Raw genomic sequence first — 1,153,433 nt, forward strand, 5'->3', positions numbered from 1 at the left:
CAGCAAAGTAGGAGGTACCAAAATAACAAACTCAGATGTCTTTCTACATGCCAATAATGAACTATTAACTTTCCAAGAAATAAATTAGGAAAAATATCCTATTCATCATAGCTTTAAAAATATAAAATAATTGGGCTGGAGAGATGGCTTAGTGGTTAAGCGCTTGCCTGTGAAGCCTAAGGACCCCGGTTTGAGGCTCGGTTCCCCAGGTCCCACGTTAGCCAGATGCACAAGGGGGCGCACACGTCTGGAATTCGTTTGCAGAGGCTGGAAGCCCTGTGCGCCCATTCTCTCTCTCTCCCTCTATCTGTCTTTCTTTCTGTGTCTGTTGCTCTCAAATAAATAAATTAAAAAAATATATAAAATAATTAAGAAAGTGAAAGGCCCTTTAAATGAAACCTTTAAGATGTTTTAGAAAGAAACTGAAGACACTACAAGATAGAAAAAATTTCTATGCTCATGTATTGACACAGTTAATATTGAAGAGATTGCTATGATGCTAAAAATGGACTGCATATTCAGCATAATCCCCATCAAATGATAAAAAACTAGGAAAAACAATCCTGAAATTCACATGTAAGCACTAAATATACTGAATAGTAAAAGAAATTCTAAATAAAAGATGCTGAAAGTAGCATAAAATACTTGACCTCAAATCATGCTACAGTAGTCATAGTCATATGTAATTACAAATTTATTCATTTCTTCTAGATATTCCAATTTATATGGAATAAAGCTTTCCAAATTTTTCCCAAGTGACCCTCTGCATTTCATTAAAGTATGTTGTAACAACTCCCTTTTCTCTGTATTTTATTACTTTTTGCTCTTTTTTCATTTTGGTAAGTTTGTCTATGGAGTTTTTCACTGTTATTTACAGTTTCAAAGAATTAACTTTTGTTGATTCTAGTGGCCTACTAGACATGTAAAGCAATGGAATAGGATAGATATTCTGGAAAAAAGTCCAAACAGCTATAGCCATCTATATTTTGACAAAGATTTAAAAATCATATATTGGAGAAGAGACCGCCTATTCAAAAATGGTGGAGGCGAGAAAATATCCACACAGAAGAATGAAATTAGATCCATACCTTTCACTGTGTCCTGAAAGTAATAGCCACAACACTGAAAATGCTCAAGAAAAACCCAGGGAAACACTTCAATGTATAGGCATAAAACAAACTTTCTGAACAGTACTGCAATAGAAGGAAGTGAACTCAGAAATTAACAGAATGGATTGCATGGAATAGCAAAGTTTCATCAGAGGAAAGGGAACTATCAACATAGTGAAATAATTGGCGAAATGCAAATTAAATCTACTATGAGAGATTCTATCTTGCCCAAGTCAGAATGGCTAATATGAAGGAAAGAAATGATAACAAATGCAGGTGAGAATGTGGTAGATGTAAAAACAGTGTCGTAATTTTTTCAAACTTAACCTATTGACCCTCCTGACCACTCTTGAGTGTGAATCCAGAGTATTCTAAGTTGCCTCATAGAGATACTTGTACATCTATTGTTTACTGTCATAGCTAAAAGATGGAGCTGACATAGATGTCCATCAACATGTGAATGAATAAATGAAATGGCACATATGCACAGCAGAATTTTTTATTTTTTTAAATATTTATTTATTTATGTGCAAGCATAGAGAGAGAGATAAGAGAGACAAAGAGAATGTGCACACTGGGGTCTCTAACCACTGCAAATGAATGCCAGATACATGTGCCACTTTGTGCATCTGGCTTCTTGTAGGTAATATGGAATTAAACCAGGGTTGTTAGGCTTTGAAGGCAAGTTCCTTGTCACCTGAGCCATCTCTCCAGCTCCATAGCAGAATTTTATTCAGCTGTAAAGAGAAAAGTAATTATGATATTTTTAGGAAAATTGATAAATGTGGAAATTATGAAGTTAAGCAAAAAAAAAAAAAAAAGGCACACTCAAAGATAAGTTCCACATGCTTTATGTCATATTCAGATACCAGATTTTAATTTTTATACATGGGTGTATACCTATGTATGTGTGTGAGTATAGGTTATGAGAGTAGAAAGGAGTGAATGAAAGGAAAATTAGGATTATAAGGGGAGTGCAGAAAAAGGGACAAATACAATACATGTGGCTTGAAAGCAGAAGGGAACGAGTCCTACTAAGAAGGGAAGGAGGAATGGGAAAGGAGTAGATAAAGTCAACAAGAAGAAAATATGTGTGAAAAATGCCATGATAAAGCTCATTATTATGCATGTTAATTTATAGAATCCAATTAAAATAATAAATTTGTATTTAAAGTACAGTTACAGGAATAAAAATGTAAGCTGTAACTTACACAAAGCATACACTTGATAAAGGACTTGTATCCTGAATACAAAAAGATTTCTCACATCTCAATAATATGGGCTATGACATAGCTCATTTGCAGGATACTTCCTTAGTATCCATCATGCCCTTAGTTTCAAACCATAGCAATCCCTCTGGGAGGGAGTAGGCAGGCAGAACGACTGGGACCCTAAAAGTAAAAAGACAGGAATGTCTATGCTTGCTATAAATCAAAGATGATCTGACTTCTTATCTCTAGCCTAGTTTCCTAGACCCGTTTTTCCACAAACATCCAGGACCAGTCTTGGGAGGGAGGTCTTTCCTGGGATTTAAATCTAATTCTGACACTGTTGTTGGTCAAGCTTAGACCCCAGAACTTGATTAGCCTCTTCCTGAGACAGCTCCCAGCCCTATCCAATAAGCTGTCCCTCTAGTTCACCAGAGTTTGAAGGTAGGGCCCACCATTATAGGGTTATAAATACATTTGCAAGGGTAGGGCATGCCCTCTGAGCTACCTAACCACTTGGAAACTTCCAGCTGCTGGTGAGTTTCCACTTGGCTCTGGCAGAGCCAAACCAGGCTGAGCTGAGAGGAGAGTCCCCACCTAGCCCTTACTCTCCACATGGGCTCTTCACCTTTTTCCTGTTCCCCATAACACAGCAGCTCTTTAAACTTTATCTCCCTTTTCTTCCCATGATTTTCCAGGCCCCCCATGTGGGATCTCTAGCCTTTCCTTGGTTCTGTACTACCCTAAATAAACATCATAATTTAATAATTATCCTTCTCAATCTTTTTTTATATAATTCTTTGATTAAAAGTAGACAAAATCCTAGGGTTTAAGGTTCAAGGACTTTCTGAACCCTTAGCACCCTGTTATACACCCACAAAGTTCCTCAAAAGTAAGGAAATGATTATCCAATAGTAAGGAGAGAAAATTTCTCCAATGGAGAGTAAGTTAGCACCAGGAAAAATGAGATAACCCTTACTTTTTTTATAGAGACTTTAATACATGCAGGCCCTCTTGTAGCCCATGATTGATAATAGCTTGATAGTGGAGAGTGGGCTTATTTTGGATGTGGTTCTGACTTGTTTCCCAGCTCCAGCTATGGGTCTCGTACCACTGAGGGGATCAGTTAGCCAAATCAAGAGCAGTTGTTTCCCCACCATGGCTGTTTGCCACTATTGAATTTAAAACTATTGTACTTTTGGTGGAGATTCTGAGTAGCTTAATTAGGAAGTCATGCAATTTCTTAAAACCATAAACATATCTCTACTATATGATCCATTTATTTCTCCATATTTACCCATCTTAGAGAAGAAAAATCACATGTCCATGCAAAAACTTGTACCCAAATGTACATAGCAGCAGTATGGAGTTAATAGACCTAAATTTGAAACAATGCAAGTGTCCATCACAAGTGAATAGATAAGAGAACTGTGATATGTCTATTCATTAAAAATGACATGTACACATGCACCTGCACACACATGGGCCTACACATACATGAACATTCATGCACATACACATACATTAAAAAGAGAGAAGAAATGTTTGATGTAACAGCAAGGGTGATTTTTTAAAAATCTGAGTATAAGTAGTTCAACCAAAATATTATATGATTCCGTTTGCATCAAACTCTTACAAAGTAATTTATGGTGACAAAAGTGGTTTGCTATTCACCTGTAGCAATTGATTTGGAAGGAGACTGGTGTACTGAGAACATGGCATGTTCTCCATTCTGATTGTGGTGATGGTATAGTTTTCATATGAGAAAACATTGAAGTGTATATTTCAAAATGTATGGTGGTTGTTGTATGTTAATTATGCCACAACATGGCTATTACATAAACAGTTCAGATTCTTAAAAAGATTTGTGTTTATCTATTTTTTATTACAGAAAGAGGTAGAGAGTGAAAATGGGCATGCCAGGACCTCTAGCCTCTGCAAATGAACTCCAGATGCATACACTACCATGTGCATCAGGCTTATGTGGGATCTGGAGAAGTAAACCTGGGTCCTTAGGCTTTGCAGGCATGTGCCTTAACCGCTAAGCCGTCTTTCCAGCTCCAGTTATGGATTTTTAATGGGACAATATACACATCTCTGGGATTAGTTTGTTTATATTATCTTCAATGAATGGAAAATCAAGCTCATCAAAGTATGGTTGTAAAAACTGAGTGGATTAAAAATAAAATCACATTATATTTGTAGCTTTCCAAATTTAGACCACTTAGTGAGCTATTCGTATAGAAACTCAATGAACAAAAACATCAATGTTTTGTTGGTGATGTGAGGTAAGCAAGGTATTAGGCAACAGAGAATGATTCTGGAAAGAGATTTAGCAAAATCAAGCAGTGGAAGTGTGAGACCAAATATAATCTTTTTTTTTTTTTTTTTTAAAGGCCCAGGCCTGACTTAGATAGAGAACTAGCTGGCCAATGTGCTGACCTTTTGCTTCTGTAAGCTTTGCTTGCTTAATTGCTGCCTTTCTCCCTAACATTTCTGAGGAATCTCCACTTCAAGGACATTGCAGAAACACTCCACTGGGGGGGGGGGGGGCTCCGACCACCTGCTTAGATAAGAAACTGAGGAATCTCCACTTCAAGGACAATGGAGATGACATCATCCGCCTGGAGTGCCCCTAGCTCCTGCCCCCAGCTTTGCTGAAACCCCAAGCCAATCAGAACTGTTTAAATCAACCAATCATGTATCTATCCCCTACTTCTTTGTTTGAATTCCTATATAAACCCCTTCCCCCAAAAGAAAGGGGCTCTCTCCCTCACTACTGCTGTGCCGGACTGTGCGGACGGAGCCCAGGCCTAGGCTTGCAATAAAGAAACCTGTTGCTTTTGCATTTGAGTGTCTCGGCTTCTGTGGCGGTTCTCTGGGTGACTCCTGGGTGGCCAGGGGCCTTGGCTCCTGGTCAGGGGTCTTGGCACAACAGAAGAAGGCCTTATGTGAACTGTCCTCACCCCAGCTCCAAGATTACTCTTTGTTTTTTTTTTTTAAACTTTTCTATCCATAGCTTCCAAAATTATTACACAATAAACCATGATAATTCTCTCTCCCTCCCATTTTCTCTTCATAAATCCACCCTCCATCTTATCCCCTTTCCCTCTCAATTAATCTCTCTTTAATTTTAATTTCATCATCATTTCCTCCTATTATCAGGGTCCTGCATAGGTAGTGCCAGGCACTGTGACGTCATGGCAATCCAGGCCATTTTGTGTCTGGAAGAGTGTGTTGTAATCAGTGCTCTGCTTCTTTTTGCCTTTACATCCTTTCCTCACCTCTTCCACAATGGACCCTGAGCCTTGGAAGGTGTAATAGAGATGTCTCAGTGCTGAGCACTTCACTGTCATTCCTTCTTAGTACTATGGTGCCTTTCAAGTCTTCACAGTGGTTACTGCCATCTGAAAAGACAAGCTTCTCTAACCAAAAGTGAGTAATACATGGGTATGATAGGTACTGCACACATACTACACCATACATTGGGCCCATGGTCAACTTTCTCTCATGCATGCAGTGTGTGGTACCATCATGGATGCCCAGTAGATGCTGGCTCAGTGAATTGATAGGTGTTAGGGTGAGGGAGGCTCAAGGTGGTATAGTTCAACCTCACTTGCTCTGTTTCCTCTCTGCTGATATAATGATGTGCCTTCTACTTTTGCCATGCTTTACCTACCTGGATGAAACTTCCCCTTAAAACTGTAAGCTAAAATAAACCCTTTCCTTCCATAAGCAGCTTTTGGTCCCAGGTGGTAGGTCTCTGCATAGGGTTCCTGATCACACTGAAAGGGAGTTACTTAGCCATCTCCTTTGCATTTTTAGATATCAGTAAAAATCAGTTTTATAAGTAAGAAATTTACTGAATTTACTGCAGGAGTTCTCAATTTTATCTCTAACCCTGAACTACCAGTCTGGTTTTCCCATGAGAAATGAATAGCAACAACAAAAAATGCAGAAAAACTGTATTAGAAATCAGAAGATTTTTTAAAAAATAAATAATGTGAAAGCTAGGGCAAAAAATGAACCTTTATGATGATTCTCAGAATCTCCTTGGGTTTCTTTTCATTTTGCCTCTCCTGCTTTACAACTTTAATGAAAGGGAGTGGTTGAGAGAAAAGAATGCTACTACCTGGGGTTTTGAAGGTCAGCATTCTCTGGGTGCTGAGGTGAGGGAATGCATAAGATGGTCCCTACCTGTCTCACCTGTGCAGATGCCCCTTAGCAGGAAGGTTAGGTACAGAGTGACTATGAAAACTGAACTTTGCATTGGTGGATGGTCCTCAGGGTGGGGAACAGTACATGAAATTGTGGGAGAAATAGAAAATGTAACTTATATTGTACTGTAAACACTAAACAGGAAGGACTTTGCTTTGCATGTTTAATATATCGATTTCAAACACACCTTAGCAGGATTTATATTTTTAAACATTTTTTATATTGGAAATGGACACAGCTGTCTATTTTTGCATTCAATATCATCAGCATTGGGGCTAGGTGATTTTGGATATACAGCAGTGGAATTACACATGAGAGCTCTGCTCAGCACATACCAAACCATGTACTATGTTTTATTCCCTAAATATCTTGTTTCTTTCTGCAGTGATGCTGATGGTGAACTTGGCAAAGGTATTGGTAGAAAGACCTTGAAATCCACAGACCACTAAGCAGTTCACCTTTCATATTAGGGAGATGTTATAGTAGAACATGGCTAGGTGGGTGTAATGGACAGCAGACAATATTCATGGCCAAAGGACATGTGTTGATATGTTGCTCTGGAGGTTGTGCCCAGAGATTGTTCATTCTGGGAAAATTCCACACTGGAAATGATCTCTAAGACAAGCCCTGAAATAATGTGAATTGAGGTAATACCTTCTAGACTAGGGAAACAGTAGAATTGGAAACATTACATTACGAAATTAAAGTCACATAAGCAAGGCTGGTAAGTAGTTTGATTGAAATATAGACTACATGGAAGAATTGTGCTGTTGTGCTGGAAACAGAACTTCGTTTTTTTGAGGTAGGGTCTTACTGTAGCGCAGGTTGACCTGGAATTCACTATATAATCTCAGAGTGGCCTCAAACTCACAGTAATCCACCTACCTCTGCCTCCCAAGTACTGGGATTAAAGACATGTGTCACCATGCCCAGATGAAACAGAACTTTTGACTGGTGTCAAATTAGAGGAAACCTTAAATGCTAAAGCAAGAAAATAGATTATGTCTTTTAGCACAGTAGAATTGACAAAAACAGAGATGTTCCAATATAAGAAGCATGCTATAGGTAGTTAATTTAAAAAGTGGCAAATTTGACAGGGAAACTTTAATGAAAGCTTGATACATAGTTTTTAAAGAAATCCACCTTATTTATTTTAATTTGTTTTATTTTTGCTTTTTGGGGTAGGGTAGCTCTAGCCCAGGCTGACCTGGAATTCACTATGTAGTTTCAGGGTAGAAACTCACAGTGATCCTCCTGCCTCCCAAGTGTTGAAATTAAAGGCATGTGCCACCACCATACAAATCTACCTTCTTAACAAGATAGAGCTTTTGATAAAACAGACACTATTATACACCAGTTCCTACGAAACACTTCCCATCTTAGAGTGAAATATAATTCTAGTATTGGGTCTGGTCTTTGACCTGGCATTTTCTTGGGAAACTGAGAGCTCTGAACAGCTCCAGGTCAGGCCAGGCTACCGCTGGTACTAGGCCTTCTACTGATGAGGATCAGGATGTCACTACTGTGACAGTTAGTGTCACATCACCCTCATTTCTAACTTTACAATGCAGGCCTGATGAATGTGGCATCATAGTTATAACATCAAAGGAAAGAATAAAATGTGTTTTAAATGTAAATAAAGAATTCCTTAGTGAGATTCTAGCAAGAGCATCCATTCATGTACAAAAGTTTAAGAAGAGTATATGCGTCAGACTGATGTTGGAGAAGTCAGAATTGGAGTCCTAGGATTCTGGGGAGAAGAAAAGCTTATGGACTGGTACTTTGTGGTGGAAAGGTCCTGAACTCCTCAGAGCAAATGAATAGTTGGTTGTCAAACTTGATACAAATAATGCACATAATGCTTGTCCTAGAACACACAAACAAGGCAAAGAGAAGGCTTGGAAAGCAGAAGACCACCATTCTCTTGACAGTTGTCTGGGACAATGCCTCATAGTTTGGATGAGCAGAGACAACCAGAGATAAGATACCAAAAGGTATTCCTTCAAGGCATTTGATTTGCTGATATTTCTTTATTTGTTGGTATGGTGTTTGTGTGGAACATGGTGTGTGTGTGTGTGTGTCTGTGTCTGTAAAAGTGTGTGCAGAAGCCCAAGTCCTGTGTGCATTAAGAACGTCATGTTCTCCTCTACTGCTGTTTGTTTCCTTGAGATGGTGTCCCTCACTGAACGTGGAGCTACCCTTTGTAGTCACACTGGCTGGCTCCAGGCAGTCTTCCTGCCTCTTTTCCACTCACAACTAGGGTTTCAGGCATGTGTGAACATGCCTGGCTATTTATGTGGGTGCTAGGTATTGAACTCATGTCTTTGTGGTTCCAGGGGAAGCATTTTCACCTGCTAAGCCATCTCCCCAGCACTTTTTGTTGATTCTTAAGATTCACAAACAATAGACACTGATCCACAAGTGATGCAGATAGAAGAGCTCTCACATATGACCATTAAACTCATTTTAACTATTAACACTTTCAACCCCTTTTCTGCTACTATATCAGAATGCCACAACCTGGGTAGATTATTAAAAATGGGCCCCAGAAAAGCCTTGCTGCATTTGAAACTTCAGTTTACAACAAGTTGACCTTTGGGGTTCACAATGAAAAATAGCAAATGCCAAAAAATTTTGTAGGTATCATGATGGAAAAATGTACTAGTTATGTTGATTAATGTTCATTGCCAACTTCACTGGATTTAAAAACACCAGAGATTCTAGTATGTGAGCATGCTACCAGAGAGCTTTAACTGAGAAAGGACCCACCCTGAATGGTGGAGCCACTATTTCCCAGGGTGGGATCCCAGGCTGAGTAAAAAGGAAAAAATCAGAAAGCTAGCTACATTCATCTCTCATCACTTCCTGACTGAAGTTGTAGTGTGACCAGCTGCCTCAGGCTTCTGCCGTCAAAGCTAGAGCAGCTCACTGCCACACCTTCCCCACTATGATAAACAAGATCCTCAAACTGGGGCCAAAATAAACCCTTTGATCTTGAACTGATTTTTATTTTTTTGAGCTAGGGTCTTGCTCTAGCCCAGGCTGACCTGGAATTCATTATGTAGTCTCAGGGTGGCCTCAAACTCAAGGTGATCTTCCTACCTCTGCCATCCAAGATCTGGGATTAAAGGCATGCACCATCACACTTGGGACCTGAACTGATTTTTAAAAATTATTTATTTGCAAGCAGAGTGGGGGGGAGAGAGAGAAAGAGATGAACTCCAGATGCAAGTGATTGAACTCTAGATGTCTGTGCTACCTTGTGCATCTGGCTTTACATGGATGGATACTAGGGAATTGAACTTAGGTCATTAGGCTTTGTAGGCAAGCACCTTAACTGCTGAGCTATTGCTCCAGCCCCTTCAATGACTTTTGTCATGTATTTTAACACAGCAATGAGAAAAGTAGCCACTACACCAGAAAACTATGAGCTGCCAAAAAAGTGAAATGGTATTTCTAGAATGACATTCATAACATGTCTTTGTTGTCTTAATTAATTTAATTGAGGGGGGCAGAGAGAGGAATAGAATGGGCTACCCAGGGCTTCTAGCCACTGCAGACGGACTCCAGACTCATGCACCACCTTGTGCATCTGGCTTATGTGGGTCCTGGGAAATTGAACCTGGGACCTTTGGCCTTTGCAGACAAGAGCTTAGCCATTAAGCCATCTCAGCAGCTCTAATAATGTGTTTTTAATAGAAAATTAGATACCAAAGAAATAATTAGAGAAATGATAGCTGGGTCAGAAACAAATGGTCATAAAGAAATAAAGACAGTCTTAAACTATGAGAAGTAGGAAAATCAGCATAAGAAACATAATGAATACAGATCAGAAGTTTAAAGTGTGCTCCCAGCACATTTACCAGCAAAGCTGAAGGCTCAATAGCACAGAAGCAAAAACAGTGTAGAAGCAAAACAAAATTGGCTGAGAGTTTTTAAACCTCATGAGTGACATCGACATAGACTAGAGCCTTGATATGAGAGCCAAGCAGGATAAACACAACAAAACTGCACCAGGGAGTGTTGTCCAGAAACTAATGAAAAATAAACACAGGAGGACAAAGCTTAACTGGATCATATAAAAAGACCAAGATGAATTCACTTTCAAAGCAGCAGCAGCAAGAAGACTGCCTTTAGACAGTGTGACAAAATCCATGATGCAATGTTGCTGACAGATGATGAGAAACAACTAGGCTTCCAGATGGACTATCTAATCCTTATTTTGCACCATACAGAAAGTTAACTAAAACCACACTAAAGATGTAAATGTAGAACTATAGTGCTTATAAAGACATCACAAGAGAAGCCACTTAAGCAAATATTTTTTAGATGATACTGGAATATAATCCATAAGAGAAACAATTTAATAAACTGGGTTATAACTAACATGCTAGGAATGTCTGCTCATTGTAAGAATTATTTAAAGCATAAAAATCCCAGCATACATTAGAAGAAAATGTCTATCTATACCATATTATATGAAGGATTGTGATCCAAAATAAAGAACTCTCAATTCTCAAACACATGAAAACAAACAACTTTTTTTTTAAATTAAGAAAAATACATAAATGGATATTTCACCAAAGAAGATATGTTGTGGCAGATGCACATGTGAATAGTTATTAAATAGCTGTAGCAGAGAGATTCAGGTTCACTGGGATAAACTTCCAGAGCAGGCACAGTTATGGAGGAAGGGATTTATTGAAGCTTACAGATCCAGGGGAAGTTCCATAAATGGCAGAAGAAGCTGGCCTGCCTTCACAGGCCCAAACACAGAGGGAGAAGCACAAGTCTAAATGTCAAAAGCCACAGCACAGCACACTTCAGGAACTCCAGCTAGGCACACTTTGCATATCTTTAGATTGAAATCAATCAGAAACCCACCACTACACCTTAAGATCACCCAGTGACATTACCTCCAGCCAGGTAGCCAGCAGATGCAAAGTACAAAGAATAAGGAACTGAATATATTGGGGGCCAGCTATTCAAACCAACACAATATCATTGGTCATTGTGGAAATGCAAATTAAAAACCTTAATGAGAAGTTATTGCACACCAATAAGAATAACTAGAATAAGAAAGACTGGAAAAACAAAAACAGACTTCTGGTTAAGATGGTGTCATAGGTACCACACCAAAGCAGCCTGGGGGGGAAAAGACCAAAAAAACTCAGCAAAATACACACTTTTACTAAAAAGTGAGGTTTATTGGAAATTGAAGCAGCAGCAGAGAAGTAGAAGAGATCCAGAGCATCCAGAGCCCGCACAGGTCAGCAAAAGTGGCCCCGGCAGCTCCCCAACCGCGGCGGTGGTGGCGCACCAGAAAGCGGCCAGACTCAGCATCAGCCACAGGAAATGCCAGGTGCGGGAGCTTCCACTCACACTGGAGCTCCCAGCAACTCAGGAAATGTGAAGGGAGAGCGGCAGTGAGCAACGGAGGAGCAGACCAGGAGGTAGAAGAACACATGGAGCAGTGAGAGAACCAGAGCAGCTGCAGCTCCCTCCCCTCCCCCACCGCCCAAGCCCAGCTCCAGCGAGCAGAGCAGCGGTCCCGGGACCTGGCCATGCCAACTTGGGCTGACAGCAGGACCCAAGCAGGAGCAGAGTCCGGGAGCAACATCAGCGCCTCCAGCACTGGTAACAGCGGCCCAAACAGCAGCAGACTCAGGAGCGGAAGCAGAGGCAGACCCAGCAGCATCAGCTTCAGCAGCAGCAGTGGCTCCAGAAGTGGCAGCTATAGCAGTAGCAGCAGCAGCAGAGGCAGCAGCAGCAGTGAGCCCAGCAGCAGCAGCTTCAGCTGACAGACCCAGCAGAGGCAGCTTTAGCAAAAGCAGTTCCAGCAGCGGATGTGCTGATCTGCAGGGCCACAGTTTCCAGGCTCGGTTTGCCCTGCAGGAAAAGCCAGTGCCCAGCTCCAGAAATCAGAACAGCAGTCCGATGACCCAGGCAGCAACTTGACTGAGACCAAAATCATCCAAGGTAACTGGGATTGCACCAGGGAAGGGTCTCACTTGGTCACAAGCTGACTTGGATCCCTCAACAGACCAGAAATCTTAACCTCTATGTTGATAGAGGATCTGGTTGTTATAATAACTACTCTGGCATACATACTTGGGGCTATTTTTGATTGAATGGGTACAGTGTTTAGTTACATTTTAGAATCTACCTGTATTTTATTCCACGCAGCCTACTTGAATACTCCCATAGCAGGGGAACTCAACCCCTAGGAGCACCTTTGTAGATACTCTGAGAGTCTTAAGAGCCACACCTAACACCTTAAGCTCCTACCCTGAAAATATATAACATCAAATCAATTGATACAGCTAAGAATACCCAGCTAGCTAGAAAATCGAAGCATTAACTTAATCCAAGATGCAAAAACATATACATTATAACACAAGAAACACTAAAAAGCAAGACAATATAAATCCACCTAAAAGTATTAATGCATCAGAAATGACCTCCTGTGAGAACGAGTTAGAGGAAATGCCTGAAAAAGATTACAAAAGAATGATTGTAAATATGTTCAAAGAAGTCAGAGAATAAATCAAAGGAGTCAAAGAGGAACTTAAAGCGGAAATCAAAGGAATCAAAGAAGATGCAGGACACTAATTTCATGAAATAAAGAAGGCAATACAAGACATAAATAAGGAAATAGAAATAATAAAGAAAAACCAGTCAGAATTACTAGCAATGAAGAACACAGTTAATGAAATTAAAAAACTCTGTAGAAAATCTCACCAGTAGAATGGATGAAGGAGAGGACAGAATATCTAAGCTAGAAGACCAGCTGGCTGATCTAATACAGTCCAACAAAGAGAAAGACAAACTTATAGAAAAGAATGAGTGGGCATTTCAAGATATTCGTGACACTATGCTAAGATCAAATATATGAATTCAGGGCATAGTAAGAGAAGAATTCCACTCCAAAGGGAGAGTAGGCATCTTCAACAAAATCATAGAAGAAAATTTCCCCCAAATTGGGAAAGAGGTGCCAATGCAGATACAGGAAGCCTCTAGAACCCCAGCCAGAAAAATCTGAAAAGAACCTCTCCTGGCCATATTATAATCAAACTTCCAAACACACACACCAAAGAAAAAATATTGAAAGCAGTTAGAGAGAAAAATCAAGTTACCTACAAAAGCAAGATCATCAGAATTACAGCAGATTATTCAACACAAACTTTTAAAGCCAGAAGGGCTTGGAGTGATATATTCCAAGTTCTGAAAGATAACAACTGTCAACCAAGGTTACTTTGTCCTGCAAAGCTAGCCATTCAAATAGACAGAGAAATAAGGATATTCCATGACAAAAGCAGGTTAAAGGAGTATTTGAAGACAAAACCTGCTCTACAGAAAATACTTGATAGAATCAAGTTTTGGAAGTCTTAGTCATAGCAATAAGGCAAGAGAGACACATAAAAGGGATACAAATTGGAAAGGAAGAAATCAAGTTATCATTATTTGCAGATGACATGATTCTATACATAAAGGACCCTAAAAACTCTACTAGCAAACTGTTAGAGCTGATCAAAACCTTCAGCCATGTATCAGGATACACAATAAATACACAGAAAGCAGTAGCCTTCATATATGCTAACAACAAACACACAGAGGTTGAAATCAGGGAATTGCTCCCATTCACAATTGCATCAAAAAAAAAAATAAATAAAAATAAATAAATAAATAAATAAATAAATAAATAAAGTTCCTTGGAATAAACCTAACCAAGGAAGTAAAGAATCTCTACAATGAGAACTTTAAAACACTCAAGTGAGAAATTGCAGAAGACACTAAAAAGTGGAGAAACATCCCCTGTTCCTGGATTGGAAGAAACAATATTGTGAAAATGGCAATTTTACCAAAAGCAATCTACACATTTAAAATGCAATCCTTATCAAAATTCCAAAAGCACTCTTCATGGAAATAGAAAAAACAATCCAAAAATTCATTTGGAATCACAAAAGACCTCAAATATCTAAAATACTACTGAGCAACAAAAATAAGGCTGGTGGGATTACCATACCTGATTTTAACCTATAGTACAGAGTCATAGTAACAAAAACAGCATGGTACTGGCACAAAAACAGACATGTAGATCAGTGGAACAGAATAGAGGACCCAGATGTAAGCCCAAGTAGCTATAGCCACCTGATATTCGATAAAAATGCCCAAAATACTCATTGGAGAAAAGACAGCCTCGTCAGCAAATGGTGTTGGGAAAACTGGATGTATATCTGCAGAAGGATGAAAATAGATTCTTCTCTCTCGCCATGCACAAGAATTCAGTCCAAATGGATTAAAGACCTTAACATCAGACCGGAAACTTTGAAACTGCTAGAGGAAAAAGTAGGGGAAGCCCTCCAACATACTGGTCTTGGCAAAGACTTTCTGAATGCAGCCCCAATTGCTCACGCAATAAAACCACAGATTAATCACTGGGACCTCATGAAATTACAAAGATTTTGCACTGCAAAGGACACAGTGAACAAAGCAAAGAGGCAACCTAGAGAATGGGAAAAAATCTTTGCCAGTTATATATCTGATAGAGGATTAATATCTAGGATATACAAAGAACTCAAAAAGTTAAATAATAAGGAATCAAACAAGCCACTCAATAAATGGGCTATGGAGCTAAATAGAGCATTCTCAAAGGAAGAAATATGAATGGCATATAAGCATCTAAAAAAATGTTCTATGTCACTAGTCATCAGGGAAATTCAGATTAAAACTACATTGAGATTCCATCTCACTCCTGTCAGATTGGCCACCATCATGAAAACAAATGATCATAAATGTTGGCGGGGATGTGGAAAAAGAGGAACCCTTCTACATTGCTGGTGGGATTGCAATCTGGTCCAGCCATTGTGGAAAACAGTGTGGAGGTTCCTAAAACAGCTAAAGATTGATCTACCATATGACCCAGCTATAGCACTCCTGGGCATATATCTGAAGGAATCACTTCATTTCCTTAGAAGTATGTGCTCAACCATGTTTATTGCTGCTCACTTTATAATAGCTGGGAAATGGAACCAGCCTAGATGTCCCTAACTGATGAGTGGATATTGAAGATGTGGCACATTTATACAATGGAGTTCAACTCAGCAGTAAATAAAAATGAAGTTATGAAATTTGCAGAAAAATGGATGGACCTGGAAAGGATTATACTAAGTGAGGTAACCCAGGCCCAGAAAGCCAAGCACCACATGTTCTCTCTCATATGTGGATCCTAGCTACAGATGATTGGGCTTCTGCGTGAGAATGAAAATACTTAGTAGCAGAGGCCAGTAAGTTAAAAAGGAGATATAAAGGGAAGAGAAAGGAAGGGAGGAGGGTACTTAGTAGGTTGATATTGTATATATGTAAGTACAATGATTGTGATGGGAGGTCATATGATGGAGAATGGAATTTCAAAGGAGAAAGTGGGGGGGGAGGAGGGAATTAACATGGGATATTTTTTATAATCATGGAAAATGCTAATAAGAAAAAAAAGAAAGACTGGAATTTGCTGATCTGACTAGGATTAAAGAATGATTTGTGAGCTTCTCATTAGTCACTTGTGAGAATTAAAAGTAATAGAACCAAAATGTTTCATTGTAACTTTGTTTCCAAGAATGACCCAAACCACCCCTCCAATTATCACTTTCCTGAAATGACCCTGACCACCTGTCTGTTTATCCTTCCCTAAAGCGGACCACCAAGCTCCAAGGCAAAGTGAAATGCCTGCAAGCAAAGAATTCCCATGGTCATGTGTTCCATAAGTACCTGTGGTCTACCAGGAAAGTGACTTCTGGCTTGCCTGGCCAGAGCCCTTCACAGGCTTTCCTTGAACAAAGCCTGCTGTTGAGCCTTCCCTGACTTTTTCCCTAACAGCAACTACTAAGATCACCCTGGAAAATAGTTTGGCAGTGTCTTAATTTAAATTTAAACAGTCACACAATGCTACTCCTGTATGGAAAAATGAAGTTCTTTGGTCACAAGAAGCTTGCATATGAATATTCATAGCAGCTTTATTTGTAATAGTTGAAAAGTAGAAACTACCCAAATGCTTAGGAGTACATGGATGGGCAAGCAGATGGGGTCTCCTTATACAGGGATATTACTGTTATATAACAAGGACAGTTTATTGATTTGTAATAACTCCAAGACTATAGGAAAATGCTACATCATGCATTATTATTTCCTTCATATTGCACAATTGAAAAACTATTTATATGGAGAACTAATCAGATACACTATGAACAAAGAAAAAAGTTAACAGATTCTTACTAAAAAAAGGACAATCATAAGATGAATGATAATTTAAAGTATTAAAAACTGTTAGCTCAGAATTCTATATGCCATAAACTGTTTTTCAAAATGAAGAAAAAAATCTATTAACAAATACAATTTGAGAGAATTTTAAACTAGCAGACTTACCATCTAAGAAATTAAAGGAAGATTTTTAGGTGACAGAATGTAATATCTGATGAAGAAGTAGCTATCTATATGTATGTGAAAGATCCTGGGAATTTAAGTTAAAATTGTTCTTCTTTCTTTCTTATTTTATTTGATTCAAAAGAAAACTTTCTAAACAGCAATGGATTATGCGTTATAGTATATATAAAAGCAGCTATGTGACAATGGGTATAATTAGATGGAATCTTGAGCATATAGCTATAAGATTTTAAAATTGCATATGAACTGTTTTCAATTAGACTGATTAAAGACGTGGATTATAAAGCTTAGGGTGAATTTTAGAAGGTTTTTTTTTTTTTTTTTTTCAAATAACAATTCAGTACAGCATACAAAATGGAATCATAAAAGGTGTTAACTGAAGGACTCAGGGACCAGATGGACCCCATGACAGGCTTCAGAGTCCTCAGGAGGCCTAAGTTTCTGTTTCCCGGCAAGGTCTAAGTTTTTATTTTCCAGTAAGGATGGGCTTAACAGTTATGGGAAACTGATTATACCATACATTTCTGAAGTCCTAAAGTTCAATTCCACTAGCTCCAGCCTGCTGACCTTGCCATAAAGGTAGGCTTAACAGTTAAACCGGTTATACCATACATTATGCCATACATTCCTGAAGTCATAAGAAATTCCCATAGTCATGGATGAGCTCAATTCCCCAAGCTCCAACCCGCCAACTTTGCCTGCCAAAATCCTAAGCCAACCATAAGAGTATACTGTTTAAATCAACCAATCATTTACCTGTCCCCTTCTTCTATGTTCAAATCCATATAAAACCCTACCCTCCCACTACTCAGGGCTCTTGTACAGACCCACTGTGTTGGTGAAGTCAAGTGACCCAGCTCAAGCCTGAATTAAAGCTCCTTGTCCTTGCATACATGTTTGGTTCTCCTTGGTGGTCACTGGGGATGCTAAGAACTGGGTATAACATTGGGGCGCTCTCCGGGAACGATCTCCTCAAAGACTGCTGAGGACCACCAACACGTGGAGCTCAGGTCGCCGGCTGGTACGTGTGCTTCTGTGTTGTGCTTCTTGTACTTATGTGTTTTATCTTTCCTGAAAACCTGTCCTTCGTTCCTTTGTTCAGAAAATTGTGGTTGGGGCAGACACACCCCAGGAAGCCACTTTTGTTCAGAAGGTGGGTCCTGGGTACCTCAGGCCCTCTCAGAGGGGATTTCATCCCCCCATCTGTAGAGACAACGTGGGTCACTACCATGGAACGGTGAGATGACATGGTCTCATTAGGTTTTGTAGTCGCTGGCCACTCTGTCTGGACAGCGGGTCCTGGATGCCCCAGGCCCACTTGGAGGGGATTTTGATCCCCTATATGTAGAGACAATGTAAGAGGCTGTTGTCTCAGTTTGTAGTCACTGGGCAGCTGAACATATTTTGCTGTCTCTTTTTTCCTTTTCTTTGTTGGAATTATTATTTGTGTGCTTTTTGTTGTCTCTCATTCCTTTTATTTGTTGGAATTACTATTTGTGTGCTTGGACAGATGGGACAGACACAGACTACCCTGCTTTCTTTACTGACAGACCACTTTCAGGACATTAAAATTGGGGCCCCTCAGAGTCACAGCATTCCCTCCTTAGGTTGTGGGGCCCCAAGACCAAGATGATAATCAACTTGGGATAATTGTCACCAATTGCCACAGATTCTCTTTACTACAGAGGAAAGAGAGAAGCCAGGCTGAAGCCCAGAAATTGGTTCCAAGCACTGATGGGAATCCCATCAACAATCAGTCTATCACTGATACATTCTCCCCTTTGACTAGAGCAGACTGGGATTTCAGTATGACAGCAGGTAAGGAGAGAGCCGTTCAACTTTCTCCCGGGGGTGTCTTTCTCTCTGCACATGCTCACCCACCCCCAGTTGCCTGGATGCCTTCGGGGTGAACTGCGGTTCCCCTAGCCCCCCCCCCCACCAGCAAAAATCCAAAAACCCACCGCTGGTGCCTGAACAGGGACCTTATGAGATGGACAGGGTGGGTGAATGGTTTCCCAGAGGGACTGGGAGACATCGGCCCATGCAGCCTTGCCTCCATGTCTTTGAGGGCTAGCAGGTTTCTCTTTCTCCTCCTTTATTTTCAGTTTGTGCCATCATGTGGGGCCAGACACGATGAACTGACAATTGATGTCTCCTGGCCGAGGCCACTCTTTGGTATTGACTGAAGGCCCGCCGTCCTCTGCCTGGACTCCGACAGCCCGTTGGGTGTTGGCAAAAACCCCCTGTCTATTTCTCTCTGACACAAAAGAACCGGGTAACACAACAACCTCTTAAAAGCCTGTAGGGCAGGTTGCCGGCCTCTTAAACTTGTGGACAGGCTCACACCCGGATCTTTGGGGAATCACCCGGGGTGCTAATCAGCCCTTGGGAATGTTGCCCTCTGGTCTTGGCATTTCTAATCTTTCTCTGTCATGGGTAACATTGCATCCCACTAATATATGTGTGTGTGTGTGTGTGTGTGTGTGTGTGTGTGTGTGTGTATCTCAGATTCATGGAATAAGAACTCTTCTGAAAGTTAAGGGAATTAGCTCTCCCAGAGGGAGGCAGGCTCCTTTGGGAAGAAGTCCTTCAGGTCATTTCTGGATTTCTGGGCATCCATGTGGACCCGTATAGCTTATCTGGCTAGGAAATAAAAAGCTCAGGCAGGGGCTGGAGAGATGGCTTAGTGGTTCAGCGCTTGCCTGTGAAGCCTAAGGACCCCAGTTCGAGGCTTGATTCCCCAGAACCCACGTTAGCCAGGTGCACAAGGGGGTTCACGCATCTGGAATTAGTTTGCAGTGGCTGGAGGCCCTGGTGTGCCCATTCTCTCTCTCTTTCTCTTTTTCTCTCCCTCTTTCTTTGTCTGTTGCTCTCAAATAAATAAAAACAAACAAACAAACAAACAAACAAATCTCAGGAAGGAAATTTCCTCTCACTCCCTTTAAGCAACAAAACTACAAGCCGGCTTTGCAAGCACTCCAAAGAGGCTTGGGTCAGAGTCAGGTGGCAGACAGACAGTGGTGCCCCTGCCCATGCAGGTGCCATGTCCCTGCTTCTTCTCCCAGTGGTCGCCTTCTTCAGAGGCCTCCTGGCAGTCCTGGAGCCCCCACTCCCTTTCCCCCTCAGGTATTCAGAATCCTTGGCCTCCTGCCAGTCTTCTTGGCCATTACCTCCACATGTACTAGACCAGACCCCTGGGGAGTGCCGGGAGTAAGACAGGGCTGATATAAGGTGATACAAGCCCTGCCCAGCCACAACAGCGCACCAAAAAGTGGCAAGAGAGAGAAAAAAAGGGGGGGGGACATTTAACTACAGCCTATAAGAACGGAAGTTTTCAGGGTTATTTTCAAATCTAAAATATGTAAATAATTTGGAAGACTGGGTGTCGCCATTGCTGGGAGATACTGGAGCCCCACTGGAAGGCACCCTATGTCTTCATCCTGACCACACCTACCACTCTGAAGATGGACGGCATTGCCACTTGGATTCATCACACTCACACCCAACTGGCAGATCCACTGGCTAAACCTGAGGACTATCAGCCACAATGGAAACGCAGCACCCCACTCAAGCTTCAACTCAAATGCTTCTGGTCCTAACTGTGCTCCTAAGTGTATGTATTGTGGCAGCTACTCCTCACCAAGTTTATAATCTGACCTGGATAATAACCACAGGGGAAATTCTTGCCCCATGGGGAACCTGGTTTCCTGATTTGATCTTCAACCTACATCAACTAGTGGGTGACTCATGGGACTCTGTGGAGAATCAGGAAATTTCTTATTTCTATGTATGCCCTGAGCACTTAGGGAAAGCAAGAATCAAAGGGGGATGTGTGGGATGTGAAGCCTTCTACTGTGCTGGCTGGAAATGTGTGTCTACTGGAAGGGTATATTGAAACCCACCTACTAAGGGGGTCTATGTGTGGCCTTAGGGAAGAATGTTGTTTTTATATCAACCATTCCGGTATAATTAGAAACTCAATGGTGAAGGTACGAGAGAATTTGGAAAAGAAAGAAAAGCTGATAGAGGATGGTTTAAGTCATGGTTCAGTCATTCCCCATGTTTAATTCTGCTGTCTGCTTTAGCAGAGCCATTACTTTTATTTTTGTTGCTAATCACGGTAGGACCTTGCATTATTAATAGATAGTTGCTTTTGTTAGGGAATGCATTAATACAGTACAGCTTATGGTTTTAAGATCACAGTATAATCCAATTGGGAGCCAAAATGGGCTCCTCATGGTACAAACAGAGGGGGGAATGAAGGACTCAGGAACCAGATGGATGCCATAACAGGCTTCAGAGTCCTCAGGAGGCCTAAGTTTCTGTTTCCTGGCAAGGTCTAAGTTTTTATTTTCCAGTAAGGATGGGCTTAACAGTTATGGGAAACTGATTATACCATACATTTGTGAAGTCCTTAAGTTCAATTCCCCTAGCTCCAGCCTGGGGACCTTGCCATAAGGGTAGGCTTAACAGTTAAACTGATTATGCCATACATTATGCCATGCATTCCTGAAGTCATAAGACATTCCCATAGTCATGGATGAGCTCAATTCCCCTAGCTCCAGCCCACCAACTTTGCCTGCCAAAATCCTAAGCCAACCATAAGAGTATACTGTTTAAATCAACCAATTGTGTACCTGTCCCCTTCTTCTATGTTCAAATCCCTATAAAACCCTACCCTCCCACTACTCAGGGCTCTTGGATGGACCCACTCCATAGGTGAAGTCAAGAGACCGAGTTTAAGCCCGAATTAAAGCTCCTTGTCCTTGCATATGTGTTTGGTTCTCCTTGGTGGTCACTGGGGATGCTGAGAACTGGGCATAACTTTAACTACCATATGGCAAAAAAATTTAAATAGTAACAGCAACTAGCTAACAAGGTTCTAATATACAGAACAAGGCAATTGAATCCTTTCACAGCACTTCTATTCAGCAGCTCAACAAAGCAAACAAAATGGAAGAAGAATACAAATTGGCAAAGAAGAAACAAAAACGTTATCACTTCACAGACAGCATTTGTTTATATAGATCTTGCTTGACTTTTCCTGAGGAGACTTGGTCAAATATCTATTCACCCCCAAAAGACACAATGAAAGACCAAAGAAATGATTCCATCCAAGTCTAGCTGCTTGATTTGCCAATGAGTTTATTGGGATGACATACAGGAGCATGGAGGAGAGTTACTTACAGGATCATGGTTAGTTTAGGCAGCTGAATCACAGAATAACTTCACACACCAGCATGAATGAGACTCACAAAAGCTATATTCTTTGAAGTTCCCAGCCCAACTTGCAGGCACATCGGCCCATGAAAGGTTTCTTTCTCTTCCTTTTCTTACAATTACTTATTGTTTATATAATTTCAGGAATGTATTCTGAGTCTTAATGTTCTGAGCTTCTTGAACCTTGTATATTTGGCAAGCTTCCTGAGTGTTTTAATTTGGGACAAGTAGCTATACAACACTCCATTCCTTATATCAGCTTTTAAATATTTTCCACCTCTTCTCTTACAATATTACCCAAACCTTGGAGGGAATGATATAGATATATGATTATTTTCTTCCATTTGTGGTTTAGCACTGGGCCAGTATACCAGATCAATAGTCATTTATAGGTCCCTGGGTCCTTGGGCCAGCCACAGTCCCCCAAGACACCCAGACAACTGTGGTGGTGAGTGGCGAGAATCACTGTTGGGAGACACTCTCTGTGAACAGCTCTCAGATTATTGTCAGGGAAATGGGTTTATAAGCAGTTGAGGGTGAGAAGAGGAGCCTAAGGGGATTGGATGTACAAGGTTGTTTGCTGATGCCTAATTAGCATATGGGTACATACATTCCAGCACCTAGGCAATGGGAGGGGGGTGGGCTGTGCAAAGGTGCTGGCTGATACCATATAAGGAGTTTCTTAGGCAATTGGCTAAAGGCCGCAGGGTTATGGGCAAAGCCTAACTCTTATCTGAATATCCAGGTAGCCTGTGCTTGGAGACGGAGTGGCCTTACTTCTGCTGATCTGTGGTTCTGAGCTTTTGTCTGGGGGTCCAGGCTCACTGTGAACCCTCCAAGAATGGGGGAGGATCCTGACTCACTGCAACCCTCAAGAATGGGGGTGGGGAAGAGCTCCCCTGCCGGTCTGGTTTCGGAGATATGATTGGAGGTTCAGACTGCTGCGACCTCTCCAAAGCCTGGGGCCTTTGTGCCAGATAGCTTAGGTTTGCCTTAATCAAGGTCACTGCCTATGTCTGATATCTGCCTCATTGTTTTTATAATGGGAAAGTGTTATCATATTGAGTAAAATTCTTATAGTCTATCATAGGCTCAGATAGGGTTAGATGGTGCACAAGAACCTGATTAGTAGCAACCTTAGCAATATTAGTTATTTGTTGTCTGAAAAATTTGATGAATCGGGGGGCTACACGTAATAGAGTTCCTATATCAAGGGGGTACTGAAGAGGGGAAGAAGCCAAGTGACAAAAGGGTTAGAAAGCCAGGTGATGGCATCTTCAGGCTTACAACTGCCAGACAGCTCCTTGTGGAGGTTTTCGAGAGTTTTAACATCTTGTTCAACAACATTTTATTCATTAACAAAAAAACAAGATTCTTCTCCCAAGACCACACATGTTCCCCCATATTCAGCGGTAATGAGGTCTAATGCTCTATGGTTTTGAAGTACCACAGATGTGAGAGACTTCAATTGTCTCTGAAGAGATTCAAGGCTGTTGGTGGTGGATATCATGGCCTGGTCAAGCTTGTCTCAGAAGTCTCCCATGAGGTGGTTGGTCCACATGAGAGGCACCTAGGAACAGCATCAAGCCAAGACCTACCAGGATGAAAATTTCTCTCAGCTGGCACAGATGGAGCTGATAGGAGGCTTCCTCTTCCTCATAGAGATACACCTGTGGAACAATCAAGACTGGGGAACAATAAGTGTGAGAGGAAGTATTTATGCATGGGGTGATTAGCCCTTCATACCATAGGAGAGCAGGTGTCTTGACACAGGTGGTCCCAGTTATGGAAATATATATTTTTGGTCTCAGAACTTACTTATATATTTTTAGATTTGAAAATAACCCTTTTGGTACCTATAGTTGTTTTTATTTTTGTTGTAATTATAGAATTAGAACTACTAGAGATGGGGAAAAAATGTCTTAAAGTCTTATTTGTTTTCCCTCTTGGAAACCTCTTGTTGTATTACTTAATAGGCCATTTATATATTTAAAGTATTTTTAATCTTTGGTTATACCAGTCGCTTGTCTTCCTGAGCAGGGAGGATATGGAGACCCAAACAAAAATGATTAACTTTAGGCATGGTGTTTAGGTTTAGCCTGAAAATTCTTTCCTACACATGCACATCTTTATCCACATACTTTAACATTTTAATCTAAGTACCACTCAAAAAGCATTTTTAACTAGCATTCTATGTCCAGCATTGAAAAATTCCTTTCTAGTTCCTTCAATCAACTCATCTCACCCCATAATTAACCATCTTTCTTATAAGACTAATAAGAGAAATTACACCAAATTGATTAATCCTATTACTGACAAGCAAGTAGTCTATATTAAAAACAATTTTATGTCATTAATACCAGTAAAACACTTGGAAATGATTTTATTAGGAGTAACTAAGGCAAACTTTGTTTCTTGCTTAAGGCAGACTGGCCTAGAAGTCAGGTCAGTTGCATCCTTTTAAGTAACTGGACATTACAATCTTTTTTTTTTTAATACCTGACAAATTATGTCACCACCTCAGAGAGAATTCTATTGTTTTCAATAATCCTCTATGTAAATTGAAGTTGACCTAGAATACAAACTCAGTAATTATATTTATGATATCTTGTAACAAAATATGGCATTGTTTATGTAAAACTTCCGTTCACCATAGGCTTTAGTTAAACGTGACCTTTCTTTGTTCTTGTCACTTCGTGATGCCAGCACTGCAGTGATGGCTGGGCAGGGCTCGCATACACCTTCGAATCAGCCCTGCCCTGCTGCGGCCCTGCCCTGCTCCCAGCCTCTCACCGGGGGTCTGGTCTGGTACACGGGGAGGTAGTGTCCGAGATGACTGCCCACCTGAGTCTGGCTACCTGAAGGGGGAAGAAGGGAGGGGGGGCCTGGACCGTTGGGGACACTGGAAAAAGAGGGGGCCCTGGAGAGGTGCTGGGAAAAGAGGCATCCTCAGAACCACTGGGGGGCCAGTGGAGAAGGTGGCAGAAACATGGCACCTGCGCGGACAGAGGCACCATTGTCTGGGCATGTGTGAGCCTGCCATCTGACACGAGCCACTTTGGAGCACTTGAAAAGCTGGCTTGCAGATTCACTGCTGTCCTAGTGGAGAAACTTGAAAGGGGAAAAGGGAGTGAGGGGAAATTTCCTTCCTGAACTTCTCATTTCCTAGCCAGATAGCCTATGCTGGTCCACATGTCTGGGCCACATGGGTTCCCAGAAATCATCCAATGGAGGACTTCTTCCTAAAAGGAGCTTGCCTCTGTCTGGGAGGGCTTAATTCCCCTAACTTTCAGAAGAGCTCTTAGTCCATGAATCTGTGATTTCTTTCGGCATGAGGTAATGTTACCCATGATAGAAAAATAGTGGAAACATCAAGACCAGAGGGTAACATTCCCAAGGGCTATTAGCTGCATGAGGGATTCCCCAATAATCTGTATGTGAGCCTGTCCACAAGTTTAAGAGACCGGTGACCTGCCCTACAGGCTTTTGATAGCTCAATGTGTTACCGTTTTTTTTTTTTGTTGTTGTTGTTTTGTTTTTGTTTTTTGTTTTTGTGCATGTGTTGAAGATAAATAGATATAAGGTTTTTGCCAACACCCAATGGGCTGTCGAGGTCCAGGCAGAGGACAGCTGGCCTTCAGTCAACACTGAAGAGTGGTCTCGGCCAAGAGACGTCAGTTTCCAGTTTGTCATGTCTGGTCCTTAGTGATGGCACAAACCAAAAATAAAGGAGGAAAAAGAGAAACCTGGCAGCCCTCAAAAACATGGAGGCAGGGCCACATGGGCCGATATCTCCCAGTCCCTCTGAGAGAGGACCCACCTATCGTGTGCCATCTCATAGGGTCCCTGTTCAGGTGCCAGCTGTAGGTCCCTGGGTCCTCAAGCCGGCCATGATCCCCCAAGGTACCCAGGCAACAGTGATGGTGAGTGGCAAGAATCACTCTCAGGAGATAGTCTCTGTGAACAGCTGTTAGTTTATTGTCAGGGAAATAGGTTTATAAGCAGTTGAGGGTGGGAAGAGGTTCCTAAGGGGATTGGATGTACAAGGTTCCTTGCTGATGCTTAATTAGCATATGGGGAAATACATTCAAGCACCTACGCAACGGCAGGGGGATGGGCTGTGCAAAGGTGCTGGTTGATACCATTTAAGGAGTTTCCTAGGCAACTGGCCAAAGGTCACAGGGTTATGGGCAAAGCCTAACTCTTATCTGAATGTCCAGGTATCCCATGCTTGGAGATGGAGTAGCCTTACTTCCTGTCAATATCAAGGTCCAAGATTTTGTCCAGGGGTCTAGGCTCACTGCAACCACCAAGAATGGGGGTGAAGCTCCCCTGCCAGTCTGGTCCCCAGGATATGACTGGCAGTTTCAGGCTACTGTGACTGCTTCTTAGCCTGGAGCCTTCATGTCAGACAGCTTAGGTTTGCATTAACTCAGGGCCCTGCCTATGTCTGACAGTCATTTATTCTCAGTAAGTGGCTAGTCATGAGGATCTGCAGCAACCATTGGCCACTGCAGAAAAAGAAATTCCTTTTCATGGTCAGTTATGGTACTCGCAGTAACCAAGGACATAAACATACTTTTAAAAGGCATTTTGACAAGCATGTCACATTTCTTCAACAAAACAATACCAGTGGTCTGGGCTGGATGGATGGCTTAGCAGCTAAGGTGTTTTCCTGAAAAGCCAAAGGACCCTGGATCAATTTCCCAGGACTCACATTAGACAGATACACATGGAGGCACACATGTCTGGAGTTTGTTTGCAGTGGCTAAAGGCCCTGGAGTGCCCATTCTCTCTCTGTCTCTCTGCATATTTGTGTGTCTGCCTCTATCTCTCATGTGCATTCTTAAATATATAAATGAAATTTTTTTAAAAAAGTCAGTGGCCTCACTGGTACTTAAGGTCTACCCATATTTTTGTCCTGGCTGTAACAACACACATGAGTTTTCTCCTATGCAGTAGGCTTTAAGTTAGCCAATCAATTAATCAATCAATCAGCAGTTTTTTGCATCCATACAAGTCATACCATTCTTGTATCAGTGGGCACAGCTTAAGTAACATGTTGGTAGTGTTGCAAGCAGGGAACATATCCAGAAGGACTCTCAGCCACAACTCTCTCAAAGCAGACTTCACAGAAACTTTTGGCAATATGAAGGCCAACCATCAGGGAATGGCTTTCTGGTTCAATCCCAGCCTGCATTGTCTACATCTTGCAGGAAAAGTGTGTAGTGTCTGCAGTATCAGGGACTTAATATACAGGTATGATGTACAGTCATCAGTAGTGGCAATAGCAAATAGTATATTAGGGAGAAAAGGAGGCTTTAAAAGGCCTCCCTGGCCAACAACTCATAGATGGCAAAACTAGCCCTTAAACTTGAATTTCTAGTTATTAGCTGTTTCTGGTTGTGCCTTGTCCTAGCCTTGCATAAAGCCTTTTGTGTTTGAATTCCCAAACTGAAGATGTTATATGCTCAGGCACAGGCTGTTGTAGGGTTTTCTCAGTTAGGTATCATTTGCACCTGATGCAAACATAAACTATCACAGGGGCTATGCAAGTTCTCTAACCCAATTCATTTTCGTTCTCTTGTTCCTTGTTCAGGCACCAACTGTGTTATGGGGTAAAAGGTAAAGAAATTTCTTTTCACCCCAGATAGAGACCAAGGAGAGGGGAAATAATTCCACTTAAGACTAGCCTAGTGAACCTAGGAGTTTAACTTACAGGAGCATATATATAAGGAGTTACTTAATAGCAGCATGGACATAAAGGAGTTACCTATAGGAACATAGATGTAAGAATTTACTTAAAAGAGCATAGACGTAAAGAGTTATTTATTTACAGGACCTTGGATGACTCAGGCAACTGAATCTCAGAAAAGCCCCAAACCTTCCCAACTTACTAATAGTTCCACTGAAAAGTTTCCTTATTTATTTATTTATAATTAATTTATTTTTTATTAACAACTTCCATGATTGTAAACAATATCCCATAGTAATGCCCTCCCTCCCCCCACTTTCCCAATTAAAACTCCATTCTCCATCATATCCCCTCCTCCTCTCAATAAGTCTTTTATTTTGATGTCATCATATTTTCCTCCTATTTTAATGGTTTTGTGTAGGTAGTGTCAGGCACTGTGAGGTCATGGATATCCAGGCCATTTTGTGTCTTGGGGAGCACATTATAGGAGTCTTACCCTTCCTCTGGCTCTTACATTCTTTCTGCAACCTCTTCCACAATGGACCCTGAGCTTTGGAAGGTGTGATAGAGATATTGCAGTGATTAGCACTCCTCTGTCACTTCTTCCCAGAACCATGATGCCTCCTGACTCATCCCCAAATTACTGCCATCTGAAAAGAGAAGGTTCTGTACCAAAAGTGAGAGTAGCATTAATATATGGGTATGAACACTAAGAGAAGTGCTTACTGGGTAGTTTTATGAGTATAGCATATTCATTTAACCAGACAGCAGCAGATGTTACACCCCTAGGGCTCAGGACAACCCCTGTTTTAGGTTTTCAGTATCACGGAGGTATTCCCTCCCATGGAGCAGGCCTCCAGTCCAATTAGAGGGCAGTTGGTTTCCACCATGACAGATGTATCACTATTGCATCTGTTGGCTCATTTGGCCTGGCTGGCAAAATGTAAGGCTTGCAGCATCCACTGTTGAGTGTCTTCATTGGTGATTTCTCTCTCTCCCATTGAACTGCATGCAGAATGGCTTCTTCCAGCTGTCTGTCAGCTGGTCTATATGGAGGAGGCTATCAGCTTAGTTCCAGCAGGATTTCTCAGTGGCCCTGCAGTTCAAGTATGTGGAGTCTTCAACAATAGGGTCTTACCATCTATTCTTGGAGTGAATTTAAACATTGCAAAAAGCAATGGCCTATAATATTTTGGGGGCATCAGGGACATCCCTGACCAACAACTCACTGGAAGTAATCCCATCCCTGACATGAAAGTTTTCTAGTAACAACTTATAGCTCCTGAGTGTTCCATTGTTCAAAAAAGTAGGTTTCCATATGATTTATTTTATCCTCATAGATTTTGATTTGCCCTTCCTCCATCTTTCCTTTACTCAATCTCTTCCCCTGATCTCACTTAGGCCTTTTCACCCTTATTAATCTATTTTTCAACTTACATATATAATATACCATCCTATTAAGTACCCCCTCCCTTCCTTTCTATTCTCTTTATATCTCTTTTCTAGTTTACTGGCCTTTGCTATTGAGTTTTCTTCCTACTTACACAGAAGTCCAATCATCTATAGCTAGGATCCACATGTGAGAGAGAACATGTGATGTTTGGCTTTCTGAGCCTGGCTAACCTCACTTAGTATAATCCTTTCCAGGTCTATCCATTTTCCTGCAAATTTCATAACTTCATTTTTCTTTACTGCTGAGTAGAACTCCATTGTGTAAATGTGCCATATTTTCATTATCCACTCATCAGTTAAGGGATATCTAGGCTGGTTCCATTTCCCAGATATTGTGTATAAAGCAGCAATAAACACTGTTGAGAAAGTATCTCTAAGGTAATGAGATGAGTCCTTAGGATATATGCCTAGGAGTGCTATAGCCGGGTCATATAGTAGATCGATTTTTAGCTGTCTTAGGAACCTCCACACTGATTTCCACAGTAGTTGGGCCAGATTGCATGCCCATCAACTGTGTAGAAGTGTTCCTCTTTTTCTGAATCCTCATCAGTATTTATGGTCATTTGTTTTCATGATGGTAGCCAATCTGACAGAAGAGAGATGGAATCTCAACATAGTTTTAATCTGCATTTTCCTGATGACTAGGGATGTATTTTTTTAGATGCTTATATGCAATCTGTATTTCTTGTTTTGAGGACTCTCTATTTAGTTTCATAGCCCATTTTTTAATTGTGTTGTTTGATTTATCATTATTTAATTTTTTGAGTTCTTTGTATATCCTCGATACTAATCCTCTATCAGATGTATAGCTGGCAAAGATTTTTTTCCCATTCTGTAGGTTGCCTCTTTGCTTTACTCACAGTGTCCTTTTCCATAATAAATCTTTGTAATTTTATGAGGTCCCAGCAGTTAAATAATCTGTGGTGTTATTGCCTGAGCAATTGAGGTTATATTCAGAAAGTCTTTGCCAAGACCAATATGTTTAAGGGTTTTCCCTACTTTTTCCTCTAGCATTTTCAGAGTTTCAGGTCTGATATTAAAGTCTTTAATCCATCTGGAATTAATTATTGTGCATGGAGAGGGAGAAGGATCTATTTTCACAATATTTATTCTTCCAGACCAGAAACAAGGGATGTTTTTCCAGTTTCTGGTGTCTTCTGCAATTTCTTGCTTGAGAGTTTTAAAGTTCTCATTGTAGAGATTCTTTACTTCCTTGGTTAGGTTTATTCCAAGGTACTTTATTTACTTATTTTTTTGATGCAATTGTGAATGGGAGTGATTCTCTACTTTCATCCTCTGTGTGTTTGTTTTTAGCATATACGAAGGCTACTGATTTCTGTGTATTTATTTTGTATCCTGCTATGTGGCTGCAGGTTTTTATCAGCTCTAATAGTCTGCTGGTATAGTCTTTAGGGTCCTTTATATATAGAATCATGTCATCTGCAAATAATGATAACTTGATCTCTTCCTTTCCAATTTGTATCCCTTTTATGTGTGTCTCTTGCATGATTGATATGGCTAAGACTTCCAGAACTATATTAAATAAAAGTGGGGACAGTGGACACCCTTGTCTTGTTCCTGATTTTAGTGGAAAAAGCTTCCAGTCTTTCCCTAGTTAGTAATATGTTGGCTGTAAGCTTGTCCTAAATAGCTTTTATTATATTGAGATATGTTCCTTCTATTCCCAGTCTCTGTGGGACTTTTATCATGAAGGGATGTTGGATTTTGTCAAATGCTTTCTCTGCATCTAATGAGATGATCTTGTGATTTTTGTCCTTCAACCCATTTATATAATGTATTACATTTATAGATTTGCATATATTGAACCATCCCTGCATCTCTGGGATAAAGCCTACTTGGTCAGGGTGAATGATCTTTTTGATATACTCTTGTATTCTGTTTGCCAATATTTTGTTGAGAATTTTTGCATCTATGTTCATGAGGGAGATTGGTCTGTAATTTTCTTTTACTGTTCTACCTTTACCTGGTTTTGGTATCAGGGTGATGCTGGCTTCATAGAAGAAGATTGGTAGGATTCCTTATTTTTTCAATTATACGGAAAAGTTTAAGAAGCAATGGTGTTAGTGCTTCCCTGAAGGCCTGGTAAAATTCAGTAGTGAATCCATCTGGGCCTAGACTTTTTTAGTTGGGAGATTTTTGGTAACTGCTTGAATCTTCATACTTGTTATAGGTCTATTTAAGTGATTAATCTCATCATGATTTAATTTAAGTAGGTGACATAAATCAAGAAAATCATCCATTTCTTTCCGATTTTCATACTTAGTAGAGTATGTGTTCATACAATATTTTCCTATGATTCTTGGAATTTCTCTGGTATCTGTTGTGATGCTGCCCTTTTCATCTCTAATTTCATTAATTTATGTCTCTTCTCTTTCTTTTGGTCAGATTTGCTTAGGGCTTATCATTGTTCTTTATCCTTTCAAAGAACCAACTCTTTGTTTCATTGATTCTTTAGATTGTTTTGTTTTTGTTTCTAATCTGCCCTAATCTTTATTATTTCTTCCCATGTGTTGATTTTCAGATTGCCTTTTTCTTCTTTTTCCAAGGCTTTAAAGTGAACAACTAGGTAATTTTCTTGAGACCTATCTAATTTCTTAATATAGGTACATAATGCTATAAATTTCCCTCTTAGGACTGCCTTCTTTGTGTGCCAATGGTTTTGGTATGTTGTGTTCTCATTATCATTTTATTCTCTGAATTTTTGACTTCCTTCTTGATTTCTTCATTGACCCATTCATCATTTGTAGTATATTGTTTTGTTTCCATGATTTTGTGTGTGCTCTAAAGCTTTTCTTGCTATTGATTTGTAGTTTGATTCCATTGTGGTCAGAGGGAATGCAAGGAATTATATCAATTTTCCTGTGTTTGTTAAGATTTGCTTCGTGTCCTAATATATGGTCTATGTTAGAGATTGTTCCATGTGCTGCTTAAAAGAATGTGTATTCTGCAGCATTTGGATGAAATGTCCTGTAGATATCTGTTAGGTCCACTTGTACTATGACCTCATTTAATCCTGATGCCTCTCTGGTTATTTTTTGATGGGATGACATGCCAATTGATGATAGTGTGGTGTTGATGTCACCCACTACAACTGTGTTTGGTGTTATCTGTGACATTAGTTCTAATAGCATTTGTTTGATGAAGTTGGGAGCCTCCATGTTAGGTGCATATATGTTTAGGAATGTAATGTACTCCTGTTGGAGTGTGCCTTTAATCAATGTAAAGTGACCTTCCTTATCTTTCATAACTAATGTTCATCTGAAGCCTACCTTGTCAGATATTAGGATTTCAACCCTTGCTTGTTTTCTAGGCCCATTTGCTTGAAACACTGGTTTCTAAAACACTTTAAGATATTGTCCATCCTTTGTAGAAAGGCGAGTTTCTTGGAGGCAACAATTGAAGACTCCTGCTTTTTAAACCAGTCTGCAAACTTATATCTTTTGGTTGGGGCATTGAAGCCGTTGATATTAAGAAATATTATTAAAAGGTATGTATTTATTTTTGCCATTTTTTGGTAGTTCTTAGGGTTTTACCTTTGTTCTCTTGTATTATCTAGTATTTGAATATGGTTTTTTTTTTTTTCCAGGTTCCTTATATGTGTGCTTGTCTTGCTCTTCAGCATGGAGGATTCTTTCAAGTATTTTCTGTAGAGCTGGTTTTGTCTTCAGATATTCTCTTTTCCAGCTTTTGTTGTGGAATGTCCTTATTTCTCTGTCTATTTGAATAGATAGCTTTGTAGGGTAAAGTAACCTTGGTTGACAGATTTTATCTTTCAGATGTTGGAATATATCACTCCAAGCCCTTCTGGCTTTAAAAATTGTCTTGAGTAATCTGTGATCCTGATAGGCTTGCCTTTGCACATAACTTGATTTTTCTCCCTAACTGATTTCAATATATTCTTTGGTTTGTATTTTTGGTAGTTTAATTATAATATGGTGAGGAGAGGTCTTTTCCAGGTTTTGTCTGGTTGGTGTTCTAAAGGATTCCTGTATCTGAATTGTCATCTCTTTCCTAATTTGGGAGAAGTTTTCATCTATGATTTTGTTGCAAACTCCTAGTATGCCTTTGGAGTAAAATTATTCTCCTTTTACTATACCTTGAACTCTTATGTTTGATCTTTTCAATGTCCCATATATCTTGAAATTCCCATTCATACTTTCCTATTAGTTTCTCTTTCTCTTTGGTTTCCTATGTCTTCTTTGATTCTTTGATTTCATCTTTCACTCCTTTGATTGTCTCTTTAACTTATTTGAGCATATTTATAATCATTTTTTGAAATCTTTCTCAGGCATTTCCTCTAAATCATTCTCACAGGAGGTCATTTCTGATGCATTCATACTTTTTGGTTGATATATATTGCCTTGGTTTTTGGTGTTTCTTGTGTTTTAATGTACATATTTTTGCATCTTGGATTAATTTAATGCTTAGATTTTCTAATTAGATCCAGTATTATTAGACGTATCAATCAATCTGATTTTATATATCTTCAGGGCAGGAACTTAAGGTGATAGGTGTGGCCATTAAGACTCTCAGAGTATCCTCAAAAGTGACCCTTGATATTGGGTTTGTCTGCTATGAGAGTATTCAAGTAGGCTGAGTGGAACAAAATACAGGCAGATTCTAAAATTTAACTAAACAATGTACACTTTTGAAAATCTGAGAGTAGGTATTATGACAACCAGATCCTCTAACTGTCCCTTAGGGTGTGTGGTGTCCCACCCACACCCTTAATCCTGACAACAAGGAGGTTGAGATTTCTGATCTATTGAGGGTTCCAAGTTAGCTTGTGACCAGGTGAGACCCTTCCTTGGTGTAATCCCAGTTACCTGTGCTCCTGCTTGGGACTGTCAGTTCAAGTTGTCATGGCCAGATCCCTGGATCACTGCTCTCTTCGCTGGAGCTGGGCACTGGTGGTGGGGGAGGGGAGGCTGCTGATGCTGCTCTAGTTCTCTCGCTGTTCCATGTGTTCTACCTTGTGATCGGCTCCTCCATTGTTCACTGCCATTCTCCCTTCATATTTCTTGAGTTTGTGGAGACCTCCGGTGTGAGTGGAAAATCCCCTCACCTGGCTTTTCCCGTGGCTCAAACTGAGCCTGGCAGCGTTCTGGCACACTGCAGCCTCTGCAGCAGTTGACGAACCTGCCAGAGCTGCTTCTGACAGCCTGTGTGGACTCTGGACATTCTGGATCTCTACTACTTCTCCGCTGCCACTTCAATTTCCTACACACCTCATTCTTTAGTAACAGTGTATATTTTGCTGAGATTTGTTTATGGGTTTCCCCTCTTACGCTGCTTTTGCATGGTACCTACGCCGCCATCTTAACCGGAAGACCTCCCTTCACGTTTCTTGAGTTTGCGAGGAGCTCCAGTGGGACTGGAAAATACCCTCACCTGGCTTTTCTAGCTCCTCAGGCATAGCCTAGCAGCTGTAGCCCCACAGACCTGGTGCCACTACTGCTGGACCTGATATTGCCAGCCTATGTGTGCTATAGATACTCTGAATCTATCCTACTTCTGTGTTGCAGTTAATAATTTCTTATACACCTCACCCTCACTTTTAGTAGAACTGTGTATTTTAATGTGTGTGTGTATGTGTGTGTGTGTGTGTGTGTGTGTGTGTGTGTGTGCGCACACGTGTGCACATGTGCATATTTTTCTGGCTTTTTCTCCTCTAGGCTGTTTTGCTGTGGTTCCTATGCCACCATTTTTTTTTCTTTTTAAAAATATTTTATTTATTTATTTGAGAAAGATAGATAGAGACAGAGAGAAAAACAAAAACACAGTGAAAATGAGTATGGGAACTCCAGGGCCTTCCATCACTACAAATAAACTCCAAATGAACTGCGGGCACATGAGCCACTTTGTGCATATGACTCTATGTGGATACTGGGGAATCGAACTCAGGCCATCATGCTTTGCAAGTAAGCACCTTTGACTTCTGAACCATCTCTCCAATCCTTGTTTCTTTATATCTATATTACACATTCTCATTTCCGTTCTATTTTGTCTAAGCTGCTCTGAAGTTTTTCTGTTGCATTTCTAATTTTAATTTTGGTTTTTATTCTATAAGTTTTCTGGCTTGTTTTTGAAAATCTGCCTGGTTTTGCTGTTTCTTTTTTTGATCTATGTTACTTTTATTTTTTTTTTAATTTAATATATTAGTTTTCTTTTCAGTAAATAGAGCAGTTTGGTACCATTATTTAGGCTCATCTGTGATCTACCCCTTCCCATTAGACCCTCCTTGTTAATGAAAATGGGTCGTGCATTGTGGAGTTAGCCCCCAGTTATTGGTACGATAAATGTCTCTGCAAATCATGACCCAACATGTGACTCTGACATTCTTTCCGCCCCCACTTCCACAAAATTTCCCTGAGCCATGTTGGGTTCATTTTTGGTCTGCTTCAGTGCTGAGGTGTTGGGGGCCTCTGAGGCTTTGGCTCTCTGATTTGGTAGGAGTTGATTTTTCTCTGCGTTGATCTCCTTCCCCTTTGTGCTGGTATCCGGTTCACAGGAAAACATCACCCTTGCTTATTTCGCCAGTTGTCCTTAGTTTCAGTTGGGCCCCTTTTGAGGTATGTTGGGCAGCTCTCTTCTTAGGATCTGCATCTATCTGGAAAAGAGAAGCAGATTCTCCAACGGAGAGTAAGTTAGCACCCGGAAAATTGAGATAAGACTTACTTTTTTGATAGACAGTATGGTAGATTTATGCCCTCTTATACCCTGTGATTGATGGTAGCTTGATATTGTAGAGTGGGCTTGTGTTTGGGTATGGTTCTGACTTGTTTCCCAGCTCCAGCTAAGGGTCTAGTACCACTGAGTGGATCAGTTAGCCAAATCAAGAGCAATTGACTCCTCACCATGGCTGTGTACCACTATTGCACTTGTGTGGTCATCACATCCGGTTATTTGTTGCTAATTAGGTTAAACAATGTGGTGCTTGGACAGATCTTGGTCATTTCCCCCAGTCGCCTATGTAGCGCCTTCTGGCACTAGACACGCTGACTGTCTGGGGACTGACTCTCTCCTGGCTTCCGGCCATGTCATTCCATTTTACACGTCAGCTGTGTATGGAGTCTTCAGCAATAGGGTCTTACCACTGGCCTTTGGTGGGTCGTCAAGTACTCTGACAGAAGTCTCTCATTGTTTTGGGAAACCTTGTAGGTTTCTCTGATCAAAAGCTCATTGTGGATAGTAGGCCCAAGCTGGAAGTGGGGGTTACAGGTCAGTGCCCACTAAGAAATTGAGGAAAAAGATAACTAATATACAAGAGTTAGAGAGGATAGAGATAGAGGGGAGAGGGGGAGTGGGAGGGAGGGAAGATGTAGAAGATTTAGGTCAGTTTTGATCCTACCCTCTCCAGTGTCTTGTAGTTCAGGTGTTTCCTGTAAGGGTCTAGTGAAGGTTCAGCCATTTGGTCTGTCTTTTAGGAAGTAGAATTTTATGGTACCATTGCCGTTTGGGTCTGGATTACTGTTTTCCACCCTTTGATTCCCTCCCCGCCCTCCCATCCATCTTATTGTCTAGTCCATGAGGTGCTTGCTGGGTATGTAAGGCAACTTGGGCAGATTCAGGTTAGGTGTTGCAGATGAGTGAGACTATGTGTCAATTTTTTTTCTGTGATTGGGTAAGTTCGCTGAGAATGATCTGTTCCAGGTTCAACCATTTTTTCTCAAATTTCTTCATGTCATTTTTTCTTACTGCTGTATAGAATTCCATTGTGTAGATATACCACTCTTTGTTATCCATTCTTCTAATGATGGACATCTGGGTTGGTTCCAGCTTTTAGCTATTATGAATTGAGCTGCTACAAACATGGTTAAGCAAATCTCTCTGGCTTTTGGTTTGAAGGTTTTAGGGTAGATGCCCAGTAATGGTATAACTGGGTCTGTTGGTATTTCTATAGCCAGCTTTTTCAGGAGTCTCCATATTGCTTTCCAAAATGGTTGTACCATCCTGCATTCCCACCAATAGTGAATGAGTGTCCCTGCTTCTCCACATCCTTGCCAGCATTTATTATCATTTGACCTTTTGATGTTGGCTATCCTTATTGGGGTAAGGTGGAATCTCATAGTTGTTTTAATTTGCATTTCTCTGATGATTAGGGATGATGAACATTTTCTTAGGTGTGTGTTTGCCATTTGTATCTCTTCCTCTGTGAATTGCCTGTTTAACTCTGTGCCCCATTTTGTGAGTGGGGTATTTGTCTTCTTATTGTTTAGATTTTTGAGTTCTTTGTAAATTCTAGAGATAAGGCCTCTATCAGTTGGATAACCTGCAAATATTTTCTCCCATTCTGTGGGTATTCTATTGGCTTTGCTTATTATATGCTTGTCTGTAAAGAAACTCTTCAGCTTCATATGATCCCAATGGTTGAGTGACTGTTTAAGAACTTGAGCCACTGGGGTTTTATTCAGGAAATCTTTTTCCATTCCTATATCATGGAAAGTACTTCCTAAATTTTCTTCCAGTAGTTTTCGAGTTTCTGGTCTTATGTTGAGGTCTTTGATCCATTTGGATTTGAGTGTTGTGCATGGTGAAATGTGTGGATCAAGTTTTAGTTTCTTGCATGTCGTTATCCAGTTTGTCCAGCACCATTTGTTGAAGATGCTATCTTTTTTCCAGTCTACATTGTTTGGGTCTGTGTCGAATATCAAGTAGCTATAGTTGCTTGACCCAAAATCCGGGTCCTCAAGTCTATTCCATTGGTCTATACTCCTGTTTTTATGCCAGTACCATGCTGTTTTTATTACTATGGCTTTGTAATATAGCTTTATATCGGGTATGGTGATGCCACCAGAGGTATTTCTTTTGCTGAGGATATGTTTGGATATGCTAGGCCTTCTACCTTTCCATATGAAATTTGAGATCATTTTTTCTATGTCTGTGAAGAACACTGTAGGGATTTTAATTGGAATTGCATTAAAACTATATATTGCCTTTGGTAGGATTGTCATCTTCACAATGTTAATTCTGCCTATCCAGGAGCATGGGAGGTCTTTCCATCTTTTCAAGTCCTCCTCAATTTCTTTTTTGAGAGTTTTTATATTTTCGTTGTATAGATCTTTTACTTCCTTGGTTAACGTTATTCTAAGGTATTTTATTTTTTTTTTGTTGCTATTGAAAATGGGACTATGTACTTTATTTCTTTTTCTGTGTTTTTGTCATTTGCATACAGAAATGCTACCGATTTTTGTGCATTGATTTTGTATCCTGCTACTTTGCTATAGGAGTTAATCACCTTCAGGAGTTTTGGGATGGAGTCTCTCGGGTCTCTTACATATACAATCATGTCATCTGCGAATAGAGCTAACTTAACTTCTTCCTTTCCAAATTGTATCCCTTTTATTTCCTTCTCCTGCCTTATTGCTTGGGCTAGGACTTCCAGAACTATATTGAAAAGCAGAGGTGAGAGAGGACATCCCTGTCTTGTTCCTGATCTCAATGGGAATTCCTCCAGTCTCTCTACATTAAGTATTATTTGGGCCTTTGGAGCTTTGTATATTGCCTTTATTATGGTAAGATGTGAACCTGTCATGCCGATTCTCTCCAATGTTTTGATCATGAAGTGATGTTGTATCTTGTCAAAGGCCTTTTCTGCATCTATTGAAATGATCATGTGATTTTTATGTTTAAGCTTGTTTATATGGTGTATTACATTGACAGATTTTCGTATGTTGAACCACCCTTGTGTTCCTGGGATAAATCCCATTTGGTCAAGGTGGATAGTGCTTTTGATGTGTTGTTGGATTCGGTTTGCGAGTATTTTGTTGAGGATCTTTGCGTCTATGTTCATTAGGGAAATAGGCCGATAGTTTTCTTTTCTTGTGGCATCTCTACCTGGTTTTTGGATTAGTGTGATATTAGCTTCATAGAAGGAGTTGGGTAGCTTTCCCTGTTCTTCAATTGTGTGGCAAAGTTTTAGGAAGATTGGTTTGAGTTCTTCCATGAAGGTTTGATAAAATTCGGCTGGGAATCCATCTGGTCCTGGACTCTTCTTTTTTAGGAGGTTTTTTTATTACTTTTTCAATCTCCATGAGTGTGATGGGTTCATTGAGGTGATTGATCTGCTCTGAGTTTAGCTTTGGTAGATGATATGCATCCAGGAATTTATCCATGTCCTCCACATTTTCCAGTTTTGTGGAGTAGAGGTTTTTGAAATAAGTCCTGATGATTCTGCCGATTTCACTGATGTCTGTTGTGATCTCTTCTTTTTCATTTTGAATTTTGTTAATTTGGAGTCTTTCCTTTTTTTTATTTTATTATTTTTTTATTTTTTTTTTAAATTTTTATTAACATTTTCCATGATTATAAAATATATCCCATGGTAATTCCCTCCCTCACCACCCCCACACTTTCCCGTTTGAAATTCCATTCTCAGTCATATTACCTCCCCATTACAATCATTGTAATTACATATATACAATATCAACCTATTAAGTATCCTCCTCCCTTCCTTTCTCCACCCTTTATGTCTCCTTTTCAACTTACTGGCCTCTGCTACTAAGTATTTTCATTCTCACGCAGAAGCCCAGTCATCTGTAGCTAGGATCCCCATATGAGAGAGAACATGTGGCGCTTGGCTTTCTGGGCCTGGGTTACCTGACTTAGTATAATACTTTCCAGGTCCATCCATTTTTCTGCAAATTTCATAACTTCATTTTTCTTTACCGCTGAGTAGAACTCCATTGTATAAATGTACCACATCTTCATTATCCACTCATCTGTTGAGGGACATCTAGGCTGGTTCCATTTCCCAGCTACTATAAATTGAGCAGCAATAAACATGGTTGAGCATGTGCTTCTAAGGAAATGAGATGAGTCCTTTGGATATATGCCTAGGAGTGCTATAGCTGGGTCATATGGTAGATCAATCTCTAGCTGCTTTAGGAACCTCCACACTGTTTTCCACAATGGCTGGACCAGATTGCATTCCCACCAGCAGTGCAGAAGGGTTCCTTTTTTTCCACATCCCCGCAAACATTTATGATCATTTGTTTTCATGATGGTGGCCAATCTGACAGGAGTGAGATGGAATCTCAATGTAGTTTTAATCTGCATTTCCCTGATGACTAGTGACGTAGAACATTTTTTTAGGTGCTTATATGCCATTCGTATTTCTTCCTTTGAGAACTCTCTATTTAGCTCCTTAGCCCATTTTTTGATTGGCTTGTTTGATTCCTTATTAGTTAACTTTTTGAGTTCTTTGTATATCCTAGATATTAATCCTCTATCAGATATATAGCTGGCGAAGATTTTTTCCCATTCTGTAGGTTGCCTCTTTGCTTTTTTCACTGTGTCCTTTGCGGTGCAAAATCTTTGTAATTTCATTAGGTCCCAGTGGTTAATCTGTGGTTTTATTGCCTGAGCAATTGGGGTTGTATTCAGAAAGTCTTTGCCAAGACCAATATATTGAAGGGTTTCCCCTACTTTTTCCTCTAGCAGTTTCAAAGTTTCCGGTCTGATGTTAAGGTCTTTAATCCATTTGGACTTAATTCTTGTGCATGGCGAGAGAGAAGAATCTATTTTCATCCTTCTGCAGATATTTATCCAGTTTTCAAAACACCATTTGCTGAAGAGGCTGTCTCTTCTCCAATGAGTATTTTTGGCATTTTTATCGAATATCAGGTGGCTATAGCTACTTGGGCTTACATCTGGGTCCTCTATTCTGTTCCACTGATCTACATGTCTGTTTTTGTGCCAGTACCATGCTGTTTTTGTTACTATGGCTCTGTAGTATAGGTTAAAATCAGGTATGTTGATACCACCAGCCTCTTTTTTGTTGCTCAGTATTATTTTAGATATTCGAGGTTTTTTGTGATTCCAAATGAATTTTTGGATTGTTTTTTCTATTTCCATGAAGCATGCTTTGGAATTTTGATAGGGATTGCATTAAATGTGTAGATTGCTTTTGGTAAGATTTCCATTTTCACGATATTGATTCTTCCAAGCCAGGAACAAGGGATGTTTCTCCACTTTCTAGTGTCTTCTGCAATTTCTCGCTTGAGTGTTTTAAAGTTCTCATTGTATAGATTCTTTACTTCCTTGGTTAGTTTTATTCCAAGGTATTTTATTTTTTTTGATGCAATTGTGAATGGGAGTGATTCTCTGATTTCATCCTCTGTGTGTTTGTTGTTAGCATATACGAAGGCTACTGATTTCTGTGTATTTATTTTGTATCCTGCTACATTGCTGTAGGTTTTGATCAGCTCTAACAGCTTGCTAGTAGAGTCTTTAGGGTCTTTATGTATAGAATCATGTCATCTGCAAATAATGATAACTTGATTTCTTCCTTTCCAATTTGTATCCCTTCTATGTGTGTCTCTTGCCTTATTGCTATGGCTAAGACTTCCAAAACTATATTAAATAGAAGTGGAGACAGTGGACACCCTTGTCTTGTTCCTGATTTTAGTGGAAAAGCTTCCAGTTTTTCCCCATTTAGTAATATGTTGGCTGTAGGCTTGTCATAAATAGCCTTTATTATATTGAGATATGTTCCTTCTATTCCCAGTCTCTGTGGGACTTTTATCATGAAGGGATGTTGGATTTTGTCAAATGCTTTCTCTGCATCTAATGAGATGATCATGTGATTTTTGTCCTTCAATCCATTTATGTAATGTATTACATTTATAGATTTGCGTATGTTGAACCATCCCTGCATCTCTGGGATAAAAACTACTTGGTCAGGGTGAATGATCTTTTTGATATACTCTTGTATTCTGTTTGCCAATATTTTGTTGAGAATTTTTGCATCTATGTTCATGAGGGAGATTGGTCTGTAATTTTCTTTTTTTGTTCTATCTTTGCCTGGTTTTGGTATCAGGGTGATGCTGGCCTCATAGAAGGAGTTGGGCAGAATTCCTTCTTTTTCTATTTCCTGGAAAAGCTTAAGAAGCAATGGTGTTAGCTGTTATCTTTCAGAACTTGGAATATATCACTCCAAGCCCTTCTGGCTTTAAAAGGTTCTGTTGAATAATCTGCTGTAATCCTGATGGACTTGCTTTTGTAGGTAACTTGATTTTTCTCTCTAACTGCTTTCAATATTTTTCCTTTGGTGTGTGTGTTTTGAAGTTTGATTATAATATGGCGAGGAGAGGTTCTTTCTGGGTTTTGTCTGGCTGGGGTTCTAAAGGCTTCCTGTATCTGTATTGGCACCTCTTTCCCAATTTGGGGGAAATTTTCCTCTATGATTTTGTTGAAGATGCCTACTATGCCTCTGGAGTGGAGTTCTTCTCCTTCTACTATGCCCTGAATTCTTATATTGGATCTTTTCATAGTGTCCCTAATATCTTGAAATTCCCACTCATATTTTTCTATAAGTTTGTCTTTCTCTTTTTTGGACTGCATTAGGTCTGCCACCTGGTCTTCTAGCTTAGATATTCTGTCCTCTCCCTCATCCATCCTACTGGTGAGATTTTCTACAGAGTTTTTTATTTCATTAACTGTGTTCTTCATTGCTAGTAATTCTGACTGGTTTTTCTTTATTATTTCTATTTCCTTATTTATGTCTTGTATTGCCTTCTTTATTTCATTAAATTGGTGTCCTGCCTCTTCTTTGATTCCTTTGATTTCCTCTTTGATTTCCTCTTTGATTGTTTTCATGTGTTCTTTGACCTCTTTGAACATATTTATAATTATTCTTTTGAACTCTTTCTCAGGCATTTCCTCTAACTCTTTCTCACTCACTGGAGGACATTTCTGATGCATTAATACTTTTAGGTGGATTTATATCGTCTTGCTTTTTAGTGTTTCTTGTGTTATAATGTATATATTTTTGCATCTTGGATTAAGTTAATGCTTGGATTGTCTAGCTAGCTGTGTATTCTTAGCTGTATCAATTGATTTGATGTAATATATTTTCAGGGTAGGACCTTAAGGTATTAGGTGTGGCTCTTAAGACTCTCAGAGTATCTACAAAGATGTTCTTAGGGGTTGAGTTTCCCTGCTATAGGAGTATTCAAGCAGGCTGAGTGGAATAAAATACTGGTGGATTCTAAAATTTAACTAAACACTGTACACATTCAATCAAAAACAGCCCCGAGTATGTATGCAAGAGTAGTTATTATAATGACCAGATCCTCTATCAACAAAGAGGTTTAGATTTCTGGTCTGTTGAGGTATCCAAGTCAGCTTGTGACCAAGTGAGCCCCTTCCCTGGTGCAATCCCAGTTACCTTGGGTGATTGTGGTCTCAGTCAAGTTGCTGCCTGGGTCGTCGGGCTGCTGTTCTGATTTCTGGAGCTGGGGACTTGCTTTTCCTACGGGGCAAACTGAGCTGCTGCTGCTGCCTCTGCTGCTGTTGTAGCTGCCAACACCGGAGCCACCACCGCTGCTGAAGCTGCCGCTGCCGTGTCCACCGCCGCTGCTCACCCCGAAGCCTCTGCTGCGGGATCTGCCGCGCTGCCGCCCCTGGGTCCACTGCTGCTGGGGCCGCTGGTACCGGTGCTGGAGCTGCTGAAGTTGCTGCCGAACTCTGCTCCTGCTTGGGTCCCGCTGTCAGCCCAAGTTGGCGCGGCTGGTCCTGGGCCGCTGCTGTGTTCGCTGGAGCTGGGTTCAGGTGGTGGGGGAGGGGAGGGAGCCGCGGCTGCTCTGGTTGTATCGCTGTTCCACGTGTGCTTCTACCTCGCGGTCTGCTCCTCCCTCCGTTGCTCGCTGCCGCTCTCCCCTCACGTTTCTCAAGTTGCGGAGAGCGCGGTGTGAGGGGAAAATCCCGCACCTGGCTTGTCCTGCGGCTCGAGCCGAGAGTCCGGCGGCTTTCTGCCACGCCGCGGCTGCGGCGGTTGGTCGAGCGGCCCCGGAGCCGCTGTTCCCGCCTGTGCAGGCTCTGGATGCTCTATAACTCTTCTACTTCTCCGCTGCCGCCTCAATTTCCTATACACCTCACTTTTTAGTAAAAGTGTGTATTTTGCTGAGTTTTTTTGGTCTTTTTCCCCCCTAAGCTGCTTTGGCGTGGTACCTACGCCGCCATCTTAACCGGAAGTGACCGTCTTTCCTTTTTTTGCTTGATCAAATTGGCCAGAGGTTTGTCAATCTTGTTTATTTTTTCAAAAAACCAGCTCTTTGTTTTGTCAATTGCCTTTTTTCCTTGGTTTCCAATTCATTAATTTCTGCTCTGATTTTAATTATTTCTTTCCTTCTGGAGCTCTTTGGGTTGGATTTTTCTTGTTTTTCCAATGCCTTTAGGTGGATGGTTAGGCTATTGATTTGGGATCTTTCTGTCTTTTTTATGAAGGCATTGAGTGCTATGAATTTTCCCCTGAGGACTGCCTTCATTGTGTCCCATAAGTTTTGGTATGATGTGTTCTCATTGTCATTCAATTCCAGGAATTTTGCAATTTCATTTTTTATTTCATCCACTATCCATTTATTGTTTAAGAGTGTGCTATTCAGTTTCCAGTTGCCGTTGGGGTTCTTGTTGGTTTTTTTGTTGTTGATTTCTAGGAATATAGCATTATGATCTGATATCATGCAGGGAATTATGTCAAGTTTCCTAAATATGTGGAGGCTATCTTTGTGACCCAGTATATGGTCTATTTTAGAGAATGTTCCATGGGCTGCTGAGAAGAATGTGTAGTCTGTGGATTTGGCATGGAAAGTTCTGTAGATGTCTGTTAGGTCTAAGTGCTCTATGGTTTTGTTGAGCTCTCTTACTTCCCTGTTGAGGTTCTGTTTGGATGATCTGTCTATTACTGATAATTGTGTGTTGAAGTCCCCAGCTATGATGGTATTGGTGGTTATTTCTGTTTTATTGTCAAGTAGGTTTTGTTTTATGAACTGTGGTGCCCCTGTGTTTGGTGCATACAGATTTATGATTGTAATATCCTCTTGATGGATTGTTCCCTTTATAAGTAGGAAGTAGCCTTCTTTGTCTGTTTTGATTGTGTTTGGTTTGAAGACAACTTTGTCTGATATTAATACAGCTACACCTGCTTGTTTCTTATTCCCATTTGCCTGGAATATTGTTTTCCACCCTTTCACCCTGAGGAGGTTTCTGTCTTTAGTGCTAAGGTGGGTTTCTTGAAGGCAGCAGATTGAGGGGTCTAATTTTTTGATCCACCCTGTTAGCCTGTGTCTCTTGATGGGTGAATTAAGGCCATTAATGTTTAGGGTGATGACTGTGAGATTTGCTTTGATCCCTGTCATGTTGTGGTGGTAGAGGTGTGTTGGCATTTCCATGGAATTTAATTTTTTTTTTCTATCTACTCTGGGTTTGGTTGGTGTGATCTGCTTCTTGTAGGCATTTGTGTTTGGTTATTTGTTTCTTCTCTGTGGAGAAATTCCTGGAGTACTTTCTGTAGGTTTGGTTTTGTGTTCATATAATTGTAAAGCTGAGTTTTGTCATGGAAAGTTTTCCTTTCACCATCTATTATAAGGGAGACTTTTGCAGGGTAGAGTAGTTTGGGTTGGAAGCCATAGTTTTTTAGAGTTTGGAGAGTTTCATTCCAGGCCCTTCTAGCTTTCAGGATTTCCATTGAGAAGTCTGAAGTAATTCTGATGGGGTTTCCTTTGAAAGTGGTGTGCTGTTTTTCCCTAGCTGCTTTTAGGATTTTTTCCTTGGTGTCAATGTTTAAAGTCTTAATGATAATATGTCTTGGGGAGTTTCTCCTTTGGTCTAGTCAGTTAGGAGTTCTGTTTGCTTCTTGAATCTTGATGGGCCTTTCTTTTAAGAGACGGGGGAAGTTTTCTTCAATTATTGTGTTAAATAAGTTCTCCATGTCTTTGGTCTGAAATTCTTCTCCTTCTGGTATTCCAATGATTCTGATATTAGGACGTTTAAGTGTATCCCACAATTCTCTCATGTTCTGTTCACAGGAACTTTTGAACTTACTGAAATTTTTGGACTCTCGAACTGTTTCTTCCATCCTGTCTTCCAAATCAGAATTTCTATCTTCCACTTCGCTGACTCTATTCTTGAGAGCCTCTAGTGAGTTTTGGACTTGTTCAATTAAGTTTGCATTTTCTACTACTTTCCTATGTATCACTTCCATTGCTTTGTCCAGCTCCCTTTTTGTCTCATTTTCTGATTTTCTTGATGATTCTTGGAAATCATCCTTGCATTTCTTTATATTTTCATTTAGTATGGCCAGCTGATTTTTAAGGTCCTCTTTTTTTTCACTCTCCCTCAACTCTCTTAGCTCTCTTTGAATTCCTTCCAGTGTCTTATCATATTGCTCTAGCTTAGTGATGGTAGCATCCATACGATTATCTATCCTTTGTAGCTTTCCTGTCAGTTCTAGCAGTAGTTTGGTCAGGGTTGCATTGTTCATTGTTTCCACCTGATGTTCTGATCCTAAACACTCTTCTATGTTTTGGTTAGTTGTGATCCTTGTTGGACTGGGTGATCTGTCTGGGTTTTCTTCCATTTTATTTTTTTCGTGTTATTTCTTTTGCGCTGTGGTCTACCCATGTCAGTGTATGGGCAGGTAGGTGGGTGGAGCAGCCTGGAATCTAGCTTAATGCGAATCCAAAGCAGCCTGGGGCAGTTGCAAGCAGCCTGGGTTTTTGCTAACTCTTGGCAAAGCCGCCTATCTATAGCCTGACAGGGGCACCCAAGTTGCCTAAATTCTCACCCAGTAATGCACCTAAGCTGCCTGCCTTTGAGCTTGAAAGGGGACTGAGGTAGCAAGCCCTGAAGGTGCCCAGACTCTGGCTGGGTACACTGGGGTCTGTAAACAGTCTGTGCTCTCCCGCCTCAGGGGAGTGGGGAATGGATGGCGATGTACAGGTAGAGGATGGCACCTGCGCTGGCACTAGTGACTCAGTGTGGACTTGTGTGGCTCTTGGTGTGGGAGTGGGCCCGCTGCACGTGCAATTGTAGTGGAGAGGCAGATGATGTGGGTACGGAATCAAGACACAGCAGAGGCTGACCGGCAGCAAGTGATGTGGGCACAGCAGCAGGGGATCTGGCAGCCCCCACAGGCCTGCGAACTGAGCACCACGTGGCTGGTCTACTCGCAGGATCAGAGAACAAGGGTGAGGTAGGAGGTCTCAGCTTCAGTGCAGCAGGCTGGCAGGTGTGACTGGTGGGTGCCCGATCAGAGCACAGCCACGCAGGACATGCGGAGGGTGCATGGGCGGGTGAGCGGATGGGGGGCGCGGGGTGCGACGGGGTGTATGGAGCGAGTGGGGCATGCGGCGGGGTGGCGTGGGGCACGCCGGGGCACTGGGCAATCAGGGTGGGGCATGCGGGAGGCAGCAGGGCTCAGAGGGGCGGGGTGGAGTGCCCTGGAGGTGCGGTGGGCGTGGGACGCCACGGTGCGTGGGGGCCTAGGGGCGCGGGGTGTGTGGGGGGTGTGGGGGGGCGCAGGGGAAGCGGGGTGCACGGGGGGAGGGGGCGCGGGGCACACTGGGTTGCGGGAGGCCACGGGACGCCGTGGGGTGCTCTGGACGCATGGGGGAGGGGGTCAAGGGGTCGTGCGGGGGTCGCGGGGCGTGGAGGGGCCGGGGCATGCTGAGGCACGCTGGGGCTCAAGATGTGTGGGGGGGGGCGGGGCGCTGGGAGGGGCACGAGGCGTGCGGGGGTGTGGCACGGGGGTCGCGGGGCACACCTGGGCACACAGGGGTGTGCTCAGGATGCGTGGGGGCGCGCGGGCCGTGTGCTGCGGGAGGACGAGGGGCACGCAGAGTGGGGGGGGCTGGTGGCGCCAGGGTGGGGCGCGGGGGCAGGGGGCGCCGCAGGGCACAAGGGGTTCGGGTGTGCTGGATGCCCTGGGGCGCGTGTGGGTGGGGGCGAGGGGGGTGTGGGTAGTGCTGGGGTGCGGTGCACAGTGGGGCGCCTAGGAGCTCGGAGTGTGGGGGGGCAGGGCGATTGGGTGGGTGCCGGGGGCACGGGATGCTGCGGGACGCCACGGGTGCTCTGGACTCGCGGGGGGGGGGGGGCCCGGGGGCAGTTCGCGCGGGGGAGGGGGTCACGGGTCGCGCGGGGGTCGCGGAGCATGTTGAGGTTAGAAGGGGCATGGAGCACGCTGAAGTAAGAAGGGGCGTGGGACGCCTGGACACAGCGGGGCGCTCTGGATGCGCAGGGGGTGGAGTGGGGTGCCCGGGGGGGGGGGCTTGAGGAGCGCAGGGGTGGGGCGTGCAGGGGGCTTGGGGGCGCGGGGCACACCTGGGCGCCTGGGGTGCGGGATGCCGCAGGTCGCTCAGGGCGCGCCTGCCGTGAGTGGATAGGGAGGGGGGCGCAGCGCTGGGGGGGGGTGGTTTCGAGTCTCGCGGTAGAGGGCCACAGGGGTCCCGGGGCGTGTGGGGGCCGCGGGGGCGCGGGACACGCCTGGGTGCCTGGAGCACGCCTGCTGCGTTTGGATAGGGAGGGTGGGGCGCGCGGCTGGAGGGTTGCGTGGGGTGTGATGGGCGGGGGCGGGGGGTGCGCCGGCGTGGGGCTCAGGGGTTGTGGGGCCAGCGGGGCCGCCGGGGCGCGTGGGGCTTAGTGCGCGTGGGGCTGCCGGGGCACCGGGGCACCGGGCCGAGCCTGATGCGTTGGGTCGTGGCGGTCGGGGTGGCGGGGCGTGGGTCACGGGGGTGTGTGGTTCCCTCTTTTACCTTAATCTGTGCCCTCCCTCTTGCAAAAAATTTCTAATTTCCCTTGAATACTTGCCTTTGTTTTCCTTGTTGTCTGTAGTGCTGCTAGGCGGTCGCCATCTTGACCGGAAGTCTTTTTTTTTTTTTTTTTTGAGGTAGGGTCTCACTCTGGCTCAGGGTGACCTGGAATTAACTATGTAGTCTCAGGGTGGCCTTGAACTCACGGCAATCCTCCTACCTCTGCCTCCCTAGTGCTGGGATTAAAGGCATGTGCCACCATGCCTGGCCTATGCCACCATTTTAACCTGAAGTCCAAATGCTTTCCTTTTCCAGCAGTTGTTTACTGCTTATGTAACCTGGAAGGGTGGCCTTGTTTGTGAGTCATGCCACTTTCTGAGCTGCATGAATCTTGTAAGTTTCAACAGCTTAGGTAGTCTTATGAGCGTCCCTCCCCCAGGAAAGGAAGGGTTTCTTTTGAGGCCAAGTTTTATTGGGTAGAAAGAAAGGACAAGAGGAAAGCTGGTGCACCTGGTGTGCATATCAGGGTTTGGAATCTCAAGATGCATCCCTGATCTGTTTGGAATGTCAGCTTTTATTGGAAATAACCATATGATGTTTATAGTAGAAACAGGATTGGGAGTTAAAGCATAAAATTACATATTGTTAAACAAGGGAGGGGGGGATATTACAAGAAGTCACAAGGTTACATAGCTCATATAGGTGGAACTGAGGCAAGAAAAGTTCTATGCCATGTAATCTATGCTATGTAATAAAGAAGCTCTTTAGAAACAAAGAGATACAGGAAAGTCATGATAAATTGCATAGAGGGATCATCCCATTCCTTAGGCAACAACAAACATCTGCATTGCATAGAGGGATCACCCTATCCAGGAAAGGAAGGTTTTAATTTGAACTAAATGGCTGCATTACTATAGAACAACTATACTTATTCTTGAATTTCTATTATAAATAGCTTGGTATTGTTTTCTTGGTGAACCTGGTACCAGCACAAAGGTGAAAGAGATAGATACAGAGAACACTCAACTCCTACCAAACCAGATATCCAGAGACACAGAAGCTCCCAAGAACTCATCACTGAAGTAGACCTCAAACGAACCCAACATGGCTCAAGGAAATTCACAGAAGAGGGGGCCAAAAGATTGTTAGAGCCAATGTTGGGATATTGTGCACAGAGACATTGCCTCTTACCCATAACTGATGGCTAACTCCACAAGACATGACCCACATTTACCAACGTGGAGGGTCCCTGTGGATGGGGGCAGACAAAGAGGAGGCTGACAATGATATCAACATGGCTGTGTACACACTGTGTATATAAATAGTAAAAAATAAAAAAAATTATCATCCAACCAAGTCAGTTTCTCCAGTGATACATATAATTTCAATTGCTCTCAAATCCCCATAAAGAACAGAATATAAGGAATACTTTCTCACACATTTCATAAGTTCACAAAATTTTGACAAAATAGGCTGAGCAGAACATCACAATAGAAAAAAAGTATAATAGAAACAGAAAAGGAGAGGAAGCTGAGCGTGGTGGCACCCGCCTTTAATCCCAGCACTTGGGAGGCAGCGGTAGGAAGTTCACCATGAATTCAAGGCCACTCTGAGACTACATTGTGAATTCCAGATCAGCCTGAAGAAGAGTGGGATCCTACCTGGAAAAACAAAAAAACAAAACAATAACAACAAAAAAAGACAGGAAGAAAGTCACCATTTTCACCATAGCTATCCAGTTTCAGCAGAAATCCAAGAGTTTATACCTAGTATTAGAATAATTAAATTGGGACTGGACAGATGACTTAGCAGTTAAGGCACTTACCTGAAAAACAAAAGACCCAGGTTTGATTCCCCAGTTTCCACATGAAGCCAGATGCACAAGGTGGCACAAGTGTCCAGAGTTCATTTGCAGTGGCTGGAGGCCCAGGTGCACCCATTCTCTATCTTCCTATCTGTCTCTTTCTCTCACACTCTCTCTCTAATAATAAAAAATAATTAAAAAAGATATTGTCTCTAGTTTGTTTTTAAAAAAGAATAATTAAATTGATTTAGTGATGCCACTGCACTTAGTAAATAATAGTCAACTTTATAGTCATGTGCTAGCAACAAATAATTAAAATACGAAATTCAATCTCATTGACCATGACATCAAAAAACTCATATAGCTGGGAACAAATCTAACAAAGTATGCATAAGATGTTCACAAAGAAATCTATAAAACCCTGTGGCAAAGAATTAAATTTCTGAGTATAACAAACAATATTTACTAACTATAAGATTCAATACATTAGCAGTGTTAATTATCCTGAGATCTGTACGGGCAATACAAACATGCCAAAGTACCCCCACAGCTTGGTGAGGTGGCATATACCTGTAATCCTGACATGAGGAAGGATGAGGCAAGACAATCTTGAGTTCACAGCCAGCCTGGGCTACTCAGCAAAACTAAGATAAGCTAAGCCAAACTAAACTAAACTAAATTAAGGAATATGAGTATTTTCTTCGGTGTAAGTTTCATTTTAAAAAATACACAGGGGCTTAGGTGATGACCTGGAAGGTAAGAGTGCTTAGTGTACAAACATGAGAGCTTCAAAAGCCACAAGCTGGCACGTGTTCGATTGCCAGCATCAGTAGAAAGCTAGATGTGGCCACACATGCCTGTAACTCCAGTCTTGTGAGAGAAGAAACCCAGTGGAAGACTGAATTAATGATAAGTTTCTTTTTTTGTCTTTTTAATTTTAGTTTACTTTTGTTTTCTCTCTTCCTCCTGGTGTGTGAAGATAGAGAAGTGACTGCGAATCTACCGCTGTTTATTGTGACAACCACATGCAAGAGCTAAGATGTGGAATCACCCGAGGGATCTGGCAACAGAAGAATAGAAGAAGAAAATGTAAGCATTATTCAGCCATAAAAAAAAAGAATCCCATCCTTTTCAGAAAAAGCTGTCCATCTGAAAGACATATATTAGATATATACTAGAAATTTATGAGATATACAAGGACAAAGTATAGCATATTCCCTCTCAAATGTTCAAGCTAAAAAGTAAATCTGAAAGCAGAATAGTTATGATGAAAATCCTAAAGAGGGAACCAGCCCATTGTATCTCATCAGAGTTCCAGCTGAAACTAAGAGTAACTGGGAAAATAAGCAAGAGTGCTGCTTTCTTGGTAAACCTGGTACCAGCACAAGAATGAAGGAGATAGACACAGAGAACACTCAAATCCTACCAAATCAGATATCCAGAGACATGGAGGCTCCTAAGACCTCATCACTGAAGCAGACCTAAAATGAAACCAACATGTCTCAGGAAGATTTGAGAAAGAGGGGGCTGAAAGAATGATAGAACCACACGTTGGGTCATTATGCACAGAGACATTGCCTCTTACCCACTACTGATGGCTAAACCCACAATGCATGACCCATATTCCCTAAGGAGGAGGGTCCCTGTGTGTGTGGAAGGGAGGGCAGCTAAGGAGGAGGCTAACAATGGTACCAATATGACTGTATACATTACTAATAAAAAATAATTGGGCAGGACACTCATGGGAGTGGGCAGAAAAGTGGAACTTCTTTTGATACATGCATAGAATTATTACAATGAATATTGTTAATATGTACAATTTTTTATTTTTATTTATTTGACAGAGAAAGAGGCAGAGAGAGAGAGAGAGAAAGAGTGTGAGAGAGAAAGGGAATGGGCACGCCAGGGCCTCCAGCTGTTGCAAATGAACTCCAAACGCATGCGCCCCCTTGTGCATCTGGCTTACATAGGTACTGGGGAATTGAACCTGGGTCCTTTGGCTTTGCAGGCAAGTGCCTTAACTGCTTAGCCATCCCTCTAGCCCATATGTACAATTAATATGGTAATTAGTAAAAACAAAAACAAGCAAGGTACACACACATATAAGTCTCTCTTGAAGTCAATGAAATGAATACAAATGGATATTTGGGGCTCTAGGGTATTTATTTATTTCTGTTTTTAAGACCAAGCCTCAATAAATTGCCAAACCTGCCCTTGAACAGGCTATATGCTCCAGGCTGGCACAAAATTCATGGCTCTCCTGCCTCAGCCTCTCAAATCACTGGGATTACTGGGACAGTGTGGCAGACAAACATAGGGAATAGTTGAGCTTGGCTTGGGTGGTGATCACTCCCTTCTCTTCCCTGGCTGGTGGCAGTTTAGGAGATGGAGCCTTGCTGGAGGAGGTATGTTGTTGGAGACAGGTTTAGGCGCTTTTTTTTTTAGCCAGTTTCCCCTTCCTGGAATGTGGCTCACTCTCTTGCTGCTGATTCCACCTGCTGTGGCAGAGGTGATATGCTGGTTTTCCTTGACATCATGGAGCTTCCCCTCTATACCGTAAGCCAAAATAAATACTTTCCTCCCTTAGCTGCTTTTGGACAGGTGCTTTGTGCCAACATAAAGTAAACTACAACGTAGGTGCGTATCCAATGAGGCAAACTGTTTTCTAAGTGAGTCTAGTCCTTTTACTATCTTGTATATGTATATGTATATGTATATGTATATGTATATGTATATGTATATGTATATGTATATGTATATGTATATTATATGTATATGTGAGCCTATATATAATTAAAATCAGATGTATTATGGGAGATGACATGCACACTAGAGGAAAGGTTATATAACTTAGATCTGTCAGTCAAAATGGACAACTACACAAAATGTGTCCCTTGGCAATTCTTTCTTGTGAACACTTTAAAAAGAAGCCCCAGGAAATAACTGGAGCCCTGAGTGCTCTTCCACTCAGGTGACCCGCTGCCCCTCTTGGTAGTGTACTCTTACTTTGGTCTCAATAAATTTTCTTGCTGATTTACTTTTTGTGTTATGGACAAAGTGCGAAGAACCTGAAAATACCCAGAGACCACTAGTAACATCACTATACTGTGTTGTTCCTGTTAGAATTTGGGATTAACAAGAGCCACGTGAGAAATACAAGACACAAAGTAAGCCAGTACAGACTATTCTTTATTGGAGGGAGGGTCAGCAGCTTTCCTGGGATGAAACTGCTGCTGCTGCATTTGAATGTGGGAGAAATTACACACACATACAAACATATTTGGTGAGGTATGGGGGGAGATGAATGGGGGAAATGTAAAGCCTTTTCTTTTGTTTACTAATCTCCTGTCCAGGTGGCCTGATAGCTCTTGAGGCTGGATCTTTGAGTTATGAGCTTGCTTTTAAACAGAACTCCCTTATCATGCTATGGTCCTGGAAGGTTTTATGGTCCACCGTGGTCAGTGGTTCATTATCCCTTCAATTCCCACAATAACTTTTAAGTAATTGTAGCAGGTAAGGCACCTCAGCTTCTAGACTTTGTGTCATATGTGAAAAATAAGGCATCAATTTGCTTTATGCTCTGTAGTTAGTTGTCTAGTACTTAAGAAGAAGGCACTTCCTAACAGAATACTGAATTTATTGAATTAAGTTTATTGTGGTTTTTTTCTTATTCCAAGGGAAAAGATGTATTTTTGATAGTGGGCATTGCTGGAAGCATCAGTAACATGCTAATAAAAACTCACATTGATGGTTAGCTGACACCTATCCTATTCATGTGGCCTTGGGCAAGTCTGACCAGTGATTCAGTTTTATCATTCTAGAATTAAGAACATAACTGACATTACCTTGGGGGTTCTTATGTTAGGTTAAAATAAATTAATGTCAGAGAGGTGCCTGGAATATGTATGTATGTATATAAATATATTCCATCTGCCCCTGAAATATATAGAAATGGTTTTGTTTGCTGTTGTTTTACACACAGTAAACACTCCTTCTATATCATACTGATATGATATTCATATAGATATATGAATTACACTATCTTGTGGTTATAAATTAACCTCCACCACATGTTGGGTCATGATATGCAGAGACATTTCTCCAACCCATAACTGTGGGCTAATTCCACTAATGCATGACCCATATAACTCAACAAGGAGGGGCCAAGGGGAGGGAGTAGGATATAGATGAGCCTAACAATGGTACCAACTTGACTGTACTCACTGAGTACAAAACTAATCAATAAAAAATAAATTAATTATAAAAAACAAATTAATTAACCTCCATATAAATGTTTTTCTTGATATTATTAAAGCAATGGTAGTAGTATAATATACATAGTGTAGTTGAAAATAGCCTGTAGTACATTTGCTCCCTTCCATGTGAAATACTTTGGGTGACTTTTGCCCACGAATGTCATGTATTTTTGTGGAGGACAATTCTTCAGGACCAGTATGGGGATGGAATGTCTTGATAAAATAAAGCATTCATCTACTTTCAGAAGAATTATAAACAATAGTTTTCAACCTACGTTATTTAGCAAGCCTCTTTCTTTACATAAATTCTCTGAGAAAGGCTGAGACAGGCTGGGGGTGAGTGGTACCTGAATATTCACCGAGGTCCTATAGCACAACATGGGTTTCAGAGTAGCCTCTTGGATCTTAAGGGACTGACAAGTGCAAGGCTTAGCTGGGCTTGTCCCAAAATACAAATCGTGTGTAGTGTGCTTGGCTCAATTTCCAGGTGTCCCTCATGCAATCAAATATTTGGAGAACAATTCATCAGGAAACACCCATTGTGGATTGCTATTTTATAAACAGGGAGATCATATGTAGAAAATCTTGCAGTGTACAGGTCTGCTGCACCCTCGCTGTGCTGTGTAGTCCTACATGACCACCTACATTAGCAACTGCAGAAAGGCCACCTCATGGCATATGAGTGGGAAGGGAAGACAAGGAGCTGTATCAGCCACTGTCAAGGGAAGTAGACCAGGAAAATTTAAGCTCCTCTTGACCTTTACTCCTGAGAATAAAACTCAAAAGGATTCAAATTTTATGCCTAGTTGACTTTCTCCTAAGCCTTCTTAAAGAATACATTTTCTCTTTCACAAAGCATATCTTTATATGCCTACTGTATAGTGATAAGAAGTACTTTATGGACATGTTTAGAAAAGTACATTCTTCATTTTCAAAGACAGCAGTGAGTCCTGCTTCTAAAAATGCATACTTGGGGTTTCCTGAAGGAATGGGCTATGCCAGTGCTGTGGAATGCTGTCTTTTGGGCAGGATGTGGCTATTACACCTTTGAACCACCCAACAGCTATGATTACCTGAAAGAGAACTGCATGAGATCACCCATTAACTTCCCATCAGAGAGGAGTGCAAAGGGTTCACAGTGCCCTGTCCCTCTAAGAATTACTAGACAGTTGATGGTTACTAGGGAAGAGGGTTTGTGAAGCCCCACAGTTCACCAAGGATTTATAGTCAGTTCATGCCTGTGTTGTTGTTTGAATGTAAATATTCCCCATAGGCTCATGTGTTTGAACACTTGGTCCCAAGCTGATGGCACTATTTGGGAAGGCTGTAGATCCCTTATGATGAGGATCATTGCTGGAGGAAGTAGGTCACTGGATGGTGGACCTTAAAGTTTTTCTGCCTGATTCCATTTCCTTTTCAACTCTGCTTCCTGACTATGCTGCAACATGATGCTGGTTTCCAGCTCCTGCCACCATGACTTCCTCATAATGAAATGTTCCCTCAAAACTGTAAGCTGAAAACAAACCCTTTCCTTCCATAAATTGCTTCTGTCTAGGTATTTGTTTACAGCAATGATAAAATGACACAGAAAATTGGTACTGAGGAAATGTGGTACTGTTGCTGTGATTAGCTTGACCATGTACTTTCTAGGCCTTTGGAACTGGTTTAAGGTGGGAATGTGCAAGAGTTTAGATTTTTGAGCTATAAAATCCATTGAATACTGTAAGCAGGGATTAATGGGCCATTCTGGTAGAAGTTTCAAAGGCCAGACAGCCCAAAGAAATGTGAACCGTGGAGGCTAATCTCATCAGGTTTCACAGGGGAACAAAAATTCTGTCAGGAGCTGAGATAGAGACTGTGTGATTTCCTGGCAAAGAATGACTGTATTCTGCCCTTATCCCAAGAACTTGTATGAGGTTGATAATCGCTGCATAGTCTCACTCATCTACAGCACCTAATCTTAATCTACCCAAGATACTGACATACCCAACAAGCATCTCAAGGACCAGACAATAGAATGGGTGGGCAGGGAGGGGAGGGTAATGGAAGGGGTGGGAGACACAAATCTAGACACAAACGGCCATGGTACCATAAAATTCTAAATCCTAAAAGGCAGACCAAATGGTTGAACCTTCACCAGGCCCTTAGAGAGAACACCTGAGCCACAAGACACTGGAGAGGGTATGATGAAGACTGACCTTAATCTTCTACAGCTTCTCTTCCTCTCTCTTTCAGTTTCTCTTCTCCCTAACTCTTGTATATTAGTTACCTTTTTCCTCATTTTCTTAGTGGGCACTGACCTGTAACTCCCAGTACCAGCATGTGGCTATCATCCACAATGAGCTTTTGATCAGAGAGACTTACAAAGTTTCCTAAAAGAAAGACCGATTTCTGTCAGAGTACTTGATAACCCACCAAAGGTTAGCATAGTGGTAAGACCCTACTGTTGAAGACACCATATGCAGTTGACATGTAACATGGAGTGACATGGCTAGAAGCTGGAAGAGAGTCAGTCCCCAGATAGTGTGTCTAGTGCCAGAAGGTGCTACATGGGCAGCTTGGGAAAAATGACCAATATCTGTCCAAGCAACTCATGGTCTAACCTGCTTAGCAGCAAATAACCTGTCATGATGCTCACACAAATGCAATAGTGGCGCACAGCCATGATGGGAAACCAACTGCTCTTGATTTGGCTAACTGATCCCCTCAGTGGAATGGGACCCATAGCTGGAGCTGGGAAACAAGTCATAACCATATCCAAACATGAGCCCACTCTCCATTATCAAGCTACCACCAATCGTGGGCTACAAGAGGGCCTACACCTATTAAATTCTCTATAAACAAATAAGGATTATCCCATTTGTCTGGTGATAACTTACTCTGTTGGAGAATCTGCTTCTCTTTTTCAGATTGACATAGATCTTAAGGAGAGAACCATCCCATCATACCTCAACAGGGCCCCAGCTGAAACTAAAAACAATGGGCAAAATAAGCAAGGGTGCTGTTCTCTTGGTGAAATGGGTACCAGCACAAGGGTGAAGGAGATCAACACAGAGAAAAATCAACTCCTACCAAATCAGAGATCCAGAGACCCAGAGGCCCCCAATACCTCATCACTGAAGCAGACCAAAATTGAACCCAACATAGCTCAGGGAAATTTCACAGAAGAAGGGGAGGAAAGAATGTCAGAGCCACATGTTGGGTCATGGTACATTTTTCCTACCTGTAACTGTGGGCTAACTTCACAATGTATGACTCATATACCTCAACAAGGAGGGGCCATTGGGAGGGGGTAGTACATGGATGAGCCTAACAATGGCATTAACTTGACTGTATTCACTGAGTACAAAGTAATTAGCAAAATAAATAAATAAATAAATAAATAAATAAATAAATAAATAATAAAATAATGGGCTGATATGTTTGGCAGTAGAAATTTTAAGGCAAAGTAGCATTGAGTCTGTGGCAAGGTTTCTGTAAGCTACTCTTATTGAGAACAAAATGTAGAATTGAAAGATATGAAAAATGTACCTGTGGCAAGGAATGAAATGTAAATTTAAATTGGCTGCACTTGTTAAGTAAATTAACACTATTAAAAAGAAGCCTACTATTCTTTAATGGAACAATAGGAGAGGCTAAACCAATTGAAAGCTCTAGCTAGTAAAAATGCAAATTCTTTTGAAAGGGGAAGTCTTGAAAAGCAAACATTGAAGGAAGTAGTATAAACAGATCAAAAAATGTTAATGCCTCTCCCCTCCAGCAAGAACCTACCTTCTAAATGTTTATTATTCTTTTTCCTTTTTCATATCTTCTTTTTAATAAGTCCCCAAAGTCAGCATACAGACTTCTATGACTTTACCCTGAATGGACAGCAGAACTTGGCAATGGTGTCCATGTGGCAATGATTTATTAGGCTTGAAAAATGTAAGGTATGTGGGAGTCATAGAACATTTCAATGTGATTCCAGAGAGCTACTGAGGCCTGGAGATGTATGTCAGGATAAGAATCCATTCAAGAAGGCCCTAATAGGCTACCGTGTGAGACAGTGAAAGTGAGCCCTAAGTTGTAAGGGAGTTCTCAGGACATTGCAGGATGTTGGACATATTAGCACCATGGGATACACTGAGAATTTCTGTGGGGTCAGTTGAATCCAACCCAAGAGAGAGGAAATGAAGTGCACGAGATGGGTAACAGAACTGAAGGGACAGGGCTGCCCAAGCCTTTGGAGCCCAGCTGATTTTTTTGAGTCCCAGATATCAGATATGGAGTTGCAGAATTTGGTGTCTTCCCTCCTGAGCTTCAGTCTTTCTTTGGTTCAGTCTTTCCTTATAATGCCCACATTCCACAATTTTGGAATTGAAATGCTTCCTCTGTGCCATTATAGGTTGGAAGCATGTAGCTTGTGTTTTGATTTTACAGAGCTCATAGTGAAGGCACTTCCTTGAGTCTCAGGTGAGATATTGGACATTTGAACAGTGTTGGGACAGGTATGAAGGAGAGAACTACGCATGAGAGAGGTGGTATCTGATGCCTGCCTGGATCAGACAGGACTGTGTTCACAGAAGAGTTGAGCAAGAGGTTGATTCAGCAGAGGCCTTCAGACTATTATCATGCTTTAGTGGCATTGCTGAGCCCATGGTTGGATATTAGCTTTATGAGGAAGGAAAGACTCTGGCAGATCGGAATGATGAAAACTTACATGTAGGCTCATTTCATAAAGTGCTAAAGCAAGCAAGAGAAAGTGAGAAAAAGAAAGAGCAGACAAAGGGGCCCATTTCATTAACACAAAAGCAAATGTGGAAAGATTTGAGTGAAGCTAGGGTTTTTAAGAGAAAAAAAAAATGAAATGACAGAAAGCCAAATTCAATACTTATGAAACTCTGGAAGACTTTCAAACTTCAGCAAAAGTTTGATGAAGAAATAAATGATAGAATAATGCAGAGAAAAAGATTACTTGTCTCAGGAGTGGGCAGTTTTCCTTCAAGAGTAAGCCATGCAAATTTCTCTTCTGCAAGAAAATATCCTGGGGGTGGAAATTTTTCACCAAGCCCAAGGTGTGGCCAAGGGAGAGGCAGCAATGAATAGCAGCTTTGGTCTGGAGAGTGTCAGATCCAGTGAGCCTGAAGAGTATTGAGCATGTAAGAGCATGGCCATATTCGCCCATGGGCACCAGGATATCCAGAGCAAGGAGATCCAACCAAACCTGCTGGAGGTGGGGAGAAGCCCTGTGTCAGGACTCCAGAATGAGGAGGCTGGACTTTGGATTATGGAATACTAACTAAGGTAATGTCTCCCATCCACAAACTTTGCCAAACATCGATTTTTAGAAAATAAATGATACACCTCTTAGCTGTTTTAGAGAAGATTTAGAGAAGCAGCCAAACAGTGTATGAGCCTGCTGCAGGAGCAAGGAAGAGAAATCAGTTCACCCAGGGTGCAAGGGCTGAAACAGCTCTGACGTTCTTGGGAACTTCATGGTTGGATATGACACGTAACAAGGTGAATGGGAAAAATCCCCAAGAGGCTGTGCCTGCAAATACTAAAATAGCAGTAAAGCATTTAAAAGAAGGCATCTTGAGAGGGTAGACTAAGTTAGTCCCAGAAGCCATAAGGTTGTTAAATGAAAATACACTGTCACAGGGTCCTAGTTTTCCATAATTAATTTGGCTACTAAATACGTATGTTTTGTCTGCAGATGATTCTTGCTGTCATGTTTGATTTGAGAAGCCTCTTTTTATATTGGGCAGCAGATCCTATACACTCATCACTGGTCAAAGTTCTTAGAATAAGTGACTGTTGAGTGCTGAGCCCTAAATGGGACATCTCTATTGACCTTTCCAACTCTGAGAGAATGCCACAGAAGAAGGGATGGAAAGTATGCATGAGCCAGAAGAAGAGATGGAGCGTGTGGAACATGATCTTGTAAGGATGGCATGGCATTGCTCTTTTGAACTCTTCCCAGCCATGCTTACCCAAAGGAGACTTGCAATTTGATAGACATGTCATGTCCATTTAGCAAAACAATAGCACTAGCTTTCCTACTAGGGCCTGTGATCTCCCCAGCTACCTGGACCTATCCTACCTCCACATAGTGCATGCTCCCTCCTTAAAGATGCTATCTTAGAGCTGGATGTGGTGGCACAGGTCTGTATCCCAACTACTAGGGAAGCTGAGGCAGGCTGATCACATGTTCAAGTTCAGCCTGTGTAATTAAGTAAGACTCTCTCTTTTGATCTTACACACACACACACACACACATGCACACACACACTCACACACACACACACACACACACACCCCTGAAGATAGTGGATTCTGACTCATATATAGTATAGCATTTTTGACATCTCTTTGTGTGTAACAGTCCACAAAATGAATCCACATGCTATTATTTATTTATTTGTTTTTATCCATGCTCATAATGAGGTGCTTTTATAAATAATTTTTTTCTGAAGCATTCATAAAATTTTCAGTTTGGTAAAAAGATTTCCAATACACAACATATAGTTTTTCTTCAGAAATTTTTCTTTTCTCCCCTTACCACCATTTCCCAGCATTCTGGCCCAGAGCCTGCTTCTTGCTTGTGACCTGGTCTTCAACACAGATAACTCCTGGTCCTGCTGCTGGCTTATCTACATGAAGGAATTACTGGAAAGCCCAAAGGAGGCCACTTCACAGTACAGAGAGCTGGCCAGGGATGGGTGACTCCAAGATAAGCCAGGAGAACATAGACCCACATTTGCTTTCCAAGGGAAAATTACAATACTTAAGGGAGTGAAAAGTTTTTTTTTTTTTTTTTTCCCTGAAGAACATGGTTTGGTGTTTATTTTAAAACAAGACATAGGCAACCTGCTCCAGGGAAGTTGTGTGATATTATAGAATAGCTTTCTGTTATCCTCTTGGATCATTTCTTTCCCTTACCTCTTTGTGTGCAACTCTTGTCTGGGTTTGTTCCAGTGGCAGGAACTTTGTTCATGAGGTTGTCATCATTTGACAGTTGGAAATGTTCCCTGAAGAAATATGGGTCTTCAATCCTTCCACGCTAACAGACCTTAGCAGATGAACAAAAGTCAAGGACCATCAGCACACAAGAAGCTCAAACCCTTTAGTGACCTGGTCTTTGATACAACCAACCTCAGTGTGCCAGCCTCCCTGGAGTACTCAGCCTACTGTTCCAGGGGCTGAAGTGCTGGCTCTGACCTGATGTTCATCTCAAATAGCAGTTAGGTCTATCTCATGCAAATTCTGATGTATGTGAACATTTGGGCATCACAAAATATTAAAAATAATTATTAGAATTTACTTTCTAAAGAACTCCATAAATCTAAACAAGAAATGTACTACCATTCTGGGCCTGTTGGCATAGATTTGTAACATATCTATTCAGGAGGCTTAACCTTGTTCCTCAGTCTAGGCTAAGGGAATGGTGTCATGTTCAAGTCTCACCTCTAAGCATCTTCCCCACAGCAGCATGTTTTTCTTGTTTGCAGATACATGGGCTAGATGGAGAGTTGCACAGATAATCAGCTGCATGTGGGCAGACCCGGGCTGTCTGTGGATGGGCCTTGGGCTTATGCTTAGCAGCTGAGATTTCACATATGTGTTGTAGCAGCCTACCTCAGCCTACACAGTGTTGGAGGCCAGACTGGTTGAGTCTGGGGTCATGGTGCATACAGAAAATATGGTTACTTTAATCCAACTTCAAAATGTTTCCTAGTATCAATGCATGCCTATTTAATTGGATTTTACACACACCATCTCCATTTTTCAGGTAGTGTCAAAGAAGTTCTCTCAGTCATGACCTCCTTCTTAAGTTTCTTCTAATATGTTTCCTTTGAAGTAGAAAAAAGTATCACAAATGGATATTTCTGGGTCCTGCGTGAGACCTGAGAAGTCTGAACCTCCATAGGTGGGGCCTAGTGAACTCTTAGATAACAGATTGGTTGCTCTTCACAGCTTAGTTTTGATGAGGAATTAGGTAAACGAGGCTTTATTGTGAAGGGAAAATGGATCGGAGAAGACTATATTTTACAGGTTTAACTCTTTAAATGAATTTCTTTTTTTTTGTGAGAAATTATTGTCCTCAGACTTACATCCTTATCCCTCCTTGGGGAAAATGCAGAGTTAAGTTCTTTTAATTTTTTTTTTTTATTTTTATTTAATTTATTAGTTTTCTTTTCAGTAAATACAGGCAGTTTGGTACCATTATTTAGGCTCATCTGTGATCTACCCCTTCCCATTAGACCCTCCTTGTTAATGAAAATGGGTCGTGCATTGTGGAGTTAGCCCCCAGTTATTGGTATGATAAATGTCTCTGCAAATCATGACCCAACATGTGACTCTGACATTCTTTCCGCCCCCTCTTCCACAAGATTTCCCTGAGCCATGTTGGGTTCATTTTTGGTCTGCTTCAGTGCTGAGGTGTTGGGGGCCTCTGAGGCTCTGGCTCTCTGCTTTGGTAGGAGTTGATTTTTCTCTGCGTTGATCTCCTTCCCCTTTGTGCTGGTATCCGGTTCACAGGAAAACATCACCCTTGCTTATTTCGCCAGTTGTCCTTAGTTTCAGTTGGGCCCCTTTTGAGGTATGTTGGGGCAGCTCTCTTCTTAGGATCTGCATCTATCTGGAAAAGAGAAGCAGATTCTCCAACGGAGAGTAAGTTAGCACCCGGAAAAATGAGATAAGACTTACTTTTTTGATAGACAGTATGGTAGATTTAGGCCCTCTTATACCCCGTGATTGATGGTAGCTTGATATTGAAGAGTGGGCTTGTGTTTGGGTATGGTTCTGACTTGTTTCCCAGCTCCAGCTATGGGTCTAGTACCACTGAGTGGATCAGTTAGCCAAATCAAGAGCAATTGATTCCTCACCATGGCTGTGTACCACTATTGCACTTGTGTGGGCATCACATCCGGTTATTTGTTGCTAATTAGGTTAAACAATGTGTTGCTTGGACAGATCTTGGTCATTTCCCTCAGTCGCCTATGTAGCGCCTTCTGGCACTAGACACGCTGACTGTCTGGGGACTGACTCTCTCCTGGCTTCCGGCCATGTCATTCCATTTTACATGTCAGCTGTGTATGGAGTCTTCAGCAATAGGGTCTTACCACTGGCCTTTGGTGGGTCATCAAGTACTCTGACAGAAGTCTGTCATTGTTTTGGGAAACCTTGTAGGTTTCTCTGATCAAAAGCTCATTGTGGATAGTAGGCCCAAGCTGGAAGTGGGGGTTACAGGTCAGTGTCCAGTAAGAAATTGAGGAAAAAGATAACTAATATACAAGAGTTAGAGAGGAGAGAGATAGAGGGGAGAGGGGGAGAGGGAGGGAGGGAAGATGTAGAAGATTTACGTCAGTTTTGATCCTACCCTCTCCAGTGTGTTGTAGTTCAGGTGTTTCCTGTAAGGGTCTAGTGAAGGTTCAGCCATTTGGTCTGTCTTTTAGGAAGTAGAATTTTATGGTACCATTGCCGTTTGGGTCCGGATTACTGTTTTCCACCCTTTGATTCCCTCCCCGCCCTCCCATCCATCTTATTGTCTAGTCCATGAGGTGCTTGCTGGGTATGTAAGGCATCTTGGGCAGATTCAGGTTAGGTGTTGCAGATGAGTGAGACTATGTGTCGATTTTTTTTCTGTGATTGGGTAAGTTCTTATTTATTTGTTTGCAAGGAGAGAGAGAGAGAGAGAGAGAGAGAGAGAGAGAGAGAGAGAGGGAGGGAGAGGGAGAGGGGGAGGGAGAGAAAGTTAGAAAAAGAATGGGTGAGACATTGCAAACAAACTCCAGTTGCATGTGCCACTTTGTGCATCTGGCTTTACATAGGTATCGGGGAATCAAACCCAGATCATTAAGCTTTGCAGTCACTGAGCTAAATCCTTTTAAAAGTTAACTGCTGGGCTGGAGAGATTGCTTAGTGGTTAATGCACTTGCCTGAAATGCCAAAGGATCTTGGCTCAGCTCCCCACTACCCACATAAGCCAGATGCACAAGGTGGAGCATGCATCTGGAGTTCGTTTGCAGTGGCTGGAAGCCCTGGTGTGCTCATTCTCTTTCTCTCTGCCTCTTTCTCCCTCTCAAATAAATAAATAAATAAAAATAAAATATTAAAAAAGTTAACTGCCACCAGTTGATCTGCACAGTTTCTACCTTGCTTTAAAAATGCCATATGCTGCTTTTCAGTACATCTGGTGCATGGGACTGAGGCTTGAAGCATGCTGGGCAGATAGTTCCAGTAAGACTGCATGATTTTGTGAATATGACTTCACTTAGCTCCCTTCTTCCAAATGCCGGCATTAAAGGGGAACTTCAATTCCATGAGTCAGAAGCAGACAACTGACATAATTAAGTAACAGTGAACTTTCTGGAACACATAAAACAATGATTGCCACCAATCAAATGCCTCCTTTTCTTTGTCTTCCAGATTAGTCTTGAACAACTTTGGTTTTACATTCTCTCAAAAGCCCCTAAACCACTTCTAAGCTGTACAGTTTGCTGGTTGCTCAAGTAAACTCTAAGATGTCATTAACCTCAGTTTGCCTTTGAAATAGGTGCATGCAGCTATTGGCTAATGACATGTTTGCTGTTTTTCTAAGTGTGGTGCTTTTCTTTTCCAGCATGGGTGTGTATGGCAAGAAGATTTATGCTTTATTCCAACTTTGAATAGTAAAGAAAAAAAAAAAACAGGTTAGTGGGGCAAGTTACCAGCTTTCTGTAGATGTCTGTAGCTTGGGAAATCACTCCAAAAACTGAAAGATGGGATTGCATGAATTTAAAAAGCTTCTTTAAGCAAATAGTTAACAGTGAAGAGGCAGCCTATAGGATAGGAGGAATTCTTTGCCAGCTAATAGCTGATAGGGAACTAATACATATAATACACAAAGAGCTTTTAAAGCTAAAGGCCTAAACAGATAGTTCAATCAGTTAATGGATAAGTAATGGAGGCTTCGCTGGCCTGGAGGCCAGGTACTGTGTGGTCTGCCAGGATGAGGATGAAGCATTCTATAACTGCATCTGGCTATAGTGGCAGGAAGTGGCACATTCTTATCTGAACACTTTAAATGCTGTATTTATTTATTCCAGAGGTTAAGAACCACTCACTACTAACTCAAGGATGCAAATTGTTCAATGCAATGAGGCTGGCATCAGGTGGATGGCTAGTGTCTCTTGGAATGAGGCTATGTCAAAGGCACAAGTGCCCATTCCAGCAGATCAAACTTTTCTGTTTTCTCTTGGCACTGAAGAGTGGTCATGACAATTAAATCGACTGTCTCTGAAGGTTAAGTTTTACCTCTTGACTCTGCTGTCTTTGGATTGCATGAGTCCCACTGAAACCACAGATGCTATATTGGTGGTGTCATTTCCCAACTCATCTCTATGTACAGTGCTAAGAAATGATTGTCCAGTCTCTTACCAGTGTGTTTCTTAGCTTCCAGGTGAGGGGCATACCCCAGAGTCCCGCCTGTGGTCACTGCAGATGCTTCACCAGCACTTGCATTATCCACTCCAACGTCCCCATCTTCCAGTCTTAGCATTCTTCCTTTACTTTGCACTTGTAAAGTGCTGAATTTTATTGGCTAAAGGCCACTGAAAATGTAGTTTATATAGTCACTGAATAACTATTAATCATTATCCTTACCCTCTGTAGATATAAATACAGTTATAACAGATTTAGATTTGGTCCTTTCTGATTCTAAAATAGATTACTGAGTTGTTCTCAGACTCCCGAGAGATCTCATCACATCTTCAGAGTGCTGCCTTCTGAGCTATGTGGATGGGGTTGTGCTTTGGGCCCAAGGCAAAAAGAAAATAAAACTGGTGCTGAGATGCGAATCCCTCAGGAAGGTGCTCACTGGAGGATTTTAAATAAACACAGGATTCAGCAAGGACAGAGTCCCACTTTTCCTTGCCTCTGTGAAGTCTTCCTTTTTCTGTATTTTTAGTCAAAACCCTAGGTTGTGAGCATGAAGGGCTATCAGTGGCATTCAGCTTCTGTAGTCTCTGTTCCTAATTCATGATCAAGTAAGAGAGCATTCTGAACTTTTTTATTTGAAAGAGAGAGAGAGAGCGAGAGAGAGGGAGGGAGGGAGGGGAAGGGAGGGAGAGAGAGAGAGGGAGAGAGGGAGGGGGAGGGAGGGAGAGAGAGAGAGGGAGAATTGACACACCAGGGCCTCAACCACTGCAATAGAACTCCAGACACCTGTGCCACCTAGCAGGCATGTGCTTGCCTAACCTTTGGGTGTCTGAGTTATATTGGCTTTGGAAAGTTGACGATGGGTCCTTAGGCTTTTCAGGCAAGCACCTTGACCACTAAGCCATCTCTCCAGCCCTGGGCTTTTTTTATTTTTTATTTTTTTTAAAGTTCATTAGTTTCTGTTTGTCCCTTGTCATGCACAGGTGACATCAGCATTTTAAAGCTATTTTTTGAAAAATAAGCTCTTCCCCTTAAAAAAATGGTTGTAAATGAAATAAAGGCCTACAATGCTAAAAGAATTGTCTCTTAGTACACTTCTCAATGTTTCAGCTGTGAAGGTTTGAAATACTTGGTATCAGATTTGTAGCTTTTTGATCTACTTTGTGGATTTTGCTAAGTATTAGGCGCACGTGAGGTTCTCATCAATGAAACGGTGAAAAAAGCTGCACCTCCAACATAAAGTGCTTCAGGGAGTGACCAACTGGGTGCAGTCAATGGTCAGTAAATACAGGCTGCTTTGGGAATGCACCTCTGGAGAGGCTAAATGCTGTGATCACAAATGCCGTGGGATTGGGGAGGGGCATGCCAACTCTGATAAGAGAAAGAGATAATGAATGTGAAGGGTTCCACACTGCTCAAGGACAGGTTGAAGTGGTCCTAGATTTAATACTGAGACTTTTGAATGGAATGGGCTAATTTGTGTCTGAAAACCCAGTGTCCTGGTGGGAAGTGGCCTGTCAGGTGTGCTGAATATATCTTTCAGCCCTCCACACCTTGCTTGTTTAGGCAGTGCCCTCTCAGGAAGGGAGAACTAACCTGTGAAGGTTTAATACCTGAGTTAGGCAACCTAGAGTTGGGATGCTCAGTAAAAGTGTGTCCCTTTAATGCAGAACCTAGCATGTCCACTAATCTACTGCCCTTGCTTGATCTGCTGTTTGGGTTTATGATGGTATTATCCCCATTCCTGTTGTTTGTTGTTCTATTTTTTTTTTTTTTTTTTTGAGACAGGGTCGCCTGTGTAACAGAGGCTGGCCTCTGTGTAGAGACTCTCCTGACTCTGCCTTGGTAGTATGGGGATGGTAAGTATAAGCCAAGACCACCAGCTGTGCCCTGTCTTTAGCAAGGGTAGAAACACGTGCTCCAAAGGTGCCAGTGTTTAGGTGGTCTTCCTCAGCCCCTAAATTGGTTGGTGGCATAGGGTTAGGAAGGACTGAGACCTTTAAATCCTGCTTATTTCACTCCTTTGCTATGGGACCTGGGCACAGCTGTCTTGCCTTAGCTGGAGGGCATCTCCAGTCAATTCCTAGGAGGAGTAGAGGAATGTGACTCCCTTGAGAACCCGCCTATGTGTCTTTTCTGCCATAGCTCCCTGGCCCTCTTCCACTGCCCTCTCGCGGTTGTAGAATGTATCTGTGGACCACTCTCAGAAGTGAGCATCAGCGAGGAGCAGTTGGCATCACACACCCTTGACATCACCCTCCTCTTCCACCACTCAGACAACACAGATGTACGTCCACCTTCAGTGTTTCTGACAACGTGTGCATTTATTTGTATCAGAAGTACAAATGTAGGAATCCAAGTACAAATACAGAGGGCTGCCCAGCCCCGAGGCCCAGCAGGCTTCGGGCAGGGCTTGTTCCCAAGGGCGCCGCAAGAACAGGACTCGCGAAGCAGGGCGCGGCACTGCCCTTGTCGCCAAGGCACGTCGGGCACAAGTGTGCCCTCGTCTCACTAAGTCACCACAAGCAGTACGGAGAGCAGGAGTCAAGTCCTCTTTGGTGGGGAGGGGACTCATGGGACTTCTGACCCGCCTGAGAAAACCCAAACTCCAGCATCCAGGGACTCTAAACCTCAGGGACCCCAGGGCTGGCAGAGGCCACTTGGTGAGGGCAGGGATATTGACCTGGCTTCTGTGCCCTGTCCCCTAGCTTGCTGAGGGCCAGGCACATGGACAACGTGGTGGCCTCTTCTCCCAGCCAAGAATTACTACATCTCTCATGCTCACATAGCTGATTCCAGAATGCTGTAGGTTTCTGGTATCCCTGCGTCTTCCTCCCATCTCAATCATGGCATGATAGGCAGGAAAGACTCCATGGAAACAGAGTTGACTCTCATTTATCTGTCTTCCTTTCTGCCTGGGCACTATAATCCAGGACCCCTGATGGTTTAGTAGTACACAACTTCCCCACAAGAAGTTGATTCCTATACTTGTTAAGTTTTGAGCTAGACCAGATCTTACCTAGATTTATCTGTGGATATGGCTTCCTGAACAACTATGGTGATGACTGGAGAAATACTTCTAGCTCATCAGATAAACCTGAACACAATGTAAAAATGCTCAAGGCATCACTCAGATGTGCACCCAGGTAGAGCAGTGCACTCATGTGCTCTGAAGCAGGCTTGCAGGGTTACAGACAGACTTCTAATCTGGCATGTAAGCTTGATTTATTTTAAGAAAGGAAAAGTGGCTCCATATTTTTGGAAAATATAGATTGTCTCTTTATCTCTGCCCATCTCTCCCCTTTCCCACCTCCTTCTCTTCTGCCTTGACCAGAGTCTCTTTAAGCTAGTATGCTATCACTAGAAAACTGTGCTCTTTTCTACTTATTTCAACTAAATTTGGGGTGATGGGTAGAATAATACACACATTAGTAAGTTGTCCAGTTTTACCATTGTAATACAAACACAAATACACACAGCACTGTATGTAAACACAGGTGGCCCCTTGCTCCAAATGAGATACAGGTCCAATCCCTGACCATAGTCACTCTTCTAGAGTCTTTCACAGAAAAGTACTCATAACAAATGAACTTTTGCTCAGTCCAGGAGCTGACCATAGAGAAAACATGTATCTGTACAAACATATTAGCATGTAAACATAGTTCACTAGCACAAAACTAGCCATTGTGAGGGTCCAGGAGGATTGAACATGTCTTTTAGAATGTTTTACTAGTTACTCTAAACTCAGACAATATAATAGTAAGCACTTTACTAATATATGTTTTCATATGTCTATTTATATTCAAAGTAAAAATACCAACATAGCCTCTAGGGCAGTAAGTGTTAGACCCAAATGACATGGATAAAAGCAGAGTGATGGTCTTTTTGGGCAATAAAACTTGCATTTTCCAAAGATGCATCCATATTAGGGAAAAGAGAGTTCAGCCAATTAAAATGTTATCTCTAAGAACATGAATGTCAATGTGAAAGTGAAAAGAAAGTAGCTAGGAAACAAATATTGGGCGGCATGTTCTCCTAAGCACGAACTTCACACTCAGTTTCCTGCAGGGTGGACAGGACTGTGGAGTGTAGATCAAAATTTTGGACCCTAATCTGTCTAGTATTCAAAGAAAAATAGAACCCTTCTATTTTCTCTTCATATACTTTAGACAATTCTATTATAGCTTGGAAGAGACACTGAGCCTTTGAATAAGTAGCCATAGGCTAGAACATGGAACAGAATTATTATGGTGGTGGTTAATCAATTTATTTTCTGTCCTACCTGGAAGACAAAATTCTATGTTAGGCAGCAAGGCTATATGTAGGATTTTTTTTAACATTTATTTCTACTGAAAGTCACTTAGGAAGGCATTATTTGTTTCATTTCACTTTCCTGTAATTTTCCAGACTACTCAGGAAGTGCAAGGATGCAATGACTGTGGACAGTTTAACTGACAGTCCGTGGGGACTGCCAAGGGCTGGACAAAGGGCAGAGTGGTTAAATCTCCTTCCCCTCCTCTGTGTGTGTGTTGGAGGGGAGCTTCACACACTGGTAAAATTGACAGAAACCTTTCCTATTATAAACCTGAATGATTTTTGTTAAAAACCTGTTGAATACAAATTAAATCAAAGCTCTTATTTGTTCCTGAAAAAATCAGAACGTCACAGTGGGTAGAGTTTTAGGGTATTTACAGTATATCTTTCCAACAGACCTCCTTAGACCTTGGGCCAGGCTTTGATTTCAAGATTGAGAACTCAGGCTGCCTTAGGTTGGAAAGGACATGTGTGGGCCCTCTCATGTTTGCATTGCCTGTGTACAATGCTTACTCACTAACTTCCATTCCTTTTTTTGCACAGTATTCCACAGAGTAGCAGCTTGGGGCTCAGAAGTCTTTTTCTCCAAGGCATTTTTGGAGTTTTCATTACAAAATTCTGTGTATTCAAAAATGTTTGAAGGCAAATGGAAAATTTAATTCTTTTGCGAAAAGAAGCTAGTGGTAAATCCTCATTTTGAGTTGTCTGGTGTCAAGGGATCTGAAATAATCATGTTATAGGCACCTGATTTAAGAAATGCATAATTAAGTAAATAGCAAATTGGCTATGTTATGGACATTTCCTAAGATGGAACTTCAATGGGCAGAGTAACTAGAAATCTGGATCTAAGACTGTCATGGGAAATTTAAACGTTTCAGACATCCCTCAAAACCTGCAAAAGACTAGTTCTGGCATCTCTCAGGATTACAAAGTCTGCAGATGCTCAAGCCCTTTGAACAAAATGACACGTTGACGGTGTAGAGCCAGTATACACGCCTCCTCACACTTCCAGGCATCTGTAGATAGATGGCTTGTACTGCCTAATGTCATAAAGTTCTATTTAAGATGATGTTCTATTGTCATATTTAAGGAAATAATGACAAGAAAATACATGTTAACTACAGATACAACTAAAATTTTTTCAGTTCTAGATTCAGAACCTATGTGTACCAAAGGCAGATGGTACTTGGTTCTGAAAAACAGAGAAGGATCTTTAAATATCTAGAAGCAAAGAAAACATAGCAGCAACCACCTCAGCTTGGGAGAAGTTGATACTGAGCCTTAGTGACTTTTCCAATCTATTCAGGAGAGCTGGAATCCCTTCCTGCCCAGCAGGAATGGTTACGTCCACACCCTGCAGCCTGCTCCTTGATTTGGGAGAACCTTGTACAGTGTTTACAAATGCAAAACATAAGGTGAGAATAAAATAGGTAAATAACTGAGTGTAACAATCACAGTAAAACACTATATCCACACAAGCTTATTTTGGGAGAGAAATAAAGAAATAAAGGGGGAGAGAAAAAGAGTAGAGAGAGAATAAAAAATGTGGGCTTTGTCTGCCTAATTCTTTTCTAGCTCATCTGCCTGGTTAGCATTATCTGAAAGACCCACTTGGTCAACTCAAAATATGAGAAATTAGTGACCAAGTTCCATTAAATTTTAGCTAATTTATTTAAGTTGATTTAAGACTGGACTTTCATGGAAGAAGAGTAAATATGAGTTGTCTTATTGACCATATTATAAACCAATACATCATCCGATGAGAATACATATTGAAAATACAAATGAATAAAAATATCCTTTCTTTTGACCTTAAGAGAGTTAGACCAAGCATTTTTTTTAAATTTTGCCAGTTTATAATCTTAAAAGAAGCATAAATGTCTTAATATGCAATCTTCAAAACTAGTACACATTGAAAACAAACAACATTCTTATTTTTCTATAAATAGTGAATGTCTGACATATGCCTGTCATCTGAAGATAGAGATTTTTTCATCTGTGTAATGATAAAAATCTATTTTTATAAAAATGTTAAGTTGATAAAAATCAGAGATGGAATTGGTGTTCATCCTAAACTCTTTCTCATATTTTAGTTCTTTGGCTGTGATTATGTTCAAATGCAGGATACTGGTGATCTGTTAAGCCTGAATGTTGAACATATGTCAAACAGAAAAAGACAGGTGCAGATGATATATACCCTCAATTTGTAACAATTTGAAGGGCACTCAGCCCAATGATATGGATTGAACATTTGCAACACACTCACAATTGGTTCTTACCCACTATTTCTGAACATACTGTTTTTAAAGGGTCATGCTTGGAAGCTCCAAATGAACAGAAGCAGATCTGTACCAACGGGACTTAGCACGTCACTGTTTACTCAGTTATGTCAGATTATGTTTATCTCAAGTCATTTTCTACTTTTCATAGAAATTCAAGATGAAATATCATATGTATACAGTTTGTAAACTCTCAGGGGAAAAAACAAACAAACAAAAAAAAAAAAAACCACTCAAAACCAATTTCCAGGTCATGAAGCAGATTCCCAGTGCTTGGTGTCTTGGAAGCTGTGAATTGATAAGGTGAAAAGCATAATGGCTGGAGGCCAGTTATAATTCTTTAAGTCTCATAGAAAAATCACATAAAGTTCCAAGTTTGTAAGCTAAGATAAGAGTGGTTAAGGAAGAAGAGGTTTAGTTTTGTTTTCTAGCCCTTTGGATAGAGAGGACAATTACTTTTTAGCTGTGACATGGCTTATGGATGAAAAGTGGGGTAACTGGTTGCTTGCTTACATTGTTTCAGAACTATTACTGCAGCAAGCAGTTGCAGGTCAAGTGACTCAGTGTGACATCCCCCTGCGGACATCCATCCCCGTCAGAAGGTCTATGGTGCTGACCTTCAAACTGGCCCAGTTTCCCACTGGCAGTATGAAAATGTTTTATGGTCAGGAAAAGTATCTCTTCATTTGAAGTATCCACAAAATGTTTGTTCTTATATGATCTGATGCAAAATCCAGGACAAGTATGTTTGTCATGTGCAGAAATGAAATCCTAGCCGGGTGTGTTGGTGCACGCCTTTAATCCCAGCACTCGGGAGGCAGAGGTAGGAGGATCACTGTGAGTTCAAGACCACCTCGAGACTCCATAGTGAATTCCAAGTCAGTCTGGGCCAGAGTGAGACCCTACCTTGAAAAACCAGAAATGAAATCCTATTTTCAGTCATGCATAAAACAGAAATAAATCTTGGCACAAAATCTAGCTGATTATAGGAAATGGAAATCCTTAGAAGGTATGGGAATTATTTGGGAATTAACTTTTATTTTAAGGCATGTTTTGGGTAAATAGGGACAGTACTGGCTGATTCCAGAGTAAATAATACTAACATTTTCCTCTGTCCAGCAACTGGTCAGCAGTGTTCAATCTTTCTAGGGTTTGAAGAACCATTTTGCTTTAATTCCAGTAGGTTGCAAAATGCTTTCTTTTTTAGTTTTTCTTCCTTTTTAACTCCATCACATAGATGCAGTTTGAAAGACAGTCACAGTTTTTAGTATGATCCACAGTGGTCAGAAATTTGGAATCCTTTTCCAAACACAGGGCCATTACCCCCTCCACTTAAGAGATGTCTTAAAGTGAGGCACAGAGTAGCACCTTTGAAAAGCAGGTTGATCAGACAACTAATAAGCATTCTCCAACTCTACACAAAGCAAGCAGAGGACAGCTGGACAGAATGGTCTTGGGCCTATGTCCTACCTATGTCCCTCCTAAGCATCATTGTGATGGAGAGCTACCAACTAAGGAGGGTCACTTTTCTTTCTTTCCATGCTGTCAACCTCTGCCTATCTTCCCTAAAATAAACACATTTATCTCTTAATGACCCATGCTCTCTGCCTGCCAAGGACATGAGTGTCTTCTGTTTTGAGGGCGGATTGTGTCATCTTGGGAGTTCAGATTGACATGGGAACTGAGTGAATTTTGCAGAGAATTGGGCACTGGCATGCTCTTGGCAGATGTGTTCAGACTGCTCAGTGTGCAGTAGTCTATGATTTATTAAGTGAACATTGCTTAGACTCTCTCAAAATGAGTATTCTTTCATGGAGAGGAAGCCAACAACGGCTTTGTTTTGATCAGGACTGCAAAAGTTGGGCAGGCCGAAGAGGATGGTGGGAATGAAAAAACAGGCTAGTGGCACACATGTCTTGTAAGTAAAATTTCATGGGAATTGATAATGATATCCAAATACTGAGAGGTTTTGAAACAATAGGCAACAGTAGGGTTGTTTTCATAAGGTAGCATGTTATAATAAATTCTTGTAATTATACTTCTCTCAAAAAATTCACTAACAATTTAGTTCTCTGCAGAACTTCTATTAAAGTGTAACAGGTCAAAATTCATTATAGTCTTAGAAACTGTTAATCTGCAATGTTTGCAATTATCTTTGTGTCATTTACTCACTATACTTGGTGCAGTGGTTCCTTCAGCCAGAGCACCTGCAGGGTGGGCTTGCCTAAGATGAGAAGCTAAGTTGAGACACACTAATGTGTGTAATTCTCCAACAAGAGAAATTTCAACCTATTTCAACAGGTATTTATTATTTTATTTTTAAATTGAAATTTCTAAATAGAAGTCAGTTGGATTGTGTAACAGCTACCTAACAAAAAGTCAGGGGAGAAGGTGGGATGTAATGTCTCACACTATATGCTCTATTTGTGAAAACTGGGTTGTCATAATACACTTTTTCATATGTACTTGAAATGCAACAAAGTTAGTAAGAGTAGACTTATCTAATATCAGATTTTCTGGTCTCTTCTATTCCTATATATTTCTCTGGAGTGCATTTAATAAATTTTGTGAAGTTAGTACTTTTATATACTTTCTATGTATGATTTACCTTTCTCTGAATAATCATATGGTATATACAATAGAAAATTGAAGAGTAAAATTATTTCCAAAAAATTAATTCAGTTTCCTGTGTAATAAAAATGAGAAGCACAAAGATTCTGCTTCTAAAATTTTAATAGTTCCAAAGCAATGTTATTGAGTAGGAAGGGCATTTTTCCCAATTCTCTCAGAGTCCTGCAAACAACTACCATTCAGTTATGGCAAAAAACTTATATCCAGAAGCAAATTTGTTTTGTGTTATAAAAATATCAAAAGAGCACTGGTTTCATGGGACTTTTTCTTAGGGATTTTTCTATGTATTCATATTTCAAAGTATAAAATAATTTTTATTCATCAAAATATGTAATTAATGATAGCCATTATCCTTTTTGCATTTAAAGTTGGTTTGGGTTGAAAAGTAATGTTTATTATGAAATTTTTGAAATCCTATCTACATTCCTTTCACACTCTGGAATATGTTTTCAAAAAAAAATGGCCTGTACATGTTGTATATCTGACTTTACAAGATGAGGGCAATTAACCCTTAACAATCATGTGAGCTAGACATATAACTATGGAGTTGAGATTTGGCCCAGCAAAACACAGCTATTAGGGGGGAGTGTTGGACTCAAGTCAACTAATCAGAGAAGCAAATGTCCAAACATTGTTGGTTCACAGTAGTCCAGAACAAAATAATAACCTCATAATGTTCAGACATAATCAATAGCTTGGATTTCAGCAATATAAGTTTTGAAAGTTATATGGTTTTTCCTCAAATGGAAGCTTGTGGACAGTGCATGTATATTTTCCCATCCTCCCAGACCCAGAGAAGGGAGATAAAGGGAGGCTCACCAAGGACAATGGTGCCAGGGAAAAAGAGGCATCAGAGAGGGGACCAAGCTCACTGAAGTTCAAGCTGGATCCCAAAGTACTGTGAGCACAGGTCAGAAGTCAGCATGAGCTTGTCTCCTCCAGGAGAGATTCTGCACACACGAGTGCTGATGACAAGGCCCACATAAGAAACATACATAAGGGATGGTGGTGCTAGAACCCCTCAAATATTTGTTGTCATATTTTCCATGAGTCTTGGCAGGGTGCTCAGCAGCTTCCAATAACCCACACAATTCAAAAACATCACTAAACTTTAGCATCAAGAAGGGATTTGCAATAATGTCAACTTATAATTCAACTATTGTGTGTGTGTGTGTGTGTGTGTGTGTGAGTGTGTGTGTGTGTGCATATGTATACACTTGTGAGTGAGCAAGTGAAGTATTTGTTAGGAATGTTTGCCAGATACTTCCCATGCTACTGGACAGTAGTTTCTAATAAATTGAGCACTGTCCTTCCTTGCTACTCTCAGTTGGTCATTGCTGGTGGGGTGGGGTGTGACAGAATGGAAAGTATGTATGTGAACTGAGTGCTCCTCACTGATCTCCAAGAGCAACATTTAAAGGTACAGGTATCCAACCCAATAGACCAGGTTAAAGAGCAGGAAAGACGTGGGGAAAAAGACCCGCGAGTATGAGTCCAGCTCAGAGATGTCTATGTGAATTCGGCCCTTTCTCCAAGATCCCGATTTACACTCCTCATAGCAGCAGAAGAAGCTCTGACAGTCTTTGCCGTCCAGGCACTCGTAGACACAGGTATCTTCGAATTCCTGCCAGTACATGGAATTGTTTAAAGTGATCATCACGGGTGGTGGAGGCCTCATATCCAGAAGAGAGTAGTTCTGCAGGTACAAGAACACCACAGCAATCATCATGAAACAGTCAAACCCAGCCCAACCTGCACCACCCTGTAACATAAGTACATCTCTGCCAGCTCTTTGACACAGGGGAGGAGGCTTCCATCATGCCATGCATCTCTAGCCCTGGGAAGAGTTTTTCCTTTCCACCGTGGCAAATCAATGTGCAAGGAAAATTGTTTTGCAGTTTCAAATTCTCATGTGCTTGATTTGGGTTTGGGAGGATGAATGCATTTTTGAATGTATGTTTGCTATTTCAAGTCTTGAGTCTGCCAACTTTTCTGTTGATGGAGTAAATATGTACTTTTAACTGCTTTCTCCCTTAAAGGTTAAACCATACCTTTATTAAAGTGTGGAGAGGTAAACCTGGTACCTTTTCTAATTAGAAAATAGTAAAATGTATGGTATAGAAGAATAGTGAGAGAATTTTTTGCTCTATGTAATTCAGTGGACTTTCTGTGTGGGACTACTTCTCATCTCCAGAAAGACCAAGGAATTGCAACTGGAATGCTCTCTACTGCCAAGCTCTCCTCAAATAATAGAAAAGTCAATGCAAAGAGGACAAAGTAGTGTGAAGCACTTCTTACTAGCCTCTCAAAAATAAGAGGACTCAGTCCTGGCTTTTGAGAAATTTTTTTCAGACAGTTGTTTGCCTCATGCATGTGATTGTTAATCATACAGCACATTGAGTTCTGTTAGGAGAGATGGGAGTAAGTTTGACTAAGTAAAGAACGGAACTGAGAAGTTAGGTCTGTCTGATTTAGTTTTCTTTTTCTTTCCTTTCCTTTCCTTTCCTTTCCTTTCCTTTCCTTTCCTTTCCTTTCCTTTCCTTTCCTTTCCTTTCCTTTCCTTTCCTTTCCTTTCCTTTCCTTTCCTTTCCTTTCCTTTCCTTTCCTTTCCTTTCCTTTCCTTTCCTTTCCTTTCCTTTCCTTTCCTTTCCTTTCCTTTCCTTTCCTTTCCTTTCCTTTCCTTTCCTTTCCTTTCCTTTCCTTTCCTTTCCTTTCCTTTCCTTTCCTTTCCTTTCCTTTCCTTTCCTTTCCTTTCCTTTCCTTTCCTTTTCCCAGTCAAGTTTTCATCCACTCATTCCTTCAAACCTGTTTCATGAAGCCCCTTGTTAGTAGAGTGAAATTGGGACCGTTGACAGAAGAGAAGACGGACTTCAGCTAGGCAGTGCAGACCTCAAGGAAGATACTGAGCCAGATTGGGCAACAAAAAGCTCCTTAGAGGTGGGACAGCTCCCCAGAGATCTACAGTTGTAGGCAAAGCAGGAACAAGGCCTCCCGGTTACAAGCCAAACCTCAATTTCAAGTCTTTACTTAGGGACAAAAAAAAAAACCCATGGCTCCAGAATCCCAGAAGAGATTCCACAGGATATTCAGTAGGGCTCTGGGTCTTGACAGTTTTGGAGTTGAAATAAAATGAATGAATTCCATTCCCCAGGTGGAAATAAAGCTTAGGATGCTACAAGCTCTCAGTGGCTGTACTCTATGCTGTTAAACTCTTTTCTACTTGCACTATTGTCATTGGTCACAAGTATTTCAAACTATACCCAGAAATTTTAATGAATGTTCCCTCAAAGTCATTCTTGGCCAAGCCACTGTGTGACTCATTCCTAATCAAAATATGCTTCCCATGTGAAAGGCATTAACCTCGCATTTGATGAGTTAGGAAGATGAGCCACAGGATAGTTGGAACAATTTTCTTCAACCACACATTTCATGGAATCTTGCTCTCACCCTTATGGAACATGGGCCTTATGGAGGTCTCTGTCTCCCTCCTGCTTCTCCTTGTGTTAATGAAATATACAATTGACAATACAGTTGACAATTCCCATCGACAGCTGGAAATCCTCTTCCCCTCTGGCTATCACATGAGCTCTGGTGAATGTCTGGCTGACTTCTCACCAGGCCTGACACCTTCTGTTGTGAATTATCTTCATACTTTCTTCCAGGTCATTACACATTTCTGTTTTTCAGTTTGTTTTTTGTTATCGTCTTGGGAAAATTTCTTTTTTGCTGTGTTAAAGAACTTAAAAAAAAATTTGAACATATCATTTCTATACCAAAATTGTCAATATTTTTCCCTCAATTCCCAGATTCCTGGCTGTGTATAGAAATGTGCTCTTGGGGCCTTGAGCTATTAATTTTGATGTGTTTTCCCCTATGGTTTATCCTGGCACTATTTGGAAGCATTTTGGTTGACATCTCATGGCTTCAAAGTGGCTTGCCCACCACATTTTTTTTTGTCAGAACAGCCGTGATACCCATTTGTAGTATATAGATAACTATAGCTTGCTATACGAAAAAGGATGAGAAGCATGAAATATAAGGCAGTTGTATAGTTAAAGCCACTGTGATGTCTGGGCAAACTCAAAACATGCAGTGTAGCTTAGTGAATGGCTACATATAAAGGAGTAAAAATGATAATTACATTTAAAGCATTGTATGGTTAAAGTAGTGGTTCTATCAGTGATTTGAAAATGAATTTCTCACTTTTCAGAAAATTTTCTTTCATACCAATGTCTATGGAGCTAGTTTTTCCATTCTTCAGTGTTTGGTTGTGAGCATAAGACACACTGATATTAAATATGTCTATATGTTTTCTCAACATTTCTCAAAAGAAAGGGAGGTGAATTATGACTGTCCTAATAGAAGGAGCACCTTCCAAAGCAGGACACAGGGACCAGAAGCCACAAGGAGGCTGGCAGCTTGACAACATAGAACTTAAATATAATGCATGTCAAAAAAAAAAAAAAATCACAAGAGGGCTGGAGAGATGGCTTGCCTGTGAAACCTAAGGACTCATGTTTGACTCTTCAGATTCCAGTAAGCCAGATGCACAAGGTGATGCATGTGCACAAGGTTGAGCATGAGCAAAAGGTGGTGTACATGTCTGGAGTTGTATTACAGCAGTTGGAGGCCCTGGTGTGCCAATTCTCTCCCTCTCTCTCTCTCTCTCTCTCCCCCTCTGTCTGTCTCACAAAAAAAAAAAAAAGAAAAAAAGAAAAAAAAAGGACAGTCTGTTGGGCTTGCCTCAATTTTTTTTAATGTCACCAGAAATGATAGTGACAATGAAAGCTAGAATAAAAAAAAGCCACATGAGAAACATAAGAAACCACAGGTTGACTTTCGTTATACATTCTAAATGTTCCTATATAAATTTCAGATATTCTATTTAATACAATACACAAATAACTGGCAGATAGATAAATTTCTTAAAAATACTAACAAAAGTCTAATAAATGTTGAAAGAGCCAGGCGTTGTGGCACAGGCCTTTAATCCCAGCACTCAGGAGGCAGAGGTAGGAGGATTGCCATGAGTTCAAGGCCACTCTGAGACTACAGAGTTAATTCCAGGTCAGTCTGGACCAGAGTGAGACCCTACCTCGAAAAACCAAAAAAAAAAAAAAAAAGTTAAGAGACATCACAAAGCAGCTCACAAAAGACAAATCAAAAATAAGTGAAATATTAAGTGTTATCAATAATCAAATATGAAAAGCATGCAGTTTCATTTTTTGCTTGGGTATCAACCAAATGAAAGAATGTTGTAAAAGGTGGCATCCAGCATGCTGTTAGAGTCACATGGATCATGAAATGAATCTGGCCCAGTGATTTTTCCTCTAAGGATTTATAAGTAACTCATCACATGTAGGTGTATGTATGCAGAATGGTGGTGAAGAAATTGTGTTGAAAGATGAAAAGGTGTGGATAAGCCTAGCGTCTAGCCGGAACTACATGAGTATCCATGTATTTTATGCATGTAAACCATTATTATGACCCTGAATTTTTTTATGACACAGAAACTTAAATACATATTTTTGAATTACCAAGGAATTTATAAAGATATATAGATAGCAATTTATTTTTCTAATATGCCTGTATAGTATTTGAATGTCTACTAAAAGTGAACAACATGTATGGTATATGGTACTGTAGAACTATTTTTTTGCTCTATTTGCAAATATTCTAATTTGATTTGTAATTAATAAGAAAAATATTTTAAGGGAGCAAATGCATCACTCATTTTTCTCCAATATATTTCATAAGCAAGAGTGTATCTTTCAAATAGGAACTTCATTTAAAGTTCTCTGAAATATTGTCATCTATAAAGTTATACATACAGAGGGTGCTTGTAGGCTTATGCGCTCAGGGATCCATCTAGAGGAGTCTGGATGTAATAACTGAAAAAAGAGAGGAAGGAAACAATTAGAAGATGTATACAGACATGTGCACTCTGCACTACCCTAGCTGAGAGCCATCTTTAATATGCTTAATAATACCTTTTCTCAAGCAGCAGAGCTGGAGACATGGGGAAGCTCAGACTTACACGTGAAGCGTACCTGTCCAGGCTTTTAGGACTGGCTGCACTAGCTACATGATCATCCTACTCTGTAAAAGTCTTAGGCATAAAACTGCTTCCATGCTCATTTATCTTAAACTCTCCTCCCACTTCATTTCAGAAAATCCTGGCCATTTATGCTGCTTACTGATGACCTCTTCTTTGTGGTGCTTGGCTTTCTGCAGCTTGAGTAGTAGTTGAGGGTGGCATACTCCATCAGAGCGGCAAAAACAAACAGGAAGCACACGGTCACAAAGAGGTCCATGGCGGTCACATAGGACACACGAGGCAGGGACTTCCTGGCGATGGTGCTGAGTGTGGTCATGGTTAGCACCGTGGTGATACCTGCACAGCGGACAGTTAGTTGTCAGTTTGAGAGGACACCATACAATGAGAACTATGTTAACTTCTGAGCTGTTGTTACTCAACACCGTTTTGTTTTTATTTATTTATTTTTGCTGGGTATGGTGGCATACACCTTTATGAGGAAGTAAGCAAGAGAGAACATTGGCACACCAGGACCTCCAGTTACTGTAATTGAACTCCAGATGTGTGTGTCACCTTGTGAGCATATGCAACCTTGTGTACTTGTGTCACCTTGTGTGCCTGGCTTATGAAAATAGAACACTGGACCCCAGGCTTTGCAGATGAGTGCCTTAACTCTTAAGCCATCTCTCCAGCTCTTTTGACTTCTTTGAAATAACTTTTACTATTGACATATGTGTTTGTGTATGTGTGTGTGTATGAATGTGTTTGTGTGTGTAGGTGCCATGTCACATGTGTGAAGTTAGAGGATAAGTTTCAGATCAGCCTTTTGCCTTTGATGCAAGGTTTCTTGTTCTGGATTCTCCCTTTACTTTTCTTTAGTGCATTACCCATGAGCTTCCAGGAAATTCTGCTGTCTCCACTTCCCATGTCACCACCAGCAGCATCAGCAACATGCTGGGATTATATGACTGCCACAAGCTTCTGGCTTTTTACATGGGGTCTGATGTTTGAACTCAGGCACTCCAGCTTGAATGATGACAGTTTTATCCACTGAACCATCTCCATAGTCCCCTTACTATGGATTTCAATGCCTATACAATCTGCAAGCAAGGTTTTAATATGTCTCACAACAACATTCACACAAAGGCAAAGCCTGATGATGTATTGACTTAAGAATTTCCTTTTTATTTATGTATTTGGGAAAGAGAGAGAGAGAGAGAGAGGCAGATACAGAAAAAGAATGAGCACATTGGGGCCTCTAGTCACTGGAAACAAACTCCAGAAACATGTGCCACCTTGTGTATCTGGCTTATGTGGGCACTGAGGAATCGAACCTGGGCTCTTAAGCTTTGCAGAAAGCCCCTTAACCATCAACCCATCTCTCCAGCTCCAAAATTTCTATTTTTAGTAATGGTGTGAAAGCAATACACATCCAATCCAGTAGCAACTGTATTTGGATTTTGAGTACTTTCCTAGACCCATGAAACATGTTAGATGTTCTCTTTCAGTGCTGGGCAGCCCCAGGTCTAAGTCAACCCTGTGATCAGGAGGCTACATGACTGGTCCTTCAGGGAACCATGTTGCTGGGTTGGGAAGTGCATAAGGGGAGGCAAAGTCAGTGTATTTCTGCCTTACCATATTTTCACCTTGTGGGGGACATAATTCCAGTGTACACTGAGGAACATCTGTACCTGAGTTGACTGATTTTAGTTACTCTCTCATCATTCAATACTCTGTCTTTCAAATGAAGATGCGGTCTACTGTGCTATTCTACACCCCACTCTTCTTCTTTCTCACTCTTCTTCTATTAAATAGATCCTTTCCCTTTACTTCCCCACCCTGTTTAATCTAATCTTTCAAGTCTGAGCCCCAGCACTCTTTCTGAGCTGCATTTCCTGAAAATACTCTTGGGCCATATTTTACCATTTTTACTCTTCTAATTTCTCCCTTTTAATTTGTATATGTGGGTGGTTCACATTGTATGTAATTACTACTACTGCTTGGGATGTACCCATCCCAGGTCATTTTGTGTATTCTCTTTACTCACTTTGTATATCATATCTTGTTTTTTCCTGCTTTTCTGGAGATAAGTTACACAATTTTTAGAATTCAATATTGAGTTTTTTCTACAACCATTTTTTTTTTTTGTGTGTGAAAGCTTTTTGTCCACACCTGCAGCTCCTATAGTGTTTTTGAGGGCATATCACTTTGTGAAATATTTTTAGTGGCTCCTTCAGGGATCATATACACATGATTTATCACTACTTGGCATTTTGTAATTTTAAACAAAATGTAGTAAAAGAGAAATCTTATATCTTTTACTTTTCTATTATCATAATATAGTTGACTCAAATATTGCCCTTAAATATTTAAGAATTACATCAGATTATATTACAATTTTTTTCATTTCAACCATTACAGGAAATTTACAAAACTCAGTAGAATAAAAGCCTGCTTTATTTATTTATTTATTTATTTATTTATTTATTTATTTATTTATTTATATCCTCACTCTTTTTTATTGCTTTTTCTTACTTCATATTCTGAAACTTTTACCTTATCACTTTCCTTCCATTTTTAATATTTTATTTATTTATGAGAGGTGGGGGAATGGCCTCTAGCCACTGCAAACAAACTGCAGACACATACACAACCTTATGCATCTATTTGGCTTACATGGGTCCTAGGGAATTGAACTGAGGTCCTTTGGCTTTGCAGGCAAGTGCCTTAACTGCTAAGCCATCTCTCCAGCCCTTACTTCCATTTTAAGAGTTTTATAGCCACTATTTTAGGATGTATCTACTACTGACAGATTTACTTTGGGTTTCTTTGTCTGAGAACTGTCTGGATTTGTCTCTTCTGTGTAGAGTTTCTCATTGGATGCATCAGGGTGAGAGCCCTCTTTTACCACTGGGCAATGTTTTGCATATCCCTCTCGTGTCCAGACTCAGATGCGAGCTCCACAGTCCTTCTATGGTGTTTCCTTCATAGGAAGGTAGCATTTTACTTTTTCCACTTTCAAGGACTCAAATTTTCAAGGACTCACATTTTTTGAGTGTGATTATAACATGTCATAGCATGAAATTCTTTAGATTTATCTCATTTGGAATTTACTTAACTTCTTGAACATGAAAATCTGTATGCTTTGTGACTAATTTGAGAAAAATGTGAATATTATTTCTTAAATTACCTTTCAGCTTTGTTCATTTCTTTTGTAAATTCAATGATACAAATATTAGATTTTTTCTTAGTATTTCACAGGTCCCTAAACTCAGCTTGCTTGATTCTTTTTAGTCTATTTTCTGTCTGTGTTGCTCATATTGAGTAATTTATCTTGGTCCAAACTAAATTCCACAAATTTTCCCCTTGGGCATCCTCCATTCTATACACTTCTGCATGTGTTTGTTTCTAAAAGTACATTTGGTTCTTCATTACACCCTGGCTGCCTTGCTGAGCTATTCATTTTTTTTGCATTTTGTTCAAGTATGTTTATAATTGCTCATCAAAGTATGTTTTTCCTGCAGCTAAAAATCCTGCTTAGAGAATTCTAACATCTGTATCATCTTAAAATTAGCATGTTTTCTGCCATGACATATAATATTTGATTGTAATTTGGATATTTGGGGGAAGTAACTTATGAGATTAAAATTCTTATTCTAAGCAGATTTTAAAAAGCAGCACAAAAAGGTAGTCATACTTAAAACATATTTAACCAGAAACCATTAGTACAAAGATTTATGCATACAATAAAAAATTTCTAGCACCAAATCCATTTAAAAAGTAGGAAGGTCCTCCTCATTGTGGGGAGAGGGGGGCATAACAGTATAGCCCAGTGAGAATATGACCAATTTAAAATATGTTCATCTATTAAAGTTATCAATAAAAATAAGGCAGGGATTTGTATTTTGCAAGGTATCTTTACTGCATACACTAATATACCTTCATGATATTGCATATTGTCCAATATCATGGCATATCTGTTTGTGCAAGCATAACTGTATGTTGTAAATGTTTTGAAGTTTTCTTTATTAAGGCTTTTTGTTCTTTGTGTGAAAATGTTTGTTTATGTAATCTAATATTTGATTTCTAGCTTTCTTTAGAAACTTCACAGTTTTAGCTTTACCATTTAAGTCTTTGCTACATGTAAAACTAATTATTGTATATAATGGGAGGTAAATGCAGGAGTCTGTTTGTATGGCAGATTTCTTAGTTGTCAGATCTTATAATATTAAGTAGCTACCGTGTTGTAGTTACTTTTCTGATCATGGTGACCAAATGCCTGGTAGAAGAAGCTTATAGGAGGAAAGATTTATTTTGGTTCATCGTTTAGAGGGTACTACTTTTATCATGGCAGTAAAGGCATGGTAGCTGAGTCTTAGCCCATGGTGGTATGAACTTGCTGCATGGCTTTTTCACATAACTGATAATGATTAGAACAAGAAAAAATAGTACTTTAATAAATTATGAGAATGTTCACTTTGACTCTTTCACACTGCCATATTGTACTCTTTTGACCCTGGATCATGTGGCGATGCCGTGAGATGGTACAACTCTTACACAATGCAGACAGAGGTGAATGGCATTGGCATTGTGACCTCAGCATCTGATTGCAAATAATTTTCACTTATTCACTTAAAGGAAACACTTTATGCCTTCTTTTCAACATATCAAAATTGAATTGGGGGTCCTCATTAAGTCAAACAAGGGTTACTTCACACAGGCGTTATTACTCAGTGACAGTTTAATAACTAAGATGACCAGGAAAGAATTAGCAGGTGGATACTGTACACAGCCAGGACATACTAAACAGTCATCTCTTTTCTCCACAAGAAATTACCTTCTTCTACTCAGCATGGCTTATTAATTTTTAACTTACAAAATATTCAGTCTAGTATTTTCAGATCTGAATTGACTGCAGGTAATAAACGATATGAAATGCAACCATGGTGGAGGAGGTTACTGCATGTTGTAGAAATGTACTGAAATCTGCAATCTGGTTTTAAAATTTTAATTTATTATTCTTTAATTTTTTAAATTTTAATTTATTTATTTGAGATAGGGGGAGAAAGGGAGAGAATGGATGCACCAAGGCCTCTAGCCATTGCAAATGAGCTCCAGAGACATGTGCCACTGCTTGCATCTGGCTTATGTGGGTACTGGGGAGTCAAGCCTGGATCCTTAGGCTTTGCAGACAAGTGCCTTAATCACTAAACCATTTCCCTGGCTCTAATTTTTGTTTTTATAACCAGTTTTGCTTCTTTTAAAATGAAGCTATTATTATGAACATGCTCATTTATAACTGATTTATTTTTCTGTTAAGTGACCTCTAAAGCCATTACTAATGCTGTTATTAAATTTCTCTCTAAAAATGAATTTCTTAATTTTAGCCATATTAATGTTTATCTTTATCTGTGTTCTTTCAAATTACCTGTAAACCTTCATGTTTTAAAACCTGCTTCCTATTGTTAGTGTATAGGTAGGTCTTACTTTCTATCTGACAATGCTTACCTTTAAACTCGATTATGATAGTCCACCACCAAATTTTATATATGTATACACACACACACACACACACACACACACACACACACACACACACACACAATTTTTATTTTGTTTATTTGAGTGCGACAGAGAGAGAAAGAGGAAGAGAGAGAGAGAGAGAGAGAGAGAGAGAGAGAGAGAGAGAAGGAGAGAGAGAGAATGGGCGCCCCAGGGCCTCCAGCCACTGCAAATGAACTCCAGACGCGTGCACCCCCTTGTGCATCTAGCTAACATGGGTCCTGGAGAATTGTGCCTTTAACTGGGGTCCTTAGGCTTCACAGGCAAGTGTTTAACCACTAAGCCATCTCTCCAGTCCCAAATAATATAGTTTTCTAATATATATCAGGGAGAGAGAGAGAGAGAGAGAGAGAGAGAGAGAGAGAGAGAGAGAGAGAGAGAAAGAAACAGAGAAAGAATGGGAGTGCCAGACCCTCCAACCACTGCAAACAAATTCCACATGCATGCCTCACCTTGTGCATCTGGCTTATGTAGGTCTTTGGGTATCAAATCGGTGTCCTTTGACTTTGCAGGCAAGCACCTTAACTACTAAACCATCTCCCCAGCCCCATCTTTCCATTTTATAGATACTCCAGTTTACCATTTTCCTCCATTGTTGCTCCTCCTTCCTTGTCCTGTGGCCCCCTCTCCTCTACTTATTTGGTCTTTTTGGGTTCTTACTTCTGTCTCTCTCTCTTTTTTTTTTTTTTTTAACTTTCTGGTTAAATATTTTGTTGCATTCTTGGGTATCATTTTCATTTCATTATATTTTCATGATTTCTCAATGGATGACAAGGTATGTGCTTGATTTACTTATAGTCACAGTCTACTTAGAGTCATTTTGATGCTATGGACTCCCTTCTGCAACATTTCATCTCTAGGAATTTGCATCCTTATCCTTCCTGTAGCCCATGATATATGTCTTTCTTTGGTTTAATTTTCATATACTTTTTATATTATTTTGAATATAATGGAAGGAATGGACATTATCCTTTATCATTCTAGGTAAATTCTCTGAGCTTCATCCTAAGCCTTCTGTCTATTTTTTATTTTGACACAGTGTAGGACTCACTAAGTTACTCAAGCTGGCTTTGAATACATTTTGTAGGCCAGCCTGGTCTTGAACTTGAAATTGATCCTCTTGCTTCGGCCTCCTCAGTAGCTGCAATTACATGCCTGTGTCACCAGAATCAGCTCAGAAAGTTAAGTTTTAATAATTATTACATATTTACCACTTCTGGCATTTTCTATTCCTTCTTACAAATCTAATTTTCTATTTGGTTTATTTTCAGTAGTATAAATTTATTTTACCTTAGTAGTTTTCCTTTAGCTTCAGATCCTCTATAGCAACTTTCTTACTTTGTGTTTCGCAAAAAGTATCTATATTCCAACACGTTTCTGAAAGTGTATTTTTTCTGGTTACAGAACTTAAAAGGACAAGTTTTATCTCTGATTTCAGTACTTCAAGAATGGCAATCCATTATCCTTTGGCTTTCATTATTACACATATTTGCAGTCTTTTTTTTTTTTTTTCTGAGATGAGATCTTTCTTTATAGCCAAGGCTACATAAACAGAAATTGAGGTCCTCCTTCCTCAAACTCCCAAGGGCTGGCATTAAGCTGTACACATCATGACTGTCTTACTAGGATATAGGATATTCTTAAAAACTATTTTATTTTTATTTATTTATGAGAAAGAGAGAGAGAGAGAGAGAGAGAGAATGACTGTGCCAGGGCCTCTAGCACCTTAGCTGCTAAACCATTTCTCCAGCCCTTTATAGGAAATTTTAATTTAGTTGTTTCCAAAGGTATTCCCCCCATTTACACTATAATAGTTTTGTTTTTATTACTTCCACTTGGATTTTACTAAACTGTTTTTAGTCTGGTGTTTTTTTTTACTAAATTTGACTTTAAAAATTTTTATTTCTCCCCACATTTTGTCCTCATTCTCTTTTCTTTTCTTTATTATATTCTATAGCTCACCAAACCTGTGCTCAATCTTTTGAATCTTTTTATCCTCTGTTCCTCAGCCTGGGCACATTGGATGTGATGATCTTCAATTTAACATAGCCTTTTTTCTGCCAGCTTCAATTTCTCTTAGTCTAAATATGAATTTATCCATTCAGCTACTGTGCATTTTGCCATAGAATTCCTTTTTCTATAATTTCTCTGATGAAGTAACCTATCTCATTTCATTAGGTTTATTTCATTGTCTCTTTAAATCTATCACATAAAACCTGTTTTAAGGCTCTCACTTTCTGATTCAGTATCAAAGTTATATTTATTTCTATTAAGTCCTGGCCACATTTTCTTCCTTTCTAGAATATCTCAGTAATTTTTACTTCATATTCAGTATTGTGGATAATATGTTATAAGAAGTTCAGGCTGTGCTATGCTTTTTAAAGAGCAGTGAATGCTTCCTTTGGACAGACAATGAACCAATGCTTGTCCTTGGCTTAGTTAAAGCTTTATATACAAAGATCTAGAGCACCCCTTAATTCTAGGCACAGCTTTTTTTGTGTCTTAACAAATAATTTAGCAGTAATGAACAATTTCCTCTCTTCTACCTGAACATTATTATAACCTAGCTGGTTGGGTAATTCTATCACCTCTGTTTGCTTGATCTCCAGCTATTCTCATATTCTTAAGTTGTGTAATGAAACCCAATATTTGAGGATATAATTCCAATAACAGACACTAAATTTTTCTTTGTTTCTGGTTTGTTAAACCTACCATGCATTTTTTATAAAATGCAAAACTAATACTAGGAGATAATCTCACTCTTTAATCTCTAGTAAATCTCTAGTAAACAAAGCTTTGTTGTCAAACAAACCAAATAATAAAATGCCAAGCACAGATCAAGCACACTGTAATATGTAATGAAAGATCTGGACTTGAGGTGACTTCTTCTTTCTGAAGGGGTTATTTTTAGCAAAAAGCATCTATACTCAGTCTCATAGCATTACTTGCCTATGCAAATCACAGCAAGGAAAGACAATTTCTTACTATCAAAATCAACATAAAAGATTAAATAATTCTACAATTCATAAGTTATATTTTAGTTAGTGGACTTGGGGACTACAGGAAAACTTGTGAGACACTAGTTTCAGTGAATGAATAACTGTTGAAAAGAATGGTCATTTTATTGTTCATTGCTAAAATTTCTATACTTAGCAGAGCTGCTTCTATGGAGAGACTTTTTAAAAATCAATATTCTGTTTTCCATTCTCAAAGATCAGTGGTAAGTTCTGTCTCTTTGGACTGAGGCTTTTGAGTTGGCAGGCTCAGAATCATATAATGCAGTTGAAACCATCTTACTTTAGGCAGCACACGTGGGACATAAAGAATAATCTGGAAAGGGAGTGAGGTTGGAGGCAGGCCTCCTAAGAGTGGCCTGAAGAAAGAGTGCCATAGTTTCTGGAGTATGCTCCCATGCAGAACTTGCCCACGGTCCTTGTGGAACTGTCTAGAGATCTGAAAACTTCCTTCAGACTAAGTGGAAACAAACCCTTTTCTCCCGTAAACTGTTTCTAATTTGGTATTTTGTCTCAGAAACAAGAAGGCAACCACTGCAGAAAATTAGCATTTAGAATGGTATGTTGCTGTGATAAACTTGACCATGAGATTTTTTTGAAACTGGTTTGCAAAAGAAAGGATTTTAAACTTTTGATGAAATAAGCAGTATGAGGCTATATGCAGAGCTTAGTGGGCTGTTTTGGTGATAGTTTGGAGGACATAATTGCAGAGGGAAGTATGGAATGTGAAGGCTTGGCCTATGATATCTGGCAGAGAGGTTAGCTTCATTCTTCCCATGTCTTAAGAACTTGAGCAAAGTTGAGCTTTAAAGTAATTAACTAGTGTATTTAACAGAGGGAACTATAGCCGAAGGATATGAAAGGTATACAACTTCACACAGAAGGAAGTGTGAGTTGGTTTTAAGATGCTTCCGCTGCAACAGTTGAAGAGATTACTTCCATTGGAGATGGGCCAGCTGCTTTGCTGTAGGACAATAAGAGGAGTGCTGATTCCACATCCTCAACTTCAATTTATTGCAGTGTCTTTTTCCAAGAAAATAAAGGGTTAGATGTTGCATTTCATAAACCAGCTCAAGTTTTGTTTATTGATGCACCACAAGGCATATGTTTAACAATTGTAATAAAATAAGAAACTTTAACCAAGAAAATTCCCTGGGTCAAATTAACAGCTACCCAAGTAGCACTGAGGCTACACAATGGCCATTCAAAGAGAAAATGCAGTAAGCCAGAAAAACAATAAATGGTAGATGATATTGGGAGAGAAGCAGTGTGTCTTCCTCCACCTGGTCTTGCTACCATTCTTTTTTCTGCCAGTGAATCATTGGCCTTAGTGTAAATAAAGTGCATAATAGCCAGGGTGGCATGTTATGGAAGAGGTTTTATCAGAAATGTTTCAATGGATCTATACTGGGATGACAGAAACAGCCCTTGGCCTTCTAACTACAGGACCATCATCCCTATAGGCCTATGATAACTGTGTGCCCTGTAGAAACTTTTGGTCCACATGAAGAGAAAGTTTTGCTTAGTCACAGGATTAACTGATGTTGGTGTATAACAGTTTTGCTGACACAGAATTTTGATGCTTTACATTATTTATATAATACACATACAAAAATATTGGTCAGCTTTTAGTTACTCATATTCCATTTTATTCCTAGTACAAATTTCACAGTTTTTGACCTTGAATAAGAATATGGTATGTTGGAAACCTTACCAACATGCATAAGCACATATTAGTTTTTATTTATCATAAATGTTAACACTTGCAGAATCACCAAAACATGCAACATATTTTGGTATAAATAAAATATATAAAAATGTAGGCCCATCTTAATTTTTAAAAGTTAGGACCATTGAAAAATAAGCATGTTTTCCATGCACAATATCTGTAGCTATAACATAAGGCAAGGGGCATATTTCAATGGACATTTAAAAGATATTATTTAAAATAAATATTAAAAAGATAGAACATGACCTCAGGTTCCTTGTGCCCTAGAATTCTGAAATGAGTGAACTTAAATTTTTTCAAGTCAGGTTTTCTAGTACATGAAAACAGACTCATGTCAGTGACAGATGTCAGCATATGGTAGATTCTCACGAAATAGTTCAGTGTCCTTGGAACACTGGTGAACTGTTTTGTTCTATACCATTTTAAAGTGAAACAATCTGCAAAAGGTAGATGCATCATCTTGGCCTTAGAACTTCTCAGTGGTGGTTTAAATATCTTGTTCTAGGGATATGAATTTTCAGTCAACCTTAGGGAAGTTCAAAATATATGGCCAAGACCAATAAAGATCCAGTGTGCTTCTAAGATAACTAGGAACAAGTGGTCGTGATGCTGGCTTCATACTTTCTGGTATTACTGGTGACAATGTGCAAACAGAACTAAGAGAAACCTTCACAGAATCAGAGCAGGAACCAGTGGAGGGATGTTCATTAAGATTCAAAATTGCAGGCTGGAGAAATGACTTAGCAGTTAAGGTGCTTGCCTGCAAAGCCTAATGACCTGAATTTTATTCCACAGTACCCATGTCAAGCTAGATGCACTAAGCAGTGCATGCATCTGGAGTTTGTTTGCAGTGGCTGGAGGCCTTGGTGCACTCATTCTCATTCTCTCTATCTCTCTCTTTCTGCTTGCAATTCAATCAAAAAATATTTCTAAAAGAATACTTGCAACCCATTTTTGGAGCTGAGGGCAGCCTGTGATATAAATAAATAAATATACTGAAGGAAAACTGATATTAGTTTATACAAAGCTGAAGGTTGAGAATATTACCTAATCATGCAGTATGACTGCTATTGTGACAGCAAAGTTCCCAAGACTATGTACATATGAGAAATTACAGCAGTCCCATGACACAACTTTACCTCCAAAACTAACTGACTCAAGCAGTGAACTTGTCAATTTCATTATGACTGCTGGCCATTAGATGGACTACTATCTCTTTTAACATATAAAGCCTTTTCTAATAAACAACACAGTCTCTAGTTGTGAATCAGTAACAAATATTTGAACAATTTATATGTTCTAAAATACATTTTATGAAAAATAAATGTTTGAAACCTTCTTGGAAGAAAACTGTCAATGCTTCTAGTAAGCGTATAATTTGATTGAATAAAATTTATTTTTTTAAAAAAAAAAAGAAAGGAAAACCTAACAGATACTTAAAAGAAACTATGCATGGTTCACAAGGATCACAAATGCATTTACATTTGAACTAAGTCTCCAAAATGAAAATGTTTTTTCTGAATGCTTCTGCATTAATCTTGAACAAGATGGTGGAAAGTTACTTTTGCAGCTTACCTAATGTTGTTCTTGCTGGTGTAGCATCTTTTTTGATCCAGAAAGATACCCAGGACAGAACCACAGTCAGTATACAGGGAATGTATGTCTGAATAGTAAAGTATCCCATTCTTCTGCTCAACTCAAAATATATTGTCATGACAACATAGTCACCTGCAGCAGTGGCATAATCAAGACAAATTCCATTCATTAAAAATAGTATAAGAAACCAATTTATATAATTCATTTTGCCAATAATTGAATAAAAACACAGGTACAGCAATATCAAATCAGAAAAATGAAAAAAAGCTGGTGTTATCCTACTGTACTTTTATAGCATCCTTGGCTTGGTAAAGAATTTTAATGGTCACTCTACAGGGAATAATACAACATTTAACTTGATAAGGGGATGGACTTTAACATGCACTCCATGACAGGTCATGACTTGAATAAGGTATTCTTGCTAGAATATGTTTGTATGTTGCATAATTAATATCAAGGTCAATAGGCAAGCTCAGATTTCAAACTGATCGAGGGTAATTTCAGGGATGTTTTCCTTCATTAATAACAAAATCATATTCTCTATAAGTTTGAGAGGTTATTCATTTTCACTTTTTATAGTCCATTTTTTTTAGACAGGAGAGTATGGTAAAAATATTTGTACTTTTTATGCTATACCATTTAAAAGGGGAATTCCATATGTTTTTCTTATTATATAAAGTGTGAATTCCTACCCATGTCCTCATCATTGACTTTTCATGATCATTTCAAAAGTTAAGACACTGAATATCTTAAAGTAAAAAGATAATTTTTGTCAATTGGGTTTTACTTCAAGCTCCAAGTCATGTTTAACCACAAAGTAATAGCTTTTAGAATAAGTAAGTCTTAGCAAAATTGAAGTGTACTAATTATTTTAAAAAGTCAATTAACTAATATGATTATATTCAGATCAGGTTCTGGAAGAAACTTTAGAATAACTACTCAGGTTACTAAGCTCTGAAAAACCTTTGAAAATAAAATTTAACGTTTAAGCTTTAATGGGATCTTTTCCCTGGATAGTCCATATGCTTTGATCCATTTACATTTTAAATTGCAGACATTTACCTGCAGCATTATGCTTTTATTAGGCATAGTACCTTCTGTTGGATTTAAAGAGCCAGAACCATGAGTGGATATTACATAAAAATGGCATGGACTTTAGTTTTAACCTCAAAGAATAAAAAAACTGGGGTACTGCTATTCTTGCTATTGTAAAAAGAAAGAGATATACACACTGAAAATCAACCTATGTTGGGCTCCATGAGAAATGAGATGACAAGGGAAATCACTATTCCAGAATCCAAAGAATGGAGTGCATCTAGAGAGATACAGAGCATGAGATAATGCCATGGGGCTCAGAAGGCATGGGAAGTCATAATCCAGCCAAAGCAGGGGGAATTTAAAATCTGGAGACTAGTGCAAAACCACCATCAGTGAGAAAATCCTGAGAGCTATAGCCATGATAGAGAGCAAGCCATTTGTTTTTCAAATGATCTATATAGTAACTGAGTGCAAAGAATCTGGTGTGAAGTACACAAAAAACATATGTTGTCTTCAAAATTTTTCTGAAAATCTGAAACTGTTCTAAAAGACTTGCTTAAGTATCAAAAATATACTACATAAGATTAGACACAGACTCATTATTCCAAATTTTAAAATCTCAAATTGAACTAGGGTAAATATTTTTATGACCTATCTATGTCTGGATGGGGCATGTTCTGAATGAATGAAGTGAATGCTTATCAACTCTTAATTCATTACTATGGGAAACTGCTCTCTCCTACTTCCTGTTGAGGCTGTCAGTCATTATTGTTGGTCTTGTCTTTCCCCAGTGATGATTATACAAAAATACTACTGGCCAATTAAAGCAACCTGTTCATTTGTCTATGGTGATTGCAGTGAATTAATAACTTTTCTTGAAACCATCAGATATAAGTTTGCAGGACAAACAACGAATCCAAATTATTAGTAAAGATAGAAACTGGCATCAAAATTCTGGCTGCAATCTTTGCTTCCTTGGGATTGATATCACAAAACACTATATAAATATATTTATATATTATCAAAAAAGTGACAGGACTCATTCACTATGGAAGAGGTAAAAAACTTCAACAAGTTTGGGGAGTAGAGACTGAGAAAAATAGCATAAATAATAATAAATAATAAATAAAAATACCCTGGAAGAGAGGCTGGGATATTTGGCAAGCTCAGCATAATATCAGGAAAAGTCAGTAATTATAGCCAAGGTGGATGATAATGGTGTTTTCTAAGAAGGGTATAAAGGAAGATCTAAGGCCAAGGCAAAAATCTCTAGGCAACTAGAAGACATTCTTTAATGCTGACCCAGCTTTTGGTTGAATAAGCAAAGTCTGTCTCTAGGAAATGAAAGCCACACTCATTTACAAGCATGTAAGATGTTTATCCCAGTAATCTGTTACTGTATAAAATATGGCTTGCTTACAAGTGTAGTTATAGGGCATACAAAATCAAGAATATCAGTCTTAGAAAACAAAGAAGTCAGTAAAACCAGAATCATATATGAAAGAAGGTATTTAAATTAATTATTTAATAATAATAATTGCTTAATAGAGAAGGTACAAAGTATGAAAGATCAAACATGTGATTTAATAAGATCAATGAAAGTTTTAAGAGGGAATCTAAAGGAAATACAAGAAACTCAAAGACATCATAAGATGAAGTGTCCCACCGAAAGGCAAATCAGTAGAATGATCACAGACTAAGAACTGCTAAATGATGTAACAGACAACTAAAATTTTTCTAATATTAAAGGCAAAGTGAGAGGTTTAAATCAGATCAAAGAAAACAAGAACCATGGAAAAGTAGCAAATACTAGCAAATATCCTTTTAATTAGAACTCCAGAAAAAGAAAAGTGAGAAGATGAAATATTTGAAGGAAAAGTAGCTAAGAATTTTGCAAAATCAAAGCAGATTCAAGAAGCACAAACATTAGGCTAAATCAGGATATGTCAGGACCAACAGTGAACTTTCAAAACAACAATAACAATAAAATATGTCTAGACATATTAAAACAACTAATAGTAGGTGCAAAAGGAATACTGTGAAAGTATATAGAGCACAAAAAGAGATATGTTTCCTGCAGAGGAACCAAGGATAGCATTTATAGCAGACTTGCACAGAAGCAGACATGAAAGGAACTCTTTAAATTTCTAAAAGAAGGAAATGTCAAAAGGGAACCTCAGTGAAAATACTGTTTCAAAGGTGAAAATAGAACAAAAACTTTATCAAGTAAATATAAACTAAAGGGATTTCATTAGCATTAGTTCTACTCAACAAGAAATAGCAAAGGAAGTTCATCAAAGATAAAGCCTTTGATTTCCTCAGAAACTTGCACCTATGCCAAAAATTTAAAAACTGAAGTGTTAGAAAAGCAGTAAATGAATCTTACTTGTGGAGATCAAGCTAATTGGCAAGAGTCTAATGTCTGCACAGGCTAAGCTTGGGCACATGGAAGATTATGCCCTTGGGTGGAGCTTCTTGAAGACAGGAAACCTACAGCTTCTCCAAAGATTTCCTGATGAACATAAACATGCAACTCATAATTTAATCTGATGTAAACTTGTGATCTGTCTTATGCTCAGATGCTCAGATTCCACATTGCTTTGACTGCCTGAAATAGAATAAAAGCTGCAAGTACAGTCATTTCGGGGAGCACTGGAGTGTATCCCCTTAATCTTCCATTAAATCATATTTTGTCTGGTGGGTGTTCATTTGGTGTTTATCCAAACACTGCTGAATGGTGTGTATACATACTGAGTTGAAAAAATAGCTTTTCAAAGGCAAAATTATAATAATACATTTTATGTTTAGTATACAGTACAAAATGTAAAGCACAATAGCAATTGCACAAGACATGAGATAGGATTTAAAAATATATTTAAAGGTATTTTAGAGCACTTTGACTTAATGCAATTTGGAGGCCAACTAAGATAGTTATTATGTATTATATGGCCTAGCATAGTCACTAAAATATTTTGGAATGGTTATAAATAATAACTCAATGCAGAGGATAAGATAGAACAAACTGCTCAGATGAAGATGCATAGTATTAAATGTTTATGTTGCAAAAGAAACAAAAAGTATAGTGAGTAATGTAAATGGCAGTTTTAGGAAATTAGAAAAGGGAAAATAAAATTTAAATCAAAGTGATCAAACAAGTGAAAATTTTAATTTTAGAAATTATTTAAATGCCAAAGGGAAATCCAATTAAAACAGTTAATGAAACCAGGAGCTGATCCTCTGAAGTGATCTACAACCAATGATTAGTCTTATATTGCTGCATGAGAGCTGATGAATCACAAAACTAGAGACTTAAGAAAACAGCCATTGTTATCTAAAAATTCTCTAGGTCAACTATACAGGTTACACATTCAGAAGAGCGGGTGTCAGAAGAATGGAATTAGAACACCAGCAGGGAGCATTTTTGTCTGCAGACTCTAGGGGACAATATACTAGCTTCATTCAGTAGTTAGATTTTGGCAGCATTTGGCTCCTATGGCCAGAAAGGCTGCTTATTTCCTCACGGGTTCTTCTCCAGGGGTTGCCCTCACCTTTCCCATTCCTTGCTTTACGACTGCTTCCTAGCTGAAACCACAAGTGTACACCAAGTTCTTCTGTTGTTCCAAACCTCTAAGTTCCTTTTTTGAACTCATCCAGAGAAAATGCTACACATATAGGACTCAAGTGAACAAGTAACAATTTACTTAGTGAGGATGTCCTAAATTCATTTGTGCCAAAATTTCAGCTAATTAAGACCATGAATCTATCCAATTCACGGTTGAAGATTACAGGTGGCAGGAATTTTTGAAGACTGTTCAATTTTGCCCTACCATAACTGATACATATCTTGATGATATTGGAGATTAAAAGATGATAGCAAATTACCAATGCCAAAAATGAAAAAGAGAGGCTGAAGAGATGGCTTAGCAGTTCAGGCACTTGCCTGGGAAGCCTAAGTGCCAATGTTTGACTCTCCAGATCCCATCTAAGCCAGATGCACAAGGTGACACTTGCATACAATGTTGCACAAGAACAAAAGGTGACACGTGTCTGGAGTTTGATTACAGTGGCTGGAGGCCCTGGAGTCCCAATTCTCTCTCCCTCTCTCTCTTTCTCTCAACAAAAAAAGGCTACTCTATTGGGTTTGCCTCAAAAAAAAAAAAAAAAAAAAAAGAGGGCAGTGTCATGGGAAGAACATTGAACATTGCTAAATGAACAATGCTGTTCAAAGAATCTTACCTCTTAGGCAGAATGAACATATACATGCTATAAAGATAAAGAGCACCAAGGCATGCTAGAGGAAATATGTGTGCCTACTAGAGAAGGCCTTAACATTTAAGTACATAGCCTGTAAAAACACTATCCTCTCACAAATGGGTTCACAAGCAAATAAGCATCTAGAAAAAGAATAGTACCAATTCTACACATTTTTCCAGCAAATAGAAGCAAGAGAAGTTTTATCAAATTCTATTAAACCTGCCTTGCCTAATAGCCAAACACATAAATATTTCCTGGAAGTTACATACTAATATGATTCATTATACAGACACAAATGAACTGAATAAAAGCACTTTGCATCTGGACACACACACACACACACACACCCGCACACTGTATGTAATATACATCATGAGAAATAAAGTTCACTCCTAATATGTAAAGCCGGTCAGTCAAATTAAAAATCAATTTTATGACTCCACATACTAACATATTAAGTAGGAAACATTATATGATCATTGAGGAATTGTAGAAAATACTTAATTTAAATGAAACATGCCTTTATTATTGAAATTGGGAGGAACTGCATTAACTTACAAAGGGCATTTACAGAAACACTACAGCTTATATCATCCTCCTAATTTACTTTAGACTATGGCAACCAGAAAACTGAACAGGAAAGGAAGTAACCTTACAGTGGAAAGGTCTGATAGCATGCAACCAAATGATCAAGGAGTCAATTGCGTGACCCACCAGTAATGTTGACATCATGTAATACTAGTAATAGGGTAAAAAGTATATTACACAAGAAAATGTCTGGCAAGCCCAAGTTTGAGATCATTTGAGAAAATACCTCAAAATATTGAAATATTTAAAATGTAAAAGTATTAAAAATGCTTCAATGTATGAAGGTCATGAAAAGCAAATTACTATAGAGTTGCAAAAAATAAAAAGTTACTAACAGTAAACTGCTCCAATAATAAGCCTAAGAATTATTTTAAAAGCCAACAATGTAAACAGTGGGTACTGATCAATTTTCAGTAATTAGAATATGAGTTTGGTTTTTGACTAAGGACAAAGGACAGATAACCTTCTCAACACATGGTGCTGAATACCCAGGAGCAATAAAGGTTAAAAAGAGGAAACTTTATCCAAGTCCCACATCTGAGATAATAACTAATTAAAAATGAGCAAAATCTTAAATTCAGGATGCAAAAATATTAAACACTTGGCAAAAACATGAGAAAATGTGGGAGTTTTAGAGACAGACAGAGAATTGTTTGATTTGACAAAAGTCCAAACATTGAATGCAAAATTGATCAACTGGAATTCATTAAAATTAAGACATAACTTGCTCTGTGGCAGGTCCTGCTAAGAATATGGGACAAAAGCTATTACAAAAGGAAATGTGTCTATGAATCACATCATCTGGCAAGCATAAGTCTCTCATATATAACACAAAGAACTTTGGAAACTCAACAGTAAACAAACAATCCAGTGATAAAATAGCCAAGAGTCAGACATTTCACCGCGGAAGAGATACAGGGGAAAACAGCACTTGAAAAATGAGCAGTATTAACTACAAGGTAAATGACAAATTAAACATTACGTCAAATCACTTTGAGCATATTTTCTGAACATGTATAATAAAAGAGAACAGTATCAAAAACTTCTAGATTTGTAGACACTGGATCACTTAAGCACTGGCAATCGGAAAGTGAACTGATACAAACACTCTGAAAGACACTTTGCAGTTTCCTAAGGAAACAATAACCAAACATAACTGTCATATAAACCAGCAATTGCACTTAAAAATTGTACACCTATGTTTGTACTGGCCTTAGCTATAATAGTTCAAATCTAGAAGCAGTCTAGATTTCCTTCACAGGGCAAATAACATGTGGCACAATCATGCTCAGTAACAAAAATGAATATATTGTTCACTGAGAAACTTGGATGGATTGTTGGAAATTTATGCTGAGTGATAAAAAGAAAACTTTAAGCCTCAAAGTTCTATTTTATAAGATTTTATTTTTAGAGCATTCCTTAAATAACAATTCTGAAGTGGAAGCAAAATAATAGATGCTAAAGAGTAAGGAAGAGTGGAGATGAGGGAAAATGGGTGCTACGAGAGATACTGTGGAGATGAAAATTGTTACATCTTGACTGGGTTCATGCCAGTATGCTATCTGTAATATACTCTATTTTCCTCCCAGAACATTACCAGTGGGGCAAATGGGCAAAGTATCTCTGTAGTCTTTCTTAAAACTACATTTCCACCAATAAAATGATAAATGGAAACATCATATGGTCAAAGAGCTTGATTGAAAAGCCAAAGGACCCAGGTTTGATTGCCTAGGACTCCTTAAGCCAGATGCTCAAGGTGGCACATGTGTCTGGACTTTCTTTGCAGTGGCTGGACTCCATGACACACCCATTCACTTTCTCTGTCCAATAAATAAATAAATAAATAAATACATAAATAAATAAATAAATAAATAAATAAATAAATAAATAAATAAATATTTTTTATGGATGGAGAGGTGGTTTAGCAGTTAAGGCACTTGCCTGAGAAGCCCAAGGACCCAGATTTGATTCTCCAGTACCCACATAAGCTAGATGCACAAGGTGGTGCATGCGTCTGGATTTCCTTTGCAGTGGCTGGAGATCCTAACATGCCCATTCTTTCTCTCTCTTTTTCTGCATTTCTCTTGCTGTCTCTCCCTCTCCAACAACTAAATAAGTAAAATATTTAAAAATATTAAAAATATTTTTAAAAATCACATGAGTTAAACAATAAATAAAAATATAATTAGAAAGTAGGGTTAGTTGAATAAGATGTCACTGGATATAAATATTGAATGAAAATAAATTTAACTAAAATGATCATTATTCACACTTTGTGCACAATGTGATTTACTCCTTAGATTTCATCTGATATTTAGTATATTCAAGTCATATGCTTTTCTACCTTGAAATTGGCTCTAGTGTGGAGTGCTCTGCTATGGTGAATATGACATCAGCTTATGCTGCTTTCCTTACTACTTGGCTCCCCTGAGTAACTGCCTTAGGATGCTTCAACATGGGTGTGCAATAGAACATGTGTTCCCTTAAGGAAGTGAACATTTTCTCAGAGTACACCCTGCTAGCACAGATGACACCAACATATCTCAGGTGTAAAATGAATTAGAACTCATACCAAAGTGTTTGAAAGTGCTTCCTTCTACATAGCCAAATAAGTCTGATCTTGAGCACAGCTATAAGAAAGCCCAAAGAATGCAGATAAAGAGAATTGGGCTAGAACATCTATTTAAACTAACTTGTAGGAGTTGATTTTTCTCTGTGTTGATCTCCTTCATCCTTGTGTTGGTACCTGGTTCACCAAGAAAACAGATGCAGAGACCCAGAGGCCCCCAACACCTCATCACTGAAGCACACCCAAAATGAACCCAACATGGCTCATGGAAATTTTGTGGAAGAGAGGGCAGAAAGAATGTCAGAGCTACATGTTGGGTCATGATATGCAGAGATATTTATCCTACCCATAACTTTGGGCTATTCCAGAATGCATGACCCATATACCTCAACAAGGAGGTGCCTGAGGGAGGGGGTAGGTCACGGATGAGCCTAATAAGGGTACCAAACTAACTGTATTCACGGAGTACAAAACTAATTAATAAAAAATTTAAAAATACATGTTTTTGAAAAGTATCAAAAATAGTATGAGGCCATGATGTCTGAAGTCTGAGATCATAAAAAAAAAAAAAAAAAACTAACTTGTACCTCAGTGGAGACCATATGCTTATTGTGTGTGAAACCCTAGTTTCCCCTCCAGACCAAAACCAAAAATTAAAAAACAACCTATTCAAATCTTGTGACTTAACACTTTGTGGGTTTTCAATAGCTAATGGAATCTTTCCAATGCCAATATGAGGCAATTTGTTAGCCATGAAGCGTGACTTCAACAATAGAGGAACAGGACTCTGGGGAGAGAGCGCATTACTTCTCTGAGGGACTTCAAATGTCTTTGAGGTTATAGGTTTTGCAGTAGCTCAGGACTAGCATGAAGATCATTGAGCAGCTGACTATAGGGAATGCTGTGGGAAGAAGTGTGAGCCTGCTCTGGAAAAGCAGAATCTCTGAATTTCTGTTCCTGGGACATCATGTCTGTGGTCTTCAGGGATCCACATGTTGTATCTTCAAATTTAAAAATGCACATTTGTTGTTGTCTTGCTCACTCTCCCAGGACAAATCCATGCATGTATTTTTTTCTCTCATTTATGACAAGACAAGAGTTCCAGGTAATTTTTATTGCACACATGGAGGGTATACACAGATACATCATCAAAATGTTAAAACGTGCAGATCTTATAAATGCAGTAATCAGACTGAAACTCAACTTGAATATCTGGCACTTGATAAAACAAGGGAACGTATCTTAACATAAATAAGTAAATAAGGTGGGCAGAGTTTTAGGATTACAAATGTGCAGGTGGGACTACAGGGGAGACACCTGCAAACAACGTGGTTTCTGGGAGTGGGCACGGAAGAATCGGCTCCATCCACTCACGTGCATGTTCATGTTGTGTTCCTGGTGGTCCTGGCTCTGCCTGCAGACCCTCTGCTTGCTCCTACCTTGCACTAGTGCACCCTGCAGAGACAGTTCCCAGTGGGAGAGGTAGGTGGCTGGGTGAGGAAGGTGGGAGTATAGGGTCTGTCCCAGCAATAGCTGTTCAGCTTCATTAATGTCTTCCCCTTTTCCAGAATATTAATGTTGGGGAAACTGAGTAAAGGATCTCTGTATTTTTTCTTAAAAGTACATTTCAAGTAATAATAATTTTGAAATGGGTGAGGCTGATGGGTGGAGATTCTACTGTGGCTCACCACCAGTTTGTCTCATTGCTCTCCTGTGTTTCTTCTCTCTGCCTGTCAGTCCATCACCTCATGGATTCTCTGTACCTGATTTCCTTAGGATCTTCAAGTCACTCTGGCCAGTTCCTACTCTTGATATGCAGAGTGTGTTTCCCATTTATAGGGAATTCTCTGCTTGTCTAGGTTCTTCAGATTTCTGTGACTCCCTGCCTGACTGCTCTGTGTTCCAGTCCATGATGTTTTTTTTATATAAGGACACACTGATTTCTCCTGCGTTCAGACAGCCTGACTACTCTGAGCTTCCTTCTGTACAAAGCCCCTGCCTGTCCTTCACTTCTCAGTGAAGGGTTCTTCCTATGGTGGGGTGAGGTCAGGCTCTGAAGATCATATCTGCTCACAAAGAGTCATGCCATCCAAGTCCTGCTCTCTGAATGACACAGCTATGATTTTGAACTGAGGTACAATAAGATAATTCATGAACATTTTCCCTGTCTTTCCTGAGTCTGTAAACTCAATGAAAGCCATGTTTGTGGTCTCTTATTCAATGTCCAGTGTCTAGCAAGAAGCATTGACTAGACCACAACATTAGCCAATAGGTAACTATAGCCGTGCAGACTGGTCAGGAAGGAGCTGTGGACCCAATCTCTCCCTACCTCCCTCATCTCATTCTCATGGTCAATTTTTTGTACCTAATAGCTTCTGATGTATTTTATAGGCTCATTCCTGGGTTTTCAGTATTCGTAAATTAATCCTACATCTTTATATTTGATCAAACTCTAGAAATTCTAAGATTGTGTTAAATTGTAATTCAGAAGTTCACCCCAAGGCACATGAGGTAAGCTTTGGGATGTGGTGGAAGCACTCTGCTTGGCAGAATCATCAATGACTGTTTTTTTTTTTTTTTTTTTCTTAATAACTTCCCCATAGGGCTGGAGAGATTGCTAAGTGATTAAGACATTTGGCTGTGAAGTGTAATGACCCATATTCTATACAATACCCATGTAAAGCCAGGTGCACAGAGTGGTGTATGGATCTGGTGTTCATTTGCTGTGGCTAGAGGCCTTAGCATGCCCATTCTTTCTCTCTCTCTGCTTGAAAATAAATATTTTTTTAAAGAAATAGTGTCCCCATGGGCAGATCCCTGTTTCTTAAGTAACCCAAGGCTGGTATAACTGCAGTGTGATGGAAGAAATGCCTGGGCTATACTTGTCCATGGTGAGATTTCTTCCTTCACACTGAAGTGTGCATTACATCTAGGCACAGCCACGAGGTCCATGTTGCTTGGTTTCAACAATAAGGGAGGTCAATGTCTTGTGTACCGTTATGAAGGTAGAATGGCATTGCTTACTCTATCTCCTATACTGGTTGAAAGGATGAAATAAGCCAACAAATAGCCATCAGAACAAGACTTAAGCTTGGGAGCTGGCCACACATTAGTTTGGGATTTTCAACATGCTGATGCAGTAGACACTTGTGTGCCACTGTTGGTATTTTTTACAATGAAGGCAGAGTAATCTTTGTGATTTATATCTAAATCATGGTTATATTAAATTTATATTAAGTCAGGGTTATAAGCTCATGCTCAGTCAGGGTTACAAGCTCAATTGGTGCAAGTGCTTGTTGTGTATCAAATATTCTCAGAATCACACAGCTTCTTAGTCAGAAATGAACATTTTTCATTAAAACAATAGCTTTTATCACAAGGCAGACAACCTTTGAAAACAAAAGCAAACCTAATCCTCAGAACGGGCTTGATATATTTCAAATGGAGGGCAGCTCTTACCAATGACTGTGTTGTTTATAGTTGGTAATTTGACTCTAGAGTTAGGGCTATTGTTTCAATAATGGAGAATTTGAATGGGCATGTAGGCTTGGGGAAGGAAATCTCCCTTGGGAACTAAAGCTTTCTGCTACAACTCCTTTAGGGAAATTTTCTAACTGAGCTCAATTAGCAATTAAAATGGGAACAAATAACACTTCATCAAACCTGAGTTTTCAATATCCTAGAGTTAATCTTACATCTTTGAACCAAATTAAATCTTGGAAATGATAACAATTGTCTCAATGTGTAGGTATGAATATGAGAAAATATATTTAAAGACACATTATGTTAGTTATCCTGGGATACTGACAGCATTGTGTTTAGCTTTATTCTAAATTAATACTTTTGTTGGGTAAAAAAAAAATACAGATAGTGTTTCCTTAAATTATATTTAAAGGTTAGACTAAGCCAAGTCTCCCCCCCCTCTCTCTTACACACACACACACACACACACACACACACACACACACATGCACAGCTGTCATCAGAAGCATCAGAAAAGCCACCTTTATGGAGCAGTGGGAACTGGCGATGATTCATGAAGTCTATAGCTTTCAGGTTTCTGATGCTGCATACAATTCAGGTTACCCCACAGATGGAATCAAAGATTCACCATCAATGGAACTGGACCCAGAGGTGACCCAAATAACCAAATATCAACAACAAAGATTAATTAATTAATTAATGGTAATTTTTTTGAAACAGAGCCTCATTTTGTAGCCCAGACTGGCCTCAAATTCTCAGTGATCTACCTGCCTCAGACTTCTGAATAGCAAAATTAAAGGCATTAGCCACCATGAACAGCAGTAAAATAAAATGGTTTTAAACTGTAAAGAGGTAAAATGAAAATACAATAGTAACAAAGGTGACCCACAATAAATTTATATGCTGTCCAAGAGACAGGAAGCACTGAGATAAAATAGATGATTTATTCAAAGATATTATACAAGAAAATTTACTTTAAACAAGGTAGATTTAATCTGCAGGTTAAAATAATGTATAATTTCATGAACTCTAAAACATTTTCTCATTTAAGTCACTTATTTATTTATGTATTTATTTTAGTTTTTTTGAGGTAGAATCTTGCTGTAGCTTAGGCTGACCTGGAATTCACTCTGTGGTCTCAGGCTGGCCTCAAATTCACAGTAATTCTCCTACCTTTGCCTTCCAAGTGGTGGGATTAAAGACATATACCACTATTTCTGCCTTCACTTAAGTTATTTTTAAATATAAGCTTGTTTTGTTTATGAATAAAGAGACATAGAACATTCATATAAAAAAGCTAACTGGGGCTGGAGAGATGGCTTAGTGGTTAAGCGCTTGCCTGTGAAGCCTAAGGACCCCAGTTCGAGGCTCGATTCCCCCGGACCCACATTGGCCAGATGCATAAGGGGGCGCATGCATCTGGAGTTCATTTGCAGTGGCTAGAAGCCCTGGTGTGCCCATTCTCTCTCTCTCTCTCTACCTATCTACCTCTCTCCACCCCCCTCTGTCACTCTCAATAAATAAAAATGAACAACAACAGCAAAAAAAATTAAAAAAAAAAAGCAAACTGGTTTTAAGGGGAAAGCATTAGGATAATCTTGGATTTCTCCAAAATATAGTGAAGGCCTGATGACAATGCAACAATGTCTACGAGAAGATGTATAAGAGCTCAGAAAAGAATGCATTATTTTAACTGGAAGGTTTGGTCTTTAAGATAAATTTCATGTATCACATCGTTCAATGTATTGTCTCTTTTATATTAGTGTTTCCTATCTCTTGAGCACCAGTTAAACATCTGAAAAGTTCTGAAGTGGAGAAAATATAGCTTAGTCAAGACATAATTAAAGAATAAAGGCTGATGAAATCATACTCAAACAATAAGGAAATCATGGAACCTAACATACAGGGGTTCTCATGAACAAATTACCATAATAATAAATCTAGCCAATTACCTATTGACTGAAGTGAAGAACTCTGAGAGGAAGATAATATTATGTCAGGGTGCATAAAATCATTGAATTCACTTAACTATAAACCAAATAAAAAACAACTTTGGAAAACACAATTTGAAAAGATAATTTGACATTTATAGAATCTAACAATGGGGCAAAAAACAAACAACTGTAGGAAATAATTAAATATGAGGTAGATGATGAGTAAGAGGGAATCAGAGTGTGGTATGTCTGAATATGAGAAAAGCTGTTTCCTAGGAGCTGGCTCACTTTCCCTACCCAAAGGGAAAGGAAAGGAACAGCTCAATGAGACTGAACACTGTTAGAAGATAACCATTTTATTCAAGTCGAACACTACCACAAGAAAGCTGTGGCCCAGCCTCAATCATCTGGGAAAAGCCCAAATGAGGCAACTAGACTTACACCACTGTTTTAGTGTGCTACACTATGGTTCCCTACTCTTCTGGCAGTGGTGTTGTGGGGAAGTCAACAGAGGAATCTAGACTTCTATCATGGCTAAGTTTTCAAACCCCTTTTGCCATGTAAATGGAAACCACATGGGGGAGGGCAGGATGCCTCTACATATGATGGACAGTGTCAGACCACACATCCCTCCAAACATCCTTCCACACATGGAGGCAACCTCAGGCCCCACACATCTCCAGCTACAGCACTAATAATACACAGTATTGTCTAAATATGGAGGTCTGGAGGATGTCCAAACTCTCACACTGGCCCAGAGACATCAGAAAGCCCTTAGACATGTAATGCCAGAAGTGGCTAGATACAACAGCTCTTAGAAGCCTGTAGCAGTCAGCTTTAGTTGTTGGGATGGACTTCCATACCAGGCATAGTTATGGATGAAGGAATTTATTTATAAATTACAGATCCAGGGGAAGTTCCATAATGGCAGAAGAAGTTGACTCTACTTTCACAGGACCAAGCAGAGAGGGGAAACAAAAGCCATCACCAAACATACCAACACAAGCAAGGACATGTCAAGAACTCCAGGCAAAGCTCAAGCACTTTGCATATCTTTAACTGGAATTTCAAATCCACCACACACATTATGGCTGGACCCTATGATCTGCCCACAATGGAACATCTCCAGCCAGTTTGATGGAAATCCAAGGAGTTTAAATAAAACTCCTGAATCTATTGTGGAATATCTATTCAAACTCCCATAAAGCCTAATCACATAATATCTAAAAGGGACAGTTTTCTGTGATAGGTCATTTCTTATGTGAAGAATGAGAAAGATTTGAAGTTGAATGAGGAAAGATAATTAACACAATTGCGAATGATAAGGTGATAATTATATGAGAATTTGACATGGATTTTTAACACAGTACTAAAAAATAATGTTTCAAATGACCACAAACATCATGGTAATAGAAAAAAGAGAAAGTTTCAGTACGGAAATAGAAGACAGAAGAATCAAATTGTAATTAAAAATACAAAACATAAGGCTCCAGAGATGGCTTAATGGTTAAGGCACTTGCCTGCAAAATCAAAGGACCCAGGGTCGATTCCCCAGGACCCATATAAGCCAGATGCACAAAGTGGTACATGCATCTACAGTTTGTTTGCATCAGCTGGAGGCCTTAGTGTGACCAGTCTCTCTTTCTCTATCTGTCTGTCTCTGTCTCTAAAATAAATAAAGTAGAATAAAAAATCACAAAATATAAATAAGTAAAAACAAGAACTCACACACACGTTCCTGTGCATGCTTATACACACAAACATACAAAAGTACAATACAGAAGATCTACTTTGGTAATAACCAAGTGGGAAACTCTATGCATCCACATCCCAGCAAAGCAGAAAAAACTAGTGGAAATCATTTAAATTTTTGTGTGTGTGCATGCATATATTAAATGCATATAGTAATTTTCTTTTGGTTTTTGGATTTTTGAGGTAGAGCCTCACAATATATACTCTCAGGCTGGCCTTGGATTCACAGCAATCTCCTAATCTGCCTCCAGAGTACTGGGATTAAAGGCATGCACCACCACATCCAGCTTTTAAAACAAAGCTTTACTCAAGAAAATCTAACAAATTTTGATATGAAATGCAATGATATATGTCACTTTATCTAGAACCATCTCATTCCATTCCCTCTGGTAGATGAAGCAAAGAAGGTTCAATAAAGGTTCTTCAGTTTCAAGATCTCAGGTTATCATGAGTCCATGAAGGGGAAGATCTCATGTCTTCATGATCCAAATTCTGTGTTGAAATGCCTAAATTCTAGATGTTAGCAGCTAAGAAATTTCTGACTTCCTTATACTCCTACCACAGCATAAGATAGATAACACTCAGCCTCAGGTGCCTTCTCTTGCTTTCTAGTATGGCAAAGTTTCCACAATTTGAGAAGGCAAACCTGGAGGGTTAATGTGATCATCCCTTTCCAATGCTCTATGCAAAGATGGAAGAAGGTCAAGATCCCTAGCTCCATAGTATGGGGGAAGAGAGAGAGAGACAGAGAGAGAGAGACAGAGAGAGAGAGAGAGAGAGGGAGGGAGGGAGGGAGGGAGGGAGGGAGAGAGGCAAGTACCAGAGAATTCCAAAACTCTCTTCAAAGAAAAGGCTTTCTTTAGAACACAACCTGTGAAATTTCAGAGCTGAAGGTATTCTGAAACACAACGGAGACTTTCCTAGTGAGCAAATATGTAGGGACTGGAACCTTTAAGATTAGAGTGACAAGCAAAGTGTACTCTAGCTGTTTGAGAGAAACTCAGGGAGACACAGTACCTAGAACAACACTCAAAGAATACTTTAAAAATAACCCTATACAGTACTTGCATTTAAGCCAGACCATGGAGCAATGCATTGTTAAAATGACACAGAAATGACATTCAATGTTCAAGGCTGCCCTTTCCGAGGAGAAAAGGCAAAAATTTTACACTATAAGGGAAATAGATTACTAAGATAGATAAGCCTCATTTGGGAGATGGTTCAGCATTTGCATAAAAAAAAACCCAAAAACTTTTGGCCCAGGTTTGATTCTCCAGTACTTTTGTAAATGTAAAGCCACATGCACAAAGTGGCACATGCATCTGGAGTTCATTTGTTGTGGAAAGGGGCTTAGACATGTCCATTTCTTTTTTTCTATCTCCCCCCTTCTCTCTTATCTCCCTGCAAATTAATAAATAATATTTTAAAAATTAAAATAAAATAGACAAGTCAACCCATTGGACAAATTCATATGTAAAAACAACCAAACCAATACATATAGAAAAGAAATTTATTTCTAAAATGAATGTATCATTGCAGAATTCAAGTGTTGTTTTGATGCTCCACTCCCAAGAAAACATCCAGCATTTAGTTTAACATAGATGGTTTCAGGAAAAAAAAAAAAAAAAAGTGTGTGTTGCGAAGCAGCTGGGGCCAGACATCCATACACAGTGGATCTGTCTACCCTGGGTGTACCCACTGCCACCACCAGTATGGGTGGTTTGATGGAGAGTGTCAACATAGCAGTAAGCCTGATCATCTTATAATGTTCTAGGAGACATCAGAATTAAGTTCACACCATTTTCAGATCTGTTTAAATGATACTGGAGCCAAGGCCAAAACATCCTTTTTGTCAACTTCTTTTGCCTTATTACAGAAGAAAGAAAAAGTTGTTAGAATGTGCCAGATCTCTCTACTTAAGACATGTTTAGGAAGCTATATGGAATTTTGTGTCTCTGAGTTCCCATTAGAATGTGGGATCACTAGCTACTTTTTATAAAAGAAATTCTGTTCTCAGTTCCGCATAATTAGTCCTGACAAATAGGGTAATCGCAACACTGCAGAGTTCTGGATAACATCCAAACCCTAGAGCTTTATGTATTGATAAACAAAGGCCAGACTAGCACAATTTGATAGACAACCTTTTTAAAACAAAATTACACAAGTTGTATATTGCTAAAAAAAAATACTTAAAGGAAAAAAGTAACAGCGGCTTAGGCTTATAAAGTCAGCAGTGCTGACTACCCATTTGAAATAAAAATTTAGGGCGCCTCAGAACAACTTCTGAATGTCCCCATGGCTCCTACTGCAATGAAGCTCTTCTCAGACTATGCAGCTCCTCTTTGTTTGTCTGTTGTTTTGTCTGACAGGTCTTGCTTTAAGGAATACACATGAGGAATACACATTTATGTATTGCATGAGAATATAATATTTATATTTCATTGCACTTATATACAAATTATATGATAAAATACTTGCTAAACCAAGTTATATACTAGCTTTACTGAGAGCTATCTAATTTAGAGTGTAAAGATAAATAGCTGCTTTTAGAGAGACAAACAAATAGTGCTGATGTGTCTGTCACTCCAGACAAACTGGGCTTGAGCCCATGTATGCTATCTATATAGATCAGTGTTTCTTAGCATCAGAGCAATCTAAGAAAATAAGAAGGCTACAGCCAATGACCAGACAGGGAGAAACAAACTGCACTCTATTGAAACTCAACATTTTGATAAACTAAGTCTCAGATTGAAAGAAGTGGTGTTACTAAGTTCAAGTGAATTGGTCTGTAATGATAGAATTCCCAGTGGCTATGGAGATAGATGCAGGAGTGGTAAAGGGCAAAATGGTGAAATGATAGGGGTGATAGGGAGAGGGGCCACAGAGGTGGTGACATCAGCTTCTTCCTCTCTCCATTCATTGTGGAGAATGGAGCTGAAACTGGAGCAACTTCTAAAGAGGCATTGTTTAGTGAACTCTCTTTAGGTAATAGCACTTCATAACCAGAATGGCCTGGCCAGCGCCAACAAATAGAAACAAAACCACTAAGTGCCAAAGAACAGAGGAATTCTATTCATTTTAAGTTCTATTGTGAAAGATTTTGAAAGCTGGGGTATCTTCAGAAAAAAGCAGGCCTTTCTCTTTATTGATTAAGATTGTAAAAGGAAGCCAGAAAAATCTTGAAGTGAGTTGGATGGACTTTAAAAATTAATGTTTTTGACTCTAAAGGGCACTCCTATAGAATAAATTCTTTACCTCCAAAGAGCACAGAGGCAGGATGAATTTCCTTATACCTGATCAGAAAGAATTCAGTGTTTCCAAAGAAAATAGAAATATGGCCAGGCATGGTGGCACACACCTTTAATTCCAGTACTCAGGAGGCAGAGGTAGGAGGATCACTATGGGTTCAAGGCCACCCTGAGACTATATAGTGAATTCCAGGTCAGCCTTGGCTAGAGTGAGACCCCACCTTGAAAAACCAAACCAAAACAAAATAAAACAAAAAATAAGAAAATAGAAATATGGTAAACTATATGCTTGTAGAATGGGTCTACAAATGAATAAAGATAATATGTTACTTCTACCTTCACAAATTTCAGTCTATGTTTTTGGAGTCACATGCCAAAAAATAGCAGCTTTCATCTGCCAAGTGCATGGTAGGTAAAAATATCCATTGATTTAATTTCAAATTATGAAACTATAAGGAAGAGTGAGACAGAACTACTAAAATATCAAAATATAACAGGCCCACTCCTAATGTTGCATTAATATCCCTAAGGTAATTCTTTTAAGATATCAACAAGATGTGAAATGATAAATTTATCTTTTAAATTCACGGGCTAAATAGTTATTTTATCTTCTAAATATTTATATGTTTTCTTTGGATTAATTATTTTGCTAGATTCTCTGGGGTGGCAAAAACTAAGTCATTGGGTAAAGATATGAAATCAAAGCTAGGCAGTGGCTGCTGGCTTCTGCTATGCTCAGCTGCCCCGACAGAGCAAGATAACAGGTCCACGTGGACATCCCCTGTGACTGCAGTCCTGGGATGAGAGCACATGTGGGGGCACCGGAGATAAACCTTCAACCTCTCTTGTTCTATGTGGTTTTTGGTTATAATCACAGTTTAGTGCAGTGTGACCAATATAACAATGGAACAAAATCAGAGTTTTATAAAAATAAATGACTTATTCTTTGGGGAACTTCTTTACTATGGCTTTCCTCAGAAATGACAGGAATGCTTGAGTGCAGAGATACCTAAAAGTTTACCAGATTGGTTGGGAAGATGTGGGTGGATCGTGGTGTGAAGTGTGTGCTAGAATGTGGGCAAGAATAAAGGTTCCAGATACCAGAGCAAAGGTACAGGGCTACGAGGGGTTGTTTTTATTCTTAACCGTTGTGAGTCTCTTCCTGCAGGGTCTAGAATGTTGTACTCAACAGAAGCACTACAGCTATGGATAGGTTGGCCCCAGAACTAGTTGACATTGATTTTCAAGAGCCTCTTTGCCACCTGAGAAGATTGTAGCCTCCCTACCTTAAAGGCATGTAATATGATAGAAGAACGTGAAAAGCAATGGATGTTTGTAACCAGTTTTCAGCATGGGGATATTGTAAAGGGATACTTCTCAGGGCTCAAACATCATTGATAGTTGTGTATTCTGCTTTCTGTTGCTGAAACAAGTAATGAGATAGTCAAGTTATGACCAGAAGAAGTTTGTTTTAGCTTAGAGTTTTAGAGGTTCAAGTCCCCATCTGGTTGGCCCTGCTGCTCATGGAGCTGTGGCACGACATTATAGACATTATATCATGCTGGGAGTGTGGTGTGAAAGAACCACCCACTTCACGTCAAGAAAGCAAAGAAAGTAAAAGGAAGGGGCCAAGGTCACAATCTCCTTCAGGACATGCCCCAAGGACCTAAAGAACTCCTTCAAAGCTGCACCTCATAAGAGGATTTCCTACTTTTCAATAGCACCATCCCTTTTATATATAGACCTTTGGGATACATCCAAGGGGCAAGCTATAATAATAACTGAATCTCCACAATCCCTCTGTCAGAGTAAAGATCAAAGACTTTTGATTGAATGATTGAAAGCAGTAACACAACTCTGACACAGAAAACATAACCTAGGATATCATTCCTGTGAGGGAATATGCCAAACAGTGGAGCGTTAAAGGTCACAGTCCAACACCGGACTAGTAAAAATAACATATGAGGACCAAGGGTCAGGTCCGGTAAGTAAACTTTATTCTTTCCAGTAGTGATATCAGGGGAAAATATGAACGTTAGAGTGAAAGCCTAAATCAAAGATAGCAAATATGAAGTATTTTGCTTAAAAGCCATACTGCAACCTACTCAGAATAAATTCTTCATATATAAACAGAGATATCAGTATATGCCCTTTGTGTCTCAATGCATACAGCAAAAACTAAATGGAAATCACAAAATCTTATTATCATCCCATATTAAATTCTAAAATTTATTTAGGTTTGATGGCAAGAACAATTGGTTAAGGAAGATTTTAAAAGAACAGATCTATTCAGACATGATTTCTATCACACAATTGTATTTCTTGAGTGGATATGCAGATAATTAGAACCAACAGAGGTCTTCCCACATTTCCTCTGTGAATTATAGGGGGAGGATGACTCACAGGTTTGAAAGAAAAGTTCACTTAAACTTGTGAACAAAGATACTGGCACAATTTCCAGGATAACTGTAGAACCTAGACCAATTTATTACACAGATTGTATTCAGGCAAATATGTCTGAAAGACAAGAAAGCACTTGCCTATTTTGTTTTACTGGGGATATTTTAAATATACACTTATCTTTGCATTTAAGATTCACTACAAATTTCTGTTGAAATGTGTCTCATTGAATAAACTTCTAGGCACTAAATTAATGGAATACTTACTAAAGTGTTTTTTTTAAGTAAAGAAAGCCAGGCTCATCTTTTTCCTGCAGAGGAAGGGCATGAAGGCAATAGTAATAGATAATGTGTCTATTTGTGGATGGCAGTTTTGTATTTGGCATATGCTAGTCCACTTAAATCCACAATAACTACACAAAGGAGGCAATTTCTTTTCTGTTTATGGGAAGAGTGTGCAGATGGGTCACAGGAATTGCCCATGGCCACATGCTAGGTAAGTGGTGCATCCAAACACAGGATGATCAGCCCTGGGCAGGAACACCTGCCTTCCATGCTTCCTCTTCTCGGTGGGTAATCAGGGAAATTTGTTTTAAAAATTAATCCTGAATTCTGAACATTGGTGACATCTACAACTTCATACAAGAATGATTTTGCGGATTTTGGAGAATTACTTAAAAGTTCTTGCTAATCTCAAAGCCTGAATCAATTTCAAAAACGTTAGCTGTGCACATCAGGCTGTGAGGCATTTGTACAGCCATGGAAGAGTGGCGTTCCTTGGAGCCGAAGTTGCTGTACTGTGGAAGGCAGCGGACCCCTTGGGTAGAAAACTGCTAGCACAGTCAATTTGGGGCGGCAGGCTTCTGACTGGAGCCCATCTTCAGCTGTCATGCAATGTTTGAGAGGTTGGCGTCCATCCCTGAGCCTTCCCTAAATGTTTCCTAGGACTGCACCAGCATGTCCTCTGCAGAGCACATGTTTGCATTTCTGTTATATTCTAAACTTTGTGTGGATGGCTTGACACCAAAGATAGATAGACATGTGTCCTGCTTCAGTTGTTTGAGACAACTAAACTTGTGTTCAAATGGACACTTTGGGCAGCCTTGCTATGGCAAATAAATAGTTTAGCTTGCAGATATCTTAAGGGCTTTAGGCAAGAAGGGAAAATAGTTGTTCATAAAGATCAGAGTCAATCCCTCTCCCCACCCCCATCTTATTTTATTGGAAATTTTGTTACATAAAATTCTCCGTATCTTTTCCTATGCTGAATTTCACTGTTGTCTGGTAAAAATTTCAGTGAGTTCTATTAAAAAAAAAAAAAAAGTCAGGCAACATGTTGCTTTTGCTCTTGTGAAGGGCAAGTGATTTTCCCTAAGGTTCTTGAGGACACACTTCCTGCCTTTGATCACCAAGAGGTCAGTGGTTTTCCTTGTGCTCATCCTTTGGATTTGGCAAGTATTCTTGACTATGCAACTTCATGTGCCCTCCACCCACCTTCCACTTAAGTTAATTCTTCTGAAGATGTTACCTCTAACTCGTTGTCTCCATTTCTGAGAATCTAATTACATTTAGATTTACAGGGTGTTTTTTCTTCACCAGTTTTATATTTAGGTGAAAGTTTTACATTGTATTTTACTTATTCATCATTCTTAAACTTTATGTTATTTTTTTAAATCTAGATTTGATATGGTACACTGACTGGCATAGAGATGGTGTTATATTATTTCATTGACTTATTTTAGATTTATCTTTTATATCCTTAATTACAATTTGGAAATCTTTTTTTTTAAAATTTTTATTTATTTATTTATTTGAGAGCGACAGACACAGAGAGAAAGACAGAGGAAGAGAGAGAATGGGCGTGCCAGAGCTTCCAGCCTCTGCAAATGAACTCCAGACGCGTGCGCCCCCTTGTGCATCTGGCTAACGTGGGACCTGGGGAACTGAGCCTCGAACCGGGGTCCTTAGGCTTCACAGGCAAGCGCTTAACCGCTAAGCCATCTCTCCAGCCCTACAATTTGGAAATCTTTTTAAAATTTGCAGTTGGTTGTCTTTATATTTATAAATTCATACCCTCTGGTAAAATTATTCATATTTTTATTTATTGTTTTCTCTCTTCTCTTAAGAATAAGTTATTTCCAACCTAAAGTCCTTCATGGGTGTCTTCAGCATCTTCATAAACACTAACTTCTTTCTATCCTTTATTGTTCACCCTTGAGTTTTGGTTATTTGACAATAATATGTACTCTGTATGGAATCTCTCAGAAAAAAGAAAACTCATTAGCCTTCAGAAGGGATTTACCATTCTTTTTTCCAGGATAATAGAGTTACAGAAGATTCTCTTACAACAATCAGGGATGGTATAACTAAGGGATACACTGCAGTTGATGTTATTTTCCCGACTCAGAACTCCAGTGAGGACACTGCATTGGCTTTAATGATCATTTCTCTTTCAGCTCCTATTGGTTTCATTTTCTCAGATGGCCTTGAAAAATGTGAGCAGTACCAGAGTAACCCCAAACTGTTATTGGATTTATGTTTTGCTATTAGCAAAGAAAACTGTATTTTTAGGGTAGAAAACAATGGAGGTAAAGGATCACTGTCAACATATCTTATGAAGGACATACACTATCAAACTATTTTAGCACTGGTGACATTTGCTAGCCATGACACTTGGTTGAGGTGATGTTTGCCAAATAGCTGCACTGTGAATTTTTCCACACTGTTCTTTTAGGAAGACATTATGCACTGCCTATACTTACAGAGTGGGGGTATTCTTACCTCCTTAAGAGCATGAAATCTACATAGTGATTGGAAATTATGCACAAGAGATCTATTTTTCATACTTATATATGTATGCATTTACATATTCAAACACTTATATCTGTGGGCTCATGAATATTCATTTTTTTTTACTTGGGTTATAACCCAAAAAATGATGTATTTGTTTTTCTGGTTGAGTTTCAGCTTTTCACTGTCTTTTCACTGTCTTCTATGTCATTTTGACATACCTGCATAACTTTACTTGGGTATGCAGTAAGTATTTTAGCATTTTACTTTTAAGTTATTTGGTAATTCTATACCTAAATCTTATAACCACACTTTTCTTAGAGAAGCCTGGATTTCTTTTGTTGTGAATGGATTAAAAAACAAATTCTGGATATTTGACTTTTAGGTAAGATGGTAGCAAAGTAGCCACACCAAAGCAGTGGGTGGTGGATTAAGCACAGAAACAGCAAAATAAACTCTTCTACTAAAACATGAGCTTGTAGAAGGAATTATCAATCACAGTAGAGAAATAGGAGAGACCTAGAACTTCTAGAAATCAGGAAAACAGCCAAAAGAGGCTCCAGCAGCCCTGATCTTCACACCTGCCCAGCCCTGTGCAGCATAAAGCCAAAGGAGTAAAAGCCAGGTGAAAGGATTTTCCACTTGCCCTAACCCCATCACAAACACAAGAAATCTGAAGTGGAAGATAGCAGGGACCAGCTGAGCAGCTCCTGAAGGAGATCACAAACAGGATCAGCTGAACATCTCTGGTACAACTCCAGGCAACCTGCACAGCCTCCCTTTCCTCATCTGCCAGTGCTGCCAAGTACTAGAGAATTTATCTACTTCCCCACCCCCAGCCATATGGCATCCAGAACAATCAATCACAACATCAGATGCAGTGATCCAAGCAGCCTAACCAATGCCACAGGGCAACACAGAGGGACCCAGGTGAGCACTCAGCATTGGTGAGATTGGAAGCCATCCCAAAAGGTAACAGAGCATGCTTACACAAAGCTGGGTACATAGGCCTGCATTAGAAGTGCTATCACTTTCCATGTCAGTGCAGGTTATGTATTAGATTTGATTAATGTATTCTTAGCTGGTTCACCATTCTCAAATAAGCTGTATTTTGGTGTTGACTGTTATTGTCTTTGATGTTTACTAATTTATAGGGTCTTTGTCTCTTTATTCTGTCATTATTGGGGGCAGGTTCTCACTTGACCCCAGGTTGACCTGGATGTATCCAGTTCAACAACAGAAATCTCAGCCTCCCAGTTGAAAGGATTAAGGGTGTGGGGAAACCTAAGGGACTTTGGCTTTATTAGATTAACTGTTTGTTTTAATCCCCAATCTTGCATAAGTACTCTGTGCTGGTTTTGATTGAATGTGTATATTGCTCAGTTGAATTTTAGACTTTTCCAGTAATTTGCTCTACTCTGGCTACTAGAATTCATGAATAGCAAGCAAACTCAATACCTAGGGTCACTTCTGTGATTACTTAAGGAGTATAAGAGCCACACCTAACACCTTAAACTCCTATCCTGAAGACAGATAAAATTGTATTTACATAGCTAAGAACACTAAAGATAATTAGGAAACCCAAGCATCAAATTATCAAGATGCAAAAATCTCTACAAGAAATACAAAAAATCAAAACAATCCAATTCCACTAAAAATTATAAATCTGTCAGAAATGACCTCCAGTGAGGCTGTTTTACATGAAATTCCTGACAAAAATTTTAAAAAATATTTTATCTATGATCAAAGAAAATCTCAAAGAAATCAAAGAATAAAACAAACTCTTGAAGGAGAACACAGGAAACCAACTTAATGAAATAAGGAGGGCAAAAGAAAACATGAGTAAGGAAATACAAACAATGAAAACAACACAAATCTGAAATACTAGAAATTAAAAAGAGTAAGTAAAATAGAAAATTGTAAAATGTTTTACCAGTAGAATGGATCAAGGAGAGGACAGACTATCTAAAGTAGAAGACTAGGTGGCAGATCTAATACAATTCAACAAAGATAAAGCAAACTAATAGGATGGTATAAATAGGAATTTCAAGACATTCAGGACACTATGAAGATATCAAACATAAAAATTTGGGGCATAGTAGGAGAAGAATTTCACTCTAAAGGCATAGTAGATATTTTCAACAAAATTATAGGAAAAATCCTTCCCCCAAATAGGGAAAGTGATGCCAATACAGGTACAGGAAGCCTGTAGGAATCCAGACAAAATCAAAATAGAACCTCTCACCACCACATTATAATTAAACTATAAAACACATAAACTAAAGACAAATATATTGAAAGAAGCTAGAGAGAAATATCAAGTCACATACAAACACAAGCCCATCAGGGTAAGAGAAGATTACTCAACACAAACTTCAAATGCCAGAAAGGCTTGGAATGATGTATTCCAAGTTCTGAAAGGTAACAACTGTCAACCAAGATTACTTTATTCAACAAAGCTATTCATCCAAATTGACAGAGAAATAAGAACATTCCACAACAAAAATAGGCTAAAAGGAATATATGACCACTAAACCAGCTCTATAGAAAATACTTCAAAGGGTCCTTCATGCTGAAGAGAAAGGAAATCAAACAAATAATGACACAAGAAAAAAATAAACTATATAAGAGAGTAAAGGAAAAACATGAAGACTAACAGAACAAGAAGAATGGAAAGAATAAATCCACACCTTTCAATACAACGATTTAAGATCAATGACCTCAAGGCTCCAACCAAAAACACAGGCTTGCAGACTGGGTTATAAAGGAAGATCCTTCTATTTATTGCCTCCAAGAAACTGCCTTTCCATAAATACAGACACTACCTTAGGTTGAAATGATGGAAAATGGTATTTCAAGAAAATGGGCCTAAAAAACAAGCAAGTGTTACTATCCTAATATCTGACAGTGTAGACTTCAAATCAACATAAGTTAGGAAAGATAAAGAAGGCCACTTTATATTGATTAAAGGTACACTCCAACAAGAAGACATTACAATTCTAAACATATATGCCCCTAATATGGACGTTCCCAATTTCATCAGACAAACACAGACTTAAGGTCACAGACAATACCAAACACAATTGTAGTAGATGACTTACATACTCCACTCTCACCAATTGACAGGTTATCCCAGCAACAAATAAACAGAGAAGCATCTGGATTAAATGGGGTCATAGAACAAATGGACCTAACATATGTCTACAGGACATCTCATCCAAATGCTGCAGAATGCACGTTCTTTTTGGCAGCACATGGAACATACTCTAAAATAGATCATATATTAGGATACAAAGCAAATCTTAAAAAATGCAGGAAATTTGAAATAATTCCTTGCACTCTGTCTGATAAAAATGGGATTAAACTATATATACTATATAAATCAAATTATATAAACTATATAAATCAACAGCAAGAAAAACTATAGAATGCACACAAAATCATGGAAACTAAGCAGGAACTACTGAATTATGAATTGGTCAATGAAGAAATCAAGAAGTAAATGAAAAAATTCATAAAACCCAATGGTAATGAGAGCACAACATACTAAAACATTTGGAACCCAATAAAGGTAGTCCTACCAGGAAGATATATAGGGTTAAGTGTCTATATTAAGAAATGAGAAAGGTTACAAGTAAACAACTTAATGCTTCACCTTAAGACCTTTGAAAAAGAAGAAGAAGGCAAACCAAAAATCAGTAGATAGGAAGAAATATTAAAGATAGGGCAGAAATTAATGAAATAGATACAAAAAAGAATCAAGGAAACAAATAGTTTGTTCTTTGAAAGGATAAAAGATTGATAAACCCTTAGCAAATCTGACTAAAAGAAAGAGAGAAGAGATACATATCAATAAGAGATGAAAAAGGCATCATTACAAAATACACCACAGAAACCCAGAAAATCATAAGAACATGCTTTAAGAACATATATTCCTTTAAGTTTGAAAATCTGAAAGAAATGGATGATTTCCTAGATTTATATGACCTACAAAATTAAATCAAGGTGAGATAAACCATTTAAATAGGCCTATAACAAATACTAAGGTAAATTATAAAAATATCTCCCAACTAAAGGTATTCCAGATCCAGATGGATTCACTGGTGAACTTTTTACCAGACCTTCATGGAAAAACTAACACCAATGCTTCTCAAAGTTTTCCATAAAATAGAAACAGAAGGAATACTACTAAACTCCTTCTATGAAGCCAGCATCACCTGATACCAAATCCAGACAAAGACAGAACAAAAAAATATTACAGACCAATCTCCTCTATGAACACAGATGCAAAATGTTTCAACAAAACTTTGGCAAACAGATGCTGGGTGTGGTGGCGCACACCTTTAATCCCAGCATTCGGGAGGCAGAGGTAGGAGGATCACCGTGAGTTCAAGGCTACCCTGAGACTCCACAGTGAATTCCAGGTCAGCCTGGGCTACAGTAAGACTCTACCTCGAAAAACAAAAACAAAAACAAAAAACCCCAAAACAAAAACAACAGAAAAACAAAACTTTGGCAAACAGAATACAAAAATATGTCAAAAAGATCATTCGGACTTCCGGTTAAGATGGCGGCATAGGTACCACGCCAAAGCAGCCTAGGGGGGGGAAAGACCAAAAAAAACTCAGCAAAATACACACTTTTACTAAAAAGTGAGGTGTATAGGAAGTTGAGGCGGCAGCGGAGGAGTGGAAGAGTTATAGAGCATCCAGAGCCTGCACAGGCGGGAACAGCGGCTCCGGGGCGGCTCGGCTACCCGCCGCAACCGCGGAGCGGCAGAAAACCGCCGGACTCTCGGCTCGAGCCGCAGGACAAGCCAGGTGCGGGATTTTCCCCTCACACCGCGCTCTCCGCAACTCGGGAAACGTGAGGGGAGAGCGGCAGCGAGCAACGGAGGGAGGAGCCGACCGCGAGGTAAAAGCACACGTGGAGAAGCGATACAACCAGAGCAGCCGCGGCTACCTCCCCTCCCCCGCCGCCTGAACCCAGCTCCAGCGAACACAGCAGCGGCCCGGGACCCGGCCACGCCAACTTGGGCTGACAGCGGGACCCAAGCAGGAGCAGAATTCGGCAGCAACTTCAGCGGCTCCAGCACCGGTACCAGTGGCCCCAGCAGCAGCGGACCAAGGAGCGGCAGCGGTGACAGATCCCGCAGCAGCGGCTTCGGGGTGAGCAGCAGTGGTGGACACGGCAACGGCAGCTTCAGCAGCGGTGGGGGCTCCGGGGGTGGCACCTACAACAGCTGCAGAGGCGGCAGCAGCGGCTCAGTTTGCCCCGTAGGAAAAGCAAGTGCCCAGCTCCAGAAATCAGAACAGCAGCCCGACGACCCAGGCAGCAACTTGACTGAGACCACAATCACCCAAGGTAACTGGGATTGCACCAGGGAAGGGTCTCACTTGGTCACAAGCTGACTTGGATACCTCAACAGACCAGAAATCTAAACCTATTTGTTGATAGAGGATCTGGTCATTATAATAACTACTCTTGCATACATACTCAGGGCTGTTTTTGATGGAATGGGTACAGTGTTTAGCTAAATTTTAGAATCTACCAGTATATTATTCCACTCAGCCTGCTTGAATACTCCTATAGCAGGGAAACTCAACCCCTAAGAACATCTTTGTAGATACTCTGAGAGTCTTAAGAGCCACACCTAATACCTTAAGGTCCTACCCTGAAAATATATTACATCAAATCAATTGATACAGCTAAGAATACACAGCTAGATAGAAAATCCAAGCATTAACTTAATCCAAGATGCAAAAATATATACATTATAACACAAGAAACACTAAAAAGCAAGACGATATAAAGCCACCTAAAAGTATTAATGCATCAGAAATGTCCTCCAGTGAGAAAGAGTTAGAGGAAATGCCTGAGAAAGAGTTCAAAAGAATAATTACAAATATGTTCAAAGAGGTCAAAGAACACATGAAAACAATCAAAGAAGAAATCAAAGAGGAAATCAAAGAGGAAATCAAAGGAATCAAAGAAGAGGCAGGACACCAATTTAATGAAATAAAGAAGGCAATACAAGACATAAATAGAGAAATAGAAATAATAAAGAAAAACCAGTCAGAATTACTAACAATGAAGAACACAGTTAATGAAATAAAAAACTCTGTAGAAAATCTCACCAGTAGGATGGATGAGGGAGAGGACAGAATATCTAAGCTAGAAGATCAGGTGGCAGACCTAATGCAGTCCAACAAAGAGAAAGACAAAATTATAGAAAAGTATGAGTGGGAATTTCAAGATATTCGGGACATTATGAAAAGATCCAATATAAGAATTCAGGGCATAGTAGAAGGAGAAGAATTCCACTCCAGAGGCATAGTAGGCATCTTCAACAAAATCATAGAGGAAAATTTTCCCCAAATTGGGAAAGAGGTGCCAATACAGATACAGGAAGCCTTTAGAACCCCAGCCAGACAAAACCCAGAAAGAAACTCTCCTCGCCACATTATACTCAAACTTCCAAACACACAAACCAAAGAAAAAATATTGAAAGCAGTTAGAGAGAGAAATCAAGTTACCTACAAAAGCAAGCCCATCAGGATTACAGCAGATTATTCAACACAAACTTTTAAGGCCAGAAGGGCCTGGAGTGATATATTCCAAGTTCTGAAAGATAACAACTGTCAACCAAGTTTACTTTATCCTGCAAAGTTATCCATCCAAATAGATGGAGAAATAAAGACATTCCATGACAAAAGCAGGTTAAAGGAATATCTGAAGACAAAACCAGCTCTACAGAAAATACTTGATAGAATCCTCCATGCTGAACAAAAGGAAAAGCACACATATAAGGAACCTAGAAAAAACCAGCCATACTCAAATACCAGTTAACAGAAGAGAGCACAGGTAGAACAAGTAACACACACACACACACACAAATGGCAAACATAAATACACACCTTTCAATAATATCTCTTAATATCAACGGTCTCAATGCCCCAACGAAAAGACATAGATTTGCAGACTGGGTTAAAAAGCAGGATCCTACAATTTGTTGTCTTCAAGAAACTCACCTTTCTACAAAGGATAGACATTATCTTAGGGTGAAAGGTTGGAAGACGGTGTTTCAAGCAAATGGGACTAGAAAACAAGCAGGGGTTGCTATCCTAATATCAGACAGGGTGGACTTTAGTCCGAAGTTAGTCAAAAAAGATAAGGAAGGTCACTTTATATTGATTAAGGGCACACTACAACAGGAGGACATTACAATCCTAAACATATATGCACCTAACATGGGGGCTCCCAAATTCGTCAAACAAACACTATTAGAACTAAGGTCACAGATAACACCAAACACGGTGGTGGTGGGTGACTTTAACACCCCACTCTCATCAATGGACAGGTCATCCAGGGAAAGAATAAACAGAGAGGCATCTGGACTAAATGAGGTCATAGAAGGAATGGACCTAACAGATATATACAGGACATTTCATCCAAAGGCTGCAGAATATACATTCTTTTCAGCAGCACATGGAACATTCTCTAAAATAGACCATATATTAGGACACAAAGCAAATCTTAACAAATTCAGGAAAATTGAAATAATTCCTTGCATTCTATCTGACCACAATGGAATTAAATTACAAATCAGTAGCAAGAAAGGCTATGGAGCATACACAAAATCATGGAAGCTAAACAATACACTACTAAATGATGAGTGGGTCAATGAAGAAATCAAAAAGGAAATCAAAAAATTTATAGAGTCAAATGATAATGAGAACACAACATACCAAAATCTCTGGGACACAATGAAGGCAGTTCTAAGAGGTAAATTTATAGCCTTAAGTGCCTATAGTAAGAAATTAGAAAGGTCGCAAGTAAACGACCTAATGCTTCGCCTTAAAGCCTTGGAAAAAGAAGAACAAGGCAAACCAAAAAGTAGTAGACGGGAAGAAATAATAAAGATTAGGGCAGAAATTAATGAAATAGAAACAAAAAGAACAATCCAAAGAATTAATGAAACAAAGAGTTGGTTCTTTGAAAGGATAAACAAGATTGATAAACCCTTAGCAAATCTGACCAAAAGAAAGAGAGAAGAGACACAAATTAATAAAATCAGAGATGAACAAGGTAACATCACAACAGATTCCAGAGAAATTCAAAAAATTATAGGGACATACTATAAAAGCATATACTCCACAAAGTATGAAAATCTGAAAGAAATGGATGATTTCCTTGATCTATATGACCTACCTAAATTAAATCAAAATGAGATTAATCACTTAAATAGACCTATAACAAACATGGAGATCCGAGCAGTTATCAATAATCTCCCAACTAAAAAAAGCCCAGGCCCGGATGGATTCACTGCTGAATTTTACCAGACTTTTAAGGAAGAGCTAACACCATTGCTTCTTAAGCTTTTCCAGGAAATAGAAAAAGAAGGAATCCTACCAAACTCCTTCTATGAGGCCAGCATCACCCTGATACCAAAACCAGGCAAAGATAGAACAAAAAAAGAAAATTACAGACCAATCTCCCTCATGAACATAGATGCAAAAATTCTCAACAAAATATTGGCAAACAGAATACAAGAGTATATCAAAAAGATCATTCACCCTGACCAAGTACGCTTTATCCCAGAGATGCAGGGATGGTTCAACATACGCAAATCTATAAATGTAAGACATTACATAAATGGGTTGAAGGACAAAAATCACATGATCATCTCATTAGATGCAGAGAAAGCATTTGACAAAATCCAACATCCCTTCATGATAAAAGTCCTACAGAGACTGGGAATAGAAGGAACATATCTCAATATAATAAAGGCTATTTATGACAAGCCTACAGCCAACATATTACTAAATGGGGAAAAACTGGAAGCTTTTCCACTAAAATCAGGAACAAGACAAGGGTGTCCACTGTCTCCACTTCTATTTAATATAGTTTTGGAAGTCTTAGCCATAGCAATAAGGCAAGAGACACACATAAAAGGGATACAAATTGGAAAGGAAGAAATCAAGTTATCATTATTTGCAGATGACATGATTCTATACATAAAGGACTCTAAAGACTCTACTAGCAAGCTGTTAGAGCTGATCAAAACCTACAGCAATGTAGCAGGATACAAAATAAATACACAGAAATCAGTAGCCTTCGTATATGCTAACAACAAACACACAGAGGATGAAATCAGAGAATCACTCCCATTCACAATTGCATCAAAAAAAATAAAATACCTTGGAATAAACCTAACTAAGGAAGTAAAGAATCTATACAATGAGAACTTTAAGACACTCAAACGAGAAATTGCAGAAGACACTAGAAAGTGGAGAAACATCCCTTGTTCCTGGCTTGGAAGAATCAATATCGTGAAAATGGCAATCTTACCTAAAGCAATCTACACATTTAATGCAATCCCTATCAAAATTCCAAAGGCTTTCTTCATGGAAATAGAAAAAACAATCCAAAAATTCATTTGGAATCATAAAAAACCTCGAATATCTAAAATAATACTGAGCAACAAAAAAGAGGCTGGTGGTATCACCATACCTGATTTTAACCTATACTACAGAGCCATAGTAACAAAAACAGCATGGTACTGGCACAAAAACAGACATGTAGATCAGTGGAACAGAATAGAGGACCCAGATGTAAGCCCAAGTAGCTATAGCCACCTGATATTCGATAAAAATGCCAAAAATACTCATTGGAGAAGAGACAGCCTCTTCAGCAAATGGTGTTTTGAAAACTGGATAAATATCTGCAGAAGGATGAAAATAGATTCTTCTCTCTCGCCATGCACAAGAATTAAGTCCAAATGGATTAAAGACCTTAACATCAGACCGGAAACTTTGAAACTGCTAGAGGAAAAAGTAGGGGAAACCCTCCAACATATTGGTCTTGGCAAAGACTTTCTGAATACAACCCCAATTGCTCAGGCAATAAAACCACAGATTAACCACTGGGACCTAATGAAATTACAAAGATTTTGCACCGCAAAGGACACAGTGAAAAAAGCAAAGAGGCAACCTACAGAATGGGAAAAAATCTTCGCCAGCTATATATCTGATAGAGGATTAATATCTAGGATATACAAAGAACTCAAAAAAGTTAACTAATAAGGAATCAAACAGGCCAATCAAAAAATGGGCTATGGAGCTAAATAGAGAGTTCTCAAAGGAAGAAATACGAATGGCATATAAGCACCTAAAAAAATGTTCTACGTCACTAGTCATCAGGGAAATGCAGATTAAAACTACATTGAGATTCCATCTCACTCCTGTCAGATTGGCCACCATCATGAAAACAAATGATCATAAATGTTGGCGGGGATGTGGAAAAAAAGGAACCCTTCTGCACTGCTGGTGGGAATGCAATCTGGTCCAGCCATTGTGGAAAACAGTGTGGAGGTTCCTAAAGCAGCTAGAGATTGATCTACCATATGACCCAGCTATAGCACTCCTAGGCATATATCCAAAGGACTCATCTCATTTCCTTAGAAGTACATGCTCAACCATGTTTATTGCTGCTCAATTTATAATAGCTGGGAAATGGAACCAGCCTAGATGTCCCTCAACAGATGAGTGGATAATGAAGATGTGGTACATTTATACAATGGAGTTCTACTCAGCGGTAAAGAAAAATGAAGTTATGAAATTTGCAGAAAAATGGATGGACCTGGAAAGTATTATACTAAGTCAGGTAACCCAGGCCCAGAAAGCCAAGTGCCACATGTTCTCCCTCATATGGGGATCCTAGCTACCGATGACTGGGCTTCTGTGTGAGAATGAAAATACTTAGTAGCAGAGGCCAGTAAGTTGAAAAGGAGACATAAAGGGTGGAGAAAGGAAGGGAGGAGGATACTTAATAGGTTGATATTGTATATATGTAATTACAATGATTGTAATGGGGAGGTAATATGATTGAGAATGGAATTTCAAACGGGAAAGTGTGGGGGTGGGGAGGGAGGGAATTACCATGGGATATATTTTATAATCATGGAAAATGTTAATAAAAATTAAAAAAAAAAATAAATATCATTCACCCTGACCAAGTAGATTATATTACATAGCCATAGTAATGAAAACAGCATAGCACTGGTACAAAACCAGACACATAGATCAATTGAATAGGAAAGAAGGCCTAGATGTAAGTCTGGGCATCTATAGCCATCTGATGTTTGATAAAAATGCCAAAAATCCTCATTGGAGAAAAGACAGCCTTGTCAACAAATGGTGCTGGGAAAACTAGATAACCAAATGTAAGAGGATGAAAATAGATCATTTCTTTCTCAGTCCATAAGGATCAAGTCCAAATTAATCAAAACCTTAATATCAGACCTGAAACTCTGAAACTGCTAGAGGAAAAAAGTTGGGGAATCTCTTCAACATATTGGCATAGGCAATAACTTTCTTAGTACAACCCCAGCTGCTCAGGAAAAAATAAATAAAAACACTAATCAACTATTGGGACCTCATGAAATTATAAAGCTTTTTACAGCAAAGGACACTGTGAATAGAAGAAAGAGGCAACTACAGAATGTGAGAAAATCTTTTTCAGCTATACATCTGACAGAAGATTAACATCCAGAATATACAAAGAACTCAAAAAACTAAATAATAAGAAATCAGACAATCCAATTAAATATGGCCTATAGAACTAAATAGATAGTTATCAAAAGAAAAAATACAGATGGGCTATAACCCTCTAAAAAAATTCTATATCCTTAACCATCAGGGAAAAGAAAATTACAGCTACTTTGAGATTCCATCTCATTCTGGTCAGAATGGCTATCAATCAAGAAAATGAAGGGCAATAAATGCTGGTGAGGATGAGGAAAAAGAGGAACCCTTCTACACTGTTGATGGGAATTTAATCTGGTACAGCCATTGTGGAAATTAGTGTGATGGTTCCTGAGATAGCTAAAATCAGATTTACCACATAACCTAGCCATACTACTCCTAGGTATGTATCTTAAGGACTCATCTCACTTAGAGATACTTGCACATTCATGTTTATTAGTGCTCTGCTCATAATAGCTAGGAAATGGAACCAGCCTAGATGTCCCTTAACTGATAAGTGGATAATAAAGATGTGGGACATTTATACAATCGAGTTCTATTCAGCAGCAAAGAAAACAAAATTATGAAATTTGCAGGGAAATGGATGTATCTGGAAAGGATTATACTTAGTGAGGTAACCCAGGTCTAGAAAGCCAAATGTTGCATGTTCTCTCTCATATGAGGATCCTAGCTACAAATGTTTAGACTTGTATGTGAGTTGGACTGAAACTCGGTAGCAAAGGTCAGTAGGCTAGAAAGGGGCTATAAGGGAGGGAGGGAGAGAGAAGCAGGATTTAAGGGGATGGTATTGTATATATGTAAATAGATGAACACAGTATTAGGGGTTGAATGGCCTAGGTGAGTTCAGAGTAAGAGATTGAGTAAAGAAAACATGGGGCTAGGGTTAATCAAAATCTAAGAGCAAATGAATAAGTCATATGCAAACCTACTTTTTTGGATAATGGTGCACCCAGAGCCATAGATTCTTGTTAGAAAAATTTCAGTGCCATGGATGTGATGCCTTCCTGTGAGTTGTTGACCAGGGAAGTCCCTGATGCCCCACAAACATTATAGGATATTGCAAAGGATCTTGGTTTTCTACCACAATAGATGGTAAGACTGTATTGCTGAGTGCATGCGTGAACTGCAAAATCATGGAGAAATCTTGCTGCAGCTGAGCTGAAAACCTGCTTCCTGTAGTTCAGCTGGCAGAAAACTGGAAAAAGCTACACTGTATGTAGCTCTATGGGACACATAGAGAAGTCATCAGTGTAGATAAACAACAGTGGATATTGCAAGACTTAAGTTTGCCCAGCCAAACCAAATGAGCCAATGGGTACAACAATGGCTTATGTGGGAAGCCAACTGCTCTCTAATTGTACTGGAGACCTGTTCCATTGGAGGGAATACATGTCTGGTACTGAAAACCTATGATAACAGAAGTCATAAGCCCTAAGGGTATAATGCCTGCTGGTATCTTGCTAAAAACATATATTATTCTCATCAAAGTGCGCAGTAAGCACTTCTCTTAATTTTCATACCTATATATATTAAAGAATTCCTAAGCTTTTTTGATTTTTTTGGTTTATTTTATTTATTTATTTATTTATTTATTTATTTATTTATTTATTTATTTAAGAGTGACAGAGAAAGAGGCAGAGAGAGACAGAGAGAGAGAGAGAGAGAGAGAGAGAGAGAGAGAGAATGGGTGCACCAGGGCTTCCAGCCAATTCCAGATGGGTGCACCCTCTTGTGCCTCTGGCTAACGTGGGTCCTGGGGAATTGAGCCTTGAAGTGGGGTCCTTAGGCTTCACAGGCAAGCGCTTAACCGCTAAGCCATCTCTCCAGCCCCATACCCATATATTAATGCTACTCTCACTTTGTTTAGAGAAGCTTCTCTATTCAGATAAAAGTGACCTTTGTGCTGACTCAAGAGGCACCATAGTGCTGAGAAGAAGTGACAGTGGAATATTTAGCACTATGTTATCTCTATTCCACCTTCCAACTCTCAGGGTCCATTGAGGAAGAGGGTGTGGAAAGAATGTAAGAGCCACTGTAGAAACCTTTATCCTTACAGGTAGACTAAAAGATTAAATCCTCAACAGGAGTATGTTGTGGGGGGGGGGGTGACACTTGAAAAGAAGGACCATGAAGATGGTGGGATGAAGCCCAACTTTAATAAAAATAATTTGGCTCCAGCCTGTAACTCTCGGTACCAGAAAGCGGTTGCTACCCACAATGAACTATTGATCAGAAAGACCTGGAAGGTTCCCCAAACATGTCAGGCTTCTGTCAAAGCACTGGTCAAACCATATTGCTGAAGACACCATATGCTGCCAGCTCAGAACATGGAGAGACCTGGTTAGAATCCAGAAGAGATCCAGATCCCAGACGGCCTGTCTAGTTCTGGGAAGTGCTACACGAGCTACGGAGAAAAGTGGCCAAAAATGGTCTGAGCAACCAGGGGTCTAAGCTACTCCAAAGCAACCAACCTGACAAGATGTACACACCAGTGAAATGGTGGCACACAGCATAGCCTTGGCGGATAACCAGTGGCTTTCTGACTGGCTGAGACATCCACTCAGTGGAAAGGAACTCTTATTTGTAATTGGGAACCAGGTCCGAATCCTAAGGAGACAAAGCTTATGCTCTCTAATGTCAAGCTCCCACTAGTCTTTGGCTGAAAAGCCGGCCTGCATCCATGAAATTCTCCCTGAATTAAACACATCCAATTTAACCTATGCTGAGTTCACTTTCCATTGGAGAATCTGTATTTCATTTCATTTCTTTTCCTTTCTTCTCTTCTATTCTCTTCTCTTTTTTTCTTTTTCTTTTCTTTTTTTTTTTTTTGAGGTAGGGTCTCACTCATCTCAGGGTGGCCTCAAACTCATGGCAATCCTCCTACTTTTGCCTCCCAAGTGCCAGGATTAAAGGCATGCACCACTACACAGGGCTAATCTGTATTTCTTTTTAAGAAGGTAGCAAGACCCAAGGACATAAACTACCCCCTGCACTTTAGCAAAGCCCCAGCTAAAACCTTAGAGGAACTAGGGAGATGAGCAAGAATGCAGGTTCCATGGTGAACCTGACAATCAACACCAGGGTGACGGAGACAGATGCTGAGGACACTCAATACCTAACAAAGCAGAGATCCAGAGGCTCCTAAGAGCTCATCCCTAAAGTAGACATAAAACCATCCAGCACAGCTCAGAGAATTTTTGTGGAAGAGGTAGAAGAAAGATTGAAGAAAGATTGTAAGTACCACAGGTTGGGACATCATGCCCAGAGCATGATGCTGCTCCCACAGCCAATAACCCACAACCCACAACCCACATGGGGAATACGTGCAACCCCATTTAGGAGGTTCCCCAGTAGAGAATAGGAGCAGGGACAAGGGAAGGGATGGTACCAACACATGCTGTATCCATACTAAGTATGTCTGTAGTAATAAAAAAAAATTAAAAGATAGATTGTAAGGGCCAAAGGAAAGGTAAGTTTGCTAACAATTCAATCTTCCAGACACAAAATGGCCTGGATTTCCATGACCTCATAGCAGTTGGTTCTACCTACACAAGGCCCTTATAATAGAAGGAAAATATGATGACATCAGAAATAAGAGTAATAGAGAGGGAGAGGCGACATGATGGAAAGTGTACTTGTGAAGGGTAAAGTGGTGGGGGGGGGGACTATAATGGTTTATTGTCTACAATTATGAAACTTGTTATTAAAAATTTAATAAAAACAAATTCTGAACACTGCATGTGCTTATGAGTCCTAGGTATCATCCCTATAAGTTCAGCTGAAAAACCCATGAATCCATGTGTGTATATTAACTTATACACACACACATATTTGTGAATAGTTTGTTTTCTACTAAAATCTATAGTGAAATGGTCTGCCATATATCTGCTTTTAATAACCCATAAGTGTACCTCTTGAGTTATTGGCAGGTTATCCTCAACATAACTACTGCTGAATATATTTTAAATTATATTACTATAAGCTATATTACTATAAAATTCAAATAGTTTTTTTTTCTCATTACAATTGGTAGATGTGTAGATCTAGGTTTGGATGGATCATAAGATGTCTCTGATTTCAATATTTAAGGTGGCCCTTGTGTAGTATGAGGGAAAGTTGCTGAAGTTACCCTTGGAGAACAGTGGAGGAAGGCCCAAGAGCTGGTAAAGACTATTCATGAACATCACTGGCTGAGAAAGCACAGCCAGAAGTTTTGACATATATATCACTCCTCATTGGCTGTGATTTCGCAGGAATATGGCTGCTATACCATTCACTTGCTAGCATCATCAAAACTGGCCTAGTGTTATGATTTCCAAACATTAACAAGACTCACATGTAGTGCTTCTGAGATTTGAGCCCTAGTCTCTTCTGAACTGGAAGGCTTGCAGTGAGTCCCAAGAACTAGATGATGCCAAGATTGCTAGTCAGTAGTTGCAGGCTGCTGAGCCCTAAGTGGTATTAGCCTGAAGCCTGATTTTTTCACAGTAAAAGCAATCAATCTACTTAGGGGGTGGTGGATGATGACACCTGAAAGTCAGTAGAGAAGCCAAGTCAGAAAACTATTGTTGGGATGAAAAGGAAGTCTTCTTTCCCAAATCCATTGCCATGCTGCTTCTGCAAATGTGCCACACTTTCTAGGTTGCTGTTATGGGACAAGTTGTGTCCCTGAAAGGATGTGGGGCACTAACCCAACATCTGTGGATGTGATCTTATTTGGACATAGGAGCTTTGAATCTATCAAGTTAAGATGCAGTCAGTGTGGACCATAGTTGAATATGTATTTGATGTCTTAATAAAAAGAAGAAATTCAGACATAGAGACAGACTTGTACTGATGGAAGATGCTATGAAGACCCAAACACAGAGAGTATCATCTGAAACACAAGCAGATCTCTAAAACCATCTTAGAAGGAAACACCCTATGATACCTTGGTTTCAGGTTTCTATCCTCCAGAGCTGATAGATAAAATGTACCATTATTTACACTACCTAGTACAATTAATACAGTTTCAGGAGCGTAGTATAATTACTTATGTTCTAAACAGTCTTTACAAATTTGAAATAAGTATTTCCATTGCATTACATTAAAGTTGCAGGATGATACAAGTATTACTGATATTCCTGTTATCCTAACAGAGGAAGGAAGAGCCAGTGAAAGAAAGGTGGCTGCTTATGGTTATGCTCAAAGACCAGATAAATGGTGATGTGTGGCAAAAGAAGCATCCCTCTCACTGTTCTTGGCATGGCAAGGCATCGGCCAGCTTGTGATTCTCAAGTTTTCAGTGTTGTGCAATTTCACAAGTATATTCTCTAGAAGACTTAAACATGCTTAAGACAAAGCACAACAGTTCTGTCATGTCCAAGCCTCACAGCATCAATCAGAGCCCGTGTAGCCCAAGCAAGTCTTAATCTTCCTGAAGGAAACTGAGGGAGGATATTTTCTCTCTCTCTCTTTCTTTCTCTCTCTTGTATTTTCCACATTATGTATTCCTCATAGAAACCTTCCAAGTATTGTTTCAGAACCAGGAATGATGTCACATGCCTGTAATCTCAGTACATGAGAGTTGTGGGCAATCTGGGCTACATAGAAAGGTCTAAGTCACTGACAGCTATATGACAAGATCCTGTCTGCAAATAAAAAGAAAGAAACAAAGGAAGAAAAATAGACAAAAACATACTAAGGGAAGAGAATAGAAAAGCATAGCAGAAAAAAGGAGGGGAGGGGAAGAAAGAGAGAAAGGGAGGAGGTGAGAAGAGGAGAAAGAAGAGAAGAGAGAGAAGAGAAGAGAAGAGAGGAGAGGAGAGGAGAGGAGAGGAGAGGAGAGGAGAGGAGAGGAGAGGAGGGGAGGGGAGGGGAGGGGAGGGGAGGGGAGGGGAGGGGAGGGGAGGGGAGAAGAGAGGAGAGGAGAGGAGAAGAGGAGGAGATACCACTTCAGTTTGGGACATCTGACTCAACACCTACTTCCTGCTAAGACAGTTACAGGAACACCCTCCCTCTGTCAGAAATCTAAGTTTATGGACTCAAATGGGTGGGCCTGACTGATCTGGAAAAGGCTACACTAAGCAGGTTTAGCCTCTGATTTGTCTTGATTCCACAAACAATATTGCATAAAATAATTATGTAGCAATGACATTGTCTTTGTATTGCAAGCAGTGAGAGTAAATATGACTTATGTATATGGGAAGACATACAGAGGCTATGTGCTTAACACTATGTTGTGTCATGTAAAAGACAAGTATCTGGATTGAGTATCTGTGGGGGTCTTGGAACCCATCACTAAAGGATACCAAGTGTGTGTATTATTGCCAACTGTCATGATTTTGACTTAGGAAAACGAGAGGTATTTATCTATAAAAAATCTTTTATCTGACAGGAATATTCTAAAATCCTGACAGAGCACTGTAGATGATCCACCACCTTGAGAAACGTAATCGCACTTGAGCAATTATGAGTATTCATTACGCTGGCATAACTGTTAACACCTTGCTGGGCGCTAGATGTGGCCAGGAAAGATGGTGCTAATCCACACCCCCAGCTGCAGCTGCCACATGAGTTAATTACTTGAATGATCCACACACCATTTCCCACCTCACTTACTACCTCCATTTCTTAGTAATGCTGCACTATTTACTTATGTGTATAAGATATTCCATTTGTCCCTTTTGAAAGCCTTTTAGTGACCAGAGGCTCAAGTATTCCCTCTGCAGATTGAGCTTTGAGTAAATGAATAAATTAGGGACAAGAATAAAATTGTTTTAATCACTTTACCAGATTGCCATAAAGCTTGTCAACAAAATGGAGTTCCACATTTATCATGAAGCTGCTTTAGGCTAGCAAATTTATCACCAGGTCTATACATGAGTCAGATTTTAACATGAGTCCCATTAACCCTAAGAATTTAGCAGAGAGATGGGTGGCACCTGAAAAAACCTTTAGGAGGAAGTAGAGGTCAGATCAACTGCTCCTAAACTGAAATGACATTTCCAAGGCTTCTCTGACAATCTTGTAAAGGTAATGTGAAGGTAAGGATACCATTAGAAAATATATTCAAAAACATGAGATCTACCAGAGTTGTGTTGACCTGAAAGGAAGTCAGCTGTTTCCTTCCAGAATATAAGCTGCAGACTTTGGTGTTATGTTTTTAATATGTGGCAATATAACAACAAAAATGTGTTTGCCAAGTAAGAAAATTATCTACAAGTATGTGATATTTGATCTGGAAAGTTTTCTAAGCACCCATGTATTTTTTTTTTCCTAAAGTGTAACTAATGGGAGGTTGTAGACCCAGTGGTATGTCCCAAGTCATAGGGTCAACTGATCATAGGCTGAAAACATGGGTCAAAACAAACCTTCTGTCTTTATAAGTTGATTATCTTCAGTATTTGTTACAGTAGTGGAAAACTAACACAGAATTGTCTGCATTTTAATCTCTTTTAAAAATAAAAATTATAGTACAAATGAATCCTTGTCTTGGTTTACATCCAGCCAACAACTAACCAATAGCTCTCCTCTTGGTATAGCTGCTGTGTTGATGTGTCTAGATTCCACAATGGCCATCAGTGTACATACAGGTTAATGTGTGGATATGAACTGGATTTTTATCATCCAAAGGATGCTTTATTTAAATGTGTAATCACATACAAAAGTTCACGGTTGTGAATCTTTGAAAGAATATGAAATTAGACTCATCATAATTTCTTATTGGACCACAATAGCACCTAGTCCAAAGATTGCTAATAAACTCACCTTGACATCTCAGCTCCTCCTGCCTTCCTGAACCATAATTATTTTATAATCAACTCACAACTCTTGAGCCCATTGTGTCCAACCTACATTTGCATCTCCTGTTGCTTAACATCTACTTGCACAAAACAAAAAGAAGAGCAACCTTCATATATAGCATTAAAATATTGAAATAATCCTCTCTATTTGGGACCACTCTTGAGCAGCCTTACATCCCAAGGACTGCTGGTACATTCTAACCCCTCAGAGAGTAGGGCAGAATTACTAATGTAGATAAGTAGTAATTGGGAAGAAATTTCCCTAAAACATTTCCCTTTGTGCTGTTACACAGTTCCTTTAAATGCCAGTCTTCCACCCATTAAACTTTATCACTATTTAGTAATAAACACAAATCTATTTCTCATCATTCCCAGCATAACATCTATAAGCAATGTTTTCCTTTTCTTCTTATATCAGGTAGTTTTTTTCAGGACCTTTCTTGATATGTAAGTGGCAATTAAGCAATTCTGTAATTAAATATACTTACAGTTAATTATAAAATCTGGTATTTTACTCTAGTCATCAATAAAATAAATCATTATGAGCTTTCAAGAGACAACAATATTTATACTAACAAATAGTCAATCTGTAGAAAACATAACTCTAAGCCACGTCTGCACTCCATACTTTGCCAAAGAAAAGCAGTTGCAAAATAGTTGATTATAAAAACAAACACCAAAACCAAAAAATAAAGACAAAAATGAATAAAACATATTCCAGTGTATCAACAGTTAAGTCTTAATTTTCACATAAATGCTTTGTATTACACATAAATAATCACTTAATATGGATGACTAATTATTGTGCTCAACATACTAAAAAAGAAATTAAAAAATACTAATAAGGTTTATTATTAAAAAGGAAAAGATAGAAATTAAAATTCAAAAGATAATTTTTCCAGGTCCTTTTACATAGGAATTCTCTTGGTAATATTTGAATCTTACTATGGATGTGAAAAATTGTAGAACTTGTGCTGCAAGTAAAGCAAGTTCATGAGAACATAATCATTAGTGAGTAATTCAGTGAAGTTTATAGACATAATGTAAACAAAGACTTGATTCAAATTATAAATCATTTCTAATTGCCCTTCTAATCCAAATTCAAAATTTAAAAATATTGTCATTTTTGATTCAGCTACTTTGTCTCAAATATCATTTGGTTCTTGGGTACTGTGGTTGCCCTTATTAATTCATTAAAGACAGATAAATGAGGCTGGAGAGATAGCTCAGTGGTTAAAGTTGCTTTCTTACAAAGTCTGACAGCCCAGGTTTCATTTCCTAGTTCCTACATAAAGCAAGATGTACAAAGTAGCACATGAGTCTGGAGTTCATTTGCAATAGCAGCAGACCCTGGTGGGCCCATCCATTCTCTCTCTCTCGTTCTCCCTCTCTCTCTCTCTCTCTCTCTCTCTCTCTCTCAACTTGTTTGTCCAACTCTCAAATAAATAGACAAAAAATGTTTTTAAAAATAAAAGCACACACATGAAAGAATTTTACATTCAGGATATGATGATAACCTTAGGGCTGATGGAGGTCAGGTAAGAATTAACATCTTTTCTGTTTGCATTTTGTTGTTGTTGTTTGTTTGAAAGTTAAGCAAATTCCTACCTGCAGATGTTGTCACAATTTCTGTAGTGTTTCTGAGGCCCATGAAGTCAAACTGATAGAGCCGCCATGATTTCTGATCAGCTGCCTCAACTGAATTTTTTCTCCATCTATAAATCATTTCTTCTTTGGGGTAGCCATCTAAAAATAAAACAAATATCAGCATAAAAATGCATGTTTATGTGTCATTATGTCAAAATTTAATTCTGGTCACTTAATAGTTAAAATTTTAGGCCAGGTTTGTTTTCTAAAAACTTTAAAAGTAGGGCTGGAGAGATGGCTTAGCGGTTAAGTGCTTGCCTGTGAAGCCTAAGGACCCCAGTTCGAGGCTCTGTTCCCCAGGTCCCACGTTAGCCAGATGCACAAGGGGGCACACGCGTCTGGAGTTCGTTTGCAGAGGCTGGAAGCCCTGGCGCACCCATTCTCTCTCTCTCCCTCTGTCTTTCTCTCTGTGTCTGTCGCTCTCAAATAAATAAATTTTTTAAAAAAATTTAAAAGTAAAAGGCAAAGTACCACCTCACCCTGCTGACTGTCTTCATAAGCAAGGTGTCTCCCAGCCTCAAGCCTGGCTGTTGTCTCTCTAGCGGTACTAAGCAAGAAGCCATTGTCTCCACTTGCTTAACCTTGGACCATGGCTATGGAGGAAGAGTTTGTCAGTATGACACTGGCTGAAACAGCCCCGTGTCCTGTAATCTTTGCCTCTGCCCAGGACCTAACATGGCTCAATCAAGGACACTTTTATTTGCATGGAACAGAATGTATACCTGGAAATGACATGCACAGCAGCTCGTGACAATCTTCCAGGACTGAACAGTGGCCAGTCTGCAGTGCCCTGACCCTCAAGGCAAGAATTTCATGTGGTGAAACTCTACAGCAGGACTCTCACAGTACTTCACCACAGGAGACTCCTGTGGCCTGTTGCCTTATTCTGTAGCCTATACCCTTGTTGCTGCCCAACCCACTGCCCTTTGCAGTATACTAAATAAACCTTTGTTTATTGTGTGTGGTCTAAAGGGTAAATTCACCGACTACCTTCCAATCCCTTCCTTCACTATAGTGTTGGCATTGCCACCATAGACTATGTCTCATAAAAGGAAGTAGGGTCTCAAGTGACTAGATTAGTTACCATAAGAAAGGTTACCATATGGTGGACCATTCTCCCCTTCGCTTCTGTCACATGCTCCTGGATACTCTCACTTTCCTCATCTGTGTTTCTACCATGTTAGGAAGCAACCTGAGGCCCTTATCAGAAAATTAAACAAACAAAACAAAATTCCTGAATCATGCTTCTGTTAGCCAAAGAAGCCTATTTTCTTTATAAATGAGATAGGCTAAGATGTTTTATTAGAGCAATAGAAAACTGCTTAAATAGTCTTACTTTGATATTAATCTCTATTTTGGATCATCATATTTGCAACACATTTATATATTAATTCCCAGATTAATAAGTACTCCAGAAAGCAAGATCTTGGTGCTTTTCTTTGACTAGTGCCTGCCTACAGCGGGGGTGCCATGAGCGGAAGCTGTGCCCTGCTCCTGCTAGGTCTGCAACCAGGGTTCAGTGGCTCACTGGACCTGCACTGGATACAGGAGAAGCACCTGTCACCTTGGCTGCATTTCTCTGCCAGGATTCTCTACTTCTGAACCACACTTGGAACAACACAGTTCACTGTGCTGGAGCTCCCTGAATGGGACACTTGTTTTCTATCCTGTCCTAATTTCAGGCTTTGTAGCTAGGTCTGTTCCACAGGGCATGCCTCACTCCCTAGAGGAGATCTAGTTTCTAGTCTGTCCTCCAGCATATGACAGCCCTGGGATGATTGGCTCTATATCACTGTTTGCAGACATGGATGGCATGATTCTGGAAGGAAGATGGTGCAACTCCTTGATGAGCTCCCATAAACACAGGTGCACTGATGTAAGCATGCTAGCGGAGTGACTGGACACTGCTGGCTGGCTGGACATTTGGGCCTATTTCCCAAAATTCTTCAAGACAACCTTTTTTATTATGTTCCTCTTTTATTGTCTGAGGTTGTTAATGTGACTTCTCTATTCAAAGACTAACATAGAGGTGAATAGAGTTATGGCTTAGTTGTTAAGTGCTTGCTTGTGAAGCCTAAGGAACCCAGTTTGAGGCTTGATTTCCCAGGGCCCACGTAAGCCAGATGTACAAGGTGGTGCACACATCTGGAGTTAGTTTGCAGTGGCTGGAGGCCCTGGTGTGCTCATTCTCTCTCTCCCTCTCTGTCACTCTCAAATAAATAAATAAAAATAAAATAAACTGAAATAGAAGACATATATATACCTCTTATTTTGTGATTATGAAATGACTGTCAAAATTAATTTTAGGAGCACCCTCTGTCACAGCAGCAACAACAAATAAACAACAACAACAAAAGCTTGTGGTACTCAGACTTGCTGTGTAGAATTTCTGTGAAATTACCAAACATTATATGTGGTTATTACCAATTGTCCAAAGAAAAGATATTTTATGTGATAATTCTGTTAAAATATTTTAGAAACAACTCTGTTGAGATATAACTCATACAATGAAATTCACAGATTTAATGTGAACAGTCCAGTGGTTTCTTTGGTGTAACCTTTGAATATTCTTCTCAGCCCCAAATGAAATCCCGGGCCTTTTAGCGGCCAACACCCCTTCTCCAAAACCATTTTGAATACCACTTCGTAGTAGGCAACCACTAGTACAGCTTCTGCCCTTTCAGGCTTTCCTATACCATGTGTTTTCTAAAAATGGAATTGTGCTACATGTGCTCATCTGCAATTGTCTTTTTAACTTTAAATATAACCAATTTCAGGATTATTCTTTTTGTATCAGTCTGCATTGTTATTTAAATTCAAATAATATTACATTTTATACACATACCATATCATTTTCATTGAGGTATTTGCACAGATCTTTGGCTCAGTTTTGAAATGGATCCAATTTTATGCTGGTTCTTAGAATTATGTATTTGGGATATATATCCTTTATTAGATATATAGTTCACAAATGTTTTTTCCCATTCTGTGGCACACCTCTTTAAATTGATTGTATTTAAAATTATTTTATTTATTTATTTGCAAGCAGAAAGAGACAGAGATAGAGAGAAGAGAGACAACAGAGAGAAGAGAGACAGGCACAGAGAGAATGGGTGCACCAGGGCCTCTAGCCATTGCAAATGAACTCCAGATGCAAGTGTCCCCTTGTGCATCTGGCTTATGTGGGTACTGGAAAATTGAACCTGGGTCTTTCGGATTCGCCAGCAAGTACCTTAACAGCTAAGCCATCTCTCTAGCCTCTGTAATTTTTTTTAAAACTGTAGTAACATACATATAACTTTACTACCTACTATTTTTCAGTGGTACATTCATACCCACATGTCACATTCACTATCCACATGTATAGACATACATGGACATCTCCAGAATTATTTTCATTTTTAGTTGACTTTATGGTTTAGAGCCATTCTAGATTCATAAAATATTAAGATAGGGTACAGCAATACACACACACACACACACACACACACACACACACACACATATATATATATATATATATATATATATATCCTGTATCTATATATATCTATATCTGTTCCCACAAATGTAATCCCTTTAACAGTATCAACATCCCCATCAGAGGATATGTTTGTTAAAATGGATAGACGTGCATTGTCAATCACCATACCACCTTGAATGAGCCTGATCTCATCTGATAAGCCTGCAGTGATACATCATTATGACCCAGGCCCATAGTGTGCCCCTGAGCTCGCTCTGGTTCAGTCTGGGTTTTCTAAGTGTACAGTGGCATGTATCCATCATTGTGATATCATGCAGAGAAGCTGCACTCCGTTCCCCTCATTATTTCTCAGTTCATCTGGAAACCATTCATGTCTTTATCTCCTTCACAATGTTGCATTTTCCAGAGTGGCATATAGTTGAAATCATATAATATGAGGCAAATTCAGATTGATTTGCACTTAAATTTCTTCCAGAATTTTTCATGAACTGAATGTTCATTTCTCTTCAGTGCTGTGTAGTGTTCTATTATCTGAATGCTCTATATTTTATCTACTTATTCACAAATGGCAAAGTATCATCTTGGTAGGATCAAAATTTTAACATTATGAATAATATCATGCTACAAACATTTGTGGGTAAGTTTTACATGTAGGTACGCTCTGTCTTTTGATGACCTGTCATTTACTTTTAAAGAAGAAATTTGCTTGAGATAGAATTACTGAATGAGACCAGGTATAGTGGTATATATCTTTAACTCCAGCAATCAGGAGGCTGAGCTAGGAGGATTACTGTGAGTTCAAGGCTAGCCTGAGATTATATAGTGAATTCTATGTCAGCCTGGGCTATAGCAAGACCATACCTTGAAAACCCCCCAAGAATCAATAAAAAGAATTACTGAGTAAATAATATTAATTGCAGTCAACTTTTGAAGATGTTATCTAAGAGTTGCATGGTATCCATGGTGTATGGTGAGAATCCTTCCTGTAAACCTGCCACTCAATCATGAATTGACTTTGCATTCCAAAGCTTGTTGGGTATTTTTTAATTATTGTTTCTTTTGGCCAAAATTTTTCTATTTATTCAAAAGAGGTTGGTTCTGTTTCTGTTCTCTCAAGACTCCCATTGTGTGTTGTTAATCTACATGAAGTGCCATATGTTTGTGAGGCACTTTACATTTTTCTCCATTCGTTTTCCATGTTGTTGCTGTTCCTGGGAGTCTCCACTGGCCACTCTCCAGTTTTGCTGCTGTTTTCTTTGGGTTGCTCAAAGTCTCACTGTGCCTCACCCATGATATTTCCAATCCCAGTCTCTGTGCTCAGCAACACAAGAATTTCTACTGGGGTCTGCTAAAGAAAAACATTCTGTCCTTTCACTGAGTCGGGGGACAATGATGCCAATGTCATTGCCATTGTTATGGAACTTCCTGTACATAAAAGCCTGGGACCATTTCTTATAGCTTAACTGCTATATAAGGTCAAAAGTATGACAATAGTATGTTCACGGCTATGCTTTCATGGCATTACTTAGGCATTATTTCTGCAGCTCTTTCAGTGCATTTTAACTCACAGTTAAAGCCCTTTGCTAGGACGTCTAGTGATGGAAAGCCTTCCATGTCATTATGTATTAGAAGATTTTTCCTGTTTCTTTTCAGGTTTTGTGACTGTCTTGGAATAGGGATTTTTTTTGTGGTTGTTTTTCTTCATGCTGCTTATTTGCTAAGTGATTCCCTAGATCCTGAATTCCCTGTACTGTTACAATGGATAAATTGACACTGAGCTCTCTGATAACTTTGTTGTTGTTGTGGCTGCTGTTGCATTTCTACTCTTATTTCCTTGTTAAAACATGACACCTTTTTTATCATCCTTGTTTATTATAATTTTTATCACAATTATTATATTTTATTTTGCTTTTATTTTATAACTACTTTTATTATAACTATTATTTATAATTTAGTGAGAAGCTAATTACCAGTCATACTCTTCCCTCAAATGCCTTGACTTTTCTTTCCAACATTTACTATAGTCATTATCACCATTACCATTACCATAAGCATTTCTATACATTACCATCATCTTTGCATCATAATCACCACCGCTATCACCATCTTCAGCAAAATCACCAAAGATATCCAAGGCTGATTTTTTCAGCAATTGTGAGTCTTTACAAAAGGCTTCCCATCTTCACTTCTTTCCTGTCTCTTGACATTTTTATGTTTGATATAACAAACAAACTTTTACATGACACTTGTCACTCACTTCTGTTTATCTTTGTTTTTGTGCTTAAGTAACATACTAATACTTTCCTTTTATTTCAATATTTTTATTTTTATTTGAGAGAAACAGAGAGAGAGAGAAGGGGAGAGAGAGAGAAAGAGAGAGATTGAAAGTGTGAGTGAATGGGCACACCAGGGCCTCCAGCCACTTCAAATGAGCTCTAGATGCATGTACCACCTTGTGCATCTGGCTAACGTGGGTACTGGGGAATCAAACCTGGGTTCTTAGACTTCACAGGCAAGTTTCTTAACTGCCAAGCCTTCTCCCCAGCCCTGAAATACTTTCTTTTTTTTCTTTTTTCTTTTTTTCTTTTTTTTTGAGGTAGGGTTTCACTGTAGTCCAGGCTGACTTGGAATTCACCATGTAGTCTCAGGGTGGCCTCAAACTCACGGCGATCCTCCTACCTTTGCCTCTCAAATGCTGGGATTAAAGGCATGCGCCACCATGCCCAGCTGTAATACTTTCTTTTTTTTTTTTTGCTTATTTGAGAGCAACAGAGATTGAGAGAGAAAGAGGCAGATAGAGAGATAGAGAGAGAGAGAATGGGCGCGCCAGGGCCTCCAGCCACTGCAAACCGAACTCCAGACGCGTGCGCCCCCTTGTGCATCTGGCTAACGTGGGTCCTGGAGAATCGAGCCTGAACCGGGGTCCTTAGGCTTCACAGGCAAGTGCTTAACCGCTAAGCCATCTCTCCAGCCCATGTAATACTTTCTTAATATGTGTTCAGATAAACATTTTCAAATTATGAGGACAGTTAGTAAATGGAGTTTCTTTGCCCTGATCTATAGTTGAATGATCGTGCAAACTTTAGTCTCTTATATGTGCTGGTCTTGATCACCATACTGGGTCATGATTTTCTGCCCAGAGACACAGAAGTGCATGAGTTCTTCATGTGGGCCGGTGCCTCTGAGTGGCAGGATTACCCTCTTGTCCAGATGGTTCCTCAGAGCTCACCACCAGGACTTAGGAGCTGGTCTCACTAGGACTGAGAATCAGGTCCACCCCTTCCCTGTGCTCCACCTCAGGAACCTGCTTCTCCTGAGGGGCATGGGTGCTGTGGTGAATTGCACTGGCCCAGAAGGGTTTGATCCACTTGCAATGGCTACACTGCTTTCCACTCTCATGTAAGCTACTCTGGTGGCTTGTTTCAGTGATATTTTGTTGTTTGTTTTACTTGAGGCAATACTGTGTTGTGTTGCTAGTAGCCTGGCCTCAAATCTTCTACCTCAGCCACTCCAATATGCCCATATATTCTGCTCTATCTGTGGTTTATTTCCATATTTAATATATTAGTTACCCCGAGATTTTCTGAATATACACATGTGTGGGGTATACATATGCATATTCATGTGTGGAATATGTGTCTGTATAGCGATGTAGGTATGTTATGCATGTGGCAGCCAAAAGCTGATGTCAGATGTCCTCTATCTCTTGTCTACCTGAATTTCTTTTGTGATGGGCAAGGTCTTCCACCCAACCTGGAGCTCACCACTTTTAATTGCAAGCTCTAGGGATCCTCCTGACACTGCCTGCCCTGCACTGGGATTGCAGGTGCATAGCAGCATTTCCAGTATTTTACTTGGGTACTAAGGATCTGAAATCAGGTCCTCAAGTTTGCATGACAAGCACTCTACCTAATGACCAAACCCCCTATTCCTTTTAAAGATATTTTTGGTAGGGCCTAGTCTTTAAACTGATCATATATATGATATGATCAAATATTACATGGCAGTTTTTTAAAGAGAAAATGTCTGTGGTTATGAAAATAAATTTTTCATGTCAACAATGAAAATTTCTAGGCTTCCTTCCATCTCTTTACATGGCCTTAGAGTGTAGAAATTGGCACTTAGAAGCCAAGTTGGAAGGACCTTCCCTTGAGTTGATTCCTCATCTCCTACATTGAAGTAATTCATATTTTGTATGGACCCTCTGAAATGAAGCATTTACCTACATCTGAAGCTATAAGCACTGTTTGGAAAATGAAGATGGGCAGGATAAAAAGCTTTCACCCTTCTGTATTATCTTAGCTCATTTTTTACTATAATGAAAACATACCTAAGATTGGGTACAAAAAGCACAGATGTGTATGTAGCTCACAGTGCAGAGGTTCAAGAATGTGGTGCTGGGTTGGTTTTTAGTGATGGCCATGCAGCAGATGTTGCCACATAGCAGAGCCTGTGGTAGAGCAATAGAAGTATGTGCAAACGAGGTCACAAGAATGGTCCCAAGAAAACAAAAAACCAAACCAAGGGAACAGAGTTTGCTTTATAGCCACCAAATGCTGAGGAAATCAGTGCAGTCCTCTCAGAGAGAACATTCTCTCAGAAGAGTACCTGTTGGAGTCAAATTCACATTGCTGGGATGAACATCCAAATCAGGCACAGTTTAAGGGAGGAAGTGATTTATTTCAAGCTTAAAGATCCAGGGGAAAGTTCCATCAGAGGTGGAAGAAGCTGCTTCCACACATCCAAGCAGAGAGAAACAACCAGCCAGCAAACACCAAGAGCAGCATACCCAAGTGAGGAGCAAAGGTCAGGGACCCTGGCAGAGCTGAGACTGCTTTGCATACCTTTTGGCTGGAAATCCAATCTGCTTGCAAAGACACCTCAGGGCTGGACCCCAGGATCCACCCTCTGTGACACCTCTCCTGCAAGGCAGTTGGAGATCCAAGTAATAAGGTTTAATAAAACACGTGAGTCAGGGCTAGAGAGATGACTTAGTGGTTAAGGTGAAGCCTAAAGACCCAGGTTCAATTTGCATAAAGTGGCACATGCGTCTGGAATTCATTTGTAGTGACTAGAGGCCCTGGCATGCCCATTCTCTATCTGCCTCTCTCTCTCAAATAAATAGATGAGATATTTTCAAAAACCAAGTCTATGGGGAACACACATTCAAACTACCACAGCACTCCAGTGTCTTCATTAGCATCCAACACTGCCATATTGAGCACCAAGACTCAGCATGAATTTTTGTGGGGGTATACCCCACTTAAATAATAAACACAAATTATTATTTTTTGTTAATTTAAGAGTTGCTTTGTGCTTTAAAATGGAAGTTGCCATGCTTTGAGTGTGAAGTATTCTCCATGTACTTTGGGGGATCTTATGTTTAAAACCGTAGTCTCCAGGTGATGTTGTTTTCTGAAGTTGTGGAACTTTTCAGAAAGGGGAGCCTTGCTGTAGAAAGTGGACCAATGGGGAAATGCCTCAAGGTTTGATTGCCCAGCACCACTTATTGCCTACTCCTAGTTTCCTGTGGTGGTTAATATTGATAACCCACAGTTTCTAGTATTACTGAGGAGATAAGCCTCTAGGTATGTTTGTGAAGGAGTTTCTAGATTAGATTAATTCAAATGAGAAGACTCACCCTAAATGTGGATTCCCAAATTAAATAAAATGGAAAAAGCAAGCTGAGTATCACCATTCATCACTGTCTGCTTCTGGACTGTGGATGTAATAGGAGTAGCTGCTGCTACAGCTTCTGATGTCTTGACTTCCCTTTCATGATAGACTGTGTCCTCAAACTTGGAGGAAATTAAATCTTTTCTTCTGGAAGTTGCTCAATGTCAGCTATTTGGTCACAACAACAAGAAAAGTTATGTAATGCAGAAAGTTGCTACAGGAGAGCAGGGCTGTTGCTGTGATATGTCTGACCATGTGGTTCTTAAGCTTTTGAAGATGGTTTGCAGGAAATATAGAGAAGAGTTTGGACTATAAGCTAGAGAAACATTAACAGGGTATAAGCAGAGCTTAATGGGTTATTTTGGTGGGATTTTGGAAAACCAGAATGGCACAAGCAATGTGAAGAGTGACTGCTTGGCTCATGAGGTTTCAGAGGAAAACTGGGTCTGTATCAGGAGCTGGGCTAGAGACCATTTGTACAATGTATTGACAAGGGATCTAGCTATATTCTACTGGTGTCCTAGAACATAAGTGAAACTGAATTAAAAGATAATTGACTGATTTTTTTGGCACATAAAATTATGAGACAGGATAGCAGTCTATGCCATGGTTACCACTGCTCTTATCCAGGTCTGCAAGGAGAGCAAGATGTGAGGCAGAAAGTTATGAAAGTGTACAGTTTGGCAAGGAAAGGAGCTAACTGAGGGCAAGGTGAGTGCACACAAAGCATCTATAATTGTTAAAGAAATTATCCTTACTAAATAATACCTAGTGCTCCACACTAGAAAAATAAAGGGTGCTCTGTAGGCAAGACCCCTCCCATGGGAAACTCCAGTTTATGAAAATGAAAATTCATTTGAAAGGATATAAGTTGGGCTGAATATGCCACTGAAGTGAGTCCATGCTTGAAAACTGCTGCCTAATAAAGTATTTTTTCAGATTCAGTCCCCATAGCATATAGAATCCACTAGAATTTTAGTTCAAGGAGGGCAATCTACAACTTAAACTGGCCACTGAGCTTGGATGTGTTGTCCATGTGGTAGCAGTTTTACAGACGTGGAAGATGCAAAAGTGAGAGGGTCAAGGAGGTTTAGGCAAGGTTCCTGAAAGCTTCTGAAGCTAAGTAATATGTGTCAAGGTCAGATTACCTGCAAGGAAGTCTTAAGAGGCCAATGCGTGAATCTGTGGAAGTAACTCTTGGCATAGAGATTCCAGGGTGTTGGAGATCCAACAACCATGGGAAGTCTGACAAGGAAATTGTGACTATCTGCTCATAGTGGAGTTTTTTGTGACACACACACATACACACACACCTCCAAGGCAAGCAGTGGTCTAAACTCTGCTCATATGGAATGAACTTCACAAAAATATCAAACAAATGCAGTGTGTAGACTTTCATTGATACTGATTCAAACACACTGGCTATCATCAAAACAATGTGCCTGATTAAGTGCTCTGTGGTATTAAATAATTCATATTAACATAGAAGGTGATGGCTTTGGATCAATAGAAGTACAAATCCATCAGAGGTGTCTAGGGAAGTAAGTACTGGAGAATCCATAAAATGTCTAGCATTTAAGTTAAAGTGTTTCATATTTAACAGGAGAGAGTATGCATGAAGCTCAGGCAGCAGAGTTGATATTGCATAGCTGGAGCATTAGGTTTAACTGCATTCTTTAAAAATAAGTTAAAGTCTATTTAGCTAAGTAAATAGTTGTTATGAAATTTAATAGGTTTACTAAAACAAAATTTTATGTGCATGCCAGGAACCACATTATCAGGCATACTAGCCTTGAGCTGGATATGGTAACACATTCTTGTAATAACACCATTTTGGGAGGTAGAAGCAGAAAGATAGTAAGTTAAGGCTCACCTTAGATACATAGTAAGTTTGAGGCCAGCTTGGGCTGGCTACTTGAGACTGTCTTAACATCTTAACATATAAACAATAACAACAACAAAAGAAGGAAAAATATCCTGGCCCTGTATTCAGAGGCTACCCCTTATTTATATGCCACAAAACTTTGATCCTATTGCATGCTTGAAGCTTTGTCCATATCATAGGCTCCTTGTTTGTAAATTGTGAATGACATTGATTCTGATCTTCTAATGGTGCCACAGTATGGGGAGGTACACATAACTATCTTTTTATACATAATGTTTTTGTTTCCCCGGCTCACCATTTATATTTGGAGCCACAGTCCTCAATGGAATGATATTGGGAGGTGATATTAGGCCTTTGGGAGGTATTAAATGATCATGAACATGGAACACTTATGATGGCACTAGTGTCTTTTTATGGAGATCTAAGAGCTGATGTTTCGCTGTCTCCTGAGCTTAAAGAGTCTTCACCACGCACCCAGTATGCTCAAACCTACGTGGTGAGAATTCCCAGGCCTCGAAAGAGTGAGAACTGAAGGTTGGGTAAGCCTCTCAGTCACAGGAATTTTGTTCCAACAGCAAGAGCAAAAGCATTATATAAAGTACTTGGTATGGCTTCAGACTAGTCACTGCTGTGTTAGGTTCACTGGAATCTGCTGCCAAACATGCAAAGCTGTATTCTATACTCACTGTACCTAGAAGTTCCTCTGTTAGGCTGGGCTCTCCAGGAGCGCTTCCTGTATGCTGGGTGGGGGGACGTGGGAGGAGTGCTGAGCGGCAGCACTACCACCCTGTTCACCTTAGAGGACACCTTCTAGTAGTTCCCCAGGTCTTTCCTCTCAGGAAAGATTTATATACAAAGCTACCACCATTGGGAAGAATTGCATTCCACACAGTTTTTGGTGAGAAAAAAATGTGATATTTTTCTTGATGAGCGTTAAGTAGTGGCAGCTTCCTAGTAAGTTGCATTTGACCTACTTTGAGAAATGTTTAGAGGGATGACAGGATAGTCCTGGTTTAAAGAATCCAGAGGAAGGGGGCTGATAGAAATTCACTTTTGCTTTTATGCAAGAAAAAATATTCACCTTAGGCAATTGTGATCAATTTCTTGTCTGCAGTTGTTAATGGACTCCTGTAAAATAATACTTTTCTTGATGCCATGAAAAATATAGTTTTGTTAATGCAAATGTCACACAAATACCCCAAAGCCAAGAAAAGCAACAATGACAAATTAACCACTGTCATGGTGAGAGGCTCTAGCAATGAAGAAATATTGTAAGCTGTGTTATACTTTGTAGAGTCTACTGTTGAGCAACAAAATCTTGACAATCACTATCTAGAAACCATGCCAGATTCCTGACATAGAGATTTCTCATTTCCGTATGGTGTAGCACTCACTGAGCATAGTGTGGCATTCAGCACCTCTTTACCAATAAACAAGGATCCTTGAGGTTCTGGAGAGATGGCTTAGTATTTAAGCCATTTGCCTGTAAAGCCAAAGGATATTCGTTCAATTCTCTAGAACCCACATAAGCCAGATGCACAAGGTGGCACATGCATCTGGAGTTCCTTTGCAGTGGCTAGAGGCCCTGGCAAGCCCTTTCTCTCTCTCTCTCTCTCTCTCTCTCTCTCTCTCTCTCTCTCTCTCTCTCTCTTTCTCTCCCTCTCCTTCTTTATCTTTCTCAAATAAATAAACAAAATATACTTAAAAAACACAAAAACAAGGATCCTTGAGTCTGAGGCTGTTGTGTATTACGAAGAAGTTGTGTCCAGGTCTCTCTTACTGAGGAGGCTTATGGGTAATAGGACCTTCAAAGTACACAGCTTTCTCTCGGCTAAATGTAAGAAGTGTCTTTGGGCCTTTATGGGAGAATCTGTTTTTTGTCTTATCTCCTAAAACTTCACTAGTCTTATCTCCTAAAACTTCACTAAAGGAGGCGAGCGAGTACCTCCATTCTTATTTCCTTATTTCTAGGGAAAGGAAGGCATGTAAAGGGACTACTTCCCTCCTATTATAGTTATCTTCTTTTTGCTAGGACAAACCACCTGATGAGTAGCAGCTGATGGGAGGAAAGTTTTTTATTCTATTAAAATATTTTATTAATTTATGAGATAGATAGATAGAGAGAGAGAGAGAGAGAATGAATGTGTGCACCAGGACCTCTAGCTATTGGGGAAAAAAGTTCCATGCTCCACCATGTGCATCTGGCTTATGTGAGCACTAGGGAACTCAACCTGGGTTCTTGGTCTTTTCAGGCAAGTTCCTTAACTGCTATGACATAGCCAAAGGTTTTTATTTTTGTTCATAATCTAGAGGGGAAGCTTCATGATAGCAGGGAAAAGATGGTAGAACAGAGGCTGGACATTGCCTCCTTGTAATAGCAGGGGCAACAGCAGTAGGACAGTGAGCTGAGCTAACACTGGCAAGGTTGGGGCTAATAAGCCTCAAATATCCACCTCCAGCAACACAACTCCTACAGCAAGGGTTCACTTCCCAAATTGCCATCAGCTTGGAATCAAGCACTCATAACCCATGGATTTATGGGGACACATGATTCAAATTACCACACTTCCCAAGAGCCTGATGCCACCCAGAAACTCAGCATCAGGGGTGAACTGACTAGGTACCCATCCAGGGTGCTCATATAAAAGATCTTGTTTAGTGCCTAGGTAAGTTTTCCTATTTCTGGAAACTCCATTCCTACCTTATCTTGTATCCTTCTTTCTTAAGTGATATAAGATCTATAATCCTTGTAATAATTTTTTTTTAGTAAATGTTATCCTTTAGTCTATGGGTTTCATTTGTTGAATTCATAAGACAAGAGGCTGAAAAAGCCACTGACTCAGTGTAACCTTTTGTGAGTGTGACCATCCTGCACCACAACTTCTGTGTTACTGCCCACCCAAGGACCAAGAGACGATCCAACACTTGCAAAGACATCCCCAAATTCTTGTATCATTATTGTCCCTACCTCCCCATTCATAGTACCTCATGTACCCTTGCATTTGTGAAGGAGATGAGTTTGCATACTCACTTCTAAAATGTTACTGTCACAGCCTTTATACCATTACAGAACAAGAGTGTTATATACATACAATAAAAATAACACAAATTTTTCTAGCCCAGGTTACCGACTCTTTGATTCCTTGATATGAAACAGGCTACACAATCTTTTGGGACTTTACATTTTTAAAGTGTAGTGTGAGTGGTGATATAGAATGGCACTTTGGAAATACCAAGTCTCTGGAACCATATTAATGGATCATTCATCATTTAAAAATGAAAAGCAAAGTGGTTGTACCATCCTGCATTCCCACCAACAGTGAATGAGTGTCCCTGCTTCTCCACATCCTCGCCAGCATTTATTTTCATTTGACCTTTTGATGTTGGCTATCCTTGTAGCAGCTCAATTCGTAATAGCTAAAAGCTGGAATCAACCCAGATGTCCATCATTAGAAGAATGGATAACAAAGATGTGGTATATCTACACAATGGAATTCTATACAGCAGTAAGAAAAAATGACATAAAGAAATTTGAGGAAAAATGGTCGAACCTGGAACAGATCATTCTCAGCGAAGTTACCCAATCACAGAAAAAAAATCGACACATAGTCTCACTCATCTGCAACACCTAACCGGAATCTGCCCAAGATGCCTTACATACCCAGCAAGCACCTCATGGACTAGACAATAAGATGGATGGGAGGGCGGGGAGGGAATCAAAGGGTGGAAAACAGTAATCCGGACCCAAACGGCAATGGTACCATAAAATTCTACTTCCTAAAAGACAGACCAAATGGCTGAACCTTCACTAGACCCTTACAGGAAACACCTGAACTACAAGACACTGGAGAGGGTAGGATCAAAACTGACCTAAATCTTCTACATCTTCCCTCCCTCCCTCTCCCCCTCTCCCCTCTATCTCTATCCTCTCTAACTCTTGTATATTAGTTATCTTTTTCCTCAATTTCTTAGTGGGCACTGACCTGTAACCCCCACTTCCAGCTTGGGCCTACTATCCACAATGAGCTTTTGATCAGAGAAACCTACAAGGTTTCCCAAAACAATGAGAGACTTCTGTCAGAGTACTTGACGACCCACCAAAGGCCAGTGGTAAGACCCTATTGCTGAAGACTCCATACACAGCTGACGTGTAAAATGGAATGACATGGCCGGAAGCCAGGAGAGAGTCAGTCCCCAGACAGTCAGCGTGTCTAGTGCCAGAAGGCGCTACATAGGCGACTGGGGGAAATGACCAAGATCTGTCCAAGCACCACATTGTTTAACCTAATTAGCAACAAATAACCGGATGTGATGACCACACAAGTGCAATAGTGGTACACAGCCATGGTGAGGAATCAATTGCTCTTGATTTGGCTAACTGATCCACTCAGTGGTACTAGACCCTTAGCTGGAGCTGGGAAACAAGTCAGAACCATACCCAAACACAAGCCCACTCTACAATATCAAGCTACCATCAATCACAGGGTATAAGAGGGCATAAATCTACCATACTGTCTATCAAAAAAGTAAGTCTTATCTCAATTTTCCGGGTGCTAACTTACTCTCCGTTGGAGAATCTGCTTCTCTTTTCCAGATAGATGCAGATCCTAAGAAGAGAGCTGCCCCAACATACCTCAAAAGGGGCCCAACTGAAACTAAGGACAACTGGCGAAATAAGCAAGGGTGATGTTTTCCTGTGAACCGGATACCAGCACAAAGGGGAAGGAGATCAACGCAGAGAAAAATCAACTCCTACCAAATCAGAGAGCCAAAGCCTCAGAGGCCCCCAACACCTCAGCACTGAAGCAGACCAAAAATGAACCCAACATGGCTCAGGGAAATCTTGTGGAAGAGGGGGCGGAAAGAATGTCAGAGTTACATGTTGGGTCATGATTTGCAGAGACATTTATCATACTAGTAACTGGGGGCTAACTCCACAATGCATGACCCATTTTCATTAACAAGGATGGTCTAATGGGAAGGGGTAGATCACAGATGAGCCTAAATAATGGTACCAAACTGCCGGTATTTACTGAAAAGAAAACTAATAAATTAAATTTAAAAAAAAAATGAAATGCAATAGAATAAATAAGAATGTGTCATAAGGCATTATGCATGGTTTCAGCAAATACTACTTTGTGTTATTATCAGTGTGTGCATAAATACATGCTTGTTGTACAACAAAAATACATGCCTCAGTATGAAGAATGTGAAAGCTACCTTCTACAGGTGCATTTGAAAACTCAGCTCCTTCAGAAGCAGGAGGGATGCATGAGGAGCTCCTCAGTAAGCCAGAAGAAGTGGCAAAGGCCAACAGAAAACTACACACAGATTTCTCTAAAGCAGTGCCTACCCTAAAGTAATCTGTCCAGCGTCCCCACATAATTTAGTCATTCAAAAAAGAAAGATACATGGAGGAGTTGTTATAAAAGCTCATGTCTTTTAAGTGGCATAGCTTTTTAAATGGCAACTCACTCATGTTTTTAAAGCAACCCAACAGTGAAGGCAGGATTGTTGTTGCACTTCATCATGAAGCTAAATTTCTAAATCGTGTACCCCTTGAGGGATGACTTCCAGGTTAGTAGCAAGGTATCAGCCAACCAGAGTTTTATGTTTACTTTTGCTTTGTTCTACAGAATTTCATTGTTCCTACATTATGAAAACACAGGCTTAGATATGTAAGAAATATGAGAGACACAGAGAGAAGTATGGGTGTGATTGTTTTTTTCTGTTAAAGGGTTAAAAAGATAGAGAGACTCAATTATGGGAAGATCCCATCTGTGGGAAACCCCTTTCTGAGTCAGCTATCCTTGAAACCAGAAGAGTTAATAATTCTTGAGCGAAAGTTCTTCTTAATTCTATATCAGGTAAAAAGTTGCTAAAGCTTCTATTCCTATAAAATGGGCCACTTTTAAAAATACTTTATTTATTTATTTGAGAGGAAAGAGAGAGAGAGAGAGAGAGAGAGAGAGAGAGAGAGAGAGAGAGAGAGAGAGAGAAGGAGAGAGAGAAGAATGGTCATACCTCTAGCCACTGCAAATGAACTCCAGATACAGGTTCCATTTTGTGCATATGGCTTATGTGGTTAATGGGGAATTGCACCTGGATCCTTAGGCTTCAAAGGCAAGCACCTTACCTGCTAGCCATCTCCCCAGCCCCCAATTTATGTGCTATTTTTATATTGAAGCTAACTGCTTAAGACTGTGAGGTTGACCTTTGACTAATCAGAGTGAAACACAGGACCCTTAAGTTCAGATTTAAAAATCCCATCAGATATCTTGCTGGCTTGCTAGACTGTCTAGACTCTTTATAGCTGTGTACCCTTCTGAAGAAGTAAACATTGCCTTACCAATCTACTCTGGACAGTGTGGTCATTCTTGGATCCAAGATTCATTTATAATATATGACTACACCTTTCCCTCCTATTGCTTAGAATAGCATCATATATTGTTGAGCCTAACAAGTGGGAGGATAACCTCTGAAAGTAAATACCAATAAAGATGCTATACCAGAAAATTTATCTTTTGAAATTGCTAAAGAGATAAAGATATCTCAAGACAAACACAAACTAACATAATTCAGATCAAGCATACTAGCTCTACTGAAAATTCTAAATTGAAGACTATATAATGAAGAAGACAGCTCCATACATGATAACACACAATAGGATACACTTCAAAAAATACACCAATGAACAAAAGAGAAATGAGAAAGAATCAATTATGTCTAACATAAAAAATCTGCAAGCTCTCAGGGGAAAAGGAAAAGGAATGCTAACAACATAGCCAACCAGAATATCACCCAACAAATATTAGGAAATAGCAGCCCTCTTTTTATAGTAGCCATAAGTATAAATATCCTTAAGTCACTAATAAAAAGACACAGATGTTGAAAAAGGACCCAACTATTTGTCTCTGAGAAACTCACTTACTTAGCAAAGATGTTCAAAAACTGAGTATAAAGGGATGGAAATAAAACTCCCAGGTAAATGGAAGCTGTAAACATGCAGGAGTGGCTACACTTTAGTAGACAAAGTAGACTTCAACCAAAACTAATTGGAAAAGACAAAAAAGGCACTACATGTTAATGAGGGGAATATTTCATCAAGAAGATATCATATACTTGTAAATATTTTTGCAACACATGTTGGGGCTCCTACTTTCATAAAACAAGCACTAAGATATACTGAGGAACATATAGATACAGACACAATAGTAGTAGGAGACTTCAATACTGCATTGTCCTATTTAGATAGGTAATCCAGACTAATAATGAGAAAGAAAACATCAGAGCCAAACTATATCATAGATCAACTTGACCTGACAGATACATTCAGAGTATTCCACCCAGAAGATAAAGAACAGTCTTTTCAATGGTACATGGAACCTAATGATCCAAAATTGATCACATAATAGGCCACAAAAATCTTAGCAACCACAAAAAATAATTGAAGTAATCCTTTCATCCTGTCAGATCACAGTGGACTAAAAGAAGAAATCAAGAAGATTATAGAAACTACACAGTTCTTACAGACTGGACAACACACTTTTGAACAAACAAAGAGATAGTGAGGATATCAGAGAGGAATTAAAAAAATGAAAATGATCATACAACCTATCAGGTCCTGTGGCATGTGGCTGAGAAAGTTCCAAGAGGAAAGTTTATTGGCTATAATAACACATACCAAGAAATTAGAAGATACCAAATAGGCAACCTAATATCCATGCCCAGGTTTTAGAAAAGTACTAAACTCAGTAGATAGCAAACAAGATTAAAGATCAGGGCAGAAATCAATGAAACAGACACTAAAAGAACAATACACAGAATTAATAAAATGAAGAGTTGGTTCTTTGAGAAAATAAATAAAATTGATAAACCCTTAGGTCAATTGACAAAAAGTAGGAGAGAGAAGACCTAAATTAACAAAATCAGAGACAAAAAGGGAAATGTTATGGCAGATCCCAGTGAAATCCAAAATACCATGAGAGCACATTGAAAACTTTCATTCCAAAAAGCTGGAAAAACCGACCAGAAATGGGGATATTTCTAAACACATAAAATCTTATAAAGTTAAAACTCAAAGATATCAGTAACTTAAATAGACCCACTACAAGCAATAAGATTGAAATTATAATTAAAACTCTTCCTACACAGCTGGGTGTGGTGGTGCACACTTTTAATCCCAGGACTTGGGAGGAAGAGGTAGGAGGATCATAGTGAGTTTGAGGCCACTTGGAGATTACACAGTGAATTAATTACAGGTCAGCCTAGGCTAGAGTGAAACTCTGCCTCAAAACAGAAAAAGAAAAACAAACAACAAAAACCAAAACTTTCCACAAAGAAAAGCCCAGGAGGAGATGGATTCAAGGATTAATTCTATCAAACTTTTAAAGGCAAACTAATAACAATTCTTCTCAAATTATTCCACAACATAGAAAGGGAAGAGCCACTTCAAAATTCATTGTCCAAAGCCAGTATTACTCTGATTCTTAAACTGGATAAAGACACAACATAAAAGAAACTACAGATTAATGTTCCAGATGAAAATTGACACAAAATTTCTCAAAAAGATAGGTTAAAACTGAGTTAAAGAACATATTAATAAAGTTATACAGCATGGCTAGGTAGGCTTTATAGTGGGAATGTAAGGTTGGTTCAGCATACATAAATTAATAAATGTAATACAGTATATAAATAAATGTAAGGATAGAAACAACATGATTATGCCAATTGATGCAGAAAAGGCATTCAGCAAACCCCAACATGCGTTCATGATGAATGCCCTGGAGAAAATAGGAATATTTGGAACACACCTCAAAATAATAAAGGCCATATATGACAAGCCCAGAGCCAACATTATTTTATTTTAATTATTTTTCATTTATTTATTGGCTTGTGAAAGAGAGAGAGAGAAAGAGAGAATGGACACACTTAGGGACTCTATCCACTGCAAATGAACCCCAGATGCATGTACCACTATGTGCATCTGGTTTACATGAATTCTGGGGAATCAAACCTGGGTCCTTCGGTTTCATACGCAGGTACCTTAACTGCTAAGCCATCTGCCCAGCCTTCAATATTATTTTAAATGGTGAAAAGCTGGGACTATTTCCTTTGAAATCAGAAAAAAGACAAAGATACCTACTTTGCTGCTTTATTTCAGTACAGTGCCGAGTCTTAGTAGAGCAATAAGACAAGACAGAAGACATAGATGGGATAATAATGGGAAAGGACAAAATCAAACTATTCCTAGTTGCAAATGACATGATTCAGTACTTAAAAAAGACTCAATAAGATCTACAAGAAAACTTCTAGGGATAATAATTACTTTCATTACAGTTGTAGGATACAGGGCTAGAGAGATGGTTAAGAGGTTAAGGTGCTTGCTAGAAAGCCAAAGGACCAGGTTCCATTCCCCAGTATCCACATAAAGCCAATTGCACAAGGTGCCACATGTGCCTGGAGTTAATTTGCAGTGGCTCCAAGGCTCTGGTGTGCAATTCTCCCTATCTGTCTCTGCCTCTCTCTCCCTCTCTAAATAAATAAATAAAATACTAAAAAAAAAAAAAAACTTTTGAAAAAAAGTTGTAGGATACAAAATCAACACAGAAAATAAGTATCTTTCATGCACACTAACAATAAACTCACAGAGAAAGACATCAAGAAAAACATCCATTCATAATAGCTACAAAAATACCTAGGAATAAATCTAACCAAAAACTGTGAAAGACCTTTACAGTGAAAACTTTGAGACACTAGATAAATGAATAAATCAATCAAAGAGGACACTCTATGGAAAGAACTTCCATTTTCTTAGATGAGCAGAATTAATATTGTGAAGATGACTATCTTGGCACAAGTAATCTGCATATTCAATGCAATCCCCATCAAAATTCCAATACCATTTGTTATTGAGGTGGAAAACAAATCCAGGAATTCACATGGAAGCTGTGGTAGTTTGATTCAGGTGTCCCCCATAAACTTGGATATTCTGAATGCTAGGTCCCCAGCAGATGGATATTTGGGAATTAATGTGTTCTGCAGGCAGTATATTGTTGGGGGTGGGCTTATGGATATTATAGCCAGTTTCCTCTTGCCAGTGTTTGGCAAACTCTCCTGTTGCTATTGTCCACCTTATGTTGGCCAGGGTGTGACGTCTACCCTCTGCTCATGCCATCATTTTCCTTGCCATCATGGAGCATCCACTTGAGTCTGTAAGCCTTAATAAAGCCCCTTTTCCAAAAGCTGATTTTGGTCAGGTGATTTCTGCCAGCAATGCGAACCTGACTGCAACAATACAGCTGGTACCAAGGAGTGGTGTCATTTGCTACTAGACACCTGACTGTGTGGCTTTGGCATCTTGGAGCTGATTTTCAAGAGGAATGTGGAATAATTTGAAACCTTGGCCTAAGACATGCCTTGCTGTGCTATAAGTACAGTTAGATTGATTATTCTAGTCATAGTTGAAAGGTCTGAATGCAGTAATAACTAAGGACTGGGAGGTTTATCTTATAAGGGTGAGAATGCTTTGCTTAGACTGGGATAGAAGTAGTTTGTATGAAACATGGAGATCCGAACAGTTATCAATAATCTCCCAACTAAAAAAAGCCCAGACCCAGATGGATTCACTGCTGAATTTTACCAGACCTTTAAGGAAGAGTTAACACCATTGCTTCTTAAGCTTTTCCAGGAAATAGAAAAAGAAGAAATTCTACCAAACTCCTTCTATGAGGCCAGCATCACCCTGATGCCAAAACCAGGCAAAGATAGAACAAAAAAAGAAAATTACAGACCAATCTCCCTCATGAACATAGATGCAAAAATTCTCAATAAAATATTGGCAAACAGAATACAAGAGTATATCAAAAAGATCATTCACCCTGACCAAGTAGGCTTTATCCCAGAGATGCAGGGATGGTTCAATATATGCAAATCTATAAATGTAATACATTATATAAATGGGTTGAAGGACAAAAATCACTTGATCATCTCATTGGACGCAGAGAAAGCATTTGACAAAATCCAACATCCCTTCATGATAAAAGTCCTACAGAGACTAGGAATAGAAGGAACATATCTCAATATAATAAAAGCTATTTATGACAAGCCTACAGCCAACATATTACTAAACAGGGAAAAATGGAAGCTTTTCCACTAAAATCAGGAACAAGACAAGGGTGTCCACTGTCCCCACTTTTACTTAATATAGTTCTGGAAGTCTTAGCTATATCAATCATGCAAGAGACACACATAAAAGGGATACAAATTGGAAAGGAAGAGATCAAGTTATCATTATTTGCAGATGACATGATTCTATACACAAAGGACCCTAAAAACTCTACTAGCAAACTGTTAGAGCTGATCAAAACCTACAGCCATGTAGCAGGATACAAAATGAATACACAGAAATCAGTAGCCTTCATATATGCTAACAACAAACACACAAAGGATGAAAACAGAGAATCATTCCCATTTACAATTGCATCAAAAAAAAATAAAGTACCTTGGAATAAACCTAACCAAGGAAGTAAAGAATCTCTACAATGAGAACTTTAAAACACTCAAGCGAGAAATTGCAGAAGACACTAGAAAGTGGAAAAACATCCCCTGTTCATGGATTGGAAGAATCAATATTGTGAAAATGGCAATCTTACCAAAAGCAATCTACACATTTAATGCAATCCCTATCAAAATTCCAAAGCATGCTTCATGGAAACAGAAAAAACAATCCAAAAATTCATTTGGAATCACAAAAAACCTCAAATATCTAAAATATTACTGAGCAACAAAAATAAGGCTGGTGGTATCACCATACCTGATTTTAACCTATACTACAGAGCCATAGTAACAACAACAGCATGGTACTGGCACAAAAACAGACATGTAGATCAGTGGAACAGAATAGAGGACCCAGATGTAAGCCCAAGTAGCTATAGTCACCTGATATTTGATAAAAATGCCAAAAATATTCATTGGAGAAAAGACAGCCTCTTCAGCAAATGGTGTTGGGAAAACTGGATATATATCTGCAGAAGGATGAAAATAGATTCTTCTCTTTCGCCATGCACAAGAATTCAGTCCAAATGGATTAAAGACCTTAACATCAGACCTGAAACTCTGAAACTGCTAGAGGAAAAAGTAGGGGAAACCCTTCAATATGTTGGTCTTGGCAAAGACTTTCTGAATACAACCCCAATTGCTCAGGCAATAAAACCACAGATTACTCACTGGGACCTCATGAAATTACACAGAGTTTGCTCCGCAAAGGACACAGTGAAAAAAGCAAAGAGGCAACCTACAGAATGGGAAAAACTCTTTGCCAGCTATATATCTGATAGAGGATTAATATCTAGGATATACAAAGAACTCAAAAAGTTAACTAATAAGGAATCAAACAAGCCAATCAAAAAATGGGCTACGGAGCTAAATAGAGCATTCTCAAAGGAAGAAATACGAATGGCATATAAGCATCTAAAAAAATGTTCCACATCACTAGCCATCAGGGAATTGCAGATTAAAACTACATTGAGATACCATCTCACTCCTGTCAGATTGGCCACCATCAGGAATACAAATGATCATAAATGTTGGCGGGGATGTGGAAAAACAGGAACCCTTCTACACTCCTGGTGGGAATGCAATCTGGTCTAGCCATTGTGGAAATCAGTGTGGAGGTTCCTAAAACAGCTAAAGATTGATCTACCATATGACCCAGCTTATAGCACTCCTAGGCATATATCCAAAGGACTCATCTCATCTCCTTAGAAATACGTGCTCAACCATGTTTATTGCTGCTCAATTTATAATAGCTGGGAAATGGAACCAGCCTAAATGTCCCTCAACTGATGAGTAGATAATGAAGATGTGGCACATTTATACAATGGAGTTCTACTCAGCGGTAAAGAAAAATGAAGTTATGAAATTTGCAGAAAAATGGATGGACCTGGAAGGGATTATACTAAGTGAGGTAACCCAGGCCCAGAAAGTCAAGCGCCACGTGTTCTCTCTCATATGTGGATACTAGCTACAGATGACTGGGCTTCTGCGTGAGAATGAAAATACTTAGTAGCAGAGGCCAGTAAGTTAAAAAGGAGACATAGAGGGAAGAGAAAGGAAGGGAGGAGGGTACTTAATAGGTTGATATTGTATATATGTAAGTACAATGATTGTGATGGGGAGGTAATATGATGGAGAATGGAATTTCAAAGGGGAAAGTGTGGGGGTGGGGAGGGAGGGAATTACCATGGGATATATTTTATAATCATGGAAAATGTTAATGAAAATTAAAAATAAATAAATAAATAAATAAATAAATAAATAAATAAATAAAAGAAGTAGTTTGTATGAGAGGCTTGCTGTTATCCCTGTGTCCTGAGAATTTGTGTAGGGTTGCATTGTATAGAAATGGACTGGTGTGTGCAGAGGGATATGGAACAGAAAAAACAAAATCTTTGGGTAAAACTGCTGCTTGTACAGCTGCAATCATTGAGATTTGGCCAGCTGATATGCATTGGGACAATAGAAATAATACAGTCTTTTGAAGGGGCCTGAATGTTGAAGGAGTGTCCTGTTCAAAGTCTGCTTTATTACCCCCTGGATTACCAATTTGGCATCCACCTGGCATTATGGATTATAGAAATGCAAGAAAGAGAGGGTTATTGAATTTGCAAAATGGTCTTGTATTTTTGAAACATGGGCAGTGTTTACTTGATGCTTGCATGAAGACCCAGTGGAGCTGTAAGGATGAACCATGGATTGCAGTGGAAACCCAGCAGAGATGTCAGGACCATAAGATGACTGTTAAGGCAAGCTGTCAGGCCAGATGAAGTTTTCCAGGACTCTGAGTAGCCTACCTAGAGGGGTAGAATTGGAACTCCAGAGACATTGCTGGTTATAATTATTGGACTTGGAGACTTGTCACTGGCTAGAGTTGTTGTACTTGGAGCTACAGAGTCTGGTATTTGCCCTTGTTAAATCTTGCATTGCTTGAGTATTTATTTGCTGTGCCCAGTGCCATCTATTGGAAGTATGAGTGTTTATTCTGTGTGACTATGGGTTTTGGGGGCATTTTTTGGTATTATGGATCAGTTAAAAGACTTTGGATTATGGATGTTTGAACATCATTAGGATTGATAAAAACTGTGGAGACTTTAAAAGTTGACTATATGCATTGAATTTCATATCATACATGGTTATCAGTTTATGGGGGCCAGGGGTGTAATGTGTTGGTTTGTTTCAGGTGTCCCCCATAAACTTAGGTGTTCTGAGTGCTAGGTCCCCAGCTGATGGAGGTTTGGGAATTTATGCCTTCTGGAGGTAGCATATTGTTGGGGGTAGGCTTATGGGTATTATAACCAATTTACCCTTGCCATTTTTTGGCACATTCTCCTGTTGCTATTGTCCACCATATGTTGGCCAGGTGGTAATAGCCACCCTCTGTTCATGCCTTCCTTTTTCCTGCCATCATGGAGCTTCCCCTCAGGTCTGTAAGCCAAAATAAACCCTTCAACCCCGCCAAAGCTGCTCTTGCTCAGGTGATTTCTGCCAGCAATGCAGACCTGTCTGCAACAGAAGCACAAAAGATCATGAATAGCTAATGCAATCCTAAGAAGAAAGAATACAGATAGATGTATTCCAATATCTGATCACAAATTATAGTACAGAGCAATTGTGACAAAGAGAGCAGTGTACTGCCGGTACAATGTATTCTCCTCCTATCTCCTACCCCTTGTGCCCTCCCCTAGCTCCCCTCTTCCACCCTAATATCCATCCCTCACTTGTGTTTAGACTAACAGAATAATATAGATAACTCATAAGTAATACAAAGTTTCTAGCTACCTAATCTTTGAGAAATGAACCAAAAAACATTCAGGGAAAAACATTTATTTAACAAATGGTGCTGACAAAAGTGGATGCACACCTGCAGAAGAATTGAGTCAGATCTATCTTTTGCTTTTCTACAGTATCAATTCAAATAAAATCAATGACATGAATCTAAAACATGAAACACTGGAAAACTAGGGAAAATGTTTAAAGATATAGGCAAAGGTAAGAACTTTCTGAATAGGACTCCCATAGCACAGGAAATAGTCCTAAGAATTAAGAAATGGGACCACATAAAGTTGAAATTTTCTTCACAGCAAAAGAAACCATCAACAAATCTGATAGTACACAGAATGGAAAAAAAAAAAATCTTTGCCAGCTATGTTAATGACAAGGGTCTTATAACCAGAAGTTACAAAGAACTGCAAAAGTTAAACACCAAAAAAATAAATAAAACTATGAATCATCAAATGGGTTAATAAAATGAACAGTTAACAATAGAAGAAACAAAAATGGCTATTGAGTACTTGAAAAAGTGTTCAACATGATGGATATGCAAAAGTGAAACGCACTTTGACATACCATCTTACTTCAGTCAGATTAGCTATCATCAAGAACTCTTACTCACTTCTGGTGTGAATACAAATTAGTACATCCATTATGGGAATCAGAATGGAGGTATCTCAGAAAATTAGAAACAAAATTCCATGCTATGGTATTAACTCAGATATGCCTTTCCTGAACATATAACCTAGGCCCTCAACTCTATTATTTCTACATATAATTGCACTTACAATACCAAATCAATGAAATTATACTTGATGTCCAGAAACAGATATATGGATGATGACAACGTGATACACCTCCATGATGGTACTCAGCAGTGTGGAAAATGAAATTTTAAAATTGGCAGGAAAATGAATGGATCTAGAAAGCATTATACTAAGTGAAGTACCCCAAGCTTAGACTAGAATGACATGTTCTCTCTAGTTTGAGAGTCTTAGCTTATGATATCTATAAATATGTATAAATACAGGGAGGCACATGAAGGTAAAGCCTATTGAGGTAGAACAGTAACCTAAGTTAAGTAGACAGAAGTGGGCTTGAAGTGCTATGAGGGATAGGCAAAAGGATATATGTGACATGTAAACACAAGTGGGGGTGGATATTAGAGTAGAAAAGGGGAATTGAGGGAAGGGGAATAGGGATAGAAGGGAGGATGAGAATAAACTAAAACAAATTGTATTAGAATATACCAGAATGAATAATACTTAATGCCCTAATATATCCTCCACCAAACAAATGACTCTACCACTTTTTAATTTTTATTAAATTTTAATTTTTTAAAATTTATTATTCATTTTTATTAATTAGTTTTGTACTCAGTGAATACAGTCAAGTTGGTACCATTGTTAGGGTCATCCATATACTACCCCTTCCTCCTGGCCCCTTCTTGTTGAGGTATACGGGTCATGCATTTTGGAGTTAGCCCACATTTATGGGTAGTAGAAATGTGTCTGCATATCATGACCCAACATGTGGCTCTGACATTCTTTCTGCCCCCTCTTCTACAAAATTTCCCTTTTGAATTTAGTCTCACTCAAGTTTTCAGGACACAGGTAGAGCATTGCCAGGCTTTGTTTTGTCAGAATGATACAAATAGACTACAGCCCCATTCCTGGCATATTCCTTGTTCCTTTTTGAAACTTCATGGGCCTATCCAAAGTTCTGTTGGCCTTTTTGTCTTCCCCACATTCACCAGAATTACCTAATAAGCCTTAGTTATAGCATTCCTGGGGCTTCTCTATTCTGTAGCTCAAAGTCTTTCACATTGCTCCTGAAAAAAGAAAATACTAAAGGCCTAACAACCATAGAGCCATGTTTTTCACTGCAATGACCTCACTTAGTATAATTTTCTTCATTAGATACTTTTTTTGCCATTCCAACAAAGTATTTAAGTAAACAAGCAGCAAAAGGGAGAAGGATTTTATTTTATATTTCTCTCAGTTTCCTGGTAGACCATAGCAGCATTTAGGGACTACTGTCCATGGAAGTAGCAGTGTGAGGCAGCTCACATCCTAGTAGCAGAGACTTTGGGTCTAAACTAGGGGCAATGATTATGCCTTAGCCCTTTCCCTCTAGCTTTTCATCTGCCATATGTCCAAAAGATCCCACAACTTCTCCAAACAGTACACCAGCCGAGGATCAGTTGTTCACACACACAGAGGACATAACTATCCAATATAACAACCCCCCTAGGATGTTGGAAGGAACCTGTGCAATCAAGAGGCTTTGTATTTAAACTTTCAGTCATCTGTCTCTGGTTCATGATTAAAAGTAAGACCCAGTCTCCAGTTACAACAATAAGTAACACCAATGGTTTCATGGAGAAGTCCACACCTTCTTAATTCTGCTGGAAATATATGAAATGCTAAATGAGTTATGGAAAGACAAACATCTGTGTAATATGAGATATTTTCTTCCATTTCAGGGTCATGTGTCTCTCAGGAAAACCTTGAATCTTCAGTATAATTCTAGCAGTTAAGGTTCTTGCCTGCAAAGCCCAAGGACCCAGGTTTGATTCCCCATTACCCAAATAAGCCAGATGCACAAGGTGGCACATGCATCTGGAGTTCATTTTCAGTGACTGAACGCCATGATGTGCCAATTTTCTCTCTCTCTTTCTCCTCTTCCTTTCTCAAATAAATAAAGCATTTTGAATCACATGTGCCTTGTGCTTTTAGTGACAACATGTTTGGGAATGCATAGTGTGCTTTTGCATTACTCTCTTGTCTATGTACAGAGGTATTATTCATTTATAGTTTTACAGACCTTGATGATGCAAATGAAAGCTGTTGAAACATACATATTTATTTTGAATCAAGCCAATTTCAAAGTTCTAATTCTAGTTATCTTCTTTATATGGATTCTTTTTTCAAGATCATTATCATCTGGAATTAATGATTCTGTTGACTTTTCCAATATTCATGCTTATTTTTTTCTTCATTTTTTTTACTGAAATAGTAACAACATCACCATTGCCTGTCATGTGTCTAGCATCTAGTATTTCATGATTTGATCCATACTTAGAATTATTGGAATAAGCCACAAAACCATGCTTTCAAATTTTTAATATGTAACAAATTATTTTGAAAAATAGCCAGATGGGTCATTATCACATTTCTCTACCAAGTGGAAATCAGTTGGATACTGCCATTTTAGAAAAAAATTGCTGAATGAACATTGCCAGCATACTATTTAGTCTATGTGGGTTTGGAGGGATGTTGAATTACACAGTGGTTTTCGTATTGTAGTGCGAATGTTAAATGAAAACCTTGCACATTTTGTGATAGCAGAACAACATATTGGAATATGATAGACTATTACAATTTAATTGAAATACTTGTAGTTTGATAGAAATAATCTCTGATCTTACATGTAACACTAGACTATTCACTCCGTAACATCTTCTTGAAGTGGACTCTGGGTAAGGCAAACATGCTGAAAAAGGCATTCTGGGTTTGTAAACTCTGCTGTGATTGCAGGTCTAGTGCTGCAGTCCTCCTGATCTCCCATGAATACCTCATCCCAAAGGAGACATAATATTTGCTTTCAACAGTATTAACTGCCTTTCCACGAGTCAGGAGCCTCTCCTTTCTCTACTCACACCCCGTTCCAGCAATAGCACCACCATCCCCTACCTGCATTAACCCCCCTATGTGAATATGGCTTGTCCTCAAGAACACTTAAGTAGAGGCTTCATTCTGCCAGGTGGCACTACTAAGAGGCAGGCTAGTAGGGAATTTCATGAGTAGAATATGAGTTCTTACTCTCCCAGGAAAAGATGATTGAAACACCAATGGATTCTCATAAAACAGAGTTGTCCATTACTTATTTTTCTCTTCTACAAGTACCCAATTGCCTTCCACTCTTCACCCTGAGTTAAAGCAGCACCAGGGTCACCAAGTGTAGTCACCAGATCTTGACCCTCCATGTCACCCTGGCTCCTAGATGACGAGCTATGTAAACTTCTCCTCTCTATAAATTACCTTGTTTGCAGTTAGGACAACATAAGTAGATTAAGATAGATTAAGGCACATGATAGGACAAAGGTCATCTCAGGCTCCATGAGGCCATCATCCACCTGCTTTATTTGTGTCTCTTATAACTGTCCCTAGCACACATCTTATAAACATTTCTATCCTCAAGTTCCCTAGGAAACTGCAATGGCTCCCCTTTAGGGTGGCCTTGAACTCATGGCAGTACTCCTACATTAGCATCCCAAGTGTTGGGATTATAGATATGAGACTAACTAAATTGTTGTGGTCCATTGAATATTTGCTTTTTCTAGGTATTGATTTTGTCAGTATTTTCAGATTCTTGGGTGAAATTTGGACATATAGTCTTTGTTATAAAATTGTACATTGCAACTTCTGGCCAAGATGGTGACCGCCTAGCTGCACCACAGATCCTGGGGAAAGAAAGGCAAGACATTAAAGGTTCACTGAGTCTTTTAGGGGAGAGAAATATCAGTAGATTGCCAGTGGGATGGCACAAAGGGGGTAAAACAGGGAATTGCTGATTCCCTTGCGGGAGGATAGCCCTCCCCTCCCCAAGTAGCCACAGCACCAATCAGTCCCTGTGTGTGGAATCTTAGACTGCTCTGCCCACTCGCTCACTTACTGCTCTGGCTGCCTCACATTCAGCAAGCCCAGGCCCACGGCAACTGCCATGCAAGCTCAGACTGTCTGTTGCTTGTGCCAGCTCAGGTGCCATCCCCTACCTCTCTGCCGCACCTGCTGTCCACCATCGTCCTGTTGCAGGGGAGCGCAGACTGCTTCCAGGTCCCAGAGTTCCCCCACCAAAGTTTGGGCTGCTTCAGTGCTTGGTGCCTCAGTGCCCCTCCTAGCACAAGTGCAGGCAGCTTTGGCATTTTACTGTGTGAGAGCTCAGGAAACTTTGGTGCCCCAGCCAGGCAGTAGATCAGGTGGCTTTGGCAAAGTAGAGCCAAAGCCCAGGCTGCTTGGCAACTGCCTCAAGCTGCCTCAGATTCCCATTGTGCTTGAGCTCAGGCTGATCCACCCACCTATGTGAGCATACACTGTGATGGGTAGATCACAGTGCAAAAGAAATAACATGAAAAATCAAATGCAAGAAAATCCAGTTAGATCACCCAGTCCTACAGTGAACATCTCCAATTAAAACATAGAAGAGTCATTAGGATCAGAACACCAAAATAAAGCTATGAGCAATGCAGCCCTGACAAAGCTACTGGTACAACTTGCAGAAAAGCAACAAAGGATCAATAATTGTGTGGATGCTGCCATCACTATATTAGACTTAATAGATAAGAAAATGAAAGAAGTTCAAAGACAATTAAGAGATTTGAGGGAGAGTGAAAAAAAAAAAAAGAAGACTTCAAAAATCAGCTGTCCATGCTAAATAAAGACATAAAGAAATGCAAGGATGAATTCCAAGAAGCATCAAGAAAATCAGAAAATGATGTGAAAGGGAGCTTGACAAAGGGATGGAAATTATATATAGAAAAGTAGTAGAAAATACAAACTTAATTGAACAAGTCCAAAACTCTCTAGAAGCTCTCAGGAATACAGTCAGCCATGTGGAGTATAGAAGCTCTGATCTGGAAGACAAGATAAAAGAAACAGTTTGAGAGTTCAAAAATTTCAGTAAAAGTTCAAAAGTTTCTGTAAACAGAACATGAGGGAAATGTGGGATACACTTAAATGTCCTAATATCAGGATCATTGGAATACTAGGAGAAGAAATTCATACCAAAGGCATGGAGAACTTATTTAACCAAATAATTGAAGAAAACTTCCCCAGTCTCTTAAAAGAAAGGCCCATCAAGATACAAGAAGCCAACAAAACTCCAAACAGACTGAACCAAAGGAGAAACTCTCCAAGACATATTGTCATTAAGACTCTAAATATTGACACCAAAGAGAAAATCCTAAAAGCAGTTAGGGAAAAACAGCATACCACTTTCAAAGGTAACCCCATCAGAATTACTTCAGACTTCTCAATGGAAACCCTGAAAGTTAGAAGGTCCTGGAATGAAAGCCTGCAAAGTCTAAGAACCTATGGCTTCCAACCCAAACTACTTTACCCAGAAAAAGTATCCCTCATAATAGATGGTGAAGGAAAAACTTTCCATGACAAAACTCAGCTTTACAATTATATGAACACAAAAGCAAACCTATAGAGACTACTTCAGGAAATTCTCCACAGAGAAGAAACAAATAATTAACCTCAGATGCCTACAAGAAGCATATCACAATAACCAAACTCAGAGTAGACACAAAAAACTTCAAAGTCCATGAAAACATCAACCCACATATACCATCACAATATGGCAGGGATCAAATAAAATCTCAAAGTCATTACCCGAAATATTAATGGCCTTAATTCACCCATCAAGAGACACAAGCTAACAGGATGGTTCAAAAAATTAGACCTCTCAATCTGTTGTCTTCAAGAAACCCACCTCGCCACTAAAGACAGACACCTCCCCAGGGTGAAAGGGTGGAAAACAATATTCTAAACAAATAGGAATAAGAAACAAGCAGGCATAGCTATATTAAATCGGATAAAATAGACTTCAAACCAAAAATAATAAAAAAAGACGAAGAAGGCCACTTCCTACTTATCAAGGGAACGATCCATCAAGAGGATATTACAGTCAGAAATCTGTATGCACCAAACACAGGGGCACCACAGTTCATAAAACAAAACCTACTTGACAATAAAAAAGAAATAACCACCAACACCATCATAGCTGGGGACTTTAATACACCATTATCAGTAACAGACAGATCATCCAAACAGAAATTCAATAGGGAAGTAAAAGAGCTCAACAAAACCATAGAACACTTAGACCTAATGGACATCTACAGAACTTTCCAACCCCAATCCACAGATTGCACATTCGTCTCAGCAACCCATGGAACATTCTCTAAAATAGACCATATACTGGGTCACAAAGACTGCCTCCACATATTTAGGAAACTTGACATAATTCCCTGCATGATATAAGATCACTATATTATATTGCTAGAAATTAACAACAAAAGACCCACCAAAAAATGCCAACGGTACCTGGAAACTAAACAGCACACTTCTAAACAATAAATGGAGAGTAGATGAAATGAAAAATGAAATTGCAAAATTTCTAGAATTGAATGACAATGAGAACACATTGTACCAAAACTTATGGGACACAATGAAGGCGGTCCTCAGGGGAAAATTCATGGCACTCAATGCCTTCATAAAAAAGGCAGAAAGATCCCAAATCAATAACCTAACCCTCCACCTAAAGGTACTGGAAAAGCAAGAAAAATGCAACCCAAAGAGGCCCAGAAGGAAAGAAATAATTAAAAGCAAAGCAGAAGTTAATGAATTGGAAACCAAGGAAACAATCAAGACAATTGATAAAACAAAGAGCTGGTTCTTTGAAAAATTAAACAAGACTGACAAACCCCTGACCAATTTGATCAAGCAAAAAAAGAGAGATCCTTCAAATTAACAAAATTCAAAATGAAAAAGGAGAGATCACAACAGACATAAGTGAAATTGGGAGAATCATCAGTACTTATTTTAAAAACCTCTACTCCACAAAACTGGATAATGTGTAGGAGAGGGATAAATTACTGGATGCATACCATCTATCAAGGCTAAACTCAGCAGATTAATCTCCTCAATGAACCCATCACACTCTTAGAGATTGAAAGTTTAATATAAAACCTCCCCAAAAATAAGAGTCCAGGACCAGATGGATTCTCAGCTGAATTCTATCAAACCTTCATGGACGAACTCAAACCAATCTTCCTCAAACTGTGCCACACAATTGGAGAGCAAGGAAACCTACCCAACCCCTTTTATTAGTGTCACCCTATTTCCAAAACCAGGTAGAGATGCCGCAAGAAAAGAAAACTACTGGCCTATTTCCCTGATGAACTTATATGCAAAGATCCTGAACAAAATCCTTGCAAAGTGAATTCAACAACACATCAAAAGCATTATCCACCTTGACCAAGTGGGATTCATCCCAAGAACACAAGGGTAGTTCAACATACGGAAATCTGTCAATAAACATAAACAAAATTAAACATAAAAACCACATGATCATTTCAATAGATGCAGAAAAGGCCTTTGACAAGGTACAACATCACTTCATGATCAAAACATTGGAGAGAATTGGCATGGTTGGTTCATGTCTTAACATAATAAAGGCAATATACAAAGGCCCTAATAATACTTAATGGAGAGAGACTGGAGGAATTTCCATTAAGATCAGGAACAAGATAAGGTTGTCCATTCTCACCTCTGCTTTTAAATACAGTACTGGAAGTCCTAGCTCAAGCAATAAGATAAGAGAAGGAAATAAAAGGGATACAATTTGGAAAGGAAGAAGTTAAGTTAGCTGTGTTCACTGATGACACAATTGTTTATGTAAGAGACCTGAGAGACTCCATCCTAAAACACCTGAAGGTGATTAACTCCAGCAAAGTATCAGGGTACAAAATCAATGCACAAAAATCAGTAGCCTTTCTATATGCAAATGACAAAGATACAGAGAAAGAAATAAGGGACATGGTCCCATTTTTAATAGCAACAACAACAACAAAAATAATAAAATACTTTGAATAACATTAGCCAAGGAAGGGAAAGATCTATACAATGAAAACATAAAAACACTCAAAAAAGAAATTGAGGAGTACTTGAGAAAAATGGAAAGACCTCCCATGCTCCTGGATAGGCAGAATTAACATTGTGAAGATGGCAATCCTACCAAAGGCAATATATAGATTTAATGCAATTCCAATTAAAATCCCTACAGTGTTCTTCACAGAGATAGAAAAAATGATCTCAAATTTCATATGGAAAGGCAGAAGGCCTCTCATTTCCAAACATATCCTCAGCAAAAGAAATACCTCCGGAGGCATCATCATACCTGATCTAAAGCTATATTACAAGCCATAATAATAAAAACAGCATTGTCCTGGCATAAAAGCAGGAGTATAGACCAGTGGAATAGACTTGAGGACCCAAACTTTGGGTCAAGCAACTATACCTACTTGATATTTGACAAAGGCCCTAACAATATAGGCTGGAAAAAAGACAGCATCTTTAACAAATAGTGCTGGACAAACTGGATAACCATATACAGGAAACTGAAACTTGATCCACACATTTCACCATGCACTACACTCAAATCCAAATGGATCAAACACCTCAATATAAGACCAGAAACTCGACTACTACTGGAAGAAAATATAGGAAGTACTTTCCATGATATTGGAATTGAAAAAGACTTCCTGAACAAAGCCTCAGTAGCACACGATGTTAAACTGTCACTCAACCAATGGGATCACATGAAGCTGAAGAGTTTCCTTACAGACAAGCATACAATAAGCAAAGTCAATAGATTACCCACAGAATGGGAGAAAATATTTGCTAAATATATAATGGACAGAGGCCTAATTTCTAGAATCTACAAAGAACTCAAAAAAATAATCAAAAGTAGTCAAACAACGAACTCACAAAATGGGGCAAAGAGCTGTACAGGCAGTTCAGAGAGGAAGAAATACAAATGGCAAACACTCACTTAAAATATTCATCACCCCTAATAATCAGAGAAATGCAAATTAAAACAACTATGAGATTCCACCTTACCCCAATAAGGATAGCAAACATCAAAAAATCAAATGAAAATAAATGCTGGCAAGGATGTAGGAGAAGTAGGAACACTCATCCACTGTTAGTGGGAATGTAAGATGGTAAAACCACATTAATATCAATCTGGAGACTCCTGAAAAAGCTGACTATAGAAATACCAGCAGGCCCAGTTATTCCCTTACTGGGCATCTACCCTAAATCCTTCAAACCACAGTCCAGAGAGATTTTCTCAACCATGTTTGTAGTGGCTCCTTTAGTAATAGCTAAGAGCTGGAATAAACCCAGATGTATATCACTAGAAGAAAGGATAACTAAGACGTAGTATATCTACACAATGGAATTCTATACAGCAATAAGAAAAAATGACACAAAGAAATTTGAGGAAAAATGGTTGAACCTGGAACAGATTCTCAGTGAACTTACCCAATCACAGAAAAAAAATCACCACATTGTTGCACTCATCTACAGAACCTAACCTGAATCTACCCAAGATGCCTTACATTCCCAGCAAGCATCTCGTGGACTAGACAATAGGATGGGTGGGGAGGGAGGGGAGGGCAATGGAGGGGGTGGGAAACACAAATCTAGATGCAAATGGCAATAATACCATAAAATTCTGATTCCTAAAAGGCAGACCAAATGGCTGAACCTTCACCAGGCCCTTAGATGGAACACCTGAACCACAAGACACTGGAGAAGGTATGATGAAGACTGACCTAAAGCTTCTACAGCTTCCCTCCCTCCATCTCTCTCTCTCTTCTCTCTAACTCTTGTGTATTAGTTATCTTTTTCTTCCTTTTCTTAGTGGGCACTGACCTGTAACTCCCAGTACCAGTATGTGGCTATCATCTACCATGAGCTTTTGATCAGAGAGACCTACAAGGTTTCCTAAAAGAATGACAGATTTCTGTCAGAGTATTTGATAACCCACCAAAGGTTAGTGGTAAGACCCTACTACTGAAGACACCTTATGTGGTCAGCACGTAAAATGTAATGTCATGGCTGGAAGCTGGAAGAGAGTCAGTCCCCAGAAAGTCAGTGCATCTAGTGCCAGAAGGTACTACATGTGCCACTGGGGAAAAATGACCAATATCTGTCCAAGCAACTCATGGTCTAACCTGCTTAGTAGCAAATAACCTGTTGTGATGTCCACACAAGTGCAATAGTGGCACACAGCCATGGTGGGCAACCAACTGCTCTTGATTCAGCTAACTGATACCCTCAGTGGTACAGGACCACAGCTGGATCTGGGAAACAAGGCAGACCCATATCCAAACATAAGCCCTCTCTCCATTATCCAGATACCATCAATCATGGGCTACAAGAGGGCCTACACCTATTAAATTCTTTATAAAAAAAAGTAAGGGTTATCTCATTTGTCCTGGTGCTAACTTACTCTCTGTTGGAGAATCTGCTTTTCTTTTTCAGATAGATGTAGATCCTAAGGAGACAGCCACCACATCATACCTCAAAACGGCCCTGGCTGAAACTAAGAACAATCAGCGAAACAAGCAAGGGTTCTGTTTTCCTGGTGAACCAGGTACCATCACAAGGAGGAAGGAGATCAACAGAGAGAAAAATCCACTCCTACCAAATCAGTGAGCCAGAGACCGAGAGGCCCCCAACACCTCATCACTGAAGCAGACCAAAATTGAACCCAAAATGGCTCAGGGAATTTTTGCAGAAGAGGGGGGCGGAAAGAATGTCAGAGCTACATGTTGGGTCATGATATGCAGACATTTATCCTACCTGTAAGTGTGGGCTAACTCCAGAATGCATGACCCATATACCTCAACAAGGAGGGGTCAATGGGAGGGGGTAGGTCACAGATGAGCCTAATAATGGTACCAAACTAACTGTATTTGCTGAATACACACTAATTAATAAAAAAAATTTAAAAATTGTATATTGTTCCTTCATTTTTGGATATATAGGTATAAATATTTCATATATTTCTTTTGTGCTTTCTTTAAGCTGTAAAGGGGAGTTATTTTTTTTTTTGCAGGTTTTTAAAAATTTATTTATTTATTTATTACAGGGACAGCATGCCAGGGCCTCTATCCACTGCAAACAAACTCCAGATGCATGTGCCACCTTGGGCATGCACCACCATGTGTATCTGACTTATGTGGGTTCTGGAGAATTGACCCTGGATCTTTAGGCTTCACAGGCAAGTCCATTAACAGTTAAGACCTCTGCAGCTCAGGCAGCAGTTTTGGCCCAAAAATTTCATTTATTTCTGTACCATATCACTCTGCTCACACCAATCCATTTCTTTTTTTTTTTTTTAGCCTGCAACCTACTTTTTTTTTTTAATTTTTATTAACATTTTCCATGATTATAAAATATATCCCATGGTAATTCCCTCCCTCCCCACCCCCACACTTTCCTGTTTGAAATTCCACTCTCCAAGGGGAGTTATTTTTTTAAGGGGAGTTATTTTTTAAATTAGCATACTAAGTACTAGGTTTCATCATGGCATTTTCAAACAAAATTTGTTTTTGTTGATTATCTTTTCCTCCTTCCCAGTTGCTGATGCTGCTCACGCCCCCATAACCCGCTTTCCATTTTGATGTCATATGTGCTCTGCTGCCCCCATTTCTTAGACACTTCTTTTCCCCACGTTGTCCTCTATACTTACACCCACATATGAACATTAAATGTTAGGCTCTGCATATGTGAGAGACATGCTATATTTGCCTTTCTGAGTCTGAGTTGCTTCACTTAATATAATAGTTTCCTGATGCATCCATTTTCCTGCAAACTCCATAATCACACTTTTCTTTATAGTTGTGAAATAAAGTTTTTTTGAAAGAAGCCGCACATGCAAGGCTGACTAATAGATAGAACATCTGTGATAGAGGAGAGGTTGGAATGTTGCAGGTCCACAGCCAAATTATCCTGCCCTATAATAACACCCTTAAGTGTCCATTTATTACTCACCTAGATATATAGCCTCTAACATCCAGTGACAATTAGATAATTCTCTGGATTGTACAAACAAACCCCTAGCTTCCTCCAGTCTGAAAATCTGAGAATGTCATCAGACAGCATCTGAGGCCTATAGCCAAGTTTTCTCTGCTTAGCTATAACCTTCCTACTTGATTTTAGCACCAATGTCTTTGAAAAATGCTTGAGTTTATGACTTTCTTTGTTCTGTTACTGTGAAACTTCATGAAGCTGTTCCCATGCTTGAACAGGGAATTTGAGGTAATCAAACTCTATGTTCCTGAGCCATGGTCACTCATATTTGGCTTTAAAATAAACTCTTATTCCCTTTGATATAACAGTTGGGCTTTTTACATTCCACAGCTGAGTAAAATTTCATTTTGTATACATGCCATATTTTCATTATCCATTAATCTGTCAGTGGGCATTTAGTATGATTCCATTTCCTAGCTATTGTGAGTAAGACATGCATGAGCAAGTGTCTGTGTAGTAGAACATATAGTCTGGTAATATTCTCAGAAGTGACATAGCTGGATGTTTTTTGAGCAACTTCCACAATGATTTCCATAATGGTTGTACTAGCAGAGAAGAAAAGCTCCTCTTTTCCCACATACTTGGCAGCATTTGTTGTCAGTTTTCTAGATCATAGACATTTAATGAGTGTAACTTCTGTTTTCTATCATAACTTTTGATATTTCTTTTTCATTTTTCTCTATCTACTATGTGAGGAAAGGACTCTTTTATTTACTTTTATGTTTAATGCAGAGTGTCAACCTGCTTTCATTTATGTTTCATTAGTCACAAGGCTCTCCTCTGTATTTCAGGAGTGACAGAGGAGGCAGTAAAGATCCTGGGTTCCTAGAATCTGACCCATGGGAAGCCACACAACAATCAAGCAGGGTAGTAAGTTACAGGGCCTAGAGGGGCTAGGGGCAATGAAGGGGAAGGCCTAGGAGTAAGACAAGCAGAAGATTCTCTTGAATACCATGCTGTGAGGACTGAGGAAGCCCTGGGGAAACCAGAATCAAATCATGAGTAGGGCAGGTGTGAGGATGCTTTAGGAAGAAGAAAAACCACATAGCAAGGACAGATCAGGAAAGGAAAGGGGTTAAGACAAATGGCTATGGAAGCTGCAAGTGGCCCACAGATGTTGTGGAAATTGATTATATTCACCAAGACTCAGGGAAATGAACATAAAAACAATCCAGATCTACTTTTATCAGGAAGTGGGCAATATGCTTGTTTTAAAAAAACTCACTTCTTTAAAAGATGGCTCAACACATCCAACTGTTAACAGAGTGATAAGTAAGTCCTTTGTACACTGGTTTTGGCACTACAATATTATACTGTTTTGTTAGTATAACAAGTTGAGCATCCTTATCCCAAAAGTCCAAAATCTGATGTTTTCCAAACCTAAAACTTTCTGAGCATTGTAAGCAGAAAATTCTATAATATGCAATTGTTTAATGTCCAAATAATACTCTTTCACTGTGGAAGCTAGAACAAGTTGATCTGGGGGTAATATAATGATAATCACAGGTTGGGAAGGATGGGGGGTTTATAGGAGCAGAGGTGGGCAGAAATGGATTGGATTTATCAGTGCATACCATGTGCATGTGTGGAAACATCACAGTGATGCCATTAAAACAACAGAGTCTCCTATGCAGTGTTTCCTCCACAGCATTCCTCTCTTCAGTGTCTGCTTTTCCTAGCCCTGGTTTCCTCCACCCCATCCTGTCCCTGCACCATTGCACAATAACCCATCCAATAAGGCTTTGCTTCCTGCTGTGTTTTCCAATCAATACTTCTTTTGAACATTTATGGGCTGTTGGTAGCAATGTTTCAGCATTGTTCAGCAATGATAGAAAACAGCATGAAGATTCCTCAAAAAATTAAAAACTGAGCTACTATGTAATTCAGAAATCCTACTAATAAGGGGGAAAAATCCTATCAGCTGGAGAAAAGGAAAGGAAATGAGTGTATTGAGAGGTCTACATTTACACGCTTGCTGCAACATTATCCATAACAGCTGAGATATGGAACCAACTTATATGCCCATAACAGAGGTAACAAATGGCTAAAGAAACTTATCTGTCTGTCTGTCTATCTACATATCTATATACTTACCTATTTATTGAGAGAAAAGATAGACATACATAAGATAGATGAAGGTAATGAAATATTAGTGAGTCCTCAAGAGGAATGAAACTCTGTCCTTTGCAGCCACATGAATGAGCACAGAGGAGATTAAGCCCAGAAAGACAAATGCAGCATATCCCTATGCATGTGTGGAAGCTTAAGTAACTGATATCATGGAAGCATAGCAAGATGACTGCCAGATTCAGGAGGTGAGAGAAGAAAGGATGGAGAGAAACTGGTTAATGAGGACGGGGTCAAGCTGAGTGTTAGTTGTAACTTCTCATATTCTACAGCACTGTGGAATAACTGTGGTTGGCAATTATTTATATATTACAAACTAGCTAACAGAAGTTTGGACACTCCCAAAACAATAAATAATAAATGCCTGAGCTGATGGATGTGCTACTTACTCTGTTCTGATCATGGCAAAAGTATCTGTATTTTGAAATATTACACGACACTACATTAATATATACAATTATGTGCTAACTGAAATTGAAAAGTATATTTTCTTCTTTTTAAATATTTTATTATTTTATTTTTATTTATTTATTTGAGATAGGGAAAGAGGCAGAATGAGAGATAGATAGAGAGAGAGAATGGGTGCACCAGGGCTTCTAGCCATTGCCAACAAACTCCAGACACATGCGCCATCATGTGCATCTGGCTTAATGTGGGACCTGGAGAATCAAACCTGGGTCCTTAGGCTTCACAGGCAAGCGCTGTAACCACTAAGCCATCTCTTCACCCTGAAAAGTATATTTTCAAAAGGGGCATAAACTACTTTAGCACATGTGAATTAGCCTCAAGATTTCTGTTCTATTAGGAGAAAGGGAGCCATTAGAGTTGGTCTTCATTCAGATGTGACTTGTTATCTTTTCTGATATCTGTTGTGTCTGCAGCACACATAGCTTTCCTGCCATGGACAGCTAGTTAAGGACACAGGCAAAAACTTGGAAATTTTCAGAAAATCAAACGATCTCATCTCAATAATATCATAATCCACATAGGACAAAAGCAAGTGTGAAATAACATTGCACATACAGGCACCTCTGTTGTACTGTGCATTTAAAAATCTAAGAAGGGGCTAAAGAGATGGGCTAACAGTAAAGGTGCTTGCCTGTGAAGCCTAAGGTCCCATGTTGTACTCTCCAGGTCCCACATAAGCCAGATGCACAAAGGTCACACATGCACACTAGGTGACACAAGCTTCTGGAGTTTGATTTCAGTGTGTGAATCCCTGGAACACCAATTCTCTCTTGCTTTCTCCCTCTCCCTCTCTCACACTCTAAAAAAAAAATAAGAAATCTAAGCGGGAAGAACTGTTTCCTATGACAATAAAGTTCCTCAGACTGGTATACATTTTATTTTGTTTGGATTTTAAGTGTTTTCCTTAGTAGGTTTATTGCTGAACACTTGTAATTCCTGCAGTCAGAAGGTGGAGGCAGGAGGATTATCAGCTAGAGGTCATACTCTCTGGGCCTGGGCAAAAGAATGCAGCCAGCCCTTATGCCACTAGCACAGTTCCAACAAAGTACTCTGCAGTCTTTCCTTCCCCTTAGTAAGCTTATAAGCAAAGCCTCCAAATTTATAAGCCAAGCCTCCAAATACAATTCTTACTCCAGTTAACATTCTCAAACTCTCATCGGAATAGTCCATAATACTTGGCTTAATGCTTAAGAAGGCATCTTCAGTTGCAAGTACCAAGTCCATGCCCATTCCTCTAAAACAAAAGTTCCAAAAGTCCCAAATCCATATAGTCAGGTTCATCTCTCCCCACTCCTGGTACCAATTTAAGTAGGAGATAGCTTCAGGTTAACTGAGATGAACTTACAAACCAGGCACAGTTATGGAGGAAGGGATTTGTTGAAGGTTACAGATCCAGGGGAAGATCCATGATGGCAGAAGAAGCTGGTACTGATTTTACAGGTCCAAACAGAGAGAAAAAGCCACAAGCCCAAAAGCCAAAAGGCACACAGAACACTTCAAAAGAACTAAAGGTAGAACTAGGCACTTTGAATATCTTTATATTGGAATTTCAAACCTACCACCAAACATTAAGATCTTCCCAGTAGTACCTCCTCAATCCAGGTGGCTGCAGGTCCAAATTACAAACTAATAAAACACGGAATTTATCAGGGGCCATCTATTCAAACTACCACCCATATGCACATACACATAAGAATTTGTTTCCACTGAGATAGGCTCACACCCACCATCTGGACCTTGCACCCTTTATAAAGGGATATGGGTGTATTCCCAATCTAGTACAATTGTGGACCTTCAGTCTTTTCAATGCCTATATTGTAACCAAGAATACAGAGAGAACATAACTACTCCATAGTATGAAAATAACCATTTATGTGTGCAGTTTGCTTTCATTTTATTACTGCTTTTGGCTGACACTATTTCTTTGATATGACTCATAAATCCATGAATACAAACATTTACTATCTTTTAAAAAGTAAATATTTATTAATGAATAACTCCCACAATGTACAGTTTGCCAATTTATATGATTCACTGGTTTTTAGTACAGCATACTCATAGGGTATTGCACTGTCACCACTTTTAATTTTAGAATTTTGACAATTTCATAGATGTATACAATGTATGGTATTCATATTCATCTGCCATTATCCTTTTATTTCCCTTCAAATACAACTGACCCCATTGCTTCTTCTGTATCACTCCCCTTCCTACTTTCATGTATTTTTGTGCAGTTTTTGTGCAGGTAGTCAGAGCTACTGTGTGGTTATGATTTCAATAGTCATTACATATCCAGAAGACATTTCATAACACTTCTCCTCATCCTGCATCTATTAAAATCTTTCTGCCTCATTTTCTTTTTTCTTTTAGTTCATTTAAAATTTTTTTTTATTTTTATTAGTTTTCTATTCAGCAAATACAGGCAGTTTAGTAGCATTATTAGGCTCATCCGGGACCTACTCCCTCCCTAATGGCCACTCCTTGTTGATGTATATGGGTCGTGCATTGTGGATTTAGCCTACAGTTATTGGTACGATAAATGTCTCTGCATATCATGACCCAACATGTGGCTCTGACATTCTTTCTGCACCCTCTTCCGCAAAATTTCCCTGAGCCATGTTGGGTTCATTTTTGGTCTGCTTCAGTTATGAGGTGTTGTGGGCCTCTGAGGCTCTGGCTCTCTGATTTGGTAGGAGTTGGTTTTTCTCTGTGTTGGTCTCCTTCCCCCTTGTGCTGGTATCTGGTTCATCAGGAAAACATCACCCTTGCTATTTTTTTTTTTTTTTGCCAATTTTCCTTAGTTTCAGTTGGGGCCCTTTTGAGGTATGATGGGGTGGCTCTCTCTTTAGGATCTGCATCTATCTGAAAAAGAAAAGCAGATTCTCCAACGGAAAGTAAGTTAGCACCAGGACAAATGAGATAACCCTTCCTTTTTAAATAGAGAGTTTAATAGGTGTAGGCCCTCTTGTACCCCATGATTGATGGTAGCATGATATTGGAAAGTGGGCTTATGTTTGGATATGGGTTTGCCTTGTTTCCCAGATCCAGCTATGGGTCTCATACCACTGAGGGGATCAGTTAGCCAAATCAAGAGCAGTTGGTTGCCCACCATGGCTGTGTGCCACTATTGTACTTGGGTGGGCATCACAACAGGTTATTTGTTGCTAAGTAGGTTAGACCATGAGTTGCTTGGACAGATATTGGTCATTTGCCCCAGTCGCCCATGTAGCACTTTCTGGCACTAGACACACTGACTGTCTGGGGACTGACTCTCTTCCAATTTCCAGCCATGCCATTCCATTTTATGTGTCAGCTGTGTATGGAGTCTTCAGCAGTAGGGTCTTACCACTAACCTTTGGTGGGTCATCAAGTACTCTGACAGAAATCTGTCATTCTTTTAGGAAACCTTGTAGGTTTCTCTGATCAAAAGCTCATTGTGGATGATAGCCCCATGCTGGTACTGGGAGTTACAGGTCAGTGCCCACTAAGAAAATGAGGAAAAAGATAACTAATATACAAGAGTTGGGGGGGGGTAGATGGAGGGAGGGAAGATGTAGAAGATTTAGGTTAGACTTGATCCTACCCTCTCCAGTGTCTTATGGTTTAGGTGTTTCCTGTAAGGGCCTGGTGAAGGTTCAGCCATTTGGTCTGCCTTTTAGGAAGTAGAATTTTATGGTACCATTGCCGTTTGGGTCTAGATTAGTGTTTCCCACCCCATCAATGCCTTCCACTCCCTCCCCACCCATCCTATTGTCTAGTCCATAAGATGCTTGCTGGGTATGTAAGGTATCTTGGGTAGATTCCGGTTAGGTGCTTTAGATGAGCAAGAGTATATGGCGATTTTTTTTCTGTGATTGGGTAAGGTCACTGAGAATGATCTGTTCTAGGCTCAACTATTTTTCCTCAGATTTCTTTGTGTCATTTTTTCTTACTGTTGTATAGAATTCCATTGTGTAGATATACTACATCTTAGTTATCCATTCTTCAGTGATGGACATCTGCATCATTTTTTATAGCCTTCACTGAGCCTTGGATGGGGTTTAGGACTGAACTGTCACTGCTTCTCAGCACTATAACCAGTTATGAATCTACATTAACCACTGTCATTGCAGAAAGAAGCCTCTCTGACCAAGGAAGACAGTATTGCTTGTTTATGGGAAAACATAAACATTTACAAGGAATTTTGACTACCTGTCCATTTACTAAAGCATCAGTAGTAGATCCCCACTCCCACCAGTCTGTGAACTCCTCAGACATAGGCTTTGACAAGGTTTACAGTATACAAATGTATTCCCTCTTTAGGAAGAGTTTCAAGTCCAATTGTAAAGGCATTGGTTAATGCCAAAATAGTCACTATACCAGTGGCACAACTTGCCTGGCAGGTCAGTATTGTATACAGACTCCACAGTTGAGACCATTAATAACTTTTCACCCCTAGCAGTCATAGCACCTTCTAGCACTACCAATGCTAGTTGGTGGAGAAGAGCCTTCCAGCTCAGTTCCAGATTCATTTTTCTGGGTCCTGCAAACAAAATATGTGGAACCACCACTAGTAAAGTCTTACTTTCTAGTTCTGTTGGGCATCCAAGAGCAATGACAATGCCTGTATTGTTTTGGGGACACTTGAAGCCTCCCTGACAAATAGCTCATGTGAAGATAGCTCACAAGTGGCAATGATATTTTTGTTCAGTAACCTTTGACTTCTAGGAGCAGCATTATTCACACATGAGGGGTACCTTCCATCAAAGACTTTGAAAGATTTTTAAATTTATTTTCAGAGAGAGAGAAAGAGAGAGAGAGAAAGAGAGAGAGAGAGAGAGAGAGGAAAAATGGGCATGCCTGGGCCTCTAGCTGCTGCAAAAAAATGACAGATATATATGCCACTTCGTGCATCTATCTGGCTGTACATGGGAACTGGGGAGTCTTACCTGGGTCCCTAGGCTTTGTACACAAGTACTTGAATTGCTAAGTCATCTCTCTAGCCCCTCAAATACTTTTATATTTTTATAAATAACATTTTAGTTAGCTTATAAAGTAGTTGGTTTCCATGTGGCATTTCTATACACCCTCATTTTTGGTTGGCTCTATCTCCTACCCCTATCATTCCCTCACCCTTCTGTCCCTACTAAAACCTCGCCAAGCCAGCTATTCCCCCCTCTACTATCACAGAAAAGGTATTTTACTATTCCCCATTTAATGCTTCTCCCCCCACCCCCGCCAACCATCTCATGGCTCATCTCTTGCCTCCTGGCCTCTACCAACTCTCATTCCAATGTAAACACAAGCATTTAAAAATTTAAAAGCTAGGCTCTGCAAATGAGAGAGAACATGCTGCATTTATCTTTCAGGGCCTGGATTTCCTTATTTTGTATATTGTTTTCCAATTCTATTCATTTATTGAAAATTTTATAATTTATTTTTCTTTTAATGCTGTATTCATTGTGCACCATATTTTTGTCATCCATTCATCAGTTGATAGGCCTCTAGGCTGACTCCATTTCTTAGGGAACAGAGCAGCAGTGAACATGGATATGCAGGTATTTCTGTCATGAGATATAAAGTCTTTTTGATATATAATCAGAGTGATATGGCTGGGTTATATGGTAGTGCTATTTTCAGCTTTTTGAGAAACTTCCACACTGATTTCCAAAGAGGCTTTGAGTGGGAGTAAGGTAGCTATTATGTACTTAGGGTGACTGGGCTCCTGAAAGTATCCTTGCAATCTCTGCTTTGCTATAGATCAAAGAATGATTTGACTTCTTATCTCTTTACCGTTTTCCACAAACCTGAGCCACTCCTAGGAGGAAAGTCTTCTTTTCTTGGGTTTAATCCTAACATTATAGTTGGTCAAGTTCAGCCCCCAGAATTTGGTATCACAGCTAGCCTCTTCCTGAGACCGCTCCTAGCCCAGAACAATCAGCTATCTCTCTTGTTCACTTAAGCCAGAAGGTAGGATCCACTACCATAACACTAACCCCTGTAATAATCATATACCCCCTCCTGGAAATCAGAGGAGCGAAACACTCAAGGGAAGATTGTTATATGTATTTGCCAGCGCATTCCAAAACCCACTTGTTACTGGATTGCATAGATAGTTTTACTGGATTGGCTGAGGCCTTTACCTTACAGAAAGAAAAAGCACAAGAGGTAATAGAGACCCTTTTAGGTGAATTTATTCCAACATTTGGAATACTCAAGAGCAAAAGGAGTGATAAAAGGGGCTGGAGAGATGGCTTAGCTGTTAAGCGCTTGCCTGTGAAGCCTAAGGACCCTGGTTTGAGGCTCGGTTCCCCAGGTCCCACGTTAGCCAGATGCACAAGGGGGCTCACGCATCTGGAGTTCATTTGCAGAGGCTGGAAGCCCTGGTGCGCCCATTCCCTCTCTCTCCCTCTATCTGTCTTTCTCTCTGTGTCTGTCGTTCTCAAATAAATAAATAAATAAATAAATAAATAAATTAATTAATTAATTAAAAAAATATTTTAAAAAAAGAAAGGTCTTAATTAAAAAAAAAAAAGAGTGATAAAAGGCCAGCCTTTAGGGCAGAAGTCACTCAAAAGGTGTCCCAGGCCTTGGGAATACATTTTACTTTCCACTGTACCTGCCATCCTCAATCCCCTGGAAATGTAGAAAAGATTAACAGCCTACTTAAAAGGCACCTAACCAAGATAATGCAAGATTTCCAGAGCTCCTGGACCAAACTATTGCCACTAGCCTCAGTGCAGTTAAGGAACACTCCAGGGCAATTATATTTTAGGCACTTACATTCCAGGGACCTGCTACATAACCCTGAGATTACCTAGCTAAAACTCATCCAACAGACTTGGCTAAATTCCAGAAAATCCTCTCAGAACTGAGACAGACTAACTATGAATAGGATGATAATGGGGCACCTTCATTTTTCCCAGGAGACTTGCTTTTACTGTACATATTTAATGAGGGCCTCTCTTTAGAACCTACCTGGGAGGACTCTTGCCCAGTCATTGTGTTTACTCCTGTGGCTGTCAATGTGACGGGCATAGACTCTTGGATTCATCACACCAGGGTGAAAATGTGGTACACCTCCCAGGAAAATTCCACAGGAACCTGAGACAGAGACTAGCCTCTATACCTGTGAACCAACAGAAGACCCCAAGCTGCTTTTCAGGCATCATCCAGCTCAGTCATGAGAGAAGTTTCTACCCCTGTCACAGGTGTAACTTTCTTTCTAATTGTTTCAATAACCTATGTAGAATCCAAGGCCAATTGGAATCATCAGAGCCAAAACGTTTCTGTGGTACCAACCTTTGACCCTGGCTACCTTTAGGATAGATTGGAAGGTGAACTCTGGGATTTCCCTAGAGGCAAAACTGACAATAAAAATCCTTAGTGTGCCCAACCAATTTACAGGCTTAAAACACGGGTGGACCAGGAGTATTTTTCAATGGTATGGTAATTTAGTCTGAGACTTTATCCTACTGATTGAACTAGAAGATGTCATCTGGCACATAGAAATTCTCCCAGAATGTACCCAAAGGGCTTTAAGTGACATAGCTGAGGGATTCTCCCTTTTTAATTCTGAGGTTCAAATGATGAGAAAAAGCCATCATACAGAACTGCATGGCTCTAGACATACTCCCTGCAACCCAAAGTGGCTAGTGTGCCGTTATCCAGTTTGATAACTCCTCTAATGTGTCATCTGCTTTAACTGCCATACAGGAACAGATTCAAACCATGTCAGACACAATTGTGCCATTCTGTGACTTGTTCTTGGAGGGGATCTCAGTCATCTCATGCTCATAAGCTCCTGAGACAATCTAACTCCATGCACCTGGGTTCCCTTGAATGTTCTCCAAGGTCTAGAAGTCTACATGAATGGAAACCTTAAATGTGACCAGTTTTCTGTGCCCATTTCCTCCTAATTCCTCTGCCTTTTCCTACCCTTCTCATGGCAGGAGTTCTTTTCTTTCCTCTCTAACTTTCTTTTTATGGTTGTTCCAGGCCCACCATTCAGGCTCTTAGACCATGTGGATATATTTATTTTCCTTCCCTTGGTTCTGTACCTCCCTCAACAAATATAATAACTTAAATGTTATTCTCAGTTTGGTTTGCCCAATTCTTTTGTTAAATGCAAACGCAAATCAGGGTTTGGGGTTCAAGGAGTTTCCTGAACACCAAACATATCTTTCAGTTTTTCCAGTTTTTACTTCCGTCAACAGTGAGCAGGAGTTTCCCTTTGTCCCTCATCCTTGCCAGCATTTGTTATTTGTTTTCTTAATGATAGCCATTCTTACTGGGGTGACTGGAATCCCAAAGTAGTTTAACTTTTATTTATTTATTTATTTATTTATTTATTTTTTGGTTTTTCGAGGTAGGGTCTCACTCTGGCTCAGGCTAACCTGGAATTCACTATGTAGTCTCAGGGTGGCCTCGAACTCTCGGAGATCCTCCTACCTCTGCCTCCGAGTGCTGGGATTAAAGGCGTGCGCCACCACACCCAGCTTTGAACACTTTTTAAAATGTTTACTGATCAGTTGTATTTTTTATTTGGAGACCGCTTTGTTCAGTTTCACAGCACATATGTTCTTTTATTTTGTTGTTTGTTTTCTTGATGTTTAGGACTTTTATTTTTTTGTATATTTTAAATATTAATCTTCTGTCCAATCTTTAAATGTCAACATTTTTCTCTGATTCTGCAGGTTGTATGTTCACTTGGATGACTACTTCCTTTGCAGTATAAAAGCTTTTTAATTTCCTGAAGTCCCATTTTCCATTACTGTTCTTATTTCCTGAATTGCCAAAGATCCAAATTAATTACATTAGAGATGAAAAGGGAGACATTACAAAAATTACCGATCAAATCCAGAAAAATATAGTGACATACCTAAAAAACGATATCCACTAAATTGGAGAAACCTAAAGATGTGGATGACTTTCTAGATGAATATGACTCACCTAAGCTAAATCAAGATTATATTCAATAATGTAAACACCTGTAACACATAATAAGATTTAAAGTAGTAACAAAAAATCTTTCAACTAATAAAAAGCAGAGGTTCAGGGCTGGAGAGATGGCTTAGCGGTTAAGTGCTTGCCTGTGAAGCCTAAGGACGCCGGTTCGAGGCTCGGTTCCCCAGGTCCCACGTTAGCCAGATGCACAGGGGGGCACACGCGTCTGGAGTTCGTTTGCAGAGGCTGGAAGCCCTGGCATGCCCATTCTCTCTCTCTCCCTCTATCTGTCTTTCTCTCTGTGTCTGTCGCTCTCAAATAAAAAGAAAATTAAAAAAAAAAAAAAAGCAGAGGTTCAGATAGATTCACTGCATAATTCTACCAGACCTTTAGAGACCAACTAAAACCAATGCTTCGCCAATTATTCCATTGTTGCTTCACAACTCTTTATGCATCCAGTATTACTCTAATACATAAAGCAGAGAGACACAACCAGGAAAACCCCAAACAAACAAAACTACAGACCAATCTCCCTGATGAACATTTACTCTGAGCAACTCATTCCACATTTCACTGTATTATAGGTTGAGCATATCATCTAAAATTATTGGGGCCAGAGATATTTTGAATTTCAATTTCTTTTTCATTTTGGAATATTTGCATATGAATACTGAGACTTCTTAGAGCTGGGACTCTAAACACAAAAATTTATTTATGTTTCCAGTACACTTCATTCATATTGTGTGATGACAAATTTCATTCATATTAAGTTCCTAATTAAAACATGCTACTTGCAGGACTACAAGGGCTGCGGGGAGAGATATGAGGAGAGAGAAAAACAGTCACAAAACCTGGGAGGAGACCATGCCACTGTCACCTGCTCAGTGACACAGGAGGTGAGTACACAGTCTCAAAGACTGTGGGGGAGGATCATGGCTCTTTTTAAGCACCTTGCATTCATTCAGCTTCCATAAAATTACCTCTGTAAATAGCTAATTTTCTATTTGGCAGTCTTTAAAAAAGACAAGAGAAAGTGAGCCCTTTTTCACTCAGCAGCCAGCTCAGAGATGTCCCTAAGAGGCATGCTCCACAGTCCCCTGGCCTCACATTCAGCAGAACCACCAGGCAGATTGCTCCTGAATTTGATCATGAGATGGAGCTTGCCTCTCCACCAATCACCAGCCAGCCTCAGCTGTGGAGTACCACAGCAGGCTTGATGGCATGTAATTTCCTGGGAAGATGATTACATTCCCAATAACATGGGTACTTTGGGTTGTATCAAATTAAACCACTTTGACTTTTCAATCAGGGTGAGAACTGGCTGGACAAGTACATGTCATCTGTCAAATGCACAATTATTAAATGGCATCACATTGCCACATTCCCTTCCCTTACATTGTAATGAAGTCAGTGGCACAAATGGCAGCAAGAATCAGAAGGCTGAAGCAATGTGATATTCTACACACCTTCCTGCCACTGAAAAATCATGAGGATGCTGTTTCTAAAAGCTGCCTTCTGGAGGATTCATTATGAGCAGCATTACTTTCTATAATCATGCTGTCCAGACATGTCTATGCTTCCTGTATCCTGGGATCCAGGGTGTGCCACACAGCTCATCTGTAAAGGGATGGGGAATGGGAGGGGACTCAGATGGGGAATCCAGAGCCTATCTTGGAGTAAGGGTTTGAGTAATTGTTTCTGTGCTATTCTGTACATTATCACAAGTAAACAAAAGCAGGTTGTCACAGGCCCTGACTACTTCTGCCTCCCTTCCCAAAAGTGACTTGTGGGAAAACTGCAAAGCTTAGGGCCCTAAATTTCTGTTGATCTTTCAGAAGTCAGGAGAACTATTCAGTTGAAAACAGAAGATTCTGATCCTGGCTGGATGTCATCACACAGGTGCTTGACAAATGAACCCCTTGCTAGCTATAGTCATAGAAAGAAGTGGATGCTGTGTATAACACTGCCCAGGAAACAGCATAGCCAGATTCAAGAGAAGAAGGCTGCTCCAGGAGCTGCTATTAACCTGAAGCTATAAACTCAAAGAGAGAAGCTTGCTCTAGAGTGGGCAGGCGTGGTGCTGAGAAACTAATGTCCTCAAAGCCACCTTCAGTATAGGCCAGCACACCTATCTGCATGTATTAGTGAGCTTGCTCTACCGCGTGTGAATCTCTTTGTTGAGAATTTGGACCATTGCTACATTAAACTTTGCTTTATGAAAGAAATGTGTCCAAGAAGATTGCCAGTGACTAAAGATGGAGCTGAATGTGAAACAATGCAATAGTTAGCCACTGGGCTGGGTGCAGGTCTGAATGTGATGCCTCTATGCAGGCAAAAGTCAAAAGTCCAGCAGATCATTGTGGCACACAACTTTAATCACAACACTTGGGAAGCTGAGACGAAGGAATCACTATGAGTTGAGGCCAGGCTGGGCTACAGAGTGAGCTCCATGTCAGTCTGGGCTAGAGTCATACCCTGCTTCAAAAAACCAACACTAAAAGTCAAAATTCCAAACACTAGTTAATGACCTATTCAGCCAAACTTGTAGATGTTATTAAGAAAGTAATATAGCTGCTGTGACTTGAATGTGTCCCCCCCCCCAAAAAAAATAACATTTGTTGGAAACTTAGTTTCCAATGCAAAATGTATGGAATTGGGGCCTTGTAGGGAGTCATAAGGGAGGACAGTGGATGGATGCAAATTACAAAGCTGCCAGGGCCATTGCTTGTCTGTCACTCTTGCACTGCCCACCCTGAAGTGGTACAAGAGGCCTCTGCCAGATGCCTTTGAACATTTAGGCTGGCTCATTTCTGAATAGAACAGTGACTACACACCCACAAGTGGGATTACTACATCATACAATAACCCAATATTCCATGTTTTAAGGAAGCTCTTTGTGTGTTTCAGTATGGTTTCACCAATTTCCTTCCACTGATAATGCATAAGGATCCCTTTTTCTCATATCCTCACCAGTACTTATCTTTTGTCTTTCAAATCACTGTCATTCTGTCATATATAAGCGAATATCTTAGTGTGGTTCTGACTTACCTTTCCAGAATTATTAACACTGGCCATTTTTTTTTTTTTTACACATAAGCCGTTCATACCTTCATACCTTCTTTTGAGAAATGTCTGTTTAGACACTCTACCCATTTTGAACTTGGTTTGTTTACTTTCTTGCTATTGAGTTGAATTTCTCATGTATTTTGGAACCTTTTATCAGGTGGATAGCTTACTCATATTCTTTCATCCTAATGTCAGCTGAGGGCTTGCTCTATGTGACCATTATTGTGTTCAAGCATATTGCATGTATACCTTATTTATTTATTTATTTTCACAAAAAGATGTGGAACTTTGCCAAATGCTTTCTCTGCATTTGTTGACATGATTATAGGGTTTCTGTCTTTCATTTTTTCAAACTGGTTATTGTAGTCAGCTTCTCATAGCTGGGACAGACACCCCCAACCATAAACAGATTGTGGGAGGAAAGAGTTTGTTTCAGGCTTAAAATATCCTGGGGGACACTACACAGGCAGAAGAAGCTGGCTCACTTCCATAGATCCAAGCCGAGAAACACTGCCAATGGCCAGCATCACAAAACAGCCAGAGCTCAACCTTCTATGAACAGACTTAGTGGGGCTAGACTGAAGATTTACCCAAAAACACATGTTAGTGCTTAACTACAGTAATTTTTAGCTAAATCCCTTTTCTTTGTCTTTGGTGGTTAAAGGACCTTGCTCATTTTGAAACGAAGTAAAGTAAGTACAGTTATTCTTTCATATCTGGACAAGCAAAAACAAACAAACAAAAATAAAAAATAAAAAAACCCTTCCACCATAGGGCTGTATGTCTGCCAGAAAATAGCCATGTTATCATGGAAAATAGAGTTTTTCCACTGAGAGCTGCTGGCGGGGCAGGGCGGTGGCTGGTAAGATGGTTAGGCTCAGCATGAGGGCATCTGGGGACTTGCCATATTCCACCACAGTAAGATACTCTTTGAAAGGCTGAAGTTCTCAGGTTTTTCCTTTCCTTTACTTATTGTCCAGTAAGACACACATTGCTAGGGAGAATCAGGGCAAGAGGAAGAATTAGCATGAAAGGAAATAAGATAGACATGCCTTTCAAAAATCTATGTTGGATAGCATATGCACTCCATACCTTCTTTAAGATGTCAAATACATCACCACTTCATAAGAAGCTCTTAAAAGATGGAACTAAACTTACATCATTCAGATGTGTTCCAAATCTATCTGAAAGAAGAATAGAAAGCACACACTTCTGAAGCCATAGAGCCTAGAGCACTATATGATGGAGATATTTTTAGTACTTTAAAAGAAGCCAGTTTTTCCTCTAATAAGTGTGTGTGTGTGTGTGTGTGTGTGTGTGTGTGTACATGCACATGCATGTAAATGTACATGCATGTTTGTAGGTACAGAACAGCTACATTTCTAGCATTATCCGTGGTTCCACAGGCTCCTTGAAAGGAATTCTTTCAATCATGACATTTTTCTGAGAATATCTCTATATAGGGTACTGCAGTGGACCTCACAGAATCCCCAGCCTTTCCCAGCTAGTGTTTCTGTAATAGGCACTCATCAGAGCTTGGCTAATTGACTTGAATCATGGTTCTTTGGAATACATAATATAGTATCATCAAATCCTAGTACAACATAAGTGCACTCAAACTGTATTTTTCAGGCATCATTATGTGAATAATTATGTCATAACTGGTATTTAAATGAAAATGAGTTGCATTTACAAGTGATTCCTCTGTATATTCTTCTAAGCTGGTATCTCTCACAGCCTGAGACATGATGCTTTCTCAGCCTACTCTGTTCTCTCATCCATCTAATTCCAGATCCAATTTATACTGTCCATTTCTATTAGGACAGTTAATGGACATTCATTACAATGTGTTTAAAACTCAACCTATTCTATTGTTTATTTTCATTGCATGCAGGAGTTCAGGCTCCATTTTTCTGTCCCTGTTTCTTGTGTGTAAAGATCTTTAGGCATCCCAATTTGGCCAGCTTCATCATGGTTATGATCTATTTTCTTATCTGCTATTAGAGGTAACTGGAACCTCAAAACAACTGCACTTTGATGAACTATATAAAGCCACAAAAGTGTCAAGGAGTTCACGACAAGTACTTCCTTTAAAATATGGCATAGACACAAACAGAAAATAGTACACTTCAGAGTATCAGTCAAGGATCAGAGATCCCAAAGATGTAATAGAAAATGAGGGAACAGGCAGGGTCCTCTATGAGACAGGGCTTGCTTGCTTGGTGTTTGGAACTTGGTTGTAGCAGTGATTAGGATACAGCTTTTAGTTATTAGCAGGGAATGAAAGTCTCTGGATAGTCCTCAGGCCAAGGGACAATCGTCCTCCCTCCCACACAACTTTAAGAAGGAAGGAAGGAAAGAAGGTAGAAAGCAGGGAAGAAGGGAAGGAAAAAGAAAGTAGAGAGGGAAGGAAACAAGAAAGGAAGGAAGGAATGAAAGGAAGGAAAATGGACCATGGCTCCTGCAGGCAGAAGCGGTCTGGAAACTGCCCCTTCCCTCAGTCTGCCACATCATGATTTTATATTCTCAACCTCCAGAACAATAGAACAATACATTTCCGAGCCAGCTAGTCTGGTAGAAATTTGAGAAGACAACAGAACAGACCTTATATGGTTCCAAAAAAAAAAAGGAGAAAAGACAAATTATCAAAAGCAGATTTGAAAGAAGGCATATTACTATGACCTTACAGAAATAAGAACTATATGTTAATACAAATACTTTTAAAGAATTCTTCCACAAAATGGAAAAAGAAGAAATACTTTCCAACTTATTATCCAGCTTAGTATTATCTGCATACTAAGCCTAGAGCATATATCACAAGCTCAGAAATGATACCTCCTGAAAAGTATGTAAGATACCCTCAACAAATGCTAGAAAACCAAATCCTTTCACTAAAATGCTGCTTAAACCAAGAGTACAAAGTGATTTAACACCCAAAATTCAATTCAATGTAGAAGGCTATATGAATACAAAAAGATCAAGAAACACATGGCCTTTTAAATAAATGTAGAAAAATATTTGCAAAAGGCCATAGGTCCATTTGATAGAAACACTAAAGGCAAGGAAAGGAACTTCCTCAGAGCATCTCTGCCCCTGTGTATCATTTGAATAACATTTGACAGGTGGTCCTATTCATGCAGTTAGGTAAGAAACAAAATAAGTGTCAGGTTAAAAATAAAGATATAAAGATGACTTTATCCAAAGGAACATAATCTCTTTTATAGAACATTCTTGAGAATTCACAGAGGAAAATATCATTCAAAGTTACAAAAGAGGTTCTCCAATGCTTTAGTATATAAGATCAATATATAAAAATAAATTTTGTCTATGCTAACAATAAATATTTTGAAAATGAAACTAATAAAACAATAGGTTAGAATTAATTTAACAAAACATGGACAAAATTCATATTCTGAAAACTGTAAAATATCAAAATAAATTAAAGACCACAATAAGTAAGACCTCACTGAGCAAGATTAATATTGTTTTTAAAAACGTTATATTTATTTATTTTAGAGAGGGAGAAAAAAGAGAGATAGAAATAAAGGGGAGAGAGGGAGAGAGAGACAGAGAGAATATATGTGTCATGGCCTCTAGCCACTGAAAATGAACTTCAGATGCATGCACCACCTCATGCATCTGGCCTTACATGGGTACTGGGGAATCAAACCCAGGTTCATTTTTTTTTTTTTGCAGGCAATTGCCTTAACTGCTGAGCAACCTTTCCAGCCCAGTTAATATTCATAAAATGGCCATACTCTCCAGAATAATGAGTAGACATAAAGATATAATTCAATATTTATATATAGGTGTATGTCACTCTGCACAGACTAAAAAATAACATTTACAAGGTGAAAAATAGCCAGGAGTAGTTGTGCACACCTGTAATTTCAGCCTTTTGGAAAGGCTGAGGCAGGAGCACCTTGAGTAAGGCAATGTGGGCTCCAGAACAAGGATTTTTCTTAAAAAACACCAGGTGGTTATGGGAAATGAGTCAGTGGACTGCTTGCTATGTGAAAATGTGGGCCTGGATTTCGATCCCCAGTATCCACACAAAACCTGGCCACTGTGACATGTGCCTGAAAACACAGTGCTGTGGAGGCAAAGGCAAACAGATCCTGGTGGCTTGCTTGCTGGTTACTCTAGCTACATCAGTGACCTCCATGTGCATTTAGAGGCCCTGTCTCACAGATTAAGGTGGAGAACAATTGAAGGAGACATTGAGCATTTACCTATGGCATACACATGCACATATATGCCTGTGCACTCACACACATGCACACAGTTACTCACATACTAATGGACAAATATATAAACATCTACAACACACACCTGCAAATAACTCCCAAAACAAAAAAATAGAAACAAAAATGAAGGTGGGAGGTATTGATGAGTTCACCCTACTATTTCCAAAATGATGAACAAAGTTATAGTAATCAAAAAAATATGGTACTGGAATAAGGATGTAAATATATATCAGTGGAATAGAATTAAAGATCTACAAATAAATGCTCATATTTTTATCAATTAATTCTTAAAAGCATGTGGAGATAACTCAATAGTGAGAGAAACATGTAGCAACAATTATTGTTGATAGAATCAGATTAACAGGGTAACATGAAAAGAATGAATATGGATTATATTGAATCATCATTCACAGACATTAATTCACAATGAAAAGGAACTAATGCTGTATGCTTAGCAACTTTACACCTACCTACATGCCAAAATGAAAGTATGTCTCTAGAAAGTCATGCACACAAGTGTTCATGCACACATAAGATTAAAGCTTGGCTTATAAACGTATAACAAATGATAAATGAACAAATTGTAGCATATACATAATGATTGGCAGTAATTATGATTTGACAGTACTAATGGAAGATACACAGTGGATGAATCTTGAAGTCATCATGCTATGTGAAAGACGCCAGGCATAAATGAGCAAGTATGTAAAGTGTCTACAGATAAGACACATTTTAGAAACAAAAACAAAGTGTTACCAAAGATAAGGAGTCTGTGCTAATGACAAGTGACCTTAATGAATTGAGGTTTAGGGATTGGAAGGAAGTTATGATAACATTTTTCTACACTTGATTGCTACAAAGGTCATATAATTCTATGACTATGTTCACAGTATTGAATTATTTACATTAAATAGGTGAATTGATGGCCTATAAGTTATATATCAAAAAGCTGCTACATGAAACAAATGAGAAGATAAAAATGATTAGAGAAAAAAGCAACATTTTTGAAACAAAATTCATAGTAGATAACAAAAGATCTTACAGGAAAATGACACAATAAAATCCTTAGACAGGGCTGGAGAGATGGCTTAGCAGTTAAGCACTTGCCTGTGAAGCCTCAGGACCCTGATTCAAGGCTCGATTCCCCAGGACCCGCGTTAGCCAGATGCACAAGGGGGCGCAAGCATCTGGAGTTCGTTTGCAGTGGCTGGCAGCCCTGGCACGCCCATTCTCTCTCTCTTGCTTGCTCACTCTCAAATAAATAAATAAAAATAAGCAAAAAAATTTTTTTAAAAATCCTTAGACAATTATCCCCTTTTCAGTGGTATACACAAAATTCTTACATATTTTAGGCATGTGCTTCCACTGAGCTCCATCTCCCTTACCTTTAATATTAAATAAATTAATAAACATAAATTATCTCTAATGTATTTAAGGATCTAGGTTATGAGATTGATAATTTAGTAATAAAAGTAAAAAAAAATTTAAAATTTGATAGCAGATTGGGCAAAGTTGAATAAAGTAACACTAACAAGACTATAGCTTAGAAAACAGGATCCACAACTAACCCTTCATTGCCAAAGGGATGTGAAACTAGTAAATGGGTATAGCAGAAGTTTTCTAACATGTGCTTGGAGGTCACAAAGGAAAGTAGAATAATGGGCCTGAATAAATATTATGTAATCAATGCTAAAAGATTTTCTAAAACTGAGGAACCATATGAATCCCTTGAGTAAACAAGCTATGATAGCAGTAGGAAAATTGTGTTATAAATAGAAAATCTACACAGAAACATATCATCATATTACCATTGAAAACAAAAGACTAAAGAAAACCTTATTGAAGCCCCTTCCAACCTTTGCAACCCCAAATGTTGCTACCTTCAAAAAGGTAGCAATTAGCCTGGCATCTGACTTCTCAGTAGAGAAATGACCACCATAAAACAATTGTATAAAATCCTCAAAATGATAAAGTTTCTGCAATTCTAGATTTTTTTTAACCAAGGAAATGATTCTACAAAATGATATAAAGACACATCTGGGAAAACAATAATTAAGGAAATGTTTCATCTATGTAACTAATCCAAAAATCACTCTGTCTGGGCAAAAGGAAATTATGCTAGCGAGAAGCACTGAAATGTAGTCAAGTATAAAGATTGTGGTAGGAAATAAAATTGATATTGGCTACACGAATCAATAGTGATGAATGGTGGAAATATCTATACATATAGAGTTAAAATGCATACACAAGAATAAGTAAAGTTAGTGTTCTATGGTCTACTTTCTAAAAATAATAAAAGCATGTTTGGTAAGTCAACTGATTTCTTCAAAAGATAACTTCTAACACAATAAAAGAAAATGTGTAACTACCAAGATAATAGAAGAGTATCATGTAGAAAAATGGGGTGCTGATAAGTCAAAGGGTGCAGTGATGGAAGATTTAGCAGAACATAAAGTGCATAGGGGATAGCCCAAGGCAGACCTTGTCAACAGAAAATGACTCTGAGTTTGATAGCTCTGTGTCTGAGATCAGTAGGTGTATTTATGTAGACACCTATCTGCTGATCACTGATAGTCCAACAACTCTTCAAGTCTATCAGTGTATCTAGCGGGGTGATTAATACTCAGTAGGTCCTGAAATGAAAATAAGTCTGCTGGGTCTGGAGATATGGCTTCTGGGTTAAGGAATTTGCTTGTGAAGCCTAAGGACCTAAGTTCAATTCCTAGTACCCACATAAGCCAGATGCACAAAGGGGGCACATATGTCTGGAGTTTGTGGTGGCTGGAGGCCCTGGCATACCCATTTTTTGTATATGTCTCCCTCTGTCTGCCTGTCTGTCTCTAATAAATAAAGAAAGAAAATGAAAAAAAAAAAGAAAGAAAATAGGTCACTGGCTGTGTAGATTTCAGTGCTGCAATTGCTGCAACACTCCTAATATACTTGGGAGATCTCCACTCCTCCAAGTCACAACATTAGCCACTCAAAGAGTCATGATGTGAGGAATCCTAGATGGGGAGAAGACAGGACATTCCAAGCCCGCAGATTTCAAAGCTATGTGTTTCCAACAAAGGTGTCCAGGTATGCAGAGAATTAAAAGCTACCAAAGTGCAGACAGCTCTGGTGAACATCTAGCACTTGTCCAATACAAGTGCAATAGCACAGACTATAGAAAGTGAAAGAACACAAGTTTACCTGACTGTCCCCCTTCTCCATGAATCAAACTGGCACTTGTTAACTTTTTCTTTCAAGTTTAGACACCATTATTATTATTATTATTATTATTATTATTATTATTATTGATACATCATGAGTTGGTATTTTCTTTTCCCTTGTCCCTGCCCCTGTTCCACTGAGTACACTCCTCAGTGGAGTTTCAGGTATTCCCTGTGAGGTTGTGGTTTATGCATTGTGGAAACAGCAGTCAGTTATTTATGCTCAAGGCCAGGTGGTTCATGCCTTTTATCTTAGAACTCAGGAGACAGATGCAGAAGGATCACAGTGAGTTCAAGGCCAGCCTGAGACTGCAAAGAGAATTCCTGGTCAGCTTAGGCTAAAGAAAGATGCTACCTCTGAAAAAAAAAAAAAAAATTAAAGAAGCTTTGAAAGAACTTCATCCTTATTTTATAAATTTTTATTGTACTTTTGGCACTATTTTTAGTTTATTTTGTTTTATCTATTACTCTTCATACTTTAATATAATTTTGTTTACTTAATTTTTATTATTGGGCAAACATTTTTGTTTTCTTTCACATGTTACTAACTACATTCTGTTGTGAGAAAACATCTAACAAAAAGCAACTTAAGAGAGCAAGGGCCTGCTTTGGCTCACAGTTGGAGTACAGAACACATCATGGCAGGACTGTAGGGCTCTGAGTATAGCTCTAGATGCGGTGTCAGAGACATGCTGCATTGGTAGTGAAAAACGGGAGAGATAAATGCTGAGGCCGACTCACATTCTCCATTTGAATGGTGGCATCCACTTTCAGGATGAATCTTCTAACCACAGTTAAGCCTTTTTAAAAATCATGTCCAGACAGGCTCAGGTGTTTGTCTTCTAGGTGACTGTAAATCTTATCAGCTTGATATTTGAGATTAACTATCAAATATCTGCCCTATTTTATAGGGAGATTTCTCAGTGGTTAAGCCAGTTTTTTTGCAAAGCTCACAGCCCCAGGTTTAATTCCTTAGCACCCATGTAAAGCCAGGAGCACAAAGTAGCATGGACATCTGGAATTCATTTGTTTTGTCAAGAGGCCCTTGCATTCCCATGCATTCTCCTTAACAATAAATAAAAAAAATATATATTTTCTGGGCTGCAGAGATGGCTTGGCGGTTAAGCGCTTGCCTGTGAAGCCTAAGGACCCCGGTTCGAGGCTCGGTTCCCCAGGTCCCACGTTAGCCAGATGCATAAGGGGACGCACGCGTCTGGAGTTCGTTTGCAGAGGCTGGAAGCCCTGGCGTGCCCATTCTCTCTCCCTCTATCTGTCTTTCTCTCTGTGTCTGTCGCTCTCAAATAAATTAATTAATAAAAAAAAACTAAATATATATATATATATATATATATATATATATTTTTTTTTTTTCTTAAAACACCTACCCCTTGTTAATGTGATATCCAAAGTATTCACCTTTAGAACATCCTGGTCACTAAAGTCTGCTGTTCTTCAAATGATGCAAAATTCATCCAGTCAATATTAGAAAGACCCCAAAGTCTTAATACTTTAAAAATTGGAACTAAGGCTAGGTGTGGTGGTGCACAGCTTTAATCCCAGCACTCTGGGAGGCAGAGTTAAGAGGATAACTGTGAATTTGAGGCCATCCTGAGACTACATAGTGAATTCCAGGTCAGTCTGGGCTAGAGTGAGACCATAACTTGCAAGCACCCCCCACAAAAAATTCAAACTAAATCACGAAAATACAGAAATTAAACAATGGAAACTATAAAAGGAAACTAAACAGTGCAATAGCATAATGTTGCACGTCAAAGTCCTAGAGAAACAACTAGCAATCTAAACCCTAAAACAGTAGATGGTAAGAATTATTGTTGACTAAGGCAGGAGTTAATGACATTGGTGCTCAAATAATACATAGATCAGTCAAGCAGAAAATTAGTTTTAAGGTAAACAAAACTGGCAAACATCTAACCCAACTATGAAAAAGAGAAAGGGAAAGCCGGGAGTGGTGGTGCATGTCTTTAATCCCAGCACTTGGGAGGCAGAAGTAGGAGGATCATTGTGAGTTCAAGAGGCCACCCTGAGACTACATAGTGAATTTCAGGTCAGCCTGGGCTAGAGTGAAACCCTACCTCAAAAAAGCAAGCAAGAAAAAAAAAAAAAAAGAGAGAAAGGGAAGACCCAAAATAATAAATAATAGGGATGAAGAAAAGAAAGGAGGATGTTCCAGATGCCAGTGAAATTCAAAGAATTATTTGGGAATACTTTAAAATCTTATATTCCTACAAATTTGGAAATTCCTAGATGCATATGACCAACAAAATTAAAGAGGACATAAATAACCAATGTAGATCCATAACAATAAATGGGAGTGAAACAGTAGGAAAAGTCTCCCCACAAAACAAAACAAAACAAACAAACAGGTCCAGATGGATTCACTGAGGAGTTCTGCCAAAGTTTTTTTTTTTTTTTTTTTTTTTTTAGGTAGGGTTTCAGTATACTTCGGGCTGACCTGGAATATACTATGTAATCTCAGGGTGGCCTTGAACTCATGGTGATCCTCCTAGCTTTGCCTCCCAAGTGCTGGGACTAAAGGTGTGCGCCACCACACCTGGCACTGCCAAAGTTCTGAAGAAGAATACCAAGAATCCTCAAACACTACCAAATTCATTCTGCAAAGCCAGAGTTAATTCTGAAACCAGATAAGGGCCCAAATAGAATAAAAGAATACTACAGATTAATTTTCTTAGTGAATTCAACAGTACATTAAGAAGTTCATACCCATAAACAAATTGGTTTCAATCCAGGGATGAAAGTTCTTTTTCAATATATTCAAATGAACACATAGTATACAAATAGATTTAAGGACATAAATCACAGGTTTATATAAATAGACACAGAAAAGGTATTTGACCAAGTCAACATAGAAGCCTGGAAAACCTTGGAATAAAAGACCATAGTTCAACATAATAAAAGTCTATGTTCCAAAACTATGGTCATCATCATACTAAATTGGAAAAGGCTTGAGTGCATTTCTTTTATTATCTTGAGCAGGACAAGAGTTCTCCTGCTCTCCATTCTAGTTCAATACAGTACTTGACATCACAGCTAGAGAAATAGGACAAGATGCAGACATAACATGGATATAAATAGGAAATGATGAAGTCAAATTATTTCTATTTTTAGATGACATGATCCTTTACTTAAAAGGTCCTAAAGACTCTATCAGAACACTTCTCATGACATTTAAATATGACATACAGTAAATACTGTAGTCAGCTCCTCATTGCTGGACAAACACCTGACCAAAAGCAGCTTATAGAAGGAAAGGGTTTATTGCAGACTTACAAAATTCAGGTAAATACTATCAATGGCACAAGCTGGCTCACTTCAGCACGCATCACATGAGAAAGACACCACCAACAGCCAGAATCACAAGACCCGCACATGTCCATCTGCTTCCCACACACATCAGGGCTGGACTCAAGATCCACCCCCAACCCACTTTAGGGCTGGACTTCAAGATTGCTCCCTTTCCCCAGTGACATACCTCTTTCTGGGTATGGCTGTACCCACTGAAGACTCAAGAACAACCTTGCTAAGAAAGAAAACAGGCTAAATGTTATTCAAAAAAAAAATAAAGCATTCAAGAATAAACCTAATGAAGAACATGAAAGTCCCTTACGAAGGAATTTAAATATACTGAGAAATTGGAATTACAGGATTAACATTGTAAATATGGCTTTATTATTATTTGGGCTTAAACCAACAAGAAATGTTGTCTCACAGATCTGGAGGCTAGAAGTCCAAAATCAGGTTCTCAGCAGGCCTGTGCCTTCTGTGAGACTTCTGAAGGAAAATCCTTCCCTACTTTTAGGTTGTAGAGCTTTTCTGCAACTTTTGCCACCCCTCAGCTTATAAGTATATCACTCCTGTCTCATGACCATATCTTCCCTGGCTTCATATAATCATCCCTCTTGGTATGGCTGTGTCCAAATTTCTACTTCTTACAAGGATAAAAGTCACGTTGGTTTAGGGTCCACCTACCCTGACTAACACACTTTAACTTGGCTACTTCTGTAATCAAGATACTGTTTCCAAATAAGGTTGCATCTTAAGGAACTGAGGGTTTGCACTTAAACATACCTTATTTTGAGAGGTACCACATAGTACCACTAAAAAGTAGCACAAAATTTATTAAAATTACTCCATAGATATTTAAACAACATGATTAGTGCAATTAATGTAACCACTTAAATTTAGAAAAAAATTAGGGTGAAGAAATAGCTCTGTAATTAGACATACTCTCTCTGTAAGTATGGGAGCCTGAGGAGGCCTCAGAAAACACTCAAGGACCCAGAAAAACAAATGGGTGTGGCCATGCACATGTGTAACACCAGTATTGTAGGGGGGAGAGACCTGAGCACTATAAGCTCTCAGATTAGTAAGAGACTCCAGCTCAAATAAGAATGGGAGGAAGAGCAAGGGAGCATGGACACCTGACTTGCTCAGGCCACTCTAAGGTAGCACACAGCACTGAAAATGAGCACACTGGGCGCCACATGTACACATACATGTGCACAGACACCACATAAAACACATATATACATCACATGACACACACAACAAAATAGAGAAATAGTAGTAAACTCACAAAATCAATATGAAAATTTAATTGTTCTCTGGTCATTTTGTGATTGCAACAATACTATGTCAACCAAACTGGGAAAGACATTTTAAGGTAAGTAATTTGTTATGAACACTTCAAATATTTATCATTTGAATTTAGAAATATCTAAAATTATTATAAAATGTCATGACCAAGTGGAGTTTATCCAAGGACATGATTTTATGACGTTAGTTTGAAGAAAAATGAATGCAATTTTCCTTATCCACAGAGAAAAAGAGATGATCATTTTAACAGATACAGAAAAACTATTTGAAAAAATTCAGTGTCAATTCATAAAGCTTCCAAAAAATTGCAATAGAAGGATAATTTTTCAACTTGATAAAGGACACCTACTGAAAACCAACAACTAGCATCAAATTTAATGGCAAGAGACTAGCAGCTTTTTTCTATTAGATAACAAACAAGGGAATGATATATTTTCTTCAATTCTTATTCAACACTGTTAGATATCCTACCAACTTCAACCAGAAAAATAAAAATCATACAGCTTGTAAAAAGAAAGAAGACATGATCCTGTATGAAAAAAATATTAATGCACATACAAAACAGATTTAAATTCTATGTTAGTTCAGCAATGTCATTGGTTTATGGTCAATAAACAGAAATCAGTTATATTCCTATAATAGAGAAAAACAATTAATATGAATTTTAAATGTCCTTGATGTTTACTCTGAATAAACTTAACTGAAGGCATCAGTTTACACCAATATGGTCTATAAATTCACTGTGATTCTAACTAAAATACTCTGTGTGTGTGTGTGTGTGTGTGTGTGTGTGTGTGTGTGTGTGTTTGTATATATCAACAATATGACTCACAGTTTAGAATACCTGTCAGGTTCTGTAGCAACAAGCAGATCCTAAGGCAAATATTCAAAAAACAGAAATGATGTTTACTTTAAGATGTGTTGTTGGAAACACCAGTAAAGATCGGAAGTGGGGATGGATTCGTTTGGAAAGTCAGATAGATGATGCGACATCAAGCACATTCTGCCAGTTGCCAGCTCAGCCCAGTGCCACCTATTGGACATTGTGGACCACTCTCAGAACAGTGAGGTAGGAGAAGAGTACTGATGATCCTGCACCACTTGGTCCTCATCATCATGGACCTCACACAGTCAGGTAGCATCGTCAGCTGTGGGGCGATGTGTGTCTGGAGAACCAGAGAGGTAGAGGTGAGCACACAATTGGTGCTGATTTAGAGAACATTTAAGAGGGACAGATGCATTCTCATTGTGGCCGTCACTGACCCAAGCCCCAGTGCGGATTCCAGAAAGCCTCACATAACACTTCTATCAGGCAGAAAGTGCCCGGATGTCAGAAGGGACTTGTAATGCGGGTTTGTATCTGACCAACGATACCATCCTGAGAACTATAGCTGTGATCTCTGCTAGGAGGCCTCCTGCCCAGAATCATGCCTGCCTGGCACAATCAGTTAGTTCTTGAGCCACACAACAGCTCTGTCCATGGGACATATGTCATGTGTATTGGAGGCCACTGAATGTGTCCATTGGTTTTCAGTGAAGTTGTGGTATTTCTAGCTCTGTACCATGATTGTGTCACTTAACCAAATGAAATCTTAATTAGATTTTTGGCTAAGAGAATGGCAATAAGGGATTACCTCATTTAAGTTTATCTCACTTTATTACACTCCACAGATACCAAGTTTGTGGCAATCATACATTGAGTAAATCCATAGATGTTATTTTTCCAAAAGCATAGGCTCACTTCCTTTCTCTGTATCTTTTTTGTAATGTTGATGTTTCTGACATTATTATTATATCTGTTATGCTGATCTGTGACATAATTCTAAGTTGCCAAAAATATTTATGACTCATGGGAGGAGGTCAAAGCATCAGCCTTAAGAGAAGTTTGGAGTGTCCCAAGACTTGAAAGGAGGAACCAGATGCTGATATGATCACAACTATCAAGAAAACTAGAATTAGCCTTGGAGGCTGAAGGTGTCATTGGGCTGCTGCTCCCATGGTAAAACTTTCACGGATGAAGAACTGACTCTTATAGGTGAGCGCAGAAAGTGGTTTCTTGAGGTGGGATCTACCCTTCCTGAAGCCACTGCAATCATTGTTGAAATGGCTACAAAGGAGACATACAGAGCAACTTGGCTGATAAAGAAAAGGCTGGCTTGAGAAATGGGCTACAACTGTGAAGCAAATTCTACTGTAAACAAACACTGTCCAAGGTCATTAGATAGGATCAGAGGGAAAGCTGATGTAAAAGGAAGAGTTGATTGAGGCTGAAAGCTTCATTCTTGTCTTCTTTTAAGAAGTTTCCAAAGACACACTCCAGCCTTCTATGTCTCCTGCCCTGATCAGTTCACAGCTGTGACAGTCAACATCCTCCAAAAGATTGGGACACACTGAAGGCACAGGTGACTATAACTATGTATCAGCAATAAAGTATTGTAAGTTATGGTATGCTCCCTTTAAGACAGAATGTTATTATACACTTTATATTACTGCACATTTTGCCCTTAAACACATAAGTTTTGTCTGTTCAAAATGCAAAAAAAAAAAAAAAAAAAAAAAAAAGTCATAGGGCTTGCTTTCTGGGAAACTTGCAGTGGTGTGGAGGCACTGATGGAGGAGTACAGGAGGGTAATATGTAAGTACCTATTTGAGAACTCCAGTCACAGTGGCTCTCAATATGTCTGTTGAATATTATTTGTGCAGTATTTAGTTTCTTCACTGAGGGTAAGAATCAATTCCCCTTCAGAAAGCTGGAACTATCTGACAGACAGAAAACTGTTTTCCACATACATGTTGGAATAGGGCAAATGGTGTTTTCTTGAAGACATTCTGCTTTCCTACTGCTCCGTGGAATTCTGATCATCCAAGGGATGAAGCCAACTAGTAGATGGTGGTGCTTTATTCCATCAAACAATATATCACTCCTTGCCGGTATCTGGCTGGGACACTGTGGAGAGGAGCAGCACTTGTCCAGCTGCTGACTCTGGGCCCTGTGGAGGACAGGGCTGCCACAAGCCTTGGAGTTCTACACCATGTCTCTTGTCTTGTCTTTTCTTTTCTCTTTTTTGGTCTGCTGGCTGACCATCTACTGCCCAGTGCAGCTACGTTGTGCATACAGCAGTACTTGTGTCTTAAGTACTTCATTTTTGATTTTTGATTTTGCATTATGGCTTCATTTTGCCTAATTATTTCTTTAAAAGCCCTTCCTCCAAGTTCAGCTACATTTTGAATCACTGGGGCTGGGGCTCCAACATAAAGATTTGTGGAGTGTTGAATTCATCTTATGCCTGGTGCCATTTGGGGAAGGCCAGACACTGGTTCAGGCAGAAACGTTGTCCTCTTTGATAGCATATAGAGCAGGTTCGTAGTTTGGATGTGTGACAACCTGAATTTGCAGTGATGGCAAAGCTTATGCCATCAAAAAAAAATCCCTACATTATGTAGTCTTCCTGTGACTTCCCTCAGTGAATTCTCCTTGCCAGTGGCTAGGCTGACATGTGCTGTAAGCAGATGTATACACATTCCAACCACTACCTCCCTTGCCTTTGTGTGCACTAGCCACCTTGGTAAGCCTGTGGTTATATAGAGAGTGGTTGGCATAGAACACACACAAAATGATCATGAGCATAAGTCACTGTAAGATGCAGGCAGGCTGACTTGCCTGAGTCTAAGCTTTGAGCCTTCGAATTTGGAAAGGAGGTTGAACCAAGAGGTCTTCCTGGAACATCAGCAGTGAATGCTCCCAAGACAAGGAAAGGGCTATGGATATTGTCTTATGTTTGGACTAACATATGTGGAGGAAACTTCTGCACCTCTCCTTGCATTATGGGCCCCATCTTTGGAGATGGGTTTCTCCTAGTATAATCCTAGCTGCTGTTTCTTTTTTTTAAAAAAAGAGGCATATTATCTATGTCAAAATAATTTGAAAATTACATAATATGTTAGACCTTCAAATTTGGTGCTAGCGAAGCACTCTTTCCATACCCTAGCTGTTGCTTTCTGCTGTTTCAGTGACCTGAAGTTTAATATTATTCAAAACTGCTACATGAAAGAATTTATAAACAATTCACAGTTTAAATTTATGTGTCATTCTCAGCATCCATGATGAAATCTTATTTATTCCAACCTGCGAGGTGAATCTTCTCTTTGAACATCACGTCCACACTGAGTGTACCCACTTAGTCACTTAGTCATCTTGGTGATCAGATCATTTGTCACAGTTCACAATTCTTGAATCCAGATGACCTATCTGCAAAGGGTCTTGGAATAGATGCCTCATGGGCATATGTGTGGGGACTACTATAATACTATAGTATTAAATATCACTGAAATATGTTTAAACTAGTGGTTTCCAAGTAGTAGTTGGTTACAAATTGTTTATAATACTTAATCTTCGGACTGCAAATGTCCTATAGGAACTGCTGTTGCAGCCTTGTGTGAACATGGTACTTCCTCCCAGAAGGCCATGGGCACAGAAGAGTCACAGGGGCACTGGTGGGCCTGGGAGATTTTTACTTGCTCCCAGCATAGTTTATGAAGCTCACCTAAATCTTCCAGGTCTGATTTGGGTGTTTAGCAAAAGAAACAAAATCAAAGGCAAGATCTTCAAGAAATTGTTCTACACTGCCAGAAGAAAAAAGGAGAATGATTTATTGCTGTGAACATCCAAGGAGTGTGCACTGATAATAACTGGGTGTAATGAATGTAATAAAATTCAGAGGCATGAAATTGCTAGGAATTTTCTAGGGCTGCTTTTCATGTGAATCAAAAAGTGACAGAATCACATCCCAAGTTTCTCTATATTTACCTTTCACATCTGGAGCCATGGAATATTGGGCATGTGGCTTACAGGATCAAGAACTCAACATGATAAATTTAAATGACACAACATATTTATTATTTTTTAATTAGGTTTTCAGTATCAGCTATGAATTCCTTCTCATACAGTAAGCTTCAAATCCAATTAGAGAGCAGCAAGTTACTTCCATAATAGACACAGCACAATTGCACCAATGGTTACCAATTGTGTATCGTGCAGGGTACACTTCTTGTCAAGACTGACTATGACTTTTCTCTCCCAGGAGGTTACATACCATTTTCCAGCATTATTATTCCTAGTCCAGAGGGAGGAGGCTTCCATCTCAGTTCTAGCTTGATTTTTTAGATGACACAATATATTTCCTGAAAGAGATTCAGTTAGACTTGGGTACTGGAAAGTGACATTGTATAAATGTCTTTTGAAGTAGAAATTGCACTCTTTGTAATAAAAGTATCCTTCGGATTAGAAATTTGCTGCAATACTTCAGAAGCCATGTAAAATGAACACTTGGAATAAATAAAACAAACTAAAAGTGTCTGCCATATTTTTGCCATATCTTTGTAACATGGCGAAAAAATAAAAACATTAAAAAAACTGACCTTTTTGTTTGAGTTTCTAAGGTAGGAGATGGGTAGAGAGTGTGGTGTGTTTTGAAATGAAATGGGAGGTAGTAATGTAGCTTATTGTGACAAGAGTGAAGGTAAAGTTTAGTTCCTTTACAGACCAGAGTGATCTAATTTTATGGTTTCACTGTGGGGAAATCTATGGATTATCTCATGCTTACACTATTTCCATTGCCATTTAAATTCTGTCTTATCTGATGGAATAATTAATCAGATGATTACAGTTTGGTCATGACCATGCTATATTTACAGTTCATTTTTAGAAGTAACTGTAGGTCTATGTTTGTCTTGGTAAAATCAATGGACTTCACATTGTGGATTTACTTACTATAGCATGAAGACTATGGATAGGAAGTGCCCACTTTGTGGGTTCATCATGAGGACTGGGTGCAATGAATGTTAAGTATAGCTGATCTGCCTGGCACAGGGAAAGCTGTACACACACATTAGCTGCCATATTAACCTAGGTTTGTTTGTTCTTTCAATGTGCAACAGGAGAACTGATCCAACAGATTATTTCTTATGCTCCTCATGAAAGCAAGTGCACCCCAAGTCAGAGGGCACAGCTTATGAGAACTGAGTTCATAAGACCCTGCTATTGTCTACTCAATTCTGTCCAGTTTCTGAAAGGATCATACATGGAATACCAATATAGTCATGTAGCCTAGGGGTAAAATTAAAACCATTTTAAATATTTATTTATGTGTGTGTGTGTGAATGAGCACTGGCAGAGAACAGTTGTGAAATGAGTAGGCACAAACAGTCACCAATCTAGTCAGCTGAGATAATAGACATTCTAATAACAATCCCAAACATACACATTAAATCTCTGGGTACATGAAAAACATTTCTTTTTTTTTTATTTTTTTTTAAATTTATTTTTTTTTTAAATTTTTATTTATTTATTTGAGAGTGACAGACACGGAGAGAAAGACAGTTAGAGGGAGAGAGAGAATGGGCGCGCCAGGGCTTCCAGCCTCTGCAAACGAACTCCAGACACGTGCGCCCCCTTGTGCATCTGGCTAACGTGGGACCTGGGGAACCGAGCCTCGAACTGGGGTCCTTAGGCTTCACAGGCAAGCGCTTAACCGCTAAGCCATCTCTCCAGCCCGAAAAACATTTCTTACAAAGAAACAGAATCTCAAAAATGAAGAATGAGGATAGCTTGATAATAGCTACCACTACTTATTTCCATTTACATGTTGGGATTTTTTATATATTTTATTTTTATTAATTAATTTATTTGACAGAGAAAGGGGGAGAAGAGGGGGGGGGGGAGAAAGAGAGAGTCAACGGGCACACCAGGGCCTCCAGCCACTGCAAACCAATTGCAGACGTATGCGCCCCCTTGTGCATCTGGCTAACGTGGGTCCTGGGAATCGAACTTGGGTCCTTTGGCTTTGCAGGCAAATGCCTTAACCACTAAGCAATCTCTCCAGCCCAAGGGAGATTTTTAAGAGTTAGTTTTTCCATTAAACCAGTCATTGACCTGTTAGGGAAAGCTCAGAGAATTCTTGAGATTATGGTTGGGAGTAGAGGAAAAGGTAGTTCAAAAGATTTGAAGTCTGAAGCATTGTACAGTGCAATTTCCAGGGATGGTGCTGAGGTTGTGAAAGAATTGGGGCAGAAGGAGACAATCTGTCACAAATTGTACAGTGTAGCTACATGTATACAGATCATAAGGATGTACAATTCATATACAGCCAAGTTTTTACATATTCATATCACCCAATGTAGTGGGGAATATAGAAATGTTAGAATCATAAGGTCTCTGGTGTCTGATCATAAACATAAAACTGGACTTTAAGTTATGTCATGGGATTATGTTATGGTTCAATGTATGCCTTGAATTGATTTATCATCTCAAGTTATAATGCAGCCTGTGTCTGGGTCAAGAACTGGTAGATATCACATTTAGATTGCAATATCAGGCAGGATAAGATGTAATATGACTAAAGATACGAAGGCTGGAAACTTGTGTGTTGACCATCTTGAGAAAGATCATGTTGGAAGATTATGGAGGGTCTATGAGGGTTGAGTTCATAAGACCCTGCTACTGTCCACTCGATACTGTCCAGTTTCTTAGAGAATCATACATGGAACACCAATACAATCATGTAGCCTAGGGGTAAAATTAAAACCATTTGAAATATTTACTTATGTGCGCACATGAGTGCGTGTGTGTGTGTGTGTGTGTGTGTGTGTGTGTGTGTGTGGAGAGAGAGAGAAAGAGAGAGAGGAGAGCACCAGGGTACAAATAAACTCTAGACACATGTACCACTTTCTGCATCTGGCTTTATGTGGGTATTGGGGAATTGAACCCAGTCCTATAGGCTTCACAACCAAGTGACTTTAACTATTGATCCATCTCCTCAACCCCTTGAAACCATTTTTGGTGACAATTAACAAACACATTTTCTGGTACTAATACTTAGTACACTATAGATATTTGTGAAATTGTGTAGGGGATGGTTCTTATGTGTGTTTGAGTGTAGTGGTACAGATTATAAACATTTTTCAAAGACATACCTTTTGCTTTGTTAGTTCAAAGAGCATATAATCTACTGGAGGAGAGTGACATGAGTAAATCCAATTCTGATTACAATTGAATGCTTTCTATGGTATTTCCTTCTGTCCCAAGCCAGTGCCCTCACTTCTTCTTTTCCCAGCTTTAGTTGTTCAGCAGCAACAAAAAGCAATATTCTTTGAAGACTCTCCTTAGCTTGTCTCCTCAGAGTTCCCTCTCTCAGACCCCTGATTTGGAGAGGTGCAGCTCATTGCTGGCTTGGGTGAGTTTACGTTGGCACTGAAACCCCTGGGAGCATGAAGGCCATGGCTCTGACTCTGCAGAAGAGCCTTTCCATGAGGACCAGAGAGTGCTAATGAGCACAGGCATGCTTTTTCTGCTTACCTTTCCCCACAGTGTGTTAAGATCCTGCTGCTGCCCGTGATGCACACATCCTGAACATGCTCTAAGCACTTAGCTGATGATTCTAGCACTCAGCTTGGCAGTGCTCACTCCTGCAATGCACAGCATCAGCCTCCTGAGAAAACAGACACCTGGCTTTTCTGGGTGAAGCTGAGCTAAACATCCTAGATAGCCTTCATGTTCCACCAGAGCTATAGAAAAAAATGGCATGCTAATGATCATTCTCACTTTCAATACTGAATACAGATATGTCTTGACTTACGATACCCTATACCCCAATATACCCATTTTAAATAAAAAATAAGAGGCAGAGCAGTGGAGCACACCTAACCTACCAAACATCCCAGAAGAGGCACTTCTTCAGGGTGCATTGTGAAGTTGTGCACTTGCTTCCCTGTGAGTGAGTGGCTGGCTGAGAGCTGTGACTCACTTTCACTGCACTGCCCACTGTGACAAAAGATATACCACATATCACTACACAGGGGAAAGAGCCAAACTCAAGATTGAAACTAGAATTCTTACTGAATACACATAGCTTTTGCCTGATGAGGAAGTTGCAAAATGATAGTCTAACTACCATAAGGCATGGCATGGCTGTGCTGGGAAGCATGGCAGCCCTCTGCTCTATACAGTGATTTGTTTTCTGGAAGCCTATAGGGCAGAAAAACTTATGTTGAGGGCAGAAGGCCACCTGGAGTACACAGGAGACAAGTTCCATATAGTTCCATAAAGCATAGGGAAGCACATTTTCACATGGGGTACCAGAGTAAAAGGCACTGCTACTCAAGAGGGGTGTCTATTCCAGGGCTCAATATATTCTGTAGGATTCCCAGGCTGACTCTGAATTTGTATACAACGTGGGCCTTACATATTATCTTTAAACAGTAAGCATTGGACTCTAAGGCATTATTTATTTTATATTAAAAAGATTTAGTAAAGACGTTAGATGCATAAAAAAATTATTAGTAAGCAGTTGTCAATTTAGCTAGTGGGAAAAAAACACTGAATAGGTCTCCAGAGAGCGATGAATTTATCAGACAAATTCAAGTGTCAGTTAAAAATTCACATCATTATTTCTAGGCTAATAGAATCATGATTATATTTGACTTCATGTGCTGAACTGGATCATATTAGGCAGGAGGATGCCTTCTTCAGTGATGTATCTCAAATCCCCCAAGCCCTCCATCTGTCTGTCAGGGGACATCCTCACCTCCTTGGCCCTCAGCATGAGCATGATCTCTTCAGACACTTTTCCTCAGTGAGCCTTGCAGCAGCAGCAGTTGCACCTTCTAGTTCTCCTGTGTTAATTTCTGTACTTCATCGGACTGTCAAGTTTCACCAAATGGACGTGAATGAGCCTGTCCTGTCTCCATTCATGATGTTTTGGTTGCAGAGTAGGCACAATGAGTGCTATGCAAACATTTGCAAAATTAAGCAATGGTTTGGACATGATGCTAAGAGAAGTGAAAACTGAGGTGAATATTAGATGAATATAGAAAAAAGGAAAATATTTGCATTAAAAAGGATCTTTTACTTTACATTTTGAGTCATGTAGTATTCCAATCAATCTGTTCTTCAGATAGTATACAAGAATTATGTTTCTAATCATAAATCCAATATATAACAAAATTGATTTCCCTTTACTTTTTTTTTTTTGAGGAAAGCCCTACAGACTGGCATTTTTATGTGTGTGAGAGAGAATTGGTGGACCAGGGTCTCCAGCCGCTGTACTCACACTCTGGATGTGTGTGCCACCTTGCACTTATGTGCGATCTTGCACATGTATCACCTTGTGCATCTGGTTTATGTAGGATCTGGGGAGTCAAACATGGGTCCTAGGCAAATTCTTTAACTACTAAGCCATCTCTCCAGCCCTGTTTCCCTTTACTAACCACAGCTATGTTTAGGGAATCTATGCTTAGTTTTTCCAACATATATAATCACTTTCCCATTATGAACCAAACAAGTAACATGAATATAATCATTTGACATGTTTGTTTGATGTTTTCTTTCAACCTTTCATACAGCCACAATTTTAGAACAGTCAGATGCATTCGAGCAGATAGAGCATGGAAAGAAGCAGTCAGTGCTGCTGAGGTTCTGATGAGATATGGCTGCTGTGCCACACTCTTATCAGAACCACTCCTTTGTCTGTTCTGTCTCATTTGCTTGTTCTCCCCTTTCTTTCCAACCATCCCTTACTGAGAACCCATTCTTGTTCTTTTTGTATGTGTTGGGGTTAGTGCTCAGTCCTATGGATTTAACCAACTGTGCCAACTAACCAGATGAAACCTCATTCTATTGCTTTAAATACTAAAGGCACATGAACAATTGATGCATTTAGATTTTTGCGAGACCTTTCTGGATATTCAGGCTCAATCATGGCATCATTACCTATAATGCTTAACATAGACCCCCCTCCCCAACTTTTTCCTTGTCCCAGTGAATGGATCCCCTCATACTCCCATTTGCAACCAAAAGTTAAAGTGAAATACTTTATTCATCATGTCCATTTGTTATATTCTGAAAGTCTGTGTCACATATTGATGGCCTAATGCTCAATGTGATTGTATTTGAGGATGGAGTCTTTGGGAGGTAAATAGGTCAAGAAGATGGAGCGATTACCAAAAAACAGAAGATAGTGACTATTTTTGCTGATACTATTCCATTCTTATAGGAGTACTGGGAATAGAGCCTGGTGACTCAATAATCAGTCTAACAGAAGAAAACAACATCTCAAACCTACTGCAGCTCAGTCTCTTATGAATGTTGAAAACCCTTCCACTGAAAGAATAAAGGCAAATTAAATTTTAAAATGTAACCAATAAATTAAGTCCTAATATGAAAATCCCAACACAAAACCACAAGTAAAGGGGCTGGGGATATGCTCAGAGCTTAAGGGCACTTGCTTGCAAAGCTTGCTGGCCTGGGGTCAGTTTTACAACCAACCAAATAAAGCTAGACAGGCAATTTATTGAGGCAGTAGGAGACTATAACACACACACACACACACACACACACACACAGCATGAAAATAAATAAATTAGAAAACGCAAGTAAGATAAAAACCAAGATAATGTGTCTCCTGCAAAATATACCAATCTCAGGATAACTGTCCCTATGAAAATGATGTACCCAATGTTCCAAGAAAATAATTCAAAACAATGATAATAATTATGTTCTAAGAAATGAGAAGACAAAAATAAACTCCTGAACTAATTCCAAGAAAACACAAGCAAACAGCTGAAGAAAATAAGGAAGACAATACAGAATATGAAAATTGAATTCAATAAAGAAACATAAATACTGAAGGAAAAACAAACTAGGCCCAGTGTGGTGGCACATACCTTCACTCTCAGCACTTGAAAGTGGAGGTAGGAGGATCACTGTGAGTTCAAGGCCAGCCTGAGAGTATATAGTGAATTACAGGTCAGTCTGAACTAGAGTGAGACCCTACCTCATTAAACCAAAACAAACAACAACAACAAAAATCCCTGAAATGATGTTTGAAATGTAAAAACAAGTCAAATAAAAAGCTGAGTGGAAAGTCTCACCAATGGTATGAACCAAGAGAGGGCAGAATATTAGGCAGAAGAATTGATACATTCAATCAAGGACAAAGAAATATTTGAAAACTTTATGAAGGGTGCTGGCAAAATCTTTGGGATACAGTGAAAAGACAAAATTTATGAATTATGGGCATAGAATAAGAAATACCTGTTAAAGCAGAAAATATTTTCAATATAAGTATAATGAAAAGTTTTCATAATCTAGGGGAAAAGAAGCCTATTCAAGGTCAAGAGGCATATATTACACTAAATTAACAGGACCACCAAATAAATCCCGACACAATATTATGTTCAAAACACAAAATTTACAAGACAAAGACAAAAAAGTTGAGAGCTACAAGTGATTAACACTAAGTCACACATGAAGTCAGGGCATCAGAATCACAGCTGATTCTCAAGGGGAACTTTCAAGACTTGCAGGGCATGGAATAATGTGCTTCAAGTCCTAGAAGGCCACAACATTTAACGTAGACTACTCTACTAAGCAAAACATATTTTTTTCAGAGTATACCTAGAGGTATCCTGCATGGATAGGTAAAACTGCTCTCAGAAGCCATAGTTTATTAAATGAAAATCATAATTCTAGAGGTGGACTACCCCATTATGAATTATTGTTCAGGTAATCCTCTGAAGCCCTAAAACAGTAAAACCTATTTTCAAAGCTCTTTGTTCCCTACCAGAAGTAAATGGTAAGACCCTATTGCTCAAGATACCACACACATCACAGGATATGAAGATATCAAACTGGAACTGTACTGTAAGCTTCCACCCTGCTGGCTAGACTTCACAGTGGTAGAATGTGTTAGATAGGCTGCTAGGGGAGAACTGTCATTGACATTGATAGCTATGGACACTTCATGCTATACTACTGTCTGGAAAAACAAGGTGAATCCTCTTGTGCAATAGTGTAAATCTCTTATGGAATTAAATGAATACTTTCTGATTGGATTTGAGACCTCCTGAACAGGAAAAATATGAGGTCTGATAGTGTGATACTATAACCCCCCTGGGGCTGTGATGGTCATAGAAATATGCGAAAAAGCTATTGATATTGTGTGGGTATCCAGATTATCAGTCACTTTTAAACAACTATGTTTATGCCATGGATTAGTATAGCTGTCAGCTTTGGTCAGAGAAGTTTTTGTTGGAAGAGGTCAGTGATACCTATACAGACTCAAAACTTGTGCTGAAAACGAGTAATTATTGAATGCTCAGCCATAAGCTCAGAGAATAATTTGGAAGGAGGGATAGAAGGAATGCAAGAGCCAGAGAAAGACAAGGTTGCATGGAATGATGACTTGCAGAAAATACTTGGTCACTGCACTCTTCAGCTCTCAGCAGCTGCGGTTACCTCCCTAAGAAGTGCACATTGGCCTCATCAGCACCCTTTATGAAGAGGAAGGACAGGCTTGTGGGCTCCACTCCTCCCTTAGGATGTATACACAGTTTGATGGGAAAGGAGACATTTTCCTCAGTGTTGTTGCCACCAGTAGATGCTCATGCTTTTTTTTCATTTTATTCATTTTTATTTATTCATTTGAGAGCAACAGATGGAGAAAGAGGGAGAGAGAGAGAGAGAGAGAGAGAGAGAGAGAGAGAGAGAATGGGCGAGCCAGGGCTTCCAGCCACTGCAAACAAACTCCAGACTCATGTGCCCCCTTGTGCATCTGGCTAACATGGGTCCTGGGGAATCAAGCCTTGAACCGGGTTCCTTAGGCTTCACAGGCAAGTGCTTAACCACTAAGCCATCTCTCTAGCCCTCCTGCTTCTTTAAACAAGTCTCATGAAACTCACTGGGTGACACACATAAAAGAGACATCAAAGCATAAGAGAGGTAAATTGGGAAGAGTAGGGGAATCAATGGGGATTAAAGGGAGCAATAAAGGGTAACAGGGGGCTTAGCATGATAACATGATAAAGATATATACATTTCTGAAAATGCTTTAATGAAACTCACTTATTGTTCAGAATTAAAATATGATAATAATAAATTAAAAAGAGGGCTGGACAGATGGCTTAGTGGTTAAGGTGCTTGCCTGTGAAGCCTAAGGACCCATATTCAACTCTCCAGATCCCACATTAGCCAGACACACAAAGGTGAGGCAAGCGCAAGGTCGCACATGCCCCCTAGGTGGTGTAAGTGTCTGGCGTTTGATTTCAGTGGCTGAGGTCCTGTTGCACCAATTCTCTCTCTCCCATTGTCTCTGTCTCTCTCAAAAATATACTTATATATTGCCGGGCGTGGTGGTGCACACCTTTAATCCCAGTACTCGGGAGGCAGAGGTAGGAGGATTGCCATGAGTTCAAGGCCACCCTGAGATGACAGAGTTAATTCCAGGTCAGCTTGGACCAGAGTGAGACCCTACCTCGAAAAACCAAAATATATATATATGAATTTAAAAAATGGAGAAATTTAAAAAGAAAGCAAGACAATAAACCTTCCCACTCATAGTTCCTACTTGGCACCCTTGGGATCCTAATGTTGACCTATGTATATTTGGTCACTGTCCTCAAGGACAAGGGGTACTGGGTGTGATGGCCTACAAGGGGTTGGTTACTATTTCTGCAGACCTGTCCTTTAGTTTGACCTTCTTGGGTTACCTATGGGTTGTGTAATTGTATGTAAGGATTGTACAAATGTGGCAACAGGAAAAGGTTACTGGATACTTTTAAAACAATTTAAAATTAAATGTGTCACAAATCTGTGATATTGTATCATACCACATCACTGTGATCTTGGTTCTGAACGCACAGCACACTTGGCACTGTGCAGTTCATCACACTACATGATGCAGATTATCACTATCTGAAGCACTTGATTTCCTATTAGAAGTTGCTCTGTTCATGAACTGCAATTTTTCTGCACATGTAAAGTTTTCTGCTCTTAGAGAAATAAAATGATTTAATTATAGAATGACAAAACAATTGTAGTTTTCTACCACCATTCCTCAGCATATAATTATCAAAATAGTATATTCTTGAATCATGTTTAATTTTTTTATTTAAAAAATTTGATGCTTGTGGCTCCAGGCCAGCAGGCAGACACAGCCGGGGGAAGGGTGCCCTAATGGGGAGGTGGACTTGCTGCACAGTGGCGGGACAGAGTGTTGAGCTGCACTTGGTTGTCAGTCAGGAATGAAGACACCATCACGTTCCCCACCCAACTTTCGACAATCCCTATGTAGCAGAGATGTCAGCCAGCTGCCAACGGGCCACCTACCACCAGGTCCTTGATAAAGTGGAGCTGATGCTGCTGGAGAAATTGAGGCCATTGTAAAATCACCCGGCAGGCCCTAAAATGGGCTATTTTTGTTGTTGTTGTTTTGGTCTGGGCTCCAATTATGAAATGGGGGTTGGTATGTGCCGGATTAGCTGACATGGCCAGACCTGCAAAGAAACTCAGTACAGCTCAGTCTGCTGTGGTGATGGCTACAGAATTTATTTATTTATTTATTTGTAATTATACTTCAAAATTCAAAATTGTAGTCTGTTTGCTATAAATTTCTTTGTGGGGACAACAGGAGCCTCTCAGCTCTTTCCTATTTCACGATATAACCAAGCTAAATGATCAACTAAGAGAGTTGCTGATCATCTGAAGAATATACATGTGGACTATCTGAAGAATATAGATGTGGACTAGCTGTTGGGGCATTGTTTATCTGATTATTAACATGACAATGGTAACTGCTAATATTTGGAAGGAATCAACCTAATTGTGACTATAAATTAGAATGTGATTCTACAGAAAAATAAAATAAAATTTTAATAACAATCTCCTTTCACATATGACTTAAGGAACCTGTCTATGGGTATCCTTAACATTTATTCTATTTATGTGTAATAAATCATACTTGTTGATCCATTCCCCCAGCCTCATAGAAAACCAAAATGTGTACATATAAGAACAAACAAATTTCAAGCAAGCTGAAGGTAAAAGATTTGACTGTTTGTTTATTTAGTGTAGGGTGGTTAAATAGTTGCAGTTGGAAAGAAACATTGTTCAAGAGAAAGAAATGAGTGGTGGAATGGCTAGCAAAAAGACCTCAAACTGTCTTAAAACAAAATTATAAAAGAGCATATTGGGGTTTTGGGGTATTTGTTGTTGTTTGAAACTGGTTCTTCCTATGTAGCACAAGCTAACCTGGAACTTGCTATGGAGCCCAGGCAGTCCTTGAACCCTCTTCTTTCCTGCCTCAGCGTTTCAAGTGCTGAGGTTACAGGTATGTTACTAACTTTCATCTTAAGATACTGTGCTTTTTAATTTTTTTTTAATATTTTACTTGTATTTATTTGAGAGACAGAAAGATGCAGATAGACAGCAAGAGATAATGGGTGCTCCAGGACCTCCAGCCATTGCAAACAGACCCCAGCTGCATGTGCCACCTTGTGCATCTGGCTTACACGAGTACTGGGGAATTGAACTTGGGTCCTTAGGCATTGCAAGCAAGCACCTAACTGCTAAGCCATGTTCCAGCCAGCTTAAGACTGTGCTTTGCTATTTTGTTTTTGAGGTAGGGTCTTATTCTAGCCCATGATGACCTGGAATTCATTACATAGTTTCAGGGTGGCTTCAAACTCACAGTGATTCTCCTACCTCTGCCTCCCAAGTACTGGGATTAAAGGTGTGCTGCCACCGTGCTCAGCTAAGATACTGTTTTTAACATGGTGTATGGTTCATTAATTATCTCAGTAATTACCTACAGAACTGATAATATTAAAATGTATTAATGAAACCCATTATTACATATAATTAATATGCATAATACTATTAATAAGAGAAAATAAAACGACAAGGAAATTAAAGCAAACTGATAATTTTTTTTCTAAAGAACTGTTTTAAAGGAAATTTTTATTATTATCACTGAGTACTTAACTTGTATACTTAACTAATAAACTTGCACATGTAAGTGATGGGATTATTTAAATTCACCACTGTTAGCAGCATATGATAAAGGTAAAATAGGGAGATGGATCATTGCTGGGTGTGGTGGCACACACCTTTAATCCCAGCACTCAGGAGGCAGAGGTAGGAGGATTACCATGAGATCGAGGTTACCCTGAGACTACACAGTGAATTCTAGGTCAACCTGGGCCAGACTGAGACCCTACCTCAAAAACCATAATAAATAAATAAAAAATAAATAGGTGGGTGAGACCAGAGGCTAGATCATAGATAGTACTGTCCAGACTTCTCCAGATAATTTAAATCTGTCTTTCTCTGTGCTTAAATTCCACTGGGACTCAAAGGAAGACTTGTCTTTCATCAATTTATTCAACATAATGATAATCCATAAATGCCTATTATTGTCTTCTTTTTCCTAGCCAAAATACATTTTAAATGACTTTGTCTGCTGTTAACTTTTGCACAAATATGCCATAAATTATTCTGGGTTATTTGTAACATGTATGAACTGTCATGTACACTAGAAATTTTCATGCTTTCAAGCCAAAAAAATCAATGGTATGCAATTTGCTATGCAAATATATTTGCTGTGTCAGAAACCAGTGTTCATATAGTAGCAGTGACATGGGTGAATAATGATGAAAAATTATGTGAATAGAAAGGGTCATGTAAAGTCTGGTGAGAATTGTGTCACCTAGTCATTTTTAGGAAATAAACATTTTCTTGAAAAAATTTTAACTTTAATTTCTTTAGTTTTTGTGCAGAAGACACAAGGTGAGCTTGAAATTCACCTTTTCTGGGAAGTTTGGGAGCCTGGTAGTTGTATGGGTCATGTTCCCTGGGAAGTTCCAAATCAGCACCGAGCTCTAGAGAATTGCCACACCACACAGTGAGCATTCACAACCACTTTCAGTTGTGTCTAGGAGAGTTCAGTCATGTGAACTGAGACAACACACAACAGGATCCTGAAATCAAGGATGGTGGCACCGTATCTCTTGAGTCAAGGAATCATTTTGATTGATTAATTGTCATCAGTTAGGAAGTCTACCAGAATGCCTTTTTTCCCCCCTTGAGGTAGGGTCTTGCTCTAGCTCAGGCTGACATGGAATTCACTATGTAGTCTTAGGGTGGCCTCAAATTCATTGTGATCCTCCTACCTCTACCTTCCAAGTGATGGGATTTAAGGCATGTACCACCATGCCTGGCTCAGAATGACTTTTGAAAATTTACTTCTCTGAAAAAAAAAATGTAGCTTTGCATACCAATTGCTCCCCAACCCTGAAAGCTGTGAGAAAAAGCAGTTAGAAGCAATGGGTGGGGTTTGGAAGCCCTCACTCCATACAATGTTCATTGTTCAACCTACTTGCAAGTTTTGGAAGCATGACTAATGGGCCACAAGCTTACCCACATTTCAATTCCAAAAAATTGTACCCATGTTACATGCCTGGAAAGAGCTTTAGAGCTGTGATTGAGGTGGGAGGATCTCATACTGTATCAGCTCCATAAGCCCAACACTAACAATGGTCCTCCCAAGGAGGCAAGATGATTGAAGACCAGGCCACAGGCAAGCAGGTAGGGTAGGCTCTAGAAACTGAGAGCCCAGAACTGTGACAAGGGAAGGAAACAAGAGCTACCAACCCTGATTTTAACTAGTAAGACCCTTTCAGACACCTGTTCACCACAGCTGTAGGACAGCACAATTGGGATGCTATAAATCACTAGGTTATAAGCATTTGTTATAGCAGCAGTAGGAAACTCATGGTAGCTGGAAATAGATTTTGGCTTTGGGGAGGACATAGAGCCAGAAGGATTTTAAGACCATGACAAGAAGGCTTATATGCTCTGAAAATATTGTAAGTGCAAAAGAGTTACTAACAGATCGACTAGGAGGACCCAGAGGAAGATAGGAGCATGGAGGGACACCTGCTTTACCTCAAGGAATAAACACTGAATTCCTCAGAGGAAGAGAAGCATGGAGGGGCACCTGCTTTGCCTCAGGGAGTAAATGCTGAATTCTTCAGAGGAAGAGAGGGTCATGGAGGGACACTGGCAGCAAATCTTGGAATTAAATACTGAAGTAATGCCAAAAACATCACAATAGAAATGGTGGTGGTGAGGGACTAGGGAGAAAATGAAGAGTATTCTATTCAAACTGGGGTGGGGAGGTTTTGTATTATAGGGTAGCAAAGATCTTAATGGACTTGAATTCTACTGTTATCCAAAACACAGATCTGTAAACTATTAATTATATGTTTAGGAAAATAAATCTCCAAACCAATTTATAATATCATATATATATATATATGTATATATATATATATATGATGTATAATATATTAAAAAATCACTGTACAGATAAAGGAACTATTAGAATAAGTTATTTCAACAAATTTTCTGTGCAGAAGATCAATGTACACAAATAAATTTTATTTCTATTTAATCATAGTGGCCAATAATGAAAGAAAAATTATCAAAAGTTTCACTTTAAAATTCCCAGATGGAATTTTCCAAAAACTAAATTCTAGTCTAAAATAATTCAAAAAACCCAGAATAGCCAAGACAATCTTGAAAAAGGATAAGCTTGAGAGACTCACACATCCCAATGCCAAAACTTACTAAAAAGCTAGAGTAATTAAAATAGCCTACTACAGTCATCAATAGACATAAAGATGAATGAAATGTACTTAGAAGTCAAAAAATTAGTGTTCACTCTGGCCAATTAATTGATAAAATTATTTATGAGAAAAAGAGAGTGACATTGGGACTCCAGGACCATTTACAACTGCAAATGAACTCCAGATACATAGGCCATTTGTACAACTGATGCTACATGGCACTGGGGAATTAAACCCATGTTTACAAGCTTGGAAAACAAGCACTTTTAACCACTCAGCAATCTCTCCAGGCCCATAAAAATAATTTTTGACAAAGTTATCAAGGAGCATTAACTGGAAGAGAGAACATTTATTAAACAGTGCCAGTATAATTGGTCATGCGCACATGAGAGAATGAAGCTAGAGATTCTTCCTTTTTCCATATACAAAACCCAATTGAAAGTGAGAATGTATCTAGATGTCAGAGCTAACAGTATAAAAGTCTTAGAAGAATTTTTAGAAATGCAGTTTCATCGGGACACTGAGAAATCAACCTGCATACTGAGCTGGAAGCTTACTTCCTGATAGCTAGTTTTCATAATATTGAATAGTGCTATACAGGCTGCTGAAAGACAAAAATCATTAATAATATTATTCAGCAGGGGGCCCTGTTAACTATACAACCAGCCAGCCAGGAAGGATGTGCCCACAGGTGCAATAGTGGTGTGACTTATGAGAGTAACCAATTGCTCTCTGATTATATTTAGGGCTATTGAAAGGATGGAATTCATGCTTAGTACTGAAAACCTTGTCAAAAGTTTATGACTGGAGAGTCATAGGCCCTAGGAGGGAATCTGTCACTACTGTTTAGCTAAATGTATTTATTGTGCCTATAAAATTATCCTCTAAATATTTTTTATGTTCATGGATTAATGCTGCTGTCGTCTTTGTTTAGAGAAGCTTCTTTTTGCAGTTGGTGTTATTATTGGGGAGACTCAAGAAGGGGTTCAGTTTAAGGTATACATGTTTAGAGAAGCTTCTTTTTGCAGTTGGTGTTATTATTGGGGAGACTCAAGAAGGGGTTCAGTTTAAGGTATACAGGGAAGAAGGTCAAGAAGAGGTAATGGGGAAAGTATCATCAAAATATAATATCAATAAAAGTTGTCAGTGAAAAACTCATCAGCATGCTGAGAATTAGTGACTGTGTAATTCTTAGTATTGAATGAGATATCTATATCACCCCTCCAAAACTCAAGGAACATTGTGGAGGATATGTTGCAGAAAGAATCTAAGAGCCAGAGGAGTGTTGTGGAATGCTGGCATCTGGATGTGATATAGTCATTACACACATGACCTCAAACAACTACTGTTACCTGCACAAGTTCCGCCGAATATTAGGTCCATCAGTATTCTGTCATGAATAGAGTAGGAAGGCAAAGGAATAAAAAGACATCGATGTAGAAAAGGGACTAGTAGGAAAGAAAGGGTTCATTGTCAGGGGTATGAGAGAACAGGGATAAGAGAAGGTAATGGAGAGGGAATTATGGTCAAATATTTTATATGAATTATGAATACTCAAAAAGTTTAAAAACTAAATAAAAATATGTATAGTTTCATAATGATTATATCATGACAACATGACAGGATGGATTTGATCTAATTTTTTACATTTTTGAGAGTCAAAGGATATTGTCTGTAATGGTTTGGCTGTGAATGTATATACTTCTAAGGCTCAGGTATTTTTTTGATTAAGGTTAAACTCCCTGCTTAAGTCTCTAGCAGTGCTGGATGGGTCATGCCACTGAGTACAGATCTGATTTCAGCCCAAAGGTGTGGAGAGAAGAGTTTTGGCTCTGGGGTTATGTTTGCTGGTGTTGGTTTTGCTTGCTAGTTTCTGATGTTTGCTGGCTATTTAGTTCTTTCTTTTTCTTTCTGCTTAGATGTATGGAAATAAGCAGCTTATTCCACCATTGATGGAATCTGCCCTGGAGCTATAAACCTGAAGTAAATCCTCCCCTAAGCTATGTCCAGTTGGATATTTGTCACAGCAGTGTAGAGCTGACTACAACATTGTCAACAAATGGAAAGAAAACCTATAGATCACAAGAAATGTTTAGATAGTATATAACATATGAAGACCCTTGAATCCAGAATGTTCTAAGGAACTTTAAAACTTAACAATAGAAAAGCCAGCTTCAAATGAGAAGAGGATCTGAGCAGTCATATCTTCAAGAAAGTTCAAATGAGTAGAAAGTATTGGATAAAGTGCTCAACATTACTACTGAGTAGCAAAAGGAAATCCAAATCACCATACAATGACAAGCATAACTTAAATAAAAACATAATACCAAAGTCTTACAGAGAAGGTGTAGGGACTAGAGCATTTCTTTGGTGGTATTGTAACTTGGGGAAACCATTGTGTAAACTGTTTTGTGGTTACTCAACACTTAGACACATCTTATGAACCAATAATTCCAATGTTGGTAATATGGCCAAGAGTATTTGAAAACATACATAAATTTTCATAGGGTTACATTTAAAGGTGAAAACAATCTAAATGTTTGCTACTATCTGATTATGCTTTGTTTCTCAAGGCTTATGTATAAATGCTTGCTTCCCAAAGATACAGACTTGGGAGGTGATGTGGCATCTTTAAGGAATGTGGTCTAGTGGGTGGTCCTCAGGTCATGGGGCATGTGTCCTTGAACAGAATTATGAGAGTTCTTGTGAGCTGGAGAGATAGCTCAATGGTTAAGGTGCTTGCTCAAAAAGCCCAATAGCCTACACTCGGTTCACCAGTACCCTTGCAAAGCCAGATGCACAAGTGGTGGAAATACCTGGAGTTCCTTTGCAGCAGCTAGAGGCCCTGGTGCTCCCATTCTGTCTCTCTCTTTCCCTTTTGCGCCTTGCAAATAAAACAATAAAATTATTTTAAAAAGAACCAACAAAGTTATTGTCTGGATTATTTTCCTGAAAATGACATAATGAAGCTTGAGCAAGACCCCTGGGTCCCTGCCTAGCTTCCTACCTGTCATTGTTACCTCTTTTTCCTCTCATGTTATTCAACCACTGTGATCATATTTACAATGACATGATGAGGCAAGTGGAATCACATCCAGAGTTGATGTTATCTTTCATACCAGAAAGCCGCCAGGCTTGGCTCCAGCCACAGGAAAAGCCAGGTGAGGGGAGTTTCCACTCACACCGGAGCTCTCTGCAACTCAAGAATGTATAGGGAGAGTGGCAGTGAGCAACAGAGGAGCAGATCACAAGGTAGAAGAACACGTGGAACAATGAGAGAACTAGAACAGCTGTGGCTCCAGCCCCTCCCCCACCACCTGTGCCCAGCTCCAGTGAACAGAGCAGTGGTCCTGGGACCTGGCCATGCCAACTTGAGAAGACAGTGGGACCCAAGCAGGAGCAGACTCTGGCAGCAACATCAGCAGCTCCAGCACCACCAGCAGCAGCCCCAGCAGTGGCAGATCCAGTAGTGGCAGCAGCTGCACATCCTGCAGCAGCTTCAGAGGCAGCAGTAATAGATCCAGCAGCAGCAGCAACGGAGGATCCAGCAGCGACAGCAGTGGCAGCAGCAGCAGCGGTGGACCCAGCAGAGGTGACAGGCCCAGAAGCAGCACCTTTAGCAGCAGCAGTGACAGATGCATCAGCAGCAGCTTCAGGAGCAGCAGTGGCGGTTCCAGCAGCAGGGGTGCCAATCTGCAGGGCCACAGTTGCCGGGCTCGGTTTGCCCCTCAGGAAAAGCCAGTGCTCAGCTCCAGAAATCAGAACAGCAGCCCAACAACCCAGCCAGCAACTTGACTGAGGCCAAAACCAGGGAAGGTTCTTACTTAGTCACAAGCTGACTTGGATCCCTCAACAGACCAGAAATCTTAATCTCTTTGTGGATAGAGGATCTGGTTGTTATAATAACTACTCTTGCATAAATACTCGGTGCTGTTTTTGATTGAATGTGTACAGGGTTTAGTTAAATTTTAGAATCTACCTGTATTTTATTCCACTCAGCCTACTTGAATACTCCCATAGCAGGGAAACTCATAGGAACACCTTTGTAGATACTTTGAGAGTCTTAAGAGCCGCACCTAACACCTTAAGCACCTACCCTGAAGATATATAACATCAAATCAATTGATACAGCTAAGAATACGCAGCTAGCCAGAAAATCCAAGCATCAAATTTATCCAAGATGCAAAAATATATACATTATAACACAAGAAACACTAAAAAGCAAGACGATATAAATCCTCCTAAAAGTATTAATGCATCAGAAATGACCTCATGTGAGAACGAGTTAGAGGAAATGCCTGAAAAAGATTTCAGGGCTGGAGAGAAGGCTTAGCGGTTAAGCGCTTGCCTGTGAAGCCTAAAGGACCCCGGTTTGAGGCTCGGTTCCCCAGGTCCCATGTTAGCCAGATGCACAAGGGGGTGCACGCGTCTGGAGTTCGTTTGCAGAGGCTGGAAGCCCTGGCGCGCCCATTCTCTCTCTCTCCCTCTATCTGTCTTTCTCTCTGTGTCTGTTGCTCTCAAATAAATAAATAGAAAATTAAAAAAAATATTTCAAAAGAATTATTGTAAACATGTTCAAAGAAGTCAAAGAACAAATCAAAGGAATCAAAGAAAAAAATCAAAGAGGAAATCAAAGTGATCAAAGAGAAAATCAATGAAGATGCAGGACACCAATTTCATGAAATAAAGAAGGCAATACAAGACATAAATAAGGAAATAGAAATAATAAAGAAAAACCAGTCAGAACTACTAGCAATGAAGAACACAGTTAGTGAAAAATAAAAAACTCTGTAGAAAATCTCACCATTAGAATGTACGAAGGAGAGGACAGAATATCTAAGCTAGAAGACCAGGTAGCATATCTAATATAGTCCAACAAGGAGAGAGACAAACTATTGAAAAGTATGAGTGGGAATTTCAAGATATTTGGGATACTATGAAAAGATCAAATATAAGAATTCAGGGAATAGTAGAAGGAGAAGAATTCCACTCTAAAGGCATAGTAGGCATCATCAACAAAATCATAGAAGCAAACTTCCCCCAAATTTGGAAAGAGGTGCCAATGCAGATACAGGAAGCCATTAGAACCCCAGCCAGACAAAACCTGGAAAGAACCTCTCCTTGTCATATTATAATCAAACTACCAAACACACAAACCAAGGAAAAAATATTGAAAGCAGTTAGAGAGAAAAATCAAGTTACCTACAAAGGCAAGCCCATCAGGATTACAGCAGGTTATTCAACACAAACTTTAAAAGCCAGAAGGGCTTGGACTGATATATTCCAAGTTCTGAAAGATAACAATTGTCAACCAAGGTTACTTTATCTTGCAAAGCTATCCATTTAAATAGACGGAGAAACAAGGACATTCCATGACAAAAGCAGATTAAAGGAGTAATTGAAGACAAAATCAGCCCTACGGAAAATACTTGATAGGATCATACATGCTGAAGAAAAGGAAAAGCACACATATAAGGAACCTGGAAAAAACAAGCAATACTTAAATACTATTTAACATAAGACAGCAAAGGTAGAACAAGAACCACAAACAAACAAACAAACAAACAACAAAAAAAAAAACCCAGCAAACATAAATACACACCTTTCAATAATATCTCCTAATATCAACAGCCTCAATGCCCCAAACAAAAGACATAGGTTTGCAGACAGGGTTAAAAAGCAGGATCCTACAATTTGTTGTCTCCAAGAAACTCAACTTTCTACAAAGGATAGTCATTATCTTAGGGTGAAAGGCTGGAAAACGGTGTCTCAAGCAAATGGGCCTAGAAAACAAGCAGGGGCTGCTATCCTAATATCTGACAAGGTAGACTTCAGTCCAACGTTGGTTAAGAAAGATAAGGAAGTTCACTTTATATTGATTAAGAGCACACTCCAACAGGAGGATATTACAATCCTGAACATATATGCACCTAACATTGGGGCTCCCAAATTCATCAAGCAAACACTATTAGAACTAACGTCACAGATAACACTAAACACAGTGGTGGTGGGTGACTTTAACATCCCACCCTCATCAATTGACAGGTCATCCTGGGAAAAAATAAACAGAGAGGCATCTGGACTAAATGAGGTCATAGAAGGAATGGACCTAACAGATATATACAGGACTTTTCATCCAAATGTTGCAGAATGTACATTCTTTTCAGCAGCACATGGAACATTCTCTAAAATAGACCATATATTAGGACACAAAGCAAATCTTAACAAATTCAGGAAAATTGAAATAAGTCCTTGCATTCTATCTGACCACAGTGGAATTAAACTACAAATCAGTAGCAAGAAAGGCTATAGCGCATACACAAAATCATGGAAACTAAACAATACACTACTAAATGATGAATGGGTCAATGAAGAAATCAAGAAGGAAATCAAAACATTTATAGAGTCAAACAATAATGAGAACACAACATGCCAAAATCTCTGGGACACAATGAAGGCAGTTCTAAGAGGTAAATTTAGAGCCTTAAGTGCCTATATTAAGAAATTAGAAAGGTCATAAGTAAACGACCTAATGCTTCACCTTAAACCTTGGAAAAAGAAGAAAAAGCAAACCAAAAATCAGTAGACCGGAAGAAATTATAAAGATTAGGGCAGACATTAATGAAATAGAAACAAACAAAAAAAAATCCAAAGAATTAATGAAACAAAGAGTTGTTTCTTTGAAAGGATAAACAAGATTGATACACCCTTAGCAAATCTGACCAAAAGAAAGAGAGAAGAGACACAAATTAATAAAATCAAAGATGAAAAAGGTAACATCACAACAGATTCCAGAGAAATTCAAAAAAATGATAGGGACATACTATAAAAGCATATACTCCACAAAGTATGAAAATCTGAAAAAATGGATGATTTCCTTGATTTATATGACCTACCTAAATTAAATCAAAATGAGATTAATCACTTAAATAGACCTATAACAAACATGGAGATCCGAAAAGTTATCAATAATCTCCCAACTAAAAAAAGCCCAGGCCCAGATGGATTCACTGCTGGATTTTACCAGACTTTTAAGGAAGAGCTAACACCATTGCTTCTTAAGTTTTCCAGGAAGTAGAAAAAGAAAGAATTCCACCAAACTCCTTCTATGAGGCCAGCATCACGCTGATACCCAAACCAGGCAAAGATAGAACAAAAAAAGAAAATTACAGACCAATCTCCCTCATGAACATAGATGCAAAAATTCAAAACAAAATATTGGCAAACAGAATATAACAATATATCAGAAAGATCATTCACCCTGACCAAGTAGGCTTTATCCCAGAGATGCAGGGATGGTTCAATATACACAAATCTATAAATGTAATAATTTATATAAGTGGGTTGAAGGACAAAAGTGACATGATCATCTCATTAGATGCAGAGAAAGCATTTGACAAAATCCAACATCCCTTCATGATAAAAGCCTACAGAGACTGGGAATAGAAGGAACATATCTCAATATAATAAAAGCTATTTATGACAAGCCTACAGCCAACAGGTTTGTAAATGGGAAGAAACTGGAAGCTTTTCCACTAAAATCAGGAACAAGACAAGGGGGTCCACTGTCCCCACTTCTATTTAATATAGTTTTGGAAGTCTTAGCCATAGCAATAAGGCAAGAGACACACATAAAAGGGATACAAATTGGAAAGGAAGAAATCAAGTTATCATTATTTGCAGATGACATGATTCTATACATAAAGGACCCTAAAGACTCTACTAGCAAGCTGTTAGAGCTGATCAAAACCTACAGCAATGTAGCAGGATACAAAATAAATACACAGAAATCAGTAGCCTTCATATATGCTAACAACAAACACACAGAGGATGAAATCAGAGAATCACTCCCATTCACAATTGCATCAAAAAAAATAAAATACCTTGGAATAAACCTAACCAAGGAAGTAAAGAATCTATACAATGAGAACTTTAAAACACTCAAGCGAGAAATTGCAGAAGACACTAGAAAGTGGAGAAACATCCCTTGTTCCTGGATTGGAAGAATCAATATCGTGAAAATGGCAATCTTACCTAAAGCAATCTACACATTTAATGCAATCCCTATCAAAATTCCAAAGGCTTTCTTCATGGAAATAGAAAAAACAATCCAAAAATTCATTTGGAATCACAAAAAACCTCGAATATCTAAAATAATACTGAGCAACAAAAATAAGGCTGGTAGTATCACCATACCTGCTTTTAACCTATACTACGGAGCCATAGTAACAACAACAGCATGGTACTGGCATAAAAACAGACATGTAGATCAGTGGAACAGAATAGAGGACCCAGATGTAAGCCCAAGTAGCTATAGCCACCTGATATTTGATAAAAATGCCAAAAATACTCATTGGAGGGAAGACAGCCTCTTTAGCAAATGGTGTTGGGGAAACTGGATATATATTTGCAGAAGGATGAAAATAGATTCTTGTCTCTCGCCATGCACAAGAATTCAGTCCAAATGGATTAAAGACCTTAACATCAGACCTGAAACTCTGAAACTGCTAGAGGAAAAAGTAGGGGAAACCCTTCAATATATCGGTCTTGGCAAGGACTTTCTGAATATAACCCCAATTGCTCAGGCAATAAAACCACAGATTAACCACTGGGACCTCATGAAATTACAAAGATTTTGTACTACAAAGGACACAGTGAAAAAAGCAAAGACGCAAACTGTAGAATGGGAAAAATTTTTTGTCAGCTATTTATCTGATAGAGGATTAATATTTAGGATAAACAAAGAACTCAAAAAGTTAAATAATAAGGAATCAAACAAGCCAATCAAAAAATGGGCTTTGGAGCTAAATAGAGAGTTCTCAAAAGAAGAAATATGAATAGCATATAAGCATCTAAAAAAATGTTCTTCATCACTAGTCATCAGGGAAATGCAGATTAAAACTACATTGTGATTCCATCTCACTCATGTCACATTGGCCACCATCATGAAAACAAATGATCATAAATGCTGGTGGGGATGTGGAAAAAGAGGAACCCTTCTACAGTCCTGGTGGGAATGCAATCTGGTCCAGCCATTGTGGAAATCAGTGTGGAGGTTCCTAAAACAGCTAAAGATTGATCTACCATATGACCCAGCTATAGCACTCCTAGGCATATATCCTAAGGACTCATCTCATTTCCTTAGAAGTATGAGCTCAACCATGTTTATTGCTGCTCAATTTATAATAGCTGGGAAATGGAACCTGCCTAGATGTCCCTCAACTGATAAGTGGATAATGAAGATGTGGCACTTTTATACAATGGAGTTCTACTCAGCGGTAAGGAAAAATGAAGTTATGAAATTTACAGAAAAAATTCATGGATCTGGAAAGGATTATACTAAGTGAGGTAATCCAGTCCCAAAAAACAAGCGCCACATGTTCTCCCTCTTATGTGGGTCCTAGTTACAGATAATTGGGCTTCTCATGAGAAGGAAAATACTTAGTAGCAGAGGCCAGTAAGTTAAAAAGGAGATATAAAGTGAAGAGAAAGGAAGGAAGGAGGGTACTTAATAGGTTGGTATTGTATATATGTAAGTACAATATTGAGATGGGGAGGTAATATGATGGAGAATGGAATTCCAAAGGGGAAAGTGTGTGGGGGGAGGGAATTACCATGGGATATTTTTTTTATAATATTGGAAAATGTTAATAAAAATTTTAAAAAAGGAAAAAAATAGAAAAAAGGTATAGAATTATTTTTCATATTTTTGCTAAAAATATCAAGATTCAAAATACAGGTGTTGAATTATAGAAAGAAAACAAAAGAAATCTTTCTTCAAGAGGTCCCCTGCCACTTTTCTAGGAGTGGCTTTTGTTTCCCAAGAGCCATCTAAAAATAGGCCTGTCACATTAGAATTCTCAAACATACATTTCTAAATAACTCTGAATGACAACTAAACATATGATATTTTTGGCTTCATCAGCAAAGGAAATAAACTTTCATGAATTAAACACTCTCTTGTGGGAAATGATCCAATATGTACTACTCTATGTTTGTCAATATAGGATTTATGATGTTACTACACAATATTATTTTATAACTTTCTATTACAGATATTGAAGTTTAATACTTTAATATTTAATGCACAGTAATTTTAAATGCTCCATCTTAATTAGAGTACATTAAAGTACACTTCATATAGTCTTACTTGATCTTTATATAAATGATATGAATAATATATATAATGAACCTACTAGCTTAGTGTGGTTTGTATTGCTAAAATAAAACACATACTTATGGGTAATTGCATTGAAAATAAGTTCATTTGATCAAAAAGTGTGTTGGATGGAAATTCCAAACACCATGACACTGGCATCTGATAAGGCTTCTCATGTTTTTTTAAAGATTAATTTAATTAATTTATTTATTAGAGACAGAGGGAGAGAGATAGAGGGAGAATGGGCACTTTAAGGTTTCTAGCTATTGCAAATTAACTTCAGACACATGCTCCACCATGTGCATGTGGCTTATGTGGGACCTGGAGAAATGAACCTCTGTCCTTAGGCTTCACAGATATGTGTCTTAACTGCTAACCAATCTCTCCATCCCAAGGTTTCTCATGTTTAATGACATGGTAGAATTGGGTATGGGAGAGGTCACATGGTAAGAGAAGACATGGCAGAAATGAATGGGGAGAGGTCATGTGGTAAGAGAAGACATGGGAGAAGTTGGTATAGGAGAGGTCATGAGGTAAGAGAAGACCCAGTCGAGTAGGAAGGGTTAGGCTTGCTCATTTATAGCAACCTACTCTTTCAGAATTTTATCCATCTCTGAAAAACTGACCCCACTCCATTAAACCCCCTACAACCCCTTCTGAAGGTAGTCAAAACTCCATCAACTTCCTCTTGAACCTACTCTTAAAGGTATGACTATCTTTAAAACCTTTCCATTGGGACAAAGTCTAGTACATGAACTCTTGGGGGTCAAACCACATTGAAATCAGAGTATAAACTATAGCTTAGGATGAGGTTGTATATAGCTTGTGGAGGGTGAACTGTGATAGCAAAGATTTGTTTTTGGACAGAACCAGTTGAAGTCCTTTCTTTTCCATTTGCTTAGATAGTTAATTTTTCATGTGTGTGTGTCTGTGTGTGTGTGTGTGTGTGTGTGTGTGTGTGTGTGTGTGTGTGTGTAGAATAACTAAAGGGACCAGTGGGAAGAGTTGTGAACATAAGAGGTTAATCAGTTAATGGGGAGCTTTTTCTGGATCTTTAATAAAAATCAATAATGAAATCAGGGGTATTGTATTTGGTTTCTTCACAAGGTGTTTTTGTAGTTTATCAACACTATACTTGAGTCCTTTTATTGCTTAGTATGGTGGTAGGAATGAATGTCCCCCATAGACTCAGGTGTTTTATTTAAGCTTGCTCAACTTGACTCTTTAGTGGCCTGGCTGTAGAAGATGTCACTGGGGGTAGATCCTGGGTTCCACCCCTAAGTTGTGTTTGGGGGTTGTGGTGGTTTGATTCAGATGTCCCCCTAAACTTAGGTATTCTGAATGCTAGGTTCCCAGCTGATGGAAATTTGGAAACTAATGCCTCCTGGAGGCAGTGTATTGTTGGGGATGGGCTTATGGATATTATAGCCAGTTTCCCCATGCCAGTGTTTGGCACACTCTCCTATTGCTATTGTTCACCTTATGTTGGCCAGGGGGTGATGTCCACCTTCTGTTCATGCCAGAATTTTACCCTGCCATGACTGAGCTTCTCTTTGGGTCTATGAGCCAAGATAAACCTTCTGATCACACTTGTTGCTCTTGGTGGGATGATATTTGCCAGCAATGCAAACCTTGCTGCAACAGTAATGTTGGTACCAAGGAGTGGTATAAATTGCTGCTAGACACCTGACTGTTTGGCTTTGGTTTTTTGTGGTTGATTTTCAAAAGGAATGTGGAAGGATTTGAAACATTGGCCTAAGAGACATCTTGCAGTGCTGTAAGTACATCTTGATGGACTATTCTGGTCAGAGTTAAAAGACCTGAATGCAGTAAGAACTATGGCCTGCGAGGTTTGGCTTGGACTGGGCCAGAAGCAGTTTGTGTGAAAGGCTTGCTATTATTCTCGTGTCCTGAAAACTTGGGCAGAGTTGCTTTGTGTATAAACAGGCTGATGTGAGCAGAGGTATATGGCACAGAAAAAAGTGAAATCTTTGGGACAAAACTTCTGCCTATTTAGCTACAATTGTATGACAGATTACAAACATTGAGATTGGGCCAGCTGACTTGCATTGGGACAACAACAACAACAAAAAAAATGCAATCTTTTGAAAGAGCCTGAACGTTGAAGCAGTGTACTGTTCATCCCAGTCTCCTTTATTTCCTTGTGGATTAAGAAATTGACACTCCACTTGGTATTATGGAGTATTATAAATGCAGGAATGAGAGGGTCATTGAATTTACAACACAGTGTTGTGTTTTGAAAACGGCCATGAGCAGTGTAAATCAGGTTTGCAGGTTTGCTGGTTTGCCTACATCAAGACCTGATGGAGCCATGACGATGGACCATAGCTTGCAGTGGAGGATCAGTGGAGATGCTGGGACCAAGAGATGGCTGCTAATATCCTCCACTGGTGTAGCAAGAGGAGAGGACTAAAATTACAGTCTGTTAACTTCTTTGCTCTTATGTCAAGCTCCTTGGATACCTCAGCTATCCTTGTATGTTTATCAAATCATTTTCTCATGTCGAGTAAAAGGAGAAAATTGAGACCAGAAGTATATGTAATTTGCTCAAAAATAATCCTTTTTAGTCCTAAACTTCCATACCAATCACATGATGACAATTTTCTTCTCCAAGGAGGGATAACAAGACAAGATTATTTCAAAAGTATCACTTTAAACAAGATGATTCAGTTGCTAATGTAGGAAAAACAGATTTTTAAGATTTATAAAACTGTAATACTTGGGGGTCCCCAAGACCATCTTTGCTTCTGGCACTAACACTGTCAGAGAGCCCCATGGCTACACAAAGGTCACAGTTCACTAGCAGGACTGAAAAAATGTCATTTTATCCTGCATATTAGTACTAGAACTAATTGTTAACTGACATTTAAACCAGCCTTCCCAATATCATTACAGGAACATAAAGAAAGAGACAAAACAGCAAGGATGGTTTATCTCTGAGCATCTTTTATAGTCTTAACCCATCATGGAATTTTGACTATGGATACACCTTGTGAATGTGGCTTACTGGATATTTTCTATCATAATGACCAATGGCTGTTTTTTCCACACTTTTTATGTGTATTTTGTGCACATCAAAATTGATGATGTGGGCTGGAGAGATGGCTTAGCAGTTATGGCATTTCCCTCAAAGCCAAAGAACCCAGGTTCAATTCCTCAGTACCCTCATTAGCCAGATGCATGAGGGCACATGCATCTGGAGTTCATTTGCAGTTGGAGGAAGCCCTGGCATGCCACATTCCCTTTCTCTCCCTCTCCCTCTTTCCCTGTCAAATAAAAAATGAATAAATTAAAAAAAATTAAAAATTGATGATGTATGTCTGAGAGTCCATGTTTCAATCAACACAGCCAATCATGGATTAGGATCTGTCTTTATGTTCAACCTTCCATAAAACCTTTGACCCTGACATTCACAGTGACATCCCAGTGACATTCATATATGCTACAGGAAGAGTGTTCCTCTGTGGTTCAGGGCAGGGAAGAATCAGAAACTTGTGCCTCACTGTTATAGTTTGCATATGATTGTCTCTCACATGTTTATATGTTGATCTGTTGGAAATTTTAGAAAGTGATGCCTATCTGGAAGAAGTAGGTCGCTGGAGGAGTGCCTCCAAAGGTTGGTTATATCTGTGCCTTCCTTCCTCTGGGTTGTCTGCCATGATTTGAGCAGCCCATGCCTCACTCCTCCTTGATGATGCCCTGGCTCACCCAAGGCCCAGAACCAGTGGGGCCAAGGACTGTAGCCTGAGACCATGCAACTGTGAGCCAAAGTAAGGAACTCCCCCTCCAGCTTTTTGGATAGGTATTTGTGGCCACAGTAGGAAACTAATACAACAGCCACTTTGGACTGAAAAATGCACATCTTTCTCTCTATTGCTCTGGCTGTTTTTGCTAATGTCAGTCTTAGTCTGAAAAACCTCTGCTCTTTCATCTCCCGAGTTCTTCTAGGGAGCCAGCAACCTGAAGGTGGCCTTGAGGATGCCAAACAGGATGAAACTCATCCATGGTCTTCAATAAATTAATTATGTTAGTTAGTCAGTTTGTTTAGTTTTTCTTTTTGGGGGGCAGGGCCTCATGCATCCCAGGCTGGTCTAAAAATTGCTTTGTAGCTGAAGCTGGCCTTCAATTTGACTTTCATGCTTCCCCTTTCCAAATGCTAGCATTCTATGCACACTCAGCCAAGACATTTTCTTTAAACTTATCAGATTCTGACATATTTATTCAAATGTTGAACATTTTATGCCTCAAAGGAGAAGATATGACTAATAAAGGCAGAGAACAGTATTAGGCAAATTGAACATTTTAGTGTCCTTTGTAACATACCATATTGTGTGTGTATGTGCATGTGTGTGCATGTCCACATATAACCTGTCATGTCAATACCTCACTCTTTTGGAGATGCTGTATATGTTAACATTTTAGGTCAGTTTCAGACATTTTTGATTGACAGAAACATAATGTTGGGACTCTCCATTGCCTATAATTAGCCACTAATCTTTTTTTTTTTTGTATTTGAGATGTATTCCTGGTTGTAAAAGATAATTTAGTGTGTGGGCCTTCTTTTCCACTAAGGGATTAAAACTTTCTGTTTGGTGTGGAAGGACAACTCTATCATTACAAAATTTAAACATCTATTGTGAGTTGAAGAGCCAGCTTCCAAGTCAAAGTAGCCATTCTGCTCAGAGTGTGCCCCATTGAGGGACTCAGAAGAATGCTGGCCCCTGGATGAAGACCAATCTTTGTTGTGCCATTTGCTATTTTACTTTTCAAATTAAAGTAGGACATAAAGGCCTCTTTATCTGTCTGAATGAGCAAATATTAGGACAGCAAATGTCAGTAAGACCATCTGCACATGGCATAGAACTGTTGCCTTATTTACACATTCATTGGTTTGGCTCTGTTGTATATTTAACCTAAACATTTCAGCTTATTTTATTCATATGGTCTTGTGAAATAAAATGTGAGAAACTAAAAGTACAATCAAACTATCATGCTTGCATGTCTTTGTTTATGTGTGTGCAGGTGCACATGTGAGTGCATGTGTGTAGAAGCCAGAAGACAAACTTGGGAGTCTTCTTCATTCTTCAGGAATGAAAGCTACGTTTTTATGGACAGTCTCTCATTGACTTTGAAAGCAAGCCCTACAAAGCCTCCTGTCTCTCTCACCCCAGTTCTGGCCTTACAAGCACACAATGCCATACTTGCCCTCTTCAGGTGAGTTTAGGGATTAGACTCAGGTCTTCATGCCTGCAAGGCAAACACTTTAGAAACTGAGCTCTTTCTTCAGCCTCTACATGTATGTCTTTTATAATCACCAATTTCTTTCCATTAACCTCATTTAATAACTTTACCCAGCATTATGGAAATAGGATTGGCAAATAAAAATGACATTTATTCAAAGTATATGACAGTATGTTGTTTGGACATATGTATGTATTGTGAAATGAGTACCACAAACTCATATATGCATCTACTATGATACCTTTTTGTGCTGTTGATGCTGAGAACATGGAATACTTTCTTAGAACAATTATCTTTATTTTTTATTTTATTTATTTATTTATTTGAGAGCGACAGACACAGAGAGAAAGACAGATAGAGGGAGAGAGAGAGAATGGGCGCGCCAGGGCTTCCAGCCTCTGCAAACGAACTCCAGACGCGTGCGCCCCCTTGTGCATCTGGCTAACGTGGGACCTGGGGAACCGAGCCTCGAACCGGGGTCCTTAGGCTTCACAGGCAAGCGCTTAACCGCTAAGCCATCTCTCCAGCCCCCTTAGAACAAATTTTTGATATATTATGCAGTACCTTTAACCACAGCTGCCATGCTATACATTGTTGCCTGAACTAACTTATTGTGCATGACATATTACTATCTGACCACCATTTCTCCATCTCTCCTCCATCGAGTTCCTGGTAAACACCCATCTACTCTGTTCCTCTGAGTTTGATGTTTTTAGATTCTACACATTTGAGATCATAAAAAAAATGTTTATTGTTTTGTGCCTATCTTATCTCATTCCCTTGAAATGTCTTTTAACAAATATTTTTCCCCTTCAAAAGTTAAATCTATCCTACAATGAGATTTAATTTCTGTCTTTTCATTTTGCCTCAGTAATTGAGCTGAAAGGCTACTCCAAAGAAAACAGAGAAAGGACTTTAAAGAAGGAATATTCAAACATTAAAATTTCTGTACACTTATGTATTACATTAAAGTACACATTATTATTTCTTTAGTAAAATTCAAGCATTTTCAGGGACAGAGCCCCCATTTTATACTCAGGCAGCTGCAGCTCATCTATTCAGAATGGCTGCATACTCATGTCTTTGCTAACAGGAAAACAGATTAGCCTCAAGAACTTTGAGGGAAACTCAGACATTTAAAGTGTGTGACTCTTGGCGTCCTTTAAATGCACCAAGAACACTTTGTTCTTTAAGTCTCTCCTATGAATTTTTGTCAGAACTGAAAGTGACATGACATATGGCAGTTCTAAATGCCAGTGATCAAAGTTCAGGGTGGCTTTTGAACCACTTGTGTCACAGGGGTGTGGGATGCTACTGAGATGTTGCTGGATGGCTGCCAACCTTCTTTTCTGAATTCCAAGTTTTCCTGCAGTGCAAATACTGGGTCATGGATATGGATAAGTAATCTAGACATATTTGCCTGTACACAAACATAATTTGGATAATTTAGATGCATTGAAATTAAAAATAGCATACATTTGCTTTGCCACCTGGGTCACAGTAACAGTCCTTCTGGTCTGATACTATAATAGAGTTCTCTCTTGCGAAGGCAAAGAACTCTGGAGAGGGTATGCAGAAGCAGGAATAAGGGTGTAAAGGCCATGTGGAACCATACATTTCCAAGCTTCACTGGATTAAAAAAAAAAAAAAGCTAGACAATGAAAAAAGCTCAAAGGAGGAGAGTAGAGAACAGGACAACCAAGACCGTCCCAAGGGATAAATGAGGGGGCTCAATGGGTGCTGTGCTATAAGTTCTGGAAGTCGGGGGAGGGGAGCAATTGTCAGGACCAATAAAAACGGTACATAGGCCAGAATTGGAGGGAGCAGGCATTGCACAAAGCTTTTACATTTAGTCAGAAAGCAATTTAGCCTATGATTAGGAAGTCATTGTCCACTCCAAGAACAAAACCCACTGTCTTGTTGTAGTTGAAAGCTAACTACATCACACTCAACCTTGTAGGAGATACCATGTAGATGCATACAGAATTTAGCTGCAGAGCAACCCTCATATTAATAGATATATTTTTTGCAATAATCTATCCTACCCATGCTGCCAGCCCACCCAGCTTCTGTTAAAACCAGGAGTTGCCATAGAAACCATTTCCAGAGACCTGCTATCAATGCCTACAGATGAGGGATCAGACTGAGTAGCCTGGTTTTTAAAATATAAATGGACAGTGCAGTGAAACTTGGAGGAATTGCTGTAGAAAATCCCCACTTTTTAGGTTGAAGAAAGAGCAAAAAGTGTTTCGTTTTAGTAAGAACTATGCTTTAGAAGATTATTGTTTATATGTTTACTGACTTATTCCTAAATACTCTCTTCCTCTCAAAGCTAAGTAAGGGTACAGAAATCTCTAAAGCTCATTGTGATGTGCAGGTGAAAGGTCTTTCATTAGGATCATATCCATGCATGGGGGGTCAGCAGGTGTGTGTGTTGTACTTGGCAGATGGTTCTGTTACTCATATCTCCAGAATCCGGCACAAGTACTAGTCTCTATGGGGCACCCTTGATGCTTTCAGGTAACTCCCTCTGTTGCACAGGGAATCTGCGACCTCTGTTGCAAAGTGGCCAAGTAAAGCCACATGTGCATCCACTTCACACTTGCCTTTCATTCCCCAGCATCTCCTTGCTATAATGTTTCTGGTGCTCCAACTCAATTTCACTCACCTGATGATCTCAATACAGCCATGGGCAACAACACGAACTTCTAGCTCTATATCCAGGGCTCTGGAATGCATCACATAGGGCTGGCTCAGAGGGTTCCCTGGCCCCAAGGCCTATTCTCTCCACATGCTCATTGAGTGTCTGAAGTGTTTTCTTTGCTTATTCCTGTGCACATCTGAGCCCGTGTAGCAAACAGTATTTAGACTTACCAACTCTACACTCTGTGGAGACCAGTACACATTATCTCAGGCTAAATTCATATGCAGATGCATCATGTACCCAGCTTCAGTTCCCATCAGGCATCCTTACGGCACTGTGTGGCTTGGGTGGAGACTGGAATGTTGGTATATGGAGCCACATGCTCACAGGGCATATTAATGCATCTTTTGATTGGTCATGGCTCCCATGAGTTGGTTCTTTATTATCACATTTTCATTCACACAAAGAGATTCAAAGAAGAAAAGGCAAGAGGTAGGATTTGAACTCACATTTTCCCAGTGCCAAATCTAGTACTTATTTAGTCCTTACTGCACTCCATGGAACTGTAGCAATGTGACTGACACATGCAAGTTGTGGTGTGACAAGTTTCAGAGATAAGCTGAAGGATAGGTCTTAGAGAGGCAGTGATAGCATCCAAGAGAGAACAGTGCAAATGCTGAGTCATGACTTCTGGAGCAGAGATGAAAACTCCAAGGGGTCCAATCACTGGGGCCTTTTTCTTCTTATAAGCTTTAATTTCTGGAGTGATACCAGATTCTTACAGAAAGTATCAGAGAGCAATCTCATCATGCTTTTGACAAGAAGATAGAAAGAATAATCATTTTTAAAATACGGTAAATCAAGCTGCTTTTAACAAAGCCCAGACTCAGTAGAGCTAACTACCCCTTACCAGCTAGAATATTACCTTAGCTGGATGAACTAACAATCAAACGACTGCACCCACTTGTTCCCTTGACGGGTGACTGAGAAGAATCTGTGATGGTCACACTTAAGACAGAGACTTGCAATCACAGAGTTAGACAGTGTTGTCTTTCTATACTTAACTTACTGTTTTAGGAAAAATCTTCTAAACTATTTTTTTAACTCTGATTCATGACATCTGACTGTCAAGAATAATAAGACATACTCATAAGGATGAAAAAGCTAGTTTAAGAAACAGAGAAATAATCAAAAGCAGGATTATCAAGGAAAGGCTTTGGGATTCTAAACAGTAATAAAAAATAAAAACACCTGTAGTATGCTAAGGGTTCTAATGCAGAAATGAGGAACAGCCAGACACTGCAGAGAGATGGAAATGCTAAGAACAAGAAAATAGGAATTTTATAGATCTAAAAAGGGCAGCGCAAAAGAAGTAAAGAATATCTCGATAAGGTTTTTAGTAGTCTGGGTATGGCTGAGGATAATTTGAGCTTGACAAAATGTAACAATTCCTAAAAACAGAAGAAAAACGTTTGAAATAATCAAGTATAACACTTAAAAACTATTGAATATCTATGAAAGTTGTTACATACATACAATGTGCATATGAAAAAGCAAAAGAAACTGAAATATTTGATATAACAATAAATAATTCCACCAAGTTTATATTAATATTACACACAAAATCACATTTATTATTCCTGTAGCTAACAATTCAATACCACAGTGAGTTGGTTATAAAGAAGCTCAGTTTGACTCACAGATCTCGAGGTATATGGTCTAGTGGTCAAATATAGTGAGGTCTAATTGTGTCAAATTTGCAAGGTAGCTCAGGGCATCAAATGACAAGATAGAGGGAGCAGCATGCATATGTGCAAGTGGTTTGTGTGTGCCCCCATGACTTCCACCTCCCTCTTCTTGAAAGCTGCCATGGGCCCCATATGGTGGCATACATCTATAATCCCAGCATGTGGAAGTTAGAGGGAGGAATATTAGGAGTTTAGGGCCACTCTAAGTAGTGAGTTTGAATCCAGCCTGGGGTACATGAGATCTTATCTCAAAACAAACAAGGGCTAGAGAAATGGCTCAGCCATTAAGGCATTTGCCTACAAATCCTAAGGAGGCAGAGGTAGGAAGATCACCATGATTCCAAGGCCAGCCTGAGACTACATAATGAATTACAGGTCAGCCTGGGCTATATTAAGACCCTACCTTAGAAGAAAAACAAAAACAAAAACAAAAGTAATGACCAGGGTTTAATTCCCCAATATCCACATAAAGACAGATGCACATTGGCACATGCATCTGGAGTTGTTTGCAGTGGGTGGAGGCTCTGGAGTACCCATTCTTTCTCTGACCCTTTTCTCTCTATCTCTGTCTCTCTGCTTGCAAATAAATATATAAAATATTTTTTAAAAATAGCAAAAATTTGTCAATAGGAGTCAATCATAAATCTCTACCCTGGTAATCTTTATGTAATCCTGATCACCTCCCAAAATCTACCTCTTCCCTACCTATGAATGACAAAGCCAGGCCAATTAAGTTTCAAGATTATTTACTCCTCAAAATGGGAATAAACATTCATATGAGTTTTGGATGGGAGGGAGAGAAGCCATATTCAAGCCATAGTACTACAGATAAAGAAAGTTTAGAGAACTCAAAGTACCATAAATTTTAAAAGCTATACATGAGCATGTCATTTCCAACATACAGAAAATCAAATAAAGAACGAAGACATCCTCATGCAAGGAGACAGCAGAAGCTGCCATGCTGACCCCTGACATTTTCAAAGGCCTAGGAGCAGCAGGTTCAAGAGGATGTCCACACTGCTACAAAAACAAAAAAGAAGAAAATGGCTTGAGAACAAATGAATTTGAGTTTGGGATGTCTAAAAATTCAGACAGCAGATTCCAAAACCACTAATGTTAGTATTGCACATGTCATACTAGGAAAGTAAGGCAAATCCATCCAGTTCAGAAGAGATATGCCAAGCATTTGAAAGAGTTCAAGAGACTGATGGCATGAATGGACCATTCACTCCCTTAGAACCAGTTGCTCTCCAATTTCTGGATTACCTTTGCATTCACTATCTCTAAATGTTTGCTTTGCATGTTCAAAAGAAATAGCAATTGTCTCTCTCTCTAGTAATATAGTAGGGGAGTTTTGTCCTCTTTTAGGCATGGGAGGGTCTATTCTTCAGATGAAGGTCCTTCTTGGCTGTTCAGAAAATCACTGCTCACCAGAATGAAGAACAGGTTGATCACAGAGGTGGCTGGGGAGGAATGAAGTAATGACATTGAACAGATAGTAGAGGGAAGTAAAGATGGCATGGGAAACACAAACCAGAGAGGCCACATGAGTCTGTGGCAAGGGGGAACAAGGCAGAGAGGAACTGTTCTAATTATGTTCCCTGAACAGACTTATTTATACTGATGCTATAAACTAAGTATTAAACTTTGTTTTATTGTTTGGGATATAGTATTTGAGTCGTAGAATTTCACATAAGCACTTAAGTACCTATAATTTCTTCAAAATTAATAATGAAACACATTCTGAGCATTAACATGTCTAAAGAAAACTATCTCGTACATGCTATCTATATAAATTTAACTTTCAAAAATAAGTAAGAGATGCCTTGTAGAACATTTTATTCAAATTAGTCTTTTAATCAGGAACACTAATTAACTGAAAATATTTTGGAAAAAAATAGGAATATAGAAATACTGGTATCCTATCCTTTCTTCCCATCTTCAAAGAAATAGTTGGTGGAAAGATGACAAGACATCTTTTCTTAGACATAACTGCAAAATTAAAGCACTGGGAGAAGAAATAATTTGATTTTGTGAGAAAGCGTTAACACCTGGGATTCACATTCTCAACTACCCCTATAATCTGCTATCTTAAAAACTCAACCACGAGTTATACACATGGATCTAAATGTAAATTTAATATGAACCCAATTAATTATTGAAGGATGCACTTAAATCATTTGCTCACATATGATTTGAACCATAGCCATGAAGCAAAAACAAGGCATTTTTATGCTAAACTAAGCAGAGGTGAAATCTCGTTTCTGTGAAATCTCGTTTCTAACGCCAACATTCAAATATTCAGATTTTGATTACATTGGGTTCCACAAGACCACTGTGACATAGTTGTTGGTGCACTTTGAATATAGTCCCACCATATACCTCCCTATACTCTTTCTTATCCATCTGATTTCCTTGTTTTCCTAGAAATCTTGCTGCTACTTTCATGTCATCTATACAAATATGATTTTATGTATCTGTATAAAATTCAGGACCCAGAAATGAGAGAATAGCTACAAGATTTGTATTTCTGCAACTGGCTTAGTTTGTTTAATATTGTTACCTTCAGTTGCATTGATTCCCAACACAACATAACTTCATTCTTATTTATAACAAAAAGAATTTCATTGTGTATATAAAAAACACATTTTCTTTCTCAATTTTCTATTGATGGACATCTAGGTTGGTTCCATTTAGCTATTACAAAAAATGCTGCAATCCATGTAGATGTGCAACTATCTCTGTAGTATGTTGATGTGGAGTCTTTTGAGTAAATTCCCAGGAGTAGTTGCACAGATCATATGGTAGGTCTATATTAGTGGGGTTAAAAAATATTTTATTTACTTATTTTCAGGGAACAGAGAGTGAGAGAATGGGCATACTAGGGCCTCCATCCACTGCAAACATACTCCAGATGCCTGCACCTCTGTGCATCTGGCTTTAAGTGGGTCCTGGGGAAATGAACACGGATCCTTAGGCTTTACAGGCAAGTGACTTAACTGCTGGATCATCTCTTCAGTCTCTAGTTTTAGGGTATTAAGGAACTTCTCTACTGATTTCCAGAGATTTGAAACTATTTTACATTCCCATCACCAGTCTGTAAGGTTTAAGTGTTCTCTATTGTCTGCAGCCTCGCCAGTATTTGTTGTTTGCTTTCTTAGTGACTGCCATTCTGGTTGGGGTAAGATAGAATCTCAACTTAGTTTTCATTTGCATTTCTATGATGACTGGTGATATTAAATAGTTTTTTATCTGCTTATTTTTCCTTCACATTTCATCTTTTGATGCATACCTGTCCATTTTATTAAGCCTTTATTGATTAGGTTGTTTGATTTCTTGTTACTTGGTGTTTTTGTGATTTAAAAATTTTATTTAAGTTTAGAAATAAGAAATTTTTAATTCTTTCTATATTCAAGGTACTAATCCTCTGCTATATGTATAATAAGCAAAGATATTTTCCTATTATGTAGGCTGTTTTTAACTTGATTGCTTGTTTTACTGTGAGAAGTTTTTTAATTTCATGAAGTCAATTATTGGTCATTTCCTGAGTGAACAGAATGCTATTCAGAGTCCTTGTGTGTGTTACTATCGTGAAGTGTTTTGCCAACTATTTCCTCTGTCACTTTTAGAGCTTTATAACTTAAATTAAGGCCTTTGGTCCATTTATAGTTCAATTTCAATAATGAGAAATGGGGTTATAGCTTCATTTTTTTTGTGAAAATGTCCAGTATTCCCAGCAGCATTTGCTAAAATGGTTGTATTTTTTTCCCAATACATAATTTTGGAATCTATAAAAAACCAGGAGGCTATAACTGTAAGAGTTTATATTCAGATCTTCTATTCAGGTAATCTGTGTCCCTGTTCTGTAACAGGCACACAGATGAGAACTTGAAACTCTATAATTCTAGAATTATTCTTTTTTCAGGATTTTTTTGGCTTTTATTTCCATATGAATATTAATATTATTTTTTTCTATTTGCGTGCATATGACATAAGAATTTTAGTATGTACTGCATTGAACTTGTAGGTTGTTGCTGGTGGTATTCTTCACTATATTAATTCTTCCAATCCGTGAACAAGTGAGGTTTGTATAGCACCTAGTACTTCATAAATATCTTGAAGTAGATACCTTCCATACCCAGCAAGCACCTCATGGACTAGACAATAGGATGTATGGGAGGGCGGGGAGGGCATTGAAGGGTGGAAAACAGTAATCTGGACCCAAACGGCAATGGTACCATAAAATTCTACTTCCTAAAAGACGGACCAAATGGCTGAACCATCACTAGATCCTTACAGGAAACACCTGAACCACAAGACACTGGAGAGGGTAGGATCAAGACTAACCTAAATCTTCTACATCTTCCCTCCCTCACTCTTCCCCTCTCCCCTCTATCTATCTCCTCTCTAACTCTTGTATATTAGTTACGTTTTTCCTCAATTTCTTAGTGGGCACTGACCTGTAACCCCCACTTCCAGCTTGGGGCTATCATCCACAATGAGCTTTTGATCAGAGAAACCTACAAGGTTTCCCAAAACAATGACAGACTTCTGTCAGAGTACTTGATGACCCACCAAAGGCCAGTGGTAACACCCTATTGCGGAAGACTCCATACTGATGCTGACACGTAAAATGGAATGGCATGGCTGGAAGCCAGGAGAGAGTCAGTCCCCAGACAGTCAGTGTGTCTAGTGCCAGAAGGTGCTACATGGGTGACTGGGGTAAATGACCAATATCTGTCCAAGCAACTCATTGTCTAACCTAATTAGCAACAAATAACCTGATGTGTATTGCACACAAGTGCAATAGTGGCACACAGCCATGGTGAGGAACCAACTGCTCTAGATTTGGCTAACTGATCCCCTCAGTGGTACTAGACCCATAACTGGAGCTGGAAAACAGGTCAGAACCATACCCAAACACAAGCCCACTCTCCAATATCAAGCTACCATCAATCATGGGGTACAAAAGGGCCTACACGTATCAAACACTCTATCAAAAAAGTAAGTGTTATCTCAATTTTCCGGGTGCTAACTTACTCTCCGTTGGAGAATCTGCTTCTCTTTTTCAGAGAGATGCAGATCCTAAGGAGAGAGCTGCCCCAACATACCTCAAAAGGGGCCCAACTGAAACTAAGGACAATTGGTGAAACAAGCATGGGTGATGTTTTCCTGTTAACCAGATACCAGCACAAAGGGGAAGAAGACCAACGCAGAAAAAAATCAACTCCTACCAAATCAGAGAGCCAGAGCCTCAGAGGCCCCCAACACCTCAGCACTGAAGCAGACCAAAAATGAACCCAACGTGGCTCAGGGAAATTTTGCGGGAGAGGGGTCGGAAAGAATGTCAGAGTCACATGTTGGGTCATGATTTGCAGAGACATTTATCATACCAATAACTGTGGGATAACTCCACAATGCATGACCCATTTACATCAACAAGGAGGGTCCAATGGGAGGGGGTAGATCATAGATGAGCCTAAACAATGGTACCAAACTGCCTGTATTTGCTGAAAAGAAAACTAATAAATTAAATTTAAAAAAATAAATAAATATCTTGAAGTATCATATCTTAATATTTCTTCAGTGTCATAAAATTTTCATTGTGGAAGTCTGTCACTGTTTTTGTGATGTTTATTCATGGTTATTTCTTTGTGAGGCATTTTTTTTCTTTTTTTTAATTAGTTAATTTTTTACTCAGTGAATAGTCAAGTTGGTACCATTGTTAGCCTCCTCCCTGTCCTACACACTCATGCTTTCTCCTTCTTGTTGAGGGATATGGATCATGCACTATGGAGTTAGACCTCAGTTATGGGTAGGAGGAAATATCTTTGTGTATCACCCAACGCATGGCTCTGATATTCTTTCCCAGCCTCTTCCGCAAATTTCTCTGAGCCATGTTGGGTTCATTTTAGGTCGGCTTCAATGATGAGGTCTTGGGAGCCTCTGTGTCTCTTGATATCTGATTTGGTAGGAGTTGACTGTTCTCTGTGTCAATCTCCTTCACCCTTGTGCTGGTACCAGATTCACAAAGAAAAGAGCCACTTTGCTTGTTTTGCCAATTATTCTTAGTTTCAGCTGGGGCCTTTCTGAGGTATGATAGGGTGGTTCTCTCCTTAGGATCTGCGTCTATCTGAAAAAGAGAAGTAGATTCTCCAATGGAGAGTAGAGTTACTAGCAGATAAATGGGATAACCCTTATTTATTAATTTATTTATTTTCAGAGAGAATTTAATAGGTGTAGGCCCTATTGTAACCCACAATTGGTGGTAGTTTGATAATGGAGAGCGGACTCATTTTTGGATCTGATTCTGACTTGTTTCACAGCTCCAGCTATAGGTTCAGATCCACTGAGCTGAACAGTTAGCCAAATCAAGAGCAGCTGGTTTCCCACCATGGCTGTGCAACACTATTGCACTTGTGTGAGCATCATGACAGGTTATTTGCTGCTAATTAGGTTAGACCATGAGTTGCTTGGACAGATATTGGTCATTATCCCCCAGTCACTCATGTAGCACCTTCTGGCACTAGACGCGCTGACTGCCTGGGGACTGACTCTCTCCCAGCTTCTAGCCATGTCACTCCATGTTACCTGTCAGCTGCATATGGTGTCCTCAGCAATAGGGTCTTCCCACTAACCTTTGGTGGGTCATCAAGTACTCTGACAGAGATCTGTCTTTCTTTTGGGAAACCTTGTAGGTCTCTCTGATCAAACGATTATTGTGGATGATAGCCACCTGCTGGTACTGGGAGTTACTGGTCCATGCCCACAAAAAGAAGGAAGAAAAAGATAAGTAATATAATAGAATTAGAGAGAAGGGGGGAGAGAGAGAGAAGCTATAGAAGATTAAGGTCAGTCTTCATCATACCCTATTCAGTGCCTGGTGACTCATTTGTTCCCTCTAAGGGCCTGGTAAAGGTTCAACCATTTGGTTTGCCTTTTATGATATAGAATTTTATGGTACCATTGCAATTTGGGTCTGAATTTGTGCCCCCCACACCCTTTCTTGCTTTCCTCACTCTCCCTACCCACTGTACTGTCCAGGCCTTAAGATGCTTGCTGGATATGTTGCCATCTTGGGTAGATTCAGGTTAGGAGCTGTAGATGAGTGAGACTATGTGGTGATTATCTTTCTGTGATTGGGTAAGTTCACTGAGAATGATCTGTTCCAGATTCAATGACTTTTCTTAAAATTTCATTGTGTTATTTTTTCTTACTGCTGTGTAGAATTCCATTGTGTATATATACCACATATTGGTTATCCATTCTTCTAGTGATAGACATCTGGGTTGATTCCAGCTCTTAGCTATTACGAAGTGAGCAGCTATAAAAATGGTTGAGCAAATCTCTCTGGACTGAGGCCTGAAGGTTTTAGGGCATATACCCAGTAAGGGAATAACTGGGTCTGTTGGTAACACTTTATTCAGCTTTTTAAGGAGTCTCCATATTGCTTTCCAAAGTGGTTGTCCCATCCTACAGTGGATAAGGATTCCTATTTTCCACACCCTCACCAGCATTTATTTTCATTTGCGTTTTTGATGTTTGCTATCCTTACTGGGGTAAGGTGGAATCTCACAGTTGCTTTAATTAGCATTTCTCTGATGATTAGGGATGATGAACATTTTCTTAAGTGTGTGTTGCCCATTTGTATTTTTTCCTTTGTGAATTGCCTATCCAGCTATTTGCCCCATTTTGTGAGTTGGTTGTTTGACTTTTTATTACTTATTTTTTTGAGTCCTTTGTAGATCCTAGAAATTAGGCCTCTATCAGTTAGATATTTAGCAAATATTTTCTCCCATTCTGTGAGTAATTTATTGGCTTTGCTTATTGTATGCTTGTCTGTGTAGAAACTTTTCAGCTTCATAAGATCCCATTGGTTGAGTGACTGTTTAATATCCTGTGTTACTGGGGTTTTGTTCAGGAAGTCTTTTTCAATTCCTATATCATGAAAAGTTCCTCCTTTATTTTCCTCCAGTAGTAGCTGAGTTTCTGGTCTTATATTGAGGCCTTGATCCATTTGTACTTGAGTTTTGTGCATGGTGAGATGTGTGGATCAAGTTTCAATTTTCTGCTTATGGTTATCCAGTTTGTCCAGCACAATTTGCTGAAGATGCCAGCTTTTTCCAGCCTATATTGTTAGGTTCTTTGTCAAATACCAAGTAGCTGTATTTGCTTGACCCCAAGTCTAGATCCTTGATTCTATTCCTTTGTCTATACTCCTGTTTTTATGTTAGTACCATGCTGTTTTTATTACTATGGCTTTGTAATGTGGCTTTAGATCAGGTATGGTGATGCCTCCAGAGGTATTTCTTTTGCTGAGGATATTCTTGGATATCCAAGGCCTTCTGCCTTTCCATATGAAATTTGAGATTATTTTTTCTATCTCTGTGAATAACAATGTTGGGATTTTAATTGGAATTGCATTAAATCTGTATATTGCCTTTTGTAGGATTGCCATTTTTCAATGTCAATTCTGCCTATCCAGGAGCATGAGAGGTCTTTCCATTTTCTTATGTCCTCCTCAATTTCTTTTTGGAATGTTTTTGTTTTCTTTATATCGATATTTAACTTCCTTGGTTAACATTATTCCAAGGTATTTGTGTTGTTGTTGCTATTGAAAATGGGACCATGTCTCTTATTTCTTTCTCTGTATCTTTGTCATTTGCATATAGAAAGGCTACAGATTTTTATGTATTGATTTTGTATACTGATACTTTGCTAATGGAGGTAATCACCTTCAAGAGTTTTAGGATTGAGTACCTCTGGTCTTTTACATATAAACTCATGTCTGAGAATAGAGTTAACTTAACTTCTTCCTTTCTTGGGCTACCCAAGAGCAAGGGAATAATTAGCCCATCCCCTTTTATTCTCCTCTGTGCTCTCCCACTGGTGTAGAGATTGCTCTCCCCTAAAAGACCCAGTGAACCCTTAATGCCTTGCCGTTCTTTCCTGGGGTGGTGTGGCATAGTTAGATGGTTGTCCTCTTGACCAGAAGTCCTGTGAGCCAATTTGGAACGAGATTTTTTTTCTTATTTCATTCTCAGCATGTAAAGAAAGCTATGATTTTTGTATGATAATATTATGCTATATCACTTTGATAAAAGTATTTATTGTATTTAAGAGTTTTCTTGGCCTGGGAGATGGTTTAGTGGTCAAGATGCTTGCCTGTAAAGCCAAAGGATACAGGTTCAATTCCCTAGGACCCACATTAACCAGACACAAAAGGGGATCTAGAGTTCATTTTCAGTGGCTAGAGGCCCTGGTGTGCCCATTCTCTCTCCCTCTTTCTCTCTATCTGTACCCTCTCTCAAATAAATAAATAAAATAAAATAGGATGGTATTTAATATGTGTAAGTAGAAGAACAGATTAATGGGGATGAAAAGGCTTAAGTGAGGTCAGGGGAAGAGATTGAGTAAAGGAAAGGTGGACAGAGGGCTAAGAAAATCTAAGAGGATGTAAATAAATCATATGGAAACCTACTTTTTTGGGCAATGGAACACTCAGAAACCATAGGTTCTTACTAGAAAATTTATTTTCAGTACCAGGGATAGGATACCTTCCAGTGAGTTGTTGGCCAGGGAGGTCCCTGATGCCCCTAAAACATTACAGGCCATTTCTGTGGCCCTTAGTTTCCCACCAGGAATAGATGGCAAGACCCTATTACTGAAGACTCCCCATACTTGGGCTTCAAGGTCACTGAGAAATCCTGCTGGAGCTGAGCTGAAAACCTCCTCTATGTAAACCAGCTGACAGAAAGCTGGCAAAAGGTATGCTCCATGTAGCTCAGTGGGAGAGACAGAAATCACTAGTGGAGATACTCAACAGTGGATCCTGCAAGTCTTAAATTGGCCAGCCAGGCCAACTGAGCCAACAGGTGCAATAGCAGCACATTTGTTATTGGGGAAACCAACCCACCCTCTAATTTGACTGGAGGCCCACTCCATGGGAGGGAATACATCCCTGATACTAAAAATCTACAACAGGGCTAGTCATGAGCCCTTGGTGTGTAATGTCTGCTGGTGTCTGGATAAATGTATGTAATATGCTCACCAAACTGCCCAGTAAGTTCTTATTGTTCATACCAATATATTAACACTACTCTCACTTTTGGTTATAGAACCTTCTCTTTTCAGATGGCAGTGACCTTGGGATGACTCAGAAGGCACCATGGTGCTGAGAAGAAGTTACAGAGGAGTGCTCAGCACTGAAATATCTCTATCACACCTTCCAAGGCTCAGAATCCATTGCAGAAGAGGTGGCAGAAAGAATCCAAGGGCCAAAGGAAGGGTCGGACTCCTTACAATGTGCTTCTCCAGACACAAAATGGCCTGGATATCCATGACCTCACAGTGCCTGACATTACCTACACAAGACATTCATAATAGGAGGAAAAGGTGATGTCATCAAAATAAAAGAGAGACTGTTGGCGGGGGGGGGGGGATATGATGGAGACTGGAGTTTCAAAGGGGAAAGTGCAGGGGAGGGAGGGATATTGTTTATAATTATGGAAGTTGTCAAAAATAAAATAAAATAAAAGTAAGAGTTTTCTATTAGCGTCTTTAGGGTCTCCTGTTAAAACTGTATCATTTGCAAATGATAATTTAACTTTTTTTTTTTTTTACCATTTGTTTCCCTCTCTTGTCTTGCTAAGACATCAACAGCCATTACATTGAATGAATGGAGAAAGTGGACACCTTTTTTTTGTTGTTGTTACTAAATTTAATGTAAATGCTTGCAGCTTTTCTCCATTTAGTTTGATATTGGCTTTAGGCTTGCCATATATAACCTTTATTACATTGAAAGATGTTTCTTCTCTTCCTAGTTTGTACAAGGATTTATTAAGAATAGACAATGGACTCTTGTCAAAAGCATTTTGTATACCTATTGCGATAATCATATAATTCCTGACCTTGAGTCCATTTATGTGATGTATTTCAGTTATTTATTTATATTTGTTGACCTGTATCTGAATCTCTGGAATTAAGAGAACTTGATTAGGATGAATGACCCTGTTTATGTATTTCACAATTTTTTTTGCTAGTATTTTATTTGTGCATTCATATTCATCAAGTATATTGCACTAGAGATTTCTTTTTTTGGAACATCATTATAAAATTTTGTGTAAATGTAACAATGACTTCCTAAAAATAGTTCAGTAGTGTTCCTTAGCTTTTTATTCTGTGGAACATTTTGATTAGTATTAGTGTTAGTTGTTTATTTAAGGAACAGTGAAATTCAGCTGTGGGTCCTTGTAGGCCTTGTTTTTTTTCAGTTGGGAGGTTTTTAACTACTACTTGAATTTCATTGCTATAAATTTAAGTTAAGCTGGTATGTGTGAGAGGAAGAGCTATTGAAGTACTTTCCACTGAACTCCGTAGAACCAGCATCTAGGCACTGGTTCACAGCCTTCTACATGTTCCCCTATTGAGATCTCACCTGACCTGATAGTTCATTTCCAGCTATTGTCTACTGCAAGAATAGAGATTATGTGCATCATATTCACTGTTTATTTTCCCACCACTTACTGATGGGGCTTCTTTTAAAATCTTTTACTTAGAAGTCCATATGTTAATATTTCTTTTTGAAAAGCCCATTTTTCCAATACACTGCAATCTCAATAATAATTGCAAATCTATCTCTGATTTGTCTAAACTGAAGGAAAGTTGGTTGTCCTTCAACTACTTTGTTAACTCTCCTATCATTTTGTCTTAACTAATAGAAAGTTGAGGAATGTAGGATTCACATGAAATGATATGGCAGACTTGTAAGGACTTCATTAAAACTACTTTAATTATGAATTATTATAAATGCAAACTATTTTCTAACCATTCTGAAAATGGATGTAGCATGATTTACAACCTATGTATTGCCTCACTTACCATTTGTTATCATGGGATTCTGCATCTTTCACTGTTTGGTTGTTTTGACTTAACAGAGTAATAGAAAACAAATTTAGACAGACAAAACATTAAAATTAACTATGTAATTAATTATATTCATTTTCACAGTGACTTGAAATAAACAGAATACAAATAAAATGGTTTCCCTGCTGTGAGTTTTTCTTTTTTTTTTTAAATTTGTATCCTGTAACTGGACATACAAGGATGAATGTAGAGTAATAAATACTGAAAAATAGCACTGTCATTTTCACTTCTATTAACTCATGTTCCAAAAAGAAGAAAAAAAAACAAGAAAGAGAAGGAGAAGGAGGAATAGATAAAGGGCCCAACATGAACCCAACATGGCTCAGGGAAAATCGTGGAAGAGGTGGTAGAAAGATTGTTAGAGCCATAAGTTGGGTCATTATGCACAGAGACATTACCTCTCCTCCATAACTGAAGGCCACTCCCACAATGCAACACCCACAATATGCAGGGGGGACTACAGGGAGAAGGCTAACGATAGTACCATCATGGCTATATGCACACTACATACATAACTAATAAAAATATAAAGTTTATGCAAATGAAAAAAGACCCTTTCTATGTCTGTTAAATGATATTTTGAAAAGTTTACTTACATCATTTGTGCTTTACAAATTTTATGTCAACAACTTAAAATTGAATAACAAAAAGAAGAAAAAAACAATGGAAAGGTAAAAAGAAGTCTACATACAACCTTAATTAAGATTAGGTATGCAGGAAATTTTTTTAAAGCAGGAATGACAAATATGATAAATAGAAAATTGTTTCAAAATGATAAATGTTGGTCAAATACATTAAAGTCACTGTAAATATAAAGACAGTTAAAAGGCAGAGGTTGCATAATTGTACTTAAAATACACATATACACAATCATGACAATATATTTCCAGGAAAAATTCTCTTAAGGATGCAAGTAGGTTAAAAATAGAGAGGGAAGCACTTTCCCAGTAGTTAAATGAGAGATTCTCAAAATGTGTTCATGAATAAAGCTATTAATATCAAAATATTAAAAACTCCAAATTTAACCAAAGATTTGCAATAATCCAAGCATTGTTTTATTCAAGGAAAACATTGCTAAATCTCAGGAATTCAAGAAAACTATGGTATTTTATTGACAGGTTCCATTTTGCCACCCTGGGTCTCTGTGGCTGCCTTTAATATGAGCTTCTTTGCAGCTATGACAACTGAAAAACAGCATCCTAGCAATGAGCAGAAATTATTGAGAGCATCAAAGAATTCCTGCCCTGCTGAATCTGTCTGCTAGCTCTATTGGGAACTCCCTTTGCAGGTTTACAGTTGAGTTGATATAACCCTATTCACAGTAGAAAATTTGTATGTACACATTATTTGTTGGTACCATACTGTGGGAGATTAGGTTTTTTTAAACAATGTTTAGGAGATCTTTAGCAAATTCCTGAGGATCTGTAAGAGTGGGCTTTTGGGGAGGATTGCCCAGAAAAGACCAAAGAGGATCTTACTATCTCATCTGTGACTGATGTTGAATCTCCAAATCACCCAACGATAAAAAGCCGATAAAGAGACCAGGTATATACATGCCAGGCTCTAGGAGGACCCCAACTGAGAGGCAATGACAACATTTCTGGCCAAGTCATTTCAAGGAGGGCATCCCAACCCATTTGTGTACTAGATACTCTGCCTGGGTTATATGAGTAGGCTCTGGAACACTCATACAAGAGAAAGACTTGGGCTGGAGAGATGGCTTAGCGGTTAAGCGCTTGCCTGTGAAGCCTAAGGACCCCAGTTTGAGGCTCCATTCCCCAGGACCCACATTAGCCAGATGCACAAGGGGGTGCACGTGTCTGGAGTTCATTTGCAGTGTCTGGAGGCCCTGGCACGCCCATTCTCTCCCTCTCTCTCTCTCTCACTCTCTCTGCCTCTTTCTCTCTCTCTGTCGGTCTCAAATAAATAAATAAAAATAAAAAAGGGAAAGACTTATAATTTTGGAAGAAGCTAGTTCAAAACATAGGTCTTCCTAGGCATGAAGCCCAGATACCAGTCACTAATGGTGTTAGAGGTCACCCCATCATCACCTGGAGTCCATCTTTCTTAAAGAATCTGACTCTCAATCTTAATGATTGCAGTTTATATGGAAATGCATGTTTTTGCTGTAGATGTTTGAGATTTTCCTGTTTGGTCTGGTTTTCAGCTGATTACCTTGGAATATTTAAGCATTTTTAATCACATCCTTATTCATCCTCACTGGAGTGCACAGGGGTTTTTAATCTTTGATTTTATGTCTGTCCCTACTTTCAAATTTTTCTCTTATAGCCTCTGTTTCATTTTCTTTCCCCCTTGTTGTTTTAGAGTTCCCAATGTGAGTGCACAAACAAGCATACATTCACCCATGAATATGCACACACACACATGCATCTGTCTGTCTCTTCTGTTGCATTGTCCAATTTCTACCTAAATTTCTATATTTCCTGGCTTTTTAACATTTTATTTTGATAATTTTATTCTAACCTATCTTCTAGTTCACTAACTTTCCCATCCGAGCTCTTAAATTTCAATTGTGATTATTCTTTCTTTCAGAATTTACTTTTCCCTTTTACATTACTGTTCAAATTTCATAGTGTATTTGTTGTGGCTTGAATGTAAAATGTTCCCAAAATCCTCTAGCTTATCTGATTAAGCCCCATACACACTCCCGAGCTCGTGGAGCTTTCAGGAGGTAGAGTCATACTGGAGGAAGTCTCTTGTTGAGGGTGGGCCTCAAGGTCTATTAGTCCAGTTCACAGTGTGACCAAACTAGCTTACTCCTGGGACTGTCTTGCTCTGCAGCTGAGGTATGAAGATGTGAGCCAGTTGCCATGTTTTCCTATCATGATGGAACTTTACCTTGAAACTTTATGCCTTAAACAAACCTCTTTCTCCCAGTGGCTGATTCTTATTGGGTGTTTTCTCCCAGTAATGAGAAAGTAACTGCTATAGTACCTTATCTTTTAATTATTTGAACACAATGGGTAATGTCATTGGGCATGTATATGATCTAGATTTTCCAATGTCTATTTCTATTCTCTGTGTTACTCTTGCTCTTGTTTTCTGCATATGATGTATCTCCTCCTCTGTGTGTTAATTTTCTATCGACTCCAAACATGGAATATGCAGAGCTAAAAGTATAATCCAGAATGCAAAACAAAAGTACACAGGGCAGGATTTGTCTTGCATGTAGAAACCCTGTATCTACTCATTCTGGTTGTAGAACTGTGTCAGCAGTGGGAAGACAGGAGCTGTGAGGGGCATGGTGTGAGTAGGGGAAGGTCTGGTTCACAGAAGACAAACTGAGATATGCTCTCAGCAATGACAGAACTGTGATAGTGAAAGTTCCACTTAGTGTCAGTTCCCATGAAACTTCACTGGTCAGTGCCCTGCCCTCTCCCAGAGCAGAGAGAGAGCTGTGACTCTCCACTTACAAGTAGCCAGGATATTTTCAAATAAAAGATGCATCTCCATACTGTTCATTCACAAACTTTTTTTTTCATTTCAAATATTTTTATTTATTTATTTGACAGAGAGAGAGAAAAAGGGAGAGAGAGAGAGAGAGAGAGAGAGAGAGAGAGAGAGAGAATGGGCATGCCAGGGCCTCCAGCCACTGTAAATGAAATCCAGATGTATGTGTCACCTTGTACATTTGGCTTTACATGGGTCCTGTGGAATTGAACCTAGGTCCTCTGGCTTTGCAGGTAAGTGCCTTAACCACTAAGCCATCTCTACAGCCCTCAGACTCTTCTCTTACTGCCTCAGTAATTCTCATTTCCATACTTTTGTCTCTCCATTGCTTCCTGATTTTACTCTAAACCTACAAGCAGGCAGCTCTCCTTTGATTCAGAAAAAAAGATCCCTCTACTTTGTTTCATTTTCAAAATATTAGTCTGACTTGCTCTTTCTTTTTATTGAAAAACACCAAGTCTCCACTTTTTGAACCTTCCATTCACAAACTTTTGTGCACTCAATGCTATTAGTCAGTGATACTCTTCAAGTAAGCTTATGTCCACCCTGGTCTGGCTGGTATAGCAGGGAGAATGATGAAGAGTTATGCAGTCTGCCAGTTGGAACTTTGACTCATCTTAATTATTAAATTGCCAAGAAACTTCTTCAAAAACTCATGGAAATAGGGAGAAAGAAAACTTTGGTTTTCCTTAGACAAGATACTTGACTCAAAGATGTGTCTGTAATGAGACAGGAAAGACAAAGTAACATCTTGTACTTGGGTATCAATCCTGTGGTAGAGCTGGGCATCCCTGCGGTAACATTTTCCTTTCTTACTACTAGAGCCCACAATGCACACTAGGTGGATATGAGACCTAGCAATACTGACTGGTAACAGCAGTAATGATATTGAGAAAAGGATATTATGTTTAAACCAAACCATTTCTCTTCAGTCCACTAAATTTGTTGACAACTTGAATACTTTATGATTTTTTGAAGCAACACAAAATCTGAACATGCTCATTTTATAGGAGCACAGTAATAATTTAAAATTCAAGCATTTGCCTCTTTCTAATCATTTACTTCTAAAAACATAGTCTCCCCCAAAATGATAGTTTATCACTAATGTCCTTGGTTGCCTGCCAGAACTAAATGGTGAGAGCCTGTTGTTAAACATGGTTGAGGTGCTAGAAGGATTGCTTAGTGGTTAAGGTATTTGTCTCCAAAGCCAAAGGATCCAGGTTTGATTCACCAGGACCCACGTTAGCCAGATGCACAAGGTGGCACATGCATCTGGAGTTTGTTTGCAGTGGCTAGAGGCCCTGGAGCACCCATTCTTTCTCTGTCTCTCTTTCTCTCTCTCTCCCCGTCTCTCTCTATCTCCCTTTTTTCTCTCTCTCTCTCTGTCAAATAAATAAATAAAATATTTAAAAAAAAAACATGGTTCAGTTGCTGGACATTGAGAAATGAAGGTGGAACTGAGCTGGTAGCTGTCTCCCTGCTGTATAGTTGGCATGGTACTAGAAAGTGTTATGCATGCTGTTGTGATATAAAGAAATCAACACTCTTAACCAACAGTGCGTTTTGCTATACAACTGGCTACCCAGGCAAGTTGTGCACACTGGTGTGATAATGACCAATAATTCTGAGAGGTAACCAACTGCTTTCAGATTGAATTTGAGACATTTTTCCTCAGGAACTTCATACCTGGTATTGAAAACCAAGTTGAAAGTATATGGCTTGGAAGGTCTCAGGCCACAGGGGTGAAACTACCACTGCTCTTTGGCTAAATGTCTATGTTATCCATCAAATTAACTTCTTAAATATTAATGTTTATACCTGGAGATTAGAGATGACCTTACTTTTGGGTAGAGATACTTGTTTTTGTAGATGGTGGTGACAACTGAGGTAATCCAAGACTCATCAAGGTGATGAGAAGTAGTAACAGGCAACTGCTCAGAACTGGATGAGACACCCCTGTCACACCCACCAGGACTCAGGGAACATTGTGGCAGAAAGAATACCAGGGCAGCTGTCACCACTGCCCAGAGAAGCTTCTTTTTGGAAATGGCATTAGATAATGAGGAGACTCAAAATTATTCAAGGAACTGAAAACAAGGGGCTATTGAAAGCTTGGGACTAAATGAAACATATTTCTTGTACTTTCTAAGGCTCAGGGAACACTGCAGAACAGGAAGCAGAAAAAAAAAAGTAAAAGGTAGAGGATGGGGAAGAGTATTATGTAACAGTATCTTCTGGACATGAAGTGACTGTTGTATGCATGATCTCACAAATGAGGATTGCTTCTATATTAAAATGTGAACAATACTGAGCTCTTCAACATTTTGATATAGAACATGGAGGTAGGCACACATAATAAATTAGACATCAAATTAGAAGAGAGACAACACAGAAAAAGGAGTGGGTTCAGTGGAATAGGAGTGGGGGTGGGATACAAAAAAGGACAATGGGAGGGGTAATGATGAAATTATATTATTGTTCTGTTCACCTGTCAAAATTGTGCAACACTATTTCTTTAAAGAATATGCAAACAGGTGTCTGCTTAAAAATCTTAAATGGTAAAACCCCACATGACTTGTTATCATAATTACATGAAGAAAGAATGCCTTGGAAAGATATTAATTACACATGATGATGCCTATTTATGGCTCTTCATTTTAGTGTTCTAACAACCACCAATTGTCAGTGGAAGGAAAATGACCATGATGCTCTCAATATCTGACTTTTATTTATTTATTTTTTTAATATTTTTTTGTTCATTATTTATTTATTTATTTGAGAGCAACAGACACAGAGAGAAAGACAGAGGAAGAGAGAGAATGGGCGCGCCAGGGCTTCCAGCCACTGCAAACGAACTCCAGACACGTGCGCGCCCCCTTGTGCATCTGGCTAATGTGGGACCTGGGGAACCGAGCCTCGAACCAGGGTCCATAGGCTTCATAGGCGAGCGCTTAACCGCTAAGCCATCTCTCAAGCCCAATATCTGACTTTTATATAGAAGAAAAATATCATCTACATAATGGAAAAGTCTTTAAAAAACCTATAATAACAATGCAATAAGAAATTTAAATTTTATTACTAGCCTTATAGTATAGAACAAAAATCAAAATAGGCATGCAATAGACAATGGTTTGGTTATACAATAGATGATTTCATGTAAATATGTAACTTTTGCTTTTTATGCACAGAAAAACCCACCCAATGTTGCCATCTGAGGCAAAGTACCCAAAGAGCATGCTAGGAAAATGGGGGCATTTACTACTGACTCAACCCTGACCTTTCCTATCTTTGAAGACCTGGGTTTACTGTCATCATTCAGAGCTCAAAGAAAATCACTTTAATAGCCTTGAAAAAAAATGAACACATTTTAAGAAAATATAACCAACACTAACAGACAATCAGTAAAGTAACAAATACAGAATAATGCTCTAATTCAAATCAAAAATAAAACACTCTCCTTCCTCCAGATGGATTCTAAGGTCAAGTGCAGCCAGGCTTTACCAAAAAAAAAAAAAAAAAAAAAAAAAAAAGAAGAAGAAGAAGAAGAAGAAAAAAGCAACACCATTTCCAAATGAAAGGTTTCTACAAATGTCAAAGCTTAAGGGTATGTCTTTTGATATATTAATTGAAAATTTGCTGTGATTTGAACAAAGGTTACTAGGTATGTCTAAGGAGAGTGAAGGAATTACAAAGAAACTGTTGCTATGTAATTAAAAATAGCACTTGAATATTGATTAACAAGAGCTTGGAGACCATTATTACCCATGGAAAGTATAGGGCAAAGCTGGCAAAATGTACCCTCGTACATCTGCATGTAGCCCTTTATTTCTATGTTTCAATCCTTGGATTTAATATCTATTTTTAACTTAGTCACTAAATTCAGAAACCGTTGTTCTGATGGTGGGATTGTTCAGCTCATGCTGTGGAAAAAAAGAATCCTGTGTTATAGTCTGGTGGCCAAAAAGGCTCTTGTCCTTGCCATTTGCACTCCTACCTCTGACTTTTACTTATAGTATTTTCCATACGTGACCTGCTTCTCTTATTTACCTCAACATATGTGGGTTTCACTTGTAGTTCAATGACTTCCATGAAACATCTGAAAAGTTAAGCAAATAGGGTCATATCAACCAAACAAAAAGCCTTTTGCTAAACCCAGCTATGAAATTGCACAACACCAGCATTGCAGACTACCAGAATGTGTATGTGATTGTCATTTCCTCACATAGATGACAAAATTTCTGTAGCCTTATTTTTTTGGCATGTATATGCATGTGTGGTATGCATGAGTATATTGTTAATATGTGTGGTACATGTGTGTGTGTGGATTTTCATGCACATGTGTATACATGCATGTAGAGGACAGAGATCAACACTGGGTTACCTATTCAATCACTTTCCACCTTATTTTTTAAGACAGAGTCTCTTGCTGCACCTAGAGCTCACTGATTCAGCTAGACCAGCTGGAAAGTGAGCCCTGGCAGTTCAGTGTCTTTCTCTTCCAACACTAGGAATATAGGTAGACTCTGTGGCATTGTCACCTGGAACTTAACATGGGTGTTGGGAATCTGAACTCAGATCCTGATATTGCATGGCAAGCACTTAATCCATTGGCATCATCTCTCCAGCTCCTCTATAACCTTATTTTATACAGTTTCAAAATAACATATTGGTGGAAAATGAAAGTAGTCATGATTTTCAGTGGCAGTTGTAATTTGGTTTTTAAAGAAGCAAGATAGGTGTATGTATTTTTCATTCTGTTATCATCATTTGTATGTATATAAATAAACACATCAAAGCCATGTAAATACATGTTCATGATAGAAAATTCCAAACAAATACTATATATTAAAATGTGTATATATTAAATATATATATTTATATATATTAAAATATCTGCTTCTCTTTTTCAAATAGATATAGAGCCTAAGGAGAGAGCCACCCCATCATACCTCATACTGGCTGAAACTAAGAAAAATTGGTGAAACAAGCAAGAGTGCTGTTTTCCTGATGAACCAGATACCAACACAAGGGGGAAGGAGATCAACAGAGAGAAAAATCCACTCCTACCAAATCAGAGAACCAGAGCCCCAGAGGCCCCCAACACCTCATCACTGAAGCAGACCAAAAATGAACCCAACATGGCTCAGGGAAATTTTGCGGAAGAGGAGGCAGAAAGAATGTCAGAGCCACAAGTTGGGTCATGATACACAGAGACATTTATTGTACCAATAACTGTGGGCTAACTCCACAATGCACGACCCGTATACCTCAACAAGGAGGGGCCAATGGGGAGGGGGTAGGCCATGGATGAGCCTAATGATGGTACCAAACTGCCTGTATTTGCTGAATACAAAACTACTTAATAAACAAATTTTTAAAAAAATAAGAAAGGTGGAAAAAGCATAACAGTCTGTGAAACATCATCACACTGCCAGGACCTGCACTGATGTTTCCCTGAGAGGGGAGAGAAAAATGGGAAAGAAGTTTGAAATAATCATGTCCTCACACTCCTCTAATATGATGCAAATGTAGTCAGTATATCTAGGAAGCCTGAGAAATTCCAAATTGAATAAACTCAGAGAGTTCTACACAAAAAGTCTACACATCATTCTCAAACTAGAGGAAGACTAAGATAAAGAGTGTTGTCTTAACAAGAGGCATGCCTCTGAAGTTATAAGAGCACGACAAAAAGAACAAAAGCTGAATCAAGAGAAACATAGAGAACAGAACAACATTGCATATTCCACACTGCAGCAAGACTATAGAACAAGCCTGTGAATAAACTCTATATTTTTTGTTCCTTAAACATTAAGAGAAGCAAAGATAATGGATTTAAGAAGACTACAAGGATCACTCATCAGCATACCTTCCCCACATGAAATTATCCAGGATCTCTGGCTGGACAGACATACATCTGACAGTAATCAAAGTTCCACAAACAAGCAAGAGTCTCTGAAAGAAACTACAAACATAGGTGAATACAAAAGAAGTTTCTAACCCTGTAGAACTTAAAACAAAATGTATGATGATTTGTCATATGATACAATAAAAACCAAATGGGAAGAGAAAGAATGGAGGTATATAGTACAGAAACTTTGCAGCAAGATTAAAATATTAAAGTTAGATTGATTTGTACATTGAAAATTGTAAGCTCCAGGGAGAACATTGAGTGTATTCTTTGTCAAAATGCAGTGAGAGAAACAATAAGAAAGTTATAAGTTGTATAATAAAACTCATATTTAACACATAAGAAAGCAATACTAAACAAAGAGAACATAAAAAATCAATTAGAAAACAAGTACATCAATGCCAGTTGTAACTTCTGCCTTACAGTAAGTATATTAACTATAAAGAACTAATAAAACAACTAAAGTATAAACTAGCAAAATAGATTTTTATAAAACTAACATTCTCCAATTTGTTCCAGTGGTAAAACATTCACTCCAGATATGCAGATATGCAGATTGATACAGATTAAACTGATTCCATAGCCCTAATCCTATAATGCACCTTTACTGTTTCACAGATTTGTCCATCAGAAGTTTGCCATGGGTATCCCTGAAATTCAGGTACTAGCAAGGCTGCTTTTCTTCTGCTTCTTCCACAAGTCAGAAGAGCCTTACTTTTAGCACATAACCCACAGCAAAGTGTGTGAGCAAAAAGCAATGAAAACATATTGAAGCTTCTTTGCAAATACTCATAGCGGGTATAGGTGGCAACCGCCTAGACCAAGACCTGGGGTATAGCACAGGGATCCCAGCATGGACTGCCTGAGGCCCTTGGTTCAATACTCAGAACCACTACCAAAACAACTTGAGCATAATGGATTCCAATGGTGTTTTATAGTTGTCCATGGAAATATGAGCTGTGAACATACAGTCCCCACCTGCAGACACTCTGGAGGAGGATCTTGATTTCTCTTCATTGAGCCTCTGGGCATCCAAAGGTAGAACTCTAGCCTCAGAGGGTCTGGAGCGCAGAGTGGAGAGCTAAAGAGGATGAGTGTCCCATCTTCATGTTTCACTGCACATGCCTTTTGTTCAGTTGTTAAACTTGTTTGACACTAGTTCCTCATGTCTTCCTTTTGTAACTGGGATGTCTAACCTGTGTCTGTCTCACTGCTGCATTTCAGAAGAAACCAACTCATTTGATTCCATAGGATCATCTCAGAAGGGAAATTTTTTTTAGAGGGTACAGACCTCGAATCTCACCCACACTTAAATTACACTCTGTATTTCTCATTTGAGAAATGACTTTGGGGTAAATTAAGTACTTTTTTCTTGCAAGAAGGGTGGAGATTGGGATAAAGAATGGGCAGAAACTTGTAGATTGAATGTTTGTGTTCTCAACAAGATTAATATGGTAAAGCCCTAACCTACATGAAGACATGTGTGTTTGGGGGGTGGCTTTGGGTGGTACTTAAATCACAAAACTTATACCTTTATGGAGACATTAGTGCTGTTATTAAGAACAAAATATATAGTAGGTGCCTCGATCTTGGACTTCACAGTCTCCAAAAATATGTGAGAAGTACATGTTGACTATTTAAGCCACTCACTCTATAGGACTTTGTGTGTGCAGCTAAATTCACCTAAAGACATATAGAAACATTTCATACAAGATGATACAATGTATAGCAATGTTAAGAAAAGTAAAATAACTCAATTAAGTAAGAACCTATCTTCCTAGGAACCCTGAGGAAAGGGAAGGCATTCCTGGAACAAGAAACAACCCACTGTAGTACAGATAGGGTTTTATATCTTGAACTTAGTTGTGGTTACATTTAATATTGGATTATATATAACTTATTATATATTACATATTTTATTATATATTATGTTATAATATATACAACATATTATAACAACCACCTTATTCATATAATATACATATAAATGAAAACCACAGTCTATAAATGAAATGCCCAATGTGGTGGTACATGCCTTTAATCCCAGCATTTAGGAAGCAGAGGTAGGAGAATTACCATGAGTTTGAGGCCACCCTGAGACTACATAGTGATTTCCATGTCAGCCTGGGCTAAAGGGAGACTGCACCTTGAAAAACCCACATAAATAAATAACTAATAAATGAAAACCCATCATCTGGTCCACTTAATATTTATACTCTTTACTGCATGGATGATATCAATCAACATATTTTTTAAAGTTAAAATAAATAGTAGGGGGCTGAAGAGATGGCTTAGCAGCTAAGGAGCTTGCCTATGAAGCCAAAGGATACAGGTTCGGTTCCCCAAGACCCACATAAAGCACAAGGTGGCACATGCATCTGAAGTTGGTTTGCAATGGCTGGAGGCCCTAAAGTGCCATTCTTTCTATCTGCTACTCTCTCTCTCTCCCTTAAATAAATAAAAATATAAATTGACTTTTTAAAAAATAAATAGTGCTAGGAATCTTATTTATTCCTCATTTCTTTTTTGGTGCATGCATGATTTCTGGCTTGCTAAAACTTGTATGTACAGGCATCACTTCATATATTGTGATTTAAATTGAATTTAATCTCAAAAAAACATTAAAGGGTAGATATAATGTGAGGAAATGTTAAAATGATCATTCTAAAAATGAGAAGAATGAGGGAACGAAGAAATCTAGGCATCCAAGGAATGCCCATTGGTATAAAAATGGTCTTTAAGTCCAAGAACCAGGCCCCATACTGCTTTGGAAAACTTGTGTTTCCACTTTTGTTAAGTAGCTCATATAATATCTATAAAAACATTTAGCAACAAGTGAAAGTGCATTTATTTGTCATAAATATTGGTGTGCTTAAGAAACATTGCTGAAGATTCTTAAGAACAAATGTCTGTGTGGGAGCTTTCTTGACAGTTGAACAAGAAATAGAGTTTTCGGCTTATAACATTTTGCAGACTATTTCGTGAGAGCATGAAATAAAATATGCCCCTGAGAAGAGGTGAACTTAACAAAAGATACAAAGAAAGATTCACATAATTTCTAGGTGGAAATACTGGGAAATTTTATTTTCACATCATTTAAAAAGCTATTGAAGTAAGAAGTTGAACACAGAGTTATGCAAAATTTTTGAGGAACTCAACTCCACAGAGCTTTTAGAAATTTAAACAATAATAGAACTTTAAATATATTTGTAATAAGATGAGAATTAAAAAGGAAAATTCAAATTACTTGCTGTTTGACATTTTTCCTAAAACAAAGAATTTTTCTGAAACTACAATTGTATGCTACATAGAAAATTATTCCAGTGAATACCATTTCTGTCACAACACATTATTTTGTCCTGTTCTTGAACTTCATGTAATTATAATCATCAGTATGCACACTTTGTGTGTCTTACTTCTTTGACACAACATAATGTCTGTGAACTCTACTATGTGCTATTTGGTGATACTTTGTCTTGTTTTTCTGGAGAGTGGAGAATGGCATCAATTCACTACATTGTCATTTGTCCATTCTTTTGTTGGAAGAGATTATGGCTTTTATTTAATCATGATATAATCAATAATCTTGAGCCTTCTTGATAGGCATTTGTACTCATTGTTCTTAAATATATATGCTAAAAAATGGGACGGATGGATTACAGGGTATGGAGACAGTTCAGTGTAAGGGATAGTATCAGAGAATTTTGTAAAATGGTTCAGCCATCTGATTCTATATGGAATTGTGTCTGTAATAAGCTTCTGAAAATTTTATTTCCTGAACATAATTCATGTTCTCAAGTAAGAAAAAAAGATTTATGTCATTAAGTTTCAAGTGCTAATGCTGACAAAGCAGGTATCATAGTTAATCTTGACTCTCAACTTGAAAGATTTTGGGTAACTATGGAAACAAATATCTGGGCATTTCTGTGAAGGAGTTTCTAGGTTAAGTTTTTGAGGTGGGAAAACCCACTCTAGGTGCATGTAGTACTATTCCATGGCTAGGATCCTAGACTGAACCAAAAGAAGACAGTAAGTTGAACACCAGCTTTCATTATTTTCTGCTTCCACACTGAGGATTGAATGTGACCAGGAGCTTCATGCTCTAACTGCCATGACTTCTCTGACACTATGGGCTATATTCCCTTAAACAGCAAGCAGAAAAAAAAAAAAAAAACCAAAAAAACTCTGCCTCTATTAAGTGGCCTCTTGATAGGTATTTTTTCATACTAATAAGTAATATAATTAAGATATAAAATTAATACCAAGAATGGGATCCTTGGTGTGATAAGCCTAACTGTGGGGATGACATAGGGCAATAAGCTATGAGAAAGATCTATAAGAATATTTCTTATGGACTTACAAATTACTTTGCTGAGATTATTGCTATGAGATGCTAAATTCCTTTCTTGTAACTTTCCCTAATGGTAATGTCACAACTATGTAATTCATCCACTTAAACAATGTGACTAAATTTCTTCTCTCTTGGTGTGTCTTTGACTAACAACACAGATGACCAATATAGGAAATCCTAGAAGTTAGCCTTTTATAAATTCAAGGCTGTGCCCTCACAAATAGGACACCTAACTATGTGATTGATGGGATTTTAGAATTGGCTTTGAAGAGAAATGTAAAAACCTTTTGGAACTTGGGGTTAGAAAAATCACTACATTTCTATAAGCAGAGCCCAATAATACATTCTGGAAGATATTGGGAGAAAATACAAGTAATTTAATGTTGACTTTAGAATAGGAATAGTGGGGAAATGCAGGTTGAAGTAATCATTGCAATCATTGTGAAATATATTAATCTTCCTCATGTTAAAGAACAATGTTTCCAGGTAAAACTGTCCCAGTTAAAGAGGGCATTCTCCTACTCCAGCCACCTCTAACTTTCCGAATCACTAGGGAGACATGTGAATATACCTAGATCTAGGTTGGAGGAAACAGACGGAAACATAGTTTCCAGGGAGTGAAAGTAGAGAGGATACAGAAAGGTGTGACCATTACAGTGTATTCACAGGCCTACAGAAACACTAAGTTAGTGGGAGATTATAAAAAGGCCTCTTTCTTCCTCCCCCATCTTTCCATCTCTTAGGCATGGGTGCAGTATGACAACTGTGGGCTACAGCTGAAGTAGCAATACAAAACACAGTCTCTCAGGAGGAGCAATCAGGAAAGCAGAATCAAGGGTGAGATACAACATCGTTGAAATGTAAAACATTTGGCACCTACAATGCAATGAACAGTAAACACAGCCCAATTTCCCACCAGATCAACCCAGACATGCATGCAGAGTTCTCTTTAACTAAACTTCTGATCTCACAGAAAACTCACCAGGCATAACAAAAATAATTGGGAAAAATGCCATCTAAGGAAGAAAGCAATGATACCTTCTCAGATATGGCACTGATGCTTGGATATTGAGACAAGAAATTTACAGTAACTATAACTGAAATGTGAAGGTGTATAATAAAAAAAAAAAACATAAGAACAGGTGAGAATATAGACAGTGATGGAAAAGATCACAAAGAGATGCCAGAACCCAAGGTCAGGAAGGAGTACCTCGTATAGATTCATTCATATACTGAACACCAAATGAAGTACAATGAGCAGCAAGGTAGGCCAGTCAAAACTTCCCAGAATGAAAGGCAAGGAATTTGAAGATAAATGCACTAGAACTGTTAAGAATTGTGAGACATCTTCAAAGGACATAACATAACATTGGAACCCAAGGAAAAGTTTAATTGATACATATAGAGAATGGATAACATTAACTTGTAGATACTGGTAAATTAAAATCAAATAAGTAGAAAAAATGTGAAAGTAACAGAACAAAAAAAAATGCATTGAAAAGACAACAGTCACATGTAATGTAGAAATACAACACTATCAATGGTTGTTTGCTATAGTGAATGGTCTAGCTGCATGAATATGAATATTCCCGCTCAGACATTGTCCTTTGCTGCATCTGGGGATCATGTTTGGGGATGAAGCACGTGCAGCTACTCTTCAGCCTCCTTCTTTTCTTATTTTAGAGTCTTATCCAGGCTGGTCTTAGACATGTGATCTTTCTGCTTCCACTACCTCAGCAGCTCCCAGAAGCTGTTTTAAATATGTTATTATAGGGCTGGAGAGATGGCTTAGCAGTTAAGTGCTTGCCTGTGAAGCCCAAGGACCCCAGTTCGAGGCACGGTTCCCTAGGTCCCACGTTAGCCAGATGCACAAGGGGGCACATGCGTCTGGAGTTCGTTTGCAGAGGCTGGAAGCCCTGGCACGCCCATTCTCTCTCTCTCCCTCTATCTGTCTTTCTCTCTGTCTATCGCTCTCAAATAAATAAATAAAAAATTTAAAAAAATATGTTATTATATATTTTAAATAAGAAACTCACTTTGAGTAAAAGGACTCATAAAATTAAAGGAATGGAAAAATGGAAATCATGTTCAAAGTGACACAAATAGCTAAACTGTTAGACATATTTATCAATTTTAGAAAAAGTGGTTTCAGAAGTTCAGAAGAAGGAATGTTGTCAGGAATAAAAAAAAAAGTTATTATATAATGACAAGAGGTGAATTTTCTAAGAATACTAAGAATTACATATATGCTTGCACCTTAACAAGAACATCAAAATGTGTGACTCAAAACTCACAGAACTGAAAGAAGAAATAGAAAAATTTTCTATTCTAGTCACATTTTAACAGCCCTCTGCTATTAACTGTTAGGTCAGACAGCAACCAACACTCATATTTTTATAGCAGTCAAATCATAACTGTCAAAATTAGAAACAACCTAGATAACCTTTAATAACTGAATCAATAAGCAATGGCACTTTATAAGCTGGGATATTCTTTGGTGATAAGAAAGAATCATCGCTATAACCTCACAAAGGCATAAATGAACCTTCAGTTCCTAGGGCTAAATCAAAGAAGACCATCTCAAAGATGACATCTGCAGTCTCATTTGTATAACTTCTGGAAAAAAGCAAACCTAAGGACGTAAAGACACCAGTGACTTCTAGAGACTCTGAGGAGAATGCCTTCCTATGTTCACTTAATAGAACATTGGTGATTTTTTTTTTTTATTTTTAGGATGATCAAACTAGTCTATATGACATTGGAAATTACAAGATATTTTATGTATTTGTGAAAACTCATAGAACTGATAGGGCCAAGAGTGATACATGCAAATATTTTAAAAATTATCCAGGAGGTTAGGACATCATAGGCAAGAAAGTAGAATCCAATTCTATTACAAAAACATGAAACAAGACTGGGGGATAAACATGTTGACTTAAGCAACTGTGTATATGATCAGAGTTAGGAAGTTCAAAGGGGGAAGGAGCTATATTTAATGCTATCCATTAGCTGACAAAGTTTTCCTGTGGGCATGAAGTGATAATTCTGAAACTAACATACATGAATTTTTAAAATGAAAGTTAACAAATGATGGCCATTGTTAGTAACCAGGATTCTAACTATTGAAGAAAAGAATAATAGGTCAGCAAATGGGCAATTAAGGAGATTATAAGGCTACATGGTAGAACTGATTAGGATTGGAGAACTTTGTAACTAATCTTTACCTAATATAGATACAGAATATTTATAGAAATATGAATCTATATTGGTTTATATACTTATATACTTATATAAGTATATTATATATAATATATAAGTATGTATATTATACATGTTATATAATATATATATATAATATATACGTATATATATTATATAAGTATATATATTATATTGGTTTATATACTTATATACTATATTGGTTTATATACATATTTTCTTAATATATAAGTATATATATATTATTATATATAATAATATATAGTATATATTATATATATACTATACTATATATAGTATATATATATACTATATATAGTATATATATTATCATTATTATAAGTTTATATACATATTTTCTTAATATATAAGTATATATATTATACATATAATATATATATATTATATAAGTATATATATTATATTGGTTTATATACTTATATACTATATTGATTTATATACATATTTTCTTGCTCTATAAGATGGGCAGCTAGTAATGTTATCCCAATACAAATCACCATACTTCTTAGTCAGATCTTGATAATTTGGAAAGAAATACTTAAACAAACAAATAAATAAAGTAAAAGGATTTAATCATTGAGACATGGCTTCTTCTAGGCCTGGTATAAGAAATAGGCTAGGTAAAGAAAGACTATCTCACACTGGGGTAGCAGGCATGTAGATATTTGCTAACATGGGAACTAAGAGCAAGATGAAAGCCTGGCATCTCAGCATTCATTTTGCACCTGTCTCTGCTATCTAAGGGTCTATCTAAGAACAACTCACCTAGCCCATCTCATTCCTCTTCAAGGCTGAAAGTACAAAGTAGAAGTTATTGTCCAAAACCTATAGGTCTTGGATTCCAGGAAGAGCAAGCCTCATGGGACAAACCATCTGTTAATGAAGGAACTTTTCCATGAGTGTGAAGCTGCACCTGGATGCAAGAGCAATCATCTCCTGAGAACCAGCATGTCCTCTCAAGCAAGAGGACTTCTAGAAAACACTTTACAGAACTGGAATTGAGATAATGAGCAAGCAGATCACCACCCACTAAGACTGCCTACGCAAGCATACTTCTCATACACTTCCGTTACATTTTCCTATATTCAAATATAAAGTTCATGTCAGAACCCAGTTGTAAGATTTGAAGGGATGGAAATCCTTTTTCTATATCTCTCCCCAGTGTCACATTGATTAAATTTCCTCTCTATGCTTTCACCATCACTCACCTCTTTAATTGACAAGTTGGTATTGAGGGGGGGGCTAAAACTTCAATAACACTTCCAGCAAGTATGAAAGACAATGGTAAAAATAATAATAGGCATGGTCAAAGGGTCAGAAGAGTTAACTGAAATTGTTCTCAATAGCCATATCTGGGAAATTTTTAGTTACAAATTAAAGTAGTACTGGAATGTAGCTCACAGTATACAAAGATTTAGTCTGTACTGAGATAACAAATGATTGAATAAACAAAGGAAAGGGCATCCCTTTCCTTTTAGGAGAATTCTAAATAATTTATATAGATGCCCCCCCAAATAAGTACTGCATAACACCCTAGCTTCCAAGTTTGGCCTGTGCACAGTGACTTCCCTCTGAAGCGGAAGCACACATGGGTGCAAGGTACATGACAACAGGGATGAAAGCAGACTAGCACGACCTTAGTCAGGCAATGGACGTCAACATCCATAGTCCTAACTCATGGAAAGTGTGTTCTGAAGAGAATTTTACCTGGCCTTTGTGCTCATATTTTCAAACACCATCATACAGTTTTCACTGTACAGTTTGATTCTGAAACATTCTAAAGGATGGTCGACCAGTACTCCAAAATATTGAAACCAGTTGAGGTCATTAAAATAACAAAAGTTGAGAGACTGTCATAAATAAGCAAAATACAGTGCAACTAAATTATGTCATGTGGAATTGTGGAGAGGGTCTGATGACAAAGGACAATAAGGTAAAATCTGCAGACATTTGAGTAAAATGTAGCCTTATCTAGTGACATGTGACATTAAATGTAAGATGTCAAATTCTGGATACTTGGGTCAGGGATGTAGAGGCCCTGCACTATTTTCATAATATTTCTGTAATTCTGAAACTATTCTGAAATAGCAAAAGGTCATTTAAAACTTTAAAGTAATAAAATAGTATATGTCACATATATATGCTGGACCTGGAAATTAACTACCACAAAGACTTTAGCATGTACTTTAATCCAAGTTTCTAAGTGCGTGTGTGTGGGGGTGGAAGGACTTAGGCACCATTCTGCTCTTTGCTTGTTCCTCCTCCAAGTTCATTCTAGTTCAGTCACATGTTTGTTGAAAGCCCTTTCTGAATGAATAGGTTAGTATTCCAGTAAACTAGGACTAAATAAATATTCTAAAGCATTAATGTTGGCATCTCTTTATTTTACAAGATCTACAGTTTTGTGAATGTTGAGATATACTTTGCTTAGATGCTTTTTCCATGCAGTGAAGTTATGATACTTGATCAGAAAACTTTGGACATTCTGAAGTTGTGAGCAACTGTAATACAGGCTTCAAATGTCAGATACATGATTCACTCACTTCCTTGGCATGCACAGAAGGCAAAAAATAGATAATCATTGCCTATGACCTGGCTCACCACAGATACCAGCAGAGATGTGTAGGGCTGGGACATTAGTGGAGCAGTGTGGCTGGGTTCTCAGGCTCACCAGCTTTCCCTAAAATGAGTATAAACTGTAAGGGTGATGCCATTTATGGCCCATGAGCCCTATCTGTACTGTTGGATACCTTGGGAGTTCCATGATACTCAATACTATTGTACAAAGTACATATTTATTTTAAAAAGCCAGGTACAATCAAGTCAACCACTTCAAGTCTATGCTTCAAAGGAAGAAAGGTATAAAACTTCATTTTTGGTTTGTTCATTTTTAACACATTCATTACAAATTATAAGCTTTTCACAGTTTGCAACCTATTTCTGGAAAAGTCAAGTTTAGTTTCTATAGCTCAACTAATGCTAACAATCAACAATATTGGCTTGTTTTCCTGATTTTCAATGGTGTTACATGACAAAGAAACAAAATCAATTTGATGTGCTGTGAAGCATGATTCATTGAGGGATTTATCATTCAAAGTTTTTCCCTTCTGATTTTACTAAGATGTGATTGATTTTTAAAAAGTTGTAATAATACAAACACCTCATTTGTAAATGACGGGAAACTTATAGCTTTAACATTGGAATTTATGTTTGTGTGTATTCCATAATAGATATCTGACATAAGAAAGTTAGCAGAAGAGAAAAATAGATTGTATTATTTGTTCTGTAATGATTATTTGCCTATTTTCTTAAATTTGTGACAATTTTTATGCCCTTAAGGCAGTTTTATGCTTCCATATTTTACACTGCTTTTAAAATAAACTGTACAGAAGGGCATATCACATGTTCTTTTCAATCAGGTTACTCTTTTATACTTATTAAAGGAAAGGTGCAAGCCCAATAACTGGTTGTTTATTAAGCAACGTACACTCTGCTTGGTTTGATTTCTTAGTTTAAGTTATCATTTGACTAGCTTGCTATGAACTTATGTGATTAATTATCATCTATTAGGCATTATGTATGTGTATATTTTATCAGAGTTTGATTATGGAAAGGGCTAGGATCAAGAAGGCATTATGTTAAAAGGTTATACTGTGTGTAGTGTGATTAAATTTAGGCAGTAGAGATTACTTTTTTCTGAGGACTATATACTTAACAAAGGTATTACTTATGAAAATAAATATTTGACTTCAGATGGCAGTTGTATATTCATACACACCTTGGCTGAATGAGCTTTATTACATGAGCATTATAATGATTATAAACTTGATAGGATTTAGAATAACTATGGAAACTCACCTATGTGTGTGTCTCTGAGGATAGTTCCTGAAAGGCTAAATTGGACGGAGAAGCCAGGTGTGGTGGTTCATGCCTTTAATCCCAGTGCTAGATAGACAGAGGTAGAAGGATTGCCATAAATTTGAGGCCACCCTGAGACTACATAGTGAATTCCAGGTCAGCCTGGGCTAGAATGAGACCATACCTCAAAAAACAAAAAATTAAAAAACAAACAAACAAAAAGTGGACAGGAAAGAGCCATACTGAATGTGGGTGGCACTGTCCTATGAACCTAGGGCCCAGAACTGAACAAAAAGATGAAATAAGAAGCTGTAAAGATGGATCAGAAGATCGGACACTTGCCTGAAAAGCCTAATGACTCTGGTTCAACTCCCTCGTAGCCACATAAAGCCAAATGAAAAAAATGAGGTATGCACCTGGGATTTGATTGCAGTCACTAGAGGTACTGGTGCACCCATTCTCTCTCCTTTTCTTTCTCTCTCCTTGCAAATAAATAATTATTTTTTAAAAAAAGAAAATATGTGGATGACCAACACAAGAAGGACATCTGATATTCTCTTTTGGATTCTGGGCATGTAGGCTCAGGTGTGCACAGATCCACACGCACGTGCATACAACACACGTGCATGTGCACACACACACACACACACACACACACACACACACACCAGACATTTAAAAAAAAAGATGAAAGTGAGCTGAGCACTAGCATTCCTCACATTTGATCTTGGTACACAGTGTGACCAGTCACCTCATACTCCTGAAGCTTTGCTCTCCCAAACAAGATGGACTTTACCTCAAACAGTGAGCCAATTAAATAAACTTCTTTAAAGCATTTTGTCATAGCAACAAGCAAAGTAACTAATATCTGCATCTTGCCTGGTCTCTGTGATTCAAAGAAAATTTTCAACCAGGTTTCATGTGAATCTGTAATGAATATCAAGGTAGCTTATTTGTTTGTTTTTTGAAGTAGGGTCTCCCTCTAGCCCAGGCTGACCTAGAATTCAGTTTGTAGTTTCAGAGTGGCCTTGAACTCACAGTGATCCTCCTACCTATGCCTCCCAAGTGCTTGGATAAAGGTGTGTGCTACCAAATCCAGCCTCAAGGTAGTTTAAAGATGATTGTTTTGACTTACATTATTATAAAAGTTCCCTTTATACAGATACACATCATTTGATCATTTTAAATTATTTAATTGTTGTTAATCTTATAATTTGACATGGAAATTTACTATTGATTTCAAATATGGTTTATATCTTGGTGAGATTGATTTAATTTTGTGTTAACTTTCCACATACATATTTGTTCTTCTGTGTGAAAATCTTGTTCATATTCTAAGCACAGTTCTTTGGTGCATTGCTTGTTTTAGTTACTTATGCTTTTGGCAATTTTTTGTAGGACTATTCTTTTTAAGATATAAAAGTTAGGAAACTTTCATTTATAGAGAGATAAAATCATATGCAAATAAACTTAAAGCACAAAAAAATAAGAGAACGCAGTATGACATTGTGTAACTGGAAAAATCGAAACTAGTCACTACTTAGTAAGAGGATTAATCCAAGTGCCTATCCCCTCTTCCTCCCATTCTCTTTCTCTTCACTCTCCTCTTTTATTTGTCAGCTTTGCTTCCCTCCATAGAGAGGGTGTCCTTCTGCAAAGTATCTCCAGAACTGCACAGCCCTAATGAATGTAGACATCATATTTGGTGTGAAGCCTAATTCTTTAGAATGTATTTTCTGGAAAAACAGTTTAGCCATTGTGATATGAGAGTAGGACCAACTGAGTACTAAGTAAAAGCCCTATGCTTATTCATATCTTTGTCAATAACTTGAATAAGCATCTACCAAAGGCCCATGTGTTGAATATTTTATTCTTAGAGAAGTGCTATTCACTGGTGATGGGACCTTTAAGAGACAGGGCCTATTGGATAGCTCTCAGGTCATTGGTAGTATGCTCTAAAGGGAGATATTTGGACCTTAATGTCCCTCTTCTCCTTTCTGGTGACTATGTACTACAGAGCTTCCTCTGAACCATCCTGCTAACCCTGAAGCTCTGCCTAATTACAGACCCAAAGGCAACAGACCTAACTGATCATAGACTGAAACCTCTGAAACTGTGAGCCAAAATGAGATTGTCCTTGTTTAAATGTAATCTATCTCAGGTATTTTGACAAATTTGAAAAGCTAGCTATTGTATTATTTTACCCTTTTCTGCTATATTGTCTTTTTAAAATTATTTTTCTTTATTTTATTATTTATTTAAGAGCAACAGACAGTGAAAGAGGCAGAGAGAGAGGGAGAGAGAGAGAGAGAATGAGAATGGGTGTTCCAGGGCTTCCAGCCACTGCAAATGAACTCTAGACCCGTGTACCCCTTGTGCATCTGGCTAAGGTGGGTCCTGGAGAATCGAGCCTAGAACCGGCGTCCTTAGGCTTCACAGGCAAGCACCTAACCACTAAGCCATCTCTCCAACCCTATATTGTCTTTTAATGGTTACTTATGTGAACATTTCATTTTTTCTGAATCAGAAACCTTTGTTAATTATATGTAGGGAAGATATTTTATTGTAACTTGAGTCTCTCTTATGTTTTCATTTTCTATGCTTAACTATCTTTCATTGCCATTGCTTTATTCTATTCACATTCTTCAGCTCAGTTTACCAGATCAGTTATGGTATTGCCCAATTGCTATTCTGTCCTTTTAATGATTATAATGTTTGAAAGTTTATAAATCATATATTTAATTCTCTAGACAGCCATATTCTTATTTTTGTTAGAAAACAATTTCGGTGTCTTCTTGCTACTTGAACAACCTGAGGAGGAAGGTGGAAAGATCATATTAAATATGTATTTTAGGTCCTAAACACATATCCAACTGGTGAATAAATGATATTGAATAAAATTAACATTAAAAAGCCCTCAGAAATGAACTAGAATATGTAATATTCCCTGATTAAAAATGGCCTCTGGATAGAACAAAGTAGGGCAGGTCAGAATAATGCTGGGTAGGCTTTGAAAATAAAATCAACACTTGGAAAATAAAATTGGGCCATAGTGTGTATTGGGGAAGTGATAGATTTATTTTTTTTTAATTATTTATTTTTTTGTTTATTTTTATTTATTTGAGAGTGACAGACAAAAAGTGAGTAAGAGAGAGAGAGAGAGAGAGATAATGGGCGTGCCAGGGCTTCCAGCCACTGCAAACGAACTGCAGACGCATGCGCCCCCTTGTGCATCTGACTAACGTGGGTCCTGGGGAATCAAGCCTTGAACCGGGGTTCTTAGGCTTCACAGGCGAGCTCTTAACCGCTCACAGTGGCTGGAGGCCCTGGTACGCCCATTCTCTCTCTCTCTCTCTCTCTCTGCCTCTTTATCTCTCTGTCACTCTCAAATAAATAACAAGAAAAATAAAAAACATTAAAAAACAACAAATGTACTAGAGTATCAGAATTTTTTCTGAAAGTGTCAAGGATAAAATCTAACATTTTTTTATATTGGAAATGAAAGCATAAAAATTAGGTGAAATACAACTAGTATGAAACAATACAATCAGCAACACTGGGAGAAGACACATGGAGCTCATCTGACAAGGACTTCAAAGCAGGGCTCAAAGTGGTTCAACAAGTACTTGTGAACATGTTCTATGCACATGAGGAAATAGAATGTCTCAGAAAATAAAGGATATCAAAATTAATGAAAATTTTAAGAAATGAAAAATGCAGTGACTGAAATAAAACTTTACATGTGAGCTTAAAATCAGAATGGAGTTGACAGAGGAGGAAGGCAGTAGACAAGAAGACTGGGAACTTTCTAATATAAACTGAAAGAATGGACTATAAAACCTAAAATGAAGATTTAGTAATCACAAGAGAACCAATCCTTGTGCTATGAAAATTCCAGGAGCAAAAGGAAATTTACAACTTTAGTTATTAATAAAGTACAAAGAGATAATATAAATGATTTCTTTTAGTTAATAATCTTATACTATGATAAGTTTTCAGGTGCATGCAGTAGTTACATATTCTGATGTTGTTCTTAATGTTGGAAGGGCCAGACCCTGAATGCATAAAAAGTAGGTTAGTAATTAAAGGAATAACATGCTTGTCAGGTTTGCACATGAACTTGAAACAGACTGTACAATGATTGATTCAGTCAAGTATGATAAGTTAAATATGTATAAGGCAGTCTGTAGAGCAATTACTCATATCGAATTTCTATAAAAATACTAAGAGAATTGCTTTGTAGACAAGAAAATCTGATTCAAATATTTGCATGTTCCTTTAAGAAGGAACTAAACTAGTTAAATGAAGAAATGTGGAGGAATTCAAATTCTTAACTTAAAACTGTGCCATGGCGCTGGAGAGATTGCTTAGTGGTTAAGCGCTTGCCTGTGAAGCCTAAGGACCCCGGTTAGAGGCTCAATTCCCCAGGACCCACGTTAGCCAGATGCACAAGGGGGCACATGCATCTGGAGGTCATTTGCAGTGGCTGGGAACCCTGGCTCACCCATTCTTCCTCTCTCTCTCACTCCTTCTTTCTCTCTCTGTCTGTTGTTCTTAAATAAATAAATAAAAATTTAAAACCATTCTATATGTACAACAACTTAATGTTAAGTTATTGTAGGCATAGATTCATAACTCAATGAAATAAGATAGAGCACAGATATAAACCCACACAAATATAGGCCACTGATTATCTACAAATCTGAAAAACGAGTTAATGGATATCTAATATTCTTTTCAGGACTGTTCTAAAACAGACACATATTATAATCTCATTAAAACAGGAAGACCAAAGTCAAAAAGAAAATCATCAATTTAAATGAATTATAAGTCTAAATGTAAAGTGAAAATGTATAAGTGTTTATAAGAGAATATAAGAAAACATCTTCATTACATACTATGACCTATTTCTTCAGTTTGATGCAAAAATCAAGATCCATTAGGAAAATAACGTTAAACTGCAACTTTTCTCAAGACATCTCACATTTTCTGACCTTTTTAACATCTTGGAGTCCCCAATGAAACTTAGACTTCATTTCACAACTGCAACTGAATATCTAAGATCTGAGAGTTTATATACCAGTTATGTATCCCAGTCAGTGACAGCAGTTAAAAGAAGAAGCATCTGAATGAAGTAATGCTGTATTGAAAATTTCATATCATATGTCAGATATAGAAAGCTTCTAGCACAGAGCTTAAGTACACAAAGGGTTTAAAATATTGCAGCCAATTGTATCATTGTACTATGAACACTTATACCTTAGTATTTCTGTATATTAATACAGATCCAGAAATGAAAGCACATAATGAGACTGATAGAAGAAAGAGAGAAAAAGGAGAAATAATTAACATAATAATAAATTTTCAAAGTTAATATTAAACACCAATCCACATTTCTAGCAATCTCAGAAACATTGAGTAGGATAAATATGAAAATACCTCTAACTATATGTCTCATTCAAACTACAAAAATCATGCATAGAACAGTATTGTGAAGTAAGTCAGAAGAAGTAAAATCCACATTAAATATAAAGGAAAACAAGAGTAAGAATTTGATTGAATTTCTCCTTAGAAATCATGAACAGAGTGCAATGAAATACTGACAGCACTGAAAGAATTAATCTGCCCACCTAGAATTCTGTATCTGGCAGAATTATCTCTGAAAACTGAAGGAGGCAGAATTATTTTTTTGAGAACTGCACACCTTACAAGAAATGTTCAAAAAAATTGCTCAGGAAGAAGGAAAACAGGGCAAGAAAACTGAAATCTAATAGAGGGAAAGAATTGGAGAAGAAATAAATGACGGGAAATAATATATTTTATCTTTGTATAATTAACTGATCCACCATATAGTATTTTATTGAAAATGATAATAGAGATGATAACTTTGATGATTATAATTTAGGATAAATGAAAGAAATAACAGAAATGTAGCAAGACTGAAGGAGGAACTCGGAGTACTCCCTGAAAAGGTATCATTCCACCTGTGAGGTGGTCAGGGTGGACTTGGGTTAGTTGTAAATGAAATTGCAAACTCAATGGGAACCTATAAAAAAATGAAACATAGCCGGACGTGGTGGCGCACGCCTTTAATCCCAGCACTTGGGAGGCAGAGGTAGGAGGATCGCCGTGAGTTCAAGGCCACCCTGAGACTACATAGTTAATTCCAGGTCAGCCTGGGCTAGAGTGAGACCCTACCTCGAAAAACCAAAAAAACAAACAAACAAAAAAAAAAAAAATGAAACATAACACATAGGCTGGGAAGAAGTTAGAAATATATAAAATGTTCAGTCAGAGCCAGAAAAGGCAGAAAGAAAGGAAGAGTGGTGTCATGGAGACCAAGAAATACTCACTCCTGATAAGGCTGTGAACCCCTTCAGACACAGCTTCCAAAAGAACACACACATCCACATTCACCACTTGGCACATGGGGAAGCACACGGGAACAAAACCAAACACTTTTCCTAATATATGCTGGTTGATTTGCTCTTTCAGTGGAGATCCACAACATCCAATTCATATTATTTTAATCCATATTCTCCCCTCCAATATGTTCAGAGTCAACTAAGTTTTCCTCATGCACCAAGTTCTGAAGCAAAAGATTTGCATGATCCATTCTCAAATTTCCAGATAAAACTCCTTTAGTAAGTGAAATCTGTATTCTGGTTTAGTATATTGCTTATTATGTCTTAATTTCATATTTATATCATTATACAAATTGATTGCATAACTGACTCTAGGATCAGGAGAAATCAAACTTGAGTTTAAGTATATAACATAATACATTACTTATGTTGGCTTAGGTGAATAACAACATCCTAAGGCTTATGAAATGCCAATTGCATGCCACAACTGTTATGTTGGCATGAGCTGATTAGTCATCAGTTCATTGAAATGTTATATTTAAGGGGGAAAAGTGGTCTATCTTAATTGAAATGACCCTGAAATAGCAACATATAACACTAATAGTTTTACTGTAGTCACACCCAAGACTCATGTAGTAAGAACAAGGACATATTCCAAGCAGGTTACTGATTTCAAAGAGGATGGTAGGTTAGAACCAACACTGGAAGATGATGAGCATGGTCATGAGAAATGATTTGGCTGAGATGTGATAGGTTCTACTCATAAATATATGTGTCTTATTCTGAGAAAAGATTTTCATTTGCTTATGAATGTCCTTGTTGAATTTATATTATTGGGCTTAAACATTTATGTATTAAATAATATTGATAACATAAAATTCATGCTTATATTTATGGAGTTAATAGTTCAACATAATATTACATATAAACATAGTATGCATATCTTATATGGGTTATGCATAAATTCCAGGGAAGGGAAAATTATAAAGTGTTCAGAGTTCATGCCTAAATTGGGCTTAATGTTACCATGTAAAGAACTGAGATGTTGGACTGATTTATGGAGGGCTGGTAAGAAAGATGATATTTACAAGGATGTGTTAGAATAGTGGACTAATTCATATGTGTATGTCTAGCTTAGAACTTACACAAGAGTCCTGGCTTCTGACAGAAAAGTCCTTTTCAAATGAATGACTAATTATGTTATCCAGTGTTTCCTTAGGTTTCTTTCCAAATAGACAAACATACTACTCATACTCAGAGCTCCAGGGTAATGCATCTGGGCAAAGTTACACTATGATAGAAGCATGTATAGTTTGCCTGGATAAAAAATCTCCTATGAGCATCAAGAGCAAATTGGGAATTAGATGAATAAGATATTATATGGATTCCTAAACTGAGAAATGCAAGTACAGATGGTACAAAAATGACGATGGGTCTACTTTCACATTTCACATTTGCAATAAAATAGGAAGCATCCCATAAATTTTGGATTTGGGTCTTTACCTTGACAGCATCAGGTTTGGTACTATCTCTTGATGCTGAGCAGCACCAGCAGGCTACAGCTCCTGCTCAGCCAGACACCAGCGGTATAATGACTACTCTGTAGGATTGTGTACTGCTAAACTCTGTTTGGTAGGATGATTGGGTTCAATGAATGCTGATTGGTCATATTTTTAATTTTCTATACATTCATCAGGAACCCCACTGTAACATCTCTGACTGAATTAGTAGAGGGTTCTATGATCATCAGATGAAATTCCTTTAGGTAGAGATCATTAAAAATGACATTAATGAAGTGTAAAGAAGTTAAGATGCCTTGGGCATCTCCTGTGAGACATGAAAATAAATATAAAGACAGTAGGTACTTGAAAAGAGATTGGTCAGCTCACAATAGTGCTTCAGTGATAAATCAACAGAAATCAGTTGGCCAGACCAGGAGGGGGAAATTAAGAATTCCCACTTCATGATGTATTCTTTATGATTTGAGTATGTTTGAAGTATCCATCAGAGTACCTAGCAAAGGAAAAGTGTTATTAGTAATACTGAGAGTTAACAAAAACAAAGTAAATTCCAACGATTAGAAAAGCCAAGTCTCTAGCACAGTTTAGTAACCAAATTACTCAAATTTCTGCCAACATAACTGAATAGTATTAATAGTGATTTGCAACATTTTAGTTTTGTAACAATCCCTTTAGAGACCATTGTCAAGACTATGTACTTAGTATCTCAGTACTTATGATAAATTGACTTGATGAAATGCATGTTTTTGTTGCATGGACAAGCAACTTCTGCCTGGTAGAAAAAGAGAGAACCAAAACTGGTATTTTGTTTTCCTGTAGGAATTTAATAGCTTTTTTAAAATATAAAATAGGATATTAGTCAACTTATGATTGATGGGACAAAATATTTAGCAAAAATATTGTAAGTGAGGAATGGCTTATTTCAGCTTACAGTTTATAATTACAGTCCATTATGGTAGAATATGCACAGTGGTGAGGATTTGAGGCAGCTGGTCACATATCACACTATGATAAGCAAAGAATGATGAATGTTGCAGGTTCACCTAGTTTCTCCTTTGTGCATGTAGTTCAGGACCCAGTTGATGGAATGGTGCCACCCACAATCATGGTGGGTCTTCCCATCTTATTTATCTAACCAAGAGAATCCTCCACAGCAATACTCAAAAAATAACCTAATCTGTATAATCTCTTACAGGTGATCCTAGGTCCTGTCAAGATGACAATCAATATAATCCAATACAAATCTTTCCCTTGCCATCTTGCATCCAAGCATATTTTGTTTAAGTCATAACCTTCCACCTCTTGTTTCTATGGTCAGGGCCATCTCACAATGTAGAATACATTCAACCAACTTCAAAAGACCTCATATTCTTCCGCAGGTCCAATACTGTTCAAAAGTCTAAAGTATCATCTGTGATGTATGGTAGTCTCTTACATGTGAGTGCTAGAAAATAAAAACATAGATAACACAATTCCAATATATAATGGCACACAGTAACCATACCCATTCCAAAAGTAAGGAACAGAGACATAGCAAAAAAACATATTGGCCCAAAGAAATACTGAAACTGTGCAGGACAAGAGGCAAACCTTGCAGTTCCATGGGCTCCATAAGACATGGGCTATACTCCTCTAGTTGTACTGCCTATAAACTCATTTGTGGGCTAGACCCATCTTTAGCTTAAAGTTTTCTTATATGACATATGTTGCGTCCTGACATCTTTAACATGTTGGGGTCTCCATTACATTTATCTTCCTGCAGTGGCTTCTCATGGCCTCTATGCTTGGACCCTGACACTGCCTAACATTTCTTTGCCTCAAAAGATTTTTGGATTTATAATGCAATATTTGATGAGACCTTGTATTTTGAATCTTTCATCCCTTCTAAATCCAACAACATTCAGATAAGGCTTCCACATGATTCTGTCAGATTGACTGAAGCCTGGCACCCATTGAAGACAGCTGTTGCAGCCTCAGCATGCTGTCTTTGGGGAGCAAAGCATTCTCCTTTAAGGTCTTTCCTCACAAACAAAATAATTTGTATTCTTTCTATCTGGAGCCTTCAGTATGTTGGATCTTGCTGTTAGGTCATCATTCCCATTGTGCTAACACAGAGGAGATATCCCTTTAGTGGTAGTAATCACTTTACCAGGTTACAGTCTAGCCCCTTTTCCCACAGTCTCTAGGACTTGGACTTTAATTTGATTACATTTCTGTGCCAAACTTTACATTCTTCATACTGTTCTGCTCTGCATTTTTCATTCTTTCATTGTAGTTCTTAATCAGAAAACATAAAAGAATCTATACCACCGATTCAATTGTTTTCCACCACCCATGACATTGTCCTTTACTTTTCAATTCAATGTTGCTCAAGTTCTCAGGACATGGCAGAATGCAGCCATATTCTTTTCCAGAATTTCACAGCCTCTATCCAGTTCTCAATAAAATCCTTCCCTTCTGAAATGTTATGGGTCCAGCCTCCATGGTCCACATTTCCATGTCCGGTGTTTCAAACTCCTACTAAAATGGTCCATAAACTTTGCTTATAGCATTGTAATATTGTTTTTAATCCAAAGTTTTAAATCCTTCCATAATCTTACAGAAAACAAGTCACAGATGCATACAAACCACATAACAATGATCCCATTTCTAAAGTACCAACTTTCTGTATTAGCCAACTTCTTGTTGTAAGGACAAAATAACTGGCAAGAATTTCTTTCATCTTATAGTTCTATGTTATAGTTCATCAAGGTAAAAAAGGCATGGTCACAAGGATCTTGAGACAGCTGGTCACATTCCAGTGAGGAAGAAGAGGATGATGAATGCTGCATGCTCATCTAGTGTTTTTCTTTGTACACAATCCAGGACTTTACCCATAGAATGTGTCACCCACAGTTGTGGTGGGTCTTCTCACATTATTAACGTATCAAAGATAATCCCTCACAGACTTGCACAGAAGATAACATAATTTATATAATAATGCCTCACAGGTGATCCTAGTTTTTTCAAAGTGACACATTGTATGGTAGTTTGAATGCATGACTCCATAGACTCAAGAGTTTTATTAAAATTGAGTTTACAGCTCAGCCCCTAACATGGAGATTCTTGCTGGGTGAGGGAAGCATGGAACCTGAGGTGAATTCTGAATTCTATACCAAAAGTATTGAGACCAATTTGAGCTCTGGTGGGGTTCATGCTGTCTGCTGGTGTTGATGCATTGCTTGCTGAAGTTTCTTTCTGTTTGGATATATGGGATGGAGAAGCTTCTCCTGCCACTGATGGAACTTCCCCCTAGATCTGGAAGCTTGAAATAAGTTCCCTACTCCTATACTGTGTGCCTGTTTCAAAGTTTGTCTCAGCACGGTGGAGTTGACTACAACAGAACTTAGTAGCAGGAGTAGGTGTTGCTGCATATGCAACTGACCATGTGGATTTTGGTCTTTTGGAACTTCTGTGCTTGAGCAATGTGCATTGACTTGGTACTTGCAATTTCAGAAGTTGTACTCATAGCAAATCAAATTTTATGGGATATTCTGGTGAGAGTTTGAAAATAATTCTCAATACAGAGAGAATTGTGTTGTTGAGACTGAGTTACTGGAATAAAGGCTGGCTGTGTTCTGTTACCCAAGCTCCAAGAGTTTAATCAATGTTAAATAAAAATAATAGACTGGTGTGCTTGGCAGAAGGTATAAAACTGAAAGATGTGTCATTTAAAGTTTGAAAAATTCAAGCGAGGCTAAAGTTGCAGGCACAGACAATGGTTTTAGGTTATTAAAGCTGCTATTGTTAAACTGATTACCAACATTAAGGGTGGTCCAACGGCTTTATGCTGAAACAATACCTGCAGTAAAGTCCATCCAGGAAAGGCTCAGTAGGAATCCAAACTCTTTTGAAAAGATAGGACTAAAAGGAACAATTCTGAAGATTCAAGGTCAAGATTTATTTCCTCCATGGATTAAAATGGCTGTGTCTCTATTTAGTATTAGTTTGGGAAACATAAAAGTACATGCAAGTGGACCATAACATACCCATGGTTCCATAGCAGGAGACACTGCTGAGATGTGGCATGTGAAATAGAGTGATGTCCTTAACAGAGACATCAGTGAGGCCATTACAAGATGGACTGTGGTTTATGGTGGAGACCTAAAGATATTTAGAATATACATGTACTGTACAAAGGCTACCCTGGAGTGCTGTTGGCTCAGGGTAGAAGTTTTTCTGTGGCTACTCAGCCCAGCTGGAGGGGTGGAAATAGATAGTACAGAGACTTTTGTCATTATTTACAGATGTCAGATTTCAACTACAGGTGCTTGATGTTTACCTAATAGTTATTTAATCTGTATTGTTCTAGTCTTTCCTTGTTATGCTTTATTACAATGAAAATGCTTACTCTGTGCCATTGTATGGTGGAAGTATATAACTTGTTTTGATTTTATAGGACTAGCAGTTAAGAGACAGGTGTCTGGAGTTTGTTTATAGTGACTAGAAGCCCTAATATGCATGCCGTCTCTCCCTCTTTTTCTCTCTCTTGAATAAACAAATAAAAATTAGGAAGTAGTAAGATGCTTTGATATGAAGAGATAATGATAATGTACTGTATACCTAAGCAATTAGAAGAAAAGTTTTTATGTTTTTTCCATAACAATATAATGAGTGTTAGAGAAGATAGGTGTGTTTAGTTTAATTTATGTTTGGCCTAATTTAAGCACTGACCATTATATGCATAAGCCAAAATGTCACTTGATATCCTATTAATATTTATAATTTTCATGTTTTAATGTACCAGGTAAAAATACATTCAGTAAATTAAAAATAAATGCACTTTAAGAAGCACATTAAAACTGCAAGAAATATATTCTTTTGAATAAAGTGTGGTTATTAGTCTAACTGTTATAATAACAAAAGAGTTAAACCATTAGAAATACCATAATTAATCTCAATCTTTGCTTTTACTATTTACCTCCTACTTCTTTCCAAAATAGAAAAAAAATCACTTGTCATCACAGTAGTATATTTCCTATAAGCAATGCACAGCTAAAAGCTTTGAATTAATATTTATATGCAATTTTGTATGACATTTTAGATTTTTATTAGTGCAATAAAACATTCTAAGTCAATTAAAGTAAACACCACTGCATGGTATATGTTTGAAAAGTACTGTGGCACATACTAGGGTTCTGTTTACTAAGTCTGCTTTCTGCTATTTAAAAATGCAGAAGATCTATCTAGAATATTCTGTGCTAACTACTTTAGAGGAATGAGCTTTGCCAAATTGCATTTTTTCATTCACATTTATGTGTGGTTCTTTTTAGATATCTGTATCACATGTTGTGATTATATTGTCTTTCTAAAATATGTTGAAGTAAATTATTACTATACATATGATGACAAATTCTCTATGATTGGCTTTGTGAAAGTGAGATTTAGAGAACTAAGTCATCCTTCTGTTTCTTCACAATCAAAGCACTGTAGGACATAAACAAAGGGGATCAAAATTCATAGAAATAAGCTGCATGGTTTGCCTGTGTTATCCAGTCATTAACAGCTTTGGCAAAATCATTTAACCTTAACTACAAATGGTATCCTTGTACTCTGATTTGCATTATTAAGTAGATTCACCACCACCTCAACTGCAATGAGCTATGAGGTAGATTATACTCTGCAAGCCAAACACTCCTTCTACTAGCTGACTCATATGTCTAGATGACCTTCCTTTTGTGGAATACTCTCCATGATTTACTCATGAAATCATACACATTTTCCTACTGAGGATAAAGGAGGTTAGCAATTAATTTCACATTTGGAGAATTGTTGACATATTTGTAAGACACGACAAAAAATTTCTAAAATGTCCTTTATCTTAGGGCAAATAGAGACAGAAAAATGTTGACATATTTTGTCAGTGATTCAATTATTAGTTTAGTCCTGGGGCAAAGATGTTCAAGGCATATGGTCAAAATCACATCATTTCCATAAATCATCTGTGTTTCTAATTTTGCTCGGAGCTTCAGGCAGTGGAACTTGGTGCACAAGCCATGGAATGATCACACAGTTGTAGAGGTGATCAAAGCCTCGTGAGTCACGTCAAGCTCCCAGTGGAGAAGGTGCACAAGAGGGCCATAGCAATTACAGCGGCACAGAGCAATTGACACAAGTCATTCCATAATCTATACATTGACTTGTGACCATTTTTCTCTACTAGAGAAACAGTCCATAGCCTTCTGTGGCCACTGATTTGAACTCCATGAACAAAAAAAATGAAAAAAAGAAAAAAGACATGTTCACCGTATGAAATAGGCCCAAGGGCCTATTTCATATTGCCTTTCCTAGTTATTTTCCATGGAATTAGAATTCATTATGAGATTTTCTCTTTAAATATAACTGATTGGGAAAAGACTGACTGGCTGTGTTAAATAAGGAAGCACCTATTCTTTCTTTTTTTTCTTTTATTGGTTTTTAGAGGTAGGGTTTCACTCTAGCCCAGGTTGACCTCGATTTCACTCTGTAGTCTTAGGCTGGCCTTGAACTCACAAGGATCCTCCTACCTCTGCCATGCAAGTGATGGGATTAAAGACATGTGTCACAATGCCTGGTACTATTCTTCTTTTGAAGTGACTTCCTAGAATTTCTGGGCAAAAGCAGGTTTGTATCATAAAGCATCTTGCCTTGCAAAGTAGGCTGGGCCCACACACCAGGTAGCCCTGTAATTCAGCTCTCATGAGGACAAAGCATAGTAGATACTGGCAGCTATATGTCACCTAATGTGAACAGCACAAACCAAACAAGGAAAGCTTGCAATGTGTCCTTACCAGGTTATTGTCTCAGAGGGCAGGAGCCCAGGCTGGAGCTTTGTACCCTTCACACTTTTTATTTCCCTCAGAGTTCCTCTAAACTTTCCTCGGTACTTAGTTCTCTCTTTATTGTCAAAGTGGACAGAGATTTCAACATTATCTATTTATTTATCCACAGAGATGTGGAAATTGAGAACCTTAACTGAAAAGCACATGCCCCAAAATTTAGTTCCACCAAGATTTGCTGTTTTTAATATATTTACTGCTGAATTCCATTTAAAAAGCAGTGGTGTCCAAACCTTCTTCTCTGGGCCATATTATATGAAAAAGAATTGCCTTGTGTCACACTTTAAAGTTATAAAGAATGCTCTTGATTTAAAAAAAAAAGTATTTATGCATATATATATGTGACAACTTCTATACTTACAGACAACAAACCAAGGTATTTCCTTCCCCTTACCTCCCCCACTTACCCCTTATAACTCTGGTCTCTCTCATATCCCATTCTTCTTCCCATTAATCTCTCTTTTTATTTGATGTCATCATCTTTTTCTCCTATTATGGGGGTCTTGTTGGGTATTGCTAGGCACGCAAGGTCTTAGATATCAAAGCCAAATTCTGTACAGACAGTTGTATGCAAGGAGTGGTGCCCTTCCTTCGGCTTTCACATTCTTTCTGCCATGTCTTCTGCAATGGACCCTGAGCCTTGGAGGGTGTGAGATGTTTCAGTGCTGGACAATACTCCAGCCCTTCCTCTCAGCATTATGTTGCATTTTGTGTCATCCCATTGGTCATTTCCATGTGAAAAGAGAAGCTTCACTAACCAAAAGAGAGACTATCATTAATATATGAGTATGAATATTAAATGTAGTGCTTTTAGGGCAATTCGGTGAGAGTAATATATGCATTTATCCACACAAAGCAGGATTTATACCCCTAAGCCTCATGTTCTCCCCTGCCATAGATTTTGATTAGATTTTCATTACCAGGCACGTATGCCCTCCCATAGAGTGGTCTTCAGTCCAAATAGAGAGCAGTTGGGTTCCAGCAGAGCAGAAATTAATTTTTGTCTCTTCTCTCTTTCTTCTGGTCAAATTTTCTAAGGCTTTATAAATCTTGTTTATCCTTTGAAAGAACCAACTCTGTTTTGTTCATCCTTTTGACTGTTTTTTAGTTTCTATTTCATTAATTTCTGCCCTAATATTTATAATTTCTTCTCATCTAATGATTTTTGGTTTGGTTGTTCTTTTTCAAAGACTTTAGGGTGTAGCTTTAAATTGTTTATTTGTGAACTCTTTAATTTCTTCTTCCTCAATTTTTAATAACATTTTCCATGATTATAAAAAATATCCCATGGTAATGCCCTCCCTCCCTTCACTTTCCCCTATGAAATTCCATTCTCCATCATATCCTCTTCCCATCTCAATCAGAACCTTTTATTTTGATGTCATGATCTTCTCCTCCTCTTATGATGGTAGTGTCAGGCACTATGAGGTCATGGATATCCAGGCCATTTTATGTCTGGAGGGAGCACATTATAAGGAGTTCTATCCTTCCTTTGGCTCTTACATTCTTTCTGCCAACTCTTCCACATTAGACCCTGAGCCTTGGAAGGTGTGATCGAGATGTTACTCAGTACTCCAGTCACTTCTTTCCAGCACTATGATACCTTCTGAGTCATCCCAAGGTCACTGCCATCTGAAAACAGAAGATTCTCTACCCAAAGTGAGAGTAGCATTAATATAAGGGTTTGACTATTAAGAGAAGTGCTTATTGGGCAGTTTGATAAGCATAGTATATACATTTATCCAGACATCAACAGATGGTACACCCAGAGGGCTCATGAGTTTCCAGTATTAGGGATGTATTCCCCCCCATGGAGCGGGCCTCCAGTCCAATTGGAGGGCAGTTTGTTTCCACCATGATAGACATGCCAATATTGCACCTGTTGGCTCATTTGGCCTGGCTGGCCAAATATAAGGCTAGCAGTGTCCACTGTTGAGTATCTTCACTGGTGGTATCACTTTCTCCCATTGAACTGCATGTAGAATGGCTTCTTCCATCTTTCTATCAGCTGGTCTACAAGGAGGAGGTTATCAGCTCAGTTCCAGCAGGATTTGTCAGTGGCCTTGCAGCCCAGGTATGTGGAGTCTTCAGCAATAGGGTCTTACCATCTATTCCTGGTGGGAATCCAAGGGCCTCAGCAATGGCCTATGATGTTTTGGGGGCATCAGGGACTTCCCTGGCCAAAAACTCACTGGAAGGTATCCCATCCCTCGCACTGAAAATTTTCTAGCAACGATTTACAGCTCCTGAGTATTCCATTGTCCAAAATCAGAGGATTCCATATGATTTATTTACATCCTCTTAGATTTTGATTAGCCCTCCCTCCACCTTTCCTTTACTCAATCTCTTCCCCTGACCTCATGTTGGGCCTATTCACCCCTGTTAACCTATTCTTCTACTTACATATATGCAATACCAACCTATTAATTACACTCCTCCCTTACTTTCTCTTCCCTTTATATCACTTTTTTATCTTATTGGCCTCTGTTACTGAGTTTTATCCTTCTCAAACAGAAGGCCAATCATCTGTAGCTAGGATCCACATATGGGAGAGAACATGCACTGCTTGGCTTTCTGGGCCTGGGTTACCTAGATTAGTATAATCCTATCCAGATCCATCCATTTTCCTGTAAATTTCGTAACTTCATTTTTCTTTACTTCTGTGTAGAATTTCATTGTATAAATGTGCCACATCTTCATTATCCGTTCATCAGTTGAAAGACACCTAGGCTGGTACCATTTCCCAGCTATTATGAATTGAGCAGCAAAAACATGATGGAGCATCTACTTCTTAGGAAATGACATGAGTCCTTAGGATATATGCCTAGGAGTACTATAGCTGGGTCATTTGGTAGATCAATCTTTAGCTGTTTTATGAACCTCCACACTGATTTCCACAATGGCTGGACCAGAATGTGTTCCCACCAACAGTGTAGAAGGGTTCCTTTTTTTCCACATCCCCACCAGCATTTATGGTCATTTGTTTTCATGGTGGTAGCCAATCTGACAGGAGTGTGATGGAATCTGAATGTAGTTTTAATCTGTATTTCCCTGATGACTATGAATGTAGAACAATTTTTACCATTCTGTAGGTTGCCTCTTTGTTTTATTCACAGTGTCCTTTTCAGTACAAAATCTTTGTAATTTCATGAGGTCCTACTGGTTAATCTGTGTTTTTTTTTGCCTGAGCAATTGGGGTTATATCCAGAAAGTCTTTGCCAAGACCAATGTGTTGAAAGGTTTCCCCTACTTTTTCCTCTAGCAGTTTCAGAGTTTCCAGTCTGATGTTAAAGTCTTTAATCCATTTGGACTTAATTCTTGTGCAGGTACATATCCAGTTTTCCCAACACCATTTGCTGAAGAGGCTGTCTTCTCTCCAATAAGTATTTTGGCATTTTTATTGAATATCAGGTGGCTATAGCTACTTGGACTTACATCTGGGTCCTCTATTCTGTTCCACTGATCTACATGTCTGTTTTGTTCCAGTACCATGCTGTTTTTGTTACTGTGGCTCTGTAGTATAGGTTAAAAGCAGGTATGGTGATACCACCAGCCTTATTTTTGTTGCTCAGTATTATTTCAGATATTCGAGGTTTTTTGTGATTCCAAATGAATTTTTGGATTTTTTTTCTATTTCTGTGAAGAATGCCATTGGAATTTTGATGGGGATTGCATTAAATGTAGATTGCTATTTTCACAATATTGATTCTTCCAATCCAGGAACAAGGGATGTTTATCCATTTCCTAGTATCTTCTGCAATTTCTTGCTTGAGTGCTTTATAGTTTTCATTGTAGAGATAATTTACTTCCTTGGTTAGGTTTATTCCAAGGTACTTTATTTTCTTTGATGCAATTGTGAATGGGAGTGATTTCCTGATTCATTCCTTGGTGTGTTTGTTGTTAGCATATAGGAAGGCTACTGATTTCTGTGTATTTATTTTGTATCCTGCTATATGACTGTAGGAGTTTATTGGCTCTAACAGTTTACTGGTAGAGTGTCTAGGGTCCTTTATATATAGAATCATGTCATCTGCAAATAATGATAACTTGATATCTTCCTTTCCAATTTGTATCCCTTTTATGTGTGCCTCTTGCCTTATTGCTATGTCTAAGGCTTCCAGTACTATGTTAAATAAAAGTGGGGACAGTGGATACCCTTGTCTTGTTCCTGATTTTAGTTGAAAAGCTTCCAGTTTCTCCCCATTTACAAATATGTTGGCTGTAGGCTTTTCATAAATAGCTTTTATTATATTGAGATATGTTCCTTCTAGTCCCAGTCTCTGTAGGACTTTTATCATGAAAGGATGTTGGATTTTGTCAATCGCTTTTTCTGCATCTAATGAGATGATCATGTGATTTTCATCTTTCCATCCATTTATGTGATGTATTACATTTATTGATTTGCGTATGTTGAACCATCCCTGCATCTCTGGGATAAAGCCCCAACCAAAAGACATAGGTTTGCAGACTAGGTTAAAAAGCAGCATCCTTCAATTTGTGGCCTCCAAGAAACCCACCTTTCTACAAAGGATTGACACTATCTTAGGCTGAAATGTTGGAAAATGGTGTTTCAAGGAAATGGACCTAGAAAACAAGCAGGGGTTGCTATCCTAATATCTGACAAGGTATACTTTAGTCCAACATTAGTAAAGAAAGATAAGGAAGGCCACTTTATATTGATTAAGGGCACCCTCCAACAGGAGGACATTACAATCCTAAACATATATGCACCTAACATGGGGGCCCCCAAATTCATTAAAAAAATGCTATTAGAACTAAGGTCACAGATAACACCAAACACAGTGGTGGTGGATGACTTCAACACCCCACTCTCATCAATTGACAGGTCATCCTGGGAAAAAATAAACAGAGAGGCATCTGGACTAAATGAAGTCATAGAAGGAATGTATCTAATAGACATATACAGGACATTTCATCCAAATGCTGCAGAATATACATTCTTTTCAGCAGTACATGGAACATTCTCTAAAATAGACCATATATTAGGACACATAGCAGATCTTAACAAACCCAGAAAAATTGAAATAATTCTTCTCATTCTATCTGACCACAATGGAATCAAACTAAAAATCAATAGCAAGAAAGGCTATAGAGCATACACAAAACCATGGAGATTAAACACACTACTAAATGATGAATGGGTCAATGAAGAAATCAAGAAGGAAATCAACAACTTTATAGAGTCAAATGATAATGAGAACACAACATACCAAAATCTCTGAGGCACAATGAAGGCAGTCCTAAGAGGTAAATTTATAGCTTTAAGTACCTGTATTAAGAAATTAGGGCTGGAGAGATGGATTAGTGGTTAAGCGCTTGTCTGTGAAGACTGAGGACACCGGTTTGATGCTCAATTCTCCAGGACCCACGTTAGCCAAATGCACAAGGGGGTGTACACATCTGGAGTTAGGTTTGAAGTGGCTGGAGGCCCTGGCATGCCCATTCTTTTTCTCTATCTGCCACTTTGTCTCTCTCTCTCTCTCTGTCACTCTCAAATAAGTAAAAAGAAAAAAGAAATTAGAAAAGTCACAAGTGAATGACCTAATGCTTCACTTTAAGCCTTGGAAAAAGAAGAACAAGGCAAACCAAAAATCAGTAGACGGGAAGAAATAATAAAGATTAGGGCAGAAATTAATGAAATAGGAAACAAAAACCAATCCAAAGAATCAATGAAGCAAAGAGTTGGTTCTTTGAAAGGATAAACAAGATTGATAAACCCTTAGCAAATCTAACCACAAGAAAGAGAGAAGAGACACAAATTAATAAAATTAGAGATGAAAAAGAAAACATTACAACAGATGCCAGAGAAATTCAATAAATCATAGGGACATACATATTGAAAGGTGTATATTCATTTTTTGCCTTTTTTTGGTAGTTCTTCTGGTTTTACCTCTGCTCTGTTGTTTTAACTAGTATTTGATTATTGTTTTTTTTTTTTTTTTTTCCTGGTTCTTTATATGTGTGCTTTTCCTTTTCTTCAGCATGGAGGATTCTATTAAGTATTTTCTGTAGAGCTGGTTTTGTCTTCAAATACTCCTTTAGCTTGCATTTGTCATGCAATGTCCTTATTTCTCCATCTGTTTGAATGGATAGCTTTGCAGGATTAAGTAACCTTGGTTGAAAGTTTTTATCTTTCAGAACTTGGAATACATCACTGTATGCCCTTCTGGCTTTTAAATTTTGTGTTGAGTAATCTGCTGTAATCCTGATGGGTAATTTGATTTTTCTCTCTGATTGCTTTCAATATTTTTTCTTTGGTTTGTGTGTTTGGTACTTTGATTATAATATGGCGAGGAGAGGTTCTTTCCAGGTTTTGTCTAGCTGGGGTTCTAAAGGATTCGTGTATCAGCATTGGCACCTCTTTCCCAATTTGGGGGATGTTTTCTTCTGTGATTTTGTTGAAGATGCCTTTGGAGTGAAATTCTTTTCCTACTATGCCCTGAATTATTTTGTTTAATCTTTTCATAGTGTCCTGAATATCTTGAAATTCCCACTCATACTTTTCTATAAGTTTGTCTTTCTCTTTGTTGGACTGTATTAGATCTGCCACCTGGTCTTCTAGCTTAGATATTCTGTCCTCTCCTTCATCCATTCTACTGGTGAGATTTTCTACAAAGTTTTTTATTTCATTAACTGTGTTCTTCATTGCTAGTAATTCCAGCTGGTTTTTCTTTATTATTTCTATTTCCTTATTTATGTCTAGTATTGACCTCTTTATTTCATTAAATTGGCATCCTGTATCTTCTTTGCTTCCTTTGAGTTCTTCTTTGAGTTTTTCGAACATATTTATAATCATTCTTTTGAAATCTTTTTCAGGCATTTCCTCTAACTTGTTCTCATTGGAGGTCATTTCTGATGCATTAATACATTTTGGTGGATTTATATTGTCTTGATTTTTGGTGTTTCTTGTTTTAAAGTGTATATATTTTTGCATCCTGGATTATTTAATGGTTGGATTTTCTAGTTAGCTGGGTATTATTAGATGTATCAATCAATATGATGTTATTTTTCTTCAGGGTAGGAGCTTATGTGCTAGGTGTGGCTCTAAAGACTCTCAGATTATTTACAAAAGTGACTCTAGGTGTTGGGTTTGCCTACTGTGAAAATATTCAAGTAGTCTGAGTGGAATCAAATACAGATAGTTTCTAAAATTTAACTAAACAATGTACACTTTCAATGAAAAACAGATCAGAGTATTTATTCAAGAGTAGGAATTATGACAACCAGATCCTCTGTCTGTCCCTTAGGCTGTGTTGTGCCTCACCCAGTCCCTTAATCCTGACAACAAGGAGGTTAATGTTTCTGGTCTGTACAGTGTTCCCAGTCAGCTTGTGACCCGGTGAGACCCTTCCCTAATGTATAACAAAAGAGTAAACAAAGACACTATAAATCAAGAAGCAACAAATCTGATCATCCATCATATTTAATATATAATTTATCCTGATATGGAAGGTGCAATTAGCACCTTTGGTTCAGGCATATTGACCAGGTTTATTAGGTGAGTACTGACCTGGTTTAATTCCAGTTACCATTTGTGATGCTTTTGGTCTCTGCTCCTGCTTGATTCCTGCTGTTAGTTCAATTAGGTGTGGCCGGGTCCCTGTACTGCTGCTCTGTTCGCTAGAGCTGGGCACTGGCAGTGGGGAAGAGGAGGTTGCCGATGCTGCTCTAGTTCTCTCACTGTGCCATGTGTTCTTATATTTTGTGATTTCCTCCTCCGTTGTTCACTGCCTGTCTCCCTTCAGATTTCTTGAGTTTGTGGAGAACACTGGTGTGAGTGGAAAAATCCCCTCACCTGGCTTTTCCTGTGGCTCAAGCCAAGACTGGTGGCTGGCTGGTGCACCACCGCCTTGGTCCTGTGGATCTGCTATAGCCACTTCTGCAGGCCTCTGTGGTCTCTGGATTTTCTGGATCTCTCCTACTTCTCTGCTGCCATTTCAAGTTCCTATACACTTCACTTTTTGGTAAAAGTGTTTATTTTGCTGTTTTTTTTGGCTCCCCTCCCATGCTGCTTTGGCGTGGTACTTACACCGCCATCTTAACCGGAAGTCATCTAATTTCTTAATATGGGTACTTAGAGCTAAAAATTTCCCTGTTAGGACTACCTTCATTGTGTCCCAAAGATTTTGGTATGTTGTATTAATAGCATCGTTTTATTATATTAATTTATTTATTTCCTTTTTGATATCTTTAATGACATATTCATCATTTAATAGTGTACTGTTTAATCTCCATGAATTTTGTATGCTCTGTAACATTTCTTGTTGCTGATTTGTAGTTCAATCCCACTGTGGTCAGATAGAGTACAAAGGACTATTTAAATTTTCCTATATTTGTAGAGATTTGTTTTGTGCCATGATATATGGTCTATTTTAGAGAATGTTCCATGTGCTGCTGAGAAAAATGTATATTCTGCAGCACTGGGATAGAATGTTCTGTAGATATCTGTTAGGTCCATTGGTTCCATGACATCATTTTTTAAATTTTTTTATTTTTTGGTTATTCAAGGTAGGGTCTCACTCTAGCCCAGGCTGACCTGGAATTCACTATAGAGTCTCAGGGTGGCCTTGAACTCACGGCAATCCTCCTAGCTCTGCCTCCTGAGTGCTGGGATTAAAGGCATGTGCCACCATGCCTGGCCCATGACATCATTTAATTCAGATGTCACTCTATTTATTTTTTGCTGGGATGCCTTTTTATTGATGAGAGTGGGGTATTGAAGTCTCCCACTACAATTGTGTTTGATGTTATTTGTGACCTTAAGTCTAATAGTGTTTGTTTGATGAAACTGGGAGCACCCATATTAGATGCATATATGTTTAGGCTTCTAATGTCCTCCTGCTGGAATGTTCCTTTAATCAGTGCAAAATGACCTTTTTAATCTTTCCACACTAATGTTGGTTTGAAGTCTATCCTGTAAGATATTAGGATGGCAACACCTGCTTGTTTTCTAGCCCCATTTGTTTGAAATACCATTTTCTATCCTTGCACCCTAAGGCATTATCTATCTTTTTTTGAGAGATGAGTTTCCTTGAGGCAACAAATGGCAGAGTCCTGCCTTTTAGTCCAGTCTACAACCCTGTGTCTTTTGGATGGTGCATTGAGGCCATTGATATTAAGAGTTATTATTGAAAGGTATGCATTTATTCTCACCATTCTTCTTATTTTGTAGTGTTTCCTGATTTCCTTTAACTCATAAATTTTAACTTTTATTTGAGTATGGTTTATTTTTTCCTATTTCCTTCTGTGTGTGTTTTTCTTTCTCTTAGGCATTAAGAATGCCTTCAAGTATTTTCTGTAGAGCTGGTTTAGTTGTCATAAATTCCTTTAGCCTGTTTTTGTTGTGAAATGTTCCTATTTCTCCATCAATTTGGCTAGACATCTTTGCAGGATAAAGTAATCTTGGTTAACAGTTGTTATCTTTCAGAACTTGGAATACATCATTCCAAGCCCTTCTGGTTTTTATAGTTTTTTTTTTTTTGAGTAACCTGCTATGATCCTGATGGGCTTGCCTTTGTAGGTGAATTGCTTCTTCTAACTACTTTCAATCTATTTTCTTTGGTTTGTGTGTTAAGTAGTTTAATTATAACATGACAAGGAGAAGTTCTTTCCAGATTCTGGGTGTTCAAAGCCTCTTGTATCTGCATTGGCATTTCTTTCCCAATTTGGAGAAATTTTTGTACTATGATTTTGTTGAAAACACCTACTAAGCCTTTGGATTAAAATTCTTCTCCTTCTGTTATACCTGAATTCTTATGTTTGATCTTTTCATACTGCCCCAGATATCTTGAAATTCCCATTCAGACCTTGCCATTAGCTTGTCTTTCTCTTTGTTGGACTCTATTAAATCTGCCACCTGGTCTTCTACTTAAGATATTCTGGCCGGGTGTGGTGGCTCATGCCTTTAATCCCAGCACTCGGGAGGCAGAGGTGGAAGGATTGCCATGAGTTCGAGGCCACCCTGAGACTCCATAGTGAATGCCAGGTCAGCCTGAGCTACAGTGAGACCCTACCTCGAAAAACAAAACAAAACAAAACAAAAAAGATATTCTGTTTTTTTCCTTCATCCATTCTACTGGAGAGATTTTTTTTATTTCATTGACTGTATTCAGCTAGGATTTCATCCTGTTTTTTCTTCAGTATTTCTATTTCCTTACTCATGTCTTGTAATGACTTCTTTATTTCATTAAGCTGGTTTCCTATTTTCTCTTTCAGAAATTTGATTTCTCCTTTAATTTCTTTGTTTTCTTCTTTGATTCACTTCAATTCCTCTCTGATTTATTTGAGTAAAGATACCATCATTTTCTTGAAATCTTTGTCAGGCATTTCATCTAAAACAGTCTCATTGGTGATCATTTCTGGTGGATTTATGGTTTTTTGTGGGACTGTATTGTCTTGATTCTTTGAGTTTCTTGTATTATATTGCAGCTACTTTTGCATCCTGAATTGATTTGATGCTTGGATTTTATACTTATCTGCAGTCCAAAATGTGGTACTACACCTCTATATACACTCAGGATATGAGTTCAAGGGCCAGGTGTAGCTCTTGTCCTCCACTCAAGCCACAGAAGTAATCCTAGGTGCTGAGATTGCCTGCTAAGCAAGTATTATAGTGGGCTGGGAGGAATAATTTACTGGCAAATTCTAAACTTCAACTGAGTAACATACACAATCAATAAAAACCAGCACAAGGGTTGGAGAGATGGTTTCGCTGTTAAGTGCTTGCCTGTGAAGCCTAAGGACCCCGGTTCGAGGCTCAGTTCCCCAGGTACCACGTTAGCCAGATGCACAAGGGGGTGCACGCGTCTGGAGTTCGTTTGCAGTGGCTGGAAGCCCTGGCGTGCCCATTCTCTCTCTCTCCCTCTATCTGTCTTTCTCTCTATGTCTGTCGTTCTCAAATAAATAAAATAAAATAAATGAACAAAAAAAATACTTAAAAAAAAAACAGCACAAAGTATGCAATTGTGGGGATTAAAATAACATATAGTCATATAAAGCCAAAATCCCTAAGGGTGTGTGTTGTTTTACACCCTTAATGTTGTCAGCTGGGAGGTAGTGATTTCTGTTCTGAATTGGGTTCCAGGTCAACCTGGATCTGGATCAGATCCCGGCCCCAATAATGACAGAAGCAAAACACAAAGACCCTGTATATATATATATATATATATGAATGAAAGCACCAAAGGCAATGATATTGAACCCCCAAATACAGGTTATTTGAAAATGGTGAAGCCAACCAAGAATCTATACCCCATCATCTGTCCTGACAAGGAAAGAGAGATTAGCTTTTGGAGGCCTGTGTACCTTATTTAATTTTTATTTTTTGGCAGCCTCACTACATTTTGGGATGGCTTCCATTCTCACCAATCCCGATTGCCTGCCTTGATCCCTCCTTGTTGTGCTGTCCAATTGTACCTCTGATCCACTCTGCTGGCTGTACTGCCACTGAGTCTGAATGCTGGAGGTTCGCTGTTATCATGGTGGGGGATGGGAGAGGTCAAACTTCTGGAGTTGCTCGTGCTTTTAATAGCTTTTTAGTTTATCTCAGATGTCTTTCCTTCAGATTTCTTAACTTTTCAGGAAGGCTGATTGATTTGAAAACTCTGTTGCTTGGTCTCTGCTGCTGCTGCTGCCTGGCAGGACTGTACCTGGTGGTGCAAGATTGCCAGCACGAGCGCCTCAGTGGGATTCCGGCCATTTTTTTCCTTTCTGGTAGATCTTGGTTTCTCCTGCTTCCCCATTGTGTCTAAGAATAGTCTATATTCTTATACTCCTTCTCCTTTCATAAGAAGAGTTTATTTTGCTGGGGTTTTGCTTAAATCCCACCGTAGGCTGGTTTGGTGTGACTCCTATGCCACCATCTTACCTGGAACTCTGCTCTTGATTTTTGAAGAGCTGATGACTAAATGATTAAGGTATAATTCCATCCCACCTATTATGTTTTTATGTTATAAGTGATGGCTTCACATAAGTGTCTTAGGGCTGGGGGCATAATGAACATCTCACCCTTGGACTCTGTGATGTGAGATGAGGACCAGAAAGTTTCTCCAACACTCAGGCCTGAAACATTTTATTCTGTGCCTGTGCTATAACTCCAAAATATAGGTCTATGTTCATACACCAAAACTATTCCCATAATCCCATTCAATTTTTTTGGTATAATAGGTGCATTTTCTCATATTGAGGCAGTTGCTTACATTGGCATCATCCGCATTTTATTCAACCATCATTCTCATGAGAGTTTTTTGGCAGAACAACTTCAGTTTGGCCCATTAATTGAATGGTCTTATAAATAACACCTGGTTTGGGGAGCTTCCATTTAAAAAAAAAAAATCTTTCACTCTTGGGTTATTTTGCTGAATAATTGGTTGCCTAGAACTTTCTGCCAACTACAACCTTGTATATCTGTGGCATAAAACTACCTGATGACTAATGAAATGAAATTCTTAAGGTTTTAAAATTTGTAATTCCTTTGAATCATCAATATATGATTAAATTATTTAGTGCACTTTTAGTATCATGCATATCCAAGGTAAAAAAAAAAAACAATTAAATAGCAAAAATGCCTTTGTGGAGGTAAATATATAAAATCTTTTAAAGTAATAGGTGAACTCAAGTCAATTCTCAGGAACCATGAATGATTCACTACCTAACCTTTGCCAATATGTTGAAATTCATTTCATCCTGTTGGGATCCTTCATATTTGAGTTTCATTAGTACAGAAATTAGTTCATGCAGAGGCAAGTCTGCTCACCATATACTTCCCTCCCTCTCTCTGCTTTTGGGCCAGGTGCATTCTGTCACTATCACCAATGCCTAATATGATCATCTTATAAAAGATAAATGGTTGCTTTGGTCTGCAGTGTTGGAGACTTCCTTCCATGGTTAGCATCTGTTGCTCTAGGATCCATTACAAGGCAGTCCATGATAGCCAGGGGCACTTGGTAGAGAAGAAGTGCATCTGCAGTGGCAGGATGTAGAACAGATGATGGAAGGGTTGAAGGTTCTACTATCTTCTTCAAGGGTATGTCCCAAATAATTAAAAGAGTTCTCAATTGGTCCACTGGGGATTAAGCTTTTCACACAGTCTGTGAAGGAGTTTCTAGATCACTTATTCTCTTCCTAGTCCCTTGCCTTCACCACTGTCTACTACGCAGCTCTTGTACTCGCAATTTAGTGCATTTCCTTCTCCTCTGGGGTTTCCATTTAGTGTTTTTAATCATTGCAAAGTACAGATCTGTTTCAGGGGTACCTAGCCTCACCTTGTGTGAGCTTGAGTGAGTGGCTTGATCCATAAGCTTTGGAAGTGGGAGACAATGATAATGATAATACCTACCCTAAAATGTGTTGTGCTTCCTGTATGTTTTGGACTAGCCACCCTAGGATACTGTGTGTGCTTCTGTCTCTATAGGCATCAACCCACAAAAGTCCATCATGTTTCTGGGTGGTGAGCTTGAGGATGGCTTTAAAGCCTAGGTTCTAGATGGAGAAGGACCCTGTTGTCTTCTTTGATTCATTCCATGAAATTCCCATCAAGATCTTAATCATTGAGTGTTGACTTTCATGGGTAGATGCAAAGGAAAATCAGTACCCTTTTTCCACAAGACCTGAAAGTAGGTGGCTCATTGCATCACACTTTCTCTGTCCCATTCCTTGCCAGGCAGGAGCCTCAGGATATGTGAAATGCAAACCTTGAAGGTACTCCAGTGAGATGAAGAGGGAAAGGACACCATGATCAGAAGGGAGACATACTAGAGACCTGAGAGAAGGCATGGCCCTGACACTTGCCCATTTCTCCCTAAAAAAAATTACTTATTGCAGTAGTCAGATTTTTATTTATTTTTTATTATATATCCAGACTTCTCTGGATAAGTAAATAGGAGACTGAAGAAGCCCACTAAGGTTGCCTGGTGGGGAGTACAGGACATAAGATTGTAGTACAATTAATGCATTATTAGGTGATTAAAAATTTAAATAACAAGCTATATGAAGGTTATCAAGGTAGGAAGTGGTAGAAGAATCACGTAGATGGAGTTCCTGGAAGTAAAGGTCTGTAGGGATACTGGGAGGTACATAAGAGCCAAGTCAAGGTCAAGTTAACCAGAGGTGGAAACAGAGGTAGGCTCCAAGGCTCTATTCTAGCGGAGAGTAAAACACAATATGTAGTAGCCATGTAAGTATGAAAGGTTTCAGGAAACACTGATGCAGAGTTGAGCAAGGAACTTTGTCTCTAGAAGAATGTAACTGATAGAATGAATATATATTATAAAAAGAAGTTATTAAAATAGATTACCTTACAGTATACAAGAAGGCTTGAGTGCTGCAGATTAGAGCATCTAGGAACCTGGTAGCTGCTCAGTTGACAAGGTTGGGTGCTCGATGGTCCCAATTTGTCACTGATGGCTGGAGGATTCCTGGAGAGCTGCTCACCTTCAGTCTACATTAGTGTATGTGAAAGATGTACAACAATTCTTGTCTTTTATTCTTGCTCTTTTCTTAAAAGCATGAAATTAGTTTAATGTAAAAAGTTTGAGAGGGAGATAAGTATTTAATAGGGTAATATTCACATTTCCTTTACACTGGGCAAGCTGGCCTGTGATACTCACAGAGATATAAAATGATTAGCTCTGAGATGATTAATGCTGTTTGTCAACCTGACAGGAACTAGAATCATCAAAGACATAAACCTTTGGATGTGTAGGCAAGGGTGTTTCCAGATTGGGGTAATTAAGGTAAAAAGAACCACTCTAAATGTGGGAAACACCATCCATGGGCTGGAGTCTGAGAATGAATGGAATGGGAAGTGTGCTGAGCAGCAGCATTCATCTCTGTTACCAGCTGCTTCATGTGCCTACTGCCATGCCTTCTCCACCATGATGGACTGTTATCCCTTGAACTGTAAGCCAAAATAAATCCTTCCTTTGTTCAGTTACTTCTTATCAGTTATTAAAACATATTTTATTTATTTATCAGACAGAGAGGGGTGGGAGAAAGAGAAAGAGAGAGAATTGGTACAGCAGGGACTCAAGCCTTTGGAAACTCCAGATGTATGCACCACTTTGTCCATATGACTTTTTGTGGGTTCTGGGGAATCGATCCTAGGTCCTTAGGCTTTTCATGTGAGCACCTTAACTGCTAAGCCATCTCTCCAGCTCCTCATCAGGTATTTTGTCACAGCAGGGAGAAAAGCACCTAACTCAACCTTTGTATCTATTAGATTGGTAAACATGGAGCATATGTGCTAAAAGATTGTGTTATAGCTAAGTTATAAAGAAAATATTGTAAACTATGTGTTCAAAGCCAGTCATTCTCCAGGAAAGCTGACATATAACAAATAGTTCTGGAAAACATCCTGTTCTCGTCACTCCTGCCCTTTGGGAATTACCAAGAAAAATATTCTCAGTGCAAAGCTTCAGACATAAAACTCATCCACCTACTTAGAGCAGGAATGTGCATGTAACGTTCTCATTTTCTTTGAGCTGTGACTTTCCCAGTAGCATTTCAATAGCATCTCCATTAACAGTCATATCTCAATGATCCCCACATCTCATGTCTTTAAAAATACACTTTTCCTACTGGTGATTGGACTGCCTGTTGTCCAGGCAACATCACAAACACCCATTATTAATCAGAGTCAAATTGGGTCCCCCTTGGGACATACAGAAATTCACCATGCCCTATTAGATCATATTAATTTACAGAAAGGCATAGGCACACCATGTCTAGGCATAATTTAGCCATGTGGCTGCCACATAAATTGTAAAGGCAATATCTGATTTCTCTAATTTGAGGCATTTTTATTTCGGTTTTACTTGGAACATATAAAACTAGAAGCAACTTTTATTATACAAGCTTAATACAAAGATAAAAATATGGTTTATGAAATGTTTGCCCATGTCACTATACATATTTTATGTACAATTTATTGTACTAACCACCATGATACTGTCATACTGAAAAAGCAGAGAGATGTTCTGCAAAGAATGGCCCTGGAATAGTGCTACAATGGGAATACATGTGCTGCATTAAATTATGAGCATATTCACAGAGATTAAGTCAAGGGGACATTTAAAGGCAAAGGTAAGGTTCATGCAAATATTTTGTAACAATTATCCTTAGCCACACTGATAATAAGAAGAGCAATATTAATGTGAGCTTGCATAGACAATGCTGGAAACATGTTCTTGCACAAGTATATTTGTATCACCTTTAGTTGTCTCGGTGCATTTTGATTCTGGTGGTCTTTTGTGATAGTTGCAATTAGACAATTATGCTTGATAATCATTGCCTCATAACCTCCTAAATTGATTCATTTCTATTTTGTTAGGGTTAGCAGAGGTGACAACATTACTCTGTGCTTAGGTTGTGACTATTCCCTGTCACCATTCCTTGCCTTTTGGCTATTCTCTGTTCATTTCCAGGAAGGTACATAATAGAAACTTAGGCCCCCTATGCATATCCATCAATAACACTTGTCCCTTTGTCACAGCAGAGTGACTCCTGAGGATGCTATGATCAGGTAGTTTCATACTACTGCAGTCTTGTGCAGCCTCTCTACTTGCCTACCTCTGAAATTTTAATGACTGGGGCTGAACTCTACTAGTCCTAGGTAAGAACTTTGCATGCTAGTATCTCTCAGAGTGACTGAGAGATTTTCATAGGATGGACATAAGAGTGACATGGTTACATAGTGAGAAACAGTGGCAATGACTTACACCTGAACACGATGCTGGGATTAAGTAAAATGATCCAGCAGAGCATGGCGACATTTAATTTCCTATGTCAGGATAAGATCACAAAAAGGTAACTGGGGGCTAACTCCACAATGCACGACCCATTTTCATTAACAAGGAGGGTCTAATGGGAGGGGGTAGATCACAGATGAGCCTAAATAATGGTACCAAACTGCCTGTATTTACTGAAAAGAAAACTAATAAATTAAATTAAAAAAAAAAAGATCACAAAAAGGGAAAACCAGGAGAATGCACTCTAGAAAACTCATTATTAAGTCAAAATCTTACATTGATGGGTACTTTTTAAATTATTTTTTATGTGTATAATGTGTGTATATGCCACACTGATTGTTTTGAGGCAGAGTCTCTTGTGATTCCTTGTTGTGCACATTGTATACCACACTAGGTGGCCCACAAGCTCACTATAGGATGTCTTGGATTACAGACATTCACCATTGCATTGACTTTTGTATGGGCTCTGGAGACTTGAACTCAGGTCATCACATTTGCACATCAAATGCTGTTACCCAGTGAGCAATTTTCCTAGTGACCCAATCAGGGGGTTCTTAATGTATGGAAATCTAAGAAATATTGGCAACTGACAGAGGCATTAATCAATATTTACTTATCTAAAACAATATTTTTTAATTTATTTAAAGCAGCAAAAGAGAGAGAGAGTGAGAGAACAGGTCTGCCAGGTCCTCCAGCCACTGCAAAAGAACCCCAGATGCATGCAAAAATTTGTGCATCTGGCTTTATGTGGGTACTGAGGAATTGAACCCAGTTCCATCAAGCTTTACAAACAAGTGTTGTCTTTAAAGCCGAGCCATCTACCTAGCCTCAATTTTAACTTTTTTCTTTGCTCCAAATCATTGTTCTGATAGCTTCTGCACATTTGTAATGCCAAATAGTTTCCACATTTTCTCCCCATATTAACTTTGTGACTACATCGCATAGATGAATCCTGTGGGGTTCTTGTTCATACAAAACTTTTCATGAAACCTCCTGTCTACAGTCTACTCAACAACCTAATTCTGTCATCACAGTGAAATGAGTTTCCAGTTATTTCCAATAAAGAGCAGAACAGAAAGGTGACAGCAAAAGGCATCATTTTGTCTTTTTGCTCCTGTGTTTTCAATAGTATGTATGTGCATCTTAGCTGGGCCAAGTTGGGCTCCTAAAAGACATTCAGTAGCTTACAAAATTACATCACCTAGCACCAAACTCATGTCAGCAAATAGAAAACCATGTAAAATAATGAACATGCCATCATCATTGAAACCAATGTGTGAAAAAATGATATGTGTGTAAGATATGTGAATATATATTAATTTTAAAAGTTAGTATTTTCTCAAAAATGAATGAAAATAAGATTATTGGATTACCCTCATAAAGGACATCAGTTAAATAAACTCAATGTTTAAAAGACAAATGATTACAGTCATTTTAAATCTGTTGAAATGACAGATTGCATGGTCTAGTAGTTTGAATAGATGGCCCCCAATATATTTAGTGTTTTATTAGTTAGTAGTTTGGATCTGTAGTCATCTGGCCAGAAGTGTCACTGGGCCCTGGGCAGATCTTAAGGTATGGTGGTGGGTTTGAAATTCCATTGTAAATATATGCAGAGTGCCTAGTTTCTCCTGGAGTTCCTGTAGTGTGCTCTATGGCTTTTGGTTTTTGGGGGATTTTTCTCTCTCTGCTTGAACCTGTAAAAGAAGGCCAGCTTCTTCTGCCATTATGGAACTTCCCCCGGATCTGTAAGTTTCAATAAATATACCTTCCTCCATAATTGTGCCTGGTTTAGAAGTTCATCTCAGTGAACCTGAAGCTGTCTGCTACAGAAATTGGTACCACAATGTGGTTGTGAGATGAACCTGACCATGTGGATTTTGGTCGTTTGAAATTTTTGTTTTCGAGGAATGGGCATGAACTTGATACTTACAACTGAAGATGCCTTCTGGAGTGGTAAACCAAGTTTATGGACTATTCTGATGAGAGTTTTGAGAATGCTAAGTGCAAAAGAATTGTATTTGCAGGCTTGGCTTATGAACTTTCTAAGGGGAAGGAAAGACATTGTTGGAATTGGGACACTGGCATAAGGACTGGCTGCATTCTGCTGCCCAGGCCCAGAGAACTTAATCAAGGTTAAATTTGTAATGGACTGATGTGCTTGGCTAAAAATATTAGACTCATAGATTTAAGGTTTTAAGTAGGAAAACCTCAAGCAAGTTAAAATTACAGGTACTGAGAGTGGTTTTAGGTTACTGAAGCTGCTGTTGTCAAACACATTAGCAATAGTAAGGAAGATGGCCCAAATGCTTTATATTAAAACAATGGAGAGGATGCCTGAGGTAAGTCTATGATAGAAATGCAAACTCTTTTGGAAAGAGTTGACTAGAGAAGGAACCTGCTCTCATTTATTCTTTGAGTTAAGAATATGGCTGTGTCTTGCACACCTGATATTGGTTTCAGAAGCATGAAAAACACATTGAATGGTCATGAAATGCACACGGTTCCAGGAGCCACTGCTGAGATGCACTGCATAGGCCGGGCATGATGACCCTCATTAATAAGCCAGAAGATCCTTTAGAATATGGACCATGGCTTGCATGGAGACCCTAAATGTTTTGGACATATGAGGACTGTACCAGGGCTACCATAAAGGCTGTTGGGTAAGGTTAGAAGTTTTTCTTGGCTACACAGCCAGGATGGAGGGACAGAATTGGGAAATCCCAAGACTGTCAGTCACTGGTTGGGATTGAACTTGAACTGCAGAAGTTTTATGTTTGTTTGATGGTGTTTGAGTTTGCATTATTGTTGTCTCCCTTTGCTATGACTTATGCCAGTTGAAAATGTTTACTGAGTCATTATATGTTGAAAGTATATAACTTATATGATTTTATAGGCACACAGCAAAAAGACAATCTTATAAATCTCAGATGAGATGGGACTTTGGAACTATCTTAAGTTGGTAAAGACTGGGGAACTTTGAAATTGGAGTGAATACAATTTACAATGTGTGATGGTTTTCAATCTATTGGGGGCCAGGAGTGGAGTGTGTTAGTTTGAATAGGTGGTCCATAATATATTCAATCTTTTATTAGTTTGTATTTTGAATCTGTATCCACCTGGCTGGAGGAGGTGTCACTGGGTGGATCTTCAGGTGTAGTGGTGGGTTTGAAATTCCAATCTAAAAATATACAAAGTGCCTAAAGTTCCTTGTTCCACTTGGAGTTCCGAAATGTGCTCTGTGGTTTGAACTTTGGCTTTTGGACTTGTGGCTTTTCTCTCTCTGCTTGAACCTATAAAGACAGGCCACCTTCTTCTGTCATTATGGAACTTCCCCTGGATCTGTAAGCTTCAATAAATCCCTTCCTCCATAACTATGCCTAGTCTGGAAGTTCAACTCAGTGAACATGAAGCTGTCTGCTATACATGGGGAATATTATAAGTGGTTTAATTGACCCATCATTCTCTGTTATCTTCACTTCATCTGACAGCTGGGTTCAGGAACATAACAGAAAGCAAGTGACATCTCCATGAAGACAATTTAGCTTGATTAAACCTTTTGCCTCTCATACTTGAGGACCATTGGTTTACTGTTCTCAATAAAAGGTATGGCCTCCACATGCACCCCAGCTCTTAGCTGAAAGGGAAAGTCTGCTCTCTTCTCCTGAAAGAGAGCCTGTGAGAGTTGCAGGGGAGCTTGTGAAATAAGACCAAATACCCCATTCTTCTGGTGATTGGTAAATTCATTTTGTTGGTGGTTTACTCAGGATTATTATGTGGTGTCCTCCAGTTCTGAACCACAGGGTTGTGGTATTATCCAGGAAGAAGTTGATTTGGAATCCTAAGTCATTGCACTGGTTTTGTCCCACCTCTAGGATACTGAAGTAGTCTGTGTTCTGATGAACTGAGCTTTATTTAGTGAGGCAGAGGAGAGAGAAGCAGGAGGGCTGGTGCAACATCTGGAGTTACACAAAGGACAACATCCCTTGTGAGCATCTCACCCAGTTCTAGGTACACACATTAGAGAATGTGCCAGAGATCTTAGGGGTGGATTAGCTGTTAGGAATCATTCATTACTGTGATTCATGTTCAAACAAAACAAACAAACATTCTAGTGCATTATCATATAGCAAGCATACATTACAAGGAAAGTGATTCCTGTGAATTGGATATGCTTTGAGCATGTCCTCCAAAACTTCATGTGTTGAGATTTCCGTCCCCACTGTGAAATATTTTGGGGACAGACATTTCATCTGACTATGGTGCTTAGAGGTGAGTGGTATTTGATGAGATCATTGGGATGGAGCCCCATGGCCTTATAAGAGGGAAAGAGACTTGAAAAGATAAAACATGAAAGAAAAAAGATGTGGCCACCCTGTCTCCTATCATGTGAGGTCTTGTTCTAACTTGAGTTTCTGTCTAAAAGGTCATCACCAGTTGTGAACTCTTGGCATCCAGCATTGTGAGTCAAAGCAAGAATTTTTGACACCTCACCCTGCTGGTGGTATTGATTTAATGCAATTGTCAGTGGATGAAGACACTGTTTCTGCTGGTTCTTAGTGTTCCTCCATGAATGTTTTCCAAGTGACTTACAGAGGTCTAAGTCCAGAGCAATTTAGCATGTAGATTATGTTGTTTCTGGGGCTCTGACATAAGCCAGGGTTGGTATCTCCTTTCATTCATTTTCATTCCTGGAACTCATGTCCCCAGGCATGATTGACTGTGGGGATGGCCATCCAAATCAAATCCACATTGAGTTAAGCCTGTTTTCATGGGATCCCCCAGTCACAACTCTTGAAGCAGCTTGTCTGTCCTGGCCAGGGCTCCCTTGGCTGTGACATGAATGGGAGACCCTCTCATGAGCCCTACAGCATTTGCTTGCCCTTGTGTAGCACCTTTGACCCAGTGTGTTGACCTGGGGGTGCTCTTGTCTCAGATCCTATAGGCAAAGCTGCAGGCTCACTTGTCCCCAGATGTCAGTGCAGGGCCTGTGTGAAATGAGTACCCAGGAAACACATGTTAGGTTGAAGAATAGCAGTAGATAAGTGATAGAAGGAGGAGAAGATATAAAATACATATCAGAACTAAACTGGAGAGTCTTAAGATTTAAAAAAGATGTTCAGATAATCTTGGCTTGACTTCTCTGGCTTACATAACCTTCTGCTTTGAATCTGTCTTGCAGAAAACAACCGTCTGTATTTGGCTTAGATATAGATGCATGAAAATAGAAGCTATCTGCTAAACACTCAAAAAATACATGTGTCTTCCTATCCACACACAGAAGAAGGTTCACAAATACATCCAGATGGGAATGTTCATCCCAATATGAATATGCTTTTTTAAATTTTGCTTTATTGTGTTTTTAACCATAAGAATAGGTTGCACTTGTTTCTTTCCTCGGCTTCAAATGAGAATTTATAATATCCTGAATGATGCATAATGGCATTGTTTATCCTACTATTTTTATAATGAATTTGATGACTTGTAAAAATAAAGAATTGCACAGAAACAAATAAATGTATTTCTTGTCATTAAATGAAATTTCAGTTTGGGGCCTTCTTAAGAAATGTTAAAATCTGAGTGATAGAGATATAACAATAAATAATAATAAATATACATGTTGTTTGTAAGGACATAGCATTTTAAACCAGGTAGGTTCTTACTGCCACAGAAGTGAAGGAACAGGAAGACAGGGTAGGTCTTCCTTTTGGGAGAGCAGGCACCCCAATGCCATCAATCTCCCCACTTCCTGGTTTGGGCTACTCTGGTAAAGCAGATGTATCTGAACACTAGGTGGATTCTGGATCACCTCTCACCTCTTCTTACCGGGTACTACTCCCTTTTTTTTTTTAAATTTTCTTTTTTTAATTTATTTGAGAGCGACAGACACAGAGAGAAAGACAGATAGGGGGAGAGAGAGAGAATGGGCAGGCCAGGGCTTCCAGCCTCTGCAAACGAACTCCAGACGCGTGCGCCCCCTTGTGCATCTGGCTAACTTGGGACCTGAGGAACTGAGCCTCGAACCGGGGTCCTTAGGCTTCACAGGCAAGCGCTTAACCGCTAAGCCATCTCTCCAGCCCGACTACTCCCTTTTTGCCCTCACCTCCAAACCTCAGTTACCTTTAAAGGATGACTACATTTCATGCAAGCCACCAGAAGATGGCAAGACAGCTTTGAATGAAGTGTATCTCCCTCTGATAACACCCCAAATTCATTACCTCCCTGCCACCTGCCCCTTGTAGCTAAGCTCAGAGAAGCAGCATGTACCACTTGACCAGTCTCCCAAGAGAAGCTGCTCCTGTATTGCTGGAACAGGGAGTTGGCCCTTAAGGGAGCTCAGGTCAATAAGCTACCAGGGCACTCAAAATGCCAACATTTCTACATTATTGCACACCAAAAGAAAAAAGAGTAGAATAGAGTTTGCTCTGACCACACAACACTCTGCACAGTACTAGTAGGTTCTGTATGTGTTTTGGTTTGCTTGCTTGTTTAGTGATTTTATCTATTTGAGACCGTGAATCATTATACAACCCAGGGTGGCCTTGAATTCATGATCAGTGTGCCTCTTTTTCTGGTGTTCTGAGTTTACACGGGTCACCATAGCTTGCTGTTGATTTCTAAATCATCTTTTAAGATGAAAATTTCTAAGTCTATGACAAAGTAGAGAGGTTGGAATAATAATCTCCCTGTGTACTCCTAACCCACCTTAGCAATAATTAACACCTGATCAACTTTATTTCATCTATACTCTTACTGGCTTTCCAGCCCCAGCTAGACTACTTTGAAGTAAATCCTAAAAATTACACTAATGTATTTATTATTCTTTGGTGGGTATCTTTCAATTAAGATTGGTAAAACACAAGCAAATATTTCATGCTTAAAATAGTAATTATAAGGCCGGGCATGGTGGCACACGCCTCTGATCCCAGCACTTGGGAGGCAGAGGTAGGAGGATCATGGAGAGTTTGAGGCCAACTTGAGACTACATAGTGAATTCAAGGTCAGCCTGAGCTAGAGTGAGACCCTACCTCAAAAAACCATCAACAAAAAATAGTAATTATACCTTAATCTTATCAAATTTACCAAATCATGTTCAAATTTTACTCCTTATAATCATGATTTAAAGAAATATATGTGCTTCATTCAGTAGGGGACAAACCCTTCTTCATGCAGTCTTGTCACTTTGTGATCTCTGTGATTATCCCTGCTTGTTATCACATTCTGTCTCCACTTTGTTTCCTTTATGTAGCTCAATGGATCCAGGCAGAAATAACACAATGTATTGCTCCATCGGCTTTCTAGGGATACAAGTGGAGGAATATGCCTTTAATTCTGGGGATTAATTGGTTGCCTGGGTACCAACAGGCAGATAACCTTTCTGGGTTTCCTTACCCACCTTAACTCTGCATGAATTCTACCAAAGTGTTTCCTGGAATGGGAAGGAGACTCCTTTTAACATAGCATCTTTCAGAAGAGCCTTGCCAAAGTAGAATGAATGAACAGTATGTAGTTTGGTTTGGATGTACCCCCTTAAAACCATGTTTTGGAGATTTTATCCCCAATGCAACAGTGTTGGATATAGGAACTAGTAGGAAGGGCTGAGGCTCAGAGATTTATGCCTCTGAAATGGTGATGTCAGTGAAGAAAGGGCTTGAGGCTTAAAGCTCAATCTTGTTCTCTGGTTCTTCTACCTTCAGAAAGGAAGGATGGAGCAAAGTAATCATATAATGCTAGCCCTTAACTTTGGACTTTCCAGCCTCCATGTCAAGAACTCTTTCTGTGCTGGTGAATATTATCCATATGTTTTATGTGTCTGTTACATGTGACATGTGGGATGTGTATGTGTGTGTGTGCACTGCATGCATTGGTATTTGTCAGCCCATCTCTGACTACTGAATAATTAATTGGATTGGTAAAACTCGTAACGAAGTTGAGAAAATGCTGAGATAAAACTTATTTGTCCATAAAAATGATTCTTTATTCTCTAGATCAAGATGTAAGAATTAGGAGGCCTCCATGACTGAATATACACAGTTAGTGTTTCTTCTATGTGTTGTAGCAAGTTTCATCAATGCTATTTTCCCTTGCAATATGTAGTTGTTTGGGGAGAAGATGGAGATTAGATAGGAAGAGGGTTCCTTGCAAAAGATTTGCTAGTTGGTAGGTCATCAGTGAAAACCTGTCAAAGTACTAAGTAATTTCTGGGGTAAGAGAAGGAGCCGGTGATGAGAATGAGGTCAGAGTCCTTGAAGCTCAGCTTTTGTTGTATCTTGAGACCCCATTCTCCTCTCAAGTTCTTTCCCTGAACTAAGTAGAAGACTTTTTTGAAACTTTCATGAAAATGAAAGGTGAAATGTAGTTTGTTTGGTGCTACAAGTATAAATGGTAAAGTCTATATGCTTGCTAACCCACTGGGTATATATTTTTAATAATGAAAGTTTATTGGGGTATAATTCACAGATCACAGAGCTCAGCCTTTAAAATTAGACAATTCAGTGAAGTGTGGTTCACAAATGTGTTCATCCATTATAACACCAAATTCTAAGATAGTCTATTCATTTCTATGACTATCACTCCTCACTTTTCCTCATTTCCAGCATCTGGTGCCACTATACCTTTTCTATTTTGAATTTTTTTTGTTATGTATGCTTTATGAGTAGCATCATAAAATATCTGATTATTTTGTGCCTGGTTCTGTTCACCCGTGGGGTAGCACTGGTCATAAATTCCAGTGCATAGATATACATCACTGATGATTGAAGCTGGAATTGTTTCATACTTTGTACATGTTATAAGTAAAGCTGCTATTTACATCCATGCCCACTGTTTTGCATGAGCATTATCTGTTAAGAGAGCTTTTCCATGTAGCTCAGGTAGGACTAGAACTAGAAATCCTCCTGCCTTAGCTTCACAAGTGTTGGAATTATAGGCATGTGCCACCATATATTTATGTTTTATTTCTCTCAGATATATACTTAGTGGTAGAATTTCTATATTGCATGATAATACTATGTTTAAGTGTATCAGAAACTCTCTATTTTCTGAAGCACATGCACTGTTTGACATGTTCATCAGTAGTGTGAAAGGATCAAATTCCTTCACACACTTGCCAGCATGGATTACAATGTGTCATGCCTCTTTACTGGGCATGAAATGGTGGTCACTCCCTGATGACTAATGATGATGTTCATGTGTATGTATTAATTGGCCATTTATCTATCACTTCAGGGGAAAGTCTATTTAAGTCCTTTACCTATTTTTAATTGGCCTATTTGTTTTCCTATTGTTGTGAAGTGAACTCACTTCCTTTACATATAGGAGAGCAATCTCATTTGGTCACAAACAGGCTTCAACAGGTAGACCAACAGTGGGCTTGCATCCCAGGGTATCCTTGCATCACCTAACTGATATGAAGTTTTCTCATAATTATCATTCTCTTTCCTTCTTGTTGGAAGGTGTGGCCCAACCAAGTGAGATTAACCCCTATTAATGCTAAAAGATATCTGTTTATGGTGGTCAGTACTCTGAACTGATGTCTGAAAAGGAAGAAGGTTATGAGCAGGGGCTTATGTGATTATCATGGTGAATAAGTTGCACAAATCACAGCTCAAAGATTGTTATCTACACACAAAGAGCTAGAATACCATTGTATACAGGCTTAATCAACTTCATCCTCTGTAGCAGACAGCTTCAGGTTCACTGAGATGAACTTTCAGATCAGACACAGTTATGTAGGAAGGGATATTTATTGAAGCCTACAGATCCAGGGGAAGTTCCACAAATGGCAGAAGAAGCTGGCCTGCCTTCACAGGACCAAGTAGAGAGAGGGAAGTACAAGCCTAAAGGTCAAAAGCCACAGCACACTTCAGGAACTCCTGCTAGGCACACTTTGCATATCTTTAGACTGAAATCAGAAACCCACCACCACACCTTAAGATCACCCAGTGACAATGCCACCAGCCAGGTAACCAGCAGATGCAAACTACAAACAAACAACTGAATATATTGGGGGCCATCTATTCTATTCAAACCACCACATTCCGCTCCTGGCCCCCAATACATTTATAACCATTATACATTGTAAATTGTACTCAGTTCAATTTCAAAGGACCCCACAGTCTTGACCAATTTAAGATATTAATACCTGTAAAATCAAACAAGTTAAACACTTCTAACATATAAAGGCACAAAGTAAACATTTTCAACTGGTATAAGGCATAGCAAGGAGAGACTAAAACAATGCAAACTCAACCACCATCAAACAAACATCAAACTTCTGCAGTTCAAGTCCAAGACTGACAGTCTCCAGATTTTCCAATTCCACCCCTCCATCTGGGCAGAGTAGCAGGGGAACATGCCAACAGTGCACTCCATGGTAGCCCTTGCACAGTCCTGGTATATCCAAAACTTCTTGAGGTCTTCATGCAAACCATGGTCCATCTTCCAAAGGCTCTTTCAGCCTATCAGGGCCTCATGCCCTGCCTCATGCCACATCTCAGCAGCAGCTCCTGGAAGCAAGTGCAATTTATGACCACTCCTCGCATTTTTCATGCTTCTGAAACCAATACCAGGTGTGCAGAACACAGCCATATTCTTAATTCACAGACAAAATAAATAATAACCTTGAAAAGAAATTTCCTTCTCCAGTCAACTCTTTCCAAAAGTGTTTGCAATTCTATGATAGTCTTTCTTCAGGCATCCTTTCCATGGTGAAGCAATTAGACCATCTTCCTTTAAGACTGCTAATGTGTAATGTGTTTGACAATAGCAGCTTTAGTAATCTAAAGCCAGTCTCTGTGCCAGTAAATTTAACTAGCTTAAAGTTTTCCATCTTAAATATCTCAGTCCAATATCTCTAACCAAGTACATCAGTCCATTACAAATTTAACCTTGATCATACTCTCTGGGCCCAGGGAACAGGACATAGCCAGCCCTTATGCCAGTAGCCCAGTTCCAACAAAGTCCTCTGCAGTCTTTTCTTCCCCTTAGAAAGTTCATAAGCCAAGCCTTGAAGTTCAAAGCTGTCTGCACTTAGCATTCTCATACTCTCATCAGAATAGTCCATAAAATTTGGCTTACTACTCCAGAAGACATCTTCAGTTGCAAGCACCAAATCAATGACTATTCCTCCAAAACAGAAGCAGCAGAAGCACATTACCACCCAGCCACATTCACCACCATCACTTTACAGTCTCAGAGCTCAGAGCCCAGCACTTCTGCTTGCTTCACCTTTGATTTTCATTATGTGACTGTCCTGGATGATTTTTCTTAGTTTCAACTCCTGGGAAGGATACATAACCCCCAAAAAAGTCAATTTGGGGGAAAAAAAAAAACAAACTTTAAAATGTAAGGAATAAGTCTTAACATCTGAGATAGAGGGACAAGAATTTTAGTGTACTTTTCATCTCAAATAAGGCAAGCAAAAAGAGAATGAAGTGAAATATTTAAGATACTCAAAGATAAAATAAAACACAAGGATAGAATTGAATATTCAGATAAACTATCATTTGAAGTGATGGGTAAATACTTTCTCATGCAAACAAAAGGAAGAAACATTTTTAAAGAATAGACCTATCTTGCAAGAAATATTAAAAGAAGGCAGAAGAAAAATGATTCCTCAGTAACTCAAATCTATATAAAGACATGTGTTAGAGAGAGAATATAGTATCTTCTGTTTTGTTCTTAATTTTGGTGAGGATAATTTTTAATTATTTAGATTAGATATAATAACAATATTTCTACAACACATAGATAAATAAAATGCAGGACAGCAATATGAAGAGGGACACCATAATAGAGTTGGGAAATTCTATTCAGGTCCTTACACTGTATTTGAAACATCACATTATGATTTACAAGTAGATGTTGCTCTCTCAAAAATGTCAAGTGTGTATTTTAAGCACCTATGGTAATTGTTATAACAAATATGATTGATATGCTAAGGGTGAAGCTAAAATAGAATCAAATTAAATGTTCAATTAAAACTAAAGATGACAGAAAAAGGAAGAGGAAACAAAGAATAAATTCAGCCAATGGAACACAGTTATAAACCTGCTGAATATTAACTCAACAACTTCAAACATTACTGTAAATGTAAATGATCTAAATATACTCAGCATAGGAGAGATTGTCAGGGTACATTTTTAAAAAAGAATGCCAACTCCAAGATACTCACTTCAGCCTGAAGACATGGATTAGTGGTTAAAGCACTTGTTTTCAAAGCCTGATGGCCCAGGGTCAAATCTCTAGTACCCATGTGGAACTAGATGAACAAAGTGGTGCATGCATCTGGAGTTTGTTTGCTGTGGCCAGAAGCATGATGCACCCATATTTATATTCTCTCTCTTCTTACAAACATATAATAAGTAAATTTTAAGAGGGAAACTCACAGAGACTCTCAACACCTCATCACTGAACAGACCCAATATAAACCCAACATGTCTCAGAGAAGTTTTGTGGAAGAGGGGGCAGAAAGAATGTCAGAGCTACTCGTTGGGTCAGGATACACAGAGACATTTCCTCCTATCCATAACTGTGGGATAACTCCACAATGCATGACCCATATAGCTCAACAAGGAGGGGAGAGGAGCAGGTGGTAGAACATGGAGGATGCTAATAATCATACCAACCTGACTGTATTTACTGAGTACAAAACTAATTCATAAAAAATAAATAAATAAAATCCTAAAAACCTTCTTAGTGCATATGTAACAAACAGGAGAACATGAAAACACACGAGGCACAACTGAAAGACCTGAAAGGACATGTATACATTTCCACTGCTATATTAGAGGTCTCAACTTGCTCAGTAAATTAAGAACTTTTTAAGCTATAAAATAGCAAGCACAAGACTCAAATCTAAATTATAAAACAATGGTTAAATTAATAATCAATTTTAAATTAGTTAATAAACCAATAATCAAAACCAGAATGTGCCAATTTGTGTTTTGAAATTTAATAAATTATTGCAGAATTTGATGCAATGGTAGAAATAACTACTATAAAATACTTTTATACAAAGATTCACATATTTAATACATTTAAATTTAGAGTACATTTCATATATAATTTCATATACTAACTTCTGTTACATACTAACTTTTCATTTTAATGACATTGCTTAACTAACACTTTTAAAAGACTATATGAGGACTGGAGAAATGGATTAGTAGTGAAAGCACTTGCCTGCAAAACCTAAGGACCCAGTTTAATTCCCTAGTACCTATGTAATCCAGATGCACAAGATGGCACATGCATCTGGAGTGCCGGGGCTATGGTTGGAGGCCCTGGCATGATCATTCTCTCTCTCTGTCTCAGTCTACCTCTGTTCCTCTCTCACACTCAGAAATAAATAAATAAATTATTAAAACCTAGATGACAGGATGAGCCCCATAGGACTCCTAAATACCAAAACATATTTGCACTGAAAAATAGCTATAAGAATAAAAATAAGTCACTATTCACATTGATAAACATTAAATTCTTTTAACTTTAAATTTTTCATTTTTTAGTTGGCATACAGAGATTAAGTATCATTCATTTGGGCATTTTCTCACCCCCTCTTATCCCTCTACCTCTCCCCTTCAATTCCCCTCTTCCTTGTATCACATGCATCCTTTGCTCTTCCTTCCCCTTTCTTCCAGCTCATCTATTTATATTATTCACTTTTGGGTTTGGTTCTATCTTTATAGATTTAGTTCACTTCTGCCCCCTATATATTTTTATAGATATTATATTCTAAGACCATCATATCAGAGGGAATATGTAATTTTGGTCTTTCTGAGTTTGAGACAGTTCATTTAATATAATCCTTTCCAAATCCACCCACTTTCCTACAAATTTCATAATTTCATTTTCCTGCTTGCATAGACTCTACTACTTCTGAACATATATCCTAAGGACCATATACACTACTACAGAGATACTTGTACATCCTTGTTCTTTGCAGTTATATTAACAATAGCAAAAAATTAGAATAAGTCAAGATGCCCATCAACAGATGAATGGATAATGAAAATGTGGTAAATGGGAAGAGATTTAAAGAAATTCTTGAGCTTATCCAGGTACTAAGGTCTCTGTTATCCCACACATGATAATAGAAGACATACTCAGTACAAAAAAAGTCTAACAATGTAATAAAGTCTGTGGCGCTCCTTACTGCTTCAGAATGGGTCACATAGTCCCATTGCCTAAGCTTCCATTCTTCTTTAGTGCTATGAGAGATATACTACTCAACACTTCCATAGATACCTAAGTTACAGTGCTTCTTTTTCACAGCTTTTCTTTTCTTCCAATCTTCAAGACTAAGCACCACCCACAAAGTTACCCCTCTTTTTTGCTGGCCTGGATCCAAGAAAATGATAAAATATCTAGAGTCCTCTCATCTTTTCTAGATCTCGGGCACCAAAAAGGACATTCAAATGTGTCTAAAAGTATGAGATGAGTTTCATTTGGCACATTTAAACATTGTGTCCCAGACCTGCTCATGCTAATATGATAAAATAACATAACCAGATTGTTGCTCTGTTCTCAGATCAAGAATTTATACCTATCACATATGTAGATGTGAACACACACACACAAACATACATGCACATGCACATGCACACACACACATACACATGCACGCACGCGCGCGCACACACACACACACACACATACACACAGACTTGTTTTGTTTTCTTTGAGAGGTAGCTTTACAACTTGGTGTAGTACAAAATGCTGAATATGCAATGGGATATACTCTCTTAATGAGCTAACCACATGCTTTGTCAAATGTCATTCCTCAAAATGAGGCATTGCCTGGGTTGCATCTTTTAGAGCTATTAATGCAAGCAATTTGTCTTAGACAGACACCTACACAGCAGACCTAGTTATTAAGCACCCACTGTGAACAGGTGTTTAGGAGCCCCCAGGAAACTGTCTCACCAATCTCCAAAAAGCAGCATGACCAAACCTTCTTGCAAATATTGACTAAGTATACAAGAAAGAGCCATTTATAACCAAAATTCATTGACAGACATTGTTCATGATTGCATTATGGCTTTAACAACCCAGCAGGGGATGCTATTTGGTTTACAGATTTCTTATTTCCATCATTTTCATGCTGTGAAATTGATGTGAAACACCTGTCTGAAAACCTATTGCTCATCACAAAACCAAGGACTGCAGGATGAGAGAAGGGTCTTTGCTTTCCGTCCCCTTCTTACCCTGACACAACAGGTGTGCCAGCTGGTGAACAATGGGCACTCTGGCAACTCTTCCTCAACCATGGAACACCAAGCCCTGAGAAAACATGTCCCTCCTTCTTTTTATATAATATGTCTGTCAGATATGTTAGTGGAACTAAGAAATTCAGGCTTTGAGAATAAGAGATGAAATAAAAAGAGAGAATGTTAAGTGTTAGATAAGTAGAGTTAGAAATTTGGGGTGGAAACTGTGTTCAAGGGGATTTATTATTGTTGGGTACCACCTTGCTCTGATTACTCTGAAATTGTCCAAGGGCTTCTGCAGAGATTAGTTCTTCATTCTCTGAGGAAAACTGTAGATTCTCTACAGTTTTTTATTTCATTAACTGTGTTCTTTATTGCTAGTAATTCTACTGGTTTTTCTTTATTATTTCTATTTCCATATTTATGTCTAGTATTGACCTCTTTATTTCATTAAATTGGCATATTGTGTCTTCTTTGCTTCCTTTGAATTCTTCTTTGAGTACTTTGAACATATTTATAATCATTATTTTGAAATCTTTCTCAGGCATTTCCTCTAACTCATTCTCACTGGAGGTAATTTTTGATGCATTAATACTTTTTAGTGGATTTACATTGTCTTGATTTTTGGTGTTTCTTGGGCTATACTGTATATATTTTTTGCATCTTGGATTATTTAATGATTGAATTTTCTAGTTAGCTGGTATTATGAGATGTATCAATCAATCTGATGTTATATATCTTCAGGGTAGGAGCTTAAGGTGCTAGGTGTGGTTCTGAAGACTCTCAGAGTATCTATAAAAGTGAATCTAGGTGTTGGGTGTGTCTGCTATGAGAGTATTCAAGTAGGCTAAGAGGAACGAAATACAGGCAGATTCTAAAATGTAACTAAACAATGTACATTGTTAATGAAAAACAGTACAGAGTATTTATCCAAGAGTAGTTATTATGACAACCAGATCCTCTGTCTGACCCTAAAGGCTGTGTGGTGCCTCACCCACTCTCTTAATCCTGACAACAAGGCTGTTAAGATTGCTGGTTTGTAGAGGGTTCCAAGTCAGCTTATGACCAGGTGAGAGCCTTCCCCAATGTATAACAGAAGAGTAAACAAAGCCACTATAATTCAAGAAGCAACAAATAACAAGCCCAAAATACAGCTTCTTTAATAATGGCAAATTTGACCATCCATCTGATTTAACATATAATTTATTCTGATATGGAAGGTGCCAGTAGCACTTCTGGTACAGGTATATATACCAGGTTTATTAGGTGGGTACTGACCTGGTGTAATCCCAGTAATCTTTTGGGATGATTTTGGTCTCAGCTGTGCTCTTGATTGGGTCCCTCTTTGGTGCTCTGTCAGTTTAAATAGGCATGGCTGGGTCTCTGGACTGCTGCTCTGTTCCAAGGCTGGGCACTGGTGGTGAGGAAGGGGAGGGAGCCAATGGTGTTCAGTTTTCCCACTGTTCCACGCATTCTTCTACCTTGTGATCTGTTCCTCCGTTGTTGACTGCCGTTCTCCCTTCACATTTCTTGAGTTTGTGGAGAGCTCTGGTTTGAGTGAAAAACCCCCTTGCCTGGCTTTTCCTGCAGCTCAAGCTAAGCCTGCCATGGTCTCTTGTGTGGTCCTGCCCTGCCAGAGCAGCTTTTGCTGGGCAGTGTGTGCTCTGGATGCTCTGGATCTCTCCTACTTCTCCACTGCTGTTTCAATTTCCTATATACCTTACTTTTCAGCAAAAGTGTGTATTTTTCCCCCCCTAGGCTTCTTTGGCATGGTACCTATGCTGCTATCATAACCAGAACTGCAACTGTAGATTCTCAAGAGCAGCAGCCAGCAAGGCCAGAGTACTGTTTTGTAGCCAGAGACCCCAAGATAGGCAGCACCTTCTGCATTAGATTCCAGGAGGCAGCCTGGCACAGTGCTCATTCAAGGGGCAGGGGTAAGCATGAGGACAGAAGCTCCCACAACTATAATCTGATGAGCTGTCTACATAGGACTACCACACTGCTTTGATGGAGAATTTATCGCTTTCTACCCTGAATGATGCACTGGCTTCTCTGCCATCTGCAGACCTTGGCCCTGTCAAATCCCTTTTCTATCTGGAAAGTTCCAGGGAATGTAAGATGTAATGGTGACCTTTCCTTCATGCCAATCCTTGTTTTCCAGTAAAAAATAAGTGGCCATGATGTGAATAGTGATGATAGAGGAGACATTCTAGAATTCCCTGGATGGCAAAAATGCCTTGGCATTTTTCTTCTTAGCTAATATGTGACCTCAGAAAAATGCTGGTATAATAAAGAAAACCCTGTACTTGGAGAAGCCAGAAGCTAGCTCTGCTTGTGGCTCTACCACATGCTGTGTGAATTTGCATTCTTTCTGTATTCTTTCTGTTGGACTCAGTTTTTGCATCAGCTGAAGGGGTTCATAGGTCGGAAAGAGGATCACACTGCTTCTGTTCAGATGGAGAGGAAATGCATGTGCATAAGAGGGACTGTACTGGATCAGTACAGGGGGAGAACATGATGGGTCCGTGAAACTGTCATAATACAATAGGAGGGAGACACAGATATGATGACATTGAGATTTATTAACTGGCATTTACTTCTCTCCAAAATTAATTAATTTTAAAACTCTGGAGCCAGCCAACATTCTCAGCCATCTTTATCATCACTGTACCACTAGTGACATTTTCTTAATGATATCTCCAGCTTAAGCACAGATACAGCTGACACAGCTGTCAAAGATCAGAAGGACCATATATTTTAAAGTTTTCATCCAAATTGGCTTACTGGAGCAGCAATATACACCTACATCTTGTGGATGAGTTTCTTTTCAGTCTTACTTTCCTCTTCTGGGAACCATAATGGCAATAAGGACCCCCTCTGAAGCAGTGTGGTGTGTTGATCAGGAGAATTAGGGAGATGACTCATAAAAGGGTTGCATCACAAGAACTAGGACCTATACTCACACCCCAGCACCTACATAAAAGCTAGATGTGTGTGGCAGCCTGTGTATAATCCCTGCACTCAGAAGGCATAGACAGGAAAACTTGGGGCTAGCTGCCAGACTAGCTGAATTGCAAAAGTGAGACTCTCCCTCAGTAAATGAAGTGAAGAGCAATTGAGGAACACCAGCAAGGTCAATATATGGCCTTCACACGTGCATGCATACACACACACACACACACACACACACATACTCAAAACTAAGAACACAATTCAAGTGTTCTATTGCATTCAAACCCCTGCACTTGTCCCCACATAACACAGACAAATGGCCTCCAGGATCAGATTCCTCAACTGTGAAAGATCTGGGGGGGAAAAGGGGGCCACCTGAGGGACTATAATTGGGTAATGGTTAGTGACTAGGTGGCTGTGTCAGATGAAAAGTTTCTGAAATATTCTAGATATACTTGTTTATATGTGGGGAAAACTGAGGGCTTTGTTTTTAGCCCTAAGCCCCTGAGAAGGTCTCAAGGCAAGAGGGACTGACACACTTCTCAGCTCCACTTTTATTTTTAAAGGTTTTAAAACTTTTAGTAAATGTATGTGTATGCAATAAACAACAAAAATGCCCTACTCAAAGTAGTGAGAAATTGTCTATTTTCACTTGACAAAATAATGTTTACTATAAAGACTTTAGATGGGATAAAAAGAAGGGAAGGAAGGAAAAAAAAAGATGTACAAAGAATTAGAAAGGCAAATAACATGTTTTTCCACACACTAATTTAAGCTGTGATTAAATGTCTTTCCCTCATCCTTTCCTATCATACTAATTAAATTGTTTCTGGAAAGACACAAATAAAAACAAATAAGAACACTGAAGTCAACCATAAATGATCAACAGGTTTGCTGCTCTAGCTTACTATTCTCTAATCTCAGTGAATTTCTGGCACCTGGGTTCCTTTCCTCATTTCTCAGCATATCATTCCAGCCATTGGGTCCTTTGAGAAAGCATCCTGAGCAGAAAATTTGCATCACTAAGACTCTGTTCTGATAAAAATAGTACCCCAAAGGCAAATATGGTATAAAATATGTACCAGAGCTATGAAAAGTGCAGGTGAGGACTCCTTTGAAAAATTTAGGAGAGAACCTCTTCATGGCAAAGCAGCCTTTGCTTTGATGATTTCTCCTGTATATGCACCAGGGCTTTTCAGGACATTGGGGATTTAGTTGGATAAAAAATAGAAAACGTCTGAGTACTATGAATGGAGGAGGTGATGACCTTGAGGTTAGAATAGTGTTTGTTGCTGCTTGTTAAAGCTCTGCTTACATTTTTAATCTTCATTTATTTATTTTTGCAACATGAAGAACATGAAGGTTTTCTGACTTTATTAATTGTGTAATATTTGACCTTGGTAGATAAAACACGTTGGCCATGCCAACAAGCCTCAGGGGTCTCCTTACATTCTTTAGTCTATGGAGAAAAAAAAAAAAAAGTTAAATTCAGCCCTGCTTCCATTTGTAACCCACAGATAGCCCATTGTAGAAACAAATATGTCCATTGCAGGTTAGGCTCTTCAAACAGTGAGTAAACTCATAATTAAATGCTTTCTTCCCCACTGTACAAGACCTTCCTGTGAAGGTGGTATACCCCAGTCTTTCAACCTTTCATGCTGCTGCAACTTGCTGTCATCTCCCTTTCACAGATAGCAAAGAGCTTAGAGGGGGGCAGGCAGATAAAGGAAGTCCTCTGAGAAGACAAGGCACCACTTGCTTTGTGATAAAATCAAGGATACTGAAAAGTTACCCTCTCCTCTCTGACACTCTCCTCCCTCCCTTCCTTGATGGGGTGTATTTGAGAAGGGGGATAAATACTACTGAGTAGGGACCATCTCATGAAGAAGAGCAGAGCTTTCCATCTCAGTGGTCTCTGCTGGGATTGATCATCCTCAGCTGTCCCATGAGTGGGTCTTCAGAGTCTCATTATGGAAGCTGGAATGAAATAGCTCCCCTTCAAGTAAGGCTGGCAGTAGTTAAGACAAGGCATGTGAGATGGATTGAAAGTTATTATGAGTATCTACCAAAGGGGAAGATGCCAGATGGTTATGGCAGGGCACCACAGCTCTGTTGGGTCCTTTCTGCTGCAGAGTTCTTGAAGGGAGGTGTGCAACTCTATGGAGATGACATGGTAGGAATAGAGATGGAGGAGCAATAATGGAGAATGAGAAGTTGGCACAGTCCTGAGCATAAGCCAGACACAAGGATGCAATGACTGAGCATGGCTCCCTCACAGCTCAGGTGGGACTGGTGGGATTCCTAGTGGAAAACCTAATGTCAGTACCCTGGCACTCTACTAGTCTACTAAACATTCTCAAAAACCCCATCCAGGCTATTGCCAAGGCCCTTGGTTCCCCATGAGAAAGAAATGGTAAGACCTTATTGCTGAAGACTTCACATGCCTGAGTGGCAAAGTCACTGAGAAATCAAGTTGGTGTTGAGCAGAAAACCTTCTCCCTGTAGCCCAGCCAACTGAAAGCTGGAAAAAGCTGCACTGTGTGCAGTCTTATGGGAGACAGAAGTCATTAGTGGTGAAAACAGTGGACACTGGAAACCTCAAGTTTGGCCAGACAGGCCAAATGACTGAACAAGTACAATAGTGGCATGTCTGCTCTGGGGGAAACCAGCTGCTCTCTAATTGGACTGACGGCCCATTCTATGGGAGGGAATACATGCCTGGTACTGAATACCTAACCAAAAGCCTATGGCAGGAGAGGTCATGAGGCTTAGGGGCATAAAGCCTGCTCTTGTCTGGATGAATGCATATATTACTCTCACCAAACTGCCCTGAAAGCACTACACTTAATGTTCATACTCATATATTAATGCTACTCTCACTTCTGGTTAAAGAAGCTTCTTTTTTCAGATGGCAATGACCACTGGGATGACCCAAAAAGCAACATAGTGTTGAGAAGAAGGGGAAGAGGAGTGTCCAGAACTGTTATATCTCACACCCACCAAGGCTCAGAGTCCATTGCAGAAGAGGTGGGAAAAAGAATGCAAGAGTCAAAGGAAGGGTACCACTCCTTACATACAACTGTCAGGACAGAATTTGGCCTCAATATCCAAGACCTCGCAGTGCCTAGCAATACCCACACAAGACCCCCATAATAGGAGAAAAAGATGATGCCATCAAATTAAAAGAGAGACTAATGGATAGAGGGAGGGGATATGACAGAGAGCAGAGTTATTAAGGGGAAAGTTGGGGAGGGGAGGGCAGAGAAATACCATGGTTTGTTTTCTGTAAGAATAGAAGTTGTTAATAGTATCTATCTACCTATCTTTCTATCTCTATCTCTATCTCTATCTCTTATCTCTATCTCTATCTTTATCATTCTCTCTCTCTCTCTCTCTCTCTATCCAGCTGCTCCTAATGCACATGGATTCACAAACGTCACAAATGGAAGCAGATGCCTAACACACTGGTGTTTTTGAGACCTACATGTCTGATAAGTGGAGATTGTGAAAATGTTGGAAGATAGGCTTTCATGGGGCAGGAGCATCTGCCTTCACAAGCAAACATCTGCTTCCCAGTATGCTGTTTGAAGATTAATTCCTCCACCAAGGAGAAAGAAGTTTGAAAGGGCACTCTGCCATTCTCTCCAGGGCAGAAGGTATGAAAGGAGAGATCCTATCTTGCTGAGAAGTTCCACTCGGCACTTGGCACAGTGTCCACCTTGTTCAGAGTTCAGTACCTAATTTGGACCATGATTCTCCTGGGATGCCATAAGAAACTTCTTCATAGTTAATATTTATCACAGACCCTAGAGCCATGAAGAGATATGAACATGGTGAGCCAGCATGTGAATCAAGCTCAGTAGCTATGAACTTAACCTCAGGCCTCAGAACCCACACTGTGGAGACTCTTGATCATCATATATTGGCCCATTGAACTTTGCTCTGACATCTCATCATGACAAGTATGTTTTATAAGGAAAATGAAAAGGATGCTTGTGGGAGGGTGGCAATGAAAGGGAAATGAGTAATAGCCACTCTGCACCATGCTCATGGGTGATTGTGTGCAGATAAGATTTGTGCTCATGAGTAATGTTCTGAAAGACAGCACTAGGCAGACCTGATGCCTGTTTACCTTTCCTGACCACAACAGGGTTGTCCTCAACCAATACAGATGAGAGTGACAGCACACAGATGAGAGCTACACACACTTTGAGCCAGCTTACAGGTGCAGGGCTGTGGAATAATAGCAGACTCTCTCCACAGAGGAGGAAATAATAAACAAATGGCTATTATTTCCTAGCACTGACTTCTACATTTTTTACATTTACTGCTGAATTACAGTTGTCCTTACAGGTTCTACATTGTGCATATCGAATTAACTCAAATAAAAATACTTAGAAAACAAACTTACAAAAAGTCCCCAAAAGTTGACTTTGCCACATGTCAAGTACTATGCTATAAAGTGATGTGTAGCCATTATAATAGATATTCCAATTATGATGACTAATCATGATTATTAACTTGATAGGATTTGGACTCAATTAGAATTAAAAAAAAAAAAAAAAACTTCTGGGCATGTCTATGAGAGTACCTACATTTCCAGAGTTTTAGTTGAGCCAAGAAGACTCACCTGTATATAAGTGTCACAATTCTATATGCTTGAGACCTAGACTGGTAAAGTATGAATCTCTCTCTCTCTCTCTTTCCTTTTTGACTGTGGATGCAATTTGATCAGGAGCCTCGTGCTTCTGCCACCATGATCCCCCTAAATGATAAATGGTACTTAAACTGCAACCAAAATAAACCCTTCTCTCCTTAAGTTGTTACTGTCAGATATTTTGTCACATAAATGGTAAAAACAACTAAATAAAGACAACTGGTAATGAGGAGTGTGGCTACTGGTGTGATAAACTTGACCACAAGGTCCGTAGGCCATTAGAACTTGTCTGTGGGAAAAAATATGAATCAATTTGGAGCTTTTGACCATAAAATCCTTACAATGCAATAAACAGAGCTTGACAGGCCATCCTGCTGAGACTTCAGAAGAACAGAAATGCCCTTCTGGTATTAGCTGACAAATAGCATAGTTTGTTATTGCAGAAAAGATGATTTGGGAGGCCAGCTATATTTAATCCTATATTTCAGTTAGTTTTCTCTCCCTTAAAATTTGTCATGGTAAAACTGAAACTTTATATGAAAATTCATAATAGCCAAAATAATCTTCAAAATAACAAGTTTAGATGTCTTACACATACGATTTCAAAATCTGCTAATAAACTATAATAATCAAGAAAGTGCCCTGTGGTATTGCCCTCCCTTCTGAAGCCTCATGAGCCAGGCCGTTATGATCCTATGAGTTTATGCTATAATTGCCAACTCATTCCAGAAGGGGATTACTGATAGGTAATCTTTTAGAGTAGGGCTTCCCCCAGTTGTATACATGAGATACAATTACGCATTTAAGTAATTTTACTTGTATAAAATATTTTTAGTAACCCATACATGCACTTTTCTTACTAGAAGTAAGTACATGTAACAGATAGAAAATATTATTCTGGAATGAGATTAAAAACTATTATAAAACAGTTAAACACACTGAACGCATGAATGTATAAGTATTTCAAGAACAGTGCTTAGAGTATTTGATGCCCTGTCAGTTGCTGCTAGATGGTACTGTGTCCCCTTGGGCTCCACACAGGCAAGGAATTTTAGCTGAAGGGCTATGAAAGATATCTCTAAAGGAAATGCCCTGTCTAACATAGGCTATGAAAGAATATAAAAGCAAAAGTACTTATTGATGCTGAGAGTTTATAATCATAAGCCTGAAACTGCAAAGCTATATGTACTTATAGTTCACATCATCTGTATGGCCCATTTACCCAAGATTAAATCTAACAGTGATAGAAAATTGAACTATTGACATATGTGCTAAAATGCATGAATCACTAAGACAATGTGCTGAAAGCAGCGAGACATAATACATAACATTCTGGAATTGGCATAACCAATCAGCAGCAGTGAGGCAAGCAAGCATCAGGAATAGTTTAGTAGTCTGGCATACCACTTGGTGTGAGCATCACACATACCTCTTTTCTAATAATGAATCTAGCAACCTGTCATCAACCAGAGTCCTTCTACCTAGAACAAGATGCATATATACCTGCTTTAAACAATGGGAACAAGGTTCTTCTCTTAAAACACTCTAGGAAATGCTCCATTTCTATCCTTATTTACTACAGGATATATCTGGGACACAAGGGGCTGATCTGGTCTGAAATGATTTTAGGGGCATATGCAGTAAGACTGTCTTTTGAGTGAATATTTAGGGAGAATCCCCTATTTACATCCTATGCATAACTGGTCAAACATATCATTAAGATCAAATGTATCATGGGAAGTAGATGCATACTGGAGATAAGCTTATAATCCAAGCCTTTCAGTCAAATCAGATGTTGGGCCTAAAGAAGCCTGGACACTAGGCCTAATGGAACTTCCTGAGCCTAGCTAAAGTTTGGCGACCTGTCTCTGGCCAGCTATGACTCAGCAGGGCACCAAATTGACTCTTCCCTGCTAATTCCGTGTAGGAAGTTAGAGTTCCCGCGTGCGCACATGCTTAGAACCAATCATTTCAAAAGTCATGGATACGCTACTGGCCCTTACGCCTCATCCCCTCCAGAGATCCCTGCCTTCATTCTCAATGCTATATAAGCACCTGCCTGTTCCAATAAAGTGAGATCCTGCTTCAATAAGTCTCCTGACTCAGTGTGTTTCTCTCCGGTGACTAGGATGGGGTTGGGGTTATCTACACTCACCATCCTGCTCAGCCCCAAGGAGAGACTGGCGGGACCAGCTCTCCTACAGCCCTACCTGCCAGACGACCTGGCAGGCTGGTGCCCAGTGTGGGGCTTCTCTCCGATGGAAGAACACTGATGGGCCTATTGGTCTGTGGGTGAGTGTACCCTCATTAATTATGGGGCAGTCCTCATCCAACCCAAATCCCTCATGTTCGCCTGAACCCTTGTATCTGGCCCTAGACACCTTTGGAAGTGATCCTTGGCCCTCTAAGAGTTCTACACCCCAAGATCCCCCTACAAATCCTTTTCAGACAAATCCTTTTTAGACCCCCTCTGCACCTCTGTCATACTATGGGGACGGCACCCCTGTGGGAGAAACAACTAACCTCTTCCCTGTCAACGTTATCCCAGGGTGGTAATCACCCCACTTCTTGGTACCCCTGGGAGGCTCATGATCTAAAGGACCTTAAAAAGGCTGTGTTGGAGGATGGACTTAATTCCCCATGGGTGGAAACCATCCTCCAGGGTTTGGCTCATCATCAGTGTACCACCCAAGATTGGAAAATCCTTGCTAAAGCCATTCTTTCCAGCCCCCTGTACATAAAGTGGTGGGCCTTCTTTCAGGATGAGTGCCATACTTGGGCTGAGCAGAATCAGGCCGCTAAGTCTCCAGTCCAAATCACCTTCAGCATGCTCTCCAGCACTGCTGATGCATTTTCCACGGGCCTCCAGCAAGCTGCCATCCCTCATCCATACCGGGATCAAGTGTGGGCTTTGGGAATGGCTGCATGGAAGAAACTGGAGGAAGGCCAATCTGAGCCCCCCATCACAGGAATCACACAAAAAGCTAGTGAAGACTTGGCTACCTTAATAGAGAGGGTTGAAAAAAGTCTACAAAGAAAGTTTCCCCCTGGCCCCCTGCAGGACCAGTTCATTAAAATGCTGGTCTGGGAATGCAGGATGGGTGAACATAAGTTGGCCTGTGCTGGGCTAAAAGATCACTGTATGAGTAAGTGTATTATAGCCACCAAAGACATGGGATCCCATCAAGCTAGGGCCATGGTGTTGGCCTTGCAGGCTGCTCACCATGAAGACATGGCTGCCCTAGTTTGTGCCCTTCAACAGACCTCGGGGAGTAAGGGACAATCTTGCTTTGGCTGTGGTAAAGAAGGTCATTTTAAAACAGAGTGCCCCAATCAGGCCAAAAATACCTCAACAGTCCCTGTGGCCCCTAACGTGCCATGTACTCCCTGCCCCAGGTGCAAGAAAGGTTTCCATTGGGCCAAGGATTGCAAATCCAAGTTCAGCCTTCAGGGTGAGCCTTTAAACTCCCCCAGGGGCTATCCCCAGCCCCGTTACACACTGGCCCGTGCCCCTGATTCCGGGACTAAGGCCAAAAATGACACTGGGGCAGACTGCACAGTCTCTAGGAAACAATATGGCTGATAAAATGACTTCTATGCCTCAGTGTAATACTAATTAGAAAGGAGGAAGTCTCTCTGTCATGACAGTTAGTCCCTGGTCTGCTTTTACTTGGTGTGGGTGGACAGTCAACATCCTGGGAAATGGCCAACTGGCAGCTCTGGACTGATCCTGACAGTAACTGTGGAGAGGTGTGCCCTCTGGTGGTGTCCGGCCTAACAGCCAACCTCCTAGGTCAGTATATACTTGGAGAAGCTGAGGCTTATATCACCACTGAAACTATAGGAAGCAATCCTGGAGGGCTCCGCCCTAATCATCTTTGGCAAATTGATTTCACACACTATTCTCCATTTGGAAAGCTTAAATATATTTTTCTTTCAGTTGATACCTTTTCCCATGCCTTCTGGGCATCGGCACATGCTGGGAAAAAATCTAAACATGCTATTAGCCATATGCTTCAATGCTTTGCCACCCTTGGACTACCTGACCAAGCTAAAACAGATAATGGCCCCTGCTTTGTAAGCAAGGCTTTTGTAAATTTTCTCTAGACCTGGAGAATCTCATACTCCACAGGCATCCCACATAACCCTCAGGGTCAAGCAATCATTGAAAGATATAATCAGACTCTCAAGTCTTAATTACAAAACCAAAAGGGGGAATCCTTACACCCACACGACCAACTAAAAAAGGCATTATTTACCCTAAATATTTTATTTTTTTCTAATGAAGATAAACAATTATCCCCTTTTCAAAAACATTGGTCCTCATCGTTCACCTACAGTTCTATCTGGGTCAGATGAATAGAACAGCTCGTTTTGGCCCAGTACCCAGAGCTTAATTATCACCCTATTGCCCTTCCTGAAAATCAGAGTGATTTAGCCCTTGAGCCCCCTACTGAATCCATATTAAAAATTGTCTTCACCCTGCTAAACCAAATGGCTCCCTCCCTTGAGGAGTATTGCTGGCTTTGCCTCCAATCTGGGCCTCCCTGGCCACTTGCTGTAGTCACCAGTGATGCCAATGATACAACTACGGATGCCCATACTACCCTAAAAAATTGCTCTGCCACATTCCCCATCCCAGTCCAGCTGCTCCCAATGTCTCCTGGAAACTGCATTTGGGCCCTGCCTTCCCCTAATAATTCCAGTATAGATGTGGGATACATTCATCCTTCCTTCTGTACTTTTAACACAACTGAGCCCAGTGCTCAATGCTGCCCACCTTCTGGAATGGTTTATGTTTGTGGAGGCAGGATGGCCTATGACTTTCTGCCCAACAATTGGATGGGCCTTTGTGTCCCAGCCACCTTAATCCCAGATGTAGATATATTTCTGGAGATGAAGCCCTCCCTATACTCTCTTTTGATTATATAAGAGGGAGACCAAAGAGAGCTGTACAAATGATACCTTTACTCGTTGGGTTGGGAATAACCACAGGCATGGCCACTGGAACAGCTGGGATGGGTATGGAAGTCCATCTCTACAGAAGACTCTCTCCAGTTTATATGTGACATAAAAGCTGTGTCCAACACTATCCTTGATCTCCAACAACAGCTAGATTCCCTGGCTGAGGTATTCCTACAAAACAGGAGGGGACTAGACATATTAACTGCTGAAAAGGGAGGCATATGCTTGTTTTTACAGGAAAAATGCTGTTTCTACATCAGTAGATCAGGAATCATGCAGGATGAGATCAAAAGGCTTCAAGAGGACCAGGAGAGGAGACGGCAGGACCTTCAAGACAACCCACTGTGGATGGGCTTACATGGCGTCTTACCCCACCTCCACCTCCTCCCCCTCCTTGGTCCCCTCCTTCTCCTTCTCCTCATTGTCTGGCCTTGTGTAATTAATAAGATTACACAATTTATTCACCAATGGCTAGAGTGTAAATAATAAGATTACACAGTTTATTCACCAATGGCTAGAGGCAATAAAACTTCATCAGGTCAAAATATGTTATCATAGGCTTGCTACTCAGGAGTCAAGCTCCTCATGTGACTGGCTGTCCTCATATAAGCATCCCTCCCCTGCCCTCCATCTGACCAATAACGGATGAGATCTCAGACAGGTGGGACAACCAAAGACAGGTCATGGAGTGGATTCTCAACAAGCTGGATACATGGTACCCAGTGAAGGGTAAGATCCCCAGAGGGGGACAACCTAAGAGAGGGGCCATGTTTTCTATTGTGTTTACAAAAACAAAAGGGGGAGATGTTGGGCCTAAAGAAGGCCAGATGTGAGGCCTAGTGGAACTTCCTGAGCCTAGCTAAAGTTTGGCAACCTGTCTCTGGCCAGCTATGACTCAGTAGGGCACCAAATTGACTTTGGCCTGCTAATTCTGTGTAGGAAGTTAGAGTTCCTGTGCATGCATGTGTGCTTAGCACCAATCATTTCAAAAGACGTGATATGCTATCACCCCTTACACCTCATCCCTTCCTGAGATCCCTGCCTTTGTTATCAATGCTATATAAGCACCTGCCTGTTACAATAAAGTGAGATCCTGCTTCAACAAGTCTCCAGTGTATTTCTCTCCGATGACTAGGAGGGGGTCTGGGTCATCAATACTCACCATCCCACTCAGCCCCAAGGAGAGACTGGCAGGACCAGCTCTCCTACAGCCCTACCTGCTGGAGGACCTGGCAATCAGAGAGCCACACAGACTATGCCCTAACAACCAACTCCACCTACATTGAAGTCTCATAAAGAGAAGCCCAGGTAACTACTGAGGGCTCTTGAATCTCACTTGCTTAGGTGACCTGTGGCCCCATTTGGCAGGGTACCTAAATTGTAATAAAATTTCTTGCTGCTTTATTTTATTGTATTTTTTGTGCATCTTTTCCAATCCTTTCAAAAAGGCACCAAGACCCAGAAACTACCCCAACAGAGACCACTGGTGACAGCAATACCACCCTGACCTGATCAGCAGTTGCCATGAATACTATTAGGTCCATATGTTTTTTAAAAGATGAAGGTGGCTAGGATTTATCTTATTGGTAGAAATGCATACTAGCATACAAAACAATACATACAAAAGGAAACTCTCTAGGGGTCAATAAAAGAGTTCTACAGTGTGCACCTTTCCAAGGTTTTGCAGTTCCAAAGATTCATTGAACTTCACTAGAAATTGATGCATTTTTGTTGCATTGACATGATACCTCAATAAGAGAAGTTTTAATATTTTATTTATTTATTGGAGAGAGAGGGGGAGAGAAGGAGAGAGAGAATGGGTGCACCAGGGCCTGTAGCCACTGCAAATGAACTGTACATGTATTTACCATCTTGTGCATTTGCCTTTTCGTGGGTATTGGAGAACTGAACCTGGGTCCTTAAGGGTCTCAGGCAAGCACTTTAACTGCTAAGCCATCTCTCCAGCCTGAATAAAACAGTTTTTTTAAAAGAGACAAAGCTAGACACACAAAAGTATACACGTCTGTAATCCCAGTGCAACTACTGCAATGGGAGGTAGAGCCAGGCATACTGTGACACTTGAGAACCCACTAGCCTGGCAAAACAGCAAGAGAGATGCTGTCTTAAAAGCGAGGAAGGTGGAAGGAGTGGACCAGCCTAAATCTGACCTCTGCGCATGCATCATGACAAACACATGATTTCCACAAACACACATACACATACATAAACAAAAATAAGAAGGTACTATCGTCTTAAGTTATATAACAAATAGTATTGAAAGCATGCATTTGTGACATTGCACACATGCATCACTTTTGCATGTGGCTATACTTTGGACCTGGAGATTTGAACAAGTGTTCTTAGGCTTCACAGCAAACACTTCAACCACAGTTCAACCACTAAGCCATCTCTCCAGCCCAATATTTCTTTTTTTTTTTCCTTTTTTTAAAAAATTATTTATTTATTTATTTGAGAGCGACAGACACAGAGAGAAAGACAGATAGAGGGAGAGAGAGGGAATGGGTGCGCCAGGGCTTCCAGCCTCTGCAAACGAACTCCAGACGCGTGCGCCCCCTTGTGCATCTGGCTAACGTGGGACCTGGGGAACCGAGCCTCGAACCGGGGTCCTTAGGCTTCACAGGCAAGCGCTTAACCACTAAACCATCTCTCCAGCCCCCAATATTTCTTTTGAATATTTTATTTATTTGAAAGAAAGAGTGAGAGAGCAAAACACTGAAGGAGAATGGGTGCACCAGTGTCTCTAGCTGCTGCAAATGAGTGCCAAACATATGTGCTACCTTGTGCATCTGGCTTTATGTGGATTCTGGGAAAGTGAACCTGGGTCTTTTGGCTTTGCAGGCAAGAGCCTTAATTGCTAAGTCATCTCTCCAGCCCAATGATGGATATTTATAAAATATTTTTTTCAAAAAAGACATTATTGTAAATTTAGTAAAGAAGTGGGAGACTGTCAAAATTGATTGAGTGAAATGCTGGGGAAAAAGTATGAGGACCTGAGATATGATCCCAAGTGCCCACATAAAATCCAGGCAGGGTGGGATGCACCTGTGATCCCACGGCTAGAGAAATGAAGGCTAAAGGATCCCTGGAACTTGTTGGCTAGCTAGTCTATGCAATTTGGTGAGTACCAGGATAATCTAACGATACTGTCTTGAAAGGATAATATGGAAGGGCTGAAAAGATGGCTTAGTGATTAAGGCACTTGCCTGCAAAGCCTAAGGACCCAAGTTCATTTCCCTAGTACCCACGTAAAGCCAGATGCACAAGGTGGCACATGTGTCTGGAGTTCATTTGGAGTGGCTAGAGGCCGTGGCATGCCTATTCTATCTCTTTCTCTCTCTTTAAGTCAAATGAATAAATAAAATTTTAAAGAAACAAATAAGGTGGAGAGCTATTGAGGAAGAAACCTGACTTTACCTCCACATGCTTATGCATACATGAACACATACACAGGCACCCTCACACACACATGTGCCCATACATATGTAAATATAGGTATACACAAGCACTCACACTATATAAGCATACACAAACACAAAAAATTGAGTTGGAGGTTAGAAAAAAAAAGAACAAACAGAATGCCTTGTAGTACTGCAGTTATGAACTCAGTTTTAGATAACAGCATATCAACATGTTGGAATAATCAACAGAACCAGCTGAGTCACTGATAAACTATGACATAGACAAATCGTTCAGGTCTGCATGTCTTGACAGGTATACTAAATTGACTTGCAAAGTTGCAGACAATTTAGATGGTTCTAGAACTTTTGAAGTAGTACAGAGAACAACTGCCTTCAGGCATTTGTACACACACCCCCACCCTCCCTCCACACACACAGACATTCACATCAGTGAGCTAGGCACTGACCATCTGTACTATCAACAAGTACAGCAAATTTAGATTCGACTCATCACACTATGTGTCACAAAAGAAGCTTGACCAGTATGTGAGGTCTATGAAATTCTTTACATTTTGACTTTTTCAGAAATTAAAACAAATTGTAAAGTGTGTTCATATTTTGATTCTCAACATAGACTGCTGGAGACACCCTCAGATTTGTCCCCTTCATGGTCCATCTATAGTTTTAAAGAAAGATAATATATTACCTGAATTCTTAGGGTTTATAATATGTGCTTGAGATTAACACATTTAAAATAAGCCACCATAAACTCAACAGATAAATTTGCATATTGGCCTTTGCTTAAAGGTAAGAAAGTATGTTTGACATTTGATATTTACTTTTATATATGCTCTTGATCTTAGATGAGATGTTGCCTTTAAAATTTGGAAATGATTGCTTGTAATCTATGCTACAAATCACAGTCTGTCCAAGGAGAAATGCCAATACACTAAAAGGAAAGATCACACTTTCCTGTTTAGAATGTTTCCTTAAAACATTAAACCTAAAAACACTACAGAAGAATTCTGTGCACTTCTGAATCATAGGTTCAGCTCATTAGCATCAGACTGTTTGGTAAGTGAAGGGTCATTGATTTCTGAATCCATCAATAATACCATGTATGGCTGAGCTGCCTGCTGCTTACTCTGAGTTACTTGTATTGTGACATAAGGTCTTTAGAGTGAAGTCTAGAGTAAACACACCCAAGTGGCCAATGCCAAATTGTTATGGGCTTCCTCTTGTGCAGTGACTGTCACCAACCACACAACTATGTACTAGAAACCAATGTGTGAGCAGTCATTCCCTGACCGGTAGGTCCATAGCCCTGGTGTACTCACAGCTGGAGAATATCAGCGGGCACGAGTGCTCATCCATGGGGAAGTTGTGAAGCTGCAGCTGGCACTCAGCGTTGATGGTGAGCCTGTGGAAGAGCCCAGTGTCACTCTGAGGTCACAACAGTACAGCCCAGGCCTAGGCACAGCCCACAGGGTAGGAGGAGCCATGTTTCAGGGCTGTCACAGGACTCAGTGTACCTTACACACAGCTAGCTCCAGGCAAGAAGCTGGTCAGTTTCTCTCCATGAGGCCCTTTGGCAGCTTGAGGATTATGAGAGACTGTTTTGCTTTTAACTATCAGCAGTAAAAGGGATTCCAGTTTCTAGAAACATAACTGTGTCTGGAAGTAAAAGCCAAGTCACAGAGGAGAAAAAGCTGCTGTTTTTAAGTCATTGTTTTCAGTTTGAATGAATTCTTCTTCCACTTGAAACGGGTTTGTTTGTCTATTTAGGTATTATGCCACATCCATCCACATGCAGGGGGATTTATTTCTTGGACAACTCCCTGTATTCCATCAGACAGGGGTAGATCTACTATGTGGGTATATTGCATGCCTGGAAAAGTTCCTATATGTGGTCCCAGGACCAGCTCTGTTCAGTTCTGGTTTGCCGAGGCTCGGCTTCCCTTCAGCCTCATTCATATTTCTCCAGGACTGATGAAACACCAAAACAACCCGTCTTACTTGTCATACTTCACCAGAAAAACTCCCTGCTGTGGCTCTGAGCTCTGAAACTTACCTCGGATCTGCACTGTGGTGCTGCTCTGTGCCTGTATTGGGGTTTTCTCCTCAGTGTTATAGTTCACTTGTAATTAACAGCTCTAGTGGATGTGGGGCAAGGGAGGAGAGTGCTGACAACTGTGAGGAAAGAGTGACTGAAGGAATCTGATGTGGGCTCACTTAGCTGTCAAGACATGTGTCAGAGGGAGGAAGTTACTTTCCTGTATGCCACAGTCAATTTGAACTGTCTTTTAGATTCTAAGAGGAGGCAGACAGCTAAGAGCTGAGAGCCCACAGGATGTAACATAGCAGTTGCCTTTGTCCCTCCCTGATTCTGAGTTCTAAAGAGATACTTTTGTAAGGCTCAACTTTCTTCAGCTGGAGAAGAGTATGTGTTCCTTTGGAAAGAAAGGACATCAATATCCCCAAGTCAAAGTCCAAGAGGCCCACACAGACTTTCAAAAAAGGTAACAAGGTCTGAAGAGATTGCTTAGTGGTTAAGGTGCTTGCCTGTGAAGTCTAAGAACCCAGGCTTAAATCCCCAGAACTGATGTAAGCTAGATGCACATGGTGGCACATGCATTTGGAATTTATTTGCAGTGACTAGAGACCCTGATATTGCCATTATTTTTCCTCTCTCTCTTTCTTAAATAAATAAATAAATATTTTTTTTAAATAAAGAGTGACAAGACAGCAAGTTGTGAAAAAAATCCTTGCTTTTCCATAAGTATTTGCACTATTACCTTTGTGTCCTATGAAAGCCTTTATGCCTCTGAGCCCCAAGAAGATGGAGATGGAAGACAAAAGTCCCTTCTGCTTCCCTCAGGACTGGCCTTGAATAGAACTATTCACTTCTACTAACTTCTAGGTTTTGGTTGTTGGTAGACCAGTGAGCAGTACAATCTTGGATTTCAATACAAATATGTCAATCAAAACATTTTTTAAAAATTCACAGAGCTACTTACCTTAGTGTGTAAAGGATTTTTCCATCATTCCATATTCTGAGGAGTTGGTTAGGGGTGGTGATCCAGTGAGCCTCTGCCGTTTTAGAATTGCGGAAGATTGTATCCGGGATCCATATCAAGCCTACCATGTTGCTGTTCAGAGTAAGGATTTTCATCGTGCTGTTAAATCGAAGGCGACTGTCTGTCCAGGTCTGAGCAAAAAATATATCAATTTGGTATTCCTGAAACAGAAGAAATGAAGCAGAGATGCCAGTGACTTTTCCACTTGCTTTGTTTCTTTCTCTACCTTAATATTGTTCTTTTTCTCATTGATCACACAGTCTTCCCATTATTTCTCCCTTGGTGAGTGGTTAGTATAGTACCCAGTTTAACATACTAGCATTCAACAAATGATAATCAATGTTGTCAGCCAAATAATATCATAATATATGCGATATATTACTTTATAATCCTTAAATTGCAAGGAGTATATAAAATATGATGAATAGATGAAAGAGACAGCAGCATATATTTCAGAGCATGGTTGCACAGCTTCTGTTCACATGCCCAAACTTCTTTTATTAAGTTATTGTACTTATTGAGGGAAGTATAGAGCCAAGGAAAGGTATCCATGTGGCTAGAGATTCCATGTGGAGGTCTGGAAAATTCATGGAAAGAAAAAGAGAAAAGAAAGTTTAAGGAGCTCCTGCTATGGGGGTGAAAGGCCCAAGAATTCAGAAGCTCAGAAATACTATCACGCTCTAAGGGGAGCTTAAGCGGGCTCCCTGCATACCTCAAACTCCAGGCTTTACTCTCTGTTGGAAGCAAGTAAAGAATCCCTCTTCTCATTATAACAGAGCCTGCTCCTAATATAAAACTAGGTAAAAGGGCATGAGATAGCCCTCAAGGATGGGAAATGAGTAATAAAGTGAACCACTTATTTGGTTTCTGTAAATAGCCTGCACTATAAGCCTTACACTATAAGCCTTAATAGCCCACACTGTTAGCCTTAGTAGCTCACACCATAAGCTGTAACAGCCTGCCTCAGACCACCAAGGTCACAGGAGGCTGATACCATACTCTGCTACCCCCACTTAAGGAATTGCACAAAGGCTGACCTCCAAGGTCACAGGAGGCTGATACCATACTCTGCTACTCCCACCCAAGGACCTGCGCAAATGCTGACCACCAAGGTCATAAACTAATTGGCTTAGAAACTATGGGGTGGCACAAACTGACTGGCTAACACCCTGCGGGGCTCCTAATATTAGAAAATGATTGGTCTAATACACAGGCTTTGTTAGAAACCCTATAAAAACTGTCCTGTTCCTGCATTCGGGGCTCTGCAGTCCTCTACCCCTGTGAGGTGTACGACTGTGGGCCCCAGCGCGCTTGGAATAAAATCCTCTTGCAGTTTGCATCAAGACCGCTTCTCGTGAGTGATTTGGGGTGTCGCCTTATCCGGGCAGAGTGTGGGGGACCCCCTGCAGGGGTTTTTTCCTACAGGGGGAGGTGGAGGCGTTAAAGCACCCATGTGGAAAGTTAGGGATAATGGGGCCTCCCCAGTGGGCCTGGGTCTGGACATGCCCAAACATTGACAGCCCAGAGCCAGTGTTCTTAAAGTGCCAAAAATATATACCACCTAAATACATTGTAATAATCAAATAAAATGAAGAAATGGAAACTCTTCGTGCCTAGCAGAAAGCAAGTGATTTATAAATATTAGATGACATAATACCCATTGTTATTCAAGAGATTTATTAAATGATACAACCCTAAACAAAAAGAAAAGTCAACCTTTTCCACATTAGTGCACATACTGTGAGGAGAGTCTAGCTAGTTGTTCTCTTTGGCCTATAGTTCAATGGGCCAAGAGAAGTTGAGACTTTGGCAGAGCAATTCCTTAGTATGAGTGGGGCAACATTTCCAGGACTCCACAAATAACAAAACCATCATATACTTGTCTCTGACATAAATGACATAATATGTGCATAGGACTTCTTCACATTTTCCTTGAAGTCATCTCCAGATAACACAAATCTGAATACAATATAAGGGTCCTAAAAGAAGTCATATATTGTGTGGTTTGGGAATTAACAATAAGCAAATAGCATGAATGCTTTCAGTAGGGAGGTAGTAATCAGAGGTCTAAGTACATAGCATCTAGATGAGGCATCAGTATCAGAGCTCAACCAGGGAATCCTGCAAAGGACCATCGGCACCTGTGCCATGGTGAGATCATGATGTGGGTGGGGCACACACCATGGCAGCCCCCCTTGGACTTAGTGTAGTGCCCAGGACACAGTAAAGTCAGATGTTACTTTTTGGAACTTCCTAGAATTTTTTTTCCCAAATACATTGTTCTGCACTTTTTGAATCAGAAGTTGCAGTACCTATAAATAAACTGATGACATCTTTCTTTTTATTGAGAACATTACACACACACACACACACACACACACACACACACACACACACACTGCAAATGGGTCACATTCCCATCAGAGTATATCCTTGTGTCTTCTCTTCCCAGTCTCCATTCCACTGAGGATCTTCATCAGTAATCACTGTTGGAACATGATGCGCCAATCAGTCCCTGTGAAGGGGACAATGTCTCAAAGTACACCTTCACAGCCTGTGGCTCTTAAATTCTTTCCTTTCCCTCTTCCTCAGTGTTCTCTGAGCCTTGGGGGCATGTTATAAGAGCTCAGTAACAAAGAAGACTTATAGCACATATTTCTATAAGTATGCTTTTATTAGTTTGGTTTTTTATTGTTTAGAACAAGAATAACAATATGTTTAGTTCTTCCAGTCAGGAGAAATAAAAGGTTGTCCTAAGTAGGTAAAATTTATTCTAAATTAAAAAATTTTACTTCAATACTTCAATTTAATAACTTATTGGAAGTATCATGTGTGTGTTTTGGACTCTGTTGACTTGGGGAATCTGGGAACTCTTCTACAGAGTTTGGAGGTTTCCTGCACCCCATCTGTGGACTACAGACTTTTCTTCCAGACTACTTGCATTCTAGGGAGACAGTCATGTTGTTGCAAACTTCATGCTTGCTATGGTTTATATCTTGAGTGTCTCTCAAAGGCTATTTATTAAGGCTTAGTGGTCAGTCTGTAGTGCTACTGTGCTATGGAGGAATCTTTAGGAGTTCAGGTCTGAGGGATGGGCCACTGGGACCCTTTCACCCTCCACTTTTCTCTTTGCTTCCTGGTACCTTAATGTGAGAAGCTTCCTTTGTCAGGCATTCTTGCATGAGGATGCTCTGTCCCATTTCAGCCCCCATGCAGTGTGCCAACAGACCTCTGAGACCATGAGATACAAGAAGCCTTCCTCTTTGCAGTGTGGCTTAGATCAGGTGTCTTTTTACAGTAACAAAGCTGGCTAACACAATTGTCTCCTGAAGTTGCACATCCCACAGGCTCCTGAAGCTCAATTCCTGGCCACAAGTCACCTGCACCCAAGAAGAGGAATGTGCAACAGAGGAAATCAGAAAAGGAAATAATGCTGGTTTGTTCAAAATTATCCTGCACTTTTAAATTTCATACACACAAAATCACATATGACTGGATGAACACACTGTATACTTGATCATTCCCAGGTCTGTGGGCAAGAGTGTCTGTAAGGGAGGGTCCAAGACTCCAGCTTCACATGCTTCCAGGAGAAACTCCCTCTGGCTCAGAATTGCATGGTGCTAAAGGATATGAGCCAGGACTTGGCTGGAGGCATCCATTGTAATCTTGTATACAAATTCCAGGGGCCCTGATGATTACAACCACATCTAAAGGCCGGCTAGATGATAGAATACAGGATCTCCTCCCTCCCATGCCTCATCAGCCAGATTCTTGGAAAGGTAATCAGCTGGGTCAATGACAGAGGGAGAAGGTGGGAAGTGCATCCATCTAAGGACAGCCTGGCCCATGAGGGCAAGATAGGAAAGGGCAGTCATGAACAAACAGGTTCCACTCTGACATCCTGTGCAGTTTCTACCTCCCTTGGCTCATCTACCCTTTCCATACTCTTCACTTCATTAGCCATCCTTCCTCTGACATATATCCACTTGTTGACTGCTTTCACTTTCAAATCATTAAGAATTCCATCCAGTGTTGCATCCTCCAATTATTATTGTTCCTCCTCACGTGCAATAGGGAGGGATGTAGCTAATTGTGTGTGTAAGTCCCTGGTTTCTGTCACCAGCCATAACAACAAAATATATAATTCAATTCTGGGTCTAAAGACTCATGTTTAAATTCCTTTGCTTGGTGCATACCCCAAGCTCTTTGCTTTCTGACTCATTTATTCCATATGCTCACAAGCAAACATGTAACTACAGCTATCCTACTGACATTCGAAGGGCATTTCTGTACACACTTTCCCTTCACAACTTCCCCTTATTGTTTTCCCAGGCAGAGACCCTCTTAAAAATGCCTTCCTCTCCAACTTTCTTTGGCATCCACATATCTGCCTATAGCTTTCCATTCTTACATTATTTCTATTTTTCTCTCTACTCCACTGCTATATTTATTTAACTGGTGCATCTCATAACAATATGTATCATCAGAATAAAGAACTGTAACATGGGCCATGTTTCCCTCCTCTGCTGAGAATTCTCATTTCCACTCCCCTTCGATAAAAAGCTACATCACTGAGGGACATTTCCATGGTCCCCAGAATGCCCCATTACTTAGCATAAGGCCATAGACCTGCACTATGAAGCTGTCTGTTAAGTCCTGACTGTAATTCTTCATGCTGTCTTGAAGCTAATTCTTCTCAAAGAAGAGTCTTTTGCCATATGTCACATGTGAACTCATATCTCAGAGCTCATCTTGAGCCCTACAAAAGTACACTTCCTAACTGTGCCTAACTCAGCTTTCCAAACAGAAGAGGACCCAGGGCACCCAGGCAATACTGAGAGTCCTCTCCCAGAAGGCCAATGAGACCTGGACTTCTCCTGGCTCAGCTGTTTCCCTGGTCTCAACTGTTTGTCTGCTCCTAGCTTCTGTATGCCCGCTCTGGATGAGGGTTGACCCCGGGGAACCTTCTTTGTGTTTCCCTTGTGATTTTAGGTCTTGTATGATCTGTAAACTCTTGTTCACTCAACTGGGAACTGCATGCTGCTGCTCTTCCATTCCAGCCAGAAAAAAAAAAAAGAAAAACAACTTTTTACAGATCTGCATTCAAAGGGCAGTCAGAATACTCAGAGGCTTTTATTGGCAGGACTGCTGTGTCTCATTAAAACTTGTATGCTGGGGGCTGGAGAGATGGCTTAGTGGTTAAGCGCTTGCCTGTGAAGCCTAAGGACCCTGGTTCGAGGCTCGGTTCCCCAGGTCCCACGTTAGCCAGATGCACAAGGGGGCGCACGCATCTGGAGTTCGTTTGCAGAGGCTGGAAGCCCTGGCGCGCCCATTCCCTCTCTCTCCCTCTATCTGTCTTTCTCTCTGTGTCTGTCGCTCTCAAATAAATAAAAAAAAATTAAAAAAAAAACTTGTATGCTGGAACCCTATTTATCTGTAGTCAGAGTGGAACTGTATTTGAAAGGTAATCTTTGAAAGAAGTGGTAACCAAGTTAGCATGAGGTCATTAGGTCATTAGGATGGGTTCTAGTAAAACAACACAGAAGTTCTTATAAATAAGAGAGAATGAATACACAGGCATACACAGAGGGGAGGATGTGGGAAGACATGGAGAGAAGATGGCCATCTATAAGCTAAGGAAAGGATTGTGATTTAGGACATCCAGAATCCAGGAATGAGGAAATAGCATAGTGGTTTTAGTAGCCTCGGTGGACTAATTCACACAGCAAACAACCATTGTAACACTTTGAAGCAAAAAGCCCCGGAGGAAAGGGATTGAACATGTCAAAAGCAAAATGAAAATCTATCCAAAAGCTTTTATGGCATTTGTTTTTAAGTACAGTTTTGGTAGCTCCAGGTTTTTCATTTAAAAATTCACCTATTCTTGCAACCCAAACATACAATGCCTGAACATTCAGCCTAGTGGCTTGTGACCATATTATCTTAAATATGTTACCTGGTGAGACACAGGCTCTATAGCATCCCAATGTGCACTTCAGTGGAAATGCTAAATACCAGGGGATTTTGAGTTTGTATCTATAGAATCTTATGCTAAATTATTTGTTAAATTAGCCATTGAGGGGGCTAGAGAGATGGATTAGTGGTTAAGTGATTGCTTGTGAAGCCTAAGGACCCTGGTTTGAGACTCTATTCCCCAGTACCCATATAAACCAGATGGACAGAGTGGAGTATGCCTTGGAATTCGTTTGCAGTGACTGGAGGCCCTGGTGTGCCCATTCTGTCTATCTGCCTCTTTCTCTGTCTGTCACTCTCAAATAAATAAGTAAAAGTAAACAATTTTTTTTAAAAAAATAGCCAACGAGTTGCCCATAGTGCATCCATGGCTTTACTAACCCCTCCCATAGGCTCTGGGCATGGACGAGTGACACAATCACAACCGTGACAGCAGCCAAGAGTTTGGAAGAGCTTACTACTCTTGTGAATCCAAACACCACTGCATTAAGGAGCAGGCCAGTATGCTAGAAATGAAGTAATGCCCAGCCAAGCACTTGGCCATAGGTGACCTCATCTCCACTCTACAGGTGAGTAAGGCCATCTTCAAACCAGTCATACTTGGTGCAGGCAGCCTCAACCACCCACTCCACCAATCCAGGAGTAGTAAGGAAGCCACAAGCCCAATAGGTCTCAGATGGTCTGGGATGTAGCAAGCTGAAGGATGGGACTGCATATCATGTGGCATGCCTCTCATCTTCACCTCTCTTTTCAGTGTTTAGTTCTGGTGTTTTGTCATCTTCAAGTCTTCAAACCTGCAGTGTAGGGTTGGTGCAAATCTAGATACAGTTTTAGATTGTATCTTTATTATCATCTTTGCATATGTGAGTGCACATGGTGAATGCACATGTGTGTATTGTGTTCATGTATGTGTGGGTACCCTTGCATTGTGTGCAGGTACATATGGAAGCCAGTAATTGACAATATGTGCCTTAGTCCATCATTCTCTACTTCATTTTCTGGGGCAGGGTCACTCAGATGAATTCAGAGTGCTGACTGTGGTAGCCTAGCTAGCAGGCTTGCCCTAAGAATCCTGTCTCTGTCTCCCATGTGCTGAGATTACAAGAGGATTACCACACCCTCCTAGCAGGAGATCTGAATTCAAATCCTGATGTTTGTATTACAAGCATTTTATCCACTGAACCATCTCTTCAGCCCTTTGCTACCTTAGGAACTACAGATGTAGTTCAGTAGTAATGCTTGCATAGTATTAACAACACTCGTGTCTGATTCCTAGCAGTGACAATAAATAATTAAATAGGATTTTTCTAGTAACTTACATTATAGTGCAAATTCTTTGCAGTATAGAGGAAAGACATAATTCATAATTAGCAAAGTACAGAAGTTCTTGTTGGATGTAGTTGATTATTGCATTTGGGGAAACTGGGTTCAGGGTGGACTGAAAACAAATCATTACTTACCACTACTACATTATTTTTCAGGAACAAATAAGACTTAAGTAATGAAAAGCCACTATCATTCTAGAATCCATGGTTGAATAATTTGGTGTTACTGTGAAAATATAACTAATAGAATGGAAATCACTAGCAGAGGTAAATGTGTCCTTCCTGAGATATGAGCAGACACCTTAATAAAGCAGTGATATATGGCACTCAGTACATCATGGACCAAGGGAGGATGGCATAGAAATGATTTTCATTTGCTATTTCTGGATGTAAGATGTCAACCAAAAACTTATGTCCCCATGACTTTGAAGAGAGGCTTACATTTTTTTCCAGTTCATTGAAGACTATAGTGTGTTTCGAAAAATAATGAAAGGGCTGGAGTGATGTCTCAGTGGTTAACATCACTTGCTTGCAAAACCTGATGATGGGTACAATTTTCCAGTACCCACAAAAATCCAGGTGCAAAAAGTAGTGCATGCATCTGGAATTTGTTTCTAGTGGCAGGATGCCCTGGCATGCCTATATTCACTCTCTGTCTGCCTCTTTCTCTCTGAGATAAATATAAATATTTTTAACAAAAGTACTGAGAAGCTTATAGATATCACTCTGGGTTACATGAAAGAAAATAAGAAAGCACACAGCATAGAGAAAGTAATTCTAAGTCCATGTTGGTTATTTGTTAATATTTCTACAGGTCTCCAGGAGTGGATGCTCTGAATGTCCTAAAATGGTGAAGTGATTTCCTTCCAGGCTCTGCTCAGAAATACTTACTATACACAAAAGAGAATCATGAGAATGTTGGAATGCACAATGGTGTAGAAATACCTTATAAAGGAAGCTGTATCAGGTACTTTACAGAAGTAAACTTTATTGTAGGTTGTGTTGGTTTTTTTTCGTTGTCTGAAATATTAGCATAGACTTTTTTCCTTTTGGGCAATAGAATAAAATGAATCAGAATTATATATTTTGTAATGTTCTGGTTTATAACACAATAGATGTAAGACATATTGCAGAACATTTCATGGTTTCTGCCTTGGGTATGTGTTTCACTGTGGGGTGCATCACAGACCTCAAGAGACCCTAAGACCTAAAGAGAGCCAGACTTGAATACAATAGTACTAGAAAATATGCCATTGAGGAAAAGATGTAGAGACATATTTTTTTTGATTTTTTATTTATTTATTTGAGAGCGACAGACACAGAGAGAAAGACAGATAGAGGGAGAGAGAGAGAGAATGGGTGCGCCAGGGCTTCCAGCCTCTGCAAACGAACTCCAGACGCGTGCGCCCCCTTGTGCATCTGGCTAACGTGGGACCTGGGGAACCAAGCCTCAAACCGGGGTCCTTAGGCTTCACAGACAAGCGCTTAACCGCTAAGCCATCTCTCCAGCCCTGTAGAGACATATTTTAATTTCTTTATTGCTAACTGTCTTTACTTCAACAAAATAACACTCTAACTGGGACTTTTTTTAGATAGCTTTGCAATAACTTCGCTCTGTCCCTCTTTTCTTTAAGTTCAAAAATTATTGATCTTCTCATGAGAAAATGATGCAAGCACACACTAATATACTAATTTTCTTTTTTGCTTTATCTTTGACTGGTAGGAAGTTGCTCACAACTGAATGACCATTCTCAGTTGAAGTTTACTATATATATAATTTGCTACAGGCTAAAATGTTCCTTTCTAAATATTTAACAAAAATGGTTTTCATCTTTGTCATGTGACACCTCACAATTGTCTAAAGACCAAGTTAAGTGTTTGGTAAGGCCTGTCAGTGAATATGAAGCAATACCTAAGGAAGTTTAGTGGAGTTTGTCTTATGCAGAGAACAATTGAGACGGCTAGTAAGAATGACTAACTATGGGAATACAGCAGTGAGTTTCTAGGCTCACAAGCTCAGAATCTACCATCAGAGTTTGCAAATTTAAATAGTATGAGCCTAAGTTAATTATAGAGAACAGAAGCTTTGAATATTACTTCTGGACTAGAGAGGAAGGAGTAATCATAGTATAACTAAAGGTAAAATAGACATCCCCAAAACTGGTGGAAAGCAAGACACTCTGGGAAGCTCACTTTGAAGAAATAGAAGGGACAGAGTTGTCTTGTAGCTCTGAGGTCAGAAATATAGAATGTGAACTGGCCATAATTGCAAAAAGAAGAGGGAAAAATTGAGCAAGTAGAAGGAAGAAGTGTTAGATGGGGAGGGCTCTAAAATGACTGCAGGCTGTCTGGTCAGGAAATTTAAAATAAATAAATGTGGACAACATGAACTATATAACCTTAAGAATTAGACGCAGCCCAATGGAGAAGACTGGCAGAAATGAGACTTCACAGCATCACAAGAATACTTCCTGAGACTTTGTTAACTTTGCTCTAACTAGAATTTTCAGATTTTCCACAAATATATTAAGAAGGGCAGATGATAAGGAAAGTGGGATGAAAAGAATAGCAGATCACCACCTTTCACATGAATTAATAGGTAAAACACCATCACTGCATAAAACAGTATCAGGACTGGAGAGATGGCTCAACCATTAAAGGACGTTACTTACCAAACTTGCTAGTCTAGGTTTGATTCGGAAGTATCCATGTATGGCCAGATGCACAAAGTGGTGAATACACGTGGAGCTGGTCTTCAGTGGCAAGAGACCTTGGCACACCTATATTCATTCTCTCCCTCTTTCTCTCTCTCATCTCTGTCTCTCCCTCCCTTTCTGTCTCTCTTTTCTTGCAAATAAACAAAAAATATTTATAACAAAGCACTATATTAGCCCCAATGGAAATCCCATGTCCTATTGAATATGACACTCCCAATATTTAACCATATTTTTAAACATTCAGGTGAATTTATATACATGAAAATTGTACATAAATTAAGAACATAGATTCCAGTGTTAGATACAATCCTGGACATTTTAAAACTTGAATGTTTTAAAGTTATTCTATATTTCCTATTTGTCTCCAGGTGCAATAATTATTATTTTTTAATCTGCCCAGTAACCTTGGAAGGTAGTTTCTTAATTTTATACTCAAAGATAGATTGCATCAATGAAGAGATGAATCACCCTTTCACTTTAAATAAGGCCCAGCTGAAACCACAGAATTGGGGAGATGAGCAAGAAAGTTGCTGCTTCCATAATCAGTACCAGGGTGAAGGGACAGACCCTAAACATACTCAACACCTACTAAAGCAGAGATCCAGTGGCCCCTAAGAGCTCATCACTGAAGTAGACTTAATACACATCCACCAAGATTCAAGGAATTTTGCAGAAGAGGAGCAGAAAGAGCCACAGGTTAGGATGTCATACTCATAGGCATTGACATCCCCCCTTCCAATATCTGACTGCTGCTCTTACAACATATAAGCCACAATCACATGGGGAATACCAGCAACCTCATTGAGGAGGGCTCCTGACATAATGATGGCAGGGACGAGGGAAAGGATGGTACAACACATGATGTATCCATACTGTATGTCCATAATGAAAAAAAGAACCATAAAGAAATTCCTTTAAAAAGAGATGCATTTTCATTGAAACTAGGAGATGAAACCAATTTTACATTTCTTAATTTTTTCACAAAATAGCATTTGTTTCAGGTAATACAATTTGCAATTATAATAGAATAATATCATTCAAAGTGGTTAAGGTGCATTTGACATTAAAATAAGGCTCATTATATTTTATATTTAAGAACACAGAATATTTAAGTTTATGATTAAGAACATAGAGCACAAGAACATAGACTCTACCAAAATCAGACTTTGCAAAAATTTTAAAGATGTGAAAAAATCAGCTTAAATTAAAAAAAGGAAACCAGACATTGAAAAACATAAAAAACCTAAATATGTACTTAAAAGTATTTTTATTTATTTGAGGAAGATATAAATAGAAATGGAATATGGGTGACCTAGGAACTCTTGTTACTGAAAACAAACTTCAGATGCATGTATCACAAGGTGCTTCTGGTTTTAAAGTGGATACTGGGGAATTGAACTGAGGACAGACACCGGGCTTGGCAATCAAGCACCTTTAACAACTGAGCCATCTCCCAGCCCTAACTATGAACTTTTTTCCTGCACATTGAATACCAATAACCCCACCAGAAAGACCCTCAGCAGGATTTGGGTGGGGCAAAGGGGTCTAAGAGTACAACCTTAATATAAAACAATCGATAAGTAATAAAAAATAAATTTTGTAGGAAATGATTACATAAATCTAAGAACACTTAAACTATTTTCAAAGTGCTAACCTTTGTATAATGAAAATATTTTGTAAAATGGTAACTAGTACCAAGGTCATTTCCAAGTGAGAATTTCCATTGGACAAAGGATATCTGTGCATAGAAGTGATTATTCTTTGGTTTCTCACAAGATGAACAATACTTCTCATGTACTAACTGTCCCATGTCCTCAAACTGAAACATTAATGAGAATGGGAGCAGAGTTTTTCCTAAACTGACTCCAAACACACAAATATATTTTGAGGCAAGCCTTTCTATTGCAATAATTCTGCATGAATGACAGATAAGACATTTGGAAAAACAACAATGAATCTTCTAGATCTTTCACTGTGTATTAATCTGTGGTTTTAAGCTACTTATGAGTATTATGGCTTCTCTGGCTGCTAATATCTTAAATCATTAATCTGTGTTTTATCTAGAGAATGAAAAGACAGTACCTGCAACAGTATTAAAGTAGTCTATCAACCATGATCTCTTTCATTAGCTACAGATGATACTTCAACCTCCCTATAGTTTTTTTCCCTTATTTCTCTTTTGATAAAAAATATAATTAATATGGGAGTTACAACTTTTATTGATAACTTCAATATATGTACATATTGAAAATGGGTTTTAATCCCATCTGCTTATTGCAGAAAAAAATTATTCTTGCCTTTTACTCTAATTTTTCACAAACATCACATTCAGTTATGCAACCCCCATTTGGTGTTTCAACTAGTACTTTAAGAACCTGGCACTCACTCAGAAGTAAAGAATAATGAAATTATGAAATTTGCAGGAAAATGGATAGATCTAGAAAAGATTATACTTAATGAGGTAACCCAGACTCAGAAAGCCAAACATCACATGTTTTGTCTCATATGTGGATCCTAGCTACAAATGATTTGACTTCTATATGAGTAAGACTAAAACTCAGTAGCAGAGGCCAGTAAGCTAGATAGGGGATATAGAGGGAATAGAAATGGAGGGAGGCAGGGATTTAATATGGTATTGTATATATGTAAGTAGAAGAACAGACTAATGGAGGTAAAAGGGCCTAAGTGAGGTCAGGGGAAGGGATTGAGTAAAGGAAAGGTGGAGGGAGGGCTAATCAAAATCTAAGAGGATAAAAATAAGTCCTATGTAAACCTACTTTTTTAGACAATGGAACACTCAGGAGCCATAGATTATTATGAGAAAAATTTCAGAACTAGGAATGGGATACCTTCCATGAGTTGTTGGACATGTAGGTCCTTTATACCCCCAAACATTATAGGCCATTGCTGAGGCTCTTGGTTTTCCACCAGAAATATATGGTAAGACCTATTGCTGAAGACTCCACACACTTGGGCTGCAAGGTCACTAAGAAATCCTGCTGGAACTGAACTAAAACCCTCCTCCCTATAGACCAGCTGAAAGAAAGCTGGAAAAAGCCACAGTGCATGCAGTTCAATGGGAGAGAGAGAAATTACCAGTGGAACTACTCAACAGTGAATCCTGAAAGCCTTAAATTTTGTCAGTCAGGCCAATGGAGCCAACGGGTGCAATAGTGGCACATCTGTTATGGGGAAATCAACCACTCTCTAGTTGGCACTGGAGGCCTACTCCATGGGAGGAAATGCATCTCTGATACTGAAAACCTACAACAGGGGTAGTCATGAGCCCTAGGGGTGTAACGTCTGTTTGTGTTTGGCTAAATGTGTATACTATGCACACCAAAATGTCCAGTAAGCACTTCTCTTTATGTTTATACATGTACATTAATACTAATCTCACTTTTGGTTAGAGAAGCTTCTCTTTTCAGATGACAGTGACCTTGGGATGACTCAGAAGGCACTCTGGTGCTGAAAAGAAGTGACAGAGGAGTTCTCAGCACTGAAATATCTCTATCACATCTTCCACGGCTTAGGGTCCATTGCCAAAGAGGTGGCAGAGAGCATGTAAGAGTCAAAGGAAGAGTAGGACTCCTTACACCATGCTCCTCCAAACACAAAATGGCCTGGATATCCATGACCTCACAGTGCCTGACACTACCTACACAAGGCCATCATAATAGGAAGAAAAGATCATGACATCAAAATAAGAGAGATGATTGAGAGGGGAGGAGATATGATGGAGAGTAGAGTTTTGAAGGGGAAAATGGGGGAGGGCGGGAATTACTATGGGCTATTGTCAACAATTATGGAAGTTGTCAATAAAAACAAATAAATTTACAAAAAGAAGCTGGCAAATGACTGGACCAACAGCTCAGTCCATAAAGCACTTGCCGCTCAAATACTAGCACCTGAGTTTGATCCCCAGTACTCACGTGAAAATGCCAGTCAGAGTGGTGTGTGCTTGTAATTTTAACACTGGAGAGACAAAAAAAGGTGGGTTCCTTGGGTTCATGGGTCAGCCAACACCACTCACTCACATGCAAAACATGACTATTCATACACACATTACAAAAGAAGTTGTAAGACTCAGCAGGCTTTTAATTTCTCTCAACAATGATTAATAGTTAATCATAAAGGATCATAGGCAGTTTTGACAATTTTCCTTAGATATTTCTTATTTGTGATGCGACCACAAACATTGACTTTATGTGCTTGTTTTTATATTATCATGCAGACTTTTTTTCTTTGATGCATGTAAAGTTCTATGTCAATTTGAAACATATGTATGTATTTATGTAAGTATCAACATAACCAGGGCACAAAACAGCTCTATGCTTCCAAATAGCGCTAGTGCCTGTTTCTCTGTATTCTCCCTCTTCCCCATGAACCTTAGGGAAAACTATGATCAGCTGTGCATCTCCACAATTTTGTATTTTTCTTTCTTTCTGAGACTGTCATAGAAATGGAATGATTTACTATGTAAGCTTTTATATCTTGTTTCTTTCACTTTGCATAATGCCTGTGTAGTTATTCCACATTGTTGTATGTGTAAGAAGTTCATATATTTTTATAAATATCATCCCATAATAGGAATATATCAGAATTTGTTTATCTATTAACCAATTGAAGGTCATCTGTGTAATATCTATTTTAACAGTTTCAAATACAGCTGGCATAACTATTAATAAACAAGCTTTAAGTGGAAATAAAATTTCATTTATTTGTCATGAACGCCTAGAAGTGGAACCTTGGGTCATATTTTAGAACATACATTGGTAAGAAACTGTCAGACTGCTTCCCAGTATAGCTTTGTAATTTTAAATTTTTATCAGTAATGTGTAAAATTATTGTTATTAAACATCAACTGTCTTTGCAGTTGTCTGTATTTTTTGTTTTATTTTAACTCCTTTATGGTTAAAGTAGTCAAAATATGTGGGTAACAGTAGCTTGTCTTTGGATTTGTGTTTCTCTAATAAAAAAGATATGGCACATCTCTAATCATGCTTGCTTATCATCTTCACATCTTCTTAGGTCATATCCTATGCCATTTACTAATTGTCATTTTTCATATTGATGTCTAAACTTTTTTATATAGAAGGTAGAAAGGAAATAGTATATATTCATACTCACACAGTTTGTTAAACCAATCATCTTATCCACCATTTCTACTTCTTTTTATTCTATCCTAAGGAAAAAAAAAATCAGCTTCTGGTGCCAATAACCTTATGTAGACACAGTTTCATTTCTTTTCATCTCCTTTATCCTATTATTTCCTGTGACATTGCTATATCACTACATAGCATGTATCTACATGTTGCTTTGCACCCTTCCTTTATAGGTAGATGGAAAGAAAAAAATATAGAGAGTCACACCAGCTTCTATCTCCATTGTTGCATTATTAAGACCTTTGTTATGTATTCAAATTAACCTATAGGATCACTTCTTTCCAGCTTGAGTTCTGCCTTTGGAATTCTATAAGGGGGTTCTTTAGAAAGACGCAAGGAACCTTTTCCACCAGCCTAGGTCATAAGCAGGAGCTACACCCCAGACACTGGCAGCCAAGAAAATTGGGGACCATCATTCTTGCTATAGCATGGCCATAGAATACCAGGGCTACTCATCTTTCCAAAGCCCATTCTTAGAGCAGAGGGTCATTCTGAGATTCAGGGCAGACACAGGTCAATGGTAGAAGCTGCTAGAACTTTGTCTCAGTCATGTCAGCAGCCTGTCCTGATAGTTTCCTAGATTGCAAGAAGTGGGAAGAGAGCACAAGGAATTTATTTTTCTGGGAGGAGGTGGACTACAACTGCCTAGAACACTTAGACTGGATTATAGCATCCAGATCAGGAGCGTCAAAGAAGACAAGGAAGGAACAGGGTCGTTCAAGTGTGATGGACTCCTGTAATTCTTACTGAGATTTGCTAGGTTTTCATGAGTAAATGATTCTTTATTAGTTCTGCCTGGGTGATGTACTCAGGTGTAAGAGACTTTAAAGGTGTTTGTGTCTTCTTCTACTTAGAGTTTTGTCAGAAGGTCTGCTGAGTTCCCTACTCCACTATTCCACAAATGCTTTCCCATTTGTAAATAAACAACCATCCTTGCTTAGCCAAGGGGGCTGTGTCCAGGTACTCAAGTCTCTTATATAAAATGTTGTTGTCTTTATATAGAACCAATCAGAAACACCTAGGCATGCTATATGTTCAGTAGATGACTTGTAGTATCTTGTACAATGTTAAATGTTATGCAAGTAGTTGTGCTATACTGTCTGGTGATAGTTAACAAGAAGAAAATATCTCTGTAGCAATATGCAGTTTTCCAAATAATTGATTCAAGGCTAATTAAGCTCATGGATGCAGGGCATGCAGATAGAGAAATTCACCAGCATTACCTTCATATAGTGATGGCTTGATATGCTCTTTCCCAACACATAATTTTTCTCTGTTTTAGGAAATGGATTCAGGATGGGTCTTTGCAGATTTTAAGAGTTGTAGTCAATTTATGCAGGTTTTAACAAATGCTGTCATGAAAAAGCCTGGACTTTCTTCCCTCATTTATATACATGTCAAAAGAATCACTCACAATCATCAAGTTCTTCCTAATATGGCATTGCCCTGGCTGCTGGCTGCCTACTGTGAACTTTTGCTATCATCTGACTCTTTGTTTCTATAGGTTTCATAGCCATGGTGCTCTTTTCTTATCTCAAGCAGAAGACATATATTTTGTCCAGCTTTTGTTGTTAATCCCAGCAAGTTTCTTATTGTGATCTCCTTTGTCCACCACCATCAAAATCTACCACTGCCTCAGAGGAAATAGGAGGCTTGATTGTGATTCAGTGCAGACCCAAATCCAAAAACAGCTAATAAGGTTCTAGACTAACTCATGTGCGAGTGTTACCCTAGAGTTAGGTAAAAGTACTGGCTTCAGCAGCCCCCAACATGCTGGCTTAGCCACCCATTCCAACACACCAAAAGAATAGTAATAATGAAAAGCAGATAAAAAGACATTGTAAAAAGCCAACAAGATGCCTCAGTTACTCTTGCTCTGAAGAGGGATGAGATAGATTAGTTCGAAGTAGCTTAAAGTCACTCCTTGAGACATTAACAGGCTGTGAATGGAAGCTACCAGAAAAAAATGTCATCCCATGTTCAAGATTCTACAAGGTTAATTAACTTCATGGCTGTGGAGAGTTGCAGTGCTGCACACCCGTGGCATAACATCTTGGACTATCTTCATTCCTCTTAATGGCCATCCATTGCTGTATTCCATGTCTGACATGACATTTTCACTACCAGATGAAATTTTTGGAATGTATCAATTTAAGAGACCACCAATTTTCACTAGCCTGAAGGCTATGAATGCCATCAGGTAATATCTAGAACCTGTAGCTAAATTTATTCCACTTTTTTATAACTCATCTTCCTAATTTGTGACTTTCTTTTGTTCTGTGAGTTCATCCAATCACTTCTGCATTGGAGCATGTACCTTGAGAAAAATGAAATCCATGTCCCCAAGCCATAGTCACTCATATGTAGCTTAGAATAAATGATCTCACCTTTGAGATGTGAGCTGTGCTTTGCATGGCCATTTTGGGGGAGGGGCTACACTTTCCTTTAACTAGGGGAATATTTGATTGTTTCAGAGCTATTGGGTCACAGCATTTGTTGGGTTTTGTTTGTCTCTGAGCATTAAGTCATGGCATTTGTTATTTTATAGCCTTTGTCCTTTACATCTCCCACTCACACATTTTCTGTGTTCTTTTTTCTGCATTTTATAACCTGGCCTCTGTGAGATTTATAAATTCTATGATAAGATGGCTATAGAAAAGAAGCACATTTCCCCTACAACCAAATAGGGTGAAGATGTCAGTGGGAACTCCCCAGGGCACCCAGAAACCTCATAGGGAAGCCCAAGATAACACACCCCATTCCTGGGTTTGCAGAATCTTATCTCTTCAGAAAGGAAGAAACACACAAAGGACAACTGCCCAGTCTATTGAATCTCCTGTGTTTCCATAAATGTGCAGGATAAAATTGAGACATAGGGGAATAAATCAACCTGGGGTGACACCTACAGGAGAGACTACTATAAGCGTGCATAGATCCAATCCCAAACACAAATCCCTTCACATAGCCTAGAAGGTTGTGATATTTAGGAAGGAAAACAATGCATATATGGGAAGTAAGTTCAAGATGGAGGAACTGTTTAGAGAAAAATCTCAGTCTAAACATAACCTGGCTTCTTCTTTCCCTTAAATGCAGAACATCAAACATTCCCAAAATGTTTTGCTTTATTTTTTTCCCACATCAAGACAGATGTCCTAGGCAATAATCTAAATACCATAAATTGGCAACCTATTTAGTCAGAGTTTAAATGTATGTAAGAAAAGAATTGAAGAAATTTTTAATTTACACAAACTATACACACACACACACACACACACACACACACACACACACACACACATCTCAAGTACTTTCTCAATGTAGAAAAAAACTCACCTGTCCAGAATCAGCTTATGGAAGGAAAGGGTTTATTTCTGGCTTACAGTTTTGAGAGGAAGCTTCATCAAGGTGGTGAAGCAGGGTGGGCCAGAGCAGGAAACCTGGGCCACATCCTCAGAGCAGCTAGAATGAGCTCACTAGCACTGGCAAGGGGGCTGGATTGTAAAATCCCAAGGCCCACCCCTCATGAAACACCTCCTCCAGCAAGGTTTCGCCTTCCAAAGGCCTCCTAACTAGGGGTCACGTATGAGGCTTGATCACAAACAAATGGGTCTATGGGTGTCATTTCACATTGAGCCAACACAATGTGTATTAAACCTATCAAAACAAAGAGAGATGTTAAAGACAGGAAATTGATAAGAATATTTTATGGGTTATTTATGAACTAATGATAAATTCTGAGAAATCTAACTTTTCTCAACCTACTAATTCTTCTTTCTCTGACCTTGCCTTTTCACTGCTTTTTATCGCCCTCTCCAACATTCATGTCTCAGAATTCCCAAGCAAAGTCCTATCTCAGAGGAAAAGACTATTATAAACTGTTTTAAGATAAAGCCTAGATGGACAAGATATCTTAATGCTGTCTATACTCCCTGGACAAAAACATTGTTATTAATATAGGCTATGATTTCTTCCTGAATCATATCAGGGTCCTCTGGAATTTTCTAAACAATTTCAAATCACATTATTGACCTGAAAAACAGAGTTTTCTACCACTTATTGCTTAATTCAAAATTTCAATTTGTAAAGATGTCTCTGATGACCAGCTTTTAAATATATGTATATCACCTTACATCTTCACACTAAATTTTACCTTCTTATTTTTTGCTTTCATTTAAGAGACCTTTATCTAAGTGATGTGAACTTGCTGACTCATTCCTACTAAAAGTATATTCTAAGTAATGTAACTATCCTTATGTGTCATTTATGTCTAAATCAGCATGAGATAAAATTCAATCTGCCCCAAGAACTACTGAAATTAACTGAGTATCAAGCCTGTTGCTGCTTCATTTCCTCAGGTTTTTTTTTAAAGCTTAACACTAATCATGGCATGTCTAAAAACATGTTTATGTGTACATGCAAATGTGAACATTTTAGAATTTTTTTAAAATTTAAAATCATAACATATGTATAAGGGCTAGTGACCAAATGCTATTTCTTCTCCTGTTTCTACTTCTTTTTTGGGGGGTAAGAGGGGTGAAGCTATTCCAGGGACTAATTTTAAGAAGGCCTAGCTGAAATGTAGACATTTAAGTGTTAACTGTAGATTTGAGACTAGAGAAAAAAAAAAAAAGTCATTTTCAAACCAAGCTCTTATTGCCTGGTTAGAGGCTTATAAAAGACATCTTAAGGTTTAGCTACATGGACAGGTGATCTTAATCTGTTTAATCCCATCATAAATATAATTTGAATACAGCTATCTTTTGCAATGTATTTGGGACTATGACAAACGTGTTTCCATGAAATGCCAGCGTATAGAGGAAAAGGCTAAGATTGCTTTCTTCTTGAGACCTTGTTAAGAGTCAGATTATTTAGAATTAAATTATAATTGACATATACAATTTTATAGGTAGAAAATATGAAAAAATTTAAGGTGTTTTATGAAAAATGTAAAAAGCAGCATAAAGTATTCTATCTGATCAAGAAATCTTTTTGGGCCTTGGGAGATGGCTTAGCAGTTAAAGAATGCTTGCACAGACTATAGAATGCAGTTTGATTTCCTAGTACCCAGAAAAAGCCATATGAACAAAGTGGTGCATGCGTGTGGACTAACTTTGCAGTAGCAACAGGTTGTGGCCTACTCATACTCCCTTTTTGTTTACAAATAAAAATAAAAATAGGGCTGGAGAGATTGCTTAGTGGTTAAGGTGCTTGCCTGTAAAGTCTAAGGACCCATGGTCTACTTTCCAGATCCCACATTAGCCAGTCACACAAAGGTGAGGCAAGAGCTAAGTTGCACATGTCCACTAGGTGGCACAAGCATCAGGAGTTTGCATTGGCTGAGGCCCTGGCATGCCAATCAATTATCTCTCCCCTCTCTCTCTCATGCTCTCTAAAAAATTAAAAACTATAAGAAATGAAAAAAATAAAATAGAAAAAAATATTTATATAGATTTGAAAAATAACTATAAATTGTAGTCAAAATATAATTTTAGTTAAAGGATTTTTCAGTTTATAATTAAATGCATTGATATAAACCTAAAAGATAAACTCCTCTGGGCATGGTGGCATACACCTTTAATCCCAGCAGCTGAGATAAGAGGAATGCTATGAGTTCAAGGCCAGCCTGGGAATACAGAGTAAGTGCCATGACAGCATGGGCTAGAGTGAGACCCTACCTCAAATCCAATGCCCCTCAAGAACAAACAACCTTGTTTTGACAAAGAATAGTGTTTTGACATTTACAAAAAAAACACAAACAACAACAACAAAAAAAAAAAAACTAGCTGGTTTGAAGGACAAAGATCTTAAGTGTTACACCTTTAATAAATGGGCCTTAAAACCTTGCTAATTTGATTTCATTTAAATGCCTCCAATAAGAAGACATAGACATGTTTGAATGTTAAGTTTGTATGTTTTCACATTGTGCTGAAGCCTTTCTTTGTCAGAAAGCCACCACCTAAAGAACAGGGAACATACTAGTATAGATTTATTACTACTTGGAACATATTGCTAATAAATTACATAGTTTACAAAACTTATTTTAGAGGACAAAAATTTAAAACTCTTTGTAAAATGTGGACTATTGCATAGACATTTCATCATGCTCATGATTTCCAGTCCTCTGAATTAGCAGTTCAAAAAGGTGCTATAAAACTGACCAAAGCTTTCAGCTTTACCAGTACTCCCATTAGATCTTCTAAATCTAAGATCTAGTCCTTTGGGAGACATTATTCATTGCCTCATAAAATAATTACTAGGTGTTCCAGTTACCTTTGCATTGCTGGAAAAACACCCAACCAGAAATAGCTTATGGGAGGAAAGGGCTTAGTTCAGGCTATTAGGATCCATGGGAAACCACATTAAGAAGAAGCTAGCTCACTTTCATGGATGCATAGGAGAGGGACACCATCAAACAGACAGGAAACCAAACAACTAGACCTCCAAACTGCTTTTTCTTATGCCTTAGGGTAGGACTCCAGGTCCATCCCAAAACACAACTTAGTGCTTGACTCTAGGATCTGCCCCCACTGATAACTCATTCAACCAGGCTGCTTGAGATACAAGTTACTCACTTAATAAAAAAATAACACAGGGTATGGGGGAACACACTTTCACACTCAAACCACCACATTCTTCCCTTGACCCCCATTGCCTTATGATGGTCTAACAATGTAAATTGCATTTAGTAACTTCAAAGACCCCCACCCAAATTTTTATCAACTTTAACATAGCTTAAAAGACCTAAATCTCATATAAAATTCAAGACTGTCTCTCAACTATGAACCCTGTAATATTGAAACACTAGTTATATTACTCCAACACTCATAATGGCACAGGGTAAACATTTACATTGCACAAAAGTGTAATACAGAGAAACAGGACCAAGATACATCAATAACCACTAGGTAGACATCACACATCTACAGTTCCAAGTTCAACATCCATAACCAGTGATGAAAGTCTCTGGATTCCAATTCTGCCCCTTTTCCTGGCCTGGTCAGAGCCTAGACAAACGTTCCGTCCCAAACCACCATCTCTCTATGATAACCATTTCACAGTTCTAGTATATCCAAAACATCTTTAGGTCTATGCTGAAAACCATAGTACATCTTCACAACTCCATACAATGGCCTAATTTAGCCTCCAGTACAGGAATGTCTACCCTGTTTCCCATGAAGCCTCTGTGGCCACTGGCATGTGTACACATGATGACCCATTCCATGTATTTTTCTTGCTTCCAAAATCATTACCAAGTGTGCAGCCTAGCCAAATAGTAAATCCAGGTGGGAATAAACCTTGAACTTTTAGAGAAGCATTATTTCTTTGGAATCCTTCCTTTAAATCTCCTTGCAAAAGAATTTGCATTCCTAATCATTGAGCCTGCCATGGGTAAATATCATCCTCAGGAATCTTTTCCACGGTCCTAATGCAAAGCACTTAGCCCACCCTTAATCAACCTACAATTGTAGCTTCAGTAGAAGTCCAATCATTTGTAGCTAGGACCAACATATGAGAGAGAACATGTGACATTTGGCTTTCTGGGCTAGAAGGGGGATATAAAGGGAATAGAGAGGGAGGGGGGACTTAATAGGATGGTATTACATTATATAAATCAAGTCCTTTTATATTCCTTCAGCACACATGTTCCAAAAGGCCCAAATCCACATGGTCTGATTCATCGCTGCAATAACCCCACTTCTGTGGTACCAATTCTTTCTGTTTTAGTTATCTACCTTCACATTGCTGGATGAACAACTGACCAGAAGTAGATTATAGGAGGAAAGAATTTATTTCAGGCTTACAGGATCCAGAGGAAGCACCATCTATGGAGGAAGCTTTCTCACGTCCATAGATTCATAGCAGACAGACCATCCAACAGCCAGTAAACAAGTCAGCCAGATGTACAAGCTGTTATTTTGCACCTTAGGGTGAGACTCCAGATCCAATCCCAAACACACCTTAGGGATGGACTCCAAGATGCACTCTCAGTGTCACTTCCTAGAGACACAAGTTAATCACTTAATTAAAAAATATCTCAGACTGAGGGCAGCATATATTCACCACACTAGGTGTCTCCTAAAAAATGGACAAAGGCTTTTATGAACCATCTCTGCTAAGGGGAGACATTATATACTATTATAAGTAGGGTATTTTTTGGTGATAATTAAAAATGCAGAACTGGCTACAGAGTTGCTCCACTGTGAGCTACTGGGAAAGAAAAGTTAAATGAACAAGAGCTAAAACCAGGTGATTATTTTTTCAATTATAGAAAATCCTTATGAATGACTCTTTCCAACCTGTATATAAAGGACCCTGTTAAGTTCTTATAACTGCCTCCTGTGCTATGAAACTTTAGGAGAGAAATGACTGGATTCATAGTTCTCAACTCAAACTTGTATCAATTTCTTCTAACAACATATTCACATGGACTTCAAAGAAACTGGGTGACACTTATCTTCAATTACATAGAGAATGGAAACCTCACACACTGAGCTCAGAACCCCTCTGATAATAGTTCTGCTAATTTTCTTATAACAAATTTGTTAAGTTCTTGTATCTATATAATTTCACAGTTGTGCAAGGTATTAGAAATTTTCCATGGTAAATTTTCCTAAATAGTAAAATAATACTAATCTGGGTCCATGTTTTTCCTTGATTATTTAAGTTCACCAAGAGGAATTCTTATCTCTTTTGGTCACAGATTGGTTCTAAGTAGTAGAACAAGATTATTTATAGGAGATGTTCAATGACTATGTGTGTGAATGAATGTCTATAACACTCCAACCCTTCACTCTTACTGGTCTTCTCTCCTCCAAATAAACATACACACCTTTCTGTATTAATAATATATTTTTCTGTTCTTTCTTTAGCTCTCTTCTATGTAGTGTTGTCATTCAATTCTGATTCTTCATATATATATTAAATATAATTCTCTTCACGTCCCTTCTTTAATGCCCGTGTATTCTGTACCTTCCACCCATCCATCCGCTATTGTTTTTGGTACAACAAAGAGAATTTCCTCTGAATCTTACAGGAAATAAATGGCAACATGAGCTGTCATCAGTAATCCTTTAGCTTTCAAAAGTGTCAGTCATCCAAATTCACAGCATTGCCCCTGAGTCTTGGAGGTATTTTAAACAAATGCTATTTCTATGTCTTATATTTTATACTATTAGCTCAGGATGAGAGCTTTCTATGTATGCCTGTAAAATTATTAATGATTAAAATCAATATTATTAGGTAAAGTGTAGTCACTCCACAGCAGATTTCCTTGTTGCCATGGAAATAGCCCTGATTTCTTTTCCCTTTGTCCCTTTTCTGAAAGCACTTCTGTTTGCTGCTGTGATAGAAATAGTCTGCGTCCTGGTAGCCATGGCAACACCTTGAGAAAAGTTGCTTTTCACATTGTTGCTGCTCTCCCATCTCTTCTCCCCAGGACACAGTCCTCATTTCAGCTAATTGTCATGGGTGATTATTGGGAAACAATTAGAAACAGAGTGTGTTTCATCTGAAGTGTCCTGACATGGGGAAGAACTGCTGTGGCCCATCCCCTTCTCTCTCTCTTTCTCTCTCTGTATCCATTTCTGTTTTTGTAACAAAGCAGAAAAACACTCTTCTTTGGGGTGGGCTGCTCCAACAGTAGACAGAGAAATAAGTATGAGCTCTATATTTCAACTGCCATTGAGAGATTACACATTCATCTTTTATTTTGAATTTGATAAACTTTAGAATTCTACAAAATGAGAAGATGCATATTTTCTGTAAAATATTTCCATTCCATAAGAAACTTCTGAAACAAGTTGTTATTTTCTTAATTTGAGTTTTAAAAATTTGTGTCTGTGTGGGCAAGTCCTTATATGCACATGTGCATGCCGGCATGTGTGTGACATGGTATGTGGGGATCACAGGACAGCCCTTTCCTTCCAGTTTCTTTTGGAGACAGGCTCTTTCTTGTTGTTTTGCCACTTAATAAGGTAGACCAGCTGGCCTGTGAGCTTCCAAACACTCCTGGCTTCACCTCCCATTGTCATGGTTATGTCAGGATTATAGGCAAGTGTGCCACTTTCCCTCAGTCTTGACATGGGTACTAAGGATCCAATTTGGCTCCACAGCCTTGCAAGAAAGTGCCTTTGACTACTGAGCCATTTCCCCTCCATCTTAATTAAGTTTTTCTAATCCTGAAATTGAATGGAAAGTCCTGTTTGTTTTAAAATAGTCACATTTGTTTCTACATCGATGAGTTTAACCAGAAGTCAGTTCTGATGATGGTGATGGGATGTCATCGAGGGGAATGATTCTTTTTGGAGACAGTGTCTCCAAGTAGCACACACTGGCCTTGAACTGGCTTTGTAGATGAGGATGACCTTAAGCTTCTTTTTTTATTTTTATTTTTAAATTTATTTGCAAGTAGAGAAAGAGAGAGAGAAAGACGAGAGACAGACAGAGAGAAAATGGGCATGCCAGGGCCTCTAGCCACTGCAAACGAACTCCAGATTCATGTGCCCCTTGTGCATCTGGCTTACATGGGTCCTGGAGGGTTGAATCTGGGTCCTTTGGTTTTGCAGGTAAACACCTTAACTGCGGAGCCATTTCTCCAGCCCAAGCTTCTTTTTATATTTTGAGGCAAGCCCAGCAGACTGGCTTTTTTTTTTTTTTTTTTATGAGAGCTAGAGCAAGAGCAACAGACAGAGAATTTGCACACCAGGGCCTCCAGCCACTGCAATCAAACTCCAGACATGTGCCATCTTGCGTGCATGTGTGACCTTGCACAGGCATCACCTTGTCCATCTGGCTTATGTGGGTTCTGGGGTATCAGACCAGGTTATCAGGCTTTGCAGGCAAGTACCTTAACCATGGAGTCATCTTTCCAGCCTGACCTTAAGCTTGTGATCCTCCTTCCTCCACTCCCCTATTCTGAGATTACAAGCATGTACAACCATGCCTAGTTTTATGTGGTGGGGTCTAAGAGATTTCTGCATTTTAAGCAGGCACTCTACATGCTGAGACACACTCCAACTGAGGATGATTTTAATGATTACTAGTTACTACAAAAGCCATGGCTGTGCTAGTAGTTTATCAAGCATAACATAGTTATTAACATATAAATCATTAAAATTCATAAAATCTTGCAAGTAAATTTAAGATAACATCCTTAAAATATAAATGGCATCTAAAATTATATAAAAAGTCACATTTAGCCTGAAAAATCCAAAGCCTTTAACCACTGGTAATAAGTATGAACTATGTCAAGTGTTAAAACAATCAAAGAAACCTGTTGAACATCTTGAGAAATTTTATTACAAACATACTGATTAAAAATACACTTTGGAAAAGAATATACATTTTATACACACACACACACACATACACACACACACCCTGTATTTTTCTTTCTTTGCTGCAAGGAAACAGGATCACTTACTATTATTAGAATACTTACTCATTTTATAATTCAACAAATCCTAAAGGAATTTTCCCAAGCTTTACCATTCATTTTAAAATACTTCTCAAAATATTTAGAACAATTTTAGATTTTCAGAAAAAAGTCACATAGTACAGATTACATGTATTCTGCACTTATATCTAGTGTGTGTGTGTGTGTGTGTGTGTGTGTGTGTGTGTGTGTGTGTGTCACACATATTGGTCCAATTGTAGTATCAGAAACATAGATGGACATACTTGTGACTTTATACAAAATCAGAATTTATTAAATGGCAATGAATTCACAAAAATGGTGGTTTCAATGTCAGTAATTTGTGAGTTACTCTTGCTGTTCTTGACAGTCCTGGTTAAGGTGAATTCAAGTCCTTTTATTCCCAATCTCAACTATTCATACCAACCTTGAAATCACACAGGAAATATATCTACATGCATGTGTGGAGGTTACAGAATGGCTACAAATGGTTAGAGTCAAATTTTCAGAGACCTTTGAGGCCAGAGCTGGGAAAATGATAGAAATACTAACATCTGTATTGATGAGGTAGTGAACCAAAGGACTCTGGAAGCTGAAGAAGCTCTGCCATTCTCTGGCCCTAGAGCCAGGTTGCAGTGTCCAAGATGAGCTGCAGGATCAAGGCAAAGTGAAGGGTAGGACATGTCTAGATGAGTGGTGAAATGGGTGGATGGCAGGCCCAGATGGACAAACAGACTGACGGGCAGATAGCAATTGAGTAGGCAATGTCAGCAGACAGGAAAAAGCCAAGCTGAAGCCCCTGGAACAATCCAGATTTCTTTGATGCAGACACTATGTGGTCATAAGATAGGTCAATAGGTGCTATTTTCATCACAGTGCTTGTATCCACTTCTTTATATGCTCCAGGTGAGGGAGTCATACCCTTTCCTGAGTCTGGTGTGCCAGCTAATTTCTTGGGCCAGGTTTTAATACCCACATGTTCCTCCTCCAGCCTAATAAACTTAGAATGCCACATTTTTTAGTTGAAGGTACAAGTTGCTTATTAGTCTGCAAAGCATGGGTTGTACTGGACATTCACATATGCACCCAGGAGTAGAGACACCCTCTGCTTTCGAAATGAAATCAAAAGCTACTTGGAAATAAAGTCTCTCACAGGGCAAGGCACATTCTAAACAACCATTGTCATACACAATGTAGAGTAACTGAGGGCACCAATATTCAAATACTACCATTGACAACTAAAGTCCATACTTGATTCAGATTTCCTTAGTTGTCTATGAAGGCATTATTTCAGGATCCATTTAGGACATAACCTTATACATCATACCCCTGTAGCTCTACCTGGTTATGGTAATTTCTTTAAATTGCTTTTTCTCATGATCTTGACAGTTTTGAGGAGTACTAACATAAATTTTGTAGAATTTGATTCCAATGTGTTAGGCTGTTTTTCTCACTATTAGATTAATGTAATAGTTTCAGTGAGGAATGCCACAGAAAGTGCTCATTGCATCATGTCACATCTAGATACATGTTACTAACATGCCTTTATCTCTGCTGCTGTTAGCCTTTCTCCATCCTAGAGTTACAATTGCCTTTCACATATTCTGTTGCTGGAATGGAAATAGGTGTGGGGGGAGAAGCTACCAGTAAATTCCATCCCTTGAGAGAGAAGCTACATAACTTGAATTTCTCTGAGGAAAAATTTTCTCTTCTCCATTTATCTTATCTACTTATCTTACATCTTATCTACTCAATCTTTCATTTATCTTAAGATGTATTCCTAGATATTTATTATTTACTTTGGAGTTGATTATAATATTCCTCATGTATTTTGTATTAAACTTGTTCTTTTTGTTGGTTTTGACATTCCTTCACCAATTTATTTGTATTTGGTTCAGTACTTCCTTCCCTTAGGCAATACAAGCCCTCTGTCTCATACTGAGCCCCATCCCATGACTCAACCTTCTTCCTGAAGCTCTAATGACTTTCACTGGAGACTGGCACAGTAACCATGAGTACATGGGTCCTGTGTAAGTGTGTGTCTCTGCATAGTCCTTTTCCAAGGCATGCGTTCCAACATCATTTACAGAATAAAGGAACCCATGTGTATTGCCCATGTACATATGTACCTCTGTAGTTATGCATATAATCAACTGGACTGTGGTGCGCTCATTCTGAGACCAGCTCTGTCTCATTGTCACATGGCTCAGCATAGCTTCCATTCCTCACTTATCCATTAATTCCTACTTTCTTTGGTAGAAAATTGGCTCCTCCCATCTCCTATCACCCACTTAACTCTTTTTTATTTTTTTGTTTTTCGAGTTAGAGTTTCACTCTTGTCCAGGCTGACCTGGAATTCACTTTGTAGTCTCAGTGTATCCTTGAACTCACAGCAATCCTACTTCTGCCGCCTGAGCGCTGGGATTAAAGACATGTGCCACCATAAGAAGCTTTACGTTATTCAATCAAGACAAAGCCAGGCTCACCCATTTAACTCTTTAAGTTTAATGAACTATGCAGTGTTCACTATATATGTTCACTATACAGAATTAATAAATCACACCTGCACAAAACTCAGTATGATCCAGCTGTATCTAATCCAGAGTTTATGTAAGGTTATTGTTTCTTTTGTCTTTTGTGGCACTGAGTATCTTCAGTGTTCGTGAGTCTCTCATACATTATAATACAGTTTGAAGTTTTTATCTATCCTCCACTCAATATGTGGAGACAGCAGAAGAATACAAGAAAATAAGTTAAAGTGAACTCAGTACCTAAATTATAGAACACAAAAATAAATTAAAATTAAAATATAGAGACTCAGGGATGTGTCAAGGTATAATTATTATATAATTGCAGTTTCTATAAAAAGAGGAGAGAGCACAAATGGGCAGAGAAAAAGTTGAAGAAATGATATAAAATTGACATTTAAATTGTAAAATACCAATCTAAGCAGAGCAGGGAAATCTTTCTAATTACATTAGAATCAAAGTGGTGAATGATACTGACAACTTGCTAACATATGCCTATCATCTCTGTTCCTTAGGGAGCAATGATGCAGGAGGACCCTGGAAGCCCAGGAGTTTGGGGCAGTGAATAAATGTAATGGTTACTATTATCAACTTGGCAGGGTCTATACTCACCTACAAGACAAAGCCCAGCGTATGGACATGAGGGACTTTCTAGATTTGGTTTATTAAGGTGAGAAAACCACATTAACTGTGGACAATCCCATTCCATGTGCTCTGGTCCCTGACTGATTTTTTTTTTTTTTTTAAGGAGAGAAAGTAGGCTGGTGAGAGGTCTTAGTACTTGAGGAACTTGTCTGCAAAGCTAGAGGGCCCGGGTACAATTATACTAGAATTTTCCAGATAGCCTGGCATAATCACCACATCTCAAAGTCCCTGATGTAATCACTTCTGCAGAATTATAGTTCTTATTGAAAGTATCCAGGAATGTAAGATTATAGGCATCCTTGGGAGTCTATTCTACCTTTCCCAGAGGAAGATTCAAAAATCCATAAAAATATAAGTTATTAGTTCAAATTGATATGCCAAAATTCAGGGTTGGCTCACATAAAAAATAGCATTATTGAACTCTTTCCTTAACTATATTTTTGCTGGTTTATAAAGTAGTACATTTCCATGTGGGTTTAAAATATATCCTTAATTTTGGTCAATCCATCTCCTTTCTCCATCCCCCATTCCCCTCCTTATGTAAGCCTTCCATCCTAGTATCCACCCCAAAACTGATAGTGCTGCTCCTATAAGCCATAAGTTATTCAATCAATAACCCAGTGCCAGGTGTGGGATAGCTTACTATGAGTTGTCACCCAGGGAGGCCCAAGAACCCATCCCAACAATGAACAATATTGCCATTACTCTTGGTTGCCTACCATAACTAGATGGTAAGACTCTATAGCTAGGTACCACACACTCTGGTTGGAGTATATAGAAAAAACTAGAACTGAGTTGAAGCCATGCTTCCTGTTAGCTAGCTTGCAGGCTGATTGTTGAAAAAAAGTCATTACTTGTTTTTACTCAGTTGTGGAGTCTCTGTGCTCTAACATTGACTTGTCAGGCAAGAGATGCCCACTAGTGAAATAATGGCATTACTGTTATTGGGGTGACCAATCACTCTTTGATTGGGATTTCTTCCATAGGTAGAAATTCAAGCATGGTACTAAAAATCTAGTCAAAAGCCTATGGCTAGGGAGTTCATAGGCTGTGGGGTCCTAGGCCCTAGGCTATTACTATTTATTCTGGTCACCTTCTATTGCTGAGACAAAATACCTGATCAAAATCAGATGATGGGAGAAAAGTGTTTATTTAGGCTTACAGTCTCAAGAAGAAGGTTGTTGATGGCAGGGAAAAGATGGTATACTACAGGCTGGACATCATTTTTTTTGCCATAGTAGGTGGAAAATAACAGCAAGAGGGTGAGCTAGACTTTGGCAAGGAGGAGCTGGCTATAACACCCCAAAGCTAACCTCTAGCAACACACTGCCTCCTTTAAGGTTCTACCTCTCAAATTGCCACCAACTAGAGACAACGCATTTAGAACTCATGAAGTCATGGGGGACATCTGACTCAAAGGAGCACACTGCTATTTTGCTAAATAGACATGCTGTCATTCTATCTTATAAACATTTATGTTTGGTCTCATAGATTACTGCTGCTCTCAGCTTTGGTCATAGAACCTGTTTTTGTTTGTTTCGGTGAGCTGCAGTTAACATAGAGACTCATGACTAGTCAGAGTGTCATGAATAAGTGACTGCTGAGTTCTCAGTAATAATGTGACATGTATATTACACCTTTTCAGAACCAGGAAACACAGTAAGAATGAGAAAATAAGGCAGAGTACTGTGAAGTGCTGTCTTCAAGACATTACAAGAACATTGCAAATATAAATACACAGCAGACATACTGGCTTGTACAAGATCGGTCCATAAACATTCCATTGTGGGTGGGTAGGGTCTTTTATCTCACTCTTCTCTGAGGTAGTTAGTGCTTGATGGGAGAGGGGTTATGTCCTTCAGGATTATAGCCCTTGGTAAGTTGCCTAGGCACCATTAAATAACCTCCATCAATGATAACACAAGCAACCCTGATTTAACTCTGCATGTTACATTCAACAAAAGACATCAAAGTAGAAGAGGGATTAGTTGGGAAGAAGAAGTGGTTCAGTGGGAGGGAGAAGGAGACAAGATAGGGTAATTGGGGGATGAATGAAATTAAAATGCCTTATATACATGTATTGAATTATCAAAAAATAACATCAGTGAGAGAAGCATTAGTTGAAGGTAAACTTTTTGTCATTCATAGTAAATATTGCTACTTATTTATAACATAAAACATTTAAGTAATAGCAATTACAGTTGCAAACAGTTAAAAGAATAAATATTTAGTTCATTTCAAAATGATTACTATTAAATTATTCTCCAAGTAGTAGGCCATTTTCATTTCCATTATGAAAATATAGCAGTTTATAGTTTTGCATATCTCCACTTATTATCAGACTTTGATTCATAATCTAATAAATGTAATTAATTTAATATTCACTTTTGATTACTGTGTCAAAGTTTTGCTAATAGTTCTTTTTTGGATATCCATAATTACTGATTACAGTTATTGCTTGTCCAGATCCTCAGCTCATGTTTCTAATGTGTTTGCATGTGTATAGTTGATTATTTGAAAGTTTTCATATTTTACAAATAATATTTTTTCAAATTTAAATTATATGCAAATGTTCTAGAAATGAGTTAATGAGACCAAAACATATCAAAGTGGCTAGATTTTTGAAACCATAAAGCTGGGCTGAGAAGATGGCTCAGCTTTCAAAGCATGCTGGACTGAGTTCACTTCCCCAGTGTCCATATAAAGCCAAATGTACAAAGTGGTACATACATCTGGAGGTTTTGTAGTAACAAAAGGCCTCAGTGCATCAGATTCACTCTCTTTCTATTTTTCTCTTCTTTATCTCTCTTTTTTCTCCTTCTTACAAATACTAAATAAATAAATACCATGAAGTAAAGTGTGATGAAAGACTTTATTGGACAAAGGGAGTATCTCAGTGATACAGTGCTTGCCTAGTATGTGTGGGGCCTCACACACCCACAACACACAGAAAGAGAAAGAGAGAGAGGGAGAGAGGGAGAGCTTTCATATTTGTGAAATGTGAAGATACACTAAGTAATACTATTCATAATATAACTCATACAAGAAACAAAAATATGATAATTGGAAGAATATGCACTGAATCATTGACTGAGTAGCACAGTATAAGTAGAAGTTAGTAAGTAAACAAAAGTGACTGTTATTTCATATTAAAAACTGTATTTAACTTTTTAAAGATAAAAGCCTAACTAAAATAGTAACTATCTCTCATGTCATTAACAGCCAAGTAACTGAAGTTTACTTGAAATTATAAATTTAAGATTTAATTTTTAAACCTTTCCAAGGATAAAACAATGTTTTCATAATTAACTCAATTAGTATTCTAACCCTTTGACTCCCATTAACATTGAAAATAAACATACAAAGATAACTGATCTCCTTGAGCTGAACTTCTATAGTAGTGCTTACCCTCCCAATCATGCATTCATCATTTGTGACAAACCTCACAGGGATATGAAAAAAATTACTTATAAAATCTTTACCATTTAATTTCTATATTATCTATTTCATGGATTAGCTTTTCTCCTGCTTTGGAAAAACTACTCGGAATGCAGAAAAAAAAAGTTGCAAAGTGAGAAGATAAAGAATATAAGAAATAAGGATAAGAAGGTATACTTGTAGTGGAAGGTTTGAGTGATGGGGCAGACACTGAGGATACTCAAAATGCACCAAAGGAGAAATCCTGAAGCTGTGAGATGTCAACACTAAAGTAAACTTAAAACATATCCATGAAGGCTCGGGGAATTTTGTGGAAGAGGGGATGGGAAGAATGACAAAGCCACAGGGTGGGAGGGAATATTCAGAGGCATTGCCCCCTCCACCAACACAATGACTGACTGCTGCTCTCACAACTCATAATCCACAATTCTATGGTGAACAACAGCAATTCCACTAAGGAGGACACTTAGTGGATTCAGGACAAGGAGAAGGGGAATAATGGTACCAACACTTGATGCATCCATACAAAGTTTCAACTGAATTTAAAAGAGTCATAGCTTAATGGTTGTACAAATATTCCTAATATGACCACACAAAGTTCAGCAATATTTAATGAATTTTTTATTTTATTTCACTTATGAAAAGCAACAAAGGAGTACAAATGATGGCCTTAGTCATGAAGGCTCCTCTTGACAGTGAAAAGTTAATGCCAAAAAGTTTAGCCCTGGAATCTTACTAAGTTCATTGTTGTCTAATTGCAGCAGAAAGTGGATAAAATGTGGAACCTATTTAATCAAATAACATAGTTAAGATGATATATTGTTTTTAATGTTAGAAAACAATTGATACAAACACTTTATAGGAAAGCGTCTATCATTTTTAATGTTACTCAAACCTGGAGGTGTGAATCACACTGAACAGAACTTGATGTTCAATGGAGTAAGAGACATATAAATTTTAAATAACAGCTCATCAAGTAAAGGAAATATTCAGGCTGAAAATGGCTAGGATACTTACGATGGAATCCCACATCATCTAACACTTGTCATAGGTGTTCTGGGTGCACAACTATTAAAAGTAAGCTAATACTTTGCTTTAACCCTGCCTCTTACAAACTTATTACTATCCTTTGTACATAAGAGTACCCAACTTTCTTCCATTTTGTGATGGTCACGCTAAAACTTTGCTTAGCTTTGCATAATCAAACACACTGTAGACACACAGTCTTGGTCTTTTTGTCCAAATCTCTGTTGTGTTAGTTCAATAATTCTTTTTGCACCCACGACATTCTAAGAACAATTTTCACAAATGTTTCCCATACATATTAGCTAACCAAACACTTTTGCTCCATTTATAATATTATAAATCTCAACTACTGACAGATCTGCAATAAAATGACAGTCTAGAAGTAGTGTTCCCTGCAGAAAGTAGCAACATGAATTCCCAAGTTCAAAAGATACTTTCATAAAACAGTATGAATTTGATTGTCAACATTGGTTCTTACTGACAGAACAATAACAAAAAATCTGCTTACCAATAGCATGATCAATCTAATCCATGATACTTGAAATTTTTTTCAGTTCAAGACTAAAATAAAAACTCCTCATCATAAAACAAATAAGTGCTATTCTAATGGAAAGAATAAGACACTGTGCTCATCCCTGCTACAGCCAAAAGGAAAAAAATAGTAGCCAAGATCTTATTACTGACACTTATTTTTAGATGCTAATACTTTTTAAAAGGCTTTTCATGAAAGGGTGATTTTTATCCTCCTTAAAACTTTTGGCAACATACTAAATTTATCTGCTTCTTTCTGTCTTCTTGACTTGAGCCACTCTCATAGTTAAATTCATAGAATGGTAAATTCTGCTTCTTAATTTAAAATGTTGCTTTAAGTATATGCTACAAAATTAAATGATGGATGATATTGTACCTTGAACGTTTTCTCAGAGACAGCTTGCAGAGCCAGTGTGGGCTTTCCCAGCACCCTGACTTAGAGCCTCCATTCATTCTCATCACCAGCATCCAGTTCCAACCTCTAAAGTTTGCCCCTGGCATTATCTCATTGATCGGCCACTATCTTTAATAGCTAACTATGTTGGAATTTTATATATTTTTAAAAATACTTTTGTTTATTTATGAGAGAGATAAGGAGGTAGACAGAGTGAATGTAGGCCACTTGCACCACTTTCTGCATCTGGCTTTACATGGGCACTGGGGAATCAAACCCAGGCCATCAGGCTTTCAGACTTTATAAGCAAGAAACTTCAACTGCTGAGCAATCTCTCCAGCCCAGAACTTACATATTTTAGAGTGCTGACATACATACAGTGTATGTCATACAGTTAAGGTGGTCAAATTATCTTGAGTCTCATTAACTTTTCAGCAATTTAATACTGGAGGGAATTTAAAGCACTAATCTGCAAAATAAAACTCTACAACATCAAAAGACATTTTAAATTAAACCTTAATACCTGAAAGCTAAGGTTGAATTCTTTACTTATATTGTGTGCTTTATTTGTTTACTTAACAGTAAGCTTTGCAAAATTATTTTTATCCACAATTTTATATAGAAGTATTTATATATTTTTTAAAAGTACAACTATTAGAGATTCTACCCAATGAATTACTTCATTCACTTATCCAGGCAATATTTCCCCAGGCCACACTAGACCAGGATTTAAATTGTGATCACTAAAAATAATGCCTCTCATTTTCCAAATTCATCCATATACTCGGTATTTCAAGACCCCTGCATAATTTCTTCCTGTAGACCATCATTTTCCTTGGAGGGGAGAGTTCTTGGATGTGAACAGTGAAAGCTGTCAGCTACCCTATGTCATCACTCTCTTTTTCTTCCTCTTTCCTGGCTCCTTAGTCACAATGTGGCTCTGGGTCTCAAGAAGTGTAGGTCTGAGTAACATATTTCACTTAAGGAGGGCCTTGTTTAGCCCCAAGAGAGCTAAACATAGTTTAAGAAGTTAAAGTTATTCCATCCATAATAAAGGACAGAGTCGACTTCAGAGCAAAGAAAATTATCAATAACAGTGAAAGCAATGACACAGTAAAGAAAAGACCAGCTCAGTATGAAGATGGTTATCTGAAATGCACATGGGATGAAAAACATCACTGCAAAGTATACACAGGAAAAGGGCTGAGGGATGAGTAGGAGCTGTGGAGATGGCTCTGAGATGTAAGGCATTTCCTTACTAAATCTACCAGCTTAGGCTCAATTCCCTAGCCACTCACATGACATCAGATAAACTACAGACTTGGTGTGTACACCCCTCCACACACACATGCATGCATGCACACACACATGAACACACACAAATTGACTAATTCAGTCATTTGTAAAAAGAGGGCTTAAGGATAAGTAAACCAGTCATAATTGCCACTAAGTACTCAGTATTCCATTCCAAAATTGAAAGAAAGCCCAGGCAGAAAGTTATGAAGGTAGGACAACAATACCTCACAGTGCTTTGGGGTTCTCCATCATGCCACCATTCATCATCTTAGATGAGTAGTACATGCTGAGTTCCAGATGGACATTGGACCATGGCTCCATAGGAGAGAACAGAACAGTCCTGAGACCAGGATCTGCTTTTACAGAGAAAAGCAGGAAGAGGGAATAAGATGGGGACATGAAGGATGAGCCTAGGCAGGAAGAACATTGCTTCCATGGATGCTAATCCATTAGCCAAAGAATATGACATGGTTCTCTTCTTTGCAAAGGACTCCTTGTGACATCTTCATTCCTTGGCATCAGCTTTTACATTTATTTGTAATAGTTTGGGGATTTTCTTAATAAAAGTGCTCAAATTTTCCTGACCCAAACTATTAATATTTCTTGTCTAGTTTTCCAAACACAGAAAATAACAAAACTCTGGTCTGAATGTGGTATATAATCTATACATTCATTTTTTGAGCACTTGGTCCTCAGCTAGTGGCACTGTTTCAGAGGTTGTGGAACATTTGGGACTCAGGGCAGATGTGGATTATCGGAGGAATGAATTTGAAGTTATATTCCTCTGTGGTTCCAGCTCATGCTTTCTAATTGGCCAAGATATTGACAAACCACACTACAAGCTCCCACTGCCACCATAGACTGAGTCAGTCAAACCACCATGCCCTCCCTACCACAATGGAATGTACCTTCCAGAACCAAGAGGCAAAATGACCTCTTCCCCACTACATTGTTTCTGACTAGTATTGTATCACAATATTGAGATCAGTAACTGACATACTTACTGTCACAATTTTCTCCAAAGTTATTGCTATTTGATATCTTTAATAATTGGGAAGATGTAATTCTGATATGACCTTCTAAAGCTAAACAATTCTCTTCTATCACCACCTTCCTCTCACACAAAAAACTTAACAGACTTCTGTTTTTCTCCTCCCTGCTCCCAGACCCAGCCCGAAAGAACAATGTCACTTATATCCATGTTTAAAGGGAGGGTGTGATGTTGTTAAAATTTTTCCATAAGGTCTGAAGAGACAGTTCAGTGGTTAAGGCACTTGTCTGCAAAGCCTGAGGACCTGGGTTAAATTCTGAAATACCCAAAAAAGCCAGATGCACAACATGGAAGATACATCTGGAGTTCATGTACAGTGGCTAGAGGCTCTCATTGTACCCATTCTCTCTGTCTGCATCTCTGTTTACAAATAAATAAATAATTTAAAAAATCTCCCCCCAAAAGAGAGAGAATATCAAAGTTGTAGTATGTGAGAAAGAAAGTAGTCCAGCTATAGAAAACCTCTGCCACTATGGAGCCTCTCTTAGAAACCTGTGTTATAAGACAGCCTTGACAGTGACCTAAAAATTAAAAAAATAAAAAAGATCTGCGGTTCAACCATATGCCACTTCCTTTCCATGGAACACAGAAAGTGCTGGTTGACTAATAGAAAACCATATGCAAATCTTATTTCATCTGCACATTCAAGTAATATGCAGGTACAAGAATAGTTTTATGTGCTGTAATCTCTTATGACAACTTATGTTTTAATGGGATGTTTCTAAGCAAAGTAAGATCCTAGCCTAATTTATGATTTCATCATATACTTGCCACAACTCTACCACAGGCCAAGCACTGTAACTGTTGCCAAGGTGCGTGGGCAAGGAGCATCCTTAGCTGTCTGCGAGCTCTAAGCTACACTTAAATACAATTAGGAGATCCCATAATGAATGCAGCAACAGAAGTGAGGCAGAACATTTGATACAATTTACGTCCTGCTGAGTGTGAACCCATCTGCTTTGCTTTGTGGAGTCAGAGATAATATGAGACATGTTTCTCTCAAACACATTCATCAGACAAAGGGGATGGTTCTGTATTTGGGAACAGGAAAAAGATAAAGTAGTTCATAAGTCAAAAGGATAAAAGTACATTACATGAATGTATGAAAACCTCATACTGAAATCTCACTTTGTACAATTACTAATAAAATGGCAATAAATACATTACAAAAGAAAATAAACAGGACAAGATACATGGAGATTCTATCACACCCCAGTCAGAGGGCTATGATCAAGAACACAGCAAATGCTGGTGAGGATGAGAGGGCAAAGAAACACTGCAGGTACGAATAAGATAGTGATGTCACTAGGAAATAAATGTGGAGAGTCAAAGGAGAAAGATGCCAACTATAGCTCTTGCTTTACATTGCATGCATTGTACAAAGCCTAGAGTGTCTTAAAATTCTACAATGTGTGCAGCAGAGCTGGGGTGAGAAAAGATAGCTAGTTTGCTCTGACATTTATCAGTGACAAAATCTCTAAGGCAACTTTAATTCACACTGCTGTATGGATTAGTGGCAACTCTTCATTGCACCCACAGGAAAAGAAGCCATAAGGGATAGTGCAAGGAAAGAGAGCAGAGGCAGGAACAAAAGGCCTAGGATGATCACGAGTGTCCTCTTATCTGGTCTTTCAACATGTTGTGGTCTACTACCAAAGAGGAATAATCTACATGTATGATTTCCATAACAAAGTGATTCTTCTCTGAGCAGTCTCTCACCAAAGCCATTAAACAGACTAACAGGACTTTGCTTTTACTTTTGTGGACTATAGCAAAGCAAAAGAGAGGAGCACTGGTCCTTCTGCACACCATAAGCCAAGTGATACAGTCTGTCAGCCAGTGATGACTTAGATTCTGTCTCTATGGAAACTCCAGTCTAACCTTGATTATACTGATCCTGAGAGTGCTGTCAGTCTTTTCCACATTCCCACTAACTTCTCCCACTGATCTGCCATGCCCAGACTCTCCTATCAAGAAGAACGTAGTGAGAAGCTTCTTCCTTCCTGCACAATGAAAACACTGTGTGTGTGTATGTGCATGTTTGTGTAAGTAGAAATTACACACATATACACACACATTTTAAGTACATATAACATTATATATATGTATATATATATACTTTTATATGTAATACTTATGTATATTATACAATATATATACATATATATTATATATACTTGTATTTTAAGTATATATGACATTTAATATTTTAAGTATATATAACACTAACTTATTTTTCTTTTCTATCATGTTGTACTTAGCAAAAAATAACTACAGTTGTATTTTACATGCCTGAGATCTCAAGGCTCATTTGGCAAACATTCAGGAAAATGTTTTATTGGATCCCAGAATTTGGCAAGCAGACCTAAGTTTCATGGGAGTTTATCTTAAGCATGCCTTTATATATGTTTCTGTAATCCCTAACCTAAATAAAGGGCATCAACCTTTTATGATAAACCATGGTAGTGACAGGAAGAGAAGAATATTTGTGAGTGAGGAATGTGAACTGCTTTGTTTGTCATTTGATTTTCTGAGACCACAAAAATGGCTTGATGAAGAACTTTTAGTTATGGACAAGATGAAGTAGAATTAATAACATTTGTCTTTCTTATTCACTACAGAGAAAGCCATGGACATTATTATTACCTGAATAAAACAAACATACAAGGCCCGGAGAGACCCTCTGTTGGTAAAATACTTGCTTCCCAAGTATGAAGACCTGAGTACAATCCCCAGAATCCACATACGTGCCCAGAGTGTTGGTGAGTGCTCACAGTACCAGTACTGAAGAGGAAGAGAGAGAGACAGGTGAATTGCTGGGGTTCACTGACCAGCAAGCCTTAAAAAAATTGGTCAAATGCAGATGAATGAGCATTCCTGAGGAACCATACTTGAGGTTGTCCATTGTCACCTGCATGTACTCCTATGTGCACCCACATACCTGTAAATACACACATATACGCAGGCATACACATATTCAGAAAATATCGATGATTGAAAAAGATAGTGAGGAAAGGGAAAACAACGTGGTATTTCCAGGAAGAATAGCTACCCAGTGTCACTTTTGTCCCTCACATATGACACAGAGTATTGAAGGAGCCTGTAAATGGGAAATGCTGATGGCCACTGATACATACTTCACAAAAGGCTACTTTCTCATGACAGAGCACAAGTAAGTGGAAATTCAAGCATGTATATACTTTCTTGTTGCAAGGATATAGCACCCAACAAAAGCAGATGAAAGGAGGAAAGAAAGGTTTTCCTTTTTTCTTTTTGGCTTATATTCTCAAGGGGAAGATCCATGATGGCAAGGGATAGCATGGTATGAGTAAAGGCTGGGCATTACCTATGCCACAGTAGGTATACAATATCAAAAGAGAAGGGAGCCAACTAGAATTGGCAAACTGGAGGCTAATAAACTTCAAGGTATGCACCCAGTGACATACCTCTTCAAGAAAGGCTCTAGCTCCCAAGTTGCTAACAGTTGAGTGAGTACCAAGCCTTCAGAACACATGAGTTTGTGGTACATCTGATTCAAACCACAACATTTAGCACTAGCCTCCACAAACTTATGACTAGCAATGATGAAAAATGCAATGCATTCAGTTGAACTTTAAAAAATCTCTATGGTCTTTAAAATTCCAACTCTGTTTGAACATCCCCAAAGTCTAAGGTCAATTAAGTATGATCCTGTAAAACCAAGAACACATAATGACATAAAGAAAACATTCACAATGAAAACCATCACATTGGCCACAGCAAGGAAAGCTTGAAACCTTGAAAGATCAAAAACAAACAGGAGAGGGGCTGGAGAGATTGCTTAGTGGTTAAGGGCTTGCCTTTGAAGCCTAAGGACCCAGGTTTGAGGCTCGATTCCCCAGGACCCACTTTATCCAGATACACAAGGGGGCGCATGCATCTAGAGTTTGTTTGTAGTGGCTGGAGGCTCTGGTGTGCCCATTCTCTCTCTGTCTGTCACTCTTAAATAAATAAATAAATAAAAACCAACCAAACAAACAGGGGAAACATCAAATTCTGTGGCTCCAAGTCCAACATCTATAATTGGTGAAGTCTCTGATGTTCCAATTCTGACCCTGGTTAACATGCTACTTACAGCCTGGGGGAAACTCCATCCCAAGCCAGCAGATCTTATTTGTGGACATTCTATAGTCATGGCAAAAACCACTGCAACCCACAGTTCATTTTCTATGGCTTGCTTGGGTCTCCATTCAGGGATTCCAACAACTCCCATTTTGTCTATAGCCATTTCAAAACAAAACAAAACAAACAAACAAACAAACAAAAAACGCATTATAAACCCAATGACCCGGCCTTTCTAACATATGTTCCCATACTAGCAGTGAATTACCAAATTTGTTAATCCAAGGGGGAATAAAGGGGACTTGGAAAGGCAGGACACCCTTCACCATCCAGTCACCTTATTATCAGAAGAATCAGTGTTCTTCCTGCAGCCCAATGCAGAACAGTTGGTCCAATCTCAATTGTAGTCATCTCTCAAAAAAAATGCAGCTGAATGGGTTGCTGTCTCTGCCAAACCTTCATTTCTGTGCCATATCCATCTGTTCATACAAGTACATTTCTTCTAAAATCAACCCAGCTCAAGTTCTCATAACAGAGGAAGAATGTAGCAAGCCTCTTATACAAACTGGCTATAGTCCTATCTGGACAATGCTCTTTCTTCCCTTCATAAACTAATCCTGTGCAGTTCTTTCTGCATTTAGGTTTTTCGAACTCTGATCTGAATGGTCCATTCAACTTTGCTTACAGCACTTTCAAGGTATCTCTTAGTACAAGATTTCAGAATCCTTCCATGTTTCACAACAAATTAGTTCCAAAAGGCCAAAAGCCACACAATCATGTTTGCAGGAGCGATGATCCCACTCTTGGTGTCAAGTTTCTACTACAGTTACTTTCTCATTTCTGAGATAAGGAACCTCACCAAAAGCCACTGATGAGAGAAAATGCTTGTTTGTTTGTTTTGTTTTTGGCTTATGATCTTGAGAGGAAGCTTCATGATGACAGATAAAAAGCAAAACACATGCAAAGGCCAGACTTCACCTCTTACATAGTAGATGGACAACAGCAGAAGAAAAGTAAGGTGAATAGCACTGGCAACCTTGAGGCTAACAAACTTAAAGGTCTGTCCCTAGTGACACATCTCTTCCATCAAGACTTTACCTCCCAAACTAGCAAACTTCAAGATGCATAGCAAATGGACAGATCTCATATACAGTGTGATCCATAAAATAAAATAACAGTTCTTTACTTCAAAATTAAAAATTCTACTTTGAGTGGGAAAAATCTGCCTAAGGCCCCCATCACCAACTTGATGTTTCTATCGCTCTGGACTCTATTCTATCTGGGACATCTCTGTGCTCACAGTCATTTGTTCTACTTGTAAAGGATGCCATGAGCCTCTTCACCACTCTTGCTTCATGGAAATGATTGCCTAGCTACCACATTTTTCTTGGGTACCTTAAGTAGAATGATGACAGTTTTTTTACTTGTCAAAAGAGAAAGGACAGCCACACCTGGTCACACACTGAGCAGTCCAAGTCATTTGCCTGGTAGCTTTTTGCAAGAAGAAACTTTCCAATGCATCAATCCAGTGGTGAATACCAGAAACTGTCTCAACCTGACCCACCCCAATGGGAAAAGGCATGGCTGGTCTGTCTGGTAGGTTAGAACAGGTCTCCCAGAAAGGAGAACTGTCCTGCATGCTGCTCATAGCACACTTCTTTTTCCATGTCACTCATGTGGATCCTACCTAAATAAGGCTGGTTGTATAGCTTTTCATCCACAGAATAAGATGTGCAGTGGCCTAAATATAAAATATCCTCTATAAAATCATTTAAACGCTTGTTCTACTGCTGGAGGTGCTATTTTGTTATCTTTAGGTTGTGGAGTCTCTGTAAAATGTGAGCGGCTGGGGGCAGGTCTATAGGTATTATAGCCTGGCCCCATTTCCAATTCACTCTCTTTACTTCCTTGTTGTCTATACAATGTGACCAGATGCCTCATAATCTTGTCACTATGCTTTCCCCACCACAGTGGACTCTATCTCCTCAAACTGTAAACCAAAATAAACCTTTCCTTAAGGAACATCTTTTCAAATATTTGGTCACCACAATGAGAAAAATAACTAATACAAGATATTAAAACATTTTAGGATACTTAAAGCATTTGCTAAGTGGAAATTGTTCTTACCACACAATGACAGTTAAAGTAATATGTACATCACAATAAATGATTGTAAAGGAACCACAGTGTTTTCAGTAATAACACTCAAGTATAAATCAAAAGCTCAAGGTTACTTGTAGACAATCTGGAACTTTTAAAATGCATAGACTATAAATCTACTTAATGTCTTGACTTGTTACTTACATAGTTGAAGTTGTCAGTGTATAACTTCATAGTTACAAATTAGTGTTTTTACTTTGCTTCATCTCAAACGTCATGGTGAAAAGATTCTCTGTGCTGGTGCAGCATGCTATGTCTCCAAACTCAGAAGAGTTAAGTTATTGAAGCCATAGTTCTCCTCTCTTACCCTGATTAGACTATAATTCACAAACACTTGTCATTTCTATGGCTTCTGTCTACACATCTACCACAAATATTTAATAATTCAGTGACTTATATGTAATATACAATATGTAGATAAAATACCTTTCAAAAAAATGAGGCTTTTAGGACTAATTTATTCTTTAATGAATGTGATATAACTTTCCATGACTAAATGCAATACTTTGCTAGGTAAGATGAGGTAATTGTTCAGACATTAAAAGTAAGCAATGTGCTGTGCATTTAGAATTTTTATGTTATAGGAAGGAAGGTTGATAAATAAGATGAGTGTGGAAATTCTCCTTAGGAGGAAGCCTGAGTGTGTGAGTCAGTGCCACATTCTTTGGGTAGCTACTGAACCCATGACAAATAGAAGTACAGGTAATGACATATAATTTGTCATCTCAGATAATTACTCTGTCCTTGTTACTAGATAGATATTGGTTGTGTGCTCTCCAGTAATATTTATTTTTCTTTCTTGAGAATAGCATTACTCTGAATCTTTTTCTGAATAATAATATCTATAAAACATTAATAAAGTTTCTATTTAAAAAAAAACACTACCTGTGAAGTATACTGCTTATCATACACTCTGCTGCTGAGCTTACAAGGAATATATTAGTGGATCCAGGACTCAAAGAAGTACAAGGCTACAAAACAAAACTGTGTTTAATTCAGCAAATGTGATAACTTTTCTTAAAATTTTTTTTGGTTTATTTTTATTTATTTATTTGAGAGTGACAGACAGAGAAAGAGGCAGAGAGAGAGAGAGAGAGAGAGAATGGGTACGCCAGGGCTTCCAGCCACTGCAGACGAATTCCAGATGTGTGCACCCCCTTGTGCATCTGGCTAGCGTGGGACCTGGGGAATCGAGCCTCGAACCAGGGTCCTTAGGCTTCACAGGCAAGCGCTTAACTGCTAAGCCATCTCTCCAGCCCAAATGTGATAACTTTTATTAATTTCCAACATGACAGAGCCTAGAATCACCTGTGGGAGATTAACTTGATTTAGGTTACTTGAGATTGGTAGGACCACCTTAATTGTAGACTCTTGGACTGTATGAAAAGGAGAAAGTTGGCTTAGCACCAGCATTCATCTCCCCTTCCTCCCTGCTGAGTGGAAATGTGAGTTGGCTTCCTACTCCTGTCATGCTTTCCTCAACATGATGGACTTTACCCTCCAGAACTGTAAGCTGGATTAAACTATTTCCTTTCCACAGTTATTTCTGGTCAGGTATTTGTCCACAGCAATGAAAAAATAACTTACAGAAAACTGGTGCCAGGATTGGAGCTGTGGCTGTGATAAACCTGACCATGTGCTTCTTAGTCTTCTGGCACTGGTTTGGTGGAGAAATGGAACTTTGGGCTACAAAGGACTTGCAATGCTTTAAAAGGAATGTAATTAGCCATTCTGATAGTAGTTGGAAAGATCACAGAGCCAAAAGAAATATGAGCTATGGAGGCTCAACTTATGAGGATCCAGAAAAGAAAAAGAAATCTATTAAGTACTGAGATAGAGCAAATGATATTCTGGTAATGGAATTTTGTGTATTCTTCCTGTGCCCTGAGAACCTGAACAAAGTTGAGTTTAAAGGTAATGGACCATGGGCAGGAGAGATGGGTCACACATTAAGGCATCTGCCTGCCAAGCTTGATGACCCAGGTTTGATTTCCCAGTACCTGTGTAAAAGCAGTGTAGAATGTTATAATTTAAATATATGTTTGGGTGTAAAGTTGACAGTGGTGGATTTGTGATGGTTTATATTGATTATCACCTTGATAGAACATAGAATAACCTGTAAGGGATTGTTTTGATTAGTTGAAGGGGGATGGCCCACCTTAACTGTGGACTCATGGACTTTATAAAATGGAGAGAGTGGTTTTAACAGCAGGATTCAACTCTCTCCCCTTCCTCCCTGCTTGGGTGATGATGTGATGATGATTGGAGCCAGCTTCCTTCTCCTGGCATGCTTTCCCTATTATGAGGGACTCTACCCTCTACAAGTGAAAACCAAGTTAAAATAGTTCCTTTTCTAAGTTGTTTCTGGTCGAGTATTTTTCTTTATCTTTTCTTTTTTTTTTTTGTTTGGTTTTTCAATGTAGGGTCTCACTCTAGCCCAGGATGACCTGGAATTCATTATGTACCCACAGGGTGGCCTTGAAATCATGGTGATCCTCCTACCTCTGCCTCCCGAGTGCCAGGATTAAAGGTGTGCACCATCATGCCTGGCCAGGTATTTTTCATAGCAGTGGCGAAGTAACTGATACAGAGAGTCACAACGTTTTTTCACATACACTTTTCTTATGGACTACATCTTTAATCTATTGAATGGCACTGATATGTCTCAGGAGCTAGTCTTGTATTGATGCCAGCATGCAACCTGTGATACTTGTTGATGCAGGGCTAGAAGTAGAAGGTAGACACAAAGATGGTTCCCTGTGACTCTTGTCTTTCTCCAACTGCTATCTTTTATCATCCTTTCATACTCTGTCAAGGTAGTCTGTGGGACTAATGCTACAGAAGTTACATCATTTCAGAGATTAGAATACAATTAACTATAGTTCCCATAGTCTTGGATCCATCATTCTGGTGCCAGTGGCCTGCTATATGGGAAGGAGCCCAGCCAGCCCATGGTGTGTTCACTTGGTTCAATGCTGAAGCTTAAGATCTCAGCCACTTGAATACCTATGGAGGTATATCATACTTCATTTAATTTTGTGATTGACTAAGCCACTTGACAGATCTTGAGTTATTGTGGCAAAGCTAAGCTACTCATGAAATCCTGACTTCAGAAACTAAGAGGTCTAAATGTTGATTATTTCGCTAATTTTTATGGCAATAAGGACTTGAGTGGTTATGTGGCATAGTCACCCCACTGAACTGATGGGTTAAATCAAGGCACTACTTGGAAGAGAAATAATAATAAACTTTTATTTTTTAAGCTCCTACCCATTATATTTTCTTGCTATAGTGGTATAAATTACATCTTTATGATATTATTTATGATAATAATATATAACATTAATAAACACATAAGTGAGAAAAGACATATATGTGCACACACATACAAACATACATACACACACACACAGTTACTTTCCATTCTCTGCCTAGGAAACAGTCTTGCAAGAGTCAAAGAACATCCCAAGATGATTCTACTTGTGGTTTAGGAGACACATTATTCTGTTATTCTCCTTCATTTCTTCCTTGTCTTTCATTTCTTCTCCTCATTGTATAATAGGTCAGAAAACTATGGCCATATGGTCAAATCTAGCCTAATCAGTTTCATTAAATAGTTTCTTATTGGAATTCAGCCACACCCATGTCTTCATGTTATCTTGACTGCTATGATAGCAGAGTTGAACTGTTGAGACAGACCAAATAATTGTTATCTGTCCCTTCACACAAATTATTTTGATCCCTGTTGTGGGGAGTGTTTTAACAAATAAATACTTTGTTTTCCCTTATTTGATTTTTAACCTCTGAGCCGCAGAGGTGGTATAAGCTTTCTTTGAAGATGTCTGTGGCTCCATGAGAAAGTAGAAGAAAACAGGCAGTCTTTATCAAGCATCCTCTCCTGAGTGGGTCTGGCACACCTGTCCCTGACTTCTTGAGGTAGCTGAGATGGCAGTGCACATGGGGTTGCAAAGGTCATGCTTGGTGACCTCCTGTGTCAGGTGCCTCAGATGCATCTAAGTATAAAGCTAACACAAAATGAAAATAAACTACAAAATTTCTTCTGAACAACTTAGAATTGGTACAGTACTGGAAACACTTCACAGGGGGTACTTATAAATAGTAATTCTCATAAAAGTAAGATGGAAATATAAAAGGTTATATTTCCAGATCATAAGCTGCCAAACATATAATTCCATTAAAAGATTCATAAAAAGTGATGGAAAAGCCAGTCGTGTCATCTGTGCTCCATTCTTTCTTATTCTGACCTGGACCAGCAGGCTGCATCAGACCTAAGACGGTACATTGCTCATGGCTGCCACTACTACCTCCACATGTCTCCTGGTTGGCATTGTAGCACTACACATGAGTTCACAATTCCCTGGGTTGTGTTTAGAAGTCATCATCCACTCTATATGCTACCCCAACTCTCTCCAGGATGCCTGTTCACAAGTGTACTGGGTCTCTGAGGGTGCGACCTAAGACACATTTATCTCTTCTAACAGTTCTGCTCATATGCCAGTCACAAACAGTGAACACCATGAGAAGAGAGCAATGGCAGTGAGAGAGGCACAACGGATGGCCATTCTGATAGAAGAGCTCAAGCTTTGTAATGTCCTGTCTAGCTCAGCTGGAGAATTGGGTTTGCATGTCAGCTAGAATCATTACAGCAACAGCCAGTGTAGTGATCATTAGGTTTGGAGAAGGCTGGTTGTCCTCTGTGCTCTAATCTGCTCCCTGGTGCCTAGAGAACCTCCACCAGCATGGACAGGAAAGACAGAATTCAGCTCCTCCAGCTACAGCAGTTGTCTCTGCCCAGATATCTATGTTATAATGTCCAATAATTAAAGTTATCATAAGATAACCTCCCAAGAATTTGAATTCACCCCTGAAATTTCCTCTGTCATTTTGTCCTAAAGTGGTTGCAGCCACTTACTTACTCAGAGAATGGCATTAAGCAAGCTATGTCTTCATAATTTCTGGTTCTGGACAGTGACTGCATGCATGGTGCTTCCTCTTTGAGCATTTCTTGAGCATCTGTGATGTGCTGCTGATGCCAACACTCAGCTGCAGAAAATGATCATGTCCCAAATTCACACCAGCAATTGTATTTAGAGGCATAAGAAAACATGTTCAGTTGCCAGGTATCTCCATATGTCAAGCACTTTTCCTCTTATATCTGGGACATTTCCAAATCATAAGCTGCCAAACATACAATTCCATCAATAGATGCAGAAAAAGCATTTGTCAAAACCCTTCTATTCTCAAATTTTTAGAAGGTCTGTTCTCAGGAAACTAGAAAAAGAGAAATAGTTTAATCACATAATGACATCTTTGAGAATCATTGAGCCAACATTATATGTAATGGTAAAATACTGAATACTTTACTCATAAGATCAAGAAGGAGATAAGAACAGCTGTCCTCACCATTTCCTTTGAACTTATACAGGGGAATTATAGCCAGCACAATACAATCAAGCTAAATAAATAAAAGGCATGCAAAATGGGCTGTTAGATGTAAAAGTATACTTATTTGTAGATAATAAACTTCCAAAAACTATTTTCAAAATGATTTTAACAAGGATGCTGGATATAATTTCAACACATAAAAATAAACTGCATTACTATATAATAGTCACAAAAATTAGAAATTCAAACTTAAAAGCTACACAATTTACAATGTCATCAAAAGTATGCAATGTATAGGCATAAATCTGGCAGAAGTGTAATACATAAACACTGAAGCCAAAATCATTGTTGAGAGAAAATTTAAAAGACGACTTAATAAAGAAAAATGCTTTGTTTACACATCAGAAGATGCAATATTAACATATTACTTGTTTCAATGGAGAGTTCAGATTCATTCCAAATCAAAAGCCCAGTAGTGTACCTGGTAGGAACTTACACACTATTGTAAAATTCAGTGGATATGCAAAGCACCTATCATAGTGAAAATGACTTTGAAGAAGAATAAGTGTACAGGAGCAGCATCTGACTTCAAAGCTTACTAGAAAGCTACAGGGATACAGATCGTGTGATAAGACAAACTGGTCAATGGAGCAGGAGAGTCTCATAACTTATCTTCGGACAAAGACGAAAAGCCATCCAGTGAAAAATAACCACTTCAGCAAAAGATGTTGAAAGGTCAGATATTCATAACAAGAAATAATGACAATTCCCATTGATACTTCACATTACATACAAAGTACAAGTAGATTACTAATTTCTAAAACTCCTCAAAAGTACGAGAAAATCTGACTTGGTGAATTTTAGATAAAACACCAAAATCGACTCTGGGTGTGGTGGTACATGCCTTTAATCCCAGCATTCGGGAGGCAGAGGTGAGATTGAGTTTGAGGTCACCCTGAGACTACATAGTGAGTTCTAGGTCAGTCTGGGCTACAACAAACTGTACCTCAAAACACCAAAAAGAAGCCTGATTTTACAAAATAAAAATTACTAAACTGGACTTCTGCAAAGGACACCAAGAAGAGAAGGAAAAGATTAGCCCTACATTGGGAAGCTCTATTTGTAGTGCACACATTTACCAAGGTTTTGTCTTTAGAATCAAAGTATTCAGTTTTGCTTCCTGAAATGTTTTCTCCCACTCTGGACCACAGCAGCCCCTTTAAATGTGTGTCTGTTTATGGAAGTCTCTTCTCATAGTTTCTGATACTTCACTTTATGACTCAGTTCTGAGCTATCCCTTCATGACTCCTGATCCCTGGTGCCCATGGTTGCCTTCCACCTGTGTGCAGGACTGTATCTCAAGTCCTTACACTTTCTGTCCTGGGGATCTGCAGAAGTCTTGTCTCTGCTTCTCATTACCTCCAGAGCTTCAGCCTGCCACTCCTCTGTCCCTGAACTTTATCTAGTAACATAAAAGCCATTCCTATATTTCCAGCTGCCATAGTAGGTCTTCTTCCTGTGTATATGTTATCAAGGCCCCTTCAAATGTGTTTTATTTTACCTGGTGCTAGCTCACTCAACATGAGGACCATACCCACCAGCTCAGCATGTGGCATGGCCAAGCATTTAGGAATTTACAAATAAAATAATCATAACTGAACATCTTTCAGTTGGTAGGCATAAGTCTTTGAAATAATATTTTTGATTTATAAATTTAAAATAAAAATTACTCTCACAGATCAATGGAAAGGAAACAAATTTGTTAAATATTTTGGCTTCCATCTGTGCATCACATGTTCCCATCTGCTCCTAAAATGGCTAACCACAGGCATCATCTGCTTGTTTGAGAAAGTAGTTGACAAGTTCAGATCATTCAATGTGGAGACATCCATGTGCCCACCACAGCATCCTTTCTGTCTATAAAGATGAGCCGTAAGACATTAGGACCTGGTAACTTTAGCACAGGTTAATTTTCTTGTGATGTAACAGCTTACAAATAATTGACCACAGAAATTGAAACAATGCATCAATAAACTCTAGAAATAGGGTTCTAGCTACAATGCTGCATTTCTGCCCTGCATTTGAGTCACGTTTGTTTCTCCATGTAAGCTCTGGTAGTAAATTCCTCATCGATATTCTTTCAGGTAGGTTTATGGTTAGTTGTCACCCTGTCATTGCTGCTGACATACTACTGGCATTTTGCAGTTACTGTCTCTGACTGCAAGGCAAGGTGGCTCTGATGGCTCCATATCCAGGAAAGAATTCACTTAATGTGTATATTTGGCCAGGATGAGAATAAGAGGCCCACTGATTCAAACTGTTAGCTCTCACTGTGCCAAACTGACCATAATCAATCAAGGAAATGGGTTTCTTTGGTTTGCTAGGCAGTCAAGAAGCAGAGAGATGTAACACTGTAATGCAAAACTGAACCTTCACTAATTTTAACTTCCAAGTTTACAAATGTGTAATAATTTATTTACAAATCTAGAGAAACCTTTATTAACTTGATTTATTTTTTGACTTAACTTCTTTTTAACAGATGAATCCTTAGAAAATCCCCCAAATTGCTAGGAGTGGTGGGTCATGACTGTGAGCCTGATATGCAAGAGGCAGACACAGAAATACTACAGGTTATTGTCTAGCTTTGACTTTCTTCAAAAGAAAAAATTTCTGAATTATTGAAGACAGTATCTAAGCCAGATGAACATATTGTTTCACTTCAGATAATTAAGAAAGCCAAATGTGTAAAACCCCCTCAAGCAATCCTCAGATGAGAGCTGAATGGGATAATGGGTGGGGCTGATGGAGGTGATCCAGGTATTGCCTCTCAGAGAGCACTGAAGCAAATCCTAAAAGAAAATCATTCTTTATGAAGGATGTGGAGGCTTGGAGAAGAATCAATAAGACTCACTGAGCATCTGCACATACAGTTGCCTACTTGTCTTGATTTTTGTTTTTGGTATTTGTTTTCTGCATTCCTTCTTATCCTACCAAGAAATACAGAGATGCCTCTTGCTAATAACATCCAGGATCACTATGTACAAGATTCCATTAGCTCCAATTCTTTTTAAAAATTTTTTTTGGTTTATTTTTATTTATTTATTTGAGAGCGACAGACAGAGAACGAGGCAGAGAGAGAGAGAGAGAGAATGGGTGTGCTAGGGCCTCCAGCCACTGCAGACGAACTCCAGATGCGTGTGCCCCTTTGTGCATCTGGCTAATGTGGGTCCTGGGGAATTGAGCCTCGAACCGGGGTCCTTAGGCTTCACAGGCAAGTGCTGAAATACTAAGCCATCTCTTCAGCCCTCCAATTCTTGAACTCTGTAGAGAAAGAGGATAGTAAGGATCTTTTAACCCTTTACCCAAAGTGCCTTACTCACATTTCTCTTCATTCAAGGGTGTACAGTGCATAGGCCTCTAGCTACCAGCAAAGCATAGTTGCATATTTGAAGAAGAATGAGATTCAAAGAGAATAGATGGCTGAATGGATATTAAGAGTGAGCTCAGACTCATTATATCTATTCATGGAAAACAAAGGCAAAAGGACTCTGCTCAGGGATTTATGGAAAAGGAACAACAACAACAAAAGGAATTATTTGGGCTGGAGAGATGTCTTAGCAGTTAAGGCACTTGCCTGCAAAGTCTATGAACCCAGGTTTTATTCCCCAGTACCCATGTAAGCCAGATGCATAAGGTGGTGCACATATCTGGAGTTCATTGGCAGTTGCTAGAGGCCCCAGTGCAGCCATTCTATCTGCCTCTTTCTCTTTCTCCCTTTTAAGTAAATAAATAAAAAATTTTAAGAGAATTATGTAAGAGCAAAGTGATTAAGTAAAGAGACTGGGTATAAAACACAACAGTGCAGATGGGACTGAAAGAACTATGGGGGGAAAAACGGCAGAGTTAATATTCTTGGTCCTGGCTTTAACAGTCAATAGGTAATTATTGAGAAAGTGGAGAAAGATGACACTATGATAGTTTCCCATAGAATTAACGCTTTCATTAATTCTAGTATGAATGGATAATATGTTGTGTTGATATGTTAATATAGTTACAAAAATGTACTGCTCAAATACTTGCAAAGTTGGCTATAGAGATGGCTCAATGATTAAAGTAGGTACCTACTTTTCAAATGTGCTGGTCCCATGTTTGATTCCCCAGTGGTCATGTAAAGCCAGATGAACAAGGTGGTGCATGTGTCTGGAGTTCATTTGCAGCAGCAAGAGGCCCATTAAGTCCATACTCTCTCTCTCTCTCTCGCCCTCTGTATTTCTCTCTCTCTCAAATTAATTAATTAATTAATTGGTAGCTTCCATATTCAGGAAGATTCTTTTTGCAGATTGAGACATGTTAGAAAATGTCTTATGTTAATTTATTTAGGAGAGAGAAGGAGAGTGAGAGATAGAAAGAATGGGCATACTAGGGCTGTTAGCCACAAACTCCAGAGGTATGCACCACCTTGTGCAAATGGCTTAACGTGGGTACTAGAGAATTGGATCTGGGTCCTTTGGCTTCGCAGGCATGCACCTTAATCTCTAAGCCATTTCTTTAGCTCCAGAAAAAGGTTTGACTAAAGGGGAAAGAAAAGTTTTCAATTAGAGTCAGCAAAAATGAAATTGTAATAATCACCACATGGATTTAATGACCTGTATTCAACACATTTTATTAATTATATATATTTTAAAATAGAATAGTAACATAGAGAATATGATAGGAGTGATGGCTCCCTACCAACTAAGTACCTCAAAGTCCTTACCAGAGTCCTTATGAGAGTCTTAGCAAGAAGCTGTGATTACTCAGAGGAAAAACACCAATCCTTCCAAGTCTTTCGAATGCTGGTGCTTAATTTTAGAATGCTAGTGGCTAATTTAATATCAAAATGTTTTGTCTCTAAGCATTATCTCTTGCTTATAGAAGCGACTCTAAATAATTAAATTCGGTGGGCCAAAAAAAAAAAAAAAGACATCAAATATCAAAGTAGAAGGGGCCTAGTGTAACAGAAGAGGTTCAATGAGGACAGGAAGGGGACGAGAGAGGGAAGGGAGGTGGTGAGCATGGTCAAAATACATTATATGTAGTAGTTAACTTTTCTGTTGCACTGACAAAATTCCAGGCAAAGGAAACTTAAGAAAGAAGGATTTATGCTACTAGTCAAATTATGAAGAAATCTCTTTCTAGATGCCTTGGTAAGTCATTGAGTTCTTTTGCAATCACTTCTCAGTGGTGTCTAATAACTGGTTGTGCAGCTAGGATTGGGGGAACTGGAATGATGTTAAGCAGGTAATATCCTTTCAAGTCACATCCTTTCATTAATACATTTACTTGTTCATTCCATGAACAAAATTGAACTCACACAGTTGAAGGGGCTCAGAACACAGCAGGTCTCAATTCAATCGAGGGCATGAAAAACACTAAAGGTGATAGTGTGTGCAATGGGGAAACACAGAACACTCTGAAATGAAGATTCAAAGAGGGAGCAACTGCCACTCAATGGGACACTGCTCTCTCTAGAAGTCATGCATAGTGCTTTCATTGATGTACCAGAGATTGTTGTATTGGGGGTGTAGGGGCTCTGCAGGATGACAAATTGTACTTTCCTCTGACTGTGGGAAAAGGGAACAAAACAGGCTGCAAAAAATAAATGCATTGTCACTTTGCAGGCATGAGCTGCTTTTTGTCATTTAATTGTCATATCCCCACAGTACCTACACAGAGTATTTGTTCATTGTGTTAGACCTAACTTTCCCTGCTTCTCCCATGAGACCTCTGACAGGAATGGTTTTTATAGCAGGGGTAGCTTAGTGTAAGATGCAAAGTTAGTGGTAGTCAGCAGGCTCCTTTGTCTTTCAGGGCTTGCACAGCTCAGCCTTCTGCTCTGCAAGAGCCCTAAGCATGTTCATAGGTCAGGGTCTACAGGGAGTCCAGGAATTCCTACCCTCCTGATTGTGAGTGCTCCACACTATACAGGCTGCTTAGCTCTGCTTGTTCGTGTGGGCTATCTGATTCCCACTCTCCGGGCCTGCCTGTAGTCATTTAGGCGCAAGAACCCCTTGGGCATGGTTACCAATGGCTCTGTGATACGTAGATTTTGTGGCTCACTGTCATGTCCAACACATTTGTCATATGTCTGGAATATTCTCCCCATGAGTTATCTTTAATTGAATTATATGACATCATGGTTTGCTGCTGTTCATGCAGAGTCTCAATTTGCTGGGTGGTGGTTGAAGTCAAGAATGGATCCTCACTTATACACCTACATAATGAAAACACAGGTATCTTGGGTACTGTGGCCCTCATGTGTTCAAGAGCCACAGAAACCTTTTCTTTCCCAATCTTGATTCTTTCTCTTTTAAAATACTTTGATCATTATATTATTTTCAGTCAATTCTTAGAAAGTCAGGTAGTTTACATATTACAGATGGATGTATTGTAACTTGTTCTTCATGTCACAAATATGAGCCATACTATATGTCATACAACTTTATGTGGACCATACAGTGCTTCATCCACAATCAAGACAACACTTAAATCGCTGCTAGATACTACCAAATACTCAGTGATTGATTCTGGGATGTATATGATACTTTCTGGAATTGTATATAATTCTTTGTCATACCTTTTAAAAATTATTTTATCATGAACATATTTACAATATGAACATATTAGATTGTTCATATTCCATCATGTTATACTCATATATCTCCTCTCCCCCACCCCATTCTACTAATGGAACTACTCAATGGGGTGGCTGGTATTCACTATGGGGTCATGAATGCACCAGCCAGTCTGAGCACGTACCCTAAAGGCTCTATACTACAGACATACTTGCTCAGCCATATTTGTTGCTGCTCTACTTGCAATAGCTAGGTACTAGAATTATCCCAGATGCCCATCAGCTGAAGAATGGATAATGAAGGCATGGTACATATACACAATGGAATTCTACTTAGTGGTAAGGGAAAATAAAATAATTAAATTTGTAGGAAAATGGATGGATTTGTCATACTTTTATTTTATATCACTGAGATGAGCAAAGACTCAGTAATCATAGATGCATATGAAGATATTATACAGAGCAACATTACCTGATAGGAGTTTGGAGGTAAACTGAAAAATGAACACACGGCTTCAAACCAACAGAGGATGGAAGGGAGGGCCCTTCCCAGGGTTCTCCTTCTAGGAGTGTGGGAAATGTTTTCAAAATCATAAGGTTGAACGAGAACTTAGAGCAGCATCTTTGCTCTTGAGGGAAACTATAGGTGAGACAGACACATGTCTGAAGGACACCACGATGACTGAGAGGCAGAGAATGAGAGGCACTTCTCATTGGTTTTCACTCAATTCAACTGTCTAACAAGTTGAAGTGGTTATTTTCAATCACCTATTAAAATGCACATTTTCCCTGGCTAGCTTGAAGAAATATTTTAAGAAAAGTGTTCCACATAATAAGAAAAATAAAGAATGTAAGAGCCAAAGGAAGGGTAGGACTCCTTACAATGTGCTCCCTCCAGACATAAAATTGCCTGGATATCCATGACCTCATAGTTCCTGACACTACCTACTCAAGACCATCATAAGAGGAGGAAAAGATCATGACATCAAAATAAAAGAGAGACTCATTGAGATGGGGAGGGAATATGATGGAGAATGGAATTTCAAAGGGGAAAGTGGGGGAAGGGAGGGTATTACCATAGGATATTTTTTATAATCATGGAAAATGTTAATAAAAATTGAGAAAAAAAGATTTTTTAAACTACATATGACATGTTTATATATTTTAGCTCATCATTCCCAATTTCAAGAATCTCATTATGAAGAAATAATCACAGAAGTGAACAATATATATGTTTGTCTCATTGAAACACTGGAAATTAAAAAGAAATAAAGATATTCAGCAACAGGGAATTATAAAATAAATTGTGGTATATTCATGTGCAAGGAATTATATGCAATAATTAAAAGTAAAGGTTATTCAAACACATGGAAATACATGACAGACAAATCATAAGGAGAGAGCCACCCCATCATACCTCAAAAGGACCCTGGCTGAAACGAAAATAAATTGGCAAAACAAGCAAAGGTGCTGTTTTCCTGGTGAACCGGATACCAGCACAAGGGGGAAGGAGATCAACACAGACAAAAATCAACTCCTACCAAATCAGAGAGCCAGAGACCCAGAGGCCCACAACACCTCAACACTGAACCAGACCAAAAATGAACCCAACATGGCTCAGGGAAATTTTGCAGAAGAAGGGGTGGAAAGAATGTCAGAGCCACATGTTGGGTCATGATATGCAGAGACATTTATCTTACCCATAACTGTGGGCTAACTCCACAATGCATGACCCATATACCTCAATAAGTAGGGGCCAAGGGGAGAGGGTAGGTAACAGATGAGCCTAATAATGGTACCAAACTGACTGTATTTGCTGAATACAAACCTAATTAATAAAAAGATATATTTTTAAAGATCTCAATATTCAAAATATAAGAGTTGAAGGTAAAAAAAAAGAATAATAGTCACAGATTTTCTGCATTAAATGTTCTGAGACACTTTCTATCACTGTGACAAGAACACTGAGGATTTCTTTTAGCTAGTCATATCAGAAATTTCAGGTGATGGTCACTTGACTATTGCTTTGAGCTCGAGATGCTATAGCATACTGAGTCATAGGGTGTAGTTCTTCTATCTCATGGTGAGCAGAAAGCAAAAAGAGGAGGCCTTAGGTCCCAGTATCCCATCTATGAATATACTTCAATAACATAACTTTGTTCCAGGATGTTCCTCCTTCTAAAGTTTGCACTAACTTCCAATAGCACCACGTTGGAGACAAACCTTCTAGGGAATGCTGCTTGGGGGATATTAAAGCTCAAAACCACATTAGGTAAGACCTGAAATGTGGCAGAGTGTAACAAAGTCATGCCCATACCAGGTCAAGCTGAAGCAGAAAGATCACTATTCTTTGGAGGTGCTGACAGAAAATAGTGCTGGTCAGAGATTTGAACATAGATGAGAATGGTAGTGCAGATTCAATCCCCAGTGCTGCATGTAAACAAAGTAAAGAGAGAGAGAAGCTTAGCCCAGCAGAGATCATCAAAACAGAGGAATAGTGAATGGAAGTAAAAGGGCTCTGGGGCTCCCAAGGAGAACAGTGAGCCTGGAACTTAACTTGGATAAAATGGGGTTCACTAAGCATGTGTCTTCATGGTAATACTCCAATGGCTGGGAGGTATTCCCAAAGGTCATGTGCTGGAAACTTAGTCCCACAGGAGAAATATTGGGAGGTGCTTTATCTAGATCTAGATCTAGATCTTTGCTGGAATTACATGGGTAGTTCCTATGGCAAGCTGAGCTGGCCCCTCTTTCTGCTTCCCTCCTCATCTTTCTTGCCTTTTTGCATTTGGTTGTGGGTCCCTGGATCCTCAGGGCCAGGGTTCCCCAAAGGCATCCAGGCAATGGTGGAGAGCAGGATCTTGAACTGCTGTGAGCATGACAAAAGAACCACTTTAAGGAGGCAGGCTCAGTGAACAGCTCATTTTATTTGTCAAGGATATGGGTTTAGAAGCAGTTGAGAGTGGGAAGAGAGTCCTAAGGGGATTGGCTGGTCCAAAGGCTGCTAGCAGATGCTTAAGGTTGTTCACTTGAGCACATAGGGAGAGTCAGGTGATCTACATAGTGGTGGGAAGAGGGTCTCAGGGGGATGGGCTGTGTGAAGGCTGTTGGCTGATAAGGAGTTTCCTAGGCAAATGGCCAAAGGTCACACGGCAAAGCCTAAATTCAGGTGTGTATGGCTTGAAGATAGAGTGGCTTCCTGTTGCCTGGGAGTTCTTAGCCGTGACTGGCAGCTCTGTGTCTGCCAGTGCCCGACATGAGGCCACATGAGGATGCAGCATGGTAGCCCTCACCAGGGGCCAGCCTCCTCATCATAGCCTTCCCAGCACTTGGTTAGATGAGTTAACTAATTTCTACTCATCATAAATTATCTAGTTTGTAGAGCTGAATTATAGCAGCACAAAATGGATGATCACACACACACACACACACATCACCAGATAAAGGGAAAATAATGTCACTCAACACAATTTTATTTTCAAGTTGCACTGTTTTGTGGGGACTGTGTGTGTGCATGTGTTTGTGTGTGTTGCCCATGTGGAGGTTAGAGGACAGTGTCAAGTGTCAGTCTTTGCTTTGTACATTGTTTGAAGCAAGGTCTCTCTCGTGTTTCACCACTGTGTCTGCCAGGTAATGGTCAGTGAGCCTCTAGGGATGCCCCTGTCTCCTCCTCTTACAGGCATGCTGGGATTACTGACACACCCTGGAGTGCCCATCTTTACATGAATTCTGGGATCTGAATTCAGGTTTCCACACTTGTACAGCAAGTACATTACCCACTGAGCCATCTCCACAGCTCCTGCAGAGTTTTTGCTACACTGTTGTCTTTTCATAGTTATAAAAACAGAATGAATTTTCATTCATGGCAGGTCTTTGCAAATTACTTATTAATAATCAGATCATGATAACCACCATATTTATCTAATTAGGTCTGTGGTTATTTTTATTCAAGGCAAGGATTGATGTTAGATTAAAAATCCCAGTGTTAGGAACCCAAATTATGTCTAATTAGAACATTTACTTAAATTTAATACTACATAAAGTTAATTTAAATTTTAAATGCCCAATATAGCCTTGCTAGGTAGTTTTCTTGACAGTAAACTTCTATGAATAATGGTTTGTAATATTTACAACTCTACACTTGAAATAAAATGACACTTGACCTATAGAGAATGACAAGTACTGTGTATTAGGTATATGTCTTTCTTTGCACATCTATTTCTCTTTAGAAATAGGACAAATATGGGGCTGGAGAGATGGTTTAGTAGTTAAGTGCTTGCCTGTGAAGCCTAAAGACTTTAGGCTTGATTCCCCAGGACCCATGTAACCCAGATGCACAAGGGGTGCATGCATCTGGAGTTTGTTTGCAGTGGCTGGAGGCCGTGGCATGCCCATTCTCTCTCTATCTACCCTTCTCTGTCTGTCGCTCTCAAATAAATAAAAACAAAAAAAATTAAAAAAAAGAAATAGAATAAAGATCTGAAGAAAATAATTATTCATCAAATTATAATTCATCAATATGTTCTATCTGTTTTAATTTCATTTTCTACATGTAAAGAGCATGGCATATCAGAAGAAAGAATACATCATGTCATATTGGAAGTAAAGCTGCCTAAATATATTTACACTTATACATTTATTTGAAGGAGAGGTACTATGATAGGGTGAAAGAAAGTAACTCATGTGGCAAGCATTATATTCTCAGGTATTCAATCCATATTTGACAGTTTTGTTTTTGAAGATTAATTTTAGGAGGACTTAATTTTGAGATAACTGATTATTAATAACTTTAACAACTCTTTAGTATATTTTCTAACATATAATCAATACCATCCAGCAGGAGACAATGAAACACCAGTTATTTGTGTTACAATTTATGTCAATATCCTCTCATGCCCTATGAGGACTTCCATAAGTAAGAAAGTAGGGTCAGTGAAAAAGATGCCATTTCTAAATGATTCATCAGTTATTTTTTCTTTTAAATTATTTTCTTCTTTGAGATAAGGTTTTGCTATGTTGCTAGGCTGACCTTAAACTCTTGGGTTAAGGTGATCCCTCCTGCCTCAACTTCCTTGTAGATGAGGCTACAAGTGTGTACCAACTGCTACATCCCATGGACCATTTCATGTGCAGTCTGCCTGATGCCTGCCAAAATCATCTCACTTCAAGTACAGATCAGGCCTCCTGTGCCCCTATGTTGGGTGCTGAAAGGCCCAGGCGTGAGGCCTAGTGGAACTTCCTGAGCCGAGCTAAAGTTTGGCGACCTGTCTCTGTCTAGCTAGGACTCAGCAAGACCTACTGGCTTCTGGCCTGCTACTTCCTCCCAGGAATTGTAATTACCATTTCAATGGTTACAGTTTATTATTGGCCCTTACCTCCCCCACCCCCGCCCCATCCTAAAATCCCCACCTTAGTCCCCAACATGATACAGGTAACTGCTCATAGCAATAAAGCGAGATTTTTCTGTGAGTTCCTGCTTCGAAAAGACTCCCGACTCAGTGTGGTTTTTCTCTGGTGGCCAGGAGAGGTTTCTGAGTCTTCGTATGCTCATCTTCCTCCTTCAACCCCTTGAGAGGAACCAGCAGGCCTGGTCCTTTCCACAGCACTACCTACCTGCCTGGAGAGGAGCCCCGCACCCCTATGTCTTCTCTTCTCTCAGCTGTCAGAGTAGGATGTGTCTCCCCGTATTGAACCCTACAGGACTGCAGAGCAGGGCCACTAGACCATCTCACACATCATAAACTTTTCACTTGTCCCCCAAAGCAAGAATCCCACAGAAGTTTTAAGAAACGCACACACATACATGTGTACACACATAGAACTATAAGAACAAGAACTTTATTTGAAAGAAAACTTGATAGAGTAGCTTTTAAAAATATTTCAAAACTAACTTAAAATAATATTCTTCTAGTCAAGTGACATCATAGTTCAAAAACTTGCAGTAATGCCATTTGTGCTTGTACCAACTTGATAAGCACAGATTACCAGGAGCCCAGGTGAGGCTGCTGCTGTGTCAAAAGATGGAGCAAAGCAAGGTGTCATTAGGAAAAATGGGCTCAGCCCTCATGGGCCATTTGTCTTCTCATATGTTCCTCACTTTTTGCCCTCTCTGGTAACTGCTCATCTGCAATAGTTTGGATCCTCAATTTCTTCAACAGGACCATGTGTTGAAATCTTGGGACAAAACCCTGATAGTGCTGGAAGGTAGTGGAACCTTTCTTTATAAGGTAGAACCTCTCGAGAGGAAGGTAAATCATGACCATGTTCTGGAAGGTGTGATTGGGACTGCAGCCACTTTTCTTTCACCTCCTGGTTCACCGTGGCATGCCTCAAAGACCCGAAAGAAATGAACCAATCACAATTGCATTAAAACATTTGAAACCATAAGCTTACTTTTTACAAAGCTTCCTTTTGGTTTGTTTGTCTCAAGTATTTTTTCATAGCAATTTAAAACTGACTAGCACAATATATATTTCCCTTGTTGTACTGCTAGTTATGTAAGTGTGATTAATTTCTAAACAGATTTGCTTCCATACAAAAAGCTGAGAATCTTCCAGAGCTCAGAAACTATTGCTTTTTCACTTTTATTTTCCTTGACTCTCTGAAAATCTTGGAAGAGTCATGTTAGTTTTTTTCAATTTTTCCTCTTCATTATTTTCACATCTGTATGCTCTTCCATATCTAAGCAGGTTAAGAGATGATGTTTACTTATTCTAGAGTTCTTTATGCTCAATTAATATTGCAAATTACTTTCTTTCCAATGGCCTTATTCCTCAGATATTATTTTCAACTTAAAGACAAAATAAATAAGTAGAAATAACAAGCAAAATGAAGAGGATAAAATTTAGAAAAACTTCGACCTACTGGCAAAACAATGCTTTTGTTGGGTCCTTCCTCTTTTCCATCAAAGATCCTCCCACACCATCCAAGAGGGTCCCCTTTATGTTTCAGAAGTATGAAGTGACGCCAAGTTGGTATTAATAGGCTCATATACAAAGGCAGAAGGCCAGAACACATGGAAAAATATAACTCTTGAGGCACAACTTTTGCAGCTAGCAACACAGGAAGCCAGTTCCTCACAACCCCTGCTGCAATGAGCAGAAAATCTTTCTTTCTTTTTTTTTTTTCTATTTATTTTTATTCTTTTAAGGCAAGCCCAGCAGATTGGCTTTTTATTTTTTTATTTTTTTATTTTTTATGCAAGAGAGCTAGAGCAAGAGACAGCGAGAGGGAGACAGAATTGGTGTGCCAGGGCCTCCAGCCACTGCACTCAAACATGTGTCCCCCTTTATACGCAGGTTTGACCTTGTGTGCTTGTGTCACTTTGTGTGTCTGGCTTACATGGGACCTATAGAGTTGAATCTGAGTCCTTAGGCTTCACAGGCAAGCACCTTAACCACTAGGCAAACTCACCAGTCCAATGAGCAGAAAAATCTTAACATGATCAACTACTAACTTGTTTCTGATGGAAGTGTAAATAAGTGGTGGAAGGTATAGCCTCCTGGTATGCTGCACCACTTAGGATCCTGAGTAACATCAACAACTAAACCCACCTGTCCGCTACCACAGGCCTTGCTTTCACCTCCAGATGAATACTACAGGAAGCTAGAATGCTCCCTAACCTCACATGAGTGCCATGTTTCTAGAATATGGCATCCTTCATGATCATGCTAACAGCTTACATCAAGGTGCAGTGGAAGGCTTATTGCTTCTTTGTGGAGGCTGAGTGCTTGACATCTTGAGTTCCAAATAAATGGTAACATCTGCTCTCTCTCTGGGGTATTGCTTGTTCCAGTATTTGTAACAGTAGCATTAGTGTCCTTCCTTCTTACATTTGAATGGAAAATAAGCACCCTTCTTACCAAGTGTTTTCTTTCTAATGACTCTCGGAAGAGAACTTTGACATGAATCCTTCTGGTCTCTAGATATAGAAAATGTTTTGAGTTGGACATGTTGGCTACCGATATCTATCATAAATGCAGAGTTCCTGATGCCATGGCTCATAGACCATCTACTTCTCTAATTCATGCAGTGTCACTGCCTCTTATTTCTGAATGGATGTTGTGAAGAAGTAGGAATGTGGTGGTAAATAAACATCAGTCTTAAGTGCCTCAATTCATTCACTGACTCTTTCAATTAAATTTTATAACCCAACCAATATTTATGTGCTGAGTCCTCTGAGAGACATGGAGATTGCTCATTTTTAATTATTGAGAGTTCTCTGACAGTTATTCGGGAGAAAATTACCCCAAATTATATATTTGTCACCCCTGCATTTTCCTGTTCAGCCTTTTCTGCTTAGAACATGCTAGTACCAACTGCAGAGCTATTAATTCCTTGCTATCAAATCAAGACCTGCCACACATCTAATATCACTTTCAACAAGATAGAAAGTAATCTGAGTATTGGTTGGAGGAATACATTGGATATGTTAAATATTTTTGTTCTGATAGGGAATTAATAACAATGACTCCTTTCACAGGAAATAAAGTGTTGAATTCCTTTTAAGCTAAAGAAATGTAAATTTTAATTTCTATGCAAATTAAGGACTATTCAAGTAAGATATAATTGGATTTTCCCTAATTAGTTAATGATTTGCCTAGAAACAACCTATCTTAATCACAAATATGTAAAGATGTAAAACAAATGATTATTCTAAGTCCAGAGCAATTAAAATTAATGCCCCATGAAGGTAGAGACACCTGGTGGCCTCACATTAACACCTCTCTTACTATTTTGGAAAATATGTGAGCATGGCATTTCCCAGACACTTTTTCAGCCTGCAGTAGCCCAATGTGGGATTTTAGCTGAAAGGTGTCCTTATTGTAGAGGACTTCGTGACTCTCACACCCTCCCTCTTTCCTGAGTCTGGAGACTGGCAGCAACTCCCAGCAGAGATAAGCCTAGGTGGAGAAGCTGGGTCTTTGATGACTTTGTGAAGCATCTAGATCTGCTGGGAGCTGTTGAGACATCTGAAAGAATGAAGTATGGCATGGGACCGCACTAATACTCAGTCAAAGCCAGCTGTTCACGGATAACTAAGATTTTGTTTTTGGCTTTTATTAAAAATGTAGCCCGGCGTGGTGGTGCATGTCTTTAATTCCAGCACACGGGAACAAGAGGTAGGAGGATTGCCAAGAGTTCAAGACCACCCTGAGACTACATAGTGAATTCCAGGTCAGCCTGGGTTAGAGTGAGACCCTACCTCAATATATATATATTGTACACTATACACACATATATGTATTGAAACATTACTTGGTACCCTGTCAATTTGCAAGTTTATGTGTCAACTTTTATTTTGCTAAAGAATTATAAAGTAGAGCTGTTCTGAAAAGAAACTAAAACAAAAAGGAAATTCAAACTCTGTCATGAGTGTGAGAGAAAGAACTGTCACAAGCAGAAATTTGGCTGGTCAGGGCTGATCACCTTGGAAAAGACAGATGTTCGGGGGTGTTCACAGATACTTTGGAAGAGTGGCTGATGGGTTGAAGCATCACACAGTATGTGGAAGAGAACATTTAAGTAGTGAACAGTGAGGTTTTTTTTTTTTTTTTATGTAGTACTGAAATATTCCTAACTGCCACCCTTCTGAAGAGAGACATGAATGAGACGAGGAATGAAAGCAACCACACAAATACTGCACTTCCTACAAAGTAGTAACATTCTCTCACCCCCAGATAAGGATGGAACCAGCCATTGTTGTCATAAGCTGAATATCACTTTCAATAACGTTTTTGGAAACTGTTACCTAACATGACGATTTGATAAGTAGAGGTGGAAACAACGTAGGTGGATGTAAAGTGGAGTGTGGTCACTGACCCATCCTATCATAAGGACACAAAAGTCTTATGAAAAATGAACTGTAAGGACCTCAGCTGCTGTTTAATACATATGCAATTGTTGATCTTAAAAAGACTTTTCATATCTGCCTCTTTGTGAAGAGCTAATCCATTTATTTCAAACACAGTTACTTCCTCACTGTGTTAGAAAGGTGCTCAGGATACCAGGTGCACCCTCAAAATTGATGGGGAAGCAGCAAGGGGCAGCAGCAAAGCTGATGGGGATAGAAAGCCTAGTTTTCTTCAGCTTTGGGAAGAAGCTCTCAGTGTTTACCAGTCCCAACTAAACACCTGAGAAGAAGGTTCAGGGTCAAAAATACATGAACTTGGGTGAAATTCAAAGCACCTGTTAAATATTCTTGGGACACACACAAATACACACACACACACACAATAGATAAAAGGGAAAAGAAGATGAAAGAAGGTCAGGAGAGAAAGAACAGGAGAGGAGAGGACAAGAGCATAATGGGATAGAGAAGAGGGGAGAAGTGCAAAAAGGAAAATCAAACACTTCTTTCCTGGGAACTCACAATACTACAAAAATGTCAGCTAATCACATTCTGCATGCTACTGAAACCAAAATGTTACAGTTTTACAATCATAACAAGAAAAAGATATACTGCTATCTCCATAAAAAAAACCCTCAGCAGGTCTAAAGTAAATACTCAAATGCAGAGATCTATATGAAAATATCCAGTATGTAAGTTCAGACTTAGTTACATATGCATGTTTTATTGTCTTTTGTTAATAAAAATCTAGTCATAACTCTTTTACTTTTAAAAATATTAAGATGACACAGTCCTCCCCTCATCAGTAAGGAATGTTACAAACCCCTGATGGATTCATGAAAACATGGGTAGTACTGAACTCTTTATATACTTTCTTTCTTTAATTAATTTTGCACTTCTGAGCATCAATTCCAAAGCCTTAAGAATGTTAGGCAAATGCTGTTCCTCTGAGCATTTACCCCAGGCCATATATTTTGCATGCTATACTTACCTAACTATGGTAAAATTGAATAAATCAGGAACAATGAGAAACTAATGATAATAAAATAGAAAAATATAATGATATGCTACAAAAACTATTTAAAATGTATTGGTTCTGGAAATTTAAATTTCCGCTTATTATTTTGAAATAGCTAATCACAGGCAACTAAAACTTTGGAAAACAGAAGCTCAGATAAGGAGGAAATATTGGAGTGTCAGGAATATTAGAAATGACTTCTACAGATAATTCAGAGGAACATTAAAATGGTTTTTCATAGTTAATGAAGTTTAAGTTCAGGACAAGTCTTAAGAAATCGAACACCCTAATCCATTATGTATTTCTATATGATTTCAAAACATCACTGAGAAATAATAAACTCAACTTCTACCACATAACCAATCAACAATAGTATTATAACTAGAATATGGTAACAGTGCAATTCATTGGGCTGAAAATTCATTGGCTATAAATTAGTTCAACTTTGTAATGTTGACAGATATCATACAACTCCTTTGAAAGTGTAAAACAGTGAAAATTCTTATAAAAGAGGGAATTATGAATGACTATAGGTATAAAAGAAAACTTTTAGAAACATGTAGGAAGCCACCTATTTAAGCAGATAGGAACATTTTTATCTTTTAGAGCTAAATGCTTCTCTATATACCTTTCATACAATTTCTGAAGAGATTTTTTTTGAATGGTTGTTCCTTTTATGTTTGTTAGTTAAACAGATGCCCAGAGTGGAATACTAGAAAAAATATTTCAAAACAGTCAATCAAATTCAAGCACATCTTTGCTGTTACAAATATGAAAATGCCTATATTACAGAGCTAAAGATGAAAATATAGTCTTAAAATTTTAAACTCCAAAAGAGTAATTTCATTATTAAAGAGCTTATGAATTTGATGACAAGCAGAACCTCCAAGGATTCTGACTATTCACCTGGCCAGAATGCAACACAGAGTCTGGCAGCCACTGGCTCTCTTACCACATTTCACATTACTTTTGCTGTTTTCCTCTCCTTTAAGATTGCCAGAGCCATAAATTCTTTGTTTAAAAAATACTCATTGCCAACAGTAGTTGCACACACCTATAGTACCAGCACTCAGGAAGCTGAGGTAGGAGGAGCTCCAAGAGTTTGAGGCCAGCCTGGGGCTATAGACTAAGTTCCAGGTCAGCTTGGGCTAGAGTGAGGCACTGCTAGGAAAAGAAAATCATATATGCACACATAAATGTGTGTGTGTGTGTGTGTGTGTGTGTGTGTGTGTGTGTGTGTGTGTGTACTTAGACATGTCATGGTGTGGGTTTGGAGGTCAGAGGACAGGTTCAATGTGTCTGTGCTACAACTTCTTTCAAGTGGAATCTCTTGCTGTGTCAAATGAATTGAAAACAAAGGCAAAACTAGTTGGCCCATGAACTTCAGATTCTCCTGGGTCAGCTTCCCATTGTGTTAGTTACTCCGTGCAGTGGGATCCCAGATGCACATGCCTCTTTGTAGCTTTGCTTCATGTGGGTGCTAGGGAATTGAACGTGCACTGGCAGGATTTGTGAGCAAGTGCTGAGTCATCTCCCCAGCCCCTAGAAGTATAAATTATTAATCCCTAAAGTCTTGTTTATTATAAATTAAATAAGGAATCAAACCAAAAGAGAGCCACCCTCAGACCTCTCACCATTTCTGTCTGTACGTGGTGGAGTCTCATGTGATTCTATTACATTAGGTCCAGTATAGAGGACTAAACACTTTATCTTCCAAGCACTAAATCGATGCAGCTTGTGAATTAATCTATTCTCCCAGCTCTCCTTCCTTCTTCCAGGCAGAACAGCAATGTGGTAATGTTCATTAAGGCCAAACACAATTTAAGCAGAAAAAGTATAAACATAATTAAATGGACTCAGAGACATAGACCATCCACTTAATCCTCACAGACACACATAAATGAGGTGTTTTTTTAGCCTGACTTTCTAGATAAGGCATCTATTCATTTGGCTAAGAAACAACTGGATGGACTGAGCATAAAAAATCCCTGTAAACAGTGGTACCAGCCACATAGGCACAGCTGCCCCTGACTGTGATATACCATATCAATGTGTCATTATCTTCTGGAGGTAACTGGCATAAAATGAGTTGGGAAAGACAATTTTTAAGCTAAACATGTTTTTCTTTATAAAATGACAATCACTATAACATAGTGCTTCATACTCATTCTGTGACATCATTTTTTTCGCAGACCCACCGACATTTTTGCTGACTTATCATTGCTTCTGCTGATCATTTGAGCCAGTGTGCTATTTCCTTTTGATTTCTGGATCACTCCCAGGTCTGTTGACATAATTCCATATCATATGCTGCTGAAGGCCATGGCTACACCATCCAGGTTAGATGCCCAGCCAGACAGCATCTTGACCCCAGAAGCCCAAGACCAGATGAATCTTTAAGAACATGGGGAAATCTGAGATGATTTTCAAGCTATTGAAATTTTCAAGACATCACAAACAGCTAGATGGAAAACAAAAAAGCAGTTGAGGGGTGGATATGGCTGGTGTGAGTAGGCCAAATCTCCCTTTCCCAGTTCCATGGTCCTGATACCCTGTGTCAGATGGTGTGCAGGATGGTGTGTGGGCAGGCACAGCATGGAGTGCATAGGCCAAATCCCTGTTCCCTGACTCCTCCCACTTCCCTGATCTTGGTAGGTCCCATTGTACCTTGCTTGGGGAGGTATGTTCCCTGTGTGGGCTGTGGAATCCGGCCTTTTTCTCTGGCATTCTGACTGGCCACTGGGTACCAATGTCCCTTTTCATGTGAGTCAGAGGGTACATGGAAAAAGGAAAAAAAAAAAAAAAACTTGCTTCATCCTCAATAAAATAAAGAGTCTCCCTAAGATGGGTAGACAACAATGCAAAAAAGCCAATGAAAGTCCAAAAATGGAGAGATCTCCAGCAAGGATGCCTAGTCCTACAATGGAAGCCTCCAATGAAATTATAGAGAAATCAATAGAAATTCGATCCCAAAATGAAAACATAACAACCAATGAGACCCTGATCAAAATGGGCTAACTCCACAATGCATGACCCATATACTTCAACAAGGAGGGGCCAAGGGGCGGGAGTAGGTCACAGATGAGCCTAATAATGGTACCAAACTGACTCTGTTTGATGAGTACAAAACTAATTAATAAAACAAACAAATAAATAAATAAACTATGGGCTGGAGAGATGGCTTAGTAGTTAAGCGCTTGCCTATGAAGCCTAAGGACCCTGGTTCAAAGCTCGATTCCTCAGGACCCACATTAGCCAGATGCATAAGGGGGCACATGTGTCTGGAGTTTGTTTGCAGTGGCTGGAGACCCTGGCGTGCCCATTCTCTCTCTCTCTCTCTCTCTGCCTCTTTCTCTCTCTGTCTCTCTCAAATAAATAAGTAAACAAAAAAATTAGAAAAATAAATTAATAAAAAAATTTAAAAAAAAGAGTTGCTGAACTGGAACCAAATCTTCAAAAGACCAACAACTGTATCAGTGAAATTGAACATAATTGTCTCTTAGAGCATTCAGCTTTTAACAGTAGGCTTCACTTGATTGAAGAAAAGTGTTAGAACTCTCACAAGAGATATAAATGAATTGAAGGTGTGTCAAGAAATGGAAGATCATGACAACTGATTGATTAAGCTTAGTGAAGACTTGATCAAATGTAAGAATGAATTCCAGAAAATTAGAACTCAAAGTAAAATCTTACCTCAAAAGAGATATGGACACAGTGCAAAACAATACAGCAGAAAACAAAAATCAAATAGGGCTTTTAAAAACCTCTCTAGAACCCCTCACTAACAGTTACTCATGTGGAAAACAGAACCTTTGACTTGGAAGACAAGAAAGAAGAAGTTGACTGGGAGTCCAAAAAGTGCATTAAGTTCAAAAAAATCAAGCAAACAGAATATAAGAGATGCAGGATACCCTAAAACGACCAAACATTATTGGCATACCAGAAGGAGAAGAAATCAAGGCCAGAGGCATAGAGAACATATTCAACAAGATTACTGAAGAAAAATTTCCCAATCTTCCAAAAGAGAGGCCCATCTACAGACAAGAAGCCCACAGAACACCAAATAGATAGGACCAAGGAAGAAACTCTCCAAGACACATCATAGTTGAAACTCAGCATGAAAACAAAGAGAGTGCTAAAAGCAGCATGAGAGAAACAACTCACAACATACAAAGGCAATTCCATCACAACAACATGAAATTTCTCAATGGGAACCCTGAAAGCCAGAAGGGTCTGGAAGAGAACACTTCAAATTTTAAAAAAATATGGCTTCCAACACAAGCTACTCTACCCAGCAAACATATCCCTCATAATATATGGTGAAAGGAAAACTTTCCATAAAAAAAGTAAACTCTATGATTACATGAACACAAAGTCAAACCTACAGAGAATAGTTCCAGGAAATCTCCACACAGAAGAGTCAAACAACCAATCTCAAAGACAAGAACAGGAAGATCACAAAAACCAAAAGTAGACCAGGCTCAACATAGTACAAAACACAATAAATCATCAAACCACATAAAACACCTCATCATGGCAGGGATTAATATCAGGGTGGAACAAAAATTAGACCCTTCTATCTGCTTTCTTCAAGAAGCTCACCTCATCATTAAAGATAGACACCTCTTAACAGATCATACTAAGTGAATTCACACAATCACAGAAAGACAATTGTTGCATGGTCTCACTCATCTGCAGCTCCTAACCTGGATCAGCCTGAGTTGTTGACATATCCTGGAAGTTAGACTTAAAGTTTGAACCCTCAACAGGACCTTAGGGGAAGCATGAGAATTGAAGGGCCCTGGAGAGGCTGAGATGAAATCTAACCTTAAATTTCTTCTATTTCTCTTTTTTCCCTTAGTGCTGGCCTGTAATTCCCTGTACCAGGATGCAGTTAACATCCACAAAAAGCTTTATTTATTTATTTATCAGAGAGACAAACAAGATAGACTACTGTCGGAGCACTTGATTACCCACTAGATATTAATGGTAAGACCCTATGCTGAAGACATCTTACACTGTTGGCACAGACCATGGAGAGAACTGGTTGGAATTTGAAAAAAAGCCAGTCTCCAGACATCTTCCAGACATCTAGTTCTGGAAGGTACTACATGAGCTACCAGGGGAAAGTGACCTACATCTGTCTGAGCAACTCAAAGTCTAAGCTACTCAGAAGCAAACAACTTGACATGATACTCACACATTGGCACACAGCCATGGTGGGTAACAAACTGCTCTAGGATTGGCTAACAGATCTGCTTAGTGGAAAGGAAACCATATCTGGAACTGGGAAACAAGTCAGAATCAAATCCATATAACAACTGTGCTTTCCAATGTCAAGCTCCCACTAATGTTAGGCTATAAAAGGGTCTATATCCATTAAATTCTCTCTAATTAGTGCTGACTTAACTCTCCCTGAGGAGATAAATGACCCAGTGCACATCATCCTGGCCCCAGCTGAAACCACAGAACAAATTGGGGAAATGAGCAATAGTGCCACTTTCTCAGTGAACCTGATATCAGCACAAGGATGAAGTAGATAGACAATGAGAACACTCAATACCTACAAAACCAGAGACCCAGAGGCTCCTAAGAGCCCATCACTGAAGTATACTTAAAATGCATACAACATGGCTCAGGGAATTTTGCAGAAAAGGGGGCATAAAGATTGTTAGAGCCACAATTTGGGACATCATGCACAGAGACATTGCCTCTCCCCCATAACTGACTGCTGCCTCCACAATGCATAATCCACAATCCCCATGAGGTTGACCTACATCCCCAACAAGGAAGGCCTCTTCAAAAAAGAGGCAGGAGGGAGGAAAAGGATGGTACCAACATGTGTTGTTTACATATTAAGTATATCCATATCCAATAAAAATAAAGTTTTTAAAAAAGAAGTTGGGGGCTGGAGAGATGGCTTAGTGGTTAAGCATTTGCCTGTGAAACCTAAGGACCCCCGTTCTAGGCTTGATACCCCAGGACCCAGGTTAGCCAGATGCACAAGGGGGCACACACATCTGGAGTTCATTTGCAGAGGCTGGAGGCCCTGGCATGCCCATTCTCTCTCTTTCTTTCTCTGCCTTTTTCTCTGCCTGTCTCTCTCAAATAAATAAATAAAAATAAGCAGAAAATTAAAAAGAAAGCAGTTGGGTGTGGTGGCATGTGCCTTTAGTTCCAGCATTAAGGAGCTAGAGGTAGGATGCTCAATGTGAGTCCAAGACCAACCTGGAGCTACAGAGTGAGTTCCCGGCCAGCCTAGGCTAGAGTGAGACCCTACCTGAAAACACAACACAACCCCACACAACATGACGCAAAAGGCGAGGGAGTGCAGTCCACATGAGCACTATGACAGCAGACACACCTCTGTGTTAACATCCTTCACCCAACTGCAAGGTTTTTCATGCATTGAGGGCTGTCATTGCAAGTTAAAAGATGTTACTCATTTATTTTTTACTGAGACAGGAATCCAAGAAATATAATTTGTCCATACCCAGTTAACCCTTGGCATCAAGGCTCAGTCCCTTCTGTCGCCCAGGATTTGCCATGATAGTTTAGCTTCCACAGACTTCTAAGGTAAGGACACACTTGTCTCTCTATGTATCAGCATAAAGCATGACATTAAAGATTAAAATCATTAAGTCTCTTATATGGTGAAATCAATCAGTTCATTTAATGAGTTATATTGAAATATAGATAGGAAAATTACAATATTTTCATTCTCCCTGATTTCATTATCTTGTGGAAATTGTTAGAATAAAACTAATGTCATTTCTGCCAAATACTAACAAAAGGTAAATTAAGTTCTGAAATTATGATGGACTATTTTTAGGTCTGATAAAAAGAAATATTACAAAAATTCTAACACAGCCAAAATCTTACACAAAGGCCATTACAACCTACATCTTAGGAAGTAGTTTTGGACTTTCCTCTGAGGTAATTTATAAGACCTTCCCCAAGAAGGAGTGACCTTATCTCTGAAGGTACCATGCTATTGTTGGCATATGACTTGTTCCTCAAAGGTTCAGGGGCTGGAGGCTTGGTCCTCTGTGCAATGTTACTGAGAAAGAAAGGGACTGTTAAGTGGCAGGACCTATACTAGAAAGTTATTAAGCCAATAAAGCCACCTTCCTTGGAAGGGTTAAAGCCCTTCCCTTGGGACAGAGTCAGTTATGGAGACAGAGCCAATATCTTACCATATGGCTGGTTAATGAGAGTGTGGGTTGTCTTAAGAAAAGGTCAGCTTTCTCTCTTGCCACATGATACCTCTCCAGAGAACAAGTATGTGCTCTCACGATGTGCCATTATCAGCCATGAGGTTACCATCAGTACTCAATACCACTGTCATGCTCTTAGACTGCCAAGCTATGAACCAAGTAAACTTCCTTTTATAAAATACTCAGCCTCAAGTATTTGGTAATAGCAACACCACCACCTCCCCATACACACCAAGGGCATTGCGATGACTCTAAACAGACAAGTCCTTCTAGGTTACCCTACTCAATTTACTACTACCAGAACACATTTTTGTCGGGGGGGGGGGTCAAATATATATTTCATCAACATTCACTTCTACATCAAATGTAGCATTAAAAACACAGTTCTATCCCATTTCTTTGTGTCATCATTTTGTTGTGAAAGCATCCATGCCCTTTAAAATAAAGTTTTAAAGTGTGCTTTTCTTTTGCTGCTATGCCTTTTCTTACAGGGGCTTCAGCCATAGACCTGTGACAGAAATCTCCTTAAACTCTAGATGGGCCCCTTCCTCTCTGTGATGCTGCAGTTTGCTTAGGTATTTAGGCTGCCTTTGCTGGGCCTCTCGCTTCAGCAAGAATCCCAGATTGGCAGTTTCACAAGACAGATGAGTGGATATAATCCAGTTCCTCAAGCCCCACCTATAATGTGAAGGATGGAGGCTTCCTTTAGGAAGAATCCTGTTAGGGCAGTGGAGTGAGAATTCCCCTGACAGTGTATCATGTTGGTAATTTCTGTCTATTGACAACCTGATTCTTCTCATTGACATGAATACATTTCTAGCTGTCTTTGATGTTTTTGGAGTGAAACCCCAGCTACATCTCACTCCTATTGTAATATACCTGATAATCTCTCTCTTTCTCTCTCTCTCTCTCGTGTGTGTGTGTGTGTGTGTGTGTGTGTGTGTGTGTGTGTACATATATACACACTAAGTATTAAACCTAGGGCCTTTCACATGCTAAGCACACATTCTACCACTGAGCTTCTTCCAGCGTCCTTCTGTCACTTTGAACAAAGCTGTGACAAACTCATTCCTGCGCCTGGGATTGCCTGAGAGCTTGGCTCTTACAGGGTAGACATTTCTCTCTGTGTGATCTTAATTATTCATGAGTTTAGAAAAGATGCTTCATATGGTACAATAGCCTAGACAGGCAGGCTTCCATGCATAGCAGGCACCAAGGCCCACGTGTATCAGATTTGCTTATGACCTGGTAGGCGGTGAGACCAGAGGATCAAACCCAGAGCCAGACCAGGAGGACCTACCCAGGCTGCCTTTCTCAGAGGTAAAATTTCAAGTGACTATGAAATAATGTGAACTACTAAGTGAGAATAGTTCTCCATCCAAAACTACCAAGATTTGTGGCACTGTTCAGTGATTGGCCTAAAAGAAGCTGCATTTGGAGCAGAAGTCTGGACTTGAGAGAAACAGATGGGCTCACAGGCTTGTAGGAAGCAGGTGTGGGCTAGTTGGCCATGTTGATCAATGACATTCATATTTCTGAGTTTTCCTTTCACCATCCCATGACTTGGAACCTATATCATTCACCTTATCAAAGAATGAACTTTGTAGGCAGCAAAGCCCTATGATGGGCAAGCAATGCTAAGGAAATTATCATGGCACATGCAATCAACATTTATGTTTTATAGAGTCTTCACAAGGAAAGACATCATGGATAATTTATGTGTCTTTCTCTCTCTCTCTCTCCTTTTTTTTTTTTTTATGAGGTAGGGTCTCACTCTAGCCCAGGCTGACCTAGAATTCACTATGGAGTCTCAGGGTGGCCTAGAACTCACTGATATCCTCCTACTTCTGCCTTCCAAGTGCTGGGATTAAAGGCATGTGCCACCATGCCCAGTTTGTGTCTTTCTCTTTTACAATGGCTGAAGACACAAAAATTATTCAGTAATAAACCTGCCATCACCTTGGATTCCAGAAAAAAAAAAAAATTCACAGGCCAGAACTCCCACCCTCATCCCCACCCCAGATGAGGACAGATATCCATGATGGCGAGTCTCCTGCCTGGAGCAGAGGTGATCTCCTGAAAACCAAATTGATGTCCTCAAGTGATGACAGGCCACCCTAGAGAACCAAACAGGGCAGTTTAATTATTCTTGGCCCCTTGGCTCAATTCTTCCTCCATTTAAACCTAAAGTTCATGTCAGGACCTGGAAGATGGATTTGACTTCACTGGACCTCTTACCTGTTCTTTTTTCCAATGTGTACATTTTAATTAAACTCCTTTGTCTATTTTTCACCGTGACTTCCCTCTAATTGGAATACTGGGGACAGGTGGCTGAGGCCCAGCATGTCAGGGCTGCCAGAGCTCAGTCTTTTACCCTGAAATCTTTAGTAACAAACCCACCAGAATTGACAGCTCAGCAATTTCTCCTGGTGTAGCATGAGTCTCTAGATTTCCATCTCCCCACCTCACAGCCTTAACAACCCCTCAGTGTGTGCCCATGGATATATGTTTTGTAAAAGCCACCTCAGATTCCTTAAGGAGGTAGAAATTTGTGTTACCACATAGGACAAAACCCCCAAACATGGCTACCACAGACCAAAAAGGTACTACTTTGGCATATTATAGTATGGTTCTTCTTAGGAACTAGAGACTAGCTCTGCTTTTTAGTGAAAGAGATTTACATCTTTAAAGAAATTTTACATTAGTAAAGCAGTAATTATGAGGGATGCTCGGTGGTAACCTGAAGTTAACCCTCCTCTGTCAGCAGGGTATGATTTGGTCATAAACTATTACCCTCCCTAGTCGGCTCATGGCTCATCCTGCCCTCTTTATGACCCACTCCAAGGCTGAAGGCTCTATTCCTTCCCATAGCTCAGCATGTGACATAACCCTCAATCCCATGGCTCATCTATCAGTTGTCTATTTGGTAGGAAACCTCTGTGTCAACAAGAAATTAAAGTGGGCTTCTTATGCTCACCTATCTGTTCAATGCCAACTTAATTCTTACAATAATGAGAGCCTTCTGAGAGTAGAAGTGACCACCCCTCTCCCACTGCAGCTGTCATCGTAAATGTAGAGTGCATCTTTTGGGTCCAATGTGAGCTGGAAGTGATTCTTGGTAAATCTGAGACACAGTGAAAGCACCATTGGGAAGTAGAAGGAAAGAAGGCTCTTACTACCAGCAAAGGACTGCTTCCTCCCAGCAGGAATTCTTATCTATTGAACAGTGGACAATGTGGATGTGGGGATTGCCTATAGATAGACTGTCTTCCAAGGTGTCAAGTATCAAAATATCCAGTCTTGTCTTTGTTCTGAAGAACTACAACTGGATGTTCTGGATTGATGGAGAACTGATTTTTTTTTTTTTGCTGCATCCGTCTCCACATACAATTCATTGTATGTCCATTCAATAAAATCAATCAAGCTCAGACTCAGAAAGAGAAAATTCTCACTCACACCTCAGCTTCCTACACAGCTGTTTAAGAAACAAGTTTAAAATGAAACAAGTATATAATTTCACAAATGTACTGTGTCATGTGGAACAAATTCCAGAATCTTAGAGTAATACCCCAGTACCAGCCCCCATCATGTATGAGAACCAGGATCCCAGATTGATTGAAGTCCACTAATGCCCCTAGTCATCTGAGAGAACTGGAACGTTTCCTTGGCTGTGACACTCATATCTGACAAAAAAAGGGAAGAGGAGCATCTACTACATAAGAACTGGGCAATGACTTCAACTATATCTGGAGCCCAAATTTGGCAATGTCTTCAGAACATTAAGGTTTTTTTTTTTTTTCTTCTTCTCTTACAACACTACAAAAAGTTGACATTCAAATTTACATGTTTAACGTAAGGTTTTAAAATAAGTGGCAAAATCTCAAGGACATTTGTACCTTCCAGTCAGGGTTGGGGTTCTTGGAGTTACAACCACTAAACTCCTTGTGGGTATGAAGTCCAGTTTCTCTGCCATCATACTGTGGCAGGAGAGTGAGGCATTGCGATTAGCATATGATGACTGTGGGTAAAGTGCTTGCAAGCGTGAGGACCTCAGTTTGATCCCAGTATCCATGTAAAAATGCTGGGTGTGGAAGAGTGCACATGTACTCTCCCTGGAGGCACAGAAAGGAGCAAAAAGACAGAAAGAGTGCATGCTACTTGCAAACCAGGAAGCCCATGATCCTGTAGGAGATCAAAACACAAGTCCTCCCTAGAGCATTGGACTTAGAGCTTTGATCTTTTTCCATCCCTGGCCTAAGTCTATGCTCAGAAATACCTTTCTTACTTAATAAACTCTCTATTTTTGCATAATATTCACATGTCCCTTTCAAACTCTTCTTAAAGATCACAAGAAACTGAACTCAGAAGGAGCCCACAAAACACAGATTCTGGCCCGTCAAACCATTTGGCAAGTTGCCAGCCAGGAGGTAATAGTGATACTACAAATCTTATATTTATATTCTTTATATTCTTATATTACTTTTTTGGCACGTGATATACAATGGCTATAATTTCACATTATTTTCCTTTCAACCTATTTCTTCTTTGAGCCACTAATTTTAAAAAAATGTTTTATTTATTTACTTGTTGGCAAAGAGAGAGAGAGAGAGAAGAAAGAGGGAGCAAGAAAGAGAGACAGAGAGAGAGAGAGAGAAAGGAAGAAATAATGGTCATGTGAAAGCTTCCAACTGCTGTGTATGAACTCTAGATGTATGCACTACTTTATACATCTGGCTTTACATGGGAACTGGGGACTCAAACCCTAAGATCATGCTTTGGGAGCAAACTCTTTAACCACTGAGAAACCCCTCCAGCCCCTGAGTTCCTGTCCTTTCAGGGGACTGGGAAGATTGCTCAGTGGGTAAAGGAGTTTGCAAAATCTGACAGCCTTGGTTCAATTTCCAAAGCCACCCACTTAACGGTGGTGCAAACATGTATTCACTTGTAGTGGTAAGAGACCCTATCATGCACATATGTACATGCACATGCATATGTGAGCATGCGCACACACATATACACACACACAAATATATAAATAAAATACTAAAAATTGTTCTTTTGTATTTTGTCACATTCTTAATATATAACAATCAGGTTTCTTTTTTTTTTTTTTTTACAGTGCAAGGGTTCACACCCCTGAGAACAATCTCTTCTGTGTAATCATAGCCATGGCTTTCCTAGCTCTTGTCCTTACTGGGATTATTGGTTTATAAATAATATTACTTTTGCTTAAACTTTGTAGATTATATATTCTTATAAAATTTGTGTCTTCTAGGATATGTTAGTCTCAAGCTAAATTTTCATACACAGATTCCTCACTAACTGGTAGAATTCAGAGATACAAGGACTACACCCTTCACCAATTTAGAAGACATAGAAGACACACACCATCATCCTTCAGCTCTCCCCAGATATTTTTGGAACCAAATCTCTCAGTGGAGAGCTATGTCAAGAGGGTAGGACATAGAATGAAGCATTAAAATTAGCATACTAAAAAAAGTTGACAGAAAGCCTGGAGAACCCTTCCAAAAAAATATGGTTGACATGTACCCACATGCTCAGAGAAAGTGTGTGCTGTGCATATGGCTGAAAGTTCCATGACGCCATCCACAGTGAAAGCCTCAGTGCTCTGCACAGTGTGCACCACTGAGTCTTTGGACATTCTCCATGTGTGGCCCACTTTCACTCTTGGCATTAAATTTCTTTCTAAATAAATGATCTACTTTTCTGTCACTGTCTGTGTGTCTCTGTTCAAACACTTGTTCACGGTCACAGAAACTTGGAAATTCCCAATGCGTTCTCAAAGGACCCAGTCCCAACTTGTAGAAATGTGAATAGTGAAGCACTTACCTCCTTCCCACTGACCAAATCATGTCCCTCCCCTTGTGAGGAGCACTAAAGCTGCTTCCTGGTGGGATGGTGGACCAAAGCTATGGTCCAGAAATCCTCTCCCAAGGCCAGTAGTCTCTTATGACATACATTTCAGAGTGCACTCTGTGCTTTTATAACAATGGCATGGATCCCAGGAATGGCCAGCTACACATGCATTGCAATCCATTAATAAGATAAGCCAAACAGTTTTAGCGTAAAGATTTCACAATTAACTATATTAAAAATGTTCTCTATTTTTTACCAATTTAGTAAGGGAAGGATGTTGATATCAGAACAGAGTAGCCCAGCATCACTATCCAGTGGCCAATAGCTCTGAACACTGTTGTCTCCAGATTCAAGGAGGCATCTCCTCCTTTTTCGTGTTTGTGTGTAACACTACAGCAAATGTCATCTATAATTCCCTACATTAACATAGAAAAAGAAGGGAAGAGGAGGAAAAATCCACACAGCCTCTTTATAATATGTAGCAGGTGAAAAATCAAGCTTAAAATTCAATGACATATTTGATTCTCATAGAAACTCTAGGAAAATGGTTGATATCACTTCCATTTTACACATGAAATGACTGTGGTACAGAGAAACTAAGTGCAGATGCAAAGGTCACCCTGAATATAATGCAGAGCTGGAAGCAGGTCCACAGGGTGATGACCATAGCAGGAAATTTCTTCAGGAAGACCATGGCAATAATACATGACTAAAGAGGCTTGTTTTTGTTTCATATTTAAAAACAAGCTTTTCAGTCCATCAACTAAATATCACAGAATTAGACAGAAAAGGATGTTTCTGGGGAACTTTGGCTTTCTTATGACCTATAATTATATAATTTGACCCCTTGTTCTTTAATCATCTTCAGTTAATGGGGATTTAAGAGGATGTAAAGACATGAACAATATGCCTGGCTAGAGATTTTGGGCCATTGTCTCTCTGAAATACAAGAATTGGTTCATGGTATGCAAAGAGAGAAAAAAGTTATACTTTAAATTGAGATAACATTGCACATATAAGTAGAGATTAAATATAATAATTGATATAGAATACATATTTCACAATATTCCCAATAGTTTCACAATTTATATAAAGCATAACAGGGCTGGTGAGATGGCTTAGCAGTTAAGGCACTTGCATGCAAAGCCAAAGAACCTTGGTATGATTCCCCAGGCCCCAGGTAAAGCCAAATGCACAGCATGGCCCACGTGTCTGGAGATTGTTTGCAGCAGCTAGAAACCCTGGCATTCTCCCTCTCTCTCTCTCTCTCTCTCTCTCTCTCTCTCTCTCTCTCTCTTTCTCTCTTTCAAATAAAAAATTAAAATAAATTATTAAAAATAATTAAAACAGCCCTGAATGGGGGCAAAATTTAGATCCCCCCCTTTTATAAAATGGTTGTTGCATTCATTCCTGTGCAGTACTGGAGATGGAATTCTGACCTGGCAAGTGCTCTGCTACTGAGCAACACTCTAGCCCTAAACCTCCTTTTGCCATCAACAGCTTCACTTAAGATCCCTTGCTCAGGCCTTGTGCTGGAGTCTAATGAACCTTATGGAATAATAATCTACAATAATCTACACATATTCAGAGTGAATGCTCATACTCCTAATTCATATGGTGGCTGGGAATGTAGCTCAGTTCTAGGACATGTGTTTAGCATGTGTGAGCCTCTAAGTTCAGTTCCTAGCAAATAAATAAAATTCATTGATTAATTAAATTACTATGTGGGAACTATCACCAGGTAGGGAAGATGGGGAGATAAGAGTCAGTCATGAATGTGTATGATGAGATTCCTGCCTGGTAAAGAGGAAATGCAGGAAAGAGCTATCTCAGTGAGGCATAGAGGAAGCAACATGGGGACAATGGATGTCCAGGACGACAGTGGTCACCAGACATTCCCACCTCCAACCCACTTCAGCCTAGATCCAATAAGAAAAATAAGCCTCTTTCCTCTTTGATTTTCTTCATTTTTTTTTTTTTTTAGTTTATGCTGTGAATATTTAAGAACCATTTCTAACCTCAGTGTTAGACTGAATTTGACATGGATTTTCCTACAATTAAATTGGCTTTTACTCCATTTGACACAGTGCGATTTTTATAATAAAGCATCTAATGTTGCTACTTTCCCTGAGAAAATTAATCTAAGGTTTTTCCACTTCTTATAGATTATTTTCACATATTAAAATGTATTTTCACCTGAATTGTAAGAGGTCTAATACATTTAATTGTGTGGCAGCCTTTATTATCTGCTGTGATGGAGATGTCATTTTTTGCATGAGATATTCTTCAGACCAAAGGAAATCAAGGGCAGTATTACAACTTCCCTCTCTATTATTTAGATTAGTTAATGAATTAGAAATAGAGTCTGTTAAGTTTAAAAAAATTAATGTATTTTTCAATATTCAGATTATTGTATCATTCTTTCCTTCATATAACTATGGAGCCAGTAAAAAGTAGATAGTCTCTAATTCTGTCTCCTGAACAAGAAGTGGCTTTTGCATTTATAACATTATAGTAGCTGCCATTACATGGCCTTCAACATATGATCTTGGATGATGGTGGGCTTGGGTGATGTGAAGTTTTATTTGTTCCTCTTCTCAATGTACTGTTTATACCTCCTTTTGTAAGGTGGGCATTATGGAGCATGACTTTTATCCCAGCACTCAGGAGGCAGAAGTAAGATGATTGCTGTGAGTTTGAGGCCAGCCTAGGATGACAGAGTGGGTTCCAGGTCAGCTTGCACTAGAGTGAGACACTATCTCAAAAATAAATAAACAGCTGGGCATGGTGGCACATACCTTTAATCCCAGCACTCTTGGGAGGCAGAGGTAGGAGGATTACCATGAGTTCAAGGCTACCCTGAGACTACATAGTGAATTCCAGGTCAGCTTAGACTAGAGTGAAACTCTACTTCAAAAAATAAATAAATAAATAAACTTCTCTTGCTTTTCACCATTATTCATCTCTATAATTGGCATATTGGGAGGGAAGATCCTAGCCCAGGCTTCTGGGGTTGCTGGAGCTGTGGATGTTGCATTAAATTAAAAAATTTCCCATTTTCAAAGGGCAGCTATTCTAAAGAGAGTACAATAATAATTTTATTCACTATTAAAGGGTGAAATGAAGCAGAGCATATCTATTTGGAAAAAAAATCATCAAATAGTTTAGAAGAAATCACATAGCACATGATACTATAGAAATAGATATAAATTCTAAATGCCTAAGCTTCACTTTGAAAGTAGGATATTTCTTTTAAAAATGTACAACTGGGCCTGAGAGATGGCTCTGCAGTTAAGGCGTTTGATGCAAAGAATAACAACCCAAGTTTGACTCCACAGAACCCATGTAAAGACAGATGCATGAAGTGTTGCATGCATCTGGAGTTCCTTAGCAGGGTAGGAAGCCCTGGAGCATGTATTTTCCCAGCCCCCCAATTTCGTGACTACATGCTAAAGTAAAGAGCCATACACTGTGCCTAGACATAGAGCAAAACCTCAAGCACCTTCAACGCATCAGACATTCATACAGGTTGGTAAGAGCGGTGCACTTCTCTGTATAAATAGCCCCAGCCAGCTTGGCTGTGCTACAGCCAGTACCTGGTGCAATGAGATTATGCTGTTGTGAGACCACAGTCCACATGATCACAAAACTCATATTGGCCCATTGCAGCATGCTGGCTCCCTGACAGCATCATCCTTGAACGACACAGTCATGGACCTTAGTTCTGAAGTCGAGAGATGTCTGAGTAAGTAGGTCAGGGGAGCCCCTGAGGTGTGCCTCCTGAAGCATCCTCCATTGCACCTGCCATCTGTAACACGACATGCAAGAATGTCTCCTCAGGGAATCATTGTACCATCAGCAACTCTCTGCTCTAGCTTTCAGTTCCTACCTACCTTCCCGTACTCAAACCCATGTTATATATGCCAGCACAAAGCACCTTTGTTGTTCTTTCAGTACCAGGCTTATGTGTACTGGATTCTTCTATGGAAACAAACTCCTAAGAGTTGTAAGTTCCTCATATAATACCAGACTGACAAATATGCCTCAGATGTTGGCTATGGTCTCTCATCCAGTCTATTCATGCTACAAATCTTGGGCCAGCAGAACCTTCCCACAATATCCCAAACCCTGCTCCTGGCAGCAGGTCCATTTCCATCTGACTACTCCAAGTTAAGACCCGGTAAGGTATAACAGGCCCATTATAGGAAACTAGTAATTCCAGATGCATTTTCCTAGACACACCACAAAATCCACCATATCCTTCCTGGAGACTGGGGCTGAATGGGCCAGACCCTGATAAAGTTGTGTTAGGTGAGCTTCCTCTCTCTTCAGGAGGTACACATGGAGGGACTCTATCACTTAAAAGTCCAGTATTTTGGTTTAGATTATTCTTGTAAAGATGTGAGTGACAAACAGTAAACAACAATTGATCTTTATCTATAAATAAACCTACTCCATTTATGAAGCAAAATTTTTAGACAAAATAATGTCACAATGGTGGGAAGCTGGACCATAAGCCTGGAGAAATGTCCCTTCTAACAGCAGTCTCGATTCTGCTCCACCCAGAGAAGTATCATGGGAAGGGCAACAGGAGAATGTTTCCAACATGACTGATTTAATTAAAATTGTAAAAGCCTATGAGTTAGATTGTGATTATTTGGAGATAATAAAATTAAAAAAATTTTGTTAGGAAGAATAGAGCATTTTATTATGAATAATTAAATAAATGAGATTATATTATCCAGCATCCCATAGTTATAAAAAATTAACTATAGTTGGGCATGGTGGTGCATGCCTTTAATCCCAGCACTCAGAAGGGAGAGTTAGAAGGATCACAGTGAGTTTGAGGCCACACTGAGACTACAGAGTGAATTCCAGGTCAGCTTGGGCTAGAGTGAGACCTTACCTTGAAAAAACAAAAAACAAAATAAATAAATAAAGTAACTGAAATAGATCAACTTAGTAATAATGAAAGCCTCATGTGGCTTGTGGCATCAGAGGTTTCAGTGCATGGTCATTCAACTCTTTAGCTTTTTGCCTTTGGGTAGTCACAAAATCATAGAAGGGGATATGTAGGAGAGAATTTCTCATCCTATACTGACTGAGAGGAGGGAGAAAAGGGGTTGTGCCCCAATATCCTTTCCAAGGGCATTCCCAGATGACTTAACTTCCACCTACTAGGCTACCACACCTTTGACAGGTGGACCAGTCTAGTTCCAGACTGTAGAAGTGATGGTGAGCATATTACAAGTGTGCTGCAGACTTTGTCCCAACAGTAGAGTGGGGAAGGGGCTTCTTGGAAGAATGAATCTGTCACAAAGTACAGGCCATGAGCAGCTGGCCACTCCAGTTTCTAAAGACTTATGTCCAAATCCTCTGCTTGGATGGAACTGGTCATAATGAGTAAAGTTCTCTATAGCAATGACATATAAAATAAACAAGTCTAAAGGGTATCTACATTCCATGTGTATTGCAGTAATGTTCACAATAGCCAAGACACAAAAATAGCCTAAGTATTTATGAGAGGGTAAAAGGTTAAAAAATATATAGTACACACATGTGTGCTTACACACACACACACACACACACACACACAATGGAGAATAAAATCCTGTCATTTGTGGCAACATGGATGAACGTTGAATACTGCATACTACATAAAGTAAACCAGTCACAAAGTGCTGTGATTTACATATATGTCACAGATTATAACAGTTACCTTCTTGCTTCAGGGAGAGAAAACACCCAGCCAGAAGCAGTCTATGAAAGGAAAGAGTTTGTTTTGGCTTATAGTTTCAAGAAGTTTCTCAAAGGCATGCAGGAAAAGTGTAGCCGGAGAAAGAAGCCTGGGTCACATTGCCATCATTCATTTGCAGCAGAAAGGAAACAAGAGTGAGTTTGCTAGCGCTGGCTGGCAAGAAGGCTGGACTAATAAAATACTTCAAAGTCCACCCCAGGGACACATCTTCTCCAGAAAGGTCCCACCTCCCAGAGGCCCCACAACCTTCCCAAATTGCACCAGCTAGGGGCCAAGTATCCAAAACCCATGAGCTTGTCAGTAACAATTCAATAATCTCATAGAAGAAGTAGACAGTCCAGAGGTGGTTATAGGAGGCTGGAGAAAGAAAAACAGAAAAGGAGCTACTATAAAGTTGGTCAGGTGGGGAAAGTGACAAATTGCTACATAACAGGAAGTATACAACTAATAATGTTCTGTTGTGTATTTCAAGCCAGTAAGAAATATCACACAAGAGCATGAAAAATGTTTGAGGTGATAGATATGTTAATGTTCCTGGTTTCATCTTTATATACATGTATGTACTTAAGATTATAGCACATAAACCTTTAGTACTTGGCAACTGTCAATATTTTTTAAAACATATCAGTACAAAAATAAGCTATTACATTAGGACAGTGAACCTTTTAAAAATTATCTTTCTTCTTTTTCAATTTTCAGATACCTTTTTATTATTTTAGTCAGAAAGCTTTTAAATATGAGCTATTTTCAAATATCTACATGATAAATAAAAAGTTTCATAAGAGAATTTTATCAAGTCCTCCCTGTATAATATTGTATTAAAAAGAAATGTTATAAAGACACAAATGGCTATTATGTCTTTAAATTATTCATAGCCTTGTTATTCATACTTTAAAAATATAAACCATAAATTTTGATCGGTTCAAATCTAGCTTTAGAAAGTAAATAAAAACCAGCACAAAGATGCAGACAAAGGAAGCACAGAGGAAAATCTCTCAAGCTGGTAGCCAAGTATTTTCAGTTCATCCCTGGGCTCTGGCTCACAGACATGGATGCATCTGAAGTCAGCTTGTACACAGCATTCATATGGCAACTCACACTGGGGCTTTACTGATATATTTTGGGATAGTGTGCTAGTGCCAAGACCATGACCACAGTCACTGATTACATGGAGACATCCCCTGTAGCCAAGCCAGTATCAGAGAACCTTGGGCTCTGATTTCAAAAAGCTGTAGAGACATGTAATGCAACATAAAAACCCTCTCCAAAAGCTCTCAAATCCCACTCAGGCATATTGTAGTTGTGATCTTGGATTTGCATTCTGCCCTTGCCTAAGTCTGCTACATAGGTCAGGTGTACCCTGGGATACTGTGTTCCTACAGTATATACTGATGATTCGAGTGCTCAGGATGCAAAGACCATGCCTCCATTAACTCACATCATGAAAAAAGCATTCTGCTTTTCAGGACCTTTGTGGGACATGCAGGAATAAAATCCAAGGAAAGAGGTTAGTTTGACTGGAATCATATTAATAGCAATTCATACTAATGCTTAGGATTCCAGGTATGCTTTTAGGCCCTTTGGACAGTTTTGAAAGCATTCCTGCAAAGCTTCTTCCATGAGCCTCATTTTACATGTGGGGACCCCAGCTTATGCTAGTGAAAATGGAGCTGGGAGTCAACAGCTGAAGAAGATGCTACAGGTCTGGGATTAGCTCAGCTTCCACAGGAATAAAATTGGCAGAGAATAAAGGAATGTTGTAAACTGAACACAAATGCCTCCATAGCATCAGGTGTTTGTATTTAAGCTTTTGGCTTAGTCCCCACCTAGTCGTCTTTGGAAGGTAGAGCCCTGCTGGAGGAAGTGTGTCACCAGGGACAGAGTCGACTTGAACCTTGACTGTTCTTTTTGTTTTTTCTCTGTTGTGGATGTATGATGAAGTGAACTAGTTTCTTCCACCATGAAAAAAGCTTCTCCTGGCATCTGTAATCCTGAAATAAAACCTTTCCTACCATAAGCTGCTTCAGGTCACGTGTTTGTCCCAGCAGCGAGAAAGTAATTGCAAAAGGATGTCACAGGAAATTTGCATCTGAAGGTCAGGAAAAATAGATTATGAAAAGAGTTTTTAAAAATACATAACTGGGGGAGAGGGTAGGTCACGGATGAACCTAATAATGGTACCAAACTGACTGTATTTGCTGAATACAAAACTAATTAATAAAAAAATAAAAAATAAATACAGAACTGATCAAGATCTGGAGACCTCAAACCACTAGCTGTCCTCACTCTCAGTGGATTTCAATCATGCAGTCCATTTGGACAATCATAAAATCCCTAGTGCATGGCTTCACTCACAAAAGAAGACAGAAAACCTCTTTATCATCTTTATTTGCCATCTGAACAGGCAAGGTCATTTTGTGGACCTCAAAATTTGAGCACCTGAAATATAGAGTGAAAAGGAACATTTCATGAACTTTAAACAGGTTCTGGTTGATGGCTAAGTACACGTTGGAGAAATGATTACCTGTGATTCCTGTGACTTACGCATTCTAGGAAACAACTATTTAGTTGTAACAAGGTAGAAATCACAGAGGCATCTGGAAATGAAATATAGGTCCACAGTTTAATAGACAAGCAAATGTGTCTCCCTTACCCTCACCCAGCAGTCTGTGCACACTGCGGGACTCTTTATGTCCCTAAGGTGGTCAGTCTGAGAGGCTACCCTGAGGACAGCTTATTTTGAACAGGCTAATTTTCTCATTATTTATATGTAAAACTTAGTGGTTACTCATTCACGATTTCACAATGCTTGAGCTTTAGATTGTTTTGCTGGACATTTGTTGCTATTTTCTGATTTCCTCGACTTTTTTTGTAAATCAAAATGAGCATTTAAAGAACTACTGTGAAATACTATTAACTAAAAACACATTGAAGCTCACAGCTTTTATTTATTTATTTATTTATGGTTCTTCTCTAGCAAAAAGAAAGACCAAGCCAGCATTTCTCTACAAACTGCTGATTTCCAGTGGGGACATGGGGCAGTGTCTAAAATAGTAGTTACAAAGGGAGAGAATTTTGGTATCTTTCAGGAGGCAGGCTGCCCTCCAATAACAGATTTGACTTTAAGCATATACTTAATGAAAGACCTCATCTAGTTATAGCATTTTCTGATTCCCCTTAATTACTCTTATAAGCATGAGCAAATGTTCTCCCTGGGTGGGATTCCTTATTTGAATCTCAGTATTTGTTAAATAAATAATGGGCAGGAAGAAAAGAAAAAAAGTAATTTCATATTCATTCAATTGAATGTTTGTAATGCATTACATATAAACTATTGCTAGTGTTTTTGATTATGGACTAAAAATGGTGAGAAACATGCCTTACAACACAGTAAAGTGACCACAATTCTCTATTGCTTGTAAGTGTGTAATTAGGAATAATTCTTGTTACACTGATTTTGGTCAAGTCATGGCAAAGACAGACTCATTCAATGAATGAATTTCTGAAAATATACTCTAACAAGTAATATTAATTACAGGAAATAAAGTATTTGTGGTGGTTTGAATGTGAATGGCCCTATGGCTTTAGGAATTTTTGATTACTCTTCCTACTTAGTCTTCAGTAGGTAGAGCCCTGCTGGAGAAGGTATGTCACTGGGGGCAGATCTCGAATCCAGACCTAGGTGTTCAAAGTCAGCTTGTGTTTGCTGGTGCTGGCTTTTGTCTCTCCGCTATGGATGTATGATGAAGTAAGTCAACTTCTTCCATGATGAAGCTTGTCCTGGAATCTGTAAGCTTGAAAAAAAAACTTTCCTCTCATAAGCTGCTTCCCAACTGGGTGTTTGTCCCAACACCACAAAGATAACTGCAACAGTATTTATAGGCAGTAAGTTAACGCCTCCAACTTTACCAGTTAAGGGAGCAGAGGAAATAGTTTTTCCCACTTTCCCCATCAGGAGGAGGAGGCTTAGAAGAGTCTTGAGACATGAATAGGTCACAAACTGACATGTGTGGCATTCACTTCTACTTCTACTTACTGATAACAAGGCCCATTGGAGTTCCTCAAAAGTTACTTGAAAGCTGGAGAAAGGTTTCAGAGGGCAAAAGTGCTTGCTAAGCAAGTGTCAGTACATGAATTTGGATCCCCAGTACTTACTAGCAAGCATTTGTATTCCCAGCATATATACACAAAGATAATACAAAATAAAAGCAAATCACTTGATTGAAATAAAGTGGTCAGCAAGAATGGCAAGTTTAAAGGCTCAAAAAGAACATTCACAGAGGCAGAAAGGGAATCAGCCGCAGCACAAGCGCACTTCCAAGTCCCTTTGAGAATTAGTGCCCAAGTGGATTCTTTTTTTTTTTTAATTTTTATTAACATTTTCCATGATTATAAAATATATCCCATGGTAATTCCCTCCCTCCCCACCCCCACACTTTCCCATTTGAAATTCCATTCTCCATCATATTACCTCCCCATTACAATCATTGTAATTACATATGTACAATATCAACCTATTAAGTATCCTCCTCCCTTCCTTTCTCTACCCTTTATGTCTCCTTTTTAACTTACTGGCCTCTGCTACTAAGTATTTTCATTCTCACGCAGAAGCCCAATCATCTGTAGCTAGTATCCACATATGAGAGAGAACATGTGGCGCTTGGCTTTCTGGGCCTGGGTTACCTGACTTAGTATAATACTTTCCAGGTCCATCCATTTTTCTGCAAATTTCATAACTTCATTTTTCTTTACCGCTGAGTAGAACTCCATTGTATAAATGTGCCACATCTTCATTATCCACTCATCTGTTGAGGGACATCTAGGCTGGTTCCATTTCCCAGCTATTATAAATTGAGCAGCAATAAACATGGTTGAGCATGTACTTCTAAGGAAATGAGATGAGTCCTTTGGATATATGCCTAGGAGTGCTATAGCTGGGTCATATGGTAGATCAATCTCTAGCTGTTTTAGGAACCTCCACACTGTTTTCCACAATGGCTGGACCAGATTGCATTCCCACCAGCAGTGCAGAAGGGTTCCTTTTTTTCCATATCCCCGCCAACATTTATGATCATTTGTTTTCATGATGGTGGCCAATCTGACAGGAGTGAGATGGAATCTCAATGTAGTTTTAATCTGCATTTCCCTGATGACTAGTGACGTAGAACTTTTTTTAGATGCTTATATGCCATTCGTATTTCTTCCTTTGAGAACCAAGTGGATTCTTTAGGAGGTACTCTGGAGTTGTGGGGTGGGTCTGCATTGAGAGATTCTGAGGGGTAAGAACAGGCCAGGGTGAACCTCAGTTGATAAGAAGTCTTGAAATCTAACCACACTTGGGAAGTACAGCTACAGAGGCGCTCCCTTCCTGGGCTGCAGAGTGAGTCTTGTATACAGATGAGCCAAGGCTATCCCATCATCCTCTCTGGAGAAGCCTGTCTCTATGGGTTTCTGCTGATCACAGGCCCTCTCTTTTGTCACATAGAACCTCAAGGACAGACCCAGGTGCTTTGTTTCTTGCGATGGTGCAGAGGGCCCTATACCCACATTCATCTGCAGAGCCACACAGCTTGTCTTTGGTGTCTCACATGTGTAATCTACAGGCTGGCTAGCTCTCTTGGTGTCATCTATAACATGCTATGCAAAAAGCACACGAGCACAATGATCATTTGGAGGTCTCCCATAATCTCTTCATGCCATACATGTTGTTCCGAACTGGTGCCCCTTTAGTTCACAGAGCTTGAAATTTGAGCAAGACCTCACATCTATCTCTTCTGGAGAAAGCAAATTCAGCTGAGAGAAACATAAACTACTGTTATATGCACCACCATCCTAGGTGACAGAAAGCAGGTATTCACTAGCACCATGGGGGAATTTAACAAGGCTCAGCATAGCTCTTCAAGGACTAGGAAAGCACATGTGCCCTTGAAGATCACATTATCCACCATGGACCAGTCATTCCATGGCCCACGCTTCTGACCCAAGTGATTCAGAACAGCCTGGTCTTCACCTCATGAGTCATATCTGAAATGATTCCTTCCTTCTCCCACACCAGCCTGACAAATGTTTACTAACATGGGTCAGCTCAGAGGAAAGAGCTTAACCACTAATAATAAGGAGAAGCACATGGTGTTGCAATGTGCAGGGTGAAATGAAAGGAGATGGTGAAGATTGCTCATAGAGCCTCAGCAGTGTCACCCCTTACAGAAAGAGTAAGCTGAGGGCTCTGGGATGGCTTTGTCAGTTTAGCATCAGACTTTTAGGGGCTGTGGAAGAGGATGGGGTTCAACAGTTAAAGGCCACAAAGTCTGCTGGTCCAGGTTCAATTCCCTAACACCCATGTAAACCTGGATGCAAAGTGGCACAGGCTTCTGTAGTACCAGTAGGCTATGAAAATTGGAGGCAGAGTCAGAAGAATACATAGGTGGTTTGCAGGAGAGTCTGTCTCAAAGAAGGTGGAACATAGACAACTCAAGGCTGGCCTCTGACCTCCACATGTATATGAAACACACACTCATACACACACACACACACACACACACACACACAGAGAGAGAGAGAGAGAGAGAGAGAGAGAGAGAGAGAGAGAGAGAGAGAGAGAGAGTTTTTTTTTTTTTTTTAATGCAAGCTGCAGGGAAGTGCAAGAGGGGTAAATAGTAAGAATAAGGACAGGGCCCTCTTTTGTAGTGAGACCCAACTTGCTGATGAACATCCAAGCCAGGCACAGTTTAGGGGAGGAAGGGGTTTATTTCAAGCTTACAGATCCAGGGGGAGTTCCATCAGTGGTGAAGAAGCTGCTTCCATATATCCAAGCAGAAAGAAACCACCAGCCAGCAAACGCCAAAAAGGAGTCAACACAAAACAGACAACAAGCAGTAGGGAACTGCAGCAAACAGGACCCAGCAGAGCTCAGATGTTTTTGCATACTTCTGAGCTAGAGATTAGATCTGCCCCCAAACATACCTTAGGGCTGGACCCCAACATCCAACTCCAGTGACACCTTCTCCTGCCAGGCAGCTAGAGACCCAAGTTACTAGCTTTAATAAAACATTTGAATCTATGGGGGGCATGCATGCAAACTACCACACCCTCCATTTCTCTAGCCTGACCCTCAGGAAGTTCCCAAGGACTGGCTTTCCTATAAGGTACGTGTAGGAGTGGGACAAACTGACATACATCATTATTTTCTCTTTCTGCATGCAGTTGTGCACAGCCTTTCTCTCAGTCTTTTAGGAATTCCTACATTGGGTAAAGTTCATTTCCTGTTCCTCACAAGCTGGGTTTCATCAGGCCCTTGCCAAGATTGCCACAGCATGTTTGTGAGGAGAGCAAAGTCAAAGTACTCAGCCGTGAGCTGGAGGGAGAAGCAGTAGCCAGAGAGCTGCAAGGCACGGGGCTCCAGCACACCCAAGGCATCTTGTCAAGAGCTTGACCTCCATCTTCTCCTCCAGGATTTCTGAGACCCCCCCACCCTTCAAGGAATTTCTAAAAGGCTAGCCTTGCAAGCATAGTGCAGGAAATGAACATCAAGTTAGCTGGAGTCTATAGGACAAAACAGAAAAAAAGGAGAAAAGGAGAAGAAATACAAAACATAAGGCGCTGCCACCAACCAGAGCCTCTAATGTACTCAGCGTCAGCCATACCACTAGCGGAGTTGCAGGGCAAGATGTATTCTTGTTGCTGAGCTGATCCAGCCTCAGCATGAGGCTTTGAGAGGAGGACCAGTATAGGGGAGGCTTGCTCTTCTCATTGAACACTCCTTGCTCCAGAGGGAGGAGGCTGGGCTCCAACCTGCCTAGCAGGGCTTCCCAAGCCCTTCCATATCCTCCAACTGCATGTCAGCACCAGCAAGCAACATGTTCTTGATGAAACAAGTCAATGGCCTACCCACCAACCCAAACAGAAGGAAAAGGGAGGGGAGGGGAAGTGCTTCTACTGGGTTTGCAGACAAATCTGTTTGAAAAAAAATTAATAAATTCAGTGATGCATATTTATTTCATCTTGCTTTAAAAGACAGATTATCATGTAAACTTACTTTATACCCAAAACCCAGCTACATGCAGTTTTGGCAATAAAATTGAGCTTTTTGCATGCTAGGCAAGCACTCAACCAAATGAGCTGCATCCCCAGCACTAATGACACATATCGAATGCACACTGACTGGCAGTGGAGCTCAGGAATAGAAAATGTGTTTAGTATACTTAATACCCTAGGTTCAATCCCCAGTACCAGAAGAGAAAAAAATGGTAAGAAAACAATGACATTAAAAGACACATATATGATAAAGTGGTTACTACAGTGAAACAAATTAGTATTTCTATCCACTCATGGTTATCCATTTCTCCCTGGTGAGAGCAGGTACAATTCATTCATTCTGAAAACCCTCAAATACTACACATGTCGCTGACTATAATCCTCATGTTATACAATGGATCTTTTTTGACTTATTCATCCTATACTTTTACAATTTTGTGTCCATTCAAACTATATCTCTCAATTCCTCTCTGCTTTCTACCCCAGATATTCTGACTTCATAGATTTATTATTTATTCATTCATTCATTTTTGAGAGACTGTCTCAGGTTAAGTTGCCCTGGCTGAACTGAAACTTGTAATTTTCCTCCTTCAGCCTCCTGAAGGCTGGGATGACAGGTGTGCACCATCATGCCTCCTCACAATTTTGGAATAAATCAAGCAAATATAAGGGCTGAGAGCCTTAATTTAATCTTCAAATTCACTTACCTAGAAACTTAATAAAATGATGCATATATTTACAAAGATCTTGTCCTGATGTGTGATTTTCCCCAAATAGAAAAGGGAAATTTGAAATATATTCCCTAACTATGTCAATCCTTCAGGCCTGAGTTTTTAACTGGAGCCAAGGCTCAAGTGGAGTTCTGGCTCTAGCACATCCCAGGTTGCCATCACGTCCACCATTAAGGACTGACTTCTGATTTTTGAGCCACCTCCTAAAGAGAGAAATCCTGACCAAAAGCCTCTATCTGACTACTATTTCTTAATGGAGGAGCCAGTGTTTCCCAACTTGACAAACAGCTGTCCTTGTCACTAGAACGGCCAGAAAAAGTCGCTTCTCACCCAACTGGCAAAAAATAATACTGTACTTAATAATCATGGTAACCATACAGAGTCCTTACATTAAGTTATACGAAAAAATTGGCTTGTGAAGGTTGGATAAATGAGGAAGAATAAAATATCACACCTAGATGAATCTTTGGCTTACTCTGTTAGTTATTCAGAGAACTGAAGATATCTTCAGCCAGAATAATGACTCTGATATGCTCCTCATTCATAGAAAGTAATCTCTGCCCGTCTACATTAGCAGATAGCAGAGGCAGGTAGAAAAAGTCATGTTTGATGTCTCTACTCGCTGCCTAGGACAGATTTTCAGCAGAAGCAGTAACAGAGGTATGATAGCTGTCCAGATAAGTGATGACCACAGATAGCCATTGCCTGGGAGATGGCATCTGTAATCAAGCCAGTCCTAGTTTTCTGTGCACCCTCTATTCTCTCCCAAGCTTCCCCAGACTGGACCTCCTTCTTGTGAGAAGCCCAATCTCCCATATTTAAGCTGAATTTTTCTCTGTTATATATCTGTTGTTAGTTTCTGGCACAGACTCAAGTTATCCAACATTTAGAGTGAAGATTAAATTTAAAACTCTCTAGTTTCATCAAACTGCATCAGTTCACAAGTTGTAAACTGAGACTCAAACACATACCTTAGTGATGCCAAAATCTATGATTTTTAACTGCTAAAATGTGGCTATGTTTTACTAGATAGGTAGCCAACAATAGGCTGCTTCCTTGGAATAAGCTGTGAGGACATACCTTGGATGAAATGTATTTCCACTCTTAGGCTTACCACAAGGAGACAGCATGCTCCCCCAGCATCCCAGAACCTAGTAGTTGGCCCTACACATGGAATTGGCTGAGCAGCAACTTAGTTAAATACAGACATGGTCATGAAATGGTATAAGACTGAGTGGAGAAAACTGGCTGTGATAGTTACTTTGAAAATGTAACTTCATAGGTTGTATTCTCTATGGGAATTTTTGTTCATAATTGCTAAGTAAAGTATAAGGAGCTAGCCTCCTGCATTCCTGCTCAAGACTAAATCAGAATATCACTCATGAGGCAGGGGAGCAAACTATACCTTTCAAAAGGCTCATTTAAAAAGCAAGGAATCAAACAACACTATTGGGTTCAGTCTGCCTGGGTAAGAGTAATGTCAGCCCACTCTGGTTACTGCATGAGAAAGGTAGCTTTGAAATGAACGATGGATTTTCTGTTCACTTTCAGCTTTCCATTGCCTGATACCTCCTTTAAACTCAATTTCCTAAGTCATTACAGAATGAGGTGTTTCTTGGTTGTACAATTGCAAATAGGGTTGAAGCTATAGCTCCATGTTAAAGTTTTTGGCCAGGATGTCCTTTATTTAATTCCCTGGAGAGAAAATAATATATAAGCAGAGCCATAGGTACTTGCCAATTTGCTTTTAATTATATTTGAGGTAAAATAGTCGTTTGAGATCACCAAAAATATCCACCCTTACTGAGGAAAAATAACATCCCAGGAAGCCTCTGCTGGAGTAGGGTGACAACCACCTCCTGCTCTGCTTTATAATGTGGTTCTAGTCTCTCCTTGCTTATAAAGTAGGCATACCTGTCTCTTCCCATGGAGATGTCTTACACAAATCGTTAAGCTAAACATAGAACTTTATTATACCTTAGCTTAAAATGTGTTTCCCTACACAAATGTTCAAGCATAAAGTGAGTGATAAAATTACTGAGAAGTTTAAAACATAAACTAAGAGCATGAGGGATTGAAAGAGGAATAGCTTAACGTAAGTTCTACACACACAGTGGAATGTTAGTCACTCTTTTAAAAAAGGAAGTAAGGAAATGGGTTGACACATGCTATAAGATGAATGAACTTTAAGGAAATTACATTAAGTGAAATAGTCAGTTTGCCAAAAGATGAATTAAAAAGGATTCACTTACATGAGATAGAAGAATGAAATCTATAGACAGAATGTGGAATGATATTTCCCTGAGACAGGGAGCTAGGAAGTTATGAATGGAACATTATAGTTTAATTAGCACAAAAAATTCAGTTTTGCAACATTGAAGCAGCTCTGGAGACATGATGGTGAAGAGTGTACAACATGAGGAACATGTTCAGTGCTCAGAATGATGCACTCAGAAACCACAAACACTGTGAAGTGGATGTGTAATTTTAAATATATGGATAGCAATGGGGGATATAATTCAGTGAAAAGGCTTCCCCACCATGACTGAGGCCCTGGGACCTATCCCTAACATAAGAAAGAAGATAGAAGGGCAAAGGAGAAGAAGAAGAAGGAGAGGAAGAAGTAAAAGGAGGACGAAGGACGGATAGATATAGGAAGAGAGGGAAGACAGGAAGACTTCCTTTAAAATCCCATGATAGCAAAAAGTAGCATCTCAAGAGAATGCCACTATGAAGATACTTTTAAAAAATTTATTTATTTATTTGAGAGTGCCAGACAGAGAGAGAAAGAGGCAGAGAGAGAGAGAGAGAGAGAGAGAGAGAGAGAGAGAGAGAGAGAGAGAGGGAGAGAATGGGTGCACCAGGGCCTCTAGCCATGGCAAATAAACTCCAGATGCATGAACCCTCTTGTGCATCTGGCTAACGTGGGTCCTGGGGAATTGAGCCTTGAACCGTGGTCCATAAGCTTCACAGGCAAATGATTAACCACTAAGCCATCTCTCCAGCTCTGAAGATAATTCTTATTAGAATGAGCGTGTCCTATAACACAGGAGTCACTTAACGATTTTCCAAATATTTAGTGAAAAGACTAAAACAAAGCCAGAATTTTATCCTGCCATTTGTATCTACTTAATAGGAGAAGGTAACCTGAGTCATGGCCTGAAAATCAGGTGCCTAACACCACCAAAGTCACTGAAGCATGAGCTTCAGCCCTTGATCCCACTGTAGAAATGGCAGGCCTACTTAAGTCTCAATGAGTCTGCAGATGTAGCTGCATCTGTAATACATCTTTCTTTAGGTCCTGGGAAGACTGGTGTATAGAATAACATTCATTTGTTTTCTCTAGATTTGCCATTAGCTTGGGAAAAAACCCCACTTATCACCATTTTCCTTTCAACCCCTGGGTCTGACCACTATAGCCTAGTGTTTTGTCTCAAAAGCAATCAAGAGCCCAGACTGAGGGGGAAGTCTGATTCTAAGAAGTCCTGCCTTCCCTCTGTTGGGTCAGCACCCAGGATCCTACAGCCACTCCAAATTAGTCTACAATAGCAACAAGTATGAATTAGCCTCTTGCGCTTGACATCTCAACCACACATCTAGACCCAAGTCAGGTGAGGGGACACCCTCTGGGGAGCATGCTCAGTGCGAACGATAATTCATACCAACTTGTGAACTTACAGGAAGCGGTCAGCAAATGGGGAGTGATGGGAAAAGGATATGCATACGGTGCACCAAGGGGACCTTGTTGTGTCACAGTGCACTGAAGAATTAGGTTGGTCTATGTTTCTATAACCAAGGCATGGAAAGAAAAAGGAATAACATAGAAAATGGGGGTTGGGGTGATGACTCAGCAAAGATAGATGCTTGTTTGCAAGCCTGCTGATTCTCAGTGTCAACATTAAGCATATGCAAAGTAATGAATGCATCTGTTTATAATCCCAGCATATCTAAGGCAGTGAAAGACTGATCCAGGAGAACGTGGAAAGTCTCAAACAGCAGTGACTAAAATAAGCAATAATAATAATAATAACAACAACAAATACATAAGAGAGACTCTTCCTCAAAAGTAGTTTGAAGGAGAGGAGTAACAACCTGAAATTGTCATCTCTGACCTCTACATGTATACTGTGGTACACACACACACGCATCATGGACGCAAATACACACAAGTTAATAAATAGTAATTTTCAAACAGAAGTTAGGAGTCTAAATTGTGTATATTATACCCTGGGCTCAATGATAAGGGGAAATCTATCTCAGTATGCCTGATCAGTTATTTTTCAAGGTCCATAGTTACTGAGCAACACTCTTCAGATTTAATTCAACATGACAGTAAAACTAAAGGATACATGTTTAAAAGTGAGTTCTGATTGTGCTTCACCACTGAGTAACTCTGAGTATACACTTTTAGAGAGGAGGTCTCCATGGGTCACAGGTGATTTGTGTGCTAAACATTTCTCATACTGTGTGCCTTGTTTATCCCATCATGAGTGACTTGCCAGCTACTGCCAAAGTAATCATGTTTTAGGGTTGTTCAATAATAAATCAGGCACTTTTGTGACCTAGCACAAGTTTGATGAAAGCCAAGTATCTAGAAGAAGATTTCCTGTGGGAAAGCCTTGTGCCTCAGTTTCTTCTCTTGCCAGATGGATCTCTTGAAATATTGTCCCAAAGATCCTGGGGAGGGCACTAAACAGGGTTCTGTATAGCCAGACTAATAAGAGTTCTGCAAGGCTGTTTCTTAGAATGACTCCCAGAGAAGGAAATAAAAGAAAGAGAAGGAGGAGGAGGAGGAGGAGGAGAAGGAGAAGGAGGAGGAGGAGGAGGAGGGGCAGCAGCAGCAGCAGCAGCAGCAGCAGCAGCAGCCTTCCTCCACCCTAAGATGTACTTTTGATGAATTTAAATCACCCCAGTTTTCTTATTTCTTAGCATTTATTTTTCTGAGTTTCAAGCCTTCAAAAGCTAAGAAATGCCATTCAGACACAGAGGGAATTATAGACAGTGATGTCAAAATGTGAGGAGGAGGGACTGGATGAGTGACAAGAAAGACACAATAGAAAGCCAGAGCTGATATGGCCCCCGTGGAACCCCAGCACGTCCCTCCAGCCTGGGGCACTCCAGCTATGCCTATGCTCTCACCAGCCACAAAACACTTCATACTTGGTGAAGTGTCTTAAAGAAGGATGACTTAGCTAAGTGAGTACACACACACAGTCTCACAGAGGAAGCTGAAGCCACAGGGTCATCTGAAACTGGGGGATTTCAAGACCAGTCTGGGCAACATAGGGTCTCTGAAAGGGGAAAGAGAATGTAAGAACAAAGGGAAGGGCAGACTTGCAAAATACATTTCAGAAAGAGTGTCACCAAATGGGTGTCATTCACTCTGTAGTATTGCTTGGGGATGATCCAGATAGATGTACCCATAAGCACCATTTTGACCACATTACTCTGGACACATGGTCAGAACATGCACTGACCTCCTGCAGAGGCTCCATGAACATTCAGATGAGACACTCAACTCAAAGGAATGCAACATAAAAGGATGTGTACACTTCTACAAGTGATGATAGTAACAATGCAACTAGCTAGTACTCTGGGTGGGACAGCTGCAGACTATGGAGACACAGCCCTTTAGGACACAGGCCTGCTTGGCGGTTCTACTGGAGTATCTTCCTTCAGTTGTCACAAGAAGAATGTATCCACTGAAACATTAAGACAGGCACAGTTACTTTTGTACACCTCTTATTTTTACTTTCTGGAAGACATTTAAGTGCTGTTTAAAGAGATTCCTGAGGACCAGGGTGGAAAGGAAATGGTGAAAGTGTCCCTAGGAGACTGGTTCCAATCCACCTTGATGTACGGCCTTCATTAAACAGAGGGCTTACACCACCATCACATGTGCATTATGTATTTACATGTACTTAGGTGCATGTTCACATGTGTGCTTGTGTGAGTGCTTGCATGTACATGATGGAGGAAGAGCAGGTAAAATGCAGACAGCTCAAAGGAAAGAAGATAGTGAGATGGGAAAAATCATGATGCCAAAAGGCTTGGATTTGTCTGACTAAATGCACGTATTTTCCCATTCATAAATCAGAGACTCTGTGTGTGATCTGATGTAGGAAGAGGAGAATTTGGAAGGAATTACAGGTATTCCCTGAGCCTGAAGACAGAACAAGGCTCTACTTCCTGATGTGGACTGTCAACATTTCACTCGCATTTGGGGGTCTTGTTCCTTTAGAATCCTTTATCATCCTGCCTATATGGCCCTCTCTTACAGATTAATTTGCACCTCCCCCAAACTCATTCGTTGTCCTGTTTGAGAAAGCACAAGGATGCTGTGAGCAGACATATCCATGAGACCAATGATACACATGGAATGAAAGTCATACCAGGAGAGATAGGAGAGATTTCTACCCCAGACACACTAGTTCTGTTTCCCAAACAGCAATGCTGGCCTCATGTCTACAGACATCAGGGGAAGATGTGGGCATGGAGGTCAAGCAGCCTCAGAGAATAAATGGCTCTGTGTTTTGGAGTGGCTGTTTTTAATGTGCTGAATAACCCAAATGCCTCCTGCATGCTAGGCAATCACTGAGCTAGACCAATAGCAGGAGGTGATTTCATATCTTCTCTTTTTACTGCTTTTTTTTTTTCTATTAACTGGTGACATTGGATATTAAGCCATCATTTCTCTGAGTTTTCCTCCAAAAATGCAAATCAGATAATACTCATTTCTTTGTTTAAAATTCTTCTAATTGACTCCAATTGACTCTATTAAATCCAACATGATTTTTTATTCATAATCATTTGTACATACAACAAATATTTATTTCAACTACTGTGTTCCAGGAAACTATTTCAACTGGAAGGAAAGTACTTCTTCCACAACACAAAAGAACAAAGACTGTGTCCTCTTTGGTCCAACTCCACAGTGTTCCTTGGCCAAAGCTAATCCCAATATGCAAACTGGAGGGTGCCCACTCCCTTCTCCTTATACTCTTGGAGTCTGTATTACTTCATACATTCATGCTACCTCACTTTCTCTCCCTTCCTGCTGTCCTCTTCCTGTACTCATCCTTCTCTTTCTTCCTGTCCCTCATTATTTTCCTGAGACTTCTCTATTTTCTTCTTTTTTACTACCTCTGTCTTCATCAGCTCTCCTTTCCTCTCCCTCCCCCATTCGTACACCATGAGCTGCTCAGTCTCAATAGGCCAAACACAGTCTCCCTATATTCAACTCTGCTAACACTCACCTGTCTCTTCCCTGGCTATGGAACAATGGCTGTGACCCCATAGTTGTATATCCAAGGGAGCCAGCAAAATACCAGAGACCAACAAGTATCTAACCAAGAACAACTTCACTTGAAACTCTTCTTTAGAAACCAAAGCAGATTCAGTGAGCTGAACAACAGACAGATATGAGGTAAATACAAAAGTTCTGCTCTACTTCTCTTCTCCACTCTATATTTGTTTAGGTTCATTGGAATTATTCTAGAGGAGTTGCACAAAGAACGTTGTGTCTATATACAGAATGCTGGAGTTGCTGTTCTCTGTGTTTCATAAACTATGGATGAGCTACAAAGCTGGAGACAGTTAAAAGAAGAAACCAATGCATGCAAAGAAATGAAAAATTTAAAGTAAAGTAAATCTGAGGACTTCATGGACAGTGATGAATAAGGACAAGGGGAAGTGTATTAGGCCTGTGTCTATCCTAAGGGAAGCGTTCTCATTTGTTGTGCTAAGGATGGAATCTATGCCCTTATGCATGCTAGACAAGTGTTTTACCACTGAGTTCCATCTGCAGGTTGAAGTCCATTTTCTGTGAGTAGAGCTCCATGGGGAAACAGAATGCCCATCTCTGCCACTCACAGTGAGAACAGTATCTGCAGCAGCAGAAGCCCTGTAATCTATGGCTTGACCCTGCATAGGAGAATGTTGCTGACCTCTGAGAAAATCTAGACCACTCTTTCAGCTTCTTGCATGAAAGTATGGGCTTCATGAAGGAGGATGTTCTCTGCTGTGCTTGTAGTGTCTCACACTGTAATCATACCTGCATTGTCAACTTCTAGCTCTATGCCAAAGAGACACACATGATTTTCTCATATTATTTATGTCAAACTCACAAAGTAGCATGCATTTTAAAAGCAAAGAGTGACAAGTCAGTGTTTTTGTAATGACTCAAAGACTTCATATCCTATTGTAGCCAAAAGATATGTAAAAGCCACACCTAGCCCATGGAAACTCCAGTTAACTTGCCACAGCTACACACAGTCTGTGCCAGGCAATTACCCTCCTTGAGTTACATGTACTTCCACTGATCTGCATGACTGAACACATAGCATCAGGTAAAAAGTCATCCTACTAGTTGCTTTTTTTAAAAGGCAAAGACCCAAACCTAGAATAGAGGGAAGGGTAGAAGGAGAAAGGGAAGGCAGGAAAAGGAAACTAAAAAGAAAAACCATAAACCAGGTCACAAAACTGAAGTGGGGGCTTCAAAGATGACTCAACTGTTAAAGGTGCAAGTTTACAAGGTAGTTTACTCAAGTTCAGTCTTAATCAACACCATGTAAAGCTAGAGGTAAAGTGGGGCATATGTCTATAATCCTAATGCTCTTAAGATAATGGGAGGTAGAGTCAGGAGAATCAGGAAGCTTCCAAGCAGCAGCAGTAGCAGCAACAGGAAAGATAATTTTTCAAAAGAAGGTGGGAGGATATGAGAAATACCCTTTGTTGTCCTCAGTCCTTCACACACAAGCCATGGTACATGTATACCCCTCACACATAATATAAATACACACAGAGATACACACATATACATATGCACAGAAATAAATTTTATAAATCAGAACTGACATGTTTCCCTTGAGAATGGAGTTCTCAGCCTACCACACATTCTCCTTTAACCAGGCCACATCATATCAAACACTGGCATTGAGATACATTGTAGAAAATTTTGTATTGTTAGAAGAAGAAACAATATACTTTAAATGGAAGTAGACCAGGTACTGGGAAGATGGCTCACTTGGAGAAGTGCTCAGTAAGCATGAAGACCCAAGTTCAGATCCCCAGAACCTGTGTAAAAGCCATATGTTTCCACATATCCCTGTAATACCATTTCTAGGAAGGCAGAGACAGAAGAATCACTAGGACTTGATATCTAGCTAATCTAGCCAAACTGCTGAGTTGTAAGCCACTGAGATCCCCTGACACAAAAACATACAGCAGAAAGGGATTGAAAACACTTGACACTGACCTCTGGCTTCTGCATGCAAATATGTGCATGCACACCCACACATACACCTATGCCCACACACATACAAACACATACCTACACAGATCACATACAAAAAAAAAATTAAGCATATTAGAAGTTGAGTAAAATAATTATTTTCTTAACCATAGAGTAAAAAGCAAAGTATTCTGTCAATATTTGGTTGCTTTAATACAGTAACTTTTGCCCCTACTAATCCTTCTTTTCTGAAATAAAAGTTTGCACACAATATGCATTTGGTGCTTACTCCTTTGTGCTTGATATTCACTGTGGTATTTAATTACTTAATGCCCAGCTGGTGGCACTATTTGGGAAGGTTGTGGAATCTTAGGGAGTGGAGCATTGCTGGATGAAGTTGGTCGCTGAGAGCAGGCTTTGCTTGGGTGATATATATATCATATATATATATGGCACTTCTTGTCCTGTTTTCTCTGTCTCTCTCAACTCCCTCCTTGATGTCAGCTTCCTGCTTCTACCATGCTTTCCCAGACATGGTATATTTAACCCTCTAGAACTATAAGCTGAAATAAATCCTTTCCTAACATAAGTTCCATTTTGTTAGGCACTTGTTAGGTACACAATGAGAATGCAACAAACACAGAAAATTGGTACCAAAAACTGGGAGCAATTCCTACAGTAAACTTGACCATGTGATTCCTAGTCTTTTAGAACTGGTTTTCAGAAGGAATGTGGAGGTCTTTTGAACTTGGACTATAGCAGCTTTAAAATGCTGCAAGTAGAGTTTATGGACCATTCTGGTGGTAGTTTAGAAGATCAGAGGCTGACAGAAATGTGGAAATTGTAAGCTCAGCTCATGAGTGAGGAACAAGGACTTTATTGGGAAGTGGGCTAAAGCCAGTTCCCATGATCTTCAGCAAAGAATCTGGCTGCATTCTGCCCATGTTCTGAGAGTCTGAGTAAAGTTAAACTTAAGGTAATGAAATAATGTGTGGGGAAGAGGAACTGTCAGTGCAGAGTGGCATTAAATCAATGATGTAGCTTCTCTTATCTTACCTGTTTTGATTCATATCTATAATGAAAGAGCAAAATCCAGAGTAGAGATATGAAAAATATAAAGCTTGGTACAGAAAGAAATGTAAGTAAGTTAAAAATCTTGAGCACAGAAACTGTAACAACTTTAGCTATGCTATTATTTTTTATTTATTTGATTTTTTGAGGTAGGGTCTCACTGTAGTTCTGGCTGACCTGGAATTCACAATATAGTCTCAGGGTGGCCTTGAACTCATGGTGATCCTCCTACCTCTGCCACCCAAGTCCTGGGATTAAAGGAATGTGCCACCACATGTGGCTATGCTATAATTTTTAAAGAGATTGCAGCAATTAAAGATAACCCAATTGCTCTTCACTGAGACAATAGAAAGACTGTCCTGAGGGAAAGGCCCAACCATTGAAAGCTCTAGCTGGTAAGAATGTGAATTCTTTTGAAAGGAAAAAGTCCTGAAAAAAGTATTGAAAGAGGTATCTGCACCCTGAGTTAGCATACTTAGGTTATTATAGCTGTCTTCCATAAGTGCTTGGCTTCTTTCTGATCTGACAGAAGATTGTAGCAGCATTCCTCATGAGGGACTTATTTTAGAAGAATGGAACATGCAGGAATTAGGGGTCCATGGAGTATCTCCCAAAGTTCCAGAGATTTTCTAACACTAATCAATGTGAGAGAGAGTCAGATTACCTGTGTAGAGGCTCTGTGAGACCATTTTGTGTGTGAGGATCAGATTCCCCTTCAGGAGGCCCTATGAGGCTATCTGGTACAGCTCTGAAGGTGAACTATAAGTTACATACCAGGATGTTAAGATGCCAGGACCATGGGACATCTGCCAAGGAAAGCTAGGACAGATCTGGCCCATGGTTACCCCAGGGTTATGGAGCTCAGATGATTCCATCACAAGTTCTAGACACTGGACATGGGGCTGCAGGATTTGGTGTTTGTTCTACTGGGTTTTAGTCTAATTTTTTCTTGGAATGCCACCATTTCTCCTTTTTAGAATGGGAAGGTTTATTCTGTGCCATTATAGTTTAGAGGCATGTAACCTGTGTTTTGATTTTGTGGGGCTGACAGTTTAGAGATGTCCTTAAGTTTAAGATGAAACTTTAGACCTGTGATTTTTTTCTTTTTTTTTTTTCTTTTTTTGGTTCTTAGAATAATAAGGGCAGTGCGGCTAGAAGGGCACAGGAGCATATGTTCACATACCTTTGGCCCACCTTTGTTACCTCCAGGATGCATCCTGAGGACTTAATGAGAGGGTGCATTTTAGAGCATAGCATAGAACTAGTCATAGTGTAACCAGGTAGAAATTGTTATTTATATAAGCAATGATTTCTTCTCACAAGCAAGCTTACCTCTAGGAATTTATTTTAAATAGAGAAAAGGAAGGGAGGAAGAGAGAGAATTTGGAGCACATTTCAGAAACAAGAGTACTGAAGACCCTACATTTTACATCAATAAATGTTAAACCCAAGCTGGAGAGATGGCTTAGTGGTTGAGGTGCTTGTATGAAAAGCCAAAGGACCTCTGCTTCATTCCTCAGGACCCACGTAAGCTGCATGCACAAGGTGGCACATGCATCTGGAGTTTGTTTGAAATGGCTGGAGGCCCTGGCATGCCCATTCTTTCTCTCTCTTCCTCTGCCTCATTCTCTCTCTGAAATAAATAAATTAAATTAAATATTTTAAGAAATGTCAAAACCAGCACTATGGTGGGAGCTCCCACCATCATCTAGTGAAGCAAGTCAGAACATAAGGCAGTCTGATAGCGTATATGGGCCTAGGAATGGACAGAGAAACAAAAATGTCCTTGGAGACCTGAGGAAATGGAGCCACTCTGACAGCACAGAGATTAGGCGCTTTACAATGGGTATAGAGAATAAGGTGCCACTTAAAGACAGATAGGATAGTTGCCCATAAGGCACAGATAGCAGGATGAGAGGAGAGCTGACACATCATACATCGCCCCAAGCAACAAGGCACCCTTTTGTGTTCCTCGCTTAAGTTGGGCCAAAGAGGTGTGAACATATGCTCATGTCCCCTTATAGCTACACTGCCATTATTAGTCAAAGAACCTCCCCCCCCAAAAAAAAAATCACAGAGTGTATTAGGAAAATAAAAATCAACAGGGCTGGAAAGATGGCTTAGTAATTAAAACACATGGCTGTGAAGCCAAAGATCCGGGTTTGAGTCCCAGTACCCACTTAAAGCCAGATGCACAAGATTCATTTGCAGTTGTTGTGGCCTTGGCACACCCATTCTTTCTTTGTCTGTCTCTCTCTCCCTCTCTCTCTCTCTCTCTCTCTCTCGCTCTCTTGTTCTCACTCTCAAATAAATAAATAGCTTGGAAATATGCATGAAAGTATTAACACTAAAAACTTCTAAAATTTGGTGATCACTATAAGCCACACAGATTGAACAGACTAAATAAGCCCCACATAAACTGAAGTAAATTAATGCCAAGCAGACATGACATAAAATGGTTACAGGGTGGCTAAATAGGTAACATGCTTGCCACCCAAGCACCTGAGTTCAGATCCTCTGTTCCCTGTACAATGTAAAATTAACCTTCTTCCCTTAAACTGGTTGTTGTCAGGTATTTTTTTCCAGCAACAAGAAAGTATTAATATTTCATGAAACAGATCTTAGAGAAAAAATACTATCAACATAAATGGCAATTAAATTATTATATATGATCAATAACCTACAATAAATATGCACCAAACTGTGGAACATCCAAATGCATGCTATAAACACTGGTAGGCTTAACATAGAAAAACACAAATTCACAACTATCATAACAAAGTTCAAAATTTCACAACGCCTCTGATAGAACTATTAGACAGAAAGCCATGAGGACACAGAAGAACTGACCAACTCAGTCTATTGACAGTATATATGTGACATATATAAAAACTGTACTCAATAAAAGTAGAATACACCTTTTTGTCCAATACCTGTGAAACCTATACCAAGATGCTAAATATTCTAGGCCATAAAATAAACCTCCAAAATGTTAAGGTTACTGGAAACATACAAAGTTTAATACTTTAAAATAAAAAAGGAAATAAAAAAGACCAAGACAACTGAAAAATCCCCACCCATGTGGAAATTAAATAACATATTTCTAAATAACACAGTTATTAGGATGTAGCAAAGTGAATATCATTTAGTGGTGCTGGAAAATATACCCTGGATTTGGGCACACTAAGCCAATAGTCTATCACTGGGCTGAATTCTCAATCCTTTAAAGGAATTCCAATTTTACAAAATAATCCACAAAGGTCAATGCTCAGTGAACCAAACACAGCAGGTGAAAATTTACAAGACACAACTAAAACAGTGCTGAGAGGAAAATGCACAGAATAAAATGCTTACGTTAGACTATAGAGCATGTCTTAAATTCACAAATTATCTCATCAAGCAATCTAAGAAGAGCAAAATATAATTAAAGTAAGCAAAAAGAAGAAAGTAATAATATAAAGCAGGATTTAATGAAATATAAAATAAGAAAACAATGTAGGAAAATTGAAACCTCCAAATTGCTGCTGTTTCTTAATACTCCAAGTAATAAACCCCTAGGCAGACTGACAAAGGAGAGGGAAACAACAAATTTCCCCTATTAGAAGTAAGACAGAAGATTGAGACTCACTAGCATTAACAGAATAAAGGCAGAAACTACTGAAAATGCTGAACTCATTTCCTTGCCAATGTTATGACTTGTGTCTTAAGGCCATGTGCTAGGTCACCCACCTAGGAGTTACTGAGAGGTGATATGGCCTGTAGGCAATGGGTTTAGGGGAAGGACTTTATGTTGCTGAGAGCACACCCTTGAAGGGGACACTGAGACTCTGACCCCCTTCCTCACCTCACAATACACACACACCGAAGCAATTGAGGTAGCCATGCATAGAATGGCATTTCTGAAACTTTAAGCCAAAATAAAACTTTCCTTGTATTAACTTGTTTGTTTCAAGTGTTTTATCATGTGATCATAAGCTGAGGAACTCAGACAGTTACAAAAAAAAGGATCATTTCCTCAAAATCGAAAACTTCTAAAATTTAACTGTACTAATTATACAAGTTGAATAGTCTAGCAACCATTAAAAAGATACAAAGGGGCTGGAGAGATGGCTTAGTGGTTAGGTGCTTGCCTGTGAAGCCTAAGGACCCCGGTTCGAGGCTCGGTTCCCCAGGTCCCACGTTAGCCAGATGCACAAGGGGGCGCACACGTCTGGAGTTCGTTTGCGGTGGCTGGAAGCCCTGGCGTGCCCATTCTCTCTCTCTCCCTCTATCTGTCTTTCTCTCTGTGTCTGTCGCTCTCAAATAAATAAATAAAAAATTAAAAAAAAAAAGATACAAAGGCATACATCTCATGATTTCTTTAATCAAGGAGGTCCCACCTCAAGATAAATCTTTGGGATTCCATAGTTTCATCAGAGAATTTTTTACCTAACATATCATGATTAATTAAGAACAAATTTTTATAATGTCTTTGATTAGCTGTGTTTGGTACTTCCTTTTAATAAGATCTCACTTCACTAGTGTCCAGGCTCCATGAGAGCAAGGCCCCATCTGTGGCCCCAAAGTAGCAGGGATGATAAGCTAGCCCAAAACTTTTTATTTTTGGTTGGGGATAAGGATTATTTTGATCTGAAGTCAAATGAGAAGAATAAGATGCAAGAAAACCTCCCCGCCACACCAACATTTGGCTAAATGCAGAACACAAATTCACAAAAGTGCCCTCCTTTACCTCTCAAATGACAAGACAAAGGTTAATCACAAGGAAGGTTTTGGAACAGTGTTGCCTAAGCTACCTCACCTTGATCCACTGTGTGTCTGACCACACTTAGCCTCCCTAGAAACCCAGGTGCTTTGCATTTCCATGCATGTCACTTCTCCAGAGATTTATGGTTCCTTGTGCAAATATCAAGTAAGCTCTCCTACACAAACAAAATGCATGGCACTGTGCAAGTAATCAATGAACATGAGGGAAATGAATAACCATGCACAAGAAAGCCTCTCAGAGCATGTGCAATAATTATGAAGTCCACAGGTGAAGCAGACATTAAACTCATCCGATTGCTACATCAACTTCTTAGCTGAGCTTGCATAGAAAGGGAGCAGAGTGATGAGGGTAAGTGACAGTGCAGAATCCCTCCTTTTGGCATAATATTCTACTTTACCCTGCATACTTATTTTTCAATTGGGAGAACATATTCATGCATTACTTCTGACACTGAAACATTTGTCTTTTAAATAAACCAAAGAAGAAAATAATGCATGCTTCAGTAGTCAAATAAAACACACTTCAACAGTTTTTGTAAGGTCCAGAGCCATTTCTAATTATCATATTACCTCCTTCAAAATAATACTCTTGTTAATTAAATGTGCAGTGCTGAAGAAGAAAACATAGAAGAGTCTATATTGATGCTGCCTAGTTTCTGTCAGCTCACCCTTTGCCCTGAATCCCCAGGCAAACACCATTATTCAGCATCTGCTCGTTGCTGTCATGCTGGGGCCAGGGGCTCCATGCAAGCCACAAAGCAAGGCATAACATGCTGTTTCATATTTTTCTTCTTAGGAGTATAAGATGACTTTTAAACTTATTATTATTTAGAAACAACAATGTGAGCAGATATGTATTATAAAGAAAATAAGGCATGTTTGTCATCCATTAAAAATTGGCTGATTATTTTTTACTGTTTGGCAGTAAGTAAAAATTACTGTCATCTGTGAAATAATATTGTACCAAGTAGAAATCAAGAGTTTAAAGAGAAAACTACCACCTGAGGCTCCTCTCTGAGATGAGCTGATCTTTTTTTTTTTATGGGGAACAAAAAAATTATAAAAGTGAAGTTTGATCCTTTGGCAGTTGTTTTTCTGTGTGTAGCTTAACCTCATGTGAAGACGACTTTGCTGGCTATAAATGCTACATGTCCCCAGCTGTTGAGCCAGCAACAGCTCATTGGGCCTAGAAGAGCAACCTGTTCATTAGGCTCCTGAGCCTCCATCCTGCCTGGACCTCAGGAAGCCTCTTCTGATTCCCAGTAGTTGCAAATTTAGCTAGTGCACAGCATGCCCCGTGGAGCCACTTGACCTCAGCACAAAGCTGTTGTGTAGGCAACCCTTGGGGGGGGGGGGGAGGGTCACTTGTTTGAGCACCTGCCTCTCAGCTAAGTGTTTCCCTGTTGCCAGCTCACTCAGCTCCCAAAGCCACTCTGCAATGTGGTAGTTTTACCCTAGAGTGCAGAGCAGAAGTGGGTGTCCTACAAGTCCCCAGCTTCCACAGAACCAGTAGTCATACAGGACAGGGCCTGCTAATCCCTGGACACATGGGATGGGCCAGACTACTGTTTACAAAGAGCAAAACAAAACCCAGTAAACCTGTACAATTCATGGACTTCACTGCAAAAGTCTTGAGCATTTAAGAATGAGATCTCAAATTTACAGCATTTTACCATCTATGACAATAAAGAAACACACATCGAGCTTGAGAGCTGGCTTAGCAGTGATGTGAACTTCCTGAAAGGGCACGAAGTTGAAGGAACCCGTGGGCTGGAGAGATGGCTTATCGGTTAAGCACTTGCCTGTGAAGCCTAAGGACCCTGGTTCGAGGCTTGATTTCACAGGACCCATGTTAGCCAGACCCATAAGTGGGCACACACGTCTGGAGTTCGTTTGCAGTGGCTGGATGCCCTGGCGCGCCCATTCTCTCTCTCTCTCTCTCTCTCTCTAACTGCCTCTTCCTCTCTCTGTCACTCTCAAATAAATAAATAAAAATAAACAAAAAAAAATTAAAAAAAGAAGGAACCTGAAACCATTCAAGTTCGAGTCTCAATTCCATTTAAACCGCTGGACATGGTCACATGTGGCTGTAACTGAAGTCCTATCAGGAGAGTAGAGACCAAGAATTTGCCCAGGCTCATGAAAAATAGTGAGCTCTGGTGTCAGTAAGAGACTCTGACTTAAGTAAAAATACATGGTGGAGTGATGGACACTGAAAATTCTACTCCATCCACCACAGGTGAGTGCTCCCCACTGCAGGTGAATGCATGGTGAGCCACAAGGGCACATACATATGCATACAACACATGCACACGTGCACATGCATGCACACACACACACTCACACCACATTACATACACACCTAAAACAAAATGAAAAATGAACAGACACACTTTTGAATGACAACCTAATAAGAATAGTGAGTGGGGGCTGGAGAGATGGCTTAGCGGTTAAGCGCTTGCCTGTGAAGCCTAAGGACCCCGGTTCAAGGCTTGATTCCCCAGGACCCACGTTAGCCAGATGCACAAGGGGGTACACACGTCTGGAGTTCGTTTGCAGTGGCTGGAGGCCCTGGCGCACCCATTCTCTCTCTCTCTCTCTCTCCCTCTCTCTCTCTCTCTCTCTCTCTCTCTCTCTCTCCCTCTTTCTCTCAAATTAATAAATAAAATATATTTTAAAATAAAAAGAATAGTGAGTGGGAGTCAATTAGTGAGTCCCGGGCTTCCCTATCCTGCCAAGCACCAGCCTGAACTTTAGCATAAATTATAACATAAAGCTGACTTCTGGGCCTCAGTGCACCAGCGCCTGCATGTTCCACTCCACCTGCACCAGTTTTGCAGCTTTTTCTCACTACTAGGTCAGAGTAATGCTTTTTTTCATTTCCTTTTCTGTTTCGGTTCTTTTCTGTCAGTTATATGCAATTGCCTATTATAGAGGCAATATCATGCTGCAGTAGTAGTTAGCATTTACACAATTCGTTATGGCTTCTTGCATGCAGAACTGGTTGGGAAAAATGGTAAATATCTGTAAAGTTCAGTAGTGTCTTCAGACTTGACTTTCTGAAAAGGACCAGAAGTCATCACTTTTGAATGCGGGGTTATTTGTTGGGCTCATTTTGTCTCTCCAGTTCTCTGAGCAACATTTACATGTGGTAGGCACTTAAGCTGTATGTGTTCCATAAATGGATAAACATTTGCCATTGATATATCATAAGAGACAGGAGCCCCTGCCTCCAGCAATATGGGGTAAGATGCATATGTAGAATTAGAGTTCTTATGAATACATGCTTGGACATTAGCATAAAAGTAGAATTCAAAATTCATTGAGACAGAAACCTTCACATATTTTGGACTAAAGAGATGGCCCAGGGATTAAAGGTGCTTGCTTGCAAAGGCTGACAGCCAGTGTTCTGTTCCCTATTACCCACATAAAGCCAGATACATAAAGTGGTGCATACATCTGGAGTTTTCTTGCAGTGGCAGGAGCCCCCATCCATTCTTTCATTATCTTTCTTTATTTTTCTATTTCCCTCCCTTCTCCATTCCCCCCTTCTCTTTCTTTCTTTCTCTCTCCATTTCTCTCTCAAGTAAATAAATAAATAAATTTTAAAAACTGAACATCTTTTTACTGGACCCTGTCAACTATCCCAACATGAATATAGTGGCTTTCAGTGGCCACACATAGGGAATGGAAGCTTTGCCACCCAGCCATTTGCATTATGATACACTCATTACACACGTCTGGCCCTGCCCAAAAAGGAGTCTACATAGAGCCTCAGGGAAACAAGAGAATGACAGATCAGGGCTTGCCCCCTGGTCCTGTCTCTCCAGTGGATGATGCGGAGAGTGAAAGACCTCAGGGATTTCATTAGGGGCAGTCTGGGGAGGTTTGATTCTATTCTCTTTATAGACACCATCCCTCGATTCCCCCATATGGCTGGATATATGGGGCAGGATGTGCATGAAGTCTCTTAGCAGATCACACCTAACAGGTGCCTGTCTGCAATAAATCCACCCACAAGCACAATAAGTGTAGTTAAATAGGACAGTATAGGTGGCTGGCTTTGTACATAGTAAAATGTATTGCATGTTTTAAAGTAGGTAGAAAGAATTTTGAATGCTTTTTCATTATAAAAAAAAATAAAAATAGTACTGGGGCAATGGTTCAGTCAGTAAAAATGGTTGCCATGCAAGCATGAGAGCCTGAGTTTGTATCCCCAGATCCCATGCAAAATGCCAGCCATAGCATCATACTCCTAAAACCCCATTAGTGGGGAGGCAGAGACAGGGAATCACTAAATAGGCAGACTAGCTGAATCAGTGAACTCTATGTTCAGTGAGAAATCCTGCCTCAAAAATAAAGTGGATTGAAGAAGACACTTGACATCAACTTCTACCCTCATACCCATGTACACACATGTGCACAGATACCTGCAAACACTTGCACACACACATTCACACACCCACATACATATGAACACTTGAATACATACCACACACATGAAGCAATTAAAAATGGTAAATGTTTAAAATAACGGTACAGTAAATGTCCCAAATTGATCATACTTCAATGGACAAATATATCTAAGTATCACTTGTACCCCAATAATATATATAGTTATAATGTTTCAATCATGGATAATTTTTCAAATATTGTGAGAAACATTAATTTGATAGTAAGATATTTATTTGTTAAATAAGTTAACTGTAGCCATTAATCACTTTAAGCCATAAGTACTACTATTGGTGGCATGAAACTAGAAATAAGGGCTTATGAGGTAACACTGAATATAGCCTAGCAAGATAGGGTAGTGTTTTAAGTGAGAGGTAAGTTTTAGTCCTGAAGTACTAGCCATTCTGATGGTTTCCCGGCACCTGAATAGCCAACTAAACAGCATGAACAGTTTTCAGTGGCTGTGTGTTGTGCCTTCCCTGAGAGTAACAATATTTGGAGGGTAAAACATGATCCAATAGCAGGGAGAGTCAAAAAGATAATTCAAGAGTAGTGAGAGAAAAGTTTTGTTTTATATAAATAGCTACTAAAATGTACACTAGTTTAAACACACACACACACAATACACACGTTCACCTGAAAATGAAAATGTAGGCTAGGGATGATGAAAGCAAGGCAATGAGCTGGTGGCATGAAAGGCCAGCTCAAAGGGTGCTGTTTTCCTGCTGAACTGGATACCAGCACAAGGAGGAAGGAGACCAACCCAGAGAAAAATCAACTCCTACCAAATCAGAGAGCCAGAGCCTCAGAGGCCCCCAATACCTCATCACTGAAGCAGAGCAAAACTGAACCCAACATGGCTAAGGGAAATTTTGCAGAAGAGAGGGCAGAAAGAATGTCAGAGTCACTTGTTAGGTCATGATATGCAGAGACATCTATCTTACCCATAACTGTGGGCACGACCCATATACCTCAACAAGGAGGGGCCAGTGGGGAGGGGTTAGATAAAAAAAAACACAGAATAAAGAATGATTTAGCCTTAAAAAAAAATCAGTAAGGAAGTGGGCCATATATGAGGGGCCCTATACAAGCTTCATGCTCCAGAAAAATAGCATTCCCATAGATATAATGAACTACTTCAGGGTGGAAACCTATCACCTAGAGCAGCTGACAATAATAATCTCCAGGTTATAATACTCTGCAGCTGATATTCCCATTTAATGCCACTCAAGCTGTTGACCCACTTATACTCAGTGATGAACTGTTGAATGGGCACTGATGCTTGACAAACCTTGGCTATTCAGAATGAGGGTGTGTGCATGATGGGCAGACAGGCGCAGTATCTCTGCTGTCCAAAGCCAAATTCTCAGTGAGTTCCATGATAGGAAGATGATTACAATGATATCAGCTTCTCCCCAGAAAGGTGGACACCATAGCAATATTCAACCAAGAATGGTTCTGTGGGGGGTTATTTGGCCACCTGAGCACAAGAAGCATGAAAACATGCATGACTAGGGTGCAGGTGGATGGAAAGAATAACTTCCAGTGTCTTTTAGTGAGACTACTGTGGCTGACAATAGTTGAGTACTTCAAAATAGTTAAAAAGGAGAATGTTACTGTCTTCAGAAAAAGACACATCTGAAGGGTCAGAAGTAACAGTTTCACTGATCTGTCCATTACATGGTACATGGACAGATGTACACAGTACCTTTATTGAGATGTCACACAATATTCCACAGATATGTGCAATGTTCATGTGTCAAGTAGAAATTCCAAACATAAGAGAAGCATCTTGCAGGACAATTGGTGTGTGACTTCAAAACTACATGCAGTGTAGCTGCATCTGGAAATGATGGATTTAATCTGGATCAACAGAACACTCTGGTAACTGGGCTAAAAAGAGCAATTGTATATACAAAAGGCTGACAGGGGAATCTTTTCTACTCATTAAATCATTAAAGTCCTTTTCCAAAGACTGGTGTTCCTTGTGGCCTCTTTTTATTGTAGCATTTAAACCTATATCACTGATAAACTACATTAACAGATAGTAACAGATAGGGAATCAAATTTAACTTTTGAAGATAGAAGACAAATGGGACCCTGACAAGGAGGAGGAACTGTAGAGTGTTTATTTCTTTGTAAGATTTTTTAAAGAGTGCTGACTTGGGGAATACTAGTTTAATGTTTTTAACTCTAGCAGACTGGAAACCCTAAGTTTATTAGAGTTGGACTAAGCATCAAGTCAATAGTATTTTCTATAAAAACCCACATAATTTTTATGCTAATAAACTGAATATAAGTCTGGTAGCATTACTGTTCGCAAAAATAGCAGAAGTACAATGCCACATATTTTGAATATGGCTAGTGTGCTGCTTCTTGGACACATATGAATGTACTGTGGTCATGTATGGGAAACTGTTGCAGCTTACAACAGTTACTCTCTCATTGTTGAGAGAAAATACCTGACCAGAAACAGCAAACAGGAAAATCATTTTATTTGATTTCTCGTTTCAGAGAGTAGGTTCCATCATGACAGGGAAATTGTGACAGGAGCCAGCATCACCCCAAAAGAGGCACACTTACTCCAGCAAAGCTGCCTCCCAAATTTTCCAGCCTTATGAACACCACCACCAGCTGGGGATTGGACATTGAAACACAATCAACCCACCACATTCTGCCCCTGATTTCTATAGACCTCATGGCCATCTCTTAACACAAATATATCCAGTCCAACTCAAAAGTCTCCATAGTCATTAGCACTCCCAAAACTGATCAAAAATCCATAGATCAAAGTATCATTTCAAACTCAAGAAAGACTCTTAACTGTGAGCCCTGTAAAATCAAAATAAAAGTAACATGCTTCTAACATATAATGACACAGCGTAAACATTCTCATTTCAAAAAGGAGGAATAAAAACATAGCAAGGAAATATTGGACCAAAGACAGAGTAAAACCCATAGGACAAACACGAAATCTTACAACTCCATGTCTAGTATACAGGACTCATGATGGAAGGCAGAGGTAGTTTCACCCTTCCAGCTGTGTTGACTCTAGTCTCTCTGTGGCAGGATATTCTGCAGCCTTCCTTCATGGATACCTGTGGGACTGGCATCTTCATTATGATGTCTCCATTGTAACTTATAGTTCATCTTCACAGTTTCATGCAAGGGCCTTTCGTGGAGCACAGCTATTGGAATCTCTGTATGCTGAGAACTGAGAGCTATTGCCATACATCCCTATACCACTTATGTGTATTTAACTCAAGGACTCCAAGTCCACATACCTCAGATACGTGGTTTTCTATGTTTACTGCAGTACTGTTACAATAGGTAAGTCATGATATATCCAAGTGCTCATCAACACAGAAGTGGATAAAGAAAATGTCACACACACATCCATGCAAATATACACACACATACATACACACATATATACACATAAACTCATAGCACATACACTCCTCCACACATAAATAAACACATACATACATACACAAACACATACACACATGCATACACATACACACACACCCATGCACATACACACATATGTACATATATACACATGCACACACATACACTTGCACATACACACATACAGACACACACACACAAAACAGAAATATTTTCAGCCATAAAAACAGTTGAAGTTACATCATTTGCAGGTATAGGGATTGTGGTGGTTTGAATAGAATAGATGTCCCCCAATATATTCAGTTGTTTATTTATTTGTTTGTAGTTTGCATCTACAGCCACTGGCTGGAGGCAGTGTCCCTAGGTGGATCTTAAGGTGTGGTGGTGGGTTTCAGATTTCAATCTAAAGATATGCAAAGTGTGCCTAGCTGGAGTTCCTAAAGTGTGCTGTGGCTTTTGACCTTAAGGCTTGGGCTTCTCTCTCTTTGTTTGGACCTGTAAAGGCAGACCAGATCCTTTGGCCATTATGGTACTTCCCCTGGATCTGTAGGCTTCAATAAATATCCCTTCCTTCATAATTGTGCCTGGTCTGGAAGTTCATCTCAGCGAACCTGAAGCTGTCTGCTACAGAACTTGGTACCAAGGTGTGGACTGAGATGAACCTGACCATGTGGATGTGTTAATCTTTTGGAATCTTTGTTTTGGGGGAATAGACATGGACTTGGTGCTTACAACTGAAGATGTCTTCTGGAGTGGCAAGCCAAGTTTTATGGACTATTCTGATGAGAATCTGAGAATGCTAAGTGCAGATGGCATTGAACTTCGAGGCTTGGCTTATGAGCTTTCTAAGGGGAAGGAAAGACTGCAGAGGACTTTGTTGGAACTGGGCTACTGGCATAAGGGCTGGCTGCATCCTGCTGTCCAGTCCCAGAGAGTTTGATCAAGGTTAAATTTGTAATGGACTAATGTGCTTGGCTAGAGATATTGTACTGAGAGATTTAAGATTTTAAGCTGGAAAACCTCAAGCAAGTTAAAATTGCAAGCACTGAGATTGGTTTCAGGTTACTGAATCTGCTTTTGTCAAACACATTAGCAATCTTTTTTTTTTTAAATAATTTTTTATTTATTCATTTATTTATTTATTTGAGAGCGACAGACACAGAGAGAAAGACAGATAGAGGGAGAGAGAGAGAATGGGCGTGCCTGGGCTTCCAGCCTCTGCAGACGAACTCCAGACGCGTGCGCCCCCTTGTGCATCTGGCTAACGTGGGACCTGGGGAACCGAGCCTCGAACCGGGGTCCTTAGGCTTCACAGGCAAGTGCTTAACCGCTAAGCCATCTCTCCAGCCCACATTAGCAATCTTAAGGAAGATGGTCCAATTGCTTTACCATGGAAAGGATGCCTGAGGAAAGACTATCATAGCAATGCAAACACTTTTGGAAAGAGTTGACTGGAGATGGAACCTGCTTTTCAAGGATATGATTTGTTTTGTTCCTGAATGAAGAATATGGCTATGTTCTGCACACCTGGTATTGGTTTCAGAAGCATGAAAAATGCAAGCAGTGGTCGTGAATTGCACACGGTTCCAGGAGCTGCTGCTGACATGCAGCATGAGGTAGAGCCTGATACCCTGATAGGCTGAAAGAGCCTTTGGAAGATGGACCATGGTTTGCATGAAGACCTGAAGATGTTTTGTATATACCAGGACAATGCAAGGGCTACCATAGAGTGCACTGTTGGCCTAAGATGGAAGTGTTCCCTGGCTACTCTGCCCAGCTGGAGGGGCAGAATTGGAAAATCTGGAGACAGTCAGTCCCTGCTTGTATTGAACTTGAACTGCAAAAGTTTGATGTTTGTTTGATGGTGGTTGAGTTTGCATTGTTTTACTCTCTCTTTGCTATGCCTTATAACAGTTGAAAATGTTGAGAATGGAATTTCAAAGGGGAAAGTGGGGGGTGGAGGGTATTACCATGGATACTTCTTATAATCATGGAAAATGTTAATAAAAATTGAGAAAAAAAAGAAAATGTTTACTCTGTGCCTTTATATGTTAGAAGTATTTAACTTGTTTGATTGTACATGTCTTAATTTCTTAAATTGTTCAAGACTGTGGGGACCTTTGAAACTGAACTGAGTACAATTTACAATGTGTGATGATTATAAATCTATTGGGGGCCAGGGCCCCCAATATATTCAGTTATTTATTTGTTTGTAGTTTGTATCTGCACCACCTGGCCGGAGGCAGGGTCACTGGGAAGATCTTAAGGTGTGGTGGTGGGTTTCAGATTTCAATCTAAAGATATGCAAAGTGTGCCTAGCTGGAGTTCCTAAAGTGTGCTGTGGCTTTTGACCTTGAGGCTTGTGCTTCTCTAACTTTGCCTGGACCTGTGAAGGCAGGCCAGATCCTTTGGCCATTATGGAGCTTCTCCTGGATCTGTAGGCTTCAATAAATATCCCTTCCTCCAGAACTGTGCCTGGTCTGGAAGTTTATCTCAGTGAAACTGAAGCTGTCTGTTACAGGGATGCAAGCAAAAATAGCCATATTAAGCAAATTAAGTCACTCTCAGATAGGCAAACAAAGCAAATTTGCTCTTATTTGTGGTTCCTAGGTTTTGTATGGATACCTAGATATGGCATGAAGTATAAGTGACACTGTCTAGGGGAACAGAGGAACCTAATGTCAGGGGAGAGTAGTAAGATATGGGGGGATGGGCACAAAGAAAATTATATTCTTGCATGAAAATATCCTTATATAACCCAGTATCATAAACAATGAAAAACATGGGCAGAACATCAAAAAGAGGTTATGTGGGAGTGGTACATACCAAACTACCAACTTTATCCTCATGTTAATCTGAAAGTTAGCCTGGGCATGGCTCACAGACATACTCTACTTGGCAAGCCTTTTATTAAGCTTGTGAATATCCTCAGACCAGCTGGACCTGTTCTTATAACACCTACTTTCAGTAAGAACCCTGTGATATGATTTCAATATAAATCTCCATCTCTGATTGCCTGACCTCGTTGGGTCTGGTTCCTAATCCACCCATACTACAGGTTACACCCATCATCCCAACTTATTTTTACCATAGTACTATCAGGTTGGTTTAGTCAGAATCCTCCCAACACCTCAATTTTTGAATAGGGAGCTTGAGGTTCTGGGGTTCTTCCTGGAACCCCAAGCCCTGAGTTCATATCTGCAAACTAACCAAATAATTGGTGATGCTAGACTTGAGAGAATGATTTTTTAAATACCACATTTTATTCAGATTTTACAATGGAATGAAGAAAGGGGAAGGCTAGGAGGTAAGGGGAGATAAAGTAGTGAGAAGAGAAATACAACACAACGTGTGGAGCCCAAAAGCCCATGTGGATCATGTGTAGCTCAGGAGTCCATGTGACCAGATATGGCTCTGGGGAAAAAAGTGAGGGAAGGAAAGAGAAAAGAAAGCTCAAGGAGCTCCTGCTATATGGGGAGTTGGAAGTGGTAAAGAACCCATGCAAAGAGTAAAGTTATAGGGGGCCCTCCTGGCTGGGCCTGATCAGAGTCAGCCCAGGCCCAGCAGAGGGAAAACTCACCTACAGCTGTAAGTTCCCAAGTGATCAGAAAGAAAAACTTCCCTCCCCTTGCAAAGGTACTTATAACCTTAGGGTGGTAGGTTCTCTTTTGGCCCAAGTGAACCACAGGGCCAGCTGGTTGGCTAGGGCTAGGAACTATCTCGGGAAGAGATTAGCTCTGACACCAAGTTCCAGGGGGCTGAACTTGACCAAAACATCATGTTTAACTCCTATGAAGGATCTCCTTCCCAGAAGGGGTCCTAACTGTTTGTGGATAAACAGTTCTAAGGAACTAGGCAAGAGAGATAAGAAGTCAGATTATCCTTGATTTCTAGGAAGTGTAAATTTTGCTGCCCTTTTTACCTTCAGGGTCCAGTCACCCTGACTATCCCCAACTCAATTTCTTAGTAATTTCTATTATGGCTGTGATATTTGTCCCCTGCAAACGGCTTAGTTGACCTCATCCAGCAGTCAAGAGAGAGACACTTTCAGCATTGACACAAGAGAATGCATCATTCCTCCTTTCTATAGGAACACTCACACTGTTTCTTGAAAGCCAAGGCCAGGATTTATTCTGCAGGCTCTCAATCTGCTGTGCCTAGATATGGAAACTTCTAGCCTCCAAACTGTGAGAAATAAATTTCTGCTCAGTACAGATTAATGTTTCAGGTATTTCTTAGAGCAGCATCAAGAGTCTGAGACATCCATGCTGTATTCATGTTGAACCTGGTTCTGTTCTGAAATCTAAGCTTAGATGGGTCAGTGGGCACAGCCAGGCTGCTCATTCTCAGACTTTGGCTGTCCATATTGACCTGCCCTCATGCATTTCCTTCTTTGAGATGGTATGCAGTTTTGACATACGCCTTCAAACCTAGGCACAGCCAGTGTTTAGAATAAAGGCAGGTTTAGGGGTTGAAGATGCAGCCAAGGTATGAACAGAGCTCTGAGTTCAATCTCCAACCTCTGCCTCCCCAAAAAATATTTTTTAAAAAATCAATCATATGACATGTATCACATAATAACATATTATTCCCTGCATCTTATATACTTAAGAAAAGACAAAAACTCAACAAAGTCAGATTTAGTCAATCAAAAATTATTTTTTCACTACAGACAGATGGGTACTGTCCAATGAAGTTCCCAAAAGAGTTAATTCATCTGGAGATGTATTAACTTAATAAACCTCTGGCTTCCACCAACCCAAGAGCTAAGAATGTCTTTAGATAGGATCTGAGTTGTACAGCAGAGATTTTTCCACTTTGCCATAGCCCCCACACACACCTGCTATTCCCACCAATGTATTTTTTAAAGGCCTTGATTTATGACTTTATTTTATTCTATGGCCCCAAAACTTTCACAAAATTTTTATCATTTGGAACATGGTAGCTTGGGTGACCTGAATTCACGTTCTGTAACAGCTAAGCCCTGACTCCATTTTGGGGGGAAATAAAATAGCTAACACTTCTACCTGCCAGGGAGCCTTTTAATTGCAAACCCCCTAACTCTGCAGAAGGGCCACATCTGCATTGACATTTCCCATGTCCTCAACCATGGTTCATATATGTAAATAAGATAGCCCCAGGGTAAGTGAAACAACTGCAGTTCAAAGTTAACTCCAGGAAAGTGAGACAACTGTGGTTCCAATGTTGCCCAGACCCATGTCTATTACTAATTTCATTTTTCTGTGTGTGATCCTTTGTCTTTAAAAACACTGTACCCCTGAGCTTCTTCACTGAGGGAATTATCTAGCTTGAGTGTCCTCTCAGCCACCAGCTTAATGAAAAAGGGCTCCCAATTGCCTACAAAAGTGTGGTGACTCCAGAGTAACTATCTTCTATTCTCTCTGAGGCAAGAGCCATGTTTTTATGCAAACAGCCCATAAAAAGGTAATCAAACAGGAGAGAAAGAAGCTTTAAGATAAATAAGTATGTCTTTTAAGTAGTAACAGTCTCCACATTGAACTTCTGGAACTTATGAGAGCATCACTTACAGAATGTTTATCATGTGCTGGCCACAGCCCTCTAACTTTCTGAAATGGAAATAACTGTACAGTACACATTTATGGGGTGCAGTGCAACAATTGGGTGCTGTGCACAAAGTGCACTGAACAAAACAGGTAAGTGCTGCACTTCCATATTACTAACTCTTGATGTTTGAAGCCTTCACACTCTTCACCTTCATAAAAGTACACGACAAGATAGAAACACTTTTGTCATTCTGTTATAGAACACTAGAGCTTACTCCTATATTTTGACCTTCTTTGAAGGTCCCCACATCAGTGTGCATAATGGTAGCTTTAAAGGGGTTTAGCTAAGGCGAGTGTAAGAAAGCCCAACATGCAATTTTAGGTCTGGGGCCCTCTCTTTAGATGCCTCCTCTGGAAAACCTTCCTGGCTTTAAAAGGCATTGTCTGTCCATCACTACAAATTAACTACAACTATTCAAAAACCAACTGAATTATTCTTCCTGCAGTAGTCACTTGCTCCTTTACTTACAGATCCTCCTATTCCATAACCACCATTACCAGCAGCACCAAGTTCATTAGTACTCTGTGCCCTGCAGAGCAAAGGCATGAGCTGAAGTCTCCTTGCCTTAGCTATCGTGACCTAGAACAGTGCCAAGCTATTCAGGAAACAGTGGTTCATAAAAATGATAGTTAAAGTACGTATGCCATTACATTTCTTTAGCTCACAGGTCTTGGCCTGTAATGTTCCTTTGGACATAGACTTAGCACTGGTATAATTCTCAGTGTGGAGATATAAACAGGACTGAATGGTTAAACTAGTTTGGGAAATGCTGAATGCTAATTCTTTCTCTGAACAAATTCACAATATACATTAGCACAGGAAAGGTTGTGTGATATCTTAAAGTGCAAAATACATAAAAATAGTTATAATCCACAATAAATTTCTGATCAAAGCATGCATTTTTCATGTTTATTCTTGAAGCACATTTTCCCCAAAGGCCTGAAGGAGGTCTTCTGACAACAGCTTGGTGCACTGGTGATTTTTACATAAAGTTGTCAATAGCAAAACCTTTTTTCTGCTCAGGAAGACTGCTCAGGCCTATGATGATGCTCTGTAGGAGGCTTAGAGCAAGTGACCATGGCTCTTTCTGTTCCTATAGCCAGCAAATAGAGGTGAATTAGAAATGTTGAAAGCAATGGCTGAATTATTCTTAGCACAAAAGTGAGCATCATAAGGGAGCGAAGCAATGCTTCCTTTCTTTAGGAGAGTCTGGAGGGACAGCTGACCTGCCAGGATCCCTGCATTAGTATTTCTGACTCCTGCTCTTTTTTTTTTTTTTTTGTGGACTCTGTTGGGCACAAGCCTGTGATGTGTTCACTAGAGCTAATGTAAAACTCATGACTAAGAATAGACTTTTAGTTAAAAATGAAGTAGAATTGCTAGCTACATCATTTCTGGATTTCCCCAAATTCTCATTGTACATAAAGCAAATGAACCAGGATCATAAACAATCTTTGGCCTATATCTGTAAAACCAAACTTGTTAGTAATCAATGCCCCCCCAAATAGTATTAGTGTGGCCCCAGCAATAACTAAGCCCTGTGAAGGGTAGCACAGTAGATGATAGAGGGAGAAACTGAGGCCCCTCTGTAATTGAGTGTTTACTGTCCAGGAATGACCTTGAACTCCAAACCCTAGGTTTATTTCTAATTTTAATTAAATAATTGCATTAAAAAAAGAATGGACTGGAGAAATGGCTTAGTGTTTAAGGCACTTGCTTGCAAACCCTAAGGACCCACATTCAATTCTCTAGGTCCTACGTAATTCTCTAGGTCCTACATAAGCCAAATGAACATGGTGGCACATACGTCTGGAATTCATTTTCAGTGGCTAGAGGCCCTAGAGTATCTATTTTCTCTCTCTCATGCACACACACGCACACGCACACGCACACGCTCTCTCTCTTTAATAATAAAAAGAAATTAAAAATACTTTTAAAAAAGACTTAGAATAATAATTATTAAATTATATTTATTGCCGACTCTCTTGCCTTTATTTCCTTCAGGGGTCCAGTCATCCTAACTGTACCACCTCTAGGAGAAGACACTCTAATTGTTGTTAGAGGACAGGAGGCCATGATGCCAGATTTTGAATTGGTTTTGGCTAAATCGGGGTGTAGAAATAAGGGAGTTTCAGAGTCTCAGAGAGGAGAACTACCCTAATGGACCCTGAAAGTATTGATGGAGTATAGGAAGATAGTCTTGGAAGAAAATGTTGGTAAGAAAGAAAAAAGTAAGGAGGTAATGAGAAGTGACCACAAGGCAAACTGGTTACCTTCAGGGATATTTTTGGGGGGAGGGACTTTTGGGCTTTGGGGAGCATTTGTAGTTAGATTGTTTCAGGACCATCTGAGCATGAGGTGGCTGAGAATTTTTTTTTAAACTGTTCATCAGATAGTACAGTAATGTTTGACATGGCCTGAGTCTGTTTCTGTATGGCTTGAAAAACAGAAGAGATATTAACAGAGTTATCAGGAATATATACACAACATTTAACCTTGACAATGGTGAATATACCATATTTTGTAAAATAGCCGTATACAGTATATCTTTCTTAGTTTTTTCTAGGGATAGTCAGGGCCAAAGGTTGGTACCGTAGAGCCAATGGGAGTCAGTAGGGGCTGAACGATATATTGTTGGCCTCAAGTCTTAATTAATGATGTCCTAGCACAAGTTAGAAGAGACTTACCATTGTTTACAGTATAAGGATGTCTTTTGAATTAAGTGACCCTTGGTCAGAAACATCCATATGTATTTTAGATTTGAAAATAACCATTTTGACATCCTTTTTTTTTCCTGGTTTTTCGAGGTAGGGTCTCAGGCTGACCTGGAGTTAACTGCGTAGTCTCAGGGTGACCTCAAACTCACAGTGATCCTCCTACCTTTGCCTCCTGAGTGTTGGGATTAAAGGCGTGCGCCACCATGCCCGGCTAATTTTTTTTTTTTTTTTTTTTTTTTATTGCAGAGTTGAAACTATTAGAGAGGGGGCAATATGTCTTAAAGTCTTGTTTGCTTTTCCTTTTGGGATGCTTTTGTTGTTGTGTTACTTAATAAGCCATTGATTTACTATTTACATTATCCATTTATTTTTGGTTATACATTTTTTTTTTTGATTGTTTAAGGCCAAACAGATAGCCAAAACTTAATCAAGGATTAAGTTTGGAGGTCATTAATGGCTCTCCAAAGGAGACCCCTCAGTATTGGTGGTGTCTGTTAGGATGAGTCAAGATCATGTTGGCCAAGTAGTATTTCCTTGTGGGGAAGCCAGGAGGACTGATTTTTTTTTTTTTCTTTTTTAGATTTGACTCTCTGGTTTTACACTGTACACTATTTTATTTTTTTTTTTTGTTTGTTTATTTTTGGATCTCAATATCCTACCTGATCAGGAAGATAGGGGAACTATCAGGGGGCCAGGGTAGAAGTGTCTCATTATCTCCAGTGGCCTCAGGACCTGGGAGCAGGGGCCCAAATATTGGGCTTTTTAGCTCTGGTGAATCCAACTGTCTTGGCTTCTACATAGCTTATCAGAACACTTAGAAAGGAAGTTATACAAACCTGGATGTATGTACATATCTAGCACATTTTACTAATGAAACAGATCTAGTTAAAGAATGGCACAAGAGCTTAGAATAATTTTGTTTAATCTTTTTAAGCTTAGTTGTTCTGTGGCAGAATAGGCCATATCTAAAGCATAGGAAGGAGGCACATGTTATTCTTCAAATATCTAATTGCTATAAATACAGACAGACTATGTTACCAGTCTTGAAAAATAATGCAAATCTAAAACAATTTAACCTAGCTATTGTCAGCAAATAGACAAGTGAGAGAGTGTAATGTCTTAGCACCTGTTGGAAAAGATCTTTGATTAGTTCAGATACCTGGGTAGGTACCAATTACCCAGAGAACATTAGAAACAGAGCCACAGAGCTTGAAATTATTTATCTCAGCTGAGGACCATTGTTTAAGCATGAGGCTGTACCCTAAAGCAGGGTATATGTCTTAAGAGTTAATTTTGTTATAAGCACTGGACTTGAGATGCCAGAAATGAGATGGTAAGTTTACATATAACAGAGTCGAATCTGGTCATTGTTGAGCCAAAACAGCTACAACCTTTGACAAATTTATTTTGAAAGAGAAGACACTTTTTGACTACTAATATTTTTAGCTTAATTTTGGGTAGCAATTGATTTTATGTATAATAGGAATTTTTATTAACATAAAACAATTTATGTCTAACCCATGACTTAAAATTGATAAAACTTATGCAATATAACCCAACATATTTACCTAAAAGGAGGATAAAGGTTTCATTGACAAATTAAATCATTTAAACCTAAATGATTAAAACTAGGGATGACCATTTGATAGAATTAGTATAAAGAAAACAGGAGCTATCTTTAAAGTCAAAATGTCTTTATGTATGAGGACCTCATCTTTGGAAATTAGATACTTATATGTGAACTTTTATCTTAATACTCAGTTTCTCTAATAGTTAAAACCTTGACAAACAGATGAACCTAATTTACTTTACTGAGAGTCTTAAAGTCAGTTTTTATATCCCTTAAACCATGAACAAACTGATATTGTGAACTGTTGGATTCAGTTTCTCTACTGATTAAAACATTGGCATCAAATTATCATATTTGAAACTTTATCCAACTCAATGTTTAAATGGAGAGGCCCTTATCAGCAACCTTCATTTGCATTATGATCTCTGGATGATGTCTATTTTTTTATAATTTTTTTTTTACTAAATCAGAAGTTGAGTTAAAAATTTATCTTTAAGAAGAATATCCTCCTCCATGGTAGCTGGAGCTACATTAGTATGTTTTCTAATTGTCTCCTTGAGTCTCTGGGGAAAAGTAATGGGCAATTTCTATTCTACTTGCGTTATCTAAATGAGCCCATTTTTTAAGGAGACAGGTTAGCAGAGACTTTTGGGGTATCTTAGAAGCCTGTTGTCCCACTTGAAACAAACTGGAGGACAGTGAAAGAAGAATCTAGAATTAGCTTATGCCACAGTCTGTCTCAAATCAGCTGGATTTGGGAAAAGAAATTGTTTTTTGTTTTTTTTTTTCATTTATATTTTGAGGTAGGATCTCACTCCAGCCCAGGCTGACCTGGAAGTTACTATGTACTCTCAGGTGGCAATGTTTATATTTTAGCCTCCTGAATATTGGGATAAAAGGCATGTGCCACCACTTCTGGCTGAAATTTCTATACGAGTCTTAAACTAAAATTTCGCCCTAATCAAAAGGGGACGTATAGCACAGTCTTTGTGCCTCCTGGAGCAGGAAGGTTCAAGACAGGATATACATGCTCATCCTTCAAGGCCAGCTTCCAAGCTTGGGTTCCTCTGGACCTTTTCCTTAGGCCTTGCTTGTGTCTTACATGATGTCATATAAGGAGTGCCACTGGCCATTCTAAGCCCAAGTGTGAAGATTTCCACCTTTACTCCTGCCTTGGCAGTTTAGATGCCTTAAAGGTGGGGGGTATTCCTGGGACCCAGTTCTCTTCACCCCTTGGTGGGAGCCTGGGTTATGGTTCTGTGAATATTTGGGACTAAAGATTTGTTGGCATTGTTTTGAAGAAGGTAATCTCTGGTTTTATTACCTTAAGTATAGGGATCCTGCCCTGTGTTGATATTTGAGAGACAGAGGGAAGGAGAGGGAGGAGAGGTCATTTACTTGATGTCTTTTTATTATCTCTGGTTTTACCCTGATAAATATTTTAGGTAAGCCTGATGCTTGTCATACATAAGGAGTTGTTAACCTGATCAAAATACCTTGACTCAGCTTACCCATTTGACCTTTTTGTCTAGTGAGAAGTTTTATCTGACAGAGATGACTTTAGGTATTCAAAAAAGAGGAACTATAAAGAGAACCAAAGTTATTTTTTTTGTCACTTCTTTTTTTGTTAGAGAGAATTGGCCATTTTGTCATTGGACAGGGTCTGGGGGACACATAGCTTAAACTTGTATAGGGTCTGAGATAAAGGGGGCCCCAATATTTTCAGAATTCAGCTTCGCATAACTTTAAATAGCATATAACAGTAAGAAACAGCAAAATGAAATGACAGACCAGAGAGCTAAGCATCCTGATATTCCTTGTCTTATTTTGAAGCTGTTTATTTGTTTTTACCAAGGAAATTTATTTTACCTATTTGTAATACACAAGGTCACAGGATCCTGTCAGTGTCTAACCTGATTAGACCTCCAAAGAATGTGAATTACATCTGTGCTTATGACTTTATCAGCCATTTAGGATAGGACATCACCTATTTTTAATGTAAACTGAATTTAGATTAAGTCTGAGCCCCTGTATAAAACTTTAGAGCCTCTTTGGAATCTGTAAACAGTTTTTAAAATCCTTAACTTTAGGAATGGTGCTTATCTATGCTTAGCCTGAAAATTAGATTTTTGTTCCTTATAAAAGGAAATTAATTTTAGGCAAAATTTGGTCTTTTTAGATCTTCTATATCTTTTCTACATATGTACAAATTCATCCACATATTTTAACATTTTGATTCATATTCCACACAAAATATTTTTAGCAATTATTCTATGTCAGTCTTTGAAAAATGCCTTCCCAGTTCCTTTAATCATCTCAACCCATAATTAACCATCCTTATAAGACTATTAAGAGAAAGGATATCTAATTGACTTATCTCATTATCCATTGACAAAGAAGCAAACAGTCTAACTTTAAAGAGTTAACTAACAATCTTTTATTGGAAATTTGTAAAGAAATAGCCTTAGCAGAAAAACTTATAATCTCCTTAGCATTTGTGTCACCAAAGTCTCCACCTCACTACCAGACTTGTCTTATAATACCAGTGTATATACATGTAATTTTTATATAATCCATGGATTTGAGACGTCTCCTATTAATAAGCTCTATGAAATACATTTTTTAAAGTTATAATGCCCTATAGGCAAAACATGGAAACTATTTTTTGATAAGCTTTATCAATACCTCTAACACACCTGTAAATGATTTTATTAAGAGTAGCTGAGGGCTGGAGAAATGGCTTAGCGGTTAAGGTGTTTGCCTGAAAAGCCAAAGGATCCCGGTTTGACTTTCCAGGGCCCACATAAGCCAGATGCACAAGGGGACACATGCATCTGGAGTTTGCTGCAATGGCTGGAAGCCCTGGTGTGCCCATTCTCTCTCTCTCTCTCTCTCCCCCTCTCTCTGCCTTTTTATCTCTCTCAAATAAATAAATATTTTTTTTTTTAAAAAAAAGAGTAGCTGGAGAGATGGTTTAGTAGTTAAGGCATTTGCCTGCAAAGCCAAAGGACCTCAGTTCAATTCAACAGTACCTATGTAAGCCAGATGCACAAAGTGGCACATGTGTCTGGAGTTCATATGCAGTGACTGGAGACCCAGCATGCTTATTCTCTCTCTCTCTCTCCTTCTTTCCCTCTCTTAAATAAGTAAATAAATAAATAATTTTTTAAAAAAAATTCCTTTCCCTTTAAGAAAAAAAGAGTAGTTAAAGTACTCCTTTAAGTGACAGGACCATTATAATCTCTTAAAATACCTGACAAATTATAAACCAACACCTCAGGGAGAATTTTGTTATTTTCAATAATCCTCTATGTAGGTTGAAGTTGATCTAGAACATAAACTCAGTAGTTACATTTATGATATTATGTAACAAATTATGGCCCATTTATATAAATTTTTATCATTGTAGGCTTTAGTTAGATTTGACTATTATTATTATTATTAATTATTATTAATTTTTTATTTTTCAAGGTAGGGTTTCACTGTGGCCCAGGCTGACCTGGAATTCACTATGTAGTCTCAGGGTGGCTTCCAACTCATACCCAGTGCCAAGATTAAAGGTGTGTGCCTCCATACCTGGCTGACTTGCAAAGACAAAAACACACACAAAAAAAAACCTTGAAATAAATCAAATGCCAGCAAAAACTTCAGGAGAGATCTATTGGACTATTTGGATTAGGAAAGCCATACTGTAATTTATCACACATAATAAAGAAACCAAAATGTGTCTATAACTAACATCTTAGCTATTTAAAGCCTAAACAAAAGAGAAAATATCTGGTATAGTGACTAGTAAGTTGTTTTTTATAATTAACTAATTTTGAAAACATCAATGAAATTTATGTACTTATTTTTACCAAGCAATTTAAAAGTCACATGGTTTTTAAATGTGGGGCCAGTCTATTGCGTTGGCGCCTTGAATTAGAGATCTGCCTGTCTCACCTTCCAAAGTAGCTATGAAAAGTCTTGTGCCATCAAGCCTAGCTCATGTTACTTTTTTCATAATATCTGTATAAATAAATGATTTACTGTTATGTAAAGATATATTTGTTGAACCAGTCATGGTGGTGCACACCTTTAATCCCAGCACTTGGGAGGCAGAGGTAACAGGATCACCATGAGTTCAAGGTCACCCTGAGACTGCATAGTGAATTCCAAGTCAGCTTGGGTTAAAGTGAGATCCTACCTTGAAATACCAAATACATCATTCATATATATATATATATATATATATATATATATATATATATATATATATATATATATTTGTCAAAGAGCATGTTGGCAGAAAATCATGGCAGTTAGCTAGCACCATCAGGCGTGTCTTTCCCATTGTGTCTCTGTATTTCCTGAGGGGCAATGTGGTTACCTCCCTCACCCAGTTGACACAGCCGCAGGCCTCAGCTCCATGTGTGAGAGGAGGCTTGTTGCTGGGACCCAAGCCTGTTGAAGAAACCTTTTCATCCAAGCATCTAGTCCCAGGGCTTGGCTGGGGCAGTTTCTGTCTCCCCCTCATCCCCTCATTTAGGCCGCAGCTTGCAGCACTCCAGAGGTGTGGTCTCAATTCTCCAACATATCTGGGCAGAGGTCTGTGCTACAGGGGCAGAGCCCAGAGCAGGGTTATGATCTCCATCCTCCCATCCCCCCACAGGCAACCATGTGTCTTGTGGCATAGTGGCTTATAATGGAAAAAGAAAAAAAGAAGAGAACTTCAAAGCCATTCTGCCCAGCTGCCTTTGGTTCCTGAGCCTCCATGTGTCCATAAGGCCCCATCCCCTCAACTCAACAGAACAAGCTCCCAATCTCTAGAGTTCAGCCTTGTTAAGCGTGGTTGGGGGGTCAGAGAAGCCCAACCAAGAAGAGAAAGAAAGCAAGTTTTCCCGCAAATAGAAGCAGTAGAAATGCCCCAAGTTGGGCTCACAGCCAGAAAACATGCATCCCTTTTCTCCCATAACTTAATAATTGTAGGGAGCCAATGCAAATGCCATTACAAGATGGCACTGGCTTCCTGCCAGTCTTGAGGTAAACATTTCCTTATTTAGGCAACGCCTTGGCGCCAACCTCGCTTGAGGTTGCACATGCGCTTGACGCACCTTGTCCCGAGCCTATCCCGTGGCTCCTGTGGGTGGGTGAGCCTATGGCAGCCAATCAGCAGGCGCCCCGTAGTATTCTGCCCTATAAAAGCAGCTGTAATCCTACCCTCCTCGCCCCTCACCATCAGCTTTCCTGTTAACCAAGAGGCTCTCCAATAAAGTGTGATCAAGAAGGATCTTTGTTTGCTGGTCGTTCTTCTCCTGCTGGTCAGGGAGTTCGCCGCAAATAATCATAATTTCCCTTCTCAAGATAGTCACATCTGGGTCACCATCTATAGGAGGGTGTTAGGGAATCCAGGAAAGTCCTTGAATCCTAAATCCTATGTTTGTTTCTAATTTCAGTTAAAGAATTGAATTAAAAAAGATTAAGAAGGATAATTATTAAATTATTATATTTATTGAGGGAAGTAGGAGGGCTTGCTAATACTGTGGAAAGAAAAGAGAGAAAAGAAAGTTCAAGGAGCTCCTGGCATCTGGGGAGCTGGAGGGGCTAAAGAACCCATGTGGAGAGTAAGGTGTAGGGGACTTTCCTGGCTGAGCCTAGACTAAGGCAGCCCAGGCCCAGCCTAGGGAGAAAAACAAAAACAAAAACAAAAAACCTCACCCACAGCTGGAAGTTCCCAAGTGATCAGAGAGCCTGCACAAGGTATTTATAACCTACAGTGGTGGGCTGATTTCTGACCCCGGTGAACCAGACAGAGGGACAGCTGGTTTGTTAGGTGTAGGAGCTGTCTTAGGAAGAAATTATCCCCAACACTGAGTTCTGGGAGCTAAACTTGACCAACCATAATGTTCAAATCCTGAGAAAGTCCTCCCTCCCAGGAGGGATCCTGGTTGTAGAAAAATGGTCTAGGGAACTAAGCAAGAGATAAGAAATCAGATCATCTTTGATTTCTAGCCAGTAGTACAGAAGTTCCTTCTTTCTTTCTTTCTTTCTTTCTTTCTTTCTTTCTTTCTTTCTTTCTTCTTTCTTTCTTTCTTTCTTTGTTTTTTTCTTTTAGGGGTACAGTTACTCTGACTGTACCTCCCTCTCACTTCAACTGCCAAATAAGCCAGGAATGGTCAACAGAATGACATGAGGAGTCATGCATACTCCATCAGGCAGGTAGAACCAATCGTCCAGGGCAAGTGTAGCCAGGCCTCCAATGCAGTACAACAAGGTTTCTGGTACTAGAAAGGTTGCACTGAATATCTTGGGAAAGGGAGAACTGCAAAGTCCACCATCCCTAGGAAAGGCTATGGAGGGTCTTGACACAGGCCTGAGATCAGGCTTGATCAGGAATGACTGCTTTAAACACTATGTATTCTCTAGCTCTCAACAATAGTCTATTCTAGGAGAGATGGCTCAGCTGTTAAGTAATTTGCCTGCAAAGCCTAATGACCTGGGTTAAATTCCTGAGTACCCATATAAAGCCAGATGCAAAAGTGGTGCATGCATCTGGAATTCATTTACAGTGGCTGAAAGCCCTGACAAGCCCGTTCTCTCTCTACCTCACCCCTCTCTTTCCATCTCTCTCTCTCTCCTCTCCATCTTTGTCTGCTTGCAAATAAATAATAAAAATTAAAAGCAGTAGAGTATTCTACTAACAGTCACAAGCTAATATCAACGTCTATTTCTAGGGGCGAGATGGTGTTTTCTTGTGTGTGTGTATGTGTGTGTGTGTGTGTGTGTGTGTGTTTATGTATGGTGTGTGCAGGCTCATGCCTGTGAATGTAGGTGTGCATGCCATGACATGTGTGTGGAGGTTAGAGAACAGCTTCAGGTGTTGGTCGTCCTTTTCCACCTTTATTCAGGCAAGGTCTGCTGCTGTTCACCAGTGTTTCCAGTCTAGCTGTCTGGGAAACTAGTGGAAGATTCCCTTGTTTCGGCATCTTTTCTTGCCTTGAGCACACTGGGATTAGAGAATTTTACCAATGTCTAAATTTTACATGAGTTCTAGGGATTCTTACTTACTTGTGCTGGTAGGACAAGAACATGGAACCATCTCCCTAGCCCCCCGGTAGTATTTTCTAAAGCTGGATGCTGGTTCCAAAATAGGAGGCTGAGTTTCTCAAAGGATTGACCAATTCCAGGGCTTGGAAATAAATGAACAGGAATCTTGGGATGGTGTGTAATACGAGGGCCAAGAATGTACATCAAATTCAGAGAAGCTAACTTGCCAAAAACTTGGGAGAATTAAAAAGAAAATGACATAGCTGAGTAAAATTAAAGGAAGATAAGAGAAAGCTAGCTTTTTTTACGCAGCTTAATTAGAGACTGAGGATCAAAGAGAACCAGGAGGTGCTGTCTGGAATGTCACCTCACCCTGGCACAAGAATAGAACTCTTGGCAAAAATGGAGCTTGTGTCTGATAGAGACTGATGTTTAGCACCCCTGCTGCCCACAGTCTAGTACACTATCTGGATGGGCGGGCTCTCTCTGAGATCGACCCACCAAATGTATGAACCAATCAGGTCTTCCCCTTGCATACTTGAATCTGATCTTATAAAGGCTTTGGCCTTCCAGCCTCTCCCTCTCTTGGTGTGGCCCTAAGTGTGTGTGTGATTCTCTCCAGCTCTTACCCTGTGCCACTTGGACACATGTCAGTCTGGCCTCTATGCCCTACCTAGGCTGGGTTGTGGTGGGAGAGCATAGATAGCATTGTTTCTTGATATAAAATTTCTGCTTGGTTGTGCTTTATAGTTTGGGGTAACTTCTCACTTTGATTATATGCATAATTTTTTCTGGTCTCCAAATCTACCACAGTAGTGATTTCACCAAGTCTAGACTCACTACCTTCGTAGCTACTCCAGACTCAGGGTTATCATAAGTGTGACTCTCTTCATTATATTTCGCTCTGTTATTGTTCCTTAAATCACCACCAATTTACCTTTTAACTTTCTTTCATGAGGAAACTCAGGGAAGATGCGATGGGTGTACCTGCTAAGTCTCTCCAACAAGCTTCCAGATTCTACTTTCCACATACTTGCAACTTTATTTGAGTCCATCTTTAAAGGCCTCAGTTACTCTTAAGTGGACTTTCCATGTGCTTGCAGCTTCACACCAGTCTCTTTAAAAACCACTATTTCTCTTAAGTGAACTATGTGAACTATACAGTGTTTCCACATGAGACCACGTTTATTTCCTGCTTCCCATGTGTTTAGACTCCCTTCCTAGACCCCAGTCTCCTTTAAATAAATCTCACAATTTGTGATTTACTCCTAAATAAACTTAATAATTCATAATGTATTCTTCTTGAATCTATCTTTATTAATTCTTTATTAAAGGTAGAAGAAAACCCAAACTTGAGGTTCATAAATTCTGGAGAATTTCTCCTGAATCCCCAGATCCCTCTTCTAGATGAATTAAGGATTTATGAGTTTGTAAAGTAAGACAGAGGGATGAGGGAGGCAGAGAATAGAGGACACTAGAGATACCCAGAGTACAGTCTATTCTGGACCCTGTAAATTAAAGGGACATATTTCTGCATTTATGGTCCTTTACTTGCACATTAATCTCTCTGGGGCAATAAAGAGATTTAACTGATGGGGAAATTTAGCTTTGTAGCAAAGAAGTCAGGTGAACAAAAGCGGAAGTAATGCTGTGTTGGGAGACAGTGTGGCAAGTGTACAAACGGCCCCAACTGCATATATTTACCTGCATCAATATAAAGGATCACCTCAAGGGAATTCTGAAACAAAATCCGTGGTTAGAATGCAGTAGGAAGGAAACCCTGCCATGTCAACTTAAAGCTAGAAAATGATTACAGACTTTTAGCATGGAGCACAAAGATGACCTGTCACAAGAGATGTGCCTGACCATTTGATGGGGCATTGCCCTCTTAATCCCAGAGTGAGCTTTGCAAGCAGACTGAGTGTTTCTGGAGAGGCATTCAAAGATGGATGAGTATAATGGAGACTCTTCTATGATGCTGGGTTGAAGCTGTGGCTGGCAGCCCGATAGAGCCCCCAACATCGTGGTGCACTCAGGGTGCTATACACTGGTGCTATACTCAGGGCGCAGCATTCCTAACTCAACCCAGAGCCCACAGCTGCCCACAGTGACAGACCTCTGCCTTTTCATGCAAAGACTTGAACTATAAGGTTGTCTACAGAGTGAGACAAGAATATACCTACCCATGGCTGGACACATGGCTTAGTGGTTAAGACACATGCCTGCAATGCTTAAGGACATAGGTTTGATGCCCCAGTACTCATGTAAGCCAGATGCACAAGGTGGCACACACATCTGGGGTTCATTTGCAGTGGTTGGAGGCTGTGATGCACCCATTTTCTCTCTCTCTCTTTCTCTCTCTCCCTCTCTTTCCTTCTCTCTATGCCTCTTTCTTTCTCTGAAATAAAGAAATAAAATCATATACCTACCCAACATAGAGAAGGACTAAACCTCCCCACTGGCGAGGACAGATGTAGCCATTCCTAATATGAATGGCAGGAATACAACCAGGGCTTCTGGTTGTCTGGTTTGAAGTTTCAAAGGTACTTTTGGAAGTGACTCAGGAGGTAACATCCACCCTGCTGTCCAGCTAAAGGGCAGATGATATGAGAGATAATGTTTCAAGTATGCCATGGCCCAGGGTAGTGGCCAGGAGGCACCTCTGAGAATATCTTAATACCTTTGCAAAAATATCATATGCAAAAAGGTATAGGATAAGATTTTGGAATTGCTATTGATTCAATCTGAAGTGTCCCCCTTCAGGATCATGACATTTCAAAAAAAATATTTTTATTTATTTTCAAGGAGAGAAAGAACACAGAAAGTGAGGGAATGGAGCTTCCTGCTATTGCAAATGAATGCCAAAAGCATATGCCACATTGTGCATCTGGCTTTATGTAGGTACTGGGGAATGGAACCCAGGCTGTTGGGATTGGTAAGCAAGCTCTTTTAACCACTGAGCCATCTCTCCAGCCTGAGTCATGTATTGAATGCTTGTTCCCAAGCTGGCCTAGCTTTGGTCTTGATTTCTGCTTCCTTGTCTAACATGATGTGCCCAGCCTCCACTCAGCCCTGGTATAAACTGAGTTGCTCTGCCTTTCTTGCCATTTTGACTGAAATCATGACCCCAAATAAATCTTTCTTCCTTTAAGTTGTTTCTGTCAGATATTAATGCCATGCAATTATAAAAGGTAGCTAGGGGCTGGAGAGATGGCTTAGCTGTTAAGGCACTTGCCTGTGAAGCCAAAGGACCCAGGTTCTAGTCTCCAGAACTCATGTAAGCCAGATGCACAAATGGTGCACATGCATCTGGAATTCATTTGTAGCAGCTAGAGGCCCTGGTGTATGCCTGCTGTCTCTTTCTCTCTCTCTCTCTTCTCTCTCTCTCTCTCTCTCTCTCTCTCTCTCTCTCTTTGCCTCTATTTCTATCTCTCTTAACTAAATGAATATTTTTTGTTCATTTTTATTCATTTAGTCGAGAGTGACAGAGAGAAAAAGAGGCAGATAGAGAGAGAGAGGGAGAATGGGCGTGCCACAGCCTCAAGCCACTGCACACGAAATCCAGATGCATGCACCTCCTTGTGCATCTGGGTCCTATGGAATTGAGCCTCAAACTGGGGTCCTTAGGCTTCACAGGCAAGTGCTTAACTGCTAAGCCAATTCTCCAGCCCATATATTGTTTTTAAAAAGTAGATAGTGCAGTGATAAATAATCCAAGCCACTCATGTCAAGCAGAGTCCTGAGGTGTGTGTTTAAGGAACAGAACAGTGAGGGTCAGTGTGGAACTTAGATCAATCCCCAGAGAAACTCTATGCCAAAGAGGCCTCCAAGTGACAACCATGCTGAGAACTAGGGAACATTCTTATATCTCAAAAGGAAACTTAGTTCCAAGGACCCAAGGCAAATGCTACTTCCCAGCACCTATACTTTCCTCTCCATGTTGTCCACAGGATCTTCAAGTCTCACCACAGCCTTGCCTTGTTGTGTGAACTTCCTCTAACTCTCTGGGGAGCTGAGATATGCACTATTCACTGAACTTGAGCAACTGGTCCAGGCAGCACTCCATATAGACGTTTTGAGTGATTTGAGATCCTGGTAAAATCCACGGCTATACATACATTACACACACACACACACAAACTACTGTGGAGCCAGATAACAAATAATGAAAAAACCAGGATAGTATTACTTCTTCTTTTAATGATTTTCTAATTGCTGGGATAATATCTTTGTGTGGGTCTCTCTTTCACTCCATATGAACATTTATACACTCACATACATGGACACATTATTTGAGGAGAAACATTTTATTTAGCATAGAATGCATTCTCAGGCACTTCTACCAGGCTGAGACAGATTAAAACATCTGTGTGCAGGAGTGTTGCAGTCAGGTTTGCATTGCTGGCATAAATCACCTGACCAAGAGCAGCTTTGGGAGAATAAAGGGTTTGTTTTGGCTTACAGACTAGAGGGACACTCCATGATGGCAGGGGAAATGATGGCATCCGAAGAGGGTGGACATCACCCCTGGCCAACATAAGGCAGACAATAGCAACAGAAGACTTTGCTAAACACTGGCAAGTGGACACTGGCTATATTACTCATAAGCCCACTCCCAAACAATATATTGCCTCCAAGAAGTGTTGTTAATTGCCAAATTTCCATCAGCTGGGACCTTGCATTCAGAGCACCTAGTTTATAGGAGACACCTCAATCACACCACCACAAGGAGTATTCCTTTATTTCCAGTTTTCATATTGGCAGGCTGGAAGAAGGAATCATTTCCCATCTAATTTTAAAAAACAGAGCTTCAGAACTTAAAATGTGAAACAAATCCTCAAACTATGGTTTCTTCTTTAATTTGAGGCTTGGATACTAAAACTCTGGTGTTTGATCAGTTTTACTGAAAATGTGGACCGTATTTTTTTTTTTCAGAAAAGTGTGATGTCCTGATTCTGACATGAAGCCCCCCAGCACTCTGTGGTCCTTGACTCCCTCCCCTCCCCCATGCCTCAGACAGGCCTGTGCTGTCACATGATGAAGCGTCTGAGTCAGCTAGGGAGCCAGAGCAAAGAGCCCAATCTGAAAGGGGCGACTTGAAAGTGGTAATTATATATCTTCAATCTGAAAATGGCTGGAGATGAGAGATTCAGCATCTATTTGGAGACACATAAATAATATACTGGTAATTGGCATATTTTTATAACAGCCTTCCCATTTTAAACACTCGGGACAACTAAGGAAAAATGCTTACAAAATACAAATGAGATCATATTTCTTTCACCATCTTTTTTGTCTCTTTCTTTACTTGATTCATGCAATATGTCTTCACAGCCATGTTTGCAAAATAATCAACCATCCTATTACTTCTTTTGAAGAACTGATGTGTGGAACCTAGTAATTAGAGCCCTTGGCCCATCATACTTGATGTTATTACCAGGATATTTGCCTTCCATCTTGATATTTTTCTTCTGTGATTCCATCTGCCCCCTTTTTTGTTTTTAGTTTGGTTTTTAAGGCATGACCTCGCTGTATAGCCCTGGCTTACTGGGAACTTACAATCATGCCTCAACCTCCAAAATACTAGGACAGCAGAAAAGCATGTGCCATCGCTCGCAGCTGGCAGGCAGATTTCAATACATCAATGTCTCCTGAAAAATAACAGTACATCATCTACATGTTGTTTTACATAAACTTAGAGTCTATACTTCCAATTACCCTTCCTCATTCTTATACTCAGGCTGCTGAGTATTAAACTCTACATACAGTCATACTATTTTTGCTATAAGTCATCAACTATCTTCTATAGAAATTTTTAAAAAGAGAAACAAATCTTTTATATTTACTCAGGTAGGTTCATGTACTTGAGCTCTTTCATCCTTCAGTAGACTCCAGTTTCTGGAATAATGTCCTTCAAAAAATGTCCATGTTTTTTGTAGTGCACTTCTGGTAGTGATGAGCTCTCCCACTCCTTAGCTGTACACTCATTTTACTTCCCTTAAAAGGGTGTTTTCCCTGCATAGAGGGTTTTTTTTTTTTTTTTTCAGTTGACAAGATCTTTTGCTGCTCTTTCTCTTGTCGGTATTTTAAAGACACTATTCAGTGATTTGCATTCTCTCTTCTGATAAGTCAGCATTTTTTATCAACATAGTCTTCTGCAATGTAATTTTTCCCTGCTGGCTGCTTTTCAGATTTGTTTTTCTTCATTTGTTTCAACCATGTAATTGTGGCTTTCCTCATTTTCCAGAGCTGTGAGAAATACGTGCTTATTCTTCAAGCTGCCAGATCTATGATACCTTCATGGCCTATGACAAGAATAAGTCAGCGTGGGGAACCAGCTCACTGAGGTGGGAACACTGCCTGACAAGGAGTGACCTGCTCCAACTATACAGTTTGAATCAGAAATCCTGACCCAGGTTCAACCATGTTTCCTGATCCAGCAGGTAGGAAGCCCTCTGCTAATAGTCTCTTTCCCCAAGTGAGTATTACTGAGTCTTGCCCAATGCAAAGAGAAGAACAGAACTAGAAGGAGTTGGCACCTGATGTGAAGGGTTGTATTTATTCATTCCACTGACTGTCAGCTAAAGGCTGTATTATCACTCTGTAATTCAGTAAACCTTAGGGCTACCTAGACTTCCATATGGAGAGACCCAGGAGGGGGCAAACCTGTCCCAGAGTATGGGCCATAAATATAGACCAGCAGTTTCCCTTGCTTAGTATTTCCTCTGGGTCACCCACATTACTCTTCCCCCCCACCACTTCAAAGAACATTGGTTTCAAGCTTCACCAAGAATAAGTGGTGGAAAATTATATACATATATACAATTGCTCACATTCCCCCAGGGCTCTCTCACCTTATGGTAAGCTACCTGTGTGGATGTACACAGGTTGCAATGGGCCAAAAATCCAGTTAAGCAGAGCTCAACCAGGATGTTGTGGTATTGATTTTAGTTTTTGCACCTTTAGATGGCCATTCTGTAAGTGGGGAGAAAAGCAGACAGTCAGAGGCCCTTTCTTTACTCACAGGAGTCATAATTAGACAGGTTCAGAGGAAAGAAATACTTCTCAAGTTGTCATGAACTCTGAAGAACAAAAGACAAGTGGAGTTAGTCCACCATATCCAGGAGTTCTGCATCTGGGGATTCAACCAATCAGAAATAAAAAGTATAGAAAATATTGCTTCTGTTCTAAGCATTGTAGACTTCTTGGCATCATCCCTTACAGCTATTTACATAGTACTGCATATTAAAAATAAGCCTTATAGTGATGGTTTAAGTGTATAGGAGGATGTGTGCCATTTATATGAATACTACACCATTTTATCCAGGGGACTTGAACATTGCCAGGTTATCATAATACATGGAGATGCAGAATTGACTCTCCACTGGAGACTGAGGATCAGTATATATCATACTTTAGCAAATATACTAAGAAAAGATGAGGACACTTGGACTGTGAGGTGGTGAAGGCACAGTGGCCATGGATTTTGTGTCTACAGTACTCACCCAAATTGTAGGCAGGAAGCACCAAGGCTGAGCTTTAAATGGTCTTTGCTCCATATAAGTAAGTAAAGTGGGGAGAGACTAATGTTAGGAAAGTATTTCACAAGATCTGTCTGTAGTACCCTGCACTCCAGAGATTAAGGCAAGAGAACCACTTGAGCCCAGGGGTTTAAGTCTGGCCTGAGCAGTAACAAGACCCCATCTCAACAAGTGGAAGGAAAGGAAGGGGAAGTAGGAGAAGGGGGAGGGGAGAGACGAAAAAAGGGAACATGACAGGAAAAAGGAAAGGAAGATGGAAATTTTTAAAAAGAGAAGGGAAAGGAAACACAGGAAAGGGAAAGAAAGGAAAAGGGAAAGGGAAAGGATGAAGGTAGAGCAAAATTAGTGTAGATCACCTGAGATGACTTGCAAATTGAAGTATCCAAGGGCATAGGAGTGGGTTTCAGGCTTGGAGAGATGTGTTATATCTTAAAAGCATGCTAAGCAATGTTGTGCTTCATCTTTGCCTCAAGACTTGCAGTGTAATGGATCTCTTTGGTACGCTGGCTCAACTAATTTTTTTACATTATCTACTTGTAATGATGTGTTGAGAATTCTCCAGGAAGCAGCAGGAGCTGCTGGCTTTGCCACTTCAATGACAGTGACTCTCAGGGTGCTGGACATCACAGGCATGGCCCCGTTGGTTGGTGCCATGGGTAGGGAGTATCCGAGGCCTCCTGGAGTGACCGTTGGAGTACCTCCAACCTCTGAGATACCCCTGCCTGTACAAGGGTCACAAAAATGCTGGTAACTTTCCCATAAATGACTACAGCACCCAAAGAAATGGGGCCAATCACATTAGGATATTTCTTAAGTTTTCTTTTTCCTTTTTAAAGCAAAAGCAGTAATAAAATAGCAGTGGCATTTCTCAGTCAGCTGAAGTCCTAAGGGAAAATGAACCTCCCACTTTATTTTGCTCCTCATTGGTGAATGTGAATATTAGAAATTGCAGTACAGACACATATGAATGCATTATACACAGAACATCTAAAGGTTAAGTGTAGTTTTGTTTCTACTTTCAATGGAAACCTCATTCTGGAAGTCCCTTGCCTAAGGATTATTGGAAACACTGACAGAGGTCAGAAGAACCTTGATGCCCTACACACCCCCACTTTATAACTTTGCATGTTTTCATATGTCTTCCCCACCTCATACTTGTGCTGTACCTATGCTTACTCCCCTCAAGAAAGATAACACTAAAGTTGCCTTTTTGCCCCTTTTGCCTCTCATCTGCCTCCTGCATCATAGATGTGACAAATGTCCTGAGCATTGATGTGAGCACATTGCCATGCTCATCATTTGCTTGTTGGAGCCTTTCTGGAAGATCTGGAATCACCTTGAGGATAAGTAACCCACTTTGGTTTGCACATGCCTAGTGTGTGTATGGGAAACCTGTTACTGTTTGAGGGAATGACAGCGGTGGAGAGATCTATGGATCATTTTAAACAAGGCTAGCAGAAAGCACATGCTAAAGACAAAGGAGGAGTGGTCAGAGGAGTTTGGGGTATTTAAACTAAATATGAAATATTTTCCAAGAGTACATAGCTGTATTTAAATATCTAAAGAGTCTGAAGGCGAGAAAACACTGTAAGAACTAAAACCCAGACTGACACATGAAAACAATGGTGAACTATAATTGTGAAGGTCTCTTTAGTGTTTCAATATCCACTGTCTCCATGCTGGGAAAACCTTTGGCCATGGAGATTACTGTACTCCATAGAACCCAGCTCTGAACAGGGGTGGTGAATTGGAAGGATGTATGATGTGAACTGGCAGGGGCCACTCAACACCAAGAGTCTGGTCTAGATGAACATGCATTAGTTGGTGGGGGGTGGGGGGGTAGGAGGGCTCGGTTCTTTTCCCATGTTGTGATGTGTGCAGCCAGAACACCTAACAATTCTCCATGACATCCCAGCCACTAGAATTATGAATGAAATAAATCTTTTATGTTTATAAGTCACACTCTAGAGTACTATGTTGTAGAAACATAAAACTAAGAATTATGTGGTATGGTTTTTCTTTTTTAGCCTATTGCAAAAAATGCTGGGACTCCCTGTCCCCACCTTGTGCATTTGGCATGTATCCTGCAGAGAATATGTGTTTCATTGTTGTAGGATATAGCCACATGACTTGGCATCTATTGTACCCAAAAGAAAAAACTACCAGTTCCACTTAGCTCATTGGTCCAGCAGCTTTTTAGGGATCAGCACTTCACAGCAAACAGTGGCAAAACGATGAATACCTGGATTCACTCACATAGATTCTTTCTCGGGGCTGAAGGCAATGCCGCTTGAGTTCCCAGGCCTTACTATGGCTTCAGCGAGAACACTTTACCCTTCTATTTCCACCAATTCCAGGCATATTAGCAGAGTGGAGAGCCAGATGCACACTCAGATCCTACTGTGGAGTAAACCTGGGCTGCTGGGCCATACTGGTCTTTCCTGTGTGCCTCTTCCCTTGAGTTAGATTCTCTCCAAGTAAATTTCTTCTTATGCTATTATGTACAATTCTTTCTAACTTTTTAATTTTTGTTAAACATGTCCAGACATTTTGGATGAGATGTGACAACTTTTGTATTGAGAATCATATACCCACAGAGCCGTAAGCAGTTTACAAAATCACTCTGGTATAACTTTGTCTTCTTCATTTCTTTCTTTTCCTTCCTTCTTTCTATTTCTTTTTTATATTTTATTTATTTATTGGAGAGACAGAGAGTAAGAGAAATAGGCAGATAGAGAGAATGGGCATGTCAGGGCTTCTAGCCACTGCAAATTAACTCAAGATGCATGTACCACCGTATGCATCTGGCTTACATGAGTATTGGGGAATCAATCCTGGGTCCTACTTTCTCCCTTCTCTTCTTTCCCTTCCTTTCCTTTCCCTCTTGCCCTCTTTCTTCTTTCCTTTCCTTTTCTTTTCTTTTCCTTTCCTTCCTTCTCTCTCTCTCTCTCTCTCTCTCTCTTTCTTTCTTTCTCTTTTTCCTTATTTTTTCATCCTGAAGGTTAAATTCAGTGCCTTGCATATGCTAAGCAAATTCTCTATTACTCAACTACATACTCACCCCATTTTTCAACCACTTTAATAAAAGAAACAACACTGCATGGGTAAAGCTTATTTCTAGACATATGTTTATGGGCAAAAAATATATCATTTATCTGTTTCCCCTGAACAACCCAATCATTACTTGGTCAGCACAAAGTAAGGCAGCTGCATCTGGCCTCATGTCCTTTGGTTTACAGATGTACTGCTATATTAAGTGTAATATTGCTCTCCTAGTCATTAAGATTCTTTGCACTCTTGGGAGGCTTTCCACATGTGGTCCTGTTGCAACTTGAAATAAAATGAGGAATTCCTACCTCATACCATGAATTAAAGACCTAGGTACTGTCAAATTTTAAAGAATAAAGCAAATTTAAAAACTGCCTGGCCATGAGACAAATATCTTTAAGCAATCCTATTTAAGATAGGATCACCACAGCAATAAGCAGAAAAGAAAATACAAACTGACAAATAGAACTTCTTGATTAGGAAGTTTTCTCCTTAAAAAATTATTAAAAAGGTATAGATGTTATGAAAGATAAAGGATCTCAGAAGTAAGTAGAACATATGCAAACAGGAAGCTGTCATGTTGGCCATGCCTCAAGTGATAAAGCCTTTGTCTCTGACTTAGGTCTAGTTTGCCCATGAAACTAATTCAGAATATCACAATTCTTAACAGAAAGGAAAACTCTGAAGAAACAAAGGAGTAGTAGTTTCTACATATCTTTAGGCATTACCTCATAGGGTCCTAAGGAAGAGGTAGAATTCCACATCACAGAGCTGGTGACTGGGGCAAGTTACAAAGATCTTCATTGTGGCCTACAGAAACAACAGCTGCATGCACCAGCCCTCACCCTGATGGACTCTGTGGTGGTTTGAATAGAATAGATGTCCCCCAATATATTCAGTTGTTTATTTGTTTGTAGTTTGCATTGTGCAGCCACCTGGCTGGAGGCAGTATCACTGGGTGGATCTTAAGGTGTGGTGGTGGGTTTCAGATTTCAATCTAAAGATATGCAAAATGTGCCTAGCTTGAGTTCCTGAAGTGTGCTGTGGCTTTTGGCTTTTGGCTTGTGCCTTGTGCTTTTCTCTCTCTGTGAAGGCAGGCCAGCTTCTTCTGCCATTTATGGAACTTCCCCTGGATCTGTAAGCTTTAATAAATATCCCTTCCTCCATAACTGTGCTTGGTCTGGAAGTTTATCTCAGTGAACCTGAAGCTGTCTGCTACAGACTCACTCTCAGTATTGTGCCCAATTTTGCAGATGTCTGTACAAAAACAACAACAGCAACAACAAAAGTAACCCTACAACTTCCATCCAGCAAAATTTAAAAGTCACTGTAAAAACACATAGGAATCCTAACCAGCAGCAACTCTTCCAAGTTCCCAGGCTCAGCTTCAATGTGAGGTCCACAAAGAGCTTCCTTCTGTGTGTTAATGAGTAGCTGGTCAAGAAAGATATTTCTCAAAGCAAACGGAATACTTTCTGTTTAGACATATCAAAGGAGATAAAAATAATGTGAAGCCAAAAGACAGCATCAAAGAACAATGGCTAATGCTGAGAGAGAGAGAGAGAGAGAGAGAGAGAGAGAGAGAGAGAGAGAGCAGTTATGAAATCAGTGAAATAATAGCAAGATGCTAGAAGAATGAATATTCCAAGGACAAGAATGCCTATGGAAATTAAAAGAGCATAGTAGATGGCTGAAAGGTGGCTATGAAAGATTAACGCAAAACCTAAGACATTAACAGAGGAACAAGGTAAGTGTTGATAACATGGAAGAAAGAATTTATCAAGGAAATACTATCAAAAATTTCTAGAATCAAAGACTTCACTTTGTATATAGTTAAAAAGTGTCTAGTACCTAGCATAAGGACAATAGGCAATGCCCATATTTAAACATGCCAACATGAAGTTCTAGAACAGCATGGGAAAGAAAGGAAATTATTTATGTGAAGAAAGCTGTAGGACACACTCCACAGAGCTGCAGTGAGGTTGTCAAAAAAAAAAAAAAAAAAAAAAAACTCATCCACAAGCAAGATCAGCGATGTAACAGAGTAACAGAGCTTGTGTTACTCTTGGAAATGATATCCCACCCAGGAGGGTGGAGGGAAACCATTCTGAGAAAATCTAGTTTCAAAACATGCCACCTTGCATGCATCATCTCTGTGGGATTCCCCAGAGACAATATTGTGCCAAAATAAGAGAATTGAACAAAGGAGGCTGAAAAGAACTGACTGAGGTACCAGGGAGTGGAAAAAGGAAACAGAGTGTGGACTCTCCAGGGTAAGGAAGCCAAGGTGCTCCAGGTAGGCAGCTCTGGGGCACAGATGGAGGGAGAGCCATTAGTGTCCTTGGTTACAGAAGGTGTGGTGCGGTGTCCCCCTAGAAAGGATCTTTTGACCTCATTAAAGTAACTAGTAAAATTCTATACAGGCACTAATATTTTGTAAAGGGAGACAAAATATTTCCAGAATATAGAATTTATTTTCTATACCCCCCCAAAAGAAAGCAAATCTCACTAGAACTTCCTATGGGATTCAGCAATAACATGAATATGTAACATTGTGAGCATGTGCACTTAACATTTTGTTTTATAACTATTTTGGAAGAAAAGGGGGAATGGAGAGCAGATAATTTAAGAGAAAAACTTCTAGGTTTCTAGTAGGCATTGATTCTCATTGTCTTTAAAAACAATCTAGAAATTCTAAAATAAATGCATTTCTAGGAATGTGCAGCCAAGAGAATTTTTAAGCAACTGACCAGAGACTTGGTTCAGGTGAGGAACACAATTTTTCTTATTATGTTTTTGGTATTACTTTGTTTTATAAGTATGGGTATTATCCTACTTTAATAGAGGGAAAATTTAAAATTATAAGAAAAAATAGGAAAGAGGAAGAGGAGAAATAGCAGGATAGAGATGAATTTAAAATAAAAGGGAAAGTTTTTGGCAAGTGTCCTCATCAGCTAGAAAGTTTGGAGAGAAACCACATGACTTTGGAACCAATATGATCTTTGTTTGAGGAAATAAAGGATTCTGCTACACTATGTAGAAAAAGAACAAATGGCTATAAGGACATGCCTTTCAATCAAAGTCAGAAGTAAAAGGCTTTCTTCAAATAAATTCATATTCTAGTGGTATCTCTTCATCTGAAAAAAATAGCTGAAAAAGTTTCACCTAAGAAAATGTAATATTCCAGGCTGGAAAGATTGCTCATTAGTTAAAGGCACTTGCTTGCAAAGCCTGATGGCCTGACTTTGCTTTCCCACTACACATATAAAGCTAGATTCACAAAGTGACACTTGTGTCTATAGTTCATTTTCAGTGCCAAGAGGCCCTAGCATACCCAGTTTTCCCCCCACTCCCTCTCTTTTTATAAAAAGTTTTTATTTATTTATTTAGAAAAAGTAATATTCCCCAAGTGACATGTAAATGAGGTTTATTTTTTCCTTTTTCTCCTATCTGACAAATCATTTAGACAAATAGCAGTTTTAGTCTGTCTCATAATTTAGTACAACACTCAGCCTGAGACAGTACGTAACATGCACATAGAAAACCTCTGGAAATTGGGATGCTGGTGGAGCAACATAATCCCTTTTTGGCATGGTTATATCAGGACAAAATGATTAACATTACAAATCTAAATGATAAATGGCATAATTTGTAAGGAAATGCAAGTTTCACTGAATGTACAAAAGGAAAATAACATGTCTTTAGCAGAGGTTTCTTCATGGAACCACAGTATCAGACAGGTTTAGGCTTTGGTTACTGTTTGATCAGGAGATGTACCCCAGCATCATTGGTACTGTACTTCCAGCATGGCAGTGTCCCCAATTTCTCACTTATGGCTTCAGTACAAATTCTTTCCATTCTACCTCTTTGCCTTGATGTAATGTACCCCAAATTAGCTCCTTTCTCCATATTGGCTTTTCTTGTTATTCTTCTCACAGTTGAATATCACATTCTTCCTTTTGAAGCTCCTCCCTAACTGAGAATCTCAACTGACCCCCAAAGGGTAGAGAAAACTATGCAGACAGCCTCACTGCAGTCTTGCCCAGTAATTTAACCTAGGCTTCCTAGCCTATGGGCTCAAAGTAGCTCCTCAGGAAGTGTTTGCAAGCTGCCTCCTTCTTCATTCATGAATGGTGATGAATGTACATGGAGAAACCTCTCTGTTCTGGAAATCAGGAAAGCCACTGCCAAGCATGAGTTCTTATGCCACATACATATCTTATATATTCTAACTTGCATATTGTGGTATTTAACTATAGCAACAATTGTAAGGATGAGATAATATGTATCTGATATGGGACTAGGCCTGTTAGAAGTATTACTGCTATGAAAAGGCAATAATATCCCCATTTTTAGGTAAGGAAATAAAGATGTAATACAATCAGTAAGTTACCCAGGGCTATGGTTTGGATAGAGTTCATGTTTTGACAGCATGATCCCAGTGAAGTGTCCGCTCCTTCCAAAACACTGACTCCTGCAGCTTACACTCAGGAGGCTGGAAAGCCCATCAGTGAGGAGCCGGCCTCTCATTTGCACTCTGCACTCAGGGAGATTAATTGTAAGTGATGAAAGATGCCTCTTCATGAATGAAATGGCAAGAGTTAGGAGTCAAGTCACTTCCATTTAGCCAAGATTAACTTATTGAATAGAGTATTTTTTCATATTTTAGAGAAGAAGCAATGCATTTTAATAGCATTTATTAAAAAAAAACCTATCTGACAAGGGAGCCTCCACATTTTTTTGGTTAGCTTGGTAAGTATTGTCTATAGGATGCATTTTGGAAAATGTAAATAAGGAGTCATCAGTATTATTTTATAATGCACACATTTTAATTTTAAAGCAAAAATGAGCAGTTATCTGATATTTAAATGTTGCATGAGCATAACAAAGTTCAAAATATAAACACTTATTGTGCATGCCAAGTCTACAGAAGAAATCTGCACTTTCTTTTAAACATGTTCATTTCATCTTTGTATTTTGAAATATATATCACATTTGCAATCAGATAAAAATGCTATACAAGTAAAACAGGAAGGGAAGACAATCTTTTTTACGCCCTGGAATCACCTAAGTCATGGTTATATCACACCAACATCCCCCTCTGAGGAAGGATCAGTTATTGAATTTCTAATATTACCAGGTAACTGCTATAAGGTATTATTATAGTCATTTTACACAGTGGAAGTCTGAAATTAAAAGAGGCAATGACACCCAAGTGTATAAAATAGTATAAACAGACACAATATATGTTAAGTTCTAACTCAGGTCTTAAAAGCATCCCCTCTTAAATATTGTAGCAACCCTATTGGCAGGAACTACTACGAGCCATGCTTCAAAGGACCCCAGTGCTGAGCATGAGGCCAAACCATTCATTCATCCACTAAATTGTCTTGAACCCTTGTCAAAATCCCACTGGTTATAAATGTAAGAGTCTATTCCTAGATGTTCAGTCTGTTTCCTGTGTGTGCTTGTCAGTCATGGGGTGGGGTCACGTTGCCTGTGTTACTATACTTTTCAGCGGATTCAAAAATAGTGTGGAAATTTTCTAACTTTGTTCTTTTTCAAGGTTGTTCTGAATTGCTTACAATTTCTACCTGAACCTTTGAAGCATCTCTTAATTTCTGCAGGAAAAAAAAAAAATAAACAGGAGGCTAGAATGATGGCAGGGATTCTGTGGAATTTGTAGAGAATTTGGCAACACTGTATCCTAACCGTGTTGTCTTTCAGTAGGTAAATGTGAATTGTTTTCCCATTTTGGTGTTTTCATTTCTTCAGGACATCTTTGTGTTTTACAGTCTTGCACTTACTATATTAAGTCCTAAGTCTTTTGCCTTTTATGATATTAACACAAAATAAAATTCTTACATTTTAGATTGCTCATAGTAATTTACTTTATTTTTTATTTTTAATACTGTTTTACTAAATTCTATATATCCCAAAATATTGTAAGTTAAAACATGTAATCATTATAAACAAATTGAGTTTTTAATTATTATTATTATTATTATTTTGGTTTTTCAAGGTAGGGTCTCACTCTAGTTCAGGCTGATCTGGAATTCACTCTGTAGTCTCAGGTTGGCCTCAAACTCAGTAATTCTCCTACCTCTGCATCCCGAGTGCTGGGATTAAAGGTGTGCGCCACCATGTCTGGCAACATGAAATCCAACATGTATTTTCACATTTACAGCACATCTCTATTCAGGCAAGCCATAGTAAGTATATTTTTGTATAGCATTCTAGTACATCATGTGACTAGGTTGACCTTATTTATATTTCTAGTATTTTCAATTTTTAAAAATTTTTCTATATACCAAACAATATAACTTGTAAATAAAATTAGGTTATTTATATTCTAATGAGTTGTCTCATCATTATTGTTGCTAGATGCCTAAGTTGGCTCAATTAGAATAGCCAATAAAAATAAAGTACAAATGGTTCCTGATGATATGAAGTATAATGTTAAGTGTGGGGTTTTCTTAGATTCCCTTTACTGGTTTACAAATATTGTCTGTCCTCTATTTATTGGATATATACTAATCATGGGAGAATGTGAGAGTTTCTCAAATTAGTTTTCTGTATGTGATAAGATAATCATGTGACTTTTGTCTTCGTCTAATTTTGCTATCAAGATAATATTGACCACATTGAACTAGAACACTAGGACTCTTCCCTTCTGTTTAATGTCTGTGAAAAAAACTGGGATTAGTGCTTCTTTCAAGGTCTTTTAGAATTCACTGTGAAGTCATCTAAGAGTACACTTCTGTTGATGGGAAGGTTTTAGCTCCTAATTTAGTCCCTATATTTGTTTTAGATCTATTCTGGTTTTACATAGTACTTGATTCAGCTTAGTATACTATGACTTTCTAGCAATATATTAATATCATCTAAGTTATCTAATTCATTAAAATATTATTATTCATTTTACTTCATTATGATGTACTTACCCTCTATGAGATCAATAATATATCCACTTTTATTCCTTAATTTAATAATTTGCATATTCTTTCTCTTTTTTCTTTGATCACTATAGCTCAGTGTTATAGTTTGGACATGAAATGTCCTCCAAAGGCTCATGAGTTTGAACACATAGTCCCCGGCTGGTGGTGCTGTTTTGGAAGGTTATAAGCCTTTGGGATATGTGCCTAAGTGGCAGACATAAGACAGTAGAGGCAGAGCTGGAGGGTTATAGCTGGTTCTACATCCAGCCCAGTCTCTGTTTCCTGATCACAGGAGATGTGAGCAAGCTGCTTCACGCTCTATATGCCACAAAGAGGAGCTGTTCCTGCTTCTGCGAGCTCTGCCAGTGGGCTTAAAGCAATTTTTCATTCCCCAAGTTGATTCATGCCAGGAATTTAGTCATAGTGGTGAGAAAAATAATTAACATGCTAAGTATTTAACAAATTTTGTCATTTTTTATTTATAAAATAACTTTTGATTTTGTCAATTTTTCTAATGTTTTTTTCTATTTCCATTTATTTCTCATACAATTTGTATTTTACTCTCCTGGTTGTTTTAGGTCCATTTTATTCTTATTCTAGTTTCTTCAGAAGGAAGGTCATGCATTTTTGTTCATCTTTTTTTTTTAATTTTTTTTTTAAATTTTTATTTATTTATTCGAGAGCGACAGACACAGAGAGAAAGACAGATAGAGGGAGAGAGATAGAATGGGTGCGCCAGGGCTTCCAGCCTCTGCAAATGAACTCCAGACGCGTGCGCCCCCTTGTGCATCTGGCTAACGTGGGACCTGGGGAACCGAGCCTCGAACCGGGGTCCTTAGGCTTCACAGGCAAGCGCTTAACCGCTAAGCTATCTCTCCAGCCCATTGTTCATCTTTTTTGATATCAGCACTTATAGGATTGAAAGATGGCTTGGTGGATAACATGCTTGTCATATAAGCATGAAAACCTTGATTCAGATCCCCCAAAGCCACTTAAAGCTGGAAGCAATAGTAGACATCTCTAATCCCAACCCTCCTATGGTTAGAAGGAAGGTGGAGACAGAGGAATCCTTGGGAAGCCTGCAGATAAGCTAGGCTGGCAGACACATGGATGAACAACAGAGATTCTACTTTAAACAAGGTGGAAGATGGGTAGTACAACTCAACTTGTCTGCTGACCTCCAGGTGCATGCCATGGCATGCACACTCACATTCACACATAGAAACCACACACACACACACACACACACACACACACACACACACACACCCTAAATTCTACAGTGATCGGTTTCTGTATCCCATTCTGCATGTCCATGGGGTGAGGATGTGTACTCTGCTCTTGCTTGGTTTTATGGATAGCAGTCAGATTGGTGTTTATACAGAGTTCACATCTTCCATGATTTTGTTCTATAATAGAAAACGAGGTACAGAAAGCTCCCATTATTACTCAGTAATCCACTTCTCCCTTACGTTCTACTACCTTTTGGTCCATCCATATACTTTGAGCTTCCCTTAGTAGGCATAGGTATGTTTATAATTGTGATGTCTTTTTGGTGGACTGATCCTCTCATAAATATAAAATGTTCTTTTTGCTTTTAATTTTACTCACATAAAACCTATTTTGTTCAATATTAGCCTCCCAGCTGTATTTTCTGGTACTACTAGAATGGCATATCTTCTCTTTTCACATACAAACTACTTCTGTCATTAAATATAAATTGTGTCTCTTACAGAGAATATGCATTTGGGTCAAATGCTTTCAAACTATATTTGGTCGATTCTGTATTTTATTACAGGAAATAATTTATATTAAATGTAATTATAAATAAAGTAGAATTTATACTTACTATTTTCCTATTTGTTAAAAATTATATGTCTTGTATCTTATCTGCTCATCTAAGCTTTATTACTGCTTTCTTTTATGTTAAATTAATACCTTCCAGTGTATTATTTAAACTCCTTTGTCCTATATATTTTGGATGGGTGAGGGCTGAGACAAGGTCTAACTCTAAGCCCAGGCTAATCTGTAACTCACTCTCTAGCTAGGCTGTCTGGGAATTCACAATGATCCTATTACCTTGGCCTCTATGTGCTAGGATTACAGGAATGCCCCACCACATCTGGATTTTTGTTGATATCTCATTCTTCAGATTTTCCTTTATTTATTTTTTGTTTTGTTTTCTTCAACTTTATTTTTTTCAGTTTTAAACTTTTTAATTTGTGTGTGTGTGTGTTCACCTGTTTAAATGCAGGCACACACATCTCAGTCTGTGAGTGGAGGTGAGGGGATAACTTTCGAAACTTTCCTTGCCTACTACCTCCTCTAAAGCAGGGTTTCTCATTGTTTACTGATGACTTCACTGGGCTACCTTGCCCCCAGCTTCTGGAAGATTCTCCTGTCTTCTGCCATCCTTCTTGCCCATAGGCCTGACTGGTGTGATGATTTCATTAAGGTGACCTCCATAAACTCAGGTGTTCTGAATGCTAGGTTCCCAGCTGATGGATATTTGGGAATTAATGCCTCCTGGAGGGAGTGCATTGTTGGGGACGGGCTTATGGGTATTACAGCCAGCTTCCCCTTACCACTGTTTGCCACACTTTCCTGTTGCTATTGTCAACCTTATGTTGGCAGGCGGGTGATGTCCACCCTCTGCTCATGCCATCGTTTTCCCCTGCCATCGTGGAACTTCCCCTCTAGCCTGTAAGCCAAAATAAATCTCTTTTTTTTTCCCAGAAGCTGCTCTTGGTTGGGTGATTTCTACCAGCAATGTGAACCTGACAGTAACAACTGGGTATATGGATGTTTGTAAGTGGGTTCTGGGGATATGAACTGAGGTATTTACTCACCTTTGTGTAGCAAACCCCTACTTCAACTTTTTTTCCCCCATGTTAGGCAGGTATTGTGTGCTCAGAAATTCTTTTTTATAAACACAATTAGATAAAATGGTATTTTTACCAGGGAAGCTCACATGTAGGGAAAATAAAGGTATGCCCTGGGAACTATAGCATTCTGAGTTGTGATGGTTCTCAGAGGACACTGCTTGGAAGCAAGCCCAAGCCCACTCTGCCACCTCTGGTGACCACCAGACTGCTCATTTTCACAATTAAAGTCTCGTGGTTTGTAAGTCTATCAGAGTACTGGAAAATGAGAATAGAACAAGCTTAAATGCCACACATTTGCTGTTTTAATCACCATTGGGGTTTTCTGTTTGATTAAATGTTACTCATATTATTGAAAGCTTTTAGTTAATTTTCATATTTCATAAAAATTGATTTGATACTTTTGTCAGTATTCTCATTCATTTCACAGACAAGTGTCATTTTGAAAGGCATTAGTATTTAATAAGACCTGTTAACACAAACCTCTTGGTCATGTTGATATGTCTTCAAAATGTGACAAGATGTTGTGTTTTGTTTTTTGGTAAGAAACATGTTTTTCTTCTGTAGTTATTTCCACACAATGTGAGGATTTGTTTACACATATCTAAACTAATTGAGAGAAATTAGTTTTTAAAACAATCCAATGTTCTCAGCCTAGCTTGTCATTTGAGATGCAGTTCTTTCACAGTAAGTCATTACATTATTGTTTCAGGTACCTGCTCCAAAGCACCCTTCCATGTTCAGCCTGCCAGTCATTTCTCAGTCTATATAAGATACAGTCACCATTTGTCACACTGTCTCAAATGCTATTGTGAAATATCGACCTGTCACAGAAGGTATGGTTTGCTGGGTCCTGAGTGAATATCATGCTGTATCCTGTAGTGAAATCATCTTTTGATAAATAAAATTAATTGTAACCTGTCAGGGCAACTGAAAAATAGTCATGAGACTAATCTAATCTTTAGGGCAGAGCTGTATGCATCACACAATTGCTGTTTCTTCCTACAGAAATCAATTGCCCTTCTCTGTGACCAGGACAAAGTGGACTGAGGTGATAAGACACATTTTTTTACAGGGAGGGCTGACTTATCACACTCACTGGATAGCCACATAATTTGATCCAGATGGAAGTCATGTGCAATGAAAACATTTGAGGTATCTGTGAGTACAATTATCTATGGCAGTATATTTATTAGAGGAAAATATAAAATGAAATTTATCATCAAAGGAAAAATGAAAAATAGATCAAAATTGTAGAGTTCACTCAATCAGCTAGGATCTATTCTAAAGCTCTAAGTTGTGAGCTATTAGTTATAAGTCAAATTAAAAAGAAACCCTGAATAATTTTAAAATCAAGATAGAATTATAAAATCTTCCCACTCCTTTTCTCACAATAAAGCACCAAAAAGGAAAGAGACTGTACACTTTAACAAAACTAGAAATATATGAGACCCACTCAAGTACTGAAAACTTGATTGAGTCTTAATCCTAATTCTTTAGTATGTGAATAAAATTTCAAAGCCCTGGAGATATCTCCAAAGTTTCCAGTTCAGACCCCTTGAAATATGAGCATATAGGATGATAGATAGAGTCCTAAAGTTTTTAAGTTTCTTAAAGCCAAGCTGGAACCTATACTGGGGTTATAATATTTTATAATCATCTTTATAATTATATATCCTATCCATTCCTCATATCTGGAGAAGCTTGCTGAGTATACCTTGAAAACAGAAAAGAGATGCTAGAGTGGTCAATGAAGAACAAAGAAATAGTTCTCACAGAAAATTTTATAGTAGTGCCGGGCATTAAGGAAGGTTTTCAGAGTCACCAAAGAGAAGGTGACAACACCAGAGACACTCTGAATGACAAGGAACTTGCAGTAGGTAGGTCTGGGAGACAGCAGAAGAATGGTTTTGGAATTCCAAGGGATAATTATTCTCACCTCTACCTTGGAGTTTCATTAAGGGTAAATATGCCCAGAAGCAGTGATGGGGGGAAGTTGTTCTCCAGGTGGCTGGCATCCATTAGGGTTATAACATGGGCAAGCCCATAAGAGGCAGACGTCTCTAAGAGGTGTGAATGAATATATCATACATGTGAGGAGTGTTACTAAAAGCTGTTAGTGATTTGTTCCAGATTTATTCAAGAAAAGTTCACCTCATACTGAGAAAAAAAAAAGGGGGGGCAACTTTTGATTCCCAGAGAATAAGAAACTAACCTTAAGTGTATGGGACTAGGGCTCAGAAAATGCTTTCTGGGGTACTGATTACTAAATCTTAAAGTCTAACAGGCAGGGAAGCTATTTGAACGTAGCCTAAGGTTGTCACAGTAAGTGATAGCAGTGAATCTCTTGCTGTCTACATCTGCTTAGAACTTGGAAGTTGAATGAGTTGTGAAAGCTGAGGCAGTTTTGGGAAAGGAAGCATCTGGCATGGCCTGGTATGATGTTGGGTCTCTCTTAGAGGAAGCGAATTAGAATCATTGCAGCATTTTTAGTTCATGGAGTGATCTGTAGCCAGGCAGTTATAGATGGGACAGCAAGGGTTTGGGCCATAGTAGTCTTCAGATAAGTGACAAGGTCAGGCTGAAAGGTAGAATTCATTGGAATAACTGAGAATGTTGGACCTGGAAATTGAGTTGGAGGTGGAATTTAGCACCACCTGTTCACATTTTCGAGGCTGAGGAATAAAGTTAGGATACTATATACAAAAGAACATAAAGTACCACTTTTTATTGTTCAAGACAATTTATAAGCCTATTTCCACATGATCAGAATGTGAAGTAGCCATTTATGATCATATCATGAGTCTGCATTCCTTAGTCATGATCTCCACTGTTCATCGCTGATGTCATAACTTTAGTTCCATACTTTTATTTATTATTTTATCTTAATTATTAACATCGTTTTGTTTAAAACAGGTCTCACTATGCATTCCAGGCTGGCTTTGAACTTACAATCCTTCTTCAGCCTCCAAAATATATGGATTAAGCACAGGTATATTGTATTCCATGTTAAAATTTATACTTCATGGGAGAGTGCTTTCAATTATGTTCAGAAAGAATTCAAGGCTATTAGAACATAAAGCAAATTTTGTTTCTAGAAACCATACTTTATAAGCCAATACACATCAATTTCATATACCATATCAACCATAATTTTCCAAATTACAAAATTCATAAAAGCAACTCAGCGATTTCCTGGTGAGAGGGCATTCTGATACTTGTAAGATAACATGCTTGTCAATATTTTTACATGTAAATCATGATTGCAGCACCTTCTTTCTTTGGCCTGACTAAGGCTATTACTCTTGCTTCAAGACAGTAAAGTGGTTTTGGACAACCTACCATATCCCTTGAAAAGGTATTTCTGATCCCCAGTAAGAGGGATGGGAAGAACTGAAGTTTACACAGCATCAACCCTGCACATATAACTATAACTTCTGTCCTTTATTTAACCTTTCAACTGTCACAGAAGCATTAAATCTCTTCTGGGAAACATGACATGATGTGCCCTGAGTCATATGGACAGTGTATTTTGAGACATTCAATCTGAGGCATCAGAATGCTTTCCCTCAAATGTATAGACAAAGTGCTGGACACCTGGAGCTACAGGGAAACCAATGAACAAAGGAAAGAAAAAAAAAAAAGGAAAGAAAACAGGACATGGAACTTCTGCAGATGAGAGCAGACAGGCTGCCAGTATCCATTAAACCACTTAGGAAATGTTTCTTGTAGCTATTACCTTCTCATTGCTTGGACAAAACACCTGACTAGAAGCTGCTTATACGAGGAAAGAGTTTAATTCAGCTTATGGTTTCACGTGGAAGTGTCAATATGGTGGGGAAAGCATGGCAGAGCAGGCACCTGGATATCACATCTTATTACAATAGCAACAGGAAGTAATCTAAGTGAGCTGTCTGAGCACACAGTGTTCACCTGGAATGATAAACCTCAAAGTCCACTTAAGTATAGACCTTCTTCAGTAAGGCTCAGCCTCCCAAAACCACCATACCTCTCCCAAATTGTCACCACCTGGGGAGCAGTTATGCAAAACACATGAGCCTATAGGGGATATTTACATTCAAATCATTACAGATCTTACCCATTCATTCAAGGACACTTTGGCAGGCCATACATGCTATGTTCTCAAAGCCATTTAATTACTTCTCTGTCAGATTTAGTTCGTGTGTTACAAGCCATCAGGTGGAATAACCTCTGTCTGGTATTTGATTGCACAGTAGCATGAGAGCTTTGAAAATTACCCTAGTAAAGATGTGGAGATAGGAGAGTATGGATGGAACAGAGAATTGGTGCACATCAAGTCAGATCTGCTTTGTCTCATGGGACAATCCTATGCCTAGCATCTGCTACCTGCTCCTTAATTTAATTACAAGTTAGAAATAATGACATTCATTTCTACTTTGGTCTCAGACCAATCATCACATTTATGGCAAAAGCTATTTCCTAACCTTCACAACTCCCTAAAGAATCAAATTTCATGGCCACAAGAAAGCTCAGAGATGAAACTGACTTTACTTAGGTAGTGGGAGGCAAATAGCATCCTACCTCATTACAGGGAGACTTCAGCAATCAGCAACTTATGGTGCTGATTGAAATTCTCTGCAGTTAATAAGTCAATTTGAATTTCGACAACAAAATGCCTTGTATGAAAATAGGCCAAAAATTCCAAATGTTTGATTATCTGTGAGGACATTTTGCTTGCTGAGATGTATGGATTTGGTGCTAGTCTGAAATCTACTCAATGGGTGTTATATGAAGTCCTAGCTATTAACTCTGTGAAAGGCATTTAGCATATCCTAGTTAACAACCTTATTGCACTTGAAGTTTTTAACTATGTTATCTGTCTTCACAAGTGACAAATTCAACTAATTCCTGACAAATTGCCTAATCAAGGAAAATCTCCTGTCATAAGAATCAATGAAATATCTCCCTAGAAAGGTGTGTCTTTTAACTAGCCTTTGTCAGTGCAAAAGTGTTTTATTAGTAGTCTGTTTCATGGGTAGAGAGGGTAAGATGGGTGTATTACTTAACTTGTCAATATTGAGACACAATAATGTACCAAACTCAGCTTAAAGGTGGATGGGTTTGTTTCATAGTTCCAGGTTATGGGCCATCATGGCAGGGAGGGCGTGGTAATAGAAGATAATGACTTTCAGTTCAACAGTGTGGAAACAGATGAATGCTGATGCTTAGTCATCTCTCTTATGTTACATAGTCTGAGACTCCAGCCCATGGAATGGTAACAACCACAACTAAGGTGAATCTTCCCACCATAATTATTTCTTCAGACATGTACAGAGGCTAGATTAATCTGCATAATCACTCACATGGGATTTGAGAGCTTGTCCTAAAGATGGCCAGGAATCTAAGACCCAGAAATTCTGTGCAAACAACACTCATATCACCATGGTCAGTGTGAGTACTTGGGGAAAAAAAAAAAACCTTGATAAGTTTTAAGTTAAAATTGAATGTGGGTTTACTGACACAGACAAGACCTGGTTAGGAGTCACTTCTGCCAATATTCTGGGTAACTATATTAAATTACTGTAATGGTTTATATTATTTGCCAACTTCACAGAGCCTAGAATCACCTGCATGAGGGATTATATAGATTAGGTAGCCTATGGGCATTCCAATGAGAAGGTAACTTGATTAAGTGAATTGAGGTTGGAAGAAAAACCTTAACTATGAGCAGCACCATTTCGTGAGCCAGGGTTCTGCACTGTATAAGAAGGAGAGAGCTGGATGAACACCAACATCCACCATTTTCTGCTTCCTTTGCTGCAACACAACACCAGCTTCACACTCCTGCCATGCCTTTCCACCAGGATGAAACCTTCTCTTCTGGTCATATATTTTGAACCAGAAATAAGAAACTAACTAATACTTAGCTTCTCCATGGCCTATGTTTCTCATCAGTAGCTATTCTTGCATATAAAGCAAGAACAGGTCATATGAAGTACTTAGAAAAAAGTGTAAAATCAAATGCTATGTGTTCTAGGGTTGCTATTAAGTGCCCTTCTGTCATGCTGCTGGTTGTGGTATCCAAGTGACATCCTCCTATGGATTTGGAATATGAGGAGGCCCATTTCATTCCACTGCAATCCAACTTTGATCATCACTCTGCAAATATGTGGTGGTTCTCTCTTTTACTGTCACATGATTTTGTTTTTTGAGGCAAGCTCAACAGACTGGGCTTTTAAATGCAAGAGAGCAAGAGTAAGGGAGAGAGAGAGTGAGGGAAAGGAGGAAGAGAGAATTGGTGTGCCAGGGCCTGTAGCTACTTTAATCAAACTCCAGATCCATGAACCTCCTTGTGTGTATGACTGTCCTTGTGCACTTGCATCACCTTCTGCATCTGGCTTACATGGGACCTGGAGAGTCAAAATTGGATTCTTAGGATTTACAGGCAAGCACCTTAACTGCTAAGCCATCTCTCCAACCCTCACATTCCACTTTGAAGTTCCTAATATATCTGATAATTTTCTTGTTCTGTTGAGATGCATTCAACTACAAAGGGAAATTTGATGTGAGCAAGATTTCTCAGCAGCTTCTGGAACATGTACACATCTACATACAGCTATGTGTGCAGCCATGGTACATCCCTCCCCAGAACATAGCACTTGGCTAAGGAGGCCACTTATCTACCTATCTATGGATTGCATTTTGTGGTCCAGCAATGACTACAAAAATATCAGTGACAGCTTTCATTTCATTTCTTTTTTTTTTTTTAAACTTTTTAACTAAAAACTGCCTGGCACATCCTGGAGCTGAATATCCTTGAGATGAAAAAGTAATATAATTAAATGAAGATATTTTGGAAATTTTGGAAATGCAACTGGATGCTGCCATTAAAAGCTGATATTCTATGAATATTTGGGAAAAATTAAGTCCCTAGAGTGACAAGCAAGCAGGAGGATTCTAATTATATTGAATTGTATTTGGTTTTTTTGAGGAAGGAGAAACCATAGCTAGAATGAAAATGTAATTAGACAGTACCAAAACATCAAATCTCAGCAATGCTGCTGAAAAAGAAAAAGAAGAAGATAGGCCAAGATTTTAAATACTATATAATTTTTCAAGTAACCAGAATAGTTCCTGCAGTATTTTGTGAGGGAAGGCCTCTAGCCAATCTGGCCTAAAGACAAGGTGCCAAGTTTACCCAACACACCCACAGCTGTTCCCACCAGAGTTTCCTGAGCCTCACTCCATCCTCCTCCCATACCAGAAGTGTTAGCTAAACCTCACTCACTGAAAGGATATATTACTACAGCCTTGGGAATGCTTTCCTGGTACTGAGTGTTCATGACCATAATAGTTATCCAAGAATATCAGGGCCTTAGCAACGAACCTGGTCTAGGTTCTTTTGAGGGTGGCCTCAATTCTTCATCCAACTTCTCTTTACCACATTATGCAGTGAGGCCATCTATCTTGCCTGCATGGAGGGATGGCTTTGCTCCAGGTGTGGAGAGGATGGCAGTTTGTTCATGTGTAGCTTGAAGCTGGACTCAGAGCCAGGAAGACTGAGCTATGATGAGGTGAATCTGACTTCAACCACTTAAAAAGTGTCTATTAATTACTAATGTGACCTCACAGAATGCCATGAGGACCCTAGAAGAAAAAGTTATAGCCTAATAGATGCATGGAGGTAATTATAATTTCTTGCCACAGGTATTTCAATGACCCTATTTTGCCATTATTGTTTAGCATTAAATCTTTAACATTACAACATCCAAAAGTGTGTGTAACTATTTCAATAGAAATTATGGACTTCAGCAGGGAGCTAGCTTCCTTCTCAGTTCCAGCCTAACATGGTAAGACCCTGTTACTAAAGACACCATAGACTGTAGTCACAGGACATAGAACAGGGTCTTACCATTTATATTTGATGTAACCAACTGCTTTGGCAATGGCCTGCAATATTTGGGGGGCCTCATGGGCCTCCCTGAACAATACCTCATTGTGGGTGTAACCCAGTTTTAGCACTAGGATTTATCAGCAAGATCCTACTGTTAATGACAAAGCTTTCTCTACCCTTCTACAGGGTACTTTGGCCTTATCTATCCCATCCTTACAAAGAGTTATATCTTTCAATTTTCTAATTAAGAGGAAGGATTCTATGGTACTGATCAATGACACCACTAGTTTTGTGTATTCCCTCTTCCACCCTCCCTTTCCCTAAACTCCCCATTGTGTTTTTGTCTCTTCACTTGCTTGTCAAATATCTTGTTTCATCCTTCCCTCTTTCCCCTCTCTCCTGGTCTCATTCTAGTTCCTAGCTAATACTATTGACACTTTCTACAACTTATAAACAAATCAAATTATCCCATTGTAGAAACTGCAAATGAGAGAGAACATTCAGTATTTGTCTTTCTAAGCCTGTGTGACCTTGCTTAGTATGAATATGGCTGTGTTCTTAGAGCCAGATGTGAATTCTCCCCCATTGAGCAGGTCTGATGTCCAATCTGTGAGCAGTAGGTTACCACTATTGATAATAAATATACTTATTGCTCAGCTGGTTCATTTTGAAACTGCCAGGATCGCTAGTCTATTCAATGTGTTGGCAAGTATTATTCTCCAGCCAGTCTCACAGCACTTTCTAGCACTATCCAGACTTAGGGAGAATCATGGAAGAGAGGGCAGAAAAACTGGTAGAGACTCAGAATGGGCAAGAATAGCCTGAGACATCATGTTGGCCCCATTCCTGCAGAGACTGAGGCTGCCTGGTCCCCACCATGAATACTAATAGCCCCACTAAAGACTCTCACTAGAATTGAGGTAATGGAGAGGGGGTTTTATGTACAACATTCTTATTTTAAAAATTCAACCAATTATAAAAATGCTGACCAAACCCACTCATGTAGCCCACATAGGGGAAGTATCGAAATGTAACAATTAATAGCACCCTAGCTGTAATACAAAGGTCAGCACTCCTTAGAAAGCTTTATAAAAGAAAGTATCTGGTTTGTGACTTTTGTTCTTAGGGAAACAAGAATGACTTCTATTGTCCTGATATCCTGTGCTTCTTTAATTTAAAGCCATGTTGAGGGACTCCATTTCTAATTATAGAGTCAACCAACCTGGGAGTGATCATTTTTGATGGTATTATCCACTGAGACCACCATGAAAACAGCAATGAAATGTGACCTCGTCTTACATATGAGAAAGCAGGCTAATGGAATATAAAAAGGACTCCCCTGGAACATCTGAACTTATGACCCAGAAAGGAACAACTCTCCCTAAATATCTCAGCCCCATATGCTTCACCTGTTGCAGCATATGTTGCTTTAGTGTTTCTTATTCTTTTTTATTTTCACATTTCTGCTTGTAATCTGTTTAAAAAATAATTTCTTGTATTGCCATTTTTCACCAACAGTTGGTTAAAACGCTAAGAAAACTGTTCATTTGCTTGCTGTGGGATCAACTAATGAAACTAAGGCAACTTCTCCCCATAACTGTCCAGTTTGTCTGGTTTTATCTTGCAGAAACTTAAGGGGACAGAGACAACTTTCAGGAATGGATAAATATGTATGTCCTGAGTTTTCCCCATATGCTCTTGCATAAGTGATGTATGGTGGTCAATATTATGTCAAGGATGAATACCATGGGATGGGCTTGCCCCCTACCAGTTCTCTTAAGAGCCTCCAAGACAAAGAAGGTTCAAGAGACTGTCAGGATCTCCAATTTAGAGTTAGACCAATACTTATCCATTGGCAGAACATATGGGGTAAGAGTCTCTATGACAGAAGGGAAAGTATCAAATATAAAGCCCTGGGGACACTTCCTTTTAGAATTATTTATAGAGATCCAGGTGTGGTGGCACACACCTTTAATTCCAGCTCTCTGGAGGCAGAGGTATGTGAGTCCAAGGCCACCCTGAGATTACATAGTGAATTCCAGGTCATCCTGGGCTACAGCAAGATCCTACCTTGAAAAAAAAAAAAAGAATTAGTTGCCAGGCTCCTCCCCAATGGGTAGTGCTGAGGAAGGGCCTGGCCTGCTGGTTCCTCCCAAGGGGTTGAGAAAGAGGGTAAATGTCTGACGACTCAGAACCTCTCCTAGTCACCGGAGAAAAACCACACTGCATCAGGAATCTTCTTGAAGCAGAAATTCGCTTTATTGTTACATGCGGTTGCCTATATAATATTGAGAATGAAGGTGGGGATTCTAGGATGGAGAGAAAGGTAAGGGCCAGTAGTAAACTACAACCTTTGATATCACTGGTTCCAAGCGTGCGCACGGGAATTCCAACCCTGATGCGGAAGTAGCAGGCCAGAAGCCATTAGGTGTCTTGCTGAGTCATAGCTGGCCAGAGGCACATCACCAAACTTTAGCTAGGCTCAGGAAATTCCACTAGGCCTCACACCCAGGCCTGTCAAGGCCCAACAATTAGTCACAGAACCCAGTCCTTCCTGAATTAGAAATACCTAAAGACAAAAATGGCCTTAATAAAGTAAAGATTTAGGCAGATTATTAAGGTTGAAAATAAATATGAAAATACTAATAAGGGATGGAGAGACAGCTTAGCAGTCAAGGCACTTGCCTGAGAAGCCTAGGGACCTATGTTTGACTCTCCAGATACCACATAAGCCAAGTGATGCAAACATACAAGGCAGCACCTGTGCACAAGGTGGCACGCACATCTGGAGTTTGACTGCAGTGGCTGGAGGCCCATGGTGTGCCAATTTTCTCTCTCATTAAAGAAAAATTTTAAAGATGCATGATTGGAATAAGTTTATTATTCTGTCATCTCATTAAATAAGAAGGTTTATTAAACTTGGGAGGAAAGAAAACGAGGCATATCACCAAACTTTAGCTAGGCTCAGGAAGTTTCACTAGTTCCACTGCATAAATAGTACCACTCCTGCTTGGTTGGACCTTTGACACCTGGGGGATGGAATCCTCCACTCTCAGGATGAAACAGCTTGAGGAAGTCAGTACTATATGGCTTTGTCCTTACTATTCCCAACTACAAAAGGGCTAAAGCAAAGATACCCTTGAATTATCTGTTTTCCCTGACTTGGAGCCACTTATATCTCCAGCTTAGAAAGCTGGGGCATAATTTGGATTTCTTGGAAAATGTGTCTACATAGGACCAATGCCACCATATTGAGGAAATGTGAAACATCACCCACCTGGCTAGGACAGATGTCTGGTGGTATTGTGGTAGACAATTACTTGAAATTTTACTGGCCAATTGGAATGGGACCTGTACTTTTCTCCAATTGGACCTCCATTTTACTACTGAATATTAATAGCCTGTCCTGAAGTAATCTCAGTTACCTCACAGGAAAAGAGAGCTTGCTACTGCATGAGGGGTCTTTGATTCTCATATCTGGATAGATGCTGTCAGTGTGCCAGCAGGAGGTACCTACTATATTTAAAGTCAAAACTCGGTAGCTTCAGGATTTGAATCAGTTCTACTTTGGTGGTACACAATGAATGAACACATAGATTAGAAAAACTACATATATTTTAAACAGCAAAAGCTTACTAGAGATCTATTAAAGATATAGCAGACCAATTAGATGCTATCAGTAGGATGGGATGAGTATATAGACTAGCCCTATATATGATGCTAGCCAAGAAGGGCGGGGGAAATCTCTTTAATGTTGGGAAGCCAATGTTACATTTTATTACCAACTCTGGTCCTAAAAAACGATGGTTTCTAATGGATTCAGTCCTAACCTCTGTTATTACACTTTGAGGAGCCAAGACCACAGATAAATGTAGAATTTCATATATCCAGGGGCTAATCCAAAGATTAACAAAAAAATGCCATAACTAAGCAAACCCCAGTGTGTTTCAAAAATAAAATAGTTTCCTACTATTAGAGTTCTCAGAGACTACAATCCAAGGAATAGTGAACAAATTTGAAGAAAAGATTAGTGATGTATAATAAAAGAGGGGAAAATTGTAAGGAATCTGATAAATATGTTGTCTTTTATATCTAAAGTTAAAAAGAAAGAGAAATTCAGTTTTGGAAGGAAGCCATTCTGTAGGAAGCCCCCCTTACTGATCAGCCATTTTTGAGACCAAAAGAAACAACATTTCTTGAGATAAGAAGACTTAACAGTCCTTGAGACCAAGAGAGTCAACAGTTCTTGAAAGCAAACCTTCTATTTCTGCATCTAGTAAAAAGTCTATAAGTTTTCCTACTTTCAGTTTTCCCCTGGAAACTGCATTGTTTTTATTTTTTAGCCAATCATAAGAGATTGTGAAGCTAATACTCTGACTCATAGAGTAAATACCCAGGATCCTGCCTGCATTAGGGAATATAAAACTCCACTGAAATTTCTGTTGGTGTGCTTGCTTGTCTGAATTCTTAAAAGAAAATAAGCTATGCACTTTCTGCAGAAGTAACCATTGCCTTGCCAATATTCTTTCTTAATATAATAAAGGCTACCTATGACAAGCCTATAGTCAACATTATTCTAAATGGGGAAAAACTTGAAACATGACCACTAAAGTCAAGAATAATACAAGGTTGTCCATTATCTTCATTCTTATACAATATTACACTGGATGCCTTGGCTAGGACAAAAAGACAAGTGACAGAAATCAAAGGCACACAAATTGGTATGGAAGAAGTCAAATCTTTATTTTTATTTGCATATTATATGATTTTATACATAAGAGATCTTATAGACTCTACTAGAAAACTGTTAGAGCTGATAAATACTTTCAGCAAAGTAGCGGGCTTCAAAATAAACACACAGAAATAAGTAGCCTTCCTATATGTCAATAACAAACATGCTAAGGATAAAGTCAGGGAAAGATCCTGGTCATAATTACCTCAAAATAATGCCTAAGAATAAACTCAAATAAGCAAGTGGAAGAACTCTATAATGAAAAGTATAAGACACTCAAGAGAGAAATTGTAGAAGACACTATGAAGTTGAAAGACATCTCATATTCATGGATTGGAAGAATCAATGTTGTAAAAATAGCTAACTTGACAAAAGCATTTCATAAATCTCATGCAGTCCCCATCAAAATTCCAATGCCGTTACTCACAGAAACATGAAAAGGAAAAAAAAAAAAACATTAAAATTTATCTGGAAGCATGAAAAAACAAAATAGAGACCCAAAGTAATCCTGAGCAACAACAACTAAAAAAGGCTAGAGGTATTACTACACCTGATTTTAAAGTATATCACAGAACTACGCTAACAAAAATGTCATAGTGCTGGCACAGAAACAGACATGTAGTTCAAAAGGACACAATAGATAGTCCAGATATAAACCCAGGCAGTGATACAATCTGATTTAAGAAAAAAATTCATAGGAGAATAGATGAGCTCTTTAACAAATAGTGCTGAGACAACTGGAAATTTCTGTGGAGAAGAATGAGACTAAATATTTCTCCATGCACAAGAATTGACTACAAACGAATAAAATACTTTATGACCTGAAACTCTGAAATTGCTAGAAGGGAAATCAGGGGAAACACTTTAGCACATAGGAATAGGCACAAGGACATTCTGAATAGAACTGCAGTCACTCAGGATGTGAGGCCACTTGCCAACCAATGAAACCTCATGACATTAAAAGCGGTCTCATCAGGCTGGAGGGATGCCTTAGTGGTTAAGACGTTTGCCTGAAAAGCCAAAGGACCCAGGTTCAATTCCCCAGGACCCACATTAGCCAGATGCACAAAGGGGCTCACACATCTGGAGTTCGTTTGCAGTGGCTGGAGGCCCTGGCACACCCATTCTCTCCCTCTCTCTCTCCCTCTCTCCCTCTCTCTCTGACTCTCTCTCTCTCCCTTTATCTCTCTCCCTCTCTCTCTTCCTCCTTCTCCATCAAATAAATAATTAAATACAAATATTTTTTTAAATGATCTTCTGTAGTGAAATATGCTGTGATTAGAGCAAAGAAGCAGCTTACAGAATGGAAGAATATTTTTGTCAATTATGCATCTGATAGAGTGTTAATATCTAGGATCTACAAAGAACTCAAAAGAACTAAATAAATCAAACAATCCAATAAAAAAAATGGACTACAGTAGTGTGGTAGTTTGAATGTATGGCACCACAGACTCAGATGTTTTATTAAATTTGAGCTTGTGTCACAGGGGGCTGACCTTGTAGTCCAGCCCTAAGGGATGTCTGGGATCAGATCTGAGTCCAGCCTACTAGATATGTTCAGAGTATCTGAGCTTTGTTCATGATTACTGATTTTGGTGTTTGCTGGCTGCAGTTGCAATAATTGCTAGGACATGGGGGGTGAAGGAACCCTTCTCCATTGGTGGAAAGTAAACTGGTGCAGTCACTATGAAATTTAGTGTGGAGACTTCTAAGATGACTATAAATAGACTTACCATATATTTCAATTATGTCACTCCTGAATATATATCCCCAAAATTCAACACTTTTTTTTTTTTGAGGTAGGGTCTCACTCTAGCCCAGGCTGACCTGGAATTCACTGTGTAGTCTCAGGGTGGCCTCAAAATCTCGGAGATCCTCCTACCTCTGCCTCCTTGAGTGCTGGGATTAAAGGCATGCGCTACCATGCCCAGCTCAACACTTTTTTAAAAATTTTATTTTTATTTGTTATTGACAACTACCATGATTGTAAATATTATCCCACAGTAATTTCCTCCCCCCCACTTTCCTCTTTGAAACTCTACTCTTCATCATATCCCCTCCCCCTCTCAATAAGTCTCTCTTTTATTTTGATGTCATGATCTTTATTTCCTCCTGTTATGATGGTCTTGTGTAGGTAGTGTCAGGCACTTTGAGATCATGGATATCCAGGCCATTTTGTGTCTGAAGGAGCACATTATAAGGAGTCCTACTCTTCCTTTGGCCCTTATATTCTTTCTACCACCTCTTCTGCAATGGACCCTGAGCCTTGGAAGGTGTGATAGAGATATTTCTGCTTATCAATGTTTATTGTTGCTATGTGCACAATAATTAGGAAATAGGATCTGCCTAGATGTGACTCAACTGATGAATAAAAGGTCTGGTACATATGCACAATGGTAATTTATTCAATTGTAAAGAATTAAGAAATTCACAAGAGCTCAGACTACTTTGGAAAAAATATATATACCAAGGTAATTCAAGTGCAGGAAGCCCGACATTGCAGGTTCTCTCTCATATGCAGAGCCTAGCTTTGAATTTTGATATCTGTATAGAATAGGGAATAAACACTAGTAGTAAATGCCAGGAAGTTAGAATAAGGCCAGGAAGGAGAATACATGTGAGTGATTAAGAGAAGGGATGGTAGATAGCTAAGTAGAAGAACAGAATTTATGGAATGGTCTAAGTGGGGGTAGGAGTAAGGAAAGGAGGAGGTTGGAGAAGGGACACGCACAACAGTGGGAAGAAGTCATGTAGAAATCTATTTTGTTAGCTAATTAAAATACATTAATTAAAAAGTGAGTTTAGGCAGAAGAACCTTGCTGGGGAGGAGAATGTTGTGCCCAAGCACCTTACATTGTCACAGTTAAATCCCACTGCTATGGATGGATCCCATCTAGTGAGTTCCTGATCAGGGAGGATCATGAACTCTTCCACTTCCACCCACCAAAATACAGCCTATTGTCAGTGCTCTAGGTAGTAAGACCCTATTGCTGAAGATGTCACATGCTTCAATTACAGGGCCATGAGAAATCAAACTGGAAGCCTCCGTCCTTTTTATTTTATATTTTATTTTATTTTTGTTTTTCAAGGTAGGGTCTCACTCTGGCCCAGGCTGACCTGGAATTCACTATGTATTCTCAGGGTGGCCTCTAACTCATAGTGATCCTCCTCCCTCTGCCTCCCACATGCTGGGATTAAAGGCGTGCACCACCATGCCTGAGGAAGCCTCCTTTCTACTAGCTAGTTGACATAGTACTGGAAAGTATTATGCAGACTACTGGGAGAGGAAGCCATTAATGCTCTTAAACCAGCAGAGGATTCCACAGTGTACATAATGGGCCAGACAAACAAAATATGCTCACTGGTACAATAGTGACAGGCCAGTTATGGGTGTAACCTATTGCTCACTAGTTATACTTGTAGTCTGCTCAATCAAGGTGAATGGAAGAATCCATGCTTGGTACTGATAGCCAAATCAAAAGCCAATGGCTTGGAAGATCATAGGCCATAGTAGGGAAGCTACTGCTGTTCTTTGGGTAAATGGATACTTGCTGCCCATACCATCAAATTGCCCCCTAAATGGTTATGTTTATACCCATAGATAATGGCTACTCTCAGGAGGGTTAGAGATTGATGTTTTTATAGAGAGTGGTGAACACTGGGGAGAATCAAGGATTATCAAGTTGTCAAGAAGAGACAGTCCAGTGCCTAGCACCTGGCAATACATCCCCATCACACCCACCAGCGCACAGGGAACATGGCAAAGGAGGTCATGGAAAGAATATTAGTGCTGCTGTCACTGCTAGCCAGAGAGGCTTCTCTATGGAGAGGGTGGTAGATACTGAGAAACACAAACTCTTCAAAGTATTGAAATCAAGTGGCTGCTAAGAGCTACGTACTAAATGAGACATTTCTATCATACTCTCTAAGGCCCAGCAAAGATAGTAGAACAGGGATGAAAGAATATAATATCTACAAGGTGGAAGGAGCATTTGGGACATTGTTCTTTGGACATGAAATGACTGGTGCATTCATGATCTCACTGTGGAGGTTGTTATCCCACAAGACCTGCATAATAATGAGCTCATCAACATTTTCACATTTTGATGAAGAAGAACAAAAAGGATAACATCAAAACAGAAGGACTACTTGCAAATAAGTGAGCTCAGTATAGTGAGGGTGGGTGAGCCATGATGAAAGAGAGTAATAGGAGGGGAACATGATCAAATTACAACATATTTTTGTATTAAAATTCATAATAAAATTAAAAATAGGTCTGGATAGATAGCTTAGCAGTTATGGCACTTGCCTACAAGGTTAATGATCTGAGTTCTATTCCCCATGTAAAACCAGATGCACAAAGTGGCACATGCATTTGGAGTTTGTTCGCAGCAGCTGGAGGCTCTGGCATGCCTTTTTCTCTCTGTCTGCTTCTCCTCTATTTCTCTCACATTGCAAATAAAATAATTAAAATAAGATAACTTTAAAAATTAATAGGTAACAAATAAAGAGCATTTGTGGCAGGGGGACAAGGTACTACATATCTTAGACTACTCTCTGTTGGTATAACTGCACACCACCAAGTAGATACTTTATAAAAGACAATGGTTTCTTCAGCTTAGAGTTTCAGAACATGGAAGTCCACAAGCATGCCCAATGTCTGGTGGGAATGTTCTGCTGCATGATATATGGCAATAGCATGTGACAAGACAGAGTAAGAGTGTGAACTCAGAATACCTCTTGCTTTTACAAAGCTACTAATATCAAGGGGGCTCAAGATGATGACCTCATCTAGCCCTAAATCCTACCTGAAGATACAATTAGCATATGAATTTGAGGATAGTGTTCAATGCAGGAACTTCAAACCATAGCAGTTCAAGAACCCCTACTAGGCATGGTGACACCAAGTAAAAATTCCAGCTTGGGAAGAGAAAGGAGGACTGTGACTTAGAAGGAAGCATGGACTATATAGTGCTAGTCAACTTTAGCCTGGTATACATAATACCTAGTGGGGCTCTACTGGATAAACATAGAAAGAGGGGCGGGGGGAGAATTTTCAACAGAAGTCTAGAAATTACTGGAATATTATAAAATGTAAGAACAAAGAAACAAATATACATATATATAATGTGAATCTTAGCTTTCATTGACAGAATGTCCATGTTGTAAGGAATTTCTGTTCATAAATAATAAATCACAGTGCTGAAAACCAAAAATCAAGCTTAGCAATCATTTTCTTGAATAAGCTGACTAGTGGGTATAATTCTTACAATATCCAAATTAGAAACTCAAAAAAAAATGTGTTTTCCAAATAATAACAAATTCTGTAAGAAAATGCTGATGATAGATGATAAAGTGGAAAACATGGCAATTTTTTTAATGGAAAAGGGAAATTTGGACTTTGTTCCTATGTAGAAGGTTTAGGCTTTGCCACCAGGGATAGCTAAACAAAGTAGTCATTAATGACCTTTCTGATATTCACCAGAGAACAGAATTCACAGGTAACCTTAAGAAGTGGAGATGAGCACATGCTGAGAAAAGAACAAAGGAGTCATCTCCCCCCCCCCCTCTCTCTCTCTCCCTCTCTCTCTCTCTCTCTCCCTCTCTCTCTCTCTCCCTCTCTCTCCCTCTCTCTCCCTCTCTCTCTTTCTCTCTCTCTCTCTCTCTCTCTCTCTCTCTCTCTCTCTCTCTCTCTCTCTGTCTCATTGGCAGAGACATAAGCGCAAGAAAAGGAGAGGGAACCTGGTGATGCTGGAGGTCCCCAAGAACTGACAGGAGAGAGAAACCCCTTCAGGCCAGTTAGTTTGGGATTAAACAGTGAATTCCGAGTTAAGAGAAATTTTATACCTTCCTAGACACTTCCTAAGGAGCTCCACCAGATTTTCATGGTAAAGGCCCCGGTTCCCCCTTCTACTCATGGGCAATGTGCCTTCCAAGAGCAGAACTGCAAAAGTAGACACCACCTGGGGCAAGGTGAATAGAAAAGAAATGCACCCCTATCATGATTTGAATATAAAATGTCCCTCAAAGTCTCATGTGTTTGAATTTTTGATCTTAATTTGGTGGCACTGTTTGGAAATGTGTAACCTTTAGGAAGTGGAGCCTTGGTGGAAGACATGTGTCATTAGGAGTAGGCCTTGGAATATGTAGTCTAGCCCTGCTTGTATTCTCTACTTCATCCCTGGTGATGTGAAAATGTGTTGCTACTGTCCCCACAATGATAGACTTCCCCTCACAAATTTAAACTGAGAGTAAACCCTTTCCTTCCCTAATCTGCTACTGATTGTATCTTTGTCCCAGAAGGAAGAAACCATCTGATACAGAAAATTGATACTAAACAGTGGAGCTGTTGCTATGCTCAATCTGATCTTGAAGTCATTAGTTTTTGAAACTGGCTTGTGGAAGGGATATGAAACCTCAAAGACAGAGTGTGACTTTATTTGGGAATGCCCAAGAAGGGCCTAACCAGGCATGAACAGAAGCTTCTTTTCCTCACAGATCAGGGGACAGTGAGTCAGTGGAATTCTCTGGTTGCTGGGTGGTCCACCATGCTTCAGGGCTTGGGCCACTTCAAGTAAGTGATAATTGGAGAGGTGGCTTAGGAATGTGATAATGGAAATGAGTGTTCTGGATCATTCCAGGAATATGATAATTGAGAGGAGTCATTGGGTCACTCGTGGGAAACAGAGTTACAATAAAATCAGTCAGAGTCCAAAGATGGGGTAATTCTAGTTCTAATAGAAGTCTTCTTGGAACTTTGGATTAGAAAATTCTTATAATGCTGCATGAAGCACTTACTGGGCCATTCTGATGGGAATTTGAAAGGCAAGAAGGTCAAGAAAAATGTGGACCTTGCAGGTTTGTCTCATTAAGGTTTGGGTGGAGAAAGGGCACAATTGAGAACAGGGCAGGCAGCATTCTGACCATGTTTTGAGAACTTGAACAAAGTTGGATGGAAAAGTAATGGACTAGTTTATTTGGTGCAGGAAATCACAAGGCAGAACAATATTGATTCTGTATCATGGTTTGACTTAATAAGCTGCTCTTACTGAGATCTAAATCAAATAGAGCCAAATGAAGAACAAAAGGTATAAAAAATCCGCTTGGCAAGGAAAGAAATGTGACCAAGTTTGAAGTACTCATTCTGGCTGCTATTGTTAGATTACTACCATGAAAGGTAAGCCGCTTGGTTGGCACTAGAAAAATAGGAAAGATGCCCTGAGGTCAAAACTCAACCCACTGAAGGGTCAAACCATTAGGAATGTGAGTTCTTTGGAAAGGAAAAGGCTTTAAGGAATAAGGGTAAAGGATGTCTCTGTATACCTCAAGGTTAGCATCTAGAGGCAGCTATAACTATGGCCCAAGGCCAACCTTCATCCCAAACTGCCTGTACAACTTCATAATGTTTCACCCATGGTACTGGTTTTAGAAGCATGAAAATGCAAGATGTAAGGGATCATGGAGATAAAGACAGTTACAGAGAGCTGCTGAGGTTCAGCAATGTGACAAAAGGACAAATTCCCTGAGAGAAGGCCTACAAGGCCACTTCACAAAGCTGTGAAGGTGAACTGCAAGTTTCAGTGGAGACCCCAGGAGTATGAAGATAACATGACTACAGGATAGCCACTATGGAAAGCTGCAGGCTTGTGGTGGATCCGTTCCACAAGAGGAATGACAAGCAGCACATCTAGAGGACAGAGCGACCCAAGCCTGTTGGGGCCCATAGGACTTATCGCCAGCCACAGACATCAGACACGGAGCAGCAGGATTTGATGTTTGCCCTGCTGGATTTAAGTCTTGTTTTGTCTCCTCTTTCCTTGCTATGCTCCAATTCCTCTCCTTTGGGATCCAAATGTTCATTTTGTGCCATTATGTTATAACTATGAAAGTTGTGTTATCATTTTAGCAAGGCTCAAAGTTAAGACTTATTTGAGTCTTGGTGAGACTCTAAACTTAGGTTGAAACCATTAAAGACTATGAAAAAGTTTGAAGTTTGACTGCATTTTACATCATGAGATGTCCATAGTTCTATGGAGACCAAGGATGGAATAATAGTGTTTAAATTTATAATGTTGGGCTAGAGAGATGGCTTAGTGATTAAGCGCTTGCCTGTGAAGCCTAAGGACCCCGGTTCGAGGCTTGATTCCCCAGGACCCACGTTAGCCAGATGCACAAGGGGGCGCATGCGTCTGGAGTTCGTTTGCAGTGGCTGGAGGCTCTGGCGTGCCCATTCATATTTCTCTCTCTCTCTCTCTATCTGCCTCTTTCTCTCTCTGTCACTTTCAAATAAATAAATAAAAATAAACAAAAAAATTATAATGTTCCCCCATGAACTCAAATGTTTAAATAAATGATCCACAGTCAGTGATAGTATTTGGGAAAGGGTGGAACCATTATGAGGTGGAACCTCACTAGAGGAGCAGGCCATGAGTTATAGTTCAACCTTGCTTGATCTTTCTTTCTTCTTACTTTCTTCCTTCCTTTCTCTCTTTCTTTTTTCTTTCTTTCTCTCTTTTTCTTTCTTTCTTTCTTCTTTTCCCTCCTTCCTTCATCTCTCTCTCTCTGTATCTCTCCTAACTCCACAATAAGGTGATGCTGACTATTGAATTCAGTTATGTTTTTCTTTCCCCACTAGACTTTCCCTCAAAACTTTAAGCCAAAAATCAACACTTTTCTTCCTTAAGCTGCTTCTGATTTCGTATGTTTTCCCAGCAATGAAAAACTCCACAACTCTGAGACACAGGCACTAAGACCCTAAGAGACAGAGACAAGGTCATATGCTCCCTTGCTCATATAGTTACTATTAAAAGCAGCTGCTGTGCTGAATGGGTTTTAGCGGATCTCTGTACCAAGAACAGCAGGATGGGATGCTCTCAGAGGACACCCACAGCCAAGATTTGAAACCTCAATAAGACCTTGAGTGATAGGGCTTCTCCTGAAGTAGTATTAGCAGCTACTTCTAATATTCTAATTTCAGTTGCCATGGCAAATAGGAGTCCAAAAATATAAATGGAAAATTCAACAATTCATATTTAAAATTGTACGTCATTATGAGTAATATGTTGAAGCCCTGCTTAGTCCCACCTGGAACATGATTACCTTGGTCACAGGACATGCATGTGCTGCTTGCCTACTGGCCACTTAGAGCACCTTGTCAATCAATTCAAGTGCCAAAGTGGCACGGACTTGCATTAAAGTCATCCAGAAGAAAGGCATTGCCTAGAATATTCCACACTTCATCTCTCATGTAAGTATTCTATGCTACCTGCTGTCATCACAAGGACTAGGGTGAGGGGGTGCAATACAGACCATATTCACATAAAAGTTTAATTATAACATGTAGTTCTAATAGTTCTGGTTCTTTTTTGTTTGTTTGTTTTCATGCTTAACCGCACATAATTTATAAAGCAAAATTTGTATAGAAAAAATATATTATATATGAATGTTACCATGTGTAGTTTCAAGCATCCACTGAAGGTATAGGAATTTGGAGAAATACTTTATGACATGCACAAATGAAGGCCTGATTGCTGGAGTTTAACAGAAAAACAGACGGAGGTGGTTTGAATTAGGCATCTCCCATAAAGTCATGTGATTTGAATGCTTCATTCCAAGCTGGTAGAAATTGAGGGACTGGAGCCTTGTTGGAGGAGGTGTGTTGTTGGTGGCAGGCCTATCAGTTAGCTTCCTTTTGCCAGTGTTCCACTCACTCTCCTGCTGCTGTCTTCCACCTGTCATGACATGAAGGTAATAGCCAGCTTCTACTCATTCCATTCTTCCCTTGCAACCATGGAACTTTCCCTTGAGATTAGAAGCCAAAAAAAAATTTCTTCCCATCAAGATTTTTGGTTGGGAAGAAGGTAACTGTAACCATTAACCATCACATGAATGGGTTTTTACCTAAAAATTCTATCATCAGACACAGCAAACTTGGCTTTAAACAAAAAGAAGTATAAGGCATACCCATAGCAAAGAAAAAAAAATAGTTTAAAAAACAATCATCAGGAGCAGAATCAGATATGGATTATACCAATTCCCCACATAAAGCTCATAATGAATAATTTCCTCTCTAAATAAACCCAATAATTCATGATTTATCCTCCCTGAGTCTGTTTTTTATAAATCATTTGTTTAAAAAAGTGGACAAGGTCCCCAAAATTGAGGTTCACAAGCCTGGGAGACCCCTGCTGAACCAAAAATTCTGCATCACCATGCTGTCTCAGAAGCTCCAGGACTGTCAAGGAGGAAATACCCAGGATAACAAACCTACATATCCAACAACTCATCTACAAAACCAAAGGCAAATGGGTATCTTCAAAGAAAACAAGGGCCAGTGGGAAGACACAGGGCCTTGCATTCCTAGAGAGGAATATGTATGGAATTATAGCTCATGTTTCATCAGAAACCAAGCAAGCAAGAAGAGAGGCCAGTGATATATTTGAAATACCAAAATAAAAACATATACCACTTAAGATTCTATATGCAGTAAGATTACCTTTTCAAAATGAAGGAAAAGTAAAGATATTCTCAGATAAACAAAATTCAAGATAATGTGTTGCCAGTATATCTGTCCTACCAGAAATGTTTAACAAGTTTCCCAGACAGAAATAGTATATTGGTCAGAAACTCAGGTCTATATAAACAAAGGAGAATATCAGAGAAACAAATAGTGGGGGTAAAAGATCATTAATTTTTATTATTGTTAATTGATCCACAAACTTATTTTGCTTGAAGGAATAATGGTAAGAAGGTAACTGTGTTTAGCATCAAAATAACTTGAATCAATGACAGCAAATATGAGGAGTAGGAAGGAAAATTTGGAATCCTTTATCCTAAGGTGCCTAGACTACCCCCTGATTAGTAGACGCACATCATTTGAAATGCATGTTGTAAAACACCCAGACAGCCTTAAAAAGTTACAAATAAATGATATGTAATCAAGAACTAAGTGGAGTCCATAATAATGCTCAATTTAACCAAAAGCTATAAGAAGAAAAGGGACAGAAAGAGATAAAAAGAGAGTGCACACACAAATAAACAAATGTGATTAATAGAACATAGCTCAAAAGCCATGTGATGTGGCACAATACTTTAATCCTAACACTTGGGAGGTAGAGGTAGGAGTACTTCTGTGAGTTTGAGGCCACCCTGAGAATACATAGTGAATTCTGTGTCAACCTGGGCTATAGTGAGATTCTACATCTTGAAAAATCAAAGGGGAAAAAAACAAAATAGCTCAAAAATAAATATACATATGTTCAAATGTATTGATAACTACTTTAAACATGAATAATGTAAACTAATTAGTAGGGTACATGCCCACAATCTAGAACTCAAGTGACAGATGAAGCAAATTTTTTGAGTTCAAGGGCAGTTTTGGTTGCAACTTATTAAAGATAAATAAATGACTGCATATCAAGACCCTGTACTGGGGAGATGGCTCAGTGGATCAAGTGCTTACCATGTAAGCATGAATACCTGAGTTTAGATACCCAGCACCTGTGTAAATGTTAGGTGGTCAAGATGGTACTCCAGTAATCCAAGTGCTTCACAGGCAGAGATGGGAATTTCCAAGGCAAGCTGGCTGGCTTGACTAGCTGAATCTGTGAGCTGGGATCAGGTGAGTGACTCTGTCTCAATAGACAAAGTGATGAGCCATCATTGCAGTTATCTGACACCAAACTCTGGCTTCTATATGCACTCACATATATGTGCACCCACATGCACACACATATGAAGGCATACCACATACACGCACAGAAAATCCTCTGTAAGCCTAATTTGTAACAAAACTAAATGCTAAAATTGAAATATTAAATATTTGTGCATAAAACCATAGACGTTTGTACATATGTGAAAACAATGTTTTTGAAGGAAGTTATTGTCCATGAAAACTACCTGTCATTCATGGAGAAAGATAAACACCCTCCCTCTTCTTACTATATGCTGTCACTGAGCACTTTCCCATGCCAGTCTTAATCTTAACTTCCCACCTCTTCTTACTGTATTTTTAGATGTTTTTATTTATTTATTCATTCATTTGTTTATGTGAGAAACAGAGATAGTGAGAAAGAGGCAGATAGAAAGAGAGAGAATGGATGTGTCAAGGCCTCTAGCCACTGCAAATAAACTCCAGATGCATGTACCAACTTGTACATCTAGTGTTACATGGGTACTTGGGAATCAAACTGTTGTCCTTAGGCTTTGTAGGTAAGTACCTTAACTGCTGAGCCATCTCTCCAGTACCATATGCCAATCATAAGTGTAACTTCCCCCTTCTTATTCTGTATTTTATAATTAGCACTTTCCCATGCCAATCATAATATACACCATACTAATTTTAATCTACAGAAAGCTAGAAGAGACCTTGCTGGACAGCAGCTACAGGTGAAGGGCAAACTTCCCCCTCTCAAGGAGATATGTTGATGAATATTAACATAAGGATGGAGGTACAGTGTTCATTCTGGTCTCTGCATGCGCACACACATGCATCCATACATCCACATGCATACAATACACACACTGCACCACAAACATACTACACACACACATACACACACAGTGCTAAAAGTGAAATTAATAGTATGAAATGAATATTTTGGAAAATAATAGATTCCTGTGCTTCTTAAGGAACTATAGTTGAAGCAAGCAGAAGAAATGGGATAATGAACTTAGAGTACAAACCAATGAGCTGAAAGCTACAGAAAAAGACATAATCAAGAGTTTTGTCCTTGTAAAGATGAATAAAATTAATTAAACACTAGTCAGTCTAGCCAAGAAAAAAAATTGTAAAGACACATTACAAGTGAAGAGGTGTTAATAGGGCCGTTATTAGAATAACAAGAGATTACTACCTATAATGCTGTGTCCACAAATCTAATAATTTATGTAAAATGAATCAATGTCTTTGAAGATATTAACTATCAAATACTCAACAGGTAAGCAACCTGAATAGCCTAAATTTATTTTGAATTTGTCATAGTAATGAAATTCTATCAACAAAAAAAGCACCTAGTTTGAATTATTAAATCATCAAATTCAACCAAACCTCTAAGGAAGAAATAAAACCAATGTTCTAAAAACTCTTCTAGAAAACAGAAATAAGAAGGACAATTTCCCTCCATCTTATGGCTCAAGTATTTTACTAAATACAAAACCAAATGAAGCACTATAAGGAAATTTAGAGATCCATACTTTTTATCAAGATTAAAGATATAAAATATTAATACATCAAATCCAGGAATACATGCATGCCATCACAACAAGTGAAACATTTTCAACCTACAAGGCTAGTTCAACATTCATAAATTGATTAATAGAAATCATCATAGTACTAGACCAAATAAAATTCATGAAATTATAATTTGATGTGCAAAACTATACTGGTAATACTGAATACCCATTGCTGAAACAAATTCAAAAGGAGGATATTTCTTAATACAATGAAAAGTATATAAAATTCTGGCATACTATTTATGAGAATGAAATTTCCCTCTAATATTAGGATCCAAGTAAGAATATAAGCCTTTCCACTCCTCTGTAATATCTTACTTGATGACCAAGTTATCACAGTGGGACAAAAGTAAACAGAAGTTATAACAGTGGCAAAGTGAAAATTCAGCCACACTTGTTTCTATAAAACTACAAAATTTCAAAATCTATAAGATAGTCCTGAAACTGGTTATCAAATAGGGCTCAGTTGTAAGGCATAGAGCTATATAAAAGCATCAACTGCTTTCTATGAAAGCAATGAATAGCTTGAATTATAGATTCCAACATGGGCATTTATACATATATATTCAAAGACAAACTTGTGTCGGGGTGTACACACAAACCCACATATACGTTTCTTTCAGCTGAGAGGGATTAAAAGAAATGCTACTTTGGTAGTAGTTAGGACACCTCAAGTCAGTTCTTGGTTATTAATGCCATTCTCTAATAAAAGGAGCCAGACTTGCTTGGAGGAAAGGCTGAGTCTAGGGTAGAGGAAGGGTATAGCATGGAGCATATTTTAATTTTTTAAAAGGAAAGAAGGGGGAGAGAAAAAGAGGGAGATAAAATAAAAATAAATAAATTGTTGTATAATGCCTCCTGGAAAGTTATAGAATCATCTATACATACTGAGTAGATCAAAGAAATGATTCCACCCAAGTCCAGCATGGTGTATCAGTGAAATTATTGGGGTTTTCTACAGGAGCCTGGGTGACTCAGAGGCAATGACATCATCAATAAACAGCATCCCAGCAGGAGTGACTGGGCAGTGGTTCAAATGCTCACCCAGTCATGGAAATGATCACACATTATGGCCATCTAATCCATCCCCTCTTGCACTTGATTGTACTCATTCTGAAAACTGTTGATAGAGCCCTTTTCCATTTCTGTTGTTGAGCTACCTGTGGCTTATAAGAAGTTGTGTAACTGGATCATAACTTACCATGGGCCCTACCCTTCTTTCCCAGAGAAACTAATGCCTATGTCATTGGTTTTACAGGAATTTCTCATTTCCGTGGGTTGTTGAACATAACAGCATTAAGTTTTTCATAGTGATTCCTTATAACAGCTATAGATGTGTAATGTTCCCCATTTAATTCCTGGTGATAACATTCTGCATCATAAATGTCTTTATTCTTATCAGATTCATGTTTAAGAACCAGCATTTTGTTCTATTGTGTTTCCTCTGTGGTTTTCTTTTTAATTGTCCGTATTGTTCTTTGCTCAAATCTTTAGTATTATCTCCCTGGTAACCAATGCTTTATTCTGTATATCTGTACACTTAACTTTTCTGTTAAAAAAAGAATCCATGTGGCAACATGAAATATTTTCTTTCAGTGTCTGTGTTATTTCACTTAAGATTTAAGTGCCATGTTGTGGTAAATAGAGTGACCCCCTTTATTTTTAAGGGTAATATTATAATATATAATAATTCATATATATTATAATTTATATATAATGTATTATATATAGTATACAATACACTATATATATATATATATATATATATATATATATATATATATATATAATTTCTTCATCTATTCATGTATTGATGGGCATTTATTAATATTTCCATATCCTGGCTAATGTGATGTGAATAATGCTTCAGTGGACATTAGAATGTAGATATCTTTACAAGGTAGCAATTTCCTTCCCCCTAGGTGAATACCCAAAAGACAGGTTGGTAGATCATAATTTCTTTAGATATTAAAATAATGTGGCCATTATTACAATATACCTATGTCTGCAAATACTCTTAAAACATTCAGCTACTTTAGATCTACCTTAGTCTGTCTCTTGGTCAGTTAAATGCCTTGGCCAAAATTTTGTTTGTTTGTTTGTTTTGGTTTTCGAGGTAGGGTCTCATTCTGGTCCAGGCTGATCTGGGATTAACTATGTAGTCTTAGGGTGGCCTTGAACTCACAGTGATCCTCCTACCTCTGCCTCCTGAGTGCTGGGATGAAAGGCATGCGCCACCATGCCTGGCCCCCCAAATTTTTATATATGTGTCATATAGAAATAAAATTACAGAAATTCGGCTCGAGTGATGACTCAGTGTTTAAAGGCACTTGTCTGCAAAATGTGATGTCCTTATTTCAATTACCCCAGTGCCTACTTAAAGCCAGATGCACAAAGTGGAACATGTGTCTGGAGTTCCTTTGCAGTGGCAGAAGGCCCTGGTGTGTCCATTCTCTCTAGCTCTCTCTCTCTCACACACACACATGTTCTCTCTCTCTCTCAAAAGCCAATAGAAATTTTTTTTAAAGTTACACAATAATTGCTTTTTTCCTAAAAGGAACAATTTTGTTTGTTTGTCGATCTATTCATCCCATTTGGCCTTGAATTCATGATCTTCCTGCCTCAGCCTCCTGAGCGCTGTTAACAAGAATGCACTAGTACTTCCATCTTTGAAATACCTTTTTTGAGGTAGAACAAACTTTAATATCCAACAAATAGGAGTGTGAAAGGAGCTATTTTTTAGGTAACTTCATATTTCATTAGGAGCAGGTTTCTTTTATGCTCTAAATACCAAAATACAAAAAGAATTTTGGTTTCTGTGGCCTCTCCATATGTGGCTGGTGCAGTAAAATCACCCTGATGGTTTCAAGAACTGAGTAGTGCAGTGCTATTGGGCTCTGGCTGAGCTAGCCTTTGTCATCAACACAAGTGCTTATTGACTTTCTCACTCACCACTAAAAAAGCCCTCAGCACAAGAAACAGACATGTGAAAAGACCATTCAAACATGAACATTAAAAAGGCACATAATTCTATGGAAGAGAAAGTAGAAACCTGTGGGTGGATGGGCCACAAGGTATTGATATTGGTCATTTTAGGTCGGTGGGACAAAACAGTAATATAAAGGGAAATTAACTGCCTTTGATAAACCATTTTATTGTAGGCTTTCTATAATGGATGTGTAATTTTTTTTCCTGATTTATAAAAGCAAAAGAAGAACGGCCTGAGGGACGTTGGAGGTAGTTCCCCTTGCTTGTTCTCTGTGCTCCTGCCTGTGCCTTGGTGTTTGTAAAGGGTTTGCTGTTTCTTACTCAGCTCCACTGCAGGGGCATGCCTGTGTGGTGCCTACAAGCTGGCTTCCAAGTGTCATGCTGAGATGCCCAGGGACCATTGTCTAGAGGCTCCTTGTTTATGACTGAGTGGCAGTGCTTGGTAATAAGGCTTCAGGACTTTAGTATTAAACCCAGTTTACATGACTTTACTAGCACCTGAAGAAAAGGGGAGTTAGGAAAGAGAGGCAGGTTGTTGGTACATGAAAAAAGTATACATAGATATCACCTAGTAAGAAGGAGATGAGGCATCTGGGAGAACCTGGATCCCATTGAGAATACTCAGAGAGTAGCACTTAGTGTGGCACTACATGGCTGAGATCATATCATACATATGAATATCTGTTAAATGTCCAAACTCACTGAGTAGCAAAGGCCTATCAATATCATAACACATTTCCCAAATCTCAATGTTTCACATGATCAAAAGTTTCCAACTTTTCCACAGATAAAAATCCAAAACAACTAAGGGGAATGTTTATAAGAAATAGTGCTATATTGTTTTATTAGAGGGAGTTTTATTTGTTTTACTAGAATGCTTAATCTGTGAGATATAGATGATATTTAAGATAGGAAGGACCCATGGGAGTCCTATGAAAAATAAAAAACACTCACAGCTTACATATTCCTTTTGATAAATGAGATGTTAGCAACTATATATTCTTATTTAATGAGAATTATGGTGAAATTTGTTGCCAGAATTTGTAATGGAAGAAATAAGCTCATTAGTTAATATAGTGGAAATTATGCAAGTTCATCCTTAGCATCACAGTGTAAAAAGCCACTCTTTGCTGTGTGTGTATATAGTTAGGTGACTATGGAATTGTCAATGCTGAAGGTTCCACAGGCACTATGACCTCTGTGGAAAAGCCTCTTCTCCAGAGACCAAAGTACAAGAGTGCCACCAAGTACAATTTCACAAAAAAATATGTCATCCTTACATCATCAACATGATCACAGTGAACCCTGAATATTTTTCTGAAAGGTTTCCCTGAGAAATATGCCTCCTTATTTTTCCTAATACCCATTTTAAAAGTGTGTAGTCATTTTGGTGAAACTAGTAACCCTTGTCCAAATATGCATCAACCAAGAATCAAATCATAACAAAAAACCAACAAGTCATTTATATAAATAAGGGGATGGTTTGCATGAACTTACAGTCTTAGGGAAAATGAATTAACTGCTTATATCAGTTACTTTGGCCACTGTGACCAAAATACCTAAGTATCATGGGGTTCAATCTATGGTAGCTTGGCTACATGGTGGCAGAATGTGTGATAGAGGAAATTTTCAACTAGTGGAAAACAGGAAGCAAAGAAAAGAGAATCCAGGAGGATCTAGGACAAGGACTTTCAGGAAAGGTGGTAGGATGGAAGTCTCATCAAATAAAACTGGGAAACAAAAGAAGCAAAATAAGAGACTCTTTTTCAGAAAGTGACTATAAGCAAACTTATTATTAATCAAGTTTAGATCCCCATGGAGAAGCAAGGAGTGTGCATGTACTCCAGCTGGCCACCAGAAGTGCTTCTCCATGCTCACAACAGCCCTGCTACCAGGAAAAAAAAAAAAAAAAAAAAAAAAAAGCCATGGACAACAAGTCCTGGGCAAGGTGTGGAAAAAGAGGAACTTTATCCATTGTTGACAGAAGTGTAAAATGGTACAGCCCCTTGGACTAGTACAGAAATTTCTCAACAAGCTAAGTGGAACTACCATGTGCCTACCTGTACCAACCCTGGGCATATAGACTAAGGGCTCTGCACTTTGCCACAGAGATACTTGATTTTATGTGTTTATTATTACTCTATTCCCTATAGTTAGGAAGTGAAATCAGTCTAGATGCCCATCAACTGATAAATAGACAATGAATAACAGTACATATGCACAGTGGATTTTTCTCAGCTGCAAGACAATGCAATCATGAAGTTTTCAGGAGAAATGGATATATCTGAAAACTAAATGACATAACCCAGGCTCAGAAAGAGAAATACCACATGCTCTTTCTCATATGCAGATCCTAGTTTTGAATTTTTGATTTGTATGTAAGTTAGAGTAAAAGTCAGTAGAAGCCAGTAACTAGGAAAGATACAGTGACAAAGGAATGGTGATTGCTTAGACAGAGGGTAGTTGATATGAAAGTAGAGGAGCAGAATAATGCAAAAGTTTATGTGAGGATATGGGTGGTGGGATGGAAGAGAGGAGGAAATAAAAAGGGGGTTAACCAAAACTGAAGACATGAAAAATCCACATGGAAACCTACTTCTTTGTTAAGTAATTAAACTATGTTTTTCTTTTAAAATGAGTTTGAAGCTGGGCGTGGTGGCACACATCTTTAATCTTAGCACTTGGAGGGCAGAGGTAGGAGGATTACTGTGAGTTTGAGGCCACCCTGAGACTACAGAGTGAATTCCAGGACAGCCTGGGCTACAGTGAGACCCTACCTTGAAAAAATAAATAAATAACTAAATAAATAAATTAAATAAAATGAGTTTGAGCAGAAGTGCCCTTCTTGGATGGATAACGAGGCTCACAGAAGCAATAGTTGTTACAGAAAAGTTCCAGTACTAAGGACAGGATATTTCCTAGTGTGAGTTGTTGGTCAGCAAGGCCCCTGAAACAACAGAGGATATTGCCTATGCTTTTGGTAGCCCACCAGAACTAGATGGAAAGACCCTATTGCTGAAGGCACTGCATGCTTACTTCAAGACGGTGACAAATTTCACTGTAACTGAGCTGGAAGCTGTCTTTCTGCTTACCGGTTGTCATAGTACTGGAAAGTGCTAAGTAGGTTGCATGGGGAGAAAGGCCATTTGAGCTATTATCTACTTGTGTCAGCCTATGACTGACCTGCCAGGCAATATTTTTCCCTCTGGTGAAATAATAGCATGTTATGGGAGTAACCAATTGCTCAGTTTTGATTTGAGACCCATCTCATAAGAGGGAATTCACATCTGGTACTGAAAACCTAATCAAAAGCCTGTTGGTAAGGAGGTCATCTGCCCCAGGAAAGAAGCTACTTCTGTTATTTGGATAAATATGTGGCTATGTTATACCCATAAAATTGCCCTCTAAATATCTGCATATATGCCCATATATTAGTGCTGTCAGCTTTGAAGCTTCTTTTTGTAGTTGGTGATGACTACTGGAGTGACTCCAAACTCATCAAAGTACTGAGATTAGGTGACTGTCGAGTGTTCAGTGCTAAATGAGACATCTCTATAATTACCTAAAAGGTTTAAGGAACACTGGAGAAGAAGGGCAGAAAGATTTTAGAGGCAGGATATGAGAAGAAATGCTTTAGGACATGAAGTGGTCATTACATTCACGACTACATAGTAGCTGTTGCTACTTAGCACAAGACCTACACACTATTAACACTCCGCTGTGTATGATGGAGCAGAAGATGAAAAAATGAAGACATCATTAAGCGATTATGGAATTTGCCTGCAAAGCCAAAGAATCCAGGTTCCATTCTCCAGGACCCACATAAGTCATATACACAAGGTGACCCATGCATCTGGAGTTCATTTACAGTGGCTAAATGCCCTGGAACACCCATTCTCTTTCTCTTTACCTGTCTCTCTTTCTCTCTTAAATAAATAAATAAATAAATAAATAAATAAATAAATAAATAAATAAATAAATACAAAAATATTTAAGAAAACAGAAGGATTATTTGGAAAATAGAAGAGGTTGAGTGGAAGAAAGTCAGGGCGAGAAGACAAAGAAAATAATGGGTGGCTACTATGATCAAAATACATTATCTAAATGTATGAATACTGTCAGTAAAATGTTTAATAAAAATGAGTTAAAAATAATGTTGCCCCCAGAACACACTTCCTGGGACCTACTTCTTCCAATTAAGCCCCTCCTTGTTCCTTTCACAACCTCTCAACATAAATTTTTCACAGTATGAATCCATTGCTTAGGTCAACACTTTCATGACCTAACTTTCTCTGGAAACAGTCACAGACACCCAGAGATGTGCTTCAGTGTCCTCTTAGGCAAGTGTCAGTCCAAACAAGTTGGCAACCAAGATTAATCATCACACTGCTCTGTCAGCTTCTGACACTGACAGCAGCCCAAGCATATCAGACTCAAGAAGTTGTCTACCCCAGAGAGCCTATGACAACCGGCTTACATGGGCAGGAGAGACACAGCATAGCTCTTACATTTTATTTTCCATTTATTTTTTGTATAAATTGTGTACTTAAATCCCAGGTTCTTGTTTTGTTTTTTTCCTATGGTTTCCCACTTGCTCTAGCACTTTCTTCCCCAGTGAATAGCTCAAAATAGTTGTGTGGGTTTGTATTCTGGGATTCTCCAATTTTATATCTGATTTGTTGTCACCCACGCTGTCTAATTATAATTAATTATGCCTTGAAAATTGGTGGACTCATTCTTCCAATTTTATGCTTACTTTCCAAAATAGTTTTGCTATTCTAGTTCCTAAGTCCTTCATATACATTTTAAATAAGTTTACCTTTACTCACACAGACACAAAACTTGGCTAGGTTGTTGTTAAGAATCACATAGCAAGTATGGAAAATCAAATTCATTATTATGTTGAATCTTACAAGCCATGAACAAATATATCTATCTCTCTCCTTAAATGTAGTTTCCTGTTTCTTTTAGTAGAACTTTCGCTTTTTTGTATACAGGTAGTACACTGATTCTGTTGCATTTGTACCTATGTATATCACTATTTAAATTAATTATAAATACTGTAGGGGCTGTATTATGGTTTAGTGGATAAGGCACTTTCCTGTGAAGCCTAAGGATCCAGGTTTGATTCCCCAGTACCCATATAAGCCAGATGTACAGTTGCACATGTGTCTGGAGTTTGTTTGCAGTGGTTAGAAGCTGGGCTGTGTCCATTCTCTCTTTCTCAAATAAATATTTTTAAAATAAATTCTATAATAATTTTAATTCTGGTCTCATGGTCCCATGATATGTAAATATGACTGAATGTGTATGATGATCTTTTAACTAGAGACCTTGATGAATTCAGCAAGCTGGAGGAGGGTCGTGTAAGATGCCCTGTGGTTCTTATGTAGTCCACCTAGTTTCCTGATTCTTATTTCACTTTGTGCTGTCTGTATCCTTTCATCTCTTGCTCTGGCATATGCAGCATCTGGGATATTCAGCTCTACATAGTGTGACTACTGAAAGACTCTGCATTGTGTTTCTGGTCCTCTCTCCATCACCATTAAGTGTGACATTAACTATAGCTTGTATTCTATAGGTGTCCTCAATGACATTGAAGAGATTTTCCTCTTTCTCCACTTGGTTGAGAGTTTTTACCATGGATAGGTATTAGATTTTCAAATATGTTCCCTATATTGGATGATATGATCACATGGTTTTCTCTCTTTTGCATAATAATGAATTACATGGACAGATTTTCAGAGTTGATACAGCTGTCTATACCAATCCTACTGTTCATGAGGATCTGGGATATTTGCAGTATATGCTGAAAAATTTTAAAACTAAGCCAAAAAACAAAACTGGCCTATAAGGTTTCTTTTCTTATTTTTATGGTGCTAGAAATCAAATTCAGGGCCTTACACATAAGCAAGCACACTATTATCAGGCCACATACTCTGCTCTTAGCTGTTTGAGACAGGACCTCACTATAAAGCCCAGGCTAGCCTTAAATTCATATTTCAGCCTCCCAAGTGCTGAGACAGATGCATGGCTTATGTTTTTGTGCTTGTTCTAGATATTATCATATGAATACATGCATGTGTTGAGTTTAAGCTGAGTAACATCTTCTCCAAAACTCATGTATGGTGAAGCCCTTAACCTCAGTATATGACTGTATTTGGAGATGGGTGTCTGTAAGTAGGTGATTTTGTGAAATGAACCCATTAGAGTTAGTCCTAATTCATAACAGCATTCTGATGAAAGGGAAAGTTTGCACAAATCCATGCACAGATACCAAGTATATGGGAAGAAGTGGGAGAACATTCATCTGCAAGCCACAGCTGTCTCAGGAGAAGCCCTGCTGGCCTCACATGAGCTTGAGCTCCAAAATCTGCCCATGTGAGACAATACTTCTGTTGGTGGCAATCCAGCAAGTGGCCCCTTGTGGTTCTGAAAAATTAAGTCACTAATCACTGACCACAGCTGTTAGAAATAACATGGCTTTGACATTTGGGGTGAAGTACAGAAAAGTTATTTCCATTTAGAACCTCAAGACCTTACTTATTATTTTTGGAAATATAACTATTTTTTCCACACACCACATAATTTGTCAGAAATTCTCCTCTTACTCATCATGGTGTTGGCATCTGCTCATTTTATTCTCTCATTCAAGATGTGACCTTCTTGTCTCACTGTTTGACAAGGGAATCCTGACTGCTCCTTTGGCATTTTGGGCTTCGTGGATGGGATGGCAGCTAGCTCATCATGTGTCATTCCCCAAGTGCCTACCTGCCTAAGACGTTTGACTTTTGTCTTCACCTTCTCATTTTCTTTGACTTCTATGCTTTGCTTTCCAGGGACTTCCAGTCAAAAGGAAGGACCAGAGGGAATATTCTTCTATATTTCACAGAGTACATTGCAGGTTTCATCTTTCATGAATCATTTCCTTTTGCCATTGTACGTAGGGAACTTTGTGAGACTGGAATAATGATAATCTTTCTGTTTAACTGAACAAATAGACTGAGGCTTGTCCTATCAGCCTTTGGAGATCTTCAATACAAAATCATGGAAACAGATTCAAGCCATTCTAAAACCATCTTGTTGACAATTTTGTAAAATCCTCTACTGTGATTCAATGTATTTCCTCTTCTTGATGCCTAACTCAGGTTGAATTATATAAAGAATGAATTTATAAAATTAGGAACTGTGATAAAATGAACATTCATTTAAAGAAAATCTAAACTCACTTTCATGTATCCTCAATATTTATAAAAATTCAAAATGATATATTTGTGACCATTTCAAATTATAATAACATGACCCTATCTGTGAATCACCCAGGATTTTATCACTGCCTCTTTGTTCTCAATTCCTTCCTTCTTTATTTCTTCCATGCCTTGTGATATGTCTGATAAAAGGAATTAGGGTGAAGGACGATTTTTAAGCTAAGAAAACAAGAAACTTGGAATACTATCATGATGTCCTGCGTCCAGACATCCTTGCCCCCATGTAAGCACAGAGAGGCCATTCTTTGCATGGGAGGGGAGGGGCTAAGCTAAGCAGTGCAAGGAGCTGAGTAGCAGCAACCCTGGCTTTGGCTCAATTCAGGCCAGCAACACACTTTCCTCAGGTGGTAAGAATGAAAAAACATCATGTAACACTTCCACACATGGGTGGGTATTTGGTGTGCAGAAGGATATTGTTTCAGGTAAGTATCTCTACTCTAGAGGGAACAGAACACTTAGGGGAATGTGTAATACAGAGTGTAGCTTTAAAAGAAAAATTGCCCCACAATCCCATGGAGAATAGCTGCAACCCCACTGTCCCCATGGAATGGGGATAGGGATGTGGGAAAAGAGGATACCAAAACATGATGTATCCATACAAAATATGTTGTTAATAATAATTTCAAAGATGATGGACAGAGGGAAGAATGGAGGGCAGAAGGAAAATTGCATAAAAATCTTTGGTCTATAGAAAATCCTAGAGTGTGATGGGACATGTGCACAAGCCCATTATTCTGAAGTCTTCTCACCCTCTACTTTATGACTTAGCCCCAGATAAGGAGGTCATTCTTCCTAAGATGCATGTATGTGCTCAAGGCTCCCAATATCCCACATCTTGCCATTTGGACCCATTCATCCAGGATCTTCCCTATGTAGTTACTTCTGCCTTATATTTCTTATGTACCAGGCACTAGGCCGGAGCACATTGGAGCTGGGGATGAGAGAGCAGGAACTGAGTGAAATAACTTATTCATAGGAGTTGTGCATGGTGTTTTAATATAGAGAATACATAGAGGAATAGAAAGTCAGCAACAAGCTCTAAAGAATAAAGAATAACATTCGCCCACTTCTGAGCCAACTCAAATTTATTGATATTTGGAAACAGGTTTGAATTATACATCTATATCTTTACCTATATCTACATACATACATAATTAAGCAAATGAATTAAATGTATTCACAGTGCTCCTGATAATTACGAGGTAAATAGCACTTCTAATGCTTTGCCTAGATGGTTGTGTCTAAAGGCACTCTGCCACATCCCAGCAGTCCTGCCTTCAACAGCCACAGGTGCAAGAACCATGAGCATCTATCATCCATTATGTCTTCCCCACATGGACCAATCATATCTGACCACCCAAATAAATAAAGCAGGTGTGTACAATATGGTCTGCTGGGTGTTACAGGCACACTTTACCCCTTTTAAGCAGGTGCTTCTACAGGAAGAGGCTTGCTCTGACTGTTATCGTCAGTGGTGTTGAGCCCAGGACCTCTCCACATATACACTCCAGAAATAACAAACCCAAGGGAAAATCACATGAAAACTGGAACCAGCTTTCTGTCTTTGTGATGGTGTCTGCCTTAGCTCTATGAGAAAACACTTTGTCATGACTTAGGAGGAGCTTATGGTCTGATCTGCATTTTCCTGGGAACTAAATGTGATAAATTGAAGCTTTTCTGGATGTGAGGCCCCCATAGCCTGCCATTCTGGCCATATGGTGCTTTTGTCACATGTGTTAAACCAGGCCAAGCTGCACTGGAGCAGAAGAGATGTCATGGGCACTAGGAAGGGAAATTTCCTTTGGGAAATCCCATAGCCAGAGGGGATTCAGTCTCTGAAATAGAAAGAATCAAGCATCCTCATCTTAACACTAGAGTGAGTATGAAAGAGAAAGGTAGAGAAGACAGCAAGGGAGCAGAGGGTAGAAGGCAGGCAGGCTGGGCAGCCAGAGTTTCTGATTCTCCTCGGAAGGCCTGGAGGCTTCAATGGGATGAGGCTCAATTTCCAAGCACTCGCTCCACAGACAAGCAAAGCATCCCAAGAACAAACCCTTCATGAAGTGAAGTGGGGAGCAGTCCTATCTCCCCTGCACTGGCATCTCTCTGAGAATACAGAGTAAAAACTTGGTGAGAGAATTGCTGGAAGACAAAATACTGGTAAGTATCAGAGTTGGCATGCTTTATGCTAGAAGGATAGACAGCCATAATCAATGAATCCGAGATCTACTGTGCTCTGGGATGCATTTGATTTCCAGAGCTCTCCTCAGTCCTTATACTGTGTGTGTGTGTGTGTGTGTGTGTGTGTGTGTGTGTTTACCAATTTTTACACAGGTTAAATATTCTTGGGTCCATTTCAGATTTCAATTTTTTGTAGACTTAGGAAATATTTTTGTATATATAATAAGATTAATAAGATATCTTGGAGACAGGAAAAATAAAACTCACAGTTAAATGTACCCACAACCTTGAAGGTCATTTTTATGTGGTATTTTTACTATGCATGTGTTTGAACTGTGATTAGTCATATAAGGTTTGACCTAGAATTGTCTCTTTAGGGAAGTATGTCAATGCTCAACAAATTTTAGATTCTTGATTTCAGCTTTTAAATGTTTGAGTTAAGAAGATGCCCAAACTATACTTCAATAACATTCTGTAAAACACATGTTATGTGAGACAAAATAACAAGTAAGTACCTTTATTCAGCTGAGATGTTGAGCATTGTCCACACGCTCCCTGGCTATAGCATTCTGAGCCCAAACAGGCCAACTCCTACCCTTCATGGAATTTATTGCTGTACTGTCATGTGTTGTGGTTTGACTCTGAAATACACATTATAGGCTCATGTGTTTAAAGGCGTGGTCACCAGCTGGTAGCTCTGTGCAGGAAGGCTGTAGAACCTGTTAAAGGTAAAGTCTTGCTGGAGGATGTGGGTCACAGCAGATGGATTTCAGGTGTTGCAGCCTGCTCCTGCTCCTGCTCCTGCTCCTGCTCTCACTGTTCGTTTAGTGACTAAGGATGGATTGTGGTCAGCTACCTCAGGCAGCGGCCACCAGGACTTCCCCTGCTGTGCTGAACTGTATCCCCAGGAACTATGAGGCACCCCCCACCCAGCTTATGCTGCTTTGTGAGGTATTTGGTTACACTTGTAAAAATTTGGCAATAGGCCACCCCGGTTTGACAGACAAACCATGCTCTTTGACTGATTGCAGATTACTGCCTATGAAAGGATATAGAATGCATTGTGACAGCCAAATATGTTTGACACATAGTTATAAAAAACAGGATATTGAACAATGTATTTATACAATGACATTTATGTCATAAAACATATCATGGAGAAGGGCGAGCTAGAAAATACTATGTTCAGGACAAATTGGTGCTATTTCATATCTGAAAAGTACATACTAATTTATAAATGTGACTCCTAGGAATTTTTACTCTTCTCTGTGCTTTTATGTATTTTTAGACTTCAATGATAAACAACTGTTAGTTACTACACTGACCAGGAAAATCTCTTCATGACACATTTTTTAAAACTATTCCTTGATTTTAGAATCAACACAAGGCAAGAAAAGAACTTAAGCACAAACTGGTCACAGTAAGGTGGATCTTATGGCTTGCTACAAAGCTCTTCCCTCTGCTTATACTATCTGGTCTCATCTGTCTATGCCCAGAAGCTTCTGAAGACTTGGGGAGGCCCAGTCCTACTTGCATGGTTATGCCCCAAGTATATAAAATGTGATCACTTACTTCACTTGGTTAGGACAGGGTGGGTACAGTTTTCTAGTTCAAGGAACTTGTAGATATTGGGGCAGTTGGCTTTGCAAAAAGGCAGTTGGCTCTGGCACGTTTAGAGTTTACAGTTATCACATGAAATCCCATTTTTCCCAACCATACTTTGAGTTATGTACTCAGAGACTCTGTTTTTGATTTTCAAAAGGAGAACCAATAGGCACAGCTAGCCCAGCAGCCTGTGAATAACTGATCAGTGGAATCCTCATTATAAAACAAGAGGGCAATGCACCACAGGCTGACATTAAGGAAGTGTTTGTAGCCACTAATGTTAATTGGCGAACAAAGTGCTTTGCTATGTCCGCTGCATCCATAAAGCAGATTTTAGTTGTTACAATTATGGGAGGAATATTATCATCTTCATTTTTTTAAATTTTTATTAAGATTTTCCATGATTATAAAAAATATCCCATGGTAATTCCCTCCCTCCCCACCCCTACACTTTCCCATTTGAAATTCCATTCTCCATCATATTACCTCCCCATTACAATCATTGTAATTACATATATACAATAACAACCTATCAAGTATCCTTCTCCCTTCCTTTCTCTTCCCTCTATGTCTCCTTTTTAACTTACTGGCCTCTGCTACTAAGTATTTTCATTCTCACGCAGAAGGCCAGTCATCTGTAGCTAGGATCCACATATGAGAGAGAACATGTGGCACTTGACTTTCTGGGCCTGGGTTACCTCACTTAGTATAATACTTTCCAGGTCCATCCATTTTTCTGCAAATTTCATAACTTCATTTTTCTTTACCGCTGAGTAGAACTCCATTGTATAAATGTGCCACATCTTCATTATCCACTCATCAGTTGAGGGTCATCTAGGCTGGTTCCATTTCTCAGCTATTATAAATTGAGCAGCAATAAACATGGTTGAGCATGTACTTCTAAAGAAATGAGATGAGTCCTTTGGATACATGCCTAGGAGTGCTATAGCTGGGTCATATGGTAGATCAATCTTTAGCTGTTTTAGGAACCTCCACACTGTTTTCCATAATGGCTGGACCAAATTGCATTCCCACCAGCAGTGTAGAAGGGTTCCTTTTTTTCTACATCCCCGCCAACATTTATGATCATTTGTTTTCATGATGGTGGCCAATCTGACAGGAGTGAGATGGAATCTCAATGTAGTTTTAATCTAAATTTCCCTGATGACTAGTGACATAGAACATTTTTTTAGATGCTTATATGCCATTCATATTTCTTCCTTTGAGAATGCTCTATTTAGCTCCGTAGCCCATTTTTTGATTGGCTTGTTTGATTCCTTATTAGTTAACTTTTTGAGTTCTTTGTATATCCTACATATTAATCCTCTATCAGAGATATAGCTGGTGAAGATTTTTTCCCATTTTGTAGGTTGCCTCTTTGCTTTTTTCACTGTGTCCTTTGTAGTGCAAAATCTTTGTAATTTCATGAGGTCCCAGTGATTAATCTGTGGTTTTATTGCCTGAGCAATTGGGGTTGTATTCAGAAAGTCTTTGGCAAGACCAATATGTTGAAGGGTTTCCCCTACTTTTTCCTCTAGCAGATTCAGAGTTTCCGGTCTGATGTTAAGGTCTTTAATCCATTTGGACTTAATTCTTGTGCATGGCGAGAGAGAAGAATCTATTTTCATCCTTCTGCAGATATATATCCAGTTTTCAAAACACCATTTGCTGAAGAGGCTGTCTCTTCTCCAATGAGTATTTTTGGCATTTTTATCAAATATCAGGTGGCTATAGCTACTTGGGCTTACATCTGGGTCCTCTATTCTGTTCCACTGATCTACATGTCTGTTTTTGTGCCAGTACCATGCTGTTTTTGTTACTATGGCTCTGTAGTATAGGTTAAAGTCAGGTATGGTGATACCACCAGCCTCTTTTTTGTTGCTCAGTATTATTTTAGATATTCGAGGTTTTTTTGTGATTCCAAATGAATTTTTGGATGGTTTTTTCTATTTCCATGAAGAAAGCCTTTGGAATTTTGATAGGGATTGCATTAAATGTGTAGATTGCTTTAGGTAAGATTGCCATTTTGACAATATGATTCTTCAAAACCAGGAACAAGGGATGTTTCTCTACTTTCTAGTGTCTTCTGCAATTTCTCACATGAGTGTTTTAAAGTTCTCATTGTAGAGATTCTTTACTTCCTTGGTTAGGTTTATTCCAAGGTACTTTATTTATTTATTTATTTATTGATGCAATTGTGAATGGGACTGATTCTCTGATTTCATCCTCTGTGTGTTTGTTGTTAGCATATACGAAGGCTACTGATTTCTGTGTATTTATTTTGTATCCTGCTACATGGCTGTAGGTTTTGATCAGCTCTAACAGTTTGCTAGTAGAGTCTTTAGGGTCCTTTATGTATAGAATCATGTCATCTGCAAATAATGATAACTTGATCTCTTCTTTTCCAATTTGTATCCCTTTTATGTGTGTCTCTTGCCTTATTGCTATGGCTAAGACTTCCAGAACTATAATAAATAGAAGTGGGGACAGTGGACACCCTTGTCTTGTTCCTGATTTTGTAGAAAAGCTTCCAGTTTTTCCCCATTTAGTAATATGTTGGCTGTAGGCTTGTCATAAATAGCCTTTATTATATTGAGATATGTTCCTTCTGTTCCCAGTCTCTTTAGGACTTTTATCATGAAGGGATGTTGGATTTTGTCAAATGCTTTCTCTGCGTCTAATGAGATGATCATGTGATTTTTGTCCTTCAACCCATTTATGTAATGTATTACATTTATTGATTTGCTTATGTTGAACCATCCCTGCATCTCTGGGATAAAGCCTACTTGGTCAGGGTGAATGATCTTTTTGATATACTCTTGTATTCTGTTTGCCAATATTTTGTTGACAATTTTTGCATCTATGTTGATGAGGGAGATTGGTCTGTAATTTTCTTTTTTTGTTCTATCTTTGCCTGGTTTTGGTATCCGGGTGATGCTAGCCTCATAGAAGGAATTTGGTAGAATTCCTTCTTTTTCTATTTCCTGGAAAAGCTTAAGAAGCAACGGTGTTAGCTCTTCCTTAAAAGTCCGGTAAAATTCAGCATTGAATCCATCCGGGCCTGGGCTTTTTTTAGTTGGATCTCCATGTTTGTTATAGGTCTATTTAAGTGATTAATCTCATTTTGATTTAATTTAGGTAGGTCATATAGATCAAGTAAATCATCCATTTCTTTCAGATTTTCATACTTTTTGGAGTATATGCTTTTATAGTATGCCCCTATGATTTTTTGAATTTCTCTGGAATCTGTTGTGATGTTACCTTGTTCATCTCTGATTTTATTAATTTGTGCCTCTTCTCTCTTTCTTTTGGTCAGATTTGCTAAGGGTTTATCAATCGTGTTTATCCTTTCAAAGAACCAACTCTTTGTTTCATTAATTCTTTGGATTGTTCTTTTTGTTTCTATTTCATTAATTTCTGCCCTAATCTTTATTATTTCTTCCCGTCTACTGATTTTTGGTTTGCCTTGTTCTTCTTTTTCCAAGGCTTTAAGGTGAAGCATTAGGTCGTTTACTTGCAACCTTTCTAATTTCTTAATATAGGCACTTAAGGCTATAAATTTACCTCTTAGAACTGCCTTCATTGTGTACCAGAGATTCTGGTATGTTGTGTTCTCATTATCATTTGACTCTATAAATTTTTTGATTTCCTTCTTGATTTCTTCACTGACCCATTCATCATTTAGTAGTGTATTGTTTAGTTTCCATGATTTTGTGTATGCTCTATAGCCTTTCTTGCTACTGATTTGTAGTGTAATTCCATTGTGGTCAGATAGAATGCAAGGACTTATTTCAATTTTCCTGAATTTGTTAAGATTTGCTTTGTGTCCTAATATATGGTCTATTTTAGAGAATGTTCCATGTGCTGCTGAAAAGAATGCTTATTCTGCAGCCTTTGGATGAAATGTCCTGTATATATCTGTTAGGTTCATTCCTTCTATGACCTCATTTAGTCCAGTTGCCTCTCTGTTTATTTTTTCCCAGGACGACCTGTCAATTGATGAGAGTGAGGTGTTAAAGTCACCCACCACCACTATGTTTGGTGTTATCTGTGACCTTACTTCTAATAGTGTTTATTTGATGAATTTGGGAGCCCCCATATTAGGTGCATATATGTTTAGGATTGTAATGTCCTCCTGTTGGAGTGTGCCCTTAATCAATACAAAGTGACCTTTCTTATCTTTCTTGACTAATGTTGGATTAAAGTCTACATTGTCTGATATTAAGATAGCAACCCCTGCTTGTTTTCTAGGCCCATTTGCTTGAAACACCGTCTTCCAATCTATCACCCTAAGATAATGTCTATCCTTTGCAGAAAGGTGAGTTTCTTGGAGACAACAAATTGTAGGATCCTGCTTTTTAACCCTGTTGGCAAACCTATGTCTTTTTGTTGGGGCATTGAGGCCGTTGATATTAAGAGATATTATTGAAAAGAGTGTATATATTTTTGTCTTTTTTTTTTTTGTGGTTCTGTTTCTACCTGTGCTCTCTTGTGTTAACTAGTATTTGAGTATTGCTTGTTTTTTCTTGGTTACTTATATGTGTGCTTTTCTTTTTCTTCAGCATGGAGGATTCTATCAAGTATTTTCTGTAGAGCTGGTTTTGTCTTCAAATGCTCCTTTAACCTGCTTTGGTCATGGAATGCCCTTATTTCTCCGACTATTTGAATGGATAACTTTGCAGGATAAAGTAACCTTGGTTGACAGTTGTTATCTTTCAGAACTTGGAATATATCACTCTAAGCCCTTCTGGCTTTAAAAGTTTGTATTGAATAATCTGCTATAATCCCGATGGGCTTGCTTTTGTAGGTAACTTGATTTTTCTCTCTAACTGCTTTCAATATTTTTTTCTTTGGTGTGTGTGTTTGGACGTTTGATTATAATATGGAGAGGAGAGGTTCTTTCCAGGTTTTGTCTGGCTGGGGTTTTAAAGGCTTCCTGTATCTGCATTGGCACCTCTTTCCCAATTTGAGGGAAATTTTCTTCTATGATTTTGTTGAAGACGCCTACTATGCCTTTGGAGTGGAATTCTTCTCCTTCTCCTATGCCCTGAATTCTTATGTTGGATCTTTTCATAGTGTCCCAAATATCTTGAAATTCCCACTCATACTTTTCTATAAGTTTGTCTTTCTCTTTGTTGGACTGTATTAGACCTGCCACCTGGTCTTCTAGCTTAGATATTCTGTCCTCTCCCTCATCCATCCTACTGGTGAGATTTTCTACAGAGTTTTTTTTTCATTAACTGTGTTCTTCATTGCTAGTAATTCTTGCTGGTTTTTCTTTATTATTTCTATTTCCTTATTTATGTCTTGTATAGCCTTCTTTATTTCATTAAATTGGTATCCTGCATCTTCTTTGATTCCTTTGATTTCCTCTTCCATTTCTTCTTTGATTCTTTTGATTTTTTTTTGACCTCTTTGAACATATTTATAATCATTATTTTGAACTCTTTCTCAGGCCTTTCCTCTAACTCATTCTCACTGGAGGACATTTCTGATGCATTAATACTTTTAGGTGGATTTATATCATCTTGATTTTTAGTGTTTCTTGTGTTGTAATGTATATATTTTTGCATCTTGGATTAAGTTAATGCTTGGATTTTCTAGCTAGCTGGGTATTCTTAGCTGTATCAATTGATTTGATGTAATATATTTTCAGGGTAGGACCTTAAGGTGTTAGGTGTGGCTCTTAAGATTCTCGGAGTATCTACAAAGATGTTCTTAGGGGTTGAGTTTCCCTGCCATAGGAGTATTCAAGCAGGCTGAGTGGAGTAAAATACAGGTAGATTCTAAAATTTAACTAAACACTGTACACATTCAATCAAAAACAGCCCCGAGTATGTATGCAAGAGTAGTTATTATAATGACCAGATCCTCTATCAACAAAGAGGTTAAGATTTCTGGTCTGTTGAGGGATCCAAGTCAGCTTGCGACCAAGTGAAACCCTTCCCTGGTGCAATCCCAGTTACCTTGAATGATTTTGGTCTCAGTCAAGTTGCTGCCTGGGTCGTCGGGCTGCTGTTCTGATTTCTGGAGCTGGGCACTGGCTTTTCCTGTGGGGCAGACCATGCCTGACAAGTGTGGCCCTGCAGATCAGCACCCCTGCTGCTGGAACTGCTGCTGCTCAAGCTGCCGCTGCTGGGCCTGTAGCCGCTGGTGCTGAAGCTGCTGCTGCTGTGTCCACTGCTGCTGCTGCCACTGAAGCTGCTGCTGCGGGATTTGCCACTGTTGCCGCTCCTGGGTCTGCTGCTGCTGCTGCGATTGGAGCTGCTACTGCTGGGGCCGCTGTTATCGGTGCCAAAGCCACTGATGTTGCTGCCCAACTCTGGGTCCCGCTATCGGCTCAAGTTGGCATGGCCGGGTCCCTGGACCGCTGCTCTGATTGCTGGAGCTGGGCTCATGCGGTGGGGGAGGGGAGGGAGCCGCAGCTGCTCTGGTTCTCTCGCTGCTCCACATGTTCTTCTACCCCACCCCCCCCAGTCTGCTCCTCCGTTGCTCACTGCCGCTCTCCCTTCATGTTTCCTGAGTTGCGGAGAGCACCGGTGTGAGTGGAAGCTCCCTCACCTGGCTTTTCCTGTGGCTGAAGCCGAGTCTGGCAGCTTTCTGGTGCACCGCTGCTGCGGCGGTTGGCGGAGCTGCCGGAGCCACTTTTCCCGCCTGTGCAGCCTCTGGATGCTCTGGATCTCTTCTACTTCTCCACTGCCGCTTCAATTTCCTATACACCTCACTTTTTAGTAAAAGTTTGTATTTTGCTGAGTTTTTTTCGTCTTTTTTCCCCCTTAGGCTGCTTTGGTGTGGTACCCACTCCACCATCTTAACCAGAAGTCCTCGTGTTCATTTTTAAAAAGGAATATTGTCATCATATCCCAAAGAACTGGCCTTGAATCCAGACAATGTGACCAAACTGAACCACCATTACTCTTCTACTCCCCAGCATGAACGAAGATAATAATGAGTACATTAACACATGGAAGGCCTTCAGTGTTTCAAAGTTCAAAGGCGTACATGCCATCTGGGTTCCTCTGTCAGGGCTAAAAAATTTCTGATTGTGTCAGTCTGGCTGCTTGCACTTCAGTGTCTTCACTGTGCCCTCCCTGTGGCTCACTAGCTGGCTACTCTACATTTCCACCATGCTTCAAGACCCTAAGTTATAGTCTGCCTCTGGGTCATCTTCTCCAAAGAAGGCCTTCTCTGCCCCTCTGCTGGATGTCTATGGCTCAGTGGGTGAGAAAGCATTCCAGGACAACACAGCTGGTGGGGCAGGTCCCTCTCAGTTCTATTTAAATGACATTTCCCAGGAATCCACAGTAGTAAGTACCTGAATGGGGGAGGGGCTGATGCCAGATGCACCTATATGGTTTCCAGTGCCTCATCTGTCAAATAAATATAGTAAATAGAAGGTTCTGTTCAAGGTTAGGGGGTGGATTTAGCTCAGTATTAGAGCACTTGCCTAGCTCAAGGCCCTAGATTTGGTTCTCAGCAGCAGGAGGAAAAAAAAAAAATCAAAGGATCTTTTCAATTCTGACAAACATATAATTCAAACTGCACATCCAGGGAACAAGTCTTTAATAAGTAAGCACATTTTTCTACATTTCCATAGTTGCCCTACCTGTTATTTTCAGCAGCACTAAACCATCTGAAGTGAATACACTTCATTAACAAGCTGGGGGAGCCCCATGTGGGGCCTCCAGAACATACTAGTTATCAGCAAAACAAGAGAAGCACTAAATGCGCATGTTATGGACCATCCGCAGCACTATACATTAAACAGCACCCGTCAGAGGCTGGCATGTCAAGACAAAATGACGTCTCAGAAAGCTGGAGTGATGCATGTGGAGACATAAGGAATGGAAAACCATAGCAGTGGGGAATCAGGTGAGAAGGACATTGCCCGTCATATTTACATGTACACTGAGAAATTGCACACAGAAATATTATTTTTAAGACACAAATCAGGGATTGAGTAAAGATCCTTCAGATTTGAGTAATGATGTCCCAGTTCTATTAGAAAAAATAATTAAATAAAAAAGCTGGCAAACCGAGTCCCAGAGTGAGACATTTCAGGTGCCAAAGCCCTGGGCAAATGGATGGAGTCAGAAAAATACAGTGGACAGCCATCCTATGTGAGTCACAAAGAAAAATGGTGACTCCTGGAACTCTACATGAAAAGAAGGAATGTTCCAGGGAGAAGTGATGATAGAACAAGAATTTTTTCGTAGGTGTGACATAAGCCAAAATGGTGTCATTCCAAGAGCCCCTGAAAACCTTGAGGGAAATGGTTCACTTGGCCTGCCAGCATCCTCAGACAATCAGAAGTGCGCAGTGAGGGGCACTGGCTCTTCTCCCTGCCCACTGCCGCAGTGGCCCCATCCCTGTATGAGTACCTGGTTCTAGAAGGAGAGAGTGCCTTTCATGGGGGAATCACATTTGCTGGTTTTGATCTGACAGGTTCCTAAGGGATTAATTCAAAGCAAACAGGAAGTCAGAGCAGACCTAGAGGAAGCTGAGGGCAGCTAGTGATCAGAACCTTTCAACAGAGAAAATCCCAGGATCAGATGGCTCCTCTGGGTAAACTCCACAGAGTGTTTAAAGAAGAATTTTGTTAATCCTTCTCAAACTCCCCCAAAATAAGAGAGAACACTTCCCATCTGTCTCCAAGTCACCATTATAAAGCCTGACAGCATGAAGAGAAAAAGTACAGAATGAAATGCAAAATCTTATAGTGAACAAAGTTATATAGCATAATCAAGTAAGATTTATCCCAGGACAGCAACAGACATTCAAAGGACAAAGATCTATATAATTTATGTTAATTATCTATAAAAAGATTGAAGAATAAAAACAACATGATCAATTCAATAGACAATTAACAAGAGGAAACATCTTTAAATAACAATAAGAAATTTACTAAGCTAAGGATAGTAGAGAACTTCATCAACTGAAGATATATAACTGAAGATAGTAGAGAACTTCATCAACTGAACATATATACATATTGATTTTTCAGTAGCTGATATCACACTTGATGACTAAAGTCTGAAAGCCTTCTCCTTAAGATCTCAGAACTAAGACAAAGGTACATGCTTTCATTGTTTTAATCAACATTTTGCTGGAATTTCTAGCCCAAGCGATTATGCAGGAAAAAGAAATGAGAGCTATTACATCATAAAGGAAGAAGAAAAAGTATATTTATAAATATTATGTTCCATACATAGAAAATATAAGCATTTGCACATAAAGTCTTATGATCTAAAACAATACATTCCAGGATATTGCAGGACACAAGGTTAACTCATTAAAACCCAATAGCCTTTCTATACACTAGCAATAAACAATCTGAGCAGCTAATTTAGAAAACAATGCCATTTAAGCAAAAATAAATACAAAAATAAATACAAAAATAAAGTTAACCAACAGGGTGTAAATACTATGCCAAAACCTATCAAACATGGTTGAAAAACTAAGAAAAGCACAAATTCAATGGAAAGTTATCCTCTGTCCATGGATTAGGACACTTAATATTAAGATGTGACACTACTTGAAGCAATTCACAGAGACAGTGCAGTCTCTCTCCAAACACCAAAGGCCACTTTGAAAACGTGGAACACTTGATCCTCACATTCATATGAAATGTCAAGGGACTCCAAATAGCCAAAAGTGTCTTGAAAAAGAAACCTGAATGACTCATAGGCCCGTCTTCAAAATTTACTACACAGTATACGAATTAAGGTTGCAGCTAGGCATGGTGGTATATGTCCACAATCTCATCACTCAGGAGGAGGAGGATGCAGCAGGACTGCTGTGAGCTTGAGGCCACCCTGGGCAACACAGTGAGTTCAATGTTAGCCTGGGATTATAATGAAACCTTATGTGAAACACTCAAATGATTTCATAGAAAGAATGAAAAGACAATATATATTGAGGAGAAATTTCCAAGTCATGTATAATGTAAGGCTTAAATACCCATAATATGCTTAAGAAAAAATAATAAAACTTCTTATAATCAAATATTAACAAGACAACTCATTTTTATTTCATATTATTTATTTATTTGAGGGGAGGCAGATAGAGAAAAGGAGCAAATCGGTGTGCCAGGACCTCCAGTCACTGCAAATGAACTCCAGATGTACGTGCCCCCTTACACATCTGGTTTACATGGGTCCTGGGGAATTGAACCTGGATACTTTGGCTTTTCAGGCAAATGCCTTAACCACTAAGCCATCTTTCCAGCCCAAGTCAATTTTAAAAATTATCAAAGGATTTGAATAGTTGTTTCTTGAAGATATACAAATAAATGATGACATGAAACACTGATCAATATTATTAGCCATCTAAAAACAGCCAACCAGACACACAATCAGATACTACTTTATATCCACCAGGACTGTCAGCTGAACATCAATAACCATAATTGGAGAGATTAAGAACTTCAATCATTATTTATAGAAATATAAAATGACACAAGTGCAGGGAAGGTTTGGCAGCTTCTTAATGAGTTAAACACAGAATTACTTGGATGGTCTAACAGTTAAAACACCACATTCACAACAGTTCCAGTTATGAGAGATAAAAATTGCAAACATCTTAAATGCCCATCAACAGATGCATGGATACAACAATGTTATTTATTTATATAATGAAATATTATTAAGCTATGAAAAGGAATTCAGTATTACCATACGGATGAATCTTGGAAATATTAAGCTAAGTGAGAGAAGCCAGGCACTCAAGGCCACAGTCAGCATGGATCCGTCATATGAAATATTGGAAGTAGGAAAATGCATAGAACAAAAGTGGTTTAGTGTTGCTATGCTAGCATGACAGTGCCCCCCCACACACATGCACCACCAACAGCCTTTTTTCACTGTGCTCACATATGGACTCTGCAATCCAAGCTCTTCCTGCCACACCTTAACACTAGAAGTGCCTGCTACTCCAGTCACCGTGACAGAACCCCATCCCAGCAGTCATGCCTGTTAAAGTACCTTCCAACTGACTCCAGGGCACCTGACTGTGCCCAGGGACTCCTCAGTCCTTTCTGAACCAGTGTAATTGTGTCAGAGATAAGGAAGCCTTGGAATAGGGCCAGAGGACTCAAATATGCTCTCCATGGGGGACATAGAAGCCTCCATCCTCTAGGGGCTAGCTTTCCTTTCTCAGGGCACCTTTGCCACATGGAAGGTGGGGACTAGAGGGAATCTGGCTACCTTGCTCTCACAGGGCTCTATTCTAATGTGAGTATCACATCCCAATCCCTGAGAAATCTGCCAACAGGTCCAAAGACAGGCACCTCACGCCTTCTCTGGGTGTTCCTCCTGATTCCCAAGTCCTCCTTCTTGTCTCACACTTTACAACCATGAGACTGGCCCTTGCAATGCCCTCCCTGCACCCTGGCCCCAGGACTTGGAGCTCCTCTGTTCCCATGGGATACTAGATGGTGCTGTCTATGGGCTGTGACGTCACACTTCCTTGTTCTGAAGCTCCTGCTCAGGCCTCTGTGCCTGCCTGAGCAAGCTTGAGAAGCCAGGCCATTAAGTCTGCCCATGAGCTTCCACTGCCCAACAGCCTCACTTCCCTACCTCCCCAGTGAAGAGTCCTTTGCTCACACCCTCCCCCCACCGAATTCTTAGGTTATTGTCCTATATGGAAATATGCCCACTACAGGCCTGCCTTGTACCCTGCAACCTAGAATGACCAAGGAAAACCCTTTGGGCCAGGATCACAGACCCTTCTTTTCCCTCCCCTGGGGCTCCTGTCATCCTATACCTCACATACATTTTTCCTTTCCTAGGACCTCACCAGTGCCCTGAATAATCAAGGATAAGGACCACACTATAACCAGGACATGTTCCACCATGCACACTGGTCTCTATGCTATTCTGAAATATTGTTGTATATTCTGGACTTAGAAAGTTTCTAAAACTGCTAGAGGAAAAAGTAGGGGAAAGCCTTCAACATATTGGTTTTGGCAAAGAATTTCTGAATACAACCACAATTGCTCAGGCAATAAAGCCACAGATTGACTGCTGGGACCTCATGAAATTACAAAGATTTTATGCAGCAAAGGACACTGTAAATAAAGCAAAGAGGCAACCTACAGAATGGGAAAAAATCTTTGCCAGCTATACATCTGATATAGGATTAATATCTAGGATATACAAAGAACTCAAAAAGTTAAATAATAAGAATTCAAATAAGCCAATTAAAAATGTGCTATGGAACTAAATAGAGTTCTCAAAAGAAGAAATGCAAATGGCGTATAAGCATCTAAAAAAATGTTCTACATCCCTAGTCATCAGGGAAATGCAGATTAAAACTACATTGAGATTCCATCTCACACCTACCAGATTGGCTACCATCATGAAAACAAATGACCCTAAATGCTGGCGAGAATGTGGAAAAAGAGGAACCCTTTCTCACTGTTGGTGGGAATGCAATCTGGTCTAGCCATTGTGGAAATCAGTGTGGAGGATCCTAAGACAACTAAATCTACAATATGAACCAGCTATAGCACTCCTAGGCATATATCCTAAGGACTGATCTCATTTCCTGAGAAGTACATGCTCTACCATGTTCATTGCTGCTCAGTTCACAATAGCTGGGAAATGGAACCAGCCTAGATGTCCCTCAACTAATGAGTGGATAATGAAGGTATGGCACATTTATACAATGGAGTTCTACTCAGTGGTAAAGAAAAATGAAGTTATGAAATTTTCAGGAAAATGGATGGATCTGGAAAGGATTATACTAAGTGAGGTAACCCAGGCCCAGAGAGCCAAGTGCCATATGTTCTCTCTCATATGTGGATCCTAGCTAGAGAAGATTGGGCTTCTGTGGAGAAGGAAAAAAAAAAACTCAGTATCCGAGGCCAGTAAGCTAGAAAACAGATAGAAAGGGAAGAGAAAGGAAGGGAGGAGGGTACTTAATAGGATGGTATTGTATATATGAAAGTAGAAGACTAGTTTAATAGGGGTGAAAAGGCCCAAAATGAGGTCTGGGGAAGAGACTGAGTAAAGGAAAGGTGGAGGGACAGCTAATCTAAATCTAACAGGATATAAATGAAACATATGGAATCCTACTTTTTTGGACAATGGAACACTCAGGAGCCATAGATCATTGCTATGAAACTTTCAGTGTCAGGGAAGGTATACCCTCCAGTGAGTTGTTGGCCAGGGAAGTTCCTGAATCCCCCAAAACATTATAGGCCATTGCTGAGGCTCTTGCTTTCCCACCAGGAATAGATGGTAAGACCCTATTGCTGAAGACTCTATACTTGTGCTGCAAGGCCACTGAGAAATCTTGCTGGAACTGAGCTGATATCCTCCTCCATGTAGAGCAGCTGAGAGAAAGCTGGGAGAAACCATTCTGCATGCAGTTGAATGGGAGAGAGAAATATCACCAGTGAAGAAACTCATCAGTGGACACTGCAAGCCTTAAAACTGGCCAGCCAGGCCAAATGAGCCAATGGGTGCAATAGTGGCACGTCTGTTATGGGGAAAACCAACTGCCCTCTACTTGGACTGGAGGCCCGCTCCATGGAAAGGGAATACAGAAAACTTAAATCAGAGGTAGTCATGAGCCCTAGGGGTGTAACATCTGCTGTTGTCTGGCCAAATGTATATACTATGCTTATCAAACTGCCCAATAAGCACTTATGTTAATGTTCACACCCTTATATTAATGCTACTCTCACTTTTGGTTGAGGATCTTCTCTTTTCAGATGGCAGTGACCTTGGGATGTCTCAGAAGGTATCATGGTGATGGGAAAAAAATGACTGCAATGCTCAGTAGTGCAAAATCTGTATCCCACCTTCCAAAGCTCAGGGTCTAATGTGGAAGAGGCGGCAGAAAAAATGTAAGAGCCAAAGGAAGGGCAGAAGTCCATACAACATGCTCCCTCCAGACACAAAATGTCTTGGATATCCATGGCCTCACAGTGCCTGATACTCCCTGCATAAAGCCATCATAAGAGGAGGAAAAGATCAAGACATCAAAAGTAAAAGAAAGACTGATTGAGATGGGGTAGAAGTATGATAAGTGGGGTGAGGGAGGGTATCACCATATGGTATTTTTTATAATCATGGAAGTTGTTAATAAAAAAAAATAAAAACTCTTATGAACTACTAAGATTAAAGCCTAGGAGCCTGTGAAAGGCTGGAGGTGCTGAATAATCAGACAATTTTAAAGCACCAGCAAGCAACCCAGTGTGTGTTAGTTATATTTTCCCAGAAAACCTAGGATGCTGTTCTTGAGAGTGGAGCCTCTCCTCCCAGAGCTGGACTCTTTTGGATGATTAGTGGTGGACATCAGTGGTCATCTGTGAAGTAAGCTAAACTGAGCAGAGTCTGCTGCAAGTCACTCAGAATTCATTGTCTGCTTTGCAGTCAAATTTGTTGTCCAGTTATAGATGGTCCTTGTTTCAGTTACTTTCTCATTGATGATAAAAAAAAAAGTACCAGACTACAAGTGACTTAAAGATGGAAAGGGTTTATTTTCAGTTTACAATTTTGAGCAGAAGTCCATCCTGACAGAGAAAGCCTGGCAAGAGCAGGCAGCCTGCATCATGTCACCACATCTAGCAGAAGAAAGCAGTAAGTGATGAAAGCTGCTGCTCAGCTGGCTTGTTCCTTTCTGTGCAGCTCAGAAACCCAGACCATGGAAGGGTACCTCCCACATTTAGGGTCAGTACTGATCAGGAAAATCCCTAACAGACATGCCAAGAGATTTGTGTCCACAGTCATTCTAAATTGGTCAAGTTGACAGCCAGAGATCACAGTCATCAACCTCAGATGGTTAGTGGTTTCCTTTGAACATTATGATGGTTCAAAAGTACAGACTCAGATATATTTAGTATAAACTATTTTTTGAATTGTGAATTTCAAACTACTTCCTGGCTAGTACTACTACTCTCTCTAAATACTGAGCAGAGTCTGTGGGCTGCAGCTCCCAGTCAGCCACACAAGCAACAAATACAGCGTTACTAACCTGTGATGTTCCATGGGTTAAGGTATTAAACACATTCTTGGTTTATGATAAATTTATCTGGATGTAACCCATCTTCATTAGGAGTCTATACTCAAAAAATGGCATAAGATATTGGCCAATAATAAGCATTTCTCAAACAAACCTCAGGTTCTCTTATATCGTCCCTCAGCAAGGTACTTTACAGCAGTCTCTACTAATAGGCATGGTTAGCCTGCCTTCTAAGTATTTGGTTGTTTTTCTCACAGTACAAGTTTTGTGCATTAATAGCTGACTTATTCCAGGGTTGGGAAAGTACAGTTGCCTTTTATTTCCATTTGGGGGTCTGTATGATCCTGCCAAGTTTAATAGAAACATCCTGCCAAGTTCATTAGAAACATATAGATTATTATAAAATGAGAAATGTTCTTGAGGGAAGTAAGAAAATAAAAGTTGCAACCAAGGGTTAAAAAAAGCACAATGGCTGTGGGAATTCAGGGACATCAAGGATAATCCCCAAAGGTTCCAGGGAAGGATCGGTTTGAATATGATGTCCAAAACAGCACTTTCAAGAGGGGTCAGTTTATTTGGACAAGATTTCAGCTGGAGTAAACGTCAGCAACATGGTTGAGGCAAGACAGACTGGGTGGGATAAAATATGCCCCTCTTGTGATGTAGGCTCCCTGCAACACTTCTGTCTACCATATCCTCAGCACAGACACATACTGAGGCTTCCCTCTTCACACCTTTGCTATGACAGAATACACAAGATATGAGTACATGTTCAGTACCCCTAATCCAAAACTTCCAAATCAGAAATGCTCTAAAGGGGTCAAACTTTTTTTTTTTTTTTTTTTTTTTTTTTGGTTTTCTGAGGCAGGGTCTCTGGCTCAGTCTGACCTGGAATTCACTATGTAGTCTCAGGGTAGCCTTGAACTCACAGTGACCATCCTACCTCTGCCTCCTGAGTGCTAGAATTAAAGACATGTGCCACCAGGCCTGGCAGGGTCAAACATTTTGATTGTCAAAAGTAGAAAATCACACACCATGAAATGTCATTTCATGCACAAAATTATTGAAAATATTACATAAAATTACCTTTCACACTATGTGAGGTGAATATGAAACCTAAATTAATTCCACTTTCATACTTGAGACTCAGGCCAACTATGTCATTTTTATATACATGCAAATTCTCTAAAATTTCCAAAAATACAATCCCCAGAACACTTCTGCTCCCAAACATTTTGAATAATAGATATTCATGCTGTCAATGATTGTGACCATGTAGGTGACAGAAGGTTATGTATTACATTAACCCCATGTGAAACAAAAAGAAAATCATCTTATAGAATTTCTTGAAAAAATAATTAGTGGTCACAACTTTTCTGCAGTTCAAATCTGCTACCCATGGGTTCAGATGGCAAAACTGTCCATTCAGTTATGCAGTTTTGTTAATGAATAAATTCAGAAAAAGCATTTCAGACTTTGCTAAATGGAAGTTGTCCTGCTTGCTAGAAAGCACAAACTTAGTAATAAAAACTATTTTTTATTGACTCATTTATGCTATTCTAATAAGTCTAGCTTGCTAAGTTTCCATTAAAAACATGAAAATTATATTTAAAATGACTATGTTGGTTTAATATCTTCTTGATGTTATAATGTAATAATAATGAAACCTAAATTACACTTATCTTTCTCTTTTCCCTCCCTCCTTCTGTCTTTCTCTCTCTCTCTCTCTGTCTCTCTTTCTCTCTCACACACACACATAAATAAAAGGTGATAAGTGAGGAAAGTATGCAATGCTGAGAACCTTGTGTGAGGAGGAACAAAGATGGCTGGTGTGTAACACTGGAAGCAGAGTGCTTGAAGTGGTGCTGCAGGGGTATAAGTCTTGTAATCCCATCAAAGTGCCCACTGTTGGTCTCACTGTCCTTGATTTCCTAGGCCCAAGGTCTGCTGTGGCTTTTCTTACTGAACTCCAAAAGGCATCTTGCACTTTATTTTCTTCTTCCTCTTTTTCCTCCTTTTCATTTCTTCTAACTCTTCTTTAAATCTAATGTCATTCACTTCTTTTCTTAAAATATGTTGTCATTCAAGATATACTCATCAGAAATCCATGCATGCAAGAGATACTCGAAATATTTTAATTTAATAACTGGGAATTTTTAGAAGGACTAAAAATCTTAATATAAAATCACAGTTGGGAAGTGCATGATCTCACTGTAGACAAATATATGACCTTACACTAAACATTTCTATAAGAATTTACCAAAAAGTGGTAATATATAAAATTAAAATAAAAAGTAAAAATCAAGATGAAATGTGACACAACATATTTAGACAACAATCCCAGGTAGGTGATGTTTACAAACCAGGGTCTATCTGCACCCTATGGCCTAATACCACCGACATCAGTTAAAAATATTATTATAGTCCTTTTATTTTTATTATTTTTAAATTAGCATGCAAAGAATTAAGTTCCTTTGTGGCATTTTCACACATACATAATCTGGGTTGATTCTCCTCTTCCTCTCTCCCCAATCTCCATGGCCCCTCCTCACTTGCACCCTTTCATCCCAGTAGACAACTTTCCACATTCATGTTACGTGAGTTCTATTACCCACTGCACCCTTTCCTTAAAACCTGTATTTCTCTGATCATGGTCTCTTTTATAGTTTCATAATCTAAATACACACTTACTCTTGCAGAAATATACATATATAGTATATAGGCATATGAGAGATGAATGAGGCATTTGTGTTTCTTTCTAAGACTGGGTGCAAATATAAGTTAACTTATTTTCATGGCTGAATAAAACTCTATTGTGTGTTTGCCATATTTTCATTATCCACTCTTCTAATAAACATGTAGGATGATGGTGCATAGTGCTGCAATGAACATGGTTGTGTGAGTATCTCTATGAAAGGACAGAATCCTTTGGGTGTATGCCCAGGAATTACATAGCTGAGTCATATGGTAGTTCTATTTTTAGCATTTTGAGAAACTTCCACACTCTTTTCCATAATAGTTACACCAGTTTTTACTCCTACCAGCCATGAACAAGAGTTTCTCTTTCCCGACATCCTTGCCAGCATTTTGTTGTCATTAGCTTTTTGCATCTTGTGGTTGGTTTTAGGGAGTTACTTTTCATCTTCATGTGTATAAACTAAATAGGCATTCCTTTTTTGTCCTTTGCCCAGAAAGGCCATGGTCTGCTCACTACTTAGTGACTGTTGATTTTCCTGGTCTGTTATCTGTCCAAGTCCTAGACCCTACAGCCTACTATGTCTTCAATTGTGAGTGACGGGAAGCCAGCCCAGGCCTTGTGTGAATAATGTGAGTAAGTTCCAATTTAATGTAGATCATCTGTCTATCATAGTTCCTCTTTAAAAAATTCTGATATGGGCTGCACAGATGGCTTAGTGGTTAAGGCTCTTACCTGCAAAACCTAAGGACCCAAATTCAATTCCCCAGTACCCATGTAAGCCAAATGCCCAAGGTGGTACATGTGTCTAGAATTTGTTTCCAGCAACTGAAGGTCCTGGTGCCTCTCTCTCTCTCTCTCTCTCTCTCTCTCTCTCTCTCTCCCTCTCTGTCTCTCTCTCAAATAAATAAAAATAAAATATTTTTAAAATTATGATCTGACATTGGCCACACAAGTTTTTTTGTTTCATTATGTTTAAAGTTTAATTATGAGTGCTCATGCATTACTTTCCAGGTACAGAAAGGCCACAGACTCAGGAAGCCTGGGTCCTATCTCTGTACCTGTCCCTGTGACTTCATCTTCTTTGACTAAAAGCAGTACAACATCTTCAACTTCATTGGAAAATTTAGCAAGTTTTTAAGCCAGAGAGCAAATGCTCTGTAGCATTTCGCACCAATGTGCAGGACTTGCTACTATCACCCAGGGGGATCACCTGGAACAAAGTCAGATTCATATCTGGACCCACCTCAGCCTAAATAGGACAGAGGGAAATTCCTAATCAGAAAGATGGTGATACACACTAGTTATGCTGTAGTGAACTTCCCCAGTGGAAAGTTCATCAGAAATATTCAGCTAATGGTTGCAGTGCAAATGTTGATGAGCCCCCAACAACCCTGAAAACTCTCATTAAGATTAAAAATATCTGTAACCAAGAATCAGATTTGAATTTTTTCTATAGGAATAAATACATAAATAATAATAATAAATAAAAATAAAATGAAGTACAGGTGAAATGTACACATACTTGCCACTTCTGGAACCCATCACACCAACAATATATTCTCAAATTTTTCTTTTGAGATAAAAGGTCTACCGAACACCCATGTAGAGAAGCCTTGACCATGTGAAATAAATTTCCCCAGGGATCAGAGTCTGGCAAAAGATGGGTTCAGTTACCAGCTGTTAGACAGGGTCTCTAGGGAACAAGGTCATGGGTTGTATAAGAGCAGGATGAGACCTCAATCCTGCTCTGTCATCCATCCCAAGCACGGAAGGGGCCTCAGTCCAGCTTGTAACCCATTGTTTCTGCCACTGTCTCTCATTGCTGGCATAAAGAGCAGGGTACTGCTTCAAGGACGGATAGGCTCCAAGATCTGTTTGCAGTCTAGCTTCCTCTCCTACTTTTATAAGGCTCAGGTTATGTGACTAAAATATGCTAGTATAAATATTTATTTTTATTTTTATTTTTTGTTTTGGGGGGATAGGGTCTCCCTCTAGCCCAGTAGTCTCAGGGTGGCCTCGAACTCACAGCAATCCTCTTACCTCTGCCTCCCGAGTGCTAGGATTAAAAGCATGTACCACCACGCCTGGCTAGCATATTTCTTGATGAATGAATACACTTTGGTTTTCTCCTTTGGAACCAAGAAATGAGTTATTATCCAATTTATTTAAACTGGTTTCAGAGATGGAAGGGTTTGCTAAGAATCAAATTTAAGATCTTTCACATGGCAGGCAGCCTCTCTAAAGTTGACCTGCAGCCTCAGCCCCAAATGAATTTTCATTAACAGTGAAATAATTAGGGAAACTTCCAATTCTATCAGAATCTTAGAATTCATCAGTTTTCCAGCATCAAGTAGCCTGATCAAGAAGTACAAGCCTTTACCACAGGGCAGAATACATGGCCCATCTATTACTACTGCAGCTTGCATTCTTGTAACCTGGTCCTAAATGTTTTGGGAGATAGCAACTGTATTCGCCAGTGTTTACTGTAATGAACTGTGACCATTTATTCATATTATAGTCAAAGTGTCATCCTCCTAATGGAAGCTAGTCCAGTTTTGACTGAGCTCACTCTTATGGGGGTTGGGGCCTTCTCACCCAATATGACCTTATGCACCTCCAGAGGGTCTGGTTTTCAAGTGACAACCACAATAGCAGAGCCAGAACCCACAGTGAAAAATCCTGTTTCAAATAAGGTGGAAAGGCAAGGACTAACTCAAAAGAGGTCCTCTGGGGCTGGAGAGATGGCTTAGCGGTTAAGTGCTTGCCTGTGAAACCTAAGAACCCCAGTTCGAGGCTCGGTTCCCCAGGACTCACGTTAGCCAGATGCACAAGAGGGCACACGCATCTGGAGTTCATTTGCAGTGGCTGGAGGCCCTGGCGTGCCCATTCTCTCTCTCTCTCTCTTTCTCTCTCTCTCTCTATCTGCCTCTTTGTCTCTCTGTCTGTTGCTCTCAAATAAATAAATAAAAATAAACAAAAAAGTTTTAAAAATGACTCTCTTTAAAAAAAAGTGGTCCTCTGACTTCCATACAATACCACATACACACACACACACACACACACACACACACACACACACACACACATGCACACCACATAAACACTTGTCCACAAACAAAAAAAATTTTAAATAACTTGTTTGGTTGGTGTGGGAACACACACCTTTAATTCCACTCTCATAGCTATACCAGGAGGAGCTTGAGTTCCAGACCAGCCAATATACACTGTCTCAATAATAAATAATCTTTAAAAAATAAATAAAAAAATAATAATAATAATCTTTTACACTAAAGAAATTTAATATTTATACAATAGCATTTTCTAATCCACAGATAATATTCAAATTTCCCTACTTGAGCCATGTCTTAGTTTTGCCAATTATTACAGAATACAATAGATTGGATGACTTAAACACACAGATTTTTCACCATCTGAATTCAAGGAAGTCAAAGATCAATGCATTGAAAGGTTCAATCTTTGGTGAAGACCTATTCATAAATGACCCTGAACATAACCTCATGTGGCAGAAAGAGCTAAAGTACATCTTCACTCCAGTTTTTTTTTTTTAATTTTTATTTATTTATTTATTTGAGAGCGTCAGACACAGAGAGAAAGACAGATAGAGGGAGAGAGAGAGAATGGGCGCGCCAGGGCTTCCAGCCTCTGCAAACGAACTCCAGACGCGTGCGACCCCTTGTGCATCTGGCTAACGTGGGACCTGGGGAACCGAGCCTCGAACCGGGGTCCTTAGGCTTCATAGGCAAGCGCTTAACCACTAAGCCATCTCTCCAGCCCTTCACTCCAGTTTTATTAGTACACCTCATGACTATTATTTACCAAAGGGACTATACCCTAATTACCTCTACATTGTGGGTTAAAAGTCTAACATAAATTTTTTTTTTATGATTTATTTGAGAGCGACAGACACAGAGAGAAAGACAGATTGAGGGAGAGAGAGAGAGAATGGGCGAGCCAGGGCTTCCAGCCTCTGCAAACGAACTCCAGATGCGTGTGCCCCCTTGTGCATCTGGCTAACGTGGGACCTGGGGAACCGAGCCTCGAACCGGAGTCCTTAGGCTTCACAGGCAAGCGCTTAACCGCTAAGCCATCTCTCTAGCCCTAACATAAATTTTAAAGAATCTTTTTTAAAGGTTAAAAATATGTAAATAACTTTACATTTACTCCCCAGGGTGCACTCCTGCACTATTTCTGTAGCATGTAGGCCCAGGTGCTTTTTCAAGCCTGGGAACAACTTAAAGAATATATCTATTCTGGTAAGATAGCTTTCTTTTAAAAAGACTTTATTCTTTGAAAAGCAGGTGCCCTATCTGGTACATGGCATTCCCTTGATCCCCACATATTGTGCTCTGAGCCGGCTTCATGAAAGCCCAGCCTCCACTGCTGCCAGTGAACTATGATTATTTTAGGAGGCTACTCTTCTTATAGGATTAGGATGAAGAAAAGAGGAACCTAAAAGTGGGAGCTGACATTTATTTCATTCTCTACCAGCCCATCCTTTTCCATTAGTGGTCTTGATACTGTTCTGAGTTTGGTGTGAACTAGTTCTCTGGCTGCTTGGAGACTGTTACAGGCTATGTGTTGAACCTCCATTACCTTTTAGTGAGGTGATGGCAGCCCTAGTACTTATAGCAATATATATGGATAGTGGGACTTGAGACAGGGTTTTACCAGGTAAGATAGTCCAGCTTGCCAAATGTCCACAAGCTGCATCATGAATCAGCACCACAGCCATTCTGGCCCTGTTGTCCCAACCAATTATCAATCCTTGGTTTTTCCAACATTCACTTGTTGCAGCACACATACACCTGACCTGGAATCCCCTGAAATCTCATGCTACAGTCTTTGTAGGAAATCCTCATGGTGACCTGCATCCCGCTCCTATTGTATTTTTCATTACACTTAAAATTTCGAAGTATCTTTCAGATTTCCAAAGTTCCTCAATTCTATACAAAAATGCTTGGCCTTTTCTTAGTAATCACGTGCTTTTCTAGTTTTTTTTTTTTTTTTTACTTGCATTTTAATTTGACAACTTCCAGCTCTTTGGGCTGTGAATGGACCTCTCATGTTTACAGGGATGCATTCACACCTGGCCTTGTTTACTGTTCAAGATCAAGGTACAGGTGCAGGTCATTTTCTCTGAAGGGCCTATGAGAGAACAAATCAAACCTTTCTCTTAGCTCTGATGTTTCTGGCAGCCCACTCTGGCCCTCCATTGGTCCATCTGACCCTGTGTCCCCTGTCTTCTCCCCATTAAGGAACAAATCAACCTGTTTAGTGTGACCCATCTTAACAATTTACTTCTACAAGGACCCTATTCTGAATAATGTCACATCCTGAGCTGCTAGGAAGAACACACATATTGAGGGCCTGAAGAGATTGCTTAGTGGTTAAGGTGCTTTCCTACAAAGCCAAAGGACCCAGATTAGACTCCCCATTGCCCATGTAAAGCCAGATGCACAAGGTGACACATGCATGTAGAGTTTGAAGTTGGTTTTCAGTGGGTTGAGGCCCTTGTGCACCCATTCTTTCTCTCTATCTGCCTATTTATCTCTTTTTCTCTCTATATCTATTAATCTCTCAAATAAATAAATAAAAATATTTTTAAAAGAACATGCATGTTGAAAGGGAACCATATAACACAGCACAGGACCTCTTCCCTTTTGATAATCTGACTTTAATGTGTTCTCAGTGGAAAGACATTCCAGGAAAGATTGCCTTTTGTGTTGGTAACAATGATTTCAGGCACAGATTACTGTACCTCTTCAAGATGGAGTACTTAGTAAGACATCTCTTTTACACCTTCTAATGGCTCAGGGACTATAGCAAAAGAGAAGGTGAAAATCAAGAAAGAGCCAATGGAGTAAGGAGTGTGTTGGAATGCTGTCTATCAGACACAAATTGGTCATTATATTCATAACCTCAAGCATCAAGAAAGATACTTGCACAAGATCTGCATAATATTGGGTTCATCAACAGGTTGTTATTAATGTTGAGGGAGAAAAAAATAAAACAACATAGAAGAAGGAATACTAAGAAACAAGAAGGGATTCACTGAAAGTAGATAGAGGAAGAAGGTTAAAGAAGGATGCTGGGAGAAGAATATGTCATTTTTTTTTCTGAGGTAGCATCTTGCTCTAGCTCAGGCTGACCTGGAATTCAGTATGTAGTCTCAGGGTGGCCTTGAACTCACAGTGATCCTACTACCTCTGCCTTCCAAGTGCTGTAATTAAATGCATGTGCCACCACGACCAGCTCTGAATATGTAAATTTTTAAAGAAGGTTTTATTAATTTTCTGAAAGACTGGAAAAGGGACCAGAGGTGTCAGGTGCCATGTTCTATGGAGAGGACATTCACTTCTGTAGCTTCAATTTTCTCTGCATGGCATGTATTCTAGTTTTCCTACTGTAGTTGTACTTTACACATTTCACAATATGTTGTGGCTACAGTACATTTTCTCTTTGATGAAAAAAAATGGAGTCTTCACATAATAGAAAAAAATGCTAAGAATGTGGTTTCCAAAGTTAGAAGCACTGTGGAAATCTGTGCTATGGTTTCAATATCCCTTCCACTACTCTTGCTGAAATTTAATTGTCATGGTAATAGTATTAAGAAGTGGGAATTCTAAGGGGCAAATAAATTTGAGGGTACCACCTTTATAAGCATGGGCTAAGGCTGCCATGATGGAAGTGGGTTGGTTATCTCAGGATGATTCACCCAGTTTCTCCCTCTGCATTATGCACACTCTCTCTCCTTAGGGGACATAGCACACTATGTTAAGAAGCAGCACAAAGGCCTTGCTGGCTGCTGCCGTGATGAATTTGGATGCCCCAACCTTGCAACTGTTATTTACACATAAGTCAGTCTCAGGTATTTTGATACAGCAATACAAAGCCAACTGAGACAGTATACAAGTGATCCAAAGCCCAGGAAGCAAGCAAATAAGGTGCCTTACTTAGGGATCTTCAGAGACAAAAAACTGCTATGTAGCAGTTACCATCTCATCACTGGGACCAAGCACCCAACCACAAGCAGCTGGGGGTGGGAGGAAGAATTTATTTCAGGCTTACAGTTTTGAAGAGCAGACTCAGTACAACGAGGAGAAGCATGGCAGCTGGCTCACATTAAACATCCACAGCAAAAAGAGAGCAGCAAGATTAAGTTGTCCCTCAGTACCCAGTAGGGTTGGATTAGTAACCCCAATATCTGTCCCCAGCAACACCTCCTCCAGCAAGGCTCCATCACCTGGCAACTAAGGTAGAAAGTTTAATCATAAACTCTTGAGGCTATGGGGGACATTCTGTATTCACACCGCCCACCAGAGAAATGTCTGTAAAGTTATAGTGTAGAAAACCGGTTTACACAATCAGAAACTCTGGCACATCTTAATATATTCAAGGTGAGCTGGCAAAGTTGGTTCAAGTCCAGCAGCCTAACTTCAAGGTGTGAGAGCCAGGAGATGACTGTGTAGCCTAGGGAAGACTCGGCCATTTTGTTCTATTTAGGTTTTCAACAGATTAGTTAAGAATCACTCACAGTTGAAGGGGATGATTTGCTCAATCTGATGGTTCAAATGCTAATCTCATTGATGCCTTATGTTAGTTAGTTCGTTCTCCATTCCTGTAACAAGCACCAAAAAAAAAAGAGGCAACCAGCTTAAAAGAAAAATAGTTTGTTTGCACATGGAGTATTAGAAGTTTCAATCCATGACTAGTTAGCCCTGTCACCTTTGGCCATACAGTGAGGCAATATCAAGACGACAGCATGTGGGGAATCCTTCACCTCATGGTTAGGACACAAAAGAATGACCACAGGCCAGGTACCCACAACACCCTTCAGAGGTATACCATGATGACTAAAATGTTCCCACTAGGAACTGTCTTTTAAAGTCTCTACCACATCCCAGTACTGTCCTGAGCTGTGATCAAGCCTTGTGCACAAAGGTGCTTAAGGGACTTCCTAGCCTCATCTCGGCAGCTAATTGGACTGACATAAGAAAATGACCAGATGAAGAACATTCAGTGTGTGACTGGCATCCCTGAGATCCCTGGGGATATATAAATACTACACATTCTTTTTTAAATATTTTATTTATTTATTTGAAAGAGAGGAAGAGGCAGATAGAAAGAGACGATGGGTATGCCAGGACTCCAGCCACTGCAAATTAACTCCAGACACGTGTGCCCCCTTATGCATCTGGGTTATATGGGTCCTGGGAAATTAAACCAGGGTCCTTTAGCTTCGCAGGCAAATGCCTTAACTGGTCAGCCATGTCCCCAGCCCCATACTACACATTCTTGAGCCTTAGCAAGTGGCTCTAGAGTCCTTGCGTGCTCTTTCCAGGCCTTGGAGGGACCAGCACAGCAAATAATGCTCCAAGGATGTGGGCTGTGAAACCCATAACCTCACTCCACAGAGGCCCACTCTTACTTAATTTGCTCTTTTCCACTAGTCCTGGTAGGTTCAGCCTTCATTCACACTGCTTAGGAGAGGCGAGAGACCTTCCTGTGACTTACAGAGGGTCATGGCTGAGTCAAAGGAAAACTGGGAGAGCACTACTAGCATAGCAAATCACTCTCCAGCTTATTACTGTGTTTCTTTACTCTTGCCAAATTTCCTTAAACTAATCTGTACACTGACAGGGTATCCGGGAAGAAGGCTCCTGGAGGCTGAGAAGGATGCTCATTTTCCTGCCCGCTGTCTCTTCCCCGCAAAGGTCAGCACAGGAAGCAATCAATTAAGCCATATGGGGCACTTGCAAATTAGTCCCCATTTGTCTTGGCATTTCTAAAGATAATGTAGCCCAGAATAGATCAGAATAGAAAAAAAAAAATAATGAGAGAGTAAGAGTCCAGCTGCGCTGTAAAATGCAGCAGGCTGAGAGGATCCTAACAAGCCCAAGTGCGGCTCTACCATCTTTGGACCTTTTAGACCTAATTGCCACTAGAAGTAAGTCCTCAGGATACAGACGCTAGCTGTCTGGGAGCACCATGGTTCATAACTGAACACCTTAAAGACGACCTCAACACAGGGGCTGCCCTGGGAGGCTGGGAATGGAGGTGCTGGTGAGAGACTGGGTCCCTGTGGCAATAAGGGTTTGATTTGGAATGCTGGAAAGAAATCATGACAGGTGTAGAACGTGGACAGAATTGCAGAATCTCCAGTCCTGTGGCTACGTATGTAAGAGCTAACCAGAGAACAGCCTTAGGTTTGACAGGCCAATAAAATGCCACAAGCTTTTATGTCACTAAAAGAAACAACTGCTTTCCCTTCATGATACTGTAGACTTGAAATCTTCCATTAGTATATCAGCAGGGTCACTCCAAAAGCTGTAGAGTCCTTTCTTAACTCTCCTGGATTCTCATGTCTGCTGATATCCCTTGGCTTATGGACACATCATCACAATTTCTTCCCACACCTTCTCTTCTTCTAGCAACCTCAAAGTTCCTTTTCTCTCTCTTTAATGTGGTGTAGGGTCTGGCAGATATACAGGTGACTTTCAAGATGGTTACTAAGTCCTATAAGCAAAAGACGTTTAATAACCCATCAGCAACTCCAGCTTCCAAGGGTTCATTGGTATATGGAGGACATTACTTCAGCATTTCACAGCTCTTTGGGAGAATGGATCTGCCAGCAAGTCCAATTCTAAAGTTCTGTGAATGGACAAGAGCAAAGTGATGGCAGCCAGAGCTCTTGCTGCAACCTTGGAGAGTAGAAAAGGCAGACATCTGTAGTAAGGACACCTGGGGGAGAAGCCCAGAGGGCTTAGGGTGGAAAAGGAGGCTTCACAGACAAAAATATCAAGAGGCATACAGAGAGGAGACATGGAAACTTCATGCTGGGAAACATCAGGAACACTTCAGCTCTGGCCTTGCTTCCCTCCTGAGTACCCTAACAAGTGGGGGTGGGAGAACGCAAACAAGTGCATCTGAGCTGAGTCCTGTACAGGACCTTCCCACCATGCCTTGCCTGCACTGGGGCCTGGTACCTGACACCTCTGACAGAAGACTGGTTCATCGGGCAGAAAGTTCATCTCCACCAGAAAGCCAGCCAGGCACTCCCACAGAAAATCCAGCGTTTCTCAGAAAGAGGACTCAGGAAGCCTCAAACCATCAATGCTCACCTTCCCATTATGCAACCACAGAAACTTCTAAGTGATACGACATTGAACATCTTTCTAACTTGTTTTCTGTGTTTTGTCTCATTTCATGTTCAGAGCTAATTCATTATTCAGAGGCTTGAATGGATTTCTTATAAAGACTCCATAGAAAGAGTTCTCTGTTGGTGCCCACAGATTTCAGATCCTAGAATCAACCTGAATTTTTGTGCTAGACTAAGAGTGTACATATGACTTTTGGTTGTACAATCCAGCATTGAAGGCCTATGGTGTGATGGGTCTGTCCTGAGGTGTAATTTTCAAATAAAGAAGATGACATTTCTTTCCTCATGAAATGGTGATGAGTCCAGATAAGGTATAGCCTGCACACTTCCCATATACAAATAAAATCTACTTGTTTTAAAGATTTTAACAGCCTTAAATTGACTTTGCTCAAAATACAGAAGCTTCCAGCAATTAAAAGGTGCCTGCTTGTAAAGCTTGCCTACCTGAGGTAAATTCTCAAGCCAACCATGTAAGACAAATGGCTAGAGGCAGTCCATTTGACAATATGGTAGAGAAACTATGTTCTGCCCACTTACTGAGAACTTGAAAAATGTTGAATTTAAAAGTAACAGAGCTGGGTTCACACATTTAGTCACACCACTTTTGAGGTTGAAGGAGAAGGGTTTCTATGAGTTTAAGGCCAGCCTAACCTACAGAGTGAGTTTCAGGCCAACCATGGGTAGAGTGAAATCTTGCTAGTACTAGTAATGGTCACATATTACTCTCAACAAGTAAAAAAGAAATAATAAGCAATACAAAAGCAGAGTTTTTAAAGTGACCATTTCTGGCGGACACACAGTGGAATTAACAAAAGTTTTCTTCCTCAGCTCTGAATATTAAATGATAGCTATGACTGTCACCTAAAGTAACAGAGGGAAGTGGGTGTTCTCAATCCTTCTACCACAACAGCTTCTCCAAAAGTGCTTGTAAAGCCTTATTTCCTTCCTCTAACTCTCTATATCCTCTCACTCTCATTCTCTCTGTCTCTGCCTGCCTGTCTGTCTGTCTGTCTGTCTCTCTCTCTCTTTCTCTCTCTCTCTCTCTCTCTCTCTCTCTCTCTCTCTCTCACACACACACACACACACACACACACACACACACACTACTTCTAAAGCTGTTATATTACATTTTAAACTGGGACCTGCTACCCAGATATGAGTTGATCTAAACCTGAATTTTCTTAAGACAAAGACAGAGATGGTAAAAGTTATCTCCAGTTTAGTTGTAAAAAGTAAATTATAATATGTATGCAGCGTACTACAAGTACCCAATGAAGGCTCAAGGATGGCCTGGCCTCAGTCCACTTGTGGGTCTATGAGCCCTGAGGAGTCCCTTCCCTCAGTGTGGACAGAATCTGAGACCTTCTAACCAAAAGATTGTATGTTGCTTATTTGAGACTATGTATGGTTTGGGGTCTATGTATGACAAAAATCAGCATTGCCTAGTTAAAATCAAATAAAGTGAAAATATACTCTAAGAAAGGAGATACTAGGGCTGCTTGGTGTGCCTTAAGGGAGTCCTATTAGAAGATGAATATGTGAGTGGTTAGAGATGAGTTCCAAAGAATAAAAAGGACATTTTAGAGATGTGCTAGAGTCAACTCTATCCACTTCCCACTAATAGGGAATAGGTTGTGTCTAGATAAAAGATAAATTCCACTTATAAGATTGTGATGGTTTGAGCTAGAAGTCCCCCATAAGCTCATGTGCTTTGAATGCTAGGTCTCAAGGTGGAGGCAGTTTGGGAATTGGAGCCTCCTAGAGAAGGTGTGTTGCTGGAGGTGAGCTTATTGGTGTTAATGCCAGTTTCTCCTTGCCAGTGTTTGGCACACTCTCTTTCTACTATTGTCCACCTGATGTTTAGCCCAGAGGTAATGTCAAACCTCTGCTCATGGCAAATTTTCTTCTGTCATCATAGAGTTTCCCTTCCCTATTTGGTCTGTAAGCCAAAATAAACTGTTTCCTCCACAAGCTGCTTTTGGTCAGGTACTTTTTGCCATCATTATGAAAGTAACTGCAACAATAAAATTGATATCAGAGAAGTGGGAACATTTAAGCTAAAAAAAAAAACTGACTAAGTGGCTTTTGGCCTTTTGGAAATGATTTGTGGGAAGATGTGGAAGCATTTGAAACCTTGGCCTAAGAGATTATTTGCAGTGCTGTGAGTGCAGCTTCATGGACAATTCTGAGTAAAGTTGAAAGATGTGAATGCAGTAAGAACTATGGACTGTGAGATTCAGCTTTTGAGGGGAAGAAAGAACTTTATAAGGAGTGGTCCAAATGCAATTTGTGTGAGGTGTTACTGCATTCTGCCTGCATATGTTCTGAGAATTTGTGCAGGGCAATGCTGCAGAGAAATGGACTGGTGTGAGCAGATCAATATGGCACAGAAAGAAATAACTTTGGGCTAAAGACAATAATTCAGTTGAGCTACAATTGTTTGAGAGAGCACTACCATTGAGGATTGGGCCTGCTGTTCTGTACTGGGACAGCGGAAATAAAGCAGGCTCTTCTGAAAGTAGGTAGCCTGAATGTTGATCGAGTGTTGTACTCTTCAAAGTCGGCTTTATCCCCCCAACCACCCTCTGGATTACCAAGTTTATTAGCCCACTTCATATTATGGAGAGTAACAAATGAAGGAAAGAAAAGGTCCTCACTGAATTTGCAAAGCAGTTTTTGTTTTCGGAAATGGCCATGGGCATGATGAAGCAGGCTTGTTGGATTGTCTATGTAGAGGCCCCATGGAAAAATAAGGATGACTCATGGGTTGCAGTAGAAACCCTAGGACTTTGTGAAATGTCAGAGCTATGAGAAAGCCACCAAGGAGAGCTGCCTGATTGGGATGCATTGTTATCCAAGCTGTAAGGAGACCAACTAGAGGGGCAAAATGGGAACTTCAGAGACTGGTCAAAGATGTTGGACTTGGAGCTACAGAGCTTGAGTTTTGTCCTGTTTGTTTTAAAACTTGTATTGGGGGCTGGAGAGATGGCTTAGTAGTTAAGCACTTGCTTATGAAGCCTAAGGACCCTGGTTTGAGGCTCGACTCCCCAGGACCCATGTTAGCCAGATGCACAAGGGAGCATATGTTTCTGGAGTTTGTTTGCAGTGGCTGGAAGCCCTGGCATACCTATTCTCTCTCTCTCTCTCTCTCTCTCTCTCTCCCTCTCCCTCTCCCTCTCCCTCTCCCTCTCTCCCCTCTCTCTCTGCCTCTTTCTCTGTCTTTCTCAAATAAATAAATAAAAATAAATAACTTTTTTTGAAAAAGAACTTGTATTACTTCAATCTCTATTGTTATGCCCAATGCCATGTTTTCAGTGTGAATATGTATCCTGTGACATTATGTTATTTTCTTTTATTGTATGCTTTTCTTTTGGTTTTACAGGCTAAAATATGGGATGTTGAACATTATTGGGATTAATGAAAACTCTTGGGACTTTTAAAGTTAGACTAACTGCATTCCATTTTACATCTTAGATAATTGTGAATTTATGAGGGTAAGAGTTGAGATGTGGTGATTTGATTCAGGCATACCCCATAAACTCATTTTTCTGAATGCTAGGTCTACAGCTGGTGGCAGTTTGGAAATTAGAGCTAACTGAGATAGCATATTGTTGGGAGCAGGTTTATGTTGTTATAGCCAGCTTCCCTTTGCCAGTGTTTGGCATTCCCTCCTGCTGTTGTCCACCTGATGTTGGCCAGGGGGTGATGTCCAGCCTCTACTCATGCCATAATTTCCCCCTGCCATCATGAAGATTCCCCTCCAGTCTGTAAGCCAAAATAAACCCTTTCTCCTACAAGATACTTTTGGTCAGGTGTTTTATGCCAGCCACACAAAGATAACAGCAGAGGATGCAGGCAGTTTTAAGATCTGCAAAGACTCACACAGAGATAATCCAGCCTTCAGGGATCCAGGTGAGGAGAGTAGCTGCAGGACTGAAACACGTTCTTATCAGGGGAGGGGGGGTGCAGTCAGCTATCTCAAATATAGCAGAAAACTTGTCTGAGAACTCCTAAGGAAAATGAACAAGCTGTAAGACATACGTTAAGGAATAAATTCACAGTAAACATCTGCACCTGCACATCTGACAGCTCTGGCATCTTTAGAACATAGTTCTGCATCATAACTAGTCACGCTGCCTTCCCTCAGAGAGGGAAAACCCATTTTTATCATCAAAACATGCAGAGAGATGTCAGCAGTATTTAGTGTTACCTGCTGGCCTCCCATGGTGTACAGATTGCCCCAGTTGTGGAAGAACAGTCACATTATTGGACATCTGTCAAGCTACAGCACCATGTTGGGACTAGTGAACAGATATCCCTAAATGGGAATATTCAAGTTCACTCCATGCTTAGGGAATTCTCCAACAAAGACAGCAAAGCAGAGATGTGGGAGTGCATCAGTAACTGCATCGTACCACCTCCTGCCCGAACTGAACAACATTGTAAATAAATGAACTGGGCAAAAGAATAAGCGAGATAGGAGAATTTTGGCATGGCCAAAGTATGAAAATGTTGCCTCCTGTGTTCTTTTTGTATGTATCAAACTCCCCTGATTATGAGTCAAAATGAAAGTATCAGCATGGTTCATAGCAGAAACTAGCCACAACAGGAACAAGGGGCTGTAACAGATATAATCAGAAACTGTAACAGGAACACAGAGGAAGCCTTCCATCTTGGAATAACGGTTCTAAATGGTTGCCTACAATATAAGGGAGAATAGGATTTGAAAAATGAGGAATCAGATTTCTCTCACGTTGGTCAGATGGAAGAATCACAATGCATAGGCAAACACCCTGCAGACCCACAGTGGAGCTCGCGCAGCCAGGGGTGGTAGGCTGTGAGGGCCTGTATTTGAGCACAGCAAAGTTAACTTGGTAGTTCTCTATCTCTAAACGCAGTACAATGTGGCCATCTGTCACTGGGACATTTATTTTCCTGACATAGTCCAAATATTCCTACCTATTAGATAAATGCATCATATCAGTTCAATATATTTGTGGCTCCCCAGACATCTTTGGGGTCACAGCTTAAGACCAAGCAGAAAGAGCTTCTGGCTTTTTCATTTATAGTCATGCACCACTCAATAAAGGGAAGCCTTCTGAGAAATGCCTTGTTGAATGCAGTTCATCATAGTATAAGTGTCACACTAGACTGGGCTATGATATCATTAGGTGATCTAATCTTATGGGACCTTATACCTTGTATATTATATTTCAGTGTGGTCCATGATTGAATACCAATAAAAATAACCTCAAAATTTCATCAAATACTGCACTTAAATCTCTAAAACAAAAAAGGGAAGAATGTAAGCTGAACAAAGCTCCTAAGATTCTTAGTAGCAGCATAATTCCATTTCCAAACAGAAGTTTTCTTGATGAAAAAACTCACATTCATGATATTTTTAATAACAAGTTTACTGTGCTTGAAGACAAGAAGCTAGAAAGAGACCATGAAGGGGAAGGAGTGGGGAGGGCTTAAGCGGAAGAGATAACAGATATGCCAGCAGAAGGAGAGAATACTTGGGATGGAAAGATCTAATGAGATTAATAGGGGATGTGATGAAGGGATATTTAACCAAAACAAAAGTTAATATGAATAAGCTACACAGAAACCTTCTTATTTGTTAAATAAGTAAAAATGAGGGCTGGAGAGATGGCTTAGCAGTTAAGCACTTACCTGTGAAGCCTATGGACTCCGGTTCAAGACTCGATTCCCCAAGACCCACATTAGCCAGATGCACAAGGGGAGCATGCATCTGGAATTCATTTGCAGTGGCTGGAGGCCCCAGCACACCCATTCTCTCTCTCTCTCTCTTTCTCTCTGCCTGCCTCTTTCTCTCTCTGTCACTCTCAAATAAATAAATAAAAATGAACAAAAAGTATTTAAAAAATAAGTAAAAATGAAATTTAACCCATGGGCTATTGTCAAAGAATCCAAATGCCAGTTTTGGGAAACCTCCCAAAGCATTTTTGGTCAGGAAAGCCAAAAATCTCCCCCACGTGATTCCACTATTGACAATTTCCATAGTTTCCTATCAGAACTAGAATTTAAGACCGTGTTGCTGAAGATACTATATGAATTGGTTGCTACACAATGAGAAGTCAAGCTGGTACTTAGCTAGAAGCTTCCTCCCTCACTAGTTGCATAGTGCTGAGAGGTACTATGCCAGCTGCTGGGGCAAAATAATCATCAACTGCTTTAACCAGCAGAGAATCCTGTGCACTATTTAACCTGCCAGCCAGGCAAGATGAGCCCTCCAGTGCAATAGTGGCATGAATGTAGGAGAGTAACCAACTGCTTACTGATTGGATCTGATGTCCGCCATACTACATGGGAGGAAATTCAAGCTCAATACTGAAAACCTAGTATAAAAGCCTGTGGCTTGGAAGGTCATTGACACTGGTGGGGTTAAAAATTATTGTTTGGGCCGGACATGGTGGCTCACCCCTTTAATCCCAGCACTATGGAGGCAGAGGTAGGTGGCTCACCATGAATTCAAGGCCATCCTGAGGTTACAGTGTGAATTTCATGTCAGCATGGACTAGAATGAGACCTTACCTCAAAAATCCAAAAGAGAAGAATTATTGTTTGGGTAAATGGATACTTTATTCAATAAAATGATTCTCTAAAGACCCATGTTTATGCTCATAAGTGATGATGTATTTGTTTTTTATCAGAGAAGCTTCTTTTTACAGATTGTGGTGAATATAGGAGACTCAGACTCATCAAAATGCTGAGAAGACAAGGCTAAGTGGTCAGCATTAAATAAGGTGTCTTTGTCATACCTGCCAAGCAGGTAGCAGAAAAACATGTATGAATCTCAGAATGGGGAGGAGTGCTCTGTGATGTTGTACAGTAGATACATGGTGTCCACTGTATTCATGACAGTGCAGTGGCTGTCATTTCCTCCACAATATGGGACCATCAACATGGCCTTGTGGATGATGAATGAAGCTAAAAATAAAATTTAAAAAGACATTAAAATCTTAGAGGGACTGGTTGAAGGAAAGGGGTTAAGGGAAAGGGTAAGGGGTGTTGGGGTAATAGAGAAGAGTGAGAGGGTACGATGATTAAAATATATTCTGTATGTGTATAAAAATTGGTCATAAAATATTTTAGAAAGCAGGTTGCCTGGGAGCATACATACACAGGACTGGTAGACATTTTCTCCATCACCCCATTTCTGGCTCAGCATCTGCCCCACCCCACTTCAGTCATTGGTCTGACAAGACAGCACCAGTGTGGCACCACCCCTGCTGTGGGTAACCCACATTTCCTTTGACATAGATGGCAAGCAGAACAGAGATATTTTAATAAATGTATCGTTACTATGGAAAGAAATGCTCCTGGAACATCAAGTCCCTGGTAATGGATAAAAGAAACTGGAAACAACCCAGATTATCATAGATACCCTACAGTTGTGAAAGTTCAAGGAGGAAAGCCAAGGAACTTTAAGGTGCTGTTCCCCCATGGCTGAAAAAGAACTTGATCTGTCAGCTAAGGAAATATAATATACCCTTCACCTTGAACACCAACTTAGGGGTCCCTGTTTTTCAAAATAATGATCAATACACAAGAAAGTCTTCAGTTTCATTAAACACATTGTGTTGGGAGATGATATAGAGGCCAAAAGTAGCAATCTAGGCTCAACGGATTTCTCACCTATATCAAGAAGTTCTCCCTTCCTCCTGTCCCAGAAAAGTGCATCATCTTTGAAGGTACTCCCAAAAGAGTAAAGGCTTCCCTGGCAGCTGAGATACAGGTGATCATGGTTTCCTAAGAAAATCTGAGCTGAGACTTAATGAGACAGGTCACTGGGGGGTTAAGTCCTGTGGTAGTTTGAATGTAAATGTTCCCCAAAGGATCATGTGTCATGAATGCTTGGTCCACAGCTGGTGGTAATTTGGAAAAGTGGTGGAGCCTTGATGGAGGAGTGTGTCATGGGGGTGGATCTTGGAGTATATTAGTCCAGCCCACTGGGTGTTCAGAGCTAGCAAGTTCACACTACCACCTGATATGACAAGATGTGGCACCTTGTCTCTCTTGTGTCATGTTTTCCCTGCCATAATGAAACTTCCCCTTGAAACTATGTTGAAATATTCCCTGGAATATATTATGGGTATAACCCATAAACTGCTTTCTGGTTGGATATTTTGTCCCAGCACTAAAAAGGTAACTGCTACATATTCCCTTCAAGATCTTAGACTTTAGGTGTTGCAAGGATGAGGGTATTCTAGGCTGTTCTGAATTCATGCCTACTCAAGGTGGGTTCAGGATTCTAACTGCTATAGGAAAGGGTGAAGAAAGTCAACACTGCAGCTTGCCCAGTCAGGGTCGCCTTGGAACACTGCCTTTTATCTTGTGTTGACTAGACCCACTCAAGGATTGGTACCTGTCCACATGGATGATGACAGGAAACATTGCCCAGAAACATTACTATCTAAATAAAGTTGATACCATACATGATAAAAGGGTTATGCATGTACATGAATATATGACATTATGTAAATGTGTATGTATTTATCATGCATATATATATGTGTGTGTGTTTGCGTTAAGTATATGCTTTTCCAAGAAAAAATGAAAAAAAAAATACCTGTGCTTGTTTCTCTTTTTGTTTTAGTCTTTTGAAAAATACATTTTCCATTTTTGTCCTGGAAAGTATAAGCTACATATGTATATATATATGCCTTTATATTCATATATTATATGTGCTATATACTGCTACACTCAGAGTGGACATTAACATAGCGACACTAGGTGATAAGGAAGATAGCCATTCTCTGTGCCTTGTTTAGGCTGAGCATTAATAATAAATTATCCCAAATACCCAGCGGTTAAGTTTTTTTTGTGCCTTAAATATATCTTTAGACCTTTACTCAGCACCTCACTGAGCCCTTTCATCAGTAGTTGTCTTTTTATCTGAATATGTCTGTAGCATATATTTGATATCTACATCCTTATCCATGTTGGGAAAAGTCTTCTACCACAGAATAATTATTTCTCCTGTAAGAACATTAATTTTATATCTTTTTGATAGAACTAGAACTTGATTTCAGAATTGCCACTTGATATAACTGATGACACTTTTGGCAAAATCAGTTATCACACTTTGGTAGATCTATCAGCATTTGAAATTGGCTATAATTTACCAGAGTAAAATTACAAAGGGCATGAAAATGTAGGGTGAGGAGTACCGACCCACTTCTGACTTCACATGTCCTTCTAGTAGGCTCTACTATTCAGTGTTGCTCATCCATTGTTCAGCTCTGTAAGTCGTAAAACAATACAGTACTACACACGTGTCTGGGGGGTGATTGTGACAATTACCCTGGCTGTTGGCTGATTTTACCTTAGTTTAGCATTCCTGAATGCTCTTTAAGTTCTCCTTTAAACCAACCATAACATCTTGTGGGTGTCCTCACAAGTTAATTTAGTTAAATGCAATCTTTTGCCCATGCTCATATAAAATGGGTTTACTTCTATAACACAATCTGACTTACTAGGAGATAGAAGTGTGCCATGGAGCAAATGTCCTGTGTGGTCATAGTCGCTGTGAATAATGAAATTGTCATGTGACAGCAACTTATGCTACTCCATAGTCCATGTGTCATATTGAATACACTTTACCACCATGAAGCACAATCTTTTATCAATATCTGTATCTTCATATGGTACTAAGGACACAAAAGAAGGTCTGAAATGCATTCTGCATCTCACAGAGTGTTTCATTTTGCACTTTTCTGCGGCAGTTTGAATGCAGTTTCCAAAATTCAGGTGTTGACACTGTAACACCTCTAATTGACAGTATATGGATAGTATTTGGAGGTAAGGCTCTGGGGATGTAACTGAGGGAAGAAGTCAAGAAGACGAAGTCCAGGTGGCATCAGTATCTTTATGAAAAGAGGAAGAAAATTCTAAGCTCTGTCTGCCATAGGATGCCACCCCTCTGCCACGATATAAAAAAAGCCCTCAGCAGATGCTGCTGGCACACCCTCAGACATCCAGCCTCCAAAGCCATGAGCTGAACAAACCTCTGTATTTATGACTTGCGTAGTCTTATGTATCCTGTTATAGCAACAGAGGATAGATTGACCTAAGAGACATTTCCTCATAAGGAATGTGTTATGACCATCCTCTTCCTTCTTGCTCTCTTTGTTAATGCATGCTTGTATGTGTTCAGCTGCACATGTATGGAGCTGTCATCCTCAGGAATAGCATTCATGCCCTCTGAGACAAGGTCTCTCAGTGGCCTAGTGCACTCACTCACCAATTAGGCTAGACTGGCTGTCCAGCTAGCCCATGGGGTCTACCTGTCTACATCTCCTCAGCACTGGGATTACAGGCATGTGCCACTATACTCTGCATCTTTAACTAGGTACTGAGGTTTCAATTCAAGACCTTTAGCTTTTCAAGAAAGCACTTTACCAATACAGCTACCTCACCAGATTCCCTCCTAGCTCTCCTGCTTTTCACAACACACAGGTAAAACTCTCCCACTTTTCTCTAACTTATTTCTCTCCCTGCTTCTTCTGGGAATAGCAGGGTATATCATCTGACAAAAATAATGGAACCATACCTGATTCAAAGCTACATTACAAGACCATAGTAACAAAAACAGCATGGTACTGGCACAAAGAGAAACAAGTAGATCAATAGAATAGAATAGAGGACCTAGATGTTAATCCAGGCAGCTGCAGCCATCTGGTTTTAGACAAAAAAATGCCAAAAAAAAAATTGGTGAAAAGACAGTCTCTTCAACAAATGGGGCTGGGAAAACTAGATATCTATATGTAGAAGGATTAAAATAGATCCTTCACTAAACCCTTACAGGAAACACCTGAACCACAAGACACTGGAGAGGGTAGGATCACACTAACCTAAATCTTCTACATCTTCCCTCCCTCCCTCTCCCCTTCTCCCCTCTATCTCTCTCCTCTCTAACTCTTGTATATTAGTTATGTTTTTCCTCAATTTCTTAGTGGGCACTGACCTGTAACCCCCACTTCCAGCTTGGGGCTACCATCCACAATGAGCTTTTGATCAGAGAAACCCTACAAGGTTTACCAAAACAATGACAGACTTCTGTCAGAGTACTTGATGACCCACCAAAGGCCAGTGGTAAGACCCTATTGCTGAAGACTCCATACGCAGCTGACATGTAAAATGGAACGGCATGGCTGGAAGCCAGGAGAGAGTCAGTCCCCAGACAGTCAGAGTGTCTAGTGCCAGAAGGTGCCCCAGACAGTCAGCGTGTCTAGTGCCAGAAGGTGCTACATGGGTGACTGGGGTAAATGACCAATATCTGTCCAAGCAACTCATGGTCTAACCTAATTAGCAACAAATAACCTGATGTGATGCCCACACAAGTGCAATAGTGGCACACAGCCATGGTGAGGAACCAACTGCTCTTGATTTGGCTAACTGATCCCCTCAGTGGTACTAGACCCATAGCTGGAGCTGGGAAACAAGTCAGAACCATACCCAAACACAAGCCCACTCTCCAATATCAAGCTACCATCAATCATGGGGTACAAGAGGGCCTACACCAATCAAACTCTCTATCAAAAAAGTAAGTGTTATCTCAATTTTCCGGGTGCTAACTTACTCTCCATTGGAGAATATGCTTCTCTTTTTCAGATAGATGCAGATCCTAAGGAGAAAGCTGCCCCAACATACCTCAAAAGGGGTAGCTGGAGCTGGGAAACAAGTCAGAACCATACCCAAACACAAGCCCACTCTCCAATATCAAGCTACCATCAATCATGGGGTACAAGAGGGCCTACACCAATCAAACTCTCTATCAAAAAAGTGTTATCTCAATTTTCCGGGTGCTAACTTACTCTCCATTGGAGAATATGCTTCTCTTTTTCAGATAGATGCAGATCCTAAGGAGAAAGCTGCCCCAACATACCTCAAAAGGGGCCCAACTGAAACTAAGGACAATTGGCGAAACAAGCAAGGGTGATGTTTTCCTGTGAACCGGATACCAGCACAAAGGGGAAGGAGACCAACGCAGAGAAAAATCAACTTCTACCAAATCAGAGAGCCAGAGCCTCAGAGGCCCCCAACACCTCAACACTGAAGCAGACCAAGAATGAATCTAACATGGCTCAGGGAAATTTTGTGGAAGAGGGGGCGGAAAGAATGTCAGTCACATGTTGGGTCATGATTTGCAGAGAAATTTATCATACCAATAACTGTGGGCTAACTCCACAATGCATGACCCATTTACATCAACAAGGAGGGTCCAATGTGAGGGGGTAGATCATAGATGAGCCTAAACAATGGTACCAAACTGCCTGTATTTGCTGAAAAGAAAACTAATAAATTAAATTAAAAAATAAAATAAAATAGATCCTTGCCTCTCTCCATGTACAAGAATCAAGTCCAAATGGATCAGTGACCTTAATATCAGACCTGAAACTCTGAAATTGCTAGAGGAAAAAGTAAGGGAAACCCTTCAACATACTGGCATAGGCAATGACTTTCTGATCATAACCCCAGTTGATCAGGAAATAAAACCACTAATCAAACACTTGGATCTCATGAAATTACAAAGCTTTTGTACAGCAAAGGACACTGTGAATAGAGCAAAGAGACAACCTATAGAATGGGATGAAATCTTTGCCAGCTATACATCTGACAAAGGATTAATATCTTGAGTATACAAAGAACCCAAAAAACAAAAAAATAAGAAATCAAAAAAAAAAAACAATTAAAAATGTGCTATGCAACTGAATAGAGAGTTCACAAAAGAAGAAATACAGATGACATATAAACATTTAAAAAATGTTCTACATCCTTAGCCACCAGGGAAATGCAAGTTAAAACTACTTTGAGATTCCATCTCACTCTTGTCAGAATGGCTATCATCAAGAAAACAAATGACAGTAAGTGTTGGTGAGGATGCAGACAAAGGGGATCCCTTCTACACTGTTGGTGGGAATGTAGTCAGGTAAAGCCATTGTGAAAATCAGTGTGGAGGTTCTTGAGACAGCTAAAATAGATTCACCATATGGCCCAGCTATGGTACTCCTAGGCATGCATCCTAAGGTCTCTTCTCACTACCTTAGAGATACTTGCACAACTATGTTTATTGCTGCTCTATTCACAATAGCTAGGACATGGAACTAGCCTAGATGGCCCTCAATGAAGTTGTGGTACATTTACACAATGGATCTCTACTCAGTGGCAAAGAAAAATGAAAGTATGAAATTAGCAGGGAAATAGATGGATCTAGAAAGAATTATACTAAGTGAGGTAACCCAGGCCTAGAAAGCCAAACATCACATGTTCTCTCTCATATATAGATCCTATCTACAAATGTTTGGACTTGTGTGTGAGCTGGAACCAAAAATCAGTAGCATAGGTCAGTAGCTAGCACAAAGCTATAAGGGAGTGAGAAGAGGGAAGGACTTAAGGGGAGGGTATTGTATATATGTAAGTAAAAGAACAGACTATAGGGAGTGTAATGGCCTAAGTGTGGCCAGAGGAAGAGACTGAGTTCAGTGAAATCAGAGGATCAATCAAAATTCAAAATATTCTGAGTAAGACGTATGAAAGCCTACTTTTTTGGATAATAACATATCCAGAATCCATAAAGTGTTACTAGAAAATTTTCAGTGCCGGGCTGGAGAGATGGCTTAGTGGTTAAGCGCTTGCCTGTGAAGCTTAAGGACCCCGGTTCGAGGCTCGGTTCCCCAGGTCCCATGTTAGCCAGATGTACAAGGGGGCGCACGCCTCTGGAGTTCGTTTGCAGAGGCTGGAACTCCTGGCGCGCCCATTCTCTCCCTCGATCTGTCTTTCTCTCTGTGTCTGTCGCTCTCAAATAAAAAATAAAATTAAAATTAAAAAAAAAAAAAAGAAAATTTTCAGTGCCAAGGATGGGATACCTTCCAGTGGGTTGTTAGCCAGGAAGTTCCCTGTTGCCTCCAAAAAATTATAGGCTCTTGCCAGTGCTCTTGCAGTGCTCTTGGTTTCTCAACAAAAACAGATGTTAAGACCCTATTACTAAAGACTCCACATGCCTGGACAGCAAGGTCACTGAGAAATAAAGTGGGGGACTGAGCTGAAAACCTTCTCCCTATAGACCAGCCATCTCTAAGCTGGAAAAAACTGTACTGTATGCAGCCCAACAGGAAACAGAAGTCATCAGTGGTGAAAACAGTGGACACTGGAAGCCTCAAGTTTTGCCAGACAAGTCAAAGAACTGAACAGGTGTAATAGTGGGAAAACAACTGCTCTCTAATTGGACTAGAGACCTGCTCTATGGGAGGAAATACATGCTGGGTACTGAAAACCTAACCAAAACCAATGACAGGGTATATCATGAGCCTCAGAGGTGTAAAGCTGCTCTTGTCTGGCTAAATGCATATATTATGCTAACCAAACTACCCTTTAATAAGCAGTATACTTAATGTTCATATTCATGTTTTAATGCTACTCTCACTTTTGGTTAGAGAAGCTTCTCTTTTCAGACGGCAATGACCATTGGGATGACCCAAAAGGCAACATAGTGCTTAGCAGAAGTGACAGAGGGGTGTTCAGCACTGAAACACCTCTATCACACCCTCCAAAGCTCAGGGTCCATTGTGGAAGAGACGGTAAAAAGATTGTAAGAGACAAAGGAAGGGTACAACTCCCTACAATGCAGCTGCTCAGACAGAAATTGGCCTCAATATCCAAAGCCTCACAGTGCCTAGCAATACAATCACAAGACCCTCATAATAGGAGGAAAAGATGATGACAAAATAAAAGAGAGACTAATGGAGAGCAGGAGGGGATATGATGGAGTGGAGAGTTGTGCAGGGGAAAGTATGGGAGGGGAGGGAAACATCATGGTTTATTTTCTGTAAGTATAGAAGTTGTCAATAAAAAAAGTATACATTAAAAAATAGAAAGATCATTGTGAACAAAAACAATGAAGGGTGTTTGTAAAGAAGCTTCGGTCCAACAGAAGGTTTATGTACTGGGAAAATATTCACCACAGGCTATGTAACAAGCCTTCTGCTCCCACTCCTTCAGCAATCACGGGTGAGTGAGACATTTTATTTTCCTCTATGTTGTAAAATGGGCATATATGTGTATTGAATGTTGAGGTATTACCTTTAATTATTGTTTGTTTGAGATCCACTCATACTACGTAGTCCAAGCTGGCCTTTAACTCACTATATAGTCCAGTCCAAGCTGTTAATGAATCCATACTCCTCCTTCCTCAGGCTCCCAAGTTCTAGAATTGCAGACACGTGCTACAGCTCCCATTTGAGGTAAGTATTTGGTGAAGTATTCAGGTAGAAATTTTAAACTTGCATATCCCTACTTCCTGGAATCCTTTTTTAAAATTTTTTTCTATACCTGCCAGTCTTCCTTCTGTATGTTACATGAACATACTCAGACATATATATGAGCACAAACAGTAATGAGAGGTAGGCCACATGCATGGTTTGATTCCTGCAATAATATCTAGTCTCTAAAAAAATGTGATTCCTTAGACCACCAAGCTACTTCCTAACACAAATCTATAAGCTTCAAAAGCAAGAACAGAGAAAAATATTTGATCCAGAGTGCATGGGTCATCTCTCAGTTATTAACTTTCATTAGCAATTCAATGCCTATCTGTTGGGAGGAAAATCAGTATTTATTTCAAGGTAGGAATTTATGCAGCAATGTCTGAGTTGTATGCTCAGTGAAAAACTGTATGTAGCATCCAGACCTTAAGTGTCATTGGTCTCAGAAGGTTCAGAGAGCCTGGCAAAAAAGAGGCTTCACTCAGCCTGTTTTGGAGATAAGATCCATGTCTTTCACTTTCTCTCTTTTCTTTACCCTGCTGCTTCCTGAGCATGCTCTACCAGTCACACCCACAGCCTTGCTTTCCCTTCAAAAGAGCTATCACTTGGGCTGGAGAGATGGCTTAGCACTCAATATGTTTGCCTGTGAAACCTAAGGACCTAAATTCAACTCCCCAGAACCCACATAAGCCAGACACAAAAGGTCATACATGCTCACAAGGTGGCACACACATCTGGAGTTCAGTCGCAGTGGATAGAGGTCCTGGCGCGTCAATTCTTTATCTTTCTACCAATCTCTCATAAAAAAAACAGCTATCACTCATTCCCTTTGATGTCCTTGTCTGCAGTTCCAGTGTGTACTTATCACAGACTAGGTGACAATCACTGTCAACATGTCATGGGAGGAACCAAGACAGGGCACCCATTATCAATCTACTGTCTTTCAGCTTCACTTTCCTTCTTCACTGCCTGCTTCAAGAAAATGTATCTGGGCCCTTTGACAACTGGGAGTATGTCTTGTTTGCAGTGAGTACAGAGAAACATTGCTGAAGACGTGCTCTCTGGTTCTGGTGTACTCACTCGTAAGACAGCTCTTGCCACACAGCTGGGGCTTGGCTGACTTCTCTCGCTGTCAACTCCTGGTGTTTGGCGGTGACTTCAGGGCCCAGCTCTCACAGTACACGTGACTATTCCACCTCTAAGCCTTTGCAGCACATAGCTACTCCAGCGTCTGGATTCTGCAGGGCAGCTGTTCTCCCTGTAGCCTTCTGACTCATGCACTGAATGACAATCGCAGCATTTGGTGGCAGACCCTTTTTCCAGCTGCTTCTCTCCCCTCCCCTCCAACACTCTACTGAGTAGCTTTCTAGGGAGTGAGTGACCAATAAAAAACCTTTATGTGAACAAATCTTTCCAGCAGCTGGAATGGTACGTTATTGGCACATTCCATGGTGGCAATACCACAGAGCCATCATCAAGCCACAGTCACTACTGCTGCAAGAAGCGCTGTAACCTAGAGCCCCTTCCCTTCCCTGTTTTCCTCTCCTCCTTTCACCTGCTAGTCCTGTCTTCTATGCTTTCTCTCCTTCTTTCTAGACACTCCCTTTACTCTAATTCCCTATAATAGTTAAAAATTCTCTACATCGGGCTGGAGAGATGGCTTAGCAGTTAAGCGCTTGCCTGTGAAGCCTAAGGACTCCAGTTCGAGGCTCGTATTCTCCAGGACCCACGTTAGCCAGATGCACAAGGAGGCACATGCATCTGGAGTTCGTTTGCAGAGGCTGGAGGCCCTGGCATGCCCTTTCTCTCTCTCTCTCTCTGCCTCATTCTCTCTCTGTCACTCTCAAATAAATAAAAAACAAAACAAAAAATTCTCTACATCAAACTGTTCATGTTCAAAATCTTCAAACATCTGTGCAGCTTCCCTCTCTGGATCCAGCCCTGACAGATACAGGCACACAGCTATCAGTGCTCTGCAGCTGCAGGCAGGAGATATTGACCCTAGCTAGGTAACTAGAAGCTGGAAGCAGACTAGCAAAGAACAATGGAAGTTCCATAGACGAAAGAAGAGTTTGAGGGTTGAAGATAATGGGCATTTCCCATCTTGTTTTGAACTGCCTGAAACATGACCAGAGAAGGGGGCATGGGCCCAGAGAATCAGCAGGAGAGGAAAATGCAGCAGGACAGGAGGAAAAGGTTAAGTTAGTAGAAGGCCCTCTGAGACTGGCCTCTGGGGGCGCTCTGGAACATGCACAGCACCACAGACTGGCAGCTGTGGCAAAGCAGTGGCCTCCAGTGCTGCTTCTCAGTCCATCCCTAGCATTCAGGACCCTGGGATGATACAAGTACCCCTGTTCTCTGGAAATGGACAGTGGTGAGCTCTTTCAGGTAACACATTGTAAAACAAGTAAAAAAAAGAAAAGAAAGTGGACTGGAGATGCAGCTCAGTTGCTAGAGGCCCTGGGTTTCATCTTTAGCACCATGTTAACTGGGTGCGTTGGTACACACCTATAATTGCAACACTTTGGAGGTACAGGCAGGAGGATCAGAAATTCAAGGTCAACTTTAGAAACAGAATGACGATAAGCCCAGCCTGATCTGTATGAGACTCTAAAGGGTAAAGAACAGGGGCAAATTTTACTTTATGCATAACCCAGCCACAGCCAGCCTGACAAAAGCATTTACCTCATGTATAACTCTGCCAAGGCCAGTCTTTGCCTGGAAAGCGCTTTCTTTGACAGCATATGGTCAAAATCCTTCTCAGGGGTCTGGAGGGATGGCTTAGCAGTTAAGATGTTTGCCTGCAAAGCCAAAAGACCCAGGTTCAATTCCCCAGGACCCATGTTAGCCAGATGCACAAGGGGAATGAACATGTCTGGAGTTCGTCTGCAGTGGCTGGAGGCCCTGTCACGCCCTTTCTCTCTCTCCCCTTCTTTCTTGCCAAATAAATAAATAAATAAAAATAAAATATTTTTAAAATATTTTTAGGGACTTCTGGTCAAGATGGCACCGCCAAGCTGCACTACAAACAATAAGGGGAAAAAAAAGGCAAGTATTTAAGGGAAGTTAGGAACTTTTTGAAGAGGGAGGGCACAGATTGGAGTAAAAGAGGGAAGCACACACCCCCGCGACCCATGCCCCACAGCGCACCCCACGCTCCCTATCCACACACAGCAGGGGCAGCCCCAGCGAACCGAGGCTTCCCGTGCCGGGCACCCAGGCCTGCCCCGCGCCCCCGCGCACCCCGCCCCAGACCCCCGCGCCCCACCCCCCTGCGCCTTGAGACACCCCCCGCCCGCCCCACCCCCCGCCCCACCCCCACGCGCCCCACCCCCCACGTGCCCCACACTCCCTATCCACATACGACAGGCGCACCCCAAGCGCCCCGCGACCAGGAAGCCCAGGCGTGCCCCGCCCCCCCCCCCCCCCCCCCCCCCGCGCGCCCAATGCTCCCTACCCACACGCAGCAGGTGCGCTCCAAGCGCCCCGCAGAGTCCCGCACCCGGGCGCCCAGGTGTGCCCCGCTCCCCTCGCCTGCCCCAGACCCCCACCCCACAGACCCCCACCCCACCCCCGCGCTCCTTGAGCCCCCCCCCCCCCCCCCCGCGCGTCCAGAGTTCCCCGCGAAGTCCCGCAGCATCCCGCACTCCATCTTACATCAGCGTGCTCACATCTGCGGGACCCGTGACCCCCTTGACCCCCTCCCCCGCGCGACCCGCCCCCTCCCCCCCCTCCCCCGCGAGTCCAGAGCACCCCGTGGCATCCCACAGCGTCCTGCGCCTCCCGCGCTGCCCCACAATCCTAGCCGCCCTCCCCTCCCTGCGCCCCGGACCATCCGTGCCCTGAGCCCTGTGCGCCCTGAAGCGCCCCCTGCCACCCTCCCCACGCCCCCACCCCTCACGCCCCTCGTCCCCATGCCGCACGCGGCCTGGGCACCTCCGCACGCCCCTGCGTGCCCAGGCTACCCTGAGCCCCCTGAGCCCCACCCCCACGCGTCCTGCGCCCCGGCGTGCCTGAGCGTACCCCGCCCCCCCTCCACGCCCCGCACGACCCCCTCGACCCCCCCGCAAGCCCCGCCCCCCCCACGCATCCAGAGCACCCCGCAGCGTCTCTTGGCATCCCGCACCCCATGTGCCCCGCGCCCCCTCCCCACACACGCACCCCCCATGTGCCCTGTGCCCCTAGCCCCCCACGCCTCCCGCACACTCCCCCGAACCCCCTGCGCACCCCGTGACACCCCGCGTGCCCCGCGCTCCCCCCGCGCCCCCCCCGCGCCCCACACACCCCCCCTGCATGCGCACCCCCCCCCCCGCACCAACAGCGTGCCCCTCACCCCCTGACTGATCAGAGCGCCCCACGCCCCCCCCGCCCCTCCAGGGCACCCTACCCCGCGCCCCCGAGCCCTGCTGCCTCCCGCACACCCCACCCTGTTTGCACGGTGCCAGGACGCACCCCGACCCGCCCCCACCACGTGCCCCACTCGCTCCATACACACCATCGCACCCCACGCCCCCTTCCGCCCACCCACCCACGCACCCTCCGCACATCTTGCATGGCTGTGCTCTGATCGGGTACCCACCAGTCATGCCTGCCAGCCTGCTGCACTCAAGCTGAGACCTCCTACCTCGCCCTTGTTCTCTGATCCTGGGAGTAGACCAGCCACGAGGTGCTCGGTTCTCAGGCCTGTGGGGGCCACCCCTGCCGTGAATAGGTGGCTGCCAGATCCCTTGCTGCTGTGCTCACATCACTTGCCGCCAGTCAGCTTCTGCTGTGTCCTGATTCCGTACCCACATCATCTGCCTCTGCACTACCATTGCACGTGCAGCGGGCCCACTCCCACAGCAAGACCCACATAAGTCCACACTGAGTCACTAGCGCCAGCTCAGCTGCCATCCCCTACCTGTACATCGCCACCCATCCCCCACTCCCCTGAGGCGGAAGAGCACAGACTGTTTACAGACCCCAGTGTACCCAGCCAGAATCTAGGCACCTTCAGGGCTTGCTACCTCAGTCCCCTTTCAAGCTCAAAGGCAGGCAGCTTAGGTGCATTACTGGGTGAGAATTTAGGCAACTTTGGTGCCCCTGTCAGGCTATAGATAGGCGGCTTTGGCAAGAGAGAGCAAAAACCCAGGCTGCTTACAACTGCCCCAGGCTGCCTTGGATTCGCATTAAGCTAGATCCCAGGCTGCTCCACCCACCTACCTGCCCATACACTGACATGGGTAGACCACAGCGCAAAAGAAATAACACGAAAAATAAAATGGAAGAAAATCCAGACAGATCACCCAGTCCAACAAGGATCACAACTAACCAAAACATAGAAGAGTGTTTAGGATCAGAACATCAAGTGGAAGCAATGAACAATGCAACCCTGACCAAACTACTGCTAGATCTGACAGGAAAGCTACAAAGGATAGCTAATCGTATGGATGCTACCATCACTAAGTTAGAGCAATATGATAAGACACTGGAAGGAATTCAAAGAGATGTAAGAGAGTTGAGGGAGAGTGAAAAAAAAACAGGACCTTAAAAATCAGCTGGCCACACTAAATGAAAACATAAAGAAATGCAAGGATGATTTCCAAGAATCATCAAGAAAATCAGAAAATGAGGTGAAAAGGGAGCTGGACAGAGTGATGGAAGTGATACATAGGAAAGTAGTAGAAAATGCAAACTTAATTGAACAAGTCCAAAACTCGCTAGAGGCTCTCAAGAATAGAGTCAGCGAAGTGGAAGACAGAAATTCTGATCTGGAAGACAGGATGGAAGAAACAGTTCGAGAGTCCAAAAATTTCAGTAAGTTCAAAAGTTCCTGTGAACAGAACATGAGAGAATTGTGGGATACACTTAAATGTCCTAATATCAGAATCATTGGAATACCAGAAGGAGAAGAATTTCAGACCAAAGGCATGGAGAACTTATTTAACACAATAATTGAAGAAAACTTCCCCCGTCTCTTAAAAGAAAGGCCCATCAAGATTCAAGAAGCAAACAGAACTCCTAACCGACTAGACCAAAGGAGAAACTCCCCAAGGCATATTATCATTAAGACTCTAAACATTGACACCAAGGAAAAAATCCTAAAAGCAGCTAGGGAAAAACAGCACACCACTTTCAAAGGAAACCCCATCAGAATTACTTCAGACTTCTCAATGGAAACCCTGAAAGCTAGAAGGGCCTGGAATGAAACTCTCCAAACTCTAAGAAACTATGGCTTCCAACCCAAACTACTCTACCCGGCAAAAGTCTCCCTTATAATAGATGGTGAAAGGAAAACTTTCCATGACAAAACTCAGCTTTACAATTATATGAACACAAAACCAAACCTACAGAAAGTACTCCAGGAAATTCTCCACAGAGAAGAAACAAATAACCAAACACAAATGCCTACAAGAAGCAGATCACAGCCACCAAACCCAGAGTAGATAGAAAAAAAAAAAATTAAATTCCATGGAAATGCCAACACACCTCTACCACCACAACATGACAGGGATCAAATCAAATCTCACAGTCATCACCCTAAACATTAATGGCCTTAATTCACCCATCAAGAGACACAGGCTAACAGGGTGGATCAAAAAATTAGACCCCTCAATCTGCTGCCTTCAAGAAACCCACCTTACCACTAAAGACAGAAACCTCCTCAGGGTGAAAGGGTGGAAAACAATATTCCAAGCAAATGGGAATAAGAAACAAGCAGGTGTAGCTATATTAATATCAGATAAAATTGACTTCAAACCAAAAACAATCAAAAAAGACAAAGAAGGCTACTTCCTACTTGTAGAGGGAACAATCCACCAAGAGGATATTACAATCATAAATCTGTATGCACCAAACACAGGGGTACCACAATTCATAAAACAAAACCTACTTGACAATAAAACAGAAATAACCACCAACACCATCATAGCTGGGGACTTTAACACACCATTATCAGTAATAGACAGATCATCCAAACAGAAGCTCAACAGGGAAGTAAGAGAGCTCAACAAAACCATAGAACACTTAGACCTATCAGACATCTACAGAACTTTCCATCCCAAATCCACAGACTACACATTCTTCTCAGCAGCCCATGGAACATTCTCTAAAATAGACCATATACTGAGTCACAAAGATAGCCTCCACATATTTAGGAAAATCAACATAATTCCCTGCATGATATCAGATCATAATGCTATATTCCTAGAAATAAAAAAAAAAAAAAAAAAAAAAAAAAAAAAAAAAAAAAAAAAACCAACAAGAGCCCCAACGGCAACTGGAAACTGAATAGCACACTCTTAAACAATAAATGGATAGTGGATGAAATAAAAAATGAAATTGCAAAATTCCTGGAATTGAATGACAATGAGAACACATCATACCAAAACTTGTGGGACACAATGAAGGCCCAACTGAAACAAAGGACAACTGGCGAAATAAGCAAGGGTGATGTTTTCCTGTGAACTGGATACCAGCACAAAGGGGGAGGAGATCGACCCAGAGAAAAATCAACTCCTACCAAATCAGAGAGCCAAAGCCTCAGAGGCCCCCAACACCTTAGCACTGAAGCAGACCAAAAATGAACCCAACATGGCTCAGGGAAATCTTGCGGAACAGGGGGCGGAAAGAATGTCAGAGTTACATGTTGGGTCATGATTTGCAGAGATATTTATCATACCAATAACTGGGGGCTAACTCCACAATGCACGACCCATTTTCATTAACAAGGAGGGTCTAATGGGAGGGTGTAGATCACAGATGAGCCTAAGTAATGGTACCAAACTGTCTGTATTTACTGAAAAGAAAACTAATAAATTAAATTAAAAAAAAAATACAAAACAAAATATTTTTTAAAACTCCTTCTCAGGTTTCTCTGTTGCTCTTATCAAGGTGATCCAGATCCATCTGGCATCATGGGTCCCTCAAACTTTACCAAATCTAGGATCTTCCTGTTAGCTGCCAGAAAACAATACCATAGAAAGCTCTCCCTGGGCTAGGATAACAAAGCAACAAGAGGAAGTTGGTGGGATAGCAATGCATCCTATTATGTCCATGTAATTAAAAACCCAGCAATATCTTGTTCATGTATCACTTGATACTTGTAACATGTATCAGCACTTTCTTTGTGTGTGTGTGTGTGTGTGTGGCTAGAGAGAATCTACTTGTCAAATAAGTCCAGAGACTTTCAAAGGCAGATCTACGTTGAGGAAGTTGATGCATCTGTTGCTTGTTTTGTATCTTGTTTGTTTCAATTTCCGGTGGCATATTGTCTCCATATTTCTATATATAGTGTGACTATATATAGCTGCACAAAAGTTTTTATTCGGTTGGTTGTGTGGAGTGTGGGGGGTGGAACCTAGGGCCATCTGCACGCTAGACATGTATTCTACTACTAACTTCATCCCCAGCCCTACAATATTTAAAGCACATGTAAATTTCTTTACTCCTAGGACTTGAAATTAAGAATCTAACAGGACAAAATCAAAAAGGGGGTGCTTCTAACAGCATGCAAACAAAACTTCTGTTGTTTGCCACATAGAGTGGTGTAAATGTCCAGCAAAAGTGTCCATGCACTGCTGAATTCGGAAGAAGCCCACACCTCTCCTCCACAATGCTGCCTCCCCTGTGTCAGAAAGTAGTGGCCTCCATCCTGGAAGGGAAAGGCCGTCCCCAGCAATCATGGAACCCTGTGCCTTTTCTGAAAGCCTTTTCAGTGGCTCAGAAGTGTATTTTTTATTGCTTCCATCGTGGCATGCCAGTCTTTCTTTGTAGTCTAATATCTAAGCTGTGTCATGAAACAAATCTTAGCATCTTATCAAAGCAGTCTAAATTGTTCCAAAGCATGGGCTAGGTGCTTGTTTGTGTCTGAGGTTTGGGCTAAATGCTCTTCCAGATGATTAAGCATAGTCACTTCAGAATCACTGTACCTCCAAAAGCCACTGACACAAACTGAAAGGTCACCATGATTTCAGAAATATGTGCAAAAGGACAGAGTACCTAAAATGAGACTGGGGCTACAAAGACATATAGTCAGCAGTAAGCACGGTTTGTATGAATATAACCGAATTTATAATAAGACTTGCTAGCTCTATAAAGAGTAAGGCAAAAAAGAAATATGAATGTAAATAAGCAAAAGATATTTCCCAGAAACATATTTTTTAATCCTTGCAAATAATTCAATGCCACTTTAGATCATTTATTCCAACTATCAATGAGTAGTATTATTGGAATATGATCATACAAAATTTGTTATTTTCTGGAAATAAGAAGCAAATGTCACCTTCCCACAGAGAATGCTTTTTTTTTTTTCTTTTAGAGTATAAATCTAAGCTGACATATTTAAATTGACCAGAATTTTCTCTGCATGAATACTGAAGTGTACATGATGCTGTTGCTGTCTCATTAAATTCCACAGTGAGGATTCTAGAGGCAAGGAATGCCAAAGGAATGGGAAGTTATTTTTCTACTGCATTGTGGAAAGTAACAAGCCAGGTGCTGAGATTTATCAGGGGCATTTTGATTGTTCATAGTGTCAAAGGGACCACAATAGTGACCAGATTGTCGCTTGGTAGAAAGCCGAGTTCTGTTTGTACTCTTCTCTTTACTTGTTCCTCCTTTGGAAACAAAACAAGTTTATACTGCATATCTTTTATCAAATCAATACAAAGTATACCAACAAAATTTGAATCAACTCGCTATTTTATTGAGAACTGCCGCGGGTGCAAACACACGGCATGATGCCAGGGGAATGAACAGAGACCCACCTGCCATTCAAACAGCATTTCCGGGGTCCTAGAAAAAGAAGGGAGAAAAACTGGCTGGGAGAATTTCCAGGTCCTCAGTAAACTGCTCACCAAACACAAAAAATCTCACACATCCTAGAATTCCAAACTCTAATTCTTGCAATGATAACAACTTCCTATCATTTCAAGTGTTCAGATGAGCAGCCACTACTATTAAGAATTTTGCTGTACAATTAATAAGGAATCAAATGTGCACCTCTGTTACAGTAAACGTCTCACTGCTGGGACAAAACACCCAACCAAAAGCAGCAAATGGAAGGAATGCATTTACTCTGGCTTACAGTTTTCAGGGCAAACATCATCATGTCAGGGGAAGCCTGGCAGAGCAGGGTAGTAGTGCCTGACATCTCATCACAGCAGCAAGGGAAGGAAGCACTCTGAGTGAGCTAGTCAACAGACACCCAAGAAGCTGTACTCATAATTCTCAAGGTCCACACCCAATGAAAGAATTCCTCCAGCTGAAGTCAGTACAGTGGAAGCAGTCACATGAATATTGCTCTTAGGACAAATCTGAAAACCAGGGAAATGGCAACAGACATTTTGGTCACTCAAACCTCATAAGACAGAGATTCAGAGACTATAGAAAAAAAAAAACACACTAAATCAGATCTCTATCTTGCCCACCATGCCTCGGGGAGTATTATGGAAGAGAGGCAAAAAGATTGTTTGAGCCTCAGGGTGGGTGGGGAGAGCCTGAGACAGCAGGTTTTCCCCATCCCTGAAGAGACTGGGGCATCTCGGTTCCCACAATGAAAATATGAATAACCCTACTTCTGGTTAAGATGGCAGTGTAGATACTGTACCAAAGCAGCCTAGGGAGGAAAAAGCCAAAAAATAAAAAAATAAAATAAATAAAATAAACAGCAAAATACTCAGTTTTACTAAAAAGTGAGGTGTATAGGAAATCGAAACAGCAGTGGAGAAGTAGGAGAGCTCCAGAGCATACAGAGCCCGCACAGGCCCGCAGAAGCGCCTCCGGCAGGGTGAGTCTGCGCGTCAGACCACAGCAGCAGTGGCAGCATTCGGCTTGAGCCACAGGAAAAGCCAGGGGAGGGGATTTTCCACTCAAACCAGAGCTCTCCGCAAATTCAAGAAACAAGAAAGGAGAACAGCACTGAACAACAGAGGAGCAGATCACAGGTAGAAGAACTCGTGGAACAGCGGGAAAACTAGAGCAGCATCGGTTCCCTTCCCTTTCCCACCATCAGTGCCCAGTCCCTGGAAACAGAGCAGTGGTCCAGAGACCCGGCTATGCCTACTTGTACTGACAGAACACCAAAGACAGACCCAGTCAGCTGAGCGCAGCTGAGACCAAAATCATCCCAAAAGGTAACTGGGATTACACCAGGTCAGTACCTGCCTAATAAACTGTGTTTATATGCCTGAATCAGAAGTGCTAATTGCACCTTCCATATCAGGATAAATTATATGTTAAATCAGATGGATGGTCAAATTTGCCATTATTAAAGAAGCTGAATTTTGGGCTTGTTATTTGTTGCTTCTTGAATTATAGTGGTTTTGTTTACTCTTCTGTTATACATTAGGGAAGGGTCTCACCTATTCACAAGCTGACTTGGAACCCTCTACAGACCAGAAATATTAACCACCCTGTTTTCAGGATTAAGGGAGTAGGTGTGGCACCACACAGCCTAAGGGACAGACAGAGGACCTGGTTGTCATAATACCTACTCTTGGATAAATACACTGTGCCATTTTGCACTGAAAGTGTACATTGTATAGTTAAATTATAGAATCTGCCTGTATTTTGTTCCACTTAGCCTACTTGTATACTCTCATAGCAGGCATACCCAACACCTAGAGTCACTTTTGTAGATGCTCTGAGAGCCTTCAGAGCCACACCTAACTTCTTAAGCTCCTACCCTGAAGATATATAACATCAGATTGATTGATACATCTCATAATACCCAGCTAACTGGAAAATCCAATCATTACATAATCCAAGATGCAAAAATATATACATTATAACACAAGAAACACCAAAAATCAAGACAATATAAATCCACCAAAAAGTATTAATGCATCAGAAATTACCTCCAGTGAGAATGAGTTAGAGGAAATGCCTGAGAAAGATTTCAAAAGAATGATAAAAATATGTTCAAAGAACTCAAAGAAGAAATCAAAGGAAGTGAAGAAGACACAGGTCACCAATTTAATGAAATAAAGAGGTCAATACTAGACATAAATAAGGAAATAGAAATAATAAAGAAAAACCAGTTAGAATTACCAGCAATAAAGAACAGTTAATGAAATAAAAAACTCTGTAGAAAATCTCACCAATAGAATGGATGAAGGAGAGGACAGAATATCTAAGCTACAAGACCAGGTGGCAGATCTAATACAGTCCAACAAAGTGAAAGACAAACTTATAGAAAAGTGTGATTGGGCATTTCAAGATATTCGGGATACTATGAAAAGATCAAACAAGAGAACTCAGGGTATAGTAGAAGGAGAAGAATTTCACTCCAAAGGCATAGTTTGCGTCTTCAACAAAATCATAGAAGAAAACTTCCCCCAAATTGGGAAAGAGGTGCCAATGCAGATACAGGAAGCCTTTCGAACACCAGCCAGACAAAACATGGAAATAACCTCTCCTTGCCATATTATAATCAAACTACCAAACATACAAACCAAGTAAAAAATATTGAACACAGTTAGAGAGAAAAATCAAGTTACCTACAAAGGCAAGCCTATCAGATTATTCAACACAAACTTTAAAAGCCAGAAGGGCGTGGAGTGATGTATTCCAAGTTCTGAAAGATAACAACTGTCAACCAAGGGTACTTTTTCCTGCAAAGCTATCTATTCAAATAGATGGAGAAATAAGGACATTCCATGACAAAAGCAGGTTAAAGGACTATTTGAAGACAAAACCAGCTCTACAGAAAATAGTTGAAAGAATCTTCCATGCTGAAGAAAAAGAAAAGCACACATATAAGGAACTGGGAAAAAACAAACAAGAGTCAAACACAAGAGAGCAAAGGTAAAGCCAGAAGAACTACACACACACACACACACACACACACACACAAATGGCAAAAATGAATACACACTTTTCGATATCTCTTAATATCAATGGCCACAATGCCCCAACAAAAAGACATAGGTTTGCAGACTGGGTTAAAAAGCAGGATCCTTCAATTTGTTGCCTCCAAAAAACCCACCTTTCTACAAAGGATGGACACTAACTTAGGCTGAAATGTAGGAAAATGGTGTTTCAAGAAAATGGACCTAGAAAACAAGCAGGGGTTGCTATCCTAATATCTGACAAAGTAGACTTCAGTCCAACATTAGTTAAGAAAGATAAGGAAGGCCACTTTATATTGATTAAAGGCACCCTCCAACGGGCGGACATTACAATCTTACATACATATGCACCTAACATGGTGGCACCCCAATACATCAAACAAATGCTATTAGAACTAAGGTCACAGATAACACCAAACACAGTGGTAGTGGATAATTCACACCCTACACTCATCTATTGACAGGTCATCCTGGGAAAAAATAAGCAAAGAGGCATCTGGACTAAATGAGGTCATAGAAGGAATGGACCTAACAGATATATACAGGACATTTCATCCAAAGGCTGCAGAATATACATTTTTTTCAGCATCATATGGAACATTCTCTAAAATAGACCATATATTAGGACACAAAGCAAATCTTAACAAATACAGGAAAATTGAAATAATTCCTTGCATACTTTCTGACCACAATGGATTCAGACTACAAATCAATAGCAAGAAAGGCTATAGAGCATACACAAAACACATTACTAAATGATGAATGGGTCAATGAAGAAATCAAGAGGGAAATCAAAAATTTTACAGAGAGAAATCTTAATGAGAACACAACATACCAAAATCTCTGGGACACAATGAAAGCAGTCCTATGAGGTAAATTTATAGCTTTAAGTGCCTATTTTAAGAAACTAGAAAGGTCACAAGTAAATGACCTAATGTTTCACCTTAAAGGCTTGCAAAAAGAAGAGCAAGGTAAACCCCAAATCAGTAGATTGGAAGAAATAATAAAGATTAGGGCAGAAATTAATGAAATAGAAACTAAAAAAAAAATCCAAAGAATCAATGAAACAAAGAGTTGGTTCATTGAAAGGATAAACAAGATTGATAAACCCTTAGCAAATCTGACCAAAAGAAAGAGAGAAGAGACACAAATTAATAAAATTAGAGATGAAAAAGGTAATATCACAACAAATGCCAGAGAAATTCAAAAAATCATAGGGACATACTATAAAAGCATATTCTCCACAAAGTATAAAAATCTGAAAGAAATGGATGATTAACCACTTAAATAGACTTATAAAAAGTATGAAGATCCAAACAGTTATCAAAAATCTCCCAACTAAAAAAAGCCCAAGCCCGGATGGATTCAATGCTGAATTTTATTGGACTTTTAAAGAAGAGCTAACACCATTGCTTCTTAAGCTTTTCCATAAAATACAAAAGAAGGAATTCTACCAAACTCTTTCTATGAAGCCAGCATCACCCTGATACCAAAATCGGGCAAAGATAGAACAAAAAAAGAAAATTACAGACCAATCTCCCTCATGAACATAGATGCAAAAATTCTCAACAAAATATTGGCACACAGAATACAAGAATATATCAGAAAGATCATTCACCTGGACCAAGTAGGCTTTATACCAGAGATGCAGGTTTGGTTCAATATACACAAATAAATAAATGTAATACATTATATAAATGGATTAAAGGACAAAAATCACACGATCATCTCATTAGACACAGAGAAAGCATTTGACAAAATCCAACATCCCTTCATGATAAAAGTCCTACAGAGACTGGGAATAGAAGGAACATATCTCAATATAATAAAGGCTATTTATGACAACCCACAACAAACTTATTACTAAACAGGAAAAAACTGGAAGCTTGCCTACTAAAATCAGGAACAAGACAAGGGTGTCCACTGTCCCCACTTCTATTTAATATAGTACTGGAAGTCTTAGCCATAGCAATAAGGCAAGAGACACACATAAAAGGGATACAAATTGGAAAGGAAGAGATCAAGTTATCATTATTTGTAGATGACATGATTCTATACATAAAGGACCCTAGAGACTCTACCAGCAAACTGTTAGAGCTGATAAAATCCTATAGCCACATAGCAGAATACAAAATAAATACACAGAAATCAGTAGCCTTCATATATGCTAACAACAAACACACAGAGGATGAAATCAGAGAATCACTCCCATTCACAATTGCCTCAAAGAAAATAAAGTACCTTGAAATAAACCTAACCAAGGAAGTAAAAGATATCTACAATGAGAACTTTAAAACACTCAAGCAAGAAATTGCAGAAGACACTAGGAAGTGGAAAAACATCCCTTGTTCCTGGATTGGAAGAATCAATATTGTGAAAATAGCAATCTTACCAAAAGCAATTTACACATTTAATGCAATCCCCATCAAAATTCCAAAGGCAATCTTCATGGAAATAGAAAAAACAACCCAAAAATTCATTTAGAATCACAAAAAACCTCAAATATCTAAAATAATACTGAGCAACAATAATAAGGCTGGTGGTATCATCATACCTGATTTTAACCTATAGTACAGAGCCATAATAAAAAAAACAGCATGGTACTGGCATAAAAGCAGACATGTAGATCAATGGAACAGAATAGAGGACCCAGATGTAAGTCTAGGTAGCTATAGCCACCTGATATTTGATAAAAATGCCAAAAATATTCATTGGAGAAAAGGCTGCCTCTTCAGCAAATGGTGTTGGGAAAACTGGATATGTATCTGTAGAAGGATCAAAATAGATTCTTCTCTCCATGCACAAGAATTAAGTCCAAATGGATTAAAGACCTTAACATCAGACCGGAAACTCTAAAACTGCTAGAGGAAAAAGTAGGGGAAACCCTTCCACATATTAGTCTTGGCAAAGACTTTCTGACTACAACCCCAATTGCTCAGGCAATAAAATCACAGATTAACTACTGGGACTTCATGAAATTACAAAGATTTTGTACTGCAATGGACACTGTGAATAAAGCAAAGAGGCAAACTACACAATGGGGAAAAAAATCTTTGCCAGCTATAGATTTGATAGAGGATTAATATCTAGGATATACAAAGAACTCAAAAAGTTAAATAATAAGGAATCAAATAAGCCAATCAAAAAATGGGCTATGGAGCTAAATCGAGAGTTCTCAAAGGAAGAAATATGGATGGTCTATAAGCATCTAAAAAATGTTCTACAACCCTAGTCATCAGGCAAATGCAGATTAAAACTACATTGAGATTCCATCTCACTCCTGTCAGAATGGCTATCATCATGAAAACAAATGATCATAAATGCTGGTGGAGCTGTGGAAAAAGAGGAACCCTTCTATACTGTTGGTGGGAATGCAATCTTGTACAGCCATTGTTGATATCAGTGTGAAAGTTCCTAAAACAGCTAAAGATTGATCTACCATATGACCCAGCTATAGCATTCCTAGGCATATATCCTAAGGACTCATCCCATTTCCTTAGAAATCCATGCTCAACCGTGTTTATTGCTGCTCAATTTATAATAGCTGGGAAGTGGAACCAGCCTAGATGTCCCTCAACTGATGAGTGGATAATGAAGGTATGGCACATTTATACAATGGAGTACTACTCAGCGGTAAAGAAAAATGAAGTTATGAAATTTCCAGAAAAATGGATGGACCTGGAAAGTATTATACTAAGTGAGGTAACCCTGGCCCAGAAAGCCAACTGCCACATGTTCTCTCTCATATGTTGATCCTAGCCACAGATTATTGGGTTTCCATGTGAGAAGGAAAAAACTCTGTAGCAGATGCCAGCAAGCTAAAAAACAGATACAAAGGGAAGGGAAAAGAAGGGAGGAGGGTACTTAATGGGATGGTATTGTATATATGTAAGTAGAAAAATAGATTAACGGGGGTGAAAAGGTCCAAAGTGAGGTCAGGGGAGAAGACTGACTAAAGGAAAGGTGGAGGGATGGCTAATCAGAATCTAAGAGGATATAAATAAATCATATGGAATCCTCCAATTTTGGACAATGGAGCACTCAGGAGCTGTACATCGTTGCCAGAAAATTTTCAATGCCTGGGATGGGATACCTTCCAGTGAGTTGTTGGCCAGGGAGGTCCTTGATGCCCCCAAAACATTATAGGCCATTGCTGAGGCCCTTGTTTTCCCACCAGGAATCAATGGTCCTCATCCCTTGCAATGGTAAGACCCTATTGCTGAAGACTCCACATACTTGGGCTGCTGGAACTGAGCTGATAACTTCCTCCATGTAGGCCAGCCGACAGAAAGCTGGAAGAAGCCATTCTACATGGCTTCTCTTAATATTCATACCCTCATATTAATGCTACTCGCACTTTGGTTAGAGAATCTTCTGTTTTCAGATGCCAGTGACCTTGGGACGACTCAGAATGTATCCTGGTGCTGGAAAGAAGTGACTAGAGTACCCAGTAACATCTTGATCACACCTTCCAAGGCTCAGGGTCTAATGCAGAAGAGTTGGTGGAAAGAATGTAAGAGCCAAAGGAAGGGTAGGACTCCTTACAATGTGCTCCCTCCAGACATAAAATGGCCTGGATATCCATGACCTCATAGTGCCTGACACTACCTACACAAGACCATCATAAGAGGAGGGAAAGATCACGACATCAAAATAAAAGAGAGACTTATTGAGATTGGGAGGGGATATGATGGAGAATGGAATTTCAAAGGGGAAAATGCGTGGGGGAATTGAGGGTATTACCATGGGATATTGTTTATAATCATGGAAAATGTTTTAAAAAATTGAGAAAGAATAAAGTAAAATAAGATTTAATAAAATAGAAAGAAAATATATATAACCCCACCAAAGATTCTCAACAGAATTTGAGCTGGGAAGAGAGAGCCTATGTTCAACTATATGTTCAACATTTTTAGTTAAAAAATCAGTAAGTTAAAAAATACATTTGAAAAATCCCCCCCCCCAAAAAAAATCATACAGCAAGACTTCAACTTCCAAATACCACCAGCTGAGGGCCAAGTATTCAAAACACATAAGCCTATGAAGGACATTCCTTTCAAACCACCACAGCCTTCATTTCTTCTGAGTTTATTTTACCACTAATCCACACATGATGTCCAGCACAAGGCAAGGACCATAACTGAACCTTTCTTACTGAGCTTCCCAGCAGCAAAGGGATGGGCAGAATGAGAGTATAGGCCGTGGTTCTGTAGTCTTCTCACAAGAGACAACAGTTTATGCCTAAGGATTGGATTGATTCTACAAGATGCCAGAAGAATAGATATAAATTTGGTGCTTACAAGGAAAAAGGAGGCCAATTTCAACCTCAGAAAAATAATATTCAGCAATTACAACTGTACAAAGTTATTAACAACTCCTAGAATGGCCAAGAAAGGAAGCAAGACATCCCGTTCTGGAATAGGTAGGGAAAGGGGTGAATTTTGCAAGGGATGAGGACCAATATAGACCAACTTTGGGAAGTGGCTTGCTGCAGATGTGCTATTTGCTAAGGGTTATTCACTCAGCCAAGGTCAAAGCCAGTGTCTCAGTTGGCAAGAAAACATATTTATTTCTTTTGCAGGAAGCAGCTTTATGACAGAAGACGGACACTGTTTTCATAAGTCCAGATCTTGGATTTCCCTTGAGATCAGTACTAGTTATAAATCTCTATTGCTGCTTGCTGGCATGTGAGAACATTACTAATAAGTCCTGTGGGTTATACTTGGAGAGATTTGTGATCATAATCTGAACAGTACTTGTGCAGCCAAGTAGATTGTTTCAATTTTTAATTAAATCAGAAAATATGGCATTCAATTTTATCCAAAAGAACCTAACAGTGACCTAAATTATTTTAACTGATTAGAGTTTAGGATTTACCTAGTCCAGAACATGGTGAAGAAAGACAAAGCACTGTGGAGAAGGAAGTGTTCTGTTGCCATTAGTGGCATCCTTGATGGACTAGGAATCTAGACTATGCTGAATGCGAGACATCAGAACATGTTTGCCAAAAGTCACATTATCACCAAAACTACACAACAGGACCTTGCTTCATTCTTAATTAGTCCTACTTTGTATTTAACTTCTCATCCATTAAGTCCAAAATGTTCTATTTATGATTTCATTCATTTGAATTGTATGGAAGCACTGCTTATTACCTGATTAAGAGAGCTCCAGCATATTTGATGGATAACATTCAGTGGTTTCCCTAGAAACTCAAAGTCCTATTAGGGCCAAGCAGGATAAAACACCTGGAAGTATTGCAGAAGTGCTAGAAGGACACAGAAGACCTGTGGAGAGGAACATGAAAACCAGAACTGAGCTACCAGTGCCCTGAAAAATGCTCAGTGATTCTACTAGCAAGGCTGAGCTGGGCATGGAAGATAGTTGCCCCTTCCTCATACCTCACAGCTCCATCCTTATAACAATCACTTCTTCTTTATACCTCACAGTTCTATGCCTTTAACAGTCACTCCTTCCTAACAGCTCACAGCTCCCTATCACAGCCACTCTTTCCTCATAACAGTTCCATCCCTGTATCAGCCACCCCTCCCTCACACCTCACAGCTCCATTTTTGTAACAACCACTCCTTCCTCATGCCTCACAGTGCTATCCCTTTAAAAGCCCCTGATTCCTCAACCTCATATCTCCACTCTCTGTATTAGTCACTCCTCCCTCACACCTCACAGCTCCATCCTTGCATGAGGCTCTAGTTGCCTTATAACTGATACTGCTCTGGGGATAGAACTTTACCAGGCATATTCTATCACCCTCATCAACCTGACACTTAATTGGCACAACTCTGTGAATATGTAATGATTGTAATGGCTCACGAAACAATGTGTCCATTGGAATTCTGGAACTTTTAGGGATCTTCTGGAACTAGCCTAAGACTACATGGCAACATGTGGTGATGGCACAGTTGCTGGTTTAGTAGCTGCAAGGCTACCACCTGTTCTTTTAAGTCTCATTTCCCAGGCTATAACTTTGTATGCCAATAGGCAGAAGGTAGCTTCAACCCTGTTTAGGGACAGAGCTCTGTCAGATAATATGGAATCACATTAGCATGCTGCAAACATGCAGGCACCACTCCATCATTCCTACAACAAAAAAGAACTGGACATACTGAATAGATCCACAGTCTTCCTGAGAAAGTTCATGGCCCCAAGTTGCTTGATGCACAAATTTAACAAACCAACTGTACTCCAAATCCCCCATTAGTGTCATATAAATTAAAATATACATACAAAAGCAATTTCATTGTCATTGTCTTCACTTGTTTGTCAATAGCCACATTGTTGATAATTTGCTTTCATGCCATTGGTAAAAGTTTGAATTAATGATATTGTGTGTTCATACATATTTAAGAGAAAAAAATCCAGAATGGGCACATATTCCTGTATTCTTACTTCACCAAGAAGTGCTAGGGATGACCAAGGTTCCATCCTATGAAATACCAATGCTAAAGTAAAGAGAAAACCAAGCCCTGGTGATTGGAGTAGATGGTTGTATTCTCTGTAGTGCCACCTAGTGGTACATGTATTAAACTGCATTTTTATGTAGTGAAGGTTACCTTTCATATACTTATGCATATCCATTCACTGTTCATAATTTCCCTGCACATCATCTGAAGACTAGTCTTGGGCTGGGGGTGTAGCTCAGTAGTAGAGCGCTTGCTTGTATGCACTAGAGCTTGGGTTCGATTTCTAACACAACATGAAGGGTTGAGGTAAGAAAGCAGGAATAAAACACTCTAGTCAGACACATCTCCTCTCTTAGATACTAAGGTATAAATGAAAAAATGCATTACCAAATATCTTTACATTTCTTAGCAGAGCAAAAAAGGAGTGCGGTTGCCTTCAAATACTGCTGGTGGAATTCTAGTCCCCTGTGCCTTATTTGTCATGCTGAGGAGGCACATGTAGCAACTTCAGGAGACAGAGGATGTAGCTGTGCCAGCCTGTTAGTAGCATGACTTCACTAGGATAGCACCATATCCCTTGGAAATTGGGATGCACCCTTCCAAGAAGGACATGAAAAAGATTTGGCCCTACCAAATGAATTGGTCCCTTGGGCCCTATCCCTACCTTATTGGGGATGACATCACTACAAGTGTGAACTGTGAAAGAAACAGGAGCTTAGAGACATTCACAAAATTAAGTTGATTGTTGATTCGTAAAGATTTATCAACCAACTGTTGTGAACTACAAGATTTTATCCTCCTTATAGCCCAGTGGCACTGTGATGTGGGCTTTCTGTTCTTCATACACTCTTCAGTTGCTGGATGCTTGGGTTAATTTCATGTCTTTGCTCTGGGGAGCAGCAGTAACACAGAGAAGTCTCTTAAGCATACTGCCTTCATTTCCTTTGGATGCAAAAGTGCTTGCCAGATTACACTGATCAAAACAATGAGCAAGCATTGCACATGAAGGTAGATAATCAAGGATCCATAAATCCATTCGTCAAACCGTGAGACACTGTATCTTCTGAATGTGTATGACAAGGCTCACTTCCTGTTCAGTAGGTTTCCCAGAGCTTAGTCACATTGAGAAGTGATGATTCAGATGTCTGTGGAGCTTTTCACCCCTCAGACTTTTAGGTTGAAGCCATCAAAACTGAAAATTAAGCGTGCTCAAAAAACCTTATCCATTCACACTGTGAAGACTCTCCCCATGGAGCACAGGCCTGCAGGGAGTGCTGGATATGGATGCCTGTCATTTCCACTGGACACCCAAGAAAAATCAGGAGTCTCTGTGCTTTACTCCTCACATGTGAGACCTATGCAGTGTGCTGCTTTCTCAGGTCAAGTCATCAGGGCCCATAGTAGATGGGTGGATGGTGTGACCTGCCACCCACCTATCAGCAAAAACCCAGATGTGGTCTTCAGCTTGGAGAAATACCATTCTGAACTAAGCATCGATAAACAAGCCATCTCCCAGATGATCACAAACATTCTGCAAGGCATTCCACACACCTTGCTGAGAAGGGCAGAGACAAATCTCCTGGCATCACAATGGAAGCTGAGTGTTGTTACCTTCATTCTGAATATGTGTGCAAACCTATTTCTTTCAAGGAATTCCTCTGCACAACTAAACTACGTGTTGTTATGTAGATTAAACGGTAAATATCCTGAATCACATGATGCTACTACCTAGTGGTATGGTATATGTCCAGTAAATACATACATGACAACAGTATTTTGAAGAGACAACATACTCTATATTGCTGTGCTGGCCATTGGACTGGGAAGTTGAACTGGGGCCTCACACATGTAAGGCAAGGGCTCTACAACTGAACTTCATCCACAGGGCTTTTGTTACCTTTTTAAAATTTTAATACAAGGCCTCCTTGAGTTGCCTAATTGAAAGCTAACCTTGAATTCACTCCGTAGCCTATGCTGGCCATGAGCTTGGAATGAGCCTGTCCCAGAGTCTCAGGTGTCTAAGATTACAGGTCTGAGCCACTTTTCACACACAGAGCAGCATGAAGCACAGTCACCTATGACACCTGAGGTTTATCAAGATGAAGACATCCACCTCTCTTGGCAGTACTCTTTTCTAGCCCACAATCTCCACCGTGGGGTTGGGTCTGTCCTGTGGGTATGTAAGATACAAGAACTGATTAAGCTACAAACAACTCACTGAATTGTTCTCTTGACTTCCTTTGTTTTAATGAACCTCAGAGGTCATTTTCTCCTCAAAATCAAAAGCATAAGAAACCATGGGCACTGAAGACTGTTTGATCATTGACTTCCAGAGAAACTTCATCACTGGAGATACAAAAGAAAGAATGTTTTCATCTCACAAATAGGTAATTGATTCCATCTTTCTTGCTTGGATGTAAACAATGAGCCCAGCCAATGATGTCTTCAATGAAGTTCTCAACCATGTGAGAACACAGAAAACCAAAGGTGGTCTATGTATAGCTAAAACTCTGGCAATGGGGTTAGAGTGTGGCTCAGTTGTAAACTGCTTTATTAGATAGAATGCATGAAGCCTTGAATTCCATACCTAGTATAGGAAAAAAAAATCAGGTCACCACAAAATGGAATCAAGTATGATGTGGGGAGGGCCTAGGGCTATAGATTCCCATCTACTTGCTGTTGGTTTGAGTTTTCCATTCAAACAACAGAAAAAACTGGGAAGAAGACACAGGCTTGATAGGGAAGAAATGATCTGCATTCTTAAAGTATGTTTCTGTTGGGAAAACATGAACATAGGATACACAGGAAGGCCTGAGGCTGGGAGTTAGATTTCTTCTGACTGAAGTCTGGCTCATGGGTGTCATTCATTACAGAATGAAGTGAGAATTCTAATGAAAACCTTAACCCACCACCTCTCCCACACTGTTTTCTGTTTTCTATTGGTACAGATGCCACTGTGGGCATCACATAAGCTTCCCATCCCAAGTGAGTGTGCAGGGCTGAAAGCTGACCTGCGCTCCAGGCAGGGCTTCCAGAAACCATCTCACTCATGCTTTTTTCTCCCTTGACAGGATGACTTCCTCCTTTCCTTCCACAGCTCCCTTGGTGCCATGCTATGACTACAGAAGATCTTTGCCAGTTCCCAGGCATAATGTTTGGTGTGAATTTTCATTTCAGCACCTAAAATCATGCCTGGCCCAGAGAAAGTCTCCCAGATATTTTTCAAGTGAGTGACTTTCTTAAATGGCTTATTAAGTGATCATTTTCTGTGTCCATTTCTCCTTCAATTTTTTTTGTTTATTTTTATTTATTTATTTGAGAGTGACAGACACAGAAAGAGAGGGGAGAGAGAGAGAGAGAATGGGTGCACCAGGGATTCCAGCCACTGCAAAGAAACTCCAGAAGTGTGCACCCCCTTGTGCATCTGGCTAACGTGGGTCCTGGGGAATCAAGCCTTGAACTCTGGTCCTTAGGCTTCACAGGCAAGTGCTTAACTGCTAAGCCATCTCTCCAGCCTGTTCCTTTGAATTTTTTAAATACCTATTGCACTCACATTTCTTGGGTAATGTTGTCTTTTTTGTCTTCTCCTTAACATTCATGAACTCTTTGACTTTGTTCTCAAACTTTTCATAAACTGTGTCAATGATCTAAATTCCCATGACCTTCACTTGGTCTCCATATAGCAAATATAGAAGATTCTACATCTATTTTCCCAAGCTACACCTCTCTAGTCTATGCTGTTCTTTAAACTGACAGATCTTCACATCTCCAACAGGGTCTGCTGTGGAGTTAAGAAATGGCAGAGCCACTGGAACAGTTGTTAGACAACTTTCCCAATGAAATGTCCAGGAAGCCAACATGTTGAACATTGCAAAGTGTACAGTCTCTATCACATATTTTTGTATTATTTTAGGAGGTTTGTTGTGCTGCTGTTGCAGGTTTTTGAATAATCCTTGAAAATATAAAAACTATTCTGACTTAACAGATGATTGATAAAAAAAAAAAAAAAAAAAAAGGCTAGGCCTCAGTTGCACCTGGCCATTAGGGTAATTTACAAACTTAGGAGCTTGTCTTTTAGGTTTGATGGTTTTGCTCTTCCCACGAAAGGCCCATTTCAGGCACCTCCTCAGAATGAGGATGAAAATTATGGATTTTGGAGTTCATCTGAGTGGATATAAGTGTTTCTTCATGGTCTTACAGCTTCCACGTGCTCAGAGCTGTTCCTTCTTCAATGCAAACACACCTTTCAGCTGTCACAACAGTCCTGAGATCTGTGGGCATAACGCTAGGAAGCACAGGATTGGCTTTATGAGTACTGTACTTTGCAGAGAGCTCTGCCCTTAGACCAGAGGAGCTATCACACCCTTGTTCCTCGCTGGACTTCTGCATTAGGGTCACAACAGCACCACACTTTAAAATGGTTGCCTCTGTACCTCCTTGCAAAGCCCTACAGAATACAAATCCTTTGAAAGTTCCAAACACCATGAATCGTTACAGGGAGTTCTTTGATACCTTTTACGATTTTCCCAGTATTGTTGTTTCTCTTGACCAAAATTTTACAGCTTATATTTTTCCAAAAGAAGAAAAATTATCTATTTTGTCTAGGTATTTCAAACTATTAGCATAACTAAATATAACTCCCTAGACTCTTCTAATTGTTCACTAAATGCACTCACAAGGTCCTCTGTGCTAACATCATCCCCTTCGAGGTTAGAAGTTAAACATGAATTATTTAGAAAGTTGTCTATCAAAAAATTTCTTTTGAAGAAAATAACAAACTTATCTTAATTCATTATAAAAGTAATAGTCGGGCTTGAGAGTTTGCTTAGTGGTTAAGGCACTTGCCTGTGAAACCTAGAGACCCAAGTTTGATTCCCCAGAACCCACATAAGCCAGATGCACATAGTGATACATGCATTTGGAGCTCATTTGCAAAGGCTTGAAGCCCTTCTGCACTCGTTTTCTCCCCCACATAAATAAATGAATAAAAATAAAATATTAACAAAATAAAAATAATAGCTGATTTTACTATAATTTTTGAGTAATGGTGCATTGCAGGGACACAATCACAATCAGAGTAAAATCAATAAAATATATTCCTTCTGAAGTTCTAAAGCCCCAGGAAAGTTAGTTGAAGACCATAGGCTTCATTACCTAAATGACTGAGTTCAGAACATTCAACAGTTGGAGCTTCTCTAGACTCTTTGGCTCTTGAATATGAATCCATGGAAGTAAAGGGAAAATGGAAAAGAATTCACTCTGGTCAGGCAATAAATATACAAACCTCTGAACTGTGCAAAAATGTTTGAACATATATAGTTGCATATAAAATAAATATATAAGCCTATGGACTGTGTAGTAATTCTTAGGACACCTGTATACATGGAAAACAAATAAATATGTAAGCCTGTGGACTGCAGTAATGTCTGAATGCACCTGGTTGCATGAAAAATAAATATAAAAGCCTGTGCAATGTGTGGTACTACCTGAATTAAAAACTAATATACAAATATGTGGACTGTGAAAGAATGTCTGAATGCACCTGTTTATAGATAAAACTGATATATAAGTAAGTATTCTGTCCAACAATCTATGAATACAGCTGGTTACATGAAAAATAAATTCAGTAGGTGGTCAAATGCACTTTACTCAGTGCACACAACTAGTTGCAAGGAAAAATTACAACAAAGGAAAAAACAAGGAAAAAATCGTTTACAATTGTGGATAGTGTATTACTCCCTGAATGGGCCTGGTTACATGGAAAGTGTGTGCAGCATTTGCCTAGAAGCTTCACTCAGTCACTGAAAGAGGAATGCGACAGTGCTGAGAGTGTGGATGTAGTTCATCCACACAGCACTCAGCTAGCATGCAACAGGCCCTGGATTACATCCCCAGCATCACAAATTAAAAGTGAATTAATAAATAAAATTAAAAGAAATTTGCTTTCTATTTCATTAATTTCTTCCCTAATTTTTATTATTTCTTCCCATCAACTGATTTTCGGTTTACCTTGTTCTTCTTTTCCAAGGTTTTAAGGTGAAGCATTAAGTTGTTTATTTGTGACCTTTCTAATTTCTTAATATTGACACATAAAGCTATAAATTTCCCTCTTAGGACTGCCTTCATTGTGTCCCAGAGGTTTTGGTATGTTGTGTTCTCATTATCATTTGACTCTGAATGTTTTTATTTCCTTCTTGATTTCTTCATTGACCCATTCATCATTTGGTAGTATAATGTTCAGTTTACATGATTTTGTGTATGCTCTATAGCTTTTCTTGCTATTGATTTGCAATTTGATCCATTGTGATCTGATAGAGTGCAAGGAATTATTACAATTTTCCAGTATTTGCTAAGATTTGTTTTGTGTCCTAATATATGGTCTATTTTAGAGAATGCTCCATGTGCTGCTGAAAAGAATGTGTATTCTGCAGCAGTTTATGAAATGTCCTGTATATATCTGTTAGGTCCATTTTTTCTATGACCTCATTTAATTGAGATTCATCTCTCTTTAGTTTTTGCTGGGATAACCTGTCAATTGATGAGAGTGGGGTGTTGAAGTCACCCACTACCACTGTGTTTGGTGTTATCTGTGACCTTAGTTCTAACATTTATCTATCACACCTTCCAAGGCTCAGGGTCCACTGTAGAATATGGGGCAGAAAGAAAGTAAGAGCCAAAGAAGGGGTAGGACTCCTTACAACGTGTTTCTCCAGACACAAAATGGTCTGGATATCCATGACCTCACAGTGCCTGACACTATCTACACAAGACCATCATAATAGGAGGAAAAGGTCATGGGATCAAAATAAAGAGAGATTGATTGAGAGGGGGAGGAGGAGATATGATGGAGAGTGGAGTTTCAAATGGGAAAGTGGGGAGGGGAGGGAGGGTGTTATCATGGGGTATCGTTTACAATTATGGAAGTTGTCAATAAAAATAAATAAACAAATAAATACATAACTAGAAAAAAAGAAACTTGACATATGTTCCTCTCACCATATATTATGGGCACATTTATTAGTTTTCTAACATAACTTTAAAATGTACTAAATTTACTCCAAATGGATAAAAGTTAAAATAGTAGAAACACAATTAAACATATTGTCATCTAGTAACTAGTAAATCTACTGGTAATGAACTATAATACTTATATGGTGATTAGTGAGACTATTACTATAACAGTTTTGTTGTAATTATAAAAATTTCAATTTGATAAAATAAGCAATAAAATAATACATAAAACATATAATTAAATAGAAACCTCATGAAGTAGTGTTATCAATTTAGAGATAATAACATTACAGCATGAAATTAAGCCCTGAAAGCCTGGCTTTTTGAAATGGAACGCAGCTGTATCACATGACTGCTTTGTCACCTGAGACTGTGGCTGGCCTTGTCTAATAACATTCTACTAGTGAAATCCACAGGTCCTTCAACAAGACACACATAGTGCTGTTTTATGCATGAGCAAGTGGAAGGGAGAATTTTTCATTGGAAAAATATATGTGTTACAGCCTGACATCACTGCCCAGGTCAGTTAAAGACCCTAGAAAACTCTCCAACTGTGCTGTGGAGGACAAGCATGGATTCCCACATAAGTAAAAAGTATGAATGGGGATTGCCATCATTGATCTAAGAGGCCCACTGTGGAACACTGTGCTCTGGGCATGGCATAGCTATTGCCATCTTGAAGTCCCAGCAGTTGTGATTACCTACAGGAGACTTGCAAAGACTGGGCCCACTGATGTTCCATAATGAGGCAGAAAAGGCTTGCAAAGCCCCACCTCACACCCCTCTATGCATATGTAAATGTTAACAGTTTCTTGGAGAGAGAGACTTTTTTCAATGATGTAACCATAAGTTGCCTGTGGTCCTGTAATTAAGCCCTTATACATGCTCTGTAAGCAACCCAAATTAAACTCATTTGTTCACCAAGGTAGACTTGAGTGGAGTCATCCCTTTGGGGTGCCATTGTCACTTTATCTGAGGGAATAGATGTTTATTCACATCTCTGAAGGAAAAGTTCCCATGACAGGGCCAAGGGACAGAGTTCCATGTGGGAGATCAGATAAAGACAGAAATGGCTTAGTGTAAATGAGTTCTCTCATGTGGGAAATAAAAATAAAATACTGGGATTTCTCACTAAAGCATATCATGAAACAAGTGGTCCATGTGAGTCGATGCCCATCACCTGAGACTACATCTCAAGCAATCATCATAGAAACTGGGATCAGAAGAGAATGTGTCACACAGCAAAGCTAGAACTTCTTGCTAGTTAGAAAGGCTCATTTCAGAACAAGGAAAAGAAAATCACTTGTTGGTCCTTTTTTAACTTGTGAGACAACATGTCAGGTTCTTGACATATTATCTCATGAACCCACACTTGACCCATCTATAACAGGGGCTAATTTATATGCAGTAGAAACTTGAGAAGGGCACACAGCTGGGCACAGCCTTTTGTTCCCTTCATTGTTCCTTCTCCTGCCTCCTCCTTCCTGCTAAACACCCCCATGCCACTCCTCTGTGATTGAAACTATATAGGTCACTCATTCTTTCTACCTATTCTGCTTTCAAAGAATAACTTTTAGTTATTAAACCAAATATAACTCAACATTAACAGATATTTGGTTCAATTCTAAAATATACTTAATAAGAATTTTATTATGACAACTAATCAAATATGGAAAATGGCAATAATTAGGAGATAGAAATTGATAGAATTTGGGCCCTGGTTGTAATCACTAATCCACTACCTAGGATTCTTCTCATCTAAGAATAGTTCTGCACTGTGTGGGTACCACAACCATGTGTGTGTGGCTGTAATGACTACACTGTGGTTTCCCTTATGCACATGATGATGATATAGTCTAAGATCCAGTGGATGCCTGAAGAGTGGGTAGAAACAAATTCTGTAACTCACTATGCATTTTCATCATGGAGTAAGTGTTGTGGTTGCCTTTTCATTGCAGGGACAAATGTCCAACTAGAAGCAGCTTATGGAAGGAAAAGGTTTATTCCAGGCTTGCAGATTCCAGGAAAAGTTTAATCATGGCTGGTTCATGTCACCATATATCCACAGCAGAGAGACAACCTCCAGCACCAGCAAGCACAAGCTGACGCTAAACACCTTAAGGCTCGACTCAAGATCTGCCCCCAGTGACACACTCCAGCAGAGCTCCACCTGTGGGAGACTGAGTAGGCAGTTTAATCAAAAATATCTTAAGCAATGGGGTCATTTACACTCAAACCACCAGAATAAGGATTTATATACTGTAGCTGTAACTTTTTGTCCTTTGAGATGAGACAGCAAAGCTAGCATGAACTTTTCTCTCTTCACAATTTCGTGGAGACACAATTCATTCTTACAGGAGATCTTAGCAATATCAGTATATGACTATTTTCTTTGCTCAAGTCAAGAAATTTCACCTTTCCAGCTGAAGAAAGCACTTTATGGCTTCTCTCGGGGGTACCACCACTTCTGTGTTGTAGGGCCATCATTAAGTGACGTAAGAGGTACTCTGATATTGCCTTGGTCAGGTTGACTGCTGAGACAGCCACCAACTGCCTAACAGGAAGGTAATGCATTTGGCATCCAGGTTACCTGGCTGACAAGATGGTTTAAGTCCAAGGTGGAAGAAGTGGGCTTGCGGGACACTTCACCATCCTACTCTGAAGAGCACCCAATTTAAAACTTACAATAACAAATTTTCATCATATCTCAGTTAACCACAAGTAACAGGAAAGTTGAAAGAGAAGCCTCAATACAGGGAGCCTCTGAGGTCCTACTGCAGCTGACTGACAGATAAGGTGCCTGGGAAGGACATGTGCTTCTGTTTACAAAGTTACAACATTAGGAAATAGAAGAAACAAACACAACAAATGGGAGGAGCAAATGGGGAAAAGACCCTCCAGGAAGATTTTGCAATCCCATGGTTGCATGACAGTTTGCGCAAGTGAGGGTCTGTTTGGTGAGATTACATGCTATGGACCAATACTGATAAAACCAGGTACCCACTTTGAAGGAAATATTCATCAGAAGCTGGGGCGCTGGTCCCCAGGCTGTGACTGCTCAGGTCTGCATCTTACCCTCATGCCCAGTGCAGCATTCCTCCACAGGCCATGCGCAGGCATCATACACTGAGTGAAGCATCAGAAGGAGCTCCGGCTGTGGGTGTGGTGAGCTCACATCAGGAACTGGCTTCTCCTGAGCAGTTAGCATAAAGGGTGACTTGCATCTACTTGCAGGAGCAGAAAGTGGTGGTGCAGAGGAAGTGGGGTACAGTTAGAGACAGAACGGGACCCTGTTCTTTGGATGATATTTGGGTCTTCTGTTTTGCCTAGTGGAAGGATGCTAAATCGCATGAGATTGCACAACCATTTGAGCACAGAAGTTGCCTTAAGGTGACACATTTAACCCTTTATCTCTCTGGAGGGATTTAAATTTAAGGGAAATTACAGGCTGTCATTTATGAAGACATTTTTCTTTTTAAAAGAGAATTGCAGTGCCTGTCCTTCCTGAGGCCCATAGAAAGTATGATTTTTCTCTTTTGTATGATAGTGAGAATGACAGTCTCATGTAAATGAAACTTACATTTGTTTCTTAGTCAACTATAACCCCCATTTTTTTAAGTAAATGTGGGGACTGGGTGAAGAAGCAAATAACTCCTCCCTATGGCCTTGACCACAGTCCCCACTCAGAGAGACTCTGTCTTCTCAGCTTTCAGCGCGCTTCCCAGCTAGGGCAGATGAACTTCCTGATTCTGAATATGTCCACATCGAGGCATCTAAATGCACTAGGCACTTGCAGCTAAAGGATGTTTCTATAGAGATTCTGATGCTCATCTGGTCTACTACATGGACTTGGCAAGAACTCATGCTCCGCTTAGGAAAAGACAAGCAGAGCCTTTATACCCTCTCCACAGTCAATGAGCAACAGAAGCCTCTATCTTGTGCCTCCCCTGCCCCCAGCAGTACAGAACACTCCTTGGTGACTCCTCCCTTCCCTAAGCCAGAACAACCACTCCCTGGGCTACTGATGCTACAAATGTACCAGATGCAAACAAGGATTTCTTTTAAGAACCCTTGTTTAGATCTCTGTCTGCTCATGTAATTCTCTCATTTTCTGTAATTCAGTTATTTCACAAATTCAATTTTCATCTGTATTTAACACAGTTAGTAAAATGACCTCCAATTAAATCCTAATAAAGCCAAATAAAGATAAAGTGCACAATTAAAGGTTGTCTCCAAGACAGGTGATCCATCCTGATGCCACTTTGAGCCCAGAAGCAGATTTGCCCTGACTCTCCCAGAACAGCTCCAGAGCAAGCACAAGGCCACTTTCATCTTGTATCCCTAAAGCAGAGGCTCTAAGAGCTAAAAATCAACTACTCCAAGGCTGCTTGAAAAGTGTAAATATGAAAAATTTAAAACTGCACATTGCCAAATACATTACAAGTGTTGAAAATTCTTTTTTAAATATTTTACTTATTTATTCATTTGAGAAACAGAAAAAGAGTCAGATACAGAGAGTGGATGGGCACCCCAAGGCCTCCAGCCACTGCAAAAGAACTCCAGAGACGTGTGCCACCATATGTATCTGGATTACGTGGGTACTGGAGAAATGGACCTGGGTCCTTAGGCTTTGCAGGCAAGCTCCTTAACCATTAATGCATCTCTCCAGTCCTCTCTCTTTGTTTTTTAATATTTTTATTTATTTGCAGAAAGAGAGAATGTATGTGAGACAGAGGGGGAGAGAATGAAAATTCTTTCTTTAATGAAGAGAATGTTTGTATGGGGGACTGGATGCCCCATCTTTTGGCCAAAGTTCTCCATATGCAAAAGATGCATAAGGAAAGAGAATCATGAGCACATATCTTACTTTTATAACAAATTATGATATGACCATCAGGCCCCCTTTAAGCCAGGCTGGGGTTACATCGTTCTTGCCAAATTAATAATAGGCAAAGTCACAGTAAGGGAGGTGCTGAGTCATGACTACTTCCGGGACCTCACAGGTAACTCTGAGCACTGTGAGCACGACATCACTTCCCAGACAGGGCATAAGTGCATCCTGGGCTTTTCTCCTTCAGCAGAGGCAACAGTGTAACAACCACAAGACTAGAAAGCCTTGCCAAACATAGGAACACTTAGTCAGAATATCCTCTCATATCACAGCAGCCTGAAGATACTCAGTGTGCTGGTTTGAAGATTAATGGGTGACGGTTTGTCTCTGAAGAGGAAAGGAACATGATAAATCGCACGACAACTAGCTGAGTCAGCAACTGACACCACACGGTCCCACTGCAGACATTATCTAATGTTGTCTTTCACTATCCCAGGGTGCTAAATCAGGGACTCACCAGAGAACAATTTTACATAAGTAATAAAATATAGAGAACAATAAAGAAACAAAACCACAATAGGACTTTCACTTTGGTATCACTATTTCTCTAAAAATCCAAAGTGTCTGAAAGCTGCAGAGATATGTGATTTATATTCTTTTTTTAAAAGGAGGAAGGTGGGAGACAAAGGAAGAGCTCCTCTCCACTCCAAGATCTCAGCTACATTCCAAAGGCGTGTGTGGCTTTTCAGACCTTCAAAACCACACGTATATCAAAGAGCAATGAAAAACCATCAGACTGTGACTTTGAAATTGGAGTTCAAAGCTTTTTCTATCAGTATACTTTTAAAAACCAAAACATGTGGGAAGAACCAGCTTTCCACTGCAATTTGGAGCTGTGAAACAAAGCTAAAAGGGGCAGGAGGGCATGGGAGAGATGATAAAGATGCAGGAGACTAAGCACTTTGCACAGAAAGGAACACACAGTGATGGAAGGACCACAGCAGCTTGCACTCTTCTGGAGAACACCAGAATGAAGGAGGGGGTAAGAACCTTAAGGAGAAATTTCAGAAGCGATATAAGGATTCAAGGGAGTTCCTTCCTATTTATTATACATCCTATGACATGTCCCTATGAACCTGGAACTCTTTGCTCCTCATGCCCACATCCACAGACTCCTTTGTTACAGCAAAAGCCATTAGCACACCCATTTTGGCTGTGGCTAATAGTTAGCCCGTGTCTCTCCCTGCATGTAATCTGTTGGTCAACAGCATTCAGTTTTGCGACAAAATCACCAACATCTTCCTATGGAGCATAGGCTGCCTCCAGAATAAAGAGACCACCGCCCCCCATGCAGGAGGGTCTGTCTCTGAAAACACACCTGAACTTCTAAAAGACTCAATGAGATGACACAGGCAAGTTGTGTGGCACATGTTGGAAGTTCTGCGTATCCTACTTTTCTTTGCTTTCTCCTTCACTGAATATATATCTGCTTTAGATAAAGTAAAGCAGTGTGATTTCTCATGTCTCCTGATGCCTATCAATTTCCAAAAATTTATGGTTTTGTGCTCTGGCCAAAAGCAGTTTAAACTGATTATTGCCAAAGCATATATCATTTCACTCATTTTAAATAGTTTATCTTGCAGTAGGCACTAGGGATAATTTAAAGAAGAATATGGACCAAGAGACCAGTGATATTTAATTTTGATTATCATCCAACAGGATGAATACATGCCTGAGGGATTAGTGAAGCACATCTCTGTATGTGTCAGTATGGTGTTTCCAGAGACAGCTATACAGGAAGGGCTTTTTGCTAAAAAATGCATTAATAAATCAATGGATATGATGGCATTATTGGACAATGGTAAACGGTAGAAAGCAGATCCTAGTTGGAAGATATAGGTCAGTGGAGTCATATCTCTCCCTATCCCTTTCTTGTATTGCCTTTCTTTGTGTTCTGTCTAGTGAGAAGTGACACACTCTGCTCTTGCCATGATGAGCAGTAACACAGTAACATATACCTCTGATAGATCTTCCTTTAAGTTGTCTGTATCAGGCATTTCAGTCACAGTGATAAAAAATCTAACTAATACAACATGCTATGGAGCTTGGTGGAAACAAATGAAGATGGAGCATAAAGAACTGACTTCCTGTCCTTATCCTCTTACCTTTTGTATTCCTGTGATGTGCCATAAAGCAATCAGCACAGAGTCTCCACACCTGCTGTTCCCACCAGTTCAGGACACCTAACAATCCCTTTACCCAGAGAGCTTCTGCTGAACCATACAACTCTCACATGCTACACTAGCAGCTGGCCAGCACCAGGAAATTCTGATTGCTGACTCCAGAGACTCATTCCATGTTCACACGCAGATCTTCTCAGCCCCCTAACCATGGCCATAAGAAGCAATGATTGGTCTGCCCCTGACTTTATCACTTTACCTTCACAGACCATGTCAGATTTTGTTTCTAAGGAGGGAGTTAGTTTCTAAAAGACTTGCCCAAATCTCCCCCTTAGAGGCACAAAGCCCTGAGTGTGTGTGTGTGTGTGTGTGTGTGTGTGTGTGTGTATGTGTGTGTGTGTGTGTGTGTGTGTGATTTTCCACCTTGTATACTAGGCTGGAACTGATGATGCACTTTCAATAAGCAGAACATATCTACATATGAAATATCACTTTCCATACTTAAGAACTTATTCCTGTAGTGTGCTTGTGCCCTCCCATGCCCAAAGTCTTTAGTGGGTATTTAATCAAAAATACCAGTGTTGGGATGTGATACTTTTAGGTGGTGGTTAGGTCATGAGGACTCAAACTTCATGAATGGGTGAAATACTGTTATCTAAGCTGGGCTTGTTTTGGGTGCCTAGACTGGGAGCCTGATAGGAAGTCAAGTTTTACTCCCTTTCTCTTCTAGCTTGTCCTCCCTCTCTCTCCTAGCCTCTGAAACACTCTTTTGCACTTCTACCATGACATGACTTAGCAGTAAGCCCCCTCATTCCATGTATAGCCCTCCACAGGCAGGGCCCTTGATATTGTACTTCCAGCCTCCAGAAATAAGTCTGAGTTCTTTTTTACTAAGTCTCAGGTACTCTGTTGAAATAGTATAAGATGAAATAAGACACTTGCAAATTTACCCTTTCTCCTTCCATCTCCCGGATGAAAACAGCTACCCAGTGTGGCATTCATCGGCAGGACATTCTTCCAGGGAGGCTCAACATGGCCTTGGCCCACACGTCTCTGCTGAGGTCCTGAGGCCCTAAGGCCAAAGAAACTTCTCCTTTTGCTAAGTCTTCTTGGGAGCTTAGAGATAAGGAATCATCTGGCCAGCAAAGCTGGTGACAACATGCAAGTAATGACAGAAAAAGCAAAGCTACTTCCAAGCTTTGGATGCTTTGAATTTTGTTTTGCGTTTTCATTGCTGTTATTGTTTTTTATTTGAGAGAAAATAAGAGCTAAATAGGCAGGTAGAGAGAGACAAAATGAGAATGAGCATGCCAGGGACTACAGCCTCTGGAAATGAACTCCAGATGTGTGCACCCCCTTCTGCATCTGGCTTACGTGGGTCCTGGGGAATCAAACCTGGGTCCTTTGTCTTGGCAGGCAGGCACCTTAACCACTAAGCCATCTCTCCAGCCCTCATCGCTATTATTTTTATTGGCATATATTTTTTGACTTCACTTTATTTTGATCAGTTAATTTAGTAAATGAAAATGCATGAACAATATGGAAAGGAAGAAGGGAAGGTTCATTTAAAAGAATTACTCGGGATACTCAGTTACGAATTTTCTGAGGAAGAAGCATTTGCTGGCTAGCCACACAAAATCTAAAAAGCAGGCAGAAATCATGTCTGTAGTTTAGGTTGAAAAGATTTAGGATAAAAAGCACACAGGCAAAAGCTTTAAAAAATGCTCTTTTCTTCTCTCTCTTTTCTACTGCTGTGGATCAAACACAGAGCCACATACACACTGGGCAAGCATTTAACCACTGAGCCACACACAATCTATCCCCCCAAATTGTAATATTTGGTAAACAATAAACATTGTGGATGACATGTGTAATATTATATTTTGTTTTCCCAGTAATTTTGACCAAGTCAACATTGCCAGTGTGTTCTGGGAGTGAGTGAACATGATTTTCTTGGATATTGGAAGTCCTCCAGCCTGAGATGTTGCTCCCAGTAAAGTATTTTGTCTCACAAAAATAGCAGAGTTATTCAGAATAATTTCAGAAGCAAGGGGCACTAACTTCACATGGTCACTTTTTAACTCATGCAAAATCCTTTCCAGTGCTTAAACCTCACTTGTTTTCCTCATTTAAATGCTTTTCTCAAGATCTCTAACTTGCAAATTTGTATTTTAATACTTCCTTTGATAACTGGAATTCATTTTAATTTTCTTGTACAGTTCCAAGGACAAGACTCTGCTTAGACTGTGAAATTATGAAAGGGAGGGTTGGGGCTGATTACAGACATGAAACAAAAGGTGAGTGATTGCAAATCACCAGCAAAATTAATCGTCAGGAAATTTTAAAAGACTTTGTTTATCAGTTATTTTCTCATTGCTAGGACAAAATACAGGACCAGAAGTAATTTATGTAAAGGAAAGAGTTTAATTTCGCTTACAGTTCTGAGGGGAAATTTCATCAAGACAGGAAAGGAAGCCCAATTCACATCTTACCAGTGTCAGCAAGCATAGAGAGCACCAAGGGAGGCCAAGTTATAAAGCTGCAAGGCCTGCCAGCGACATTCCATATAGCAAGGCTCCCCCTCCTAAGGGCCTTCTTGAATGTCATTAGCCAGGGATCAAGTGTTAAATTACATGAGCCTTTTGCATTCAATCCATCACAACTGTCTTCCATAATAGAGACTCAAAATTCCATTGGAGAAGTAGAGTTAAACTGTAGGCCCATGTGTTCCTTCCTTAGCTCCTCAGTGTCCAAGGCTTCCCTCCACTGTTCTGGGAACAGTGTCTACTTCACCCAGCATAGCCTCTATTTCTGAGGCCCACCATGTAATCTGTTCAGCACTGTCCTCAGGAGGACTCAAAGCTAATTGGTGGACATGGAGACATAGGCATGGTGGTGATGGACACCAATCTTTCACTGCACTGGCTGGTTGAGGAAACAGCCCACAATTGCAAGTTGGACTCTACCTGCCTACTCTCACAGGTCTGACAGGCCAAAGATACCACCAGACAGAGACAGGAGCAGTGGGGTAGGTAGTCCTGCAAAGATGGCAAAGGCACCAGAAAGAGCCAAGGAATAAAGTGATGGTGGCAGGAGCCAAAAGAAGGAAAGTGTTTCCATGAGAAAGCAGATAAAATGAGGACTTTTTCCATTTGAGTGGACAAGTCAGTCAAAGGAATCTTGAGAGTTGGATTCCAGGAAGCACCACTGATTCTTCAACCTTCAAAAATGGTGTCCCCCAAGGGATAAATGAAAGGGGCAATGCTTCCAGCCTACTGATACTGACTTCGAAAGAGTCCTCCACAGTACAGTTCTACAGAGTGAAGCTACCAGCTTCTGATTGTTGGACAATGCTAAATAGAATCAGACTGAGGTGGAATGTGGATCTGGTGTATTTGGCTGTAAATGGCTCTTTTTGAGTTTCAGAATGTCTTCCTTGGTATGGAAATGGAACTGGATGTGGCTTCCTCCTGCAGCAATGTCTTGATGCACAATGGCTAAGCACAGTGTGGGCCAGGAAGGTAGTGGTGCACAACTCAGTCCATCTGCCCTCCTGCATATTCTTTGCTTAATCCATGAAAGACTGCTAATGTTTTTGGAACAGGCTGGCCTCCATGGTCCAGCTCCCACACATGTCCTCAGTGCAGCAGAGAATCTCTACTTTGCCAAATGTCATTCAGTCTCCTGGACCTTCTCGTACCTGCCAATCAGTGCATATTTTGAAAAAAAATGCAGTTTGTGCCAAAAACCCTGCTAAATCAGTATAGCAAGAATTCCTCACTCTACATAAGACACCATCCACATATCCAAGTTCCTGTCCCACACCTTTGGTCTCTGATCACCTGGCCTGGTTAAAGCAGCAATTCTGGTAGGTTGGTTAAAAAGCATCTCTCAGACTGGAGAGATGGCTTAGAAGTTAAGCACTTGCCTGTGAAGCCTAAGGACCCCAGTTTGAGACTCGATTCCCCAGGACCCACGTAAGCCAGATGCACAGGGGGGTGCACACGTCTGGAGTTCGTTTGCAGTGGATGGAAGCCCTGGCACACCCATTCTCTCTCTCTCTTTCCCTGCCTTTCTCACTCTGTCTGTCGCTCTCAAATGAATAAATAAATAAAGAACAAAAAATAAATAAAAGAAGAGCAAAAGAGCACCCCTCACACATGACACCTCTTCTCAGTGATTTTCCACGCACTGACCCTCAGGCTTCCAGGCCACACATCCTCCTTATCTATATTGTGCTCAGAATGGAGCTCAACTCTACATTCATGTCTCCTCTCCCTTTTGCAGTAGTCCTGGATAAAATTTACCTTTGTCACTTATCCTGCTCCCTTCACATGTTCTGGACTTTATTTCACAAGTGTTTTCTCTCCTAAGAGAGTTAGAAATGTTGGCACCTGGTGAGCACAAATTCTTAAACTGAGTTAAGTTGAATATTTTTTTTTTCCATGAATCACCAACTGAAGCCCAGCAAAATGGGGAACACTTTTAATCTCTTTAATCTCAGTACCCAGAAGCCAAAGCAGGAGGGCTATGAGCTTGAGACCAGTTTGGGCCACAGAGCTACATAGTGTGTTCAAGACCAGACTGGACTGCAGTATAAGATTTTAACTCAAAATGTCAAAAACAACAAATAAATGACAGAATCATCAACAATAATTTGATTTTTATCTTCCTTTTAGAAACTGCAGGCAGTCTGTACCTGCCCAGCATTTATGCTGGCCTCCATAGTTTATCAAAGATCAAGGATTTTGGTTTAGCACTAATACAGAAAGACTTCTTCAGGATCTCACAATCAGGTTATTACTGAAGTTACATTTAAACATACATCTCTTCAATTTCAGAGTGAATTCCTTCTTAAGAGTTATTATTCTCCTTCTACTTTGGAGATCATGTTCTTAAAATTTAATTTAACAGTCTGTGGTATTTGTTAGTCATGTTTTATATACAGAGAAGCCCCAGAACTGTAGGGGACAAGAAGAACCATACTGATCATAGACTTACAGACACATCAATATGTTACAGGTCTTTACCACACTTTCAAAGTCTCATGGTCATTGAGGAAGAAGTGTGATGGGAAGAATTTAAGAGCCAAAAAAGGGTAGGGCTGCTTACAATGCAATCTTCCAGACACAAAATAGCCTGGATATCCATGACCTCACAGCACCTGGTACTACCTACACAATACACTCAATAGGAGGAAAAGATGATGACATCCAAATAAAAGAAAGAAAAATTGAGAGGGGAGGAGATATTATGGCAGGTGGATATGTGAAGAGGAAAGTGAGGAGATGAGGGGATTATCATGGTTTATTGTCTATAATTCTGGAAGTTGTCAATTTTAAAAAGTTAATAAAAATGTTACAGGTCAACATGCATCTAGCCAATATGGAGGAGTGGGCCTCAGTGGGGGGAAGTTACTTACATATGTATGTACTTGTTTGCTTAGACTCCAACAGCAGTTGTGAGGCGGAATCATTACAATGGTGATGGGGTGCCTCAGAGATGAGAAAAGGTACTCTGTGAACTTCAAGCATGGATACAATATTTATGTAAGGAAAGACAAGACAGCTAACAATAATTTGTTGTCTATTTAAAAATATAAGAATATAAGAAATAAAAGATCTTAAATGTTTCTAACATAAGGAAATAATAAATGCTTGGGGTCTTGGGCATGTCATTTACCCTGCTCTGGTCATTTTTGTACAAGCATATCAAAATACTATGCCTCATAAACATATATGAACATTATGTTGATTTAAAAAAATAATAAATAGTATACTTCTGTGAAAAGTAGCAAAGGGAATAGAACAAAGCTAGACAGATACTTCAGAAGGGGTGGGATGGGAACCCATCTGACATGGGAAAGGACACCGGGGCAAGGTCATCAGTCATGGAATATCCTTCATATGAGAGTGTGACAGGACAAGGTGGGAGCGACCTGCAAAGCCAGTGTGGGTTAAGAGCCCCCATTATGCAGGCACCCGGGACCACTCAGAGTTTTGAAGGAGCACTAAACTGAGATTCAGTGCCTGGAGGCACCTGCATCATCTGGGCAAGAGCATTTTGAAAGAGTGCTTTGCTTAGAACAACCACTGGGACACTACACCGCAAACCATGCTAACACCAATGTGGCCCTGAAGAGGAGGGGAAAAAACATGAAAGCAAACGAAACAAAACAAAACCCAACCAAGTAACTCTTGGAGAAAAATTCCAAGAGATCAAGAGAAGAGAAGCTAACAGAAGATTCTCTTATCATAGAGGTAGATATTCAAGACTTCAGTGGATGCCCAAAACTGAGGATAGTGTAAGTCAATGCAATTCTTCCTTCACCAACTGTTAATCATATCTTATGGACCTGTTTTCAGCCTGAGGTGTGACACAGGAAAACTAGCATGAATTTCTTCTTTGTTTACAGGCAAGAGCATCATTATTTCATATTGCCAACTTCAAAACTGTTTTCTTTTTCTTTCTTTAGAAAGAAGAAAATTTTCTCCTTTTTACTTACAGAAAGCACTTCCTTACTTTCACATACCTGAATTTCCAGCATCACATCTCTACTGCTTATGGGTACTATTAAGTAAAATAAAGGTAACTTTAGCACATACACTGCCACAGCATGACAGGATAATACAGGTGATTAACACGCAGATAGCATACACACTGCAGACGTGCTGGATAGTTCACTGGATGATTCACACTCCAAGTGGGGTGGAGTGAGGAGGTATGCAGCTTTGTCAAATTACCCAGAAGAGCCTTCAACTTTAAATTTATGAACTGTATACATATTTCATATCATATATTTAATATTTTTGGACTTCTGTTAAACCAATGTTATTGGAGCTTCAGAAAATAAAATTTCAAGTAAGGAAGGGACTGTGGTACTAGAAAGGAAGGAGGGCAGAGCAGACAGAGGGGTCCTACAGGACCCTATTTCCAAGAGAAAGTAGAAGGAAGATGGTAATGAAGAGAAATAAGTCACTGGGGAGTCACAGAGGACCAACTCTAGCAATTCCCATGAAGTGTCAGTCAGCTCCCCTCTGCAGTCCCAGAAGGGCATGTTCCTTTGGAAGCTGGCCACCTTGACTCCTTCCCTCATACCTTTTCATTTTTCACACAAAAGAGAAAGCTAACAGCTTTCTCCCTTTTCCTCTAGAAGGATTACATGCTACTGTACCCAAGCTTGCAGACTTCTGGTGTTCAGTGCTCCTGCTTCATCTGCCCTCTCTCTGTCCTCTGCTCCTTGCCCTGCTGTATCACTCACACTGTCCCTGAGTCTCCTGGGACACACTGGCTCCTCAGAGCCCATGGTGGTAGCTTCCAAAGTGGGAAAGTTACAATCAGTGCAATGTGTGCACCTTCTGGTCTGAAGGCCTTCCTGCAGACCCTAAGCTAGGCAGGGGGCAAAGCCAGGAGTGCCTGGAAGTGTTCATCACAAGGGAAGATAGCAGGGCTCACCACCTGGGTGCATCTACAATAGGACTAGGAGAGCCAGTGCACTCCCTGATCTTGGAGTGCCCTACCACAAAAGAATGCCAAGGCTTAAGGAGTGGTAAGACTGGCACAGAATGCAATGACTGGGTGTGAACCCCTGAGTGATGGCTGTGTTAACAATGTCATGTCAGGTAGCTTTTATGTGACTCTGAAAAGTCCTGATGACCTTCTGTTATACTTGATCATAAAGGATGTTTGTGGTAATTTCTATTAAAATGTTTGGTCAGGGTATCAGATGCTTAGGTAGGAAATAATCTCCCATCATAGACTTGGAGCTCCAAGGAAATTTTACTGCATCCTTTTGAATTGAAGCATCATTTCCAGAATCTTAAATTATTCTAGCAGGTTGAATTGATTGAACAAATGGGAACAGACGCATGGGTACATACACTCCTTCTTATTTTCTTCTATATTAAATGTGTTCTTGAATCTCATCTCCCAATCTGTGTAGTGAGGCAAGACACACACATGAGCACAAATGTGTGTACATGCATCCCACACATGCATATATGGTTAAAAATGTTTATATACCATGGACTCATGCCCATCACTGTCTCTGGGCTTCTCAAAGCCAACTGCAATGAACCAAGGTGTATATTTAGAGCCATCCAAGATAATTTAGTACTCTGTGCCTGGCATGGTTTGGATGTCAGGAGGCAGTAGGAAAAAGGTGAGGCTGGTCTGCCCTCCAGAACTTACAGCACTGTGGTGGTTTGAATGTGAATGTATGTCCCCCATAGATTCAGGGATATTTTATTAAGGTTACACTTCCTGCTAGAGTCTCTTAGAGCTTTCTGGAGCAGATGTCACTGGGGGTTGGATCTTGTAGTACAGCTTCTCATGTTACACCTAACACTCAATATGAAGAGGTAACAGCTTTGGGGTCATGATTAATGATTCCGCATGAGGATTTGTTATTCACTAATGGGATTAATGCCCTTTTAAGAGTCTGAAGTGACCTACCTTGCCTCTTTGGACATTTGAGGACACAGAGAAGGTACCATTTTGGAAGCAGAGAGGGGTGTCACAAGATACTGATGAGTATATTAGCACTTTTGTCTTGGACTCTCTAGCCTCCCAAAGTGTAAGCCAAAATATTGTGTTATTTATAAATATTCCAGCCTGAGTTAGTCTACTACAGCTGTCTAAATAGATTATGACAAGGCTGCTCAAAGATGAGTGACATATTCTATAGACAGGAAGAACCTGACTGGGACAGCTCTCTCCATTGCCAGAGACTGTGTAAAGAAGAATCCCACAGGCTGCTTGGCTGTATCGGGGAACAGGCCAGATAGGAGCCTAAGTCCTCAGAAGGAAGCAGAGCAGGCAATGAGCTTTCACTCCTGGGCCAGCAGCCAGTTTGTGATGGAAAGCAGCAACCCTTGCAAACAAACAGCCTGCAAAGTACAGGGTAAGCCTGATATGCATGCCAGGGTTCCTATAATAAGCACCACAAACTGGGTGCTCAGACAATAGAAGCTTATTGCCTCTCAGTTCTGGAGCTTGTAAGCCCAAGACGAAGCTCTTGGCAGGGCTGGCTTCTCCCGAGGACCAAGAGGAAGAACCTGTTCTCTGGCCCTGGTGCTTTGCTTTCAATCTTGGGCATTCCTTATGTTATAGATACATTGCCTCAAAGACTGTATTGATGGTCACATCACATTCTCCATGTGTCTATGTCAAGCCTTGCACCCCTACTTTATAAGGATACCAGTCATATCAGATTAGGGCCTATATATTCTAATATGAGCTAATCTTCCCTCCTTGAATCTGTAACAGTCCTATATGCAACAGGGCCACGTTCTACGATACTGAAAGGAAGGACTTCACCAGCTGGGATGGAGGTAGGAGAGACATAACCAACCATCACACGTTTCCAGTGGCACCTGTGTCTGCTGCCTCTAGGGAATGGGGTAGGTGGTAGAGACTGTCTTCTCAACCATTTACATAACCAAGGTACAGCACTGTTTTTAAAGGTAAACCACATTATGCAGTTTATGTATTTCATACCTTTTCTAGATTTCCACATGTAAAAAGAAATCAAATGCAAGCATCTAATCTTGGCCCACAAAAAGATCCTACATCTGTGAGCAACTCCTGCCCAAATCTCATGAAAGGATATCTTCATGATGTGGTCATATGTAGCTTACTCATGCAGATGTATATCATCTGATTATACTGTGCAGGCTGTTCAATGTCTCTTGCAGGAATTACAGGAATTATAATCTCAGAAATGCTCTGGCATTTTCATTCTATCCACTATTTCCAGCTTACCTTTCATGTGGGTGTTCTGTAATATTTACTGGACTAATGAACACTGTTAGGCTGTGAGTCATCCTTCACTTCTTCCATTCCTGAATGCCTACCTATATTCAGTCATGTCTAGAAGTTCCATTTCCCCAAAGTTCTCTCTATATTTCTCTGCATAGTTCACTACTTCGACTACTCAGATTCAGATCTCACCATTTCTCCCCCTGAAATTTCACAATCCTCAGTGTGTCTACTTAGCTCAGTCTCACTAGCCCCTGCTTCATTCTTAACATTGGTACCACAGGGATTTCACAAAAGAGATCAGTGCCCTACAACAGTGCTTCACCTGTGGCATAGACTTGGCATACAGCATATCTGTCCTTCCATGATCCAATCCCACTCTGAATTAATACAAACACTTGTTGGTTCTTGCCACTATGCCAACTGGCCTTTGCAAGGGCTATGGGAACCTTGTCAGGGTGAGATAGAAAGATTCTCCAGAGGCTTTAGAAATAAGTTCCCACTCAAAGTCTTCCTTTTCAGGAAAATGAGTTTGTGAAACATATAGATATTCTTGTCAGAGACACATAACATAGCTTATGTTAAAGAAAAAGATGGAAGCTGGACATATTGATCAGTGGTTAAGGTGCTTGTCTGCAAAGCCTAACAACCTGGGTTCAATTTCCCCATACCCACGTAAAGCCAGTTGCACAATGTGGTGCATGCATTTGGAGTTTGCAGAAGCTGGAGGCCCTGGCATTCCCACTCTCTGTCTGCCTCTCTTCTCTCAATCTCTGTTTGCATATAAATAAATAAACACAAATAAAAGAGAAAAAGATGGGGCTATGTTGTGCAATGTCCAATGGGAGTAGAAAAGTTGACAATGGAGAGAAAAAGTGAGAACCTTAGCTCTTCATAAATTTGAAGTGGTTAGTGCATGCCATGACTGTTTACAGAGGTCAGCAGCTTTATTATCACAGATAGCTGAGTGTTCTTATACCTATGAACTGTTCATGTCCATTCACTTTCATGAACATCTTACCATGTACCACTCTAATGGCATTTTACATAAAAAGATGGGAAATCCAGAGACAACAAGACAAAGAAAATAGGAGATCTGATATATGTTTAAAATTCTTCTGGTCTACATGTCAGAACTTTGTTTTAGCAGTGCCCACACTGATTCTTTGGGAAAGGTAAATTGAGTGGTGGTTCTGTCATCTCCCAACATGGCATGCATTTACTTAAGCCTCAGATCCATTAACCATAAGCTTGAGTGACAAGAGCAGTACACTAATGTCAGGGTTAAATTCTTGAAGCAGTGTACTATAATTTATATCTTGGATGTCTCAAGGTCATGTGTTAAAGCCTTGGTCCCCAGACTGTGGCACTATTGGGAAACAATGGAACCTTTGCTAAGTGGGGCCTAATGTGATGAAAATAGGTTATTGAGGACTGTATACTTGAAGCAGATTTGGGGATTCAGGTCCATTCCCTCATCTCTCTGCTTCCCAACAACCATGAGGTATCTGCTTCCATCAACTCTTGCCATGCCCAATAAGCCCAAAGCAACAATGTCGAGTGACCATGAACTGAAACCTCTGAAAGTATGAGGAAAATGAACTTTGCCTCTTTAAGTTGATGGTATTTTGTCTCAGCATGGAAAATTTACTGGAATGTAGTGGAGGCACTGAATATTTACTAACTGATGCTATCTAAGCAAGAGACATTTAACAGTCAGTAATGGTGCCATAGCCTGAAAACCTTGTGAAGTGTATGTGCATGCACATGAGGGCCATTCTTTCATTCATTTCACAAGCATTTACCAGGTCTTTTGACTATGCTCTAGGAGTAGGTATCAGAAGTGAATGTTGAGAGGCTGGATAGATGGCTTAGTGATTAAATGTGCTTACTTGAAAAGCCTGACATTTCAGGTTTGATTCCCCAGTACCCACACAAAAGCCAGATGCACAAAGTGGTACATATATCTGAGTTCCTATGCAGTGGCAAGAGGCCCTGGCATGCCCATTCACCCCCCTCTCTCAATTGATAACATTTTTTGTGAAAAGAAGTGCATGTTTAACACTGGGCACAGAGCACAGCTCTAATATCAGCACTAGAAACTCTGGGCAAGAGAACGAGATATTTAAGGCCAGCTTAGATTACATGCAAGTTCAAGGCCAGCATACATAGTGAGACCTCTTCCCCGTAAGACCAAAACAAAAGGACATGTGAGTCTTCACCCAGGGCTCATTGTTAAATACGCTTCTGCTACATCAAGAAACTGGAGCTCAATTGTCAAAACTCCTTTAAGCTGGGCATAGGGGGACAACGTGAAATCACAGCATAGGAGTCTATGAAAATTCAAATCCAGCCTGAACTCACAGCAAGACCCCCATCTCACAGATAAATTGCCTTTCAATGCCATCATATTCTTTCTTATCCTTGAAGATTTTCTTTAATTCCAGATATCATTCCCATATACTTTTTGTGGTTAATCTTTTGATTTATAGAAAACCATTCATATTTTAAAATATCGCTCTTAATTACAATGTTATGGGTATGAAACAAGCATTCTTTTTGTGATGAACCAGATCTTAAACTCTAGCTTACAGCCAGGTGTAGTGGTGCATGCCTTTAATGTCAGCACCTAGGGAGGCAGAGGTAAAAAGATCACTATGAGTTTGAAGCCAGTCTGGGATACAGAGTGAGTTCTGGGTCAGCCTGGACTACAGCGAGAACTTCCTTTAAAACAAATAAACTTAGATACACTAGCTAAATATAAATATTATTTTTTCATTGGTTAGCAATTTGCACAGAGGAAGAGGTTAAAAAACATTTGTGAAAATAGCTAAAATGAAGAGCAAAATGTCCATTCATTATATGGTGCTGAAGCATCCATAGCCCTTAGTTGTTGAAACCTCTGAAGAACTGTGCCCAAGAATGGTGTTGAAGAGTTGGGTGGGGAGAAGAGCTCATATGAGCCTCAGCAAGACAGCAGGCCAGGCTCTTTTAGCCCAAACTGCCAAAGAGGTGAGAAAATATAACCTGAAACAAAGTTCTATGTGCAACACTGCTGAGCATGCTATAGATAGAACCAAGCAGCCCTAGAGGTGATGCAAACATCTCCAGAGACATCTCAGATCCCTCCACTCTCAGACTGAATGGTTAATGTGTACAGATTGCAGGCTGCAAGGTAGAGAGCCCCAGAACTGACATCTGTGAAAATCAAACTAGAACATTAAAACTGAAAAATGCACTCACTAAATTTAAGAACTGAATAGAGATAGCCTTCACGGATCACTGGACCCCTGTCAGGAGAGATTGACAGATGAAAGTCAGGTCAGAAAGCTTTGCACTGGCTGGAGCACTGAAGACAAAGCGAAAAAGGAACAGCACAACCAGAAGGGATAAAAGTGTGAGAGACACCTGTGCCCTTCACGAGACTCGAGTCACAGAACACAGGGGAGAAGCAGTGTTGTAAGGAATAATACCAATTATTTATACTGAGGACATTCAAAATTACCCTTTGTGGTTATTTGGAAATATACCATGCTTTTGTTTTAGCTATATACACATGACTGTGAAATAGAATGCCAGAAATTATTATTCTTATCTGACAGTGACCTTGTACCTACTAGTGAGCTTCTCTCTTTCTTTCCCTTTCTCATTCCAATATTCTAGTAACAATTGTCCTATACTTCTAAGAAATCAACTCTTTAATTTTTACTTAACAGTGGGATCAGTTCAGGGGTAATGGCTCAACAGTTAAAGGCACTTGCTTGCAAAGCCTACCAGCCCTAGTTCAATTCCCCAGCCTCTATGTAAAGCTGAAAGCAGCTGGTATTCATTTATAGTAGCAAGAGACCCTAGCGTAGTCATACACACACATGTACACACACACATACACAAATAAATACATAACTGTATAATTGTTTAAAGAGTGAAATTGTATGGTAATCATCTTTTGGCACTTGGCTTATTGGGCTTAATATAATGTCTTCTAGATTTTTCTTTGTAGATGAAAATGACTGCATTTTATAGTTCCATGGCTGAGTAATATTCCATTATGTACAAATATTATATTTTCCTATGCATGCATTCATTAATGGACCTTAGATTGATTCCATACTTTACAGTTGCAAAACTGTTCTCACCAAAAAGAAAGGATGAATGTGTAAGGACATGAATACACTACTTCCTGTAAATTGACCATTACAAAACAATCATGAACTTAAATATTATGTTGTACCCCATTTATATGTATACTTATTGAATGTCAATCAGAAAGAAAACAGAGGGGCTCTGGATATGGTTCTTTGGTTGAAGTACTTTTCACTCAAGTATGAGGGCCTTGATCAGGATTCCAGCAGTCACTCAGAAGCCAGTTAAATGGCATGCTCTTGCCCAGTGCTAGGAGGTAGAGACAGGGGATCCCTGGGGCTTGCTGGCTAACTAGTCTATATGAATCTGCATTTCAGGAGGGTGAGAGAGCCTGCCTAAGAGAACAAAGTAGAAAATGATTGAGGAAGACACATGATGTTGGCCTCTGGCTTTACACATACACTCATAGTTGCATGGACATCTGCACATGCATATACCAGCACATGTACACATACATGCAGAACACAGGGACAGAGAGAGAGAGAAAAAGCAAAAGAAATAATAGCAACACATTTTCAAACTCTAATGCAGGGTATCAAACTACAGATGCCAAAACTGCTACAAACCTTAGGTAGAATAAATATAAATAAATATAAAGAAAACCAAGCAAGGCAGTACTATACCTGTACTAGCATAACTTCTTCTGCTCTTCCTGAACCTCTTCAGTAAAGCTCTAGAAAGCAAGAAATTACCCACAAGGAGTAACTTTCTGCAGGCCTCCATTAGAACATGGCTGTCTGATGTCCCTCCTTAAAGCCTCAGCAATAAAGGGAACAGAACAAAAGTGAGGTAGGTGAACGCTCGTGTTTTCTCCTTTTTCCCTATGACTGCATAAAAGCCTACAAGTTCTAAACACTTAGAATATGAATCAAACAATGAGGCATATCCTGGTGATGCCTATCCTGTCCCCATGACATCACAGTCATTCATTAGTTTCTCAGTATCACATCTTATAGTCACATCATGATGACTCACTGCATCTTTAAAGCACACACACAAAAAGAAGTCAGAATGGAGAAGCCACATACAGAAGGATTTCAACTCTGTGGAATCTCAGAAAAGCTATGGAGATAGTGAAAAGATCCAATGGGTGGTTGCAAGTGGTTGGGACAGATGGAAGAGAACAGGCAGATCACTAGTATTGAGAGGGCAGCAAAACTGTCCAATAACACCATGATGCTAATACTCAAATGATGGACACTTATCATTATACTATACTTCAAACCCATGGAATGTATACCACCAATAATGAACCTTCATATAAACTGTGGATTTTGCAAATTCTCTAATTTCCTTTTAAATTTTTTAGCTGTAAAAATTAAATATTTTGTTTTTAATATTTTATTGTTTGTTTGAGAGAGAGAAAGAGGCAGGCACAAAGAGTGAGCCTGGGTGTGCCATGGCCCGCTGCCACTGAAAACTCCAGATGCATGTGTGACTTAGTGCATTTGGTTTTACATGGCTTTACTGGGGCATCAAACCCAGACAATTGGGCTTTGCAAGCAATTGCCATTAATTGCTAGGCATCTCTCCAGGCACAGATTAAATATTTTAAGGCTAAAAAGAGTAAAAGCAACCTGAGACTCAACACGTGCTGTGTCCTGTCACCCCATGTCCACAGCTTATTCACAGTCTGTCCGAAGAACGGGCCTATGGTTACCGCCAAGACCGTGGGACTTAAAATTCTCTGGGTGGGATATAAATTGGCACTGCCTTATGGAATGCCAGCATGGGCAATGTACAGCATCATGAGTTTTCTGCTTAAATGATGGATTTTGTCAAAAAGGAACTCACAAGTTCCCATCTGCCACTCCTGTGACCCTGAATGACCCACACAGTGTATAGAAGGAGCTGCCCAGCTTGAGATCTGCTGTCATGGCAAACACAGAGAATGTTAGGCGAGCACTGCTCAAAATCATACTCTCCCTTCATGTCCTGAATAAGTAAAGAATGGATTAGGATCAAGGTAGCTGCTTTTTTATTTAATAGGTAGCCATCTAGAAACACAGGGCCAAAGGCCATCTGACTTATTCTCATCCGAGATGGCTATAAACAGTAGCGGCAGTTTCCTTATGCTTCAGCTTTTCATGGGCTTAGCACCTGTGGGCAGAGCCCTTTCCAAGTCAGCATTCCTCCTGAGTCCAACAGCCAATCAGAACTAGAACTTGGCATGGATGCTCACTTTCTAACTGCCTAATTCATATAATTGGACCTGATCCAAGCCTCCATTTGTGACAGAAATTTTCCTTTGGTCTTTTCCTCTTTCCTCCAAGCTTCTCTTAGCTTGGGAGCTTTCCTGTTTTTTCTCCCCTCTTGCCTCAATTCTCCTGTAACCAATCATCTACAACTTACTATTCCCTGAGTCTATGATTTTTTTCAGTTCTTGGCTAAATGTGGGCCAGAACTTGAGGCTTGAAAGCCATGTGCTTGAGATTCTAAGTTCCCGCAGAGCCCAGGCTATTTGCTGCATCATTCTGGAGATCTACCCTGGTTCCCATCCCATAGCATGAGAAAAGGAAAAGACAGCTATAGGACAAACATGACAGTCCATGACTGAAATGTAGCTACATGCCCACTCAACTGTCTGAAACTGAATCTTCAGTACCAATTTTTTTTTTAAAAAAAAATCTAAAATAGGGACAAAAAGAGAAATGAGTCATTGTCTTCCCTAATTTTCCAATTGTTAGGTAGTTATTTATGGAAAATCTTACAGTTTTATTAGAATTAGCCATATGCTTAAAAAACAATAAAAATTTATATCCTTAACCCTGACACACTTTTCAATGTTGCTTTTTCCTATAATATAGTTCTTAAATTTGTAAAATTTCTATCATATACTTTCTGTTTCTTGGTTTCTTTATTATATTCAATATCTGTTTATAGTGTTTTCTACTTTCATACACCTTTTCTTGATCGCAAATTTCATGTATCACATTTAAGCATTTTTTAGTCTTCTGAAATTCTCATGAGACATCATATATGCAAAGTGTCTGGTCATGTGAGCAGAAACCCCATCATTCTCACCTCCCGGAAGTCTTCTTAGAGAAAAGGTATCAAATCCTCATTCTCAGAGGAGCAGCTTGGTGAACCGTGCCTCAGGAGGCATTGGAGGTCTCCTAAGGGTCCATGGATGTTCCCACTTCTATACTGCACAGCACAGAATCTAATTTCACTCTATAATTGGAGGCATTTGTGGAGTTGCCTCTCCTCGCTCAAAGCCAGACTTTCCTCATCTTTCCTCACCTGAACCCAGAACTGTGACCAACACACTGCAGCAAATATTCAGTAAGTAAGCTAAGAGTAACACAGTAGTCTACCCATAGTAAACACAGCAATGACATGCATATGTGGAACCCACAGCAACAGAGACCTACTCATGAAGAACATGGCTTTCAGGTGTGTGTGTGTAACCCAGCACAGCACAACAGATATACACCCACAGGGAGCATAGCAGTTGCATGTGTGTGAACCCAGAGTAACAGAGATTTTCCTGGGGGGGGGGGGGATGGCAATGATGTGTGTGTGTGTGTGTGTGTGTGTGTGTGTGTGTAACCCAGAGCAAAAGAGATCTATCCACAAAGAACATGGCAATTACACGTGTGTGTGAAACCCAGGCACTTGCACATTCTAAGCAAACACTGTGAAACATCCCAAGCCCTCAGGTATTTTTTTTTTGAAGCAGGGTCCCCCTATGCTCAGGCTTATTTGAGCTTATTATGCAGCCTAGCCTGGTGTGAAACTCATAATCCTCCTGCCTCAGCTTCCCAAATGCTGGGATCACAGGCTCCGTGCCTGATAAATTTGTGTATGCTTTCTAAACAAGCCCTTGCCTGAGGTGGATTAGTGTCACTTGTCTTTTCTTCATGAAATTAGATATAAGAGTGACCTAGACACTTTTAGCCCAACTGAGAACTGACATAAAATATGTCACGATTTCTAGAGTAAAATACTTGTCAAAGTTCAGCTTGATTCCCAGAAAGCTGCTTCAATTTTTCAAAGTAACAAACAACCACATTTTTTGATCCACTTTTTCACTGTAGTACAGGAAAGTTTAGGAAGAAGAACATTCAGACTCAAAGAAGCTTCAAGATTTCCAAGCAATTTCTTTATCAACTGAGAAAATCCTTATGTTGCAAATCCTGTTGAAATGTAGCTCAGTATGCACATGCTACTTGACCCATGCATTTCCCTTTGGTGCCTCTAGACATTTCAGCTGAAGTCATTCCTTACCTTCAGGTGTAAAGGCCGGAGTTCAAGATGGAAATCCTTGATATTGGGACTGGGGATATAGTTTGGTTGCCTAGTATGTAGAAAGCCCTTGGTGGGATCCCCTGTACCACATAAAATCAGCTTGCAGGTGGTATGCCTGTAATCCCAGACCTCAGGAAGCAGAGGCAGGAGGATCAGGTCATCCTTGGCCTCATAGTGAGTTTGAGCTCAGTCTATTATATGAGACTGTCTCAAAAAAAAAAAAAAGAAAAGAAAAGAAAAAGAAAAAAAATCATTAACGTCCACCAAGCATTGTCATGCCATTGGGTTTCCTTAAAGGGGCAAAGGATCCTACAAAAGCTGCACTGAACTCATGAAATAGAATCTTCATGAGTCTCAGGTAGAGGTTTTCTTTCACACTTCTTCAAAGCAGGGATCTATTTAAAACAAACCCCAGGAAGAAGCCCCAGTCTTCCCAAGTCTTGAGGCCTCAGTCCAGAGTACCATTCTCCAAATGAGTAACATGCTACCTCCATGTGTGCTCCTAAGGGAATATGTCAGGCTTCCTGCCCCCAACAACCTGGGCTCATCAGGCAAGTGATTCTATGACATTCCTGAAGGACATTCCTGGCCTAGGAGCATGGTTACTTTTACCCAGCTGCTGTTATTTGTGGCTGACTGTCACTTAGTCACTCTGTCTCCATATTTGATTTTCACACCGAACTTCCCAACAACTCCAGTGAGAAAGAGAAATACTAAACACAAAGCAGGTCTTCAAGTCACCTGAAATGGTGAAAATCTCCAAGTATGCAAATGCACTGCCCCCTTGCAGAAATGATTGTGTGATGATGCATCTATAGCAACTGTTCCCTTAGCCTGAGGCACAATGGTGCTGAATACAGTGTTGTAGAACAAAGGTAAGCAAACAAAGCATAGGAACACTTACAGAAGGAAATGACTTCTCTGGCACAGTCGGCTAAGGAATTATTTACTAGTTAAGGGAAAATTACATTCACATTTTGATTTTAATACACTGCCATGCAGCCCAAAGGTTGTGTAAAGCAATACTCTTTTGTTCATTTCACCTCTTTCCTCTCACTTATAGATGACATGGACATTGCTGTTTTGTTTTTGGCCTGTGGTTTTGGTGCGACACACTTGAATTCAGGGCCTCAAACATGCTAAGAGGACATTCAACCAGTGAGCCACACACTTCACCCTAAATATTTTTTAAGTAAGTCAGCCATATTATGGGTGGCTTGAAAACAACACTTCACCTTTACATGAAATTTGTAGATCAACAAAGAACACTTTTAATATTTGGCAATGAAAAGAAATAATTTGCTACTGACTTGGAGGGATTACTTCCATCTGTGAAACACTACAATGGGAAGACATGTACATTAAGTATGTTGGCTTCTCCCTAACCCTAATCTCACATATCTCCCACATTCAGAGACAAATGTACAACAGTGGGCACACGGAAGGCACTGGCACAGGGCATTGGTGACATCACCTGCTGTGGCAAATGAAAAGCTTATACTGGAAATCCTTCATGTTCCTAGCAGGGGATGTGTCTAGTTTGTAACAATATTCTAAAACACCAGTACCAGCTCTGCAGCTAAACCCATTTCCCCAGAGGGGGGAATACATAAATGTTAAACAGTCCTAGGCTTGGCTTATTTAGAAGCCTCTGGAGACCACATACTCAGAGAAAGCATTTACTTACTTTTTAATGCTTATTCCTGAAGCAAATAAATCACTGGTAGTTGGTTTACCCTCAGACTCCAAACTCAAGACAACATTTGAAATGGAAATCTTGGGTCCTTTTCTGAGAACACTATAAAAGGTAGATCCCTCAAATCTTGAACCAGAGGAGTTAAATGTAATAGAATGCCATTCATATGCACCCCTAATGTTAAGGATGTCAGATAAAGCCGAGGGCCACAGCTGTAAAAAAAAAAATCATATCTGAAAACTTGCATATTGTAATACATGTGGACAAGGTGAGTGTGGGTTAAGAGCAGTTCTGAATGCTTAGAGCAAGGGCTTCCTGCTGAGGTTAAAAAAAATGTCCCTCACAGGGCTGGAGAGATGGCTTATCAGTTAAAGTGCTCGCCTGCAAAGCCTACAGACTCATGTTCAACTCTCCAGGTCCCAGGTAAGCTAGACACATAGTGATGCAATCTCAAAAGGGTTGCGCATGTGCAAAAGGGTTGCACAGGTCTGGAATTTGATTACAGTGGCTGGAGGCCATGGAATGTCAATTCTTTCTTTCTCAAACTTTCTCACATAAAAAGAAAAAAAAAAACTGTTGGTCTTGTCTCAAAAAAAAAAAATGTACCTTAAAACCTGCTGAGGTCAAAAATACCCCTTACAAATTTTAAAACAAAACACTTTTCATACCACATCATTTAAAATATAAGCGTGAAGTGAATTGTGGGTTCCAGTCCTGCATGATGAGCCACAAGCAGATAATGAGGGTGCCAGCAAGAAGAGATGTGACCACCACAGCTCAGAAAGTGTTTCTTACCATGTTTATTGATGACACAGGACCAATGCTGTTAACATAAATGTCCACATCGATGACAGTTGGCTTTACTGTGGAGAAAAATAAATGTTGTTAATACTTTATGCCACAGAGCCAAAGGAGACCACAATTCAAAAGTCAATGTTGAAAACAGGTGGGTGGAATTTCTCCTGCATTTGTTTTGCATTAAAAATCAAGCCCAGGGCTGGCAAGATGGCTTAATGGTTAAGGCACTTGCCTGCAAAACCACAGGAACTTGGTTAGATGTCCCAGGACCCATGTAAGCCAGATGCACAAGGTGGCACATGCATCTGGAGTTTGTTTGCAGTGGCTGGAGACCCTGGTGTGTCCATTTGTCCTCTCTCTCTCTCTCTCTCTCTCTCTCTCTCTCTCTCTCTCTCTTCCTCTGCCCATTCTCTCTCTCAAATAAATAAATAAAAATATTTTTTTTAAAAAAGCATGCCCTGATTTTCTTCTTAAAACTCTAAAAGGATGGGAGAGTCTTACTATTATTTATTTAACTCCAGGAAAAAAAAATCAGTTATGCACTGCAAACTGCCTGTGACAGATGACTATAAAGATTTTGTGTGATGTTATTTAAGTTGACTTTATGGCAAAGAAATTAGGTAAAATATGTTTTCTGCCTGTTTAATGTCAATGTTTTGCTATAAAGCTAAAATACAGATGATAAACAATATCAGTGATGGATAAATACTATTGTTCTAAAGCAAAGCAACTCAAAGCAAATTTCTAGCTAGTTCCTACGCTACAGGAAACTAGAAACATATCTTGAGATTTGGATGCTGGTGACTTAAAGACACACACATAACACATGCCTATCACAAAGGCACCTCTACAAGTCAAAACCGAAGAGCAATTCAGTTAAGTCAAAGCATTACGATCTCAAGCATGGGGGAATGTAATTTTTATGAGCAGAAGTTGTGATATCCAGCAGCGTGCATCAGAGGTTAATTGGCTAATTTAGCTTAAAGAAAACTAGTTTCTTCCCGAGCAATACCAGTAATGAGACAGGAAGCCTGCAGAGCCTGAGTTAGGTAGCCAGTGCCTTCAGAAGGGGGGAAGTTTGGTTTGTCATCATGCAGGGACTGACAAAGGAGAGAACAGCCAATTCTGGGATATTTATGCCCAGGAGGAATATCAACATGACTCATGAACCTTTCCATATGAAGTTTCTATGGAAACAAGATTGGTTGCTTCTGCAATTATTTCAATGAGCCTCCTTCAGTTTTGCTAAATAGCTGTTCATTCACAAATGAAATCTGTCCTTCACTTCTGGAACTGAGTGTGATGCCGGCAAGCTCTCAGGCTCTTATAACATTGCATATCCAGTAGACTGCCACCTTGGCAAAGACTTTCAGAGTTTCATGAGATGAAACAAAATTGGTGATGGTGATTAATTTGAATCAACTTCTCTAACATCTTTAAGTACAACTAAGTCATGCTAGCTTCAAAGAGCTGTGACAAAAAGCTCCAGCACAATTCTATGAACTACACACATGATGCTTCACTTTTATAAGTGCGGTGTTCATCTCCAATGAGGGTTTACTAATTACTATGAATAGTAAGGAGCATCTTTCTTCTGTCTCATCAGATCCCAAATGTTCTGTCTCCACACACTTTATAATCTTTGATTATGCCATGCAGAAAGCTGTCTGAAGTCAATTAATGAGGTACTGACTTTTGTAAAAGAATTTTCTTATTCTCTCACAGTATTTATTAGACATTAACATTTTATAGCATTTTAATCTCATAAAATTAAAATGACCTTCAGTCATGAAGTCTCAGCAATTAAACTGGGAAATGAAGAATGAACTGAACACTATCATGCAATAAATGTTTAAGAGATGGTAATTTGGTGATTCGGAATATACACACAAATACCAAATGTGCACAAAAGCTGGGGGGAGTTAGCTGCTTTCAAAAGCTGCTCTTTCAACCAGAGTCAGGATAATGCCTTTGGATCAGGTAACAAAGTAACTCTGAAGAATGCTACATGGAATACTTTGCAGTGAGGAGAACAAGAAGAACATTCAAAAGGCAAGAGGAGGACAGAAAACAATAATCAAAACTAGAACAGACAGGAAAAAACAAATAAAATCAAGAAAACAACAAATTGTTCAACTTGACAGGCATTAACTTCACACCTCTCACTTATAACTCTGAATATCAATATAATCAATTCTCTAGTCAAAACACAGGTTTACACACTGAGTAAGAACTGGGTCTACCCATGTGTTATGTAGCAGAACCCCACCTTACTATTGAAGACAGACATGACCTAAGGTAAAAGAAAAGAAAAAGATACTCCAAGAACATGAAAATAGGAAACAAGCAGGTGTGGTTATACTAATATTTGCCACCATAGACTTTAAACCAAAAGTATTCAAGACAGATAACAAAAAGGCCACCTTACACTCATTGAGGGAACAATGAATGAGGATATTACAATCAAAAACATATGCAATAAACACAGCTGCACCAAGTTTATAAAAAAATCTACTAGACTTTAAATCAGAAATAAATCTGAGCATAATAATAGTTCATGACTTTAATTACCCAATATCATCAATAGACAGAGTATCTAAACAGAAAATAAGGAAAAAAATAATAGAACTAAACAATACCATGTAACAAATGGACTTCACAGATACCTACAGAACATTCTACTCAAACTCTACAAAATACACATTCTATCCAGCAGCTCATGCAACATCCTCTAAAGTAGATTAAAGCAAGCAGAAATTCAGGAAAATTGACATTATTCCTGGTATTATATTTGACCACAATGCAATAAAGCTAGAAATCAACAATTTGAGAAGCAATGCAAAATGCGCTGACTCCTGTAAACATCACACTGTTGTATAATAAATCAGTTATTGAAGAAATCAATTAGGAAATCAGTAAATTCCTAGAACTGAACAACAATGAAAATACAGCATACCAAAACTTGTGAAACTCAATGAAGGCATTCCTATAAGGGACATTTATAGCTCTAAATACCTACATTAAAAAGAAAAAGATCACAAATAACTTACTGATCAATTTTAAGGCTTTGGAAAAAGAATAATCCAAACCCAGAAATGCCATACAGAAAGAAATAATCAAGATCATGGCCAAAATCAATGAAGTGGAAAAGAAGAACACAGTTTTAAAAATTAATGAGATGGAGAGTTGGTTCTTTGAAAAAAATAAACAAGATATAAACTATTGACCAAATTGATAAAAAAGAGACAGAAAGAGAAAACTCTCATTAAAAAGATTAGAGATGAAAAAGTAAATGTTACATAAGATATCAGTGAAATTAGAAGAATTATTTGGACATATTTTAAAAACCTATGTTACCCCAAATTAGAAAATCTGGAAGAAATAAATGAATTTCTTAACTCACATCACCTACCAAAATGGAATCCAGGCTTAGTGATGGATTACTGATTAAGACACTTGCCTGCAAAGCCTAAGGACCAAGGTTCTATGCCTCAGGACCCACACAAGCCAGATGCACCAGGTTGTGCATGTCTGGCATTCATTTGCAGTGGCTGAGGCCATACCATGCCCGTTCATTCTCTCTCTCTCTCCCTCTCTCTATCTATCTGCTTCTTTCTCTAAAATAGATAAATAAATAAAGTTAACAACAACAAAAAAACCCTAAATCCAGAAGAGACAAATCAACTGTATAAAGCTATAAAACACAAAGATATTTAAAGGGCGATTAAAGGTCTCCCAACTAAAAACACAGGGCCAAATGGATTCACGAACAAGTTATACAAACCTTTGCAAAACTAAAACTACTACTTCTCAAGTTATTTCACATAATTGAAAAGGAAGGATTGTTCTCTGACTCCTATGAAGCCACCATTACAGGAATACCAAAACCAGATAGAGATACAACCAGAAAAGAAAATTATGTATCAACATTTTTGATAAATTCAGACAAAAATGAAAAATAAAATTTTTGAAAATCAAGTCCACAGCACATCAAAAGTACCATCCACTTTAATCAAGTAGGTTTTATCCCCAGGATGCCAGGATGATTCAACATATGGAAATCAATCAATGTAATACATCACATAAATAGACTTAAGGATCATTTCAGTAGATGCAAAAACAGGCCTTCTACAACAGACACCATCCCATCATGATTAGAACATTGGAGAAACTAGAGATGGAGGAATAATATTGCAACACAATAAAGGCTACATATCTATCAGATCAAAGTCCCATAACAAACTACTTGGGGAAAAACATGAAGCATTTCCATTAAGTTCTGGAACAAGATAAGCCCCATTGCTACTTAAAGTTGTAATGATGTCTTATCTCTAGCAATAAGAAAGGAGAAAAAAGGGAGAAGAAGAGGTCAAACTAGCCTTATTTGCAAATGGTGATTCTATACTTAAGTGACCCAAAATACTCCATCAAAAAACTTACTAGTCCAGTACTTACTGTCTTTCCTGGCCCTGGACCACCAGATCAAAGAAGTTTCCATGTAAACCAAGGACAGTTCAAGTCTTTTCTCGTAAAAAGATTGTCACAACCTGTTTAAGCTGATTACAGATCTTAACTTGGTATTTCCCAGGCAAAATGGAAAATTGTATCAAGATCACTTCTAAAAACCCCAGTAGCTCTTTCTATAACTATAGACATAGGGGTTAGTAGCACAGCATAGTAGCCAAGCACAAGTTTAGATGTATCAGTCCCCATGCACAACCTTAGCACCATAAATAAATAGGTAAATAAATAAATAAGACCTATAAAATTGGTGGCAAAACCACAGATGTACCTCCATGGTTTACAATACATGGATTACTTCAGAACAAGTTGAGAGAAGTTATACTTAGCTTCACATAAACATTGAGTCTGCGGCCATTCCTCTAGACAAGAGCCAGGATCCATCCCAGGGGAAATAAGTCTATGAATTCACCCAGAACACCACCTTGTGCAAGTGGTAAGCCATCTTGTCCACAAGGCCCACACATTTATTTGGTTTTGTTGTGGTGAACCTTTTGATTAAAACCTGTTATGAAAACTGGTTCCTGAACATATACAGGTCCTCCAGGAAAATTTATTTTACATGAAGTAACTGTGAAGCAAAGACATATCACTTTTATGTGAACATACATAGTAGAGGCCACTTTGTATTTTAGGTTGACCCCCTTTGCACAGGTCTTTGGAAGGCAGAGACACATGCTTCAACATTTCCTCTTTTTCAAGTTTGACATAAGGAGTTAATCATGGAATACTGTTGCCTGAGTATGGCTGCTCCTGAAGAGCTCAGCTGCAAGGCTAGTATATCACCTGATTTTGATGTATCAAATGTGCACATGAGCTTGCAAAATGCAATAACAAGAAGAATGATTTTAAATATCTCTCAGAGCATGAAACTGACTCAAGGAGTCAAGTGGGCAAAGCACAGATGAGGACAAGGACACTCCTGAGGTTGCACATTAGCATCAATAGAAGTTACACTTCTATAGAGAGAGGCAAAGGCTGAGTGGTCTTATAAAAGAAAAAAAATCCACTTTCATTCATGCATAAAGAAGAAGAAAATGGTAGTGACATAACCCAGATTGAAATAGATGGGATTCAGTACATAATAGCAAGTTCTTAGGGACAGCCATTGGTATATGGTGGAGGGAGTAGCCCAAGCGTTTAAGGTTGTCCATAGAAAATATTTTAGAAATGATTTATCACCCAGATGAAAGTAATAGAAATAAGGAGTGGAGACCCCAGGAGCAGGTACCCCTAGTACACCCACATGGTCATTGGCACACCCTGCATGACTACACTGGACTCCACACCCACAATGTCTGGAGTATTGAGAAGTTTCATAGCATCTATGCTTCGGGACTTCGGTGTAAGATGTGCTACTGTGGAGACCACTTCATGATTGGACGGCAATGTGACTGCTGCACAGTGAACAGTAGTTACTTGGCAGTTTACAACTATGACAGTGAGGTGTGCTGGAGTGAGACACAGAAAAGATTGTTAGATATTGCATCTGCTGCCTCCTTGAAAAGATTAAAGATGAAATAAAGATTTAAATCTCAGGAGCTTACAAAGATAAATAAAACTGAAACATAAAGGGTACTTTCAATAGCTGAAAGCACTGAGTACAAACAAAGAGAATGCTGCCAGTCCCAACTGCCACTAAGTAGAGTGGTCCCTGACCACATCACATACTTTCCCCTCACTTCTGCCTTCCCTCCTACTAATGATGCCCTCAAACAAAAGGATCAGTAGACTTAATCAGCCAATAATTTCATTCTGGTCCCACAGACAGGAAGTTAAAAGCAGAGTAAGGGGACACTTATCTGGATTTTACAGCCTTACTAGCAGGAACAAAGATTTTAGAGGGACTCTCTTATAAGTTTAGAATTATAATCAGCAGCAGCACAAATATTCTTTGTGAGTTCCCTGAAGTTATATTATTTTATATAAGCCTTAGAGACCAAGTGGGTATAGTAAAGGCTTTTATTAAATTTTGGTATAACAACTTAGTAAAGTTGTTTTCAAATACTTTTTCCAACCTTAGAGAATGTTATGTTGGGGAAACAGGTAGAGGAACTGGATAAGATGAATGTAAAAGCCAATGGTGGTTAGTTATAAAAGATCTGCCAAGTCTCTGGCCCAATGCAAACTTATTAGTCCAGCTGACTATCAGAACACTGATGTCAAGACGTCAGTATTGTAGGCCCCACTACAGTTCTGTGAAGAGCTCATCAGACAATTAACTCCATCCTGATTTTCTTTGATGGTCACTTTGGAATTAATTTGTACCTAAAATTGTCTGTCATAAAATATTATAGAATTAATTTTAAATTTCTTTTTTTTAAAGAATTATAAGTTGCTATCAAACATTTAAGAAATGTAGGAAATTTGAACATAGCTTAACCCTCTAACTGCTACAAATAAACTTCAGATGTATGTATCACCTTGTGCATCTGGCTTATATGGGTCCTGGGGAAATCAAACCTGGGTCCTTTGCCTATTAAGGCAAGCCCCTTAACTGCTAAACTATCTTTCCAGCCCAAGACAAATACTTTTTGTAAAATTTCTATTTGGGCTCACTTTTTATGGTTCAATGTTAATTTTTAATTTTTAAGTTAAATTTTTTCTTAAATTTACACAAAGGTATATATTATATGTTGAACATATCTTCCCCATTCCTTACTACTTATTATTAAATATGGGCTTTACACTTAATCCCTTCCACTAATCCCAGAAGTGCAGGAACCAACTCAGTGGGCCTCTCTCTCATCCCAGTCATCCTTCAATGAGTGACCTCACACAGACTAGTGGGAGTTTACAAAGACCAGGAAAAGGTCATTAGCATATCACTGTGAGTCTGATTTGATACACACAATGTGTTGCAAAAAAAAAATGCTCATAAAAATTGCTACTGGGCTGGAGAGATGGCTTAGCGGTTAAGCGCTTGCCTGTGAAGCCTAAGGACTCCGGTTCGAGGCTCGGTTCCCCAGGTCCCACGTTAGCCAGATGCACAAGGGGGCGCACACGTCTGGAGTTCGTTTGCAGAGGCTGGAAGCCCTGGCGCGCCCATTCTCTCTCTCTCCCTCTATCTGTCTTTCTCTCTGTGCCTGTCGCTCTCAAATAAATAAATAAAAATTTTAAAAAAATTGCTACTAAACTGCTTAAGAATTCACATTCTCAAGAGAATAAAAGCAACAGTGGTGACAAAGTTCTGAGTCATAAATCTTGACAGGTAGGTGTCCAACAACCTGTAAATTTCTACCTCTTGAAATAATTTAATGGTAAGAACAAAAGCTAGTGAATACATATGCTAAGTCTTAAGATTGTAGGGATTTGATCCTAATGTAGTCATGTTACCAAGAAAAGTAACTTAAAATTGCTGCGGCTGATTTTTCCCATCTATAAACACAGTGAAGAAACTTTTCCTAACCACTAGTTGTATTTGTTATAGTGGGAAAAGGTAAGGGCTTCTTTTATTAATTATATACTTTACTATATGAACAAATCTCATGTTGGTCCCATAGCCCTTGTGCTATCCTCTTATGTCCCCTCTCCCTCACCTCCATACCACTAAGGTCCTCCTCAGTGTGGCTGTTGGTATTCACCATGGGGTTATGAATATATTAGTCAGTCTCTGTTGAGGGAGAAGAATGCTTCAGGATAGTCCTTCCCATCTTGTGCCTCTTACAATCTTTCCACCCAGTCTTCTTCAAAGTTTCCTGAGCCAAAGCACTGGGTTACCCACCAGAGCTAAATGGTAAGACCCTATTCCTGAATTCCACAGGCCATGGACACAGGAGGGTGCTGGAAATTTGGCTACTCACTCCCTGCTGGCTAATCCTCATAGTTCTGGAATGCGCTATGTGAGCTGCTGGGTGGTAATGAGTATCAATAGTATCAATAAGCAGGGGATCCTGCAAGCTATTAGATCAACCAGCTGGGCAAGATGTGCACACCTGGAGAATAGTGGCACACAGCCTAACCAGGTAATCAACAGCTCTCTGACTGGATAAACTCAGTGGTGGAGAACTCATAGCTAGTACTTACTGAAAGCCAAGTCAAAATCCCATGGATATGATGATCATCAACTCGAGAGAAGTTTCCACTAGTCTTTGGCCAGGAAGAGTGGCTACATCCATTAAATGTCTCTTAATTAACTGAATTTATCTAGTTAATCCATGCTTCTGTCCCTCATGATTGACAAGGCAAGTGTTACAGTGCCTTTCATAATAGCACCTTTTCTGTCTGGCCAGAAATAACAATGATCAAAGTGCACTCTTGAGCAAAGCTTTCCATCCACTACAGATTTGAAAGCCTGTCTGCCTTATACCTTTAAGGAATGAAAAGACCGAGGAGAGTATATGTAACCTATACTTAACAAACCTCACTGTAATTAACTAATATGATAACAAAGTAACATCATCAAGATGATGAAACAGGAAGCCCTAGCTCCTACTCCAGCGTGATGACACCAGCATAATGACAACTTGTGGACAATTACCTCTGTGAGCAATCCATAACCCAGTGTGAGGGTGATGTTCTGTTGTTAACTTACCAGATTAGGAATCAAGTAATGGACATGCCTATAGAGGGTGTTTCCAGGAAAGATGAACTGAGGGAGGAAGCCCTTTCTCTAGAATGAGCAGCCCTTCAAGTTGCCCCTGGTATTCACTAATGTGTACATCTATACTGTCTCAGCTGTCCTTCGTGGACATTGGAACCAAGTTTCATCAGCATTCCAACATGGAATGAAGACCAAGGGCTCTCCTGCAATCCTCGTGCCATCAGCACCAGATTGGGACTGCTAAGGCATCCAGCCTTGTGCACTGAGCATCTACCAGGTTCCTTAATACTCAACCTTGCAGTCAGCTATTGTTGGATTTCCAAGCTCATATCCTATAAGCTAATTCAATAAATTCCTTTATAATACCAATTCATTCTATTAGTTCTGCTCCTCTAGAGAATCCAGCAAAGAGATTCTTGTACCCTTGGCACATACACAGCTAAGCACAAACATACCACTGGCAAAATTTACAGAACTTATTTGTCAGTCTCTCACTCTAGGTTGACATAGCAGGTGTAGAAGAAATCACTAACCCTCCAACTCTCCCCAAGGAGGCAAGAAAAGAGTGAAGTATTTTTAAGCTTCTGGCATTGACAGAGCTGCCACAGGGACTTGTTTCTGTCTTTTCTGAATTTAAAGTTGACACTAGCAGGGCAGCAAGTTAGTGGCCTCTGAGTACAAAGGCCACAAGCCAAACTTTTAAGCACAATTGAAATTATGCTATTAAAGGTTTAAAATAGGGCTAGAAAGATGGCTAAGAAGTCAAGGCACTTGCCTGCAAAGCTAAAGGATCCAGCTTCAATTCCCCAGAATCCATATAAGCCAGATGCACAAGGTGCATGCATCTGGAGTTGGTTTGCAGAGGCTGAATGCCCTGGCATGTCCATTACCCCCACCCCCAGCCTCTTGTTCTCTCTTTCTCTCTCTCTTTCTCTCTCTAAGATGTAAATAAAAATAAACTTGAAGTTTATGATAGATTATAATAATTTTAATATGGTTTATGTAAGCATATAATCACCACAAAGAAAATGTCAGTAAAATATATTCAAAAGCAAAATAAGAAAATCACCACATATCATTCAAAAATCAAACAGGGCAATAAGAGAGGAAAGGCAAGAAAGTTACACACAGAAAAGAATAGTTAGTCCTTCCTTATCAGTAATTGCTTTAAATAGAAATGTATTGAAATGCTAAGTAAGAGATATAGATTGATTGTATAGATTAAAAAGAAAGATCCAATTAAATACTCTCTACAAGAGGCATACACTCAAATGGGACCCAGACACAGAAGGGGTGACTATACTTTGAATAGACAAAGACTGGACAAAATGAGTCACAAGGAAGACCATCATAGAATGACAAAAGGTCAATTCTCCAAGAAAATATAATAATTATAAAAACATATATGCACTTATTAATATTAGGACTCTGAGATATATGTATAAATCAGGAGCTGCAGCGTTTTAAATCAGGCCTTGCTTCCTGTAGCCTTGTCCTTTTCAGAGAGCTGACATGATCCCCACCTTGGTGGTTAGATTACCCAGGGCCAAGGTCAGGCCAGAAAGCCCAGGCCCTCTGCTGCCCAAGGCAAACTTAAATTATAACTACTCTTTGATCTAGTTCCTTTCTGCCTGTCTCACTATTGCAGTGAGCAAGAGCAGAACAGCCCCTTCCTGTTAGAGACCATGCAGGCCCAGAGGCTTTCTTTATATCCTACTGTCCTGCATTTTCTTTGAGACTCCTCTCATGCAGTCTGTGTCCACACACACCCCTTTCCCTGGGAACTCATAAAAAAGGGTCACCTCACTTTGTTCCTCAAATTTCCAGAGTCCCACTCCCTTTCTAGCTTTGGACTTTACCACCTGTGGTATGTGTGGTACTGTAAGTTTACTTATAAAAGCTACAAATCTAAAAAGACAATTTGTCTCAGTACCTGTCCTGGCACCAGCTTGCTCTTCTACTGCTGTCCTTCTCAAAATTGTCCATCATCTGATCTTCTTAATGACATTTACAGAAAACTGACTTAAACAGCAAGAATTTTATTTTTATGCTTTCACTAAATAAGTCTTTCAAAATCATAATGTGTTTTCCACTGGGTAAAGATTTCACTCATTTAATAGTCGCAGACATAATAGTAAGAAAAAGTTTATTCAAAAGAGTTATTCCCACCCAGGGCATTCCTGCTAAATTACAATATAAAGTAAGCATTGACAGAAATGAAGGGCAAAACCGACAGTCATACAATGATAGTAGGAGACTTCAATACCTGCTTTCAGTCTAGATAGAACAACCAGACAGAATAATCATCAAGGGAAAATAGAACTTGAATAAGACTATCAATCAAGTTTACATACGACATCTCTACAGAACATTCTATTCAACAATAGAAGAATTAAAATGGAGCATGCACCAAACTACAGCAAAAAAAAAAAAAAAGACGCCAGAAACAAGACTTAACAAACAAGACAAATCATCTTCTCCTCTAACTACAAGGGAATGAAACTAGAAATAGAGAGCAGAAGCAAGGCAGGGAACTCTATTTATATATGGAAAACAAACTAGTTGCTATTAAGGAAGCTCTTGAGTAGCTGCTTCCTCAGATTGGAAATAGTCCCCTCTAGAGAAAGGAGAGATAAGACCCATAAGACTCTGGAATCAAACTGCTGAAATTCAGGAAGCTCAGAATGTTATGAAATGCAAAGCCTTTCCTCAAGGTTTCTTTCTCTTTCTTGTTAGTATGCTGACTAAAAGGTAAGCAGCTTTGATCCTCTAGCACTTCTCACCATTACCATCTGACACTCCCAGCAGTGGTCTGAAATAAGTAAGTCTACCTCACCATGCCCTTGAAACTTCGAAAATCATATGCCATAATAAACTATTTTCTTACAAATTAATTGGCTTTAGTATTTAGTGCACTAACAGAAAGCTAACTAACATACCTGAGAATATGAGCCTTGCCACTTGCAGATCTTCATTCTGTCCCATCATGAGTACTCGGCTACATACATAGAGTCTGAGGATCTTAGTTCATATCACAGTGAGTAAATAGGCATGAATCAAGTAAAATAATCAAAAAAACTAAGTATTTTGATAGTGTTAATACTATGAAAGAGTGAAACCAGGTACCGAGACAGGGTGACTATAGAGTTTGGTAAGATAATTGACCTTGGATGCAGGACTTTGCCCCTGCAGCCATTCTACCCCACATATGATACAACACTGACATAATTGGTTTCGAATAAACACATGGCCTGATAACATTGGCTGTATTATGAAGAGAATACATGGTAATTTGAGTTCTATCAAAAGAGATAATGGGACAAAACACAATTATTTGATAACATAGTCTGATCTGACAAAAACAAATCCTTGATGAATGATATCAAAGTATACATCCAAGAAATTCATCAAATCCTAATAATAAATACCATTAGAAAACCATATCTAAGAATAACATTATCAAATTGCTGAAAGAGTAGTAAACAATAAAGAAATATTAAAATAAACAACAAAACTATATATGACATACATAAAGAAATAAAATGTTCAAAATGGAGTCTCTTGAAAAAGAGTCCATACAACAGTGATGCTAGATGTTTCAAGCACTAAAAGAAAATGAATAATCCATAATAACATACCAAAAAGTCTTTCAAATGAATGTGAAATAAATACTGCCCAACAGAATAAAATCTGAGTGGCTTCATTTCCATCAAGTTTGCACTCTAAGAAATAGGTTAAAATTCCTCATCATATTAATAATCATAGAATATGGAAGACTGGGTCTTCAGGAAGGAATGGAGAGTGCCATAACAGGCAGTCTACAAAGTTATAAGATACTATGCATTTAATTCAATCAAATATGCAAAGAGAAATAAAGACAAATTAGGTATACTTCCTTAAGACTCTGATGGCAAAGAAAATAAAGTACAACATGCATGTTTGAGTAGAAAATAAAGTAATATATTCTAGTAAAATTGTACGTGTCATGAAAGTTTCTTATGTTTATAGAGGAAGCATAGTGGTTGTATTGGTCATTTTTCTTATTTCTGAGACAAAATACCTGACAAAAAAATTGGCTTAATGGAGGAAGTGTTTATTTCAGTTTACACTTGGTGATGACAGCCCATAATGGTGGGGAAGGCATGGTGGTAAGAGCTTGAAGCAGCTGGTCACATTCAGTCCACAGGAAGGACGCAGAAAATCACCAATGTTAGTTCTTACTAAGCAAGCTCTCTACTTTTTATATAGCCCATAATCTTAGCCCATGGAATAGTGGCTCTCCCCATCTCAATAAACCTAATCAAAATAATTTCTCAAAAGCATGTCCAGTGGCTCACTTACTAGGTGACTCTAGGTCCTGTCAAATTGACAACCAATATAAACCATCATGGCAGGGAAGTAAAACTATAAAAACAGTAAGAACCATGCTGCCAGACAGCAGATACAGCTGCATGGAAATGGGTACCATTGAATGTGGGTAATGATCTCCAGACCACTCCACTGCCTTCAACTTAGTTAGCATATATCATGTAAGAAAGAAAAAGGTGAACTGTGTCCAGAAATGATGCAATTATGCATCACTATAAAAAGTACTGAACAACAAAGAGCTTTGAAATTTATGTTACAAAATGTTAGCAAGAAAGGCAAATGAATTTATCCAGATTACACTGGCTGTAGTGAAAAGCTATACGGAGATGTTTGGTCATCCACACAGCTGGGATTTTCTGTTTATGTGAACTTCAAAGATTTCTAGAATAGCTATGGGCTTCAAATTCCAGGCCACAAATGAGAAATGCAGATCTGAGTAGTAAAGTAATCTAGGCCAAAGCAATGCCTTTGGAAAATAAATATCTATTACCACATGGAGCTACTGGTTGAGGACACAAAGGTTGGTACTGCTGTCAAATGAAATCTTATGTAAGAGATGCTGAAAGATAACTTAATGAATAGCTGAGAATCTGTATTACAGGAGAAAAAAAGATAAGTCAGGAAGGCTTAGTTAGTGAGGAAGACATATTTCACTGATGCAGAGGAAGAAATGTGTTTTTAGGGAGTACGTGACAAGTGTCTTCAGATAGCTGTAAGGAGAGTATTTTTGAAAGGGCTAAATGAATTGGAGTATTGAAATGTAAATATAGTGGACAGAATTTAAACTAAGATTGAGAATCACAGTGTTTAAGCAGCTTGAGTCATAGCAATGGCTACATTTTTGGGATAGGGGAATGAGGAAGTGAATGCAGATTAAATTGAAGGGCCTCTATGTATGGCAAGTAATTTGAGACATAGGTGTGTCATTAAATGGAGAGGAAAAGATTTAAGGGATTCAGTGGGAATAAGGCCAGTGACAACCTCAAAGACATAAAAGGTGAGGGAGGGTATGGTGGTTTGCATATAAGATGTTCCCTATAGCCTTGTGTGTTTATGATTAACCTCATACTCGGTCTCCAGTTGGTAGGGCCTTTGGGAAGTAGAACCTTGCTGGGGGATATTTGTCATTAGAGGTTGACCTTCAGGATTATTAGTCTAGCCCACTGGGTGTTCATAGCTAGTTCATTCAGATGTTTCCCTTTCCCTTCTGCTGTGACAGAATATGATGTCCAGCTATGTGCTCTATCATGCTTTTCCACTACAATGAAGCTTCCCCTGAAGACTGTAAACTGAAATAAACCCTTTCCTCCAATAAGCTGCTTTTAGTTGGGTATATGAGAAAGTCACTACAATGGAAAATTAGCACTAAGAATATAGTCCTTTCTGTGATAAGCCTGACTGTATGGTTCTTGAAATAGATTGCAGGAGGAATATGGAAGGACTTGGAACTTTGAACTAGAAATACCTTACAGTGTTACAAACAGAGATTGATACACTAATCTCATCAGAGTTTAACATTACTAAATGCAGAGAGAAATGTGGATTATGAAGGCTCAGCCCATGAGGTTTTAGAGGGGACAAAAGACTGTTGGGACTGGGTAAGAAGCAGTTTATATGATCTGATAAAAAGCTTAGCTGCTCTGCCAGTGTCCTGAGAATTTAAGCAAAGTTGAATTTAAAATTAATGGAATGGTATGGTTGGCAGAGGAAAATACAGAGCAGAAAGACAGGAAGTATGGCACAGAAAAATGTGAGCAGTTTTCGGTCCCAAGCACAGAGACTGTTTTCATTGCAATTGTTTAAGAGATTACTATTGTTGAGGATCAGCCTTCATAGGGACAGTAGGAGGAGAGTCGAGAGGGACTGAAAGAATGTTCAAGGAGCTTTCTTCTCCTCAAATTTACTTTCTCTCTCCCTCCCCCAACCCAGACCAACAAATTTGGTAGCCCACCTGGTACTGGTTTTGGAAATATGACAAATGCAGAAAAGAGGGGCCGAATATGGACACAGTTTTGGAGATGGCCACTTGGTAATGTGGGACAGTGTTGAAGTCCCAGAATGGAGGCCCTATGAGGACAGGGCATAGAGGTGTGAGGATGAACTATGGGTTGCAATGAGGAACCCAGTATTTTGTACATGCCAGGATTAGGTGATGGCTGCCAAGAAAAGCTGCTCACTCTGTCTTGGGTAAGTCTACCAGGAAAGCAAGTGCCACATCTGCAGGGCAGTACTAGCCAAGCCTTCTGGAGCAATGCATGACAATCTGCAGGTGTGCAGATGCTGTACATGGAACTGTGCTATTTATCGCTTGTCCTGCTGCTTTTCAATCTTCCATTGGCCAAATTTTTCCTTGTTGTGCCCCCATTTTGACTTTATGAAATGGGAATGGTTATTCTGTGGCATTATGTGTTGGAAGTATGTAACTTGTGTTTTGATTGTATAGACTCACAGTTATGAGACTGCCTGGAGTTTCAGAAGAGATTTTGGACCTTGGATTTTGAGTTGTGCCACGACTAGTAAATATACAGCAACATTTTAAATTGGTTTGAATGTATTTTGCATCATGAGTATATGGTTTTCAACAGTGGAATGCGGTGGTTTGAATGTTACACATCCTTGATAGCTTTAAGTGTTTGAGATTGAGCTTCATATTCCATCCCCAGCAAACAGAGCCTTGGGATATACAGCATAGGTAGCAGAGGTGGGTCACTGGGCAGAAGGGTTGACCTTTGCATCTATTAGCCTAGCCCACTGAGTGTTCTGGGCTGGCTCACTCAGAATATGTCCTTCCTCTGCTGCTGTAACAAGGTATGATGCCCAGGTATCTGCTCTGCCATGCTTCCCCACCACCACCACGATAAAGCTTTACCTCAAGGCTATAAGCTGAAATAACCCTTCTCTTCCATAAGCTGCTTTAGGCTCAACATTTTCTGCCTTTGTCCCAGTAATGAGAAGGTAACTAAAACAGAGAGGAAGCAGGAAGTTACATGAAAATGATTCAAGGCTATGGAGCTGGGCAGTCAGAATTTAGTTTAACTCCATCCTTCCTGAGGTCCAACCTCATGCTGCCCTGGATCTTCTTAAATCCAGACATGTCTAGGAATATTATATTGACCACAATGAAGCTACCACATTTGTTATATCTAAAACGATTCAAGTAAAGTTAATGTATTTTTAGAATAATTAATTAGCTGTTTATTCTGGCTATTGAAGTTAAAACCCTTTAGTCTGAGCAATATGATGGAAAATCTTTGCTGGCAAGGGCAAGGCTCCTGGGAAGGTGTGTGGGTAAGGGCAAAATGAATACAGTTCCAGGTATCTGACATAATAGCACCTTAGATGCTCAATATAACAGCCTAGGATGAAAGAGATAAGCTTAAGTATGCAACACGTTAAGCACTGGTAGCCATTCAGAACTATGAGAAGTTGGCAAGCAAACATAGGATTCCTACTGTAGAAAGCCTCACACCTTGGGGAAATACTTCTGTGCTGGTGCATAATCATAATCACAGGAGCATGGCCATATCTTTCTGTATGCCCATCCTAATCTGCATCCAATTTTGAACTGATGGTACTGTACTTGGAACATAGGGCTTCCAAATGATGCCAGTCTTAACCCTAAGACCTTAGACCTTGCCTTGTGGATGAGAACTGTGTTAGCTCTAAGACCAACATTCATTAGCATTTGCAGAGTATTTGATAAAATATTGGTATGAGCTGGAAGAAGACTAAAAAATCCAAAGCAAACAAACACATAGGAAAACTAAAAATGCATACTATAAACCTTCCTCTGCCTTCTATAAATTCCTTCCTCTACCTGGATTAATTTCCAAACATACCCACACATAAACAGACTATCTGCCAATGCTTAAGTCTCTTATTTATAATTGTTCAATGTTAGCATAGTACCTACATGTATCCAACTGTGTATTCTAAATAATCTCTATGTGACTTATAATGCTGATGTGTCATAAATACTGTGGAATATGTTTAACTGTATTGATTAAGGAATAATGACCAAAAAATCCATTCATATGCAGCGCAGATGCAATGTTTTTCCAAATACAATTAATCCATGTTGCTTGAGTCCATGGATGTGGAATCCAGTGTATGTATGTGTGTGTGTATTAGAATATAATAGCTTTCTCAACATTTATGCTTTTTGATAAAACAGAAATAGTTTGGTAGAACTATTATTTTCTAATTTATATCATAACGCACTTAGTAAGAGGACATCAGCACACAGAACAGGGAATGATTCTACCGACCCTGTTCTTATGCTGTGAAGCAAACTATATGATTTGTTTTCATTACTGACCCTCTTTGAATGTGGGATTGTTACACCAGCCTAAAGACTCTCCAGCTGGCTTCTATGTATGTAAGCATAAATGGCAAAGGAGACCACTGCTTCTGGGCAGTATGGATGGCCAGTCTGAACAGACATTTGCTTTATTCTTCCTTTTACCTTCTACCCCTTCTGAACTCTTCTCTGCAAATGCTCCCCATGCCCTGCATCCACTGCTGTACTGATCAGAGAAGAGTTTGGAATTTCCTCTACTTTAGCCTCTTGCTGACAAGGCAAGTTAGAGCCATCTACCACCCCACCAGATGAGTTCCACTGTAGAACAGCAGTGAAGTGTCAGCTCATGGTGACCCAAAAGCCAGCAAAAGAGATTGCTTTACAGTGACATTTATTGTGTTGATTTCATCTTCTTTCCTTTCCCTCCAACTTAGAAAACTGTGCTTTTGTAAATAGTTGGCAAGATGGTGTAGGAAAAATGTCAAACAGCAAAAAGCTACTAGAATCCAATGTTTAAGCAAACATATGAGAATTTCACTAAATAGCCACATTAATTAGCTTTATTTATAGAGGAAGCAAAGGCGTGCCAACTTCCAGTACAGCAGAGTCTCAGTGATTGAACCCCAGTTTTCACTCTTGACTGAATTTCTGAGTGATTATTATTAAAAATATTCCTATCTTGTCTACATTTGAAAGAACAGCTGTTCATTATATTCTTAGAATGAGCACTAAGGGTATGTGCACATTTTTTGGCTGATAAGAATTGTTCCCTTGTGGCTAAGGTAATGACATGGTGAACAAAAATGCTTTCCACTTAAATGTAATGAACTATATTTTTGCCCACAGAACACATGTAAAGCCATATGCAGCAGGGAGCATCTGCAATCCCAACCCTTCTAAGATAAGGTGGGGATCAGAGGCAGAAAAATTCCTCAAAGCTTTCAGACCAACTAGCCTGACACACACAAGGGGTGAAAAAGAGACCCTCTCTCAAAGACAGTGGGAGGCAAGGACTGACATCCAAGTCTGTTCTGTGATCTCCACACATACTCCTACTCCGACTTGCATGAACTCATAAGTACATTCATCATATAGACTCCATTTCCTTTATTTCATCTGAATATGCAATCAAAACGTTTAAAAAATGACATTATTACCAGTCATTGGGGAAGCAAGAGGGCTTATACTGATTTATTCTATTTTTATTGAATAGTGAGAATAAACAAATATATCATGACATAAAATAGATTATGATCATAAATGGACACAGGAGTGCCCTTACAGGTTATGGTCTCACAAAATATACTTTAAAAATGGTGCATATTCTGGCAAGAAAATTGAATCTTAATTTTACAACAGACTTTAGCACTGCTTTTACTACTCACATTGCATTTAACTGTCTTAAATAAGACTATATACTCATATTAAATAATGACTATGTCCTAATGTGTCTCAGTAATTTGATATGTACTTATATATTTTAAAGACTTATCATGAATGTACTTTTTATATCATTTTATGTTTCATATAATATTAATATTCATGATTAATATAATGTGTAATTATTAATAATGCTTATAACAATTCAGGTATATTTTATGACATATATAATATATAGCAATATAAGACCTATAATGATGTTCTTGAGTTACTTTTAAATAACCCAGGTATTAGGAATATTTGAGGTTAATTCAATTTACCACCAGTAACAGAGGGAATAGTAGCTGAATTATTTTCTATAAAGAACAGATGAGTAAATATTTTCCATAACTTTACTTTTGGAAAACACACTCCTTGATGGAGCCCACAGCTCAGGCAAGAGTCCCTGAGTTTTCAGAACACACTCTCCACTCCTCTCACCATTGTTCTGTTCATTCTGCTTAAGCTTTTGACCTGGAACTGAAAAGCAAGAGACACTTTTGTAGATGATCGCTTCTGTACCCTGCTAGTGCAAGTAGAGACATTGAAGCAACGTTTATTCTAGGCACCAAGTGGTTATGCTTTTCAAATTTAAATCTCAAAAGAGCTGTCATAATATACTGACATTAGCCATAAACTCTATTACCTGCTGCTTTCTTCCTTTGCAAAGGATACCACTGAAGTGACAAAACAAGACACCTAAGCAAGTTTTTTGAGGCCTTATCCAAATTCCTTGCTACTGTGTTAACACACTAAGGATGGCCACCTCAGTCCATATCACTAGAACTAATTAAAGGTCAAAAGTACAGAAGAAGTAATAGGTCACAATATCAAAATCCATCCAGGTTCATGGCCTGTGATTCCACCCAAAACAGAGTAACAAGAACTGGACTGACTTATTTACAACAATTGAAGTCAGAGAAAATACATGAAGCATTGATTTTCAGGACACTGAATATAGGGTAATGAAGGACGAGGTCACTGAAGTTAAGGTAGCTCCTCTGGGCAGCGTCCTGCCAGGCATCCACTATTTAGCAAACATATGTGTGCCCTCCCAGCTGCTCACTGTTGACCCTTGCAAGTTACGGAATCTTTGGGTCATTTATTATACAGCAACAGATAATTAGTACAAATGTCAAGTGGTGTCTAAAAACACTGATGCATTGATGCAAACTTTCATAATGGGACTTTCAAACCAAATACAATTATAGAGCAATAAAAATATGTAAAGCAATTGATTATAGATTTTGAAATATTTGAATGTTATTTGGAAAGGCAAAGAATATGAAACTCTTTAATTTCATTATATTTACATTTTTAATAAAAGTTTGAAAAACTAAGAAAATATTCACATTAATAGGGTCTGATAAAGGGCATGCATTGGTTTTAATGCTGATTTTAATAGTTCTCCATGAATCTCATATTTTTACAACACAGTACTTTTTTTGATTCTTTTTTTAATACATTTTATTTATTTATTTATTTATTTTAATTTTTATTAACATTTTCCATGATTATAAAATATATCCCATGGTAATTCCCTCCCTCCCCACCCCCACACTTTCCCATTTGAAATTCCATTCTCCATCATTATCTACCCATTACAATCATTGTAATTACATATATACAATATCAACCTATTAAGTATCCTCCTCCCTTCCTTTCTCCTCCCTTGATGTCTCCTTTTTAACTTACTGGCCTCTGCTACTACAACACAGTACTTTTTAAAATTAAAAGCAAAATAATATATAAAGAAAAATGCAATCTTGTCTTCAATGCAGATTGCTTCATTAATTAAAATACCAATTTAAACATTGAGTAAAAATGTTAAATAGATAATTGTGTGTCTAAAATTTGTACTGTTATTTTTAAAATCAGAATGGCCTTATAGCAAAAGGGCTATGCTGAAAGCTCAGCCCACTGGCTGGGAAGTGGATGGACTTAGAAGAAACTAAGTGATGGGTGCAGCCCTAGACAACACTGCCACATTCTACCCCTTGGGCTTGAGCTCACCAGCAAACACTGCTATATGTCCTCAGGGTGAGAGTTCAAGAAGTAGCTTTCAACATATGCACTACTGTTTCATTTTGCTTAAATGACAGAATGGCTGGAATGTTCTGAGTAGCATACTGATTATTTTTAAATCATGCTTCTTGCTAGAAGATTAGGTTTGTTTGTGGAGATTGTTAAAAGCTGAGCCTCTTTCACTGTTAAGAATGTGAAAGGAAAAAAAAAAGTTTTCAATGTAATTATTTAGAAATTTACATTTCACCTCAATAGTTATCACACAAGGTGATAAAATAGTTTGGATCTACAAACTCTCTAGAAGGCTCATGTATTAAAGGATTAGTGCATTGTCCATGACAGTCTTGGGAGATGTTGGAACTCTCAGGGGATGGTCCCTAATGGGTTGTCCTAATGTCATAAGCCAAAGAGGACTGTGAGACCCCATTTCCTCTCTCTTTGCTTCCTGGGTTGTGAAATAAGTGGTTTTCTTTGCTACATGCTATGTCATCCACTATTTCTACCTAGTTCTCTCACCAGAGGCCTAAGAACAAAACGCCCATCTGATCATGGACTGAAGCCTCCAATATTATAAGCCCAAATAAAATTTTTGTTGTTATAAATTAGATATCTCAGGCATTCTCTACACTGAAATAAAACTAATGCATAAGGTAATAATACTGAAACACCCTTAAAATAAGCTGACTTTTTTTTTCAAAATTTTTATTTATTTGAGAGCGACAGAGAGAGAGAGAGAATGGGCGTGCCAGGGCCTCCAGCCACTGCAAATGAACTCCAGACATGCGCGCCCCCTTGTGCATCTGGCTAACGTGGGTCCTGGGGAATCAAGCCTTGAAATAGGATCCTTAGGCTTCACAGGCAAGCACTTAACCACTAAGCCATCTCTCCAGCCAAAACTGACTTTGTTTTTTTTTTTTTTTTTTTTTTGGTTTTTTGAGGTAGGGTCTCACTCTGGCTCAAGCTGACCTGGAATTCACTATGTAGTCTCAGGGTGGCCTCGAACTCTCAGAGATCCTCCTACCTCTGCCTCCCGAGTGCTGGGATTAAAGGCATGCACCACCACGCCCGGCTCTAACTTTGTTTTATCCTAACCAGATTCTATAATTTCAGTAAGTGTCCCCTTCTGTCCTCTGTTTTTAAATCAGATTTTTACTGGTCAAATGATTTGACCTGATTCAAAGACTACCTTACAGTACGCAGACCACAAGAGAAGTGTCACATCACCTCACTTTCCCATTCCACCCACATTCTACTTGGTGCTAGCCTGGAAATGTGGGGAGATGTATAACAACACAGAATGAGAATGAATGACTGTACTCCTAAACTCTACACACACTTGCCTTGCAACAAGCATGGCTTACTGAAGAGAATCACAAAAGAAAGTGTCTAAAAGGAAGTGCATACAAAGCCCTAATGCTCCTACTTTCAACAGAGATGCTCAATTCATGTGGATAGAAGGAAGTCAAAGTCAAATGTGAGTTCACAGAGAAGTAAAAACTATCACATAAAACTATCCAAGAGGATGCCATTCTCTTCCTATTGTAATCAAAGGAACAGGAACTTGACTTACTTGGAGCAATCAACAGTCAGAGAAAATACATGAAACAGTGGTTTTCAGTGCACTGATTACAGACAATGAAGGCAACAGTCACTGAGGCTACTGACAAGCTCCACTTTAAAGTTATTTCCAACCTGGGGCTCATGGAAAGCCACAAGGTAGAGCTTGGTGAGTCCCTTGGTTGGGTGATTGAAGCTCAGAGCCTCAGACCAAGAGTATAAGCACTAAAGAAATGTTTAGAAGAAGGAAGAATGACATGGACAGTACCATGGAAATCTGAGAAGGTCTCTGTTAGATAATCAGGTTACATGTGTAAGGAAGCCTTGGAAAACCACTGAAAGTACCACTCATGAAGATTACAGAATAGCTTCCAGTACTCCCACACTACTGGGAACAGGCACTGTTCTTAAAAACCAGACTGGAAAAAGTGAACATTTATTGGCTTTTAAGAGGAATATTCCAAATATATTGACTCTAGTAGCAGAACACTGTAGCCTTCCTTAGCATGTCTCCAGAAGGCTAAAAACCCTAAAAGGCAAGATCCAAAGGCTCAAATTGCATACAGTGAACCTAACTATATCACATAATGACAGTCAGGAATATTTATCAGAAGTTAAAACATTAATCTGTTGTCAAGTTAAGATTCACAATGTCTGAAATGTCAACAAAAAGTAGACACATGGTGAAGCAGGAAAAACAAAATCCATGATAAGGATAATAAACATCAACCCAAACTCACCCATACAGGGAGCAATTCCAGATTCCAGACAGAAATGGGGACAGACATTAGAATAAGAAGCACAGATACTGAAACAGTGATTGTTGTAACACATATGTTCATACAAAGAAGAATCTTTGAAAATCAGGCAGAAACATGAAAAGATCCAAATAAATCCTAAACCTAACTTCTAAATATAAACACTGAGAAAGACATCTAATATTTCAAATATACTAGAAATGATAAACATTAGATTACATGTGTCACAGAAAAGATTCATGAAGCTGAAGCCTCTATTCATCTAAAATGAGGCAGAAAAAATATGACGGAAGGAATATCAATAAGCTATATAACAACTTCAAGTACCCTAAAATGTGCGTGATTGAAGTCCCAAAAGAAGAGAAAGCTGATGGAAGCAGAAAAGCACACATCTGAAGAAATGGCTGAAATTATCAAAATTAAAGTACAAATGGCAAATCAAGAAATTAAGGAGAAGCAACTATGGAGAGCGCGCATGTGCGCGCACGCACACACACACACACACACACACACACACACACACACACACTATTCCCATAGCATGACATAGTCAAATGGCGAAAACCCAGTAATAAAGAGAAACATTTAAAAGAATCAGCTGAGAAAAGACATAAATGTTAAGGTAGGTTGTTATAGTTATGTTCTTCTTGCTTGGGACCAAACACCTGACCCAGAGGCAGCTGATGGGAGGAAAGAGTTTTGTGGTAGTTTGAATGGATGTCCTCCAGTAGATTCAGGAGTTTTATTAAAGCTTCTTGGATTTCCATATACCTAGCTGGAGGAGGTGGATCCCAGGGTCCATCCGTAAATATATGGGCAGATATGAATTCCAGCCAAAGATATGCAGAGCACTCAAACCCTACCTGGGGTTCCTAGAATGTTCTTGTTTGTGGCATTCTTTCTGTGTGCATCTGTGTAAAGAGGATCAGTTTCATCCACCATTATGGAAATTCCTCTGGATCTGTAAGTATCAAATAAATGCTGTTCCTCCTATAAACTATGTCTGGTTTGGAGGTTAATCCCAGCAACATTAAGCTAACTATGATAGTCTTGGTACCAGAAGTGGGATGTTGCTGAGCAATGAATTTGACCATATGGATTTTGGTCTTTTGGAAATTTTGTTTTGGAGAAATTGACAGGAACTTAGAACTTACAACTGAAGATGCCTCCCAGAGCAATAATCTCAGTTTTATGGACTATTCTTGTGAGAATTTGAAATTTCTAAGTGCAGAGACAATTATGTTTGGAGGCTTTGCTTATAAACTTTCTAAGGGGAATATGTGACTGCAGAAAACTGTTGAAACTAGGATACTGCCATAAGGGCTGCCTGTGTTCTGCTGCCCATGCCCACAGATTTTGGTTAGGGTTAAATTTACAATAGACTGATGTGCTTGGCTAAAGATATGGAACTGAGAAATTTAAGATTTAAAGTTGGAAAATCTCAAGCAAGTTTAAAATTACTGAGACTTGTTGCTAAAGCTGCTACTGTCAAATACATTGTTAGCATTTGGGAGGAAGATGGCCCAACTCCTTTTCAATGAAACAATGGAAAGTATGCCTAAGGAATGACTAAATGGCAGAAATGCACCCCCTTTGTTAAGGAGTTGACTGAAATGAAGAAGCTAACTGCTCTTCAAGATCATAATTTATTTTGTCCCTGAATTTAGAATATGGCTGTGTTCTGCACACCTGGAATTGATTGTGGAAGAATGAAGAATGTGTGGAGTGAGTCACAAAGTGTGCATGATTCCAGGAGCTGCTGCTGAGATGTAGCAAATAGGCAGGGCCTGATGACCTTGATAGGCTAGTAGAGCCAATGGAAGATTTCCCACAGTTTGCATAGTTACTTGAAGATATTGTGGATATACCAGAACTGTTTAAGGGCTACTATAGAGTACCATTGGCTTGGAATGGAAGTTTTCCCTGGCTACTCAGCCCAGATAGAGGGATGGAATTGGCAAATCCAGAGACTGTCAGTCAGTGGTTATGTTATTGGACTTGAAATGCAGATGTTTGATGTTTGTTTGATAATTACTGAGTTTGCCTTGGTCCAGTCTCTCCTTGTTATGCCTTATTTCAGTTAAAAATGTTTACTGTGTGCTTTTCTATGTTGAAAGTGTATTGCTTGTTTTGATTTTACAGGACTCAGAGCTAAGAGACAATTTTAAATCTCAGATTAGTCTTGGGACTTTGGAACTATATTAAGTTTGTAAAGACTATGAGGACCTTTGAAGTTGGACTGAAAACAATTTACAATGTGAGATTATTATGAATCTATTGTGGGCCAGGAGAAGAATGTGGTAGGTGCCCCCAATAGATTCAGGAATTTTTTTTAAGATTTTACTTTTATTTATTTATTAATTAGAGACAGAGAGAGGGAGGGAGAGAGAAAGAATGAATATGGGCAAGCCTGGGCCTCTAGCCACTGCAAACCAACTCCAGATGCATGTACCCCCTGTGCATCTGGCTAACATGGGACCTGGAGAATTGAACCAGGATCGTTAGGCTTTGCAGGCCTTGACCACTATGCAATCTCTCCAGCCCTAGAGACAGGAACTTTCTTAAAGCTTCCTGAATTTCCAGCTACCTTGTTAAGGAGGTGTCATAGAGTGGATCCTAAGGACTAGCCCTAAGGTATGGAGACAGATCTGAATTTCAGCCAATGCAAGCAAAGCCAACTTCACTAGCCTTTCCTCCACACTTGCATGAGCAAAGAAAGTCACTAAACCATGAAGGGAGTCAAAGTGTCCCCAAGATGCCAGCTAGTCACATAAAGGCTCCCTGTGAAGTGGGAACTTGTCTGCATGCCATTCATAATAATCATGGGATAGAACAAGCCTAGAGGCCTATGATGAAAGGATAGACAAAGAAAATGTAGTGTATATGGATATGGAGTTTTATTTAGCTGTAAAAATGAGTGAAAGCATGTCATTTGCAGGACAATTGATTTATTAAACTGGATTTATTTTAGGTAAAATGAGCCAGATTCATAAAAACAAGTATTACATGTTTTGTCTGGTATAGGCAATATGTATGTATGTACGCATATGAATATACATATATTTTGATATATAAAATATATATTTAACATGAAAGGAGAATCTATGCCTATGCAAAGGGAGAGAGAATGAGTAGGAGTGGGAAGGAGAAGAGAGGGTAAAGAGGGATGCACTTTAGATAAACAATATACACTAATAAAAATTTTACATACAGATGGCAACCATGATCATGACAAGAATAATAATGAAAAAAATCTACTGTGTCACTGGTCAAACATTTGTGCCTATGAGGTGCTCTTGCCATCTTTTTAAACAGATTTTCTGCTTCCATCTTTCTCCCCCCTTCCCAACTGAGGATGGCTCACACTTGGACACTCTGCCACTGTGCTCTAGCCCCAGGCAGTAACAGATTTGACAAAAGCAGGCTGACCATGTGCTTAGACCTGTTAACTCTTTCACTCACTACAAACACCAACTTCCCAAAAGACCAGCAGCTCCTCTCTTGGCTTGGGCCCTCTTTCTGCTTTTGGGAAGCTCTTAGGGACCTGCTGCTTTCTTCTTTCTAGTCCTCAAAAAACCATGCTGCATCATACACTTCCCACTCCTGCTTCCTTGATTCTCCAGAATATTTCTCTATGGAACTAACTTCTCACTCACTGATGGCACATTTTATTAGTTTAACTCCTTTACTAAAGATGAGTCTTGGGCTGGAGAGATGGCTTAGTCATTAAGGTGCTTGCCTGCAAAGCATAAGGACCTAAGGTTGATTACCTAGTACCCACATAAGCACAAGGTGGTGCATGTGTCTGGAATTTGTTTGTAGTAGCTGGAAGCCCTGTCATACTCTATATATTTTCCCACCCTTAAATAACTAAATAAATAAAATATGTTTTTTTTAAAAAAATTGAGCTTCATAGGACCAGTGCTTTACATGAACAGTATATGAATACTTCATGTCTGTTGAATGAACACATGCCCCTCCTATTCTGAGACTTAAATGCTGTTAGGATGCCCCTTGCAAAGGAGTAAACTGAGGCACACAAAGATTAAGTCACATGGAGAGGTAGACCAGTGACTATAATAACTAACTGCTTATTCCTTGCCAGCCCTTGACTAGGTACTTTGCTCTAAGGCATATCACTCAGGTCTCTTCATAACCCACCAGGGAAGCACAGACTCCATTTCAATTTGACAAAGCCAGCATCCAAGGTCAACCAGTGAAACAAAGGTGGCCAAAGGCTGGAACCTGGAAACAGATTCCACCTTCTCTGAGTACCAGTGGCCTGTACCAGCCTTCCTTCTCACTAGCACTCAACCCTGTTAAGTGTTGGGTGAGAACTCCTGGCTTTACCTAAAGCAGAAACTCCAACCATTCTACATCCTGACTTATGTATGGAATACTCCAGCTACCATCAGAATGCATATTCTTTCTACATCCATACCAAATAGGCATATTTGTTTCATAAAACGTCTCAATAAATTTCATAGGACTTGTGTATTCAAAGTATGTTTTCTGGTACAGTATAACTAAATGAGAAATCAAAACCAAAAAGATGCCTAGTATCCTCTTATTTAGAAAATGAATATCATACACATAATAGCCCAGAGGGGGGAATGAAAGAAATCCATTGAAATGTTTGGGGTCCTGAGAAAGTGAGCTTTCATGGAACATTTAAAACACTGAATGAACACTTGGATGAGAGCAGAAACCTCATCTTAAGAAATTAGACTAAACTTCCAGGTAAGATGGTGGCATAGGAGCCATGCCAAAGCAGCCTAGGGAGGGATTAGAGCAAAACCACAGCAAAATACTCTCTTCTTGTGAAAAAATGAAGGAGTATAGATTATTCCTAGACACAGTGGAGAAGCAAGAGAAACAAAAATCCACCAAGAAGGAGGAAAATAGCCAGAATCCCACTGATGGCCTTGAAGCCCTCTGATCCATGTGGTTCAAACACCCACATGGCACCCCCCCACCCCGCAAACAGGTGTGCCAAGCAGCAGCAGCAGAGACCAAACAAAGAGATTTTTCAACTTCACCAGCCTTCTTGCAAAGTTAAGAAATCTGAATGAACGATAGCCTAGATCAACTAAGGAGCTACTAAAAGGGATACAGGCAGAACCGCACGATCAACTCCAGGAGTCTGCACTCTCACATCCCCCAACCATCAGAACCACAAACATCCCACACTCAGACCTAGTGGCAGTGCAGCCATCACAGCTGATCAGAACTCCAGTTCCACAGCACAACACAAAGGGATGGAGGTGAGCACTCAGTATTGGCGAGGTTGGAAGCCACCCCAAAAGGCAATAAGCAGACTAACCCCCCCAAAAAAAAAGAAAAAAAGAAAGAAAAGAGAAGAGAAGAGAAGAGAAGAGAAGAAAAGAAAAGAAAAGAAAAGAAAAGAAAAGAAAAGAAAAGAAAAGAAAAGAAAAGAAAAGAAAAGAAAAGAAAAGAAAAGAAAAAAAAACAGGTACATAGGCCTGCATTGGAAGAGTTAATCTCTCTTTCCATGTCAGGGCAGGTTATAGGTTACATATTCTTGGTTGGCTTTACCATTTTCAAATAAGCTGTATTTGGGGGTTGATTATTGTTGTCTTTGATGCTTTCAGATTTATAGGGCCTTTGCCTTTTGCTTCTATCATTACTGGGGGCAAGGTCTGATTCAGATCCATGCTGACCTAGAACGCAATTCAGAACAGAAATCTCTACCTGATAAGATTAAGGGTTTATGACAACACACACCCCTAGGGATTTTGGCTTTATATAACTATCTGTTTGCTTTAATCCCCACAAATGCATACTCTGTGCTAGTTTGTATTGAAAGTGTATATTGCTTAGTTGAAGTTGAGAATTTGCCAGTAAATTGTTCCACCCATTCCATGAGAACACTTGCTTAGCAAGCAAACCCAACACCTCGGATTATTTCTGTAGCTGGATTTGGGTACAAGAGCTATATCTAGTACCTTAAACTCATATCCTGAAAGTTGGATTGCCACATCTAAGAACACTGCAGATAAGTAAAAAACACAAACATCAAATCAATTCAGGCTGCAAAAATTGCTACAATACAAGAAACACAAAGCATCAAGACAATACAGTCCCATCAAAAATTATAAATCCATCAGAAATGATCACCAATGAGTCTGTTTTAGATGAAATGCCTGACAAAGATTTCACCAAAAAAAATAAATAAAATGATTGTATCTATACTCCAACAAATCAAAGAAGAAATGAAAGGAATCAAAGAAGAAAACAAAGGAATTAAAGAAGAAAACAAACTCCTGAAAGAGAACATAGGAAACTACTTTAATGAAATAAAAAGGTCATTGCAAAACATGAATAAGAAAATAGAAGTACTAAAGAAAAAACAGGCTTAAATCCTATCTCTGAAGAATATAGTCAGTCAAATAAAAACAAAAAATAAAACTCTGAAAGTTTCACCAGTAGAATGGATGAAGGAGCGAACAGAATATCTAAATTAGAAGACCAGGTGGCAGACATACTACAGTCCAACAAAGAGAAAGACAAGCTAATAGGAAGGTATAAATGGGAATTTCAAGATATCTGGGACACTATAAAAAGATCAAATGTAAGAATTCAGGATATAATAGAAGGAGAAGAATTTCAATACAGAGGCTTAGTAGACATTTTCAACAAAATCGTAGAAGACAATGTTCCCCAAATTGGAAAAGAAATGCCAATGCAAATACAAGAAACTTTTAGAACACCAAACAGACAAAACCTGGAAAGAACTTCTCCTCACCATGTTATAATTAAACTACTAAATACACAAACCAAAGAAAATATATTGAAAGCAGTTAGAGAGAAAAAGCAAGTCACCTACAAAGGCAAGCCAATCAGAATCAAAGCAGATTACTTAACACAATCTTTTAAAGCCAGAAAGGCTTGGAATAATGCATTCCAAGTTCTGAAAGGTAACAACTGTCAACCAAGATTAATTTATCCTCCAAAGCTATCTATCCAAATTGATGGAGAAATAAGGGCATTCCACAACAAAAACAGGCTAAAGGAATTTATGACAACTAAACCAGCTCTACATAAAATACTTGAAGGAATTCTTCACATTGAAGAGAAAGCAAAACACACACAGGGAGAAACAGGAAAAAATAAACCACACACAAACAACAGTTAAATAAGCAAGTAAAGGGAAAAAAGGAAACACTACAAAATAAGAAGAATGGCAAGAATAAATACATACCTTTCTTTTTTTAAATTTTTTTTTGTTTATTTATTTGAGAGCATCAGACAGAAAGAGAAAGAAGGGGGGAAAGAGAGAGAGAATGGGCATGCCAGGGCTTCCAGCCACTGCAAACAAACTCCAGATGTGTGTGCCCCCTTGTGCATCTAGTTAACGTGGGTCCTGGGGAATCGAGCCTCGAACCTTAGGCTTCATAGGCAAGTGCTTAACTGCTAAGCTATCTCTCCAGCCCTAAATACATATCTTCAACAATAACTCTTAATATCAATGGCATAAATGCCCCAACCAAAAAACACAGGTTTGAGACTGGATTAAAAGGCAGGATCCTGCCATTGTTGCCTCTGGGAAACTCATCTCCCAATAAAAGATAGACATTGTCTTAGGGTGAAAGGATAGAAAATGCTATTTCAAGCAAATGGGCCTAGGAAACAAGCAGGGGTTCCTATCCTAATATCTGTCAGGATAAGCTTCAAACCAACATTGCTAAAACCAAACAAAGACAGAACAAAAAAAAAAAAAAAAGAAAGAAAGAAAATTATAGACCAATATCCCTCATGAACATAGATTCAAAAATTCTCAACAAAATATTGGCAAACAGCATAGGAGATTATATCAGAAAGATTATTCACCCTGGCCAAGTTAGTTTTATCCCAGGGCTGCAGAGATGATTCAACATATGCAAATTGATAAGTGTAGTACATCTTATAAATTGTCTGGAGGACAAAGTCACATGCTCATCTCAATAGATGCAGAAAAGGCATTCGACAAAATCCAACATCCCTTCATGGTAAAAGTATACCAGAAACTGGGAATAGAAGGAACATATCTCAACAAAATAAAAGCTATTCATGACAAACCTACAGCCAACATAACACTAACTGAAGCTTTTCCACTAAATTCTGGAAGTCTTAGCTATAGCAATAAGGCAAGACACATTCATAAAAGGGATAAAAATTGGAAAGGAAGAAATCAAAATAGCATTATATGCAGATGATATATTTCTATACATAAAGGACACTAAAGACTCTATCAGCAAAATGTTAGTGATGATAAAGACTTTTAGCAACATAGCGTGATACAAAATAAACACACAGAAATCAGTAGCTTTCTTATATACTAACAACAACCAAGTGGAGGATGAAATCAGGGATTCTCTCCCATTCCCACTTTCCTCAAAATAAATAAATAAATAAATAAATAAAATAAAGTGTCCTGTAATAAACCTAACCAAGTAAGTGAAGGATCTTTACAATGAGAACTTTAAAACACTCAAGTGAGAAATTGCAGAAGACACAAGGAAATGGAAAGACATCCATGTTCTTGGATTGGAAGAGTCAATGTTGTGAAAATGTCAATTTTACCAAAAGCATTCTACACTTTGAATGCAATACCCATTAAAATTCCAATGGCAGCCTTCACAAAACTAGAAAATACAATCCTAAATTTCATTTGGAAGCACAAAAAACCTTGAATAGTCAAAACAATTTTGAGCAACAAAAATAAGGCTGGTGGTATCACCATATTCGATTTTAAGCTATATTACAAAGCCATAGTAACAAAAACAGCATGGTATTGACACAAAGAAAGACATGTAGAACAATGGAAAAGAAGAGATGGCCCATATGTTGATCCAAGCAGCTACAGCTATCTGATTGTTGACAAAAATGCCAAAAATATTCACTGGAGAACAGACAACTTCTTCAACAAGTGGTGCTAGGAAAACTAGATATCTATATGAAGAAGGATGAAAATAGATCCTTGTCTTCTCCATGCACAAGAATCAAATACAAGTGGTTAAGGAACTGTAATATCAGACCCGAAACTCTGAAATTGCTAGAAGAAAAGGGCATGGAAACCCTTCAACATATTGGCATAGGTAATGACTTTCTGAATATAAACCCCAGTTGCTCAGGAAATAAAACCACTAATCAACCTCTGAGATCTCATGAAATTACAAAGCTTTTGTACAGCAAAGGACACTGTGATTAGAGCAAAGAGCAACCTACAGAATCAGAGAAAATCTTTACCAACTACACATCTGACAAAGGATTCATACCCAGAATATACAACAAACTCAAAAAACAGAACAGTAAGAAATCAAACAACCCAATTTAAAAAAATTGGCTATGGAACTGAATAGAAAGTTCTCACCAGAAGAAATACAGATGGCACATAAACATCTAAAAAAGTGTTCTACATCCTTAGCCACCAGGAAAATGTAAATTAAACTACTTTGAGATTCCATGTCTCTCCTTTCAGAATGGCTACCATCAAAGAAACAAATTATGATAAATGTTGGTGAGGATGCAGAAAAGGGGAATCCTTCTACACTGTTGGTGGAAATGTAATCTGGTACAGCCATTGTGGAAATCAGCTAAAAATAGATTTACCACTTGATCCAGCTATAGCACTCCTAGGCATATATGCTAATGACTCTTCTCACTGCTTTAGAGATACTTGCACAATGAGGTTTATTGCTGCTCTATGCACAATAGCTAGGAAATCCAACCAGGCTAAATGTCCCTCCACAGATGAATGGATAATAAAGATGTTGTACATATTCACAATGGAGTTCTATTCATCAGTAAAGAAAAAATGAAATTTGCAGGGAAATGGATGGATCTGGAAAGGATTATGCTTAGTGAGGTGTGGTGGATTGAATAGAATAGATGGCCCCCAATATATTCAGTTATTTGTTTGTAGTTGTAGTTTGGCTGGAGGCAATGTCACTGGGTGAATCTTAAGTAGTGGTGATGGGTTTCCAATTTCAATCTAAAGATATGCAAAGTGTGCCTAGCTGGAGTTCCTGAAGTGTGCTGTGGCTTTTGACCTTTAGGTTTGTGCTTCTCTCTGTCTGATTGGACCTGTGAAGGCAGGCCAGCTTCTTCTGCCATTATGGAACTTCCCTTGGATCTGTAAGCTTCAATAATTCCCCTCCACCATAACTGTGCCTGGCCTGAAAGTTCACCTCAGTGAACCTGAAGCTGTCTACAACATGAGGTAACCCAGGCCCAGAAAGCCAAACATCACATGTTTTCTCTCATATGTGGATCCTACCTTCTTATATATAGAGTTGTGTGTGAGCTGTAACCAAACATTGGTAGCAGAGGCCAGTAAACTAGAAAAAGTCTATAAAGGAAGGAAGAGAGGGAAGGACTTAAGGAGATGGTATTGTATATATGTATGTAGAATGCCAAATTACAGAGAGGAGAAACTCCTAAGTGAGGTCAGGAGAATGGATTATGTAAAAGAGGGGCAGGAGGAGGGTCAATCAAAATTCAACATATTCTGAATAAGACATATGAAAACCTACTTTCTTGAATAATGGCACATCCAGAAGCTATAGATTGTTACTAGAAAATTTTCAGTGCCAGGGATGGGATACCTTCCAGTGAATTGTTGGCCAGTGAGATCCCTGATGCCTGCAAAACATTACAGGCTATTGCCAAGGCCCCTGGTTTTCCTTGAGAAAGAGATGGTAAGACCCTATTGCTAAAGACTTCAAATGCCTGAGTGGCAAAGTCACTGAGAAATCAAGCTGGTGCTGAGCAGAAAACCTTATCCCTGTGGACCAGCCAACTGAAAGCTGGAAAAAGCTGCACTGTATACAGTCTTATGGGAGACAGAAGTCATCAGCAGTGAAAACAATGGATACTGGAAGCCTCAAGTTTGGCCAGACAGGCCAAAGGACCAAATGGGTACAATAGTAGCATGTCTGCTTTGGGGGAAACCGACTGCTCTGTAATTGGACTGAAGGCCCACTCTGTGGTAGGGAATATATGCCTGGTACTGATAACCTAATCTAAAGCCTGTGGCAGGGGAGGTCATGAGCCTTAGAGGTATAAAACCTGCTCCTGTCAGGATAAATGCATATATTATCCTGACCAAATTACCCTAAAATCACTACATTTTTTGTTCATATTCAAATACTTCTGGTTAAAGAAGCTTCACTTTTCAGATGGCAATGACCACTGTGATGACCCAAAAGGCAAGACAATGCTGAGAAGAAGAGATGGAAGAGTGTTCAGAATTGAAACATCTCTATCACACCCTCCAAGGTTCATGGTTCATTGCATAAGAGGTGGCGGAAAGAATGTAAGAGCCAAAGGAAGGATATCACTCCTTACATGCAACTGTCTGGACAGAAATTTTCCTTGATATACATGACTTTGCAGTGCCTAGCAATGCCTACACAAGACCCTCATAATAGGAGAAAAAGATGATGACATCAAATTAAAAGAGAGATAAATGGATAGAGGGAGGGGATATGATGCAGAGTAGTTATAAAGGGGAAAGTGAGGGAGGGGAGGAAAATATCATGGTTTGTTGTCTGTAAGATTAGAAGTTGTCATTAATATATATAGATACATATATATATAATATAAATATATATAATATATATTATATATATTAATATATATAATATAAATATATTAATATATAAGTATATAAATATATATATATATATATATATATGAAATTAGACAAAGAACAAATTAAACCAAAAATAAACAGAAGCATGGGAATAGTTCCAATCAGAGTAGAAATTGGTGATCTGGAAAACCAGGAACTAGTAGTACTTCTTCCCATGTGCTCTCAGCATTAGTCCCTGGATTCTGGATTTTGAAAGGACCACAGGTAGCTCTGACACAATGCCAGGTTTGTGACTGCAGGATGAACGTTACTTAGGAATGCCTTGGAACCAGGATGCCTGCACAGACACTGTGCCTGCATACAGTGATAGTGATAGTGTACTGATGAGCAAAATAACCAGTGACCCATGTGGGCACAGCAGTCTAAAGCAGGTTCTGCAAGGCATTGTGCATACAGATGTTAATTTCAGGCAGATGAAATGCAAACCTTGGAAGAGAAACCCCACAGAAAGACAAAGCTGTGCTGGAGAGGGAGTACTCTTGGTCTCTGGGCTATAATCCAGCTCTCAAAAACCCTGCTAAAGAAAGCCAAAACCATGTGGGTTTGGTACCAGTGGAAGGAAGCCTCCTGCTGCTTCCTGCCAGCTCACAGGGCCCAAGTTATTACCTGTGATTGTTATGGCAGGGTGTGGATGCAGACTTAATTATCCCACTTAGAAACAGAACCCTACAGAGCTCTTCAGTGAATCTGCTGGTAATGAGTAGAAAACCCATTATTTGGGACTGGATCCTTTCTCACTCAAACACTCTACTCCATCTGCAGCTATTTTGTTCAATTCCTGGAGTAGTGATGAATAAACATAGAAACATATCACTTGTTATTCTATGCACTAAACTGAATATTCAAATCAAAATTACATTTAGGGACATGTCATTTACCAAATCATGTATAAGAAAAAATAAATTACTTATACAATTAAACCTTGTTCTACATTTCCTACAATACCAACAAAATCAATATCCTCACCAAAATTCTTAATGAACTGAATTCTAGATGGCCTAATATACCCTTGTATTACTCAAATTTAACCTAGACAAAAGCGTATGTAATAGGATCCTAATGGCTAAGATATCTGCAAAGAACTCTTGGCAAAAATGGCAAGGAACACCGGGAAAAGGTCACTTGCCAACAGACATGAGCTGAGCCTGTAACCCAGTGGCCTTTGGGAGCCAATTAGTTTCTCATGGAGATGACAGGTATAATTCCTCTAACAAATTTGTTCTCCACCTCCTTTATGCATTTGAATTAACTTTGTGGGAGAATAAGTTAACTAACTCCAGTAATAGCTTTTACTTCAAGCACAGCAATTAAGACTGTCTGTTTCCTCTCCTCCTACATCTGTTCTGAGACTGGAGTGAATACATTTGAATTATTTTCTGGATATACAGTAATTGCTGGGAGGTGGCAAGGTACCGTTTGGGTGGAAGCTATAGATTTCTGGGGAGGTCTAGCCTGGCTGTGCTTCAGGTGCAACTAGCAGGACTGTGATATTTGTAAACAAAGAAAAGGCTAATTACTCTGCAGTCACCGGGGTCACCCAGCAGTCAGTAAGACCCCACGGAATCTAGAGGGATCTGAGGGACCCATAATACCTAAGGCTCCCACCAACCTCCTCATCCTGTTCTTCAGACATATAAGCACATGCATCTTAACCTCTGTCCTTTCTGTCCTTTATTCCTTTGTATTCAAATATTTGTTTCCTAGTTTTTCTTTTTTTTTTTTTTTTTTTGACAGGGTCTCATTCTATCCCAGGCTGACCTGGAATTCACTATGTAGTCTCAGACTGACATCAAACTCAGAGCTACCTTCCTACCTCTTCATCCCATGTGCTGGGATTAAAAGCATGCACCATCATATCTGGCCTCTTTGTCTTGTTTTGAGCTGAGAATTAGTCCCATTGCTCTGGCTATGATGGATAAGGGCTTGACCTCTGCACCATCCTTTTAGTCCTTCCCAGTTTTAACAAAATACAAAAGTGATAAGGATGAATGACAGTGGTCCATGTCTATTTTCAACTATGCAGCTCAAAAATATATTGAATTCTTTGCACAGCCTTCCTTCACACATTTCAAATTCTCTCAAGTGGAGTATCATAGTGGAAACTCTCAAAACCCTGCGGTAGAGCAGCTGTTCTGTTTCCAGACAGAAAGGACTGAGGGCTCCCCACTTCTTTCTGCTACTTCAGTGCTCTCACCCCTAGTAGAGCCACATCCCGCATCAGTTGGTCCTAAGCATTCATCTCACAGTTCTGTGGCAGTGCAGAGGCACTGATAACTTTTTATTGAATGCATCAAAGAGCCAAATAAAATAAATTTCTTGAAAATCTTATGTTGCTAACATGGTAAACCTAAAAAAAAATTGTACTTTTGGAACTTGAGATTAAGACAATGATTCATAACGTCTTAGCAGATCTGGGGGAGGGTAGAGAGGGCAGTGAGTGGTCAATGGTGTTAAGTTGTATTTAGAGAAGCTCCACCATGCTTTTGCACAGTAAGGGAAGGGGAAATCATACTAATGTACTGTGCATTTCAGAAATGTATAAGTAAAATTAGTAATGGTTCCAGTTCAAAAATTTATGTTTGAGGACACAGATGTGTTTAACCTGATTTGAGCATTATTAAGTGCATACATGTATCAAACATTCATGCTACCCTATAAATATGCATACTTCTTTTGTCAATTATAAATTTTCTCAACATTGTATTTTAAGGTCCACTTGTTATTATTTTAGTCTTTTTTAAAATTACACTAACTGCCACTAAATTTATTTCTGATCTACTTGGGAGCCATGATCCCACAAATTGATCATTTTCTCTTTCTGCATAAGGTGGGAAGAGCTCCCCCACCTTATCCTGCTCAGCTATGTTTGTCTGTTGTCTCAGCTCCCTGGAGGCCTAAGTCGTGTTCTGAAGCAAAGGAGCCAAGAAGCATCTGTTTCCAGTACACTGCCAGGCACGGTGTATGGCACCTCAAGCCAGGAGGAAGCTGAGGCACTGGTCCTGTGCCCTGGGTTGTAATGTTGTGCCAAGACCCCTGACCAGGAGCCAAGTCCCCGAGTCACCCAGGAGTCACCCAGAGAACCTCCACAGAAACCGAGACACTCGAATGCAAAAGCAACAGATTTGTTTATTGCAAGCCTAGGCCTGGGCTCTGTCCCCACAGTCCCGCACAGTGGAAGTAAGGGAGAGAGCCCCTTTCTTTTGGGGGAAGAGGTTTGTATAGGAATTCAAACAAAGAAGTAGGGGATAGATACTTGATTGGTTGATTTAAACAGTTCTGATTGGCTTGGAGTTTCAGCGGGCAAAGTTGGGAGCAGGAGCTAGGGGCACTCCAGGCAGATGAAGTCATCTCCATTGTCCTTGAAGTGGAGATTCCTCAGTTTCTTATCTAAGCAGGTGGTCGGAGGCCAGAGAAACCCCCCCCACACACACACACACACAGTGGAGTGTTTCTGCAATGTCCTTGAAGTAGAGATTCCTCAGAAACTTTAGGGGGAAAGGCAGCAATTAAGCAAGCAAAGTTTACAGAAGCAAAAGGTCAGCACATTGGCCAGCTAGTTCTCTATCTAAGTCAGGCCTGGGCCTTTTTTAAAAAATGGTTATATTTGGTCTCTCAGTGGCAGACTATACATCACTTCCTCACCCATGATACCAGCTGAATTCTATATCATATTTACAAGTTCTAACTCATCTGTGAAAATACACTTAAGAAAATTCTAGGGAAAGAAGTTCAGATATGCTAAATGCTTGCAAACTATGAACAAAGCAGTAAGCTCTCTATCCATAGACCTGATGAACAGAAAACTACTTGGTCTTTTGTCTGAATTCAATGAGCTTATGGTTATTTCTATACATTTTCTGTGCCATTACATAGGATGACAAAACAACTTTTCCTTGTTCACAACATGCTCATAATGGCATTGGGTGACAGCACTCGGGAGGCAGAGGTAGGAGGATCACCATGAGTTCGAGGCCACCCTGAGACTACATAGTGAATTCCAGGTCAGACTGGGCTAGAGTGAGACCCTACCTCCAAAAACTGAAAACAAAAAGCAAATAACAACAGCAAAAGGCTGAAGTGTGTGTTCTCTAATAATCTATACTTAGAAATGGTTCAACTTTCTCTCTAAGAAGAGAAACTCACTCCATTCATTTCCCTTCTTTTCCAAAAGTTTCTTATTAGAATATGAGTACTCCTCCAGCCTTTCCCAACTCACATGACAAGATCTACTCCCCAGACAAGTGGCATCATATATGACCAGAAGCCAGAAGAGGATGTGGCTTAGCATTACTTAAAATGAAGAATGGTGCAGCAAGAGAGAAAAAAACAGATAATACCCATAATTTAGTGAAGATAAATAATAACTCAGGAAGAATTCAGTACTTTTATAACACAATGAACACAATTTGTGCTAAGGAAACCAATCACAGGACTACACACAGGAAAGCAAGTCTGTATCTGTCCCTTTATCATTGACAACAATGGTAGTGGGTCACTTTATGTATTTCTAGATACTGGGTCTAAGCGGAATATGCATATTAGGAGACAATAATGTGCCATAGTCATCTATAGTTGGCAATTGAGAACTGTGTCCTCAAAACAGAAACCAATTCTCAGCTGTGAATCATGAGACATGCTGTGGAGATGGTGTCATGTGGACACATCAAATGACCAAGGTAGTCCTTGAAAATTTAGTAACACTACTTTAAAGATGAATGCTATCAGGAAGGCAGAGTGGTCTAAGGCATCAGACTCAAGAATGCCCCCTAAAGATGAATGCTAGAAAAAAGAATCAGGGGAGAGACTAGGGAGGCGAAAGAGTGGCAGGACCTGCAGGGAACATCCTCCTAGGAGGTAAGATGAAGACCTGGGGAATGTACAAGAGAGCTTAGCACATAAATGGAGAATGGGACTAAGGAAGTACCAGCAGCAAGGTCCAGATTAGAGAAGTGAGGTGTAGGCTGGGATCTCTTACCGTAAGAAGCAGAGCACCCAGCCACGGAAATACATATGGACAAAGACAGGTGATGGGTTGCCTCTGTATCATTTTAAATGACTTGAATTTTATCCTAGAATCAAAGTAGTACTGTCAAAGAGTTTCAAGTGGAATAGGCTTAACTTACTCCACAGTAGTAGCACCCATTTTGGCTCTTATATGCTATCTGGATATCCCCTTCCCTTGCTTCACCAGCAGCAGAACAAAGTGTGAAGGGGTCTGTGTTACAGGATATATGAAGTGGCTGTGTGCAGGAGAGGAGTGTGGAGGGAGGTGATCAAAATGACTGGCAATTCCATGAATCTAATGGTTACCATACACATGTATTTCATGTAAATAGAAATTCACCATATGGTGCTTGAGAAAATATGGTGGTTTCTGAGGGAAAAATAAGCTAAATATAAAAGGTTATGAGAAAAGAAAAGCAATTCTGATTTTTATGAGAAATTTACCCTTAAAGCAGAACCTCTATAAACCATGAAAGAGAATGTTGTAAAATCCAATATCTTTTACCAGAAGGGCTATTCTCTAATTGAATCCTAGCCAGTTTCTGGATTCTGTCAGTCAGATACTAGTATTCAGATGAGATAGGAAAATGTATCCTGAGGTGTCACAGGAGAGTGAATTTTATCAGGACACTGCTGCCCCAGTGATCAGGGACATGTCCACGTGAAACATTAAATGGGAAATGAAAGAGAAGAATCCTCCCTAGTGATAGTCCTCTCATAAAATCCCTTTCATAAGGAATCACAGAGATCTTTTCCTGTGTGATAATGACTTATAAGAACAAACTGCAGAATGCTTTTGTAGAGTTGCCGCCTTTGAAAGAAGTTCTCATGCTAAGTGTGTGCCTATTCTGTTTTGCTTGGATAATTCACAGTTTATATGTATACAGTGGGAAAATGCATATTGCTTCTTAACCCATAGTCTCTCTTTCCATGGTTGTAGTTTCCTATGTTCAACCACTATCCATAATTAGGTGAATACATTCCTATAAGATGATTTGAGAGAGTATATTTATATAACTTTTATTACAATATGTTCTTTTAGTTTTCTATCTTTTTAGTTATTATTTATTTGCTGTGCCTTAATTTATAAGGTATGTCATAAGAATGTACATTTAATTAAAATTATAATTTGTATATACTATCTGCAGCTTCTGGCACCCACCAGGGCATGAAGGCCTATCCTTCATGGACAAGTGGGAATCACTATAGAATGTTTGAAACTGTGAAATTTGCTTGTCTGTTGAATATGAGAGAAACATATTATTTGCCTTCCAAATGTTGTGCTGTGTGCTTTTGAATAGATTTGCCTTCGATTTCCTGTGAGAAACACACTAGCTACTTGATCTTGTGGTAGACTCAGAGATCTGAAGTAGAAGCTAACTTTGCCCACATTTTTCCACCTCAAAGGATGCATGTGTTGTCATGGTATGGGCTGGGGGAAGGGTGCATGCCTGGCTCCTGAGTAGCACATGCTAAGCATGAATCCAGCTGCACCTTCCAGGAAGTATGAGAAATGATACCTGTTTATCTTTGTTCTGAGGTTGAGCACAGGTTCTGATCAGCAGTGAGGAAATGTTTTCTTTTTTAGTATTTTAGTTTCCTTTTTTAGTATTTTTTCATTTATTTGCATGCAAAGAGAAAGCAAAATGGAAGCAGAAAAAAGAAGACAGGATGTGAGGGGAGGAGAGGAGAGGGGAGGAGGGGAGGAGAGGGGAGGAGAGGAAGGGAGGGGGAGGAAAGGAGAGGAGAGGAGAGGAGAGGAGAGGAGAGGAGAGGAGAGGAGAGGAGAGGAGAGGAGAGGAGAGGAGAGGAGAGGAGAGGAGAGGAGAGGAGAGGAGAGGAGAGGAGAGGAGAGGAGAGGAGGAAATGCAGCCATACACAGCACTTTGTGTGTCTGGCTTTATGTGGGTCCTTGGGAATTGAACCCTGGCCAATAAACTTTGCAAGCAAAAGCCATCACTCCATCCCCGCAATGTTTGCTAAATCATCTCTTTCCATGTAAATCCAGAATTGTTGCATGTCCTCTTACTGAGTAGATTTTTACAAAATGATAATGGGTTAATTGTGATGGTCACTGAATTGATGATTCTTGGGCATTGGTAATTCAGATGCATTTCTTGCTGGAGAAATACTTTTAAAGCAGGATGGATTTGGGGAATGGTGGTTGGTTTCAGTCATTGCATAGGAGAGGCCATCAAGGCACAGGAATCTGATAGAATGCCTCTAGTACCTCAATGGATAAATACTTTTATAAGTTCTTCCTAACTTACTGTAAGTACTAGGAAAGTCTATGCCTATTAGACTCAGGGTAGATATAGGCTCAATTACAGAAAAACTAGAGTCTTGGACTGAGAAAACTGGAGGGACAGTGTGGTTAAGGTCATGTAAATGGTGAAAAGTTGCTGGGATGCATGTGAAGCAGCACCCCATGAGGAAGAAACAAACACAGCTGGGACTTCTACAAACAAACCACAGCTACCACAAAGCACTCTCACCATGAGGACAAGGTAAGCCTGTGCCTACAACTTCAGGCAGTACTTCTCTAGTGGCTAAGCACAACATCCTTTTCTTGGATCAGAATCTATTTTTCAATCTATCCATTATGAATCCATCAAAACAACCAATAGAAAACTAGACAGAAAATAAGCAAGGCTATATAAGGACTCAACACCTCTAGCAACATAAAATTCTACCCAACATCAACAAAACACACATACTTCCCAAGCACTCCAGAAACATTCAGTATATCCTAGACCCAAAATCCAACATTAATAAACTGAAATAAGTGAACCAATATGGAGTGTGTTCTCCAGTCACCAAGGTCTCATTCTATCTCAGGCTAACCTGCAACTCACACTGTAACCACAGACTGGCTTTGAATTCACCGCAATGCATCTACCCTAGCTTCCTGTGCGCTAGTACTAAAGGCATGTGCCAGCACATCTGGCACCTGGCAAAAGACCCTTCTAAAATTCAATCCATAGGTTAAATTTTGAAAATCTCAAGGAAAGCAAAAACAAACAAACAAAGAACAAGACACCCAAAAAAAAAATATGCTGAAGTAAACGAAAATAAGATAACATGTCCAAATTTGTGGAATGAAGTTAAAACAGTTTTGAGAAAGCTCTTTAGAACAACAATGCTTACTAAAAACTAATGTCAAACCAAAACATAAGTTTCACTTCAAGGAAAAAAAATTAAAATAAGCCCAAAACAAGCGAAATAAAATAAAGAGAAAATTTTAATGTAACTGAAATGGGAAAACAAAAAAATATAGAGGGAAACAAAATTTTGCTCCTTGAGGTCAATGTAACAAACCTATAGGAAACTAATAAAGACAAAAAAGAAGATGGCATAAGGTGCCAGTACAGTAAGGTGCTGCTACTGGCCCTGCAGGCACTCAGGAGATGTTATGGAAGAACCATGAACAATTCTACATGCACACACTTGATGACTGAAACTAAATGGACCGAAGATTGGGTAAATGGTTCAGTGGTTAAACGTACTTGTTTACAAAGCCTGCTGGCCCAAATTTGATTCCCAAAACCCATGTAAAGCTGGACATAGATTGGTGGATACTCATAAAACTCCTAAAATTTCAACATTAGAGGACAAAATATCAACTTGCTAAAATCAGATGTATCTGTATATGAGCAATGGATACAGGAAAGACATGCAAATCTGAAAATACATACCACTTATAGCCACTCCAAAATATAAAATGCTTGGGTTTTAGTGAAATAAAATATTTTCAGGACTCTTTTTAGCTGCTACAAATAACTGATGTGAGTAATAAAAAGATCTAAGTAAATATGACACTAAGACACTATGTATTCATGGATTGGAACACTCAACAGAGATAAGATATTTGGTTCTTTCCAAATTGATGTATAAGCTTAACACTATTCCCAACATAGTTTTAGCAAGATTTTCTGTAGATATAAACAAAATGACTCAAAAATTTATGTGGAAAAACAAATATATGATTTCATAGAGTGTTAATATACAAATAAAGAGATTGGATTACTCTAATTTCAATACCTACTATACATTTGCAATAAGCAAAATTATGAGGAGGAATGAGGATTTCAATCAGTTTAGAGTGGATGCCTAGTATATGAAAGGCCCTGGCTTCAATCCCCAGCACTATAAGAAAAGACAAACAAACAAAACCAAAAAAAAAAAAAAAAAAAAAAAAAACATGTGGGATTAACAGACTCAGATTCACAGAACATACTAGAGAACTCAGAGGAAACATACATACTCAAGCCAACTGTTTTATTTTGACAACTGCATAAATGTAACAGTTTCAACAACTCATCCTATGGGAAATGAAGAACCATGGGGCTGGAGGGAAAGCTACATCAAAAGCCCACAATTTGATTGCATATAAAAATTAGCTCAGGCAAGATAATGACTCATAAGGTATAAAATCACAAAACCTTTAGGATAAAATGCCCAGGAACTACAGTTTCATAAGCAGATCTCAGACATTACTCTAAGCCTGCCCAGAAAAGGAGAGCAATCAATGAGACTTCATGCATATTAAAATATTTCCCCTGGAAAAATCCTTTTGAGAGGATGAAAAGACAAGCTACAGATCTGGTAGACTTATATCTAGAATGAACACAGAACTCTCAATACTCAGTGGGAAAAAATAAAATAAGAGCAGATAATTGAACTTATAAAAGGGCAAAGAAGATAATGAGGATATGTATAGAGCTCAATGTCACTGACAATCCGGGAAATGCAAATTAAGGCAACAATGGACATCAACTCATAAAATATAGAATTATTAGTGCAGCTAAAATAACAGATCATCACAATTCCAATTGGTGAGGACACAGAGAAACAAGCTCCACTACTGCTGGTAGGAACAGAAAATGTACAGCCACTTTGGAAAAGTTTGATAGTTCCATGAAAGGTGAATTTGAAAGTAAGATAATAGATACCTGAGGGCATGGAGAGAACAGAGGAAGAGATATGGATAAAGGATGGTCATCAGGTACTGAGATCTAAACAGGTGAGAATTTAAAGGTGGAGTATGCTTTTGCATCTTAGGATGATTGTAGATTACAAAAGATGTACTCTCTTATTTCCAAAGGCAAGAGGACATTGAATGTTTCACCAAGAGAAATGAGAAATGTTTGAGAAGATAGGTAAGTTTATCCAGCTTTAAATGTTACACTGTATCTAGCTGTATCAAAATGTCAAATATGCCAGGCCTGGTGGCACATGCTTTTAATGCCAGCACTTGGGAAGCAGAGGAAAGAAGAAATCGTTGAGTTCAAGGCCAGTCTGGGACTACAGAGTGAGTTCCAGGTCAGCCTAGGCTAGAGTAAGACTCTACCTCAAAACAAAACAAAATACCAAATAGCACCTTAAAAATACATAAAATTTTAATATTTTTATCTCAGTTAAAAAGTTAATTTCAATTGCTTGCATCAATGCTGTTACCAGAAGCCTTAGATTGTTATAGAAAAAGTATCAGTGTCAGGTTTAGGCTAGCTCTCAGTGAATTGCTGTTCATGGAGGTCCCCAAAATAATACAGGCTATGGTCAAAGGTGTTGATCACTCATCAGATCAGACAGTAAGACCCTATTGCTAAAGACACCACATGCTTTTGTTGAAAGACACCAAGAAATGAAGCTAGAGCTGATATGGAAGCTTCCTTCCTGCTGAGTAGCTGTCATAGTTTTAGAAAGGGCTAGCCAGCCTGCTGGGCAGGAAAAGTCATCAGATCTTAGTCAGCAGTGGACTTTGCAAGTTAAGCAACTAGACACTTATGCAGTATGTGCTCAGTAGAAAAACAGTAGCATCTTTGTTTGGGGGATATCAAAATGCTCTCTAATTATACTTAAGACTTGCACCATGGGAAGTAATTCATGCTTAATACTGAAAATGTAGTCAAAAGCCTGTCTGGGAAGGTCACAAGCCCTGGAGTGTGTGTGCGGGAAGGGGGGATAGGGGGGAATTACTATTGCCGTTTGGCTACACGGATATACTATGCTACCAAACTGCCCTCTAAATATTCATGTTTATGCTTATATATTAGTGCTATTTTTTTGTATGAGAATGACTGCTGGAGAGAATTCAAACTCATCAGAGTGCTGAGAGTGACAGCTAAATGTTCAGAACTTAGTAAGGCATCTCTGCCACACCCTCCAATGGTGCAGGGACTATAGCCGATGAGGCAGAGGAAAGAGTATAAGGTCAAAGGATGGAGAAGAGGGCTTGGAACACTGTCTCCCAGACATAAAATAGTTGTAACTCATGATGTGGCAGCAGCTGTAGTTACCTGCACATGATCTGTATAATAATGGACCCACCAAAAAGTCATGGGTGGTACAGGAGGAAAAAAAGACATCAATATAGAAGAGGGAATAAGTAAGGATTCAGTAGAGGAGGATAAGGGAGGAGAGAAAATAAATGAGAGCAAATAGTTTAATGATTGTTTATATTTTAATAAATATGTAGTTCTTTTAATAACATTTTAGTTTTAACTAAAAAAAGTCAGGAGTTGGGTTGGAGAGATGACTTAGTGGTTAAGCGCTTGCCTGTGAAGCCTAAGGACCCCAGTTCAAGGCTTGATTCCCCAGGACCCAACTTAGCCAGATGCACAAGGGGGCGCACATGTCTGGAGTTCACTTGCAGTGGTTGGAGGCCCTGGCATGCCCATTCTCTCTATTTCTCTCTATTTGCCTCTTTCTCTGTCACTCTCAAATAAATAAAAATCAACAAAAAAAATTTTTTTTAAAGTCAAGAGTTATTGGGGTTGGGAGATGGTTAAGCAGATAAAATCACTTGTTTTCAAACCAGCTGACCTGGGTTCAATTCCTCATGACCCACACAGAAGCCAAGAGACCTTAGTATGTACACACACACACACACACACACACACACACACATACACACACAAATAAAAATTATTTTTAAATATTAATAATTATTTTAAAATATTTTAAATAAAAACATTCAGTTGTTTGAGTACCATGAAAGGCACTAACAATTTAAGTATTTATAACTTGCTTTACATTAAGCATATCTACTGTTCTAGGTAAATTTATTTTATTAAAATATTAATTTTAATTGAAAGAAATTAAACATTTATCCACCCTGTAGCCCACCAATCCTATTCCTGTGTACTTATTTGATAGAATAAAATCTATGGCCACAGAAAAAACTGTATTCAAATGTACAAAATCATTTTATTTGTAATAACAAATACTGGAAATAACCAGAATGTTCCTCAATAGTCGAGTGGAAAGAGAAACTGTAGCACATGCACTCTGTAAAAGACTACTCAGCCATGAGAAGTTGCAAGCTACCCGCACATGCCAGGGCCTCCCTGGCTCACAGAAGGGTGGTACCTACTTCAGAAAGTCACATAACATAGTCAAAATGACACAAACACAGAATTACAGCACACATTAGTGGTTGATGTAGGGAATTGGCGGGAAGGAGTTGGCTGTGACTATCAAAGGACAGCAAGCAGGAGTCATCGACTACTACTGGATCTTAACTGCAGTGAACATAACACACTGACATGTGATGAAATGACTTGGAACTACACACAAACCATAAACGAGTCTGGCTTGTTACCATATGCTGTGTGTTGAGCACAAAAGATTTCTCTGTACTATGTTAGCAACACTGTGGATTTATAATAATTCAAATATAGTAACTCTAAATGTGTATCTCTGTAGTATATATTGTATTGAAATAACAAACAACACTCACTTCCAATATCTGGCCTCAGCTTTTTGTCATATTCTCTCAGCAACTTGTTGAGAATCAGAGTCACATCAGTGTCTTGGGACTTTGGTGCCAAGACCCACTTTTGGTTAGATGAAGAATCTTCATATTCCTCCTCTTCCACCTTTCTTGACCTGCAGTTATAACATATAATGTGGCATATAAGTTGCAGTATTGGCTTCAGAAAATATCTTGTTTGTACATTTAAAGTGACAATGACATGGGTAGGCAGTGCCCATTATCCTTAATGTAACCATCCACGTTACCTTAAAAATATATATATGAATAAATAAATAAAGTGAAACACATATTAGACAGAATTCATGAGGAAGAGTGCAACAGCACTTGACATAAGCTTTTCATTAAATGCCACAAGATCATTACCTGTTCAACTCAAACTAGAAACACACCAATAAGTAAACTCATGCTAAATTAGCCAGCAGGCAATAAGATGATCTTGGATTCACCTTAATAACCTCTCAAGTTCAAGGTAAAAACTTCAGAGCATGCTCTATGGTGTGTGCATGTACCAGTTAATCAGTCCATTTAGCTATTGAGGAATACTGTTTCAAGCTTTTTAAAAATATTATTTATTTTATTTTATTTAATAGAGAGAAAGAGGGAGGTACTGACAGAGAGAATGAGGACAGCAGGACCTCTAGCCACTGCAAATGAACTCCAGGTGCATGCATATGTACTGGGAAATCGAACCTGGGTCCTTTGGTTTTTCAGGCAAGCACCTTAATTGCTAAGCTGTATTTCTAGCCCTCAATTTGGTTACATTTTTAAAAATTTATTTTCAAGTATAGAGAGAAAATGGGAGTATTAGAGCTTCTAACCACTGCAAACAAACTCCAGACGCATATGCCACTTTGTGCATTTGGCTTTACTGGGTACTGGGACATCAAACCCTGGTTGCTTGGCTTCTCAGACAAGTGCATTAACCACTGAGCAATCTCTCCAGTCCCTGTTTTGAAGGTTTTTTTTTTGTTTTTTTTTTTTAAGGTAGGGTCTCACTCTAGCTCAAGCTGACCTGGAACTCACTATGTAGTCTCAGGGTGGCCTCGAACTCACAGCTATCCTCCTACCTCTGCCTCCCAAGTGCTGGGATTAAAGGCATGCACCACCACACCCAGCTTGAGTATTTTTTTTAATTTTTTTTTAATTTTTATTTATTTATTTATTTGAGAGCAACAGACACAGAGAGAAAGACAGATAGAGGGAGAGAGAGAGAATGGGCGCGCCAGGGCTTCCAGCCTCTGCAAACGAACTCCAGATGCGTGCGCCCCATTGTGCATCTGGCTAACGTGGGACCTGGGGAACCGAGCCTCGAACCGGGGTCCTTAGGCTTCACAGGCAAGCGCTTAACCGCTAAGCCATCTCTCCAGCCCTTGAGTATTTTTTATAACAAATAAAATTGTTACGTATACTTGTATATAGTTCTTTGTTTCCAAACCTCACCAACACAGTTACCCAAAGGTAGAACTGCTTCTGCAGAAAAGGACTTATTTTGAGAATGTTTGACTCTGCTTCCCTTGTGGCCTGGGCTCCTTGTGAGGTAGGGGACAGCTAGCACAGTGTTAGTTTGTGACAGATGAACGTCCTCTGGCGATTGACATGCTTTGGTCAACCTGAATCAATTCAACTCTTGCTTAAGAAGCTAGTGCAGACATTAAGAATCAACATTTTTCTAAGTCCTTGACAATCTGGGTTTTAAGAAGTGGCTCCCAAGGAGTGCTTAGACAACTTGAGTCCTTCAGTGCTGAGCTCCACAGCCTCCCCTGGGGAGTAATACATCTGACACAAGTTCTCCACTGGGGAGGCCTCAAGCCAACAAGCAGGTTTTCTGAGTGACCCTTCAGAAACAGGACTACTTGGCCACTTTCTACCTTGAAGCAGCAGTTACAGGTAGACTGACACTGGCCCCAGTATTACTGTAAAAAATAAGTAAACTTCTACTCTAGTTTATCAGTGTGCATGTCTTGATGATGTTTCTCTAATCAAAGAGAACAAAACAGACCAAAAAAACCCACCAAGAGTTGGAACTCACATTGAGGTAGATTTGTACTGATTGGGTATGAGCTCATATTTGCTCATTCCCAGACACAAAGCAAAATGTCAATGCCACACAGGGCACTTGTGCTACTGGAATGTCAGTTTCTGGAAACTAAAATCAAATAAATGAAAAGTATAAACATTTTAAAATTCATTTCATTTCATTTGAATCTTCAGAAATATATAATATATAATTATAATATAATATATATATATATATAACTATTATATGCATAAGCCTTTCTGATGAGAGTTAATAAGCTCAGACAAAAGAGATGGTCAGACTTCCTTATTTATTGTAGTTATTGTCTGGAAGGGTCCCAGTGTTATAGGAAGGTAGACATTGGACTTAGAGTCATGAAGGATTCCTACATTTGAGTGGGAAGAGCCACTCCCTTCTCACCAAAGGAACAAGCTCTTCTGGTCTTGGGTGGAGCCTGTCAATCATTCCCGGTGGGAGGAATACTTATTCCCTTAAAGAAATAACATATTACCCCTCCAAAAAGCCCCTTGCTTGGTACAAGTTGCTCTGAAACTCCCACTGAGGAGCCTGCCTGACTTTTTGAGTTCTAACTCAGAAAACATAGCTTTTCTTTTTATCTTTCTTTCTCATTTTGAATGCAGATGGAGATTCTCACCATGTTTGCCTGGATGTGTTGTTGCTTCTTCACCTTTATAGTCACAGTCCCAAGAAACCTCCTCTCTCATTCTTTCATTTTTCCTAAACAAATCTACTTTTGCCCTCTGCATCACTTCTGCATTCTTAAATCTTCTTCAGCATACAACATGAACTCAAGAGCCTCAGCTGCTCAAGTCTAGGACATCTGGATCAAGACAGACCCATCACTCTCAAACTCTGTAGCACCAGAACCCCACTAGATACCAAAGTCCCAAATTCACATGTCCTCATATAAACCGTGTAGTGCTGGTACATCATTTTCACAGATATTATAGATAATCTCTCAGTGACTAGTACAATGTAACTGCTATGTATGTATGGCCCAGGGGATAACATTACGAAAGTCTGCACATACTTGACAAAATTTTTCCAATATTTTAACCCAATAGTTGGTTGAATCTGCAAATGTGAATGCACAGATGTAAAAAACTAATTATCATATGTACATGGGGGTCTGATGGTGAGTACAAATCTTTCAGAAACACTTTTCTACTTAAGTTTTTTAAAAACTGATCCTAAACTGTAATTCTACTTCTTGAATGGTATTGGCTAGAAGCCAAAAAAAATCATTAACACAAATCACAAATTACTAGAGATTTTTATCCATAATGAACATTCATGATCAAAAAAATATATATCTAGCATTTGAGAAATTCACTCAATAATTGATATGCTTCATTTCATTATTGATAAACCTATGTTTTTACAAATGCTATTATAGAACTTTGGGTGCTATTTTATGTTGTTAGGACCAATATGTGGAATGTTAATTTATCACCTTGCAAAAGTAAAGAAAACAAAGAGCCACGAGTAGCATTTGGATGGCTGAGATCCAAGTGTGGCCCACAAGACCTGACAAACCATCAGCAAAACTGTCCGTGGACTGTGGAAATGGGCAGCTCCTCACAGCAGAATCCTGAAGAGCATTCTCAGAACTCTGCACTCCAACCACTGTGTGGTATGACTGCCTCTTTTCCTCTTATTTTCTCTTCCTCTCCCCTTCCAATGGCCACCACTACAAAATGGTGGTCCTCAACTGCTCAACAGTCACTGTCTGTATATGCAGCTCGCTCACCAAGTCCTTCTGAAAGTTACTTTGAGCTACTTCGATGGCAGGTAGCTTAATGAGCCTCATTCTCCCTCTAGTGGTGGTGGGAGGGTTTTCCCAAAATTGCATAAGCTTCTTCCCTGGTGGCCAGAGCCAGGGGATGGGTCAGGAAGGGAAGGAAAGCAGGAGTGTTTTCCCAGTCCAACAGGAAGGGCAGCTGGATCCCTGGCTCTGCAGCTGGAGGCCTGACCTAGGCAGAGGCCCAGAGGCTGGCTGCTTTGGGTCCTTCAGCTTCCAGCATTGTGCTTCTACCAGCGGAGTAGCAGATGAAAGTAACCCTGGGGTTGCTAATGTCACACCACCAACCTCCCCAGGAAGATCCCTGCCCCAGGAAACCCAAACCTCACCTCAGGGGACCCCTAGAAAGTGGATGAGGCAGAACGTTTTATTTTCTTCAAATTGTTAAGTGGGTTATGTATAACCTTTTTGAGCAGCCTGTTACAAGGATTGCTGGATACTAAACAACATCACTGCAATTAGCTTTTCCTTTAAAAAAAACTCAGTGATATACTGTCATTGTCAAGCAAATGCTCAGCCCTCAGGCATTATTTTCATTCCTTACACCTTCTCCTCCTCATCCACAAGAACAGACGCAAAGCCCAAAGTATTTTTAAACATGGAAAGGAAACCCTGAGCCTCAGAAAGGAGCTAAACACCCTCAAAGCCTCATCAAGGTCTGGGTGTGGTACAGCGCATTTTACCGTGTAGTAATCCCACCCATGGGTGTCAGGGTGGATATGTGCTCCACATTACAGAACTATTAGGCACGTATATCAGAACCTTTTCTAGCAGCTTCCACACCAGGAAGGCTGGTGTAGAATGCAGGTGAAAATGCTTCCTGAGCTAATACCAGTCTTGAAGGATAACACTGAGCACCGGATGTCTTACATGTCTGTGAACCCATTAAGGAACAAACATCCTTTCCAAGGAGTGACACAGAAAAACAAAATAACTAATAATTTAATTGATATGCAATCCTAATTGCCAAGACTGAACACCCAGACCGAGCACACATTATAATCAGTGCAGGTACCTTGGCTGAAAGGATGAGGAACCCCAGGTGATGTTATTTGCACTGGGAATCCCCAGAAACCAGAATGCTCCAAGGCAGACACGGGCATATTCTCACAGAGCACACAGATAATGAGGGAGCTAGTAGCTGTCCTTCCTGCTTTCTAAGTCTCTGCAGATCTAAAAATTGGTTACCTAATCCTGAACTGTGGGTTTGCCTCTGAGCAGAGATCCTTCCCAGCAGAATGGCCCTTGAAAGCCGTTTCTCCACTTCTCTGCCCTCCCCATCTTTGGATAGGAAGAAACTTTTTGGAGAGATCCAAGGAGCTCTGCTTCCTCAGCGAGCCAGGAGTCTCCAGTGGAGACGGCCTTTCACGCACTCAATTTAGCAAAGGCATGTTTTAGAGGGTGAGATACGGGCACTTTCTTTCCTTAGGACAAGTTTCTTGGATAGGGATGATGGAGTGAGGACCTGAGACTCCTCCACAATTTTTGAGATTGTATTAGGATGTCTTCCTAGTTCCTTGACACTTTCCAAACATGAATGAAAACCAAGACTACTTGGCAGCTGCCTGTGACCTGTGCGGATGGATGCCTTCTGGCAGATCCAGGAAATTGACAAGTGTCGACAGGAACGTTCTGGGAACAGGACTGAGGGTAGGGAAAGCAGCAGGAGCTGTTCTGATTTCCAGAGACCAGGGTAGTCTGCAGGCTCCAGCTAGAGCTCCAGTCACAAAAGACCATCCTCAAGTGCCCAGCTGTGTTTATGGCAACAGGCTTTAACCCTTCTGATGCCAGCCCCTCTAGTCTCATGAGCCCTCCTCACCTCTCCCTGGAGTGTTTCTAAGTTTCTGTTCTCTGGCTGGAAGATTAAGAGTATTTACAGTGAGGTAATTTCTGACGATTTTAGGCAGACACTTTTCCCCTCAACGACAACGTACTGCCTGTATGGGGATAGGGGTGTGTGTGTGTAGGACCCTAAAGGGAACCCATTCAGAGAAGCAGGGCTCTTTGCTGCCCCCATCCCTGGCTCCAGTCCTCCTCCACCTGTCTCCAGCCCATGAATTTCTCTAGTCTGATTATACTGGGCACCTAAGAAATAAGAATTCCTGGGACCTGAAAATTTGCAGTGATAGGTGAACTGATTAAGAGTGTCCGTGTGTGTGTGTGTGTGTGTGTGTGTGTGTGTGTGTGTGTGGTGTCCTCATTCTCCAGGTGGGTATATCTGTGGTGGGGATAAGGAGTATGTAAAGACATGTCTCATATTTTCGCTTTGCAAAACCCCTTTAAATCACCAAATCCTAAAATCATGAGAAGAGCCCATGCATCTCAGTTCCCAAGTACTGGGTTACAGAGGGCTGCAGAAACCCTGGCGGAGAGGTAGATGGCCTTGTCCTAGGGAGATGGGACAGGTGAGGTGCGGGGAAACATTCTCTGTCCTCCCGCCCGCCCGCCCGCCCGCTCGCGCAGCTGCAGCCTCGCCGACGGCGGGCACACGGGTGGACTGGGTGCCAACAGATAGCGCCCCGGGCTGCCCGGTGTCCCCAAGGGGCCTCGGAGCGGGGCGGGGAGGGATGTGGCCCCGCGCCACTTACCGCGCGTGCAAGCCAGAGAGCAGGCAGAGGAGTAGCAGCAGCTTCGGGGCCATGGTGACGTGCGGCGGAGCGTGGGTCCGAGGCCTCGGCCCGCTGGTTTCCTCGGTGCGCGGTCCTCGTCGCCACCGGCTCTCCTCTGTCGCCCGCGGGCTGTGGCGCGGAGACCCTCGAACGGGACAGGCCCCCGACGGCCGGGAGTGCGCGGCTCCTCGGGGAGCCCGCGAGGTGCCCGTGCCTGCGCGCCCGCGGTCGGGCGGCTCCGCGGCGGCGGGGGCAGGAGCAGGTGGCAGGGACGCGGGATCTGCAGCCCGGAGGCCCGCGCCGCCGCCCGAGCCGCGAGCCGAGCCCGCGCCTCTGCTCTCCGAGGGCCGCGAGGTCGCCTTGCTCCCGCCGCGCGCGAGGCGGTCCTGGCGGGGAGGAGTTTCCCAATTACACGCTTGGCAACGCGCGCGCGAGGCGCAGCGGGTTTGAATGGACCCGAGGAGTTCCTGGCCGGGCGGGGCGTGCTGGGCAAGATCCGGGATGCCTCCGCGAGCCCGCACAAGGGTCCCAGGGATTGGCACAGGCTTCTACAGAACCCAGCCCGCGTCCCCAGGTTCAACAAGCGTCCCTCCTTTCCCTCCCCAGGCCTTGGTTTAGGGACGCCATTGCAAGTGGGCAAGACGGGGAGCCCGAGCGACCCCAGTCACAGGGAAGGTGCCACTGAGTCACCACGAAAGGCACTTCCTTCGGCGGGCTTTCAAGTCCCAAACAAGCGTTCGTTCTGTTTTTACTTGTAATAGTCATTTAGAAAGTCAGGCTTCCGCCATATAAATATTACAGCGCCAACACAAACCGAGTCTACTAGGAATTTTGCCATCTTGCTCCAAATAGAACAATTTTTAGAAAATATGTTTATTTTAAACTACTGCTCATCGAACCCCGGGAAGGCATGACAACTCTTTGATATTGGCCAAGAGCCTGTCGCATAAAGAATGGAGAGGACAGGCTGAGGGCGGTTTTCTGATACTCTCTCCTTGTCTCTGGTTTCACCAGCATGAGAGAAGCGTGAAGTAGACTGTAGGCTGATGTTGAGGGTGACCATGATTTTAACAAAGTACTGTCACCTCCCTTTTGAACAAAAGGACACTGCCATATTTGTGAGGGCCTGGGCTCACCCTGCTACCCCTCCCAGGAATCTTCTCTTGCCCACCCCATCTTTCCTATTTCAGCTCTCACATACAGCCAGCCGGGTCTCCTCCTCGTGGAGAGTCCTAATGGTCCTGCGTGGTCTCACAGGCGCATCTCTTCTATCACTTCTCAAGCTTCAGGAACATGGAAGTCTTTATTGTGTTCTGTCCTTTCGTGACACAGAACTAAGCACTTCAAAGGCCTGTTAGATGGTGATGTGTTATTGTCCCGTGGGTCCTTACACAGGTGCAGTTACTGCTCACAATCCACTCAGAGGACTCAGTCAGGATCCCTGGGGATACCAAACCCTAGCACATATATATATATATATGTATGTATGTATGTATGTGTATGTGTGTGTGTATATATATATATATATATTCCCATATACTTTAAGCCATCTCTACGCTACTTGAAATACCAAGCTTAAGTGTTGTGTAAATAGTTATTATATTGTATTGATTAGGAATTAAGGTAATAGTCTGCTTCAGATAAAAACTTTTAAGAAAGTAATTTTTTTTCAAATTTGCTTGAACCCAAAGATGTAGAATCCATAGGCATAGAAGGGTCACCTGCATATCATCCCTACGTATTTTTGTTTACTATGTGGCAAGAAAACTGCAAATAAAATAGGGCAATTCTTTTATACTTCCATTATAACAAGGTCATAGGAGCACGGACGAAAACAGCGTCACACACAGATACTATGAGGAACCACTACCAGCCTCTTTGTTTAACTGTCCCAGACAGAGACAGGGCTTTGAAATGCCTTCCCCAAAGTTAAGACCTGACAATCAGCCCAACATCTGTCTTAATCACTATGCCCAAGGTCTCTTGGAGAAGGAACTCCACACTGGTTTTGTGCAAGATGGCATCCTTACTACATCCTTGTCAGACCGTAAGTTGTGTACAACTTGTTTACAGTAGAACCAGACTGGACTTTGAATGGCTTGACAGAATACTGTAACGAGATATGTTTTGCGATTATTTAGGGCATTATTCGTTATTATCATTCGGTCGATGGGAAAGAAAACATGATGACTTTATACCTTTCTTTCGTGGCTGTGTTCAATGTGCTGTTGTGATGAATGAGTTGCATCTGATCTTTTGGGGGCGTCATGATTTACTCCATGCATGGGGCGGGAGGACAGCCTGACAGAGTTGAATATGTTTTGTAGAAATCCCCATGGTGCAGTCTGGAAGAAATTATTTTATGCTAAGTAAATCAAGAGGGATGTGGTGATATTCAAAGCAAGCTTTCTGAACTTAACTGTGAAAGCAAAATGCAAGGTTGAGAATCTTCAAAGGACCAGCGACCAGCCTTTGATTTTCCTCTCTTGCCCAAGTTGATCTGGGATGCTTTACAGCGCATGTGCAGTGAGCACCCTCCGCGATGCCTTAGCCTCATCTTCAGTACCTGAGAAGTTGACAGCTGCATTCGAGTGAGCAATATTACATTCCCTTCCTTTCCTTAGCCCCCCTCCCCCAAAGAGGGGGAAATAGATAGTAAAAGGAAGATCTACCACGAGATCAGTGCTTTAATATGAGCTGAGGGTTGGGGGGTCTATCCACAAAATTCTATCTATGACACTCCTATAAATATGGAACATGCCACATCTCGGCGTACCATTGCTTCGTGTTGGCAGCAGGTGTTCCGCGCAGGTTTGGGAAAGACCTAGGCAGCCTAGGCGGGCGGTGCAAGGGATGCGTTGAGCTGCATCTGGACGGGAGGCGGGAAAGACCCGGCCGGCCGCCGTTCCTCGGGGGCCCCCTGCTGGCTGATCACACAAATAACCTCTCAGGATGCCTTCTCTAGCCCTGCTTGACCTCCTACCCACGCTTGTCAGCAAAGCCAGAAGCTGAACGTGGCTTTGTGGCTCTGGAGATTTCTATTTTGAACAAAATATTTTCTGCTCCAGAAATTATAGTTTTGAATTGTATCATGATGTTTCCTTAGGAGTGCAATTCATTTTTATGGGCAATCATAAGAGGTGTTTTGTTTTTTTTTTTCCCCCAGTGCTCAACCTCTCTCTCTCTTTCAAGATTAAATTAGTTTTGATTAATCTTGATAATTTTAATATCATTTTATTTCTGAGTCAAAGTTTATTTTCATAAAGATAACTAAGTTTTCCAGTATGATTTATGTAAAACGTTTTCCTGTTGTAATTCCTTTTATTTATATCAGGCTGGTGCATGAACACCTCTTTTTCTTGACTTATTTCTTATCACTTACTTGTCCATATTTATATGGAACCACGCTGTAGGTTTTGGGGCAATGTTTTTTGCTTGTTTTGAGGTAAGGTTTCACTCTAGCCAAGGCTGACCTAAAACTCACTGTGCAGTTTAGTTTGGACTTGAACTCATGTCTATCCTCCTGCCTCAGCCTCTTTTACGCTGGGATTATAGGCCTGGCCACTATGGACATCTCATTATTTCACTTTGTTAAAATTTTGGCACCTCTTGCAGCAGTCCACACCTCTAATGGCAGTAATTAGGGGGTAGAGGTAGGAAAATCTCAAGTTCAAGGGCAACCTAAATTACATGTCAACATCTGCTGTGTAAAAGGGGGAGGGGAAATACTATGACTTTAATTATTCTTAGTATCTATTAATAGTCTGCAATTTATTTTTGCTATTCTAGGTTATTTTATGAGTCAAGTTGTAAATACCCCCCCATTTTAAGCTTACAAATAATGTGTGTAAATAACACAAAAATTTTCATATTATTGAATCCACCCACACCTCACAGTGTAATTTAACCAGTAACAACTTCAACTGTGTTTTCCCATATAACCCAAGACCACACATTTTATTAGTTGTTGTGCCCCTGTAAGCTTTTTTGACCTGGAGGAGCTGCTTGGCCTTTCCTGGTCTTCAGTAACAGTGGTTACTAGTTAGTTCTGTGGAATGCTCCTGGGTCTGATTGACTTGCTGTCTGTCTGGTCTGGATACAGTGGCATAAGCACTGCTCGGCATGGGAGAGGCACATTGGCCAGTCACATTGCTCCCTTGGTTAAGCTGCAATCTGTCAGCTTTATCCATTATAAAATCTTGTTTTTAATTCTTTTAGCTGTTAACTAGTCTTTTTTGAGAACATTTAACAGCTTTAATTTTAATATGTATTGTCAGTTCCTGCCTGCTGGCTATGAAATGTTGATCTCACACTAACACAACTGTTTTGATTAGTGGATCAGGATAATATCATTGGACAACACTTTCCCTCTTCCCTTATTGTTTTTAGTATGGACTCCTGGTTTCTTGTTTTATACAATGCATTTTAATTTAGTATTGCCACTTTTTATTCTTAAGATATCCAAGATTTAGATAGTAGAAACTTCTGGAAGTAGCTAATGTCTAGAATTTAGAATTATTTTGAGGGTTTTTTTTTTCCTCTAACTTCATTTTCAGCTTTACTGGAGTGCTACACACAAACAGAACTCACATATTCAGGGTATAGAATGTGCTGACTGATGCCAGTGTACTGCCAAGTGATCACCACAATCAAGGACTCAGCCCAACCTGTCCTGTTTGTCTTTCTCATGCTTACTCTCAGCACAAGATCTTCCAGGGTCATTCATGTTCTCTGTTTTCTATCCCTTTAATCAAAGTTTCTCCCTTTTTTTCCCCACAGAGAATGATATTTAGAAAACAAGAATTAATTGTTCAGAAGTATCATCACGCTTAGAAGTAAAATATTTATTCAGCCCACTCTAATACCACTATGACACACTACAACTAATGATAATTAAGGAGCTTATACTAACGTCTTCCATAGAATTTTTCTTTGCCTTTCTATTTCCCTATATATAGTTTGTCTATAGCAAGATTACAAGTTCTGACCATAATTATTTTAAAAGTTATTTAAATTGACAATGGGCACAATGTAGTGCCCACCTTAAGGTGGACAAACCTCAGGGAAAACAGCTCTAGACAGAGTTCAAGGTGTATTTCCAGACCTTTTCGTTCTCCTCTTTAAGCTAAGAAAAATGAAAGGGAGGCTGGAGAGATTGCTTAGTAGTTAAGGTGCTTGCCTGTGAAGCAAAAGGACCTAGATTCAATTCCCCAGGACCCATGTAAGCCAGATGCACAAGTTGTGCATGCATCTGCAGTTTGTTTACAGTGTGGAAGGCCCTGTAGTGCCCATTCTCTCACTCTCTCTCTCTTTTCCTATCTCCTGCTCTCTCTCTAAAAATAAATAAAATGGGCTGGAGAGATGGCTTAGTGGTTAAGCGCTTGCCTGTGAAGCCTAAGGACCCCGGTTCGAGGCTCAGTTCCCCAGGTCCCACGTTAGCCAGATGCACAAGGGGGCGCACACGTCTGGAGTTCGTTTGCAGTGGCTGGAAGCCCTGGCGCGCCCATTCTCTCTCTTCCTCTATCTGTCTTTCTCTCTGTCTGTCACTCTCAAATAAATAAATAAATAAATAAATAAAATAAAAATAAATAAAATAAAATTTAAAAATAAATAAATAAAAGGGTAAATAACCCTATGTTCCAGTTTTTTCTTGTTGATTTATAATTTTATTTCTGATATATATAAAATTTTAATACAATTGCAAAAATCAAATCTATATGAAATGCAAATAAGAAATACTCAACAAACTGGGAGTGGTGGCGCACACCTTTAATCCCAGCACTTGGGAGGCAGAGGTAAGAGGATTGCTGTGAGTTCGAGGCTACCCTGAGAGTAGAATGAGTAGAGTGAGACCCTACCTCAAAAAAAAAAAAAAAAACAGGAAAAAAAAAGAAATACCCAACAAACTGTTATTTTACTCACTTTTACACACACAGGAACCTCAGTTCTACACAATACACTGGACTAGCTTCATTTGTAGTCTTGCACTAGCAAGCAGTGTTCTTTCAGACACACAGTCTTGCAAGGTTTGTAGCACTTCTTTTACTGTCTTGTCATTTAAGTTCATCTATAACATCTCAGAAACGCCCCACTTTATGCAGCCTGTATGCATTCTTTTCACTAGCCGTTATAATACTCCATAAATACAATTTTAATCTATTTTCTTTACTGGAGTATTTAAGTAGTTTCAGATATTTTCCAAATGCATATAATTCTCAATAATAGAACCTTCTGCCTATTTTCATCCTGATAGGGTATATCTTCATAGTAAATTTTTCGAAATTACATTTTAGCTCATAGTGTACATGTGGGTTTTGATCAGATGTCAGGGACAGCTTTTGGGTGTCAGTCCTGGCCCTCAATCTCATTTAAGGCAGTCTCTGGCTCATGCTGTGTTAGCTCGGTATTAGTAGGCTTGCTTGTATGTGAGACTTGCAAGAAATTCTCCTGTCTTGCCTGTCATATCTCTTATTAGTTTGCTTGGATTACAGAAGCCTGCCATAGCATCCATCTTTCACTCAGGGTTTGGTGATCTTAACTTGGCTACTCTAGCTTGAGTTTGATGCTTTTTCCACCTCCATCTCCTTAACCCCGAGTTGCTTTTAAGAGTTCAGTTTTGATTCATTTGACTCATTTTGTATCAATAATAATTGTTCTCCATAGTGAATGATTTGTATTACTGAACTTCCTACCATTGTACCATCCCTACTACCCTAAAATTCAATTTGTGTGCTTTCCTTCATTTCCTGTTCTGAAATAATTTATTTGGAACCTTCATTTGTGATCTTTATGAGAACATCTGGACTTTTCATATGTGCGTGAGTGCAGTGTTTTGTGTAATTGTTTATTTGTAAAAGTTTCATGATATATTTTTTCTTTTCCTTCTATAATGTCTCCCTAATATTTTTAATCTTGTCAATAACATTCATTCTCTGAAAAACAATTTCTATTTCATCCTTGTTCCAATATTTGGTATACAAGTGTGGTAAGTACACTCGTGACTTTTTCTTTGAATTAGTAGAAACAGTATTTTGTTATATTCTCCTTTTTCCTTGACTAAATGGCTTGTCTGTTTTATTTTATTAATCACCAATGTTCTGACTCATTCCCTACATGCCTATTGTTTGTGTTCTCTACCTAATTAAATCCTGCTTTTATCTTCATTTGCTTTTTACCTTCTTTTGCTTGCTTTTATTTTTGTTCCATTATTTGTGCTTTTGAGTGGAGATTTAATCCTCCTTTTTTATTTTAATTTATATTGATATATGTTTTCATAAGTACACTTGTATCCTTCAGGTACATCTCCAAATTTTTAAGCTTTCACTCTCTGTGACTCCTTTTGGAACCTAGACTCAGTAGTTGAGAGTTAAAGATTGAAAAAAATTCTAGGTGTTTTCACCTAACTAGGGCTACAAATAAATTTCAAAGATCATGCTAACACCTTGTCTAGCCACCCACCTTAAGCAGATGGAGCACCAGTAGAAAGACCATGGACCACTCCCACCTTCACTCCCACAGGATCTTTGATGTGGAGTGGGCTGCTCCATCAGAGGCACTGCAATGTGGAATCCCAGGGAAGTGTATGAGGGATTCTGGAGGGTGGTTTTGTAGAAGCATTGTGAACAGAGATGACCACTTCTATTCAGAGTAAGTATCTATTCCTGCTAAAGGAAAGAGATCCTTGCATAATGAAAACCATTTGGCAATCACTCTGCCACCAGGAAGCTGGCTGATATCTAGTAGTCAGCACTGGTCTCTGACACTGCATGTGGAGCACTCTGTGAGTCTGTTGCCAGGTGGAATCTGATAAATATGTAAGTCTGTATTACTGAGTGTATGCATAGCCTCCATCCCCGCCACATGGCCCTTTATTCATGGGCAACTGAGTCATGAAGAGGTAGCTAATGAAATAGGTTAGCCAGTATCCTCAGAATGGATATTACAATTCTTCCCTATTGAATCACCTCTTGATGACAAGGGACCTATACATATCATTACATAGCATTGCACACATAGTACAAAGAACTAAAGCCAAGACTTTCATCTTACCTTTTTTTCTAAATTATGAAGGAAAGAAGTTTGAAGGGTTGAGTGTTTAGGGGCTAAATCTGGTGGCAGTTTTATCGCTGATAATTTCTTGAAATGGACACATGGAAAAAGACAGAGTGTGTACTGGATAAATAATCCATTGATTCATGAATCATTAACCACTGAGTAGTGAACTCTAATCGTAAGGGCAGCGACCTAGTCAGCTCTCACAAGTACTACCTGGTCAGCCCTGCTTCTTAGCACTTTGGGAGCCATAGAGCAAAAGCCTCTCCATTTTGCCTGGGCCTGCTCATAAACTGACTCATTACTCAGAAAGCTGGTCCATCCAGCTTTCTGTTAGGTACTTCTGGAACTGGTCAGCAGACTACTTACCGAATATTATCTTTTGCAAAAGGCCAGTTTATGGTCAGGATGTGAAACCTGGTGCAGTCAGGATGTTAAGCCAGTGAGGCAAGATTAGATGAACAGCTAATTACATCTCCTCTAGGTTTCCTGACAACTCCTTGCCCTGACCACGTCCCCTTCCCCCTACAACCCTATATAAACCTACATGTAAGAATAAACTCTCGAGGCCATGACAAACATCTAGCATGGTCTCCTTCTTGTGTCTGTTTGCCTTCTTTCATTCAAGTTATTTTTCCCCTCGCTTCTTTGTTCGACTCCCCGCTGGCTGGGGCAGACATTCTAACTCTGTTAGGGGGGTATTCATAACTAGAAAAATCTGTGTGGGTTTGGAGCAAGGGCTTATGGATAATATCTGTACCTTCTACTCAATTTTTCTGTGAACCTTAAAATCTTCTAAAAACTAAGTCTTTTATGAAAAAATAGGGATGGATCATTCCATAATTTAAAACAAAATCACCCGAAAGTACATGATTCCTGGAGGGGCTACTGTTTACATCCTTCTTCTTTTATTTTTTATTTTTATTTTTATTTTTTATTTTTTGACACAGAAGGTTTCTACATAGCCCAGGCTGGGTTCAAACCTACTCTCCTCCTACCTCAGCCTCCCAAGTACTGGCACTATTATTGTACACCATCATGCTAAGCTTTAGCACCCTCTTCTGTAAGCCTATGTGTGTCTTGAACTTAAAATACACCTCTGAATGATGACAAACAGGAGAGTCTATTGTTAATACAATCAGATAATCCTTACCCTTTTTGATTGTGCTATTAATATATTTTCATTTATATAATTACTGACATCATTGAGTTTACAGCTGTTAATTTACTATTGTTTTCAATAATTGTGTTCTTTACCTTTCACGAAGTTCTGACAGAATATCTGGCAGAAATTATTTTAGAGAGGAAGGATTTATTTTGGTTTACATAACAAAATCCATCATATGGAGTAGCTTGGTTCATGGTGGCAGGAATCTGTGATTGCCACTCTCAGATGTTTGCAGACAAGGAAGCAGAAAAGGTGGTCCAGATCCTTCAAGGTCTACCCACAGTACCCTACCTCTGCTGTAAGGGCCCATCTGCCAAAGTTTCCCAAGTTCCCAAACAGTATGAACTGGGAACACAGTGCTCTGAACATAAGCCAGTGGAGATCATCCAGACAGACACCATGAGAATGTAATTTGTTTTAAGTCTTCTCTGTCTTTGCTATCCTCGTTTTCTATCTTCTGTGTTAGATATTTCAAAGGTACCATTGTAACTACTTCGTTGGATTTTAACTTATGGTCTCAGTAGTTGGTCTGGTGATTAAATATGCAGCCTAAATATGTTATGCAGATTATTACTAACAATTTCAATAGCCTATAGAAGGTTTCTTCTAATGAGCACTCTATTCTTCCTCCTTTCATGAAATTGTAATTCTGCTGTGTTCAACTAGCATTCAAACTAGTTAGGACAAAAACAGTACAATTTATTTTTTTATTACACTTAACCATGAAATCTCCTGTAGTAGTGTTCTTTTTTTATATGGATTCTTGTTTCCATTTTTTTTTATTTTACAGGGTGTTTTATGCTCTCTATTTTAATTTATCAAGGTGTCTTTATTTCATTTGTCTTTTTGAATAATAACTTTGCTGCACATAGCAGTTTTGGCTGACAGAGAGCTTTGTCTCTTCCTCTTTTTCCAGCACTTTGACTATGTCACCTCACTACTTTCTTGACTCCACACTTTTTCATGAGAGTCAGCTTACTGAGTTCTCTTTTGCACAATGAGTCTTTCTCTTCTGTTGCTCTCAACATGAATTGTGACCAGTATTTTTTTAACATTTTTCCCATGATATCTATTTCTTCTTCTGACTCTCTCATAATGATTTTCCACAGATCTTTTAGTTTCTGTTGATTTTCTTTATTCTTGTTTTCTTCCTATTCCTTATATTGGACACTATCTCAAAGCCTCACTTTGAGCATTCTAGCTCTTTATTCTATCTGCTCAAATAGGAGGCTTTCCAGTCAATTTGTTGTCTCAGTGATTGTATCCTTTAATCTTAGAATTTGTATCTTGGTGTATTAAAAATAATGTCTATCTCTATTTTGTAACACATATTGTCCTACTTTAACTTTCAGATATGTCTTCTTTTAGTTCTTTGAACATATTCACAATAGCTGACTAATATCTACCTGCTGAATCTAACATCTTGACTCTCAAAGGGACAGTTTCTTCTGTTTTGTTTTCTGTGTATAGGATATACTTACTTATTCCTTTGCTCATCTCCCAATATTTGTTGAAAACTAGACATACTAAGTATATATCTACAAAACTTTGAAAGTTTACTTATTTATTTGAGGGACAGAGAGGATAAGAAAGAAAGAGGCAGATAGAGAATAGCACTCAGGGCCTCCAGCCGCTGCTAATGAACTCTAGATGCATGTGCCCCTTGTGCATCTGGCTGATGTGGGTCCTGGGGAGTTGAACCTGGGTCCTTTGGCTTTGCAGACAAATGCCTTAATGGCTAAGCCATCTCTCCAACCCAAAACATTGAAATTTGATCATCCTTCTCCACTGTTTATTGTTGGAATTTTGGGTTTGTGTATTAGAGGTAGAGTTTGTTCCTCAGTGATGCTCTTGGGTTAGTTCTATGGTATTTTCATCTGTGGTAATACAATCCTTATTCATTTCCTCTCTTGTTTTCTCAGCTGTGTTTTGTACAAATCACCTTTATGTCAACATGCAGCCACACTCTTTCTCTGAGGGTTTTATGTCACTGAGTTCCTTCCCCCCCTACCTATACGTGGTATGGAAAACACCTTCAAAGTTCTGGCAGATAAAGTCATACTTGTCTTCTAATTTCTGCTTTCACTAGTCCTCAGGGTGAACCAGGGTGGAGAAGTAGGCAGAAATCTCCCCACTCTTGACCACTATTACAACACTGCACTTCCACAGAGTGCCATATCTTTGGGAGCATGTCTGAGGTTTGGGAGAAACTATGAACTAGATCTGATTCTCTGGATGTTCCTTAGCATTTATGGCTAGCCTTCTTCTTATCAAAACTGGTATGCATGCTTGGGAAGCTGCAATGTTGACCTTCACGGATTGATGCTGATTGCTTTATTAATGATACCCAGGCGTGAGACAAATCCCCAGAATTCCAAGTCAAGTCAAATACTAACAAGACTGTATGGATGGGAATGTTGTAGCATTCTACATCAAATCAGCTCCCTCTGGCTGGTCATCATAACAGCATACCAAGTTAGGGAGATAATAGTATCACCAAGATCAAATGGCACATACCCCACTGTTCAGTAAGTTCTTTTCAATAAGCACTTATAATTTTATATTTTTATGTTGGTTTCACAAGTTGTAAAATGGTTCTTTGATAACTTACTGGTGTTTTCACAGATGTTTTGGGGGGAAAGAATGACTGAGGACCTCAATTCACCATCATCAAAGTTTGCCATTTAGGTGACAAGTTTACATGATCACCCTACCTTAAGGGTTTACTGTTAGTTAAGCTTATGTTTTTTTTAAGTTTTGTTATGACATCTAGAGTTCAACTTATGGAAATCTCTAAAATTTTGGCTTGTAAATTTTTAGGAAGATATATTACCTGGGTAGGATGGAAGATTTGCAAGCTTTACCAGAGGGTTTTCTTCTGACCCAAAGTACATGGGGACCAGTGGCCATTCCCTCAGCCAGTCCCCTTCACTGCACAGCTGTTACCATCCTACTGAGGAAACAGTGGTAGCCACATGAAGAATAAGGTACTGTGGACTTTGGAGTCAATGAGATCTGTTTTCAAACTTTTCTATAAATTCTCACGTGCAAATAAAATATTGGATTCTTGGTTTTAACTGCTTTTCAATTTGAACTCAGTAAAGCTAGATAAACTTGTTTCTTCAGACCACATTTCACTGAGTAACTCTTCAGATGTCTATATTACAGAAACTCTGAACTTTTGAATTTTGAAGCACATGTTTCCATAAAGAACCTATGCATATCTGAAAGTAGGCTGGAAAGCATTTGAGTTGAGGGATGAAGAAGGCTATTGGAAATGGCAATGACAAACAGTCACTGCAAGCCTTTGACGAAATGAACTGTTTGGGTACTTCAGACACGCTTCTTCCCATTCCTGCAAGTGTGTGAGTGATTCCAGAAATCCGAGCAATTCATATTCAAATACTCCTGCCATTGATTGTCACAGGTGTGTCATGATTATTTATAAAAAAACATAAAGACTAATTTTTTTTAATATTTAAAATACTGTTTATATGGAACAAATTGTGGCATTTCCCATTTTCCAAAGAAAAGGTTCTTTCTGCATCAGAGCTTGATCTTACAATGGAGGCTAATGTTGATTAAAGGCTGCTATCACAGTTGTAGCCTCTCATGAAGTAAATCCTTCCTGGGGCTGCCAATCACTCACCCTCAAGCTCCAGAAGGAGTGATCCGATCACAACACTTAGCTGCTTCAGTCAGTGATATTCATATTCTCTATCTCCTCTCCTCTTCTCTCCTTTCTTCTCCTCTCTTCTCCCCTCTCCTCCCCTTCTTTCTCTCCTCCACCCCTTTTTATCTAGGTAACTTTGTTCCTAAATTTACATCCACCTGAAGCAGTTGCATGTTGCTATGAACCCAGACCTTGAACCTGGGAGAACTAAAATCTAGGCTTGCATTTTTTTCCCTAACTTTTCACATGATTTGAGCCATAGGCTATCTTCTTTGAGTAGCAATATTCTTATGTATAAGATAGAAACTGTCCATAAACAGGCCTGTTCCTCATAACAGCCTGTGAAAGATAACACTGTTTCTAAGGCAGCTTCAAAATGAAGAAATCTGGGCTGGAGAGATGGCTTAGCGGTTAAGCGCTTGCCTGTGAAGCCTAAGGACCCCGGTTCGAGGCTTGGTTCCCCAGGTCCCACGTTAGCCAGATGCACAAGGGGGCGCACGCGTCTGGAGTTCGTTTGCAGAGGCTGGAAGCCCTGGTGCGCCCATTCTCTCTCTCTCCCTCTATCTGTCTTTCTCTCGGTGTCTGTCGCTCTCAAATAAATAAATAAAAATTAAAAAAATAATAAAAATAAAAAATAAAATAAAATTAAAAAAAATGAAGAAATCTGCAAACTTCTTGTCTGCCTTTAACAGAGCATGTTTTCTATAATAGGTTAGTAACTCCAAAGCCTTTGAACAGTCATTGAACACAAACACACAATTTGAAGTCAACTTCAGCCAGTACTTATACTATTTTCACCCTTATATTTCTAAGAAAGTACAGAAGGAATACTTATTGTACACTTATTAGGATATTCACTCTTTCTATTTGTGGTAATGTCAACAACTACATTTAAATACCTTGGTTCTAAAAGTAGGACACTGTAATTCATATCAATTTTCAGAAAGTTTACTTCTTGCCTTGTTATCATTTTCCCAAGGTGATTCTTTATTATGTTCTCATTAATAATAATAAACTTTGAAAATATCTGCAATACAAAATCAAAAGGGGGAAAACAAATGTGATTATTTTAACTAAATATTCATCAGTACTGCTTCGGTTGCTTGGAATGTTATAAGCTTGTCACTAGACAGGAAGGTTTTCGGTAGCAAAAGGCCTCAACTTGCCAAGAAAACCAGTACAACCTGGTAAATAAGGCATGATTTTCTATGGGGCATGAGATGTTCAGGATGGGTGTAAGACCATTTGAATACAGTTTATAGTAATCTTCTTCAAATTGCACTGTGAAGCTAAGCTGCAAAGGCTCTATCATAACTACACAGGCAGAGGAAACCAGAGCTTTATGTTGAAGTTTGTCATTGGGATATCATAGGAAACACACACATAATACAAGGATATCATTTGAGTTAGAGAAATGTTTCTTGTGTAGCACTACAGAGCATCTTGAACACAGTTATTGAAGGGGCAAAGTAATTTCAGTTTTTATGATGCTTGGTAATAGATCCCCTTTGCAAATCAGGAATTCCAAGTTAGTCAGGATATAAACTATGCCTTTTAACTAGCTGATGTTTATGCACACAGTAAGTACATGTTATGATTTCTGTCCACAGACATCTAAGGAGGGCACAGAGTTACTACAAACATTAGAAACATGCTCAAAGAATCACTCAGAGAATTGTTGTGGAAAGGATGACCTGGCCATATCTTTCCACCTTCCCTATGCATAGAAAGAATACTCTCCCAGTGTCACTGTGTAGAATTAGGCTGCAACAGAGCAGGGTCAACGTCTAAGGTTTATTTCCCTTAGTTTTATTCCAAAGCAAATTCAGGATAGTGTTCTTCACAGAAATAGAAAAAAGACCTCAAAATTCAAATGGAAGCACAAAAGGCCTCAGGTAGAGCCAAAAATTTCCAGAAAAATGAATACTACTGGTGGTGTCATCGTACCTGATTTCAAGATATACTATGAAGCCATAATAATAAAAACACTACAGTGCTGGCACAAAAACAGACACATGGAGCAATGAAATAAGATAGAAGATCCAAATATAAGTTCCAGTAACCACAGCACCTGAACTTTGGCAAAGAGGCCATCAATATACATACAGGAAAAAGATAGCATTTTCAATAAATGGTGCTGGAGAAAATGGGTAGCCAGATGTGAAAGAATGAATCTAGACCCTCTTCTTTCTCAATGCACAAAAATCTCCATATGGACCTCAACGTAAGACCTTAAACTCTAGAAAAATTAGAGAAAAAGTAGGGAGAATATTCCAAGATATACTTCTATGGAAAGACTTTCTGAATAAGATCTCAGTAGCTCAAGACATAAAAAATATGTATATTGGGATCTCATGAAACTCAAAAGCCACTTTATAACTAAGAAAACTATCAAGTCAATTGACAACCCACTGACTGAGAGAAGAATCTTTGTCAACTTTCCATCTGAGAGAGGTTTCATATCTAGATTATAAAAAGAACTCTAAAAACTATACAATAAAAAATTAATCAACTAACTCAAAAAATGGTGCAGGGACCTGTCAGGCACTGCCCACCATAGGTTGGAGCCTTCAGGAGAGGGCCCTGAGCTTCCAGGCATGGCTAAGGACCCCCAGGCTACAGGAAGACTCTCCCTTTCCAAGCCCAACACACCTGAATTTAAGCTATGCCCATAGCCTTGTGACCTTTGGCCAGTTGCCTAGGAAACTCCTTATCAGCCTTCACACAGCCCATCATACTGAGACCCTAGATCACCTGACTCCCCTCCTGCCATTGCCTATGTGCTAGAATGAATGTTGCCATATGCTAATTAGGCATCAGAAATGAACTTGGTACATCCAATCCACTTAGGACACTTCCTCCACCCTCAGATGCTTATAAACCCATTTCACTGACAATAAAGGGAGAAAGTTGTTTAACTATCTCCCGAGAGTATTTCTCTTATCATGCACTCCCCCACCCCGGTTGCTTGAGTGCCTTCAGAGGGAACAGTGGCCTATCCCTGGAACAAGAACCCAGGAATCCACAGGTACCTAAACAGATAGTTCTCAAAAGAAAAAAATAAAAATTGTCAGTATACATCTGAAAAGATGTTCAACATCTTTAGCCACCAGGGTATTGCATAATAAAATGACTTTGAGATTAAATCTCACTGCAATCAGAATGGCTATCATCAAAAAAAAAATCAAATGACATGGGCCAGAGGGAGAGCTTAGCAGGTAAGGTGCTTACCTGTTGTGGTAGTTTGAATAGATAGCTCCCAATATATTCAGTGTTTTATTAGTTTTTAGTTTGGATCTGCAGCCACCTGGCTGGAGGAAGTGGGCCTTTGGATCCAGCCTTGTGGTGTGGTGGTAGATTTGAGATTCCAATCTAAAGATATGCAAAATGCCTGAGTTTCTCCTGGACTTCCTGACATGTGCTGTGTGGTTACAGAACCTGTTTTTCACTCATGGCCATGAATGTCTGGGAGACCACATACTCATCAGAATTACAAGGGAAAAAAGCCAATTACAAAATGAATCATCTCTATCACACCCATGGGCCCAGAAAATATTGCAAAGGAAGTGGCTGATTGAATGAGTGCTATTCTCATGGCTATCCTGAAAATCTCCTCTAGCAATATCACAGTAGACACTGAAGGGTCTCAAAACTCATCCAAGCAGAAAACTACAGGATTCCAAGAGCTCAACACTAAAGGAGGCTTAAAACATGACCTCCAACGATCAAGAAAGTTTGTGGAAGAAGGGTTTGAAGGAATGTGTGAGCCACAGGATGGGAAAGTATACAGTGAAGCATTGTCCCTCGCATAGAGACTGACACCTTCATTGATCACTCCATAATGACTACCAGTAACCCCACAGAGGAGGCCCTTCAGTGGGATGGGGGCAGGGGAAAGAAGGCATAAGAATAATCTGATGGCAACATGACCAATTTGCAATATGTTCATATATTAAACTTCTCCATATTTTTTAATTTTTTTTGTTTATTATTTTTATGTATTTGATAGTGACAGACAGATAAAGAAGGAGAGAGAGAGTGAGAATGGGTGTGCCAGGGCTTCCAGCCACTGCAAATGAACTCCAGATGCATGCGCCCTCTTGGTCATCTGGCTAATGTGGGTCCTGGGGAATCGAGCCTCAAGCCAGGGTCCTTAAGCTTCACAGGCAAGCGCTTAATCACTAAGCCATCTCTCCAGCCCAATTCTCTACAGCCCTTATGTTTCTTCTTAAAACCAAGAATAATAACAGGGTTCTGGAAGATAACTTACTTTGTAAAGTGCTTGTCTTGCGAGCATGAGATCCAGTATTTGTTCCCCAGTACCTATGCTGGGTGTGGTGGTACACATCTGTAATCCTAGTCTTGGGGACCTGGAGGAAAGTCAATGTCTCGAGCTGATGGCCAGCCAGTCTAGCCTAATTGGTGAACTCTAGGATAATTATTGATCCTATCTCAACAAGTGTTGGGGACTGGAGGGATGGCTTAGCAGTTAAGGTACTTGCCTGTGAAGCCCAAGCACCCAGGACCCATGTAAGCCAGATACACAAGGTGGTGGATATGTCTGGAGTTCTCCTGTTTGGACAGCATGTCTGAGGATGGCATCCCACATTATACTTTGGCCTCCACAAGCATGTGCATATATATTCACATGCACCACTGCACACATCTGTGCCCATGCACTTACATACATACATACACACATTACACAAATACATACTCCAAAGAAAGTAACACCAAGCTAAATAATAACATGTCTCAAACATATACCCCAGTTGTTCAGAAAGATAAGCAACTAGAGAAACTGACTGAAGAACACACCAGAACACTGTTTTGCTGCAACTTCTAGGTAAATACACAATTATTTCCAAATAAACACTTTTTAAAATATAAAGAAAAGATTAGTCCACCAAAATTTGAATATAAGAAAGGATGCTATATTCCTATGATTTTTTTTATTTTTTAATGAACATTTAAGATTCATATACAAAAGCTAACAGAGCAATAATTCAATCATGAAATACATAAAAGGAAATAAAATGGAAAACACCTCAATTACAATTCCTCACCACTAAAGCACAACACACTGGCGGCAGGTAGAGGTGGCCAATGTTCCAGAGATAGTGAGCAGGGGTGCAATCAAGGCCAAGATTATCAAGTCACTTGTTTTAACATTTTCTTGGTCATTGCTAAGGTAGTGGAGGAGTTGGGGTGGAATTGAAAACAAATTCCTTTCCAAAAAAATTAACTTTTAATCAGTTAAATTTTTCCTTGAGGAAATATTTGATCTGCTAATCTAACATACCATGTATCTGTTATTAAATTTGTCTGCATAAATGTTCACCTATTCTATTTCTTAATGTCAGTTCATGCAGTGTTTTTCTAATTACAGAACAGGAAGAATTATCAAAGGCAATTAATATTGGACATGAATGTCCAAACTTTTCTTTTCATGAAAAATGTGCTCTCTGTGATCTTTGTTCCTTGCAAGTGTTGGTCAAGTAATAATCATGGAGCATTTCCTAAAATATTTATCTCCTGGGAAAATTTGTATGAAATGACATTCGAAGTATAAAAAACTTTGTTATACTTGGAACAGTTAAAAATATACTTATCTTGTTTGTAAACTATCGATGTTAAGCTTCTGAGTGTAGAGTCATTGCCTCCTGTTTTACTAGAAAGTTGTTTGCTTTATTTATCAATAGGATATCTTTGAAACATCTGAAGTTATATGTAGAAACATCAAGGCAATATTATTTGTACGTATTATTAAACATGCAAAAAAAATTCCTGAAAGACAGTGCCTTAATACAGAGAATCTCTCTGAGCTCAGCCCCTCCTTGGTACCATTTTGGCTTCCTAGAAGCTTGGACTTATTTTGGAGAGGTGGCCCCTTTAATCACAGGCTCCCTATTCAAATATGTTGCCCAGTAAACTAAGTTGAAAGTGCCAAACAAGACAGGGAATACAATTCGGGACATTTTGTCAATCTTGCTAATGCTGTTGTATGTCTTTTTGCCCTCAGAAGTCTTCTCTTCTGAAGGCTTTACGGAGACTGAAGGTACATTTGAGCTCCCTGTTGGAGTGTGTTCCTTTGGGATGTTTGGAGGATGGGTCATCTTCCCAGTTGTAAAAGCATTTGTTGACTTATTTAGTGTGAGTTCACGCTCCTTTTTCTGCAAAATATCATAAGAATGTAAGAATATACCATCAGTAAGCAGTACTCACCAGCAACTTTCGAAGGTCTGAGGGTGTGTCTCCAAAAGAGATGAACTGAGATCAGCTGAGCCCTGGGAGAGAGCAGACTTCACCAGACTTCTACATCTAGAAGCCCACAGAGCAGACAGGGAATGTGGATGAGCAAATATCCTTACTGATATCAGTTCCTGGTATTTCTCAGGAACTTAGTGTAAATGGTATGAAGACATCTCTTATAACAGGCAGTAACCATCATTTCTTTTTTTAAAAAAAAATATTTTATTTTTGTTTATTTATTTGACAGAGGAAAAAAGGGAGAAAGAAAGGGAAGGAGAAATGAGAAAGGAGAGAGAGACAGACAGACAGAGGTCCAAGGCTCGAGCCATTGCAAACAAACTCCAGATGCATGTGACCCCTTGTGCATCTGGCTAACATGGGTCCTGGAGAATCTAACTTGGGTCCTTTGGCTTTGCAGGCAAGTGCTGTAACTGCTCAGCCATCCCTACAGCCCTAACCATCATTTCTTTAAGTGTGTTGATAGGGCATGAAGAATGTATATAATTTGTTCTAGGGGACTCTCTAGCAAATGTCCTATACCAAAGGAAAAAAAAAAAAAGAATGATTAACAGTGATTACCACAGCATGCACTCGAAGGTGTAAGTCACATCTCACTTAGCAGAATGCCTTTAAGAATCAGCCATATTGTTACTTATATCCATGACACATTCTTTTTATTACTCAGTAATATTTCTCCGTAAGAATGCATCACTGTTGAACTACTATGGGTAACACCAAGGCTTGATTATTATGGATTTATCAGCTATGAACACTTTTGTATACATTGTTGTTTTTCTCACACACAAAATTGTAAAAGAGGGAAGGAAAGAAATACATGTGTAACAAATAAGAATAGTAGTGGTATTTGGAGAAGTGGAGACAGGAGCTATGTGAAAAGAGGTATATTGGACTCCTTAGAAGCTCTACCTTTATGGAGATTTATGTTACATAGTAGTATATATTTGACAAGGAAAGATCTTTGTGAATTGTAAACTTTGCTTCAAAAGAACAAGACATTAAGACAATTGAAATTTGTCTAATAATATACATGCTGATGTTTAGTGAGAAAAGTACTATTGACTGAAATTTATCTTGATATGCATGAAAAATAAGGTGGATGATGGATGGGTATATAAATAAACGATAAATGGAGGGATGGATAGATGCATGGATGAATGATGCATGAGTGGATGATGGATATAATACCAGCACTCAGGGGGCTAAGGCATGAGGATTGCTGCAAGTACAGGGCCGGGATGGGCTACAAAGTACATTGTAGGGCAGCATGTGTTACTAGGTGAGACCCTGCCTCAAAAGACTGAGGAAAAATCCCCACAAAACTATGTAAATAAATCATATCATATATCATCATATGTATAAAATAAATTGACAAATGGATAGATGCACAGATGGAGGATGCATAGATGGTTGATGGATAGATATATAGATGCATGATAAATGGAGGGACTGTTAGATGCATGGATGGAAGATGGATGGATGATGAATAAATATATATATATGAGTGCAGGGATGGATAGATGCGTGGATAGATGATAAATTGATGGATAAATGGATGAATGGTAAATGGATAGACAGATGGATAGTGGATAGATGGGTGGATTACAGGGCATTAGCTGGTTGGTTGATGGATAGATAGGTGGGAAATGAATGAATGGAGAGAACAGATAGATGATGATGACATAAACACAGTAAAATCTTCATTGCAGATGAGTGTTTCTATAAAAATTTTTGAACACTGCTGTATGCCATTGAAAATATTCTAAATAAAATGTTGGTTAAATACTCAGTTTCATTACCAAAGTACTATAATCTCATTAAATACATTTGGTGAAACATTATAATAAATTGCAAAAATGTATCAGCCACTAAAAATGAAGAAAAGATAAAGATAGAAAGAATAGGAAGCAAGGTGAAGCAGGTGGGAACAGAGATAGAATGAAGCCTGACCCAGGTGCACCATGGAGACCATGTGGGGCCCTGGATGGAGGAGTAGGAGGGAAGAGAGTCACGCATCACAAACCATTCCATCAGTGCCATGCCACCCTGCCAGAGAAATCTGCAGATCAGACCCTCCCTGTGTGCTGCTCTGAATGGTTCTCATCTCTGGGTATAACCAGGGAAAGAAAGCATTAGAAGATAGAAATGTCCCCCAGCATCCTTCATGGATAGGTATGAGATCCCCACAGATGTCAAAATCCAAAAATGTTCAAGTGCCTCCTAGAAAATGTGTTAGTATTTGTCTATAATGTATATACATCTTCCCAAGTGCTTTAAATCATTTGTATAGGTAACTTATAACAGAAATCACAATATAACTCCATGTAAATTGTTATGACAGTGGGAACATGAACAGAAAGCACAATTTGCATGCACTCAGCACATACACAAATATTATTACTGGTTAATTGAATCACATGATAAGGGACATTGGATATAGAAGGCCAGCTACTTTGCTGTGCCATGATAACGTGCATTTTAACTGGGTAGGATGAGTGTAGGAGCGAGCACAGGACTCGACGTGGTTCAGGTGGGGAAGGTGAACATGGAAATGTGTCCCTGGTTCCCTCTTTCAGAAAGGGCTTGTGGCTCAGCTGTTCCCAGTGTGGCTAGCTGTCAGCTGAAAGAGCTGCCTTAAACACATGATGGCCCATGAGGGAGGAACAGTAGGTCCTTGCCACATCCACACAGTGCATGCTCCAGAGCCCACCACAGGCTATTCTGAGACTGTACCACAGAAACCACCCAACAGCTCCTTCCTCTGCAGGTTCCATCTCTCTTCTTCCCTGCTTTCTCAGCTGAGAATCCTTGGAAGCTACTTTGTTCCCAAAATCTGACTCACATTTGGTTCTGAAAATCTCAGCTTGGAACACTAGAGAACCTGGCATATTTTTTAAGCTCTTTCTATGCCTAAAGAACCATCTTTACTACTAAAATCAACACTAGGTTCATTCATTCCTGCTCACTTCCTAGGGCAGACTTTGTGCCTAGTCTTGAAATGATGATATTTGATGCCTCCACACATAGAGCCCCTCCCAGCATAGAGGGCAGTGTGTCCAAGAATTATAGCTTTTGAACAAAGCATTCTCTTGATTAACAAAAGCTTACTTTAGCAGACCAGAGGGGTGTGAGATTAGCTAGTCCATGTTCCAGTCATCATCCCTCCCTCTCCACACCCCCATGCAGACCTAGGGCAATTATATAACAGTACTGAACAGAGCCTAACTTTTCACACACTACCAGCAATAGAATCCAGCAACTGTTACAACTCTCCACTTTCCCTGGACTTCACATCCCCATGTACTAAGTAATGGACCTTATAACTTCATTTCACACAATGGCCTCTCAAGATCTCCTCAATTTAGACTTGGCCATCATCAGCCTGTCACTCTGTGGTCATCTCTGGCCCAGATAGTAAATAAGCATTTGCCTTACAGAGACATGGATCAATGCTGGATAGCCCCTCTCCCCAAAATCTATTCTAATTCCTCCCACAACTCTTCCTTGATTTCCTTGTCTTGCCCTTTACATCAGTACAAACGTCTTGAACAAAGCCTTTGGAGTAAGGACACTACCTCGACAAATGTTTCCAACCAGTCATCCTTTGTAGTCACATCACTTCTGTATTCCCACCTCCCCACCCTCCACAAAAGCCCAGGTATTAAGAAGCAGTCACTGGGGCAAGCACACCAAGACATTAGACATATCCAGTAAGTTTGTATACATAAGTTCAGTATTAATCTGCTTTCATAAACTGCTACTTAGGGTAGAGAGAAATTATCACTACCTCCCGCCCTGATCCACACGAGACCCATTCCTGGCACAGTGCTCTCTGACAAGTGAGCTGGGCATGGAGGTGGAGCTTCTATGAGAACACTGAAGGCACAGAAGTGGATTGCTGGTTTTGGAAATGAGAGTCATACAGCCAAGTACAGAGCTCATGACTTCCCTTAGGAAAAAAGACACCGCATGAAATCCAAGAGCAAGCAAGGGCTATGTATCAAAGCACTGGGTGACCTCAATGGAATGAGAGTGGCCAGGTCTTCTGACAAATATGTGGTCCTTGGAAGGAGGTCAGGACATGTAGGTCCCTTCATACTAGAACCTCTCATGCTGATTTTCCAGAGGACAGATGAAGGTTTTCTTTCAGGTTTGCCTCCCTGTGATATTGGCCTCCCCGTCTCTCAGCACAAAAGACGTGCTGAAATATTTGCTCTATGTGTGGCAGAATGATTAGTTTATCTCAACAGCTTTCTTTTCTACTCGTGGACATTATTTTCCTCTCCCCAATGAAGTGCAACTTTTTTCTCCCCCAACGATCACTGAGAGTTGGGTAAAGGCAACTCTGCAACAATCGGCTTTGAAGAGAGGGACACATTTCCCTACAATTTATGCTCATGGCTCAAGCAGGCCAAGTCACTGAGTCAGAGGCTTGGGTGTGCTTGGGTGATGGACTGCTTCCATTAAGCTGTGTACCCTCTCATGACCTGAACACCACCTTGAAGAAGACACTGTGCCATGTGAAAGGAACAAGCCAGAGAGCAAACTGCACAATTAGAACCTGGACAAGTCCCCAAAGAGGCTGTTGTTTTCACAAAAAAAAAAAAAATGATGATGATGATGATGATGATGATGATAATAATAATAGGTTTGAATGCAAATAAACCCATGATAGCTACTTATATCACATCAGGCCTTCTGCTTGAATGAAATTGATGGTTTAAAAATAAGTCAGACATGTGAAGACCTTGCACATGAGTGCAAGACTGATCTTCAGGGCCGAGCTAGGAAGGGGAAATCCCCACTCTCATCCTTGGACCCAGAACCAGGTGGGAATCTAAAAAGATGGAGGAGAAAAGTAAGCCATTACCTTGATCTTGGCTGCCTCCAGGGCTTTCTTGCCATCCCAAGCCCAGCCTCTCTTCGTGAAGTAGTTGACTGTGGCAAACTCAATCAGTGCAGAGAAGACGAATGCATAACACACTGCGATAAACCAGTCCATGGCTGTGGCATAGGCCACTTTGGGCAGCGAGTTCCGAGCACTAATGCTGAGCGTTGTCATCGTCAGCACTGTGGTCACCCCTGCAGGGTCAGGTGAGGGTACAGTACAGAGTGGGGACAGATATCAGTACAGGCCCATTCTCTTCCAGCTAAACCCTTGAACATGCTAGGCTAAGGCATGAAGAGGATGCCTGCTGTTAATCCCAGTGGGCAGCTTGCTCCCTACATGTGCTTATGTTTACCATGTTCTTAGTAATAGCATTGCTTGTAAAACCAGTTGTGGCTCTTCCCTTTGTTAGACTATAACTTGAGGAAGGTACAGATTTGGGTCTGATTTCTATTTAACTATGCTCTCTCTCTCTCTCTTTTTTTTTTTTTCTTTCTTGAACCAAACTGACAAAGTGTTGAACCCAACAAGGAAGTTTTGAATGGGTGGTGTATCCATGTGGTGCTAAGGCATAAGGTGTTGGAATAGTGACTGTGACATTCACACAGCACTTGCTGAAGAGCTTCACAAAGATTCAGTGGGTGCCTTGTACAGTATGCTGGGCCAACATTATGAGATGCATTTCTTCCCCATGGATTGACTTAACACAGACTTCTTAGGAGTTAGAATGCAATTGCAGATTTGTGTGTGAATCTTAAACTGGGTGCCTCACTCCCTCAAAGAAGTAGCAATGTTCTATCAAGGCTACAGAGGCCTCTGAGGAAACACTGCACTAACTCCATAGCAAAACCAGATCCCTTGGAGGGGGATATGCCTGTAAGGCTAGAAGACACTTGAGCTGTCTCCTGTATGCCAGCCTGTAACCTAAGCTACATTCCAGAAAGGAGTACTATCCCCATTGGTCAGGAGGAACTCTGACCTAAGCTAGATTCTGAACAGTGTAAAGTCCTTCCTAGACAGTACCTAGATTTATAGTTATTTGCAATGTACTCAAATTCCCAGCCTGTAAAGGACACTACTCATCTCTGGAGTCAGATAGCGTCCACTCTCCTGCACTCTGTCAGCATGATGTGCACCTGTGTGTGTGATGTGGCTATCACATAGCTGCTATGGGTAAAACTAGGACTGGCATGTTGAAAGCCTAATTTCTACTACCTCTGAATACAACCTTATAAGGAACTGGGCCTTTTTCAGGAGAAGTAAAATTAAAATGAGACCACTAGTGTGGTCTCTAATCCAACCTGACTGCTGTTCTTTGAAAAGGGTAATTCTCATTCAGTTTTAGGAAATTTTGATTTTCATTCTTGATTTTTTCAATGATCCATTCTTCATTCAATAGTTTACTGTTCAACCTCCAGGAATTTGTGTATTTTCTGAAATTCTCTTGTTGATTTCTAGCTTTGTTGCACTGTGGTCAGATATAATGCAAGGAGTTATGTCAATTTTCCTAAATTTGTGTGGACTTGCTTTGTGTCCTAATATAGGATCTCTTTTAGAGAAGGTTCCATGAGCTGCCAAGAGGAATGTGTGTTCTGTGGAGTTTGGATTGATTGTGTAATGTCTGTTAAGTCTATTTTATCTGTGGTGTTATTTAGCTCCACTATTTCACTATTATCTTTTCTGATGATCTGTAATGATAGTATTATGTTAGGATTTATTTCTGATTAAATGTCTAATAAACTTTGCTTTATAAAATTTAGTTCATATATGTTTAAGATAGCAAGGTCCTCTTGATTCCTTGACAAGTGCCCTTCTTTATCACTTTTGATTACTTTTTAAAAATATTTTTATTTATTTATTTGAGAGTGACAGACAGAGAGAGAAAGAGGCAGATAAAAACAGAGAATGGGAACACCAGGGCCTCCAGCCACTGCAAACAAACTCCAGATGCGTGTGCCCCCTTGTGCATCTGGCTAACGTGGGTCCTGGGGAATTCAGCCTCAAACAGGGGTCCTTAGGCTTCTCAGGCAAGAGCTTAACTGCTAAGCCATCTCTCCAGCCATTTTGATTACTTTTTAAATATTTTATTTATTTATTTATTTTTTCAATATTTTATTTATTTATTCTCTCCCAAGCAGGGAGAGAGAATCCAGCAGGACCTCCAGGTGTTGCAAATGAACTGCAGATGCATGTGCTATTTTGTGCATCTGGTTTTATGTGGGAACTTAGGAATCAAACCCCAGTCATTAGGCTTTGTCGGCAAGTACCTTAACAATTGAGCCATCTCTCCAGCCCTTTTTTATTTATTTTTTAAATTTTATATATTTATTTATTTTATTTTAGAGAGAGAGAGAGAGACAGACAGACAGACAGAAAATTGGTGGGCCAGGGCCTCAGTCAATGAAATCTAATTCCAGATGCTTGCACTACCTTGTGGGTACGTCTGACCTTGTGCTTGCCTCACCTTTGTATGTCTGGCTTATGTGGGATCTAGAGAGTCAAACATTGGTCCTTAGGCTTTGCAGGCAAGTGCCTTAACTGCTAAGCCATCACTCTAGTCCCCTTTTAAAATTACTTTTAAAGTCTATTTTGTCAGATATTAGTATTGCCACACCTGCTAATTTCCTATTTCCATTTTCTTGGAATATCTTTTTCATTATTCACCCTAAGGTGGTTCTGTCTTTAGTGGTTAGGTGGGGTTCTAGAAAACAGGCATCCCATATTTCCTTCCAAGGACACACTCTAATGACCTGACTTATGCTAGGCCCCCATCACCTAAGGCATATACACTTTAAAACATTACAGTGTGGGAAACAAGACCTATGGGGAACATCTGAGTTCCAAATAGAGGCAGTGGTGACTTGTTGATGCTTTGGAGGGGAGTAGGGGTTAAGATCTGTCACAAGACACCAGGGACCATTCCTGGCTTGATGACACTCACCAAAAACCGTCCGAGCTGGGACAGATTCTCGGTTTAGCCAAAAGGACACCTGGGATAAGATTACTGTCATTATGCAGGGAAGGTAGGTCTGGATGACGAAGTACCCAATCTTCCTCTTCAGGTGGAAGTGTGCCGTCATGATTGTGTATTCACCTGCAGATGAGCAAAGCAGTGCACATCAGGCCTCCCCCGCCCCAGTCAAGCCCACAACGCACTGCTTGCTGAGCTGCTCCTTGTTTGTGCTGCCTCCTGAAGGAGATGGTAAGGAGGGGCCCTTACTGCCATAAGGGTTCTTATAAGCAAGGGTTCCTATCAGCCTCTGAAGAGCTGGTGGCTGCCTTCCGAGAAAATCAGATTTGTGTGTTTCACTAATCCCCAGTCCCAATCTGTGCACACTATCTGTGCCCCTCACCCCTTTGCCAGCTACTGCAATCAGGAGCTGGGCATTCAGTCTTTGCAGACAGAACTCAGTCCATTGTGGGAGGACAGTGTCATCTTATTTTCCAGTTGTGGAGCTTCAGAGAGGTGGAATGACCACTGTCCCCTGAGGCTCACAGCCTTCTCAGCCCAGTAGGGAAGTGCAGAATAGTTCAGGCCACGGATCCGGATCCTGCCACTCCAGAGAGACCAACACTCCTTGTTCTTTGAAGCTGCACATATTTCGTGGTGATGTCCCACTGCCTTCTCTGGATTTGGTTGGCTGTGTGGGAGGCAAACGGGGATCTCCCATTCTTTGCTCAGAATGATGCTGTCCTGATGGTCAACTGGTAAGGAGCTGAAGTGGGAGGGCTGTGGGTCAAAGGGAGAGTGAAGCCTTTTGGACAGTGTGTGTCTCCTTGGAGAGATGGGAAGAATGCTTTGAGAACTAGTGGCTTTTGGTTAGTCTGAGGACACTGCTTTGGATGAACTGTACACAGTATGTGGCTAGGGAGCTCAGAGCTAGCAGTCTTGAGGGCACTGATGAAGACCACAGGTCAGGCCTCCTCTAGGAAGGGAATGGTTTTCAAGCCACATGGACAGGTGATGGGATGTTGTGGGATGTTGGAAGCTTACAACAATCCCAATGATTGCTGTGGGAACCAGAGCCCACAGCTCAACAAGGCTGCTGCAGATGTTTCCTGAGCACCAGGATTCATGTGTCCAAGTTCAGGGAAAAAGGTACACAAAGATTACCTAATGTAAAATATTCCTTTTACAGAAGAAAAGCCAAAAGTCTCAGTAAAGTCTAGAATATGCCACAGACATGGGGACCATTTGTTCCATAGCCCCAGGTAGCTGAAAACAGGTGAGGGGCTGAGCAAGCTCCCATGGAAAGATAGAAACACACACACACGAGTGATATGTCTAGCAGCATGGACTAGTTCTTTAACAGTGATTGAATTTTGTGTCTCCTTGATAACTGAAAAATGAGAAATGCTGCTCTACCTCTTAGAAGGATTTGAAATTACTTTGCAACCGTCATTCTTGTTGTTTTCATATTGTTTGATTTTTTTGAGTTAGAAGTAACAAACCCAGGTAATGCTTTTACAGAATGATGTCATTGAAGAATGCAAATGGGGGCAGAGTCTTCAGTATTTTTTTAAAGAGCCATGTGAAAGCAGTAAATGCAATAGCATCCTATGCTGGTACCACAGTTATTTACCAAATTCTGCCATGTAGCCTTGCCATTCATCTCAAAGCCAGACCCTTCCTTTTCCTATGGCATGGTACCCACATGGGGTCACTGTCCTCTCAGGCTCTTCTTCACTCAAGGATGCCTGCACACAGGACCCTGAGTCACAGGTACCTATGGTATAGAAAAGGCCCTGCCATAGATGTCCTGAACTAAAACTAAAAAGGGATGCTAGCTGATGCTCCTCTGGGGATCAGACCAGACTATACCATCAGAGCTTGCTCTAGCTCTTCAGGCCTGGCTCATGGTCGCCACGCTGCACAGCATAGCCTTGTGACAGCCCTCCATCCCAAGAGTGTCAGCCACAGTATGTTAAAGTTGCACAGTTCAAATGCAGATGACCTTTTTATGCTGCTAGCTCAAGCCTGGCTGCCCTCCGGGGACAAATGGGACATTTAGGAATGAGAATATCTGCCACCTTGCTGGTAGTACTTCACCTATACTCATTTCCTAATTGTGCGTCCTGCTTTCTAGGTTTAACCCTAGGGAAATCTCTGAGATGTTCAGAGCAGGCATCAGGAGAAGGTAGCCAGGAACACAGACCTTCCCCACAGATACAGCCATGTATCTGGGGCCAGAGAATTAGTGTTACATAAGCAGATCCAGAAGGCCTCTAGGCAGGGCCAGCTCACATGGTGGCAGATGCCCAATGTGGTACAGATTAGTGCCTCCATTTCTGCCCCCAAGTCTGCAACTGGTACTGTGTACAGCTGCAGGAGGGCCCAGGGAAGCCCTCCCTAGCCCTTATTCACAGCAGCTGGTAGCTCAAGAGAAAAGTGTAGCAATCAGAGCCTGGAGAGCAAGCTGTCATGAGAGAACCAATAGCTCAGCCTCATTGGCTCAGCCTTATGGAATCGTACCTGTGCTGGTGCTGATATTCTCAGTGCCCACTGTTTGCCCCATGAGATGGTACTGGTTCAGTCTGGAGCCATCTTCTGCCACTACCACAGACTTGGTGGAGCCATTGGTCCAGACGTAGACAACTTCCGAATTTGGATATGCATCTGCAGGGAAGGAATGAAACCAGCATAAACTCTGAGAGGTTCCCAGTGGGGGAAAAGCAAAGAGCTGGTAAATGCAAGAGGAGTGGATGGAGAGTTTGGGAAACCAATTTTCAATAAGTGCATGGCAAACCAGGGCCACATGGCTCAGGTCCCTACCATTTCAACAGGCCTGGTCTTCCAGTTGTATGTTTTCTTTTCACATACCAAGAGTGATAGCTGCTATGAGACCAGAGTGCCTGCTCTCCCTGCAGCTCTGTGACCTTTTCAAGTCACTTATGCTCATCTATGGAATGGAAGAATAATAGCACCTACTTATCAGGGTTTTCTATCATGGCATTATTTATACAGTAGGGCAAACTCATTGTGTTCATACTCTAAACCTTTCTCATATGCTGGCTGCAGAGTCCTTGGTAGGAGAATGGGGGGCAGACAGGATTTCCACCCCTTGGTGTCATACCAGCCAATATATTACTTTGCTTGGCAAAAAAAAAAAACAAAAAAAAAAACAAAAAAAAAAAAACACTGTGCAGATGGAATGAAGGTGATGGGCTTAAAATCAGGAGATTATCTCAGATGATCCCTGTGGGACCAATCTAATCACAAAACACAGAATCTTCTCCAGCTGCAGCCAAGCAGGGAGATTTGCAGCTGAAGAAAGCCATTGCTGGCTCTGAAGATGGAGGAAGGGAGCCAGGAGCCAAGAAAGGGAAAATGAACTCCAAGTGACAACTAGAAGAAGACAAGGACCTCTGCCCACAGCCACATGGAACTGAATCCCATCCCTCCCCGAGTGAGCCTGGAAGCCCACTCACACAGAATCTGCAGAGATTACAGCCCTTCCATGACCATGACTCTGGCCTTATGAGACCCAGACCAGGGAAATTCCCAGAGCTCCCTGGGCTCCTGGTTATGCAACAGGAGAAGTCATGCATGTCCCTTTTGTCCCCTGTGCTTGTGGTACCTAGTAATCACAGGACTATAAATTCAGGACAGGTAGGATAAAGAAAAGAAAAAGAAAAACCAGGTCCCTTTCCTGAAGAAATTTATTTTCTGAGGTCAAAACAATTAACACATGAAAAACATAGATTGTGAAGTGCCAGTAAAGTGCTCTGGATGAACACCTAGTGAAGAGGTAGGTAGAGATGCTTTAAATGAGGTGATTCAATTAGACTTAAACTGGGAGATCTGAAGGACATTCAGCAGCTGGCTACAAGTCTCTGGGGAGAAAGAGAGTTGTATCAAAGGAACTGCAGCAGATGCAAAGGTCCTGAGTCAGGCGCATGCTCAGGAAAATCCAAGCATGTCGTGAAGAGGGGAAGAGGAAGCCTGAATACAACAGATTTATTTACAGACAACCTCCATTCATATACACAATGTACCCTGATCATAATCCTGTCCTACCACCCTCCTTTGTCCCCTTCTTTTGAATCTCCTCTTCACTGAGCTCCTTCTTTCCAACTAATCCCTTTTCTATTCTGATCTCATCATTTTAAGTTTTCCCTCATATTATGCAGGTCATGTGTAGATAGCATCAATACTGTGAAGTCATGAATGCAACAGCCACTTAATATCTGGAAAACATTAACCCAAAAACACACCTTCTCTTCCTTGGACTCTCATATTCTTTCTACTACCTCTTGGGCAATATTCCTGGGCCTTGGAGGGTAACAATGCCTCTCCTAGTCTAATTTAGACACTAAAAAGATCTGTCTGCCTGAGTAAACCAGGCAGGAAAGGATAGAAAAGGAAGGGTGGCATTAAAACTGCCTGGATGGCAGTTGATAATGTCAGCAGTGGAGTGAGGATGAGACATTAGGGATGCACTTCTGAAGCTGATGTATCAATGCTATGTCTGCTGTGAAAGGAGGAAAGCAGTTGTTTGTGTTGGAATAGCAGAAGACCTGGGGGTGTGGCTTCCAGGAAAAGAGCAGCTATCCAGAACTTGTGGGGGGAAAGGCCTGCCTACAAGGAAAGATCTGCTGAAGGTCATGCAGATGGCCCCTGAGGAATGAACTATGGGGAAATCCCTGGCTTCTTAGGGCATAGCAGGATATACAACTTGAGGGAATAGAAAGGAACCAGTAGCAAACTGCCTCCACAAGCTGTAGGCAATGGCTCAGGGGTAGTCAGAGACCCAGCAATCCCACCTAGGCAAGAGCAATGCCATAGGAACTTGGGTATCTGAACTGGCCTCAGGCCTAACATACTGACCCCAGTGTATACATGCCTCAAAGAAACCTGCAGCACCTTCTGAACAAGGAGCCGAGCCGTATTCATCCCCAACTCTAAACAGTGCTGGGCACTGCCACAGGAGAGAAACTGTCCATTTCCCAGGAGCTACAGAGATGAGCCACAGAGATCCTTCCATCAGTCAGGCCCCACTCAGTCCATGGAAAGCACCTACAGCAACCCTTCTCTGGTCTCACAAGCAAATCCACCTGTGTCTCTAAGAGTCTTCACAGGGAGAAGCCTGGAGAATGATCTTATGAAAAACTGTTTGCTACTGCAAAGTATGAGACCTTCTTTGTTAAACCACATTGCCAACCTGATCCTTGTTCTGTATGAAAACAAGTATTCATAATTGTTGAAAATAATAAACATGTAAATAACAACAAAAGGGCCTCCCTGTGCATGACTCACTGAGCTCACTGCCCTCTGTGTAGTAGGTAGTAGTTTTCTGAATTTCATCTTGTGTTATGTCTTCTAGTTTTATAGTTTTGGCATGGTTCACTAAACTAGTGTCATATTGTGGGCATGCACTGTTTCACATTGCATATTTCTTTTCTGAAAAAGTGTATTTTCATACCCATTTGATTCATACATCTTCATAAGAGATTAATTACAAATATTTTTGTTATAAATGCTGTAAATATCTTCCTCAAATACAAGGTGATTTCATTGTGCTCCGAGAATTATTTTGGAGGGAAATAAGAATGCATTTTTATGCAGCCAAATTTATCACGCTGTATTTGCATCTCTATGCAAAAGCCCTCCATAATCTTCCCTAGAATATGGCTCAGGAATTACATTAGTTTGAATGCATTGTCTTTAACAGCTGCCTTACTAGTTATCTGATTTCTATGTATATTTCCTCTATTCAAGTGTCCTATTCTGGTTTTACCACATGGCATTCTGTGTGACTACATGATTACTTAGTTCCTCCCCCATATGTGGCCAGGTATGGCTGCATCATGAACAACCTTCTGCCCCACTGAGTTTTCTGCCCCGTTCCCTTTTCCTATTCTTGTTTCACATCAACCTAAGACATCCTTATTATGCACAAGTGCAAGGATCATGCACAGCACAGAGTGACATCCCTATCACTTCTCCTCCCAGCAATCCTTTACTTTTTTTATTCAAAGAATATCAAAATAAACTTATTAGGAGAGGAGTCATCAGACAGCCTTCATGGGAGTTATTTGACCTCACAGTGCCTAGCAATACCTTCACAAGACCCTCATAATAGGAGAAAAAGATGATGACAAAATAAAAGAGACATTAACAGAGAGAGGGAGGGGATATAATAGACAGCAGAGTTATGAAGGGGAAAATGGGGCAGGAGAAGGAAATATATCATGGTTTATTGTCTGTAAGTATAGAAGTTGTTAATAAAATTTAAAAGGAAAAAAAAAAACAATGGGTCTATAGACTACTGGTAGTCTATAGACTACTGGAAGGTATGGAATTGACCTTTATCATAGATGTGGTATGTATCTTCACGTGCAAGAAGTTCTGTACTGAAGCATCTTTCAAAAAGTTCTGTCATGTCCTATGTAATCATCTTGTACACTCTTGCTAGATACTGTGCCCCCAGCTGTGAGATATTTAATACTCTTTTCCAATAGCCAGAGCATCCTGTCCTTAAATGATGGCCATATGGTGCAACGGCTTACAAGGCTGTTGGGTCAGACCATGAGAATTAGTGACAGGATTCTAATATTGACTCACAATTGGTTAGTGAGGCATTAAACATAAGGAAATATAAGAGACCCTGTCAAAGTACTTGAAGCCACAGAAACTGTGCTCAGCTCACAGTGCCTTTGGGTATTGTCTGACATTCTTATAAAGTTTGTTTAATTAGCATGAACCTCTGTTTCTAACTTTGAGGTAATATGGAAACATGTTTTCTCATGATGGCATTGCTGCAATTTCCTCCTCGACTAATTTCCTCCTTTAAGTGGTGAAGGTGTGAGGAGGGTGTGTTCTCTTTGGCAAGTGGTTTCTAAATGTCTGGTCACAGACACTTCTGGGCACATTCTGAAACGCCGCTGGCTTGCTGAGTTGCACATGAGTGACAGTGAATTGTTTGTTTTTATTATATAAATGTTAAAGAATGCAGAATAATGAAGGGCTGTGACTGCTCAGACAGGGATTTAAGCAGAGCAGTATGCTGTATTCTGGCCAGGATGTAAGTGTAGATGTGACAGAGGAGGACAGTGAGGGGTTGTCCTATCGGCGAGGAAAAAGCTCCTGTTTCCTGCTGTCACCAGATTGGCTCTGGCTGGTTCTGCTCCCACAGTCCTGTACACCCCTCTGTATCTTCTCATTGCATCTGCCTCACAGCACTGCACTTGGGCATCTCCCCTCTGCAGCTGGCCTTTCTCTCCAGCAGCAGTGAAAGGGAAGGAACTGTGCCATTAACAGTGCCCCTTACAAAGTCTTCCTCCTGGCCAAGATAAATAATATTGCCCACAATCATTGGATGAATGGAATAGACGGGAACCTCACAGTTTGAGGCTCTCATAGAGAACTGTCTAGGGAAACCACACCAAAAAATGTGGCCAAGTTTGGGGCTCACTGATGCCTTCTCCTATTGAGAGTATGGGTGAGGGTCATGGAGTCTTGGAGCCCTGTGGGCATATATTGTTGCTAGCCTTGTAGGACCATGAATCTCCCTGACTCCATCTATACTCTTAGAACACTAGAACTAAGTTTGGAATGTAGCTGAAGGTGCTCCTTCAGCCCGGGAGACCAAGCCACATGGCTAGGAAGACCAGCAGGGAGGGTTGCTGGCTGACTGGCTGGCTGGCTGAGGCAGAGTCAGTGATGTGACTTGTGCTTTGCTGGGCATTAGTCTCAAAGCCCCATCTCCATTGTTGGAGAAAGGGGATAGGAAAGGAATATCCACTTTCCAGTAAGGATCCAATAGAATAGTGAGCTGCCATGTTATTTAATCACTAACTGAATGTTGTCTACAGCACATTATAATAAAATAATAATTATAATACTTCACACAGTTTCCTTGAAAAACTATATTTAAATACTTGATATTGATGATGCAAACAGTGTTAGGAATAATAGCAAGAAGGAGTATGGCCTCCTGCATGGTTGGCTCATCACTTTAACATGGCTGAGTTTGGCTCTCGTCATCAAATTCAGTGTGAGAATAATTGGCCACTCACACTCATTTGGATCAGGCATTTAGCAGCCAGCACTGAATTCTCTCTGGGTCAGTGGTGTGACATTTACTCTCTCAGCTGGGCCGATGGCAGTCAGGTTTTCTATGCCCTCATTTATCATCATTTAGAGCTCCAGAAAGAACTGTGTCTATCCTCCTGTGCCCAGTGAAGCAGAGCCTCACAGGATGACTGGAAGAATTTTCATTGAGAACTGACTGAGAGATAGGCATCTCCAATTTCCTGCAGGAACCCTTTCTTTGGGTTGGCACTTTTGACCCTATCTACTCTGCACATCTCAGTAGAAGCTGGCAGTGGTAGTCAGCCTATCCTGACAAGGCCTTTCAGAAACCACAAATCTTCCACAGATACTGCTGTGACTGAGAATAACCTCTCTGAGCTCTAAGACTGTTTTCCCATCTGTAGTTTGGGGAAAACAATAACCCACCTCCAAAGAGTTAATATGAAGACAAAGCATATGCATGGATACATATGCATTATGGATTCTATATGTTTATACTACCCCTGACACACCGGAGTTCTCAGGTAAGCATTCAGTAATCAATGTAACTAATATGAAGAAATGTAACTTTGCATCAATTTCAGGCTCGCGAAATACCCTTGTATTAGAATTTAATTTTCCTGTTTGTTTTTGTCTTTTCCCCTTTCTTTTAATGTTCTCTCTTATTTTTCCTTTCTTCCCTCCTTCCTTTCCTTCATCTCTCTCTCTCTCTTTCTTATACCAACTGCTCTGGATCAGATCTACAGCTTCATGCAAGCTAAGTACATACTACCTTTGGTCTAGATCCCAGCCTTCAATTTGTTTCCTCATTGCCAGTCCAAAACAGACACCATGTGTGAGGACGGTGCCCAGCCCTATCTGACAGGCACATGGGTACATCCAAGAGCTGCCAGAACTTTGGAAGATGTTCTTATTACTTTACATTAATTGAATCTGACTTTAAAAATGCAGATTAGGATGTAATTGGACACATTATGATTTGAAAATGTACATGATTATAGTTCTCTGAAATACATGTATCTAGCCTTATACTCTCTTCTATAATAAGGACAAAAATGAGACAGTAATTACCTCAGGAGATCTTGTCACACAGCACACATGTCACCTTCTACATTGACCTTCTCTAGTTCCTCAGGCTGGAAACCAATTCAAACTCCAACACAAAATTGCAAAATGTAGAAAAGAAAACTGCAGAATATCAAAGTACATGAATATAGCATCTCTAACAGCCTACCCAAAAACCAATATCTCTGCTTGAAAGCCAACAGACATCAATGGACCAGGCCAGTCAATACTCCCTTTGCTCAGCAAATAATATAAGTTTTCATGGTGTTAACAACTGTGGAGACCATGCTGTGCAGTAGATGACCAAACACTCTTCCTGTGCTTTATGGAAAACTCTTTTCTAACAGCTGTCATTCCTTCCTGCCTCCAGCCTCTAGCAACAGTCCTTCCTCCTCTCTGTTGCTATGAGAATGATATTTGCAGAATCTATATATGAATAAGAGCTCAAGTATTTGTCTTTATGTGATTGACTTGTCTCACAGAAGGCTTCTCACTCCCTTCAAACCCTACTAAGATTTCTTGTATTTTGCCCTTATTTCCATATTGCCATTTTAATTCTTAGTTGTTTTTTTCATTTGTTTGTTTTTGTGTATATAGGTGCATGAGCCACAGCGTGTTTATAGATGTCAGAGGCAACCTCGGGGTGTTGGTCCTCTCCATCTGTCTTGCTTTGAGATGGGGTCTTTCTTTGTTGCTTTGGTGTTGGGAAGGACAGATTAGATAGCCTATGGAATCTTGTATTCTCCTGACTCAGCCTTCCATTACCATAGGAGTTGGGACTACATTCATGCATTGCCATTTTGTGTCCAGCTTTACATGGTGGGTGCTGAGGATCTGAACTCCAGGTGGCAGGCTTGTGGACTTTGGGGATATTTTAACATGATTGAAGCCTGTTACGCTCAACTTCCTCCTTGACATCTCAAAGGCCTCACTTCCTATAACTAACTCACTGGAAATTTGGCTTCAACACAAGAAATTTGTTGGGATGGGAGACATAATCATTCAGATCACCCAACCAAGACAAAAATCAAGATTAGGTAGTCATGAGCATGCTTGTTAGAAACAACCTGAAGTCAGACACAATGTAGGACTTCAGTGTGTTTTTGAGACCTCATGAACATAAACATTTTCATATCAGGCTTTCAGAGCCGGTTGGTGCTAGATCATGTATATGCATGCTGAGTCCCTCTGTACCAGGGATAATGGGAGAAACAGTAGACATGGTTCCACATACTGGGAGGCACTATACTTCACTACAGTGAGATTCATCTCATCTCCAATTTCTTTGAAGTTTCCTCATGGGTGTCCACCAGAAAATCTAGTAATTTAGTATCTGTTTTCATGAATCCCATTTTACCTCACAGTTTAATCTAATACTTAATGCATCATTCCATGAATAAAATGAACAAAAGAATCAGAATTGTTTTTTTTTTTTTTTTTCTTTTTCAAGTAATTGTGATTGGAACACATCCAATGGAAATCATGCAATTATCTTTAAGGAACCTCCTTAAAGCCTAGGAAACTGGCCCTGATGTTCAGGGAACTTGAGTGTCTGCCTCTTGAGAGCAGAAGCAGCAGTAACAGAAATGTCTATTAACTCACTTCTGCATTAGAGAAAACAGAGCACGTGGTTCATTAGAATAACAACACATATTTACATTTCTTTTGTCTACTAATAGCACCAAACTGTGAACTGGATGATTTTAGAACTCATCATACTCTCATCCATTTAGACCCTGCCTGCTCATATGCCAAAGGTATAAGTGAACATGGTGCCCAAGTATCTATTTTCAGTAAATCCAAAAGATGAAGGAAAATATTCAATTGAGTAACATTTCTCCTCTTAAAATTATTATGTCCTGAAATGGAATGAATAAGCTGAGGAAAGGTGCTATATCCAGGGTTTTCTAGCTCTTGATCAACTGCATAAAGCATTCCCTCTGTATAAAATCCTTCTGATTGTTTTGCATATTACAATGATAACATTAATAGCAAATATAAATAAGTGGTAAACATCTGAATCAAAACAAATCCCACTTCACAATATCAGGTGACTAAAAAGAAATCTGATGTGCAACTCAAAATTTCTACTGAGTTAGAGAAGTGGTTTTATTTTATATTTGTGGTGTGTATACCATTGAATTTCATGTGAAGTGACCCCCTACATGTGTATTCCATTCTGAGTGTGAAAACTGTCACTGCACTTGGTTGGCTATCATTTATGACAATTCAGTAATTCCAATCTTTTTCTGCACTAATAATTGTTTTTGATCTCCCCACCCTGCCTACCATTGCCATTAAATCTGGGATCACAGTGACATGAACTCTAACCAGTGACCACAGCAAAGCCAGAATGAGGCAAATCATAATCTTCCATGTTTACTATTTTTTTATCAAATCAAAACAAAATTTTCATATATAAAGAGTAATATAATTTTAAATTAATACAACTCTTTTTCCTCAGGGATGTGACTCAGGAGTTCCCAAGTGACATGCCCTATGGAAATTAAAGTGCTCTTCACACAAAGTAACCATGCCCACAGTCTCCCCTGGAAGGAAGTGACTCAAAGAAATGCTGGTAACAGTTCATTGCACTACTCCCCCTCATAAACATATATTATAATCTCTCTATAACAGTTGAAGATCATACTTTGAAAAAAAGTGATTTCCTTCCAACCTATCTTTTTTTCTTATCATTCTTCCTTACTATAAAAAAGGAAGGTTAGAAGGAAATCACTTTTACCAAACTATGTAAATATATACAGTAGTATAAATCTGTGCATTTGCCACTCTAGATTGAATAGAATCCAGAGTCTCTGCAACATTTCTGCTTAAAACTTGCATCGGACCTTTCCTCATGTCTCCTTAGGGACAGGATTCTGTATCACCTCACATCAAGTGCATGGGAGCTAGTGGTTAGCAACCTATGGTCAGTTAAGCACAAAGAAAGGAGAGGGCCAGGGTGAGCTATCGCACATACGGCAGCTTGGCTTGGAGGCACCCACAGCCCTGTGGGTGCTCACCATGGCTCTGTTCCATGAAGGAGGATGAGGAAGCCCAGGGAGCCTCTGGAAAGGGGAAGAGCTAGGCCACTGCCCCACCCCACCCTTGGTTTCTGTGGGGAGGACCAGAGAACCAGCCTGTCTTGGATCATTGATCAAAAGTAGCCTGACCACAGGGCCAATGGGATTAGAGATACGAAGTTCATCCAGCCAATAACAGGCCAATAAAACTATCCCCCACATAGCAAAAGAAGAGCAGAGGAAGAATCCAGATGTCAGCTTCATTTGGGGAAAGACAGGGACTCCAGTGATTCAACCAGCTTGAGGAACAAGACTTCATCTTGCTCATCTACCCAGCATACTTGGGACACCTTGACATTGCATAAAGTAAAGAACGTGAATTAGACTAGCAGCACCCAGGTGGAAGAGGCTCCAAAGTGCCTGCTCAGAAGGATGGGTGGATATGGCCAGATCATGAAAACTGAGAGAGCTCTAGCTTAGATCTTCAGTATCACCTAAAGATTATGTGTTAAAGCTTTGATCCCAGGGTGAGACTATTAGTAGGTGGATCTTAGGTCATTCAGGGTATATCTTGGAAGGGAATTGGGGGATCCAACCACTTCTGTTTCTCTGCCTTATGTCTTGTGGTATGGGTGGTTTTGTCCTGTCATGTATCTCTGTATAGCATGCTACCTATCACAGGCCTAAAGAAACTAATCATTCACAGTTTACAACCTATAAAACTTGAAGCCAAATTTTATTGTTTTTGTATACAAGTTTTATATATAGTTGTTTTTTTATAAGGATAGAAAGTTAACTACCACAATGAGAGGGTTGCTTTGTCCAATGTATATATACTTCAATACAAAGAAAACAGAAAATAATGAAATATGTCTCAAAAAAGAAGCAAGATAAATCTCCAGAATTTAACCCTAATGAAATGGAGTGGCATAATTTATTTGCCAGTGCATCCGAAATAGCCACTGTAAGATGCTTGCCAAAGTCTGAGGAGTAATTTGTAAACAAAGTAAATTCTCAATGGAGATTCGAAATAAAAGTTCTACACAGAAGTAATGGGGCTCAAAACTCAAATACATGATCTTAAAAAGTCCCTAGAGTGATGTAATAGCCCATGAGATCAAATGGGAGAAATCATCACCGAACTTGAAGATAGATCACTTAGGGCGGAGCAGAAACATAAAAAAAGAAAGAAGGAAGCTTCTGAGACATAAGACACCATGAAGTACACCAACATGCATGGGGGAGCTTCAGAAGACAGAGAGGACAAGGACCATGTTCAAATGTTGAAGTGAATTTTCAAATGTGGGGTTGGGAATGGGCAGACATCTAGGAAGCCCAGAAGATCCAAAATCAAAAAAAAAAAAAAAGAAAGAAATTCACACCAAAACATTATAAACAAACTATCAAAAGACAAAGTATGGTTTAAAAGAAGGAAAAAGTAACTTGGATATATTCTTATCCATTCAAGATTTCATCATAGAAACCTTACAGTCCAATAGAGAGTGGGAGGATACACTGCATGTACTGAAACTTTAGAGAGGCTGAAGGGCACCCCCACTGTCATTCAGCAAAGGAGTACAATATTCTGGACTCACTCCCTCCCCAGTTTTCATGCTGTCTACAGAGGATATAATATTCTCAAAATAGAAAACTCCAAACCAGTTTGGTGGAACAGGCCTATAACCCCAGGGACTCAGGAGGATCACAAGGTCAAGGCTAGCCTACAGTCTGTTCAAGGCCAGACTGGACAACTTAGTGAGACCTTGTCTCAACATGAATACTAAAAACAGGACTGGAGCTATAGCTTAGTAGTGGAGCATTGCCTTGCATAAAAATCAAACCATCAGCTTCATGTCTTTGTGTAGCTTAAGCACAAAGGTATAGAAAAAGGAATGCAGGAAATAGATGTCAGCGCAATTCTAACCATCTTCACATACCCAAGAGGTGGGTGATGCTAGAGCCATGTCTTTGGGGCCACTGTTACCAACCAATCTTTTATCTGGAGTGGTTGATATCCAAGAATGTCCACTGGAATTGAGAAAATGTATACCTAATATATTTGTATGCAAAGAGTTTGTGCAAGTAACACAAACTTCTATTTGAATGTTCTGAATGAATAGTGACTATGAACACTATCGAGAAGGTTGTTGCTCTTATAGAACAGTCTAGAAGGAGCAACTCAGCATAGCAATTATTACAATGCACAGAAGTTACCTGTCTGTGTACTCAAAATGGTAACTCATTTGGAGATGAACCGTAACATGAGACAAAAGCAAAAGGACTTCCAGAAGAGCACCTTCTAAATTGTTCTGAGTCTTCACACACATTATGAAGCTTGCCTTGATCTGAGATGTGTGCTGAGCAGGGTCTCATGTTCTCATGGATAGACCAGAATCTTGTATGAGTAGGACCAATCACCCTCTTATTTCTCCAAACAGACTGTATCCTGCCATGGTTCTCACATTACCTGGTTTTGAGTGAATGAGGAATTGGGCCCCAGAGCATTCCCACAGCTCTTACTTACAGCTGCCAAACTTCAGAGGGCAAGCATGGGCGTCCATCGGGAAGTCCTCAAGCTGCATGGGGCACTCAGCAGAGATAGTCAGGCTAAAAAGCGAGAGACAGACAGTGTTACATGGCGCACTGACCACCCTTTACAGGAGCCTTTTTGTCCCAGACAGCCATTGAAGTTACTTACAATTGATATATTTTATGAAAATGTCTACGGTGTTGCAACTAAATTGCATAAGTTTGTTTTACAGATGAATATCACTGGGGATGAAGGCTTAAATCTAGTTTGCTGAGGAATTCTGTGGTTGAAGTGGGCTCTGTACTGCTTATATGCCTGGTCTGTCATTATCTAATATGTCACAGCCAGCTCAGGAAACTGAGAGACAGCCACAGTTTAGGTCTTCAATGTCATCCGAGGCTTGTGATTTTATGAATTTTATTAAACAGACTATCCACTCAGAAATGTGAATAAAGGATAAATGCATAGATTTTCACCAGAATTTGGCCGCACTCATTGTTTAATCAACTGTAAGTGAACTTTTTTTTTTTTTTACCATGGCAGTTTTTGGGTACAGCATAATTATTAGCCTTTCCATTTAAGTCTACTTTCCACACAAGAATAGTGGCAGCCACCATGGCTGTCACGGTAATCACAGCATTGCCAGCAGAGGCAGCTGGACCAGGTGAAGCACAGAGCTCTAGCTGGGTGAACACAGGTAACCTCTGTGGCTTGATGAAATCTGCCACTACTACTGTCAAAGTTCATTATGGGTGGAAGTGAGTGGTGGATGTGAGGTGTTTTATTGAGCCCAGAATGCAGAGCTACTCATGGGTGGAGCCATGACTAGATAGATATTGAGTTAATGTCTCCTGTCTGCAGAACGGCCCCTAAGGTGTTGAGCACCTGTCACACAACTAAGGACTCCACTCTGTAAGAAGGCATTGAGCTTGCTTTGGTGTCACAAGACTTCACTTTTCTCCCCAAAAGCAGACATGGTGGGAGTGCCTTTAGTGTAGCAGTGTGGACGTGGGAAAACCATTAAGTGATAGGGATTTGCCAGGTGTGGTGGCACACACCTTTAATTCCAACACTCAGGGAGGAAAAGGTAGGAGAATCACCATGAGTTTTAATATAACCTGACACTATATAGTGAATTCCAGGTAAGCCTAGACTATAGTGAAACCCTACTTCAAAAAAAACCAAAGGGAGAGAGAAAGAGAAAGACAGACAGACAGAGACAGAGAGAGAGAGAGGGAGAGAGAGAGAGATCATGGGAAGTGATTAGATCACAAGGAACGCAGCTCCCATGAGCCCCCGTTGGTTCTCTGAAGAGCTCATGAAGAGGGCCAGACTGGCCCCTGAATCCCCTGAACTTCTGCCTTCCTGTGAGCCTCTTCCCCACATGTCCCACGCACTGTGTTGCCAACACTAGGAGTCTTCAGCAGAGGCTACATACAAAGAGTTCACTGACGTTGGCTTTTCAGCCTCCAAAGCATGAACTAAATAAACCTTCTTTTCTTATATATTACTCAATATCAGACATTTTGTTATAGCAATGGAAATACAGTAGTTTAGGTGCTTTTATTTCTCTACAGACTTTTTACTAATTAGGCAAAGTTCTAAACTGTACTGAGTTTATCTTCTATTGCTTATGTTCCTTTACACACTAAAAAAAATGAAATTACATAAAATGAAATTAAAATACAAAGAAGTTGAATTCCACTGCATGTTAGAATTCTATTTTAGAGCCAATAATAATTCAATGCTGTCCATTTCTTGTTGACATGATTCCTATTTTCCCAGAATGCGAATGAAAATGGCAGAACATTAATTTTTGCCATTACAACTTACTCTTGTTAAAACAGATTATCCTGCTGCTGGTAAATTGCTGACATAAATCACAGGTGATGGGTGCAATCTAGGCAGCCAGCACATCCATTCTCTGAATGAATCAGCACAAGAGAAGTGTGTGCCCATCAAGAGAAAACCTGCTGTGGTCACTGCTTTGCAGGACATACCTCAGGATAGAGCAGTCACTGCAGGTCATGAGTTCAGAATAACAAGATGCCCTGCAAAAGTGATGTTTATATGGGTAAATGGCATTTAAAATAGTTTTCTACATATGTTCTTAGAACATGAGAACATATAGAAAATGTCAAATGTCTACCATTTCATTTGGTTTGTGTCATCTGGAGTTTTTCAGTATTTACACATATTTTCTTTCAATGTTTGGCATAAGTATGCTGCATGTTTTTTTTTTTTTCTTTTCTGAGTGTGTAATGTGGTGTGTACACACTCATATGTGCATGTGTGCACATTATATGATATTGCTGCAGTTACCTTCTTGTTGCCGAGACAAATACCCTACTGCAAGTAGCTTGAGAGAGAAAAGCGTTTATTTCATGCTTACAGTTTCCAGGAGAAGCATCCTCATGGAAGAAGAAGCTGGCTCACTTCATCTTACATCCATAGCAGAGAGAGTATAAACAGCCAGTGCTCAAGCTGGCTCTGCACACACAGCATTATGTGAAGATACAGGATTTCAGTAGTTATACATGTGGGTCGGTGGCCTTGGTTCTAACAGTTTATGGACGTAGGTGTGACAAAATACTGAGGTCAGTATAAGGGATACAGAAGGAGGTTAAACAGTGAACCTTGTTCTACATTGCCCCCAATGTTATGAGCAGCTTCATGATCTGGATTTATCTTCCCCACAAGGTAAATATGGAGATGTGCTAAGGGCAAGGCCTTCTCTCTCTCTTTTCTGTCATGGTAACCAGCTCCCTTAATTGGCTTCTTTCCCCAGTGAACACTCAGACTCAGTTTCCCACTGGGGTGAGGAAACTGTCTGAAAGACTGGTCTGTAGCTGAGCTACTACCCACATGGTGAATCATAGGTAGTTTAATTGCCCTTCTTCTGTGCTGTTCGTGTGCCTTGTCCACACTTCAGTGGATGTCCACAAAACCAGATCTATAAGTCCCATCCCTAGTTGTACAAGTGGAATCCCCAGAGAAACCTCACCCCCTTCAGAGTATTCTGTCCCTCTCTGGACAAGTGGATGTAAGGAGGACCAGAGTGTACACTGCCTGCCATGGAGGGAGTTATTGTGGTCATTTGGCACTGAGAGCTACCCATTTTCAGAAAACCACCGCACTGACGTATTTAAAGGGGACATTGTGACAAAAAAAAGACCACAAGGGATCTCCTTTTATCATATTGTGGGAATTGAATGAATGTTTTTAAGTACTGTAGAAAGGCAGAAGGGTAATAAAAATATGTACTAAAAGCTGGGTATGTTTTTTTCAAAGACTGATTAAAATATTTTCACCAAAAAAACCATAAAAAGTGATTTCCACAATTTCCATCTCAAAATACAATCATTAGAGTCTCACTGATTATTCCTCAGCACTTTACCATTGAGATTTCAAGCCTCTGAAAAGTGCCTCAGCTATGATGGTCTGTAGCCTCTAAATAAATAAGAATTATTCAAATAAATCCCTCAATAGTAAATATCTCAGCCCTCAGTAATAAATTTCCATTTTTGAGGCCTTTAAACATTCTGGCAGCCATCTACGTCTCACATCATGAGAAAAGAGGGAAATTTCTACCTTTAAGATGCACCATGTGCACAGAGCTGAACTGAAAGCCCGTTATAGAGTGGCTGTCAAAGCTCACAGGAGCCAGCTAAGTGACCCGCAGAAAACCCTTACTTTTTAAGATAATGCATTGAAGGCCAAGAAGCTCAGAATCATGCTTTGGCGAAAGTTCACTGAATTACAGGAAGATTTGGAGCCCTGTGCTTTCACAGCCATATACATCCTGTTCCGACAAGTCAGGGATTAACTGATTGGAATATATGTCTCATTTAATTTCAGGGTAAGTAAACTGGAATTTTGAAAGTTAACATCATTGTTTCAACTTGGATTTATATTATCTTAACTGAGGGTTTGGGATCCTAAATTCACCAACAGGCACTGTAGTAATGTAAATGAATGGCACCCAATATATTCAAAGTTTTATACTTCATAATTTAGATCTGCATGGCTCTGGGGTGCATCACTGGGCAGATCTAAGATCCAGCCCTCAGGTGTGGTGGTTGATTGGAAATTCCAGTCTAAAGACATGCAAAGTGCCCAAGTTCCTCCTGGAGTTCCTGATGTGTGCTGTGTGGTGTGGCTTTGGGGCTTGTGGCTTTTCTCTCTCTCTGCTTGGACCTGTGAAAGTAGGGCCAGCTTCTTCTGCCATGATGGAACTTGCCTTGGATCTGTAAGCTTCAATAAGTCCCATCCTCCATAACTGTGCCTAGTCTGGAGGTTCATCTCAGTAACCCAAAGCTGTCTGATAAAGGCACCCTGCTTGGCTAGGGGTGGCAGCAGCTCACAGCAAAGAGGCACTTTCAGACACCTTGTATAGACAAATTTTAGAATATTTTTATCATTAACTGTGATATGTAAAAAATCCAAAAATTTTCTGAAATTCGTTTTCCATTTGAAAAACTTAAGTGGTAACAGTTGGTTTTAGACTCTGAAACACACAGGTATACTAAAAGGGACTAAATAGTGTTATCCAAGACCAGGAGGTCAATGACAATGAGATAATTAGATAAAACTTCCAAATTCTTCACAAATACTCCCTCCTCAGATTTAAAACATTCTTGGTGGAAGTACTGTCAATATAGGGGAGTGGGTGTGCTGGTGTCAGGTCAGCTAGCAGCATTGCAGATGCCCACCAGACAATGCACAGAACTCTCAGACCTGTGACTAGTTCGTCTTGTGCTGCAAAGGTCTTCTGCAGAGGTGACTAATTTGAAGCTTTAGGAATGGCGAGACTGTACTGATTGTCTAAATGAGACCACAAAGGTATTTATTGGAAGGATGTTAGAGTGTCAGATCTGGAACAGGCAAGCACTGGAAGCAGGTGTTGGTGAATGCTGGTGTCTTTCTTGAACGGGAACAGCCATCATTCTCTGCTGTAGCTCCCAGGAGGAATGTAAGCAGCCCACATTTTGATATGTGCCACATGAGACTTTTGGGGCTCCTTCCCTCCAGAACTCTAAGACAGTGTGTTATTACCAAATGCAAATTCAAATTTCTGTATCTGTAAGAGTCATGCTCTTGTAACAAACTCCTGAAAATGGCTCTGGTTTTTGGCCATGCTTGAGGCTGGAAGAATCCCTAGATACACAGCAGCAAAAGCCAAGAATGCTCTGAACAGATTCTTAATAGCCACAGACTCTGTCATGAGGACTTGCAGGATCGTGAGAAGCAGGCAAGAGAAACACACACTGCCTTAGAACAGTTAAGTGGTTGTAAGCACAGCGTTGGTAGAAACATGAATGTGAAAAGTCCTGCTGGACAGGTCTGGGAGCACATATGGAATACAGTACTAGGCATGGTCAAGGAGCAGAACTCTTGCACTGTGGCAAAACAGCTGAAAGCTATCTCTAGTAAGGACAGAAGCATAATTTATAACTGTAATAAATAATTGCTCCAACACCATAAAGTCATAATTCCTACAGCATGTAAATGCAACCATGCATAGGAAGGGTCTCTGCACATGTGAAAAAGTCTTGAGATCAAAACAACATCCCAGTAGACCCTGAATGCAGTTGTGGGAGTCCTGGGAAGAAAGAGAGGCAGGAGACAGAAGAGCAGAGATGAAAACAGACACATGAGTTGCTCTTCTCCTAAGTTCAAGATGCAGACAGCAGATTCTTCCCTGAGCCTTTAGAGAGAGAAAAGCAGCTTCCAGCCACCCAAAACTCATAATAAAGTTTTAAATATTAATTTTTCTCATCTTCAAACATGCCTTCATTCATGGAAAAGACAGAAAGACTGAGGCCAAAGCCTTACACTCAGAGAACAGATCTGCACATCCCAGAGGATAGTCTGTGGTCTTATGAGCCAATGCTACTTCATGTCTGGGTTCAGAAATTGCTGGGGAATGGTGCATCCTTTTGTCATGCTTTTTCCTACCCTTCTCAAAGGGGAATGTCTGTAATCACTATTTGATGCTTGTCCCACATAATTTGCTATATCCTGGGTCCCACACATTCACAGATGGAGAGGAACTGTGCTCCAGGATGAAATAAACAGTCACATTTTCAAATGGTGGGATTTGGAGCTTTTGATATGATGAACTTCAGTTGAGTTTTTGTACACTGATTTGATGCAATAATGGGTTGATAGTCTGAGTGTATACTGGAATGGGGTTAACATGACCTTTGTGGATCCAGATTACTAGATATGGTATCCAAAATAATGCTATCATGCTCATCCTTTTTGAAAAAATGTTTAAAATATTTTATTTATTTATTTTCAAGGATATATGTATATATATGGAGAGAGAGAAAGAGAGAGAGAATGGGCATAGCAGGGTCTCCAGCTATGGCAAATGAATTCCAGATGCATGTGCCACCTTGTGCATCTGGCTTACATTGGTACTGGGGAATTGAACCTGGGTCCTTAGGCTTCACAAGCAAACACCTTTACCACTAAGCCATCTCTCCAGCTGAACCTTATTTCTTCATATTTGTAAATGTGTTTCTTGATAGAGCTAAAGGGACTTTTCAGACCTAATTAATTTAGGTCTTTCTGGGTTTAGGAGATGGCTGCATTTATAAAGTGTTTGCTACACAGGCATCAGGACCTGAATTCCATCTCCAGAATTCAAGCAATGTCAGGCATGGGAGCATAAACCAATAGTCCTAGTGCTAGGGAGCAGAAGACGGGGAGATCTCTGGAGATTGTTGGCCAGCCAGTGAAGCCTATTGGTCAGCTTCAGGCCAAAAAGAGATCTTTTCTCAAAAAGGTGGATGGGATTCCTAAGGATAACATATGTGTTGTTCTGTGGCATCCATACACATACCCACATGTTTATGGAAACACACACACACACACACGCACACACACACATACACCACATACCCTTGCAAGCAAAAGCACAGTAAATCAAATTAGGCCATTCAGATGGGGAGATTGTCTTAGATTATGTGGGTGGCCAAGGCCACCACTCACAAGGCTTCTCATAGGAGAAAGTTCTAGTACAGGTGTGTCAGGAATTGGGACATGGATGTGGAAGCAAAAATAGAAGTGCTTTAAGCCCAAGGGTTAGGTGATGCAGACAGCCTGAACCTGACAAAAACAAGAGAATAGATTACTCTCCAGAGAGTCCAGACAAAAAGCAAACCTGTCAAATAGCCTGACTTTCACAGAGCTGTGAGATAATACATTCATGCAAGAAGGTCACTGACTTTATAGTAACTTGTTATATCCCAGTAGGAAAATGATATGGCAAGTTCCATAAAATAAAAGTAATCACATTATTAGATGAATAACCAGTTGTAATTGTGCTAAACAATAGCCCTCTGAAAGTTTTGTGATGCTAGGGACCAAACCTCAGACTTCAAACCTGCAAAGCATATTCTTGACCACAAAGTACTAACTGTGATGAAAATTTAGATCTTGGTAATGAAGCAGAAAACAGTTTGCACAAGGCATGTGAAGTGGTCAGTTACTGACCTGCATGCTAGGAGAAGTCAGTTGGAATTGTGGGAGTCATGAGCTTCCCATAAGGATGCTACCCAGTGACACAGAGAATATGTGTATTCTGTTTGGAGACTTTTGAAATATTCATAGTAGCTAATGGTTGATACTAGTGAAAAGAAATAACAACTTGGTCATGAACATTGTCCATCCTTAGGAGTCTTTATAAAGAATGTATCAGTGAGTGTTTTCACCTCTCTAATACAACACTATTGCATACAAGGGACCTGAATTTCCAAGTGTAACAGAGCCCTGGAGATTGGGATCCCAACTGTGGCCACAGCTAAGTCTCTGTAAATATATATCCTGACTTTTGTTTCACCTTTTCTGTAAACTGTGACACTGTTATGGCAAGGTAGAAATACACTGGGAATTTTTTCCCCCACAATTAGGCCAAAACTATTAAAAAAAAATTATTCTTCTACTTCTGAGTCACAGTTTATGCCTAGAGGTTCTAGTAAAACAAGGATTTTGGAGGCGATCGTTCTATCCATATGCTAAGGTAGGATACCGTGTGCTTGTGCTGTGTGTATATTTCAAAACCACAAATGACTAGTGCTGGGGACACATATGGACCTGACTCTCCTTCAGAAATTTCCCTATAAGGCCTGCCTGATTCTAAATGCTGCCTGACTACAGCATTTTCCCTCTCTGGAAAAAGAAAAATGCCCAGGCTTGCTTATTAATGAGAAAGTGTACTAAAGTATGTATTTCTCATAAATAATCAGTTACACTAAGAGCCATGGGAATTATTGGTGTACTTGTCAGTTAGCCATTGTAAGTTTTATTGGAAACATAACTAGTTTGCACTACTACTTTGAAGTCAAGTATGTTCAAAGGATCGATTATACAAAAATTAACCTGTGGAATATGAACATTAATAAGCCAGGAAGTGTGTGCCAGAGACAATGTCACTGCCATCCCAATCAGTTCCCATGAGGTTACTGCCGGTGATGTGTACAATTGTGTTTGATCAACCTGGAACTGTGGGCCTCATTTCTTTTGGAGGCTGGCTATTGTGTGTGCCCTGGTTAGCCAGCCCCCTACAGGATCTGTACCTCAGCACTAGCCAAGCCGGGCTGGTCTATGATAAAGGCAAAATGAACAGTAAAAGCAGCAGGGGCTGGGGGGGGGGGGGCAAGGGAACAGAAAGATGGGAGAATTAAATACACACTGACCTATTTTACACACAATACAATTTAAATTGAGTGAAAGACAATCTTGTAAAAAGTCAAAACTTAAGGCCTTATCTTAAATTTTAAATTCTCTCAAGATTACAATAAAATAATTCATGTTTCCATATGTATGGCTGTAGAATTATAACATTTATAAAAGTCTAGCATTCTAGCATAGTGTTAAATGTCTGTAATCCCAGTACTCAGTAGGCTAAGGCAGGAAGACTATGAGTTCAAGGTTAGCCAGAGCTAAGCAGCAAGATCCTATCTCAACATACCTTTCCACATTTTAAGGATCACTGCCTCATGTTATATGCGTGAACATAACAGACCATATGTGAGACCAAGAATCAGAATGACAGTGAACTAAAAATCTTCACTGATCTCTGCACTATTTATTTGTACATTCATTCCTCTTAAGCTCTTGGGAAAAAAAAAAAAAAAAGATATCAACGACTCTTACTTATATTGAGAAAACCAGAATACCCTTGATAGTTTGCTAAAACTAGTACATTTATGGGCTGGAGGGATAGCTTAGCAGTTAAAGTGTTTTCCTGCAAAGCCAAGGGACCCAGGTACAATTCCCCAGGACCCACATTAGCCAGATGCACAAGAGGGTGCATGCATTTGTAGTTCATTTGGAGTGGCTGGAGGCCCTGGCATTCCCATTCTCTCTCTCTCTCCCTCTTTTTCTGTCAAATGAATAAATAAAATATTTTTTAAAACTAGTACATTTCTTGGGCGTGGTGGCACATGCCTTTAATCCCAGCACTCGGGAGGTAGAGGTAGGAGGATCATCACGAGTTCGAGGCCACCCTGAGCTACATAGTGAATTCCAGATCTGCCTGAGCTAGAGTGAGACCCTACCTCGAAAAACAAACAAACAACAACAAAAAAAAACTAGTACATTTCTTAACCAAAATGGACATAAAATTTATTGATTTATTTTTATTAGTAAAAGTTTCTTTTTCAAAACATATACTCATGTATTTCTAGAAGATGTTACAATGATGGCTATGAGAATGGAAATACTTCATTTATTATTTTATTATTTATTATTATTTTATTATTTATTATATTATTAATTTATTATTATTACTCTTGCTTTTTGTTTCCAAGGTAGGTCTCACTCTAGCCCAGGCTAACCTGGAGCTTACCCTGTAATTCCAGGCTGGCCTTGAACTCAGAGTGATCCTCTTACTTTTGCCTTCCAAATGCTGGGATTAAAGGTGTGTGCCACCATGCCTGTATTGTTTAACATTTTGTGTGTATTTATAGACCCAGCAATAAATTTACCTTAATAGATCAAGTGTGAGAAAATAAACACAAACCTGAGCAACAATTTGTTATCAGAGAAGAATAGCTCCACTATGCAAAGTAGCATCTTCTCAAAGCTGAAATGTGACAATGCAGGAATATCTAGAAACACAGAGCAAAAGGCAGCCAACAGCACAACCCTGAGAATAGCTCAACAGATGTTATGGAGCCCAGATTCCCTAAGAAGGAAGGTATAAGCCCCATCACATGGTATTGTTTAAAGACTTGACATGCCAATATAAAATATGCAATACAATGTATGTGAAACATAAAGGAGTTTTTAAAACTCTAGGGAAAAAGTGAGTTAAAATCAGAGAAATCAGATCATCAAGGACCTCCAGAGTCTACGTATCCTTTAAAAAGATAGATCAATCTGGCAAAAATCAGCATGGACTTTTTTTTGGAATGTTCGTATCTATTAAAGATCTCACAACCTGCCAAAGCCACGGTTCTCCCGTGAAAGGGCCTTTGTGGTATAGCCAGCACTCACTCAGTGGAAAGCTAATTTCTCGGTATTCTCAGGAATGAGTTATGTGGCAGTGGAAAATGCACCTGGGATGGACTAGCACTTTGCTGGCTTAGACCTTATCCTTCAGATAAACAGACTACAGGAAGTATAGCAAGAAAAAGGTGCTACATACCTCCTCAGTGAACAGAGAAGCTTACTAAGGGCTTCTATGACAAAGACAGTGCAGGGAGGAGCTCTGGTAAGGGGAAGGATGCATACAGGAGTTTTGGATCCCACAGTGACTCCAAAGGGAAGTCTAGTTTCTTCTGTGATTGTGAAAGTGGATCAAAGAGATGTGATGATCATGGACAGAGTGACTGTGATGGCACTGGCAGTCATAGAGACAGAAGTTGGCTTGGCAAATTGAAAGAGGTGGAAACAGTGGCCAGTGTGACAAATCAGATGAAAATGACTGGTCAAAACTACTCCCACCAAATGACTGCTTGGAACAGGACCTATTTTCTTGAGGCAACACTGGAAATAACTCGAAAAAGTATGATGACAGTCCAGTTGAGGCAACAAGCAGCAGCTGTCCTTCACATACTGAAGGCTTCAGTGATATTCAGATGTGAGAAATTATGATGGGAAACATTGAGGTTACTCATTATACTTTCCCAACTCTGGTGCAAAAGCATGTCATTCCTTTTAGCAAAGAGAAAAGAGATCTTAACAGCTTGTGCCCAAATAGGCTCTGGAAAACAGGCAGCATTTCTTTTGCCCTTTTTGAGTCAGATTTATATGGATGGTCCAGGAAAGGCTTTGAGAGCCATAAAGGAAAATGGAAAGTATACCGGCACCAACAAGAGAATCAGCAGTGTAGATTTATGAGAAAACCAAAATTTACACACCAATCTAGAGTTCATCCTTAAATAGTTTATGGTGGTGCTGATATTGGTCAGAAGATACAAGATTTAGAACGTGGATATCACTTGTTAGTAGATACTCCTGGATGTCTCATGGACATTATAAAAATAGGAAAAGATTGGACGATAGTTCTGCAAATACTTGATGTCAGATGAAGCTGATCGGATACTGCATATGGGATTTGAACCTCAAATACACAGAGCAACTGAGCAAAATATGTGTGTCTCCAAAAGGTGTCTATCACACGCTGATGTTTCGTGTTAATTTTCCTAAGGATGATTATATTTTCTTGGCTGTAGGAAGAGTTTTGTCTACTTCTGAGAACATCACACAAAAGCAGCTTGGGTAGAGGATGGAGACAAATGGTCATTTCTGCTTCACCTCTGAAATGCAACAGGAAGAATTTATTTCCCGACACTAGTGTTTGTGGAGACCCAACAGGCTGCCAATTCTCTAGAGGAGTTATTATACCACAAAGGATATGCTTATACCAGTATCCATAGAGACCACTCTCAGAGAGATAGAAGGGAGGCTGGGTTTTCACCAGTTCCACTCAGGAAAATGCCCAAATCTAGTGGCTAACGCAGTAGCAGCAAGAGAACTGGGCATTTCAAATGTGAAATGTTATCAATTTTGACTTGCCTAGTGATATTAAAAAACATGACCATTGCGTTGGCCACACAGGATACGTGGGAAACCCTGGCCTCATCACCTCATTCTTCTAGAACAAGAACACAAGTATTAACAAGGATCTACTAGATCTTCTTGTTGAAGCAAAACAAGAAGTGCCTCCTTGGTTAGGAGCTCACTGCAAAGGTAGCACTCGTGGGTGTTCCAAAAGCAATGGAGGCTTTGGTGCCACGGGCTATGACAAAGCGGCGGCTCCTGCACTTCCAGCAAGAGCCACAGTGGGGGAGGTGGTGGCCATGGCAGCAGGAGAGGATTTGGTGGAGGTAACTATGGAGGCTTTTAAAATAGTGATGGATATGAAGGAAATTATAATTCCCAAGGGGTTGACTGGTGTGTTAACTAAGCCAGCTTTGTGGTGGGTCACCCTGCCACACAAGCTAATGTGGACACCACATGTAACTTAGGCAGACTATACCTTGCATGGCATCAAGAAATCGAAATACAGTACCAGCTCTGTTTCTCCAGTGAATTTCTTTTAAGGGACTCAAGGTCACAAGCAAAGATAAAATAATCTGAAACCCTATTCTGAAGGTGGCTTGAAGACTACATTGCTGTAATCCGGATTAACTCCCCTCCCACCTATCACCATTCCAAACTGAATTTATGATTTCATAACTGAGGATCATTTGTTAAGGTGCTGTGCCTTTAACTTTAAACAACAATTTATTTTGATGACCTATTTACTTAGTAATGCTCAAGATACAAATTGTTTTGACAAAATAAATTAATTAACTTGGGCTAAAATCAAATCTTGGCACAGAGGTGTGACACAACTAAACAGGAATCATGATTCACTCATAAATATTATAAGGCAAAAAACCTTTAAGTGGTAGCCTGTATTAGGGCTTTTGGATACTTGTAGATTGAGTGAAAAAAAAGGACAAACTTCTTGAAGCATATTAATGGAATTAGTTTCTAATGTGGCAAACTGTATTAAAGTTCCACTTTGCTCACTCTACCTTACTTAGGCATTTAGAACCTGATAGTCTCTAAACAAGCCATTCTACTAGTCATGATGAGGTAATGCATGAATACATTCAAAGCACTGTTCTCTAAGTTAATGCAAGCAAATACAATAATTCTCTTTCAATGTTGAGGCAGATCATTAATGATGAGTTAGCCACATGTGAGTATATGATGAAAGGGAAAGTTTAAAGGTCTGATAACTTGCCGGGCGTGGGGGCGCACACCTTTAATCCCAGCACTTGGGAGGCAGAGGCAGGAGGATCACTGTGAGTTCAAGGCCACTCTGAGACAGCATAGTGAATTCCAGGTCAGCCTGGGCTAGACTGAGACCCTACCTCAAAAAAGCAAAAAAAAAAAAAAAAAAAAAAAAAAAAAAAAAAAAGAAAGAAAACAAAGGTCTGATAACTTGATAACTAAAAGGTTTTCAGATTTTTTTAGAATTCATCTATTTAGAATGTTTCTGTTGATGTTGTTTTTGTTTTTGTTTTTGAAGGTAGGGTCTCACTCTGGTCCAGGCTGACCTGGAATTAACTATGTAGTCTCAGGGTGTCCTCGAACCTAGAACCAACGCGATCCTCCTATCCATCCTCCTACCCGAGTGCTGGGATTAAAGGCATGCACCACCATGCCCGGCATACTTAGAATTTTTAAATGCCTGCCACAAAAGAAATTGAAGTGATAGAATGGCTGACTACAGCAATGGTCAGCCCTCATTAGGGCCCTGCATGATTTCTGGTCTGATAACTCATACTAGTGTTGATGTTTTTTGGTCAAGAGGATTAATAGGAAGAATTATGCAGCAGGCTTTATTTTAAAATGCAGATTCACATTATTCTGTTTAAGCTGCATTGGGATGTTAAAATGGCTTCTGTAGACATTGTAAAAATAGCTCCAGAAGAGTAACAAACAAATTTTTGAGATCACAGAGGTTGGAAATCTGTACAACTTCACAAGCTGTCAATTCTGCTCTACAGGGCAGTTTAGCCAGTTTTAGTTGCATAGGCTTCTACTGTATTTCTCTCTTTATGCTGAATGTGGCCAAAGATGGGCATTGCCCACAACTAAAATGCTTCTGCCACTTGGAAATCTGGGCTCATTTTGTGGCTAGAATGTGGTGATCAAAATGTTTGATCTTGTTATTTTTTAATGTTTGATCTTTTTACAGTGGCATAGGAAGATGGCAAAAATTTCCTAAGGTGCAATCAGTTTTCAAGTGTATTGTGCCATGTTCTAAAACTTCTGTTTAGCAGCTGTACTTGACAGTAATGAGGTAACCTGGTATGGTGCCATTTCAATTAGTCTAGGTTTAAGCCTTTGTATATCTTGTCCATAACTCTTTATAAAATACTTCTTTTATTACATGTTCAGAGAAATTATACACACACACACATACACACACACACACACACGTCTTTAAACTTCCAATCTTATTTTGTCTCTTGGAGATCGTTGAACATAGCTTGTCTAGAAAGGGGATGGGACTAGATTCTAAAATTCTTTTGGAAACATGAGAATGAAAGTGAAGAAAAATTTACACATGACAGTTTTCTAGATATTTTTTGCTACAAGTTTTATGTAATTTTTGAACATTTTGGCAAGTATTTGTTTTTGTAAGCCTAAAAATGGTTTTTTGAAAATTTGACCAAAAGACAGTACAAAACTACTAGTACTTTAATGTTGAATGTCACTGTATGTGGGAAATTATATATATTTAGGAGTAATGTGAAATTTTAATGTTAAGTCATATTAAGCTTTTAAGTCAAATTAAGCAGACTTGACATTGGCAATGTAGCCATGTTTCTGATGTTTGTAAAAGCAAACTTGGCAACTTGAAATTAAAGTATGCCAAGATTATGATACACCTGTCTTAAGGTATTAGTGAAAACACTTCAAAACATTGAAATGGAGTATCCAGATTCTCAGCTGTTTGCTGTGTGAGTTTTGTTTAGTTGTGTCTGTTTGTGTTTTTGTTTTTGCTTTTCAGTGAATGTCTGGCACATTATAATTCTCAAACATGTGGTTATCTTTGTTATATTTTCATCATCAGTGACTTGAACATTTGGGATAACATTTGAGCAAGTTCATCATTTAGCAATATTTTCAGTTATTAAATAAGGTTTCAAAATTAAGAATGGGTTTAAACTTGCTGAATAAAAAGTCACTGTAGCCTTAGTAATTGCTTATTGTATGAGTTTAGATGCTACCATTGCATACATTGTGTTTATTCTGATTTTGTTAGTATAAAAAGTTGAACTGCAAAAAAAAAAAAAAAAAAAAAAAAAAAACTTACTACCCCCAGAAAGCTGCTTGATGCAGAAAAGCATGCTTAAATTTTAGTGAGCAAGGCTTGTCATAACTCAACATCCCTAGATACCTTCCTGTTCTCCAGCTCTGTGAAGGAAGGCACCCTGTTCCTGGGCCAGGTGGCTGATAACAGAAGTGATGTAGAGTTTGTTCTGAAAGAATGTCAATCATCTGTTTTGATCTATCTGGGGCTCCCTGAGTGATTGGCTTGGGGCTATTTTTGTCTGACTACTAGAGATATCCTGGTCTGAGGCAGTTTCCAAAGCAGTATTTATTTAAACCTCTTAAAGACAAACATATTTTCCATACTCAACTGGAGCAAGTGTAAACAGTTGGGCAAGAAATAGACAGGCACAAAGGATGGAAAGAAGCAACAGAAAGAGATCTGTGATGGACCATGTCTATAAAAGTCATGCATACTCTGGGACTTAAGAGGCAACGTGCATGAAAGGAAAAGACACATGCAGAAACACAAACAGATCTGAAGCTCTTGTCTCTGGATGGCTCTTAAGATGTCTGACAAGAATAAAATGATAAAGTAATGACAAGGTTATTAACTTGGTAACCACTGAAGGAATGGGACACACAAGTGCAGATTCACATTATTCTGCTTAAGCTGCATTGAGATGTTAAAATGGCTGTCTGTAGACATTGTAAAAATAACTCCAGAAGAGAACAAAGAGGGAGGGCTTCAGTTTTGTTTACATTCCAGGCATAGAGTGTGTCAAATGGCTAACTGACAACTTAGTTGGGAGAAGCAGATATCTTACATGATAATCAATACACATTTTCCAAAATTAGCTCAAAAGAAAACCCACTAACCAACACTATTCACAAGAAGCATACACAACAATCAGTATGAAAGTGAAAGGACATCATTTCTAGATTTGTTAAATTATGAAAGTCAAATCATATAGTTCTTAATTCAAAATGAGAGGAACAATAAAAACAATCTGTGAAAACAACACGGAGAAATTTACAGACACTGTCTGACTGTGCATAGCCATTATTCTTCCTAGAAAACACAGTAAACAATATAGTCTTAAATACCAAAGAGCTAAAATAAAACATGCAGAAATAAATTGTTTTAGAGAAAGAGAGAGAGAGGGAGAGAGGGAGAGAAAATTGGTGTGCCAGGGCCTTAGCCACTACAACTGAACTCAAAATGCTTGTGCCACCTAGTGAGCATGGGCAGCCTTAAGTTTGCATCATCTTTGTGCATCTGGCTCACATGGGATCTGGAGGGTGATCAAACATAGACCCTTAGGATTCACAGGCAAGTGCCTTAACTGCTAAGCCATCTCTCCAGCCCCAGAAATGAAAATTTTAAAACCTGTAGAACACATATCTCAATAGTTAAGAGAATATTTTTATAAGAACCACTAAAATTCTGGAAGTAAAAAAAATGGAAGTGAGAAAGAATTGCTAGAGGGCTTCAATGGCAATGGAAAAAGTCAAATTTGAATAGAAGTCAAATGAATATATCCAGTTTAAAAAGGGGGGGAGTTGGAGAGATGGTTTAGCAGTTAAGCACTTGCCTGTGAAGCCTAAGGACTCTGGTTCAAGGCTTGATTCCCCAGGAGCCATGTAAGCCAGATGCACAAGGTGGCACATGCATCTGGAGTTTGTTTGCAGTGGCTGAAGGCCCTAGCGTGCCCATTCTGTCTGTCTGTCTGTCTGTCTGTCTGTCTGTCTGTCTCTCTCTCTCTCTCTCTATCTCTATCTATCTATCTATCTATCTATCCATCTATTTGTCTCTCCCTCCCTTTGTCTGTCACTCTCAAATAAATAAAAATAAACAAAATTTTTTAAAAATTTTAAAAAGGAACAGAAAGAAAATACAGAAAAGTGGGCTGGAGAGATGGCTTAGCAGTTAAGGTGCTTGCCTGCAAGGCTAAAGTACCCAGGTTTGATTCCCCAGTGCCCACGTAAAGCATGATGCACAGAGTGGTGCTTGCATCTGGAGTTCATTTGCAGTGGCTAGAGGCCCTGGAATGACTTCTCTATCTGCTTCTTTTTTTCTACCAAATAAATAAATACATTTTTTTAAAATACAGAAAAGGGCAATGGATAAGTCTCACCCTGGGAAAACCACCTTCATGATTGTGGTATGTCCCCTTCTCTTTAAGCTGATATCAGCACAAGGGTGATGGAGAAAGATACTGAGGACACTCAACACCCACCAAACTAGACATCTAGATGTTCCCAAGTGCCCATCACTGAAGTAGACTTAAAATACCCCCAGCATGGCTCAGGGAATTTTGTAGAAGAGGAGCCAGAAAGATTGTTAGAGCCACAAGTTGGGACATTCTGCACAGAGACACTACCTCTCTCCCATATCTGAATGCTGCCCCATAATGCATTACCCATAATCCCCATGGGGTTGACCTGCATCTCCAATGAGGAAGGTCTCTACAGAAAAAGGGCAGGCAGGAGGGAAAGGATGCTACTAACATGTGATGTTTACATACAAAATATGTCTATATCTAATATTAAAAATAATAAACAAATAATAATAAAAAACATAAGCATTCATTAAAATCTCACAGACCAGCAAGCCTTGTAATTTGAGTGGTGAACAATGGGAGACTTTGTCATCTCAAATGAGGTGGAACATGAGGACTGACACCAGAAAGTTGTCTTCAGACCACACATGTGCTGTTCCATGCACACATATTAACATACATGAACATGTATACACACATAATGCAAATACACACACCAGAAGAAAGAGATCAGTCTGATCTCTCCTACTTGCATGTAGTCAGTCTCTTAACATGTGAATTCTGTTAACTTGTACAAAGTTTAAAATTGTCATTCAAATGCCATCATGTCTGTCATATGTATTAAAGAAATTTATGAATTGTCTTAAGTTCCATCTACAGTGACTCCTGCCTACACCATGAAGATTTTTAGTTGGGCATTCATACCATATAATGAAAATGATCCCATTCTTGATACTGATATCCTGACAAATAATATGAGATGTTAAGTGTAACCACTATTTTTCAATTTGCTTCCTCAGTATCACTTCCAATGTCAAGAAATCCTCTTTTAAAAAGTAAAGTAAATTAAGAATTTAAAGAAATTTTTTTGTAGGCCTATAGCAGATATTTAGGGGAGGTTGTTAAAATAAGTTTTCACTCTAGCCCAAGCTGACCTGGAATTCAGTAATTAGTTTCACGGTAGCCTCAAATGATCCTCCTACCTCTGCCTCCCAAGCACTGGGATTAAATTCATGCACCACCAAGCCTGGCTACAGTAGGTTTTTATTCCCAATCCTAGGAGTTACTGTACTATCCCAGGATGTCTATATATGACAAATCTCCAGTCTGGATTTTCCTCATGTCTACAGTCCATGGTCACTTTGTTCTATAGAGCAATAGACTTTTCATTTCCTCAAAAACTAATAAACACAGTCTTTACTGTCTGTTTTTTTTTAATCAGTTAAAAATACAGAAAAATGAACAGCCTCTATGAGACCCAAAGTATATCATCAGTAGTGCCACAAAAATATGTACAATAGGAGTCCAAAAACAAGAGAAAAAGGAAGAAAGGGCAGAAGGAATAGTTGAAAAAAATAGCTGACACTGAACCAAACGTTATTAAGGATAGAGATCTAACATCTAAGTAATGAACTCTAGTATAGAATTTTCTAGTGTCTACAAAGTTCAATGAGTGCCTAGTAAAGTAAATTCAAAACAAATCTACATTATGCACTATTATCAGCCTGTCAAAAGTCAAATGAAGAGACTTATAAAAGCAACAAGACGAAAGGATCTGAAATGAGATGATCTGTTGATGTCCCTGAGAAACTGTGGTAGCCAGAGGCAGTGAGATGAAATAGCATACGTGCTGGAAGGGAAAGACAAACAACTATTAGTACTATTGACCAATAATTCTATTCCAGGAAAACTGTCCTTCAGAACAGAAAAAAATGAAGATACTCCAGTCACTAAGGAAATAATATGATCCATCATATCAAAAGCATAAAAGAGAAAAGTTACAAGATCATGTCAATAGAACCTGCAAAGACATTTGACACAATCCAACACTCACTGGTAATAAAATCTTCCAAGCTGGGTATGGTGGTGCATGCCTTTAATCCCAGCACTTGGAGGCAGAGGTAGGAGGATCACTATGAGTTCGAGGCCATCCTGAGACTAGATATTGAATTTCAGGTCAGCCTGGGCTAGAGTGAGACCCTACCTTGAAAAACCAAAAAAATAAAAAACAAACAAATAAATAAATCTTCCAGTAACCTGGGACTGTAAAGAAATCTCTTCCACTTTAGCAAACACTAGACTTGATGGTAAGAAAGGATGTGCTTGTCACACAGATCAGGCAAAAGGCAAGACTGTCTCCTGTCATCATATTTTCAACATCATAGTGAAAGTCCTTGCTAATGTAATAGAGCAAAGGAAAGGAAATAAAACATATACAGATACAACTGTATATGGTGGTGTATGCCTTTAACTCTAGCACTTAGGAGGATGAGGTAGGAAAACAACTGTGAGTTGAAGGTCAGACTTAGAGTATATAGCAAATTACAGGTCAGACTGGGCTAGAACGAGACCCAATCTTGAAAAAAAAAAATAGATGTACAGATTGGAACTAACTACATGAAATGGCTCTTAGGCACAGATGACATGATTGTCTCCATAGAAACCCAAAATAATCCACATTTAAAAAGACTTCTAGAAGGAAGGAGAGATGGCTCAGATGGTAAACTGCTTTCCATGGAAGCATGATGGCATGAATCTGAATCCTCAGCACCCATCTATAAAGCTGGGCACAGGGGCACACAGAAGTCTGGTGCTGTGGGAATGAGGGCAGGAGGATCAATGAGGATGTCTGATAAGATAATCTAGAATCTCTAAAATTAATATTTAGGATGATTAAGGAATACCTGACATCAACCTTTCTCCTTCATACACACTCACACATACATGCAAACATATGCACTCACACACACATTTGCACCCACATATTCAAATCACACATACACACAGTCATGTATAACACACACACACATGCAAATGACTTCTGAAATAAAAACAAATGAAGCAAAGTTGATAGATAAAAAATTTTAAAAACTAGTCATTTTCCTATCTCAGCAAAAAAGCAAGTAGAATTTCAAATTGAAATAATTTTCATTAGCACCCAAGAATGATGTTTTTAAATATAAATCTAAGCAAAATGGGCATGCTGTATATCAAATATATGGAAACAACAATGCCCTTGATAAAAGTAATAAAAATCTGAATAAATAAAAAGAAATTTCATGTTTACATATAAGACAGCTCAATATTGTTAGGATATCAATTCTTCCTAACTTTAGCAACCGATTCAATGCAATTTCAACCAAATTCCAGAAAGTTACTTCATGAATATTATCCTATTAATTGAAAAGCTTATCTAGAGAGGTAAAATGTCATGCAAGGCCAACACAGGGAATAGGGTTGAAGCAGTGATAGATCTGAGGTTCAAGCTTCTTATGAAGAGGACACAGAGACTCAGACAGTCTGTCACTCCTCAGAAGTAAAAAGAAGTTCAGTGGAAGAGGGTACAGTCAAGACCTGGACCCACAAACTATAATCAATGGCTACTCCACAGAGGAGCAACATAACACACTGATGAAAAGACAGCCTTTCCAGCCACTGATTCTAGGACAAATGGCACTTACCCAGAATGTGTCACAGCACCAAATGGTACATGTAATTTGGAATAAAACTGAAATAACATGGGAGAACAAAAGAGCTTGAACTTGATAATGACATCTCAGATCGGACACCAAAGGCACAATGATGAAAAGCTGCTGAGGTGAACTTTCTCAAAGATTAAAACTTAAGGGCTTTTCATTTTCATGTGAATGACAATTTCAAGCAATGAAATGACAATTCATAGACTAGGATTAAATATTAGCAAAAACAAATACTTGACAAAGGACTGTTATCCAAAACAGTCAGAGAATCATAACTGCTAAATAAAAACAATTTGAAATGTATAAAAAACCTTATAAAATACCTCAAGGATGATCTACAAGTGACAGACAAGTTCAGGATACCCTGCCTGTCATGGCTTTGGGAAATGCAAGTTAACAATGTGACAATGCTACTCAATTATCCCTGTGAGGGTATCACATGCTGTTTGGTTTGCAGAGAAAGTTGAATCCCCACTCCTTGTTGATGTGGTCACTTTGGAAGATGGCTTGGAAGCTTCTCATAAAGCTAAAAAACTTACCAGTCTGGGTTCAATTCCTCAGTACATGGGGAATTACATATGGAGTTCAGTGGCAAGAGGCTCTGGCCTGCCCTTACACATGCACACACGTATATGGGTAAATGAATTATATATGATATACACATAACATGATATTATATTAAATTAATTTTAAATATATAAGTATTTTTAAACTATTCAATAGAGGTTAGGAAGGAATGCTTGGTAGGGCTGAATGAAAACAGGTTGTATATGATTGTTACATGCATGTGTATAAATTTTACAATGAGCCTCACTATTATCCACAACTAGCACATGTTTATCAAAACCAAAGTAACTGTGAATATTAAAAAAAACTGATAAACATTTAAATTCCTTAATTTTTTTTTTTTGTTTGGTTTTTCAAGGTAGGGTCTCACTGTAGCCCAGGCTGACCTGGAATTCACTATGTAGTCTCAGGGTGGCCTCGAACTCATAGTAATCCTCCTACCTCTGCCTCCCGAGTGCTGGGATTAAAGGCGTGCACCACCATGCCTGGCTAATTCCTTAGTTTTTTAAGCTAAAGAAGTTCACTGCTTATGTGTTTTAGTCACTTTTGTTGCTATGACAAAGTACTTGAGAGCAACTTAGGAAGAACAGAGTTTTTTGGCCTACTCTTTCAGAGCTTTCAGTGTGTGGCTGGCTGGCTCCATTGCTTTGGGACTGAGGTGACACAAGATATCAAGGTGAATAAGGTAGGATGAAATAGTGCTCACATCCTGCCAGACAGGATGTAGGGTAAAACAGAGGAAGGATACAGGGACAAGATGAATCCTTTAAAGGCATGCCACTAGTAACCAACTTCATCCAACCAGGATGCTCACCACCTGAGTTCATTCAGCTATGAAGTCATCAAGGGGTCAATCTACTGACGACGTTTGAGCCCTTGTGATCCAACTGCCCCTTCAAAATCACATCAGCTGACAATTGAACCTTCAGTCTAGGAACTTCCAGGGCTAATTTTAGAATCAAACAGCAGCATGGCAGACTGACCATATGCTAAAGAAAACCCTGTATGCAAATAAATGAAATAGCCCTAAGTCATATTTCAAAGTTATAATGAGCAACATCAAAAATAGCAATGATATATGTAAATATAAATGGTGATACTCTTGAATTTTTTTCTCTTTTTAATCTATATTATAAAAAACACTTTATCCCCCTTCCTTCCATCCCTCCCTCCATCTCTCTCTTTCTCTATCTCTCAATAAACAGATAAATAAAGGCAAGGTGTGGTGGCACACACCTTTAATCCCAGTACTCGGGAGGCAGAGGTAGGAGGAATGCCATGAGTTCAAAGCCACCCTGAGACTACATAGTTAATTCTAGGTCAGCCTAGACCACAGTGAGACCCTGTCTTGAAAAAAAAATTAATAAAATAAAATAAATATTTTAAAAAAAAACTAAAAAAGGGCTGGGGTGATGACTTAGCAGTTAAGGCACTTGCCTGCAAAGTCTAAGGACCTAGGTTCAAGTCTCCAGGAGCCACATAAGCCAGATGTACAAGATGGCACATGTGTTTGGAGTCTGCAGTGTCTAGAGGCCCTGACGTGCCCATTTTATCTTTCTCCCTCTATCTTTGTCAAATAAATAAATAAAATATTTAAAAAATAAAAACAAATGCATAAAATGATAATCGTAAATCTATATTAATAAGCATACTATGTAAAAACTAATTTGTTCAATAACAACATAACAGGGCTCAGACGTAAAGAAGCCAAATTTTTGTATACTACAGAGAATACTGTCGCATCATTTACAGCAATTTTGTCATAAATATAGGTGGTAATGCTCCAAAAAAATACTAAGAAAATAATTTACAGTCAAAGACATGGATGTAAATTAAAATGGCACACTGGGAAAAATCATCAACTATACAAAAAAGAAGGAATAAATCGGGGAATTCTACACCAGTTGGGAAAAGGAGTTCACTATGGGTGAGAGGAGATAAGAGAAGGTAATGAGGGGCAAATGTGATATAATAAAAATTTATTATATATGTATATAATTGCTACCATACAAAAAAGAAAATTTCTACAATATAAACTATCAAAAATGGTAAAAGACAATAAAACATATAGAAAGCAAAGAGAAAAAAAAAAGAAGTCCTTCTTTATGAGGGACTATATTAAATGTGAATGAGTCAGAACATCTAGTTAGGATATTGACCAGAAAATAAAGGACCTCAACAACATTTAAGCCAACTGGCCCTAACAAACACATAGGACACTTCATCTAGCAATGGCACATGTATTCCTCTTGAGAGTTCATGGAGCAATGTCTAGGATAGACCATCTGTTCAGCCACAAAACAAGTCTCAAGCTTGAAAAACCTGAAATCCTACTAAGTCTCTTTTGTGACTGCAATGGGGTGAACCCACAATTTAGTGGCAAAAGAAAAACATGAATATATGGAGGTAAAAGAACTTACTCCTAAGTGACAGATCAAAGGATATGTCTTAGGAAAAATTAGAAAAAAAAACTTTAAGAATTTTTAAAGTACAAATTACCAAAATTTATATCTAAAGTAAAATGATTAGCTGGAAAGCTAACATTAAACATAAGACAGTTCTTCAATTAATAATATGAACTCGATGTTTTAAGGAACTAAAATAAGTGGAGTAAATTTAACCCAAAGCTCATAGTCAAAGAAATGGATAGGAATTTTAAATGGTACACTGGGGAGATAAAAAGTTCATGGAAGAAAGAAGCCACAAACATGAGGAGGAGGAGTAGAGAACAGAAAGGTACTAGTGGGCTGGGTTTGCAGAAGACTCAGAGGAGCCTCTCAGCAGTGGGCAAGCTGTAGGGTGTCCAGCACAGGTGCCCATCTCCACACCATCAATGCTGCAGTTCTCAGTGCCTGGTCTTGCAGGCTCTGATTGTGGCAGATAACACATGAGCAGTCTGAGTTAGTATCCTTATGCTATTTGATATGCTTTGCCTTAACAACCAGAATATTTCCAATGATAGCCTGACATCATGGTGGGCTGGGTGGGCTGAAGCATGGGAGAAGAACTGGTGCCAAGGGACCCTCAGAAGACATTCCAAGAACAGCCTCATCAGTGGGACAGCATCCCCCACTGCAAGGACTTAGGTGGCATTTTCTGTGCTCTTTATTTACCAAGGAGATCCTGTGGTGTGATATTTTGAGTGATTTTCTACCTCTCTGCCAAAAATTGTTATTCCTTTCTAGTTCCCCAGTTGTAGCCTGCTACATCTCTTCTCCCCCCAGCTCATTGCCAAAAGCTCTGCTCTCTTCCAGGAGGGCTCGCTTTGTCTCTACTACTCAAGGGTCTTGCAAATATTCTGGTGTTATGTGAGCTTCTACAAAGGAGGAAATGCTTTATTTGAGTTAGTGAGCATTGTGTACCATCACCTAAATGTCATTAACTCAGAAGAAATGCACTGTTTTTAGTAAACAATATGAAAGCATGGGTACCCAAAGTCCCTATGTGGGTCAGGTACATCCCCAGGGAAGGGTGGTGGGTGCCCATGAGTGTTAACTGCAACATAGTATGGGTGTAGGGATGGATCGAGAAGATTACAACGAAAGTGATAACAGGCATTTTATTTAACTCTCAACAGTCAAAATATGCAGTACAAAATATACAAAATATGTGTAGCATGTGGGAAGCCTGGGGTTCCATCCCTAGAACTAAACGTACAGAAACAGAAGCAGAAAAATAGCATGTAGATTCTGGAATTACAGTATCTTCTGTCTGGTTTGTGAGGAACTAAACAGACGCCTTGCATGTGGAGTGGGTACAGCTGACCCCATGGGGTGGGGGCTCCTCATGTGCACAGCATGTTAGCTGTGCACTGGGCCTAGCATTCATCAGCTGAGGGGCCATAACAAAACACTGAGGAAGACTGGACTGGCTTGCAAACACAGCTGTGCTTTCTCATGCTCTAGAAGCCAAAAGCCCCAGTTGAGGAGTCAACAGATTTGTTTCCTCTCCCCTTGGCTGATGGATGACTGCCATCAGGGAATCCTCACAGTCTTTTCTCCATTTACAGCTGTGTCCTAATCGTTGCATGTAAGGAACATCAGCCACATTGGTTGAGGGCCCACTTCCAAGACCTCATGCTAACTTAACCATCTCTTTAAAAAACTGGGCTGGAGGGATGGCTTAGCAGTTAAGGCGCTTGCCTGCAAAGCCAAAGGACCCAGGTTTGAGTCCCCAGGACCCACATTAGCCAGATGTACAAAGTAGTGCATGTGTGTGGAGTTCATTTGCAGAGGCTGGAGGCCCTGCTGTGCCCATTCTTTCTCTTTCTTTGTCTCTCTTTCTCTCCTCTTTCGCTCTATTAAATAAATTAATTAATTACAATAAAATATTTTTTTAAAACTGCTTCCTCCAATAAAGAGGGTCCATAGTAGAATGGTGACAGATGAAAGGAGACATTAAGAGAATAACCTGGTGAGAATATGGCCAATATGCAATATGATCATACATTAAAGTTTCTAATAAAAAATTTTAAAAACATACTTCCAAACACAATCAAATTTTGAGGCTCTAAGTGGTTTGGCAATTCAGTAGAGGAATTGTAGGCCAACAGAATTTACCCCTCAATGTTATAAAATTAACTTTCTTTTCACTTGTGGCACCATTTGCATTCCGACTTAACAAATGATAACTCCCAGAATGAAAAATGAAGAAATTGACTGTTAAATTGCAAATGTTGGATGGTAGCATTTTTTATGGCTTTTCTTGTTCAGTTTTATTTATTTATTTGAGAGAGAGAGAGAGGTAGGTAGATAGATAGATAGATAGATAGATAGATAGATAGATAGATAGAGGGAGAGAACGGGTGCGCCAGGGCCTCCAGCCACTGAAACGAACTCCAGATGCATGCACCCCCTTGTGCATCTGGCTAACGTGGGTCCTGGGGAATTGAGCCTCAAACAAGGGTCTTTAGGCTTCATAGGCAAGTGCTTAACCACTAAGCCATCTCTCCAGCCCAGATGGTAGCATTTTTAAAAGAGGTAAAACACACAAGAGAAATTATGCTATCTTCCATAAATTGCTTATGACATTTTTTAAAAGATCTTATCTGCTTCTTTGAAGACACCAATGGATATTTTTGTACTTTAAGGGGCCACATTAATATACAAACAAACACAAGCAACTCCTTAATAAAGAAAGTATCTTCCAAAACGTCTCAGGCTTTTATATGATGGAGTTAATGAAGTGGTGGAAAGGTATTGGGATCCAGGGCAACTTGACGATGGTGATGAGTGAAGAGTGAGAAGAATGTACACCAATGATCTGGGAAGAAGAGTGGGCTAAGAAAAGAGAGTCGGGCGTGAGCAATACATGGAGAACAAGCTTCATACCATATGTGGAGGTAAGGAGGATCCTGTACATAGTGTGGCACTTCCCCTCTGGGTCTAGGCACTATAAAGAGCTCCTTTCACTGGTATCTATGACCCCAGAAAACATATAGGATTGTTATTTCCTGGTAAGAATGCAATTCAGAATAGATTCAGGGCAGTAGCACCTTTGTGATCAAGGAAAGGAGCCTACCCGAGCAGCAGACAGACTCAGGACATGGGCCAGGATGGTCTCTGGTAGCTGGAGGCTGGAAAGGAAAAGTCAGTGTCCTGTGGCAGAGAAATATGCAGAGAAGCTGGTGATGGGTGGAGACAGATGGGTAGTATCAGCTAAGGCCAGAAGCTAGGATGTGAGGACACTGGGCTTTGAGGACTCTCAAGAGCATGCATGATGGAGCACCCTGTGGTTCAAAGAGAAGAAGATGGGGCATGGATAGGTTGCAAAGCATGTTGACAAAGAGCATAAGTTTGAACCATGGAAACAAATGATTTTTGAGAGAAGAAACATAGGATTGGGGGATTTAAGTCAATGGTAGAGTGCTTACCTGGCAACACAAGGTCCTGGTGTTAGTGTTAGGTATGACAGAGTTGTACCTCCAATCACCCCAGCCTTGAACATTGTTCTCCTTAAAGAGATGTTCAGTTACTAGAGTGCTTGTAACTTAAACCCCTCCAGGAAGCCCAGTCAGTAAGACCTTTGTCCCACTACCACACAGGTGACATCCTTTTGTGGTCTCTTCTCAGCCATATGATTAGGACACACAGAGTTGGTACATTCACCAGTGAGATGGTGCAAGTGGGAGATGAAGAGAAAAAAATCACCTCCATAACTGAGCCTAGAAGACAGAGTACTGGAGAGGTCCAGAGTTCCATGGACCACCAGTGACTCCAGGTGAATGAATGGCTTTGAGCAGGCACACATCTCAGGTCAATCTGCTATAAAATGAGACGTCATTGAGCTTACTTCCACCAGACAGAAACAGCATCTGTTTTGCAGAGAAGGCAAGGAATGGCAGAAGGAAAGATGGGTTTAAGCTACCAGATACAAGGAAAGCCAAGGAGCCAAGTGGAGAGCATGGAGGTGAAACTGGATTTGCCCTGGAGGTGACCCTTGCTCATACTAGACTAGCATCTATAAGACAGAGGAAGCTCAGGGCTGAGACTGTGGGAGAGAAAGTGTTCAGTGGAAGGTGATGATTGAGCCCCTCACACAGTAGCCACCAAGGAGTTACCTCCTGGTCTCACCTCTACTGTTTTTAACCAAGGACATACACCAAGTCTGTGTCCATCCTAATCTTATAGATGAAGATAGAGACCAAGCATTAATATTGCTGTGTGGTGTTGGGACAAAGGTGTCACTGGCCTGGACTACCCATTGGGGTTTATGTTACAAATGCTTCAGAAGCTTCTTTAAGAAGAACAGAACTCAGGGCTGGATGGATGAACAACAGAACACTTGCCCACCTAGCAAAGGGCCCTGGGTTCCATCTCCAACAACAAAATGAAGCTAAGTCATTCAAGAATCTAGAGAGACTTGTAATAGTAGGTATAGGGGAAAGTGTGGAACCCTTCCTAATGACTTTTTTCTGTTAATGTTTCCCGCCCAAATAAATGTTAGGACTATTGCACACAGGTCCTTGGGCCATATCTAGCATAGGACTTCTTACACTGACTCCTGCCTTTACCCTCTGACCTCAAGACACACGAAGGAAAAGGGCCATGTATGGGGGACTAACTGACCCAGAAGTGGCTTGTGTCCTGGCCTACTCAGATGGCTCCATGTCTACTATTAAGTCTTATTTCCTGCAATTATCTGTCCTTCCTCCCATTGACACCCTCAAGTGCATACTTGATAAGACATCATACTAATCCTAAAGGATATATTTCCACACATGCAAATTTATGTGTCCAGCAAACTCTTGAAAACTCCACCTTCTCCCCAGTGACAAACTCAGTTCTAATATCACCCTATAAACTCACTCTGCCCATGCCATGTGTTGAAGCAGCCTTGCCCTCATTCTGTAGTGTGTCCTCAAGATGCCTCCTCCAGCAAGTGGTTCCTCAACAGCTGGGCAGGCAGCTGCTCCCACAGACATGCTAGTCTTAGACTTCTCAGTGTGGTCACATGGATGAATCAGAGGGGAGAGAGTGATGATGAAGGGCTGAGGGAGTGAGAACAGGGCACGGAGGCAGCTAGATAGCCAGAGCTCCAGTGGATGGCTGCTTATTGACTTAAATTGACAAGGTAATCAGCTCAAAAGGATGGCTTGTCTCAGTGGTTTAAACCCCATCCCATCAACACACACACACACACACACACACACACATTCCTACACAATTCCCAAAACATACAACACACACACATTCACTCCTTTATATATTAATCCTATACACCCCCCACAATCACCCTGACACATCACCCACACATTCACATACATCTGAACATACACCTTGCCCACCACACACAGGCACTGTCACACTCACACATACATACACCATATACCCACATACTCATATATCACAAAATCACCACATATGCCCCACACAATCGTATATTACCTGTGTACAATATACTGATACCCACATCCACATACACACGCCCATGCTCACACACACTCTCACACAGAATCTAGCATGGATATCTGCAATAACAATATGTCCTCACTCCACTCCACTTACCATCAAAGCACAGATCAAGGAGTTGGACAGAGGCACTGTCCTTCAGCAGGTCTGGCAACTAGGGTCAGTCAGCAAGGCAGAGCAGAATGCATGCTTGGGTTGACTGCACATAGTAGATGTAGGTGCATTCATTCCTGAGGAAAGCCTTTGCCCCACACTTACCCAGAAGCATGGCATCTGCCATCCAATGGCACCATGTTGCAAACAGGGCCTCGGGATCATTGTTGATACTTCTCATACATCACTTATTTCTCGTGTATCAACAAGTCCTGTCCTGAAAATTTTCCATTTCTCTAGAGTCTGTCTTCATCTCTTTCCTGTATCCCTCAGTATGCCTTAAAGTTACAAATCTATCCCTACAAGCAGCTCCTCAAATTCAGATAAAGTATATGGAGATGCTCTCCTTCAGTAGCATGACTTGCATTCACATGTTTGAATATGGAACACCTTGGACTCCTATGCTCTGCATCCTCCTATGAAATACCCTGTCCTTCCCTCTGCTATGTTGACTGTCAACTTCCTCCAGGAAGCCTATCTTGCCCTCTCCCATTCCTTAGGACACCTATTATCCACTCCATGTTCCTCCTCTTCCAAGCTTGAAGGCCAAATGCCTGTAACAGTTCATGATTGCTTTTACTGACCTTATTAACTCTGCAGGGAGCACTGTGGGAAAAATTAAGTAAGATTGCAATAGAAGAAAATACAAAGGTTAAAAATAAAGATTCCCTATGTGTATTTTATATTCTTGTGAGATGTCTATAATGGGTTATTTGAACACTCATACATTTAAAATGCTTTAGAAAAATCCATACCCATTAAAACACTGACCATCACTACTTTACCCTTTTTCAAAATACAAAAAGACCTCATCACTTCAGTCTAAATATTCCTGAATCCTTGGACCTTTGTATTCTCATGTGGCACAACTGGCTACTTTTGGTCTGTCTGTGGGTTTTGCAGCCCTGATTACAGGTCAAGAGGGGAAACAGGTGGCTGGATTTCCAGTGGAACTTTATGAAGTCACAAAAGTGACCTTTTAATGTGCTATCTAGTGTGGAAATTTCAGTTCATATCTAGGTGTTGGCTACTTGAAATGAGGCTGGTATGTTAGGAAACAGAAATAATGATTTTTATTAACTTTAATTCATAAACGCCATAGCTGTCTGGCAGGCACTACATCAGAGGACATAGCTTCTAGGAAAAATATCAAAAGCAATTCAAACCCTGTCTCCTGGGGAAACACTTTAGGCACAGGGAAAGCAGAGAGGGTGTGGGCAGAGGACTCTGTCACATCCTTCCTCATCAGCATCAGAGAAATAGCTTGAGTATCAGAGAACCACAGGAGTTCTTACTGCATTAGCCACGATGCTGGGACTCAAGGCCTCCTTTTCATTTCCTACTGTTAAAAGCACTTGGCTGTCATTCATGGGTCATCTCAGACTCCAAGAGAGCAGGGATGAAAAAGGAAGCAGCTCGCATGGCTGGTGGTCATCAATTTCTACCTACTGAAAAGACCAATTTCATCCTTAATTGAATGCACAGGGCTGGTTGGTTGTTTTTCTCCACTGGAAGGATGGGGGTGATTTTCTCCTGACTTCAACCTTGACTTAGAGTGCCGATGTGCTGCTGCCTGGCTGTGTGACAGGGAAGTGAAGAATCACTAGGACAGACTCCTGAAGACAGCACTTTATTTCCCCTGAAAGGCTTCAGCAGCCTTGTTGAACACTGGCCTATTTTCCTCATTGCATGCTGGTATGTCGCCACCTAGTGGCAATTATTTTCATCCCTGTTTACCACGGTTGGCTTTATCAATGAATGATTTCTTTAAAAAAAATATTGATGAATGAATTGTTGAGTATTCACTTGTTCATTTGCTTCATCTACAGATGGGAGGGATGGTGATGGCACAAATTCCTTGATGAATTTTTGTTTCTGAATTTCCTGGTGCATTGCAAAATTTACATATGTCCATATTTGTCCATGCAAACTAATGAGCAGATCAGCTCAAGGAGTCCCTTCAATTCAGCCATAATTAACTACTTGGATCTTTTCTTATGAGGCTTAGGCTGGGACCCTCACCAGCCTGGGGATTTATATAGCTCTTTTTTCCACCAGAGATTCTCAGAACCTCGTGGAAGATGTGGCCCTTTGTATGCAGGTGGCTGTGTCTAAGGAAATCCCTGCTTGGTAAAGAGACATCCAGAGGTTAGCTTCATCTCCCTCATGAGGACTGTTGGTAATCATGGCATTTTGAGGGTCCGGACCTGAGGAAGCAGGCACCTTGTAGCGATCCATTTATACGGTGTGCTCCCAAGTCCCCACTGGCTACACTGCATGACTGCAGTGACTACAGGCTCACAAAACACCCAGAATAATTCCAGTTGTTTTCTAAGACAAAATATACAAAAATATGTGCTGAGAGAACCCTTACCTGTGTATTCTTTTTATCGAATATACGCTTAAGTCTTTGAAACTGGCAGAACTATAAAGATTGAGCAAGTGTGCAAATGAATTAAGATTTCTCTTGGCTATCCTTCTAAACCCTTCAAGATTAAGGTCTGAGCTTGGAGACTGACACGCTCTTGGAAAAGCAATCTAATTCGGACTGTTAAAAAAATTATCCACCACCACCCAAGTTGCCCTTGATCATTAGAAACTAGGAGTCCATGGAATCCAGCCACCTATCACCATTGCTAGGCTGCTTGGTAGAGAGCAGAGGCACAACCCCTTTGATAATGGTCTGTAGTAAGGAGCTCCAGCCATATAGAGCCCCAGCAGGTGGAGGGGTCATGATACATCCAAAAGTCTGTTTTCTCCTTTACAAATGATGCTGGGTATTAAGTGTAAGATCCTTGCTAAAAAGAGCCCAAATAACACTGAAAAAAAAATCCATACCAACAGATTGAAAAAGGAAACACAGAAACACAAGACACAAAAAAGTAAACAGTATGACAACCCCAAAGAAGACCATAATTCAATTTTTAAAGAATACTGAAATGACTAAAATAGCAGATTAAGAAAACTGAAGTTGACTAATAAAAGGGGTCAGTGACTTTAAAAACAGTATATACAAATAGATGAATAAAGCAATAAATTCAAGATCTGGAAAAGAAATTAGCAACATGAATGAGAGTCAGAAACACCAATGACAAATTCAACAAGGAAACTGAGATTTTGGAAACAACAAATAAAAATCTTGAAATTGAAAAACTACATGAAACAAATAAAAAAAAGTGCAGTGAGAAGCCCTGCCAAGTGACTAGACCAAGTAGAAGATATGGTATCAGAGTTGGAGGGTAAGGTCAAACAGATCCTACATTCAAGCATCAGTGAAGAAAAAAATAATTGGTAAAACCACTACTTCCAAGAACCCTTGTAAGTGACTGAGAAACCTAACCTGGTTTCATGGGGAAAAGACAAAAACTAAAGACATAAAAAATCTACTAAATGAAATTATAGCAGAAACTTTCTCAAATCTAAGGAAACAAATAGATATGTAAGCACAAGATGCATTTAGAACCCCAAAAGGTATGACTAGAGAAAAGTTTCTCTGTGACCTATTATAGTCAAGAGGTTAAAAAGTACAAAACATGTAAAAAAAATATGAAAACATATCAGAGAAAATATCCCACATACAAAAGCAAATCCATCAGACTAACACCAAAACTCTCAACAGAAATGCTCAAAGCAGGTAAAGATGATGGAGTAATGTATTTAAGTTTCTACAGGTAGACAACTGCCAACCAAAATTGGTATACTTGGAAAAATTATAAAACTTCATTTTACAATTGATATATAAATATGGACATTCTAAGACAAATACAAACTAAAGCAATTTATAACCATCAATGAACCATCACAGAAAATAGCTTCAGGAATCCTAAACACAGAGGAAGAAAAAGTGACAGTTTCCACCAAAAGAGCAAAGGAAAGAATGAATCACATGGGATGCACAAAAGAAGACTAATGAATGTCCAACACAGTAAATCAACAAATCCCCAATAGGAATATAGGAGAAAGAAAAGCTCAGACACTAATTCAAACAATCAGAAAAATAACAAACAAAATTACAGAAGTTAAGAAACTGTCCTGAACAATAACACTAAATGTAAATGGTCTTAAGTCTCTAATTAAAAGCCACAGACCAGTTGATCATATTAAGTGTCAACATGATTTAACTATCTATTTTCTACAACACACACACATATGCGCATGCACACACATTCAAGTTTTCACTCACAGGCCGACAGTGAAAGGATGGAAGTGACTTTACCAAATAAATGGAAGAAAGAGTCAGGCCAGTATAGGTATTCTAGTAAGTGCTATAGTAGACTTCAAACCAAAATTAGCAATAAGATATAAAGAAATTCACTATACATTAATAATAGGAACAATGCATCAAGACAATAATTAAATATATAAGTATATGCATGAAGTAGGGCTCCCAATCTCATAAAACAAATACCCATAAGATATAAAAGGATAAGTAGATCATGATAAAATAATGATAAATATTTTTGGCCTCCCACTTTCATTAATACATAGATCACCACGCCTAAATCAATAAAGAAAATTCAGAATTACAGTATGTAATAGATCAAATGGGCTTGACAAGCATTTATAGAATGTTCCTTCAACAGTCACAGAATGCACATTCTTCTTCCCATGGAACTTCCACTAAAACTCAATCACAATTATGTCATAAAGCAAGTCTTAACAAATGTAAAATAGTAGAAAAACATCTCTTGTAACTTATCAGATCACAATGAAATAAATTTAAAAATAATACCTAGCAAGAGAAACTTTATGAATACTTGGAGAGTGAACAAATGTGTCACTGAAGACATCAAGGAAAAAATTAAAGAATTACCTTCAATCAAGAAGAATAAAATTATGTCAATTTTAGGAAAATTAAACTTGATATAATCATTGTAAGTAAAATAAGCTATAATAAAATAAGTGTATAATGTTTTCTTTCTTATATGGAATCTCAATTTTAAAATATATACATATGTACATACATCTATGTCGCACACATGAAATGAAAGTAAAAGAGGGGTTATGAGGGAAGAAAACCCTCCAAAGGGAAGATGGAGGGAGGACAAAAGAGGGTAATTGGAGTGGAAGAAAGACAAAATATCAAAAATTTTTTCTCACACAGAAAATGTAAATTTAACTATTTACACACATATATGACCTGAAAATAGGACTGTTTATAGGGAACAAAGGGACTACTGGAGGAGGGGACTTAAGACAATAGTTGGTGAGGGGCCAATACAAGCAATATATAATGACATATATGTATCAAAATGTCATAGAGAGACTCATTATTTTGTGAGCTAATTGAAAAAAATTAAAGGCATACTATTTGCATAGAACCTGCACACACCTCTGATAGACTTTAAATCATCTCTCTGTGACTCCAATACCTAATATTATGTAAAAACTATCTTAACAATTGCTACACTGTATTATTTAAAGAAAAATAACAAAGAAAGCAATCTTCCAAGTTCAGAACAGATGTGATTATTTTAAAATGTCTCATCTGTGGCTAGTTGGATCCATGAGTATGAAGAGCCAAGTAACTGGGATGATACAGAATTCATGATCAAGGCACTGTCCCATTCCAGGGTCATTCAACAAGGAACACTGGTCAATCAGTGTGGAGCTCAGGACAGAGAGCTTAACTGGATGCCAGTAAGCTGATGAGAGTGGCAGATGTAAGGGGCACATCTGGGAGACTTATTGGCCAAAGACCAAGAAGATGATGTGATAGAGCAGACAGTGAGAGCAAGGGTATAGATCAGACCCCAGGCCCTGAGCATGGCAAATAAGTACATTTAAACTTAAATAGGAACAAGGGACTTTTGTGAACCTGAGGTCCCAAAGGGAAGGAAAAAGCTCTTGCAGTTACCTGCTCATTGGTGGCACAAAGCACCAGACCAAAAGCAACTTATGGGAGGAAAGGGTTTATTTTGGCTTACAGACTCGAGGGGAAACTCCATGATAGCAGGGAGAAACTTGGCATGACCAGAGGTTGGACATCACCTCCTGGCCAACATCAGGTGGACAACAGCAGCAGGAAAGTGTGCCAAACATTGGAAAGGGAGAACTAGCTATAACACACGTAAGCCTGCCCCAAACACTACACCTCCTTCAGTAAGGATCCAATTCCCAAATTGCCATCTGCTAGGGATCAATTATCCAGAGCACATGAGTTTATGGGGAACATCAGCGAAGTTGACGTTACTAGCACCTGTATGATGATTGAAAGTTATGCATGTTTGTAATTCAGACCATCTCTCCTACTGCTGGTGGCAATGAAACTAGTTTTTTTCCCCTAGAAAACAACTTAGAAATACATATAAAGACTTATCTTTTGTCCAGTTTCTTGAATTTATCTGAAGCATATATTCATAACATTAAACTACAATGTAATTTATCACAAAATTAAAATTTGGATAGCATGAAGTTTTATCGGATTATACACAGGCAAGATATCTATATAGTGGAATATAACATGTCACAGCTTCATAATTATACTTATGACCCAAGAAAAGATTTCTAATGTATTTTAAATATGGAGCTACCTAAAAAATGTCTCCAGAGAAATAAACCACCTGAAAACTACATGTTCACACGGAAATGTAAAAGGACACTACATGTACATACACAGAAATATAAAAATGATATAAAACACAGAAGCACCCATATACATAATATACACTCCAAAATATTAAGGTTGATTCTGACTGTTTTTGATGTCATAACTTTTGATTTTCCAAGGCTTCCTCAATTTTAGATCATATTGTATTTTTGATAAGTATAAATTGCAAAATTCAGCTGATCTGTCTGTTGACTCCTAAGTTTCAAGGAGACACCAGCGTGCACAACACACAGATGCTCATGTATGTACACATTTCACTCTCTAGTTAAGATGTCCAGTTGTAGGTGTATTCTTTAAATACACTGCTCATAAATCAGACATTTATAACAGCTACCAATAATTTCCTCCTTACCTTTTCACTTAAATGACAATCACTAAGCAAAATATCTGTCTATGCTGCCCTCCAGTGGCAAATGAAGTTAAGTGCTTATTTACTAGCCATTTTTAGTATAAAGAAATCTAGAGCACTGCAAGAGAAAAAGGAGTGACTTTTTTAAAGGTTACTGTAAAATAATCAATTATTCAGGGCTCCTCATATGGCAGTTAGGATTAAGCTTTAGTCAGCTCACTACAAAGTATGTGATCTTTTCACTACATAGTATTTCCTCAATTCAAAGTAGCACCTTTTCAGTTAGAGATGAATCTGTAAGTAGAACATAACAACCAAGAAAGTGTGTCTTCTTTTGGATCTGTGGGAAGGACAAGAGCATAATTAATATGTGAATATGATAAAAATGTGTTTGTGAAAATGATGCAATGAAACCCAGTATTTTTCACTATCAATGTACTTGTAATTTTTTAAAAACAGAGTAACAGTGTTTTTAGTACCCCCTTTTCAAAATAAAGTTGTCTGGGGAAACCTGCCATGCATCAGAGATGATGTGGAGAGGCATAAAAGCAGAAAGCACATAAAGTTGCTAGTCTGTGCTAAAATCTCCATTATGGGGTAAACTGTCAGCTCGAATGTGTTTGTCCAGATCTTCTATCCCACATATGGTGAGATGGTCAGGATGGAAGAGTCACTGGCATTTCTGAGACTGGCACAGTGCTTCTCCTGGTCACTCCTCACTCAATGCAGTGCTTTTCTTCCCTGCAATTTATGAGACTTGCACTTCAGCCAGGGAGCAACATCAGTGTCATATTCCCTAAACTGGCCCTCATGGTGTGGTCTAACAGAGGCTTGCAACTTCAGAAGGTGTGGAAGAAAGGGAAATGAAAGGCAGACATTGGCAACCAAGTTACTTGCTCATAATGGCCAACAAATCACAATTTGGCACACTCCCTGAGAGACATGACACTCTTTTCCAGAGGGATAGCCTGTTGAGCACTGACACTGAAACTACACCCAGAAAATTCAAAAAAGCAATTACATAGACTGGCCATGGCAACAACAGTCACCCACTGTGGTGTTTTGATTCAGGTGTCCCCCATAAACTTAGGTGTCCTGAATGCTAGGTTCCCAACTGATGAAGCATTGGAAATTAACACCTCCTGGAAGCAGTGTTATTGTTGGGGGTGGGCTTATCGGTGTTATAGCCAGTTTCCCCATGCCAGTGTTTGGCATACTCTCCCATTGCTATTGTCTACCTTGTGTTGGCCAGAGGGTGATGTCCACCCTCTGTTCATGCCATCATGGGGCTCCCTCCTTGAGTCTGTAAGTCCCACAAGCTGCTCTTAGTTGGGTGATTTCTACCAGCAATGTGAACCTTACTGCAACACCCACCCAGAGAATGGATGGTCTAAAGCCAATCTTTAGGGTCAGCACACCCCCCCTCCATTTCTCAGAAGAAAGGCCATCCTAGGTGTGAGAGAGTCTCTAGAGGCAGTGATTTCCTTGGTAGTTAGCTGATCACCTAATGCTTGACATGCAGCTCTGAGAATGCCCACATACCCCGTGCAACCCATCATCCACACAGACAAACCAAGACTACCCATGGCTTCATTTATGATATTTGACTTGAAAAGGGTATGAAAATGTTGCATATTCAGGAGACATAGTACTTTGAATTTTATATTTAGTCTATTCCTGTGTTAGCAAAGTGTGCTCTGATGCCCCTATCTCGATGCTAGATGGCCTCATGATCACTAATAAATGAGCCATTTTCCAGTGTGCTGGGCTGCCGACTTTGGGTGTTTGCTAGGTTAAGTGTGTGAAATGCATTCTCAACTGATGACCTTCATCTTCAGTTTATGATGCATTTATTGATATGTAACCCTACTGGAAGTTTAGAATTAGCTGAGTTTTATCATTTTTTGCTTATTTATTTCATTTGTTTGTGCTGGAGATAGAGCTAAGGGCCTTAATCATTCTGAACATACACTCATGCTACACCCTTTGCCCCAAGTGTTTTCTTTGTGAAGCTGGCAGATTTTATTTTGTGACTCTACGAAAAAAAAATGTTTTGGGGCTGGAGAGATGGCTTAGCAGTTAAGGCACTTGCCTGCACAGCTTAGGAATGCTTGTTTGAATCTCCAGGTCCCATGAATAGCCAGCCCCAAGTGACATCATGCATGCACACAAGGGGGCACATGCATCTGTAGTTTGTCCACAGCAGCTGAAAGGCCCTGGCATGTCCATTTTTCTCTCTCTCTTTCTCATTCTCTCTGTGTGTCTTGCTCCCTGTCTCTGTCTCTGTCTGTCTGGTGAGAGTGTAAAACAATAATCCTGAATGGAGAGAGAACTGTGGACTGTGAAGGGATGGCTTATGAATTTTCAAAGGCAAAAGAAAGAACTTTATTAGAACTGGGATACTGATGAAAAGGCTGGGTGTACTTTTCCCATGTGCTAAGAATTTCAGCCAGGTTCAATTTAAAGAAATGGACTGGGGCTGGAAGAGATGGCTCAGAGGTTAAGGCACTTGCCTACAAAGCCTTAACAACTCAAGTTCAATTCCCTAGTATCCATGTTAAGCCATATGCACTAAGTGGCACATACATCTGAAGTTAGGTTGCAGTGGCGGGAGGCCCAGGCATGCCCATTCTATCTCTCTTTTCTCTCTCTCTTTTTGCAAATAAATACATAAATGTATTTAAAGGAAATGGACTGGTGGGCTTGGTGGAATTATGAACAGAAACACATGGAAAATACAAGGTTGATACAAAACAATGTGAATGAGTTTAAATTATAGGCACAAAGAGTGGTTTTAGATCACTTAAGTGGTAATTGTTAAGGGGATTACCACCATTAAAGGTGGGACAACTGTTTTGTATTGGGACAATGGTAAAGATGTCCTGAGGATGAAAGCTAGACCTTGGAAGGTTCAAGGCAATAAGAATGCAAATTCTTTTGGAGAAAAAGGCCTAAATGAAGAATGCTAAGGTGTATCCTGTTTTTCAGGGCCAAGCTTTATTGGCCCCTGGATTTACAAATTTGGTATGCTGCCTACCAGGTACTAACTAGTTTTACAAGCATGAGAGCATGGTTCCAGGATCTTCTGAAATGTGGCAATGTAAAGCAGGATTGAAATCCTTACATGCAGGCTCTATTAGGCTTCGGTAGGAAGCTATGAAGAAAAATGAACTATAGGTTGCAGTGAGATCCCAGGAGTTTGGAGAAGCCATAGCTGTTCAATGACAGTCAAGGAAATCTGCTAGCTTAGGTGGATATGCCCAGAGAGCAAGCAGGACAGAAATAGCGGCAAAATAGTTGCTAAAGTCTTGAAGCCAAAGGTTTTCATCACAGGGACCACATGCCAAATATGAAACTACAGATGTTTGGTGTTTGCTCTGCTGCAAGCAGAAAGAGACAGAGAAAAGAGAGATAGACACATAGAGAGAATGGAAGTGCCTGGGCCTCCAGCCACTGCAAATAAACCACAGACACATACGCCACATGTGTTTTGATTTTATAGGCTCACAGTTAAGAGACTGTTTTGAATCTCAGATGAGACTTTTGACTTTTGATGTGTTGAGATTGATAAAGACTCTGAGGACTTCTGAAGTTGGACTGAGTGCATTTTGCACTGTGAGATGGTCATTGGTCTACGAAGCCAGGGGTAGAATGTGATGATTTGAATGCCAATGTTTTCCACAGCCTCAGGTATTTTTGATTAAGATTCCACTTAGTCTCCAGCAGGTACGGCCCTACAGGAAGAAGTGTGTCACTGTGGAAAGATCTAGAGTCCAGCCTACTGTGTGTTCAGAGCCAGTTTGTGCTTGATGGTGGTCTCTCCCTGCTGATGTGGATGTGTGATGAAGTGAGCCAGGTGCTTCTACCACAATGAGGCATTGAAACTGTAAGCCTGAAATCAACCATTTATTTTTTCATCACATGAGCTGCTTCTGGTCAGGTGTTTTGTCCTAGTAATGAGAAAGAAACTGCAGCTCTTCAATTACATGTATTGTATTTTTGAGTCAACACAAGATTAAAAGATTTCTGGGGCATGGCGGGTATTTTATATTTTTAAAAAAATCCCATCTAGGGCTGAGTAGATAGGTCAGTATGTAAAGAGCTTGCCTTACAAGAAATAGTACCTGAACTTAGTCCCCAGAACCCATAAATGGAAGCACACACTGTAATACCAGACCTCATGAGGTACAGCAGACAAAACCCTGGGATTTGCTGGCCAATCAGGCTGCCCTAATCGGAGAGCTTCAAGCCAATGACAAACCATATCTCAGAGGAGCTACGTAGCATTCATGAGAAATAACACCCAGGGTTGTCCTATAGTTTCCATGCACGCACATACGTGTATGTGCATATGCACACACATGAACACACAAACACACACATGCACACAATCATGCACACAGGCACATAGGTTTTTTTTTTTTTAATCATACAATCACTTCTCCACATTTTATTTTGGCAGTTTTTTTTCTTTTTTAAAGAAAGTGGCTACTATTTTTCAACCTTTCTAGATGTGTTCTAAGGCTGAAAAGACATCATGCAAATGCTAGTTTGTTCTACACTCTCATGCTTTACTTTTTAGATTAGGTAAAACAACATCTGAAGAAAGTAACAACAAATCTTATTTGAAAAAAAATAAAATTTTTATATTTCTTCAAATACCTGAGAAAAATCATTTATAAAGAGATAAACTTTTTTGACTTATAGTTTTGGAAGCTCCAGTCCATGACCTTTGGGTTTGTGGTGTGGAATAGTATCATGGCAGGATATATAGCAGAGCCAAACTGGGGAACAAAAGAGTAGAAGAGGAGTATAAGGTCTTAAAACCTATTTCAAGGCCATGCTTCCTGATGACCTAAAGACCTCCCACTAGGTGTTCCTCTTAAAGATTCTAATACCACTACTCTGAGAATATAACCCTTACCACTTGAACCATGAAAGCCAACCAAGATCCAAGCTAAGGCTTCAAGAGGGTAGCCTAGTGCTGAGGGAAAGACTGGCTGCCCCCAAATGTCTCATGATCGATCATCACTCACCAGCCATGTGATCTGTCTTGTCACCAGTCATCTGTATTGCTCTCTCACCCTATTTTCTAAATCCACAAAATGCTATTGCCTATAGTTGTAGCTTAGCACATTAAAATGTGTAACACTTTGAAGAGGAATTACTTCCATGGCTCAGTGTTGTAGATGACTCAGAAAGAAACTCATTATCAATTCTGCAGGTCATTAGCAGAATTCCTCTGAGTAAACAACACTCATTACTGTTACAGGGTGCTTGGTTCTCACCCTCCCAGTCCTTCTCTGGGCATGGAAACCCGAATATAGTACCAAAATGGCTCTCCTAGATGCAATAATATGGTACCTTTCAATTTATAAATGTAATGTGTTATATTGCTCCAGTTTTAGTTGCCTCTTTGGTAGCTTGTGACCCTGGGCTGATTACCCAACTCCTCTGAGTCTTACTCACTGTAGGCATTAATGGTTCTGGTGTCTACTTTACCTGACTTACAGGATTCTTTGGGACCCCAACATGTCTATTTGTGCGCCTGGTACATCATACTCAGTGAGAGAGCTCTCTCATTCCCTTTTCCTTTCTATACATGGTGGATTGAACTCCACACAAGCAATAATGTACCAGGTGGTAGCTTCTTACATATTCTGAGAGGTATTTAAAGCTCAAGATCTTCAAACACTAAGCCATTTACCCAGCCTTTAAGACTGAGATCTAACTAGTTTCTTGGAGTTGTGAAGCAAGAACAATAATCCATTGGGAACCATGGAGGACCAAGGATAGTTTTATACACTTACCCACAATAACCTCACCTAATACTTCATCCTTTCATGCCTCACTAGAATTCTCCACAGAACTGAGTATCACTGAGCTTCCTTCCATTGCTTCCTTTCCATAGGACATAGATCAAGGACCTATTCTCAACCTGCACTGCTTCTCAACATACATCTTGATATGGAAAAGACACTGTCCAGGGAGATTCATGCATATACTCCATGTATATCTGTGGGCACAACAAGTTCAAGGTCAATGTAAGGAAAAGCAAAACATTAGGTAAAGAATGTCATACCAAGGTATGTGTCACAAGATCACTGGTGGGGTTTAACAATAATAAAATGTTCACTTTAGATTTTTGGTAAAATTTGTATAAAATAAAATCTTATCTTCTATAATCTGGGTCACTAATTTTAAGGATGTTCTTCAACCTGAACCAGATAGAGAGACAAACAGACAGACAGACAGATGATAGATGAATACCAAATAAAACAGTACAAATAAGTAATGGTTGTGACCTCTCACAGCCCATGGAAAGAGTCAACCTAAACTTTAATATGTCCATTTGGCAAGGTGCAAGCATGCAACACACACACACACATGGGGAACATCTATGCACCCCCAAACACACAATCTTCAAACCCATCTTCATCTTCAGATGTCACAGTGCACCTTTGGCGGCCATGTCTGCCCTGTGCTTTCCTATACCCATCAGCTGGCCTAGCTTGCCACCATGGGGTGGACTGGGGCTAGTGTGCATCATACTCACCGCATGGTGTAGAGCAGCGTGCCATCATCTTCCAGCCGCAGCAGCTTGTTGGGCGTGGTCATGTTGTGTGCAATGGACTTCTTCCCATTGTGGAAGAAGGTGTCTGGGGTCCAGATTTTGCTGGCAAGAAGGTTGTTGAGAGGCAGACGCTGCATGGGCCCCTTGAACCGCAGCCTCTCATCCTTCCAGCTTTGTCGGAAAAACACATCTATGGTATACTCCTAATGCAAAGGAAGACAATGAGGTGACATCTCAGCAGAAAAGGTCCCTGCTGCTAGAGTTCATTCATTGTTAGAACTGACTGGGTGGGCTGTGCCCAGATACCTACCATTTCTGTGTCAGACACTGGGCCGAAGCTGGTGACATAGATGTCTGTCCGCACCTGCGTGATCCTCTCTGAAATACAGACACAGGTGGCTGGCACTCAGGCTCAGCTCAGCAGGGGCCTCCTTGACACCATATTCACGTTCTCAGCACATTAACCGGTTTTGCTCTTTGTAACCAGAGGCATTTATGTGTTATGTAAATTTGGAGGACTTAACAAAATACCCAATGGACCCAAGCTGCTCCAAGCTATAATGTAAACAAAATACCCATCACATCAGGAAAGAGCTTGTTTCTCATTCTGATTATAACCTTGGGGACTGGTCATGAACAGATGAGGCTGAGGCCTGGCCATACAGTATTCCTGGTGAACAAACATCCATGCTTCAGTTTCTGGCTATAAACTTGGAGCACTAAGGCCAGCCTGTTGCCTGTTGTATACAGGCCTTCCATTGCTGAGAGCTATAGCTCTGAGGAGCTTTACCCTTCAGGATGCTGCTAGCTGACTTGGGGAATCCTCAGTCAAAATGTAGCATTGAATGGCCTCCAGGGAAAGGACAAATTAGAAAGTGCTTTGGGGTTCCTCCTTTGGGAAGGAATATCTATTTGTTCTTAAAATGGCATTTTGACTTGCCATGGGATATGACTATTTCAATTAAAATTATAGGAAATGTACACAAGTGATGAAAGTGACCAATAATGTTGTGGGAGGGTGTATATGTTTCCTATGCAACCACATGGGCCCTGTAAAGCTGTGAGGTCATAAGTAGAAATGACATTCAGTGGCCTGATAGCATCACTGTGGGCCCAGATCTCTACTAGCAGCTCCCTGTATCGTGATTGTCTACTCACATGATATATTTTTGCATATGCACATGTGTCTGTTATGGCTGTGTTTTTAGTGCCTCCCCCTACCACCATGGAGATACAAGTATCTCCTGCACCCTATGAGGCAAGGTGGACCATTATGCTCTCTGTTGAATGGGCAGGACCACAGCCCTATAAGACTATGACACAGACTGCCTATGTAAGTGAACTGTGCAGACCTCTATGCACTGAGCATCTGTGTGTGCTCATAAAGACAGGGCTGCCAGGCAGAGACCTCATAGTGTCATTCAGAGGGGTGGAGAAAGATGTTGGCAAGAAGCCTACGTGAACATTTTTTTGAAGAAACAGCACAGTGGAAATTCATGCTTTATGTGATTTTTCCCTGTTCAAAGTACAAATACCAGAGGACTCAATATTTTCCTCCAAAAATCGATCTGACAGTCTGCACCTAACCCCAGGGAGCAAGTTCAAATATACCACATATAAACTGGTAGAGGCAAGAACACTTCATGTGCCTGGAAATCACACCTAGGTATCAGCACAGAATTAAGCACAAGCAGGTGTGCCTGAAATCAGTTTTCCATCAACTCAGCTTTCATCAACTTCCACAGCCAAAATGTATAGTTTCCCCTGATCTGCACATTGACTTTCAGTAGTTTCAGTTACACATGGTCAGATGAGTTCCAAAGATATCAAATGGAAAATTCAAGAAATGAGTTAATTCATAACTTCTAAATAATTCTATATCCTTTAATGGTTATAAGTGTTTGATTTATTTTGACTAATCCCTTACTGTGCCTAACTGATGAATCAAGCTGTATCATAGGCATATACGTGCAGAGAAAGAATAATAAGTATAGAGCTTTGAGCTGTTCACAATTATAGACATCCACTGGGCTACTTGGAATATTTCCTTGTAGATAAGGAGGGACTTCTCTTAGTGTGACTATAACCACATTAAGTTATTAAACTTACCACATATAAAACTGCAAGCAGTAAGTTGCATTGAGCAGTACATTTCTGACAAAGACTTGCAGACAAGAGAGTTTATTTTTTATAGTATTTCTTAACATAGAGTACTCTTCTCAACTTGAATATCTCTGTAGAAGTTTGTCTGTAAGTGAACCAGACATCCTGGACCTTCAGCTTATCTGGGAAGAAAGCTGTATGTAAGGGGGCACTTGAAGGAGACTACTTTCCCCAGCTCCTTGTGAGAATAATGTCACACGAGGCAAGACAGAGCAGCCAGCCACTCCAAATCCAGGCAAGGCAGCTCTTTCAAAAATTGTCTTGAGTCCCAGAAACCATGTCCTTATGACTGACAGTGAGCTTCCCCACATTCCTCACCAATCACAGTTGGAAAAATATGCTTACCTCCCAGCCCAGGCCGCAGTCTGTTGTCATAGCCATCCAAGAGCCCATCCAAGATCCTGGTGAATATTGTGATGTTATCATTGGTCTCATCTTTTACAGAACTGGTTGGCATTTGTGAAAAGCTTTAAAAAGAGAAATGAAAGGATTAAAATTTGTGTTGCTTCTTACAAATTCTTTTCTAGATAGAGGAACACAAGCATCACAGAGTGTCTGTTCTTGGAGGAAGGGTTCTGGGTGAATGAAAAGGGCCATCCTATGCTGCATGTGCTCCTGCATTATGCTGAGAAAGGTTGGCTCTTGGATACTTCAGTTTTGATCTGGGCTGATGTGCACTGGCCTGGCAGGATGCTCACAAGCTGCTTCTCTCTGCTCCTGAAGAGCCATTGATTGTCAGTGCTTCAGCAACTCTAAAACCAAATGAGTCTCTCTCGGTGGACTAATACGACCTGGAAATCACAGGCAATTTCAGTCTTTTGGCTTAATTCAGAAAAGCTAAATTTTCACGCCATTGATGGCCCAGTAGTAACAGACCCTGGGGTGTGCAGGGGGATGCTAAAGACTTTTTTCCCTAGCTGAAAGATAGGTCAATGTGTCCAAATTTCACAGTTCCCTTATTTGGGCTGTGAGCATCTATGCTTTAAATAATAAGCAGGATGAGATGACAGAAATGACCAGGGTCTGTGGCATACTTTGAGCATCCCATACCCTTCAGCATTACCTGCCAATGACCACATTCTCTGTAACCCAACACATCACATGTACAATAAAGTTCCCTGGGAGAGCAGACTAAGAAGACAGAAGAAACAAGAACTTTCTAGTCTGTTAATGGAGTGAAGTCATCCACACTCCAAAAGCATTTATAGATAAACCAGGTGGGAACCAGATGAAAATGAATGATTTTATTTTAAAGAACTGTATAAGCAGGCACATACCAATTCCTGCCTCAGCATTTGTCTGGAGAAAATCTGAACAAATGGAGAAGTTTTCCTATGGAAAAGAAAGCCTACAAGGCTAGAAGCCAGTTAACACACCCCCACCTTGGGTGCCTGTAGATGTTTTCCAGTGTGCAAGTAGACATTGACCTATAAATTCGGCTTGGCTTCATGGCTGTGGCTCCTGGGGAGCCAGCAATCTTGGCACTCAGGGAAAGAGAACGTGGGTCCTGCTAGTTCCTTAAAGATCCTGGATATGGGGTTCAGCACTAATGAATCACTCTCTCTGATAATTGGCTGGAATTAATGCAGAACCACCATCCATCTGTGGGATGCTGAGGTCAGAATGGATATGCACCTGGTCCATCCACTTCTTGAAAAGCAGTCATTTCCATTGATTGTATCTATGCAGATCAAATTTTCTGGCCCTAAAATTATCCTCTTTTGAATAAGGCATTAGAAAATTCCCTTGATCTAATTTTCACATCACCATTAAGATGTTTATAGTTAGAGCTCTAACAAGCTAAAATCCAATCCTGTCAGCACAAAGCCCCAGACATAGATATTTTACTTTGTGCCCTAGTACTTAAGAATTTTACATTCTCTTTTTTTCTAAAATCAGTGCTAACTTGACACTTTAGAAAATACATAAGCCTCACGTAGCTAATACCAGGACAGAAAGACTGGGATTGTATAAGAGAGAATGTCATACTTTGCATTAGCTTGGTTGTATGATAGTTGGTTAAATCAAGTCTGGCCTCAAGATCTCCTTCTTGTGACATTTGCACTTTTCTAAGTCTGGTGATAACTGTTTTAGGCAATATCCAGGTGCCTGATTTTGGAATGAAGGTCACCACTGCCTCTTCAACTCCCAAGTTAAGGTGTGGAGAGATGCACCAGTAGGAAGAGCAGTCTCCCTTAGGCACAAATTCAGTTCCTGCTGTTTCAACTACCTGAGGTCAAATGCTGTCCAAATTTACTAAATGGAAAAAAAAAATTCCATAAGTAAAAATTCAGACCTATCAAATTTGTGTCATTCTGAGTAGCATGATGAGATGAGCCGGCCCTTCCTCTGTCCACAGTAACCATGCTTTGTACAGCACCCTCAGTGACTTTGCAGATGGACTGTCACATCCTGTGCTTAAATGTCAAGTAGTGGTCATTTTACTTAAAACTGGCCCTTAAGTGGGCCACTGGGTCTGGCATTTGTACATGGAATAGAAGAGACTCAGGCATGGTCCATGAATACATATATCCAATGCTCATAAGGTATAAACCTTCATTTGGTGTGACATTTTATAAGTATTCTTCCTTTTCTATATTTCTTTTAAACCACAAAAATTTATAGCCTATACTGAAAATGAAGAACAAAATGAAAACATAAAGATTTCAAAATATTCACAATAAAATTGGAAGAAAATAAAAGAAAATGGCACTTAAGTGGAAGAGAAGTAAGGTTGGCATTTACGGTACAGTGTGACAATTGCCCTATTATACCACATTTCCTAATCTCTATGACTAATTTATGGACTGAACTTTATAGTACATATGCATTATAGGAAAAAAGTCATATGTGTAGGCTTACATTATTCTAATTTTTAGGAATCTACAGGAGGTTGTGGAATATACCCCCCACACACACCGAGTTAAGGGGCAACTGCTATATCTTCATGTTTCAAGGAAATTTTTCTAAGGTATTCCATTATGTATCATAAAAATATTCTTCAATTACATTAGATCTAAACATCCCTGGCTATTAGGAGGAAAAAAACTTGGCATGTAGACCATTTTTGAGAGATTACTGCCACAGGCATGCCCCTGTGCACTGCTTTCCTTGGTCTCCTGAGTGCAGAAGAGGGCTGCTCCACTGTTTCAGCAATGAAGTGATGGCCACTGCCTGGGCTTAAATCTTTCCTGATACACAGTCCAGCCATTACCAATGCCACAGGGTGGATATGATACTTAAGAATTCCAAATGTCAGCTTCCATTATTGAATACAATTTTAAAATTATGTTTAAATATGTCTGCACACATTTTCCCAGAATTACACTTTTCTTGAAGAAACTTCAGTGGCTGGCCTGCCCTGTCATCATTGCCTTTTTTGTTTATTTTGGTTGTTTGCCTGACAGTGCCCAAGGATCTGTAGCATTTTCTTCACTGTATTAACTAAAGCCAGATGCTAGGAGGACAGGAACAGATGTGGGAAGTGCTCCACACGCATCCATAGATCAGTCTCCAAAAGGATCTATCTGCAACTTGTGGTTATAAAATGCACCATGCTCTCAGCCAGGAAGAATAATGCACATACTTTATTACAGAATGCAAGCTACATTTTCATGTTGGGCATGAGGCCTCCCTTCAGGAGGACCCCACAGATATCTGGGGATGTGCTTCAGCTTCCATCAAAAACAGAAAGCACCTTAACTTGCTTTTATCCATTTCTGTTAATAGAAAAGACTTGGAAAACAAACTTGTAGGGTCACTCGTGTCTTCTTCCAGTGAATGAGGGTTTGCAATGCTGGATGCTGGAGTACCAAGGGGAAGTACAGGGTGGCCATCCCTCAAACACAATCCTGCATCCAGGCTCACAAGGCAGTCCTGGCCTGTTGACCTTCCTGCTCAGCTCCTATCCCCACTGAGGGCAGCCAGGGAGGTCAACTTCAGTTGAACTACACTTCAAGGGCAAGCCAAAGGCTATTAGTGAGATGAGACTAAACCTGATATTGTTGACAAGTGTCTGCAGCCTAAAAGAAACACTTGAACAATATGATGACTGATCCTGCAATTTTAATCAGAGTAAAGGTGAAGTTCCCTTAAAATGTGAGTGATTCCCATTTATTATGAGTATTACTTATGAGAACATACCAGATTGCTTCCACATATCCAATTCTAATATTTTCAGACTTTTCAGATCCCAGAAAATGGATTATTAAGGAAACACAGATGCACTTCATTATGGAAACCAAAACCCTTGGATTTTAAAGTTTTTATATAAACTGGAATTGTATTAGCATAGAACCTATACACATATTCCCATATACTTTAGGTCCTCTCTAGAGGACTTATAATGCTCATCACAATTGTTATAGTATATTGTTTAGGAAATAACAATAAGACAAAAATTTGCAAATGTTTAATACAGAAGTGTTTTCCCCAATATTTTCCATCCAAACTACAAAAAAAAAAAAATGTGGTTAAATTTATAGATACAGAACTCACAGGGACACTGGGTCAATTGTACAGAACCAATCTGTTTAAAAAAATTTTTAAATATTTCCTTGCTTATGTATTATTATTCTTCAACAAAGGCACAGAACTTGATCCAATTACTCTTTCCAATTATTTCAGTTTAAAAGAGAAAGAAATTACACAAATAGGTGCCATATTTCAACCTGTAGGATGGTCACAGACATGGTGGAGTGCTCCAGAGCCCTGGAAGTTCATTAAAGCTATATTGTGGAAGTCCACTTGAAGTTCTGGGTCATTCCAGACTTCTCAAAAAGTCGATGTGGAAATGGGAATTTAGTAAAATTTGGGTTTATTTCCTAGGCAGAGTATTTAAGAGAAATAATTTGTCAATGTTTTCACTAAGAGTAAGGTCTTTCAAGTGCAGAAATCTCGCACCATTCCTGGTGTCTCATCCCTGGCCTTCTCAAGGCATTAACTACTTCTCATTTTCTGGGCCCTATAGACTCAGTCTTAATTGATGTGAGAAGGAACAGATACCAGTATTTGTTGAGCCCTACCCATGCACCACTATGACTTTACTATGCAGTCATGCGGGGAGGGGGGAAGAACACCAAGTGGAGAAGAGAAAAGCTCCAGTCGCCTGTGAGAGGCTTCCCCTCACCTTCAGCAAGGTCCAGGATGTGACTCGGTGCTCATTCTAGCAGTTCTACTCAGTGACAGTATCTATCCTGTGCCATAAACTGTGGTAAGAACCAGGGACAGGAAGACGACAAAGGAGGCCCTCCCCTGCTTACATGATGATTTTCTGCAATAACTTGCAGTCTGGAAGAATTTCTGTAGAACATGGCAGGGGCTGGGATCTAGTGTCACTGCAAGGCATGATGGGGGCACAAGAGAAGAAAAGTGAAGCTCTGCCTAGGTCTGAAGGGAAAAAGAACAGATCTGAATTCATGAGAATGGAGACTGTGTCGCAGATAATGAAAGTAAGGTATTATAAACAGTGACCCTGAGAAAAGATACTGAAGTTTGCAGAAGGCACGCGAGACCTCTGATGAAAAGAATAGTACAAGGACTGGACTGTAGCTTAGTGAGAGCATTTGAACATGGGTCAGGCTCGAGGATCAATCTCGGAACCACAAAACTTGCTTTGTTTTGTTGTGTTTTGTCCTTGTTTTCAGTGCGTGTGTGTTTGATACAGTTTGTGTGGTGTGGTGCACTCACGTTTGTACATTGACACGTGCAGAGTCCACAGGAGGGCATCACATGTGTCCTCCTCTGTCACATTTCCACTGCATTTCCTTGACAGAATCTCTCATTGAACCTGGCACTCACCATTTCTGCATTAGAACAGCAGGCTCCTATGATCGTACTGCCTACACCCCAACAACTCTGATGTTAGGCATGAACAACCACACCCAGCTTTTTACATGGGTTCTGGGGTTTGACTTGGGTTTTCGTACTTACAAAGCAAGCAAATCTCCAAGCTCAGACCACAGAACTTTTAAATAAAACAAGTTTCATTTGGAGAGATAGGCACATGCCAAACAATAACGGACTTTGCATGCTACACTATACGTCTAGAATCTTCTTGAAATAAGAGGGACCATAAGCACTTTTCTGAGGCACGTGAGCTACTTGTGAATTATGAACTTAACAGAGGTAAGACAGGGTAAGACTAGAGGCAGAGACCAATTACTCAGCAACAACAGAGAGGATAAGAGATAGGAGGTATGAACGGGGCCTCACCGTGCTACTCAAGTTGCCCTTAATCTCTGGTCTCAAGAAATTTTTCTGCCTCAGCCTTCCAAATAGCTGGGACAGCAGGAAGATGCTACACACTCAGCTCATCAGAAGTGTTTAGATTGAGGCTAAAATAAAATGGGCAGTCTAACAAAATCAGCTAGTTACCAACACAGTGTGAATGCCACTGTAGCATTCAGTCACTACAACCCACAACTACAGACTCTATATCACATGCAACCAACCGTCACCAAAAATATTCAGAAAATATAACATTTGTACCAAACACATATAGAAAGGCCATTTCTCTTATTATTGTTCCCTAAGCAATATAACTTATCAACTAGTTATATTGTATAAGTAATCTAGAAACAATTTAATATTCTGGAGAATTATATAGGCTACCTATATACGATGTCATTTTATACAAGGGACTTGGGCATCACAGATTTGTATCCTGAAACCAGTGAGCCTTGGATACCAAGAGATTACCATAATTTGAAAATGGAGTAAGCAAGAGGCTACATTTTCAATGAGATATAAAAGCATTTTCCCTTTTTCTGACTATTAAATGATTTTGCACCAAAGTAACTCATTCATAGAACAGGGTTATATTCTCTAATAAAAATAGTGATATATTTTAGATTCTGTTTTTAAAACTGCTTCACTCTACAAAGTGTTTCCTGTGGACCATATTTTATAGATTTTTCACTGTTTCTGAGGAAGAAAAGTCACCTGAGTAGCATATCACAAATGTACTAGGTAACAGTGCAATATATTTCCTTGTAATATTGCCAGTACTTGCATTTATAGACATCTGTAATTTACATTAAATGTACCAATAATGGTGATTTCAGACAGTTACAATGGGAAAGTTCTTTGAGAATTAAAAAGGATTGTGTTTATACTTCCACTTACCTGTCTTCGCAAATTGCATTCATTCCCCTGTATTGGATTACTTGGATTACTTCTGAGAAATGTATCTTCACTTTGCTACTTTAAGGATAATACAGAACCCTAAGTGGCATCATTTTGTGATGTCTTCCTCAATTGTTTGGACTACTTTAAAAACACACACACACACACACACACACACACACACACACACACACACATGCTTGGAAAACAATAGTGTCTCAGGTCACAATTCAGGGACCTTTTCCTTTTTGTCTATACTAAATCCCTATCTGGTCTAATCAACCCAATTGTTCACCCAAGGAAGAATCTCAAATTCATCCCAGTGACATTCTTCATCCAAAGCTCTTCTCTAGCTCCATGATAGGCAATGGAAAAGAAGGAGTCATCCTTGGCTTTTATCTTTCCATTATCCCATCAAAATATCCTGCCAGCCAAAATAATTCCTTCTCATCACAAAGACCTCTTGACTACCCTTTATGGCTCCATTTCTCCCTTTTCCATCTGGCTGCCACTAAAATCTTCACTAAACATGCACAGAGAATGATAAACTTTAAGTCAGATCATCACTGAACTGATTTACACTTCTTGTTCAAAAGCACTAAATGAGTGCTGGAGAGATGACTCCACAGTTAATCGAGCTTTCTTGCAAAAGTACTCAGTGTGGCAGCCAGACATAATAGTGCCTGTCTGTAGTCCCAGATACTCAGGAGTGTGAGGTAGAAAGACTACTTGAGATCAGGTATTCAAATCCAGTTTGAGAAACACATTGATACCTCATATCAAAAATATACAAAATAGGCTGGGGATGTTCACTCAGTAGAGTACTTGCCTAGTATGCACAAAGACCTGGGTTCCATATCCATTTCCACATAAATCAGGTGTGCTGGTGCATGCCTGCAATTCCAGCACTCAAGAGGTAGAGACAAGAGGTTCAGAAGTTCAAGATCATCCTCAAGTGCATGAAGAGTTCAAGATCAGTCTGTAATACATAAGATCCTGTCTTAGGAACAACTACAACAAAAACTGCCACTCCATCATCCTCCTTAACCTTCAAGATGAATTAAATCAACTGGTCCTATGCAGATTCTGATGGTCTGGCCCAGTTCCACCTCTTCTGTTGTGATCATGCCTCCTATGATCACTTCTACTTATCTCAATCCCACCCCTGTTACCCACCCACCCTGTTCCCTAACATATAGCAGCCCTGCTACATTCACCATGCCTGTTTAGACTGCTACATAAGTGATACTGTTCATACTCCCACTTCATCAAGTCCCTGTACATAACAGCTCCTTCTAGAAAGTCACTCTCTCACCTAAAATATGCTTCGTGGAAGTCACCATAACGCCACTAATTGTCTGCCATTTCACATCAGAACATAGCCTCCTTGAAGGTAGGCTCCATCTTGATCCCTGTGAGACCTTGGCAACTAAAACAATGTCTGGCACCTGGCAAGGACCCTGTTTACACTGCACTTGTAGAAAGGCAATTCTCCCCATGATGCCCATGACAGGGACAATCCTCAGGTTCAACCAGGCTGTGGTCTTCACTGGGTTCAGGCCCAGCACAGGCAGTATGTTCCTTCTGGAACTAGGAAACCTCCAGACCTGCTAGTCACAAATCCCAGGATGGAGAGTGTGTACTTAGTCCACACACACACACACACACACACACACACACACACACACAACTATACATACACCCACAGCCCCCCTCCACACACACACACCTAGACCTGTTAAAGCTTCTAACATAGGCTGATTGATAAAACCACCACATCAGCCCTTTGATGTAAGCTTTATAATTATCCCTACTTTGAGATTCAGAAGCTGAGTTACAGGATGATTAAGTAAAACTTTTACAGTCATGTAGAATGCAGACAACAGAAATCATAGCTGGGCTCTGTCAAAATGACATATCATACTGAAGCCAGAAACTTAGGGAAGGACAAAATTGATGGTGAACTGATGATCCAATTTCTTTTAACTGAAAATTAACTGGTCCTCTGTTTCACTGGCTTTTTGATTCTGTCTTTTGATTCTGAAACAACTGTTAAATCCACACAAAAAAATGGAGTTTTCCATGAAGTGCTAGAACCTGCTTCAACAGGACCCTTCTCCATGACATTAGAGTCCAAAATCCACATCGTATGCTCAGTTTTGGGGGGCCTCTGGGCAGTGCTTCTAGATGAGGGTGCTTTTCATTTCCAGCAAGTGGGTTCTCCCATTCTTTACCTTTTCACAGCACCCATCAGCAGCAGGACCCTGTGGAGAAAGCTTTGCCACTAGCCTTGGCAGGCATGGGTGGGGATAATTCTACCGATTTCATTTTGAAAAAAACTGCACATACTTCTCTAAGTTCTAAAACGTCTGATCTCTGTTAACCTATAAAGTGAAGGTTTTGTAAAGATTTATTTGATTTTTCAAGGTAGGGTCTTACTCCAACCCAGGCTGACCTGGAATTTACTCTGTAGTCACAGTCTGGCCTCAAATTTGCAGTAATCTTCCTACTTCTGCCCATCCTTGAGTACTGGGATTAACGATATTTTTAAAAAAATCATTCTGGGCCAGGCATGGTGGTGCACACCTTTAATACCAGCACTTGGGAGGCAGAGGTAGAATGATTGCAGTAATTTCAAGGCGACTCTCAGACTACATAGTGAATTCCAGGTCAGCCTGGGCTAGTGTGAGACTCTACTTCAAAAACTCAACAACAACAACAACAAAAACATTCTGAGGATTAGTGAGGGGTATCCATTGGCACACTAATAATTTTTGTTACTACAAGTGTTATGATGAGATTGCTTCTTGTTTTTGACTCTAATACTTCCCTCTGAAAATCCACATTGATGAACATGTGGGTTTTATGGCACTGAGTCTGTAAAACTACAGAAGCCTATTCTCTCCTCCTCCCTTGAACCCAGCCAGTGACTCATGCTGGAGCGGACTGCCAGCCTGTTTAGGCAGAATCACTCCACGTCACCCTCTTGAGCTCTGCCCACTGCCCACTAGCATGTCAAATATGCTCAAACATTCCTTTATAAAGTGGATCATCTGGGATCTTTATAAAGTGGATCATCATGAAGTATTTTCCTTTAGTGGCTTTGTCAGAATCATTGGCCATGGCTCTGCAGCTCCGTGGCAACATGCTTAGGGTGTGTAGGAAACGGCCTCCCTCATCACTGGCTGTCATCCCTGCAGCATCCATGTAGAGCCACTGATTCGATCTGGCCCTGCTAGCTGCTTTGGCTGCACTTTCTCAGTGCTTTTATAATTGTTATGATGACTGTGTGTCCTGTGCCTCACGAACCTGCAGCTCCAGGGCAGGAAGAATTTGTCATCTGGGCATACACAAGAGAGAACTTTCCATTTCAGACGACATTGTGAGTGGCATGATTCAGAGAGAACGTACTTTCTGCTCTACTTAAGAGGGAACTGTCCTTGAGTAGAAGAATGAAAAGGCTCTCTTCATGTGACCAAAGCCCCCACCTGGCACACTCATGTACACGGATTAAAAAAAAAAAATCTCTGTTCATATTTGTAAAAGCCTGCTTTCCACTGCTGATTATAAAAATACTGTTTTGCAAAATCTACTTGAATTTCACCTCCCCCATAAAGAAATGTGAACACATTTTCTTGTCAATAGACAACCTCTAAAATCTAATACAATTAAATGAGTGAAATCTGTCTTCACTTTATTGAGTTGATAATTCTTAAATAAACCTTGCAATTATTACTGGTCTCTCAAATCTGATAAAGTATGGTTTTTTCAAAGGATGATGAATTAATTCTAGTTTCAAATTTGATATTTTGGTATCACTCTGCTTCTAATATTGCTTCAGTGCTAAGTATGCTATGCTTTAGGTTACTGGGTTCATTAAATAATTAAAATGGCTTAAGTAATTCTACATCTCAGGATGGGTCATGACAGAGGCTGAGTGTACAATAAGGTCTCGGTTCTCTTCCATAGTTGACTCAAGCCCTGTTCTATAATTCAAAACCAGTATCAAAATTATAAATGCTGTTGAAAATGAGCACTGGTGACCAAATTTCAAAAATGACAGGGAGAAAGGAAAGAAGTAATGGCCGTAATATTATCAAAGTCATTTCACATCAGTTATACAATCATGAAATAATTTCCCTTCTTATGCCAAATACAAACATTTTCAATAAACACTATGTATCACCTTTGTACATGCACAGACCTTACAGATCACCTTTCTTGCTCTCCCACCTGAGCTACCACAGTGTTTCTTCACTACCTGTCCTCTCGCCTCCTGTGTACATTTTCAAGCACTAGTATTTCTCTGGTCTCAATATTCAAGACCTCTGAACTTCCCATTTCATCTTTCTTTGAACCTCGATCAAATACATTCTTCCTTTGGGGAGGAAAAAAGAAACCTAGAGTTTGCTCAAACTTTCTTCTTCCTCCATGTCAGAGTCCAGAAAACTCTAACTCCTGAAGCACATAGTGCTTTTCAGGGTTTCATCTTGCATATTCTAGATTGGTTTGACTAGTGCAAACCAACTATAGTCAAAGACAGGTACACAAGGTATAGCCAGGTAGAATGACACAGGAATTGCTGAGTAAGGAGTACCAGCAGGTGATGGCTTTGTGGAATTCCAGAAAAGCTACTCAACCACCCCACCTTCCCAGCTGGAAGATGAGGCTAATGACGCTGGGCTTAGAAAGTGTTTCCTAGGACTGACTTCAAACACTGACATTAAGAAAAAGGCAGCTTTGCATTATAATAACTCATATTCTTTTTAAAGGCAAAGAAAGTTTATAAGCTTGCGTAGGTTTCAAAAACAATATTGTTATCTGCATTTAGGTAATCTGCAAATCAGAGGGCCCTCGCATGAGAAGGAACAAATGGGGACTTGAAATTTTTCATGATGTGTTTTTTGTGGCAATAGAAAAGCAAGCCATGATGGACACAGTGTGTGCTCTTTGGCTTCACATTTCACTACAAACCTAGTCCCATCAAAAGCAGCTGGATATACAAGGTCAAGGGTTAACAGCACTCAAGGCACCTGATGTAAATGTCCACTCATAATAATGTCTTCTGATATAAATAATTGCAAGTACTTTAGCCAAATATGTTCTATACAGGAGAATTTATAACACTAAAATTAGAAATAACAAATGCTCCACATCAGGAAAATCATTAATGGTGGTGCACTATTATAAAGTTTGCCCATTTAAAAATCAAATGGCCCAGAGAATTTATAATAATTAAGAATTAAATTCAAAAAATAAGAAAAAGATAAACACAGTATGATCTAAGCTATATAAAAATATGCATAGAAGGAAGGTACAGCCACAGTGTGAGGATGATCATCTTGGGGTAATGGACTGGAGACTCCTACTTTTATATACTTGCCTGCATCTCACACATTTCCTGTATTTAAGTTATTTTTATGATGGACTATAAAAAATTAAACCTTTAGGGCTGGAGAGATTACTTAATGGTTAAAGCACTTGTCTTCAAGTCCTAATGACCCAGGTTTTATCCTCCAGGACCCATGTTAAGCCAGATGCACAAAGAGGCATATGCATCTGGAGTTTGTTTGCAGTGGCTGGAGGCCCTGGCACTCCCATTCTCTCTATCAGTCTCTCTTCTCTCTGCTTGAAAATAAATAAATAAAAATATTTTTTTAAAAATCTAAACTTTTGTACCTAAAATAATTAAAGCTTATTCCAAAAGTTAAGTTTATTTTGAAAAATTGAAACCTTCACACATACTAGTTGTTTCCTTCCAGAAACTGTTTTGTGTGAGCTTTTAGAAAACTATAGTATTAAATAAGAAGTCAACTAGACTCCTCACACATATTACTTCCCATTTCAGACTTGCGTCTTTCAGACACTGTAATAACGTTCTGCCTATTCAATTCAAAAGCATAAATCTTGATCAAAGTACTATAAAGAAACTACATGCTTCCAATCCTAGCACATTCACCACTTCCAAAATACCACTCAGCAGACATCAGCAAACAGACCAACTACGTCAATTTATTGACTTGCAATGGTGAACATTTGGCAGGTTATCACTCATCCACACCTTCCATTCAGAAGAACACAATGAGCACCACAGTCGATCAGATAATAACAGTTGAGAGAAGTTGGAAAAGAAAATCCTTCATTTAGCAGATGAAGACATGAAGGACCCGGGCAGGGAGGTATTCTCTCAGCACAAGCAAGGCAAAAATAGCCTCTAGTAAACAGACCTGTTATTTTTATATGATGTGTTTTGGGACTGATGAAAGGTACAACCTACTGGACAAAGTGTGTTTTATTTGGCTTTTTTTTTTTTTTTTCATTTTTTCAGGTGGGGTCTCACTCTAGCCCAGACTGACCTGGAGTTCACTATGTAGTCTCAGGCTGGCCCTGAATGCATAGCAATCTCCTATGCTGCCTCCTGAGTGCTGGGATTAGAGTGTGTCACCACACACAGCAGCTTTTGGTTTCACCAGTACTCTTTCCCAAGGGAACAATTGGAGTAGTTAAAAGGGCAGTGGCACATTCAAGGCCTATGCCAATGAGAATTGTTAGTGAACACCAGCTACTTGACTGGTTGTGGTGTTGGACAGGCATACTCCTTAGGTCATCTTTGCTGAGCAAAGTCCCCAGTCAAGGCTCAGGCTTGTGCCAAGGTATAGCTGGGCTGCAGTGACACTAGAGAAAATCTTGTCAGACCCTTCTTTCTCTCTCTTCTGCGCTTCTATCTCCTTCTATTTCTCTTCCTCTCCACAAATCTGGAAGACTTGGAAGAGTAGAGAATGTCCTGGGCAGACACAGGAAAAGTTATGTTCCCAGTAAGGACATAAGGGCCCTTTCCAGGCTTTGGCCAAGCCCCTGTACATCCTCTGTCCCTTTCTGATTTATGCATATGCAGAGTACACTGTGCCACTCTGGAGCCCGTTTTTACAGAACTTGCCAACTTGGGTCATGAAATTGGCTTTCATAATTACACTCCATCAGCTTCAAGTTGTGATCCTTTTGATTAGCCAAGACAATTCCAGGGAAGTGAAGGGCATGGGAGAGAAAAGGAAACACTGCCTCCTGACAGCATGCATCTGGAATGTTGGCTGTAACTGGTTTGATGAGGGAAGGTTAGAATTGCTATCAAGACGCCAGTGGCCAAAATTAACGATGGTTAATGGAAATGATGGTTTCAGACCTTCCACATGTCATTCGGGTCTTGAGTGAGGTGTAGTTATGAGCTCTGCACCTGTGCTATCATGAAAGCTCCAGGTTCTTGGCTCAGGCCGGGAACACTTTAGGTCTTGTTCTATGCCACATACACAGCAGCCACCTGGCTTGAAAGTCAAAATAAGTGGCATAGTGGAAGCAAGGGGACAATCAATGTCACTCATCACTTTGTCTAACCACAGTGGATGCATATGCTCAAACTTCTGAATCTCCTTTGAACCCAAGTAGAAAGAAACCCAGCTTCTCTAAAGCAATGTCAGCTGCCACTTCTGAGAGCAGACCACCTTTTTTCTGTGCTCTGAGTCAGAGAGACCCATCATGGCACCGGGCCCAGCCTTGCTCAGGAAGAAAACGAGGGTCGACACAAGGACCCTGCACTCATTTACAACAAACAGAGCTGCGCCAGACTTCAGAAGAAGCAAACCAGCACTTTCCAGGTTGTTCTTCTGCACTATGGAGGTTCAGAATGGCACCAGTGCCCTTAAAAATCACAAAAGCATAGATGACAACTTACCCAAAGTGACTGGATAAGTTCACGGAAATACAAAAGAGGAGAAGGTTTCTGATCATGATAAAGCTAGAGAACATTCCATTGTCCATTCCCAACAACAGTGATGGTTGAAGCTGGTGAATTTGGAAGAGTAGCTGTTCTTTTCTCCAACTTGATCTTGAAGCTGAAAAGCACATAAAGAGAGCAGCATGTGAGCACGAAGGTTGCTGTCCTTTTCACTGTAGGCGAATCAAATCAAGCTGCTACCACCGAACGATTTACAGAGGCAGGGGTCCTGTGTGCGTTTCCCAGCAGACTACACCAGGTGTTTTCTCCCTATCTTCCACTGGGCACTAAGGTGGGGTGTAAAATCAGGTTACAATGATCGCCTTAGTTTCACTTACACAGGAGTGCCTAATCATTCAAATTGATGCTCAACAATCTTAATTTTTAGCACGCTATTAAAATGATTCAATTATTAAGATAAATGCTTGACGTTCCCTGAACAACTCTATTTTGTATTTACCAAATGCACAAGTGAAGTAAATTTACCTTTCTGAAATATTAGCCACACGTTCAAAGCCAGCAAGCCACTCCTTGTTCTGCAAGGTGCTGAAAGTACGTGGGAAGGGGAAAGGCACATGTCAGAAACGAGTCTTCGCTAGATCACAATCATGCCGCCGCCTGCATGAGTGGCGGTACTTTCTCGTCCTCCGGCATGCTGTCCCTATGACTGCACTTGATAATCCCTGCTCCTGGGAAGTGCCCCAGACCTGCGCTGGGCCCTAATTAATGCACTGGAAATACAAGCAAGCACTGTCCCTGAGCCAACAACTAACCTTAGGGAAGAAGGCACGTATTTCTCAACATGCGCATAACACAAACAGGCGCTCGTCGTATGCGAACAAAGAACAGGACAGAGTTCGAAAAGGAACATTTCCCCACCCCAAGAAAAACCCCTCCCCCCAACTCCAGAATTAGGAAGTACACAACAGGTACTCCCACCTCTGAAGAGAAGGACCTCTGAGTCTGCCGTCAAGCAGAGAAGGGCGCCATGCGGTGGTCGCCTGGGCGCGTCCCAGGGCTCGGCTCCAGACTACGAGCCCGCCGCGGTGCATGCAAGCGACTCGGCTAGGGTACCCCGCCGCCCCGACCCCGATTCCCCGACCCCCACGGAGAGGCTATTCTCACCGGGTCCCCAGCCCGCGGGGCAGTCTGGCCGGGGCTGGCGCAGCGGGCAGGTGGGCGCGGGGGTGGCACTGCGGAGCCGCAGCCTCCGCCAGCCCAGCACCTGTCACCGGCGGCCAGGGTCCGCCGCTCGCCTGGACCGCAGCGCCGCGCTGCTCCGAGCGTCTCCCGACCGCCCGCTTGGTCCTCACAGGCTGCTTCCGGGCCCCGCAGACCTCCCAGCTCCGGGCCTGGGTCGTGCGGAGCGCTCCACCCGCAGGCAGCGACTTCCTCCTGGGCTGAGAGCGCGCGGTGCAGTGGTGGCGCCGAGTGGCTGGCTTCGGGCAGCCCGCGCGACAGGCGCGCGACACCACAGTGGAACCCGCGCCCACCGCGCGAGGAACGCGGGACGCGGCGCGCCTCGGAGACCCTGGGCTGGGGGAGGGGGCGGCAGGTGGGCTCCTGCAACGCCAGTGGCTGGCATCGCCCACCGCAGTGTCTTCCCCGGGACCCTAGGCGCTGACTGCGCCGGATCCAACCTCTGTCCTCCCTCAGGCGGCCTCACCTCCGCAGTCGCCAGGGGAAAGTTTGCGCCGCGGGCTCCCCAGGGCGCGCCGCATGTCTCCACCTCCACTCCTGACCGCGCACCCCGAGGCTCGGCGCTCCGAGGCGGCAGAGATGCCCGGGGAGACGCAATCGCCAGGTCTCACGTCCCCGCCCTCGGCATCTTACCCTGCGCAAGGGCCCCGGCAGAAGAGCCGTCGGCGAGGGCGCATCCTGCTTCTCCACAGTCGGCTCTCCCCGCTGGCCCGCCAGGCGCGGCGCGCCGTCACCGCCCCATGTCACCGGGCGAACTTCCACAGTGCTACGCGCTGAGGGGACCCGGCGCCCCACGCTCCCGCTGCAGCCCTGAGGCTCGGCCCCGCCGCGCGCCCGCCAGCCTGCCCGCCCGAGGCCGCGCACTGCCCGCCGCAGATTTCCCGGCGCCCCCGGCGGACTCGTGCGCTTGCTTGCTCTCACCTCTCCAGAGCGCCACATGTCGTCTCTGGGTTTGAGGAGCGTCCCTCTGCAGAGGCGCTCCGGTAGAGGCCGCCAGACTCTAACCAAAGGAACCCAGGAACCCCGGGCCAGGCTCAGCAGAAGGGGAGGGCGGAGGGCACTCCATGTGGCCTGGTTTGGGATAGGCCATAGGTCTGCAGAAGTTTCGTGGGGGGATTTAGAGCATATTCGGTGCCTACAGGAACAGCTATGGCTCCCTTTTTAGTCGGTGCAGCTTTTTAGGGTGCTCCCGAACCTGAGTTTCATCGCCAAGGCCTGCCAAACACCTGCATGTTACTCCTGAGCCTTCAGTGTATGTTCTTCCTTCACTCTCTTCAGAAACTGTTTAATTTCATTTAATTCACAGATAGTAACTAATTCATTGCTGTGGAAGAACACTGGAGATTTGAACAAAACCTCCAATCTCAGGACACATGGGGGGGGGTGGATCTGAAGACTCATTTCTTGACAAATAGAAGTGTCTTGAAATATGAAGATCAAAAAGTTAGCTATAGGGTGGGAGCTCGCTCGCAGGTGACCCTCTGGTGCCAGGACGGGCGACATGGCCCATGAAGTTAATAATTGGTGCTCAGTCTCAGTGCATATTTTCTGAGAGGCGAGGGCTGATGCCCACCAGTAGAAACGAGGATGCCGACTCGGCTCCTTCTTTGAATGCAGTGTGTCAGCGTATTGTTGTTTTTCTCTCCACAGGGGATGGCTGCCTCTTGTGGGTGAGAACATCTTACAGGGCTGGGGATACAGTCCCATCAGTAAAGCAATGGCCTATCGTGTGGGAAGCTCTGGGTTCACCTAAGTCCATCAGGTGTGGCGTGTGTGCAGTGTTTGCCTGCAGTCCTGGCACTCAGCACCGGGCAGAGATCAGAGGCTGGGGGATCAAAGTTCAAGGTCATTTTCAGCCAAATGGATAGTTAGAAGCCAGCCTGGGATGCATGAGACACTGTATCAAAAACTGAAGGAACATCATCATCAACAACAACAAAAACCCACAAGTGCAAATTTAAAGTAAAGCAGGGAACATAATGAGGTGTGTACTATCTCTCCACAGCTGTGGACACTGAATCTTCACAGTGTCTTGTAACAGAGGAATTGTGAAAATAGCTATATTCTAACTCTCCTCTAGCAAAGCTCTTCAGCTGTGCTGTAGAAATGGTTCCTTGTTTCCAGTCATGTCCATTACACTATTCCTAATCTGAGCTACCTGCTATTACTTACACACTTTATGGAAATTCCAAAGTTTTCTCAAAGCAAGAAATTGTAAAATTATTCCAAGAATAGGATAACTATATAAAAATGTTCAACTATACAGCAATGGTTAGCCTGACTATACTTTTAACTGCAGTATTTGATATCTCATTGTAGTGGTTCTTCATGAAATATAAATGAGGTGATCATTGAAAAGGCTTCCTAATTCTAAGATGGATACTTAAACATGTCATTTCTCCATTTTCTGTTTTCAAAGGATACATATATATATATTTGAGATAAGTTTCCTTAAGCATTGCTGTAGTTTGTATCTTGTATGTCCCCTAAAGGTCTGGGTTCCAGAAGTGTGGTCACTAGCCAGTAAGGTAATGGGAGGAGGTGGAATCTTTAGGAGGTGAAGCTTGGTGATAGATTGTTAGGTCATCTGAGGAAGATGCATGCTCTTGAAGGGAACTGGGGATCCAGTCCTTCTTTTAGCCTTACCTTGTCTTCTGACTGTGAGAGGAGAACAGCTAGCTCCACTGTACATTGCCTGTCGTAGTGCACTGAATAACCACAGACTAAAGGCAATAGCACCAGAAGTCCACGGACCAGAGCCTACAAACCTGCGTCAGAACAAACCTTCCCTCCGTACAAATAGTTTGCCTCAGACATTTTGTCATGGTGCTGCAAAACTAACATTACAGCTAAAATCACTGAATTAAAAAGAATCAACTTAAGCCGGGCGTGGTGGCGCACGCCTTTAATCCCAGCACTCGGGAGGCAGAAGTAGGAGGATCGCCGTGAGTTCGAGGCCACCCTGAGACTATATAGTGAATTCCAGGTCAGCCTGAGCCAGAGTGAGACCCTGCCTTGAAAAAACCAAAAAAAAAAAAAAAAAAAAAAAAAAGAATCAACTTAATGTGATTTTTTAACTACCTTAATATGCTTACTTTTCTCCTATTATGTTTTAATTCTAGATTTACAAATGTCAATAGCATCTGTTCTTTTATGATTGAGCAAAGTAATACAAACAGTAAGACTTAAACAATTAGTGAACTGTACAGATAGTCACACAAAGTCTCTGAGAATATAAGTGACCAAAAGTACATGAGTAAGGGATTACTTTGCATTAATGAGGGTAATTTATATTAATTCTTCATGAATGAAATGTTGACTTAAATAAAAAGTGTTCTTTTGGTTATATTTTGTTAAATTATCTATCAATTTCATGCCAACACATTTTATCATACTTATAAAAACGAGTATCCAAAAACAACCAACAGGAAAAAAACCGGTATTTAAACATACTTCTTAAATACTTTTTTCTTTCCTTCAATGCAATATGTAAGTCTACCCTACTAATGTTTGTGTAATGTATAAAGCCTTGTGTTACAGGAACTGCATACGTGACAGGATTATAAAATGGGCGAACATAACCTTACAGAAACACATTGTAGAGGAGTATCTGTCAATATTTCAATAACTTTTGTGTTAACTTTGAATTCAATGTGTGTTCTGATTAGTAATAGTCTCTGCGCAGCATTCCCATTAGTTCCATAAACATTTTCCCTTGCACTGAAGGAAATAAACAACGTAGCTATAATACCTCAAAACAGTAGAGGGCACCCCAGTTCCACATAACGTTTGGAGCCGGCTTGATCATTTGATTCCAGTGCGAAAGCCTAAAATAGCTGCTCTTGAAGAAACTGGGCGATGGACAATGGAATATGTGCCCAGAAAGCATTGACTGTATCCCAGGAGACGCAGGATTCCCACCTCATTAGAACAGAGGCTGAGCGGGAAGGTGTGGATGTGGATGGGTGCAGTACACACACCATGTCATCATATTGGTGAGATTGTGTGGAGTTTGTCTTTCAATGCCAGCCTCATTTCACTTTGCATGTCTGCCAGGTGCATCCATGTTGGAGAAAATAGCAAGATTTCCTTAGCTGTTAAAACTAGGTAATATTCCATCAAATTAATATATTGCCCTTACCCTTTCATGCATCAGCAGACATCTAGTTTGCTTACCTATCTTAAGTGTGAAAAATACTAAAATGGATGTGAGAGTGTAGATATCTCTTCCAAACAAGGATAATAAGGGCTGGAGGTGGTTTTCAATAGCAGAGTACTTCCTTAACATGCATGAAGCTAGCCTCCAGTCCTAGCAGATCACCACATACATAGGCGTGTACAAGCATATGTGTACTTCTGTGTGCATATCAAAATGAAATTGTAGGACTCTTACATGATAGTTGCCAGAGAAAGGCTGAGGTGGAGGAAAATGGGCCGATATGGTTAGAGTACAAAGTGGGTGCATCAGTTTCTGATGCTGTGACAACTGTTCACAAACTGTGCTTAAAATTTGTTGAAGGTCAATTTTTAACCAAAGATATAAAAGATGGTGACTTTAGGAGGGATGTATGTATATGATAATAAACTTTACTGTGGTGATTGCTACACACTGCATATATATATATCAAATAATCTAATTGAATACTTTAAGGATATAGCTGTTGATTAATGATTATACATCAATAAAGCAAAAGAAAAAGCATTTTTTACCCACTGAGGTAGAGCTTGGCCAAGGTGAGATGTTGGTGAGCTGATAGCCACTCATGGAACAGCATAAAGTTGTGCATTTATGCAGAATTAATTGCAATATGAACCACAGTGTTCGGTGGCTAGGCAGAAGACACAGGTCACATGAAAAATATACAAGGAGGTGATGTCCTTCTACATGGTTTCAAGATATTTTAGTGAGTTCGGTTGTCATGAGAAGACCTAATCATCCTGGAAACTATAGAAAGAGCATTAAGAAGAGGACTTCGTTAAAAAAAAAAAAAAAAAAAAAAAAAACAGCTACATCAGGGAACAACTCAGGGCCAGCCTAGGATAGGAATTTGGTAAATGAGTTACTTCATTAATAGAATGATGATGCCATTCATTGACTCAAATGTCTGCAAAACAGTTTATAAAGGGTTTTCCCAGACAGCAATCAGGTCTCAGATGTTACAGAAACAGAAAGGGTAAGTCTGATAAGAAGAAGCAGAAAAATACAGAAAGATAGCAGTTGTGGTGAGGGCTTGAGAGATAGCTCACTGCTGTTTACACAAGAATAAAGACTTGAGTTTTATCCCTAGCATCTGTAAAAACAGGTGCAATGGTTACAAATGCCTGTATCCCTAGTTCTGGGAGGGGTGGGAATAAGAGGATTACTAGGCTCCCTGGCAAGCCAGTTTGACTAAAACATAGGGAGCTTCAGGTTAGCTAGAGACTCTGTCACAGAGAAATAAGTCCGAAGAGTAATGGAGGACATCCACCTTCCTCTGGTGTCTGCATTGGGGGCACAAAGGACATATGCATCTGCACACTTACACACACACACACACACACCTGTGCAAAAAAAAAAAAAAAAAAAAAGAAAGAAATGAAAAGAAAAGAAAAAGGCAAAGGGCAGTGAAGAAGCAAAGTCAGGCAAGTGCAGGGTAAACACTGAAAGATATGCTCTGTCTGCAGAAAGCATACTCTGGGTGCTTTCAACCCATAATTTATTTGTTTTATCTTATGTCATTTAACTTAGAGCTCTCAAATTAGCCATTTGAAGGCTACATATAGATGAGACGTTTTAATTAGCTGACATAATTTGAAAACAAATAAAGTATTTAAAACATATTTTACCTAAATGAATATATGAGTAAATATCTTTAGAGTTCTAAATTTTCTTCAAGAAAAGATGATCTCACAGATTTAATGATAGCGGTTACACATTCCAAACTTCTTAGTTGACCCTACCCACATACACTGGTGCTCTTTAGGACAACAGTCCATTTCCCTTTACATAGATCTCACTTATATAACTTGGAAGTTAGAGTCAATGAAGTATTTTTAAAAGATTTGTTTTTTCATCCTATCTCTGTTATTGGGTTACCAATTGCTGTTAATGTTTTCAATAGACATCTTTAGATTATTATTCCTTTCCTTAAGCAACATTGTGACATACTACATATAATATTATCACCCAAAATCAACAGTATATGAATGGCTTAATATAGTATATCTTGCAGTATATGAATCTTGTAATATACTTCCTTTTCTTACTCTATTTGCTAATATTAATTCAATATCATGTCAATTATCTTTTTTAACAATGAATTTTTCAGTTAATTTTCAAATGAGGGAAATTTTCCAGTGGGTATCATTTTAGTTATGCTCAGAGAAACTCATTTATTATTCCTACATCACCACTCTTCTATGATGGATTCTTTTTTTTTAATTTTTTTGTTAATTATTTATTTGAGAGTGACAGACAGAGATAGAAAGAGGCAAACAGATAGAGAGAATGGGCTCGCCAGGGCCTTCAGCCACTGCAAACGAACTCCAGACACATGCATCTGGCTAACATGGGTCCTGGGGAATAGAGCCTCGAACCAGAGTCCTTAGGCTTCACAGGCAAGAGCTTAACCGCTAAGCCATATCCCCAGCCCAATTCTATAACTATTTATTACTTAGAAAAAAATTGCTGTTATCTTCATTTTAGAAAGATTTTTTTCTCAGTGTAGGATTTTCTGACAGATATTTTGTATGTATATTGAGATTGTATCAATGTCTTCTAACATACTGTTTCTAAGTCAGCTATCATTCTTTTTGTTTCTCTGTGCATGTCATTTCTTCCAATGTTTAATACATTTCAATTAATTAACCCCCTCTTCTATTTTGTTTGGGAGTCTTTATTCAAGTCTTGTTTCTGTATGCCCTTCTTGTACCCACTAATGTAGAAATTTGAAGCTAGGATCTGCATATGAGAAATAACATGTGGTGTTTGCACTTCTAAGTCTAGGTGACCTCACTTAGTATAACGTTTTCCTGTTCCCTCCATTTCCTGTAAATTTTATATCATTTTTATAGCTGAGTAAAACTGTATTGTTTATGCATGCCACATGTTCATAATCCATTCATCCATTGATGGGCAGCTTGCCTGGTTCCATTTTCTACTTATTCTGAATATAGCAGGAATAAACATGGCTGAGCAAGTATCTGTGAAGTAGAATGTAGAGTCCTTAGAGTATGGTGGGTCCATTTTTAGCTTTTTGAGGGACCTCCATACTGATTTCCACAATGGCTGCACCAGCTTGCATTCCTAACAGTGAATAAAAGTCCCTGTTTCCCCACATCCTTGCCAACATCAGTTGTCTTTTAAAAAACATTTTAGTTATTTATTTGAGAGAGAGAGAGAGATTGGGTATACCAGGACCTCTAACAACTGCAAGGGATGAACTCCAGACAATTGCACTACTTTGTACATTTGGCTTTATGTGGGTACTGGGGAATCAAACCTGGGTCCTTTGGCTTTGCAGACAAGTATCTTAACTGCTAAACCATCTCTCCAAACCCCTTTATTTTGATACTAGAAATTCTGAGTGGAGTGAGATAGAATCTCAGGTGGTTTGAATTTGCATTGTCCTGATGCTAAGAATTAGGAATATTTTTTTTTAATTTTATTTATTTATTTATTTGAGAGTGACAGACACAGAGAGAAAGAGAGATAGAGGGAGAGAGAGAGAATGGGCGTGCCAGAGCTTCCAGTCTCTGCAAACGAACTCCAGATGCGTGTGCCCCCTTGTGCATCTGGCTAATGTGGGACCTGGGGAACCGAGCCTCGAACCCGGGTCCTTAGGCTTCACAGACAAGCGCTTAACCGCTAAGCCATCTCTCCAGCCCAGGAATACTTTTTAAGATATTTATTTATTAGCTATTTGTATTTCTTCTCCTGAAAACTCTTGGTTTCATTCTATATAACACTTTTTACTTGGGTTGTTCATTATCTGAATGCTTAGATTTTTGAAGTCTAGATATTAATCATCTGCCAGACATGTAGCTGGCAAATTTTTCGCACATTCTATTGACTTCACTCAGTTTACCATTTCTTATGCTCTACAAAAGCCTTTTGCTTTGATGTGGTCTCATTTGTAAATTGTTGGCCTAATTCCTGAGTGACTGGAGTCCTATTCAGAGAAATCCCTACTTATGACTTTATCTTTTAGTATGTGCCCTACTTTTTCCTTTAGCAGTTTCATAATTTGGGGTCTTAAATTAAGGCCTTTGATTCATTCAGAGTTAAGTTTTGTTCAGGATGAGAGGTTCAGGGTTTAGTTTCATTGTTCTACATGTGTATATCCAGTTTCCTCAGTACCATTTGTTGAAAATGCTGCCTATCCTGTAATGTGTATTTTTTTTTTTTACATCTTCGTAAAAAATCAGGTAGCTATAGTTGCATGAATTGATATTTGGCTCCTCTACTGTATTTCATTGATGTATGTGCTTGTTTTGCTCTGGTGCTGTGGTATGTAAAACAGGTATGGTGATATCTTTAGCAATACTCTTTTGGTTTGAGAGTGATTTTGCTATCCATGGTCTTTTGTATATCCATATGAATTTTGGGATTTTTTAACACTTCTGTGAAAATGACCCTCGAATCTGATGGGGATTGCATTGAATTTCTAGATTGCCATTGGCAGGAAGGCCATTTCACAATACTAATGCTTCTGACCAATGAGCATGGGAGGTCTTTCCATCTCCTAGTGTCTTGTTAAATTTCTTTCTTCAGTGTTTTAGCATTTTCATTACATAGATCTTTTACTTCCTTGGTTATGTCAGTTGCAAGATATTTTTTGAGGCTATTATGAATGGATTGTTTCTCTGAGTGCTTTTTCCATATGTTCATTATTCGTATGTAAGAAAGCTACTGATTTTTGTATGCTAATTTTGTATCCTACCACTTTGCTAAAAGTGATTATCAGCTGTGGGAGTTTTGTTATGGATTCTTTGGGGTCCTTTATGTATTATAATTTGTCATATGCAAATAAAAATACTTTATACTTTCCTACTTGTGTACTTGTTTTTTTTCCTTCTCTTGTCTTACTGTTCTAAGACTTCAAGTTCTATGGTGAATATCACTGATCTTAGAATGCTTGGAGCTTTTCTCCCTTTAGCATGATGTTGGCTTTAGGTTTGCCAATTATTAAGCTGAGATATGATCCTTACATCCCTAGTTTCTCCAGCACTGTTACCTTGAAGGGATGTTGGATTGTGTCAGCCTTTTCTGCATCATTTGAGATGAACATATAATATCTTTCCTTGAGTCTATTTATGTAATATATTACATTCATTGATTTGCATACATTATTGACAGCTTCACTTTGCTGGACAAAACATCCAAACCCAACATAGTTTATAGAAGGAAGGGGATTATTTCAAGCTTACAGATCCAGGAAGACATTTCCTCAGTGACAGAAGAAGCTGCAGAGAAACTATCACCAGCCAGAAAACACCACAACAGCAAACACAAAACCGGCAGCAAACAGCAGAGACCCAGGCATAGCATAAACCACTGCTCATAACTTTGGGCTGGGAATCAGATCTACCCCCAAGCACACCTTAGGGATGAACTCCAGGATCCGTGCCCAGTGACACCCCCTGTAGCCAGGCTTCTGGAGATCCAAGTTACAACCTTTAATGAAACACCTGAGTCTATGGGGGATATGCATTCAAACTACCACAGCATTTGTTGAACCATCTAAGAATAAAGCTCACTTGATTGTGATGTATGATCTTCATTATGTGCTCTTGAATTCAGCTTGCTAGTTTTGAGAATTTTTGTATCAGTGTTCATCGAGGAGATTTGTCTACAATTTTCCTTTTTGGTTGTGTCTTTATAGGGTTTAGAATAAAAATAAAATTGGCTCAATAGAAAGAGCTTGTAAGTATTCTTTCCATTTCTATCTTATTGAATAGTTGGAGAAGTGTTGATTTTATTTCTTCCTTAAAGGTCTGGTCAAATTCTGCTGTGACTCCATCTGGACATAGACGTTTTTTAGTTGGGAGATTATTTTTATTTCTGTTTCAGTCTTGTTACTTACTGTAGATATGTCTAAATTACTGATCTTGTCTCAGCTTAATTTTGGTAGATCTGTAAATCTAGGAATTTATACATTTTTTTTAGATTGTCCAATTTGGTAGAGTATATATTTTTAAAATATGTCCTTATGGTTTCTTAATTTTTTAGTATCTACTTGTAATATCTTTCTTTTCATCTCTAATTTTATTAGTTTGTCTCTTTGCTTCCTTTTGGTTAGTTTCACTAATGACTTGTCAATCTTGTTTAACTTTTCAAAGAACCAACTCTTCCCTTCATTGAATTTTTGTATTTTTTTAATTTCTATTTTATGATTTTTCTGCCCTGATCTTGTTATTTATTCCTCACTGCAGTTCTGAAGGTTGTTCTTTTCTTATTTTCCCAAGATGTTCAGGCACATCATTAAATTATTCACCTTTGATTCCTCTGATTTTTTAATGTGAACACTTTCGACCACCTTCGTTGTAACCTACAGATTTATTGGGATTGGGTGTTCTCATTTTCATTCAATTGTAGGATTTTTTAAATATATTTTTATTTATTTATGTATTTATATGAGAGGGAGAAAGAATCAGAGGGAGCTAGAAAGAGAGAATGGGCACTCCAGGGCCTGCAAGCCCCTTGTGCATCTGGCTTATGTGTGTCCTGGAGAGCTGAAATGGGATCCTCTGGCTTTGCAGGCAAATGACTTAACTGCTAAGCCATCTTTCCACCCCTTTAAATATATATATTTGAGAGGGAGAGAAAGAGAGCAATTGTAGGATTTGTGTGTTTCTTCTTGATGTCTTCAGTGATCTATTTGTTATTCAATAAATGTTTTAATCTCCAGAAGTTTTTGTATATTCTGTTGTTATTTTATAGCTTTATTTCATTTTTGTTATGTAAAATACAAGAAGATATTTTTATTTTCCTTAATTTGATGAGACTTGCTTTGTGTCCTAACATGATCTATTTTATAGAAAGTCATATGGACTACTGAGAAAAATATTTATTCCATACCTTTTGGGGGGTGGACATTTATGTATACATTTGTTTGGCCTATTTGCTCTATATCATTTATATCCAATGCTTGTCTTTCTCCCTCTCTCTATTATTACAGGGAACGTGTTTCTATACATTTATGTCCAGTATTTGAAAATAGTCATTTAGTATATTGTGTCTAATTTTCTTGGTATTTATGGACAGTTGATACCAATCACAATTGTTTCATCATCATGCCATATCTTCAATTTTATAGGCATGTGAAATAACTTTCTGCTATGCATATTCTAAATATTTGAATATGAATAAAATATGTTTCCCCATGCCATAGATAGATATCCATTATTTTATTTACTTTTTGTGATTACAGAATTCCTTTAAAAAGAGACATGATGGCATACACCTGAAGTTTCAGCATAGAGTATGCTGAGGCAGAAGGACTGATTGCTTGAGGCCAGCTTGGGCTACATAGTGAGATCCTATTGCCAGAAAAAATAAAAGTAAAAATAAAAAAAGGACCAAAGTGAAGGAATGAAAGGAAGGAGGGAGAAAGGGGAGATGGAACGATAGAAGAAATGTAATCCTTTGTGATGTATTGTAGTAGTGATTGTTATGAATCATTGTTTCCAATGAACTGAGTCTCAAGTGATCCAGGTGCCATTTCACTTTTTAGAGTTTTTGCACATAAAACTACATTTGTTTTTAATTTGGAGAGGAGTGTAACTCCTTAGTTTCCATTCTTTCATACTTATGCTCTTCTCTCTTCATGATTTTTAAATGACTATTTTAAATTAATGAGTTATTAATTTTATGAATTTTAAAAAAAGTTATATTTAGTTTCAAGGAGAGACAGAGATAAAGAGAGAAATAGAGAGAGGGAGGGAGGGGGAAAATGGGCATACCAGGCCTCTTGCCACTGTACACAAACTCTAGTTGCATGCACCACTTTGGGTATCTGTTTCTACATGCGTACTGGAAAATTGAACTCATACCATTAAAATTTGTAAGCAAATGCCTTTGACTGCTGAGCCATCATGTGTATGTATTGTAGTTGATGATATAATCCAATCTAAAGACATCAGTCATTTTTGAAATCAATGTTCTTTTCCAAATTTACTTATGCTATATTATGAATAAATAATTTTCCCTGAAACATAGCATTTCATTTCATAAACTGAATTATCACCATTCAGTTCCATCTGCCCTGGTCAGTTATCATTAGATTGCTTCTACTTTTTGCTATCAGTAAAATTTCTACCATAAATAATCTCACGTGGTATCTAAGGACATGGATAAGATGTTACCATTTTCCATATTTGGACTTAAATCCCCAATTCACTTTTAATAGTTATTTGTGATCCCTCAGCCTCCTTAGTGCTGGCATACATATGCACTATAGCTGTCATTTAATAATATTTGAAATTAAAACAGGAAATTAAAAATGTTTGCTTTAGCCAGGCATGGTGATGCAGGTCTTTTATCCCAGAGCTCGGGAGGCAGAAGTAGGAGGATTGCTCAGAGTTCAAGGCCAGCCTGAGACTACAGAGTGAGTTCCAGGTCAGCCTGAGCTATCATGAGACCCTACCTCAGAAAACACAAGAGAAACAGAAACTGTTTGCTTCTACGTTTATTTGAAAGACCAATTAAAAGTTAGTATATTTTTTTTAATTTAAAATAACTACATATTCAAAAACACTAGTGAGATGAGAGAAGTTTGTGGTCTGGTCTTGAGTTTCTTTCACTAAATTACTTTTAGAAGAGTGGTATTCTCATGTCTTCCATACTCAGTGTGTTGCAAACCTTCTTTAGACTGAAGCAATAAAAAAATTCTATTTTCAAATGAAGTCAGAATTGTGAAGGAGAGAGATTTTTCTGAAATTGTGTCTTATTCTATAGCCCAAGATGACCTTGACTCAGTATCCCTGTGCCTCTGCCTGCCAAGCTTGGATTGCCAGTGTGCACTCCTACCCCTAGAAAGGAGGGAGATTTTAAAAAGTTTTTTGGTAGATGGTAATAGTCCTGGTTGGTCTACCAAAATTACACAGCTGGTAGTGTCTCTTTTTTCTCAGTTCATTGGCAAAAAATCCAAGTGAAAATTTCACATATTTAAAGCACATAATGGGAAGTGTTGATATAAATATACATTATGAAATGATTACCACAATCAACCTAATGAACATGACCATGACCTCACAGCTACCTTAGTGTGGGAGGTGATAACATTTAAGATGGACTCTCTTAGAAAATAACAGACACTTCTTTAAAAATAATTTTGAAACCCAGGTGTGGTGGCGCATGCCTTTAATCTGGGCACTTGGGAGGCAGAGGTAAGAGGATCACTGTGAGTTCAAGGCTACCCTGAGGTTGAGACAGTGAATTCCAGATAGAATGAGAACTTACCTCAAAAAACATTAATAATAATAATTTTTAGTGTTAATACTAGCATACAAAATTTTAGGTCTCATTGATTTTCAAACAAAAGGTTTTTTGTTGACTTCCTTTCCTCTATTCATGGCCTTCCTCTTGTGCCCTTTCATCTCCAGTAGCCCCCCTTTCATTTCCATGTCACCTATATTCTATGGCCTCCTCACTTCCTCAATATGTTTTCCCCCTCATGATCCTCTTGCTAGTTTTGTAGTCTATACCCATACCCGCCCCTATATATATACATATATAAATGTTAAAAGTTAAGACCCCTCATATGAAGGAGAACATGCAATATTTGTTTTTTATGAGACTGGACCACTTCGTTTAATCTAAAAGTATCCAGATATATCCATTTTTCTGAAAATTTTATGTTTCTTAAGTATTATTTACATTGTAAAATCTGAGAGTGTCAACACTTCATTCCCTTTATATTTAAATGTATTGGCCAATTCAATACCCATTCAAGATTCTCAACAATGCAAGAATAGAGGCAAATTTCCACCAAGGCTTAAAGATCTAGTCCTCCATACAGTGTCATACTTAATGTTGAAAGACTAGGTGCTTAAACCCTAAGCTCTGGTAAAAGGCAGATTATCAAATTTCACCACTGTGACTAATCAAGTTGTTGTAAAAGAAACAAAACAATAAAAATACATAAAATATATACAAGTTGAAAAGATATAAATAAAACTGTCCTTTGAGTAGATGACATAATCATTGACAGAAAATTAAAAGGAATCTTAAAGAATAGAAAAAAGAAGCCATTAGTCACCAATGAATTTAGAAGGTATTTATATGCACTAGCAATGAACACATGGGGACCAAAACTGAAGACACAACCTTGCTAAAAGCTACTTATGAAAAATGAAATATATACACAAAGTTTTTAACAAGCATATGCCAGATATGCATGGTGAAAATTATACAAAACCAATGGAACGAATCAGAAAGAGCTAAATAAATAGACATGATTGCATATCAGAATAATCAATATGATCAATGTATTATTCTTAAATTGATAAACAAGCTTAATGTAATTTCTATCAAAATGCCAGCGATACCCGAGAGGGAATCCGTACTGTGGTTATGCTAACTAGACAGCGTGTCACACAGCCTTCTACATACCTGTGTTGGTTCCCTTAGATTTGTGCTGCTCTCAGCTTCAATAACAGAAGTTTCTTACTGCAATGGAAGAGGTTAATGTAGAGGCACATAGCTGGCAAAATTGCCTAGCATAAGTGACTACTATGGACATACTCTTCAAGAGGATACCCAAGCCACCCCCTCCAAAGCTCAGGAGAAGACGGGACAGAAAGAATATTAACAGCAGAGGATGGGGAGATCTACAAAATGCTGTTTTCTGGATATCACATGGCCATTATGCTCATGAACTCACAGCAGCTGTGGTTTTTTTGTACAAAACTGAGCTTAACAATACATACTCCTTCAATGGGAGGAGGGTACATGAGACCCCAAAACTTCAAGGGTAACTAATGGCAGCTAATAGTTGCTGGGAGAGGGGTATGCTCACCATTGGTGTAGCCACTGGTAAGTTGCCCATGTCACAGTAAATAACCTTCCACCCATGATCATGCAAGCAACGCTACTTTAACTCAATGGGTTAAAAGTGCATGAAAGTAAGATGGAACTTAATAGGGGAGGAGTGCAATAAGAGAGGATAATTGAAGGATAAGATCAAAATATATTATATACATGTATGAAAGAGTCAAGTATTAAAAAATAAATAATTTAAAAATATTAGCAATATATTTTATAGATATAGATCATCGCTCTAACATTTACATGAAAATTAAAAGCATTGAAATACCAAAACAAGTTTAGAAAGAAAAAATGAAATGGAAAGATTTGAAACAAAATTTTAATACTTCTGATATAGCTGGAGTAATCGGGATAGATTATTATGGACAGATTAGATAAACAGAGCAGTGTAGAGAATGCATAAATATACCAATATACTGATGACAAAATTTCTTTTCATAAATGGGAAAAAGCAAGACAGTATAATTTTGCCATTAGGTAAAACTGCAGCAATGTGAAATCTGTGACAAAAATGTAAGCCACATGCTAAACATGTATACAAAAATTAGTCTTTTTTAAAAAAAGTATTTTAAATTTTTTTTGTTCATTTTTATTTATTTATTTGACAGTGACAGAGAGAGAATGGGTACGCTAGGGCCTCCAGCCACTGCAAACAAACTCCTGATGCATGCACCCAGTTGTGCATATGGCTAACGTGGGTCCTGGAGAATCAAGCCTTGAACCGGCGTCATTAGGCTTCATAGGCAAGCGCTTAACCGCTAAGCCATCTCTCCAGCCCCCCAAAAATTAGTCTTAACGTGACATAAACTTCACTGTGAAACACAATCCATGCTAGTTTTCAAGGATACATTTTATAATATATCTATTTGATATTTAATTTAATAGAATTTTTTCTAGTGCAGAGCAAAGAATTCTTGGATATTACATGAGAAGCATGATTCATTAAAGAAAATATGCTTAATTAGATTTCATCAAAATTTAAATGCTTCATTGCCTGAAAGATCTGTAAAAATATCTGAAAAGGATTAATCAGAAAATAGGAGAAAATATTTGCAAGCCACATAATGTTTAAAAAATTAAAAACAAAAATAATGGACTTGTATCTGGAATACTTTGTATGAAGTACGCTCAAAACCCAGCAGCAAAAGGAAAAATAGCAGCATAATTAGAAAGTGTCAACAGATATTAAAATAGTTCAGTGAAGAAGATGCATATATGCAAGCTCACAGAAGGATATTTGACATCCATCATTAACGAAATTAGTGCCATAATGAGCTATCACTATGGACCTATTGGAACGATGAAAGTACACAGCAGCAAAGACTGATGAGGACTCAGAGTGGCCCGACTTCTCTGAGATTGCTAGTGGAAACCTTACATGGGGCAGAGACTTCAGAAGGCAAGCTAACAGTTAAAATAAATAAAATTAACATTTAGTTCTCACATGATCCAGGAATTGTGTCTTAGTTATTTATTCCAGAGAAATGAAAACTTACATTTATGAAAAAATTGCAGACTGATATTCACTGCTGCTTTATTGATAGTAACCCAACCTGGAAATGCACAAATTAATTTCATCAGGTGAATAACTAAACAAACTGGTTCATGCAGAACATATTGAAAATGTATAAATATAATATGCATGAATATAAATATAAAATGATTTTATTTCCCTGTCCAAAATGCATGGGGTCAAACTTGTTAAAGTTTTGTATTTTTTTCAAGATAGAGATATGGGGATGGATCTCAAGTCTAAACATGAAATTCATTCATGTTTCCTTTATTACTTCTGCACTATCTTAATTGCACACAGTAGTTTTCTGCAAGACACAATGTTGAGTGTACAAAAGGGGTTAGATTTTGGAGCATCTTTGAGCTCTGACTCTGAAGCTCAGTACATCGTACTGAACCACAAAAAGAAATGATGCGTGCCACACATTGAGACAATTTTATTGCATTCCTCACAATCTGTATACCTTTCATTTCCTTTTTGTATCTTATTATAGGCACTAGCCTGGAATATCTCTAGAGTACAAACCATAGGAAGTTAAAAAGATGATTCTTGCTTTCTTGCCAACCTTGGACACTAGTTTTTGCTAGTCACTTTAGATTGGGAGTCAATTACCCATAGTCATTGTCCAGATGCCAGTGGCTGCTTCTATAGCAGCAAAGCTTTGTTGGAAGAATGTTCATTTGTGGGCTACTTGTCTTCCTTCCAGGACAACAGGGTTGAGTGACCTGCAGCAGATCAGCCTACAATGACCAACATATTCTCTTCTTTCTTACAGATCCATGGCCTAAACCATTTGTACTGACAATGATGAGCTAGACATTTGAGCTCAATGCTCACATTTTCCATCTTGATGAATATACTTGTACTGCTAAGGTTTTTTTTTTATTCTTTGTTCTTTTATCTGATTCAATTTATTTTTCCTCTAAATGGTTTGAAGAATACCTGACTGCAGTTAGAGTGTTTTTCCATTTATATTAGCACTGAGTTTAAAATTAATGAACATTCAACTTTTTGTCTGGTTGACTGGGGTTTTTTATAAAGTGTAAATGTCCATCACTCCCACACAGTAGGCACATATGCCATTTCTACTCATTAATTCTAAATCTTGATTTTTACTAACACCATGAGTTAGACTTTAATATCATTATAATTCTCTACAGATAATATATTTCTTAAACTTTTACCATTTTGTCAGTTTTGCCTGCCTGAACTTTCTTCTAGAGTTTCGTTTTCTTGTCTATTTTCATTGCTGTTCTTTCTTTTCTCTTGTAATGTTCACAGCTTTGATTTCTTTAGCATGTGTCAGCTGGAATAAAGGGCCTTTGTTTATTTCAATCTGAAACTGGTCTTGTTTTCTCATTCATTGTTGATTGCTAGAATAATTCTATATAAGCAGGCATCAAGTCTCTGAACTTTGAAGACTTTTGTAGCCTTCTGACTTATATTGTTTCTATTTTGAAACATTTCTATGTCCATTTTTTTACTCTTAGGTAATATAACTTTCTCTCTTTGCTATATTTCAGCGTTTTCTCTCTCCTTTAGCATTGTTCAAGTGCACTCAATGTGACTAAATATGCATATATTTAAATTTTTCTACATGGAATGTGTTGAGTGCTTTTGTTTTTTTATCTCCTGCTTTGTTATTCTAAATAAATTTTTATTTTTTTCTTTATTTTTTACTGACATCTTCCATAATTGTAGACAACATCCCATGGTAATTCCCTCCCTCCCCCCACTTTCCCCTTTGAAACTCCACTCTCTATCATATCCCTTCCACTTCTTAATCAGTCACTCTTTTATTTTGATGTCATGTTCTTTTCCTTCTATTATGATGGTCTTGTGTAGGTAGTGTCAGGCACTGTGAGGTCATGATTACCCAGGCCATTTTGTGTCAGGAGGAGCACATTGTAAGGAGTCATACCCTTCCTTTGGTTTTTACATACTTTCTGCAACCTCTTCCTCAGTGCTAACCCTGAGCCTTGGAAGTTGTGATAGAGCTATTTCAGTGCTGAGCACTCCTCTGTCACTCCTCACACCATGGTGCCTTCTGAGTTATTGCAAGGTCACTGCTATCTGAAAAGAGAAACTTCTCTAGTCAAAAGTGAGAGTAGCCGGGCGTGGTGGCTCACGCCTTTAATCCCAGCACTTGGGAGGCAGAGGTAGGAGGATCGCCGTGAGTTCGAGGCCACCCTGAGACTCCATAGTGAATTCCAGGTCAGCCTGAGCTAGAGTGAAACCTTACCTCGAAAAACCAAAAAAAAAAAGTGAGAGTAGCATTAACATATGGGCATGAACATTAAGAGAAGTGCTTATTGGGAAGTTTGGTGAGCATGGTACAAACATTTAGCCAGATTCCAGCAGACATTATATCCCTAGGGCTCATGACTATCCCTAATATAGGTTTGCATTACCAGGGATGTATTCCCTCCCATGGAGTAGGCCTCCAGTCCAATTAGAGAGTGGTTGGTTTCCCCCATAACAGACATGCCACTATTGTACCCATTGGCTCATTTGGCCTGGCTGGCCAAAGTTAAGGCTTGCAGTGTCCACTGTTGAGTATCTCCACTAGTGATACTCTCTTTCTCTCCCATTGAACTGCATGCAGTGTAGTTTTTTTAGCTTTCTGTCAGCTGGTCTACATGGTGGAGATTTTCAGCTCAGTTCCAGCAGGGTTTCTAAGAGACCTTGCAGCTCTTATATATGGAGTCTTCAGCAATCGGGTCTTACCATCTATTCCTGGTGGGAAACCAAGAGCCTCGGCAATGGCCCATAATATTTTGGGGGTATCAGTGACCTCCCTAGACAATATGTCATTGCAAGGTATCCCATCCCTGCCACTGAAATTTTTCTAGTAACAATCTATGTCTTCTGAGTGTTCCATTGTCCAAGAAGTAGGTTTCCATATGACTTATTTTTATCCTCTTAGATTTTGATTAGCCCTCCCTCCACCTTCCCTTTACTCAATCTGTTCTCCTGACATCACTTAAAAGGCCTATGTATGTGGTGGTTCGATTCAGGTGTCCACCATAAATTTAGGTATTCTGAATGCTAGGTTCCCAGCTGATGGAGATTTGGGAATTAACGCCTCCTGGAGGGAATGTATTGTTGGGGATAAGCTTATGGGTGTTATAGCTAGTTTCTCCAAGCCAGTGTTGGGAAAACTCTCCTGTTGCTATGGTCCACCTTATGTTGGCCAGGGGGTGATGTCCACCCTCTGCTCATGTCATCATTTTCCTCTGCCATCGTGGAGCTTTCCCTTGAGCCGATAAGCCAAAATGAACCTCTTTTTCCCATAAGCTGCTCTTGGTTGGGTGATTTCTACCAGTAATGTGAACCTGACTGAAACTGTATAACTCCTTTGTTTTCTTATTTTCTCATTTCAAAATATTAATAAGTCATCATCATGAATTCTCTGTCATCTATTCTTCTGAAACTTTCTTAATTTCTATTACTTGCTTTCTTATACTACACTTATTTTTGTCAGTTTGCTAATTTTCCTTTTTGCTGCCTCATTTACTTAATCCACATATGAGAAGTAAGTCTTAATGAAGACATTTATTTTTTAGACACTGTATTTGGTTTACTCAGTAAATCAGCTCAGTAATTTTAATAGCTTCTTGTTCCATGTTTGCTTTTTTATCATGTTGTACATAGCATCCTACATAATATTGTGTTCAGAATGTGTGTCAATGGCCACATGGTTATTGTAAGTAGATATATGAATAGTCTATTACCCATGGTTTTGTTGGGCCTAACCTTTGCTTGTTAAAGACTGTCTCAGTCCTGGTGACTGTGAATTTTGGTTGGGTAGTTGTAATTTACCCACTTGTGTCCTACAGCTGGTATGGATAATGCTTTCCTCCACTGAGGATTTGCTTTCTATTCTGTATAACTTTGCCAACCTTGTTTTATATTAATCTAATCATTTTTTTGTTTGGGGCTTTTTTTCTGAGCTACATAAAGTTAATTTCTAAGCTGCAGGGCAGACCTATGTTCTCATATCTCCACAATAAACTGTTCGTATATTTTTTTATATTATTCCTTCTTGTTATTTTCACCTGGAATCCCCAGCAAAACAATTTTTCTAAGAGTTTCATCTGCTGGAAAGTCAGTTCCTCCCTGAGGCTGTGGATGCCTCATGTATTGACTCCATGAAGGAATGTCTGGTTGAACCCAATGCCTGGTCTTCCCTTGTCAGGATAATGCTTAGCTCCAGGAACATCAGTCCTTGGGCCATTAAATTGTTTTCTAATAACTGTATAACTGCATTTGTAGTTTCCTTTGCCTTGCTGAAACCAAAAACCTGACCAAGTTTAGTTGCAATCCATGATGGCCTGGGTTGGATTCCCTAGGACCCATGTTAAGCCAAGTACACAGAGTAGCACATGTACCTGGAGTTCATATGCAGCAACAAGACGCCTTGGGGTGAAAACTTTCTCTCTTTGCAAATTAATACACTAAAAAAATAACTAAAGGCAGCTGATGTAAGAAAGGGTTTATTTTGGTTTATGGTCTCAAGGGTAAGCATGATGGCAGAGGACTGCATGGCATGAGCAGGGATTGGACATCACCTCTGCCACAGCTGATAGAAAATAAAAAGAACTGAGCTGATCTTTAGCAAAGAGGAGCTGGCTATAACACCCCAAAGCCCACCTCAGAGAACATACCTCTAGCTCCACCTCCTAATCTGCCACCAACTATAGACTAAACACTTAAAACACATGATGGACGACACGTGACCCAAACCTACAACTGTGCAGAGTGAGCTTGCCATACTGATCTGTCAATCACTCACATTGTGCTTGCAGCTGCTAATAAAATCAGTTATCCTCCTAAAATGCACACATCTATTCCAGCATTGTACCTCTACTAATATGGCTTAAACTTAGAAATGTTTGATTTTTCCCTTTATGGAGCTATAAGGTTAAAAAAAAAATTGACATTTAATAAGTGCATTGGAGTGCTAGTCAGATGCCTCAGCAGTTTAAGGTATAAGGTTGAAAAGCCTGCTGGTTCCAGTTCAGTTCCCCAGTACCCATGTAATACCACGTGCAAAATGTGGCACATGCATATGGAGTTTGTTAGCAGTGACAATAGGCACTGGTTCCCCCCACACACACGCACACTGTCTCTCTCTGTCTTCATACTTCTGCTTGCAAGTAAATTAATATATAAAAATATTTTAAAATTAAATAAAGTAAGAACACAGGGATTTTACTGATAAATCAACAGTTTGCATCTGAGTCTGGAATGAGCACCCACTGACAAATACTGCATAAAGTTGTTGAGTATCTTACCTATGAATGGGAGGCACAGGAGGTCCATAGAGATGAGTAGTAGCTCAGTGAGAAGTAGGTAAGATAGTCACTATCTAAATACACACCTTATGGTCCATTGTACCAAGAAGCCTCCTTCCAATAGAGTGGAAGGGAGGGATGTAGGTGAGTGATTAAGACAAGTGATAGGCTCAAGGGCATTTGTAGGAAGTAGAAAAAGTAACCATTTATCTTAGCCTCAGATATCAAGAAAAAGGAACTCTAAAGCAAATCCTTAAAGACACTTCAGTGTGCACTGTTGAGAAAAATATATTTCACAAACACGGATCTAGAAAGTTTGAAATTATAAAAAATATAGAAAAAGACAAAGCCTATAAACACTGATTAAATGAAAGCAACTGAGGCCATTTTGTATCAGATAAACTGGAAAACAACATTGCTAGAGCTAAAGAGGGGTAACTTGCAACTGACTAGGAGGAGGTGATCACTTTAAATCTGTGGTCATAATTGCAATTATTATAACAATATTGTCACAACTAAAAGTAGAAACAGAAAAATCTCCATTTTCCCCTCTCCCTTTCTCTCTTTCTCTCTCATATTTCTCTCTTCTTTCTTTCTTCCTTTCTTTGTTTCTTCCCTTCCTTGTTTCTTTCATTTGTTCTATAGAGTCCTAGGTCTCATATTGTACCCCATGCTGGTCTGGAGCTCAGTGCAATCCTCCCAACTCTTCCACAACCTACTGTTATAACTGGTATGATTTATTTCACCTTGACACTGATGTGTAAAAACAATTGAAAAGAATAAGAAAACATGAAGGAGATGCAAATAAACTTTATACAATAACACTGAACCCTAAAATGCATTCTGGAGTTAGCCCTCATTATGGGTAGGATAAGTGTCTCTGCATATCATGACACAACATGTGGCTCTAACATTCTTTCCGCCCCCTCTTCCACAAAATTTCCCTGAGCCATGTTGGGTTCATTTGTGGTCTGCTTCAGTGATGAGGTGTTGGGGGCCTCTGGGTCTCTGGATATCTGATTTGGTAGGAGTTGATTTTTCTGCGTTGATCTCCTTCACCCTTGTGCTGGTACCCGGTTCACCAAGAAAACAGCACCCTTGCTTGCTTCACCAGTTGTTCTTAGTTTCAGCCAAGACCCTTTTAAGGGTGGCTCTCTCCTTAGGATCAACGTCTATCTGAAAAAGACAAGCAGATTCTCCAATGGAGAGTAAGTTAGCACCAGACAAATGAGATAACCCTTACTTTTGTATAGAGAATTTAATAGGTGTAGGCCATCTTGTAGCCCACAATTGGTGGTAGCTTGATAATGGAGAGCTGACTTGTTTCCCAGTTCCAGCTATGGGTCTCATACCACTGAGGGGATCAGTTAGCCAAATCAAGAGCAGCTGGTTTCCCACCATGGCTGTGTGCCACTATTGCACTTATGTGAGCATCATGATATGTTATTTGCTGCTAAGTAGGTTAGAACCATGAGTTGCTTAGACAGATATTGGTCATTTTCCCCCAGTCGCCCATGTAGCACCTTCTGGCACTAGACGCACTGACTGTCTGGGGATTGACTCACTTCTAGCTTCCAGCCATGCCACTAGCCTTTGGTGGGTCATCAAATGCTCTGACAGAAATCTGTCTTTCTTTCAGGAAACCTTGTAGGTCTCTCTGATCAAAAGCTCATTGTGGATGATAGACACGTGCTAGTGCTGGGAGTTACAGGTCAGTGCCCACTAAGAAAAGGAAGAAAAAGATAACTAATATAAAAGAGTTAGAGAGAAGAGAGAGAGGCTGTAGAAGATTAAGGTCAGTCTTCATCATACCCTCTCCAGTGTCTTGTGGCTCAGGTGTTCCCTCTAAGGGCCTGGTGAAGGTTCAGCCATTTGGTCTGCCTTTTATAATGTAGAATTTTATGGTACCATTGCTGTTATTTTAATAAAGGCATTATCTATAAAGCCCACTTGAAAATTAATTTAAAATTTGAAACTATTTATATTAGTATTTTCATTCAGCAAATAAACCAAAAGTAAATCAAGCAAATACTTAAAACCTCACATTAAAACATGAAACATTATTAACTGGAATTAATAAAGCTGTATGTAAATTAAGAGCTGTTTCATATTTTATTACTGAAAGACTCATGAGTTATTCATCAAGATGACCAATAAAATTTCAACAGCTCTATAAAATCCCAGCAGGATTTCTAAAAGTAAAATTTGATAAGCTGATTCTAACATGTACATATTAAACATAGGAGTCAAACTGAGGTAACTAATCTTAAAGAAGATTGACTCTGCACATGGTAATGACTTTTTAAAGATAGGCTAGCTTAACTTATGAAAAGCTGATGAGGAATAAACAGACAAATGGGAAGAGAAGTAACAACCACTGAGCCCCGTGAAACAACATTGCAGTGAAGATATGTGACTATTCCCAGTAAGCAGTCTACTTTAATTGACATTCTTATTGAAAGAATTAATCTTGTTCTCCACTTCGTATCAATCACAAAAGTCAATTTCAAGTGCAGTGAATGTCAAAAGACAAAAAGGAAGAAAAAGTTAAACAAGATTTAAATTAAGATTTTTTTTATCAAAAAGCAAAGGATTAGAATACTATTTGGAACAATTATAGCCACCAAATATGTAATTAATATGTGTTTCTGAAATTCCATAGATAGAGTCAGTAAAAGGTGAGCATAGTGATACATGCAGAATTGGGAGGAATTGGGAGGATGTGGAGTTCAAACCCAGTCTGAGAGACATAGAGATTTACAGGCCTTCCAATCCTGAACAATATAGGAAGCCCCCCATGAAGAAACAAAAACAATTAGTACAGACTTAAAGCTATGCTTCAACAAAGATGTGTCCATATCCATCAAGATTCTGCAGAGAATAGAACCAATGGAACAAAAGTATTTATACAAAGACATTTCTTCATCTGATCTCAGCCAATAGACCAAAAATTGTAAGTGATTTCTTATGAGGAATTGGCATGCACTGTTACAGATGCTGGAAATTCCCCAAATATGCCATTTACATGATGAAGGAGAGGAAAGCTGGTTTTTGTAGAACCAGTTCAAGCCAGAAGGTCTGAGACTCCAGGGAGGCCCTTGTGTGATACTCCTATTGGTGATGAGAGGCCCTATCCTAGGAATGGGGCCCTGAGGCCCTCATCTAGGAGCATGGGTGTCTGATCCCAGGTGAAGGTAGATGTTCAAGCTTAAGAAGAGCTTTCTCTCTTCCTCCTATTTGCCAAGTTGGCCCCTTGACAGATGCGGTAGAGGGGTTCAAGGAGTTCATATTTAAGAGCACAATATCAGTATAATCAAATGTGAATCTTGATAGATGTACCTAGAAATGGATGGTATCATGGCAGCATTTCAGGCATTTCCTAGCCTAATATGTTGGCAGAACTACCTGACACATTCAAATGAGAAGTGAGGTATGAAGGCTGCTCTGCTCATTAGTCTTCAGGTAAACACCCATGAAATCACACTGAAAGATACCCTATGTCCGCTAGAGCATCTTAAATTCAAAAGCCTGGCTATCCGAAACATTGGTAAGGATGAGGAGCAGTTAGAATTCTTCTATACTAATAGGGACATATTGCTGTAATCATTTAGGAAAGTTGATTGGCATTATCTACTACAGTTGGAACGTGTCCACACTATGAACCCATCTCTCAACAGATGGCTAATGTAAGTGCACATGTGTGCATGGACTGGTGGATGCCAGAGGTTAACTTTGGGTATTTTCCTCAGTTATTCCCCACAGTTACTTTTTGAAACAGAGTCTCCTAAAATGTATCAATTTGGCTACCCTGGCTGGTCAGTGAGCTTAAGGACCCTCCTATCGCTGCCTCCTAGTGCTGGGATTATAAACACATGCCAATGTGCCTGTTATTTATTTATTCATATAATTTATTTATATAGATTCAACACTTTTATTTCCTCTCCCCTGTTCCCACTTCCCTGGAACCCTCATCTGTGGGACTATGGGATTCACTGTGAGGTCATGAAGACCTATTAGTCCCAATGGGATAGTGAGGGAACGGAGTCTCAGGGCATCCCCCCCTCACACACACACTCTGTGGCTCTTAAAATCTTCCTAGCTTCTTTTTCACAACATTCCTTTAGACTTGGCAGGTCTGTTGGCAATCTGATTTAGTGCTGAGATCTTTGCAGCCTCTGGATTTCTGCTTTGATGGGTTTTCTTTGATCACTAAGTCTGCCACCATCGCCCTGATGCTGGTGGCTAGCAGTAAGAGCAGTGTCAGGGCACCACTTCCACTCAAGTTGTCCCGGCCTATGGCAGATGTGGAAGAGGCGGAAAGTCTCATTGTGAGCAGACAGTTATCTTCTTGTCTTATTGATGGATCTCATCTCTCCTCCATTTTCTCTGCCATCTGTAACATAAAACAGATTCTCCAACCAAGAGTGAGAATGCTTGGGTTAAAGGGAGCATGCAGAGTTATTTGAGAGAATTTTTGTGTGCTAGCCCACTTTTCTTCTCCAGAGAGCAGAGATGAATCTGACTTGGTTTTCAGTACCGTATGAGTTTCTTCCCACTGAGCATGATTCATGACAAATCAAAGAACAGTTGGCTACCTTCAGAGGGTGTGTGACACCATTACACTTGCATGTACTTCTTGTCTGGTATTTTATACAGGCTATGCTGGTTAGAATTCAGGTCCTTAAGTTTGTTTCATAAGAAACTTACTCATTGAACAACCTCTCAAGTCCCATCAGAAATTTTCACAGAATTATTCATAATAGTCAAAATCTAAAAGTAACTCAAATAGCTATCCATAATAGGACAAATTAATAAACTATGGTATGTTTATAATCAAATGGTCTACAGTATGGAAAGTCAGTGCATGAATGTTTCAGATAATGGGACTTCTTTCTGCTACTAGCTTATTCTGTGATGGACCTTCACCAAAATCCAAATGCATTTCTTTACTTAATATTAGAAATAAGCAGTCACAATTGCAGGGGAGCCCTGAAGTCCTCCACTAGAGAGTGTAGTGATCACTATAAAACATCTGAGGTATATGTCATGGCAGTGAGTGTTCTAAAGGTACACTTGCTATCTTGGAGACATAGCTAACCCTGTTCTGTAGAGAACCCTTAATTCTGAAATGAGGATGGAACTGAATCCCATATGGATTCAGATTAAGACACAGGTGAGGATGAATGGATGCAATAATACACCAGTTATATTTGTATTCTTTTTTGCCATCAGATAGTTTCAGTTACTAATTTATTTTATTTAGAAGGAGAGTTATTTGTTATTAAAAAATGAACTTTATTAAGTAAACTAACAATGCAAAGTCCCAGTGGGGCTGTCTGTTAAGTGATTTGATAAGATTCCCAAGACATGACTTTTCATATAGATTCTTTTTTATTAATTGTGAAATTTACTGTATGAACACATTGCCTATTGGTCATGTTCCCATTGGGTTATATACTCTTTTATCCATTTTCCTTCCACATTGGGGTTATTGTATTCACTGTGGGGTCATGAATGCACCAGTAAGTTTCTGTAGGGGAGATGATGCCTCAGAATACTACTTTCCACCCTATGGCTCTTTCAGTCTTTGTTCCCCTCTTCCACGATGTTCCCTAAGCCATGGAGGGTGTGTTATAAGTCTCCTTTACTGTTGAGCTCTCTGCATACTTTTAGTTTCTGCTTTGATGGGTTTTGAGTTTCCTTAGTGTCGACCATTATCTCCCTAAAGGAGATTCACAGGCTATCAATGAGAGTAGCACTTCTGTTTAATACATCTCTTCCCCCATAATATCTCCTGGGACCTGGCAGATGTGATAGAGATGACTTGGGGGACTTTTGTCTACTTCCATGCATGAGAATACCAATGCCATTTAATAGTAGTTTTCATAATAAAGTATTGTACAAGAAAAATGCTGAGATGAAATCCTGCAGCAAGAAGTTAGTATGTTACTTCCAGTGCTATTCTCTAAAAAGTAAAGTCACAATTTTCTAATGATAATAATACTTTTAGAAGAACACGGGCTGCCATTCATGTTTCCACAGCCTTCTCCAACCCTTAGTAGCAGTGTTCTAGCATCTTTATGAAGTCTTCCCTGGTGCTGATGGTTAGTACCTCCATTTTCAACCTGGAGAACACCATGTGGATCCACAGCACCCATTGTGCAGTTGTGTGTCCCTCTCCTGGGCCTGCACTTGTGCTTGTCACATGTGATGCCATCTTCCATCCCTTTGGCTGATGACTGCTACAGAGTCTGCAGGAGCTGCTGACCTCGTCTGCGTCTAGTTAAGTTCTGTGAAACATAGTTCTGCAAATTGATAATCTCTTTGACAAACTTGGTGTGTACTCCTGTGGCTAGACATGTGGCTGAATGTGGCATAGGTAAATTAAAAGGCAATCCATGTGATAAAGACATGACACTGTGACTCTGACTGCTCCTTTGTATGCCATGAGCACTCAGCTTTCAGACTTCTTTCATGAGGAGCCACTATTTGCTAGGGGAAATAGGCTGTTGGCAGACATTGACTTCACCTGTGTTCTAAAGGTGCTCAGGTTTAAATTGCAGAGAAATCAAGGATTAGGTTTAAATCAAAATATTTGCTGCAAGAGTTTACTTTTCTTAGCAAACTTGGAAAGTCCTTGATCACATATGGCTCTGAGATTATATGTCTATGAAATTTATTTCCTGTACTACTAAGAGAATGAAGGCATTCTTATCTGTTATGGTTAGTCTTCATTGTCAACTAGATTTGAAATCAAATAGGAGACATAATGCTGGATGAATTGGTTAGGGTATTTCCAGATAGGTTTAATTCAGGGAAGGCCCATCCTGAGCAAAAGTATCACCATCTCATGGACCTGGATCCCACACTGAGTAAAAGAGGGAAAGGAGAAAGACAGCTTAGTACCAGAATTCATCTGTCTCTCTGCTTCCTGACTGTAGACACAATGTAACCAGTGATTCACACTCCCTCGGCCTTGCCTTTTCATCACGCTTTACTAGACACTCAAACAGTATGTCAGATGAAAACTTTCTTCCCTTAAGTCAGACATATTGTCATGACAATCAGAAACTGAGATAATCCCTAGTCATAATTCATAATTTTATAGAAAATGAATATATTACTACATGTTTTCAACATAAAATTTACAAATTTTTGACATAAATGAACAAAAGTACATTGTTTTTACTACAGAAGAAAAGAATGTCCTCCTGTTATGCACAATGAAATTGTACTAAAAACAAAAACCTAGAAGACTAAGACCTGGCTTATTCTGGAATAAAAAAGAAATTGCAAAACAATTGCTTATTCTTCAGTCTTTTCAAAAACTACATACAAAAAACAGTCATATTCTGCCCTTCTAAGCAGATACTACCCTGCAAAGTAAAGTAATACTGGATCATAATTTAACAGTGGGCTGGAATAAGTGGTATATTCTTGAGAGAGATCTTGTATGGTCTTAAGTTACAGAGCTGGCCTGGTAAGCATCATTTCTCCAAAATGGTTCTTATATAGGTTGAGTGCCCTTTATCTGAAGTTCACAGGACCAGATGTGATTAAGAATTCTGATTTGGGCTTGGGAGATTGCTTAGTGGTTAAGGCATTTGTCAGCGAAGCCTATGGACCCTGGTTTGATTACCTAGGACTCACATAAGCCAGTGGCTGGAGACCCTGGCACTCCCATTCTCTTTCTCCCTGCCTCTGCCCCTTTTTCTCCTTCTCATAAATAAATAATAAAATAAAGGCATGAAAATAAAATAAAATAAAATAAAGGCATGAGCCACCATTCCTGCCTTAAAAAAAGAATTCATATTTATTTTGTAGTTCTGTAATCTTTGCATACACATATTAAGATACTTTGGAGATATGGCTCAAATGTAAACATTAATTAATACATTCAGTTATGTTTCATATACACTTTAAATGCAGATGCTGAAGGTGATTTAAAACCATATTTTTAGGCCACATTTGTTTTGACTGTGATGCTCTGTATGAAGTCAGAAGTGGAATTTTCCATGGGTGGTATTATATTGGTGAGCATGAAAATTTTCACTTTGAAGCATTTTAAATTTTGGATTTTCAGATAAGGAATTCCCAAGCTGTACTAGCTACTTTCTCACATATTTTTCTTTTGAGGGGAAGAGAGGGCAGCTGCTACAAAGCCATAAGGGCAAAGGAAAAGGGGACAAGAAGAGCCTGCCCACCTGATGCCCTCAAGAAGTCAGCCTGCCCCTAACACTGTCCTCACAATGTTCAGCTTTCCAAACCTGGTTTTGCTCCATCTGTGGTATAGTTCAAATCTTCTTTCTATAATAATTCTGTCTTATTTATACCCATTTGGGAAGGAAATTCTTTAGTCTTATTCATGTCCTTATTTTTTTAGTTTAAAATCGTGTTGCTTAGAAGTTAGAGAAGTGGTTGATTCGTAATAAAATAAAAATTATGGGGCTGGAAAGATGGCTTAGTGGTTAAGAAAAAGTCTAAGGACCAGATTTGATTCCCTATTACCCACATAAGCCAGATGCACATGGTGGTGCATGCCTCTGGAGTATGTTTTCTGTGGCTAGAGTCCTGGCGCCCTCCCTCTCCCTCTCTCTCTCTCTCTCTCTCTCTCTCTCTCTCTCTCTCTCTTTCTCTTTCTCTCTCTCTGCCTCTCTCAAATAAATAAGAATAATTTTAAAAAGCATAAAAATTATACAGGACACAGAGATGAACAACAGTTTTCCAGCTACATGGGAGGCTATGTTTGGAGGATGGCTAGAACCACAAATTCAAGGCTCCCTGGAGAGAACATTAAAGTCTCATCTCTAAAGGTCACATTAATAATGAACATTTTAAAAATGATCAGAAAAACTGAATAACTCTCTACACAGTTCCAGTTTGTAGGTACCAAGAAATGTGACATACCCATAGTGAACATTTGCTACCTGGCAACTGTTCTTATATTGATATTTCCATTACTGTAATGCCAAGAACCTTGTACACACATGGGGGGTGGGGGGTGGGCAGAGGAAGAGAGAGAGAGAGAGATGTTACCATGCATAATAACATTATGTAATAAACAGCTGGATTTGACAGCTGCAGGACATAATGTTATGCCATATGATATTAATGACTCTGTGTACATATACAGCAAAGCAAATGCATATGAAGAAAAAGAGCACTCAAGCACAATAGAGTGGCATCTAGACTTCTGGAAGGTGTAAGTTGGCTTAGTTAACAATGTACAAAAAGGTGATACAAAGAAGTGAAGAAATCTAGGCCTTGGTTATATCAACAGGTTCCCCAGCAATGATCAGGAGGAAGTGTGAGCTTTTGCCCAAGAGCAATGTGCTGCTGCTAATCAGTGAGGCATACATCCATGCTAGTCATTGCAACTACATGTTTATTTGGCAAACTTTATTTCATACTTGCCATGACACAAGGTTAAAAGATAATCTTCACTGGAAACACAAGGAAAAGAATGAAGAAAAGCCTGAAGTATTTTAACATATGACTAAGATTTTGGATAATTGAAACACAAAACTCAAGGAAAAGAATGAAGAAAAACATGAAACATTTTAATATATTACTAAGAATTTGAATAATTGAAACATAAATATTTAACAAAAGAGCAAATAATTTGATTATAAAATGAACAAATGGCCTGAATAGGTTTCTCCAAAATAGATACATAAATGCCCAACAAACATACAGAAGTGTTCAATGCTTCTACTCATCAAGAAAAACAAATTAAATAATGAGTTAGTGTCTCACCCCAGTGAAAATTATGATTTGAAAAGACAAGCAAAACCAACTGTACTGTCAAGTATGAGGAAAAGGCAGAAGTGGTGAGATGGAAGTTGATGCAATCATTACAGACAACTATGTAAAAATAGTCTTACAAAAACTTGAGGCAGAAATACCAGCAATCTCATGATGGGACAAGTATACAAAAGAAATAAAATTTATATGTCAGAGCAACATCTGCACTTGCATATTTATTGCAGGACTACTTATAATAGCTAAGATATTACTACATCTAGATTTCTGCCAGTGCAGGAATGGATAAGGAAATTTCCTATAAGTATAAGATGAAACATTACTCAGCCTTAGAAAAATGGCATGTAATTTGTAGCAAAATGGATAGAACTTGGCGGGCAGCATTTTTTAAGTGAAGTTTAGCATAGAAAGGCAATATGGCATGTTCATGCATATTTAGAAAGAAAAGGCAAAGGAGGAAGACATGGGTATACAGGTGTAGATAAATGGGGAGAGTGACTTCTAATGTTTTGTAGCACTATGAAGTAATTATGGTTGACAATGATTAATTGAATATTTCAAAATAATTAGTAGGATTTTGAATGCTCTTGACACAAAAATGATAAATTTCCTAGGTGACAGTACGCAATTAAATTACTCTGATACTATCATTAAACACTATTGAACTGTCACACTGTACCTCATAAATATGTACCATTATTATGCAACAAATTAAAATAAAATATATTTAAATGACTAATAATGTTTAGGGTTATCTTGTATAAACATTCTTTACAATGAGTATTGTTGTAAATTAAGTAAACCTTGCCTCTCAGAACATTCACTTTGATTTTTCAGTTGAAAACATGCCTTCATTACAGAATTCTCCATATATTAGTATGTTTGAAAAAATATGGTAAGGGAATTTCAATACTAAATGGAATAGGAAAGAGAATAAAGAGTAGCTGGGGAGATACTAAATAAAGCTAACAACCCCTTCTCCTGTAAATAGCCAGAAAAGCTGCATGAATATTTCAAAAGCTTTCTGAAACCATCAAGGACCTAACAATTCAGTGAGAATTACAAAGTCAGTAACAAGGGAGGACTGAAGTCCACGCCATTAGGTGCCTAAAGAGTAAATGTGACAGTCATTGCTAGAGATTACTCATTCATCATAGCTTAAAATAGCTAAAATGTATTCCAAGAATCCATGCTAGGTATAACATTTGAAATTCAACTGGTGTAGATCACCATAAAATAAAGAAAGTAAAAAAAAATTAAGATAAGCCTAAGGAAACATAAGAGATAAATTTACTTAATCTGAAGAATATATGTATAGATTTGTGTATATATGGATGCATGTGTGTGTGCAGATATATGTGCACATGTGTGCACACACATGTAGAAGCCAGAGGACAACTTTGGATGCTGTTACTTAGGGATACCATCCATATCCTTTGAGACAGCATCCCTTTGGGCTTGGAGCTCACCAAATAAGCTAGTTTGGTGGGTCAGTAAGCCCAAGAGATCCACCTCCTCACGGATAGGTCCTGGCACAAAAACAGACATGGAGATCAATGAAACAGAATAGAGGACCCATATGTAAGCCACCTGATATTTGACAAAAATGCCAAAAATACTCATTGGAGAAAAGACAGCCTCTTCAGCAACCTTATATATGAAATCTAAAATTTATCCTCATAAAAGCTGAGAGTAGAATAGCAGTTGAAAGAGCAAAGGAAGAGTATGGTTTGGGACTACAATCGGCATGAAAATGCAGTGAGATAAGGGGGCAAAGTACTTTTAGTGATCCATGCACATTAAGATGAATATAGATAACAGCAAGACACTCCACATTTCAAGAAGCTGAATGTTTTCATCATCAAAAAGAGATAAACATTTGAGAAGATAGATATTTAATTTAAAAATTACACAAAGTGTTACATGGCTTTTCATTAGCATGTAAACATGCCAAGCTTTTATTTGTCAGTTAAAATAAATTTAATTTAAAAAATGAAGAAAAAGAAAGTTACATGAAATCTGAAAAAAAAATGGGGTTGGGAAGATATGTCAGTGGATAAATAAGCACCCACATAAAAATCAAGTGTGGATGCACATGCCTGTAACCCTAGTCCTGCAGGGAGTAAGGTGGTGGACATAGGGGAATAGCTGGGACTCACCAGTCAGCCAATTTGACTGAAATATGACAACTCTAGGTTCAGAGAGAGACTCATCTCAAGAAACAGTGGGAGAGTGTGACATGATCCATGAAGCATTCTCTGGCCTCCACACATGTAAACAATTGGCATACATGCACACACCATAAATGTACACCACACCACATCTACACACCAGACATTCTACACACACACATGCCTATACAAGGGCACACATATATGCACACACACACACACACACACACACACACCAATAAAAACTGGTTGGCCATATAGAGCTAGAAAGTAGAATGGAAGCCAGGCATGGTGGCATACATCTTTAATCCCAACACTCAGGAGGCAGAGGTAGGAGGATGGCCATGTGTTTGAAGCCACCGTGAGACTCCACAGTGAATTCCAGGTCAGCCTGGGCTAGAGTGAGACCCTACCTCAAAAAACAAAAAACAGAAAGATAAACAAACAAACCAAAAAAAAAGAAAATAGAATGGTGATTACCAGAGGCTGAAGGTGGGTTGTAGGTTAGACAGGTGAGATGTTAGTCGAGAGCACAGCCCTTCTGTCAGACTATAGGAGAAGGTTCTGGTCATCTACTACATGGTATAGGAGTATAGTAGTAATAGTGTCAGTTTCAAAATAGCTAAAAGAGTAGATTTTAAATAATCTCACCATAAAGAAATATTAAGTATTTATGTGATGAATACATTAGCTGGACATATTTGACTATTTTACTGGTTGCAATATCTGTCAAAACACCACATAATACTCCATAAAGGAAGACAATAATAACTTGTCAATTGAAAATGAAATTAAATACAGTCAAGTGGGACAACAATGCTTCTACTCTCATGTTATTTTGAAAGCTATCTGTACTTATGTCTGTTTTGTACACAAATATAACATTCTAGAAACTTTCACATCAATTCAGGACATAAATGTATTTTGCTTCCACAAAAAGAAGTTTTGCAAGATATGGTGTGTTAAACTCAATTATCTGTGCTCACCTCAACATACATACTGTGCTTCCTTGATAGTCATTTCAAACTGTATTTTTAAAAAAATGTAATTCAAATCCATCTGTAAAAATCAGATATTCTTTAGCAATAAGGAAAGGACAATCTATGAAGGAGTTGTGTGTCTCAAAGCTTAAACACACACATATAAAATAGTTTAGCATATATAGATGGATATTTCAGTCCATTTTCTGTTGCTATAATAAACTAGTTACAGCTGGGCACATTATAAAAAAATCAGGTTTATTTAGCTCACAATTTTGGAAGCTGTGAGTTCAAGATCAGGAAGGTCCATCTGTTGAGGAGTCCCTTGACAACCTTAGGACATGGCAGAAGCTATCATGGTGGAAGTGTGCATGACAGGGAGAGGCCATTCATGTGGTGAGGCAGGAAATGAGAGGTATTCAAGGGGCAGGCTTTCTCTTTGGATAAGACCACACATTGTAGAGAATCCACAACATTGACATCACTGTGAAGGGGGTGATAACACAGGCACATGAACATCCTAGGGACAAACCACAGCAGTGACACGTCTAATGCAGAAAATCATCTTGCTTTGAGCACACATGTCATATGTTATGTAAGGCTCTGAACATGTAGTGGGGAATGTGGAACTTAACAAACTTCCACCTGTGTGCTAATTTCTGCCTATAACACTAGCACTCTAGGGTGGTGGCATAAGGATTTCAAGTTTGAAGCTAGCCTTGGATACATAATTCTTGAGACTATGTCTCAAAACACAAAGAAAAGAATAAAAAAAGAAAGAAAGGATGGTTTGGAGGAAGGGAAGGAAGGAAGGAAGGAAGGAAGGAAGAAAAAGCATGAAAACAATGGCTATTCTCAGTAGTCAGAGAGCTGGCATTCCTGAAATGTTGAACTCACTCTCAAGGGGCTCCCAGATTTCATGAACTCCAGAGGAATTATGCAGAGGACCCCAATCACATAAACTCCCTTGGAGGAATGACAAACTGCTCTTGGCTGATGAATGTTATGGAGAGGAAAATAGTTGAATTAACTTCTGTGTGTATCCTATGTTGTGATGAACAAAACCTAAGCAAGTGTACTCCTGGGACACTGGGGCCAAGAGGAAGTCAGCCTACACTTACTTTCCCTTCATTGAAGTGTCTTCCTCATGCGCACAATTTCTTAGATGAAAAATATGCCTGCAGGATTTGGGTGAGACCAAGTGTTGCCTAGAAAATGAGTACATTCCATAATGAAATCATAAACTTACATTAAATTCAGCTCTATTGATTCAGCCAGTCATGGAAGTATAAAAAATACAAATAAAAGATCAGAAAATGTGGAATGACAGGGATTTCTGTGAGAAAGCAAGCTTGTAAGACACAGGAGTTGTTTGATTATAGGCACAAGATACTAGATCCTTCATTATGGAGAGCACTCATCCTGGAACCTCTCCAGAGGCGGGACTGCACTTCATTTTCAGGTATGAGAAACTAGAGCATTATGGTAAGTAGCCGATCTGGGAAGAAGGGAGAGTGGTACTTAGGCATGCTCAGTACACTCAAATACATAGTAGCAAGTTCCAGTCACCTGGGGCAGGAACTTTATGGAGAGTAGCACCAGATTGCTCTGGTTGTGCCCTACTACCATGAATGCCATTGAACTAACACAACAGGGCACCCATTGGTACCTGAAAGCAGGCTGTGAGAGGAATTGAGCAGAGTGTAGCAGTGTGACACTGGGCGGTGGTGTAACTTACATGCACTTCTTTGGGGTCCTTTCCTTTGCCCTGTAATTCTCCTTCCTAAGATTGACTTCTTCCTCCTCATTCAGGCTGTTCTTTCACACAGAATATGTACTCAGGACACTCTTATACCTTAGTGAATTGTATGTGTGGTACTTGCTCATAGTTTTGTGCAATATGATAGGAAAACCAGAGGAAATCATTTCTAATGGTAAAATTTAATGTATTTAAGTTAGGGATACCACACATCTTAGATAATAGATTCCTAAATCATATGTGGTTAGCCATATAGGTTTTTTTCTACCCATGATGCAGACTTCACTATTCTCACAATAATGTGGAAATCACTTGACTCTTCAATTTTGCAATGTTGTGGATCAAACTCAGAGCCTTGTGCATGCTAGGCAAGCTCTCTATGACATCGAGCTACATCCCCAATCCCTTAGAATAGGATTTTTAAAGTATTTCTTTTCTTGTGAGTTTAAAATTACTTGTAATTTAAAAATTAATAATATCAACAGTAATAAATTAACCTTCCATATTTTAATATTATATACTATTTTAAGACATTTTGTATTCACTTATCTTACTAATTAAGTCTTTTAAGATTAATGAATTTATTAACTAAATTTAGTTCTGGTATTTACTTTGTATCCCTTTTGTTGGTTTCTATATGCTATATTTTCAGCAATAGAATTTTAAAATATTTTTCATTTTCTCTTTAAATCAAATTTTTAAATTGAGATTGTTAGGCTGCAGTATATTACCTTTTTTGGTATCACTGAGTTAGTTTATAGTTTTATTGCTTGTTACTTCATTTTTGATTTATAGAGGTTTAGGTTTTATTATATGATGTATTTTACAAATTTGTGTGCATATTTGGAAAGATGACACAAGCTACTGAAAGAGTTTGAGGTTAATATATTTCTGTTAAAGTTGCTTTATTGATTAAATTTAGTATTCTCTATCTTAATAACTCTTTTACTGTTTAATTTGGCTTTGTATGAATGGGTTATGTAAATGTCTTCTATTAGCAATTTCTATTAATCCTAGGACCTCTAACTTTATGTGTTCACAAGTTGCTTTCTAATTGCTATATAAATATTAAGAACTTTTATCCATGCAGGTGGCAGGGATGTAGTCTTTTATAAAAACTATTTTATTTTTCCTATTCAACACTTTTTATTAGATTATATTCTTTTCTGACTTTATTGTTATCGCAGCTTTAGGTTTACCCCAAACCAAGGAGAGAGCACAGACTATCCCATTCTCCCTGGTGGTAGCTTCCTTATTACTTTCTGCTTTGTTAACAACTGGCATATTGCTTACATGTGCATTCAATCTGAGTCACACATTCTATGAGTGTTGACAAATGCCTAATGTCATGTATCCACCATTGAAATGTCACACAAAATCTGTGCTTCACCTACTCACTTCGCCTTCCCCTGTAACTCTTGGCAACTGCTCATCTTTTTATGTTCTCTGTAGCATGGCCTTTTCCAAAATGTCGTAGTGCTGGAGTTGTACAAAATAGCCTTCCAGCCTGGTTTCTTACATTCATGCAGCATGTTTTCAATGGGTAGATTGCAATATTCTGGTGAACGTTTCTGGGTCTTATTCTGGAATTTCAGAATGACACACACTGTATCTCCTTCCCTGTTTGCTCTCTTAGTTGGATATTTTTCTCTTGCCCTTTATATCTTCTCTCTATTTTTGTTTGATAATTTTCACTCTTTTTATTCTGCATATTATTGTTTTTATCATTCATATGATTTTACATAAGATTTTCATTTAAAATCATTCTACAATATTCTTAGAGTTTTAGTTTTTGTTTGGATTTTCTTAGAAGCAAACCATGGGGGCAAGTCTCAAATGAAGTACAAATATGCCCATGAACCATGATTTGAATGATAAATCTTGACTTCCAATTGTGTGAAAGTAATATGCATTCAGCAGTACTATATTTTGCATTTAAAATTTTTGATTGTCCCTGGATTTGAAATAATAGTGCTGGACTGCTGAAGTGGGCTGCTCTGAGTCACATGGATGATTACCCAACTCATGGGAACATCCCACAATTGGCTGTGTTGCCAAGTACTACATATATAAGGCGAGGTGCATTTCATGTGTTTTGACTTATGATGCTTTTGACTTAGTGTGGGCTTACTGGATGATTCCCACTGTAAGTCAAGAAGCATCTGAGGGTATTTCTTGGGAAGCGAAGGATCTTTAAGGAAGGATAGTGAAGTGAGGCAGGGGAAGGAAGATGGAAAATCAAAAGTACATCATCAAGCAAGTTATCATTCTTCACAAGCAGAACATAATCCCAGAGAACCTGGGAACTAGGGGAGAGATGTTCTCCATAGTTAAAGGGAATTGAGATATTCATCAGCTCTCATCACTGATGGAAGGGTACACCAAGAGAACTGATCCGAAGGAACATCCTCTTGTTCTGCAAACTCAGAAGCCAGAGCATTTTCTCTGGCAAAGACACAGCAGGCGCTGAACACAACCAGTGCTACCCCACCATCAACCTCAGTTTTCATCATTATGTTTCTTTATCCATGTGTTTTACTGGTTGTTTTATTGTGTTTTTTTTTTGGGGGGGGGATGCTATTCAGCTAGTGGAAACCCTTTCAAGAACTTGCTTTAATTTTGACCTCCTTTTTTGCATTACTGAGATAGTTCTGTGCAGGAGCAAGAGATAGTGTGAGGTGGTTTGTTCAACTTCATGAATCAGGTATCGTAAAAGTGCCCCAAACAATCCCTGTATACACTCTTTTGTTCCTCAGAATTAGGACTGATTAAGTAAAAGTCTGAACTAGTAACTCTACTCATTTATTTGAAAAAAATGCATTATTAGCAGCAGCTTACAGAAAGAACAGTTCTAGGGAACCCAGTACATTGGGTAGGGAAGCCATGGAAGCAGCAGGAGAAAACTGGCTCTGTAGAGGCTCCACCTCCAAAGGTTCCTCAACCTTCCCAAACATCTGGGGACCAAGTATTTGAGCATATATAAGTCTATGGGGAACATTTTACTTCCTAACTACAACAATAAGATTTCTTTCTTTTTTTTTCCTAGAAAGTAGTCATCTCAAAGAAATATTCAGAGACTACTAGGACATTTTACCACCTTAGATGTATTGTGGTTCTGTGTACACAGATTATGTGTGTTATCTTAGGCTTTTTGGCTTTTTGGAACGTCACCATTCCAAAATTGTGTTTATGTATTATTTCTAATCATCTTTAAAACATACTTTTCTTTGTGTAACTTCATTAACTAGATATTTACTTCATTACCTTTTCTCAAATTTTTTCTTTCACAGTGCAAATATTGGGGAGAATCAAAACTCATCAAAGTGCAAAGAAGTGACAGTAGAGTATTCAGCACTGAAACATCTCAATTACATCCTTCAAGGCTCAGAGATACTTGCAAAAGAGATCACAAAAGTATTTAAGGGTCAAAGGATGGGTAGGTGTGTGTTGGAATGCTGCTTTCCAGACACAAAGTAGCCATTGCATTCATGACTTTCACAGGGGCTCTTTCTGCATACCTAAGACCTACATAATATGAGGGGAAATTATGCCATCAAAATCAAAGATGGATGAGTTGGAAACAAAAAGGGGGTTAGTGAAGAGGGGAGAGTGGAGTAGGGACAAAAGAGGTTGGTAGGTGGGCATTATGATCAGGGTGCAGTGTATATATGCATGGATGTTATCAACAGAAATATAAAAAGAAGAGCTCTTAACATATATTTAATAATAGAAGTTAATATTTAAAGGGTCACTTAGGAAAATGAGAATAAACACCTAAGAGCATAGGCATGGTAGTCTCAAGAAATAAAAGCCCTTAGGTATACTTACAATAGCTGTCTATATAATTTTGGTGCCTTCTAAAGGGTATTTTTAAAGGTCACCTAAGGTGCTTAAGTTATAAGATTAGAGCTGATAAGTTAAACTCTAGTCACAAATATTTCATGGGGAGTTAAAACACATTTTACTGTGAATAAAATAATAGTCTTCTTTGTGAGATCCCAGAAAGCTATAGATTCCCAGTAGGGAAGAGAATAGGTCTACATATGCTTAGGAATTATCTCCATGTAGGCAATCTTCACAGCAAATTTTTCTAATTGTACTTTATTTCATGACTCTTAGCCAATAAGACACTTTAACTAGACTTTGGAGCTAGGGGCTACTATTTATTGCACTTTCCCCTTAATATTCCCTATCTTTCCATCCTGCCTCAAGTAGTCTCAAGACAATAAGGAATGAATCACAGAGAAACTGTCTTGTGGAGTAGGATGTTCGGATGCTACATTTGTGTTGCATAATCAATAAAACTGAGGATAGTAAGGAATTCAATGCTAAAGAGAAAAATTAGTAAGCCATTGAAATTACAAAGGTGGTAAAAATATATCAGAAAAGTGCAAAGAAATAAAGTGATGAAACAAAAAGGAGCCAGTAATTCTTGCTGTAGCTGTGTCCCAGGGAAGAGTGATCATAGGAGAAAGTAACAGAAGCCTCAGCCAAAAGCTACAGCAGGAATTCCTGGTGAGAACAGGCTGTCAGTTGTACTGGTGGAACAAGCCCATAGTTCTTGCAAACCTAGAATTCAGTTGGTGAGACAATGCCTCTTCCTGCTTGATGGCTCAACAAACCAGTGTTGAAGGGTGGTGACTGGACACTATCTTTCAAGAGAAGCTGCTGTTTTAAGGCTGAACTACACTGGGCAGGGTTTGGGGAACTGATAATAATTGCATGCCAAGGAGCCTCTTTTCAAGTTGCCAAAACCTTACAGTGAGAGACAGGCATAGGAATCAGTTATGGAGCTAGGGAGGATTGCATATAGACATGACAAGAAATTCAAGTGGAAGGAGGCATGGCTCTGGGAAACCACGGTCAGTAGCTCCACCTTTAGCAACTAAGGGTTGACCCCATCAGCTGAGGACATCTGAGAATCCTGAGCATGAGGTCCACAGTTACCAATCTACTGCAGCTACCTACCTGTGGTGAACTTCACTGCTGGCACTAAGAGAATAATCTGAAGCCTCAATGGATGAACTGACTTCTGGCTTTATCTCTTTAGTGGGATGTTCAACAGTGAGAAGGTTTTGAAAAACATACAGAGCTCAATGCTATTTGTTTCTCCTATTCCCAACACACTTCTTGGCTGGAGCATCATATTCCCGATGGTATAAAACTTGGGAATCTCAAAAGCATGGATGGATCTGCCCTGAAAGTAAATAACCACCAACCAAAATTGACAAATCCAGCATTTCAATAGAAGCACAAACTAAAGCAACTCATGGTCACCAAGTCAGAATTGCTGAAGATACCTGAAGGAATATGACTAACAGCAGTGAAGAAAAAAAGCCTACCTAATGACAGCTCAGGAAAAAACATTTTATCAGAGGAATAGTTGAACAAGGAGAGATGAACTTGAATTAATCACATTCCGCTCAGGAAACAAGCAAGGCTCAATGTGAAAGAAGAGAAAAAAGAACAAATAATTAAAACAACCATAAATATATTTTAAAAATACATGAATCTGAAACCGCTTTTCACTAATAACTCCAAATATAGTCTTAACTCTACAATGAAAGGGTATAGACAAATTGATTAGATTTTAAAATTCAATTATTTGTTGTCTATAAGAAAAAACTATATCTACAAGAAACATACCTAACCAGCAAAGACACACAGAGAATGAGAGTGAAAGGGTGGAAGTCAATATAGCATGCCAAATGGAAGCCAAATAAAGCTGCAGAAAATAATATCTGATAAAGGCAACCTAAGACAAAATTAATTAGAATAGATTAGGAAGGCTAATGCATATTATTAAAGTGAACAATCCATTAAGAAAAATAGCAATAGTAAATATGTGTGCCCTGAACATTGGGACATCCAACTTAATAAAATAATTACACTATAGGATATGAAGAGACAGATATGTTTATACAAAATAATGGTAAGTGATTTAAATATATCATTCACATTAATTGATAGGTCACCCTAACTAAAATTCAACAAAGAAACTTCAGAGTTGAGCTGCATTATAGATCAAATGAACTTAACCATCATCTATAGAATATTCCATCCAATCACTATGGAATAGACATTATTCTTAATTAATCATGGAACTTTTTCCAAAAAAGTTACATTTTAAGCTTTATAGTCTCAAAGAATGCAAAAGATTCACAGTTTCATCTATCTTCTCAGTGCATGTAAAATAAAAGTATAAATTAACAGGAAAAGAAACTATATAAATGTTATTATGTGCTATGAAAATTTCTTTTAAAAAGAAGTCAATGTCAAAACTTTAAGAATTTTTTGTGACCAGATCTACTGAAAAATTGAAATGAGTTCTTTAGATAGCCTCATGCCACACAGAAATCATATTCACAAAAAATGAAGAGCTCTAATATGTAAGCAATGAAGGTAAAATAAAATAAAACCACTAATTGTTTCTTCTTATTATCAAATTATGCTAAAGTGTAACTACTTCATTCAAAAGAACAGCAATGCATCATATATTCATAGTGATGAAAATAGTAAAATTCACCTCAGTGATTACACAGTAGATAAGGAAAACAACTTGGAAATATATTGCAATTTTTCTCAGTATGAAGTGGTAACATATAGAGAAAAACTATTAATAATTGAAGAATGTAACCTATAAAAATTGAAAAGAATATATATAACATCAACAGAGAAATTAAGCTGAATGTCTAATGGTCAATAGTTCAAGAGAAGACAAAAAATAAGAAAAGGCAAAAATATTGGGAAATTTTTAAAAAGCTAGTAAGTATATTTTTAAAATTTCAACATAAATGTTTTGTTTTAGGATGACTTAAACATAATATTAAACAAGATAGATAAAAATAATGCAAGATATATCTACATGCTATGTAGGTATAGATAAATTACAGGCAAAATGACATCGAAAGATACATTATCCAAAGACTATGTGAAAAAAAGTAGAGTGAAATACATCAGTAACAAGAAGTGCATAAGAAAGAAGGATTTAGCCGGGTGTGGTGGTGCATGCCTTTAATCCCAGCACTCGGGAGGCAGAGGTAGGAGGATTGCTGAGAGTTCGAGGCCACCCTGAGACTACATAGTTAATTCCAGGACAGCCTGGACCAGAGTGAGACCCTACCTCAAAAAACCAAAAAAAAAAAAAAAAAAAAAAAAAAAGGATTTAATCAAGGATAAAGGCAGACATAAGAGGGAACATATAAGAAGACACAACAGTCCAAAATGCATACATACCTTCCATAGAACTTGAAACACATGAAATAAACTGTTAGGATTAATGAGGAATAGGCACATGTACATTTCTACTTGTGATCTCAACACTCTGCTTTCAGTAATTTGTAGAACAAGGAGGCTAAAAATTTGTGAGGACTTAGTTAACATGGATGTCACTATCCAACAATCCACACAATCAGTGTATAAGACATCATAACCAACAGTAGTAGATATTTGGATGGCAAAGAATGAAAACAAAAAAATCTTCAATAAAATATCAGAAAATCTAATTACCAATGTATAAAATTTACTCCAATGATGGAAGTCGACTTCACCATCTAACTATCAATCAATGTGAATCCCTGTATTAACAGACTAAAAGGAAAATCATCATCATCATCATAATAGATGAAGAACATTAGGCAGAACTAAAAGCATTCATGATAGAAACTAAGCAAAATCAATAGATTTAGTAAACCATTTTAATAAAGAGTAAGGAAAGACTACATGGCCATCTCAGTCAATGCAGAAAAATATTTTAGAATCTCAATAATAGAATAAGCCTGGAAGTTCTTTGTAAAAGGGCATTGGTGAAAAATCCATGTATAGCTGACATCAATCAAGATCAAAAATGAAAGATGAAATACATTTCATCAAGGAAAGTGAATCTTGTATACTGAAAATTACATAACTGAAGAGGTCTTTAATGAACGACAATACATTTTATGCATATAGATTAAAATATTTGCTTTTTATTTCTATTTATTTAAGTTTTCAGTGCTAGGAACAAAACTCAGGACCTTACACCTACTAGGCAAATTCTCTACCACTAAGATTTAACATTGTTAAGATGATGGCAGACACAAATGAACTCCAGACTTGTGCACCCCTTTGTGCATCTGGCTAACGTAGGTCCTGAGGAATCAAGCCTCGAACCGGGATCCTTAGGCTTCACAGGCATTTGCTTAACCACTAAGCCATCTCTCCAGCCCAGAATGGTCTTTTCAATAAACATTTGTGGGGAAAAATCAATGTGTTTATGCAAAAGGATGAGTTTGGACCCACAAATTCCATGATACATGTTAGCTGAAATGTAATTAAATCTAAATTTTAAAAATAAAACTACAAAAGTTCTATAAGCAAAAATGGGACTAAACATTCATGACATGGGATTAGGCAGATATGACACCAAAAGTACACCTAACCAAACAGTAACAGATGAATTAAGCTTCATTGATCAACACTGAAGAAAGCAGACGGAAAGCCCACAGAACAGAGAAATTTGCAAGTTTGCTACATGTATTGAAAGCCCCCTGTCCAGGATATGTAAATAATTTCTCTTGCAATGTAATAGTGAAAAGATGAATCACACATCTCTTTCCATAGCTGCAAATCAAATCCAGAGTCTCTTGTACACCACACAAGTGTGTACCACTGGGTTACAAGGTCTAATTAATTTTTATAACACACAATTTTTGAGTAGATATTTTCTAAGTATAACATACAGACACCCATAAATCATATATTAAGGTAGTGGACATTATAAGTCACAAGAGAAAGAAAACAAAACTATAAGAAAATACCACTTCACACCCACTAAAACAGAGTAAAATATTTTTTGAAAGGACAGAATTAAGTGTGGAATACCCAGAGACAAGAAATTTTACACATTGCTTGTAAAAGTGGTAATGTATGGTAAGGCCCTTTTTGAATCTACCCTAATCATCTCTTTTAACTTTTGTTAGATCATTTACACTTAATATAAATATTGATATAACTGAATATATATTTCCTATTTCATTATTTTAAGTACTTTTAAAAATGTTTATTTTTATTTATTTGAGAGCGACAGAGAGACAGAAAGAGGCAGATAGAGAGGGAGAGAGAATGGGTGTGCCAGGGCCTTCAGCCACTGCAAACTCCACATGCATGCGCCACCTTGTGTATCTGGCTTGTGGTCCTGGGGAATAGAGCCTTGAACTGGGGTCCTTAGGCTTCACAGGCAAATGCTTAATTGCTAAGCCATTTTTCCAGCGTTAAGTACTCTTTTATTCTTTCTAGTCATCTTGTCATTTGCAGGTTGTTTGGATAGATTTGTCTTCTATTTTAGGTGAAATTTTAATGATAATATCTATATATAGGTTTTTTCATGACTTCCTTAGTGATTAAAATATGCATAGTATATACATACATTTAGTCATGCTTTTTAAAACATACCTGGATAGTTATTACTTTAGGAACCTTGAGATTTACTCCTGTGTTCCTGAAAGTCTCAGTGTTGACTACTATAGCCCAGATTTCAACTTAAAATGTTGCCTCAAAGTTTCTTTCTTTTTTTTTTTTCCTTTGTGCTATTTGCCATGGCTTCATTCAAGTAATTTGCTACTACATGGCTTTGTTTTATTTTATCACTAAACTTACCACAATTTGAAATGATCCCCCCACCCTGTCTGTCCTCTTTTTCCACTCCCCTTTTCTCTTTTTTGAATTAGGATTTAACCAGTGTTTCAGGGCCATAGAGCAGCAACCAGAGCCTAAGCTAGTCAAAAATTATGTGTATTGCTTTTAAAAAATGTGCGCACATTTCTTAATAGTACTTCTTAGATTTTTACAGAAAGCAAAAGAGATATTTCACCAAATACACACAGTTTGAGACAATGTTTGCTCAAGAAATTTTAGTTCTTAGAAGCATTTATAAGCTTACAGCATGCCCTTTTTGTATTTTTTTCAGGAATGCAGTCAAAGAGCACGGGAAACTTTATGCCATCTATGAAACCAGGTAAAACCACCTCATTCCATTTGAGGACTTTGTTTTTGACTGATGCTGCAGGTATTGACCACAGACTGAGAGGTGCCACTTGAACCTAACAATTCTTCTATCCCTCCCTCCCTCACGCAATGCATGTATGTCTTATGTTGCTTTAGTTTGGGTTGTGACAAAGTGCAGACTTGCCTGAAACTCAGGCTCCTACTGCCTCAGTCTCCCAAACAATGGGATTACAGGCATGTACTAAACCTCGTGTTTCATATCATTTTGTGATTTGATGGCTCATTCCTGTTCACATTTGAATAATATTTCCATGTGTAGATGATGTAACACAGATTGTTTATGTATCCCCTGTTGAAGTACCTCTTAACTGTTTTTGAGTTTTGACAATTATGGATAAAGTTTCTATGTGGGCATAAATTTTGAACTCAAATAAGTACACACTGAAGAGCATACTTGCTGGACTGGATAGTAACAGCATATTTACTTAACAAGAAATTCTCAAACTGTCCTATAGCACAGCTGTACCACTGTGCTTTGAATCAACAATGAATGAGATTTCTTAACCCCTACCTTGGAAGTGATTAGAATTCATACTGCTACAGACCTGACATACAGTGACATTTCCTTGTTTAATCCCAATTCTCTAAGGATGTTTGATGCAGAGAATATTTTCATTCATTCCCAACTATACGTATATCATTTTTGGTTAGGTGTCTGGGCAAGTCTTTAGTTTATGTTTAACTAGATCATTTATTTTTCTATTGTCTCTATAGGGCAAACATTTTTAATTTTAGTATATCCCAGTTTACTAGGTTTTTTTAAATTTATAAGAACCACAACTTAATAAGTAGTTTTTTTTTTCTTTCATGGATTCTGCTTTATAAAACATAAATCCAGAAGTTGCAGAGAACTTAATAGTAAAGTAGACTCAAAACGTGCCCACCAAGGCTCAGGGAACATTGCAGAAGAGTGGACAGAAAGATTTTACAAGCCACAGAGTAGGCAGGAGTATCCTGAGGCACTGGTCCCTCACTCCAAGAGGATGACTGATGCATTTATAACCCCATGGTAAATGTCAGTAACCCCAGTGAGGATAGCCCTAAGTGGGATGGGGGTGGGGAAGAAAAAATATAAGAGAATAACTCAAGGGTAATGAGAACAATACATGATTTGTCCATATAGTAAAGTTCCTAATAAAATATTACAATAGTTAACATTAAATGGAGGTTCACCTATATGCCCACTGATGATATTTTCTGAATTTGTCTATCTGTACCATGCATTTAAATCTATGACCCATTCTGATATAATTTTGGGGAGAAGGGTAAAACCCCTTTTTGCAGTCAGGTCCACATTGCTGGTAGAAATCACCCAACCAAGAGCAGCTGGTGGAAAAAAAAAGGAAGTTTATTTTGGCTTACAGGCTCGAAGGGAGAGCTACATGATGGCAGGGAAAGCGACAACATGAGCAGAGGGAGAACATCACCCCCTGGACAACATAAGGTGGACAAAAGGAACAGGAGAGTGTGCCAAACACTGGCATGGAAAAACTGGCTCTAACACCCGTAATCCCACCCCCTACAATACACTCCCTCCAGGAGGCACTAACTCCCAAATCTCCATCAGTTTGGAACCTAGCATTCAGAATACCTAAGTTTACTGAGCCACCTGAATCAAACCACCATATTCTGCCCCTGGCCCCACAAACTGATAACCATCCATGATGTAAAATGCAATGCATTCATCTTGCGGGGCTCCTTCCCACTCAGGTAGTGCCGAGGGAAGGACCAGGCCTGCTGGTTCCTCCCTAGGGATTGAGGGGATGATGAGCGTTGGACGACTCAGAAACCTCTCCTGGCCACCGTCGCCAAACTTTAGCTAGGCTCAGGAAGGTCCACTAGGCCTCAAGCCTGGGCCTTTCAGGGCCCAACATCTCCCCCTTTTGTTTTTGTAAGAGCATTAGTCACCGTGGCCCCTGTCTTAGGTTGTCCCCCTCTGGGGATCTTACCCATCATTGAGTACCAGGTGTTTAGCTCGCTGAGAAGCCACTCCATGGCCTGTCTTAGGTTGTCCCCCTCTGGGGATCTTACCCGTCATTGGTCACATGGAGGGCAGAGGAGGTGGCAGTGGATCATCTGAGGAACTTAATTCCTGAGTTTCCAGCCTGTGGTATTTCGACCTGATGAAGTTTTATTGCCTCCAACCGCTGGTGAATAAATTGTGTAATTTTGTTAATTACACAGGCCCGGCAGTGAGGATAAGGAGGAGGGGAAGGAGAAGGAAGGGTAGGGGTCCAGGTAGAGGGAGGGGGTAGGGTAAGAAGTCATGTAGGCCCGTCCGCAGCAGGTTGTCCTGGGGGTCCCGTCGCCTCCTCTCCAAGTCCTCCTGGAGCTTCTTAATCTTGTCCTGGACGATTCCCGATTTATTGGTATAAAAGCAGCATTTTTCCTGTAAAAACAAACATACGCCTCCCTTTTCGGCTGTTAGTAGGTCTAGTCCTCTCCTGTTTTGTAGGACTACCTTAGCCAGGGAATCTAGCTTCCAGAAATGATATCTACATCTGGGATTAAGGTGGCTGGGGCATAAGACTCGTTCAACTGCTGGGCAGAAATTTATAGGCCATTTCACCCTTATGCAAACATAAGCCATTCCAGAAGGCAGGCAGCGTTGAGCATGGGCTCAGTTTTATTAAAATTACAGAAGGAAGGATGAATGTATCTCACATCTATACTGGAATTATTAGGGGAAGGCGGGGCCCAAATGCCTGGAGGAAACATTGGGAAAAGCTGGATGGATATGGGGAAGGTGGCTGAGCAGTTTTTTAAGGTCATATGGACAACTGTACTGTAATTAGCCGGAGAGGCCCAGATTGGAGGCAAAGCCAGCAATCCTCCGCAAGGGAGGGAGTTATTTAGTTTAATAGGGTGAAGGACCATTTTAGGAACAGTCCTCAGGGGTGGGACACTCCCTAGAGAAGTGATTGTCAGTGTCCCCTTGTTGGGACAAATATTTTAGGTCTCTCACTGGTACCCAAACAGGTCTTTTTCTTTTTATAAAGTTTTCCCATGGACAAAAATTTTATGAGCTTCACACAAGTTTTTATCAAAAAAACTCCTTTCTGTTACAGAGTTTTTGTATTTTAATTACTTCTCAGTACAAAAGACTATTAAGGCCAGCCAAATGGCTTCAACTCTGAATATACATAATCTTGCTTACATGTAGTTGCTAATGTCTTACTGCCAGAACGGCTTCCTGACACTGAATGTACATAATCTTGCTTACTGTAGGTGCTATAGTTTTGCTAAAGCCTTGCTATAGTTTTGCTAAAGTGTTGCTGCCGAAAGCCCAGAGCTATGTATACAAGTCCAGCCAAAATGGCTCCCGACAATTCCCCCTTTTTTATTTAATATTTTTATGAACCGGGCCTCACCAGGCCTCGGTGCAGAAAGACTGTGTCTGTCTTAGGTTGTCCTCTATGATATTCAGGCCTTACCCGTCATCGGTACATGAATTCCATCATTCATGCCCTATCTTAGGTTGACCTAACTTGAGAGAATCTTACCTGTCTTTGACTACCAGCCTCTGCAGGGGCTTTAAGATAATGTCTCAGGAAGTCAGGATGGGGTCTGTAGCTGTATCCCATGTATTTCTCCACAGATATCCATAATGGATCTCAAAAGGCATTTAATGAGTATTGGCAGCAGACACAGAATGAGTAAAAGACAAACACCTGTAGAAGTAAAGCTATCTATCTAAGAAGTGAGAGAATTCCATCTAGGCAAGGCAGACTTAAAAGTAGATAGTAAGTCATCAGCAGCTTTAGCTGCATCAAAAATAAGCTGATTATTTTGTAAAGACAAAATCTCTGAATGTAACTGAATTAGATCTAAGGAAATATTATCGTTGTGCCAAATATCTCTTAAATGTATTTCCCCAATGCTGTTAACTGTTATTATATTTTTTAGAAGTAACACAAATCCATTGAAAATCTACATGACACTCCAAACGAGTTTTAACTTTTAACCCTAGTATATAGAGTATATATCTATGTATATCTATGTATGTATCTATGGTAAGGATCAAGCCCAAGATCTTAAAGGGAGGTACAGTTTGAACTTTCTCAGGAACTACTTTAAAGCTGTGAGTATGAAGGATAGTTAGACATTAAAAGTACAAGCCTAAAGCCACAGCACACTTTAGGAACTTCTGTTAGGCACACTTTGTATATCTTTAGATTGAAATCTGAAACCCACCATCACACCTTAAGATAAACAATTGAATATATTGGGGGGCATTTATTTAAATTATCACATTGTGCCCCTGGAGCCCAATAGATTTATAACCATCACATATTATAAATTGTTAGAAAAAATTAAAATATTTAGGGTAAATAAGGCCCTTTTTAGTTGGTTGTGTGGGGGTATGGATTCCCCCTTTTGTTTTTGTAATTGGGACTTGAGAGTTTGATTATATCTTTTTTAAAAAAATATTTTTATTTATTTATTTGAGTGTGACAGACAGAGAAAGAGGCAGAAAGAGAGAGGGAGAGGGAATGGGCGTGTCAGGGCTTTTAGCCACTGCAAATGCATTCCAGACGCATGTGCCCCTTGTGCATCTGGCTAACGTGAGTCCTGGGGAATCGAGCCTCGAACCTGGGTCCTTAGGCTTCACAGGCAAGAGCTTAATTGCTAAGCCCATGATTATATCTTTTAATAATAGCCTGCTGGGGTTGTATAGGATGCCTGTGGAATGTGAGATTTTCCAGGTCTAGAGAAAATCTACAATGGCCTTGCTTACGAAGTAGGGGCCATTATCTGTTTTAATTTGATCAGGCAGCCCAAGAGTGGCGAAACATTGAAGCATATAACTAATGGTATGTTTAGATTTTTTTTTCTGGCATGTGCCAATGCCCAGTAGGCACCGGAAAAGGTCAGTGAGCCCAGTCACCACGAGATGGCGGACGTCTCCCCTGTCCCCATCTGGGTCAGTCTAAGGGGGCCACGTGGAAGTCTCTCAGGAGGTGGATTGCCCGCCATTTCCCAGTAGGGGAGGGTCAGGCACAGGCTGCCAGTTCGGAGACCATCTATTTAAATTACCAAATTTTGTCCCTGGCTCCCAATAAATTTATAATTATCATATATTATAAATTGTGCTTAATTTAATTTTAAAGGTCCCCACAGTCTTGACCAATTTAAGATATTGAGATTTGTAAAATTAAACAAGTTAAACAATTCTAATATATAAAGGCACAGAGTAAACATTTTTAACTGGTATAAGGAATAGCAAGGAAAGACTAAAACAATGTAAATCGAACCATCATAACCTAAAAATTTCCTCAGTGCTTGTAATTTTAACTTGTTTGAGGTTTTTTATCTTAAAATCATAAGTCTCAGCCGGGCGTGGTGGTGTATGCCTTTAATCCCAGCACTTGGGAGGCAGAGGTAGGAGGATTACTATGAGTTTTAGGCCACCCTGAGGCTCCATAGGGAGTTTCAGGTCAGCCTGGGCTAGAGTGAAATCCTACCTTGAAAAACCAAAACAAAGAAAAAACAAATCTTATTTTTTTTAATTCAATATCTCTAGCTAAGCATATCAGTCTATTACAAATTTAACCATGATTAAACTCTTTTTGGGCCTGGGCAGCAGGACGTAGCCAGCCCTTATGCCAGTATCCCAGTTCCAATGAAGTTCCCTATAGTCTTTCTTTCCTCTTAGAAAGCTTATAAGGCAAGCCTTGAAGTTTACTGCTGTCTGCACTTAGTATTTTTAAACTTTTATCTGAATAGTCCATAAAATTTGGCTTATCACTCCAGAAGACACATTTAATTGTAAGTTTATGTCTATTTCTTTAAAATAAAGGTTCCAAAAGATTAACATCCACATGGTCAGGTTCATCTCAGCTCATTTAAAAAAAACCAGTGTGTTATCAGGTTCATCTCTAGCTTGCATGGTCCTGAGCCACAGTCATTTCTGTCTCAGAACAATGTTTTATGTGATACTGCCCCTTCTGTATGTCACTGCTTTCTGCCATGTTAGTGCCCCCAGCTCTCCCAAATAAATTATCTCAGGGATTATGCTAAAGCACAATCTATTTGGGACCCATATCATTAGTCAAGGTAGATATATCTAGCAGATGTGGGAGCAGAATCTTTAGGAAAAATAGAACACGATGCAAAACCACACTCAGCCAGTAAGAAGTTTAATGCTATTTTACACCAACTCCTGAGGTCAGCTTTGAGAGAAAAGCATTGTCAGTGTGCATCCCCAGCCTTGCCCCACACAGAGCCTATTGCCACGCACCAGAGCTGTCTAAGATTCCAAACCCATATTATCTTACTTTAAGACACACAGATGGTCATTTGGAAACCTGTAGATGCAAAACAAGATCCTTACAGGTGAATAGAGTGAACACTGTATGGGAGATCATATTCACTACAAAGAACCATTTTCTTTCCAGGATTTTCTTTGAGTACTGGATTACCTTAATGACTCCTATCCTACCTATATGTGCCAATCCTTACATGGTTTTTTTTTCCCATTTTTATATATCTTTTTATTTGTTTTACATAGGAAGATTGTTTCCTGAAACTTAGGCAGTCATAGCTGACAGGGGAAGTACACCATCACTGAACACTAAAGTGTTTTACTGAATGATTTATGTGTCTGGACACTAAAACATCATTTTATTGATTTGAAATTTGGATAACTGTTACCCAACTTTTGCCAGTTAAATGGAAGAATATCTAGAAACCACCAGGCATTTTTTTTTTTTTTTTTTTTTTTTACAGGAGTAGGTCCTCTAGAAAGCAGTTCCTTATTTGAGTGACAGATTGGTATGAGTTCCCTTTAGTTGAAAGAGTCTTATGAGGTACAGAGGGTATAGGTTTGCTTGTTTGTTTGTTTATTTAGACAGGGTTTTGCTATATAGCTCTGGCTGACCTAGGATTCGCTATACATCTCAGGCTCACCTAGAACTCCTGGTAATCCTCCTGCCCCAACCTCTGAAGTGCTGTTATTAGAAGTGTGAATCACCACACTGGCTGTTATCTTTAAAATATGAGACTATATGTAAGAAGTTGAAGCAATAGTATAATTCTTTTCCAACTTTATCTGTCCTCATGGCTTATTGACAGTGTTACACTGAAAACAAATGAAAAATGTCAAGAAAGAGGAAATTTTACCTGGTCTGTATTGTATGCTTGCAGAATTTAATGGTCTCAGGTTTCAGGCTAGACCACAGCTTACCCTGTCAAGAGCTCAGTTTCCCTTTGGGTACTGCGGTGGTATCACACACACTGACATGTATGCTGCAGTTTGTCTGAGTTTTGCCTTTATGGGATATGTCAGTGAGCATTGTCACTTCCCAGTTCTCCTTATTTCCTTACTGTCCAGCTGCCCACCAGTGGCAGAATCCTGCCAGTGGGAACATGCCCAGTATTAGTCTCTGGAGACAGCCAGGGCCACTAGGCAGTGATGAGAGCAATCTTTATAGCAATGGCAGGGAAGGAAGAACTTGATGGCTCAATTGTCACCAAACAATTCTTCTTATACTTGTTAATAATAACAAAATATAATTGTGTTCTTTTTTTATTTTTTTATTTTTTTTTAATTTTTATTAACATTTTCCATGATTATAAAATATATCCCATGGTAATTCCCTCCCTCCCCACCCCCACACTTTCCCATTTGAAATTCCATTCTCCATCATATTACCTCCCCATTACAATCATTGTAATTACATATATACAATATCAACCTATTAAGTATCCTCCTCCCTTCCTTTCTCTACCCTTTATGTCTCCTTTTTAATTGTGTTCTTTTTAAAGCACATGTATGCAGAAGGGACAGTGATTTTTTTTTTTTTTTAATGTCAGGAAAAGCTCTAGTTGTGTGCCTAAAAGCTCTGGTTGAGACCACTGCATTGAATAACTGGAAAGCATGTACTCAAAAGTAGAAACCCAAAGACATTGCAACAGGAAAAATGCTGTAGCAAGAGCAGCCAAGGTCAAACCTGGGGATGAATGTGACAACAAGACAAGAGACCAGTGTGTGCCAAGTTTTTTGGGACAAGATTGCTGAACTAGCTTCCCCCAGGACAGAATCCAATTTCAGAGGAGCTTGACTAAGCCCTGCAAGCAGAACAGTTAATGAGAAGCTTAGAACTAAAGTGGAATATTTAGAGAATTAGTGTCGTTTCCAGTGAGTAGAACCAAATCGATCCTCACTTGTTTCTTTCCTTCAAAACCTCATGCAATGCAATATATCATTGACTTGGCAGATACAGTGCTATCTATTGTACAACACCTAAGGATAAAAATGCAAATTTGTATCTATGGTGAACAATTCAATCTAATTATGCTTGCAGAAGAAATAGAGTATAACATGAGTTTTATGTGACAGTGTCTGGACTAAGTGAGTCAAAATTTGATATTAAATATTGCCATTCATTTTATATTTGGAGAAAGATAAAATGATGCAGGATGGTTATAAATGCTTGCACATATTTTCATGGAAGCTTTGTATTTATGTTTCTCCTCTCCAGTGTTCTTACATCATTCATTCCCAGTGCAATAGTGAGTATATTACCTGTATTGTGAAGGTACCATCAAGATGTGAGATCCTATCAGTGACAACAGAATCCAATGCAGGGTCCCCATTGGAGAAGACATTGCCAAACATTCTTGAAAACAGCCATGAAGAGAATCAGCACAGCAAGGCATCCTGAAATCTGAAGTATTTGCAATGATTTGAAAGGCAGAGTATTGTGGGACTTATTATATCCCTCAGTTACTTGTGCTAACCCATTAACACAGTGCTGCTGACAGCCTCACCTCTCCAAGGTCCTAGGGTGAGAAAGCCCATAATCATCCCCAAACCAAGGTGTTGGCACCATGGGGAAGAAACCCATGTTCAACTCAAGTCCTGATTATGCCTGACTAACCACAGTACCATCCACATTGAATTCTGATCTCATCCTTAAGGAAGTGTATCTTGTTTGGAAGTATCTGCCCACCCTCAACCCTTTGCCACACATACACTTCACTATAGGAATATGTTGAAGTTAAGCAAGAAGATTCATGATCATGACAGTTTTTGTACTTTCCAACTTCCTCTCCACATATTTTTGTGCTAAAAACATCAAAAGTGAGGCTTCCATGAAGCTCATTAAAGAGCACTGGGAGCCTAGCTCAACATTTTGTTGCTATGACACCTGAACCTCACTATGTCAAGAAGGATCATGTGATTGAACCATAAAGGTACCCTCACTGTTGGTAAGAATTTTCAGTAACAGTCACTTTCATTTCTGGGACAAAACACTAAATAAGATTTATGGAAGGAAGGGGTTTATTGCCAGCTTACAGTTTCAAGGGGAAGTTTCATCATTATGAGAAAAGCATGGCAGGAGCAGAGAGCCAGGTGTCAAAATTTAAACATCAGCTGGGAGAAAGTGGCAAGAGTGACCTGAGTGAGGCAAGCAGAGCTGTGCTATAATGCCCCAAAGACTAGCACCAGGGACAAACTTCTTTCAGCCAGGGTCCACTCTCCAGTAGTCCACAGCCTTCCCAAACAGTACTATCAACTGGAGAGCAAGGATTCAAATGAATGAGGCTACGGAAGACATTTTACATCACTTTTCTTTAAAATTAGGTTCTCTAATTAGATGTTCCAGTAAAATTAAATGCTTTAGCATTGAGTAGGACTTCCTGAGCCTGGACCCTGGCAGTACTGCTGTTGATATGTGACTTTGCATAGAATCATGGCCTGTAAGACTTTTGTTTTTCATCTTGCTCCACTTTAATTTATATCTGTTGTCTTATTGTTATCATGAGGATCTCCAATGTTTTGTTAAGTACAGATACTGACAGCTGGGTTTAGTGCTATAAAGAAGATGTGTTCAATGCTTCAGTAGTAACTCCGAATCCATTACAGAGTTTGGAAAGCTATGTTCTACAGTAGATTTCCTATGAGAACACATTACATTTTACCATATATGTGTGCTAAGCTTGGGAGTGAGCATGGGTAGAAACTTCAGTGGTCCAAAGCTTGCCTGGTTTGTTTCTCTCCTGGGAAATCACAGTTTTATGTCCACCAAAGACCATAAGTGGAAAAATAAAAAAGTCCCATTATTGTCATCAGAATCACAACTGTTTCTGCATTAGAAAATGTCTGTGGCAGTCTGACTGTAAAATGTTCTCCAAAGCCTAGTGGGTTTGAGTACTTAATCCCCAGTTGGTGGTACTGTTTTAGAAGGTTGTAGAGGTTTTGGGAGCCTTGCTAGAAGAAGTGTGTCACTGGTTATGGGCCTTGAGGTGTGACAGCTCAGCCCCACTTGCTGAACTCAGTATACCCTCACTCCAAACTGATTGGAAGATATGACACCTAGTTTTCTATTCCTGCCATGATTTCCCACCATGGCAAAAAACAAACAAACAAACAAACAACAAAACCAACCAAACAACAACAAAAAAAACCATGTCCCTTGGAAATGTAGGCCAAAATAAACCTGTTCCTTCCATAAGTTACTTCTGGTCAGGTGCTTGCTCAGCAACTGGAACGTAACTGCTACATGAACATATATCAAAAGATACTTGCACATAAAGTTTTGTGCAGCACTGTTCACAATAACTCAGTTATAGAACCAACATAGGTAGGTGCACAACAGAAAAGGAATGCATAAAGAAAGATACCATGCATTTTTCAGCTATAAAGTAGAACAATGTTATGTAGTTTTACAGAAAAAATTTGTAAAACTGGAGAAAATTATGTTAAGTAAATTAAGCCAGTCTAAGAAATATAAATGTCATATGTTTTCCTCTCATTTGTGATTCGTAGATTTTATATAGCTGCAAAAAATCATGTATGCATGTATGACATGAAGTTAGAATTGAAATTGTCTAGGGAAGCAAAGGAGGAGGAAGTGATAAACAAAAGAAGAGTAAACAATGCAATCAAGAGTATCTGATTAGTATATACATACCAAAATTTAAAATTGAATAATTTAAAAAATAATAATGATCCAGAAGTTTAGGAGAGAAATAAAAGAAGCTACTTTTTAGCTATAAGAAATGTTATTTAGTAAATATTCCCCAGTTACAATGCTTTTGAAGTTCAATAAAAAGTGGCTTCTCCTTGGTACTAATATGAGTAACACATGGCACATATTTCCTGTGTGAAGGAAAGATATCACAACCACTTCTTGGGACATCACATTGTTTTTTTTTCTGGAAAATTTCTAGAAATCTTAAACTATAAATAAACATGCCATTTAAACTTGAACTAACAGTGCCAGTTTCAAAATTTCATCTCCTGAAACAAGTCTACAAGGTGACAGTGCCACTTCCAAGCTGGTACCTATGGCCAGTCACCAGGTGTTCAGCTATCACCTAGTGCCTAGGAAGCTGCAGTTCCCAGACCACTTTTAGTCTTCCTCAGAGCCTTGTACAGCTGGATGCAAAGTGGTGCATGTGTCTATAACCCCAGTGTGTTGATTCAAATGGGATGTAGACCCAGGAGAATTCAGAAACTCCCAGGCAGCAGTGGCAAGGAGAGATACTGTGTCAGAAGTAGGTGTAGCGAGAGGGGAAATACCTCTTGGCTGTTCTCTGACCTCCATATGTGTGCTTTGATATGGATGGCCCATGCATACATATATCATACACACGTACACTCAGATAAATAATAAAAATAGAAATACTAAATTGTAAAGATTATTTTGAGTTTATAAACCAAGCTACAGATTGATTTCCATTAATCTATATAGTAAAGACTTCTGACTTAGCCCTGGAATGTAAAGGAACTGGAAAATAACTGTTATTGTGTAGACAAAAATAAGTTTCTGAACAAATATAAAAATTAGAAGCTTTTGGAGTTACCATTGGCTCTGTGTCCATCTCTAGCTACACTGGGCTTCAGAGCATCAGCAGATGTGCTTACTGGGCTGCATGCTTCAGGGTTCAGCATCAGAGTCAGTGGGGAAGTCTCAGCCTGATGAGGTATCCTCGGGAGTTTCCAGATCAGGGACCCCCATTCAGGTAAAATGGTGTCTTTGCTACAGAAAAGAATTTGAGAACATGCCATAATGAAGTAGGGTTTGGTTTATTAAGTTAAGAGATTCTGTAGATTTAACTGTGAGTGAAGAGAGAGAGAGAGAGACAGAGATAGAGGGATAACACAAAGGTGTCATTATTGTGGTTACATATATATATATATATATATATATATATATATATATAAATAATATATACATACTATATATATAGATATATAGATATAGATATGATGTGATGCTTTCAAAGTTAAATTGCCCAAAGGCTATAAAAATGTAATGATATAAAAGCTGGTTCAATTATTAAGCAAAGTTTAAAAATTAAGTAGAAATATATAAGCTTGTTTATTTATTTCTCTTGTATTACGAATTTCCTGGGCTGGATAGATGGCTTAGTCATTAAGGCACTTGCCTTCAAAACCAACGGACCCAGGTTCTGTTCCCCAGGGCCCATGTAAACCAGATGCACAAGGTGGTGCTTTCGTCTTGAGTTTGTTTGCACTGGCTAGAGGCCCTGGCATGCCCATTCTTTCTTTATTTGCTCCTTTCTCAATTAAAAAATAATAAGAAGTTTTTAAATTTTTTTTCTTTTGTAACAGAAATTTCAAAGTAGTTTATAAATCACTGTGCTCAGGTATACAGAAAGAGAAGAGTACTTGATGTAGTTAATCTACAAGGTCATATATATTTTGGCCCTAAGCAAGCATAGTCTTGATGTTATTTTTAGTACTCTTGTTTGAGATATCTCTTAGCAAAGGGGATATTATTTCTATAATGAAGTTCTTGACTTCTGGCCAACAGGAAATGCAAACCAAATCCCAATAAGGGAATTCTTTACCTTCCTAAGCCCCTTCTCCTTTCATCCTGCCTCAGAATCATGAATTCTGGGAAATACTTACACATACTTTGAAAGAAAAATGCTGGAGGACTATTTAAGATTGAGGAATTCTTGAGGGCTGAAGTCTGGAAGGTGGCCCACATGTTTGCAGATTTTGCCTCAATATTTACCACCAGGTTCTCTTAGGAAGATCTGAGAAAGATTTTTTTTTGTGGTTATAGCAGGAAACAGGGTAAATCTAATTATAATGCCATATAATACTATATGTGATTTCAGTGTATCATTAAAGTTCCAGTCATTTAAATCACATTGCAAATTTTAAATGGCTTCAATGTCGACAGTCTATCTCTCAGTACCACTTCTCTGTTGCCTGAACCATTGCTTCTTGTCAATATAACAGTCTTCCAGAAATAATCTTACTATATACATTGCTACATTGTGCTTTTTGGATTGCTTAAACTCAAAGGAGCTTTTACTAATCTCTGATTCCTATTGTGTTTTAAATGCATCTTGTCTTTAAGAACATCTTTACCTCTTACACTATTCCTGGGAGGTTACGTTTATGTTTACATACTGTGTGTTTTAATCTTTTCTAGTGCATTTTTGTAATTTTTTGTAGTTTTTAATTTTCATTCATTCCCTCCCCAACCCGCCTTTTTGGAATACTTCTGCCTCTTTCAGGCTTCTTCCCTTCTTATTTTCAGATAGACTCTCTGTTTTCTTATCATATGTGTTCCATTACCCTCTCATTAACTCCATCCTCTGTCATGATCCCCTTTCTAGTGTCACAACCTATGCTAGCTGATTAGTAGACTTTAAAAGTTATTTTTATTGAACCTGTAATGATTTAAAGAATTATATCAGAAATACACATTATATCACCATTGGATTAATATTTTTCCATTTACTTCTAGGATGAGTAATTCCTCAGGCAATCTTCTGGTAACATTAGAAAAGTTAAAGTTTCAAGCTTAGGAGGACAGCAACAAATATATTGCTTACTAGCAAAAACAAAATAAAAAAAATAGAACGTTTTGCAACAACACTAGTGATGTTGTTTTCTAGAGAAGCTCTTATCCTGTTTCTTCTTTTCCCATTGACATCTCAAAAAAAAAACTTGTTCTAGGACAATGGTTTACAATACTCTCCTTTATTAGGACTTAATATTGGACATAAATGTGCACTGAAACATAATTTTCTGCTCTGTATTTCATGCAACACCAAGATAGGATGGTTTGCTGCTTTTAGATCACTATCTCCCAAACAATGACAAGTACATTCAGAAATTGATGTTAGTTATTTCAACTGTCCCTTTCCTACTTTCAGAAATAAGGAGTAAATGTGACTATACTTACTCTCCTACCATAAAGCACTGGAAAAAACTGAATAAAATTAGTGAAACCAGTGTTTTGTCATTAAAAATGAGACAATGTGGTCTTGTGATGCCTTGCACAAGGCATATGGCTTTTGCTTGCTTGGAGATCTTTGTGGAAGGTAGAGTAGCAAGAAGAAACCCCAGCAGAGCATGGCTCACACACAGCACCAAGGGGTCAGAGATCTAAGTTCTGAGTGACCATAGTAGCTTAAATCCTCAGACTGCAGTTTGGAGGAGGGGATACTATGCAGACAGAGATTTCCAGATATTGGGGATCCTCTGGCATGTACTGAGGAGTCCTAAATATAGGCTTAATTTCTACAAAGTTAAACAAAGTGTAATCATGAACCTGCAGGCTATACATTTTTTTTTTCCAGAGGCTATACAAGACTCAGTGAACATTGAGATATTTCCAGCCAGATGGGACAGTCCTTGTCAAATACCAGGGCCACTCAGTTGTGGTCCAGAAAGTAATATTACAAAATCAACCTTTGATTCCATGCTAGTATAGACTTTTTATTTAAAAATCTTTAGACCATCCCTTGAAAGACTCAGACTGATCAGCACACAACTTTTGAATTAAGTCCACATTCTTTAGAAAACAAAATTGTTAGAGCAACATAATATTTGCAATGTACACAGCCCAACAGTACATTAACAATGGGAAAAACATGACACATAACCAAGAAAATAATTATCCATTATAAATAACCACAGAAATGAGAGAGATCATTGAATAAGAAACAAGAAATTTTTAAAAGTTAAAGATTTAAAGAAAAAGGGAACAAAATGAGGACAATAATGGCATATGAAACAAAATAGAAAGGAACTTTTTGACATATATATGCATGTGGTATATATGTGGGCATGTGGATGTGTATACACATGTGAGTGTGTATGTGTGTGTGCACACAAAAGCACATGGAGTCCACACATTGATGTCAATTGCTATCTATGGTACTCTTGAGGTAGAGACTCTCACTGAATCCAAACCTCATTCATTGGGCTAAACAAGCTAGCCAGCAAGTCCCAGGAGCCCTTCTGTTTCTGACTCCCCAGGTTTGGGATTACAGCATGAGCCACAATGCTCAGCATTTTATGTGGGCTTCTGGAGATCTTAACTCAGGTTCTCATGCTCACAGGGCAAGGGATTTACATTTTCCCAGACCTTCAAATGGAAATCTAAAAAAAGATGACTTTATCTATCTATGCATCTATCTATCTATCTATCTATCTATCTATCTATCTATCTATCTATCATCTATCATCTATCTATCTATCTATGAGTGTGTGAGTGTGTGTGTGTGTGTGTGTGTGTGTGAGAGAGAGAGAGAGAGAGAGAGAGAGAGAGAGAGAGAGAATGGATCCACCAGGGTTTGTAGCCACTACAAATGTACAAATGAACTCCAGACGCATGCACTATCTTATGCATCTGGCTTATGTGGATCCTGGGGAATTGAACCTGAGTCCTTAGGCTTAGCAGGCAAGCACCTTAACCACTAAGCCATCTCTCCAGCCCTCAAATTGAACTTTTAAAATATAATTTAAAAGTTTTAAATTACTATGTCAGAGACATAATTAAAAGCAAATTAGATACTGCAGAATATAAGAGGGAGTACTTGAAAACATGATAACACAATTCTATTACAATTTATCTAAAGTAAAACACAACAGGAAAAATTAGGAGAAAGAGGGAAAGGAAGGAGACAAAAAAGAGAGGGAGATTAGATATTTGGAAGCCTGTATAATTTATGTCCTAGATGAAAGGAAAGAAAAACATTCAAGTTAAAATGAAAACTAAGAATGCATGGATACAATATCCCAATAAGTCCAGGAAGGATAAACAAAGGGCATACCATAATGAAATGATGATAAAAATTCTTAAAAGCAACAAAACACTCTCTATATAAAGATAGTATGAACATGAGAACAGAGCATAGAATTTCATTAGTTGTCACCAAACAACAATGGAATGGTGTCTTTATTGTTAAGTGGATCCTTTTAGTTTAGAATTTTATATTTATGGAAATATAATCTCATGAAGGTAAAGGTGAACTAAGAATAAGGAATGAAAAGTGTAAGGAAATTTGTCTCTAACACATGTAAAAGTAATATTATAGAAAATTCTTTAGCCAAGAAAACAATGTGATTTAGAAACTTAGTTACATACACAGGAATAAAAAGTGCTGGAAACAGTAAGTGTGCAGTTTAGTATAAACAAGTACCTTAAAACATCTTGCATAAATATAATTGTAGCAATAATAATGTACTGTAATTTTAACATATAAAAGTAAACTATAGGAAAACAGCACCTAATTTGGGATGGTGAGATTACAGTGAGGCAAGGGTGTTATGCTAAATATTAAATGATGTTACAACATTGGACCAGAGACTGGCTACTTAACAATTAATGATTTAAATGTTGGGGTAAACACTAAATAATAGTATGAAAAATTATATATTGCTCATACCACAGTAAAGATAGAATTGAAGACTACAGATTAATTTTTTTAGATTTAAGGAAATATAAACAAACAAATGGGACAAACATAAAATGATTCTAACTTCAAATTCAGTCATTTCAGTAATTAAATTCAATATAATCTGTGCCCACTTGCACTGTCATCTAGATCCACTTGTACTATGACTACTGAGATCTGTAATGGAGTAATTACAATCTACCTGAAGTTTTAAACACTCAACAGTTCGGCTGGGGAGATGGCTCAGCAGGTGAAAGCACTTGCTGTGCCAGTGTGAGAACAGGAGTGTTATCTTTGAACCCACATTTCTTATTTTATTTTCTTTTAGAGAGAGAGAGAGAAAAAAAAAAAAGAATGGGTGTGCTAGGGCCTTTCAGCCACTATGAATGAACGCCAGACACGTGCACTACCTTGTGGCACACCACTTTGCATCTAGCTTATCTGAGACCTGGAGATTTGGACATGTGTTTTGGCTTCACAGGCAAATGCCTTAACCACTAAGCCATCTCTCCATCTTTGCACCCACATTTTTTTAAAAAGGCATGGTTTTGCACATTTGTTGCCCCAAAACTGAGGGATCAGACAGGAGATCACTGAGAAGCCTAGGTTAACTAATCTGACCAATAAACCAAGATTACCAGATTAAGTGAGAGACTCCATCTTAGGAAAATAGGGGAGAAGAGTGATAGAGAATGACATTCAATGTTTTAACTTGACCTCCGTAATCATTCATGCTATTCACATGCTCACATGCATGCACCCATGCATACACACTCGCAATAAAAGTACAGTTGAAAATGAACAACTTCTGAATAGTTTGCATAATAAAGTTTTTTATTCTTATTTTTTTTAAGTATTTTTGTTTATTTGAGAGAGAAAGAGACACTCTGGCCATGGCAGGGCCTCTTGCTGCTGCGAACAAACTCCAAATATGTGTACCACTTTGTGGGACTGGCTATAGTGGGTACTGGAGAATCAAAACCAGGCTGGTAGGCTTTGCAAAACTTTAACTGCTAATTCATCTCCCTAACCCCCTCATTCTTATTTTTTTGGTATTGGTTACAATACAACACTTTGTATATATCAGAGTAAGTAAAATGTCTTGTAAAATTAAGTCTTCCTGAGTCCTGTTACTTATTATTGTTGGTATGAATTTTAAAGTGTGTATTTTCCAAGAACTGTCCATTAAACAACTTTGGACTACACACTTCCATTAGTCAGACTAAATGAATTATAACCTGACTAAATGAAGTTTGCAAGGAAGGAAAGAAAAACCTAGAAAAGAACTGGTATATGTATTATAAAATATGCAAAAGCATACCTTAGGCAGAGAAAACTAAGAGCAGAAAAATGGGACATTTCAACTAATAGAATCCCTGCTCTATTCCAGTTGTGTGGAACCCACCACAAGTAAATGCTGCCTTTTTGACGGGGAAGGATGTAGGGATATGTCTCACACCTAGTACTTTAAAAAAGCATGTAACAAGAGCTCACAAGAATGAAAACAAGCAATAGCTAAATATATAATTATATGTGGGGACATCAATACTCCCCTCTCAGCAATTAATAGAAAATCAATAAGGAAAAGATAAAAAATTAATGCTGCAAAGAGCATGATGGAAAGTAAATTCACATTCACTTTTGGTGGGAATGTCAATTAGTATAGCCACTATCTAGAAGAGTACAGAGTTCATCAAGAAACTAAAAATGAACCATACAATTTCTGGGTATATATCCAGAGGAAATGATATCAGCATATTGAGGAGACACCAGTCTGCCTCTATTGTAGATGCAATATTTACAATAGCTAAGGTATGGAATTGGTTTAGGTATCTACCAAGGGACAAATGGGTAAAGAATATTATTCAGCCATGGAAAGAAAGCCATGCTGTTATTTGCAACTAAGTGGGTAGGATTAGAGGATATCATGAGAAGAAAAAAGTCAAACATGAAGAGACAACTATAATATATTTTCTCTCATATGCAGATGTTAAAACCTGTCCAACTAAAATGTAAAGCAGAGAATTTTACCAACTGGGAAGAGTAGAGACACAGGCACCCAAACACATTATAAGCCCTGCTGCTCTTCTGGGCAGTGTGTGTTTCGGGAGGAGGTAGGAATTTTAAAATTTCCAATTGTATGTTTGTGGTTAAATACAAGGAGGACCTAAAACTGCAAAATATGAAGTAATGTTAAGCAGGTGGGAAGTTTAAATAACTTTATTTCATCAGTACTTATATATATGTATTGAAATACTACACTATGTCCCTTAAATAGATACAATTATTACATATTAATAAAAGCATAAAAATTTAGGGAGAAGAAATGAAAACATGTAAGGCATGAAAAGGTGGAATGGTAAGTAACCGAAAATGACTGAACCATCCTGTCAAGCAATTCTATCTACTTGCTATTTATGCTGTACTCCACAGCAGAGGTATGGACTCTAACTGTTCATGAGTTCATGGAGTGGTCACCAGTGAAAACCATGCAAGGGTCAAAAACTTATTGATGAAATTTCCAGGAAATAGGAAGACAAAACAATATCTTTAGTGTAATAAAGGACATTTGCAGAAAACTCCTTTCAGTTGTTTTCTTGTTTTTGCCCTTTGAAACCATCATAGCTTTACAGAAAGCATTCTTAAACATTGTAGTTGGTTTCCCAAGTGTACAGATAGACAATGCTCTAATATTTAAATAAAAAATAAGTATCAGAAAATCGTTTTTTTAATTACTTCCATTTGTTACTCAAAGTTCTTCAAGATCAACCAGTTACACCATTCATATACTTTATAGCAAAGTGATTGAGCACAGAAACCCTCATGTATTGACATTTCCCATATATGTAGTTTCCTCCAGATGAGAATTTTTTTTTTTTTCAGTCATTCCTAGAGTTTTGTGGCCTTCGCACTTTGCATGTTTGGGGTTGTTTTGCTATAGAAAATCTGTTTGGACCTACCTGCTGCTTCTTCATGATTACATTCAGATTATGCATCTTTGGGGGAAAGCTGTAGAACTGAAGCTTCTCATCGCATTAAACCATAGGATGCATCCTTTTGATTTAGCTATCTCTTTATGTATTGATACTGATCCCTTCATTAAAGTTGTAGCTGTCAGCTATACTTTAAAGCTACAATATCCTATATTTGGGGGGGGGCATGCTTACAAATTAGAAAATCCGTTATTTATGATCAAACATTTAATTAATTTAATGTGTATGAAATCTATTATAACTTATTATCATAAGCACTTATTTTATACTCAATAATTCTCAGAATTAGGCTATAAATATATAAAAGGCACACTTTGTGTTTCTTGGACATATGGCATAGTTTGTACAAGTATCCTAAAGATCCCTTTGTTAAAAGTCTGATCTTTACCAGCTCTCATGGGAGGCAGTAGAACCTTTAGGATACAGGCTTATGCAAGGTCTTAGGGCATGAGTTATACCTTGAAACACAATTATGGAACACTGCTTTCTTCCTCTTCCTCGTCTCTCTCTCTCTCTCTCTCTCTCTCTCTCTCTCTGTTTCTCTCTCACTTTCTTTCTCTCTCTTTCTCAAAAAATAAATAAATAAAGTAAAGGTGTTATATTAAATGGATTTTAAAAAGTGAAAACAAAACCGGGCGTGGTGGTGCACGCCTTTAATCCCAGCACTTGGGAGGCAGAGGTAGAAGGATCACTGAGTTCGAGGCCACACTGAGAGTGCAGAGTGAATTCCAGGTCAGCCTGAGCTACAGTGATGCCCTACTTTGAAAAACAAAAACAAAAACAAAAACAACAACAACAAAAAAATTAAATAAATAAATAAATAATAAATTAAAATAAAATAAAATAAAGTAAAACCAGGTGGTGAGATGCAGCTCAGTTGATAAGAGACTTGCCCAGCATGCAAGAAGCCTTGGTTTGATTCTGAGCACTATATGAACTGGATGTGGTGGTACATACCTATAATCCCAGCACTCAAAAGGAGAATAAGGATTTCAAGGCCAACCTTCTCTATATGTGATTTTGAGGCCAGCCCAGGTTATATGAGAATTTGCATGTAAATAAATAATATGAACAAAATGAAGGCAAAAGTCAAGAAATCTGATATTGGAAAAAGGTAAGGACATTCACTTTCATTATTTGTATTCCACATTGTGTGGGAAGTTCCACTCAGACTGTCAGAAAAGGAAAAGTCATTGTAAAAACTCAGGTGGCTAGCAGAGGAAGAGATGAAGCCATCTATATGTACAGACCTCATGATGGCTCTTGGAAAGAAGCCTCAGGAATCCACAGAACCAATTCTATGAAAAAAAGCCACAATTGAACAAGTTTTTGTGGTTCAATGACAATCATATTTACATATAATAGCAATAAAACATTAAAAAATTATTGAAAATATTCAAAATAGGATAGAATGTTATATAGGAATAAATCTAATGAACCAAATGTAGAATAACTACACTGAAAACTATAAGGTATACCTGAAAAAATGTTAAAGAAGGTGAGAATAAATAGAAAAATACAGAATTATATGATCAGGAATGTTCAATATTATTGTCCATTTCCCATAAATGCATATATTCATCTGAAATAATAAATTAAATTAAAATGTATCGTGGTTCTTCATAGAAATTAAAAAGGACATTCTACAATGTACATGAGAATGAACTGGGCATAATCATTCATGCCTCTATTCCTAGCACTGAGAGCATAAGGTAAGAGAAGTGTGGGTTTCAGGCCAGCCTAGGCTACTAGTGTGACCATGTATCAAGAGAAATAATTTTAAAAAAAGAACAGAATAATGTAAAAGCATTGAGTAGGCCAGACAATTGATGAGAAGAACACTCCTTCATTTCTACATTCACTCTCCAGGTAAGTTCATCAAATCAGTATGGGTTGGCATAAGAATTTACATATAGAACAATAGAACAGGGTTAATGAAATAGTCAAAAGATGTATATAATGTTGTTAAATGTGTAAGAAATCCTAAAAATCCTAACTTAACTAGACAAATATTTTTTGGTATAGAATCAAAAGTTTGAACCACAACAGAAAATTAAATTTTTATTTCCTTTGAGACATGTGAATTTAAAAAAATTGAAAAGGGGCTGGGGAACTGGCTCAATCCTTAAAGGTGTTTGCTTGCAAAGCCTAACAGCCTGGTTTTTGTTCCCCGGCTCCCACATAAAAATCAGATGCACAAAGTGACACAAACACCTGGAGTTCGTTTGCAGTGGCAGGAGGCCCTGGCATACCCATACACACCCAAACACACTGTGTTTGTCTCTTTCTCTCAGTCTCTATCTCTCTCAAATACATAAATAAAATATTAAAAACTGAAATAGGAAAGTTCCAAACTGAAAAACATGGTCTCATTATGTATATATGACAAAGGATTTTTCTTAAGAACATATAAATACTCATATTGCAATAGAAACAAAGATAATGCAAATTATAATATGAAATAATCTTAAATCTTCAAAATAAGATATGAGTGTCTAATATCCAATTGAAATATGTTAATATATATACTTAATATCACAATAAAATCCATGATAAAAGTGCAGAGAGATGCCCTTTCATGGATGCTGGAGACGATGCATGTGGTCCACATTCAACACATTTGGAACAGATGCAAGTCTCATGTTTTGCTACTGCAGGGAAACTCCAATTACCTTGAAATATTTTGGCAGATCCTTATGAAGGTAGGCACTCACTCACTATATGATTCACCCATTCCACTCCTAGGTGCTTACTCGCCTGATAAAACTCTGCAAAGTGCTTGAGAAATGACTCAGAAGTTAAGGCACTTGCCTGCAACACCTAAAGACCCTGGTTCAATTCCCTAGTATTCTTGTAAAGCCAGATGCACAAGGACGCAAGTAACTGGAGTTCTTTTGTTGCAGTGGCTAAAGGCCTTGGGGTGCCCATTATCTCTCTCCCTCTCTTTCCCTCTTTCTTTTCCTCAAATAAATAAATATTAGAAAATTCAGTAAAACCATATGTCCTTACAAGTACTTACATATGACTGCATTGATAACTGTTAAAAAAAAGAAAGTTCATCATCAGATGAATGGAGAAATAGTTTTCAAATAGCCATATGATAAACTTGGCAATAAACAGGAACAATTATGGGTCAATGACAAGATTAGGTTAGGTTTCAAAAACCTAGGAATGTAGTCAGTGCTGGTATGGAAATGGAGGTGGCAAGCAGGTCAAAGATCACAAGGGAACTTTGAGAAGGATGAAAATGTACATACCACTTTATACAGTATTCAAGACTCACCTAATTATACATGCAGCATTTGATCTTGTGGGATACAACATCTCAAGCTGATTTTTATTAAATATTTTATTTATTATTTATTTATTTGAGTGAGAAAGAGAGAGAATGGGCATGCAGGACCTGTAGTCACTGCAAACAAACTCCAGACACAGATGCCATCTTATGCATCTGGCTTTGCATAGGTACTGAGGTATCAAACCTGGGTCCTTTGGCTGTGCCAGCAAGTGCCTTAACCACTGAGCCATCTCTCCAGCCCTCAAGCTGATTTTCAAAAGACCTTCTAAGATGTCATCAGAAACTTTGAAACTTTTATTTGTAGTCAGCTTCACGTTGCTGGGATGGACATCTAAAAGAGACACAGTTTAGGGGGGAAAGGATTCATAGCAAGCTTATAGATGCAGGGGAGAAATTCCATCTTTGATGGAAGAAGCTGCTTCCATATATCCAATAAAAAGAAAAAAAAGAAAAAAACCTACAAGAGAAACACTAGCACCAGCACACACACAAACTCTCCAGATCTCAGACGTCTCTGCATACCTTCAGGCTGGAAATCAGATCAGTGCCCAAACACACCTTAGAGCTGAGCCTCAGAATCCATTCCTGGAGGCATCTCCCCCAGCCAGGCAGCTGGAGATCCAAGTTATACGCTAGAATGGTCTTTATAGATATTATTAGCATTTATCCAGGGATAGGTTCATCATAATATCATAATATCTTCATGCTTGTATGTCATTCAATTTGCTCATATTTATCCCTCATTACCCTTTGCTACCTCACTCCCCAGATGTGCGTTAGTGTCTCTGTGTGTGTGCATGCGTACACACATGCATGCATGTGAATGAGGACCTGCAGAGGTCAGAGGACCAATTTGAAATGTTTCTACCTTATTTGGAAGCAGGGTCAGGGTCCCTTATTTGCTGCTGCATGGGTCAGGCTAGCAGATCTGTGAGCTTTGGGATTTTCTTGTCTCTGCTGTCTTCTTGGGCAGATTGGGTTACAGATGTTCATGATAGACACTTGGCTTTGGATAGGTACGGGAGAACTAAACTCAGGTTATCAGGCTTCTTCAGTGAGCCTTTTAGCCACAGAGCCATCTCCCCAGCCCATTGCCCAAGTTCTTTGCAAATAAGATGCAACTATGAAGAAGGGATGGTTTGGTGAAAGAAGGCCTTGGATCAGCCAAAATGCACAAAGGAAGGCTGGGTGAAGTGATGGCCTGATGATTTCCACTATCTGCTGCCCTTTCTGCTGGCTGTAAGGATTATTAGTATTAGTATCTTTGCTGCTACTGTGACAAAAATACATGAGAATGAACACTTTGCAAAGCAAAGCTCTTAGCACTGGAGACTTAAGGACATGGATCCATCACTGGCTCAGCCTTGGTGTGGACCTAGTAGGTGGCACCATAGTGTCAGTGATATATGACACAGTGATATTACATGGCAAGACAACCCATAGCAAGATGAAGTGCCTTGTTCCCTCTTTAACAATCTTTCCAGATGACTAACAGGATCTTCCAAGAACTGTGTTAACTCCTTATGAAGCAATGCTCTCATTGACTTAATGACCTCCTAGTAGTTGCGATTCCTCCTTAAAGGCCCTACTGCCTCCCACACCAAGGGCCTACAAAACACATGAATCCTGGCCAGTTACAAAGCATTAACAAGACATCATTGGCTTCACTTTCCTTATGTCATGAACATTTATTTGTAGGATTCCTAAACACTTAGTCAAAAGTAAGTGACAATTGTATGAAAATGTCATAATGAAGCTCTTTATTTTGAACAATTAGTATTCATTAAAAATATATTTCATCATGAATATTCTCTAGCTTCCAAGTGGGATATGTGAAGTACAGATGATGAAATGACTTGTCCTTCAATAAGAGCAAAATTTGGCTTTCAATCTAGGCTCCTTCAAGCAGCCCACATGCCCTTTGCATTACTCTAATATCAGTCATGTTGTTGCGTAAGTGACAATTTGTAACATATCACTTAGAAGACTGACAAGACCCCTTGGGATTGAAGCTCTATAAAACTAAATAAAATCTCTCCCTCCTCCTGAATTGGACAATACATTATCACCATGTAATCATGGTAGGAAAACATTTTGGCTTCAGTAACTCTGACAAGATAGGAGAAGGACATGGATGTTTGGTGTTAGGCCCTTCCCCAGCCCTTCCCATGACTGCCTTTGAGAAGGGAGCCAAGACAGAGGAGGTCCCCAGGGCTGTGTATCTAACCATGGTCCCTGGTGACTGTGATGACTGGGAAGGTGAGGCCCTTAGAGCCCCATCATCTTGATTTACCTGTAATATGTTGTTTTGCATATTTAAAAAAATATTGCATTTTAAGTGATATTTATAATCATGAGCCAGTTGGTTCTAGACTTGGGCTGGATTCCCCTGAGAACATACCCTGAGGCAAAATTAAGAGACAGAGCTTTATTAAGGTGTGGAAAACAGGAGTGAAGAGATTGTGGCATGGAAAGAGGGAACCAATGAAGGTCTGTCAACATCAGCATAGAGCCAATGCTGACGGAGGGCAGCCAGGGATTTCCCTCTCTCTCTTTCTCAGGAGCAATGACTAGCACATCTTGGGACATTTCTTATGAAGCAATGGGGGGCACTTTCCCTATCTCTCCTACTTTATATTAGCCAATAGTTTATCCCATGATTTCTAATTTGCTGGAATTCCTCATTGCATGTGAGGATGGAGCGAGTGGCATCCCCTCTCTCTCCTGATCAGAAGATGAAAGGGAGTTTGGACAAGATGAAGGTGCTATGTAAAGGAGATACTCTCCACCTGCTGCAGAACTGGGTGCAGGGGCAGCAACCAGATGATCAAGAGGTCAAGAACTCAGAGAGAAGCAGAGGCCAAGAAGATGCAAGGTGGCACATGGAGGGACTTAGCATTTGTAATGTGCTTCTGCCAGTCATAGAACATATAAAAGGAGGGAAGTATATATTGAGATGATGTTTATTTAAATGCATTTTCAATATCCTTGAGTGTTCATGGCCAGTATGCCCAGCAGGGTGTGTCTGTAAAGGAAGTGCAGGCAAATAGAAACAGCCCAAGTCACCAGTGTGTATGCAATGAACAGACATGTTGCAGATAATTCCACTGCACACGAGCAGAACACAGAATACAAAACACATGTGAATAGACCTTTCCAGAAAATCATTAGGGAGCTATATTTATCTCTGAACCTTTCAGGTACTGCAGTCACAGTTACAGTTCCAAAAATAAAACTGCTGATTTTTAGAAAAGCAAAGATTTAAAATTAATGCCCAGAAGCATGCCAACTTTAGAATAAAAGTCTAGATTTAGATATTTCTTATTTCAAATCTCCATGATGGAAAAGAAAAGCTTTATAGAAAAAAAGCCAGTCAATACTGGGAAGTAGTTATCTATTATTTACCATTCATTAAATTTTGGACCAGTCTGAAGGCGGCTAAGGAGCCTAAACATGAGTTTGATTTGTGGGTTTTGCTGGTTGACTGCAGTAGGTTTGTGTAACCTCCCTCAATTTTATCAGAAGCCTGAGGGAGGTACAGGGAAACTCTTTTGAGGGTCATTCACTGGAGAAAACAGGCAACCTGTGGCTGGGGCGAGGCACCCAGCTGTGGTCCTCTGTGCAGGGTAGACACAGGTCTCCATCAGCGTGTCTGCCAAAGCTTTTCTCATAGCAAGATGACGTTGGAGGCTGGCAAACAAGGGTCTTTTTTTTTTTTTTTTGGCTTAAAATATGACCTGCAGATGTTCTGAGATGCGCCAGAGAGGGCACGTTGTTTCCCAACTCCAGAATGGCTGAGCCAGGGTCTCCCTCCGAGTCTGACTTGGGTTTCTGAGAACCGAGAACCCATAGGTTTCTCTTCACCATTCATTATGAATGCCTTATTGTGAGCAAGAGGGACTCGGTGCTCACACAGGATGTGCAGGAAACAGAGAGAGAGGAATCTTGGAAGGAATCGAATTTTGTTTTTCCATGGTCATGTTTGATAAATAATCATTCGGTCTGCCATGTAAAGGGGCTGGAAGATGGGTCAGGCGGGGAAGCCCGGGGGTGGGGGTAGGGGCGGGGATCCCCACGTCGCGGTTCGTTCCTCGCTCAGTGACGGCGGCGAAGAACAGATCCCACCCAGGTTGGGCCAGAGGAAGCAGCGCCATGTGCTCGGGGCTCCAGGCTCTCCTGTTGCCAATCTGGCTTTCCTGGACTCTGGGAACCCGAGGATCAGAGCCCAGCAGGTGAGGATGGGCATCCAGGGAGTCCCGCAGCCTCCTTCCCGCTGCCGCCGGCCGAGCGCACATCCCGGGCGGAGGCTCTCCCACGGCGCTGCGGCTGGGCGGGGTTCTCAAAGCAGCTCGGACTGGGCTGGGGGTGCCGGATACACTCCCCTCGCGGTCCCTGCCCGCACCGTGTTTGCTGCGGCTCGCCTCCCGCGCCTTGCCGCGGGGAGCCCAGAAGAACCGGCTAGGTATCCTATCCTAGTCCTCTCCGCGCCACGCAGTCGCAGCTCTGGGCCCGCAGCGTCCCTCTGGGACAGGCCGCTTCCTCCCCCCAACCCCCCACGGCCCCAGCTCAGCGCGTCCAGTCCGGCTAGGGGCCAGGGAGGGAGAGGGTGCGGGGGTCCCGGAGAGCTCCAGGGAGGGTCGGGTGCACCTCCGGCCGGCTCCGCCCACGGCTGGCCCCGCCTCTTCCCTCCCCTCCGCTCCCCGCGCTCCCGCGCCCGCCGCTCCTCCTCCCGCGGCCGCTCCTCCCCCTCCGCGCTCCCCTCCCCCTCCGCCCTCCTCCGCTCCGGGCCAGCGCGGCGGCGGCGGTGGCGGCAGCAGCAGGAGCAGCCCCGGCTGCGGGTCGCGACGGCGGCGGGGCGCCCCCTCCCCCGTGCCGGGGCGCGGCGGAGGGATGTGGGGCTTTGCGGGAGGAAGGCTTTTCGGCTTCTTCTCGGCTCCGGTGCTGGTGGCCGTGGTGTGCTGCGCTCAGAGGTAGGGTCGCGCGGGTGGGTTGGCGAGCCGCGGGCCCGGCGCGGGCAGGACGCGCGGGGTGCGCGCCGGGCGCTGGCGGGTGAGCTGCTGCCTGACCCTGTTCTCTGTGCCTCCCCGACCCCTCCCCCAGCGTCAACGATCCTGGCAACATGTCCTTTGTGAAGGAGACCGTGGACAAGCTGTTGAAAGGCTACGACATCCGCCTAAGACCCGACTTCGGGGGTAAGTGGGGTGCGCGCGGCCGCTGCGGGAAGCGCGACCCACCGCGGCGGCGGCGGCCTGGGCGGAGGAGGGAGCGGGGGGCCGCGGTAGCCGAGCTATAAGGCTGAGGGGGGTGGGTGGGTGGCTCTTCACCTGCGCCCCCTCCCGGGAGTCGAGCCCCCCATTCTCAGAATCGCCTGCCTGATCGCGGTGTGGTGCGCTTCCCGCAGGTCCCCCAGTCTGCGTGGGGATGAACATCGACATCGCCAGCATCGACATGGTGTCTGAAGTCAACATGGTGAGTGCCAGATCTTCCCAAAGCGGTCCCCGAGTCCCTACCAGGCAGTCTGGGCCCACACACCTCCGTGGTACCGGGAAGCCTCTGGAGTCGGGCCTGGCTTCATGGCCCGCAGGGAAGCCGCGGTATCGGGCGCCGGCCTCCTCCTCGCCCTATTCCCTTCACGCACCCGGGGCCGCTCCGGCGCGTCGTGGGCTCCTGGGCCCGGCTTAGGGCGCACCCTTCCTGTCGAGGGGGTCCCGGGATGGCCCGGAGCTCCGGTTCCCCGCGGCCCGCGCGCTTGCTACTTGTCCAGCAGGCTGTCACCTGCTGGCCAGGCTTCTAGAGTAGAGTGTGGTCTCGCCTCTTAGCAACAGGCATGGGAAGCGGGGAGAAGAGACGGGTTGTGTGGGTGGCTCGCAGATTCCAGGTGAAAGGTACTTGAAGCTCCCTTTGTGGTCGTTTGGAAAGACGCAGAGCGACGGAGAGGAGAGCCAGGGGTAGAGGTCTGTGTGTCCAGAAGCGTCTCGGACCCTTTCTGGGGTGGACATAGAGAATGTGCTTCCTCTCCGCGGGGCGCTGTCCTCGGTGCTGACGGAGCCCTGATTGCTAGAGAGACGCAGGTAGCTAGCTTCTCCAGGTCTCTTGGAAGGGGTCCCTTTTCCGGAATTGTTGAAGGCTGTTGTTGAAGGCTGTCAGTTAGGGTTTATGCGTGTGCCACCAGGAAATCAGAGGTCGGTATCCTGATGTGCAGTGACGGTTCCGTGGCCTTTTCACCCTCCCCCAACCCCTGCACCCATACATTAGTGTACCAGGCTAAAAGGTCCCTCTCATTTGTCAGTTGAACTGAAATTAGGAAACGGGTGTTGAATACCACTGTAGAAATCCTAAGAATGGGTATTTGCAAGCAATAATTTTTTGGGGGGAAATCATTTGGCAACTTTCTTTTGAACATCCAACTTTCAAAATAATGGATAGGTTTTCAATTGTGTACATTAGAATCATGTGGGAAAACTTGTTTTAAGTTCATACTGAGATGTCCCCAGGGAATTGTAACCCAGCTGGGCTGGAGATTAAGTTCTCCACCTTAAAAAGCGGTGTTTCAGATTATGGTGAAGTAGATGTTTTGTGGATAGCATATTGAGAACATGAACATAAGTCGCCACATATACAAATAAAAGAAAACTGTCTTTTTATGTAGATTTTAGTGAGATCTGTTTTAAAATACATACTATTGAGGATTTTATGGGATGAACTATTTGACCAAACTTATTTTCATCAACCTTTCATTTTCACCCACAAAGTCTTTAAATTACCAGGTGGGGGATGCTGTAAGTCAGTGTGGCAGGATACTCCCCCCACCCTGGTTTTTTTTTTTTTTTTTTTTTTTTGCACTTGTAACGTCCTAAATTTGATCCAGAACATGGTCCCTTGCACCATAAAACAGAGAAGTTTTAAAAATGTATCTGTCCTCCAAAGTATACCACTTTGTATCTTTATAAATGTAACTATGTCCTAAAGGTATTTTTATGGTTTTAAAGTAACAGTTATTCAAAATCTACTGTCTGGAATATTCAATTGAGAATTTTGAGTTCTTTAGAGAAGATATTCTAATTATATTAGAAATCCAGTAGATTATTATGTTAAATAATTATATTGGATGCCAAGTGGAAGAGAATATGTATTGAGTAGTGTTTTAAGAACTCTATACAATATTAAAATAATCAGAAGAATGAGGGAAATATAGCATTACAGACCATTGCACATTTCATCACTTATCCAGTTGTTTTGACATCATGCTGATAGTTGGTACATTTAAAAATATCATCAATATTTGCATTAGGTCATGGACTGTGAGTTTAGGTGCCCCAGTTTTCTCTGGCACAATGATAGAAAGACAAATTCAAGATGCAGACCATAATACTGAGCACTTTTCAAGTGTGTAGCTATGACACTACAAAGCACAGCCACTGGACTTTGGTATGCCATCTGTCCCTGTCCCCACCATTCTCATAGCAGACTTTTCTGGTTTTCTAAACGTAAATTTGTTATGAACAGAAATTGGGGATTTGTAGATTTAGAGACTTGAATGCTCTTTGACAGGTTTGACTGACAGTGGCCTGAAATGGCTTCTTCCTTCCAGATGCAGATTAGTCAACCTTGGGCTGTGGAGTGGTCTGATCTTCCCAAGTACACTTGTGCACAACAGTTATGTTGTACGACCTGTTACTAAAGGAACCTAAAATGTAGCTGAAGTATTATATTGATGACCACATTCTGTAGGAAAGAACAGAGAATATGTGAGTTTAAGGTTAAAGCCACCTTCCAATCACATGGTTTGGAAAATATACTTCATATTTACTGGCTTCAGTTGTTGCACAGAGCTAAGTACTATAAGTTATGATTAAAGAAACAATGACTAAAGAGGACTTGGTTTTGCTTTGAGGGTGTTGGAATCATTGGAAGAACTGTTGTCCAGTGGTTTAAGCAAAATGTAAATATATTATGCCCCATGAGAGGAGCAAATGACTGAATCACACAGGGCAGAGAGAGAATGAGCAGAGGAGGGAGAAGGCCAGGTAGAGGCCCTGGTACTTTGGTGTGGAAATCTTCATGGGAGAAAGGATACTGAAATTGAATGAGAGAGACACTCTGGCTGGCATCTCTGAGGAGAATCTGGTTTAGCGAAGACAATGGCAAAGCTATGGCTAGCTGGATGTGCTGGACCAGAGATTTGGACATGGAGTCATGGAGATGAAGTTGTGAAAGTAGGAGACACCCACATAAATCCTCTGTGATGCCAAAACAGAATGTAATTTTTGGTAAAAAGTCTGTAAATCGATTAAGATTTAGATGCATTTTAAGGTGAATATTTTGCAAAGAAAATTAGAAGAGTAAAATGGTGAGAATGAGAATGGCAGAATTACTACACATATAAAACAAACTTGAAATAAATGATGAAAAAAGGTTGTACCTTAAAAATTTCTCCTAAAATTATACACCTATACATAATTTTCAGGTCTCTGTTATTTCATTGAGGTCACCACTGGCAACTTCATGAGGTCAGAAAACATGTCTCACTCACTCAGGCTTAGCACAAATACAGGCACACAATAAATGCCTGCTGCAGAAACACACACACACACACACACACACACACACACACACACACATCTGTTTTCAGTGTGCTGGTAATCAAACGGAGGGGCCTTGTGCCTGCTATAATACTGAATTATATCTGTAGCACCCACTGACATTTTTCAGAGCATCTATTGAATTAAATTAAAAAAATCACATATATTTGAAACAAGGTTGTTGAAAAATGTGTATCTTTCAAGGTTGGAGAGATGGACACATGTTTGTTCATGGATTTTGAGGCCTGATTATAAACAATAACAGCAGCTATTGCACAACAATATTACTGTTGCTTCTTTCATTAAACAATTGTTAGGTTCCTTTGATGGTAATGTATGTAGATGATGCTTCCATATAATACTCTTGGGTTGAAAACAAATGAATATATTAAGGGTTTGGAAGTGTATCCCACTGCTTACTCTGGTGTTTTGTAGAAACCCTGGGTGGATGGATTTGAATATTGTAATGTATGGCACTGGTTTGCCACACCTTGTTTCATGACCACTGAGAATGTTCTGCATTTTCAGTTTATTCTCAACCTTCTAATATTTTTTTTTGTCATAGTCTTCTCTTAATGTGTCTGACATGACAGTGACTTATCCAAAGCCATTTTTATTTGTTAACTTGTTCATTTAACCCCTGTTTGAAAATTTCAAGTAATCTTTTAAAAGCATGTGTGGTTATATAATTTTTGAGATTTAGTGCATATATTTTGTATATGTGTCTATTAAATATATGGTAGGTTTGTGTTATGATTTTGATTTCTATCCATAGTCTGGGTGTGTAATGAATTTGTTGATAGATAGATGGAGAAATTAATATGTGGCTGAAAATATGGGAAAAATAATGAACTGAGGAGAAATAAAACAAAAATCTCAACATGATATTTTAAATGAATTTTTGATATATTAAATAGGGTCAGTGATTGTCAATTTATAGAAGATACACAAACTCACTCTGTACTTCATGAGTTATAAACATATTTGGGACATAAATAAAATTTAAATTCTAGGAATAAAAGAATAATAATTTCTGTGATTTAAGTTGTACTTTATTAGTACAAATTTAACTATTCCATTAAAGTTAACTCAATCCAGGCAAACACCTTAACTGCTGATCTATCCCTTCAGCTCTGAAATTTGCACAATCCAAATAAAATGTAATTACAGAATTGTTTTTTCTGATTTTATGTATATAAATCATGAAGTATCATCCTTTTATTTTGTTAGTTTTCTGTGTAGTTGGCATGCAATGTGCATCCTTGGTTATTATTAGTAATATTTACTCATTATCCTAGCTCTTTTTTTTAAAAAAATTTTATTTATTTATTTGAGAGCAACAGACACAGAGAGAAAGACAGATAGAGGGAGAGAGAGAATGGGCACGCCAGGGCTTCCAACCTCTGCAAACGAACTCCAGACGCATGCGCCCCCTTGTGCATCTGGCTAACGTGGGACCTGGAACAGAGACTCGAACCGGGGTCCGTAGGCTTCACAGGCAAGCGCTTAACCGCTAAGCCATCTCTCCAGCCCTATCCTAGCTCTTTTGTATTTGTTTTTCACCTGTTGCTTTTTTTCCTCATAAAATCTACTTCAATATGTCTAGGTATAAAACGTGTGATACAAAAGAACACAGCCTTAGCACATCTCAAGCAGCTGCATAGCTATCTAATGGATAGATTCTTATTCATACACAAAACAATATAGGGAAACACACACACACACACCACATCTATACTTTATAACTTGTTGGCTTCTTTCAGAAGAGAGAGGAGAGTGATTCTGACTAGAGTAAGCTCAGATCAAAGGAGAATTGTCCTTTAGGCACTTTTTGGACCAAACATGCTTTTGTGACCAAACTCTTTTCCCTGACTTCAGAGTCCAGAATTAGTGAACACTGCATGAACACCTACTCCTGTCAACATCCCTGCTAGGTTCTCGGGTTACAAAGCTGAATTTCACATGCCTAGTACTATGTTGGAAAGAGCTAGGGTCTGGAAGTTGTGTGTTCCATTTCCTTAATTGGTCAGATGGATGCTGGAGTCTGGTCCTGAAGATATCTGACAGAAAACTGTAATGAAGACACCTGCCACAACCCAAGTCAGAAAGCAGTTCTTCATCCATTCCTTCAGGATAGGCATGGGCCATAGTCAGTCTGCCTGTGAATTGTTATTAGCAGTTTAAAGGGAGGAAATATGCTAATGCTCTTATTACAAAGCAAACTGAGGGATGACTCAGCCTAAAGGAAAAATGTTTTGCTGACCCAGTTGGGGGTTAGAAAACTGCTTACCTTGAAGGTGCTCCCAGGAAAGTCCAGAGTGTGTCTCTGTCGGATTCCACATTTGCATTTGGGAGGTAAGACTGTTTATTAGAGGCATTACTTTTCACTGGCAGTGTGTTTCATGCACAAGTTACGATCATACATCAATGCTGGGCACTGATAAGAAAGCATAAAATGAACTTGGGAGACAATGACAACAATACCTTATATAAGATGCTCTATGAGGAGAATTTGTGTTTAATATTAGAATGAATGGTATAGAGCCCAAAGCGAATGCTTTTTGTTTCTTCCCATCCCCCAACCCCAGGGAGGCCGTAAAGGTTATGTTGTTACATCTCTTTGAAAATGGATCTTACACTCATTGTCCTGTTCGGAATGGCCTGCCTTGTGCCTGCAGGTGCTTGTGAGGTTTTGCATATAGAAGCTGCTCAGTGAGTGTTGCATTGAAATTGCTGCAACTCTCCTTATTTACATGAGAACAACTAGAGAACAATCACAACTGGTAGGAAATTCAAGGAGTTGACAAATTATGACCATTTTTGTCTTTAACTTCAACATTTGCTTATTCCAAAGGCACAACATGCTGCTTATGTTTTCTTAGATAGTGGTAAATATCTGGTGCTTAGATAGTGGAAAAATATCTGGTGCTTCTTGGGATTCTTGTGAAATGGAAAGTACTTTGTGAGTTTGAATATTGTTTAAATGAAGAAGGGCAGATGTTATAAAGAGGGTCGTGTTCCTTTTTTTGGTTTTTATTTATTTATTTGACAGGGAAAGGGGGGGGGAGAGAATGGGCATGTCAGGGCCTCCAGTCACTGCAAACAAACTCCAGACACATGTGCCCCCTTGCACAGCTGGCTAATGTGGGTCCTGGAGAATCAAACCTGGGTCGTTTGGCTTTGCAGGCAAACACCTTAACCGCTAAGCCATCCCTCCAGCCCGGGTCATGTTCTTTTAAGTAAATGCATGCAGGTATAGATTACTATCCAAGGTTGTCTGTTGGAAGGAAAGGCCCAAATCTGGACTGCAGATTCATGATTTTCACAAGGAAAGCAATTACAGGTTTAATATTTGATTCTGCACAGTCTGATACCTGCAACAACTCTTGTTCCATAGGTAAAAGAACTTTATACTGAACATCTGAAAAGTTTTCAAGGATTTTGTAACTATAGTGCATCTCAGTGTATGACCTAAGGCATTGATAGTTACGAACTTTACATCTGATTTTTTAGCATGCTTCAGGTGTTATGCTGTATTTGCCTATCAAACCTGATGAGCAACTTGGTATAGTGTTAACAAAGGAGTTAAGTGCATCTCCACATGCAGAAGTGGGTTGGGAATAGCACTGATGTCCTCCCTGTGCACCAGTGTTGGGACTTGGTCCTTTTCCTTGGCTTTCCTACCACTTGTGACACTGGTGCTCTGTTCAGGAATTCATGGTGTCTCACCTTCCTCTAGGACCCTCCCTGAAAGTTAGGTTCTCCCTTTCAACTTTCCCAAGACATCTTACTCTTCTTTTCTGACATGTCATTATTGAAACATGATTTGATTTCTCAGTCTTCCCCTGCAGTAGACCATATTCTACTGGGCAAGGCTATGTTTGTGAGTACCTCTAGGTTGCTGCCTAATTCTTGATTGACACCTATTAAATATTTGTTTAAAAATGTATGAATGAAGATAAATTAGTAAACATATAAGTGCATGAATAAGTATGTAAATTTCCAGTGAAATATTTTAATAACTCAGAACTTGGGTTCAGAACTGAGAAGAATCTTATTATATGATATGTACTGTTGAGACTTAATTTAATCAGTCTCTAACTATTCTCAGGGTGAGACCATCAACTGTAAAATATTCTCTAGTCCTTGACTGCATCACTAGGGAGCTGTTATGCTGATTTCAAGCAGAAACAAGAGTAAAAAGCTTTTGCTTGCCCCACAAAATTAAACCAATATTGGCATTGGTGTGGTTAATTCTAACCTAATCACTGTGTTTCCAAATATTTGTTGAGCTTTTTCACATGATGAGGTATGAAGGGATTGCTCTGTTTATAGAGGTTCATTGGGTCCTGTTTCCTTTTCTGTTTCCCTTGTGGCAATGCAGAGGAAATGGTGTAGTTTTCGATTGATTGCTAATTTGCCAGACCAGTGTACTGTTGGGCCATTTATGCCAGCCATTTAGAAAAGTGTCTAGCAGCAAAATCTGTAAGAATAGGACTAAGATAGGTCCAGTCCCTGGACGCTTTGTTCTGTGCCATCGATGAAAGAAGTGTGAGCTTTGCTCTGTGGGGCTGGGATGGAGGTTTGCCTCATTCCTGGGTTTATAGAACTACAGTACAACAAATAGAATCCACTGCTCAGCATTAACTATTGCTTTCCTCTTTGCACTTTTCTCATTAAATCTAAGCATCACACAGAAACATTGAGAACAATTAAAATGTTAGCATGTATGACTTTCACATTCTTAGATAACTAGGAATTAAAACAAAAACATTTTTTTTTTTTTGAGGCAGGGTCTCACTGTGGCCCAGGCTGACCTGGAATTCACATGTAGTCTCAGGGTGGCCTCAAACTGACCACTATCCTCCTATCTATGCCTCCCAAGTGCTGGGGTTATTTGTGCTTTTTCATTTAATTTGAAAGATGACATGAATGTTATTGATTGCATCATCATTGTGATTTACCCTAGTTGTGCAACAAAAGGATTCCTTTTATATAAACTCTTCACAGAATCCACAGCCTGTGATTCATGATGGGACAAACAGTGGTTTTATTTTGCATTAACTGCAAAGCATGGTGGTAGGCAGGGGGTGAATCTGTGTAATTCTAATTATGCTCAATAAATATGTAAAAAATCAGTTAATTTCAAATCACATTGTAAGGGGAGTTTTGGGTCTCCTTGCCAATGCTCATGGACCAATAAATTTAGGATATCCCTAGGTCCTTGTTTTATGAATTTAAAGAATTAAATCCATAAACCAGAGGGTAAGACTTAGAGAGAGTTTATTACATTAAAAGAAGGAAAGGGGAGCAAAATACAGAGAGAACATGCCATGTGGAAGGAAGGAGAGGGAATGGAGCCCATGTGAGATTGAGATAGGGGTCTCCCCTTAATCTTAGCCCAACATGGCCAAGATGAGAGGGGCTTACCAGAGCAGGGACATGGAAGTTTAGGAAAGGTGAAAAACCAAAAGAGGCCTTGCCCACCTGGTAAGCATCTATTTATAATCTTAATGAGGTGGGCTTTCCCTCCAAGCTCAGATAAGTTTGAAAGTGAGCTGCCTGGCCTGGGCTCACGGGTGGGTTCAGGAGTGAGGAGCAAGGGAGCTGAGTGGATAGGCTAGGTGAGACACTGAGTTTTGGTGTTGCTGAAGCAGTTTTCTCTCTAGACTGGCTACCTAATTTCCCCTCAAAATCCTCACTTTGAAAATTAATTTTCAGCAAGATTTTATGAATATTTAATTTTTAAAAAATTATTTTCAATCAGAAAGAGAGAGAGAGAGAGAGAGAGAGAGAGAGAGAGAGAGGGAGAGGGAGGGAGGGAGAGGGAGGGAGGGAGAGGGAGAATGGGCATGCTAAGGGCTACAGCTGCTGCAAAGGAACTTCAGATGCATGCACCACTTTGTGCATCTGGCTTTCTGTGGGTACTGGGGAAATTGAACTCGAGTAGTCAGGCTTGGCAGGCAAGCACCTTAACTGCCAAGCCATCTCTCCATCCCATGAATCTTATTTTTAATGAATAGAAGGAACAAGTTTTCTGAGTCATTCATCATTCCATCCTGTGTGTGTGTGTGTGTGTTTGTATTTATACAGACTAAAAATTGTTATAAAAGATACATTTTGTAATTTGATTGTAATACTGTAGACTTTTGCCTGTCATACAAGCTCTGACTATCCATCTGAGAGAGAAATTCCTCTGCCAGATTGAAAGTCGGCACACAGTCAGTGAGCTCAGCACCTGACATACAGAATGTGTGTACATGAGTACTGAATGCTAAGTGAATTTGTAGAGTAAATCACTCTGGCAGTGAAGTTCTGCTTTTGGCCTGCTTTGGTGCAGGGTCCCTTACTTGGCTGTTTGTTTAGCTCATAAATTTAATCATGGCTTTAAACATGAAGGATCCCAGTGAACTTGTCACAGGGGAAAAATGGAATTTCGAAAATCAGTGCCAGAACCATCCTTATTGTTTAGATTTGAACCTATGCCTGAGTGCTGCTCTCACAGTGCATAACCCACAACCCCACAGGGAATACCAGCAACCCCATTGAAGAAGGCCCCAGCAGAATGGGGCCAGGGAAGAGGGAAAAGATGGGATTAACACATGATGTATCAATACTATGTATGTTCTTCATTAAAAAAATGCATGTTCAGAAGGATTTTCAAGTGTCAAAAGAGCCATGTCCTCTCAAGACCACTCACTAAGATTGGCTTCTGCCAGTGGGTTTTTATTTCTGAATTTTTTTTTTTTGGCATTGGGCACAAATACTCCCCATATGATTGGCATTTTTTGTGGTACTGGTTAACGGCATGATTGCTACAGAAGGACATTTTGCAGAATGTTAGTGTGCTCTGATCAATCAAGTGCTCAAATATTGCTGGAAATCATGCATGTTGTTATCATTTTTTGGCTGTAGCACTTATCAGCCATTAATATACTCATGATGTTATAAACTTTGATATGAGGGGTGAAAATTTAAACATTTTTGAGATGTTGAATAAGGAATTTCTTTTTTCTTTGTGGAAAGCTGGGAATCCTGTTAGCTTTGATTTCTTTTTTCTTTTCTTTTCTTTTTTTTTTTTTTTTGTAGAGGTGGCAATGAAACCCGGGTTCTTACATAGGCTAGGACATCATATGTAAGCTAAGCTGCACTTATAGACCTTGATTTACTTTTCTCCACAATTTTCAGTAAGAAATGTGGGATCGAATCAGGATGGTTTGAACATGCCCACCCCTCTGCATAAAAGAATCTTCCTTGCTGCATCTGTGAGACTTGGGGGGACAAGGTGTATAACTGTATAGTACAGAAGGCAAAATGCTCCAAAAATTCCACCAGTTATAGAGTGGCTGGAGATATTTTCTGGAAATGAAAATTAAGCACTTTTAATAAATGCACTTAGACACTAGGGTTTGGTTTTATACAAACTGACTGTCATGTTGAGAAGAGGTTTGTGCCCTAAACCTCCATGTTTTGTTGTAATTACTAGAGAAATCGTGCATATTAACAACGACGTGTTTATTGAAGAGGCAAAGGTAAAAAAATGCTTCTGGTCCAATGACAGGTTCATATTACTATCATTGTCATGCGACCCAGGGCCTCTCATGTGGCAGCCAGATTGTCGGCATTGAGCTTCACCTCTAGTCTAGCGGTTTGACTGTGAGATCATGTTATGGCTTCCTGTGGCTGCTGGCTTGGCCGGGGAGATTCTTTCCTGGGGCTTGAGCAGGGAGCCAGCAAGAATTCAATGTTGCATCTCATAGGAGAGTTCCCATCTGTCTTTGAATGTATTTCACATATACAGCTTATGGAATATAATGCTTGTGTAATGAGGTTGTGTAGTATATGCTTGTGACTTGTGTGTGCCCATCAGTTCATGTGTTGGGAGCTTGGTACCTAATATAACAGTATTGAGAAGTAGGCCCTTAAGTACTAATTTCATTATGCTGGGTGTATGTCCCTGATAAAAGGGTAAATTTGGATACTTCCTATTCCCAATGATGGGATATCACAGCATGTCACTTAACCTTGGACTTCCTTGCCTCCATAACTGTAGGAAATAAATCTGTGTTCTTTATAAGTTACCAAGGTTCAGGTATTCTGTTATAGTAGCAAAAATTGAACAAAACTATGTAATGAAATTATAACTTATATGTAGAATAAGATTCTATTTAGATAAAAACTTCTAGTATTGAAAATGTTAAATATCTACTGGTGGAAGTAACCCAGAAGTTTCTCATGTCTAATTTTGGGTAATTCTATGAAGTGTGTTTACTTACCTGATCATGAATAGTCTGTGACAGTAGCTCAGAGAACAGATATGTTGTGTCGACTTTTCTGCAAACCACAGTACTCTCATGGGAGAGCAATATTGCTTATGCTGTAGACGAAAAGTCACATAGCTCGGAATTGTCAAAGTCTGATGATAGTGGGTGAGTGTACTTTCCAAGGTTGCCCTCTGCTTTGGAAAAGTTAGTTATCAGAGCACTTCTATCACTGGAAGGGTTGCTATGCACATGGCCATTTCTGTATCTATGGACCTCTGTTATATTTCTCCTTGCTGTGATCACACATCTAACAGGAAGCAATTTAAGGGGGAGAAGGGGCTTATTTTGGCTCATGGTTTAGGGAAAAGAGCCCATAATGGCACAGAAGGCATGGAGACAGGTATGAGGTCACATTGCCTCTCCAGTCAGAAAACAGAGTAAATAGGAAGAAATTAGTTAGGTTATAATACTTTAAGACCTTCCCTCAGGGACCCACTTACTGCAGGAATTCTCCATCTCTTCAAGGTTCCACAAACATCCAGAACAGCATTGAAAGGAGGGTGCAAGTGACTCTCTCTTGGGGTTGTTTACATTCAGACCAGAGCTGGCCTCAGTTTGCTCATCTCTGAGTAAAGTCAGAAGCAGATGCTTCCTCATTTGCCTTCTGGCTCCGATTTCTGCTTGCTAGAGTCTGAACAGTTTGTAGTCTGGGGGACCTTTTGTGTTTCTTTCACAGACTTCTATTTGTCCTTCCATACCGCCTGAGGGTTAATTAGCTGCCTCGGTGGTGGTCAGTGGAGTTGAGTTGCCCTCACCTGATGTTTTACAAATTTGTTCTCAAAGCATGATTAGCGTACAACCTGGGAGCCATTTTATCCAGCCAGACTATGCTGTGTGTCATGGGCCTCAGATTTTGTACATAAATCCCTAGGATTTAAAATAAGAACCCATGTTTATTATTTTTTAGGGATCTAACCTAGTAGTGTGGATTTTTTTCTGATTGATTTAAATCCAGAACTATTTGTTAGAAACTTTCAGTGGATAATGTGAGTTTCTTGTGAACCTAAGTATATATTCTCTGTTTTCTTTTAAGAAGAATCACTTGATCTAGAAGTGTTTTGGCTCAATCTGTTGGGTACTGAATTATTTATATTCAGATTTATAAGTCTACATACATGTAATTCATGTATAATTTCTTAATTTCTGTGGCACTTTAGTGGAGTTCACGAAGGGAAGAGGACATAGATTATGTTGTCACCACCTGTGCTATTGTACTGGGCCAATTCAGGTGATAACTCTGTTGTTTGAGAAGACAGTTGAAGGTCTGCAGAATAGAACTCAGAGTCAGGGTACTTGTTTATAGTGTGTAAGACTCTGCATCCCTAATTGCTTAGCCCTTAAAGATGGAATTTTTATATTATATCATTTCTACAAAAAAGTTTTAGTGCATTCTACATTTTCTTGATGCTTAGTCTTAGTTAAAAAAAAAGAATTTCCTTTGCTTAAAATCCAAATTAGTAACTCATAGTGAGTATAGAATGGCTGCCTTGGCTTGACTGTGCTAGAAATATGTAAAGTGATAAGTAAAATTGTTTACTTCTGCAAATTGTTTTATTCTGTAAAAGGGAAAATTCAGGTGCCCAAATCCTTACATAATTAGAGTCTAAAGGATTATGTATTTTTAAGCTCACTGTAGGATTCAAATTTGAAGTAGTCAGTGACCCCCCCCCAGAGTAATAACAAAATAATTCCAAAGTATTTAGCTTATTTTATTCTTCTCCATTATGAATTCCTACTAGTAATAGAGTGTAGCATCTGGTTAGAGGAAGTTTAACGCAGTCTAAACAGAGTGTATATGCAGTTTTTAATTTAACACTGAAATCATTTATCTCTACTGATTGTTCCACAGGTGTTCTGCTCCCGCTTTCTCTCTTGCCTTCTTTGTCTCTCCCATTTGCTGGATGCTCTTGCAAAGTTCAGGCATTAGGTGTAATGGATTAGCACACCTCAGGCAGAGCTAGCTCTGAGAATCCTGGGTGGTGGTGATCACAGGCAATGGCTAATTTACTGGAATAAAGGGGAAAAGGTCAATTAAAGGCCTAGATGCCCTGCATGGTTTCTCAGCTGCCTACCTGAGTGACATTTACATCACATTAACAGACAAATAGGGATGGTCTTATTTGCTGGTTTCTTTCTCCAACTCGAATACCTCAAGAGAATTTACCTCAGCATTTTTTTCCCTTTTCTCGAATCTCTGTTTCAAAACAACTAAAGAAATTCACTTTTCTTCTCTGCTACCCCAGAAGAAAGCAGGTGAAACTTGCCAAACAAAGGCTGACAGGAAAGTGAACATGTATTAACTGATATCTCACTTCATGACATGCTCATCTTTGCTATTGTCTGAACCTGATTATGCAATAATGTGCAAACAGAAAAGTGGGAACATGCTCATCCCACAGTATTAATAGACCTGTCACCAAACCAGTGGATGTTTCACACAACGTGGACTATGTTCTGGGGGATTTTTATCAGATCAGTGTGTTTCTAGAGAACTTTTTTTTAAAGTATTTATTTATTTATTTGAGAGTGACAGACACACAGAGAAAGACAGATAGAAGGAGAGAGAGAGAATGGGCGCGCCAGGGCTTCCAGCCTCTGCAAACGAACTCTAGACGCATGCGCCCCCTTGTGCATCTGGCTAACGTGGGACCTGGGGAACCGAGCCTCGAACCACGCGGTCCTTAGGCTTCACAGGCAAGTGCTTAACCGCTAAGCCATCTCTCCAGCCCAAGAACTTTTATGGAGATATCCTTGAATTCCTTTTGGTATAATGACAATTGTGAAGCCAACCTTAAGCACAGTAACCTGAAATGTAAAACAAAATGTGATAGTGTTTCATTCATTTGACAGGAGAGCCTATTGGATTAGGAACAGGCAGCATGGTTTAAGGGATTGGTTTTGTAAGTATGTGGAGAAATTCACTCTTTTTGAAGCTTCCGATTGTAGGGCTAGCAATTTACATTTATTTTAACAGATTTAGTCCAAAATGGGCTATGTGAGTTACAGGTGCATGCACCCCTCTCTGCCCTCTTTTCCTTCTCTAGCCCTCCTCCCCCTTCCATCTCTGGTGCACATACCCCATTATCTCTGTGTGTGTCTCTCTCTTTCTCTCTCTCTTCCTTTCTGCTTTCCCCCTCCTGTCCCCTTCTTCTCTCTCTCTTCCTTTCTGCTTTCCTTCCTGTCCCCATTACAATAAGTACCTGTTTTAAAAATAATAAAATTCCAAGCTCATGAAAAGACCTTGCATTTTGTCAGTTATCAGAGAACTAACTGGAAGGTGGCAAAACAATTATTGCCCCCTTTACCTTTCAAAATAGCTAATGTCACGAAGTGGTGACCACATGTATTCACCACTGTAACCTGTTAGTTGAACTGCACTTTGTAAACAGTTGTGTTCTTGGATTGCCTTTCTCTGCATTCCAAACACTGAAGATTTAAGAGGTGGGTGCAATTGTATTAACTGCTCTTTTAATTGAAATGCACTGCACCATAAATACAAATTGTGTCTATTTGGAATTCTTAATGTTTTCCCCTTAGTGCCCCTGTATAAACTTTGTGTATATCACTACAGGCTTGCAGTACTGGTGACACTTTATGTTTAAAAAAAATGTTATTGAAGAAACTTGTGAAGACTATGCTTACATAAGCTCAGGGGCAAATTAGCAGTTGAGTGAGTCAGTTAAGTAGCATGTGAGTAATGAATAATTATCAACTCATGGCAGATGCAGGTCATGGTTGTGAGACTAGAGGAAAGCAAGGGAGAAGATCTTGAACCTAGGGAGTTGAGGAAGATGCAGCCAGCTACCACTGATAGATGGTATTCTGAAAAGCAGGTAGGGAAAAGAATGGATATGGCTCTGTCTTAAACCATTTGGGCTGCTATAACATGTACCGTAAACTAAGTAGTTTTCAAAAAACAGATATTTATCTCTTCTGGGTCTGAACCCTGGGAAGCCCAAGATAAGATATTTGCAGATTCAGTGCATAATGAAGGCTTCTTGGTTCACAGGCAGAGTGATGAGAGCTCTTGGAGGAATGTTTTAAAGGGTGCTGGGCTGGACAAATGGCTCAGCAGTTACGTGGTGCACTTGTTGCACAAGCATAATGGCCTGAGGGAGCCTGAAATTGCCTAAATTCAAATCTCATCATCGTGCATAAACAGCTTAGCATGGCCATGCAGCCCTATATCCCCAGTCCCTTAAAGGGGAGCAGAAATCAGGAAATTGCTTGTGCTCAAAACAAAAACAAAAACAAAACAAAACAAATACAACAAAAAATCCCAGCAAGCTCCAGTATCATCAGTAAGAGACTCTGGCTCAAGTAAGAAGGGGTGGAAGAGCAAGAATGGGAAACTCTACATTCTTCTCTGGCAACTGCAGCCAAAATTCCTCACATTGTAGGCAGACTTATTGGGCCTTGAAAGGACACACACACACACACACACACACACACACACACACACTCTCACACACAGACAGATAACATAAATAAAATAAAGTAGCAGGGTATTAATTCAGCTAGGTGTGGTAGTGGCTCAATTCTTATTAACACTGAGAAAGCAGAAAAAAAATGAGTTCTAGGCTAGCTTAGATATCACCAGATATAGAAGAGGGTATACTAATTTCAACCATGAGAGACTGGTAGTTGACGTAGGGTCTCATGCTTGTCCAGGCTGACCTGGAATTCACTATGTAAACTCAGGGTGACCTTTCAGTCACAGTGATCCTCCTAACTTGGCTGGGATTAAAGGCATGTGCCACTATGGCTGGCTAACACTCACCTCTTAATACCATCATCTGAGACCCTCTTTCTCAGTATCCACCTACAAATGAGAGTGGTGCCCCAAGCTCAAACTGTAAGAGGCTAAGGTAATGGAGATGGCTTACTGAATTATAGATGGAATCAACATGGGGTAAATAGATAAACATCATTGAAACAAACAGAAGTTTAGTTTCTATAAATATTTGGAATACTAGGATATCATTCAGGTTGAATTAGCATGTACATCTGACTTTAAGCATCCATCAGAGATTATTTCCAGGATCCCCAAGCTACCAAATCTTGGAATTCTCAAGTCCCTTGTATAAATTGTAGTATAGATCAGTCCCATCCTGCCAGATATGTAAGTGATGTCTACATAGCTCTTTTTTATTTTTTTGTAAATCTTTATTTATTTATGAAGAGAAAGAGAGAGAGAGATTTCCATATCCTTTAGCATCATGTCTGGGGTGTGGGAACTTCCCTGTAAGGAAAGTTCTGTGCATTTTATTGGTGAAAAGGAGGCCCACCTGTCTGGAGCAAGTGAGATGACTGGTTACTGTGAGCTTTGATGGTCACTGCTCCTGTACTACTTTTACAAAACTATGTTTGTTATTTTCCAAAACTAAAAAACGTTATTCCTACTAAGAAAATTTTAGAATATATAGAAAAATATACTAGGATTTATTATTTTTTTAGTTTAAAAAATTTTATTTAGTTACTTTTTATGAGAGAGAGAGAGAAGGAGGAGGGAAGGAGAGAGAGAAAAGCAGATAGAGAGGCTGGGCATGCCAGGGCCTCCAGCCACTGCCAATGAACTCTAGACACATGTGCCACCTTGTGCATCTGGCTTTATGTGGATACTGTGGAAATGAATCTGAATCCTTTGGCTTTGCAGACAAGCACCTTAGCTGCTAAGCCATCTCTCCAGCCATCTTTAAAGTATACGTAATAGATGTCTGCACTATTCTTTATGTACTGTATATGTTATCATTTTAATGCTTTATTTATTTTTTAATCAATTTATTTATTTATTTATCTCTCTCTCTGTGTGTGGTGCTAGGGCCTATCTGCCACTGTACACCAATGCTAGTCACTAATGCCACTTTTTGTGTCTGGCTTACATGGGAGGCTTGGGAGTTGAACCCCGGCTGGGTTTTATAATATATTTTATAAATATTTAATGACAGCATGTCGTTATTTTGCATGTCCAAATGATATATTTTACATAATAATTTCCCATTGTTAGGTATTTAGGTAATTTGCTCTGACACACTAAACAAACTGATGTTTAGATGAGTATCCTTGTTGGCAAATTATTATATTCTAGATAATTTCCTTTAAACATGCTTTAGCCTGTAGAGTTAATGTATCAAATGGTATAATTTTAAAAAGATTTTAGTATATGTAATGGAGAAGCTTTTAAGACAAGAGCTCTGCATCTGAGCTACTCCTGAGTTGCCTAAGAATATCCCATATCTGTAGTTCTGGAATAAGTACCTCTTGGTAAATAGAAAGGGAACTATAACTCACACAAATAATAGGAGTTAAAACTAAAACTGAATTCCATCTTCAAATTATCCTTAATATTATCATTATTTTAACCCAAACTTAGTAACAGAATAGTACATGTAACTTGCTTTACATTTTAATTTATTTTTATCTTAATATAATATTTTGTGTTCTAGTAGCATACACAAGTTAAAGTCATTGTTTTGAATGAATTAGAATGAATGTCTACTCTTCCAAATAAATTTCATAAAAGAAAGAAAAAGAATTATTCTAGAAATCATGCTTTGGAAGTTGTGAGGAAGTCGTTGATAGGGGCTCAGCATTCACAAGTGACTATTTGGTGTAGAGGAGCAGACTCCCCCATCACTGTAATCTCGGGTAAGTCCTAGATTTCATATCAGCACCTGATATTTCAGTAGATGGCATAGTTGGTGGGAAAGATGAGGGACAAGTCTTGTGGTATGGAGGGAGGGGGATTGCATGGGTAGTATGGTCTGAGTCTTTGTCAGGTGTGCGATGAGGGGACTTCAAGTCAGTCATGGCCATCTGATTATTCAGAGGTATTACTTACTGATCCATTTTTGTACTTTGTCTACATGAGTAACATTTTAAGAGACAATTGGAGGTATAGTTAATGAGAAAATAAAAAGTCAGACATCCTTTAATATGATCCAAAGTTTGGTCTACTGATGCAGAGAAAAAACTGCTAAGTTGCTATTAACATTTAATTGGAAAGGGAATTTGGATGAAGTTGGATTTTTCCACATTGATTATGAGATGAATGGGTACCCATTTTTCCTCACTACTGTGAATCTCAGTCCTTCGGTCATGTCCAACACCTTATTTGTTTTTCTTTTTCTTTTTGCTATCAAAGTTCATACACTTGACCAAAGGCTTTATTCTCCTGAGGATACCCCAGTTTTCCCATCTGGTTTTCTTAACTCTTCTCTGTCTTCCATCTTTCCTGCTGTGCTCTGTCAGAAATTTTAACTTGAACTTTAGGCATACTGGCTGATGCCTATAATTGCAGCATTTAGGAGGTTTAGGCAGGAGGATTAGAGTTTGAGGTCAGCTTGAACTGAGAGAGATGGGAGGAGGAAGAAAGAGGAAGGGAAAGACAGGGAGAGAAAGGAAGAGGAAGAGGCAGAGAAGAGAAAAGAGAAATGTTTTCTCCTCTGCCTCTGCCTGTCATCCTAGATGGAAAGAAACCTGTTTCAAGGCTCTCCAGTGCTTGAAATTGTGGACCTGTGCAGTTTTCAACATCCAGCCTTCAAAAAGATGCTGAAATGTCACAGCAAGCCTACACACTCAGAGAAAATGGGCTCTGACTACAAAAGTCTCCCAGGAAACAGGTTTATTATTTTATCTTCATTGTCTCCCCAGCCAGAACATTCTTTGTCTTTAAGGCCTTCCTTGCAGCTTCTCATCCTTTCTGATAACTGAATGCAAATTGCTTTCCTGGAGAAGACTAAGACCTCTGTCTGCTTACTTCTCTGCCCTGAATCCTTCCCAGCCTCTGATGTTTCTCAACCATCTTGTCTCCCCTCCTTCCATCTGGAATTCATCCCTCTGGCAGTGGTGTGGCTTCTCCTCTACCCACATCTACCCTCTTCTTGTCAATATCATGTGTGGGAGATAGAAAATGTCTGCTCGAAGAGATACCCTAAACTTCTTTCTCCATACAAACCCTAATTGTTGGATTTTTTTCACAGCCACCTACCAAAGCTCTCTACTGTTTGTGGGGCAGGTGTCAGCCTGCAGTCCTGGTCTGTGCCTTTCTTTTTGGTTTCCCAGGTGGTGCCTCACCAAGTTATTCAGTCATTCTGATGAATTTCATCCCTTTACTCTTCCACAGTTATCTAGTTATTACATCGTTTTGCTCAGTAATTTTAGTTATCTATTTAAATCCTGTTCTTTTTTTCCCCATTTCCTAAGTTTGGATCCCTAAATACAGTGATCTATAATTCCCATGTTTTTTGCTTCTACTTATCCAACATTACCCCTTGGGTCTTCCTGCTGTTTCTGGGTATGAACTCCCTAATGGCTTAAGTACTTAGTAGCATAAGGTGAGTAGAGTCTTTGTATGCCTACTTTTCCAGGAAATTCTGCAGTGTGGGGAGGTCTGCTCATAGGCTGTGGCATGCTTCTTGTGCCTGCAGGAGCACGACAGGTAACTGATAGTGGGAAGACAGCTCTGAGGATCTCAGAAGGTGCCTGAGTTTGACCTTTTGTTTAGCACCAGAGGCAAGACTTTAGTTTTTTTCACAGCAAGTGCTACGGTAAGAATAATAGACACTAGGCATGAGTATTGATGGTGGTAATGCTTTGAGGAGATGACCACAGGCAAAAAAAAAAAGAAAAAAAAAAAAAGAAAAGACATAATCACCAAACCAGCTCCTATAGAAAGTATCAACAATATCAGTATGAATGTCCAGCCAGATATCAGTCCAGGGGCACAAAGTTTCAGTCTAAGAGAAAAGGCAAATTCTGGAAATCTGTTGTGCAGCATGGTGACTACAGTTGATACTATATTATGCACTTGAAAACTGCTAAGAGAGATTTAAAATGTTCTTCTCACAAAAATGATAGGAATGGGGCAATGGGTATCTTAATTAGCTTGACTAACCATCTTTAACACATACATAATAGAACATCATGTGGTGGTGTACACCATTAAATACATTTGGTCCTTCTTATGCATGAGTTCTTCACCCATGAGTTTAAACAGTGATAACTTAAAAATATTGAGTTTAATATAACACCAAAAAGAAACTAATAAAATAGCATTGAAAAAAATCACTTCAATAAGTTAATGTTTATTTGTATATCATTTATATTGTATCACATGATTTAAGTTACCTAGAAATAAGTATATGCAAACACTATGATCTCTTTTATAAATTGTTGTTTTTTTTGTGTGTATGTATGTATGTGTGTGTATATGCAGGTGTCTGTGGCATATGTGTGGAGGTCAGAGGACAATTTTCCCATCAGCCTTCACCTTCCACCTTGTTTTGAGGTGGAGGTCTCTAGATACCCATGGTTTTGTTTGCAAGCTTGTAGGAAATTCTCGTGCCTCTGCCTCCTTTCTTACTGTAGGTGAATTTGCTGTGGGTGCACTCCAGTGCGCACTACAAGGACCACAGGACCCTGTCATAGCTTGCAGCCTGTAAGTGGGGTCTGAGAATGTCAACTCAGGTAGTCAGAATCATGTGGAAAGTGCTTTATCCATGGAACCAACTCCCTCCCCAGCAATGTACCACCTTACATAAGGGAACCATGAGTTGTAGATTTCCTGTGAATGGTCGTGGAATCAATGCATGTTGGTTGGTATATATATTAATTTTTATTTATCAATTAACATATAAGTAATAAAAGAACATCCATGGAAGAGAACAAATAGGGAATGATGAAGTGATTGTGAGCTACAGGAAGATGGCAACAGACCCCTGACTCTTGAGCATCCTTACTCAAGGTAAAGCCGGGTTTAAAGGAGCCATAATAAAGAGATGGTGGGTATATGAAGAAAAAAAAACCTCCTAGTTTGCTAGTTAAGCAATATGACACATATTTTTAGTCAGAAGACCTAGAAGAAATAATTAAGAAGTGCTAAATTGTTCCATTAAGGAGCTGGGAATGGTGGTTCACGCCTTAAATCCCAGACAGGCAGAGATAGGAGGATTGCTGAGAGTTCAAGGCCACCCTGAGACTACATAGTTAATTCCAGGTCAGCCTGGACCAGAGTGAGGCCCTACCTCAAAAAACCAAAAATAAATAACTAAATAAAAAATAAATTGTTCCATTAAAAACATTGAAGCATTCTTTTTTTTTAATTTTTAAAATTTTTATTAGCATTTTCCATGATTATAAAAAAAAATCCCATGGTAATTCCCTCCCTCCCCACCCCCCACACTTTCCCCTTTGAAATTCCACTCTCCATCATATTACCTCCCCATCACAATCATTGTACTTACATATATACAATATCAACCTATTAAGTACCCTCCTCTCTTCCTTTCTCTTCCCTTTATGTCTCCTTTTTAACTTACTGGCCTCTGCTACTAAGTATTTTCATTCGTACGCAGAAGCCCAATCATCTGTAGCTAGTATCCACATATGAGAGAGAACATGTGGCGCTTGGCTTTCTGGGCCTGGGTTACCTGACTTAGTATAATACTTTCCAGGTCCATCCATTTTTCTGCAAATTACATAACTTCATTTTTCTTTACTGCTGAGTAGAACTCCATTGTATAAATGTGCTACATCTTCATTATCCACTCATCAGTTGAGGGACATCTAGGCTGGTTCCATTTCCCAGCTATTATAAATTGAGCAGCAATAAACATGGTTGAGCACGTACTTCTAAGGAAATGAGATGAGTCCTTTGGATATATGCCTAGGAGTGCTATAGCTGGGTCATATGGTAGATCAATCTTTAGCTGTTTTAGGAACCTCCACACTGATTTACACAATGGCTGGATCAGATTGCATTCCCACCAACAGTGTAGAAGGGTTCCTCTTTTTCAACATCCCTGTCAACATTTATAATCATTTGTTTTCATGATGGTGGCCAATCTGACAGGAGTGAGATGGAATCTCAATGTAGTTTTAATCTGCATTTCCCTGATGACTAGTGACGTGGAACATTTTTTTAGATGCTTATATGCCATTTATATTTCTTCCTTTGAGAATGCTCTATTTAGCTCCATAGCCCATATTTGATTGGCTTGTTTGATTCCTTATTATTTAACTTTTTGAGTTTCATGAGGTCCCAATGATTAATCTGTGGTTTTATTGCCTGAGCAATTGGGGTTGTATTCAGAAAGTCTTTGCCAAGACCAACATGTTGAAGGGTTTCCCCTACTTTTTCCTCTGGCAGTTTCAGAGTTTCAGGTCTGATGTTAAGGTCTTTAATCCATTTGGACTTAATTCTTTTGCATGGAGAAAGAGAAGAATCTATTTTCATCCTTCTACAGATATACATCCAGTTTTCCCAAAACTATTTGCTGAAGAGGCTGTCTTTTCTCCAATGAGTATTTTGGGCATTTTTATTGAATATCAGGTGGCTATAGCTACTTGGGCTTACATCTGGGTCCTCTATTCTGTTCCACTGATCTACATGTTTGTTTTTGTGCCAGTACCACGCTGTTTTTGTTACTATGGCTCTGTAGTATAGGTTAAAATCAGGTATGGTGAGACCACCAGCCTTATTTTTGTTGCTCAGTATTATTTTAGATATTCGAGGTTTTTTGTGATTCCAAATGAATTTTTGGATTGTTTTTTCTATTTCCATGAAGAATGCTTTTGGAATTTTGATAGGAATTGCATTGAATGTGTAGATTGCTTTAGGTAAGATTGCCATTTTCACAATATTGATTCTTCCAATCCAGGAACAGGGGATGTTTTTCCACTTTCTAGTGTCTTCTGCAATTTCTCGCTTGGATGTTTTAAAGTTCTCATTATAGAGATTCTTTATTTCCTTGGTTAGGTTTATTCCAAGGTACTTTTTTTTTTTTTCATGCAATTGTGAATGGGAGTGATTCTCTGATTTCATTCTCTGTGTGTTTGTTGTTAGCATATATGAAGGCTACTGATTTCTGTGTATTTTGTATCCTGCTACATGGCTGTAGGTTTTGATCAGCTCTAACAGTTTACTAGTAGAGTTTTTAGGGTCCTTTATGTATAGAATCATGTCATCTGCAAATAATGATAACTTGATCTCTTCCTTTCCAATTTGTATCCGTTTTATGTGTGTCTCTTGCCTTATTGCTATGGCTAAGACTTCCAGTACTATATTAAATAAAAGTGCGGACAGTGGACACACTTATCTTGTTCCTGATTTTAGTGGAAAAGCTTCCAGTTTTTCCCCGTTTAGTAATATGTTGGCTGTAGGCTTGTCATAAATAGCTTTTATTTATTTATTTATTTATTATTTATTTATTTATTTATTTATGAGCAACAGACACAGAGAGAAAGACAGATAGAGGGAGAGAGAGAGAATGGGCGCGCCAGGGCTTCCAGCCTCTGCAAACGAACTTCAGACGCATGCGCCCCCTTGTGCATCTGGCTAACGTGGGACCTGGGGAACCGAGACTCGAACCGGGGTCCTTAGGCTTCTCAGGCAAGCGCTTAACCGCTAAGCCATCTCTCCAGCCCATAAATAGCTTTTATTATATTGAGATATGTTCCTTCTATTCCCAGCCTCTGTAAGACTTTTATCATGAAGGGATGTTGGATTTTGTCAAATGCTTTCTCTGCATCCAATGTGATGATCAAGTGATTTTTGTCCTTCAACCCGTTTATATAATGTATTACATTTATAGATTTGCGTATATTGAGCCCTCCCTGCATCTCTGGGATAAAGCCAACTTGGTGTGGGTGAATGATCTTTTTGATATACTCTTGTGTTCTGTTTGCCAATATTTTATTGAGAATTTTTGCATCTATGTTCATGTAATTTTCTTTTTTTGTTCTATCTTTGCCTGTTTTTCGTATTAGGGTGATGCTGGCCTCATAGAAGGAGTTTGGTAGAATTCCTTCTTTTTCTATTTCCTGGAAAAGCTTAAGAAGCAATGGTGTTACTCTTCCTTAAAAGTCTGGTAAAATTCAGCAGTGAATCCATCTGGGCCTGGGCTTTTTTTAGTTGGGAGATTATTGATAAGTGTTCGGATCTCCATGTTTGTTATAGGTCTATTTAAGTGATTAATCTCATTTTGATTTAATTTAGGTAGGTCTTACAAATCAAGGAAATCATCCATTTCTTTCAGATTTTCATACTTTGTGGAGTATATGCTTTTATAGTATGTCCCTATGATAATTTGAATTTCTCTGGAATCTGTTGTGATGTTACCTTGTTCATCTCTGATTTTATTAATTTGTGTCTCTTCTCTCTTTCTTTTGGTCAGATTTGCTAAGGGTTTATCAACCTTGTTTATCCTTTCAAAGAACCAACTCTTTGTTTCATTAATTCTTTGGATTTTTTTTTTTGTTTCTACTTCATTAATTTCTGCCCTAATCTTTATTATTTCTTCCCATCTACTGATTTTTGGTTTGCCTTGTTCTTCTTTTTCCAAGGCTTTAAGGTGAAGCATTAGGTCGTTTACCTGTGACCTTTCTAATTTCTTTTTTATTTTTATTTTTATTTTTATTTTTTTTAATTTATTTTTATTTTTATTAACATTTTCCATGATTATAAAATATATCCCATGGTAATTCCCTCCCTCGCCACCCCCAAACTTTCCCATTTGAAATTCCATTCTCCATCATATTACCTCCCCATTACATTCATTGTAATTACATATGTACAATATCAACCTATTAAGTATCCTCCTCCCTTCCTTTCTCTACCCTTTATGTCTCCTTTTTAACTTACTGGCCTCTGCTACTAAGTATTTTCATTCTCACGTAGAATGCCAATCATCTGTAGCTAGGATCCACATATGAGAGAGAACATGTGGCGCTTGGCTTTCTGGGCCTGGGTTACCTCACTTAGTATAATCCTTTCCAGGTCCATCCATTTTTCTGCAAATTTCATAACTTCAATTTTCTTTACCGCTGAGTAGAACTCCATTGTATAAATGTGCCACATCTTCATTATCCACTCATCAGTTGAGGGACATCTAGGCTGGTTCCATTTCCCAGCTATTATAAATTGAGCAGCAATAAACATGGTTGAGCACGTACTTCTAAGGAAATGAGATGAGTCCTTTGGATATATGCCTAGGAGTGCTATAGCTGGGTCATATGGTAGATCAATCTCTGGCTGTTTTAGGAACTTCCACACTGTTTTCCACAATGGCTGGACCAGATTGCATTCCCACCAGCAGTGCAGAAGGGTTCCTTTTTTTCCACATTCCCGCCAACATTTATGATCATTTGTTTTCATGATGGTGGCCAATCTGACAGGAGTGAGATGGAATCTCAATGTAGTTTTAATCTGCATTTCCCTGATGACTAGTGACGTAGAACATTTTTTTAGATGCTTATATGCCATTCGTATTTCTTCCTTTGAGAACTCTCTGTTTAGCTCCATAGCCCATTTAACTTTTTGAGTTCTTTGTATATCCTAGATATTAATCCTCTATCAGATATATAGCTGGCGAAGATTTTTTCCCATTCTGTAGGTTGTCTCTTTGCTTTTTTCACTGTGTCCTTTGCGGTGCAAAATCTTTCTAATTTCATTAGGTCCCAGTGGTTAATCTGTGGTTTTATTGCCTGAGCAATTGGGGTTGAAGGACAAAAATCACATGATCATCTCATTAGAGGTAGAGAAAGCATTTGACAAAATTCAACATCCCTTCATGATAAAAGTCCTACAGAGACTGGGAATAGAAGGAACATATCTCAATATAATAAAGTCTATTTATGACAAGCCTACAACCAACATATTACTAAATGGGGAAAAACTGGAAGCTTTTCCACTAAAATCAGGAACAAGACAAGGGTGTCCACTGTCCCAACTTTTATTTAATATAGTTTTGGAAGTCTTAGCCATAGCAATAAGGCAAGAGACACACATAAAAGGGATACAAATTGGAAAGGAAGAAATCAAGTTATCATTATTTGCAGATGACATGATTCTATACATAAAGGACCCTAAAGACTCTACTAGCAAGGTGTTAGAGCTGATCAAAACCTACAGCAATGTAGCAGGATACAAAATACATACACAGAAATCAGTAGCCTTTATATATGCTAACAACAAACACACAGAGGATGAAATCAGAGAATCACTCCCATTCAAAATTGCATCAAAAAAAAATAAAGTACCTTGAAATAAACCTAACCAAGGAAGTAAAGAATCTATACAATGAGAGCTTTAAAACACTCAAGCGAGAAATTGCAGAAGACACTAGAAAGTGGAGAAACATCCCTTGTTCCTGGATTGGAAGAATCAATATCGTGAAAATAGCAATCTTACCTAAAGCAATCTACACATTTAATGCAATCCCTATCAACATTCCAAAGGCTTTCTTCATGGAAATAGAAAAAAACAATCCAAAAATTTATTTGGAATCACAAAAAATCTCGAATATCTAAAATAATATTGAGCAACAAAAAAGAGGCTGGTGGTATCACCCTACCTGATTTTAACCTATACTACAGAGCCATAGTAACAAAAACAGCATGGTACTGCACAAAAACAGACATGTAGATCAGTGGAACAGAATAGAGGACCCAGATGTAAGCCCAAGTAGCTATAGCCACCTGATATTCAATAAAAATGCCAAAAATACTCATTGTAGAAGAGACAGCCTCTTCAGCAAATGGTGTTTTGAAAACTGGATATATATCTGCAGGAAGATGAAAATAGATTCTTCTCTCTCGCCATGCACAAGAATTAAGTCCAAATGGATTAAAGACCTTAACATCAGACCGGAAACTCTGAAACTACTAGAGGAAAAAGTAGGGGAAACCCTTCAACATATTGGTCTTGGCAAAGACTTTCTGAATACATTTTTTTTTTTTTTTTGTGGTTCCGGTTCTACCTGTGCTCTCTTAACTAGTATTTGAGTATTTCTTGTTTTTTCAAGGTTCCTTATATGTGTGCTTTTCCTCTTCTTCAGCAAGGAGGATTCTATCAAGTATTTTCTGTAGAGCTGGTTTTGTCTTCAAATACGCCTTTAACCTGCTTTTGTCATGGAATGTCCTTATTTCTCCGTCCATTTGAATGGATAACTTTGCAGGATAAAGTAACCTTGGTTGACAGTTGTTATCTTTCAGAACTTGGAATATATCACTCCAAGCCCTTCTGGCTTTAAAAGTTTGTGTTGAATAATCTGCTGTAATCCTGATGGGCTTACTTTTGTAGGTAACTTGATTTTTCTCTTTAACTGCTTTCAATATTTTTTCTTTGGTGTGTGTGTTTTAAGTTTGATTATAATATGGTGAGGAGAGGTTCTTTCCAGGTTTTGTCTGGCTGGGGTTCTAAAGGCTTCCTGTATCTGTATTGGCCCCTCTTTCCCAATTTGGGGGAAATTTTCTTCTATGATTTTGTGGAAGACACCTACTATGCCTTTGGAGTGGAATTATTTTCCTTCTCCTATGCTCTGAATTCTTATATTGGATCTTTTCATAGTGTCCTGAATATCTTGAAATTCCCACTCATACTTTCCTATAAATTTGTCTTTCTCTTTGTTGGCCTGTATTAGATCTGCCACCTGGTCTTCTAGCTTAGATATTCTGTCCTCTCCTTCATCCATTCTACTGGTGAGATTTTCTACAGAGTTTTTTAGTTCATTAACTGTGTTCTTCATTGCTAGTAATTCTGACTGGTTTTTCTTTATTATTTCTATTTCCTTATTTATGTCTTGTATTGCCTTCTTTATTTCATGAAATTGGTGTCCTGCATCTTCTTTGATTCCTTTGATTTCCTCTTTAAGTTCCTCTTTGACTCCTTTGATTTGTTCTCTGACTTCTTTGAACATATTTATAATTATTCTTTTGAACTCTTTCTCAGGCATTTCCTCTAACTCGTTCTCACTGGAGGTCATTTCTGATGCATTAATACTTTTAGGTGGATTGATATTGTCCTGCTTTTTAGTGTTACTTGTGTTATAATGTATATATTTTTGCATCTTGGATTAAGTTAATGCTTGGATTTTCTAGCTAGCTGGGTATTCTTAGCTGTATCAATTGATTTGATGTTATATATTTTCAGGGTAGGAGCTTAAGGTGTTAGATGTGGCTCTTAAGACTCTCAGAGTATCTACAAAGGTGCTCCTAGGGGTTGAGTTTCCCTGATATGGGGGTATTAAAGTAGGCTGAGTGGAATAACATACAGGTAGATTCTAAAAGTTAACTAAATACTGTACCCATTCAGTCAAAAACAGCCCAGGTATGTATGCCAGTGTAGTTATTATAACAACCAGATCCTCTATCAACATAGAGGTTAAGATTTCTGGTCTGTTGAGGGATCCAAGTCAGCTTGTGACCAAGTGAGACCCTTCCCTGGTGCAAACCCAGTTACCTTGGATGAGTTTGGTCTCAGTCAAGTTGCTGCCTGGGTTGTGGGGCTGCTGTTCTGATTTCTGGAGCTGGCCACTGGCTTTTCCTATGGGGCAAACCGAGCCTGGCAAATGTGACCCTGCAGATCAGCACCCCCACTGCTGGAACTGCTGCTGGGAAAGCTGCCTCTGCTGGGTCTGTCAGCAGCTGAACCTGCTGCTGCTGGGTCTGCTGTTGTTGTGGCTCCTGGGTTTGCTGCTGCTAGGGGCTCTGTTACCGGTGCTGGAGCTGCTTATGTTGCTCCCGAACTCTTCTCCTGCTTGGGTCCTGGTGTCTGCTCAGGTTGGGTGGCTGGTCCGGACCGCTGCTCTGTTCGCTGGAGCTGGGCTCAGGCAGTGGGGGAGGGGTGGGAGCCACAGCTGCTCTGGATCTCTTGCTGCTCCACGTGTTCTTCTTCCTCATGGTCTGCTCCTCAGTTGCTCACTGCCACTCTCCCTTCATGTTTCCTGAGTTGTGGAGAGCGCGGTGTGAGGGGAAGCTCCCGCAACTGGCTTTTCCTGTGGCTGGAGGCGAGTCTGGCAGCTTTCTGGTGTGCCCTGCCGCCGCAGCAGTTGGCGGAGCTGCCGGCCGCTTTTGCAGGCCTGTGCGGGCTCTGGATGCTCTGGATCTCTTCTACTTCTCCACTGCTGCTTCAATTTCCTATACACCTCACTTTTTAGTAAAAGTGTGCATTTTGCTGAGTTATTTTTTGTCTTTTTTCCCCCCAGGCTGCTTTGGCGTGGTACCTACGCTGCAATCCTAACCGGAAGTCCTGAAGTATTCTTTAAAAAAAAGCCAAAAACAAAGGACAATTTATTTTGGGGGAGGGACCAGGATGCCATCTCACCTAAATATCTACATTTTTTGCATGCCCTTCTTTTCTGCTACCCAATAAAAGTGTGTCTGAAAGCTAGGATGCCAGTGAGGTAGTTTACTGAACCTGAGCTTGTTTGATGAACTTGATACAAGAACTAACCTTTTCCTGCAAGATTAAGACCTGAAATTATCAGGAAAAGGAGTTGACTTGACAACAGGACACCTAAGGAAGTAAGGGCAAGACTCTGACCATGGGAGGGTGGGGTAGGGGGTTATAAGAAGTTAGCTTTTTGTGGTGTTTTTCTCCAAGGTTCTTTGAAACTATTGGGATATGATAAAAATTAGGAGCCGGATATCAAATTACAAATCAGGAGGACAGGCAGAGGAGGTTGGCTTGAAATCTTTACTTTTCTGAGCCTCCATGTCTAGAGAGCTGCTTTTCAATGGAGGAAATCTGACTACTGCTGTTACACTGTTGGGCCTTGTTCCAAGTTCAGATCAGAGCCTTTGGAACAGCCCAACCTCCCATCTGCAGTTGTTCTGGATGCATTCCTGGGCATCTCTGCTTTGAATTTCCACAGTGAAATTGTTGCCAGTTTGTGTTTAAATGGTTATTATTTTATATAATGTATTTGATTAACATGAATTGTAAAATGTTCTTTGTTAAAGAATGGGATCCCATGAATTCTAAATAACTTTATCATTAAAAGCAGTTCTCCCATTAGCTTATTAAAATGAAAAAATACAGAAGCTCAGAATTTGGAGGACTTTTGACAAAATATATTATATAAGTGTGGATTTTTTTTTTTTTTTTTTGAGGTAGGGTCTCACTCTAGTCCAGGCTGACCTGGTATTCACTATGGAGTCTCAGGGTGGCCTTGAACTCACAGCAATCCTCCTACCTCTGCCTCCCAAGTGCTGGGATTAAAGGTGTGCACCACCACGCCTGGCTTATTATATAAGTTTTAACACTTATGATTACTGAATATTTCATAATCTAAAAAGATTACATGTTTATGATCAGCATTTGTGAGGCTGGGGAAAATGGATTAAGAGTCAGAGGCCAACCAGGGTACATAGCAGTACCCTGTCTTAACAAATAAATATGAGTCTGAATATCTAGCCCAGCTAGTTATTTAAATAATGAACTACATGCTGATTGCATTTAATGGGTCAATCGTTGCATTGTTTTATGAGAAACTTCATGGGAAAAATATGATTCTATCATAATGAAATTTGGAAGTAAATAAACTTTGGGAAATTTAAATGACTCCTGATATTTCTGTGTTCTAATAAGTTATTAAGAGAAATTGTTACCCACTCACTAGAACAGCATTCCTTTGGTTCCCTTTCTTTTCTGACCCATGGCCATAGCTTTATTGGTTCTTATATCTCTGGCAGTTTTGTGCTATTTGTAAGTTGAGAATTTCATGAAATTGATTTTTCAAGAACTGTTTCTTCAATTTTATAGTCATTTTACTAAACAACAACTCTTGTATTAATGTTTCTTTCTTTGTACTTAAGAAAAGAGCTTATTCAATCAAATCTCCATAAACACATTTTTTAGCTAATTTTGATACATTCCCCTCTGTGTTCTGCCTAATACTTATTTAAATGAGTTTTCTCTAAGATAAGCACCACACTGCTTGTCTCTTGCTTAACACAAGGCCAAGAAAGTTTGAAAATCACAATATATATGTATATATTTACAACAAAGGTTACATTTCTGTTTGGCCCTGCAGCTTCCCAGCAGGCATGGGGAATATTGTCCTTCTCTACAGTCCTAGCTAGAGCGCAAGTGAAGGGCAGCGTCTAGGTATAAAAAGGGCCCTGATGTTAGTGTTCATGCCTGGAAATGGATGGATTGGGTTGAATAGATAATTAATACCCACAGGTTATTGAAGACTTCATTTTAGTAAGTTGCTTCCAATTCTTCCTCCCCTAAACCTTTTTCAGAGCTGTAATGGGTAGCAAAATGGACAGAATTGAATTCTGATGCCATTTCCCCTCCTTTCTGTGGCAATGCTAATAGGCAGTAGCACAAGCAAAAGGCATAAAGACCTCAGGGGAGAGGAGAGAGGAAAGAGAAGAAAAAATAAAAATGACTCTTGAAAAAAATTATTCTTTCAATTCTGGCCTAGATGGAGCAGTATCCTTCCTCCGGGGTCCTTATAGCAATAATGATGATGATAAAACATCCCTGGACATAGCATGGTAAGTGGATATAAGAAAGGACTGAAGGGGGCCAGAAGGCAGATGCTCTTGTCTGTTCTGTGTGCTAGACAGTGCATAGGAAGTGTGTGACCTCCAGCTGCTGAGAGACAAAAACAAGCAAGTGAAATGAAACCAGCCCTCCAAGAAAACCCATGTATCACAGCATCTGATGGACATTTATAGTGTGGCTCAGCTATAGCATCAGAATTCATATTCATTACATATGTCCATAGGGATTTGCCAAGAGAAACCATATTGTGAGTCATAAAAAACTTTCCAATTAAAAAAAATCCATATCACATGACTTACTTCCTAACCACAGTAGAATCAAACTAGAAATCAATGACAGAATGGCAACAAAAAAGTCTCCAGACAGTGACAAATGCTTCTGGAAATGATCCCTGGGTCACAGGTGTGGGAATCACAAAAGGAATAAAAAGATCTTTAGTGTCCCATGAAAATAAGAATACCACACATTCGAACTGGGGCTGGGGAAGAGAATAGCACTAGTAGGGGTAGTTCTTGCACCAAGAACTTGTACTGCTAAAGGGAAAACTTTCAAAGTTAAGTCATCAAAAACTGGAAAAGGGTTATCAAGATAAACCAAGCCAAGTAGAAGGAAGGACAGGGCAGCGGTCATAAAAGAAGCGTGTGAAACTTTGGGCTGACGATGCAGCTCAGAGGGAGAGTGCTTAACTAGCATGTTCCAGGCTCTGAGTTTAACCTCTGCACCAAAACCAGCCAAGCAAGCAAACAAAATAAACACCAGAAAGAAGAAATGGAAACCAACAACCAAAATCAGCCAAATAAAAAACTAGATTTTCTAAAAACAGGTCAAATAATTTGATAAACTTTGGCCAAAAATAATAACAGGGAACATTAAAATTACTAATGCCAGGAATGAACAAGAATCAATCCCCACATCACCTGTGTATATTTAAAAGCAATGAAGAGATTACCATGAACAGCTAAACACACACACACACACACACACACAGCAACTTAGAAAAAATAGACTTGTTTTCTTAAAAACTACAAATTACTAAAACACTCCCAGGATGAAATAGATAATCTCAGAGTCCGTTAATGACTAAAGAAATTGAATTTGTAATTAGAAGTACCCAAGAATGAAATCTCTGAACACAGATAATTTCACTGGAAAAGAAGTACATTTAAAGAATTAACTCTGGTTATAGACACACTCCTATAGAAAATAGAAGAGGAGAGAACCATTCCAAGTTATGTTATGAAGCCAGGATCACACTTATATCAAAACCATAAAAGGTTCATAAAGGGAAATAGAGAACAAAATCTCTCATGACTGGCACAGAAAAACTTGAACAAAGTACTTATAGATCACACTCAGCAACATATAAATAAATTATACACTCTGACCAAATGAAATATTTACCCAAGTATATAATAGATGAAAATTAAGCAGAATATCCACCTCATTGATGATAGACACAGGAAAGACATTTGAAAATTCAAATACCCATTTATGAAAAGAATTCTTATAAATTATCTTGAATTTATAAAGCATCTGCATACATTTATAGCCATCATGAAGTTTGATGCTGTGACTGGATATGTTCTCCCTAAGATTTTATGCAAGATAAAGATGTCCAGTCACCATATTCTAGCCACTCATGCAAGCAAGAAAACCAGAAGGCATATAGAGTAGAGAGAAAGAAACAAAACTGTCCTTATTTTCAAATGACATGTTTGTCTATACAGGAAATGCAAAGGAATATACATAAACATTTCAGCAAGTTTACAGGGTATATCAGCAATATAAAAATCACACCCATGTGCTAAAAACAAATGCATGAAGATGAGAATATAAGATATAATTTCATAGTCACTCCAAGTGTTGCACTTACCTTCATGTTGTTGGACAAACATATGACCAGAAGCAGCTTATGGGAGGAAAGGCTTTATTTCAGGCAAATAAAATCCAGGGGAGACACCATCAGTGGTGGAAGAAGCTGGCTCACTTCCATAGATACATAGCAGCGAGACACCACCAAACAGCCATTAGACATGCAGAGCTCAAAATTGCTCTGAATAAACCTTAGGGCTAGACTTAAGATATGACCCCAGTGACTTAAGTTGTAAGTTTAATCAAGATTACCTCAGGTTATTGGGGACATATGTTCACATTCAAGCCATCATACCAAGAAAATAACATACTTAGGTATAAACTCAGTAAAATATTCACAGAACTTGTATACAGAAAGTTACACAAAAAAATGGCAAAGGAAATAAATAGCCTAGCTATGCAGGGAAATTTCTTGTTTTTATCAACTGAAAGATTTACCAGTAATAAAAATCAATTTTCCACTAATTGATTTATCAGCTTTATGCAATCTTTTGAAAATCCCAGCAAAGTTATCTTTGTATACCTAGACAAACATATTCTAAAATTTATATGAAAAAGAAAACATGGGTACAAGTGTAGCCAAAATAATCAGAAAGAAGAGGAAAGCAAGGGGAAGGAAGCACTGTCCATGACTGCTTAGAACTGAATTGGTGTGGCTTTGATAGAAGGACAGACCTATTGATCAATGGGTTACAATAGAAAACCCAAAGTCAGACCTACACAAATGTGCTCAGTCAGTTTTTTTGTTTTTGAAACATGGGACAGTTTTATTGGAGTTTGACAGAGAAAACAATAGAGAGAGCAGACAAAATGGAGATCTCTCAGCTTCTAGGAGGTGGAAGAGGCAAAACAAAAGATGATTTCTAAGTTAGTGGTCAAGAAAGCTGATAGTCTCAGCTCTATAAGTCTCTGTGAAAAGGAGTGGAGGGATGTCTACCAATATTTAACAAAGATACTTCAACAAATTTTTAATTTAATTTCAGTGGGGAAAGCTTAGTCTTTTCAGCAATGGTGGTGAAGCAAAGGGACTTCAACCAAAATGTCAGACTCATACGTCCAGCCACACCATTGAATGTGCCCATCTTGTGTTAGATAGGTCTACCATACCATCCTGAATGTGACCATCTTGTCTTAGATAGGTCTAGCCATACCATCCTGAATGTGCCCATCTCGTCTTAGACAGGTTAACTAAAAAGGTCAGGAAGTACAGGAGGGATTCCTTACAATGCAGGACTAGAGGAATTTCTAGACTTAATGCCCAAAGTCTGCGACATAAAATGAAAACTAAAACATTTGCTTGAAGATGGAGAGATGAGCTATTGGTTCAGAGGAAAAGTATCTGTGAACCACAAATTTGACAAAGGATTTGGATCTGGCATATGAAATAAATTCTCAGAATTTAGCAATGACTAGCAATCCAACTAGAGAATGTGTAGCTGAATGTGGTGGCAGGAGGATCATGGGCTTGAGGGTAGCCTTGTAGCCTGTGCAGTGAGATGTGTTCTCAAAAACCTATGGCCTACAGCTGTAACTCAGTGGGAGGGCACTTAGAGCACTTCAGTGGCATGCTCAGGCCTTGAGCCTGGTTATCTCCTGAACCACGGATCCCTTCTCATTTCCCTTCTGTAAATGCACTCTTCAAGTGGGAAGAGTGAAAGGGAGTTTGTTATAAGGAATTTTGATATAGGGCTAGGCAGATGGCTCAGCAGTTAAAGGCATTTCCTTGGAAAGCCTGCTGGTTCGATTCTTTAACACCCACATAAAGCTAGACACAGAAAAGTCACATATGGGTTAGAGATGGCTTAGCAATTAAGGTGCTTGCCTACAAAACTAGTTTTGATTCCCTAGGACCCACATAAACCAGATGTACAAGGTGGCACATGTGTCTGGAGTTCATTTGCAGTAGCTGAAGGCCCATTCTCCCCTCCCCCTGCCACCTCTATATGCCCTCTCTCTATTTCAAATAAATAAAAAACAAAATTAAATATATTTTTAAAAAGTAATATAAACATCTGGCATGTGTTTACAGTGTCAAGAGACTGACACACACACACGGACATGCAAAAAAGTAAATTAAATCTTTAAAAGTATCTTGATGTCCAGTTGTTAAAGACAAGTGCTCCACACACATCTTTTGCTACTGATCATTGCATACATGCATCCCCCATGTGCGGGGTAGAAATCAAAGTGGTCTGTGGCAAATGCTCATCAGCAAGAGAGAACTGGAGGGGAAGGAGTGTCAACATGATAACAGAAAGTGTCATTCTCCCATAAAGCTACCATCAGTAACAAAACAGACAGAAAAAAGAATTTTCCCCACAGATTTTGTTTTTTTTTTTTCTGTTCTGGCATAGATGTTCATTGTTGCTGGAAAAGTTTATGGGAACAGCTAGTTGTGCTGTGGCATCTTTCTGAACTGAGAACCATTTATAATAATACGAGTAGCTTAGCCTACAACACACACCAGGCTAAAGATCCTAATGTCAATCACTAACAGCTGTGTGTCCTAGCAGAAACTTAAACATGAAGTGTATGCAAGTCACACATTTGGCATGGAAACAGTTTCAACCCCTTCTGAGATCTTTCCACTCTAGAGCTAGAAGCTGATCATGTGGGCTGAGTGGGCAGACGGCGGTGCCAGACAGTCTAAGGGCAGTGCAGCTGAGTTCCAGTTACTATAGGCAGCAGCTTAGCCCCAGTGTGAGCCCTAACTATTGGCAGAATTTGATAAATTAATAAAGTTCACTTGAAAGAATAAATGGATAAGGATTTAATTTATGAGACATTAAAAGTAAGTATGGGGGCTTAAGAGATGGCTCAGTAGTTACCAGGTTCGACTCCCCAAGTCCCACAGAAGTCAGATGCACAAGGTGGCACATGCATCTGGAATTCTTTTGCAGTAGCTACAGGCCCTGTTATGCCCATTCTCTCCCTGTCCCCCAGCTTATTTCTCTCAGCTTAGGTGAATTATATTTCCTTAACAGAGACTGAAATATAGAGCAGTTGGCTGTGTATGTCTTGTGACTCTTAGTATTTGGTGAAATCACTTGACCCAGTGGAAAGGCAGGCAATGATTATTCCGTTTTACTGTCTGTGAAGAATGGTTGGGAAGCTACTGGGCCTGTGTGAAGGACGCTAGGTTCAGTTCACTCTAGGTGCATAACATATAATCTCTGCCTAGAGTGTAATAGGTACTAGTGCATGCATTTGCACACACACTGACACACTGTTTTTCCTCATCTCTGTGATTTAACTACTCTTTGTCATTGTCCCATATCACTGATAAAGAAACTAAGACACTCTTGGTTTCTTGCTGCTCCTCTGGGAATTCAGACCTAGAGTGTTCACCTTGACTGAGGGCCCGCTCCACCATCTCTGTCTTTCTAGTTCTTCCAAGAACTCACATGTGTGTGCTGGGGGACTTGAGAAGACTCTATAGTTTGTCATTGAGACCAAGAGTTTTGAAATGGAAAGTATATTATTAGTCCCATGTTGGGCAAGCATGAGCGAGCCTGAGCTGTGTGGACACAGTGGGATCATCAGTCATCATTAAGTGTGTCCCCTCTAGATGGATAGTAATTGTGTTTTACAAACACTGATTAGGAACACTTCAGTGAGGAATCCAGAGCAGGAAAGCCGCATGCATGTGAGAAGGGGAGACGATGTGATGCTACAAGGGCAGTACTGAGGAGTACTTTCTGGAGCCTTGGTGGCCCAGAAGAGAAGAAGGCAGATTTAGAAGGGAGTCTCATATATTTTAGATGCCAGATACAAGGTTGCCTTTAAATCCTTGCCTCACGTTTCCCCTGCCAGGGAATCTCCGTGTTCATCATACAGCCCCTCCATCTGCTTGAAGGAGTCTTCTCTCCTGAAAGAACCATTTCTAGTAACTCCCTTCCTGGTCACCCAGTTGACTTTATTGTCTCTTTCCACCCTATTGAGCCCTGTGCTAAGCTACTTGAACTGCTTTTTGCAACATGGACATCTTCTGGGACAGATAAATGACTTCATTGATACATTAAATTCATACAACCAGTATTGAACACGAGCTGGAGAGAGAGTTTAAGGACCTAAATTTGATTCCCTAGGGCCCACATAAGTCAGATGTACAAGGTAGCTCATGTGTCTGAAGTTAGTTTGCAGTGTTTAGAGGCTCTGGTACACCTATTCTTTCTCTTTCTCTCTACCTCTTTCTCCTTCCTTCTCTCTCTATCAAATACATAAAATAAAATAAAATAAAATAAAATATTGAACACTTGCTGACTCTACAAGAGGTATTCTCAGGAAAAACATAGAACCATCTAAATACTAGGCGTAAATAAGTAATATCTGTCAATATGGGTAAAGCTATCTTGATTTTACAAATTCATCCTGCTTCCCACTCCCACCACACATAGACACAAGACTATCATGTTAATTGCAATTGTGTAAAGTGTCTTTGTTTTAAAATAGCCTGTATGGATTACTGTAGCTGCTGTCCTGATGTAGAGTGACAGAAAAGTAAGCTGCCTGTGGAACAAGACAGTTCAGGGTCAGATGAGGCTGCGTGGAAGGCACCTGTCTTCTGGCTAGGTTGTCTATGCTAGGACCAGGATAAAGAACCAGCACTCCATGCTGATGAGGGGTGGGGTGCTTTGGGACAATTTTTCACTTTTCTAAGCTCAAATAGGTGTGCTTGCCAATCCTAATTATCTACTAGGGTTTTTGCTATACTAACTGGAGCTACCTTAATTAGAGGTGGCGAGGTTGCATAGTCCCAGCTACTTCATTCCGCAGCCACTGAGATAGAAGATTTTCTAATCTCAGGAATTTGACACCAGCCTGTGCAACCTACCTACACCAGCTCAAAGAAAAAAACAAAACAAAACTAAGTAACACATATCATTAGAAGAGAATATTACACATATCATTCAAGGGTCTTCTTCCCCTTGTTTTCCTTCTATGATATAGCCTATTTCCTCTACTATGTAGCCTATTAAATGTCACTACAGTGTAAGACTAACCTTTCACAGGTTATCACAGAACTCTCATGATGTGAATCCTCAGGAAGTCAGGAAACAAAAATAGGGAGAAGGTGAAGGTCTACCCAAAGACCAAGCTTCACCTTCTCTGATGGCAGCTACAGTTTCACTTTGTCTGTGAGGGAGTCCAAGGCAAGAAAGGAAGGTGGTGACAATAGTCAAAATCACCAGGGCTGAATGGCAGCAGACAGCCATGGGTGCATGAGAGTCAGCCCTTTACTTGATGCTTGCTCTGGCCATAGTGGTCATTCTTTGCCAAGGTTTAGGATGGTTCATTGTGTCTTTTTTTAAAAAAAAATTATTTATTTGAGAGAGAAAGAGGAAGAGAGAAAGAGAGAGAGAGAGAGAGAGAGAGAGAGAGAGAGAGAGAGAGAGAGAGAGAGGGAGGGAGGGAGGGAGGGAGAGAGAGAGAGAGAGAGAGAGAAAGAGAGAGAGGGAAAAGGAAGGGTGTACTAGAGCCTTTAGGCACTACAGACAAACTCTAGATGCATGTGTTACTTTGTGCATTTGGCTTATGTGGGTCCTGGAGAATTGAACCTGGGTCCTTTGACTTTGCAGGTAAGTGTCTTAAGCACTAAGCCATTTTTCCAGCTCCTTATTGTATCTTTTATTTATTATAAGTTTCAGCCTATATGACTGAAGTCATATAGCCAGGGACAAAGGCTATTTTAAACATGGCTAGGTAATTTAATAACTTTTTAATAGTAAGTCCAACACCCTTCAACTAATTTGCTTACCTTTGTTCAGTGGTTTGTCTGTCATTAATCTTCCTCAAGAAGATCATTTTAACTCCGCTGGGTAGGTCTGAGCCTTCTGAGGCATAGTTCAGCATCCCAGACACAAGCCTTAAAGGTCCAGTGGACTTGCTACTTCATAGGACAGAGTCATACAGGCCTAAGGCTCAAGGGTACAGGGTCTGGCATCCTTCTCCTTGGGACAGAATCACATAGTTCAAGGCTCAAGAGCACAGGGCCCAGTGACTCCGTTGCACAGGCTTTAAGGGTACAGGGTGTGGCAGTCTCATGCCTTCTCAGATTAGGTATACAGGGTTTCTTTCCTCCTCCAGGAATTAAAGAGACATGCTGTCCATGAAGGCCTGGGTGACACAAGAAGCTAAGAGTAAATCAGAAAGGTCAACATACCTGTAGAGAGGCTGCTCTGCCAGGTGTCTTCCTGGGAAGTGCAGTCTCCCAGAAGAACTGGTTGTTGCTGGTGATTGCTTTTCTACTCTGGAGTTCTTATCCATCCAGTGTCTTTAGTCCATTTCCTCTGCAGTCCAGGCGGCTATCAATACCCAGTTCACTCAGTGACAGTTATTGAGAACTTGCTGTCTACTGACCTCAGGGGAGTCCCCCACTGAGTCCTGAGTGGCCTGCAGCCTGGGACATGTACACTATTGAGAACTGTCCTGGGTGGCTGTGAAAAGTTTTGTCCTTTAGTGACACAGTCTGTCTGTCCACCAGAGACTCATGAAGAAGTGCTTTTCTTTAGGTCATAAAAGCGCCCTGTGCTACTAACCCACATCCCCATAGTTCTTAATTCAGTATCTCAGCCTTCCTTCCTACTGCCTACAAGGCAGTCTGTGCAGAAATGACCTTGCAGAATATTGCCAGCAAACTTTGGAAGAAAAGCACCTGATATGCATGTATCGCTAAAAATTCCAGAAAGAGATGTTATCAAGGCAGCCATTTCTGTCCTCTTTTATTATTTCTTTCCATATGAAATGGTGTAGTAAAGGAAGTTTCCTTTACCTTGGTTTATGACTTGAAATGTATCATTTGGGGCTGGAGAGATTGCTTAGTAGTTATGCTACTTGCCTGTAAAGCCTAAGGACCTAAGTTCAATTCCCAAGTACCTATGTAAGCCAGATGTATGAGGTGGTGCATACATCTGGGGTTTGTTTGCAGTGGCTAGGAGCCCTGGTATGCCCATTCTCTCTTTCTTACCTTCTTTACCTCCAAATAATAAATAAATAACTTAGTAAAGTACTATAAAAATTATCATTTATTGAAAGATACATTTCCCACCTTTATACTAATAGGAAAATAATTTGTATGTTATTCTGCCAAAGATACTGCCTTAACTAAGTAGCATATTTTAAAAAATAATTCATTTTGTTATTTGGTAAATTGTATCAAATTTTTCACCATAAGCAATTTTAAATGTGTGGTTCATGGGTGTTAAATACCATCATGATGCCATAAAACCCTCTCCATTGCTCATCTCTATAATTTTTCTCATTCTATGCAACTGAAATCCTCCCAGGTAAACTGTGCCTTCCCATTCTCCTCTCCAAGTCCAGAAAATCACCATTTTACTTCCAGTTTCTGCAACCCATATAGACACAATCACACAGTGTTTGTCTCTGGCCTGGCTTATTTTACAAGTATAAAGTCTTCAACATCAATCTATGTTGTAGTGTGTCAGAATTTCCTTTCATTTTAGGAATGACTGAATATTTCCTTGCGCATATAGAACATTTTTATTTAGTCAATCTTCCATCATCTGTGGATGTCCATGTGACTGTTTCAACTGTGTAGCTGTTGTGAACTCTGCGGTTCTGAACATGGATGTACAGACATCTCTGCTTCATTTTGTGCTTCTAAGTATTGCATGTATATTTTAACAGTTAAGCCTTTGAAACAGTTATCTTGTAAGGCTATGACTTGATCTGTGAAATAGTTATTCTATGGAATATGCTTGATAACATTGACTTTTCCTCCATTCATTCATCTTGTAAATCTTATGAGAAACCAGTTGACAAACTATCTCATGGTTTATCATAGACTACTTTATCATATTGGTTTATATGTCTGTATTTGTACCAGGATCAATATGTTTTTAATTGGAGTCTTGTACTAACCTTTGATACGAGTACATGTGAGTCCTCTACCTTTGTTCTTTGTTAAGATTATTTTGGTTATTCAGGATTCTTTGGGTGTCCATATAAATATTAGAATGAATGTTTCAGTTTCTGTAGAAATATCAGTAGATTTTGTTAGGGATTACCCTGAGTGTGTAGATCATTTTTTGTAGAATTGAATAGTACTATATGTAATACTAACTTCTGAAATATTGAAATTTTGAAATACTGGTATTAGTATTATTAAATATTTCCATACCTGAGCACAATATGTTTCTATATTTACTTCTGTTATCTTTAAATTTTTTGAGCAATAAATAATCATTTTTGTTGTGCAGTTTGTTACTTTCTGTTTAAATCCTAACTACCTTTAGTAGTATTGCAGATGAAATTATTTTTTAAATTTCCTCTTCAGATTATGTACTCAGGGTGCTAGAAATTTGGCTGACTATGATTGTTCACTTTGTATCCCGTCACTTTCCAGAATCCATTTATTAGTCCAAGAAATTTCTTCTCTCTTTCTGTCTTTCTTTTTGTGTCTTTGTGTTTGTGTGTGTGTGTGTGTGTGTGTGTGTGTGTGTGTGTGTGTGTGTAAGGCGGGGGAACTTCTAGAACTAATAAATGAGTTCAGCAAAGTGATAGGATACAAAGTCAACACAATCAGTCAAATTTATGTATACTACCAGAGAGGGGGGAAAGGAAGGGAGATCTTTAAAGTTTTCCAAATACAAGATCATGTCATTTGCACAATGATACTTCCTTTCAATTTAGATATCATTTTCTTTTCTTGCCTACCTGTGCCAGGAGTCTGCCAAATGGAAGTAGTGACATCAAACACTGTTGTTTGCTTTCTGATTTTAGCAAAAGAAATTTTCCATCACTGAATATGTTATATGCTATAGGCTTTCCTGTGTGGCTCTTATTAAGTGGCTTTTGTTTTTTAAGAATCTTCAAAAATAATGGAAATACATCTTAATGAATAATTATTCTTAAGTTAGATTATTAGGAAAAATACAATTCATGGATGTGGTATGCATGTGTGTGTGTATGTGTAGCTATCTACCCATTCACTTATCCATTTATTTCTGAACTTATTACTTTAATAGTGGCATGAGAACACTTCCATCTCAATCATAGTAAGAATAGAAGTGGAGAGAATGATCTCTACAGACAAAAGGTTTAACTGAAAGGGAGAGTGGGTGTAGCAGGATGGAGCAGCACTGGTTAAGAGTGAATTAGGTGGCCTCATGATGGACAAAAGAATAGTCCTTTAATTGGTTGCTGGCATAGTCCTGAATTCACTAATTTTCTTGCAGTCATGAAGACAGTATTTTTAAAGACATCTATGTCTGAAGATGTCTTTTCCCTATGTAGGGTGTGTAGCAGACAACTTACTTCTGGACCCATCATGGCTCTACCTGCCCTTGGTCCTGGGGAGCTTGCATCCTTTCATGAGAATAGATGAAGGCTGGCTTACAGCTTAGTGACAGAAGGCTTTTCTCATGTGCCGTGTGTAGGGGTTCAGGGTGGGGGTGGGGAGAGAGCCTATTATGCCTTGTTCACAATGGAAGACAGCTGTGGACTTTAGGTTATAGATTAGAGACCAAGATTTTCTTTGAATCTCATCCCCATGAGGGGTCCTTTCAGAACTAAACTATCAGAGTTGCATCATGACCATTTTTACCAGGAAATAATCATAACCAATACATAAATATTGTTTATTCCTCATTTTAGTCACCTCATCTCATCTTTGCTAGAAGGCAATGTTTCTTTTGTTCCTATCTTTAAAAAAATAGTAAATGTTAAATAGTATCCATTTTCCCCTGTAAACAGTTCTTTTGGTGGTCCATTCTGTGTGTGTGTGTGTGTGTGTGTGTGTGTGTGTGTGTGTGTTTTGCTGAATTTTTTTCTTTTCTATTTGTTTTATTAACAACTTCCATGATTATAAAAAATAACCTATGGTAGTACCCTCTCTCCCCCACTTTCCCCTTTGAAACTCCATTCTCCATCATATCCCCTTCCCCTCTCAATCAGTCTCTCTTTTATTTTGATGTCATCATCTTTTCCTCCTCTTATGATGGTCTTGTGTAGGTAGTGTCAGGCACTGTGAGGTCATGGATATACAGGCCATTTTGTGTCTGGAGGGAGCACATTGTAAGGAGTCCTATCCTTCCTTTGGCTTTTACATTCTTTCCACCACCTCTTCCACTATACACCCTGAGCCTTGGAAGGTATGATAGAGATATTGCAGTGCTGAGCACTCCTGTCATTTCTTTCCAGCACCATGATGTCTTCTGAGTTATCCCAAGGTCACTGCCACATGAAAAGAGAAGATTCTCTACCAAAAGTGAGAGTAGCATTAATATAAGGGTATGAACATTAACAGAAGTGCTTACTGGGCAGTTTGACAAGCATAGTATATACATTTAGCCAGACAGCAGCAGACGTTACACCGCTAGGGCTCATAACTACCCCTGTTTTAAGTTTTCACTATCTGGGATGTATTCCCTCCCATGGAGCCTGCCTCCAGTCCAATTAGAGAGCAGTTGGTTTCTGCCAAGACAGATGTGCCACTATTGTCCCCATTAGCTCTTTTGTCCTGGCTGGCCAAATATAAGGCTTGTAGTGTTCACTGTTGAGTATCTTTACTTGTGATTTCTCTCTCTTCTATTGAACTGCATGCAGAATGGCTTCTTCCAGTTTTCTGTCAGCTGGTCTTGCTGAAGAATTTTTAAAACATTTTTATTTGTTCATTTATTTATTTCAGAGAGAGGTGGGGGGGGGTAGGAGGTGAGAGTAGAGAGAAACTAGGCTGACCAGGGCCTGTAGCCACTGCAAACAAACTTCAGACACATGTGCCACCTTGTGCATCTCGCTTATGTGGGTGCTAGGGAATTGAAGCTGGGTCCTTAGGCTATGTAGGAAAGTACCTTAACCATCTCTCCATCTATGTTTGCTCAGTTTTGACATGAACTATTTTGTAGTTAGTATCAGAGTATGTAATATTATGTTACAGAGATGAAAATGCATAGTTTGAGAACATAAACATGAGCTCTTCCAATTTTGCTGAGTTTCTTCGGAAGAAAGCCTAGTTGTGCTTTGAGCACCTGTGTGAGCCTGTATCTGCTAGCCTCTCGCTGATTCTCAGCTGTAAACAAGGAAGCTTTGAGCCCCACTAATCTTAAGTGAAGCTCAAAGAGTCAATAGGGATAGTACCCCAGCAAGAGGTCCTTATAAGGAAAAGCCATATTCTCACCTGTGAGAGGGTTTTAAAAAATTCTTTAACTGCTCAGTATAGTGAGTAGTTATGGGCTATTTTTGCACCTGTATGTGTATGTGTGGTGGTTGTAGTGGTGGTGGTGGTGCTGTGTGTGTGTGTGTGTGTGTGTGTGTGTGTGTGTAGATGTGTGCACAGGCCAGAGGAAAACTTCAAGTGCCTCTTTCTATTGGTCATCCTAGTATTTCCTGAAGACAGAATCTCTTCCTTAACCTGGAGCTGCTGCTTTAGTTAAATAAGCCCCAGCAATTCTTCATTCTCTGTGTCCTTCCCACCCACTCAATGGACTAGGGTTACAGATGTGTATGTCCACGCCCAGCATTTTATGTGGGCTCTTGGGAGTCAGATTTGGGTGGGCTTAGGCCTTCCCAGACTCTTGTGCTAATGCAACAAGTGCTTTAAAATATATATATATATATATATATATATATATATATATATATATATATATATATTTGGTTCTTTTTCTAAATTTATTTATTTGAGAGTGACAGAGAGAAAGAGGCAGATAGATACAGAGAGAATGGGCATGCCAGGGCTTCCAGCCACTGCAGACAAACTCCAGATGCGTGCGCCCCCTTGTGCATCTGGCTAACGTGGGTCCTGGGGAATCAAGCCTTGAACCCGAGTTCTTAGCCTTCACAGGCAAGCATTTAATTGCTAAGCCATCTCTCCAGCCCCAACAAGTGCTTTTAACCAGGGAGCCATCTCCCCTGCCTGTGAGTAGCTCTGTTGTGTCTACTGGTTTGTTTGCTTTCTTGTTTACTTTTATTGAGCTCTATAGTTCCCTTCATTATTTTATATGAGGCTACATGTGTCCTACAATGATCTTATTTTTAAGACAAGTAGAACTAAAATCAATGTCAATTGCAGAGGTAACACAGGAATGAAAATGGTGCCATTGGCATTGTTAGAGGACAGATATTGTATGTCACATGGTGTTGCCGAAAAAAGGGATTTTATAATAGCAGATAAGGATCATACCTGTAGGGCTATATCTTGAGTTTAAGTTTTATTCATAATTGTTTGATTAAATGCATTTTCCAGCTTCTATTGTGTGCTACACACATGCAGCTTTATTTGTTGTTTATGAGGAAAATATTTTGTAATCTATGTCATATGGTGAACAAAAATAGAGATAGTACTGTACTACCTGAACCATGAACAACAATGCATTCTTGTTCTTTCCAGTCGAATTTGTCAGTTATGGTCTCAGTTCAGAAAAGTTGTTAGTACAGAAAATTGGTAATGAGGGTGGGTCCATTGCTGTGGTAACCCTGAACACATTGTTCATAGCCTTTGGAAGTGGTTTATAGGAGGAATGTGAGTTTGGAGCTATGGGTTAGAGAAGTCATAGGATGCTGTTAGCAGAGTTTAATAAGCCATTCTGGTGGAGTGCAGAAGAACAGAAAGCCAGTAGAAACACAGACAGTGAAGACTGTATTTCCATCGTGTGTGAGAGAGCAAGGGACTCCTGTACTGAAGACCACTGGGGGGTCTAGTGCATGTTCAAATGGCTATGCTTCCTCCGTGACCTCCAGTGCAGGAGCAGAGCCATCTGGCCATGCAGTAGACCCCTCTTCTGCACATCTCCAGTAGGTGCTAGATAGCATAGGCAGGACTGAGTGCTGCGCGTTCTACATTTTTACCTATCATATAATTTGAATGTAAATGAGGAGCTGTTAAAAAGTAACAATAATACACTAATAATAAAATTGAATAATTGTGACAGTATAGAGAAAAAATACTTCTTTAAAACTTACAGGGGCTGGAGAGATGGTTTAGCAATTAAGGTGCTTGCCTGAAAAGTCAAAAGGACCCAGGTTAGATTCCGCAAGCCAGAGGAACAAGTTTGTGCATGCATCTGAAGTTCATTTGCAGTGGCTGGATATCCTGTCATGCCCATTCTCTCTCTCTCTCCCCATGCCTTTTGCCCTCTCTCTCAATCAAATAAATAAATAAAAATAAAATATTAAAAAACTTAAGAATTGTTTATTTCTTTTTTTCTTCCATATTTTTATTAACAACTTCCATGATTATAAAAAATACCCCACGGTAATACACTCCCTCCCTCCACTTTCCCCTTTGAAACTCCATTCTCCATCATACCCCCTCCCCATCTCAATCAGTCTCTCTTTTAATTTTGATGTCATGATCTTTTCCTCCTCTTAGGATGGTCATGTGCTGGTAGTGTCAGGCATGTGAGGCCATGGATATCCAGGCCATTTTGTGTCTGTAGGGAGCATATTGTATGGAGTCCTACCCTTCCTCTGGCTCTTACATTCTTTCTGCCACCTCTTCTGCCTTAGACTCTGAGCCTTGGAAGGTGTGACAGAGATATTGCCATACTGAACACTGGGGTCATTTTTTCCATCACTGTGATACCTTCTGATCCCAAGGTCATTGCTATCTGAAAAGAGAAGATTCTCTACCAAAAGTGAGAGTAGCATTAATATAAGGGTATGAACATTAACAGAAGTGCTTACTAGGCAGTTTGATAAGCATAGTATATACATTTAGCCAAACAAATTCCAATGGCATTCTTCACGGAAATAGAAATAAACAATCCAAAAATTCATTTGGCATCACAGAAAACCTCGAATCTGTAAAATAATACTGAGCAACAAAAATAAGGCTGGTGGTCTCACCATACCTGATTTTAACCTATACTATAGAGCCATAGTAACAAAAACAGTATGGTACTGGCGCAAAAGCAGACATGTAGATCAATGGAATAGAATAGAGGACCCAGATGCAAGTCCAGGTAGCTATAGCCACCTGATATTCAATAAAAATGCCAACAATATTCATTGGAGAAAAGACAGCCTCTTCAGCAAATGGTGCTGGAAAACTGGATATTAATCTGTAGGAAGATAAAAATAGATTATTCTCTCTCTCCATGCATAAGAATTAAGTCCAAATTGATTAAAGACCTTAACATCAGACCTGAAACTCTGAAACTGCTAGAGGAAAAAGTAGGGGAAACCCTTCAACATCTTGGTCTTGGCAAAGACTTTTTGAATACAACCCCAACTGCTCAGGCAGTAAAACCACAGATTAACTGCTGGGACCTCATGAAATTACAAAAATTTTGTATAGGAAAGAACTGTTTATTTCTAAACACTATGTAGATATTCTTTCTATAAGATGCTTAGCCTATAATCCTAAAATATGTCAAGATCATGAGCCAAAGAAGGTATCTGAGCAAGCATCTAAGATTTGAGAACTTTACCAAATGTAATGTCCCATCATGGTTTGGACTGGTCCAGAAAGGGACTAATGTGGAATGTCCAGTGAAATTTGAATTCAATCTGTAAATCGGTTAATAGTAAATTATTATTGTTTCTTTCCTGGTTTTGCTAGCTTTATTACAGTTATTTAAGATGCTAAAATTTGAAGTGAAATTTTCTCTCTTCTGTTTTAGAATCAGTAAACTTACTTGGACACTTTTGTGTTGTACCCAGAAAAACACCTGACAGTTTAACTCATTGTTTCTCAAGGAAAACATTTAGTCACTTTACCCCACTCAGAGCTAGTGAAAACCAAGATGTTGATACACTGGCATTTTTTTCTTTTCTTTTCTTTTCTTTTCTTTTCTTTTCTTTTCTTTTCTTTTCTTTTCTTTTCTTTTCTTTTCTTTTCTTTCTTTCTTTTTTTTTAAACTTATTTTATTTATTTGAAAGTGACAGACAGAGAGAGAAAGAGGGAGAGGGAGAGGGAGAGGGAGAGAGAGAGAGAGAGAGAGAGAGAGAGAGAGAGAGAGAATGGGTGCGCGGGGGCCTCCAGCCACTGAAAAGGAACTCCAGATGTGTGCGCCCCATTGTGCATCTGGGTAATGTGGGTCCTGGGGAATCGAGCCTCGAACCAGGGTCCTTAGGCTTTACAGGCAAACACTTAACCACTAAGCCATCTCTCCAGCCCTCTTTTTTTTTTTTTTTTGAGGTAGGGTCTCACTCTGGCTCAGGCTGACCTGGAATCAACTATGTAGTCTCAGGGTAGTCTTGAACTCACAGCACTCCTCTTACCTCTGCCTCCCAAGTGCTAGGATTAAAGGCGTGTGCCACCACCACTGGCTTGCACTGGCATTTCTTATGAACCAAGTCAGAGATAGCGTCTGTTGGATCTAGGCACAGAAGCAAACCCTGCAAGAACAGGACGGATGGGCAGGAAATGTACCTGTCCTCTAAAAGGTTGCATGTACTGATTGCATTTGGCAGGCTACGAGCAAGTTTAACTCAGTATGTAATGCATGCCAAATGATTGTAAGTGCACCATGGGCTACAGTGAGTTGGGAAAGGAGCCATTTATCCTGTTACATTCATTCTGAGTGAGGAAGGGAAAGCTTTTCAGAACAGGTAGCATTTCAGGAAGATGGGCAAAGTGATGTTGGGCAGGAGGGTATTCTGGATGAAGAGCTTTGCAGTAATAAAGGAAGATGAAGACAAGAAGCTTCGTTTGTGGAAAAGGACCTGGGAGAGCAGTGTGAGGAATGTGGGCTATGGCAGCCAAAGCAATGTTGGGGGGCGGCAGATGTTGCTCAAGTGCTAATGGTGGTGGTGGTGAGATTTTCACATGTTGTTATTCTTGTTTCTGAAGCTATTATTGAAAATAAATTTAGGAAATAGCGTTACAATTATTTTAAATAAGTCATTTGATCCATTTCTTTCCTCAGCCATACACCAGTGAAGTGTTAGGAGCGCTGGGAGCAGGAAGCCAGCAAGAGGCCGGTGGGCAGCGCTGCCCTGCTGCTGCAGTCAGGCCTCTGCTTAGCAGGGCGTGCGTCGCGCTCCCGGTAACCCACGCCATTTTCTCAACTAAATCTGACTTTCAAAATTGACTTTTCAGAATATTTCGGGCAATGAAGTGGAATGTCTAGGAGCATTCATGGGGGCAGTGACTGGCTGTGGCTCCACTTCCTACCTGAATGTTAATCTGCATCCATGTGCACAGACATTCTGTGTGTGTGAATACAAATATTTGCTTGAATTAAACCCGAGTAGCTCACTCATTGCAAAATTACAACGGATGAATGTCAAAGTGTGGGTTTTCTTAGCACCTGAGGCAGGAGCTATATTCCAAGTTAGGCCTTATTTATCCACATTGGAATAAAAACGAATGTCTTCAGCAAGACAGACTACAACCTTCCAAAGGATCAAATCATTTCATTGTGGAGCAGGTTAGTGTGTATAAATATGTTCAGAGTACACATAGTTTTATACTGTAACTTTGTGAAAAGACTAGCGATAAAATCAGTTTGACAAATTTCTTCTACAAGTGGAATTTAATTTTTCTGTTTTTTTTTTCCCCCTATTTGTGTAAACCTCAAGGTTTCTTTCTGCCATCCCTTTCTCTCAATGAGCAGAAACCTTGGAGTCTTCTTGCAGGAGCTCAGATGTCAGGTGTTTGTCCACATTTGGAGATTCCATTTCCTCCCTCGGAGTGCTCAACTTTGAGTGTGTGCAAAACACATGAACAGAGAGAACTTGGAGTCTTTTGAGCTGGAGCTGAGGAGTTCTTTTGTGGGAACTTGAGCCACTCTAACTGTCTGAAGGTTTTCAGTTCCCGATTATTATGAAAATGGAATTGCACTCAGGGACATGAACAGAATAATCTAACACAGTGTGACTCTCATAGGCACCTGACGCAAAGTAGCGGCATCAGAGGCAATAATGATTACCTTGATCCGAGGGATCCAAAGGCAAGCTAACGGGCACATAGAGACTCCAGGAGATCACATCTAAATGCAAAAAAAATTGTTAGAGAAGGATTCAGAAAACCCTGCCTCTTTTGCCTTTCTGTAGCCATAGTATTCTTGAATGAATTGCATTGCCTCTGGCCTTGGTTTCCCTGTCTAGAAATCAAGTGATGTAAGGCTGCTGCTGCTGCTACCGCCGCCTGTGAATGCCTGCCATATGACCAGGGTCAATGTAGAATAAATGAATCAGTCACCATACAAGTGCCCCTTTCAGCCTAAATCACAAGGAAAAAAATAAAGGAGAGGCCAGGTGTGATTTTAGCAACACACCACATGGTTTGGGCCTGTGTCACCATTAACCCCTTGGCTCAGAGGAATAACTAACCAGAAACCCACAGTCTCCATGCAAGCATTCTTTATTCTTTAAATGTGTCACAGTGTCAAATAAAAATAAAACCACAAGAGTTGAGAAGAAATAACACTGCTTTTACTTGGAGCAAAACTAGGATTGCAGTACTGGGCAACAGAGATTCAGACAACCCTTGAACATGTGTGCTTACAACATGGTAGCTCTACTCATCTTTCTAAAACCCAGGAAGGGTGCCAGTTACATCATTTATTGAGGATTATGATTGGTTTTGGGAAACATTCAGATGACCAGTGAGGAGGGTACTGGGTATGGTCTCAGACTGTGATAATGTAGAGAAGAGGCCTGTTTTTCATGTCAGTAGAGGATGAAGATGTTTCAAAGGGCAGCTTCTACTGGGGGTGGGCCTCTTTGCAGCTTACTTCACAGCTTCAGTTAAAGACATGGTGATCTGCTGAACAGTTGCTCCCTGACTTTGGTTTTAGTGCCCTAAAACTATGCTGCTCCACTTTCACCATTCTTTTTTGATGTAAACAATCTTGTTATTTAGAAACTTCCTTACATGATTCTGTAATCTCACATATACCTGGAAGATGCTTAGAGAAATAAATTGTAAAAGCCTTGTCCCAGGAACATACTGTCTTCATTGAGAAATGAAAAAGGCTGTGGGGGACTCAGTTATTGGGAGGTGACCAGGAAGTAGGTTAACAGGCTAAAGCACATTTTACAGGATGAGACTGGGGCCTTCCCACTGGTGAGAATCTCTGGGGGTTTAGAGGGCCCCATCTTGTTGGTACAGGGTGAGTAACAGAGCTTCTTTTCGTGATGTGAATTCCCTTTGGAAAGTGTTACTTTGTTCTGTTTCCGGAGCTACTCCAGTGTCTGTCATCCCATGAAATCCATGTTAAAATCCCAAAGGGGCGTGTTTTAGCATAGTCTGTTCTTGTCGCCTGTAGAAGATTCTGTCTCTCTGGTATTGACAGTACATGTCTACTTCAGGCTGTCCAGGATCCTGAAGTGGAGGGAGAGCTATGGGCTTTTAATAAGGGAAGGATAATGAAGCCTTGCAAGGTATGGGCTTTAAGTACATTGCACTGAAGTGTCGGGTTATTTTCTTATCATGTATGCGCCTACCTTGTAGTGTTTTGTTTCATTCTGTGATGAAGTTAAAATTATTTTTAATGTTTACAAAGGTTTGAAAGAAGTAATGTAACAGTTCAAGGACTAATGGATTTTTCAGCCTGCCTAAGAGAAAATGGTAGCAGGTCACATAAAATCTGTGATCTTTTGGAGTGGAATGGAGAGGAGATTGGAAGGATATATTTGAAAACATCACTCTGGGTGTCATCATCTTCTGAATTGAGGACTGCTTGCCCTGGTCCCTTCATGTCATTACCCTTTTGAGACTACTATGCTGCAGGGGTATGATAATTACTGCTAATGCGTGTCCCCATGAGCAGTCAGGATGAGAATTGCTACTGGGTTATGGTATATTCACCTATCAGATTAATGTTGGGTTTGACACGTTCCCCTTCTTTTTCTGCCTATTGGACCTTGAACTGGCTTATGAATTTCATAATCAGGACTAGCCATCCTGCAGGCAGCTGCATCTAAGCAGCCTGATGTATTTCATGACAGAAACAGCTGTCAGTATGGGGCAACATGATGGCACACAGGAGTCAGTGTTTTATACCTTGAGGCATTTTAAAATGCAGTGTTTGAATGGTGTTTGACTAAGTGTCTGTTATCTTGTCCTGTCAGTCATCTGAGCCTGAGGATTTGTAACTGAGCTTATGCTCATGGATGCTGCAAAGTTGAGCACAGTAAAGTGTGAAAATAATTTGAATATTAGTCTTAATAATGATTAGCAGTTGTTGGGATCTTTGTGCCATGGATTTTTCACATAATGACTTCAAGCATGAAATGGATTCCATTTGATAGGAAGTTTCTGGAAGTCTGTGCATTGGTGCTTCCTAGAATGGCCTATACCAAGAAGGGTTATTGCATGGCTCTTAGTTGGCCCTTCATCTCTGTGTAAGAATTCCTAGACTGACTATGGAGTCCTCCGTGTGTCTAGTTCTGTTCTGAGAGTGTCTTGTGTGCAGAGCAAGGCCGTTACACTTTCAGTGCTGTGTGGGTTGTGCAGGAAAACCCAGTCAAGTGTTTGCTGGGTGCACATTCAGAGCTGGGTATAGATCTTGCAGGTGGCCTACAGAAAGACGCTGTACAATCTGGCAGGCAGGTGCTTCATGGAGAGGCCTGCTGAAGGGCAAGAAGAGAACCTCAGGAGAACATAATGAGCTTACCCAGGTTGCTAGGTTGACAGGTTGGTATACTGGCTGCAGAGAGCTTGAGGCAATGTGCAGAGGTACATTGGTGAGGTGGGTCAGACCTACTCACACCAGGCTTGCAAGCTATACCTAATGTGAAAACTTCAGCTCTCTGGAAGCACTGGGGTGTATAGCTTTAAGAGGGAGCAGGATTAAGTTGGCATTTTTGAAGAAAATCTTGCTAGATACCTCATGGAGGATGACAGATGGTAGATGATGTTCTGAATGTTTAAGAAGACAGATCAAAACATTCAAAGATGTCTGCCAGGGAGGAAAGGTAGATTTCTACCTGCCAGAGAACATCTGAAAAAAAGTGAACTAGTAAGAATAAAGCCACATTGACCATCATATTATTCCTAAACTTGTAGTGTAAATGTTTGGCAGTATTAGCATGGAGTTTTCTCTGTTAGTTAAAGGATGCTATGAAATTGTTACAAGTTCTCCTTTGCTAATTCGTGCTTTGGGTTAGGTCTTTCCAGATTTTAGTATTAGTTTTAGTTTTTTTTTTTTTTTTTTTTTTTTTTTTTTTTTTTTTTGCATAGGACTAGCAGTTTACAGAAAGAAAGAACACTAAATACAATGCTACCATATGTAAGACAATTGCTGTTTTTATTTTTATTTTCCAAGTGCATGAAAGGGAGAGAGTAAAATAAAACTAGAGATAAACTTGATCATAGAATGAGGTACCCTTTGCATAGTGTAAGAACACTGCTTTCAGAATTATTAATATAGAGTAACCTCAGCTAGAGGGTCTGAGAAGTCTTTGTCTTTGGCTCGAGAGGCAAAAGGCTTTAGCATGTTTGGCTGTATGTGCCTGTAGTAATGGGATAGATACCTGTTGCGCTATCCAAATGGCAAATGGACAAGAGGAAGATCCAGCCCTGCTCTTAATAGGCGCTAGTCTGTCAGGAGTGAAGGAAAGGTCAGGGCCAGGGAAAGTGAAGTGAATGCCTACGGTGTAGCAGAATTCTTTACAGGTACTTAGAGAAAGAGAGTGTCAGGTTTGGGGAGAGGCCAGTCTCTCATCAAAATGATAAATCTGAAGGGCCTTGTTGAAGACTATGGAGTCAGATAGGCATTACTGAGTATGAACAATTTAGACAAAGTGACAAGGGTAGAGTTTGGGATGGTATTTTCTAGGTCAGAATGTACCCCTCCAAAATTACCCATATTGGAAGCTTAAGCCCCAATTTTATTTGTTGCATGTTTGAGGGAAGTAATTAGAATTAGATGAAGTCGCAAGGCTGGGCTCTTGTGATACATTATAAATCTATGAAAAGCGGAAGAGAGGCTAGAGCTGGCAGGTCTGACTTACTGTGTGATACCCTCTCCCATGTTCTGATGCAGCACGAGGGCCTCACTAGACGTCTAGCAAATGCTGGTGCTGCCATACTTGTGAACTTGCAGCCAGTAGAAACATGAGCTACATAAACCTCTCTTCTTTGTCAACTACCTAGTCTATGGTGTTTCATTATAGCATGCTACAGATATGGTAACAGGTTAGTAGCCAGAGTGCTAAGGTGTGTGGGTAGCACCATAATGACCCACCTCATCCAGTCTTCTGGATTAGAAGCTTGGGAATGAGGCCAGCAAAGTTGGGTTTTCATCAGACAGACATTATCAGACTGAAAGGTCTCTGTGGTGGCGATAAGCTGAATGGACAGAGGGAAGAGAGATATGGTCCAAAAACATTTCCTGTTTCCTTCTCAATAGTTGAGAGATCAATCTGTGGCAGTGTAGGCTGGGATGCATTTGTTTGTCCACGTGGTGTGGCAATTCCATTCTATCTTAAAACCATCCCGTTTTCACAATAGGTTGCTTTCTTACCAACCACATCTTACATCATATATGTGTGTTTGGAAAATGTAGCAAGACTACAACCTTTAAAATTATCTATCAAGGGCTGGAGAGATGGCTTAGTGATTAAGGGCTTGCCTGTGAAGCCTCAGGATCCTGGCATGAGGCTTGATTTCCCAGGACCCATGTTAGCCAGATGCACGAGGGGCCGCACGTGTCTGGAGTTCGTTTGCAGTGGCTGGAGGCCCTGGTGTGCCCATTCTGTCTCTCTCTGCCTCTCTGTCTGTTGCTCTCAAATAAATAAATAAATAAAAAATAAACAAAAGAAATTAAAAAGAATTATCTATCAAATGTTGAGGCCATATTCTAGATATTATACATGTGTTGCAATAATGAATATCCACTTGCCAGGTAAGGAATGTTTTCTTTTTAATATTTTCATTTATTTGGGGAGAGAGAGGGAATGAATATGAGAATGGGTACATAAGGGCCTCTTGCCATGTCAAATGAACTACAGATGTGTGGGTCACTTTGTGTATCTGGTTTTACATGATACTAATGGGTGCTGAGGAATTAAACCAAGGTTTTAGCCTAAGCCTTTAACCACTGAGTCCTCTTTCCAGCACTAGGGAGGTTCTTACTAGATTACTAGCAAAGGAAACAGAGGACTCACTCAATGAGGATATCAGGGTAGCTTGTCTAACATGAGGGTATTACATATCACCTTAGAACCAACTCAACAAACTCCATGTAGAGTAATGTTTCTATTTATAACTTTATTATTTATATTTTTATCTCAAGAATGTGTTTTATGAGCTCAGTACTGGTAAGAGTATTACATTTATAAATGATTCTTATTTCACAATTTGTTTGCCACAATTACCAAATTCTAAGTCATACCGTTCTAGTTCCTGACTTGGCACTTGAGGACTTATTGTCATAATTTGGTATCTCTTTGCAAGTCTTATTACATCATGTTTGATCTTCTGGGATGCAGCACATCCCACACACAGCTTCATGGAAGAACATTTCTCTGCTAAACATCCTAGCTGTTGCTCTGTTCCTGGCTCAGTTCTTAGAGATGGTTGTGAGAACCTTCCAGACTCAAGGTTGACTTTGCAGGAGCATAGTCGTTTCAAACTATTAATTTCTCTGCTTTCTCTGAGCTTTTCTGATTTCTTTTCTAACCAGCCCTAGCCTTCAATCCTTCTCTCCCGTGTCCACTGGGGGGAATATTGAGTTTCCTGCCTCAGAGAGAATGCTCTCCCTAGCTCACCTACACCACACCTCCCACATGCACTCCACTTGAGCCCCCGAGGGACTTCCTGTCACCCTCTTCCATGGCTTCTGTGGACACGTGCTCCATATGTAATATGTGTAACAGACACTTTGTATAAAATTGTATACAGCAGACACTTTACTTTTGCATACAACTGCTCGGGAGTTGCTGCTTTTCTCGTGATGCCCTTTAGGAATGTATTGAGGCAGGTGGTTACTTTTCTCCATTCTTCAAGTGTCCTCTAAGTACTTAGCATTTCAGGTAGACTTCAGATTTCTCTTAGTAGTGTTCATCAAACTTCTGTGAACCAAAAATCATTCAACAAAAGTATTTAACAATAGCTAATTGTGATAATGATGATAGTAATGGACAGTTGTTGGAGGTGATTATGTTTCAGACGTTGTTTTGTCTGTGTCTGGAGAATTAACACATGAGATCCATCCTTTCTGTTTAGAATGAGTGAGTTTATTAGTGCTATAGCAAGTACAAGTGAAAGTACAATTACGAGGCTGGAGGGATGACTTAGCAGTTAAAGCCTTTGCCGGCCAAGTGAAAGGACCTCGGTTCGATTCCCCCAGACCCACGTAAGCCAGGTAAGCCAGATACACGAGGGGGTGCATGCGTCTGGAGTTCTTTTGCAGTGCCTGGAGGCCCTGCTGCACCCTTTCTCTCCCTCTTTCTCTTTCTCTGTGAAATAAATAAATAAAAATAAAGTTTTTTTTTTCTTTTTAAAAGTACAAGTACAAGTAAAATGAGAAATCACATAAGCACATAGGGGATAAAAGATGAGCTGGGCACTTAACAACTTTCAGAAGAAACTATTGGCGAGGCCTTGCTGAAAAGTGGGTGACATAATGGGCAAGCAGCAGATACAATAATAGAAAATCAAATCAGGCATTCACAAAACTCAGCAGCACTGATAGAGATAATCCCTTGAGACAGTCAGTTGAAACTCATAAATGCAGGGTTCTACTCAGAGCACCTCCTTGGGCAAGGCTTCCAGTTAGCAGTTCCCACCCATGTTTATATACTATGGGACAATCTATCATGCAAGTCTTAAAATCTAGAAGAGGCACCAGGCAGTCCAGGAAATGGTTTACCAAAGGCGCCGTGGTTTTGACACATGTGCTCATTGTTTGTTTCTTTTACTTCTTGCCACAGGCCAGGGGTCAGCCTCCTCCAGGACAAGTGGTCTCAGAGGACACTTTAAGATAAACATGCTTGGGTCTGAGATAATGGGTAGGGCTATCCCATTCCCAGTCAGTTCTTAACAAGCTTAAACAACAGAGGACAATTTACTAATGTAATTTATATTATAGTCTGCATATATTGCCTCTTCATCATCACAGCAACCCTGAAGCTGGGGATTATTCCAGTGCTCCCTGTGTAAGTTAAGAAGCAAGCTAGAGGGGTTTAGTGAGTTACTAAAGATCACACCAGATGCCCCGCACACCCTCCTTGCCCAAGTTTTTCGTGCATTTGAACATATGTTGCTGGAATGTGTCCGTTCTGGACCAGAGTCCCCATAAAGGTGGTCACCTCAGCCCTCCCACTGCAGACCAACCTCCAGAAGTCTCTACACCTGTTCATGCTGCCATCTGCTCCAGCCATCTCGAATCCAGGCATCTGTGCTCTGGCTCTCTGCTTTGCACCTCCTGGTCTACTCACTAGCTTGCTGGAAGTAGAGCATTTCTGCTTTAAAGGTGGTCCCTGGGTGTTCACTTGCACCTAAGATCACATTGTCAGTGCTCACATCTGAGCAGGAGCATGCTCTTCTCCTACCCTTTCTGGATGGAAACAGTGTCATTACCTATCACCTTACCAGAACCCTCACTTTGTCCATTCCTAACAAACATTGCTTGCCCCAATGTTCTTCCCTGAAATGCTCATATTGCCCTGATGGCTAATCATCTTGTTGAAACTTTATGGTACTGGCTCTTGATAATCTTTTCCCTGCTCCCAGCCCCCCTATAGTGATCATCCTGGGACTCCTCTTCTGCCCAACTCTTGTACCTATGCTACATTCTGAAGTGAGCAGAGGTGCCTAATTTCATCTGGGAACTTGGCCACCATCATTACTGCTCAGGCCTTTGTATCCTTTTTCCGGCATGTCCATTCTATCTCTCACCCAGCCTCTGCTGCTTAGAGCATTACAGTTCTTAGTGCTTTGTGCATAGACAGCCTCACATCCTACACCATAAGTATATGCATATATACATTAGAAAATTTCAAAAGGGCTTTCCCTGGCCTACCCTTTGTCATCCACCCTGCTTCTAAAATTGTACCCACCACCCCAGTGCTTTCTTTTCCCCCTGCTAAGTCTGCCCTGTGTACTATCAGGAACAGAATATTTGATTCTCCCAAACCAGGGACTCTGACCCAGACTATGCTCTTGTGCTCAGGGAATGGTCTCCTCTACCAGTGGAATCTGCTTTTCTATTTTCCTAAAATGTAGCTTTTTTTCACCTTCCTTACCTAAACCCTAGCACTCCATGGGACTTTCTTCAGTATCTCAGCAGGCCTGGTATTCTCTCCACCTATCTTCCCTGTGCCCAGAAAAGTGTAGTGTTTTGGAACTCTGCATCCTAGGACAGCCACCTTCCACTGAGTCCTGCATCTCACTACTCCCTCCCACAGCCTTTCTCCAGCCCAGATGTCTTCTGCTTTTTGCTGTTGAGCAGATGGTGGTGACTTTCTAATGGGGAGCCACCTCCTTGCCTTCCTAGAACAGTATGTAGATGTGGTGCCCGAACCTCTGCTTTGCCATAACCCTCTCTTTGTCTCCCCAATTGCCTGTTCACAAGTAATACCACTGACATGGAAGGATAGCTACTGTCATTTCTCCTGAGCGGCAGATTTGCATTATAAATAACCACAAAGTTGTCTGAGCATTGTAAGTGCTCAATACCTAGAGCAATCCTCCATTGGCTCCTTGCTTCCTTTGTTCTGTGGTCCTTATCAGAGACTCATGCAAGAGGCTGCCTGCTCCATCTGGGCAGCTTCTATTTTCTATTGCTGTTCCTGCCAATCCTATCCTCACCCACAACTTTGGTATCTCCATTTGGAACTGTCTAACCAACCTGTTTTCTTTTTTTCTCTCACTTCCTGAGGTTCTTTCTCAGGAACTAGAGTGAACACTGTTCTCTTTCACAACCTCCACCTTCCTTTTTTCTTTCATTTTTTCTCCGTGTGTGTGTGTGTGGGGGGGAGTTATGTGTATGTGTGTGTGATGTGTATGCATATATGTATTTTTATCTGTATGTATGTGGGTGTGTGTGTTCATGTATACATGTGTGCTTGTGCATATGGAGGCCAGAGATACACATCAAGTATCTACTTCAATGGCTCTTTCATCAATTCATAATAGCTAAGAGCTGGAATCAACCCAGATGTCCATCACTAGAAGAATGGATAACTAAGATGTGGTGTATCTACAGAATGAAATTCTATACAGCAGTTAGAAAAAAATAACACAATGAAATTTGAGGAAAAATGGTTGAACCTGGAACAGATCATTCTCATCTTTTCTTTCTTTCTTCTTCTTTTTGAGACTAGATCTCTCACTGAATCCAAAACTCATGGGTTTACCTAGACTACCTAGCCAGTAATTCCGGAGATCCTCCCATCTCTACCTTCCCAGCACTGAGATTACAGGTGCACAATGCTGTACCTGCCTTTTATGTGGTCCCGATCCAAATGCAGATCCTCATGCTTGTTGAGCAAGGACTTTACTTCTAGCCATCTTACCAACCCTTTAATTCCCTCCATTTCGGCTCTCTGTCCACCTCTTGAGCCTCACTCTCAGCCAGCTTTCCTCTTGCATTGTTTTCTAGCCTGCTGGATGTCCTGCTTCATCACACAGGCACACTCATGTCTTCTGCAGGGCCCTTGGATTTCTGAATCTGGTTTCTCAGCATAGTCTGTCCCTAATCTGCACTCAGCACTCTCCTCAACATTCGGATTCATATCCAAATACTCCATCCATCCAGTTTCTGTCACCCCCTACTTTGCTTTAGTTTTCTCCATCTGACAAGTGCTAGGACACCATTAATTAATGATTTGTTTATTTCTTTATATCCTCTCCATTCCAATATGATTCACCAGGGAGTGTGGTTACATTGCTCACTGTACTCTGACAAAGGCAGTGCTTTCTCTTCTCCTCACACCTTGCATTCAGGGTCAGCCCTGCAGTTGCCATGGGTTTTGCAGTCTGTGGTCTAGAAGAATATGTGTGCAGGGCGCTGAAGTGTGGGTTAGTAAGTGTAGACAATCGCGTGGTAAATTGCTCTCATAAGAAAAAAGAATAGAATACATTTATGATAAGGAACATGAAGCAAATGTAGAATTGATTAGAAGTGCATCAAACAAGCCATATCAGTCATGAAGCTGCAACATCTGTGATCCACAGAATGTCACCGTGTCAAGGAGCCAGCAAGGAGGGGAAACAGATGATTTCTTGGTATTGTCTACTGGGAAACAAAATCTCTTGCTCTGGAAATGGTCCCTACACCAGTGGCTAAACTCTGAAAATGGGGTTCTCTGCCACCAGAAAAGTGTTCTCAAGACTATATTTAAAGCAAACCAGGGATACTGTTGTTTTGCCTTTGCTCTCTAGCATATAACAACATCATTCTTTCTAGAGGATTTGTAGTGGAATCCATTTGTCAGATGGATTGGCTCTGTGACAATGTAGATTTCTTCTGGAGTAGATTTTCTTAAAGTTAATAGAATCATCAAGAAGATGATGAGGGATTGGCAGGTTATAACTAAGAGGAGCTTGTTAGGGATGACAAAGCAAGTATCCAGGAGAACTGAGGTGTAAGAAAAATGAAAAACGTCATTTCATTCTTACACGTTCAGTCTTGGATGCACCCCCAAATACCATGTATTATGGGTTTGTTCCCCAGATGGTGAAACTATTAAGTGGTGGTTGAACATTTAGGAGGTAGGGCTGAGTGGGAGGAGAGGCAACTATGGGTATGGCTGTGAAGGGAATATTAGGACCTCTGTCTGTTTCTCTTGTTCTTGGTGTCCTAGCTACTGTGATATGAGCAGCAGCTATGCTACAGCATCTGTGGTTCTTTGCCTTTCTCTAGGCCTGAGTGGTTCAGCAACATGGCTGTGAGCTGAAATCTCTGACACCATGAACCACAATAAATTTTTCCTCCTTTAAGTTTTTTTTAATCTCAGATATTTTGTCACAGCAATAGGAAACTGATTAATATGTCCATTAAGAAATTGGAGCTGGGCATGGTGGCACATACCTTTAATTCCAGCACTTGGGAAGCTGAAATAGGAGGATTTCTATAAAGTCAAGGCCAGCCTGGGCTAGAGTGAGAGTCTTACTCATAAAAAAAGAAAGATTTCGCACTGAGATTATGGCTCAGCAGTTAAATGTGCTTGCTTGCAAAGCCTGTCAGCCCAGGTTCAATTCCACAGCACCCAATTAGAGCCATAAAGTAAATGTTAATAAATTACATAATGCACATGTAAAGTAGTGCATGAATGTGTCAGAAGCAAGAGACCTTGGTACATGCACCTGCACACACACACACACACGTGAACATGTCAATAAATAAGAAAATTAAATAAAAAGAAATTGAACATTCAGCCCTCTGACAGGGAGATTATGTGTTCAAAGTATATTGTACATAGAAAAGATGCCTAATCGTCAATGATATGCATAACCCAGTTAAAAACTGGCCCAGTACTCACATCAATTTCCCTAAAAGTATGGCAATACCTAGTGTTGGAGAAGCTGGAAGCTTCATGAATTACTTATGGGAATGTAAAATGGAGAATATTTTGGAAAACAGTTTAACAATTACTTCACAACTTAACATAGATTTCCCATCTAACCCAGCAGTTCCACTTCTAAGTGTTTTCCCAAGAGAAATGAAAAAATAACATGCCCACACAGACTTCTATACAAATGTTGATAGCAGCATCATTCATTAGCCCCAAGCTGGAAGCAAACCAAATGTCCATCAACTGATGGATGAGTAAGCAAATGGAGCTTTTTAGTAACACTGTTTGACAGTGAAGGGAGTGTACCCATACAAACATGGATGGACCCTGGACCACTATCCAAAGGGGGGGGGGGAAGCTAGAGAGAAACAGCAACATATTGTATTATTCCATTTATATAGAGAAGACAAATCTATACAGAGTGATAACAGATGACAATTTGCATGAGCCTCGATGTAACAGCAGAGAAACACTACAATACACTTGAAGAGACTTGCTATGGTGATGGAGATTCCATGAAACTAAATGATGGTCATGAAAGCTGTTTGATCATGCAGACTATACATGTACTAAAACTTGACAGTGTTTCTAGAGTGGCTGACTGTTGTTCTGTATATGAATTATACTTTGTAAAAGTGAAAAAAGTCAACATGTGCATGTACTTGTAGCAAGAAGCAGAATAAGCAATATTTTTATTTAATTTAGGAACATAATACAAAATATCAAAATATATAATGATAATAGTGACAGCTTACACTTCATATATGTTGTCTGAATAAGTCATGTTGTTAGTGAGATTTTAATGTTGCATTACAGGTCCATGTGATTTGAAATGCTGCTGGTCTGTGTGCTTTTGGGAGGTGGTGGAACCTGTAGGGGAGGCAAGGCCTATCAGAAGAAAGTTAAATACATGGGGCAGCCTTTTCCTTTCTGTCATTACTTAGCAGGTGTGAGGTGAACAGACCTCTATATGTGCTTCCTTCATATGTGCTGCCATAGGTCCAAAGGAACATGGACTGAATTCTCTAGAACCGTGAGCTAAACTTCCCTTTCAAGTCGATTGTTTCAGTTAGTCTGTCATGGGGGCAGAAAGCTGATACTACTACTCTCCTGATGCTGCTACCTTGCCTGTGAAACAAGCGCTACATTTATCCTCATTTCTAGACAAGAGAGCTGAGTTTGGAGAAGCTGCTTTACATCCTTGGCCTAAAATCAAAGACCTTTTAATTGGTAGAGTAAGGATGAAACCCCAACAGCCTTGGGCTAACATTACTAACAGGATAGTCCCCAGGATCTGTCTGGGCATTTTTTACATGCTGTTTTTTTTTTTTTTTTTTTCTGTAGAAACACTCTGGCAAACAGTCTCCTCCTTCTCAAATAATTCCTGTACACTTTGGAGTAGAGCTTCACAGAATATTCCCTACAGACATTCTTTCCTTCCTTTCCTTATATGGTATACAGTGCCTGGGTCTCTCCCTCCCAGCTGTCCACCCTTGGTGCCCACACTGTCAACCCTCATTTTGCCCATCTGGGCGCAGGGATGCTAATGGGGCTATTCCTCACTCTGCGCTGCTGACTAGCCCTCTGCCAAGAACATGGTGGTTGCTCTTTCCACAGACTTCCTGGCTGGAGGTTGTGCTGAGGACGAGTTAGTGAAAGAAAGCTTGGGGCAGTTAATAAGAGCTATTAGCAGGGTCTTCTCTTTGCATTTCCTTTCTCAATGAACCAATCACAGCATGCTAAGTGACACATTTTTCTCATTAATTTTCATGCATGTGAATGTGTTTATGCGTTTTCAGGTACATGTATATGTGTGTGCATGTGGAGGCTAGAGGACAACTTTGGATATCTGTTCACTAACACATTTTCCTTTCTTTGAAACAGGGTTTTCCATTAGCATGAAACTCACTGATTAGGCTACACTGACTGGCCAGTGAGTTCCAGGGATCTTCTTGTCTCTGCCTCCTCAGTAATGGGGGATTATAGGAGTGTGCCACCATGCCCAACATTTATAGGTGTGGTGGATCCACTTCTGGTTCTTATGCTTGCAATACAAACACTTTATTGACTGAACTATCTCCCCAGCCCCTTACACATATATCAGTCATGTAGAACAATCTATGGTACTCTTTGTTTAGATTGGAACTCTAGAAGAGGAGCGTTAATCTCTAGGAAAGCTAGTACCCTGCGAATTTTCAGGGAATTTCTAACCTAGTCATGTGTTCTGTGTCATTTTCCAAGGGCATCCTTTTCCTGTACCCCTCTGCTGTTCCTTCTTTTTCTTTTCTTTTCTTTTCTTTTCTTTTTTTTTTCTCTCTTTCTTTCTTTCTCTCTCTCTCTCTCTCTCTCTCTCTCTCTCTCTCTCTCTCTTTCTTTCTTTCTTTCTTTCTTTTTTTCAAGGTAGGGTCTCACTCTAGCCCAGGCTGACCTGGATTCACTATGTAGTCTCAGGATGGCCTCGAACTCATGGCAATCTACCTACCTCTGCCTCCCTAGTGCTGGGATTAAAGGTGTGTACCACCGTGCCTGGCTAGCTCTGCTGTTCTTTCATGCAATGAAACTTGTCATCACATTGAAACACTTTGTGCTGAAACTGCCCCATGCTACATACTTGAAAACCTAAGGAACAGTATCCACACTGAATGAGAAGAGACTCCCTTGCAGCAATTGAAACCTTAATCTGTGGCAATGAGCCCTCATCGCATCTGCACATGAGAAGTGTGGGCTGCTCTATGTATATGGTAAGGCTAGATAACTGCTCTGAAATTGAGTGCACCCAGACTGCCCCAGTAGACTGGTCCATTTTCTATTTTGACTTTGTTAACATATTCCTTGCATAGAAACCTAGTTCTTTTGCTTTGTTTTGAGCACCTAATTTGAGACATGTTGGCATTTATAAGCCATATGTTAAAATGCTATCATGTGAAGCATTTTGGCATGTACAGTCATAGAACATCATTGCATTTAACAACACTAGCATGCCTGAGACTCCCCAAAGTAATATTCCATGGTCTGGGCACAATAAAGTTCGTCCTTTCACTATCTGTTGTAGCTGTCTTCTCATTGCTGGGACAGAACAACTGACCAGAGAGTATGTGAGAGGAAAGGGTATATTTCAGTGAGAGTCTTATAAGGAAGTTTCATCATGGCAGGAAAGTGTGGTAGAGAATGGACATCACTTCTTGTCCTTGCCAAAGGAAATCTCTTGCTCCTTCTAAGAGGGGATTTTGTAGTAAAATCAGTGAGCCATCATCCTGCACTAAGCCTATGGGTGCCTTGAGTTTTGAACTTCTAACATAATTAGTGATGCATGTTTTGGTTCTCTGTGTAGGCACAGGCAGGTGGTTGCCAGGACTGAGTATTAAAAATGGCCTTTTGTGGGCTTGGGAGATGTCTCAGAAGTTAAAGACACTTGCTTGCAAAGCCTCTCACTGTGAGTTCAATTTCCCAGGACCCATGTAAAGCCAGATGCTCAAAGTGACATTGGCATCTTGAGTTCATTTGTAGTGGCAAGAGGCCCTGATGTGTATATACTCTCACTCTCTCTCTCCGTCTCCCTCGTTCTATATCCCAAATAAATTAATGAAAATATGTTTTACAAAAGACCTCTATGAGCATCATACCTGTATATCTGTGTATATATGAGTGTATTAACTGAAATATATGGTAAAATTTATAACTGTTGAACATCTATTTTAGAAAAGAAGGCTTTACCGGGTGTGGAGGTGCACACCTTTAATCCCAGCACTTGGGAGACAGAGGTAGGAGGATCACCATGAGTTCCAGGCCACCCTGAGACTCCATAGTGAATTCCAGGTCAGCCTCGGCTAGAGGGAGACCCTACCTCAAAAAAAAAAAAAAAAAAAGAAAGAAAGAAAGAAAGAAAGAAAGAGAAGGCTTAAGATCACTGTCCCTAGCTTTTGCTTAAAAAAAAAAAAAAAAAAAAAAAACTGGAAAAAATGAGAATCAAATTAAACCCAATGTAGAAAATAAAATAGTAAACATTGCATTAGAAATGTATGAAATAGAAACTAAAACAATATAGGATACTTAATAAAAGTAATTTTTTTCTTTTAAAATATCAGTAAACTTACTAGAGAAAATCTTTTTCAAAGTACAGAAAAGAAAAATTTTGGACGTTAAAATGAGAAAGAAAACGTAACTTCAGGATCTACAAGTGGAAAAGAAAGCATGGGAATGTTTTGGACATCTTTGTGCTGATACACTGTACAATTGAGATATAATGAAGAAATTCTTCAAAGACAAAACTATCAAAAAATCTGATGACATTCAATGGACACTCTTCACCTGAAAAACTTGTTGAGTGAAGAACAGAAAAGGATGTTTGAAACCTAATACAGAAAATATACTGTATCAGTTACCTTGTTATTGATGGAACAAAATACTTAACAGGTCGTTTATGTGAGGAAGGTGTTTATTTTGGCTTCCAGAGGGTAGAGCACATCATAACAGAGAAAGCCTGGCAGGATCTGGAAGCTGGCATCACTTCATCACATGAACAGGGAGGAAGTAAAGAGAAAGAGAAGAGTACAGGTAGTCACAGTGTAATACCTTAAGGCCCAGTACTCATTGGTGTACTTCCTCTATCAAGGCTCCACTTCTTAAATGTTCTGCAACCTTCCAGAACAACACAACCAGCTGCGGACCAAGTATTCAAACATTTGAACCTGTGAGGGTTGAATTCAAACTATCACATATGCAAACAACTAAACATTTCAAACAATGAATGTTCCTCTTATACAATCAGGAGTGAGACAAATATGTTTCTATTACTACTTCTTTCCAACACTGAATGGGAGATTCCATAACAAAGAAGGGAGGGAGAGTGAAAGCAAGGAAGATTTATATGTACATTAGAATGTGGTAATAGTCTCTTTCTTTCTTTTCTTTTTTTTTTTTTTTTTTGCTTTATTTTTATTTATTTATTTGAGAGTGACAAACAGAGAGAAAGAGGCAGATTGAAAGAGAGAGAATGGGCACAACAGGGCCTCCAGCCACTGAAAATGAACTCCAGATGCATGTGCCCCCTTGTGCATCTGGCTAACGTGGGTCCTGGGGAATCAAGCCTCGTACCAGGTTTCCTCAGGCTTCACAGGCAAGTGCTTAACTGCCAAGCCATCTCTCTAGCCCGGTAATAGTCTTCATTCACAGATGACATGAAAATCTAAAGAAGTTATACAAAACCTACTGGAATTAATAAACATGTTTAATAAGATTGCAGGGCATATGATCAGTACACAAATGTAATTATATTTCTATATACTAGCAATAAAACTTGAGCATTTCTACTATGAATATTCTACATATGACAATGTATAAATGTATAAATGTCAAGATGAACATGACAAAAAGTCATGTTCATGAAGGGACATACCAAACATTTCTGAAATTTTTAGCCTAATGTAAATTTAAATTTCATCACATTGTATTTTTATAACTTATTTGAGTTCTAGTTGTTTATTTTAAATTTTGCAGTTATATCACTTATAGGTTCCACAGAGCTCACTTAAAATAATCATTATGATTCTGTCATTGTTGTGATTTTAAAAATCAGAGTCACTCTAGCAACTTTCTTCTTCTCAATCTAACAGACCTAGCATTTTAACAGCTAACAGGTTTCTGACAGCTGAGTATAGGGAGAATGAATGTGTATCTGTTAACACAAGCTAGTGAAGAGCCTTTGGGGATGTCCACAGGAAGGGCACTAATGAGCTAGTGAGAGAGAACTGGCCCAATGAACACTTTAATCTCCCTCCAGGCCTTTTTTCTCCATTCTGTTTCATCATTTTGCTCTTGGATGTGTATTTTTTTTTCTTTACTGTTTTCTATTTTTGTCCTTGTGGACATTTTAAGACTCTCTTCTCCTTTCTCTGTTGTAGATCCCTTGCCACTGAGCTGTTTATATTCACAGTGCAATACTCCATCAATGTTCTACAATTGTGATTACCTGAGTGTTGGCACACTGCAATCAATTGAATCCTAATAGATTTCACTCTGGCATTCATAGTTTGTCTACAAGATAAATAGAAGGATAAATAATAAGGAATAAATATACCTCCTATCAAGAATAAGCCACAGTATTATCAGTCCTAACCTCAATGAAATCTGGAAGTATACACTTGTGCATTTCTTCATGTTTCATGTTCCAGAGGAACCTGGAATAATGACAGTTGTCTTGTCAATTTCTCTGTTTCCTTTTCCTTCTGGGGTTTAATCTGTGATTTCTTTGGCAGTTAGAGGGGCTAACCTGGCAGTTTCCTCTGCATCTATCTTTTTTTACAGTAAGGCATGGGGCTGTGCCTGCACACTCATGGAGGCTAGCTCATCTGATGAGCCTTCATCAACACCAAGGAGATAAGGGAGCTGGACTGAACTACCATGCCAGATGATCTCTAGATTCTCTACTAGATCTGTAACTCAATGGCAAATAAAAGAATGTAATACCACCTGCCTTGATAAAGGGCCTGAAGCATGCGGGGAAAAATAGTGAATACAGAGGTGTTGTGATAAGACATGTGTGGTCCTTGTGATAGTCAATCTTCATTGTCAATTTAATGTGATTTAGAATCACCTTGGAGACACTCCTCTGGGTATGTCTAAGAGGGTATTTCCGAAAAGGTTACTAGAAAAGCTACAAAAATGTTCACCCTGAATGTGGGCAGCACTGTCCCACAAACCAAGGTCCAGGACTACACAAAACGAGAAAGAAATAAACTATTTCTTCCTGAAGTTTCTTTTGTCAGGGATTTGCCACAGTAATGAAAAAAGTAACTAATATAGTCTTCAAGGAATATTTTCAAAACCATACCTGGGGATGTGTCAGAGCACTGTTTTCCTCTTTCTGCTAGGTGTACAAGGGACTATCTATATTCTTCTCTCTGGCTAGTTGATAGGCTCCTAAGACAAGGGCCCAGTAATCTTTAACTCTCAAGGTAGGCCTTGCTTGATCTCTATCACTTAGTCAGTACTATTGAATTTTCTCAACAGTGCCCCTAGAACTCTCAATGGATCTGGCCCTCTGTGCATTCTTCAGGGCAGTGTGTTGTCTTGTGTCCTTAGCTAGCTTCATCTAATGAGAATGGTTGGCTTTCATTATTTCACCCCCTTCTTTTAAAAATAAGACTACTGGGTTTCAAGTTCTTTACAGGTTAGAATTGAATTTTTCTTTAGGGGTGTAGAGCAAATCTCTTGGTTGGCAGAACATTGCCTTGGGAGATCCTATCCCAAACCAGCTGTGGGACCCAATAATTAGCATGATGTCATAGGAGAAACTCACTGTTCTCTTTTGTGTGTTTCCTGTTTCTGTTTCTTGGCAACATTGGGAGACAATGCTCATTACAGGAGGCCCACTTTGCTTTGTCACTGTCAGATTAGAGGCCTCAACCATCTCTATGCTCTGATTATGCTTATCTAGGAATACAGGTACTGCTGTTTGCATTCTACGGATTTTATGGGATTACAGAAAAGCAATGAAAACATACTGTATGGCCATAGATTTCTCAGTACTGACTTATTTTGGCACAGGGAGTGAGGCTATGGTGATTGTAACATTTGAAAGTCACCTGAGATATAGAAGAGGTTGCCTTTCTTCACAGTCCTCATCTCTGTGACCTCTCATTTTTACATATACAAGTCTGTAAGTCATTTTCTATAAGGATGTGGCTTCCTCACAGATACTAAAATTATTCACATTTATTCTTTTATGCATAATAGTTTAATATATCTATAGAATCATCTGTGTTTCTGGTGACACAACAAGAAACTGTGCACATTGTTATTATATGGAATTGATTATGGAATAATGATAAGAATAAAATAACCTACACATCTGTAATGCATTGCAAAGTGCTCCCAAGTGAGTGTTTTCCTTAAATATTTTCATCTGTAGCTGATTAAATCCAGCAATATATTTATTATCTACACATGTGGAGGGCAGATTTTATTCTTTCTCAATTCATTTTGTAACTTACAGTTGGCTATATTTGATTTCTGCTGTAATATTGGGGATGAAATCTAGGCTGTGGCATATGCCAGGCAAGTCTCCTACCACTGAGCTACAACCCAAGCCTAGACTTAAGGTTCATAAAGTTAGTATCTAAATGTTTTGATCCATAGATAAATTTGTAGTGAGAAAAGCATAAATGAACTTTATTCAACATTGGAAATACATGACATAGTTTATTAATATGAAGTTTCTTCAGATCACACATAGTTGGAATATGAGAAGTACCTTAATTTATGTGCCTGTACACTGATCATTATTAGAGCAATGTCAAAGATATGGAAAAGATCTGCAGGTTACTTCTTCTGCATTAATTGAAAAACCCATTGACATATGAATCTGGTGACTGAAATACATTTTACAGTATCTTTACTTACTGTCAACCAAAGAAAGTCATTCATGTGTAATAGAAAATGTTCCTTGAGCAGAAAAGGCAATAAATTGATATTCACAATTGAATACCATCTCTCCATTTCTAGGCCAAGACATTTGATTCAGATTAACAGCAAATGACCCAGAAAAATCACCACATCTTGTTTGGGTGTCAAATTGGCAAGGGGATGATTTGTGATAGGTAATCTTTACTGTCAGTTTGATGAGATTTGGAAACACCATGGAGACATAAGTGAGTGCATATGTGAGGGTGATTCAACAAAGGTTCAGCTGAGGAGGCACTCACCCTAAATGACAGAAGATAAAGGAGAGAGAAAGCTGAGCTCCAGTATTTATCTGTCGTCCTGGCTGAGAGCATAATGTAAGCAGCTGCCTTGTGCTCCTGCCACCATGTCTTTCCCACCATGATGGTCTGTATTTTTAAACCGTGAGACTTCATTGAGTTACTTTTGTCAGGTATTTTGTCATCACAATGAAAAGATTAAATGATAGCTTGTTCTGATCATACCCACTTAAACCAAAACATGACCTTAGGTGTAAAGTTTCAATGAGCAGAGCACTTAAGCTAACAAGATAGTAAAACTGACTGTTGTACCTATGCATTTACAGGACTCCAGTGCCCTGACTGGTGCATCATGGCATACATGTAAAGGTGGGGACATATTGATTACTGGGTCATTAACAAGGCCTCTGTTTGCTTGCTTCTTTTTTCAACTTACTGAGAACTTTAAAATTACTACAAAATATTGGGTCTTAATATTAGCCAATTGGAAATTAATTAAATAGGGGAGCTGAAGCCCAAGGGAAGAGTGGATAAGTAACCTTTATTCCCTATCCTTCCTGTTCCAAAGAGATTAGATCATTAAACAAACTGATTCAATTCTTTTCTTTTTCATAGCCTGCCCTGAAGACTTGCTTGCAAATTTTCTTAGCCATGGGTCATTTACTTCTGATCTATCTTCTCCCTCCTCAGCAAGACTGCTTCCTGGATATAGAGGAGAGGAGTATGTGAAAGCCACAGGCTCCCTTGGGGGCTAGCTTGGTACTTAGCTATGTAGAGTTCTTAGTCTTTCTCACTTCTTATCTGTATGATTTACTTTTGCCTTTTCCATTGTTCTTTCTTTTTCTGTTAGGAGCATACATATCCAAGACATCTCTTTGCCCTGTGTCATTTATGAAATCTACAAAAAAGCTCTATAGAAGAAGAGTGGATCAGAGGTCACTAGAGGCTAGGCAGAGTTGAGGAGAGGAGAGTGAAGGAGGTTGGATAACTGGAATAAATAATATAGTTAAAAGGAACTGGTTCTTGTGTTCTCACTATTGTTAGGTCATAGTGATCCTCCAAAGACCTATGTGTTAAAAGTTTGGTTCCCTCTTGGTGTTGTTGGGAGCTGATGGGAACTTTTAGAGGGCCTGGAAGATTATTAAGTCCTTGGAGGTATGCCCTTGAGGGGACAGTGGGGCTCTGCTTTCTTTTACTCCCTCTCTTTTATTCTACCATGTACTTCTACCATGGTTTGCTTCTTCACCAGAGGTTCAAAGCAATGAGGCCCATCAAACATGGGCTGAAATCTCCAAAAGTGAGCCACCATAGACTGTTTCTTTTTAATAGTTGATTTGCCTTGGGTATTTGTTGTAGCGACAGAAGACTGAATAACACAACACTTAAATCTGAAGGGGTAATTGGAATCTATGGCCATTTATTATATACATCACACTAAGTGGAAAAATCAGCAATAGTGGTATATGCCTATAATCTCAGCACATGGTGGTAGGATTTAGGATAATCAGAAGTTTGAGGCTAACTTAGATGTTATGAGACTTTGTCTCAAAAAGTAAATACAAAGGGCTAGAGAGATGGCTCGGTAGGGATTTGAGACCCCATGAGTTCAGAGCCTACATAAATAGTTGGGCATGGTCACCCACATCTGGTCATTGGTTCTGAGTGGAGCAAAGACCAGAGACACTGGGGCTCACAAGCAGGAAGCTCTGGAATCAGTAACAGAACAGACTCTGTTGCTCTGGAATCAGTAACAAGACTCTGTTGTAGGGAAAAATAGGCTGGTAAGTGATGGAGAAGGGCACCTGATATCCTCCTCTGATCACCACAGATGAGTGCACAAGGTACCACATCAGCACATATACATGAAACCACATGTATATGTTATAGGAAACTGAGCCACACAATGATAGCACCAGAGATAGAGTGGTGAAGCAGGAAAGGTATTAATGTTGACATGAACTCAGGGGAATAACTTCCAAAGCCTGAGCACTGAACTCTGATAATTCAGAGAGGTTTTATAGACAGTATGGCAGGCAGTCTGATATTATCTGGAGTTCTTTACACTATTGGTAGATTACAAGTTTCTAAGGTTACATGATTTGGGGGCACAAAATAAATTTCCTTAGCAATACATCAGTGATAAGAAAGTACAAATGTAGAACAGAAAGCTGTTTGTTCAGGGGTGTGTGTGCCTATGGCTGCACTAACCAGATTACATACAAGCAGGGTGCAACTTCATAGATAGCCTCCTGAGGGTATTGATGTCTCCCTGGTAAAGGCTTGCACAATAAAACTGTTTTAGAGTATCATCTGGGCCTGATTTCTTTGTTAAATTTCTTTGACCACATATATACCAAACACACCATACCACCAGACATATATATATGTTACCACTATGCACATATAAAACAATAAAGACTAAAACAAAGATATCAAAAAAAAGAAGAGAGAAGTATCTGAAACTTTCCAACATGTAGAAATGATGAATATTTGAGAAGATGGAAGTACTAACTTGATTATTATTGTATACATGTATCAAATTATTATATACCCTATCAGTATGTAAAAACATATATTAATTAAAAATGTAGGCAAATGGTAACTGAGGATGTAGCTCAGCCATTGAGTGCTTTCTTGGCATGCCTACGACCCTCAGTTCTATCTATAGCACCACAGTAAAGAAAACAAAAAAAATAATAAAACAAGGAGAAAATAGAAAAAAAAACAAAAAATGCAAGAGGAACACAAATATGTGTGAGGAGAGACACAAGACAGACAGCAGGTCACAGTGCTGAAGTCTTCATGTCTCAGTAGTTGGAAAAATTGTTGACATCTAACTGGTGGTGAAAATGCTCTGAAGAGAGAAGGGAGGAAGAAGGGATTAAGAGTGGTAAGGAGAAGATGCTGTGAAAGAATAAGCAAAAGAGAGTAAGGGGAAGTCAGGGTGTGGCTAGACCATCTTAAGTTTGAGAGGAGACTAGGGAAAATATGATTGCATTGCCACTGATATGATCCTGCATTTTTTTTCGAGGTAGGGTCTCGCTATAGTCCAGACTGACCTGGAATTCACCGTGCAGTCTCGGGCAGGCCTCAAATGATTCTGCATCTTTTGACGATGCATTCTTTATAATTTTCATGCCAGAAATCAGAACTCATATTCCTCTCGCCTATTCCTTTCCTTTTCTTTTGTCAACGTTTGCCACCCAGCAAGCATTTGTCCCATTGCTCGCACTGACATCCATGTACCAGGGCTGGAGGATCAGGCGTTAACCTTTCCGATACTTACAAAATCATTTCTCAGCATTTGAAAGCCTGGGAAGGCAGGTCAGGAGCTTGAGGTCAGCCTGGACTATATGGCAAGACTTTGTCTTAACAAACAAACCAAAACATTTCTTTCTTAATTTGCCTAAGCTTAAACAATTAATCTTTCTTCCAGTCTATTTGTCTCCAGTTTTTGTGATTGATTTTACCCCAGATTTCAGTATATTCTCTCATTTTGCACATTGGTAAAAAAGAATGACATGCAGTGGGTGTGGCTGATATTGCATGCACTGAGAGTGTCTAGTTTAGGTAATTGTACAGTGATGAGGTAAGCAAGTACTTGGCTTCCTTTTTAGTCTGAGCTGTCACAGAGGGCCAGGGGTGAAGATCACATGAAGCTAGGCTGGAAGAGACCAAGACTTTCTTGGGCTGGTATCGGAAGAACTGGGTGCCGACAAAGGCCATAACAATTACAAATACATGGAACAGTTACAGGGTCAGTCACAAAAGTCACTGACAGCAATTAAAAAAATAAAAACCAAATCAAGATGCCTTGGGACTCTTCCTCTCATTCACTGTCCAGGCATGGTTGAAATGCCTATGACCTGAAAACGAAAGATTGTTCTAAGGTGTGACTACTGCTTTAGAATGCTGGAGAAATGGCTTGGCTATTAAGGTACTTGCCAGGAAAGCTGAAGGACCTGGTTTGATTCCCTAGTATGCATGTAAAGCCAGATGCACAAGATGACTAATGCGTCTGGAGTTTGCAGTGGTCAGAGGCCCAGGTGCGCCCATTCTTTCTGTGTGTCTGCCTCTCTCTTTCTCTCAAACAAACAAATAAAAAACTCAACTTAAATAAGTAAGTCTGATCATAAAGAGGGACCTAAAGTTTTATGTCAGGTTTGTGCTTTGAAATCTTATCAACAGCTTTGCTACATTGTGAAAAAATGGGATAATAAGGCAGGCTAAGTTCCTGTTAGGATTCTTTAAGTATTAAGGTGTTCAGTATAAGGTGTGAACCATCCGTGCCTACTTTTATTTAGCAGCAGAATTTCTCAACTATTCTAAGTGATGTGTGTAACTCTCAGCTCCTAGAACTAATTCAGTGAATGCGAGTCACTATACTTTTACTGCTGTGGCTTAAAGCTGCAATAAGTGATGTGGAGGCACATCTGTGGCAGCATCAAAGTGCCTTCTAGTTCTTTCTTTTCATTATGCCCTCCAGCCAAAGAAGTACAAAATGAAAACACCAAAACCAGCAAGGGCGTAGGGCTTAGTTCATCTGAGGATCAGCATGAAAGCATCCCGTGAAGTGTTATATCAACACTACACACCACACTGTGCAGCTGAGGCTTTGAGTGGGAGGGTTTGGATTTCAACTGCTTGCGGGTGTGATACGAAGTACAGCTTTCTTGGCCCAAGTATTTGTACCCCTCCCCTGTGTACCTGGCCTAGAGACTGATGACCAGTGTTCTCAGCTGGTGTTTGCCTCAAGCAGGATTTGCAGGACTGAAAATGGTACTGGGCGCCTGTGCCTTTAAGTGATGTCATGTTTTGTTTCAGTCTGTGATAATTAGGTACTCAGTTTGAGCTTTCCATTCAAATAACGAATCTTGGGCTCATTATGTAATAGAGAAAGTTGCATTTCCAATTTTGGTTTCTTTTAATGTTTGCTAAAGATAATATGTCATGAAGTCAGGGCATTTCCTCTGTAATAAATTGTCCACCAGACATAGAAATAAAGATGGGAGTTCTTATTAAGATTCAATGACTTGTAGCCTACTTAAACTTCAAACAGTGTGTTTATGCTAGATAATTACTTAGTTTGAAGCAGGGCTTCTTTTTAAATATGCCTTCTGTAATGATGGGAAAAACATTCATCTCAGAAATACTTATTAAAATTCTTAGTAGCAGGTGAAATTAAGCAGGACCAGACATCCTGCAGGGCAACAGAGAAAATCTGTGTGAAAATGCAGGGCCTCAACATGGCTCAGGGAAATTTTGCGGAAGAGGGGGCGGAAAGAATGTCAGAGTCACATGTTGGGTCATGATTTGTAGAGACATTTATCATACCAATAACTGGGGACTAACTCCACAATGCACGACCCATTTTCATTAACAAGGAGGGTCTAATGGGAGGGGGTAGATCACAGATGAGCCTAAATAATGGTACCAAACTGCCTGTATTTACTGAAAAGAAAACTAATAAATTAAATTTAAAAAAATGCAGGGCCTGTCACAGTTTCTTCTTGTCAGATTGTTATCAAATTATAAAAAGAAAAAACAAACAAAAAAAAACCTATATGTTGATTTTAAATGTTTTATATGATGTTACTGTCCATCATTCTGAAAAGACTTGGGAAAGAAAGGAGTGAAGAAAGGCCAAAAAGGAGGGAGAGGAAAAGAAAGGGGGATAAAGAGCTGAAGGGATGCAAGAAGCAGTCTGGGAGGATATCAGAAGAATAGCAGGAGATGTAAGGAAGAATATACGGTCAGGTTGTGACTGTCCACTCTGGGTTTAGGGCATGCTGTTAGCTTTCTCCCTTAGGAGAAATGGGGAGCTGCTTCTGTTAGCAGTGGTTATTTGTATGAATGAACTCAGGATTTAGTAAGGAATTTTGAAATTTTAAAATCTTCCCTGAATTCTAAACTCCACATAAACATCCATACCCTGATTCAAAACCTGGCACTGACACACTTCCTGTGATTTATCTTCAAAATTAATTATGGAAGTGAATTTGAAGGAGAAAAATACAGAGGATCTCATGGTAGACCTGCCCAAGCATAGGCTGGAGTAATTTGACAGGGCTAGGCCGAAGCTGGTATAATTGCAGGATGAAGGAGGAAGAGAACTGTGTGACATGTAGGATGAGGCCCTGTACACCTAGGCAGTTAAGCTTCCACGCCTGGTCCCTAGTGTAATGCAAGGCAATTCTGTCACACACAGGAGCCAGCTTTTAGTCACACTGCACCCAGTGGCTGTATCCTCCTTGTGAGTGCAGGATGGCGTGTGGTGATCAGCTTAGTCCCACTTCTAAATACAGGGTGCCTGTGCACCCAACAGCTCTGCAAAGTTGTTAGCTCTGCCTCTCTACTGTGTGCAGATTGGCTCATGGCTTTCCACTCTGTTTGCATTGCTTAGGCATAATATCTGCATGAATATCAGTTCTGCCCCCTTCTGTGTGCAGGATGCTGTGTGGCCATCAGGTCTGTCTCCATTTTCAGTATGAAGGATGGTGTGTGCCATCAGAACTGTACTCATTGTAAGTACAGAATGGTGCGTGGCCATCCAGTCTGTCCCTCTTCTGAGTGCAGGATGGTATGTGGCTATCAGGTCTGTTTGCTGTTTAAGTGCAGGATGGCAAGGCCATTTTGTCTGTCCTACTAAATGAAGGGTACTGCATGACTGTTCACTTTGTCCCCCTTCTGAGTATAGGATAGTATGTGGCCATCAGCTCTATCCCTCTTCTAAGTGCAAGATTTCATGTGGCCATCTGCATTGTCCCCATTCTAAATGCAGGCAGCACTGTTCCTCTTTTGAGGAAGTGATTGCTTCACCCCAGCACCTGCCCACAAGTGGCTATATTAATAACAGAGCTTCCACTTTCTGGAAGAATAGAATATTCTAGGTGAACTTGATCAAACATACCTTGTCCCAAGTAGGTTTGTGCCACTTGGTAATTCCTTGGAGTCCCTAAGTGGGCTCAAGCACCAGGTGTCAGTGCTGCACCTGATGGGCCTATTTCAGGGCTGCAGTGTGGGAACACCACTACCATGTTACTTATCATTACTCCATGAAAGTCCTATGATGTGGAATCTATTTTCATGACTTGCAAAACTAGTATCAGATTAGGTGTACCCTAACCCCAGAGCAGACTGACGGAGCCTGGAAGCATTTTCTTCCTCATATTACCTGGTATTCTCCTGGAATCTTCTCTGACTACTTCTTGCTTTCCTTCGCCATTCCCTCTTCCTTTCTCCCCCTCTCCCACTTTTTTGCCCTTTCTTCCCACCTTCTTTCCCAAGTCTTCTTCACAATGATGGGCAGTAAGATCATATAGAGCATTTAACATCAACACATCCTAATTCATGTGATTCAGATGCAGCTTAGTGGTAGAGTGCATGCTAAGGCCCTGGGTTTGATTCCTAGCACACACCTAAATTGTTTAAATTGGTCCTGCTTTGGAGCATCAATTCTTGCCTTCTGGTAGACTTTATATGGTTTTTGAGAGCTTTTATACAGAAATAGATTTTATTCTCTGTTACATACAAGCATACACATTTTTCTTAGAATACTGGAATATTCATAACAGAAACAGAAGTGAAAATGATTTGAAAACTTCAGTGACATCTCTGGCATACTTGTGGAATATACATCGATGTCCTTCAGAGTACCTGCTGATCTATTTTATTATGCAAGTCCTTCCCCTTTTAGACACTTGAGGACCACCATACTTATGAATACTTTTGCAGATCCAGTCCACACCCTGTCTGTCAGGAGTATGTTTGCTGTACATCTGCTTTTACTGCCACTGGTGAAGTTTAGAGCCTGCCTGCTTCAGTACCCCTGGTTCTCACTCCTTACTGGGACCAGAAGCCACCATCAGCTATAGATGTTAGAATTTCTCACACTCCTTAGTCATAATAAGCCAGGTCCTAATTGTTGAACCCCTATAAGGATATATCTCCCCCCTGTTGACTTTGTTTCTCTGGAAAACACTAACTAATGCTTAATATGCCTCCCAATGTAGTTGTATTTTTGGTAGATGTTGTGGGACTATGGAAGTTTTTATTTTACAGGAAAGTGGCATGTACCCTTGATAAAAATCAAAAGCCCCTGGAAGATAAATCAAACCAGGAATCAGTTAGTGTAGCTGCCCAGTGGAGAGTTTTTGAGAAGCATCACTTACCTCCCCTGATGGTGAAGAATATGAGACATGAGTACATAAGGAGAGGAACTAAAGGCAACAGCACACTGAAGGTTTAGGATGTGACCCTGTCCATCCTGTTCATCTCACCAGGACTACATGTGCCTGTTCCCACCTGTGGTACCTTGACCTCCACCCACCTCCATGTGTGGGTATGCTCTGATTGTCTATATAGTCTGTGTCCATCCAGACATGGAGCTTGAATCTTCTATATCCAGTCTTTACCAGACAGTCCAAGATTTGACAGGGGGATAATAGGGTTTATAAACCTGGGTCTATGCCTGTTCAATATGAGCTCTACCTCAGAGCTCTATCCCAGCCTCCTGAGGTCATTTCTCTCCCTGTCCTGAGCTTCAAAATGAGAGCTTGAAGCCACTCATTTAGTAAATGACTATTAAGTTAAACATTAAACATGCATACCCCAGAGTGGTGTCTACTTTCCATGTCTTTTTTTTTTTCTAAATCTCACTCTTAAAAGAAAAGTTCTGCTCTGGTTCCTCCCACTCACTGGGCATTTTGCCCTGTCCCTCAGTAATTCAGCAGCATGTGCAAATCTGAACTGGGCTTGCAGCCTCCTCACAAGGCCGTTCTGCAGTGCTGCTACTCTCTGCATTCCTCCCTGCAGCTCACTTAGACACGTGCAACATTCAATTTGTCTGTTCTTTTCTTTTCTAGAAACCAACTCTGGACTCAGGAGTATATAATTTGATATGATTTTAGCATGGATTAAATTTTGTTTTAAATGCAGGGTGTTTGGTAGAAAACAAAATCCTGTAATGTTTGTTTCTCCATGACTAACTACAAGATCTATGTGAGGTTTCCTCTTTCCCTAGATCCCAGGAAACAAGAGTATTGTTCCACATAGGTTAGATTTACTTTGGTCTTCTCCAGTGGCAGTAAGTTTTGCTCCTAGAGGTGAACAGAAGTTGGCAATGTTGTCCTCTTATTCATTCAACAACCCTTTAAAGCATCAGTTTATAACAGGAGCTGGGTGGGCTAGGGGCTGAGTGCTCAAGGGACAGACTTCCCTCAGATATGCTTAGCAGGGCCCATGTGCTCTCTACTTTCCCCAGTGATGGACAGATTCCTGAGGTTCTCTGAAACCTCAAGAGGAACTTCTGGAGTTAAAACTGACATTCAGATCTAGAGGCAGTTCTAGCTCACAGGTATTATTGATGGCTATTATTTCCTAATAGAGGGCATCTCAGCAGGTATTCAGAGACCTTATTGATATAGTGATATTGTGATTAGTGTGCACCAGCCCAGTGTGCCTGGGAATAAGGTGAAGGCAGTGCTCTGGTGTCTGACCAAGCTCTTCAAAAGCCACACAGACAACATTCCTTGTACTGTGATATGAGCTGCTCCCCAGGGTGCCAGCTGGCCTGGCATGTGCCTTTCTCACTGGAGGCTCATTCTAGGTCAGGGTAAGATGCACCTAATGGAAGCATGACCACCTAGTCAAAGAGGAAAGGGCATACCCTGTCAGTGCCTTATGCTTTCCCACCTCCTGGCCCATCAATACTTGTTCTTCTGGACATGTGGGAGTGGGATCTATTACTTAGTAAACATTTATCACAATGTCCATTATATTAAGGCGTAAGGGATGTGACTTGCCCCAAGCTATGCTTCTAGCTAGGAGCAATATGGGACCCAGAACTCAACGTACTTCATTATAGTCATTGATGTGTTGAAACTAAAGAGGAACCTATGGAGTCACACTTGGAAAAGTGTGAAAAAGACCAGTTATACTAGGCATGGAAAGGGGTGGGGGAGTGAGGTCTAAGGTTGCATGTGAATATCATTAAGGACATTGTGAATGTGTAAGTGAAAGCTGGCTTTCATGTACCACAGATAAGTCAGTGCTACCCTAGCGATATAGTAGAAAAATTCAAGAAACTAAAGAGCGATTTTCACGGTATAAATTAAAAGGACAAACAGAAAGGTAAGGACTCTGAATCAGCAACTTAGTGATCTTAAGAAAAATGCAAGCTTGGGCTGGAAAGATGGCTTAGCGGTTAAGATGCTTGCCTGCAAAGCCAAAGGTTCCAGGTTCAGTTCCCTAGTACCCATGTAAGCCAGATGCACAAGATGGCACATGCATCTGGAGTTTGTTTGCAGTGTCTGGAGGCCCTATCACTCCCATTTTCCCTCTCTCTCTCACTAATATATAACTAAAAATAATTTTAAAAAAGAAAAATGCAAGCTCTTGGGAAGTGTTCATGGAAAACAGAAACAAGGTAGGACATTATTCTGAGGTTATTTCTCCAAATGCCATGATTTTATTTTTTAAAAAGGATTGTTTTACATCATCAAAAATAATGTTTCTGAGTTCTGGGGAAGTATAACACTAATTTGACCAACATAAACTTATGATGTGGAAACTTAGGAATATCTAGACTATGAAAATATAAATGAGGACAGTTTTGTAGGCTGGGTAAGAGTTGGGACAAAAGGAGTCTCTGATGTTCTGGCTTTGCATATGCTTAGCATAGACACCACATAAATAGGAATCCCACTTGCCATCAAATTAGCAACTTGGATCTGGCAATATGCTCATTTTCCTCACCTGGGGGATCATAATGTCAGCTTAGATATTATTTATGATCTTAATCCAATTTTGAGGGGAAAATGATAGGCATTTAGGAACTTGCATTGATTTTTCTCCCCAAATAAGGAAAGGGAAGACAAATATATCATCCTTCCTCCTCTAATTCATTTTGAGTCTATGTTCTGAGGCAAATAAAGGATGAATCCACACTGATTAGATTCAGGACAGCTAATATTAGACATGCCCATGGTTTGTTTGCTTATTTCTCATTGCATCCAAAAGATTTAAGGCAGCTTATAAAAACACATAATGAGCAATAAGGTTTTTATAAGAATGAGATTTGAAATCAAGTTTAAAGGAAAATAAGGACAAGAAAAGCAATCTGAAGCCACATGGAAGATAAATCTTAGAAAATGTATAGATTTATGGCAGCTATAATTGCTCTGTTCTTAGACATCGGTGAAGAGTGTGGGATAGAACAGGGATATTTATAATGCAGCTTTCTGACCTGGGCTGAGGAAACCTGTATGGGTGCAGGAAAGCAGAGGCTATGCTTCAGTTTTTCCCTTCCTGCTGCTACCAAGCCCTCCTTGTCTTTTGGTCACAATTTCATCAGTGCCAGAAAGAGTACAGTTGGACAGTTCACTTGAAAAATAAGCATCTTCTATGCCAGAAGACATGTCACTCAACAAAGTGAAATGTGCAGTTACTGTTTTTGATCTATAATAGAATCTGACTACATCAGATTGTAAGGTAGTTGTAGCAAGTACGTAGGCTATGAATGCATAGTTTTTTCTAAGGAAGATTCACCTTCACAGTACTGTGATAAAGAGAACAAGAATGATAAAGTGTCAGGAAATCATGTGTCAGTGTTTTCCAACCAAACATATCCTAGAGGTCAAACATACACATGGATACACATACACATATACAGAGACATTTATTTTAAAGAACTGGTTCATTAAGTTATGGGTACGAGCACATCTGACATTTGCAGGGAAGGCCAGTAAGCTGTAGACCCAGGGAAGAACTCATGTTGCATCGCAAACTCCAATGTAGCCTGGAGGCAGCTTGCCTTATTCTTTGGAAGATTTATTAATGTCTGCAACTGATTAGACAAGGCCCACCACATTATCAGTGGTAGTCTGCCTTACCAAGTCTGCTGGTTTAACTGCTAGTCCATATAAAAGCTAACTTCACAGCAGCATCTGGACTTGGACCATGGCCTAGCTAGGTTAACAGATGAGAGGAACTGTCACATTATTGTTATCAGAGGAATGAAGGGATTAAGAAGAGTAAGAATATTAATCTTTAAAGTTAGTCTCTCCATGATTCAAGTTAATTATCATGGTGTACTGAAAGGGGGCCTTAGGGATGTGGTGTTAACACAGTGAAGAGCCCAGATGGATGGGTACCAGCTCTGGGGTAGTCCTCATGTTCTATGGTAACAGCTCTATGCTTTGGTGAAGGTGGAGTGCTTTTCCCTCCTCAGGTTTCCTGGAGGCAATGAGGTCAGCTCTGAGCTACTGGGAGTGTGTTGTTTCTCACCCCTCAATAGTGTAAAGTCCAGGTGTCCCACAATAGTTATTGTAAGGTCCAGGTGTACTTAAGTTACTATTTCCCATAAGAGTCTTTGATCATGAGCAATTAGTATGTCTTTCTAAAACAACCATGAGTGAGTGAGTATGCCTAAGAGCAAATAACATAAGCAGGCCAACTCTGAGTACCAAGGAAGCAAGGAAGCAATAAGGACAGGCAGATGAAGTTGTAATGAATATTACAGGGTCACACACCTGAGTAGATCTGAGAGAAATTCTAAGATATATGTGTGGATTTTCTAGCAGGGGTGTGCAAGTCTCTCTATTTTACTCTGAAACCCTAGTGTTTGAGAATCCAAGAAGTCAGCCAGTAATGATCTTTTTTTTTAATATTTTTTGTTCATTTTTTATTTATTTATTTGAGAGCGACAGACACAGGGAGAAAGACAGATAGAAAGTGAGAGAGAGAATGGGCACGCCAAGGCTTCCAGCCACTGCAAACAAACTCCAGACGTATGCGCCCCCTTGTGCATCTGGCTAACGTGGGACCTGGGGAACCGAGCCTTGAACCGGGGTCCTTAGGCTTCACAGGCAAGCACTTAACTGCTAAGCCATCTCTCCAGCCCGCCAGTACTGATCTTAATGAGGTTATAAACCACTTTCCAGTGGACCTAGCAGCCAACTGCTATCTGAGTGAAGGATGTAGAAGCAATTTAGAAGTGAACCTTCCCATAGAAAAGACTTTATATTTTCATTTTTCTTATCTAAAACACTTAGGTCCAGTAATACACATTATGAACCATGTTCTTTAAGGTAAGACCACACGTTTGTTTCATCACCAGTGGCATGGGAAGTGCTGTGCTGGTTGTAGGTGATGATGGAGGCTCATGACCAGTATCTGGCATCTTCACTACAGACCCATAACAAAGATGCCTGAGAAGACCCTGCTCCATGGTGCTCCCCTTCAGCAACACCACCAGTGAGTTTATCTTATTCTTCATGGATTCTCATACTAACATTGCATAGTTTCCACTCAACGTTCAAACCACTGGATCTGTAATTACTGAGCTGTACCTGGGTCCTGGTAGGTGGTTAATCTGGGTCCTGTGAAACTTTCTTCCTAAGGAGCCATTAATGCCCATCTATTCACAGGTAGCAGACCAAAGCATAGTTGCACCAAAACCAATCTCGATGACCCAATGAGTTTATTAAAGTTATTATAGAGCAGGCTGAGAGGTTGCTTACAGAAAAAATGGATGACTCAAAAGGCAGATGCACCAATGAAAAGCCCACCATAGCACAGGTGGTTACTCATGGAGGCTGCATCTCTGGAACACATGGCACACCCTGCTGGCAGCTCTGCTGGTCAGAGAAGTTCCAGTCAAGTAGTTGCTCACCATTTACATAATCTTGGGGTGCAATTGTGTGATCTTTTATGTTTCAGCTCTCCCCGACCTTTTAACTACCTCTTTCCTCCAGATAGGTATATTGCAACTTGGATGGATTTGCTTTACAATGATCTGGAGTTGGTACCATTTTTCTCCTTCCCCTGATCAGGGCTCCAGAAAGTCATTTGTCACGTGTATGCCTGGCTGGCCCTTGAGAACTGGCCTGAAGTGGTTTGTGGGCTACAGTCATCTTGGGTCAGGGCTTATAGTGTTTTACCCTAGAGTCTTTCTCTCCCTTGGTCTGTTCCTTCCTCCTTTAAATCTTCATATTCCCTGTGTTTTTCAATATATGTCTCCCTTCCTTCCTCCTTTCCTCCTATTGTTTTTCTCCCTTCCTTCCTCCCTCCTTCCCTCCCTTCTTTCTTCTTTTCTCTTTTTTAATCTTTCTCTTGTCACCTGTTCTCTCTCTTCGTACCTCCATCCTTCGCACTGTTCTAAAATAAGCACTCAAGGAGCAGGGATGGGCTCAGGCCTGGACTGACGTCAGGATCTTCCTTCCCCTCATGACTGCTTAATGTTAGGTAAAATTCTTCCCCAAGAGGTCCTAGAATGTAGACAAATTAATGTAAATTAAATTATCAGGAGAGTAAGCATAGCAGTCCACATGGCCAGCTCATCCTTTCTCTCTGGTCAACTTCCTGAGAGGCTAAATAATGTAGAGAAGTTGCTGTGGTGGGTGAAGATAAAAATCAGAAGGTATTGAATGAATCTTATGAAAATATCTGGAGAGATTTTCAGTGACAGTCTCATTCCAACCCCTGCAAATTTTGTTCTCAGTCTTATTTTGGGTTCTCCTGCATCCCTGCAACACAATGCACTTGCTCTGTAGATACATTACTGTTATAGTCACATTTCTAAGATGCTTGCCCAGACCAGCGTTGCATTGAGTTACTTTGTAATACAAAACTGGAAAATCATCACTTGGCCTATCCATTTTCAGATGGCTTTTCAAACATGTGGACACTTTTTGGATGCCTTGTCACCTTCATATGTTTTGTTATAAGGATGAAACTAGAACATTTATAAATTCTTATGGGAACTTCATTATAGCACTCAAAGACTGACAAAAATGGAACACAAGCTATTAATTATTAAAGCAGTTTCATGAGTCAACTTCAAAGTAAATAAGCAAGAATCTAGAGCAAAGACAGTTCAAAAAATATGACACCCATGTTAATGTAGTGTTGTGATTTTCAGTCAGTCCTCTTTCAGATTGCCTTTCTTCCCCCATTCTTTGGCATAAACAAGGAAGCCTGTTGTACTATATCTCCTTCATTTAGATCTCTAGGAATTTAGGGGCTTGAATTCATTTAGGTGTGAACTTTACGACTCAGAAAGTGCATAATGGTATTTTAGGACTGAGAGATAGTCAAGAGATGGCAACCTTGGAAGTAAGAATGCTTGTAGTATAAGAACGATGACCTATTCAACCCCTCTGCACCCACATAACAACCAGACATGAGCATTCACACTTATAACCAAACTACACTGCTGGGGAGGGCAGTGGGAGGAGAATCATGGGGAGTTGCTGCAAGGTTATCCAGTCTTACTGAAAAATGGGGAGCTCTGGGTTCAGTGAGACACGTTCTCAGGGAAATAAGATAGAACACCAATAGAGACACCTGAAATCTTCCTCTGCAGCAGGTGTATAGGGTACACACATCTGCACACACATGAATATAGTACACATACACACAGAAAGAACATATAAATAAACATCAAAAAACAGTAAGTAGGCCAGAGGCCTCAGCTTGGCTATTGAAATGTCTCTGATAGACTCCCTCTCCAAGAAGTTAGTGAGCTAGAAAACAGGGAGCTGTCCAAGGTAAATGATGGGGGAATATTTATTCATCCTGATTTTAGATATTTGAATTTACCTAGTCCATGTGTGAGATAAACTGAGGTGAGGACAGACATTGCAAAAAACTAGACATTTTTCTGCTGGAGCATAGGTGGGCTAAAACAGCCTTTGTTTGCCTCTAATCATGGCTGCTTCTAGTCCTGCACTTCTGAATGAAAGGACTTAACTTTTAGAGGTTTGGGCTGTAAGCAAGAACAAAATTAAAAATTTGGAGGCATAGCATAGTGGTAGAGTGACTTCCTAGCATGTATGAGGCCCTGGATTCCACTCCTAGCACAAGAAATAAAAATAATAAATTAGCATAGAAGTAAAAAGAGGCAACTTGGGTAAAGTGAACGAGTGTGATATTATCATTACCCAAAGTCACTGTATATATTTAAAATGAAATAAGAATGAAAAATACTATTCACTCAAAAAAAGTATTTAGTTGCAATGCCTGATCTTATGTGGAAGTTGTAACCATTTATTTTAAGATGAATTATGCTTAGACATGTGAGCAGGATTTGAAGGAGGCAGGTCAATGATGTTATTAACAAAGTCACTTATTTTAACCATATTACTTGACTTAAATTTATCCAAGAAATTGAACTTACCATACCAAGATAGAACAAGTCTAGGTGTTTACCCTTTCTCCTCCCTTCCCTCTTTCTTTGCTTCCAAAAGGGTCTTGCTATATAGCCCAGGCTAGCCTTGAACTTGAGAACCTCACAGGTGGATGACACCACTGAAAGGAGTGGTAGGTATGCATGTGTTTGAAAATACATGTACATGTGGTGTGTTTGTACACCCAAAAACAGTGTCTGGAGTCAAACAGTATGATAATATGTAATGCTTTAGGAGCCAATGAACAGAGACAGAATTAAATCTTTGCACTTTGTTCAAAGAGACAGCAATCTGCAAAGACAGGTTAGGTTGACACTTGAAAAGATCTGACATTCTTGGGCTACTTTAGCTACCATGTTTGGGTGGCTTGAACCCCCACCATAAACCTATGGACTGAAACTATTCCCCAGCAGAGTGGTGCTATTTGGGAAGGCTGTAGAACCTTTAGGAGGTGGATGTTTGTTGGAAGGAAGCATGTCATTGGGGGCAGGCTTTGAGCTATTAACACCCAGCCTTGCTTGCTATTCTCTCTTTGTCTCACTTTCCACTTCCTCCATGCTGCTACAATGACATTACTCTGTCTTCCCTCTGTCATCATATTGTCCTGACTGCGATGGATGTCACCTTCTGGAACTGTTAACTAATTTAAGCTCTTTGCCTTTGGTAAACTGGTTCTGCTTGGGTATTTTGTCCTATCAAGGAGAAATGAACTGAAGCACACATTTTATAGGCAACTAAAATAAAGGTAGTTTATCATCTCCAAGTTTAGTCTTAGATCTCTAGTAAGTTGGTAAGCCTTGTCTTTGAGATTCATATTGACATTTCTATTTATCACCTCTTACACTTTTCTCTCATTATTATTTTGTATAGGTGATGGATTTTGTGCACTCAAGTCTAGAGTCTTGCATTCTTCTGGGACCCTCTGGGTTGTATCAAGGTTAAAGTTTAACACAATCAAAGTATTAAGATAAGTGTGGGGCTATTAAAAATGTATGCATGCAGATTCTTTTCTACAGTATGGAAGTACAAGTGTGTTCTTGCAATATAGATTATAAAGTACCCTTATCTGTCCCTCTTGCCCACTTTCTTTTTCAGTCTGCCCACATAACTGCTTTTGTCCCACTGGGTTCTGTTTGGTAGTAGGGTGGCCTCTCTTACTCTTATACAGAGGCAGCAATCACCTACTCTGTGTGGGTCCTGTCTCATCTAATTAGATATAAGGATTGCGGTGTGTGCCACAGCTATCTATGTGTGCAGGCTAACAGGATCACAGCCAGAAATGAGTAGATAACAGTAAAAGATGGGCATATCTTTAGAAATTAGATTATTATCCAATCATTAGTTGATGGTCATCTAGGTTTCCATTTTCTGGCTATTGTAACCAAAAAAAAAAAAAAAAATCACATGTTCTCTGTCTATGTGGATCCTAACTTTAATGCCTATCATTGTGAAACAGGCATTTAAAACTGTATTTGCTAAACAAACAAAAAACAAACCTTAACTCCTCACCTGTATCCACAAGATAACTCAGGGTAAAACCTGTCATCTGTGTCTTCATCACTTTGTGTCTGCCTCCTTTTCTTTGGCTAATGGCATGGAGGTACTGGTTTATGGACCCAAGTGTCAAGTAGCATACTGTACCACACAATTTCTGCTAAATAAGATTAGTCAAAACTTCATACCCACAGCACTGATCATCCGAGATACCCCATAAAGTTCCTTCTCAACCTCCATCTTCCCCTGGGTGCGAGCTGATTGCTCTGGCTGCCTTCCTCAGAATTCTGCTAGGTCAGCATAGCAAGAACTATCTTACCACTGATTTTCTTGTAGTAATTTTCCTATCCACTAACCTCTCCATCCCCTTCCTGTGCTATAAGTTCCCACTTCTCCTTCATTGTTTACAGGGCTGGTTGAGGGAGAAGCTCTGGAACGAGCCTGAGGATGAACATGAAATGAAGGTATTCTGGGGCTTCAGCTCCATCTTTTTATTTATTTATTTATTTTTATTTATTTATTTGAGAGTGACAGACACAGAGAGAAAGACAGATAGAGGGAGAGAGAGAGAATGGGCGTGCCAGGGCTTCCAGCCTCTGCAAACGAACTCCAGACGCGTGCACCCCCTTGTGCATCTGGCTAACGTGGGACCTAGGGAACCAAGCCTCGAACCGGGGTCCTTAGGCTTCACAGGCAAGCGCTTAACCGCTAAGCCATCTCTCCAGCCCTTTTTATTTATTTTTTTATTGACAACTTCTATACTTACAGACAACAAACCATGGTATTTCCCACCCCTTCCCTGCTTTCCCCTTCTAACTCTGCTCTCTGTCATATCCCTTCTCTCTCTCCATTAGTCTCACAGTGCCTAGCAACACCTACACAAGACCCTCATAATAGGAGGAAAAGATAGTGACATCAAATTAAAAGAAAGACTAATGCAGCTCCATCTTTTGATCCAATATCCAACTCTTAAGGGGAGCGGGGCAGCAAACCAAAACCTAGTTTTATATGCTGCAAAAGATCTGTAACTTTGTGTTGTTCACAACATTTGGAAAAAGAAATAGCTGTGCCATGAGAAATCAACTGTACGTTCTCTACCAGAGCCAGGACTCTCGAGTGTAATTTAATATTCAGTGCCTCATTAAGAGACCCAGGGACTCCTGAGACTTTTGAAATCACAAGTAATTATTTCACCGGAAGCCCTGCCAGCTCTATCATGATCCTACCTTCTCAGAGATAAAGAAGGCTGACTTTGGATTACCCCAGGTTAATCTTTTGTGGCAACTTGGGTCCATATGATGTATTATTCTTTGAGCAACATGGTCTACAGACAAGCCACCCACCATGCACTACTATTTATGTCTGTCTCTGAGTAAGCTTTCTGGGCGGAGACACGGTTTTTTTCCTGTAAGCTTGGCCTGTCTCCCTGCTGCCCGTGATTATTCTGATGCTCCCTGGCTTGGAGGTCGCCATTTTGGATATACTGTCCAGCGCTGTGATCCACAGATCTGCTGCAGAGCGCCTACGGACAGGTCTTTTCCTGACACTGCTTAGCCCTTCTCATGGGGAGGAGCTGGGTTTTAGGGTCAAAGCCTGGGCTGTTATAGCCCCAACCAGCTCGACTTAGCCAGCCATCCTCAATGTGCCAGTTACAGAAGCAAATAATGGTGAAAAGCAGAAAGGGGCTCATTCAAGTTGGCCACATGGGGAAGAGAAACAAATAAAGGGTTCCAGAGATCTCAATTCTATTTTGGGGAACTGATGGGCTTTAGGTTTACATAGAAGACATACAAGGGTAGATGTAAAAGGGCCAGATGTGGGATCCTTGATCCATTGTCTGAGTTCTGGTCACACAAAGAGGTGACAAGAAACCCTATTGCAAGAAAGGACCAGTGTTATTTATGAAAGATTACCATGTCCATTCAGGATGCAGCCCCACCCTTGTGGACATTTGCCCTCATCAAGGGAAGTGGGACTACCCCGTTGTGAGATTCTGCAGTGGTTGTAACTTCAGACAAGAGCAGGTTTAGAATTATGACGGATCTCTACGTCTTCAGCCAATGTAAAAGACACCGACTGTCAGAATGAAGGCACAAGCATCAGGCTTCCATCCTGTTGTATCTACAGTGTGGATCCAAATAAGGAGTCCACACTGATCAACAAAAGCAGCTTTTAAGCCCATGCTTCAACAGGTAATGTTCCTGCTGCTCATTAGTCTCAGTCACTACAGAACATGCATCTAGACTTATTTGTTCCTTTTCTTTATCTAGACTCTCAATGCCACAGAACAGTCTTATTTTTCAGTCAATGTCAAAAACAAGAGTTTAGGAAACACTAACCCATAAAGGATAAACGGATATTTGAATGATGCAATAAAGTAATGTATTCACTCCAGGAACTTGATTTGGCTTCTGCTGCCAGGTAACATATTTTGTACATTTACAGTGTTACATATGCTTTTGATAGGAGGGGCCGACATAAAACTACTGTTAATATGAAAGATAAAAAAGAAATCTGCTTTAACTTAGAGATTTCTCTGTAATGGGTCATTCATTAACTTGTCACTTTCTTAACTTACTTCCCTTCCAGGAGTAAGAGCTGTGGACACTGGTGTAACTATAGGTGTATTTATATGCACCAGACACAGACTACGGGCCTGCTGGGTGGGTCTGTCCCCTGCTGCCTGTATCTTTAGTCATGCCTGTGAGAGTCATAATTAGCAGGCTTGGAGATCATAGAGGATGAATCTTTCTGTCATAACCAACTTTGGAGCCTACCTCACAGTTCCTTGTTAACATGCTAATTTTAAGAAAGGGAAAATATCCCAAGTGCTCCTCCATAGAACCCGAAATTCCATGTGAAAGAGGAAGAAAGCCTAACAGTTGTCACTTAAGATTTAAAACACCGTATAAAAGGATGGCAGGGTATTGTTGTGGCCCATTGAGGAAAACCTATTTCTTGTAGGTAAATTAAGGCTATCTTACAGATTTCTTTACATCTACTCTTACATTATTTTTGGTCAAAAGAATGACATCTGCCAGGTGTGGTGTTGCACACCTTTAATCCCAGCACTCGGGAGGCAGACGTAGGAGGATCACCAAGAGTTCAAGGCCACCTTGAGATTCTATAGTGAATTCCAGGTCAGCCTGGGCCAGAGTGAGACCCTACCTCAAACAAACAAACAAACTAACAAAAAAAGGAATGAAATCTGAGAATCTGAGAAGATGGTACAGCTGTTAAAGGCACTTACCTATATAGCCTGCTGACTTAGGTCCAATTCTCCAGCCACCTACATCAAGGTGAGCAGACATTCATTTATACTGGCAAGAGACTCTGGCAAGCACAAATACGCACAGACACATACACACACAGACAGACAGCTTCAAAAAAAAAAATGTAAGTTTCACCTTTGCTCTAGATGGAAACATGGCATTCTGATCTGCTGAAAAGATTGTAAGAGCACGAAGCCATGCATGTGTCCTTCCCTTAAAAGTTACCCCATTCCCCTTGCTATTCTCCATCTCTCTCCTACCAGAAGCTACTGGGATTTAATGGTTGTTTGTCCTGTAATTTTATTCCCAAATTCTAGTAAAATGATCCTCCAGCTTCCTACTCAGTCCATTTTAAAATTCTTTTATCAATGAGACTAATGACCCACAGAAAGAGAACCCTGCTTCCCTGATAACATTATTACCAGGCTGTGAATGTTGGTCTACTGAGTCAGAAATCGAGGTTGGGATTACGGGAATTTCCCATATGCTTTAGGGGTTAAGCAGAATTTAGCTCAGCAGGTAAGACGGCTAACGTCTTTCTGTGATTAAGAGAGATGAATGTGGTAGACAAAACAACTCACTTCCCTGAAGCAAAATATAGGCTGAAGTTTGAACGCAGCTATTTTCTGTGTCTTAAAATAAATGTGTTAAAATAAACCTCATCACCAATTTATCTGCCCTCTAGAAAAACAAAGGGGGAGGCAGGAAAACACAACTTTAACTTATTTTTAACATTATTAATGAATATTATGTTTCAGATGCTACTTAAATCTTTAAAATTGCCAACATTCTATACCCAGTTTGATTTTTTCCCCCAAATTAGCTGAAATTAGTCTTGGGAATGGCAGAAGAAAACACTATACAATACATGGGCAGTCCACAGCCCTGTTGTGACACATCCTGATTTTTGCAGAAGAAAATTTGTCCATTGTGTTATTGACTTTAGATACATTAATGAGATAAGCATTTTTGTGGGTCTTTTTTTCTGAGGTAGTATAAAATTCTATGATACAATGATACATAAATTTGGGATGTTTTTGAGAAGGACTGAGAAGCCTTCAGCTCGTGGCAGGCAATTAAGTCTAGAGTACAGATGCATAATATTCACACTTGCACAAAAGTTCCACTGAGTCAGTTGTCTCCCAATGCTTATGAATTCAAAAACAGTTGCAGAAAACTTCCATTGAGTCAATGTCTTCTGGGTTTTTGTCTTAGGAATTCAACAAATGACATCCATAGACCATAGGGGTGAACTTGGGAAATATTTTATTATAAAGTTTAAGGGAATAAATGATGATAAGAGTACCCGTTTTAAGGCAGGAGGGGATCCCTGGAAATGGGTCAGTCCACCTAGATATCCCAATGGAGGTCTTCTGTGGGAGTTTACTTAATGAGGTCAGTCCCATCTCAGGTGGGGCCAGGTTTCCAGGAGGAGAATAAAATTATTTACATTCCTAGGAAAGGGAATTATTCTTCTTAGAGGAGCATGGTTATCTCTCTCTCATTTTTTTTTTTTTTTAGCATCGTGGGTTTTTTTTTAAATTTTTTATTTTATTTATTTATTTGAGAGTGACAGACACAGAGAGAAAGACAGATAGAGGGAGAGAGAGAGAATGGGCGCTCCAGGGCTTCCAGCCTCTGCAAACGAACTCCAGACGCGTGCGCCCCCTTGTGCATCTGGCTAACGTGGGACCTGGGGAACCGAGCCTTGAACTGGGGTCCTTAGGCTTCACAGGCAAGTGCTTAACCGCTAAGCCATCTCTACAGCCCGGTTATCTCTTTTAAGATAATTAAGAGATAAGGAAAAACCAGATTCCCTCCAACCTTCCCAGATGTTTCTGGCTTCAGCAAAGTGAAGACTCTGGAAGCTTTGAGGACTCCTTTAGAGAGCAAGAGGTAAGAGCTGTACTTTAACTCTACAAACTGCAGGAGATTTCTCCTCTTTAGACACTTTCTGTTTCTGTTTTAGGGGTGCTATTCACACCTAAACAGCCTCAATAGTTAGTGAACCCAACAAGGGCTATTTTTAGTTTCTCCGTTATGTTGTTAGTCTCTTTAATTTTTGTTTTATCAGTCTTCTCCTATTGAGGCAAGATAAAAAGGTAGCTTTCCATGGATAACAGGACAGCAAAGGAGCCCATCTCCCTCTTGAATCTAAAGGAAGTCTCTTATAAGCTTCAAATAAGTATTTTAAAATAGGGGTTGGGAGATAGATAAGAAGTTAAAATCTTGCCTTAAGTCTTACTTATAAAGTCTGCTGGCCTATGTTCTGTTTCACCTGAATTTAATTCTGCCATGGAGAGGGTATTTGTTTACAGTGGTAAGAGCCCCTGGGACCACCCTAGTCGCCTTCTTCTCACACACATACAAATAAAGTTTTTTTTTTGTTTGTTTGTTTTTTTAATTTTTATTAACATTTTCCATGATTATAAAATATATCCCATGGTAATTCCCTCCCTCCCCACCCCCACACTTTCCCGTTTGAAATTCCATTCTCAATCATATTACCTCCCCATTACAATCATTGTAATTACATATATACAATATCAACCTATTAAGTATCCTCCTCCCTTCCTTTCTCCACCCTTTATGTCTCCTTTTCAACTTACTGGCCTCTGCTACTAAGTATTTTCATTCTCACACAGAAGCCCAGTCATCTGTAGCTAGGATCCCATATGAGAGAGAACATGTGGCGCTTGGCTTTCTGGGCCTGGGTTACCTGACTTAGTATAATACTTTCCAGGTCCATCCATTTTTCTGCAAATTTCATAACTTCATTTTTCTTTACCGCTGAGTAGAACTCCATTGTATAAATGTACCACATCTTCATTATCCACTCATCTGTTGAGGGACATCTAGGCTGGTTCCATTTCCCAGCTATTATAAATTGAGCAGCAATAAACATGGTTGAGCACATACTTCTAAGGAAATGAGATGAGTCCTTTGGATATATGCCTAGGAGTGCTATAGCTGGGTCATATGGTAGATCAATCTCTAGCTGCTTTAGGAACCTCCACACTGTTTTCCACAATGGCTGGACCAGATTGCATTCCCACCAGCAGTGCAGAAGGGTTCCTTTTTTTCCACATCCCCGCCAACATTTATGATCATTTGTTTTCATGATGGTGGCCAATCTGACAGGAGTGAGATGGAATCTCAATGTAGTTTTAATCTGCATTTCCCTGATGACTAGTGACGTAGAACATTTTTTTAGGTGCTTATATGCCATTCGTATTTCTTCCTTTGAGAACTCTCTATTTAGCTCCTTAGCCCATTTTTTGATTGGCTTGTTTGATTCCTTATTGGTTAACTTTTTGAGTTCTTTGTATATCCTAGATATTAATCCTCTATCAGATATATAGCTGGTGAAGATTTTTTCCCATTCTGTAGGTTGCCTCTTTGCTTTTTTCACTGTGTCCTTTGCGGTGCAAAATCTTTGTAATTTCATTAGGTCCCAGTGGTTAATCTGTGGTTTTATTGCCTGAGCAATTGGGGTTGTATTCAGAAAGTCTTTGCCAAGACCAATATGTTGAAGGGTTTCCCCTACTTTTTCCTCTAGCAGTTTCAAAGTTTCCAGTCTGATGTTAAGGTCTTTAATCCATTTGGACTTAATTCTTGTGCATGGCGAGAGAGAAGAATCTATTTTCATCCTTCTGCAGATATTTATCCAGTTTTCAAAACACCATTTGCTGAAGAGGCTGTCTCTTCTCCAATGAGTATTTTTGGCATTTTTATCGAATATCAGGTGGCTATAGCTACTTGGGCTTACATCTGGGTCCTCTATTCTGTTCAACTGATCTACATGTCTTTTTTTGTGCCAGTACCATGCTGTTTTTGTTACTATGGCTCTGTAGTATAGGTTAAAATCAGGTATGGTGATACCACCAGCCTCTTTTTTGTTGCTCAGTATTATTTTAGATATTAGAGGTTTTTTGTGATTCCAAATGAATTTTTGGATTGTTTTTTCTATTTCCATGAAGAAAGCCTTTGGAATTTTGATAGGGATTGCATTAAATGTGTAGATTGCTTTAGGTAAGATTGACATTTTCACGATATTGATTCTTCCAAGCCAGGAACAAGGAATGTTTCTCCACTTTCTAGTGTCTTCTACAATTTCTCGCTTGAGTGTTTTAAAGTTCTCATTGTATAGATTCTTTACTTCCTTGGTTAGGTTTATTCCAAGGTATTTTATTTTTTTTGATGCAATTGTGAATGGGAGTGATTCTCTGATTTCATCCTCTGTGTGTTTGTTGTTAGCATATACGAAGGCTACTGATTTCTGTGTATTTATTTTGTATCCTGCTACATTGCTGTAGGTTTTGATCAGCTCTAACAGCTTGCTAGTAGAGTCTTTATGGTCCTTTATGTATAGAATCATGTCATCTGCAAATAATGATAACTTGATTTCTTCTTTTCCAATTTGTATCCCTTTTATGTGTGTCTCTTGCCTTATTGCTATGGCTAAGACTTCCAAAACTATATTAAATAGAAGTGGGGACAGAAGACACCCTTGTCTTGTTCCTGATTTTAGTGGAAAAGCTTCCAGTTTTTCCCCATTTAGTAATATGTTGGCTGTAGGCTTGTCATAAATAGCCTTTATTATATTGAGATATGTTCCTTCTATTCCCAGTCTCTGTAGGACTTTTATCATGAAGGGATGTTGGATTTTGTCAAATGCTTTCTCTGCATCTAATGAGATGATCATGTGATTTTTGTCCTTCAACCCATTTATGTAATGTATTACATTTATAGATTTACGTATGTTGAACCATCCCTGCATCTCTGGGATAAAGCCTACTTGGTCAGGGTGAATGATCTTTTTGATATACTCTTGTATTCTGTTTGCCAATATTTTGTTGAGAATTTTTGCATCTATGTTCATGAGGGAGATTGGTCTGTAATTTTCTTTTTTTGTTCTATCTTTGCCTGGTTTTGGTATCAGGGTGATGCTGGCCTCATAGAAGGAGTTTGGTAGGATTCCTTCTTTTTCTATTTCCTGGAAAAGCTTAAGAAGCAATGGTGTTAGCTCTTCCTTAAAAGTCTGGTAAAATTCAGCAGTGAATCCATCCGGGCCTGGGCTTTTTTTAGTTGGGAGATTATTGATAACTGCTCGGATCTCCATGTTTGTTATAGGTCTATTTAAGTGATTAATCTCATTTTGATTTAATTTAGGTAGGTCATATAGATCAAGGAAATCATCCATTTCTTTCAGATTTTCATACTTTGTGGAGTATATGCTTTTATAGTATGTCCCTATAATTTTTTGAATTTCTCTGGAATCTGTTGTGATGTTACCTTGTTCATCTCTAATTTTATTAATTTGTGTCTCTTCTCTCTTTCTTTTGGTCAGATTTGCTAAGGGTTTATCAATCTTGTTTATCCTTTCAAAGAACCAACTCTTTGTTTCATTAATTCTTTGGATTGTTCTTTTTGTTTCTATTTCATTAATTTCTGCCCTAATCTTTATTATTTCTTCCCATCTACTACTTTTTGGTTTGCCTTGTTCTTCTTTTTCCAAGGCTTTAAGGCGAAGCATTAGGTCATTTACTTGCGACCTTTCTAATTTCTTAATATAGGCACTTAAGGCTATAAATTTACCTCTTAGAACTGCCTTCATTGTGTCCCAGAGATTTTGGTATGTTGTGTTCTCATTATCATTTGACTCTATAAATTTTTTGATTTCCTTTTTGATTTCTTCATTGACCCACTCATCATTTAGTAGTGTATTGTTTAGTTTCCATGATTTTGTGTATGCTCTATAGCCTTTCTTGCTACTGATTTGTAGTTTAATTCCATTGTGGTCAGATAGAATGCAAGGAATTATTTCAATTTTCCTGAATTTGTTAAGATTTGCTTTGTGTCCTAATATATGGTCTATTTTAGAGAATGTTCCATGTGCTGCTGAAAAGAATGTATATTCTGCAGCCTTTGGATGAAATGTATATATCTGTTAGGTCCATTCCTTCTATGACCTCATTTAGTCCAGATGCCTCTCTGTTTATTCTTTCCCTGGATGACCTGTCAATTGATGAGAGTGGGGTGTTAAAGTCACCCACCACCACTGTGTTTGGTGTTATCTGTGACCTTAGTTCTAATAGTGTTTGTTTGACGAATTTGGGAGCCCCCATGTTAGGTGCATATATGTTTAGGATTGTAATGTCCTCCTGTTGGAGTGTGCCCTTAATCAATATAAAGTGACCTTCCTTATCTTTTTTGACTAACGTCGGACTAAAGTCTACCCTGTCTGATATTAGGATAGCAACCCCTGCTTGTTTTCTAGGCCCATTTGCTTGAAACACCGTCTTCCAACCTTTCACCCTAAGATAATGTCTATCCTTTGTAGAAAGGTGAGTTTCTTGGAGACAACAAATTGTAGGATCCTGCTTTTTAACCCAGTCTGCAAATCTATGTCTTTTCGTTGGGGCATTGAGACCGTTGATATTAAGAGATATTATTGAAAGGTGTGTATTTATGTTTGCCATTTGTGTGTGTGTGTGTGTGTGTTACTTGTTCTACCTGTGCTCTCTTCTGTTAACTGGTATTTGAGTATAGCTGGTTTTTTCTAGGTTCCTTATATGTGTGCTTTTCCTTTTGTTCAGCATGGAGGATTCTATCAAGTATTTTCTGTAGAGCTGGTTTTGTCTTCAGATACTCCTTTAACCTGCTTTTGTCATGGAATGTCTTTATTTCTCCATCTATTTGGATGGATAACTTTGCAGGATAAAGTAACCTTGGTTGACAGTTGTTATCTTTCAGAACTTGGAATATATCACTCCAAGCCCTTCTGGCTTTAAAAGTTTGTATTGAATAATCTGCTGTAATCCTGATGGGCTTGCTTTTGTAGGTAACTTGATTTTTCTCTCTAACTGCTTTCAATATTTTTTCTTTGGTTTGTGTGTTTGGAAGTTTGAGTATAATGTGGCGAGGAGAGTTTCTTTCTGGGTTTTGTCTGGCTGGGGTTCTAAAGGCTTCCTGTATCTGTATTGGCACCTCTTTCCCAATTTGGGGAAAATTTTCCTCTATGATTTTGTTGAAGATGCCTACTATGCCTCTGGAGTGGAGTTCTTCTCCTTCTACTATGCCCTGAATTCTTATATTGGATCTTTTCATAGTGTCCCGAATATCTTGAAATTCCCACTCATACTTTTCTATAAGTTTGTCTTTCTCTTTGTTGGAATGCATTAGGTCTGCCACCTGATCTTCTAGCTTAGATATTCTTTCCTCTCCCTCATCCATCCTACTGGTGAGATTTTCTACAGAGTTTTTTATTTCATTAACTGTGTTCTTCATGGCTAGTAATTCTGACTGGTTTTTCTTTATTATTTCTATTTCCCTATTTATGTCTTGTATTGCCTTCTTTATTTCATTAAATTGGTGTCCTGCCTCTTCTTTGATTCCTTTGATTTCCTCTTTGATTTCCTCTTTGATTTCTTCTTTGATTGTTTTCATGTGTTCTTTGACCTCTTTGAACATATTTATAATTATTCTTTTGAACTCTTTCTCAGGCATTTCCTCTAACTCTTTCTCACTGGAGGACATTTCTGATGCATTAATACTTTTAGGTGGATTTATATCGTCTTGCTTTTTAGTGTTTCTTGTGTTATAATGTATATATTTTTGCATCTTGGATTAAGTTAATGCTTGGATTTTCTAGCTAGCTGGGTATTCTTAGCTGTATCAATTGATTTGATGTAATATATTTTCAGGGTAGGACCTTAAGGTATTAGGTGTGGCTCTTAAGACTCTCAGAGTATCTACAAAGATGTTCTTAGGGGTTGAGTTTCCCTGCTATAGGAGTATTCAAGCAGGCTGAGTGGAATAAAATACAGGTAGATTCTAAAATTTAACTAAACACTGTACACATTCAATCAAAAACAGCCCCGAGTATGTATGCAAGAGTAGTTATTATAATGACCAGATCCTCTATCAACAAAGAGGTTTAAATTTCTGGTCTGTTGAGGTATCCAAGTCAGCTTGTGCCCAAGTGAGACCCTTCCCTGGTGCAATCCCAGTTACCTTGGGTGATTGTGGTCTCAGTCAAGTTGCTGCCTGGGTCGTCGGGCTGCTGTTCTGATTTCTGGAGCTGGGCACTTGCTTTTCCTACGGGGCAAACTGAGCCGCTGCTGCTGCCTCTGCTGCTGTTGTAGCTGCCACCCCCGGAGCCACCACCACTGCTGAAGCTGCCGCTGCCGTGTCCACCGCCGCTGCTCACCCCGAAGCCGCTGCTGCAGGATCTGCCGCCGCTGCCGCTCCTGGGTCCGCTGCTACTGGGGCCACTGGTACCGGTGCTGGAGCCGCTGAAGTTGCTGCCGAAGTCTGCTCCTGCTTGGGTCCTGCTGTCAGCCCAAGTTGGCGTGGCCGGGTCCTGGGCCGCTGCTGTGTTCGCTGGAGCTGGGTTCAGGTGGTGGGGGAGGGGAGGGAGCCACGGCTGCTCTGGTTGTATCGCTGTTCCACGTGTGCTTCTACCTCGCGGTCTGCTCTTCCCTCCGTTGCTTGCTGCCGCTCTCCCCTCACGTTTCCCGAGTTGCGGAGAGCGCGGTGTGAGGGGAAAATCCCGCACCTGGCTTGTCCTGCGGCTCGAGCTGAGAGTCCGGCGGCTTTCTGCCGCTCCGCGGCTGCGGCGGGTGGCCGAGCTGCCCCGGAGCCGTTGTTCCTGCCTGTGCATCTCTCTGGATGCTCTGGAACTCTTCTACTTCTCCGCTGCCGCCTCAATTTCCTATACACCTCACTTTTTAGTAAAAGTGTGTATTTTGCTGAGTTTTTTTGGTCTTTTTTCCCCCCTAGGCTGCTTTGGTGTGGTACCTACGCCGCCATCTTAACCGGAAGTTCCCAAATAAAGTTTTTTAAAAATGATTATTTTTATAAAAGAATGTTGAAGTAGAAATAAACCATACTTAAGGCATGAGCATATATGACCTTGCATATGGTTTGATTTTAGGAGTCTCATGAAAAAGATTATTAATTTTAGGGATGGGGAGATGACTAAGTGGTTAAGTTATTTGTGTGCAAAGCCTAATGATCCAGGTTTGATTTCCCAGTACCCATGTAAAGCCAGATGCACAATGTGGAGCATTCATCTGGAGTTCATTTGCAGCAGCTAGAGGTCCTGGTGCACCCACATGCCCATTATCCCTCTTTCTTTCGTTCTCTCTCCCTCCCTCTCTAATTGCAAATAAACAAAGTTTTTAAAGTAGAAAAAAATACTAACTTTAGTAAAAATGTCTGAACTGAGGCTGGAGTGGGCTTAGTGGTTAAGTTACTTGCCTGCAAAGCCATAGGACCTAGGTTCAGTTAACCAGGGCCTACATAAGCCAGATGCACAAGGTGATACAGCATGGGGTTTGTTTGCAGTGGCTGGAGGCCCTGGTGCACCCATTTCTTTCTCTCTCTCTCTCTCTCTCCCTCTCTCTCTCTCTCTCTCTCTGTCTCTCCCTCCCTCCCTCCCTCCAAAGTAAAATAAAATAAAAATGCCTGAACTTTTCTTGAAACCCTGTGACCTAGGGTTTATCATCTGCATCATATCTCAGAACCACCTGGTGATCTCTTTTAAGTTCCTCAGCAACTCTGGAGCCACCAAAATCCTATACATGGTGTCCCCGATAAATTTAAGTGTTCTGAATGCTAGGTTCCCAGCTGATGGACATTTGGAAATTAATGCCTCCTGGAGGCAGTGTATTGTTGGGTTATTATATAGCCAGTTTCCCCTTGCCAGTGTTTGACACACTTTCCTGTGGCTATTGTCCACCTGATGTTAGACAGGAAGTGATATCCACCCTTTGTGCATGCCATCACTTTCCCCTGCCATCATGGAGCTTCCCCTGGAGCCTATAAGTCAACTAAACCTTTTTTACCCCCACAAACTGCTCTTGGTCAGGTGATTTCTGCCAGCAATGCAAACTGGACTGCAACACGTGGCTATGATGAAGGCACTTAAGGGCTACTCTGTCTTAGAATTCACACTTTATGTTATCATTTCTGTTAAGCCTATGCTTAGATCTAGTTTCTCTCTCTCTCTCTCTCTCTCTCTTTCTCTCTCCATATATATCTATATCTATATCTATATCTATCTATATCTATATCTGTATCTATATCTATATATATTAGAGTACAAAAATTAAGTTTTATGATGACATTTTTGAACTGAAGTTGCTTTTTGTTTCCCTTCCCCCTCTTTTCTCTTTTATCCCTCTCTCCCCTTGTGCACTCCCAGCCACCACCATAGCCTCCTTTCCAATTTCATGTTCTCTTAACCTCTTTCCCATTTCTCATCACCTTTTTCTCCCCTCTCCTTGGTTTCTGTCTAGTACTCTCCTTGGTTTCTATCTAGTAGTATTTTAGCCTATCCCCACTTGCACAATCTCCTTATTTACATACATACAAACATTCAAAGTTAGGATTCTCACATAAGAGAGAGCTTGTGACTTTTGTCTTTCTGAGGCTGGACTACTTCATTTAGTATAATCTTCTCTAGTTCTATCCATTTTCCTACAAATATTTTAATTTCATTTTTTACAACTGAATAAAATCCCACTGTGTATATATACAACTTAATTTTCTAGGAATCAGCTGATGGTCTTCTAGCCTGGTTTCATTTCTGAGTTTTGTGAGTAGAATAGCAATGAATATGGATGTGTAAGTTACTCTATAGTAGGATATAGAATCCCTTTGGGTTATATTCCTAGGATTTTTGTAGCTGGGGCATCTGCTAGCTTGATATTAGATTTTTGAGAAAACTCCACTTATATTCACAAAGGCTGTACTGGTTTGCACTTTCTTTGTGGTGGTTTGATTCAGGTGTCCCCCATAAAATTAGGTGTTCTGGGTGCTAGTTTTCCTAGCTGATGGCAATTGTAAATTAAAGCCGCCTAGAGGCAGTGTATTGTTGGGGGGCAGGCTTATAGGTGTTAAAGCCAGTTTCCCTATGCCAGTGTTTGGCACACACTCCTTTTCCTGTTGTCCACCTGAAGTTGGCCAGGGGGTGATGTCCACTCTCTGCTCATGCCATCGTTTTCCCTGCTATCATGAAGCTTCCCCTCAAGCCTGTAAGCCAAAATAAACCTCTTTTTTCTCACAAGCTGCTCTTGGTTGGGTGATTTTTACCAGCACTGTGAACCTGACTGCAACACTCAGCAAAGAATAAGAATTCCTCTTTCTCCAAATACTCACTAGCATTTTTTTTTTTTTTTTTAATGACAGGCATTCTTAAAAGGGAGATGGAATGACAAAGTAGTTTTTTTATTTTTCTTCCTTCCTTTTTGTCCCTTCAAGCTAGGGTCTCAGTCTAGCCCCTACTGACCTGGAACTCACTCTTTAGTTTCTGGCTGACCCAAACTTATAGTGATCCTCCTACATCTGCCTTCCAAATAGTGGCATTCAGGGTGTGCACTACCACACCCAGCTTCATTTGCACTTCTCTAATGGCTACTGAGAACTAAAGTTTCAAAAAAATATCTACACCAGCTTCAAATATCCCACAAGGCTGAATGATTGACAGAACTTCTGTGATTATGCTGAGATGAAATATGTTACAGTTCTAGAACCAAATTATCTCAGATTATTTTTAATCCCCTTAGTGGCTATTTATTGCCCACCTCTGTATTTGGCTTAATATTCTTGGGACTATCATAAAATCAGGTGAAATTCTGGGGATGTACTAACAGACCCCTAGATTCTACCAATCAATAAGCTAAGAATATCGACAGACAATATCTGATGCCTGTAGCAGGGATTTCCCCACTTTGCTGTAACCCACCTACCTGATGTTTCCACCAGTGTATTTGAAAAATACCTTGGTTAATGACCTGTCTGGTTTTATACTATAACTATATAAACTCCATGAACTTGTCAATACAGGGAGATAGGGAGATTGCCCAGTGGTTAAAAGCATCTACTTACAACGCCTGGTGGCCCAAGTTCAGTTCCTCGGTACCCACATAAAGACAGATATACAATATGGCACATGCATCTTCAGTTTGTATTCAGTGGCAGGAGGCCCTGTTATGCCCTTTCCTTTCTCTCAAATAAACAAATAAAATATTAAAAAATATTAATACATTGGAACATGGAATTTGAGATAACCTAAATCTGTATTCTCAGGCCATGGGCATTCATATTTGGCTCCAAAATAAACCCTTCTGTTGTTTTTTAAGTGAGTGCTGTGTTTTATATCAACACTAAAGTTGTTGGACACTCTTTAAAATATTATTGGCCAGGGTTTTTTCCCTCTTTGAGAAGTGTCCATTTCATTAGCCCACTTATTGATTGATAGGGTTTCATTTCATGTCATATTTATAGTTCTTTATATAAGTCTAGGCATTTAGTTAACGTATACTTGCCAAAGATTTTTTTTTCCAATTCTGTAGGCTGTATGCTCACTCTGTTGATCGTTGTCTTTGTTGTATAGAAACTTAAATTTCATGTAGTCCCATTTGTTGGTTCATAAGAGTCTTGTACTGCTAGAGTTCTGTTCAGAAAGTTCTAGCCTATACATATTGCTTCCAGTGAATTCCCTATGTTTTCCTCTAGCAGTTTCAGCATTTTTGGTCTTTAATCTATTTTGAATTGTGTGTGTGTGTGTGTGTGTGTGTGTGTGTGTGGTTTTTGAGGTAGTGTCTCACTCTAGCCCAAATTCACTATGTAGTCTTAGGCTGGCCACAAACTCATGGTGGTCCTCCTACCTGTGCCTCCTGAGTGCTGGAATTAAAGGAGTATACCACCATGGCAGGACTGAATTGGGTTTTGAATAGGTTATCAGTCTTCTACACAGAAGTATCCAGTTTTTCCAGCACTCTCTATTGGATAGACTTTCTTTTGTTCGTTCTTTTGCCATTCCTTCCTCCCTCCCTCCTTCCTTCCCTCCCTCCCTCCTTCCCTTCTTCCCTCCCTCCCTCCCTCCCTCCCTCCCTCCCTCCCTCTCTCCCTCCCTCCCTTCCTTCCTTCCTTCCTTTCTTTCTGTTTTTGAGGACTTCTTCAAAAATTGTGTTTCCATAATTGTGTGCATTTATTTCTGGGTCCTCTATTCTATTTTATTAGTCTGTATAACTGTTTGTGTTTGTGTTTTTGTTTTTGTAAGTGCCATGCTGCTGATGTCACTACTGGTTTGTAGAATAATTTTAGGTCAGGAATTGAGATACCTCTATAATGAGACTTTCTGCTTGGGATTGTTTTGCCTACACATGCTCTTTGTATTTTGATATGAATTGTTTTATATTCTCCTTAAGATAGTTAAGGCTATATATGAAAGACCAATAGCTAATATTTTAATAAATGGAAAAATGGGAAAAAAGTTCTCTAATATGTGGGATGTGACCACTGTCTCCCCTCTTATTCAATATAGTGCTTGAAGACTTAGTTACAATAAAAGAGAGACATATAAGGGATAAAAATAGAAAAGAAAAAAATGAAACTACCCTAGACACAGACAACATGATTGCCAACTTCAGAGATTCTAACCTCTACCAGAAAACTCTTAAATTTAGTATACACTTTGAACAAAGTTGTACAGTACAAGTCAACATATAACAATCAGTAGTTTTCATTTATCCCAACAATGAACTTGCTGAAAAAGCAATTAAGAATAGTATCCTTGGGCTGGAGAGAAGGCTTAGCAGTTAAGTCACTTGCTTGCAAAGACGTAAGTACTCATATTTGACTCTCCAGGTCCCACATAAACCAAACACGCAAAGTAACACAAGTGTGCAAGGTCACACTTGAGCACAATGGGGCACACACGTCTGTAGTTCGATTTCAGTGGCTGGAGGCCTTGGCATACCAATTCTTTCTTCTCTCTTCTCTTTCTCTCTTTTGCATAAAAGCCCAGCCTGTTGGGCTTGCCTCAAAAAAAAAAAAAAAATAGTATGTCATTGTCTACCGAGCATCCCTGAATAAAGTACCTGGGAATAAACCTCTATAGACCTCTATAAAACAAACTTTAAGGGATTAGAAACAGAAGAAAAAGAAGAAAACAGATGATGGTAAGAACTCCCATGTACTTGGACCAGCAGAATTAGTATTATGAAAATGGCTATATTACCCAAGGTAATACAGTATCCATTAATATTCTAGTGACAGTTTTGTCAGAACTAAATCTATAATAAAATCTCCTTTAAGATACTTCAACTCTCCTTCATGCTGGCTCCTCCTGAAATTCTTTTCTGTGGCAAAATCAAGAATCCTGGCTTCACCTGAATGGAGTTCTGTGAAGAAATCCCCACCCCAGGATTCTGTATGGAGCTGCATGGAACTCTTACCCATTTCTCATGACAACATCACATATATCTCCATAAACAACATATGCCCTCCTGAACCCACCATTTGAAGTTCCAGAATTTTTCCCATTGTGAAAACTGATGTGTATATATAAAGTGGAGAGATACACTGATAAGAAAATGTTTTATTGGCTAGAGTATGGGAGCAAAAGTTTTTCCTATATGCTCTTTGATTATATGGCTGCCAATTGGGGGATTTTCAAGTTAATCTGAAACAGGCAGATGAACAAAAGAGGCATACAACTTTATTAATTTTTATAGTTTTACCACATATGGAAGTGCCTAACCAAGGGAGAGGTGATATTTGAGACCTTCCATTCCCATTCTAATGGAGAAAAGGAAAGAAAAGACCAATTGGGAGAGAACAAATGACTTTTAGGAAAGGGAACAGACCCTTGAGAGGATAGATGGGATATAGGAGAACTTGTGTCATATCTGTCTGGTACTCACCTCTTTCCTTTCATATAGTTGAGAGAAAAGAGTTGGGGAGGGTAGAATCAGTTCTTTAGGTAGAAAGAGACATTAGAGAAAATTTCCTCCTGCATTTGCTGGTTTTTAGATGTCTCCTGCCCAAAGTAGGCCCATGTCACTGCAGCAATTTCTGGATTCTGATGTCCAAAGAGAAGAAGTATCATGGAAAAGGAAATTTAAGAATGAGCAAGCAGAATACAGGGCAATGATTCTAGACTTTAATTGGTTGAGAAGATACCTGTTCCTACAGCGTAACTGTATTGCTATCTGTCAAAATAAATTAGGAAATCTATGTGAGAAGAAAAGTAGTTTTGCTTCTCAGATCAGGCGAGCTCAAACTCTTACAGAAGCAGCCAGGAAGGAAAGTAGAATTTTCTGCTTCCAGTATGTTTGTGGTACACAGACTCCCAGTTGCCCTATGGATGTGACCCTGGAAGGGGGAGGAGGGAGAGGAGGCTCTACTTCTAAATACTGGTTTTGGTTTTTAAGAGTGAGAAGTAAATTGAAAAAAATGTCAACTATATGGTTGATTAAACGCAATAAAATTCCGAGATTCTAACAGTGAAACAAACCCAAATTAACTGAGGAATTCATAATTTTTCCAATATGGCTCATTGCAGAGATCCTCCTCCCTGAATGTGATGGTTTGGATGTACAATGTCACCCATAGCATTATGTGTTTTGAATATTTTGGTCCTCAGCTGATTGCAGTTAGGGAAAATTGTGGAGCTTTAGGAAGGTGGAGCCTTGCTGAAGGAGCTGTGTTGCCAGAGATAGATTTTGGGATGATGAAGTCCAGTTCCAAGGTCAGTAAAGGAATTGCTTCCTTCCACTTGATATGGAGATGGAACACAGCCTGCCTGCTTAAACCCATCATGGTTTTCCCACCAGCATGAAGTTTCTGCTACAAACTGTTAAGTTGAACTATACCTTTTCCTCCTGTAGGCTGTTTCTGATCAGGTGTTCAGTCCCAGCCATGAGAAAGTAACTACTATAGCTAGCATTTGTAAAGCACACACAGGCTCTGAGGCAGTGTACTGGCATGGTGTGAAGCTCTCACAGGGCAGCAGAGGAATAGTGCAGCTACCTTTACGCAGCATGAGTTTCCCTGGGGAATTTGGGACAAGGCACCCCTGACCCAGTGAAGGTGTGGACCTGTCCTTCTCAATTCCAAAGTGTAGACTCTGAAGCATTTTGATTTGCAGTTCTTTCCTAGACTTATATAAAAAAATGATTTAGATTGTCTGCTGAGATACTTGAATAGCTTAATGAATTTTGTTTACTTCCAACCACTTAGTGATGGTAATTTCTTGTAATTTATTTTATTATGGGAAAAAAATGGAAAAGATATCACAAGCATTAAAGAAAATGATCACTTACTTGGATTTGGTTCTGGGAATATTTGTAGAAGTAAGAGGCCCTCATTTCTCTTCTTGATGAGTATGATGTTATCTTTCCTTTACAGATCACAGCAGTTCCTAATTTGTCATGTGACTTTGGCCTTGTGCCCATAACCATTGGTAAGACTTCTTAGATTAATGTGGGTCAAAAGGCATTGTGTGACAAGGGTCATGTGAGCACTCCGGTTACAAAAAAAAAAAAAAAAAAAAAATAGGACAAGAAGACAGTATGGGGAATTTCTTATAGAAGGCTTATGTGACATTGGAGCTCCCAGAGTAAGTACTCTAAATGCAAAGAGGGTATCTGATTTCATTCTCGGCCTCCAAGAAGCAGGGACAATGAGAAATAGAAATGCACAGTGTGAGCTAATGGAGACAGACTGAGTGGGGGAACCCAGAACATTGTCTCTTTCCTCTCCTCTCCTCTGCTCTCCTCTCCTCGCCTCACCTCGCCTCCCCTCCCCTCCCCTCTTCTCCCCTCTCTTTCCCACTCCCTCCACCTCTCTCCCCTTCCCATCTTTCTTTGTTAAAATTCTTGTTTATTTTTATTTATTTATTTGAGAGTGACAGACAGAGAAAGAAAGAGGTAGAGAGAGAGTGAGAGAGAATGGACGCACAGGGCCTTCAGCCACTGCAAATGAACTCCAGATGCATGTGCCACCTTGTGCATCTGGCTTACATGGGTCCTGGGGAATGGAGCCTCGAACCAGGGTCCTTAGGCTTCACAGGCAAGCACTTAACCACTAAGCCATCTCTCCAGCCCTCTGCATTTCTTTTCTCTGTCGCTTTTTCTCTCTCTCCCTTCCTCCTCCTTCCTGAATAACATGGGACAGTGGGTGATCCCTCCTCTGGAATAAATAAAAGACTTAACTTATAACTCACTAATACACAGAAAGATATGTTGGCATTCAAATATCTTTAGGGCTGGCTTTTGAGGGGAGAGGGTTCTAGTTCCTAGTGCCTACCTTGGAAAAAAGGAATTCTGGTTTCTGTGACTGCTTTCGGGGGAACAGGAAGGTATGAGACTGGCCTGGGCTCTAGGAAAGACAGGTTGAAAAGTCAAAGGCTTATAAAAGAGGAAGCAAGGTGATTTAAGAAAAGTGAGTATAGTAAGTCAGCGTTAGTGTCATGCCAGCTTAAGTTTCCTCATTTCCTCCAGGTTCATTATTAATTTTAGTTTCAATGGTAGCATGCTTCTAAATCCAAGCATTTTACTTTCCATGTACACATTATTTGTTGGAGAAGCCAGGGCTGGATGTACAACCAAAGAGTGCTGCCACAGGGCTAGTTCCTGCTGCTGTTCTGTAGCCCCTGTGGCCCTCTGCTCTTTCACACTTCCCTGAAGCACCACTGCCTCTGTCCCTGGCCCACAAAGTGGCTGATATCACACTTGACCCTCATCCTCCCTCTTGGATTAATTTTGCCAAAGAATAGGGCACCACTCTCCAGGGAACAAGGTGCCCCAGCTTAGCCCACCTTCACCTCATCTAAACCTGCTACCTCTGCTATCTCAGGGCCTTTCCATGGTGAGGACCTCTTTTCTTCCAGTCCTGCTTCATCTCTACCCACACCTAGAAAGTCTCTCCTGCACTGTCTCTGCCTCTCCATTTTAGTAGTGTGTGTTCCTCCATAGCCCTTTCTGAGCTGCCTCCCAAGTGTGGTCCAGCCTCAGTCCACTGCCACTCCATACAAGAGAACTTTGGCTACAGACATGGCATGTCTTTTGTGGGCATATAATAATTGCATATGCTTGGAGGTATAAGGTAATTTGACACATGTATAAAATATGCATTGATCCAGCCAAGGTAATTAGCATACATTTCTTTAAAGACTGTCCATGTTTGTTTTTAAAAAGGTTTAAGATGGTCATGTTTGACCGAGGCCATTTTGAATGTTGTCCATCTACCAAACTTACTGAATCCTAGCTACATATAAGATGTGTTTTCAACAATGTCCAGCAGGACAGTGGCTTTACCTCTACAGTGTTCTGGTTCACATCTTATTACACATCAGTTGGGCAGTCCTGAGTTTGTGACTACCTTCTACCTTGTAATGGCTCCTTCAGACCAAAGATTCTAAGCTTTAGGACATATCTGAGTGCCCTGAAGGACTTATTTAAACACGGCTTGATCGATCTCCCCTTGAGAGTTCCAAATAAAGTGTTCTGAATGGGCCTGGGAATGTGCATTGACTGCTGGTCTGGAAATGCCACTTGAGAATCTCCGTCTTGAACCATGTCCCCCAAGAAGAAATTAGACTGTTTTCACATGGTTAGTAGAGATGGCATTTTTACTGTCTGTGGTAGTCAATCTTCATTGTCAACTTTACCATCTTTGTAATCACCTAGGAAACCCATCTCCTAGTGTATCTTTGAGTTTCCTGAGAGAGGTATTAGGAGGGAATGAGCTATTCTGTATCAATGAAAAGAAAAGAAAGGAGAAAGCATTCATCTTTCTCTGTGCTTCCTGAGCATAGATGCAGTGTGAATAGCTGCCTCATATTACTGCTGCCAAACCTGCCTGATATTATGGATGGTCTCCCTTAAAACTCTGAGCCAAAATAAACTCTTCCTACCTTAGGTTATGTTTTCTCAGGGATTTTGTCACAGCAACAGGATAGGTAATCACATCAATATCAAGAAATGTATTTTGAATTTAAGAATTTAAAATAAATACAGTGGAGTCTGTAATTCTGATTAGGTCCTGCATACTGGCCTCTGTACTTCATAAAGCCACATTTGCATTAGTCAAAGAAGTTCTGAAAAAGGTAGGCAAGTGAATAAAGATATTTTAGAATGCCATGTCCTAGATCCTATTATCAATAGGAAACCTTGAAGCCTAAATCCTTGGTTTTGGAGGCCCTAGGAGGCCATATCTCTTAATAGTTTACCACTTAGCTCTTAAGATGGAGTCTCAGGCTATAGATCTGCCTGTGCTCTAAAATAGCTGTGAAACCCTTTTTTTCTCCATTATAAAATGGGAACCTGAATACCTCCTGTTTCAGGAGGTTTAAAGGAAGGAGTATCTATGAATCACAGGGCAGTGTTCCTCCAGTCAACAGTTGAACCATGATTTTTACACTGAAAGCATCTCATGTGCACAGGTTCTTGTTCTGACTAAGGTCATTTTTAAAGAACATAGGTGGCCCCTTAGCCTCCCTATGAGACTAGAGATGACAAGTCTGACATGGAGGTGGCTGTGATAGGACTGGCAAGCCCTGATTCTCCGGTTTGCCTCTTCTCATGGGGAAATGGATGGCTCTGGGTTTCTTCCTGACTGATCATACCTTTAAGAGCAGATCTATCTGTTGAAATCTTTTTAATTTTGTTTTTCATAATTATAAAGGATAAAACTTGATGTCTAATATATGCTTGGCAAGTGTTCTGCCACTGAGCTTCCTCTGCACCCAGAGGAAATCTCTTCCAGTTCCACCTGTTCCTCCTGTACTCACAAGCTTCTTCTGCTGGAGGAGGGGTATTGTAGTTCCCTTCTCAATACTGGGACAGAACTCCCAACCAAAAGCCACCGATGAAAGGAAAGCTTTTATTTTGGCTTACAGTCTTGAGGGGAAGCTTCATGATGAAAATAACATGGGCTGGACATCACTTCTGTCACAGCAGGTGGAAAATAGTAGCAAGAAAGTAAGCTGAGCTCTAGTAAAGAGGAGCTTTCTATGATAGCCCAAAGTTTGCCCCAGGAGCACATTTCCACCAGCAAGGCTCTGCTTCTCATATAGACACTAGCTGGGCACTAAACATGAAGAACCAGTGAGTTTATGAAGGACATTTGTTTCAGACCACCACAAGGAAACCCCCTAGGCCTTGTGTCTATAGCTATTCTTAGTCCTACCAGAGATCCAGTGTTGTAGGTATCCTTATAATCTCAAGACAATTCTAGATTGCCATCCTCCTTCCCGTTTCCTGGCCCCACATTTGATGTGTGCTGGTGATGGGTGATGTGCATAGCAATAGTCAGGTGCCCCTGGCTTGACTTCTGTAGATCCTTTGTGTACCTGTTGCTATTATCTTCCCTCATGAGGAACAGCAAATGCCCTGTGGCATACCAGCAGGGCCACTGCAGCCCACACAGTTTTTCCCCCTAAGTGATTGCTGCTCTGCACGTTCAAGAAGCGCCCATGTGCTATTGGTGGATGGAAGCATATTACCTCCAACAAGTCACTTTAGCAGAAGCAGCAGCAATGAAAATATGCAGTCTTTGCTTCCCATCTGCTGTGTAATAGAAATGCACTATTCAGTTGGTGCCTTGAAAATGGTTTGTCCATAAATAATGTGGTACTTAGGTAGAATGGGGGAGTAATGCATTCATCTGAACAATTCATTTTCCTTGAAACCTAAATATAGCATGACATGTGATACAGTTTTGATGCATGCCAGAGAACCACTTTTCAGTGCTTTTGAGCTTATATAAGCATTCTTTCTGCTGGACAGTGGTTTTGGGCTGAAATGCAACTCCATGTGTATATGTGTGCTTCATAAAATTACAGTGTAAGGCCTTGAGGTTCTAACATTGAATTATCCAAGACTGAAAAGTTTTATATTCATAAACCTTCTTGTCTAAAATGGTTTGCCACATATAAAAATTGTATCACTTTTTTACCTAAACCTTTTATTATTATCTTTTGCAAATGTGTGTTTTTAGAATGCAACTTTGAAGTTTTCTCCAATGTTATCATGCAAACCAGTTCATTAATATTTTCAAGAAATAAAGAACCTTCCATCCTATGTTGCCAGATGATGAGTATTTATCACCTCCATTGCCAAGGTTAAGTCCCTAAAGCTTCCACATGGGTGTTGGTTTGAGAATCTAGAGGACTCTTCTCTCAAACCACTGCAATATTTTGATATCCCATTCTTCCTCGTGTTACATATGGGAAACAAAGGTTTAATAATTGTCACTTTGGAAAGAACAGAGGGTACATGTGAAAAATAAAACCTTCACTTCTACTGTTACTACCCTCACTACTATGTCTACTTTGATCACCACTACTGTTTAAAGACTTCTTTCAGTCCTTTTATCCCAGTTCTTTGGTTATATGTTTACCTTCAGCATTTTAATGGAGCATTGAGAGTCTAATTTTCCTTTGTAGTTTTTTTTTTTCATTATTACTTTGTTTTACATTTATGAGATGAGAGGATTTAATTCTGTGGTCACTGAGATGGAGCCCATTTATTTTAAATGAAGAATGGTTTCATGCTCTGGCCATGTAACATTGTTACACTCATATCCTGTCTCTTATAACTGAAGCAGCAGGAAGCATTTTACATCTCTGGAAAGTGGGCAGAGAAGAAAATGTGCTCTGGACCTTGTGATTGAGTGATATGTGTGGGAGCTGCTTGGTCTTGTCTCCATAGTATCCCAGAGGTAGAACTGCAAATACTGCATCCCACAAGCACCAGTGCTGGGTGCCAGACAGAGGTCAGCAAAGGGTATCTTATCAGAGCAGCACACTCCTTCCTCCTAGTCTGGGTTCACATTGGAGCTGAGCTGGAGTTAGTTTCCCACATGGTGCAGTACAGCTCAATCAGACTACTGTCAGACTTTCTTGCCAGGTTGCTGATAGGCTCAGCAGGGCTGTGTTCTTCTCAGTCACTCATGGGGCAGGGCCAGTAAAGATCAGGAGGGACCTGGGCTCTGCTCTAACCCAGCAACAACAAAGCAAATCATGGTCTGCTTTTACATTAACGGAGATCCAAAGAAAAGAGTGTGTACCTGGTAAACAAACAAACCACATAAAATGACTTAAAAATTTCTCAAAGTTGGCAAGAGGCACATGCTTACGCACTTATGAAGCTTAAATAACAGTGAGTTTTTCATTAGAGACTATGCAAGGTAAAAAGTTAAGGCACAGTTTTTAAAAGTGGAAGAAATGGCAATGTAAATTCTATGCCCAGCAAACTATATTTATTTGTGTAACATGAAGGGAAAATAATTATATTCAAAGATGAAAGGGAAAAAAAGAATTTGTCTGGGGGGAGGTTGTTCCCAAGAAACTCATCAATAAAAAAAATGCCTTAAATAAGTTTTCTACATAGAAAGGAAATGTTGACATACAAAACAAGATAGAACAAAAAAAGTTAATAAGGGGTAAATTCAATAATCTACCCTTCTCTTCATGATTGTTATAAAATTATGTTGAAGGTGAGAGAAAAATGAATGACAAGAGGCTGGAGAGATGGTTCATTGGGAAGGAACACTTGCGATGCAAGTATGGGGACCCGAGTTTGACCACCAGTACCCACTTAAAAAGCTGGGAGTGGTCATGTGTGCCTGTAACCCCTGTGCAGGGGGCAAATGGAATATAGAAAAGGTAATTTCTGGATCTAGTTAGTGAGCTAGAGCAATAGTGAGCTGTAGAATAAGTTAGACTCCATCTTAGGAAGTTGAGGCAGAAGAGTAATAGAGGAGGATGTCCTCAGGCCACCACATGTATGCTCATGGGCTAAATGCATACGAAGCAGGTGTATACGTGTTGTAATAGACAGCCTCATGTTGCTGGAATTAACTTAACTAAGCACAGCTATAGAGGAAGGGATTTATTGAAACTTACTAGTAAAGGGGAAGTTCCATAATGGCAGAAGAAGCTGCCCCCCTTTACCAAATCCACACACAAAAGAAAAGCAACCATCACCAGCACAAGCAAACAGACTTGCTTCAGGAACCCCAGTCTAAGCTCCAGCACTTTGCATATCTTTGGCTATAAATTCAAGAACCACCACCACACTTTAGGAATGGACCCTAGGAGCCACCCACAGGTAAGGTGCATAAGACTTCTTCCCTCCCCTCCCCTTTCCTTTCGTTTGCAGTCACCTACAGATTTGTTGATACCCTTTGTTCGCTATTATTTATTATTTCAAACATCTGATGAACGCTATCATTGTAGGAATCAGCAGGTTGTTTGGAATAGCATTTGTATTTTTAGCAGTGTCTTTCTCTTTCTGGAACACCCTTTCTGAAATCAGCCTAAGATGACAACACTCTGAAAGAGTGTTATATATTCTGTGACTTTCAGGTGAAGCCCTGCCTCCTGTGAGCACAGAGGTAAAGGTGCAGAGGTAGAATGCAGAATCTGGGTTGCCTGGCTGCTAAGGGCCAGACCTTCAGAGTTCACCTGTAGAGAGGCTGTGGAGAGGTACTGGAATTAGGTCTCATTATTGTGAGATCTGACTGAAAGCATGGAATGCTAAAAATAGGGTTGTTTGTTTCCTGATGCAGGTGTAACAGCTGGGGAAATGTGCCTGGCTATAAAGGGGCTTCAAAACCCAGCCACCGAGATGGTAAGGCCTTCTATTGGTGGAAAGGACCATGGCTCAGCTTTCCTACCATGATTCAAATTCTCCTGTGATCCACATATATAAAGTTAAACCATCCATACCTGGCTGGATCTCATTTAGAACTATCTTGGAAATCAGAGAATCTTTGAAAATAATAAAGTGATTGTTTTTTAATAATAGTGGAATGACCATTTTCTTTATAGAAATATCAATAAATATAGGCCCTTTTATAGAAATTTCAATAAAGACTAAAAAGCATATCTGGAAAAACATAAACTCCATTTTATATTCCCCACAAATTCTAAGGCCTCTGTTCACTAAAGCAGATTGTGTTTATATGCATATGTGTATGTGTAAGTAGATGTGGTGTCTGAGATTGAACTCAGGGTCTTATGTATACTGGGCGGGAACTGCATCATTGAGTTATGCCCTTAGTTTGTTAATTTTTAAACATGGTTTCTGAATAATAAAACATGGTGGAGACCTATTATATAAGTCATCCTCTGGCAGTACTATTCCAGAAGAAACATCATAATTGCAAGATACACTCAAATTGACTGTCATTGGGTGAATTTAAACATGGGGCGTCAAGTGCATGGTGATAACCTCTATGTGGTTTATGGCAGCAGGGCTGCATAGTGGATACAAGAGCCACACTTTGAGCTTGGCACCAAAGGCCAGATATCTTCCAAGACAGTGTATCTTCATGAGGACCAGGAACATTCATGCTCAGATTGCTCCCTTCTGTCCAGGTTCACATCTTGGCCTCCCTTTTCTTTTCCAAGCTTCCCCTCTGTCTGGAGAGAGGAACCCTTCATGCCATCCTCCTCCAGCTCCCTATGTACAATTCCCTTTCTGTGCCTGAAGCAGTGGCCCCTCTTGTGTGCTTGAGCCTTTCCTTGTTCCCTGCTGCACTTTCCCTAGGAGCACCAAGGAGTTGCTTTGGTGTAGGCAACCAAGTACCTTGACTGTGCTTGGCTAAGAGGAAGTCAGTACACTTGTGGGCTGGTAAAGGAGTAAATGATGAAAGGAACTGGTCTCTGTACATACCTATCAGGATCTGGATCCCAGGTGCTCAGGATTAACTAGAAGCTTTAGGTAGAATCGCACTCTGTACCTTACTTTAAAGAGTTTACAAATAGAATGAAACGTGTGTGTGTTATGAGCACGTGTCTGGGTGGGAAGTTGCAGTGGTATGTGCACAAGTGTGAATATATTGTGTGTTTGTGTGTGTTTCCATGTGCACATTTGCTGCAATTTTCTCCTGAGTATACCATGCTGTCGATTCACCTGGTAGGAGTAACCTGAATTTCTGTCATTGTGATCATCATGATTACAGTTTCCCTCTTCTCACATGCTCACATTGTCTGTGAGGGTGTATCTTCCAAACACATTTATAGTCTATGATTTACCCAGCATGGCTATGACTGCAACTCAAAACCTTCCTGTTTCATTGTCTTGAATGCCTGGGACTATATGTGTCTGATGCCATGCCCAGCTCCAAATTTAGTTTTAACATCTTAAAAGATGTATGCAATGGTCTAGTAAGCCCTGTTGCACTTTAACAGAGGAAACTGAGGCTTGTGGGAGATGTGAAAAGAAAAGGTAAAACACCGACCTCAAACCTTAGCCATCAATACCCTTGTGTTTTCCCCAAAATACCCCACAGATTTTGTTGTGTATATGCTAGCTGATTTCTGTATGATAAACCAGCCTGGGCTTTTGCCAGACTTGGGGAACACACTTCTCTCGCTATCAAAGCATGCTGGGAAGTTGCCAGTTGATTTGTGGTCTAAATTAGGCACCTCTTATAGGTATACTTACTCAGTGGACAAGTTTAAAGAGAGGCAAGAAAATTAGCTTGGGATCTCATAATGGCCTGACCATTGGAAATAGGTGGCTTAAATCTCAGTACAGCAAAGCTGTCTATTACAGATGTTCAGTTACTCTGTAAACAGTCATCATTCTCATATGGACTATGTAGTTTCAGGGTCTTAGTGACACTTGTCTATTTACAGGCAGGATTTTCTCTTGAAGTTCCAGCTTCCTGGAGTGCCCATTTTAAAAAAGATTCCTCTTCTATTTTGATACAACATGCAACAAGGTCCCTAAATTATAGAGCGCCTTTGGTGTCTCTCTGTGTTCTTCCATTTCCTAGGCTTCTCTAGTTTAGGCTTGATCGTATTGTAGGTGGTGTTTTCTTATATTTTCATGGACAAAACAGATACTTCTTTCCTGTTTCTAATTCTCACCTGAACATGTTTAAAGATGTGATACTTGCCAGGTGTGGTAGTGTACATCTTTTATCCCAGCACTTGAGAGGCAGAGGTAGGAGGATCGCCAAGAGTTCAAGGCCACCCTGAGACTACATGGTGAATTCCAGGTCAGCCTGGGCTAGAGGTGAGACCCTACCTTGAAAAAACAAAAGTAAAAAAAAAAAAAAAAAATGTTTCTTGAAAATGGAGTGCAAAGATAGCCTACTTTGTATTTTGCCATTGTTGTGATACTTGGCATTATTTTAAAATAAGTTATCACCTTTGCTTTTCGATTCTTACAGAACTTTACAGAAACTAAAGAACAAAGTATGATATGGGGTCAGGAGATTAGGGACATAGAGAAAGCTACATCAGTAGGAAGAAACTTGAGAATCACTGGGATAGGGTCTTATATCCCATTGCTGATGTGTATCGCCCCCTAACCTGCCCTACCCCTTAAGGAAGATCTCAGCAGTTCCCGAAAGAACTGGTAAAATTTCCTCCTTATCTTTTGGGCCTACAAATCCAACAGGCCAGCTCAGCATCTAGACAGATTCATGAGCAAACTTCTTGGAGTGTCAAAGGAACACAAGGTCTCATAGGCTAAAGCAAGGATACTATCACTGGGCTGCAAACCAAACTCCCCACATTCAAAAGCATTCAGAGGCCTCTTGTGTCAGGAGAAGAGGGACTTGGATAGGGCTGCATCAAAATAAGCGTATTAAAGGAGTTGATGGCAACTTAAAGACTAGGAACCTTCTCATGTCTGGTTACATGTAACATTGAGGATAGGTGGGGAAAAGCCCACCTTATACAAACAGGAAGAAAGAAGGCAGGCTCTTTATAAATTACCTGGATCAACATAGCAATCAAAAACCAAATAAGAATTCTTTTTCAAATTTTGTGCTCTGTAATATCCAGAGTAAAATTAATAGAGATTAATCAACATGCTTAAGCTGTTGATGAGAAAATTTTAAGTTTGTGACAATCAAACCACACTCTTCAGGTCTTCTGAGTGGTCAGATTTTATGTCTCACTCAATTTTTGTTGACAATATTTCTTATTCAGAAGTCTTAGAGGATACACTGAATTTTTCTGCTCATACTGCAGTCAGCATACAATATATACTTTTGGAGTTGAGGGTAAAGGTCTGCCAGGCATAGACAACACCTCAATCAAGAGACAAGCAAGGCTCAAGCAGGTGAATTACTATATCAGACTGTTTCTTGTCACAGTGACAAAAATACCTGAGGAGTGGGAATTTAAAGTAAGATTTATTTGGATCACAGTTTATTAATTTTGGTTCATGGTCTATTGGCTTTATTATTTGACAATGAGGCCAGGCCATAATGTGCAGTGGAGGAGTGTGTTTCTGTGACAATGGAAAAGACAGGAAGTGGCCAGAGAAAAGATATACCCTTCAAGGCACACTCATGGGTACTTCCTTCATCCTCCTAGTTTCTTCCACCTCCTGACAATGCTATCTGATTTTGAATTTATTGATGTGATAGTGATAGTCTTTTCACTAGATTGGAGCCATCATGATCCAGTCACCCCTGAATGACTAGATCTGCCATCTGCCATCTGCCATCTGGGTACCAAGCCTTCAACACATGAGCTGTGGGGCAGGGGATACTCTTCATATGCAAACTTCAACAGTCCTATGGGGCTGGAAGTACCTTCATTTCTGCTCTGTAATGTGATGGGCCAGGCAGGCAGAGACAGGCAGCTGTACCTGATGGCTATTCAAACATGCTTGTCAGGCAATCCCAAAGAAAAAGAAGGAAGATAACACAAATGGACAGCTGACTTGTCAAAATATGCCAGTCAAAGGCTTAAAAATTATAATATACAAAGAGTGTCCTAATAAAAATAGCCACAACTGTACAGAAATGTAGGAAAGGGAGCATTTCCTTCTCTGGCAGAAGATAAGTTAGAGTGGTACAACCTTTCTGTAACTGACATCTCTCTCAATACAAATGAAGACAACCATGGGCTTTTTCCCCAGTTGAATAAGAAGACTAGGAGTACAGGTACCTGTGTGTGGAAGCTGGCCAGGGACACAGAATCGTCCCTTCAGGATCCCAGCTGTGTCTTCTACAGTACACACAACCAGTATCCTCGTATCTGAGACAGTGTTCACCATTCTGTTACTTATAGTCAAAGGTGGGTGGTTTAAGTAAATTCTAGTGCATATAGGCAATAGATTGTACATGTAATAAGAATTTTTAAGTTTTAGTATTGAAAGGTATTCAAAATTCAATTTTGCATTGAATGAATCACACAGCCCCAGATCCAGGGATCCCTAATATTAAATATATACAACATAAAATGTGAAACAATTATCAAACGGTCATCTCAGGAGAGTGGGAGTTTTGTTTCCTTTAGTAGTAGATAGTAAATAATAACTAGTTTTAATCATATTATTGACTATCTTCACTTAAAATTAACAGAGTCAAGTCCACTTTTAGAGTGCCTGGGTTTGCCATAGACTTAAAGATTTCAAAATCACCCAATATGTATATCCAAGTTGCAACTTTTATATATCAAGTGCCATTTCATACTTCATCTTGTTGTTAGACCTCATGATCTTTGCATTTAGGATTTATTGTTTTAAACATTTATCAATTCTTTTGCATTCCAAAGCATGGTAGTGTTTGTGGGGTCCATCAGGTTGTCACAATGTACCCTTTCCCCAGCACAGTTCCCTGAGAGCTTTCCTCAGTGGGGTATCAGTAATCACTGTAGGGTCAGTAATTGCATTGCTCAGTGCTTTTGTAAGATGCTTTTTATATTTTCTGTGAACTGTGAAAAAGAAACTTAACTAAATATCTGAAGACTATAATTTATAATTTATACTGTAATTTATAATTTATATTCTATTCTACCTGGAATTTAAAAAAAAAACAGCTAATGACCAATAGTTATCTAATGCATTGGAAACTTTGGATATCACATTAACCTATTTCTGTTACCTATAACAACATACCTGAGGCAGGCTGCTTTATGAAGAGATTTATTTTGTCTAATGGTTCTGGAGGTCTAAAATTGAGGATCAACATCTGCTGATGCTCTTCTTGCTGGTAGAATCCTGAGACATGAAGTGTTCCATGGGAAGAGATAGGAGTCATCCATGAGTCTTTGTAAGTAGGCTGTCTCCTTCATATTGTGGAACCACCAGGATTCAATTATGAAGACTCAACTCTAATGACACCCTTTTCATCTCCTCAAGTCTTTACCTTTAAAATCCATAGACTAATTAAATTCCTACACTCTCAATATCTGACAATAGGGATTAGATTTCAGCCCCAAACCCTTTGAGGACTCACCCAAACATCTTCCAAATGATAGCACATGTGTAGTTTTATTTATTATCAACCCACTACTACCTAGTTCTTGGCCTCTGAACCCACAGGTGGGAAGCTATTACTTTTTTATCCAGGGTCATGCCCAACTTGCAGTTTACTGTTTCAAGAAAGGCTAATATTACATCTACCTATGTTTGTACACATTTATGTTGAGTATAAATTTACATTTAAGGGGGACTTTAGATTCACTTATTTCTACTCGTTGCATAGTTAAACAGGTATGACTTTCCTCCGCATTTTCTCCCTGTTCCTGGTGAGGTAGATAATCCATTCATGAGAATTCCTCTGACAAGCTACTTATCCCTATAACTTAGCATCTATGGATGGACTCCACTCACTGATGTTTCCTCAATTGAAATTCACTATTACATGTAAATATTATCATAACTCGAAATATAGTTGCATATTCCCACATATTAGTCCTCCCTGGCTTTTGCCAATACATAGTTGACTATCAGAGGGACAATACCCTGCATTGAGTGAACTTTTTTCCATCTGGTTATGAAGGTTCACTGAAAATGTGCTTTTCTGTCCCTAAAATCAGGATAATGATAAAGATATTAGCAAAATTAGATGGAGGTTAGAGTCTTATTTGCTAAATACATTTTTTGATGCAGGGTCTTAAATTGACACCAAGGCTGGCCTAGAACACACTGTGTGTCACAGGCTGCCCTCACATTTATAGAAATTCTTCCGTCTCTACCTCTTGAATCCTGGTTTTGCAGGTGTGAGCAACCATAGATGGCCTGCATTTGTTACTTAAGTAATTAGTTAAATTGTCAATTTATATGGTTGAATATATTGTAATTTGATAATTTCCCAACCCATTACCATACTTCATCCCTCACCCTCACTTCTGCTGACCTTTTTTTTTCAATTTTTATGTCATTTTTTTGCCTGTTTCCATCACTGATATAAAAATGTTGTTGAGCTGAATATTGTAGAGGTAATGACAGCCTCTTTGGGGTCATGAGGTATCAGCAATCATTTCCTAGAACATACATCCTTCTCCTCTGGCTCTTGGATTCTTTCTACACTATCCCCTGAGCCTTAGAGGATTTGATAAGAATGTTTACTTTAGCACTGAGCACACAACTGCCATGTATTCTCATCAGTTTGAGTCTTGAGTCTTATCCAAGGTCACCCATGTCTGCAACAAAGAGTTTCTGTGACCAAGAGTGAGAGCAGAGATGATATATGGGCACAAAGATAAAAAATTAGAGAGTGATTTGTTGAGTACAGCATATCCTTTTAGTCAACTTTTGGGGTACATGACCTGCTCAGACATAGGTTTTTTAAGGCTGGGCATAGAACAGATCTCATATATAATCAAAAGTTCCATTGGTTGTTACCACAACAGTCATGTCACTATTGCAGTGGTGGTCACGTCATGCAGTGCAGTGATGGGAAAGCATGTCCAGTTAATTTCCAGCTTGAATGGTGATAAGGAACAGTTCTCTTAAAAAATAGTTGATGTTCTCGATTACAAGTTCCAAATTCATAATTTATTGTATGTGGCTACGTCTAAAACTTGTCACTTGAAGGTTCCATGTAAAATTTGTTGAGATCCTCAAGGTGGGGAAGTCACTAGGAGAGGAAAGATGATGTCAGAAGCACCTTGGGAAGGGAACTCTAGTGGGTGTCAGCATGTCATGCTCTGACCTGTGCAAGGCCTGGTGGAGTGAATGTAGAGGTAGGAGGGCAAGAGGAAGGGTGAGGAGTGGCAGGCAGACCACAGAGTTACCCCTGCAATTACACAGCCTGTAGCTTCCCCAGAGACTTGGAGAAGGGTGTCAGGACAATGCTTGCTGAAGGGTAAGAAATTCCTCTAGAATGAAAATGAGGAGGCAATGAGTAGTTTTATAAATGTGAACTGGGAATAATGTGTGTAAAGTGTTAGTGTTCACACTTGGATCTGATTCCTATGATGTGTGATTGGCTTGTCTTAAGTCATGTAGCTTCCCACTAGGATTTTGAAATGCTTTTGCTGGGCATAGAATTGTAAGCAAATTTGTCAGGCCTTCCTGCCAGGTTCTTCTGCACTGCTTATGATTCCTATATCGGCCTCTGGGACAGGTCTTCTGTAGAGGCAGTGGCTTTGGAAGGACCGTGGACTGAAACACAACTGGGATCTGCACACAAAGTCATGCTTTGGGTTACAGCCTCCCCAAACTAAAAATGATAGTGAGGAACAAGGATTCAAGTTAAGTGATAGTTCTCATGGTGCAGATGCTGCTACTGGTAAATAGATCATTTTTTAAATATTCTTATTTCTGTTACATCAAGAGTGTTCTATGCCGAGCACAAGAAAATGATTCTTGTGTTCTGGGTTTTTCTTTTTTCACCTTTTGTTGTCCAGACCTGTGTTAGGTCATTGGCACTGTTTCTTTAAGAGGACAGATGTTAGTCATACAGATCAAGCAGGCATGCTCCCCACTATATTTCCCACCCATCCTAGGTATAGCAAGAAAGAAATTAGACAGACTAGGTGGGACAGCAGAACCAGGTAATGCTCTGTTTTGTGACTTTGTATCAAGTCCTTTTCATTCTCTCAGCCCCTTACTCTAACCTAAGTTCATATCCACACTGGAGTAAGGCCTTATATCTCGTTAGAGAACTCTACCCTTAAAGGGCTTTAAAATAAATTTTGTTGTCCTGAAAACTTTTACTCATTCAAAAATTTCCCATCACAGCATGGCCAATCATGATAAAGAAATTCTACCTAAAATCCATTTCAAACATAATGAATGTGCTTCTAAGAATTCTGAGCCATGTATGGTAATACATGTGTATAATCCCAGTACCCAAGAAGGCAATGGCTATAGGAATTTTACAAGTTCAATGATAGCTTGGGGATACTGAGCAATTTTTCAAGTCAGACAGAGAAATATAATGACATCTCAGAACATAACAACCAGAAGCAGAGTAGTTCGGTTCAGTGTTCCTGAAGAATGTTAGCTTTTTCTTGAATTGATAATTTTTACCTGTGAACACACTGTACTTGATCACAATACCTGTCCATTAACTTCTTTTGTTCCTCGGCTCCCATTTCATGGAGCTCCTTCTTTCTAACTAGTCCCTCTTCTATTCTGATGTCTATTTTCCCCTTCTCCATCACCCATGTAAAATGTTGATGCACTCAATATTGTGCAGGTCTGATGGAGATGACGACAACTACAGCCACTCTGATTTCATTAATACAGTCATCACTTTGTGTCTGGAGGAGAGTCTTCAAAGTACTCCTTCCTACCCTCAGGCTTTTACATTCCTTTTGCCTCCTTCAATATTTTCTGAACCTTTGATGGTGTACTGGAGATGTTTCATTTAGCACAGAACACTCAAAAACCACTTATCCTCAGCCCTTTGGAGAGTTTGAGTATCTTCAGCTTTCACCACCCCTTTTCAAATGAAGCTTCTCTGGTCAATAGTGAAAGCAGAAATAATCTACATAAGCATAATATAAAATTTGATGAGCATATCATATTCATTTAGTCAAACAACAGTACTAGCTTCCTCATCTACTGTCTATGGGTCTCTCAGTCATAGGCTCTGTGTTTCAATTAAGTTTGAAATAGGTTTGAATTAGATATCTCCTGTAAACTCATGTTTTTTGAATGTTTGATTCCTGGCTAATGGGAACTGGAAAGGTGGAGACTTGCTAGAGTAGGTGTGTTGTTGCTGCAGGCTTAGGGACATTACTCCCAGCTCTCCAGTGCCAGAGTTGGTCTCATGCTGTGGTATTCCACCTGCTGTTGCAAAAGTGATACCCAGCCTCTGCCCATGTCTTTCCCCTGCCTTCATGGAATTGACCCTCAATATTGTAAGCTAAAATAAGCAGTTTTCCTTCCACCAGCTGCTTTTGGTTGAGTGCTTTATACCAGCAATGAGAAGTTAAGTGCCATTGAAAATTGGTGCCAGGGAAGTGTAGTCATTGCTGCCAGAAATATGACTGTGTGGCTTTTGGCATGTTGGAACTGATTTGCAGGAGGAATGTGGAAGGATTTGAAGCTTTTGTCTAAGATACACCATGCAGTGCTGAAGGTAGAGTTTGTTGGACCATTCTGATCAGAGAACTAAATGCAGTAAGGTTCAGACTGGCTACAAGCAGTTAGTACGAGAGGCTTGCTGCTGTATGTCCATTTGTGTTATGAGGAACTTGTTTAGGGTTGCTGTGTGTAGAAATAGAGTGGTGTGAGTAGAAGGATATAGCACAGAAAGAAAATAAAGCTTTGGGGCTAAACTGCTGCCTGTTCAGCTGCATTTGTTTGAGGGATTGCAACTGTTAATATTGGGCCAGTTGTTCCATATTAGGGCAGCAGAAAAAAGGCTGACTCTTTTGAAAGTTGGTGTCTAGATGCTGAAGAAGTGTCCTGCTCTTCAAAGGCAGCTTTATTACCCTTGGATTAACAAATTTTGTAGTCCACTTTGTACTATGGGAGAATGACAATTGCAGGAAAGAGAGGATCACTGGATTTGCAATATGGTTTGTTGTTTGGAAATGGACACTGTGAAATTTGAGGCAGAATTGTTGGAACTCCTATGTGGAGGCCCAGTGGTTCTCCTTGCAAGTTTTATTCTCCCCAGTTCTTCCTTGACCTTTTTTCTATTTGTTGGCATCCTGTTCCAGTCAGGGTGAAATCCAGAGTCCTTGTACGGAGCACTATAATTTTTTTGTGATCTGACCCAGTCTGTTCCCTCTCCCAGCTTCTTGCTATCCAATCTGTCTAATTTTCCCTTGTCTCCTGGATTTCCTGAATTCCTCCCTCAGTACCTTGCCCATCTTCTTCCCTTGTGGAATATTTCTCTAAGCCCCAGCCATCTGAATGTCATCTTTCCTGCAACAATTGTAACCTTTTCATTGGGGTTTTCTCTGCCCACTTCATCAAAACTCACATCTTGTGCCCATGACTTTCCTTCGACTGACTTCATTATTTTAAGCACCTGACTGTCATATATGTATATGTGTGTGTGTGTGTGTGTGTGTGTGTGTATGTGTGTGTGTGTGTGTGTCCATATATATATATATTGTCTTTGCTTTCCACTTGCCTGGCACCATGGTTGAGGGTGTCCACTATGCTCCATCCATTTGTGCAGCTCCCACACATGTCTGCCCAATGGGGCATCACAGAAAGCTAACAGTTAAATGAAGCATGCTCTATCTCCTCTCCATTGTGCATCATTGCTTTCATGCTTTTACTCCCTGTGCTGGTTCTCGTGGATGTTTTAATGGCTTTGCTATGTGTTGTTTTATTCTCTTTTCCTTGACTTACAGGCTTCATACAAGGTTGGACAAGTGCCTTAGAGACCCCTATTTTGTTCACTGGCCTATATTTCTTAGAAGTCCACTTTGGCCTGCTGGAACCTCTTCCATCTGTGCTTCTGCTGCCTCCAAGCTTCAGGGGATTTGAGTCCCATCCCTAAATATCCCTTTTTTATCCATCATTCACATAAGTATCTCCCCTTCTGGGAGCTCAGATGAATCGGCAAATGCCCTCACTAGATTCCTTCTATTTTACAGAACTGTGCTGTGTCTCCCTAAACAATATCCAGTGTGATATTCATTCTCTGCAAGTAGAGGACAGTGTGGTCTGAAAGCTGAGGAATAATATGGATGTTGATTGACATTTATTGTTCTTTAAAGAGATCTTACCCAATAGGAAAGAACACAGAAGTAAAGGATGTTGTCTTTATACCTCCTGAGGAGACAAGAACAAATGTCTCTTTGCCCTAGATAGGGTACAAATGGCAGACCAAAGTAATGCATCCAGCAAAGTCAAACTTAGTGAACCAACAGGTACATTAAATTTACTTACAGAATGTGGATGAGGGGTTAGTTATGGAGCATACGTGAGGGGTTACTTATATGGATCAGGTAGCCCAACGAATTAGTCCACCATGAATGATGACCTCATGGAAGCTGTATCATGGAGTTTCACTTTCAGTTAACCTTCTACTTGCTAGTTAGTACCAAGGTCATTTTTATTTGGATGGTGGGGTGGGGGGAGATTGTATAAGAAGGAAGTAATAGTTGAAATTCCAAGTGAGGTCCTGTGATCCTCCTCTCTTCCTTCTACTAAGAAGTCTCTATTGCCATAGCTACTGGATTAAGGTAACATTTAGTCCAAGGTGACATCATATGCCTAGATGGAAAACCCAAAACTACAACAAGGTATCATTACTGATGGTCTCTAAGCAAAAAGTGGAGGTGGAGTCTGACTTTCAATAGACCTAAGGAATCAAGGAAAGGGACATCTACATAACCTGATTCAGTTTGAAGACTCCATTTCTTTGAGTGTAGACCAAATTACAGTCATTGTATTTGCATAGGGTGGGGATGTAGCTCAGTGACAGAGCTCTTGTCAAGCATAGACAAGGCTGCGGTTTTGACTTCCAATGCAGAGGGAGAAAAAAAACAAACACTGATAGAAGACATCTAAGACATGGCATGGGCATGTACCCACCCAAATCTCCTCATCTCATATATTTGACAGCTTTTCCCTTATTATTCAAAAATTGGATAAAAACACTCCAGATGGGCTGCACATCTATAGGCTGATGAACTAGATTCCTCAGATTATGGGTAAAGTAATGACTATGATACAAAAAGAGAGAGCAGAATATGCTTGTAAAGGATATAATTAAGGAATTATAGAAGTAATATATAGTTTCCACAGTCAGATACTGATGAAAAAACAGTCATAAACCACAGTTGATTGTGAGCTGAGTACTTTCCAAAAATATCATGAGTATATATACTTATGTGGAGTTGAGTACCAAACATTCCCAGTATAACCAGGATGGAGCTGCTCAGTGTGTCTGTCTGAGTGAGTGATTTTCAGGTTTTCTGGTCTTCACAGTTATTGGATAAGATCCTTCTAGGACAACAAGTTCTTTAAACTTTTGCTAAGTTTTTTTATTTATTTCATTTATGTAAAATTTGACCTCTCTGAAACAATCCAAAAGTTTCAGAGCAGTCTGTAATTGAATTTCCTTCTTAAAATGTTAACCAACATAACAGACTTAGAAAAAGTATTTTAAGGAACTATCTTCATTTCACTCTTGGGCAGTCAACCCCAAACATTACATTTAGACAACAAAATCAGATTACAAATACAGGATACAGTGGTTCGAATGAGATATCCCCATAACCTCTTGTACTTTGAATACTTGATTGCTAGTTGCTGGCAGTTTTGAAGGTAGACCCTTGCTGGAGGAGTTGTGTTGCTAAGAGTGAGCTTTGTGTTGTTATATACCACCTTTCCCTTTGCCAGCTCTCAGTTCATTCTTGCCTCTATCTCCCACCTGCTATGGCAAGGCATGATGCCTGGCTTCTCTCTTCCATCCTTTCTCTGTCATGATGAAACCTCCCCTAGACACTATAAAGCAAAATAAGCCCTTTTCTCTCATCACTTGTTTTTGTTCAGATGTTTTGTCCCAAATGAGAAACTAACAGAAATAAATGCTAAATATGAAACAATATCATACTTCTAGTTTACTGGAAAACATAACAGTTGAGACAGTCTTGATTTAGTTGAAATAATATCTAGCCTGGAGAGATGGTTTAGAGGGTAAGTCACTTGCCTTCAAAGACAGAGGACCAAGGTTGGATTGCCAGAACTTACATAAACCAGTTGCACAAAGGGGTTCATGCATCTAGAGTTCATTTGTAGTGGCTGAAGACTCTCTCTCTCTCCATATATATATAATGTATGTGTGTGTGTGTGTATTATATATTATAATACATATAATATATATACATATACATATACATATACACATACACACACACACACACATATATATATGTATATGTATGTATATATATATATATATATATATATATATATATATATATATATATGTAATCTGCCTATCACTCAGAAAGGAAGGAAAGAAGGAAGGAAGGAATTTTGAAAGGAAACTATAAGTGGGAAATAGTGTTTAATATTCTGTGATCTGGAGATTCCAGTGCATTATACTGATGATCAATATGATCATGCATTTGTTTATAAAGACTGAAATCCAGTAAACTCACAGATACAAATTCCTTGCAGTCAAGAGTATAATTTAACTCTAGAGAACTCAAAGTAAAGCATACTGTTACCCACAGTGGAGACTACACTACTGTACATAGTCTGGCCTACATTGTACAACCATAGTTAGTTCTATCTATCATTATTGGTTATTAACAGCACAAAGTTTTAGGTTTCAAAAGAAATACAATGATTCAGCAAAATGGCTATATTTAATTTTTATAGACAGTTGAACTAATTTTAAAAGACTTCTATAGCTTTTTCTTTTCAAATTGTTCATATTAATTCACCAGAGAAAGACTATATATTTTGCTAATGTTTTCTGACTGAAAGCATTTCCATTACTAGATCTCTAAAGTAAACATTAAAAAGAAAGCACAAAGGGCATTATCTCTGTGTCAGTTTTTGAGTAGTTCTTTTAGTTACATAATATCTTCCAGAACTTTCTCTAATTCCAGTGGTATTTATCTCTCTTCCTAAAACCATGATAAGCAGTCTCCACTTCAAGCTCTTCTTTCCATTTCTACTGGGAATTTGTTGATTCTTTGGCTACCATGAGTCATATTCATTGACTGGAATTTTTTATTTATCTTTACATCTATGCAGCAAACAACTAAATCATCTGCTTCTTTTACACACAAATTTCCATGAACATGGCTGTGTTTGAGACCCAGTTATGCCTTTAAAGTGTCCATAGGGTACAGCTGCTAGGTGATGCTGTTCTCCCAGTTCTGGTACTCAGACACTGTGGTTCTGAGTGGATGGCGGTGATAGGCGGAGCAGGAATAAGAAATCACTTGATGTGCCACCTGCAGCTGACCGCTGATGCCCTTTTATTTTTAAACACATTTCCTCTCTCCAATGCTTATGTCATGATAAGTGGCTATAAAACATTCTTTAAATGTGTGAGGTCATAAAATATGTCTAAGTATAGGAAATAACTTCCATTAAATAGAGATTTTTATCCACTGCAATTTTAAGTGAAAATGTTATCTTTACTTGTTTTTTCCAGTCCTTTATATAACCTATCTCATATACATATTGCATAAAATATCTACATCTATACTATTTTATGCATACTCTGCTATGTCTGATGGAGAAGAAAGATTTTTCACTCTACAGTTGTTTATATTAAAGTTGTCTTATAACTTCTGATCCAAACACAAGCATCTGCTTCTTCCACACATAATATCTGAAATATAAAATTCACAAAAATGGAATTTTTGCCCAAATCTAGGGATTATTTTCTTCTTTATTTTATTTTATTTTTATTTTATTTTATTTTATTTGTTTACTTGAGAGAAAGAGAGGGGAAGAGGCAGAGAGAATGGGCCTGCAAGGGCCTCAAGCCACTGCAAATGAAATCCAGATGCATGTGCCCCCCCTTGTGCATCTGGCTTATGTGGGTCCTGGGGAATCATATCAGGATCATTAGACTTTGCAGGTGAATGCCTTAACCACTAAGCCATTTCCCCAGCCCAAGGGGATCACTTTCTTCGGACATGCATCACTGAGTCATGTTTGAGCTACCAAGAAATACTGGGGACAGACAGCACACCACCTCTTGATGTTTAGAAATGACAACCATGCACGTTTTTTCTTCCTAGCTCAGTATCCAAAGCAAGTCACCATGATCCTGTAGTGTCAGTGTCTAATGGCTGCATGACAGCCAGAAAAGGAAGTGGCTACTCCAGTGTCACCTGTCCAGGCATATTAGAGGAAATGAAGCATGGTTATAGGCAGCATGAAGAATCCAGCAAACAGGAGACTTAAAGATACAAAGAGAAGACATGGATAAGAAAGGAAATGGGCAGGGAGGAGAGAAAAGAAGGCAAAGAGAAAAGGGCAGGGGCACAGTGGTTAGCCTGCTTCTACTTCTTCCCTTTGAATAAGTTCCTACTGCTTGTTTGTACTCCACATTCTTTCTAAATGTGAAAGTGGGCAGCTTGCAAATTACACAATGTTTTCTCGGACTTTTCTGGCATTTATGCTTTCTTCTACCCAAGTCTTCATTATTGTCTGTCAAAACATCCACTGTCCTTTATAGCTCAGCATAAATGCCACTGGTGAGAGGTGCCCCTGTTCCTTTACATAGAAACACCCATTATTTACCCTGATTATCCGTAAGCTTGCATCTCACTCAGAGAAGTTCTCCCATGATGCCTGTTCTGTAATTCTATGTGCTTTCACACAAAGTCCTCTTAATGATGAAATCCTAGTGTGGTGATTTCTTTCTCCTACCCAGAATGTTCAAAACTCCTTAAGCATGCAGAACTTTTTGAAGTAAAGAGTTGCTCCTCATTTCAGGCACTAATCACAACCTGTCTTGACTATTTCAGGTATGTAAGACTCACCTCACAAACTTCTGAGCTCATAAATGGATTGCAGTAACCGACACTTACCAGTTTAGACTTGCTCAGAGTGCCTTCTAAGATCATTTATTCTTGATTTTGTTCTATTGTTTCATCAAGAACATCAACAGACTTCTAGAACCTGATATTTTAGTTATTAAATATCCTTTCAATACTCCACAGCAATGTTGGCTTAAGTGGTTAAAACATGGCATGTTGATGTCTGGTGATATCCATGATGAAAAAGTGAATGGTCTGTCTAATGATTTTCTATGAATCAGTGCTTTTGTGTTTAAGAGAGATGTGGGAATATATACTTACACTCAAATAGGAAACTGAGATTCCATAAGAAATCTAGAAAATTCCAGCTTCAGGAGTTCCTCAAAGCTCCCAAATATTTCTCCTTTGCTAAGAAGAACAATAAGGATCCTATTTGGTAATTTCATTTAAAGATGGGCCATGCTTTGGAAGAAGCATTGCCTGAAGAAATAGGTGTGCCTATGTTTCAACTTTGAAGGGATGGGATTGATTGTGTCTTTATTACAGATATACCCTTTGTTCATTCTGCCCCATGTTTTAAGTGGCACAGCACTTGATGTTAAATTCAACACTTTTAGCCGAGCTCCTAGAAATTGAGAGTAAGAGGAATTTGCCAGAGGATGGGGGCTGAAGTAAATTGATCATGTCAGGTGTTGGTCAGAGAGCATTTATAAGATGAAGAACTTCTGTTCCATCAAGAAGACTGGGAACTGACATCTGAAAGAGCACCACTAATAGAAGAGCATATTTTGAGCCATAGGCAGAGACTGCCTTGGCCCCACACCTAAAAGATCTTTCAATTTATTCATAGTTTTAAGATAACATCTCACTTTGTTGTGTCAGCTGCTCTCAAACAGATTCAAGTGATCCCCTGCCTCATCATTCCAGAAAGCTGGGATTAGTATTATTTATTTATTGACTGATTTATTGATTGATTGATTGATTGATTGATTTTAACAGTTCTGGAGAATCCAACTCAGGTTCTTATGAAACCTAGGACTTGATCACCAAACTATACCTTCAACCCCTTAAAATTTTATTTTTAATTAACAGCAGCAAATTGTTTGTAATTAACTAAATCACATCCCAGAAATAGAGTTCAAGATTATTTATAGAAAAACAGAAAAATGCAGCACCAACAAGGTAAAATTAATGTGGAATTTGATAGAAATTTTCTAGGCATACAAAAAGGCCTTAAGTTTGAGTTATAGTAGAAGGAAAAATCAGTCACTAGGAATTGACTTAGGGTCTACACAGATGTTGGACTTAGTATTCAAGTATGTTAACATAGTCATTAAAGGACTTCTGGCCTTATTTTCATAACTTTCAGAGTAGATTTCTTGATGTGTTACTACAAACACACACAGGGCTCTGCAAGGGAGAAGAAGAAGTTAGTTTCCCAATGATGAACAATGAGGTAGAACAAGGTGGCAGGAGTGAAAGCTGGGTACCACCCTGCTTTTCTTCCTTGTCCATACTGAGTCAGTGGGTCTACTAGATCTGGGATTCCATTCTGACCTATAGCAGGAAATCAGTGTGAGTAACTGCTATGATTTGAATATGTTCCCCCAGTTCAAGTGTTGTCTATTAATCAGTACAGCAGTGTTGAGAGATGGGACTTTGAGGAGTGATTAGGTCATAAAGGCCCTGTCCTTATGACTACATTAAGGCTGCTGTCACTAGAGTAGATTATTACAAGAGTAGTTTTTATTATGAATTCATGTGTGCCTTCTTGCTCTACTGTGAATGCTTTCTTACCCTTCTGCAATAGGAAGAAAGTAGAAAGACCCTTGCCAACTGCCAGCACCTTTGCAGAGCTACAAGAAATAAATCCTTTTCCCTTACAGATTAGTTAGTCTGTATTTTTTTCTTTTGTTTTAGCAGCACAGAGCTGTGAAACACAATGCCCTTATTTATTTCACTTACCTATTGCCAGTGGAAACCAGCAGGAATCTCATATCCCAGCTTGATCAGAGTTATTAGGGCCTGCCATACTTTTTTTTTCTTCCCAAGAAGGTTTCAGTGGGGCCAAGAAGGTCTGTAAAGTTTCACCACATTTCATTTTCAGGAAGACAAGATGATTCAGTGCCCCACTTGTGTTGGGCTGGTATGCATGAGACCCAGTGGGAAATGTAACATTCACACCTATCTAGATCTACACATCAGCATGAGGACTGCTTGCCAAAAATGAAGTGGGACCTTGAGTCTCACAATGATATGTCCTAGATGTGCCTTATATAATGTAAAAATCTCTAATCATAACACAAACAAGGACAATCATAACTTGAATAAAAAAAGACAGCAGGTACCACGACTGAGAGGAGTCAGATGGTAGAATTGTCAGACAAGGAGTTTAAGCAGTTGCTGTTAGTGCTTATGGGCACAGCTACAGACATTCTTGAACAAATAATAAAGTAGAAAATCTAATCAGAGAAACAAAGTTTTAAGAAAGGAAGTTATAGAACTGAAAAATGTGATAACTGAAGTTAAAAAAAAATACTTTCGGAAAGGGCTCAAAAACAGAGTAAGAATGACAAAAATAGAATTTGTCACAGTTTGCTAGAATTTACCCAGTCTGAGTAACAAAATAAAACAAGGTGGTTGAACAGTGTTATCAGGACTTGTGGTACAGTACCAATGGAGGCAACATATATATTGTAAGAATCTTCGGAAGAAGAGAATAGAGTCATACCAAAACATATTTGGAGATATAATGGCTGAAACTTCCTAAAAATAATAATAGGTATAAGCATAAAAATTTAAGAAGTCAAGTCAACTCCAAATCTGATAACTCCAAAGAAATGTATACCAAGACATTTCATAATTAGGCATCTAAAATGTAGAAATAATGAATTTTTTGAAAATAGCCAGATAGATATCACATGCCATTTTTAGGAGAACCTTAATTCCAGTGACAATAACTTTATAATGAAGTGATGCAAGTCAGTAGAAAGTGGTACAGTCATTCATAAGTACCAAAAGGAAAGGACTTCAACTTGTGGATTCTGTACTCAGGGAAAAAATCCTGTGGAAATGAAGGACAAGTGAATGTATTCTCAGAGAAAGCAGAGCTAGGAATTTCAAGGAAGTTCTGTAAATAAAGAAAAAGTGGCAAGAGAAGTCTAGAGATTCAGGAGGAAAACCACAAGAAAAGTTTAACAATAAGAAAATGGATTATCTTACTTCTCACTATGTTCTTAAGTCATGATAGATGATTGACACAAATGTTGTAACATTATGTCATGTCATGCTCAAGGAGTATATAGGAAATAATTCAGACAATTGTGCTTTAAAAGTGGTAGGATATAGGTTCTAAGTGAATGTAAGACTTGTTCCACCAACTGGCGGTGGTAAGCTATCTTTTTATATTTCCATATCTACAAAAATTAGTAACCAAACTATACAATGTGATATACAAATTCAAATAAATTCAACTAAATCAAAATGGAATCCTAACAAACTAAAAGTCTCAACTTACAAGAATGTAAAAGAGGGTGGGGCATAGAAATCAGAACACATTGAAATGGTTTTGCAGTTAATTACCTTCTTGTTGCTGGGGGAAAAAGTCAGAATCAACATATGGGAGGTAAGGGTTCTCTTCAGATCTGTTTAAAGGGGAAGCTTTCTCATGATAGGAGAAAAGCATGGCAGAGAAGAAGCTGGGCTTCATATCTTTCTATGGCAGATGGGAGGTAGCAGCAGGTGTGAAATTGCTCTAGAAATATCTCAAGGCCTACTCTAAGGAACACACCTCCTCAAGCAAGGCTTCACCTCTCTCGCCACAGCTTGGATTGAGTATGAGGCTTAATCAAAAATATATGAGGCAAGCTGGGCATGGTGGCACATGCCTTGAATCCTGGCACTTGGGAGGCAAATGTAGGAGAATTGCCATGAGTTCAAGGCCACTCTGGACTACAGAGTGAATTCCAGATCAGCCTGGACTAGATCAAGTCACTACTTCAAAAACAAACAAACAAACCCATATGAGGCTATGGGGGACACTTGATATCAGATTGAATTATTTTACCTTGAGTGATCTGAGTGTCAGTCAGATCACCACTTTGACTGACCCCAAATATCCTGAGAACTGTCCTTATATTCCCACCAAGCCTTCCTACCATGTACCATGTTCCACAGCAGAGATGCTCAGGCACTGAAAACGCCCACATGTCACATTACCAGAAAGCTATATGAGCAAGTGCCCTAAACCAATGTGATGCCTAAAAATCAGTGGTGAAAACATGGTGTCTAGCATGTGGGTTGCACTTATTTCATGACATATAAGACACAATTACATTTCCCTTTCTTTACATGACTCCTCCACTAAACCAGCAAAACTGAATATATCCAGTAATTGCTAATTAATGTGTAATTAGCTAAAGCAATAGGAAAAGACAAATTTCAGAAACTAAATACTCAAATTAGAAGAGAGAGGCCTCAAAGCAATGGTTCCTCACCCAGGAACCAAACAAGAAACTAAGACAATAAACAGATAGCAAAATATATCCAGAATAAGTAGAACGAGGGGAGTCATGAAGGTAAACAAAAATAAATCAATGGACCAGAGAAGAGGAGTAACAGAAATACCAATAAAATAAAATAGTGGAATTCATAATCATGCAGTATGAATGACAGATCTAAAAGAGAGATGGCACTAATCATTAGTACCACAAATAAAGTCAAGATATTTCACCACATAGCTTACATTCATTAAGAGGTTAGCCATGGGGCTAGGAATGTGACAGAGTGCTGCCTAGCATGCACATGGCCTGGTGGTTTACCCCCAGTGCTGAAGAGAAGGGGACAAGGGACAAAAGTAGGCGAATACGACAAGTAAATTTATGTTCTTCGCAAAACAGAAACTTCCAAGCCTCAGCCATCCGGAAGTGTTGTAGTCAGACCCAACAGACACAGTTTGTGGGAGGAGTTGGTTTATTTCAGTTTACAGATCCAGGGGAAACTCTATTAATGGTGGAAGAAGCTGCTTACTTCCTAGATCCAAGCAGAGAGAAACCACAGCAGCAAGCCAATGCCAATGCCAGCAAGCACCCCACCCCCAAAAACGTCATGAGGTTAGAATCAAGATCCTTCTCCAAAAACACCCCAGGATCTGATCTGCTCTAATGACATCTCCTTCAGCAGGCTGCTGAGACTTAAGCAAGAAGCTTAACATTAATCAAAAGATTTCTGAGGGCTGGAGAGATGGCTTAGCGGTTAAGCACTTGCCTATGAAGCCTAAGGACCCCAGTTCGAGGCTCGACTCCCCAGGACCCACATTAGCCAGATGCACAAGGGGGTGCAAGCATCTGGAGTTTGTTTGCAGTGGCTGGAAGCTCTGGCATGCCCATTCTCTCTGTCTACCTGTCTATTTGTGTATTTCTCTCTCTCTCAAATAAATAAATAAAAATAAAATATTTAAAAAAAAATTCTGAGACTATAGGGGACATACATTCACATTCAAACCACCATAGAAAATATGGGGAGGTTCTAAGTAGAGAAGGTTCTGTTCAGGCTGTGCCTAAGAGCACCTGCTCACCTGGCCCTGATAGCAGGGTGGAGGTGTACAAAAGATATCTGAGACTATAGGGGACATACACTCACATTTGAACCACCATAGAAAATATGGGGAGGTTCTAAGCAGAGAAAGTACTGTTCAGGCTCTGCCTGAGAGCACCTGCTCACCTGGCCCTGATAGCAGGGTGGATGTGTTCTTTAGGCAGTGCATTGAGATGTGCTTGGGAAAGGTACAAGTAGCAATGCAGAGGAAGTATGCAGAGAAAGGCATTGCACAGAGAAAAGACATGTGGGGAAATCATAGTTCTTTGAAGTTGTAGATGGAACAAGGGGGTGATCAGTGATCTTTTCCAGGTTTTCAGTTACTATGGGTGCAAAGATGCCACATGTTAAAATAATGAACTCAGGAGGGTAAGCTGTCTTTGGAATGATAATGTCATGTCGCTCAGCTACGTATAAGTATACCTTAGGCATCCAACTATTTATCTGTTTGAGTCTATTGGTCATAGCAGGCTGAGTCCTGGGAAGGTCATTGTGGAGTGAATGAGTCTGATTACATGCTGTAGTTGGCCGTAAGTGGATAATCAAGGAATAGGAATGGAGGATGTTGCAGTCAGGTTCACATTGCTGGCAGAAAACACCCATGCAAGAGCAGCTTGTCATAAATAAAAAGGTTTATTTTGGCTTACAGACTCGAGGGGAAGCTCCATGATGGCAGGGAAAAACTATGGCATGAACAAAGGGTGGACATCACCTCCTGGGCAACATCAGATGAACATCATCAGGAGAGTGTGCCAAACACTGGCAAGGGGTAACGCTATAACACCCATAAGCCTGCCCCCAACAATACACTGCCTCCAGGAGGTGTTAATTCCCAAATCTCCATTAGCTGTGAATCTAGCATTCACAACACCTGAGTTTGTGAGGGACACCAGAATCCAACCTCCACAGAAGAGGCAGAACAATGGCTGCAGTGTCGGGGGCAGTACCTCAGAGCACCCATGGAGGCACTGAACTGGAGCGAAAGTGACACTGAGAACTTGAAGGAGAATCAATGTCATGAAACATGGTGTCATCCATGCCACTGAGCCTGAGGACCAGTGAGGGGAGGGGAGGAAAACCTTCTCTGGAGTTGGTCTTGTGGACCTCAGAGTTTCTGTAGAACAGACCACAGGGGGCCACATGGGAAGCAGAGTGAGCAAGGTGGTAGCTATCTAGCACCGCAGTCTGAAGAACAGAGGCCTTTATCATGGCACTAGCCATGGAGGATGGCATTCTCTCTCTGAGTGTAGTAAACAGCTGCATGGAAGAAGCCCTGGCAGGATTTCTTTACGTGGCTCCAGACAGAGCCCATTCTAGTCGCAGCTGCTCTACTGCCTCTTTGAACTTTTAATTCTCTGTGTGAAATTCAGGACTGGGGATGCCTCACAATACCAAGCATATTCCACTTGGGTCAGTCCCTTTGTCCTGGCCTACCACAGACACAACTGGCCAGCAAGGTGATATGAGAGAGAGGCTTACTGCTTACAGTCTCAGCAGTTTCCTCCATGACTTTACAGCTGGTCTTTCCTCCCAGAGTGTGTTCTTCCCTTTTTCACCCTGTTCTTCTATCTTCACTGGTCTCTAGGCTCCTTTCACCAGGCTCCCTGCACAGTCCTTGCCAGCCCTGGCCCGTCCTGCCTCTAGGCACTGGTGCTTGGCTGAGGAAATTCCTCTCCACATTGTGATTACTCTCTGCGGGGTTGTGTGCTTTCTCCAGCCATGGCTTCAGAAGCAGCCAGAAGACACACTGACCCAGAGGAAGCCAGACATGTTCAAATTAATTAAGTTGGGTACAAGTAATTGAACCAGCCTCTGCATCTTACACGGTGATGCACTCTGTGCCCTGCAGTTTGTTGCTGACTTGCTCTGGAGGAAGAGGATTTTGTCTTCCTTGCAGACAGGAAGTCAGTGAATGAGAACGTCCCTGCCCAACTGTGGAATTGAAATTATGAGAATAGTCACTTACAGAAGAGTCTCTGTCTGCCCTGGTGCTCGCTGCTCCTCCAACATAATGCATAAAGTAGCAGCTATGACTCCATGTTTAGATCTTTGAGGACCATCAATGAGTTGCAGCATTAAACATCAGTTACACACTATAATTATTTACTTCTTATCTGTGAACTTAACTTTCCAAGTAAGTCTGTGACAAGCTTAAATAAAACCTGGATATGTGACTGTATCCTCTTCCACAAGTATGTGTTAAGTTTAACAAACCTGTGTGATACCTTATGATGCCTTTTGAATGCATATATCCCTGCTGTTTTCTCCACTACATCTGAAAGCACAAATTTAGGACTTCCAATCAGCAGGCTGCTGAAGACCACAAACTTATTTTGCTCATCATGGCTCCTTTTATTATCTAACTCACATTTCCCTGTATCTTTTCTCAGATGGGATACAAATGGCTTGTAGAGTGAACAATCTTCACACAAGCAGGTTAAAACAATCATGCCCAGAGACATTCCCTCCCCCCACCAAAAAAATAACTGACTGCTGCTCCCACAACTCATAAGCCACAACCCCATAGGGAAAACCTGCAATCCCACTGAGGAGCATCCTTAATGGGATGGGGCAGGGATGAGGGAAAAGAGGATAAATGATGTATCCATATGAAATATGTTGTTAATAATAAAATTTAAAAAGAAAAAAAGCGCAAAGCAAACACCTGGTATTGGGAGTCCCTGGTTCAGTTTTTAAAATATTTTATTTTATTTACTTATTTACTTGACAGAAAAAGAGAGAGGGAGAGAGAGAAAATGGACACACCAAGATCTCCAACCACTGCAAAGAAGTGATGTGTGTGCCCCCTTGTGCATCTATACAACATGGGTCCTGGGGAATCAAACCTGGCTCCTTTGGTTTTGCAGGCAAATGCCTTAACCACTAATCCATCCCTCCAGCTCAGGAGTCCCTGGTTCAGTTACACTTGTTAACATCACTCTATCCAGCCATTTCCCAGATCTCATATTCTCCTGAAACCCCACTACCCCCAGTCCTGGGTGGGCAAAATTATTGACAGACAGTAAACCCACAGCACTGCTTGGCTGTGCCTTTCCACTTGCTGTGAGATCCTAGGGGACAGTCATTAACCAGGGTATTTCCTGGGTATCAGTGTGCTGGCAGTGAAAGCCTTGGTCAAGAGTCCCAGGGGCAAAGCACACTGCATGGTCACAGTGTGCACCAGGCCTCTCTAGTGTCCACAGACTTGGTGTTGTAAGCACCTCCGGCCTCTTGTGCTGCTGAGGTAGGCTGGAAAACTCCTCGTAAACCTGCTGACTGGCTCTACTGAAAAGGTGCAGTTTCAGTCTCTCCTGGATTCTGAAAACTACTCAGCATTTTGTTTTGATTTTGTGCCCAGTTCTTTCTAAATATAGATTTGGACTGTTTAATCTTCATAATAAAACTCCCCTCTGTAGAATAATTTGAAATTACAAAACATTATTAACCACTACAATTAAAAAACTTATGATCCCACCCCAAGAGGTAATTATGCTTCCATACTTCTGCATCTTTGTGTATTCTCTTTTCTATTTTTCCAGATGCACTCTGTTCCCATCCACAGGCAGGGCTGTATCTATTCTGCTTTCTTCTATGGGCTTAGTAAATTTTCCTTTCTTCTCATCAGCTCACTTTCCCTCTGGCATCTGTTCTAAGTCTGAAATGTCCCTTCTAGCACTTTGGCCCCTGCCTGTATTAGTCCTTCCTGCTGCTACAGCATGTTATAACAGACAGGTTAGTTTATAAATAATAGAAATGCGCATCCACAGTCTAGCCAGTGTGGATTTAGTGTCTAACTCTATTTATATGACAATGCTTTGAAGCCAGCTGTGGTGGCAACTGGGAAGCTGAAGTATGAGGATCACTCAGAGTTTGAGATAAGCCTGGGCTAAAGAGAGACCCTGTTTTAAAAGCAAGAACAATTAAAGACAGACACACAAACAGGATGGTGCCTTAGTTTTGCCCTCTCTTGTGGTGGCAGGGAGGGAGATTGGTAGTGTGTCTTCACGGGGAAGATGAGTGGGACTGGCAAAAGGTCTCTTTTCTGACAGCCCTCTTGTAAGGGTAGTGATCATGTTTATGAGGTAGAGGTAGGAAGGATACATATGTACCTTTTACCAAAGATCCAGCTTCTTGCTTCACAAGGAAGATGCAGGGAGAAATAGACATTACCAAACACCTCCCTGCTACCCTGAGCCCTTGTGCCTACTCTCAGCTCTTTTTCCACTCCTGCTTTTCCACTTTCCTTCTCCAAGATTCACCTCCCATCCCACTTCCTCTAGCTGAAATAACTCCAGATTTACTGGTGTCTACCAGCCAACTATATACTGCAGGCTTTCTGCTCTCCAGACAGCTGCTGCACCCAACCCCAGTCTCCAGCTGGCTTGTTCTTCCTTTTCTGTCAGAGGGGAACTATGTCTCTGCAGTCACAATTCTCTGCCTTGCATTGCCAGTGCATATTTGGTACCTGCATAATGGTTCTGCAGATGCTTTTCTTACTGAGGTCTGAGACCTCCTATACTCCAAGTGCACAGCTTTTTCCCATGACTGGTTTTCTTTCACATCAACTGCTGCTTCCTATGACTCCTACTGCCTGGTTCTCTTGCTGCATTCGCCCTGTTCCCCCTTAGTATTTTTTATTGATTGAGCCTCCTCTGCCCCTTCCTTAGAGATGTGGAGTTTCCTTTTCCTTTCCACATGTTCTCCCATGGTTATCTTATTCACTTCAAAATCTCCACTTATCTTTAAAGCTTTGAATATTTTCTTCTCCCTCATACCTAGTTACTGCTTCTCACTGCCTCACAACCCCCTCGCCAAAGGCCTTTGTAAACAGAAAACCCTCGCATGTGATGTTACTCAGCCATACAAAGGAACTAGATTCCAAAGCTGTCTATGGCACCGATCACCTCAAGGATCTTGTTCTCAGTAAAAGAAGCCAGACACAAAAGACAAACTACTACAGGACTGCACCTATTAGTTAGCTGTGAGACAGAAGGAAGGAGGTGTTCCCAGGGCTGCAGGAGGGGGCCTGGAAGTTGTTCACTTGGGGAATGAAAAGGAGTTCTGCAGGTAGATGTAGTCATACTTGAGCAGCAGTGCAAATACACTTACTGCCAGTATTTATGCAGAGAAAACATGGTTAAGTCTAAGACATTGTGTGCATTTTCCTGCACTTTTGAAATGCATGAAAGTTTCTTCCTTTTCTCTGTCCTATCTACCCCTGACCATGGTCCTTGGTTATAGCCTCTATTTTGAGTTGGCTGCTGTAGAGAACTCAGAGTTCACAGTAGGAGGAACTGCCACCCATGCCTTTCCTTAAGGCCTCCTTTCTCCTGCCTCCCTCGGCTTTGGGCTTTGGTTTCCTCTCTTGAGTACAGAAGTCTCTTCTGTCGGGTTGCACTTCAGACTATCTGCTCACACAATGAAGAACAACAGAATGATTGGCGGTGGAAAATGCATTTCTTGTTACAAACGCATGAGGATCCTTTCCCTTTGCCTTGACTAGGTAGCAAACTTACAGAACCATGATCTGCAAGCAGAGAAACAAACTTGCTATGGATAGCAGACCTCAGTGTCAGAGCTAGAACCATCAAACACTTAGAAAAAAAAAAATAGCAACCTAGGGCAACATCTTCCTGATCTTAGGCTCAAAACAGATTTCTTAGATATGACATCAAAAGCCAAAGTGATAAAAGGAAACATTGATAATTTGAGCTTCATCAAAATTTAAAACTTTAGCTCTTTGAAATACAATCCACAAGCAGCAGGGAGGAAAACTATTTGCAATTCATATAACTGACAAGGGAATTGTATCTAGACTCCATAAATAACTCTTACAACTTAATAATAAGCAGAAAAACAAATTACAAAAATATTGGCAACAGATCTGAATAAACTTTTCTCCACAGAATTTGTATGAATAGCTAATAAGCAAAGTATCATCATTAAATGTTAAAAATTTAAAGCACAATAACAGTTCATAACCACTAGGATAGCCAAAGCAAACAACCAGACACAGACACACAGAGAGAGAGAGAGAGAGACAGAGAGAAGGAAAAAGGGACATCACAATACATAGAAATTAGCAAATGGGGACAAGGTTGTAAAAGGATCTCATTGCTCATGCTTTGCTTTAGTGAGCGTAAAACTAAACTGTACAGCTATTTTGGAAAGAGCTGGGGAATTTTTCTTTACCCCATGTCCCAGGGATTCAACTTCTAGACTTATCCCTAAGGAATATGAAGATTTCTGCTCAAATAGAGATGTGTATAAGAATGTACATAGCAGTCCTATTCAGAGTACTGCAAATGTGGAAACAATATAAGTATGTGTTGACTGGGCAATGTTGACTGGTAAGTGAATGGATAAACTAGTTGATGCAAATAAAGTCTTGCTGTGTAGCCCAGACTGGCTTCAAAATCATGATTTTTCTGTCTCAGCCTACTGAGTACCTAGATTACAGTTGTGTGTCACATATCTAAGCCCTCTATAATCTTTGACAATAGAAAGAAATGAAGAAATGAAGGCCCTATTTGCTTCATACTAGAATGTAGACATCTCAAAAATATTATGCCAAAGTGAAATAAGCAAGACACCTTATGCTACATAGTCTAAGATTCTACTTATCTGAGATACTTTGATAAGCAAATCTATAGACATAAAGAGAATTTGTGAGCACTGTTGATAATGGAGTGTAAGTGGACAGTTATAAGCTGTCCATTTTATGGCAATAGATGTCTTCTAAGATAACTGTGGTGAAAGATACACAACATTTTAAATTTACTTAAAATTACTTAATTGCACTTTAAAAATAAGTGATTTCTATGTAACTTGTGTCTTACTAAAGTAGTTAAAAACAGATCTCATTATTTCATTGGGTATAATTCCAATGTGGGGAAAAATTAAAGTATATTCTTAAATTAAACTACATTGCATGTTAATATAGATAATTTCTGTTGACAAGCCATTGTCTTGGGTGTCCATATGGGCACACAGCCAGAATTACACAGAAGAATAATTTAGGCCCCACACAGCAGAGCCAGAACAAGTGTGTGTGTGTGTGTGTGTGTGTGTGTGTGTGTGTACACCTTGGAGTGAGTGTGGAAATCAGAAAATAATTTGGAGTGTTGGTCCTCATCTTCCACATTGTTTTAAGCAGTGGCTGTTGCTATTCATCATCTCATTTACCAGACTAGCTGGCCTATAAGATTCCAGGAAAGTGTCCTTTTCACCATATGTGCAGTGGGATTATATAGACCCACCACAGCATTCATATTTTTTAAAATACAGTTTCTAGGACTCAAGAGCACATGTTTATGCAGAGAATTCTATCCACTAAGCCATCTCCACAGCGCAAGCTGGGTTTTTTTTTTTTTTTTTTTTTGAACAAGCCCAACATATTGCCTTTTTTTTAAATGTGAGAGTGAGACACAGAGAGAGAGAAAGTGTGAGAGAGAATTGTCATAGCAGGACCTCCAACCACTGCAATTGAATTCCAGATATATGTGCTCCCTTGTGCATATTTGCGACCTTGCATGTTTGTATCACTGTGTGTTTGGCTTATGTGGGAACTGGAGAATTGAACATGAGTCATCATGCTTACAGAAAAGTGCCTTAACTGCTATGCTATCTCTCTAGCCCAGCCCAAGCTTTTTACTGGAGATATTTGAGATGTTATGTCTTTCATAAAATCTGTAGATCAAATTTCTCTTGGACAGACCATCATAAGCCACTGCATTCCTACAGGGAAATGCTATCCTTCCTGAACTAACTTCATTTTCCCAGTCTTCAGCCCATATTCCTGTACATGGTGCACCCATACCCCAAAGACCTTGTCACTTGACAGCTTAAATTTCTTCCAGACATATTCATATCTATCAGTTGTCAATGCCACCATTGTGGACTGTGACATTGTAATAGCCTGCAAAGGCTGCCATAGCAACAAACGACAGACTGGCTCACAGTGTAAACAGGAGATGTTTGTATCCCACAGTCTTAGAGGCTGGAAGCCCAGGAATAAAGTGGCAGCAGCCCTGAGTCCGTGTGAAGATCAGTAGGGAGGACCTGCTGTAGGCCTGTCCTCTAACTTGCGATGGTTTGTGGCCATCTTTGTCATTCAAGGATCTGAAGAAACCACCCTTGCATCTCTGCCTCCTCACCTGCATTCTCCCTGTGTTTGTCTCTTCCAAATGTTCCTCGTTTATAAGGACACTTATCTTATTGGACAAAGTCCAACTGAATGTCCTTATATTAATATAATCATCTCCGGGGGAAGACTTCATTCCTTAATAACATCACATTCTCTAAAGTACTTGGGATTAGGCTTTTAACATGTGACTTTGTAAGGAGCTGACTCAAACCCATATAGTTGCTTACCATCATATACCATGTAGCAGTGATATTATGACATTTTTGATGCAACTTCCAAATATGCTGTAGCTTCATTAAGCTTTCCAAAGCAAAAGAGAGATCCTCCTCAGAACATACAATCATGGAGGGATCATCATACCAGCATGAAAGCCCATCCTCCCAACCACTCAGTCTATATGGGCCCACTACTGTGCTATTCTGTTCCTTCACATCTGGTCCTGGGTGAAGACAGTGTTCATGGCTCCAGTATGCTGCCTGAGTCCTCATCACCATTCCTGTAGGATAACATTCTGGGGCATCTTTTTCTCTGACACCCTCCCCCATTGGATTCCCTGAGACCTCTGCTTCTATTATCTATATCGTAGGAGGTACTCAATAATACTAGATGAGTGAATACGTAAAATTACTTACAATTTATGTCTCTGTACTATTTTTCTTTTGATAGACTGTGAGAAAGACACCAAAGTATCTTAATTTCTTCTGTAATTTCCCTGCGCCTTCTCCCATCTATTAGCAACAGCATACAGTAGGTGTCAGGGTTCACAAAATGATACCCCCATAGTGCAGCATTTGAAATGTTAAGCATTGGAACTAAAAAAGCTGCCCCAAGATTCCTCTTGCTTCCAAGCTCTTTCTTCCCTGGATTACAGGTAGGATTTTCCTCTGGAGCTCCCCAATCTGTGTGAAGGAGTACTAATCTGCGGAGGTTAATTTGCCGGGAAAGGAGACCAAACGCTGGCATGTTGCCCTATGAGACTTTGTCACAAGCAGGTATCTATTCCCCTAAGGGTCTTACAGGAATACTTCTTCCATATTCCCATGGCCTGTACTTCCCACTGCAGGTTCTAGGCCCCTATTACATCCTATTACTACCTCCCTGCAGAAACCTGAGGTTCCTGCTTTATAGAGCTCAGAATGCTATTTAATCTTCAACCATCTGGTACTTCTTTGAGTTTTCATACTTTCTATGACACCCCTGCACTTGCTTCTTATATTCTCATATACCTTCTCTCTTTTTGATCTATCTACTCAATTTGTGTTTTATTCTTTAATTTTATTTTTTTTTAGAGGTAGGGTCTTGCTCTAACCCAGGCTGACCTGGAATTCACTAAGTAGTCTCAGGATGACCTCAAACTCATGACAGTCCTCCTACCTTCACCTCCCGAGTGCTGGAATTAAAGGCAAGCACCACCACACTGGGCCTCAATTTGATTTATAGACTCGGATTATTAAAACGTCAGGAAGTTGTAGGAGAAGACAATTGCTTGCATGCCTACCTACATCATCAGTAATATCAGATAAGTAAATGAAAAAGTAATAGAATAGAGTAAATGTTTCCACCTGAGAACCTACACAGAGGCCACCAACCCATTTTGTTACTTCCCTGTAAAAATCAATGGTGTGAATTTCCACAGTACACACACATTCTATCACTAAACCAACAGCATATTGCTGGTTGCAGATTTGGTTTTATCAAATCCTCCTGTTCAGAGGGATTCTGTGATAGTAGCATTGCCCTCTTTACACCAGAGTACATAAGTAGACCCAGCCCCCAACAAGGCTTTGGCTGGTGCCTGTGGCTGCTACTCCAGAGTGTGCTGGAGTAATTGGCTGTGTCCTTGAAGGTTTCTGCTGACCTGCTAGATATGCTTAAAAGGACTGCTCCATCTCTGACTGACCCTTGTCACTCTGCATCACTTGCTCTCCTCCTTTCCAGTGTTCTCAACCTTGAGGTTTTGCTACAGCATGCTTACAATGAGACTTCTCTACTAGGAAGGCCACATAAAACCCATTCGTGAAACAGGTGCTTGCTGCTTAGTAAAGTGTTACACAGGGCCCGTGACATTTTCAAGTGTTGAAACAACTTACAGTTAAGAAGAATATTGCTTTTTGTCAAAACAGCCTTCTTATTTTAGTTAGGAGCCTGACCAAGCCCACAGCGGAGGACCCCAAGAAGGCCTGCTTGGGAAAGGCCTATGGATGATGGAATCCTACATTTGTCACTCATAGAGAGGAATAGAAAAGCCCAGACACTTGTGCTATTGAAAATCATGTGAAAAGCTAGAGTAAACCAGCTGGAGTTTAGGGCTACATGGTGGCCAAGAGGCATCATGCTTGAGAAGAGGTGTTCAACTCTGCAAAGTGATTTGTGTCAAGTTACCTACAGTGTGGGGCAAGTCAACCAGTCAGGTTTCACCCATAATATCCTGGGAAATATTGATTTAAGGTGCTGAGAAGTCCTAGGTGCACATTGAACACAGTGGCTAGACTGTGTTCATCCTCCTCTGCTCCACCTCAGATAGGGCACTGAGTGTGGCAGGGCTGACCACCAAGCACTGGAGACTGCCCTTTCTAAAGAGGTATACTGGACCAAGGACCACTGTTGGCTGCACTGCCTGGATATGAGAGTGAGGACATCAGCCACATGAAAGTGAAAGAAACCAAAGGAAAAATGAACAGCAGGTCATACTGAGAGAGAAGGGTGAGAATATATGTCTTTGTAAGACTGATGAGAGAGAAGAGGATGAAGATATGGTTCAGAAATACGAGGGAGAATGAGGATCAAGACTATGATGGGAGGGAGTACACATCAGCATGGCTGCATTGAGAGAGAATGGGGAAGAGATGCTTCAGGCTGCGTGGGACAGCACAGTACACGCAGCTTCTGCACCACTGATCATGCTATATGAAGGTACATTTTTCCTTCCCACAAGTTTGTAACTGGATATATGAATGTGTGTATATATGTATGTAAACAAATATATATGTAGCATATTTGAATATATCTAACACATATTTACACATAGTCAACTTTTATATTCATGAATGCAACTATGCATAGGGTGATTATATCTGGGAAACAATTTCATTTGTACTGAACATGCCAAGACTTTTTTTCCTGATTATTATTCTTTTAAAAATTACAGTATGGCAACTATTCCACATATCATCCACATTGTAGTAGGTATTATAAGGAATGGAAATATTATTTAAAAAATATAACATCGGCCGGGCGTGATGGCGCACGCCTTTAATCCCAGCACTTGGGAGGCAGAGGTAGGAGGATCGCTGTGAGTTCGAGGCCACCCTGAGACTCCATAGTGAATTCCAGGTCAGCCTGGGCTAGAGTGAGACCCTACCTCGAAAAATCAAAAAAAAAAAATATATATATATAACATCATTTACATAGTTGATATGCAATTACAACCTTATTTCATGGAAGAGACTTGTGCTTTACAGATTTGATATCTGCAGGGGTCCTGGATCCAGAGCTCCGTGGATCCAACATGTGTGTATACATGTATATGTATATATTTATGCACATATATATGTGTGTGTGTGTGTGTGCGTGCATGCGTGCGTGTGTGTGTGCATACACATATGTATATATTCCTGTTCTTTATCTCTTACACCATTAATCACTGCAGGGCACTCTGCAACTACTACTGTCAGCTCTCTTCAGTCCCAGGCAGGAAAATCAAAGGAAACATCCCCTAACGCAGCCATAACTGCTAGACTGGTGTCAACACCTCAAGTGTGGCTCAAGACAGTGCTGAAGAAACAGACCAGAGGTGGCTATAATCTTTCTGTCAAGCCTAGCAGCTTTAGTCATGGACAGTTCTAGGTCAAGATATAATGTTGCAAGTCTTAATTCTGACAAGGGCTTTTTTTACTCAGGAATGCCAGCCCTTATATTTCAGTGTCTAGGCATTTTGGCATAGTCTTTGGACCTTAGAAGTAGCAGTCAGTTTTGCCCCACCCCCATTCTCTCTCTTAGTTCCCAGAAGAACTCCTGCTTTCCTGAGAAGTAAAGCAGAGAAATAGGGTCACTACAGCAAGCCCACCCACTCGAATCACCAGCATCTGCTTAAGTCTAGGAAATCCTACTATACTATGACCAAGTTTTAGATGCTTCTCTAACTCCTGTCCTGTGTTAGAAAGGTCTTTGCAGACAGTTAAGGGTAAATTTGGTAATGGATTATACAGGCTGAGAAGGGTGTCTGTGGATTTTTATAGATATGTTATTCAGTACTGTAGTGTTTAACCTCATATGGCCTTCTCAGGAGATATTGTAGATTCAGAAACAGTGCATACCATGAAACAGCCAAAACGACTGCAACTTTAATGACATCACACTTTATACATTTCATGTGACAACAGTCTTTAAGATGAACATGAAGTATATCATGACTGACTCAATTCCCAGCTGTTCATTATATTGGCAGTTGTAAATTATAAAGTAACTCTGATTAATTCAGCAGCTAAGAAATAGGCATCTTTGGTTACATTAAAACCAAATCCAGTATTCAACCTAATTTGAAGGAAGAAAGTGTACCTATTAACTGTGCACTGTATGGCTCCACACAGCCTGCAAAGGAATGAGACACACAAAGGGCACTTGGAATTATGGTTCTCACACTAAAAATAGTCTAGCTGCTATCCAACTGGAGACATCTAACATATGGAAAACCTGTATTTTAATATCTAGCATTACTCACAAAGTCAGAAAAAAGTGCAATTAACTTGATAGTTGATGATCTAACCAGTGCTTTTGTGAATAGAGACCTTTTACTACTTTAAACCACCATGTGGTTGATGCATAAAAGGGTGCTTTCAGTGACCTCCAGTCAGCTTGACTGATCTACAGCTTTGTGTCATAACTCCCTTGAACTCATTTGAATATGAATAGTATTAGATATTATATTTAAGTTTAACAGTTACGCAGCTCCCAGCTAGGAAGTGCCTAGCTTCACTAAAACAGTACTCTTCCTTTTGAGTATTTTATTAGTTCTTGTTTATTTACCAACTTCCAAACTAAAATATGAGCACTTTTATAGTCAAAATTATCCATTCATGAATCCGCTTAGCACTGCAGGCATTTAACTTTCTCTTTATGAACCTAAATCTTCTATCTGCATGGATGATATGTATGCACCAGTGCTGAAAGGGAATAATTAGAAACATCTGTTTACATTCACCAGGACCAGATATTAGAGGAATTAAAATAAGCATAACCATCATTCATCAGCCTAAAGAAACTGAATGAACAAAAATGTCTGAATATCATGAAAATAAAAGATTTCTTATGAAGATGCCACTGCATGAATGTACTGTCTGATCAAAAATATCCATTGTGACATGATATAAATAAGCACGTTAACATGTACTGAAGTAGGAGAATCAGTCATTGCTATTCTTAATTTTACTGAAGCAGCTAATCTGTCTAATGTTAACAGCACATGTTGAGTTTCTATATTGGTTATTTTTCCCATTGCTGGGACAAATACCCAACCAGAAACAACTTAGGGAAGGAAGGAGTTTATTTCATCTTGCAGTTTCTAGGGGGAAGTTTCATCACAGTGAGGAAAGTAAGAGTAAATAGCTGGCATGTTATCACATCAGCAGGGAAGCAGGGGAGAGAGAACAAGAAAGAAAAAGAGAGAAGAGAGAGAGCAAGTGCATGGGAAAAGGAGGTACGCTGCAACACCTCAAGACCAGCCCCCAATGACCCCTTCTTCAAGCCAGGCTCTACCTCCTTAAAGTTCCACAAATTTATGAACAGCACCAACCACTTGGAATTAATTATTCAAATATATAAGTCTATGGAGGACATTTTGACATTCAAACCACTAACCACTACAGATGGCCATGATTATATACATCCTCAGGCCCTGGAACAAGACAGGTCCTTGATCTGAGGCTGTCTTTCAACACCTGTTCTTAAGGAGTTGAAAACTGGTGATGCTAGATCCTTGACTCATGTCTTTCTACTGTCATGTCCAAGGTTGGGATTGAGTTAATGGCTTTTGTTGTGACCCACGTGAAGCAGTTTGTATAAAGACCACGCTGGCAATCACTAGTCCCAGAAATGAGTGGGACACTGTGTTCTTGTAATTCAACCAGAACAGGCTTTCCACAGACCATGGAAGAATTTTCCATATGCTCTTGTTTCACTACACATGCAAGTGTTTTCTAAATACAGATTGTTTCTTGATTTTGATAAAGTTAAAGATATAAATCAAAATATGTATGACTTGTATAACGATTGACATGTGTAAAAGTAGGTATCACAAATGGGGCCTTCACCATACCTATGATTCTGACCCAGTGCAGCTGGGATAGAGACTGTAAATAAATTTGAGAATAAGGCAAAAGAGAAAGAGTAGAGATGACAGACTCCAAAATAGAGTTGACTGGGAAAAAGTTGAGTGAGGAATTGATTCCTCAGTTTTCAGGCAGAAATGGCTATGGCAATGAATTCATTAAATTGCCTTGTAAGAGAGAAAGCAGAAGGAAAGGATCAGGGATCCAGTCCAGGGTATCTTCACATTCAGATATAGGGATGTGATAACCAGCCCAGGGCTCATCAGCACTCAGACAGTGGTACACAAGGTATGAAGAGTGGGTGTCTCAGAAATAAGAAGAGAATCCACTTATTTTCCTGCTAGTTTTGCCCAGATACAGACTCAGGTTAAAACAAGAGTGTTCTTGGAGGTCACTGGATAATCTGACAGGAGTAAGAAGCAACCCCTGAGTAGAGATTTCTATGTCTCCAAAATATAATTGGATAAATCTCTCTGGGAAGCAACTGGAAATGATAAGTTATAATATATAATTTAAATGTATCACTGGTTCATAGGAAAATAAGAGAAAGCCCCAGGAGACATACAGTCCACAAATATTTACCAAAAGTACAACAGGAAAACACTGTAAGACACTTGGAAGGATATTCGCCCATGTAGGTTTTGATGGCAAGGAATAAGCATGACACCTGAGAACTGGGGAACTCCACAAGGCAGAGGGTGACTTGAATTTTCATGAAGTTGGATACTCACAGGGGTTTGCTGAGAAAAGTGACATAGAACAAAAATCCTCAGCTATCAGAGGATGATAAGAAAACGTATCTGTTTCCTCTGGGCTACAGTTGGACAAAAATCATTTGCCTTGATAATGTATGTTAAATCAATGCCAGTACCAATCTGGATTTGATGTTTGATTTTATGCCACAGAGAAAATTTCACTAGAAATGATCCAAGGTTGCCAACCAATATGAAACACTTAGTGAAAGCACAAGGACTTACCCAGGTTACATGGATTTTTTATCTCTTGTTTATCAGAGATTTATATACTCCTCTCCCCCCCCCTCTCTGCTTGGTACTGTCCAATGTGCTGAAGACATGCATATGAACCAGAGGGATAGACTGTCCCTTTCCCTTTCCCATTCCCTTTGTCTTTCCCTTCCAGTCCCTTCCCTCCATGATACTTTAGCTGTGGAGAAAATAAATAAACAGAATACATCCATATAATAAATATATTATATACAATATGATTGGGGTCAAAGAGATGGGAAGATGCCAAGGGGCCATCTCATTAAAAAGGGGGTCTGAACAAAGGCTAGGGGGTGGGGCAGTTAACCAGGATATACAGTCATAGAGCCTGAGTGTGGGAACATGTCTGGATTTATTATGAGCATCACAAAGGCTATCACTGCTATCGTTAACACAGGTGATAATATCAGGAAATACATTCAGGGATGTAGTAAGTGGAAAAAGTGTGTCAACGTGAGCTTCATTTTCCATGGAACAGGCAGGGATTATATTCTTTGAAGAGGAAAGTAAATGATGCCCATTCTACCTTGTCATCATTCAGATTGAAAACAAGAATATGGAAGAAGAGCAGGGAAGGAACTATTTAGAAGGCTAGTAGGTTAAGAAGAAAGAGAGAAGGTGAGATTGATTGCTAGGCATAGTCAGTGATAAGGAGTGTTGGATCCAGGATCAACTACTAATCTAGAGGGAACAGAATTTCAGATGAATTATCATAGAAGAGAACAGTGAAACATTTCTGGTGATTGGTGTTTCAATAACCAGAAGAACCAATACCTTATGTGAATCTGGAAAACTGGAAGTAGATCTGTTTTGAGGGTTAGATCAGTTGTTCACCCAAGATATGTTGAGTTGATTCTGTAGTTTGCTTTAAATTTTGGGTAAAGAAAAGTAATTGTGAATTTAAAAAAATTGAACTTCAAATTCATAAAACTAGCAGCAAGCATTAAGGAAGCAGGAAAGATAGAGAAGAACACAGACCTAGGTTTGGCTGAGTGAGCGGGTATATAGTATTCTAGGATGTAAATCTCTTGAGATTTCTAGCATTAAGAAGAAAATTGGCAGGGGCTAGGAAGGACGATGTGCCCATCAGGTACACAAACCATCTGGAGGAGGATGTAGAGAGTGCAGAGTCAGATTTTGTCATACATGTAGATTTCATGGGTTGGAAAGAAACATCAGTTTGCTATTCAATCCACGGTTTGCTACATAATTTGTAGCCTAGGAGCAAAATGTAAGCACAGGATATATTGTTCAAAGCTCAGAGCTACAATGCCATTACTCTATAATCAAAGGGTTAACACTGCTCTTACTTTTGCACTGTGGTTGGTTGAGCATATGGAAACCTGCAGAGTGTTCTTCTGGCTTTGATTACTGGTTTGGTTTGAAAATGAAGTACCCTTCCCGGCCACACACAAGAAGGCTCATATATTAAAAATTTTGTCCCCAGCTGGTGGATCCAAACTGAGAATTGATTAGAAATTCAGGGCTCTGATCAAATCAATTCTTTAATCCTTTAATGAATTCATGATATGATGGCATTATTGAGAGATGGATGAATGCTAAGTTGGAGGAAGGAGATCACTAGATGTTCCCCTAGACAAATATCCCTTGTTCTGGGCCTCTTCCTGTCTGTCTCTGATTTCTGACCATGTAGTGAGCAACTTTGTTCCACCATACACATTTCAGTCATGGTTTTCTGCCTTACAGCAGACCCACAACAATGGAGTAAGGCAACCATGGGCTGAAATTTTGAGCCAAAAGAAGTTCTCACTTCTGTTGTCATCTTGAGTATTTGGGTACAGTGGAAAAAGCTGTAGTACCATGAAAATTTCTCAGAGGAAAGGACCACTTTATGAAATTTCATGCAACCATATACATATTTCTGATGAGATTAAAAATGCAGTACAAACAACTGTCAAAATAACATTTTCAGTTACATGAAGTGTGTCGTTGTTAACATTGTGACTTCTCTAACAACAATGCCTGAACAAGCTCTGTGGAGTAACCAGAAATAGAAATGAGCTCAGTAATGAATGGCTTGCTGTCTGAAAATAGCACATCTTCTTAGATGAAAAAAAAAAAAATCTCACAATGTGTGTCATCACTAATCCATGGGATTTGTCTTTGAGGTGACAAAATCATTGGAAAAATCCTATCATTGAGGCCCAGCTGTAGATTCAAAAGCATGTGATTTCTCAGAAATTTGAGTGTATAGGAGGTATCTTGGTTTAAAGCAGTAGTCATTCTTTATTTTCTGATAAATTAAAGGATTTTCTTTCTACCTAAGTATTTGTACATTTTGTTTTTTGTTTGCATACTCTTATAGTTTAAATAGAATTAATTTTAAGTGAAATTCAGCCAAGCAAATCAATCACTGCAGACTCTATAAACCACATAACCTTAGACATGAACTTCTCTATGTAAACATGTGGAACACTTAACCTTGTGATACTGTGTGGGTGTTATGCTGAAGCCAAGGATGGACTCAGGCATGGATTAGAGAGCTTGCTGAATGCTGCATGATAGGAGCAGGAGTAGCACTCACCACAGCAAAGCTGCGACATTCTCACAATTAGTCAAGAGACTTCAGGGAGAATGATGAATTTTAGAGGCACATTGACTAAGCATTATTTATGCCTATTTTGCCTATTTTCTACTGCTGCTTCTCATAACAACTTTGGGCAGAGAACATAATTTGGTAATCATTTTATTTCCTTTTAGAGCATATTAATTAAAGATAATTTCTAGACAGAATGTGTCTGATTAGAGACACTTAAACTTAAATGCTGTTGGAATGAATATATATGTATGTATATGTATATATATGTGTGTGTGTGTATATATATACACACATACATACACATACATACATACATACATACACAGAAAGAGAGAGAGAGAGCATAAAACATATGTACAATATGACATGAGCAAATACTGTTCAGATGGAGACTTATTTAAAATAAAGGACAATATAAAGTGACTCCCCAGCTTACTAGCACAGTCCAGGATTTCATTCCTGCAGTGTTTGTATAATGTTGGAACATCTGTTGCCATATAGAGTGTTTCACACCTGTCCATTCTAAGGCTTTACCTGTGACATCTGTGACATGACTAAGGTCTAGAGATATACAGTATAACAGAGGCAACATGGTAAGCATTCTCTGCAGAGCAATTTGTTACTTCATGATCTCAACCTCTACTGTACTGCCACAGCAACGTCAGTGAACACACTGACCCTTGCTGCTGCTGTTGTTGCTTGCCAAAGAACCTGGTATTAGATATGAAGATATTTACAAAATTGTCCTAATAATGTAGAAACTGCATGAATACTAAAGGTTAGAATGAGACAAAAGGAAGTGACCAATATACCACATTTTTTTTAACTTGGTTGAATGAATGGCTCAGTGGGGGAATATAATTGGAACATACCTGTGATAGAAAGATAGTGAATTAAATTTGCATGTACTGAGTTTAGGTTGTATGTGGGGCTTCTGGATGGAAAAGTGGCAGCTAGATGTGGTAACTGGAATCTTAGGAATGTAGAACAAACTCTTTCTTATGGTTTTATGGTTTGGATCAGTGTTCCCTAAGGCTTATGTCTGAAAGGCTTGGTTACCATCCTGGGTGCTGCTGGAGACAGAACTATCAGGAAGAATTAGGTCACTGAGAGTGTGTTGTTCAAGGGGATACTGGCACCCAGTTCTCTTTTCTCACTTCTTGGTCACTGTGCAATATGGGGCTTCCTTCCTACTGCATGCTGCCACTATGAAGGGCTGCTTTCCCACAGGCCCCAGAGTGATGGTTCAACTAGCCATGACCTTAAACTTCCAAAACTTTGAGCCAAAACAAATCCTTTCTATTAAAAGTTAATTATTTTATTTTGTTGTAGTAATTAAATTAAAAGCTGACTAATCACAGCCCTGGAAGTTGGTCAGGAATGTGAGAGTTCTATTCCTTTTCCCCAGTTTCTTGAAGTTTGGTTTGAGAGAACAAGTAACCATCACCATTTTCAAAAACCTACCAGGGCCTCAACCTACAATGAAAGGAAACTGTGGATAAGATATCTGGTGAAAATGTTCCTTTGCTGAGAGGGCTCACTCAACTATGCCAAGACCTTTTCCAAAGGCACAGAGGGCAGCCATGGGTAGGAGGTGACTTGTAGCACTGGGAGAGTCTCTCAGATTAGGCAGAATGACTAGTTGTACCTTTTTTTTTTTAATTAGTGATGTGACTATTTTATTATATAAAAGCTTATAAAAACTCTCATGGTAGAACTGGTGGAATGAGTTTGTGTCTGAGTTCTATGGGGATACTAAATGCAGGATATAAACCTCCATCAAATTTGAAATTTCAAATTTGAATTTGAAAGCATGAGGTAGGGTTTTCCTGACTGTTAGCTGGGGAAGAAAGAACATCCCTTTGTGATTCTGGAAGATTGTGATGTGAGGTGTTAGGGTGGCAGAGGAGCTGCTTCTGAGGCTGCTTGGCCCTGCTCTGGGATGAGGAAAGGGAAAGTAGGATTTTCTTGGTGTTTAGGATGACCATATTACACCATCAGCTCCATAAACGGCTCCATCACTTTGATGAAACAAATATCATTCATCTTGTATTTGCTGGGGTCCTTGGAGATGAGGAAACTTTACTGTGGAAGGCATGGAAAGGATGTCAGCGTTGGGTGCTCAACTCTGTTCCCTGACAAAGTGGCCCACTAGCTCCTGCTGGAAGGCTCTTTCATTCGGGGATTTCTAACTTACATTCGTCTGGTTCTTACTGGCCCAGACTGCATCCTTTCAGCTTCTTTGACCTTTGGATGTAGCTCAGTGGAACCATTTTTATTTTCTAACTAATTTGATTCCAGAAAAATGTCTGCGGCATCATCTCATATTTGTAAAGAAAAATACATCTTAATCATAATTCCTATCTTATTCCACTTTTTCAGATGACTTCAGAGGAGTGCAAGTAGCTATCTTTTCCAACCTTCCCAGATTGTTACAGAGAAAACAATTCAGCATTGAATACAGTTAGCATTTGGTGGAAAAATGAACAATACAGAGACCATGAGATTTTTTTGCCAGGTAGACAGGCTTCAGCATAATTAAAAAACATTTTCCCCATTTTCATACACAGCTTCCCCCTGCCCTGCTGGCCCCGGTTTAGTGAGATTAGCCCTGGTTATATACTTTCTTTTGCATTATTGGACACTTACTAACTCATCAAGGTGTGCCCGCCCTGGTGCTATCCACATTTGAATATGTGGCAGACTCTCTTCCATGGTAATGCTGGCTAGATCTAGACAGTGAGATGTGTCACAACACTAAAGAAAATCTTACCACAAGAGTCAATGGCTCTATTTCTACAGCAATTTTCATAGCAAGAGAAATAACAGAATTTTCAGCTCATTGATTCTCCCAACACAGGAGTCTTCAGATTAAAGAACCAAAGGACTCAAGATGAATTATTCTTCATGTTAAGTTTTATGTAACCTGTGAGACCTCAGCCTTGTAGAAATTTCATGACCCAAGAGGATGTTGGCTAACCACCAACCTCAGGAACCACCTGAGGGAAGTCAAAAAGTTGTATCTAGCCAGGTGTGGTGTCTCATGCCTTTAATCCCAGTAATCAGGAGGCAGAGGTAGGAGGATTGCCATGAGTTCAAGGCCACCCTGAGACTACATAGTGAATTCCAGGTCAGCCAGGACTAGAGTAGACCCTGTCTCAAAAAAAAAAAAAAAAAAAAATGCTGTCTCTAAATTCTTCCTGGCCTCCACAGCATGCCTTTCTTCATAGTGTGGTGTAGTGACACTTATGGCCTGAAAACAAGGTGGATCAGGGAATTTCCTTTTGGTAACTCACACAAAAAGGTGAGGGGGAATTATATAATTTTAGGTTTCAGGGCTTTATGACTCACCTTGAGGAAGTAATTACAGTTTCCGTAGCTTGCCTTGGAGGAGAGAGAATGGCAGGTGAGATAGGAGAGAATGAGACTATCAGAGAGAAATTTGGCATCCAACTCTGCTTCCAGGGCCTTCATCCCCAGACACTACTTTTGGAGTTCTGACAGATGGTCCATATAGCCAGGCCTGGAGGGGCTGGACTTGCTGCTTCTAAATCCCCTTCTCTTAATTACTCTAATTTTCTCCAGTCCAGTTTTGTCTCCCCACAATATTGTGAGCTTCCAATGATTCACTCATCTTTAAGTCTGAGCCCAGCAGGATTCTCAGCCCATGATAGACTCTCAATGAATGTTTGGAACAAGGAAGGAGGAAAAGGAATAGAACTGATGATGTATTATATTAAACATTGTCATGGAGATTCAGCCAATGGGAGCCTAGGTCTTCTACAGGAAGAGAGCAGCTTGTAATGTTGGGTACTCATTTCTTGGTCATCAAATAGAATAAATTGGAATTTTCTCAAAACACTGTGTTAATAGAAATTCCAAGATATTTCCAACGTAACCTTAACAGCAAAAAGCCTGTAAAAGGAAGTCACTACCACCTAGAGCTTATGGAAACTGCTCAGAGAAATTTTCCATCTTCTATGACCTGGGAACAACTTACCTGCAAGATTTGCTATCATAAACTTGCTGAGCCAGATGCAAATGCAGGCATCCTGCGGTTTTCACAGCTGCAGTTAAGTATTTAAATTTGGTTTAGAAATTGCATTTTTTTTCCTCAGGGATAGTAAAATTTTTCTTCATTTCCTGTGCTAAGGAATCTAGTCAATTACTTAATTGCAGAATAATGAGCAATATTTCCACTTCCAAATATGTATCCTTGTCATTTTAATGAGATAAATGCCAAGAGATTTGTGCAAGCAGGAGGAAACTTTGTTGTTTAAATAGCTTACTGCAATTGATCTGAGCAGGGATTTTGTTGTTTCACTGTTTTTGTAACTGCCACATATATTCTCAGAAGATTTTCAAAGGACCATAACTTAAGTATAAATGCTTGATTAATGATTGGATCAAACTCAAAATTACCTCTTTCCTACCCCCAAGCAATCTTGTCTTCTATTTGTCTTTTTTTTCCCCCTCAGGTGAATGCCCTCCACCCCTGCCCCATTCTGCTATATGCACTGTGACAGCCATATACTGGCTTCAAATCTTGGAGCCTGGTCCCCCTAGGGTTTCCCCAGGGACCAGAACTTCTGACCTTTGCAGGAAATAGACTATTGATATCTTGGGTTAATCCTGTCAACCCCTGTGTCCTTTGTTTAAAGAGAACAAATGACTTAAAATTCATGGAACTCTGTCCACTAGTGTTCCTACTATTCTGGCAGTTGGTGCTAGCAAGAATGCTTATCACCTTAGCTGTAGTGGTTCCTGATGGGTGAAGTGGGAGAGGGCAGGGAAGGGAAAGTGGATGGAAAGGGATCAAGAGGAAGAGGAAGGGGGCAAGGAGAAGGAAGGTGAAAGGAATAGGGAGAGAAGGAAAAGTATGGAAATTGAGGGAGGGAGGGATAAATAAGAGGAGTGAGAGAGGAGGAAGAATAGGAAGGGGGAAAAGTTAGAGGAGAGAGAAGGAGAAGAAATGGGGAAGAGAGGAGAGAGAAGGTGAAAGAATTATGGCACAGAAAGGAAGTGGGGAGGAAAGAAGGAAGAGGGATTGCAAGATAGGAGAGGGAGGGCTGGAGAGATGGCTTACTGGTGAAGTGCTTGCCTGTGAAGCCTAAGGACCCCAGTTCTAGGCTCGATTCCCCAGGACCCATGTTAGCTAGATGCACAAGGGGGCACATGCATCTGGAGTTTGTTTGCAGTGGCTGGAAGCCCTGGCATGCCCATTTTCTCTCTCTCTCTATCTGCCTCTTTCTGTCCTGTCACTCTCAAATAAATAAATAAAATGAACAAAAAAAAAATTAAAAAAAAAAGATAGGAGAGGGAGAGAGACCAGGGGTAAAGGGAAAGAGACTGTAATTATATTAGCTTACCAAAGGTCTTTGTGGTTCCTTAACGAAAAGAAAGGAATAAGTGATCCTGGACTCAAAGGTTCTTTGTACAGGCATGTCCATCCTGAGGGCCAGGCTAGCCATGAATATGGCTAAACACACATGTAAATGACAATGTCATGTTGCAATGTCAACAGTTTGGACACCCCTAAAACTTTTCTTTTTAAGAAAGACCTTGGTCTTAGACGCAATTCTTAAATATTTCTTTGTAGTAATGTATCCTTCACAAAGTCTCATATGACACTTTGACTCAAGACCTGTAAAGATTTTGATGAATTAGCATATTTCAACTTGGTGTTATTAGCTAAAATAGTTATAATATACAGTGCACCCCAGTGAGCTCCACTTCTCAGTGCTCTCTGGTGAGGAAATAAGGGTTCCCTCCTCATTGCCCTTACATGGCGAAATCTTAGATAGTCATATACATAATAGAACAGAGGCTCAGAAAGTCTTAGCAATGGTGATCTTGTCAGTGATGGTGGGGTGTAATCCAGACACAGCTCCATACTGTTGCCTAGCAGCCTGAGAAGTTTTCAGGACAAGTCAACATGAAGCAGAATTGGAGCTTATTATGAAGAGTCTAACATAGATTTAAGCACAGGGGTTAACAGACAGAGACATGCTCAAGGACAGTCATGCTTAAGTGTCTTAGCAGTAACCATTTATACAATTTTTAGTGGCTTTTAAGTTATATCTCAAAGGGTTGCTAAGAAACTGTCCCCCCCTTTTTTTTAATTGAGATTATAGGGTGGCTCTGGAAGTACCTTGAATCTAATTGCAATCTGATAAGGTAAAATCATGATCACAAGGGTGGAAGGAGAGGTTTCTTGTGAGATTCCTAGAAAGCTGAAGGTTTATAGCTGGGAAAGAAGAAAGGCATGCTTGAAGGTCATACATGCTTAGGTCTTTGCTCTGGTAACATTCTTTTTAAAATTTTTTTGTTTATTATTTATTTATTTGAGAGTGACAGACAGAGAAAGGGGAGGAAAGAGAGAATGGGTGCACCAGGGCTTCCAGCCACTGAAAACGAACTCCAGACGTGTGTTCCCCCTTGTGCTTCTGGCTAACGTGGGTCCTGGGGAACCAAGCCTCGAACAGGTGTCCTTAGGCTTCACAGGCAAGTGCCTAACCACTAAGCCATCTCTCCAACCCTCTTTTAACATTCTTATTTGAAACCTCTATAAAAAATAATATAGTCTTTATGTGGGCAACCTTCACAAAAAGTTATTTATGCTGGAACTCTTGACTTTCAGCTGGCTCCCACCCTCTGGAATGAGGGACACCTCTTCCTTCCTGTATCTCATTAAGTTTACATGTGTTCTTTCATGCCTCAGTCTGGGTTGGGTTTACACCTTCATAATCAGCTGTTGTGACCAGTGATGGACCTTTCTCTTCCTCTCAGAACCTGGCCAGTGACCAGGACAATTCCTCTGCATTTCTTCCCCAGCAGCCTTTGTGGGTGGGGGTTTGGGGTTGAGCTACTAAGATGATGAAGCAGGGAAGGGGTGGTATTGTGTATCAAGTGTCAGGAAATTATGCTTTTACTCCAGTTATGTGGTGCTAGCTCTATTCAGAGCTGAATCTATACCCTGAACAAAAAGTGAATTGTTCTCAAGGTGCTTAGGGCTTTGAGACAAGATGCCTGCTAAGAAAATGAATGAACAGTCCTGCAAATGATCTCAGTGTCAATTAGGTTACAAGACAGTCATTGTATACATAACCTACTGGCTCAAACCACAGCCTTCTGAAGTAAATTCCCATTAAATTATAACCAGAACTCCAGGGCCTGGGACTATGTGAGAAGCAGGAGTGACAAGGCTCCAAATAGGGGACAGCACTGCATCCCTATAGGCAGAGCCCTGCACTGGAGACACACTCACAACTGCTGCTTCTGTAAACTCCAACATGTTGGGCAGTGTCCCCCCTCCTCCTGCTGCCAACCTAAGGTCTAGATGTGCTGATACTGTTGGACTACCTCCCTGAGAAGCCAGGCCATGAAACAGCCTCTCTATCCACAGAGTGTGTGATCCAGTCATGCCCACTATCCCACTACAGTGGGCCCCATAACACTGGGAGCCATGAGCCTTCCTCTCCCCCCTTTCCTCAGGTTAATTCCCCTCTGGGATACTGGAGGAGCCCATGCCCATAAACCTTCATGCTGTAGTCCTCAGACCTCTAACTCCACACCTCCCCTTTGCTTCCTTCTTCCCACATCCCTTCAGGCCCCACCCTCAGCACAGTGCCACACCCTTCCTCTGCACCCTTCCTCCTTAACCTTGTTAACATCCCACTCCACTCAGCCCTTTTCTCCTCCTTGGTTGTACTCCATCAAGTTTGTCATATTAGAAAGAAGTGAGCAAGGAAGCCACAGTGTGACTTCTAGGCTCCTGGCCAATGCTCTGAGTGTCTCAGGGAGGTGAAGTCCATGCAATGTTTGAAGACCTCATCTTCTCCCCACGTGTGTAACTCCATTAAACAGAACACACTGGGGACAAGGATATGAGAACTTTGTGCACTCACACTGTTGTCTCACTACCAGCATTTGTACATCTCGTACATGTCCTGATGTCCAGAGCCCTTGGAGCCTCTGAAATCCTTCCCGCTGAAGTTTGTTATCTCAGAGGCTGGCTGAGTTCTCTATCTTACTTCAAGGCTTCCTCAGCTACACAGTGTCTATGGACATAAAACAGGGAGAAGGGGGCGGGTATTTGTACCCCCTGGGGAGACCTAATGTATGCCTGGTTCTCTGGCACCCAATTCGAGAAGACAACTGTGATGACAGTAGCTGTGAGGAGACGGTGTGCACATGACCTGACCCATCACCTCTTTTCCAGTTTATGTCACACAAGCTTGCTTCCAGGAAATTGACCTTCATCACTCTTCGTTGAGTAGCTTCTTTGGTGACTTCCCTATCCTTCATGATTATCGTAACATTTAATCCAGATTGCTTTTGAATTATGGATACTTGCCATCATATCTCCTCTGCAAGATGATAAGTCCCTTGAGGCTCATATGAAGTCTAGTTCATCATAGCCTCCCTGGCATGGTCTAGCACGTGGAAGTCACTTAAGAAATACATGTTGAATGACTGAATACATTATCAGGATAAGCAAATGTTTCCTGCAGTCTGAGGACTGGTAAAAGAAAAAAAAAAAAAAGGCCTATCTTCTTGGTAGAGAGTGGGCTTAGTTCTGCATGCCCATCTCATGTGCTGTGAAGAGTCCAGTACACCCCCACACTTCCACAGCCAATATTATTGTTAATTCTTTCTCTTTTTTGTTCATGTTTTTATTTGTTTATTTGAGAGCGACAGACAGAGAGAGAGAAAGAGGCAGATAGAGAGAGAGAGAATGGACACGCCAGGGCCTCCAGCCACTGCAAATGAACTCCAGATGCATGCGTCCCTTTGTGCATCTGGCTAACATCGGTCTTGGGGAATCGAGCCTTGAACCTGGGTCCTTAGGCTTCACAGGCAAGCGCTTAACTGCTAAGCCATCTCTCCAACCTTATTGTTATTTCTTGATGCTTTTCAGTCCCAAGGTATACTCTGTTGTTGGAACTGGCTTGAAATTCATACTTAATGGTCCCTACCCCACAGCTGAACTCTCCACCCTACATCTGAGCTATCCAACTCACATATGACTGTCCCACACGTGGTCTTTCCCTTATAAATATGACCTTTCCAATGGCTGGCTACCTTCTTCTCTGTGGTCTAAGTCACATAACTCCATATGTGAGTGAGAACTGGTTGTCCTCCTGGGACCACTGAAGAAAGTACTCAGAACATGTTATGCTGCTTGGTTCCTGAGCCCACCACTATAGGTAGAAGCAGGCAGCAGTATTACTCCAAGACAGCGGAATCATCTGCTCACTGATCACATCCCCTAACTTCACAAGCTAATGGACAGGGTCTTGGGCCTTTTCACTACCCACTTTCCTTCATCTATTGTTCCTTTCACATTATCCATCACTGCCTCAGGCAAAATAAGCAGACTAGTCCCATGTAATGTAATTGTTAGTATCTTATAAGGAAGAAATGATTAGCTTGGATTAAGTACTTTTTTTTGCTTCTGACGATTTCCTAAATTCTTCCTGCCATCCACATTATCACTTTAACAAATACTGAAAATCCTAACTGAGAGGGACTGCTGATGGTGTGGAGAGCAACACTACCTAAAATAAAACCCAACCAAATCTTTATTTTTTAAAAAATTTTTGTTTATTTATTTGAGAGTGACAGGCAGATAGAGAAAGGGAGAGAGAATAGGCATGCCAGGGCCTCCAGCCATAGCAAACAAACTCCAGACGCGTGCACCCCCTTGTGCATCTATCTAATGTGGGTCCTGGAGAATCGAGACTTGAACCATGGTCTTTAGGCTTCACAGGCAAGCACTTAACTGCTAAGCCATCTCTCCAGCCCCCAACCAAATCTTTAAGACTGCAGATGACAGTTAGGTTCCCAGCACTATGTGATGTGTTTCTCCTTCCTAGTGGCAAGCCATGTGAAAATCAGGTTGAAGAGGGCATTGGAGGGAGTGCTGGACTTCATGACTCAAGTGTAGGGATGGAGTTAAAGATGGGAATGAGTGAAGCATTTCTATTTAGATAAAATAGTTTAGAGTTGGATATAAATAGGAAATCATGTAGTTGCTTCCTGCAAACTTCTGTCCATCTTGTTATGCCATGGTTTTGTGTTTTGTATATTACACATTGTCTTCCTTAACAAAAGTTAGTAGTGATGGTCAGCAGTTGGAGTATGACTGCACAGTGGAAGTTCATTCCTCTACTGACCTTCTCTATCAGAGCCAAGTGTCAGTGACTTTTCAGGACTTACTTATCGAGGATTATTCCATGCCTAGTTCTGCTTCTTACCTACCAGTGAGCCCTGACTTTTCACTAATGCCTTTGCACCTCTTGTCCAGTGATGTTACAATTGCAAAGCTGGCCTTCCTTACCAAAATGTTGTGATTTAAGATGTTGGTGTGTAATGGTTTATTTCCTTGTTGTTATTACAAATTACCTAACTTACAGAATGGTTTATTTTGGATCACAGTTCAAGGGAGTAAGTCCATCATGACAGGAATGTCAGGTTGACAGGAACATGAGTTGGTTGTTCATATCACATCTGGACTCAGGAAGCAGAGAGAGATGAATGCTGGTGCTCAGTTCACTTTCTCTTTTTCATTCATTTCAGGACCCCAGCTAATGGAATGGTGCTGCCCATAGTCAGAGCTGATTGCTGTACCTAATCCTGAAACTGCTTTATAAGCATGCCCAGTTGTCTGTCCCTAGGTAATTTCAGATCCTGTCAAGTTTACTCTATTAACCATCACAAATATCATTCCTTTATATCTTGCACCCAGGCATATCACTTTTATGCCATAAATTTCTACCCCTGTACACTCTTAGCCATCTCATAATGCAAAATGTGTTCAGATCAACTTCAAAAGCCACTACAATCTCTAATATTACCAACAATACTCACAAGTGCATGTACAGAGTTTCTTCTGAGACTCAGGCAATCTCTCAACTGTAAGCCCTTATGATATCAAAAAAAAGCAACAACAAGTTATATACTTCCAATTTACAATGACACAAAGCATACATTTCCATTCCAAAAGGTTGAAGTAAGGATGTAGTAAGGAAATATTGAACCAAAGCAAGATTAAAATGTGGCAGGGAAAACATTAAATCGTACAATTCCATGCCCATCCTCTGAGGGTCATGAGAGAATCATCCGAGCTCCAAAGGGCCTGAGTAGCCCCACCCTCCAGCTCTGTCATCTGCAGCACACACCACCTCTGTGTTGGGACTGATTCTATTTCACTCCATGCCTGCAGCTTTCCTGGGTGGAGGTCCCACAGTTCTGACATCTCCAACATCCCAGGCCTCCATCATAAATTGTGTTTCATTTCACAAGTTCATGCACTGAACCTTGCAAGGCCTTCCAATAGGAAACTGGACCCTATAATATATATCTTGGCCTCAACAGCCTTCTTGAACCTTTGTTCAAAACTCCATGATCCCCTCAGTCTTGCCATCTTTCATGTATGTAAAATCGGTACCACTGGGCTGGAAAGATTACTCAGAGGATGAATTCTTGTTTAAGCATGAGGGCCTAAATGGGCCTGAGTCCACCTGTGGTTGATTTCCTAGCCCCCACATAAGCAGCTAGGTATGGTCATGGTTGCTATAACTCAGTCCAATGGGAAACTGAGACTAGACAATGGTTGAGTCTAACAGAAACAAAATTCCATGATCATGAGACTCCATCCTAAGGAAACACACAGATGAGTGATAGAGGAAGGACACCCAATATTCTTCTCTCATACCTGACATCTACATATTTTATAAATGGCAGTACACATGTGCATGCACTATGCACTACACACACAGCACACCACACATACTACACCATGCCCTTCAAAAACTCAGTGCCACATAGACAGTGCTGCCAAGCGCTTTCCCTTTGTACCATCATTAAATGAGCCTCTGTATGTCTCCAGGTTGACCCTAGGGAAACACTAATCTATGTGGTTATTTTCAAGCAGGGAACCCCTTTGGCATAATTCTCAGTTTATGTGCTCTCCATTAAAATAGATTTGTATTTTCAGAAGATGGAGCCTTCTATGGGTTGAACCCTCGGGAACCTTCCTGTTGTCCTAGGTTTTTATTTCATGGTTCTAATCTCTCTTAAAATTATAGCTGCTGGGCTGGAGAGATGGCTTAGCGGTTAAGCGCTTGCCTGTGAAGCCTAAGGACCCCGGTTTGAGGCTCGGTTCCCCAGGTCCCACGTTAGCCAGATGCACAAGGGGGCGCACGCGTCTGGAGTTCGTTTGCAGTGGCTGGAAGCCCTGGCGCGCCCACTCTCTCTCTCTCCCTCTATCTGTCTTTCTCTCTGTGTCTGACGCTCTCAAATAAATAAATTAAATAAATAAAAATTAAAAAAAAAAATTATAGCTGCTGTCTAAGCACCCACCTTGTCTGCAGCTTTAAACTCCCTGTTTTTCCTGTAGAAGTGGATATATTCATACATTTTTATTTTTGTTTTAACAGTTGCTCTCTTTATGTATATATAAACCTGGATCATAGAAATGCGTGATAACTTTCCCACAGCCTGTATGCTATCCTACCTTGAGATTTCCTCTACCAAACAAATTAGTCTATTACTTATAAATTCAGTTTCATTCATATTCTTAGGACACTGGTAGAATGCAGCCAGATTCTTTTCCTGACAAAAATGTGAATAGTCTCTTCTAGCCTAGTTCTTCATAGAGTCGTTGTTCCCTCTGAAACCTTATGAGCTGGATCTCCACTAACTGTGTTTTGTTCATCATTCTTCCAAACTCTTCCAAACTTCTGCCAGAGTGGCCCAGTAACCTCTAATTTTCTAAGGCTTTTCCAGCTTAAATGCCCACTCTCTCCCATATTAGTTCCTGAAGCCATTTCCTAATGTTTAAGTGCCACATGGCCGGTTTTATCACAGCAATGGTCTCACATCTCACTATCAAATTTCTACATTAGTCACTTTTCTTGTTGCTATGCCAAAATACCTAATAAAAACAACTTGAGGAAGGAAGGGTCCATTTTGGCTCACATGGGGAGTATACAATATATTACAGTAGGGAAGTCATTGATTTCAGGAACTTAAGGTAACTTAGTCATAGTAGACCCACAGTCAGGAAGCAGAGAAGAATGTCAGTGCTCAGCTCATTTGATCTTTTTTATAATGCTTGGGGACACTACATCATAGGATGGTGTTGCTCACATTTAGGGTGGATGTTCCCACTACAATTAACCCCATGTTAAAAAGCCCTCACAGACATGCCCAGAGGCTTGTCTACAAAGTGATTCTAGAATCTGTACAGCTGATAACCAATGTTACCCATCAAAAGATGTTATTTGGGTATGATGGATGAATAGATTAGGAGTCTTTTCATTATGGTTCACAAGAAAAGGGATATACCACTAGATGCGTCACACAGGGTCATACCAGTGTGGCTTAAATTGAAAAGAGACAGGAGCACCTCTGATTAAAGACCCTTGGTGTTATGATTTCCATGGAACCTTCCAGATAAGATGAGAAGCACACTCAGGATTATCAAATTTGATAATTTAAGGGCTCCTGGGCATATGGGGCAGTTCCTACTCATTTGGTACTTGGACTTGAGTTCTTTGGTATGATGGATTGTGGGTTCATATACCCAGTCTTCATAAAGTATGTGGCGGTATAGAGATCTGAGTCTTTTGGTTTATTTGTGAATGGTGTGCTCTCATTCCTGTTTTCCTTGGAAGTTGCTTATTCTCCAATAACTGAGAAATCTTGAGAGTATATTCTCCCCAGTTTAGAAAGACCTCGGATGTCAAAACATATAGAAACTGAAAATCTCATGGGCAATGCAATTGGCAGTGTCATTGCTACATGAAGAGATGATTGGCTTTCATTGGTTGTGAAGCTCATATTCATTTCACTCCTGCTGACCAACAAGTGTGGGGTTCAGTTTTTCCTACCATTCCAGGAGCCTTGAATTACAGCAAAATTTGTAATCCTTGGGGTTTCACATCAGCACTATAAACAAAGCATCTCCGAGTGCTTTTCCATAGCCCCTGCCTACAGCTACATCTGCCTGAGGCTTATGTTGAGTGTTACCTTCTCTGTGAAGATCTCCAATTGGTGGTTGTTGTGGGGGTGATAAAGGTTATACTGGCTCAGAAGTCTACCCATATATGTTCCTGGAAAAAAACTCCGCTGCTCAGCTACTCTAATCAAAGTACATTTAATCTCCCTAAAAACTCTCCAGCCCACTTTGGATTTGCCTTCCTCTCTGGGTACTCTGATTGTCATAAGTTTTATATCTTTGAAAGCTACTTATATCATTTTTTTGTGTGCTGGTGTTCACAGTATATATATGAGGTATGCAGTCTAGCCCTGAGCTACACACCAGTTCAAACATTATATTTTGCATACAGATGGTGTGTGTGGTTTTTCTTGCCTTCTCTTGCTGTACACATCTGGAGTCAACAAGGTGATATTAGCTCTTTGTCATACATTAGGCCTCTGTGTTGTAAGAACAGCATTTTCAGGTATTGGTGGATGAGCCACATGGAAGTACTGTTCTGTTAGGTAGCCAAAAGGACTTGTGTCCAGGATGAGCCCTGTCCTCCTCTTGCCAGCCACACAATGAGAGGTCTCACAGACAAGGTCTGATGGCATGTAGATTCTGTACCCTTCATGAAACAGACCTCTTCTCCTTTCTTAGCTGTGGACCTTCTCTTCTTGACTATGATTCTTCAGGCCATATCTTTCCACAGTGGGATTCAGAATATCCTGTGGCCATCAGCAGATTTTCTGACTTGATCATTCTAGAATTGAATTGATATATATGTATACACATACACACACAGTGTGTGTGTATGCGCAAGTGTGTGTGTGTATAACTTATGTCATGTTTTTGTTTGATTTGCCCTTTTCCTGTTGAACTAACAACAGCAATGAAGCAAAAGCTAGTAAAGTGCTATCATCTGTATGTAGGGATTTCCTTGATCTTGTTGGCTCTTTGAGGCAGTGTCATGGCCCCTCTCCCACCTTCCACATCATGCTGTGGCTTCAGGCTCTTTATGCCATTGTCTCCAGGTGATGTAATGGCCCATTTAACATGGATGTGGCCAGGGTGGGCTGAGAGGAAAAGAAATCATGATAGACCGGGCACAGAGATCTCCCATGGGCTACTTCATCTCCAGTGGATGCTTATGGAAGCCTGTGTTATTGCCCTCACAGAGGGCAGACCAAAGGAAAGTGGCTTCGCTTTCAGGGACAGTTTGTAATTTGAGCTTATCCCTCATGCTTGGTTAAAGTTGTCTCCATGATGGGGACAAACTGTCTTAGGGAACCAATAAAGCTACCTGCTAGCGACTTTGTTTTGCATTGACATTTGTTATCCTTTTTTTCCATGTGGTTGTTTGTTAAAGTTTGTCTAATCTCCTCCCTAACTAAGGGAAACTAAGTATTATATGCAGGACACACATGTCTTTTATATTGTACCCATTAAAATGGAATTTGCATTCGCAGGAAAGTAGCACCACTTCCATATATTTCTTATAAAATTGACATTTCAACAGGTATTTGTCAATTTATGAAGGAATTACACCTATGGCCAAGCAAAACTAATTATCTTTCTTTTCTTTCTCTTCTTCCCAGGATTACACCTTAACTATGTATTTTCAACAATATTGGAGAGATAAAAGGCTGGCCTATTCTGGGATCCCTCTCAACCTCACGCTTGACAATCGAGTGGCTGACCAGCTCTGGGTGCCCGACACATATTTCTTAAATGACAAAAAGTCATTTGTGCACGGAGTGACAGTGAAAAACCGCATGATCCGCCTGCACCCTGATGGGACAGTGCTGTATGGGCTCAGGTCTGTCTGCTCTTCAGGGCCAATTCTGCAGTTGTGTGTTGCATTGCCATTGCATTTCTCACTTGACATGATTATAGTAAGTGAGGCCATGTCCTCACATTAATTAGGAAACATCCATGAAGCATTCTGAACTTTGCAGAAAAAAAAAAAAAAAGTCTCATCCTCCTGATTTGGGGCATTGCTGTTTCTATAAGTAGCCTTCAGGCAAGCTGCAAAACAACCTTCTTGGATGGCTTGTGGATTATTAGGCTGCATATCTAAGTACCCAGGCTCCCTGAGGATGGATTTCCCATATCATACGCACAATGACCTAGAATTCATATTGCACTGACATGGCATGGGCTTTAAGAAACTTATTCGAAGCTTGTTTCCTCCCAAGTGAAAAATGTCTGCTGTGCATACTGCAAAGCTGCGTGGAGGCTTCCTTATAAGAGAAACAGCTTTCTCCAGGCCTTAGAGTGCACCCACTCAGATGGGAAAGCCAATCTCCTTCCTAAGGCCCAGGGAAGTAGCCCAGGGCTATCCTTGTAGCTTGAAACCACAGACCTTCCCATGTTTTTTCCACTCCTGACTGTGGTTGCTTATCCTAATGTCATTTTGTTAAATGGTGCTTTTCAAAACCTCTGACTATTTGCACTGATTGTGCACCAGGTTTTGTTTTGAGGATAGCCATATGGGATTGTGTGTGTGTGCATGTGTGTGGGTCTCCACATCCTGGCCTATCGTGGTGTGTGGGTGTGTGGGCAGCTAGGCATGAGAGTTTGTGACCATGTGTGTCTATGTGTATTTATTTGTCTGCCTTTCTCCATATCCTGGACCATCAGTGCTCTTGAGGCCTTCTAGAGGTAGCCCACAGTTTTTAAAAAAACTTATCTCAAATTGTTCTGAGTCCAGGGCATTTAAGAAGATTCCAAGCAAGGTGTGGTGGCACACACCTTTAATTCCAGCACTCAGGAAGCAGAGGTAGGATGATCACCATGAGTTTGAGGCCACCCTGAGATGACATGGTGGATTCCTGGTCAGCCTGGGCTAGAGCTAGATTGAAAAACCAAAAATAATTTTTAAAATTAAATATATTAAAATTTAAAAACCAAGAAGATACCATCAGCTAAAAGTGAAATTTAAAAAAATATATGTTTAAAATATTTTTTGTTCACTTATTTATTTATTTATTTATTTATTTATTTGAGAGCGACAGGCACAGAGAGAAAGACAGATACAGAGAGAGAGAGAGAGAGAGAGAGAGAGAATGGGCTCGCCAGGGCTTCCAGCCACTGCAAATGAACTCCAGATGTGTGTGCCCCCTTGTGCATCTGGCTAACGTGGGTCCTGGGGAGTTGAGCCTTAAACCGGGGTCCTTAGGCTTCACAGGCAAGTGCTTAACCACTAATATATCTCTCCAGCCCAACAATATATGTTTAAACCCACACCCCTGTGGCTTATACTTTTTCAAGGTAAGTAAAAGAAATTACAAAGTTTTATCTTAAGAAAAAAATGTTGAGGAGTGACTTTAAAAAAAAACCCACATTATTAGAACAAATTTGAAATGTTTGGAATTGCAAATTCAGAACATTTAAGCTACAAGAGAAACAAAAAAAGAATGTTCAATGAAGCAATGCTATGCCTTTAAAAATAGTCTATCCTGAAGTTTCTTTATAAGGTTTGGCCTTTTATATTTTTGCCTCAAAATGAGAGATGTGGCTATAAAGTAAGTTCTGAAGCTTCTGACAAGTATATCAGTCATGCAAAAGATGATCGAGACACTTTTTTTGTGTGTGGTTTTTCAAGATAGGGTTTTACTCGAGCTCAGGCTGGCCTAGAATTCACTATTGAGTCTCAGGGTGGCCTCAAACTCCTAGCGATCTTCCCCCCTCTGCCTCCCATGTGCTGAGACTAAAGGCATGTGCCACCATGAGACACTTTTTGAACATGCAATATGGAAGAAGTACATGTATCCCTTTCCTGCCAGAACTGAGGCATAAGAAGCCAGAGACACTTGTATTTGCCAGAACTGAGGCATAAGAAGCCAGAGACACTTGTATTTGCCCGTGCATTTGTATAGAGATATGTGAGTGTGTGGTTATTTATGTGCATTTGTACATGTATAAGTAAGAGTGAAAGTGAGGAGAATAAGTAGAAGCAAATATTAATTTAAAAAATCAACCTGTGAGATTTTCAGGTTTTTTTTTAATGGCATAGCATTATGTTTACTTTTCTACTCATTTGTAAGGAGCCATAGAAATACAACCCATCTGACATCATCACTGGATTATTTAGAATTAATATAAATATAGAAACTACCACGTATGTAAACATTTCAGACTTCTACTTAGACTTCTACTTTCAATATTGGGGTTTTAAAGGAGAAAAGATATAGAAAAGGGTATAATTTGGGTTCTTAAAGGAGAAACATTATACAGAAAGGTATAATTTCTTCAAAAAAGCAAAGTATGTTATTTGGATTCTCTCCATTTTTTAAAACATTCCTCATTTTCTTAACCAGAATTTGAATATGTCAGTACTGTTGTTGTTATGTTTGTTTGTTTTTTGCTTGTGTGTGCATGTGTATATGCATCACTGCATATCTGTATGCATGTGTGTTCCTGTGCATATGGAGGCTAGTGACTGGTGTCAGGTATCTTCCTTAGTAATTATCTCCTTTTTTTTTTTTTTTTTTTTGAGACAAAATTGCTCATTGAACTTAGAACTCACCAATTTAGTTAGACTAGCCATCCAGAAAAGCAGAGGGATTCTCCTCCCTCCAAGTTCCTGGTGCTGGAATGCCAGACATATACTATCACATCTGAGGTTAATGTGGCTGCTGGAGATTTGAACGCATGCTTTCAGGATTGTGAGGCAAGTACTTTCCTGACCAAGCCATCTATTCAGCTTCTAGCCTTTTCTTCAAGTATAGTCACCACATGCTTATTAGAACTTTGTTTAAAGCTGCATACTTCTGTGACCAGTCTTCAGATTCATGTGGATCTGGGCAAACATTCGTAAAGAAGACCTTCAAAGTTCAGACAGAAATCACATCCTATGTGTGTATGGCTTTTGCATTCTATATCTTACTTCTTAGATTTTGGCTAATCTAGAAATTTCACCCCTGAGATTTAAAGAAGTATATCTTTATGAAGAGCTTTTGAACAAAAAGTATTATTAATTTAAAATACTGATAGATTTTTAAAGTTCATGTATATGCATTTTTGCTCTGTGCTATTCCATGTTAGTCTAAATTATACATACATACATACATACATGTATATACATACATATATATGTGTGTGTGTACACATGTATACATACTCTCCCTATTTTTAGTATATAAATGCACATAGTGAGTTTTGATAAAAATGAGGCATGAGTAATCATATTAATGTGCTTCTCTTCATTCTATCCTCAACCCCCAACATGTTCCTTCTTTTTATCATTGTACCTGCCAAATCTGGAGGTGACATAGCAAACCAGAGTTCAGTCAGTGTCTGTAACCACAACATACACTGTTTCTTTTTGTTACACAGGAACAAATGCTCCTCTCTTAACAGTAGCATTGTTTTCTAATTCACGCACAGGAAGTTTTAGATATTATAGAAGGAAATCACAGAACCCACCTAATTTATGCCTTATGTTACTGCAGACCTCAGTAACAGCATATTTATTATACATATTGGCCCTCTCTCAGACTAAATGCTGGTTGGCTGTTGTGGTCCCTGTTGGCAGCCAGCACCACAAGAGATGATCAGACGTCTGGGTTCTTCCAAATGCCTGTTGCTTTCACACCATTAAAGTCAAAAAGCTGTTATCAAATCCTGTAAGTCAGTGATGTCTACTCCATGGATGGGCTTGGAGAAGGTTGGCTCAGCACACACTACCAGTCCACCTTCCTGTGGTAGAGGTGCATCCTGCTCCTTGTGAGGTGCTATGGAGGCAGGCCACCCCAGAAGAGGTACTTTTTTTCTCAGTGTGGATGAGAGTTAGATGGGCTGTGGTCCTGAGATCTTAACATTAACTTTTCTCATCCTTGAACGTGGAGTTTTCCCTTCACTCTTTTCTCCAACCATACCCCTCACTGGTAGGTCCCTCTGTGCCGTATACAAACCCAGCCATGACTACTACAAGATCAATGAGGACTTTTGAGTTATCTTGGAGAGATGAAGATCTTTGGCTTTGGACAAGCCATCCATGACGTAGATTGGTGCGTCAACTCAGCCTTATTCTGGGAAATCATTGATCCTTCGCTCTGATGACTGAAAGTACTCTATGACTGCTCACGCAGATACTTGAGAACAGTCATGCTCTTTCAGTGATGAAAGGTCATAGGAATTTTTTCTTGACTCTTAAAGAGCCTTGAGCTTGAATGTTGGTTATCGCTAGCTTATGCTCACCAGCTTGAGCACAGCTGATGATGGCACAGCCTGAGTACATGGACACAGTCCCATCTTGACGCAGGAAGATTTCCTCTGGGCAGTCACACCTTTAAAGTATCAAGAAAATCTTGTCTGACTCAAGCCCCTAGTATACTCTGGGGACCCTAGTCCTGCCCTTCATAGCTGTTCAGTTTTCTCCTGCTGTCTTTCAGGTGAGGTCATTCTGTGCTCCACCAGCTTCACCTTCATTCTAGATCTCCCAAGTCTCTCATGCCACTGAACAACTTATTTTACACCATTAAACATTGGGTCTTTGCTTCACACTATGCATTTTATATCCTTGGATCTTTTTATTGATGCTAAGGGATGGTAAGGAAGTCATAAATAGAATTACATTGCTTTAAAAAGTACCTGAGATTAAATGATTTTTGTCAAAACAAGGCAACATATTTTGACAAAGAAGCTTATGGCAAAATCTTTTGGACCTTACACAGCAATGTTCCAATTCCTGTGAAAAATTATTCAAAATTGTTAAAGTTGTCATTCCTACAGGTGAAAGATTGAATGCATCTTTAAATTGAAGCTGGAATGTACTCAGGGCATCTAATTGGTCAGTCAGCTTCTCATCCTGAGCTGTATTTTTCACAGAGGTTCATATCACCTGCCTTTTATCCCAGGAAGGATGTAAGCTCACAGAGGTGTCAGTGCCCACACAGACTTAATGCATGTGCTTCACTCCTAAGTACTTTTTTGGTCACTATCTCTCAATCATTTTCCCATAACTGAGTATTGTGCTGCTAAATAAATTTCTTTTTTAAAATTTTAAAATTTTTTATTAACAATTTCCATGATTATGAAAAATACCCCATGGTGATACCCTCCCTCCTCCCCACTTACCCTTTTGAAACTCCACTCTCCATCATACCCCTCCCCATCTCAATCAGTGTCCTTTTCACTTTTGATGTCTTGATCTTTTCCTCCTCTTATGATGGTCTTATGCAGGTAGTATCAGGCACTGTGAGGCCATGGATATCCAGGCCATTTTATGTCTGGAGGGAGCATGTTGTATGGAGTCCTGCCCTTCCTTTGGCTCTTACATTCTTTCTGCCACCTCTTCTGCATTAGATCCTGAGCCTTTGACGGTGTGATACAGAAATTGCAGTACTGAGCACTGCGGTCATTTCTTTCCATCACCATGATACCTTCTGATTCGTCCCAAGGTCACTGCCATCTGAAAAGAGAAGATTCTCAACCAAAAGTGAGAGTAGCATTAATATAAGGATGTGAACATTAACAGAAGTGCTTACTGGGCAGTTTGATAAGCATAGTATATACATTTGGCCAGACAACAGTAGACGTTACCCCTCCAGGGCTTATGACTACCCCTGTATTAAGTTTTCCATATCAGGGATGTATTCCCATGGAGTGGGCCTCCAGTCCAATTATAGGGCAGTTGGTTTCCCCCATAACAGACATGCCACTGTTGCACCCATTGACTCATTGGGCCTCGAAGGGTTTCTTCCAATTTATATGCCTTTTACCAATAAAGTTCATGTTAATCATGGGATTGACTTACTGTTCTGTAGGCTACTCTCATCAGTCTATCCCTCAGCTTCTGCTCTAAAAGCTAGATAAGATGTCCATCTAATTGTAATTCCCGGCTCTCCCTTCACTCTTCCCCAAGCAAGCTTATTCTTCACATCTTCCTAATGACTTTCACTCTCTTAATCCTCACTGCTACCATCTTACTCCTACCTGATGATGCTTCCTCACATGTCAGTGGGAAATTCAGGAGTTTCTCCATCTTCTTTTCACAGAGAGGCCGTCTGGTATATCTATGGCTCACTCTGACTCCTCTGTCAGAATGTACAAGCCTGTGGCTCCCCTGCTGAAGAATTTGCCTCTAGCCTTCCTTTCTACCATTGTCTTCCCACTTACCATGCTAGCAGTATATAAACTTTGCTTCTGATCTTCAGAAATGTCAAGGGTATCCCTGGCTCAGGGCCTTTACACGTACTCTTTGTTGAATGCATCTGTCCCTAGATATCCATATTTTAGTAATATTATAAGTAACATGAGTATATAATTGATGGAAATTTTACCACCACTCTACCTCCTAAGGAAAGCCCTTCTCTGAGCTTGTGTTTGCTTTCTTTGATGTCACCTTCTTTGATTATTACTGAAGTGCATGCCCAGACTTGTCCTTATCAATTTATTTCTTTCTTATCAGCTTGCTCTTTCTGTCTGTGATTACAGGGACATATCCAGGATAATATAGTCACAGAGAGCCGTTCTTTGTCTACACTCCAGAGTAGTACTTTAACAACAACAACAAAAGAAAAAGAAAAAGTAATTTACAAGACTTACATTTGAATTCTTTCCTTCTCTATGTATACTAGTGTTTTCCTATTTTCTATTTAGAGTTTTCTCTCCATTGGAATTTTTATCACCTTTACTTTTATTCTCAAAAGACAGCTATTTCTCCCCATTTTTACCAGTTTATTTTTCAACATCATCTTTAGAATTATTTTCCTTGTCAAATTCCAAAAATATGCAGTTTGTGACATCTGATGGAATGGCAGTCGTTGAACATTGAACTGGGCAGATCAGAAACTGCATATTCTTTCTCCCTACCAGAACATAGTATATATTCATTTGTTATGGGATCTGGTGTCACACAAGTAAGACCATCGACTCACATAATGTGAGGCCGAGTTTAATTGGGTAAAAAAGAAAGAAAAGAAAAAAGAAACTCTGGTGTACTAGGTCTGCCTTAGAGGGAATCTCTGGGACGAGGCAACCAGGAACTATTCAGAGTATCAGCTTTTATTGGAAATAACCTCATGATGTTGGGGGGGGGTGACAGGATGGGAGTTAAATGCTAAACCACAATTTACATGTGACAGTTATAGCCATAAAAGAAAAAAAAAGAACTTATAAACACATCTGTTAGTCAGTTACAGGAAGTGCTACCTGAGGGAACAAGGTAGGCCTATTTCCAGGAGTCCCTCTTAAGGAGTTTGCTCAACAGTGCAGGCCCCAGGAAATGCTGTTCATTCCAGCAGAGCCTCTTGTTTACCTGCCATTAGCAGAAGAAAAAATGCATGGACTTAGAGATCAAAAGTTAACTTTGTTGACTCTGAAGGACAAAGCCTTAAAGAACTTGGGATAAAATAGTAATAGATAAAAATACACATTAGATGAGTCTCAGGAGACACAGAGAATTAGATACTATTTGGAAAAACTGATTGCAAACTTCCTCCGTTTGATAGAAGATAGGAATACATAAATTCAAGAAGCTCGGTGAATTCCAGTTGGGATAAGACTAAAGAAATTGACACTGAAGTGATTTATAATCTTAAAACAGAAAACTCTGAAATAATTTTGCCCACAATGAAAGTGACTCATTACAAATAAGGAATACTCAAAATGATTATCAGTCCAATTTTCATCTGTACCAAACCAGAGGATCCAGAAGTGCCTAAGAGCCCATCACTGAAGTAGACTTAAAATATATCCAACTTGGCTCAGGAAATTTTGTGGAAGAGGGTCTGTGCACATATGAGACATTGAATCACTGTGTGTCTGGTTTATGTTGGACGTGAAGAGTCAAACATGAGTCCTTAGGCTTTTCAGGAAAGTACCTTACTCACTAAGCCATCTCTCTGGCCCACAAACCATTTTCTTAATAGACTAAACAAGAAAAAGAGAGGGAAGATTTAACTAAAATCATAAATAAAAATGGAGGCATCACTAAAAATAACATACAAATAAGATTTATAAAGAATTTGATGAAAAGTTACATGCCAGAAGATTGTAAAACCCTTTTAAGTCAGTTATGCAGGATCATGCCATTAATCCCAGCGCTCAAGAGACTGAGTTAGGAAGATGATCTTGAGGCCAGCCTAACCTACAGAGGGAGTCCTAGGTCAGCCTGGACTAGAGTGAAACTGTGCCTCAAAAAACAAAAATGTATAACCTAGATGAAATAAACTACTAGAGACACACAAGCTAACAAAATTGAATCTTCAAGAAAATAGAACATATGAACATTTCAACATGAAAGCTCTAGACTAGATAACTCCTCTAATACCTTCTATCAACATTGAAAAGAAGAATTAGGACTGTTAATGAAAGCTTTTCCAATAATTCAAACCGAGATAATGATTTCTTACTTGTTCTATGAGGCCAACAATACACTTAAAATAAAGCCAGATCAAAACATTAATGAAGGGCTGGAGAGATGGCTTAGCGGTTAAGCGCTTGCCTGTGAAGCCTAAGGACCCCGGTTCGAGGCTCGGTTCCCCAGGTCCCACGTTAGCCAGATGCACAAGGGGGGCGCACGCGTCTGGAATTCGTTTGCAGAGGCTGGAAGCCCTGGCGTGCCCATTCTCTCTCTCTCCCTCTATCTGTCTCTCTCTCTGTGTCTGTCGCTCTCAAGTAAATAAATTAAAAAAAAAAACATTAATGAAGATTATAGATGAATTCTTTTATGAGTAATACTGTAAAATGTTAATAAAATATTAGGAAACTGAATTCACCAATATACACCTTGATAAAGTGTCTTTTATTATTTAAATTCAAATTTATTTAGCTTAAGAATCAGTGGAATATACATACTACCTTAATAAAGTGAAGGAAACACCACACATGAACAGTTAAATTGATGTGGATAAAAATTTGACAAAATTCAGCATATTTTCATGATTAAAAGACACAGTGAGCTATGAATAGGAAGAGAGTTGTTTTAATGATAGAATTTTGTATGATAAATCTATTATTAATATTAGTATGTTGAGGGCTGTAGAGATGGCTTAGTGGTTAAGCACTTGCCTGTGAAGCCTAAGGACCCCGGTTTGAGGCTCAGTTCCCCAGGTCCCATGTTAGCCAGATGCACAAGGGGGCGCACGTGTCTGGAGTTCGTTTGCAGAGGCTGGAAGCCCTGGCGCGCCCATTCCCTCTCTCTCCCTCTATCTGTCTTTCTCTCTGTGTCTGTCACTCTCAAATAAATAAATAAATAATTAAAAATATATATTACCATGTTGAAAGATGAAAACCATTTTCAACTGATATCAAGACTAAGACGAGTGCTTTGGCTGCAGCTTTAAGATTGGAAAGGAATGCTTAAAATTACTTGTTCACAGATGACATGACCTTATGTGGAAAGCCCAAAGACTGTATACACACTACACAGTCTGTTGTAGTTAAAAATTAAATGCATCAAAATTGCAAAGTATGAGATCAACAAATACAAATGGATTATATTTCTATCTACTAACAATGAATAATCTCAAAAGAAAAGTTAGTCATGCAATTCCACTAAGACGGTTCAAACAAATAGCAACAACAATAATAACAACAAAAAGAGTCATTTTGTTTTGTTTTTGATATTCTTGTTTTGTATCAATCTGTGTCACCCAAGCTTGCTTCAGCCTTTCAAACTCCTGCTTACTACTGCGTTCTGGGATTGCAGACATGTTGATACCACACACGGCTAATACATATTTCACATATATATACATATATATATATATATATATATATAAATTTAATTTAAAAAATCAAAAAACTTACAAACTGAAAACTATGGGAAGTATTGAAAGAATTGGAAAAAGATGTTAATAAAATGAATGACATATGTTCATGAATCGAAAGTCAATATTATTACCATGGCAATACTGCCCAAACCATCTGTACATTTAATAAAATCCCTGTCGGGCTGGAGAGATGGCTTAGTGGTTAAGTGCTTGCCTGTGAAGCCTAAGGACCCCGGTTCAAGGCTCGATTCTCCAGGACCCACGTTAGCCAGATGCATAAGGGGGTGCACACATCTGGAGTTCGTTTGCAATGGCTGGAAGCCCTTGCACGCCCATCCTCTCTCTCTCAATCTATCTGCCTCTTTCTCGCTCTGTCACTCTCAAATAAATAAAAATGAACAATAAAGTTTTAAAAAATAAAATAAAGTCCCTATCAAAATACAGAGGCATAATTTTTCTAGAAATGAACAATTATATCTAACTTCACATGGAATCTCAATGGATCCCAAATATCTAAAATAGCCTCTTAATATTCATGCCCTTATATTAATGCTACTCTCACTTTGGGTAGAGAGTCTTCTCTTTGCAGATGGCAGTGACCTTGGAACGACTCAGAAGGTATCATGGTGATGGAAAGAAGTGACTAGAGTACCGAGTAACATCTCGATCACACCTTCCAAGGCTCGGAGTCTAATGCAGAAGAGGTGGCGGAAAGAATGTCTCCCTCCAGACATAAAATGGCTTCGATACCCATGACCTCATAGTGCCTGACACTACCTACACAAGACCATCATAAGAGGAGGGAAAGATCACGACATTAAAATAAAGGAGAGACTTATTGAGATGGGGAGGGGATATGATGGAGAATGGAATTTCAAAGGGGAAAGTGGGGGGAGGGAGGGTATTACATGAGATATTTTTTATAATCATAGAAAATGCTTAAAAAAATTGAGAAAAAATAAAATAAGATTTAAAAACAAACAAACAAAAAGTAATAAAATATCCTTAAGAAAAGAATAAAGTTGTAGGCCTTGCATTTCTTGACTTTTAAGATTCACTACAAAGCTATGACAATCAAAACATCCTTTTCATGAAAACATTATCAAGTAAAATATGGAACCTAGAAGAAAATCTGGCATATAAAGTGAAATGATTTTTGGCAAGGGTTCTAAGAGTATCCACTGGGTAGTGAAGAGTGTTTTCAGCAAATGGTGCTTGGAAATACTACATATCCATGTATGAAAGATTGAAGTGAGAGTCTTGCATTATATCATATTATGAAAATTAAGACCAAAGACCTAAATTTAAAATTATAAAGCTTTTAGAAGAAAAAATGGGGGTAAGGCAACATGACTCTAGCAATAGTATTGGATTTTAGATAAGAAACCAAAGCCCAACCAAGAAGAGGTAACAGAAAAAGTACATTAGTTCATTACCATGATGTTCAAAAGACTTCTACTCATTGACCCACACAAGAAACAGTGGGTAGGCAGCCCACAGAGTGAGGTAAAATACTTGTGAATCACATAGCTGATAAGGTATTACTATACGTAATATCTAAAGATCTACAACTCAACAACAAAATATTCAACTAAACAAATGGTCTGTGGACACCGACATTTATTAAAGATATGCATGGACAGTAAGCACATGAAGGATGCTCAACTTTATTAACAGTTACAAGAAGATAAATCAAAGCCATAATGTAATACCAGTTCACATACCTGGAAAAGCTATTCTAGCAAAGAAGAATAAAAGAACAAGTATTGACCAAGTTATATAGATATTGGAACCCTTCTGGATTGCCATTAGGAATATAAAATGGTTCGTTGACTGTGGAAAACAATGTTGTGCTTCTTCAGATTTTAACATAAAATTGTCATACAATCAAGCAATTATCCTTCTAGTTTAAGTCAGAAGAAACAGTGACTCAGGTACACTTAAGCACTCCATTGTTCATATATGGGATACTCACAATGGCCAAAAGGTAGAAACAATCCAAGTATCCATCCATAGATTACTTGGTCAATCAAGTATTATATACATGTATTTCACTGTGGATACATTTTATAGCATGTAATTAGCAATGAAAACAGAGTGAAGTGAGCCAACAGAAGTGGATAAACATTGTGTGAACATATTTATATGAGGCATGTTAAATAGGTAAATACATAGAAAGTAGAAATTACCAGGACTAGAGATTACTAGGACCTGGGAGCAAGTCAAATGGGTACAACAGCTTAGGTATAAAGTTCCTATCTGGGATGATGAATGCTGCTGGTGGTTATGCTCAATGAACATACTTAAATTTAACACACGCACTTGGTTCTAGTTTAAAAATGATCCAGGTATGGTGGATCATGCCTATAATCCCAGCACTCAGGAGGCAAAGGAAGGAAGGTTAGGAATTCAAAGCCATCTGAGAAATAAGAGTGAGATCCTGTCTCTAAAACTAAAGGTTTGGGGTACTGTAGTTCAGGGGCCGACTCCTTGCCTAGCATGTTGAATGCCAGCACCACAGTGGAGAAAACATAGTATCTAAAGTACAATTTTTTCATTTTTCAGTTTTATGTTAATGTATATTTTTATTCAATGAGAAACATTGGTTTTATGTTTAAATTTAATGTGTTGACTTGCTTGGCTTTTTTTTTCTCCATTTGGGAATATTCATTGCATCTCTGCTATACCTATCATTGGCTCTTTATTTTGAAAGCTTGGGTTTCTTCATTTTTTTTTTGATTGTCTCTGGTTTGCTTTTACCATCTTTCTTCTCATTTCATCTGGTGTTTTATGATTCTCACCCAGCAGCAGCATCACCAGGAACTCAGAATGAGAGACCCACCATACCTCGGAACTCAGTTTCTGAAATCTAGAAAGATCCCTCTGTGGCTTCTGTCTCATTCAAATCCAAGAACCTTTCATGTCGCTAAATGGTTTCATTTCTACTCTTTTGTCTTGAGCACAAATTTCTATTCAGCACAGTGGCTGCAATTCCATTTTCTTTTTTTTTTAATTTTTATTAACATTTTTTATGATTATAAAGTATATCCCATGGTAATTCCCTCCCTCCCCACCCCCACACTTTCCCGTTTGAAATTCCATTCTCCATCATATTACCTCCCCATTACAATCATTGTAATTACATATATACAATATCAACCTATTAAGTATCCTCCTCCCTTCCTTTCTCCACCCTTTATGTCTCCTTTTCAACTTACTGGCCTCTGCTACTAAGTATTTTCATTCTCACGCTAGGATCCACATATGAGAGAGAACATGTGGCGCTTGGCTTTCTGGGCCTGGGTTACCTGACTTAGTATAATACTTTCCAGGTCCATCCATTTCTCTGCAAATTTCATAACTTCATTTTTCTTTACCGCTGAGTAGAACTCCATTGTATAAATGTACCACATCTTCATTATCCACTCATCTGTTGAGGGACATCTAGGCTGGTTCCATTTCCCAGCTATTATAAATTGAGCAGCAATAAACATGGTTGAGCATGTACTTCTAAGGAAATGAGATGAGTCCTTTGGAGATATGCCTAGGAGCGCTATAGCTGGGTCATATGGTAAATCAATCTCTAGCTGTTTTAGGAACCTCCACACTGTTTTCCACAATGGCTGGACCAGATTGCATTCCCACCAGCAGTGAAGAAGGGTTCTTTTTTTTCCACATCCCCACCAACATTTATGATCATTTGTTTTCATGATGGTGGCCAATCTGACAGGAGTGAGATGGAATCTCAATGTAGTTTTAATCTGCATTTCCCTGATGACTAGTGACGTAGAACATTTTTTTAGATGCTTATATGCCATTCGTATTTCTTCCTTTGAGAACTCTCTATTTAGCTCCATAGCCCATTTTTTGATTGGCTTGTTTGATTCCTTATTATTTAACTTTGTGAGTTCTTTGTATATCCTAGATATTAAGCCTCTATCAGATATATAGCTGGCGAAGATTTTTTCCCATTCTGTAGGTTGCCTCTTTGCTTTTTTCACTGTGTCCTTTGCGGTGCAAAATCTTTGTAATTTCATTAGGTCCCAGTGGTTAATCTGTGGTTTTATTGCCTGAGCAATTGGGGTTGTATTCAGAAAGTCTTTGCCAAGACCAATATGTTGAAGGGTTTCCCCTAATTTTTCCTCTAGCAGTTTCAAAGTTTCTGGTCTGATGTTAAGGTCTTTAATCCATTTGGACTTAATTCTTGTGCATGGCGAGAGAGAAGAATCTATTTTCATCCTTCTGCAGATATTTATCCAGTTTTCAAAACACCATTTGCTGAAGAGGTTGTCTCTTCTCCAATGAGTATATTTGGCATTTTTATCGAATATCAGGTGGCTATAGCTACTTGGGCTTACATCTGAGTCCTCTATTCTGTTCCACTGATCTACATGTCTGTTTTTGTGCCAGTACCATGCTGTTTTTGTTACTATGGCTCTGTAGTATAGGTTAAAATCAGGTATGGTGATACCACCAGCCTCTTTTTTGTTGCTCAGTATTATTTTAGATATTCGAGGTTTTTTGTGATTCCAAATGAATTTTTGGATTGTTTTTTCTATTTCCATGAAGAAAGCCTTTGGAATTTTGATAGGGATTGCATTAAATGTGTAGATTGCTTTAGGTAAGATTGCCATTTTGACAATATTGATTCTTCCAATCCAGGAACAAGGGATGTTTCTCCACTTTCTAGTGTCTTCTGCAATTTCTCGCTTCAGTGTTTTAAAGTTCTCATTGTATAGATTCTTTACTTCCTTGGTTAGGTTTATTCCAAGGTATTTTATTTTTTTTGATGCAATTGTGAATGGGAGTGATTCTCTGATTTCATCCTCTGTGTGTTTGTTGTTAGCATATATGAAGGCTACTGATTTCTGTGTATTTATTTTGTATCCTGCTACATTGCTGTAGGTTTTGATCAGCTCTAACAGCTTGCTAGTAGAGTCTCTAGGGTCCTTTATGTATAGAATCATGTCATCTGCAAATAATGATAACTTGATTTCTTCCTTTCCAATTTGTATCCCTTTTATGTGTGTCTCTTGCCTTATTGCTATGGCTAAGACTTCCAAAACTATATTAAATAAAAGTGGGGACAGTGGACACCCTTGTCTTGTTCCAGATTTTAGTGGAAAAGCTTCCAGTTTTTCTCCATTTAGTAATATGTTGGCTGTAGGCTTGTCATAAATAGCCTTTATTATATTGAGATATGTTCCTTCTATTCCCAGTCTCTTTAGGACTTTTATCATGAAGGGATGTTGGATTTTGTCAAATGCTTTCTCTGCATCTAATGAGATGATCATGTAATTTTTGTCCTTCAACCCGTTTATGTAATGTATTACATATATAGATTTGCGTATGTTGAACCATCCCTGCATCTCTGGGATAAAGCCTACTTGGTCAGGGTGAATGATCTTTTTGATATACTCTTGTATTCTGTTTGCCAATATTTTGTTGAGAATTTTTGCATCTATGTTCATGAGGGAGATTGGTCTGTAATTTTCTTTTTTTGTTCTATCTTTGCCTGGTTTTGGTATCAGGGTGATGCTAGCCTCATAGAAGGAGTTTGGTAGAATTTCTTCTTTTTCTATTTCCTGGAAAAGCTTAAGAAACAATGGTGTTAGCTCTTCCTTAAAAGTCTGGTAAAATTCACCAGTGAATCCATCCGGGCCTGGGCTTTTTTTAGTTGGGAGTTTATTGATAACTGTTCGGATCTCCATGTTTGTTATAGGTCTATTTAAGTGATTAATCTCATTTTGATTTAATTTAGGTAGGTCATATAGATCAAGGAAATCATCCATTTCTTTCAGATTTTCATACTTTGTGGAGTATATGCTTTTGTAGTATGTCCCTATGATTTTTTGAATTTCTCTGGAATCTGTTGTGATGTTGCCTTGTTCATCTCTGATTTTATTAATTTTTGTCTCTTCTCTCTTTCTTTTGGTCAGATTTGCTAAGGGTTTATCAATCTTGTTTATCCTTTCAAAGAACCAACTCTTTGTTTCATTAATTCTTTGGATTGTTCTTTTTGTTTCTATTTCATTAATTTCTGCCCTAATCTTTATTATTTCTTCCCGTCTACTAATTTTTGGTTTGCCTTGTTCTTCTTTTTCCAAGGCTTTAAGGCGAAGCATTAGGTCGTTTACTTGCGACCTTTCTAGTTTCTTAATATAGGCACTTAAGGCTATAAGTTTACCTCTTAGAACTGCCTTCATTGTGTCCCAGAGATTTTGGTATGTTGTGTTCTCATTATCATTTGACTCTATAAATTTTTTGATTTCCTTTTTGATTTCTTCATTGACCCACTCATCATTTAGTAGTGTATTGTTTAGTTTCCATGATTTTGTGTATGCTCTATAGCCTTTCTTGCTACTGATTTGTAGTTTAATTCCATTGTGGTCTGATAGAATGCAAGGAATTATTTCAATTTTCCTGAATTTGTTAAGATTTGATTTATGTCCTAATATATGGTCTGTTTTAGAGAATGTTCCATGTGCTGCTGAAAAAAATGTATATTCTGCAGCCTTTGGATGAAATGTCCTGTATATATCTGTTAGGTCCATTCCTTCTATGACCTCATTTAGTCCAGATGCCTCTCTGTTTATTCTTTCCCTGGATGACCTGTCAATTGATGAGAGTGGGGTGTTAAAGTCACCCACCACCACTGGGTTTGGTGTTATCTGTGACCTTAGTTCTAATAGTGTTTGTTTGATGAATTTGGGAGCCCCCATGTTAGGTGCATATATGTTTAGGATTGTAATGTCCTGCTGTTGGAGTGTGCCCTTAATCAATATAAAGTTACCTTCCTTATCTTTCTTGACTAATGTCGGACTAAAGTCTACCCTGTCTGATATTAGGATAGCAACCCCTGCTTGTTTTCTAGGCCCATTTGCTTGAAACACCGTCTTCAACCGTTCACCCTAAGATAATGTCTATCCTTTGTAGAAAGGTGAGTTTCTTGGAGACAACAAATTGTAGGATCCTGCTTTTTAACCCAGTCTGCAAATCTATGTCTTTTCATTGGGGCATTGAGACCGTTGATATTAAGAGATATTATTGAAAGGTGTGTATTTATGTTTGCCATTTGTGTGTGTGTGTGTGTGTTACCGTTTCTATCTGTGCTCTCCTCTGTTAACTGGTATTTGAGTATAGTTTGTTTTTTCTAGGTTCCTTATATGTGTGCTTTTCCTTTTGTTCAGCATGGAGGATTCTATCAAGTATTTTCTGTAGAGCTGGTTTTGTCTTCAAATACTCCTTTAACCTGCTTTTGTCATGGAATGTCTTTATTTCTCCATCTATTTGAATGGATAACTTTGCAGGATAAAGTAACCTTGGTTGACAGTTGTTATCTTTCAGAACTTGGAATATATCACTCCAAGCCCTTCTGGCTTTAAAAGTTTGTGTTGAATAATCTGCTGTAATCCTGATGGGCTTGCTTTTGTAGGTAACTTGATTTTTCTCTCTAACTGCTTTCAATAATTTTTCTTTGGTTTGTGTGTTTGGAAGTTTGATTATAATATGGCGAGGGGAGGTTCTTTCTGGGTTTTGTCTGGCTGGGGTTCTAAAGGCTTCCTGTATCTGTATTGGCACCTCTTTCCCAATTTGGGGGAAATTTTCCTCTATGATTTTGTTGAAGATGCCTACTATGCCTCTGGAGTGGAGTTCTTCTCCTTCTACTATGCCCTGAATTCTTATATTGGATCTTTTCATAGTGTCCCGAATATCTTGAAATTCCCACTCATACTTTTCTATAAGTTTGTCTTTCTCTTTGTTGGACTGCATTAGGTCTGTCACCTGGTCTTCTAGCTTACATATTCTGTCCTCTCCCTCATCCATCCTACTGGTGAGATTTTCTACAGAGTTTTTTATTTCATTAACTGTGTTCTTCATTGCTAGTAATTCTGACTGGTTTTTCTTTATTATTTCTATTTCCCTATTTATGTCTTGTATTGCCTTCTTTATTTCATTAAATTGGTGTCCTGCCTCTTCTTTGATTCCTTTGATTTCCTCTTTGATTTCTTCCTTGATTGTTTTCATGTGTTCTTTGACCTCTTTGAACATATTTATAATTATTCTTTTGAACTCTTTCTCAGGCATTTCCTCTATCTCTTTCTCTCTGGAGGACATTTCTGATGCATTAATACTTTTAGGTGGATTTATATCATCTTGCTTTTTAGTGTTTCTTGTGTTATAATGTATATATTTTTGCATCTTGGATTAAGTTAATGCTTGGATTTTCTAGCTAGCTGTGTATTCTTAGCTGTATCAATTGATTTGATGTAATATATTTTCAGGGTAGGACCTTAAGGTATTAGGTGTGGCTCTTAAGACTCTCAGAGTATCTACAAAGATGTTCTTAGGGGTTGAAATTCCCTGCTATAGGAGTATTCAAGCAGGCTGAGTGGAATAAAATACAGGTAGATTCTAAAATTTAACTAAACACTGTACACATTCAATCAAAAACAGCCCCGAGTATGTATGCAAGAGTAGTTATTATAATGACCAGATCTTCTATCAACGAAGAGGTTTAGATATCTGGTCTGTTGAGGGATCCAAGTCAGCTTGTGACCAAGTGAGACCCTTCCCTGGTGCAATCCCAGTTACCTTGGGTGATTTTGGTCTCAGTCAAGTTGCTGCCTGGGTCGTCGGGCTGCTGTTCTGATTTCTGGAGCTGGGCACTTGCTTTTCCTACGGGGCAAACCGAGCCGCTGCTGCTGCCTCTGCTGCTCTCATAGCTGCCACCACCGGAGCCACCACCGCTGCTGAAGCTGCCGCTGCCGTGACCACCGCCGCTGCTCCCCCCGAAGCCGCTGCTGCGGGATCTGCTGCCGCTGCCGCTCCTGGGTCCGCTGCTGCTGGGGCCGCTGGTACCGGTGCTGGAGCCGCTGAAGTTGCTGCCGAACTCTGCTCCTGCTTGGGTCCCGCTGTCAGCCCAAGTTGGCGTGGCCGGGTCCCGGGCCGCTGCTGTGTTCGCTGGAGCTGGGCTCAGGCGGTGGGGGAGGGGAGGGAGCCGCGGCTGCTCTGGTTGTCTTGCTGCTCCACGTGTTCTATCTCGCAGTCTTCTCCGCTGCTCGCTGCTGCTCTCCCCTCACGTTTCCCGAGTTGCGGAGAGCGCGGTGTGAGGGGAAAATCCCGCACCTGGCTTTTCCTGCGGCTCGAGCTGGTCTGGCGGTTTTCTGCTGCGCCGCCGCTGCGGCTTTTGGCCGAGCTGCCCAAGCTGCTGGAGCCGCTTTTCCTGCCTGTGCGGGCTCTGGATGCTCTATAACTCTTCTACTTCTCCACTGCCGCCTCAATTTCCTATACACTTCACTTTTTAGTAAAAGCGTGTATTTTGCTGAGTTTTTTTGGTCTTTTTCCCCCCTAGGTTGCTTTGGCGTGGTACCTACGCCGCCATCTTAACCGGAAGTTCCAATTCCATTTTCTTTCCAGTATTTGGCCTTCCTTATATCTTTTTGTTTGGTCTCCAAAAGGCTATATCCATTCACATCTTCGGGTATCTAAACAGATACAGTTTTCTGTACCTTTCTTTCTGGTGTTTCTACAGGTTCTCATAGAAGGCTACTTTGTTTATTCATAATGTTCATTCCAGTAGGGCATTCATGGGGCAAGGAGGTTTGTGAGTGAAAATACAGATGCATTGATCTCTGCTCTTTCAGTCTCCTCATGTGGATGCTTTGAGGATTGGCTAGTGCCCCCCCCCCTTTTTATCTTTGGTCACCATTTACTTAGGAGTCATCTTTTTTCTCTTAGTGGCCAAGTACCTGGTGAGACAAGATGTCAGACACAGCCTGCATGTAGTTTGAGTACATATTGAGTAACATTTTCCACCTTAGCACACTGGGATTCTTGTCATTGAAGACTTTCTTTAAACCTTCATGATTCCTGCATCTGATCATATTCTTCCAATTACTTGTCCCCAGGGACATATGTCTCCTAAGGCTAAGGAGGCTGAGAGCAGAAGAGAGCTGTTACTTTTGCCCTGTCTGGTGGAATATCCAGGCTGATGGAGACAGTCTATAGTATGTACAGTTCACTAGTCACCACCCAGACTGACATGGCTGTGGCTGTGGCAGATACACAAGAGGAACTGAATTTTTCACTTTATCGTAAAAAAATAAATAAATAAATAAAATTAACATTTGAGCATATGTTCCAGATAGCTAAGAGGCTACCATTTAGACAGAATTCTAGAGAGCAAAGCCCACACACCATGCCTTGGTGAGGTGAGCTGGTGACTGGAGGTTCTTTCCTGATTCTTTCAAACTGTTCTCCTCCCTTTTTCACAAGAAGGCTGAGCCTCAGATGTTTTCTGTAAGATTTTCTTAGCCCTGGAGGATTCCTTTCCAGGAAAGTGCTTGGGGATTGTATACTCTTCTTACTTTGGGATTTGCATACTTTTATCATCACACTACACACTGAGAGGAGTAAGTCAGCCTGTCTTGTTTGCCTAATGACCACTCATTTCACAGAACTGCTGTTTGTGATATTGTAATACAGAAGCAGATGTTTCTGGTTTAAGGTATTCAAACAAGGTATTTAGAGCCTATGGTCCAGCACTCTACTCCCAAGTATCAGGTTTCACTTCCTATCTATACCATATTCTTATCACTGGGGTTGCTGAGCAAAGGGCTCATGGCACCCTGGAAAACAATAATCCTGCTGGATGCTACCCTTCAGCATAGGTAGGAACATTTCAAGGATTCTGAAATACTTGGAAATCCTGATTGCAAACCAAGAGTAACTCATGAAGTACTGTTGACCTGTCCTAAGGTTCTGTAGTGTAGCAATGTTGTAAGCAGTTGGCCAGCACTCCAACAAAGTCTAGTATACCCCACTATGGTCCTCACTTTTGCTAAAAGCTGGTGAGGTCCTGGGTGTTGGCATTGGATTCCATTCTGCTGGACTTGTTTCTTCAGACCTAATTCTGCAGCCTGAGGATTCATAGAGATCACTTGATTGTTAAAGCACAGAATCTTACCCACGCATCTTCAGAAGTGAGCCCATGGAGGTTATCACAGAGCCTACAACCTCGAACAGTGCCCCTTGTGGGAGTGTTTGATTATATAGGTCATTGTCCCTGTTGACTCTAATGTCTGTGACCTTAAAGCCAAAAAGAGCCATGATAGGTTTCTCTTTCCTTACCAACAGTTTGCTTGAGTCCCACACTTCCCACTTAGTTTCAACCCCTGAATCCTTAGTGGGTCACTCATGGTGTGTGGTGCTGTTCTAAGTACTGACGAGATGGCTGTAGGACAGGCAAAGCTCTACCTTCATGGCCTCACTTGAGGACAAGGGGCCAGCTGGTGACCTAACAAATGGACATTCCCATTACAGATGGTGCAAAATGCAATGAAAGCTGTAAAATGGCAGGGTGTGGTGGTTGTCAAAGAGTCAGAACCAATTGGCAAGTTCAGGAGAGATCACAGGGTCAGGACAAATGGGATGATGTAGAAGAGATGATATAACCAGAACATTTTAATTCCAGTAGTCTGTGACAAAGCTGATCACGGAACCAGTGGCCAACCAGGGTCATCAGAATGAATAGACACATAATATCATTTTGGACACTGTGAATCTACGATCCTTACAGATGGGAAAAGAGACTGTGTATGTGATATGTGTGGAACCTAGGTTGCCCTTCTTTAGACTTTCTCAGCAACACCAGTGATAAGAATGCACATAGACAAGTCATTGGACATCACAGACAAAGATTTGTGGTAGTGAAGGTGCTCCAAACCAGCCAACAGCGATGTTTCCTCAGCAGTAATCAAGCAATCTCTGGAGAAATCTATGTTTGTGCAACCAAGTGAATCTGCATCTGCCCTTATGCACTTTAAATTGGTAGGTATATAAAAATAGACATGCTGATTCTAAATTATATACAATACAATTGAGACAAAATTAAAAGCCCTTCGACATATGGAAAGCTATGGGTCTGGGCCTGTTTGGCTCAGGACTCCTCACAAGGTTGTGTGGGGAAAGGATACCAAGGATGTTTCAAAACCCTTATCCCAGAATGGTGTCAGCAGGTGGACCATTAGATTATTTTATGCTTGTAAGAGACAATACATCTCTTTGAATCTTCATTGCTTACATTCTTATATATGTAACTCTTAAACATATGTTTACGCATGTGTTGATTATACACAGAATGCTTTGATGACCTACTCGATGATGAGTTAGGAAGCTGGATTCATTGTCACTACTATTGTAAGAACACTTTGGAGAATATTGGTTCTGTGTTCACTGTTTCTACCTTGGCATTTATATCTATATTTCTCTCCCTCATTGTTCATTTAAAATAAGTGCATAACTTCCTGAATAGACCTTTAGAAATTAAATATATAGTTCTTTTTTTAAATTATTTATTTATTTATTTATTTGAGAGCGACAGACACAGAGAAAGACAGATAGAGGGAGAGAGAGAGAATGGGCGCACCAGGGCTTCCAGCCTCTGCAAACGAACTCCAGATGCGTGCGCCCCCTTATGCATCTGGCTAACGTGGGACCTGGGGAACCAAGCCTCGAACTGGGGTCCTTAGGCTTCACAGGCAAGCGTTTAACCGCTAAGCCATCTCTCCAGCCCAAATATATAGTTCTTTTTAGGGTGAAAGAAATATCACAGATGCAGTAGGGTATACAGTTCTAGCTATCTACAATTCGAAACCATGTAACATTTGTAACAACATCACTGCCTATCATTTGTCACTTGTAATCCAGTTACTTGTTCTTTCTAACCCTTGCTTGTTCATCTGCAAATGGTAATAATATATTCTATAAGACAGTTGTCTTAAAGTGTGTATCATAGAACTAAAACACACTTAAGACTTATTATTGGACAGCAAGATAGTATAATATCACCCACTCCATAAGGCTGCCCAGTCTTCTGCCTACCCTTCTTTCCTCTCTTCTTTCCTTCCCTCCTTCCTTTCTTTCTTTCTTGATTCTCCTCCTCCTCTTATTCTTCATCTGTCTCTCTTTCTATCTGTCTGTAATGTTCTCTTTATTTATTTCTACTTTGAACTTCCAGCCTCCTTGAGGGAGATTATTTGTAAAGAAAGAATTTGTAGAGTAAAGGTATATTTTTTACTCCTTGGTCATCTTTTTATGCTTTTCTACTGAAAGGATACTCTGTGGCCAGAAAGAGTCTAATCACTGCTGTCTCAATATAAGGGCCAAAAAGGAACAGTTTCCTTTAAAGCCTCTACTAAAGGCCAATACCTTAGAGAGCCTCACCTCCTTGAATTGGGTGTCAGTTGTCAGCTGCACCATCATTCCTTGGAGATAGGTGTACTCACATTACAGAGGGTTGTCAAAGTGGAGCTGCATGCTTTTAGCAAGCTCTCAGAACAAGTAAAGAATTATTAGAAAAAGTATCAGTTTACATATGCAAGTCTTAGGATAAGACAACTGTAGCCCAGAGCCCATTGTGGCGTAACTGTCTTGAGCAGGTTCTATTCATAGGCTTGAGTTCTTGTTCTGGAGTCTGAAGTCCCTCCATCCTTCAGATTTCTGTCAAGTGTGTTAGTCAGTCGCATGGGAGGTCTGTCCCACAAGCCAATATGAGTTCCAGCAGTGAGGCTCTTGCCCTTCTGACTCAGCAGCCCAACAGAGCCCATTCGTTTCTTCTGTTGTCACCCATGCCTTTCCGAGAGTCTTACTCTCGATCCCAGTGGGGTTTTCTAAGCATTTCTTCCAAAGAAAGAAGTGTAGTGAAGCTTATGTTTACATTATTCCTCATGTAAATAGATAATAAAGCCCCAATGATGATTAATATTTCACCAAACCAACGACTTCTGGAGAAATATTAGACTGCAAGGGAAGCACAGTAGCTGGTGAATTTGAAGACTGAGTGCTCTCTATGGATGGAGAGATCCAGGGAATGTCTTCCACTGACTCTCAACTCCTTTGCTTTCCTCTGCTTCTGCTCTCCTGTCCAGTTTGGGAACAACATCATGAGCCTCTAATTCATGGTGCTGCAGCCATCTTCTCTTCCTATCACAGGATAATAGATTTCATGAGAGTACCTCCCTGCAGGTTGTTCTGCCTTTCTATTCGAGCCACATCATCATTCTCTGGCCAAGTAGTTAACAGTCCTTGGCTCACAATCCTACTGTGGTTCAATTAGCTTTCATAGTGTTGGGGAAGAGGTAGGACTCTATATAAATACAGTGTAAATCATGGTGGCCTGATGGTTCCATTTTCAGCACAGGCTTTGAGTAGGCGAGTATTTTTTTTAATATGTAACCCACACTGGCCTCAGACTCCTGATCCTCCTTCCTCTGCCTGTTCAGCAATTTCCTACTGGCATGCACCACCATAACTGACTAGTTTTTTTTTTGTTTTTTTTTTTTTAATGAAGCCGTAAACACATGTGGAAATAGACATTTTCAGAAGTATTTTTCCAATGTATGGTTGTTTTAATCACTGCTTGGTAGCGATGTCATCGTCTTTCATCTTGACATAAATTCATCTCATGAATTTAGTTGGAATAAAGGGAAATTAACCTACTGGAATTTGGTTTGTATTGAATGATAAATAAGCCAGATATTTTCTCTGAAAACAGATAGTCACATGGGGAAAAACTCAAGGGTACTAAAATTTGACCTAAAAGACAACAGAAAAATATTAGAACAAGCAAAAGCTTGGCCCAGAGTTCCCAAGTACAGCTTGTAGACTTGTAGCCTTGTTAGCCCATTCCATGGCAAATCAAATAACTCAGCTTAATATAACCAATAGAAAAGGAAACAAAAAGTAAAAATTGCCTCTAGAAATCCAGTTATACAAGGTCAACAATGCTCAATGTATAATTTTGTAAGCATTAAAGTTTTGGTTTTATGATGGTATCTATACTTAACAGAGTGTTAAGTGTTCTTAATACAAATCAGGTAAGTATGTGAAATATTACTTAGGGCTAGGTAGATGACTCAGTGGTAAAAGGCACTTGCTTACAAAGCCTGATGGCCCAGGTTCAATTCACCAGTACTCACATAAAGCCAGATGCATAAAGTGGTACATGCATCTGGAGTTCATTTGCAGTGGTAGAGGCCCTGGTATACCCATATTCACTCTCTGTGTGTTTGCTTCTGTCTCTCAAATAAGTAAGAAATATATTTAGAAATATTGCTTAGGTTAATATAATTTAGCCATTCCATAATGTACACATAATGCAGGACATCATATTGCCATGTATGTGTGTGTGTGTGTGTGTGTGTGTGTGTGTGTGTGTGTGTGTATGTATGTATAGGTATATATAATTTGTCAATTAAAATATTTAAAGTAAGTAAAGTTTAAAATTGTATTTCTTGTTAAAGTTAATCTATAGTATATTCATATAGACTAGTTAAAAGGGTTGTTTTGTTCATTCAAGAGGTTCAGTGTGTGTTATGAAAGGTGTTGAGTCAGATTACTTTGAGGAGGAGGGTCATACATGGGTATAACTCATATCTTCTAGAAACACTATGTGTGCTGTGCTACTGGGCACACCTTTAATGCCTCTCTTCACTGTGTGTTTCAGAATCACCACGACAGCAGCATGCATGATGGACCTCAGAAGATATCCACTGGATGAACAGAACTGCACTCTAGAAATTGAGAGCTGTGTGTATCTGTATCTGGTTTCCTTCCCTTGGCACTTTGCTTTCTGTTGTAATTTAGCATCTTTACCAAGACACCAGTAATGTTCTGAACTTTTTGGAGGGGGGCAACAAAATCACTTTATTCTATAATTACCTCACAAACATCACAGCTGGTTCAGGAGGCCACATAATAGTTGCCCAACCCAAACTGTACATCACATAGAGCCTCTGTGCATTTCTAAAATTTATTAATTTAAATATATATATATATATATATATATATATATATATATATATATTTTATTATTTCACAGAGAGAGAAAGAGAGCATGGGCACTCCAGGGCCTCTGGACACAGTAAATGAACTCCAGACATGTGAGCCACCTTGTGCATCTGGCATACATGGGCACTGGGGAATCATATCTGGGTTCTTAGGCTTTGCAGGCAAGTGCCTTAACCACTAACCTATCTCTTCAGCCTATGCACCTTCTAACTTATGAAAATTTAGCTGGGGAGGTACTGCAGTGATACAGTGCTTGTCTGGTGGGTATAAGGCCTGGAGTACCATTCTGTTCACAGGAAAAAAAAAATGTAAAGGATTAACTTTCTTCTCTGCAAAGTTAACTGTCCTATCAGAGAAAGACACATATATACACACATACAAAGGGGTGGGGCGGCAAATAGAGGATGAGAGCAAGAGACAGAAAGAAAGAAGAGAGAGTATGCGTGTGACAGAGAGAGAGAGAGAGACACAGTACAAAAGACTTCTTTATTCTAATCTGATTAAGATAGTCTGTTTGCTGTGCCAAAATAGAAGAAAACAAATGTTCCCCATCTGAGTCCATTCAGCGAGAAGAAAAAAAACACAGAGATGCAATTTTCTTACAATATGCTTCATCATGCATGAGTTGCTGTACTGCTGGGACCCTGGGCAGTCAGTGCAAAACTCATTTCCCATCCGAATCTCGGCCTTACAAACAGGCCATTTCTGCATTTGGGCAATTTTTTTCAATTTGAGGAGTACTGAGATGCTTTGTTGATAAGTCAGTGTTGAGTACTTCTGTGGGGGAGGGGTGAAGCTGCATCTTTTACATCTAGCAAGCAGGTGTCCTGTGTGCTACCTGAACTGCACCTCCTGGGACCCAGAATGCAGCCATTACTGTTAATGCTGGACTTGCCATAGACTGGTTTATTATTAGCCTCAATTAGATTGAGGCATGTCAGTGTTTGTACTGAACTTTTGATGGCTAAGTGACGTTGACTTTACGGTGTCACTGGAAGCAGTCCTGGGGAGGATTAAGAACTGCTTGAGCATAGTTATTTTTTGTGGGGAAGGGCAGCTGCACTCAGCCACACTGTGCCCCTCGCTTCCACACTACGTCACTGTCATGCTTTCTGACAGCTGTGATCTCAGAGATAGAGAATGTAAAATCATATCAAGTGGTGCATAATTGAGCATCTGGGGACATTTACTATTGAGCTCAGCAGGCTCTTAAGAAAAGATGATGATCCCTAACAGTACCTAGGATTATTCATGAAAGTTAAGTGGGTCTTGTGTGGCCAGGGGTATGAGCCAACGTGACCATGGATGTTTAGGGAGTAAATGTGGGTTCTGCTTAGAGTTGACCTGTGAGTGTGGTGCTGTCACTATGGCTCAAGGGCTTCAGAGGATGGGGGGCAAAAGTTCCCTCATTGTTATGGGCCTGGTCTGCCCTGCAGAATTTCATGCTCCTGCCCCTTGTGAGGCTCTGCCTCTACTGAGTTCATGATTCCTATAGTGTGTGAGGCCCTGCCCTGCAAAATTCCAGATTCCTGCAGTGTGTGAGGCCATTCCCTGCTGAATGCCATTCCTGAAGGGTTATGAGGCCCTGCCTGGCAGAGTTTGAGATTCCCTTAGTGCATGAGACTATGCCCTGCAGCACTTCAGATTTCTGCAGTGTGTGAGGATCTGCCCTGCAGCATTCCACAATAAAAGAATTTGAGAGGAAGAAAGGAATCTTCTACTTTTTTGTTAACCTAATCATACTCTCTTGTCCCCTTATTGGGAATGGAGAAAAGAAACATGAGGCATTATTTTCTTGGTGAGGACAAATTAGTTGATCTATAAATTTATCTAACAAACAATCCCTCTATGAGCTACTCTTCTGTTTTGTTTTAAATTTTGGTGTTGAGTTTTGGTACTGAGAATTCAAGGTTGTATGCATGTGAAACAAGTTCGCTACAACTGACCTGCATTTCAAGGCACTATGATAAATACAAATTTATGTAGAAAAGGCGAACACAATGCACAATGTCTGCCTTCATGGAAATTATGTTCCCCAAAAGACAGGAAATAGAAAAAAAGTCATTGATGCTTTAAAGAGGAGGGCATTGTGGTTGATTGTGGGCTTGCACTGGAGGTGGGGTTTCAAGGGGGTCTTTTCTAGAAGGTTTTAAGTAAACCAAGGTTCAAAAACACTGAGAAGAACTAACGCTGTGAAGACCTGGACATGACATCCTGCAAGAAGAGGACAGTTATCCTGAGCTAGGAGGGAAGGAAAGAAAGAGACACAGGGACCAGTATTGTAGGTTCATCAGATCCTTAGGAACAGTTGGACCTCTTTCGTCCATTGTACTGGCAAACAGTAGAGGCTTTCCAGGCATAAGAGTGGTGTGGTCAGGTAGTTCATTAACACGTGTTGTGGCTGCCAAGTCAGAATAGAACAGAAGGAAAGCAAAGGAGCAGATAGGAATGCATTGGTGTGGTTGCTCAGAGAGGACAGTGAAGTGATCTAGGGAGGTGGCATGAACTGCACGGGCAGCCATCCTTGCATCATTGGTTGATACCAAGGATCTCCTTCTTGTTGTATGTTCAAATCCAAAATCTATTATATTGAAATTATGTTTTTCATCAAATTCATGTCTTAATTGATCTTATTGAAAAAGTCAAAACTAGAGCTGGGGAGATGGCTTGGTGGTTAAAGCACTTGCAGGAAAAGCCAAGGGACTCGGGTTTGACTCCCCAGTCCCCACCTAAACCAGATACACAAGGTGGCACATACGTCTGGAGTTCATTTGCAGTGTCTGGGAGCACAAGCGCACCCATTTTCTGTCTCCTCTATCTGCCTATACCTAAAATTCTAGAACCTTGGGGAGGCAGGAAGATCCATGCCAGCATGAACTATATATATGAGACCTTGTCTTAAAATAAAAAAGAAGAAAAATGGTGGGGAAGGAGAAAGAAACATAGACAGAAAAGAATGAAGTAAATGTGATCTTTCAGGAGACTCCTGGGAGTTACCTATAAGTTTGGGCTTTATTTACCATTCATTCACTCATTCTCAAGGAGCATGGCCTGTTAATAACAGGAACCTGAATACAATACCAGAGCCTATTTTGGATACAGCTCTGAGTGTAATCACTGCTCCTTTCAATGAGACCACCTCTGTCGTGCTCCCAGAGGCAGTATTTCCTCAAGGAAAGACATCTTAAGGTATGAAGGCAGCACTGATGATCTATCTAAACCCATAGAGGGAACATGAGTCTCTCTGGAGAATTCACAGAACCAACTCCTGGCTGGATAACTCAACCCTCATATTTTCTATAGTTCTTCAGAGAAATTGTCATCTTAAGGATCATCCATCCTCCTCGCAGCACCATCATCCTTTGCTGTTTCAAAGTGTTTAAAATTGGGGATATCCAGGTCATCTTTAAAGTCATGTTTTACTCACAGAACTCTGGATAGAGGTACATCACCTTCAGTTTCTCTGTCTTTCAAGATTTGTCAAGTACAAAAACCATATTGCAGTGGTAGTATTCTAGTATTTCAAAGCTAATTCTTTAACAACAATTCTTGTAGTCAAGTACATGAGGTGATTCTTTAAATACTACAGAACCCTTATATTCATTTAAATAAAGATAACTTATTTGGTTGCACATTTTTACAAAACAATGGTGTCTCATACCCGCCACGCCCCTGTTTCTCCCTCCTTCAGATGGCTACACCACGGATGACATTGAATTTTACTGGCGTGGCGGGGACAAGGCCGTCACCGGAGTGGAAAGGATTGAGCTCCCACAGTTCTCCATTGTGGAGCACCGACTAGTCTCGAGGAACGTTGTCTTTGCCACAGGTGAGTCCTGAGTCCCTGCTCAGTCACTTTGCTATAATGGCTGACTGGGCACTACAGTCCCCTTGTGAAGCCAGTTGCCACTGGCATATAGTGCTGGCCCTTCAAGCGAACATTATGTCAGCATGGTCATACCAACAGCTCATGTCTGTTCTGATTAGTGGCTTTGATGGAAAGCAAGTACCACCTGAGAGTAGGCTACACTCTGAGGCTTGCTACAGAACACATAGTGAAGGAAGTGAATATATTAAGTCTGTATTTAATGACCTATGTCACATTCATCCTTGGTGCAGAGGCCAATGATGGCCTTGGAGGCAGAATGTAAAATAAAGAGAACACAGGGGAGGTGTTTGCTCTTCTCCAGCTAGCTGGGTCTCCCCGCCGTGGACCTGTACACAGTCACTTTGGTGATACAAACTGTAGTACCAGGTATTATGTCTCTAGATGCAGTCTTCTCTTAATAGAATTCAGTTAGGGTTTCCCTGGTCTGAGTTCCACTGCCATTTTGTTTCAACTATCCAAAGGCTGAGAAGGTATTTTCTTCCCCTCTCTCCTTGCTTGCTAAGGTTTTATAAGTTATTATCATGGTATGTTTTACAGCTTTACAGCTTTCTCAGGAGCTCTTCATTCTTGCTCTATGTTGAACACGTTCATTGAAATAACCAGTGGAAGTGCTTTGCAAACTGAAAATTGTAACAAGTCTCACAAACCCTGGGGTAAAAATGTTGAGTCAGAGCAGAGCAGATCATAAACCTGAGCAAAAGCAAATAGGTAAGTGGATGGCCCTCTGCTCTGGGCAGCAGTTATGATTCAGGTCTTAGCAGGCCTCGAGTAGTAGGCCAGAGGGAAAGGAGCATCTACAAAAGTGATTCCTCCATCCACACACTGCAGCTGGCTGGTGAACTAGCACAGGGTCTGGCCTTGGGAAAAGAGAATAAGAGCCTTGCCTGTGGCATTTCAGTCTAGGCACTCACCTTTTAGTGATATACTCCTAGTGATTTTGTGTCATCTTTCATCCACATGGTGCTTGGTGAGAAGACATGGTAAAAGAACTCACTGAAACACAGCCAAGGGACAACATGAATGGTTTGGGAACCAGAGTGTAAGTTCTATCTCTGCTGCTGTGCAGTAGTGTGACCCATGGCTCATTATCCAGCTTATCTGTGAACAGGAATAATGACTTTCTTGAAAGTAGCACATGAATTAGTGCCTTGTCTATACTGAGCCATGATGAATCATCTTCAGATACATGGCACCTGTAAGGAGGAGTATTTTGAGAAATCTGAAAATCAGTTATTCTGGTCCATGACTAGAGTTCTGCACATTATAAATATTTCAACTATTGGTGACCTGGGTATGTTGGCTCATACCTATAATCCCAGCACTCAGAAGGCTGAGGTAGAAGGATAGATGGGAGTTTGAGGTCAGCATAGAGTACATAGTGAGTTCCAGACCATTCAAGTGAGACTTTGTCTCAAAAAATAAAAAAATAAAAAAAGAATTATGATTGCTGTATCTGAGGTATCTGAACCTTTATTCTTTGTTTAAGGGGTTCTTAAAATTAGAGCTTGCTGAGGACTCATACTTGCATCCTTGTACACTGCTCAGTGCCAGTTCTACTAAGTATACTGAAATTTGCACAGCCACTAAATGGAGAGAGGAAGTTGAACTGTTATTGCTAGGCATATTCAAATGAATCATTTCTACAGGTAATCTAGCTGCTATGACCTCAAGAATGCCATGTCCAGAAGACAGTGTTCCAACACTCCTCCTCCTCTTCCAGCACTGATCTTCTTTCCTTCCCTTCCTCTACAATGTGTCCTGATCCTTGAATGGGGTGATGTCGATGTCCTATTTAGGGTTGAGTATGAGGATTCATATGCAGCTAATGGTTGATGAAAGAGAGAAAGGTGTTTTCTTCAGTAGTGAAGGCACTGGTAAGGTGTCTGTGCTCTGGTAAGAAATCTTCACCCAAGCTCCTATAAAAAGCCCCTAATGAAACTCAACTGGTCACAACAACAGAATCAAAAACATTAAGCTAGAAGGGAAGCAAGTTGGAAGGGATTAGTGGGAATAATAGAAAAGGCAGGGCAAAGGGGAGAATATGATTGAAGCGAACTATGCCCATGTATGAAAATGTCATAGTAACACTCATTATCATGTGTCATTAATATGTCCAAATAAAAACAATAGTAATGATGGTGTGAGAGGGCTGCAAATGCAGCTTAGTGCTAGAACAGTTGCCTAGTGTGTACAATGACCCTGTATTTGATTCCTAGAATCAAGAAAAGGCAAAAGAAAACAATGAGGAAGGAAGGATTGGAGGGATGGAGGAAGAGGGAGGAAAAAGGAAAGAAAAGCTGTGCCCACGAGAATTTTAACAAATTGTCCAACATCACTTTATAGACTTGAAAATAGGCTTTAGCTACATTGGTAAGACATTTCTGTAAGAAAGGATTCAAATTTTTCTTAGGCACTAATACTTTCTAAAGAGACTTTGAAAAACAGATATCATAACATTAGCATTAATATTTATGACTTTTATGTATGTACATATACAGGAAAATGTTAGAAATGCATACCTAAACAAATAATCAGTAACAGACTATCAAGTAACTTCCCTCATGGCAAGAAAGAGAATTTCTTCCTTTCTATGTCCCCCAAAACACCAGTGTCTTATTCTCATTTTCCCTGTTTTTAAATATTATTTAATGGAATAATAGAGTTTGGATTGTTTTGTTGCTATTTTGTTTAATTTATCTTTCTGTTTAAGCTCTTAAAAATACTTTTATTTTTTGTTTGAGAAAGAGAGACACAGAGAGAGGTGAAGAGTGAGAGAGAGAATGTAGAAGTGCACCAGGGCCTCTTGCCACTGCACGCTAACTCCAGATGCATGCCCCGCTTTGTTCATCTGGCTTTACATGGATTTGGAATTAAACACAGGCCATGGGCTTTGAAAGCAAGTATCTTTACTGCTCAGCCTCACCAGCCCTAAACAGGGCCTTTTAAAGAATCTCTGTCACTATGGTTCACTTATTTTCTTCACTATTCTTCTGTGTAAATAATCACTATTTATATAACCACTCTGCTTCTTATGTGCATGTATGTGTAATGCTGCTATGACCATCTATGGATATATTGCACAGGTAAATATTAAATATATACCTAAAAGTAGAATTGGGAATGCTCAAACTTAATTGGACATGCCAAACTGCTTTACAAACTAACCAGTCTAAGGTACATGAATGCAAGAAAACCCCAAGGTCTCCCCCTGCCTCACATCCTTGCCAACACTTAACACTGAAGTGAGCAGAAGGTGCTATCTTGTGTTTCTCACTTCCATTTCTGTAGTTACTAATAAGGTTGAGCACCTTCTTTTGGTTCTGACTTAGGGATTTTCTTAAATTACCTGTCAGTGCAGATCATTTTCTTAATTAACTTCCATTTTTTATTAATTTAAATTATAGATTCAACTGTGTTATATAGGGTGTGTGTGTGTATATATATATGTATATATGTGTATGTATGTATATATATTACAGAAATAACTGTAGATTTAGGCCTACAAATAGTTCCCCTGGAGTTTCTGCTTGAGGCTGGTGTGCAGCTTGTATTTTCAACACCTTCTGTCCACCTCCATGGCTGTGCAGTGATGCCTGGTCAGAATAGCTTGGGTGCATGCCTGGGTCTGCGCTGAGATCTGTTCTGTGCTGTGCTTCACTTACTCATCTTTGCAAATCAAAGCACTCAAATAATAAATTGATTAATAAATAATTTACCCAAATAAGAAATTTAATACAATAATTAACTATGATGCATTAATAAGAAAACTACTTTGTATTGAATAATCTTGTTATCATACTTACTACTCCTAATAACTTATGCTATTTATTTATTTATTATTTGGTTTTTCACGGTAGTGTCTCACTCTAGCACAAGCTGACCTGGAACTAACTATGTGGTCTCAGGGCGGCCTCAAACTCACGGCAATCCTCCTACCTCTGCCTCCCAAAGTGCAGAGGTTAAAGGTGTACACCTCCATGCCTGGAAAATAACTTATTTTAGATGGGGCTTTTCTTCTTCCCAACACTATAAGGATTTTAATGTATTTGGAATCTGTTTTCTCATTCTAATTTCTGTTTACTACCATCTCTATATATTAACATCAATACATATTTAACCCCAAACAATATTGTTGCTAAATAAATATTCATTTAGATATAATTATGTAATTTTTTATTATTCATTCATTCTTTTATCTCCAAATCTCTCTGTGAATGTTTTTCTTCTGTCTAAAGAAGAACACTCAAGTGTATTTTCACTGAGTGTTGTGGCACATGCTTTTAATCCCAGCACTTGGGAGGCAGAGATAGGAGGATTGCCATGACTTCCAGGCCACCCTGAGACTACAGAGTGAATTCCAGGTCATCCTGGGGTAGAGTGAGACCCTACCTCGAAATAACAAAACCAAAATAAGAGTATATTCTTTAATATGAGTCTCCTGGTAATTAACTTGTGTGACTATTTTTAAGTGTAGATATAGGACATTTGTCAATATAATTGGTGATACTTTAATAATTGATTCTGCTTCCTGTAGATGCCCTTCTGTTTTATGTAGTCTTTGGCAAGCTTCTTCCCCTGGTGGGAGTCAGGGGAATGAAAGCCAAGATTCCACCTCTGTGAGTGCAGAAATCCCATCTTGAGCTAAGTGCTTTGTGCAAGTACAACTGACCCAAAGCAGAAGGGAGTTGGTGTGGCTATCTTTCTGAAGCATCTCTCTCAATTTTGCTTCCAGGCCCCATGAGTCTATCAGACATTCTTCTTAGCTTCCATCTCCCTCTTCCAAAGCTACAGTTATTTGTCTCCCTTCTCTCAGTTTGTTTTATCTCCCCAATCTTGGTGCAGAATTTGCTGCCTTGTCATCTTATAGATTCTGAAAGCTGATATACTTAAATTTTGTCACTTTTTCCCCATCATTTCCAGTACAATCAGTCCTTCATCCATGTAGTACCATATCTATGGACTCAAATAACGGAGGCTCATATATATCTTAGAAGAAATATTTCATCTGTACTGAACCTGTACAGATGTTTGTTCTGGTTGTCATGCTACAAACAGTGCAGGGTGGAGACTTATTTATGGAAGGGCCCACGTGGTAACAGATGCCTACAATCCCAGTGCTCCTTAGGCAGAGGCATAAGGATCACAAGTTCAAGGCCAGACTAGGATTCAAACAAAGGCCCTGTTTAAAAAAGAAAGAAAGAAAGAAATGGACAGATAATTTGCATATTTTTCTATACTTTGGAAGCAATCTGAAGGTGATTTAAAGTATACAAAAGTATGCCTATAGGCTCTATGCAAATACTACATTGTTTTATTTAAAGAACTTGAGTAGCCATGGATTTTGAGATTCATAGGCACCCCATGAGCAGTCTCTCACTGAAACCAAAGCATGACTGTATATGGCGATCTATTCTGTAGATGAACAGCTGTTTATGGCTGTATGTGCTGTCCATTCTGTAGTACCTCAACATACCCTTGCATTTTTTTTCAGAATATCTATAGTTATTTCAGGATCTGTCTCTTTTATGTTTAACTATGAATACATGAGAGTAAAAATTGTAAACATTTCTTACATCACATTATGTAAAACATGAATATTTAATTCTGTATTCTGATATTGTGTAAAGAAAATAAATATTCATTGAGCATAATGTGCTTTTGAGGAAAGTAATTTAAAGCTCAACGTGAGGTGCTTTTTAACAATGAGTAGCTAAAAAGATATGTGCAGAGCATTGGAATAACATACAAGTCAAGGAATCAGTCTAAAAGCCAAACTGGATCAGGTTTTCTCATAAAGCCGGCAGGGCTTACATGGCATGGTGCACTTCCACGCTTTTTGACGGGTACTGAATGTGTGTCTTAAATAGTGGCAAGTTTTTCAATGTCCCCTTTTGCTACATATGAAGTTTGTTCTTAGCTTTTTAGTTTTCTTTGAGCTAAAGGATTAAAACTTTTGTAAGATACATGTAGAGCAGGTTATTTAACATACTGCACTCTGTGTGTGGGGGGGGGGTGTCTGGCATGTGTGTATTGTGGTGTGTGATGTGATGTATGCATGGCACAAGCATTTAGAGGGCAGGAGATAATCAAGTTACCTTCTTCTGTCTCTTAAATGTAGATTTTTTTTTTTGAAACACAGTCTCTCTCTCAACCTGCAGCCATCCTGTTCTTGATCAGTGAACCCCAGTGATTTTCCAGCCTCCTCCCAACTTATTATTTTACATGGATACTGGGAAATTGTGCCCATGCAGCCGTCTCAGGTCCTTATGCATAAGTGGCAGGCACTCTTACCCACTAAACTATTTTGCTAGCCTATAATATGCATGTTTAACTGTGCAATATTTCTCTTACTTATTTCTGCTTTAAAATTAGAATACTGATGTATTATAAGTTTATTTCAAAATACATTAGTAAAAATTAGAATAAATAGAAGGCTCCAAAGTGAATGATGATGGAGCATTTCAGTTAAGAGATGAATTTCCAGAATATCTTCTTGCTCATAACAAATTGTGAACTTTCCTTGAAGTCCATTTGTCCCATTGTTAATGTATGCATCTACTTTTCTTTTTACAATTCCATTTGTATAGGCTAAAATATTAAATTTTACTAAGTTCTTGTGGTCAAATTATTGTCCAGTGGGTCTATAAGTGAAGATGTAACAGGTATAGAGATGATGTGTAAAAGAGTAAATGAAGAGTTATCATCTGTATTTTCTTCATAATTGAACTTAACCTTAAACTCTAGAGGCAAATTGGTATTGCCTTCTTCCCCCATTTTCCTTTATTGGAAACTCTAAAGACCATTAATTCACCTGCATTTCCTGGATGGGTGGGATACTACCACAGCTCCTGAGTAAATGGTCCACCAGAGCATAACACTCCTGGTACAAAAGAGGAACTTAACCCCCCTGCTCACTGCTACAGAAGTACTCCTGATGTATGTCTCAATATAAAACCCAGTGTTTTACAAAGCCCTTCATCTTTCATTATCTTACATCTTCTTTACAAAAATAATTACCTGGGCTAGAGAGATGGTTTAGCAGTTAAGCGCTTGCCTGTGAAGCCTAAGGACCCTGGTTCAAAGCTCCATTCCCCAGGACCCACGTTAGCTAGATGCACAAGGGGGCACAAGCATCTGGAGTTCATTTGCAGTGGCTAGAAGCCCTGGCACGCCCATTCCTTCTCTCTCCCTCCCCCCACTCTCAAATAAATAAATAAAAATAAACAAAAAATATTTTTTTTTAATTTTTTATTTATTTATTTGAGAGTGACAGACACAGAGAGAAAGACAGATAGAGGGAGAGAGAGAGAATGGGCGTGCCAGGGCTTCCAGCCTCTGCAAACGAACTCCAGACGCGTGCGCCCCCTTGTGCATCTGGCTAACATGGGACCTGGGGAACCGAGCCTCGAACCGGGGTCCTTAGGCTTCACAGGCAAGCGCTTAACCGCTAAACCATCTCTCCAGCCCACAAAAAATATTTTAAAAAATAATAACCTACCTTCACCTTTTGGAGTTGCCTTTAAGATTCTAGCAAAGACTTTTAAGTATGTTCAATAGTGAAAACATTTTGATTATTAAAACGGGAAGATAAAGGAAGAAAATGTGCTTTTGTTGAGTGAACGTTTGGCCAGATCTAACTTGTTTTGAATATGAATCAGGTATTTTTATAGTGGTCATTATATTGAGATTTAAATCACATTCACACTACCTCAAAAAAACAAAAGCAAAAGCAAAATGTTCAGTTCAGTGGTACACACTGTGTTTGTAGAAGTGTGAAACCGTGAACACAATCAATTTTAGAATGTTTTTACTGTTCCACAAAAGAAACTATGATTCCTCCAGCCTGCTTTTCCTAATCCTAGATGTCCACTAACCCACTTCCAGTTTCTGTGTGCTCGCCTCTTCTATACATTTCATATAAATGCATTCATAATATTTACACTTTTATGACTCACTCCTTTCACTTGTGTCATTTTTAAAGGGTTTGATACTCACCCATGTTATGTTGTGAGATATTCAGCCCTTTTATTGCTTAATAATAGTTTATGGCATGAATACATTTGGCACTTCTTCTTTCTGTAGTTAATAGACATGTGAGTTGTTTCTATTTGAGAGCTATTAGGAAGTATGCAGCTATGAAAATTTGTGTGCACATTTTAGTGTGGACAGGCTATTATTCTTTCAGGAAATGAGCTCATGGACTTAAGAGTGGAATTACTAGGGTGTATGATACTTTATGTTAACCTTGTTTCCTAAAGCAATACACTATTTTTACCTTCCCACCAGAGTATAAGTGATGTAATTTTCATGTCCTGTCATTCTGATCATGTCCACCCTAGTAAGTAAGGATAGTGTCTTATTGCAGTGTTGATTGGTGCTTCCCTTATATATATGATATTAAGAATCTTTCCACTTGGGCTAGAGAGATGGCTTGGCAGTTAAACGACTTGGCCACAGGGCCAAAGGACCATAGTCCAATTCCCCAGGACCCACGTAAGCCAGATGCACAAAGTGACACATAGGTCTGAAGTTCATTTGCAGAGGCTGGAGGCCCTGGCATGCCCATTCTCTCTCCATTTTCCCCGCCTCTCTCAAATAAATAAAAATAAAATATTTTATAAAAAAGAATATTTTTCACTTAACTTTGGCTACTTGTCTATCATCTTTGAAGAAAACCCTATTCAAAGTTTTCTCCCAGTCTTTAATTCAGTTATTTATACATTTTGTAAACATTACTTATATGTTTTAGATATAAATTCCTTACCAGATATATGGCATGGAAATATTTATCTCTGTACTTTTTCTTTTCAATTTCTTGGTGGTATCCTTTACAACATGTTTTTAATTTTGATGAATTATAATTTATCACTCATTGTATTCTTGTCCAGATTTTGTTCCCAAGGAAGCACAGGGTCTGTGAGATTGATCAGCCTCTCACACAGGAATAGCTTAACTAACCTAAGGCTGCATTTCAGAGTTGCTTTTAAGATTCATGTGCTTAATTGTGAGAACACTTTGATTACAGAAGAGGAAGAAGAAGTAAAGGAAGATGTTTATACTTACTGAGTGTGAATTTTGGGATCAGAAAGTATTGTTTGCACTAGGTGTGAACAAAGCCATGTAATCTCCAGAATGTGCACACAGTAGTTATCTTCAGCACCAGCTTATTACATGGCAGGATTGCAGACATGGACCATCACACCCAGCACTATTTTTAACTTTAGGCTATATTACAAACTGGAATGTATATTGTAAGTCAATGCGGCAGAATGCTGAAGGAACCAAGAGCACTACTAAGTGCTTCTCAGGCAGTAGTAGGAGAGTCAGTCCCACAATGACTGCCTTGATGGGGAAGAGGCATGTGGTAACCAGGAAAATTTCACCTTGTTATTTCAAAAATATATTGGAATGGCTGCTGTCACTCTGAAAAGCTGATGCAGCACTCATTTTTAATGAATTCTTCAAAAATATCAAGGCCTTGAGAATGATATAAATCAAGGCTGAATCTGAGATCCAGAGCTTTCCTTTTGGCATAGCGCTTAATTCATCTGGGGAGAAAGGATTGAGATGAGCATCTTGACTAGATAGTTTTGTCAAGAAAGCCCTGACTTGGAATTATGCACTATGTTCAGGGCCTGCACCTGTCTGTTGGCTTAGCATTTACTGGAGACCTGCCCTTGTCCACATTGGCACACAGGCACCAAATCAGGGTTCTGTGTACTTCTGTTGTAATTTTTAAACTTTTTTTACTATCTAGAAGGATATTATCTTCATGCAGTTTACTCACTGCTTCTTCATTTTATGTTATTAGCCATTGACTATAGTCACTTTTTAATTTTTACCATAGGTAAGGCTAATGCCCAGGTGTTTGTTTGACTTTGCCAATATAAGGACTCCTTAGGGTATATATCAGGTACCTAAAAGACCAGATCTCTCATCTAGAGAGCTCTATTGTGGCATCTCCTGACTCTGTGAGGTCCTTTTACCTACAAAGCACTCCTCCGTCCCATTCTGAAAGAATCTGTTCATCTGCATCTCAGTTTTTTAGAGGTATTCTACCCTCAATCACAAAACCCAATGCTCCAGAATGCATTTGTATCTCCAGTTTTGTGCACGCCTCAGTGTAACCAAGGCTGGTTTTGTATGAAGTGGGTGGGGTCCTCAGCAGTACGCATGTCCTCACTCCACCTTTGCATGGATAAAATTATAAAACAACAGATCTGTGATGAACCTATATGCAGAGAGCCTTATTCCATTGAAGGTTTGGGGGGGGGGGGGGGAAAAGGTCAACAATTTGTGGAATAAAAACTAAATGTAGATTTTACCTCATGTCAAATCCAAAATAACTGCCAGCCCTCAAAATAGACTGTGGGTATGTTTTATTTTGAATTCAGCTAAGACAAAATTTCACATTTAACAACTACAAGAAACCTGGTATGGTGTCACACTTCTATAATCTCTACCAGCTGAAGTCTGAGGCAAAGGTATCAAAAGTTGGATGTCAGCTTTAGCAACCTAGTGATATCATGATACAATACTTTTTAGACATAGGTCGGGAGCTGTAGCACAATTTACAGCACTTTCCTGGTATGTTTCAGGCCCTGGGTTCAATCTATAATACTGAATGAGAATATGAAATAACACAAAAGTATAATCCACTGGGAATATGACCAAATTGCAATGTGTTCATATATTAAAGTTCTCAATAAAAATAAATGAATCTCTCTCCCTCTCTCTCTCTCTCCTTCTTTCTCTTTGTCACTCTCAAATAAATAAAAAATTTTAAAAAATAAAAATAAATTGGCTGGAGAGATGGCTTAGCAGTTAAGTACTTGCCTGTGAAGCCTAAGGACCCTGGTTCAAGCCTTTATTCCCCAGGACCCACGTTAGCCAGATGCACGGACACATGCATCTGGAGTTCGTTTGCAGTGGCTGGAGGACCTGGTGTTCCCATTCTCTCTCTCTCTCTCTCTCTCTCTCTCTCTCTCTCTCTCTCTCTCTCTCTCTCTCTCTCTCCCTCTCCCTCTCCCTCTCCCTCTCCCTCTCCCTCTCCCTCTTTCTCTGTCTGTCTGTCACTCTCAAATAAATAAAATAAAATAAAATAATGAAACTAATAGATGCAATTACATGTAAAAATATTTATAGGCACCAACTTAAACCCATTGTGAATTTTAACACAAGTAATTGGAACAATGCTTGCTGACAATGCACTCAAAGGTTTGTACTGAAAAGATCAAAATGGAAATTAAAATAATGATAAGGTGAAAGCAATAAGAAGAAAAATAAATGACAAAGAAAAAATCATGAAATAACTAAATTAATCAATACATATAACACATATAAGAGAGATATTTGACTAAAGAAATTAGGGCTGGGATATACCTCAGTAGTAGAGCTCATCCTTGAAAGGAATTGAAAGTGCATGTGTTTTTCCCATGAGAATGAGCAAAAGATAGGAGTCATATATTGGTGTCATAGTTGCAAGGTAGGAAGAGCCCTAGAAAGTATTGTGGGTGGTGGTACATATTTCTTGATCCATTCACAAAGGAGATTAACATATATAAAAGTCTCAAGCACTGGCCCAGCAATTAATCTCTTTGTGTATTTATCCTAAGGAGGTAAGTCTAAGTATAGCAAAAGAGCTTAGCATATAGTTATTCTTAAGACTACTATTTATAGTATTGTAAAAATGGAAATCACCTCAATCTAAAACATTCAGAAATTTATATTTATAAACCATAGATTTCACGTGTTTCCATCTGATGGAAAATTGGGAAGAATTTAAGTTGCATTTATACATAATTTGTGACAATTATGATAATATTGATGCTATGTTGACATTATGATCATGCATTTGATCTGCGCCTCACAGAAGAAGCTATATACAACACACACCAAGCTCCCAAAATGCCAGGCTGTTCAGTGGCGGGTATGTTAGGCAATTCCTTTTCCTTTTATGTAATCCTAGCTGCCAATACAGTTAATAAAGAAACCCGGGGCTACAGTCAGTCAAATCAACATAAAGGTGATATTCCTATGAGTGAATGGGACAGCTGAACAAGGAGTGCAGGAGCAAATACAGGGGCATGGAAGACTGGAAAAGGTATATGCTAGAGGCAAGAGAATCAGAAGGTTAGAAAAATCAAGATCTTTGAAGATTAGGATGTAGGCCACAGCTTCTTAAACCTCAGGTTGTGACAGTAAAAGATTTATGAATATGTTATGACCAAGTATTAATTCCAAACCAAAGCATCAGGAACCTATGGTGTTTATGTCATACTCAGCCATGTTGTATCACATGACTTCACTATTTCCTTAGTTCTGGATGCAACATGCACACTACCCTGCACAGGTCATCTCACCATTCATCTCAAACTAAACACTTCTTGAAACCCCTTAGCTCTGACGTGAGGCTATTGTATGCTATGAACTTCAATGTTTGTACTTTACATACAAAGTTCTGCTCTATAGAAACATTGTGGGTTACCAATGGAAAACAAAGATTTTAATGTTGGTATAACACCATTCCTCAGCATGTAAGTATCAAATTAGGAAATCTTTGGATGTTAGAATGTTTGATCTTAAAACTTACTGGTTCAATTATTGACTTGAGTTTCATGAAAAAGCATTACAAGCAATTTGGCTGGGGGTTAGGACAGAATTTACAACATTCTGAGATGGTTCTGAACATACTACTGCCATATTTTACTACATATTTTGAGGAAACAGCATTTGTAGCACTTCTGATTGCAAAATATTGATCAACTCTGAAAACAGTGAAGATGTTCTATAGCCTGCAACATCAAGTATCCAGCTCAGATTTAATTCTTTATGTCACTGTAAATAAGCACATCTGTCTCATTAGTATGCAGATTTGCTTTAACAAATAACAAAATTGTATGTATACAAAGAATTATTTTAAATTAACTTTTTATTGATTTATTACCAGTAATTGTTTGATTTTTAGAGCTATTTTATATACATATGTACTCGGGCTCACATAATTTCTTAGGACAAAAGGGGTCACAAGTGGAAAGTTTAGGAAGGTCTCGTGCAGGCAGTCTCGGGAAGGGTGAACTGTGTATTGTCCAAGAGAGGGATGGAAGAAGTAGATGATTAGAGACACCATTTGAGATGTCACTGTTTGCCTTTCTGCAGCCTTATTAGACTTGGGTAGACGAGAAGCTCAGAAGATTGGAAGTGATGATATGTTTGCTGTAGTTTACAGGGAAAATTGTGGATTACACTTGCCTTACTCCAAAAGGAAAAAAAAAAAAAAAAACAGTAAAGAGAAATACAACACTAAATGTGGCATCTTAAATGTGCTCATCTGTAGTACCAGTAGTAATAGCATTCCAGGGTGCACTAGTGGGCCACGGGAAGACAATGTTATATTGTTAGTCTGCCAAAATACAAAGTATGTTCTTAAGAAAAAATAAATAAAAGAAAGAAACAAACTAGGTGCAGACACACACACAGTTATGGAGACAAACTCCAAACTCCCAGGATTAAGTGCTAGGCTTGTTAGGCATTGTTTGCCCTGTGGGGTGCAGTGGCATGTGCAGTAGAGTGTTGTGTCCAAAACCAAGGCTGCAGGGAAGGCATATGGTGCAGCACAGCTGAGCACTGCATTACAACATTGGACTTCATTCTTCACACTTGTCAGACACACCTTCTATACTGATCACTTATCATCGCCTGGGTTTACCACAGGATTACTACTGCATTCTGTTACAAAGGACTTCTATGAAGATCTCCTTGCTGCCTTTGCTGCAGCCAGAGCAGTGTGATGCCCCCGCCCCTTTCTCTCTGTTTTAGGGTGCTCTTGAACTATCCCAGTTATACAGGGCCAGTGCCTCAATCCCCATGCTCAGGGTCCTCTGATGGGAGATTACCTGTAACAGCCTTTTCTCTTAATAAAGACATACTAAATTTCCTTTGTCTACAAGGGATAAGAAGGGAGCATTCATCAATTAATATAATATATATATCAATTAATATAAAAATATGAACAACATACTTGTCATTCTGTATTCTCTGCCTCAAACTTCCTGAGAATTTTTTTTTTTTTTTCCCAGAGACGGTTCTCAGCTGAGTATACAATGTCCTTGTCCTTACTTTACAAACTATAACACACTCTACTCTGGCTTTATCTATTAACACCAACAGGCAAACAGAGCAAATGACATGATATAAGTCTCCTTTCAGTTCATGGGATTTCCACATGCTTGAAGTTAGCCCAGGGAAGCTCTCTCATGCCTGTTTTATCTCTTCTGCATTGTGATGTCTTGTCTGTTCACTATAGGTGCCTACCCTCGACTCTCACTGAGTTTTCGGTTGAAGAGAAACATTGGGTACTTCATTCTTCAGACGTACATGCCATCTATCCTGATCACCATCCTCTCCTGGGTGTCCTTCTGGATCAATTATGATGCCTCTGCTGCTAGAGTTGCCCTTGGTATGTGCTGCTTTTAAGCCATATCTAAAATGTAAAGTGACCGTGTCATTACAGTATTAAGGGAATTTAAAGGCTATAGTTCAGCTACAATTTTTTGACATCACGACACTAGCCTTGCCCACATAGTCACTTTTTATCTTGAAACAGTAATTTCATGCATGAGTCCCTTGATGTGTTAATTTAATTATAAAACTCAAATGTGAATTTTCATGCACATGAAAGGGAAAATATGCTTTCAGAAAATTTGCATAATATAACTATTTTTGATACTAATTTTAAAGCTAGGGTTAATATTGCCTGCTCAAAATTGTTCCATGGCCCAGAAAGAAGACTTGATTAATTGTGCATTCTTCTTTTTTTAAGTCATAAAAATCATCAAGTATTATAGCATATAATTTAAATTATACAATTTAATGAGCACTAAAGTAAGCAGCTAATCCTGAGTGGTTCCCAAGAGCCTGTGTAAGTTCTTCTGGCCACTGGTTATTTGACAACTAGATTAGCAGCTGATATGTAATGTATCTTCTAGGTTCTGGCTTTAATTTTAGTGTTTTCTTATTAAAAGAAGGCTTACATTTTCAGAAGTACTATTCTCTATTCAGCTAATTATTGTGAAACTTAATGGACAAAATCACAATTTGAGTACATTTAGTGAGGTAGAGCCATCCCCAGCCCAATTCTACTGTGAATAGGTTAAATTTAGATGTTGAAAGTAAAATTCACAGTAGAATTTTTAAAATAGATGAGGAAATATTTGGCAAAACATTTTCTGGTAATGCAGCTACTAGAAATGTACAGTCCAAAGGTCTAGTTATCCACTCTTGTCTTCCTTTATCTGCTGGCCAACTTCTCTCAAGACTTTAAATTGATCCACATTTTATTTCCTAAGCAGTGTGTATATGTGGATGGCTGTGTGGATGGGATAAGCTCTGTAGGTTTTTACTTGCAGGGTTTTTTTTTTTTTTAATCAAGATTAGAGACTTTTCTCCCAGTAAATAGCATACAGTAGGCTCAAGAGGATAAAAATAAAATATAGACAGCTATTAGTAAAAATGTTAGGTGTATTTTCAAAACAGTGTTCTGAGAAGAGTAAAGTACTAAAAGCTAGGAATTCTACATTGGTTGTCATAATTTCTAATGGATGTTATAAGCAACTTTTTCTTGTGAAAACTCACTCGAGTGGCTGTGGACATGGCCCAGGGGGTAGGAGTGCCTGCTGCACAAGCCCGAGGACCTGAGCGCCGTCCCCAGGGCCACACTGCAAAGCGGGCGTGCCGGAGAGAGTGGGACACAAACGTACACACACCACACAAGCCAGGAAAACATACTGATGAGTGACTTTTAAAAATTCTAGGGTTTATCTGTAGCCTGAAGAGGTTGCTTACGGGTTTTTTGCGTTGTTTGTTTTTTTGTTCTTTTGTTTTTAATATCACTAAATTTTCTTAGATTATTTTATTTTCTTTGCATCTGCAAAATTCAGAATCAGTGAATTTATTGGGGCAGATCTAAATATTGCAGAGTTGCTAGTTTATACAAGTTGAGATTCTGTTGCAAAAATATAAAAAAAATAATAATAAAACAAATAACCAGGCCTGATCAGCTGAAGTGTCTGAACTCCAGAATGGTTCTGCTGAGGGGCAAGTCCCATGATGGTTAGAGAAACATGGAAATGGAAGAGTGGTGATCATCTGGCCTCATGGGGGACGAGGCACATGGAAAATGTGAATTCAATTCCCCGAGGTACTACACAATCTGTACCTGGATTGCACGTATAAAGTATTCTATCAGAAGTGGGGTGTAAGAAAGTATGCCCACACCCTGCATCTTTGGCTTTGTTGGTAAGGACCTGAGGTCAAGCAGGTGTTAAGAGGCCTGAGAGGCAGGGGCCAAGGGAAGAGGAAGCAAGAGTGGGTGAGAGACAAAAGAACCTTATGCTTAAGGGCCAGAGACAGTTGTGATCCTTGGTCTGTGAGAACTTCTCAGATGAGAGCCCAGTAGGTCCTGTTTTCAGTGACAGCAACACCTGATTCCCCATGGCCCTCCTGTCAATATGGCCTGCCTCTGAGTCTGTCAGTCTTGGTAACCATAATTAGCTAATTCATTGTTTGAGGAAGAATATGCCAACAAGGCATGATATAGAATAACATCATCACTGAAACAGCAGTGGTGACAAGGCTGAAGCCAATCAGGTGTGGGGCTGTCACAGGGCCTTGGGCCAGTGACCTATATACAGGCAGTTCATGGCAGCAAGGGCCATCTCATTGCTCCCATTTCACATAGCCTGGAAAATAAGGTGCAGGGAAGCTGGACATCAGACACAAAGCCACACATTTACAAAGTGTTAGAAGACTTCAGCCTAGTCTGTCTAGCCTCGGAACCTTTGTAGTGATAGTGCAGTTATCTCCCTTTAACTGTGGCTTCACTTTCTACAGTTATAATTACCCATAGATAACTGCAGTCCAAAAATATCCAGTTCAAAACTCCAGAAATAAACAAGCCACATTATAAATAACTTTTATTGTAACACATGATAATAATTGTTTTTGATAGTATTGTTATTCTCAGTTTGCCTCTTTTATAAACTGAGCATTACCATAGGTATGTAAGTGTATTTTTTAAAAGCATACTGTATGTAATATTAGTGTGGTACAACTTGTAGTTTCAGGAATTCATGGGGATGGGTTTTGAATCTAAAGTTTCTAAAATGTCAATCAATATCACATACAAGAATTACTTAGTTTCTACATTATGGTTTCTATATAATAGAATTAATAGAGGGGAAAAAAATCCATTTAGTCACTTTTTTGAGACAGGGTCTCTTGTGTCCCGGCTCAGCCTTGAACTCACTATGTAGCCTAAGGATGACCCTGAACTTCTAATCCTCCTGTGCACTTCTCCCAAGTTCTGGGATTACAGGCATGTGATATGACACCAGTTTATGCAGTGTTGGGGATTGAACCCATGGCCTTGTACATACTAGTGAGCACTCTCCCTAGTGAGCTATACTCCCAAGACTTATCATTAAGTGTTATTATTATTGAATACTGTGGCTGTTACCTGCTGCTGTGCTATGACTCTCTCGGACATGATATAATTGGCAAAGAATGCTCACCCACCCCTCTGACTTCTCGGTCTGTGACTGACTGGTAGTGCTGTTTGCTCTATCTCAGAGGTCTTGTTTCACAATGAGATGTGGCCACGCAGTATCATAGCATTGGCACAGACTACACTCCAACAGAAACCTCCCATGGAGTTTAAGTATTCCTTTGTCTCAGAACTACAGACCTCCCTCACAAATGCACAGGAGGCTGGTTCTGCTAGTTTCCAGCTGTGCCCTCCTGCTCTGGGTGCTTCAGTACACAGAGCTCAGGATCTAACACTAAAAACAGTGTCAGCAGCCTTCAGACTGCAGAAGGGGACACTGCCTTTCAGTGGTCTTCCTCCACATGCTGAATTCCAGGGATGGGAAAATAAAAGAGTATGGTCAGTATTTCTAAAAGGAGAAATGTATTCCAATGCAACTTAGTCCACATTGTCTAGGTCAGAAGGAAGTCAAATAAAATATGTTGACTATATGGTACAAATAAATGATATTTTAACTATATATTCATCTTTATAAATAAGGAATTTCAAATATAGCATAGTGTTAGCATGTTCTAAATAAGATGTCAGTTAGTAGAAGTCCTAACAGCTTGCTGAATCTACAAAGGGAGCATAGCACAGTTTTGACAGGTGCCATCCCCTAGAGAGCTGAAGCTCAAGGCAAGGCCAGGAACCTTCTTTTCAGACTACATGTGAATAATTCTCCTGAAATAGTGTTAGTGTTAATGCCAGTTACCATACAGTAGCGTGTTAGTGACACATTTTAGTGATTGCCTTTCACTTCTCAATAATAGCAGGTGACTAAGTCATAGCTAGCCATTTGGCCCCGCACCATGTGGCTCGACTTCCAGAAAACAGTATCCTGGAATATGGGTAAAATGGCAGGAAGAATTCATAAATGCAGAGGTTATTAAGCTATGAGTTCTTAGGACCTAACTGGAAATGCTAGACCAGTGTATTTATCTGTTTTCATTGCTTTACCATAACACCTTAGGCTAGGTAATACATAAGAAAAGGGTTATTTAGCACACACTTTTGTCTATTCAGAGCTGAGGATGCCCTACTGGATGGCCTTACATGGTGGATGGCATGGGGGCAGTGCTTGTCAATGGAAAAGATGACATGACACTTCAGGAAGCCAGAGAGTAGAAAGAAGCCAGTCTTGCTTTTTTATAACAATGTTCTCTTGGGAACTGACTCATAACTACCTAACCTCTTCTGACACTGGTACCCCATGACCTCACAGCTCCTGCTAAGTTCTGTCTTGCACCCATCCCACCACCTCTCGACGTACCGCATTGCAAGATGAGCTTCTGCCATTCAGAGCTTTGTGGAATATACTTAACTCCTATCCAAACACAACAAGCTTTCAGCATAGAATTTGACAGTGAAGGCACTGCTCCAGGGTGCTCAGGGCCTGAGGCAGTGCTAGCCATGCTCCTCTGGGCATCACTGACAGGGCTGAGAGCAGGTGTGATGATCCCATGCCCTGGCCCTGGGTTCTGTTAGCCCTGTTCCTGGCAATGGCACTTGAATCCCACTCAAAACAGCCAGCTGCAGAGGTGAAGCACCAGCCAATGTAAAGCATTTGGGCTTCTCAAATCCATGTGGAAGTGGGAAAAATAGTAGTGGCATCAACATAACAAAATTTTTGAATAATGGCAAAAATGCCTAATTTTGTAGCATGTGCATAGTGTTTTCACATTTATTTGTAAACTGTAATTATCCCATTGCCACGTTCAAATTTTAAAAAGTCCCCAGGTGCACATGAATGTAATGTTAAAGGGAGTCTTAAAATACTTCAACATCTGAATTTTCCATACATTTCATAAGCAATCGTGGCTTGCAATTATGCATAAAAAATAGTTTTTTGGTTTTGCAGTTTTAGTTTCTGTTGTCATTCGCCTCTCAGAGCTCAGTGAGGGAGAGCATGGGCTGTGCAATCTCCAGTGCTTTAGACACCACTGAGATCTGCAACCCTAAGGTCCTCCCTTGGGGACGTGAGAGTGAAGGGTGGACGGGAATTGAAAGGAGTGCAAACCATGACACTTATCAATCAAGTCTAAACCTTCCTCCATAGAGTAGCGCTGGCTCTGTCTTGTGAATTTTCACCTGTTGAGCTAGCATTGCCTCTTTGCCTGTTAATTCTTTTGCTTTCTATGTCCGTGGGGTTGAAAATATGACCAGTGTAGCCCCTCTGGGCAGCTCTTGTAATTTTAATTTTTTTGTTTATTTTATTTATTTATTTGAGAGCAACAGACAGAGAGAGAGAAAGAGGCAGATAGAGAGAGAATGGGTGCGCCAGGGCCTCCAGCCACTGAAAACGAACTCCAGACACATGTGCCCCCTTGTGCATCTGGTTAACGTGGGTCCTGGGGAATTGAGCCTCAAACTGGGGTCCTTAGGCTTCACAGGCAAGCGATTAACCGCTAAGCCATCTCTCCAGCCCTGGGCAGCTCTTTTTAACTGAAGCCCTGCAATGGGAATGCAGAGGCACTGGTTTTGCTGATTGCCTTCTGGAAAGCACATGAATGATTACATTCAGGGCAGTCAGAGGTGAATAGAAAAGACCAGCCTGCAGTGCTGCCCCCATCCTTCAGACTTCGTACTATGGCAAAAATGCAGTATCCTTGACACCAAATGAGCTGGAATGAGCAGTCTTGCTTTTCCTGCAAGCTTAGCTTCACTCAGTTTAGCGGACGTAGTCATGTTACCACCACCAAATCTGCTGGTCTCCACAGCCTCAAAGGTTGCTTAGTTTGCAATCTTTGTATAGAAAGAAAACACTGTGACTAGGGATATCAGAGTGACACAATACACTGATTATGTTATTGGAACACTAAACTGAACTTTTTTCAGTGACACTATTATACCAATTCCAGAAGAGAAAATAAAATGAAAATGAAAAAAATGGGTACACTCAGTTCTGTGACAGACTGCACCTGAGAAAGCATGTCTGCATCTGTGTGCAGACTGATCTAACTGAGCAGGGAAGTTGCTCTGAGAGGATCTGTTGGAGGCTTTCCCATATGGCGCTTGCTCTCTTTCTCTTTCTCTTTCTCTCTCCCTCCCTCCCTCCCTCTCTCTCTCTCTCTCTCTCTCTCACTCACACACACACACACACACCTCAAAACCAATATCTACAGCCACTCACTCTTCTTGCTTCCCAGCCATCCCTGCAATATGACTGAATTTTTAACTTTGTGTCTGTGGGCAGGGGGATCCTGGGAATTGAACCTATAGCCTTACACATGCTAGGCAAGCACTCTGTCAACCTGACTATTTTCTCACAGCCAAATTGATTTGCATGGTGGCCATACCTCTGCAGCTGCAATTCAGCAGACTCCTGGAGTTTCCCATGTAGACACTGAGGGCCTTCTGTTAATCTCTGGGATTGTTTTCATTTCTTCTAATACTTTAAAGAGGCCATTTTCCCAGCCTCCCAACCCATAAGTGGTGCCTTTCCATGGTTTCTCTGAGTGAAGATGGCAGCTTGCTGCTCCAAAGTGTGATGTGCTGCCATGGAATGCAGAACAGGTGTTCACTGACAGTCCAGTCCATTTCCTCCAAGTGTTTTAGGCTGTGTTGCTCACTTGCGTTTGTTTCCTAGGGATCACTACCGTGCTCACCATGACGACCATCAACACCCATCTCCGGGAGACTCTGCCCAAAATCCCCTACGTCAAAGCCATCGACATGTACCTTATGGGCTGCTTTGTCTTTGTGTTTCTGGCCCTTCTGGAGTACGCCTTTGTCAACTACATTTTCTTTGGAAGAGGCCCTCAGAGGCAGAAGAAGCTGGCAGAGAAGACAGCCAAGGCAAAGAATGACCGTTCCAAGAGTGAAAGCAACCGGGTAGGCTTTCCATAGCCCAGCTCTCCCCTTCCTTGCACCATGCTGCCTCATCCCTGATCACCCATGTGATCTTTGCATTACTCTGTGCTCGGCCTTGCTGCTCAGTCTCTGGAATGGTACCTAAGGCAGGTCACCACACTTCCCATCAGACCTACATTAATACAGATGCTTCAGAGAACAGAAGAGAAAAACCCCAAGTGAATAAGACTCTGGGATACAGATCCCCAACTTGACATGAGGCAGCCATTTTCCAAAACGGTTCAATATTCCTAAAGGGTTAAAATTAAGTTAGATTATTCAGCTCACTACCATGTTGGGCCAAGGAATGGGCAGCTCTGTCACTGGTCTGCCCTCCTGTTGGCCACAGGTCCCTGGGATTGCCTATGATGGGAAGGCCTGAGCCAGGCAGGGGCCCAGGCTTTGTTAACAATTCCTGCACATCTGCTTTTGTTCTGGTCCAGCCCTTTCCAGATGTGCTCTGCCAAAAGCCAGGGATGACCTATACCCCAATAGCAAAAGCCAACAACATTGCTTTAAGAAGACCTGGGATGCTCTCTTCATGAGAGACTAAGAGCAAAACCCAAGACCCCTCTGAAGCCCATGCAGTCTTCTGATCAGAAAGGACTTTGTCATTAGATGTTATTTGTTTGTTTTTAACTGTTTTTTATAATTATATTTGAATGAAGTATTATAGTTTCTATCAAAGTTTTCAAACATGTCCTTCCACCTCTTTCATCTCCTTTTTAAGTCCTCAAGAATATATTTCTGCTACATTACACATTGGGCTTATTCCTCCATTTCTTTATTGTTATTTAAAAGAACAATTCTTAATAATTCTCCCCATGAGCCCATGTAGGTTTCCTTGCATTTTCCTGTGCAAACCTGCTGCATGGGTTCTCTTCACACTAGAAACCTGTAGCACCAGAGTGTTGCCCGTGCTCCTGGTGGCAAACATTCATGAATGGATGGAGTCATGTTCAATGCATGTAAATGGGACCCTTGTTTTCAGCAAAGTATAAATAGACCTGGTAAGAAAAACGCAAGATCTGTGAATAAAATCAGGCTTTCCACAGACAAAATTATCTTGCATATTTTTCAGGAAAATATAGTCAGTCCCATAGTACTATGTTCCTAAAGAGATCTACATCCTACTACAAATAGACAATATGCCTTGACCATGTTGTTTCCAAGGAAACTAGAATTCATCAAACATTATTGTCTCTCTAGCAGAGCCAATGTACAAATACATACCTATACACTACTTTCTTTCCCAGTTCCTGCTTCATTTAAAGATTATAAATTTGTTTTCTTTTTTTCTAAATGAGACTGTTTAGAACCACCAAATTGTTGTGGTTCAGAAAAACCTTCTTGAATATGAAGCATAAATTTAAAACAAAAAGAAAAAAAAAACCCTGTAATTGCAGAATGTTGGAAGAATATATTATAAATCAGATGCAGGTCAAATTCTAAGTTGATTCATAAGTCCATCTTTAAGAAATATTTTATTTTTGACAACCCCATACATTATAGTATGTATATATAGTTGATAGATATCCCCATTCCCTTCTCTTAACCCCATCTCACTTCCACTAACCTCTTCTTCCCAATTAATCCCCTTCATACATTCATGCTCTTTATTTGTGACCTACTGAATTAAATTAAGGATGCTTGTGACAGTTATTTACTGGAGTATGAGCAAATTATCAGTATTATACCACTGAAGAAAAACCATTAGCTTCCAGTAGCAGAGCCTATGAGACCCTCTTCTGTCCATGATGGAATGTTGTTTGGCCCAATCTTGTGCAGAAATCCAAAGCTCGTGTGAGATCATGAGTATAACACCATGTCCTGTTCAGAAGATGTAATCCTCCTCCCTGGCCTCAAGCCATAACACTCCTTCTGAGTCCTCTTCCATAATGTTCCCTGAGCCTTGGGTGGGTGATGCAGATGACTTGTTTAGAGCTGAACACACAGCAGTCATTTGTTCTCAGCAGTTTTTCCAGCTGTACGGCACTGCATTAACTCTGCCCGCTGCAGAAAGAAACTTCTGTGACCAAGAGTGAGAGCAGCACGAATTAATGAGTACAAAATTATATTTAGAAGGCAATTTGACAACCTTTCCATTTAGCATAACAGCAGCAGTAGTAGGCTCCCTCCTAGGGCCTATGAGTCTATTTGTCTGTTTCCCTACAACTTGGTTTCTCATTTCCTAGTAGTTTTTGTTAAGGCTTATAATTAACATTCAGGTCTTAAGATTTAAAGTCAATATACAAACATGCATATATTCTAATTCTGGTCATATATTTTATGCTGTCAAAGACAAGCATTAAAACGTGTTCCTCACTTACGCTAGGAATTCACTGATAGCATTTATGTAGACTTGAACTTCCCAACAAGTTTTTAGCAAGTGACACAAATGAGTACATGAAATAAATGAGAAGAGTCACAAATTTTATGCAAGGTGTACAAGAAGCCACTGTGTCGCCAGGGCATCAGCTTTAACTATCCTTCGTGATACTCAGTAATGAAGCTTTGCTCTGCTTATCTAGAGTCACAAATGGTCTGTAGTTGCCTCTGACTCACACTCATTCACTCTGCAGCACTACTGGCTTGTATGTCTTTCTTCAGAAAACTGCCTGCCCCATAGGGCATGTCAAAGGAAGGCGATGCCCTCCAGGACTTTGCAAGCCACCAGTCAGAGAGTTTTGCTGCCAACACCTGCCTGCCTGCAGGACTGAATTTATTGACACTGCTGTAAAGCCCTAAGTGGATTTTTCCTTATATGTGATAGTTAAGCATTATTTTAACTTAGCAACTGATTCACACAGGTTCAGAGCTGCTGTATATTCTGTCTTGTTTTCTCCTCTGGTATTGATACAACAAGAATTTCTTAACCTTAGCTATCAGTGTGTACTCACTGTTTGTCCAGCATTGTTTCTAGACTCAAGTGAGCCTTTGGTTTCAGTGCAATACAGTTCTGAGCCTTGTGAATTATTGGTATGATATTTGGATCTCATGAGATGGAGCAGTCTTTAACTTTACAATGCTGGGGATTGAACCTATGGCCTCATGCATGCTAGGCAAAGTTATAATTCTTGCCAATCAATTAAATTCACAGATTCAATATCATTCTCACTGAGGCTGAACATTTCATGTCTCATGTGGCAAATATTTTTGTTCCTCTAAGGCTAGAACTTTTTTTGTTACTTAACTATAAATTAGAAGATAAGTAGGGAATGAGCCACTATGTGCCAATGTGGTGGCATATTTTAGGGGATAAAACTACCAAAAAACAAATACCCTTCTATAATGTTTTCTGGATGAGTTGTTTTTTGGTGTTTGAAGGTCTTCACCTGTCAACGTTATGGAACAGGAAGAAAGACTACATTGAAATCAATGATTCTAATTATAGCAGAGATGAAATGGACCCTTCACAATAACGAGAATTCATGAAATGGTTTAAAATTATAAGTCATCTATCATTCTATAAAAGGAAGCTCTGCCTTATATTTCAACCACGAACACTTATTTCTATTTTAAGATTTACATTATAGATGAGTGATAAGTATCTCTTTTAGAAATATTTATTTAAAATATGAGTTTTCTAATATCTAATATTTTAATAACTTTTTAATCCTTTCAGAAGAATAAAATCTGCTGGTAATCATGATGTGAATTTTCTTTATAGTGGTTTGTATTTAAAGGAAACCCAAAAAGTAAAGACATAAGTAAAACAGCACAGCTATTTTAAACTATCATTATAATTTAAGATTTATTTGAACTCCTTTACATGCCAGAGGTAAGTGTTCCTTGTATTGTTCTTGCCATGACAAAGGTCATCCACTCTGCAACAGACTTGAGTAGAACTTTTTTTTTCAAGGTAGGATTTCACTTTAGCTCAGGCTGACCTATGTAGTCTTGGGGTGGCCTTGAACTCATGACAATCCTCCTACCTCTGCCTCCTGAGGGCTGGGATTAAAGGTATGTGCCACCACGCCCGGCCCTGTGTAGAATTTTTATATTGGTTTTGGATCCTTCCTTCTCACTGTGTTCTCAGACAGCTGCCAGCTGCTTACCAGTGTGCCAAGCACCAAGACCACCTGACAAGGTGGTCAAGTTTTATTGTTCAGCTTTTCACATTTCCAACCAGGTTTCCAAGGAAGCAGGCTTAGCCTCCAGAGGCTAAGCTTCCTTCACTAATGTGCAAAGACCCCAATGTCCATTCCCACCTATACAAGGTCATTTCTCAGACACACATGATGGGTATAGGATCCTGGGATGACAGAACATTGTTTCACAGCTTCTTAATCTGATGTTGTCTTTAGTCTTTAGTAGGTCCAAAAAATCACTGCCAATGTCATCTCTTTGCTTTCCCCTTCTTTTTACCTAAAAGGTCTTTCTTGGCTGACAGCCTCCCTTCCTTCAGGACCAAAAGCACGTGTTCTTCATAGAATTTCCTTTCATTTCTTGCCTACCACTGTTTGCACCTTGCCTCAGTCACTTTCTGCCAAACACGTGGCTTTGTTCCTGTTCTCCTAGTTTCCAGCACATTCTCTGGCAGATCACTCCTGTGTGCACTGTGCCCTCCCTTCCCCAGGCTTCACCCAGTTCCTTGATTCTACTAAAATATACACAGTGTGATTTGGATGTGGCAAATACTCATGTAATGAAAAAATACTATTTATCATGGGTGGATCTGGCCCCACTGGCTTAGTATCCTCTCCACTTTTCCAGTGAGAGGACAAGGTTCATATGTCACATTGTTTCCAAGCCAGATATACTGAGTCAGTAGAGTTACAAAAGCTTATTATTTCATTCCACATTTGTTTTTCAGAAATAATTTTTATTTATTTGAGGGGGGGAGAGGGAGAGAAAAATGGGCATGCCAGTTCCTACTGCCACTGCTAAGGAACTCCAGACACATGCACCACTTTATATATCTGGCCTTATGTGGGTACTGGGTAATTGAACCCAGGCTGTCAGGCTTTGGAAGGAAGTGCTTTTAACCACTGAAAAATTTCTTCAGCCCCCACAACATTTTAAAATTGGATCCCTGAGGTTTGGATAAAAGTAGTTCTTCCTATGATATTTTGTCTAGAAAAGAGATGTGTTTGAAAATGTATTTAAAGGGCAAAATGCAGTCTTTGAAACTGTGTTTGGTATTGTTGGGAGCTCTCACTTCCTCGGCCCTTTGAGAGGCATACTCCCTGCAGTCACTTTTGTGGTTGGACAGCAACTCCAGGGCACAGTCAGGACAGGAAACAGGTGTGCAGAAATGTTTTGCAGGAACAGACCCTTCAGGTGCATGTCTAGTGCAGCGCACCTGAAGTGGGCCACCAAACCCTTATCCTCACAGTTTTATTCTTTAAAACAATATTTGAGACAGAAAGATTTTTTTTTCCACATCAAAAAAAAACTGTTTCTAGGGACTTTTCTTCCTTGGGGAAATTATTTTTTTCCAGTTTTCTGAGATGCTAACTAATAATGAATGACAATATTATTATTGAGAAGAGTAACACATTGGTACTTAACAAAAGGCATTCTACTTTTTACATTATACATAGAAGTGATGATGCTCTGGGGAAGGAGCACTCTCCTTAAGGAAAGCCAGACTGGGAATTCAGACATTACAGCACTACTTTACATTACTTTAAAAATGTAACCCCTTCTACTTTTGGACTTTCTTTGACTGACTGCAGGTGCAAAGTAGTTTTTAAACCATTAAAGTAGATCTGTTTAAAATGTTAGACATTTAAAAAAAGAATCAAATTGAATTTATTTAATAAGTCACTTCAAGTTATTCATTACATTATGGTAACTGAATACATTTTTCTCTCATGATTCAAAATCAGCTGTTGGTGGAGTATCAGCCATATTCATTACAGTCAACCAAAGAAATGAAACAAACTGAATTAGTAGGATCCAATGGCTTAAGTCCCTTTCTACCCTCCCTCCAGGCAAGGTACCACCATGTGAGCTGAGTGGCTCCTTCTCTCACCAACCAGCCCCCTCCGTCATTGCTGAAGCACAGTAAGCTATACAGAAGGAGGGTAAAGACCAGTGACAGGCTCTGACCTTCAGTCTCCTTCTTTGAACTGTACACAGGCCAGGTCAGCTGTTCTTCCTTCCTCCCATACCTAAAGAAGGTTCAAGTTATACAGTGAATGAATGTATCCCAGTGTCTCTGCTACTGCTGTGCTGCTATTGCCAACCTAGGGCAACTCCTTCACTGTCCGCATCTGTTGCAGCCACTCCGTGTTTCCTCTGGGGCTTCTCTACTGCACCCTGTCAGACCCATTAGAGACTGGATCTATAGACCATTGCTTTCCCCCACCCCAGTTCTGAAGACAGCAAACAGCCTTTGTCATTGACAGGAGGATGTTACCATCTCATTCCAAGGGACAAATGAAGATACAGAAGTTCCAAAATCAAACTTTCCCAGTTCCTTTGAGATATAAACATCATTAGGACTTTTCCTCCCATTGGATAAGAAAGAATGTTCTGTACCTCCTACCCCCATAACATGTCTCTTAAATGTCCTTCTGTTCAGAACCTTTCATGTTAATTTGGGCCTGAGGCATGTTTGAATGCCCAGTCTGGTTATCCTCCACCTTAGGGAAACTGTTCCATTCTGTAAGCTCCCCAGAATGGCACAGGCAGCATCCTTTGATAAAATCTAGCACCATGGGGGCTGATGGCCTTCTTTCTTCAATAGGAGTGTTCCAGCCATGGGCTCAGATAGGGTTCAGAGTCTGGGGATTTCACTATCTCATCCATTTTCTTCCTCCACCCTGATTACTGCAGAGCTAAAAGCTGCATATGATGGCCCATGCCTGGAAATCTGTGTTTGAGAGGCTGAAGTAGGAGAAGTGGTATGAGTTCAAGGCAAGCCTGGACTATAGAAGAAATACCAGGTCATTTTTAAAAATGTACTATGGAAACACAGAGTGAAGTTGCTACTGTTGCAGTCACACCAGGTTGAAACCTGGAGGAGACACTGGTGTACTGGTGTTGGTCCCTGAGCAAGAGGGGCAGCTGTCCCGAGTCTTTAGCATTTTTTTTTTTTTTTTTTGGTTTTTTCAAGGTAGTGTCTTACTCTAGCTTCGGCTGACCTGGAATTCACTCTCCATTCTCAGGGTGGCCTCAAACTCATGGCAATCCTCCTACCTCTGCCTCCCGAGTGCTGGGATTAAAGGCGTGTGCCAGCACAGCATTTCTTTTTTATAACAGAGACCAGGACAGGGGCACTCATTGAGTGTCCTCCCTCTCCGATCTCCTGATCTTGCAAACTGTGCCTTCCTTTAGAAATGTGTCATTTTTCTACTTAGAAATTACTTCTACATCTTGTTTCTAAAAGCAAAAGGTAGAAGTTCCTGAATAATGCATAAAGAAAGCTGCAATGGCCTACCTCTAATCTGTCTTCCTATTCCTCTGTAAGTGTGTCTTTTCTATTATGATTAGTGGAATTAGGGTGATGATGACAACCAAAGAAAGCAGTGAACCTCTACCTACCATTGGTCCAACATGTGCTGGAACTGTGTGAATCCATTTTCTTAGGAGCCTGAATTCACTCAGCTAGTTTACACAAAGTGTTTTGTCTCATGCCTTTTGTGTCTGCTTGTTTGTTTGTTTATTTCAGCTACAGTTTCACTCTAGCCCAGGCTCACACAGAACTCGCTCTGTAGTCCAGGCTGGCCTCAAACTCATGGAGTCCTTCAGCCTCCTAAGTGCTGGGATTAAAGACCTGAGCTACCACACCAGGCTTTTTCTTGCTTTTTACCTGAAAGTTGTATTTTTTTTTCTTTGTTTTCTGTTTTTCCTCTCCTTCTTTTCTTTGTTCTTTCTGCAGAGCTGGGAATAGAACCAGAGTCTTAAATATGCTAGGCCAGTGCTCTACCACTAAGATACACCTCCAATCTTCTTGAGCCTAATAAAAATATATATCACTTCTTCATCTTGTAGCAAATTTCAGTATTGCCATGGCTAATTGTCACAGATTTAATGGTTTCAAGCAGCATCCATTTTTACCTGACAGCTCTTAAGGTCAAAAACACAGGAGTAATGGGACTCAGCTAGAACCACTCCTCAGAGTCAAATAATCTGGTATCAAAGGGGTTCTGCGAACAAACATGCTTACAGATTCATTCATGTAGCTGGCCAGATAGTCCTCTGTTGTAGGATTGCTTGGCTGTCACCTCAGCCTAGTGTTTGTTCACATAGGCTTCCCTAATCCCTATTAATTAATCTTTCCTATAAACCCATCATCAAAGGTGAATTGGGTCCTCTTAATGGGCATATTACTGCTGACTTTATCTTCTGTTTCTAGCTAGAAAAGCTCTCTACTACATTAAGAAAACTTATGTCATAAGGTTGAGTCCACCCAGAAAATCAAGCAAGTCTCCTATCTTGAGGTCTGTACCCTTCAATACAGCTACAGAGTCCCTTTGTGACTTGTAGATAGGTGCTACCACATGAGACTGGACCTAGAGCCATGGAGTAAATACCTGGGAGAGGTATTCTCAAGCATGGGTTGCCTGAGTAGCCCTGTTCCTTTGCTACCCTCGAGTCTATGGCCTCTCAGGATCTTCACCCTGTCGAGAGCTCTACACAAATGTCTGCCTCTTTCTAGTTAAGAGCCAGGGTTCCTCTCTGCCCACCTCACCACGTGCTCAGGGCACAGTGGAAAACCAAGAAAGAAGGACATGGTAGGACATAATACTCAGGGAGAAATGGCAGTCTCTTCCCAGAGGGGCTTCCACTAGGGATTTCCATCACAGGGACCCCAAGCCATTGGAAGGTCTGCTGAAAATTCCGTGGATGACTACCAAACACACATCTTGAAAAGCTGAATCTTACATTTAGCACAGCATAAAAGATTATCATTTTAAACTCTGGTTCCATATAGGTGGGGACCATAATCTACTTTAATATGACCCTTAAAAGACCACAATTCCTGCTTGGATCAGAATTGAGCAAAAAGACCCTCCTTGGGCAGGCATCTGTGTCTACCACATCAAAGCCATAACAAGTGCTCTGCTATTTACAGAGCTATTGACATGTTTCCTTACAATAATTTGGCAATCTTACATCATAGAAGAGGGGGCTTACTTGCAGACTGAGGTGCATCCCAAGGAAGAACACATAATTAGATAGGCTGCTACAAGGTTCAATCCTAGAAACCAAAAGGAAAAAAGGAAAAAAAAAGGGAGGGGAGGCAGGCATGGTGGCACACACCTTGAATCCCAGCACTTGGGAGGCAGAGGTAGGTGGATCACAGTGAGTTCGAGGACAGCCTGAGACTACATAGTGAGTTCCAGGTCAGCCTGGACTAGAGTAAGACCCTACCTCGAAAAACCAAAAAAAAAAAAAAGAAAGAAAGAAAGGGGCAAGAGGGCATGCTAAATCCTCAAAAAGACCTCCAGCTACCTGAAACCTTGAATGGCGCCGAATGTGATGCCCACTATGCTTTTCCTGCACATACACCTATGGAAAAGATTAGGTTATATGTTTAGGCACAGTAAGTGATTATCAACAGTATATAATAATAAAATTAAATAATTATAGCTATATGCTTGTTATAATTATTATAATTGTAATAATTCAATTATTTCTGTCAAATGTCTTATGTGCTGTACTTACCCTCTGCCCCTTGTGGTCCTATGAAGTTATACAATGCCTGTGTGACTGATTTCAGTAGTAAGGATGGGACCTGTTGAACTGTGACTATGGAAGGAGCGAGATCCTGTCATAACTCCTAAGTTAACATTTTTTAAAGAATATTTATTTATTTACTTATTTATTTGCACATAGGGTGAGGGAGCTGTACCAAGGCACCTTGCCATTGCAAATGAATAACAGACAACCAGCTTACATGGGTGCCTTGGGAACTGAACCCAGACTGGCAGAATTTGCCAGCAAGCACTTTTAACTGCTGAGCCATCTGCCCAATCCCTAATTTAACATCTTGAAAAGCATTTACTTGTACTTTCATTTTCTCTTCAGTAAAGACAAGTATCTTTAATGTGAAATTTCAACGTGTACAAGCTCTTCTCATCTTGTTTTCTCTAACCTCTTATGTGAGAATTTTTAAATCAAAGAAAGTAAACCTCTTAGACCTTCATATCTTGGAGGGCAACCAAGGGGACCAAGATAGATGCTGAGTTAGATTGTCAAAGGATTATCTGACTAACAATGAGAAGAGAGAAAATTAAATCACCAGCAGTACCCCATATCCAAAAATTAACAAAGTTACTACTGCCAGAAATAGTATGTGTCATGATTGTGTGGCAACATTATGACCCAGATTTGCATGTGGAAAATTAGATTTATAAGCATGCCAGCCACCTCACGTGATGCATTTTCTTCCCTTAGGTGGATGCTCATGGAAACATTCTCTTAACATCACTGGAGGTTCACAATGAAATGAATGAGGTTGCAGGCAGCGTTGGTGACACCAGGAATTCAGCAATATCCTTTGACAACTCAGGAATCCAGTACAGGAAACAGAGCATGCCCAGGGAAGGGCATGGGCGATACATGGGAGACAGAAGCATCCCGCACAAGAAGACCCACCTACGGAGGAGGTCTTCCCAGCTCAAAATCAAAATCCCTGATCTAACCGATGTGAATGCCATAGACAGATGGTCCAGGATCGTGTTTCCATTCACCTTTTCTCTTTTCAACTTAGTTTACTGGCTGTACTATGTTAACTGAGTGACTGTACTTGATTTTTCAAAGACTTAATTTAACACTGAGTGAAATATTACCCTGCCTGTCAAGTTTTTATACCTGTACACACATACACACACACACACACACACACACACACATGCACACACACACACACACACAAACACACATATATACATACGCAATTGTATATATATGTGAACTTTCTCAGCATATATATAAAATACACGTGTATATGAGGATGTATGCGTATATGTTTATACACACAGGTGTGAGTACCCATGTGTATGTAAAACAAATACACATACATACATACATTTTGCAGCTATGGACAATTTAACACAGGATGCATATTAAAGAAGGTCATAGTTTTTTTTTTTCCTTTTTTAATTGAAAGGGACAAGTATTTCAATATTATGCCTTGAGAATGAGGGCGTGAAACACAGTGTCATCCCAAAGTGTGTCTTTTATTACCATAAGATGTTTTCATTTAGAACTCAGAGAGAAATTCTTAGTTGATCTTGGGAATTCCTCCAGTGGTAGTCATCTTTTTCATATCTTTTCAGTTTCCCAAGCCACAGCCGCTTGGCCTTTCTGGTGATGGGCTTGTTTTCATCAGGTGTACTTTTTCCTGTATGGGGTTGGCTGTTAGCAGATGAGGTGAGTCGCTCGCTGCGCACTTACCTGTTGTCTTACATGTAGATAGATCCCACATTGATGTCTGAATGTCCATCTCTTGAAAACCCATCTGGAGTGAATGGCGTCCCATTGTAAGTACTTCACTGTCCAGTACATGTGGGGGTTTTCTGTTCATTTGGAGTGGATCCAACTTATCTGTCATGTGGGAACACACAGTGGCACATGACAATGACATTTGATCACTGAAAACGTGCTATACATCTTGCATCTCGTCCAGAATTTCTAGGTCGGCTATCTGACGTCATAGACGTCTCAGGTTCTTTGTCACTCTGAGGTAAAACCACCAGGATGGTCTTTTCCCCTTGCAGTTATGTTACCATTCTTATAACATTGTATGTTAATATAAAATATATTTGCATAATATGCATACATATGTATATTTACCAAAATTTTGTTTCCTATGCTTGCTACCATGGCAGCATGCAATGTCATATTTTTCATTATGTGATGTAACTACTTTTCGTTATCTAGAAATTAAGATTGAATCTAAAGCACTTCCACTGTTCGCTTTCAGAAATTTACAAAACATTCTCATGCCTTTCTTTCTGTATCTGACATATCTCATAAGCACATACACCAACTAGACTGACTGGGATTTTGCAGGAACATGACCAGTACACACTACACATCACGCAACAACCCATGACCGTTCTCTGAGGCAAAGAGGGCAACCTGCCCACAGTCACTTTTGGTTCCTTCTGATCCACGGCCTCATCAGGATTTGGACTTTTTAAAGCTCGTAGAAACAAGACAAGGTGCACCGGTTTCATAGACGCAACCTTAACTTACTATTTAGATGAGCTCTTTCTAAAGAAAAAAAAAGATGATATATTTTTTGTAAACAATATTTCTATCACAGGCATCCATAAACTGAAATGACTACAGTTGTGCAAACAGGTGTCACAGTGAGGCATTTGGAGGAAAAAATAAAAAGTAAAATATGCAGGAAAGAACTGCTAAATTAATACTTTTCCCAAAATACCTCATATGCCTCACCCTATCTGTTCTGTCCAAAATGAAGGACCAGAGTCTGGGCCACCCTGGAAAGTCTGGTTTCTCCACACAGGCAGCAGCACCCTCCCTAAGGGTGTATGTGTTATGGACTGTCCCTATGACTGACAGTACTTGATTTTTTTTTTTTTTTTTTTTTTTTGGTGACCATAGAAGCCTTTAATTTGTTGGAGACTGTGACAGTTCAAAACCTACCATAAGATAAAATGCAATCTACAAATCTCATGCTAGAGGCAATTACCTTTTAAATTGTTATTATTTTTGCCTTCTTCCTGCCTTCATTCCTATCTTCTCCCAGTTACTGCCCTTTATTTTTACCTGGAAACAAGCCAGCGAAATTTGGTCTTTGGCTTTTCTCTAATATTTTTGTTTTCCATGGGTAACAATGGGAAGATCCTAAAAGTTGAACAGATTGGGAAAAATCTTGTAAGTGGCCTTATCAATGTTAGCATGTTAAAGAAAAAACACATTTGCAAAGACCTTATCCCTTTCAATACTTCAGGTATCTTTTTGTGTATCCAGTGATTCAATATGTGAGGTCCACAAGTGGAAGAGGGACCCCAAAACACAAGTGAACATGGACATATGCAGTCAATGGTCAATTATCATACTATCCAGAACTGTGACATTTAATTATTTCTGGGAGAAAAATGACTCAAAACTTTTTTCATGCATAGTTGAGCTACTCAAATATCAGAGGCAGAGAGCCCACAAGGCTCATAAGAGCAGCAATCTACTTCCTGAGGTTTTCTGGATATAAATTTGCATGGTTTAGTCATAATAGCTTTTGAGCTTTTTATATGCATTTGGCACCAAGACTGGGATCCACAACTTTGTAGACACTGCAATGATGTTAACATAATAGCTATACTATAGGTAGTATTTGTAACTACACACACATGCACACACAAATACATACATGTATTCTGTAAAAAGAAAAAAAAAAAACCTTTTTAAGATCCTTGGGTATGTGTTTGCTTTACTCCATTTCAGAAGAAAATTACTTTTCTTCTAATAAAATTATTTTATATCTTCTCCATTTTTAAAGAGTTGTGAGAAGTATCCAGAAAAGAACTCTAGCTATGCTGACAGGAGAGTGGAATCTGACTCTCCTGGTTCTGTTGAAACGGCCTCATTACTCCACAGTAGCAGGTTAAACCAGTGAGTGAGGAATGTCAGCTAGGACCTCTAATGAGAGGTTGCTGTAACATGCCCAGACCTGAGTAAAGACACAAAAGTTTTACTTGGGTATCTAAAGAGATTCCTCTCTTAACCCACTCAATATTATAAACAATGCATTTTCTCAGTAGCCCTGCCTTTCCAAAATGCTTCATGGAGGGCTGTGAATTCTCAGCAATCTGTGGTGGCCATTCATGATTATCTGCATAGCTGACATGTGACAGGCCCAGTGCCCTCTTCTATAAACCTTTTCAAAGGCTGAACTGGCAGGCAACTCCTCACTGACCTCAGGGCTGGTGAGGGGTGACAATGTTAGACCACAACCCATTCATTCCCCCTTAAATTTCAGATGAACTAGAAAGTACTGTGATAATATTCTTGTTAGGTATAAAGGGACATGTCAATCTGCAGTATCGTGTGTTTCAACGCCCGTACAAGAACTGGGTCATCTTCAGTTGATCAATCAAAAGCACTCTCTCCTGTCCAAATACTAAACTGACATTTTCACCAACGAGTTCATCTCAGGGGTGATGCCAGACACACTTGGGACTGGCGTGAGGGCACAGATACATGCAGGTGTCAATGTTCATGTTGGACATCTCATAGATAATAGGTGTTTGTCCCATGTGTATGCATTCTAAAAAGATGTGTCCAACTTCAAATCTCCTGGCTTGAAAGTATAATAAACCTTCTACAATTTCTTATTTTAACCTCCACCTGAAAACAAGTTCCCATCTCTGGCCATTTTATGGAAGACAGCTGAACAACTGGTAAGATATTTTGTTACTCTCAGAACCAGTGCTTGCTCTGATTGTTATGTGAGCGAAGCTGTCCACTAGAGTAATATTGACTTTTGGGGCAAAAGCTGCCCAGGTGATTAAATTTCCCAGGACACTAGCTAGTGTGCCTTGGACTGATTACCTCTTCCTCTGCATTGAAAGGTGCCATGTTTTCCTGAAATACTAAATTCCCATCACCTGGGTAGACAGTGACCTCCCAGAGTGGCTCACACACCACACCTCTCCTAGGGACTGCCCCGTGAATATGTCATTTGTGACTCATTTTTCTACTTTACAAGTCAGTAAGTGTGTTCAAGGTAAGCACAGGACTGCTATAGTAGGAATTCGCAATTGCTGTCATATTCGATGCCCATGTCAACTTCATTTCATTGTAAAGATAAATTTAAATTTAAACCCAGTTTTGCTTAAGCACATTGATGTAATTTTTTGGTATTATTTGACATGAAAAAAAACAGCAAAATTGAGTGACAGATACAATATGAAACTTGTTGAATGAATTCAAATTTATTAAAAAAGGACTAACTGACTTAAATGTGAAGACTGATTTTTTTCTTCTTCCTTGAGTATCTATTGTTGAAATATTGTGGTTATTTTTATCTAGTGTTATTTAGTTGTACATGGCCATTTGTGTTATGCTGAATATAAAATGTTGACAAGCCAAACTGCTTCTTTAAAAAAAAAATCACAATTTAATTTGAAATTCTGAATTTCAAACAACTCCTAGACATATGGGTACCAGTATGTTCTTGACTTTAAATTACTGTTTTAAGAAAAACATTTTCATATTGAATGTCAGGGAATTAATATACCAATCAGAGGTTAAGGTGGATCTTGATCCCATTTTAGTTATTTCATGTTACAAGGCAATTTTCCTTGTTGCTCTTCCTGTGGGAAAGTAAAAAGCAGTGTTGTGAATGAACAAATTAGCTCAATGATTTGAGTGAAAGAATGAATGATTCAGACTGTAGCACAACTCTAGATCCCAAGAGAGGCTGTGGGCCCAGTGCAGATACCAGGACGTAGGTCTTCCTAGCAGTGATCATGAGCTCACAAGAAGCACTTGGGCAGGTGGCGTGGAACAGCAGACTTACTTCCAGGGAATACAAATCAATCAGGAATTCCTTACTTGGACCTATTTTCATTCTTTTCTCGGTTAGGTAGATACATCTTTTGTGTTCCAGGTCTGTTGTAGGGCACTGACTTAATACATACAAACGTGTGTGTGTGTGTGTGTGGTGAGAACAGGTAAACATCTCTCACCTACTCAATGAGTGATTTCAGGTGACAAGTTTAAATGACCAATAAGTACAGAAGAACAAAGATTTTCAATTTCTGCTTGAATTTCCTGTAGCTGCTTCTAAGACCCACTTGTTTTGGTCACCATACAAACCTCACTTTGGGGTCCAACCAAATCCAGAGAGCCCTGCTCCCTTTGCTGCCATAGTGCATGCATCCAGTGTGTCTGTTATACAGCTCTTACTTCCCTTTGACCAGAGGAGAGGGAAGGATTGGATGGTAGAGGATAGGACTTTTCACCTTCCTTGAACTGGGTACCTTAAACTTCAAAGATCAACAAAAATCTGGGGTTAGGCCCATATAGGACTAACTCAGCAGCTGTTACTGACTGAGGTATTCCTGGTGTGGAAGGACTCACTCCATTCCACTTGCTTTTTAGATAAACAGGTTCAATTTAACAATCAACAGCAAGCAACATAGAAGACTGCAGCCAGGCACATGGACAACTGGGTCCAACATCCAGTATTAGTAAGACAAAAGAAGAAAGAAGCAGCACACTGAAATATGAGCACAGTATACTGGGTATAACTATGTGCATCTTGAGTATAGTGGCCCTCATTACCAGATAACTAAAACAATGTCATTGCAATGTAAGTCTCCACTTCTTTATTTTTTTAACCATTCTATAAGTTCTATAGGTTTAGGTACCTGTCTCCTGACTTACTGGTTTGTTTGTTGTTGTTGTTGATCATGTTTAATTTTGTTTTTAATTAACATTTAAAAATTATATGTATTTGTGAAGCATAATGCTATATTTCTTTTTTTTCATAATGCTATATTTCAATACATGTATACAATGTAGGTTGATCAAATGAAGGCTTTATCATTTTCATCTCCTCATCTTTATGTTTTGGCCCTCCCAGCTCCTCTGCCCTCATGCTTTACGAAGTACATGATAGATCACTATGAAATAGAGTCACCCACGGTGTTGCCCAGCACTGGAACTTGTGTTTTTGTATGTGTTACCCAACCTCTTGCCATCTGTCTTTCGCCACCCTACCTAGCCATTAGTAATCAGTATTTTGCTTTCATCTACTTTTCAAGCAACTCTTTTAAGTTCCTCTTGTGAGATGAAATATATATTTGCCATCCTGGGTCTGGCTTACTTCATTTAACAGAATGTCTCCTGTTCCATTCATTGTTCGGCAAATGACAGGACTTTAGTCTTCATTTGGATGAGTGTGCCACTGTGTATTAGAGCACACATTCTTTTTTGTTCTTAATATTTTCTTTATTTATTTGTTTGACAAAGAGAGAGAGTTGGGCACGCTAGGGCCTCTAGCCACTGCAAATGGACTCCAGATGCTTGCGCCCCCTTGTGCATGTGGCTTACATGGGTCCTGGGGAACCAAACCTGGGTTCTTTGGCTTAGCAGGCAAAAACTTTAACTGCTAAGCCATCCTTCCAGTCCTAGAGCATACATTCTTTACCCATCCATTTATTTATGGGCACCTAGGTTGAGTCCATATCTTGTCTACTTTGAATAGTGATGTAATACGCATCACTCCCTTTTTTTTTAAAGAGATGAACACATCCTTCCATATGTTTCTCTTTCTCCTTTTCCACCTCCCATTTTCTGTTAGCTAAAATTGTAACTTTATAAAATAAGTTTTGAAAATATCTATATGTGGCCTGTAGTCTCAGAATGCCAGTATGTTGGGTTTTTTTTTTTTTTTTGTTTGTTTGTTTTCTCAGTTTTTGGCCTGAAGGTCAAAACTAATGAATAAACCATCACTTAGCTATACCTTGTAAGTCCAGCCAAAAGTTTAGTGCCGCCATTAACATATAACAATTGTAGAAGAAGAGAAAAAGACAAAACAAATCCTATAGTATGGCTTAGAAAGTGTCAGCAGGTGATTGCCCATGAGGAAAGGTTGTCTATAGCTCCTCTACAAGACAAGCAAAAGCTTCCATACCGCAGCTGTGCTTGATCCTACAGGATTTTACCCAGAAGTTGAAACTGGAAAACCAATTAATGACTTAAAGTTGTTAAAATATACAAATACCATTTAAAGCAAAACTAAGCGAAGCTTGGGGTATTTTACTCATTTATGAGTAGACTGGTTCATCCAAGGCCTATTTGAAGGGATTTATGAAAGGGAGAGAGAGAGGGTGTATGTCCCAGGGCCTCTTGCCACTGCAAATGACTGACTCTGCTGTAGTTACTTTTATGTTTCTTAGTACACCAGACCAAAAATAGCTGATGGGAGGAGGGAAAGGCTTATTGTCACTTACAGTCTCAAGGGCAAGCTTCACCATAGCAGGGAATAGATGATACAGCCGAGACGTGGCATCACCACCTTGCTACAACAGATGGAAAATAACAGAAAAAGAGGTAGTTGGACTCTGGCAATGGGGAGCTAGCTATACTATCCTCTAACAGTTCCTCTAGCAAGGCTCTACCTCCCAAATTGCCACTAGCTGGAAATCAGGCAGTCAAAACATATGAGTTTATAGGGGACATCTGATTCAACCACCACAGACTCTTACCTGAAAATTAACTATGAACATAACATACCAGCCTTCACATATGCCTATGCATTCATTCTTCTTTGGTCAATACCTAAGGGAATAGATCACATGGTAGTGTATGTTTAGCTGTTTATGAAACACCTACTTATTTTCCCATAGTGTTTTTGGCATTATCCATTTTAACTGTTCTGTATAAAAAAAAATCCATAGGAGCTGGTGAGATGGTTTAGCAGTTAAGCACTTGCTTGTGAAGCCTAAGGACCCTGGTTCAAGGCTCTGTTCCCCAGGACCCACGTTAGCCAGATGCACAATGGGACACATGCATCTGGACTTGGTTTGCAGTGGCTGGAGGCCATGGTGCGCCCATTTTCTCTGTCTCTCTGCCTCTTTCTCTCTGTCTATCACTCTCAAATAAATACATTTTTTTAAAAAAATTTAAATCCATATTCTTTTTAAGACTGGTAAGTCCTTTTAGTTATAGCTATTCTAAATGGCATATACTGGGAATCCCTCTTGGTTTTAACTTTCAATTTCATTTTTAGCTAATGATGCTCATCTTTCCTTGCACTTACTTGCCATATCTTTGACCTCATACATAAAAGGTATATTTAAATTTTCAATTTTAATTGGTTTATATTCTAATTATGTTTTTAAAGTTCTTTATATATAGAATACAAATCCTTTACAGATATATGCTCTACACCCAGCCAACCTCATGATTTTTAATTTTATCCTCTTAACATTCTTTAATTTCAATTTTATTTTTTTCCTTATGACTCACAAATTTTAAAATGCACCTAAGAAACATTTGATTAGACAACACACAAAAATATTTTTTATGTCTTTTTCTAGAAGTTTTATCATTTTTTTTTTATTGGCTTTTGTTTTTGTTTTTTGAGGTAGGGTCTCATCCTAGCTCAGGCTGACCTGGAATTCATTCTGTAGTCTCATGGTGGCCTTGCACTCATGGTGATCCTCCTACCTCTGCCTCTCGAGATCTGAGATTAAAGGTGTGTGCCACCACGGCCAGCAGTTTTCTAGGTTTTAATATCACATTTAGATTTATGTTAATTGAGTTAACATTTGCACATAGCCTGAGATCAATGGAACTCATTTTCTACATGTACATATTCAATTGGTCTGGCACCATTTGTTGAAAGAAAAGCTCTCCTTTCTTCACTGAACTGTATTTGCATCTTTACTGAGAATGAGGAATCCACATGTGTGGGCCTGCATCTTTACTCTGGTCCATTTGATTTCTTTTTGGTGTCAGCCCCACACTTAGCCAATCTAATGGTAATACTCTGTCTGGATGACTGTAATTTCATATAACATACTTCTCATGGCATTAGGTTATCCCACTTGTCATTCTCTTTCAAGTTCTTTTTTGCTTTGGGGCCTTTGCATTTCATAAGAATTTTAGAATCATCTTATTAATATGTATTAAGCAAACAAATCCTTCTGGAAATATCACTGGCACTTTATCAAAATGTACAGAGCTGTCATCCTAACCATGTTCAGTCTCCTCACACAATGACAATACTTCATCAGGCTAGAGTTTCTCAATGGTATACTGGCATATGAGACCAGTTCTCTGCTGTGGACAGCTGCTCTTTGTGTCACAGTACGGTAAGCAGTATCCCTGGCTTCTACACATGAGATACCAACCAGTAGCATATCCACTCCTTACCTCTTTATCTTGGGTGTGGCAACCTAAGGTATTCCCACACACTGCCAAATGTCCCCATAACAACAAACTGAGAAGAGCTGCTGTACCTTCTTTTAAATTACACCAATAGATTTTGACTTCAAATATTAAGCCCTGCACCTATTTTATCTGTAGTATCCCTATGTTTTTTACATTTCTAGTTGATAATACCATAAATGGTAATATTTAAATTTTTATATTGGATATCATTTATAGACAGCAAAAGTGGAATTGATTTTTATATAAAAAAAAAAACTCTTGTATTGGGGCCTAAGGAGATGACACTGCAGTTAAAGATACTTGCTTGTAAAGCATGTTGACCCAGGTTCACTTCTTCAGTACCTACGTAAGGCCAAATGCACAAAGTGATGGAAGCATCTGGCATTCATTTGCAGTGGCAAGAAGCCCTGGAACATATACCCTCTTTATCTCCCTTTCATAAATAAATAAATAAAAGTATTTTCAAAGCTTTTGGATTGGTGGTTTTTATACATAAACATAATGTAATTCAGTCATAATCCTTTCACACTAGCTTCCTTCCCCTCCACTGATCACTTTCTTCTTTTCAACAAGTCCCTCTCCTATTTTGATGTTTCTTTCTATCTTGAAGTTACTTTTTTACATATTCCATTACAAAAATATTCATTGGCCCTATATTATGCAGTTCAGTGGAGGTAATGACAGCAGACACTTTTTAAAAAAAAGGATTAGGTTACTTATTTTGGGAGAGGAGAAAAGCAGATAGAGAAAATGAGCATGCCAGGACCTCCAGACTCATGTGCCACCTTATGCATCTGGCTTTATGTGGATACTGGGGAATCAAATATGAGAGAGAAAGAAGAAGATAAAAAGAGAATGGAGGGTTGGAGAGATGGTTTAGCAGTTAAGCGCTTGCCTGTGAAGCCTAAGGACCCTGGTTCGAGGCTCGATTCCCCAGGACCCACGTTAGCCAGATGCACAAGGGGGCGCACGCATCTGGAGTTCGTTTGCAGTGGCTGGAAGCCCTGGCGCGCCCATTCCCTTTCTATCTGTCTCTTTCTCTCCCTCTCTCTCTGTCACTCTCAAATAAAGAAATAAAAATGACAAAAAAAATATTAAAAAAAAAAAAGAATGGAAGTACCTGGGCCTCTAGCCACTGCAAATGAACTCCATACACAGGCACCACCTTGTGCATCTGGCTTATGTGGGTACTGAGGAGTCAAACATGGGTCTTTTGGCTTCACAGGTAAGCATGTCAACCACTAAGCCACCTCTGTAGCCTGACAGCAGACACTTTTATGAGGTCATGAAATGTAATATTCACTTCATGTCTAGAGGGTAGTGTTCCAAAGTACTCAGTCTCACATTCTCATTATATTCTTACATTATATTCTCCTCCTACTTTGCAATATTCCTTGAGACTTGGGGAGAGTGATAGGGATATTTCATTTAGTTCTGAGCACTTAACAGCCACTTACTCATCCCTTTTGTGAGTTTTTGTGTTACCCAATTATCCACCACATTTTGCAAAAAAAAAATGTTTATCTTGCCAACAGTAAGAATTTTCTAGCACCAACCTATGGGCATAAATACAATATAAAATTTTAGGGGGAAAGTTGATGAGGTTCATCATATGTGTTTAATCAAAGAACTTAGCAACTTCCCAAGATATGATCTATGATCTTTTCAGCAACAGTGTTTTGATTAGGTTTTGAGTACCAGATATCAATTCCCTCCCCTGGAGTGGGCCTTAGATCCAAGCATAAGAACAGTTGGCTACCCACATAACAATCTTGACACTATTGGACCAGTAGGTACACCTTACTTGGGTGGTCTTTTATGTAGAAAACAGGGTGGGCTCACTGATGAGTAAGACTGTTAATGACTTTTATCCTATCAACCTGTATATCACCTGCCCACACTGAGTTTGTCAGCTCTGTTATAGTTGGATATTCAGTGTCCCTCAACAGACACATGTGGTATTTTCATCAATAAGGTCTTACCAACTAGTTTTGAATCTAGTTCTGGTGGGCAACCAAGAACCTTGGCAATCACCTGTCTTATTTTGAGGATCTTGGGAGTGTCTGACCAACAACTCACTGGAAGGTTTCTCACCCCTGGCATGGAGACTTTTCTGAAACAACCTATAATTTTAGAAAGTAGCTCTGTTCACCTCTACTTAAAGTTTTCACTCAATCACAATTCCTCTTTCTCTCTCTCTCATATGTGTGTATGTCCTCTCTGAATTTTAATTGCATTTTAACATTAGGTAAAAAATAAGTAGAATATCCAATGGCTTTTTGTTTTACAACTTCTTTAGTTTTAAATAACTCTTCCCCTTATCTCTTCTCCCCTCCATTCCCTTCCCTTAACCCCTTTTTTATTTTCCTCTGCCAGTATTTCACTCCTCTGCTTACGAAACTTCACGACTACTATGCCCTCACCTTAAGCCCTACCAGCCTGCCCCTCCCATAAGATCTCCTTCCTTATATTCTGGCATCTACTGGCTCTTACTCCAGATTGCATGTAAATTTGAAAATTGGAAGTTAGGATCTGAGAAGTTAGAACATCAGATACAGTACTGTGTTGTTGCTCTATCTGGTTTTGCTATTGGTGTAATGCTGACTTTGTAAGAATTAGGGAGCTTTCCTTCCTTTTCTACTTTGCTGAAAAATCTGAAAAGCAGTGGTTTCAGCTCTTCATTAAAGGTCTGATAGAATTCTGTAGTAAATCTGTCTGGACGTGGATTCATTTGGATCAGGAGATTTTTTTTTATTTTATTACCACTCAATCTCATTGCCTGTTGTGGACTCACTTAAATTATTTGTCTCACCTCAGTTTCATTTGGTTAGGTGATATTAATCTAGAAATTCTTCCATTTCTTTAAGATTTTTCAATTTGTCAGAACATAAGTTTTTGAAGTATGTCCTTATAATTTTCTCAATTTTACTGATAAGCAGTGTAATTTCCTTTTCATCTTTAATCTTATGGTTTGTTTTGGGTCCTTTCTTTTGGTGATTTGGCTGTTTTCTTAATCTGGTTTGTCTTTTAAAGAACAAATACTTTGTTTCATCCCTTGTTTGCATTGGTTGTGTTTTTCCTACCTCATTTGATATAGGCACTGATCTTAATTATTGCATTTTGACTAATGTTTTTGGGTTTGTCTTATTCTTGCTCATCCAAGGTCTCCAGGTATATCACTAAGTTATTTGAGAACTCTATGTTTTTGTAATACAAGCACTTGAGAGCTAGAAAATTTCTTCTTAGGAGTGTCTTCCTTATGGCCCATGGGTTGTTATAAGTTGTGTTCTAATTTTCATTTAGTTGTGACAAATTTTGATTGTTTTCTTGATTTGGTTGTATTGTTTTATTTCTGCTAGTTGTAGTTTTTCCTGATAATTTCTAGGTTTATTGCATTGTGGTCTGATAAAATACAAAGAGTTATTTCAGCTTTCCTAAATTTGTTGAAATTTACTTTGTGTCCTAATATGTGACCTGTTTTAGAGAAAGTTCTACTGGCTGCTGAGAATTGGTATTCTGTAGTGCTAATAGTAAGTTCTATAGTTCTATAAATATCTGTTAGGTCCATTGATCTATAGTGTCATTGAACTCCAGTGTTTTGTTTTGTTTTGTTTTGTTTTGTTTTGTTTTGTTTTGTTTTGTTTTGTTTTGTCTAGATGATATGCCTAAAGATGAGAGTAGAATACTATCCACTATTACTTTGTTGGAATTTATCTACTAGAATTTATTTTATAAAAATTAGACATCTCTATTTTTAGTGTATATATTTTTGTAATTGTAGTGTCTTCTTGGTGTATTATTCCCTTGATAAGTAAGAAATTACTATCTTTATTTCTTCTGATTAATTTTGATTTGAAATTTAATTCATCAGGAATTAGAATTATGCCTGTATCCTGATTCCATTTACATGAAATATCTTTTTCAGTCTATTCTTTTATGCTAAGGTAGTGCATGTCTTTGATTGTAATGTGAATTTCTTGAGGAATACAAAAGAATGCATCCTATTTTCTGTTCTAGCCTGTTAGAATGTGTCTTTTTAAAAAATATTTTAAAATATTTATTCATTTGTTTACTTGTAAGCACAGAGATAGAGAAAAGAGAGAGGCACAGAGAATGAGAACTGGTGTGCCAGCACCTCTAGCCACTGCAGATGAACTCCAGACACATGTGCCACCTTATGCATCTGGCTTACATCATACTAGGGACTCAAACCTGGGTTCTAAGACTTAATAAACAAGTGCTTTAACTGCTAAGCAGTCTCTCCAGCCCAGAATGTGTTTTGATATGAAAGTTGAGACCATTAATATTCAGAGTTATTAATGAAATATATGAGTTAATCACTATCATGTTGATGATTTTGTGGTGTTTTCTTGGTTTTAATTTACTTAGCAACTGCTCTAGCATGGATTATAAATTTTTTTTTCTCCTGTTGCATCTTTAATATACTTATCCTTTTCTTCAATGTGAAGTATTCTGTCCAGTATCTTCTATAAAGCTAACTTAGTGCACATAAATTCCTTTTAGTCTTCTTTTATCACATTTTTTTGCCATTTATTATAAGAAGTGATTTTGCTGGATATAGTAGTTTGGGTTGGCAAGTGTGGCATTTCAATACCTGACTATTATTTTAATGGTTCTGCCCTAATATGTGATGAATATTTTTGTCTTGGTGACTTCAATGCCTCACTATTACCAAAACACAGCTCATCTGGTCAAACCATAAGCAGATCACCAATGAAGTTAAATGACACTATAAACTCAAATGGACTTAGCAGACATTTGCAGAACATGCAATCCAAATATCACAGAATATCCATCATTTCCTAACACCTACAGAAATTTCTCTAAAATAGATTACATATTAGGACACAAATCATGTGCCAACAAATTTAGGAAATTTGAAATAACTCATTGTATTTTGTCTCACCACAATGCAATCCAGCTAGAAGTTAACAAGAAAAGAAATGTGTAAAATACACAAACTCCTGAAGATTAAAAAACACAGTATTTAACAATAAATTTGTCATTGAAGAAATCAAGGAAAAAAATCAAAAGGTTCCTGGGATTGAATGAAAGTGAAAACACAACATATCAAGGCCTATGAGACACAATAAAAGCAGTCTTAAGGAGAGAACATGATACTTTAAGCGCCTACATAGTACAAAAACTAAAAAATCTCAATTAAGTAACTAAGTGATACAGTAAAAGCTTTCGAAAAATAAGAACAAACCAAACTCAAAGGTAACAAGTAGAAAGGAATAATCAAGATCAGTTGAAGTAAATAAAATTGTAACAAAAACAAGCCAAAGAATTGATGAAACAAAGATTTGCTATTTGTGTGTGTGTGTGTGCTGCAAGTGCGTGCGTGTGTATGTGTTGTGCAACAAGCAAAAGAATCTCTTGTCACTGTAAAGCAATGTCTTTCTGGTATTATCTGGGTGGCTGGGTAATTGAATCTCGTCTAGCAGGCTTTCCAAGTAAGTGCCTTCTCCTCTAAGCCTTCTTTCCAGCCCTCAAAAGTTGATTCTTCCCCAGAGGTCCCCAACACCTCATCACTGAAGCAGACCAAAAATGAAACCAACATGGCTCAGGGAAATTTTGTGGAAGAGGGGGTGGAAAGAATGTCAGAGCCACATGTTGGGTCATGATATGCAGAGATATTTATTGTACCAATAACTGTGGGCTAACTCCACAATGCATGGCCCATATACCTCAACAAGGAGGGACCAATGGGAGGGGGTAGGCCACGGATGAGCCTAATAATGGTACCAAACTGCCTGTATTTGCTGAATACAAAACTAATTTTTAAAAAGTTGGTTCTTTCAAGATAAAAACTTAACTAAATTAACCAAAAGAAAGTGAAAGAAGCCACTAATCATCAAGAATAGATATTAAAAAGGAAACATTACAGCAGATACCAAAAAATTCAGAGAATCGTAACTATCTACTTCAAAAGCCTATTTTCCACCAAATTGAAAAATCCAAAAGGAATGAATGTGTTTCTCCATGCATATGAACTACCAAAATTAAACCAATATGAGATAATAATTTAAATGGGTAGATATCAAGTAACAAGATTAAAGTGTAATTGAAAAACATCTCTTAGCTAAAATAATATATATATCTCCAACCATGTCCACTGAAGAATTTTATTAGAACTTTAAAGAACTGAAACCACTGCTTCTTGAATTAGTTCATAAAATATAAATGAATGCATGTTTCCCTGCTGCACCTAAGAAGCAAAAATCACAATAGTAGCAAAACCAACTACAGACACAACAAAAAGGGAAAACCACGGACCAATACCCTGATGAATACAGATGCAAAATGTCTCAGCTAAATTCTTACAAACTGAATGCCAGCATATTTCAAAAATATCATCCTCCTCAATCAAGTTGTCTTTCTTTCTTATATGCAAGAAGTTCAACATATCAGTAAAAATAATACATCACATACAAAGACTCAGGGACAGAAATTACATGATAATCTCAATAGATACAAAAAGTGAATTAAACAAAACCTCATATACTTTTATGATAAAACCTTTTGAGACACTAAGTATAGAAGAAATATATCTCAGCCAAATAAAGGCTATATGTATCTTGTAGCCAACATCATACTAAATGGAGAAAGACCTCAAAATATTCCTAAGATATAGAACAGGTAAAGGGTATCCACTTTCTCCACTGTTATTTAATATAATGCCTGATGTCCTAACTGTGCAGTAAGATGAGAGAAAGAAATAAAAGGAATACAAATTGGAAAGGAAGAAATCAAACTATTTGTACTTGCAGATGGTATAACTTTACATGTAATACAGCATAAAGATTCCTTCAGAAAACTCCAGAAAGTCTTCACCAGGTATATACATGACAGATAGAATATTAGAAGATATAGGGAGCTCAGAAACTAAGCAAATGTATCCAAACAACCCAACAAAAAACCAGATCATGGAACATACCAAAGTTTTAAAAGATGAAACATAAATGTCCAACCAATAATTTTTTAAAATTTTTATTTAATTATTTGCATGGAGAAAAAGAGAGAGAGAGAAAGGTTACTAGAACCTCTTGCAACTGCCAACACACTCCACCACTTGTTTATCTGGCTTTATTTGGGTACTGGGGAATCAAACCTAGGCCATCAGATTTTGCAAGCATGCACCTTTAACCATTAACATTTTCTCTAGCCTCAACAAATACTTTTTAATGTTCAACATCTTTATACATCAGGGAAATTTAAACTGCTTTAAGATATCTCACTCAGGTCTGAATCAAAAAATTCACACCAGGTATGGTGGTGCATACCTTCAATCCCAACATTTGGGAGGAAGAGGTAGGAGGATCTCCGTGAGTCTAAGACCAGCCTGAGACTACATAGTGAATTACAGGTTAGCCTGGGCTACAGCGAGACCCTACCTTGAAACCCACCCACATCCTCCCCCTCAAAACAAAACATATCAAGTGATAGAAAATCCTGGCAAGAGTGTGAGGAAAGACAAACCTTTTCTTATTTAATGTTGATAAGAGTGAAAACTAATACAGTCATTTGTAAATCAGTGTGGAGATTTCTAAAAAGCTAAAACTATATTTACTATATTACCAAGCTACATCACTTATTAGCATAGGCTCTAAAGACTATACACAGCTAGAGGGAGACTTGCTCATCCATTTTTACTGCTGTCTTATTCACAACAGCTAGGAAATGGAATCAAGCCGAGATGCCTGTTGTGCCCAATGAACTGATCAGAGAGCAATACAGATGCAGTACATATACACTATGGATTTTTATTTAGCTGTAAACAAAAAATAAATTATGAAATTTGCAGGAAAATAGATTGTGGGTTCCAGGATTCTTGCTCGGGGAGCAACCGCAGTCCCCCCCACCCAAAGTCATCCAGGCAACTGGGGGTGAGTGAGCCCCTGAGGAAAGAAACACTCCCAGGAGAAATTTGAACAACTCTCCCAGTTTATTGTCAGTGAAATGGGTTTATAAGCATATGAGGGTAGATTGTTTAACGCACTTCCTCAGTGCATTGGGATCTTCTGTGATAAAAAGTTAAACCAATATATAGGGGTGAAAACCATGTCAGTTGATCTTTCTAACATGGAATAGGTGAAGCAGAATTTTCACTCCCTTAAAAAAAATGCTACTGTTGTATAATTTTGGTGGAAAATGTGAATTCTATCTGAATTTATACACAACTAGTTAGCCTGGATGACTTTGTTCAAATATAAACTCATGAGATCAGTTCTGTGCTAAGAGTAAAGTATATTAGCTTCTGTTTGTTAGTGCAAAGTATAAGACTTAGAAGCATAGTTGTTGAAACAATGGCACAGTTCTACTGAAAAATCATAGCCTTTCTTTTCCACATGCCATAAACTCAGAATTAGCTGGTATGAGTCAAAAGAATAACCAAGGAACAAAACCTTATAGCCTCTGGAGGTACATCTGATAATGGCTATACCTTGGGCCAGGCATCATAGACACAGAGCCTATTAATAATCAACTGACTTTTATAGAGATTCTCTTCTCACGTGAAGGGAAATAAGGAGGGAGTTTTAGCACAAACTGGCTTCTGCGTGTTCCTTAAATTGCTGTGTACAGGACCCTGTCAAGGAAGGTTGTGGTTCCTCTCCTTTATCAGAATCTGACCGTGTTAAAAGGCAATAGCAAGCACAGTGGCTCTTATTTGGAGAAGGGCAGTTTGAGGGGGAATGGGAGGTTGTGAAGGTCAATGCCTGCTCACAGTGTGCCTCACAATAGCCAGTCCTCTCATGAATAGCTCAGAAGCTTCTTTGGTAGTAGCATTGGCAGAGGTGATCTCCTTCTGTTACATACAACTGACACCCAAGGAAATGAAAGCCTCATCATCTTGGCCTTTATTTAAGTCTGTTGGGGTTGCTACAACAGAATGCCACAGTTGGATAGCTTATAAACCTCAGAAATTTAGTACTTAGAGCCTTGGAAGCTAGGACATCCAAGGCTAAGGTGCTGGCACACAGAGGGTCTGGTTAGAGCTACAGTTTAGCTCACCATAGACCACCTCCTCACAGCCATGTTCTCACCTGGTGAACAAACAAGGCATGTCTCAGGAGCTCTTTTATAAAGCCACTAATCCCACATGATAGCTCTTGTCATTGCCTAATCATTTCCCAAAGGCCATACTTCCTAAGACCATAACCTCAGTGTTCTAGACTTCAACATGAGTTTCAGAAAGACATAAACATCAGACCAAAACAGCATGCTTGTGGTGGGTCTGCCTGCAGAGCAGCAGTTGAATAGGAATCACTTTCCATGTCAGAAGTTCCCAGGACTGAGTGTGATGCATAGAAGAAATTGAAACCATTCAGCTTCTGCTATGACACTCCTGAGGATAAATCAGGGATGTGGGGAAAAAGAGAATGACGATGAATAGAAAGTGACCTCACTAAAAGAAAAGGGACTCCTGTTTCCTCTGGGTCATAGAGAATTTGACTTACATAGGCTGAATTAAAGTCTTATGGCCACGGTTTTATGCTGTTAATGAATGATGTTCTGTGGTGGGGACGAGGCTCCTTATCCTTGGTCTGGATGGTTTAGAACTATCTCTTCGGCCTGGAGGTCTGTTGAATAGAGCTCCCACTGCATCAGCCTTCCAGTTAGGCAGAGGGAACAGGTCCTCCCTATTTCACTCTTGTTGACATTTTCAAAATAGAAATATTTCAACAAGAGCTCTCCCAAAAGGATAATTCAAAAAGGAAGAAAATTTCAACTAACTCACATGTACATCTCGACTCCTGAAAGTGCTCAGATAGTTACATAGTGGTTTCTACTCGTCATTTGTGGTCATTCTCTCTGCCCAGCACACCGGCAGTTTCATGAAGCCTAAGCAGGCAATGGGAATTTGACTTGGGTAGTGGGCATCCTTGGAGCAGCAAATGAGTTTACCAAGTAATGAGAAATGACTGAAAGAGATGCCACTTCTGAATGCTCCTCTGTGAACAAGGCTGACTTGAGCATTGAGGACATACCACAGGAATGTATGCACTGGCAGTTAGGACAGAAGCAGCCAGAGACTGGTTCCTCACAGATGGTGGCCTCCTTCAATGTGGATTTCTGTGTGTTATCTTTGTAGCATGTGAGAACAGCTAGCAAGACACCTTCCCAGTGCTCCAGTTGATGACCAGTGCTCTGGGGGAGAGCTGGCGAAATGTCTTATCATTTGTAGAACCATTTAAAAGAAGTCTGATATTGTAGGTGATGTAAATTTTCTTTTATTCATGGTGGATAGCAGCTCTGAGAAAAGCAAAGGTGAGCACTTGTTCTGTGTCCCAGCTTCAGAGGGCAAAAGGCTATCTTCATTAAGGGTATGAGCCAATGCTGGCCCAAATAGACCCCTTCTTCCCTGGTAACCCCCACCAGTGAAAAAAGTAGAAAAGATCTGCTACGCTGAGCAGTTTCTGGGCTGCCCTTTGTTTTTCTGTTGCTTTGCAAGCCACAGATCAGATCCTGCAACAAAGTTGGTGTAACAGCTTCAGTGACTCCTGCATCATTCATTTTTAGCTCCCAATGCAGTGAATACCATTTCTCAGCCTCGGGTATATAATTCCCAATCAGTAGCAAAGAGGTCAAACAGAAATATTGAAAGTAATTGTTTGAGATTCTTCTTTATACTGGGTAGCATGCTGTGTGCTTCATTTTTATTTGTTTTCTGAAATCCACTGAGAAGTGTTATAAGATACACCTGGAAAATAAGAAACCTTGGCCACTATACCAAACTTACATAGTAAGTGGCAGAGCTTAGAAAAGGGGTTGCCTGGGTTGAATTGGATGTTGCTCATGAGTAAAAGGTGGTTGATATCTCACTTATTTGCCCTCTTATAATTAGAAAGTTAGAGATTTGGGGAGCCCAGATGAAGGTGTCCTAAGGCAGTATACGAGTTTACAAGGAAAACTTATTGGTGTATATTTCCTTATGCACTTCCAAGATGATATGGAATGTTCTGTTATTTCATGTTTAACATCAAAATGAATCCTTATAAAAATTCACTCGTGTCTTTATAAGGGGTAGTAGATGCTCAAGGCATTATTAGACTGTTGATAATGTATTCACCAAGTAGTTATGATTGCAAACAAACAGTGTTTGTGTACAAATTTCCACTTGTCCTTCGGTCTCAGGGGTGATTCAGGTAGTGAACGTACTGTTTCACACATGGTGGCTTGGGTCACAGCTGAGAAATCCTGTGCTTATGATACCCATCCCAGAAGGAGAATGCAAGGTTACCTACTTCATATTTATCAGTATTACCTATTCTGTAGTGCTAGGGATCAACCTCAGAGCTCTCTACATGGTAGACAAGTGTTCTTTATCTTCATTATCCTGGCTAAGAACCAAATATGCCCTCTGTAGTAGACAGTGTAACTCTCTGTATTTTGTAAGGCTTTTGCTGTTTAAAAACAAAAAACAAAAAACTGCATGAAAATAGTATCTAGGAGGAAGAATGTCTGCCCAAGGACACATGGGAACACTAATAAAGATTGTCTCTACTAGCATGATCTGAGTTCTTCTAAGTGCCCCTGCCTGGACCTACAGAATAGAGGTTCCTAAGAAAAGGCTCAACAGGAGTTCTGGTGATTCTCTGAGAAGTTGTGATTCTACCTCAGCACCCTCATCATGCCTGATTGGCTAGATGGGGATTTCAATTGAAAGGCTTAGATCCTCTATATGAGCTTTGGAGCCCCGTAGAATTCATACTGATACCTTGAATTGCAATATCTCTTCTTTCCCCATTGCACAGACCTTGATATAATCTCATTCCAATGATGTAACTGATATGAAATATCTTCCTTTTAAGCTGATACAACTATAACATTGAAAATGCAGATGACAGTTTTGACATTCACCAAAATTATGTACCTCTAATTAGCACATTGATTACTTGTTATAAAAGCCAGATGTCCAAATATCATGAAAGGTCACAAGAACAAATCTTCAGTTTTCATCTTTGAATATTCTAATTTTATTGACATAGAAGTGATTTAAATGAATATCATTAGAAGATGGTTTATTTAGCCCTTCACTTATTTTTTTAAGTTCTTTTAGATACTTTGGGATTTCAACTTACATAAAAGGATGAAAGTGAGATTATCCAAATTTTATCTATATCGGTTTTATGATAAAGCTAAGTGACTTATTTTTCTAAGTAAAAATTCTATAATGCATCACATTTTTTGGGCAAGGAATGTAGCTCAGTGATAGAGCATTTGCCTAACATGCATGTGGTTCAATACACAGGACTTCAAATAGAAACAAAAACAACAACAAAAATAAACCAAAAGGAAGAAGTCTTTTGATTGATGCAAACCATTCAAATTTGAATAAAGCTTCTTTTAGAAAATGGCTTTGACAAATTCTTCTTCAAATTCATCATTGCAGTTGCAGTTGCAGTTTCTGGGAGACTATCATACAAAACATGTCAAGATGTCATGGTGAAGATCTGTCAGATCCCCTGGTGGCTCTGCCAGAGGACATAGATGAATTGTCATTGTAATATATGCCCATGTTCTTCTCCCTAGCAAACACCTGCTTTCTTTGGGAAATGATGCTGCCAGTCATCTCTGGCTGAGGAAGAACATTCTTTTGCTCTAGCTCCCTCCAGCCTTCCTGCTTTGTCTATGAGAATCACATTTTTAAACACAGTTTATATAATATTCCCCCTTTGTCACTGACACCTCACTACTACATCAAAATGACTGTGGTTTCTTTACAATGGATTGTAGTTGATAAGTCTGTAAAATATGGGCTCCTACTGAGGAGTTTTTAGGATTGTCTAAAATCAGGAGGAGAGACAGAAAAAAAGATTCTTAAGGAAATATGGCCAATGGACACTGCAAATATTATACATAGAACAATTCCTAGTCAACCTAGCATAGATGTTTATAATAACTACCTATTCACATTAGTTTCTAGTGCCTGATACAACGTATCCAGTTTCTTCCAGAAGAATGTCAAATGACAAAGGACACACAAAGGCAATAGACATACTGAGTGAGAAAAGACAAAGTAAAAGTATTCATGAGAACCAGACTCAATTGTGATACAGAGTGGCAACTACGCACTGGTTAGAAGAGCATATCTAGCAAACTAAACAAAAAAAAAAAAAAAAAGGCAGGAAGGAAGGAAGGAAACACATAGACATAGCCACATTGCAGCCATTGGACATTGAAATCTACACAGGGGAATCATGACCATCCAGCTATACATGGTTGGTGGGGGAAATTTGGAGATCTGGAGCAGCAAGTACTATACTGAGATGCAGTAAACTTCTAAGTGAGGGCTGAACCCCATCTCGAAGCCTGGACAGATACTCAGCAATTAAATTGATTGAGCACCTCTGAGACATAGCATTCCAACTAATTTTGTTTGGCTTCTCTAATTTGGAGGCACTGCCATTCTCTTATCACTATAGTTTTTTCCTTAAGCAAATGGGAAATCCAACAACCATCCAAACAAGGAATAAATATTGACTGACACTGTAATTTTTTTTTTTACTTTACATGTATGTCATTTTAGTTTTTAATTTTTTTAGTCTTTACTTGTGCACAAATATTTTTGTTTTATTTCCATTTCATAATGTGTGATTAGGTTTTACTGTGTCTGTACCTATTTTATAATGCTTTCTGAATATGATCAAAGTACATGATATACCTTTATGAAGATATCTATATGAAACCCATTATCATGATCAGTAAATATATGCCAGTAAAAATAAAGAAAGAAAAGACATGGTAACAGAAATAAATTGTATTTGACTGGCTCACATACGACTGAATACAGCCAAAGAGAGGATCAGGGAATTTGAAAACAGGTCATTAGAAACTTTCCAGACAGAAATTCAAAGTGGGGGAAAAAACACTAATCCAAACCACAGATTATCTGATATCTGTGTGACATTTTCAAGAGGTATAATATATGGATAATTGAAGTCCACAAAGCAAACAAATGTAGTATAAGAGATAATTGAAGTAATGTGTACTGATATCTTTTCCAAATTAATGACAAAATCTAAATCAAAGGACCGGTAAATTCAAAGAATGAGTATGATTAATAGTTTGTAGAACTGATGAAAAAACAGAGCCTTGTGGAAAATCTTTAAAGAAGCCCGGGATTAGGGTAATTTACTTTAGATGCAGAAGAACAAGGATTAGAATTACAATGGATATATGATCAACAAACCAAGCCAGTAAGAGAATAAGAGCTTCAAATATAGCACGTGAATGAAAAAGACCAACATACAGGCTGGAATGATGACTTAGCAGTTATACACTTGCCTCCAAACCTGAAGAACTCATGTTTGAATCCCCAGGTTTCACATAGCCAGACTCACAGTGACACAAATATGCAATGCTGCACATGCACCCAAGGGGATGCACATGTATGGAGTTTGTTTGTAGTGGCTGAAGACATGGGTGTACCCATTGACTCCCTCTCTCTCTCTTCCTTCCTCCCTCCAAATAAATAATGATGATAAAATAGAGTCTGAAATGGCCAACTTAAAATTCAATATCCAGAGAAATAATTCTTAAGAAGTAAAAATAAAATGAAGGCTCTCAAGTAGATATTGAATTTACCATCATCAGACTTGCAGTTTGAAAATGAAACCGGTCAAACTGTTGGATCTGACTAAATAAAAGGATCATATCACCACCAATGAAATAAACAGTGGTCACATGATGCCTTTCACTTTTCCTACTGAATTTATCAAAAGATAGCTGTTTAAATAAACAGTATAATAAAGCAATGGGTAAATATAGCATTTGAATGGGAAAAGACTGATGGCAATATCAAGGGAGGGAAGGAGAAGTCTGCCCCTCAGTACTTTTACAGCACTTTAAACACTATAGTGTAATTTAAAGATAGACTCAATTTAAAGTGTATATCACAAATTCCAGAAAATAACTCTATTTAAAATAAATATAATTAATAAGATAAAATAAAAACAGGTTAAATTCTCCATTAAGCCTAGAGAAGGCAGAAAAAGAAGAAGAAAAGGAATTGTAATCAGTTCAGAGCATTAGTCACTATGTAGTATGTTCCCAGATGGCCTCTGGGTCAGGAGGCTAATCTTGGAATTTTCCTTGGCCTGTCACTTTTCCAGGCTTGTTTTCTTCAACCTCAGACTCTGTATTCACTAGCCTAGTTTTTGGATTCTGTGTTTGTTGACCTCTTCTCTACTTGCCAAAGTCACCCAGAAGAATAACAAGTCAAATGTAAGACAACACCTGAGCGGTTTCAGTGTTTATCTCACTTTCTTTGGGTATCACTCTCCTGGACAAAATCATATGGTTTTTAGGTATTTTAGATGGAAGGATATACTATGCATGACTTCTAGTACTTTTCTCAGCTCCACTTCCCTCTAGCAGTTATACTTGTCAGGATTATATTTTCTGGGATATAATGCTCTGTCACCTCTCCCCATCCTGTTAATAATGAAAGTGGAAATGTGAGAATGTCTGCCTGCAATCAACAATAACAACAAAAATAAAAACCTCTCATGATTAAATAAAGATGATACACATACACACATGTGTACACACACACACACACACACACATACACTAATGTGAGATGCTCTTTACATCAATTTTTTGTGTGTGTGTGCATGTTCATCTATCCATGCAGGTGTCTGTGTAAGCCAGAAGTTCATATTGGATGTCTTCCTCAATCTTCAATCATTGTACATTGTGTTTGCAACAGGTTCTCTCACTAAACCTAGAGCTTACCAATTTGGCTAGTCTAGCTAGCCAGCATGCCTCAGAGAATCTTCTGTCCCTACCTTCTGAGTACTGAGTTTACAGATATGCACCATTATGCCTGGAATTTATGTGGGTGCTGGGATCTGCACTAAGGGCCTCATGCTTGTGTGGCAAGTGCTTTACTGACTGCACTGTCTCACTAGGCTCTTAAGTACTTCTAAATGAACTTTCAGACAGCACCTTAACAAAAGTGTTTTATTTTATGTATTTTTCAATGATCCATTCACTATTGTTAGAGACTAAATTTTTGGAGATTCTGGAGATATGTTGCCAGCCTTATTTTTTCAGTATTGCAGTGAGCTTACATATGTTTCTGGATACTTTCAGGTATAATACTGATGTTGGTAGAGGTTGTGACCAGAGGTTTTCTGTGTGTGATATGCTGAACTGGAATCTCAGAGGAAATGCTTGCACTGGGTCATGAAGCAAAAATGCATAGTTGGAGGATGAATTAACTAGTGAGACCATTGTTTTTCTCAGTGAGGTCCATGCCTGCCTAAAGTAGAAAGCTCACATCACTGTATGTATAATTATATTTCCAACCACTGGAAATAGACAAAATACATTACCATATAAAGGTTCTGACAACCATGTAGCAAGCAGGATTTCTTGAATTTCCTCTTTGGCATAACACTTTGGCTGTCACTTAAGTTGGTAAAAATAAAGTCAAATTGAGAAGATATAAAAGGCAATTTCACAGATGTCCAGGAATAGTACATACAGTCCAAATTGCCTCACAAGACTAAACTGAAAAGTAAAATCCCGAGGCTATTTTGTCCATTTCTAGTGTGGTGTCTTCCTCATTGTAAATCTGCACTTTTCCTGCCTCTCTGTGTTGCCAGCCTTTTTCTTTCAACTCTGCTCATTCTTACTGTGCATCTGATCTTCTGTTGAAAGGGACAATTCTGTCCCAGAAAATGTACCATCCTTTAGGTTTTTTTCTGGTCATAGATGAACTAACCCAGCTACTCACTACAGTAATTCCAAATACTCTGGAGAGAAGACAGATCCAGCATGAGTCAAAGCTTCACTTGCACTTGGTAGAGTGATATGCGAGGGTCTGAGGGGCTGTGGACAGTCTCAGTTTTCAAAGATAGATTTGAGTATTATTGGGAGAATTTTTATATTTATGCCTCATTACTTTTTCACCCACACTTATTTCTCAGTGCGTGTCATTTCTTCCCTCTCTAACAACATCCAGTATATACCACACACACTGAAGCATACTAACATCAATACAATGGCAATGGGCAAAAGGAGCTGTGGAGATAATAAGATGAAACCCCTGGTGGTAGTTTTAACAAGACCAGGCTTTATTGGACTAGGTTAGTACTATCTTTGTATTTTCCTCTAGTTTCAAAAATTAGAAACATTGAAAAATTGAAATATGCTTACTCATAAATGAAGGTGCTGTGTATGAAATGAAAAAATGGTGCAGTGGCAAATGATATGACTTAATAGGCAGCAACTGTTCAAGTATATACTCACCCTATGCTACTGGCTCCTTTGCCGATGGAGTTAATGAAAAGAAAATGAAAATCTGGTTAGGAATCTGGAACTGCTTGTACAGGTAACTACCTGTTTTTCTAGTGTGACGTTTTCTGGTAAAAGCTAACTCTTTTTATAGTCTTGCTTAGCTATCAACGAGATCTCTGATCTGTTGTTTCCTTCTCTCACTTTTTTGTGTCCATCTCCTCATACACTCTTCATCCAAGACCTTAATCACAGTAGTTTGAGGAAAGACTAAGTACAAATATACCTGTAAGTATCACAGAAAGAACATTATGGAAACAAGAAAGGACAAAGGGCTTCTCAGTTGCTTAGCATTAGACTAAGCCTGTACCTGGCTACCACTTGGGAAAAGAGAAATGACAGTACTGCTTCTCATAACACTGCCAAGCAAATTAACTTTCCCCTCAGCATGTGATATCCTAGTATAGTATAGCCAGAATATTTAGGAGCATATGTATGCTCCTAGATATATATGCATTATGTAGAGAGCTTGGATCCAAGTCCCACCTTGCCTGTATTAGAGGCAGAAACATGACAACCAAGACAGAGCTCTCTCCTTTTTTTTTCACATTGTCATCCACCAGGCTGATGTTGGGATGTAAAGGGGTCAGATACACTTTATGGCCTGTCCAAGTTAGCTGATTTCACTAATTGTCATATGCCTCATCTGTAAAGTAGAAGTAACAAGGGTATGTGCAAGTTTGAAGGGACATGATGCATGTCATGTGCTATTTACATGTTTAAATAATAAGAGAACTCATGAAATGTGAGCAACTTTACTTTTGCATCATATTTTATAAACATTATTTTCTTTACTCTTTGTCAATTCTTATGCATTCACAAAATTTCAAACCTTTGTTCCATTCAATAATGAACTAACTTAAATAGATAGCTAAATCAAATAGGAAGTATCAAGCTATTTGATTGGTTTACAAAGTATGTGGACATACTGAAGCAAAAAGGCATCCTTTCCCATTGGAGGACTTATTTTAAGCAAAGATGGAAGCCCTAAAAGTGCATAAGATTAGATCTTGGAAAATCAGCAGCTTCCACTGTATCCACTTTACCTTTGTTTCTCTTTTAAAGGTTCAAAGTCTCTATAGTGACTTATTATTTTAGCTTATTTTTATTTATTTATTTGAGAGTGACAGAGAGTGAAAAAGGGGGGAGAGAGAGAGAAAGAATAGGCACACCAGGGCCTCCAGTCACTGCAAATGAACTCCAGATGTGTCCTCCCCCTTGCACATCTGGCTTATGTAGGTCCTGGGGAATCGAGCCTTGAATCAGGGTCCTTAGACCTCACAGTCAAGTGCTTAACCGCTAAACCATCTCTCCATCCCCTTGACTTATATTTTAAAGTGGCCTTTCTTCTTTAAAAGTCTTCCAAAGAGACTAGTGCTCTTTGTGTTTGTTTTTGAGACAGGACTTTGCTATGTACCACAGCATTCTGATACTTGCTATGTATCCCAGACTGGCCTCCGCTCCAGCTCATGGTTCTTTCAACCTCTAATTACATTCCCTCTTGTTGGGATCATAGGCCACCAATCTAGCTAATAGTTCTTATTTTATTCTCAATTTTTATTAACATTTTCCATGATTATAAGAAGTATCCCATGGTAGTACCCTCCCCCCCCCCCGACTTTCCCCTTTGAAATTCCATTCTCCATCATATCCCCTCCCCATCTCAATCAGTCTCTCTTTCATTTTGATGTCATGGTCTTTTCCTTCTATTATAATGGTCTTGTGTAGGTAGTGTCAGGCACCATGAGGTCTTGGATATCCAGGCCATTTTATGTCTTTATGCACGTTGTACAGAGTCCGACCCTTCCTTTGGCTCTTACATTCTTTCCGCCACCTCTTTCACAATGGACCCTGAGCCTTGGAAGGTGTATTCAAGATGTTACTCAGTACTCCAGTCACTTCTTTCCAGTGCTATAATACCTTTTGAGCCATCCCAAAGTCACTGCCATCTGAAAAGAGAAGATTCTCTACCCAAAGTGAGAGTAGCATTAATATAAGGGTATAAATATTAAGAAAAATGCTTACTGGACAGTTTGATAAGAATAGTATATACATTTTTCCAGACATCAGCAGATATTACACCCTTAGGGCTCATGACTACCCCTGTTTTTAAGTTTTCAGTATCAGGGATGTGTTTCCCCCCAGAGCGGGCCTCCAGTCCAAATGGAGGGCAGTTGGTTTCCACCATGACAGACTTGCCACTATTGCACCGTTGGCTCATTTGGGCTGGCTGGCCAATTATAAGGCTTGCAGTGTCCACTGTTGAATATCTTCACTGGTGGTATCTCTTTCTCCCATTGAACTACATGGAGAATGGCTTCTTCCAGCTTTCTGTCAGCTGGTCTACATGGAGGAGGTTATCAGCTCAGTTCCAGCATGATTTCTTAGTGGCCTTGCAGCCCAAGTATGTGAAGTCTTCAACAATAGGGTCTTACCATCTATTCCTGGTGGGAAACCAAGGGCCTCGGCAATAGCCTATAATGTTTTAGGGACATCAGGGACCTCCCTGGCCAACAACTCACTGGAGGTATTCCATTCCTGGCACTCAAAATTTTCTAACAATGATCTGTGGCTCCTGAGGGTTCAATTGTCTGAAACTGGAGGATTCCATATGATTTATTTGCATACTCTTAGATTTTGATTAGCCTTCCCTCCACCTTTCCTTTACTCAATCTCTTCCCCTGACCTCATTTTGGGCCTTTTCACCCCCGTTAATCTATTCTTCTACTTACATATATACAATACCAACATATTAAAGTACCCTCCTCCCTTCCTTTCTCTTCAGATCTTAATAAAATAAAATATAGGTTATTCTTTAATTACTATAAAAGTCCATCAGGTCCTTCCTTTGATAAATCTGGATACAGTATAAGATTGTGGTGATTTTTCCTTTATCTGGGAATGTGTTTTATTTGAACCACCAGGAGGAAACTTTGTTCATTTCATGCCTGTTTCATCATTGCTGATTGGTTATTCACTGCAGTGTAGTAAGTCATAGAATAATAAGCAAGTGGAAGGATGATGGTATGACTAGATAAATAAAGATAACCACATCTTCAATGCTTAACCCTGAGGATATGTTATACTACATAACAAGATAACTACAGACCTTAAAACAGGGAGAGGATCCCATGCTCTTGTCAGGCCATCTGATCACATGAACCTTAAAAGCACAAAAGCTTGTGTGACTAAGAGTATGAGGATGAAACGCATAAAAAGTGGGTTTTGTTTCTTTGCTTTTCATTGATTTTTGACTCATGAACAGTATTGCTGATGCTTCTTGGCATAATGAAAACTCTTCATGAAATGAGAATTTGGCTCCTGTGCACTTTCTATGCTTACTAGTGTATAATCTTATTTATCACTAAAGCCATGCATATTTCACTGCACTGTTATAGAACATAATAAGATAAAGGGCTGTGTTTGCTTTGTAATATGGAGTGCAGTTATTAGCCACATAGCCAAGAAGTGCCCTCCCTGCTTACCTTTCTCATTCTTATCTTTATGTAATCTTGCTTTTCAGGAGTTTTACAAGATTCCTGACCCCTGAAACAACATACATATTATCTCACTTTACTTTTCTAACTTTTCTCCTTGTCAGAAGTCATGGTACATAAAATCAGCCAAACAGTGATATACATGTTTCTTCACCCAGAATCAGAATGGCTATTATGATATGCTGGGAGAGAATTATGACACTGTACTAGTGACTGTTGTATTGCCAGGTCAAAATATCCAATCGTAAGCAGCTTATGGAAGGAGAGGGTTTATTTCAGCTTACACTTTAAATGGGGAAGTTTCATCATGGCACAAACAGGAAGTTGAACATCACATCACCTGGGCAAGGAAGTAATCCAAGAGAGTTAGCACTGGCAAACGTACTAGACTATAAAGTTTCAAGGCCCAGCCCCATTGACACACACCTCCAGCAAGAATGCACCTTCCCAAGGCTCTACCAGTTGTCCCTTGCTGTGTGTGGGTCATGTAGAAGGAATTCTCATGCCACATCCATTCAGACCCATATGACTGAAAAAAAGAGTGTGGTATGTTCCTACCCTTTCTAATCATATCCAGGCTACACAAATGAAAACTTTTTATGCTCATTTGTTTGCTTGTTTGTTTTAAGACAGGGTCTCACTCTTGCCTAAACTGATGTGGAACTCATCCTTTAAACCCAGGCTAGCTTCTAACTCATACAACCCTCCTTCCTCAGACTCCTAAGTGCTGGAATTAAAGGTGAGCACCACTACACCTATGACTTTTATAGGATGCTATTATTAAATGACTAAAAATTTCCAGAGCCACCAAACTCTACTAGTTTTCTTGCTCTAAGATGATAGCATTTTCAAATAAGACATTTTATTCAAAATGGTTGTTCTTTCTTGATGTAAGCATTGATTTTGCTTGCCTTTTGGCTAGTCATGAATTTATTCAGCTTATTTGTCTAATATATGCCAAGTAGCTGTTCATAGTATTCTAATTAATAAGAAGCTATATGCAACTAGTTATTTTTGATAAGCTATGAATTACTGGCTCTATTTTAAACAGTGCTAACAGATTTGTTCCAGGTTGGTTCTCTTAACTGTTTTTAAAGACTTTTTTATTTATTTATTTCTTTGGTTTTTCAAATTCATTTTCACTATGTGGTCTTAGGGTGGCCTCAGACTGTTGGTGATACTCCTACCTCTGCCTTCCAAGTTCTAGAATTGAAGGTGTATGCCTCAATGCCCTACTTCTCTTACCTTTTAAATGGTGCTGAAGTTGAATCCAGGGCCTTGTACATGCCAGACAAGTGCTGTACTGTTGGACTGCATCTTCAGCCCTTCTCCTATATATTTTGACAGAATAATATGTCACAAGTTTTCCATATTTATTTCATAGCTTTATTAAACATTTGGCAATCTGGAATTTAGTTGAACTTCTTAAATTCATAAAAATTTCATTTAATAAACATGTATGCAATTTCTTTTCCAGCTTTCTCTTTTGAAATAATTTGAGGGATTACACAAAGTTATCAATGTGGTACAGTAAGTTCCTGATAGATACTCTTCACTGAGTTTCCCCAGATGTTAGCACTCATGACCATGGTAACTCCATCAAACTAAGAGAGTGCTTCAATAATTGCTAAGGTCCATATTTTTCAATTTTCTACTTTAGGACTCAATCCAAGTGACAGTACATTTGATTGTTACATTTTATTTGTCTCTTGCTCTGTGAGACAGTTCCTAAGGTTATCTTATCTTTCATAAAATGGCCAAAATGTACATTTATCTGATGTTTTCCTGGTGGTAACTTAAGGTAACTCTTTTGTGTGTATTGAGTATTTTCTGACAAAAGTGTGTGTCCTCCTCAGTGCATCATATTGAGAAATATACAATTCCTTTTTTCAGCAAGTTTGTAGGCCTCACATTGGTTGCTGTGTTGAGAATGTACTTCATCACAGTGTGGAGCATTAGGTCCATCAGCAGGAGGACAGTAGCTAGATAGGTGAAAGGCTGAGAGCAGCCATAGCTAGGAAGTAACAGACGGGCAGAGCTAAGAGCTGGATCCATGATATATTTTGATGTTGTGACATTAGCATTCTGTTGGATTAGGTATGGAGTAGGCAAAAGATGGTTGACTTTTGGATTTGAGGAAACAGAAGAATAGAGTCATCAATTATGCTGAAGAAGACTTCATCTAGAGCAGATTTTGGGAAAGGACCCGGCCTCTACTTACTGGCATGTACTGAATGTTCCCTCAATTAAATATATCTAAGGTACATACAAAAGAGCCTGGATATAGTAAGAACTAAGAAGAGTATTTTAGCTATTGCTTCATTCATCAGTGGCATGGTCATCATTGCCATCAATCATTATCTATGAGATGTCACAGAGTTAGAAGAGAGATTGGGGAAAAGGTATGAGAGTGCCGGGCGTGGTGGCGCACTCCTTTAATCCCAGCACTCGGGAGGCAGAGGTAGGAGGATCACCGTGAGTTCGAGGCCACCCTGAGACTACATAGTGAATTCCAGGTCAGCCTGGGCTAGAGTGAGACCCTCCCTCGAAAAACAAAAACAAAAAAAAAAAAAGGTATGAGAGTGTTTGGAAATAAGTGATTAAATTGTCTCTAATTATGCAAAAGAGACAATTCTGTACTGAAGTAAGAAAAATCTTTTAAATGATTCTCCACTTTTCCTTAGAACAGACTTTGACAGAAAAATAAATATGTGTCTGAGTCATTGAGCTTGTGGGATATTTGTATAGCAGTGTAAGCTTAGCCCTTCTAACAAATACAGAAAGTCATTTGTGAAGATAGTATTATCCTAATTTCCCTTGACTATTCCATGTGATATGTAATTATAAAGCTCAAAATATATCTTTGTAAATGATAATGAAACAAATCCTATGGTGTCTAAGAGAAAGGCACTCAGCACATTCTTATTATAGGTTAAGAAATTTGTCTCTAACAGCTACCAGTTCATTAAGAAAGTGCTAAATATCCTTCCAAGAGTCAGGGAATAATCTGTTATGAAAATAGAGGGGAGTCCTCACCTGGGCTCAGGTAGACTGCTTCTGGAAAAGACAGTTTCACCTTTCCTTCAAGAGTTATATCATCTTAGAAGTCTTTCTTTTTGTTGTAGTTTTGACATCCATCAATATTATGCACTCAGGTAAATTAAGTTATAAAAAGGCTTATTATTGAAAAATCACTCTCCAATATCCTTCTGAAATTTTATTCTACAGAGCACTTGACATTTTAAGTGATTTGGTGTGGGGTTTTTTTTGTTTGTTTGTTTTTATTTTTGTATTTCTATACACTTGTATTGTTACTTGTAGGATTTTCAGGTTTGACATATGAGTTTCTAATGTTTTTTTTTTTCTTCTTGCTACATACACACACACACACACACACAGAGAGAGAGAGAGAGAGAGAGAGAGAGAGAGAGAGAGAGAGAGAGAGAGAGAGAGAGTTTTTCATCTCCTGTCCTCAAAATATAATTAAAGCATGTCTAACACAATATTTATCACTTATATTACAGGTATATTTAAAAAATGCTATACATAGATGAATGGCCAAATGCAGTGAAATTACTTTTCTTCTTTATATTCATTGTTATCCCAAAGTTAACATTTACATTAACATTCCATTGCTTAGCTTCCTATGTAAATTATCAGCATTCATCTCCAAGCTCTCCCTCCAAACTCCCAAATTTCATAAAAACACATGTCATGTCTTGAAGACATCTCTCCAAGATAACTAGGGTTTTCTCCTGCATTCAGTGGGTCTTCCTGCCAGCATCCTGGGATGTTCCCTAATCAGATCTTGGGCACATTCTGTGTCTTCATTCTGATGTGCTGGGTACTTGGGCCTCCTCACAGAATTACTCTTATACTAAACCACATGCTTTGGTCAACTTTCTGGAAAATGTAGCAGGGAGGCTTTTTTTTTTTTTTTTTTTTTTTTTTTTTCCAATTCTCACACTTAACTGGTAAGTCATCTAGATTTAAGTTTTCAAAGACTCTTCAGAATTCAAAAAAGGGGTTTTTGTAGCTTTCAGTTTAGTTGTTAAGAAATTTTTAAAAAAGACAATTTTTGGCATATAAGCATCTAAAAAAATGTTCTACGTCACTAGCCATCAGGGAAATACAGATTAAAACTACATTGAGATTCCATCTCACTCCTGTCAGATTGGCCACCATCATGAAAACAAATGATCATCAATGTTGGCAAGGATGTGGAAAAAGAGGAATCCTTCTACACTGCTGGTGGGAATGCAATCTGGTCCAGCCATTGTGGAAATCAGTGTGGAGGTTCCTAAAACAGCTAAAGATTGATCTACCATATGACCCAGCTATAGCACTCCTAGGCATATATCTGAAGGAATCATCTCATTTCCTTAGAAGTATGTGCTCAACCATGTTTATTGCTGCTCAATTTATAATACCTGGGAAATGGAACCAGCCTAGATGTCCTTCAACTGATGAGTGGCTAATGAAGATGTGGCACATTTATACAATGGAGTTCTACTCAGCGGCAAAGAAAAATGAAGTTATGAAATTTGCAGAAAAATGGATGGACTAGGAAAGGATTATACTAAGTGAGGTAACCCAGGCCCAGAAAGCCAAGCGCCACATGGTCTCTCTCATATGTGGATCCTAGCTACAGATGAGTGGGCTTCTGTGTGAGAATGAAAATACTTAGTAGCAGAGGTCAGTAAGTTAAAAAGGAGACATAAAGGGAAGAGAAAGGAAGGGAGGAGGGTACTTAATATGTTGATATTGTATATATGTAAGTACAATGATTGTGATGGGGAGGTGATATGATGGAGAATAGAATTTCAAAAGGGAAAGTGTGGGGGGAAGGGAGGGAATTACCATGGGATTTCTTTTTTATAATCATGGAAAATGCTAATAAAAATTTATTTAAAAAAAAGACATTTTTATTTTTAATCTCCTGTGACTCCAAGAGCTTCAGGTAGATTTGTTTTCAGAATTGTGATATTTTGAAACATTAGACTTGATTTAATTTTACACTTATATATCCATTTGTTGGCTTGAATGGTTTTTAAAATACTTTTTATTCACAGTTTTTATAGAGGTACACAAAGTATTTTCATCATAATTCCCTCTAATTCCTTTGTATTGTTCCTAGTCCCCTAGACCCGTTCCACTAAACCCCTTCCCCCTCCAATAGTATTTTGATACTATTCTTTTAAAATATTTTATATTAATTAATTAATTTATTTATTTGACCCAGAAAAAAGGATAATGGGGGGAAAGAGAGAAAATGGGTACACCATTGCCTCCAGCTGCTGCAAATGAACTCCAGATGCATGTGTCACCTTGTGCATCTGGCTTATGTGGGTCCTGGGGAATCAAATATGGGTCATTTGGCTTTGCAGTCAATTGCCTTAACTGCTAAGCCATCCCTCAAGCCCTGATATTTTTCTGCATTTTACTTTTTGCTTCCTTCATTATCCATGATATGTTGATTGCCGAGTGTTGTGCAAGTAACACCAGCTTCTGTGAGGACATGAGTGCAACAGCCACCATGTGTCCAGAGCTCAGTGCTCCAAAGCCCTCCTCCGGATCCTGTGGCTCATACATTCTTTCTACTTCCACTTCTGCCATGTTCTTTGTATGCCTACTTACTTCTTCTGCTACCTTTACTTTAGGTCATACTTTGTGATTATTATGTATCACACATACCTGTGATAGTAAACATGGAGGACAAATAAAGAAGAAAAAATATCAGACCCAGGTTATAATGGCTAGTGGATTTGACATGAACCAGGGTTTTTAAATGTGTTGCAGTTATCTTCTCTTTTCTGGAAAACACTCCACCCAAAGCAGCTGGTGGTAGGAAAAGACTTATTTTGGCTTACATTGTCAAAGGGAATCTTCATGATGGCAGGGGAAAGCATGGCATGAGCTGAGACTCAATCTCACCTCTGCCACATCAGATGGAAAACAGCAGCAGGAGAGTGAGCCAAACTCTAGGATAGAGAGCTGGCTATAACACTTCTAAGCCAACCTCCCCCAACCCCCCAAAAAATATCTTCTACAGCAAGGCTCCACCTACCAAGTTGTAGCTGGCTGGGGACCAGGAATTCAGAGCACATGAGTTTATGGGGAGTGATGGGGAACTTGATTCAAACCACCACCACAGGTGTGATGCAGACATCTCATTTAGTGCTGTGCATTAAACTGTCTCTTATTCTCAGCACTTTGAGGCACCCAGACTCATGATTTTTTGCACTTATTTTGTGTGTATGTGTGAGTATCATACACATGTCCATATGTATGAATGTAGGCACATACATGGTACAGCACACATCTGATATCTTAACTTTCAACTTATTTGAGAAATGTTCTAATTGTTCAACTTTATAAATTCAAGACAAGCTGGCCTGTGAACTTCTAAATGATCCTACCTTTGATGTGGGTTCTGGGGATCTACACTCAGGCATTCAGCCTTACATGGCAAGTGCTTTTATTCACTGAGACATCTTTCTAGCTCCAGCTTTTTCTTTGGAGTTAGGGTTACACATTAAGCCAGGCTGACTTGAAGCTCACTCTGTAACTCAGGCTAGCCTCAAATTCATGGCAATCTTTCTATCTTAGCCTCTCAAGTACTGGAATTAAACGCATGATCCGCCACACCTAGCTTAATTTTTTTCTTAACTTTTTTAATACTTAGATACTTTGAAAATTGTCTATTGTACTTAAATATTTTAAATTTTCTTTAGTTTATGACTAACTGATAAAAACAATGCTAAATTTTTGTTTCAGTGGAACTACAATTGACAAATGAGAATGATATTTTAATCATATTACTTTTATGACTGTTTTATTACCCAAATCTTCAACCTTACTTGAATCAAGTCTTTATGTTGAAAAAGATTCTGCAGATACAGGGGAAAATAATATAGTTAGTGTGATTAAGGAATATGCTAACGCATGCAGAGAAATTTTTGTATGCCTACTTACTTCTTCTGCTACCTTTACTTTAGGTCATACTTTGTGATTATTATGTATCACACATACCTGTGATAGTAAACATGGAGGACAAATAAAGAAGAAAAAATATCAGACCCAGGTTATAATGGCTAGTGGATTTGACATGAACCAGGGTTTTTTTCCTTGCTGGCTGTATCAATTATCTGTCTCTCCTGAAGACTATTGTCCTGCTAATGCAGCCTCATCTATATCAGATCCTAGAAATGAGCCTTCTTGGTACCATAGGGCATAAAATAACACTTGACCTCCATTTGCACAAAACATGATAGTTGGCCAGTGAAAGGAACTATGAACTTTAACTTCGAACAAGCAACCTATGTTTTAAAATTCTGCAAGGCTTTTCACTAATTAGAACTTCAATGATTTCAGAAAGCTATAATGTTACAGGTTAGAACCCAAATTTATATTAGGCAGTCCCTGGGCCTCTTAAGAACAATTTGTTGCCTACTTCTGTGTCTGACCTAAAATTCTGGTGACTTTTATGAAAGTCTTTTCACATTAACAAATTATATTTATTCAACTGAATATGAAATATATCATCCAGAATGCAGATTCAGTCAAAACCTTGGGTAAGAACCTTTCAGCCTCAAAGACATAGATACCGTCAGCACTATTTCCTTTGGTGTTACTCATGCACCTTTAATCTTCTCCCCAACCTTTCCTTTAATTTGCCAGACCTGTCTCTTTCTAGACCTTTTGTTATTAATACTTTGCCTTTTTCAGCCATTAGTCTTTATAGACTAATTCTTCACTGCCTCCTCCTAGACAATAAACCCATGCCTGTGTGAAGAGTACAGATGATTCTCGGTTTATGAGAGGGTTGTGTGCTGATAAATCTATTGTAAATGAAAAATTCGTTCAATGCTTCTCATTGAGTCTCCCAGCGGCCAAGGCACAGCACCCTGCCCTGCAGGTTGTTTCCCGTGTGTCCTCTGCGCTGACTCTGAGCTCTGGCTGATGCCCCTGCCCAGTATCATAAAAGAGAATGATTATACCACTAGGAAAAAGTTAAAACTGAAAACATGAGGGCTATTTTCTACTTAGTATATATAGCTTTTGCACTACCCTTTATTAAAAAACGTCGTAGCTAAAAGTTGAAAAGTCTCAGTCTTGGGCAATGCTTGGAACTCTCTTGAAAGCTAAAACAATTCTATTTTTAATCTGTGGATAACCTTATCAGTGAAAATGAGTAGCTGAATAATCTCTGTGAACAGGCAAACACTTCTTCCTTCTACTCACATGCAAAGTAGAATGTAGCCTACTGAGAAAACCTTATCTGGGTATGGTATCATAGGACTATAACCTCAGCAGAAGTAGCAGCAGGAAGATTAAAATTTTGAAGCTTACCTGGACTGCATAGTGAGACCCTATTTAAATCAGGCAAAAAGAAAGAATCAAAGGAAAGAAAATGGGAAGGAAAGAGAGTACTTTTCATAGATTCACAAGCCTAGGGATTTAAAAAAATATATATAGTAAACTCAATATAATATATAAAATATTATATGGGTAAATATATATCTAGGTGTCTGCATATCTATATCATCCATGTCTATTTCTATCATCTCTGGGACTGGAGGTGTAGCTTAGTGGTAGACTATATGCTTAGTACATATGAGGTCTTAGGCTTAATTTCTGGTACTAAAAAAAAAAAAAAAAAAAAACTGAAATGCTTTTGTCAATGACTCTTTTCCCATAAGATCATGAATACAGACAAATGTGAAAATTGGACCAAATTAGACCTACAGCAGGAAGTTCTATATTTTTCCTAAGCTCAACATCTGCTCATTGTTCAGCACTGTCAAGTCTGGTTACCACCAATTCCAAGAGGCATCTCTAATTCACCCTGTATTTTCACATAAGTACAAGAGGTTAGATAACAGCTAATTGGAGTGGGATAAAAACATATGTAAAGTAGCAAGCAGTGGATGTACTTACATGTCAGCTCAAATATAGATTTCTTTTTAATTCACACACTAAAAATAGCACCTTGTAAAGCTCTCCCATTTGCACATGTAACAGGGCTCATGCTTCAGCATGCCTAGGTAACCATGTTGTGAATTTAAAACATACCCTAGTGTGGGTTAGCACATCTTCACCAAAATGTATACTCTGGAATATTCTTCCCTTTTCCTTTCTACCTCAGAACAGTCTAAATAGAGGAAATTAGGAAGAGGCAGTGGCAGGAAAGAGCATGTAGGAACAAGGAGTGTTTCCACAAAGTGGACTCACTGGGAAATTTACTGAAGTTTTCATTTGGTTCCCAATTAAATTTCCAGTGCCTAGGCCCATTTGGTCTCCAAACACTGATTCTCATTTCAAAATGGCATTCAAGGTGCCTCTTTCACCATCCTCAGGAGATGGAGACCACCTCTCCCACTTGGAATGGAAAGACAAGCATGTGGGCCAAGGGCAGAGTCCAACCAGCAAATGGCTGACTTCTACACTTGGACAAAGACAGGATGTTAGCTTGCCTTGAAGGGAACTTAAGACACTTATAAGAGCTGGATACAAAGCAAAGGCCAATCATTTCAAAATAGAGATAATGAGAGGCTGGAGAGATGGCTCAGGGGTTAAGTTAGGGTGCTTGCCTGTAAAGTCTAAGGACCCAGGTTTGATTCTCTTGTACCCATGAAAGGCCAGGTATATTAGGCAGTATAGGCATCTGGAGTTCACTTGCAGTGGCTGAAGGCCCTGGAGTTCACATTCTCTCTGTCTCATAAATAATTTTTTTTTTTAAATAGAGACAATGAGGTACCTGGAAGCTGAAAAAGTGAATCATAGAAAGGCAAATGGTAATTTCCAGAAGCCTGAGATACAAATGATAGGGGAGGGTTCATCAGTAAGATCTAATGCACAGTACAGATGGCCATGGGTGTGCTCATTACTTTGTGATAATGGTGACAAAATGTGTATCAAACTATCATGTGTATACCTTGAATATAAGCAATATTTGCCAAATAGTGAAAAATAATGAGAGCCATGTGGACTTCCGGTTAAGATGGCGGCGTAGGTACCACGCCAAAGCAGCCTAGGGGGGAAAAAGACCAAAAAAACTCAGCAAAATACACACTTTTACTAAAAAGTGAGGTGGATAGGAAATTGAAGCGGCAGCGGAGAAGTAGAAGAGTTATAGAGCATCCAGAGCCTGCACAGGCGGGAAAAGAGGCTCCGGCAGCTCAGCCAACCACCGCGGCCTCGGCGCAGCAGAAAGCCGCCAGACTCGGCTCGAGCCGCAGGAAAAGCCAGGTGCAGGATTTTCCCCTCATACCGTGCTCTCCACAACTCGGGAAACGTGAGGGGAGAGCGGCAGCGAGCAACGGAGGAGCAGACTGCGAGATAGAAGAACATGTGGAATAGCGAGAGAACCAAAACAGCTGCGGCTCCCTCCCCTCCCCCACCACCTGAACCCAGCTCCAGCGAACAGAGCAGCGGCCTGGGACCCGGCCACGCCAACTTGGGCTGACAACGGGACCCAAGCAGGAGCAGAGTTCGGCAGCAACATCAGCGGCTCCAGCACCGGTAACAGCGGCCCAAGCAGCAGCAGGCCCAGGAGTGGCAGCAGCGGCAGGTCCTGCAGCAGCAGCTTCAGGGCGAGCAGCGGCAGTGGACACAGCAGCAGCAGCTTCAGCAGCAGTGGTGGCTCCAGCAGTGGCAGCTACAGCAGCAGCAGAGGCAGCAGCAGCGGCTCAGTTTGCCCCGTAGGAAAAGCAAGTGCCCAGCTCCAGAAATCAGAACAGCAGCCCGACGACCCAGGCAGCAACTTGACTGAGACCAAAATCACCCAAGGTAACTGGGATTGCACCAGGGAAGGGTCTCACTTGGGCACAAGCTGACTTGGATCCCTGAACAGACCAGAAATCTAAACCTCTTTGTTGATAGAGGATCTGGTCATTATAATAACTACTCTTGCATACATACTCGGGGCTGTTTTTGATTGAATGTGTACAGTGTTTAGTTAAATTTTAGAATCTACCTGTATTTTATTCCACTCAGCCTGCTTGAATACTCCTATAGCAGGGAAACTCAACCCCTAAGAACATCTTTGTAGATACTCTGAGAGTCTTAAGAGCCACACCTAACACCTTAAGGTCCTACCCTAAAAATATATTACATCAAATCAATTGATACAGCTAAGAATACACAGCTAGCTAGAAAATCCAAGCATTAACTTAATCCAAGATGCAAAAATATATACATTATAACACAAGAAACACTAAAAAGCAAGACGATATAAATCCACCTAAAAGTATTAATACATCAGAAATGTCCTCCAGTGAGAAAGAATTAGAGGAAATGCCTGAGAAAGAGTTCAAAAGAATAATTATAAATATGTTTAAAGAGGTCAAAGAACACATGAAAACAATCAAAGAGGAAATCAAAGAGGAAATCAAAGGAATCAAAGAAGAGGCAGGACACCAATTTAATGAAATAAAGAAGGCAATATAAGACATAAATAGGGAAATAGAAATAATAAAGAAAAACCAGTCAGAATTACTAGCAATGAAGAACACAGTTAATGAAATAAAAAACTCTGTAGAAAATCTCACCAGTAGGATGGATGAGGGAGACGACAGAATATCTAAGCTAGAAGACCAGGTGGCAGACCTAATGCAGTCCAACAAAGAGAAAGACAAACTTATAGAAAAGTATGAGTGTAGCTGGGTGTGGTGGTGCATGCCTTTAATCCCAGCATTTGGGAGGCAGAGGTAGGAGGATCGCCATGAGTTCAAGGCCACTACATAGTGAATTCCAGGTCAGCCTGGACCAGAGTGAGACCCTACCTTGAAAAAACAAAAAAAAAAAAAAAAAAAAGAAAAGTATGAGTGGGAATTTCAAGATATTCGGGACACTATGAAAAGTTCCAATATAAGAATTCAGGGCATATTAGAAGGAGAAGAACTCTACTCCAGAGGCATAGTAGGCATCTTCAACAAAATCATAGAGGAAAATTTCCCCGTGCCAATACAGATACAGGAAGCCTTTAGAACCCCAGCCAGACAAAACCCAGAAAGAACCTCTCCTCGCCATATTATAATCAAACTTCCAAACACACACACCAAAGAAAAAATATTGAAAGCAGTTAGAGAAAAAAATCAAGTTACCTACAAAAGTAAGCCCATCAGGTTTACAGCAGATTATTCAACACAAACTTTTAAAGCCAAAAGGGCTTGGAGTGATATATTCCAAGTTCTGAAAGATAACAACTGTCAACCAAGGTTACTTTATCCTGCAAAGTTATCCATTCAAATAGAAGGAGAAATAAAGACATTCCATGGCAAAAGCAGGTTAAAGGAGTATTTGAAGACAAAACCAGCTCTACAGAAATTACTTGATAGAATCCTCCATGCTGAACAAAAGGAAAAGCACACATATAAGGAACTTAGAAAAAACAAGCTATACTCAAATACCAGTTAACAGAAGAGAGCACAGGTAGAACCAGAAACACACACACACAAAAAAATGGCAAACATATATACACACCTTTCAATACTATCTGTTAATATCAACGGTCTCAATGCCCCAACAAAAAGACATAGATTTGCAGATTGGGTTAAAAAGCAGGATCCTACAATTTGTTGTCTCCAAGAAACTCACCTTTCTACAAAGGATAGACATTATCTTAGGGTGAAAGGTTGGAAGACGGTGTTTCAAGCAAATGGGCCTAGAAAACAAGCAGGGGTTGCTATCCTAATATCAGACAGGGTAGACTTTAGTCCGACGTTAGTCAAGAAAGATAAGGAAGGTCACTTTATATTGATTAAGGGCACACTCCAACAGAAGGACATTACAATCCTAAACATATATGCACCTAACATGGGGGCTCCCAAATTCGTCAAACAAACACTATTAGAACTAAGGTCACAGATAACACCAAACACAGTGGTGGTGGGTGACTTCAACACCCCACTCTCATCAACTGACAGGTCATTCCAGGAAAATATAAACAGAGAGGCATCTGGGATAAATGAGGTCATAGAAAGAATGGACCTAACAGATATATACAGGACATTTCATCCAAAGGCTAAAGAATAAACATTCTTTTCAGCAGCACATAGAACATTCTCTAAAATAGACCATATATTAGGACACAAAGCAAATCTTAACAAATTCAGGAAAATTGAAATAATTCCTTGCATTCTATCTGACCACAATGGAATTAAACTACAAATCAGTAGCAAGAAAGGCTATAGAGCATACACAAAATCATGGAAACTAAACAATACACTACTAAATGATGAGTGGGTCAATGAAGAAATCAAAAAGGAAATCAAAAAATTTATAGAGTCAAATGATAATGAGAACACAACATACCAAAATCTCTGGGACACAATGAAGGCAGTTCTAAGAGGTAAATTTATAGCCTTAAGTGCCTATATTAAGAAATTAGAAAGGTCGCAAGTAAACGACCTAATGCTTCGCCTTAAAGCCTTGGAAAAAGAAGAACAAGGCAAACCAAAAATCAGTAGACGGGAAGAAATAATAAAATTAGTGCAGAAATTAATGAAATAGAAACAAAAAGAACAATCCAAAGAATTAATGAAACAAAGAGTTGGTTCTTTGAAAGGATAAACAAGATTGATAAACCCTTAGCAAATCTGACCAAAAGAAAGAGAGAAGAGACACAAATTAATAAAATCAGAGATGAACAAGGTAACATCACAACAGATTCCAGAGAAATTCAAAAAATCATAGGGACATACTATAAAAGCATATACTCTACAAAGTATGAAAATCTGAAAGAAATGGATGATTTCCTTGATCTATATGACCTACCTAAATTAAATCAAAATGAGATTAATCACTTAAATAGACCTATAACAAACATGGAGATCCGAGCAGTTATCAATAATCTCCCAACTAAAAAAAGCCCAGGCCCGGATGGATTCACTGCTGAATTTTACCAGACTTTTAAGGAAGAGCTAACACCATTGCTTCTTAAGCTTTTCCAGGAAATAGAAAAGAAGGAATTCCACCAAACTCCTTCTATGAGGCCAGCATCACCCTGATACCAAAACCAGGCAAAGATAGAACAAAAAAAGAAAATTACAGACCAATCTCCCTCATGAACATAGATGCAAAAATTCTCAACAAAATATTGGCAAACAGAATACAAGAGTATATCAAAAAGATCATTCACCCTGACCAAGTTGGCTTTATCCCAGAGATGCAGGGATGGTTCAACATACGCAAATCCATAAATGTAATACATTACATAAACGGGTTGAAGGACAAAAATCACATTATCATCTCATTAGATGCAGAGAAAGCATTTGACAAAATCCAACATCCCTTCATGATAAAAGTCCTACAGAGACTGGGAATAGAAGGAACATATCTCAATATAATAAAGGCTATTTATGACAAGCCTACAGCCAACATATTACTAAATGGGGAAAAACTGGAAGCTTTTCCACTAAAATCAGGAACAAGACAAGGGTGTCCACTGTCCCCACTTCTATTTAATATAGTTTTGGAAGTCTTAGCCATAGCAATAAGGCAAGAGACACACATAAAAGGGATACAAATTGGAAAGGAAGAAATCAAGTTATCATTATTTGCAGATGACATGATTCTATACATAAAGGACCCTAAAGACTCTACTAGCAAGCTGATCAAAACCTACAGCAATGTAGCAGGATACAAAATAAATACACAGAAATCAGTAGCCTTCATATATGCTAACAACAAACACACAGAGGATGAAATCAGAGAATCACTCCCATTCACAATTGCATCAAAAAAATAAAATACCTTGGAATAAACCTAACCAAGGAAGTAAAGAATCTATACAATGAGAACTTTAAAACACTCACGTGAGAAATTGCAGAAGACACTAGAAAGTGGAGAAACATCACTTTTTCCTGGATTGGAAGAATCAATATTGTGAAAATGGAAATCTTACCTAAAGCAATCTACATATTTAATGCAATCCCTATCAAAATTCCAAAGGCTTTCTTCATGGAAATAGAAAAAACAATCCAAAAATTCATTTGGAATCACAAAAACCTCGAATATCTAAAATAATACTGAGCAACAAAAAAGAGGCTGGTGGTATCACCATACCTGATTTTAACCTATAGTCAGAGCCATAGTAACAAAAACAGCATGATACTGGCACAAAAACAGACATGTAGATCAGTGGAACAGAATAGAGGACCCAAATGTAAGCCCAAGTAGCTATAGCCACCAGATATTCGATAAAAATGCCAAATATACTCATTGGAGAAGAGACAGCCTCTTCAGCAAATGGTGTTTTGAAAACTGGATAAATATCTGCAGAAGGATGAAAATAGATTCTTCTCTCTCGCCATGCACAAGAATTAAGTCCAAATGGATTAAAGACCTTAACATCAGACCTGAAACTCTGAAACTGCTACAGGAAAAAGTAGGGGAAACCCTTCAACATATTGGTCTTGGCAAAGACTTTCTGAATACAACCCCAATTGCTCAGGCAATAAAACCACAGATTAACCACTGTGACCTCATGAAATTACAAAGATTTTGTACTGCAAAGGACACAGTGAAAAAAGCAAAGAGGCAACCTACAGAATGGGAAAAAATCTTCGCCAGCTATATATCTGATAGAGGATTAATATCTAGGATATACAAAGAACTCAAAAAGTTAAATAATAAGGAATCAAACAAGCCAATCAAAAAATGGGCTATGGAGCTAAATAGAGCATTCTCAAAGGAAGAAATACAAATGGCATATAAGCATCTAAAAAAATGTTCTACGTCACTAGTCATCAAGGAAATGCAGATTAAAACTACATTGAGATTCCATCTCACTCCTGTCAGATTGGACACCATCATGAAAACAAATGATCATAAATGTTGGCGGGGATGTGGAAAAAAAGGAATCCTTCTGCACTGCTGGTGGGAATGCAATCTGGTCCAGCCATTGTGGAAAACAGTGTGGAGGTTCCTAAAGCAGCTAGAAATTGATCTACCATATGACCCAGCTATAGCACTCCTAGGCATATATCTGAAGGAATCATCTCATTTCCTTAGACGTATGTGCTCAACCATGTTTATTGCTGCTCAATTTATAATAGCTGGGAAATGGAACCAGCCTAGATATCCCTCAACAGATGAGTGGATAATGAAGATGTGGCACATTTATACAATGGAGTTCTACTCAGTGGTAAAGAAAAATGAAGTTATGAAATTTTCAGAAAAATGGATGGACCTGGAAAGTATTATACTAAGTCAGGTAACCCAGGCCCAGAAAGCCAAGCGCCACATGTTCTCTCTCATATGTGGATCCTAGCTACAGATGACTGGGCTTCTGCGTGAGAATGAAAATACTTAGTAGCAGAGGCCAGTAAGTTGAAAAGGAGACATAAAGGGTGGAGAAAGGAAGGGAGGAGGATACTTAATAGGTTGATATTGTATATATGTAATTACAATGATTATAATGGGGAGGTAATATGATGGAGAATGGAATTTCAAATGGGAAAGTGTGGGGGTGGGGAGGGAGGGAATTACCATGGGATATATTTTATAATCATGGAAAATGTTAATAAAAATTAAAAAAAAAAGAAAAGTAATGATAGAAAAGGAGAATGACCAAGTTTTTGGCTATCAAGCTTCTACTATTTCATCTCCTCTTTAAGAACAATATCATTTTCTTTAAAAGGAAATGTCCTTTCCAAATGGCTTAATGAGATCAAAGCTTGAAATCCCTGTCTAGTGGAATGATTGAAAATTGTCTGACCTCTGTTCCAAAAAGCAAGCAACTTAAGGAAGAAAATGGTTTATTTTGGCTTATAGTTTCATGGGAATGTTTCATGGCTGTGAAGGCAAGGCAGGCTGTCACATTGACGCCAGAGTCAGAAACAAGAGGACAAATTCAAAGTGGGACTAGGTTATAAAACATCAAGGGCCATCTCCCCACCCCCACCTACCAGAACCCAATTCTTTCAGAAATCTCCACCTCCTAAAAGTTCTACAGCTTCCCAAAGCCCAGTAGCTGAAATACCAAGTGATTAAACACATGAGTCTGTGGGAGACTCCTTATATTCAAAGAGGTACCTGTGGAGATGAGGGATTTTTATGACATCACTACATGGCAGAAGGCCTTGCATAGTGACAGAAACTGATGAGCCAGCTCTTCTTATCATAAGGACTTTACTTTCATGACCTCACCTGACCTTAATTACATCTCAATGGACTCACCTGCAAGCATCATTGTTGCAGTTGCCTTGTCACTGCTGAGACAAACAATTGACCAGAAGCAGTTCACAGGAGGAGAAGGTTTACTTCAGGATTATAGTTTCAAGGGGAAGCTTCACTGTGGTGGAAGAAGTTCATTCACTTCATCATACATCCATAGCAGAGAGACAACAGCCAGCACCAACATTGACTCTGAACACACAGCAGCAGGGCTCCACCTCCTGAATGATCTACTAGACGGATACTAAGTAGAAAACTAAATCACAGACACCTGAGGCTATGGTGAAACCTGAAACTGGAACCACTGTTGACTGAAACCTTATTACCCTTCTGAATCCCTGGGCTTCCACTTAATATGTATCCTCCTTTGCCAATGCATGAATGTCAACATATATGTACCATACTTCATCTGCTCAAAGAATGGTTCTCAACATGGGTGCTTGGACAGACAGGAAGGCTATTGTATTGAAGGGACTCAGAATAAATGCATGTTCCTAGACCCTCCCCAAATCTTCTAAAGCAGAAACTCTTGTGGGGAAGTTTAGTAAATGATTTCAAGTTCTGAGAACCACAGGTTAAAAGAAACCTTAACTCAAGTGCATAAAGCTAGGTGCAAAATCTGTTAAGTGGTACATCAGCATTACCACCCAATCAATGAACCTGCTCATGATACCATCTTCTCATCCTTCAGGCAGGACCCCATGATAGTATTGATCTGTTAGTGTGATTGGGAATTTGCTCTCTACATAGGCTCTCTACAGGCACACTTGTCAGAACTGTGCTTCCTTGTCATGCTTCTTGTGAGGTTGACTGTTATTTGAGGATACCAGTACTGCTCTAGACCCTCATTTCTGTGGAGCAAAGTTTGTAGTGCTGCAAGTGAAACACTGCTTCCTGCTGTCATTGCTTGGCTATAGTCTCATAGGAACACAGATCCTGTGTCCCTAACACCTTGCTCCTCACTTCTATGCACTGGGTTAGCAGGAAGGGCTTGTCATATGAGTAAGCAGTCAAAGAATTGTTTCTGAAGAGACGTTTTTCCAGTTCAAATGTGTCAAATTCTGTGCTTAGTTCAGAGACCATGTGTTGAGACAAACAAGTATTTAATACATATAGATGGTCACCTCAGCAATTCTGCATCCTAAGATAATCAGCTATTTGGACATCTTAAGAATTCAAATCATGTAAAATTCCACACAGCCAACTTCAGAAATGGCCACTGATTTGAATTCTGAGGCTATCTGTGCTCAAAGATAGTTCTTCAATCAGGCATCTACTGTACTTTTGTAAAGAAGTCAACTTTTGGAGCATGAGCCTGTCACTGTGGGACTGCCAGCCAGCTTATGGTTGTGTCTTGGGTTTCCCTTCTCCCCAAGAAGTCAAAGTTGGAGCTGTGACTGTTACTACTTTTCTCCATGACACCTTTCTGTTTCTCCATGCTTTACTAGTGGTTCTGCCACCTCCTTCAATGTTCTTTATGTTTTTGTACCCTCTGAATATGGTCTCGCTGTTGTCCCTGCTCATTGGCAGAGTCACACAAAGGCAACTTCCTGTCTATAATTCATGCCAGAAGCCCCTTGCCTTCTGTACTTACTAGATATCTATGTGCAGATTAGAAATACATATGTGGGGCTGGACAGACAGCTTAGCACTTTATGGCATTTTCCTGCAAAAGCTAATAACCAGAGTTTGATTCTCCAGTACCCACATAAAGCCATATGCACAAAGTGATGCATGCAACTGGAGATTATTTCCACTGGCTGGGGGCCCTGGTGCATCCATCCTCTCTCTCTCTCCTTTCAACTAAAGAAAATAAAATATTAAAAAATATATATTTGCCTTCAACACACACACACACACACACACACACACACACACACAGGCATGAGAAAGCTTTTATAAGCAACAGGTATATTTACCACATGATGATGGTGATGGTGCGTTGGGTGTATGCCCATGCCAAACACATGAAATAGTAAATATATGAAGTTGTGCACAGATAACATATCTCAATAAGCATTTTAAGAATAAGTTTTGTCCTCAACATCTGTATTGTACAGTTTTTCAGGCTCTCTTGTTGCATGCAGTGGAAAGAAAAGTGTCTGAGAATAAAATTTTAAATAGTGCATTAATTTTGACATTTTGCCTTACCTTTATTCTTACCTGACATGGTTTTACCATATTAGCTATAGCTCCAGAATTTTTTTTCAGCATAGAGGTTCAATCATTTTGTTACATTGAAGAGAATCAATGCCATCCTTATTTAGCTACTGATTCTTTCCCATTGGTTTTATGAAAGCTGTAGCTCTTCAAAACGAATGAGAACTGAAATCCTCTGGTGTGTTGTTAAAGAAAATACTCATTTCAAAGATCTTGGCAAAAAATTTCACTGTATGAGATATAAAGTGAAGATACACGTTCTATATATAATTTAAAAGAACATGACTTTTCTGAAGAATGAGATGCTGTGGAAGTGAGACATTTCAAGATCTTAACTTCAGGATGCTATTTTAGTGATGGGGCTTGTATGTGAAAAACTTCTGTAATCCTTCACTTATGGAGCACTTGTGTCAAACACTGGGGACAAATATCAATATTACACATAACTTTGTCCTTATGAAAAATGACATCATTCTAAAAATGCTTATGTAACAGGAAAATTGGGGCTGTGGGGTGCTTCCTGGAACCCCAAGCCCTGAGTCCATATCTGCAAAATAACCAAAGAACAGGCAATTTTAGATTCAAGAGAATGTTTTTAAAATGCCACATTTTATTAAGATTTTACAAAGGAGTGCAGAAAGGAGAAGGCTGGGAGGTAAGGGGAAATAAAGTGGGGAGAAGAGAAGTAGACCAGGTGGAGCCCAAAAGCCGATGTGGGCCACCTGTAGCTCAGGAGTCCATGTAACCAAATATGGATCTAGGGGCTGGGGAAGCACAGAAAGAAAAAGAGCTCTTGCCATATGGGGAGCTGGAGGAGCTGCAGAACTCATGCAGAGAGTAAAGGCTAGGGGGCCCTCCCATCTGGACCTGGGCTAGAGCCTAGACTAAACCCCTCCCAGCTGGGCCTGGGCCTGACTGAGCCAGCTCAGGCCCAGCTGGGGCAAAAACTTACCCATAGCTGGAAGTTCCCAAGGGATCAGAGATTGACCCTCTCCCCCTTTGCAAAGTTATCTACAACCTTGGGGTGGTGGGTTGTCTTTTGGCCCAGGTGAACCAGAGGGCCAGCTGGTTGGTTAGGTCTAGGGGCTATCTCAGGAAGAGATTAGCTTAACTTGACAAACCACAATGTTTAAATCCTATGAAAGAACTCCCTCCCAGGAAGGGCCCTGACTATGGAAAAACAATTCTTTGAAACTAGGCAAGAGATTAAAAAACAACAACAACAAAAAACCCCTTTCCTGCCCTTTTTACCTTCAGGGGTCCAGTCATCCTCACTCTACCCTCTTTTGTTTCCCCCTTTCATGAGAAGACAATCTAACTGCTGTTAGAGGACAAGGTGGTTATGATGTCAGATCATTGGCTATTTCCTGCTGAATGGGGCAGTTAAAGAGTCTCTCCCAGAGAGTGGAACTATTCTAAAGGACTCCAGAAGTGTATTGATGGAGGGCAGGAAGATAGTCTTGGAAGAGAATGCTGGGGAAAAAGAATAAGAGTAAGGAGTGAATGAGAAGTGAGCACACAGCAATCTGATTACCTTCAAGGTTTTCCTTTTTGTGGACTTCTAGGCCATGGGGAGCATTCAAGGGAACCCAGGTAGATGGAGTTGGATTGTCTCAGGACTATCTGAACATGAGCTAGCTGAGATTTTCTTCCAGAACTTTTTATTGGATGACAAAGTAGTCTTACCTACTCTGAATCTCTTTTTGTATGGCTTATAAAACAGTAGAGATATTAACAGAGTTATCAGAAACATATATGACATTTAATTTTGATACCATATTTTATATAATAGCCTTTTAGAGTGTACCTTTTTAGATTTGTCCTGGGTGTGGCCAGGGCCAAATGTTGGTAACATAGAGCCATTTGGTGCCAGTAAAGGCTGTACAAATACCATTTTGTTCTCAGGACTTGTTTAAGGATGTCCTGGCACAACTTAGAAGAGATTCACTATTGTTTTTAGTATAAGGAAATCTTTTGATTTGGTCAGAATATATATTCCAGATTTCAAAATAACCCTTTTGGCATTTATGGTTGTTTTTTACTATTACAGAAATAGAACTATTAGAGCTGGGGACAACACGTTTTAAGGCCTTGTTTATTTCTCCTCCTGGAGAGCTCTTGTTATACTACTTAAGAGGTCATTCATATAATTGAGGTATCCCTTTGTCATTGGTTATACGTTTTTCTCTGAGTGTTTAAGACTAAGCAGATAACCAAAATTTAATCAAGGATTAACTTTGGAGGTCACAAATGGCTCTCTATAGGAGACTTTAAGGACCCAGGAATATCCCTATAGCTTACTGGTGTTTTTTTGTCTGTTAGGATGAGTCAAAGCCATGTTGGCCTGGGAAGCCAGGAGGACTGATTGTTCAATTGTGACTCTTTTGTTTCAGATTGTATACCAAATTTTTGTTTGGGTCTCCATATCCTCTCTGGTCAGGAAGACAAGTGACTTACCATGGGGCCAATGTAGTAGTGTCCCATCATCTCCAGTGGCCTCATGACCTGGGGCATAGGCCAAAGTATTGGCATTTTTAGATCCAATGATTGCAATTGGCTTTGGCTTCTGCATAAGTTATTAATAAACTTAGAAAGGAAGTTGCATCAACCTGAATGTATGTACTTATAGAGCACATTTGATTACTGAAATAGATTTAGTAAAAGAATGGCACAAGAGCTTAAAGTCATTGTCCAACATTTTAAAATTTAGTTGTCTTGTGGCATAGGCATAGGCCATATATGAGGCATAGAAAGTAGGCACATAGTCTTTAAATTGCTTATAGTTGTAAATACAGGCAGAACTTATTATCAGTTTTGAAAACAATGTAAATCTAAACCAATTAATTTAACTTAGAAATTGATAGTAAAGGACAAGTAAGACAGTATAAAGTCTTAGCACCTATGTTTGAAAACATCTTTAATTATTCCAGATACTTGTATGGGTACTAATTACCCAGGGAACATTGGAAACAGAACCACAGCTTGAAATTATTTCTAGCAGCTGACCATTGTTTGAGGATGAGGCTGTACTCTAAGGCAGGGAATATGTCTTAAGAGTTAATTTTGTTATAAGTGCTGGACTTGAGATGCCAGAAATGAGACAGTTACTTTACATATAGTAGAGCAGAATCTGGTCTTTGTTCATCCAAAACAGCTAAGCTCTAATATAACCCTTGACAACTCTGTTTTGTTTTGTTGTTTTTTTAAGAAATATTTTAACTTGTTTATATAAGAATTGAGGGAGAGAGAGAGGGAGAAAGAGACAGAGAGAATGGGTGCATCAGGGCCTCTGGCCACTGCAAACAAACTCTAGATACATGTGCCACCCTGTGCATCTGGCTTACGTGGGTCCTGAGGAGTTGAACATGGCTCTTTTGGCTTTGCAAGCAAGTATCTTAACCGCTAAGTCGTCTCTCCAGCCCGACAACTCTGTTTTGAAAGAGAAATCACCATTTGATAACCAATTTTTATAGCTTAATCTTGATAGCAATTGATTTTATGTACCATAGAAATTTTTATTAACATTAAATGATTTTATGTTTTATCCATGACTTAAAATTGATAAAGCTTAGACAAGCTATCCCAACATACCTAGAAGATGGAAGATATTGTTACTGAAATTAAACCACTTAAAAATAAGTGATTAAACCTAGTGATGTTCATTCAATAGAGTTAGCATAAATAAAACAAGCTATCTTTAAAGCCACAATGTCAGGCTGGAGAGATGACTTAACGGTTAAGCGCTTGCCTGTGAAGCCTAAGGACCCTGGTTTGAGTCTTGATTCCCCAGGACCCACGTTAGCCAGATGCACAAGGGGGCACATGCGTCTGGAGTTCGTTTGCAGTGGCTGGAAGCCCTAACGTGCCCATTCTCGCTTTCTGTCCTCTCTCTCTCTCTCTCTCTCTCTCTCTCTCTCTCTCTCTCTCTCTGTTGCTCTCAAATAAATAAAAAAATAAATTAAAAAAAATAAAGTCACAATGCCTATAGGTATGAGTACTTCATCTTTGGAAATTAAACACTATATGTGAACCTTTATCTTAAGATTTGGTTTTTCCAATAGTTAAGACCTTGATGAATAGAGGAACCTAATTTACTTTACTGAGATTCTTAAAGCCAGTTTTTAATAACCATTAAACCATAACAAATTAGCATCAGAAAGCTGTTAATAAGTGAGGCCTTAACCATAAGACTCAGTTTCTCAACTAGTTAAGACCTTGATATCAAGTACACATATTTTAGATTTTATCTAATTAAATGTTTCGATGAAAGGGCCCTGGACCATCTCTGAACAACCTTCATTACCATTTTATCTTCCTGGTGTCTTCTATCCTCTTTTCATCTCCCTTTGTGGTCCTTTTTTTTTCTTGGCTTTCTGATTATAATAAAAAAGAAGTTGCCACCTGGAGCAACTGTTCTAAAGTTCTTATGTGGTCTGGTTAGCAATTTTTGTAATTTCTTACAAATATCAGATGTTGACTGAATTAAGAATTTATCTTTAAGAAGACTTTCCTCTTCCATAATATCTGGAGTTACATTAGTATGTTTTTGTTGTTGTTGTTGTTATTGTTTCATTTGTTCTTATTTATTTGAGAGTAACAGACAGAGAAAGAAAGGCAAAGAGAGAGAATGGGCATGTCAGGGCATCCAGCCACTGCAAATGAACTCCAGATGCATGTGCCACCTTATGCATTTGGCTTATGCGGATACTGGAGAATTGAGACTTGAACCAGGCTTCACAGGCAAGGGCTTAACCACTAAGCCATCTCTCCAGCCCCGGGATGTGTTTTAACTGGTTTTTTGAGTCTCTGGAGAAAATTAATGGAAATTTCTGTTCTCCCCTGTATTACCCAATGTTCCCAGTTTTCCTTCTCTGCTCTGTAGGAGCCTGGGGTATGGCTCCCCCACATTTGTGTTTCAGAATGGTCTAGAGACTTAAGATTGTTTTAAAGATAATCTTTGGTTTTATTACCCTAAATATAAGGACCTTACCCTTTGTTGATATTAAAAAGACAGATGAGAGAGAGTGTGCCAGGGTTTATAGTCACTGCAGACAAACTTCATACATGTTTTACCCTGTGCATCTGGCTATGTGGGTACTGGGGAATCAAACCTAGGTCCCAAGGCTTCCCAGGCAAGCATCTTAACCATTATGCCATCCTTTACTTGTTGTCTTTTATCATATGTTTATACCCTGATATACATTTTAGGTAAGTCTGATGTTTGCCTTATGTAAGGAGTTTGTAACCTGATCAATTACCTTGAC

The 1,153,433-nt window shown here is 39.6% G+C and overlaps 3 protein-coding genes and 1 pseudogene across 12 annotated transcripts; 2 read left to right on the plus strand and 2 right to left on the minus strand.

Annotated features, from left to right (window-relative positions):
* Positions 1-75,657: 75,657 nt before the first annotated feature.
* Positions 75,658-688,484, minus strand: Gabrg3 (gamma-aminobutyric acid type A receptor subunit gamma3). The gene is made up of 10 exons (XM_045146493.1): positions 688,387-688,484; positions 681,924-682,072; positions 634,029-634,096; positions 341,526-341,746; positions 339,846-339,928; positions 138,505-138,642; positions 93,491-93,643; positions 81,771-81,967; positions 81,405-81,464; positions 75,658-77,269 (listed from the first exon to the last, which is right to left on the minus strand). Exons 1-10 carry the CDS (start codon positions 688,437-688,439, stop codon positions 76,988-76,990), a joined length of 1,404 nt encoding a protein of 467 aa, XP_045002428.1. The 5' UTR covers positions 688,440-688,484; the 3' UTR covers positions 75,658-76,987.
* A 17,728-nt stretch (positions 688,485-706,212) lies between these two features.
* On the minus strand, positions 706,213-792,612 carry Gabra5 (gamma-aminobutyric acid type A receptor subunit alpha5). Of its 9 annotated transcripts, none has more exons than XM_004661945.2 (11): positions 792,507-792,525; positions 790,872-790,931; positions 790,344-790,503; positions 775,838-775,959; positions 773,640-773,707; positions 773,312-773,532; positions 730,106-730,188; positions 717,932-718,075; positions 715,400-715,552; positions 712,441-712,652; positions 706,213-707,473 (listed from the first exon to the last, which is right to left on the minus strand). In XM_004661945.2, the coding sequence occupies exons 3-11, from the start codon at positions 790,427-790,429 to the stop codon at positions 707,171-707,173; spliced, it is 1,392 nt and encodes a 463-aa protein (XP_004662002.1). In that variant the 5' UTR covers positions 790,430-790,503; positions 790,872-790,931; positions 792,507-792,525; the 3' UTR covers positions 706,213-707,170. The 9 variants fall into 9 exon arrangements, with proteins under 9 accessions (XP_004662002.1, XP_045002375.1, XP_045002374.1 ...); XM_045146440.1 differs by lacking the exon at positions 792,507-792,525 and adding an exon at positions 792,219-792,267; XM_045146439.1 differs by lacking the exon at positions 792,507-792,525 and adding an exon at positions 791,511-791,580.
* Positions 740,655-742,535, plus strand: LOC105944270 (annotated as a pseudogene).
* A 72,577-nt stretch (positions 792,613-865,189) lies between the features above and the next one.
* Positions 865,190-1,103,050, plus strand: Gabrb3 (gamma-aminobutyric acid type A receptor subunit beta3). 2 transcript variants are annotated; one of them, XM_004661947.2, is made up of 9 exons: positions 865,190-865,342; positions 866,211-866,302; positions 866,512-866,579; positions 1,036,866-1,037,086; positions 1,062,499-1,062,581; positions 1,066,534-1,066,671; positions 1,081,037-1,081,189; positions 1,087,902-1,088,146; positions 1,098,518-1,103,050. In XM_004661947.2, the coding sequence occupies exons 1-9, from the start codon at positions 865,263-865,265 to the stop codon at positions 1,098,857-1,098,859; spliced, it is 1,422 nt and encodes a 473-aa protein (XP_004662004.1). In that variant the 5' UTR covers positions 865,190-865,262; the 3' UTR covers positions 1,098,860-1,103,050. The 2 variants fall into 2 exon arrangements, with proteins under 2 accessions (XP_004662004.1, XP_004662003.1); XM_004661946.2 differs by lacking the exon at positions 865,190-865,342 and adding an exon at positions 865,955-866,080.
* Positions 1,103,051-1,153,433: the final 50,383 nt, after the last annotated feature.

Source organism: Jaculus jaculus, chromosome 3 (assembly GCF_020740685.1).
Source record: "Jaculus jaculus isolate mJacJac1 chromosome 3, mJacJac1.mat.Y.cur, whole genome shotgun sequence".
Taxonomy (NCBI): Eukaryota; Metazoa; Chordata; class Mammalia; order Rodentia; family Dipodidae; genus Jaculus; species Jaculus jaculus.

Excerpts from the sequence above, each read along its gene's own strand:
- Gabrb3 (XM_004661947.2), top strand. The coding sequence starts at position 865,263 with ATGTGCTCGGGGCTCCAGGCTCTCCTGTTGCCAATCTGGCTTTCCTGG. Across the intron at positions 866,580-1,036,865 it reads TGGTGTCTGAAGTCAACATG|GATTACACCTTAACTATGTA; the intron begins GTGAGTGCCAGA and ends TCTTCTTCCCAG. Across the intron at positions 1,037,087-1,062,498 it reads ACAGTGCTGTATGGGCTCAG|AATCACCACGACAGCAGCAT; the intron begins GTCTGTCTGCTC and ends TGTGTGTTTCAG.
- Gabra5 (XM_045146437.1), bottom strand. The coding sequence starts at position 792,106 with ATGCGGCGCGCCCTGGGGAGCCCGCGGCGCAAACTTTCCCCTGGCGAC. Across the intron at positions 773,708-775,837 it reads ACTGCGGCCTGGGCTGGGAG|AGAGGATCACGCAGGTGCGG; the intron begins GTAAGCATATTT and ends TCTGTATTTCAG. Across the intron at positions 718,076-730,105 it reads CCCTCTGAAGTTTGGCAGCT|ATGCATATCCAAATTCGGAA; the intron begins GTAAGTAAGAGC and ends CCTTCCCTGCAG.
- Gabrg3 (XM_045146493.1), bottom strand. The coding sequence starts at position 688,439 with ATGGCCCCGAAGCTGCTGCTACTCCTCTGCCTGCTCTCTGGCTTGCAC. Across the intron at positions 634,097-681,923 it reads GCTGAGGCCAGATATTGGAA|TAAAGCCAACTGTCATCGAT; the intron begins GTGAGTGTTGTT and ends TTTTCTCCACAG. Across the intron at positions 77,270-81,404 it reads TAAGCCTACAAGCACCCTCT|AACTACTCTCTTCTGGATAT; the intron begins GTATGTATAACT and ends TTGTACCTGCAG.